The 1,153,433-nt window shown below is 46.6% G+C and overlaps 1 protein-coding gene across 1 annotated transcript; it reads left to right on the top strand.

The window, feature by feature from the left end:
• Positions 1-255,606: 255,606 nt before the first annotated feature.
• LOC146862603 (kynurenine/alpha-aminoadipate aminotransferase, mitochondrial-like) lies at positions 255,607-1,085,098 on the top strand. The gene is made up of 15 exons (XM_085641832.1): positions 255,607-255,696; positions 262,296-262,391; positions 313,060-313,128; positions 774,007-774,175; positions 777,787-777,919; positions 808,942-809,016; positions 833,790-833,999; positions 917,755-917,820; positions 942,368-942,450; positions 964,504-964,600; positions 976,217-976,278; positions 979,167-979,231; positions 993,025-993,131; positions 994,702-994,803; positions 1,084,619-1,085,098. Exons 2-15 carry the CDS (start codon positions 262,355-262,357, stop codon positions 1,084,709-1,084,711), a joined length of 1,368 nt encoding a protein of 455 aa, XP_085497958.1. The 5' UTR covers positions 255,607-255,696; positions 262,296-262,354; the 3' UTR covers positions 1,084,712-1,085,098.
• The last annotated feature ends 68,335 nt before the right edge of the window (positions 1,085,099-1,153,433 follow it).

Genomic DNA, 1,153,433 nt, shown 5'->3' with positions numbered 1-1,153,433 from the left:
GAATTTCCTATAATGTAAAGACTTCCTTCACATAATAGAGAGGGTGTGAATTAAGTTTGGAAGTGTCTTTGCAGGAGGAGAAATTTGAGGTTAGTTTTGAAGGACTGGGAAGAGGGAGGGGGTGGTCCGGAGCTGAGGCTCAGTTCCAGATTCTCGCCGCGTTGCTTGTAAAGGATTGGGCCATCAATCTTTCCTTTTTGAAAGTGGGAGGGTCAAACAATACATTTTGCGCAGTACGTGATGGTCTAGAGCATTATATGCATATGTTACAATAAAGTTTTTTTTCTTCTTTTTATTCTAGTCTAAAGCTTTTCGACGGTGGCTGTTCTGCAGTTTTGTGTAGTTGCATTGTGTTGGTAAGAAATTTTTTGTTGTTGTATTTACACCAAATGAGTAATAATATAATGTCTGAATGAATTTTTTTGTAAGTGATGTCATAATGGCGGCATATTTAGTTAGTGGTTTGAGCATGAAATTCTTTGCGATGTGTTTTGCATAGTCTTATGTGTAATTGCTTTTCTCTTTCTTTTTTAGTGGGATATTGTTGATCCATACTGTGTCTGTACAGAGTTGGTGGTGGTGAGTAGTTTTGCTGCCTCTGGCAAGTGAGTGGTATTGTTTTGGAGTATATTTGAGTTTTTGATAAAGGTGCTTTTTGCTTATTACTTATTTTACAAAGAGTTTGTTGTTGTTGACAAGTTACATTTATTAGTAAGCAATATGGCTAGCCGTAGAATGACTGCTCAACAGGTGGTCGGTATGCTTCTTGAATCTTCCTCTGATCATGATTATGAGACTGATAGTGCGTCTGAGGGAGAGGAGGGAGGGGAAGATTCTGGCAGTGAGTTTTCACTCAACATGGAATCATCGGATGATGAAGGTACTCTCAGTGCAGATGAAGGTACTCTTGGTGTGGATGAAGCAACTCTCATTGCGGATGAAGTGCCTGTCTTAGAGGAGGAAACTGCTGTGCCGATGGTGCAAGAGGCATCTGGATTGCAGTCTGAGGCTGCTAGGCTTCCTACTGGAAGTGCTGGACTTTGGGTTGATCCAAACATGGTGCAGCCGGTGTTGCCTGCCTTTAGCGGTGTTGCAGGGTGTACAGTGAATTGTGAAAACTTTTTGCCTATACAGTTTTTTCAGTTGTTTATGGATGATGTATTTTTGGGTGAGATTGTTGAGCAGACGAATTTGTATGCTGAACAGTTTTTGAGGAACAACAGCGACAAACTTAGGCCCCAGTCTAGAGCTACCCGGTGGACTCCCACATATCTGGAAGAGATTAAGAAGTTTTTGGGTTTGACTTTATTGATGGGTGTGGTAAGGAAGCCAACCTTGGCTTCATATTGGTCTACTAGCCCCTTGTTGGCAACTGCCATATTTCCTGCAGTTATGACTCGTAATCGGTATTTACTTTTGCTACGTATGCTGCACTTTGTTGATAATTCAATGGCGTTGCCACGAGATCACCCTGACTGTGACCGTCTTTTTAAGATTCGGCCCGTTCTTGATCACTTTGTGGATCGATTTTCTGAGATCTATACTCCAGGGAAAGAAATATCTATTGATGAGTCTTTGGTCTTGTTCAAGGGCCGTTTGGTTTTTAGGCAGTACATCCCTAGCAAGAGGGCACGCTATGGAATTAAGCTGTATATGTTGTCTGAGAGTAGGACAGGATATGTATTTAATTTTCGTGTGTACACTGGTAGAGATTCTGCTATTGACCCCCCAGGATGTCCGTCCACTTTTGGAGTTGCAGAGAAAATTGTGTGGGATCTTGCTAGGAGACTGTTTAACAGAGGCCACCATTTGTACCTTGATAACTTCTATACTGCTGTGCAATTATTGAAGGAATTGTATAAAGTGGACACTTTTGCATGTGGCACAATCCGCTCTAACCGTAAAGCTTATCCGAAAGAGCTTGTTTGCAAAAAACTTCAGAGGGGGCAGTGCAGTTCCTTGCGTAGTGATGAACTACTAGCTGTGAAATTTGTGGACAGGAGGGATGTGTACATGCTGACTACCATCCATGATGAGAGTACTTCACCTGTGGCTGTTTGGGGTCAGGTTGCTGAAGTGCGCAAACCTGTGTGCATTCTAGACTACAATAAGCACATGGGTGGTGTTGACAGAGTAGATCAGAGGTTGGAACCTTACTCTGCTATTCGGAAGGCTTATGTTTGGTATAAGAAGTTGGCCATCCATTTCTTCGAATTAGCAATGTTCAATGCTTTTATTGTGTTCAAGGAGTGTTCTCCTGCGTCAAAGTTGACATTTCTTCAGTTTCAGCACTCTGTGATAGCTAGCCTTGTTGTTGTGGAACAGGCAAGTGTTCCTAGATTTGGAGTGGTGGAGGATGTGGTTCGATTGAAAGATCGCCACTTTCCTGATTTCATCCCTCCCACACCGGCAAAAGATTTTCCCACTAGGAGATGTAGAGTCTGTTGGCGAAGAGATAAGCGGAAGGAGACTCGTATGTACTGCTCCGACTGTCCATCTAAACCTGGGCTGTGTGTCCCTGCTTGTTTTAGAGCGTACCATACCCAAAAGAATTTTTGGGAGCAATCATGAGTGGTAAAGTTAACTGATTGGTTTGTTTTCTTTGAAAAATGTGATTCTGTTTCAAGGTTGGCTTTAGTGCAATGTGTTTAGTTTCTGATTTTGTGTTTGTAGATTTTTATCTATTTGTGATTTGTTTGTGTTTTTATTTTTATCTAAAAAAATCCTAAATGTGTTGGCAGTGTGTGTGGACTGGCACTTCTTTGGCGGTGTACGTGGAATGGTGCTTGGCTGGCGGTGTGCATGGACTGGTGCTTGGCTGTTGACGTGCGTGGCCTGGTGCTTGGCTGGCGGTGTGTGTGGGCTGGTGCTTGGCTGGCGGTGTGCGTGGACTGGTGCTTGGCTGGCGGTGTGCGTGGACTGGTGCTTGGCTGGCGGTGTGCGTGGACTGGTGCTTGGCTGGCGGTGTGTGTGGACTGGTGCTTGGCTGGCGGTGTGCGTGGACTGGTGCTTGGCTAGCGGTGTGCGTGGACTGGTGCTTGGCTGGTGGTGTGCGTGGACTGGTGCTTGGCTAGCGGTGTGCTTGGACTGGTGTTTAGCTAGCGGTGTGCGTGAACTGGTGCTCGGCTAGCGGTGTGCATGGACTGGCGCTCGGCTGGCTGTGTGAGTAGTGACTTGCTGCTGGTCACTACACACACTGCTAGCTGAGTGCCACTCCACGCAATCCATCTGCTTGTGTAGTTGCTGTGTCAGGAATGTGGGCGTGTGAAAGTGATGGGCCCTTGAATGGCGCTGTGTGCTGGTGTGAGTTTTGTTATGTGATGGGCCCGCGGCTGGCGGTATGAATGGTTTTGTATGTCTCACGCGTATGAAAGGTGTATGAATGGCCTGTAAAGAGGTTGGTGCCTTGTCGTGGCTTTACAGCTCACGAGCTGTGAGTCAATGGTTCAGTTTCTCGCCCTTTCAATTATGAACAGTGCATTTCATTTTTGTGAAATCACTTGCTAATACAATTGTATATTCTGAACCATCACTCACTCTCGTGCCAAATCCAACCAGTATGTGTGTGTGCTTGAGGATTAGATGGCTGTGCAGTAATATTTGCCTTTCTGAAGCAGGGTGTACCTTGTCCCTTTTGTAAATTTTGTAATGTGTTGTTTTTGTGCCTGGTGGTGCGAATGGTCTTGTGTGTATCATGTATGAAAGGTGTGTGAATGGCCTGTAAAGCGGTTGGTGCCTTGCCGTGGCTTTACAGCTCACGAGCTGTGAGTCATTGGTTCAGTTTTTTCTCCATTGAATTATTGACAGTGCATTTCATTTTTGTGAAATCTCTTGTTAATAAAATTTAATATACTGAACCATCACTCGCCCTCGTGCCAAATCCAACCAGTATGTGTGTGCGTTTGAGGAATAGGTGGCTGTGCAGGATTCTTTGTCTTTTTAGTTTCTCTGCCAAGGTGTATGTTCCATGTAAAAATAACCCACCGACTGTAGATATTGTCGTAAACCCATGGGAGTTCATGGTGATGTCTCTCTTGTGAATTTCAAAAAGGTTTTTTATCCTCAATGTCCTGCAAACCTCAAAATATCGATCACATTGTCCATGCAATATTGTTCCAAAATTCTCACGTTGTAGAAACAATGTCGAAACGTTGTGGTTTTGCAAGGGGGTCAACTGTCTTTTTGGCCCGTGCTCGGCGGCCATCTAGGGAAACCTACCAAACCCACGCATTTCTGAAAACTAGACACCCAGCGGCTTCTAGGGAGGTATGGCTTGCGTGGAACCCCCAACGTTTCCTTACCCAGAATCCTCTGCAAACCTCAATTTTTGCTGAAACAATCACTTTTTTCACACATTTTGGGGTGGGAAAGTAGTGGCATCACCGGGCTCACACAAATTTACCACCACTCAGGTTTCCCCCAGGTCTCCCGGTAAAAATGGTGCCTCACTTGTGTGGGTGGCCCAAGTACCCGCGACAGGCAAGGGCCCAAAACGCAGTGAGGCGACATCAAAATGGCCTGTCGCAAAACCACCTGGTTTTGCAAGGGGGTCACTTAGGTTTTTGGCCCGGTGCTCGGCGGCCATCTAGGGAAACCTACCAAACCCACATATATCTGAAAACTAGACACCCGGCGGCTTCCAGGGAGGTATGGCTTGCGTGGATCCCCCAACGTTTCCTTACCCAGAATCCCCTGCAAACCTCAATTTTTGCTGAAAAAATCACTTTTTTCACACATTTTGGGGTGGGAAAGTAGTGGCATCACCGGGCTCACACAAATTTACCACCACCCAGCGTTCCCCCAGGTCTCCCGGTAAAAATGGTGCCTCATTTGTGTGGGAGGCCCAAGTACCCGCGGCAGGCAAGGGCCCAAAACGCAGTGAGGCAACATCAAAATGGCCTGTCGCAAAACCACCTGGTTTTGCAAGGGGGGTCACTTAGGTTTTTGGCCCGGTGCTCGGCGGCCATCTAGGGAAACCTACCAAACCCACACATTTCTGAAAACTAGACACCCGGCGGCTTCCAGGGAGGTATGGCTTGCGTGGATCCCCCAACGTTTCCTTACCCAGAATCCCCTGCAAACCTCAATTTTTGCTAAATAAAATCACTTTTTTCACACATTTTGGGGTGGGAAAGTAGTGGCATCACCGGGCTCACACAAATTTACCACCACCCAGCGTTCCCCCGGGTCTCCCGGTAAAAATGGTTCCTCACTTGTGTGGGAGGCCCAAGTACCCACGGCAGGCAAGGGCAAAAAACGCAGTGAGGCGACATCAAAATGGCCTGTCGCAAAACCACCTGGTTTTGCAAGGGGGGTCACTTAGGTTTTTGGCCCGGTGCTCGGCGGCCATCTAGGGAAACCTACCAAACCCATGCATTTCTGAAAACTAGACACCGGGCGGCTTCCAGGGAGGTATGGCGTGCGTGGATCCCGCAACGTTTCCTTACCCAGAATCCCCTGCAAACCTCAATTTTTGCTGAAAAAATCACTTTTTTCACACATTTTGGGGTGGGAAAGTAGTGGCATCACCGGGCTCACACAAATTTACCACCACCCAGCGTTCCCCCAGGTCTCCCGGTAAAAATGGTGCCTCACTTGTGTGGGAGGCCCAAGTACCCGCGGCAGGCAAGGGCCCAAAACGCAGTGAGGCGACATCAAAATGGCCTGTCGCAAAACCACCTGGTTTTGCAAGGGGGGTCACTTAGGTTTTTGGCCCGGTGCTCGGCGGCCATCTAGGGAAACCTACCAAACCCATACATTTCTGAAAACTAGACACCCGGGGGCTTCCAGGGAGGTATGGCTTGCGTGGATCCCCCAACGTTTCCTTACCCAGAATCCCCTGCAAACCTCAATTTTAGCTGAAAAAATCACTTTTTTCACACATTTTGGGGTGGGAAAGTAGTGGCATCATCGGGCTCACACAAATTTACCACCACCCAGCATTCCCCCGGGTCTCCCGGTAAAAATGGTGCCTCACTTGTGTGGGAGGCCCAAGTACCCGCGGCCTGCCGCGGGTACTTGGGCCTCCCACACAAGTGAGGCACCATTTTTACCGGGAGACCCGGGGGAATGCTGGGTGGTGGTACATTTGTGTGAGCCCGGTGATGCCACAACTTTCCCACACAAAAAAGTGTGAAAAAAGTGATTTTTTCAGCTAAAATTGAGGTTTGCAGGGGATTCTGGGTAAGGAAACGTTGGGGGATCCGCGCAAGCCATACCTCCCTGGAAGCCCCCTGGTGTCTAGTTTTCAGAAATGTATGGGTTTGGTAGGTTTCCCTAGATGGCCGCCGTGCCCCGGGCCAAAAAGCCAAGAGACCCCCCTTGCAAAACCAGGTGGTTTTGAGATAGGCAATTTTGATGTCACCTCACTATGTTTTGCGCCGTTTCCTGTCGTGGGCACTAGGCCGACCCACACAAGTGAGGTACCGTTTTTCTCGGAAGACTTTGGGGAACGCGGGGTGGGTGGAAAATTGTGGATCCACGCAGATTCCGGAACTTTCCACGACAGAAATGTGGAGAAAATGTGTTTTTTTTGCGAATTGTTTTGGTTTGCAAGGGATTCTGGGTAACAGACCCTCGTGGTAGGCAGTCAAGTCACCCAATCCTGGATTCCCCTGGGTGTCTACTTTTCAAAAATGTATAGGTTTGCTAGGTTTCCCAAGGTGCCCGCAGAGCTAGGGTTCAAAAACTACAGCTAGTCATTTTTCCAAAAAAGGGTCATTTTTCACTGCGAAATTGAGGTGTGACCAGGTTGCGTTTTGCGCCGTTTCCTGTCGCGGGCACTAGGCCGACCCACACAAGTGAGGTACCGTTTTTCTCGAAATACTTTGGGGGACGCGGGGTGGGTGGAAATTTGTGGATCCACGCAGATTCCGGAACTTTCCACGACAGAAATGTGGGGAAAATGTGGTTTTTTTGCCAATTTTTTAGGTTTGCAAGGGATTCTGGGTAACAGACCCTGGTGGGAGGCAGTCAAGTCACCCCATCCTGGATTCCCCTGGGTGTCTAGTTTTCAAAAATGTTTAGGTTTGCTAGGTTTCCCAAGGTGCCCGCAGAGCTAGGGTTCAAAAACTACAGCTAGTCATTTTTCCAAAAAAGGTTAATTTTTCACTGCGAAATTGAGGTGCGACCAGGTTGTGTTTTGCGCCGTTTCCTGTCGCGGGCACTAGGCCGATCCACACAAGTGAGGTACCGTTTTTCTCGTAAGACTTTGGGGAACGCGGGGTGGGTGGAAATTTGTGGATCCACGCAGATTCCGGAACTTTCCACGACAGAAATGCGGGGAAAATGGGTTTTTTTTGCCAATTTTTTAGGTTTGCAAGTGATTCTGGGTAACAGACCCTGGTGGGAGGCAGTCCAGTCACCTCATCCTGGATTCCCCTGGGTGTCTAGTTTTCAAAAATGTATAGGTTTGCTAGGTTTCCCCAGGTGCCCGCAGAGCTAGGGTTCAAAAACTACAGCTAGTCATTTTTCCAAAAAAGGGTCATTTTTCACTGCGAAATTGAGGTGTGACCAGGTTGCGTTTTGCGTCATTTCCTGTCGCGGGCACTAGGCCGACCCACACAAGTGAGGTACCGTTTTTCTCGTAAGACTTTGGGGAACGCGGTGTGGGTGGAAAATTGTGGATCCACATAGATTCCGGAACTTTCCACGACAGAAATGTGTGGAAAATGTGTTTTTTTTGACAATTTTTTAGGTTTGCAAGGGATTCTGGGTAACAGACCCTGGTGGGAGGCAGTCAAGTCACCCCATCCTGGATTCCCCTGGGTGTCTAGTTTTCAAACATGTATAGGTTTGCTAGGTTTCCCAAGGTGCCCGCAGAGCTAGGGTTCAAAAACTACAGCTAGTCATTTTTCCAAAAAAGGGTCATTTTTCACTGCGAAATTGAGGTGTGACCAGGTTGCGTTTTGCGCCGTTTCCTGTTGCGGGCACTAGGCCGATCCACACAAGTGAGGTACCATTTTTCTCGTAAGACTTTGGGGAACGCGGGGTGGGTGGAAATTTGTGGATCCACGCAGATTCCGGAACTTTCCACGACAGAAATGTGTGGAAAATGTGGTTTTTTTTACAATTATTTAGGTTTGCAAGGGATTCTGGGTAACAGACCCTGGTGGGAGGCAGTCAAGTCACCCCATCCTGGATTCCCCTGGGTGTCTAGTTTTCAAAAATGTATAGGTTTGCTAGGTTTCCCCAGGTGCCCGCAGAGCTAGGGTTCAAAAACTACAGCTAGTCATTTTTCCAAAAAAGGGTCATTTTTCACTGCGAAATTGAGGTGTGACCAGGTTGCGTTTTGCGTCATTTCCTGTCGCGGGCACTAGGCCGACCCACACAAGTGAGGTACCGTTTTTCTCGTAAGACTTTGGGGAACGCGGTGTGGGTGGAAAATTGTGGATCCACATAGATTCCGGAACTTTCCACGACAGAAATGTGTGGAAAATGTGGTTTTTTTGACAATTTTTTAGGTTTGCAAGGGATTCTGGGTAACAGACCCTGGTGGGAGGCAGTCAAGTCACCCCATCCTGGATTCCCCTGGGTGTCTAGTTTTCAAACATGTATAGGTTTGCTAGGTTTCCCAAGGTGCCCGCAGAGCTAGGGTTCAAAAACTACAGCTAGTCATTTTTCCAAAAAAGGGTCATTTTTCACTGCGAAATTGAGGTGTGACCAGGTTGCGTTTTGCGCCGTTTCCTGTTGCGGGCACTAGGCCGATCCACACAAGTGAGGTACTGTTTTTCTCGTAAGACTTTGGGGAACGCGGGGTGGGTGGAAATTTGTGGATCCACGCAGATTCCGGAACTTTCCACGACAGAAATGTGTGGAAAATGTGTTTTTTTTGACAATTATTTAGGTTTGCAAGGGATTCTGGGTAACAGACCCTGGTGGGAGGCAGTCAAGTCACCCCATCCTGGATTCCCCTGGGTGTCTAGTTTTCAAAAATGTATAGGTTTGCTAGGTTTCCCAAGGTGCCCGCAGAGCTAGGGTTCAAAAACTACAGCTAGTCATTTTTCCAAAAAAGGGTCATTTTTCACTGCGAAATTGAGGTGTGACCAGGTTGCGTTTTGCACCGTTTCCTGTTGCGTGCACTAGGCCGACCCACACAAGTGAGGTACCATTTTTCTCGAAAGACTTTGGGGGACGCGGGGTGGGTGGAAATTTGTGGATCCACGCAGAGTCCGGAACTTTCCACAACAGAAATGTGGGGAAAATGTGGTTTTTTTTGCCAATTTTTTTGGTTTGCAAGGGATTCTGGGTAACAGACCCTGGTGGGAGGCAGTCAAGTCACCCCATCCTGGATTCCCCTGGGTGTCTAGTTTTCAAAAATGTATAGGTTTGCTAGGTTTCCCAATGTTCCCGCAGAGCTAGGGTTCAAAAACTACAGCTAGTCATTTTTCCAAAAAAGGGTCATTTTTCACTGCGAAATTGAGGTGTGACCAGGTTGCGTTTTGCGCCGTTTCCTGTTCCGGGCACTAGGCCGACCCACACAAGTGAGGTACCGTTTTTCTCGTAAGACTTTGGGGAACGCGGGGTGTGTGGAAATTTGTGGATCCACGCAGATTCCGGAACTTTCCACGACAGAAATGTGGGGAAAATGTGTTTTTTTTGCCAATTTTTTAGGTTTGCAAGGGATTCTGGGTAACAGACCCTGGTGGGAGGCAGTCAAGTCACCCCATCCTGGATTCCCCTGGGTGTCTAGTTTTCAAAAATGTATAGGTTTGCTAGGTTTCCCAAGGTGCCCGCAGAGCTAGGGTTCAAAAACTACAGCTAGTCATTTTTCCAAAAAAGGGTCATTTTTCACTGCGAAATTGAGGTGTGACCAGGTTGCGTTTTGCGCCGTTTCCTGTCGCGGGCACTAGGCCAACCCACACAAGTGAGGTACCGTTTTTCTCGTAAGACTTTGGGGAACACGGGGTGGGTGGAAATTTGAGGATCCACGCAGATTCCGGAACTTTCCACGACAGAAATGTGTGGAAAATGTGTTTTTTTTGACAATTTTTTAGGTTTGCAAGGGATTCTGGGTAACAGACCCTGGTGGGAGGCAGTCAAGTCACCCCATCCTGGATTCCCCTGGGTGTCTAGTTTTCAAAAATGTATAGGTTTGCTAGGTTTCCCAAGGTGCCCGCAGAGCTAGGGTTCAAAACCTACAGCTAGTCATTTTTCCAAAAAAGGGTCTTTTTTCACTGCGAAATTGAGGTGTGACCAGGTTGCGTTTTGCGCCGTTTCCTGTCGCGGGCAGTAGGCCGACCCACACAAGTGAGGTACCGTTTTTCTCATAAGACTTTGGGGAACGCGGGGTGGGTGGAAATTTGTGGATCCACGCAGATTCCGGAACTTTCCACGACAGAAATGTGTGGAAAATGTGTTTTTTTTGCCAATTTTTTAGGTTTGCAAGGGATTCTGGGTAACAGACCCTGGTGGGAGGCAGTCAAGTCACCCCATCCTGGATTCCCCTGGGTGTCTAGTTTTCAAAAATGTATAGGTTTGCTAGGTTTCTCAAGGTGCCCACCGAGCTAGGGTTCAAAAACTACAGCTAGTCATTTTTCCAAAAAAGGGTCATTTTTCACTGCGAAATTGAGGTGTGACCAGGTTGCGTTTTGCGCCGTTTCCTGTCGCGGGCACTAGGCCGATCCACACAAGTGAGGTACTGTTTTTCTAGTAAGACTTTGGGCAACGCGGGGTGGGTGGAAATTTGTGGATCCACGCAGATTCCGGAACTTTCCACGACAGAAATGTGTGGAAAATGTGGTTTTTTTGCCAATTTTTTAGGTTTGCAAGGGATTCTGGGTAACAGACCCTGGTGGGAGGCAGTCAAGTCACCCCATCCTGGATTTCCCTGGGTGTCTAGTTTTCAAAAATGTATAGGTTTGCTAGGTTTCCCAAGGTGCCCGCAGAGCTAGGGTTCAAAAACTACAGCTAGTCATTTTTCCAAAAAAGGGTCATTTTTCACTGCGAAATTGAGGTGTGACCAGGTTGCGTTTTGCGCCGTTTCCTGTCGCGGGCACTAGGCCGATCCACACAAGTGAGGTACCGTTTTTCTCGTAAGACTTTGGGGAACGCGGGGTGGGTGGAAATTTGTGGTTCCACGCAGATTCCGGAACTTTCCACGACAGAAATGTGTGGAAAATGTGGTTTTTTTGACACTTTTTTAGGTTTGCAAGGGATTCTGGGTAACAGACCCTGGTGGGAGGCAGTCAAGTCACCCCATCCTAGATTCCCCTGGTTGTCTAGTTTTCAAAAATGTATAGGTTTGCTAGGTTTCCCAAGGTGCCCGCAGAGCTAGGGTTAAAAAACTAGAGCTAGGCACTTTGCAAAAAAAGGGTAATTTTGCATTGTGAAAATGTGGTGTGACCACGTTGCGTTTTGCGCCGTTTCCTGTCGTGGGCACTATGCCTACCCACACAAGTGAGGTACCATTTTTATCGGGAGACTTAGGGTAATTCAGATTTGTAAAGGAACTGTTATTATCTATTGACTTTCCATGCATTTCTGCTTTCCAAATGAAAGATATTGTGTAAAAAAGAAGTCATTCTAAAAAATGACTGATTATTCTCATGCTAGTATGAGTATTCCCAATTTCAGAAATGTGCAAAAATCTACTGTTTCTAAACTCTATATTTTGTTCCCATTTCAGAAATACATAGGTGTCTTTCATACCAATTTTTCCATGTACACTTTTTTACAGAATAATTACTATATACCCGGTACATAATAAAAAACCATTGCAAGTTACTACTCAGTTTTTGGCTCTGGGTTCGTCGGGTTCTTGGTGAACCTACAAGTCCTATATATCCCCACAACCAGTAATGTCCAGCGGATGCAACGGTATATTGCTTTCAAAGAGCTGTCATAATTAGAAGAAGTTACAGGTGAAAACGTTGACACAAAAGGCTGTTTTTTTCAACTAAATTTCAATTTATCCTACATTTAACTGTTTGTTTCTATAAAAAAACCTTGATGGATCTACACAAATGACCCCTTGCTGAATTCAGAATGTTGTCTTCTTTTCGAAAATGTATAGCTTTCCAGGATCCACTATTGCTTTTGTGCCCATTTCAGCCACTAACTGGAAGGAGGTCAAAAGCACAAAAAATTGCAAAAATAAGCTATGTCCAAGAAAAATGCCAAAACTGTGTAAAAAATGTTGGGTTTCTGTCAAAAGTCAAGTATCCCCGAAAAGCTGGGAAAATGGTGATTTCAACCCCACAAACCCTTTTTTGATAACATTTGCAGGGAAAAACCCAGATGCTTTCATTTGCAGCCCGTTTTTTCCAATTTTTCCAAAAAAAACCAAAATTTTGCTGTATTTTGGCTCTTTTCTGTGACCCCTCCAGGGGAATCCACAAACCCTGAGTACCTTTAGAATCCCCATGATGTTGGAAGAAAAGGACGCAAATTTGGCGTGGCTACCTAATGCGGTCAAAAAGTTACAGGGGCCTAAGCGCGCACTACCCCAAATAGCCAAAAAAAGGCCTGGCACAGGAGGGGGAAAAGGCCTGGCAGCGAAGGGGTTAACTCTTCTGCACTTTTACCGACCATTTCCTCCTTTGGAAGAGGAACACCATCCTGAACTTTGTAGCAACGACCTCCAGTATCAACTGCAAATGATAAACTATTTTCCTGGAAGTAACTTTCCTCATTAAAAAAAGGCTCAGTACTAGAAGTATGTCTCCAATGTCCACTAAAGGTTTTACAAAAGTTGGTTCTGTTCACAAGTCTTTTTTTTCTACTTTTGTCTTTCAATACTTTCACTATTTTCTCCAGTACTTTCAATCTCTTTAAAATCAAAATGAACAACTTCTGTTTCAAATTGAAAGCAGGATCCACTATACTTTCAATACGCTGCTTTTCTTTGAATTGGAACATTCTTCTTTTATATTTGCAGCATGTTTTCAATAAATTCTAAATCACTCTAGATCGAAAAAGTCTCTGACGAATTTCTTGAAATTGTTTTTGTCTCCGAGTACCAGATACTATTTCTTTATCATCTTTCCTTTTTCTCGTATTTGAAATTGACCTCTGCTTCACCTTACTTGAAAATTCTTCTTTTTGCTTTGTGTGATGTTTTTCTCATTAATTGTTCGTAATATTTTTTTCAAAAATTGTCTTTTGCTTTTACTCGAACAAACAGTTTCTCCACTACTCGCATTTTTTTCTACTTCAAGATCTTTCCTTTTCGTCAAATATATATTTTTCTTCTCTTTTCTTTTTTTCACTTCTTCTAGGCATTTCCAAGTTTCAATCCACACAAAATAATTTTCTGAAAAACAAAAAATAGATTCAATTATTTTTCACATTTCTTCACTATGTTAAAATAATACCATACAATTGCAAAACTTTCACTAACAACTTCCAGACCCAGTGCTGCAACGTGATGGAGCACGACAGATGAGCACTAGGATGACAAGTAGTGCCATAGTATTTAAGTATTTATTGAATTATTTACATACTCCTTTATAATTTATATATAACTACACTACTTCATACTTTTCACCTCTCCGCCACACCCCACCACCCTACACCACTTTCTCTGCAACCCACCGCACACAACTTTATAAATAGTATTTTTAAACATTTTAATCTATATACTTAGAATGATATTATCAACCAAACAGCACACATAAAAATTTCCATTATTACCTAACAATTTTATCAACAACTTCGCAAACATAACACTGCACCCAGGGCTTTAACTGGAGGGGGTGTCTGTGGGGATGTAACCACCAGCACTTTATTTTTGGGAGCCTCGAAACGGGTCTTAATAGGGCTCTATTTTCCGACCTCACAAACGTAATCCGTTTTTTTTCTTTATTGCACTGCAGTGACACTGTGAGAGCATGCACATTGCTCACTACTTAGAAGTGCAGACATCATGCCAAGTGACTAGCATTGTAGGAGAAGGGAAATGCTTTAAAAAGAGCCATTTTCTGCACCAGCAACATCATCGTGGGGTGATTAGCAGACAGACCACCATGCGCGCAACGCCCATTGCCCCGGACTCTCTGACACAGCTTCCCGGGTGTCCACACAGAGCCGCATCCGAGTACTTCACCGGTCTTCAAAACATCATTTTTTTGTAAAGGAGACTCTTTTATTTTTCACCCCTTTTTACAAACCCTACATGCCCACTCTGCCTATTGCTGAAAGAATAAGGCTCCCCAAAATTTCCCTCTGGTTGCGCCTCTGCAAACGACCACAACAAGGCAACTCCAGCACGAACCTGCTCTCACCATACACACGGTCTTGTTTTAGTGCTACGAAAACACACACTTTGCCTGCCTCACTAAGTTCTCACATCCTCTCTTTAATATGAACATAAAAGCTTTCCAATTACTTTTATATTCCTATACTGTACTTCACATGGAAATATAGAACTCAAGGTTCTCACCACCCCAAATTAACTCTCTGGTATACTTTCTCAAATATAAGAAGTACAGGTATTCAGTATTTGTCAGTCACGGCCACTTTAAAACATTGTACCTATAAACAACTCCACCAAACGTTATGTATCTAAATTAACGTATTACACTTAAAAGCTCCTTTACATTTCTTTTGCTAGATGTACCTTTGTTTAAAACACCACCAGAGAAGGGTGTTGAAGTATGCTCCACAAAGAGTAACTCAAACCTTTGTTATTCTTTATTAAAAAATCTGCCTGTCAATGCTTTTTGCAAGCCTTTTCAACGTCTTAAGAGGGTAGCTGGATGAGTATAATACGTCGTATTTAAGATCGGGGCGGACGATGCATGGAAATAAGAACGTATAGTTGAATAAAGGGCGAGTGGATGCATGGCAGATGCATCAACGGAGAGATACATAGATCAATGTATCAATGTATGGATGGATGGAAGGATGAATGAATGAAAAGACCAGTACTTACGATAGACGGGTGGGCTGATAAATGCTTAGGATTGATTCTGGGACAGATATATCTATGCAGATATAGGCGTATCGCTGCATGAATGGCACAGTGCTTACTTTAGGCGAGTGCGCTCATAGATGCTTAAGATAAGCGATTGAACAGATTCATGTATATATATATGTAGGAATATATCCATCAATCAAAAGATGGTTGAATGGTGCAGTGATTAGGATGCATGGACACTGCGCTTTAATTGGGCCGGGTCTGGGGACCGGCACTTATTTTCAGGCAGCCTCCAAATGACTCTCTACCAGGCTCTATTTTCGGCCCTCAAAGATAGTCAATTTTTTTGTTTTTTTATTACACTGCAGTGACAGCATACACATCGATGTACACATGCTTATTTTGCTCACTACTGAGAACTGGAGACATCACGCTAGGTTACCCACGTTGTAGAAGAAAGGGAAATCCTTTAAACAATGTTTTTTTCCGAACCTATGATAATTGGAGAGGATTTTCTAAAGCATACAATGATACTTATCTTGATTTAGACCGCGCCCCAACTTGCACAGCCCACACACCTTTAAGAGCTTTGTCCCCCCTTTAGAGCACCCCCACTTTTTTTCTCCCACTTAGAACCCTAACTACACCATAGTAACAAACAAACAGTGTAACCTTCCATTATCTACAAGGGCACCAAGTTTCATAATTTTCCATCAACGCTATCAGCCTTCTACCACAGTACAAGAGTATCTATCAGCATGAAGATGTCTTATCCACAGAAATGTTGTGTACTTTCTGTACCTATCTGCTGGAACACTCATCACCAAAATGTATTAAAACATGGGAATTTGCCAGAAAAACATATACTGTACCATAAAGCGATTCATAAATGGGCACACTGCCACTGCACCACCCTCTTCCCCATCCTTCCTTAACTTTACAAAAATAAAGAAAGAGCCACACCAAACCTAGTAAACACACTATACCAATAGAAGAACTTAATTTCAACAACTGTCTACCAGAACGCTCATGAGCAAAGCATATTAAAACATACAAATTTGCGGGTAAAACATATATCATGCCATAGGGCACTTTATAAGTGCCCCCATTGGTACTACATCACCTTCAGTAGCTCGACATCTGCAAGTTACTAAATTCTGTGTATTAATCAAAAACATACCCACCTCCCCCACACCCACCCCTGCCCTTCCTTAACTGTACGAAATCAAACAGGTGTGTGCCGGAACACTTATCAACAAAAAGTATTCAAACATGCAAATTTGAGGTAAAAACATAAACAATACCATCGCACGGTTAATAAATAGGCCCACTCAAACTACATTACCTTTACTAACTACACATGCCCACGTTACAAATGTCCGTCTTATAATCAGCAACATACGCACATCCCCCACCCCCACCCATACCCATGCTTAACCTTACAAGCCCCTTGACTCCCGTTACTGCCACTATAGCCATAGATAGCCTTAATGTCAACAGGTGTCTGCCAGAACGCTCATCAGCAAAAGCTATTAAAACTTACAATTTTGCAACTCAAACATACACCATACCATAAAACGGTTTATAAATAGTCATAGTACCACTACACCACCTCAACACCCGCCCTTGCTTAACTTTACGCAAGAAAAGAAAGAGCCCCAGCAAACGTAGAAGCGCCACTATAGCCAAACAGAGGCTTAATTTCAACAGATGTCTCCCGAAACGCTCATCAGCAAAACGTATTAAAACATGCAAATTTGCCACTAAAACATATCCCATGCCATGGGGCGCTTTATAAGTGCTCCCAGTGATACTTGATCACCTTTAGTAGCTCGACATCTGCACGTTACTATATTCTGTGTTTCAATCACCAACATAACCACCTCCCCCACACCCACCCCCGCCCCTTCTTAACCATATGAAATCAAACAGAAACCCCCACCATTCCCAGTAGCGCCACTATACCCATATACGTCGTTAATTTTAACAGGTGTCTGCCGGAACACTTATCAGTAAAAAGTATTCAAACATGCAAATTGGCAGGTAAAACATAAACCATCCCATAGCACGGTTTATATATGGGCCCAGTCGAACTACACCACCGTTACTAGCTAGACATCTATATGTTACGAAAGTAGTTTAAACACTCCGTAGAGTGTATAGCAGGGCATGGGGAGAGTAAACAAAGTTCTAATTCCCAGACTTTTGATATACAGTCCCTTTACTATATCTATATTAAAGATACTAAATGGAATGAATAAATTGACGAGTGTCTCAAAAGGGATAGTGAAGCTCACCATCAGTAAAACACGAACCACCAACACCTACATATATCCACCACAGCGACACAGCCTGACAAATAGTATCACTTATGATCACATGTAGTTCTCTAATGTCAACAAACTCATACAGAAAATATACCGCACATTTACATTTTGTTATCTCTCACACATTTATAAAACATCTCTTCTAAAGAAGCACTCCCCAACTACTTCTATTCCATAAGAACAGACAATAATTAATTTGTTTACTACCATATATTTTAGTATATCAACCTTTTTATTATTCACTAGTCAGAAACTACACAAACTATTCACTATACCCAAATGCAAACCAGAAACCATATTCATATTTATCTCAACATAGGATCACATAATTCAAACTATGCGTACATATAAAAGGAACGTATCACTTTTCCTATCTCCATCTCCTCTCCATGTAATCTCAAAACACTGTACACGGCCCCACTGTACAACAACTTACCCTGGCTTACATTCAAACCTACCTCAGTGTCAAAAATAAGACCACAACCTGCCCACATACCATTTCTGCATTTCGTTTTATCGCTTTTAACTTAATAACACATACGTCTCCTACCACCACCCCTCACCCCACTATTTCCATAAAAAGTAAAAAGTATCAGTTGCAAACGTGCAACATTTTCTTTATCTCCCCAAATACATTACAAACTCAAATTAACGCTGTACCTCATTTTCAAAACAATACAGTCCTATAAAGATGACAAACTACATTTCTTCTCTGAGAAAAATTCCGAAACATATATAAAATACTTACATAACAACAGCTCAAATTTTATGCATATTTCATACCCAATATCAAACACCACACTTTACTAACACTATTTTACTTCGAAATAAAAAATACTTTCAAAATTAAAAACATCACCTCAAATACTTAATCAATACTATAAAACACATAACACACCTTGTTCCTTTCTAACTCACCTTTGTAGTTGTTATCCAGATTTCAAATGACACATGAAAACAATTCTCTCTTTCTCACATAGTACATGTAAAGCTCCGACTTAATCAAGAATGAAACCAGGAATGGCTCAATTTCTCTGTCGCTCCACACATAAATACATGTAAAGAACAAATCAGAATACTTCATTCCTTCAACGACATTCCAAAACTTACCTCCATTGGTTAATTTTGAATTTTCCTTCCGAAAAGCTACTTATTATTCCGCGCCACATACAGGTCAAAAGTTCAACCTATTTTATCACCACACTTTCTGGAACCTTCTACGACACCTACAGGTTAAAAGTTCATCATATTTTTTTAACCTAACGATATACTTTTGCAACATTTTATCGAACATTCAACGGCACATGCACGATAACAGTTCACAATAGGGGTCAGTAGTTCATCAGCTTTATTCCCAACTCCAGCAGCACCTCACCTTACGCCCCCAGCGCCATCAAACCCGTAGGAGTCAGTGCTTTCCACTTTCCAAATCCCAAATTCATTTCATACACACAAATGTACCTTTGTACTCCCTATATAACACCCCCTAAGCACCATAAACAAGTTACAATGTTCGAAACAAAAGTTCCTCCAAGTAGCTATAACTAAATGCTGACACTACTTGCACAGATGTGGAACAGCGGCCAGAGCACATGACTTCACAACATATGACACACAGTTTGGGCACACGCTTTCATCCCCGAGTCTGGCAGCAGCTCAGCTTAGCAGCATGAGACTCTACACACTACCTCACATATTTTCCGTACCCCAGAACTTTCAGACCAGTACGGGTCAGTAGTTCGTCCTAGTAGTAATAAACACATGCTGACACTACTTCCACAATTGTACTGCAGCGGCCATGACACATGACTTCACAGCATAAGACACACTTTTTAGACTCACGCTGTAATCCCCGAGTCTCGCACCACCTCACCTGAGCAGCATCACACACTACCCAATACCTCACTTAATTTTCATAGCCTAGCACTTTCATGCCGGTAGGTATGATTAGTTCACTTCACACCCCCTTTATAGCACACCCTAAACACCCCACAGAGGTTACAGTGTTCCTACCCTCCTATTTCCCACTTTTTTCCCCTTTTTTCCCCTTACTCTCTTCAACGGAATCACAAAATGGCGGGCAACACTTCCTTCTTCCATGAGACTCTAGACAATACCTCACATATTTTATGTACCCAGGACTTTCACACCACTACGGGTCAGTAGTTCGTCCTAGTAGGTATAAACACATGCTGACACTCCTTCCACAATTGTACTGCAGCAGCCAGGGCACATGACTTCACAGCATAGGACACACAGTGTGGGTTCCCGCATTAATACTCGAGTCACGCACAAGCTCACCTTAGAAGGATCACACACTAGCCAATACCTCACTTAATTTTCATAGCCTAGAACTTTCACACCAGTAGGTATGATTAGTTCACTTCACACCCCTCTATAGCACACCCTAAACACCCCACAAAGGTTACAGTGCTCCTACCCTCCTCTTTCCCACATTTTTCACCCTTTTTCCCCCTTACTCGCTTCAACGGAATTACAAAATGTCGGCCAATACTTTCTAGTTGCTAACGCTCGCGGCGCTCGCAGCCAATCAGCAGCAAGCTCGTGCTCGTAACGCCTCAGCCAATCAGATGGCAGAATTCCCAAATATCGATATCTGTAAATTTCGATAATTCTAAAAAACTACTAAACGGATTTACACCAAATAAACAAAAGCGTGCTTTCTAGACCAAGACCCTTCTCCCTGCCAAATTTGGGGTAATTCCGTTCAGCCTTTCGACCTGTAGCCTTGTCTAAAGTTTCCTATGGAAATTAACATTGAAAAAACATATTTTGGGACCCCCTTTTTTCTCGCCCCCCACTTGACAAATCACCCCCAAACATTAAACATAGGAGCTGATCTCAACAAAGAATTTGTTTTGAAAATTTCACGAAGATTCATCAATCTGCGCCAAAGTTATTGCGAATAGAATGTTGCCATTTTCCTAGAGTAACTAGGTCCTAACTATAACTACCTACTGGAGACGCCAGTAGGTAATATATATATATATATCTCTATCTATATATCTCTATATATATATATATATATATATATATATATATATATATATATATATATATATATATATAGATATAGATATAGATATATATATATATGTGTATACAAATATATATTCACTGAAAAAACCATAGGTTTCAGGCACGTTATAGTTAGGAATTAACATTTAAAAAACCTTAGAAATTCACTGAAAAAACTATAGGTTTCAGGGGCGTAATTGTTAGCTGGACTTTTCACTCGTACAAAACCATTGAAATTCCCCCGTTATAGTTAGTTCAGCTAACTATAACTCGCGCGCCCGCAAGGCACTGCTGATGACGTCACATATTACATCACTCATGACATGGTCAGTGACATCACTCATGAAATCACTGATGACATCTAAAATGACATCACTGATGAAATCACTGCTTACATCATCCAGTGAATGTGTGTTTTTCTGAAAATTACATATGTTTTATATATGTATATCTCAAGGTCGATGGAAGAATAAATGGGTATATAAGTGTCTAAATGGATGATTTGTTTTTGAAAAATTGATTGTATAACTGACTGATTAAGTGTATCTTAGAAATACATGGCTTAGTGAGTAATGTTTAAATATGAAAATATCTGTATCAGTCTCTCACTTTGTGTATAAGTGGCTGCATGGGTTGGTGAGTAGCTACATGAGTGTCTATATAGGTTATTAGTTGGTTTTTTGAGTATCAGTATGAGTGTCTGTATGGTTCGGTGGGGGGATTTACGTAGTGCATAGGTGCATGAATGAGTGACTCACTGTTTGTATGTGTTGAAGAGGTGGATGAGTGTGTGCATGGGTGTGTTAGTGAGTGAATGACTGTCTCAATAGTGTCTTTATGAGTAACTAAATATGTTTTAAACTAGTATATGTGGCTATTGGTGTATATAAGTGAGTATATGTGAGAGTGAGAGATTGAAAGAGTTCCTGTATGAATAAGTATGTGTTTTGTATAAGTGATTGTTTGAAAGACTAAGTATGTGTAAGTTTCTGAAGAAGTAAGTGTGGTGGAGTGTGTATAACTGTATATGCAAGTAAATGGATGTTTGATTCTTTATTAGCATGAGTGACTATGTGTGTGAATAACTCTATGGATGAGTGGCGTTGTGTAACAGGATGTATAGGTGTATGAGTACATATGATGAGTGAGTACATGTATGAGTGACTGTATAGGACTGTTGGTGAATGAGTGGATGTGTATGTGGATCTTAGAATCACTGAATAGGTTGTTGTAATTGATATTGGTATGCACATTGTTTTGAAAATTTTAGTTTCTATTTTTGATCGCCCATACTAACTTAAAACTCGCCTTACAAAAAACGCCCAGGGATAGGGCAGAAATATCTACATTAAGGAGAGCATATAACATTGCCATTAAGGAACGGAAATCGGAACTAAGACGACAACTCTGGGACCAATTACACGAGAGCTGTCTTAGTAATAATAATATCACTTTCTGGAAGATAGTAAAAACACCCTTCCTAACTGATAAGGGCAGTCTCCCTAACATAGAGGTTGCTATAGACGAAGGACAATGGGTAGAGCACTTTTCTCAAATCTTTAAGTCTAATCCAACAACAAATGACCTTGGAGGAAATGATTCTCTCGAGCACCAGTTCCCGACTTTTCCCATTGACATGACCATCACTTGTGACCAAGTAGAAAGGGCACTAAACGCAAGCAAAAAAGGCAAGGCCCCTGGCCCTGACGGTGTCCCCATAGACTTCTATAAAATGTACCCCGAGTTATGGATCCCTTTTCTGACCAGGGTCTTCAACGCACTGACCTCTACCGGCATCCCTGAGTCTTGGAAGAGTTCCATATTAGTCCCTATCTTTAAGAAGGGAGATCGGAACCTACCCTCCTGTTATCGTCCCATCTCCCTTCTGGACTCCACAGGAAAAATGATGGGCCGAATACTACTCGATCGTTTGCAGGAATGGGTCGCGAAAAACAACATTCTATCCGATCTACAATACGGGTTCCGAGAAGGATTGGGGACCGTAGACCAAGCTCTAAATTTATCATTACTAATTGATAAATACGTTAACATCAAAGCTGGAGCTCTATATATGGTCTACGTAGACTTATCAGCTGCATTTGACTGCGTTAGCCATTCCAAACTCTGGCCCATCCTATTAGACATAGGGTTGGAACAAACCGCAGTAACTTATATTAGGGAACTCTATGCCGACGTGTCAGCTAGAGTAAGGTTTGGCACAGGGGGAGAGCTCACAGCGCCGTTCGGGGTGGAGAAGGGCGTGAGGCAGGGATGTGTCCTGGCCCCATTCCTATTTACCCTTTACACAAACGGCTTAGAAAGAGAGATGCTGAAAGGGACCCAAGATCTCCCAATGGTAGCAAACCGCCCTGTCCCAGCCCTCCTGTATGCTGACGACGCTGTGATATTAGCTCGTACTCCCAATGAGCTACAGAAGGCCCTAAATAGTTATGCCTCATTCATGGCCAGCCTTGATCTTAAAATTAACGTTGGGAAAACTTTCGTCATGAAGGCTGGAGTTAAAAGGAAGAACAAAACTAAGCCCATCTACCTGAATGACGAAAGATTATCAACCACGGATAAGTATCCCTATCTCGGCGTCATGATTGACGAAAAACTTAGTTGGAAACCGGCTGTAGAAGTGAGGAAACTGCAATTTGCAAGAACCACTTCTGCACTCACTAACTTTTCAAGGAAAATAGGGAAAAAAGCACCCTCAGAGATGATCAAAATTTATAAAGCCAAATGCCTCTCAGTGGCCCTATACGGAGCAGGTGTATGGGGTCACGTAGTGGCTACTTCTATCCAATTGGTCGAAAATGGCTTCTTGAAATATCTTCTAGCCCTACCTACGGCAGCCCCTAACTATGCTTGTCATCTGGAACTGGGTCTCCCATATGTCACAGACCTGGTGAGAATTCAGCCTTTGTTATTATGGCACAGGATTTGGACATCTGAACACACAGTCCTCACACAACAAATTATTCAAGACTGTATGAGCCTAGACAACGCACATAGATCCAGGTGGTTAGACTACATCAAAAAATTCTTTACTGCTCTTGGCCTAGAAAATTACTACAAAGACCCGACCAAGATGCAGCAACTAGCAAGAAAAGCTTTTTATAAACTTTGTCTAAACCACCTCGAAGAGCTCAGACTTAACTTAGAGGTTATGAAACAAACAACTAGACACTGTTTATTAGTTCAGTCGGCATTTGGTATCCAGCCCTACCTGACATACAACATAGCCCCCTATGAACAGTTCCTCCTAGTCAGGTTTAGATTGAACTTCTTTTACCGCCTGGTCACTTTTCCGTTTAAGAATAACTGGGATAAAATATTGCCACCATGTCCCTGCGATGGGACATCATCCCAGTCTACACTTCATACCATCCTTTTTTGTAAATACTACACGCATCAACGGAGGAAATTATTAATCCCCCTATTAAAGCGTAGGGGCTTTCGAACATGCCACCCAGCTTTATTATTCTTACAGTTACTCGAGGGGGAAGAGGTGGTCTACATTGTTTCGAACCTCTTGCAGTACATTGTGCGACATAGACCCAATCTAGGGTAAAACTGTGAAATGATCATATTATACCTGTTCAAATATGCTACTTTTTGCATAGCCACTCAGGCTAATCATACGGGAAATGCTGCAAACACACATGTCAATGAAGGAGATGATTTTAAATTCTTTGTATTAATGTGATGAACTTATTGTTTTTATGTGATGAATTTTATAATGTCTATACTTTTGTAACAATATCTTTTATGGCTTTTTATGAATTGCCGAATAAAGAAAGATTGAATTGAATGAGTGTATCAAAGCTTATATTAGGGGGAGAGGAGGTCTGCCACTCTATCACAAGGATGATGTCATCAGTAATGTCATTTGAGATGTCATCAGTGATGTCATGAGTGATGTCACTGACCATGTCATGAGTGATGTAATATGTGACGTCATCAGCAGTGCATTGTGGGGGCGCGAGTTATAGTTAGCTGAACTAACTATAATGGGGAAATTTCAATGGTTTTGTACGAGTGAAAAGTCCAGCTAACTATAACGCCCCTGAAACCTATAGTTTTTTCAGTGAATTTCTAATGTTTTTTAAATGCTAATTTCTAACTATGCCTACAGAGATAGGGCATGTGAAGAAAGAAGAAAAAACGCACAGAAAGAAAAAAAAGAAATGCAGAAAGAAGCAACAGAAGTCCTCAAAGACGAAGAAAAGTGCAGGAAGAAGGATAACGTGCAGAAAGAACAAACAGAAGAGCAGAAAGAAGCCTTGTTGCAAAATCATCCTGTACTCTCAACTTTTTCAGACGGATACTGGTGGTAACTGAGTCTGACTAACCAGTCCTAGAGCCAGTGCTATGTTAAAAGACACTCAGAATACAGTGAAAACACCTACATACACTAGGGAACACTATGCGTTGGGGTCACCCTGTGATCAGCATGACCTCCTCTGTAAGCCCCTAGTATATAATAGGGCAGGGGATTAAAACTACCTCTTAAAACGCGCCACAGGGCGTGTTTGCACACGTCACCTCAGACCCCGTCCCCTCACTTCCCCACTGTGTAAACATGCCCTGTGGCCGTTTTAAGTTGGGAGATTAAGTCCCCTTGAATCCTGAGGGTCCCTAGGGTCCAACTAGACCACTAGGTACCTTCAGTAAGCGCCACAGAGCTGCGTTGCAGAGAGATGTAAAAAGGGGCACGGCCTAGACCACCTCTCTGCAACGCAGCGCAGTGGCGCTTACTGGAAGCGCCTGGTGGGCTAGTTGGGCCCCAGGGTCCCTCAGGATTGAAGGGAAATTATTTCCCCAACTTAAAACGCGCCACAGGGCTTGTTTGCACACGTTAACTCAGGCCCCTTCACCACTGTGTAAACACGCCCTGTGGCCGTTTTTAGTTGGGAGATTAAGTTCATTTGAATCCTGAGGGTCCCTAGGGTCCAACTAGCCCACTAGGTACCTCCAGTAAGCGCCACAGAGCTGCGTTGCAGAGAGGTGTAAAAAGTGGCACGGCCTGGACCACCTCTCTGCAACGCAGCTCAGTGGGGCTTACTGGAAGCACCTGGAGAGCTAGTTAGCCCCCAGGGGCCCTCAGGATTGAAGGGGAATTATTTCCCCAACTTAAAACGCGCCATAGGGCGTGTTTGCACACGTCACCTCAGGCCCCGTCCCCTCCCCTCCCCACTGTGTAAACACGCCCTGTGGCCATTTTTTAAGTTGGGAGATTAAGTCCCCTTGAATCCTGAGGATCCCTATGGGCAAAATAGCCCACTAGGTACGTCCAGTAAGCGCCATTGCAGAGAGGTGTAAAAAGGGGCACGGCCTGCACCACCTCTCTGCAACGCAGAGCAGTGGCGCTTACTGGAAGCACCTGGTGGGCTATTTGGCCCCCAGGGTCCCTCAGGATTGAAAGGGAATTATTTCCCCAACTTAAAACGTGCCACAGGGCATGTTTGCACACGTCACCTCAGGCCCCGTCCCCTCCCTTCACCACTGTGTAAACGCGCCCTGTGGCCGTTCTAAGTTGAGAGATTAAGTCCCCTTGAATCCTAAGGGTCCCTAGGGTCAAACTAGCCCACCAGGTACCTCCAGTAAGCGCCACAGAGCTGCGTTGCATAGAGGTGTAAAAAGGGGCGTGGCCTCAGAACACCTGTCTGCAACGCAGTTCCCTGGCGCATACTGGAGATACCTGTTGGGCTAGTTGGCCCTCAGGGACCCTCCGTATTGAAGGGGAAATAATTCCCCAACTTACAACTGGCCAGGGGGTGCGTTTGCAGAGTGCTGCAAGGAGGGGGCGTGGCCTCCGGCACGATGCCGATCTTTTATTTATTTATTTTTTTTAAGAAGGAGGGCTGTGTGGCCCCCATTCTTTTTCTAATTTATTGGCCCAGGGGACCCCATCCCCCAGGGCCTGCACCCTAATTGTTTTTGTTGAAAAAAATAAATTTGGCCCTCCCAAGGCCTTAATCAGCCCCGGGGACCCCAACCCCCGGGTCATGGCATTTTTTTTTTTAATTCTTTAGGAGGGGGGCTGCGTTGCCCCCCTCCTCAGACCACTTATGGCCCCGGGGACCCCATCCCCCGGGGCCGGCCTTTGTTTTTTATTATTTAAAAAATATATATTTATAGAAACACCTAGGACATGCTGGACAAACCGTACGTACCTATCACCGTGACGATTTGCGTGATATTCATTAGAAGGCGACTATGCATAGAATGAATCCACATGGAATGTATTTACACCGCTAGTGAAGCTCTGACGTGTCTGACGCCCTACCGTACCTAATCCCGGCGCCCCCGCCGGTGGGTACTCTCCAAGTAGACACCCTTGTCGTTTATTTATACAAACATGGGCACATTACCAAGCCATTCAAAGGGGATTCGACAAAAATTCGACCAAACTATGCAAGAAACCCCCCTCTCGGTTACTAAAATACACATCCACCGCCGGATGTGTAATACTTTTTATTTTACTATCTGGAAAGGAGACGAACCTCACTTGAGAGTCACAGCGTGCTCCTGGCTGAGCCCAATGCTGTGTTACATCCACCAGTGCCCGCCGAGTGCCTCACACCTCTGTGTTGTATTCCACCAGCTAGTGCGTATGCTATGACACTCTCTAGCCCATGTGCACTGTAACACCACCCCGTGAATATATCATGCCACACTTGCCTTCACACAGGTTATATTGCCCCATCTAACGTGCCTTCCTCAATGCCTATGTTATAACGCACAGCACTATGCCATACATATTACAATCTGGGATCCATATCTTTGTCACAGTGCATATGCAACATTACACTCCCCAGGTACATATTTTATATTATAACTTTAGAGACTGGTTAGGTTACACAACACTGCCCTGTGCATATTACACTCCAAGGTGCATATCGCATAGCACGCGCTAGTGCCTGTGCTATCTCGCGCTCTCCAATGAATCTGTCATTGCGCACAATGTATTGCATATTATATTTCACGCCCCAGTTGATCTTATATCACACTTTTTGGTGCATAGTTTATACCATATACTATATCTAGTTTTCATTTTCAATCGTGCTCTCAGGACTATGTTCTATATAACACTGCGTCCACCTACCCTTTTCACGGGCATTACATTTTGCGATGGGGGTGGAGGGTCAGGGGGTGTTTCTGCCAAGTGAGCCCGGAGTCACAGTCACAAACGTCCTCTTCTTCCTGAATAAAAGTGAGATTATGCTGCATACTTGTTCATATTTTAAGTAGTTTGCACAGACACACATTTTAAAAACAATAAAGTTCCTAATACCCACCTTCTCTGAACAGTTAGCTTGCTGCCCCATCCACCTCCTCCCTATCCTCTGTTGTCTGCATCCATGGACTAGCCTCCTCCCTCCTGCCATGCATGGTCTGATGTGCTGCCACTGCCTTCCATTTAGCATGATGTACCAGTCGACTCCTCCTGCCCTCCATTGCCCAATTCTATGGCCCATCATTGACCTCCTGCTTAGCCTCTGTGCTTAGCTTGCTGCCCCTATTCTCCTTCCCCCTGCCCTCCGATGTCTTTGTGCATGCCCCTGCTCCATCCTTTTTGCCCACCATGTTCCATGGACCTGCCACTCCTATCTACTCTGAGTGTTCTGTTGAGCTGCCACTCCCCTCCCAACTGCCTAGCATTGTCAGATGACTGTAACCTGTCCCTGCCACCTCCACCCTTCCTGTCCACATGCCATGCCTCTATCCTCCATGGTCTGTGTGTATGCCATCATAGTCTCATTGTTGCTCTCCATGGTGTGTCTTGTTTCTAGTGCCCATCCTGTCTGACCTCCATGGTCATCTTGCTGCTCCTGCCCTGCCCTGCCCCCTTGCCCCCAGCCCTCTGTTTCCATGTGCAGACCCCTATTCCCTCCCTCCTAGCTTGTCTGTTCCATTGTAATGCCCCTGATCCATCCCTCCTGCCCTTTATGGTCTGTTATGCTGCAGCTTTCTCTCCTGTCTGTCCATTATGGTCAGCTAGCTACCATTGCCTCTTTCCCCTCTGTTCTCTGTTGTCCATGTGCATGGTCCTGTCCCCTCCCTATTGCTTTCTATGGATTGTTGTGCTGCACTCCCGTCCCTCATGCGCTGTGTGGTGTATTGTGCTGCTGCAAACCCTGATGCCTGCCCTGTAGGGTCAGTTTGGTGCACCTCTCCATGTCCCTCCTGTCCTCTGTTATCCGAGTCCATGTCCCTACCCCAATTCCTCCTGCCTACCATGATCCAATGTACCATACTTGCGAACATTTTGAACTTGGTAAGAGGGAGATTTTGAAGAAAACTGGGGTATTGATTTTCCCCTTTGAGTTACATTGAAAAAGAAGAGATTGTAGACAGGGGACAGATCAAATAAAGCCCATTTGAGCTTAAAAACATTGGACGTTTCCTGGCTGAAACAGGTTTGTTGGCATGTATGGTTGTACTACCACTGCCTCTTCCTTCTGCCGAAAATGGTCTATTATATTGCCACAGCCTCTCTTGCCAGTCCGGTATTGTTGGTTTGTTGCCCCTGCCCCCCTTTCCACTGCCCTCCATAGTCTGTTGTGCTGCCACTGCCCTTCCTGCCTGCCCAGTGTTGTCAAATTGTTGCCTCTGCACTCTCCTACCTGCCTTCAATTTTCAGAGTCCGTGCCCCTGGCCTCTGCCTCTCAACAGTATCCCAATGAACAACTAGATTGCTAACATTCTATATTTATTACAAAAGTGTGGAACGCCTGACGTCATCTTGATGTAATCAAAACTGTAATACCTAGAGTATTTCCTTTAGAAATTACATATATGAGAGGGTCTTATTTGCATCAAAATTATGGTTAGTGCTCTAAAAAACTAAAATGAGGACATATTTTCTGAGTTTTAAAATAGCGACAAAGAGCTTTTAAATTATTTGTAATCTTTATGTTTTTTTATCCAGTTGACCACTTGATTAAATGTTGCACCTAGGGTAGAGGATGTGGTGTTACTTCCAGAGCTGCAGACTTTGCAACTGGGGAACCAGGTTGGAGTTTCTGCTTCAGCTCAACATTCTGTGATTCTGGTCAAATCACTTAATCTCCCCATGTCTACAACCAAAATGAATTTGATCTTGTGTGATGTAACCAATGCTCATGTAAAGCACTCCAATACCTGACAAGTCTGCACTATATAACACTGAAAATACACAAAATATAAGTGTTTTGCACATTTCTGTCATTGGGATACATGTGGGCTACATCTGGGTGATATTTGTGCTGCATTTGGGCTCTTTTGTCTCTGGTGGCCATCTTGGGAGATTTATTTGTTATGAAGATTCCTAATTTCCTCATTTACTGCAGTCTCCTCAGTAGGAAATGCTTTCAGTTTTTTACTTTGATTCCCTCAAGAAGGTATTCAGATATGTCACACATTTGCCATAAATTCTGAATGAAAGCACTCTAGTTTCTCATTAGATCACTGTAGTAAAGCTACTGCTCACCACAGAAGCCTGCTGCTGGTAGTAAAAGTGCATGTTTCAGTCTGCATATCAGATTTTTTTAATGAAATAGAAGAGGATTTGAGAAGTCACTCAAAATGTGCCCTATTTTTTCTTTCTTCAGCACTAATCATAATTTCTATGGCAAAATGAACCCCCTCATTGTGTTCCTTTTTAAATTAAATGTTTTACGTGTTAGCAGTTTATTCCAATCAAGATGGCTTCAGGTGTGCCATACTTTTGTCATATGTAAGACAGTGAGCGCTCTAGTTGTTCTTAAGAACACTCTGGGACATTCTGTCATTGGGCTATACTTGGGCTACATCTGGGTGATATTTGGGCTACATTTGGGCTCTTTTGTCTCTGGTGGCCATCTTGGGAGATTTATTTGTTATGAAGTTTCCTAATTTCCTCATTTACTGCAGTCTCCTCAGTGGGAATACTTTCAGTTTTTTATTTTGGTTCCATCAAGAAGGCATTCAGATGTGTCACAAATTTGCCATAAATTCTGCATGTTAGCACTCTAGTTGCTCATTAGATCACTGTAGTAAAACTACTGCTCACCAGGGAAATCTGCTGCTGGTATTCAAAGTGCATGTTTCAGTCTGCATGTCAGAATTTGTTTATGAAATAGAAGAGGATTTGAGAAGTCAAAATGTGCCCTAATTTTTCTTTCTGCAGAACTAATCATAATTTCTATGGCAAAATGAACCCCCTCATTTTGTTCCTTTGTAAATTAAATGTTTTAAGTGTTACCACTTTATTCCAATCAAGATGGCTTCAGGTGTGCCATACTTTTGTCATAAGTAAGACTGTTAGCGCTCTAGTTGTTCGTTGGAACACTCTGGGACATTCTGTCTTTGGGCTATACTTGGGCTACATCTGGGTGATATTTGGGCTACTTCTGGGCTTTTTTGTCTCTGGTTGCCATATTAGGAGATTTATTTGTTATGAAGTTTCCTAATTTCCTCATTTACTGCAGTCTCCTCAGTAGGAAATACTTTCAGTTTTTTACTTTGGTTCCATCAAGAAGGCATTCAGATGTATCACACATTTGCCATAAATTCTGAATGTTAGCACTCTAGTTGCTCATTAGATCACTGTAGTAAAGCTACTGCTCTCCAGGGAAGTTTGCTGCTGGTATTCAAAGTGCATGTATCAGTCTGCATGTCAGAATTTTTTTATGAAATAGAAGAGGATTTGAGAAGTCAAAATGTGCCCTAATTTTTCTTTCTGCAGCACTAATCATAATTTCTATGGCAAAATAAACCCCCTCATTTTGTTCCTTTGTAAAATAAATGTTTTAAGTGTTACCACTTTATTCCACTCAAGATGGCTTCAGGTGTGCCATACTTTTTTCATAAGTAAGACTGTTAGCGCTCTAGTAGTTCGTTAGAACACTCTGGGACATTCTGTCATTGGGCTATACTTGGGCTACATCTGGGTGATAGTTGGGCTACATTTGGGCTCTTTTGTCTCTGGTGGCCATTTTGGGAGACTTATTTGTTATGATGTTTCCTAATTTCCTCATTTACTACAGTCTCCTCAGTAGGAAATACTTTCAGTTTTTTACTTTGATTCCATCAAGAAGGCATTCAGATGTGTCACACATTTGCCATAAATTGAGAATGTTAGCATTCTAGTTGCTTATTAAATCACTGTAGTAAAGCTACTGCTCACCAGGGAAGTGTGCTGCTGGTATTGAAAGTGCATGTTTCAGTCTGCATGTCAGAATTTTTTTATGAAATAGAAGAGGATTTGAGAAGTCACTCAAAATGTGCCCTAATTGTTCTTTCTGCAGCACTAATCATACTTTCTATGGCAAAATGAACCCCCTCATTTTGTTCCTTTTTAAATTAAATGTTTTAAGAGTTACCACTTTATTCCAACTAAGATGGCTTCAGGTGTGCCATACGTTTGTCATAAGTAGGACTGTTAGCACTCTAGTTGTTCTTTAGAACACTCTGGGAAGCTGCAGTAGAACACAAAGGAATCAACTGACAGTCTCTGCCCTTGTTGGATGTACATGTTTTACTGAGAATGTCAGACTTCATTCTCATATGACTGAGAAAGATAATGTGAATAATCTCAGTTTAGCTTATAGATCACCTTCCAAACCTCTGTGGGAAAAGCATGAGAAAATAGTTTTCTCTCAAACATGATTCATGATATCACAGCAGAAGGCTTTTTCACATGGTAAAATCACCTTAGAACACACCACAATCCCTAAAATGAGTATGGTACCATCAACAAATGATTTATAATGTAACTAAAGTCTTAAAACCTTCTATTAACTGCAATGCTTTTTAATGAGGTGCTATCATGTATATTGGTCCCAAGGTGGCTGCCAACACTTCTTGGATGAAGTGCTGACAGCCAATCAGATCTCACAATGAGATGTGTGGTTAGGCTCTGCCCAGATATATATGTGATTTTACTTTTGATTTTCTCAGGAACTACTGAACGGATTTACACCATTTAAGCAAAAGGCACGAGTCTGAACTGAGGACTACCTCTTTGCCAAATTTGGTGTAATTCCGTTCAGCACTTCAGGCTGTAGCTGCGTCAACAGGTCCTATGGGAAAATGCATGGGGAAAACGTGTTTTGGGACCCCTCTTTTTTCTCGGCCCCCGCTTGACAAATCACCGTGAAATTTTCAGGATAGGAGCGGACCGGAGCTGGACAAAAGTTTGGAAACTTTCGCGAAGATTCATCAATCGACGCCAACGTTATTCCAAATAGAATGTTGCGGCAATTAGTAGGGTGCGCCCAAATGTCCTTTTTTATAGATCTACAATTGTCAGCCTGGACGAAAGCTTGATTGCTGGTGGTGGGTGACTCTTACCAGCTGGCCAGACTGATTTTGTTGGGACAACTTGGTGACCAAGTATGACTCACCTTCAGGTCAATTTTAACATACAAAGCGATGGCGCGAAATTCAGAGACTTATGGTCGGGCAGCTGAGACGAACCAGAAACCCATGCAGTACCACAACTGCTGGTGTCTATGGCCACCATAGAAGTGGTCCTTCTTAGAAGCCATAGAATAGTTATCTCTTTTTCTCCTTTTCTTAAATAGCATCTAGTTAATGCTGATGCACGGCAGAATTACATATGAAATCCAAGGGTCTGTCAGCAATCGGTAACAACGATTGCCATTGCAGATACACGGCAAGATTGTCATTTTATCACGTTCGCAATGCGTCACCCAACAGAACTTTGGTGTCATGATTAATTCATATATTTTGACTTGTGGTGCATTGTTATTGTGTGTTTATTTGTAATAACTAAGAGATTTACTCTTCCAATATGGCACCCATAATAGAGCACCTTGTTCCAAGCCCTTGTTTATTTCTATGACAAAGTCGACGATGCTTTAAATGTTGCCGCCCAATGCGTCATGTAAACAACACTGACGAAGGAACTTTTCTGAAACGCGTTTGTTGTCCGAAGATTAAAATTGCTACAATGAAGCCCCGAGAGTGCAGTTTTTCCTTCTATGAACATTAAAGGAGGGTTGGAGCATGGATATTTTTGCGGAGCACTACCGCAATACCGGCACCCGTCCCTCGAGTGCCTCGCATACTTTTGTGCATCAGAGCGGGGTATATATATATATATATATATATATATATATATATATATATATATATATATATAAGATAGATAGATATATAGATATATAGATATATATATATATATATATATAAAACCAAAGTCCTGAACTCCCCAGTAAGACAAAGGGAGCTGCAAACAGGTAAGGACCTCTTCACCACGCACAATGCTGACGTCCAACAGTAAAAACAGCAAACGATTCCAAATTTTTCAATTCTGACTTTTTATTTCATTGTCAGACAAGTGTCCGCCTCAGACGCGTTTCGATCGCCTCCGCGATCTTGATCACCTGACGCGCTGGTACCGGACCATACAATTTAAAATAGGGTTCACCCAATCACAATGCTCAGTGTTAATGAACATAATAGAAATACTGCAACTTAGAGTGTGTTTACTTAAAAAGGTGCCGACAATCAATCGGAAACAAAAGTAGCCGGGTTGATGGAAAAAAATTTGATACATAAAATGCAACAAACCAGCAAAACAATTCATAACAAATGAAATACATGGCTAGTGCCCCTGAATGCTAGAATGTTAATTGTCAAATCCTAACCACGGCTCGCATGTTTGGAAAGAAACGACAGCATAATTTCCTTTTTTATCCATGATTAACACACTCTCAATGACTAAAGTTAAAGGGGAAGAAAGATAAATAAATAAAAATTACGAAGCATGAATAGGGATGAAGAAAATTAATAAATACTAGAAAGAAGAAAAATAAATAAAGATAAAGAAACTAGAGCAAGAAGCATTGGAATGAATATTCATACTGTAGAAGACTGCCAGTTACAGAAAAACCGCTCAATTGAAATTGTTACTGTTGTTGGAATAACCACATACAAAGTAAAGATAAACAACCACAAAGGAAACACATTTACAGAAAGTTATGCAAATCCTCACTCGTATTCATCCCGTTTGGCATCTTGGTATCTAATAAAAGGATGAAGGAGGATTCTAACTGGCGTAATTGTTTCTCTCTGTTGCCCCCCCGAATTGAAGGTGGTACCGCCCCAATCACAAAGTAAGACAAGTCACTGACCTTATTGGCATGAATGGCCTTAAAATGTCGTGCAACAGGATATGTGGGGTCCGAGTTTACAATCGCACGAAGATGTTGTAAGATGCGGTTGAAAACCGGTAGTTTGGTACTCCCCACATATCTTAAGTGACAGGTACATTCTAACACGTAAACCGCAAAATCAGTGCGGCACGTGAAATGTTGTTTTATTTGTACCGGAACATTGCTAAATGCAGTGCAATATTCAGAAACATTAATTCCGAATTTGCACGCACGGCATATATATATACATAAACACTGTACCAACTGGCCCTAGACAATATTCACAGGGGATTATATACATGACAGGGCCAATCGGGCCTCTCTCAGAACCATCACAAGCACAAGTAGTAAAAATAAAACACAACCAGTAACTCCTGGTACAATAATGACCTCAGCATTATATCTAGCAACATAAACACATTATGTCTGCATCACAGTAGGCATAAACACATTATGCGCAAATCATTGTAGGCATAAACACATTATGCAACCTCTGTAGGTATCACATTAGGCATAAAACACATTTACGCATAACTCACAATTAGGAGGCACCTAAGTGACACTCCCCAGGTGCATACATCACCTTTACTTAGGGCCTTGTGCCCTCCTGGCACACACAGGTACCAAACCTGACCCCAGGCCCACTGGCCTTTCACTGGGGCTCAAATGCCCTTTGTCAAAAAATGTCATGGCGTAACTGGGGCCTTCCACTGGCCCCTTGGCTGCCAATGCAGCACAAGACATTGTGTGCACTGTGCTGGGGGCGTGGGGTGCATCTCACCCCTTCCTCATCAAGAAAGGGATAGGACTTGCAGTTGCGCAGTACCACAGTGACAACTGGTTACACTACAAACTCTGCATTCAGATAATCACAGGTTTGGGGATTATTTTTCCTGAGTTTTTATTTCTCCTAAAAGTGTCTTTTTTTAATTGTGTTCTCCTGTTGCACTGTGGGTTGTGTATCTTGCCAAGATGGGGTGAATCTATGATGAGGATGACCTAATGGAGTATACTAGGGAGGAGCTAGAGGATTTTTGCAGTGAAAGGGGGATACCCATAGTAGGTAAAAACTGTTCTTCTATGAAGCCCTCCACAAGGGAGAACCCTTAGAGCCCTGGGGGGACCTTTCGGATTACCCATCCTCATACCTAAGTGTTGGTTTTGAGGGAGGTCCTGAAGAGTCTGCACAGGGGATAGAAAATGACAAGGCAGGGACGACAGTAGGTAGTGAGGACCCCATAGTTAGGGAGTCCCTTGCTGGGTCCAGTGCCGGGGGCGGTGCCCCATCCCTTCCCCTGTCCCCAGAGGAGTTGGTGGATAGGAGGGACGAAAGGGAGCATCAGCTGGCTTTGGAGAAGCTGAAGTTAGAGCATGCCAAGGAGATAGCGCAGTTGATTGTGGAGGAGAAAAAGGCCTTGTTGGCCCAGGAGTTGAGTCTCAAGGTGTTGGGCAATGAAGGGAAAAAGCTAGAGATTGGGAGGGTTTTAGCGCAGGAGAGGATGGTGGAGGCAGAGAAGGCCTTCGGCAAAAAAAGCTAACTTGTGAGGATATGTCCCCTGAGTCTAGTTTTAGTGGTCTGGTTTCACCAGTGAGGGTGGGGTCCAGTGGTGGCAGCAAAAGTGAGTTCAGTGTAGGAAGTTCCACTCCCGGATCCCAGAGCGTGGTACTTAGTTCGGAGGAAGAGAGTGTCACACCTGAAGGGTATAGGTTGAGGTTCAGGGGCAGTAGAAAACTGTCGCACCAGTCTTGGGGGGAGTTTATGGATGAATGTTGTGATGCACTGAAAGGTTGGGTGATGGGTAGCACGGCAAATGATTTTGAAGGGCTGTTCAATCTGTTTCTCAGAAAGCACATGTTCAGTAATTGTTTTCCGGAGTTACGCCAACACCTGTTGGAGTGTGGGTTCTCTGATCCCAGGGAGCTTGCACGGGAGGCAGACCTCTGGGTGAGTGCCAGAGGGTCTGAAGAGACATTGGGGAGTGATCCTAAAAGGAGTGGCTCAGGTATCTTCCAGCCCAGAGTGGTGGGAGAGGTTCAGAGAAGCCCAGCTAGGTCCCGGTGTATTGGAAGGGGTGTAGGGGCTCACATCCTGTCTCAGCGGAGAAGGAGTGAGTGTGGGCGTGCTCCAAGGTGCCCGAAACCCAGTCTCAGGGCCTGGACAGTTCCCTAAGGGAACACCAGATGGGGAGCCTAGGCTGTACTAGTTGACCATTTGAGGGGGATCTCCTAGTGTCAGGAGAACCTGGAGCATCTGTAAATGGAGTTCCAGCAGTTCTGGTGTCTGGCAGTGCCACTCCTAAGTGGATGGTGCAGAAGTCCAGATGAAGGGGTGAGAGGGGGAGTGAGTCCCTAGTGGAAGAACCAGTGGGTCAGGGGCCAGCAAGAAAGGGCTGAGATTCCTAGGAGTGACCATGGTGATTCCACTTCTGTCATGGGGGGTCTTCATGCACTGTCAGATGGACAAGGGTCGGGAGATCACGCAACACATGAGGTACGTGTGTGCCCCTGGAAGTCCTGGTGTGCCAGGCAAGTGTTCAACCGCAGGGTTTAGTCCCTGGGTTGGGAGGCCAGGTTCAGGTTCTGCCTGACCTGGAGGGAAGGACATCTGTAATCAGTGTCCCTACCATTTTGTCTTGTCTGATTACCACTCCAGGTGGGAGGGTGCAGAACTCTGGAAGGGGGTGCAAAGGGAGGGATTCCTCACCTCAGAACCCGGTGCAACCTGAGGGTTTAGACCCTAGGTTGGGAGACCAGTTGCTCGAGAGAGGTCCTGAACTGGTTGGGAGAGTTGTGTTCTGAGGGTGCCTCTCCAAGGAGGAGAGTGCGGGACCCCAGAAGGAGAGGTAAGGGGAGGAGAGCCTCGCCCGAGACCTCTGGTCAGCCTGAGGGTGCGGACCCTAGGTTGGAGGATCAGTGGCAGTTTAGAACTGCACTGATGAGAGGAACAGTGGAGAATGGTTTATATGTGCCAGGGATTACTGCCCCCCACTCTGTAAGATGGCAAGGACCAGAGACATCTGGATGGCCTAGGGCCTGGTCCTGGCTGAGGTCAACTAGGGAGTGCCAGTGGAGTAGATTAGTTCATACTGGGAGCTTTGACAGAGGGAACCACATGGGTTTTAGAATGGTGTAGAACTGGAGTGTGCCCCTGCAGTTGTGGGCCCGCATCCATGTTCTATCGCCCAATGCAGGGAAGCCCATCAAGGTAGTGATTGGTCTGGAAGGGGGTTAGGTTGGACTTGGCCCTTTTTGCAGGGCCATCTCTGAACATTTATACTTCCTCCTAGCCTTTTTTCTGACATGTTGGTGGTTATAGGACTCTGGGCACTTTAGCACTGCTGTCCAGTGTAAAGTGTGTGTGCTCTCTGTGGCAAACATGGAAAGATTGGTCCACACCTGTTTGGCATATTTAATTTACCTGTCAGTCCCTTGTAAAGTTGTATTTCAGATACCCAGGGCCAGTAAATTAAATGCTACTGGTGTGCTTGCATGTGCTGATTGTGCAACCCACCAAAGTAGCCTTTCAAACCTGTCTCAGGCCTCTGCCATTGCAGGGACTGTGCGCTCGGTGCTACTGCCGCTGTGACGTGACATCTAAAGTATGTGCCACGTCTGTGACCCCCATTTTACTGCATGTCAGTCACCCCTAAGGTAGGCCCTAGCTTGCCCTATGGGTAGGGTGCATTGTATGTAAAAGGTAGGACATGTACCTTAAGTGCGTGACATATCCTGGTAGTGACAAACAGCCATTTTGGTTTCTCACTGCTGTGAGACTGCCCTCTCAAAGGTATGCATTGGGGATTCCCTGATAAGTGTTTCAGTGGTTATTCCTGATATGAGAGGGGCAGTGTCGTCAAGTTTGGTATGTTTGGAATAGTAATAATAAATGCTGCGCAATGGTGTGCGCAGGTTTATTATCACTATTTTAGAAATGCCACATTTAGAAGTTGGCATTTCTGTGTGCTATGTGTCTGCCTGCCTGATGTGCATTGCATGTCTGGCTCTGGAGTGACAGGGGCTTGGGAGGTGTGTGTGGCTCCAGGGAGGGCAGGGTGAGTCAGCGCTAGGCTGAATAGATCATCATTTGGAGTAGTGGGAGGAGTAGTCCCCTGGCCCTGAAGTCTGTGCCTGCCTAGGTGAATGCAGGCTCCGCCCCCCTGTGTAGTGTCTGATGACCAAGCCCCCACCTGACAAAGGGGAAGAGGAGCCCAGTAAACAGAGTGCTCCAATACCCCCCAGAACCAGTTGAAACTGGTCCCCCCCCCAAGCCCTGTGCCAGGGCAGAACAAAGAAGAAATGCGGTATAAGTACAGGGGCTGTGATCCCATGTTAGTGTGCTGCTTTTAGTGCTTATACCGTTTCTGCGGCGAAGGACTGCTGGGCAAGAGGAGGAACCGCCGTGGGACCCAGCTGTTGCTTCCTGGGGGTCCCTACGTGCTGGCCTGCCTGTGTCCAGCTCTACCCCTGATGATGTTGGACTTAGCGACTCGTGAGAGCTACACTTCTTATTCCCAGGACAGGGAGAGTGCTGGGGCTTTGTAGCGCTGAGTAGGCCTGGGCCAAAATTCCGTTCCGCTCACGGAAATTGCGATAATTTGGCATTTTCGCGTTCCGCGGAAAGCGCGAAAAATGTCAAAATTTCCGCAATCCGCATCTTACCGGTAATTTTTTTCTTGCTCGCGCTGTAAAAAAATACATTCTCGCGTGCGCGCGATCGCCTTACCTGAATCCCCGGGTTCGCCGACAAGTTTTCCCGACCCGGTCGCGTTCTCCACGAGATGTTGAATTGTTGGTAGCCATTTTGCGCTGTTTCGCGACAGTTCGCGCCCGCTTTAACGTCATTTGTCGCGCGATCACGTCTTTCTTCTCGCAATCATGCACCGCGAGAGTATGAGAAGATTGAGATCTCGAACACGTCATTCTCCAGCGCGAGCGAGAGCGTGAGGACGCGGGCACGTCTAATCGAACGCGAAAAGGGGAAAGAGACCCCGAACACGTCATATCCAACGCAATAGGGAGCGAGAGAACGCGATAAAGTCATTTTCAAGCATCATTTAGGGCCTGGATGGCATTGGAATTAGTTGGGAAATGTGTTTTTTTGGGGTGGGCTTTCTGATGTTGTTGGGCCTGGCCATGTGGCTGGTGGCCATTTTGAAGCCTAGGCCTGCAAGCTTGCCTGGCCTTGTCTGCCAACAGGCCTGCTTTCATCCAGTAGGATCAGAGCAGGTAGCCACAGCTTTATTAATCAAGTGTTTTCTGTGTGGTCTGTTGAATGTAGACATCATTTAGGGCATGGATGGCAGTGGATTGAGTTGGGGATGTGTGTTTTTTTGGGGTGGGCTTTCTGATGTTGTTGGACCTGGCCATGTGGCTGGTGGCCATTTTGAAGCCTAGGCCTGCAAGCTTGCCTGGCCTTGTCTGCCAACAGGCCTGCTTTCATCCAGTAGGATCAGAGCAGGTAGCCACAGCTTTATTAATCAAGTGTTTTCTGTGTGGTCTGTTGAATTTAGACATCATTTAGGGCATGGATGGCATTGGATTGAGTTGGGGAAGTGTGTTTTCTTGGGGTGGGCTTTCTGATGTTGTTGCGCCTGGCCATGTGGCTGGTGGCCATTTTGAAGCCTAGGCCTGCACGCTTGCTTGGCCTTGTCTGCCAACAGGCCTGCTTTCATCCAGTAGGATCAGAGCAGGTAGCCACAGCTTTATTAATCAAGTGTTTTCTGTGTGGTCTGTTGAATTTAGACATCATTTAGGGCATGGATGGCATTGGATTGAGTTGGGGAAGTGTGTTTTTTTGGGGTGGGCTTTCTGATGTTGTTGGGCCTGGCCATGTGGCTGGTGGCCATTTTGAAGCCTAGGCCTGCAAGCTTGCCTGGCCTTGTCTGCCAACAGGCCTGCTTTCATCCAGTAGGATCAGAGCAGGTAGCCACAGCTTTATTAATCAAGTGTTTTCTGTGTGGTCTGTTGAATTTAGACATCATTTAGGGCATGGATGGCATTTGATTGAGTTGAGGAAGTGTGTTTTTTTGGGGTGGGCTTTCTGATGTTGTTGGGCCTGGCCATGTGGCTGGTGGCCATTTGGAAGCCTAGGCCTGCAAGCTTGCCTGGCCTTGTATGCCAATAGGCCTGCTTTCATCCAGTAGGATCAGAGCAGGTAGCCACAGCTTTATTAATCAAGTGTTTTCTGTGTGGTCTGTTGAATGTAGACATCATTTAGGGCATGGATGGCAGTTGATTGAGTTGGGGATGTGTGTTTTTTTGGGGTGGGCTTTCTGATGTTGTTGGACCTGGCCATGTGGCTGGTGGCCATTTTGAAGCCTAGGCCTGCAAGCTTGCCTGGCCTTGTCTGCCAACAGGCCTGTTTCATCCAGTAGGATCAGAGCAGGTAGCCACAGCTTTATTAATCAAGTGTTTTCTGTGTGGTCTGTTGAATTTAGACATCATTTAGGGCATGGATGGCATTGGATTGAGTTGGGGAAGTGTGTTTTCTTGGGGTGGGCTTTCTGATGTTGTTGCGCCTGGCCATGTGGCTGGTGGCTATTTTGAAGCCTAGGCCTGCACGCTTGCTTGGCCTTTTCTGCCAACAGGCCTGCTTTCATCCAGTAGGATCAGAGCAGGTAGCCACAGCTTTATTAATCAAGTGTTTTCTGTGTGGTCTGTATAATTTAGACATCATTTAGGGCATGGATGGCATTGGATTGAGTTGGGGAAGTGTGTTTTTTTGGGGTGGGCTTTCTGATGTTGTTGGGCCTGGCCATGTGGCTGGTGGCCATTTTGAAGCCTAGGGCTGCAAGCTTGCCTGGCCTTGTCTGCCAACAGGCCTGCTTTCATCCAGTAGGATCAGAGCAGGTAGCCACAGCTTTATTAATCAAGTGTTTTCTGTGTGGTCTGTTGAATTTAGACATCATTTAGGGCATGGATGGCATTGGATTGAGTTGAGGAAGTGTGTTTTTTTGGGGTGGGCTTTCTGATATTGTTGGGCCTGGCCATGTGGCTGGTGGCCATTTTGAAGCCTAGGCCTGCAAGCTTGCCTGGCCTTGTATGCCAATAGGCCTGCTTTCATCCAGTAGGATCAGAGCAGGTAGCCACAGCTTTATTAATCAAGTGTTTTGTTTTGTGTGGTCTGTTGAATTTAGAAATCATTTAGGGCATGGATGGCATTGAGTTTGGGAAGTGTGTTTTTTTGTGGTGGGCTTTCTGATGTTGTTGGGCCTGGCCATGTGGCTGGTGGTCATTTTGAAGCCTAAGCCTGCAAGCTTGCCTGGCCTTGTCTGCCAACAGGCCTGCTTTCATCCAGTAGGATCAGAGCAGGTAGCCACAGCTTTATCAATCAAGTGTTTTCTGTGTGGTCGGTTGAATTTAGACATCATTTAGGGCATGGATGGCACTGGATTGAGTTGGGGAAGTGTGTTGTTTTGGGGTGGGCTTTCTGATGTTGGTTGTCTTAAAGACATGCTTTTGTTGTGTGTGTCTGGTGTGTGTTGGTGTGCAATGCATGCACCCTGCAGAAGGCCTTTTTGGGGCCTGTGAATGTTCGTATTTGCATTTTCTTGCATTCAAAAGGCAGAGCAGTGTGCTTTAGCATGCATCCTTTACCTGGCTTTTATAGGCCTTTTGTCAGCTCCTGGTGTTTCCCAGGCCCCCTGCTTTTTTGTGATTAGTGAGTGTCCATGTGACTGGTGGCCTTTTCTGTGTTGGGAGTTATTACTGTCCTGCTTTTGCCATATAGGCCTGCATGGTTTTCCTATTGGCTTACTGCTTCCATCCATCCACCCCCTTTGCCAGCAGCAGCTCCATGGATGCTGAGATGCTCAAATAATTTAATGGCAAATAGGCTCCACCCCACTTCCATTACATTTTTATTTTGGTGGTTCTTATTAACTTTCCTATCCTTCCTGAGAGTGTAGTGTGTGACTGTACACAGTAGTATAACATAGCCCTTGTTGAAAAAAAGTCCTAAATGGCTAGACTATCTTTTGTTTGCACTAGTACAGTACTAAGTAACTGAACCACAACAACAAATGCAACATTTCACTGATGTTCTTCTCCTGGCTTATTTGCTTTTAGGTGCACAAAAAGCCAGAGGAGGAGGTGTCATCAGCATCACCCGGCTACCCGTTGTACTGCCAGCCAGACAGAAGTCCTGCTGTGCATCACATCCATGTGTGACCAGAACTTGTTGTGCATCTGTATCCTGCCTGACATCTGAAGAAGATGGCCCCAAAGAAAGGTACCAGGTCCAGTACCAATAAAGTTGCCGGTGAGAAGAAGGAACAGAAAAGGGAAGTGCCATTAACCAAGACTGGTGGTGTGCCGGCCAATGTGTTTTTTGGCACCAAAAACTTACGCCTGCAGCAGCGTTGTCCGGGAACCAAGCTGGGAGCAGCACCTCAGCACCAGCGGTCCAACCCCACCAACCTAGGCCCAAGGGCTTTAGTGTCGCAGAGGTAGCCAGTCTACTAACGAGCAGCGATGCTGAAATGTCATTATCACAAAGTAGTACACTATCAACGCAGGCGCAATCTCAGCAGATAAGTGTGCAGCCGCTTTTCGCCCTAAGTGGGATGGGTATTCCCAGACGTGGGACCCGTGCTCACTACGCCACTGGAGTCAAGCTATCCTGGCTGATGACGGCTGATAGCCAGAAACCGGTCCGAGGATGTTTGATTCCGGTCCAGAGAAGACATGGCTTGGCAGTTTGGGCTGGACTGTTCCCATGAGGCACAGGGTCAAGACTGATTTGCATATGGCCATGTCTGAACTGGGGTGGTGTAGTGGGCAAAAGAACGATGGATTTAACCCAGATCTCTTGACTGGGGGAGAATGTCTGCATTGTCAGCATTCCGTCCATCATTTGTTTGTTGTAACGCTTTTCGCCCTAAGTGGGATGGGTATTCCCAGACGTGGGACCCGTGCTCACTACGCCACTGGAGTCAAGCTATCCTGGCTGATGACGGCTGATAGCCAGAAACCGGTCCTAGGATGTTTGATTCCGGTCCAGAGAAGACATGGCTTGGCAGTTTGGGCTGGACTGTTCCCATGAGGCACAGGGTCAAGACTGATTTGCATATGGCCATGTCTGAACTGGGGTGGTGTAGTGGGCAAAAGAACGATGGATTTAACCCAGATCTCTTGACTGGGGGAGAATGTCTGCATTGTCAGCATTCCGTCCATCATTTGTTTGTTGTAACGCTTTTCGCCCTAAGTGGGATGGGTATTCCCAGACGTGGGACCCGTGCTCACTACGCCACTGGAGTCAAGCTATCCTGGCTGATGACGGCTGATAGCCAGAAACCGGTCCTAGGATGTTTGATTCCGGTCCAGAGAAGACATGGCTTGGCAGTTTGGGCTGGACTGTTCCCATGAGGCACAGGGTCAAGACTGATTTGCATATGGCCATGTCTGAACTGGGGTGGTGTAGTGGGCAAACGAACGATGGATTTAACCCAGATCTCTTGACTGGGGGAGAATGTCTGCATTGTCAGCATTCCGTCCATCATTTGTTTGTTGTAACGCAACAAGAACAGCAGCAGCCGCAACAAGAACAGCAGCAGCCGCAACAAGAACAGCAGCGGCCGCAACAAGAACAGCAGCAGCCGCAACAAGAACAGCAGCAGCCGCAACAGCGCACCATAGTAGTTGTTGCTCCTGACGTAGGGGCATTTCAGGAAATCGAGCTTCCTGCAGACAAAGTGGAGCAAAGTCGAACCACTGTTTCAGAAGATCTATTGTCTTCCAGACCACCAGCAAGGAAAAGGAGGCTTAGTCCATCATCTTCTTCTTCAAGCCCCGCTTCTGATGATCGTGATGCCACTTGGCACCCACCAGCTCAGTCTGAGAGTGATATACGCCCCAAGACAATGCTTCTGAAAAGGAAGGTCCCAGAAAAACTTAGAGTTATGGAGGTAGATGTAGAAGAGGGGGGTGATGTTGATGAAGACGACCCAGTCATCACGCACATTACTCCCGCCCCAAAGGGATTGGAGACCAACATTCTCACCCTATCCAGAAAGGCTGCTACTGAGCGGGATGTAGCACGGATATCACCAACACAGGTTACACCACCACTAATTCCAGCTGCCATATTTTCCAAGGCCCGGCAGGGGCCTACATCCAGCTCAACCATCTCAGTAGGTAGTGGTAGTAAAAGTCACAGTCTAGGTGCACAGGGTCACATTCCAAGCACACCCTCCAGTTCATCTGGTATTGAAAGTGGCACATCCAGCAGTGCCAGAAAGTTCTCCTCCCCAGTTTGGGACTTATTTTCTGTTAGCACCCAGAAGGAGAACGTTGCTATATGCTCAATTTGTCGACAAGGTGTTCGGCGGGGTAAGCTTGGTACAAACTATGGTACCGGAGGCCAAGCAAGTCATCTCAGATTACACCACACTATCGTGTAAGAGAATCACCTACTTCAGTTAAAAGAAAGTAGAAAAACTCAACCCATTGAAGTTGGTCAGGAAGAATCAGGGAGCGATATTATTGCGGTGGAAGGTGAAGAAGAGGGAGGCATTTCTAGCCCTGTCCCCAGTAGTGCAGTGGCACCGCCCACATCCTCCTCAGTAACATCTGAGTGGCACCGCAGTAGGAGCCATACTCAGAGTCAGGCTGAGACACCAAGGCGACCGAGTACCGCAATGAGACAAACTGTGTCGTTGAGCCTAAGTGGGTTAATGAAAACAGCACCACAAAGGAAAGTAATCCAGCCTACCATTGAGAGCATGCTTAGGTTGGAGGGGCAGTTCCAACGCAACCACCCAACGGCACGGTTGTACAATGCGAAGCTGGCTAAAATGTTAGCGCTGGACCTTCTTCCTTTTTCATTTGTGGAAGGGGTGGGTTTCCTTTAATTTGTGTCAGCCATCTGCCCTAAATGGAAGGTTCCCAGCCGGTCCTATTTCGCAAGAATTGCTGTTCCGGCACTACATCATGATGTGATGGAATTGGTTAGACAAGCTTTGCAGCAGAGTGCTGTTCACAATATCCACATGACAACAGACATGCGGACCAGTTGCCAAGCCACAGATTACATGTGCATCACTGCACACTGGGTCTCTTTTGTGGGGGTTAGAGATAAGCTATCTGCATGAGGTGCTGTTGACACAGCTGCGATTTTTAAAGGTACTCGGAAACATGCAACTGTAGCCATGTTCGCCATGGAGAAATCTCTTACGGCTGTAAACATTTTGCAAGAGTTTCGCAGCAAGGTTTTTGAATGTCTGCACCCAAGAGGGCTTAGTATTGGTTTTGTTGCCACAGACAATGGCAGTAATGTACTTAAGGCCATGGATCTTGGTTCCTATTTCAGGGTGCCGTGTTTGGCGCACTGCATAAACATTATAGTTCAAGACTTTCTGAAAAAAGAACCCATAGTCAGGAACTTACTGGCCATCTGCCAAAGAATATGCACTCGTTTCAGCCATTCTTTTAAAGCTCGGAAGCAGCTGAGGATCATCCAACGTGAAAATAGGATGCCAGTCAAGGCACTCATCCAGGCGGTGGCAACACATTGGAACTCAACGTATTACATGCTTGATCGTCTGTATGAGCAGTACAGTTCACTCCATGAATATGTCTGGAAAAGAGGGGATGCTACTGTTAAAGGCATGAACCTTGAGATGGAGCAATGGAGCCTAATTAAATGCCTGACTGAGATGCTTCGTCCTTTTGAGGTCTTCACACTTGAAGTCAGCAAGGAGGACTGTACAATGGGCCAAGCTATCCCATTATTGCAAATGCTAGATCATCAGCTGAAGAAGGTTTCTGAATCATACAAAGGTGTAGAGGACAAAAGGGAAGCCTATGACTTGGTGGAGAGCTTAGCCGGTCGCTTAGCTGAAAATACAAGGATAGAAAATAAAATGTTGTCACAAGAACATTACATTCGTGCCACAATTCTGGATCCACGTGCAAAATTTGGACTGAAGACATTCTTCGCTTTTTCAGAGATTGATGTTGCCCGCTACAAAACTTGTATAGCTGAGGCAGCCAGTAAGTTGGAAAATGAACGGCTAATAATTAAAAGCCCGCAAGATCAACCCACAAGAAGTACTGCAGCAGGGCATGCAGGATTAAGTGCAACTTCGTCGGCTGAGGGCAGTGCATTTGGATCACAACACTCACTATCGACAACAACTGGATCATTAGGCCCCGTAGAATCGTTAGACGATTGGTATGTACAGTTAGGCATTAATAAGCACAGTGCTGATGCACAGAGAAAAGAGCCCGAAAGCTCACTAGCAGCACCCCTGAAAATTGAGCGGATGGTCCAGGCCTATCTGGACGACCCAACAGAGGTGTACATTGATCAAAACCCATTGCAGTATTGGTATAGGAAAAGGTCTGAATGGCCACTGCTCAGCAGGCTGGCTATAAGCTATCTGGCTTGCCCTGTCGCAAGTGTCTCTTCCGAACGTGTTTTCAGTGCTGCTGGTTTCATTGTAACATTAAGAAGGACCAGTCTCTTGCCCAAAAACGTGGCGAGGTTAACAATGATCAAAATGAATCAGCACTTCATACCACCGATACATGAATCAATGGAGGAAGATGAGGACAGCGGCTCAGGTGACGGAAGTAGTGTGTCACATCATGATTACCTACTACTGGCTGACCCCCCCAGAGTTTGAGGACGAGCTATACTTCCCTGACAATTAGGCTTGCACTTACTGTCTTCCTCCCTTTTTTCCCCCTTTATTTGTGAGTCTGTTGTTCCGGTTACAAACTTGTGAATCACAACAAATCCATTACCACCGTCTTCTACTCTTCTTATTTAATATACAAGTTTCAGGTGTCTGCAATTTGACAGTACAGTCCTCCGAATCCAGCTCCTCCGCTCCATCATACTGAATCTCCCGCCCAAATCCATTGCCCTCATGAATGATGATTGGATGATGGTAAATAGAAGAAAAAATTAAAACTTTCCTAGTCCCGCCAAAAGAAGTGGAGCATGAATCAGATGACTACTATAGCTATCCTCCTTTCAGAGCCGAGAGAGACTGCCCATTAACTGAAAATAAGATGGAACAGGTAATGATTGATGCCATGCATTGGACGCAGAGTCGCAGACTGAGTGATTTTGTTGTGTTTGTTGTGCATGAAGTTATGTAATTCATTGTGCACTAATCATCTTTCTACAGTACACACTAAACTTAACTCAAGGTGAATTTTCTCCTTCTTGCAAATAAGACATTTGTACTTCTCCTGCAGCTTGGTAATACATTGCTTTTAATTCAATACAGGAAGGGGACTCACTCAAACTGCGCAATGAGTTTGATTGACACAACAGCACCGCCCATGATGATGTTGGTGAAATAGACGGCCCGTTAACTTAAGATGAGAAGGAACAGGTAATGACAATTAATGGCATGCATTGGACACCTGACTCTGAGCGATTGGTGTTTGTGTTTTCGTTGTTTTTTTGTTGTGCACAAAGTGAAGTCAAAGTGTACTAGTAATCTATCTTTCTGTACACACTAAAGACTGACTCAAGTCAATAATATTACTACTCTTGTTGAGTAATAACAATTTTACTTCTACGGCAGGCCGATCTTCACAGTCAGTCAGTAGAGTATCGGAGATGATGATTGATGGAATAATAACAAGTCAGGAGGACATTTCATGAGTGGCATAAAACTTAAAAGCCTAAAGGTAAACTCGTCAACAACAACCACAGCAGACCCAAATGTCTGTGTAGAAGTGGAGTCGAGTGTAGTGGTGGGATGACTGCGGTGCATTGATTTACTAACTTAAACTGTAAAATGCTAAGTTTGGAATGGATAATGTGCTTTGCCTCTGTCCAACTCTTTAAAATAAAAAAAAAAGTACTCTAAAGTCTAAATGTAGGATGTGCTACTGCTAAGCAACGTGCCGTCAGGCCTGTCACTGAGGGCCTGCTCTCTCCTGTTATTGTTGAAGGTCAATGCTGGAAACAGACTAGAGTAGAGATGATGCATAAATGCCACCTCGGAAAGTGTTCTTGTTGCACTACACCATAACTTGTGCATTTGTTTAAACTTTGTTTCTCAATATCCCCTTTGTTTTTCCATCTACAATTACAGGCTGGGCCTTCCCCTATACTTGGGAAAACATTACAATGCACACTTACCTTACCAATAAATCAACCTTTTTTTTCCAGCCGGGCAGTGGCGAGTGGCGACACCCAAGATTGATGGACGAGAGGACCAAGAGGAATGCCGAGATGCAAATCCAGTCCACATTTTTTACCAGGATAACACAGTAACAGTATCAACTTTTATCTTCTTTTAAATAATTTGAATCATTTTTTTGTCTACAATCTTTACAACAGTGTGTTCTTGTTGTTGTTATTATCATCATTAGGTTTGCTCTCTGTTTACGATTCTTCCCTACCAATATTTAAAATTTCTATTTGCTATCTGTAAAAGTATTAAGGCCAGAACAACAGAACAAGAAGTGTATGTAATCCGGGTCTCTCATCATCATGCATGCATTTCCTTTTTCTCCCTTGTCAAACCTTCCCCAAAACACCCTTCCCATCCATTCAACAAACCCTAACCCCCTTCCCCCGGGCTGTGTGACTTATTGTCGAGGTGTGACTAAATTAAATGTACACCAATACTTAATCACACGCTTGCTGGGGCGGAAGTGGCGAAAGCAACAGTACTTCAATTTCAAGGCAGAGCGATGATCTTCTTCTACTTGCCCACCCATGAGTAGGATATTTTAGAGGTTATTTTATTTAACAAAGGATCATATTCCTCAGCATTAAATGCCGGCATTGATTGGATTTGTTTGTTGTCATTCCTTATACACAGCACTAACTGTTAGGCTGTAGGCCTAGATAAGTGACTCGACACAACTATAGTTTGTAACTCTGTCTAGTAGGCTATCCCAACCACCATTATGTTTTGTTGTACAATATTTTAGCATATTATTGTTGCACGGTAAGTTCTGTACTGTACTTCATTCTACTACTCCTCTACAGTCTCTCAAAGGCGATTGACTGTCTCCTTTTCTTTTTTTGCAAATGCTGCTGCCCTGCCAGTGTCTACTACTACTACTATACTACCACCACCACCCCAATCATGGCATGTTAGAAAAAGGAAACCATCTTCACCATGCAGCCATTGCTGTGCCTAAGTTAAACATCAAGCACAGGTAAGAGAGAAGTTTGGGGGAGGCAGAATTAATAATGGACATGTTTTCAATGAATTCAATTTCACACACCCCTTTGAGTCCAGATAAAGAATGCATAGACTAGAGGAGAGTCTGAAAGTACTAGTAGGACAAGTCAATCAGTGAGGGGTGTCGCATCTATCTGTTTGTGTATTACACAGTCCGCCAATTATTTAAATCAAACACTGGCTATGGGCGGCCCTGCACCAGCAAGGAAACAGTGTGATCTAAAACAGTAACCCCACCTACAAAACATTAACAACATTGCATGTAACGTAGAAAAATATATTTAATTTACCCTAACAAAAATAAACTAAAAACTAGGGGTGGGCGGAATTTGCGTAATCGCGTTACGCAAATCTCCGCGAAACGGTAAAAAATCTCCGCGAACATGCAGAAATTCCGCGAACACGCGGAATTGCATGTTCGCGATGCTTTTTTCCTGTTCACAGTTGCTGTTTGCGTGCTCAGGGAGAAATATCTCGCGAACACGCATTTTGAGAACGTGAACAAGAAAAAATTTCGCAAAGTCGCAGAAAGCAGAATTTTGGGCAATTTCGCATTCTCCGCGGAACGCGAAATTACCGAAATTCCGCAAATTACGCGAGCGGAACGGAATTTACCGCCCAGGCCTACTAAAAACCCACAAAAGCTGACCCACCCCCTCCCTAACCCCAACCAATGTCCGTAGGAAAGTCCAGGAGAAAATAGTAGTCCGAAAAGCAAAAACCCAACGCCGAAACCAGTTCCCACCCACCCAAACAAGAATTAAAAAAAGGGGCAGAAGACAGGGACTAAGGTGTGGGGTGGGATTGAAGGAGGACACAAATCTGCTCCTCTAAACGGGCGACGCGGCGTCTGAGGACGCGGCAGTTGCAGCCACAGTGGTTGGGGCACCAGAGATGGCATTGCGGTGGCGGCAGGCAGCTGCCAGACGGTGGCGCCGTACCGCTGGAGGGCGGTGTCTGGGGCCCAGGGCACTGGAGGAGGCTTCAAGTGCTGCTGCAGTCTCCTCCTCCTCCTCCTCTGCCAAGACCACCAGCCGCCGGTATTCATGCTGGATTGCCTCCAGCTTCCGGCGCCGTGTCTTGGCGGCCAACTCCTTACGATTGACTTTAGGAGTAGCTGTGTATCAAAAAGAAAAAAACAAGACAATTGTAAAATATACTCTTAGAAAAACAGTAAGACAAGTTAATTATTTATACACATAGTGGCATGGTAGAGTAGCACTATAAAGCACAGTAGTACATAACATTTTAAATCTCGCCCGTCCTTCTTCCTTCCACCCGAATTTCACTTTTTAGTTGAACAGTGCACCAGGTGCTCTTCTCCATAAAACTTTCAAAGAGGAGTTGAAATCAGATAGATGAGGCCATTGGTTACTCAATACTCCCGCTCCTATGCCAATTAAAGAGATTCTAGTCCTCTAGTTCACTCTTCAAACGTTCACAACAACTCATACTTACTTAGGACATCGGATGGCGGGCGGATTCTCACGCTAAAAAGGGTGGGGGTCCCGTGGGGACAATTAGGAGAATGCGCCCGGCACAGTGGCGGGCGCATCCTGTTTTTTTACATTCTGGTTGGCGGTGCCGAAAGCAATGCTAAAAATACATGTTGTGCTGCTTTTCCAAACACAACATGACAGGCCCCGCGCGGAGCCTGTCAAGTTTTGCTTTGAAAGGCAGGGGGGGTACCATAGCATAGGTACCCTCCATGGGGGCCCCCAAGCATACTCTGCAATGTCTGCATTCCAAAATGCAAATGATATGGCTGGCGGTGTGTTCAGAGAGACACCACCACCATATTGAACCCTTTTCCGCCTGGTTGACATGTGGGGGGTCTGACTCTTTTCTACAGGGATGGCGGGAGGTTTGCCCCTGCGGTGTCGGTGATGAATACCGCCGGCCCGGCGGGGGCAATATGCCCGCCATCCTAATGGGGCCCTAAGTCTCAACCGTACAGTATACATACAGAACACCCTTGCAGTGAGTGTACTGTCAACAATAGTTAAGGATTATGAATCTAACTTACCACCGCCCGCCACTGGTGCTGGCACTCCCCCTACCGCTCCATCGTCGGTATCGGCAGCAACTGCTGCATCCTCTCCCTCCGCATCGCCTTCGCTGGCCCCGGCAATGGTGGTCAGTAGTGCGCCTAGAAAACATTACACATTTATTAGGCGTCATATACACCTCCCCCTATTGGTCAGTAGCAAGATTGAAAAATGAGTTAATAGTATATAACATACATCACTAGTACAAATCAGGTAGTAGTAGAGTAGACACTAATAGTTATATATGGTCCCCCCTAGGGTCATTCTAGCCTTTGCTTAGTTAGCCCGAGCCATGCAACCATTTTACCTTTGTGTCTTTTATTTTTGCACATGTGACGTTACCTTGCAGCTTTTTGTATAAGACTCCTTTTGAGCCCACAGGACCTGCCACACACTGCTACTGTATACGCGCTGCGTACAAGCGGTCAACAAAAACATTAACAAGCCACTTTTTTATGAAGTACTGGTGTACTGTTAGTCCATATTGCTTATCCATAAATGCTACACTTTTTGGCATGGCCGAGAAATGCTTGCAAGTTGCAATATACTAACATGCACCATTTCATTTTTTGCATTACAGACGGGAGATTCCCTTCTACGAACCAGAGCTTTGCAGAGCTTATGAATGATGCAACAACTACCAGTACTAGGATCTTTTAAGGTGAGGGGTCCCTTCAGAGATCCTTATTTATAAATTTATATAAACTAAATTCCTAGGGGATGGTGGTGCTGCCTGTTCAGTTATCATAATTTAATTCCCAACTGTAAGTAAGTGTAACAATGTTTATTGTTTTAATGTTATTGATTTTCCGGTTGGTGCTGCATTATATAATAGAACAATGTACAGAGCTTCTCAATTCAAAATAAACATTTTGAACTTACATAGACTTGGTGGTATGTGGTGTGGACTAACTTACACGAGTGAGCAAATTAAAGGAAGGGTGTGCATGTGCATTGCTTCCACGACTGAGAGGTTGGGTGTGTTATGTTATGTTCTGGGTTGTCTACTTGTTGGGTATCTTGGGGGGAGGGTTCGGAGACCTAATAGTTATGAAAAGACAGTACTATAGTCGAGCAGGGGATTGTGGTGGGTTCTGAATTTCTGATTGAGGTGTGTGAGGGAGGTCCAACCTACCATCACCAACATCCTATTTTCTTGTGCAAAGGTCTGTATGTGCAAGATCCCTACAACAGTAGTAGTATGTCCTATAGGCTATCATATAATCTGGTTGGGAATTTGTTGCTGTGAATTGTCAAAGCCTCAAGATTAACAAAGACTCAAGATCAATAAGACTAGAAGTAGTACAAGATGACGACCCAAAGGACTGGACTCAATGGCTAGAGCTATTGTTGAATCTGAGTTTTATTACAACCTTTCAAATAAAGAGTGGCACTGGCCAACTGGGCAAGCTTAGCTACTACAGTACAGACAGACTGATAGTAGTAGTAGTACAGAGAGGAATCATAGCAGAGGCAGGGATAACAAGATTTTTGAAACCGTACAGATCGAAGGATAATTGTTGGTAAAAAATAGCATTGGGACACTGAAACAATAGTTCGTTAAAAATATGGTGCAATAAAAGTTATGGAATAAGAAATATTATTAAAAACAAGAAGACTTACTGGGGCCAGCAGAGGTGCCCTCGTTGGTGTCCTCCTGGTGGTGGTGTTCTGACTGTTGTCCCGCCGACTGCCCACTCCCTGTCTGTCTGCCCCTGGGTGCTGATGAACAGGAAAGATATAAGAAAGAGACAAACATTGATGGATGGTGTCAAACAAATACAATATTTTTAAAGAACGGTCAAAAAACACTTATGTAAACAACAGTTGCAATAACTAAATTGACCGATCTCATCTGGTCAACAAGTAGTATCAGGGGATTCGCGGATCGACTACTTAAGTTACTATTTATCAACAGTAATCCAGTCTTCCATTCTGATTCCAGAATACTAAGTTACAACTAAGCCTAAGTAAGACGTACCACCCCACCTAGACCACCTATTCCAGGCATGCCAATCGTACATTAAGTATGCATTTCCACTTCTTTTATTCCTCAACAATGCATATGGTCAAATGGAGGACACATGACTAAATTTTTTGTATACACCAAATTTTGGGTTGATTGATTGATGCTGATGTTCTGCTAGTGCTAAGCCAATTACCACCACTCATTGAACAAACTGGAAAAGGTTCTAATAAAGACTGGTGTACTAGCAGCACGTCACGTAACTGAGGGGGCATCACGCATACCACTAACAAATTAGAAACTCATACAAAGTACCTAAACCAAAGTATCAATCCGCCCCTATCTCTTAGTGACAGGACAAAGTAAGGAGTGGACTAGAGTCACTGTAGCATTAAGTAACTTAATTTCTCTAAAAAAAACTCTTACAGAATCACGCTAAACGAGCGCAAACGCAAAGTTGCAAACAAGTAAGATTAGTAGTAGCGCAGAGGAGCACCTGTGTCATAATCACAGAAGACTGTTAAACGTAATTAACCTGGAATGTAAGCAGCAACATTCTAGCTGGTTGGAAGAAAAAAAGGATATTCGCAATATATAACACAGAGCAGAAGAACAGACACAAAGTAGTAATAATTAAATAGTTACTCACCAAGACCCGGGACCTCCACTCCTAGCAGGTCCAGCAGGTCCTGCTCACGGTCCAGGATGTCGGACCACCGGTGCGTCAACTGCGTCTGGGTGCGCCGGACTCCAGAGCAGCGCAACACTGCCCGGCGCACCTTCCCCCACCGCTGCAACGCTCCCGGAGGCCGTACCCGGACCCAGGCCTGCCACCTGCTGCCAGGGTTGAGGGGAGGTGGCGCTGCACAAAGAAAATGGGTGCAGCCAACTCCACCTCCCCAAATAAGGCCCATGCCTGCACCCCTTGTGGGCGCCGCCTTCCACAAGGAAGGCGGTCGCGGCTCTGGCTGCGACGACGAGCCCTACCCTTTGACATGGTTCTGGGACGGGGCAGGAAAGAAAAGGTAATAAAATTAAAGAAGTAAAGGAAATAAATAGCAGGCAATAGAAAGAGTGAAAAAGTAGCTAAAAAACAAAAAAAAAGTAGACAAAAACTAAAAATATAGAAGCAGGAAAATAGTTAGAGAAATAATAAATAAGAAAGATTAAAAAAAAGTGTCTTCAAACAAAGGATTGAAAAGATGCAGGACCATGCAATAGAGTGAAAAACAAGATGGCCGCGCCCATTGCAACCACGTGCGCAAGTTCGCGCGATATTTTCTCCCCGAGCAAGCAAAAAGCAACGCGATCAAGTAAAAGCGTTCGCGAACAGGAAATATCTACCACGAACGGGCGCGAACATGCGTTGCGCGACCCGAAACAGGAAGTAAGCATCGCGAGAGGGCGGGACAAGTGAAAACAAGATGGCCGCACCCGTGAGCAACCGCATGGGTAAGTTGGCGAGCCACGATCACGCAAAAAATACCGCAAACAGGCGGGAAAAAAACGTCTGCGTCTTCGCGATATTTCCGGCATTTTTGCGGAGATTTTCAACATTTTCACGATAGTTTGCGAAAGCGAATTTCGCAAATTCCACCCACCCCTAGCGCTGAGCTGCGCATTGTTCAGAGTGAATCCCTGGTGTAGGGATTCCCACGCACTGCTGGTGATGGAACAAGAGCCCACCCCACATTGCTACTGTCCTCTCGCATTGCCGACTCAAAGCGGGAGCCTACACCACATTGCCAAGGTCCCGAAGTGCGGCGGGAGTCTGCCCCGCCTTGTGGGTATTTTTGCGACAAAGCAGGAGCCAACCCCACACTGCCGATGCGTGGTGGGGCACGACAGTAGCAAAGAGCAGCAGCCGGGTGCAGGAGGTAGAAAACACCGGTGCAGGAGCGAGAAGCCACCCACCAGCTCTCTGGGCATACCGAGGCACACTGTCAGTGCCTGGAATCAGTGCGGAGCAGCCCCGGTGAGTGGGGGCGGAACAGGAGCATTGTCGATGCTCATGAGGCCCCGTGCTGACAGTACCTGTTTCACTCAATGGCCCTGCAGGAAAGCGGGTTGCTTCAACGTGGGGGCAATTTCATTTCAGAGTCCCGAAGGGGGACTCAAGAGGCACAGTTGTGCCAGGCCTAATTTCCCCAGCTGCACCGCAGGAGCACGGGCAGCTGTTACATGGAGGCAATTTGGTTATCAGAAGTCCCGGAGTGGGGCTTCCATGGCACAGTTGGTGCCAGGGCTAATTTCGTATGGCCTAATTGTGGTGCTGTGAGTGGCACCGGAAGGGTCCCTGTGAAGGGGCCTCACCAGGCACAGTTGTTGCCAGTGCTTGTTGTCTCAGCTGCACAGCAGAAGAGCGGGCAGCTGCAACACGGGCCATTTTGTTTTCTTAATTAGGAAGGGATGAGACGCACCATATGCCCCCAGCGCATTGCGAACTGTGTCTTGCTGCATTGGCAGCCAAGGGTCCAGTGGAAGGCCCCAGTTACGCCCTGACATTTTTGGACAAAGGGCATTTGAGCCCCAGTGAAAGGTCAGTGGGCCTGGGGTCAGGTTAGGTACCTGTGTGTGCCAGAAGGGCGCAAGGCCCTAGGGAAAGGTGATGTATGCACCTGGGGAGTGTCACTAAGGTGCCTCCTAATTGTGAGTCATGTGTAAATATGTTTTATGTCTAATGTGATGCCTACAGAGGTTGCATAATGTGTTTATGCCTATAATGATTTGTGCATAATGTGTTTATGCCTACTGTGATCTAGACATAATGCGTTTATGTTGCTAGATATAATGCTGAGATCATTATTGTACCAGTAGTTAATGGTTGTGTTTTATTTTTACTACTTGTGCTTGTGATGGCTCTGACAGTGGCCCGATTGGCTCTGTCATGTATATAATCCCCTGTGAATATTGCCTAGTGCCAGTTGGCACAGTGTATATGTGTGATTATGATTCTGTGTTTTGGATAATACAAAGGCTATTTTTATATAACCTAGTCTGGAGTTTCTTTTGTAGTGTGTTACTGCTGTGTGTGTGTGTTGCGCAAACGCTTTACACATTGCCTCTGGGATAAGCCTGACTGCTCATGCCAAGCTACCAAGGGGTGAGCAGTGGTTATCTTCAGCATGTAACTCCCTTGCCCTGACTGGAGTTGTGGTTTCTGCCTGGCTTAGGTACAAGCCCAAGCCAACCAGAATATCCATTTCTAACAAGACCATAAATCATACAGAATAAAATATTGTGAATTAGTTGTAGTTGGGCCCAAACCCCATAGGTGATCCAAGGTACAGGCTGGTAAAGTAACCCAGTCTGGATATGAACAAGCCTAGAATTTTTCTTATGACAGTGTAAGGGTAATGCAGGACAGATCGTAAGCATGTTTAGAAAAATAAAATAGGCGGAGGAGTCTTTGTTCACATGAGTATTAAAAGTGAGAGCATTATAGATCTAGTACATCAGATGATAACCTACACAGACTTAAGCAAGTGAAACTCCATCATGTCCAGGTCAGACAGAACATAACTCATGAGATATGGATAGCTGCACAAAGCAGACAGTACTACCAAGGGGACTAAACACATACCAAATTAGTGACAATACAGGGACTCTTCAGACCAACCGAGAGGCACTGGCTAACTTTTTCACACATCATTAGAAAGCAGTATACCAATAGACAAATTACAACTATTTCAACCTTCTGTCAGAGTACCTTCTGTTGGCGCCAATGCCCAGGTTATCTAAAGCTGGGATTACATGGTTTTGATAAATCCATTAGTGCAGATAAAGTCCAGCAGGTCTTTGGCCAGCTACCATCTGGCAAATCTCCACCACCCAATAAGTTCCCAGGAGACTTCTTCAGGTAGATGGTATTGCCTCGGAATATTTATGTGAGTAGTGGGCGATGCCTACAAATGTTCGCAACTCATTTAGAAAGAACAAGGGTTGATGTAAAACCAATTTTATAGATACTTACAAATTAGACGTGTACTAACACTACATAAACACCCTCAAAGCGCTACCGGAGTGCAGTCCGCATGAGGTTAAGCTGGTACTTAGCATAGTGGAAGATGAGTGTTTCACTAGATATGCAAAGCTATTCTTGAAACTCTGCCTAACGTTAGGGAAAAGAGACATTGCCCAGAACTGGAGAAATCAGTCCCTCTCAGCCTTAACATGTGGAAACGCAGAATTTATACAAGGCAAGGAACTGCCCTCAAAAAACAAAAAGATATGGAGCAGATGGGAGGAGTACTATACCGATGACATAACTACTTGATCCTTACATCCTAGTCTTGAGTGATATCAGGACAAACTGCCAACTCATATGTGTGGTCAAAATTAACACATTTATCTTTCCGCTCTCAAGTACACCTTTGTATACCCAATTACTACCAGGGACTGGGGAAGTAAGTGAAATAGTGCAAATGTCAAACGCAGTCTCTTATGTATCCAAGACCTTTCTATTTAACCTGTTTGTTTTTATCTGCACAATCAAATAAAGACATTTGCATATCAAAAAGAATGAGAGCCTTGTCCAAATGAACGGCAAGACCAGTGGTACAAGGAACAGGCGGGGTCCTTGGTCAGGCGACTTCCAGCCATCAAACCAGACCTTGAGTTGAGTTGAATTTGCATGTGTGTGTTCCAATGGACCATCAAATGGAGTAATCAGTTGTGTATCATCACCATAATACATGAAGTTGAGATCAAATTACCTTATCAGGTGAGTAAGGGGGTGAGATAGATGTTAAACGCAATTGGGCTCAGAGAAGAAGCATGCAGAACACGTGCTTCACCGGTTTAGTGTCTGAAAAACAGGAAGCATATTTTTTCTGCTTGCATCCTATCATTGAAAATGGACGCCAACCAATCTAGAACCAAGCATCTGACCCCATTGTTGTTAAATTCTTAAAATGTCATGTGATATGGTATCAAAGGCGGCATATAGGTCAAATAAAATCAATGCTATTCTGTCTTCATGTTCTTGCACTGACCTGAGTGCATCAAACACTACAAACTTTGCTGATTCTGTGGTGTGTACTGGTCTAAATCCAGAATCAATGGGACCAAGCACCGAATGATTCTCTGAAAATGACGTAATAAACAAGTTGACATGTTTTTCAAGTATCTTAAAAGGGACAGGGAGACTGGCAGACTGGCAGTAACTACTAGAGATACCAGAATCAGCTGTACATTTTTTAAGTTGGGAGAAACTGCTATGTGTTTCCAGCTGGGAAGAACTACAGCCACACTGAGGGAAGCATTTAAAAATGTGTCAAAGGCGTATTTCTCAGTTCCCAAACGAATAATCCAGCTGGACAAACATCAACGTGAGCCCAATGTAATAGTTGGGAAAAAGCTCTTTCACCTCAGCAGGAGTAAACATATCAAATTCTGTCTGAAAGTTGAAATTATGTTTAGGAAAACCATAGAGACAGTGTACCTATTGTATCCAATAAGAAATTTGTCATAGCATTACATATTTATTATGCTCCAGCAATAATTCTACTCAATAAGAAAATAAATTAAATAATGATACATTAAAGTCTAAAGAGTAATATTTGTAAAGATATTTGTTCAGCCTATGCTTTTACATGGGACCATGCACGAGTCAAGTTTACACTCTACAATACACCTCAGGATTCTAGTGCTTCAGGTAACTGGCCATCCATTGCAGGTCAGCCTCTATCTCTGGTCGCACAGGACACTTCCAGAGCTACAGCACTCATGGGCCAAAAGTCCTCCAGCACTCTAACTAAAAAGGGAATGTAAAGATGATGTGCATGGACTGTAGATCAGGATATTGGACGGAAAAGAGAGGTCCCAGGATATGATTCTGTAAAAAGATCCAAGTGAGGTATGAGAAAACCTCAGGTATTTACACCCCACAAGAAAATATAGTGTGTCCCCTGTGTCAAAATGTGAACAGCAAGCAAGAAGTGTGCAAGGGGGTTTAAGTAACAATCTTCCTTGGCAATTGGATCAAGTAAACTATTTAATGTAAAATGAATTCCCTCACAAAACAGCTACTTTACTATTCAATATTATTCTGTTGAATTTGACAATAACTCATTAGTAATGTGTCCTGCACTATAAACCTATTATATATATATTTTTTTATATTACAACTTTCCAACTAAGGGATCCTTAAAGTGTTCAGCAACTCAGCAGGCCAGCTCTCACATGTGTGTTTTTTTAAACAAACATTTCTCGCAGGTAAGTCATTCGTGCCCTACGAATCAGTCCCAAGGGTCCCCCCCTACACATGCATGCATGGTGCGGGGGGCATCGAGGTGTCCCCGCGACAGGGGGTACCCTTTTCTGCGAACTACCTTTTTTTCTCTATGGGAGCCTATGTTACGCGATGTATAACAGGCTCCCATAGACTTCAATAGGACTCCCAACAACCTGAGACCGTCCGCGCCTAATTGGATCGTACTCGGTCGCTCAGAGACCCGGAGACGGTTTTTATGGTTTATACTGTATGGATATTTAGTCAGCAGAGTTTCTTTTATACAGCTGAATTTTTCCATTTAGTTTTTGGTGTTTTAACAAAGTTTTGGAATATCAAGAGTTTGAGATTTATTTGGTCTCCCTGGGTGATTTTCTTCAGCTACACAAACGTAAGCTATTTTAAATTATTTACAGTGGGAGGGAAATGTTATTTATATAATTGTTATTTATATTTTTCAAGATATAAAAGATATTGATTATGTCAAAAAGTTTTATTAAAAGGTTAAAATTAATTGACATTATATTTTTATTTTATATGTTAGAAAAAAAAAATGTTTAGTGACCAGCTTAGTTTTACGATTCAAAATTTTCAATGTTTATGTGTTAATGTTTTACAGTAGGGATTTTGCTATTGTTTTTAAATATTCTAGTCCTCTAGTGTTTGGGTAGAGTCTTACTTTATATTGTAAATTTTCGTACATTGTTTTAGTTTGTGTAGTTAGTTTTGGACATGGTTGTGTTACAGATTATTCCAGTCTTTTTTTTGGGTAGCTTTGTTCTTTTTGTATTGATGCTAGTACATTATGTAGTGTTGGCTGGGTTCAGCTTTTTGAGGCTTGGAAAGCATTACGCCATCCTTCAACAGCATTATTAGTTTTCGCCTCTTTATTTAGGGTACTGTTGTATACATTCCACCATGGAATGTTGAATTTTGTGTCCAGATCTGTGTAGCCTTCCCACCCAGGTATCCTCGAAATAGTCTAGTAGGGGACTTAGTTTATGTTCATTTGTTTTGTTATAGGGGCTTTCTATTAATAAATTGTAGTGTTCAGCTACTTCAGTTATTGGGATGTAGGCTGGTGCAATTAACTTTTTAATTTCATATGCAAAATTATTGTTGGTTGCATATTCTACACTAAAGGTACATTTTTGAAGGTGTCTCCATATGCATTCATTAAAGTGGTAATAGCAACTTTTTCAGGATGGCCTGTATCATTCACTGTTCAAAGGCTCTGATAATTTTTTGCGGGTAGTAGTTATTAGTTTCTTGTTTCACTTTTGTTTGGAGTTCTATATAGGTAATTGTTTGTTTGTTTGATAACAGGTCATATATAAAGTGTATATTGCAATTGTGATACTGGCCATGCATTGTGTATAATTAGTCAAATGCTTTGGGACACATTTTAAATGTCCCAGTTATCATCCATATTTCACAACTTTGCAGTTAAGGTAGGTTTGTGGGAGTTGCAAATATTATCATTCTTTTTTCATTAGATTTATTATCAGAAGAAAGGAATTGCTCTTCATTATGAGTTATAGTGGGTTCAGGTGGTTTTTGAACTTCACTGAAAGTTTTGGGGGCAGGTGAGCTGTTACTAGTTGATTTTCATGTTCTAGCTATTAATCATTTTAAAAATTAGAGGTAGGGTAATTGGCCAGTTATGTGTACTGGAACACAGGGTAGGATGTCCTTAAGTGTTTGAGTAGTAGGTATTTGAGAGCTAGTGCTAGCTTCCGTAAGAGTTTCTAAAACATCTCTTCTATTTCTGCAATGTTAGGGGGGTGGTTATGTTCTTTAACATTTAATACAGTAGTTTATTTTGTTATTTGTTGTTGTTGCCCTCCCATAACATGCATTTGCATAATATTTGCTGCATTTCCAACTAACTTTGTCTCCTGTTTGTTTTTCTTGGGGGTAGACATATCCCATATAGCATAATAACAGTTTTCCTTTTTGTTATAAGAAATATATATAAAAAATGTTACATAGATTATAAAAACCTGTATTGTATTGCAGATTTCCAAAAACAAATTTACACCTACATGTTTTAATATGTTGAACTTTTTCGATGTTCTGATGTTTTCTTTTGATTTTTGGATTTAGTATTTTGTTTTATTTTCTGTAGGAAAAAATATATACCTTTAATTAATTTGTTTAACAGCATTTTCTGTATTTTGGAGTATGGATGGTTAGTGGGGCGTTTGCATTGGGATGATTAGTTTTTGGGTACATTTATACTTACTTTTTTGTAGGAAGTTATTTGATGTTGTCTGTAGTTAGTTTACTCTTATTTGGATTTTCTGTAGAGGAGATATAATTTATTAAAATATTCTATTACTTATTTAATTATTTTAAAAGTACTTTGCTTTTGTTTTATAAGTTATAACATTAGTTTTATATTTTACTTACTTTGTAAAGTTGAAATCCAAGTTTTCAATGTGGTAGTTTGATGTTGTAGAAGCAATCTGGCAGAGATTTTCCTTATTCTTGTATTAGCTGTTGTAGCATAAAATAATGTTCATTTTTCTTTAGTTTATCTAGTGTTTGTCTAATTGTTCTTTAAATAATATTGGTTTGTTTAAGCAGTAAGTGGTTTTCATTGGATGTTACTAATGTTTTAAAATTATTTTGGCAGTTGTTTCTTCATTTGGGAGGCACTAATTAAAGTTCAATTAACTATGTTTTAATTATTTGTTTATTAAATCAAATGCTAGTATCTAATGTGTAATTTATATTGTATTTAAGACATGAATCAATTTAATTATTTTATATAATATGTTTGTAAAGAGCAAAAAAGTTGGTGTTGTTATTTTGTGTAAATGTTATATTTTTTATTCATAGTTTTTTTATTTGTAATTGTATATATTTATTATATTGTGTGTGTTAGTGATGTATTTGTATTTTATTTTTATGTATTGTATTATTTGGATAATTTTCAAGGTGTCAATATTGTGGTATTGATGATAATTGTGTAGTCTACATTTTTGGTTTCGATATTTGTGTTATGTTGGATGTTTATTTAAAGTTGTCGATATCAAAGTCAAAGTCAAAATGTACTTTATTCGGTTAAAAAGCAGTAACCATAAAAGCAGCAGAAATACAAATACAATTAACAAATGGCTCAATACATAGATGCTATTACAGGGGAGATGTGCAAGAAATTTTCTATATAGATGGTTGAGGATTATCCATCCATCGATTTACGCAATTTAAAAACATATTTAAAAACTTCTACCAAAGAAGCAACAATAAATACAGTGTCCATTCTTTGCAGTTCTAAAAACGCTGGGCGACATCTATTTACCTTCATCTCCTTGAGAATTGGGACAATAAATTTCCTACGGGGCAAAGTGTAAAATCTACAGAAAAACAGCACATGAATATCAGATTGCAAAGACAATTCATCACATGGGCATAAACACAATTCATTGGACCAAGAGTTCATTTCTGGGAAAGTTAATAATCTAAAAGCAATATTAAATCTGAAACGTGTAAGCCAAAATCTATCATAGTTTGACATAGAGAGGCATAAGTATGGTTGTAATTTAGCACCGCTCAGTATAAGCTGATGGGAACACACTGTCTTTTTCTTTATTTCCTCAAACAATCTTTTTTCCCTGAGGTGTTCCAAACACATTTTTTTCAATAATTTTCTAGAGATGTGTGCCATTAAAAGTGGATCCTCAAAATAATGTTGACAGTGAATTTCTGTCAAAAAGGTCTTCACATAATTTAACCATTTGAAAACATTTACATTTTCAAGTTGTAGCACATCCTGAAGTATGGCACGGTTTACAACACACTCATTGACAGTCCAGACCCTGTGCAATAATAAAATGGGCTGGATTCTTATTATATCTGAGATATACGGCTGCCCCAACTCCACGTGACAATTAAGGGTTGCAATACTATCGGGTACAGACAGCGTGTACCGCATAAACTTATTTTCAATTAATTGGATAGCGTTTATGTTTGCATACCCCCAGAGTCCTGCTCCATACACAGCCACCAATATACACGTTGCATTATAAACAATTAAAATTTCCCTAAAAGGCTTCTTTCCCAGTTTCTGTATAAAACTCTTTAAAGCCATTATTGTCTTTGAGAACAAAAGAGTTCTTGCCCTTATCGCACTTGTCCATGAGCCAGTCTCATGAAACAAGATGCCTAAGTAAGAGAAGGTGGGCGTGTTTTCTAAGCAAGTTGTCGATATCATTTTTAACAATATTAATGAATTCGATATTGTTTAAATTGATGTTTGTTGTTGACAATATTTATGTTTGGATATTTGTGTATTTTTTTTAAATAAGTATAGTATGTCGATATTTATGTTATTAATATTTGTGTCTAGATAATTGTGTATGCCGATATTATCAGTGTAGACATTATATCAGTGATTCGAGTATTTAATTATTTCTCTGTTCACTTTTCTATGTTTGTCACATTTTTAAGTTTCACAACAATTCCACATGCTTTTATGATGCAGTTAAGGATCTCATGTTTTTCGTCATCATTCTATTTTGCACATTTTGTCAAAGTTAGTACCGTAAATCGCATTTAATAGTGAGAATTGATAGAGGCAAACATCTTTACCCTTTTTGTCTCCATCAATTTCCCCATTGGTGGTGAATCAAGCCATCACACAATTTGATTTCATCTTTAATCTTAATCTGATGTTCCACATAGAATGCAGTTGTCTTCGCTTGTATCAATCTCATTTGTTCCAAAAATTTTATTTCATCATAAAAATCACTCCTTTTGTCTTCTAATTCAATTTCATTTCTAATTCTTTTTTGCCCTCCAATTTCCTTTGAACTTTTTACAATAATAATATATTAGTACTATTATTAGTAAGCCTATAGCAATAGCTATTAATGGAGTTAATAATTTCCCCACTGAACTTTTTCCCAGTGCTGCAAACCAATGTCCCACAGAAGAAAATCCTTTCCCAATTTTCTTCCATGCACCGTCTGAGTTTAATTCAGTTAGATCTTTCCCCAAATTAGTAATATTGCTTATATATCCCTTCAAATCTTTACTTTTGTCCGTAAGATAAGTGCAACATTGTTGAACTTTCAACATGCAACTGACTCCACCTTCTTTTGTTAGCAGTATGTCTAAAGCAAGTCAATTTTGCAAAACCATAGACCTAATAGCAACCATTTCAGTGTCAATTAATAAAAATACTCCAGCAATATCTGTTGATAACCGATCTACCACTGTGGATAGTTTTCGGATTTTATTAGTATTTAGTATTACCCCAACTGAGGGTATTATAGCTCCAAATATATCCCCAATAATTTTCAGCAGCACTTAACGCTCTTCTAAACTGTGCAGGTTTTCTTTCACTGATTCCATTGTCTTTGCACAAAATACTTGCTCATGTTGTGACTTTAAGTCCCAATTGTACAAAATGAAATGATGCAAAAAATCACCAAGAAGAAAGTGTCAGTAACATTGGTAACAAATCACTTCATAAATGTTATCACTGCATTGAGAGTGAATGTACCTTGCTGAATCATGATAGTTAGACACAATCAGGTTATCACACAAGCCGTAGGAGTTAGTGCAGACTCAATGGAAGTCTATTGACTAAAAATCTTGCACCATTTGCAAGCACAATCAACAATCATTGTCAGCAAAACAGATCATCATGGAACATTTTTAGCTTTGTAACTAATATTTGGATGTGTGAAAACAGACAACGCACACCTCAATGTGAACCACAAGTTTATTCTCCAGATACAACGTGGTGGCTTTACACAAAATAAGATCACATCACACTGTGTCAAAAAGCAGAAAAGAACAAAAGATGACCATCAGGTCTGAAGTAAGTGCATACCAGGGAACTCAAATAACGTCAATGTTGAAATATGCCCCTGCATCATGGGTCTGGGGTGTCACAAGTCTGCAGAAGACAAGGCAAATTACCCTGGTGAGGAGAACCTGGCCCCGTTGGACACCCTCCTGCCACTGTACAGCTAGCTATATGGCAAACCAGAGGAGCAGGTGTGTGATGATTACACCGCATTTTCACTGGACATGTGCAATCACCATGCAATACTACCATTAAGAATTTCTTTGGCAATCCTGTAAAATGTTTTATGTAAGTTTAAAACTGAGTATATAACTGTTCTGGGCAGGTACACTGCAGTAGAAGTGTGTGGGGTAAACATCTTATCACTCTTCTCATGGGGCAGAGTCAACATTGAATCCCAGAAGACTGTACAGGATGCCGGATGCCTAGCCCTTAGACATTGTTGCCAATCTGACCATGACCATTGTGTACAGGTGTCTTATTCAGAAACTTGTTGCATGTGAACTAATGTTCTGTCAACATGTCATCCTAACAGGTCAACCCCAATGAAAAAGCCAAAATGTGGAGGATCATCACCTAGAATGTGTGCTCCATGGGGTTGAAGCTTCGGCACGTCTGTCATTTCCGCAAGAGGTGGCAGGACCTTTGTGGTTGGACCAAGAAGATTGCAGAAGTCCAGCTGGGCCTGTTACATCCAGGCAAGAGGGGCGGGCGCCGAACACTGAACCCCCACATTCCCCGTATCCTAGCGGTGGTCTTCCCTAACCTGGATGGGCAGTTGAAAGACAGACAGCAGCAAGGAGGGGGTGAGTATGTGCCTTGTCGCACACCTTTGTTTAAAACAGGGCCCGTTTATCCATTAGGGCAGTGGGGCTGCTCCCCTCTGAAAATTCTACACATTTACATAAGCAAAATATTAAATATATTGATTTATTTAGAGATACTATTGTATCTCTGAATAAATGTATGTATTTAAGTCTGTGTTGTCTGTTTCAGGCTGCCTGCCACACCTCACTCTGAAGCAGGTGACGGAAGATAGGCAGTAAATCAACTTTCTTAACATGATGCACGACACAGGACTTTCTGTTTTAAAGCCCTTCATTGTCATTGTGGTCTAGGCTTGCATGCACACTGTAAGCCAGTGACACAATAAGCGTCACCATTTCGGGCATTGGAGACTTCATCCCTTCGTGATTTCAGACGTCCGTCATTCAAAGGCGTAGATTTCACCCTTTCGTCATACGTGAGTGTGGATGCAAGCACGTGTGATCCGGTGCCTTGTTCTCGGTTATTGTAAGTGTTTGCTAGCTAATGCTGTGTTCTGTATATTGTGCCGAGACCTCTCATCACGCTAATCTTCCCCATTGTGACACCCCAGGCCCTCGCTGCACATTGCTCGCTCCTTTAGAAGTGGAGCTGTGGCATTTTCTCCCTTGTGAAACTGATTCAAATAAAGAGCAGGGTTTGCTTTTGTTCCCTTGCGAAAGGGATCCAAATATCTGAGTCTATCCGAAAGCGAGAGATATGGGCTTACTGTGGATCATGTGCTTACAGTGGCCAGGTCTCTGATATATGCCATTAAAATTGGTGCTGTGTACATTCCCTTAAGTTAACACTGATGCCAAAAACATGGATTGACTTGCAAACAATGAATGGTAAAAACATCAAGGGAATGCATCTCAACTATTTAGTTCCTCTTATTTTACATGCTTTACTTAATCTTGCATGTTGTTGTTTATCTGTATTTCTTTCTGTGCATACTTTGAAGCTTGAGCCATGCCAGGAGTTTATGTGGGGCTTTGATTAAGCGCTCTGGAGCTAAGGCTAAAGCCAAACATAGTGCCTGTCATGGGGTTGGCCTCTCTGCGGAACACACAGAACAATGTTTGTGTGTTCCATGTGCAACTGAAATTCTGTGGATATGTGTGTGAAGGGGGTACACAGATGTTAAAATATTTGCAAGGCAAAAGTGAAAGAAATTAAAGTGCTTAAATTTGAGGGCATGCAGTGCATGTTGAGATGCGGTGAAGTGGCAGAGAAGCGAGGAAGTGCATTTGGGGAAGAGTGAAAAGGGGATGCTTAAGAGGAAAGAGAGGGGGTTGAAGATGTACAGATGGACAAGATATGCAGTGGAAAATAAGATACATATCTAACATAAAAAAAGATGGGACTAGAGTCCCATGGCGGCAGCAACATCCCTAGAGATAGGGAAAGGTCTCATGACCATAAAACCTGAATACGATTTTCCCTCCCAACCAGAGTGGGGATGATATCCACAAATGGATAACTGCACTGCATCTAGTCTTCGGAGCTCGGTTAGACCGTACCTTTCCACTTCCGGAGAGTAGAGGAACGACCGGCGAGGAGGAGGGGCAAGGAGGAGCGAGCAGCGAGTGAGCCGGAGCCTGAGCCTGAGCGGGACCGAGGAGATGGGAGCAGGGGCGGGAGAGTGAGCACGTGGGAGCCCACACTCGCATGGGAAAGCCCTCTAAAGCCCTCCAATCGCACTGCAATTGCTCCCGCATGCCCCCCGAGTTTCCTACGGCTCATCTGACCACCTTGCACCCGGCGATCAAAAACCTTGCGGCAAGCGCGGCCGCCCTCTAGACGGCAGCTGCAGCGAGAGCAGCCCTTGGTGGACTCGCGGAGGCGGCCTAATAAGATCAGGTGCGGCTTGCGATACCACCTTGAGTGCCCCACTTGCCCCACGCCCGCATTCTTCAGTATTGGCCCATTAAAGGAACATAGAAGGACCGGTCCCAGCAGGAGGGGCTTTCCAGCTTCCTAGCGAGTTGGAGGTGGCATCGCCACAAAGGGGCGCTTGGGTTCTCTGCTAGACGGCCCGGTTTATCGGGATAATTGGGTGCAGTTGCTTACGTGCGTCAGGAGGCGCTTAATGGGCTGAGTGGTGCCGAGGCCTCTGTGATCCTCCTTTTTTCTGGAATCTACTGTCCCTGGTCGGGCTGTTCCCCGTGGTTCTCACCCCAGCCGGGCTTGGCTCCGCTGTGTGTTGGGAACCGGACTTCATTACCCAGCAGCCCCGCTTCTCAGGAGGTCGACGCTGATGACGCTGACGCTGCTTACGTGCGCCAGGAGGCGCTTAAAGGGCTGAGTGGAACCTCGTCCCGCGGGACGCGCCGGGAGAAGCCCGGGACAAGGGCGGGACCGTCTTAGGCCATCATAGGCCGAGGGAGGCCGGGCTGGGCCACCTATTTGATATTTTGTCTCCCTGGGTATAAAATTGTAAGTACTGTTTTTGAGAACTATACATTAACATTACCATGACCCTGAGGGAGAGCAGAAGCAAAACGGGTAATGTAAACCTAACCGGGACCCTGGATAATTTTATCATCAGGTCTAACTCGGTAATAGACCAGGGGATTACGTTGATGGAGCAGCGGGTCTCTCAAGACTTAGCCATTGCTAGAAGATCTTCTATGGGACACATTGCTAATGTTCGGACACCTGAATCCCATGGTCAAATCAGTGGTAATGATTTTCGAAACTACGTATGTACCATCGACTGCCCGAGATTTGGATCATACTAGCCCGGGGGAGCACTCCATTATTTCGGATTCATTAGCGCCATTACCCCATTTGCCACTTACAGTGGTTAGTCCTGTTAAGCCCTCTAATACCAGGCTCTTACAGGAGAGACGCCAAGGGGCGATCACAAAGCGTAAACAAGGGCAGGTTTATGCCAATAACGATAAGAAAGGGAAAGGGAAGCTGACTAAAAAATCGTATAATACCGGAACTGTAGTTAATGATAGGGAGCAGGCTGTTATTAATCACCCGGATATCTTAGCCGCACCAGCAGAATATTTAACAAGTCCGGGAGCGGTACTCCAGTGTAAGGATAATTGTGAGGGTGTTAGGGCGTTGATGAAGGATCCCATTTTGACTAAAATGAGTGATCTGCTTAATCTCCTCCTCCGCCCAGTTGAAGATAGATTAACTAAGATTGAACAGCAGCTTAATAAGATTGGGCTTGTTTAATTGGAAATTCTTGATTTCTTAAATAAAGAAACTATGCCTAGGGATGTTGTATCTTTAAATGGCCATAAGGGGGGAAACTGTGTTACTGAACCTATACCCTCTTCAATTCCCATTTCAATTCCTACTATAGTTTTACCAGCTTTAGTTGCCCCATCACCCTAGATACCAGTGGTAGCGGCGACTATGAATCCAGGGGAGTACAAACCGGTACAGCCTAAAGCGGGATCTGGGGCTCCAATAGTTCAGGCCCCTTTGGACAGAATCACCATTGATCTGCCCCCGGAAACGAGTCCTTATTTGGTTGTTTTGTCAGGGGTTCCTGAACTGTGTAAGCCTGGTCAAAAATCATTTATGAGTTTAAAGAATAAAGTTGTTGACTGGTTAAATAAATTTAGACCACTTTCCCCGCACTTTTCTAGTAAAATACTCATGGTACGGAGGGTGTCCTGGGTGGGACATTTGCCCAAGGATATTAGGGGTGATTGTGTTCTTGTTAATTTTAGGGACCCAAGGACCGTGGAATATATCTGTAACTGGAAACACCATTGTCCAGGAGCTTCTATTCAATCTCTCCCATTGTCTTATTTCTATCCCCCCAACCATTTCTCAACCCTAGCAAATGAATGGACCTCAGTACAACGGAAAGGGAAGGGAACGACCAATAGGAGTTGGCATGTGCACTCACCTGTTCTGAGCCAGATTTCTACTCAAAACAGGTTTAGCGGACTGGAGGCTGTTGATTGACAACAGGCCTATGGGGGAAGACTCTTGGGTACTTTTCCCCCCTTGAGCAGTAGCTGCACAAGTCTGGATGGAGTAGCCCAGTGTGTATGTTTTGATCCGTCAATTGTAGTTTCTGCGATTCAGGGGGGAAATATTGCGAAAGGACAGGTCCCGCCGTGGTAATCACCGAGAGGGATGGGGGTACCATTAGTATTGTGGGGGAGGAAGCGGGGAGGGCGGAGCTGGGTTCCATGAATTTTAGGTCTTATAGAGGTCAGGAGTACCCGCCATGTTCTATCGTCAGCTGGAACATCGCCGGTCTAGCCGCTAAAGGTGATTATCCGGGTTGGGCTGAGTTTATTAGCTCTCATGATATTATTTGTTTTCAAGAAACCTGGTGTAGGGAAAGTGTTAGCTATCCCGTCCATGCCTCATTCAATCTGCCAGCTCTGGCATCGCTATCTGGTAGACCGAAGGGAGGGCTCCTGGTTTTGGTTTCCGTTAATATCCCAATGGACGTCAAAAGATACCTGATCGCCGGCGTCCATTCCCAGATTCTATGGTTATCAGACAATCAGGGCTCTAATATTATTTTAATTAACTTTTACAATAACATCTTCGATAGCACGAGGCATAATGCCGTGAATGAGTTAGGGGTTGCCCTAGATAATCTAACTACTGGGGTCAATATTGATTTTAAATATATTTGGGTAGGGGATTTTAATATACCCACTTGTATTTTTTCGAATTTGCAGGTTTGTGGGGTCAAGAACTATTTCGAGGAAGATGAATTGCACTTCCCGCATAATCTTTACGGGGAGTCCCTGAACAAATTAATGGCATCCCTGGATATGGTAATTTTAGAAAATGCCAAGAGTGAACAGGGTGATATAATACCCACAATTACGGGTAGGAATGCAAACACTGTGATCGATTACATTTGTGTATCATCTTATATTACCTCACTGTGCAAGTCGCCTAAGGTCACCGATTATTTGATAAGTGACCATAATTGCATTATTACCGTTATTGCTTTGTGGAAGGATAGTTTTCCCCTCTGATCGTTCTGTGGTGAACATCGAAGCCCATAAACCCAATGGTGTAAGAATTAGATGGAAAGGAGAAAAGGCTGAGGGAGCTATTAATTCCATAGTTAAGGACTGTCGAGGAATTTTTTTTGCCATCCTTGAGTGCGACCGTGAGGCCGCCGACACTGTGAAGGATTTTATATCTATTAATAAAGTTATTGAAAATAAATTTACTAAAATTGTCTCTGGGAAATCAGCTCCCAAGAAAGGTTGGTTTGACCATGTCTGCACCGCTAAGCTATCAGATCTTAAGCAGGGCTTGGCCGTTAGGCCTAGAGATACGATTGTGGTTAACCAACTAAGGCAGAATTACAAGTCCGAGCTCAAGCAGCGTAAGAAGGAGTTACAGCAAGAGGCCTGGGACAAATTGACCAAGGCAACTGAGACACATAACTGTGCTCTATTTTGGGCTACAGTTAACTGCCCTTTTCTTAAAGATGATATGGTCCCAGAACTTACCTCCAATGTTAACAAGGCTACATGGGTAACTCACTTTTCAACCATTTTTAATACCAACATTTTGCCTGAGGACAGTAATGGCCCTTGGCCCTGTATCCCGTTGGATGTTACCATCGCGGAGGTTATTTTGAGTATTCATGCTAGCAAAGGGGGCAAAGCACAGGGACCCGATGGGGTCCCTATTGACGTGTATAAAGCTGTGCCTGAGATGTGGGGACCCCTGCTAGCGAATGTATTTAATGCTGCTGTATGCAATGGGGTGCCACCTACCTGGGAGGAATCAATTATAATTCCAATCTACAAAAAAGGTGATAGAGGGGATGTTAAGAACTACCGCCCAATCTCCCTATTAGATTCCTCGGTTAAAATCTTGAGTAGGGTCTTATTGGTAAGGTTGGAAAAATGGGCTGAAGATAACGGGAACTTGGCTAGTACCCAGTATGGTTTTAGGAAGGGGCGTGGAACCGTGGACCAGTGTTTAAACTTAAATCTCCTCATAGGGAAGTATACGCAGGCAAAGACGGGTTCCCTTTATCTCTGCCTTGCTGATTTAAGCAGTGCCTTTGATATGGTTGACCACTCGGTTCTCTGGGCCAAATTGTTAGAAATGGGCGCGCCAGAAGGAATTGTCTTGTTTCTTGCCCAATTATATTCCAATCATCGAACTAGTATTCGATATGGTATTAACGGGGAGTGCACGACAAAGTTTAGGATTCGTCGGGGAATTAGACAAGGATGTGTTCTTGCCCCACTTCTTTTTACACTTTTTATAAATGAGGTAGATGCTGTTTTAAAGGGGGTGAGTGCTGATGTTCCCAAGATCAATGGCCTTGACGTACCGGTACTGTTATATGCAGATGATGCCGTGTTACTGGCAAGGACCCCATCAGGGCTCCAACGTTTGATGGATAGTTTTTCTATTTTTATTGAGAATAGGAAACTACTCATCAACAAAACTAAAACTTTTATTATGACTTGCGGGGCAGGGTCTAGGAGATCTCAAACCAATTTTTTAGATGGGCACAAGGTCCAACAAGTAGATAAATTCTGCTATTTGGGAATTACATTTGCAAAGGATAGCAGATGGACCCATGAAACCATTAATGTGCGTACAAAAATGTAAAAAGTGCCCATGGTGTTTTAAATTTTTTTGCTAAATTAGGGGAAAGACGTATTTGGGATATGTCACAAATTTATAAAGCTCGTAGTGTGTCCACTGCCCTTTATGGTGCAGGGGTTTGGGGATATACATCGAACAGTATCTTGCAATTGGGGGAAAATCTTTTCCTCAAAAGGTTACTGTGCTTGCCTAAATCAGCCCCAAATGAATGAATCCATAGAGAGTTAGGGATTTATCATTTATCTGATTTGATTTCCTTAAAGCCACTTATGTTGTGTTGTTCTGTTTGGCTGAAGGAAGAGACCTCCTTGAACAGAGCAGTTGTAACTGATTGTCTCTCCCTTGACAATTATCTCAATATTCCATGGCTAAAATATATAGTCTCCAGTTTTAGAGATATCTATGGAATAGATATTACTGAGGATTGTTATGCTGCCTCAGTTTTGTCTAAAGTGGAGATGAAGAATATTTTTATGACTTATTGGGGGGAGAGATGGAAGGTGAGCGCCGGTCAATTAGTCACCAGTATATTTTATAACAAACATGTGGATGGAGATGGCTATCAAATCTATCTCAGTAATGTTACCAGAGCTTCCCACCGGTTTGTATTGACCAGATTAAGACTGGGTATTGTACATAATCTGGTAGCCTTCCCCTCCCCTAAATCACACCCTGTGTGCCCCTGTCCCTGTGATAGCACCTCTGCACAAAGCACTTTGCATCTACTTTTAATATGTAAACTGTATTATCATCTACGAATACACTTTTTGAAACCAATTTTTGTTGAATATGGTGTACGCACCGTGCACGATTCAATGAAATTGCTTTTTAATATGTATGAAGTAGATATTTGCTTTTTTACTGCTACCTACCTTCTTAAAAGTATCCAATTGAGGAAAAGTATGATGTTTTAAATTATTCTGAAGGTTTAATTGTAATATTGTGCCTAGTAATTATGCTATCTTGACGTTATGTTTATATGTGCTTTTATGGTCATTATTTTAATGTATCGAATAAATGAATTGAATTGGATAACTGCACTGGAAAGGGCCTGTAAAGTACAAAGGGTCCCCCAGGAGCAGTGGGCAGCAATCTTATGGCTCTCCTTTGCAGACAAAGGTAGAGATAAACTCCTCACTGTTAGAGAGGAGGAGTCAGATGATTACAAAAGTCTGAAGAGTGCCTTAATTGATGGGTTTGGCCTAACCACTGAGCAATACAGGTTAAAGTTCAGGGATACCCAAAAGGCACAGACTCAGGACTGGGTAGACTTTGTAGATTGTACTACTAAGGCTCTGGAAGGTTGGTTACTTGGCAGTAAAGTGCATGACTATCAAGGATTGTACAATTTAATTATGAGGGAGCAGAACCTTAATAATTGTCAAAATTAGCTGTTGCACCAGTACCTGGTGGACTCAGATCTGACCTCCCCCCCCAAGAATTGGGAAAGAAGGCAGACAAGTGGGTCAGAACCAGGGTGAGGCAGAAGGTACAGAACCAAGGTGGTGAACTCAAGAAACAAGATCCTAAAAACTCTGATAAGGGTGGGGAGAAGGGTAAAGAAGTCTTCACAAGGCCCCCAAAAATCTTCTTCAGGTGGGGATTCACAGTCTAACAAGGGATAAGGCCAAAAGAAACCATGGTGCAAGATTTGTAAACAGAAAACTCACCGAACCAGTGATTGCACCAAGTCCAAAGAATCTACTCCAGCCACCATTGCCCCTAAGGCAACTGTTCCCCCTTGTACAGCTACAATTGGTGGTGGTAATGTCCAGAATAAGGGCGTAGTAGGGTTGACCCTGGGTTCTGAGATGGACTCTGGCCTAGTCAGAGTGCCAACTCAGGCTGTTCTTGTCTGTGATGGGGGCATGGATATGTCCCCCTTTGTGAGTCCCAATATTCTGGGCAATTACAGACAACAGCCTTTAATAAATGAAATAGAGGCTTGGGCATTCAGGGACACAGGAGCAAGTGTCACAATGGTGACGAAAGATCTTGTGGATCCTGGGCAGATTATACTTGGTGAAATGTACCAGGTGACCAATGCTAGCAATGTCAGAACAGACCATTCTCTGGCAGTTGTTAACTTCTCCTGGGGAGGGGTAACTGGCCTTAAGAAGGTTGTGGTAAGTGCAAACCTACCAGTACAGAGCTTGCTTGGCAATGATCTAGAAACTTCAACATGGGCTGAAGTGGAACTCAGGACACATGCAGAAATGTTAGGGATCCCTGCTCATGTCTTTCCTGTGAGTAGGTCACAGGCCAAAATGTCTAAAATTGGACAGGCCCTGGATTCATGTGCCTGCCAAGAGGAGGAGCAGTAGGGTTAAGGCAGTGCCTTCCCACCTGACTCAGAATGCAGATCAGTCTCCTCAGGGAGATAATCTTGAGCATGAAGAAGGAACTGTCCTAGAGGAGCTTGAACCTGACCAGGTTGAGTTCTTGGGGAGAGGGGGCCCTTCCAGGCCTGATCTGAGCCAGGAGCAGAAAACCTGCCTCTCTCTTGAACCCCTCAGAAAGCAAGCTGCTGATGAGGCTGCTGGGAATGTTAGTGGCGCCCATAAAGTTTATTGGGATGATGAACACCTTTATTCAGAGAGTAGAGACCCCAAGCCTGGTGCATCCAGGAGGTTGGTTATACCTCTGAAGTTTAGGGGCTTCCTATTGACACTAACCCATGATATTCCCCTAGCAGGACACCTGGGCCAGAACAAGACTTGGGACAGAACTGTCCCTCACTTTCACTGGCCCCACATGTCTGAAGACACTAAGGAGTTTTGTCGCTCCTGTGTGACCTGCCAGGCCAGTGGCAAGGCAGGTGGAACCACGAAGGCCCTCCTGATACCACTACCTGTGGTGGGGGTTCCCTTTGTGAGGGTTGGAATTGACATTGTTGGTCCCATGGATCCTCAGACAGTATCTGGGCACAGGTTTATACTGGTGGTGGTGGATCATGTCACCAGGTACCCAGAAGCCATTCCCCTAAGGACCACTACAGTACCTGTGGTAGCAAGAGCTCTCTTGAGTGTATTCTCAAGAGTAGACTTTCCTAAGGAGGTAGTATCTGACAGGGAAGCAAATTTCATGTCTAGTTACTTGACTGCTATGTGGAAGGAGTTTGGAGTGAACTACAAGTTCACCAAACCCTATCACCCACAATGCAATGGTATAGTTGAAAGGTTCAACAAAACCTTAAACGGCATAATTAAAGGTCTCCCAGAAAAGCGTAGGCGAAGATGGGACATACTCTTGCCCTGCCTTTTATTTGCATACAGGGAGGTGCCTCAAAAGGAGGTTGGTTACAGCCCTTTTGAACTTTTGTTTGGTCACCATGTCAGGGGTCCATTGTGTCTGGTTAAGGAAGGATGGGAGTTACCTCTCAAGCCCCCCAAACAGGACATAGTGGACTATGTACTTGGTCTCCGCTCCAGGATGGCTGAGTATATGAAAAAGGCAACCAAAAACCTTGAGGCTAGCCAAGAATTACAAAAAGCCTGGCATGACCAAAAGGCTGTACTGACTGTCTACCAGCCAGGACAGAAAGTGTGGGTGTTGGAGCCTGTGGCCCCAGCAGCCCTCCAAGACAAATGGAGTGGCCCCCATACAATTGTTGAGCAGAAAGGGTAAGTCACCTACTTGGTAGACCTTGGAACCCCTAGGAGTCCCCACAGGGTACTTCATGTCAACAGACTAAAACCATATGTTGACAGGGCAGACATGGGCTTGCTCATGGCTACTGATGAAGGACAGGAGGAAGAGAGTGAGCCACTCCCTGACCTGCTTTCTCAGAACCCTGATGAAGGGTCAGTTGATGGTGTAGCCTTGGCAGGCAGACTCACTGCCCAGCAACAAACTGACTGCAGAAAACTTCTCAGCCAGTTCAGACATATGTTTTCTCTGACTCCAAGTCAGACCACCTGGTGCACTCATGAAGTGGACACTGGGGACAGTCTGCCTGTGAAGAATAAGATCTACAGGCAACCTGACCATGTCAGGGACTGTATAAGGACAGAAGTCCAAAAGATGTTGGATTTGGGAGTTATTGAACCCTCAGTTAGCCCTTGGGCTAGTTCAGTACTTCTGGTACCTAAACCTCACGCCACATATGGCAAGAGAGAGACGAGGTTTTGTGTAGACTACAGGTGTCTCAATGCAGTCACTAGGACTGATGCCCATCCCATCCCCAGGGCAGATGAGCTAATAGATACTTTGGCCTCAGCCAAGTTTCTAAGCACATTTGACCTGACAGCTGGCTACTGGCAGATCAGACTAGCTGATAATGCAAAGCCAAAGACAGCATGTTCTACCCCTAGTGGGCACTATCAATTTGTGGTAATGCCCTTTGGTTTGAAGAATGCACCTGCCACTTTCCAAAGGTTGGTGAATCAAGTCCTTACAGGCCTGGAAGACTAGAGTGCAGTATATCTAGATGATATTGCTGTCTTTAGCTCCACCTGGGAGGATCACCTGGTCCACCTGAGGAATGTTTTGGAGGCCCTGCAAAAAGCAGGCCTAAATATCAAGGCTACTAAGTGCCAGATAGGGCAGAGTCAGGTTGTGTACCTGGACCACCTTCTAGGTGGAGGCCAGGTTCAACCATTGCAGAGCAAAATCCAGACCATAATGGACTGGGTTGCTCCCACTACCCAGACTCAGGTGAGAGCCTTCTTAGGCCTGACTGGGTACCATAGAAGATTTGTCAAGGGGTATGGCTCAATAGTGACACCCCTAAATGACTTAACCTCTAAGAAAATGCCCAAAAAGGTTCAGTGGACAGCTAGCTGTCAAAAGGCATTTAATGACCTGAAGCAGGCGATGTGCACTGCTCCGATTCTGCAAAGTCCATTGTCCAAACAGATGCATCTGAGTTGGGGGTAGGGGCTGTACTGTCACAGTTGAATGATGAAGGTCAGTATCAACCAGTAGCTTTCAAAAGCAGAAGGTTGACCCCCAGAGAGAAACGTTGGTCAGCCATTGAAAGGGAGGCCTTTGCTGTGGTTTGGGCTCCGAAGAAGTTGAGGCCATACTTATTTGGTACTCACTTCATTGTTCACACAGACCATACGCCCCTCTTATGGCTAAAACAGATGAAGGGTGAAAATCCCAAATTGCTCAGGTGGTCCATTTCCCTACAGGCGATGGACTTTACAGTGGAACATAGACCTGGGAGTAACCATGCCAATGCAGATGGACTCTCCAGATATTTCTACTTAGAACAGGAAGACTGAACTGGTCAAGGTTAGTTTAATGTCCCTGCGTTTTGGGGGGGTTATGTAGGAGAGTAGAATCTGCTTCACATTTTTACCCCCACTTTTTGCTGGTCTTTCACTGTTTTTCGACTTTAGTCTGGCTGGGACCCTGCTATTCAGGGCCCCAGCCTAGCTTCTTCCTCTCTAAAATGATTCCATGTACTTTAGGTACAGTTCAGATTGGATCTGAGGTACCCGTATAAGTACCTAGTATATGGTATACTATGTACCCAGGGCATAGATACCCCAGAGGCCTACCAGGGGCTGAAGCATGTATTATGCCACCCCTGGAAAGCCACTCAAAATGACACCACAGGTCTGCTACTGCAGCCTGGGTAAGGTGGTGCGTGCACCCCTTACTGTGATATAGGTTACCTATATCACTATATATATACACACATATAAACCTATAAGTCACTCCTATGGCAGGCCTTATCAATCCTGAAGGCAGAGTGCTTGGTTCTTATGTGAGAGGGTGCCCCTGCATGAGAAGAGCCCCTCTGCAGCGTTCGGAGACCCTTCTCTGATGCTGTTTGTAGTGCAGCTTGACCATATACTCTTAAGTGCATAATAACCCAACGGTAAGTGCTAACTTTGGACTGGCTACACGAAAACATGTCGTGTTTGGTGTCAAACACCTTCAAATCATACCTCCCTGCCAGTTCTGGGTGTGGGAGTATAATCCCACCCTTCTAGAGGGAGAGACATGACAGCACTGGCAAACCCGGTAGAAACTTAATAGAGCCCTGGCATCACAAAATGGATGCTGCAGCCACAGACACATGTCTGGCCTCCTGCTGCTGACCAAACCTCCAGCAGGGGAGGCCTGGATAATAGGTTTCCTGTCACAGGGAGGTGTAACCACCTCCTAGACAGGCTTATGTGTATTGGGGCTGGGTGGGAGCATGCTCTGAGTGATTTGAAGACCTGCACTGGGGGCACATTTGGTGTCCCTGTGCATAGTCCAGCTCAAACCGGTTCAGGGGCTTCCAGCCCCTGCTCTGGCATGAAACTGGACAAAGGAAATGGATGTAGCCACCCCTCTTTCCAAACCCTCCCACCCTTAGGACTTTAGATCACCGTGGACGAGACTCTGAAGCTGAATCCTGGACCTTTGACGCTCTGTTCAAGACCAGAGGACTGAAGAAATCTCCCTTGGGGTCAAAGATTGACTCCCCTGCTTGGCAGGCACTAACGAAGCAATGTGCCGGTCTGCATTTCTGAAGCTCCCGCCGGACTCCGAAGTATATGCAGCCCAGGAAGAGGATTTCCAGACATCTCAGAGGCCGACCCGAGTCCCCAGCAAAGCTGAGACCCGCAGCCCCGTGAGTAGCGTGGAACCGGAACTCCTGGTCACCGTGCATTTCTGAAAGTACATTGACTTCTCGACGTCTCTTGAAGCTGTGCTTGGGATGCCTTGTAGTCGTACCTCGAGCGCTGAATCCGTTGAAGATTGTCAGTCTGGTAATTCTGAGTGATCCGTAGGCCGCCATTTAGTGTTTCATCTCGAGGTCCCTTTGCGATCCTTGGTCTATTGACTGGTGGGTCACTGAGGGGGTAACTTTGTATTTCCTTGGGCTTTCCTGGTTGTTCCAGACGTGCCCTGACTCCCTACCAAGTGGTGAGTCCCACAGACCTTGCTGTTCTGCACCAAAGCATCTTTCTTATTTCTGCGTGGTTGCTGTTGCCAAGGATTGCTGTGTCTAATCCGGGCACCGATGCTGCAGCACTCGACATCCTTCGTGGGACAGCTCGAATCCAGCTCCTGTTCATCCTTGACGCCTCCTGGTCTTCGTCGCTGAAGAGTCAAGCTTCACCCTTTTCACCTGAAATCACCCGACATCGGTGGGCATCTCCACATCAACTTCCTGGTCACTGGCTAGTGACCCAGACTCTGTCCCCTCTGCTTTCAGGTTCTTCTCATCTTTGATACAGGCTTGGATCTCTTCGGGCACTTCGCATCTTCACGGCAGCAGCACTTCTTCACCAGCTCCCATTGAAATGGACGACGCGACCCGACATCAAAAGACACCTATGCACCGGGCTTCCCTGGGTGAGGTAACACGAGTACTCCGGTGCTCCCGTGGGTGCTAGCCCTAGAACTTCCTAAGTCCAAAAGGGTTTGGTCCTGACTCATTTCTAAGTGTCCCTAATATTTAAAAATCTAACCACAACTTGCCCCATAGAAGCTAACAGGAGCTCGCGGCTGTGTTTACACACTGCACACGGCCCCCGTGGGTCCCCTGTGTCACTACCTTGGGTGGTTCCTTGGGGTCCCTGCGATTCTACAGGCTCTAGACCTTGTGTCTAGTTAAGTCGTGGTTCTTATACCACTATTTTAGTATGTGGTTTGGCTCGCCCCTAAGGCCTGACCTGTATTTGTGCTATTTTACTGTGATTATTGAAGTGTAACTTATGTGTTTTGACCTCTAGTCTCATAAAGAGACTAAGAGGGTGTGTTTAGTAATAAATACATATATGTTATATATATACCTGGTGTGGATATCTTTCATTTAGTGACTCAAGAGATTATAGACTGGTAAAACAAGCTGCTTAACATTACTTCAAGACTTAGCCTGAATGCTGCTCTCCATAGCTACCACTAGGTTAGCTTTCAATAAAGGCTGGCTTTAACCTATAACCAATAAGGGGTTGTTTGGACTGATACAAGGTGCCCACTATAACTAGGGGACAGCATATATCAGTCCAACTTCTCACAGCCCAGAGTGTGCTTATGACATGCTTGTGTGTGTATGATAGTTATGAGAGATGAGCATAAAGTTTGAGGTGGATGTGAGAGGGGTCTTAGCCACACAAGTGGAGATCATGCAGGACATGAGATAATGTAGAAATAGACATATGTGTATATTAATTCTATGTACATAGCCAAAATCATTAGCCAGAGTAAAGATGAAGCTGTGGAATGTGTTTGCTGCAGCTTGCTTTCTGCCACTAGATGTTTATGACTGATTGTTGTAAAGGCCACTCTGAGTACACTGGCATATGCAAAACATATTGTCCTCAGAGTACAATTTGCCTCCTCCTCGCCTCACCTTGTGTGAGTTGTGTATGAGCAGCTGTGTGGAGTTACCCTTTGTAGGTAGTTATAGTCAATGATTGTTCATGCTTGCCCTTTGCTTACTGCCTTCTGCTGGAGGTGGTGATTGGTTATGTTGAAATGTCATGATGCTTGAACATTGGATACAGTGCATTGCTTAGAGGGCTAGCTAACCTCAAGTGAGAAGTCAATGATGTGTGTTCTTGTGCCACCTGTTATCAGACTGCTCCAGAAAAGCATCCCCACACTTCACAGTAGACTACATGCACATGTTAATTGTTGGCATTCTGACTTTGAATTTTCAAGGTATGGGGACACCGAGGGAGATGTAATTATTGTGATAATATATCTGGTTGTGCTGAGTAAAACACATTGACTGTCTGCAAAGACTGGAACATTACACCCAGTTCCAATGGTACTTTGCATTCTCAATATTTGTCAACCTCTATTCTTCTTTGTCAAGTGTAGCCCCTCTGTGTTTCCATGGGTACTCCCATTTTGCATATTAGACACTACATTAGAGCGTGATTGCAATATTTCTTTGTGGAATGTCTCCTTAACATTTTCTTAGATTTGGAGACAGTTTTTAAGTGCCAAATGTGGACATAGCAGACTTAATTCTCCACATATACCTCATTCTCACAAGATGTACACATAACCCCTGGCTTGATGAATGCTATGCCAATTGTGTATGGGATCCACAGATTGAGCCACCCCCCCCCCCCGGCATCCTCACCAGTACTGGCAGTTTATCTTACACAATGGTCTGTGCACTCGACCCGCCAACACTGTTGGTGGATTATCCGTCCTGAGACTCATGAGTACTCCTACTACTCTGCAGGACACAATTTTCCTATTCAACAGGGGCCTTTTTTTGGGGCACATACTACAGCCTAAGAAGCTCGATGCAGAAATGCTGCGAGTGACATTCTCCGAAGATGACCATGTACACATAGAGATTGGGAGTTATGCGCAGCAGCCATAGTCCACAGCTGGTGACTGCATCCCACCTTCAAAGACAAATGTGACAAAACCCCTTCTAGGTTGTTGTATTGAGAGGCACTGACATCAGCACAGAGTTGCTTGGCCTGTGGAGTATTGTGTTGGTTGTGCCAATATCCTTTGGTTTTGAATGTACACAGAGGCATCTCAATGTCATACTATTGTGAGTACATTGGAGTTATGTTGCCATGCAATGTTTCAGTGTGTGTTGTGTTGGACACATGTATTCACTTTGTGATACATACATATTTGCGTGTATGGTAATTCCAGTTCCACTGTGTTTATGATAGTATTAGGTGGCCTAGGGGTACCTACCTGATGCCGACATTCCCTCATTGGACATGCACCATATGCTTGTGAGCCATGGTTGGATTGAGATCAGAATGATGCTTAGGCACTCTGAAAGTAATTGCCACACATTCTGTGATCATCTCTTTCATTGTAGCCTCTTTGCTTTTACCTGTCAAGGGATGTTTCACAAAGGCACACTGCTGCTGCTCAAGAGGGTGGTGTGTAGGTTAGACTGTCCAAATGAGGCTTGCCTTACTGCAAGGCCCCTCCATACAACACAACCTACAAGCACCGGCCATGACATGAAAGTGATGGTCAGGTGGGGAAGTTAACACTGCTTCTGTCAAGGCACGCAAGGCGTTGTGCCAAGTTGAGTATGCGCCAAAGGCTGTCACCCATCCTCAATTTACAGCACAGCTGTTGAGCGAATAACATACTTGCACCACATTGCAGTGGCCTGGTGGGGACTGGTGACGTAAGTCAGTCTCTTGGTGTGTTTTCCAGAGGTCAAACAACCAAGGCACACAGTGGTCCATGGTGCACCAGCCCTTTGACCAATGGGCAATTTCATGCATAGCCAATCCATGCCTATGCAAGACACTTTCTGTTCAAAGTCAACACCCTGTTGTCTGTGTGGTCCCATGCTGAGACAGCTTCCAAACACACATACAGTCCTTGAACTGCTGTGTGTAGCTGGTTGTTATGTTTGTGCATCAGCACCTGAAGATTTCACATGTTTTCTATGGATCATTTACTAGTTGATGAGGCTTATTTTATTTTTCTTAACAGACCATTGAGCACCAGCATCTCCACTCCGTCCATTCTTCAAGGTTGACAGTTACTTATCCAGAAACAGTATGGGAATGCATTTCAAGTAAACGTTACCCCCAACCCCATGTTTGCCACTACATAGCTGTGGGTATTTACACCCCAATACCAGGATAGCACATACATTACTGTGGATTTTTAGCCCCAACCCCAGGTTTGCCCCTACATTGTTGTGGCTATTGATACCCCAAACCCCAGGATGGCACATACATTGCTGTGGGTATTTACCCCCAAACCCAGGATAGAACATACATTTCTATGGATATTCACCCCCAGCCCCAGAATGGCACATGCATTTCTTTGGGTATTTACACCCCAGCCCCAGGATAGCACATACATTGCTGTGGGTATTTACCTCCAACCACAGGTTTGCCCCTACATTGATGTGGGGATTTAATGCCAAAGACCCTAGAATAGCACATACATTGCTGTGGGTATTTACTCCAAATCCCAGGATAGCACATACATTATTGTGGGTATTTACTCCAAACCCCAGGTTTGTCTCTACATTGCTGTGGCTATTTATACCCCAATCCCAGGATAGCATATACATTGCTGTGGGTATTTACCCCCAACCCCAGGTTTACCTCTGCATTGCTGTGGGTATTTACACCCCAACCCCAGGATAGCACATACATTGCTGTGGATTTTTAGCCCTAACCCCAGGTTTGCCCCTACATTGTTGTGGCTATTGATACCCCAAACCCCAGGATGGCACATACATTGCTGTGGGTATTTACCCCCAAACCCAGGATAGAACATACATTTCTATGGGTATTCACCCCCAGCCCCAAAATGGCACATGCATTTCTTTAGGTATTTACACCCCAGCCCCAGGATAGCTCATACATTGCTGTGGGTATTTACCTCAAACCACAGATTTGCCCCTACATTGCTGTGGGGATTTAATGCCAAAGACCCCAGAATAGCATATACATTGCTGTGGGTATTTACCCAAAATCCCAGGATAGCACATACATTATTGTGGGTATTTACCCCCAACCCCAGGTTTGCCCCTACATTGCTGTGGCTATTTACACCCCAATCCCAGGATAACACATACATTGCTGTGAAATTTTAGCCCTAACCCCAGGTTTGCCCCTACATTGTTGTGGCTATTGATACCCCAAACCCCAGGATGGCACATACATTGCTGTGGGTATTTACCCCCAAACCCAGGATAGAACATACATTTCTATGGGTATTCACCCCCAGCCCCAGGATGGCACATGTATTGTTGTGGATTTTTAGCCCCAACCCCAGGTTTGCCCCTACATTGTTGTGGCTATTGATACCCCAAACCCCAGGATGGCACATACATTGCTGTGGGTATTTACCCCCAAACCCAGGATAGAACATACATTTCTTTGGGTATTTACACCCCAGCCCCAGGATAGCAAGTACATTGCTGTGGGTATTTACCCCCAAGCCCAGGTTTGCCCCTACATTGTTGTGGCTATTTACACCCCAACCACAGGATAGCACATACATTGCTGTGGGTATATACCCCCAACCGCAGGTTTGCCCCTACATTGCTGTGGGTATTTAGCCCCAAACCCCAGATAGCACATACATTGCTGTGGGTATTTATCTCCCAAACGCAGGATAGCACATACATTGCTGTAGGTATTCACCCCCAACCCCAGGATAGCACATACATTGCTGTGGGTATTTACCCCCAACTCCAGGTTTGCCCCTACATTTCTGTGGGTATTTACCCCCAAACATCAGGATAGCACATACATAGCTGTGGGTATTTAACCACAACCCCAGGTTTGCCCCTACATTGCTGTAGATTTTTACCCCCAAGCCAGATTTACCCCTACATTGCTGTGGGTATTTTTCCCCAAACCATAGGATAGCACATACATTGCTATGGGTAGTTACCCTCCAACCCCAGTTTTGCCCCTACATTGCTGTGGGTATTTACCACCAAACCCAGATTTGCACCTACATTGCTGTGGGTATTTACCCCCAAGGATAGCACCTACATTGCTGGTGGTATTTGCACCCCAGCCCCCCCCCCTATTGGGTCAGAATGGCTGGAAGTATTGGCTCCCTCCCAAAAAATGCCTCTGCTTTGCTGGTAGTATTCCACCCCTCTCAAATGTCCCTGTAGAAGCCCCCTGCTTTGCTTGTATTGTATTTAGCAGTGTAGTTGTGTTCTTGTGTATAGGTAGGTGTCTGAATTAACGTCTGTGACGATCTCATTGGTTGGGGTGGTAGTATTCTTCGTATGAATAGAGTAAGGGGATGAGTGATTGGATACATGGCTGCACTGTCTCGTTCACAGGAATCATGTTATGGCATTAATCAGAGCTGAAATACTCCCCTTCCGGATGCTCTGACGTATTTGTTGAAATGACTGATTGGGTGCATGGGAAGTATGCATGTAGTAGATTGCGGGTTGATGCCATGGTGGTGAGCAGACACATGGAGAGGCTCCCGTACACCCACACGATGCAAAGCGGAAGCACCGAGATAAGCAGGGACAGCTGGATACATATATATTCTCACCTGAAAGATATAGCTAAAACTTACGGAAGTTGATGAGATAATTTGAAGACTGTAGGCAAAAGCGAATGCAGGCAGCAGCGGCGGTTGGTGTCGGGTGTGTGCTGTATGCGTCCTAGGTCGCACGCTGATTAATTGGACGCTGCTCGGAGGTCTACTGGTCGAGACTGCCCTCAGCCTTAGACTTCATTTCAAGTGGGGACATGGCTCCACCAAAAACAGCACCCAGAAGCACACGGGCAGTTCGAGTACCGGCAGGAACCTAGGGGGCTGAATCAGCTGAAGAGTTACCTTCAGCGCACAGAATGAACACCACCAATGGCCTCTCAAAAGTAGGTGTACCGCTACTGCGACTTCTGCAGTCAGGGAAAGCGGTGGAGTTTTTCACGGCAGGTGCACTTACTGAACAAACGGCTGGCAACAAAACAGCAGATGCTATATTTGAGGCAATTCCAGTGCGACATAAGGAAGATTATAATGCGGCCTGCACTTCAGATGCCCCCGGGCTAGAGAAAAATAATTCTTTTGACCAGTCTGAGAAGACTTTGAGTTTTGACAATGCTACAATGTATCCAATAGATCCTTCTGAAGTGTTCTCATTGCCATTAGAGCCATCTTAGCCTTTAGAGATAGGAGCTAATATTATAGGAGATAGGGAAGTCTGCAGCGAGTAAGCGGGGACTTCTATAGAATCTGAGTGAGAATGCTCAGTACCTAAGGGCCCGCCTGGTTTTGTGCAGAGCCATGTGGATATTGATATTGCTGCTGCCATAACCCCTTCCAGAGTGAGCCTTGATACGGATACAAACACACAACCAACAGTTCAGGCATTGGTTGGAGGTGGGGATAGTGGGTCAGGAGATGGGGGAATTATGGCAGAGGCACAAGGAGCTCAACACAAATCTGGTAACCCCAAACATCTGGAAAAAGGAGAGACTTGCCAGCCGCTCTCAAGAACACAGTGTTGAGTGCAGCTGAGAGTGCGTGGGCTGAGAGTAAGTCACCTAACGCATCTTTTGGCAAAAAGAAAAACATCAAGGCTAAAATAAAAAGAGGTGGAAAGAAAACTCTCAGTGGATACGATAACCAGCAACATTGAATCGCACCCCCACATGCCAAAGACAACTCAGGCAGCAGCCCTCTCCATAGGTGGGTCCAGTGGAAGGGAGGGGTCAAGACAATAGTATCATGGCTATCAGGTACTAGCCCAACAGACAGCGGCGGCAGCATGGAAGGTGGAGAAACAGCGGGTGTCAATTCAGAGCCAGAACTAGTGACTTCTATTGGCCAGTCACCTACTTTGGGCTCTAATGGCTTGCAGTCAACATCTAGCCCTCCTAGTGAGGGGGGCAGACCGTGGGGAAACATCAATCTGAGAAGGCTCAGGATTATGATGAGCCATCACTTTCTTTGATTCTTCGCGCCCTAAACGACAAAAGACTTGAAGCGCGGGAACACTATGCTCAGGCTAGAGCAGACAATTACAGTATTCAGCAGTCACTAAAGGAGGTGACACTTAAGGTCGGGACACTCACGAAAGATATTTTGGAACTGCAGCAGAGGGTTGCGCATACCGAGGAGACTACCACTCAAACAGCTAACTCAATGCAGATGCATGACGCTCAGATTCTAGCTATGCAGGTGAAGATAGAGGATTTAGAGAACTGGCAGCGATGACATAATCTAAGGCTGTTTGGGGTCCTGGAGGGGTCAGACCCTAGAGCATATGTGGTCCAGCTTTTTCCGAAGGCGTTTCCCAACTTGGTGGATTGGGACTGGAACTGTCAGCTACAAAGAGTCCATAGACCCCCATTTGTACAACATAAACAGGGGTCTCAATATCCACAGCCATTCCTGATCTTTTTTCAGTGGACAGGTACAGACTTATTTGCATGTAGCCAGGTTCTGAGCTGGGATGGTGCAGTGAGCTAAAAAACGGTGATGGATTAAAACCATGATCTCTTGACTTGGTAAGAGTATTCTGCATCATTCAGAAACTCTGTCCATCTCCACCCCCTTTTTCCCAAATCGATTTTATCCACACTCAGTGTGGGAGGGTATGCTCAGACGTGAGTCCCTTGCTCATTGCACCATCAGGATTCAGGCAAGCCGGGCCGACGAAGGCTGTGATGCCAGAAACCGGTCCCCGGAAGCTTGTTTCCTTCCCAGTATAAGAATTGGCTTGGTAGTTTGGTTTGCCCTGTTCCCATCATGCACTGGGACAGGTACAGACTAATTTGCATCTAGCCAGGTTCTGAGCTGGGATGGTGCAGTGAGCTAAAAAACGGTGATGGATTAAAACCATGATCTCTTGACTTGGTAAGAGTATTCTGCATCATTCAGAAACTCTGTCCATCTCCACCCCCTTTTTCCCTAATCGATTTTATCCACACTCAGTGTGGGAGGGTATGCTCAGACGTGAGTCCCTTGCTCATTGCACCATCAGGATTCAGGCAAGCCGGGCCGACGAAGGCTGTGATGCCAGAAACCGGCCCCCGGAAGCTTGTTTCCTTCCCAGTATAAGAATTGGCTTGGTAGTTTGGTTTGCCCTGTTCCCATCATGCACTGGGACAGGTACAGACTAATTTGCATGTAGCCAGGTTCTGAGCTGGGATGGTGCAGTGAGCTAAAAAACGGTGATGGATTAAAACCATGATCTCTTGACTTGGTAAGAGTATTCTGCATCATTCAGAAACTCTGTCCATCTCCACCCCCTTTTTCCCAAATCGATTTTATCCACACTCAGTGTGGGAGGGTATGCTCAGACGTGAGTCCCTTGCTCATTGCACCATCAGGATTCAGGCAAGCCGGGCCGACGAAGGCTGTGATGCCAGAAACCGGTCCCCGGAAGCTTGTTTCCTTCCCAGTATAAGAATTGGCTTGGTAGTTTGGTTTGCCCTGTTCCCATCATGCACTGAGACAGGTACAGACTAATTTGCATGTAGCCAGGTTCTGAGCTGGGATGGTGCAGTGAGCTAAAAAACGGTGATGGATTAAAACCATGATCTCTTGACTTGGTAAGAGTATTCTGCATCATTCAGAAACTCTGTCCATCTCCACCCCCTTTTTCCCAAATCGATTTTATCCACACTCAGTGTGGGAGGGTATGCTCAGACGTGAGTCCCTTGCTCATTGCACCATCAGGATTCAGGCAAGCCGGGCCGACGAAGGCTGTGATGCCAGAAACCGGTCCCCGGAAGCTTGTTTCCTTCCCAGTATAAGAATTGGCTTGGTAGTTTGGTTTGCCCTGTTCCCATCATGCACTGGGACAGGTACAGACTAATTTGCATGTAGCCAGGTTCTGAGCTGGGATGGTGCAGTGAGCTAAAAAACGGTGATGGATTAAAACCATGATCTCTTGACTTGGTAAGAGTATTCTGCATCATTCAGAAACTCTGTCCATCTCCACCCCCTTTTTCCCAAATCGATTTTATCCACACTCAGTGTGGGAGGGTATGCTCAGACGTGAGTCCCTTGCTCATTGCACCATCAGGATTCAGGCAAGCCGGGCCGACGAAGGCTGTGATGCCAGAAACCGGTCCCCGGAAGCTTGTTTCCTTCCCAGTATAAGAATTGGCTTGGTAGTTTGGTTTGCCCTGTTCCCATCATGCACTGGGACAGGTACAGACTAATTTGCATGTAGCCAGGTTCTGAGCTGGGATGGTGCAGTGAGCTAAAAAACGGTGATGGATTAAAACCATGATCTCTTGACTTGGTAAGAGTATTCTGCATCATTCAGAAACTCTGTCCATCTCCACCCCCTTTTTCCCAAATCGATTTTATCCACACTCAGTGTGGGAGGGTATGCTCAGACGTGAGTCCCTTGCTCATTGCACCATCAGGATTCAGGCAAGCCGGGCCGACGAAGGCTGTGATGCCAGAAACCGGTCCCCGGAAGCTTGTTTCCTTCCCAGTATAAGAATTGGCTTGGTAGTTTGGTTTGCCCTGTTCCCATCATGCACTGGGACAGGTACAGACTAATTTGCATGTAGCCAGGTTCTGAGCTGGGATGGTGCAGTGAGCTAAAAAACGGTGATGGATTAAAACCATGATCTCTTGACTTGGTAAGAGTATTCTGCATCATTCAGAAACTCTGTCCATCTCCACCCCCTTTTTCCCAAATCGATTTTATCCACACTCAGTGTGGGAGGGTATGCTCAGACGTGAGTCCCTTGCTCATTGCACCATCAGGATTCAGGCAAGCCGGGCCGACGAAGGCTGTGATGCCAGAAACCGGTCCCCGGAAGCTTGTTTCCTTCCCAGTATAAGAATTGGCTTGGTAGTTTGGTTTGCCCTGTTCCCATCATGCACTGGGACAGGTACAGACTAATTTGCATGTAGCCAGGTTCTGAGCTGGGATGGTGCAGTGAGCTAAAAAACGGTGATGGATTAAAACCATGATCTCTTGACTTGGTAAGAGTATTCTGCATCATTCAGAAACTCTGTCCATCTCCACCCCCTTTTTCCCAAATCGATTTTATCCACACTCAGTGTGGGAGGGTATGCTCAGACGTGAGTCCCTTGCTCATTGCACCATCAGGATTCAGGCAAGCCGGGCCGACGAAGGCTGTGATGCCAGAAACCGGTCCCCGGAAGCTTGTTTCCTTCCCAGTATAAGAATTGGCTTGGTAGTTTGGTTTGCCCTGTTCCCATCATGCACTGGGACAGGTACAGACTAATTTGCATGTAGCCAGGTTCTGAGCTGGGATGGTGCAGTGAGCTAAAAAACGGTGATGGATTAAAACCATGATCTCTTGACTTGGTAAGAGTATTCTGCATCATTCAGAAACTCTGTCCATCTCCACCCCCTTTTTCCCAAATCTTTTTTCAGAAATGTCCTACTTAGACAAGCTGTATCTTTGAAGGCCCGTCCTAGTTCCCCTGTTACAGTCTACTCTTTCACTATTTTTGTGTGTTCTGACCTCTGTCAGATTACAATGTATAGAAATTAATAGACCAGTTAAAAGCCGCAGGTGCACAAGTATTCTTACAGGAGGCTGCACAGCTAAAGGTTTTGAAGGGAGGGCACTCAAATATTTTTTCAACCGAGCAGGAGACTAAATAAGCTATTCACAAGTGGCAAACAGAGGTGGCGAACAAGACTTAAGACAGCTATGCCTCGGACTCTTTAGGAGTACAAAGCAAAAAGGAGAGGGAAGTCAGTCTCTTTATTCTATGATATTTGAATTTCATTGTCTTCTCTCTCTTCTTCTCCTCCTTATATTTTCTTCTCGGTCTCTCTTGAATGACAAATTGACAAACGGATAATGTGTGTGGGGTTGGTGCGGGGGCTACCATGGTGGTAGCTGCCCAGCCAGTGGCAGTTCTTAAAATGGGAGGATTCTTCCTTTACCATACAGGGAGGGGGTGTACATAAGGGCAAAGGGGGAGTGGGGTGGATTACTAGTGGAAAGATGGAGGGGCAGGAAAATGTCAACAAGGGGAGACATAGGAATTTAGGAAGCAACATTGTAACTAGAATGCATAAATACGGAATATGTATAAGAATAAAGAAGGGCACTAGGAGGGGTAGCAATATGAATGAAGGGAACAATCTTTTTTATGGATTAGGTTAAGTGTGTGGCTTGGAACATTGCAGGTCTTAACAGCAGAAATAAGTGGCAACTTGTCTGCGAGGAGTTAAACATGTACATTCCCCAGATAGTCCTATTAACAGAGACGCATCTTTCATATAAAGATCGTAGCCTCCTTAAGCACTTAGGGTATGAAACAATAGTGTACAACACAAAGTACTCCGATAAGGGGCACTGCTATATTAAAGGAAAAAAGTCTTGCATGCATGATATATAAGATATTGGCATATCAGAGGGGTAGACGGACACTTGCACAGGTAGAAATTAGAGGTAAGACATATGTTTTTTGCTCAGTAAATGGCCCTAATATAGACGATACTACTGTCTTCAACGTATTGAACATAGAAATATTAAATTGGGAGGGGGAGCGAGTGATTATGGGTGATTTTAATTGTGTAGTGGACTATAGTATAGCTTCAACAAGGCAGGGAGCTACTCTTAGAATGTGGAGGACGCATGAAGCAATTTTAGAAATGGGGCAGCTGCAGGCCGCAAGAGATGCATGGAGAATATTATATCCAACTGTCCCAGGCTATATGTACTATTCTGCCCCACACAGGCTCTATTCCAGAATAGATATGACATGGGTGTCGGATAACATAGGGGCTGATTCACAAGGATAATCTGAAATAAAATCCTAAACTTACTACTTTTGGTATTCACAGAAGGCATTTAGTAGTAGTAAAGTTAGGATTTTATCTCAGATTAGTTCTGTGAATTGGCACCATAATGTTGTCATCAGATATGGAAGTATGCCCACTGGTTACTTCCGACCATAAGCCTATCCTATTATCTTTCAGGGCCACAGCCGAATGCAAGACACTTAGATCTTTTTCTTTTCCTAGATATCTATTTACAGATAGTGTGTACCTGGCTAATATTAGTAAACAGCTTGAGTTATTTTTTAAAGAGAATATGGGTTCAGCCTCTCCACTCACAGTTTGGGATACAATGAAGGCATTTGTAAGAGGGTTAACCCAACAATATATATGGCAGCAGAATAAAGAGCGGAAAACTGTAAGCAAGGCTGTCATTCAAGCATTACGTAATATTGAAGAACTACACGCTGAGGCAGTTTTGCAATTTACAACTGACCCAGTTAGGGCGATAAATTTAATTGAGGACAAAGCAACTAAGTTTGGCTCTTTCTCAGGATATAAATTAAATGTGAAAAAAACACAAGTGCTTCTCAACTTTAAGACCGAAAGACCAGTTGTGGGTGTTTGTCCCGTAGCTACTTCTTTAGGGGTCAGGGTGTGGGTGAAGAATGATTGAATATTCGCTTTAAATTATGAATCATTACTGAAAGACACAGTTAAGCAGCTAAAGAACTGGCATAAACTTCCAATAGGATTTTATATTTATTTCGATCCATTCCTCTGCGGGTTACCAATTTGTTTTTAAAGAAACTTGAGGGTGTGCTAAGTAGCTTTATCTGGGGGTACAGAAAAGCCAGACGAGCGATAGATCTGCTAAAACTTCCATATAATCAAGGAGGACATGATTTTCCTGACTTTAAAATGTATTTTTGGGCCGCTTTTGGTGGGTGCTTCTGCATGCTTTTATATAGAATCAACGACCACAATTATTTTAAAAGTGTCAGTTTTAGGACTATCCGAGAAAGCACATATATATATATATCGTGCAATGACTTCTAGATGTACTCTATTGTTTTACTATAATAAGCTTCCCCTGTTGGGTAATCCGATGTTCCTGGAGGTGTTTCAAGATGCTGTCCGTAAGCGCTGGGCTTGATATGGGATTTAATGTCTTGGGAATTTGTATGATAATAATGGCTTTGTTTCTTTTGAGAGTTTGCAGCTCCATTATAAACTGCCTGATCACATGTTTGTTAAGTATCTCCAGTTAAGGGATTATTTTGTGAGACATCTAGGCTTGACAACAATATCTAGATCTGATATCTGGGATTGCTTACAAGGGGAGAAGACAAAATCTCTGATTAGTGGAATGTATAAATGCCTTAACAACTATATGCAGAGTGATTGCAAAAGGCATGCTGTGCACTGGAGTAATGCCCTGGGAACGTGGATTACGCCTACCGCTATTAAACAAACACTTCTAATTATATAAGATTCAGTTTACTCTGTTAGTCTGAAAGTCTGTTAGTAGCTCCGTCTGTGAACTCGGTTGGTGCTGCTGCCCATCGGAGGGACTTCTTGGACTTTCATCCCAGCTCTCTTGAAAACACATCTCAGCTCAAGTGGCCCACTGAAGAAAGACACACCTTCAAATGTAATTAGTTTATTTATGGGCTGAGCGCCGGAGGATGAGTTAGCTTGCTTTAGGGGTTTCGTCGTGGCTTTTCTGGCTATACTAGCAGTATTATTGCCTCGAGGAGGGATATGTTTGAAATTCTTAGTTTTAACTCCTCTTATGCTTTGTGCCCCTTTTTTTGTCTTAGGGATTGCCCCTTCCCTCTCGTAAGCGGTAGTTAATATGTGCTGGTCTGTGGAGATTGGAGTTGGTGCTCTGTCAGAAAGACTAGGTTCAATAATGGTAGGAATTATGGACGAACTAGGTAGTGGGAGGGATAGTAGACTGGGATCAGAATGGATGGAAAAATCATGAGTTGTTAAAGTGTCATTTAGGGTAACAAGTAACGAATCTTCAGCTGTATTAGTCGCAATTTCTGCTGCCCCCCCCCCATCCAATGTTGTGGCCCTGGCAAGAGGGGCCGGAGATGTTACATGTTGAAGAGGGCCCAAAGAGGATCTTCTAACCCACTCTAACTCTTGGGAAATTCGCCTTTCTAATATTGAGATTTCATCTATGAGAAGGGATCCCGCTTTCACAAAATATGTGTCCAGAGTACCTGAGGGGGCCTCCTTGGCCGCCGAGGATTTGCTCCTAGTTGTCCTTGGTGACATCCTCAGTCTCTCAGGTGTAGGGGACGTATCAATAGGGGTCAGCGATTGATCGTGGTCCCTCGCCTTCCTCGTCCGTCCTCGAACGGCCTCAAACGGCCCGCTCTTTGCCCGGTCTTAGCCCCGTGCTGAGACCCGCACGCGTCCCGCTAGCGCGTGTAGGCAGGGAGACGTACATATAATGGAGGGCAACGGTGTTGGGGGAGGAGTCAGGAAGAGGACCAGGTGCGGCTGATCTGCTTCGTGCACAGCACCCTGGTCCTCGCAGTCCTGAATACGCCGGTTCTAGCAGGGTCAGCACACCAGCAACAATGCCCCAAGTGACAGCAGCAGAGTCCCGGTCCCTCGAGCGGCCCCCGCGAAGCGGGGGCCGCGAGGCGCGGTGTTGTTTTCAAGAGAGCTGGGATGAAAGTCCAAGAAGTCCCTCCGATGGGCAGCAGCACCAGCCGAGTTCACAGACGGAGCCCACAATGCGGGGGCTACACCGGCTGTTTAAGGTGTTGGGGAAGGAGTCAGGAAGAGGACCAGGTGCGGCTGATCTGCTTCGTGCACAGCACCCTGGTCCTCGCAGTCCTGAATACGCCGGTTCTAGCAGGGTCAGCACACCAGCAACAATGCCCCAAGTGACAGCAGCAGAGTCCCGGTCCCTCGAGCGGCACCAGCTCGAGGGACCGGGACACACCTTCTATGGGCACTAATGGCATTGATCATAATTATAGAACTATCGATCTACCACCAGAAGCAATGCCTTATACCGTAATTTTAGCTGGCATCCCCAAATTAAATTCCTCTACTAGAGAGCCGGCGGAGGCACTGAAGAATAAGGTAATCCACTGGCTCTCTAGGAACAGGCCGTTGCCAGAAGGAATATTTAGCGAGATTTTGATGGTAAGATGAATCCCCTGGATAGGACATACCAGGAAGTCAATCCAGGGAGATTGTGCATTGATTAATTTTAGAGATCCTCTTACTGTCTCGCACATTTGCAGTTGGCCCTACCAGCCCCAAGGATCACAGATTCATTCCCTCCCTCTATCCTTTTTTAATCCAACCGTTGATCCTGAACGGGGAGAAGATTGTTGGGAACTTGTGACCAGAAGGTCTAGAAATCAGGCCCCCTCAGTTTTTAGAGCAATTCCACACCCCAAGCCTCCACGCTTTGACTGCTCATTAACTCATAATAGATTTAGCAGTCTTGATATGGTCGATTGACCAATAAAGTCGAAAGGGGCGGTAACAACAGGGCCCAATGACGTTATTAACAAACCGTTTAGGCCAACTACTCCTTCTGAAAATATAAAAATACCTGGAGTACAGCAAGTTAGGGATAAAAACATGGGTTCTTTTCTCCCAATCTGTTGCCCACATGAGGTATCTGCACCCCAACCGGCGAAATCACGGGCTTTGGAATTTCCAGGCCAGGATAGGGGGGAGAACGATGTCTCTGCAATTATTGCTCCGGAAATATCTAACCGTCCCTCCCTCAAGATCCTGTCCTGGAATGTGGCAGGTTTGGTAAATAAAGCCAACTGTCCAGAATGGAGAGAATTTATCCCGGCCCAAGACATTTGCCTCTTTCAGGAAACCTGGGCGAGAGAACATCTCACCCAAACAGGCTTCGCTGCATTTTCTGTGCAGGCAACATGGGCCGGCATTGGACGCCCCTCAGGTGGTCTGGCTACCTGGGTAGCCACCGATCTGGGCTGTAAGGCTATTGTATATCCACAAAATTCGCCGAACATTCTTATGGTTCAGCTTGACTGGCCGAACGCAAACAGCCTTCTCCTAAGTAATGTATACTCCAGGCCAACCAAGATTTCCCAGACTTCAAGTACGATAGAGGAGCTCTCAGGAGTTTTAGATGACATTCCACAGGGCACTCACCTCTTGATAGGAGGAGATCTTAACTCCCACTATGAGCCCCTTCCGGGACTACTGTTGGATTTAGCAATGGAGGAGGACATGGAGTGGTCCATACCCCCCCTGCGAGCAACAGCCCCTAGAGCTTGGACCCCCCTAGCTACACAAGTTACCGCCTTAACCTTAAAATTTGGTCTGAGGGCATGTAACGGCAGGTCTACCTCAGATAACCCAGCTAGCTTCACTTTTAACAGCAAGGGTAGGGAGTCAAGACTGGACTATATACTGGTCCCACTACCAATGTGGTCAAGTATCATCGACTTCTGGGTATTGCCTAGAGATGACAGTGACCATAATGCACTGAAACTAGAATTTGCTCATCCTGGTATAGATTCTAGACTGGAATTGAGGGATTCCCGGAATACCGGTCTTGGCCTGACTCAAAATAAACGAAGAGTAAAGTGGGAGATATTCATCTCTAATCCAGAGAGGATACCCATACTCTATCAAAGGGTTGTCCCTATACTCGAAAAAGTTCAGGAAACCATGGTTAATGATATAAACCAGAGTAACCATGAACAAGTAGGGCAGTGTCATAGAACCCTCTCTGAGACAGTATCTGCAACACTTACTCGTACCCTAAGGAGGCCAACTGCCTGTGCAGCTGGCCCAACTTGGTATAATAGGACCTGTCGCACTGCAAAATCAAGCCTCTTGACCTCTATCAAAGCAGGTTTGGGAAGCGAGATAATTAGAGCCAAGAGATCCGCTTACAAAACGTTAATCTATAATGCGAAAAGAGAATGGGAACACCAGAAATGGGAATCCCTTTCTGTATCATTAGCCAGGGGGGACTCACGAACTTTTTGGCGAACAGTGAACACTGGCTCACTGGAATTGGCCCCTGCATTGGAGCCGAACATTTCACCTAGTGCCTGGTCGGATCATTTTAGATCGCTATACCAACTACCAAATGGGGAGCAGGCTGCTTTCTACCCTTTATGCACTGAGGATCCTAAAGAAATCTCCCTGTTTACACTTAAGGAGGTTAGAGCGGCTATAGCTGGATTAGCTTCAGGCAAGGCCCCAGGGTTGGATGGTATCCCAGGTGACCTTTTTAAACAGGAGGTGGATGTTTGGACTCCATATTTAGTTTCATTATTTAACCACATTCTGCGGGGCATGGAGATTCCTGTTACTTGGCTGGGCGCAGAGATTGTTCCCATTTTTAAGAAGGGCTCTCCTATGCTCCCAGCCAATTACAGACCCATAAGCCTCATAGATGTCTCACAAAAGATCTTTGGTAGAGTGATTCTGAACCGGCTTCAGGACTGGATCGATGACAATAACATCTTGAGTCCCTTTCAGGCAGGTTTCAGAAGGGGGGTTTCGACGGTGGACCAGATCTTCCGATTGAATCTTCTCTACTGGAAAACAGTAACAATCGAGGGGGGCAGTCTATACACAATATTCGTCGACCTGCGGGCGGCGTTTGATTTAGTCCCTAGGGACAAACTCTGGGCAGTTTTGGCAGCTACAGGGGTTCCTGCTGATCTACTCTTTATTCTGGAAAAACTACATCAGGGCAACTACGCAAGGGTAAGATGTGGCAGAGGAGGTACCCTTTCAGATCCTTTTCCCGTTGACAGGGGGGTCAGACAGGGTTGTGTGCTTGCACCCACCCTTTTTTGCCTCTTTGTCAACGGGATCTTTAACCATCTTGACGGGATTAGTAACATCGACGCCCCAAGGTTGGCGGGCAGCAGGGTACCGGCAATTATGTTTGCTGATGATACCCTGTTGCTCTCCAAATCACCTATGGGTATACAAAGGGTCCTTGACGGCTTTGTCGACTTCTGCAAGTCGCATGGTTTGGAGATCAACACTACAAAAACAAAATATATGATCTTCAACCCACCGGCCTCTACCCGATCTAGCCCGCGGATAGGGACTTCCAGTCTTGAGAGGGTGTACACCTTTGAATACTTGGGGGTCATTTTTAATCCCCTAATGAGGTGGGATTCACATCAGACAAAAGTGAATCTGAAGCTAACCCAGATGACGGGCGCCATTTCCAGGATGTTGAGTGGGCTGAGCTACAAACCATTAGGCCCACGCCTTCACATTTACAAAACCCAGGCTAGGGCGGCTGGGCTATATGGGGGCGAAATCTGGGGACATGTACCTATCCAGAAAATACAGGTTGTAGAGAACAACTTTTTGAGGCAGCTGACAGCCCTACCATCAAGTACCCCGCTATTACCCTTAAGATTGGACTTGGGCTTAAAACCCATTGCGGTGGAACTAGGCCTCAAACCTCTAATTTTCTGGCATAAATTATGGCGTACCCCAGAGCTTGAGAATTACAGAAAAGAGCTACAAGATATTCTGCGCCTTATAAGAATTGATCAAGTACCATGGCTTGCTTATATTAAACATTCCTGTGAATTAATAGGAAGATCTGATCTGTGGACTGACCCAGTTAATACATGCCCAATGTCTTCTCGCAAAACTATCTCCTCAGCTTACTATGAGCACAACTTACGTGCCCTAGTTATGAAGGCTAGGGCTGGGTCTCTTACTGAACAGTTCCTGGCATTTAAAGATACATATACCCGGGAACCAGTCCTAGATGATATTGAACCAACATTAACCAGGAAGCTTTACCTACAATGGCGCTACCGTCGGCACTTTGCCACTTGGAGCCCATACTGTCAGCTGGCTACCTAACTCAACAACTCTATGCCCAGCGTGTGGCCACCCATCAGAGTCTGACTTGCATATAATTTTTTTCTGCCAAGCCTACCACAGATCACGGAGATACTGGCTTCTTCCACTTTTAAAAAACCTGGGTTTTAAGCATTACATTTCAGCTTAAAGGATTTTAAAAACTGACTTATCACCACCAACAGTATTTGCGGTAGCGAAATTTTTAACAGCTATGTGGATCAGCCGCAATCGTTATGTAAAGCCCAAAAATTGAGGACGGACTGAACCGAATGTTGCTATGCTGCCAATTTTAAATGAGTATTTTAATGTGGTGCATAACATGTTATTTATTGTATGTTTATTTCTTTTATTCTTTTATGGCCCAAGTGGCTGAAATAAAGTTGAAATGAAATGAAATGAAATGAAATGATATCTGGGATTGCTTACAAGGGGAGAAGACAAAATCTCTGATTAGTGGAATGTATAAATGCCTTAACAACTATATGCAGAGTGATTGCAAAAGGCATGCTGTGCACTGGAGTAATGCCCTGGGAACGGGGATTACGCCTACCGCTATTAAACAAACACTTCTAATTATATAAGATTCAGTTTACTCTGTTAGTCTGAGACTACAGCAATTTCGTACTATATGTATGCAGTACTATATGCCAGAAAAAATGCAATATGGGCTCTGGGGGGCCCGGTTGGGGATCGGACGAAATGTCCTAGATGTGGTATGTATGCGGCTAGAATACTGCATATGTTTGCAACTTTTTTGGAACTGGGGACTTTTTTGCAAAAGATAGGCCAAGTTTTTTGTCAGAAATTGGGGATAGATTCACCTCTTACAGCTATGGAAATTATGATGGGTTATAAGATGGTGAATCATGGACTCAAGCGACTATCTTCAATTTTATTAGTTGATGCTCGGCTTGTAATTGCTCGGGTATGGATTTCCCCGAAACCTCCCTCTATAAGTGATTGGTTGATTTTGGTCAGGGAAACGAATGAAATGGAAAAAGCTCTGGCTAAGGCAAGGGGAATTTGCTCCTTGCTGAAACTAAAGGCAATATGGGGGCATCTTGCATTAGATACGTTAGGTTGAATATTAGTATTTGAGATATCAATAGTAGGTATGTTTTGGCGATCCCTTCTGTCAACAGTGTACTCTTGTTAGCTTTAAGTTTATAAGTAATACTTTTTCTTTCTTCTTCGTTAAATGGAATACTGTTTCAAATATGTTGCCCTCTTGTTGACAATAAAAAAAAGTTAGAATTTTATTTTTTTTAAAAGAAATATGCATTGTACTTGTCAGGTCGGAGTCAGCCTGGGAAATTGCTCTGAATGACTGATTCTGCATTTTCAAAGAGTTTTCCTTGGGTAAATAATGACGGATTCAGAGTGTCTAAATTTCGGATAACCAGGTGGCAAAGTACAGGATGAGTCTGTTCGGAAGTTCAGTTCAAAATTAGGATAGGCATCAGGGAGACCAAAGTTCAGTCCGGCAGCATGCTAGGCAGGGAAATTGAAAATGATAGCCAGCCCCCACTCTTCCTCCATAGGGAAATTATACTTCCAATAGTTCTCAGTTTACAGCCACAAAGTATCAGCTGTGTCATCTGTTATCTTTTCAATTGGTTGTCCACAGTGGGCAGCTCATGGTGTGATCAATACCTCACTTAGAAATCAGGAAGCATTAAGTAATCCTTTTGTCGAATCATCAATATCCACTACATTATAATTTGCATCCTTTCCTCAGGAATTAGGTAATTCATTTTATTCACTGTCCGTTCCCAGATTCTCTCTCTGGGTTTGCAATTGTATTGATACAGTTTCTGTCAAAAGTGTTGCTAAGTCAGAAAAGGCCCATTGTTCATAAGCATGAAAAGAAACACACAGAAAAGTTCTCATAGCGTCTGAAATGACAACTTCAGCTAGTTTCTGATTCTCGAAACGAAGTAAAGAAAGCATTTTAAAGCCTACACAAAAACTTGTTATAACCATTACCTCGTTAAGAATTAATATAAACCCAAATTCACATAAAATGTGCAGTTTTCTCAGTATATTCACTCATTATTCTCAATTTCAAAGGTTACATGTCAATATTAATCACTACTAAACAAATCACTTCACACATTTTTATTTCCCTACAGATTAATGTGCATATCACCTTTACGTTGACAGTTTATGTACTTTTACGTAATTGCAACAAAACTTTACTATTAATCATCTTTAAGCTAAATATTTAAATCACATTTATTTTGATTCACTATTACAAGCATTCTTTTCCCTGTGTCACGTTAGGTAATCAGCAGCACATTTCTAAGTTAACCACATTTTACTTTCTTAAACACATGTATACATTTCATGAGCATTTAATTATTTCTCTGCTCTCTTTTCTATGTTTGTCACATTTTTACATTTCAAAACAATTCTGCATGTGTTTGCGATGCAGGTAAGGATCTCATGTTTTTCGTCATCAGTCTATTTTGCACATTTTCTCAAAGTTAGTACAGTAAATGTCATTTAATAGTGAGAATTGAAAGAGGCAAACGCTTTTAAACTTTTTCGCTCCATCATCGGAATGCTTGGTGAGTTTCAAAATATGTATGTTGACTCCGAGTAAATAAAATACAAGCAGCTCAAAATCCTATTTCACAAAAATAATTGAAAAAGTGAAATCATACTCAGCTCAACAGTGGAGTCTGAAGGTCGACTGTTGATAGGCAGCTAACTGATAACAAAGTAAGTTTGTTTTGCAAAACTATCTGTGGCCAGAACGATCATGAGCAATTAATTTAGAAATCTGTCCCTGACCTTACCTGTTATGAAGAGCATTATCACACAACAACTATCTAACAGGATAAGTTACATACCATAAAGTGATATCAAATGATGACGCTGATGTGACCCTGAACTGGAGCGACACTAAAACCTGGCCAAACAATTTTGGAAGGTGTGGCGCTTCTCGTTGGAATGCCGCTGTCGCTTGTTTCTTTTTTCAAGTTTTCATGTAAGCTTTCCGTCAAGGATGATTCTGTTATGTTCAAAGAAAAGGGATAGATTTTGGTGTGAAGCAGAGAAGTTCTCAGTCATGTGAAGTGCAAAAAATAATATCTGCAAACTTTCCCAGTTTCGTGTGCCAAGAATTTGAATGAGGAAAGTGCAGTTGGGTTTTGGAAGCCTCCAACACACGCACAGCAATTACTATGCAGAATGTATTCTGCATTAGGGACCTTCAAAATGCAAATTATATTTCACAGCAACACCATGCAAGATGAGAAACAATTGGGACGCCTCCCTGGTGTGTTCAAACATGGGATGCAAAGGACCATCCTTCAAAATGAATAGTGATGGATAAGAAGTTCAAATCAGACCATAGGCTTCGTGTTAGTCCTGCTTAAATGTTGTTGTTAGTCGATCAACTGAGCTATTTCTAAAAGTCACATACCTATTCCTTGCAAATTTCCATCTTTTGTGCGATTCTGAAAAAGTTCCAGGAGTAAGCAGAGAAATCTACTCATTTCTATTGGTGCCAGCCTCCTCTATACTTAGTCCTTTCAATTGCCGAAGGAAATAGCAAGCACTGGCAAAAACAAATATTAGGGGGGCAAGAATCTACATTACCAGGTGTGGCAATATTAGGGGGCAAGAATCTACGTTACCAGGTGTGGCAATATTAGGGGGCAAGAATCTACGTTACCAGCTGATATCTCTGCACCAAATTCCGACCATCAATAGAGGAGTTTTCTACCCGGATTGGGAAAACTACTGGTACCTGGAGTTTCCATGTCCTTTACTGTGCAACTTTTTTCCTATTTCTACAAATAAAGTGCTGTCATGTTCTGCCTGCTCTAAAAAGGCCTAAAGTAACATCAGGAGTCCAGTAGGGCCCGGACGTGCCCTCGGGGGAGTAGGGGTGAAGGTCACTCTTGTGCCTCTGTGGGTGTGGGCGAGGCATTGTCTGCCCCTAACAGACAAGTGAAGGGGTTGGGCAGGGACCAGGCTCTGCTGCTGCCCACAGGCCCTGCAGCAATTGAAACCGTCCCTGGACCTGGAATCAGGTCCGGAGTTTTCAGATCCATTCATTCTGGCCCTTGGCACACTTAGAATTGCAATTTACAATGTTTCGTATGGAATTAAACTTTAGTGAGTGAAACACTCCAACTCGTAAGAAGGTACTCTGTGGAGATGCACAAAGTTGATAAGTATGCTAGATACTTACCATCCCAAAGGGTAACCCCTCCCTTGGAGTCAATAAAATGCATGGCAGATACATCTAAAACAGCAGCCTCCTGCTCCTTAACACACATGGGTGCAGAGAGCGCAGACAGAGATTGGATACGTTCTGTCTGTTGGTGGCACGTTAATGAAGCAAGTAGGTAGCAAATTAAAGAAGTCAAGCAGCAAACGCAAGTCTATGGCATCGATGAGTCTCGAAGGGTCGTCATCCACTTGACCATGTCCTTCAACATAGGAACTGTGTACCAAGTTGCACTTTCTAAAGGTTTTCAAAGAAAAGTGCAGTTTGCAAAACAAAGAGGTTAATCACTTGCTATAGTCAAACATCATCAAATTAAACTACGGTACCAGCTAGCATTCAAGTACAGCAGCAAGAGAATCGATTCAACACCTTTTGTGGCCAATGTGAATTTTCATGCCATAATCAGATGCAGTGATATTTTCGTCAGAAGCTAGGAAAGGGAATTGCTTCAGCGCACAAGATACTTGCAACAGAAAAATACCGTGATCTTCACAAAGCTGATGTGCTATAGAAACAAGCAATTAAATCACATATCACGACTTGAGATTAAAACTTAAACTCCCTAATATTGTATTATTCAGAAAAACTCTCTACTTTTCCCTTTAAAAGCAAGACTTTCTTTACATTATTTGTGCAGTAGAACCTTATATAAGTTTGTTAGCTACCTGGGAGAATATGTTGACTCGACTGCAAAGAGTAAATGTCCAAAGAGAGCATCAATATGTACAAGTGTCCTGTCAGAGTAACAGCCACTGCAAATGTCATTTTTAATTGTCAGGAGTAGGGGTGGGCATAACGCACGTTGGGCATATTATTAGCAAGGACATGCGGTATTTTCCGCAAATCGCGTTTAGCGTGATGTTCATTATCGCCACCTATCGCTGGAGTACATCGCCGTTTTAGCGGCATATTATAAAAGCTTTACATAATGGCGACGTACACTCCAGCCATAGACGGCGATAATCGACATTGCGCGAGAAAAGCAGCGATAATGGCAGTGCGCTGATGAAAACATTGCTGATAGGGGAGTGTGGACTTAGCATGTCAATCCACCTCCCATTGTGAACATAGCTAAGTCAGGTTTGAAACAGGTGTTATTTTCTGGTGATAACCGTGCTCAGCGCAGCTTTTTTTATCGCTTGACCCGCATTGTTAATAGGGCAATATTGTGTTGGCGACGGATTCCATTGAGGATTAGGTGAGGAACGGCCACTTTGCATGTCATTAGCGATGATTATCGCTGACATGCAAAGCGGTAAGGAAACGGGCGCTATTCCCAGTAAGCTGTTGCTAACAGCTGTTAGCAACAGCTTGTTGATTGGGCGATAAAAATATCGCCGCTTTAGCGGCAGAAAGTGCCGCTAAAGCGGCGTAAATGCCTTTGCTAATATGCCCCGTAATTCTGTGTAGTGTAATCATGTGGAACTACTTAAGAATTTTGTGAAATTACACGGAATTACGCAAGAAGAGTAATTCTGCATTTAGCACTATTTCATAGGGAAAAAATGCATTTAGTGCCAAGAGGAAGCGGAATAAAATAAATAGCGCAATAACAGAACATGAATAGGGAGCGAGAGCAGCCACTCAAACTAACAAAATATTCTCTTGCGGTAGGATTTTCCCCCAACTTATCACCGGCATTTAGTGCCATTTTATAATGCCAAAATGTACCCTTGGGTCCAAAATGGACGTGAGGAGGAATTTTGAGCTAAAAAACGGTGCAAAATGCAGAAGAACATGAATAGCTAGCAGTGGCTCACGTTCAATAAATGTGCTCTCGCTGTAGGAGTTTTTCCCCAAAATTACTCTTAATTACATGAGCAGGCGTAATCGTGTCATTACTGCCAATTCTGCAACAATGAGCAATGCAGAAGTATCGAAATGACTCCATCATGATCAAAATTTTTCCCAGGCCTTGTCAGGATATTTTTTACATCAATGGAATCTAATGTCTTAAAGGGGTGAGACTGCTTGGTAATCATGTTTCGAGGAAGATCTCAAGGAGGAATTATCATTGTAATTGTGAAGAAATTCTCCCATATATTTGAGTAAGGCACATTAATAGTTGTCAATTCAAGCACGTGTGTTTGATCTCTGGTCTCCCCAATGCAAACTCAGTCTGTCAGAATAGCCATTTCCAATTCCTGATACATGACAACGAAAGTTCTCATTGGCAGACCACCTTTTCTGGAAAACTACTCAGTATTTATAATGGGACTTAAGATTGTAAACACTGCCAGAGTGATGAGTAGCCATAACTTGCTCCATGAATAGTGATATTCACTGCAGCCTTGCATTCTCTTCATCCAGGCTTCCAACATGAGTGACATTGGAGGTCTTGAATGAGGAGCTACATCTAATTTATCTGGCGAAGCAGAAGGGGACGCCTACCCTAATTTGGGTGGGAGATTTTAATACTCACCTGTGTAAGTATGATAATGACATTGTGTGTGGAATAAACGATCCGGAGGGTAATCCCCTTCCACACTTTGTACATAATACTTACGGAGATATGCTCAACAGGCTGCTTTTTACAAGGGACCTGTCTGTAATTAATAGTGTGAAAACAAGCCAGATAGAGCCAACTTTTAGGAGGAATAATTCTGAGTCAATAACTGATTTTATCTTAGTTTCAACTATAATACAGAATAGAGTGGATCAAGCTAGTAATACATTCACTCCCTATAGCGACCATGCCCTCCTACTCATTCATGTAAGTGCCCCTCAAAAAATTAAGAGACCCCATTTGAAAGTCAATAATATCGCTCTTGTAAGGAAAAATGAGGTGGGCTCAGGTCATGAAAAAGAACTTAGTCGTGGATATAATATCCCAAGTGAATGGAGATATCCTATACAGTTTGACAGAAGGTGGCCCCCACTCTTCTTCGACTTCTCTATTTCACAACCCTTATAGCAAATTTAAAAATTGCACTTACCCGTCAGAACCCAGCAACTAATGTACCATCTGGCCGCTGGTTCAACTCAGTTTGCTCAGTAGCAAAGCGAGCACATGCAGCTAGCTCTAAGAGCAGTAAGGAGTTTTGGAAGGTCATAAATGCGCCGTATTTAAAAAATGCGACTGACCTCTCCCTAGATACTCATGTAGAGGAAGAACTATGGGTAGGACACTTTGAAAGTATTTTTTCACATCAACCTAATGAGCCGCCTTTCACAGATTTTTCGCTGTCTCCCCAAGGTACCCTGACTTTCACCATTGGAGAAGTGAGGGAATCATTGGAAATGTGTGCCCTAGGAAAGGCCCCGGGGTCCCAATAGATCTTTTCCAGGACAACTATGACCTGTGGGTGCCCCTTTAAACAAATGTTTTTAATAGTATAGTGGTAGAGGCCCCCCCGCCATCATGGAACCATAGTGTAATAGTTCCTATTTTTAAAAAGGGAGATAGGGGTAGTCCTAAAAACTACAGACCAATTTCCCTTTTGGATTCAACTGCCAAACTTATGGGGCGGTTGTTGCTAGCTAGATTGGAGGAGTGGGCCGAGGAACGCAATATTTTACTGTTGGCGCAATATGGTTTTCAAAAGGTCAAGGGGACAGTGGACCAAGGCTTGAATCTTTCTCTTTGTATAGATAAATATACAAAGGTGAAAAACTGAAAAATCTATATGGCATTCATGGACCTTTTAGCCGCATTTGATTGTGTGTCCCAATCAAAACTGTGGTCCATGGTGGAAGGAATGGGAATTGATCCTCTGATCATCTGCTTTATTCACCAGCTGTATTCCAATGCCTCTGCTTCGGTGAGATATGGCAAAAATGCATTTAGTGCCAAGAGGAAGCGGAATAAAATAAATAGCGCAATAACAGAACATGAATAGGGAGCGAGAGCAGCCACTCAAACTAACAAAATGTTCTCTTGCGGTAGGATTTTCCCCCAACTTATCACCGGCATTTAGTGCCATTTTATAATGCCAAAATGTACCCTTGGGTCCAAAATGGACGTGAGGAGGAATTTTGAGCTAAGAAACGGCACAGAATGCAGAAGAACATGAATAGCTAGCAGTGGCTCACATTCAATAAATGTGCTCTCGCTGTAGGAGTTTCCCCCTAAAATTACTCCTAATTACATGAGCAGTCGTAATCGTGTCATTACTGCCAATTCTGCAACAATGAGCAATGCAGAAGTATCGAAATTACTCCATCATGATCAAAATTTTTCCCAGGCCTTGTCAGGAGATTTTTTACATCAATGGAATCTAATGTCTTAAAGGGGTGAGACTGCTTGGTAATCATGTTTCGAGGAAGATCTCAAGGAGGAATTATCATTGTAACTGTGAAGAAATTCTCCCATATATTTGAGTAAGGCACGTTAATAGTTGTCAATTCAAGCACGTTTGTTTGATCTCTGGTCTCCCCAATGCAAACTCAGTCTGTCAGAATAGCCATTTCCAATTCCTGATACATGACAACGAAAGTTTCTCGTTGGCAGACCACCATTTCTGGAATACTACTCAGTATTTATAATGGGACTTCAGATTGTAAACACTGCCAGAGTGATGAGTAGCCATAACTTGCTCCATGAATAGTGATATTCACTGCAGCCTTGCATTCTCTTCATCCAGGCTTCCAACATGAGTGACATTGGAGGTCTTGAATGAGGAGCTACATCTAATTTATCTGGCGAAGCAGAAGGGGACGCCTACCCTAATTTGGGTGGGAGATTTTAATACTCACCTGTGTAAGTATGATAATGACATTGTGTGTGGAATAAACGATCCGGAGGGTAATCCCCTTCCACAATTTGTACATAATACTTACGGAGATATGCTCAACAGGCTGCTTTTTACAAGGGACCTGTCTGTAATTAATAGTGGGAAAACAAGCCAGATAGAGCCAACTTTTAGGAGGAATAATTCTGAGTCTATAACTGATTTTATCTTAGTTTCAACTATAATACAGAATAGAGTGGATCAAGCTAGTAATACATTCACTCCCTATAGCGACCATGCCCTCCTACTCATTCATGTAAGTGCCCCTCAAAAGGTTAAGAGACCCCATTTAAAAATCAATAATATCACTATTGTAAGGAAAAATGAAGTGGGCTCAGGTCATGAAAATTTAACTTAGTCGTGGATATAATATCCCAAGTGAAAGGAGATATCCTACACAGTTTGACAGAATGTGCCCCCCCCTCTTCTTCTACTTCTCTATTTCACAACCCTTATAGCACATTTAAAAATTGCACTTACCCGACAGAACCCAGCAACTGATGTACCATCTGGCCGCTGGTTCAACTCAGTTTGCTCAGTAGCAAAGCGAGCACATGCAGCTAGCTCTAAGAGCAGTAAGGAGTTTTGGAAGGTCATAAATGCGCCGTATTTCAAAAATGCTCCTGACCTCTCCCTAGATACTCATGTAGAGGAAGAACTATGGGTAGGACACTTTGAAAGTATTTTTGCACATCAACCTAATGAGTCCCCTTACACAGATTTTTCGCTGTCTCCCCAAGGTACCCTGACTTTCACCATTGGAGAAGTGAGGGAATCATTGGAAATGTGTGCCCTAGGAAAGACCCCGGGGTCCCAATAGATCTTTTCCAGGACAACTATGACCTGTGGGTGCCCCTTTAAACAAATGTGTTTAATAGCATAGTGGTAGAGGCCCCCCCGTCATCATGGAACCATAGTGTAATAGTTCCTATTTTTAAAAAGGGAGATAGGGGTAGTCCTAAAAACTACAGACCAATTTCCCTTTTGGATTCAACTGCCAAACTTATGGGGCGGTTGTTGCTAGCTAGATTGAAGCAGTGGGCCGAGGAACGCAATATTTTAATGTTGGAGCAATATGGTTTTCAAAAGTTCAAGGGGACAGTGGACCAAGGCTTGAATCTTTCTCTTTGTATAGATAAATATACAAAGGTGAAAAACTGAAAAATCTATATGGCATTCATGGACCTTTCAGCCATATTTGATTGTGTGTCCCAATCAAAACTGTGGTCCATGATGGAAGGAATGGGAATTGATCCCCTGATCATCTGCTTTATTCACCAGCTGTATTCCAATGCCTCTGCTTCGGTGAGATATGGCAGAAATGGGCAATGCACACGTTCATTTAAAATAGAAAAGGGCGTCAGACAGGGTTGCGTCCTCGCTCTGTTTCTTTTTTCCATCTATACTAACGGGGTGGAGGCGGCCCTGTCTAAACTGTCTTTAGATGTCCCCAAATTTGAAAACAACTCACTCCCCATACTGGCATATGCCGATGACGCAATTTTGATCGCGAGGACTCGGGTAGCCATCAAAAATTGCTATCTTCCTACGCCTCATTTATGGCTTCACTGGATCTTAGAGTGAACGAGTCAAAATTGTTCAAAATCGTTCATTATTATAGCAGGAGCTCCGAGAGGCACAAAGGCTCCATATTTCCATCTGGCCTCTAAGAAAATCGAAGTGGTTGACTCTTTTCCTTATTTGGGGATTTTGTTCGATAGTAAACAGTCGTGGAATAACTTTGTTTCAACCAGAGCCCTGGGCATGGAAAGGGGTCTTCCAGCTATAAAAGGCTTTGCTAAAAAATTAGGAGCTAGCCCACTGGAAACAATTAAGACCATATATCAAGCGAAGCCAAAGGCAGCTGTTACCTATGGGGCGGGAGATTGGGGAAAGGCCAAAATAGATAAGCTTCAGAAAGCGGAAGATGCCTTTTTTAAGTCCAGGGCCTCGTTACGCTCACTCTACCTCTAATTATATCCTACATCTTGAACTGGGTCCCCCTTAACTGTGTGATTCTATCAGGTCAGCACCTATCCTTTTGTGGATTTCAATCTGGCGTAGGGATACCGTTGATTTAACGCAACGTATAATCAGGGACTGTCTGAGGCTTGAGGGTCACAGTAGAATTGGTTGGCTTAGTTATGTTCAGGCTGAACTAAAAGCAATTGGGCAGGGACAATTATTTAGGAACCCCTTATTATGTACCAAGGTATCCAAATGGGAAATAATTGATTTATTAATACAAAAGGCCTTTGCTGAACGTAGGGAAAAAACAGGTGTTCACAATCGCTTATAGTTTATAATGGACTTTCACCCAGACCGGGGGAAGACTACTTTTATCTTAACCATGTCACAGTGGCTCAGCATAGGTTTATCCTGTTGCGATTTCGCTTGAACCTAATCCCACTAATGTGGGGGTTTCCAGAAAAAAGGTTCAAGCTTTCAGAACTATGCACGTCCCGTGTGACAATCACTCCCCCCAGTCTGATTAACACTTGTTGTTCTTTTGCCCATTTTATTGTATCGAAAGGGAAAAGTTCCTTCTCCCAATTTTAAGGCGTCAAGTTGCACTGTATTTTCTAAAAGCCTTGCCTAACCCTCACGTTTGTTTTGTGGTAGCATCTTTTTTAGGGGTTATTGGAGAAATAGAAGGGTAAGAAGTTTGCCGTAATGAATCTCTAAGGATGGATCAATAATGGTTTTAATCTGATTTTAATTGCTTTAAAAAAACACTTTAAATGTTCTGGTGTTTATGCAAATGGTTTTATCATAAAATCTGTTATGAGATTGTACTTTTATGATCTGTTTATTAATGGATCGAATAAAGATTCAAATGGAAATGGAGTGACCCACACGCAAAGGGAAGGGATTCTAAGGAATTTTCGAATGAGGGGAATCTTGTAACTGTGGTGACAGGGGAACCAGTTCTGTGTCACCTCGATTTAACCACTTCTCACATCTTCTTCACTGATTCCATTCCAGGGATCAACAGTAATGGGGGGTTTCGAAGTAAATGCTCTCAGGCCACGTTGGGTTGTATGTGTGAAAATCAAGGACAATAATTTTTCTAATTGAGAGTAATGTGATGCTGAAAAACTGACTGAATTAACAAAAATGCAAGCTCATTTGAAACCCTTAAATCCAGGATTTGGTGATATGCTTGATAGTCGACAAATTGAACGTGTATATAATTTTCAGAATATCTTACTCTCAATTCGCAAAAGTTTATATTTTGTGTCCCTCAGGAGCTTGCGACCTAGTTAGGACACATTATAGAATAATGAAACAAAGATGGCTACCTCATTGCTTTTGCTTGACGTTACGTACAGAACTTAAAAGCCATGCTTGACCTAAACGCGACCATAGCAACTGGGGGTCATTAATATTTTTCATTATTTATTTTAAGCTTCCTACATGTTGTCATGAACCATTTGAATTAATTAGAAAAGCATGGGTCCTAAAACCATTCCAATCACTATTGTCATTCCCAACGACTGCATACAAATGATCGACTGATGAATATCATGATGGTGTAAACTTATGAACTCAACAGAGACATTTTCATGCTATCCGTCTCCACCTGATTAAAGTTTTAACAAAGCTTTTAATAATCATTTGATTCGTAACATTCTTTGCACTGGAGCAAATTAGTAGTCAATTCATTCTATTTTTACAAATAGCTCATTAAGTATTTGTAATTAATTAAAAGATATAATTTAAGGAACAATTTTACCAAGGTTTTGTGATTATTTGTGGTCCAGATTACAAAGACTATTATCACACTAACAGGTTTTTTCTCTAACGTGAGGAAACATCGAAGTCAAACAGTACACTGTATTTTTCACCGAACAGGGGCATACTTTCTTCTTCTAATGCGTCAGGCCTAGCCCCACTTGATGTCAACAAGGGTTAAATTCCACTTTTTAATTACCAAGCAATGAACGATACAGCAGTCAACTACGGCCATCATCCAGTGAATTGGCTTCCTCAAGTTATTCAGCACCCCTTCAATCAGCTGACATTGTAGAGGAAGCACTTTGCCCGAAAAACCTTCCCTTCCAGTCTCCAGCCCCAGAGCCATACCGGGGTTCAACCCGCCGCGTGTTCCCTTGTTGGTACCTTCCTCTTACCAGCATTCGGTGGGTGAATTGAGCTGGTAATTGCTTTGATGTATGTATTGTAACGCTTCTGTCTGGAAAGTATGTTATTCTTTCTCTACGTGGTACTGATCCCAAGCCCTTATCAGCAAACAAAGAAAGGCTGTGGGGAAGGAGGGTCTCTAGTCCAGCTTTGTTACTGGGATCAATGACCCAGAAGGAGACCCAGTGCCCCAGCAGAAGGATCCAGGCATCAGTGTTGCCAGCTGCGAACTGTGCTTCGGATGCAGCATCTTTTCAGAGTATGGTGATTTGTCTTGTATTATTGTCAGTGTAATGTGGGGCTCCAGCTCTATGATGATCAGCCCACCAACAGCCAGTTCCTATTCAAGCAGTTTAATTGATCTTCATTAACCTCCCTTGCCCCCCACAGCCAAAGATCTTCTGGTCCACGAGTGAAATAACCATGGTGAGCCTCACTGTCGTGTTTATTGTAAAAAGTACCTTTTACGTGAAGGTGAGTTGGATTTCCCCCAACCTCTTCATCTGTATTCAATAACTGCAAAGCAGGAAACACAGTGGGGTAGTAGAATATATGTCCACTTAATATCAATAGAGCAAGAAGACACCCTAAAGAGTTCTTATAGACCTATATCTGGCTAAGAAGCAAATAGCTGTCAAGTTGGTAAAGTACAGTATGCGCAAAGATTTGGGATCAATTAGAAACCGAGGCACAGTTTGTATCTGCTACCACCTTTGGTGAGACATGAGCTTTGCTGTTTGAATAGGAGCAACTGTGGATGTTGGAAGACATGCTAATTTATTGAAAAGGAAAGCTGATGCTTCCAAGAAAGTATGCTTGCCAAAAATACCATTTCAGGGCCAACAATTATTTGGGTTGGAATTAAGAGCTGCCATGCATTCCTTGCAGGAGTCAAAAACACACCCACGTCTTTAAAAGTAAACATAGAACAACAGTCAGGGAGATCCATTCTCAATAAGAGCCATTTCCAGTCTTCGTCCTCTATGAGAGACATTTATGTACACCCTCAACAGTCCTAACGGTATTTACTTTAGCTCAGTCATTGTTGATTTGGTTCTGGCATTTTATCATGGTATGTAATAGTTTCCAGAGTTCTAACCAGATGTGTCCTTGTACACTTTTAATGGACTCTGGAATTGGATAAGGAGTTGCCTAGGACTCAGGGAATGTGCAAACTGGTTTAACAAGAGCAATGACTCTAAAGAGCATGGCCAGAGAGTATGTTTGAGGGTGTCTCTCATCCAGAATAGCTCAGACAAAATCGGGTTGATCCTGGATTACATGGCATTCACCAACTTTGAAATAATGGTGTTTTGACAAAATATGAAATTTTTAACATTGTGATACCTGAATATCACCGCAAGAGAATTGTGCTGTTGTAAAAAATATCGCTGTTAAAGATATCAATGTAAGAAATATCATTTTTTGGATGTTTTTGTAAAGTTTGCTTTGGAGTAATGTAATTTGTATTGCACCACTGTTAGTTGTTTTAAAAAACTATATAGCTTTTTTTATCGAAATGTTAATTTTTCGTAGTCATTTTTAGTAGTGGGTGTAGGGTCTTCTCTGCCGAGGTACCCGTAGGTGTATTCTGCACATGAAGCTAAGTATCACACGTCTTCATTTGTCTGTATGTAATTGTGAACTCAATATTTTAAAGCAACCTTCACGTAGGGCCCGATTCACAGAACTGACTTAAGACAAAATCCTAAACTTACTACCATTTTGGTATTCACAGAAGGCACTTACTCATTTTGGTATTCACAGAAGGCACTTACTCATTTAGGTATTCACAGAAGTTAGGAGTCCTAACTTTAGGACTCCTAAATGCCTTCTGTGAATACCGAAAGTCTTAAAATTAGGATTTTCTCAGTTTGGTAGTAGTATAGTTATGACTCCTAACTTTATGACTCCTAAATGCCTTCTGTGAATACCGAAAGTCTTAAAATTAGGGTTTTTCTCAATTTAGTAGTAGTAAAGTTAGGACTCCTAACTTTAGGACTCCTAAATGCCTTCAGTGAATACCGAAAGCCTTAAAATAAGGATTTTTCTCAGTTTAGTAGTAGTATAGTTAGGACTCCTAACTTTAGGACTCCTAAATACCTTCTGTAAATACCGAAAGTCTTAAAATAAGGATTTTTCTCAATTTAGTAGTAGTAAAGTTAGGACTCCTAATATTAGGACTCCTAAATGCCTTCTGTGAATACCGAAAGCCTTAAAATTAGGATTTTTCTCAGTTTAGTAGTAGTAAAGTTTAACTTTGGGACACCTAAACTGAGAAAAATCCTAATTTTAAGACTTTCGGTATTCACAGAAGGCATTTAGGAGTCCTAAAGTTAGGACTCCTAACTTCTGTGAATACCGAAGTGAGTAAGTGTCTTCTGTGAATACCAAAATGAGTAAGTGCCTTCTGTGAATACGAAAATGGTAGTAAGTTTAGGATTTTGTCTTAAGTTAGTTCTGTGAATCGGGCCCTCTATACTTACCTCATAGCTCTATGGAGTTCATCAGCAGCCAAAAGGGTACTGTTATTGATAACTTGCAAGACACTACATCTTCCCCTCTGTTAAACAAAAATGTAACAATTTTACAAAATATATACACATATATACTTTTAAATCTCTTCACATAATCTCTTTGGCACAGTAGTTGTGCGACCTGAACATGTCGTGTGAAGTTGAGACCTGCCGCCATCATGATCCAAGATCTGCTGTGATGGTGAAAATGGAGCAGCAGTCACTGGTACTTCAGAATCAGTACCTCCTTCACCATGAGATCTGTCGAACAATGAATTTAAATGCCGAAAGAGAGAAGAGTCTCTGGCAATGGATTATCCAGGGTGCTGGACAGTCACCATGTGTCCTGTGGTCGACATCACTTGAAAAGATTTCACATCAAAGGAAGCATCAGATTTTCATTTCCACATCTGAGGTGCGGGCACTCTTTCTCCTTTCTGGAAGATGACGTTTTTTTCTGCATATCGTCTTCAGTCAGCATATGTCCTCATCTTTTGTTTCTGAACCTAGTCCCTCATACAACTTTCATTCTCATCTCTATCTCTCTGATTAGTCCTCAGAGGTATCTTGGTTGTCATTGCTCCCCTGAACATCATTGTAGCCAGACTTTCGCCAGTGGTTGAGTGAGGTGTTGAACGGTAAGCTCTCAACATAAAGTTTGTAAATTGAGCTTCTCAAGGGTAGCAAACTGCACAGCTTTCTTTCTTTAGCTCACAAATCTTTCAACCAGTCTGTTGACCTGCAGCCAAAGAGGAGTGTGTAAGGATGCTTTCCCCACTCTTCATGTAGGACTAAAAAAGGTATTTATTGAACAGATACCAGGGATATGTATGGTACTTTAAGGGTCACAGAAAGAAGTTGCCAAAAGGAAGCATGGAACACACATACCTCACACATCCCGAGATGTCATCACATTCCATGCCTCACCAATGGCATTACCACACCTCCCCCTTTTTAAAAAAGAATGTCTAAATTATGCATTACATAAAAATTACATACTCTCACGATAAACTTATTCAAACAAATTATATACAAAACATTAATTGTCACACTCATTCACCTTCTGAAAAAAGAAATCATAAAACTACAGAATAAAGAGTATCACTGAAAACATAAGGATCATACAAGGAGACGTAATCTTGTAGATTTTTTTATGCCTGAAATCATGTACCTTTCCAATTTGTCACAATATTGTAGATGTCACACCCAAATTTGTGTCCCCTATGATTCTCTCTAGGTTCAAATCTGGCCATACCTTTGAATTCTGCATTTGGATCACATGGGAAGTGCTCCATCAACACCCATTTGATAATTTTACAGCATTCTTTCGTATTTCACATATTTGTTGAGTTTCATCACATTTTGACAGACATTTTCTTACCAAATTGGGATTCATAATCCGCACTCAATCACCAACTTTTAACCTGGACTTTTCAGTAGTGTTTGTGGTCTTGTTTGTTTTTAAACTCATTCGAATTTCTGTTTGCTGTTTCCCACACATCCTTCACATTGCATCCCCCCCGGAATACCTTTACCATCCAAAATCGACATAAATCCATAGATGCTTCGCCCCCATGGGTTAAAAAGAACTTTTAGAATTAGCTATACCTGGTGTTGTGTGGTAAGACCACACAAGATCCTTCACAGCTTGATCAACACATACATTGTTCCTGTGTGCTGCATGAACGCACTCCACTAAAATTATGTTAAACGCTCCACTTTGCCATTACTTTGTGGGTGATACAATGGAGTTCTGATGTGTTTAATTCCACAGCATTTCTTCTGAAACAAACTGCACACCATTGTCAGTTTTAATTTATCCTGGGGAACCTTTTCTGATAAACATTTTCTTAAGACAATAAATTACACTTTTCATAGTGGGAAAACGAATAGGTTGTACTTAAACCCGTATACACAAATGATCAATTATAATCAGAAAATATTTCATGTCATGAGTTAGGGCCCGATTCACAGAACTAACTTAAGACAAAATCCTAAACTTACTACCATTTTGGTATTCACAGAAGGCACTTACTCATTTTGGTATTCACAGAAGGCAGGAGTCCTAACTTTAGGACTCCTAAATGCCTTCTGTGAATACCGAAAGTCTTAAAATTAGGATTTTTCTCAGTTTAGTAGTAGTATAGTTAGGACTCCTAACTTTAGGACTCCTAAATGCCTTCTGTGAATACCGAAAGTCTTAAAATTAGGATTTTTCTCAATTTAGTAGTCCTAAATTTAGGACTCCTAACTTTAGGACTCCTAAATGCCTTCTGTGAATACCGAAAGCCTTAAAATTAGGATTTTTCTCAGTTTAGTAGTTGTAAAGTTAGGAGTCCTAACCTTAGGACTCCTAAACTGAGAAAAATCCCAATTTTAAGACTTTCGGTATTCACAGAAGGCATTTAGGAGTCCTAAAGTTAGGACTCCTAACTTCTGTGAATACCGAAATGAGTAAGTGCCTTCTGTGAATACCAAAATGAGTAAGTGCCTTCTGTGAATACCGAAATGGTAGTAAGTTTAGGATTTTGTCTTAAGTTAGTTCTGTGAATCGGGCCCTTAGTATATGAAAAGGTACTAGAAAATCAATTTCTAACTTTTGCAGGGTCTACTTGGTGAAGGAACAAAGGATTCAATCACCCACTCTGCAACTAGTGCCTTATCAGTAGTATAGCAGCTTACACACATTTTTACATATTCCTCGATTTTTCCATCCATTCTTGGCCACCAAAGATCATTTCTAATCTTTCTTTTGGTAATGGTTGAACCTAAATGGCCTGTATGAGCTGCAGAGACTATCCTTTGTCTAAAACATTCAGGTGGAACTCATTTGCTCTCCCGTACTACCTTTCCACACACAATGGATAATTCTTCCGGCACCTTCCAGAACATCTGCAGATCTCTTTGGACCATCCTTTCCTAATCAAAGACATTACTTATTTCAAAATATTGTCATTATTTACTCCATCTACCCATTCATTTTCCTTAATACAGATGTTGCTATTAATACAAGCCATAAAGCACTCCTAAATCTCCATTTCCCAATATTGTTATTCATCATCTTCGTAGATAATCTAGTCAGACACTCTGCCCTCCAATTCTTTTCTCCTGGACTATACTTAATTATGAATATAAACTTCAACGTTTTTACAGACAATCTCGATATACGAGCTGATGTGCATTCACTTTCTTTCCTGACAAAATGTCAACTAATGACCAGTGATCCGTTTTCCCCACAGATATTGTTTACATTTTTCCACACTCCACACATACATGAAGCTCTTTCTTAATTACAGAGTATTTACACTCCACTGGACGCAAAGTTCTTGAAGCAACACCTATATTGTACCTTCACTTTGAGATAATATGGCCCCTAAACCATATTCAAAAACATCCACCATCACAACATTTATATTTTTTTCAAATTCCTTCAAAAATTTGGCATAGACTTCACGCATGCCTAAGAAAGACATAAGTTGGAAAACAAACTAGCACTAACATTTTAAGGGTTCTTTGGAGCTGTAGCTTCTACAACAGTCCTAACTGGACCAAACTTGGGTTTCACACTCTGCTGTGAAACAATGTTTCCTAAATACTCTGTTTCTCTACTCTTGAAAATACATTTGTCCTTCCTTAATGTTGCACACCTCTTTTCTGGGATTCGAAAAACCTCATCCAGAACCTCATCAAGTTCTATTTCCTTTTTGGAAAAGCTCAAGATGTTATCCTGAAAAGCTACTACATAGGGATTGTCCTAGAACGTTTCTGACATTCATGTTTGAAAACAGTTCCTGCAGATGCTAGGCCAAAAGATAATCTACAAAATTGAGAGGCTCCATCAGTGATAAAGAATGCCATCAGAAGACAGAACTGAACATCCAATTCTACCCAATGAGAAGCACCTGTAAGGTCTATTTTAGTAAACCAACTGGAACAGCCAATTTTAGTTATCAAATCCTCAATTCTTAGTAATGGAAAATTATCAACCCAGATTGTTTTATTCACACTACTTAAATCAACGCACATTCTTAAGTCACCAACGTTTTTCTTTGCTAGAACTATAGGGGAAATCACTGTGTTGCTTCCATCTTCTCAATGATGCCTTGCACACATAAATCATTCAACACTCTTGCTAAATATTTCCTAGCACTAAGCGGTACATTGTGCAATTTGTGTTCAATGGGTACTGCATTTTGCTCTACTCTAATATTGTGGGTAAAATCTGTAATTTTTCCTAAATGGTCTTGAAACACTTTTTCAAATTTCTGTTCTCAATTCTCCTTAACACTGCCAGTGCTCATAAGTGAATTAATGTCTTCTAGTTGATTAAAACAGGTTTGTCCCAACCAGATTTAATGGTTACATTAAATTCTGCTTGGTGTGCCCAACCGAGAATATTGATCCTTTTTTAGCCACATAAACCTTACCCTCAATGACTTCCCTCAATGCTCCAATGGAAGCCCAACAATATCCAAGTAGATCTATTTTACTCCCTTCAAAGGCTACGGTTAGGACATCAGGAGGACGCAACACCGTGTTGTGCCAAAATGTATTACATTTGTCTTGTGAATCAATGGTAATGTGTGCACCTGTATCTACCAGAAGTTTGATATTAACCTCCTCAATCAAAACATCAATATCAGGATCGACAATCAGGTTACCATTCTGAACATCCATGTCTTTAACTACTAACACATACTCCATGTTATTATTCTCTTTATCATACTCATGGTCTTCACTTTTGTTTAAAACACAATAAATGTTGTTTCTTTTTGCTCTCCTACACACTCAAAAAAATGCCCCATCTTTCCATAATGTCTACATTGTTGATTAACAGCAGGACAATTTTTGGAACACGATACATTTGACAGAGAACCACACCTGTAACGGCTATTTTTTTGGTTGGTGGTTGGTTGGCTGGTGGTATTGGCCTGAATGAAGGATTTCCCGCACCTGTGAAACTCTGTTTCTTGCTTTCACTACTTTGATTTGAAGTCAACTTATTAGATATTACACCTGATATAGTAGTGTTAGATAAGGATATCTCCAACTATTTTACGTCTTCCAATGAACATTCAATGCTTTTTGCACAACTTTATCTGATTGGCCTTTACAAGTTAATATTCTTCCTTGAGTTTTTTTAGAAAGACACGTAGCAATCAATTGATCTCTGTTTAACTGCGAGGTGATATTCTCAAACTCAGATTTTGCAGCCAAAACATTTAAAGCTGTAATTGAAGTACTTATTCTTTCATTAGGTTTTTGTTCTCTTGTAAAAAATGTATACCTATGTATTAGAATGAACTTAGCTTTAGTAGAATATGTGTCTAACTGAACTATAGCTATTTCAAACCCATCAGGATCTTCACTTTCTGGAGGTTCGTATGTAGGTAAGTAATCAAAGACATTTTGACCCTCAACTCCCAAATAATAATACATCAGACTTTTTTTCCTTTCAGGCATGAACCTCTGACCATCAATAGCTCCTGTGTATGCTCTAAAAGATCTCAACCATAATTTCCATTCAAGTGGTGGATCACCAGGCTCTTGAAGAAAAGGTGCAGGGAAGAAATAATCGGCATGTTGAAAGATTGTTACTAGAATAAAAACGGTATAAGAACCATAATATTGTGAACTTTTGCACAACACAGATTTATTACAATATAGCTGTTACTAAACATAAAAATAAAAAAGTAAGGTTAATTTAAATGCCCATGTTCAAGAACTTTGCAATTACTTGTTTTTCTATTTTTTAGTGTACAATCACTTTAAAATCGTGTATGTGACACACATGTAAAGCTGGCTGTACCAGACACTGGCACTGACATTGTAAATGTGAAGGTCACTGAAAATGTAAAAACAAACGCCAAACTAATGATCTCAACTGGAGATTTAAAGTGTGCAAATCAATGAAAGGCATCCTTGGTGTGCTTCTTTTATATGTCAATCATAGTAAACACTGCCACAACCATGGCATTTCTAAGTGTGCCTATCGCTGTTGACACTTCTTTTATTTTCAAAAATAGGCCCAGTCTGGCCAGTAGATGGCACTGTCTCATTTAAGAATGAAACAAGATACAGTCCATCTTCATCCAGAAACTATTCTTCAATGTAGAGCCATGTAGAGGAGCAGAGTTAGCAGAAGATGTACAACAGCAGAAGGCAGTGTAGACCACTAAGTCTACAGTTTACTAAGGTAAGAACAGAATATTGCCAAGGTATAAGGCTAAGACTGTCAGCAGGTGAAATGCATGAGAAAACAATGCACAGTTCCTCAGATGCCTCAGCTGTTGTCAGCATGCACAGACCTTCGGTGTGCAGCTTTCCAGTCACTAGCAGGGCTCACACTATTGCTGCCAGTTACCCTTAAAGCTGGAATCTTATATAAAAGGTGGAAAATAGCTTTGAATACACAATGCATGTCATATTTAAGCTACAAATATCCCTTTCCTCTCTTTGAGACACTGATCAAAGATTTCCTAAATGTTCCACTGGAAACAAAGTATGGCAACTCGGCAACCGTCACCTCACAGCCAACATGCCCCACAACTCCCTGCAAAGTTGCCAGAACACGAAAGATGTCTCATTAGTTTTAAACTACCCAGTGCATTCCCAATTAATGCTGTACAACTGACAGCATTTCTGTGCCCCCAACAAACTCCAAAACTTAAGCCAGGTTCACCGATGATTGAAATTGTCACTTGAAATACAGTACTTATGATACGGTTCCCATCAGGCCTTTAGTTTACCTTTGTCGCCAACTTTGTAAGGATGATTTCCACACTCTTCTTGTAGGTGTAGAAGGTATTCATTGAAGAGATAAAAGGGATATGTCTGGTGCATTAAGGGGAACAGAAAGCAACTGCCAAATGTAGGCATGAAAGATGCATATTTCACACATTCTGAGGTGTCATCACATTCCATGCTTCTCCAATGGCTTAGTGACACCACCACAGATTGCTTGTTTGATGCTTTACAGTAAGATACTCTAAGGAGTCTTTCAACTCTCGACTATTAAAGGGTGGGCCATTGTCAGATTTAGTATGACTGGAACACTCCATGTCACAAAGATGCCATACAGTCCCTCGACAAAGTTTTCTTGAGTGGTGGATGAGAGATCCGCAATTAATGGAAATCGTGAATATTTGTCCACAACCACTATCAGGTGATATTTGTTGTCAAGTGGACTCAAAAAGTCAATGGCTATTTTCTCCCAGGCATGCTTTGAGAGTTCTGACATATTTAGGGTGTGTTGAGTAACTCTAGTAGATAGGCAGTTTAATAAATGGCATGTTTTTGATTTCTTCTCAACCCGCTCATCGAGATACGGAAACCAGACTCAGTCTTTGAGAGCTTGTTTTGTGGCAACAATTCCTCTATATCCTTTATGGCCCACTTCAATCATTTTCAGCTGCAGACTCTCCGGAATCAAGATTCTGGACCCTCATAATATAACTCTCTCTTGAGCTGTGGACATTGCGGTATTTTTTATATTCACCCTCACAGGTGAGAGGTCGATGGTGCTGGGCTAACCAAATGCAGCTGGTGGGTTTGATTTTACGACAAAGTTGATATAAACTTCAGCTGACTTGGATGGAGTGCCATGACCTTGAACGGGCAGTCTTGCAAAGTAGTCAGCAGAGTTTGGATGATACAATGTTATATTGCACTCTTGTAGACATAGGCCCCAATGTTTAATGTGAGGAGACATCTTAGCATTTGGATTGCCAAATATTAATAGTAAAGCTTGATAATCAATTACCAGCACAGAAGGCTTTCCATACAGGAATACATGGAAGTGTTTACACATCCATACCACGGCTAAAGTTTCTTTTTCAGGTTGTGAGTAAGCATGTTCTGATTGGGAGAAAGTCGTACTTGCATATGCTACAATATGCATTTAGGCATTCGGGTATCTACTGTGCAAGGATAGCACCTAACCCAACTGAGCTAGCGTCAACAACAACCTCTGTATGAAGTTTCGGATTGAATAAGCCCATTTCAGTAGCATTCTTAATGGCTTGTTTGATTTTCTTGAAACTGTTCTCACATTCATGTGACCACTAAAATTAAACATTCTTTTTTGTCAACTCTCTCAATGGAGCACTTACAGTGGCAAAGTTTTGTATATATCCAGAACAGTAGAGGGCCATGCCAGGAAATAACGCACCATTGAAACATCTTGTGACAGATCAGCATTTGACAGCGCTTGCACTTTAGCAGGATCAGGTGTCATACCCCCATCAGAAAAGATATCCTCAAATAATTTTAAATTTGTCTTATGGAACATTTATCTACATTCAAAGTCAAACCTATATCAGCCAGTAAACAACATACATGTGTGAGAGCCTTATTGTGCTCTTTTTGAGTAGCTCCGAAAGCCAATGTGTCATTACAATAATTGAACACCTTCACAACAGGATGAATGATATGTAAAATAATGTCTAGAAAAAGTTCTGCAACTGATGGGGAACAACCTTTACAACGCAACTTTTACAACGCACTACCTTTACAACGCATTTTTTACAACGCATAATCCATTACAACGCATGACATTACAACGCATGACACTACAATGCATTTTTAAAAACTACCTTTACAACGCATTCCATTACAACGCATACTACCATTACAACGCATACCATTACAACGCATAATATTACACTACACTATCCAACACTTACCCTACTGTTGCACCCCCTGGAGTTAGAATAGTAATTTTTACCCCTATACTATCCAACACTTACCCTACTGTTGCACCCCCTGGAGTTAGAATAGTAATTTTTACCCCTATACTATCCAACACTTACCCTACTGTTGCACCCCCTGGAGTTAGAATAGTAATTTTTACCCCTACACTATCCAACACTTGCCCTACTGTTGCACCCCCTGGAGTTAGAATAGTAATTTTTACCCCTATACTATCCAACACTTACCCTACTGTTGCACCCCCTGGAGTTAGAATAGTAATTTTTACCCCTATACTATCCAACACTTACCCTACTGTTGCACCCCCTGGAGTTAGAATAGTAACTTTTACCCCTATACTATCTAATACTTACCTTAAATGCAATTTAATATTATGCGTTGTAATGGTATGCGTTGTAAAGGTAGTATGCGTTGTAATGGAAATGCGTTTTAAAGGTAGTTTTTAAAAATGCGTTGTAGTGTCATGCGTTGTAATGTCATGCGTTGTAATGGATTATGCGTTGTAAAAAATGCGTTGTAAGTGCATGCGTTGTAAAAGTGTGCGTTGTAACGACATACATCCGCAACTGATGGCACACCAAAGTTTAGCCTTTTGTATCAAAATAGACCAACATGTGTAGAAAATGTTGTACTGTACCTGCAGTTTCTTCAAGTTTCCAGCTGAGAATAAACTTTATTGAAGTCAAGGCGAGAGAAAGCCTTTGCCCCATTTACTTGTGTTATCATATCAGCAATGTGTGGACCCAGATGTTGTTGTTGTTTACTGCCTTGTTTGCCTGATGCATGCCAACGCATATGCATACCGCTCCTTCACTATCCTTTTTAGGGCACTACCACAATTGGAGAAACCCAAGGCATTGGACCAGTAGAACTCTCAATGACATCATGCTTAAGTAACGATTTAAGTTATTTTTCAATGTAATCTTGTAAATGAAAAGCAATTTGCCTATGTCTCTGAGCAACAGGATGTACGTCCTCATTAATATGCAATTTTACTTTCACAGTCATAAACTTTCCCAAACCTTGAAACAATGAAGGGAACTGACCTACTCCTTCATGGTGAGCATTTATGTTGTAGTTCACCGAAATCATTCTGAAGCTGAGTAGACAGGCATTTGACGCTTTCCCTCAAATACATGGATGGGAGCTTGCACCTTCGTTTTCTTGTGTTTCATTGTTGCTACAAACGAACCTTGACTTTTTAAGATTGTTGTTGCAGTTCATGTATACACTTTGGTTTTCAACAGCATACGTTGTGGTAAGGAATGCAGTTTATTATATTTTTCCTCAGTTCTAATGTTTATCAATAACCACTTACTTTCAGTGTAATTTTCAGACATTGTTTGAATGACTTTGGTGCTTGTCGATTTTTCTTTGACTGACATTTTTCTTCACATGCAACCAGTCCAACATGCACATGCTTTTCTGAAGTAAACATCAACGTTGAACAACCATTCTCTCGTGTGGAAATGAAATTCCACATCTAAAACATAACTGCAGAATGCAGCACACATAGAAGTAGCAAATTGCCATTATTGATTGTTTATGTGCAGGAAGGGACACCTTCCTACACCTAAACAACTATGCTTGCAATGCAGACACCCTTGCACTGTGGTGCAAGGGTGTCTTTGTTGGCACTAGGAAGCTATTTTTTAGCACCAGCGCAAGGGAAAACACGGGGTGCACAATATCTTGTTAATGCAGCGCATCCCTGCGTTTTTTAATTGATGCAGCGTGGCACTGCAAAATTGCTTGCTGTGGCATTTCCTAGTAAATATACCCCAGAGTTTATCTTAGCACTATCCATCTGAATTCATCAGACAAGCATCCATTAGTGACCCTGAGATATATGGCTTTGTCATCAATAAATTAATTGGGCTAACAGTGTTTGATGAAAGCGTCAAGTCTTTCTATAAATTCATCAATGGTTTCACCAACTTCTGTCATTCATGACTGAAAATGTATCTTTAGCAGTCAACATTTGGAATGGAATTGTACTTGAGATGCAAGATTTCTTTAATCTGAAGGTATGGGGTTTCTTCGTCCGTTCATGACATTTTCTTTTTGACTTCCTTTACACCATCCACGACCAGAGTTTTGAGGTATTTGATCATCTTTTTATTATCGATCTCTTCAAGTGCATCATTGAAATCTTTAAATGTCTCTATCCACATAGTCAACCAGTCACCAAAATTATGATTTTTGGTGGTATTGAGTGATAAGGGTGGTTTCAAGAAAGCGGCAGTGTTGTAGACCAGTGAGGCAGGACGTGGCGGTCTTTTGGCCACTGTTTCATGTTCATTCTTTTGCGATGTACTGGCCTCTGGATCATGCTTGATGATAATTCAAAACATGATTTTCTTCTTGGTCTCCATCAGAATAACAACCTGCCACTATTCAGAACCCCTCGCTGATTTTCACTCTTCAAAGAACTGTGGAGTTGTTCTGAGCCCCACTCAGCTACTTTGGTGGCTCGCCTCTTTAGGTATGGACGGCTCCCTAAGCACAACCCCAGGCACTTCTGCTTGGGCTGATTTGCCCTGTGCTGTGGTGTGAAGACTCTTCAATTACGTTTGGTAAGCAGACAGCCGTTTCTTGTATCTAGGCCACTTTGCTTCTCGCGTCTCTGAGCACTTCTTTGCTTACACCTGGTTTATCTTTGCCTTACTGCACTTATAATCACTGCACTATCTTGCATTTGGCTGTCACTTTGCACTTTTCTTGCCACCTGGTTGATCTCTACCTAGCAGCACTTGCAGTATTATCACTTTGTACTATGTATGTCTATATGTTACGTAGTGGCATGGTGCCTTTATGTATGGCCTGACCAACAGATTCTCAGCCAACGATGTGCAGATGCTGTGTAAATTCTTTCATTGCTGGAACTGCACTTTAACTCTACATGTAATAAATGTTGATTCTGTACTTTGACGATGGCACACGTGGCACACACTAGCAGTTTGCCTGGACCACAGCAACCTCTCTGAGAGAGGACTGTCAATCTTTGGGTTACTTATCCCCTATTTCATTGCCATTTGTAGCGTCTTTCCAACCGAGGTACCCATAAATGACTATGCCACTCATGGAGTTTGGTATCACACATCTTTATTCGTCTGTGTGTAACTGCCAACTCAATATTCTAAAGCAGCTTTCACTGCAATACACTCTATCCATTAAATATTAGCCCTACCGAGTTCATCAGGAGTCAAAAGGGCTCCGTCATTGTTAACTCGCAATACAATACCACAGGATGTCAGCTTTATAGTGGAAACTGGTAAAATTTTAAATAGATAGATTGTTGATGATAGTTCATGTTTGTTTTTACTACATTAAAGTTTCATTTTACATTTTTTTAATGTTAAAAATTCATAAATCCAGTTCTACTGATTATTTGTTTGTTGTTTTAGTCTTGTTTTATTTTTAAATTCCACTCTATTTTCTAACCTGCTGTGGGACCCTTTTTGTGTCTGGTGTTTTCACTGTTTTACTTTTTGAAGTGTTGCACACATACTTTACATATTGTCACTAAGTTAAGCCTGGCTGTTCTGTGCCAAGTTACCAGAGATTTGAGCACAGGGGTTTGCTTGTGCCTTACCCTGACAAGGACTGTGGTTGCTGCTTGACCAGGGCTGACACGCATGTCAACCAATAACCCTATTTCTCACATTGGTAATCAGCGGCGTGGATCAGGACATGTGTCTGTGCAGTGCCATACAGTGATTTAGCGTACACTACTATCCCATATCTAAGGGCAATTTGAGTTTAAATTCTCCCTGATTGGCTTTTTTATTTTTCAAAATGTTCTTTCTATTGTGCCTGAATCCTCCTGTACAGTATGCCGTTTGAGCTAGTAATATGGAATCCTACAGTGTGGCCCAGCTCAAGTGATTTTGTAAAGGGTGGGGACTTCCAGCAAAGAGGGATACCAAGAAGATAGAACTGCAAAAGGCATTGAGGGCCTGATGGAAGTCCACCAGTCACTGGTTACAGCACCTTAAGGAGATGATTAGATGGTCAGGAAAGGAGAGGCTTTGGAGCTCAGTCCTGAGAGGCAGCAGCCTGCTGAAGGGGACGACTTGACTCCCGATTTGGGGCTCCATGCCAGAGCAGGGAGCAGTGTATCTTCCAGCAATATTTCCCCAGAGAAGCAGGTGGAAAGGAGGTAGGAGAGAGATGGCCAAAGTCAGCATGGAAGAGAAGAAACTGGGCATGGAGAATAAACTAGCTTTGGAGTGTTTAGCTCATGACAGGAGCCATAGGGAGCTGTAACTGAAAGCAAAATAGGCAGATTCCTGCAGCATTGGTGGCACCATATCTGCAGTCTCTGAAGGAGATAAAAAGGTCCACATCGCCAAGGACTTGGTGCCAAATTACGTGGTGGGAGATGACATTGACAAATGGTTTTCTGCCTATGAGATAGCCCTGAGGGTTCACAAGATCCCAGAAGAGCACTGGGTGGGCGAGTAGAAGCACATGCCTGAAGTGGGGTGGTACACACTTCTTACTTTAGAGGATGGGGATCAAACCAGGTACACCCCATGAAAACCATCTTGATCTCTAAGTTTGGGCTGACCCCTCAAAAGTACTACCAGAGGTTCAAGGACAGCCAGTAGCTTACCAATCAGTCCTGGATGGAATTTGGGGACTATTCTAGATAGGCACTGAATGATTAGGTGTAGGCCAGCAAGGTTATTGATTGAAATGGGTTATACAAACTAATTTCAAGAGAGCACATCCTCAGCATTTGTTTTTCAGTGATGCACCAAGCTGACTGACCCCAGAAAGCTTGCTGCGGAGGTGAACCTCTGGGGAAGGCTCCCTCAAGAGCGGTCAGGGGTCTCACCTGAAGAAAGAGGGGGGAGCAATTCTTATAACTAAAGATTTCTCAAAAGGACCCCAAAATATTTCCCAAGGGACAACAATCAACAGTTCCAGTTTGAGCCTAAAAAGAAGGGGTTCTTTGATAAGCGGACTGGGAGATTTTAGCCGATTGCACAGAGTGCTACACATATGATTACTCCAAGGGCAACTCCAAATTTCACAAGAGGGCACAGCCCCCCACTGGTGGGGAGACATATGGTTTGGTGAGTGTTTGGCTCAGGAGGAGGTAGTCCCAGTTTGCTTTGGGGATCAGACAGAGGTGACTGTAGTTTCCCTGGGGGATAAGGAGATAGTGCAAAAGCTCATATGCTTGCCAAACTTCTACGGGATGCAGCTGTGAGAGACACAGTACCCAAGATAATGAATGTAAGGTGTCAGCTGGTGCCCTTAGGGCAGGTCCTCCCTAACACATTCCACCAAGTCATAGTCGCTGACAATCATGAGAGTCATCTACTGGTGGCTCTGGTTCCTTTTTAGTTAGGGTGGTCTCAGGTTCTCTAAAAGTAGTTGTAAGTCCTGCCATGCCTGTAGATTGTCTCTTGGGCAATGACCTAGAGCAAACTATCTGGAGGAAGAGTTCAGGTTACACTTGCATATGTTGGGATTACCTGAATGGGTCTGCAGGATCACAAGGTCCGTTGCTACCTGGGAAGGGAGTCAAGGGCATCTGGAGCCAAGAAAAATGGTCCAAACAGCTGCCAAGAAGCAAGGGAGCAAGGAGTGTGGGAATCCAGCCTCTGAAGTTCCCCCATCCAGGTTGATGGGGCAATTGAGGAGAATGCTCTTGAACCAACTTGGGACGGCATTGCTGCTCTAGGTGACCTGCCTGAGCTTGCTGATTGGCAATTTGAAGGTGGGCCTACTGGGGCAGAATGCTACAAAATACAGAAAAAATGCCACACTCTGTAGGGCTTGAAGCGACAATCTGAGGCCCAGGCAGCAGGTAACATTTCTGGAGATCACCTGATCTATTGGGAGAATGACCGCCTATATTGCAAGTCTAAGGTTCCTAGATCAGGGGTAGCCCATGCGCAGCTGGTGCCTTAGTGTTAAATGACCTTCCTACTGGGTTTGGTGTAAGAAATACCCCTGACAGGACATCTGTAGCAAGACAAGACCTTTGCCCGGCCAATGTCTCTCTACTATTGGCCCCGGATGAAGACAGTCTTAGATGCATTCTGTAGGTCCTGTCCCACCTGCCAGGCCTGCGGGAAGCCAAGGAAAAGGCTGAAGGCCCCCTTACCTTGTTGTAAATTAAAGCAGAATGTGATTAAGCATTTACTGAAAACATTAATGCTTCCCCTATTATCGTGTTTTCTTTGGTTATGTTGACTGAAGTTCGGACTCCATTTTGTATTGACATGCTGCCACGTGTTCGTCACGAGGAGAGTCCGACCTCTGTGTTAGTTGCTCCTGTAATCTGCCTAGTAACAGTTTATAAATAGCTCTCTTGTCCATCTGGCGCATGCCCAGACTTGACCACATCTGTTATAATTAGCTTTGCTTGACCATGTGTTTTCGCGGGCCCAAAGAGTATGTCAGCTCCGCCCATGTATTGATTCAGTATCGAGAATGACCATAAACGGTAATGTTCTTCGACCTCATGTTGTATCCACCCACTATGAGCCCCTCTGTTGTGTATAAAAGGGGACTGTGTACGCAAGTTCTGTGTGCTACTCCATGCAATACTGAAGAGTGTTGTGTGGATTGTAGGACCACCCTTAAGGGTTAATAAACGTTGTTTTTGTACTTTGCAGTTTCCGTGCCAACTTCCTTATAGATTCCGTTACAGGAGAGCGAACCCTTGTGCTTTGCGGGCCTAGCTGGGGCCTGTATTCATCAATTGGCGCCCGTCACGTGGGGCTCATCGGCGACTCGGATGCTCGAAGGACTGGTCGCGACGAAGGTGAGGAGTTTGGCCGGGGACGTGATCACTGCCAGCGGCGTCTTAGCCCTGGCATCCCGAGGTTTTTTCTTCCTTCCCTTCCGAGCTGACCGTCTGGGTTGCGCCGGTCATCGACTGAGACCTCTTCTGTCGGTCCTGCCGTGAGAGCCGTTTGGGCGATTGTGGAGCTTGGCAGTTGGAACCTGGACTCTTGATTGGTAAGAACCGTTGTACGGTACTTGCTCCGAGTTTTGAAGCCTGGTCTGGCTATTTGAGTTTGATTGATGGTGACTAGTCATATTTTGAATTTGTCTTTGTGGAAATATATGCGTTGCAACACATATAGGCAGGTAATGTGGAGAAATTTCTCCAGGAGCTGTGTAAACTTTGAACGGCGCAACGATTAAGTGCCATTTTCTTTATAATATTGCATATTTTGCACTATTCCTAGCATGCCTGCTTTTAGCGCACTCCGTAAGTGGTGCTGCTGTTTTGGAAACCGGTTGAACCTCGAGGAATCTGCTCCAGCTCCCCAAGAGGGGACTCCTAATAGGGATATGTACGTGAAGCATGGTCTTTCTTCCATAATGTACAGCACGTTATGGAGGAAATACACGAAGAAGGATCCTGAGTTGCGATGGCCTTTGTATGGATCGTTTGATATACGTAAGATTGAGTATGTGGAACAGTGTATGTGTAAGCGACGTGCTCGTCAGGATATGTTTGAGTGTGTGCGATTATGGGTGAAGGAAGTGCGTGAGCGAGAGAAACGTGAGAAAGCGCTGTTTGATAAGGAGCAGCGAAAGAATGATCATGTGCGAGCGCAGGAAGCGAAGCGTCGGGAGGACAAAGAGCAAACGGACAGACAAGAGAAAGAGCGTAGGCTACAAGTTTCGGGTCAATATGTTGTTCGTCAGCCGCTTTATCCTGTCCTTAATAATTCTGATGATGATTTTTATTTGCTAGATCGCTCTCCGCCCCCTTATGTTGGCGCATCTGCTCCACGGCCGCAAGATTCTGACCCGGTTTCGGGTAAGGTAGACACACGGTCCATGCTGTCGGCCGAGCAAATGGCTGAGCTTCGGACACTTTCCTTCCGTGCGCTTAAAGGCAAGGTATCCATGGAGGACTTATTTCAGACTTGGGGGCAGTGGCAGGAGAGAGATAAAGTGTATTTTCTGGGTCATTTCGCGGAGGAAGTGATTACTGCTTTCCGAAAATATTCTCATGTTCTTGAGCCTGACGAAGTGTCTTCGGACGCTAGAGCAATACGTAACGGTGCTTTTTCTCCCTCTAAGGCTCCTGAGGCGGCTCGGCGACTGTTCGCCTTGCGGGACGAGGTGCTGGCCCTTCGAGAGAAAGCACGCCAACAAACGGAGGCGGAGAAGCAGTCGGATTCGGTTGCGGCAGGGGGCTACCCATCTACCTCCCAGTCAGATAAGGATGATGTAGTGCATGCTAAACCAATGCGAGAGGCGGCGCCTTTGTATGTTCCTCCTAAAGGAGCGGGGACTAGCCCGGATATTAATTCTGTCGATGCTAGGGGATATTTTGTGTATAATTGGGTTTATACTCCATGGCATAGAGCCGATGTTATGGCATTGAAGAATGCATTGCCTGACCCCCGTAAGAATCCAGCGGCCTTCTATGAAGAAGTCGAGGGGGCCTTGAATTCTTGCGTTATGACTTTAGCAGATATAGACCTGTTCTTTGGTCTTATTCTACCACCGGATATGTGGCGATCTGTACGAAAGGTAGATGATATAGTTGCCTTTAAGGCCCGGTGGTCTGAGCTTGAGGATGAAGACAGGGAGAGGAAGCCCGCGCAGAAACCGCCGCAGAGTATTTTAGATCTCCCCGCTGCAATTGTGACTAAGTTGAAGACGATTATCCCCCCTAAAAAGATTGACTGGAATATGTTAGCAGCATGTAAACAGAAAGTTGACGAGTCAGTTGCAGATTTCTTCACGCGCTTTGAAGAAACATTTCATGACTTTAGTGGCCAGTCGCTTACTGACGACACAGGCCGCCATCTTTTCGCGGACAAATATGTGGCTAATCTGCTACCGGCAGTTGCGGCCCGGTTAAAAGCGAGTGAGAGTTCTTGGTCCTCCGCGACGCCGACGGCCCTTCTGACCATCGCTCAGTATTATGAGCGTCAGGAGCACGAGGCGAAGGGCCAGGAGGAGAAGAAATCGAAAGATCTCAAAACCAAGGTGATGTTAGCACAGGTATATGGCCCGCCCCGACGGGGTAATAATAATAGAGGAAGGGGCGGATCTTATGGTCCCCCTTCGGGCCGATCTGATTTGAATAGGAACCAGTGCGCGTATTGCAAGCAGTTGGGCCATTGGGCCAGGGATTGCCCAGCGTTGCGTGCTTCGCGTCAGGGGCACACTCCGGGTGGCCCGAGAGGTAGAGGGGGCTTCTCGAACTTTAGAGGGAATTCCAACGATAATGTCCGTTTCGATACTGCTGGACAGCACCGAGATAGCTCAAATGTTTTTGATCGCCAGCACCAGTATCATGTATCGGACATCGATCAATCGGGATATCATGATTCTCAGCATGCATAGGAATGCGTAGGATGGGGGTCCGAATCAGTTGAGGTGCCGGTCGATCAGACGGGTCCTTATGTATCGGCTGAGGTTTTAGGTTCTACTGATCAGTTCCTAGTGGATACAGGAGCGGCACGTAGTGCATTGTCTAGGTACTTGGTTCCGGGGGCTCCCCCATCCGGCTCAATAGTTACATCGGTAGGGTTTGACGGTACACTCTCCCGAAGCCCTCTTTCACAGCCCCTTGCATTTAAAGTTGATTGTTTTTCTGCGCCCTGTCCGTTTCTGCTTGCTCCGTATACACCGGATAACATTATGGGCCTTGATATGTTAAAGTACTTTAGGGCTACAATCCGCTGTTCCCCTGAGGGTGTGAGGGTGATCTTAAATGACAACTATCCCAGGTCTGGGCGGATGTGTACGATATCAGAGGATGCATTGTTGGCTACCCTCCCCCGAGCTTTATGGGCGACTTCGGACACAGATGTGGGACAAATGGTGATTCCTCCGGTCCACATTAGCGTCCAGGAGGGGGCGGTGTTACCACGCCTCCCGCAGTATCGTATTTCCCAGGAGGGCGAGGAAGCTCTCATACAGATTGTGCAAGATTTGATCGCCGTAGGAGTAGTGGAAGAAGTTCCCTATAATATCTGTAACAGTCCGATTCTCCCTATTCTGAAAAAGGATACAGATGCAAAGGTCTATCGGTTCATAATTGATTTGAGGGAGGTGAATAAGATCGTGATACCTCAGTACCCGGTGGTTTCTGATATCACGACGTTGCTTACCTTGGTCCCGCCTACGGCGACCATGTTCTCAGTGATTGATTTGAAAAATGCCTTCTTTTCTATTCCCATTCACCCTGATAGCCGATTTCTTTTTGGGTTCACATTAAACAATAGATCTTATCGTTTTTGTAGAATTCCCCAAGGTTATACAGAAAGCCCTAGTATTTACAGTCAGGCTTTGAAGCGACAGTTGGACTCCTTTGCCTTACTCGAGGGGGTCGCCCTCATTCAATATGTCGATGATATCCTGTTGGCGGCTGACACCCTGGAGTTGTGCGAGAAAAGCACGCTAGCCTTACTTTCCTTTTTAGCATCCCACAATCACAAGGTCTCTAGGAAGAAATTGCAATTCTGTAGACCAAAGGTGACTTATTTGGGTCACCTTTTGTCTAAGGAGGGGCGTGCACTTACACCAGATCGTATCCAAGTAATTTTGGACACACCGAGACCATCCACGCAGAAGGATGTGCGTGCATTTTTGGGTCTTGTTTCTTTTTGTAGACAGTGGATATTGGGGTTTTCACACATAGCTAAGCCATTACTAGCTCTCTTGACAAAAGACACGCCCATCCCGATCCCCTGGTCAGATGAGTGTGACGCTGCTTTTCAGCAATTGAGACAGGCCCTTTGTTCAGCACCAGTGTTAGGGACCCCTGATTATGCAAAACCCTTTTCGTTGTATGTGCATGAGAAAGATGGATGTGCATTATCAGTCTTAGTGCAGATGCACGGCGATAAGCAGCGCCCTTGTGCATACTTTTCGGCGGTACTTGATCCTGTCGCCCGAGCATTGCCAGAGTGTTTTCGCTCGGTTGCGGCGACAGCTGTGTCAATACGGCAGAGTGAAGGAATTGTGTTATCCCATAAACTGTTGGTGTTAGTCCCCCACGCTGTTGATGCCCTGCTTAATCAAACAAAGACGCAGCATTTGACCAGTGCCCGTTTAACGGGATATGAGTTGACGCTTTTGGCTCCTCATATTACGTTAAAAAGGTGCGTGACATTAAACCCGGCCACATTATTGCCATACCCCGAGACCCAGCCTGAGGCGCAGAAAGCGCATGATTGTATTCTTGTGACTGAGGAACAAACAAAGGGTCGTATTGATCTCCAGGATACGCCCTTTGCAGAGGTAGATGGAGAGTTGTGGGTAGACGGATCATGCCTGAAGCTACCAGATGGTACGACTTCAGCAGCGTATGCAATTACCACATTGCAAACGATAGTGGAGACAGCACGCATACCACAGAAATCAGCTCAAGCAGCGGAACTGATAGCATTAACACGAGCATGTGAGCTCAGTACAGGATTGTGTGTGAATGTTTACACAGATAGCCGCTATGCTTTCGGAGTAGCGCACGATTTCGGCCTACTCTGGAAGGAGAGAGGGTTCTTAACGTCACATGGGGTACAGATAATGCATGGGGAGTTAGTCCACAATCTCTTAACCGCATTGACATACCCGAAGAAAATTGCCATTGTTAAGTGTAGTGCCCATAGGAAAGTAGTTGATAAAGTTGGGAAAGGGAATGCGTTAGCGGATCGCGTAGCACGGGAGACTGCGATGCAGCCCGGCGCTACTGCCATGTATGTAGTAAAATCACAGGTGGAGAGATGGCATGACGCGAAGGAAGAAGTGCGAGAAATACAAAGGACCGCTTCTGACAAAGAGCGGGAACGATGGGCTAGCGAAGGAGAACTGGATGATGAGGGTTGTTGGAGAAATAAGCAGATGGATAGATGGAAATTACCCACGGCCTTTGTACAACCTATGGTCCAAATGGCACATGGGCTAGCACATGTTGGAGCTTCCGCAATTGTGAAATTGCTTACCCAAGTCTGGGAGCATCCAGAGATTGCTAGCACAGCAAAGAGGGTGGTGCAGACCTGTATGATCTGTCTGAAATATAACCCAGGGAAAGGCACTCGAACCCCAGCAGGAGGGTTTGCGACGCCCACTGCACCCTTTGAGGTTCTGCAGATGGACTATATCCAGCTTGAGCGCTGTAACAATTTGAAGTATGTTCTAGTAGTGGTCTGCGCCTTCAGTAAATGGGTTGAGGCGTACCCTACGAAAGACAATACTGCAATGACTACAGCGAAGCTATTGCTGAAAGAGTTTTTCCCTCGATACGGCGTCTGTAGACTTCTGTGGAGTGATAATGGCCCTCACTTTGTAGCGGATGTTATAAAATATGTCTTGAAGGGCCTAGGCATCACCCAGAAGTTCCACGCCGTATTCCACCCCCAGTCTGCAGGACTAGTCGAGAAGTATAATGGTACACTGAAGCTTAAGATCGCCAAAATCCAAGCTTCAACATCTTTGACTTGGCCAGACGCCCTGCCACTGGCGTTATTGTCAATTAGGTCGGTGCCACACTCTCGAACTGGCCTTACGCCATATGAAGTTGTATTTGGACGCCCAATGAATATTTGGGGTCCACCAAGGCCTAAGGCTGTGTATGATGTACCTTGTGTAATGATGAGCGATTATCTGGCACAGTTAACGGATAATTTGGTTTCTATTCATCAACAGGTCCGAGAGGCGCTCCCTGATCGGTCTACCGGCGAAGGACATGGTCTCCGGCCTGGGGATCATGTCATGGTAAAGGTTTTCGACAGAACGAACAGTTTGGAGCCGAGATGGGTCGGACCTGAGCAAGTCCTCCTTGCAACAAGGACGGCAGTGCGAGTCTCGAACAGGAAGAATTGGATCCATTCCTTACACTGTCGAAAGGTACCGCCCGGATTGGTGGAGTCTGCCGTGCTGACCGATCAACGAGACATCCTAGCAGCAGAGACAGGCCGTGCTGCAGAGCCAAACGACACTGAGGAGCTCTTTCCGGACCACGCGACTTCTGGAGGAAGGCGATATCATCTGCGACCAAGGAAGTGAGGTTTCCAGTACCGGGACATACTGTCAGAACGGCCCTTGGGTTAGTGAAACGGAGAGCCGATGAGGCAAGGGGGGGGGATCAGCCCTGCATTAGTGTAGTGACACCCGTCTTGGCCCGCTGGTGAAGAAATCAACCGCTGCCCAAGGGGAAGAGTTCTGACAGACTTTTTAGTTTCAGGAAGATATCAGGGTATTGTTTCTTTTGACATGGAGAAGAAGAAAATCCTTTGTGCGTTGGGGTTCATGCTAACAGTAGCTATTGTTGGGATAACCACATGGTTTGTGGAGGAGGTGACTCCAGCTCGGAAAACACTTGTGTTGACAACTCCGGTGCCCGAGGAGCACTACTTTTATACATTGCCATATCAAGAGTTGAAGCACCGACAATCCTATTTGAATAACACTTTCATGCAGATGCTGCATCACACCCACGTTGCTACGAACGCTACGAACTGTTGGATATGTGGGATGATGCCAGCCCATCAGAAGAAAGGAGGTACGCCATTCATACCACTTCCTTTCTCTCACAATGGCTCTTGTAGAGCATGGTACACTTTGCTGTTTGCCACTCGGAAACCGACAGTGGGACGATTGCTTTTCAGACTCAATAAAGAATGTCATCAGGACAAAAATGGATATCCACAAGCAAATGGGACAATTTGGGAATGGGAAGAGTACCGACCAGACAATGAATCCATTCCCTATATCTTCACGAACACCAGAGACACTGTGGGGAAGGACAAGTTTGTGATCCAAGTGGCTCAAGCCCAAGCGGACCTGTGTGTCCAGAGTGTGGGTTTCATCCCTGTTGGTGTCAGTGATTGCATAACCGTATTAAACATCGACGGGTTAAATAATAGTACCTTCCTAGCATCCCATAATACCTACTTTGTATGTGGAAATAAAGGCTATTACCGTTTGCCGGCCGGGTGGTCTGGGGTATGCTATGTATCGTTCCTATTACCTCCTGTATTCTTAGCACCCGCGTCATATCATAAGGATTTGAAACTGTTGAATAATGTGACTGTAAATAGATATAAACGTACTTTATCAATTGATGATGTGGATCAAACCGATACCAGCTTGCAACAGTATATTGATTTTAACTTAGGACTGTTTTTCTTTGTTGGAGCTGCTTTGAATAGTAGGAAGATCCGAAGATTGACAAGAGTGGTAGAAGCTGTGACAAATCAGACTGCTGCCGCTCTTGGGAATCTTACGGAAGAATTACAAATAACTAGGATTGTTGCATTACAGAATCGTATGGTATTAGATGTAATGCTAGCTGATCGAGGTGGAGCCTGTAAAATTATTGGAAGTAGCTGCTGTGTGTTCATCCCTGATCATACGCCATCCGTCTATAATGCCATTAACAAGCTGCATAAAATAGCAGCTGAAATCCATACAGAAAACGGCACTTGGTCCTTTTCTGGATGGTTTTGGGCGTTGGTTACTACCTGGGGATGGAAGGTCTTAACTGGTCTCTGCATTATTATAGCAATTCTGTTTTTTCTCTGTATGTGCATTCAATGTGGACCATTGTGCTGTTCCGTATGTATTTCATTCTGCATTCCAGATAAGAAAGCTATTGCCGATGTTGCTCGCCAGAAGGGTCTAGCTAAAGAGGTTAAGGGAATGATGATAATTGATATATATGACGATTATTCTTGGAAGCCGGATGTCTTCAGTAAATGCTGAAAGGGTCGTCTGTTGTAAATTAAAGCAGAATGTGATTAAGCATTTACTGAAAACATTAATGCTTCCCCTATTATCGTGTTTTCTTTGGTTATGTTGACTGAAGTTCGGACTCCATTTTGTATTGACATGCTGCCACGTGTTCGTCACGAGGAGAGTCCGACCTCTGTGTTAGTTGCTCCTGTAATCTGCCTAGTAACAGTTTATAAATAGCTCTCTTGTCCATCTGGCGCATGCCCAGACTTGACCACATCTGTTATAATTAGCTTTGCTTGACCATGTGTTTTCGCGGGCCCAAAGAGTATGTCAGCTCCGCCCATGTATTGATTCAGTATCGAGAATGACCATAAACGGTAATGTTCTTCGACCTCATGTTGTATCCACCCACTATGAGCCCCTCTGTTGTGTATAAAAGGGGACTGTGTACGCAAGTTCTGTGTGCTACTCCATGCAATACTGAAGAGTGTTGTGTGGATTGTAGGACCACCCTTAAGGGTTAATAAACGTTGTTTTTGTACTTTGCAGTTTCCGTGCCAACTTCCTTATAGATTCCGTTACAGGAGAGCGAACCCTTGTGCTTTGCGGGCCTAGCTGGGGCCTGTATTCATCAACCTCATTACCTGTCTTTGGCACTTCCTTTGAGAGGGTAGGCATCAACATTGATGGACCTTTGGACCCCAAGACAGTTTTAGGCAAAGGTTTATCCTGGTCTTTGAGGACTACATCACTCGCTACCCAAAGGCCATCACTCTGAGGTTGGTTGGTGCACCTGCACTGGCCAGGGCCCTGATGGGGATCTTTATCTATGTGGGTTTCCCCAAAGAGGTAGTGTCTGACGGAGGAACTAACTTTATGTCAGTGTGCATGAAGTCCTTGTGGAATGAGTGTGGAATAAGGTATAAGTTCACCATACCCTATCACTGCCAAACAATTGGTCTTGTGGAGAGATTGAATAAGACCTCTAGGGGCATGATAATGGGCGTATCTGAGCCCATGAGGTGTAAGTGGAAAATCTTTTTTTCCATGGCTTCCTTTTGCCTACAGCAAGGTGCCACAGAAGGGAGTGGGGTTTAGCCCTTTTGAACTCCTCGATGGCCACCCTGTTAGGGGACCTCTTAGCCTTGTGAGAATGGAGTGGGAGCGAGCACGCAGGAAATCCCCTCAGGATGTGGTCAGTTGAATGCGAGCCCTCCACAACCATATGCACTGCTTTCGGAAGAAGGCAAAAAGCAATCTTTAGAACAGTCATGAACTTATTAAGTTCTGGAATGGCCAGAAGCCACCTAGCCAAAAGGTGATGGATGTGGAGCATGTGAAGTCTAGAGCTCTCCAGGATCACTGTACAGCCCCATATGGGGGAAAGAGTGGAAGGGGGAGTCCATATACTTGGTGGTTCTCCAGACCCCTTGAAGCCCATTATGGGTGTTCCACGTGAACCACCTAAAATTGCACTTTGAGCGGTCCTAAGTGAGTATTATCCTGGTGACAGATGAAGGAGTGGAAGAGGAGAGCGAACCTCTCACTGAACTCCTGTCTGCCCAAGAGTACAATGGGTCAGTAGAGGGTATCAACCTCTCACCTACACTGACCCCACAACAGCAGTTTGACTGCCACCAGCTGCTGGGGCAGTTCCCGTCACTGTTCTCCCTCACCTCTGGACTTACACACCTTTGAGTCCATGACAATGACACTGGCAATAGTCTGCCTGTTAAAACAAAATTATGGGTTGTCACACAAGTTGAGGGCCAGTATCAAGGAGGAAGTCTCTAAAAAGCTAGTGTTAGGAGTGATTGAGCCCTTCAGTAGTCCCTGGTCCAGCCCTGTAGTAGGGTACCCGAGGCTGCCCCACCGTGCACCACTCCAGAACATAGTTTCTGTGTGGACTACCAAGATCTCAATTCCGTCACGGAGATTAATGCACACCCTATTCCTCTGACAGGCTGGGTGCTGCCAATTTCCTGAGTACCTTTGACCTAACATCAGGGTACTGGCAGATTGCTCTAACTGAGGGGCAAAAGAGAGGTCTGCATTCTCAACCCCAGGTGGCCACTTCCAGTTTAGGATGATTCCCTGTGACTTAAAGAATGCCCCGGCTACCTTTCAGAGGTTAACCAACAGGGTCCTAGCTGGGAAGGAGGCATTCCGTGCCACCTCCCTGGACGACATAGCTGTCTATAGTTCCAGCTGGGAGCAACCCCTGTACCACCTACAGGAGGTGCCTCAGGCCCTGCAGCAGGAGAGCTGACTATCAAGGCCAGTAAGGGCCAGACAGGGCAGGGTTCCATGGTATATCTGGGCAACATTGGGGTGGGGGCAAGGTGTAGCCCCTCCAGGTGAAGATTTAGACTCTCCTGGCCCGGCAACTACCTAAAACATAGACTTAAGTGAGGGCCTTCCTGGCTTTACAGGATAATATAGGAGGTTTGTTAAGGGATGTGGCACCATTGTTGCCCCTTTGACAGAGCTGACTTCAAAGAAGCAGCCCAGAAAGGTGATCTGCCAGAGATATGCCAAAATGCCTTTGATACCCTCAAGGAGGCCAGTGTACAGCACCCATACTCAAGGCTCCTTACTTCTCTAAGAAGTTCATAGTGCAGAGAGACGCTTCAGAGCACATCATAGGGGCGGACTTACCACACTTAAATGAGGAGGGCCTAAACCAACTGGTAGCCTTCATTAGAAGGAGGTCACTTATACGGGAACAGAGGTGGAATGCGATTGAAAGGGAGGCATTTGCTGTGGTCTGGACACTGAGGAAGCTGAGACCATACCTATTTGAGACTCACATTTGGGTTCAGACATACCACAGGGCCCTGGCATGATTCAGGCAGATATTGGGTAAAAATCCCAAGATGTTGAGGTAGTCCATCTCCCTTCAAGCAGTATACTTTAGGGTATAACACCATCCTGAGTCAGACCTCGCCAATGCTGATAGTCTATCCAAGCTCTTCGCCTTAGTAATAAGAACTCCCAAGAGGTTGGGTAGTTCCCCACACTTTCAGTTGGGGGAGACATATCTTAGACCTGCCAGCCTTAGGGCCGTTTTCCCCCAAACCTTTTGCCTTCCTCCTCCATTTTTACTTACTTAATTTTTGCTGACCTTAGGACTCTTTATACTTTGCCACTGCTACTCATTGCTAAAGTGCTTGTGTTCTCTGCTCTAAATATGGCAGAATTGGCTTATACCAAATTTGCATATTTAATTTACTTATACGTCCCTAGTAAAGTGGCTCTACATGTGCCAAGGGCATGTAAATTAAATGCAACTAGTGAATTTGCAGCACTGACCGTGCCACCCACTTAAATAGCCCTTTTAACATGTCTCAGGCCTACCATTGCGGCCTGTGTGTGCAGTTCTGAACTGCCATGTCAACCTGACAAAATAAACCTTTTACCAGGTCCAACTTTCCTTTTTATATACATATAAGTAATCCCGAGGGTAGGCCCTGGACACTCGAGAGGGCATGGTGCAGTGTATTTAAAAGGTATGGTGTGCACTATTAAGTGTTACATGAACCTGATAGTGAAAAACACTTAAGTTCATGTTTCACTACTGCAAGGCCTTTCCCTCCCATAGGATAACATTAGAGTTACCTTATTACATTTTATAAGTGTAATTTGAATTTCCAAATTGGAATAGATGACCAGTTCCTGTTTGGTGTCTCTGGAATCACAATTTGAAATCCTAACTTATGTAATGTTAGATTTGAAATCACAATTCTGAGAATACCTCTTTTAGAAAATTGGCATTTTCTTACCTTAGCTATTTAGTGCCTGTAGCCTGTGTCTTGGTCATATGACTGAGTGTAGTTCACAGTTGATCTTTGTGTATTACTCCTAGATGGCCACACACAAAAGAGAATTTAGGTGTGCCTGGATGAGGACATCACTGGCATGATGGAAGGGAGGAGGTGGCCACAGCCCCACTTACACTTGAATAGGCTGTGTTGTGCCAGGACACGGAACTCAAAGAATTTGCAATACACTGGAAGTCAGGAATAAACTCCCTTAAATAGGTATGACCAGGAATAGGAAACAGAATCACAAGAACCACTCCATAACTGTTTGGGTTGATGTGGGAGTTGGAACAGTGGAGGCCCTTTTGGATTGGGCTAATACAGAGGTTTCCAGAATCTCTAAAGTGGGATTCTGGGAAGCAGACAGGGCAGGGAAATGACCACAAGGGAACTGCCTGGACTGCCTGCTATGAGAGTACTCTGAAGAAAGGGCACTGACGGATCAAGTGTGAGTTAAGTGCAGAATGGAGAAGTGCTGGCGCACTGGCACTGCCAAGTAAGTGCCGCTGCTAATCACACAGCTTGAAGGCAACGCGTCTCACCTGCCTGCTTTGGTCAAACAAGGCACGTGTGGCAGGAAAGGCAAGCCACACAAAGGGCTGCATAACAGTCTGGTGCCAGAAATGGGAAGGCAGGATGCCTAGGGGTTCACAAAAGGACACCACTAAAAGCTTCTCCCCACTTTAAAGGCACAACATGGCATAAATACTCAACTTCAGACTCCAGATCTTCATTACACTTTTGGACCTGTGTATGCTTTGCCAGGAAGAAGGACTGCTGCTGTACTGCTATAAGGACTGTCACTCTGCTGTACTGCTGCTATAAAGGAACTGCATCCATGCTGTGTTGGCCTGCTTCCCTGTTGCCTGTGGATGAAAATCTAGGCCTGTAACTTCATCTTAACCCAGGACCCCAGAATGACTCCAAGGGCTAGTCTGCTGGCCACCTGATCTGAGCCTCAGGAAGAACACAAAAGGCACCTCAAACAGACCCTGGGCCCAGCTGCAGCAAGCTCCTGAAACCCTGCCTGTCAGGTCCTGGACCCTTGGTGTGGCTCACAGGCTCCTAAATCAAGCTTTTGGGCTCTCTGCGACCACAAATAGGCCTGTTCGCACCATGAAAAGGCCACTCACACTGAAAATCAGCACGAGCCACCAACAGTTTGACTCTTCACACTGCAATATCGACCGCTCGCGGGGGACAGCCAATGCGAAGCACCAGCCCGCCCAGCTGCGATGCCCGGCAGGCTCTTCGCTCCATGTCGACTGCCTCCAGGGATGCTCTCTGTGCTCCTCGTGACCCTCTGCAATGTGAAAAGAACTCGTGGTGCAAACCTTGAGAATGTTAAACTGCAGCAGGACTAATCTGGGACTGTCTCTGACCTGTGCTCTATCACAGTCAAAGCAAACACAAGAAGATGATGGACAGAGACACTCACACCCAGTTACAGATCTGGGTTGAATCCATCATCATTCTTTAGCTCACTTCGCCACCCCAGTTCAGACACAGCTATATGCAAATCAGTCTTGACCCTGTGCCTCATGGGAATAGTCCAGCCCGAACTACCAAGCCATGTCTTCCATGGACCGGAAACAAGCACCCTGGGACCAGTATTGGGCTAACTGCCCTCATCAGCCACGCTAGCTTGAATCCAGTGGTGAAGTGAGCATAGCTGTGTGGCCACACCAGCACCCCGCTGCCTCAGTGTCAAACTCGTCCGCACACCACTCACCAGATTACAAGTTTATTCGTGGTCTGGTGGGCAGCGTTTTGGTGGTCCCACGGTGGTGTTTTCCAAAGGCTCATATCAGATCCTTAGAAAGGCACCGCAATGGTCCCAACCGGTGGTTCCATATTTTTATGTGCTTCCAAAAGTACACAAGGGACAATTACCACCTCCAGGGAGACCCATAATATCTGGGATAGGCTCATTGAGGGAGCCTTTATCTACTTTTGTTGACCATTTTCTACAACCTTTGGTGTTGGAAATGCCCACATATCTCCAAGACACTAAGCATTTATTGCGTCTCTTAAATGATATCCTTTTTGACCTAGAACAAAACTACTTGGTCTCTTTAGATGTGGAGGCACTTTATACTTCTATACCACAGGATGAGACACTTGCTACCGTAGAGTCTTTATTGGTATCTAAACCATCAGAAAGTATAACTCCGGTCCATTTCATAATGAAGTGTGCTCGATTGGCCATGAAAGAGAACTTCTTTAAATTTGAAGATGATATTTACCTGCAGACATCCGGTACATCAATGGGCAGTATTTTTGCCCCGAGTCTGGCCAATCTGTATGTACATGCCTTCGAACAGTCTATTGTGCTACATGAGGATAATCCGTATATAGGTCATATACGGGCTTGGAAGAGGTACATCGATGATGTTTTTGTCATCTGGAGGGGCACTCCAGAAACCATCCAATCCTTCCATACTTGGTTGAACTCCAAAAACAACTTTCTGAAATTTACTTTGGAATATTCAAAGACTAGTTTATCCTTTTTGGATATTCACATCTTTCCAGAGAGAGGAGGTCTAGGCACAGAACTCTACAGGAAGCCAACTGCTCGTAACTCATTATCGTCTTTTGGAAGCTTCCATCCGAAGTCCTTACGTGAGAACTTGCCCTTTGGGCAATTCCTCAGGATAAGGAGGAATTGCTCCACTATAGACAAATACAACGAGCATGCCAAAATTTTGAGTGACCAGTTGAAAGAAAAGAACTATCCACGTAATTTGATCCAGCGGTCACGTAAAAGAGCTGCCAACAATAACAAGGAATCCTTGATCGAAGTAGCTGGCCCTAAAGAAGAACTGGATAGGCTGACATGTGTCAACACTTTTTGCAGCTACTCCAACAAAATTAAGAAAAGCATTCTAAAAAATTGGAAAATCCTCAATATTGGTGCAAAGAGTGTGCCTCCACCTTTATTTGCTTTCAAGAGGAGTCCCAATATTAAGGATCAGATTGTGCACACCAGGCCAAGGATTAAGCAAAACAATTCTGGACAAATATCTTTATGGGGCTTATCACCTGTGGTGGGGCACTACCCTTGTGGCTCTTGTGCGGCTTGTCCTCAGACTACTCACATGAAGGAAGTAGATATTGGTACCACAAAACCATGGTTGCTGAGTAAACATACGAACTGCAACAGTGAAAAGGTTATTTACCTGATCACATGCCCATGCGAATTGCGCTATGTGGGTATGACCACACGTAAGGCAAAAATGCGAATTTTGGAACACAAAAGCACCATTCGGTGCAAGAGAAGATCTACAAAGATGACTAATCATTTCCTGGATTCCAACCATCAAGCTGACGAACTCAGATGGACTATACTTGAACAACCTACAATACCCCAACATGTCACGGACATCTCTAAATTTTTTTTTAGAAGAGAACAACGTTGGGTATTTCGCATCAAGAGCGATACCATAGGATTAAATGAAGACATTCCTTGGTTATCATTATGAGTATTGCAGTGAAAGGAATACATCATATTTAATCTTTTGAGGTTCACACAGGACAGAAATAGACTTTTTTAATATTTCTGCCCTACAAATATCCCCCAGTTTCGTTCATCTCTGTTCAACCACTGATCAGGGTCTTTAAATCGGTAAGAACATGAATACCTGATATAACTGGTTATTTCATAGATCTGGGAACAATGGCATTTAGAACTATGCATTGCGTGATCACCTAATAGGCATGTTGCTTTTGTTTTCCCAAAAAGCACTCTGTCAACTTTGCCCTTTTTTATAAGCATTGGTTAGTTCATTAAAGTTTTATGTCGCATCCCTTTTTTTAACAATTAATGAGCATGCGCTGCATTCAAACACTGATCTGCAGCGCATGCGTGTTAACAGAACAGGCATTTTCAATGGACAGCCTTTGGGTCCTCCGCAACTGCCTGAATCAAAGAAATGCGGTTATTTAAGACACGGAGCTGCTCCCGTCGGTACCTCCGGTCGCAAATTCATTCCGCAACGGAGTACCGACGGAAGGGTAAGTGTGCTCCATTACGGGCATTTTGATTACATTTTGGCGGAGAACTACATCTACCAAACTAGATAGGGTTATTCATAATATTCTGTTTGGAGCTCCCTTCTATTTTGTTTATATGGCGCCCGTTTTAGACGAGCACTTTGGGAGTTGAACGAGAGTCCAATCTTTGGGGCACTAGACATTAAACATACTATGGCTTTGTGTCAAGACAAAGCGACACTTATATTGCTATAGATACTATGTTTGTCTTGACACACATATTGCCATAGAAACAATGTTTATCTCAATTTAGCTCTAGTCACATGACTAAGTATACGATAAAACGGTGACATCAACATATGCTACGAAGTTGTAAATACCAGTGCGCTTCATTGGGGAATAATATAAGATAGATGCTAGTTGTGTAGCCTATAGATTTCACGGCATAAAACATACATTGTACTAATGGTTTCGATTAGGAGGGTCATTATTGATTCCTTGCTAAACAAAGACAAGAAGTCACTTATGTATCACGTTATAGTGATTTTCACTCTAGTATTTTGGTTTTAGACGGCCCTACCCATATTTTTGCTTTAAAATTCAGCTTGGCTGATTCACCACAATTTGGTTTTTCTGTTTGAATTTACAGAGCGGGGCTCCCCTTGCTGAGTTTGTGACCAGGTAGAGGTGGGCTCACTTGTCCTACTACACGGGTGAGTGAATATGTTTGCGTACCTGAATGGACTTGCATTTGAGGATTGATTAGTGTTTCATCCTCCTGATGGAAAAGAAAAGTTTCTAAGTTTTGGTTGATTGAAGAGTAATTGTTCTTTTTGTGTCTCTTTTTTGTCTAGACAAGTTTCAGTGATACCGATTCTGGACTTGGATCACTGTTCTGTACTAAGTATACATTTTGTATTGTTTTTCCACTTTTTGCAGCAGCGTTATCATTGGTCCTGAAGAAAGCCAATTCTTACTTGTTAGATGTTTAGTGGCTGAAACATGTCGACCTTCTTTTCCATTCTAGCAGTTTAATTATACACTGCTGAACACTGCGTTTTAGATCTGCCAGCACAGATGAGCCAATAAAGTTTTCTTTTCATCTGCACTAGGCAGTTTTAGATTCACACTCTTTCTATTTCTGATTTATTGCGCTGCACCCACGCATCACCATCTTTCACATTTGGGATTTTAGCATCCATTTTCGAGGCTTAAATATCAAAACATCCCAGAGCTCCCTCCTCTCAGAGAGGAGGTTGTAGCCCTCAGTGGGACTAGGATTTCCCACTGGGAGGAGAAAGCCCAAATGATGAAGCATGTCACCATTGGTGAGTGTGGGCATTCTTCCTAAAAGGGATTTCTTCCCCTGTTAGTTTTCTATTTAAGAGACACTTCTATTGCTCTCCTTTTTTCCTCTTGTATCTTTTCTTTTGCTGCTTTGTTGCATTACTTCAAAGATGTATCAGACCTAAGAAATCTATTGTGTTGACAATATATTGTGTTAGGGGTATTATTTCTTGTAGGTCTCTAAAAATATACATACCCTTGGACCCCCTTCTTTTCAAGGATTTGGTGTGTTCTGACCGCAATGGGAGTGCCAAAGCACGTTCCTGCAAGGCATAGACTGTGCAGTCCACGCCATCCAGGAACAGGGGGTGCATAATGATAGGGGGGCACAACATGTGTCCCCTTGCATGCACCATCATGCCCTGTGACAACATGAAAACTGTGGTGCTGAAGAAACTCTTAATATATTTGCCAGTGCCGCTGTGGCAGCGGCAGCATATTGTGGCCTCAGAACATTGCACAAACTGCTGTGGGATCACAGATCCCCAGCGGTTGCTTCGGTCCTGCGGCGGTCTAACCACCCAATTCATAATAGGGTGGGTGGACCTCCAGTCTGGCAGTCCACAGACCACCACTGTGACTAAAGCGGTCCTATGGACCGCCATAGTGGCAATACGGCCCTCTGTTTTAAATTGTAATAAACTTCCCAATGAGGTTTATTTGAAAGTGGAAGCAGTAGTTTTGAACCCCTTATTGTTCAACACATTCTCCACAGTGGTTTAGTTTGGAGTGGGAATATTAATTCTATTAACTCTGGGTCTAACACCTTCCCCAAAATGTTGTATAGTGGAGTGGGAGTAGTAATTCTGATTCTTTCAGTGTCCAACACATTCCTAAAAGTGTTTTAGATTGGACTGGGAATAGTACATTTAATTTAATTTAATTTAATTTAATATTTGTAGGGCGCAATGAATCATCCCCAAGGGGATCTCTCGGAGCCTGGGAGGCAGATTACCAAAAACGTGAAGATCTAGCTGAACAGCCACGTCTTAAGAAGCTTCTTAAATTGCAACAGGTTAGGACATGCTCGCAGCTCATCTGGTAGGCTGTTCTAGTGGGCGGGGGCTAGATGAGAAAATGCCCTCCCTCCCATCTGATTCTGCAGGTACGTAGCAGCCTTTGACTGCTAGATCTAAGGGGGCGCCCTGGAGAGTACCATTGCAACTTCTCGATTAAATATGTAGGTCCAAGTCAATGTAGGGCTTTGAATGCCAGGCACAGGAGTTTAAAAATTGATCTTTTCATAATCGGAAGCCAATGCAGGTGCCGCAGTAAAGGTAGTGATGGAGTTTGCGGCGGCTTATTTAATGTCAGGCATGCTGCCGTGTTTTGTACAACTTGTAACTTAGATAACACATCTTCTCTGATCCCTACCAGTAGAGAGTTCCCATAGTCTAGTCTACTGACTAGAAGTGCCTGAATGAGAATTTTCCTGGTATGAAGGGGGATCAAGGGAAATACTTTTCTTAGCATGCACATTATGCCAAAGAACTTGCCCGCGGTGGTTTTAACGTGCTCCTCCATTGAGAGTTTGTCATCGATCATCACCCCCAGGTCTTTTGCCCATTTTGTTTGGAGTGGGGGCTTCCCCTAATTCTTCTGGCCACCACTCCTTGGTCCATAGCTCCTCAGCTTTTCCGAATAGCAAGATCTCCATTTTACTGGAGTTCAATTGTAAAAAGTTCTTGCTCATCCAGGTTTTTAGCAAGCAGCTTTTGAATTTTTCTCTGGTCAACACAGGGTCTTTCCCAATGGGTACTACCACCTGTGTGTCATCTGCATAGAAGATCGTATGGAACCCACAAGATCTGATAATTGGGGCCAACGTGGAAACATAAATGTTGGACTGGGTGGGACTTAGGATGGCGCCCTGCGGTACCCCCTTGGTCACAACTGCTGTGTATGATACAAACGTGTCCATTTGTACACAGTGTGTTCTTTCTGACAGGAAGCAATGTATCCACTTTAAGGCTGAGCCTCTGACACCAATCTCTCGCAGTTTATCCACAAGGACACCGGGAGAGATGGTGTCAAAGGCTGCTGACAGATCGAGGAGAACTAGTATGCGGGGGTTCCTTCATCCAATAGCATCCTTATAGAATATGTGACTTCTATGAGAGCCGATTCTGTACTGTGACACGCGCGGAAACCTGACTGTGATGGGTCCAGCAGATGATTTTGTTCCAGATATGAAGAAAGTTGTCTATTGATCAGAGATTCCATGATCTTGGAACAACATGGAAGAAGAGAGATAGGTCTAAAGTTTTGTAGGTCTGTTGGGTCTGCATGTAACTTTTTAAGTAGTGGCTTTATATATGCCTTCTTCCGTTTTACTGGGCATACAGCTGTGTCCAGAGATAGATTACAAATCTCCATAATTGAGGAGGATAAAGCAGGCGCCAAATCTGCCATGATGTGAGGGGGGGCCACGTCTGACGGCGAGCCTGATTTAGTGTGTGACAGTAAGGCACACACTTGTTCACAGGAAATGGCTGCAAACGTCTCAAGGCTAGGGGAAGACGGATCTTTCAAGGGGGGATTGACTGCCGGAGCTGACTCTTCCATGTCAAATGTGTTATAGAGTTTATCAACTTTCTGTTTGAAATAGATGGCTAGATCATCACATAGACCCTGTGTAGGTGCCAGGGTAGAGTTGTTGGCTCTGGGATTGGTGAATTCATTAAGGATTTTAAAGAGTTCTTTGGTGGAATTCCTTGATTCCCCAATTCTTTCCCCTAAGTGGGCTCTCCTAGCTATATTGCAGTTCCCCAGATACGCTCTATGTAGAGATCTATAAGCCAGTTTGTCCTCTTCCCTCTTCGATTTCCTCCATTTACGCTCAGCGCCTCTGCAGTTTGCTTTTTCTATCTTCAGGCTTTCTGAATACCAAGGAGCTGGGGCAGCTCTCTCCCTTACTATAACTGTCTTGACTGGTGCTATAGTATCAAGGGCCGTTGTTATAGCGGTCTCTAGCATTTGAAGTGCTACATTGCTGTCTGTCCCACTGCTAAAGGATGGAGGGGAAAATGCTGCATTAAATGCTGGTAAAGTCACTTTCCTCCATGATCTACGTGAGCTCTTCCTGCCTTGTACCTGACTTGGAGGTGACGGGACAGTCCAGGAGAATCCCAGGGCCATATGGTCCGTCCAACTTAAGGCCAGTGGGGGATCCACTAGGAGATCCTTCATATTTGTGAAGATGTTATCAAGCGTATGACCCGCTAAGTGAGTAGGGCTATGAATTCTGGGATAGAGGCCTAAGGTCTCCATGGCTGCTAATAATCCTAGTGAGTCTATGTTCAAGCTAATATCAAGTTGATGATTGAAATCGCCTATTAATAAGAAATTATCGGCTTGCATGGTGTAAGGAGCCAGACTGTCCAATATTGCTACACAGAAGTTCTTTTTGCTTTCCCCGGGGGGGATGGTATACTACTGCACCAATCAGCTTAGTCTAACACCTTCCCCAAAATGTTGTATAGTGGAGTGGGAGTAGTAATTTTGATTCTTTCAGTGTCCAACACATTCTTAAAAGTGTTTTAGATTGGACTGGGAATAGTACATTTGACCCTTTCATTAGTCAACAGCTTACCCAACATGGTTTAGATTGGTTTTGGAATAGTAATTTAGCCACTTTAGTGCCCAACATTTGCTCAGTTTGATTGAACTGTGAATAGTACATCTGACCCCTTCAGTGTTCAACACTTTCCCCAAAATGGTTTAGATTCAAGTGGAAATAGTAATTTAGACCCATTCAGCATCCAACACATTCACCAAGGGGGTTAAGATTAGAGTGGGAATAGTACATTTGACCACTTCAGTGTTCCACACCTTCCCTAAAAATATTTGGATTGGAGGAGGAATATTAATTTTGAACCCTTTAGTGTCAAACACATTCCCCAATGTACTTTAGTCTAACAGTTTCCACAAAATGATTGTGATTGGAGTGTGAATGCTATTTTTCAAACCTTCAGTCTCAAACATTGTTGACAATATACTGTAGATTGGAGTGGGAATAGTATGTTTTAATGTTAATGTGTTTCCAAGAAGATTTTAGTTAAAATGACTGTGCTGTATTTTAAATATTTACTATGAAATGTAACGGATGGGTTATATTTAGTTATTTTATGTTTTGCAGGGTTGATTGGTTTGTTGTGTTTGTATGTTTTGCTATTTTAATAATACTATTGTATGGTTTAATACACATTTTATTTGTACATTTGTAAATATTTAATACGCATAAATATATTTTATATTTTTTTACTCGTTAGTTTATTTTTAAGCAATAGGAACAATCATTATTTTACATACTGTTTTACAACACATTTACCGCATTTGTTTTGTAATGTCAATAAATGTTGTATTATAATTTGTAACCTTACTTATACATATATTGCTTGCATTGTTAAATACACTTTAATACAACTTACCATTTTTAACACACACATTTGTATTGAGAACATCATAAATGTAAACATTGTTGGTAATAGCATATCTGTTTAATATATATATTATGTAGTCTATTAGATTATTTTAATAATTTTTAGTACTTTAATATAATATATTTGTACAAACTATTTTCATATTTCCATTCATTTTTATTGTTTGCATCTATTTCTATAATATTGTAGACATTTTTATTTCCACTTAGCAGCCATTGTTTTTACCACTATCTACATTTTAAGTCTATTTAAATAAAAAAATATTTTTCTAAAATATTTATGACATTTGTATTCATTTTTACCATATTTTTAAAAACATACATTTTACTTTTCCGTTCATATTTCTCAAGTTTGCATTTATTTCTATTATAATATAGTCATTTTTTTATTTTTACTTAGCAGTCATTGTTTTTACCACTACCGATACCTTTTTGTCTATTAACGTTGTTTGGTGATTTTGCTTTCTGTCAGATGTGGTTCATTGTGACTGGTTTATAGATAAGCTAAGAGTCCTTTTAAGCTATTATTTGGGGTTTTGGGAGGGGAAGATGTGGATAGTTAGTATAGAATGCCATATTGGTTTCCTGTAGTAGTGTACTTTATGTTAGGTTTGTGTTTTGTGGTTTAATAGTTAAGTGAGGTAGGCCTTACTAGAGTATATGTAGTGTAGTTAGTTTACTTATTTTTTTGTAATGTGACTATAGTTGATTAATGTGTTTTGTATTGTATGTTATATTTTGGGGTATAAGTATTTGTAGTAAGTATATTGTATTTGTCATGGATTTTTGGACAGAGTTCCATCTTTTTGGATGTGTGTTTTTAAAGGAAATTATTTGTTCAAATTTTAACTGACGTTACTTTTTAATTTTCATTTATTTTTAAATTTTTTAGGAATGTTTTTTACTTTAAAGAGATTTTGTATGATTTCCTCGATTTTTGAATAATTCTGTTTATTTATTTTTGACTATTTAATTTTTGCATTTTTGTGTTATTCTTCCTAATTTTGCAGATTTGTTTTTGTCAAATTCTAAAAGTGTCATGGCCATCAACTACAGAACCATATTTTGATTTTTTGGGGGATTTTTTTTTAATATAATTATTTCATTTTGTTTAGAATGTTATGTGTTATACATATTTTCAAACTTAAAGTTTTTGCTTTAGATTTTCTTAAATGTGTCACGGTGATGTGTTTTTTGAATAGATTTATTTATTAATTGTGTTCTAAGTTAATTTTATTTTTAAGTGTTATTGGACAACACTGTCTAGTTCCCCTTGAAATATGTATGGTCTCAGACTCCAAACCTATCACTCAGACTCTAGCTTTAGGGGATTTATATTAAACTCGGGTGTAGTGGGCATAGCGGGGCTACGTGGAGGGCCACGGAGTTCAGAGCAAATTCCGTGGAACTACGTGAAGCTCCGCCACGCCACCCGCCTCCCACCCCTCCAATTAACAATTGCTTAAAACTGAAATAAAACTACTTTTAAAGTAAATGAAAATGACTAACCTTGGCTGCAGCTTCCCGGGCTGCTCTCCTCCTCTTCATGACCGTCTCTGGGGTAATTGTGCATGAGCACGTGCCCACGCAAGCAAATTTGTCATGAGAAATGTGCATGCGTGGGTGGGCGCATGCACAGTTTCCTTAGAGAGGACAATGAAGAGGAGGAGAGCAGTCTGGGGACCGCGCAGCCAAGGTAATTGTTTTTTATTTACTTTAAAAGTAGTTTTATTTTAGTTTTAAGCAATTGTTAATAGGATGGTGGGAGTCGGGGGCTGCCAACTCCACTCTGCTGCGGAGTGTATGTAGATTTGCCTACTCCGCGTTTTCCCGGAGGTCCCTGCCCGGGGTTAATTTATATAAAGTTTTAACTGCTCCTATGAATCCGATCCCAAACCCTTTCCGTTTCAGAACTGCCCACAACAACCCCCAGGCAACGAGATCGAATGCCTTCTTGTCATCTAATAAAATAAATCCCAGGGATGCTTTAAGGGCTTCAGCCAAATCAAATAATGTGATCACTCTCCCTATATGACCTTCTGTGACCCTCCCTGGAATAAAACCATGTTGCCTGTTAGAAACTAATGAAGTAATAACTCTACTTAATCTATATTCCAACATCCTAGAATAGATCTTTCCATCTTTCCATAAATCTTGCCCTACCTCCAAATTCATACGTAAGCTGCACTGGCTCCCGGTAGAAAGGAGAAGTCAATTCAAGTCCTTGTGTATCGCTCATAGAATTTTCCATGCCCAGGCCCTCTCATTTTAGCCAATCTTCTCATTCCCTATGCACCAGAAAGTGGTGCCAGGTTGAATCTGATTATTCTTCGCCAGAGAGACTTGAATGATCAGACTGTGAAAAGAATCTGTTGCCAGAATTTCCTTTAGTCAGTTGGATCACTGTGGGGTGTTGCTCTTCCCTCTGTACTTTCTTAGCTGAACCGGCATTTCTATTAATCTGCTGAGTAACCTTAAAGGCACTAGGCACTGCAGATCCCTGTTTTTAGCCAGCTGTGCTCTCTTCATGACCCTCTTTAATCTTGGCAATGTGGGGAGTCTGAATTGTTATACATATATTAGTATACGTGGCTACCAATCTATCAGAAACACCCTCTGCACAACCCGTGGCAGCTCCCTCAGTCATTATCACAGACTTAGTACTCACATTTTGTACGTCATTTGTAGGGAGTTCTTCAGAGGTCCTGGGCAGGGAGTTGACTGCACTATCCATGCTTGGTAATGATTTCTTGAAAAAAATTGCCATTGCTCCCACTGGCTTCGAAATTGCAGCTTTTTTTCCAGCCCCTGGGTTTCCAGGTGACTCTTCCTCATCATCAGCTAATTTTCTCAAAACAATATGGCTCTGTGATCCTGCATCCACACTGAATGCTCGTCTGATACCTTGGCCCCCCAGCGATTTTGCAGAATTTGGCAGCAACTTCAATGTCAGAGGGGCCCGTCCTGCTTTCAGAGAAGCCCAGCGCGCTGCTCCAAGAACAAGCAGCTAGGCAGCATGTTCGAGCTGTGTAGTGCTCCTTGCCACTTGTTGTTTGATGACTTGCGAACTGCTGGCTTTGTATCAGTTCGGGGACAGTCAGCCAAGAGGAACCCAGATCCTTTCTCCCACGTCTTGCAATACATTTATCCCTTCTAGATCGTTTCTAGTTGTAGCCCTCCCATAACAAGCATTAGAATAGTATTTTGTATATTTCCAATGTATATTTTGGTTGCTTGTGCTCTCCTGGCTGTATGTATATCCCATGTATGAGAATAATGTTATGCCTTACTGGGAGGTAATGTACATGGCTATTTCTGACATTGTATCTGCAAATGTTAGAGGTGCATATTTATTACTAAGCACTTAACATGTTTGGAATTTACAGTTAACAGTTTTAACTGCAATAACAATTTACATGTCATACTTACGTCCGCTGTCTGTTTAACTTGCTGATTTTTTTCTATCTGTGTTTCATCAAGAAGTTGATCAATTGGTGCTTTTTTCTGCTGAATAGAGAAGGTATGTTTGATTTAATATTTAAAACAATAGTTATGTTAGTTTTAGAGGTGGTTTGTTCTTAGTTTAGTTTTAACTATGAGGGGTTACGAGTTCTTTAAGTTTTAATTATGTTTACTTACATTTTCAGTCTGTTTGTCAATTTTGTCATTTTGAAGTGGTGTTTTAGGTGTCCAGGACACTGTTGTTACATGTTTTCTTCTAGTGGTACCCAAAGTTTGGTGATATGAAGAAAGATAATTTGTTACTAGGGTATTATAAATTCAGCCTTAGTGAAATAGTTTGGTTGCATTTTTATTTATTGGGTGAATTGTATGCGCTTTCTCATGTAGGTGGTCTGTTTTACGTAGGTTAGCTCCTGCAGCTTCATTGTAGAATTTAGCACAGTGTTGGTGACTTCTAGATGTCGCATTTTTTTGCCCGTTTTTGTAATTTTTCTCGTCCATTTTTATTTTTTATTTATTTAGTTTAAGAGTTCTATTGGATGCTATGCACCACATTCAATTGTATTAGTTAGTTTTAGTGTAGTTTAAATTTTTTGGGCAGTTTGAGCCTTTTTTGGTGGACCCTAATTAAGGATTATGTTTAGCTATAATATATTATTGGATATATTAATGTTATTTATTTTTAATCCATATACATTTATATTATGTTTTAAATAATGTATATTTATATAAGTTGGTTATTTAGTGAATACGGTTTTATATTTCATTTTAGTAACTTATTTTGAATTTATGTAATTATTGGAATATGTAAAAATAAATTTGAGGGGGTATTTCTTTAGCTTAATATTATTAGTTGGAGATAATTTGTTTTTTTAAATATTTTATAAATATATTTTTTTAGTCGATCATGTTGTAATTATTTTTGTTGTTTTGTGTATTGTTAATGTGTTAAAAATATTTGGTATACTTTATGTTTGTGTTCAATATTATGGTAGTTTAAATATTGTACCAAATGTGGTCCTGATTCACAAAGGAAAACTCGCACTTTTGTGTAAGTTTACAAATGGTTGCTACTAGTAATATCTTTAATGTATTTTACTAGTAGTATCTTTATGAATGCAGAGTCTCCGTTTAAGTACGGAGACTCCACTGTCGCAAAGATACTACTAGTAAAATTCCTTTGTGAATAGTAAACAATCATAAACATACACAAAAGTGTAAGTTTACCTTTGTGAATCAAGACCAATGTTTTTGTTATTGATATGTTTTTCTTTGTTGTTCCTGTTTGTGTAGATGTTGACAATATTTTGGTAAACAATATTTGTTTTGCGATATTGTGGGGAATGTAAATTGTGTCTTATAACTGTAATCGTCATCAGGTCCTCCAGCAGATTTGAATAAGGGTCCATTAACTACACAATACCTTCCATTTACTATACCCACACCTACTACTCCCCCAGTGGAAAAGGAGGAATTGAAAGTTCTTTATATTTCATGCATGAGAGCCTCTCTGCCGTTTGGGGTGCTTCTCTTTGGACTCAAGTCCTCTCTTATGCCCTTCACAGAGGTCTTAGCTCCCTCGGATAGAGTTTTATAACAAAGGTTGGTTAGACCCACCTTGTGTTCTAGACTGGCACATCTGATACACATATCCGGGGACTAAGTAATTACCTCTTCAAGACATTTTCAGAGGCTATGGTCTGAACTCAGAGCCTACCGAGCAAGACCAAAGGAATCGAAATTCACCCAGAGGTGCCTGGGGATAGCAAAAGTCTATTTCCAGTGCAGCTGTAATGGGATGCATCATTGCCAAATACCACATCACACATTCGAACCTGTCGGCGTGGCTTAAGGCCAAGGTCAGTATGGACAGTGGGTAGGGTGACAGGTCCAACGCTTGCCAAGTCCCTGCTTTGCACCTGGATTCTGTAAGGCATTTCAGAGGGCTATGTTCTGCAAACTCTGGAGATAGAGAGACTGATGCAAGTAGTGAAAATGTAATTTCTTACTCTCTGAGCCCACTGGTCATAACAAAATAATTAGCTCTGAGGGCAGAGTTATAATGTAGAGATCTTAACCAAAGACCATACCCTGCATCCAGACCCTGCAGAACAAGGTTTTGTCTGGTTTCTGAAAAATACAGGGAATTTGGTCTGTGGGTAGATATTCCCCATACCTAGTGCCTATTAGCAGCAGAAAAATGGGGGTATTGCATGACTGAATGCCAAGTTTCTGCCCAGAGCCTGATGGCCGTGATAAAAGGCAATGGGAGAGGTTGTACCCTGATGGATAGAGGGGTCGGCTTTGAAGCTGAGGGAAATGGGTTCGAGTCTCAGCAAACTCAACATCCTGTGATTCTGGGCAAATTACTGAATCTCCCCTTGCCTAAGAAAATTAATGTAATGCAACTGGTGCTCATGTAAAGTGATCTGATACCTTCGGGTCAAGTTTCCACTATATAAAACTCTGAAAAAAAACAAAAAAATGTGAGGGTAGAAGTGTGTCACATAGAGCCACATATGTGCCCCGACATAACGGTAACTTCCAAATGCCATACACAGGCTCCAAGAAAATGGGACAGGATGCAGCATGTGACAGAAAATTGTATCCTTAAACTAGAATACACTAGCAATAGTTTAAAGCTGTGCCTTTCTTGCTCTTTGAGAATGGACAGGAATTTGCTGAAGGGAACTCACACCCTGGTACTGGAAAGAGGGAAAAAGGAAGAAGTTTCAGGTATTGTAGAGGGAAACTGGTTCATAGGGAAGCAAATGCAGGTTTTTTAGAATCCATTACACAACCGCCCTTTTGGGGCAAAAACCAGGGGGACAAAAGACACACAGGTTGCCATGTCCCTTCAAGAAAAACCTGCACTGAAAGTATCATTTTGTAAAGGGCTATATATATAACAGATTTTAATACTCACCTACATAATAATGGTCAAAAAGAACATCAGTTTCTAGTGGTTACATGATGTTTACATCAGTATAAGTAAAAGAGGTTAGTGCCCCTTCATTTGTAATCATCTGCCCCAACTGCAAGTATGCACCTGGTCTGGAATGGAGATGGCAGTTTTCCCCCTCAACATCATATTTAATACTCTACCATTGTGGCCAAAACTCCATCGTTGAGGGATAAGCAATAATTTTGAGCACCTCCATTGGACTCACACAATTTCGAGCCCAATTGGGGAAATTAATAGGGCAAAGTGGCACAGTTTTTCTGAGCTACATCGTGTATTCCAATGCCACAGGCACATGGAGGGTGACTTTTCAGTCAAGAACGGAACACCCATTTGGTGCACTGATGATGTAATATACAAACTAATTTGGTCTGTTGACACTTTTGAATTGCTCTGATCAACCTAGTTCAGCAACTGCATTGTAAGTGACAAATAGGAGCAGGAACTCTTTGGGGACTACTAGTTGCCACTTCTGCATGTAGAGCTATGTGATACTCTAAGAATGGAATGTTCTTAAAGCACATGGAATGCTGAGGGGAACTGGAGGGAGAAGAAGGGAGGTGAATAGCTAGGAGTTGGTGTGTGAGGTTGTTTTGGGTGTACCTGAATTTTGAAGCACTTGGATTTATTGTGTAGGAAATTGCTGTATTAGTAAAGGGGGTATATACCCACCTCAAGTAATGCCCACAATCCTGGTTAGGGTAAATCACTAAAGTCACTATATTAACCCATGCTCAGCCCCCTGGTAGCTATGGCACACACCAGACAGACCTACCTTAGAAGCAATGTGTAGAATATTTATGCTGTACCAAAACAGTAAAAAAGTCAAAACACAACACAAGTAAAATCCCAAACTAATAAATAAAAAGACACTAAAATTACAAAACATTTAAAAACGGAAACCGGAGTTCATTTAAAAAAAAGTTAAAATGTGAAAATAGGGTTAAGAAGAATTAAGGGGCTAATTAGGATGGCGGGCGGACCTGAGTCTGCCCGCCATCCCCACGGTGTTGGGACCGGCCGCCAGACATGCGGCGATCCCGCACCGTGAATTAGGATGCGACCGCCAATTCTGCAATTTAACACTGCGGCCGGTGCTGCTGACACCAGCAGCAGCCGCGATGTTAAAATTGCATGTCTGGTATTTCACTGCAACACATGGCAGGCACCACATGGTGCCTGCCACTTGGTGCAGCGAAATGTAGGGGGGTACCCCCAAGTGCACCCCACCTACCCCAGACACAAGGGTTCTCTGCCAGCCCCGCCATGGAAAGGCCTTTTAGTCCCCACATCCTAATATGGCGGACGGTGCCTGCTAGGCACCGCCACCATATTAGTGGCCCTGCTCCGCCCGCCAGGCAAATGTTACGATTGCCACCGTCAGTAAAGCGGTGGACGGACTTTGCATCTGCCACGATACCCACTGCCATCCTAATATGGCGGTGGGTAAATCTCCTTATGAAGGCGGAACGATCGTTCCGCCATCGTAATGAGCCCCTAAGCGCCAACCAAGGTCATCTGGTTGCACTTGACCGGTACCTAGGCACAAGTTACGGCTCACCACGATGGAGTGCGGATCAGATACAAAAGCCAGGCTTGACCCATTCAGAAGTTTCACCTTTGAATTTAGTCTTGAGAATTGAAGTAAAAAATCCTCATCAAGGCAAGGCAGCAGGTGGTAGCAGAAGAGGGCTCCATGTTGTCGAATTGTCACCCAACCAGGTCGCAGTGAAGCTGTTGACTTTTGGTGGGAAAGCTCAGAGTGGGAGAAATGTGAATTGCATGCCCAGAGACGGTCCCTAGCTGGTTGCACACTTTTGGCACCTTCATCCAGTGAATAATTATATCTTCAGACTTAGTCACTTTTTTGAAACTCACTTTCTTCCAGCGAGGTAAGGTTGATACCTTCTCTGCGAGGTCTAGGTGAAGCAGTTTGTTGCTATGGAAAAGTTCTGAGCAGGAGGAACCTGACTCTTTGGCCTAGCGACAATGCACCTTTATGGGATCGGCCTGGCAGGTTGGTCCTGTCCACCAGAGGTCTTTGAAGCCCAAAACTTTCTAGGTTCCATAATTCAGAAAAAGTTAGGAGGAGTACACTTTGACACCAATCAAAGGTCCATGACCCTGCGGGCAGCATTTGGGGTGAGGGATCACTCCAGCAGAGGCAACCATCCGGCACCAGGGCAGGTCCGGTTGGAACTGGTCAGCTGGAAAAGGCCTCTTGTAGGTTGTTGTGTCCCTGTAGTTTGAATACGAGGTGAGCCTTATGATCCTTGGAGTCTAGTTCTTTGTGGTTGGTACAAGAGAGAGGGCATGGACAGTCTCCTAGTTTTTTCTCAGGTCACAGACAGCAGGTTTTGTCATCGTCTGTTCTTCCACAGATCCATCAAGTGTCCTGATGAAGGTAATGGGGATGCCACATTGATGCATGGCTCCATGCTGTGGGAGAGGGTAGCTCCCGGGCATGCCCTAACCAATCGCATAAAAGATCACAGGGTGAACCCTACCCACTTTTCCTGTGTGCCATCAAAAGAATCATAAAGCAACATATGTGGCTTTTAGAATTTTCTTTTGCATTCAAAATATTTCACCCAGTTTTCAAATCAGATAACGGAGATCACTACCAAGGAAAATTCTGATATCATGTATTTAAAGTACAGAACTTCTATCCCTGGTCTAAGTCTGTTTTAATTTCAGCAATGTATGTAGCATCACTTCCTCATGTTTATTTGTTGAGTTATTTAATTCACCATGCAAAATGTAAATGCACCAGCATTTTTCTTATCCACTCCTGGGGAGTCCATATTACACGGTAAAAGGTGAAAAACGTTTCTATTACGCAACAGTCTGGGGAACATTTCAAGGTGCTGAATGGAATGCTAATGCATTGCTTAGTGTTGGAAGCCTGAGGAAGTGTTTGAACATCTACCTGATCTTTATAGCAAAGAAGCTTTTGCATTGAACACATTTGACATGTATGTGGAGAAATTGGATTTGCCTTATCTTCCAAAACTGAGCATCATTTTGCAACCTTTTTGGAGCTCACACTACAGAAAGAGAATGCAATGGTCAGGCAAATCTGTTGAAGAAAACATAACATACCTACATAAAATGGCACCCATGTGCATATTTGTAATGTCTTGTGAAGAACTTCTGTGGTATGAATTCATGTAAGGCTGTGTTCTAGAAAAGACAAATAAATATTCATGGCAAAAAGATGATCCCTCATTGAAGGAAAGCTGTAAAACTCCAAAATGACTTGCAATAACCTTATAATGTACAGCTGGGGCAACTTTATTCCTTATGATGTATGATCACACTATAACCCTTCCCACAATAACTAAAATCCCAAATCCCTTTTCATATGAAAGAGATAGGATGTTTGTAAATAAGAAGAATACAATTAGAATCTATAGTGGAAATTTAAACACATCTAAAAACATTTAGATATTTGTTGCAAGAGAATATTAGAATTAGTTGACAAGTCTAATTTAAAAAAGAAATGCTGCAGCTCAGAATGTGTAGAAACAAGCAGAGAGAATCCTTTCCTATATTTGCCTAATGCGTGGAAAAAATAAACATGTTCCCATAAATACCTCTTTTGGTCCAAGTCCTTTATATATCTTCGAAGTGGGCACCTCTAGTATAATTTCAGGAGCCCCAACCATTTTTTTTCTGAAGGAAGAGGTGGGAGATCATTTTGAATTAAGCAATATCTCCTAAGCATGTTTCATACATCCATTTGTGCGTGTAACATAATTTATTTCTTAAGCACAAATGGCAGGATTCAGGAATACTTTAAAGCTAAAAAGCATTCACATAAGATGACACATCAGTTGTAATACATTTTACTCCAGTGAAGTATACTATACTGCAATGTTATACTCATGCTTTCGGTGGGGAGTCAGTGTTTCAAGGCATGCCAGGAATGTTTCTGAATACTGACAACCTTCTCTCCAACTCAAACTTCATTGGGGTTCAAGGGAAGGAGTTTCTCCCAAAAATGGGCACAAAGGCAATAGTATGTAACAGTGGGCAGTCATGGACTGCACCTAGCCCAAAAACAAAACGCACTCAAGTTTCGAAGGATTACACCTGAAAAGTTGGTACTAGCACAGTCTGGCATGGCCTTGGAAAGTTTCTTAGTTGCAAAAAAAGGAAAAATACTTTCATGTAGAATCACAAAGCTCAGCGAGTGAGTTTACGTTGTTTTTTGTTTATTTTCATGGAGATTGGCATCCTTTTGGGAGTAATCACAAACCTCATTTTGTAGAATGTAATGTAGTAGTAGAGTGGCACTACTTGTGTATTACCTAATATACTTGCAGAGACATCATCCTTTATGCCCTCTTCCATCATTTTGGTCCAACAGCACATGTGGGTATACTTTTCCAAGGTAAATGTGGAAAGAAGAAGGGGGATTTGCTGAAAGATGGGGAGAGGATGTAGCCTTACGGCTAGAGCAGCCGACCTTGAAGCCGGGGAACTGGGTTCGAGTCTCGGCAATGATGCTCAACATCCTGTGATTCTGGGCAAATCACTTAATCTCTACGTGCCTAACAAAATGAATGTGTCCTTCTGTAACGAAACTGGTGCTCATGTAAAGCGCTCTGAAAGCCGATTTGGGTCTAGTTCGCGCGATGTAAAACTCTTTAAAACAATGCTTACTCCTAATTGAGAGGGGGGGTTACAGAAATTTAAGAAAGGGTTTAAGGAGGGCCATGCTAATACAAACACACCCCCACATAAGAGTAAGACCATTGCAATTCCCAAACTTTCACTTCTAAGGTTACTACAGTCTTAAATGTGTCGGAATAGGGGTACATGCTCTACAGCCAAGCCTTGGAATAAGTCAAGAACAGCCCACATGACCACTTGCAGGCATTGCAACCTACTCCATAGAGAACAAAGGAGGCAGGGAATTAAAATAACACAATAGGAACTAATGGTAAAATAATTATTGATATGCATATCGAGCAAGACAATACCATTTCATGCTTAGAATGCCACATAAAATATGCAAACAAGGAAGCAATGAACTCTAGGTAGTTCTCAAGTTTAGTTGGAGAACAGCTCCTTTATATGGATCACTCAACAACACCACCAACATTCTAAATCTGCTCACCTCAAATGTTTGCAGCTTTTAAACATAAGATCAGCACAGTGCCATCCACACTGAGCTACAAAATAACTGAAGGGAGGTAGTTTGTGGACAAATTATAACTGGACGGTGCTGTGGAGGTGGTCTCCTTTTTTTAGAGGGAGGGAATTGTGAGGGTGTTTTCATGTAATGTTAATGGGTTAAATAATGCCAGGAAAAAAAACAATGCCAGGAAAAAACAATTGGTCAAAACTTGGATAAAAAGCCATAAACCTACAGTGACTTTTTTTTACAAGATTCTCATATTCCCCTTAACAGGCTGACCAAGTTTGTTATGTTTAAAACGTGGGATGGCTTTAAATATATCCCTTTGGTGGATCAGGCAAACAAAAGAGGGGCTATTTTTTATAAGTAGGAACGCTAAAGTACTGGTTCATAGATGGCTGTTAGATACAGAATGATGGTGGTGTACGGTGGACTGCATGATTAACCTGCTGCCAGTAACATTAGTTCATTTGTGTGCTCTGGTTGAGAATGACCCTACCCCATTAAACAAACTGTTATTATCATTAGCAACAATTGATGGAGGGCTGGTTGTTTGAGGAGATTTTAACTTTCTCCAACAACTAGGCCTTGATGCTTCCTCTTGTAAAAAGGTGCAATAGAACCCTAAAATTTGGAAAATTCTTGAGAGATATTAGAGAAGTTTGGGGTTAACTGATCCCTGGAGTGCAGCCAATCTAGTCAAAAAATGATAGACCTGTTTTTCAGCCAGACATAAAACAGCTGCTCATAGTCATTATTTTCTGATTTCCTTCCACAGTGGGGTTTAAGCAATTAGATATGTTACCTAACAGGTTTTCCGATCATTCCGCTGTGGAGCTCAAAATCTCTTCTAAGGACCAGGGTACTACAACTCGGAGCTGGTTTTTGAATAAGTGTTGTTTAGAAGACGAGAACTGGATTGGGTCATGTAAAGTGGAGATTGGGAGTTTTTTTAACAAAACAAAACAAGAGATCTGAAAGCTTCCTAATGAGCATCTGTGATTTCTAGAGATATAGCCCGGTTTAAAACTTTAAGGGAAGAACAAATCCGATTGGAGAAAAGGGTCACCTGTGACTACAGAAGGCTTTACAAGAACCGCTCAGAAAGGAATAGGAAACCCTTTGGAGAGGATCACCACTACGCAAAGAATTATGTGCAAAATTCAACATTTCTGCAAAAACTTTATGAAGAGAGCAATTTAACAGAAAGTTCATGGCCTAGCAGGCACAGGGACGTGCTATGAACAATTCAAGTAATGCTGTGTAGTGTCCCAGAATAGGGAGGTCTTTACATCAAATGTAGAGATCAATGCTATTTTTTTAGAACATTTTAGCAATATTTATAATCTCTCCCTACGTTAAATTATCTGAATGTAATTGTTTTTTTATTCTCTTCCAATGCTGGTACTTTCAGAGGAAGCAGAAGAAGATCCAAGATTCACAGATAGCCCTTTTTCCTTGGGTGAGTTGGAGGAGGTAATAAGTAGTCTGCTCGGGGTTAATGTGTGTGGCCTCAATGGATTCCCTGGCAAATTTGATAAGATATTTTCAGAAGTTGTAACCCTTTATTTATTGAAGGTTGTTGAATTTTTTTGATGGGGGATTCCCTCTCTGTCCCTTAGTTTAGGGAACATAGTCAGTTTTCTTAAACAAGGCAAAAACCCTGTAGATCCAAGTCCAATCATCTGATTACACTTCTAAAATCAGACTATAAACAAAAACTTCATTTTGTAGTATCTGAAGTAGTACTAGAGTGGTACTACTCACATACTGCAACATAGACTGGCAGAGGCTTCGGCCTCTTTCCCTTCTATTATCTTTTTTGTCCAGCAGCACATGTGGGTACACTTTTTCATTGTAAATGTGGAAAGGACAAGGGGGATTGGCTGAAAGATTTTCAAGTGATGGGGGGATATAAGTTGATCTAATCTAAAACCAACATCTTGAGTAATTGCATTGCCAAGGAGCTCTTTTCGAAGATTAGAGGCAGTGTGCAGGCTTGGCCTAAGTGCTATTTGAGGGTACTTTTTACGGAAGATGTGAGCAAATTATATGATCTGATTTACCAACCTTTGTCAACCAAAGTCAAACATTTATGAACTAGATTTGCACCGCTCCCTCTTACACTTCTAGGGCAGGTTGCTTTAATAAAAATTACAATTCTCACTCCATTTAATTTCTTATTTGTGGTTGTCCCATGTGTAACCAATTCTAGATTTATTGCAATTTAAAATTTGATGATTTCTTCTTTTTGTCAGTCAGCTAAATCTGTATTTGACTCCATGGCCATAAAAGCACATAAAACATGATAGAACATAAATGGGTTAAAAGGTCCACTCGTACAGGAAAAAAAATAGCTCATTGTGTTACAACCTATAAGCATGCTAGTCTATAAATAGCAGTTGTCATTTGGCTCAGGAGAACACAATTGTTGGTGATATTGCAGGGAAAAGGAAGGGTAGGGTGAGGAGGGGCAATCAAGTTTGGACATCCAGGATTTGAGCATAAGTTTACACAACACAACATGTCACTTCATCTGCAGCAGGTTGCTGTTCAGATAAGCACAAATATTTGCCATAACTCTCCGCATAGCCATCAGGTAGCAGGTAAGTGCAAAGACCAGTGGCTTTCTTGAGATTCGTTTTCTAGAATCCTTGGGAAACTTTGTACTCTCTGGTGGCCTAGTTTCGACGCAACTGTAATATCCAGGATCGCCTACTGATCTCATAACCCGGGCAGAAGAACAGTGCATGTTCTAGGGTTTCCTTGGGGGGGCGCTACAGCCTGGGCACTGCCAGTCTTCAGCCCTAGGGATTTTGGCACACCTAGCTGTGAAAGAGTGAAGGGGTAGGGTCCCATAACGTAGTTGGAGGAACAAACGCCTGGCTAGGGGAGGTTAAATCCCATCTTTTTTATGACATAAAGCCAGCCCTAGAATAGTACTGGGCACTTTACGGAGGAAGGTGAGTTAGCCCTTCCTTAATTTAGGACATATTATTTTGCGCATATTGTAGAGTATATGTTTAGGTTTAATAAGAAACACACTTTATATAGCCACCTTCAGAAGGAATTAATGGACAGGATGCTGGAAGAAAACTAAATAGAAAACCTTTCAAGACTAAATTCCCCCAAAAAGTACAATATCAGACACTAGGAGGGCTAATTAAGAAAGGAACACAGTTCTATAATGCTCTTAACATTCCTTACATTATTTCAAAATCTCAAATGTGGATTGCACCACCAATTCCAAAAGTAGTTTTGTCCATCCACTGCTTGTATAACAACATTTTCTTTATTCTTCTTTTCCAACAAAAAAACAGCCAAACAGCCGACACGTTTCATCCAACTTCCGTGGACTTCCTCAGGGCTTAGTAAGTAAATGTAGTCTCCTAAGGTTGTTAATGTACAGAAAAAAGAGTCTCAGGTATGGTATGTGTGCTTCAATGTAACTGTTCCCTCTTGGATCCAGGGTCAGTACCGCAGAGCAGAGGACGTGGAATATGGTGGCCTGAACTGCTTCTCAGCGCGGCACAGGGGCCGAGCAATATCGGACTGACCCTGAATCCAGGAGGGAACAGTTCCATTGAAGGACACATCCCGTCCCCTTGATTAGATCTCCTTCTAAGTGGTGGGTATCTCCACCTACACTGGAGTAACTTTACACTCATAAATCCTGTTGTAGGAGACTCCACCCTTGATTTGAGAGAGGGGGTGGAGATATATGAGTGTACACCTAGGTGCAAATCTTTACTCATAAATAATAAATAGCAAAAATGTGTGACGTTATAACCAGCTGTAGTAGTAAATATGCACATGAGTAAATATGTACTTGTATATTTACCTTTGCATATTAGGTCCTATGCATTTTGAATGCGAACATGTCAGAAACCCTGTATTCAGCTCTATAACTGTGCACCTGTAACATACTGATGAAAGAGAAAATTAATAATCAAATTATTTACATAAAAGATGAAAACACATTTTGTTGTGCAGATAAACACTATCACCGAATCAATGTGGCATTGTGTCAACAAATAGTGTATGTAAGTTGAAGTGATAAATCATAAATAGAAACCAAAAGATGCCTAAAAAATAGTGGCCTTATTTACAAGTCCCTTGCATCACTTTTTCTCATGTTAAAAGTGACGCACCGGAGGTGCAAGGGACTAATAAATATGCCCCTGGGTCCATACACATGCCTTGTTACAGAATTGCTACAGCTCTCCGCAGAACTCAACACAGTGGGACTGTCATTTAACACTACTCAGAAATGTTGGCTTTTTCCATAAATATACAGTAGCTATCCTAGTAGTTTTGTGGTGCTATTTAAAGTGAAGGCTAGGCTGGCTAAACCTAAAATACAGTAGCACGCTTGATTGCTCCTTAGCAGCTCACCGAATAGCTTGCGGATGCGTTTATTTTTAATCTTCTGAATTTAGAGGTTCAGGTGCAGTGACTGCGTTATTTTGGAAGAAAGAACCTGCCCTATGAAAATGTTTTTCAATACAATAATTAAATACGGCAAATGCATGAATATTTTACAGTCTGTGAAGTTTTAATTGGCCTGTTTTCATTACAGATTTGGCACTGCTTTTTATTCATCTGTTTATAAATTTCCTCTGAGCACAATTGACAATGGCATCCTGCCTACTTTTGGATTTATTTCATGCATTTTCTTTATGGACTTTATGTTTAGGCAATTATACATTCGAGTGTGATAATTCTTTTTAATGCTTAAATAGCATGGATATATTCCTTACTTTCATATCAGTATTCAAATGTGTTCCTTTGTTTGCCTTTGAATAGTAAAGTTCTTGCATTGCATATTTATAAGCCATACACATGGGAAGAAAAAAAGAGATGCTGTACTGCTCTCTGAAGCAAATACTTTAAAATATGTATAGTTAAGTAAATGAGAAAATTATCTACAAATCTCCTAAATACATTAAAATAAGACTAGAGATGTGGGCAGGAGAAATCACCCAGAACTGTAGTTTATAGAACTGTAGAGAAGCAGAGCGCAGAATACAAATATAGGTTTAGAAAATGTAAAAAATCCAAATGGGGGTTCCTACTAACCACTGCACTAGGACACAGTGATGTGTCATTTTTCACTTCTTTAATCAATTATACCTGTCATATATCTTAGATCACTTTGTGAAAGATTAATTTTTCTGAGTCTCAATGCCTAAGTCATATCACCTCATGCTTTTACTTTTAAGGCATATCTCTTGCTGTCTCAATATCCCTGAATATCCCTCTCAGGCCTCCCTAAAGATGAACATCCTAGGTTATCAGTGTTTGTGGGTCTCTCCTGAACAATGCTATTATCTTCATGATTACCCTATACATGTCTCTTTTCTCAAAGTTTGGGGTGTCCTGGATCCATAGAATGGGAGATCTGCTGTTTCTTACGAGACCCCCAAGATTGGGATGATCATAAATTTGTAGAGAACATTGCCCTGTCTCCCAAAACCTGAAAGTAGTCCCTGGCTTCAGCCATTTTGAACAGTTCTCACTGGTGGCAGCAAAGTGTTGTTTTTGTAGCCTCACTCAGGAGTGACGCCCACTGATCTCTGCATGTAAATTAATTCCAGTGACCTGGCAAACGAGTCCTCTCCAAGCTTTTTTTTTTTGTATTAATGTTGCTAATCACAAAAATACTGGGGCCCATTCCACAAAGGTATTTAAGTGTGTGTGAAGTATAACACCTTTAGTACTGCTTGACATACTCATACATGTTACTTGAATTGGTCACAAAACATCTAAAATGGGAAAATGCGTGTCCAATTAGTGCAAATAGAAGGAACTGTGCCCTTTTTGCACTTTTATTAAAAGGGAGTTGGATATTTCGGAGCTAATTCACAAAGGCATTTATGAGTACTCAAAGGGGTACTCCTCTATCAGAGCTTCACTCACGCATAAATACCTCTGTGGATTGCCTTTTTAGTGCTTTGGTTTTGAAATAATGATTGCAAACATCAGAATGAGTGCAGATTCGAGATTGCTTTGGGTGATCCTCAGAACACCAATCACCATGGCAGCGGCAGTTAGGATGCTGGGTATAGGGGATCCGCCCTTATGTGGATTTGGATTGCAAAAAGCAGTTGCCATCCGCATTTCTATTAGATCTCTGGGACTTGGCTTCCCTGATGTGACAGTCACTATCATAGATGTCAGGCAGACAGTCCAGCAATTTTCTGTGTCCAGGGATGGCACACGCCACGCATACTTGCATTCACACTCGAGCATAGGTGTATTCGCCGACGCTGACCTTCAGGGACCATTTTCATTGGGGGAACACGACTGGTAGGTGTAGCAGTGTGCGACCAATTGGGTTTAACTTTATATTCAGGCTCCCCTGAGCCGGTGGAGTCGACGGACTCTGGTTACGCACCTGCGCGCTACGAGAGGTACTAGACCTGATAACGATTTTAGCAGCTTACACAGCAACCCCACACTCATTTTCCTACTCCCTGCTGACGAGAGGCAACTACCTCGAAACACGTGTCCAGGGATGGCACACGCCACGCATACTTGCATTCACACTCGAGCATAGGTGTATTCGCCGACGCTGACCTTCAGGGACCATTTTCATTGGGGGAACACGACTGGTAGGTGTAGCAGTGTGCGACCAATTGGGTTTAACTTTATATTCAGGCTCCCTTGAGCCGGTGGAGTCGACGGACTCTGGTTACGCACCTGCACGCTACGAGAGGTACTAGACCTGATAACGATTTTAGCAGCTTACACAGCAACCCCACACTCATTTTCCTACTCCCTGCTGACGAGAGGCAACTACCTCGAAACACGTGTCCAGGGATGGCACACGCCACGCATACTTGCATTCACACTCGAGCATAGGTGTATTCGCCGACGCTGACCTTCAGGGACCATTTTCATTGGGGGAACACGACTGGTAGGTGTAGCAGTGTGCGACCAATTGGGTTTAACTTTATATTCAGGCTCCCTTGAGCCGGTGGAGTCGACGGACTCTGGTTACGCACCTGCGCGCTACGAGAGGTACTAGACCTGATAACGATTTTAGCAGCTTACACAGCAACCCCACACTCATTTTCCTACTCCCTGCTGACGAGAGGCAACTACCTCGAAACACGTGTCCAGGGATGGCACACGCCACGCATACTTGCATTCACACTCGAGCATAGGTGTATTCGCCGACGCTGACCTTCAGGGACCATTTTCATTGGGGGAACACGACTGGTAGGTGTAGCAGTGTGCGACCAATTGGGTTTAACTTTATATTCAGGCTCCCTTGAGCCGGTGGAGTCGACGGACTCTGGTTACGCACCTGCGCGCTACGAGAGGTACTAGACCTGATAACGATTTTAGCAGCTTACACAGCAACCCCACACTCATTTTCCTACTCCCTGCTGACGAGAGGCAACTACCTCGAAACACGTGTCCAGGGATGGCACACGCCACGCATACTTGCATTCACACTCGAGCATAGGTGTATTCGCCGACGCTGACCTTCAGGGACCATTTTCATTGGGGGAACACGACTGGTAGGTGTAGCAGTGTGCGACCAATTGGGTTTAACTTTATATTCAGGCTCCCTTGAGCCGGTGGAGTCGACGGACTCTGGTTACGCACCTGCGCGCTACGAGAGGTACTAGACCTGATAACGATTTTAGCAGCTTACACAGCAACCCCACACTCATTTTCCTACTCCCTGCTGACGAGAGGCAACTACCTCGAAACACGTGTCCAGGGATGGCACACGCCACGCATACTTGCATTCACACTCGAGCATAGGTGTATTCGCCGACGCTGACCTTCAGGGACCATTTTCATTGGGGGAACACGACTGGTAGGTGTAGCAGTGTGCGACCAATTGGGTTTAACTTTATATTCAGGCTCCCTTGAGCCGGTGGAGTCGACGGACTCTGGTTACGCACCTGCGCGCTACGAGAGGTACTAGACCTGATAACGATTTTAGCAGCTTACACAGCAACCCCACACTCATTTTCCTACTCCCTGCTGACGAGAGGCAACTACCTCGAAACACGTGTCCAGGGATGGCACACGCCACGCATACTTGCATTCACACTCGAGCATAGGTGTATTCGCCGACGCTGACCTTCAGGGACCATTTTCATTGGGGGAACACGACTGGTAGGTGTAGCAGTGTGCGACCAATTGGGTTTAACTTTATATTCAGGCTCCCTTGAGCCGGTGGAGTCGACGGACTCTGGTTACGCACCTGCGCGCTACGAGAGGTACTAGACCTGATAACGATTTTAGCAGCTTACACAGCAACCCCACACTCATTTTCCTACTCCCTGCTGACGAGAGGCAACTACCTCGAAACACGTGTCCAGGGATGGCACACGCCACGCATACTTGCATTCACACTCGAGCATAGGTGTATTCGCCGACGCTGACCTTCAGGGACCATTTTCATTGGGGGAACACGACTGGTAGGTGTAGCAGTGTGCGACCAATTGGGTTTAACTTTATATTCAGGCTCCCTTGAGCCGGTGGAGTCGACGGACTCTGGTTACGCACCTGCGCGCTACGAGAGGTACTAGACCTGATAACGATTTTAGCAGCTTACACAGCAACCCCACACTCATTTTCCTACTCCCTGCTGACGAGAGGCAACTACCTCGAAACACGTGTCCAGGGATGGCACACGCCACGCATACTTGCATTCACACTCGAGCATAGGTGTATTCGCCGACGCTGACCTTCAGGGACCATTTTCATTGGGGGAACACGACTGGTAGGTGTAGCAGTGTGCGACCAATTGGGTTTAACTTTATATTCAGGCTCCCTTGAGCCGGTGGAGTCGACGGACTCTGGTTACGCACCTGCGCGCTACGAGAGGTACTAGACCTGATAACGATTTTAGCAGCTTACACAGCAACCCCACACTCATTTTCCTACTCCCTGCTGACGAGAGGCAACTACCTCGAAACACGTGTCCAGGGATGGCACACGCCACGCATACTTGCATTCACACTCGAGCATAGGTGTATTCGCCGACGCTGACCTTCAGGGACCATTTTCATTGGGGGAACACGACTGGTAGGTGTAGCAGTGTGCGACCAATTGGGTTTAACTTTATATTCAGGCTCCCTTGAGCCGGTGGAGTCGACGGACTCTGGTTACGCACCTGCGCGCTACGAGAGGTACTAGACCTGATAACGATTTTAGCAGCTTACACAGCAACCCCACACTCATTTTCCTACTCCCTGCTGACGAGAAGCAACTACCTCGAAACACGTGTCCAGGGATGGCACACGCCACGCATACTTGCATTCACACTCGAGCATAGGTGTATTCGCCGACGCTGACCTTCAGGGACCATTTTCATTGGGGGAACACGACTGGTAGGTGTAGCAGTGTGCGACCAATTGGGTTTTGCTTGACATACTCATACATGTTACTTGAATTGGTCACAAAACATCTAAAATGGGAAAATGCGTGTCCAATTAGTGCAAATAGAAGGAACTGTGCCCTTTTTGCACTTTTATTAAAAGGGAGTTGGATATTTCGGAGCTAATTCACAAAGGCATTTATGAGTACTCAAAGGGGTACTCCTCTATCAGAGCTTCACTCACGCATAAATACCTCTGTGGATTGCCTTTTTAGTGCTTTGGTTTTGAAATAATGATTGCAAACATCAGAATGAGTGCAGATTCGAGATTGCTTTGGGTGATCCTCAGAACACCAATCACCATGGCAGCGGCAGTTAGGATGCTGGGTATAGGGGATCCGCCCTTATGTGGATTTGGATTGCAAAAAGCAGTTGCCATCCGCATTTCTATTAGATCTCTGGGACTTGGCTTCCCTGATGTGACAGTCACTATCATAGATGTCAGGCAGACAGTCCAGCAATTTTCTTGAGGTACATGCACTAGTGCACATGTGCCCCTTAAGATAGTTATGGTTGTGGTAAATTTTAAGCAGCCTGGAGGGAGGGACCCATGGCCTACAATAATTGAGGGTCCTCAGAGTCCATACATTAATGACACGAAGCAGTATTACATTTTGAAGCAGCCCAGGGCATGTACAGCATAAGCCATGTACTTCCTGGAGCTACTTGTCCATTATTTCTAAAGCTGCCTCCCCACCACACCCTTTTCCAAGTCATCAAAGTGTAGGGCGTGGTCAGCAAGTATAACTGACGCCATCCAACTATTTGACAAGTTTTTAAAGGGAGTGGTCACAGCGGCTGCCTTTCCGTACCAAGCGTGACAGACCTCGCCTTACAGATTCATGAGACTCAACTCATGTTTGTGACGTCAGGTCACATACTGCATATTGTGAACAGATACACTGCACATGCTTCTGCTGTGTCTTGTGTATCTGATTATAGGGCATTTCAGCCAGAGAGCTCTCAGCAATAGAATTGAATCGGACTGGTGTGCAGTACCACCACCTGGGAAATCAACTTAAACCAACCACTGATAGACTGTCACTGCCCAGGACTAAGATGAAGGGAAGGACAAGACTTATACGTTTGGTAAGTACAGCGCTGGGTAAGTGAGTCAGTCTTGAACATGGGAGAGGATGTGGCATTACGGACTTTGAAACTGGGGAACCAAGTTTGAGTCTCAACACAGGCTCACCATCCTGTGATTCTGAGCAAATCACTTAGGGCTAGATTTACAGAACTAACTTAAGACAAAATCCTAAACTTACTATCATTTTGGTATTCACAGAAGGCACTTACTCATTTCGGTATTCACAGAAGTTAGGAGTCCTAACTTTAGGACTCCTAAACTGAGAAAAATCCCAATTGTAAGACTTTCGGTATTCACAGAAGGCATTTAGGAGTCCTAAAGTTAGGACTCGTAACTTCTGTGAATACCGAAATGAGTAAGTGTCTTCTGTGAATACCAAAATAAGTAAGTGCCTTCTGTGAATACGAAAATGATAGTAAGTTTAGGATTTTGTCTTAAGTTAGTTCTGTGAATCGGGCCCAATATCTCCCTGTCACAAATATATTAAAGTGGCCTTATGTAACTGGTGCTCATCATGTAACTCGCTCCGATACATTTGGTCGTGTTTGCACAATATAAATCTGGGAATTTCAGCAATTTTAAATCTAACTGTATCCCAAGTCCATTTAACATCAACGTTCTTGCTAGCATTAGGCTTCTCTGCTGGCCCATAATATGTTGTTTTATCTCAGTATTCTGTCTACTCTGTCATTCCTTCTTCACTCGACTAGGCGAGCTATGGAATACGTTTGTCCGATCATTGGCAGACTGCATTCCTTTCAGAAGCATAGAGTTAATATCAAATTCAATTGAACTTTGAACTATGTGCCATGATTCGTGAGAAGCAAAAATAAATTACCGAACCCATTTCCTGCTCTTAGACTATTCCTCCAATAGCTGATGTATTTATTATGCATTCATTGTTTGCAGAAATGCTTTTATCTCTTAGCATAGTTCATAAAACATTTGTTGGGCATTCTCAAATATCTCTCAATGAGTACATAGATATATAGGGCCTGAGTTAGATTTCGGTGGCTGGGTTGCACATCACAACGATGATGGATTTCCAGTCTGCCAAAATGTAAAGCCCATAGAATATTATTGGATTTCTATTTCCGCGGAGGGGATAACAGTCACTGTTGCGACGGAGTAACCCATCCGCCGAAATCTAAATTAGGCACATGGTTGCCAGAGGCCCAACTCCTTTTAACCGTAAATAACATACATCAGTATCTATTTCTGAACCTCCATAATTGTATTTTACACGTAATGAGAACCACTATTTATATTTCTATAAGAATTATATTTGTTCTCCTCCATGGCAACTGCAGTCTTCTAATAAAATATAAGTTGGTGACTTACCAAGAAACCCTGAAAGCGTGCTCTTTATTTGGTGTCTTGGACCACTGCCTACTCTTAAATAATCTTAAATTACACTTTTCATTTTTTTGTTTAAAGGCAGCCCATTTTCCTTTAAAGAAAACGGGTTGCATTTAAACAAAAAAATGCTTTATTTAAAAGCAATCACAGATGTGGTAGTCTGCTGACCTTAGTAGGCCACCAGCCCCGTGATGGCTGTGATGGGGCCGGATTCCATATTCTAAATTTACTTAGGAACACCTGGCTGATGGTCTTTGTTGCCTGCTAAGAAGTGTAGAGGGAAAAAAGCAAGTTACCAATTATAAATTTTTCGCTTCCATCTGACTAAAGGACTACAGACTCTGGATTCAGGTTTCGTTAATTTATTACAAAGCCAAAAACAACAGGATATAGACACACCTCAAAATCAGAGTGTAAAGATACATGAATACTAATTCAGAGCCCAATCTACAAATTTAGTTCATTCGGCACAATAGGCACAGAACGATGAATTCCAAAATCAGAACACAGCTGAGTATAGACACTGCATCCAAATCCCTTTTCATTTGTATTTCCGAAATAAAGGATAATCTGTCCCTACTCTACTTCTAAAATGGAATCCCTTCCTAATTTATGAGGAAGATTTCCCCAAAGGTGTCAGCACGTGTTGACTTCCTAGGAAGTGCACTCACGTTAAATGGGTCGAGTAGCGTAAAGCTACAGAGCTCATTCTAAGATGCTCCCTTGCCTCAATCAAAGCAGAAGTCCTGAAAACCTGTCACTGTGCCTAATACAAAAGATAAAGTTACACCCCTCACTAGTCACATGGTAAGTTATTTCGTGAACAACTCCTTTAAGTAACTTTCCACAAACTCCAATAATTTGCAGTCTTGTTCGACAACCTTTGTTCCCAGGTTTCACCAGGCACGGAAAGTGTCATCCCGTCTCTCTGTTCACTTTCTTCAAATACATTCCTCGCCTACCTATCTTTTTCAATCTAAAATAACGAGCTCAAATTCCTGCACCTGCAGTAGGGGCAAAAGGAAAACTTTCTACACACACACATACATTTTTTATTAACTCCCAACTTGAAAGCAAACGAGGGGAAACGAAAGTTAAGAAAAACGAAAGTTAGGCTTACAATTGGCTAACCTAAGAACGTTCTTTAATGTGCACCGATTATACAAACCTCTAAATGAATCCTTTATAACAATTAATAGATTTGTTTTCCCTAATAACCATAATGCACATGCATGGTTACATGATTTTTCTAAACATGTGATCAGTCCTGTAAATAACGTATTTTAATGCAAAGATATAAACTTCATTATAATAACACGAATTACAGCAACACAATAGAATATATGCAAATGCAGTTCGTACATGAAAATAACGCACCTTTACAAATTTAAGAGCATTGAGCGCTCTATCAGCCCCCCTCTGATGACTAGTGTCATCAAACACAATACTTTTTCCCTTGCTATGTTCTCGCAGAAAAGACCGAACTAAACAGAAGTTGTGGCCTGCCTTCCCTGCCAAAGCTTAACCAGATTATTTAAGGTTCTGATAGTGACTGTCCTGCAGTTGTTCGATTTGCCTTTCCCATCTCCTAAAATAATTCTCAGCCTGTCTTGCCTTATGCCACTTATAAGATCTAAAGGCACCCAACAATACAATGATACAGATCACGACTATTATGATAGGTTTTTGAATGTAGCCAATAATTCCCTGCCCCAAACTTCCAAACCAACTTTTCCAAATCCTTGGCTAATTTTATCCCAAATCCATTCAGTAGCCAAAGCATGTATATCGTGATGAATATCAGTGATGTATATTACTTCGAATCCTTACTATTTTCAGGGATATAAGTGCAGCACTGTTGGACCCTCAGCAATTTGCAGACTCTGCCCTCTTTTGCCAATAATACATCTATCGCAAGATGGTTCTGGAGCACCATGGCTCTTATAGAGACCATCTCCCCATCAACAAGCAGTAAAGCTTAAGCCGTGTTCACTAACAATTTGTCCACCAATGTTGACAACGTTCTAATCTTTACATCATTCAGAACCACTCCCAAACTGGGTATCATTGCACCAAATACATCTCCAACAATTTCTTCTGCACTCGTGCCACGTTTCTATCTACGCAGTTGTTTCCCTTCCAATGGCCACAATTCTTCCACATAGAATATTTTAGGAAATACCACAGCCAAACAGCACCTCCCCGGTCCCCGCACATGTGACCATTTATGTCCACTCGGGAGCTGCGTATTTTCGGCACAGCACTCATTCTCTCTTTGATCTCCTTAAGGCTTCTTGACTTGGTTCTGTGTCACTTTGCTCAGATTCAGAAGTTTCGGAAATTGGAGCCAGATCCTTTTCAAATGTAAGTCTCAAATTCAGTCTTTCTTTTCTCACTGGCCATGTTTCACTTCCAGCCTCTGTTCTCCTAACCACCCTTGCCTGATCCACACCAGTCTGCTCAGCTGGTTCTGACTCTACTTCGATTCCAACAATTCCGCCTGCTTCAGGGTCGGAACCGGAATCTTGTGCAGCGTGATCCCTTTCAGCTCCACCTAGTGAACAGTCTGTTTCAGCAGGAACCCTTTCAGCTTGGCTTATCCCCTCTTCCAGCCTTGCGATTTCAGCTTGATTTCTTTGAGTGAGAGGAGCTGTTTCTTCCAAGCGGTCTGGAACTCTGCTGGTGTGGGAGGCGTGGATCCAGTTCGGTAAGCCTCCGCCCTTGACAGCTGTGCTGGTAACCAGGATCACTTGGTACGGACCTCGCCACTGTGCATCAAGACAATTCTTCCTCACGTGCTTTCTGAACAAAACCCAGTCCCCCGCGCTCAGGTCGTGCAGGAGATATCTCGAGGTGCGTGCAGTCACAGCCTTGACCTGGTGAGACACCGAAATACCACATCAGCCAATCCTTTGCAATAATCATGAACCAAATCATTGGTGATGTTTATGAATGCTGTAGTTGGCACTGCAGGCAAATGCAATACCCTCCCCATCAATATCTTGTGGGGGTAAAGTCTTGTTCTCCTATCTGGAGTACTACACAAACTCATTAGTACCAAGGGAAGCACATCCGGCCATTTCAAAGACATCGACGAGCAAACATTTGCTTCTCTCATTTTGATGGTTCCATTTATCTGCTCCACTAGGCCAGACGCCTCCAGCCAGCAGCTACAATGCAGTCTCTGATCAAATTGTAAGGCGGCACACAACAGTTTCATGATCTGACTATGAAACTGAAGTCCTCTGTCAAATTCCAATGAGGTCGGACATCCGAACCGTGGTGTCACCTCTCTAAGCTACAACTTCTTCACTGTGAGACTGTCACACCGTCTAGTTGGATATGCCTCAACCCATCGTGAAAAGACACACACCACCACCAAAACATACCTCAACCCATTGCATCTGGGCATTTTGATGAAATCCAACTGCATACTATTAAAAGGACCTCCGGACCTCCCAATATGACTCAGCGCAACTACAGTTTTCTTTTCTGTATTCATTTGCTGACACATAACACACCTGTGACACACTGCCTCAATATACACACAGAACCGTGGATTGAACCATGTCTGTAGAAACACCCTAGCCATGGCATCTCTTCCAAGATGTACTGCTCCATGAATATGCCTTGCCATATACTAAACAGTTAAGTAACACTGCCCTTTCATCCGCTGACACCCAAATGCCACCCCTCTTTTCTCACAACCTGCTCTAATCCATGCTGCTTCTTCCTCGACCTCCTCTTGGAGTTTCTTAACCTCATCCCAAGTATCAGCCACCACCAACATCATGCGGAGCTCGGTCTTTTCTGTGCTCTCTCCTACATATTCTCTATTAAAGATACAAGCATGTATGGCACAAAAGCGAGCCACTTCGTCCGCGTAGCAGTTCCCCTTCGTTATAAAGTCCTCCCCTTTTCCATGTGCCACACATATCACCACTGCTATTTCCTTCGGTTTCTGCAACACCTCGAACAGTTGTCGCACATATTCTCAGTTCCTAATAGGAGATCCTGATTATGTTAAGAACCCCCTTTGTGACCATAACTGCCCGAAATCATGAACAACTCCAAACCCATACTGGCCATCAGTGAAGATAGTCACTCGGACTCGATCAGAGGTGAGACATGCGCGTATCAGGGCAATAATTTAAGCCACTTGTGCGGAGTATACTCCTTGTAAACAAGCAGCTTCCACCACTCCAGAAATAGTGCAAACAGCAATGGCTGCCCTCAAGCAACCCCCATTGTCCCTTAAACATGAACCAACAACAAAAAGGACCAGATCAGATTCGGGTAATGGTTCATCAACAATATCGGGTCTGGGTTTGGTAGAAAACTCAGTCACATCCAGGCAGTCATGCTCCTCACAATCTTCTCCTTTAAACGGTGGGAATGGGATCAAAGTAGCAGGGTTCAAAATAGAACATCTTTTCAAGGAAATATTTTCAGAAGCCAATATAACTTGTTCATGCCTAGTGAGCCTATTATTGGTCAAATGCTGTGTTTTGGTTCTCATCATCAGGAGTTCCACAGAGTGCAGAACATAGACAGTAAGTGGGTGACCCATCACAATGCTTTCACATCTTTCAATGCTGACACCTGTTGCAGCAACGGATCTGAGACATCTGGGCAACGCAGAAGCTACCGGGTCTAAGGTAGCTGAAAAATAGGCCACTGGTCTACGGGCACCCCCATGTGTCTGAGTCAGTACCGCTAGTGCACACGCCTCTCTTTCGTGACAGGAGAACAAAAACGCTTTATTATAGTCGGGCATTCCCAGGGCTGGAGCATGACATAGACTCTCTCTCAGCTCCCGAATGGCCACCAAACATTCCACGGTACCCGATCACTTACATCCTTGTGTGTCAACTTGAACAAGGTTTTCCCTTTAAGGGAAAAGTTTGGGATCCACTGTCGACAGAAGCCGACCATTCCCAAAAACATTCGGACTTCCTTTTGCGCCCTGGGAGGACCCATTTGTAAGATCTCCTCTATGCGATGTGGGGACACCTTTCTCTTTCCCTTTTCGATTTGATGACCTAAATACTGAACCTCAGGCAAGCAATACTGAATCTTGCCTGGGGACACTTCTTCATTTTTTGCCAGGAGATTCAACGGAGCCACAGTATCTATCCTGCAAGCATGTTCCATCTCAGAGGCAACCAAAAGTTAATCTATAATCTGAACGAGAACTGAATTCTGTGGCATAGTCAGACTCTTGAGATTCTTCTTCAAGATTTGATTGAAAATAGACAGGCTTTCTGTATACACTTGTGGGATACGACACCATGATAACAGACGGCTCTCCAGCCAGAAAGCAAATACAAATTGGCTCTCCTCATCGAGGGGTATCGAAAAAAATGCTTGGCATAGGTCAATGACCGTAAACTATTCTGCTTCACAAGGCATTTGGAACAGAATTACTGCTGGATTCGGTACCACTGGACACTAGAGAATCATAATCTCATTAACTCTTCTCAGGTCCTGAACTATTCTCTACTTGCCACTCGGCCCCTGCAACCCCATCAAAGATGAATTACCTGGGCCTCCTCGTATCTCCTTCAAAATGCCTTTAGCAATCATAGATTCAATCACGGAGCTATTCCCGCCATTGTCTCTGGTATTAACTTATACTGAGGCGTCCTTGGGAATTCAGCATTTGGCTTAACCTGTATCTTAACTAGTTAAACTCCTCGAATCAGACATATCTCTTCACCAGTAAAATTCCATACCACAGGAGAGACTGAGTCCCTCAAATCAAATGGTAACTCGTCCTTGATCAAGAAAATGAACATCTCTGTATACGCTTTCTGACTTGCGACCTTGCAGGCAGTGTCGTTATCACAAGTCTGTAATTCCACCCCCTTCGGAGTACAATATATGGTACATTTTAGCTTGCATGGAAGGTGAAGTCTTAGTAGGTAAACCGGACTCGAATCACACACCACAAATTAGTGTTGATCCTGAAAAGTTCCTATTCTCACAGGTAACTCATTTGTTAGCGGATTGGTATTTTTCTGATTGGTAACTCCTACCACTTGGATCGATTGTCTAGAAATTGACAAGCTGGGGACCACTGCTGATCTTACAGTAGAATGGGCAGCAGCAGTGTCAATCAAGAATGTATTGGGATGTCCATTAACATCTGCCTCCACAAATGGCCCGCTCTGGTCTAGCCCCAAGGCTCCCCAAGAGTACAGCCTCCCCCCCCAGATACCGTCCTCTCAAAGAGTGCAGGTCAGGGCTGTCTGCCATTGGGATGAAAGGCATGTGCTGATACACATGGTTTCCTGGGGAGATCCTTGGAGGTTGAGGCACCTGTACCTGTGGTTCCGGACCTCCCCCATATATGGACCTAGGTCTAGTCACTGTGTTCAGACCATCAGATACCTGCACAGTTTCCTCATTTGCATTTGATTAGCTGGATTTAGTAGACACTCGCACTTCCAATGCCCGATCTTGTGTCAATAATGACAAGCAGCGTTCCTCCTCGGGTTAACCCACTCCACCCCTGGCCATTCCTCTTCCTCTGCCCTGTCCCGGATAAACTGTCATATTTTTACCTATTCCTCTGCCACTCCCTTGCCTTCGGCCCATTGTACCTCCATTCCCCTGCATTAGATCTGGTCTTTCAGCATTCCTCAGCTGAATCATCATCAGCTTATCCTTTATTTTCCTATGGGTAGACTCTACTTGAACTCTACAATACTTGGCATAACGCTGAATTTAGTCAACTGACTTGTTCTGCTAATATTTCAAATGTTGCTGAATCATCAAAATAATCTCAGCCCTCAATGCCGAGACAAACTGTCCTATGTCTTTCTGTTCAAGGGCATCTAGCCCACTATGCAGTTTACAGGCCAATAGGAGTCTCTCACTATAATCATGTACTAATACCTTAGGTTTTTGGTTAGTACAATCAATCTTGAGCCAATCAGTAGTTTGAGGGGCAACCTTAGACTGGAGCCATGTAATCACCTGCTTGTATTTTCTCATTACCTCCAATGAAGGGCCATGTGTTACAGGATCTCTATCTGGTTCTGCGGTGGGCCACTCAAGTACAATTTTTCATGCTGCCCATAAATCACCTGGGACCACGATGTCAAATAGAGTATTTAAATCTATCCACAATCCCTTTGAAATCTTCACAAAGCTATCAATTTGTTTATATCATTCTGCACGTGTTTCTCTCAGCCACGGGAAATGATTGGTGAAGGATGCCAAATCACTCTGCTCCAAGGCACTTTCTGTACCTCTCGCAATGGGATATTTCTGACTTTCTCCATCCCCCTCTGGGAGTCGGAGTGTTTCCTATACCTTTCTTGTTGTTTTAGAAAACAATGGTTCTTATGTGGCCAAAAAAGGCCAAAGAAAAGGCAGTGTCAGAATTAGGGACAATGCGCTAGAGTCGAGATTGATAATGAATATCTCAGGGAGAGATAAGTAATATGAACAGGGACATGTAAGTAAAAATAACGTTTGTTGTTTATTTTATGAGAATATGCAAGAGAAAATTCAGGTGCTCACATAGGATAGTGACAACAAGCATGAAGTGATAAGTGGGGGTGACTTTAAAATATAAACATTGCATTGACAACACATAGAATAACTCCTCATGAATAAATTATACAAGTGAGTTCTTGTTGTAGGGGGTCGACGGCGTTTCAATCTCAGTTATTCGAGATCATCTTCAGGACATAGCAATTGTGAGCAATCTGAATCTATAAGAGATATTACATATGTTATAGTAGGGTCACTGGATGATCATTTACATTATACTTAAAATAGTGAAATGGTGCTCCCAGTGAACAATTACTCGAGGTGGAGCCTCCTATTATTCAATGCAGGTAAGAATTACTGTCATTCCTATTTTAAATAGTGAGACAAGGGTTTCTTAGAAAAGAAGACTCAATATTTTTTTACATTTAAAAGACCTTAAACCATATTGTACTGCCATACTAGATCAGAGTCATGTGTTTTAGACATAACAGAAAATGTCACAGGTTATAGCCAGTTAAGAAAGAGCTAGGAGTAAGGTGTCATCGACGTGAAACAGTTGAAGCGCAAGTGATTATTGACAGGCAGAAGCGTGACAAACGGTGGAAAGGAAAGGCTTAAAACTTACTCAAAACCGGGCGGAGCCCAGGACTGAGAAATGAAGCAGGGTGCCGCAAGTGGCATGAAACTCTGATACTTGAAGTGGAGATAATTAGTCACACCCTGAGGCTAATTGAACAGCTGAATGCTTTCAACAGTGGCTGTTTATACCTGACTGAACACACTGCCCCAGCCTCTCACATTCAGCACGCCCTGTGGAGAAGCAGGACACACATCTCAGCTCTTTGCTGTCAGGCTTACTAATGCAGTCCTGATTAGACAGGAAAGTGACACCATGACACCTCTGTAATATAGAGCACCCTCCCTTTCCCCAACCCCCAGGGACTTACTGCCTTAACTGTGTTTAATTTATTTAGATAAACGGCAACCGAAGAATCGCACTTCGCATTGTGGCCTTGACCCACTGCATTCCGTTGTGGTTTCCAATCCATTTTGGTTTGGATGACACCAGAATAAGTGGCCTCTCCTTGCGCATCTCCAAGTAATTGTTCCAATTGCGCGCTACATATCTCCGTAAGTGCAAACACTTCTCAGTCTTGTTTTCCCCCCTTCAAGCCTCAACTAGTCCTTAATAAGTTGTTCCTTCTCCCTTAGTCTTTACATACACTGGCAGATGCCAGTCACAGCTGGAATAGTTCCATGCCCTCCGCTTCAAGTATCAGGGTTTCATGCCCTTTGCGGCGCTCTGCTTCATTTCTCACTCCCTGGCACCGCCCGGTTTTGAGTAAGTTTTAAGCCTTTCCTTTCCACCTTTTGTCGTGATTCTGCCTGTGATTATTTACTCACACATCAACTGTTTTACGGGATGACACCTTACCTCTAGCTCTTGCTACACTGGCTATACCCTGTGACATATTCTCTTATGTCTAAAACACTTGACTCTGATCTAGTATGGCAGTACCTTATGGTTTAAGGTCTTTTAAATGTAAAAATATCGAGTCTTCTTTTCTCAGACAACCTTGTACCACTATTCACAGTAATGTTTACCTGCATTGAATAACAAGTGGCTCCACCTCAAATAATTGTTCACTGGGATCACCATTTCACTATTTTAAGTATAATATAAATGATTATTCAGCAACCCTACTATAACATATGTAATATCTCTTATAGATTCAGTTTGCTCACAATTGCTATGTCCTGAAGATGATCTCGAACAGCCGAGATCGAAACGTCGTCGACCCCCTACAACAAGAACTCAGTGCACTTTGTATAATTTATTCATGAGGAGTTCTTCCATGTGTTGCCAATGCGATATTTATGTTTAAAGGTCACCCCCATTTATCACATTATGCTAGTTGTCACTTTCCTATGTGAGCACCTGAATTTTCTCTTGCATATGATCATAAAATAAATATCAAACGTTATTTTGACTTGCATGTCCCTGTTCATATTACTTATCCCTCCCTAAGATATTCATTATCAATCTCAACTCTAGCGCATTGTCCCTAATTCTGACACTCCTTTTTGTTGGACCTTTTTGGCCACATAAGAACCATTGTTTTCTAAAACATTAGTCTACCCCAGGTTCACTTATTGGGGTCCCCTTGTTTTCCTTACTACTCCTATCCCTTTCTTAGCACCTTTCTTCCTGGACCACTTCTCTTCCCACCGGTCCAACTCTTTCAATGCCCTCATTCCTATGACTAGTTCTCAAATATGGGCTTTCAACCCTACTATTCTCTTTTCTTCCAATTCCTGGTCAGTGTAGTTAAGCCTGTGATTTCCCTGCAACATTTTCATTTTCGTCAAATCCACACTGTATTTCGCGCCAACTGAAATAATGCCTCATTAACTTGTTTTGCCTTCCTAGTGACATCCTTAGCCACAAATAACAGCTCATCTTGATCATATAGATCCACTCTTTCCAACTGCAGGTTCCCATTAATCACCTCATCTACTTCTGCCTTCAACTTCAGTACATCCAACAATTTTGCCTTCACTGCAACCTCAAGCCGTCCTCAATTTGTCACATTACACGGTCCCTCCCTGTCACAACTTTGACTTCTCCAGATATCTTCCTTCCACCTCATCCTGGACAGTGGGCGGACCTTCCCTCTCACAACTCTGACTCTTCCATTTACTTTCCGAACCTACATTTGGGATCCCAAGCCGTGCTCTGGACGCCTCTTGTCTCATTCCTATCTCAGCTGTGCTTCTCATAGTCTCTCTTACTGGTGGGATCCACATTCTTATTTCTGGCCTGGAATTTGCCAGTGTACCTGTTCACCTGGTTTCGGATCCTGTGCACACCCTTAAAGGGTCTGCCGTCACTAGCAATGGAGTGCTAGCTTCCACAGGCACCAAAGGTACACCCGTGCCTCCCATTGGAAGTCTTCCTCCAGAGATAGTTTCTTTCCCCATTCCTGTCTGCTGTTGACTACCACTTTTTCGCATACTTGGATTGTATATCGAGACCATAGGTCCAATGGTAACTGGCACCGTGAGGGCTTCTGGTAGTCATATGTTACAGTTGGCTCCTCTCATCTCAATATTCCCAACTTCTGACCTTCCTGCCCCTTACAATCCTGCTGAATTTTATCCCACTACCCTTGCCCTTACCCCTACCAGAGTTGATCCGGCTCCTTTTGGGTTTCCTTCTACCAGTTTTCTCCTCCCCTCCTCGGAGTGAAGGTTTTAAGGTGGAGGATGCTCAGCTAATAGTCTGGCTAACAAGCTATCATCCGTGCCACTGTCATCCTCTGTATTTCTCGTGTGTTCACCAGCTCCTTGTATGGGTACCATCTTTCTCCCTCAATGGTATCAACTCTCCATCTTTTCAAATGAGAATCACACCTAGCATCCTGATATGACTTCATTGCTTTTCTCATTCTTCCCTGGGAGTTTTCTTACTGCCTAGATTGTGCTGCCCACATCCATGCACCTAATGCCTCAAATTGTGTGGGTCTAGGTGGGGGTTTTAATGAAGACATCACCCCCCCTTAATTGAGCCAACACATCCAATTGAAATGACCCATAACGTGGAAAAGCCAATTCTCCTTCCTTTTCTATAATCTCAAGCCAATTTTGGAGCCACAGTATTGTATGCAATCCTACATTTGTTGCAATGTAATGTGCCGGGGTGTCTTTTGGTGGGGCTTCTTCTCCTACCCATGTCACCACATCTGTATCTCCTCTACATAAGTCTCGCAATACCTTAAAACATATAATTTTGGAATACATTATTACAAAACATAATTTTCCTTTTTCACGTTTTTGTTTAGCTGAAAACCCTCCAATCCCAGCGCCTATCCCAGCCTATCTCAGTGCGGTGCACTCTGATGTCACTTTTCCCTCTATGCAGCGGTTCACCCTCCTTCACAATCTCACTTTTCCCTCACCGCAGCGGTTCACCCTCCTTCACAATCTCGCCATGTACATTCGCTCTCTCATTCACACAACCAAGTAAATGTTTATCCAAAAGCTACTAACCCAAGTAACTACCTATCGGGCAGCCACAGTAACTTACAGTTACATAAAACCATGTAATTGTCTGCCGTCTACAAGATCGATAGTACTTTCTCTCAAGAACATTCACACTCCGTGACCCACGACCTGCGTCAGTCACTCAAATTGCTGCAGTCCACCCCTGGCTTGAGGTTTTCCACACGTGACTCTATTAGATCCACTCACACAACATTATCAACCACAAATGAGCCATCGATAGTCCTCCAATGACACCCACGTCAATGACCAGACAATTACAGTACAAAGCTATCCCGCGATCTTGGACTTCTCTTGAGTCTGCTTTCCAAAAACCACCTGATCCGCACGTGTTGGGACAAGTAATCCAATACACGCACATCCACATGACTTCATTCCAGCTCTGTAAGACATATCACAACCAATTCACTGCAATCTAACACACACATCACTGTTCATACTCATGCTACGCTGCCTCCGTCGCACCATCAATTTCCACCGACCTCCGTCAATGCTCGCCCTCCTCTGCTCTCAATCACTGGGCTAATTCTGTTCTAGATTTTCCTGGGTTCCCCCCTCATCTCTAGGGGTAACCATCCTCTGCTACCAATTGATGGGGCTTCATTCCATATTCTAGATTTACTTAGGAGCACCTGGCAGATGGTCTTTATTGCCTGCTAAGAAGTGTAGAGGGAAGAAAGCAAGTTACCAATTATACATTTTCCCCTTCCGTCTGACTAAAGGACTACAGACTCTGGATTCAGGTTTTGTGAATTTATAACACAGCCAAAAACAACAGGATATAGACATACCTCAAAATCAGAGTGTAAAGATACATGAATACTAATACAGAGCCCAATCTATGAATGTAGTTCATTCAGTACAATAGGCACAGAATGATGAATTCCAAAATCAGAACACAGTTGAGTAAAGACACTGCATCCAAATCTCTTTTCATTTGTATTTCCTAAATAAAGGATAATCTGTCCCTACCCTACTTCTAAAGTGGCATCCCTTCCTAATTTCCCAGGAAGATTTCCTCAAAGGTGTCAGCACGTGTTGACCTCCCCAGAAGTGCACTCACGTTTAATGGGTCGAGGAGCGTAAAGCTATAGACCTCATTCTAAGATGCACCCTTTCTTCAATCAAAACAGAAGTTCTGCAAATCTGTCCCTGTACCTAATACAAAAAGACAAAGTTACACACCTAACAGGTCACATGGTAAGTTATTCTGTGAACACCTCCTTTGAATAACTTTCCGCAAACTCAATTAATTTGCAGTCTTGTTCGACGACCTTGGTTCCTAGGTTTCATCAGGCACAGAAGGTGTTCTCCCTTCTCTCTGTTCAAGTTCTTCAAAGACATTCCTCGCCTCCCATGTATCTTCTTAAATCTAAAATAACAAGGTCGAATTCCTGCACCTGCAGTAGGGGCGAAATGAAAACTTTCTACACACACACACATTTTTAATTAACTCCCCACTTGGGAGCAACTGAGGAGAAACGAAACTTAAGAAAAATGAAAGTTAGGCCTACAATTGACTAACCTAAGAACGCTCTTTAAACTGCACCGGTTACACAAACCTCTATATGGATCCTTTATAACAATGCATACATTTGTTTTCCCTAAAAATCATGATGCACATGCATGGTTACATGAGTTCTCTAAACACGTGATCAGTCCTGTTAATAACGTATTTTAACGCGAAGATATAAACTTCATTATAATAACATGAATTACGGCAAAACAATAGAAAATATGTGAGTGCAGTTTGTATATGAATATAATGCACCCTTACAAATTTAAGAGCGTTGAGCGCTCTACCAGCTGTAATTCCTAGTGGGCCACAATTTGCAACCTGCTTTATTAATATTCATTAGATAGGTCAAATTTAGAACCACTATGAATAGGTAATTTGCGAACTGACCTATGATAACATAGGTAGGTTAACAAATTATCCCAGTTGTCACAGAAATACTGGTCACAAATTGCGACCAGTATTTAGAGACGAGTTGTATGAACATCTGCCTCCCGGTTTCCCAGCTGAAAAGTCACTCGACTTTGGAACTAGAGAACAGGGTTGTTTTTGTTGCAGTTTTTATATAGTGTAGGATTTTGAACCAACACCCAGTCTCATGCCGGAAAAAGCAAAAAACATGCCTTCATAACAAGACGACACCAAGTAAAAAGGACGGCATTACCATAGGACCACATGTAATTTGTACACCTCACGTAATTACCTGTTCTAATATCGCAGTGCTCCTTGAGATATGGTGTTTGTCAAAGTAAGTCTTAACTACTCCTTTTGCAGTCATTGAACATATAAAATAAACAAAAGGCACAATCATTGTTGTGCGTGATAAGAAAAGGAAAGCTTTCAGTAAGAAAATTGTAATTGGCTACGTGTGTGAAAGACTGAAATAATATGATGCAGTAAAGGTCCGCAGTACACTTACTGCCTGAAGTTGCTGCCTAAACCTTGTCACAGAATATCCCAACTGCTGCAGATTGTGGAAAAAACTGTAAAATTGCCAATCTACATGTTTTAAAAATGTTCACTGATTGCTTGAATCTGTTAAACTCTGAGATGAGGTCGGAAATGCAGACACAGCCTTCACAGCAGCAGCAATGCATGCAATTCAAGTCTGAAGAAGGTGCTGGTAATGTCAAAAATATCGGCAGTGTATCGTTTTTATGTCTTCTAACATCCATTGTGTGAATAAGCAACAGTTTGGACCAGGCTTACGCTTCACAAATTAGGCAGTTACATTCCACATCTTCTTGTGTGAAATGACCAGGGATCAACGAGATGCTGAAGAGACTGTCCAGTATACCATGGAGAAAGCAGCAGGCACCCTGTGCTCTTCAAGCACTGTACTGGCCCCTACCCCATGTAAAGCTTCCCTTTGCATGCCGCCTTTGAACTTAACACGGTGCTAGGGTAAAACATGCCAAGGGGGAGCCACCATGGCCTCCCCCAGTTCCAGCACCTCATGTCAGGCCCACACAGATGTCACCCTCTGCTGCCTGGAAAGTCACACTGAATTCTCAACCTACTGACATTTATTAAACCCAATGTGCAGGGTTTCAGCGCAGTGTTCCAAAATGTAGATTTTCTTCAGCACATGTGGTCAGAAAATCTGGAATTATTGAAGACATGGGTGCTAACATTATTGCAATCTCCTTTATTGCCACTACTCACAGCAGCCCCAATAAAGTACATAGAACCTTATCAAAAATTACAACACAATAAAAGGCCAGAGTCCCCAGCCACTTTCATTCTTGATAGCGTACTGCAGAACAACAAGAAACATTTACACCTTTCCAACTGAACTCACAGAATTCATAAACAAGTCTAAAGTTCAAATAACATTTCTCCAGAAAGTTCCAATAAGAATCTTCAGCATAATCCAAACTCCTTCCATCTGCTTCTTATTGTTGAACATGAACTACCATAAAATAACTGTAAATACTGGGTTGGGTAAATGGAAGCGATAATATTTGCTTCCATATTTTTAATTAGATCCAGATTTTCTGACCACCTGTGCTGAATACAATCTACATTTTATGGCAAGACTGAAGGCTAACATTTTTGCAAGTTTAAAGCTTCTCTAACAAACATGAAGCCACACTAACATCAGATTTAAAATTAAACCTCCTGACAATTGCATCATTTGACCAATCTACACACCTCAAAATGCTTTGCAATGCACCCCTCAGCATAAAAGCTTTCAAAGTAGAAGTGCCCCCCACAGGACTGTGCACGAAACAAGCTTACATCCACACCAGCATTCTTCATTACTTCCTACACCCAACGAGCAAAGCAAGAGTAGGTGCAGAAACAACGTTGTGTGGATGCCTAAAAGAGTTTATATCAAGTGATGCTTAGATAAGGTTCTAACTGTGACATTCTTCTCTCATACTTCTTGACATAACAGATCACACAAAACTTTTGACGCTCATAAAAATAAGGGTAGAAAATAGATTCTGAATTTGTCTTCGTTCTTTTACTCAAATGGAAACACTCCTTCAGGATGACAATTCATGCTAGGAACCTCCAAAGCCTTTACATATGAAATCCTCCCAAAAGAAAGTAGTCACAATAAAATAATGAACTTCCGAGACAAAACCTTAAATCTCAAACCACCATTACTATTTATTCTCTTCAAATAGGCATGCACTTTGGAAACATCCCAAACAGAATCATACCTTGAAACTGGTGGAAATTCTTATACTCCTCATCAAATGCCTAACCAATGCATCATGTCCAACAGTAGCACCATCAAGTTATATATGTCCTGCAGCAATTCATGTTTTATGCAGATTAATTGGCCTGTATGACAAACCTGACTTAAACAAAACCGACAAATAATTCATCACTTCTACAGCATCCACTGAAATGGGATCAAAATCCCTCTCCACACACCAGCACACCCATTTTTGCCATGCCTATCTATACATCTTCCTGGTAACTAGTGCCCAGGACTCTATAGTAAGATTCAAAGCTTCTTGTGAAAGTCCTAGTATCTTGCAGACATACCTGAAATTTTCCATGCCACAAGCCTCAACTGACCTGACATTACCAACTTGTGCATTTCTCCTCACAGACCCCTTAGATTTCCTGAAACACGGACAAATAAACTGGCAATTCTAGTGACATCTCTGGGAGAATAGGATGCCAAACCTGTGACTTTTAAAGAGGTGTCACTACCACCACCACCATCTCCTTCCACTTGAACATCATCAAAGTTACACAAGTAATCATCGAAAAGGCAAAAACGCACATGGCTTGAGATCTCTCCAGTTCTGCTGAAATGCATCTATTTCAGCTGACTCTGGGTGTGGACGCCAGCTGAAAAATCTCTGTAATTGGGCATTTAACCTGATCACAACCAGATCCAACGTAAAAGGTCCCCAAATAACCATCAACCTAAAAAAAACTGATCTGTTCAGTGTCCAATCGCTGGAGTCCCTGTAGTTCCTTGAACACCAATTGACCTCCATGTTCCTCAAGCCTGCAATGTGTTCTGCTTCCACTAGAACATTTTTGTCTCAAAAAATAATCCAAGAAAACCTTCACCAGATCTGCTAGATCCTTTGCTCTCAGACCCCTCAGCTTGTTCACATACCACACCTCTGACATATTGTTCATTTTCAGAAGAACCAAACACTGTGCGTTGTCCTTAGTGAACCTCCTAATTGCAAAAGACCCTGCCAAAAGGTCTAGACAATTTATTAGAAGCCTGCTTTCCTCCTCTGATCACACACCACAACGTGCTCCCCATCCTGCCAAACTCTCATCTGATTCTGTAATCATCTCAGGCTTTTCTCTAAAGACACCTTTCCTATTCCGAGCTCCATATTCCATAACCACCACATACGTTCTCCTTTTGCTTCCTCAATGAGCAAAATCTGTTCTGAATATTTCAGACCACTTCTCAAATATCTGGCTTTCAACCTCTGAAGCACCTGAGAATTCAAAGGACTGGGAAAAATTACCTGAATCCTAATACTACCGCTAACATTCACAGTGATATCTTTTCCAAAACTTAATACTTTTCAAACTCCTTTCTTATACTTTTAAACTTCTCTTTGGGCAACTTGAATTGACTTAGCACTGTGTCCACCAGAAACACTGGGAACTGTGTTTCCTGACTTGGAATTAGACATGACTTCTGTCTGATGACCACAAAATCTAGATCCTTCAAAAACAACATAGCCATCCTCATGTGATCTTCTGCCTTTAACCTGTCCTGGTCTATTATCAACATTTTGTTGAAGTATAATATTAGGTGCACTCCTCATTTCCATAGGAATGCCACCACTGGATAAAGTACCTATGTAAAACACCAGAGGGCAGAAGAAAGGCTGAATAGTAGACAACCAAATTTACACATCCTTCCACCCCACCTGAACTGAAGAAACATTTGATGTGGTCCCCAAATAGGAATCATCAGATAAGCTTCTTTTAATCCAATAAAGTCAACCAATCCCCTGTCTGTAACACATCTTTCAGCAAATGTGTCCATTCATCTTGAAATGATGGTACTCTACCCAATCATTCAGATACCTCAAGTTTATTACAGGTTTCATACCTTTCTCCTTTTTCTCCACCAGAAAACTACTGCTTATGAACCCCTCTAAATGGTTCCTTACTTCCACAATTGCACTTTTTCTTTCCAACTCTTGAACTTCCTTTCTTGGCAATTCTGAAAGACGTGAACTGACCGTTATTAAGTCTATGTGATTGCCTAACACTGTCTGTAGAACCCAAATATCCCCTGTTATTTGTGTCCACCTGTGAAAAAATTGAGCAAGTTTGCTGCCCAATTTTAAGGTGATAACAGTAGGGTCTAGTCTTACCTCATCCCCTGGTACGACGGTCTCAGTGGCCTCCACTAGACCTTGATCTTTGTCTCTGGTTGATATGAGGTCTGGTACGGAAAGGGTTTAAAACCTCGCTAAAACAAAGCCCTACTGATGCCCTGTGCATGATCGCGGGATTGGCCTCTTGTACACTTAGTCCCACCAAAATCTCGGCAGTAAAGACCTTCTTGATTTGATGCTGTGACTTTTGCAATGACCTAAATGCCCCAATATACTTGGACATTTCCTGAATAAAAGCGTCACCAAAAAGCAATCTATTTGCATCCTGATCTGCCTCATTATTGGCCAATTCCGCCAATTTTGGATCAATCTTTAACAGGAGGCTTTTCCTCCACTCCACAGGTATGGTTGTGTTAGCATTTTCAAGCAGACACACTGCCCTCTGAATCTACTCTCTCAATTCCTCAACATTTAAAGTCTGCTTAGCATTGTATTAATCTTCAACCATATCAAAGATCTTACTGAGTGGACCCGTGAGATCCAATAACCTTTCTTGGCATATTCTTAGACCATTGTCTAGACCCATCCTGGGTCTCATCCTCCTTTACCAATAAATTATAATATCTTACAAAAGGATGATCAGCATCCACCATTCATCATAACGGATCACTGACGAAATATCGAGAAGAAGAATATCGAATTGCCAAAATATCGAAGGAAAAATATAGAATGCCAAAATATCGAAGCCCTATCTCCAAACAGGTAAGTACAAAAATATAGAATCCAAAATATTGTTGTAAAAAATATAGTTAGTCACAATATCGAATTATTTTAAATGTCTTCACATTAATGTAAAATTAATGAAATAAAACATATAATTAACTGAAACATACTTAGAAATACTTAAATAACTTTAAAATTAATGAATAATTAATGTAAGTAAAAAAAAAAAAATACTTATATATTAACGTAATATTAATTAAAAAAATGCAATATTTTTTGCGTAGGATAGCGGGCGGGTAAAATTTACTATTACCACTCCTGTAAGTGCAATAGTAGGGAAAGCGTTGGATAGCGGGAGGGTAAAAATTACTATTCCCACTCCAGACAGTGCAATAATAGGGAAAGCATTGGATAGCATAGGGGTAAAAATTAATATTCACACTCCAGAGAGTGCAACAGTAGGGAAAGCGTTGGATAGCGGGAGGGTAAAATGTACTATTCCCACTCCAGTGAGTTCAACAGCAGGGAAAGCATTGGATAGCGTAGGGGTAAAAATTACTATTCCCACTCCAAAGAGTGCAACAGTAGGGAAAGCGTTGGATAGAGTAGGGCTAAAAATTACTATTCCCACTCCAGAGAGTGCAACAGTAGTGAAAGCGTTGGATAGCGTAGGGGTAAAAATTACTATTCCCACTTCCGAGAGTGCAACAGTAGGGAAAGCGTTGGATAGCGGGAGGGCAACATTTACTATTCCCACTCCAGTGAGTGCAACAGTAGGGAAAACGTCAGATGGCGTAGGGGTACAAATTACTATTCCCACTCCAAAGAGTGCAACAGTAGGGAAAGCGTTGGATAGCGTAGGGGTAAAAACTACTATTCCCACTCCAAACAGTGCAACAGTAGGGAAAGCGTTGGATAGCGTAGGGGTAAAAATTACTATTTCCACTCCAGTGAGTGCAACTGTAGGGTAAGCGTTAGATAGCGTAGGGGTAAAAATTACTATTCCCACTCCAGAGAGTGCAACAGTACGGAAAGCGTTGGATAGCGGGAGGGTACAAATTACTATTCCCACTCCAAAGAGTGCAACAGTAGGGAAAGCGTTGGATAGCGTAGGGGTAAAAACTACTATTCCCACTCCAAACAGTGCAACAGTAGGGAAAGCGTTGGATAGCGTAGGGGTAAAAATTACTATTCCCACTCCAGAGAGTGCAACAGTAGGGAAAGCGTTGGATAGCGGGAGGGTAAAATTTACTATTCCCACTCCAGTGAGTGCAACTCTAGGGTAACCTACTGACGGTCGCCACTAGGTAGTTATAGTTAGGACCTTGTTTCCATAGGAAAAGCGTTTTTTGTTTTCCCAAAAACGTTGGCGCCGTTTGACGAACCTTCGCACAATTTTTTAAACTGGTGGTCCACTCTGGTCAGCTCCTGTCTTGAAAGTTTCAATGTGATTCGTCAAGTGGAGGCCGAGAAAAAAGGGGGGCCCCAAAGTGCGTTTTCCCCATGTAATTTTCCATAGGAAAATTAAGACAAAGATACAGCCCGAACTGCTGAACGGAACAACACCATATTTGGCAAAAAGGTAGAACTGAGTCAAAAGAAAGCAGTAAAATAAATATTAAAAAACAAAAAAGGGGGCAGGGTAGAAACACCCTAACCCCTAGGCCTGTTCAGGGGGTCCCACAAGGTCCCCCAGGGCCCAAAAAAGCATTTTATTTTTAATAATTTGGTGGAAAGCGTGATGGGGTCGCGAATCCCGCCGAAATTATTCAAAAAAATGAAGCGCAGGCTCTCACGCTTCCTTTAAATTAGGCCCCCGGGTGGGCCAGGTCCTGGGGGCATTGCCAAATCAATAAAAGCGAGGGCCCGCAGGGGTCCTCGCAGCCCCGGGACCACTACCTACCCGGGGCAGAAATAAAACGAGTGGGGGGGCCTCGTGGGAACCCCCAAGCCCCGGAAGCAGCCCTTATATTTTGGAAGCCCCATTTTATCGTAAAACATTTTCTGCATTTTGTAGCGGTCTATCTTATACTGCATGTAATCCAAGTATAAAATAAATACTTACATATTCACAGTGCTTTCTATCACAGGCTGTGACCTCATAGCACTGAAAATACACAAGTCTCTATTCTCCACTGCACCAACCACAATTTAATTCTGTGGCTTTCACACAGACTTTTGCAGTGCATTAACTAATAGAGGTTTCATAATTTATTCTAGTGCTTTTCCTACTGAGTAACAACTTTTTAAAATGGATTTATTATTCATTAAAGCTGCCCAATATTTTCTATGTAGCTACCTGATGGCGAAAGACCTAAAAAAGTATGTATGTTTTAATCATAATGAATGATGTTCAACTACCTCCAGTTACATGCAGCTCTAATGCCAAGCTGTCAGGATCCCATGAAATATAGATTGTTTTTCCTCTAATGCCGTGCATTAAAGTTACAGCCTATGCATTAAAGCTGTTATACCAAGGGCCACTGGAATTATGTGATTGTGCGGCCGCAGCGATTTTAGCATAATTATAGATTCGTTGCATTTGCCACACAATCCATCATCTGCCGCATAATCTGCTGATTTTAACAAAAAAAATGTATTTACTCAAAAAGTTTTAAAGTTTTAAAGTTACTAAAAAGCAGCAACAGGTGTAGAAGGCCCTTTGTAAAGTTGTACTGGTCCCCTTTTTGTTGCTTATTGCTAAATGTTGGTGTTAAACTGGTACTAATGAGGTGCAACCACAGATTGACCATTTCTCTGGAGAACATTTATGGTTGCCAATGATAAGGAATACCAGGTTTTAGAAATGTTTGTCAGGAGGGGGTCCTTATGACTAACAAATTTTAACAGGGGGTCTCGGCATCAAATGGTTTGAAGACCACTGATCTAGGGCTTCAATCACTGAGCTTCTGTGTGGACCAACAACGCAACCAAATACCGAGGCAGGTGAGGGGGATTTGACTGTACAACCCACTGGTGAGAATTCTGAAGCTAGGGATTTGGTGGTCACCCCCGAGGATGGGCTGAACACAATAGCTACATCTGAGAAAGACCTATCTCAGCAGCCGATATCAGAATTGGCAGCAATAAAAGTGGACACGGTAGTTGCAGCCAAGAAGGACTTGCAATTAAGTGAGCAACTGTTGGGGGTGAAGGTAAGCCACCTCTCCTCTATAACACCAGCTTTGTGACACAATGAGAAAGTGAAGACCTGGGGGAGCTGAAGGGGAGGTCAGTGGAGTAACCTTGGATGGAGGTGGCAATAATAAAATTCACCCCCCCCCCAACTTCCATAAAGGTGCCAGACCTCAAAGGAGTCTGCAAAATAATGGAAGGGGGTAAAAACTGGCTCAGATCTGGAAGGCAATGAATGCTTTTTCTACCTGTTTATCTGCATGGAATGGTCGATGGGGGACTCTGACCTGACCACTGAGTCCAGTGATAGCGCCTTAAGTGATGAAGGTGAGGCTGGTGCAGCACTAACTGCCCATAAGACTGCCCAAAACAATGTACCAGAGGAAGCATCTGGGAAAGGCTTGAGATGAGATTATTCCTTGACAGATCAGCTAGTAGGTGGTGCATCAAAAGACTATCATGAGCCATCTAACCAGAATCCTCAACCCTAGAATCAATATGTTATTATGGCACACAGAGAGGCGGCGAAGTCTGATGTTGCAGGGGCTCAGGGTCAGGTTATAGCACATGAGGCTCAGCTGATTGTTGTTCAATGGAAATTAGAAGATCATGAATACCATCAGAGATGGAACAACTTGTGAATACTAAGAGTGGCAAAAGGAAAAGAAGGGTCGGATGCAAGGCTATTCATTGTGGAACTATTAAACCTTTCCTTAACTAAAGTACTGGAACTGGTCCCAAGGGATAAAATGTGCTCATAGAGTTCCTCGGTTTCAGAAACAACTGCATAAAAATGCAGAAAGGCCAAGGACAATTGTAGTCTACATTGGAAATTACCTGCTAAGACAGTCCATAAATGAGAAAGAAAGACCAGATGACAAGAGAACAACGGGGGACTGTTCTTTCTTCGTCAAACCTGACTTCTGTCATTTCACTGTGGAACGACAGTTGCGCCTACGTCAGCTAATCAAGCCATTCCAAAGTAAAGGAGCACAATAATATCTACTGACCCCTGCATGGTTTTAAGTGGTCTGGAAAAACACGACCCAGGTGCTTACATCCAAATTTAATGCAAAGTATATATGGGGGGGCTGGCATTAAATAATAGTGCGTGTTCTGCCAGTTGGGTGCGGGGTATTTGCAATTCAGTACTTGGCTGAAGTATAAGGCACTAGTAGTTTGCACTGAAAATACGTATTGGTGGCACGATTCACAATTTAGCATTTAGGGTGAATTGTAGCACTGAGTGATTGTTTTTACAAGGATATGCAATTTGTATCTCTTGATCAAATAGCTATCACTGGAAATGGGTTTCTAAGTATTGGGGTGCTGGTCCAGGAGACTGGGTGAAGAGGCTGCTTACACCTTCATAGACTATGAGAGGACTGTTCACTTTTCATGGGGGGAGGGGTAGTTGGGGAGGTCAGGGGCGAAGGTGCTCTGTGGGAGTGGGGAGAATCGGTGTGGTGTTGGTTCTGGGGAGCCAGGGTGGCACAAAAACTCTAAATTCCAAATCTTGAGCAAGCAAAAGAACAAGAAAGGGGAATATTGAGTCATAAGTTGATTCAGAGGTGTTTGCTAGCAATTGCAGAGAAAATGTGGGAATTAAGCACTCAAAGAATTAGTACTAGGGTACTCCTTTGGTGTTATGCTATGTCAATGTTAGTGGCTTGAATGATAACAGTAAGTGATGAAGGGTGGCAGAAATATGTAGGTCTCTGGGTCTGGATATTATATGTCAGCAAGAAATATGCATTCCTTGGGGTAAGAGTGAGTTGATGAGGATAAGGGGTTATACTCTGCTTGCATGTACAACTCAGAGCTCTACTAATGGGGGGTGGCTATACTGGCTAATAATTGGATTGGTTTGGATAAACGCATGCTAAGGGACAAGTGGGGATGGTGGGTGATTGTAGAGCTCCAGGTGGGGTGTCACTCTTTGTTCAATTTACATTTCTAACCAGGATGATCTTTAGATAATTAAAGAATTAGAAATTGAGTTAGAATCTTGACCTACCCCGCTGATAGTGTGTGGACTGGAGAATTACATTTACATCTCGGTGTAGGTAGAAATCAAATAACCAAATATCATGTGAGAAAACCAAAGGTAAACAGGGCTTTGATGTTCCTAATGGACAGTCATGGGTTAGTTGACATTTGGGTTGATAAGAAGGCACCAGACCTTGGCCTACTCTTGTTCACACAAAAAGTTAGTTCGATTAGATTATTTCTTGGTTTCAGGTGTTCTAGTAGGTAAGGTTGATATCAAGAAACTCTCAATGCTTTTATCTAATCATAATCCGCTAACCTTGGAAGTATATGGCTGGGAGGCACCAGGCCACATGGTATCTGAACATTTGAAATAAAACTGCTTTTAGATACGCAATATGTTGAGCATATGAGGAAATGGGTAGGAGAGTTTTTTTATATGAATAGATATTGTGCCTCACAGTGGATGGTCTGGGATGCTGTTAACGCAGGAGTAAGAACAGAGACCATCAGCTTTGTCACACATAGAAGAAAGCAACTAGAGGAATTGATCAGGAGGTTATATGGATTACTAGCTTCACTGGAAAAGATTCATACCGAGGGGATTATACGGGGGCAAGATTTGACACATACTCACCTAGAAATTTAGGAGGAGGGTGGGCGCACACTGCCTCACACTCCAGCACTCAGTTTGCCCCGATGCATGATAATAAATGCAGCGCATGAAAACACTTTCTTCGGTGTCAGGCTTTAGTTTTTCACCCTTGTTGGTTCAGCCAGTGCTGTGTATCTCTGGACACGTGTTTCAGGATAATTGTCCTTCTTCAGTAGAGAGCAACACTTTTTAGGGGGGTGCTAGATATGCTGTCCAAAGTCTTCTCAGGTCTCAGTACCACTCGCTGGGCCCAGGTGAATCAACCAGAGCTCGCCAGCTCGTTAGCTCAGGGGAGCCTTTTGAAACAGGAGGGGGGTGGGTGCACACTGCCTCACACTACAGCACTCAGTTTTCCCCGATGCATCATAATAAATGCAGTGCATGATAACACTTTCTTCGGTGTCAGGCTTTAGTTTTTCACCCTTGTTGGTGCAGCCAGTGCTGTGTATCAGAATAGTAAGTTCTACCTCTCCGCTATCCAACACTTTCCCTACTGTTGCACTCACTAGAGTGGGAATATTAATTTTTACCCCTCCGCTATCCAACACTTTCCCTACTGTTGCACTTTCTGGAGTGGGAATAGTAATTTTTACCCCTCCGCTGTCCAACATTTTCAGTACTGTTGCACTCACTGGAGTGGAAAATTTAAGTTTATAGATTATTAAATATTTTAATGTTTTAATTTATAATATAATGTACTTTTTATTAGATTTTATGTTATAGGTGTATGTGTGTATGTATATGTATTTGTAAATGTTTATATAATTATAAAATTTAAAAATAAATTTAAGTGAATAGTTTATTATTTGTTTTAAAGTAAATATACACATATATATATATTACATTTTATTACCTACTGGCGGTCGCCAGTAGGTAGTTATAGTTAGGACCCCTTTTCCATAGGAAAACCTCAACATTCTATTTTGAATAACTTTGGCGCCGGTCGACGAATCCTCGCGAATTTCTCAAAATAGGTGGGGCGCTACGCTCCGCTCCTACCCTGAAAGTCTCGGGGGGATTCGTCAAGCGGGGGCTGAGATAAAAGGGGGGTCCCAAAACGCGTTTTTCCCATGCATTTTTCCATAGGACCTTTAGAACGAGCTACAGCCCGAACGGCTGAACAGAATTACTAGAAATTTGGCAGAGAGGTAGTCCCTAGGTCAAGGAAGTGCCTTTTGTAGGTTTGGTGTAAATCTGTTCAGTAGATTCTGAGAAAATAGCCTTTAAATCAATATATATATCTGAGCCCGCTTACGGTACGCTTACCGTACGCTTACGGTAAGCGTACGGTGGCGTGCGCGAGCGCGATTCTGATTGGCTCTTAGATCTTAGTAAACATTCGAATCGGCAGAAACCAGGAAGCGGCGTCCGCCATTTTGTCTCTCGCACTGAGTGTTATGTATCAAACATGATGGCCAAAAACATGTTACGGGGATGTTTTGACAACTCCCTCTCACATAGTCATGTTGAGGGAGTCCCCAAACATCCCCCACGAGCAAAAACGGCATTATTTTTTTTTCGGCAATTTCGCGGGGTACGCTTACCGTACGCTTACCGTAAGCCACCATTTGTGCATGGCTTATCAGAGCACAGAAATTTCCCAAAAAATTTCAACAGATTACCTATCACAAGGAAGCGCATAATATGTCCTCCATGTGCGCACGGTGCGCGAAGCGCATCGTACGTACATGGCCCATCTAGCGTAACGTGGGCACGGCACTAACTGCGTAAAGTGGGTGCGCGGTGCGCGAAGCGCACCGCGTGCTCACTGTGCGCGCACGGTGTGCGAAGCGCACCGTGCGCGCACGGAACGAACTGCGTTAAGTGGGCGCGCACGCCACGAATGGCGTAAAGTCACTTAGCATTTAAAAAACCGTACAAATTCACTGAAAAAACCATAGGTTTCACACACGTTATAGTTAGGAATTAGCATTTAAAAAACCTTGTAAATTCACTGAAAAAACCATAGGTTTCACACATGTTATAGTTAGCGGAAATTTTACTGATAAAAAACCAATGAAATTGCCCCGTTATAGTTAGTGCTGGCAACTATAACTCACGCGACCGCAATCTTCTGCTGATGACATATGTGTCTTTATGAAAAAAAAATATTTGTAATATATGTATAGCTAAAAATGTATGGAAGAAGACATGGGCAAATAAGTGTCTAAATACAGTATTAGCATCGGCAGAGGATTGCGGTCGCGTGAGTTATAGTTGCCAGCACTAACTATAACGGGGCAATTTCATTGGTTTTTTATCAGTAAAATTTCCGCTAACTATAACATGTGTGAAACCTATGGTTTTTTCAGTGAATTTACAAGGTTTTTTAAATGCTAATTCCTAACTATAACGTGTGTGAAACCTATGGTTTTTTCAGTGAATATATTTATGTTTCATTTTTTTTTAAATTAAATGTATTTATTATATTTGTTAAAATGTATATTAAATCCTAATTGTTTTTTTAAGTTAATTTTATTATTTAATATATTTAACATTATTTGTACATGCATAAAAAATTGATATTTTGTACATCGATACTTTTTACATCAATATTTTTTTTCGATATTTCTATACTTACCATTATAAATGTAGGATGTTGATCTTTTTAACATCAATATTTATGACTCGATATTTGTGCATGAGGATATTTTGGGCATCGACATTCTATCAGTGAACCGTGACCAGTAACTATAGGTGTTCTCCAGATGGTGCCATGTTCGGGTCAATTTTCTTGGAATCCATAACTCATATGATATATTGCATTTAACAATGGTCTGATGTGTGGGAGAAAATGTATGATCAGGTGTACCTATAATGGATATCATGGTGGCTCTATGTCTTTCTCTTATTTTCAGATCTCCATGTTTAATATGGGTTTGAGGGGGCATAAAGCCACTACTGGTTGGAATGACCCATAGAAAAGTGGTATGCACTGGTTTACATTCTAAGGAGACTTTTATAGGAATGGGTGGGTCCCTTTATGATTAACGGGGAGTGTAACCATGGGGGTTTGTTGGGGATATGATGATTGGTGTATGCGGTGGAAATGGCAAAAGGGGGAAAGCGGTAGGGGCAACATAGTAATCAACCTCGGTGTTGGATTATATTATTACCTCCTAATGAGTTGGAAATGTACGTCCACCTATTGTGCTTAGCTTACAGATTGATAAGTGTGAATTATTCATGATGTCTCATGACTCGAAAGCAATGATAACTATGTGGTTTTATCTTTTGATATTGTTCTGAAATATACAACGAATGGTGATGTAAGCCCAATGATTACAATGACTTGAACGTATCTGTATGCTCAAGTCATTTGGAAATTAAATAAATACAACAACAAAAATGAGAGCAAACTTTCACTATCAGGAACTTTTAAAAAGAAGTTCTATAGGGAGAAAAACACTTCGGAGACCATCTAGCAATAACTGTGTCTGCCCTGCACCAAAGTTCAACCAGCGAGTGAATGACGGCGGACAATGTCATCACATATTAATTCCAGCTTTTCGTTGGAGAATTGGTGAAGAAATATTTTGCAACTCTTCGAGGGAAACATTGAAAACATTGAAAAAAAAATGTTGCTGACATGGATATGGCTTGCCAAATTCTGATTAAAGTCAAATGAACACAGACTTAATGGTAAAACCTGTAGAAACGACGAAGCAATTAAATGTAAAATATGGAGAACAGTAGGTGAATTCAGAATCATTTCTAGAGATGGAAGACGGCACTGGGAGGCAGATGATGGCAAGTGGGCTGTTTAGGGGGTTCAAAGGTTACAGAAATGAAAGTTCGTAGCAAATACTTTCAATAAGTAAGCGGACAACTGGCCTCGGGTAGGTGATGAGGTGTAGAATTAAGGTAGGAGGTCCAGGTATTGTGTGAGGGAGTCAGATTTACAATACAAGAATGTTTGTGGAATCAATAGAAAAGAGTATACATGTGTGTAATAAAAGTCAGGGACGTGGGTGTAGATCTCATGAGAAAGGAACACAACACGTGTACTTCTTGAGACTTGTGGGTGGTAATATTGTCATGCTCAGCTCGTGCATTTGCACGGTTCATGCACAGCCGCTGGTCTTTGACCCCGACGGATGTGGCAGGAAGGGTAGAGTTTCGATTAGTAGAACATTAACAGGTTTGCACAGATATTAACACCCCTGAACTGCGTTATCACGCGATTGTTTCTGTAGATGTGCTACAGAGCTGTAATGCCATGCTTCTCCATAGACTCACTGCATATGTCTAATGGTGCCTGTAAATTCTGTTTGACCTCTCCCTTTACATTTTGCTGTCAGGTTACTCACCTGTAAGTAAAACAACCTCACAACGGCTATCAGTTGGTGCAACGCCACGCGACACAGAGGACATACACGACAACCGGAAATATCTACGAAGTCAAACAACGTCCAAGAAATGTCAGACCACACAGATGCGCGGCCTGGAATTGCAGGTATGACGTGTTTTTCTTTTGTCTTTAAGCTTTTGCATCGGTTCTACTTAGTTGACAGTTCAGTTTAGAGTTTTAAAAGGGTATCCTTTGAAAGTGTAAAGCATGTTCACAAACTGAAGAAGAATTAGAAAGACTGATCGTTCTATCATAAAACTCTTGTTTACCAGAAACGATCATCACAGGAACTCGGGAAGGAGAAACTAAACTGTACTGCACAAATTAATGTTTTTCTTAAATCTCAACCACTGCAGTTATAGAGCCCAGATGCTAAAGCGGTAAAAAGAAGGTATTGGCACATTGGCCAGGCAGGTATGTGCGTGATGGGGTTTAGTCAAAACATATTGTCGCTCAAATGCCTCCGAATTCGTCAGGAGCGCACGTCCGTAGGTAAAGTGAAACGACATATGCTTTAAATTCAAACAGCAAAGTACACGATTAGTGACATGGTTAGATTGTAATGGGAAACAGCCTTTACCACGAAGGCTTTTCTATGCGTTACGTTTACAACTGTACACTTACCTCGTAAACTTCTTTACAACACGTATTGCTTCCACGACCGTCTTTACCACACAAGCAACGTCTTCACGGAACGTCTTCTTCCTCATCCGATTCAGTCCTTTTCTAGTGGCGGCGAAGACGTGAGAAAAAGGCAAGAAAAAGAAAAAAGGTGGCTTGGGGGGTCTCCCCCGCCCCCAAAAAATGCGTGGGAAAGGAATAATCGAGGTAAAGGATATGCGTAGAAAAATCATTCCGTTGTAACGCATGCGTGGTAAAGGCATGCGTTGCAACGGAATGCGTAGTAACAACATATATTCATTGTAATGAAGAACTGTAGGCTATTCAACTGGAAAGCGAATCTCCAGTCAATCAACTCAAATTACTCTTTACCTCAACAGAAACAAATCGAATGTTCTCATTGCAGTATATTGTGACTTTACCACTCACATCTCCTTCGAAAATGAGACCACTACTCTCCTGTAATCTTTACTTACAGTTGAGTTGCGACTACACTGATAGTATGGAAAACATATGCACCGGAAGCAGGAATTGAGAGGGGACGTTGGCTAGAGCAGCCCCTAAATAACCATGCCAGAGTTCGGAAGATGAATGATTAATATAGATGCCTTTACATTTTGAACTTGTCCCATTTTCTGTAAGCTCAAAGACTGAGGTCAAATATCAGGCCAGTTTGTCTTGTGACAAATGTATTTTTCTTTTAACATGGGGATTGGTGTTTACTATTCTTTTTCTGACTGCAAAGTGAGAGGATTTTGTAAAGTGAACTATATGACAGTCTTGAAAGTATCTAAAATGCAACTGCGAATGCTTGAGGTGGGGGTGGTATTGGTCAGAAAGCAAATCGCATTCCACTGAAAGGAAGTCAAGGCCCCTGCAGTGAAGGCCTGGCAGGTAAACTTGTTGGAATGGCCGCTGGCAGATGAGCAGCACATACAACTCACCCGAAAAGATGACAGGGTAGGGGATGACTTGGAGATCTGGTAGAGGAGGGGATTGCTCAAGAGGGTCCTGGACCTCGTGCCGGTAGGGACACCAGGAGAGGGACTGGAGGTATTAGTAGGGTAATAACTCAGAAAATGTGTGGAGGGCACCCTAGGAGGCTCAGCCAAATGTATTCTGGTTTATGATGTCATGCATGTCAGACCTCTTATTTGAGTTAAAGCCTGCTTAGGCTGTCATAATGTATTTGCCAATGTGTAAAATCTCAATACAAGCAAACATTATGTGACAGTCTTGTACGCTATAGGGAGTGTGAAATGAAAGTCTGTAGCACTCAACTTGTTTTCTTACCCAAAACAACATTTAAGTGACAGGACTAATATTTGAAAATTACCAGCAATTAGGAAAGAACACATGAAGTACATTTCTTTTTAATTCTGAAGTGTGAGGGAACTAAAGAGTTTAATTTGATCAAAAGAAATTAAGATACTTGGAGATGGGCAGATGATAAATTATTTGCTGAAACCCAATTCCGGCACATTATCGTTTGTGGGTAAGTTTGCACCTTTTTTGCTAGCCTCCATCTAAAAACACTGGCCAAGCCGGTAAAAATCGGCAAAGATGGCAACGCTATTTGTAAAATATATATTTTTATCAGTAAACTGCATGTCTCTGTAAATTTAGTGGCCATTTTAATGGAAAATGTGTTGTCTGTAAATGCAGCGCACTACCACACCAAGTATTAGGGATATATTTGTGACACTGTCCTCTAAAATGCACCATTGGCTAAATACTTCACACATACCACTCTCCTCCGAAAAGGACTTGGCTCATTTGGCATTCTTCTTCTTTGAGTGACACAATTAAAATCCCTATCAATTCAGTGATGTATAGTTGAAGGCAGCACCATCAAACTGAAATGGCTCCAGCACTACTGGTGAAAAGCTTATCCTGGGCCAAGCCAAAACATGAAGTGAAGATCAGGGGCCATATAACACAAGTGCCCTAGGGGCGCAACTGGCATGTGCCCACTTTGTGCGTCCCTAGGGCACTTTGGTATTCAGAAGGGGTTGCAGACAATTGTGTGGCCTCTTCTGTCACTTTCCTTTCCCCCCGCTATATTGTGGACATGGGCGAAAGAGCAAAGAAGTCATCAGAGGTACTAACAGAGCGCCACAAAAAGATGGTGCATTGTCAGAGCAACCCCAGAAAGCAGCCCTCTGGAGAGGACAAACAGGGGTCCAGGGACCCCCCCCCCAGACATCACTCACTGCACCCACCTGCAAGGGGATCTCTGTACCCTCTCTAAAGTGCAGGCGAGTGCCGTCTGAACAGTGAAATCTGGAGCAGCTGATTATAGCAGCCACTCTGTTTTTTACTAAATGAGCTGCCCACAGGGAACCGCAAGCTTATGGCTGCTCTGCGGGCAGAGGTTCCTGTGGGGAATAAAGGGGGGGTTCTTACCAGGTAAGCACTAGAGGGGATTGCTCCATATAGGAGCAAGGGCCCTCATGCACCCCTGAGGTTGCCATGCTTTATCATCCGGCTTACTGGTCCTGAAGAAATTCCACGATCAGTCAGATGATCAGAGACATGAAACATGTAAACCACATCCTTACTAAGCAAACACCAGCAAGGACCATTATATTAATTTCTCGCAATATTAAAGGTTTTTAATCATAACATAAGAACCCAGCAACTATATTAGGTTTATTGGGCTCTTATAGTTATTCCATAGAGCACTCTCCCTACACTCTACTCACCACCCACACACGTTACACTCTTCACAATCATCAAGAAAGAAAAGAAATACGGCACAGAGCCCACCTGCGGGGCCTGTTGGGCATTGCAGCACCGGCCCAACGAATATTTACCAGATGATGAAGCATGACACCCTTCAGGGTGTGTGAGGGCCCTTGCTACTATAAGGAGCACTCCCCTCTAGTGCTTACCTGATAAGAACCTCTCCCTTTTCTCCATAGGAACTGCATGTCCCTTGGGGCACATACGCTGGGCCACTTTATCACTCGGTCCCCCCATTGTGTTTAATTGCCCTGAGGGCAGCACATTCATTGTAATTTGCTGCAGTGTTTATGTTTGGGCCTGCGCACCTGTTTAGAGGTGTGCCATGGCGCAAACATGAACAGAACAGTGCCCCCAAGATATAATACAAGGCCAGTTGTCTTTAACATTTCTATACTGATAATCCAAATCTGGGTATTAGCAAATAAGGAGACATGGAAGAATGTTTACCTATCGCACTGCTGGAACGTAGTTCATTAGAGCAGGAATTTATCTGTATGTAACCATACAATACAAACTTTGGTAGTGACTTAAATTACCTGCCTAAAATAATTTTCAAAAGATTTGAAGCTGCATTTAAATATATGCAATCATTGTCACAATACATATTCAACAGTTACTCTGTACTACCTATAGCTAGGACAGTTTTTCATCTGGAGGAAAACAGACCTAAATTAAAAAGGACTGAGGTTTGGTCATGTACCATGTACTATACAGAATATTATGCCTCCTACCATATGTAAAAAGGATATTGCAAGTATCCTCAGTCATCTGAAATCACAGAGGACCTCTTCCTGTTGATACTCAGTCACAAAACTCCTCAATGACTTGCAGTAAAGGACACTTTGCTTTCCTGGGTGGTTCTAAAGTTTCTCCCTTTAATGAATCAGATATTGGGAGAGTTATGAGGAAGGCTAATAGTGTAGGTGTGCTGTGACATATAAAAATGCATTACATAAACTGTATGGAACTGGATAGCTGTATCATGGTTTAATCCCAAAGTTCTACCTTGCTGTGGGTGGCACAGTAGAGTCCTCTGGTCTGCCAGCCCAGCTACACTGCAAGATAGGGAAATATCTAGATCTGATGCCACTACAAGTTAAATATGAAGTGTTCCCATTCTGCACCTGACAATCATCTGCCACACTGAAGAAGAATTAGGGGGAAACACAAAAGACTGGCTTCACCTAAGGGTCCATTTCACCTTGAACAACAGAAACTGTAGTCCCACACATTACAAAAACCAAAGGAAATGATGGACGGAGTGTTGAACATTGCAAGCACTCACCCCCAGTCAACTGATCTGGGTTTAATCCATCACCGTTATTTAGCCCACTCTGCCACCCCAGTTCAGACATGGCCATATGCAAATCAGTCTGACCCTGTGCCTCATGGGAACAGTGCAGCCCGAACTGCCAAGCCATGTCTTCCCTGGACCGGAAACAAGCTTCCTAGGACCAGTTTCTGGCATTTCAGCCGTCTTCAGCCAGGCTTGCTTGAATCCAGTGGCAAAGTGAGCAAGGGACTCACGTCTGAGCATACCCTGCCAACTTATGGCGAACACAGCAAAAACTAAAGGAAATGATGGACGGAGTGTTGAACATTGCAAGCACTCACCCCCAGTCAACTGATCTGGGTTTAATCCATCACCGTTATTTAGCCCACTCTGCCACCCCAGTTCAGACATGGCCATATGCAAATCAGTCTGACCCTGTGCCTCATGGGAACAGTGCAGCCCGAACTGCCAAGCCATGTCTTCCCTGGACCGGAAACAAGCTTCCTAGGACCAGTTTCTGGCATTTCAGCCGTCTTCAGCCAGGCTTGCTTGAATCCAGTGGCAAAGTGAGCAAGGGACTCACGTCTGAGCATACCCTGCCAACTTATGGCGAACACAGCAAAAACCAAAGGAAATGATGGACGGAGTGTTGAACATTGCAAGCACTCACCCCCAGTCAACTGATCTGGGTTTAATCCATCACCGTTATTTAGCCCACTCTGCCACCCCAGTTCAGACATGGCCATATGCAAATCAGTCTGACCCTGTCCCTCATGCCAGAAACTGGTCCTAGGAAGCTTGTTTCCGGTCCAGGGAAGGCATGGCTTGGCAGTTCGGGCTGGACTGTTCCCATGAGGCACAGGGTCAGACTGATTTGCATATGGCCATGTCTGAACTGGGGTGGCAGAGTGGGCTAAAGAGTGGTGATGGATTTAACCCAGATCAGTTGACTGGGGGTGAGTGCTTGCAATGTTCAACACTCTGTCCATCATTTCCTTTGGTTTTTGCTTTGTTCGCCATAAGTTGGCAGGGTATGCTCAGAGGTGAGTCCCTTGCTCACTTTGCCGCTGGATTCAGGCAATCCTGGCTGAAGACGGCTGAAATGCCAGAAACCGGTCCTAGGAAGCTTGTTTCCGGTCCAGGGAAGGCATGGCTTGGCAGTTCGGGCTGGACTGTTCCCATGAGGCACAGGGTCAGACTGATTTGCATATGGCCATGTCTGAACTGGGGTGGCAGAGTGGGCTAAAGAATGGTGATGGATTAAACCCAGATCAGTTGACTGGGGGTGAGTGCTTGCAATGTTCAACACTCCGTCCATCATTTCCTTTGGTTTTTGCTTTGTCCCACACATTACTCCCAACATCTACCAAATGGAAATGCTACAGTAAGACTGATCAGCAGCTCTTCTAAGCAAAAAGACTTAATCACATTTTAAAGGAGTCTTGTCTCCTCTTTCCATGCTTCAATGTCTAGGACCCCCCCCCCCTTCCAGCTTCAGGAATGCAAAAAATATACTTCTACTGGCAGGGAAAGCAATGTCACTTCCATTTCTTGAACAACATCTGGCCAGGGTCATTCTGAATACGTCCCATGAGACTCTATTAGTCTGGTTCACTCATACATACAATACATGCGCCATGCTGGTCGCAAATTCAAACATGCATGGCATACACTTGTAATGTTAGTGCTAGGATCTGGGTAAGTACATAGAAGCAGAACTTTACCAAGTGAGCCATTAGCCTTCAACTCCAGTGACACATAAAAACATTTGGTCACAACTATTTATCCACAAAACACTGTACGCTGCCACTGCCTCTCTACATGTTAAACCCATGACAGAACAATAGTCCACTGTCAAAAGAATGAGGGCATGCTTGGTTAATCCCCAGAGGTCACACAACAGATGCAGCACCTCACTCATTGTTAAGGGGCAGTTGTAGGCCTCTTTCAACACAATGGATTACTGTGAGTCTTGGGTTAAAATAACAAAATAGGGTACCAGACACTCACTGACGAGCACTCAGGCAAAGGGAACATGTCTGTGCATCAGGGAGGGGGCATTCCCATTGCAAAATGCTCAATATGACTTTGCTTTGGGACTTTCGCTTTTATTGATCTATGACTCTGCCTGCAGTGTGTTGTTGTGTAGCCTCAGCGGGGTGCAACTAGTAGTGGACTACACCTGTCCAGGCAATAATTCAGCTTCCCTTCAAACTGCACCACATTTCTTCAGAACAGTCAGTGATCTACATACCTAACTTGTGCCATGTGTTCAGCCAACGTTCCCTGCCCAAGAGTGGAGGCACAGTGAACCTGTGCATCAGACACAACAAAGGCAAGCTTGTCTGTGCCCTTTCACACCTAAATGTGCCCAGTGCTAGATTCCTGCTAACTGCTGGCTTCTCATCTCATAACTTGGACCATCAACGCTACTTCCATAAGAAATAAATTATCCAAGCTTTTCTCCTTCCCTATACACTTAACAAAACACTCTCAACAAGTTGCCTAAAGTAAACCTATATCATCCAACCTCTGCCTCCTTTACAGGTCATTACAAGTTATCTGCACATATAGATATAAAGGGTTTAAAAAAGCTAAAGGCAGGTTTTTACAATGTCAGATCCACAACGAAAATTAGAGGCTCTATATGAGAAATTTGGTGGTTGGTTGACTGGAGTGTGAGCCCTACTCAAGCAGCAACCACATTCCTTGTCAGGGTGGGTCACAAGCTAACCCTAAATTAATCAGTTCTCAATCCTCTAGAAGCTTGGCACAGAGCAGTCAGACTTAATTTAGAGGCAATGTGTGAAGTGTTTGTACAACACTTCAAATAGTAATAAAGATAAAATCCCACACAAAAAAGTCCCATAAATGTTTTTAAAAAATAGAGCTTTCTTTAATAAATAAAACGAGACAAAAACAACCAAAATCCAATTAGTAGAACTCGAGATATTTAAGTTTAAAGGTGTGAGTGGAAATAGTGCTAAAAAGCAGAAAGCGCCAACTATGGAAATCTGATCGTGCCAGACCGGGACAAAGTCACAGATTCAGGCCAGCCACCATAGAGTGTGGGCCAGCTACAGGGACCCAGTGAGGCCAGCTGAACAGTGTACCTTGAATCCTGGTTTGCGGAGCATTGCAAGGGTCCATGTCAAAGATGCGTAGCACAGTCAAAGCGATGTGTCAGTTCTGAGATGCGGTGAGGCTGCAATGTGAGGGTCTGTGTCATCATCCAGGATTCCATCAACGGGCTTGCGATGCAAAGTCTGGTGTCATGAGGCAGCCAGGGCGATGCGTCGGTTCTGAGGTGCTGCGAGGCAGTGATGTGGAGTTTAGCATCATTGCCGAAGCTGCTATCGACAAGGGATGTGAGGGCCTGCACCGAGGATGTGTCACGCAGAGGGGGCCATGCAGCAGTTCCAAATAGCTGTGATGTGATCCCGGTGTTTGCGATGAGTCCAATCCACACAGCAACGGAAATGCATTGGTTCCTATCAATTTTGCACTTTGCAACAGAAGAGATACGTTGGTTCTGCTGGTTTAACAGAGACAGGCAAAGAACCTTAAGACCACTTCCAAGGGTCCAGGACAGGGGTGGTAAGGTAGACTCACAGAGAGCAGAGTCCAGATGCTGTATCGAGGATGCATCGTGCAGTCGGGATGATGCAGCAGTTCCAAAGAGTTGTGATATTATCTAGGAGTTCCGAGGAGCTGCGGGGTTGTGATGCGGAGTCCGGCATTGTCACTGAGGCTGCCATCGACAAGAGATGTGAGGGCATGATTTGAGGATACATAGCACAGTCAGGGCAATGCAGCGGTTCTGGAGAGCTGCAATGTGATCCAGGGGATTCGAGGAGTTGTGAGGCTGCGATGCAGAGTCCAGCACCGTTGCAGAGGCTGCCGTCGATGAGGGAAGCAAGGGTCTGCAGTAAAGATACGTCACACAGTTGGGCCAATGCAACAGTTCCAAAGAACTGCGGTGCGATCTAGGTCATCCACACAGCAGTGCAGATGCATTAGTTCTGATCGGATTTGCGCCATACAGCAGAGGAGATCCGTCAGTTCCACTGGATCCCCAGAGACTGGCAGTGCACCTTAAGCTCCATTCCAAGGGTTCCATAACTGGGATGGCAGAGAAGACTCACAGATGGCAGAGTCCAGATGCAGGTGGAAGGTTGTTGGAAACCTGTTATGTCCCTGAGGCTTCAGATCGGGAGACCAGCCAGCTAGCTTTCGGAGTCACTCTGGGTTCTGTGTTCAAGAGAAGCAGGTCCAGTATTTCTCACCCAAGCAAGAGGGCAGCAGGTGAGCACAGCAGGGCAGCAGTTCCTTTATAGCAGCATTCCAGCACAGTGGCAGTCCTTGTAGAAGCACAGCAGTCCTTCTTCGTGGCAGAGTATCCACACTTCCAGAAGTGTACTGAAGAGTTGGTGTTTGGGGTCCTCTTTTCATACTCTGGTGCACTGTTTTGGAAGGTTGGCAAAACGTCCAGGCAGTGGCTCTGAAGTGCATGTAATCTCCTGCCCCCTCTGCCCTGGCTCAAAGCTGGCTGCAGTAACAATGCAGGGTTCATTAGGCCCTTTGTGTAAAGGTAGAGCACAGGCTATTTAGTTTTACATAGGGCTATGCTCAGCTCTGCTCCCCCATCCTGTCAGCAGATGGCCCATCTAGGCACACCTAATCCCTTTATTGTGTGACTTTCTGGGAGGAATGCATAAAGTCTAGCTGTACGTTACACCCAGCCATGTGACCCAAGACAGGCTACAGGCACATAAGGGCTAAGGACAGAAAAATGCCAACTCTCAAAAAGTAACATTTTCAAAACTGTAATTTAAAATCTGACTCCACCATAAGTTAAGATTTAAAATTTCACTTCCGGAGACACCAAACTTGAAATGGTTACCCGATACAATTTGGAAATTACACATATATAATGTAATAAGGTAACTTCAATGTTATTTAATGGGAGTGGTAGGCCTCAGTGTAGTGAAAAGCCAATGTGGGAATTTTTCACTGCAACGACATACAAACGATTTTTAAAAAATAATTTGTATTTCGTAGTAAAAACACAACCAAAACCATGTCAGTAAAATGTATTTCCGAGGATACTACAACAATATAGCAGTTAAAATCTCCAGTATTGCCCCAGCAACTCAGAAGCCCCCTTCACAGACAAAGGGTACATGTCATCCATGATCTTCAACCCAGTAGGCATATTTACGCTAGTCCCAATGGGCCATCAGTGAGACCCCGCTTGCTACCTCACATTCTCCATAACTTCTGGCATTTACCGGGGAATCCTCTGCCTTCAGAAACCTGCCGCTCCATGGCCCTGAAAAAATCCATGTCAATTTGCCACTGCTATGCACTTGAGTGATCTGACGTTCCCCACATGTTAACAATATTGTGCTTAACCACTGCAAACCCCAGGGTGGTGTCAGGATCACCAGCAAAATGCCTAAGACAAGATTTGCCGTGAGCATTCTAGCTCTAAAGCGCAAGTCGAGACAAGGAATCAAGAAAAGAGCCATTGGGAGTTTCCAAGATGGCGGTTCAATCGACCGCAGAAGGAAACTAAGTGGCGCGTTCTAGTTCTTCGGAGCAATCATTAACGTCCAGGTGTCGAGGGCGTTCTGTGGCGCACTTCACCTGAACCGTGAGGAGGATAGTACGCGTTAGAACTTTCCTCAGCAATTTCGTGTCAGAGTAAAACCAACGCATTTCAAGAGTCGCTTATCGCAGAGAAGCACCAGACTACAGTAAGACTGTTCCGTTTTATGAAGCACATTCCTGAGACGAGTGCATTGTCGAGCAAGCGCCCTGAATTTACTTAAAACGATTCCAGAGCAATAAGAGGTTACTTATCCTTGGCGTACAGAAGTACCAGTTTTCTCAGAATAAAAGATAGTGTGACAATTAAGAATTGGGCAATAGTGTTATACAATTATTAAGCCAGCAGTAAAGTGTACATTTGAAGTAAAACCCCTCACTAGAGGAAGGTCAAATAGGTTAAGACTCAAGCAGGTAGCTTACCTAAATAAACTGAGTCAGGACAAAAGATGAAAAGGAAAAATCACTACAAGATAAAGAAGTAAACATCTAGATACTAAGTCAACTTGGCCTGAGGAGGTGAGGAAATAGAACCCGGTAGACATACTATAAATAGGCACAAGGGTGTAGGTCTAGATTTTAGTAATAATAAAATTAATATCGTTACAGAGAAAAAACAAGGTCAAGGTTCGCCTCAAAAACAACAAGAAGAGGAGCTAAGTTCACACCACTTCAGGGTAGGTAGAGTCATAGAGGGCAAGTTGGGAGGGGGTACAGGAGTGTCAAGAAGTATAGTAAATAAAATCATTTCTTGCAGCATCACCAATTATCAGAAGAAAGAAACAACAGCAGACGCCTGACGCTGAAGCAAGATGCAGACGGTGTGAGCAGTCTCTTCTCTGTCCCATCCCCTTTCCCCCCCTGGGGGTTCCTGGCATCGCGTGTATACAGAAAATTGCACCTTGCGGGAACACCTTGGGAGGGGCGTTGGGAACTGGCAACATTCTGCTCCCGTGCAAGTGGAACACAGCCTCTGACAGAGTGAAGTGCCCACGTTGTTAATTAGCACCTGAGCAGAATGGCTGAGGGACTAGACCTCAAAAAGTTAGGGGAAGTTTTAGAAGGAATTCAGAGGGAATTAATATCAGTGAGAGAGGAGAACAGAGAGCTTAGAAAGGAAACCGCTGATTTGACGTTTAAATGAGTAATTTTCTGTCAGCACCTAGTGTAAAATTTCCGGCCTCTCAGGAAGGAAATTTAAGTGATGCTTCAATCTCTCAGCCTAAAATTACAACCCAAGTAATACATTCTTTATCACCTGTAATTCCCTTAGCTCCTCCAGAACGCTTTAATGGGGATCCCCAAAAGGCTCAAGTTTTCTTGACTCAGTGTACCCTTCACTTTATGTGTCGCCCAGCACTTTTCCCTGATGCGCAGTCTCAAGTGGCATTTATTCTTTCATACCTAAGTGGAGACGCAGCTTCCTGGTCAATGCCAATGGTGTCCAGAAATGACCCTATTTTGTATGATCTTGATGAATTCAAGAAAGAGTTCCTGAGAATTTTTGACAGACGAAAAGCTACACAGGCAACAGACAACGAGCTGTTGGAAATGAAGCAGGGGAGTCGCGATCTAATTTCCTATTTGGCTCAGTTCAATAAACTGGTGGTGGAGACTGAGTGGCAAGAAAACAAGAGGGCAGCAGTGTTCTACCGAGGGTTAAAGGATGAGTTAAAAGACGCATTGGCTCAAGTGCCAAATAGACCATCGGAAATATCTGCATTAATAGATTTAGTACTGGAAATAGACTTTTGTCAAAATGAGAGAAAAGGTGAGAAAAGGAAGGAATTTCGCTCCAGTGTTCCAAGATTCGACCGAGTCAAAATGGAAGGTGGGAAGGAAGCAGATACGGTTCGGGGTGGAGAACCAATGCAAATTGGAACCATTCGAGGTCCCCTCACTAAGGAGGAAAAGGAACGAAGAAGAATAAATAAACAGTGTCTATATTGTGGTGGCAGCGGACATTTTGTTCGAAATTGTCCAAAGAAACCAAGGCAATCACCGGCGGAAAACGCCTTGCACCACCAGTAAATGGAGTTGGACTGGTGGCTGCAAAGGTGGAAACTACTCCAGGGTCGCATACCTTGGCTAACACCTTACAGTCTGCATCCCCACATTTAGTTATAATGATGACCTTGCGATTCCAAGAGAAACTTTTAACTCAAGTAGCCGTGATGGTCGACTCGGGAGCCACAGGCAACTTTTGCGATTTGAAGTTCGCAGAGAAGATCGGGTTGAGAGCCATCAAGAAAGAGCGCAGTGAAGCAGTTCGTGCGGTTGACCACACCAACCTTTCGTCCGGCCCCATTGTGAGTCATACCGAACCAGTTGAGTTAGAGACAGACGAAGGACACATGGAAACCTTGCAGTTCAATTTAATTGATGCTCCACAGTTTCAGTTAATCTTGGGCTTGCCCTGGCTCACTGAGCATAATCCGGCAATAGGCTGGGAAGCCCGAACAATAGCACTAAGGTCAAAATATTGTGAGGAGAATTGTTATAAGAAATGTTCGGGAGATTCCATGAAATCACCTGCATCTTTTTTAAGCGAGAGAGAGACAACGATCTCTGTTATAACAACCACCAAATTGCCTGAGGAATATTCAGACTTCCAAGATGTCTTCAGCGAGGTAGAGGCCGACAGACTCCCTCCACATAGGGACTTCGATTGCAAAATAGAATTGGAGCCAGGCGCTAATCTTCCGTGCAGCAGAATTTATGCTCTAACTGAGCGAGAAGACGCTCACTTGAAGGATTACTTGCAGAGATATCTCGGGTTTCATTCGACCGTCTCAATCCCCAGTTTCTTCGCCACTTTTTTTCATTCCCAAAAAGAATAGGGAGTTGAGAACTTGTATAGACTATCGAGCTATCAATCAGATCACAGTCAAGAACAGGTACCCCTTGCCTTTAATTTCAGTCCTGTTGGATCAGGTGAAAGGGGCACAAGTATATACCAAACTGGATTTAAGGGGGGCTTATCACCTAGTGCGAATACGAAAAGATGACGAATGGAAGACTGCCTTCCGAACTAAACATGGGCTCTATGAATACCAAGTGATGCCTTATGGACTGTGTAATGCTCCTGCAGCATTTCAACACTTCATCAATGATGTGTTAAAAGAGTTCATAGATCAAACAGTCATAGTGTACATAGACGATATACTGGTTTACTCAAACACGGTGGAGGAGCATGAAGAACATGTGAAGAAGGTACTACAAAAGTTACGAGAGAACAAGCTATATATAAAACTGGAAAATGTGCCTTTAAGGTTTCCTCTGTGGAATTCTTAGGGTTTGTGCTCTCCCCAGAAGGAATCACCATGGATGAAGACAAAATAAGAGCAGTAATGGATTGGGAATCTCCGAAATCGGTGAAGGAGATTCAAAGTTTCATTGGTTTTGCCAACTTCTACCGAAGATTCATTCAAGGCTTCTCCAAGAAACTGATTCCAATAACCAAGATGTTAAAGAAAGGTGTGAGCTACGAAGGGTCAAGGGAGGCAGAGGAGGCTTTCACACCATTAAAAAAGGACTTCACATCGGCGCCAATTTTGCTTCATCCAGATCCCTCTGAACCCTTTTATGTGGAAACAGACGCCTCTAACTTTGCCTTAGGAGGAGTATTATCACAAAGACACAAAACAACTGGACAACTGCATCCAGTGGCCTTTCGATCTCGAAAGTTGACTTCGGCTGAGGTCAATTATACCATAACAGAAAAAGAATTATTGGCAATTAAAGACGCCTTTAAGGATTGGAGGCACTACTTGATGGGCGCCAGACATGTAGTCACTGTCTATACAGACCATCGAAATTTGAAGTTTTTGAAATCGGCTAGAACCTTAACACCCAGGCAACTGCGATGGTCTTTATATTTCGCAGACTATGATTTCATCATCACTTATCGGCCTGGATCACAAAATAGAAAGACAGATGCCTTATCAAGATTGGGTTCAGAAGAAAATCCAGAGGAAGTCAAGAGTCAAGAAATTATACCTGCAGAACGAGTGATTGGTGCAGTTTTAAAGGAATCATCTGAAGAAGAAGATCAGAATGTAATGACCCCAGAAGAAGTTGCAAATTGGTTGAAGGAAGATCCCAACCGAGAAGTAAAACAGGGGTTACTGTATCACGGAGGAGTCCTTTAGCTGCCCACCTTGGAGATGCAACAAAAAGCCTTAAGGGAGTGTCACAATAACGTTTTAGCAGGTCATAAAGGAATATTGAAAACAGAAGATCTGATTCGAAGACGATTCTGGTGGCCAAAAATGATCAAAGATATACATCAATATGTAGCCACATGTGAGACTTGCGCAAGGGGAAAATCTGAGAGACGAGCTCCACAGGGGTTATTGCAGCCTTTGCCCACGCCACCTTACCCGTGGCACACAGTCACATTAGACCTAATTGTAGAATTACCATCTAGTTAAGGTTTTGATACAATACTAGTCTGCGTAGACTCATTTTCTAAAATGGCACATTTTATACCTTTGAAAGGAATACCCTCCGCCAGGACATTAGCTCAAGTATTCAGTCAAAATATAGTTCGAGCCCATGGGGTACCCAAGGTATTAATCTCTGACAGGGGCTCCCAATTTCTTTCCCATTTTTGGAGATCTTTTACTGAGAGGTTGAACATTGAATCTAGGTACACAACTAGTTATCACCCAGAAACAGATGGCCAAACTGAGAGAGCAAATCAAGAATTGGAACAGTACCTTAGATTATGTTTGTTAGATCAGGAGGGGGAATGGCCAGAATATTTGTGGGCGGCAGAGTTTGCACATAATAATGAAAAAAAGGTGTCCACAGGCTATTCTCCTTTTTATTTGAACACAGGTAGACATCCCAACCAATCCTTAAATTTTCAGGAAGCAGATGTCCCAGCAGTCACAGATTTAGTGGAACACATTACTAGGGTACATAGTTCGGCCATTAAAAACCTAACCACAGCTAAGGAAAATTACAAGCATTATGCTGACAAGAAGAGAAGAAAGGAACCAGAGTTAAGAGTGGGAGATAAGGTTTGGTTGAACACAAAGAATTTGCGCCTTAAAGGAAATAGGAAATTTCAACCTAGGTTTATTGGCCCGTATTCCATTGAGAAAAAGCTGAGTGCCTTGACTTATCGATTGAAACTACCAATTGGGCTATCAGTTCATCCTGTGTTTCATATTTCCTTATTAAAGAAGGCATCAAATGAGGTGTGCATGAATCAACCACCTCGGCCAATTCAAACCGAACAAGGAGAGGAGTTGGAAGTGAAGCAAGTGTTAGACGCCAAGATTCGCAAGGGACACTTGTATTATCTTCTGGATTGGAAGGGTTTTGGACCCGAGGAGAGATCGTGGGAGTTGTCAACGGATGTTCACGCTCCAAAGTTGATAAACGAGTTCCATAAGAAATTTCCAGACAAACCCAAGCCGAGAGGAACTACTTTGAGGGAGGGTACTGTCAGGATCACCAGCAAAATGCCTAAGACAAGATTCGCCGTGAGCATTCTAGCTCTAAAGCGCAAGTCGAGACAAGGAATCAAGAAAAGAGCCATTGGGAGTTTCCAAAATGGCGGTTCAATCGACCGCAGAAGGAAACTAAGTGGCGCGTTCTAGTTCTTCGGAGCAATCATTAACGTCCAGGTGTCGAGCGCGTTCTGTGGCGCACTTCACCTGAACCGTGAGGAGGATAGTACGCGTTAGAACTTTCCTCAGCAATTTCGTGTCAGAGTAAAACCAACGCATTTCAAGAGTCGCTTATCGCAGAGAAGCACCAGACTACAGTAAGACTGTTCCGTTTTCTGAAGCACATTCCTGAGACGAGTGCATTGTCGAGCAAGCGCCCTGAATTTACTTAAAACGATTCCAGAGCAATAAGAGGTTACTTATCCTTGGCGTACAGAAGTACCAGTTTTCTCAGAATAAAAGATAGTGTGACAATTAAGAATTGGGCAATAGTGTTATACAATTATTAAGCCAGCAGTAAAGTGTACATTCGAAGTAAAACCCCTCACTAGAGGAAGGTCAAATAGGTTAAGACTCAAGCAGGTAGCTTACCTAAATAAACTGAGTCAGGACAAAAGATGAAAAGGAAAAATCACTACAAGATAAAGAAGTAAACATCTAGATACTAAGTCAACTTGGCCTGAGGAGGTGAGGAAATAGAACCCGGTAGACATACTATAAATAGGCACAAGGGTGTAGGTCTAGATTTTAGTAATAATAAAATTAATATCGTTACAGAGAAAAAACAAGGTCAAGGTTCGCCTCAAAAACAACAAGAAGAGGAGCTAAGTTCACACCACTTCAGGGTAGGTAGAGTCATAGAGGGCAAGTTGGGAGGGGGTACAGGAGTGTCAAGAAGTATAGTAAATAAAAGCATTTCTTGCAGCATCACCAATTATCAGAAGAAAGAAACAACAGCAGACGCCTGACGCTGAAGCAAGAAGCAGACGGTGTGAGCAGTCTCTTCTCTGTCCCATCCCCTTTCCCCCCCTGGGGGTTCCTGGCATCGCGTGTATACAGAAAATTGCACCTTGCGGGAACACCTTGGGAGGGGCGTTGGGAACTGGCAACATTCTGCTCCCGTGCAAGTGGAACACAGCCTCTGACAGGTGGCCAGCAGTCTAGGGTATTTGCCAGAATTCTCTTCCCACCAAATGTTCACCAGGAACTAAATGTCTATGCATAGGCCGGCCCCTACCAGAGGCCCTCCCTAAACCACTCCCAGAAACCCTCCTGCCATGGACAGTCGCAGAGAGTATGCAGAAAACCCCCCTTGTAAACCACATCCCCTATTACACATATTGGAGATATCCTGTCCCATTTTATGCATAAGCCCCCTCGTATAGTAGGACCAGTGCAACAGACACAGTTGAACCAGCTGAAAATGCACTCTGATAGCCTCTGGGTGATCGGATTGGATCCTGCCATTCTTCCTCCCCTAGTTCCCATATGTACACCTCCCAGGCCTCTTTCAACTTCAATAGGGGGTTTAGGGCATTGTTCATCAGCTGTATGTGAGGGAAATTGCTTTTTTGTACAGCAGTTCTGCCAACAGTCTTTTTTCTAGTGGTGAGGCATCCTGTAGCTGCATGCCCCAATCCACATGCACGAACAGTGCATGATGCAGCTGGTGATATCAAAAGATGTCCTTGGCTTCCAAATTAGAATCCTCCCGCAAATTCCAGGAAGCCAGAACCTCCCCCTCAAGACATCTCCCAATGCTGAAATGATGATCAAGTCCCAACTAGATAAGTCTCTGAGTGTTCCCACCTCAGCAAGCATATCGCTGTCCTATAGTTATCTTTGTGGGCCTTCCCTGCCAACCTAGAAACCTTCCAAGCCACCGACCATATGGAGGCTGTAACACTTGTCAAAGACGGAAGAGACCTGTGCCACCTTTCGGAGTAAAATGCACTTGGGTAGCCCAGAGGGTCCAGCACTCTACAACCCACCCTGATTGAGGGCTCCACCTGGTGGGCAAAGCCCCACTTATTAATAAGTAAGAATTGGGAAGCCCAATAGTACTTCTCCACATCAGGAAGGGCACTGTCCCATTCCATAAAAGCTGGCAAACTGTTTGGTTGACCCTCCCAAAAAAGCAAGGCAGAACTTGATTTTGTAGCGCATAGAGGAGTTTTGGTAGGATAATCATTTTATACTTTGCCCTTCTCCCAAGAGGCAATAAGGAGCAATCGCCAATATTGCGCAACCGCTTTAACCCATTCAAGCAGAGTAGAGGTTGACTGAGATGAAGAAAACAGTCCACATGGTAACGTAGAGGCCAAGATATTTGAAGCCCACTCCATAGACCACCAGCCCCTCTGGGAGGTTCTGTCTCGAGGTCCATGCACACAGGGGGTAGAGAAGGTATTTTCCCAAATGTATCTTGTATCCTGAATATGTCCCATAAGGATGAAAAATACAGAGTAGCCTGGAGATGGACAACTCAGGTAGAGACACATACAGCAGGATGTCATCGACATATACGGAGATTCGATACTCCCATTCTGCTCCCCAGTCCAGACCTCTCACCAACAGATCATCATGCACCCAGCACGCCAAGGGTTCCAGTGCCAGGGTGAATAGCATTGGTGATAACAGGCACCTTTGCCTGGTGCCCCGTATCAGAGAGAATGGACTGGACAGTACCCCAGAAACTCTTGTCAGTGCCAGTGGCTTGCTATACAGTAGTTTGACCCATCCAATATAGTTAGGAACAAAGCCCATCCTTTCAAGTACTCCCCACAGATACTCAAAATGCAAAGTGTCACCAGTCTTGTCTGCGTTGAGCAACAGGAACACTGCTGGTTCAGTCCCTGTCCTGGTACTCTCTGTACAGGTGTACTACTGCCTGAGATTCAACCGCGTCTATCTATTTGGCATAAAGCCCGACTGATCAGGGTGTGTTAACGTCTGTATAACTCTTCTCAACTGGGCGGCCAGGAGTTTGGCGAGGATTTTACACTTCATGTTGAGGAGTGATATTGGTCTGTAGGTTATGTAGTTCATATGGGGTTTTCCCTCCTTATGGATTACTACATGGTGCCTAACCTTTGGTTGCTCAGGAGGATACACTGAATAGCGTCTCTAAACATTATACACAGATGTGGGGCAAATTCAGTTGCCAATTGTCTATAGAGTCCTGCCTGTAGGCTGTTCGGCCCTTGGCCTTCCCCATCTGATCATCAATATAATGTCCTCTTCACTAATATCCTGCTTCAGGCCCTGTCTCACCTCAGCTGCAAGCTCCTGTACATTGATATCCCTTAAGAACTCTATAATATCCATTTAGAATCCTGTGGTGGACTTACCATATAGGGAATGATAGTATTTTGCAAATTCTTGTGCAATTTCCTCATTGCCCTTGATCACCCCATCTCTGTCCACAGTTCATGGACCTCGCTTCTCTCATACCCAGTCAGGCCAGTAGTTGCCCCACCTTATCGCCCACCTCATACACCCTCCTTTGAGTGGCAAGAGCAACACTGCGGTCCTTATTCTTTGCCAGCTCTCTGTACTCCTTTTGCTTGAGTCAAAGCTTACTATATTGCTTTGGCGTAAGGGGGTCCCCCCAGTGGCCTCCAGTGCCAATATTTCTTACTCTAGCCTATCTGCCTACTCCTGTTTCCTCCTTTTTTCTACCTCTATAAGCAACACGGCCAGACCCTGCAAGACCGCCTTATAGGCCTCCCACAACGTGACTACTGACTTCACCATACCCACATTTTCTTGCAAGTACAGTTTGGTGCCCTCCATTATGCTATCCATTGTTTCTTAGGAACCAGGGGTCTAGCTTCTAACCACCCTTAGTCCCAGAAATAGGACCCTGGAGGTCCACCCAAAGAGGGGCGTGGTTTGTTGTTCCTCATGCCATTCCTGGCATCTTGAAAGCCTGCAGAGGGCGCATATGTAGTGAGGAAGTAGTCTATTCTTCTGAAAGTACGGTGGGATTCCCGAATAGTAGGTGAATTGTTTTTTTCCAGGGTTAAGAGTCCACCAGATGTCTCCCAATCCCATAGCCTCCAGAAAGGCCAATAAAACCCACTTTGGGGGCCCCCTCCCACTCAGACGATCCTGATCTACCTCTGCCTCAAGGATATAATTGGGGTTGCCCCCTAGTATAAGAATCCCTTCCAGGAACTGGAGCAACACATCTCCCGATTCTCTTGGTGTTTGCACTTTCAACGTAGGCAGGACATACACTGCGCACACATTTAAGGTCATCCCATTCCAGGTGCCCGATTGGGCAACGTATCTCCCATAACCACTGTTAGACGGCGACCTCAGAGGAGCCCGGAAAGGGGGTCCTGACTACCCTGAGACCCACCCTCAAAGTATCGTAGCCGGGCACTGGCGGGAGACTCCTCAGGAGGAGAAATCTCGTATCGAGGATCGTACTTCTGGCACCACACGACACAGAAACACCACACCGTGCGTTCTTAGGAACCAATCTTTATCAAACAGGTTAGCACTGCAAATATGTACAAGGAGAGCACGGGCTCAATGAGTCTCGGAAGGGATAGGGGGTAGCGGGACAGTCTCTGGTAAAAGGTTCAAGGCAAGGGCGTACCCGGCGCACAGCTCACAATCCTCGAGCTGGGGGGTAGGCTGGTTGTCGTGGGGTCCGGCAGGACCGGTGGAGTCTGTGGAAGCCGCGAGTCACTCAGCGGGCTCAGGTACAAGTTCGGAGGTCTTACGATCTTCAGGGAGCCGCGAGTCACTCAGCAGGCTCGAGTACAAGTTCGGAGGTCTTACGATCTTCAGGGAGCCGCGAGTCACTCAGCAGGGCTCAGATACAGTTCGGAGGTCTTACGATCTTCGTGGAGCCGCGAGTCACTCAGCAGGGCTCAGGTACAAGTTCGGAGGTCTTACGATCTTCAGGGAGCCGCGAGTCACTCAGCAGGGCTCAGGTACAGTTCGGAGGTGTTACGATCTTCAGGGAGCCGCGAGTCACTCAGCAGGGCTCAGATACAGTTCGGAGGTCTTACGATCTTCGTGGAGCCGCGAGTCACTCAGCAGGGCTCAGGTACAAGTTCGGAGGTCTTACGATCTTCAGGGAGCCGCGAGTCACTCAGCAGGGCTCAGGTACAGTTCGGAGGTGTTACGATCTTCAGGGAGCCGCGAGTCACTCAGCAGGGCTCAGGTGGTTCTAAGTTCCAGGAGCCGCGTCCGCGTCAGCAGGCTCTCGTTGTTCCAGCGTCGAATCTGCCGACAGTCCCAGATCACCCCTTGTTATAGGTCGACCCCTCTTTGATGTCCGGAGTCTGTGCAGGCAGGGGTCTTGTCACCTGGGGGTTGCTTGTCGGGGTTTCCTGCCATTGTCTTGTGATCTTTTCAGGACCGGGTCGGGAGGAGTCCCAGACACCCAGCAGGCATGGAGCCAGCCCTCGGGGAGGCCGGAGGGCCGATCGAAACCCATCGCCCCAGGGGGGTTCAGAGGTGCGATAGAAACTGCTCCTCCCTCTCTCATCCCCTGGAAGCGTGATGTCCTCCAGCCGGAGTGGCGCCTCTAGGCCAGGGTCGCGCTGGGGCCGGGCGGCCATCTTGGTGCATGAAGTGGGCACGCGGGCCTGGGGTGGCCGAAGGGAGAGAGGCCATGGACGAGGAGGTCCGGGTCGGGTGCGTGTGTTCTGGTGGAAAGGATCGGTTAGGCCGGGGGATTGGGGCTGCCGGTACCAGGTTAGGTGGTGTGGGGACCAGTAGAGCCATGTTACGAGGCCGGGTCCAACACGCGTCCCCCCCAGCTGAAAGCCGGAGAGAACTGCCCATCATCTTGGGAGGTTCTCTTCGCTGAGGCGGAAGAACCGGGAGAGGCCGTCAGCGTAGGCGTGGTCCGTACCAGGGCGATGTTCTACGGTGAAATCCATCCCCTGGAGGGAGATTGACCACCGCAGTAGCTTGGGGTTTTCTCCTCGCATCTGCATAAGCCATCGCAAGGGCCGATGGTCGGTTTGGACTTTGAAATGGGTGCCGAACAGGTAAGGGCGTAGTTTCTTGAGCGCCCAGACCACGGCAAAGGCTTCGCGCTCAATGGTGCTCCATCTCTGTTCTCTGGGCAACAGCCGCCGGCTGAGGAAGGCGATGGGCTGGTCTAGGCCTTGGTCATTCACCTGGGACAGGACGGCCCCAATGCCATGCTCGGAGGCATCGGTTTGGACTACAAACTCCTTGGAGTAGTCGGGAGCCTGGAGGACGGGGGCAGTACACATGGCCTTCTTTAGAGCCTCGAACGCCTCCTGGCAGGCAGTCGTCCAGTGCACCTTCTTTGGCTGTTTTTTGGAGGTGAGTTCTGTGAGGGGGCCGACAAGGCTGCCATACCCCTTGATGAATCTTCGGTAGTAGCCAGTGAGGCCCAGAAAGGCTCGGACCTCCGTTTGGGTGGTGGGGGGTTCCCAGGCCACGATGGCGTCGATCTTTGGCTGTAGAGGGGCGACCTGGCCACTCCCGACCTGGTGCCCCAGGTAGACTACTGATCCTTGCCCAATTTGGCACTTGCTGGCTTTTACTGTGAGGCCTGCCTGGCGCAGGGCGGTTAGCACCCTCCGGAGGTGCTGGAGGTGCTCACTCCATTCGGAACTGAACACGGCGATGTCGTCTAGATAGGCCGCGCTGAACTGTTCCAGCCCGGCCAGGACTCTATTCACCAGTCGCTGGAAGGTGGCCGGGGCATTTTTCATTCCGAAGGGCATTACGCGGAAGCGGTAATGCCCATCTGGGGTGGAGAAGGCGGACCGCTCCTTGGCCCCCTCGGTGAGCGCAATCTGCCAGTATCCGCAGGTGAGGTCGAAGGTGCTGAGGAACCGGGCTGCCCCGAGTCGGTCAATGAGTTCGTCGGCTCGTGGAATGGGGTGGGCATCGGCTCGGGTGACGTCATTGAGCCCCCGGTAGTCCACACAGAACCGGAGCTCGGGGGCGACACCGGGGGCCGCTGCCTTCGGGACCAGGACCACTGGGCTGGCCCAGGGGCTGTCAGATGGCTCGATCACCCCCATGGTCAACATCTTTGAGACTTCAGCTTGAATGCAGGACCGGACCCGGTCTGGGACCCGGTATGCTCGGTGTCTCACCGGCGGGCTGTCCCCGGTGTCCACGTCATGGACACACCAGTCGGTGACTCGGGGGATCAGGGAGAAGAGGTCGGCAAATTGTCCTAGTAGCTGGCGGCAGTCCTCTTGTTGCTGGGCAGTGAGAGCTGGGGAGAGGTTTACTCCCTCCACGGAGCCATCCTGCTCCTTGACACACAGGAGGGCCGGGAGGGGATCGGACTCATCTTCGGCCCCGTCATCGGTGGCCAGCAGGAGGCTCAGTTCTGTCCACACGAAGTGAGGCTTGAGGCGGTTCACGTGAAGGACCCGGAGGGGATCCCGAGGCGACTGGACGTCCACCAAGTATGTGACTTGACTCTTCCGCTCAATCACTTTGTAGGGCCCGGTCCACCTGTCCTGGAGGGCGCCTGGCTTTACAGGGGCCATGACCCATACTTGTATGCCCGGCTGGAACTCGACCAGAGTGGCATTCTGGTCGTACCAGCGCTTCATCTCTTCTTGGCTTGTCTCTAGGTTGGCCTCGGCCAGTGCTCGGAACTTCCTGGTCTGGTTCCGGAGGGTCAGAACATAGTGGAACACATCTCGTGGGGTGGTCTGGGGTGCCGCCTCCCACCCTTCCTTAACCAAGCTGAGGGGGCCTCGGACGGGGTGTCCATAGAGCAACTCAAATGGGCTGAACCCTAGGGACTTCTGGGGGACCTCTCGGTAAGCGAATAAGAGGCAGGGGAGCAGGACGTCCCACTTACGCCGGAGGGGCTCTTCTAGGCCGGTGATCATCCCTTTCAGAGTCCTGTTAAACCTCTCTACTAGGCCGTTCCCTTGGGGATGGTACGGGGTGGTGAATTTGTAGGACACTCCACATTGTTGCCACAGGGACGTCATGTACTTCGAGATAAAATTAGTGCCGCGATCGCTCACGACCTCGCGGGGGAAACCTACCCGGGAAAAGATCCCCATCAGGGCCCGGACCACTACGGGGGCCGTGACGGTGCGTAGGGGGATCGCCTCAGGGTATCGGGTGGCGTGATCCACCAGGACCAGGATGAAACGGTGACCTTGGGAGGTGGGGGGGTCCAGGGGCCCCACGATGTCGATACCGACTCGTTCAAAGGGGGTACTGACGACCGGGAAGGGTTGGAGGGGAGCCTTGCGCTTCCCCCCACTCTTCCCACTAGCTTGGCACGTGGGACAGGACTTGCAGTGGGCTTCTACAGCTGCTCTCATTCTAGGCCAGTAAAAATGGGTCACAATACGGCTGTAGGTCTAGTCTTGACCCAGGTGGCCGGCGAGGGGGACGTCGTGGGCTAAGCCCAGGAGGAAGTCTCGGAAGCGGAGGGGTACCACCAGCACCCGTCCGGATCCCAGCTCCACCGACTTCTGCTCACTGTACAAAATGCTATTCTCCCAATAAATTCGGTGCGTTCCAGTTTGGTCGCCTGCGGCTTGGCCCTCGGCCTGGCGCCGTAGTCCGACCAGGGAAGGACAAGTGGCTTGCTCCCAGCAAAACTCCTCCCGGGTGGGCCCGCCCCCGCCCTCGTGGCGCCATTGGGCCAACTCGGGTAGATCGCCTAACTCGGGGACCGGGACGGTGTCGGACAGGGAGGGCTCGTCGCTGGCGACGGGCCCTTCCGGTGGGGGGACGGGAGGACCCTCGGGGGTTACTGCTCTGACTTCTTCGGTCGGGGCGTCTTCGACTTCTCCCAGGGGGGGAAGTCGAGCTGACATGGATCGGGTGGTGGCGCACACCCACTCGGGGAGCCCCATCATCTCTAGGTGGGCCTTGCGCTCGACGTGCTTCCAGGGAGAGCTCTCCAGGTCGTTCCCTAAGAGGCAGTCGACCGGCTGGGAGGTTCTTACGGCAACCCTCAGCTTACCTATCACCCCACCCCACTCAAACGGCACCAGAGCTACCTGACACATGCTCTCTCTATTATCGGCGGAAATTACTGGGCAAAAGACGTTGGGGAGGATCTGCTCCTCGGGGACTAAGTGCCTGAGGACACCGGTGATGCTGGCCCCGGTGTCCCGCAGGGCCTCTATTTGGTGGCCATTGATCTTGACGAGCTGCCCGTATTTCTTCGTGTTGGAGGGCAGGAGGCTACCAGGGACCATCTCCCTATCTCCCAAGGATACTAGGGCCATGGCTGCGGGTTCCCACTCCCCGGTTTCCTCAACCTCCTCCCCCAGAGCTATGTTGGCTATCTGTCTTGCAGGGGTGTTTTGGGTGGCCATGGGGCATTCTGGGTCATTGGCGTAGTGGCCGGGCTTCTGGCAACGGAAACAAGTGACGGTTACCCTGTGTCCCCGTCTCCCGGGGGGTCCGGTTACTGGTGGGGGGGGCGCTGGGAAAGGTGGAGGTTGGGTTTTTGGGGGACTCGGCTGGGACTCTCTCTGGCCTCCCTGGTTCCCCCCTCCTCTCTGGCGGGGTGGTCCCTGACTGGCTCGGGGGTATTCTCCTACCATGCCCCGGGTGACCCGGGTGTTGGTCCAGCGGTCTGCTTCCACCGCCAGCTTCCTGGGATCGGTGAGTTTGCTGTCAAGCAGATGCTGGCGTAGTTCCACAAAGCAGTTCGCAGCCAGGTGTTCCCACAACAGGAGGTCGGTGAGTTCCTCAAGGGTGGAGACTTTGCTGCCCTTGACCCACCCATCGAAGGCCCGACTAAAAAAGTTTACATATTCCACCCAGGTGGTGCCCGGGATTTTCCTGCAGTCCCGGAATCGCTGACGGTACATCTCGGGGGTGAGACCGTACCTTGTGAGTAGAGCCTCTTTCATGTGGCTGTAGGAGGTCTGCAGAGAGAGGGGTAGGTCGAGCAGGGTGTCTCTTCCTTCGCTCAGAAACCGTCCCCACAACCCTGCCCCCCCAGTCCTTCTGCGGGACCCGATGGGAGGTCATGGCGACCTCGTAGGCCCTGAACCATTGTTGAATGTCATCGTTTTTATAATATTCCTTGACCACGTCCTTGGGGATGTGGACCTTCTGCTCCGCTGGGGAGGTCGCCTCTCGGTTTCCCGGGGGCCTCCCTTCCTCACTTCTGGCCTTGAGCTCGATTTCTTTCAAGCTGCGTTCGTGCTCTAGTTGGAGCTTTCTTCCTTCGTGTTCCCGTTGGAGCTTCTTCTCTTCTAGCTCGCCTTGCACGCGCATTTGCTCTACTGCTAGCTTTTTCTCCGCTAACTTTAATTCGCCTTCAATTTTGAGTTTAGCTAACTCGAGTTCGTGATTGCGGCTTCTCTCTCTGTCCGCGAGTTCTTCCGGGGATAGACCCCCGTCTGGTACGATGCCTCGCACCTGATTGCTGCTGCTTTCGCCTTGGGGGGGTTCGACCTCGTCGGGGCGCTCCCCCGTGTCTTCCGGGCGGGAGGCCCCGGCATCCACCCAGGCTTTCAGTGCTTTCTGCAAATCTTCCTTGGTGTTGAGACCGGTGGTAGCGATTCTAAGTTCTTTGCAGAATTGCTTTAGTTCTTTTTGTGTGTATTCTTCTAGTTGTTCCACCTGGAACACCATGTTGGCGTTGATTTCTGCGGGGATCATGGCGTTTCCTTCTGCAATCTTTGTCGGTAGTGCGTCCGTTGTTCACGGTACGATCTCTTGGTGATGGGCCCGAATCCCGTCGCTTGCCACCAATGTTAGACGGCGACCTCAGAGGAGCCCGGAAAGGGGGTCCTGACTACCCTGAGACCCACCCTCAAAGTATCGTAGCCGGGCACTGGCGGGAGACTCCTCAGGAGGAGAAATCTCGTATCGAGGATCGTACTTCTGGCACCACACGACACAGAAACACCACACCGTGCGTTCTTAGGAACCAATCTTTATCAAACAGGTTAGCACTGCAAATATGTACAAGGAGAGCACGGGCTCAATGAGTCTCGGAAGGGATAGGGGGTAGCGGGACAGTCTCTGGTAAAAGGTTCAAGGCAAGGGCGTACCCGGCGCACAGCTCACAATCCTCGAGCTGGGGGGTAGGCTGGTTGTCGTGGGGTCCGGCGGGACCGGTGGAGTCTGTGGAAGCCGCGAGTCACTCAGCGGGCTCAGGTACAAGTTCGGAGGTCTTACGATCTTCAGGGAGCCGCGAGTCACTCAGCAGGCTCGAGTACAAGTTCGGAGGTCTTACGATCTTCAGGGAGCCGCGAGTCACTCAGCAGGGCTCAGATACAGTTCGGAGGTCTTACGATCTTCGTGGAGCCGCGAGTCACTCAGCAGGGCTCAGGTACAAGTTCGGAGGTCTTACGATCTTCAGGGAGCCGCGAGTCACTCAGCAGGGCTCAGGTACAGTTCGGAGGTGTTACGATCTTCAGGGAGCCGCGAGTCACTCAGCAGGGCTCAGGTGGTTCTAAGTTCCAGGAGCCGCGTCCGCGTCAGCAGGCTCTCGTTGTTCCAGCGTCGAATCTGCCGACAGTCCCAGATCACCCCTTGTTATAGGTCGACCCCTCTTTGATGTCTGGAGTCTGTGCAGGCAGGGGTCTTGTCACCTGGGGGTCGCTTGTCGGGGTTTCCTGCCATTGTCTTGTGATCTTTTCAGGACCGGGTCGGGAGGAGTCCCAGACACCCAGCAGGCATGGAACCAGCCCTCGGGGAGGCCGGAGGGCCGATCGAAACCCATCGCCCCAGGGGGGTTCAGAGGTGCGATAGAAACTGCTCCTCCCTCTCTCATCCCCTGGAAGCGTGATGTCCTCCAGCCGGAGTGGCGCCTCTAGGCCAGGGTCGCGCTGGGGCCGGGCAGCCATCTTGGTGCATGAAGTGGGCACGCGGGCCCGGGGTGGCCGAAGGGAGAGAGGCCATGGACGAGGAGGTCCGGGTCGGGTGCGTGTGTTCTGGTGGAAAGGATCGGTTAGGCCGGGGGATTGGGGCTGCCGGTACCAGGTTAGGTGGTGTGGGGACCAGTAGAGCCATGTTACGAGGCCGGGTCCAACAACCACCAACCCAGGTATGCTGCGGAGTGAAAAGTGAAGACTTTTTCAGCAGGATCCCCACCTCCTTCGACTCCAAGGTGAAGCCTGCATGAGCAAACATTCTATACCCTTGTCTGTCAAGTATATTAATCTCAGTCCCCTTCAAGTGAGTTTTTTGCATCAGCACAATGTTCAGACAATGGTGACCCAATTACTGCAGAAAAATTATTCTCTTAATTTTACTTCTTAGGCCGTTCACATTCCAAGACATAAAAGTTAACTTACCCCGGTGTTCCTATAGGGGCCCTGCTCTGTGAGGCACTAAAGGGAAAGTTTGTCCAATCCTGGGGCAACCAGCCCCACCATATCTCTTTAACGAACCCAAGGTTGTGAGATATAAATGTGCCATGGACATGGCAACTATAAGCCACCAAAAATATGTCCCTCCTGCCCCCCGCAATACAGCCTCCAGATTACCTGTCAATCCTTATTCGCGGGGTGTCTGTTTCCCTAATTACAGCATACCCCAAATGCTAACAAGAGCTCTTTCTTATGGTCAGCTGGAACTTCACAACCATCCCCCTTGGTGCTGTCATGCGACACCCCTTGCCATGCGAAACATCAATCCTGAAGTGTACTTACAGTGGTCAGCCGGGAGGGGGGGTCCAAACTGCGGCCATACCAAGCACCAGGCAAATTATCAATGCACACGACCAAGTATGCCCAGAGGTATAATAAACTCACATCCGAGAAGAGGGGGAGACCCCACCCAACTCTGGTCCCCTCTGCAATCTTGTTACCTTCCTCTTTCTGGACCTCCATAGCCTCCCCATTTTTGTTAGAGACACTTAGTGATGCATATCTGCCGTCCTTTGGATGTGCTCCCATCTCATGAACTCTCCCCTCCAGGGTGTTTTCGGGGCCCTGATCCCCAAAGCAGTTGGACGTCACTCCCTTCCGCTAGTCCCAGTTAACCACCTCTCCACAGACTGCCAACCCTCAAGCCAGTCCCAGTCCTCCTCCGGCATGGTGATGGTCCAGGATTTGACCTCATGAAGTACCTTAAGGCACGCAGGGAACATCATCATGTACTTCACATTATGCTCACCAGTTGACGCTTCAGCTCCCAAAAACTCTGTGTCTGTTACTGGACTTTTAGGGTGAAATCGGGGTAGATCTATATCAATGGGTTTTCAAACTGAAGGTTCATCCTGGTGTGTGCAGCCTGTTGAATCACATCTCTATCCCAGTTCTTAACCCCTTCGGTGCCCGCCCCTTTCCCCGCCCAGTGCCGCGCCTTGCATTAGCGGGCGGAGTTCATGACGAGCTGGACTCGTCATGGGCACAGCGCCACCGCAGCCCATGACGAGTCCAGCTCGTCATGGGCACTGAAGGGGTTAAAGATGCTCACAATGATTGTTCTTGGCTGGACCCCAGGCCATGGCAGTGAGATAGGTGCTTTGTTAGCCAGCTCTACCGGTCAGAATTTCAACAGTCTCTTGAGCTTCAACATTTGGAATATGAACTCCTGCAGAGACAACTCAAAATTGGGCCCCACCGCCTGCTTTGGGACTCCCACCATGCAAATGTTGCATCTAGAGCAGCCTTCGCTATCCTCCAGTCTCATCTGCACCACCACACTCTCCTTCTGTAGTTGGTCAACCTTTGGCTTTAAGAGATTTCGACTCCTCCTTGAGCTGGGCCAGAGGTTTTTCTGTTTGCGTGGTCCTTTCTCAAATCATCTGGCAATAGAGTGACCTTCATAGCAACAGTGTCTAATTTTGACTCTAGAAGCTCCACAATCGCCTGGTTGCTATGAATAGCAGTCATAATGTCTCTAAGAAAGGGCTCTGCTTCACCACCCTCTCTCAGGACCTTGTCGCCACCCGGGTCTCCACTTAAAGAGCCTCTCTCCTGGTGGACGCCACGAGGGGTTGCATACTTGTCCATCTCGGCTTGCTACTGCTGTTAGCTGCTGGATCTCCCCCTACTCATGGTCTTGCTGCAAACGGGGGAGCGTCACTGGATGATGTCTTCATGCAGGGCCTTCAGCGCTTCTCTTTAAGGATCCTCGGAGTGAGGGGTTACTACTGCCTACCAGGTGAGAGGGAGCCCCTCTCAGGAGGCCCCTAGAACATCCCCCAGTCTCAGTTGCCGGCTCCTTCTCAGCCACATCTCCTTACTGCCAAGATCCATGGGCAGGAACAGCAAAGAGGTTCCATGTCTCCACGAGCATTCCTTAGCACACTCTAATCTGTCTCCCCTCTGGCCTCTGCCTTCCTCAATGTCCTCCACTACCCCTTTCACCCACGGGGCAGGGGGGACCGCCAACACCTTGAGTTCAGGAGCTATGTTGAAGCCTGTCACAATAGGCTAACCGGACTTGTCCCAGAACGTGCCTGCTGTGTAATTCGTCAGGACAGAGGCGACAACTTTCATTTCCCAATACAGTGGCCAAAACAAGGCTGGGCTGCACGTAGGGGAATGCAGTTTATCCAAAACCAAAGGCTGCCTGATAGGGGGAGGGGAACTGCATCTCCTGGGCCCCCATCCACATCAACTGCTGCTGACCATAGAGAAATGGGCTGTGTTGCTATTGCACGTTACTTCTCCTGCTGTGGCCAGGACCGCAACGCAGCAACCACTGGTGTTTTGGGGGGGCTCCCCTGCGTATGGCGTCCCTGCTGTCCAGGCTGACTCAGCTCATCAGGGAGTTGCTCCGGCATATCACCCCTACACCGGGCTGTCAAATCGCCGCCACACTGTCCCCACAAGGGCGCACCCGACATGCAGACGTGAGCCAATTCACCTGTTGTAGCAAGGGGAGGCTGCGGCTCCCTCAAAGACGAAAGGCTGCGACCACATCTCCTTCTCATCTGGGCCCCACAGTAAAAGTGCCACTTCATCCCCTGTCATTCAGAAGAAGAGGCATCAGGTGTCAGTAGAATTCTGTGCAGATTGTGGGGGATTTAGTGAGGGGTAACACACGGAGCTTTAAAGAGCAGCCCAAATCTTGCCCGCAAGTCATGCCACGCACCCAGGACTTGCCAAACTTAAAAGTACATTTCTAACCTTTTAGTTACACAGCACCCTGCACTATGGGCTACCTGGGCCTATCTTAGGGTGAGTTATATACAATAATTGGGGAATTTAAGGCTTTTCAAGGGTGTTTAAATGCCAAGTCGGCATGGAAGTTTAAAACTGCATTCAGGCGCAATGCCAGGCCTGGGACATGTTTTGAAGTGCTCCTTAAGTGGGTGGCACAATGGGTGCTGCTGGCCCACTGGTAGCATTTAATATACAGGCCCCGTGTATATGGTATACCCCTCTACAGGGAACTTATAAGTAAATTAAATATGCCAACAAGGTATACACCGATTTCACCATGTTTTAGTGGAGTGAGCACAAGTACTTTAGCATTGCTTAGCATTGGGACAGTGCACAGAGTCATAAGGTCCACCAGTATAAGTTCAGCAAAAAATGGAGGAGGTGAGTCAATAGGTTTGAGGGAAGTCCATTCTAAGCCTGACAGGTCTAGCACTCTATAAATGTGTTAATTAGCAATAGGGATTTTCAGATACCTGTTTTGATGGAAACTTGGCCCACAGAGAACTGCAGTCCTATTTTGGATGATCTGGTTCCACCAAGTTATAATATCCTCAGAGAGACCCTCAAAGGCAAACACAATGGACATATTTCCTTAGTAGTAAAAGCCTGTTTCTTTATCCCCCCATCCTTAAACACATCTTTCCGTTCCTTACTTTTCCCAAGAGAATCGTATCTACTGACACCTTTTCTCATTCTCGAATCGATTTTTGCTATTCAAATTACCTTGGTCTCCACATCAAAGTATCCTGAAGCTCCAAACTATCTAAAATGTCACTATAAGGTTTATTTATAACCAGTCCATAAACGATCCTGTGTAAGGCATCCTGCGCTGCTTACAGGATCAACTACAACAATAGCCTTTCTTAACTAAGAAACAAATGTATAAAATATGTCTCCAACCACCCCCCTCAGATCAAATATTGACGCCATATTTTTCATCCCGAAAACTACATCTAAAGGCTCGGAGGAAGATCTTTCAGAGCATGCGCGGTAGAGCTATGGAACATAATATCACTTAACACCCATCAGGAGTCTTCCCTTTTAAGTTTGAGAGATAGTTGAAAGCATTGATATTTTCTAGAGATTCAGAACGTATATCTGTGCACCGCCGAGGTTTACTTAATTGATGTCCTTTATGTTAGCTGCTAGATACTCCTTGCAGGTACACCAAAAAGAAATAATGTAACATAAGACTACCTCAACCATTCATGTTCATTTCTTCGTATATACTTTCAATCACGTTAAACCTTTCCCCCAGTCTATCCTAACAAATCTCAGAGCAGTCTCGTCCAAAGTCTGGAGCACACAAATTGACAAACATTTGTCAACACTTACATTGAAAGACAGTTTTAAGGCATAACTGACCAAGCGTTGGCAATGCAAAAACGGGCAGCACTTTCATAACATTCGATCTTGAAGATGCATATGGTGTGAGTGAGGAAGACAGCAGTTGGACAAGAGTGCATGGCCCATCAACCTTTGCGCACACAAGTAGATCTTGCAATCAAGTGAGAATCTGCAAGAAAATGCAGCGAAATGGTCAGTCGAATCAGAAACTGTGATACCAATGCTTAAATAATGCTACTTAAAGTAGACATGGCATATTTCTAATATCTAGTAATATTCACATGATTTCTTTATTCAATGGAGAATTTCTGATTTAGAAAATTAGAATTATTCTGAATATGGACATGTGGTTAGAGAAGAGTAAAACAGTATTCCTAGGGTCATTGAGCATAAAAATCTCTTACGATTAAGTTTCTAAGTTCAGCAGTGAAGAGAGAACATTATAGATGTATGTTAGAAGTGGGGGGTCTCTAGTTGGCAGTGGTATAGACCCTGTCCTTTTAGTCAGGATGAGTAAAGTACACACCCAGCGCCTCAAAACCCTTCTGGTTGAGTAGCCGCACTATATAAACCCCTGATTGATTGATTGAAGTTTGCCTGTTTCACCATCTGGCAGCTTCGCAAGGAGCAGCCAGACTAAACTACAGAGGCAATGTGTAAATCTTTTGTATATAACCCACAGTAACAGAGAAAACACCACAAATGGACACCACACCAGTTTAGAAAACTAAAGTTCCATACTAATATAAAAAAGTAAATTTCTCTTTAAAATAGCGAGCTCCAAATGAGCTGGCTGTCTCAAAACATGTGTCGACGCGGCGTTTTGGTGAAACTGACAGTAATCATCACCTTCTTCAGGACAGGTGTATGTTAAGAAACTTTTCTAAAGAGCTAGAGGCTCACGATCTTCCCAACGGTCTAAGATAGACACTTCGAAAGATCAACCTTGGATGGATAAAGTTCTTAAGGGTGCCTTCCTATTGTATGAACACAACCCTCAAGCAATAATGATTATTTTCCAGTGTCTTAAGTAAGGTCACTAGTTGGGGCGTATATTTTTTATATTATATGTTTATATGCTGTTATCTTTGGAGGAATGATAAATATTTCATTGTGTAATATTTTATTGCAAAGCATTGAATTGTGACTTTCGTGATCAGACTTGTCTCATGTTTTAGGTATTTAAAGAATAAAATATATAAAAGACACAGTCTTTTTTAACAAATAATAATGGCTTTTTATGAAATTGATTACTATGCATTTCTTTGATATTTGATACATACCGTTGTTAACCCGTTGCTTTGTGTGCACCGGTTAATGCCTGTTTTGGTTTAGGCTTGAGGGAACGTAGCGGTACTACGCATTAAGCCCCATCCAATCGGGTGCGACGAGGGATAAAATGTATTATATTCCATGCTTGTCATAATGGACATGTGCATATTGATGCAACCCTGACGAAATTCTCTTGAAAAGGGAGCTCCTTTTTGTTTTTGATTTCCATACCCTGTCTGTTTTCTTTACATAGGGTAACTCTCCCAAGATTGTTGGTTAAAATACCTTTAAGGCAACATAGACCTACGAGGATGCACAGCAGTTTTTAAAAAGGCACCAGCATACAGGATCATTTCAGCATTGGTACGGTCTTTAAAAGTTTGAGAGTGGGCCTGCATTGACAAGTACGTCTAAAATACCTTTTTTAAACCGGTATTAAAAACAGCCTTGTGTACTTAACATAAAACTTGCAACAAAAAAACAGTAAAATGAAGCATGGATTGACCTGATACATTATCACATGGACATAATACAATCTCTAAGTTATGGGCAAAGCCCTGGGGAAAGCACAACAGATATTTCATGGTGTCTGACCAGAAACAGAATAACAAAGATCGTTCCCATCTACTCCATGCATGCAAGATGTAATTGGTTGAACGGTCAAGTTTGCATAGACCTATATATACAGACACGTTAGGCTTCGCCAACATATCCTGCAAACGCTGAGATTGGTCATGGTCATAAAGTGCATGTGCTACTATCTTTTTGTCTATGTCAATACAAGATGATGGTTCTGTAAAAGCAGTTTCCATTCCAATTTTACAGTTTTCCCCTTGCACATAGGCCAACCATGGTATAAGTAAACCTGTTCCAGCTAAAGGCAATCCATTATATTATCCCGTGTAAGCCCTGCCTCAGCATTCTTCCAATTTGCAAGCCGCAACAGAGAAGGATGGGCCTTAATGCGATCAGCTAGATAAGGAAGACTAAGCTCTCTATGACAAATATAGTGAGAGGCAGACATGGGAACAGACACGATTTTTCTGCAGAATCTATTTTCCTCACGCTGTAAAGCCTTACAATTCAAAAAACCCTAAACCTCTGCACCATACATAGCAATCGGTATGCATTGCGCTTGATAAATTTGCAGAAGTGACTAAAGAGAGCCACCCCCCCCCCCCCCACAGTTTTGGGGAGGCTACACAAAGAACCATTGGCCAATGCAAATTTCATGGTGCTGTGCATGGTATTAGCTGACCAAGAAACTCTAGCCGAAAAAATCAAATCAAGATAAGGAAAAGTACATCTGCCGGCCCTTACCGATGAGGACTGGGCCGAGGCTCTGGCTAGTCCTCGGTATGCAGCTGTGTCTACCAGATACAGACTAATTCAGTTCAAATACCTTCATAGGGTGTATTACAATCGTTATAGGCTTTAGAAAATGGGAGCAATCCAATCTCTGATCTGTCTCCACTGCCATACGGACGACGGTTCGTTCTTACACACGGTGTGGGGCTGCGTGGCGATCCACCCGTTTTGGTCCAGCGTGCTGTCTTGCCTGGGCCGTGTCCTGGCGTGGGATATCCCATCAGACCCCAGACTGGCGCTCTTATACAGCACAGAGGACAGTGGGTGAAATCGTTATAAGAGACATCTTTTATTCTTGGGCATCACCTTAGCTAAGTGCGACATTACACAGCATAGGAAGGACCCCTCTCCACCCAGCATCACCAACTGGAAAATGGCACTGGACAGATGCATGTCTGCAGAGGTTGTAGTGTTTCAAGCGAGGGGGTGCCCACAGAAGCACCGAAGGATCTATTCTTGGTGGGCCAACTACAGAGGTATAGATTTGCCCCCATAGTCGCAGTCTGCCCCTTGTGATCCCATTGAACAATTTGGGGTGAACAACTTACCTTTTTAGTTTATTGATGCTAATGAAATGTGGCTGGAAATTTCCTTGGCATTTACATGTAATGATTTTTAAGTATGTATGGTGCGCTTTGGAGGCCGGGCGGTTCATGGTTCCTTGGTCTGATGTTTTGCAGGCTATGAGGGGTTTGTATAGTGTACCCAGAGATATCATGTTATGCCTTTCCTTTGTATCTTTCTTTGTTCGGCTTCGTCCATCTGGTACGCTGAACAATTTAATAAAATCTGTTGTTAAAAAAAAAAAGATAAGAAAAAGTGCTAGTGTGGCTCAAATGCTGAGAGCCAATCATCATGTTTATCATAGGAATAGTCTTTGGTCAGCAAGGCATAATGTGCGATTTGGCAAAGTTTTTGTGCAGGTCAAGTGAGGCCATGGAATCCACAAAAGCAGACACTAAGTTTCGCAGTTCCCTTGGCATCATCAACATATAGTAATGTCGGTAGTGGCTTCCCCTTTATTGTCTTTATTTTTGGTACATCTATGGTTGACTGCGTTAAAAATGGATGGAGCTCATTAATATAACAAACAAATAAAAAAGGAGCCAGTGCGCACCCTTGTCTTACCCCTCGATGTGAACTTATGTCTCTAGATACCTCCCCTTGTGTACCAATGCGGACACTTGCCTCCATGTCACTATGTAAATATGCCAAAAACTGGACTTAAACAGTATCCATGCCACGATCTTGAAGAAGAGACCACAGTTTTTCCCTATTTACACAGTCGAAGGCTGATGAGAGGTCCATAAAAGCTAAATAGAGAGGTGATTGTTCAGCACCGTGTATTTACCAAGAACCAAGCTCAAATTGAAACACTGCTCAATAGTACCCACTCTAATGCCTGAACCCATACTGGCAAGGGTATAACACATACTCCTCATCAGCCCATTCTCTAATTATATTATAGACTGCCTTCCCCAAGATTTTAACGATGGTGTCAATTAAGGAAATGGGGCGATAACAGTTTGGGGCTGATATATCACATTTCTTAAAAATGGGTACAATAATTGATGTGCCCCATGATGCAGGAAGTGGAGAGTGTGCAAGGTTATTAAAAATATTTGGGAGCGGTGGTGCCCAAAAAAAGATATTACTTTTAATCAGATCAATTGGGACACCATCAGGTCCTGGCGCCTTGCCTTCCACTTCCGTCAAGCTTACCTGATACTATTTGACAAGGCGAGGGTCTATGTCAAACATTTGAGACATTCGGGGTGGAGCATATATTTTGCTAAAGTGCTCCTACCATAATTCAGAAGGGATATGGCATGCAATGGTACTTAGTGGCATATTATTTTTCAGCTCAGACATAGTAAGCCAAAAAGATCTGCTATTATTCGCACTAGCATTTCTCATTGGCTCATAATTAGCACATTGTGATTTCTTTACATTGCTTCCACATTTGCAATACTAAGGCTTGATCCCTAGGTTTGGAGGCTAAAGCTGCTCTTAATGCCCTATCCACCACTGAACACTCAGGGGCATATTCACAAGGACTATCGCCGCGTGAGCGGCACTTTTCTGCCGCTAATGCTGCGATCATTTCATCACCCTATTACCAAGCTGTTGCTAACAGCCGTTAGCAACAGTGTTTAGGCAAAAACGTCTGTTATAAAGATCGCTACTTCTGTTAGTGATAATTATATTTAGGAGAGGCGTACCAGTGTAAAAACGCCTGCAAACAACACTACTCCATATTCACAAGGGGATCCTTGAACTTCTGAAGACCAAAAAACCTGCCTCTAAATGCAGTTAGAGCCAGTTACTTAAGACCAGAAAATAGCTGGTCTTAAAAATGGGCATAACGCTTGCGGTCCACATCTCTGCATGTTTTGATGCTGGACAGCGCTGCACGCAACATAACTACAGTGCAGGAATGCGCACCATCAATAAGATAGTGCGCATTCCTGGGCCCCAGTCATGAAAACTGTGCTGCAACCGGACAGCGTTGTAACACTTCTCACTACACCCTTAATGCAACAGCATGGATGCGCTGTATTCACTGGACAGCGCTCCATGACGCAAGTAAGGATAGATATGTCGGGAATCCTGACCTATCTGTCTGCGCTAAAGTCACACATTGCAGTCGTGTCACAACCATGACACAACTCCAGCAATGCATGGGCCCAGCCTATCCCTGTGGCACTGTGTCACCATCATGCCTGTCATCTGGCAGGCGAAAGTTACTGACGCAGTGCCGTTCATCAGGGGTGCCCAAATGTCGGCGCAGTTGGAGATCCATCGGTGGTGGTTGTGTGCTGCGGTGTCATCGTTTGGAAGCATTGGTGGAGTGTTGTTGCAGAGGGAGTGGACGAGACATTCTTCAGTGGCCTTGATCCAGCTGCGAGGGGGTGCGATGGTGGCGGTGGCGTCCGGTGGGCAAGCTGAAGACGTGATGTTACCAATGATGGTCCGACCAGAAGAGTCCGGTGTTGTGGCTGTAGTTGAATTTCCCGCTGGCAGAGGTGATGTGCTCATCCGTGTGTCCTGCTATGTTGCTTGTGGAGGTGGCTTGCTGCTTGCGTCTGATTTAGGGAACCTTCCCCACGAGGGGGTGCTGTCCTGGTCACTGGGGATATCCAGGTGGAACTTGAGTTCACCAAGTAGGATGTCATCGGTAGATAGGAGACCCTGGGGAGCAATAAGGTCTACACATGAGGGGGGCTTGCACATGAGGTTGCCACAGAGGATGTGCTTGGGCTTGGTCCAGATCTGGGAGTTGAGGTGGTCCATGGTCACTCTTGGGTCATTAGAGTGCATGGTCAGTCGGAGTGTGCTTCTGTAGGTGATGGCAATGCCTCCTCCTTGCGGGCGATACTGCAGCCGTTAGTGATGGCGATGGTGATGTCTGGTCCTGAGCAGAGGTTGGTACTGGCCGGCGAGGTGGTGTCCAGGGTTGATGAATAGGAGGGTGCTGGCATCGTAGCGGTGGAGTGTCCAAGAGGCAGAGCGCGGTCCAGGGGCAGACGGACGCAAACGGCGTAGCCTATGGGTTGCCTTTGGCACGGGAGATGACCATTACAATGCAGGCAGTACATCATCAACAATGCAACTCCGACAACACAGGTGCCTTTACATCGCATTTGATTACAACGCATTGTGAGGTCAGTAATGGGGTACTTTGAAGTTTTTGGGTGGGTATGGGTTTTGGATGTAAAATATGAAAGTTGGGGTAAAATTTGGAATTTGGGGTGTGTTCTGGGGTAAAATATGGAATTTGAGGCGTGTTTTGGGGTAAAATATGGAAATTGGGGTGTGCATTTGGGTCAAATTTGATTTTTGGGTGTGTTATGGCGGCTCAAAAAGGAATTCCAGGGTTCACAGTTGGGTTTGGGGTGCAAAGGTTAGTTTTGGGTTGCACTCACTGATGTGGGAATAGTGATATCGATGTCTCCGCTATGCAACACCTACTCTACTGTTGTAATGTGCCTTGTATTAGTATGCATGGGAATGGAACGCAATGTTATGGCATGCGTCGCAACCACATATGTGCCTTTGGCACACGGGTGGTATGCCCACTGTGCATGGGTGCCACCATTGAGAAGTGCTGGAGGGGCTGGACAGCTGTGAGGTGGTGAACGCTGGAAAGAACACTGGATGGGGCGTGGACGTGGGGATGTGTGTGTGAGTGGGTGTTGTTAAAAATTTAATAAGGGAAGTCTTACCTCACAGCTGGGTCCTGTGTCTTCATTGCTCCTGCGTCTGCTTCCAGGAACAGGAAGTAGGCAGCCAGGCTCCCTCCCCTGAGCCAATAACAATGTTGCAATGTGGCGGTGGGATTGGTAATTGGCAACAGGACGAGGCATGCAGCTAGGGGCTGGAGGGGTGAGCATGTTCTCCATGCAGGCTGTAATGCAGCCTGCATTATGAACAGGGAAGTGCGCATGACTGCTTTGAGCAGCCTGTGTTGGCCGACTAAACAGTAGGGGTGGGCGGAATTTGCGAAAGCGACTTTCGCAAATTATCGCGAAAATGTTAAAAATCTCTGCAAAAAAGCGGAAATATCGCGAAGATGCGGAAGTTTTTTTCCGGCATGTTCGCAAGATTTTCTGCATGGTTGCGGGTCGCCAACTTACCCATGTGGTTGCTTGCGGGCGCGGCCATCTTGTTTTCAGTTGTCTCGCGGTGCATGATCGCGAGAAAAAAGACGTGATCGCGCAACGCATGACGTCACTGCGGACGCGAACTGTCGCAAGACAGCGCAAATGGCTAAAACAATACAACATCTCATGGAGAACACGACCGGATCGGGAAAACTTGTCGGCGAACGCGGGGATTCAGGTAAGGCGATCGCGCGCGCGCGAGAATGTATTATTTTACAGCGCGAGCAAGAACCAAATTATCGCAAAGCTGCGGAATGCGGAAATTTTGACATTTCCGCGCTCTCCGCGGAACGCGGAAATGCCAAATTATCGCAAATTCCGCGAACGGAACGGAAATTTTGCCCAGGCCTACTAAACAGTCATTGCTCACTTGAGTGGGCATGCCAATCTGCCTATGCCTTGCCCCGTGCTTGGAGCAGTCGTAGCAAGGAAACATAGCACGGTTACATCAGTAAGTTATCATCATGTGATGAATGTTCCTCCTCTGCACCACTTGAAAGCAGTGGCGCGACGCTCTTCCACCATAGCGAATGAGCTGACACTGGGGGTGCGTCATCTACGTGTGCTAAGCCTGGGGGACTCGACCCCCAGGCATTCTGCGCGACGCGTCCCACCTTTCCTTACCTGAACAGTGACACCTTGGCGCAATCCGCTGCACTCTCTCCAAATCTGTGACAACCATCAGGAGACTCAGCCAGGAGGGATTTTAGAAGCCTGGGTACAGCAGTCGCCGCCAAGTCCGCTGGTGTACTTCCCTAAGCAATTGATGCAGCAGGGCCCCCTTAGGCGTGAAGTTGCAGTGCTCAGGCCACACAAGTTCGGCGCAGCTCAGGGGCCTCACCCTCCCTTCTCCACAGCGTCTGGACAGTGATGCAGAGAGGCGGCACCCACCGTTGGTAATCCCCTCCTTGCACTCCGGTGTAGTGGTGGATCGTAGTATGTGATGCAGACCTCCCTATGTGGGTCGTATGAGCGCCCCTACTATTGACAGCTCCAAGGTGGGCAAGGCGGTCTTCTCACACAGGTCAGCAACGTGTCTCCATGCGACCTGCAGACTACACCACCAGGTACGGGCGATTGTCGTGCCTCAATGTCTACCGCCACGACTCATCGACTCCACAGCTTCTCCGCATCCCACTTCAGGCTCCAGATGCAGGTCCAGCGAGGCATCCAGGCTCCAGACCAGGTCCAGCGACGCATCCAGGCTCTAGATGCAGGTCCAGCGGGGCATCCAGGCTCCAGGCGCAGGTCCAGCGAAGCATCAAGGCTCTCATCCTGGACATCCTGGATGTTGGCTGGCTTGCAGTTGTTGTTGATGTGTGCTGCACCTGGCCCTGGCTGCTCCATTATGCAGTTTATTGGTTTTTATCCTTATTTTATAATGGAGGTTGACTGATAGGCTATTTTTTGCATTAGAGACAAAAAACTTTGCCTCTAATGGGCCTATCGGTAGTTTTCGCCCTCTAACACAGGATTTCCTATCGCCATCGCGCTGATCCCTGATACTATCGCCATGTAGCTACGGCTTGGTAATACATCGCTAACATGGCGATAGTTTTCAGGGTTAGGCAGTGATAAAAAACTGCAGCTAACTGGCGTTTGCGGTAGGTATTGCCGGTCCTTGAGAATATCCCCCTCAGTGTTAAACCATCTACGGTAGTTCTGCAATGGCTGTACAGGTTTTAGTAGAGCCATCATGACTCTATCACATAATGTGATATATGCATCCACCACTGAGCCATCATTGGCTTCTGTACTTAAACAGTGCTCCACACCCCCTGATTTGCTCCAATTATAGTATTAAAATATTAGACAGGGTCCCCTAGTCTCCAAAACAGCCACAAATTATCAGTTGGAGGTTCTAAATTAAGAGCTCCAACACCCACCGTAAGCCTTTTCTTCGCACAAATAAATAGCGATAGTGCAATAGGATTATGATCACTAAGGGTGGAAGGAACCACTGAGCCAAAAAGTACAATAGGGTTATGATCACTAAGGGTGGAAGGAACCACTGAGCCATAAGCTAGTAGATGCTCCAGACTGCTAGTAGCAAAAATATAATCAATTATAGATCAGCTACCTCTACCATGAAAGGTAGGGATTGTACACTCATTCTACCCAACAACTTCTAGAGCATTAACCAAGTCGACTGAAGTAAGAAATGAGGCTATCTCCACAGCTCGTTGATTACTATTAACAGCCAGGTCAATGGAAGTCAACAGACCACATGTTGCATTCAGCCGAGGAAGATGAACATTAAAAAGATATGCAATATGCCCTGATTGTACCAGCTCATCCAATATTTTAGACATAAAATCATTATTATAAATGTTCACAATAAGCAGGCTCACACCAATCATTAACAGTACTACTTGGAAAATACTATCCACTGCCTCCAATACTCTAACATCTCCTCCTAGGGCTACCCTTATCCATATTGCCAGGCCCCCTGAAGTGCGCCCACATCGTGATGGGATAGCTATGACACTGAAGCATTTAAAGCCATCTACTAAATAGCGGGATACCTCACAAGTTTCCTGAAACAAGATGATATCATAGCTCCTAATAAAATGTAGCCAGTCCGATATATTAAGCTTTCCCTGTAGACCTGCCACATTCCAACTTAATAATTTTAGGAGAGGCCTAGATCTATCCATGGCAGGGGTCCCTGGGTCAATTGCAGAGATGTTTGCTACAGAATCAACATTAAGAGTGACACCAGGAGGAGCAGCTATTGTGCCAAACTGTTGACCTACCTGCAGTACCCCTGCTATAGGGGTAGCTAACACACCAGGCTGTTATCCTTCCACCAAATTCCATGGCATGCAAATAGCTGGATGTATCAATTCAACAACATTGAAAGGAAATTGTGTCTCTAATAGGTCACTAAAGCGTCAATCTATATTATCAATACCGCTAAGAGTTAAAAACATATTAGTGCATGGTATATCAAATGCTGATTTTTGTAATCCCTGTTTCCGTGGGGGTATTGTGGGGGGGCTTGGAAAGTACCCTTAAGACAGGGCAACAATCTGAGTTTCAGTAAGGCTACGGTATTCTTGTGCACTTAAAATTATTCTAACGCAGACAAGATACCTTAAATTTACGACATCATATTTTTTATTTATTTATTAAGTTTTGTATAGCACGAACATGACCCAGGCAGGTATCAAAGTGCTTCACCATTAGGATAGGTGGGGTATAAAAGTGGTAAAGAAAGCATTACTTGAATATGCATAAAACAAACAAGATAAGAGTGTATCACAATTGTGGTAGGACGGATACAGTACACGTAGAAGTACATGCAATACATCTATGATCATAGCAGACGAACGCTAGAATACACAGGTGCACACCAGTCTAGGTGTCAAACAGGGGTAGTAAATTATCAGTTGGTCCAGGGCCGTTAAAGGCAAAAACTTAGACATCACAATACAGTCCCCTGATATGTTATTTTTTGTTTTACCAAGTCATATCACTCTTCTCAACATTATAATCTTATTCTTAAAATCCCATGCATTAAAATGCTTATGTTTATGAATCCAGTGAGCAACTTTATTTCGAAGCTGTGCCCAAGACTCTTGCTGACCAGCCAACGGCAGTGGCAACCCAGCCAAGATTGGGACATAAGGGCAGGCCACAGACGGAATATTCAATATGTCATAACACTGTGGGGAAACTGTATTCCCAGTGACCAAATGGATTGAGCGGGGAGATACCAGGTCAGGCTGGGCTGCAGTTAATTGAGTGCTGATACCTTGAGTTCCAATCTTCTTGGAATTAATGTGAGCAATTCCTGTTACTAAATTAGGCCTCCTGGTGTTTATGTCAGGGCTCTCACCTATATTTGATGTAGGAATGTGTCTTAAATGATCAGGACCATTATTCAAGAGCCCCTCAATTCGGTCCAGCCATTATGTCAGTGGTCACATTTTCTCCTCAATGACAGCACTCAGTTTGTCACATACAGCTTCCAATATGGGAAAATAATTTAGTAAGATATCACATTTCTGTCTGGCAGAAGACTGGGTTGTCAGCTGCAATGAGGACCGAGCCCATGTAAGCAGTTTGCCTTTAATTATTTTGAGTAAGAGAAGATATTTTCAGTGCGCAGTCACTGTCTTCCCAGGTAGTCTCTTGTGCTTCATGGCTAAACTTAGAGTGGGCTGTGTACTAGAGTTGTCAGGCGTCTGCGTCCATACATTGTCGGAATTCACATGTGTTACTGCACTGGCACCAATACCAACGTCCTCAGTCGACATGCCTACCCTTACATCCAAGAGCTGTAAAACACTCATCTCACTAGGGATTTTGTTCATTCCCCTATAATCCCAACCACCTTCTCCAGCATACTTCCTTTAGTAACAGAGGGACGTGTAAGAGTTGCCCCTATTTGCTTTTTTTCACCATGGTCGCAGATACAAGAAAGAAAAAGGTCTCACCTAAGGTGTAATCAGAAACAGCACTGGCTCTCAACTAATTCATATGCAAAACCCAAGAGGGATGGCCCAGCTCAGCCTCTTTTAGCCGCGGATGGGTGCAGACGGCTTGCCTTGGCCTGGGCACATACCAGGGTGCGTCCCAAGCAGCGGGAAGCCCAAACCAAATTAATAGCATCTCTGGGCGCAAGACAGCGTTGGCGGCGGCTCCTGCCACAATGGTTAGAGGGTCTTGTGGTCTACCCCCTGGCTCTCCCATTCGATGCGCTTCACAATTCAAAATATGATGTTTAAAAGGTAAGAACAGTTCTGCCCATAGAAAACGATTCAAAATTTTACACAAAGTAACTCAAATGCGTAAAAAACGTAGGATGAAAACAGGTGCAGGGAAGGTGATGCGTGGGTTCCTTACTGCCACGCAGGGGAGGTGATGCTTCAGTTCCTTACTGAAGAGGAGGTGATGCATCAGGTTCTTACTAAAAGCCCAGCGTCATTGTGGATTTGACGCACAGGTGCATTGCGTGAGAAAATGTGGGCGTTACAGAGATCCAGGCAGTGCAATTGTTTCTTTAGCCGCTGAAAGGCGATGCAGCGTTTCTTTTAGCAGCACAGCGGGGTCTGCGGCAGAGTCACTGCAGTGATCTCGTATGTCAGACATCGGTGCACGGGACTCGGCACGCGGCCATTTTTTTCGGCCGCGGGCAGGCAATGTGTTTATATCTTCGACCTCACATGGCTGTGCAACAGGATTTTCTCCCACACTGTGGTGGAGCATTGAATAAAACAGCCACAAGAATAGCAAAGCATCAATTTTGTAGTTTCTTTAGTTCATCACAGGTTTCTGTAGCAGAAACAACCTCCAGGGGCCCAGAATTAGAATAGGCACCACCGGGCAGGTCAGAACTCCCCACAGTGGAGTTTAAGAAGACTGTAGGGAAGTCTTTATGTCCCTGAGATTTAAGAGCAGGAGGCAAGCACACACAAGCCCTTGGAGATTCTTCTCAAGCAGATTTCACAGCAAAGTAATCTTGAGTTCTGGGGTTTTAGATCTAATACATATATTCCTGTTTCCCTTTGAAGTCTTTGTTCAGAGCAGCCACAGCCTATTCAAGGGTCAGTGACAACTTCTCCCACCATTCTAGCTCAAGGTAGCCCATCGGCATATGCAGGGCACACCTCAGCTCCCTTTGTGTGAGTGTTTGGACTGAATGCACAAACAGCTCCTGTCAGTCTAAAACCAGACGGTGAATCCACAAGCAGGCAGAGGCACACAGTATGGTTAAACAGGAAAATGCCCACATTCTAGAAGTAAGAAAAATAGAGTTCTCCTGTGTGGTAAACATTCCTTATGGGAACTTCTAGGGTTCATAGTGGAGGTAGTTCCCATGAACCGATCAGTAAATATTTGGACCGCCATCTTCAACCACTTGGACAGAAGTTGACCACTTACATAAGTGGCACACTGATTTTATATGTAAAATCCAATATTTGGAAATTGATCCTGATCAGAAGGTATTTTTGTGTACTATTGATGTCAAATCATTATATACATCGATTTCCCATTACCTGGGTATGGAAGCTGTTGAATATTTTTTGATTCTTTCCAACCCTGATGATGATTTGAAGGTGTTCTTATTGGAACTATTGCATTCCACTCTATCATAGCTATTTTTCCTGGGACAACACATTTTTCTTATTCAATGGGCAATTGTGCTGCTTCCAGCTATGCTAATTTAGAGTCTGATCATATCCTTTCCAATGCCCTTTGGAAGAACAGCCTTAATACTATGTTACGATATATTGATGACATTTTTGTCTAATGGAAGGAAACCAGTGATGATCTAAGCTTGGCTATTGAAGCACTCAATTTAATCAATGATCGGATGATATCAGCGATAACTGCATCTACTTTTTGGATGTCTCGCTATCTATTGTCAACAACAAATTTGAAACCAACATATTTAGAAAAAAGACTGATCTAAACAACCTTCTAAACTGTAATAGCTTTCATCAACATTCGCTCAAAACTCATTTACCCTATTCACAGTTTTTAAGGAATCAAAAGAATTGTGTCTAATCCTGAGACATTGGAAGAAACTATGTTTGAGATGACTGAGCGATTTAAAACCAGAGGCTATCCTACTGAAGTACTTGACAATGCTTTAGTCAGATCGGCAATCAAAACTCGGAAACAACTTTTAACTCCCACCAAGAAACCTGACAAATCCAACAGAGTGGTACTCGTATCTAAGTTTTCCCCAAATAGTCCTGGATTCAAGAAATCAGCCATAAATATTGGCCAACGACACGAACAAAACCTGATTTCAAAGGTATCTTTGCCGATCAGCCATTGTTTGCTTATGAGCGCAGCAAAAACTTAAAAGAACTTTTGAGAAAGAATAGATATGTCAGAGATGGGGTTGAACCTATAAGGCACTGTTCCTTGTTTGAACTTCAGTAGTTGTAACAACATCATAAAAGGCAACCACATCAACCACCGATTAAAAGGTACCAAATCAATATAAACATCACTGCCATTTGTGACACCAAAAACGTAGTCTACTTGTTGAAATGGCCATGTGGCTTGGCTTACGTGGGCAAGACTGAGCGCAATATGAAAATTAAACTCAATGAATACAAGAGCAACATCCGCACACTGGATCCCAAATCTGTCATAGCCACAAACTTTTCGGCACCTTCCAACTGCGCTACATGAGACTAGAAATTGTTGATCCCATTGAAGGCAGAGGCCATCGAAAGCACTTCTTACAACATGAAATGGTTTGTATCAAACAACTTGATTCCTTGATACCCCATGGACTCAATGACCGCAAGCAATACAGTTGCTTCTTATAATCAATGGACAGTTTGCACATTGTACTTCGTGATCCTCCATTTATCTGTTCTCCTTGTTTACAATGTCATTTCTTATTTTATCTTTCACTGAATTTTTTACGTTTCTTATATACGGTAGACTTAAACCTTGGCCAGTTGACTGACATTATGCTTACCTGGAACTCTTGTTGTCTATCCTGTTGTTATGTTGTGGTGGGTACTATTCATGTGTGGTTTTACTTTTTCTATACACATTTTTTCTTTGACAGCACCAGAGTCTTTTTGTCCATTGACTGTTCACCTCTCACATTATCTGTTAGAATATTTTGTAATTCCTCACTTCATCTTTCACTGATCCTTTACAGTTTCTAAATTTAGCAAACCAAAACTTCTCCCAGTTGACTGTCATTATACCTTTCATACCGCTTACTATCTATTCTGTCGTTATGTAGTGGGCATAACTGAATGTGATCTTCGCCTCATGTTTTTATACTTTGTAAACACTCTTTTTCTTTGACTGTTTACTATCAGTTGCTTCCTATATGCTGCGAACATCTTGTTCATTGACTTTTCACCCCTTACATAACCTGTCAGATTGTGTTAACCTGTTTGTCTTGTTTAGAAATGTATGTTATCCCTCACATTACTCGCCTTTATAAACTATACAACTCTTTCTCTTGATTGCCATTATACCCCTTTATATATCTTATCTTTTCTTAATCAATTTTGTAATTTATCTCTATGTTTTACCTCATTTTGCTACTTTCTATTTTATTTATTTCTAGTGTGTACCCTTTGTTAACTAAGGGTCTCACTGCCTTATAATATGGCTGCCTCAAGGCAATAATATTGTCTTTTGCGCTTCGCAGCCAACCCTCTTGCATGCATGCCGTGCACCTGTTGTTGATTTCCACTGCTCTTTAACTTCTGGTCGATAGTATTCACAAACATGGCTGTTTTTTTTCACTCAGCATTTGGTATTTTAATGATAGACATGTTTTTGGCATGTGCACTAACCTTTTAGTTATGTCATTTAAATCGATATTTCAGCTATTTTAGATATATGACTGCACATGTTTTATTGAGGGAACAGCATGATAACAACTGCAAGTAAATCATGCGTTTATATGAGGGTACACGTTGCACATAGGGTTTACTCTAAATGGCAGCTGCATGGTAGCCTGTGTATGTCGATTTCACAATGTTGGTTCACGTCCTTATCACCTCCCTAATCTTTACGAAGCCCGGTGTGGGTATTGCATTACCAGGGGCTGTTTCTTACTTTACCCTATAGTTTCATTGTTCCTTCTAGTCTCTACATCCCCTGATGAAGGACTGTCTTAGCCCGAAATGTATTGGGATGATTTGAAAGTATTCATGGCGCATGTGTTCTTTGAAGAATTAATACTTAGTCAAACCTAATATTACTCATTCTGCGTACTTTTGTCAGTTTTGAATGATCAAATCCATGATGAATTCAAATAAGTAAATAAAAAAAAACGTACTTGACTCTGCTTATGAACATTGACTCCTTCCCTCCACCGGGAACCCCAGCAGTGCACATAAGAGACGTTCACCATACAGGAGAATGCTATATTTTTTGCTTTTTACACTTTTGATCGGAAAGCGATACCTTTGAGCATGCTTGCAACAGTCTAAAGGAAATACCATATATCCCAATTCCTTTGAACTATACGGAGTGCGTGAGCCAACGCATCCACATTCTAGAAGTGGCATTTTCAAACACAGAATTTAAAAAACCACTGTTACTAAAAGGTGTGTCATTAAATTCTGAGTACAGTGAGCCCAAACTCCAAATCTCTTGCTGTTTCCAATTGAATGTTACACTTGTAAAATGTTGCAAGGCAGCTCCAATGATAGCCTATCGGAGAGCTAGCCCTTGCAATAGTGAAAAATTAAATACACAGTATTTCACTATCAGGACATCTAAAACACTCCAGTACATGTCCTACCTTTAACATAGATTGCACACTGCCCATCGGGGTACCTTGGGCCTACCTTAGGGGTGACTTACATGTAAGGAAAGGGAAGGTCAGGGCCTGTCAAGTGGGTGCGCTTGCGACCTTGCAGTTAAAAACTGCATGTGCAGACACTGCAGTTGCAGGTCTGAGATATATTTGAAAGGCTACTTGTGTAGTTGGCACAATCAGTGCTGCAGTCCCAATAGTTTTAGAAAAAGGGGTGTTGGGCCCATAGAGAGCACCCGGACTAGGCCTCCTATAAAGTAGAATCAACAGTACAGTGTATGGGTGCTTTAATTGGATTTAACAATAAAGCCAAATTTTTTAATATAGTGGTCTTAGTGATTTATTTCACACTCATATTTTTCTTTTTTAGAAGCAATCATGAACATTTATAGCATGTCTTTCATTAGAAGGACAACCTTTTTTGATTATTTACATATATACATTTCACAATACTGGTAAGACGAACAAAAATTCTAACATTCACATACAAAAACACAACAATTGTGAAATCGACCAGTCCTTCACTCTCTAATTAGAACACATGGCACAATTGTCTTTTGTGCATCAGTCAAAATATACATCCTACCAGTGGACGCTGTTTGGGATTATGTGGTAGAACAACAGGACAGTTGCCGTGTTTGCCAACTACTAATAGTCTGTTCACAATAAACTCTTTTCCAACCAGCTTGGTCAACGTGTTTCGAACCCTTCGTGACCTTTGCGGTTCTCCTCAGGACCGGGACTTGGTCAAACACAAAATATATGTGACATAAAACAATGTTTTAGATTCATGATCTCGTGCCCCACAAGTGTCCCTACTAGGCAAAGTTAATAAAGTAATCTACCTTTATCTGTGTGATTCACTACTGGAGCGCACAACGGGTTCCAATCATGTTGCTTATTTCTGAAGTGCAACCCTTCTATATATGCAGGGATAGTTTCTGAAGAAAAAATCAAATTATGGGTTTTAGATCGATACCTTTGGGCAAATAAGCTCCTTTTGGCATGTTATTATTTTGATAGCAGCGGGATGTCAATGGTTATTTACCTAGTAAATTACAGAAACCGTAATAAGAGGCACACTTTCAAATTCTATGGCTTAATGAACAACAAGTTCACAGAAGAAATTTAACCTTTAGACTCCAAGCGCAGTACGCATAATTACAGCCTTGACTGATTGTTAACTTGTCTTGTGTGGTGGAGACTTCTCTTTCTTCCCGTAATGTGTATTCTTTGTTCTAACTGTATAGCGGGTCTTAGACAAATGCGAAACTTTGTATAATTTCAATCTGTTTGGAATAAACCCTCAAACTTTGCTGCACGCGTGTGAAATCACATTAGTTTTAACTTGCCTTGGGCAGGGAAGAACCATGATTTCTTTGTGTTCCTTGGTTAGCCGCGGCATTCAAACAATGCGGAAGTCAGTCTAGGCAGAGGCAGTCGTGCAGGCATTACTTGTAGACTGGCTGCACCCGATCAATCGCAGCACTGAAATGCATGCTGGGATCAGTGGTCCAATTGTTGCCCAGAATTAAAACTATTTGATAAGATGAAAATTTATCTCGCATCTGCAATTATTGGAATCCATCCCCTGGCAAAGGAAGAAACTGCGTGAGATTTAAAGTGGGTTGACTTCCGTCATTTCATTGAGTCATCGGACGGCTGTGTTAAACTTCATTAATAAGTATGCTTCTCTCCTTGTTAGTGCTATTTCCGGATCTCCACCTCTTGGTTTGGGCTTGATTACGCTTAGTACTGTCCAACTGAATTATTTTTCATTATGTTGGAGTTCTGGAAAATGTTGGACTAAAGGTGCACTCTGCACTTTATTCTTCAATTTGGAGCGATGTTGAATTCTTTGTCGGACCTCCTGAGTGGTTTTCCCAATATACATTTGCGAACAAGGGCAGATAATTGCATAAACAACATTTTTGGTTTTTCAATTTGAGATCTCCTTGTGTATCCATTGTTCATGGTTATTTGTGAATACTGTCCCTTCAATAAAAAAACTTCAGAACTGACAACTTCCACATTTATGATGGCCTTGGATAGGTTGGAGGTTCAAAAAGGGACGCAAAGTATCTGGTTTTATTTCTTTGTTGTCCGAGGCCCTGATTATACGCTGCCCAATGCTGATGTTTTTCTTTAAAGCAAAGAGTGGTTTCTCCAAATCCTCATCCATTCCTTTGATGAGGTGCCAATTTTGGCGAATGATCTTTTTGAATGCATTTGTGTGTGGGCCAAACACTGACCCACATATCAGGGAGTGTGGTCATTGCAGTTTTGGGCTTTTTTTGCAACAGTTCCTCCCTGGGTGTGGACCAAGCCCTCTTCCTCGAGTGTTTGAGTAATTTCTTTGGGTATCCTTTTTCCCTCAATTTCTCAATCAGCGTTGATCAATGGAGTTCATAGTCTTCCCTTCTTGTGCAATTACGTCTCACTCGCAAAAACTGGCCATATGGTAAATTGTCTCTCAAACTTTTAGGGTGGAAGCTCTTGCAATGTAAAGCGCTGTTTTTGTCTGTAGGTTAGGTGTACAGAGTGGTTATTACTCCAGTTTCTGAAGGTGCTGCGATCGATTGGGTGCAGCAAGTCTACAAGTAATACCTGCACGACTGCTTCTGCCTAGACTGACTTTCGCGTTGTTTGAATGTCGCGGCTAACCAAGCAACACAAAGAAATGATTGTTCTTCGCTGCCCAAAGCAAGTTAAAACTAATGCGATCTCACACGCATGCAGCAACATTCTGAGGGTGTATTCCGAACAGATTGAAATGATACAACGTTTCACATTTGTGTCAGACCCGCTACACAGTTAGAATAAAGAATCCACATTACGGGAAAAAAGAAAAGTCTCCACCACACGAGGCAAGTTAACAATCAGTCAAGGCTGTAATTATGCTTACTCCGCTTGGAGTCTAAAGGTTACAATTCTTCCATGAACTTGTTGTTCATTAAGCCATAAAATTTGAAACTGTGTGTTCTAATATGGTTTCTGTAATTTACTTGGTAAATAACCGTTAACATCACACTGCTATCAAAATAATAACATGTCAAAAGGAGATTTTTTGCCTAAAGTTATTGAGCTAAAACCCATAATTTGATTTTTTCTTCAGATACTACCCCTACATATACAGAAGGGTTGCACTTCAGAAATAAGAAACACGATTGGAACCTGTTGTGTGCTCCAGTAGCGAATCACACAGATAAAGGTAGATTCCTTTATTAACTTTGTCTAGTAGGGACACTTGTGGGGCACGAGATCATGAATCTAAAACATTGTTTTATGTCACATTTTTAGTGTTTGGCCAAGTCCCGATCTGAGGAGAAACCCAAAGGTCAAGAAGGGTTTGAAACCTGTTGACCAAGCTGGTTGGAAAAGATTTTATTGTGAACAGACTATTAGTAGTTAGCAAACACGGCAACTGGCCTGTTGTTCTACCACGTAATCCCAACCAGCGTCCACTGGCAGGATGTATATTTTGACTGATGCACAAAAAGACAATTCTGCCATGTGTTCTAATTAGGGAGTGAAGGACTGGTCCATTTCACAATTGTTGTGTTTTTGTATTTGAATCTTAACATTTTTGTTTGTCTTACCAGTATTGTGAAATGAATATATGTAAATAATCAAAAAGGTTTTCCTTCTAATGAAAGACATGCTATAAATGTTCATAATTGCTTCTAAAAAAGAAAAATAAATGAGTTTGAAATAAATCACTAAGACCACTATATTAAAAAATGTGGCTTTATTGTTAAATGGGATAATCCAAGTAAAGCACCCATACACTGTACTGTTTAGTTATTTATTTTATTTATTTATTTATTTTGAAGGTTTTGTATAGCGCGAACAAGACCCTTGCGGGTATCAGAGCACTTTACAAAGCAATGTTAGGTGATGGACATAAACAAAGAAATAATATAAGATGTACTAATACAGAAGTGGAAACTATTTAGAGGCTATTACAGAATTGCAGATATATATGTGACTGTTTAAAAAATTCGAGTGAGGGTTAGGTGATAAATATATACATCAGAATACTTTAATTTATGTTCATACAGAAGTGGTAACTATTACAGACTATTTACAGACTAGCAAATATAAACGTGTCTCTGTGAAGAGTTCAAGTGAATTTGGCCATGAGAATCACCTTCACTTCTTTTTTGAAAAATGCAGCGGATGGGTTCTGTCTCGTTTCTACAGGCAAGGCATTCCAAATCCTGGGAGCCATTCCTGAGAAGGTACGGTTGTATGTATTCTTCTTAGTAAATTATTGAGGTTTCAGTAGAAGATTGGAGGAGCTCCTAGTAAGCCTTTTTCGTGGGTAGGGCTGTTACAGAATTGGGTCAAGTTAAGTTCGGATAGGAAAGCTTTAAGGCTATTGACCTCAGGGTCGTTCGGGTCATTCCAGTGGAGGTTAAAGTCTCCCAGGAATATCTGAATGTTCTGCTGTCCGACATTTGTGGCTAGGGTATCCATTACGTGTTCAACAAAGGTAAGGTTGGTTCCTGGTGGATGGTAGAATTAATGTAGTGAGCAAATTGGCTTATTATTGTTAGTGACGTCTAAACATAGGTATTTACAGGAAGAGAGAGCCGGGGAGTTGGAGCGGTTTACTGCGAGGTTGTTCAGATGTATGCATGCAATATCACCGCCTGCCCTGTCAGTTCTATCTAGTCTAGTGATGTGATAGTTTGAGGGAACTAGTATATCTAGGATGGGCGTGGATGCTTCATTTAACCATATTTCTGTTAGTATTAAAAGGTCAGGTTCATTAGTTAGTATGAGGTCAGCTATATCGACAGCATGTTGTGCGGCCGATCTGCAATTTAGTAGGAAACATTTTAGCCATCCTCGTCGCCATTGTTGTAATGATGATATTCAAATCCAATAAATTGTATATAAGTTTAATTTAAGCAACACAGCAACCCAAGGTGACTGATCAGCACAAGCCAGACAAGAATAACTGCCTAGAGCCTCACAGTCCCTTAAGGTTCCGTATGGAACAAGAACTGTTACTCATAAGATGCTACAGTGCCATAGCATAACAATATTGAATAACAACATTGAAAATGTAAATGTAACACCTTGGTAGACGTCGTGTTGGGGTCGTCAAGGAGGGGTACTCTCTTGAGGTTGTTTTCAACAATACCTCAGCAAATGTGTCTTGCAGCTCTAGAGGCTTTGGAAGGGATGGGTTGGATTAAGGACAATTTCTGAGTGTTATCTATGTGCGCAGTATTAGGGGTGGAGTCGGGGGCTGGTAAGAATGGAGTAGGGAAGTTACATCTAACAATGATAGAGTGTTTTTCCTTCTGATCAGATGGGATGATGCATTGGGGTAGGGTATTGTTCTCCATCTAGGGGCTTCTGATTCGGGGAGCTAGATTGTGACTTATGAGTGGATTTCACGTGTGGCTTGGGTTGTTGCAGGATCAGGTTGTGAAGAGTTTGGATGTCATCTTTGACTTATTGTAGAGAAAGTAGTATCTCATCGACTCTCAGGTCATGTGCCTGAGGTATCATGTTCATGGAGTAGACTGGAATTGAGAGAGGAGGGGTTATTACTTGTATGGGGTCCTGGGGTGAAACGTGAGCTGGTTCATTGTAGAGCAGTTTTCCAGGGTGGTAGTCAATTGAAAGGGGGAGAGTAGAAGAGGTACGTGAGGAGGTATTGATGTTAGGTATAGGAGGGATGGTGAGATTTGTGGTGAGGGGGTGGGGGACGGAGGGGGCATGGACTTACCAGGTGTCCGGGTATAGGGGGAGATTGGAGCAGAATTTGTATTGCAATAGCTGGGGGTGGAGTGGGGGTGGGAAGGAGTGTGTTATATAGAGGGTTAAAGATGGTATGGTTGTGGAGACGGGAGTGGTGGTGGTGGATGAAGGGGCATGTGGAAGGGCTTGGAGGCAAAGAGATACGAGTGTGGGGTATGATAGGAATAGTAGATATTATGGTGAAGCTAGGGGAGGAGTAGGGCTTGGGAAGAAGTATGTCATTCATTGGGGTGTTGATTAAGTCTGGTGTGGGTGTACATGCACGATGGGATACTGCAGGTAAATGCCTTGATGGGGGGTCAGGTAGTGTTGATTCTACTTTATAGGAGGCCTAGTCTGGGTGCTATCTATGCGCCCAAACCCCCCTTTTTCTACAACTTTGAGAGCCAGCAACTGCTCGTGTGGGTCCCAGGTATACCACATCAACTAAAGGGGTTCAGACCAATCCGTTTAGGGTTTGCCATCCCAGTCATGTCAGAGAAGGACACATTATCATTTACTGAAGACCACATTCAAAAATTTATCTCCACACCGTCTCTTTTCCCTATGATAACATCGAGCACTACAGCCAAACAAAAGAATGAGTCTGATAAACTGCTGAGATTACAAAAAAGCAGATTAGGACCGAACTACATGGCTGTTTTCTACTGGAACACCTGAAGGCCGGCACAATTCCATAGGGCCTCCAAGTGAAGAATGTTCCTGTAATCTTCACTTAGGATCCTGAATACAAGAAAGCCTTTAGTTTTATTAGCACAAAATGCAGCCGAGATCTCATGGTACGTTTGATAGAAACGGCACAAAGAATCTGCAGAACACAGGCAGATGAAATAGAACAATATATGCAATCAATTAAAGACAGTCATACAGTATCTGAGGCCAAAACACTGTTGGAGAAGATTGAGAAGGAAATTGCAACATTTAAAAACAACACTATCAACTTCAAAAATACGAAGTTCGAAAGAGACAAGAAAGCCTTCAACATTGAAACGGTTTATCCGTATTTAAGAGAAGATTTCTATTCCCGGGGAGACTTCCGGAGGTTCCTACTGGATTACCAAGGACGCTCAAGAAGGAAGTTTTTTGACATTCTCTGAAACATCATCCTCAGAGTCAACAGGAGAATCTGATGCAGGAGAAAGCCCCTCTAACTGTAACCAACAAAGAAAGAACAACAATATTTTTTTAGGAGTCGGCCAACAGAAAAACAGAGAATGATACAAACCCCAACCCTGGGAGATGCGCACCAGGTGCCATTATTAGAAGTCATAAAGAAATTGACTATTATCAATCTATCAGACAAAATTCTTACTAAAGATCAACAATCTGTTTTGGAAGTAGGACTGAAATTTATACCCAGCCAAAAACAAGGTCTGGTACAATTGAAGATGGAAGCTATAAAATTGTTCCATAAGATACGACTGAATACATTCTATAAGAATAAAGAATATACCAGCAAGGCTGAAGTATCGGGGCTACGGAACAAGTCTACATTTTGCCCTCCAAGTTACAGCCTTCCCAAAGAAATTGCACTATTTGAACAAGTCGTGCTATCATCCCTTAACCAATTGAACACACTGAAGATGTACACCAAGAACAACTTGCCCCGAGAACAAAGACTGGCTATTACAGCATTGAAAGAAAATAAAGATATTATTATCAAGCCGGCCAACAGAGGCGGAGCCACGGTCATCTGGTCCAATAATGCTTATCTGACGGAAGGAAGAAAACATGTTCTCAACCAAACCTGGTATCGACGTGTTGCCACTGATCCGGTAAAGGAAATCCAGAATGAAATTCAGAAGATTGCAGACAAAGGACTACAAGTTGGCAGCCTGGGGCCCAAAGAACACGAATATCTCACTAAGAAGTACCCACCACCACCTGCGATTTGCTTTTTACCTAAAGTACATAAGGATGCAAAAAATACCCCCGGCCGCCCAATCGTTTTGGGGGGGTGACTCGGTGGGGGAACCTGTGTCCCAATATGTTTATATTTTCTTGAAGCAACTTTTGAAAGACGTCACTTCCTACCTAAGAGACACTATGGACTTCATCAACAAAGTGGAAGGGTTTGATTTTAACCCTGCTGACCAAAGATTGGTGACACTAGATGTTGTTTCTTTGTGCACTCAAATTCCACAGGAAGACTCATTAGAAGCCCTTGAATCCTATCTGGGTAGTAGAGAGCGTCCTCATCGAGTGCCGACATATTTCATCATAAGTCTAGCGTCTTCAAACTACTTCAAGTTTGTGAATGATTTCTTCATACAAATAAAGGGGACTGCAATGGGATGTCCCTCGCCCCAGAAATGGCGGTCCTGTATATGTCTAGATATGAGTAAAAGTATGTGTACAACAACAATCCATGTGTCAACCATATATTACAATGGTATCGATACATCGATGACATCTAGTGCATCTGGGCAGGCAGTGAATTAGACATCTTGAATTTCCACAACTGGCTTAAAGACAGAAACCCCGCTATAAAATTTAGCCTAGCCCACAGTCAAACAAGTCTCACATTTCTTGATGTTGAGGTAAGACTCTCAGCAACTGGATTAATAACCACTCTGTACACCAAACCTATGGAAAAAAACACTGCTTTACATTTCAAGAGCTTCCAAAACGTTTGAGAGACAACTTACCATATGGCCAGTTTTTGTGAGTGCGACTTAATTGCACAAGAAGGGAAGACTATGACCTCCATTCATCAATGCTGCTGGAGAAATTGAGGGAAAAAGGGTACCCGAATAAATTACTCAAACACTCGAGGAAGAGGGCCTGGTTCACACCCAGGGAGGAACTGTTGCAAAAAAAGCTCAAAACTGCAATGGCCTGATTGGTATGTGTGTCAACATTTGTCACACACACAAATACATTCAAAAAGATCATTCGCCAAAATTGGCACCTTATCAAAAGAATGGATGAGAATTTGGAGGTACCACTCTTTGCTTTAAAGAAAAACACCAGTATTGGCCAGCGTATAATCAGGGCCTCGGTCGACAAACAAAGAAAACCAGACACTTTGCGTCCCTTTTTGAACCTCCAACCCATCCAAGGCCATCATAAATGTGGAAGTTGTCAGTCCTGCAGTTCTACTATTGAAGGAACGGTGTACACAAATGGCCATGAACAATGGATACACAAGGAGTTCTCAAATTGCAAAACAAAAAATGTTGTTTATGCAATTATCTGCCCTTATTCACAAATGTATATTGGCAAAACCACTAAGTAGGTCCGACAAAGAATTGCGCAACATCTCTCCAGATTGAAGAATAAAGAGCAGAGTGCACCTTTAGTCCAACATTTTCAAGAACTCCAACATAATGAAAAAGAAATCAACCAGCTTTAAATCTCACGCCGTTTCCTCCTTTGCCAGGGGATGGATTGCATTAATTGCAGATGCGAGAGAAATTTTTATCTTATCAAATAGTTTTAATTCCGTGCAACAATTGGACCACCGATCCCAGCATGCATTTCAGTGCTGCGATCGATCGGGTGCAGTCAGTCTACAAGTAATGCCTGCATGACTGTTTCTGCCTAGACAGACTTCCGCATTGTTTGAATGCCCCGGCTAACCAAGGAACACAAAAAAATCATCCTTCTTTGCTGCCCAAGGCAAGTTACAACTAATGCGATTTCACACGCGTGCAGCAAAGTTTGAGGGTTTATTCCAAACAGAATGAAATGATACAAAGTTTCGCATTTGTTTCAGACCCACTACACAGTTAGAACAAAGAGTCCACATTACGGGAAGAAAGAGAAGTCTCCACCACACGAGGTAAGTTAACAATCAGTCAAGGCTGTAATTATGCTTACTCCGCTTGGAGTCTAAAGGTTACAATTCTTCTGTGAACTTGTTGTTCATTAAGCCATAGATTTTGAAAGTGTGAGCTCTAATACGTTTTCTGCAATTTACTAGGTAAATAACCGTTAACATCATGCTGCTATCAAAATAATAACATGCCAAAAGGGGTTTATTTCCCAAAATGTATCGAGCTAAAACCCATAATTTGATTTTTTCTGCAGAAACTACCCCTACATATACAGAAGGGTTGCACTTCAGAAATAATCAACACGATTGGAACATGTTTAGTGCTCCAGTAGCGAATCACACAGATAAAGGTAGATTCCTTTATTAACTTTGTCAAGTAAGGACACCTGTGGGGCACGAGATCATGAATCTAAAACATTGTTTTATGTCACATTTTTTTTGTGTTTGACCAAGTCCCGGTCCTGAGGTCACAAAGGGTTCAAAACACGTTGACCAAGCTGGTTGGAAAAGATTTTATTGTGAACAGACTATAAGTAGTTAGCAAACACAGCAATTGGCCTGTTGTTCAACCACGTAATCCCAACCAGCGTCCACTGGCAGGATGTATATTTTGACTGATGCACAAAAGACAATTCCGCCATGTGTTCTAATTAGAGAGTGAAGGACTGGTCCATTTCACAATTGTTGTGTTTTTGTATTTGAATGTTAACATTTTTGTTTGTCTTACCAGTATTGTGAAATGTAGATATGTAAATAATCAAAAAAGGTTGTCCTTCTAATGAAAGACATGCTATAAATGTTCATAATTGCTTCTAAAAAAGAAAAAAATGAGTGTAAATAAATCACTAAGACCACTATATTAAAAAATGTGGCTTTATTGTTAAATGGGATAATCCAATTTAAGCACCCAAACACTGTACTGTTGATTCTGCAGTCCCAATAGTAGCATTTGATTGATTGACATCAGGCAACAAGGCAGATTTCATAAGGACACATGCGCTATATCGCATGTGCCAGTTACGTCATGGTTTTGGTGAAAATTAAGCTATCTTTAAGCAGCCTAGTACGGGCTGATATGTTGCTAGCCCAGGTCGGCAACCCTTTAGGGTCTCAGGGACCGCCCAGTAATGACAAGTTTAAGCATCACATTTTTGAAGAAGTCCCCGGTGTGTACAGTGTCAGCCCTGTACTCCTACGGCTGCTCGGCAGTCATTTAGAGCTGCCTCGTACAACCCCTCCTTTTCCTAAGTGTCACACAGTGACGACTTGGGAAAGGGAGGTGTTACAGCCTTTGCAAGAGGCCTTGCATGCTGTGAGAGACCCGTGATGCCAAGGCAGGTCAGAAGCGGCTTGCTTGTGGAAAGAAAATAAATTAGAACTCTGTCAACAACAACAAACGCAGCTGATAGCATTTCAGAACAAGACTGTTGGGAAAGTTAGTAGCCTGCCTGTCTCCTAGCTTCCTCTCCCTTTTTTTTTCTCCCTTTCTCTGCTCGTTTTAAATTTTCTATCCTGCGGTTCACCCCTCCCTTACTACCTCGTTCCCTCCCTTCCGCTCTTCATTCTCCTTCATTTTCTATTTCCCTCTTTCTGTTTCAGCAGCAGGTAATACATCAGGCACTTGGCAGCCTTGTCAACTCTTCCTGGCTAAGAAAAAACAAAGATGATTTATTCAGCCTGTTCTGTATCTAGAAAGCAATTTACCTAATTAAATTTGGGCAACTTTATTTCTAGACAAAGAATGTAAGTCTGTAATCGATGTTTCTAAAATGTAATCACTTATTCCAGACACATGTTTTACAAGTTGCCTAAATACAACTAGCATGCTGGATAAATTACTACTTCAGATTTGTTTCTTCTCAGTCTGGCAGAATTTAGAATGCTGCCTGCTAGCACGACCATTGCTCTGTGCACTGTGATGCGAGGTCAAAGACTGGATGTCAACATAGTCTACACTCTTAACATCTATTTGACCCTTGACAGGCACCGTGAGAAACGTGCACTGCCTGCAGCCTCAACTTCAGGGCTCTCTATCTTAGCCCATTAAAAAAACCTAGCGGTGACTCAGTTCAAAGTATGCACTATACACTAGTAAAGTAATGTCACTGTGTTACAAGCACAAAAACCCAGCACCTTGGAAATAGCTATCAAAAGTTAGGGAGTTTAGATTAAGTAAAACGTGAATTGGAAACATAAACTAAGACACTGACATGGATTTCCTTAACTTTTTTCATTCATTGTTCAGAAATCAATTAGTGTTATTTGCCATTAAAGTTAAGCACATGAATTTAAGGTCCAACAGGGACCCATAACACTGTCCGTTTTAATTATTCTTGAGCCTGAGACCAGAGGGACTTGGCCCTCTTAAATCCCTGCAGAAATACAGCCACCAAATAAAAAGTTTAAAAAGCTGGATATTTTAATATAAAAATAGAAAACAAGTTTTATGATGCAGCAATCTACACATTTACCATTCTACACATTTAAAATATTATCAGGAAATAATTTAGTGTTCCTAACTAGTAGGATGAGGTCGAAAAAACAGACACACACAGCCTTGTGAACAACTCCTTTATAAATGCCCATTAAAACTGTAGTTTTGGTCCTTCATCACAGAAATAGTGCTGAAACTGACACCAAAGTACACGAATTTTAAAAACCATTCTGAGCAGAACACCCGACCCCCTCTCAAAACAAATGTGGACTTACTCGTTCGCTGGCTCGCACGCAAACTCATTCATTGCTCTTACGCCACACCACTTTCTAATTCTGACTTGGAGTTCTTTAGGACTGCCCGTCTTTAGTCTGAGTTAGCGCCTAGTCATTCCAAAACACTCGAGTTGTCTGTCCTTTGTCTTGTGCCTTATCTGCTGGATTGTTCACCACTATCACCAATAGATGGCGAACTTTCCTCATAATTCTTTTTAACGGCCTGGGTGTGTGAAGGCTAACAACTTTCAGTGTTTTTTTAGAAGCCTCTCCAAGAATGTCGATAGTTGACTTGTGCGAAACATTATATGACTATATTAACCATTAGAGGATATCATAATTTCCAAACAATGTTCACATAGGAAGAGATATACCTGTATTCGAAAATGATAAATGTCGCATACAAATGTGCTTTTTGTCGGAGGAGGATGGATCGCGGAAAGAGGAGCTGAAGGTCTAATATGAGGTTCGACTAGTGGCTGTCGGAAGCGGTGACGTGGCCAGGCGTCACGTGTAGAATTCGCTCTCATTGACCTGGGTGCAGACAGAAATCAAGCATAAATGTTTTGGAGCCGGAGCACATGGAGCCTAGAGTGATTGGGGCCTTCTGAAGACAAGTTCGATGTTCTCGCCGCCCTGGAGACATATGATAAACGTGCGCGCCCGTGCAGGGCACAGATGAAGACCGCTATTAATAGGCTTGCCTTGCACATACAGTTAGAGTTCACGCGTGCTCTAGAGAGGAGCAAGGGCTGCTCACCGTTTCAACCGTTGCTGTCTTCAGCTTATGGACTAACTGGGAAAAATTGGGAATTAAATCTATGTACTTTAGCCACCTTATTATTATTTATTTCGTTTTGTGATTTTATATTATATAGCATTGACCTGGCCCCTGAGCATCAGAGCGCTTTACAGTAGGTCAGGAATAAAATAACCATAAGGTAAATACCAATTACAATAGGACCAGAAACAAGAAGCAACAACATCGTGAGTAATAAATCCAGTAGGCCCAAAGCAAAAAGATAACATTATGAGTCACATAAAGAACCTCAAACAAATTAGAGCGTAAATAGAGCTGCGTGTGAGAACTGGTGGAATTTGCCCAAGTGTTTATTAAAAGGAAGAGTTTTAATATCTTTTTTGAAGGTTGCATGGCATGTGCTCGGGAAGGGGCCGGAGGTTGAGAGTTTCAATTTCTTCTGCTCCTTCTGGAACATGATTGGCTCATGAATCGCTCCTGATTAAAGGTGGCCCCTGGAAGCGGCGGGACTCAAATTGAATAGCCTAGACACACACAGAAGAGGCCAGGGCCTGACCTCCCCAAGCCGGTAAGTGCAGGTAAAAAACAGCCGCGCTGCACCGCCGCCTCCCGCCGCAGCGCCTCAATGGGCATGCGGGCGGCACGTATCAGTGAGAATAAGCCGATGCGGTGAGCGCGGAAGCGCCAGGCACAGTCAAGTTGATCAGGAAAGCATGTACGCGGCCCAAACCAAAACAGCGGGGCCCCTGAGCGGGTACCAAGTAGGAAACCACCGCCAGCAAAACAAGTGTGGGAGCGGCAAAGACACATAGAACGCCGGCCCCCACCCTAAAGCCAGGCACCACTGCCGCCGGGACGATCCCCCCAGAGGAAAGAGACACGGGGGAAGCCGACCCCGACATAGGGCGGTGCCCAGCTGACACGGCCGGTGAACCAAGGAGGCCCAAACCGAGTCCCGGGCCACCCCTGCCTCCCCCCGTTAACCCTTGGCTCGCTGAAGCAGAGCCTAACCGGCCCAAACACACCGGGGGAAGGAAGGGACGAAGAGGTCCAAGATCCTAGGGTCAGCTAGAGCCGGACCTCCAAACATAGACCCATGCACCTGCTACAGCAGGAACCACTTACCTGACGGCGCATCTGGAAAGTAATCGTGCACAGAACCAAAAAACAGGCTGAAGGGTTGGGCCGGCCCGACTCTTATAGTGGTCATGGGATATATGGGTCGGCCATATTGGGAAGGGATGGGAGGCTAACTTTTGCTTTGCAGGGTTCTGGTGTGGAGCTGAAGCTCACTTCGTTAGTCATGTGGCGAGGAAGACTTACGAGGAGGTAATGAATCGCCCCTGATTAAAGGTGGCCACTGAAGTGTTCAGTTTTTTGGCAGGTAAGTGGAAGAAGATGATTGCAGCTCGTAATGAGTGATGCATGCAGTTTTTAATTGTGCTCTCGCCTCTACAGGAAGCCACTGGGGGGTTAGCCGGATAGGAGTTATGTGGTTGCATTCCCAGTGACTGGCCACAAAGTGTGCTGCCGCATGTTGGACTGCTCTGAGCGGGCCTAGAAGAGCTTTGGGGTGCCTAATAAGAGTCTTGAGAGAACCAGGGCCTGAACACCTAATTTCAGATTCTGCTCTGGAATCATTTGCCTCATTCCCCACAGCAACCATGTAATCACCGTTGTAATGGCCTCACAGTGTAATCACCGCGATGTAATGGTCGTTTCCCCTGAACAGGGTAGCCCATAATGAGAGTAGCTGTTTAGCGAGGTGGTTACTAATGGAGTGCCTTGCATGTGAGAAAGGGAGATCTTTGATCAGAGCCCCAAGGGCGTGGTCACTGCCCCTCAAGAATGCAAAATACCTCCCGTGGGTGATCACAGGCACCAGCTCGACAGTTACTGAAATGAGGAACAAAGAAGTGAGATGACGCAGTGGCATTTATTTTGGAGTGGCACATTTTATTTAATTAACTCAAGCATGCTAAATATGTGAAAGAGGATTCACGTTACACAGGCTAAAAACTTCAGCAAAAAGCCTGGCTTCACTCTGCCAGGGAAAGCATTTAAATATCATAAGCACATACTCTTAAGCAATATACTGACTAAAGATAGATGATAAGATGGATCGGTTGGAGATCCCTTAATGATATGGCGTATTTAAACCCTCAGCAAGTTTAGATGCTCCTGAAATGCATTCTTTTTGCAGATAATCATTTGAAATAAAGCTATGTCTGTGAATAAAGATTTAGGTAGCTAAAACATTTCAAAGTGACTACATTTGCTACGGCTAAGACCTTGAAAATATGTTCAAGACAACTTAAATGGAAGCAGAAGCTATCCTAGGGAAGCATAGTGCCCAGAGGCAACCTTAATTTAAGACAAATAATCTTCTTAAACTTAATTACTAAAAGCTGAAATGCAAGGGAATGGGTGTGGATCAAAAATGCAGAGCTAAGAAGGATATCTTTAAGAGATAAAGAAAAATCCCCAAAGAGGGGGATGTTCTACCTGAAATAGGCTGTAAGGTCCCAAATCAGATAGGCAGCCGGCTGGAGAACAGGCCTGTGGACAGCACAGAAAAGTTCTACCTTCCAACTGTCGTGTTGGATCTTAAATATCTTGATATGGGGAACTAGGGGTGGACCTGACGTATTTTCTGACGCCTTTGCCAACAGGTGGCTTGACCACATGTGTTCCAGGATACAGGAAAGGGTCAACCGCATGTGTTCTAAGACCGTGGGTGGGGTAAGGTGGCCAGGTGGCACAACGGTTGGTAGGTCATGCCTGACCGCAACGTATAAACAAAGGAAATGTTGTGATCACGTACATTTCTTACAGTATGCATGTGACCAACACCCACAAGGCAGGTGCAGTTTTCATCAGACATTGCGGTTTATCTTGAGCAAGCTAACTTCCAAAAATAGGGCTTCAGCGATGATAAACAATGTGCCAACTTGTACCAGCTGGTTTTCTGTCCACGTGTGGGTGTGCAATGGCCTTGTAACTGTGGAAAATTACTGTGTTTTTCTGATGGCTTGGGCTGCCTCGTGTTTTCTGGTGCAACTGAAATGCAGGCTCTGAAAACCCCGGGCCTAGTAACTTCTGAGTTACATACTGATGTCATGGGGCGGCGGGCTTTGGGCCTTGGGCCTCCTATTTGGGCTTATGTCTGCTGGGTTTACAGGTTCTATGGGCTTCTATGTGTATGCACTATGCTCAGTGGACATATGGTAATTCTAGCATGTTTTCAGGTTTTGTGTCAGGGAGCAGGGGCCTGACATCAACACTTCATCTTGTCAGGGTAGGTTAGGGAATGGTATTTAAGTTATTAAATGGTGGCTCGAGACCCTCCATCATCTCCCTCCTCTTGTTCATTCACCATGAACACATTCCTAACTGAATATCTGCTGGCTAGCAGAGGTCTCTCGGCTACCGGCGAAGTCCATGGGGTGTCGTTGACATAGCATTCAATGTTACCGGGCAGTTGCCCTTGCTGCCTGGCCGCTCCCTCATCAGTCTCGGTACTCCACTGCGTATAGCCTGGGGCTGGCTCATTGATCAGACACTCATACCGAACAGCAGCAGATGTATTGTTATATGTATTTCTGGCTGGTGGGAGCGGAGGTGCCGTAGGCACACCATGGCGTGAGGCGATGGGGGGTAACTCGATCATTGGTACCTGTACTCCAGACCCATCCCCAGGAAGCCTATCCATATCTTCATATTTTGGTGCCTGGTAAATCCCTGTTCTAGCATAATTTATCCCTACAGTTTTTGTGCTCAATTTCCTAATACAATGACTCCCTATCTGAAAGGCGCAACACAGAACCAACATAATTCCAACTATAGGTATCACTAGTTTCAGTATTGCTGTTAGCCAGGATGGCATCCAGTCAAAGTCAAACCAGTTCACTGGGATAATGTCCGCAGGGGCACCTCCTTCGTCGAGCATCTTCTTTCCCAAATTCGTCAACTCCTCAGTGGCCCTTGCAATTGATCCGTTGTCCTCGTCGTTTCCTGGTATGAACGTGCAGCATGACTTCCCTATTTTGTGGCACAGACCACCCTCTTTGGCGGTCAGCATGTCCAGGTAGTAGCGGTGCTCCAAGACCATCTGTCTGAGGGGACGTAGCTCTTCCCTAATTGCATTGAGCCCATCCCTAGTACTGTTGATGGCCTTCATGACCTCATACCGGGTGACTTCCAGCCAGCGGGCATTCGCCTTTGTTTGAAATAAGGGAAATGTTCCTCCAAAGAATAGTTGGGCTTCGTTGAAGAGGCGGAATTCTTGGGGAATGTTACGATGTGTCTCTGTTGCGAAATATTCAGCTGATCTCCTGTGGCGGTGCAGGAATGTAACATCACCTGTCATTGGATGTGACAGTATGTGGGAGACGTTCGATGCTGGTACCACCAGATGTATCTCATGCAGAGTCACCAATGAACACAGTCCGAGCCACTGAGGAGGAAGTTGAAGGTACAGGTGTTCACCGCAGGCCCAATAGTAGTCCATCAGGGTGGAGGTGCCGTACTGCATATCGAAATTGAATATTGTAGAGTTACAGTCTGTGTTACGCCCAACAGAGACGGAGCCATTGCCTATGAAGCAAAGAGAAGGATTTTTAAGTTTAAATGCTTTTTTATGTTTGTACAGTCTGTCCCCACCCCAGGAGTATCTGTTCCCTGCCTCATTCCAAATTTGTGCACAATCATCTTCTACATCCCAATCAATATTTTCCTCCCACTCTGTTTCGCCAGACCATGGGGGGCCCAGGGATGCTGCTTTACAGTATATGTGGTCGGGATCGCTCCACTCATTGTTGTAATATACTCGGGCTTGTACTTCTAGGATCGTTCTGTTCTGGCATGGACAGTCTGGGCCCGGGACCCCCCCCGGGTGGGTGTGGCGATGGAGGCGTAGTTGTGTGTCACAGTCCGCATAGGGTGTTGATATTGAAATGTAACGTGCTTGCCTATACCACTTTGCTTGCTGATCCATATTTGGTCTATTTCTCTTGTACTTTGCTTGTATCATCCGCTCTATGTCCCCTTTGTCAGAAGTGACCTTGAATATCACTTTGTTGTTGTCCCATTCCGATGTGTTTACAATTCCAAGCACTATTCTAGCCCCTCCTAGTATCTGTACTAACCCATCGATGCGGCAAAGGTACAGATGTAGCAAGCACATCACTGTTTGTGGTGGGACTTCTTTAGGGAAAACTAGTCTGTCTGCACCAACTGCATGGGGGACATATGAACACACATAGCAGGACTCGTTTGAGATCCTTTTTCCTACGGCTGTCATGTCCCTGTACCATGAATTTTCTTCCAGGGAGAAGTGTACTGAATGTTCTCTTATGGATTGGGGTAGGCTGAGCATAGGCCCTAGGCCTTCCTGTATTGTCACGAGGTGTTGGAACGTTTTAAATGGCATTCCCTTAGGCTTGTGTCTTTGGTCGATAGGGAGACCATGGATGACCCGGTGTTTTGTAGCTTTCCCTATATATGGGGAGATGGGGGCGAATCTGCGGGCTCTGTGACGGCGTGACGGGTGTCCATGGGCTACTCGTTTTTCCGTCAGATTGGCAGTCTTATCCCAAGTGTTCCCTTTGTCGTCTGGTACTACCATTGGGGGCTCGGGAGGTGAAGTGGTGTGTACGTTACTGTCTCTAGAGGCTGGGAGTTCAGGGCCTGTCGTGTGGTGTGGGGCTGTGTCCTTGTTTCCGGAGAATCCTATGCTATGTGTCGTGATATCTGTGTTCCGTGTGACCGCTGGTGCAGTTGCTGGGGTGGTAGGTAACATGGCATCAGTGGATGCTCCTGTACCACTATTGCTTACAGCCTGATAGCTCCTTACAGCAAGGAAAAAGATATACCAGTTAAATGTAGCCAGTGCCACTCCAATGATAATACAAAACAGTACTATAGACAGTATACATATCTTTGCTTCACGGCCACTGTACTCGTGGATCAGTACGTGAGTGTCCTCATCGTCTTCCTCCACAGTGGAGGGACAGCCGCTGTCTTCATTCAGGGGGACGCTGGCCCTTTCTATTTCCTCAGTTAGTCCATTGTTTATTGTGGCGGCGGGGCAGGGTCGAGCAGGACGTCTTTCCTTGCGCTCAGCTATCCGGACAGCCGTTGGGGAGGAATCGATCACTTGGAAAGGTCCTTCAAATTTGGGGTCTCTCCAGCGTCGGACGTGCTTTCGGATAAAGATCAATGTTCCAGGACGTATTGGTGGGAGCTCCGGATCGGTGGGGCCCTTCTCCTTCCTCTTTGATACCTGTACAGAAAGGAACTGCGCAGCGCTGGTTAGTGTGCACAAAAATTCGTAAAGCTCAGCTTTAACAATCTCAGAAGATGACTCATTATCCGTTTTGGGCCTTGTGGGAGGGACAGCTACATTTATGGATCGTCCGGTGACAAGTTGGTGGGGTGTGAGGTGGTGATCCGAACTAGGTGAGTTTCTTAGTGAGAAGAGGGCAAGTGGGAGGCAGTAGAGCCACTTTTTACCGATGGTGGCGCTGATTTTGCTTATTTTGTTCTTGAGTAGGCCGTTAAGGCGCTCACAAATGCCGTTACTTTGGGGGTGGTAAGCAGACGTCAGTTTGTGTCTGATGCCTAGCATCGTAGTTAGGGAGGAGAAGATGGCATTTGAAAAGTGACTTCCGTTATCTGTCCGGATGGCCTCAGGGATCCCGAAGCGGGAGATGACATCACGGAGTAGGAATGTGGCTGCTGCTTTGGCATCGCAGTGGACGCATGGTCCAGCTTCGATCCAGCGTGAGAATGGGCAAACTACAACAATGAGGTATCGGTAGTTTTGACATCGATCAATCATATCGACATAGTCGATATGGAGCTCTTTGAAGGGGCCAGAGGGTTTGGGGATGGTGGAAGTCACTGTTTTGAGAGTCGGATTTGGTGAGTATTGTTGGCAAATGAGACATTTATTAACGAAGAGTTGTATTAATTCGTAGGTGTTGGGAATGAACCAGTCTGCCTGTAATGTAGTGGACATGTTATCTCGGGAGACGTGAGCAGGAAGGTGGAGTTGGTCTAGTGCCACCTGCAGTAAAGCTAGCGGCATAACGGGCTTTCCTGACAGGGTCTGTCTGTAAATGAAATCTGCAGGGTCCTGCTGTACTCCCCTCTTTTTCCATAACTGTTTCTCTTGATGTGGTGCACTTGTATTTCTCTGAGATGCCGTTGGGCAATGTGATCATATTGTTGTGTGTTGTCAATGGGGTAGGGAGTATTTGTGTCAAGAGTTTCATTATTTACGTCTGTGTGCCGCGCTGGAGCTACACTACCTTCATGCGTGTTTGTCTGCTCTGCTGGAGCTACTCTTTCTTCTGTCTGCTCTGCTGGAGCTACTGCTTGGGCAAGTAGGATAGGGATGTTTTGAGGATCCGGCGCAATCGCGGGTGGGGAGCCTCTGGCTGCAGCTTTGGCTGCCCAATCTGCCAGCGCGTTACCTCTGGAGACAAAATCTCGTCCATTAGTGTGCGCTGCACATTTGACAACTGCTACCTTAGTTGGAAGTGTGAGGGCCTCAATTAATGGGCCAAAAATCCGTGTTTCATTATTGCTTTGTCGAAGCTCAGTACTGATCGGGCCCTTCTTTCCTCCACCTGGAAACCTGAGTTTGAAAGGAACCCTGCAGTGCGTGATACTCATACAATTTCTTATATTTTTCATATTTATATACAATATAATATGAAGCACAGCTATTCAATGCACACTGTCCTCTGTATTTACATATACTCATGTTTTCATTACTAACCTTAATACATAAATATGATATTACAATATATTATTTATCTTTTGTAGTCCCTGGCGAATGCACTGTATTAAAATGCATTCTAGCAAATTCCCCCTTACAGTCTAATTTGTTACAACACTATTTTCTTCAGCTCTGAAGAACCTAGCAATGCTGCTTTAATATCTGATGGACGTGCGTACACTTAGCTTACTTTATCTTAAACAGTACAGTTGTCAAAAGGGATCGAAGCATGCATGTATATATATAAATACACGCATAGCCAGTCACTAAACTGCATAACGTGAAACCTAAAACACTGTATTTTATCACGGCTGCCCCCTTTTACCAAATCGTGTGATCCTAGGCAATTTATTTCTCTTTACACAGCTCTCTGTGTTCTAACTGTATACATACATATCTTTACATGAAGGTGGCCTCAATCTCCCGATCGTTACAAACCACAGGAAGCCTGTTTCCTGCCTGGCTCAACGCCCAGAATCCGTGGTCGGCCAAGAGTGCTACTATCAACGGCAGCCCAAGAGAAAGCTTATTAACTCTTTTGTTACCTCGTAACATCTAAAAACATGTTTTGTGTTTAATTGTACGCTATGCTGAATAAAATATTTAATATCACGTCTTTTTTGTAAAGCACACTTTCACTCAGAATGGTATTTTGGTGCTAGATACCAGATCTTTATTGTTCCTTCAACTCAATGATACTCCTTTCATCCGTTTCAGAATGATGAAGGGCTGATCAGACCCCGCATCTATCCACTTTTAGAAGGATGAAATGCTCAATAGAGCTAGTAGCATATGAACCTGTGACCATCAAGTCAAACACAGGCTCACGTTCTCTGTATGTCATGCACCTTGTGTAAACGTCGTATATTCTAGTCTTTTGCTTCTAAGGGCCTACAATAATGTATTGGACCTATATTTTGACCCAAAATGAAAATGGGGCATAGCTAGTGTGCATTTCATTCCTTTGTTTAATGTTCAACATCCGCTCCGACATCTACGTTTCTCTAAGGCCAGTGGCACCAACCAACTTGAACATGAGCCACAATTTCAAAACCTCATTTTGTAATAGCAAACATCAACTGTGTGTGCTCTGTTGCGACACCCTTCCAGATCGGCTTCTGCATCTGAGCCATTGCCTGTGCCTGCCTTGGCTGCTGCTGAATTTGGATGCAGGTAGGAGCAAATCACTCTGTACTTAGTATATCGGGGCTACAGTATTTTGTGTAATCTTACTATGTTAATCTAGCATCTAGCTGACCAGGTGGGCTGCTGCATTGTGTACATTGAAGTATTGATGCCTAAAGATATTCGTCAGGTCTATAATGAAAAATTATTTTATGACTTATAATTGGTCATCTAAATAGAGATATTCATAAGCATTTGAAACTGAAAGTATTTCCCTTTCTGCCAGGAAACTATATTACTTATATCGATGGCATTTTTAGTCTTCTAACATTGTGGGCCATAGAACATTATTGTGTAAGGATCTATTTCCAACAATGAAGGAGATTTTTTGATTGTTACCAGCAAGGCACTTTACTCATTTTTACAATCTTTGTTCTATTGTTGTCCATACTCTAGATGTTGAGGGGCATGTTGAATAGAATGAGGATCCAAAGATATGAAATGGAATAGCTCCATTTTACCTGGTATTACATCTTCTATAATTGGGCTCTGGGCGGTAAGGGATGGCAGTCCTTGAGCTCAACCTATTATGTAATCTACCTTTGCTTGGCTGGCCTATCTTTTCCTGCTGGGCCAAGTCTAGGGCGTAATAGCAACCAGAAAACGTAAAAATGTTGCTGTGTGACGTGGTCAATTAATGCCTGTGAAAACCCTCATCCCCCTCTTACTACCACTTGACTCAATATTCAAGTGGGAGGATCCGTTATTAAGTGTCCAAGCACGCCAGAAAGGTGAGATGAGAAGCGTGTGGTGTGATGGTCAAGGAACTGAATGTACTCCATTTAACAGTCTTGAAGGCAGCTACTTGATAGTTAGACACAGTATACACTGGATGCACCGCGAACCAGTTGCGTGGTCTCAAATTGAACCTGCCTCAGTCAAAGTGGGTGTGCTGGGCACGTACCCAGATGAGGGGAAGGAGTGGTGCGGTGTACTACAGACCACAGCATCAAAAAACTAGTGGCGATCTGTAAGGCTAATGACTGGTGTGATACAGATGACAGCAACATTAACTAGCGGGCTTTTTCCCTTAAATGACGGAATTGGTATAAGGCCAGTCAACTTTAAATTGACAACATTTGCTCATACAGTCAATATTTGCATATATTAAAAAAAGAATCAACATGACAATCAAGATCATGACAATCAAGATGCACCTAGATATTATAGTCTCGCTAATAAATCAATAGATCAGCATCTGCCAGACAGGCTTCAAATACAGGAATATATAAAAAACAATTCACAAATCTAAGTTCTTCTAATAACTGTTTGTGAATCACAGGCGTCTCATCTTATTCAAGAAATCCATGCCTTTTCCAGCGCAAGATGCTGTAGTGTGTTGCTGTTGTGATATATGCAGAGTCTGAATAACCAGTGATGCAGTTGTCAGCCCCATTGTTTAAAGCGGCAAAAAGTGCCACTAACTCAGCTGCTTGGCCTGAATAATGTGGAGGTAATGCAATCTGCTGTACAATGTCTAGGGAATCAGAGGACTCATGCTGTTGGGCCCTACCCACTGCGGCTCCTTTGTACCTGACCCCTTTTTCTTGATCAATGGTGGAGGACCCATCAACAAAATATATAGTGCTACCTGGCAGTGGGTCCTCTTTGCTGCTCCTGACTCATCTGGAGAGAATGTGGCACAATCATGGGTGTCATCATCTGAGGCTGCAATGGGATGTGCAAAGAATGTGGCAGCGTTAACTGTGTGAAATTTGACAACTTTCAAGGAAGGCAAATGACAGTATCACTTCAGAACCTGACACTCTTTGTGTTGTTAATGTGGTCTTAACTTTCTGAATTATGGCAAAGATGGTGTGCTCAGTGTACAGTGTTAACGGGGATCCCATGACAATGGGGGTACTGTTCTCAACAGCGAATGCTGGTGCGGCAAGAGCTTGCTCGCATTTGTAAGCACCTTTCATGACAAAGTCTAACATGCCGCTGAAGTAGGCAATGGGCTTATGGCCCATGGGATATTCCTGTGTGTCCGCTATCTGATCTGAAATGGGCAGAGGTCCACCTGTAATACTGGTATGCAGGTGGCTGCTGCTGCTGTTGCATGGGAATCTGTATTTGCAGGAGCGGTGGCTGGGTAGGTTGGGCGTGAGAGTACAGTATTTGGGGCTGGAGGCGCTGTGGGTGAATTTGCTGTCGTTGGAATCGGTGTGGTGATTGTTGGGCGGGACCCATGGATTGTTTGTTCTGATATTGAAGTCTAGTACGGCACTCTCTTTGCATATGGCCTACCTTGTGGCAATAGAAACAGGTGTACTGCCCTGACTGCAGTTGGAATCCCTGTTGTCCCATTCCATTCCCTCTTTCCTGCCTACCTGTGTTCCCATTGGCATTCTTTCTGTTGTTGTAAGTATGTTGTTGGTCATTGCTGTAAGCAGGCTGTGCTGACATGTATTGCACGGGGGTGTGGTTGCATCCGTTGTGGGGCAGGCTGTGTGTTGCGAGTTCGTTCATGGCAGCCTGGGGAAATGTGGTGACTGCCGTCATCTAACTGACAGGTGCAGCTACCATCACTGTGTCTGATATATCCTTTGTAAGCTTTTTAGTGGAGGGAGTCACTGTGAAACAACTCTGCCTATGCTTTTCTCTCTCTTAGTGGCTGCAATTGAGATCCAGTATCAGTTCTTCTCCTACACCCTCAAGGACACGGAGGTATATACCATCCTGTAATTCGTGGTCCTGGGCAGGAGTGCAACCAGGGAAGTGGAGCTGGCCACCAAAAGCAGGAGTCGGCAATCTTAGACAGAAGTGGGTGTCTTGGCCAATAACTTGTTACTTTGGTCGTGCCTTCCCAATTTTCGAGTCGTAAGATAAAATATATGTGAAAGCCAGTCGTTGTTTTATTATACAAAAGAGTTCACTATCCTATTCATAGGGTCACTAGTGTGGGAATCACACGATGTAAGCCTGAGAGGAACAATGTGGTGGGGTGTCGTCGTGGGAATTGTCGGTCATTCCCTTTTAGATTGAGCTGGAGCAAGGGGGTGGGCTTGCAAGGGCAGGCAGGGACGCAGAGTCTTGTGAAAACTCGTGCAGGAGTGCCCTTAAAAGAGGGGATGGGCGATCCAGAGAATGTGCGTGGTCAAATGAGGGGTAAGAGGCGGAGGCAGAGAGTGTGGGAGAAGCAGGGGCGCTTAAATGTGGGAGAGTGGCTGATTCGGATGAAGCCACAGACTTTATGGAGTCTAGTGAAGACTCCCCGTCAGCGATAATCACAATGGGGGAGGTAGTGGAACATTCTGAAGGACCGGAATACTCAGAAGAAGCAGAGTGGGGGTGGATAGGGTGGAAGAGTTAGATAAGTGGCCAGGCCAAACCAAGTTAGGGCGAGTGGTATCTGGAGATGGCGGGGCGAGAAATGTACGTATGTGGGCGGCAAATAGGTCGGGCAAGGATAGCGTAGAGAAGCGGACCTGAATATGGGGGGTGAAGGTGACCCTGAGAATTTCCCACGTGGCAGAGAGGATGTCGCGTTGATAGTCTGTAAGTTCAGTTAGTTCATTAAAGGCAGTGTTATGGACGGCTAGAGCAGTGCCGTGCACTAGATGGATATTGAAATTGATGATAAGTGGGGGGGGTATTGGATATAGCGGTGAGAGAGGGCACGATGAGGGTTGCAAGGTGAGAGGGAGGAATACTTCTCCCCCTGTTTGGCTATCAGTTGCCAAGGCAAATGATAGACAAATATGTAATCAATTAATGAATGTGTGGATATGAACGGAAGACAAGATGAAGAGACTCACGGGGCGGAGGGGGGGGGGGAGAGTGACCTAGTGAGCGGAAAGCCAAAGGGAAGATGCGATGCGGAGTGTGAGGGCAACCCAGACTACTGCTAACTGGCACTCAGTGGGAGTTAAGACACTCGGCTAGGGGGGGATGAAAGTGGCAGGGCAGCAACAGGAAGACTTAGTACCTGGCGGTCTGACACCTAGGGGGCATGGGAAGATGTCAGGACAGCAACAAGGAGAGGCGGGAGTGGGACGTGACTAGGCGCTATGTTACGGGGGACATGCACAATAAACATAATACAAGACTAAAGACGGTACAATCATGGCCAAAGTGACGACAAAAAACATGAAACATAAAAAACAAACATTAAACATGACATATTATTCGAAAGTAAATTACGTAATAATATAGAAGATGCATCGTAAAAAATAGAAGTAAGTACAGTAAACAGACCTAGATATTAAATCTCGCTAGAGGCCTAGAAATGGGAGCGCAGTGCGAGAGAACACGAGTTAAAAAAACAAAAAAAAAACAAAAAAAGGGAGAGATAGAGAGAGGTGTGCACAGTTCCGAGCAGAGAGAGAGAGGGCACAGAAGGTGCATGGAGAGCAGAGATCTGAAGCCGAGGAGAAGACAGTGAGCACAAAAAAAGGGAGAGGGGAAGATGATAGCAGCGTATATTGTTGCGTGTACAGAAAGAGGGCGAGGGAGGGGGGAAGAGGAGAAGAAGACGATAAGTGGTGAGAGGAGTTTAGAAATAAAAGAGAAAAGTAGAAGAGAAAAGGAGAAAGTTATAATCGAATGACAGCGCAGATGAGCCAGCCGTGCTGAAAACCCACGAAGGGGGAAGAAGGAGGGTGAAGTCTGCAGTGACCACAAGTGACTTCCCCTTTTCCGCAACAGTGAGCTGCGCAGCAAAAATGGACCGTCGGGGAAAGACACGATATTTACAAAGAAGAAACCGTGTAATAAAAGAGAAGAATGTCACACCCAATTCATGCAGAATGAGGTCGTCAAGGGAAGAGATGAAGACAGGAGAGAGAGACCTGTGAAATAAAGTGAACCGAAAGTATAAAACGGGCAAAGAAGAGATGCACGCATAGAAAAAGGGATCCTATGGAAGAGAAAAACACACTGTAGATAAAATGCAAAAGGCAGCGGCGAAATGCAAAGTCAATACAAATAAAACACAATGAGGAGTGAAAAAAAACCTCGAATCAACACAGAGGACGTTCAACCTCGGAAGGAGAGGCGCAAGGGATCAAGAGAAAGAGTGAGACCTTTGTGTCCTCAAAAAGCACAGTCTCACAGTCACCTAGGCGTGAGACACACACTATGGCTACACACAACAGGGCTAATCCTGTGTGTCCTCAAAAAGCACTGTCTCACAGTCACCGAGGCGTGAGACACACACTATGGCTACACACAACAGGGCGAATCCTGTGTGTCCTCAAAAAGCACTGTCTCACAGTCACCGAGGCGTGAGACACACACACTATGGCTACACACAACAGGGCGAATCCTGTGTGTCCTCAAAAAGCACTGTCTCACAGTCACCGAGGCGTGAGACACACACTATGGCTACACACAACAGGGCTAATCCTGTGTGTCCTCAAAAAGCACTGTCTCACAGTCACCGAGGCGTGAGACACACACACTATGGCTACACACAACAGGGCTAATCCTGTGTGTCCTCAAAAAGCACTGTCTCACAGTCACCTAGGCGTGAGACACACACATCATGGCTACACACGTCAGGGCTAATCCTGTCTCATGTCCCATTAAAGCAGTAGAAAAATGTTACAATGATAGAGAAATATAATTTTACCCGCAAGCCTGCAGGCGAGAAAAAAACGGAAAAGGAAGTTATTAATAGAAGAGAACGAAGCAGGGCAGGACCACACCGGAAGGAAAGAGAGTTCGAAAATCGTGACCAGAGAGATAGTGCCGTAGGGTGCGAGGTGTGCATCAGTCAGTGCCAACCGACAGCGGTACTCGCAGGTAACCAGGCGTGACCAAGGAAATGCAAGGGAAAAAAAAACCTTGGCTTACCCGAGGTCTGCACTGGTGCTGCCGAACCCCCGACGGTGGCCCCTGGAGGAGCACTCCCTCCACCGTAGGCTGTGGTACGATGAGACGTTGGGCGCCAGATGAGAAAGGGAGATCTTTGATCAGAGCCCCAAGGGCGTGGTCACTGCCCCTCAAGAATGCAAAATACCTCCCGTGGGTGATCACAGGCACCAGCTCGACAGTTACTGAAATGAGGAACAAAGAAGTGAGATGACGCAGTGGCATTTATTTTGGAGTGGCACATTTTATTTAATTAACTCAAGCATGCTAAATATGTGAAAGAGGATTCACGTTACACAGGCTAAAAACTTCAGCAAAAAGCCTGGCTTCACTCTGCCAGGGAAAGCATTTAAATATCATAAGCACATACTCTTAAGCAATATACTGACTAAAGATAGATGATAAGATGGATCGGTTGGAGATCCCTTAATGATATGGCGTATTTAAACCCTCAGCAAGTTTAGATGCTCCTGAAATGCATTCTTTTTGCAGATAATCATTTGAAATAAAGCTATGTCTGTGAATAAAGATCTAGGTAGCTAAAACATTTCAAAGTGACTACATTTGCTACGGCTAAGACCTTGAAAATATGTTCAAGACAACTTAAATGGAAGCAGAAGCTATCCTAGGGAAGCATAGTGCCCAGAGGCAACCTTAATTTAAGACAAATAATCTTCTTAAACTTAATTACTAAAAGCTGAAATGCAAGGGAATGGGTGTGGATCAAAAATGCAGAGCTAAGAAGGATATCTTTAAGAGATAAAGAAAAATCCCCAAAGAGGGGGATGTTCTACCTTAAATAGGCTGTAAGGTCCCAAATCAGATAGGCAGCCGGCTGGAGAACAGGCCTGTGGACAGCACAGAAAAGTTCTACCTTCCAACTGTCGTGTTGGATCTTAAATATCTTGATATGGGGAACTAGGGGTGGACCTGACGTATTTTCTGACGCCTTTGCCAACAGGTGGCTTGACCACATGTGTTCCAGGATACAGGAAAGGGTCAACCGCATGTGTTCTAAGACCATGGGTGGGGTAAGGTGGCCAGGTGGCACAACGGTTGGTAGGTCATGCCTGACCGCAACGTATAAACAAAGGAAATGTTGTGATCACGTACATTTCTTACAGTATGCATGTGACCAACACCCACAAGGCAGGTGCAGTTTTCATCAGACATTGCGGTTTATCTTGAGCAAGCTAACTTCCAAAAATAGGGCTTCAGCGATGATAAACAATGTGCCAACTTGTACCAGCTGGTTTTCTGTCCACGTGTGGGTGTGCAATGGCCTTGTAACTGTGGAAAATTACTGTGTTTTTCTGATGGCTTGGGCTGCCTCGTGTTTTCTGGTGCAACTGAAATGCAGGCTCTGAAAACCCCGGGCCTAGTAACTTCTGAGTTACATACTGATGTCATGGGGCGGCGGGCTTTGGGCCTTGGGCCTCCTATTTGGGCTTATGTCTGCTGGGTTTACAGGTTCTATGGGCTTCTATGTGTATGCACTATGCTCAGTGGACATATGGTAATTCTAGCATGTTTTCAGGTTTTGTGTCAGGGAGCAGGGGCCTGACATCAACACTTCATCTTGTCAGGGTAGGTTAGGGAATGGTATTTAAGTTATTAAATGGTGGCTCGAGACCCTCCATCACATGGTAAATATTCTTTGACTTAAATAACACATGAAGCAGCAGGGAGATGTTCATATACCTGACTTTCTTGTCAAAGAACTCCACAAACTTGTTGCATAGGGCCACAGAGGTGTTGGGTGAGGAGGTGGGAGAAGGGTTATGTGAGAAATTCACCGTTAGTGTCCTGATCACAACTATTTGTGTTGACTGATACGGTTACTACCTCTGATTGTGCCCGAGGTCTCTGCTAACCAGACCCATGGCCTGTGCTCTGTTTAAAAGGTTTTGGTAATTAGGTGGAAATACAATTGATATGACAATCTACCAGTAAACCCCTAGTATATGGTAGGGCATGGAGGTTTAGAGGCCTAGCAGATTTAATGCACTTAACTGTGCACTGTTGTGTTGCCTACTGGACCTGTGCATCTCTCATTTGGTACATCATTTCTGTGGGCAACTCAGCCAACTTGCAGGTGGTGTTTACCTCGCAAACTGACTCCATGGAATGCTGTCGTTCAGGCCCTCTACATGTGTTTTGAGTTTACAAACCCATTGTTGTTCTTTTCTGAACAATCTCGATTTGAAATTGCCCGTCCCATCTACGTTTTCCAGAATGACCAAGTGGAAGTCATGCACCATATGTTTCTTCTCTATGTAGTGTGCTGACATTTTTGTTGTTACAAGTGCTCATCTTAGATTACTGCTGTGCTCGCAGATCCTAGCTTTTATCTTCCTAGTTGTCATTTCTATGTAGCGGAGATTGCAGGGCCAAGTGATCATATACACTACCTTTGTGTGTTGCAGTTCGTAAACTTTCTTAGTTGCCATGACATATGGTTGTTGAAGACCAATGTTTTCATTTGTTTTGTCAAATGACAAATTATACAGTTACCACATGAATAGTGGCCCATGATTGGTGCCAAAGTGCCTTGGGTATTCATTTGAATGTCCACATTGGTGTGAGGGCGTGTATGGACTAGCATATATTTGAGGCTCTTGCCCCTCTTATGTGAAAACATGAGGCGCTATACTGATAGGGATCCACTGTTCAGAATGCGCCAGTGTTTGTTGATTATTTTAGTGGGGTTTTTTCCCGGAGTTTTATATAGTGCAAACTTGACCCGAAGGTATTGGGTATCAGAGCGCTTTACATGAGCACCAGTTGTGTTACATGAGGACACATTCATTTTTGTTACGCAGGGGGATATTAAGGGATTTTCCCAGAATCACAGGATGTTGCGCGTTCTTGCCGGGACTCAAACCCGGTTGCCTATATTTGAGATCGACTGCCCTAGCCGTTAGGTCAGCTCCTCTCCCCAGTTACTGCATGTGCTGCTATGCTGTAAGTGGTAATGCAGATATGTCTGTCTTCTTTTTCTTTCAGTTGGGGTGGTTCCAGGAGGGTTTCCCTGCTGTTATTTTGGGCCGTTTTCTTTGCTTGTGACACCATTTTCTTTGGGTACTTCTATAGTGTAGTTCCTATTTCCCTAATAGGCTCTGCGCATTGGAATAATATACACTATAGTTTTGGCGTAGGACTGAGGTCAGTGTGCCCCTATCGAGTATATTAAACTTAATTACTTGGTGTGCCAGCTAACTCAGAGGTCACTAGAAATTCCTTGTGAAACAAGAAGGGAGTAGTTTCTGGCAACCGCATAAACATGACAACTTTGTTTCCCTGTAGAATAGGAACAATCTCAGAATCGTGGAAACAATAGATAACAGTTTCACTCAGCTAATCGTGCATGCTTAGTTTCTTCAGAATTTACACAGAAAGCATAGACGGGCGTTTCAATAAAAGGATTTATTGAACAGTCTTGTTTCTCGTGTAAGAGATATGTGCTGTTATAATCATAAGACAGTATGCAAGATATATTATGTACAGCGTAAACAGTAGAAAGAAATAATACTGTGCTAGCATTATATTTTAGCTATGACACATATATTCATATACACAAATAACATAGGCTAAAACGCGAGTACTACTACTCATTCGATGCATTCTCTAACAAATTCTACCCCAGTGTACCTAAGTGTAGGACAAGGTAAGAAGTAGATGCTGTATGCTATAGTCTGGTATACCATAGTATGGTATGCTATGTCTGATATGCCAAGAGTCCCTCTAGGTTCTAGTTGGCTTCATATCTTAAGAATGAGAGAGGTTGGAATCTCTATCCGGTTCTCCAACTCTAACACCCCGCGAAGGGAGTCAGAACACAGGAAGCCGGATACTCTGCGAGCAGGGATGACGACGTCTTGTCAGTGCGTCAGGCCGTGACATGGGCTCCTCTAAGTTGAGGTCTCCTCCTTGCTTGCCGCCGTGGCGAGCAGTATCAAGTCTTGCCGCTGAGACGGGGCTTGCCATGGTAAGGGAAGGTATATTTATACCTGGAAGGTGCTTAGGAATGTTTGCATTGACGTAAAGTCGGGCAGAGGAAGACGTCATGAATGAACCCGTAGGGTATAGCAGTTCATGCATAATAAATTAGTTCTTGGAGAAATCAATAATCCTGGGCTAGGGAAACACCCAACAGCTTAAGGGTCTGTTTTCTAAGAACTCGTTGTGACATTGGGGTGGACGGATGTAGATGACCTGATTGTATTTGGATAGCATGGCTTATGCCTAAATAAGGACTGGGATCCTATGCCTATATAAGGGCAATGCGAATTGTGCTTATATAAAAACATGTATCAGGAAAACCTATATACGGAAACCTAAAGCGGAACACAACACCCACTCCATTTTCGAATGAACGAATGTACTAAATGCTAAACAATAAAATGCTAAATATTAAAGTTGAGTACCACATGTTGCTAAAAACATTTGTAAAAGCATACTAAAATAAGTCTTTATTATATAAAAAAAACTTTAGCTAGACATGAAATGCAAAGGTGCTGTACATAACAAAGCAGTTGTTCATTTTAAGCATATGTTTACAAAAGATGCTAGATGAACAAACATGAATATATATATATGATGAAATGGTTCACATTATATAAGAAAATTTAAAACTCCATTTCATGTCAAGGTACATAAATGAAATTGTGGTGAATAATGGTGACAATGTGTCCCTAGAAGTGTTCAAAGAAGTCTGTTTTCTATGAACAGGTCTACTGTAAGCAGACTGAATCGAATTGCCATGTATTTTCAAATTTAGAAAAAAGTAAATTCTAGGAAGCGTTCCAAGTTTTTTGTTCTGTTTTGAAAATATGGAGGTCAAATTCATAGCATCCCTGGTACACTGTGAGCTGAATCAAAGTCAGTGCAAGGGTCTGGTGAAAACATGAAATCCTCTACTCCTGTAGACAAGAGATCGTCTACCGATGTCGGTGACAGTTGGAATACCTCGTTTAGAAGATTAATTGCACATAGATGTGAAGCATCGCCAGTAGCAATGTTTGTTTCCGATGTTACCTGTGTGCCTGTTGATCCATCTCGTACCTCAGCAGTAGCATGTTGCGTCTGTGAGATCTCAACGAATGCTGTCATCAGGATTGGTAGCCTCTGTGGACAACACAGAGCATGGGCCGTTATCGGGTCCAGCAGAGTATCGATATCCGTTGGCATGACTGATGGGAGTGTTAGACAGATGTCTAGCACGCATTCTTCACCGTAGAACAGGTAAGATACAATCTTGCCAGATTGGTCTGAATGACAGAAACCATGTTGTATTTAATTCTCGTAGACGAGGTAAGTCCAAAGGTTGTACTATGCGCTCACGACACTTCCGTTCTAGGAGCGCTTTCTCCAAGCTGCTGGGAGTGACGCTGGTTGATTGACTTGCCATAGCATAGTAGTAGGAATAAAAATAGGATTCCTGCAAAGAGTGCTAGAATTAGTGGCAGACCACCAAACACCGAGTGCACGAAGTTTGGAATGATTCCGAGGACTGCCTGAAAAGGTGTTAACAGTCCGGAACTGTTAGACTTGGCACCTTGGCGTGGGTCTCCCTTCCATTTTTGCTGTTGCCTCATGTGTTTTTGCTGGTGTTAGATACTTTGGGCACTGTGCCACTGCTGACCAGTGCCACAGTGCAAGTGCTCCCTATTGTAAATTGATGTATGAATTAGCGATTCCATGATTGGTTGGTTTGGTTTACCTGTCAGACCCTAGTCACTGCACCAGGAGTGTCCAGGGCTGATATTCCAAATACTGATGGTGGGCTTGCAGCACTGGTTGTGCCACCCACAGAAGCAGCCTGTAAAACTGTGTCTAATGCCTGCCATTGCAGAGCCTGCGTGCAGTCTGTTACTGTCATGCTGACTGGGCAAGTGCACCCACTTGCCAATCCCTAAACCTTCCCTTTTCTTCATATCAGACACCCCTATGGTAGGCCTAAGGACAGGGTTCATTGTACGTATAAGGTAGGACATGTCCTGGTGTGTGTGGCAAGTTCTAATAGGGAATTACAGCCATTTTCATTTTTCACTATTGCAAGGCTACCTGTTCTCCATTGGCCAGAATGGGCAATTTGATTATTACATCTTATAATCCTAACTGACTCAGGGAACATGGTAGAAATACAAATGTAGAAAGCCTGAACTCAGAATGATAAAATACACCTATTAGTGAAGTTGGTTTTAATATTCTGTGTTTAAAAATACCACTTTTAGAAAGTAGGTATTTTCTTGTCTAACCAGCCAAACCTGCCTCTGCTAGGCTGTGTATTCCTTGTCTGGAGTTTGAGAGACAGGGACTGGGGGATTCCAGGAGACAGGGTGAGTCAGCACAGGGCTGAATAGAGAGATCTGCATCTAGATGGGTGGGAGGAGTTGCACCTGGGACCTGAATAGGGCTGTGCCTTTCCTCCACAATGCTGGCTCCTCCTCCTGTGGTGCGTCTGATGTCTCTACCCTGCACATTGAAAGGAAAGAAGGAGTCATGTAAACAAAGTGCTCCAGGACTGACCAGAACTGGTTTGGACAAGGCAAAGGCCTCTCTGCCTTCAGAAAACAAGGAGAAACTTGGTATAACTATTGGGACCCAAACTCAAGAACTTTAGATCACTTTGGGAAACAAGAAGAAACCTTTGCTGAGGAGTGGAACCAGAAGAAACTGAGGAGAGACTATCCCTAAACTGAAGTGCTGCTTGGGGGATTGGCATGCAGTGGTTGCATGACTGCCAAAGAAAGGAGAAAGGACTTTCTGTGCATTTTCATTCAACTTCTGAAGGATCTCCAAGGGTTTGGAAAAGACCCTTGCCTCCTGATGAAGTCTCAGGGACAACAGACTTCACCCACATCTCCCCAAAAGCTCTCTTGAAGTTCCTGCAGTTGTGCTGGACATTTTGAGGACTTGCGTGTTGCAAGGGGCTGGAAGCATGACTCAAGACCAAGAAGCGTGTTGCCGAACTGCCACTGCCGCTTCACAACATGAAGCGCCTCGCATCGCCGGAGAAGAGGATCGACGGCACCGCAGACGCCGTCGCATCTCCGGGAAGCGGGTTGCAGAAGAATCGTTGAGTCAACGCAGGTCCACCAAAGCGCCTCGCATTGCCAGGAGAAGAGGATCGACGTCGTAGCAAATGCCTCCGCATTACTGGGTAGCGTGTCGCAGGGCCTGTCGTGGCTCATTGCAGGAGCTGACGATCGACGTCGCATCAGACGCCGCCGCATCTCCGAGAAGCATGTCGCAGGGCCTGTCGCAGCTCATCGCCGGAGAAGAGGATCGACGTCTCCGCAGATGCGCCGCATCACCGGGAAGAGTGTTGCAGGGCCTGTCGCGGCTCGCATCGTTGTGGAAGCAACTCGCATCGCCAGGGGAAAGGATCAATGTCACCGCAGACGCCGCCGCATCATTGGGAATCATGTTGCAGGGCCTGTCGCGGCTCGCATCGTGAGGAAACATCTCGCATCACTGGAGAAGAGGTTCAACGTCGCATCAGGCACCGCCGCATCACCGGGAAGCGTGTTGCATCAAGAAGAAAGTGCCATCTTTCTTTATTTGCACCGGATCTCCAACTCATCACTGCCTTTGCAACACTTTCGTTGCCCTGCGTGTCGCATCTAAGGTACATTGAACTCAGAGCGTCGCATTTACCCTCTTAAGAAAACTAAGCTAAATTCTACCATTTTAAAGTAACAGTATTGTGGATTTTTGTCATTTATGGTCTTGTGATAAATCTATATAAGAATACTTATTTTTGATATAAAAAATGCTTTACACACTGCCTCTGAGATAAGCCTGTCTGCTCGTGCCAAGCTACCAAGGGGGTGAGAAGGGGTTATTTTAGGAGTGTACCCCTTTACCCTGACTAGATGCAAGGGTCCCTATTTGTCACAGGTACCTATCTATGCTAACTAGAGACCCCCAAATCTAACAGGAACATATGCTCTTTTTCAATGCCGCTCGTATCAGACATGTTGAAGATACGTCCCATCATTTCTACGAAATGTATAGGGCAGTTTGTACTTATTAAAGCCTGTATCTCAGCCGAAGTCCTTGCAATTTGTAGATCACAGGTTTCCTTTGCCGAGGTCAAAGGCACGGTTTGTTGTAAAAGCATGGCTTTCATTCTGCTTAAAGTATCAAATCATATAGAAGAAACATTCAATGAAGGCCATAAAGGCGACTCCCTGACTGTGTCTATAAGGGGGAACAATACATGCATACAGCAAGTGACCCTGGCACTAACCGTTACCGGATATGGGATTCCTGGCAGCATGCCACAGCAACTCTGATCATTCAACATGGGGTAACTCCCATTTGAAAGTTGGCTAAAAGTTGGATTAATCACAGCAGCTGGTGTACCCTGCAGGTGGCAGGACAGGTTTGCCACAGAACCATTACAAGCCCCGTGTAAACTCATATCCCGACAAATGAGTGACCCGCTCAGTGCATTTTCACAGTGTGTACCGCTAATAAACACTTTGCGACCCCCACTCCAACATCTGTGTGTGTCAGGTAAATCCCAGGATGTCTTAATGTATTCTTTACCCAACCTTTCATATTTGCCTGCTTGTATTTGTTTGAGGCAATACTGAAAATGGAAAGTTGTAACAGGCAGAGTTATTTTGCCATGAATGATCCATTCTGTAGCTGGTTTTTCTGCTACCGTAAATGGCAATTTTTCCAGTTTTTCAATGCTCAGCACTGTATACTTCGCTCCACTTTGGGCCAGTTTGAGCTGTTTATCAGTGAGATTGTATTCTGTAAACAGAGACTCTGTGTTGATGAAACACCAAGGCACATAGCCTGCATGCAAGTTTTGTAGCGTCCAGCCTAATAACATAATACAACGTAATTGAGATTGGCCTTGTTGCAGCATGGCTAAATCTTGTTCCAGTATGTCCATAGCAGAGGATACAATGTTGCCTAGTGAATATATCTTGGATGACAGAGTCGTTAACCCATTGTCGACCACAGCGAGAGATTTCTCTAAATTAATAAGATCAATTTCTCATATTCTTTCTGCGGCTTCTACTTGTGTAACCTTCCATATTTCATGATAAGCACCATAGATGCTGGCATATATGAAACGTTTTTGATGCGGTCTTCTTGGTCCTAGCAAGAAATCCCTACGGTCTGCGCCTTCTTTAAGTAAAGATAAGTGTTGTTTCAGATCCTCGAGTGTAGATTTCTGTAACCAGTCGAGGCACATATTTCCTACACTGTATGTTATTACTACCCCTGGATGCAGTCTTTGAACATAACGTGAATCTGGCCTATTGATAGTAAACCCCTGTATTCTATTCAGGAATCTTTCTTGACAGATGTTTGTGTCTGTGGGCCAGAGCAACCATTTTTCCGATTCAGGATCTGAACTGTGACCGCTTCCTGTAAGTGCTATTACTTGCAGGTGTTCGCACAGAAGGTGTGTTCATGTCCGTTATCTTGGCTAATCCAAGGCAAGATGTTTGTTGCACAGTGTCATTCAAAAACATTATTTGTTCTGGGACGATACAGGCTCTAAACAAAGCTTCCATCCCCTGCACTTGCCAATCTTTAGAACCCCAGACAGATTTTGTGTCAATTGTGTCTTTCAAAAATTCAAACCCTTTTCTAGACAGTTGGGCAATAAAGGCTGCAGAATAAATCTGTTTAGTATTTGCTAACATACTTTTCTGTCCTGTTTTGTTTACATTACTATAGAAAAACATTTCTGGATCAGATGTATTGTATCCTGAAAAATATGGAAACTTATTTGCAAATGTTTTCAAACTATCCTTTGGTGGTGTAGGACAATGTTCCCATTGGTTAAACATAAACACATTTCTAGGTGTTGCAGATTAATGCACGAAATGATGACCATAGTGGTTATAACAATAAAGCTGTTCGTAGTCTGATGAACCCTCTAAATTTTCATTGTTAGAAAATGCTGCAGACCTTTCTAGATCAGACATCATGTTATCAACAGTCTCAATGTCCCAATCATCAGAATAGGTACTAGAGGTAATAAAGTCGCTTAATGAAATTTTAAATAAGTATGGAATCTTCAAAAGTTCCGATGGGCCGAATATATCATAATCGGTTCTGTCCCAAACTATACCATCTTCTATAGGAACGTCTGTGATGTTTACTGCTGACAAGTCTCTTGCTTCACAATGGGATGATTTGTGTGGCTTTAAAAGTGAGTTCACAGGTTTACTTTCAGTGTCCAAATGAATATATCTGCCATTACCAAGCACGCTAATAGTCATTACTAAAGCTAGCCAGGGCAGAAAGAAAAATATTTCAGAAATAATCCAAAGTTCAAGCCATAGTGAAACCAGATATGTCTCTTTCAGAAAATGAAAAAAGTCTTGTACTTGTTCTTTGAAAGTTTTTTCGGCTGGCGTTGTTTCGGGCTCACTTGGGTCCTCAGAAAAGGTATCAAAGTTAATTAAGTAGCCAGAAGCAGTTCGATCAATTGTTGGAATTGCATCAGGATTCATTGAAATCCCTGGAACCAGTTGATCATGTGTTACATTTGTGTAGACAGGTGTGTCTGGATGAACTGTTATTTGAGTTTCAAGAGGTACAAGTTTCATAGCATGGTTGCATAGTCCTTCATCTGTTACTGCTGAATTCTCGATGGTGATGAGCCTTTCAGTCTGAACCTCTTGCAGAGGAGTGCGTTTGATACTAGGTCAGAGGCCACGAGGCCTACTGTTTAGTATTGGACACATAATGTGGTTTGATGAGGTCGATTGACACAAATCTTTTCTCCTTTCTTCCAGCAAGGGGCGGCAGAAGTACTGTTCTTGTTCTGTGGATAGCTAGGACAGGTACTGGCTGTCTGTAAGAAGGCCCAAATCACTTCTTGTCCGCAATCTTCTCTTTGACTAGATCCCCAAGCTTTGGGATCCAGACAGGCCTTGCTGGGATGGCTGGTTTTTCCCCAGTGGTGGTTGGCTTCAGGAACACTTTGCTCTGTTTCGTTCTTAGTTAGTTTAGATCCTGTAAAACAGCCAAACGATCTTTGATATCAAAGGGCTTATTTTCCACCACTGTGCCTTTACAATCGAGATCAGGAACCCACATTCTTGTCCCAAATAGGACCTCATATGGAGTGACCCCCCTAGAGAACATCTTGGCAAATTATTTAATAAGCGTTGGAGCCCATAAAGATGTTTGACCCACCCATCACCGGAACCTAATACTCTAGCGGTTATAGACTGCTTTGTGTCCCGGTTTTTCCTTTCCACAACAGAATTTCCCTCAGGATGAAATGGAGAGGAGTACCGCAATGCTACACCCAAACTGACCATGGCTTCCTTGTAAGCCCGAGAGCTAAACGCAGGTCCTTGGTCAGAATGTAGTGTGCCAATTGCGTAAGACTCGCAAATCTTTTATAACAGTTTGAGCGTCAGCCGAGCGTTGAGGCCACATCCATAGGAACCTTGACTTAGTGTATATGGGATTGCATTAGTCCAAATGGACGCCGGCACGTAGATAGCCTAATGCTGTCTAACAATGGTGTCTGTATTGGGCAGGCTACTTCGTAGTCTTGTGTCGGGTGGCATTCTGCACTACGCTGTCTATTGCATTCTATGCAGTAATTGATGTGAATAAGTGTATTCATTCCAGGCCACCAGTACATCTCTTTTAATGTTAATATTGTTTTAGAGATCCCCTGATGTGACAGACCCTCCCCAAGATGTGCTTCATAAATCAAAACTGCTCTACGTTCCTTGTTTTGAATTACCCTATTCCCCACTCCAGGGATTCGAGCAAAGGGAACGTTGTTGGCATCAATTACATATGAGTACTTGAGTCGACATTTTTTCGGTAACGCTGCACCACTGCCTTTGCTTGAAGCATTGACAGCCAACAATATCTCAGTGTCTATTTTAGTTTTTGAACGAGTGATTGTAGCTGGGGAAGCCATTTGCACAGCCCTCTTCACGGCTTCATAAGCCAATGAATTCCCTGCAACGTGAACGCCATCACGTTGATGACTCAGTTTGTGTATCACGTGAGTATTTTGTAGTCCGTTTCGCAACTGAACTACTTGTTCCCAAAGTGTTTTATGCTTTATTGTGCCACCTTTTGCATCTTTGAATCCATTTTGAAGCCAATTCTGTAAATATTCATTATATGACTTAACACAGTAAAAGGAATCACACACTAAAAGTGTGGGGAATTCGCGATCTGTATTTTCGAGTGCCAGTTTGAATGCTTGTAGTTCAGCTCGCTGAGCTGTACAATCTCCTAGAGATTGAGTTTTAGTGACCATAGGTCTGAATATGACATCTCGCATGTGACCTTTAAAGATTGTGCATGCTGCACTGTAAGCTTGCTTACTATCTGTAGCGGGTTGTGCTGATCCGCCAGTATAAAATATAAATTTGTACTGATCAAGAGGAATAATCTCAGTGAGCAGTGGACATTCAAGTTCAATTTGTAGGAATGCTTGTGTTTTTAAATCAGGATCAAAAACATATTCAACATCTGTTGCAGCAAGAGAATTAACCCATTGTATCCATCTTGGATGTAAAGCTTTTGCATTTGGAATGCTCACTTTTGTAACCGCCTCTAAGGCTTGTACTGGAGTCACGACAATAATGCGTTTCTCCTGAGCTAGAACTCTTTCTTTTGCTACTGCGGTTTGAACTGCTGTCAAAATTTTTTCTGTTGAAGTGAAGTGCATTTCTGCTTGTGTATACAAATGTGATTTGTATGCAATTGGTGCTTTTTCACCCTCATTAAATGTCAAATAGGTGAATCCGCATTGACCCGAAATTATTCGGATCACTAAATTACGTGTATTTATGCGTGTTTGTAAGTGATTTGTTGCTAACATGTTGCTTGGAGTGAACACAATATTTCTGTGTGTTCTTGTGTCCTATCTTTGATTGAAAAATCAGGTTTGATTAATTTGTAAAGAGGTTTAATCCTTTCTGTGTAATTTAGAATGTATGTTCTTCCAAGATTTGGGAAACCTAGAATCTACTATAAATGTTTCAGTGTTTTTGGAGGTTGGTGCAGCGCTCATTTTTCTAAAAAGTTAGCTGCCAGGCTTTTGCCTTCACTTGTAAGCTCATATCCTAGTAAATTGACATTGAGATGGGAAATTCTAGATTTTTTAAAGTTGAATTTATAGCCCTCAGAGGCGAAGCCCAGTATAATGGTACTCTCTGTTCAAGCGCCTATCAAGGTCATCGTCTGTCAGATAGATGTCATCAACATATGACAATTCCTCATCATCATAAATTTGTAGTAACTCTGTTACTCTTGCTGAGAATAACCCTGGGCTGTTCTTTAACCCTTGTGGGAGTTGACAAAAGTGACGCTGGGTTCCCATTGTTGAGAAAGCTGTTAAGTGTCTGCTTTCAGGTGCTATGTTTTGACAAAGGAAACCATTTGAAATGTCTAATGTGGTTTTATATTTTTACGCACAATGTTATTCCGGTGCCGGTCGTAGTCAGAGGAGCGTGGTGTATTGTCCGGACCTTGCTGTCTCCATTGTGCTACACACGCTGCCCTGAGGAAAGTGGAACATTGGCCCCTGAAACCTCATTGCGGATAACTCCTTCAGACGGGACTGCGAGGACCAGCAGCCCCGTGATCTTGCTCAGCTGTGTCCTCTTCCCGCCCCTGCTGCCTGAACGCTCTTAAACGACTCCCGGCCCCCGCTTCGCGGGCGCCGGTCGTAGTCAGAGGAGCGTGGTGTATTGTCCGGACCTTGCTGTCTCCATTGTGCTACACACGCTGCCCTGAGGAAAGTGGAACATTGGCCCTGAAACCTCATTGCGGATAACTCCTTCAGACGGGACTGCGAGGACCAGCAGCCCCGTGATCTTGCTCAGCTGTGTCCTCTTCCCGCCCCTGCTGCCTGAACGCTCTTAAACGACTCCCGGCCCCCGCTTCGCGGGAGCCGGTCGTAGTCAGAGGAGCGTGGTGTATTGTCCGGACCTTGCTGTCTCCATTGTGCTACACACGCTGCCCTGAGGAAAGTGGAACATTGGCCCTGAAACCTCATTGCGGATAACTCCTTCAGACGGGACTGCGAGGACCAGCAGCCCCGTGATCTTGCTCAGCTGTGTCCTCTTCCCGCCCCTGCTGCCTGAACGCTCTTAAACGACTCCCGGCCCCCGCTTCGCGGGAGCCGGTCGTAGTCAGAGGAGCGTGGTGTATTGTCCGGACCTTGCTGTCTCCATTGTGCTACACACGCTGCCCTGAGGAAAGTGGAACATTGGCCCCTGAAACCTCATTGCGGATAACTCCTTCAGACGGGACTGCGAGGACCAGCAGCCCCGTGATCTTGCTCAGCTGTGTCCTCTTCCCGTCCCCTCCCTCCCTGTTTATTGGTTTATAACGTGGCCTATACCTGAACGCGCTAGCGGGACGCGCGCGGAGCTCAACCCGGAGCGAAGACCGGGCAAAGAGCGGGCCCTCTAAGGCCCTCCGAGGCCGATAGAGGCTGGGCTGGGCCTGGTCTCTGAGACTTCGGGTTGCGGGGGTTTACTTGTATTATTATCGTAATGGCCATGAGTGGGAACGATTTGCCTGGGGACATGTTGAGGGGCGTGGTAAATGGCCCTCTAGATAGTTATTTTAAGAAGAAGATCTTATTGGTTGACGATCTTAGTGATACCCTGGCTGAGCGCAGATCTGAGCGTCGACGCTCAATTGAGATTATTAAACGCAGGGCCCCAGGAGATTCTATTCTACAGGTACCCGAAGACACATGTGATAGTTGTGGTTCTAGTGATGCTCTTCCTTCCCAAGTGGATGTCCCGCTATTATTACGTGAGTGTTCTCCTACAAACAATGCTCCTAGTGTCCTTGTTATCAGTGATTCCCTCCCTTCAAATGTTATAAGAAACCCCAAGGTCCCTAACACACGTCCCCTGGGCCGGGGATTACAAAATGGGAAAAAGGCTAAAATTCAAGCCAAGGGGAAAATCTATGGCCCTCCTCCTAGGAAAATAAGACGTAGGGCGGGGGTGGTCTCAACTAACCCTAGGATTCACCATTCGGAGTTTGGCCATTACACAAGGCCTCGAACTGAAACTGCAACCGGGCCATCTATAGGGCCAGATTGTAGGCCAAACCCGGCCACTTGTATTTTTTCTGGGGGCCCGGATTTGGCCGCAATTATTTCGGAGCCTACTCAGCCTGCTGATAACCCGCCGCAGGCGCCGGCTAATGCCACTGATCTTTTAACTAAACTGGGGGATTTGTTTAGTACTCTCATTCTGCCCATCACTGACAATCTAAGGAGATTGGAGCTCAGGCTTGAGAATATTGAATCTACACTGAGAAATGTGTCTAAAGTAGAAAAGATGCAAAGGAATGGTACTAGTATCCAGGACCCAGTACCTAATACTAATAACACTCTTCAAGAAACTCCGGTTGTCAGTAGTAATGTACCCCAGGCCGGGGATCACACAGCTCCTGACCGTGCTAGGAAGGGCCCTTGGACGTCCCTGGAACATCCATCCAGCAAGTTTGCTACAGCCCATGGGGAGGAGATTAGCACAGCTCCCGTAGGGATTATGTGTCAGGAGCAGGAAAGCTCAAGAAGGGTTGGGGGTACCAGGATTAACGGCCCAAAGGTCGATTTACCCCCAGAATCTGTACCCCTGGTGGTGGTCCTGACAGGGGTCCCGGTATTGGCAGATAATAAGAAAGAAGACTTTTACCAGTTGAAAAACAAAATTATACACTGGTTAAGAATACATAGACCTATAAACAGGAATATCAATGGAGAAATATTATACGCTAGACGTCTTACTTGGCTTGGTGGTACAAGTAAGGACGTCGAAGGGGACATAGTTTTGATTAACTTCAGAGATCCAGAAGCGGTTGATTTTATATTGAATTGGCCCTTAGGTAATGGCAACAGCCAAATTAGGCCCCGAGCCCTGACCTATTTTTATCCTAGGTCCCTAGTGTTCCCTACAAACCATGCCGGGAAAATTTTTAGAAATTACACAGTTACCTCCCCAGCACTACATGCTGCGAATCTGCAATCCGACCAACAAGGTTGGAATATGATACCTTTTAGAGGCCCCAGGTATAACAATCAGAGAGTGGATCATATGAGGCCGTTCACGCCCCTAGTGCTGGGGAACAGGTTTGATGCTTTCTCCGGCCTAGATGACTGCGATTGAAGATCACAGCATGGGAAGGGTAATAGGGACAGCCCAAGTGTAGACAGATTAGAGGGTAATGTAATTGAGATATCTAACGAAGCTGATGAACCTCAAACTAGTGATGGGGCATCTTTGCTCCCGGGAATTGGAGCTGCTGTTGGATTTTCTGTTACCACCCTCCACTTATCTGTAGGAGGTAGTACTAATGATAATGATAAACAGCTCCCAAACCAGGTAGAGCATTGTGAAACAACTAATTTAGGGGTAGCAGTTGGTGAAAGCAGAGTTATCACAGCTCTGCCCATTAGCGGTAAAGACGTAATTCATCTGTTGTCTTGGAATATAGCTAGGCTGGAAAAAAAATTGGTTCTTCCGGATTGGAACAGCTTTATTGAAAAATTCGATATATGCATGTTCCAAGAAACTTGGAGCTTATCACCAGTTTACAAAACTGGATACGCTACCTTCTGTGTACCCGCTTACAGCTGTGGAAAGGGTAGACCCTCAGGGGGCTTGCACATTTGGATAAAAATAGATCTAAACTGGAATATCTCTGCTCACGACTCGGAGTGTAGGGATTTTCAACACCTTTCATTTTCAGGCCAGGCGAAAGGAAGTAAGGTGGAGCTATTTAATATTTATGCTAGAGGGTCCCAGGGAGTTAAAATGCCTTGTACCTTCACGATTTTAGACCAGGCTTTAGCTAATTGTACCCCAAATTCTAAAAAAAATGTGGGAGGTGATTTTAATTGTACATTCGAACCCTTAAGTGAGGATGACCCTCTGGGCATAGAGGAGGATGACGCAAGATGGTCTGTCCCCGCACTGGCATTACCCCCGATTAAGAAGTGGTCAGCTAGAGCACTACAGATTAACGCTCTTACCGTGGATTATAACTTAAGAGCAGTGAACGGCAGATCTCCTTCTGATCGGAACGGGGCAATGACGTTCAACAGACTTAATAGTCCATCCAGAATTGATTATATTTTATTGGACGTCACCATGTGGCGTGATCTAGTAGATATGGAGGTGGTTCCCTCGCAGGATAGTGACCGCAACCCTCTATGTCTGTCGTTAGGGTGGAGAAATTTAATAGGTGGCCCTAACACAGCCCCACTGAAGTCAACTAAGGAGGTAACCCCCTATGACGGTAACCGAAGATTGAAATGGGACAAGGTTGCCTCTCACCCAGACAAACTGGTTAAGATTAAGACTCACATTGATGTGTTGATTAGTGAGTTGGAGGCCCTAGATAAGGGGAAAGGGGTTGGTCAGGATTTATCCCTCCCTCGGGTATATAATAACACCATTGATGAAGATGGTAAACTATTTTTAATTAAGAGCAATAAAACTAAAGCTCCCAAACCCAGCAATCCCTGGTACAATACTAAGTGTCGGGTCAAAAGACATGAGTTAGCTGTCGCCCTTCGTAAAAAGAACCAACTGCTAGTTAAAATAGCCAGGAGGGATTATGCTCATGAATTAGCACGGGCTAAAAAAGAGTGGGAGGAACAGCATTGGCAGGAACTGAAAAATGCATCTAAAATGAAAAATGGTTCACTGTTTTGGGACCTGATCAATAAGGTTAGAAATTAGAATAGGCCCCTGATGGCTAATCATATTACTAGCCAACAATGGTATTCCCATTTTTCAACAATATATGGAGGTCAAGATGCACCTGAAATCCCTTTTCGGGATCCAGCCATTCGGGCCCCCCCTGTAGCCGCGCTTGAGAATCCTTTTGAGCCCTCTGAGATAGTAGTAGCCATAGGTCACTTAACCCCGAAAAAGGCAGCGGGCCAAGATGGTATTCCGGGGGATCTTCTTAGGATCGAACCCATGGCTTGGGCTACTCTCATTGCATTATTAATGAACCTAATAGCCAAGGGACATCCTGTCCCAGATTCATGGAAGGGGGCTGAAGTGATCACAGTCTTTAAAAAGGGTGACAGGGATGACCCTGCCAACTACAGACCAATTAGCCTGATAGACGTAATTCAGAAAGTGGTTGGCAGGGTCATCATTTTGCGAGTAGGTGTATGGATGGAGGAGGAGCAGGTCCTCTCTCACTTCCAGGCCGGGTTCCGGAAAAAAGTGGGTACAATGGACCAGGTCTTCCGTTTTTTTGCGATCTACTGGAAAACTGTGCTATTTAACCAGGGTAGTCTCTACCTGGCGTTTATAGATCTCAGGATGGCGTTCGACCTGGTCCCTCGAGCTAGGCTATGGGAAGTTTTGGAGGAGATGGGCTTGCCGGGATACCTTTTGGATCTTATAGTTAAGCTCCATGAAGGGAATTATGCAAGAATCAGATGGGGTACCCAAGGCCAATTGACCGAGAGGGTTCCCGTGAGGAGGGGAGTCCGCCAGGGATGCGTCATGGCGCCGACCCTATTCTCCCTATTTGTGAATGGTGTGGTGGACCACCTGAGGAATGAGGCGGCGGATGCGCCATCCCTGGCTGGGGAAAAAATACCAACTCTCCTCTTCGCGGACGATACCATCTTGATTTCAAAAACCCCGGCAGGCCTTCAAAAGCTATTACATCGCTTTAGTGACTTCTGTAATGACAGGGGCCTTACAATCAATACTACGAAAACGAAATTGATGGCCCTCTCCCCGTCCAGAAGATTTCGGAATAATTTTTCGCTCAATGGGGAGTCTCTGGACATGGTGGAGTCCTTTGACTACCTGGGCGTCAGGGTGAATAGTCGGATGCGCTGGAATGACCATCTGGCTAAAATGTCACTAAATTTCAAAAGAGTTGCTGGGGTGGTAATACGCGAGCATAGGGAGTCAGTGAGTAAACCTGTGGCCCCGGCTCTAGCCATTTATGAAGGTCAAATTTTGCCAAGTGCTCTGTATGGCTCTGAACTATGGGGGTTTGAGAATCTTCAGGATTTAATCATTTTAGAAAACAAGTTCTTGAGAGACCTGGTTACCTTACCAACCTCTACCCCAGTGTTACCATTACGTCTAGATATGGGCAGGCGCCCCCTTAAGGAAATAGTGCGCCTTCGCCCCCTACTTTTCTGGGTACGGCTGAGAAGGACAGAGGAGCTCAAGAACTATGCCGCGGCATTGGATGAACTTATCTTGTTGGATAAAGGTAATAGGATCAAGTGGCTGAGTAACTTACGTCAGCTGGTGGGACTTATAGGCCTAAGTGATCTATGGAAGAGCCAATCCCCGCCACCTAAATTGGTCATCAAGAAGCTTTATTGGGAGTGGGTTAAGATGGAGAGCTTGTCCAGAGGTGGTGTGGGTTCCCTCACCGAGCGGTTTCTAGAAATAAAGGGGTTATGCCAATTTGAACTACTCCTTGATTACATCGAGAAACCATTGGACAGATCACTATACTTAAAACTTAGGTATGGAACCCTCCCTGTAAATGCCTTTACCTTCGGGTGGAATGCACAAGGTAGTTCATCAAAGGGGTGCCCGTGCTGTGCAGCCCCTATTGAGTCTGTGGCGCATTTTATGTTTGCTTGCCCGGCTTACAGAGTATCCAGAAGGATATGGCTAAAACCGCTATGCAGGGGCCTGGGCCTGCGATGCCACGTAATGGCCCTGCGAGTGCTCTGTACTGACACATCTTCCTCTTCCTTGGTATGTGGTGTTGCCAAATTCATCGGAAGTGCTTGGGTGATCCGTTTGAGGAGGCTAAAGCTCCTACCTACCTTGCAGGCCGGGACGTCATATTGAAGGAATGGTTCATGGGCTGGGTTAGAAGCCCCTGTTACTTATTTAGTCGGGGAAATGAGTATTTATGTTGTTAATTGTAGAGTAATTGATGAATTTTTTAACTATATCTTCTGTATTGAGATTTTTATGTGATTTTTGTTGTAAAATTTTAATGATGATTCATAATAGGTCTGAATACTGTATATTACTTTTATGATGAAATTTTTTATCGAATAAAGTATTACTGACTGACTGACATTAATGCTATACTATGTGTATTTTGCACTGCAAATATTTTAGAACAATTGTTCAAATGTCTGTAATCCAAAACTAGACGATATGTATTGTCTGGTTTGGATACAGGAAACAAAGGATTGTTCATTGAGGAGGTGCATGTTTTAATCACCCCTTGGTATTCAAGTTGATCTAAGATCTCCCTGACCTGTTTTTTAGCTTCTTGCTTTATTGGGTACTGCCTTTTTGCAGTAAGTTGATTTTTTAACTTTTATTTGGGGTGAGGTGAGTTCTCATCCCATCCTACATGATTTTTGTATAATGCTGGGGCCTGAGCACCTGTCCATTTCCTGGCATTAGTGTATTTTAAGTGAATTGGAATATGAATGGAGAAGGCTGGCATAATGATGTCCTCACCATGTGGGCACTCCCTGACAAATTCTGGTGGCCAGTCCTGTTCTCCTAGAAGTATATCATAACCACTTGAAAGTTTCTCCCAAAAGAGTGCTTTCACTTTTCTTTGGTATGTCTCCCTCCATTCGGAGTGTTATTTCATATAACCTTTCTGGAGTACTAACCCTGGTGTCTACAGTCTCTACTGTTATGTACTCATTCAAATCCACTATCTCCAGAATTTCCTTCAGGTTCTGGCGAGCTATTGTTACTTCTGCTGCACTGTGCAGCATTGTCTGAGCCCATTCTCCATTCTTGAGCTGTGTTCTCAGTATTCTCGGCATGTCTGATCTTCAGACCTGCTACCTTTTTCTTGGTGAATTGAGGTTTTGATTTATTTTCCTGAACGTGTTGATCGTCTTTGGACTTCACGCGTTCTTCTTTGTATTCTGACCGTCCTCTTCTTTCGGATGTCTGTGACGATATCTGAAAGGTACGAGTCTCAGTATCCTGATACCTGTCACGTTTTCTCAAATTATACCTATTCATGAGGTAATACCTCGTTTCAGAGTGCTCCTTTTGAGGAGACCTACCTCGGGATTGAGAACGTTTCTCTTTTGAATTTTGTTTATTAGTTTCCCACTTCTTTTTAGAAGATGTAGGATTTTGTTTAATAGAATCCTTTTCAGGACCTTCAGACAGTTGTGGCTTCAAAGGTTTTCCACCCAAACTGTCTCTGCCTAATTCTGCATAAGATTTTTCTATTATTCTGGGTGGTTCAAGTTGATGTTTTGTTACATCAAATTCACTTAAGCATTGGCGGATCGCCACTGATGCTGCCTCCCCTTTAATATTAGATACTATTATTGTTGAGACCTGGTCGAAAATTTTCAGTAATTTCATACCTAAATTCGGAGCAGGCTCTGCCCCGTATTAATTTTGAATCTGTTTCAGGACATCTGATATTACCGCAATGCACGGAACACCATGTGTTTTAGTATAAATGGAAGCAAAGACTGTGCCCCATGTGGTGCAGTCTTCCAGTTGTGGTGCGATTCCCATTGGTAAACAGATTGTTAGAATTCTGTGTTTCTCATAAGGGCTAGTATTAGGAAATACTGCTTCGATTTGAGTAATTTTTTGAGCTAACCAGAATGGAATTTGTTCACGTTTTGTGGGCATTTTACCCCGTGTAAAGTCTGTGGAGTAATTTTCAGTGTGTTACCCTATTGAGGGGTTTGATCTGCAATGGTCAATGGTGGTTGGACTGTGAAAGTCCACATTACATATTGGACTAACTGTCTGTACATTTTTATTAACTCTTTTAGTTGAGTGAGTAATTCCTCGTCTGACATCTCTTCGATGTCAGGATGAGGTGTGTAGCCGGCTAAAATCGGCCATGTTGCTCCTGGTCTACCTAGTGGTCCGAGCCTGGTAATGTTTTTGTGATGTTATAGGGCGCCTTTAAACCAGAGATCATGCTCTTGGTATGTGAGTGGAATTTCAATATCCTCAATGGGAATATATTCCTCAGGTGGATCATCTTCTTTAAAGAAGTGAAACACTTGTGTTATTGGATTTGATTCTGGGAATACTATCCATGAATAGAATACCTCTGTCTGAAAAGATTTGTGTGCCTCTATCACGAAAACTGCTCTACTACCTCTTGGTGTTAGGCCATGTTGTATAAGTGTTAGAGTGATGGCTCTTCTTATATTCGGATGGATAGGAATCGCATCCCCATCAGTTTCATTAAAACCGGTAGAAGTTACAACTATGTGTAATGCTTCGTCGGCTGGAACAGCCTCAGCATTGTCCCCGAAATTGGACATTGTTTTTTGAAAAATGTAGAACAAGTTTCAAGGAAGCAAAGACAAGATGCGCAAAATTTTGGAACACTGTATCCTTCAACGTTGAACAAAACCAAACAGCTAATATAGGATTTTTGTCCTATTCAGTTTTTGGTGGATACTTAACCTTACCCACTCCAAACGTCTTTGGAGTACGTGAGTAGGGGTCTCTGAGAAAAGCACGACTGAGTTACTTCAGTTTCTAGCGTTAAATGACTGCCTTACCAAACGTTGGGCGCCATGTATTGTAGTTCCTATTTCCCTAATTGGCTCTGTGCATTGGAATAATATACACTATAGTTTTGGCATAGGACTGAGGTCACTATGCCCCTATCGAGTATATTAAACTTAATTACTTTGTGTGCCAGCTAACTAAGAGGCCACTAGAAACTCCTTGTGAAATAAGAAGGGAGTAGTTTCTGGCAACCGCATAAACATGACAACTTTGTTTGCCTGTAGAATCGGAACAATCTCAGAATCGTGGAAACAATAGATAACACTTCCTCTTCATCAGTTTACAGCCAAGGTGATCTGTTTGGGTTTTGTAATCCTTTAATTCAGAACATTTCCTCCTGAGCCGTAAGAACTGTCCGAAAGGCAGATTCTCTCTCAGGTGTCTGGGTTTGAAGCTGTCATATAGTAAAAGGCAATTATTTGCTGGGGGTGTCTCGTGTGGTTGTTCTAAGACCCACAAGCTGTTCCACTATTATGTTGAGATCTAGAAACACCAGTTCTTTTTTGCTCATGGTACTTGTAAATTTTAGAAATTCATTCTGTGTATTGAGCCAGTTTAAGAAGGTTATTGCTGTCTCTTCGTTTCCCTCCCAAATGACCAATACATCCTCAATATATTGTTTACAAAGCTTGATATGTTTCAGGAAAGGATTGACAGTTCCAAGAATTCTATGGGTTTACACGTGGTGCACATAGAGACCATTCAGTCATGTGCCAAGGCCTCTTCAGTCGTGCTGGCAATCCGGATCTTGAGAAACTCCATAGGGACCATAGTGAGGGGAGTGTAGCTCCTCCTATATCCTAACAGTCATCCGTAATAATATGGCATAGGGTATGCTGGTGGCCATTATATGGTGTGCAAACCCTCCCTTGTCCATAGCCATGCACTTGGTTCCACCTCCTGCCTCTACAATACTAGGTTGTGCCTGAACCTGAGCCCGAGCTGTTAGAGCCTGTATCTGAGCCCTCAGTGTCAGTGTTATATCCTGGGGTCCTACCTGATGTGACATAATCGTCCCTATTGTAGTGGTATACCCGCTCATATGTGAAATTGCTAGCATCTTTTTAGAATTTCTGAAATTTGGTTTGCTTCAGTGTTGCCTCAAAATCATTCATTGTCTCGTTGAGTTTATCAAGCCGTTTCTTAAGACTCGATACAGATTGGTATGTCTTTAAACGGACCTCTATTATGTGGATTTTTCTGTTTTGAGTTCATGCGACAGGCGAGCAGCTGCTTTAATAATCAAGACTAGCCAGTCCCTTGTGCAGTGACACAAAATCTTTCTTGAAAGCTTTGTCATTTTAGAATATAAAGGGTTTATTGTGGACTATGAGCCCTCGGGGGCCTAGTTCACCCTCAGGTATTCATTCATCATCAAACCATCTGGGTTCTCTTTAACTCAGTCAGTTCATTCCAGTTAGTGTTGTCTTTACCTGCTTGTGAGACATTTGTCCCTTCAAAAGGTGACGTAGTGGCTTAAATACTAGCAACTTCCTCGTCCGAGAAAGTCAGGCCTGTGATCTCTGCCATGTTCGTCTAGAGAAAACCAATTCTAGGGAAACGAGAGATGGTGTGGGGGGGTTGGTGTGGTATGTACGGTGCTTAAATACATCTGCACGTGTGTAAGTATTCATTTTTGTATAATTTATTTTGATTAAACTGTAACAGCTGTGCGCTGCTTGAATATATAACAAAAAATAAAGAGGGAGTGAGAGGAATGGGCTGGGACTGTCGCCTAAAACACAAAACAAGCGCCCAGCAATTCTGAAGAGTCTAACCCTTTCCTAGGAAAAAACAAAGTTTTTTATAAAATCCTCACCCACCAGGGTTACAACTTGGATGGTGCAGTGTTTTTAAAATTACCTGGCTAGTAGGTTTGGTTCTTTATTCTGACCCCTAGTTGGTATGGTTAAAAGCAGGGGGGAATTTTTAGAAAAGAAGGTTAATGTTCCTAATTCCTAACAGGTTGACATGTTTCTAGCCATACCCCTATTGGCTATTCTTCAAGATCTAGAGAAATCACTATTATTGTAATTCCATGGTTCCACTCCTGTCATATACTAGACAAATACTTTAATACATTCTAATAAAAGGTGTATATACTTATACCACCTGCCTCGTGATCATTTATTGAGTTCTGTGGAAATAAATATAGAAGAGTTAAACATTTCTGCATCTATGATATTTTGGAGCTTTCAATGTATATTTTCACCCAGTTTCAGTAGTGATCACCTTCAGAGTGAAAAAGACGTGACTTATTTTTAAAACCGTGTGGTTACCAGTGACACATCAAGTGTAATCCCATTGGTGTAGGTGGTAACTGATTATATGTATTGAGTGGGGTAATTTCATAATTAATACCCATACTCACAGTTAGTATATGTGTATATGTGTAGTCATGTGTAGATACCATTATGCTTTTAGTTCTTTTGCGTTTACCATTATGGGGATACAAAATATTCCCTCATGTAGTCCTCTGTAAATATCACTATACTACAGGTTATTCTGTGTCTGCCATAATGGGGTTGTGGTATATTTCATATTTAGTCTACATTCTGTACATGTGTTTTCTACACTAATGTTTTATACTGTAGGTGATAACCCACATAAAGGAAAACAAAGAGGGGAGTAGAGAGGTACCACTCAGCGAGTGGTGGAGGTGGATACTTCCTCCCGGTCAATAGTACATAAACAAAGGGATCCACCCACGAGTACAAGAGATCACTCGATTACTCAATGTGTATCCCACGGTCGTGGAGAATACACATTATTTGTTTAAATACCCCTCACACACCAAAAGGGCCCTTGGTGTCATGCTTCATCATAGGGGTCTTCCTGCCCCTCTACGGGACAGGGCGTGCTACGACCTACGAATACGCGGGAGCACTGTTGTTAATGAGACAGCTATGTGTGATGCGGGGGTGTGAGAGGAAGGGTCAGGAGTGAATAAAGAGTGAGTTAAAAAATACCTGGCTCTCAGGTCTAGGAAAATTTATTCTGCCGGTCGAGCTGGTATTATTAAAAGGTGGGGTGAGGAGGGTATAAGCCTCAATGAGCTATAACTCCCAGTGGTGTCGACATGTTTCGAAGCTTCCCCAAGCTTCTTCGTCAGGACCTTAAGGATCCCTTCCTGTCACTAACTGTGTTGTGTTCATAAAAAAGATGAAAAAATTAAATGATATGTAAAAGGAAGTAAATAACCTCCACGGAATAAATGCCTTAATAGGTCTTACATAGTCCTATTAACTTGTTAGCAGAAGATAAGTAACCTCATGAGCTCGTAAACCGAGTGGTGGGCGTGCCAAATAGGCCACGACTCCAGGGATCAGTGTCCCGCCAGATCAACCACCCCGGTCGGCTCCGTCGTGATAACCCACACCTACTGGGTCCCACTTATGGCTACTGGACCTGTGCCTCTCTCAATTGGTACATCATTTCTGTGTGTACGGAACTGTGATCACATGCCCAGGTGCGTCCCACACAGTGGGACGCCCAAACCAAATTGCAGGTGATGTTTACCTCACAAACTGACTCCATGGAATGCTGTCATTCAGGCCCACTACATGTGTTCTAAGTTTAAAAACCCATCATTGTTCTTTTTCTAACAATCTCGATTCGAAATGTCCCATCCCATCTATGGATTCCAGAATGATCAAGTGGAAGTCATGCACCGTATGTTTCTTCTCTATGTAGTGTGCTGACATTTTTGTTGGTACACATGCACATCATAGATTACTGTGGTGCTCACAGATCCTAGCTCCTCAAACTGTGTGAAACTAAGACAAATGTGCTGGGAAGACTACTTAAGTTCCCTAGTTTTCCGGTTTGTGCACTGACCGCTTACACTCATGCTTGATTGTTTGGCAGGACTTTATGTACTTATCATTGAGCTTCCATGTGATTTTTCACATAATAAGACCATAGTTGATGCATTCATGTTGCCTATCATAAACTATTAGTTTGAGTTAGCATACTTGCATTAGTTTGTGTCATCGCCAAACTCCATTAATATCTGTGGTCCTGATGATGGCCTCACCCACTCAATATTTAGGAGACCGAAACGTTGACACTGTTCCACCTCTCATTTGTTACTGACTAGTACCTTGAACTGACGGAAATGAATTAAGGACTGCTCTTAGTTATCAAGAGAGTGGACATTACATGCATTGATCTTTGAACTTTGGATAGGAGTTTTGATTTGTGCTACAAGATTAATTTATTCTGTGTTTTACTTATATTATTGTACCCTACAACCTTATTTCTTTGAATATAAACTAAATAAATGGTTTGATCATATTTTCTTGCATACACCTGTTTCTCTCTTTCTTTCTCTGTTTTTTCCTTTATTTATTGAATAATAAGTGCCATATTTTAGAATAATGCCTTTTGTCAATTAGTGATTTCGGGTCAAACTATCCTCATATGTAATCCCCTTGCTAGCACTTTACCTTCTATAGGTTCACTAAAGAGCACTTAAAAAACTACCAAAGACTTTAGGTTTTGCCACACAAGGTACCCTGTGACAATGTGGTAATGTTCTGTTCACATTGCAATGACTGTAATGAACTTATCATATGGCAAGCAAAACATCGAACTTGTTCTAACAGCAGATAAAGGTGCCAAGCAACCCATAAGCAAGTCAAAGATTTTCTCAACTAGAGGAAAGAATTTGAAAGGCTGGTTTTCTACTGAAGTGGTGGCCCATGGAAGGTACAGCTATTGAAAGGCATATACTATGACAGCTCATTCAATTTCCCAGTATTTCACTTTTGTATGGTGAAATGTAAATCAAGTTGGAAAACATAGGTCTGCTGAGATGGGCATATAATGGGGTTGCCCTCTGATCCCCTGGAACTTGGGTATACAATGTTATAGACTACAATGAGCTGTGTTGTGGATTGCAATTGCTTTGCATGGGAAATGGTGTTTGAATACCACACCTACATATGTATGATCCGTGAATGGTTTGCAAAAATCTATAGGAATGCGGGCCTGAGTTGCCCTTTTTTAGCACCCGCAAAGCACATTGATAAAACAAACAATACACAACAACAATCTTAGTCACTTAGGGGGTCATTACGATGGCGGGTGGACTTGAGTCCGCCCATCATCGTTGTGGTGCTTGGGACCGCCTGCCTGTATGGCGCAGTCCCGCATGAAGAATCACGATGCGACTGCCACCGTGGCAGTCGCATCTTGCATCTTTACCATTGCGGCGGGTGCTGCTGGCTGCTGCACCCGCCGCAATGTTAAAAATGTATGTAGTGCAATTCCCTGCACTAAGTGGCAGGCACCACGTGGTGTCTGCCACTAAGTGCAGGGAAATGTAGGGGGTACCATGAGACCCCCAGTGCACCACCACCTCGTCCCAACACAAGGGGGGCCTGCAACGGGCCCCCAAATACATTCGCCGCCAGCCTTTCAATGGCGATTTACCCGCCACAGAAAGGCTGGCTACAGCCAGCATCGTAATCTGGCAGATGGTGCCTGCTAGGCACTGATACCATTTTCAAGATGCTGACTGCTCTGCCAGGCAATCTGTACAATAGCGTAGTCCAAGTTATATATCTAAATGAATCACAAAAATTTTATTTTGTTTTAAATGCGGCTGTCATACAAAAAGCAGCAGATGAAATGGAGGCTCCTGGATCCTCAGCAGTGAAACTTTTAATGATGGACAGCTGAAAGTCAAGGAAAGACATTGGTCTTCCTGTGGTAGTCTGATGGTGAACCATATTATCATTGTATTTTCCCAACTGGATCAGGTGGGTAAACAGCTTCTTATACCATGTGTGGGTTTTATGACTCACGTTGTATGCCTGAGGAAGCTGTTCATTCCTATCCACTGTGCCCATATACTTGTTGATCAAGTATACAGCTGGGCTTGTGCACGTTGGCCAACTAATGCCACACCATGACTGAGAAAGTCCTCTCATAATGGAGTGTGGTGAGCATGACCATATCCCACCTATTGGAGAGTTTGACTGCGAGCAGTTCACTGGAACATAACACAGTACTCTGGAATTTTTGGAGCTTCTTACAAACAAACTTCTGGGGGAATTGTTTGTGGCTACATTCAACTGTACCACATGGTACAGTGCCAGCTTTGTTCAGCTCTACTCTTGTACAGAAGTTGTCCACATAAAGGTTATAACCTTATTGAAGGAGTGGTTGGACAAGCTCCCATACAATCTTTTCTGTAACTCCTTGTGTGGAAGGGCAATCTATAAGATTTAGGGTGGAGTTCTTCCCTGTATACACTCTCAGGCTATATACGTACCCAGTAGAGCTTTCACACAGCATGTGAATTTTGATTCCATAACAAGATCTTTTGCTTGGTACGTACTGTTTGAACAGCAGCCACCCTTCGTGAAGGATCGAAAAGTTTAAAAATGGCTTTATTCGTTTCAGGAGTATAAATCTCTGGAAACCTAGTAGACAAATGTTCCACAACAAGCTAAATTTTAACCAACCTATCATGGTCTGGTTGGTCGCGGGGCAATACAGTAGAATTATCAGAGAAATTCAGCATATGCTGCTATAGCAGAAAACAATATCTGCTTATGACTGGTGCATAACTTGGTGTTACTCAAACCGTGCAAGTAGACAAATAACACTGTATGCTTGGTTTGTGCACTACTCTAATTTTAAGCGCTAGGCCCAGAAGGTTCTTTAACTCACCAAGTGAGTGGGAGTCTACTGGTATGTCCTAGAATGAGGCCTAAGAGTGCCTCCATGCTCCCTCAGAAACTGTTCAGCATAAAAATGTGTTAGGTGCACAATATTCTCAAGGAAGTCAAAATCCAAAAAGAGATGGACATAGTCAATAGGGACGTGCCTGCTCTCTACCCTGCAACTGCCTCCCGCTCACAGATTGCGTTTGCGATAGGACATTATGGCTTCCATGACCATGTTCCTCAGCATCACTGGAAGATGAGTCATCAGATGGAACTCTGCCCACTGAAAAATCCCTTTGAAATTCTGCATAATTTTCCCCTCCCTCAGCTGCTGTCTCAGTATCTGATCTTGCCTCAGAACTGTCCTCCCTAACTTGAGTTACGGCCTGGGCAGCAGTAATCCACCAAAAGGCAATCTCTGCTGACTGTCTAAATGCGTCTTTCTAAAACAATGTCCTATGTAGAAGTCAGAAGTAAGGTTCGAAATTAGTCTGTGGGTGTGTGCAGCTGTGAGATGTCTGTGTCAAAGGCTAAAAGCACTTATCGATGGGTGGGCTTGTATGTGTGTGTATGTGAGACGTGTGCAACAGTAAAGAAGAAAGCAAAAAAGCATTTATCTTATTGATGCAGCTGTAGCTTCTCCAAAGACACTAAAAAAGATGAAAAAAAGCCAAAGTAATTCTTCACCTTGTCACATACCCAATACCACAGCGTACCTCAGAGTACAAGAAGGGAGCTCACTACTGGCACTGTTTATTTATTATGGCGCTGACATGCAGCAGAGGCTATTTTATGTAGGAGACAACTAAAAACCCATATCTATTTCATATAGAGCCAAAATCTAGGCTTGGGGCAACAAAAATTATCCCCCAGTAGCAAATCAGAAAAGTAAACAACCATTTGCCAAGAAAAAAGGCAAGCCGCGATCTCCAGACCTGTTTGTCAATGCTTGTTTTGTCATGGCTTATGCAAATATTTATTGTTGGAGGAGCTGCTGAGCCATTGCCAATATAAGAATATTTTCCTGAAGGCAAATGTCAACAGCACACATTCACATATTAGCCCCTTCAACTTTGTGCACAGGTGTGATCATTTTGAAAATCCACAGTGCTATCACTCACACTACAGGTAGCCAAAGGTAGAGATAGCTAGACCCATTGTCCTATGCTGCACTGGGTGGAAAAATAATGAGAATGACAAAACAGACCAACGGATGAAGGGGGCGCTCTCTAAACCCCCACTAAATTTTTTTTTTTTTAAATGTGTGTTTTCCAACTGGGGTGGAGGGGAATTTGGCCCCCCAGGAGAAATATACGTGGTCTCAAAGTTGGTCGACCAGTATGTTTGAAGGACTGACTCCCTGACAGCATTTTTTTCAATGGGTGGTTTCCCCTGGAGGGTGACATGATCGCTCCACCAGTGTAAGCATATATGAAAAAAAGAAATGTGTTGGTGCCAAAGGGTCTTGGCCCTTATTCCAGGAGGACCGACTTCATTACAATTTTATTACCTTTACATTTTATTTCCCAGGTAGGCTGGGCCATTCACCACAAGAGCTGACCCCTCCCAAACACAATATTTTTGATTCAATATTTGTGTCAGTCACCCATTTAAACATTGTAAAGCTGCCGGTCCTAAGGGTATGGTTCAACAGCAGGTTATTTTCCATGACAGAGCAAGCTGAGGCTCCCCACCTCCAAATAAGATGAAGAAATAGTGAGGTTAGCAGACGGGGCATCTGCCACTTTTGGAGTCTGCGCTGCATCCATCAATCTATAAATGATCCAGTATATTAAATGAAGGATAGATTTAGTTTCCACAATAAGGGTATTCTATGAATACTTTCAGTAGCATAGCTTGATAGAAGAAAGAAGAGGTTTACATATAGCAGTGATTATATTCATAATGTTTTTTGGACCAGAGAGACCGGGACCCTCACAGACATACCAGGTGCTGAATTCATTTAAACAACAATATATTGGATCTGTGAGAGGAAATGTCCTAGCTTTAAGTCTCTCTGGCTCAGCACATAAGATGTTCAGAGGAACTAATATGTATTAATTACAATATTGTTATATGTGCCGATAATACCACATCAAACTCCTTTGTATATGATAAAATAGCTCAACAGAATTCACTGCACCTGTGAGTCAGGAAGGGCTGGCTTCAGGGCAGTGCGACCAGTGAGGCCGCACTGGGTGATGACCTCTGGAGGTGGCGCACACCTTGGGGGGGCGCTGTGTTTAGCAACAACTTATGAGAGGAGAGATGAGGGGATCTTTGCCAGCTGGTTGTAAGAGAATCCGAAGACAGGTGGTCATGTGGTGTGGGGGCACCAAAAATGATTGTCGCACAGGGTGCCACCAGCACTAAAACCAGCCCTGCGGTCAGGGAGATAGTTTTGGCGCCCTCTAGGATTTTTTGTACCCTGAGATGTCTAACGATAATCCCTGCTGCTGAAATAGCACTGTTTGGCCACAAACGAGGACCTCCTCACCAATAGATAATAGCTGATGACCACAGGACATTGTGGCGTCAATATCTTACAAAACTGGGGCAACATAGAAAGCATATTACTTTTGCAATGGTCTTATAACCGAGGGGAAATCGGGCCTTGCAGGGGATCAAATAGAGAAATACCATCTGGGCTAAACACGAATGGAAATTGAGGTAATAAAAAAGGAAATTCCCAGTAGTACCTTGAAATTCTTGTGCATTTCTGTTAAAGTAACAAACAGGATCTCGAGATTAATCACTCCAATACTAAACAGCAGCATAATCTCATAGGGCCTCATTTATGAAAAGTGACGCATCGCTGCTTGAAAACAGCGATGCCTCACTCTTCATTGCTCCCTCCTTGTGACATGCTGCATGCGTCATATTTACAGTATGATGCATCATGTCGCAAGGAGTTACAGATACATCAGTTTTTCGGCTGAATCTGAAGACGCAAAAATGACGCATTGCTGGAGTGTGCCACAAAAGTGACGCAACTTCAGCAATGGGTCATTTCACATGGGCAAGTCCCATTTCAAATGTGCCTGCATCAGTCTTACTCCTGCTGTGAGGCAGGCGGAAAATATTGACGCATTTACATCTTAGAAGTGGTGCAGTGAAATCTCATAGATTTCACTGAGTCACTTCTACAAGACTTACTTACGTCGCAAACGCCCAACTCTGCATACATTAAACCTGGCACAGGTATAGTGTGGCACAGGTGTTTACAAAGTGACGCATCTACCTAGATGCGTCACTTTGTAAATATGACACAACATGGTGCATTTTTTACGCCGCTGTTGTGTCACAAAAAGTGACGCACGGGCGAGGCAAAAGTGACACAAGAGCTCATAAATAAGCCCCACAGTGATTAAATTCCCAGGAGAAAAGCACACCGGACCTTTCTTTTGTCCTATGGTGTGACCCACCTCTTCTAGGAATTGTGGACCTTTCCAATGCTCATTCTCACAGCATCTTATGCAAAATAAAGTTTATTTCAAGTGGTCATTTATTTTAATGTAAGTATCCTTTCTTTTTGTCTTGCAGACATAAACTATTCTCGATTTCTTAATTCAGTAAGTGCAGTAAGACAGCCATCTACAATGAAACGTCTCGGTAAGTACAGTCTTTTCCCACTCACTTTTCACCCTCGGGCTGTCATTTACTAACGTTTTGCGCAGACGCTTGTGTAGCAACATGATGCAAAATTTAGCGTCACAATGTTGCTTATATGATGCAACAGGACTATTAAGAACTGAAATTCGTATCTTTTGCGCAGTCATGCTAAATATTCTCAATAATAATTCACCATGTGGAATGTTGTAACTGCGAAACCAACCCAAGTAAAAGACATTGCCATTGACTGTAGATGTTACAAATCGTGCTATCCACTTTGCCAAAATTGTGTCTCTGGCAAACTGTCTTCGGGTATGAATTTAGCCCATAGCTGCCTGGTGGGTGGGTCGCTGGTCCCATCGATATGAAATGGGGTTCACTTCCTCCCAGTTAGAGCCTGACTCCACCCACATTTTCACTCCACGTCCCCTTAACACTCATGTTGCTTTAAGAAACTATGGAACTCTTTGTTGAGTGGGAAGGAAAGGTTTGAAACGGTGAAAGATTCATTTTCATCATAGGGTCAACTTTTAACCGTTTATAAAATGGCGTGGATAGAAGCGTCATAAGTTAGCTTGTGCTACTTCACGTTATCGCATTCGCTCCGTTTTCAGGTTTTAAGGTCACTGTCATATACCGTATTTTTATGAATGCAATCTGTTCCTGTTTATATGATACCGTCCAGATAAGATATTTTGGGTTGTGTACGGGTATCTGTATAGCAGCAGTCTATTTAGAGACTGGAATAGCAGGTGTTATTATACAGATCAGTAAAGATGCTAATGCATCGGAGGGTAGAGCACGGGAAATTCTAAAAACCGAAATGGCGGATGTATACGTTAGCATCTATATTATGTGTGCCATTGATAAAAAATGCACTCTTTCAAGTTGAAACATGAAAACATGCAAAAAAGTAGAACCTCGAACTTCACCCTATGCAGTAAGGAACATCTGTCTAACCTTGTATGTTTGCACAGTTTCTCAGGCAACTTGAGCAACTGCCTCATCTGACCCCATAGTTAATAGCTGCTAAGTTTGGTGCGATCCAGGAATTTTTTTGTGACTTCTATGCGATTTTTTGTGAACCTTGGGTTAGTTTGTCCACTGTTTGAAATTAAAGGAGGATGCTGAATGGGAAATAAAAAGGAAGACTTTTCTGTTTGGATTGCTTTACAGAGTAAATGCAATACTGATAAATTATGTGCCGACTTGTATGTACGTTCCTAATTAAACTACCGACTGTCAAAGCTCTGCAGTTACTTTTTAAACAAAAATTAAAGAAACCCTTTTTGTTGATAAAGTAACTGCAAGCTTCCAAGTGGATGATTCTATTTTAAATATAATCAAGTGTTTTGTTGACTATTTTTGTGTGGTTCAAATATGAAAATATGGATACGGAAGTTGAAATTGTGAGTGTGTTTACTTGCGCCTGGGCAGGGTTTCCAAGAGCTACACACACTAAAAAGAGCTACGCACCCTGAAGAAATGGCGAGAGCTCATAATTCAAACAGTACCCTCATAATCACATGTTATGCAGTGTGTGCGTCACTCTTAGGAACTTTCTTTATATATTTAAATGCTGTCCAGGGTATAAGCTATTTTTGAAGAGTACTTAATGTAATTATTATGGCTTTATGACAAAAAGTAGAAATGTTTATTAGAAACTAGTCTATATGTTCATGTTTTTTGCCATGTAAATAAGGCTGTTACCCTCCGGAAGAGTAGTGTACATATAAAAGGATAGGTTGGGACATGTTGAGAAATGCATGACATTATCTTGTCTTTGAAAGATAGTTTAGGTGCTAAACATAAAAACAAAAAATGCATGACATCATTTTGCGTTTGAAGGGCAGTTTACTTGCTAAACATCAAAACAAAAATTAGCAAGGCAAACAAGCTTGTTTTGATGTTTAGTGCGCAAGACAAAAACGTTTGACATGGATTAGAGTACAGGAATTTCTCAGTAAGGTATCTCATGCCACAGAGTCTTTGGTCTTTATCTTCTACACACCGTTGTGCCATAGTGGAACTTAGAGTGTATTTCAAATTGTGTATAGATTGATTCAAGAGTAATTTACAATGCCGCTGTGGAAGATACCTAAGATAGAGCTGATGGCTAGCTCAGTGACCTTGGAACCTGTGTTATTCAGTGCAGTGCCCTTGTCTGGAGTGGCCCAATCTGCAAAAACAAAGGACTGAAATGAGGCAAAACATAGCTACAGTAGCTGAGGGTAATTCATGCATTCCATTCATTACCTTTTTATGTTCATCAGTGGCCCTGGATAGCATTGAGGTTCAACCTCAGCACGAGGTATCAAAGAAACCTGGCCATGCCAATAGATTCAAAGAGTGTGGAGAATTTTTTTTAAGGAGTAATTTGAGTGACAAATTACTTCGCAAATTAGTGATTTTAATGATGCATGTTGTCATAACCAATGAACTAAAGACGTTGCACTTAAAATGATTTGATTGTTTTGTTTAGAAGTGTAATAATGTAATATAGTTATGCACATTTTCATGCAAGACACCGTTTATTTAAAATGGATGTAGTTTCTGGTAATCCACTCATTTCGCTCCAGTGTTCAGAAAAAATATCGAAAGATATATAGTCGGACAGAAATATCAAGTCTGAAATATTGTCACACAAATCTATTGTGTGCAAGAATATCATTCTCAAGAATCGCTTTTAAGGTAAGTAATTGAGGGCCAGATGTACGATGGAAATTTGCATGCGCAAACAGGTCTTAGACCCTTTTGTGCATGCAAAAATCCTTTTGGCCATGTACAAACCCTATTTTGCGACTCGCAAAATTGTGTTTTGCTACTCGCTATTAGATAGGGGCATTCCCTTCCAGTCAGTGTAACAGTAGGTAAATTGTTGGATTGGGGAGGGAAGTAATTGTACTATTCCCACTTCAGTCAGTGCAACAGTAGGAAAAGTATTGGATAGCGGAGGGGTACCATTTACTATTCACACTCCAGTCAGTGCAACAGTAGGGAATGTTGGACAGTGGATGGGTAAAATGTACTATTCTCACTTCAGTCAGTGCAACACTTTCCCTACTGATGCACTGACTGGAGTGGGGAGAGTAAATCTTACCCCTCCGCAATCCAACACTTTCTCTTCTGTTGCGCTGACTAGAGTGGGGATAGTACATTTTACCCTCCGCTATCCAACACATTCCCTACTGTTGCACTACCTGGAGTGGGAATAGTAAAATTTACCACTCCGCAATTCAACACTTTACATACTTTTAGACTGACTGAAATAGGAACAGTAAATGTTAACCCCTCCGCAATCCAGCACTTTACCTACTGTTGCGCTGACTAGACTCAGAAATAGTACATTTTACCCCTCTGCAATCCAACACTTTCCCTACTGTTTCACTGACTGGAGTGGAAATAGTACATTTGACCATCTCTGCTATCCAACACTTTCCCTACTGTTGCACTACCTGGAATGGGAATAGTACATTTAACCCCTCAACAATCCAAAAGTGTTGGATTGCAGATGGGTTAAAATTTACTATTTTCACTCCAGTCAACCACTTTCTCCACTGTTACACTGACTGGAGTGGGAGTAGTAAATTAAAACCCCTCTGCTATCCAACACTTTCCATACTGTTCCACTTACTGAAGTGTGACTAGTAAATGTTACCCCTCTGCTATCCAACACAATAGTTGCACTTATTGAAGTGGTAATAGTACATTTTACCCCTCAGCAATCCATCACTTTCCCTACTGTTACACTGACTCGAGAAAGAATAGCAAATTTGACCCCTTTGCAATCCAACACGTTCCCTACTGTTGCACTGACTGGAGTGGGAATAGTACATTTGAACCCTTCCTCAATGCAATACTTTCCCTACTGTTGTGCTGACTGGAGTGGGAATAATACATTTTAACCCCTCCGCAATGCAACACTTTCCCTACTGTTGTGCTGACTGGAGTGGGAATAATACATTTTACAGCTCTGCAATCCAACACTTTCCCTACTGTTGCACTGAATGAGTGGGAATATTACATGTTCACCCCTCCACAATCCAATACTTTCCCTACTGATAAACTGACTGGAGTGGGAATAGTAAATTGTACCCCTTTGCAATCCAACACTTTCCCTACTGTTGCACCAACTGGAGTGGGAATAGAATGTTTTTTACCTCCGCTATCCAACACTTTCCTTACTGTTGTACTGACTGGACTGAGAATAGCACATTTTACCCCTCTCAAATCAACACTTTCTCTAATCTTGCACTGGCTGGGGTGGGAATAGTGATTTTAACACCTCCACAGTTCAACACTTTCCCTACTTTTGCTCTTACTAGAGTTGGAATAGTACATTTTACCCCTCAGCTATCCAACACTTCCCATACTGTTGCTCTGACTGGAATAGGAATAGTAAATTTTACACCACAAAATTCAACACATTCTCTAATTTTGCACTGGCTGGGGTGGGCATAGTAAAAAGTAACCCCTCCACAACCCAACACTTCCCCTACTGTTGCACTGACTCAAGTAGGAATAGTACATTTTACACCTCAGCTATCTTACACTTTCCCTACTGTTGATGTGAGTGGAGTGGAAATAGTACATTTTATCTTCCGCTATCGCACACTTTCCCTACTGTTGCACTGCCTGGAGTGGGAATAGTAAATTTTACTCCTCTGCAATCCTACACTTTTCCTACTTTTACACAGACTTGAGTGGGAACAGTACATTTTACCCCTCCGCGATCCAAAACTTTCTCTACTGTTGTGCTGACTGGAGTAGGAATAGTACATTTTACCTCTCTTCAATTGAGCACTTACTCAACGTGCGTCCGACTGGAGTGGGAATAGTAATTTTGTACCCCTCTGCAATGCAACATCTTTCCCTACTGTTGCACTGACTGGAGTGGGAATAATACATTTTACCACTCCTCTTTCCAACACTTTCCCTGCTATTGCGCTGCCTGGAATGGGAATAGTAAGTCTTACCCCTCTGCAATCCAACACTTTCCCTAATGCTGCACTGACTTAGTAGAAATAGTGCATTTGATAGTGTTCTATTAATTAGTGACTGCATGTATAAATGATTCTGTTGTTGAATGGGTAGTTGTGTGTGTAGACTTAGGAATCAGTGAGTGGGTATGTAGTAACTGATACTGGTGTGGCAATGGTTTCAAATATGGTACTCTATATTTTACAGTGAGTGATGAAAGGTTATACTAGTGTATGATGAGGTGTATCAGATTGTCACTTGAATGACGTCATCAGTGATGTCATCAGTGATGTCATTTGAGATGTCATCAGTGATGTTATCAGTGATGTCACTGACCATGTCACGAATGATGCAATATGTGACATCATCAACAGTGCATTGCGGGCGCATGAGTTATAGTTAGCAGAACTAACTATAACGGAGGAATTTCTATGGTTTTGTACGAGTGAAATGGCCAGCTAACTATAACACCCCTGAAACCTATTGTTTTTTTCTGTGAATTTCTAAGGTTTTTTAAATGCTCATTTCTAACTATAACGTCTCTGAAACCTATGGTTTTTTCAGTGAATTTCAAAGCTTTTTTAAATGCTAATTTCTATCTATAACGTCTCTGAAGCCTATGGTTTTTTTCAGTGAATTTCAAAGGTTTTTTAAATGCTAATTTTGAAGTGTGATAGTAGTTATACCTATTTTTTTGTACTGATTTTCTACAGTTTTTTTACCTGTTCATTTATAAATATTTTATTTATTAAATAACATTATATATTTTTCTCAAAATTGCAAAAGAAAACATTAAAAAAATCAAACGGAAATATTGATAAATTTTTTTGGTTTAATTTTTAATTTTAATGTATTTATATTATTTTCTTTAAGAAAAATGTTTTCTCCAATTTTTTTTCGGAGTTGCGCACTCAAAGCGTACACATCACGGTGGGTGCGCAGATTCTAGCCGCTATTTTAGAAAAGTCGTGAAGTATCCACGTACGGTGTGCGACGGCTGCCTATTTTTCAGTTACATCATATACATTTAATATTATGTGATGTGTGCGATTGGTATGCGACCACTCCGCGACTCCTGCTCCCGCGCATTCGCGACACATGCGCATTACGGTACGAGATGCTTGCGCGGTGGTAGGTCCCGCGTGATGTCATATACGTGCTGGGGCACGCTGGGTGCGCAACTCCCGCAAAAAAAAATTATGTTCCAAAATGATATGTATGTGTCTTTAATATACATATTAGGGCAAGAGACTAATATATTTTCGTGAAGTAGGGTGCGTGCATCGTGAGTGCAGAGAACCAGGTCAGCAGAGGTGCTGTAGAGCCAGAGAAACCAGGTCAGCAGAGCCGTTGTAGAGCCAGAGAACCAGGTCCGCAGAGCTGCTCTAGAGCCTAAGAAGCAGGTCAGCAGAGCTGCTCTAGAACGAGAGACCCAGGTCAGCAAAGCTGCTCTAGAGCCAGAGACCCAGGTCAGCAGAGCTGCTCTAGAGGCAGAAAACCAGGTCAGCAGAGATGCTGTAGAGCCAGAGAAACCAGGACAGCAGAGCAGCTTTAGAGGGAGAGAATCAGGCCAGCAGAACGGCTTTAGAGCCAGAGAACGAGGTCAGCACAGCTGCTCTAGAGCCAGAGAACTAGGTCAGCAGAGCTGCTTTAGAGCCATAGAACCAGGTCAGCAGAGCTGCTTTAGAGCCATAGAACCAGGTCAGCAGAGCTGCTCTAGGGGCAGAGAACCAGGGGGCATATTTACAAGCAGGCGATAAAAAATTATCGCCGCTTTTGCGGCCGTTTTCGTCCGAACAGCGGCGATAATTTTATCGCCTGATTAGCAAGGCCACGCTAACGCGTGAAACCTTTGTTTAGCGTGGAGATTCCTAACGCCCAGCTTTGCATCTCTAATGAGAAGCAAAGTGGGTGTTCCTGACCTAACATGACAGGAGAAATGTCGCTAAGCGACATTTCTCCTATCATCCAGCCCCACGCTATGAAGCATGGCGTCAGGAAAAGTAGAGATAACCCCTGTTATGGCTCCTTTCCTTACGCCTGCTTCAGGACTGACTTAGCCATGATATCCTAAGGAGGGTGGATATCATGGCTAAGTTTGTGAGTCCCTATCAGCAAGCTAACGCCACATTGCGTGAGATTATCGCTGGGTTTCCAGCGATAATCTGACGTTAGACAGTTAGCGTGAGGATTTATATCCCTGAGGGGATAAGCGTTGCTAATAGCACGCTATCTCAGCGATAAAAATCCACGTTACCTGGCGATAATTATCCTCACGCTAAGAGCACTGAGAGATAATTATCGCCCCCAGGTCAGCAGAACTGCTTTAGAGCCAGAGAACCAGGTCAGCAGAGCTGCTCAGAGCCAGAGAACCAGGAAGCAGAGCTGCTTTAGAGCCAGAGAACTAGGCCAGCAGAGCTGCTCTAGAGCCAGAGAACCAGGAAGCAGAGCTGCTTTAGAGCCATAGAACCAGGTCAGCAGAGCTGCTTTAGAGCCAGAGAACCAGGTCAGCAGAGCTGCTCTAGAGCCAGAGAACCGGGCAGCAGAGCTGCTCTAGAGGCATAGAACCAGGTCAGCAGAGCTGCTCTAGAGCCAGAGAACCAGGTCAGCAGAGCTGATTTAGAGCGAGAGAACCAGGTCAGCAGAGCTGCTTTAGAGCCAGAGAACCAGATCAGCAGAGCTGCTCTAGAGGCAGAGAACCAGGTCAGCAGAGCTGCTCTAGAGCCAGAGAACCAGGTCAGTAGAGATGCTTTAGAGCCAGAGAACCAGGTCAGCAGAGCTGCTTTAGAGCCAGAGACCCAGCTCAGCAGAGCTGCTCTAGAGGCCGAGAACCAGGTCAGCAGAGCTGCTGTAGAGCCAGAGAAAACAGGTTAGCAGAGCTGCTCTAGAGCCAGAGAACCAGGTCAGCAGAGCTGCTGTAGAGCCAGAGAAACCAGGCTAGTAGAGCTGCTTTAGAGCGAGAGTACCGGGTCAGCAGAGCTGCTTTAGAGGGAGAGAACCAGGTCAGCAGGTCTGCTTCAGAGCCAAGGGACCAGGTCAGCAGAGCTGCTCTAGAGACCAGAGAACCAGGTCAGCAGAACTGCTTTAGAGCCATAGAACCGGGTCAGCAGAGCTGCTTTAGAGCCAGGGAAACAGGTCAGCAGGGCTGTTGTAGAGCCAGAGATCCAGTTCAGCAGAGCTGCTCTAGAGCCAGAGAACCAGGTCAGCAGAGCTGCTGTAGAGCCAGAGAAACCAGGTCAGCAGAGCTGCTTTAGAGGGAGAGAAGCAGGTCAGCAGAGCTGCTTTAGAGCCAGAGAACTAGGCCAGCAGAGCTGCTTTAGAGCCAGAGAACCAGGTCAGCAGAGCTGCTTTAGAGCCAGAGAACTAGGTCAGCAGAGCTGCTCTAGAGCCAGAGAACCAAGTCAGCAGAGCAGCTTTCGAGCCATAGAACCAGGTCAGCAGAGCTCCTTTAGAGCCAGAGAACCAGATCAGCAGAGCTGCTCTAGAGCCCAAGAACCAGGTCAGCAGAGCTGCTCTAGAGCCAGAGAACCAGGTCAGCAGAGCCACTGTAGCGCCAGAGAAAACAGGTCAGTAGAGCTGCTTTAGAGGGAGAGAACCAGGTCAGCAGAGCTGCTTTAGAGCCAGAGAACCAGGTCAGCAGAGCTACTCTAGAGGCATAGAACCAGGTCAACAGAGCTGCTCTAGAGCCAGAGAACCAGGTCAGCAGAGATGCTTTAGAGCCAGAGAACTAGGTCAGCAGAGCTGCTTTAGAGCCAGAGACCCAGGTCAGCAGAGCTGCTCTAGAGGCCGAGAACAAGGTCAGCAGAGCTGCTGTAGAGCCAGAGAAACCAGGTTAGCAGAGCTGCTCTAGAGCCAGAGAACCAGGTCAGCTGAGCTGCTGTAGAGTCAGAGAAACCAGGTCAGTAGAGCTGCTTTAGAGCGAGAGAACCAGGTCAGCAGAGCTGCTTTAGAGCAAGAGAACCGGGTCAGCAGAGCTACTTTAGAGGGAGAGAACCAGGTCAGCAGGTCTGCTTCAGAGCCAAGGGACCAGGTCAGCAGAGCTGCTCTAGAGACCAGAGAACCAGGTCAGCAGAACTGCTTTAGAGCCATAGAACCGGGTCAGCAGAGCTGCTTTAGAGCCAGGGAAACAGGTCAGCAGAGCTGTTGTAGAGCCAGAGATCCAGTTCAGCAGAGCTGCTCTAGAGCCAGAGAACCAGGTCAGCAGAGCTGCTGTAGAGCCAGAGAAACCAGGTCAGCAGAGCTGCTTTAGATGGAGAGAAGCAGGTCAGCAGAGCTGCTTTAGAGCCAGAGAACTAGGCCAGCAGAGCTGCTTTAGAGCCAGAGAACTAGGTAAGCAGAGCTGCTCTAGAGCCAGAGAACCAAGTCAGCAGAGCAGCTTTCGAGCCATAGAACCAGGTCAGCAGAGCTCCTTTAGAGCCAGAGAACCAGATCAGCAGAGCTGCTCTAGAGCCCAAGAACCAGGTCAGTAGAGCTGCTCTAGAGCCAGAGAACCAGGTCAGCAGAGCCGCTGTAGCGCCAGAGAAACCAGGTCAGTAGAGCTGCTTTAGAGGGAGAGAACCAGGTCAGCAGAGCTGCTTTAGAGCCAGAGAACCAGGTCAGCAGAGCTACTCTAGAGATATAGAACCAGGTCAACAGAGCTGCTCTAGAGCCAGAGAACCAGGTCAGCAGAGATGCTTTAGAGCCAGAGAACCAGGTCAGCAGAGCTGCTTTAGAGCCAGAGACCCAGGTCAGCAGAGCTGCTCTAGAGGCCGAGAACAAGGTCAGCAGAGCTGCTGTAGAGCCAGAGAAACCAGGTTAGCAGAGCTGCTCTAGAGCCAGAGAACCAGGTCAGCTGAGCTGCTGTAGAGCCAGAGAAACCAGGTCAGTAGAGCTGCTTTAGAGCGAGAGAACCAGGTTAGCAGAGCTGCTTTAGAGGGAGAGAACCAGGTTAGCAGGTCTGCTTTAGAGCCAAGGGAACAGGTCAGCAGAGCTGCTCTATAGACCAGAGAACCAGGTCAGCAGAACTGCTTTAGAGCCAAAGAACTGGGTCAGCAGAGCTGCTTTAGAGCCAGAGAACCAGGTCAGCAGAGCTGTTGTAGAGCCAGAGAACCAGGTCAGCAGAGCTGCTTTAGAGGTAGAGAAGCAAGTCAGCAGATCTGCTTTAGAGCCAGAGAACTAGGCCAGCAGAGCTGCTCTAGAGCCAGAGAACCAGGAAACAGAGCTGCTTTAGAGCCATAGAACCAGGTTAGCAGAGCTGCTTTAGAGCCAGAGAACCAGGTCAGCAGAGCTTCTCTAGAGCCAGAGAACCAGGTCAGCAGAGCTGCTCTAGAGGCAGGGGACCAGGTCAGCAGAGCTGCTCTAGAGCCAGAGAACCAGGTCAGCAGAGCTGCTCTAGAAGCTGAGAACCAGGTCAGCAGAGCTGCTGTAGAGCCAGAGAACCAGGTCAGCAGAGCTGCTGTAGAGCCAGAGAAACCAGGTCAGTAGAGCTGCTTTAGAGCGAGAGAACCAGGTCAGCAGAGCTGCTTTGGAGGGAGAGAACCAGGTCAGCAGGTCTGCTTTAGAGCCAATGGACCAGGTCAGCAGAGCTGCTCTAGAGACCAGAGAACCAGGTCAGCGAAGCTGATTTGGAGGGAGAGAACTAGGTCAGCAGAGCTGCTTTAGAGCCAGAGAACTAGGTCAGCAGAGCTGCTCTAGAGGGAGAGAACCAGGTCGGCAGAGCTGCTCTAGAGCCAGAGAACCAGGTCAGCAGAGATGCTTTAGAGCCAGAGAACCAGGTCAGCAGAGCTGCTTTAGAGCCAGAGAACCAGGTCAGCAGAGCTGCTCTAGAAGCTGAGAACCAGGTCAGCAGAGCTGCTGTAGAGCCAGAGAACCAGGTCAGCAGAGCTGCTGTAGAGCCAGAGAAACCAGGTCAGTAGAGCTGCTTTAGAGCGAGAGAACCAGGTCAGCAGAGCTGCTTTGGAGGGAGAGAACCAGGTCAGCAGGTCTGCTTTAGAGCCAATGGACCAGGTCAGCAGAGCTGCTCTAGAGACCAGAGAACCAGGTCAGCAGAACTGCTTTAGAGCCATAGAACCGGGTCAGCAGAGCTGCTTTAGAGCCAATGGACCAGGTCAGCAGAGCTGCTTTAGAGCCAGAGAACCAGATCAGCAGAGCTGCTCTAGAGCCCAAGAACCAGATCAGCAGAGCTGCTCTATAGCCAGAGAACCAGGTCAGCAGAGCCGCTGTAGAGCCAGAGAACCAGGTCAGCAGAGCTTCTCTAGAGCCAGAGAACCAGGTCAGCAGAGCTGCTCTAGAGGCAGAGGACCAGGTCAGCAGAGCTGCTCTAGAGCCAGAGAACCAGGTCAGCGAAGCTGATTTGGAGGGAGAGAACTAGGTCAGCAGAGCAGCTTTAGAGCCAGAGAACCAGGTCAGCAGAGCTGCTCTAGAGGCAGAGAACCAGGTCAGCAGAGCTGCTCTAGAGCCAGAGAACCAGGTCAGCAGAGATGCTTTAGAGCCAGAGAACCAGGTCAGCAGAGCTGCTTTAGAGCCAGAGACCCAGGTCAGCAGAGCTGCTCTAGAAGCTGAGAACCAGGTCAGCAGAGCTGCTGTAGAGCCAGAGAACCAGGTCAGCAGAGCTGCTGTAGAGCCAGAGAAACCAGGTCAGTAGAGCTGCTTTAGAGCGAGAGAACCAGGTCAGCAGAGCTGCTTTGGAGGGAGAGAACCAGGTCAGCAGGTCTGCTTTAGAGCCAATGGACCAGGTCAGCGGAGCTGCTCTAGAGACCAGAGAACCAGGTCAGCAGAACTGCTTTAGAGCCATAGAACCGGGTCAGCAGAGCTGCTTTAGAGCCAAAGAACCAGGTCAGCAGAGCTGTTGTAGAGCCAGAGAACCAGGTCAGCAGAGCTGCTCTAGAGCCAGAGAACCAGGTCAGCAGAGCTGCTGTAGAGCCAGAGAAACCAGGTCAGCAGAGCTGCTTTAGAGGGAGAGAAGCAGGTCAGCAGCGCTGCTTTAGAGCCAGAGAGCTAGGCTAGCAGAGCTGCTTTAGAGCAATAGAACCAGGTCAGCAGAGCTGCTTTAAAGCCAGAGAACCAGGTCAGCAGAGCTGCTCTAGAGGCCAGAGAACCAAGTCAGCAGAGCTGCTTTAGAGCCATAGAACCAGGTCAGCAGAGCTGCTTTAGAGCCAGAGAACTAGATCAGCAGAGCTGCTCTAGAGCCCAAGAACCAGGTCAGCAGAGCTGCTCTAGAGCCAGAGAACCAGGTCAGCAGAGCCGCTGTAGAGCCAGAGAAACCAGGTCAGTAGAGCTGCTTTAGAGGGAGAGAACCAGGTCAGCAGAGCTGCTCCAGAAGGAGAGAACCAGGTCAGCAGAGCTGCCCTAGAGCCAGAGAATCATGTCAGCAGAACTGCTTTAGAGCCATAGAACCGAGTCAGCAGAGCTGCTTTAGAGCCAGAGAACCAGGTCAGCAGAGCTGTTGTAGAGCCAGAGAACCAGATCAGCCGAGCTGCTCTGTGGCCTGAGAACTAGGTCAGCAGAGCTGTTCTAGAGCCAGAGAACCAGGTCAGCAGACCTGCTGTAGAGCCAGAGAAACCAGGTCAGCAGAGCTGCTCTAGAGGCAGAGAACCAGGTCAGCAGAGCTGCTCTAAAGCCAGAGAACCAGGTCAGCAGAGATGCTTTAGAGCCAGAGAACCAGGTCAGCAGAGCTGCTTTAGAGCCAGAGACCCAGGTCAGCAGAGCTGCTCTAGAAGACGAGAACCAGGTCAGCAGAGCTGCTGTAGAGCCAAAGAAACCAGGTTAGCAGTGCTGCTCTACAGCCAGAGAAACCAGGTCAGTAGAGTTGCTTTAGAGCGAGAGAACCAGGTCAGCAGAGCTGCTTTAGAGGGAGAGAACCAGGTCAGCAGGTCTGCTTTAGAGCCAATGGACCAGGTCAGCAAAGCTGCTCTAGAGACCAGAGAACCAGGTCAGCAGAACTGCTTTAGAGCCATAGAACCGGGTCAGCAGAGCTGCTTTAGAGCCAGAGAGCCAGGTCAGGAGAGCTGCTGTAGAGCCAGAGAAACCAGGTCAGCAGAGCTGCTTTAGAGGGAGAGAAGCAGGTCAGCAGAGCAGCTGTAGAGCCAGAGAAACCAGGTCAGCAGAGCTGCTTTAGAGGGAGAGAAGCAGGTCAGCAGAGCTGCTTTAGAGCCAGAGAACTAGGCTAGCAGAGCTGCTTTAGAGCCATAGAACCAGGTCAGCAGAGCTGCTTTAGAGCCAGAGAACCAGGTCAGCAGAGCTGCTCTAGAGGCCAGAGAACCAAGTCAGCAGAGCTGGTTTAGAGCCAGAGAACCAGGTCAGCAGAGCTGTTGTAGAGCCAGAGAACCAGGTCAGCAGAGCTGCTTTAGAGGGAGAGAAGCAAGTCAGCAGATCTGCTTTAGAGCCAGAGAACTAGGCCAGCAGAGCTGCTCTAGAGCCAGAGAACCAGGAAACAGAGCTGCTTTAGAGCCATAGAACCAGGTTAGCAGAGCTGCTTTAGAGCCAGAGAACCAGGTCAGCAGAGCTTCTCTAGAGCCAGAGAACCAGGTCAGCAGAGCTGCTCTAGAGGCAGGGGACCAGGTCAGCAGAGCTGCTCTAGAGCCAGAGAACCAGGTCAGCGAAGCTGATTTGGAGGGAGAGAACTAGGTCAGCAGAGCTGCTTTAGAGCCAGAGAACCAGGTCAGCAGAGCTGCTCTAGAGGGAGAGAACCAGGTCAGCAGAGCTGCTCTAGAGCCAGAGAACCAGGTCAGCAGAGATGCTTTAGAGCCAGAGAACCAGGTCAGCAGAGCTGCTTTAGAGCCAGAGAACCAGGTCAGCAGAGCTGCTCTAGAAGCTGAGAACCAGGTCAGCAGAGCTGCTGTTGAGCCAGAGAACCAGGTCAGCAGAGCTGCTGTAGAGCCAGAGAAACCAGGTCAGTAGAGCTGCTTTAGAGCGAGAGAACCAGGTCAGCAGAGCTGCTTTGGAGGGAGAGAACCAGGTCAGCAGGTCTGCTTTAGAGCCAATGGACCAGGTCAGCAGAGCTGCTCTAGAGACCAGAGAACCAGGTCAGCAGAACTGCTTTAGAGCCATAGAACCGGGTCAGCAGAGCTGCTTTAGAGCCAATGGACCAGGTCAGCAGAGCTGCTTTAGAGCCAGAGAACCAGATCAGCAGAGCTGCTCTAGAGCCCAAGAACCAGGTCAGCAGAGCTGCTCTATAGCCAGAGAACCAGGTCAGCAGAGCCGCTGTAGAGCCAGAGAACCAGGTCAGCAGAGCTTCTCTAGAGCCAGAGAACCAGGTCAGCAGAGCTGCTCTAGAGGCAGAGGACCAGGTCAGCAGAGCTGCTCTAGAGCCAGAGAACCAGGTCAGCGAAGCTGATTTGGAGGGAGAGAACTAGGTCAGCAGAGCAGCTTTAGAGCCAGAGAACCAGGTCAGCAGAGCTGCTCTAGAGGCAGAGAACCAGGTCAGCAGAGCTGCTCTAGAGCCAGAGAACCAGGTCAGCAGAGATGCTTTAGAGCCAGAGAACCAGGTCAGCAGAGCTGCTTTAGAGCCAGAGACCCAGGTCAGCAGAGCTGCTCTAGAAGCTGAGAACCAGGTCAGCAGAGCTGCTGTAGAGCCAGAGAACCAGGTCAGCAGAGCTGCTGTAGAGCCAGAGAAACCAGGTCAGTAGAGCTGCTTTAGAGCGAGAGAACCAGGTCAGCAGAGCTGCTTTGGAGGGAGAGAACCAGGTCAGCAGGTCTGCTTTAGAGCCAATGGACCAGGTCAGCAGAGCTGCTCTAGAGACCAGAGAACCAGGTCAGCAGAACTGCTTTAGAGCCATAGAACCGGGTCAGCAGAGCTGCTTTAGAGCCAAAGAACCAGGTCAGCAGAGCTGTTGTAGAGCCAGAGAACCAGGTCAGCAGAGCTGCTCTAGAGCCAGAGAACCAGGTCAGCAGAGCTGCTGTAGAGCCAGAGAAACCAGGTCAGCAGAGCTGCTTTAGAGGGAGAGAAGCAGGTCAGCAGCGCTGCTTTAGAGCCAGAGAGCTAGGCTAGCAGAGCTGCTTTAGAGCAATAGAACCAGGTCAGCAGAGCTGCTTTAGAGCCAGAGAACCAGGTCAGCAGAGCTGCTCTAGAGGCCAGAGAACCAAGTCAGCAGAGCTGGTTTAGAGCCATAGAACCAGGTCAGCAGAGCTGCTTTAGAGCCAGAGAACCAGATCAGCAGAGCTGCTCTAGAGCACAAGAACCAGGTCAGCAGAGCTGCTCTAGAGCCAGAGAACCAGGTCAGCAGAGCCGCTGTAGAGCCAGAGAAACCAGGTGAGTAGAGCTGCTTTAGAGGGAGAGAACCAGGTCAGCAGATCTGCTCCAGAGGGAGAGAACCAGGTCAGCAGAGCTGCCCTAGAGCCAGAGAACCATGTCAGCAGAACTGCTTTAGAGCCATAGAACCGGGACAGCAGAGCTGCTTTAGAGCCAGAGAACCAGGTCAGCAGAGCTGTTGTAGAGCCAGAGAACCAGATCAGCCGAGCTGCTCTGTAGCCTGAGAACTAGGTCAGCAGAGCTGTTCTAGAGCCAGAGAACTAGGTCAGCAGACCTGCTGTAGAGCCAGAGAAACCAGGTCAGCACAGCTGCTCTAGAGGCAGAGAACCAGGTCAGCAGAGCTGCTCGAAAGCCAGAGAACCAAGTCAGCAGAGCTGCTTTAGAGCCAGAGACCCAGGTCAGCAGAGCTGCTCTAGAAGACGAGAACCAGGTCAGCAGAGCTGCTGTAGAGCCAAAGAAACCAGGTTAGCAGTGCTGCTCTAGAGCCAGAGAAACCAGGTCAGTAAAGCTGCTTTAGAGCGAGAGAACCAGGTCAGCAGAGCTGCTTTAGAGGGAGAGAACCAGGTCAGCAGGTCTGCTTTAGAGCCAATGGACCAGGTAAGCAGAGCTGCTCTAGAGACCAGAGAACCAGGTCAGCAGAACTGCTTTAGAGCCATAGAACCGGGTCAGCATAGCTGCTTTAGAGCCAGAGAACCAGGTCAGCAGAGCTGCTGTAGAGCCAGAGAAACCAGGTCAGCAGAGCTGCTTTAGAGGGAGAGACGCAGGTCAACAGAGCTGCTGTAGAGCCAGAGAAACCAGGTCAGCAGAGCTGCTTTAGAGGGAGAGAAGCAGGTCAGCAGAGCTGCTTTAGAGCCAGAGAACCAGATCAGCAGAGCTGCTCTAGAGCCCAAGAACCAGGTCAGCAGAGCTGCTCTAGAGCCAGAGAACCAGGTCAGCAGAACTGCTTTAGAGCCATAGAACCGGGTCAGCAGAGCTGCTGTAGAGCCAGAGAAACCAGGTCAGCAGAGCTGCTTTAGAGCCAGAGAACCAGATCAGCAGAGCTGCTCTAGAGCCCAAGAACCAGGTCAGCAGAGCTGCTCTAGAGCCAGAGAACCAGGTCAGCAGAGCCGCTGTAGAGCCAGAGAAACCAGGTCAGTAGAGCTGCTTTAGAGGGAGAGAACCAGGTCAGCAGAGCTGCTCCAGAGGGAGAGAAACAGGTCAGCAGAGCTGCCCTATTGCCAGAGAACCATGTCAGCAGAACTGCTTTAGAGCCATAGAACCGAGTCTGCAGAGCTGCTTTAGAGCCAGAGAACCAGGTCAGCAGAGCTGTTGTAGAGCCAGAGAACCAGATCAGCCGAGCTGCTCTGTAGCCTGAGAACTAGGTCAGCAGAGCTGTTCTAGAGCCAGAGAACCAGGTCAGCAGACCTGCTGTAGAGCCAGAGACACCAGGTCAGCAGAGCTGCTCTAGAGGCCGAGAACCAGGTCAGCAGAGCTGCTCTAAAGCCAGAGAACTAGGTCAGCAGAGATGCTTTAGAGCCAGAGAACCAGGTCAGCAGAGCTGCTTTAGAGCCAGAGACCCAGGTCAGCAGAGCTGCTCTAGAAGACGAGAACCAGGTCAGCAGAGCTGCTGTAGAGCCAAAGAAACCAGGTTAGCAGTGCTGCTCTACAGCCAGAGAAACCAGGTCAGTATAGTTGCTTTAGAGCGGGAGAACCAGGTCAGCAGAGCTGCTTTAGAGGGAGAGAACCAGGTCAGCAGGTCTGCTTTAGAGCCAATGGACCAGGTCAGCAGAGCTGCTCTAGAGACCAGAGAACCAGGTCAGCAGAACTGCTTTAGAGCCATAGAACTGGGTCAGCAGTGCTGCTTTAGAGCCAGAGAACCAGGTCAGCAGAGCTGCTGTAGAGCCAGAGAAACCAGGTCAGCAGAGCTGCTTTAGAGGGAGAGAAGCAGGTCAGCAGAGCAGCTGTAGAGCCAGAGAAACCAGGTCAGCAGAGCTGCTTTAGAGGGAGAGAAGCAGGTCAGCAGAGCTGCTTTAGAGCCAGAGAACTAGGCTAGCAGAGCTGCTTTAGAGCCATAGAGCCAGGTCAGCAGAGCTGCTTCAGAGCCAGAGAACCAGGTCAGCAGAGCTGCTCTAGAGGCCAGAGAACCAAGTCAGCAGAGCTGCTTTAGAGCCATAGAACCAGGTCAGCAGAGCTGCTTTAGAGCCAGAGATCCAGATCAGCAGAGCTGCTCTAGAGCCCAAGAACCAGGTCAGCAGAGCTGCTCTAGAGCCAGAGAACCAGGTCAGCAGAGCCGCTGTAGAGCCAGAGAAACCAGGTGAGTAGAGCTGCTTTAGAGGGAGAGAACCAGGTCAGCAGAGCTGCTCCAGAGGGAGAGAACCAGGTCAGCAGAGCTGCCCTAGATCCAGAGAACCATGTCAGCAGAACTGCTTTAGAGCCATAGAACCGAGTCAGCAGAGCTGCTTTAGAGCCAGAGAACCAGGTCAGCAGAGCTGTTGTAGAGCCAGAGAACCAGATCAGCCGAGCTGCTCTGTAGCCTGAGAACTAGGTCAGCAGAGATGTTCTAGAGCCAGAGAACCAGGTCAGCAGACCTGCTGTAGAGCCAGAGAAACCAGGTCAGCAGAGCTGCTCTAGAGGCAGAGAACCAGGTCAGCAGAGCTGCTCTATAGCCAGAGAACCAGGTCAGCAGAGATGCTTTAGAGCCAGAGAACCAGGTCAGCAGAGCTGCTTTAGAGCCAGAGACCTAGGTCAGCAGAGCTGCTCTAGAAGACGTGAACCAGGTCAGCAGAGCTGCTGTAGAGCCAAAGAAACCAGGTTAGCAGTGCTGCTCTACAGCCAGAGAAACCAGGTCAGTAGAGTTGTTTTAGAGCGAGAGAACCAGGTCAGCAGAGCTGCTCTAGAGGCAGAGGACCAGGTCAGCAGAGCTGCTCTAGAGCCAGAGAACCAGGTAAGCGAAGCTGATTTGGAGGGAGAGAACTAGGTCAGCAGAGCTGCTTTAGAGCTAGAGAACCAGGTCAGCAGAGCTGCTCAGAGCCAGAGAACCAGGAAGCAGAGCTGCTTTAGAGCCAGAGAACCAGGTCAGCAGAGCTGCTCAGAGCCAGAGAACCAGGAAGCAGAGCTGCTTTAGAGCCAGAGAACTAGGCCAGCAGAGCTGCTCTAGAGCCAGAGAACCAGGAAGCAGAGCTGCTTTAGAGCCATAGAACCAGGTCAGCAGAGCTGCTTTAGAGCCAGAGAACCAGGTCAGCAGAGCTGCTCTAGAGCCAGAGAACCGGGTCAGCAGAGCTGCTCTAGAGGCAGAGAACCAGGTCAGCAGAGCTGCTCTAGAGCCAGAGAACCAGGTCAGCAGAGCTGATTTAGAGCGAGAGAACCAGGTCAGCAGAGCTGCTTTAGAGCCAGAGAACCAGATCAGCAGAGCTGCTCTAGAGGCAGAGAACCAGGTCAGCAGAGCTGCTCTAGAGCCAGAGAACCAGGTCAGTAGAGATGCTTTAGAGCCAGAGACCCAGCTCAGCAGAGCTGCTCTAGAGGCCGAGAACCAGGTCAGCAGAGCTGCTGTAGAGCCAGAGAAAACAGGTTAGCAGAGCTGCTCTAGAGCCAGAGAACCAGGTCAGCAGAGCTGCTGTAGAGCCAGAGAAACCAGGCTAGTAGAGCTGCTTTAGAGCGAGAGTACCGGGTCAGCAGAGCTGCTTTAGAGGGAGAGAACCAGGTCAGCAGGTCTGCTTCAGAGCCAAGGGACCAGGTCAGCAGAGCTGCTCTAGAGACCAGAGAACCAGGTCAGCAGAACTGCTTTAGAGCCATAGAACCGGGTCAGCAGAGCTGCTTTAGAGCCAGGGAAACAGGTCAGCAGGGCTGTTGTAGAGCCAGAGATCCAGTTCAGCAGAGCTGCTCTAGAGCCAGAGAACCAGGTCAGCAGAGCTGCTGTAGAGCCAGAGAAACCAGGTCAGCAGAGCTGCTTTAGAGGGAGAGAAGCAGGTCAGCAGAGCTGCTTTAGAGCCAGAGAACTAGGCCAGCAGAGCTGCTTTAGAGCCAGAGAACCAGGTCAGCAGAGCTGCTTTAGAGCCAGAGAACTAGGTCAGCAGAGCTGCTCTAGAGCCAGAGAACCAAGTCAGCAGAGCAGCTTTCGAGCCATAGAACCAGGTCAGCAGAGCTCCTTTAGAGCCAGAGAACCAGATCAGCAGAGCTGCTCTAGAGCCCAAGAACCAGGTCAGCAGAGCTGCTCTAGAGCCAGAGAACCAGGTCAGCAGAGCCACTGTAGCGCCAGAGAAAACAGGTCAGTAGAGCTGCTTTAGAGGGAGAGAACCAGGTCAGCAGAGCTGCTTTAGAGCCAGAGAACCAGGTCAGCAGAGCTACTCTAGAGGCATAGAACCAGGTCAACAGAGCTGCTCTAGAGCCAGAGAACCAGGTCAGCAGAGATGCTTTAGAGCCAGAGAACTAGGTCAGCAGAGCTGCTTTAGAGCCAGAGACCCAGGTCAGCAGAGCTGCTCTAGAGGCCGAGAACAAGGTCAGCAGAGCTGCTGTAGAGCCAGAGAAACCAGGTTAGCAGTGCTGCTCTAGAGCCAGAGAACCAGGTCAGCTGAGCTGCTGTAGAGCCAGAGAAACCAGGTCAGTAGAGCTGCTTTAGAGCGAGAGAACCAGGTCAGCAGAGCTGCTTTAGAGCAAGAGAACCGGGTCAGCAGAGCTACTTTAGAGGGAGAGAACCAGGTCAGCAGGTCTGCTTCAGAGCCAAGGGACCAGGTCAGCAGAGCTGCTCTAGAGACCAGAGAACCAGGTCAGCAGAACTGCTTTAGAGCCATAGAACCGGGTCAGCAGAGCTGCTTTAGAGCCAGGGAAACAGGTCAGCAGAGCTGTTGTAGAGCCAGAGATCCAGTTCAGCAGAGCTGCTCTAGAGCCAGAGAACCAGGTCAGCAGAGCTGCTGTAGAGCCAGAGAAACCAGGTCAGCAGAGCTGCTTTAGAGGGAGAGAAGCAGGTCAGCAGGGCTGCTTTAGAGCCAGAGAACTAGGCCAGCAGAGCTGCTTTAGAGCCAGAGAACCAGGTCAGCAGAGCTGCTTTAGAGCCAGAGAACTAGGTCAGCAGAGCTGCTCTAGAGCCAGAGAACCAAGTCAGCAGAGCAGCTTTCGAGCCATAGAACCAGGTCAGCAGAGCTCCTTTAGAGCCAGAGAACCAGATCAGCAGAGCTGCTCTAGAGCCCAAGAACCAGGTCAGTAGAGCTGCTCTAGAGCCAGAGAACCAGGTCAGCAGAGCCGCTGTAGCGCCAGAGAAACCAGGTCAGTAGAGCTGCTTTAGAGGGAGAGAACCAGGTCAGCAGAGCTGCTTTAGAGCCAGAGAACCAGGTCAGCAGAGCTACTCTAGAGGCATAGAACCAGGTCAACAGAGCTGCTCTAGAGCCAGAGAACCAGGTCAGCAGAGATGCTTTAGAGCCAGAGAACCAGGTCAGCAGAGCTGCTTTAGAGCCAGAGACCCAGGTCAGCAGAGCTGCTCTAGAGGCCGAGAACAAGGTCAGCAGAGCTGCTGTAGAGCCAGAGAAACCAGGTTAGCAGAGCTGCTCTAGAGCCAGAGAACCAGGTCAGCTGAGCTGCTGTAGAGCCAGAGAAACCAGGTCAGTAGAGCTGCTTTAGAGCGAGAGAACCAGGTTAGCAGAGCTGCTTTAGAGGGAGAGAACCAGGTTAGCAGGTCTGCTTTAGAGCCAAGGGAACAGGTCAGCAGAGCTGCTCTATAGACCAGAGAACCAGGTCAGCAGAACTGCTTTAGAGCCAAAGAACTGGGTCAGCAGAGCTGCTTTAGAGGCAGAGAACCAGGTCAGCAGAGCTGTTGTAGAGCCAGAGAACCAGGTCAGCAGAGCTGCTTTAGAGGGAGAGAAGCAAGTCAGCAGATCTGCTTTAGAGCCAGAGAACTAGGCCAGCAGAGCTGCTCTAGAGCCAGAGAACCAGGAAACAGAGCTGCTTTAGAGCCATAGAACCAGGTTAGCAGAGCTGCTTTAGAGCCAGAGAACCAGGTCAGCAGAGCTTCTCTAGAGCCAGAGAACCAGGTCAGCAGAGCTGCTCTAGAGGCAGGGGACCAGGTCAGCAGAGCTGCTCTAGAGCCAGAGAACCAGGTCAGCGAAGCTGATTTGGAGGGAGAGAACTAGGTCAGCAGAGCTGCTTTAGAGCCAGAGAACCAGGTCAGCAGAGCTGCTCTAGAGGGAGAGAACCAGGTCAGCAGAGCTGCTCTAGAGCCAGAGAACCAGGTCAGCAGAGATGCTTTAGAGCCAGAGAACCAGGTCAGCAGAGCTGCTTTAGAGCCAGAGAACCAGGTCAGCAGAGCTGCTCTAGAAGCTGAGAACCAGGTCAGCAGAGCTGCTGTAGAGCCAGAGAACCAGGTCAGCAGAGCTGCTGTAGAGCCAGAGAAACCAGGTCAGTAGAGCTGCTTTAGAGTGAGAGAACCAGGTCAGCAGAGCTGCTTTGGAGGGAGAGAACCAGGTCAGCAGGTCTGCTTTAGAGCCAATGGACCAGGTCAGCAGAGCTGCTCTAGAGACCAGAGAACCAGGTCAGCAGAACTGCTTTAGAGCCATAGAACCGGGTCAGCAGAGCTGCTTTAGAGCCAATGGACCAGGTCAGCAGATCTGCTTTAGAGCCAGAGAACCAGATCAGCAGAGCTGCTCTAGAGCCCAAGAACCAGGTCAGCAGAGCTGCTCTATAGCCAGAGAACCAGGTCAGCAGAGCCGCTGTAGAGCCAGAGAACCAGGTCGGCAGAGCTTCTCTAGAGCCAGAGAACCAGGTCAGCAGAGCTGCTCTAGAGGCAGAGGACCAGGTCAGCAGAGCTGCTCTAGAGCCAGAGAACCAGGTCAGCGAAGCTGATTTGGAGGGAGAGAACTAGGTCAGCAGAGCAGCTTTAGAGCCAGAGAACCAGGTCAGCAGAGCTGCTCTAGAGGCAGAGAACCAGGTCAGCAGAGCTGCTCTAGAGCCAGAGAACCAGGTCAGCAGAGATGCTTTAGAGCCAGAGAACCAGGTCAGCAGAGCTGCTTTAGAGCCAGAGACCCAGGTCAGCAGAGCTGCTCTAGAAGCTGAGAACCAGGTCAGCAGAGCTGCTGTAGAGCCAGAGAACCAGGTCAGCAGAGCTGCTGTAGAGCCAGAGAAACCAGGTCAGTAGAGCTGCTTTAGAGCGAGAGAACCAGGTCAGCAGAGCTGCTTTGGAGGGAGAGAACCAGGTCAGCAGGTCTGCTTTAGAGCCAATGGACCAGGTCAGCAGAGCTGCTCTAGAGACCAGAGAACCAGGTCAGCAGAACTGCTTTAGAGCCATAGAACCGGGTCAGCAGAGCTGCTTTAGAGCCAAAGAACCAGGTCAGCAGAGCTGTTGTAGAGCCAGAGAACCAGGTCAGCAGAGCTGCTCTAGAGCCAGAGAACCAGGTCAGCAGAGCTGCTGTAGAGCCAGAGAAACCAGGTCAGCAGAGCTGCTTTAGAGGGAGAGAAGCAGGTCAGCAGCGCTGCTTTAGAGCCAGAGAGCTAGGCTAGCAGAGCTGCTTTAGAGCAATAGAACCAGGTCAGCAGAGCTGCTTTAAAGCCAGAGAACCAGGTCAGCAGAGCTGCTCTAGAGGCCAGAGAACCAAGTCAGCAGAGCTGCTTTAGAGCCATAGAACCAGGTCAGCAGAGCTGCTTTAGAGCCAGAGAACTAGATCAGCAGAGCTGCTCTAGAGCCCAAGAACCAGGTCAGCAGAGCTGCTCTAGAGCCAGAGAACCAGGTCAGCAGAGCCGCTGTAGAGCCAGAGAAACCAGGTCAGTAGAGCTGCTTTAGAGGGAGAGAACCAGGTCAGCAGAGCTGCTCCAGAAGGAGAGAACCAGGTCAGCAGAGCTGCCCTAGAGCCAGAGAATCATGTCAGCAGAACTGCTTTAGAGCCATAGAACCGAGTCAGCAGAGCTGCTTTAGAGCCAGAGAACCAGGTCAGCAGAGCTGTTGTAGAGCCAGAGAACCAGATCAGCCGAGCTGCTCTGTGGCCTGAGAACTAGGTCAGCAGAGCTGTTCTAGAGCCAGAGAACCAGGTCAGCAGAGCTGCTGTAGAGCCAAAGAAACCAGGTTAGCAGTGCTGCTCTACAGCCAGAGAAACCAGGTCAGTAGAGTTGCTTTAGAGCGAGAGAACCAGGTCAGCAGAGCTGCTTTAGAGGGAGAGAACCAGGTCAGCAGGTCTGCTTTAGAGCCAATGGACCAGGTCAGCAGAGCTGCTCTAGAGACCAGAGAACCAGGTCAGCAGAACTGCTTTAGAGCCATAGAACCGGGTCAGCAGAGCTGCTTTAGAGCCAGCGAACCAGGTCAGGAGAGCTGCTGTAGAGCCAGAGAAACCAGGTCAGCAGAGCTGCTTTAGAGGGAGAGAAGCAGGTCAGCAGAGCAGCTGTAGAGCCAGAGAAACCAGGTCAGCAGAGCTGCTTTAGAGGGAGAGAAGCAGGTCAGCAGAGCTGCTTTAGAGCCAGAGAACTAGGCTAGCAGAGCTGCTTTAGAGCCATAGAACCAGGTCAGCAGAGCTGCTTTAGAGCCAGAGAACCAGGTCAGCAGAGCTGCTCTAGAGGCCAGAGAACCAAGTCAGCAGAGCTGGTTTAGAGCCAGAGAACCAGGTCAGCAGAGCTGTTGTAGAGCCAGAGAACCAGGTCAGCAGAGCTGCTTTAGAGGGAGAGAAGCAAGTCAGCAGATCTGCTTTAGAGCCAGAGAACTAGGCCAGCAGAGCTGCTCTAGAGCCAGAGAACCAGGAAACAGAGCTGCTTTAGAGCCATAGAACCAGGTTAGCGGAGCTGCTTTAGAGCCAGAGAACCAGGTCAGCAGAGCTTCTCTAGAGCCAGAGAACCAGGTCAGCAGAGCTGCTCTAGAGGCAGGGGACCAGGTCAGCAGAGCTGCTCTAGAGCCAGAGAACCAGGTCAGCGAAGCTGATTTGGAGGGAGAGAACTAGGTCAGCAGAGCTGCTTTAGAGCCAGAGAACCAGGTCAGCAGAGCTGCTCTAGAGGGAGAGAACCAGGTCAGCAGAGCTGCTCTAGAGCCAGAGAACTAGGTCAGCAGAGATGCTTTAGAGCCAGAGAACCAGGTCAGCAGAGCTGCTTTAGAGCCAGAGAACCAGGTCAGCAGAGCTGCTCTAGAAGCTGAGAACCAGGTCAGCAGAGCTGCTGTAGAGCCAGAGAACCAGGTCAGCAGAGCTGCTGTAGAGCCAGAGAAACCAGGTCAGTAGAGCTGCTTTAGAGCGAGAGAACCAGGTCAGCAGAGCTGCTTTGGAGGGAGAGAACCAGGTCTGCAGGTCTGCTTTAGAGCCAATGGACCAGGTCAGCAGAGCTGCTCTAGAGACCAGAGAACCAGGTCAGCAGAACTGCTTTAGAGCCATAGAACCGGGTCAGCAGAGCTGCTTTAGAGCCAATGGACCAGGTCAGCAGAGCTGCTTTAGAGCCAGAGAACCAGATCAGCAGAGCTGCTCTAGAGCCCAAGAACCAGGTCAGCAGAGCTGCTCTATAGCCAGAGAACCAGGTCAGCAGAGCCGCTGTAGAGCCAGAGAACCAGGTCAGCAGAGCTTCTCTAGAGCCAGAGAACCAGGTCAGCAGAGCTGCTCTAGAGGCAGAGGACCAGGTCAGCAGAGCTGCTCTAGAGCCAGAGAACCAGGTCAGCGAAGCTGATTTGGAGGGAGAGAACTAGGTCAGCAGAGCAGCTTTAGAGCCAGAGAACCAGGTCAGCAGAGCTGCTCTAGAGGCAGAGAACCAGGTCAGCAGAGCTGCTCTAGAGCCAGAGAACCAGGTCAGCAGAGATGCTTTAGAGCCAGAGAACCAGGTCAGCAGAGCTGCTTTAGAGCCAGAGACCCAGGTCAGCAGAGCTGCTCTAGAAGCTGAGAACCAGGTCAGCAGAGCTGCTGTAGAGCCAGAGAACCAGGTCAGCAGAGCTGCTGTAGAGCCAGAGAAACCAGGTCAGTAGAGCTGCTTTAGAGCGAGAGAACCAGGTCAGCAGAGCTGCTTTGGAGGGAGAGAACCAGGTCAGCAGGTCTGCTTTAGAGCCAATGGACCAGGTCAGCAGAGCTGCTCTAGAGACCAGAGAACCAGGTCAGCAGAACTGCTTTAGAGCCATAGAACCGGGTCAGCAGAGCTGCTTTAGAGCCAAAGAACCAGGTCAGCAGAGCTGTTGTAGAGCCAGAGAACCAGGTCAGCAGAGCTGCTCTAGAGCCAGAGAACCAGGTCAGCAGAGCTGCTGTAGAGCCAGAGAAACCAGGTCAGCAGAGCTGCTTTAGAGGGAGAGAAGCAGGTCAGCAGCGCTGCTTTAGAGCCAGAGAGCTAGGCTAGCAGAGCTGCTTTAGAGCAATAGAACCAGGTCAGCAGAGCTGCTTTAAAGCCAGAGAACCAGGTCAGCAGAGCTGCTCTAGAGGCCAGAGAACCAAGTCAGCAGAGCTGCTTTAGAGCCATAGAACCAGGTCAGCAGAGCTGCTTTAGAGCCAGAGAACTAGATCAGCAGAGCTGCTCTAGAGCCCAAGAACCAGGTCAGCAGAGCTGCTCTAGAGCCAGAGAACCAGGTCAGCAGAGCCGCTGTAGAGCCAGAGAAACCAGGTCAGTAGAGCTGCTTTAGAGGGAGAGAACCAGGTCAGCAGAGCTGCTCCTGAAGGAGAGAACCAGGTCAGCAGAGCTGCCCTAGAGCCAGAGAATCATGTCAGCAGAACGGCTTTAGAGCCATAGAACCGAGTCAGCAGAGCTGCTTTAGAGCCAGAGAACCAGGTCAGCAGAGCTGTTGTAGAGCCAGAGAACCAGATCAGCCGAGCTGCTCTGTGGCCTGAGAACTAGGTCAGCAGAGCTGTTCTAGAGCCAGAGAACCAGGTCAGCAGACCTGCTGTAGAGCCAGAGAAACCAGGTCAGCAGAGCTGCTCTAGAGGCAGAGAACCAGGTCAGCAGAGCTGCTCTAAAGCCAGAGAACCAGGTCAGCAGAGATGCTTTAGAGCCAGAGAACCAGGTCAGCAGAGCTGCTTTAGAGCCAGAGACCCAGGTCAGCAGAGCTGCTCTAGAAGACGAGAACCAGGTCAGCAGAGCTGCTGTAGAGCCAAAGAAACCAGGTTAGCAGTGCTGCTCTACAGCCAGAGAAACCAGGTCAGTAGAGTTGCTTTAGAGCGAGAGAACCAGGTCAGCAGAGCTGCTTTAGAGGGAGAGAACCAGGTCAGCAGAACTGCTTTAGAGCCATAGAACCGGGTCAGCAGAGCTGCTTTAGAGCCAGAGAACCAGGTCAGGAGAGCTGCTGTAGAGCCAGAGAAACCAGGTCAGCAGAGCTGCTTTAGAGGGAGAGAAGCAGGTCAGCAGAGCAGCTGTAGAGCCAGAGAAACCAGGTCAGCAGAGCTGCTTTAGAGGGAGAGAAGCAGGTCAGCAGAGCTGCTTTAGAGCCAGAGAACTAGGCTAGCAGAGCTGGTTTAGAGCCAGAGAACCAGGTCAGCAGAGCTGTTGTAGAGCCAGAGAACCAGGTCAGCAGAGCTGCTTTAGAGGGAGAGAAGCAAGTCAGCAGATCTGCTTTAGAGCCAGAGAACTAGGCCAGCAGAGCTGCTCTAGAGCCAGAGAACCAGGAAACAGAGCTGCTTTAGAGCCATAGAACCAGGTTAGCAGAGCTGCTTTAGAGCCAGAGAACCAGGTCAGCAGAGCTTCTCTAGAGCCAGAGAACCAGGTCAGCAGAGCTGCTCTAGAGGCAGGGGACCAGGTCAGCAGAGCTGCTCTAGAGCCAGAGAACCAGGTCAGCGAAGCTGATTTGGAGGGAGAGAACTAGGGCAGCAGAGCTGCTTTAGAGCCAGAGAACCAGGTCAGCAGAGCTGCTCTAGAGGGAGAGAACCAGGTCAGCAGAGCTGCTCTAGAGCCAGAGAACCAGGTCAGCAGAGCTGCTTTAGAGCCAGAGAACCAGGTCAGCAGAGCTGCTCTAGAGGCCAGAGAACCAAGTCAGCAGAGCTGGTTTAGAGCCAGAGAACCAGGTCAGCAGAGCTGTTGTAGAGCCAGAGAACCAGGTCAGCAGAGCTGCTTTAGAGGGAGAGAAGCAAGTCAGCAGATCTGCTTTAGAGCCAGAGAACTAGGCCAGCAGAGCTGCTCTAGAGCCAGAGAACCAGGAAACAGAGCTGCTTTAGAGCCATAGAACCAGGTTAGCAGAGCTGCTTTAGAGCCAGAGAACCAGGTCAGCAGAGCTTCTCTAGAGCCAGAGAACCAGGTCAGCAGAGCTGCTCTAGAGGCAGGGGACCAGGTCAGCAGAGCTGCTCTAGAGCCAGAGAACCAGGTCAGCGAAGCTGATTTGGAGGGAGAGAACTAGGTCAGCAGAGCTGCTTTAGAGCCAGAGAACCAGGTCAGCAGAGCTGCTCTAGAGGGATAGAACCAGGTCAGCAGAGCTGCTCTAGAGCCAGAGAACCAGGTCAGCAGAGATGCTTTAGAGCCAGAGAACCAGGTCAGCAGAGCTGCTTTAGAGCCAGAGAACCAGGTCAGCAGAGCTGCTCTAGAAGCTGAGAACCAGGTCAGCAGAGCTGCTGTAGAGCCAGAGAACCAGGTCAGCAGAGCTGCTGTAGAGCCAGAGAAACCAGGTCAGTAGAGCTGCTTTAGAGCGAGAGAACCAGGTCAGCAGAGCTGCTTTGGAGGGAGAGAACCAGGTCAGCAGGTCTGCTTTAGAGCCAATGGACCAGGTCAGCAGAGCTGCTCTAGAGACCAGAGAACCAGGTCAGCAGAACTGCTTTAGAGCCATAGAACCGGGTCAGCAGAGCTGCTTTAGAGCCAATGGACCAGGTCAGCAGAGCTGCTTTAGAGCCAGAGAACCAGATCAGCAGAGCTGCTCTAGAGCCCAAGAACCAGGTCAGCAGAGCTGCTCTATAGCCAGAGAACCAGGTCAGCAGAGCCGCTGTAGAGCCAGAGAACCAGGTCAGCAGAGCTTCTCTAGAGCCAGAGAACCAGGTCAGCAGAGCTGCTCTAGAGGCAGAGGACCAGGTCAGCAGAGCTGCTCTAGAGCCAGAGAACCAGGTCAGCGAAGCTGATTTGGAGGGAGAGAACTAGGTCAGCAGAGCAGCTTTAGAGCCAGAGAACCAGGTCAGCAGAGCTGCTCTAGAGGCAGAGAACCAGGTCAGCAGAGCTGCTCTAGAGCCAGAGAACCAGGTCAGCAGAGATGCTTTAGAGCCAGAGAACCAGGTCAGCAGAGCTGCTTTAGAGCCAGAGACCCAGGTCAACAGAGCTGCTCTAGAAGCTGAGAACCAGGTCAGCAGAGCTGCTGTAGAGCCAGAGAACCAGGTCAGCAGAGCTGCTGTAGAGCCAGAGAAACCAGGTCAGTAGAGCTGCTTTAGAGCGAGAGAACCAGGTCAGCAGAGCTGCTTTGGAGGGAGAGAACCAGGTCAGCAGGTCTGCTTTAGAGCCAATGGACCAGGTCAGCAGAGCTGCTCTAGAGACCAGAGAACCAGGTCAGCAGAACTGCTTTAGAGCCATAGAACCGGGTCAGCAGAGCTGCTTTAGAGCCAAAGAACCAGGTCAGCAGAGCTGTTGTAGAGCCAGAGAACCAGGTCAGCAGAGCTGCTCTAGAGCCAGAGAACCAGGTCAGCAGAGCTGCTGTAGAGCCAGAGAAACCAGGTCAGCAGAGCTGCTTTAGAGGGAGAGAAGCAGGTCAGCAGCGCTGCTTTAGAGCCAGAGAGCTAGGCTAGCAGAGCTGCTTTAGAGCAATAGAACCAGGTCAGCAGGGCTGCTTTAAAGCCAGAGAACCAGGTCAGCAGAGCTGCTCTAGAGGCCAGAGAACCAAGTCAGCAGAGCTGCTTTAGAGCCATAGAACCAGGTCAGCAGAGCTGCTTTAGAGCCAGAGAACTAGATCAGCAGAGCTGCTCTAGAGCCCAAGAACCAGGTCAGCAGAGCTGCTCTAGAGCCAGAGAACCAGGTCAGCAGAGCAGCTGTAGAGCCAGAGAAACCAGGTCAGTTAGCTGCTTTAGAGGGAGAGAACCAGGTCAGCAGAGCTGCTCCAGAAGGAGAGAACCAGGTCAGCAGGGCTGCGCTAGAGCCAGAGAATCATGTCAGCAGAACTGCTTTAGAGCCATAGAACCGAGTCAGCAGAGCTGCTTTAGAGCCAGAGAACCAGGTCAGCAGAGCTGTTGTAGAGCCAGAGAACCAGATCAGCCGAGCTGCTCTGTGGCCTGAGAACTAGGTCAGCAGAGCTGTTCTAGAGCCAGAGAACCAGGTCGGCAGACCTGCTGTAGAGCCAGAGAAACCAGGTCAGCAGAGCTGCTCTAGAGGCAGAGAACCAGGTCAGCAGAGCTGCTCTAAAGCCAGAGAACCAGGTCAGCAGAGATGCTTTAGAGCCAGAGAACCAGGTCAGCAGAGCTGCTTTAGAGCCAGAGACCCAGGTCAGCAGAGCTGCTCTAGAAGACGAGAACCAGGTCAGCAGAGCTGCTGTAGAGCCAAAGAAACCAGGTTAGCAGTGCTGCTCTACAGCCAGAGAAACCAGGTCAGTAGAGTTGCTTTAGAGCGAGAGAACCAGGTCAGCAGAGCTGCTTTAGAGGGAGAGAACCAGGTCAGCAGGTCTGCTTTAGAGCCAATGGACCAGGTCAGCAGAGCTGCTCTAGAGACCAGAGAACCAGGTCAGCAGAACTGCTTTAGAGCCATAGAACCGGGTCAGCAGAGCTGCTTTAGAGCCAGAGAACCAGGTCAGGAGAGCTGCTGTAGAGCCAGAGAAACCAGGTCAGCAGAGCTGCTTTAGAGGGAGAGAAGCAGGTCAGCAGAGCAGCTGTAGAGCCAGAGAAACCAGGTCAGCAGAGCTGCTTTAGAGGGAGAGAAGCAGGTCAGCAGAGCTGCTTTAGAGCCAGAGAACTAGGCTAGCAGAGCTGCTTTAGAGCCATAGAACCAGGTCAGCAGAGCTGCTTTAGAGCCAGAGAACCAGGTCAGCAGAGCTGCTCTAGAGGCCAGAGAACCAAGTCAGCAGAGCTGGTTTAGAGCCAGAGAACCAGGTCAGCAGAGCTGTTGTAGAGCCAGAGAACCAGGTCAGCAGAGCTGCTTTAGAGGGAGAGAAGCAAGTCAGCAGATCTGCTTTAGAGCCAGAGAACTAGGCCAGCAGAGCTGCTCTAGAGCCAGAGAACCAGGAAACAGAGCTGCTTTAGAGCCATAGAACCAGGTTAGCAGAGCTGCTTTAGAGCCAGAGAACCAGGTCAGCAGAGCTTCTCTAGAGCCAGAGAACCAGGTCAGCAGAGCTGCTCTAGAGGCAGGGGACCAGGTCAGCAGAGCTGCTCTAGAGCCAGAGAACCAGGTCAGCGAAGCTGATTTGGAGGGAGAGAACTAGGTCAGCAGAGCTGCTTTAGAGCCAGAGAACCAGGTCAGCAGAGCTGCTCTAGAGGGAGAGAACCAGGTCAGCAGAGCTGCTCTAGAGCCAGAGAACCAGGTCAGCAGAGATGCTTTAGAGCCAGAGAACCAGGTCAGCAGAGCTGCTTTAGAGCCAGAGAACCAGGTCAGCAGAGCTGCTCTAGAAGCTGAGAACCAGGTCAGCAGAGCTGCTGTAGAGCCAGAGAACCAGGTCAGCAGAGCTGCTGTAGAGCCAGAGAAACCAGGTCAGTAGAGCTGCTTTAGAGCGAGAGAACCAGGTCAGCAGAGCTGCTTTGGAGGGAGAGAACCAGGTCAGCAGGTCTGCTTTAGAGCCAATGGACCAGGTCAGCAGAGCTGCTCTAGAGACCAGAGAACCAGGTCAGCAGAACTGCTTTAGAGCCATAGAACCGGGTCAGCAGAGCTGCTTTAGAGCCAATGGACCAGGTCAGCAGAGCTGCTTTAGAGCCAGAGAACCAGATCAGCAGAGCTGCTCTAGAGCCCAAGAACCAGGTCAGCAGAGCTGCTCTATAGCCAGAGAACCAGGTCAGCAGAGCCGCTGTAGAGCCAGAGAACCAGGTCAGCAGAGCTTCTCTAGAGCCAGAGAACCAGGTCAGCAGAGCTGCTGTAGAGCCAGAGAAACCAGGTCAGCAGAGCTGCTTTAGAGGGAGAGAAGCAGGTCAGCAGCGCTGCTTTAGAGCCAGAGAGCTAGGCTAGCAGAGTTGCTTTAGAGCAATAGAACCAGGTCAGCAGGGCTGCTTTAAAGCCAGAGAACCAGGTCAGCAGAGCTGCTCTAGAGGCCAGAGAACCAAGTCAGCAGAGCTGCTTTAGAGCCATAGAACCAGGTCAGCAGAGCTGCTTTAGAGCCAGAGAACTAGATCAGCAGAGCTGCTCTAGAGCCCAAGAACCAGGTCAGCAGAGCTGCTCTAGAGCCAGAGAACCAGGTCAGCAGAGCAGCTGTAGAGCCAGAGAAACCAGGTCAGTAGAGCTGCTTTAGAGGGAGAGAACCAGGTCAGCAGAGCTGCTCCAGAAGGAGAGAACCAGGTCAGCAGAGCTGCGCTAGAGCCAGAGAATCATGTCAGCAGAACTGCTTTAGAGCCATAGAACCGAGTCAGCAGAGCTGCTTTAGAGCCAGAGAACCAGGTCAGCAGAGCTGTTGTAGAGCCAGAGAACCAGATCAGCCGAGCTGCTCTGTGGCCTGAGAACTAGGTCAGCAGAGCTGTTCTAGAGCCAGAGAACCAGGTCAGCAGACCTGCTGTAGAGCCAGAGAAACCAGGTCAGCAGAGCTGCTCTAGAGGCAGAGAACCAGGTCAGCAGAGCTGCTCTAAAGCCAGAGAACCAGGTCAGCAGAGATGCTTTAGAGCCAGAGAACCAGGTCAGCAGAGCTGCTTTAGAACCAGAGACCCAGGTCAGCAGAGCTGCTCTAGAAGACGAGAACCAGGTCAGCAGAGCTGCTGTAGAGCCAAAGAAACCAGGTTAGCAGTGCTGCTCTACAGCCAGAGAAACCAGGTCAGTAGAGTTGCTTTAGAGCGAGAGAACCAGGTCAGCAGAGCTGCTTTAGAGGGAGAGAACCAGGTCAGCAGGTCTGCTTTAGAGCCAATGGACCAGGTCAGCAGAGCTGCTCTAGAGACCAGAGAACCAGGTCAGCAGAACTGCTTTAGAGCCATAGAACCGGGTCAGCAGAGCTGCTTTAGAGCCAGAGAACCAGGTCAGGAGAGCTGCTGTAGAGCCAGAGAAACCAGGTCAGCAGAGCTGCTTTAGAGGGAGAGAAGCAGGTCAGCAGAGCAGCTGTAGAGCCAGAGAAACCAGGTCAGCAGAGCTGCTTTAGAGGGAGAGAAGCAGGTCAGCAGAGCTGCTTTAGAGCCAGAGAACTAGGCTAGCAGAGCTGCTTTAGAGCCATAGAACCAGGTCAGCAGAGCTGCTTTAGAGCCAGAGAACCAGGTCAGCAGAGCTGCTCTAGAGGCCAGAGAACCAAGTCAGCAGAGCTGGTTTAGAGCCAGAGAACCAGGTCAGCAGAGCTGTTATAGAGCCAGAGAACCAGGTCAGCAGAGCTGCTTTAGAGGGAGAGAAGCAAGTCAGCAGATCTGCTTTAGAGCCAGAGAACTAGGCCAGCAGAGCTGCTCTAGAGCCAGAGAACCAGGAAACAGAGCTGCTTTAGAGCCATAGAACCAGGTTAGCAGAGCTGCTTTAGAGCCAGAGAACCAGGTCAGCAGAGCTTCTCTAGAGCCAGAGAACCAGGTCAGCAGAGCTGCTCTAGAGGCAGGGGACCAGGTCAGCAGAGCTGCTCTAGAGCCAGAGAACCAGGTCAGCGAAGCTGATTTGGAGGGAGAGAACTAGGTCAGCAGAGCTGCTTTAGAGCCAGAGAACCAGGTCAGCAGAGCTGCTCTAGAGGGAGAGAACCAGGTCAGCAGAGCTGCTCTAGAGCCAGAGAACCAGGTCAGCAGAGATGCTTTAGAGCCAGAGAACCAGGTCAGCAGAGCTGCTTTAGAGCCAGAGAACCAGGTCAGCAGAGCTGCTCTAGAAGCTGAGAACCAGGTCAGCAGAGCTGCTGTAGAGCCAGAGAACCAGGTCAGCAGAGCTGCTGTAGAGCCAGAGAAACCAGGTCAGTAGAGCTGCTTTAGAGCGAGAGAACCAGGTCAGCAGAGCTGCTTTGGAGGGAGAGAACCAGGTCAGCAGGTCTGCTTTAGAGCCAATGGACCAGGTCAGCAGAGCTGCTCTAGAGACCAGAGAACCAGGTCAGCAGAACTGCTTTAGAGCCATAGAACCGGGTCAGCAGAGCTGCTTTAGAGCCAATGGACCAGGTCAGCAGAGCTGCTTTAGAGCCAGAGAACCAGATCAGCAGAGCTGCTCTAGAGCCCAAGAACCAGGTCAGCAGAGCTGCTCTATAGCCAGAGAACCAGGTCAGCAGAGCCGCTGTAGAGCCAGAGAACCAGGTCAGCAGAGCTTCTCTAGAGCCAGAGAACCAGGTCAGCAGAGCTGCTCTAGAGGCAGAGGACCAGGTCAGCAGAGCTGCTCTAGAGCCAGAGAACCAGGTCAGCGAAGCTGATTTGGAGGGAGAGAACTAGGTCAGCAGAGCAGCTTTAGAGCCAGAGAACCAGGTCAGCAGAGCTGCTCTAGAGGCAGAGAACCAGGTCAGCAGAGCTGCTCTAGAGCCAGAGAACCAGGTCAGCAGAGATGCTTTAGAGCCAGAGAACCAGGTCAGCAGAGCTGCTTTAGAGCCAGAGACCCAGGTCAGCAGAGCTGCTCTAGAAGCTGAGAACCAGGTCAGCAGAGCTGCTGTAGAGCCAGAGAACCAGGTCAGCAGAGCTGCTGTAGAGCCAGAGAAACCAGGTCAGTAGAGCTGCTTTAGAGCGAGAGAACCAGGTCAGCAGAGCTGCTTTGGAGGGAGAGAACCAGGTCAGCAGGTCTGCTTTAGAGCCAATGGACCAGGTCAGCAGAGCTGCTCTAGAGACCAGAGAACCAGGTCAGCAGAACTGCTTTAGAGCCATAGAACCGGGTCAGCAGAGCTGCTTTAGAGCCAAAGAACCAGGTCAGCAGAGCTGTTGTAGAGCCAGAGAACCAGGTCAGCAGAGCTGCTCTAGAGCCAGAGAACCAGGTCAGCAGAGCTGCTGTAGAGCCAGAGAAACCAGGTCAGCAGAGCTGCTTTAGAGGGAGAGAAGCAGGTCAGCAGCGCTGCTTTAGAGCCAGAGAGCTAGGCTAGCAGAGCTGCTTTAGAGCAATAGAACCAGGTCAGCAGAGCTGCTTTAGAGCCAGAGAACCAGGTCAGCAGAGCTGCTCTAGAGGCCAGAGAACCAAGTCAGCAGAGCTGGTTTAGAGCCATAGAACCAGGTCAGCAGAGCTGCTTTAGAGCCAGAGAACCAGATCAGCAGAGCTGCTCTAGAGCACAAGAACCAGGTCAGCAGAGCTGCTCTAGAGCCAGAGAACCAGGTCAGCAGAGCCGCTGTAGAGCCAGAGAAACCAGGTGAGTAGAGCTGCTTTAGAGGGAGAGAACCAGGTCAGCAGAGCTGCTCCAGAGGGAGAGAACCAGGTCAGCAGAGCTGCCCTAGAGCCAGAGAACCATGTCAGCAGAACTGCTTTAGAGCCATAGAACCGGGACAGCAGAGCTGCTTTAGAGCCAGAGAACCAGGTCAGCAGAGCTGTTGTAGAGCCAGAGAACCAGATCAGCCGAGCTGCTCTGTAGCCTGAGAACTAGGTCAGCAGAGCTGTTCTAGAGCCAGAGAACTAGGTCAGCAGACCTGCTGTAGAGCCAGAGAAACCAGGTCAGCACAGCTGCTCTAGAGGCAGAGAACCAGGTCAGCAGAGCTGCTCTAAAGCCAGAGAACCAAGTCAGCAGAGCTGCTTTAGAGCCAGAGACCCAGGTCAGCAGAGCTGCTCTAGAAGACGAGAACCAGGTCAGCAGAGCTGCTGTAGAGCCAAAGAAACCAGGTTAGCAGTGCTGCTCTAGAGCCAGAGAAACCAGGTCAGTAAAGCTGCTTTAGAGCGAGAGAACCAGGTCAGCAGAGCTGCTTTAGAGGGAGAGAACCAGGTCAGCAGGTCTGCTTTAGAGCCAATGGACCAGGTAAGCAGAGCTGCTCTAGAGACCAGAGAACCAGGTCAGCAGAACTGCTTTAGAGCCATAGAACCGGGTCAGCATAGCTGCTTTAGAGCCAGAGAACCAGGTCAGCAGAGCTGCTGTAGAGCCAGAGAAACCAGGTCAGCAGAGCTGCTTTAGAGGGAGAGACGCAGGTCAACAGAGCTGCTGTAGAGCCAGAGAAACCAGGTCAGCAGAGCTGCTTTAGAGGGAGAGAAGCAGGTCAGCAGAGCTGCTTTAGAGCCAGAGAACCAGATCAGCAGAGCTGCTCTAGAGCCCAAGAACCAGGTCAGCAGAGCTGCTCTAGAGCCAGAGAACCAGGTCAGCAGAACTGCTTTAGAGCCATAGAACCGGGTCAGCAGAGCTGCTGTAGAGCCAGAGAAACCAGGTCAGCAGAGCTGCTTTAGAGCCAGAGAACCAGATCAGCAGAGCTGCTCTAGAGCCCAAGAACCAGGTCAGCAGAGCTGCTCTAGAGCCAGAGAACCAGGTCAGCAGAGCCGCTGTAGAGCCAGAGAAACCAGGTCAGTAGAGCTGCTTTAGAGGGAGAGAACCAGGTCAGCAGAGCTGCTCCAGAGGGAGAGAAACAGGTCAGCAGAGCTGCCCTATTGCCAGAGAACCATGTCAGCAGAACTGCTTTAGAGCCATAGAACCGAGTCTGCAGAGCTGCTTTAGAGCCAGAGAACCAGGTCAGCAGAGCTGTTGTAGAGCCAGAGAACCAGATCAGCCGAGCTGCTCTGTAGCCTGAGAACTAGGTCAGCAGAGCTGTTCTAGAGCCAGAGAACCAGGTCAGCAGACCTGCTGTAGAGCCAGAGACACCAGGTCAGCAGAGCTGCTCTAGAGGCAGAGAACCAGGTCAGCAGAGCTGCTCTAAAGCCAGAGAACTAGGTCAGCAGAGATGCTTTAGAGCCAGAGAACCAGGTCAGCAGAGCTGCTTTAGAGCCAGAGACCCAGGTCAGCAGAGCTGCTCTAGAAGACGAGAACCAGGTCAGCAGAGCTGCTGTAGAGCCAAAGAAACCAGGTTAGCAGTGCTGCTCTACAGCCAGAGAAACCAGGTCAGTATAGTTGCTTTAGAGCGGGAGAACCAGGTCAGCAGAGCTGCTTTAGAGGGAGAGAACCAGGTCAGCAGGTCTGCTTTAGAGCCAATGGACCACGTCAGCAGAGCTGCTCTAGAGACCAGAGAACCAGGTCAGCAGAACTGCTTTAGAGCCATAGAACTGGGTCAGCAGTGCTGCTTTAGAGCCAGAGAACCAGGTCAGCAGAGCTGCTGTAGAGCCAGAGAAACCAGGTCAGCAGAGCTGCTTTAGAGGGAGAGAAGCAGGTCAGCAGAGCAGCTGTAGAGCCAGAGAAACCAGGTCAGCAGAGCTGCTTTAGAGGGAGAGAAGCAGGTCAGCAGAGCTGCTTTAGAGCCAGAGAACTAGGCTAGCAGAGCTGCTTTAGAGCCATAGAGCCAGGTCAGCAGAGCTGCTTCAGAGCCAGAGAACCAGGTCAGCAGAGCTGCTCTAGAGGCCAGAGAACCAAGTCAGCAGAGCTGCTTTAGAGCCATAGAACCAGGTCAGCAGAGCTGCTTTAGAGCCAGAGATCCAGATCAGCAGAGCTGCTCTAGAGCCCAAGAACCAGGTCAGCAGAGCTGCTCTAGAGCCAGAGAACCAGGTCAGCAGAGCCGCTGTAGAGCCAGAGAAACCAGGTGAGTAGAGCTGCTTTAGAGGGAGAGAACCAGGTCAGCAGAGCTGCTCCAGAGGGAGAGAACCAGGTCAGCAGAGCTGCCCTAGATCCAGAGAACCATGTCAGCAGAACTGCTTTAGAGCCATAGAACCGAGTCAGCAGAGCTGCTTTAGAGCCAGAGAACCAGGTCAGCAAAGCTGTTGTAGAGCCAGAGAACCAGATCAGCCGAGCTGCTCTGTAGCCTGAGAACTAGGTCAGCAGAGCTGTTCTAGAGCCAGAGAACCAGGTCAGCAGACCTGCTGTAGAGCCAGAGAAACCAGGTCAGCAGAGCTGCTCTAGAGGCAGAGAACCAGGTCAGCAGAGCTGCTCTATAGCCAGAGAACCAGGTCAGCAGAGATGCTTTAGAGCCAGAGAACCAGGTCAGCAGAGCTGCTTTAGAGCCAGAGACCTAGGTCAGCAGAGCTGCTCTAGAAGACGTGAACCAGGTCAGCAGAGCTGCTGTAGAGCCAAAGAAACCAGGTTAGCAGTGCTGCTCTACAGCCAGAGAAACCAGGTCAGTAGAGTTGTTTTAGAGCGAGAGAACCAGGTCAGCAGAGCTGCTCTAGAGGCAGAGGACCAGGTCAGCAGAGCTGCTCTAGAGCCAGCGAACCAGGTAAGCGAAGCTGATTTGGAGGGAGAGAACTAGGTCAGCAGAGCTGCTTTAGAGCTAGAGAACCAGGTCAGCAGAGCTGCTCAGAGCCAGAGAACCAGGAAGCAGAGCTGCTTTAGAGCCAGAGAACCAGGTCAGCAGAGCTGCTCAGAGCCAGAGAACCAGGAAGCAGAGCTGCTTTAGAGCCAGAGAACTAGGCCAGCAGAGCTGCTCTAGAGCCAGAGAACCAGGAAGCAGAGCTGCTTTAGAGCCATAGAACCAGGTCAGCAGAGCTGCTTTAGAGCCAGAGAACCAGGTCAGCAGAGCTGCTCTAGAGCCAGAGAACCGGGTCAGCAGAGCTGCTCTAGAGGCAGAGAACCAGGTCAGCAGAGCTGCTCTAGAGCCAGAGAACCAGGTCAGCAGAGCTGATTTAGAGCGAGAGAACCAGGTCAGCAGAGCTGCTTTAGAGCCAGAGAACCAGATCAGCAGAGCTGCTCTAGAGGCAGAGAACCAGGTCAGCAGAGCTGCTCTAGAGCCAGAGAACCAGGTCAGTAGAGATGCTTTAGAGCCAGAGACCCAGCTCAGCAGAGCTGCTCTAGAGGCCGAGAACCAGGTCAGCAGAGCTGCTGTAGAGCCAGAGAAAACAGGTTAGCAGAGCTGCTCTAGAGCCAGAGAACCAGGTCAGCAGAGCTGCTGTAGAGCCAGAGAAACCAGGCTAGTAGAGCTGCTTTAGAGCGAGAGTACCGGGTCAGCAGAGCTGCTTTAGAGGGAGAGAACCAGGTCAGCAGGTCTGCTTCAGAGCCAAGGGACCAGGTCAGCAGAGCTGCTCTAGAGACCAGAGAACCAGGTCAGCAGAACTGCTTTAGAGCCATAGAACCGGGTCAGCAGAGCTGCTTTAGAGCCAGGGAAACAGGTCAGCAGGGCTGTTGTAGAGCCAGAGATCCAGTTCAGCAGAGCTGCTCTAGAGCCAGAGAACCAGGTCAGCAGAGCTGCTGTGGAGCCAGAGAAACCAGGTCAGCAGAGCTGCTTTAGAGGGAGAGAAGCAGGTCAGCAGAGCTGCTTTAGAGCCAGAGAACTAGGCCAGCAGAGCTGCTTTAGAGCCAGAGAACCAGGTCAGCAGAGCTGCTTTAGAGCCAGAGAACTAGGTCAGCAGAGCTGCTCTAGAGCCAGAGAACCAAGTCAGCAGAGCAGCTTTCGAGCCATAGAACCAGGTCAGCAGAGCTCCTTTAGAGCCAGAGAACCAGATCAGCAGAGCTGCTCTAGAGCCCAAGAACCAGGTCAGCAGAGCTGCTCTAGAGCCAGAGAACCAGGTCAGCAGAGCCACTGTAGCGCCAGAGAAAACAGGTCAGTAGAGCTGCTTTAGAGGGAGAGAACCAGGTCAGCAGAGCTGCTTTAGAGCCAGAGAACCAGGTCAGCAGAGCTACTCTAGAGGCATAGAACCAGGTCAACAGAGCTGCTCTAGAGCCAGAGAACCAGGTCAGCAGAGATGCTTTAGAGCCAGAGAACTAGGTCAGCAGAGCTGCTTTAGAGCCAGAGACCCAGGTCAGCAGAGCTGCTCTAGAGGCCGAGAACAAGGTCAGCAGAGCTGCTGTAGAGCCAGAGAAACCAGGTTAGCAGAGCTGCTCTAGAGCCAGAGAACCAGGTCAGCTGAGCTGCTGTAGAGCCAGAGAAACCAGGTCAGTAGAGCTGCTTTAGAGCGAGAGAACCAGGTCAGCAGAGCTGCTTTAGAGCAAGAGAACCGGGTCAGCAGAGCTACTTTAGAGGGAGAGAACCAGGTCAGCAGGTCTGCTTCAGAGCCAAGGGACCAGGTCAGCAGAGCTGCTCTAGAGCCCAGAGAACCAGGTCAGCAGAACTGCTTTAGAGCCATAGAACCGGGTCAGCAGAGCTGCTTTAGAGCCAGGGAAACAGGTCAGCAGAGCTGTTGTAGAGCCAGAGATCCAGTTCAGCAGAGCTGCTCTAGAGCCAGAGAACCAGGTCAGCAGAGCTGCTGTAGAGCCAGAGAAACCAGGTCAGCAGAGCTGCTTTAGAGGGAGAGAAGCAGGTCAGCAGGGCTGCTTTAGAGCCAGAGAACTAGGCCAGCAGAGCTGCTTTAGAGCCAGAGAACCAGGTCAGCAGAGCTGCTTTAGAGCCAGAGAACTAGGTCAGCAGAGCTGCTCTAGAGCCAGAGAACCAAGTCAGCAGAGCAGCTTTGGAGCCATAGAACCAGGTCAGCAGAGCTCCTTTAGAGCCAGAGAACCAGATCAGCAGAGCTGCTCTAGAGCCCAAGAACCAGGTCAGTAGAGCTGCTCTAGAGCCAGAGAACCAGGTCAGCAGAGCCGCTGTAGCGCCAGAGAAACCAGGTCAGTAGAGCTGCTTTAGAGGGAGAGAACCAGGTCAGCAGAGCTGCTTTAGAGCCAGAGAACCAGGTCAGCAGAGCTACTCTAGAGGCATAGAACCAGGTCAACAGAGCTGCTCTAGAGCCAGAGAACCAGGTCAGCAGAGATGCTTTAGAGCCAGAGAACCAGGTCAGCAGAGCTGCTTTAGAGCCAGAGACCCAGGTCAGCAGAGCTGCTCTAGAGGCCGAGAACAAGGTCAGCAGAGCTGCTGTAGAGCCAGAGAAACCAGGTTAGCAGAGCTGCTCTAGAGCCAGAGAACCAGGTCAGCTGAGCTGCTGTAGAGCCAGAGAAACCAGGTCAGTAGAGCTGCTTTAGAGCGAGAGAACCAGGTTAGCAGAGCTGCTTTAGAGGGAGAGAACCAGGTTAGCAGGTCTGCTTTAGAGCCAAGGGAACAGGTCAGCAGAGCTGCTCTATAGACCAGAGAACCAGGTCAGCAGAACTGCTTTAGAGCCAAAGAACTGGGTCAGCAGAGCTGCTTTAGAGGCAGAGAACCAGGTCAGCAGAGCTGTTGTAGAGCCAGAGAACCAGGTCAGCAGAGCTGCTTTAGAGGGAGAGAAGCAAGTCAGCAGATCTGCTTTAGAGCCAGAGAACTAGGCCAGCAGAGCTGCTCTAGAGCCAGAGAACCAGGAAACAGAGCTGCTTTAGAGCCATAGAACCAGGTTAGCAGAGCTGCTTTAGAGCCAGAGAACCAGGTCAGCAGAGCTTCTCTAGAGCCAGAGAACCAGGTCAGCAGAGCTGCTCTAGAGGCAGGGGACCAGGTCAGCAGAGCTGCTCTAGAGCCAGAGAACCAGGTCAGCGAAGCTGATTTGGAGGGAGAGAACTAGGTCAGCAGAGCTGCTTTAGAGCCAGAGAACCAGGTCAGCAGAGCTGCTCTAGAGGGAGAGAACCAGGTCAGCAGAGCTGCTCTAGAGCCAGAGAACCAGGTCAGCAGAGATGCTTTAGAGCCAGAGAACCAGGTCAGCAGAGCTGCTTTAGAGCCAGAGAACCAGGTCAGCAGAGCTGCTCTAGAAGCTGAGAACCAGGTCAGCAGAGCTGCTGTAGAGCCAGAGAACCAGGTCAGCAGAGCTGCTGTAGAGCCAGAGAAACCAGGTCAGTAGAGCTGCTTTAGAGTGAGAGAACCAGGTCAGCAGAGCTGCTTTGGAGGGAGAGAACCAGGTCAGCAGGTCTGCTTTAGAGCCAATGGACCAGGTCAGCAGAGCTGCTCTAGAGACCAGAGAACCAGGTCAGCAGAACTGCTTTAGAGCCATAGAACCGGGTCAGCAGAGCTGCTTTAGAGCCAATGGACCAGGTCAGCAGATCTGCTTTAGAGCCAGAGAACCAGATCAGCAGAGCTGCTCTAGAGCCCAAGAACCAGGTCAGCAGAGCTGCTCTATAGCCAGAGAACCAGGTCAGCAGAGCCGCTGTAGAGCCAGAGAACCAGGTCGGCAGAGCTTCTCTAGAGCCAGAGAACCAGGTCAGCAGAGCTGCTCTAGAGGCAGAGGACCAGGTCAGCAGAGCTGCTCTAGAGCCAGAGAACCAGGTCAGCGAAGCTGATTTGGAGGGAGAGAACTAGGTCAGCAGAGCAGCTTTAGAGCCAGAGAACCAGGTCAGCAGAGCTGCTCTAGAGGCAGAGAACCAGGTCAGCAGAGCTGCTCTAGAGCCAGAGAACCAGGTCAGCAGAGATGCTTTAGAGCCAGAGAACCAGGTCAGCAGAGCTGCTTTAGAGCCAGAGACCCAGGTCAGCAGAGCTGCTCTAGAAGCTGAGAACCAGGTCAGCAGAGCTGCTGTAGAGCCAGAGAACCAGGTCAGCAGAGCTGCTGTAGAGCCAGAGAAACCAGGTCAGTAGAGCTGCTTTAGAGCGAGAGAACCAGGTCAGCAGAGCTGCTTTGGAGGGAGAGAACCAGGTCAGCAGGTCTGCTTTAGAGCCAATGGACCAGGTCAGCAGAGCTGCTCTAGAGACCAGAGAACCAGGTCAGCAGAACTGCTTTAGAGCCATAGAACCGGGTCAGCAGAGCTGCTTTAGAGCCAAAGAACCAGGTCAGCAGAGCTGTTGTAGAGCCAGAGAACCAGGTCAGCAGAGCTGCTCTAGAGCCAGAGAACCAGGTCAGCAGAGCTGCTGTAGAGCCAGAGAAACCAGGTCAGCAGAGCTGCTTTAGAGGGAGAGAAGCAGGTCAGCAGCGCTGCTTTAGAGCCAGAGAGCTAGGCTAGCAGAGCTGCTTTAGAGCAATAGAACCAGGTCAGCAGAGCTGCTTTAAAGCCAGAGAACCAGGTCAGCAGAGCTGCTCTAGAGGCCAGAGAACCAAGTCAGCAGAGCTGCTTTAGAGCCATAGAACCAGGTCAGCAGAGCTGCTTTAGAGCCAGAGAACTAGATCAGCAGAGCTGCTCTAGAGCCCAAGAACCAGGTCAGCAGAGCTGCTCTAGAGCCAGAGAACCAGGTCAGCAGAGCCGCTGTAGAGCCAGAGAAACCAGGTCAGTAGAGCTGCTTTAGAGGGAGAGAACCAGGTCAGCAGAGCTGCTCCAGAAGGAGAGAACCAGGTCAGCAGAGCTGCCCTAGAGCCAGAGAATCATGTCAGCAGAACTGCTTTAGAGCCATAGAACCGAGTCAGCAGAGCTGCTTTAGAGCCAGAGAACCAGGTCAGCAGAGCTGTTGTAGAGCCAGAGAACCAGATCAGCCGAGCTGCTCTGTGGCCTGAGAACTACGTCAGCAGAGCTGTTCTAGAGCCAGAGAACCAGGTCAGCAGACCTGCTGTAGAGCCAGAGAAACCAGGTCAGCAGAGCTGCTCTAGAGGCAGAGAACCAGGTCAGCAGAGCTGCTCTAAAGCCAGAGAACCAGGTCAGCAGAGATGCTTTAGAGCCAGAGAACCAGGTCAGCAGAGCTGCTTTAGAGCCAGAGACCCAGGTCAGCAGAGCTGCTCTAGAAGACGAGAACCAGGTCAGCAGAGCTGCTGTAGAGCCAAAGAAACCAGGTTAGCAGTGCTGCTCTACAGCCAGAGAAACCAGGTCAGTAGAGTTGCTTTAGAGCGAGAGAACCAGGTCAGCAGAGCTGCTTTAGAGGGAGAGAACCAGGTCAGCAGGTCTGCTTTAGAGCCAATGGACCAGGTCAGCAGAGCTGCTCTAGAGACCAGAGAACCAGGTCAGCAGAACTGCTTTAGAGCCATAGAACCGGGTCAGCAGAGCTGCTTTAGAGCCAGAGAACCAGGTCAGGAGAGCTGCTGTAGAGCCAGAGAAACCAGGTCAGCAGAGCTGCTTTAGAGGGAGAGAAGCAGGTCAGCAGAGCAGCTGTAGAGCCAGAGAAACCAGGTCAGCAGAGCTGCTTTAGAGGGAGAGAAGCAGGTCAGCAGAGCTGCTTTAGAGCCAGAGAACTAGGCTAGCAGAGCTGCTTTAGAGCCATAGAACCAGGTCAGCAGAGCTGCTTTAGAGCCAGAGAACCAGGTCAGCAGAGCTGCTCTAGAGGCCAGAGAACCAAGTCAGCAGAGCTGGTTTAGAGCCAGAGAACCAGGTCAGCAGAGCTGTTGTAGAGCCAGAGAACCAGGTCAGCAGAGCTGCTTTAGAGGGAGAGAAGCAAGTCAGCAGATCTGCTTTAGAGCCAGAGAACTAGGCCAGCAGAGCTGCTCTAGAGCCAGAGAACCAGGAAACAGAGCTGCTTTAGAGCCATAGAACCAGGTTAGCGGAGCTGCTTTAGAGCCAGAGAACCAGGTCAGCAGAGCTTCTCTAGAGCCAGAGAACCAGGTCAGCAGAGCTGCTCTAGAGGCAGGGGACCAGGTCAGCAGAGCTGCTCTAGAGCCAGAGAACCAGGTCAGCGAAGCTGATTTGGAGGGAGAGAACTAGGTCAGCAGAGCTGCTTTAGAGCCAGAGAACCAGGTCAGCAGAGCTGCTCTAGAGGGAGAGAACCAGGTCAGCAGAGCTGCTCTAGAGCCAGAGAACTAGGTCAGCAGAGATGCTTTAGAGCCAGAGAACCAGGTCAGCAGAGCTGCTTTAGAGCCAGAGAACCAGGTCAGCAGAGCTGCTCTAGAAGCTGAGAACCAGGTCAGCAGAGCTGCTGTAGAGCCAGAGAACCAGGTCAGCAGAGCTGCTGTAGAGCCAGAGAAACCAGGTCAGTAGAGCTGCTTTAGAGCGAGAGAACCAGGTCAGCAGAGCTGCTTTGGAGGGAGAGAACCAGGTCAGCAGGTCTGCTTTAGAGCCAATGGACCAGGTCAGCAGAGCTGCTCTAGAGACCAGAGAACCAGGTCAGCAGAACTGCTTTAGAGCCATAGAACCGGGTCAGCAGAGCTGCTTTAGAGCCAATGGACCAGGTCAGCAGAGCTGCTTTAGAGCCAGAGAACCAGATCAGCAGAGCTGCTCTAGAGCCCAAGAACCAGGTCAGCAGAGCTGCTCTATAGCCAGAGAACCAGGTCAGCAGAGCCGCTGTAGAGCCAGAGAACCAGGTCAGCAGAGCTTCTCTAGAGCCAGAGAACCAGGTCAGCAGAGCTGCTCTAGAGGCAGAGGACCAGGTCAGCAGAGCTGCTCTAGAGCCAGAGAACCAGGTCAGCGAAGCTGATTTGGAGGGAGAGAACTAGGTCAGCAGAGCAGCTTTAGAGCCAGAGAACCAGGTCAGCAAAGCTGCTCTAGAGGCAGAGAACCAGGTCAGCAGAGCTGCTCTAGAGCCAGAGAACCAGGTCAGCAGAGATGCTTTAGAGCCAGAGAACCAGGTCAGCAGAGCTGCTTTAGAGCCAGAGACCCAGGTCAGCAGAGCTGCTCTAGAAGCTGAGAACCAGGTCAGCAGAGCTGCTGTAGAGCCAGAGAACCAGGTCAGCAGAGCTGCTGTAGAGCCAGAGAAACCAGGTCAGTAGAGCTGCTTTAGAGCGAGAGAACCAGGTCAGCAGAGCTGCTTTGGAGGGAGAGAACCAGGTCAGCAGGTCTGCTTTAGAGCCAATGGACCAGGTCAGCAGAGCTGCTCTAGAGACCAGAGAACCAGGTCAGCAGAACTGCTTTAGAGCCATAGAACCGGGTCAGCAGAGCTGCTTTAGAGCCAAAGAACCAGGTCAGCAGAGCTGTTGTAGAGCCAGAGAACCAGGTCAGCAGAGCTGCTCTAGAGCCAGAGAACCAGGTCAGCAGAGCTGCTGTAGAGCCAGAGAAACCAGGTCAGCAGAGCTGCTTTAGAGGGAGAGAAGCAGGTCAGCAGCGCTGCTTTAGAGCCAGAGAGCTAGGCTAGCAGAGCTGCTTTAGAGCAATAGAACCAGGTCAGCAGAGCTGCTTTAAAGCCAGAGAACCAGGTCAGCAGAGCTGCTCTAGAGGCCAGAGAACCAAGTCAGCAGAGCTGCTTTAGAGCCATAGAACCAGGTCAGCAGAGCTGCTTTAGAGCCAGAGAACTAGATCAGCAGAGCTGCTCTAGAGCCCAAGAACCAGGTCAGCAGAGCTGCTCTAGAGCCAGAGAACCAGGTCAGCAGAGCCGCTGTAGAGCCAGAGAAACCAGGTCAGTAGAGCTGCTTTAGAGGGAGAGAACCAGGTCAGCAGAGCTGCTCCAGAAGGAGAGAACCAGGTCAGCAGAGCTGCCCTAGAGCCAGAGAATCATGTCAGCAGAACGGCTTTAGAGCCATAGAACCGAGTCAGCAGAGCTGCTTTAGAGCCAGAGAACCAGGTCAGCAGAGCTGTTGTAGAGCCAGAGAACCAGATCAGCCGAGCTGCTCTGTGGCCTGAGAACTAGGTCAGCAGAGCTGTTCTAGAGCCAGAGAACCAGGTCAGCAGACCTGCTGTAGAGCCAGAGAAACCAGGTCAGCAGAGCTGCTCTAGAGGCAGAGAACCAGGTCAGCAGAGCTGCTCTAAAGCCAGAGAACCAGGTCAGCAGAGATGCTTTAGAGCCAGAGAACCAGGTCAGCAGAGCTGCTTTAGAGCCAGAGACCCAGGTCAGCAGAGCTGCTCTAGAAGACGAGAACCAGGTCAGCAGAGCTGCTGTAGAGCCAAAGAAACCAGGTTAGCAGTGCTGCTCTACAGCCAGAGAAACCAGGTCAGTAGAGTTGCTTTAGAGCGAGAGAACCAGGTCAGCAGAGCTGCTTTAGAGGGAGAGAACCAGGTCAGCAGGTCTGCTTTAGAGCCAATGGACCAGGTCAGCAGAGCTGCTCTAGAGACCAGAGAACCAGGTCAGCAGAACTGCTTTAGAGCCATAGAACCGGGTCAGCAGAGCTGCTTTAGAGCCAGAGAACCAGGTCAGGAGAGCTGCTGTAGAGCCAGAGAAACCAGGTCAGCAGAGCTGCTTTAGAGGGAGAGAAGCAGGTCAGCAGAGCAGCTGTAGAGCCAGAGAAACCAGGTCAGCAGAGCTGCTTTAGAGGGAGAGAAGCAGGTCAGCAGAGCTGCTTTAGAGCCAGAGAACTAGGCTAGCAGAGCTGGTTTAGAGCCAGAGAACCAGGTCAGCAGAGCTGTTGTAGAGCCAGAGAACCAGGTCAGCAGAGCTGCTTTAGAGGGAGAGAAGCAAGTCAGCAGATCTGCTTTAGAGCCAGAGAACTAGGCCAGCAGAGCTGCTCTAGAGCCAGAGAACCAGGAAACAGAGCTGCTTTAGAGCCATAGAACCAGGTTAGCAGAGCTGCTTTAGAGCCAGAGAACCAGGTCAGCAGAGCTTCTCTAGAGCCAGAGAACCAGGTCAGCAGAGCTGCTCTAGAGGCAGGGGACCAGGTCAGCAGAGCTGCTCTAGAGCCAGAGAACCAGGTCAGCGAAGCTGATTTGGAGGGAGAGAACTAGGTCAGCAAAGCTGCTTTAGAGCCAGAGAACCAGGTCAGCAGAGCTGCTCTAGAGGGAGAGAACCAGGTCAGCAGAGCTGCTCTAGAGCCAGAGAACCAGGTCAGCAGAGCTGCTTTAGAGCCAGAGAACCAGGTCAGCAGAGCTGCTCTAGAGGCCAGAGAACCAAGTCAGCAGAGCTGGTTTAGAGCCAGAGAACCAGGTCAGCAGAGCTGTTGTAGAGCCAGAGAACCAGGTCAGCAGAGCTGCTTTAGAGGGAGTGAAGCAAGTCAGCAGATCTGCTTTAGAGCCAGAGAACTAGGCCAGCAGAGCTGCTCTAGAGCCAGAGAACCAGGAAACAGAGCTGCTTTAGAGCCATAGAACCAGGTTAGCAGAGCTGCTTTAGAGCCAGAGAACCAGGTCAGCAGAGCTTCTCTAGAGCCAGAGAACCAGGTCAGCAGAGCTGCTCTAGAGGCAGGGGACCAGGTCAGCAGAGCTGCTCTAGAGCCAGAGAACCAGGTCAGCGAAGCTGATTTGGAGGGAGAGAACTAGGTCAGCAGAGCTGCTTTAGAGCCAGAGAACCAGGTCAGCAGAGCTGCTCTAGAGGGATAGAACCAGGTCAGCAGAGCTGCTCTAGAGCCAGAGAACCAGGTCAGCAGAGATGCTTTAGAGCCAGAGAACCAGGTCAGCAGAGCTGCTTTACAGCCAGAGAACCAGGTCAGCAGAGCTGCTCTAGAAGCTGAGAACCAGGTCAGCAGAGCTGCTGTAGAGCCAGAGAACCAGGTCAGCAGAGCTGCTGTAGAGCAAGAGAAACCAGGTCAGTAGAGCTGCTTTAGAGCGAGAGAACCAGGTCAGCAGAGCTGCTTTGGAGGGAGAGAACCAGGTCAGCAGGTCTGCTTTAGAGCCAATGGACCAGGTCAGCAGAGCTGCTCTAGAGACCAGAGAACCAGGTCAGCAGAACTGCTTTAGAGCCATAGAACCGGGTCAGCAGAGCTGCTTTAGAGCCAATGGACCAGGTCAGCAGAGCTGCTTTAGAGCCAGAGAACCAGATCAGCAGAGCTGCTCTAGAGCCCAAGAACCAGGTCAGCAGAGCTGCTCTATAGCCAGAGAACCAGGTCAGCAGAGCCGCTGTAGAGCCAGAGAACCAGGTCAGCAGAGCTTCTCTAGAGCCAGAGAACCAGGTCAGCAGAGCTGCTCTAGAGGCAGAGGACCAGGTCAGCAGAGCTGCTCTAGAGCCAGAGAACCAGGTCAGCGAAGCTGATTTGGAGGGAGAGAACTAGGTCAGCAGAGCAGCTTTAGAGCCAGAGAACCAGGTCAGCAGAGCTGCTCTAGAGGCAGAGAACCAGGTCAGCAGAGCTGCTCTAGAGCCAGAGAACCAGGTCAGCAGAGCCGCTGTAGAGCCAGAGAACCAGGTCAGCAGAGCTTCTCTAGAGCCAGAGAACCAGGTCAGCAGAGCTGCTCTAGAGGCAGAGGACCAGGTCAGCAGAGCTGCTCTAGAGCCAGAGAACCAGGTCAGCGAAGCTGATTTGGAGGGAGAGAACTAGGTCAGCAGAGCAGCTTTAGAGCCAGAGAACCAGGTCAGCAAAGCTGCTCTAGAGGCAGAGAACCAGGTCAGCAGAGCTGCTCTAGAGCCAGAGAACCAGGTCAGCAGAGATGCTTTAGAGCCAGAGAACCAGGTCAGCAGAGCTGCTTTAGAGCCAGAGACCCAGGTCAGCAGAGCTGCTCTAGAAGCTGAGAACCAGGTCAGCAGAGCTGCTGTAGAGCCAGAGAACCAGGTCAGCAGAGCTGCTGTAGAGCCAGAGAAACCAGGTCAGTAGAGCTGCTTTAGAGCGAGAGAACCAGGTCAGCAGAGCTGCTTTGGAGGGAGAGAACCAGGTCAGCAGGTCTGCTTTAGAGCCAATGGACCAGGTCAGCAGAGCTGCTCTAGAGACCAGAGAACCAGGTCAGCAGAACTGCTTTAGAGCCATAGAACCGGGTCAGCAGAGCTGCTTTAGAGCCAAAGAACCAGGTCAGCAGAGCTGTTGTAGAGCCAGAGAACCAGGTCAGCAGAGCTGCTCTAGAGCCAGAGAACCAGGTCAGCAGAGCTGCTGTAGAGCCAGAGAAACCAGGTCAGCAGAGCTGCTTTAGAGGGAGAGAAGCAGGTCAGCAGCGCTGCTTTAGAGCCAGAGAGCTAGGCTAGCAGAGCTGCTTTAGAGCAATAGAACCAGGTCAGCAGAGCTGCTTTAAAGCCAGAGAACCAGGTCAGCAGAGCTGCTCTAGAGGCCAGAGAACCAAGTCAGCAGAGCTGCTTTAGAGCCATAGAACCAGGTCAGCAGAGCTGCTTTAGAGCCAGAGAACTAGATCAGCAGAGCTGCTCTAGAGCCCAAGAACCAGGTCAGCAGAGCTGCTCTAGAGCCAGAGAACCAGGTCAGCAGAGCCGCTGTAGAGCCAGAGAAACCAGGTCAGTAGAGCTGCTTTAGAGGGAGAGAACCAGGTCAGCAGAGCTGCTCCAGAAGGAGAGAACCAGGTCAGCAGAGCTGCCCTAGAGCCAGAGAATCATGTCAGCAGAACGGCTTTAGAGCCATAGAACCGAGTCAGCAGAGCTGCTTTAGAGCCAGAGAACCAGGTCAGCAGAGCTGTTGTAGAGCCAGAGAACCAGATCAGCCGAGCTGCTCTGTGGCCTGAGAACTAGGTCAGCAGAGCTGTTCTAGAGCCAGAGAACCAGGTCAGCAGACCTGCTGTAGAGCCAGAGAAACCAGGTCAGCAGAGCTGCTCTAGAGGCAGAGAACCAGGTCAGCAGAGCTGCTCTAAAGCCAGAGAACCAGGTCAGCAGAGATGCTTTAGAGCCAGAGAACCAGGTCAGCAGAGCTGCTTTAGAGCCAGAGACCCAGGTCAGCAGAGCTGCTCTAGAAGACGAGAACCAGGTCAGCAGAGCTGCTGTAGAGCCAAAGAAACCAGGTTAGCAGTGCTGCTCTACAGCCAGAGAAACCAGGTCAGTAGAGTTGCTTTAGAGCGAGAGAACCAGGTCAGCAGAGCTGCTTTAGAGGGAGAGAACCAGGTCAGCAGGTCTGCTTTAGAGCCAATGGACCAGGTCAGCAGAGCTGCTCTAGAGACCAGAGAACCAGGTCAGCAGAACTGCTTTAGAGCCATAGAACCGGGTCAGCAGAGCTGCTTTAGAGCCAGAGAACCAGGTCAGGAGAGCTGCTGTAGAGCCAGAGAAACCAGGTCAGCAGAGCTGCTTTAGAGGGAGAGAAGCAGGTCAGCAGAGCAGCTGTAGAGCCAGAGAAACCAGGTCAGCAGAGCTGCTTTAGAGGGAGAGAAGCAGGTCAGCAGAGCTGCTTTAGAGCCAGAGAACTAGGCTAGCAGAGCTGGTTTAGAGCCAGAGAACCAGGTCAGCAGAGCTGTTGTAGAGCCAGAGAACCAGGTCAGCAGAGCTGCTTTAGAGGGAGAGAAGCAAGTCAGCAGATCTGCTTTAGAGCCAGAGAACTAGGCCAGCAGAGCTGCTCTAGAGCCAGAGAACCAGGAAACAGAGCTGCTTTAGAGCCATAGAACCAGGTTAGCAGAGCTGCTTTAGAGCCAGAGAACCAGGTCAGCAGAGCTTCTCTAGAGCCAGAGAACCAGGTCAGCAGAGCTGCTCTAGAGGCAGGGGACCAGGTCAGCAGAGCTGCTCTAGAGCCAGAGAACCAGGTCAGCGAAGCTGATTTGGAGGGAGAGAACTAGGTCAGCAGAGCTGCTTTAGAGCCAGAGAACCAGGTCAGCAGAGCTGCTCTAGAGGGAGAGAACCAGGTCAGCAGAGCTGCTCTAGAGCCAGAGAACCAGGTCAGCAGAGCTGCTTTAGAGCCAGAGAACCAGGTCAGCAGAGCTGCTCTAGAGGCCAGAGAACCAAGTCAGCAGAGCTGGTTTAGAGCCAGAGAACCAGGTCAGCAGAGCTGTTGTAGAGCCAGAGAACCAGGTCAGCAGAGCTGCTTTAGAGGGAGAGAAGCAAGTCAGCAGATCTGCTTTAGAGCCAGAGAACTAGGCCAGCAGAGCTGCTCTAGAGCCAGAGAACCAGGAAACAGAGCTGCTTTAGAGCCATAGAACCAGGTTAGCAGAGCTGCTTTAGAGCCAGAGAACCAGGTCAGCAGAGCTTCTCTAGAGCCAGAGAACCAGGTCAGCAGAGCTGCTCTAGAGGCAGGGGACCAGGTCAGCAGAGCTGCTCTAGAGCCAGAGAACCAGGTCAGCGAAGCTGATTTGGAGGGAGAGAACTAGGTCAGCAGAGCTGCTTTAGAGCCAGAGAACCAGGTCAGCAGAGCTGCTCTAGAGGGATAGAACCAGGTCAGCAGAGCTGCTCTAGAGCCAGAGAACCAGGTCAGCAGAGATGCTTTAGAGCCAGAGAACCAGGTCAGCAGAGCTGCTTTAGAGCCAGAGAACCAGGTCAGCAGAGCTGCTCTAGAAGCTGAGAACCAGGTCAGCAGAGCTGCTGTAGAGCCAGAGAACCAGGTCAGCAGAGCTGCTGTAGAGCCAGAGAAACCAGGTCAGTAGAGCTGCTTTAGAGCGAGAGAACCAGGTCAGCAGAGCTGCTTTGGAGGGAGAGAACCAGGTCAGCAGGTCTGCTTTAGAGCCAATGGACCAGGTCAGCAGAGCTGCTCTAGAGACCAGAGAACCAGGTCAGCAGAACTGCTTTAGAGCCATAGAACCGGGTCAGCAGAGCTGCTTTAGAGCCAATGGACCAGGTCAGCAGAGCTGCTTTAGAGCCAGAGAACCAGATCAGCAGAGCTGCTCTAGAGCCCAAGAACCAGGTCAGCAGAGCTGCTCTATAGCCAGAGAACCAGGTCAGCAGAGCCGCTGTAGAGCCAGAGAACCAGGTCAGCAGAGCTTCTCTAGAGCCAGAGAACCAGGTCAGCAGAGCTGCTCTAGAGGCAGAGGACCAGGTCAGCAGAGCTGCTCTAGAGCCAGAGAACCAGGTCAGCGAAGCTGATTTGGAGGGAGAGAACTAGGTCAGCAGAGCAGCTTTAGAGCCAGAGAACCAGGTCAGCAGAGCTGCTCTAGAGGCAGAGAACCAGGTCAGCAGAGCTGCTCTAGAGCCAGAGAACCAGGTCAGCAGAGATGCTTTAGAGCCAGAGAACCAGGTCAGCAGAGCTGCTTTAGAGCCAGAGACCCAGGTCAGCAGAGCTGCTCTAGAAGCTGAGAACCAGGTCAGCAGAGCTGCTGTAGAGCCAGAGAACCAGGTCAGCAGAGCTGCTGTAGAGCCAGAGAAACCAGGTCAGTAGAGCTGCTTTAGAGCGAGAGAACCAGGTCAACAGAGCTGCTTTGGAGGGAGAGAACCAGGTCAGCAGGTCTGCTTTAGAGCCAATGGACCAGGTCAGCAGAGCTGCTCTAGAGACCAGAGAACCAGGTCAGCAGAACTGCTTTAGAGCCATAGAACCGGGTCAGCAGAGCTGCTTTAGAGCCAAAGAACCAGGTCAGCAGAGCTGTTGTAGAGCCAGAGAACCAGGTCAGCAGAGCTGCTCTAGAGCCAGAGAACCAGGTCAGCAGAGCTGCTGTAGAGCCAGAGAAACCAGGTCAGCAGAGCTGCTTTAGAGGGAGAGAAGCAGGTCAGCAGCGCTGCTTTAGAGCCAGAGAGCTAGGCTAGCAGAGCTGCTTTAGAGCAATAGAACCAGGTCAGCAGGGCTGCTTTAAAGCCAGAGAACCAGGTCAGCAGAGCCGCTCTAGAGGCCAGAGAACCAAGTCAGCAGAGCTGCTTTAGAGCCATAGAACCAGGTCAGCAGAGCTGCTTTAGAGCCAGAGAACTAGATCAGCAGAGCTGCTCTAGAGCCCAAGAACCAGGTCAGCAGAGCTGCTCTAGAGCCAGAGAACCAGGTCAGCAGAGCAGCTGTAGAGCCAGAGAAACCAGGTCAGTAGAGCTGCTTTAGAGGGAGAGAACCAGGTCAGCAGAGCTGCTCCAGAAGGAGAGAACCAGGTCAGCAGAGCTGCGCTAGAGCCAGAGAATCATGTCAGCAGAACTGCTTTAGAGCCATAGAACCGAGTCAGCAGAGCTGCTTTAGAGCCAGAGAACCAGGTCAGCAGAGCTGTTGTAGAGCCAGAGAACCAGATCAGCCGAGCTGCTCTGTGGCCTGAGAACTAGGTCAGCAGAGCTGTTCTAGAGCCAGAGAACCAGGTCAGCAGACCTGCTGTAGAGCCAGAGAAACCAGGTCAGCAGAGCTGCTCTAGAGGCAGAGAACCAGGTCAGCAGAGCTGCTCTAAAGCCAGAGAACCAGGTCAGCAGAGATGCTTTAGAGCCAGAGAACCAGGTCAGCAGAGCTGCTTTAGAGCCAGAGACCCAGGTCAGCAGAGCTGCTCTAGAAGACGAGAACCAGGTCAGCAGAGCTGCTGTAGAGCCAAAGAAACCAGGTTAGCAGTGCTGCTCTACAGCCAGAGAAACCAGGTCAGTAGAGTTGCTTTAGAGCGAGAGAACCAGGTCAGCAGAGCTGCTTTAGAGGGAGAGAACCAGGTCAGCAGGTCTGCTTTAGAGCCAATGGACCAGGTCAGCAGAGCTGCTCTAGAGACCAGAGAACCAGGTCAGCAGAACTGCTTTAGAGCCATAGAACCGGGTCAGCAGAGCTGCTTTAGAGCCAGAGAACCAGGTCAGGAGAGCTGCTGTAGAGCCAGAGAAACCAGGTCAGCAGAGCTGCTTTAGAGGGAGAGAAGCAGGTCAGCAGAGCTGCTTTAGAGCCAGAGAACTAGGCTAGCAGAGCTGCTTTAGAGCCATAGAACCAGGTCAGCAGAGCTGCTTTAGAGCCAGAGAACCAGGTCAGCAGAGCTGCTCTAGAGGCCAGAGAACCAAGTCAGCAGAGCTGGTTTAGAGCCATAGAACCAGGTCAGCAGAGCTGCTTTAGAGCCAGAGAACCAGATCAGCAGAGCTGCTCTAGAGCACAAGAACCAGGTCAGCAGAGCTGCTCTAGAGCCAGAGAACCAGGTCAGCAGAGCCGCTGTAGAGCCAGAGAAACCAGGTGAGTAGAGCTGCTTTAGAGGGAGAGAACCAGGTCAGCAGAGCTGCTCCAGAGGGAGAGAACCAGGTCAGCAGAGCTGCCCTAGAGCCAGAGAACCATGTCAGCAGAACTGCTTTAGAGCCATAGAACCGGGACAGCAGAGCTGCTTTAGAGCCAGAGAACCAGGTCAGCAGAGCTGTTGTAGAGCCAGAGAACCAGATCAGCCGAGCTGCTCTGTAGCCTGAGAACTAGGTCAGCAGAGCTGTTCTAGAGCCAGAGAACTAGGCCAGCAGACCTGCTGTAGAGCCAGAGAAACCAGGTCAGCACAGCTGCTCTAGAGCCAGAGAACCAGGTCAGCAGAGCTGCTCTAAAGCCAGAGAACCAAGTCAGCAGAGCTGCTTTAGAGCCAGAGACCCAGGTCAGCAGAGCTGCTCTAGAAGACGAGAACCAGGTCAGCAGAGCTGCTGTAGAGCCAAAGAAACCAGGTTAGCAGTGCTGCTCTAGAGCCAGAGAAACCAGGTCAGTAAAGCTGCTTTAGAGCGAGAGAACCAGGTCAGCAGAGCTGCTTTAGAGGGAGAGAACCAGGTCAGCAGGTCTGCTTTAGAGCCAATGGACCAGGTAAGCAGAGCTGCTCTAGAGACCAGAGAACCAGGTCAGCAGAACTGCTTTAGAGCCATAGAACCGGGTCAGCAGAGCTGCTTTAGAGTCAGAGAACCAGGTCAGCAGAGCTGCTGTAGAGCCAGAGAAACCAGGTCAGCAGAGCTGCTTTAGAGGGAGAGACGCAGGTCAACAGAGCTGCTGTAGAGCCAGAGAAACCAGGTCAGCAGAGCTGCTTTAGAGGGAGAGAAGCAGGTCAGCAGAGCTGCTTTAGAGCCAGAGAACCAGATCAGCAGAGCTGCTCTAGAGCCCAAGAACCAGGTCAGCAGAGCTGCTCTAGAGCCAGAGAACCAGGTCAGCAGAACTGCTTTAGAGCCATAGAACCGGGTCAGCAGAGCTGCTGTAGAGCCAGAGAAACCAGGTCAGCAGAGCTGCTTTAGAGCCAGAGAACCAGATCAGCAGAGCTGCTCTAGAGCCCAAGAACCAGGTCAGCAGAGCTGCTCTAGAGCCAGAGAACCAGGTCAGCAGAGCCGCTGTAGAGCCAGAGAAACCAGGTCAGTAGAGCTGCTTTAGAGGGAGAGAACCAGGTCAGCAGAGCTGCTCCAGAGGGAGAGAAACAGGTCAGCAGAGCTGCCCTAGAGCCAGAGAACCATGTCAGCAGAACTGCTTTAGAGCCATAGAACCGAGTCTGCAGAGCTGCTTTAGAGCCAGAGAACCAGGTCAGCAGAGCTGTTGTAGAGCCAGAGAACCAGATCAGCCGAGCTGCTCTGTAGCCTGAGAACTAGGTCAGCAGAGCTGTTCTAGAGCCAGAGAACCAGGTCAGCAGACCTGCTGTAGAGCCAGAGACACCAGGTCAGCAGAGCTGCTCTAGAGGCAGAGAACCAGGTCAGCAGAGCTGCTCTAAAGCCAGAGAAGTAGGTCAGCAGAGATGCTTTAGAGCCAGAGAACCAGGTCAGCAGAGCTGCTTTAGAGCCAGAGACCCAGGTCAGCAGAGCTGCTCTAGAAGACGAGAACCAGGTCAGCAGAGCTGCTGTAGAGCCAAAGAAACCAGGTTAGCAGTGCTGCTCTACAGCCAGAGAAACCAGGTCAGTATAGTTGCTTTAGAGCGGGAGAACCAGGTCAGCAGAGCTGCTTTAGAGGGAGAGAACCAGGTCAGCAGGTCTGCTTTAGAGCCAATGGACCAGGTCAGCAGAGCTGCTCTAGAGACCAGAGAACCAGGTCAGCATAACTGCTTTAGAGCCATAGAACTGGGTCAGCAGTGCTGCTTTAGAGCCAGAGAACCAGGTCAGCAGAGCTGCTGTAGAGCCAGAGAAACCAGGTCAGCAGAGCTGCTTTAGAGGGAGAGAAGCAGGTCAGCAGAGCAGCTGTAGAGCCAGAGAAACCAGGTCAGCAGAGCTGCTTTAGAGGGAGAGAAGCAGGTCAGCAGAGCTGCTTTAGAGCCAGAAAACTGGGCTAGCAGAGCTGCTTTAGAGCCATAGAGCCAGGTCAGCAGAGCTGCTTCAGAGCCAGAGAACCAGGTCAGCAGAGCTGCTCTAGAGGCCAGAGAACCAAGTCAGCAGAGCTGCTTTAGAGCCATAGAACCAGGTCAGCAGAGCTGCTTTAGAGCCAGAGATCCAGATCAGCAGAGCTGCTCTAGAGCCCAAGAACCAGGTCAGCAGAGCTGCTCTAGAGCCAGAGAACCAGGTCAGCAGAGCCGCTGTAGAGCCAGAGAAACCAGGTGAGTAGAGCTGCTTTAGAGCCATAGAACCAGGTTAGCAGAGCTGCTTTAGAGCCAGAGAACCAGGTCAGCAGAGCTTCTCTAGAGCCAGAGAACCAGGTCAGCAGAGCTTCTCTAGAGCCAGAGAACCAGGTCAGCAGAGCTGCTGTAGAGCCAGAGAAACCAGGTCAGTAGAGCTGCTTTAGAGTGAGAGAACCAGGTCAGCAGAGCTGCTTTGGAGGGAGAGAACCAGGTCAGCAGGTCTGCTTTAGAGCCAATGGACCAGGTCAGCAGAGCTGCTCTAGAGACCAGAGAACCAGGTCAGCAGAACTGCTTTAGAGCCATAGAACCGGGTCAGCAGAGCTGCTTTAGAGCCAATGGACCAGGTCAGCAGATCTGCTTTAGAGCCAGAGAACCAGATCAGCAGAGCTGCTCTAGAGCCCAAGAACCAGGTCAGCAGAGCTGCTCTATAGCCAGAGAACCAGGTCAGCAGAGCCGCTGTAGAGCCAGAGAACCAGGTCAGCAGAGCTTCTCTAGAGCCAGAGAACCAGGTCAGCAGAGCTGCTCTAGAGGCAGAGGACCAGGTCAGCAGAGCTGCTCTAGAGCCAGAGAACCAGGTCAGCGAAGCTGATTTGGAGGGAGAGAACTAGGTCAGCAGAGCAGCTTTAGAGCCAGAGAACCAGGTCAGCAGAGCTGCTCTAGAGGCAGAGAACCAGGTCAGCAGAGCTGCTCTAGAGCCAGAGAACCAGGTCAGCAGAGATGCTTTAGAGCCAGAGAACCAGGTCAGCAGAGCTGCTTTAGAGCCAGAGACCCAGGTCAGCAGAGCTGCTCTAGAAGCTGAGAACCAGGTCAGCAGAGCTGCTGTAGAGCCAGAGAACCAGGTCAGCAGAGCTGCTGTAGAGCCAGAGAAACCAGGTCAGTAGAGCTGCTTTAGAGCGAGAGAACCAGGTCAGCAGAGCTGCTTTGGAGGGAGAGAACCAGGTCAGCAGGTCTGCTTTAGAGCCAATGGACCAGGTCAGCAGAGCTGCTCTAGAGACCAGAGAACCAGGTCAGCAGAACTGCTTTAGAGCCATAGAACCGGGTCAGCAGAGCTGCTTTAGAGCCAAAGAACCAGGTCAGCAGAGCTGTTGTAGAGCCAGAGAACCAGGTCAGCAGAGCTGCTCTAGAGCCAGAGAACCAGGTCAGCAGAGCTGCTGTAGAGCCAGAGAAACCAGGTCAGCAGAGCTGCTTTAGAGGGAGAGAAGCAGGTCAGCAGCGCTGCTTTAGAGCCAGAGAGCTAGGCTAGCAGAGCTGCTTTAGAGCAATAGAACCAGGTCAGCAGAGCTGCTTTAAAGCCAGAGAACCAGGTCAGCAGAGCTGCTCTAGAGGCCAGAGAACCAAGTCAGCAGAGCTGCTTTAGAGCCATAGAACCAGGTCAGCAGAGCTGCTTTAGAGCCAGAGAACTAGATCAGCAGAGCTGCTCTAGAGCCCAAGAACCAGGTCAGCAGAGCTGCTCTAGAGCCAGAGAACCAGGTCAGCAGAGCCGCTGTAGAGCCAGAGAAACCAGGTCAGTAGAGCTGCTTTAGAGGGAGAGAACCAGGTCAGCAGAGCTGCTCCAGAAGGAGAGAACCAGGTCAGCAGAGCTGCCCTAGAGCCAGAGAATCATGTCAGCAGAACTGCTTTAGAGCCATAGAACCGAGTCAGCAGAGCTGCTTTAGAGCCAGAGAACCAGGTCAGCAGAGCTGTTGTAGAGCCAGAGAACCAGATCAGCCGAGCTGCTCTGTGGCCTGAGAACTAGGTCAGCAGAGCTGTTCTAGAGCCAGAGAACCAGGTCAGCAGACCTGCTGTAGAGCCAGAGAAACCAGGCCAGCAGAGCTGCTCTAGAGGCAGAGAACCAGGTCAGCAGAGCTGCTCTAAAGCCAGAGAACCAGGTCAGCAGAGATGCTTTAGAGCCAGAGAACCAGGTCAGCAGAGCTGCTTTAGAGCCAGAGACCCAGGTCAGCAGAGCTGCTCTAGAAGACGAGAACCAGGTCAGCAGAGCTGCTGTAGAGCCAAAGAAACCAGGTTAGCAGTGCTGCTCTACAGCCAGAGAAACCAGGTCAGTAGAGTTGCTTTAGAGCGAGAGAACCAGGTCAGCAGAGCTGCTTTAGAGGGAGAGAACCAGGTCAGCAGGTCTGCTTTAGAGCCAATGGACCAGGTCAGCAGAGCTGCTCTAGAGACCAGAGAACCAGGTCAGCAGAACTGCTTTAGAGCCATAGAACCGGGTCAGCAGAGCTGCTTTAGAGCCAGAGAACCAGGTCAGGAGAGCTGCTGTAGAGCCAGAGAAACCAGGTCAGCAGAGCTGCTTTAGAGGGAGAGAAGCAGGTCAGCAGAGCAGCTGTAGAGCCAGAGAAACCAGGTCAGCAGAGCTGCTTTAGAGGGAGAGAAGCAGGTCAGCAGAGCTGCTTTAGAGCCAGAGAACTAGGCTAGCAGAGCTGCTTTAGAGCCATAGAACCAGGTCAGCAGAGCTGCTTTAGAGCCAGAGAACCAGGTCAGCAGAGCTGCTCTAGAGGCCAGAGAACCAAGTCAGCAGAGCTGGTTTAGAGCCAGAGAACCAGGTCAGCAGAGCTGTTGTAGAGCCAGAGAACCAGGTCAGCAGAGCTGCTTTAGAGGGAGAGAAGCAAGTCAGCAGATCTGCTTTAGAGCCAGAGAACTAGGCCAGCAGAGCTGCTCTAGAGCCAGAGAACCAGGAAACAGAGCTGCTTTAGAGCCATAGAACCAGGTTAGCAGAGCTGCTTTAGAGCCAGAGAACCAGGTCAGCAGAGCTTCTCTAGAGCCAGAGAACCAGGTCAGCAGAGCTGCTCTAGAGGCAGGGGACCAGGTCAGCAGAGCTGCTCTAGAGCCAGAGAACCAGGTCAGCGAAGCTGATTTGGAGGGAGAGAACTAGGTCAGCAGAGCTGCTTTAGAGCCAGAGAACCAGGTCAGCAGAGCTGCTCTAGAGGGAGAGAACCAGGTCAGCAGAGCTGCTCTAGAGCCAGAGAACCAGGTCAGCAGAGATGCTTTAGAGCCAGAGAACCAGGTCAGCAGAGCTGCTTTAGAGCCAGAGAACCAGGTCAGCAGAGCTGCTCTAGAAGCTGAGAACCAGGTCAGCAGAGCTGCTGTAGAGCCAGAGAACCAGGTCAGCAGAGCTGCTGTAGAGCCAGAGAAACCAGGTCAGTAGAGCTGCTTTAGAGCGAGAGAACCAGGTCAGCAGAGCTGCTTTGGAGGGAGAGAACCAGGTCAGCAGGTCTGCTTTAGAGCCAATGGACCAGGTCAGCAGAGCTGCTCTAGAGACCAGAGAACCAGGTCAGCAGAACTGCTTTAGAGCCATAGAACCGGGTCAGCAGAGCTGCTTTAGAGCCAATGGACCAGGTCAGCAGAGCTGCTTTAGAGCCAGAGAACCAGATCAGCAGAGCTGCTCTAGAGCCCAAGAACCAGGTCAGCAGAGCTGCTCTATAGCCAGAGAACCAGGTCAGCAGAGCCGCTGTAGAGCCAGAGAACCAGGTCAGCAGAGCTTCTCTAGAGCCAGAGAACCAGGTCAGCAGAGCTGCTCTAGAGGCAGAGGACCAGGTCAGCAGAGCTGCTCTAGAGCCAGAGAACCAGGTCAGCGAAGCTGATTTGGAGGGAGAGAACTAGGTCAGCAGAGCAGCTTTAGAGCCAGAGAACCAGGTCAGCAGAGCTGCTCTAGAGGCAGAGAACCAGGTCAGCAGAGCTGCTCTAGAGCCAGAGAACCAGGTCAGCAGAGATGCTTTAGAGCCAGAGAACCAGGTCAGCAGAGCTGCTTTAGAGCCAGAGACCCAGGTCAGCAGAGCTGCTCTAGAAGCTGAGAACCAGGTCAGCAGAGCTGCTGTAGAGCCAGAGAACCAGGTCAGCAGAGCTGCTGTAGAGCCAGAGAAACCAGGTCAGTAGAGCTGCTTTAGAGCGAGAGAACCAGGTCAGCAGAGCTGCTTTGGAGGGAGAGAACCAGGTCAGCAGGTCTGCTTTAGAGCCAATGGACCAGGTCAGCAGAGCTGCTCTAGAGACCAGAGAACCAGGTCAGCAGAACTGCTTTAGAGCCATAGAACCGGGTCAGCAGAGCTGCTTTAGAGCCAAAGAACCAGGTCAGCAGAGCTGTTGTAGAGCCAGAGAACCAGGTCAGCAGAGCTGCTCTAGAGCCAGAGAACCAGGTCAGCAGAGCTGCTGTAGAGCCAGAGAAACCAGGTCAGCAGAGCTGCTTTAGAGGGAGAGAAGCAGGTCAGCAGCGCTGCTTTAGAGCCAGAGAGCTAGGCTAGCAGAGCTGCTTTAGAGCAATAGAACCAGGTCAGCAGAGCTGCTTTAAAGCCAGAGAACCAGGTCAGCAGAGCTGCTCTAGAGGCCAGAGAACCAAGTCAGCAGAGCTGCTTTAGAGCCATAGAACCAGGTCAGCAGAGCTGCTTTAGAGCCAGAGAACTAGATCAGCAGAGCTGCTCTAGAGCCCAAGAACCAGGTCAGCAGAGCTGCTCTAGAGCCAGAGAACCAGGTCAGCAGAGCCGCTGTAGAGCCAGAGAAACCAGGTCAGTAGAGCTGCTTTAGAGGGAGAGAACCAGGTCAGCAGAGCTGCTCCAGAAGGAGAGAACCAGGTCAGCAGAGCTGCCCTAGAGCCAGAGAATCATGTCAGCAGAACGGCTTTAGAGCCATAGAACCGAGTCAGCAGAGCTGCTTTAGAGCCAGAGAACCAGGTCAGCAGAGCTGTTGTAGAGCCAGAGAACCAGATCAGCCGAGCTGCTCTGTGGCCTGAGAACTAGGTCAGCAGAGCTGTTCTAGAGCCAGAGAACCAGGTCAGCAGACCTGCTGTAGAGCCAGAGAAACCAGGTCAGCAGAGCTGCTCTAGAGGCAGAGAACCAGGTCAGCAGAGCTGCTCTAAAGCCAGAGAACCAGGTCAGCAGAGATGCTTTAGAGCCAGAGAACCAGGTCAGCAGAGCTGCTTTAGAGCCAGAGACCCAGGTCAGCAGAGCTGCTCTAGAAGACGAGAACCAGGTCAGCAGAGCTGCTGTAGAGCCAAAGAAACCAGGTTAGCAGTGCTGCTCTACAGCCAGAGAAACCAGGTCAGTAGAGTTGCTTTAGAGCGAGAGAACCAGGTCAGCAGAGCTGCTTTAGAGGGAGAGAACCAGGTCAGCAGGTCTGCTTTAGAGCCAATGGACCAGGTCAGCAGAGCTGCTTTAGAGGGAGAGAAGCAGGTCAGCAGAGCTGCTTTAGAGCCAGAGAACTAGGCTAGCAGAGCTGGTTTAGAGCCAGAGAACCAGGTCAGCAGAGCTGTTGTAGAGCCAGAGAACCAGGTCAGCAGAGCTGCTTTAGAGGGAGAGAAGCAAGTCAGCAGATCTGCTTTAGAGCCAGAGAACTAGGCCAGCAGAGCTGCTCTAGAGCCAGAGAACCAGGAAACAGAGCTGCTTTAGAGCCATAGAACCAGGTTAGCAGAGCTGCTTTAGAGCCAGAGAACCAGGTCAGCAGAGCTTCTCTAGAGCCAGAGAACCAGGTCAGCAGAGCTGCTCTAGAGGCAGGGGACCAGGTCAGCAGAGCTGCTCTAGAGCCAGAGAACCAGGTCAGCGAAGCTGATTTGGAGGGAGAGAACTAGGTCAGCAGAGCTGCTTTAGAGCCAGAGAACCAGGTCAGCAGAGCTGCTCTAGAGGGAGAGAACCAGGTCAGCAGAGCTGCTCTAGAGCCAGAGAACCAGGTCAGCAGAGCTGCTTTAGAGCCAGAGAACCAGGTCAGCAGAGCTGCTCTAGAGGCCAGAGAACCAAGTCAGCAGAGCTGGTTTAGAGCCAGAGAACCAGGTCAGCAGAGCTGTTGTAGAGCCAGAGAACCAGGTCAGCAGAGCTGCTTTAGAGGGAGAGAAGCAAGTCAGCAGATCTGCTTTAGAGCCAGAGAACTAGGCCAGCAGAGCTGCTCTAGAGCCAGAGAACCAGGAAACAGAGCTGCTTTAGAGCCATAGAACCAGGTTAGCAGAGCTGCTTTAGAGCCAGAGAACCAGGTCAGCAGAGCTTCTCTAGAGCCAGAGAACCAGGTCAGCAGAGCTGCTCTAGAGGCAGGGGACCAGGTCAGCAGAGCTGCTCTAGAGCCAGAGAACCAGGTCAGCGAAGCTGATTTGGAGGGAGAGAACTAGGTCAGCAGAGCTGCTTTAGAGCCAGAGAACCAGGTCAGCAGAGCTGCTCTAGAGGGATAGAACCAGGTCAGCAGAGCTGCTCTAGAGCCAGAGAACCAGGTCAGCAGAGATGCTTTAGAGCCAGAGAACCAGGTCAGCAGAGCTGCTTTAGAGCCAGAGAACCAGGTCAGCAGAGCTGCTCTAGAAGCTGAGAACCAGGTCAGCAGAGCTGCTGTAGAGCCAGAGAACCAGGTCAGCAGAGCTGCTGTAGAGCCAGAGAAACCAGGTCAGTAGAGCTGCTTTAGAGCGAGAGAACCAGGTCAGCAGAGCTGCTTTGGAGGGAGAGAACCAGGTCAGCAGGTCTGCTTTAGAGCCAATGGACCAGGTCAGCAGAGCTGCTCTAGAGACCAGAGAACCAGGTCAGCAGAACTGCTTTAGAGCCATAGAACCGGGTCAGCAGAGCTGCTTTAGAGCCAATGGACCAGGTCAGCAGAGCTGCTTTAGAGCCAGAGAACCAGATCAGCAGAGCTGCTCTAGAGCCCAAGAACCAGGTCAGCAGAGCTGCTCTATAGCCAGAGAACCAGGTCAGCAGAGCCGCTGTAGAGCCAGAGAACCAGGTCAGCAGAGCTTCTCTAGAGCCAGAGAACCAGGTCAGCAGAGCTGCTCTAGAGGCAGAGGACCAGGTCAGCAGAGCTGCTCTAGAGCCAGAGAACCAGGTCAGCGAAGCTGATTTGGAGGGAGAGAACTAGGTCAGCAGAGCAGCTTTAGAGCCAGAGAACCAGGTCAGCAGAGCTGCTCTAGAGGCAGAGAACCAGGTCAGCAGAGCTGCTCTAGAGCCAGAGAACCAGGTCAGCAGAGATGCTTTAGAGCCAGAGAACCAGGTCAGCAGAGCTGCTTTAGAGCCAGAGACCCAGGTCAGCAGAGCTGCTCTAGAAGCTGAGAACCAGGTCAGCAGAGCTGCTGTAGAGCCAGAGAACCAGGTCAGCAGAGCTGCTGTAGAGCCAGAGAAACCAGGTCAGTAGAGCTGCTTTAGAGCGAGAGAACCAGGTCAGCAGAGCTGCTTTGGAGGGAGAGAACCAGGTCAGCAGGTCTGCTTTAGAGCCAATGGACCAGGTCAGCAGAGCTGCTCTAGAGACCAGAGAACCAGGTCAGCAGAACTGCTTTAGAGCCATAGAACCGGGTCAGCAGAGCTGCTTTAGAGCCAAAGAACCAGGTCAGCAGAGCTGTTGTAGAGCCAGAGAACCAGGTCAGCAGAGCTGCTCTAGAGCCAGAGAACCAGGTCAGCAGAGCTGCTGTAGAGCCAGAGAAACCAGGTCAGCAGAGCTGCTTTAGAGGGAGAGAAGCAGGTCAGCAGCGCTGCTTTAGAGCCAGAGAGCTAGGCTAGCAGAGCTGCTTTAGAGCAATAGAACCAGGTCAGCAGGGCTGCTTTAAAGCCAGAGAACCAGGTCAGCAGAGCTGCTCTAGAGGCCAGAGAACCAAGTCAGCAGAGCTGCTTTAGAGCCATAGAACCAGGTCAGCAGAGCTGCTTTAGAGCCAGAGAACTATATCAGCAGAGCTGCTCTAGAGCCCAAGAACCAGGTCAGCAGAGCTGCTCTAGAGCCAGAGAACCAGGTCAGCAGAGCAGCTGTAGAGCCAGAGAAACCAGGTCAGTAGAGCTGCTTTAGAGGGAGAGAACCAGGTCAGCAGAGCTGCTCCAGAAGGAGAGAACCAGGTCAGCAGAGCTGCGCTAGATCCAGAGAATCATGTCAGCAGAACTGCTTTAGAGCCATAGAACCGAGTCAGCAGAGCTGCTTTAGAGCCAGAGAACCAGGTCAGCAGAGCTGTTGTAGAGCCAGAGAACCAGATCAGCCGAGCTGCTCTGTGGCCTGAGAACTAGGTCAGCAGAGCTGTTCTAGAGCCAGAGAACCAGGTCAGCAGACCTGCTGTAGAGCCAGAGAAACCAGGTCAGCAGAGCTGCTCTAGAGGCAGAGAACCAGGTCAGCAGAGCTGCTCTAAAGCCAGAGAACCAGGTCAGCAGAGATGCTTTAGAGCCAGAGAACCAGGTCAGCAGAGCTGCTTTAGAGCCAGAGACCCAGGTCAGCAGAGCTGCTCTAGAAGACGAGAACCAGGTCAGCAGAGCTGCTGTAGAGCCAAAGAAACCAGGTTAGCAGTGCTGCTCTACAGCCAGAGAAACCAGGTCAGTAGAGTTGCTTTAGAGCGAGAGAACCAGGTCAGCAGAGCTGCTTTAGAGGGAGAGAACCAGGTCAGCAGGTCTGCTTTAGAGCCAATGGACCAGGTCAGCAGAGCTGCTCTAGAGACCAGAGAACCAGGTCAGCAGAACTGCTTTAGAGCCATAGAACCGGGTCAGCAGAGCTGCTTTAGAGCCAGAGAACCAGGTCAGGAGAGCTGCTGTAGAGCCAGAGAAACCAGGTCAGCAGAGCTGCTTTAGAGGGAGAGAAGCAGGTCAGCAGAGCAGCTGTAGAGCCAGAGAAACCAGGTCAGCAGAGCTGCTTTAGAGGGAGAGAAGCAGGTCAGCAGAGCTGCTTTAGAGCCAGAGAACTAGGCTAGCAGAGCTGCTTTAGAGCCATAGAACCAGGTCAGCAGAGCTGCTTTAGAGCCAGAGAACCAGGTCAGCAGAGCTGCTCTAGAGGCCAGAGAACCAAGTCAGCAGAGCTGGTTTAGAGCCATAGAACCAGGTCAGCAGAGCTGCTTTAGAGCCAGAGAACCAGATCAGCAGAGCTGCTCTAGAGCACAAGAACCAGGTCAGCAGAGCTGCTCTAGAGCCAGAGAACCAGGTCAGCAGAGCCGCTGTAGAGCCAGAGAAACCAGGTGAGTAGAGCTGCTTTAGAGGGAGAGAACCAGGTCAGCAGAGCTGCTCCAGAGGGAGAGAACCAGGTCAGCAGAGCTGCCCTAGAGCCAGAGAACCATGTCAGCAGAACTGCTTTAGAGCCATAGAACCGGGACCGCAGAGCTGCTTTAGAGCCAGAGAACCAGGTCAGCAGAGCTGTTGTAGAGCCAGAGAACCAGATCAGCCGAGCTGCTCTGTAGCCTGAGAACTAGGTCAGCAGAGCTGTTCTAGAGCCAGAGAACTAGGTCAGCAGACCTGCTGTAGAGCCAGAGAAACCAGGTCAGCACAGCTGCTCTAGAGCCAGAGAACCAGGTCAGCAGAGCTGCTCTAAAGCCAGAGAACCAAGTCAGCAGAGCTGCTTTAGAGCCAGAGACCCAGGTCAGCAGAGCTGCTCTAGAAGACGAGAACCAGGTCAGCAGAGCTGCTGTAGAGCCAAAGAAACCAGGTTAGCAGTGCTGCTCTAGAGCCAGAGAAACCAGGTCAGTAAAGCTGCTTTAGAGCGAGAGAACCAGGTCAGCAGAGCTGCTTTAGAGGGAGAGAACCAGGTCAGCAGGTCTGCTTTAGAGCCAATGGACCAGGTAAGCAGAGCTGCTCTAGAGACCAGAGAACCAGGTCAGCAGAACTGCTTTAGAGCCATAGAACCGGGTCAGCAGAGCTGCTTTAGAGTCAGAGAACCAGGTCAGCAGAGCTGCTGTAGAGCCAGAGAAACCAGGTCAGCAGAGCTGCTTTAGAGGGAGAGACGCAGGTCAACAGAGCTGCTGTAGAGCCAGAGAAACCAGGTCAGCAGAGCTGCTTTAGAGGGAGAGAAGCAGGTCAGCAGAGCTGCTTTAGAGCCAGAGAACCAGATCAGCAGAGCTGCTCTAGAGCCCAAGAACCAGGTCAGCAGAGCTGCTCTAGAGCCAGAGAACCAGGTCAGCAGAACTGCTTTAGAGCCATAGAACCGGGTCAGCAGAGCTGCTGTAGAGCCAGAGAAACCAGGTCAGCAGAGCTGCTTTAGAGCCAGAGAACCAGATCAGCAGAGCTGCTCTAGAGCCCAAGAACCAGGTCAGCAGAGCTGCTCTAGAGCCAGAGAACCAGGTCAGCAGAGCCGCTGTAGAGCCAGAGAAACCAGGTCAGTAGAGCTGCTTTAGAGGGAGAGAACCAGGTCAGCAGAGCTGCTCCAGAGGGAGAGAAACAGGTCAGCAGAGCTGCCCTAGAGCCAGAGAACCATGTCAGCAGAACTGCTTTAGAGCCATAGAACCGAGTCTGCAGAGCTGCTTTAGAGCCAGAGAACCAGGTCAGCAGAGCTGTTGTAGAGCCAGAGAACCAGATCAGCCGAGCTGCTCTGTAGCCTGAGAACTAGGTCAGCAGAGCTGTTCTAGAGCCAGAGAACCAGGTCAGCAGACCTGCTGTAGAGCCAGAGACACCAGGTCAGCAGAGCTGCTCTAGAGGCAGAGAACCAGGTCAGCAGAGCTGCTCTAAAGCCAGAGAAGTAGGTCAGCAGAGATGCTTTAGAGCCAGAGAACCAGGTCAGCAGAGCTGCTTTAGAGCCAGAGACCCAGGTCAGCAGAGCTGCTCTAGAAGACGAGAACCAGGTCAGCAGAGCTGCTGTAGAGCCAAAGAAACCAGGTTAGCAGTGCTGCTCTACAGCCAGAGAAACCAGGTCAGTATAGTTGCTTTAGAGCGGGAGAACCAGGTCAGCAGAGCTGCTTTAGAGGGAGAGAACCAGGTCAGCAGGTCTGCTTTAGAGCCAATGGACCAGGTCAGCAGAGCTGCTCTAGAGACCAGAGAACCAGGTCAGCATAACTGCTTTAGAGCCATAGAACTGGGTCAGCAGTGCTGCTTTAGAGCCAGAGAACCAGGTCAGCAGAGCTGCTGTAGAGCCAGAGAAACCAGGTCAGCAGAGCTGCTTTAGAGGGAGAGAAGCAGGTCAGCAGAGCAGCTGTAGAGCCAGAGAAACCAGGTCAGCAGAGCTGCTTTAGAGGGAGAGAAGCAGGTCAGCAGAGCTGCTTTAGAGCCAGAGAACTGGGCTAGCAGAGCTGCTTTAGAGCCATAGAGCCAGGTCAGCAGAGCTGCTTCAGAGCCAGAGAACCAGGTCAGCAGAGCTGCTCTAGAGGCCAGAGAACCAAGTCAGCAGAGCTGCTTTAGAGCCATAGAACCAGGTCAGCAGAGCTGCTTTAGAGCCAGAGATCCAGATCAGCAGAGCTGCTCTAGAGCCCAAGAACCAGGTCAGCAGAGCTGCTCTAGAGCCAGAGAACCAGGTCAGCAGAGCCGCTGTAGAGCCAGAGAAACCAGGTGAGTAGAGCTGCTTTAGAGGGAGAGAACCAGGTCAGCAGAGCTGCTCCAGAGGGAGAGAACCAGGTCAGCAGAGCTGCCCTAGAGCCAGAGAACCATGTCAGCAGAACTGCTTTAGAGCCATAGAACCGAGTCAGCAGAGCTGCTTTAGAGCCAGAGAACCAGGTCAGCAGAGCTGTTGTAGAGCCAGAGAACCAGATCAGCCGAGCTGCTCTGTAGCCTGAGAACTAGGTCAGCAGAGCTGTTCTAGAGCCAGAGAACCAGGTCAGCAGAGCTGCTCTAGAGGCCAGAGAACCAAGTCAGCAGAGCTGCTTTAGAGCCATAGAACCAGGTCAGCAGAGCTGCTTTAGAGCCAGAGATCCAGATCAGCAGAGCTGCTCTAGAGCCCAAGAACCAGGTCAGCAGAGCTGCTCTAGAGCCAGGGAACCAGGTCAGCAGAGCCGCTGTAGAGCCAGAGAAACCAGGTGAGTAGAGCTGCTTTAGAGGGAGAGAACCAGGTCAGCAGAGCTGCTCCAGAGGGAGAAAACCAGGTCAGCAGAGCTGCCCTAGAGCCAGAGAACCATGTCAGCAGAACTGCTTTAGAGCCATAGAACCGAGTCAGCAGAGCTGCTTTAGAGCCAGAGAACCAGGTCAGCAGAGCTGTTGTAGAGCCAGAGAACCAGATCAGCCGAGCTGCTCTGTAGCCTGAGAACCAGGTCAGCAGAGCTGCTCTATAGCCAGAGAACCAGGTCAGCAGAGATGCTTTAGAGCCAGAGAACCAGGTCAGCAGAGCTGCTTTAGAGCCAGAGACCTAGGTCAGCAGAGCTGCTCTAGAAGACGTGAACCAGGTCAGCAGAGCTGCTGTAGAGCCAAAGAAACCAGGTTAGCAGTGCTGCTCTACAGCCAGAGAAACCAGGTCAGTAGAGTTGTTTTAGAGCGAGAGAACCAGGTCAGCAGAGCTGCTCTAGAGGCAGAGGACCAGGTCAGCAGAGCTGCTCTAGAGCCAGAGAACCAGGTAAGCGAAGCTGATTTGGAGGGAGAGAACTAGGTCAGCAGAGCTGCTTTAGAGCCAGAGAACCAGGTCAGCAGAGCTGCTCAGAGCCAGAGAACCAGGAAGCAGAGCTGCTTTAGAGCCAGAGAACCAGGTCAGCAGAGCTGCTCAGAGCCAGAGAACCAGGAAGCAGAGCTGCTTTAGAGCCAGAGAACTAGGCCAGCAGAGCTGCTCTAGAGCCAGAGAACCAGGAAGCAGAGCTGCTTTAGAGCCATAGAACCAGGTCAGCAGAGCTGCTTTAGAGCCAGAGAACCAGGTCAGCAGAGCTGCTCTAGAGCCAGAGAACCGGGTCAGCAGAGCTGCTCTAGAGGCAGAGAACCAGGTCAGCAGAGCTGCTCTAGAGCCAGAGAACCAGGTCAGTAGAGCTGATTTAGAGCGAGAGAACCAGGTCAGCAGAGCTGCTTTAGAGCCAGAGAACCAGATCAGCAGAGCTGCTCTAGAGGCAGAGAACCAGGTCAGCAGAGCTGCTCTAGAGCCAGAGAACCAGGTCAGCAGAGATGCTTTAGAGCCAGAGAACCAGGTCAGCAGAGCTGCTTTAGAGCCAGAGACCCAGCTCAGCAGAGCTGCTCTAGAGGCCGAGAACCAGGTCAGCAGAGCTGCTGTAGAACCAGAGAAACCAGGTTAGCAGAGCTGCTCTAGAGCCAGAGAACCAGGTCAGCAGAGCTGCTGTAGAGCCAGAGAAACCAGGCTAGTAGAGCTGCTTTAGAGCGAGAGTACCGGGTCAGCAGAGCTGCTTTAGAGGGAGAGAACCAGGTCAGCAGGTCTGCTTTAGAGCCAATGGACCAGGTCAGCAGAGCTGCTCTAGAGACCAGAGAACCAGGTCAGCAGAACTGCTTTAGAGCCATAGAACCGGGTCAGCAGAGCTGCTTTAGAGCCAGAGAACCAGGTCAGCAGAGCTGCTGTAGAGCCAAAGAAACCAGGTTAGCAGTGCTGCTCTACAGCCAGAGAAACCAGGTCAGTAGAGTTGCTTTAGAGCGAGAGAACCAGGTCAGCAGAGCTGCTTTAGAGGGAGAGAACCAGGTCAGCAGGTCTGCTTTAGAGCCAATGGACCAGGTCAGCAGAGCTGCTCTAGAGACCAGAGAACCAGGTCAGCAGAACTGCTTTAGAGCCATAGAACCGGGTCAGCAGAGCTGCTTTAGAGCCAGAGAACCAGGTCAGGAGAGCTGCTGTAGAGCCAGAGAAACCAGGTCAGCAGAGCTGCTTTAGAGGGAGAGAAGCAGGTCAGCAGAGCAGCTGTAGAGCCAGAGAAACCAGGTCAGCAGAGCTGCTTTAGAGGGAGAGAAGCAGGTCAGCAGAGCTGCTTTAGAGCCAGAGAACTAGGCTAGCAGAGCTGCTTTAGAGCCATAGAACCAGGTCAGCAGAGCTGCTTTAGAGCCAGAGAACCAGGTCAGCAGAGCTGCTCTAGAGGCCAGAGAACCAAGTCAGCAGAGCTGGTTTAGAGCCATAGAACCAGGTCAGCAGAGCTGCTTTAGAGCCAGAGAACCAGATCAGCAGAGCTGCTCTAGAGCACAAGAACCAGGTCAGCAGAGCTGCTCTAGAGCCAGAGAACCAGGTCAGCAGAGCCGCTGTAGAGCCAGAGAAACCAGGTGAGTAGAGCTGCATTAGAGGGAGAGAACCAGGTCAGCAGAGCTGCTCCAGAGGGAGAGAACCAGGTCAGCAGAGCTGCCCTAGAGCCAGAGAACCATGTCAGCAGAACTGCTTTAGAGCCATAGAACCGGGACAGCAGAGCTGCTTTAGAGCCAGAGAACCAGGTCAGCAGAGCTGTTGTAGAGCCAGAGAAACAGATCAGCCGAGCTGCTCTGTAGCCTGAGAACTAGGTCAGCAGAGCTGTTCTAGAGCCAGAGAACTAGGTCAGCAGACCTGCTGTAGAGCCAGAGAAACCAGGTCAGCACAGCTGCTCTAGAGGCAGAGAACCAGGTCAGCAGAGCTGCTCTAAAGCCAGAGAACCAAGTCAGCAGAGCTGCTTTAGAGCCAGAGACCCAGGTCAGCAGAGCTGCTCTAGAAGACGAGAACCAGGTCAGCAGAGCTGCTGTAGAGCCAAAGAAACCAGGTTAGCAGTGCTGCTCTAGAGCCAGAGAAACCAGGTCAGTAAAGCTGCTTTAGAGCGAGAGAACCAGGTCAGCAGAGCTGCTTTAGAGGGAGAGAACCAGGTCAGCAGGTCTGCTTTAGAGCCAATGGACCAGGTAAGCAGAGCTGCTCTAGAGACCAGAGAACCAGGTCAGCAGAACTGCTTTAGAGCCATAGAACCGGGTCAGCAGAGCTGCTTTAGAGCCAGAGAACCAGGTCAGCAGAGCTGCTGTAGAGCCAGAGAAACCAGGTCAGCAGAGCTGCTTTAGAGGGAGAGACGCAGGTCAACAGAGCTGCTGTAGAGCCAGAGAAACCAGGTCAGCAGAGCTGCTTTAGAGGGAGAGAAGCAGGTCAGCAGAGCTGCTTTAGAGCCAGAGAACCAGATCAGCAGAGCTGCTCTAGAGCCCAAGAACGAGGTCAGCAGAGCTGCTCTAGAGCCAGAGAACCAGGTCAGCAGAACTGCTTTAGAGCCATAGAACCGGGTCAGCAGAGCTGCTGTAGAGCCAGAGAAACCAGGTCAGCAGAGCTGCTTTAGAGCCAGAGAACCAGATCAGCAGAGCTGCTCTAGAGCCCAAGAACCAGGTCAGCAGAGCTGCTCTAGAGCCAGAGAACCAGGTCAGCAGAGCCGCTGTAGAGCCAGAGAAACCAGGTCAGTAGAGCTGCTTTAGAGGGAGAGAACCAGGTCAGCAGAGCTGCTCCAGAGGGAGAGAAACAGGTCAGCAGAGCTGCCCTAGAGCCAGAGAACCATGTCAGCAGAACTGCTTTAGAGCCATAGAACCGAGTCTGCAGAGCTGCTTTAGAGCCAGAGAACCAGGTCAGCAGAGCTGTTGTAGAGCCAGAGAACCAGATCAGCCGAGCTGCTCTGTAGCCTGAGAACAAGGTCAGCAGAGCTGTTCTAGAGACAGAGAACCAGGTCAGCAGACCTGCTGTAGAGCCAGAGACACCAGGTCAGCAGAGCTGCTCTAGAGGCAGAGAACCAGGTCAGCAGAGCTGCTCTAAAGCCAGAGAACTAGGTCAGCAGAGATGCTTTAGAGCCAGAGAACCAGGTCAGCAGAGCTGCTTTAGAGCCAGAGACCCAGGTCAGCAGAGCTGCTCTAGAAGACGAGAACCAGGTCAGCAGAGCTGCTGTAGAGCCAAAGAAACCAGGTTAGCAGTGCTGCTCTACAGCCAGAGAAACCAGGTCAGTATAGTTGCTTTAGAGCGGGAGAACCAGGTCAGCAGAGCTGCTTTAGAGGGAGAGAACCAGGTCAGCAGGTCTGCTTTAGAGCCAATGGACCAGGTCAGCAGAGCTGCTCTAGAGACCAGAGAACCAGGTCAGCATAACTGCTTTAGAGCCATAGAACTGGGTCAGCAGTGCTGCTTTAGAGCCAGAGAACCAGGTCAGCAGAGCTGCTGTAGAGCCAGAGAAACCAGGTCAGCAGAGCTGCTTTAGAGGGAGAGAAGCAGGTCAGCAGAGCAGCTGTAGAGCCAGAGAAACCAGGTCAGCAGAGCTGCTTTAGAGGGAGAGAAGCAGGTCAGCAGAGCTGCTTTAGAGCCAGAGAACTAGGCTAGCAGAGCTGCTTTAGAGCCATAGAGCCAGGTCAGCAGAGCTGCTTCAGAGCCAGAGAACCAGGTCAGCAGAGCTGCTCTAGAGGCCAGAGAACCAAGTCAGCAGAGCTGCTTTAGAGCCATAGAACCAGGTCAGCAGAGCTGCTTTAGAGCCAGAGATCCAGATCAGCAGAGCTGCTCTAGAGCCCAAGAACCAGGTCAGCAGAGCTGCTCTAGAGCCAGAGAACCAGGTCAGCAGAGCCGCTGTAGAGCCAGAGAAACCAGGTGAGTAGAGCTGCTTTAGAGGGAGAGAACCAGGTCAGCAGAGCTGCTCCAGAGGGAGAGAACCAGGTCAGCAGAGCTGCCCTAGAGCCAGAGAACCATGTCAGCAGAACTGCTTTAGAGCCATAGAACCGAGTCAGCAGAGCTGCTTTAGAGCCAGAGAACCAGGTCAGCAGAGCTGTTGTAGAGCCAGAGAACCAGATCAGCCGAGCTGCTCTGTAGCCTGAGAACTAGGTCAGCAGAGCTGTTCTAGAGCCAGAGAACCAGGTCAGCAGACCTGCTGTAGAGCCAGAGAAACCAGGTCAGCAGAGCTGCTCTAGAGGCAGAGAACCAGGTCAGCAGAGCTGCTCTATAGCCAGAGAACCAGGTCAGCAGAGATGCTTTAGAACCAGAGATCCAGGTCAGCAGAGCTGCTTTAGAGCCAGAGACCTAGGTCAGCAGAGCTGCTCTAGAAGACGTGAACCAGGTCAGCAGAGCTGCTGTAGAGCCAAAGAAACCAGGTTAGCAGTGCTGCTCTACAGCCAGAGAAACCAGGTCAGTAGAGTTGTTTTAGAGCGAGAGAACCGGGTCAGCAGAGCTGCTCTAGAGGCAGAGGACCAGGTCAGCAGAGCTGCTCTAGAGCCAGAGAACCAGGTAAGCGAAGCTGATTTGGAGGGAGAGAACTAGGTCAGCAGAGCTGCTTTAGAGCCAGAGAACCAGGTCAGCAGAGCTGCTCAGAGCCAGAGAACCAGGAAGCAGAGCTGCTTTAGAGCCAGAGAACCAGGTCAGCAGAGCTGCTCAGAGCCAGAGAACCAGGAAGCAGAGCTGCTTTAGAGCCAGAGAACTAGGCCAGCAGAGCTGCTCTAGAGCCAGAGAACCAGGAAGCAGAGCTGCTTTAGAGCCATAGAACCAGGTCAGCAGAGCTGCTTTAGAGCCAGAGAACCAGGTCAGCAGAGCTGCTCTAGAGCCAGAGAACCGGGTCAGCAGAGCTGCTCTAGAGGCAGAGAACCAGGTCAGCAGAGCTGCTCTAGAGCCAGAGAACCAGGTCAGTAGAGCTGATTTAGAGCGAGAGAACCAGGTCAGCAGAGCTGCTTTAGAGCCAGAGAACCAGATCAGCAGAGCTGCTCTAGAGGCAGAGAACCAGGTCAGCAGAGCTGCTTTAGAGCCAGAGAACCAGGTCAGCAGAGCTGCTTTAGAGCCAGAGACCCAGCTCAGCAGAGCTGCTCTAGAGGCCGAGAACCAGGTCAGCAGAGCTGCTGTAGAGCCAGAGAAACCAGGTTAGCAGAGCTGCTCTAGAGCCAGAGAACCAGGTCAGCAGAGCTGCTGTAGAGCCAGAGAAACCAGGCTAGTAGAGCTGCTTTAGTGTGAGAGTACCGGGTCAGCAGAGCTGCTTTAGAGGGAGAGAACCAGGTCAGCAGGTCTGCTTCAGAGCCAAGTGACCAGGTCAGCAGAGCTGCTCTAGAGACCAGAGAACCAGGTCAGCAGAACTGCTTTAGAGCCATAGAACCGGGTCAGCAGAGCTGCTTTAGAGCCAGGGAAACAGGTCAGCAGAGCTGTTGTAGAGCCAGAGATCCAGTTCAGCAGAGCTGCTCTAAAGCCAGAGAGCCAGGTCAGCAGAGCTGCTGTAGAGCCAGAGAAACCAGGTCAGCAGAGCTGCTTTAGAGGGAGAGAAGCAGGTCAGCAGAGCTGCTTTAGAGCCAGAGAACTAGGCCAGCAGAGCTGCTTTAGAGCCAGAGAACCAGGTCAGCAGAGCTGCTTTAGAGCCAGAGAACTAGGTCAGCAGAGCTGCTCTAGAGCCAGAGAACCAAGTCAGCAGAGCAGCTTTCGAGCCATAGAACCAGGTCAGCAGAGCTCCTTTAGAGCCAGAGAACCAGATCAGCAGAGCTGCTCTAGAGCCCAAGAACCAGGTCAGCAGAGCTGCTCTAGAGCCAGAGAACCAGGTCAGCAGAGACACTGTAGTGCCAGATAAAACAGGTCAGTAGAGCTGCTTTAGAGGGAGAGAACCAGGTCAGCAGAGCTGCTTTAGAGCCAGAGAACCAGGTCAGCAGAGCTACTCTAGAGGCATAGAACCAGGTCAACAGAGCTGCTCTAGAGCCAGAGAACCAGGTCAGCAGAGATGCTTTAGAGCCAGAGAACTAGGTCAGCAGAGCTGCTTTAGAGCCAGAGACCCAGGTCAGCAGAGCTGCTCTAGAGGCCGAGAACAAGGTCAGCAGAGCTGCTGTAGAGCCAGAGAAACCAGGTTAGCAGAGCTGCTCTAGAGCCAGAGAACCAGGTCAGCTGAGCTGCTGTAGAGCCAGAGAAACCAGGTCAGTAGAGCTGCTTTAGAGCGAGAGAACCAGGTTAGCAGAGCTGCTTTAGAGGGAGAGAACCAGGTTAGCAGGTCTGCTTTAGAGCCAAGGGAACAGGTCAGCAGAGCTGCTCTATAGACCAGAGAACCAGGTCAGCAGAACTGCTTTAGAGCCAAAGAACTGGGTCAGCAGAGCTGCTTTAGAGCCAGAGAACCAGGTCAGCAGAGCTGTTGTAGAGCCAGAGAACCAGGTCAGCAGAGCTGCTTTAGAGGGAGAGAAGCAAGTCAGCAGATCTGCTTTAGAGCCAGAGAACTAGGCCAGCAGAGCTGCTCTAGAGCCAGAGAACCAGGAAACAGAGCTGCTTTAGAGCCATAGAACCAGGTTAGCAGAGCTGCTTTAGAGCCAGAGAACCAGGTCAGCAGAGCTTCTCTAGAGCCAGAGAACCAGGTCAGCAGAGCTGCTCTAGAGGCAGGGGACCAGGTCAGCAGAGCTGCTCTAGAGCCAGAGAACCAGGTCAGCGAAGCTGATTTGGAGGGAGAGAACTAGGTCAGCAGAGCTGCTTTAGAGCCAGAGAACCAGGTCAGCAGAGCTGCTCTAGAGGCAGAGAACCAGGTCAGCAGAGCTGCTCTAGAGCCAGAGAACCAGGTCAGCAGAGATGCTTTAGAGCCAGAGAACCAGGTCAGCAGAGCTGCTTTAGAGCCAGAGAACCAGGTCAGCAGAGCTGCTCTAGAAGCTGAGAACCAGGTCAGCAGAGCTGCTGTAGAGCCAGAGAACCAGGTCAGCAGAGCTGCTGTAGAGCCAGAGAAACCAGGTCAGTAGAGCTGCTTTAGAGCGAGAGAACCAGGTCAGCAGAGCTGCTTTGGAGGGAGAGAACCAGGTCAGCAGGTCTGCTTTAGAGCCAATGGACCAGGTCAGCAGAGCTGCTCTAGAGACCAGAGAACCAGGTCAGCAGAACTGCTTTAGAGCCATAGAACCGGGTCAGCAGAGCTGCTTTAGAGCCAATGGACCAGGTCAGCAGAGCTGCTTTAGAGCCAGAGAACCAGATCAGCAGAGCTGCTCTAGAGCCCAAGAACCAGGTCAGCAGAGCTGCTCTATAGCCAGAGAACCAGGTCAGCAGAGCCGCTGTAGAGCCAGAGAACCAGGTCAGCAGAGCTTCTCTAGAGCCAGAGAACCAGGTCAGCAGAGCTGCTCTAGAGGCAGAGGACCAGGTCAGCAGAGCTGCTCTAGAGCCAGAGAACCAGGTCAGCGAAGCTGATTTGGAGGGAGAGAACTAGGTCAGCAGAGCTGCTTTAGAGCCAGAGAACCAGGTCAGCAGAGCTGCTCTAGAGGCAGAGAACCAGGTCAGCAGAGCTGCTCTAGAGCCAGAGAACCAGGTCAGCAGAGATGCTTTAGAGCCAGAGAACCAGGTCAGCAGAGCTGCTTTAGAGCCAGAGACCCGGGTCAGCAGAGCTGCTCTAGAAGCTGAGAACCAGGTCAGCAGAGCTGCTGTAGAGCCAGAGAACCAGGTCAGCAGAGCTGCTTTAGAGCCAGAGACCCAGGTCAGCAGAGCTGCTCTAGAAGCTGAGAACCAGGTCAGCAGAGCTGCTTTAGAGCGAGAGAACCAGGTCAGCAGAGCTGCTTTGGAGGGAGAGAACCAGGTCAGCAGGTCTGCTTTAGAGCCAATGGACCAGGTCAGCAGAGCTGCTCTAGAGACCAGAGAACCAGGTCAGCAGAACTGCTTTAGAGCCATAGAACCGGGTCAGCAGAGCTGCTTTAGAGCCAAAGAACCAGGTCAGCAGAGCTGTTGTAGAGCCAGAGAACCAGGTCAGCAGAGCTGCTCTAGAGCCAGAGAACCAGGTCAGCAGAGCTGCTGTAGAGCCAGAGAAACCAGGTCAGCAGAGCTGCTTTAGAGGGAGAGAAGCAGGTCAGCAGCGCTGCTTTAGAGCCAGAGAGCTAGGCTAGCAGAGCTGCTTTAGAGCAATAGAACCAGGTCAGCAGAGCTGCTTTAGAGCCAGAGAACCAGGTCAGCAGAGCTGCTCTAGAGGCCAGAGAACCAAGTCAGCAGAGCTGCTTTAGAGCCATAGAACCAGGTCAGCAGAGCTGCTTTAGAGCCAGAGAACTAGATCAGCAGAGCTGCTCTAGAGCCCAAGAACCAGGTCAGCAGAGCTGCTCTAGAGCCAGAGAACCAGGTCAGCAGAGCCGCTGTAGAGCCAGAGAAACCAGGTCAGTAGAGCTGCATTAGAGGGAGAGAACCAGGTCAGCAGAGCTGCTCCAGAAGGAGAGAACCAGGTCAGCAGAGCTGCCCTAGAGCCAGAGAACCATGTCAGCAGAACTGCTTTAGAGCCATAGAACCGAGTCAGCAGAGCTGCTTTAGAGCCAGAGAACCAGGTCAGCAGAGCTGTTGTAGAGCCAGAGAACCAGATCAGCCGAGCTGCTCTGTGGCCTGAGAACTAGGTCAGCAGAGCTGTTCTAGAGCCAGAGAACCAGGTCAGCAGACCTGCTGTAGAGCCAGAGAAACCAGGTCAGCAGAGCTGCTCTAGAGGCAGAGAACCAGGTCAGCAGATCTGCTCTAAAGCCAGAGAACCAGGTCAGCAGAGATGCTTTAGAGCCAGAGAACCAGGTCAGCAGAGCTGCTTTAGAGCCAGAGACCCAGGTCAGCAGAGCTGCTCTAGAAGACGAGAACCAGGTCAGCAGAGCTGCTGTAGAGCCAAAGAAACCAGGTTAGCAGTGCTGCTCTACAGCCAGAGAAACCAGGTCAGTAGAGTTGCTTTAGAGCGAGAGAACCAGGTCAGCAGAGCTGCTTTAGAGGGAGAGAACCAGGTCAGCAGGTCTGCTTTAGAGCCAATGGACCAGGTCAGCAGAGCTGCTCTAGAGACCAGAGAACCAGGTCAGCAGAACTGCTTTAGAGCCATAGAACCGGGTCAGCAGAGCTGCTTTAGAGCCAGAGAACCAGGTCAGGAGAGCTGCTGTAGAGCCAGAGAAACCAGGTCAGCAGAGCTGCTTTAGAGGGAGAGAAGCAGAGCGGCTTTAGAGCCAGAGAAACCAGGTCAGCAGAGCTGCTTTAGAGGGAGAGAAGCAGGTCAGCAGAGCTGCTTTAGAGCCAGAGAACTAGGCTAGCAGAGCTGCTTTAGAGCCAGAGAACCAGGTCAGCAGAGCTGCTTTAGAGCCAGAGACCCAGCTCAGCAGAGCTGCTCTAGAGGCCGAGAACCAGGTCAGCAGAGCTGCTGTAGAGCCAGAGAAACCAGGTTAGCAGAGCTGCTCTAGAGCCAGAGAACCAGGTCAGCAGAGCTGCTGTAGAGCCAGAGAAACCAGGCTAGTAGAGCTGCTTTAGAGCGAGAGTACCGGGTCAGCAGAGCTGCTTTAGAGGGAGAGAACCAGGTCAGCAGGTCTGCTTCAGAGCCAAGGGACCAGGTCAGCAGAGCTGCTCTAGAGACCAGAGAACCAGGTCAGCAGAACTGCTTTAGAGCCATAGAACCGGGTCAGCAGAGCTGCTTTAGAGCCAGGGAAACAGGTCAGCAGAGCTGTTGTAGAGCCAGAGATCCAGTTCAGCAGAGCTGCTCTAAAGCCAGAGAGCCAGGTCAGCAGAGCTGCTGTAGAGCCAGAGAAACCAGGTCAGCAGAGCTGCTTTAGAGGGAGAGAAGCAGGTCAGCAGAGCTGCTTTAGAGCCAGAGAACTAGGCCAGCAGAGCTGCTTTAGAGCCAGAGAACCAGGTCAGCAGAGCTGCTTTAGAGCCAGAGAACTAGGTCAGCAGAGCTGCTCTAGAGCCAGAGAACCAAGTCAGCAGAGCAGCTTTCGAGCCATAGAACCAGGTCAGCAGATCTCCTTTAGAGCCAGAGAACCAGATCAGCAGAGCTGCTCTAGAGCCCAAGAACCTGGTCAGCAGAGCTGCTCTAGAGCCAGAGAACCAGGTCAGCAGAGACACTGTAGTGCCAGAGAAAACAGGTCAGTAGAGCTGCTTTAGAGGGAGAGAACCAGGTCAGCAGAGCTGCTTTAGAGCCAGAGAACCAGGTCAGCAGAGCTACTCTAGAGGCATAGAACCAGGTCAACAGAGCTGCTCTAGAGCCAGAGAACCAGGTCAGCAGAGATGCTTTAGAGCCAGAGAACTAGGTCAGCAGAGCTGCTTTAGAGCCAGAGACCCAGGTCAGCAGAGCTGCTCTAGAGGCCGAGAACAAGGTCAGCAGAGCTGCTGTAGAGCCAGAGAAACCATGTTAGCAGAGCTGCTCTAGAGCCAGAGAACGAGGTCAGCTGAGCTGCTGTAGAGCCAGAGAAACCAGGTCAGTAGAGCTGCTTTAGAGCGAGAGAACCAGGTCAGCAGAGCTGCTTTAGAGCGAGAGAACCGGGTCAGCAGAGCTACTTTAGAGGGAGAGAACCAGGTCAGCAGGTCTGCTTCAGAGCCAAGGGACCAGGTCAGCAGAGCTGCTCTAGAGACCAGAGAACCAGGTCAGCAGAACTGCTTTAGAGCCATAGAACCGGGTCAGCAGAGCTGCTTTAGAGCCAGGGAAACAGGTCAGCAGAGCTGTTGTAGAGCCAGAGATCCAGTTCAGCAGAGCTGCTCTAGAGCCAGAGAACCAGGTCAGCAGAGCTGCTGTAGAGCCAGAGAAACCAGGTCAGCAGAGCTGCTTTAGAGGGAGAGAAGCAGGTCAGCAGAGCTGCTTTAGAGCCAGAGAACTAGGCTAGCAGAGCTGCTTTAGAGCCAGAGAACCAGGTCAGCAGAGCTGCTTTAGAGCCAGAGACCCAGCTCAGCAGAGCTGCTCTAGAGGCCGAGAACCAGGTCAGCAGAGCTGCTGTAGAGCCAGAGAAACCAGGTTAGCAGAGCTGCTCTAGAGCCAGAGAACCAGGTCAGCAGAGCTGCTGTAGAGCCAGAGAAACCAGGCTAGTAGAGCTGCTTTAGAGCGAGAGTACCGGGTCAGCAGAGCTGCTTTAGAGGGAGAGAACCAGGTCAGCAGGTCTGCTTCAGAGCCAAGGGACCAGGTCAGCAGAGCTGCTCTAGAGACCAGAGAACCAGGTCAGCAGAACTGCTTTAGAGCCATAGAACCGGGTCAGCAGAGCTGCTTTAGAGCCAGGGAAACAGGTCAGCAGAGCTGTTGTAGAGCCAGAGATCCAGTTCAGCAGAGCTGCTCTAAAGCCAGAGAGCCAGGTCAGCAGAGCTGCTGTAGAGCCAGAGAAACCAGGTCAGCAGAGCTGCTTTAGAGGGGGAGAAGCAGGTCAGCAGAGCTGCTTTAGAGCCAGAGAACTAGGCCAGCAGAGCTGCTTTAGAGCCAGAGAACCAGGTCAGCAGAGCTGCTTTAGAGCCAGAGAACTAGGTCAGCAGAGCTGCTCTAGAGCCAGAGAACCAAGTCAGCAGAGCAGCTTTCGAGCCATAGAACCAGGTCAGCAGAGCTCCTTTAGAGCCAGAGAACCAGATCAGCAGAGCTGCTCTAGAGCCCAAGAACCAGGTCAGCAGAGCTGCTCTAGAGCCAGAGAACCAGGTCAGCAGAGACACTGTAGTGCCAGAGAAAACAGGTCAGTAGAGCTGCTTTAGAGGGAGAGAACCAGGTCAGCAGAGCTGCTTTAGAGCCAGAGAACCAGGTCAGCAGAGCTACTCTAGAGGCATAGAACCAGGTCAACAGAGCTGCTCTAGAGCCAGAGAACCAGGTCAGCAGAGATGCTTTAGAGCCAGAGAACTAGGTCAGCAGAGCTGCTTTAGAGCCAGAGACCCAGGTCAGCAGAGCTGCTCTAGAGGCCGAGAACAAGGTCAGCAGAGCTGCTGTAGAGCCAGAGAAACCAGGTTAGCAGAGCTGCTCTAGAGCCAGAGAACCAGGTCAGCTGAGCTGCTGTAGAGCCAGAGAAACCAGGTCAGTAGAGCTGCTTTAGAGCAAGAGAACCAGGTTAGCAGAGCTGCTTTAGAGGGAGAGAACCAGGTTAGCAGGTCTGCTTTAGAGCCAAGGGAACAGGTCAGCAGAGCTGCTCTATAGACCAGAGAACCAGGTCAGCAGAACTGCTTTAGAGCCAAAGAACTGGGTCAGCAGAGCTGCTTTAGAGCCAGAGAACCAGGTCAGCAGAGCTGTTGTAGAGCCAGAGAACCAGGTCAGCAGAGCTGCTTTAGAGGGAGAGAAGCAAGTCAGCAGATCTGCTTTAGAGCCAGAGAACTAGGCCAGCAGAGCTGCTCTAGAGCCAGAGAACCAGGAAACAGAGCTGCTTTAGAGCCATAGAACCAGGTTAGCAGAGCTGCTTTAGAGCCAGAGAACCAGGTCAGCAGAGCTTCTCTAGAGCCAGAGAACCAGGTCAGCAGAGCTGCTCTAGAGGCAGGGGACCAGGTCAGCAGAGCTGCTCTAGAGCCAGAGAACCAGGTCAGCGAAGCTGATTTGGAGGGAGAGAACTAGGTCAGCAGAGCTGCTTTAGAGCCAGAGAACCAGGTCAGCAGAGCTGCTCTAGAGGCAGAGAACCAGGTCAGCAGAGCTGCTCTAGAGCCAGAGAACCAGGTCAGCAGAGATGCTTTAGAGCCAGAGAACCAGGTCAGCAGAGCTGCTTTAGAGCCAGAGAACCAGGTCAGCAGAGCTGCTCTAGAAGCTGAGAACCAGGTCAGCAGAGCTGCTGTAGAGCCAGAGAACCAGGTCAGCAGAGCTGCTGTAGAGCCAGAGAAACCAGGTCAGTAGAGCTGCTTTAGAGCGAGAGAACCAGGTCAGCAGAGCTGCTTTGGAGGGAGAGAACCAGGTCAGCAGGTCTGCTTTAGAGCCAATGGACCAGGTCAGCAGAGCTGCTCTAGAGACCAGAGAACCAGGTCAGCAGAACTGCTTTAGAGCCATAGAACCGGGTCAGCAGAGCTGCTTTAGAGCCAATGGACCAGGTCAGCAGAGCTGCTTTAGAGCCAGAGAACCAGATCAGCAGAGCTGCTCTAGAGCCCAAGAACCAGGTCAGCAGAACTGCTCTATAGCCAGAGAACCAGGTCAGCAGAGCCGCTGTAGAGCCAGAGAACCAGGTCAGCAGAGCTTCTCTAGAGCCAGAGAACCAGGTCAGCAGAGCTGCTCTAGAGGCAGAGGACCAGGTCAGCAGAGCTGCTCTAGAGCCAGAGAACCAGGTCAGCGAAGCTGATTTGGAGGGAGAGAACTAGGTCAGCAGAGCTGCTTTAGAGCCAGAGAACCAGGTCAGCAGAGCTGCTCTAGAGGCAGAGAACCAGGTCAGCAGAGCTGCTCTAGAGCCAGAGAACCAGGTCAGCAGAGATGCTTTAGAGCCAGAGAACCAGGTCAGCAGAGCTGCTTTAGAGCCAGAGACCCAGGTCAGCAGAGCTGCTCTAGAAGCTGAGAACCAGGTCAGCAGAGCTGCTGTAGAGCCAGAGAACCAGGTCAGCAGAGCTGCTTTAGAGCCAGAGACCCAGGTCAGCAGAGCTGCTCTAGAAGCTGAGAACCAGGTCAGCAGAGCTGCTTTAGAGCGAGAGAACCAGGTCAGCAGAGCTGCTTTGGAGGGAGAGAACCAGGTCAGCAGGTCTGCTTTAGAGCCAATGGACCAGGTCAGCAGAGCTGCTCTAGAGACCAGAGAACCAGGTCAGCAGAACTGCTTTAGAGCCATAGAACCGGGTCAGCAGAGCTGCTTTAGAGCCAAAGAACCAGGTCAGCAGAGCTGTTGTAGAGCCAGAGAACCAGGTCAGCAGAGCTGCTCTAGAGCCAGAGAACCAGGTCAGCAGAGCTGCTGTAGAGCCAGAGAAACCAGGTCAGCAGAGCTGCTTTAGAGGGAGAGAAGCAGGTCAGCAGCGCTGCTTTAGAGCCAGAGAGCTAGGCTAGCAGAGCTGCTTTAGAGCAATAGAACCAGGTCAGCAGAGCTGCTTTAGAGCCAGAGAACCAGGTCAGCAGAGCTGCTCTAGAGGCCAGAGAACCAAGTCAGCAGAGCTGCTTTAGAGCCATAGAACCAGGTCAGCAGAGCTGCTTTAGAGCCAGAGAACTAGATCAGCAGAGCTGCTCTAGAGCCCAAGAACCAGGTCAGCAGAGCTGCTCTAGAGCCAGAGAACCAGGTCAGCAGAGCCGCTGTAGAGCCAGAGAAACCAGGTCAGTAGAGCTGCATTAGAGGGAGAGAACCAGGTCAGCAGAGCTGCTCCAGAAGGAGAGAACCAGGTCAGCAGAGCTGCCCTAGAGCCAGAGAACCATGTCAGCAGAACTGCTTTAGAGCCATAGAACCGAGTCAGCAGAGCTGCTTTAGAGCCAGAGAACCAGGTCAGCAGAGCTGTTGTAGAGCCAGAGAACCAGATCAGCCGAGCTGCTCTGTGGCCTGAGAACTAGGTCAGCAGAGCTGTTCTAGAGCCAGAGAACCAGGTCAGCAGACCTGCTGTAGAGCCAGAGAAACCAGGTCAGCAGAGCTGCTCTAGAGGCAGAGAACCAGGTCAGCAGATCTGCTCTAAAGCCAGAGAACCAGGTCAGCAGAGATGCTTTAGAGCCAGAGAACCAGGTCAGCAGAGCTGCTTTAGAGCCAGAGACCCAGGTCAGCAGAGCTGCTCTAGAAGACGAGAACCAGGTCAGCAGAGCTGCTGTAGAGCCAAAGAAACCAGGTTAGCAGTGCTGCTCTACAGCCAGAGAAACCAGGTCAGTAGAGTTGCTTTAGAGCGAGAGAACCAGGTCAGCAGAGCTGCTTTAGAGGGAGAGAACCAGGTCAGCAGGTCTGCTTTAGAGCCAATGGACCAGGTCAGCAGAGCTGCTCTAGAGACCAGAGAACCAGGTCAGCAGAACTGCTTTAGAGCCATAGAACCGGGTCAGCAGAGCTGCTTTAGAGCCAGAGAACCAGGTCAGGAGAGCTGCTGTAGAGCCAGAGAAACCAGGTCAGCAGAGCTGCTTTAGAGGGAGAGAAGCAGGTCAGCAGAGCGGCTTTAGAGCCAGAGAAACCAGGTCAGCAGAGCTGCTTTAGAGGGAGAGAAGCAGGTCAGAAGAGCTGCTTTAGAGCCAGTGAACTAGGCTAGCAGAGCTGCTTTAGAGCCCGAGAACCAGGTCAGCAGAGCTGCTTTAGAGCCAGAGACCCAGCTCAGCAGAGCTGCTCTAGAGGCCGAGAACCAGGTCAGCAGAGCTGCTGTAGAGCCAGAGAAACCAGGTTAGCAGAGCTGCTCTAGAGCCAGAGAACCAGGTCAGCAGAGCTGCTGTAGAGCCAGAGAAACCAGGCTAGTAGAGCTGCTTTAGAGCGAGAGTACCGGGTCAGCAGAGCTGCTTTAGAGGGAGAGAACCAGGTCAGCAGGTCTGCTTCAGAGCCAAGGGACCAGGTCAGCAGAGCTGCTCTAGAGACCAGAGAACCAGGTCAGCAGAACTGCTTTAGAGCCATCGAACCGGGTCAGCAGAGCTGCTTTAGAGCCAGGGAAACAGGTCAGCAGAGCTGTTGTAGAGCCAGAGATCCAGTTCAGCAGAGCTGCTCTAAAGCCAGAGAGCCAGGTCAGCAGAGCTGCTGTAGAGCCAGAGAAACCAGGTCAGCAGAGCTGCTTTAGAGGGAGAGAAGCAGGTCAGCAGAGCTGCTTTAGAGCCAGAGAACTAGGCCAGCAGAGCTGCTTTAGAGCCAGAGAACCAGGTCAGCAGAGCTGCTTTAGAGCCAGAGAACTAGGTCAGCAGAGCTGCTCTAGAGCCAGAGAACCAAGTCAGCAGAGCAGCTTTCGAGCCATAGAACCAGGTCAGCAGAGCTCCTTTAGAGCCAGAGAACCAGATCAGCAGAGCTGCTCTAGAGCCCAAGAACCAGGTCAGCAGAGCTGCTCTAGAGCCAGAGAACCAGGTCAGCAGAGACACTGTAGTGCCAGAGAAAACAGGTCAGTAGAGCTGCTTTAGAGGGAGAGAACCAGGTCAGCAGAGCTGCTTTAGAGCCAGAGAACCAGGTCAGCAGAGCTACTCTAGAGGCATAGAACCAGGTCAACAGAGCTGCTCTAGAGCCAGAGAACCAGGTCAGCAGAGATGCTTTAGAGCCAGAGAACTAGGTCAGCAGAGCTGCTTTAGAGCCAGAGACCCAGGTCAGCAGAGCTGCTCTAGAGGCCGAGAACAAGGTCAGCAGAGCTGCTGTAGAGCCAGAGAAACCATGTTAGCAGAGCTGCTCTAGAGCCAGAGAACGAGGTCAGCTGAGCTGCTGTAGAGCCAGAGAAACCAGGTCAGTAGAGCTGCTTTAGAGCGAGAGAACCAGGTCAGCAGAGCTGCTTTAGAGCGAAAGAACCGGGTCAGCAGAGCTACTTTAGAGGGAGAGAACCAGGTCAGCAGGTCTGCTTCAGAGCCAAGGGACCAGGTCAGCAGAGCTGCTCTAGAGACCAGAGAACCAGGTCAGCAGAACTGCTTTAGAGCCATAGAACCGGGTCAGCAGAGCTGCTTTAGAGCCAGGGAAACAGGTCAGCAGAGCTGTTGTAGAGCCAGAGATCCAGTTCAGCAGAGCTGCTCTAGAGCCAGAGAACCAGGTCAGCAGAGCTGCTGTAGAGCCAGAGAAACCAGGTCAGCAGAGCTGCTTTAGAGGGAGAGAAGCAGGTCAGCAGAGCTGCTTTAGAGCCAGAGAACTAGGCCAGCAGAGCTGCTTTAGAGCCAGAGAACCAGGTCAGCAGAGCAGCTTTAGAGCCAGAGAACTAGGTCAGCAGAGCTGCTCTAGAGCCAGAGAACCAAGTCAGCAGAGCAGCTTTCGAGCCATAGAACCAGGTCAGCAGAGCTCCTTTAGAGCCAGAGAACCAGATCAGCAGAGCTGCTCTAGAGCCCAAGAACCAGGTCAGCAGAGCTGTTCTAGAGCCAGAGAACCAGGTCAGCAGAGCCGCTGTAGCGCCAGAGAAACCAGGTCAGTAGAGCTGCTTTAGAGGGAGAGAACCAGGTCAGCAGAGCTGCTTTAGAGCCAGAGAACCAGGTCAGCAGAGCTACTCTAGAGGCATAGAACCAGGTCAACAGAGCTGCTCTAGAGCCAGAGAACCAGGTCAGCAGAGATGCTTTAGAGCCAGAGAACCAGGTCAGCAGAGCTGCTTTAGAGCCAGAGACCCAGGTCAGCAGAGCTGCTCTAGAGGCCGAGAACAAGGTCAGCAGAGCTGCTGTAGAGCCAGAGAAACCAGGTTAGCAGAGCTGCTCTAGAGCCAGAGAACCAGGTCAGCTGAGCTGCTGTAGAGCCAGAGAAACCAGGTCAGTAGAGCTGCTTTAGAGCGAGAGAACCAGGTTAGCAGAGCTGCTTTAGAGGGAGAGAACCAGGTTAGCAGGTCTGCTTTAGAGCCAAGGGAACAGGTCAGCAGAGCTGCTCTATAGACCAGAGAACCAGGTCAGCAGAACTGCTTTAGAGCCAAAGAACTGGGTCAGCAGAGCTGCTTTAGAGCCAGAGAACCAGGTCAGCAGAGCTGTTGTAGAGCCAGAGAACCAGGTCAGCAGAGCTGCTTTAGAGGGAGAGAAGCAAGTCAGCAGATCTGCTTTAGAGCCAGAGAACTAGGCCAGCAGAGCTGCTCTAGAGCCAGAGAACCAGGAAACAGAGCTGCTTTAGAGCCATGGAACCAGGTTAGCAGAGCTGCTTTAGAGCCAGAGAACCAGGTCAGCAGAGCTTCTCTAGAGCCAGAGAACCAGGTCAGCAGAGCTGCTCTAGAGGCAGGGGACCAGGTCAGCAGAGCTGCTCTAGAGCCAGAGAACCAGGTCAGCGAAGCTGATTTGGAGGGAGAGAACTAGGTCAGCAGAGCTGCTTTAGAGCCAGAGAACCAGGTCAGCAGAGCTGCTCTAGAGGCAGAGAACCAGGTCAGCAGAGCTGCTCTAGAGCCAGAGAACCAGGTCAGCAGAGATGCTTTAGAGCCAGAGAACCAGGTCAGCAGAGCTGCTTTAGAGCCAGAGAACCAGGTCAGCAGAGCTGCTCTAGAAGCTGAGAACCAGGTCAGCAGAGCTGCTGTAGAGCCAGAGAACCAGGTCAGCAGAGCTGCTGTAGAGCCAGAGAAACCAGGTCAGTAGAGCTGCTTTAGAGCGAGAGAACCAGGTCAGCAGAGCTGCTTTGGAGGGAGAGAACCAGGTCAGCAGGTCTGCTTTAGAGCCAATGGACCAGGTCAGCAGAGCTGCTCTAGAGACCAGAGAACCAGGTCAGCAGAACTGCTTTAGAGCCATAGAACCGGGTCAGCAGAGCTGCTTTAGAGCCAATGGACCAGGTCAGCAGAGCTGCTTTAGAGCCAGAGAACCAGATCAGCAGAGCTGCTCTAGAGCCCAAGAACCAGGTCAGCAGAGCTGCTCTATAGCCAGAGAACCAGGTCAGCAGAGCCGCTGTAGAGCCAGAGAACCAGGTCAGCAGAGCTTCTCTAGAGCCAGAGAACCAGGTCAGCAGAGCTGCTCTAGAGGCAGAGGACCAGGTCAGCAGAGCTGCTCTAGAGCCAGAGAACCAGGTCAGCGAAGCTGATTTGGAGGGAGAGAACTAGGTCAGCAGAGCTGCTTTAGAGCCAGAGAACCAGGTCAGCAGAGCTGCTCTAGAGGCAGAGAACCAGGTCAGCAGAGCTGCTCTAGAGCCAGAGAACCAGGTCAGCAGAGATGCTTTAGAGCCAGAGAACCAGGTCAGCAGAGCTGCTTTAGAGCCAGAGACCCAGGTCAGCAGAGCTGCTCTAGAAGCTGAGAACCAGGTCAGCAGAGCTGCTGGAGAGCCAGAGAACCAGGTCAGCAGAGCTGCTGTAGAGCCAGAGAAACCAGGTCAGTAGAGCTGCTTTAGAGCGAGAGAACCAGGTCAGCAGAGCTGCTTTGGAGGGAGAGAACCAGGTCAGCAGGTCTGCTTTAGAGCCAATGGACCAGGTCAGCAGAGCTGCTCTAGAGACCAGAGAACCAGGTCAGCAGAACTGCTTTAGAGCCATAGAACCGGGTCAGCAGAGCTGCTTTAGAGCCAAAGAACCAGGTCAGCAGAGCTGTTGTAGAGCCAGAGAACCAGGTCAGCAGAGCTGCTCTAGAGCCAGAGAACCAGGTCAGCAGAGCTGCTGTAGAGCCAGAGAAACCAGGTCAGCAGAGCTGCTTTAGAGGGAGAGAAGCAGGTCAGCAGCGCTGCTTTAGAGCCAGAGAGCTAGGCTAGCAGAGCTGCTTTAGAGCAATAGAACCAGGTCAGCAGAGCTGCTTTAGAGCCAGAGAACCAGGTCAGCAGAGCTGCTCTAGAGGCCAGAGAACCAAGTCAGCAGAGCTGCTTTAGAGCCATAGAACCAGGTCAGCAGAGCTGCTTTAGAGCCAGAGAACTAGATCAGCAGAGCTGCTCTAGAGCCCAAGAACCAGGTCAGCAGAGCTGCTCTAGAGCCAGAGAACCAGGTCAGCAGAGCCGCTGTAGAGCCAGAGAAACCAGGTCAGTAGAGCTGCATTAGAGGGAGAGAACCAGGTCAGCAGAGCTGCTCCAGAAGGAGAGAACCAGGTCAGCAGAGCTGCCCTAGAGCCAGAGAACCATGTCAGCAGAACTGCTTTAGAGCCATAGAACCGAGTCAGCAGAGCTGCTTTAGAGCCAGAGAACCAGGTCAGCAGAGCTGTTGTAGAGCCAGAGAACCAGATCAGCCGAGCTGCTCTGTGGCCTGAGAACTAGGTCAGCAGAGCTGTTCTAGAGCCAGAGAACCAGGTCAGCAGACCTGCTGTAGAGCCAGAGAAACCAGGTCAGCAGAGCTGCTCTAGAGGCAGAGAACCAGGTCAGCAGATCTGCTCTAAAGCCAGAGAACCAGGTCAGCAGAGATGCTTTAGAGCCAGAGAACCAGGTCAGCAGAGCTGCTTTAGAGCCAGAGACCCAGGTCAGCAGAGCTGCTCTAGAAGACGAGAACCAGGTCAGCAGAGCTGCTGTAGAGCCAAAGAAACCAGGTTAGCAGTGCTGCTCTACAGCCAGAGAAACCAGGTCAGTAGAGTTGCTTTAGAGCGAGAGAACCAGGTCAGCAGAGCTGCTTTAGAGGGAGAGAACCAGGTCAGCAGGTCTGCTTTAGAGCCAATGGACCAGGTCAGCAGAGCTGCTCTAGAGACCAGAGAACCAGGTCAGCAGAACTGCTTTAGAGCCATAGAACCGGGTCAGCAGAGCTGCTTTAGAGCCAGAGAACCAGGTCAGGAGAGCTGCTGTAGAGCCAGAGAAACCAGGTCAGCAGAGCTGCTTTAGAGGGAGAGAAGCAGGTCAGCAGAGCGGCTTTAGAGCCAGAGAAACCAGGTCAGCAGAGCTGCTTTAGAGGGAGAGAAGCAGGTCAGCAGAGCTGCTTTAGAGCCAGAGAACTAGGCTAGCAGAGCTGCTTTAGAGCCATAGAACCAGGTCAGCAGAGCTGCTTTAGAGCCAGAGAACCAGGTCAGCAGAGCTGCTCTAGAGGCCAGAGAACCAAGTCAGCAGAGCTGGTTTAGAGCCATAGAACCAGGTCAGCAGAGCTGCTTTAGAGCCAGAGAACCAGATCAGCAGAGCTGCTCTAGAGCACAAGAACCAGGTCAGTAGAGCTGCTCTAGAGCCAGAGAACCAGGTCAGCAGAGCCGCTGTAGAGCCAGAGAAACCAGGTGAGTAGAGCTGCTTTAGAGGGAGAGAACCAGGTCAGCAGAGCTGCTCCAGAGGGAGAGAACCAGGTCAGCAGAGCTGCCCTAGAGCCAGAGAACCAGGTCAGCAGAACTGCTTTAGAGCCATAGAACCGGGACAGCAGAGCTGCTTTAGAGCCAGAGAACCAGGTCAGCAGAGCTGTTGTAGAGCCAGAGAACCAGATCAGCCGAGCTGCTCTGTAGCCTGAGAACTAGGTCAGCAGAGCTGTTCTAGAGCCAGAGAACTAGGTCAGCAGACCTGCTGTAGAGCCAGAGAAACCAGGTCAGCACAGCTTCTCTAGAGCCAGAGAACCAGGTCAGCAGAGCTGCTCTAGAGCCAGAGAACCAAGTCAGCAGAGCAGCTTTCGAGCCATAGAACCAGGTCAGCAGAGCTCCTTTAGAGCCAGAGAACCAGATCAGCAGAGCTGCTCTAGAGCCCAAGAACCAGGTCAGCAGAGCTGCTCTAGAGCCAGAGAACCAGGTCAGCAGAGATGCTTTAGAGCCAGAGAACCAGGTCAGCAGAGCTGCTTTAGAGCCAGAGACCCAGGTCAGCAGAGCTGCTCTAGAGGCCGAGAACAAGGTCAGCAGAGCTGCTGTAGAGCCAGAGAAACCAGGTTAGCAGAGCTGCTCTAGAGCCAGAGAACCAGGTCAGCTGAGCTGCTGTAGAGCCAGAGAAACCAGGTCAGTAGAGCTGCTTTAGAGCGAGAGAACCAGGTTAGCAGAGCTGCTTTAGAGGGAGAGAACCAGGTTAGCAGGTCTGCTTTAGAGCCAAGGGAACAGGTCAGCAGAGCTGCTCTATAGACCAGAGAACCAGGTCAGCAGAACTGCTTTAGAGCCAAAGAACTGGGTCAGCAGAGCTGCTTTAGAGCCAGAGAACCAGGTCAGCAGAGCTGTTGTAGAGCCAGAGAACCATGTCAGCAGAGCTGCTTTAGAGGGAGAGAAGCAAGTCAGCAGATCTGCTTTAGAGCCAGAGAACTAGGCCAGCAGAGCTGCTCTAGAGCCAGAGAACCAGGAAACAGAGCTGCTTTAGAGCCATAGAACCAGGTTAGCAGAGCTGCTTTAGAGCCAGAGAACCAGGTCAGCAGAGCTTCTCTAGAGCCAGAGAACCAGGTCAGCAGAGCTGCTCTAGAGGCAGGGGACCAGATCAGCAGAGCTGCTCTAGAGCCAGAGAACCAGGTCAGCGAAGCTGATTTGGAGGGAGAGAACTAGGTCAGCAGAGCTGCTTTAGAGCCAGAGAACCAGGTCAGCAGAGCTGCTCTAGAGGCAGAGAACCAGGTCAGCAGAGCTGCTCTAGAGCCAGAGAACCAGGTCAGCAGAGATGCTTTAGAGCCAGAGAACCAGGTCAGCAGAGCTGCTTTAGAGCCAGAGAACCAGGTCAGCAGAGCTGCTCTAGAAGCTGAGAACCAGGTCAGCAGAGCTGCTGTAGAGCCAGAGAACCAGGTCAGCAGAGCTGCTGTAGAGCCAGAGAAACCAGGTCAGTAGAGCTGCTTTAGAGCGAGAGAACCAGGTCAGCAGAGCTGCTTTGGAGGGAGAGAACCAGGTCAGCAGGTCTGCTTTAGAGCCAATGGACCAGGTCAGCAGAGCTGCTCTAGAGACCAGAGAACCAGGTCAGCAGAACTGCTTTAGAGCCATAGAACCGGGTCAGCAGAGCTGCTTTAGAGCCAATGGACCAGGTCAGCAGAGCTGCTTTAGAGCCAGAGAACCAGATCAGCAGAGCTGCTCTAGAGCCCAAGAACCAGGTCAGCAGAGCTGCTCTATAGCCAGAGAACCAGGTCAGCAGAGCCGCTGTAGAGCCAGAGAACCAGGTCAGCAGAGCTTCTCTAGAGCCAGAGAACCAGGTCAGCAGAGCTGCTCTAGAGGCAGAGGACCAGGTCAGCAGAGCTGCTCTAGAGCCAGAGAACCAGGTCAGCGAAGCTGATTTGGAGGGAGAGAACTAGGTCAGCAGAGCTGCTTTAGAGCCAGAGAACCAGGTCAGCAGAGCTGCTCTAGAGCCAGAGAACCAGGTCAGCAGAGCTGCTCTAGAGGCAGAGGACCAGGTCAGCAGAGCTGCTCTAGAGCCAGAGAACCAGGTCAGCAGAGCTGCTTTGGAGGGAGAGAACCAGGTCAGCAGGTCTGCTTTAGAGCCAATGGACCAGGTCAGCAGAGCTGCTCTAGAGACCAGAGAACCAGGTCAGCAGAACTGCTTTAGAGCCATAGAACCGGGTCAGCAGAGCTGCTTTAGAGCCAAAGAACCAGGTCAGCAGAGCTGTTGTAGAGCCAGAGAACCAGGTCAGCAGAGATGCTCTAGAGCCAGAGAACCAGGTCAGCAGAGCTGCTGTAGAGCCAGAGAAACCAGGTCAGCAGAGCTGCTTTAGAGGGAGAGAAGCAGGTCAGCAGCGCTGCTTTAGAGCCAGAGAGCTAGGCTAGCAGAGCTGCTTTAGAGCAATAGAACCAGGTCAGCAGAGCTGCTTTAGAGCCAGAGAACCAGGTCAGCAGAGCTGCTCTAGAGGCCAGAGAACCAAGTCAGCAGAGCTGCTTTAGAGCCATAGAACCAGGTCAGCAGAGCTGCTTTAGAGCCAGAGAACTAGATCAGCAGAGCTGCTCTAGAGCCCAAGAACCAGGTCAGCAGAGCTGCTCTAGAGCCAGAGAACCAGGTCAGCAGAGCCGCTGTAGAGCCAGAGAAACCAGGTCAGTAGAGCTGCTTTAGAGGGAGAGAACCAGGTCAGCAGAGCTGCTCCAGAAGGAGAGAACCAGGTCAGCAGAGCTGCCCTAGAGCCAGAGAACCATGTCAGCAGAACTGCTTTAGAGCCATAGAACCGAGTCAGCAGAGCTGCTTTAGAGCCAGAGAACCAGGTCAGCAGAGCTGTTGTAGAGCCAGAGAACCAGATCAGCCGAGCTGCTCTGTGGCCTGAGAACTAGGTCAGCAGAGCTGTTCTAGAGCCAGAGAACCAGGTCAGCAGACCTGCTGTAGAGCCAGAGAAACCAGGTCAGCAGAGCTGCTCTAGAGGCAGAGAACCAGGTCAGCAGATCTGCTCTAAAGCCAGAGAACCAGGTCAGCAGAGATGCTTTAGAGCCAGAGAACCAGGTCAGCAGAGCTGCTTTAGAGCCAGAGACCCAGGTCAGCAGAGCTGCTCTAGAAGACGAGAACCAGGTCAGCAGAGCTGCTGTAGAGCCAAAGAAACCAGGTTAGCAGTGCTGCTCTACAGCCAGAGAAACCAGGTCAGTAGAGTTGCTTTAGAGCGAGAGAATCAGGTCAGCAGAGCTGCTTTAGAGGGAGAGAACCAGGTCAGCAGGTCTGCTTTAGAGCCAATGGACCAGGTCAGCAGAGCTGCTCTAGAGACCAGAGAACCAGGTCAGCAGAACTGCTTTAGAGCCATAGAACCGGGTCAGCAGAGCTGCTTTAGAGCCAGAGAAGCAGGTCAGGAGAGCTGCTGTAGAGCCAGAGAAACCAGGTCAGCAGAGCTGCTTTAGAGGGAGAGAAGCAGGTCAGCAGAGCGGCTTTAGAGCCAGAGAAACCAGGTCACCAGAGCTGCTTTAGAGGGAGAGAAGCAGGTCAGCAGAGCTGCTTTAGAGCCAGAGAACTAGGCTAGCAGAGCTGCTTTAGAGCCATAGAACCAGGTCAGCAGAGCTGCTTTAGAGCCAGAGAACCAGGTCAGCAGAGCTGCTGTAGAGGCCAGAGAACCAAGTCAGCAGAGCTGGTTTAGAGCCATAGAACCAGGTCAGGAGAGCTGCTTTAGAGCCAGAGAACCAGATCAGCAGAGCTGCTCTAGAGCACAAGAACCAGGTCAGCAGAGCTGCTCTAGAGCCAGAGAACCAGGTCAGCAGAGCCGCTGTAGAGCCAGAGAAACCAGGTGAGTAGAGCTGCTTTAGAGGGAGAGAACCAGGTCAGCAGAGCTGCTCCAGAGGGAGAGAACCAGGTCAGCAGAGCTGCCCTAGAGCCAGAGAACCATGTCAGCAGAACTGCTTTAGAGCCATAGAACCGGGACAGCAGAGCTGCTTTAGAGCCAGAGAACCAGGTCAGCAGAGCTGTTGTAGAGCCAGAGAACCAGATCAGCCGAGCTGCTCTGTAGCCTGAGAACTAGGTCAGCAGAGCTGTTCTAGAGCCAGAGAACTAGGTCAGCAGACCTGCTGTAGAGCCAGAGAAACCAGGTCAGCACAGCTGCTCTAGAGGCAGAGAACCAGGTCAGCAGAGCTGCTCTAAAGCCAGAGAACCAGGTTAGCAGAGCTGCTTTAGAGCCAGAGACCCAGGTCAGCAGAGCTGCTCTAGAAGACGAGAACCAGGTCAGCAGAGCTGCTGTAGAGCCAAAGAAACCAGGTTAGCAGTGCTGCTCTAGAGCCAGAGAAACCAGGTCAGTAAAGCTGCTTTAGAGCGAGAGAACCAGGTCAGCAGAGCTGCTTTAGAGGGAGAGAACCAGGTCAGCAGGTCTGCTTTAGAGCCAATGGACCAGGTAAGCAGAGCTGCTCTAGAGACCAGAGAACCAGGTCAGCAGAACTGCTTTAGAGACATAGAACCGGGTCAGCAGAGCTGCTTTAGAGCCAGAGAACCAGGTCAGCAGAGCTGCTGTAGAGCCAGAGGAACCAGGTCAGCAGAGCTGCTTTAGAGGGAGAGAAGCAGGTCAGCAGAGCTGCTGTAGAGCCAGAGAAACCAGGTCAGCAGAGCTGCTTTAGAGGGAGAGAAGCAGGTCAGCAGAGCTGCTTTAGAGCCAGAGAACCAGATCAGCAGAGCTGCTCTAGAGCCCAAGAACCAGGTCAGCAGAGCTGCTCTAGAGCCAGAGAACCAGGTCAGCAGAACTGCTTTAGAGCCATAGAACCGGGTCAGCAGAGCTGCTGTAGAGCCAGAGAAACCAGGTCAGCAGAGCTGCTTTAGAGCCAGAGAACCAGATCAGCAGAGCTGCTCTATAGCCCAAGAACCAGGTCAGCAGAGCTGCTCTAGAGCCAGAGAACCAGGTCAGCAGAGCCGCTGTAGAGCCAGAGAAACCAGGTCAGTAGAGCTGCTTTAGAGGGAGAGAACCAGGTCAGCAGAGCTGCTCCAGAGGGAGAGAAACAGGTCAGCAGAGCTGCCCTAGAGCCAGAGAACCATGTCAGCAGAACTGCTTTAGAGCCATAGAACCGAGTCTGCAGAGCTGCTTTAGAGCCAGAGAACCAGGTCAGCAGAGCTGTTGTAGAGCCAGAGAACCAGATCAGCCGAGCTGCTCTGTAGCCTGAGAACTAGGTCAGCAGAGCTGTTCTAGAGCCAGAGAACCAGGTCAGCAGACCTGCTGTAGAGCCAGAGACACCAGGTCAGCAGAGCTGCTCTAGAGGCAGAGAACCAGGTCAGCAGAGCTGCTCTAAAGCCAGAGAACTAGGTCAGCAGAGATGCTTTAGAGCCAGAGAACCAGGTCAGCAGAGCTGCTTTAGAGCCAGAGACCCAGGTCAGCAGAGCTGCTCTAGAAGACGAGAACCAGGTCAGCAGAGCTGCTGTAGAGCCAAAGAAACCAGGTTAGCAGTGCTGCTCTACAGCCAGAGAAACCAGGTCAGTATAGTTGCTTTAGAGCGGGAGAACCAGGTCAGCAGAGCTGCTTTAGAGGGAGAGAACCAGGTCAGCAGGTCTGCTTTAGAGCCAATGGACCAGGTCAGCAGAGCTGCTCTAGAGACCAGAGAACCAGGTCAGCAGAACTGCTTTAGAGCCATAGAACTGTGTCAGCAGTGCTGCTTTAGAGCCAGAGAACCAGGTCAGCAGAGCTGCTGTAGAGCCAGAGAAACCAGGTCAGCAGAGCTGCTTTAGAGGGAGAGAAGCAGGTCAGCAGAGCAGCTGTAGAGCCAGAGAAACCAGGTCAGCAGAGCTGCTTTAGAGGGAGAGAAGCAGGTCAGCAGAGCTGCTTTAGAGCCAGAGAACTAGGCTAGCAGAGCTGCTTTAGAGCCATAGAACCAGGTCAGCAGAGCTGCTTCAGAGCCAGAGAGCCAGGTCAGCAGAGCTGCTCTAGAGGCCAGAGAACCAAGTCAGCAGAGCTGCTTTAGAGCCATAGAACCAGGTCAGCAGAGCTGCTTTAGAGCCAGAGATCCAGACCAGCAGAGCTGCTCTAGAGCCCAAGAACCAGGTCAGCAGAGCTGCTCTAGAGCCAGAGAACCAGGTCAGCAGAGCCGCTGTAGAGCCAGAGAAACCAGGTGAGTAGAGCTGCTTTAGAGGGAGAGAACCAGGTCAGCAGAGCTGCTCCAGAGGGAGAGAACCAGGTCAGCAGAGCTGCCCTAGAGCCAGAGAACCATGTCAGCAGAACTGCTTTAGAGCCATAGAACCGAGTCAGCAGAGCTGCTTTAGAGCCAGAGAACCAGGTCAGCAGAGCTGTTGTAGAGCCAGAGAACCAGATCAGCCGAGCTGCTCTGTAGCCTGAGAACTAGGTCAGCAGAGCTGTTCTAGAGCCAGAGAACCAGGTCAGCAGACCTGCTGTAGAGCCAGAGAAACCAGGTCAGCAGAGCTGCTCTAGAGGCAGAGAACCAGGTCAGCAGAGCTGCTCTATAGCCAGAGAACCAGGTCAGCAGAGATGCTTTAGAGCCAGAGAACCAGGTCAGCAGAGCTGCTTTAGAGCCAGAGACCTAGGTCAGCAGAGCTGCTCTAGAAGACGTGAACCAGGTCAGCAGAGCTGCTGTAGAGCCAAAGAAACCAGGTTAGCAGTGCTGCTCTACAGCCAGAGAAACCAGGTCAGTAGAGTTGTTTTAGAGCGAGAGAACCAGGTCAGCAGAGCTGCTCTAGAGGCAGAGGACCAGGTCAGCAGAGCTGCTCTAGAGCCAGAGAACCAGGTAAGCGAAGCTGATTTGGAGGGAGAGAACTAGGTCAGCAGAGCTGCTTTAGAGCCAGAGAACCAGGTCAGCAGAGCTGCTCAGAGCCAGAGAACCAGGAAGCAGAGCTGCTTTAGAGCCAGAGAACCAGGTCAGCAGAGCTGCTCAGAGCCAGAGAACCAGGAAGCAGAGCTGCTTTAGAGCCAGAGAACTAGGCCAGCAGAGCTGCTCTAGAGCCAGAGAACCAGGAAGCAGAGCTGCTTTAGAGCCATAGAACCAGGTCAGCAGAGCTGCTTTAGAGCCAGAGAACCGGGTCAGCAGAGCTGCTCTAGAGGCAGAGAACCAGGTCAGCAGAGCTGCTCTAGAGCCAGAGAACCAGGTCAGCAGAGCTGATTTAGAGCGAGAGAACCAGGTCAGCAGAGCTGCTTTAGAGCCAGAGAACCAGATCAGCAGAGCTGCTCTAGAGGCAGAGAACCAGGTCAGCAGAGCTGCTTTAGAGCCAGAGACCCAGCTCAGCAGAGCTGCTCTAGAGGCCGAGAACCAGGTCAGCAGAGCTGCTGTAGAGCCAGAGAAACCAGGTTGGCAGAGCTGCTCTAGAGCCAGAGAACCAGGTCAGCAGAGCTGCAGTAGAGCCAGAGAAACCAGGCTAGTAGAGCTGCTTTAGAGCGAGAGTACCGGGTCAGCAGAGCTGCTTTAGAGGGAGAGAACCAGGTCAGCAGGTCTGCTTCAGAGCCAAGGGACCAGGTCAGCAGAGCTGCTCTAGAGACCAGAGAACCAGGTCAGCAGAACTGCGTTAGAGCCATAGAACCGGGTCAGCAGAGCTGCTTTAGAGCCAGGGAAACAGGTCAGCAGAGCTGTTGTAGAGCCAGAGATCCAGTTCAGCAGAGCTGCTCTAGAGCCAGAGAACCAGGTCAGCAGAGCTGCTGTAGAGCCAGAGAAACCAGGTCAGCAGAGCTGCTTTAGAGGGAGAGAAGCAGGTCAGCAGAGCTGCTTTAGAGCCAGAGAACTAGGCCAGCAGAGCTGCTTTAGAGCCAGAGAACCAGGTCAGCAGGGCTGCTTTAGAGCCAGAGAACTAGGTCAGCAGAGCTGCTCTAGAGTCAGAGAACCAAGTCAGCAGAGCAGCTTTCGAGCCATAGAACCAGGTCAGCAGAGCTCCTTTAGAGCCAGAGAACCAGATCAGCAGAGCTGCTCTAGAGCCCAAGAACCAGGTCAGCAGAGCTGCTCTAGAGCCAGAGAACCAGGTCAGCAGAGCCACTGTAGCGCCAGAGAAAACAGGTCAGTAGAGCTGCTTTAGAGGGAGAGAACCAGGTCAGCAGAGCTGCTTTAGAGCCAGAGAACCAGGTCAGCAGAGCTACTCTAGAGGCATAGAACCAGGTCAACAGAGCTGCTCTAGAGCTAGAGAACCAGGTCAGCAGAGATGCTTTAGAGCCAGAGAACTAGGTCAGCAGAGCTGCTTTAGAGCCAGAGACCCAGGTCAGCAGAGCTGCTCTAGAGGCCGAGAACAAGGTCAGCAGAGCTGCTGTAGAGCCAGAGAAACCAGGTTAGCAGAGCTGCTCTAGAGCCAGAGAACCAGGTCAGCTGAGCTGCTGTAGAGCCAGAGAAACCAGGTCAGTAGAGCTGCTTTAGAGCGAGAGAACCAGGTCAGCAGAGCTGCTTTAGAGCGAGAGAACCGGGTCAGCAGAGCTACTTTAGAGGGAGAGAACCAGGTCAGCAGGTCTGCTTCAGAGCCAAGGGACCAGGTCAGCAGAGCTGCTCTAGAGACCAGAGAACCAGGTCAGCAGAACTGCTTTAGAGCCATAGAACCGGGTCAGCAGAGCTGCTTTAGAGCCAGGGAAACAGGTCAGCAGAGCTGTTGTAGAGCCAGAGATCCAGTTCAGCAGAGCTGCTCTAGAGCCAGAGAACCAGGTCAGCAGAGCTGCTGTAGAGCCAGAGAAACCAGGTCAGCAGAGCTGCTTTAGAGGGAGAGAAGCAGGTCAGCAGAGCTGCTTTAGAGCCAGAGAACTAGGCCAGCAGAGCTGCTTTAGAGCCAGAGAACCAGGTCAGCAGAGCTGCTTTAGAGCCAGAGACCCAGGTCAGCAGAGCTGCTCTAGAGGCCGAGAACAAGCTCAGCAGAGCTGCTGTAGAGCCAGAGAAACCAGGTTAGCAGAGCTGCTCTAGAGCCAGAGAACCAGGTCAGCTGAGCTGCTGTAGAGCCAGAGAAACCAGGTCAGCAGAGTTACTCTAGAGGCATAGAACCAGGTCAACAGAGCTGCTCTAGAGCCAGAGAACCAGGTCAGCAGAGATGCTTTAGAGCCAGAGAACTAGGTCAGCAGAGCTGCTTTAGAGCCAGAGACCCAGGTCAGCAGAGCTGCTCTAGAGGCCGAGAACAAGGTCAGCAGAGCTGCTGTAGAGCCAGAGAAACCAGGTTAGCAGAGCTGCTCTAGAGCCAGAGAACCAGGTCAGCTGAGCTGCTGTAGAGCCAGAGAAACCAGGTCAGTAGAGCTGCTTTAGAGCGAGAGAACCAGGTCAGCAGAGCTGCTTTAGAGCGAGAGAACCGGGTCAGCAGAGCTACTTTAGAGGGAGAGAACCAGGTCAGCAGGTCTGCTTCAGAGCCAAGGGACCAGGTCAGCAGAGCTGCTCTAGAGACCAGAGAACCAGGTCAGCAGAACTGCTTTAGAGCCATAGAACCGGGTCAGCAGAGCTGCTTTAGAGCCAGGGAAACAGGTCAGCAGAGCTGTTGTAGAGCCAGAGATCCAGTTCAGCAGAGCTGCTCTAGAGCCAGAGAACCAGGTCAGCAGAGCTGCTGTAGAGCCAGAGAAACCAGGTCAGCAGAGCTGCTTTAGAGGGAGAAAAGCAGGTCAGCAGAGCTGCTTTAGAGCCAGAGAACTAGGCCAGCAGAGCTGCTTTAGAGCCAGAGAACCAGGTCAGCAGAGCTGCTTTAGAGCCAGAGAACCAGGTCAGCAGAGCTGCTTTAGAGCCAGAGACCCAGGTCAGCAGAGCTGCTCTAGAGGCCGAGAACAAGGTTAGCAGAGCTGCTCTAGAGCCAGAGAACCAGGTCAGCTGAGCTGCTGTAGAGCCAGAGAAACCAGGTCAGTAGAGCTGCTTTAGAGCAAGAGAACCAGGTTAGCAGAGCTGCTTTAGAGGGAGAGAACCAGGTTAGCAGGTCTGCTTTAGAGCCAAGGGAACAGGTCAGCAGAGCTGCTCTATAGACCAGAGAACCAGGTCAGCAGAACTGCTTTAGAGCCAAAGAACTGGGTCAGCAGAGCTGCTTTAGAGCCAGAGAACCAGGTCAGCAGAGCTGTTGTAGAGCCAGAGAACCAGGTCAGCAGAGCTGCTTTAGAGGGAGAGAAGCAAGTCAGCAGATCTGCTTTAGAGCCAGAGAACTAGGCCAGCAGAGCTACTCTAGAGCCAGAGAACCAGGAAACAGAGCTGCTTTAGAGCCATAGAACCAGGTTAGCAGAGCTGCTTTAGAGCCAGAGAACCAACAAGGTCAGCAGAGCTTCTCTAGAGCCAGAGAACCAGGTCAGCAGAGCTGCTCTAGAGGCAGGGGACCAGGTCAGCAGAGCTGCTCTAGAGCCAGAGAACCAGGTCAGCGAAGCTGATTTGGAGGGAGAGAACTAGGTCAGCAGAGCTGCTTTAGAGCCAGAGAACCAGGTCAGCAGAGCTGCTCTAGAGGCAGAGAACCAGGTCAGCAGAGCTGCTCTAGAGCCAGAGAACCAGGTCAGCAGAGATGCTTTAGAGCGAGAGAACCAGGTCAGCAGAGCTGCTTTAGAGCCAGAGAACCAGGTCAGCAGAGCTGCTCTAGAAGCTGAGAACCAGGTCAGCAGAGCTGCTGTAGAGCCAGAGAACCAGGTCAGCAGAGCTGCTGTAGAGCCAGAGAAACCAGGTCAGTAGAGCTGCTTTAGAGTGAGAGAACCAGGTCAGCAGAGCTGCTTTGGAGGGAGAGAACCAGGTCAGCAGGTCTGCTTTAGAGCCAATGGACCAGGTCAGCAGAGCTGCTCTAGAGACCAGAGAACCAGGTCAGCAGAACTGCTTTAGAGCCATAGAACCGGGTCAGCAGAGCTGCTTTAGAGCCAATGGACCAGGTCAGCAGAGCTGCTTTAGAGCCAGAGAACCAGATCAGCAGAGCTGCTCTAGAGCCCAAGAACCAGGTCAGCAGAGCTGCTCTAGAGCCAGAGAACCAGGTCAGCAGAGCCGCTGTAGAGCCAGAGAACCAGGTCAGCAGAGCTTCTCTAGAGCCAGAGAACCAGGTCAGCAGAGCTGCTCTAGAGGCAGAGGACCAGGTCAGCAGAGCTGCTCTAGAGCCAGAGAACCAGGTCAACGAAGCTGATTTGGAGGGAGAGAACTAGGTCAGCAGAGCTGCTTTAGAGCCAGAGAACCAGGTCAGCAGAGCTGCTCTAGAGGCAGAGAACCAGGTCAGCAGAGCTGCTCTAGAGCCAGAGAACCAGGTCAGCAGAGATGCTTTAGAGCCAGAGAACCAGGTCAGCAGAGCTGCTTTAGAGCCAGAGACCCAGGTCAGCAGAGCTGCTCTAGAAGCTGAGAACCAGGTCAGCAGAGCTGCTGTAGAGCCAGAGAACCAGGTCAGCAGAGCTGCTGTAGAGCCAGAGAAACCAGGTCAGTAGAGCTGCTTTAGAGCGAGAGAACCAGGTCAGCAGAGCTGCTTTGGAGGGAGAGAACCAGGTCAGCAGGTCTGCTTTAGAGCCAATGGACCAGGTCAGCAGAGCTGCTCTAGAGACCAGAGAACCAGGTCAGCAGAACTGCTTTAGAGCCATAGAACCGGGTCAGCAGAGCTGCTTTAGAGCCAAAGAACCAGGTCAGCAGAGCTGTTGTAGAGCCAGAGAACCAGGTCAGCAGAGCTGCTGTAGAGCCAGAGAACCAGGTCAGCAGAGCTGCTGTAGAGCCAGAGAAACCAGGTCAGCAGAGCTGCTTTAGAGGGAGAGAAGCAGGTCAGCAGCGCTGCTTTAGAGCCAGAGAGCTAGGCTAGCAGAGCTGCTTTAGAGCAATAGAACCAGGTCAGCAGAGCTGCTTTAGAGCCAGAGAACCACGTCAGCAGAGCTGCTCTAGAGGCCAGAGAACCAAGTCAGCAGAGCTGCTTTAGAGCCATAGAACCAGGTCAGCAGAGCTGCTTTAGAGCCAGAGAACCAGATCAGCAGAGCTGCTCTAGAGCCGAAGAACCAGGTCAGCAGAGCTGCTCTAGAGCCAGAGAACCAGGTCAGCAGAGCCGCTGTAGAGCCAGAGAAACCAGGTCAGTAGAGCTGCTTTAGAGGGAGAGAACCAGGTCAGCAGAGCTGCTCCAGAAGGAGAGAACCAGGTCAGCAGAGCTGCCCTAGAGCCAGAGAACCATGTCAGCAGAACTGCTTTAGAGCCATAGAACCGAGTCAGCAGAGCTGCTTTAGAGCCAGAGAACCAGGTCAGCAGAGCTGTTGTAGAGCCAGAGAACCATATCAGCCGAGCTGCTCTGTGGCCTGAGAACTAGGTCAGCAGAGCTGTTCTAGAGCCAGAGAACCAGGTCAGCAGACCTGCTGTAGAGCCAGAGAAACCAGGTCAGCAGAGCTGCTCTAGAGGCAGAGAACCAGGTCAGCAGAGCTGCTCTAAAGCCAGAGAACCAGGTCAGCAGAGATGCTTTAGAGCCAGAGAACCAGGTCAGCAGAGCTGCTTTAGAGCCAGAGACCCAGGTCAGCAGAGCTGCTCTAGAAGACGAGAACCAGGTCAGCAGAGCTGCTGTAGAGCCAAAGAAACCAGGCTAGCAGTGCTGCTCTACAGCCAGAGAAACCAGGTCAGTAGAGTTGCTTTAGAGCGAGAGAACCAGGTCAGCAGAGCTGCTTTAGCGGGAGAGAACCAGGTCAGCAGGTCTGCTTTAGAGCCAATGGACCAGGTCAGCAGAGCTGCTCTAGAGACCAGAGAACCAGGTCAGCAGAACTGCTTTAGAGCCATAGAACCGGGTCAGCAGAGCTGCTTTAGAGCCAGAGAACCAGGTCAGGAGAGCTGCTGTAGAGCCAGAGAAACCAGGTCAGCAGAGCTGCTTTAGAGGGAGAGAAGCAGGTCAGCAGAGCAGCTGTAGAGCCAGAGAAACCAGGTCAGCAGAGCTGCTTTAGAGGGAGAGAAGCAGGTCAGCAGAGCTGCTTTAGAGCCAGAGAACTAGGCTAGCAGAGCTGCTTTAGAGCCATAGAACCAGGTCAGCAGAGCTGCTTTAGAGCCAGAGAACCAGGTCAGCAGAGCTGCTCTAGAGGCCAGAGAACCAAGTCAGCAGAGCTGGTTTAGAGCCATAGAACCAGGTCAGCAGAGCTGCTTTAGAGCCAGAGAACCAGATCAGCAGAGCTGCTCTAGAGCACAAGAACCAGGTCAGCAGAGCTGCTCTAGAGCCAGAGAACCAGGTCAGCAGAGCCGCTGTAGAGCCAGAGAAACCAGGTGAGTAGAGCTGCTTTAGAGGGAGAGAACCAGGTCAGCAGAGCTTCTCCAGAGGGAGAGAACCAGGTCAGCAGAGCTGCCCTAGAGCCAGAGAACCATGTCAGCAGAACTGCTTTAGAGCCATAGAACCGGGACAGCAGAGCTGCTTTAGAGCCAGAGAACCAGGTCAGCAGAGCTGTTGTAGAGCCAGAGAACCAGATCAGCCGAGCTGCTCTGTAGCCTGAGAACTAGGTCAGCAGAGCTGTTCTAGAGCCAGAGAACTAGGTCAGCAGACCTGCTGTAGAGCCAGAGAAACCAGGTCAGCACAGCTGCTCTAGAGGCAGAGAACCAGGTCAGCAGAGCTGCTCTAAAGCCAGAGAACCAGGTCAGCAGAGCTGCTTTAGAGCCAGAGACCCAGGTCAGCAGAGCTGCTCTAGAAGACGAGAACCAGGTCAGCAGAGCTGCTGTAGAGCCAAAGAAACCAGGTTAGCAGTGCTGCTCTAGAGCCAGAGAAACCAGGTCAGTAAAGCTGCTTTAGAGCGAGAGAACCAGGTCAGCAGAGCTGCTTTAGAGGGAGAGAACCAGGTCAGCAGGTCTGCTTTAGAGCCAATGGACCAGGTAAGCAGAGCTGCTCTAGAGACCAGAGAACCAGGTCAGCAGAACTGCTTTAGAGCCATAGAACCGGGTCAGCAGAGCTGCTTTAGAGCCAGAGAACCAGGTCAGCAGAGCTGCTGTAGAGCCAGAGAAACCAGGTCAGCAGAGCTGCTTTAGAGGGAGAGAAGCAGGTCAGCAGAGCTGCTGTAGAGCCAGAGAAACCAGGTCAGCAGAGCTGCTTTAGAGGGAGAGAAGCAGGTCGGCAGAGCTGCTTTAGAGCCAGAGAACCAGATCAGCAGAGCTGCTCTAGAGCCCAAGAACCAGGTCAGCAGAGCTGCTCTAGAGCCAGAGAACCAGGTCAGCAGAACTGCTTTAGAGCCATAGAACCGGGTCAGCAGAGCTGCTGTAGAGCCAGAGAAACCAGGTCAGCAGAGCTGCTTTAGAGCCAGAGAACCAGATCAGCAGAGCTGCTCTAGAGCCCAAGAACCAGGTCAGCAGAGCTGCTCTAGAGCCAGAGAACCAGGTCAGCAGAGCCGCTGTAGAGCCAGAGAAACCAGGTCAGTAGAGCTGCTTTAGAGGGAGAGAACCATGTCAGCAGAGCTGCTCCAGAGGGAGAGAAACAGGTCAGCAGAGCTGCCCTAGAGCCAGAGAACCATGTCAGCAGAACTGCTTTAGAGCCATAGAACCGAGTCTGCAGAGCTGCTTTAGAGCCAGAGAACCAGGTCAGCAGAGCTGTTGTAGAGCCAGAGAACCAGATCAGCCGAGCTGCTCTGTAGCCTGAGAACTAGGTCAGCAGAGCTGTTCTAGAGCCAGAGAACCAGGTCAGCAGACCTGCTGTAGAGCCAGAGGCACCAGGTCAGCAGAGCTGCTCTAGAGGCAGAGAACTAGGTCAGCAGAGCTGCTCTAAAGCCAGAGAACTAGGTCAGCAGAGATGCTTTAGAGCCAGAGAACCAGGTCAGCAGAGCTGCTTTAGAGCCAGAGACCCAGGTCAGCAGAGCTGCTCTAGAAGACGAGAACCAGGTCAGCAGAGCTGCTGTAGAGCCTAAGAAACCAGGTTAGCAGTGCTGCTCTACAGCCAGAGAAACCAGGTCAGTATAGTTGCTTTAGAGCGCGAGAACCAGGTCAGCAGAACTGCTTTAGAGGGAGAGAACCAGGTCAGCAGGTCTGCTTTAGAGCCAATGGACCAGGTCAGCAGAGCTGCTCTAGAGACCAGAGAACCAGGTCAGCAGAACTGCTTTAGAGCCATAGAACTGGGTCAGCAGTGCTGCTTTAGAGCCAGAGAACCAGGTCAGCAGAGCTGCTGTAGAGCCAGAGAAACCAGGTCAGCAGAGCTGCTTTAGAGGGAGAGAAGCGGGTCAGCAGAGCAGCTGTAGAGCCAGAGAACCGGGTCAGCAGAGCTGCTGTAGAGCCAGAGAAACCAGGTCAGCAGAGCTGCTTTAGAGCCAGAGAACCAGATCAGCAGAGCTGCTCTAGAGCCCAAGAACCAGGTCAGCAGAGCTGCTCTAGAGCCAGAGAACCAGGTCAGCAGAGCCGCTGTAGAGCCAGAGAAACCAGGTCAGTAGAGCTGCTTTAGAGGGAGAGAACCAGGTCAGCAGAGCTGCTCCAGAGGGAGAGAAACAGGTCAGCAGAGCTGCCCTAGAGCCAGAGAACCATGTCAGCAGAACTGCTTTAGAGCCATAGAACCGAGTCTGCAGAGCTGCTTTAGAGCCAGAGAACCAGGTCAGCAGAGCTGTTGTAGAGCCAGAGAGCCAGATCAGCCGAGCTGCTCTGTAGCCTGAGAACTAGGTCAGCAGAGCTGTTCTAGAGCCAGAGAACCAGGTCAGCAGACCTGCTGTAGAGCCAGAGACACCAGGTCAGCAGAGCTGCTCTAGAGGCAGAGAACCAGGTCAGCAGAGCTGCTCTAAAGCCAGAGAACTAGGTCAGCAGAGATGCTTTAGAGCCAGAGAACCAGGTCAGCAGAGCTGCTTTAGAGCCAGAGACCCAGGTCAGCAGAGCTGCTCTAGAAGACGAGAACCAGGTCAGCAGAGCTGCTGTAGAGCCAAAGAAACCAGGTTAGCAGTGCTGCTCTACAGCCAGAGAAACCAGGTCAGTATAGTTGCTTTAGAGCGGGAGAACCAGGTCAGCAGAGCTGCTTTAGAGGGAGAGAACCAGGTCAGCAGGTCTGCTTTAGAGCCAATGGACCAGGTCAGCAGAGCTGCTCTAGAGACCAGAGAACCAGGTCAGCAGAACTGCTTTAGAGCCATAGAACTGGGTCAGCAGTGCTGCTTTAGAGCCAGAGAACCAGGTCAGCAGAGCTGCTGTAGAGCCAGAGAAACCAGGTCAGCAGAGCTGCTTTAGAGGGAGAGAAGCAGGTCAGCAGAGCAGCTGTAGAGCCAGAGAAACCAGGTCAGCAGAGCTGCTTTAGAGGGAGAGAAGCAGGTCAGCAGAGCTGCCCTAGAGCCAGAGAACCATGTCAGCAGAACTGCTTTAGAGCCATAGAACCGAGTCAGCAGAGCTGCTTTAGAGCCAGAGAACCAGGTCAGCAGAGCTGCTTCAGAGCCATAGAACCAGGCCAGCAGAGCTGCTTCAGAGCCAGAGAACCAGGTCAGCAGAGCTGCTCTAGAGGCCAGAGAACCAAGTCAGCAGAGCTGCTTTAGAGCCATAGAACCAGGTCAGCAGAGCTGCTTTAGAGCCGGAGATCCAGATCAGCAGAGCTGCTCTAGAGCCCAAGAACCAGGTCAGCAGAGCTGCTCTAGAGCCAGAGAACCAGGTCAGCAGAGCTGCTTTAGAGCCAGAGATCCAGATCAGCAGAGCTGCTCTAGAGCCAGAAAACCAGGTCAGCAGAGCTGCTCTAGAGGCCAGAGAACCAAGTCAGCAGAGCTGCTTTAGAGCCATAGAACCAGGTCAGCAGAGCTGCTTTAGAGCCAGAGATCCAGATCAGCAGAGCTGCTCTAGAGCCCAAGAACCAGGTCAGCAGAGCTGCTTTAGAGCCAGAGAACTAGGCTAGCAGAGCTGCTTTAGAGCCATAGAACCAGGTCAGCAGAGCTGCTTCAGAGCCAGAGAACCAGGTCAGCAGAGCTGCTCTAGAGGCCAGAGAACCAAGTCAGCAGAGCTGCTTTAGAGCCATAGAACCAGGTCAGCAGAGCTGCTTTAGAGCCAGAGATCCAGATCAGCAGAGCTGCTCTAGAGCCCAAGAACCAGGTCAGCAGAGCTGCTCTAGAGCCAGAGAACCAGGTCAGCAGAGCCACTGTAGAGCCAGAGAAACCAGGTGAGTATAGCTGATTTAGAGGGAGAGAACCAGGTCAGCAGAGCTGCTCCAGAGGGAGAGAACCAGGTCAGCAGAGCTGCCCTAGAGCCAGAGAACCATGTCAGCAGAACTGCTTTAGAGCCATAGAACCGAGTCAGCAGAGCTGCTTTAGAGCCAGAGAACCAGGTCAGCAGAGCTGTTGTAGAGCCAGAGAACCAGATCAGCCGAGCTGCTCTGTAGCCTGAGAACTAGGTCAGCAGAGCTGTTCTAGAGCCAGAGAACCAGGTCAGCAGACCTGCTGTAGAGCCAGAGAAACCAGGTCAGCAGAGCTGCTCTAGAGGCAGAGAACCAGGTCAGCAGAGCTGCTCTATAGCCAGAGAACCAGGTTAGCAGAGATGCTTTAGAGCCAGAGAACCAGGTCAGCAGAGCTGCTTTAGAGCCAGAGACCTAGGTCAGCAGAGCTGCTCTAGAAGACGTGAACCAGGTCAGCAGAGCTGCTGTAGAGCCAAAGAAACCAGGTTAGCAGTGCTGCTCTACAGCCAGAGAAACCAGGTCAGTAGAGTTGCTTTAGAGCGAGAGAACCAGGTCAGCAGAGCTGCTCTAGAGGCAGAGGACCAGGTCAGCAGAGCTGCTCTAGAGCCAGAGAACCAGGTAAGCGAAGCTGATTTGGAGGGAGAGAACTAGGTCAGCAGAGCTGCTTTAGAGCCAGAGAACCAGGTCAGCAGAGCTGCTCTAGAGGCAGAGACCCAGGTCAGCAGAGCTGCTCTAGAAGCTGAGAACCAGGTCAGCAGAGCTGCTGTAGAGCCAGAGAACCAGGTCAGCAGAGCTGCTGTAGAGCCAGAGAAACCAGGTCAGTAGAGCTGCTTTAGAGCGAGAGAACCAGGTCAGCAGAGCTGCTTTGGAGGGAGAGAACCAGGTCAGCAGGTCTGCTTTAGAGCCAATGGACCAGGTCAGCAGAGCTGCTCTAGAGACCAGAGAACCAGGTCAGCAGAACTGCTTTAGAGCCATAGAACCGGGTCAGCAGAGCTGCTTTAGAGCCAAAGAACCAGGTCAGCAGAGCTGTTGTAGAGCCAGTGAACCAGGTCAGCAGAGCTGCTCTAGAGCCAGAGAACCAGGTCAGCAGAGCTGCTGTAGAGCCAGAGAAACCAGGTCAGCAGAGCTGCTTTAGAGGGAGAGAAGCAGGTCAGCAGAGCTGCTTTAGAGCCAGAGAGCTAGGCTAGCAGAGCTGCTTTAGAGCAATAGAACCAGGTCAGCAGAGCTGCTTTAGAGCCAGAGAACCAGGTCAGCAGAGCTGCTCTAGAGGCCAGAGAACCAAGTCATCAGAGCTGCTTTAGAGCCATAGAACCAGGTCAGCAGAGCTGCTTTAGAGCCAGAGAACCAGATCAGCAGAGCTGCTCTAGAGCCCAAGAACCAGGTCAGCAGAGCTGCTCTAGAGCCAGAGAACCAGGTCAGCAGAGCTGCTGTAGAGCCAGAGAAACCAGGTCAGTAGAGCTGCTTTAGAGGGAGAGAACCAGGTCAGCAGAGCTGCTCCAGAAGGAGAGAACCAGGTCAGCAGAGCTGCCCTAGAGCCAGAGAACCATGTCAGCAGAACTGCTTTAGAGCCATAGAACCGAGTCAGCAGAGCTGCTTTAGAGCCAGAGAACCAGGTCAGCAGAGCTGTTGTAGAGCCAGAGAACCAGATCAGCCGAGCTGCTCTGTGGCCTGAGAACTAGGTCAGCAGAGCTGTTCTAGAGCCAGAGAACCAGGTCAGCAGACCTGCTGTAGAGCCAGAGAAACCAGGTCAGCAGAGCTGCTCTAGAGGCAGAGAACCAGGTCAGCAGAGCTGCTCTAAAGCCAGAGAACCAGGTCAGCAGAGATGCTTTAGAGCCAGAGAACCAGGTCAGCAGAGCTGCTTTAGAGACAGAGACCCAGGTCAGCAGAGCTGCTCTAGAAGACGAGAACCAGGTCAGCAGAGCTGCTGTAGAGCCAAAGAAACCAGGTTAGCAGTGCTGCTCTACAGCCAGAGAAACCAGGTCAGTAGAGTTGCTTTAGAGCGAGAGAACCAGGTCAGCAGAGCTGCTTTAGCCGGAGAGAACCAGGTCAGCAGGTCTGCTTTAGAGCCAATGCACCAGGTCAGCAGAGCTGCTCTAGAGACCAGAGAACCAGGTCAGCAGAACTGCTTTAGAGCCATAGAACCGGGTCAGCAGAGCTGCTTTAGAGCCAGAGAACCAGGTCAGGAGAGCTGCTGTAGAGCCAGAGAAACCAGGTCAGCAGAGCTGCTTTAGAGGGAGAGAAGCAGGTCAGCAGAGCAGCTGTAGAGCCAGAGAAACCAGGTCAGCAGAACTGCTTTAGAGGGAGAGAAGCAGGTCAGCAGAGCTGCTTTAGAGCCAGAGAACTAGGCTAGCAGAGCTGCTTTAGAGCCATAGAACCAGGTCAGCAGAGCTGCTTTAGAGCCAGAGAACCAGGTCAGCAGAGCTGCTCTAGAGGCCAGAGAACCAAGTCAGCAGAGCTGGTTTAGAGCCATAGAACCAGGTCAGCAGAGCTGCATTAGAGCCAGAGAACCGGATCAGCAGAGCTGCTCTAGAGCACAAGAACCAGGTCAGCAGAGCTGCTCTAGAGCCAGAGAACCAGGTCAGCAGAGCCGCTGTAGAGCCAGAGAAACCAGGTGAGTAGAGCTGCTTTAGAGGGAGAGAACCAGGTCAGCAGAGCTGCTCCAGAGGGAGAGAACCAGGTCAGCAGAGCTGCCCTAGAGCCAGAGAACCATGTCAGCAGAACTGCTTTAGAGCCATAGAACCGGGTCAGCAGAGCTGCTTTAGAGCCAGAGAACCAGGTCAGCAGAGCTGTTGTAGGGCCAGAGAACCAGATCAGCCGAGCTGCTCTGTAGCCTGAGAACTAGGTCAGCAGAGCTGTTCTAGAGCCAGAGAACTAGGTCAGCAGACCTGCTGTAGAGCCAGAGAAACCAGGTCAGCACAGCTGCTCTAGAGGCAGAGAACCAGGTCAGCAGAGCTGCTCTAAAGCCAGAGAAGCAGGTCAGCAGAGCTGCTTTAGAGCCAGAGACCCAGGTCAGCAGAGCTGCACTAGAAGACGAGAACCAGGTCAGCAGAGCTGCTGTAGAGCCAAAGAAACCAGGTTAGCAGTGCTGCTCTAGAGCCAGAGAAACCAGGTCAGTAAAGCTGCTTTAGAGCGAGAGAACCAGGTCAGCAGAGCTGCTTTAGAGGGAGAGAACCAGGTCAGCAGGTCTGCTTTAGAGCCAATGGACCAGGTAAGCAGAGCTGCTCTCGAGACCAGAGAACCAGGTCAGCAGAACTGCTTTAGAGCCATAGAACCGGGTCAGCAGAGCTGCTTTAGAGCCAGAGAACCAGGTCAGCAGAGCTGCTGTAGAGCCAGAGAAACCAGGTCAGCAGAGCTGCTTTAGAGGGAGAGAAGCAGGTCAGCAGAGCTGCTGTAGAGCCAGAGAAACCAGGTCAGCAGAGCTGCTTTAGAGGGAGAGAAGCAGGTCAGCAGAGCTGCTTTAGAGCCAGAGAACCAGATCAGCAGAGCTGCTCTAGAGCCCAAGAACCAGGTCAGCAGAGCTGCTCTAGAGCCAGAGAACCAGGTCAGCAGAACTGCTTTAGAGCCATAGAACCGGGTCAGCAGAGCTGCTGTAGAGCCAGAGAAACCAGGTCAGCAGAGCTGCTTTAGAGCCAGAGAACCAGATCAGCAGAGCTGCTCTAGAGCCCAAGAACCAGGTCAGCAGAGCTGCTCTAGAGCCAGAGAACCAGGTCAGCAGAGCCGCTGTAGAGCCAGAGAAACCAGGTCAGTAGAGCTGCTTTAGAGGGAGAGAACCAGGTCAGCAGAGCTGCTCCAGAGGGAGAGAAACAGGTCAGCAGAGCTGCCCTAGATCCAGAGAACCATGTCAGCAGAACTGCTTTAGAGCCATAGAACCGAGTCAGCAGAGCTGCTTTAGAGCCAGAGAACCAGGTCAGCAGAGCTGTTGTAGAGCCAGAGAATCAGATCAGCCGAGCTGCTCTGTAGCCTGAGAACTAGGTCAGCAGAGCTGTTCTAGAGCCAGAGAACCAGGTCAGCAGACCTGCTGTAGAGCCAGAGACACCAGGTCAGCAGAGCTGCTCTAGAGGCAGAGAACCAGGTCAGCAGAGCTGCTCTAAAGCCAGAGAACCAGGTCAGCAGAGATGCTTTAGAGCCAGAGAACCAGGTCAGCAGAGCTGCTTTAGAGCCACAGACCCAGGTCAGCAGAGCTGCTCTAGAAGACGAGAACCAGGTCAGCAGAGCTGCTGTAGAGCCAAAGAAACCAGGTTAGCAGTGCTGCTCTACAGCCAGAGAAACCAGGTCAGTAGAGTTGCTTTAGAGCGAGAGAACCAGGTCAGCAGAGCTGCTTTAGAGGGAGAGAACCGGGTCAGCAGGTCTGCTTTAGAGCCAATGGACCAGGTAAGCAGAGCTGCTCTAGAGACCAGAGCACCAGGTCAGCAGAACTGCTTTAGAGCCATAGAACTGGGTCAGCAGTGCTGCTTTAGAGCCAGAGAACCAGGTCAGCAGAGCTGCTGTAGAGCCAGAGAAACCAGGTCAGCAGAGCTGCTTTAGAGGGAGAGAAGGAGGTCAGCAGAGCAGCTGTAGAGCCAGAGAAACCAGGTCAGCAGAGCTGCTTTAGAGGGAGAGAACCAGGTCAGCAGAGCTGCTCCAGAGGGAGAGAACCAGGTCAGCAGAGCTGCCCTAGAGCCAGAGAACCATGTCAGCAGAACTGCTTTAGAGCCATAGAACCGAGTCAGCAGAGCTGCTTTAGAGCCAGAGATCCAGATCAGCAGAGCTGCTCTAGAGCCCAAGAACCAGGTCAGCAGAGCTGCTCTAGAGCCAGAGAACCAGGTCAGCAGAGCCGCTGTAGAGCCAGAGAAACCAGGTGAGTAGAGCTGCTTTAGAGGGAGAGAACCAGGTCAGCAGAGCTGCTCCAGAGGGAGAGAACCAGGTCAGCAGAGCTGCCCTAGAGCCAGAGAACCATGTCAGCAGAACTGCTTTAGAGCCATAGAACCGAGTCAGCAGAGCTGCTTTAGAGCCGGAGAACCAGGTCAGCAGAGCTGTTGTAGAGCCAGAGAACCAGATCAGCCGAGCTGCTCTGTAGCCTGAGAACTAGGTCAGCAGAGCTGTTCTAGAGCCAGAGAACCGGGTCAGCAGAGCTGCTGTAGAGCCAGAGAAACCAGGTCAGCAGAGCTGCTTTAGAGCCAGAGAACCAGATCAGCAGAGCTGCTCTAGAGCCCAAGAACCAGGTCAGCAGAGCTGCTCTAGAGCCAGAGAACCAGGTCAGCAGAGCCGCTGTAGAGCCAGAGAAACCAGGTCAGTAGAGCTGCTTTAGAGGGAGAGAACCAGGTCAGCAGAGCTGCTCCAGAGGGAGAGAAACAGGTCAGCAGAGCTGCCCTAGATCCAGAGAACCATGTCAGCAGAACTGCTTTAGAGCCATAGAACCGAGTCAGCAGAGCTGCTTTAGAGCCAGAGAACCAGGTCAGCAGAGCTGTTGTAGAGCCAGAGAATCAGATCAGCCGAGCTGCTCTGTAGCCTGAGAACTAGGTCAGCAGAGCTGTTCTAGAGCCAGAGAACCAGGTCAGCAGACCTGCTGTAGAGCCAGAGACACCAGGTCAGCAGAGCTGCTCTAGAGGCAGAGAACCAGGTCAGCAGAGCTGCTCTAAAGCCAGAGAACCAGGTCAGCAGAGATGCTTTAGAGCCAGAGAACCAGGTCAGCAGAGCTGCTTTAGAGCCACAGACCCAGGTCAGCAGAGCTGCTCTAGAAGACGAGAACCAGGTCAGCAGAGCTGCTGTAGAGCCAAAGAAACCAGGTTAGCAGTGCTGCTCTACAGCCAGAGAAACCAGGTCAGTAGAGTTGCTTTAGAGCGAGAGAACCAGGTCAGCAGAGCTGCTTTAGAGGGAGAGAACCGGGTCAGCAGGTCTGCTTTAGAGCCAATGGACCAGGTAAGCAGAGCTGCTCTAGAGACCAGAGCACCAGGTCAGCAGAACTGCTTTAGAGCCATAGAACTGGGTCAGCAGTGCTGCTTTAGAGCCAGAGAACCAGGTCAGCAGAGCTGCTGTAGAGCCAGAGAAACCAGGTCAGCAGAGCTGCTTTAGAGGGAGAGAAGGAGGTCAGCAGAGCAGCTGTAGAGCCAGAGAAACCAGGTCAGCAGAGCTGCTTTAGAGGGAGAGAACCAGGTCAGCAGAGCTGCTCCAGAGGGAGAGAACCAGGTCAGCAGAGCTGCCCTAGAGCCAGAGAACCATGTCAGCAGAACTGCTTTAGAGCCATAGAACCGAGTCAGCAGAGCTGCTTTAGAGCCAGAGATCCAGATCAGCAGAGCTGCTCTAGAGCCCAAGAACCAGGTCAGCAGAGCTGCTCTAGAGCCAGAGAACCAGGTCAGCAGAGCCGCTGTAGAGCCAGAGAAACCAGGTGAGTAGAGCTGCTTTAGAGGGAGAGAACCAGGTCAGCAGAGCTGCTCCAGAGGGAGAGAACCAGGTCAGCAGAGCTGCCCTAGAGCCAGAGAACCATGTCAGCAGAACTGCTTTAGAGCCATAGAACCGAGTCAGCAGAGCTGCTTTAGAGCCGGAGAACCAGGTCAGCAGAGCTGTTGTAGAGCCAGAGAACCAGATCAGCCGAGCTGCTCTGTAGCCTGAGAACTAGGTCAGCAGAGCTGTTCTAGAGCCAGAGAACCAGGTCAGCAGACCTGCTGTAGAGCCAGAGAAACCAGGTCAGCAGAGCTGCTCTAGAGGCAGAGAACCAGGTCAGCAGAGCTGCTCTATAGCCAGAGAACCAGGTCAGCAGAGATGCTTTAGAGCCAGAGAACCAGGTCAGCAGAGCTGCTTTAGAGCCAGAGACCCAGGTCAGCAGAGCTGCTCTAGAAGACGTGAACCAGGTCAGCAGAGCTGCTGTAGAGCCAATGAAACCAGGTTAGCAGTGCTGCTCTACAGCCAGAGAAACCAGGTCAGTAGAGTTGCTTTAGAGCGAGAGAACCAGGTCAGCAGAGCTGCTCTAGAGGCAGAGGACCAGGTCAGCAGAGCTGCTCTAGAGCCAGAGAACCAGGTAAGCGAAGCTGATTTGGAGGGAGAGAACTAGGTCAGCAGAGCTGCTTTAGAGCCAGAGAACCAGGTCAGCAGAGCTGCTCTAGAGGCAGAGACCCAGGTCAGCAGAGCTGCTCTAGAAGACGAGAACCAGGTCAGCAGAGCTGCTGTAGAGCCAAAGAAACCAGGTTAGCAGTGCTGCTCTACAGCCAGAGAAACCAGGTCAGTAGAGTTGCTTTAGAGCGAGAGAACCAGGTCAGCAGAGCTGCTTTAGAGGAAGAGAACTAGGTCAGCAGGTCTGCTTTAGAGCCAATGGACCAGGTCAGCGGAGCTGCTCTAGAGACCAGAGCACCAGGTCAGCAGAACTGCTTTAGAGCCATAGAACTGGGTCAGCAGTGCTGCTTTAGAGCCAGAGAACCAGGTCAGCAGAGCTGCTGTAGAGCCAGAGAAACCAGGTCAGCAGAGCTGCTTTAGAGGGAGAGAAGGAGGTCAGCAGAGCAGCTGTAGAGCCAGAGAAACCAGGTCAGCAGAGCTGCTTTAGAGGGAGAGAAGCAGGTCAGCAGAGCTGCTTTAGAGCCAGAGAACTAGGCTAGCAGAGCTGCTTTAGAGCCATAGAACCAGGTCAGCAGAGCTGCTTCAGAGCCAGAGAACCAGGTCAGCAGAGCTGCTCTAGAGGCCTGAGAACCAAGTCAGCAGAGCTGCTTTAGAGCCATAGAACCAGGTCAGCTGAGCTGCTTTAGAGCCAGAGATCCAGATCAGCAGAGCTGCTCTAGAGCCCAAGAACCAGGTCAGCAGAGCTGCTCTAGAGCCAGAGAACCAGGTCAGCAGAGCCGCTGTAGAGCCAGAGAAACCAGGTGAGTAGAGCTGCTTTAGAGGGAGAGAACCAGGTCAGCAGAGCTGCTCCAGAGGGAGAGAACCAGGTCAGCAGAGCTGCCCCAGAGCCAGAGAACCATGTCAGCAGAACTGCTTTAGAGCCATAGAACCGAGTCAGCAGAGCTGCTTTAGAGCCAGAGAACCAGGTCAGCAGAGCTGTTGTAGAGCCAGAGAACCAGATCAGCCGAGCTGCTCTGTAGCCTGAGAACTAGGTCAGCAGAGCTGTTCTAGAGCCAGAGAACCAGGTCAGCAGACCTGCTGTAGAGCCAGAGAAACCAGGTCAGCAGAGCTGCTCTAGAGGCAGAGAACCAGGTCAGCAGAGCTGCTCTATAGCCAGAGAACCAGGTCAGCAGAGATGCTTTAGAGCCAGAGAACCAGGTCAGCAGAGCTGCTTTAGAGCCAGAGACCCAGGTCAGCAGAGCTGCTCTAGAAGACGTGAACCAGGTCAGCAGAGCTGCTGTAGAGCCAAAGAAACCAGGTTAGCAGTGCTGCTCTACAGCCAGAGAAACCAGGTCAGTAGAGTTGCTTTAGAGCGAGAGAACCAGGTCAGCAGAGCTGCTCTAGAGGCAGAGGACCAGGTCAGCAGAGCTGCTCTAGAGCCAGAGAACCAGGTAAGCGAAGCTGATTTGGAGGGAGAGAACTAGGTCAGCAGAGCTGCTTTAGAGCCAGAGAACCAGGTCAGCAGAGCTGCTCTAGAGGCAGAGACCCAGGTCAGCAGAGCTGCTCTAGAAGCTGAGAACCAGGTCAGCAGAGCTGCTGTAGAGCCAGAGAACCAGGTCAGCAGAGCTGCTGTAGAGCCAGAGAAACCAGGTCAGTAGAGCTGCTTTAGAGCGAGAGAACCAGGTCAGCAGAGCTGCTTTGGAGGGAGAGAACCAGGTCAGCAGGTCTGCTTTAGAGCCAATGGACCAGGTCAGCAGAGCTGCTCTAGAGACCAGAGAACCAGGTCAGCAGAACTGCTTTAGAGCCATAGAACCGGGTCAGCAGAGCTGCTTTAGAGCCAAAGAACCAGGTCAGCAGAGCTGTTGTAGAGCCAGAGAACCAGGTCAGCAGAGCTGCTCTAGAGCCAGAGAACCAGGTCAGCAGAGCTGCTGTAGAGCCAGAGAAACCAGGTCAGCAGAGCTGCTTTAGAGGGAGAGAAGCAGGTCAGCAGAGCTGCTTTAGAGCCAGAGAGCTAGGCTAGCAGAGCTGCTTTAGAGCAATAGAACCAGGTCAGCAGAGCTGCTTTAGAGCCAGAGAACCAGGTCAGCAGAGCTGCTCTAGAGGCCAGAGAACCAAGTCAGCAGAGCTGCTTTAGAGCCATAGAACCAGGTCAGCAGAGCTGCTTTAGAGCCAGAGAACCAGATCAGCAGAGCTGCTCTAGAGCCCAAGAACCAGGTCAGCAGAGCTGCTCTAGAGCCAGAGAACCAGGTCAGCAGAGCCGCGGTAGAGCCAGAGAAACCAGGTCAGTAGAGCTGCGTTAGAGGGAGAGAACCAGGTCAGCAGAGCTGCTCCAGAGGGAAAGAACCAGGTCAGCAGAGCTGCCCTAGAGTCAGAGAACCATGTCAGCAGAACTGCTTTAGAGCCATAGAACCGAGTCAGCAGAGCTGCTTTAGAGCCAGAGAACCAGGTCAGCAGAGCTGTTGTAGAGCCAAAGAACCAGATCAGCCGAGCTGCTCTGTGGCCTGAGAACTAGGTCAGCAGAGCTGTTCTAGAGCCGGAGAACCAGGTCAGCAGACCTTCTGTAGAGCCAGAGAAACCAGGTCAGCAGAGCTGCTCTAGAGGCAGAGAACCAGGTCAGCAGAGCTGCTCTAAAGCCAGAGAACCAGGTCAGCAGAGATGCTTTAGAGCCAGAGAACCAGGTCAGCAGAGCTGCTTTAGAGCCAGAGACCCAGGTCAGCAGAGCTGCTCTAGAAGACGAGAACCAGGTCAGCAGAGCTGCTGTAGAGCCAAAGAAACCAGGTTAGCAGTGCTGCTCTACAGCCAGAGAAACCAGGTCAGTAGAGTTGCTTTAGAGCGAGAGAACCAGGTCAGCAGAGCTGCTTTAGAGGGAGAGAACCAGGTCAGCAGGTCTGCTTTAGAGCCAATGGACCAGGTCAGCAGAGCTGCTCTAGAGACCAGAGAACCAGGTCAGCAGAACTGCTTTAGAGCCATAGAACCGGGTCAGCAGAGCTGCTTTAGAGCCAGAGAACCAGGTCAGCAGAGCTGCTGTAGAGCCAGAGAAACCAGGTCAGCAGAGCTGCTTTAGAGGGAGAGAAGCAGGTCAGCAGAGCAGCTGTAGAGCCAGAGAAACCAGGTCAGCAGAGCTGCTTTAGAGGGAGAGAAGCAGGTCAGCAGAGCTGCTTTAGAGCCAGAGAACTAGGCTAGCAGAGCTGCTTTAGAGCCATAGAACCAGGTCAGCAGAGCTGCTTTAGAGCCAGAGAACCAGGTCAGCAGAGCTGCTCTAGAGGCCAGAGAACCAAGTCAGCAGAGCTGCTTTAGAGCCATAGAACCAGGTCAGCAGAGCTGCTTTAGAGCCAGAGAACCAGATCAGCAGAGCTGCTCTAGAGCCCAAGAACCAGGTCAGCAGAGCTGCTCTAGAGCCAGAGAACCAGGTCAGCAGAGCCGCTGTAGAGCCAGAGAAACCAGGTGAGTAGAGCTGCTTTAGAGGGAGAGAACCAGGTCAGCAGAGCTGCTCCAGAGGGAGAGAACCAGGTCAGCAGAGCTGCCCTAGAGCCAGAGAACCATGTCAGCAGAACTGCTTTAGAGCCATAGAACCGGGTCAGCAGAGCTGCTTTAGAGCCAGAGAACCAGGTCAGCAGAGCTGTTGTAGAGCCAGAGAACCAGATCAGCCGAGCTGCTCTGTAGCCTGAGAACTAGGTCAGCAGAGCTGTTCTAGAGCCAGAGAACCAGGTCAGCAGACCTGCTGTAGAGCCAGAGAAACCAGGTCAGCAGAGCTGCTCTAGAGGCAGAGAACCAGGTCAGCAGAGCTGCTCTAAAGCCAGAGAACCAGGTCAGCAGAGCTGCTGTAGAGCCAGAGAAACCAGGTCAGCAGAGCTGCTTTAGAGGGAGAGAAGCAGGTCAGCAGAGCAGCTGTAGAGCCAGAGAACCGGGTCAGCAGAGCTGCTGTAGAGCCAGAGAAACCAGGTCAGCAGAGCTGCTTTAGAGCCAGAGAACCAGATCAGCAGAGCTGCTCTAGAGCCCAAGAACCAGGTCAGCAGAGCTGCTCTAGAGCCAGAGAACCAGGTCAGCAGAGCCGCTGTAGAGCCAGAGAAACCAGGTCAGTAGAGCTGCTTTAGAGGGAGAGAACCAGGTCAGCAGAGCTGCTCCAGAGGGAGAGAAACAGGTCAGCAGAGCTGCCCTAGAGCCAGAGAACCATGTCAGCAGAACTGCTTTAGAGCCATAGAACCGAGTCTGCAGAGCTGCTTTAGAGCCAGAGAACCAGGTCAGCAGAGCTGTTGTAGAGCCAGAGAACCAGATCAGCCGAGCTGCTCTGTAGCCTGAGAACTAGGTCAGCAGAGCTGTTCTAGAGCCAGAGAACCAGGTCAGCAGACCTGCTGTAGAGCCAGAGACACCAGGTCAGCAGAGCTGCTCTAGAGGCAGAGAACCAGGTCAGCAGAGCTGCTCTAAAGCCAGAGAACTAGGTCAGCAGAGATGCTTTAGAGCCAGAGAACCAGGTCAGCAGAGCTGCTTTAGAGCCAGAGACCCAGGTCAGCAGAGCTGCTCTAGAAGACGAGAACCAGGTCAGCAGAGCTGCTGTAGAGCCAAAGAAACCAGGTTAGCAGTGCTGCTCTACAGCCAGAGAAACCAGGTCAGTATCGTTGCTTTAGAGCGGGAGAACCAGGTCAGCAGAGCTGCTTTAGAGGGAGAGAACCAGGTCAGCAGGTCTGCTTTAGAGCCAATGGACCAGGTCAGCAGAGCTGCTCTAGAGACCAGAGAACCAGGTCAGCAGAACTGCTTTAGAGCCATAGAACTGGGTCAGCAGTGCTGCTTTAGAGCCAGAGAACCAGGTCAGCAGAGCTGCTGTAGAGCCAGAGAAACCAGGTCAGCAGAGCTGCTTTAGAGGGAGAGAAGCAGGTCAGCAGAGCAGCTGTAGAGCCAGAGAAACCAGGTCAGCAGAGCTGCTTTAGAGGGAGAGAAGCAGGTCAGCAGAGCTGCTTTAGAGCCAGAGAACTAGGCTAGCAGAGCTGCTTTAGAGCCATAGAACCAGGTCAGCAGAGCTGCTTCAGAGCCAGAGAACCAGGTCAGCAGAGCTGCTCTAGAGGCCAGAGAACCAAGTCAGCAGAGCTGCTTTAGAGCCATAGAACCAGGTCAGCAGAGCTGCTTTAGAGCCAGAGATCCAGATCAGCAGAGCTGCTCTAGAGCCCAAGAACCAGGTCAGCAGAGCTGCTCTAGAGCCAGAGAACCAGGTCAGCAGAGCCACTGTAGAGCCAGAGAAACCAGGTGAGTAGAGCTGATTTAGAGGGAGAGAACCAGGTCAGCAGAGCTGCTCCAGAGGGAGAGAACCAGGTCAGCAGAGCTGCCCTAGAGCCAGAGAACCATGTCAGCAGAACTGCTTTAGAGCCATAGAACCGAGTCAGCAGAGCTGCTTTAGAGCCAGAGAACCAGGTCAGCAGAGCTGTTGTAGAGCCAGAGAACCAGATCAGCCGAGCTGCTCTGTAGCCTGAGAACTAGGTCAGCAGAGCTGTTCTAGTGCCAGAGAACCAGGTCAGCAGACCTGCTATAGAGCCAGAGAAACCAGGTCAGCAGAGCTGCTCTAGAGGCAGAGAACCAGGTCAGCAGAGCTGCTCTATAGCCAGAGAACCAGGTCAGCAGAGATGCTTTAGAGCCAGAGAACCAGGTCAGCAGAGCTGCTTTAGAGCCAGAGACCTAGGTCAGCAGAGCTGCTCTAGAAGACGTGAACCAGGTCAGCAGAGCTGCTGTAGAGCCAAAGAAGCCAGGTTAGCAGTGCTGCTCTACAGCCAGAGAAACCAGGTCAGTAGAGTTGCTTTAGAGCGAGAGAACCAGGTCAGCAGAGCTGCTCTAGAGGCAGAGGACCAGGTCAGCAGAGCTGCTCTAGAGCCAGAGAACCAGGTAAGCGAAGCTGATTTGGAGGGAGAGAACTAGGTCAGCAGAGCTGCTTTAGAGCCAGAGAACCAGGGCAGCAGAGCTGCTCTAGAGGCAGAGACCCAGGTCAGCAGAGCTGCTCTAGAAGCTGAGAACCAGGTCAGCAGAGCTGCTGTAGAGCCAGAGAACCAGGTCAGCAGAGCTGCTGTAGAGCCAGAGAAACCAGGTCAGTAGAGCTGCTTTAGAGCGAGAGAACCAGGTCAGCAGAGCTGCTTTGGAGGGAGAGAACCAGGTCAGCAGGTCTGCTTTAGAGCCAATGGACCAGGTCAGCAGAGCTGCTCTAGAGACCAGAGAACCAGGTCAGCAGAACTGCTTTAGAGCCATAGAACCGGGTCAGCAGAGCTGCTTTAGAGCCAAAGAACCAGGTCAGCAGAGCTGTTGTAGAGCCAGTGAACCAGGTCAGCAGAGCTGCTCTAGAGCCAGAGAACCAGGTCAGCAGAGCTGCTGTAGAGCCAGAGAAACCAGGTCAGCAGAGCTGCTTTAGAGGGAGAGAAGCAGGTCAGCAGAGCTGCTTTAGAGCCAGAGAGCTAGGCTAGCAGAGCTGCTTTAGAGCAATAGAACCAGGTCAGCAGAGCTGCTTTAGAGCCATAGAACCAGGTCAGCAGAGCTGCTTTAGAGCCAGAGAACCAGATCAGCAGAGCTGCTCTAGAGCCCAAGAACCAGGTCAGCAGAGCTGCTCTAGAGCCAGAGAACCAGGTCAGCAGAGCTGCTGTAGAGCCAGAGAAACCAGGTCAGTAGAGCTGCTTTAGAGGGAGAGAACCAGGTCAGCAGAGCTGCTCCAGAAGGAGAGAACCAGGTCAGCAGAGCTGCCCTAGAGCCAGAGAACCATGTCAGCAGAACTGCTTTAGAGCCATAGAACCGAGTCAGCAGAGCTGCTTTAGAGCCAGAGAACCAGGTCAGCAGAGCTGTTGTAGAGCCAGAGAACCAGATCAGCCGAGCTGCTCTGTGGCCTGAGAACTAGGTCAGCAGAGCTGTTCTAGAGCCAGAGAACCAGGTCAGCAGACCTGCTGTAGAGCCAGAGAAACCAGGTCAGCAGAGCTGCTCTAGAGGCAGAGAACCAGGTCAGCAGAGCTGCTCTAAAGCCAGAGAACCAGGTCAGCAGAGATGCTTTAGAGCCAGAGAACCAGGTCAGCAGAGCTGCTTTAGAGACAGAGACCCAGGTCAGCAGAGCTGCTCTAGAAGACGAGAACCAGGTCAGCAGAGCTGCTGTAGAGCCAAAGAAACCAGGTTAGCAGTGCTGCTCTACAGCCAGAGAAACCAGGTCAGTAGAGTTGCTTTAGAGCGAGAGAACCAGGTCAGCAGAGCTGCTTTAGCGGGAGAGAACCAGGTCAGCAGGTCTGCTTTAGAGCCAATGGACCAGGTCAGCAGAGCTGCTCTAGAGACCAGAGAACCAGGTCAGCAGAACTGCTTTAGAGCCATAGAACCGGGTCAGCAGAGCTGCTTTAGAGCCAGAGAACCAGGTCAGGAGAGCTGCTGTAGAGCCAGAGAAACCAGGTCAGCAGAGCTGCTTTAGAGGGAGAGAAGCAGGTCAGCAGAGCAGCTGTAGAGCCAGAGAAACCAGGTCAGCAGAACTGCTTTAGAGGGAGAGAAGCAGGTCAGCAGAGCTGCTTTAGAGCCAGAGAACTAGGCTAGCAGAGCTGCTTTAGAGCCATAGAACCAGGTCAGCAGAGCTGCTTTAGAGCCAGAGAACCAGGTCAGCAGAGCTGCTCTAGAGGCCAGAGAACCAAGTCAGCAGAGCTGGTTTAGAGCCATAGAACCAGGTCAGCAGAGCTGCTTTAGAGCCAGAGAACCGGAACAGCAGAGCTGCTCTAGAGCACAAGAACCAGGTCAGCAGAGCTGCTCTAGAGCCAGAGAACCAGGTCAGCAGAGCCGCTGTAGAGCCAGAGAAACCAGGTGAGTAGAGCTGCTTTAGAGGGAGAGAACCAGGTCAGCAGAGCTGCTCCAGAGGGAGAGAACCAGGTCAGCAGAGCTGCCCTAGAGCCAGAGAACCATGTCAGCAGAACTGCTTTAGAGCCATAGAACCGGGTCAGCAGAGCTGCTTTAGAGCCAGAGAACCAGGTCAGCAGAGCTGTTGTAGAGCCAGAGAACCAGATCAGCCGAGCTGCTCTATAGCCTGAGAACTAGGTCAGCAGAGCTGTTCTAGAGCCAGAGAACTAGGTCAGCAGACCTGCTGTAGAGCCAGAGAAACCAGGTCAGCACAGCTGCTCTAGAGGCAGAGAACCAGGTCAGCAGAGCTGCTCTAAAGCCAGAGAACCAGGTCAGCAGAGCTGCTTTAGAGCCAGAGACCCAGGTCAGCAGAGCTGCACTAGAAGACGAGAACCAGGTCAGCAGAGCTGCTGTAAAGCCAAAGAAACCAGGTTAGCAGTGCTGCTCTAGAGCCAGAGAAACCAGGTCAGTAAAGCTGCTTTAGAGCGAGAGAACCAGGTCAGCAGAGCTGCTTTAGAGGGAGAGAACCAGGTCAGCAGAACTGCTTTAGAGCCATAGAACCGGGTCAGCAGAGCTGCTTTAGAGCCAGAGAACCAGGTCAGCAGAGCTGCTGTAGAGCCAGAGAAACCAGGTCAGCAGAGCTGCTTTAGAGGGAGAGAAGCAGGTCAGCAGAGCTGCTGTAGAGCCAGGGAAACCAGGTCAGCAGAGCTGCTTTAGAGGGAGAGAAGCAGGTCAGCAGAGCTGCTTTAGAGCCAGAGAACCAGATCAGCAGAGCTGCTCTAGAGCCCAAGAACCAGGTCAGCAGAGCTGCTCTAGAGCCAGAGAACCAGGTCAGCAGAACTGCTTTAGAGCCATAGAACCGGGTCAGCAGAGCTGCTGTAGAGCCAGAGAAACCAGGTCAGCAGAGCTGCTTTAGAGCCAGAGAACCAGATCAGCAGAGCTGCTCTAGAGCCCAAGAACCAGGTCAGCAGAGCTGCTCTAGAGCCAGAGAACCAGGTCAGCAGAGCCGCTGTAGAGCCAGAGAAACCAGGTCAGTAGAGCTGCTTTAGAGGGAGAGAACCAGGTCAGCAGAGCTGCTCCAGAGGGAGAGAAACAGGTCAGCAGAGCTGCCCTAGAGCCAGAGAACCATGTCAGCAGAACTGCTTTAGAGCCATAGAACTGAGTCAGCAGAGCTGCTTTAGAGCCAGAGAACCAGGTCAGCAGAGCTGCTCTAGAGGCAGAGAACCAGGTCAGCAGAGCTGCTCTATAGCCAGAGAACCAGGTCAGCAGAGATGCTTTAGAGCCAGAGAACCAGGTCAGCAGAGCTGCTTTAGAGCCAGAGACCCAGGTCAGCAGAGCTGCTCTAGAAGACGTGAACCAGGTCAGCAGAGCTGCTGTAGAGCCAATGAAACCAGGTTAGCAGTGCTGCTCTACAGCCAGAGAAACCAGGTCAGTAGAGTTGCTTTAGAGCGAGAGAACCAGGTCAGCAGAGCTGCTCTAGAGGCAGAGGACCAGGTCAGCAGAGCTGCTCTAGAGCCAGAGAACCAGGTAAGCGAAGCTGATTTGGAGGGAGAGAACTAGGTCAGCAGAGCTGCTTTAGAGCCAGAGAACCAGGTCAGCAGAGCTGCTCTAGAGGCAGAGACCCAGGTCAGCAGAGCTGCTCTAGAAGACGAGAACCAGGTCAGCAGGTCTGCTTTAGAGCCAATGGACCAGGTCAGCAGAGCTGCTCTAGAGACCAGAGCACCAGGTCAGCAGAACTGCTTTAGAGCCATAGAACTGGGTCAGCAGTGCTGCTTTAGAGCCAGAGAACCAGGTCAGCAGAGCTGCTGTAGAGCCAGAGAAACCAGGTCAGCAGAGCTGCTTTAGAGGGAGAGAAGGAGGTCAGCAGAGCAGCTGTAGAGCCAGAGAAACCAGGTCAGCAGAGCTGCTTTAGAGGGAGAGAAGCAGGTCAGCAGAGCTGCTTTAGAGCCAGAGAACTAGGCTAGCAGAGCTGCTTTAGAGCCATAGAACCAGGTCAGCAGAGCTGCTTCAGAGCCAGAGAACCAGGTCAGCAGAGCTGCTCTAGAGGCCTGAGAACCAAGTCAGCAGAGCTGCTTTAGAGCCATAGAACCAGGTCAGCAGAGCTGCTTTAGAGCCAGAGATCCAGATCAGCAGAGCTGCTCTAGAGCCCAAGAACCAGGTCAGCAGAGCTGCTCTAGAGCCAGAGAACCAGGTCAGCAGAGCCGCTGTAGAGCCAGAGAAACCAGGTGAGTAGAGCTGCTTTAGAGGGAGAGAACCAGGTCAGCAGAGCTGCTCCAGAGGGAGAGAACCAGGTCAGCAGAGCTGCCCCAGAGCCAGAGAACCATGTCAGCAGAACTGCTTTAGAGCCATAGAACCGAGTCAGCAGAGCTGCTTTAGAGCCAGAGAACCAGGTCAGCAGAGCTGTTGTAGAGCCAGAGAACCAGATCAGCCGAGCTGCTCTGTAGCCTGAGAACTAGGTCAGCAGAGCTGTTCTAGAGCCAGAGAACCAGGTCAGCAGACCTGCTGTAGAGCCAGAGTAACCAGGTCAGCAGAGCTGCTCTAGAGGCAGAGAACCAGGTCAGCAGAGCTGCTCTATAGCCAGAGAACCAGGTCAGCAGAGATGCTTTAGAGCCAGAGAACCAGGTCAGCAGAGCTGCTTTAGAGCCAGAGACCCAGGTCAGCAGAGCTGCTCTAGAAGACGTGAACCAGGTCAGCAGAGCTGCTGTAGAGCCAAAGAAACCAGGTTAGCAGTGCTGCTCTACAGCCAGAGAAACCAGGTCAGTAGAGTTGCTTTAGAGCGAGAGAACCAGGTCAGCAGAGCTGCTCTAGAGGCAGAGGACCAGGTCAGCAGAGCTGCTCTAGAGCCAGAGAACCAGGTAAGCGAAGCTGATTTGGAGGGAGAGAACTAGGTCAGCAGAGCTGCTTTAGAGCCAGAGAACCAGGTCAGCAGAGCTGCTCTAGAGGCAGAGACCCAGGTCAGCAGAGCTGCTCTAGAAGCTGAGAACCAGGTCAGCAGAGCTGCTGTAGAGCCAGAGAACCAGGTCAGCAGAGCTGCTGTAGAGCCAGAGAAACCAGGTCAGTAGAGCTGCTTTAGAGCGAGAGAACCAGGTCAGCAGAGCTGCTTTGGAGGGAGAGAACCAGGTCAGCAGGTCTGCTTTAGAGCCAATGGACCAGGTCAGCAGAGCTGCTCTAGAGACCAGAGAACCAGGTCAGCAGAACTGCTTTAGAGCCATAGAACCGGGTCAGCAGAGCTGCTTTAGAGCCAAAGAACCAGGTCAGCAGAGCTGTTGTAGAGCCAGAGAACCAGGTCAGCAGAGCTGCTCTAGAGCCAGAGAACCAGGTCAGCAGAGCTGCTGTAGAGCCAGAGAAACCAGGTCAGCAGAGCTGCTTTAGAGGGAGAGAAGCAGGTCAGCAGAGCTGCTTTAGAGCCAGAGAGCTAGGCTAGCAGAGCTGCTTTAGAGCAATAGAACCAGGTCAGCAGAGCTGCTTTAGAGCCAGAGAACCAGGTCAGCAGAGCTGCTCTAGAGGCCAGAGAACCAAGTCAGCAGAGCTGCTTTAGAGCCATAGAACCAGGTCAGCAGAGCTGCTTTAGAGCCAGAGAACCAGATCAGCAGAGCTGCTCTAGAGCCCAAGAACCAGGTCAGCAGAGCTGCTCTAGAGCCAGAGAACCAGGTCAGCAGAGCCGCGGTAGAGCCAGAGAAACCAGGTCAGTAGAGCTGCGTTAGAGGGAGAGAACCAGGTCAGCAGAGCTGCTCCAGAGGGAAAGAACCAGGTCAGCAGAGCTGCCCTAGAGTCAGAGAACCATGTCAGCAGAACTGCTTTAGAGCCATAGAACCGAGTCAGCAGAGCTGCTTTAGAGCCAGAGAACCAGGTCAGCAGAGCTGTTGTAGAGCCAAAGAACCAGATCAGCCGAGCTGCTCTGTGGCCTGAGAACTAGGTCAGCAGAGCTGTTCTAGAGCCGGAGAACCAGGTCAGCAGACCTTCTGTAGAGCCAGAGAAACCAGGTCAGCAGAGCTGCTCTAGAGGCAGAGAACCAGGTCAGCAGAGCTGCTCTAAAGCCAGAGAACCAGGTCAGCAGAGATGCTTTAGAGCCAGAGAACCAGGTCAGCAGAGCTGCTTTAGAGCCAGAGACCCAGGTCAGCAGAGCTGCTCTAGAAGACGAGAACCAGGTCAGCAGAGCTGCTGTAGAGCCAAAGAAACCAGGTTAGCAGTGCTGCTCTACAGCCAGAGAAACCAGGTCAGTAGAGTTGCTTTAGAGCGAGAGAACCAGGTCAGCAGAGCTGCTTTAGAGGGAGAGAACCAGGTCAGCAGGTCTGCTTTAGAGCCAATGGACCAGGTCAGCAGAGCTGCTCTAGAGACCAGAGAACCAGGTCAGCAGAACTGCTTCAGAGCCATAGAACCGGGTCAGCAGAGCTGCTTTAGAGCCAGAGAACCAGGTCAGCAGAGCTGCTGTAGAGCCAGAGAAACCAGGTCAGCAGAGCTGCTTTAGAGGGAGAGAAGCAGGTCAGCAGAGCAGCTGTAGAGCCAGAGAAACCAGGTCAGCAGAGCTGCTTTAGAGGGAGAGAAGCAGGTCAGCAGAGCTGCTTTAGAGCCAGAGAACTAGGCTAGCAGAGCTGCTTTAGAGCCATAGAACCAGGTCAGCAGAGCTGCTTTAGAGCCAGAGAACCAGGTCAGCAGAGCTGTTGTAGAGCCAAAGAACCAGATCAGCCGAGCTGCTCTGTGGCCTGAGAACTAGGTCAGCAGAGCTGTTCTAGAGCCATAGAACCAGGTCAGCAGAGCTGCTTTAGAGCCAGAGAACCAGATCAGCAGAGCTGCTCTAGAGCCCAAGAACCAGGTCAGCAGAGCTGCTCTAGAGCCAGAGAACCAGGTCAGCAGAGCCGCGGTAGAGCCAGAGAAACCAGGTCAGTAGAGCTGCGTTAGAGGGAGAGAACCAGGTCAGCAGAGCTGCTCCAGAGGGAAAGAACCAGGTCAGCAGAGCTGCCCTAGAGTCAGAGAACCATGTCAGCAGAACTGCTTTAGAGCCATAGAACCGAGTCAGCAGAGCTGCTTTAGAGCCAGAGAACCAGGTCAGCAGAGCTGTTGTAGAGCCAAAGAACCAGATCAGCCGAGCTGCTCTGTGGCCTGAGAACTAGGTCAGCAGAGCTGTTCTAGAGCCGGAGAACCAGGTCAGCAGACCTTCTGTAGAGCCAGAGAAACCAGGTCAGCAGAGCTGCTCTAGAAGACGAGAACCAGGTCAGCAGAGCTGCTGTAGAGCCAAAGAAACCAGGTTAGCAGTGCTGCTCTACAGCCAGAGAAACCAGGTCAGTAGAGTTGCTTTAGAGCGAGAGAACCAGGTCAGCAGAGCTGCTTTAGAGGGAGAGAACCAGGTCAGCAGGTCTGCTTTAGAGCCAATGGACCAGGTCAGCAGAGCTGCTCTAGAGACCAGAGAACCAGGTCAGCAGAACTGCTTCAGAGCCATAGAACCGGGTCAGCAGAGCTGCTTTAGAGCCAGAGAACCAGGTCAGCAGAGCTGCTGTAGAGCCAGAGAAACCAGGTCAGCAGAGCTGCTTTAGAGGGAGAGAAGCAGGTCAGCAGAGCAGCTGTAGAGCCAGAGAAACCAGGTCAGCAGAGCTGCTTTAGAGGGAGAGAAGCAGGTCAGCAGAGCTGCTTTAGAGCCAGAGAACTAGGCTAGCAGAGCTGCTTTAGAGCCATAGAACCAGGTCAGCAGAGCTGCTTTAGAGCCAGAGAACCAGGTCAGCAGAGCTGCTCTAGAGGCCAGAGAACCAAGTCAGCAGAGCTGCTTTAGAGCCAATGGACCAGGTCAACAGAGCTGCTTTAGAGCCAGAGAACCAGATCAGCAGAGCTGCTCTAGAGCCCAAGAACCAGGTCAGCAGAGCTGCTCTAGAGCCAGAGAACCAGGTCAGCAGAGCCGCTGTAGAGCCAGAGAAACCAGGTGAGTAGAGCTGCTTTAGAGGGAGAGAACCAGGTCAGCAGAGCTGCTCCAGAGGGAGAGAACCAGGTCAGCAGAGCTGCCCTAGAGCCAGAGAACCATGTCAGCAGAACTGCTTTAGAGCCATAGAACCGGGTCAGCAGAGCTGCTTTAGAGCCAGAGAACCAGGTCAGCAGAGCTGTTGTAGAGCCAGAGAACCAGATCAGCCGAGCTGCTCTGTAGCCTGAGAACTAGGTCAGCAGAGCTGTTCTAGAGCCAGAGAACCAGGTCAGCAGACCTGCTGTAGAGCCAGAGAAACCAGGTCAGCAGAGCTGCTCTAGAGGCAGAGAACCAGGTCAGCAGAGCTGCTCTAAAGCCAGAGAACCAGGTCAGCAGAGCTGCTGTAGAGCCAGAGAAACCAGGTCAGCAGAGCTGCTTTAGAGGGAGAGAAGCAGGTCAGCAGAGCAGCTGTAGAGCCAGAGAACCGGGTCAGCAGAGCTGCTGTAGAGCCAGAGAAACCAGGTCAGCAGAGCTGCTTTAGAGCCAGAGAACCAGATCAGCAGAGCTGCTCTAGAGCCCAAGAACCAGGTCAGCAGAGCTGCTCTAGAGCCAGAGAACCAGGTCAGCAGAGCCGCTGTAGAGCCAGAGAAACCAGGTCAGTAGAGCTGCTTTAGAGGGAGAGAACCAGGTCAGCAGAGCTGCTCCAGAGGGAGAGAAACAGGTCAGCAGAGCTGCCCTAGAGCCAGAGAACCATGTCAGCAGAACTGCTTTAGAGCCATAGAACCGAGTCTGCAGAGCTGCTTTAGAGCCAGAGAACCAGGTCAGCAGAGCTGTTGTAGAGCCAGAGAACCAAATCAGCCGAGCTGCTCTGTAGCCTGAGAACTAGGTCAGCAGAGCTGTTCTAGAGCCAGAGAACCAGGTCAGCAGACCTGCTGTAGAGCCAGAGACACCAGGTCAGCAGAGCTGCTCTAGAGGCAGAGAACCAGGTCAGCAGAGCTGCTCTAAAGCCAGAGAACTAGGTCAGCAGAGATGCTTTAGAGCCAGAGACCCAGGTCAGCAGAGCTGCTCTAGAAGACGAGAACCAGGTCAGCAGAGCTGCTGTAGAGCCAAAGAAACCAGGTTAGCAGTGCTGCTCTACAGCCAGAGAAACCAGGTCAGTATCGTTGCTTTAGAGCGGGAGAACCAGGTCAGCAGAGCTGCTTTAGAGGGAGAGAACCAGGTCAGCAGGTCTGCTTTAGAGCCAATGGACCAGGTCAGCAGAGCTGCTCTAGAGACCAGAGAACCAGGTCAGCAGAACTGCTTTAGAGCCATAGAACTGGGTCAGCAGTGCTGCTTTAGAGCCAGAGAACCAGGTCAGCAGAGCTGCTGTAGAGCAAGAGAAACCAGGTCAGCAGAGCTGCTTTAGAGGGAGAGAAGCAGGTCAGCAGAGCAGCTGTAGAGCCAGAGAAACCAGGTCAGCAGAGCTGCTTTAGAGGGAGAGAAGCAGGTCAGCAGAGCTGCTTTAGAGCCAGAGAACTAGGCTAGCAGAGCTGCTTTAGAGCCATAGAACCAGGTCAGCAGAGCTGCTTCAGAGCCAGAGAACCAGGTCAGCAGAGCTGCTCTAGAGGCCAGAGAACCAAGTCAGCAGAGCTGCTTTAGAGCCATAGAACCAGGTCAGCAGAGCTGCTTTAGAGCCAGAGATCCAGATCAGCAGAGCTGCTCTAGAGCCCAAGAACCAGGTCAGCAGAGCTGCTCTAGAGCCAGAGAACCAGGTCAGCAGAGCCACTGTAGAGCCAGAGAAACCAGGTGAGTAGAGCTGATTTAGAGGGAGAGAACCAGGTCAGCAGAGCTGCTCCAGAGGGAGAGAACCAGGTCAGCAGAGCTGCCCTAGAGCCAGAGAACCATGTCAGCAGAACTGCTTTAGAGCCATAGAACCGAGTCAGCAGAGCTGCTTTAGAGCCAGAGAACCAGGTCAGCAGAGCTGTTGTAGAGCCAGAGAACCAGATCAGCCGAGCTGCTCTGTAGCCTGAGAACTAGGTCAGCAGAGCTGTTCTAGAGCCAGAGAACCAGGTCAGCAGACCTGCTATAGAGCCAGAGAAACCAGGTCAGCAGAGCTGCTCTAGAGGCAGAGAACCAGGTCAGCAGAGCTGCTCTATAGCCAGAGAACCAGGTCAGCAGAGATGCTTTAGAGCCAGAGAACCAGGTCAGCAGAGCTGCTTTAGAGCCAGAGACCTAGGTCAGCAGAGCTGCTCTAGAAGACGTGAACCAGGTCAGCAGAGCTGCTGTAGAGCCAAAGAAACCAGGTTAGCAGTGCTGCTCTACAGCCAGAGAAACCAGGTCAGTAGAGTTGCTTTAGAGCGAGAGAACCAGGTCAGCAGAGCTGCTCTAGAGGCAGAGGACCAGGTCAGCAGAGCTGCTCTAGAGCCAGAGAACCAGGTAAGCGAAGCTGATTTGGAGGGAGAGAACTAGGTCAGCAGAGCTGCTTTAGAGCCAGAGAACCAGGGCAGCAGAGCTGCTCTAGAGGCAGAGACCCAGGTCAGCAGAGCTGCTCTAGAAGCTGAGAACCAGGTCAGCAGAGCTGCTGTAGAGCCAGAGAACCAGGTCAGCAGAGCTGCTGTAGAGCCAGAGAAACCAGGTCAGTAGAGCTGCTTTAGAGCGAGAGAACCAGGTCAGCAGAGCTGCTTTGGAGGGAGAGAACCAGGTCAGCAGGTCTGCTTTAGAGCCAATGGACCAGGTCAGCAGAGCTGCTCTAGAGACCAGAGAACCAGGTCAGCAGAACTGCTTTAGAGCCATAGAACCGGGTCAGCAGAGCTGCTTTAGAGCCAAAGAACCAGGTCAGCAGAGCTGTTGTAGAGCCAGTGAACCAGGTCAGCAGAGCTGCTCTAGAGCCAGAGAACCAGGTCAGCAGAGCTGCTGTAGAGCCAGAGAAACCAGGTCAGGAGAGCTGCTTTAGAGGGAGAGAAGCAGGTCAGCAGAGCTGCTTTAGAGCCAGAGAGCTAGGCTAGCAGAGCTGCTTTAGAGCAATAGAACCAGGTCAGCAGAGCTGCTTTAGAGCCAGAGAACCAGGTCAGCAGAGCTGCTCTAGAGGCCAGAGAACCAAGTCAGCAGAGCTGCTTTAGAGCCATAGAACCAGGTCAGCAGAGCTGCTTTAGAGCCAGAGAACCAGATCAGCAGAGCTGCTCTAGAGCCCAAGAACCAGGTCAGCAGAGCTGCTCTAGAGCCAGAGAACCAGGTCAGCAGAGCTGCTGTAGAGCCAGAGAACCAGGTCAGCAGAGCTGTTGTAGAGCCAAAGAACCAGATCAGCCGAGCTGCTCTGTGGCCTGAGAACTAGGTCAGCAGAGCTGTTCTAGAGCCGGAGAACCAGGTCAGCAGACCTTCTGTAGAGCCAGAGAAACCAGGTCAGCAGAGCTGCTCTAGAGGCAGAGAACCAGGTCAGCAGAGCTGCTCTAAAGCCAGAGAACCAGGTCAGCAGAGATTCTTTAGAGCCAGAGAACCAGGTCAGCAGAGCTGCTTTAGAGCCAGAGACCCAGGTCAGCAGAGCTGCTCTAGAAGACGAGAACCAGGTCAGCAGAGCTGCTGTAGAGCCAAAGAAACCAGGTTAGCAGTGCTGCTCTACAGCCAGAGAAACCAGGTCAGTAGAGTTGCTTTAGAGCGAGAGAACCAGGTCAGCAGAGCTGCTTTAGAGGGAGAGAACCAGGTCAGCAGGTCTGCTTTAGAGCCAATGGACCAGGTCAGCAGAGCTGCTCTAGAGACCAGAGAACCAGGTCAGCAGAACTGCTTCAGAGCCATAGAACCGGGTCAGCAGAGCTGCTTTAGAGCCAGAGAACCAGGTCAGCAGAGCTGCTGTAGAGCCAGAGAAACCAGGTCAGCAGAGCTGCTTTAGAGGGAGAGAAGCAGGTCAGCAGAGCAGCTGTAAAGCCAGAGAAACCAGGTCAGCAGAGCTGCTTTAGAGGGAGAGAAGCAGGTCAGCAGAGCTGCTTTAGAGCCAGAGAACTAGGCTAGCAGAGCTGCTTTAGAGCCATAGAACCAGGTCAGCAGAGCTGCTTTAGAGCCAGAGAACCAGGTCAGCAGAGCTGTTGTAGAGCCAAAGAACCAGATCAGCCGAGCTGCTCTGTCGCCTGAGAACTAGGTCAGCAGAGCTGTTCTAGAGCCATAGAACCAGGTCAGCAGAGCTGCTTTAGAGCCAGAGAACCAGATCAGCAGAGCTGCTCTAGAGCCCAAGAACCAGGTCAGCAGAGCTGCTCTAGAGCCAGAGAACCAGGTCAGCAGAGCCGCGGTAGAGCCAGAGAAACCAGGTCAGTAGAGCTGCGTTAGAGGGAGAGAACCAGGTCAGCAGAGCTGCTCCAGAGGGAAAGAACCAGGTCAGCAGAGCTGCCCTAGAGTCAGAGAACCATGTCAGCAGAACTGCTTTAGAGCCATAGAACCGAGTCAGCAGAGCTGCTTTAGAGCCAGAGAACCAGGTCAGCAGAGCTGTTGTAGAGTCAAAGAACCAGATCAGCCGAGCTGCTCTGTGGCCTGAGAACTAGGTCAGCAGAGCTGTTCTAGAGCCGGAGAACCAGGTCAGCAGACCTTCTGTAGAGCCAGAGAAACCAGGTCAGCAGAGCTGCTCTAGAGGCAGAGAACCAGGTCAGCAGAGCTGCTCTAAAGCCAGAGAACCAGGTCAGCAGAGATGCTTTAGAGCCAGAGAACCAGGTCAGCAGAGCTGCTTTAGAGCCAGAGACCCAGGTCAGCAGAGCTGCTCTAGAAGACGAGAACCAGGTCAGCAGAGCTGCTGTAGAGCCAAAGAAACCAGGTTAGCAGTGCTGCTCTACAGCCAGAGAAACCAGGTCAGTAGAGTTGCTTTAGAGCGAGAGAACCAGGTCAGCAGAGCTGCTTTAGAGGGAGAGAACCAGGTCAGCAGGTCTGCTTTAGAGCCAATGGACCAGGTCAGCAGAGCTGCTCTAGAGACCAGAGAACCAGGTCAGCAGAACTGCTTCAGAGCCATAGAACCGGGTCAGCAGAGCTGCTTTAGAGCCAGAGAACCAGGTCAGCAGAGCTGCTGTAGAGCCAGAGAAACCAGGTCAGCAGAGCTGCTTTAGAGGGAGAGAAGCAGGTCAGCAGAGCAGCTGTAGAGCCAGAGAAACCAGGTCAGCAGAGCTGCTTTAGAGGGAGAGAAGCAGGTCAGCAGAGCTGCTTTAGAGCCAGACAACTAGGCTAGCAGAGCTGCTTTAGAGCCATAGAACCAGGTCAGCAGAGCTGCTTTAGAGCCAGAGAACCAGGTCAGCAGAGCTGCTCTAGAGGCCAGAGAACCAAGTCAGCAGAGCTGCTTTAGAGCCATAGAACCAGGTCAGCAGAGCTGCTTTAGAGCCAGAGAACCAGATCAGCAGAGCTGCTCTAGAGCCCAAGAACCAGGTCAGCAGAGCTGCTCTAGAGCCAGAGAACCAGGTCAGCAGAGCCGCTGTAGAGCCAGAGAAACCAGGTGAGTAGAGCTGCTTTAGAGGGAGAGAACCAGGTCAGCAGAGCTGCTCCAGAGGGAGAGAACCAGGTCAGCAGAGCTGCCCTAGAGCCAGAGAACCATGTCAGCAGAACTGCTTTAGAGCCATAGAACCGGGTCAGCAGAGCTGCTTTAGAGCCAGAGAACCAGGTCAGCAGAGCTGTTGTAGAGCCAGAGAACCAGATCAGCCGAGCTGCTCTGTAGCCTGAGAACTAGGTCAGCAGAGCTGTTCTAGAGCCAGAGAACCAGGTCAGCAGACCTGCTGTAGAGCCAGAGAAACCAGGTCAGCAGAGCTGCTCTAGAGGCAGAGAACCAGGTCAGCAGAGCTGCTCTAAAGCCAGAGAACCAGGTCAGCAGAGCTGCTGTAGAGCCAGAGAAACCAGGTCAGCAGAGCTGCTTTAGAGGGAGAGAAGCAGGTCAGCAGAGCAGCTGTAGAGCCAGAGAACCGGGTCAGCAGAGCTGCTGTAGAGCCAGAGAAACCAGGTCAGCAGAGCTGCTTTAGAGCCAGAGAACCAGATCAGCAGAGCTGCTCTAGAGCCCAAGAACCAGGTCAGCAGAGCTGCTCTAGAGCCAGAGAACCAATCAGCAGAGCCGCTGTAGAGCCAGAGAAACCAGGTCAGTAGAGCTGCTTTAGAGGGAGAGAACCAGGTCAGCAGAGCTGCTCCAGAGGGAGAGAAACAGGTCAGCAGAGCTGCCCTAGAGCCAGAGAACCATGTCAGCAGAACTGCTTTAGAGCCATAGAACCGAGTCTGCAGAGCTGCTTTAGAGCCAGAGAACCAGGTCAGCAGAGCTGTTGTAGAGCCAGAGAACCAGATCAGCCGAGCTGCTCTGTAGCCTGAGAACTAGGTCAGCAGAGCTGTTCTAGAGCCAGAGAACCAGGTCAGCAGACCTGCTGTAGAGCCAGAGACACCAGGTCAGCAGAGCTGCTCTAGAGGCAGAGAACCAGGTCAGCAGAGCTGCTCTAAAGCCAGAGAACTAGGTCAGCAGAGATGCTTTAGAGCCAGAGAACCAGGTCAGCAGAGCTGCTTTAGAGCCAGAGACCCAGGTCAGCAGAGCTGCTCTAGAAGACGAGAACCAGGTCAGCAGAGCTGCTGTAGAGCCAAAGAAACCAGGTTAGCAGTGCTGCTCTACAGCCAGAGAAACCAGGTCAGTATCGTTGCTTTAGAGCGGGAGAACCAGGTCAGCAGAGCTGCTTTAGAGGGAGAGAACCAGGTCAGCAGGTCTGCTTTAGAGCCAATGGACCAGGTCAGCAGAGCTGCTCTAGAGACCAGAGAACCAGGTCAGCAGAACTGCTTTAGAGCCATAGAACTGGGTCAGCAGTGCTGCTTTAGAGCCAGAGAACCAGGTCAGCAGAGCTGCTGTAGAGCCAGAGAAACCAGGTCAGCAGAGCTGCTTTAGAGGGAGAGAAGCAGGTCAGCAGAGCAGCTGTAGAGCCAGAGAAACCAGGTCAGCAGAGCTGCTTTAGAGGGAGAGAAGCAGGTCAGCAGAGCTGCTTTAGAGCCAGAGAACTAGGCTAGCAGAGCTGCTTTAGAGCCATAGAACCAGGTCAGCAGAGCTGCTTCAGAGCCAGAGAACCAGGTCAGCAGAGCTGCTCTAGAGGCCAGAGAACCAAGTCAGCAGAGCTGCTTTAGAGCCATAGAACCAGGTCAGCAGAGCTGCTTTAGAGCCAGAGATCCAGATCAGCAGAGCTGCTCTAGAGCCCAAGAACCAGGTCAGCAGAGCTGCTCTAGAGCCAGAGAACCAGGTCAGCAGAGCCACTGTAGAGCCAGAGAAACCAGGTGAGTAGAGCTGATTTAGAGGGAGAGAACCAGGTCAGCAGAGCTGCTCCAGAGGGAGAGAACCAGGTCAGCAGAGCTGCCCTAGAGCCAGAGAACCATGTCAGCAGAACTGCTTTAGAGCCATAGAACCGAGTCAGCAGAGCTGCTTTAGAGCCAGAGAACCAGGTCAGCAGAGCTGTTGTAGAGCCAGAGAACCAGATCAGCCGAGCTGCTCTGTAGCCTGAGAACTAGGTCAGCAGAGCTGTTCTAGAGCCAGAGAACCAGGTCAGCAGACCTGCTATAGAGCCAGAGAAACCAGGTCAGCAGAGCTGCTCTAGAGGCAGAGAACCAGGTCAGCAGAGCTGCTCTATAGCCAGAGAACCAGGTCAGCAGAGATGCTTTAGAGCCAGAGAACCAGGTCAGCAGAGCTGCTTTAGAGCCATAGACCTAGGTCAGCAGAGCTGCTCTAGAAGACGTGAACCAGGTCAGCAGAGCTGCTGTAGAGCCAAAGAAACCAGGTTAGCAGTGCTGCTCTACAGCCAGAGAAACCAGGTCAGTAGAGTTGCTTTAGAGCGAGAGAACCAGGTCAGCAGAGCTGCTCTAGAGGCAGAGGACCAGGTCAGCAGAGCTGCTCTAGAGCCAGAGAACCAGGTAAGCGAAGCTGATTTGGAGGGAGAGAACTAGGTCAGCAGAGCTGCTTTAGAGCCAGAGAACCAGGGCAGCAGAGCTGCTCTAGAGGCAGAGACCCAGGTCAGCAGAGCTGCTCTAGAAGCTGAGAACCAGGTCAGCAGAGCTGCTGTAGAGCCAGAGAACCAGGTCAGCAGAGCTGCTGTAGAGCCAGAGAAACCAGGTCAGTAGAGCTGCTTTAGAGCGAGAGAACCAGGTCAGCAGAGCTGCTTTGGAGGGAGAGAACCAGGTCAGCAGGTCTGCTTTAGAGCCAATGGACCAGGTCAGCAGAGCTGCTCTAGAGACCAGAGAACCAGGTCAGCAGAACTGCTTTAGAGCCATAGAACCGGGTCAGCAGAGCTGCTTTAGAGCCAAAGAACCAGGTCAGCAGAGCTGTTGTAGAGCCAGTGAACCAGGTCAGCAGAGCTGCTCTAGAGCCAGAGAACCAGGTCAGCAGAGCTGCTGTAGAGCCAGAGAAACCAGGTCAGCAGAGCTGCTTTAGAGGGAGAGAAGCAGGTCAGCAGAGCTGCTTTAGAGCCAGAGAGCTAGGCTAGCAGAGCTGCTTTAGAGCAATAGAACCAGGTCAGCAGAGCTGCTTTAGAGCCAGAGAACCAGGTCAGCAGAGCTGCTCTAGAGGCCAGAGAACCAAGTCAGCAGAGCTGCTTTAGAGCCATAGAACCAGGTCAGCAGAGCTGCTTTAGAGCCAGAGAACCAGATCAGCAGAGCTGCTCTAGAGCCCAAGAACCAGGTCAGCAGAGCTGCTCTAGAGCCAGAGAACCAGGTCAGCAGAGCTGCTGTAGAGCCAGAGAAACCAGGTCAGTAGAGCTGCTTTAGAGGGAGAGAACCAGGTCAGCAGAGCTGCTCCAGAAGGAGAGAACCAGGTCAGCAGAGCTGCCCTAGAGCCAGAGAACCATGTCAGCAGAACTGCTTTAGAGCCATAGAACCGAGTCAGCAGAGCTGCTTTAGAGCCAGAGAACCAGGTCAGCAGAGCTGTTGTAGAGCCAGAGAACCAGATCAGCCGAGCTGCTCTGTGGCCTGAGAACTAGGTCAGCAGAGCTGTTCTAGAGCCAGAGAACCAGGTCAGCAGACCTGCTGTAGAGCCAGAGAAACCAGGTCAGCAGAGCTGCTCTAGAGGCAGAGAACCAGGTCAGCAGAGCTGCTCTAAAGCCAGAGAACCAGGTCAGCAGAGATGCTTTAGAGCCAGAGAACCAGGTCAGCAGAGCTGCTTTAGAGACAGAGACCCAGGTCAGCAGAGCTGCTCTAGAAGACGAGAACCAGGTCAGCAGAGCTGCTGTTGAGCCAAAGAAACCAGGTTAGCAGTGCTGCTCTACAGCCAGAGAAACCAGGTCAGTAGAGTTGCTTTAGAGCGAGAGAACCAGGTCAGCAGAGCTGCTTTAGCGGGAGAGAACCAGGTCAGCAGGTCTGCTTTAGAGCCAATGGACCAGGTCAGCAGAGCTGCTCTAGAGACCAGAGAACCAGGTCAGCAGAACTGCTTTAGAGCCATAGAACCGGGTCAGCAGAGCTGCTTTAGAGCCAGAGAACCAGGTCAGGAGAGCTGCTGTAGAGCCAGAGAAACCAGGTCAGCAGAGCTGCTTTAGAGGGAGAGAAGCAGGTCAGCAGAGCAGCTGTAGAGCCAGAGAAACCAGGTCAGCAGAACTGCTTTAAAGGGAGAGAAGCAGGTCAGCAGAGCTGCTTTAGAGCCAGAGAACTAGGCTAGCAGAGCTGCTTTAGAGCCATAGAACCAGGTCAGCAGAGCTGCTTCAGAGCCAGAGAACCAGGTCAGCAGAGCTGCTCTAGAGGCCAGAGAACCAAGTCAGCAGAGCTGGTTTAGAGCCATAGAACCAGGTCAGCAGAGCTGCTTTAGAGCCAGAGAACCGGATCAGCAGAGCTGCTCTAGAGCACAAGAACCAGGTCAGCAGAGCTGCTCTAGAGCCAGAGAACCAGGTCAGCAGAGCCGCTGTAGAGCCAGAGAAACCAGGTGAGTAGAGCTGCTTTAGAGGGAGAGAACCAGGTCAGCAGAGCTGCTCCAGAGGGAGAGAACCAGGTCAGCAGAGCTGCCCTAGAGCCAGAGAACCATGTCAGCAGAACTGCTTTAGAGCCATAGAACCGGGTCAGCAGAGCTGCTTTAGAGCCAGAGAACCAGGTCAGCAGAGCTGTTGTAGAGCCAGAGAACCAGATCAGCCGAGCTGCTCTATAGCCTGAGAACTAGGTCAGCAGAGCTGTTCTAGAGCCAGAGAACTATGTCAGCAGACCTGCTGTAGAGCCAGAGAAACCAGGTCAGCACAGCTGCTCTAGAGGCAGAGAACCAGGTCAGCAGAGCTGCTCTAAAGCCAGAGAACCAGGTCAGCAGAGCTGCTTTAGAGCCAGAGACCCAGGTCAGCAGAGCTGCACTAGAAGACGAGAACCAGGTCAGCAGAGCTGCTGTAAAGCCAAAGAAACCAGGTTAGCAGTGCTGCTCTAGAGCCAGAGAAACCAGGTCAGTAAAGCTGCTTTAGAGCGAGAGAACCAGGTCAGCAGAGCTGCTTTAGAGGGAGAGAACCAGGTCAGCAGGTCTGCTTTAGAGCCAATGGACCAGGTAAGCAGAGCTGCTCTAGAGACCAGAGAACCAGGTCAGCAGAACTGCTTTAGAGCCATAGAACCGGGTCAGCAGAGCTGCTTTAGAGCCAGAGAACCAGGTCAGCAGAGCTGCTGTAGAGCCAGAGAAACCAGGTCAGCAGAGCTGCTTTAGAGGGAGAGAAGCAGGTCAGCAGAGCTGCTGTAGAGCCAGAGAAACCAGGTCAGCAGAGCTGCTTTAGAGGGAGAGAAGCAGGTCAGCAGAGCTGCTTTAGAGCCAGAGAACCAGATCAGCAGAGCTGCTCTAGAGCCCAAGAACCAGGTCAGCAGAGCTGCTCTAGAGCCAGAGAACCAGGTCAGCAGAACTGCTTTAGAGCCATAGAACCGGGTCAGCAGAGCTGCTGTAGAGCCAGAGAAACCAGGTCAGCAGAGCTGCTTTAGAGCCAGAGAACCAGATCAGCAGAGCTGCTCTAGAGCCCAAGAACCAGGTCAGCAGAGCTGCTCTAGAGCCAGAGAACCAGGTCAGCAGAGCCGCTGTAGAGCCAGAGAAACCAGGTCAGTAGAGCTGCTTTAGAGGGAGAGAACCAGGTCAGCAGAGCTGCTCCAGAGGGAGAGAAACAGGTCAGCAGAGCTGCCCTAGAGCCAGAGAACCATGTCAGCAGAACTGCTTTAGAGCCATAGAACTGAGTCAGCAGAGCTGCTTTAGAGCCAGAGAACCAGGTCAGCAGAGCTGTTGTAGAGCCAGAGAACCAAATCAGCCGAACTGCTCTGTAGCCTGAGAACTAGGTCAGCAGAGCTGTTCTAGAGCCAGAGAACCAGGTCAGCAGACCTGCTGTAGAGCCAGAGACACCAGGTCAGCAGAGCTGCTCTAGAGGCAGAGAACCAGGTCAGCAGAGCTGCTCTAAAGCCAGAGAACCAGGTCAGCAGAGATGCTTTAGAGCCAGAGAACCAGGTCAGCAGAGCTGCTTTAGAGCCACAGACCCAGGTCAGCAGAGCTGCTCTAGAAGACGAGAACCAGGTCAGCAGAGCTGCTGTAGAGCCAAAGAAACCAGGTTAGCAGTGCTGCTCTACAGCCAGAGAAACCAGGTCAGTAGAGTTGCTTTAGAGCGAGAGAACCAGGTCAGCAGAGCTGCTTTAGAGGGAGAGAACCAGGTCAGCAGGTCTGCTTTAGAGCCAATGGACCAGGTCAGCAGAGCTGCTCTAGAGACCAGAGCACCAGGTCAGCAGAACTGCTTTAGAGCCATAGAACTGGGTCAGCAGTGCTGCTTTAGAGCCAGAGAACCAGGTCAGCAGAGCTGCTGTAGAGCCAGAGAAACCAGGTCAGCAGAGCTGCTTTAGAGGGAGAGAAGGAGGTCAGCAGAGCAGCTGTAGAGCCAGAGAAACCAGGTCAGCAGAGCTGCTTTAGAGGGAGAGAAGCAGGTCAGCAGAGCTGCTTTAGAGCCAGAGAACTAGGCTAGCAGAGCTGCTTTAGAGCCATAGAACCAGGTCAGCAGAGCTGCTTCAGAGCCAGAGAACCAGGTCAGCAGAGCTGCTCTAGAGGCCTGAGAACCAAGTCAGCAGAGCTGCTTTAGAGCCATAGAACCAGGTCAGCAGAGCTGCTTTAGAGCCAGAGATCCAGATCAGCAGAGCTGCTCTAGAGCCCAAGAACCAGGTCAGCAGAGCTGCTCTAGAGCCAGAGAACCAGGTCAGCAGAGCCGCTGTAGAGCCAGAGAAACCAGGTGAGTAGAGCTGCTTTAGAGGGAGAGAACCAGGTCAGCAGAGCTGCTCCAGAGGGAGAGAACCAGGTCAGCAGAGCTGCCCTAGAGCCAGAGAACCATGTCAGCAGAACTGCTTTAGAGCCATAGAACCGAGTCAGCAGAGCTGCTTTAGAGCCAGAGAACCAGGTCAGCAGAGCTGTTGTAGAGCCAGAGAACCAGATCAGCCGAGCTGCTCTGTAGCCTGAGAACTAGGTCAGCAGAGCTGTTCTAGAGCCAGAGAACCAGGTCAGCAGACCTGCTGTAGAGCCAGAGAAACCAGGTCAGCAGAGCTGCTCTAGAGGCAGAGAACCAGGTCAGCAGAGCTGCTCTATAGCCAGAGAACCAGGTCAGCAGAGATGCTTTAGAGCCAGAGAACCAGGTCAGCAGAGCTGCTTTAGAGCCAGAGACCCAGGTCAGCAGAGCTGCTCTAGAAGACGTGAACCAGGTCAGCAGAGCTGCTGTAGAGCCAAAGAAACCAGGTTAGCAGTGCTGCTCTACAGCCAGAGAAACCAGGTCAGTAGAGTTGCTTTAGAGCGAGAGAACCAGGTCAGCAGAGCTGCTCTAGAGGCAGAGGACCAGGTCAGCAGAGCTGCTCTAGAGCCAGAGAACCAGGTAAGCGAAGCTGATTTGGAGGGAGAGAACTAGGTCAGCAGAGCTGCTTTAGAGCCAGAGAACCAGGTCAGCAGAGCTGCTCTAGAGGCAGAGACCCAGGTCAGCAGAGCTGCTCTAGAAGCTGAGAACCAGGTCAGCAGACCTGCTATAGAGCCAGAGAAACCAGGTCAGCAGAGCTGCTCTAGAGGCAGAGAACCAGGTCAGCAGAGCTGCTATAGAGCCAGAGAAACCAGGTCAGCAGAGCTGCTCTAGAGGCAGAGAACCAGGTCAGCAGAGCTGCTCTATAGCCAGAGAACCAGGTCAGCAGAGATGCTTTAGAGCCAGAGAACCAGGTCAGCAGAGCTGCTTTAGAGCCAGAGACCTAGGTCAGCAGAGCTGCTCTAGAAGACGTGAACCAGGTCAGCAGAGCTGCTGTAGAGCCAAAGAAACCAGGTTAGCAGTGCTGCTCTACAGCCAGAGAAACCAGGTCAGTAGAGTTGCTTTAGAGCGAGAGAACCAGGTCAGCAGAGCTGCTCTAGAGGCAGAGGACCAGGTCAGCAGAGCTGCTCTAGAGCCAGAGAACCAGGTAAGCGAAGCTGATTTGGAGGGAGAGAACTAGGTCAGCAGAGCTGCTTTAGAGCCAGAGAACCAGGGCAGCAGAGCTGCTCTAGAGGCAGAGACCCAGGTCAGCAGAGCTGCTCTAGAAGCTGAGAACCAGGTCAGCAGAGCTGCTGTAGAGCCAGAGAACCAGGTCAGCAGAGCTGCTGTAGAGCCAGAGAAACCAGGTCAGTAGAGCTGCTTTAGAGCGAGAGAACCAGGTCAGCAGAGCTGCTTTGGAGGGAGAGAACCAGGTCAGCAGGTCTGCTTTAGAGCCAATGGACCAGGTCAGCAGAGCTGCTCTAGAGACCAGAGAACCAGGTCAGCAGAACTGCTTTAGAGCCATAGAACCGGGTCAGCAGAGCTGCTTTAGAGCCAAAGAACCAGGTCAGCAGAGCTGTTGTAGAGCCAGTGAACCAGGTCAGCAGAGCTGCTCTAGAGCCAGAGAACCAGGTCAGCAGAGCTGCTGTAGAGCCAGAGAAACCAGGTCAGCAGAGCTGCTTTAGAGGGAGAGAAGCAGGTCAGCAGAGCTGCTTTAGAGCCAGAGAGCTAGGCTAGCAGAGCTGCTTTAGAGCAATAGAACCAGGTCAGCAGAGCTGCTTTAGAGCCAGAGAACCAGGTCAGCAGAGCTGCTCTAGAGGCCAGAGAACCAAGTCAGCAGAGCTGCTTTAGAGCCATAGAACCAGGTCAGCAGAGCTGCTTTAGAGCCAGAGAACCAGATCAGCAGAGCTGCTCTAGAGCCCAAGAACCAGGTCAGCAGAGCTGCTCTAGAGCCAGAGAACCAGGTCAGCAGAGCTGCTGTAGAGCCAGAGAAACCAGGTCAGTAGAGCTGCTTTAGAGGGAGAGAACCAGGTCAGCAGAGCTGCTCCAGAAGGAGAGAACCAGGTCAGCAGAGCTGCCCTAGAGCCAGAGAACCATGTCAGCAGAACTGCTTTAGAGCCATAGAACCGAGTCAGCAGAGCTGCTTTAGAGCCAGAGAACCAGGTCAGCAGAGCTGTTGTAGAGCCAGAGAACCAGATCAGCCGAGCTGCTCTGTGGCCTGAGAACTAGGTCAGCAGAGCTGTTCTAGAGCCAGAGAACCAGGTCAGCAGACCTGCTGTAGAGCCAGAGAAACCAGGTCAGCAGAGCTGCTCTAGAGGCAGAGAACCAGGTCAGCAGAGCTGCTCTAAAGCCAGAGAACCAGGTCAGCAGAGATGCTTTAGAGCCAGAGAACCAGGTCAGCAGAGCTGCTTTAGAGACAGAGACCCAGGTCAGCAGAGCTGCTCTAGAAGACGAGAACCAGGTCAGCAGAGCTGCTGTAGAGCCAAAGAAACCAGGTTAGCAGTGCTGCTCTACAGCCAGAGAAACCAGGTCAGTAGAGTTGCTTTAGAGCGAGAGAACCAGGTCAGCAGAGCTGCTTTAGCGGGAGAGAACCAGGTCAGCAGGTCTGCTTTAGAGCCAATGGACCAGGTCAGCAGGCTGCTCTAGAGATCAGAGAACCAGGTCAGCAGAACTGCTTTAGAGCCATAGAAACGGGTCAGCAGAGCTGCTTTAGAGCCAGAGAACCAGGTCAGGAGAGCTGCTGTAGAGCCAGAGAAACCAGGTCAGCAGAGCTGCTTTAGAGGGAGAGAAGCAGGTCAGCAGAGCAGCTGTAGAGCCAGAGAAACCAGGTCAGCAGAACTGCTTTAGAGGGAGAGAAGCAGGTCAGCAGAGCTGCTTTAGAGCCAGAGAACTAGGCTAGCAGAGCTGCTTTAGAGCCATAGAACCAGGTCAGCAGAGCTGCTTTAGAGCCAGAGAACCAGGTCAGCAGAGCTGCTCTAGAGGCCAGAGAACCAAGTCAGCAGAGCTGGTTTAGAGCCATAGAACCAGGTCAGCAGAGCTGCTTTAGAGCCAGAGAACCGGATCAGCAGAGCTGCTCTAGAGCACAAGAACCAGGTCAGCAGAGCTGCTCTAGAGCCAGAGAACCAGGTCAGCAGAGCCGCTGTAGAGCCAGAGAAACCAGGTGAGTAGAGCTGCTTTAGAGGGAGAGAACCAGGTCAGCAGAGCTGCTCCAGAGGGAGAGAACCAGGTCAGCAGAGCTGCCCTAGAGCCAGAGAACCATGTCAGCAGAACTGCTTTAGAGCCATAGAACCGGGTCAGCAGAGCTGCTTTAGAGCCAGAGAACCAGGTCAGCAGAGCTGTTGTAGAGCCAGAGAACCAGATCAGCCGAGCTGCTCTATAGCCTGAGAACTAGGTCAGCAGAGCTGTTCTAGAGCCAGAGAACTAGGTCAGCAGACCTGCTGTAGAGCCAGAGAAACCAGGTCAGCACAGCTGCTCTAGAGGCAGAGAACCAGGTCAGCAGAGCTGCTCTAAAGCCAGAGAACCAGGTCAGCAGAGCTGCTTTAGAGCCAGAGACCCAGGTCAGCAGAGCTGCACTAGAAGACGAGAACCAGGTCAGCAGAGCTGCTGTAAAGCCAAAGAAACCAGGTTAGCAGTGCTGCTCTAGAGCCAGAGAAACCAGGTCAGTAAAGCTGCTTTAGAGCGAGAGAACCAGGTCAGCAGAGCTGCTTTAGAGGGAGAGAACCAGGTCAGCAGGTCTGCTTTAGAGCCAATGGACCAGGTAAGCAGAGCTGCTCTAGAGACCAGAGAACCAGGTCAGCAGAACTGCTTTAGAGCCATAGAACCGGGTCAGCAGAGCTGCTTTAGAGCCAGAGAACCAGGTCAGCAGAGCTGCTGTAGAGCCAGAGAAACCAGGTCAGCAGAGCTGCTTTAGAGGGAGAGAAGCAGGTCAGCAGAGCTGCTGTAGAGCCAGAGAAACCAGGTCAGCAGAGCTGCTTTAGAGGGAGAGAAGCAGGTCAGCAGAGCTGCTTTAGAGCCAGAGAACCAGATCAGCAGAGCTGCTCTAGAGCCCAAGAACCAGGTCAGCAGAGCTGCTCTAGAGCCAGAGAACCAGGTCAGCAGAACTGCTTTAGAGCCATAGAACCGGGTCAGCAGAGCTGCTGTAGAGCCAGAGAAACCAGGTCAGCAGAGCTGCTTTAGAGCCAGAGAACCAGATCAGCAGAGCTGCTCTAGAGCCCAAGAACCAGGTCAGCAGAGCTGCTCTAGAGCCAGAGAACCAGGTCAGCAGAGCCGCTGTAGAGCCAGAGAAACCAGGTCAGTAGAGCTGCTTTAGAGGGAGAGAACCAGGTCAGCAGAGCTGCTCCAGAGGGAGAGAAACAGGTCAGCAGAGCTGCCCTAGAGCCAGAGAACCATGTCAGCAGAACTGCTTTAGAGCCATAGAACTGAGTCAGCAGAGCTGCTTTAGAGCCAGAGAACCAGGTCAGCAGAGCTGTTGTAGAGCCAGAGAACCAAATCAGCCGAGCTGCTCTGTAGCCTGAGAACTAGGTCAGCAGAGCTGTTCTAGAGCCAGAGAACCAGGTCAGCAGACCTGCTGTAGAGCCAGAGACACCAGGTCAGCAGAGCTGCTCTAGAGGCAGAGAACCAGGTCAGCAGAGCTGCTCTAAAGCCAGAGAACCAGGTCAGCAGAGATGCTTTAGAGCCAGAGAACCAGGTCAGCAGAGCTGCTTTAGAGCCACAGACCCAGGTCAGCAGAGCTGCTCTAGAAGACGAGAACCAGGTCAGCAGAGCTGCTGTAGAGCCAAAGAAACCAGGTTAGCAGTGCTGCTCTACAGCCAGAGAAACCAGGTCAGTAGAGTTGCTTTAGAGCGAGAGAACCAGGTCAGCAGAGCTGCTTTAGAGGGAGAGAACCAGGTCAGCAGGTCTGCTTTAGAGCCAATGGACCAGGTCAGCAGAGCTGCTCTAGAGACCAGAGCACCAGGTCAGCAGAACTGCTTTAGAGCCATAGAACTGGGTCAGCAGTGCTGCTTTAGAGCCAGAGAACCAGGTCAGCAGAGCTGCTGTAGAGCTGAGAAACCAGGTCAGCAGAGCTGCTTTAGAGGGAGAGAAGGAGGTCAGCAGAGCAGCTGTAGAGCCAGAGAAACCAGGTCAGCAGAGCTGCTTTAGAGGGAGAGAAGCAGGTCAGCAGAGCTGCTTTAGAGCCAGAGAACTAGGCTAGCAGAGCTGCTTTAGAGCCATAGAACCAGGTCAGCAGAGCTGCTTCAGAGCCAGAGAACCAGGTCAGCAGAGCTGCTCTAGAGGCCTGAGAACCAAGTCAGCAGAGCTGCTTTAGAGCCATAGAACCAGGTCAGCAGAGCTGCTTTAGAGCCAGAGATCCAGATCAGCAGAGCTGCTCTAGAGCCCAAGAACCAGGTCAGCAGAGCTGCTCTAGAGCCAGAGAACCAGGTCAGCAGAGCCGCTGTAGAGCCAGAGAAACCAGGTGAGTAGAGCTGCTTTAGAGGGAGAGAACCAGGTCAGCAGAGCTGCTCCAGAGGGAGAGAACCAGGTCAGCAGAGCTGCCCTAGAGCCAGAGAACCATGTCAGCAGAACTGCTTTAGAGCCATAGAACCGAGTCAGCAGAGCTGCTTTAGAGCCAGAGAACCAGGTCAGCAGAGCTGTTGTAGAGCCAGAGAACCAGATCAGCCGAGCTGCTCTGTAGCCTGAGAACTAGGTCAGCAGAGCTGTTCTAGAGCCAGAGAACCAGGTCAGCAGACCTGCTGTAGAGCCAGAGAAACCAGGTCAGCAGAGCTGCTCTAGAGGCAGAGAACCAGGTCAGCAGAGCTGCTCTATAGCCAGAGAACCAGGTCAGCAGAGATGCTTTAGAGCCAGAGAACCAGGTCAGCAGAGCTGCTTTAGAGCCAGAGACCCAGGTCAGCAGAGCTGCTCTAGAAGACGTGAACCAGGTCAGCAGAGCTGCTGTAGAGCCAAAGAAACCAGGTTAGCAGTGCTGCTCTACAGCCAGAGAAACCAGGTCAGTAGAGTTGCTTTAGAGCGAGAGAACCAGGTCAGCAGAGCTGCTCTAGAGGCAGAGGACCAGGTCAGCAGAGCTGCTCTAGAGCCAGAGAACCAGGTAAGCGAAGCTGATTTGGAGGGAGAGAACTAGGTCAGCAGAGCTGCTTTAGAGCCAGAGAACCAGGTCAGCAGAGCTGCTCTAGAGGCAGAGACCCAGGTCAGCAGAGCTGCTCTAGAAGCTGAGAACCAGGTCAGCAGAGCTGCTGTAGAGCCAGAGAACCAGGTCAGCAGAGCTGCTGTAGAGCCAGAGAAACCAGGCCAGTAGAGCTGCTTTAGAGCGAGAGAACCAGGTCAGCAGAGCTGCTTCGGAGGGAGAGAACCAGGTCAGCAGGTCTGCTTTAGAGCCAATGGACCAGGTCAGCAGAGCTGCTCTAGAGACCAGAGAACCAGGTCAGCAGAACTGCTTTAGAGCCATAGAACCGGGTCAGCAGAGCTGCTTTAGAGCCAAAGAACCAGGTCAGCAGAGCTGTTGTAGAGCCAGAGAACCAGGTCAGCAGAGCTGCTCTAGAGCCAGAGAACCAGGTCAGCAGAGCTGCTGTAGAGCCAGAGAAACCAGGTCAGCAGAGCTGCTTTAGAGGGAGAGAAGCAGGTCAGCAGAGCTGCTTTAGAGCCAGAGAGCTAGGCTAGCAGAGCTGCTTTAGAGCAATAGAACCAGGTCAGCAGAGCTGCTTTAGAGCCAGAGAACCAGGTCAGCAGAGCTGCTCTAGAGGCCAGAGAACCAAGTCAGCAGAGCTGCTTTAGAGCCATAGAACCAGGTCAGCAGAGCTGCTTTAGAGCCAGAGAACCATATCAGCAGAGCTGCTCTAGAGCCCAAGAACCAGGTCAGCAGAGCTGCTCTAGAGCCAGAGAACCAGGTCAGCAGAGCCGCGGTAGAGCCAGAGAAACCAGGTCAGTAGAGCTGCGTTAGAGGGAGAGAACCAGGTCAGCAGAGCTGCTCCAGAGGGAAAGAACCAGGTCAGCAGAGCTGCCCTAGAGTCAGAGAACCATGTCAGCAGAACTGCTTTAGAGCCATAGAACCGAGTCAGCAGAGCTGCTTTAGAGCCAGAGAACCAGGTCAGCAGAGCTGTTGTAGAGCCAAAGAACCAGATCAGCCGAGCTGCTCTGTGGCCTGAGAACTAGGTCAGCAGAGCTGTTCTAGAGCCGGAGAACCAGGTCAGCAGACCTGCTGTAGAGCCAGAGAAACCAGGTCAGCAGAGCTGCTCTAGAGGCAGAGAACCAGGTCAGCAGAGCTGCTCTAAAGCCAGAGAACCAGGTCAGCAGAGATGCTTTAGAGCCAGAGAACCAGGTCAGCAGAGCTGCTTTAGAGCCAGAGACCCAGGTCAGCAGAGCTGCTCTAGAAGACGAGAACCAGGTCAGCAGAGCTGCTGTAGAGCCAAAGAAACCAGGTTAGCAGTGCTGCTCTACAGCCAGAGAAACCAGGTCAGTAGAGTTGCTTTAGAGCGAGAGAACCAGGTCAGCAGAGCTGCTTTAGAGGGAGAGAACCAGGTCAGCAGGTCTGCTTTAGAGCCAATGGACCAGGTCAGCAGAGCTGCTCTAGAGACCAGAGAACCAGGTCAGCAGAACATCTTTAGAGCCATAGAACCGGGTCAGCAGAGCTGCTTTAGAGCCAGAGAACCAGGTCAGCAGAGCTGCTGTAGAGCCAGAGAAACCAGGTCAGCAGAGCTGCTTTAGAGGGAGAGAAGCAGGTCAGCAGAGCAGCTGTAGAGCCAGAGAAACCAGGTCAGCAGAGCTGCTTTAGAGGGAGAGAAGCAGGTCAGCAGAGCTGCTTTAGAGCCAGAGAACTAGGCTAGCAGAGCTGCTTTAGAGCCATAGAACCAGGTCAGCAGAGCTGCTTTAGAGCCAGAGAACCAGGTCAGCAGAGCTGCTCTAGAGGCCAGAGAACCAAGTCAGCAGAGCTGCTTTAGAGCCATAGAACCAGGTCAGCAGAGCTGCTTTAGAGCCAGAGAACCAGATCAGCAGAGCTGCTCTAGAGCCCAAGAACCAGGTCAGCAGAGCTGCTCTAGAGCCAGAGAACCAGGTCAGCAGAGCCGCTGTAGAGCCAGAGAAACCAGGTGAGTAGAGCTGCTTTAGAGGGAGAGAACCAGGTCAGCAGAGCTGCTCCAGAGGGAGAGAACTAGGTCAGCAGAGCTGCCCTAGAGCCAGAGAACCATGTCAGCAGAACTGCTTTAGAGCCATAGAACCGGGTCAGCAGAGCTGCTTTAGAGCCAGAGAACCAGGTCAGCAGAGCTGTTGTAGAGCCAGAGAACCAGATCAGCCGAGCTGCTCTGTAGCCTGAGAACTAGGTCAGCAGAGCTGTTCTAGAGCCAGAGAACCAGGTCAGCAGACCTGCTGTAGAGCCAGAGAAACCAGGTCAGCAGAGCTGCTCTAGAGGCAGAGAACCAGGTCAGCAGAGCTGCTCTAAAGCCAGAGAACCAGGTCAGCAGAGCTGCTGTAGAGCCAGAGACCCAGGTCAGCAGAGCTGCTCTAGAAGACGAGAACCAGGTCAGCAGAGCTTCTGTAGAGCCAAAGAAACCAGGTTAGCAGTGCTGCTCTAGAGCCAGAGAAACCAGGTCAGTAAAGCTGCTTTAGAGCGAGAGAACCAGGTCAGCAGAGCTGCTTTAGAGGGAGAGAACCAGGTCAGCAGGTCTGCTTTAGAGCCAATGGACCAGGTAAGCAGAGCTGCTCTAGAGACCAGAGAACCAGGTCAGCAGAACTGCTTTAGAGCCATAGAACCGGGTCAGCAGAGCTGCTTTAGAGCCAGAGAACCAGGTCAGCAGAGCTGCTGTAGAGCCAGAGAAACCAGGTCAGCAGAGCTGCTTTAGAGGGAGAGAAGCAGGTCAGCAGAGCTGCTGTAGAGCCAGAGAAACCAGGTCAGCAGAGCTGCTTTAGAGGGAGAGAAGCAGGTCAGCAGAGCTGCTTTAGAGCCAGAGAACCAGATCAGCAGAGCTGCTCTAGAGCCCAAGAACCAGGTCAGCAGAGTTGCTCTAGAGCCAGAGAACCAGGTCAGCAGAACTGCTTTAGAGCCATAGAACCGGGTCAGCAGAGCTGCTGTAGAGCCAGAGAAACCAGGTCAGCAGAGCTGCTTTAGAGCCAGAGAACCAGATCAGCAGAGCTGCTCTAGAGCCAGAGAACCAGGTCAGCAGAGCCGCTGTAGAGCCAGAGAAACCAGGTCAGTAGAGCTGCTTTAGAGGGAGAGAACCAGGTCAGCAGAGCTGCTCCAGAGGGAGAGAAACAGGTCAGCAGAGCTGCCCTAGAGCCAGAGAACCATGTCAGCAGAACTGCTTTAGAGCCATAGAACCGAGTCAGCAGAGCTGCTTTAGAGCCAGAGAACCAGGTCAGCAGAGCTGTTGTAGAGCCAGAGAACCAGATCAGCCGAGCTGCTCTGTAGCCTGAGAACTAGGTCAGCAGAGCTATTCTAGAGCCAGAGAACCAGGTCAGCAGACCTGCTGTAGAGCCAGAGAAACCAGGTCAGCAGAGCTGCTCTAGAGGCAGAGAACCAGGTCAGCAGAGCTGCTTTAGAGCCAGAGACCCAGGTCAGCAGAGCTGCTCTAGAAGACGAGAACCAGGTCAGCAGAGCTGCTGTAGAGCCAAAGAAACCAGGTTAGCAGTGCTGCTCTACAGCCAGAGAAACCAGGTCAGTAGAGTTGCTTTAGAGCGAGAGAACCAGGTCAGCAGAGCTGCCCTAGAGCCAGAGAACCATGTCAGCAGAACTGCTTTAGAGCCATAGAACCGAGTCAGCAGAGCTGCTTTAGAGCCAGAGAACCAGATCAGCCGAGCTGCTCTGTAGCCTGAGAACTAGGTCAGCAGAGCTGTTCTAGAGCCAGAGAACCAGGTCAGCAGACCTGCTGTAGAGCCAGAGAAACCAGGTCAGCAGAGCTGCTCTAGAGGCAGAGAACCAGGTCAGCAGAGCTGCTCTAAAGCCAGAGAACCAGGTCAGCAGAGATGCTTTAGAGCCAGAGAACCAGGTCAGCAGAGCTGCTTTAGAGCCAGAGACCCAGGTCAGCAGAGCTGCTCTAGAAGACGAGAACCAGGTCAACAGAGCTGCTGTACAGCCAAAGAAACCAGGTTAGCAGTGCTGCTCTACAGCCACAGAAACCAGGTCAGTAGAGTTGCTTTAGAGCGAGAGAACCAGGTCAGCAGAGCTGCTTTAGAGGGAGAGAACCAGGTCAGCAGGTCTGCTTTAGAGCCAATGGACCAGGTCAGCAGAGCTACTCTAGAGACCAGAGAACCAGGTCAGCAGAACTGCTTTAGAGCCATAGAACCGGGTCAGCAGAGCTGCTTTAGAGCCAGAGAACCAGGTCAGCCGAGCTGCTCGGTAGCCTGAGAACTAGGTCAGCAGAGCTGTTCTAGAGCCAGAGAACCAGGTCAGCAGACCTGCTGTAGAGCCAGAGAAACCAGGTCAGCAGAGCTGCTCTAGAGGCAGAGAACCAGGTCAGCAGAGCTGCTCTAAAGCCAGAGAACCAGGTCAGCAGAGATGCTTTAGAGCCAGAGAACCAGGTCAGCAGAGCTGCTCTAGAAGACGAGAACCAGGTCAGCAGAGCTGCTGTAGAGCCAAAGAAACCAGATTAGCAGTGCTGCTCTACAGCCAGAGAAACCAGGTCAGTAGAGTTGCTTTAGAGCGAGAGAACCAGGTCATCAGAGCTGCTTTAGAGGGAGAGAACCAGGTCAGCAGGTCTGCTTTAGAGCCAATGGACCAGGTCAGCAGAGCTGCTCTAGAGACCAGAGAACCAGGTCAGCAGAACTGCTTTAGAGCCATAGAACTGGGTCAGCAGAGCTGCTTTAGAGCCAGAGAACCAGGTCAGCAGAGCTGCTGTAGAGCCAGAGAAACCAGGTCAGCAGAGCTGCTTTAGAGGGAGAGAGGCAGGTCAGCAGAGCAGCTGTAGAGCCAGAGAAACCAGGTCAGCAGAGCTGCTTTAGAGGGAGAGAAGCAGGTCAGCAGAGCTGCTTTAGAGCCAGAGAACTAGGCTAGCAGAGCTGCTTTAGAGCCATAGAACCAGGTCAGCAGAGCTGCTTCAGAGCCAGAGAACCAGGTCAGCAGAGCTGCTCTAGAGGCCAGAGAACAAAGTCAGCAGAGCTGCTTTAGAGCCATAGAACCAGGTCAGCAGAGCTGCTTTAGAGCCAGAGAACCAGATCAGCAGAGCTGCTCTAGAGCCCAAGAACCAGGTCAGCAGAGCTGCTCTAGAGCCAGAGAACCAGGTCAGCAGAGCCGCTGTAGAGCCAGAGAAACCAGGTGAGTAGAGCTGCTCCAGAGGGAGAGAACCAGGTCAGCAGAGCTGCCCTAGAGCCAGAGAACCATGTCAGCAGAACTGCTTTAGAGCCATAGAACCGGGTCAGCAGAGCTGCTTTAGAGCCAGAGAACCAGGTCAGCAGAGCTGCTTTAGAGGGAGAGAACCAGGTCAGCAGAGCTGCTTTAGAGGGAGAGAACCAGGTCAGCAGGTCTGCTTTAGAGCCAATGGACCAGGTCAGCAGAGCTGCTCTAGAGACCAGAGAACCAGGTCAGCAGAACTGCTTTAGAGCCATAGAACCGGGTCAGCAGAGCTGCTTTAGAGCCAGAGAACCAGGTCAGCAGAGCTGCTGTAGAGCTAGAGAAACCAGGTCAGTAGAGCTGCTTTAGAGGGAGAGAAGCAGGTCAGCAGAGCAGCTGTAGAGCCAGAGAAACCAGGTCAGCAGAGCTGCTTTAGAGGGAGAGAAGCAGGTCAGCAGAGCTGCTTTAGAGCCAGAGAACTAGGCTAGCAGAGCTGCCTTAGAGCCATAGAACCAGGTCAGCAGAGCTGCTTTAGAGCCAGAGAACCAGGTCAGCAGAGCTGCTCTAGAGGCCAGAGAACCAAGTCAGCAGAGTTGCTTTTGAGCCATAGAACCAGGTCAGCAGAGCTGCTTTAGAGCCAGAGAACCAGATCAGCAGAGCTGCTCTAGAGCCCAAGAACCAGGTCAGCAGAACTGCTCTAGAGCCAGAGAACCAGGTCAGCAGAGCCGCTGTAGAGCCAGAGAAACCAGGTGAGTAGAGCTGCTTTAGAGGGAGAGAACCAGGTCAGCAGAGCTGCTCCAGAGGAGAGAACCAGGTCAGCAGAGCTGCCCTAGAGCCAGAGAAACCAGGTCAGCAGAGCTGCTTTAGAGGGAGAGAAGCAGATCAGCAGAGCTGCTTTAGAGCCAGAGAACCAGATCAGCAGAGCTGCTCTAGAGCCCAAGAACCAGGTCAGCAGAGCTGCTCTAGAGCCATAGAACCAGGTCAGCAGAACTGCTTTAGAGCCATAGAACCGGGTCAGCAGAGCTGCTCTAGAGCCCAAGAACCAGGTCAGCAGAGCTGCTCTAGAGCCAGAGAACCAGGTCAGCAGAGCCGCTGTAGAGCCAGAGAAACCAGGTCAGTAGAGCTGCTTTAGAGGGAGAGAACCAGGTCAGCAGAGCTGCTCCAGAGGGAGAGAAACAGGTCAGCAGAGCTGCCCTAGAGCCAGAGAACCATGTCAGCAGAACTGCTTTAGAGCCATAGAACCGAGTCAGCAGAGCTGCTTTAGAGCCAGAGAACCAGGTCAGCAGAGCTGTTGTAGAGCCAGAGAACCAGATCAGCCGAGCTGCTCTGTAGCCTGAGAACTAGGTCAGCAGAGCTGTTCTAGAGCCAGAGAACCAGGTCAGCAGACCTGCTGTAGAGCCAGAGACACCAGGTCAGCAGAGCTGCTCTAGAGGCAGAGAACCAGGTCAGCAGAGCTGCTCTAAAGCCAGAGAACCAGGTCAGCAGAGATGCTTTAGAGCCAGAGAACCAGGTCAGCAGAGCTGCTTTAGAGCCAGAGACCCAGGTCAGCAGAGCTGCTCTAGAAGACGAGAACCAGGTCAGCAGAGCTGCTGTAGAGCCAAAGAAACCAGGTTAGCAGTGCTGCTCTACAGCCAGAGAAACCAGGTCAGTAGAGTTGCTTTAGAGCGAGAGAATCAGGTCAGCAGAGCTGCTTTAGAGGGAGAGAACCAGGTCAGCAGGTCTGCTTTAGAGCCAATGGACCAGGTCAGCAGAGCTGCTCTAGAGACCAGAGCACCAGGTCAGCAGAACTGCTTTAGAGCCATAGAACTGGGTCAGCAGTGCTGCTTTAGAGCCAGAGAACCAGGTCAGCAGAGCTGCTGTAGAGCCAGAGAAACCAGGTCAGCAGAGCTGCTTTAGAGGGAGAGAAGCAGGTCAGCAGAGCAGCTGTAGAGCCAGAGAAACCAGGTCAGCAGAGCTGCTTTAGAGGGAGAGAAGCAGGTCAGCAGAGCTGCTTTAGAGCCAGAGAACTAGGCTAGCAGAGCTGCTTTAGAGCCATAGAACCAGGTCAGCAGAGCTGCTTCAGAGCCAGAGAACCAGGTCAGCAGAGCTGCTCTGTAGCTTGAGAACTAGGTCAGCAGAGCTGTTCTAGAGCCAGAGAACTAGGTCAGCAGACCTGCTGTAGAGCCAGAGAAACCAGGTCAGCACAGCTGCTCTAGAGGCAGAGAACCAGGTCAGCAGAGCTGCTCTAAAGCCAGAGAACCAGGTCAGCAGAGCTGCTTTAGAGCCAGAGACCCAGGTCAGCAGAGCTGCACTAGAAGACGAGAACCAGGTCAGCAGAGCTGCTGTAGAGCCAAAGAAACCAGGTTAGCAGTGCTGCTCTAGAGCCAGAGAAACCAGGTCAGTAAAGCTGCTTTAGAGCGAGAGAACCAGGTCAGCAGAGCTGCTTTAGAGGGAGAGAACCAGGTCAGCAGGTCTGCTTTAGAGCCAATGGACCAGGTAAGCAGAGCTGCTCCAGAGACCAGAGAACCAGGTCAGCAGAACTGCTTTAGAGCCATAGAACCGGGTCAGCAGAGCTGCTTTAGAGCCAGAGAACCAGGTCAGCAGAGCTGCTGTAGAGCCAGAGAAACCAGGTCAGCAGAGCTGCTTTAGAGGGAGAGAAGCAGGTCAGCAGAGCTGCTGTAGAGCCAGAGAAACCAGGTCAGCAGAGCTGCTTTAGAGGGAGAGAAGCAGGTCAGCAGAGCTGCTTTAGAGCCAGAGAACCAGATCAGCAGAGCTGCTCTAGAGCCCAAGAACCAGGTCAGCAGAGCTGCTCTAGAGCCAGAGAACCAGGTCAGCAGAACTGCTTTAGAGCCATAGAACCGGGTCAGCAGAGCTGCTGTAGAGCCAGAGAAACCAGGTCAGCAGAGCTGCTTTAGAGCCAGAGAACCAGATCAGCAGAGCTGCTCTAGAGCCCAAGAACCAGGTCAGCAGAGCTGCTCTAGAGCCAGAGAACCAGGTCAGCAGAGCCGCTGTAGAGCCAGAGGAACCAGGTCAGTAGAGCTGCTTTAGAGGGAGAGAACCAGGTCAGCAGAGCTGCTCCAGAGGGAGAGAAACAGGTCAGCAGAGCTGCCCTAGAGCCAGAGAACCATGTCAGCAGAACTGCTTTAGAGCCATAGAACCGAGTCAGCAGAGCTGCTTTAGAGCCAGAGAACCAGGTCAGCAGAGCTGTTGTAGAGCCAGAGAACCAGATCAGCCGAGCTGCTCTGTAGCCTGAGAACTAGGTCAGCAGAGCTGTTCTAGAGCCAGAGAACCAGGTCAGAAGACCTGCTGTAGAGCCAGAGACACCAGGTCAGCAGAGCTGCTCTAGAGACCAGAGCACCAGGTCAGCAGAACTGCTTTAGAGCCATAGAACTGGGTCAGCAGTGCTGCTTTAGAGCCAGAGAACCAGGTCAGCAGAGCTGCTGTAGAGCCAGAGAAACCAGGTCAGCAGAGCTGCTTTAGAGGGAGAGAAGGAGGTCAGCAGAGCAGCTGTAGAGCCAGAGAAACCAGGTCAGCAGAGCTGCTTTAGAGGGAGAGAAGCAGGTCAGCAGAGCTGCTTTAGAGCCAGAGAACTAGGCTAGCAGAGCTGCTTTAGAGCCATAGAACCAGGTCAGCAGAGCTGCTTCAGAGCCAGAGAACCAGGTCAGCAGAGCTGCTCTAGAGGCCAGAGAACCAAGTCAGCAGAGCTGCTTTAGAGCCATAGAACCAGGTCAGCAGAGCTGCTTTAGAGCCAGAGATCCAGATCAGCAGAGCTGCTCTAGAGCCCAAGAACCAGGTCAGCAGAGCTGCTCTAGAGCCAGAGAACCAGGTCAGCAGAGCCGCTGTAGAGCCAGAGAAACCAGGTGAGTAGAGCTGCTTTAGAGGGAGAGAACCAGGTCAGCAGAGCTGCTCCAGAGGGAGAGAACCAGGTCAGCAGAGCTGCCCTAGAGCCAGAGAACCATGTCAGCAGAACTGCTTTAGAGCCATAGAACCGAGTCAGCAGAGCTGCTTTAGAGCCAGAGAACCAGGTCAGCAGAGCTGTTGTAGAGCCAGAGAACCAGATCAGCCGAGCTGCTCTGTAGCCTGAGAACTAGGTCAGCAGAGCTGTTCTAGATCCAGAGAACCAGGTCAGCAGACCTGCTGTAGAGCCAGAGAAACCAGGTCAGCAGAGCTGCTCTAGAGGCAGAGAACCAGGTCAGCAGAGCTGCTCTATAGCCAGAGAATCAGGTCAGCAGAGATGCTTTAGAGCCAGAGAACCAGGTCAGCAGACCTGCTTTAGAGCCAGAGACCCAGGTCAGCAGAGCTGCTCTAGAAGACGTGAACCAGGTCAGCAGAGCTGCTGTAGAGCCAAAGAAACCAGGTTAGCAGTGCTGCTCTACAGCCAGAGAAACCAGGTCAGTAGAGTTGCTTTAGAGCGAGAGAACCAGGTCAGCAGAGCTGCTCTAGAGGCAGAGGACCAGGTCAGCAGAGCTGCTCTAGAGCCAGAGAACCAGGTATGCGAAGCTGATTTGGAGGGAGAGAACTAGGTCAGCAGAGCTGCTTTAGAGCCAGAGAACCAGGTCAGCAGAGCTGCTCTAGAGGCAGAGACCCAGGTCAGCAGAGCTGCTCTAGAAGCTGAGAACCAGGTCAGCAGAGCTGCTGTAGAGCCAGAGAACCAGGTCAGCAGAGCTGCTGTAGAGCCAGAGAAACCAGGTCAGTAGAGCTGCTTTAGAGCGAGAGAACCAGGTCAGCAGAGCTGCTTTGGAGGGAGAGAACCAGGTCAGCAGGTCTGCTTTAGAGCCAATGGACCAGGTCAGCAGAGCTGCTCTAGAGACCAGAGAACCAGGTCAGCAGAACTGCTTTAGAGCCATAGAACCGGGTCAGCAGAGCTGCTTTAGAGCCAAAGAACCAGGTCAGCAGAGCTGTTGTAGAGCCAGAGAACCAGGTCAGCAGAGCTGCTCTAGAGCCAGAGAACCAGGTCAGCAGAGCTGCTGTAGAGCCAGAGAAACCAGGTCAGCAGAGCTGTTTTAGAGGGAGAGAAGCAGGTCAGCAGAGCTGCTTTAGAGCCAGAGAGCTAGGCTAGCAGAGCTGCTTTAGAGCAATAGAACCAGGTCAGCAGAGCTGCTTTAGAGCCAGAGAACCAGGTCAGCAGAGCTGCTCTAGAGGCCAGAGAACCAAGTCAGCAGAGCTGCTTTAGAGCCATAGAACCAGGTCAGCAGAGCTGCTTCAGAGCCAGAGAACCAGATCAGCAGAGCTGCTCTAGAGCCCAAGAACCAGGTCAGCAGAGCTGCTCTAGAGCCAGAGAACCAGGTCAGCAGAGCCGCGGTAGAGCCAGAGAAACCAGGTCAGTAGAGCTGCGTTAGAGGGAGAGAACCAGGTCAGCAGAGCTGCTCCAGAGGGAAAGAACCAGGTCAGCAGAGCTGCCCTAGACTCAGAGAACCATGTCAGCAGAAATGCTTTAGAGCCATAGAACCGAGTCAGCAGAGCTGCTTTAGAGCCAGAGAACCAGATCAGCAGAGCTGTTGTAGAGCCAAAGAACCAGATCAGCCGAGCTGCTCTGTGGCCTGAGAACTAGGTCAGCAGAGCTGTTCTAGAGCCGGAGAACCAGGTCAGCAGACCTGCTGTAGAGCCAGAGAAACCAGGTCAGCAGAGCTGCTCTAGAGGCAGAGAACCAGGTCAGCAGAGCTGCTCTAAAGCCAGAGAACCAGGTCAGCAGAGATGCTTTAGAGCCAGAGAACCAGGTCAGCAGAGCTGCTTTAGAGCCAGAGACCCAGATCAGCAGAGCTGCTCTAGAAGACGAGAACCAGGTCAGCAGAGCTGCTGTAGAGCCAAAGAAACCAGGTTAGCAGTGCTGCTCTACAGCCAGAGAAACCAGGTCAGTAGAGTTGCTTTAGAGCGAGAGAACCAGGTCAGCAGAGCTGCTTTAGAGGGAGAGAACCAGGTCAGCAGGTCTGCTTTAGAGCCAATGGACCAGGTCAGCAGAGCTGCTCTAGAGACCAGAGAACCAGGTCAGCAGAACTGCTTTAGAGCCATAGAACCGGGTCAGCAGACCTGCTTTAGAGCCAGAGAACCAGGTCAGCAGAGCTGCTGTAGAGGGAGAGAAGCAGGTCAGCAGAGCAGCTGTAGAGCCAGAGAAACCAGGTCAGCAGAGCTGCTTTAGAGGGAGAGAAGCAGGTCAGCAGAGCTGCTTTAGAGCCAGAGAACTAGGCTAGCAGAGCTGCTTTAGAGCCATAGAACCAGATCAGCAGAGCTGCTTTAGAGCCAGAGAACCAGGTCAGCAGAGCTGCTCTAGAGGCCAGAGAACCAAGTCAGCAGAGCTGCTTTAGAGCCATAGAACCAGGTCAGCAGAGCTGCTTTAAAGCCAGAGAACCAGATCAGCAGAGCTGAGCTAGAGCCCAAGAACCAGGTCAGCAGAGCTGCTCTAGAGCCAGAGAACCAGGTCAGCAGAGCCGCTGTAGAGCCAGAGAAACCAGGTGAGTAGAGCTGCTTTAGAGGGAGAGAACCAGGTCAGCAGAGCTGCTCCAGAGGGAGAGAACCAGGTCAGCAGAGCTGCCCTAGAGCCAGAGAACCATGTCAGCAGAACTGCTTTAGAGCCATAGAACCGGGTCAGCAGAGCTGCTTTAGAGCCAGAGAACCAGGTCAGCAGAGCTGTTGTAGAGCCAGAGAACCAGATCAGCCGAGCTGCTCTGTAGCCTGAGAACTAGGTCAGCAGAGCTGTTCTAGAGCCAGAGAACCAGGTCAGCAGACCTGCTGTAGAGCCAGAGAAACCAGGTCAGCAGAGCTGCTCTAGAGGCAGAGAACCAGGTCAGCAGAGCTGCTCTAAAGCCAGAGAACCAGGTCAGCAGAGCTGCTGTAGAGCCAGAGACCCAGGTCAGCAGAGCTGCTCTAGAAGACGAGAACCAGGTCAGCAGAGCTGCTGTAGAGCCAAAGAAACCAGGTTAGCAGTGCTGCTCTAGAGCCAGAGAAACCAGGTCAGTAAAGCTGCTTTAGAGCGAGAGAACCAGGTCAGCAGAGCTGCTTTAGAGGGAGAGAACCAGGTCAGCAGGTCTGCTTTAGAGCCAATGGACCAGGTAAGCAGAGCTGCTCTAGAGACCAGAGAACCAGGTCAGCAGAACTGCTTTAGAGCCATAGAACCGGGTCAGCAGAGCTGCTTTAGAGCCAGAGAACCAGGTCAGCAGAGCTGCTGTAGAGCCAGAGAAACCAGGTCAGCAGAGCTGCTTTAGAGGGAGAGAAGCAGGTCAGCAGAGCTGCTGTAGAGCCAGAGAAACCAGGTCAGCAGAGCTGCTTTAGAGGGAGAGAAGCAGGTCAGCAGAGCTGCTTTAGAGCCAGAGAACCAGATCAGCAGAGCTGCTCTAGAGCCCAAGAACCAGGTCAGCAGAGCTGCTCTAGAGCCAGAGAACCAGGTCAGCAGAACTGCTTTAGAGCCATAGAACCGGGTCAGCAGAGCTGCTGTAGAGCCAGAGAAACCAGGTCAGCAGAGCTGCTTTAGAGCCAGAGAACCATATCAGCAGAGCTGCTGTAGAGCCCAAGAACCAGGTCAGCAGAGCTGCTCTAGAGCCAGAGAACCAGGTCAGCAGAGCCGCTGTAGAGCCAGAGAAACCAGGTCAGTAGAGCTGCTTTAGAGGGAGAGAACCAGGTCAGCAGAGCTGCTCCAGAGGGAGAGAAACAGGTCAGCAGAGCTGCCCTAGAGCCAGAGAACCATGTCAGCAGAACTGCTTTAGAGCCATAGAACCGAGTCAGCAGAGCTGCTTTAGAGCCAGAGAACCAGGTCAGCAGAGCTGTTGTAGAGCCAGAGAACCAGATCAGCCGAGCTGCTCTGTAGCCTGAGAACTAGGTCAGCAGAGCTGTTCTAGAGCCAGAGAACCAGGTCAGCAGACCTGCTGTAGAGCCAGAGAAACCAGGTCAGCAGAGCTGCTCTAGAGGCAGAGAACCAGGTCAGCAGAGCTGCTCTAAAGCCAGAGAACCAGGTCAGCAGAGATGCTTTAGAGCCAGAGAACCAGGTCAGCAGAGCTGCTTTAGAGCCAGAGACCCAGGTCAGCAGAGCTGCTCTAGAAGACGAGAACCAGGTCAGCAGAGCTGCTGTAGAGCCAAAGAAACCAGGTTAGCAGTGCTGCTCTACAGCCAGAGAAACCAGGTCAGTAGAGTTGCTTTAGAGCGAGAGAACCAGGTCAGCAGAGCTGCTTTAGAGGGAGAGAACCAGGTCAGCAGAGCTGCCCTAGAGCCAGAGAACCATTTCAGCAGAACTGCTTTAGAGCCATAGAACCGAGTCAGCAGAGCTGCTTTAGAGCCAGAGAACCAGGTCAGCAGAGCTGTTGTAGAGCCAGAGAACCAGATCAGCCGAGCTGCTCTGTAGCCTGAGAACTAGGTCAGCAGAGCTGTTCTAGAGCCAGAGAACCAGGTCAGCAGACCTGCTGTAGAGCCAGAGAAACCAGGTCAGCAGAGCTGCTCTAGAGGCAGAGAACCAGGTCAGCAGAGCTGCTCTAAAGCCAGAGAACCAGGTGAGCAGAGATGCTTTAGAGCCAGAGAACCAGGTCAGCAGAGCTGCTTTAGAGCCAGAGACCCAGGTCAGCAGAGCTGCTCTAGAAGACGAGAACCAGGTCAGCAGAGCTGCTGTACAGCCAAAGAAACCAGGTTAGCAGTGCTGCTCTACAGCCACAGAAACCAGGTCAGTAGAGTTGCTTTAGAGCGAGAGAACCAGGTCAGCAGAGCTGCTTTAGAGCAATAGAACCAGGTCAGCAGAGCTGCTTTAGAGCCAGAGAACCAGGTCAGCAGAGCTGCTCTAGAGGCCAGAGAACCAAGTCAGCAGAGCTGCTTTAGAGCCATAGAACCAGGTCAGCAGAGCTGCTTTAGAGCCAGAGAACCAGATCAGCAGAGCTGCTCTAGAGCCCAAGAACCAGGTCAGCAGAGCTGCTCTAGAGCCAGAGAACCAGGTCAGCAGAGCCGCGGTAGAGCCAGAGAAACCAGGTCAGTAGAGCTGCGTTAGAGGGAGAGAACCAGGTCAGCAGAGCTGCTCCAGAGGGAAAGAACCAGGTCAGCAGAGCTGCCCTAGAGTCAGAGAACCATGTCAGCAGAACTGCTTTAGAGCCATAGAACCGAGTCAGCAGAGCTGCTTTAGAGCCAGAGAACCAGATCAGCAGAGCTGTTGTAGAGCCAAAGAACCAGATCAGCCGAGCTGCTCTGTGGCCTGAGAACTAGGTCAGCAGAGCTGTTCTAGAGCCGGAGAACCAGGTCAGCAGACCTGCTGTAGAGCCAGAGAAACCAGGTCAGCAGAGCTGCTCTAGAGGCAGAGAACCAGGTCAGCAGAGCTGCTCTAAAGCCAGAGAACCAGGTCAGCAGAGATGCTTTAGAGCCAGAGAACCAGGTCAGCAGAGCTGCTTTAGAGCCAGAGACCCAGATCAGCAGAGCTGCTCTAGAAGACGAGAACCAGGTCAGCAGAGCTGCTGTAGAGCCAAAGAAACCAGGTTAGCAGTGCTGCTCTACAGCCAGAGAAACCAGGTCAGTAGAGTTGCTTTAGAGCGAGAGAACCAGGTCAGCAGAGCTGCTTTAGAGGGAGAGAACCAGGTCAGCAGGTCTGCTTTAGAGCCAATGGACCAGGTCAGCAGAGCTGCTCTAGAGACCAGAGAACCAGGTCAGCAGAACTGCTTTAGGGCCATAGAACCGGGTCAGCAGAGCTGCTTTAGAGCCAGAGAACCAGGTCAGCAGAGCTGCTGTAGAGCCAGAGAAACCAGGTCAGCAGAGCTGCTTTAGAGGGAGAGAAGCAGGTCAGCAGAGCAGCTGTAGAGCCAGAGAAACCAGGTCAGCAGAGCTGCTTTAGAGGGAGAGAAGCAGGTCAGCAGAGCTGCTTTAGAGCCAGAGAACTAGGCTAGCAGAGCTGCTTTAGAGCCATAGAACCAGATCAGCAGAGCTGCTTTAGAGCCAGAGAACCAGGTCAGCAGAGCTGCTCTAGAGGCCAGAGAACCAAGTCAGCAGAGCTGCTTTAGAGCCATAGAACCAGGTCAGCAGAGCTGCTTTAGAGCCAGAGAACCAGATCAGCAGAGCTGAGCTAGAGCCCAAGAACCAGGTCAGCAGAGCTGCTCTAGAGCCAGAGAACCAGGTCAGCAGAGCCGCTGTAGAGCCAGAGAAACCAGGTGAGTAGAGCTGCTTTAGAGGGAGAGAACCAGGTCAGCAGAGCTGCTCCAGAGGGAGAGAACCAGGTCAGCAGAGCTGCCCTAGAGCCAGAGAACCATGTCAGCAGAACTGCTTTAGAGCCATAGAACCGGGTCAGCAGAGCTGCTTTAGAGCCAGAGAACCAGGTCAGCAGAGCTGTTGTAGAGCCAGAGAACCAGATCAGCCGAGCTGCTCTGTAGCCTGAGAACTAGGTCAGCAGAGCTGTTCTAGAGCCAGAGAACCAGGTCAGCAGACCTGCTGTAGAGCCAGAGAAACCAGGTCAGCAGAGCTGCTCTAGAGGCAGAGAACCAGGTCAGCAGAGCTGCTCTAAAGCCAGAGAACCAGGTCAGCAGAGCTGCTGTAGAGCCAGAGACCCAGGTCAGCAGAGCTGCTCTAGAAGACGAGAACCAGGTCAGCAGAGCTGCTGTTGAGCCAAAGAAACCAGGTTAGCAGTGCTGCTCTAGAGCCAGAGAAACCAGGTCAGTAAAGCTGCTTTAGAGTGAGAGAACCAGGTCAGCAGAGCTGCTTTAGAGGGAGAGAACCAGGTCAGCAGGTCTGCTTTAGAGCCAATGGACCAGGTAAACAGAGCTGCTCTAGAGACCAGAGAACCAGGTCAGCAGAACTGCTTTAGAGCCATAGAACCGGGTCAGCAGAGCTGCTTTAGAGCCAGAGAACCAGGTCAGCAGAGCTGCTGTAGAGCCAGAGAAACCAGGTCAGCAGAGCTGCTTTAGAGGGAGAGAAGCAGGTCAGCAGAGCTGCTGTAGAGCCAGAGAAACCAGGTCAGCAGAGCTGCTTTAGAGGGAGAGAAGCAGGTCAGCAGAGCTGCTTTAGAGCCAGAGAACCAGATCAGCAGAGCTGCTCTAGAGCCCAAGAACCAGGTCAGCAGAGCTGCTCTAGAGCCAGAGAACCAGGTCAGCAGAACTGCTTTAGAGCCATAGAACCGGGTCAGCAGAGCTGCTGTAGAGCCAGAGCAACCAGGTCAGCAGAGCTGCTTTAGAGCCAGAGAACCATATCAGCAGAGCTGCTGTAGAGCCCAAGAACCAGGTCAGCAGAGCTGCTCTAGAGCCAGAGAACCAGGTCAGCAGAGCCGCTGTAGAGCCAGAGAAACCAGGTCAGTAGAGCTGCTTTAGAGGGAGAAAACCAGGTCAGCAGAGCTGCTCCAGAGGGAGAGAAACAGGTCAGCAGAGCTGCCCTAGAGCCAGAGAACCATGTCAGCAGAACTGCTTTAGAGCCATAGAACCGAGTCAGCAGAGCTGCTTTAGAGCCAGAGAACCAGGTCAGCAGAGCTGTTGTAGAGCCAGAGAACCAGATCAGCCGAGCTGCTCTGTAGCCTGAGAACTAGGTCAGCAGAGCTGTTCTAGAGCCAGAGAACCAGGTCAGCAGACCTGCTGTAGAGCCAGAGAAACCAGGTCAGCAGAGCTGCTCTAGAGGCAGAGAACCAGGTCAGCAGAGCTGCTCTAAAGCCAGAGAACCAGGTCAGCAGAGATGCTTTAGAGCCAGAGTCCCAGGTCAGCAGAGCTGCTTTAGAGCCAGAGACCCAGGTCAGCAGAGCTGCTCTAGAAGACGAGAACCAGGTCAGCAGAGCTGCTGTAGAGCCAAAGAAACCAGGTTAGCAGTGCTGCTCTACAGCCAGAGAAACCAGGTCAGTAGAGTTGCTTTAGAGCGAGAGAACCAGGTCAGCAGAGCTGCTTTAGAGGGAGAGAACCAGGTCAGCAGAGCTGCCCTAGAGCCAGAGAACCATGTCAGCAGAACTGCTTTAGAGCCATAGAACCGAGTCAGCAGAGCTGCTTTAGAGCCAGAGAACCAGGTCAGCAGAGCTGTTGTAGAGCCAGAGAACCAGATCAGCCGAGCTGCTCTGTAGCCTGAGAACTAGGTCAGCAGAGCTGTTCTAGAGCCAGAGAACCAGGTCAGCAGACCTGCTGTAGAGCCAGAGAAACCAGGTCAGCAGAGCTGCTCTAGAGGCAGAGAACCAGGTCAGCAGAGCTGCTCTAAAGCCAGAGAACCAGGTGAGCAGAGATGCTTTAGAGCCAGAGAACCAGGTCAGCAGAGCTGCTTTAGAGCCAGAGACCCAGGTCAGCAGAGCTGCTCTAGAAGATGAGAACCAGGTCAGCAGAGCTGCTGTACAGCCAAAGAAACCAGGTTAGCAGTGCTGCTCTACAGCCACAGAAACCAGGTCAGTAGAGTTGCTTTAGAGCGAGAGAACCAGGTCAGCAGAGCTGCTTTAGAGGGAGAGAACCAGGTCAGCAGGTCTGCTTTAGAGCCAATGGACCAGGTCAGCAGAGCTACTCTAGAGACCAGAGAACCAGGTCAGCAGAACTGCTTTAGAGCCATAGAACCGGGTCAGCAGAGCTGCTTTAGAGCCAGAGAACCAGGTCAGCAGAGCTGCTGTAGAGCCAGAGAAACCAGGTCAGCAGAGCTGCTTTAGAGGGAGAGAAGCAGGTCAGCAGAGCAGCTGTAGAGCCAGAGAAACCAGGTCAGCAGAGCTGCTTTAGAGGGAGAGAAGCAGGTCAGCAGAGCTGCTTTAGAGCCAGAGAACTAGGCTAGCAGAGCTGCTTTAGAGCCATAGAACCAGGTCAGCAGAGCTGCTTTAGAGCCAGAGAACCAGGTCAGCAGAGCTGCTCTAGAGGCCAGAGAACCAAGTCAGCAGAGCTGCTTTAGAGCCATAGAACCAGGTCAGCAGAGCTGCTTTAGAGCCAGAGAACCAGATCAGTAGAGCTGCTCTAGGGCCCAAGAACCAGGTCAGCAGAGCTGCTCTGGAGCCAGAGAACCAGGTCAGCAGAGCCGCTGTAGAGCCAGAGAAACCAGGTGAGTAGAGCTGCTTTAGAGGGAGAGAACCAGGTCAGCAGAGCTGCTCCAGAGGGAGAGAACCAGGTCAGCAGAGCTGCCCTAGAGCCAGAGAACCATGTCAGCAGAACTGCTTTAGCGCCTTAGAACCGGGTCAGCAGAGCTGCTTTAGAGCCAGAGAACCAGGTCAGCAGAGCTGTTGTAGAGCCAAAGAACCAGATCAGCCGAGCTGCTCTGTAGCCTGAGAACTAGGTCAGCAGAGCTGTTCTAGAGCCAGAGAACCAGGTCAGCAGACCTGCTGTAGAGCCAGAGAAACCAGGTCAACAGAGCTGCTCTAGAGGCAGAGAACCAGGTCAGCAGAGCTGCTCTAAAGCCAGAGAACCAGGTCAGCAGAGATGCTTTAGAGCCAGAGAACCAGGTCAGCAGAGCTGCTCTAGAAGACGAGAACCAGGTCAGCAGAGCTGCTGTAGAGCCAAAGAAACCAGATTAGCAGTGCTGCTCTACAGCCAGAGAAACCAGGTCAGTAGAGTTGCTTTAGAGCGAGAGAACCAGGTCAGCAGAGCTGCTTTAGAGGGAGAGAACCAGGTCAGCAGGTCTGCTTTAGAGCCAATGGACCAGGTCAGCAGAGCTGCTCTAGAGACCAGAGAACCAGGTCAGCAGAACTGCTTTAGAGCCATAGAACTGGGTCAGCAGAGCTGCTTTAGAGCCAGAGAACCAGGTCAGCAGAGCTGCTGTAGAGCCAGAGAAACCAGGTCAGCAGAGCTGCTTTAGAGGGAGAGAGGCAGGTCAGCAGAGCAGCTGTAGAGCCAGAGAAACCAGGTCAGCAGAGCTGCTTTAGAGGGAGAGAAGCAGGTCAGCAGAGCTGCTTTAGAGCCAGAGAACTAGGCTAGCAGAGCTGCTTTAGAGCCATAGAACCAGGTCAGCAGATCTGCTTTAGAGCCAGAGAACCAGATCAGCAGAGCTGCTCTAGAGCCCAAGAACCAGGTCAGCAGAGCTGCTCTAGAGCCAGAGAACCAGGTCAGCAGAGCCGCTGTAGAGCCAGAGAAACCAGGTGAGTAGAGCTGCTCCAGAGGGAGAGAACCAGGTCAGCAGAGCTGCCCTAGAGCCAGAGAACCATGTCAGCAGAACTGCTTTAGAGCCATAGAACCGGGTCAGCAGAGCTGCTTTAGAGCCAGAGAACCAGGTCAGCAGAGCTGCTTTAGAGGGAGAGAACCAGGTCAGCAGAGCTGCTTTAGAGGGAGAGAACCAGGTCAGCAGGTCTGCTTTAGAGCCAATGGACCAGGTCAGCAGAGCTGCTCTAGAGACCAGAGAACCAGGTCAGCAGAACTGCTTTAGAGCCAGAGAACCAGGTCAGCAGAGCTGCTGTAGAGCCAGAGAAACCAGGTCAGTAGAGCTGCTTTAGAGGGAGAGAAGCAGGTCAGCAGAGCAGCTGTAGAGCCAGAGAAACCAGGTCAGCAGAGCTGCTTTAGAGGGAGAGAAGCAGGTCAGCAGAGCTGCTTTAGAGCCAGAGAACTAGGCTAGCAGAGCTGCCTTAGAGCCAGAGAACCAGGTCAGCAGAGCTGTTGTAGAGCCAAAGAACCAGATCAGCCGAGCTGCTCTGTAGCCTGAGAACTAGGTCAGCAGAGCTGTTCTAGAGCCAGAGAACCAGGTCAGCAGACCTGCTGTAGAGCCAGAGAAACCAGGTCAGCAGAGCTGCTCTAGAGGCAGAGAACCAGGTCAGCAGAGCTGCTCTAAAGCCAGAGAACCAGGTCAGCAGAGATGCTTTAGAGCCAGAGAACCAGGTCAGCAGAGCTGCTCTAGAAGACGAGAACCAGGTCAGCAGAGCTGCTGTAGAGCCAAAGAAACCAGATTAGCAGTGCTGCTCTACAGCCAGAGAAACCAGGTCAGTAGAGTTGCTTTAGAGCGAGAGAACCAGGTCAGCAGAGCTGCTTTAGAGGGAGAGAACCAGGTCAGCAGGTCTGCTTTAGAGCCAATGGACCAGGTCAGCAGAGCTGCTCTAGAGACCAGAGAACCAGGTCAGCAGAACTGCTTTAGAGCCATAGAACTGGGTCAGCAGAGCTGCTTTAGAGCCAGAGAACCAGGTCAGCAGAGCTGCTGTAGAGCCAGAGAAACCAGGTCAGCAGAGCTGCTTTAGAGGGAGAGAGGCAGGTCAGCAGAGCAGCTGTAGAGCCAGAGAAACCAGGTCAGCAGAGCTGCTTTAGAGGGAGAGAAGCAGGTCAGCAGAGCTGCTTTAGAGCCAGAGAACTAGGCTAGCAGAGCTGCTTTAGAGCCATAGAACCAGGTCAGCAGATCTGCTTTAGAGCCAGAGAACCAGATCAGCAGAGCTGCTCTAGAGCCCAAGAACCAGGTCAGCAGAGCTGCTCTAGAGCCAGAGAACCAGGTCAGCAGAGCCGCTGTAGAGCCAGAGAAACCAGGTGAGTAGAGCTGCTCCAGAGGGAGAGAACCAGGTCAGCAGAGCTGCCCTAGAGCCAGAGAACCATGTCAGCAGAACTGCTTTAGAGCCATAGAACCGGGTCAGCAGAGCTGCTTTAGAGCCAGAGAACCAGGTCAGCAGAGCTGCTTTAGAGGGAGAGAACCAGGTCAGCAGAGCTGCTTTAGAGGGAGAGAACCAGGTCAGCAGGTCTGCTTTAGAGCCAATGGACCAGGTCAGCAGAGCTGCTCTAGAGACCAGAGAACCAGGTCAGCAGAACTGCTTTAGAGCCAGAGAACCAGGTCAGCAGAGCTGCTGTAGAGCCAGAGAAACCAGGTCAGTAGAGCTGCTTTAGAGGGAGAGAAGCAGGTCAGCAGAGCAGCTGTAGAGCCAGAGAAACCAGGTCAGCAGAGCTGCTTTAGAGGGAGAGAAGCAGGTCAGCAGAGCTGCTTTAGAGCCAGAGAACTAGGCTAGCAGAGCTGCCTTAGAGCCATAGAACCAGGTCAGCAGAGCTGCTTTAGAGCCAGAGAACCAGGTCAGCAGAGCTGCTCTAGAGGCCAGAGAACCAAGTCAGCAGAGTTGCTTTTGAGCCATAGAACCAGGTCAGCAGAGCTGCTTTAGAGCCAGAGAACCAGATCAGCAGAGCTGCTCTAGAGCCCAAGAACCAGGTCAGCAGAACTGCTCTAGAGCCAGAGAACCAGGTCAGCTGAGCCGCTGTAGAGCCAGAGAAACCAGGTGAGTAGAGCTGCTTTAGAGGGAGAGAACCAGGTCAGCAGAGCTGCTCCAGAGGAGAGAACCAGGTCAGCAGAGCTGCCCTAGAGCCAGAGAAACCAGGTCAGCAGAGCTGCTTTAGAGGGAGAGAAGCAGGTCAGCAGAGCTGCTTTAGAGCCAGAGAACCAGATCAGCAGAGCTGCTCTAGAGCCCAAGAACCAGGTCAGCAGAGCTGCTCTAGAGCCAGAGAACCAGGTCAGCAGAACTGCTTTAGAGCCATAGAACCGGGTCAGCAGAGCTGCTGTAGAGCCAGAGAAACCAGGTCAGCAGAGCTGCTTTAGAGCCAGAGAACCAGATCAGCAGAGCTGCTCTAGAGCCCAAGAACCAGGTCAGCAGAGCTGCTCTAGAGCCAGAGAACCAGGTCAGCAGAGCCGCTGTAGAGCCAGAGAAACCAGGTCAGTAGAGCTGCTTTAGAGGGAGAGAACCAGGTCAGCAGAGCTGCTCCAGAGGGAGAGAAACAGGTCAGCAGAGCTGCCCTAGAGGCAGAGAACCATGTCAGCAGAACTGCTTTAGAGCCATAGAACCGAGTCAGCAGAGCTGCTTTAGAGCCAGAGAACCAGGTCAGCAGAGCTGCTGTAGAGCCAAAGAAACCAGATTAGCAGTGCTGCTCTACAGCCAGAGAAACCAGGTCAGTAGAGTTGCTTTAGAGCGAGAGAACCAGGTCAGCAGAGCTGCTTTAGAGGGAGAGAACCAGGTCAGCAGGTCTGCTTTAGAGCCAATGGACCAGGTCAGCAGAGCTGCTCTAGAGACCAGAGAACCAGGTCAGCAGAACTGCTTTAGAGCCATAGAACTGGGTCAGCAGAGCTGCTTTAGAGCCAGAGAACCAGGTCAGCAGAGCTGCTGTAGAGCCAGAGAAACCAGGTCAGCAGAGCTGCTTTAGAGGGAGAGAGGCAGGTCAGCAGAGCAGCTGTAGAGCCAGAGAAACCAGGTCAGCAGAGCTGCTTTAGAGGGAGAGAAGCAGGTCAGCAGAGCTGCTTTAGAGCCAGAGAACTAGGCTAGCAGAGCTGCTTTAGAGCCATAGAACCAGGTCAGCAGATCTGCTTTAGAGCCAGAGAACCAGATCAGCAGAGCTGCTCTAGAGCCCAAGAACCAGGTCAGCAGAGCTGCTCTAGAGCCAGAGAACCAGGTCAGCAGAGCCGCTGTAGAGCCAGAGAAACCAGGTGAGTAGAGCTGCTCCAGAGGGAGAGAACCAGGTCAGCAGAGCTGCCCTAGAGCCAGAGAACCATGTCAGCAGAACTGCTTTAGAGCCATAGAACCGGGTCAGCAGAGCTGCTTTAGAGCCAGAGAACCAGGTCAGCAGAGCTGCTTTAGAGGGAGAGAACCAGGTCAGCAGAGCTGCTTTAGAGGGAGAGAACCAGGTCAGCAGGTCTGCTTTAGAGCCAATGGACCAGGTCAGCAGAGCTGCTCTAGAGACCAGAGAACCAGGTCAGCAGAACTGCTTTAGAGCCAGAGAACCAGGTCAGCAGAGCTGCTGTAGAGCCAGAGAAACCAGGTCAGTAGAGCTGCTTTAGAGGGAGAGAAGCAGGTCAGCAGAGCAGCTGTAGAGCCAGAGAAACCAGGTCAGCAGAGCTGCTTTAGAGGGAGAGAAGCAGGTCAGCAGAGCTGCTTTAGAGCCAGAGAACTAGGCTAGCAGAGCTGCCTTAGAGCCATAGAACCAGGTCAGCAGAGCTGCTTTAGAGCCAGAGAACCAGGTCAGCAGAGCTGCTCTAGAGGCCAGAGAACCAAGTCAGCAGAGTTGCTTTTGAGCCATAGAACCAGGTCAGCAGAGCTGCTTTAGAGCCAGAGAACCAGATCAGCAGAGCTGCTCTAGAGCCCAAGAACCAGGTCAGCAGAACTGCTCTAGAGCCAGAGAACCAGGTCAGCTGAGCCGCTGTAGAGCCAGAGAAACCAGGTGAGTAGAGCTGCTTTAGAGGGAGAGAACCAGGTCAGCAGAGCTGCTCCAGAGGAGAGAACCAGGTCAGCAGAGCTGCCCTAGAGCCAGAGAAACCAGGTCAGCAGAGCTGCTTTAGAGGGAGAGAAGCAGGTCAGCAGAGCTGCTTTAGAGCCAGAGAACCAGATCAGCAGAGCTGCTCTAGAGCCCAAGAACCAGGTCAGCAGAGCTGCTCTAGAGCCAGAGAACCAGGTCAGCAGAACTGCTTTAGAGCCATAGAACCGGGTCAGCAGAGCTGCTGTAGAGCCAGAGAAACCAGGTCAGCAGAGCTGCTTTAGAGCCAGAGAACCAGATCAGCAGAGCTGCTCTAGAGCCCAAGAACCAGGTCAGCAGAGCTGCTCTAGAGCCAGAGAACCAGGTCAGCAGAGCCGCTGTAGAGCCAGAGAAACCAGGTCAGTAGAGCTGCTTTAGAGGGAGAGAACCAGGTCAGCAGAGCTGCTCCAGAGGGAGAGAAACAGGTCAGCAGAGCTGCCCTAGAGGCAGAGAACCATGTCAGCAGAACTGCTTTAGAGCCATAGAACCGAGTCAGCAGAGCTGCTTTAGAGCCAGAGAACCAGGTCAGCAGAGCTGTTGTAGAGCCAGAGAACCAGATCAGCCGAGCTGCTCTGTAGCCTGAGAACTAGGTCAGCAGAGCTGTTCTAGAGCCAGAGAACCAGGTCAGCAGACCTGCTGTAGAGCCAGAGACACCAGGTCAGCAGAGCTGCTCTAGAGGCAGAGAACCAGGTCAGCAGAGCTGCTCTAAAGCCAGAGAACCAGGTCAGCAGAGATGCTTTAGAGCCAGAGAACCAGGTCAGCAGAGCTGCTTTAGAGCCAGAGACCCAGGTCAGCAGAGCTGCTCTAGAAGACGAGAACCAGGTCAGCAGAGCTGCTGTAGAGCCAAAGAAACCAGGTTAGCAGTGCTGCTCTACAGCCAGAGAAACCAGGTCAGTAGAGTTGCTTTAGAGCGAGAGAACCAGGTCAGCAGAGCTGCTTTAGAGGGAGAGAACCAGGTCAGCAGAGCTGCCCTAGAGCCAGAGAACCATGTCAGCAGAACTGCTTTAGAGCCATAGAACCGAGTCAGCAGAGCTGCTTTAGAGCCAGAGAACCAGGTCAGCAGAGCTGTTGTAGAGCCAGAGAACCAGATCAGCCGAGCTGCTCTGTAGCCTGAGAACTAGGTCAGCAGAGCTGTTCTAGAGCCAGAGAACCAGGTCAGCAGACCTGCTGTAGAGCCAGAGAAACCAGGTCAGCAGAGCTGGTCTAGAGGCAGAGAACCAGGTCAGCAGAGCTGCTCTAAAGCCAGAGAACCAGGTCAGCAGAGATGCTTTAGAGCCAGAGAACCTGGTCAGCAGAGCTGCTTTAGAGCCAGAGACCCAGGTCAGCAGAGCTGCTCTAGAAGACGAGAACCAGGTCAGCAGAGCTGCTGTACAGCCAAAGAAACCAGGTTAGCAGTGCTGCTCTACAGCCACAGAAACCAGGTCAGTAGAGTTGCTTTAGAGCGAGAGAACCAGGTCAGCAGAGCTGCTTTAGAGGGAGAGAACCAGGTCAGCAGGTCTGCTTTAGAGCCAATGGACCAGGTCAGCAGAGCTACTCTAGAGACCAGAGAACCAGGTCAGCAGAACTGCTTTAGAGCCATAGAACCGGGTCAGCAGAGCTGCTTTAGAGCCAGAGAACCAGGTCAGCAGATCTGCTGTAGAGCCAGAGAAACCAGGTCAGCAGAGCTGCTTTAGAGGGAGAGAAGCAGGTCAGCAGAGCAGCTGTAGAGCCAGAGAAACCAGGTCAGCAGAGCTGCTTTAGAGGGAGAGAAGCAGGTCAGCAGAGCTGCTTTAGAGCCAGAGAACTAGGCTCGCAGAGCTGCTTTAGATCCATAGAACCAGGTCAGCAGAGCTGCTTTAGAGCCAGAGAACCAGGTCAGCAGAGCTGCTCTAGAGGCCAGAGAACCAAGTCAGCAGAGCTGCTTTAGAGCCATAGAACCAGGTCAGCAGAGCTGCTTTAGAGCCAGAGAACCAGATCAGTAGAGCTGCTCTAGGGCCCAAGAACCAGGTCAGCAGAGCTGCTCTGGAGCCAGAGAACCAGGTCAGCAGAGCCGCTGTAGAGCCAGAGAAACCAGGTGAGTAGAGCTGCTTTAGAGGGAGAGAACCAGGTCAGCAGAGCTGCTCCAGAGGGAGAGAACCAGGTCAGCAGAGCTGCCCTAGAGCCAGAGAACCATGTCAGCAGAACTGCTTTAGCGCCTTAGAACCGGGTCAGCAGAGCTGCTTTAGAGCCAGAGAACCAGGTCAGCAGAGCTGTTGTAGAGCCAAAGAACCAGATCAGCCGAGCTGCTCTGTAGCCTGAGAACTAGGTCAGCAGAGCTGTTCTAGAGCCAGAGAACCAGGTCAGCAGACCTGCTGTAGAGCCAGAGAAACCAGGTCAGCAGAGCTGCTCTAGAGGCAGAGAACCAGGTCAGCAGAGCTGCTCTAAAGCCAGAGAACCACGTCAGCAGAGATGCTTTAGAACCAGAGAACCAGGTCAGCAGAGCTGCTCTAGAAGACGAGAACCAGGTCAGCAGAGCTGCTGTAGAGCCAAAGAAACCAGGTTAGCAGTGCTGCTCTAGAGCCAGAGAAACCAGGTCAGTAAAGCTGCTTTAGAGTGAGAGAACCAGGTCAGCAGAGCTGCTTTAGAGGGAGAGAACCAGGTCAGCAGGTCTGCTTTAGAGCCAATGGACCAGGTAAGCAGAGCTGCTCTAGAGACCAGAGAACCAGGTCAGCAGAACTGCTTTAGAGCCATAGAACCGGGTCAGCAGAGCTGCTTTAGAGCCAGAGAACCAGGTCAGCAGAGCTGCTGTAGAGCCAGAGAAACCAGGTCAGCAGAGCTGCTTTAGAGGGAGAGAAGCAGGTCAGCAGAGCTGCTGTAGAGCCAGAGAAACCAGGTCAGCAGAGCTGCTTTAGAGGGAGAGAAGCAGGTCAGCAGAGCTGCTTTAGAGCCAGAGAACCAGATCAGCAGAGCTGCTCTAGAGCCCAAGAACCAGGTCAGCAGAGCTGCTCTAGAGCCAGAGAACCAGGTCAGCAGAACTGCTTTAGAGCCATAGAACCGGGTCAGCAGAGCTGCTGTAGAGCCAGAGCAACCAGGTCAGCAGAGCTGCTTTAGAGCCAGAGAACCATATCAGCAGAGCTGCTGTAGAGCCCAAGAACCAGGTCAGCAGAGCTGCTCTAGAGCCAGAGAACCAGGTCAGCAGAGCCGCTGTAGAGCCAGAGAAACCAGGTCAGTAGAGCTGCTTTAGAGGGAGAAAACCAGGTCAGCAGAGCTGCTCCAGAGGGAGAGAAACAGGTCAGCAGAGCTGCCCTAGAGCCAGAGAACCATGTCAGCAGAACTGCTTTAGAGCCATAGAACCGAGTCAGCAGAGCTGCTTTAGAGCCAGAGAACCAGGTCAGCAGAGCTGTTGTAGAGCCAGAGAACCAGATCAGCCGAGCTGCTCTGTAGCCTGAGAACTAGGTCAGCAGAGCTGTTCTAGAGCCAGAGAACCAGGTCAGCAGACCTGCTGTAGAGCCAGAGAAACCAGGTCAGCAGAGCTGCTCTAGAGGCAGAGAACCAGGTCAGCAGAGCTGCTCTAAAGCCAGAGAACCAGGTCAGCAGAGATGCTTTAGAGCCAGAGTCCCAGGTCAGCAGAGCTGCTTTAGAGCCAGAGACCCAGGTCAGCAGAGCTGCTCTAGAAGACGAGAACCAGGTCAGCAGAGCTGCTGTAGAGCCAAAGAAACCAGGTTAGCAGTGCTGCTCTACAGCCAGAGAAACCAGGTCAGTAGAGTTGCTTTAGAGCGAGAGAACCAGGTCAGCAGAGCTGCTTTAGAGGGAGAGAACCAGGTCAGCAGAGCTGCCCTAGAGCCAGAGAACCATGTCAGCAGAACTGCTTTAGAGCCATAGAACCGAGTCAGCAGAGCTGCTTTAGAGCCAGAGAACCAGGTCAGCAGAGCTGTTGTAGAGCCAGAGAACCAGATCAGCCGAGCTGCTCTGTAGCCTGAGAACTAGGTCAGCAGAGCTGTTCTAGAGCCAGAGAACCAGGTCAGCAGACCTGCTGTAGAGCCAGAGAAACCAGGTCAGCAGAGCTGCTCTAGAGGCAGAGAACCAGGTCAGCAGAGCTGCTCTAAAGCCAGAGAACCAGGTGAGCAGAGATGCTTTAGAGCCAGAGAACCAGGTCAGCAGAGCTGCTTTAGAGCCAGAGACCCAGGTCAGCAGAGCTGCTCTAGAAGATGAGAACCAGGTCAGCAGAGCTGCTGTACAGCCAAAGAAACCAGGTTAGCAGTGCTGCTCTACAGCCACAGAAACCAGGTCAGTAGAGTTGCTTTAGAGCGAGAGAACCAGGTCAGCAGAGCTGCTTTAGAGGGAGAGAACCAGGTCAGCAGGTCTGCTTTAGAGCCAATGGACCAGGTCAGCAGAGCTACTCTAGAGACCAGAGAACCAGGTCAGCAGAACTGCTTTAGAGCCATAGAACCGGGTCAGCAGAGCTGCTTTAGAGCCAGAGAACCAGGTCAGCAGAGCTGCTGTAGAGCCAGAGAAACCAGGTCAGCAGAGCTGCTTTAGAGGGAGAGAAGCAGGTCAGCAGAGCAGCTGTAGAGCCAGAGAAACCAGGTCAGCAGAGCTGCTTTAGAGGGAGAGAAGCAGGTCAGCAGAGCTGCTTTAGAGCCAGAGAACTAGGCTAGCAGAGCTGCTTTAGAGCCATAGAACCAGGTCAGCAGAGCTGCTTTAGAGCCAGAGAACCAGGTCAGCAGAGCTGCTCTAGAGGCCAGAGAACCAAGTCAGCAGAGCTGCTTTAGAGCCATAGAACCAGGTCAGCAGAGCTGCTTTAGAGCCAGAGAACCAGATCAGTAGAGCTGCTCTAGGGCCCAAGAACCAGGTCAGCAGAGCTGCTCTGGAGCCAGAGAACCAGGTCAGCAGAGCCGCTGTAGAGCCAGAGAAACCAGGTGAGTAGAGCTGCTTTAGAGGGAGAGAACCAGGTCAGCAGAGCTGCTCCAGAGGGAGAGAACCAGGTCAGCAGAGCTGCCCTAGAGCCAGAGAACCATGTCAGCAGAACTGCTTTAGCGCCTTAGAACCGGGTCAGCAGAGCTGCTTTAGAGCCAGAGAACCAGGTCAGCAGAGCTGTTGTAGAGCCAAAGAACCAGATCAGCCGAGCTGCTCTGTAGCCTGAGAACTAGGTCAGCAGAGCTGTTCTAGAGCCAGAGAACCAGGTCAGCAGACCTGCTGTAGAGCCAGAGAAACCAGGTCAACAGAGCTGCTCTAGAGGCAGAGAACCAGGTCAGCAGAGCTGCTCTAAAGCCAGAGAACCAGGTCAGCAGAGATGCTTTAGAGCCAGAGAACCAGGTCAGCAGAGCTGCTCTAGAAGACGAGAACCAGGTCAGCAGAGCTGCTGTAGAGCCAAAGAAACCAGATTAGCAGTGCTGCTCTACAGCCAGAGAAACCAGGTCAGTAGAGTTGCTTTAGAGCGAGAGAACCAGGTCAGCAGAGCTGCTTTAGAGGGAGAGAACCAGGTCAGCAGGTCTGCTTTAGAGCCAATGGACCAGGTCAGCAGAGCTGCTCTAGAGACCAGAGAACCAGGTCAGCAGAACTGCTTTAGAGCCATAGAACTGGGTCAGCAGAGCTGCTTTAGAGCCAGAGAACCAGGTCAGCAGAGCTGCTGTAGAGCCAGAGAAACCAGGTCAGCAGAGCTGCTTTAGAGGGAGAGAGGCAGGTCAGCAGAGCAGCTGTAGAGCCAGAGAAACCAGGTCAGCAGAGCTGCTTTAGAGGGAGAGAAGCAGGTCAGCAGAGCTGCTTTAGAGCCAGAGAACTAGGCTAGCAGAGCTGCTTTAGAGCCATAGAACCAGGTCAGCAGATCTGCTTTAGAGCCAGAGAACCAGATCAGCAGAGCTGCTCTAGAGCCCAAGAACCAGGTCAGCAGAGCTGCTCTAGAGCCAGAGAACCAGGTCAGCAGAGCCGCTGTAGAGCCAGAGAAACCAGGTGAGTAGAGCTGCTCCAGAGGGAGAGAACCAGGTCAGCAGAGCTGCCCTAGAGCCAGAGAACCATGTCAGCAGAACTGCTTTAGAGCCATAGAACCGGGTCAGCAGAGCTGCTTTAGAGCCAGAGAACCAGGTCAGCAGAGCTGCTTTAGAGGGAGAGAACCAGGTCAGCAGAGCTGCTTTAGAGGGAGAGAACCAGGTCAGCAGGTCTGCTTTAGAGCCAATGGACCAGGTCAGCAGAGCTGCTCTAGAGACCAGAGAACCAGGTCAGCAGAACTGCTTTAGAGCCAGAGAACCAGGTCAGCAGAGCTGCTGTAGAGCCAGAGAAACCAGGTCAGTAGAGCTGCTTTAGAGGGAGAGAAGCAGGTCAGCAGAGCAGCTGTAGAGCCAGAGAAACCAGGTCAGCAGAGCTGCTTTAGAGGGAGAGAAGCAGGTCAGCAGAGCTGCTTTAGAGCCAGAGAACTAGGCTAGCAGAGCTGCCTTAGAGCCAGAGAACCAGGTCAGCAGAGCTGTTGTAGAGCCAAAGAACCAGATCAGCCGAGCTGCTCTGTAGCCTGAGAACTAGGTCAGCAGAGCTGTTCTAGAGCCAGAGAACCAGGTCAGCAGACCTGCTGTAGAGCCAGAGAAACCAGGTCAGCAGAGCTGCTCTAGAGGCAGAGAACCAGGTCAGCAGAGCTGCTCTAAAGCCAGAGAACCAGGTCAGCAGAGATGCTTTAGAGCCAGAGAACCAGGTCAGCAGAGCTGCTCTAGAAGACGAGAACCAGGTCAGCAGAGCTGCTGTAGAGCCAAAGAAACCAGATTAGCAGTGCTGCTCTACAGCCAGAGAAACCAGGTCAGTAGAGTTGCTTTAGAGCGAGAGAACCAGGTCAGCAGAGCTGCTTTAGAGGGAGAGAACCAGGTCAGCAGGTCTGCTTTAGAGCCAATGGACCAGGTCAGCAGAGCTGCTCTAGAGACCAGAGAACCAGGTCAGCAGAACTGCTTTAGAGCCATAGAACTGGGTCAGCAGAGCTGCTTTAGAGCCAGAGAACCAGGTCAGCAGAGCTGCTGTAGAGCCAGAGAAACCAGGTCAGCAGAGCTGCTTTAGAGGGAGAGAGGCAGGTCAGCAGAGCAGCTGTAGAGCCAGAGAAACCAGGTCAGCAGAGCTGCTTTAGAGGGAGAGAAGCAGGTCAGCAGAGCTGCTTTAGAGCCAGAGAACTAGGCTAGCAGAGCTGCTTTAGAGCCATAGAACCAGGTCAGCAGATCTGCTTTAGAGCCAGAGAACCAGATCAGCAGAGCTGCTCTAGAGCCCAAGAACCAGGTCAGCAGAGCTGCTCTAGAGCCAGAGAACCAGGTCAGCAGAGCCGCTGTAGAGCCAGAGAAACCAGGTGAGTAGAGCTGCTCCAGAGGGAGAGAACCAGGTCAGCAGAGCTGCCCTAGAGCCAGAGAACCATGTCAGCAGAACTGCTTTAGAGCCATAGAACCGGGTCAGCAGAGCTGCTTTAGAGCCAGAGAACCAGGTCAGCAGAGCTGCTTTAGAGGGAGAGAACCAGGTCAGCAGAGCTGCTTTAGAGGGAGAGAACCAGGTCAGCAGGTCTGCTTTAGAGCCAATGGACCAGGTCAGCAGAGCTGCTCTAGAGACCAGAGAACCAGGTCAGCAGAACTGCTTTAGAGCCAGAGAACCAGGTCAGCAGAGCTGCTGTAGAGCCAGAGAAACCAGGTCAGTAGAGCTGCTTTAGAGGGAGAGAAGCAGGTCAGCAGAGCAGCTGTAGAGCCAGAGAAACCAGGTCAGCAGAGCTGCTTTAGAGGGAGAGAAGCAGGTCAGCAGAGCTGCTTTAGAGCCAGAGAACTAGGCTAGCAGAGCTGCCTTAGAGCCATAGAACCAGGTCAGCAGAGCTGCTTTAGAGCCAGAGAACCAGGTCAGCAGAGCTGCTCTAGAGGCCAGAGAACCAAGTCAGCAGAGTTGCTTTTGAGCCATAGAACCAGGTCAGCAGAGCTGCTTTAGAGCCAGAGAACCAGATCAGCAGAGCTGCTCTAGAGCCCAAGAACCAGGTCAGCAGAACTGCTCTAGAGCCAGAGAACCAGGTCAGCTGAGCCGCTGTAGAGCCAGAGAAACCAGGTGAGTAGAGCTGCTTTAGAGGGAGAGAACCAGGTCAGCAGAGCTGCTCCAGAGGAGAGAACCAGGTCAGCAGAGCTGCCCTAGAGCCAGAGAAACCAGGTCAGCAGAGCTGCTTTAGAGGGAGAGAAGCAGGTCAGCAGAGCTGCTTTAGAGCCAGAGAACCAGATCAGCAGAGCTGCTCTAGAGCCCAAGAACCAGGTCAGCAGAGCTGCTCTAGAGCCAGAGAACCAGGTCAGCAGAACTGCTTTAGAGCCATAGAACCGGGTCAGCAGAGCTGCTGTAGAGCCAGAGAAACCAGGTCAGCAGAGCTGCTTTAGAGCCAGAGAACCAGATCAGCAGAGCTGCTCTAGAGCCCAAGAACCAGGTCAGCAGAGCTGCTCTAGAGCCAGAGAACCAGGTCAGCAGAGCCGCTGTAGAGCCAGAGAAACCAGGTCAGTAGAGCTGCTTTAGAGGGAGAGAACCAGGTCAGCAGAGCTGCTCCAGAGGGAGAGAAACAGGTCAGCAGAGCTGCCCTAGAGGCAGAGAACCATGTCAGCAGAACTGCTTTAGAGCCATAGAACCGAGTCAGCAGAGCTGCTTTAGAGCCAGAGAACCAGGTCAGCAGAGCTGCTGTAGAGCCAAAGAAACCAGATTAGCAGTGCTGCTCTACAGCCAGAGAAACCAGGTCAGTAGAGTTGCTTTAGAGCGAGAGAACCAGGTCAGCAGAGCTGCTTTAGAGGGAGAGAACCAGGTCAGCAGGTCTGCTTTAGAGCCAATGGACCAGGTCAGCAGAGCTGCTCTAGAGACCAGAGAACCAGGTCAGCAGAACTGCTTTAGAGCCATAGAACTGGGTCAGCAGAGCTGCTTTAGAGCCAGAGAACCAGGTCAGCAGAGCTGCTGTAGAGCCAGAGAAACCAGGTCAGCAGAGCTGCTTTAGAGGGAGAGAGGCAGGTCAGCAGAGCAGCTGTAGAGCCAGAGAAACCAGGTCAGCAGAGCTGCTTTAGAGGGAGAGAAGCAGGTCAGCAGAGCTGCTTTAGAGCCAGAGAACTAGGCTAGCAGAGCTGCTTTAGAGCCATAGAACCAGGTCAGCAGATCTGCTTTAGAGCCAGAGAACCAGATCAGCAGAGCTGCTCTAGAGCCCAAGAACCAGGTCAGCAGAGCTGCTCTAGAGCCAGAGAACCAGGTCAGCAGAGCCGCTGTAGAGCCAGAGAAACCAGGTGAGTAGAGCTGCTCCAGAGGGAGAGAACCAGGTCAGCAGAGCTGCCCTAGAGCCAGAGAACCATGTCAGCAGAACTGCTTTAGAGCCATAGAACCGGGTCAGCAGAGCTGCTTTAGAGCCAGAGAACCAGGTCAGCAGAGCTGCTTTAGAGGGAGAGAACCAGGTCAGCAGAGCTGCTTTAGAGGGAGAGAACCAGGTCAGCAGGTCTGCTTTAGAGCCAATGGACCAGGTCAGCAGAGCTGCTCTAGAGACCAGAGAACCAGGTCAGCAGAACTGCTTTAGAGCCAGAGAACCAGGTCAGCAGAGCTGCTGTAGAGCCAGAGAAACCAGGTCAGTAGAGCTGCTTTAGAGGGAGAGAAGCAGGTCAGCAGAGCAGCTGTAGAGCCAGAGAAACCAGGTCAGCAGAGCTGCTTTAGAGGGAGAGAAGCAGGTCAGCAGAGCTGCTTTAGAGCCAGAGAACTAGGCTAGCAGAGCTGCCTTAGAGCCATAGAACCAGGTCAGCAGAGCTGCTTTAGAGCCAGAGAACCAGGTCAGCAGAGCTGCTCTAGAGGCCAGAGAACCAAGTCAGCAGAGTTGCTTTTGAGCCATAGAACCAGGTCAGCAGAGCTGCTTTAGAGCCAGAGAACCAGATCAGCAGAGCTGCTCTAGAGCCCAAGAACCAGGTCAGCAGAACTGCTCTAGAGCCAGAGAACCAGGTCAGCTGAGCCGCTGTAGAGCCAGAGAAACCAGGTGAGTAGAGCTGCTTTAGAGGGAGAGAACCAGGTCAGCAGAGCTGCTCCAGAGGAGAGAACCAGGTCAGCAGAGCTGCCCTAGAGCCAGAGAAACCAGGTCAGCAGAGCTGCTTTAGAGGGAGAGAAGCAGGTCAGCAGAGCTGCTTTAGAGCCAGAGAACCAGATCAGCAGAGCTGCTCTAGAGCCCAAGAACCAGGTCAGCAGAGCTGCTCTAGAGCCAGAGAACCAGGTCAGCAGAACTGCTTTAGAGCCATAGAACCGGGTCAGCAGAGCTGCTGTAGAGCCAGAGAAACCAGGTCAGCAGAGCTGCTTTAGAGCCAGAGAACCAGATCAGCAGAGCTGCTCTAGAGCCCAAGAACCAGGTCAGCAGAGCTGCTCTAGAGCCAGAGAACCAGGTCAGCAGAGCCGCTGTAGAGCCAGAGAAACCAGGTCAGTAGAGCTGCTTTAGAGGGAGAGAACCAGGTCAGCAGAGCTGCTCCAGAGGGAGAGAAACAGGTCAGCAGAGCTGCCCTAGAGGCAGAGAACCATGTCAGCAGAACTGCTTTAGAGCCATAGAACCGAGTCAGCAGAGCTGCTTTAGAGCCAGAGAACCAGGTCAGCAGAGCTGTTGTAGAGCCAGAGAACCAGATCAGCCGAGCTGCTCTGTAGCCTGAGAACTAGGTCAGCAGAGCTGTTCTAGAGCCAGAGAACCAGGTCAGCAGACCTGCTGTAGAGCCAGAGACACCAGGTCAGCAGAGCTGCTCTAGAGGCAGAGAACCAGGTCAGCAGAGCTGCTCTAAAGCCAGAGAACCAGGTCAGCAGAGATGCTTTAGAGCCAGAGAACCAGGTCAGCAGAGCTGCTTTAGAGCCAGAGACCCAGGTCAGCAGAGCTGCTCTAGAAGACGAGAACCAGGTCAGCAGAGCTGCTGTAGAGCCAAAGAAACCAGGTTAGCAGTGCTGCTCTACAGCCAGAGAAACCAGGTCAGTAGAGTTGCTTTAGAGCGAGAGAACCAGGTCAGCAGAGCTGCTTTAGAGGGAGAGAACCAGGTCAGCAGAGCTGCCCTAGAGCCAGAGAACCATGTCAGCAGAACTGCTTTAGAGCCATAGAACCGAGTCAGCAGAGCTGCTTTAGAGCCAGAGAACCAGGTCAGCAGAGCTGTTGTAGAGCCAGAGAACCAGATCAGCCGAGCTGCTCTGTAGCCTGAGAACTAGGTCAGCAGAGCTGTTCTAGAGCCAGAGAACCAGGTCAGCAGACCTGCTGTAGAGCCAGAGAAACCAGGTCAGCAGAGCTGCTCTAGAGGCAGAGAACCAGGTCAGCAGAGCTGCTCTAAAGCCAGAGAACCAGGTCAGCAGAGATGCTTTAGAGCCAGAGAACCTGGTCAGCAGAGCTGCTTTAGAGCCAGAGACCCAGGTCAGCAGAGCTGCTCTAGAAGACGAGAACCAGGTCAGCAGAGCTGCTGTACAGCCAAAGAAACCAGGTTAGCAGTGCTGCTCTACAGCCACAGAAACCAGGTCAGTAGAGTTGCTTTAGAGCGAGAGAACCAGGTCAGCAGAGCTGCTTTAGAGGGAGAGAACCAGGTCAGCAGGTCTGCTTTAGAGCCAATGGACCAGGTCAGCAGAGCTACTCTAGAGACCAGAGAACCAGGTCAGCAGAACTGCTTTAGAGCCATAGAACCGGGTCAGCAGAGCTGCTTTAGAGCCAGAGAACCAGGTCAGCAGATCTGCTGTAGAGCCAGAGAAACCAGGTCAGCAGAGCTGCTTTAGAGGGAGAGAAGCAGGTCAGCAGAGCAGCTGTAGAGCCAGAGAAACCAGGTCAGCAGAGCTGCTTTAGAGGGAGAGAAGCAGGTCAGCAGAGCTGCTTTAGAGCCAGAGAACTAGGCTCGCAGAGCTGCTTTAGATCCATAGAACCAGGTCAGCAGAGCTGCTTTAGAGCCAGAGAACCAGGTCAGCAGAGCTGCTCTAGAGGCCAGAGAACCAAGTCAGCAGAGCTGCTTTAGAGCCATAGAACCAGGTCAGCAGAGCTGCTTTAGAGCCAGAGAACCAGATCAGTAGAGCTGCTCTAGGGCCCAAGAACCAGGTCAGCAGAGCTGCTCTGGAGCCAGAGAACCAGGTCAGCAGAGCCGCTGTAGAGCCAGAGAAACCAGGTGAGTAGAGCTGCTTTAGAGGGAGAGAACCAGGTCAGCAGAGCTGCTCCAGAGGGAGAGAACCAGGTCAGCAGAGCTGCCCTAGAGCCAGAGAACCATGTCAGCAGAACTGCTTTAGCGCCTTAGAACCGGGTCAGCAGAGCTGCTTTAGAGCCAGAGAACCAGGTCAGCAGAGCTGTTGTAGAGCCAAAGAACCAGATCAGCCGAGCTGCTCTGTAGCCTGAGAACTAGGTCAGCAGAGCTGTTCTAGAGCCAGAGAACCAGGTCAGCAGACCTGCTGTAGAGCCAGAGAAACCAGGTCAGCAGAGCTGCTCTAGAGGCAGAGAACCAGGTCAGCAGAGCTGCTCTAAAGCCAGAGAACCACGTCAGCAGAGATGCTTTAGAACCAGAGAACCAGGTCAGCAGAGCTGCTCTAGAAGACGAGAACCAGGTCAGCAGAGCTGCTGTAGAGCCAAAGAAACCAGATTAGCAGTGCTACTCTACAGCCAGAGAAACCAGGTCAGTAGAGTTGCTTTAGAGCGAGAGAACCAGGTCAGCAGAGCTGCTTTAGAGGGAGAGAACCAGGTCAGCAGGTCTGCTTTAGAGCCAATGGACCAGGTCAGCAGAGCTGCTCTAGAGACCAGAGAACCAGGTCAGCAGAACTGCTTTAGAGCCATAGAACTGGGTCAGCAGAGCTGCTTTAGAGCCAGAGAACCAGGTCAGCAGAGCTGCTGTAGAGCCAGAGAAACCAGGTCAGCAGAGCTGCTTTAGAGGGAGAGAGGCAGGTCAGCAGAGCAGCTGTAGAGCCAGAGAAACCAGGTCAGCAGAGCTGCTTTAGAGGGAGAGAAGCAGGTCAGCAGAGCTGCTTTAGAGCCAGAGAACTAGGCTAGCAGAGCTGCTTTAGAGCCATAGAACCAGGTCAGCAGAGCTGCTTCAGAGCCAGAGAACCAGGTCAGCAGAGCTGCTCTAGAGGCCAGAGAACAAAGTCAGCAGAGCTGCTTTAGAGCCATAGAACCAGGTCAGCAGATCTGCTTTAGAGCCAGAGAACCAGATCAGCAGAGCTGCTCTAGAGCCCAAGAACCAGGTCAGCAGAGCTGCTCTAGAGCCAGAGAACCAGGTTAGCAGAGCCGCTGTAGAGCCAGAGAAACCAGGTGAGTAGAGCTGCTCCAGAGGGAGAGAACCAGGTCAGCAGAGCTGCCCTAGAGCCAGAGAACCATGTCAGCAGAACTGCTTTAGAGCCATAGAACCGGGTCAGCAGAGCTGCTTTAGAGCCAGAGAACCAGGTCAGCAGAGCTGCTTTAGAGGGAGAGAACCAGGTCAGCAGAGCTGCTTTAGAAGGAGAGAACCAGGTCAGCAGGTCTGCTTTAGAGCCAATGGACCAGGTCAGCAGAGCCGCTGTAGAGCCAGAGAAACCAGGTCAGCAGAGCTGCTTTAGAGGGAGAGAAGCAGGTCAGCAGAGCTGCTTTAGAGCCAGAGAACTAGGCTAGCAGAGCTGCCTTAGAGCCATAGAACCAGGTCAGCAGAGCTGCTTTAGAGCCAGAGAACCAGGTCAGCAGAGCTGCTCTAGAGGCCAGAGAACCAAGTCAGCAGAGTTGCTTTTGAGCCATAGAACCAGGTCAGCAGAGCTGCTTTAGAGCCAGAGAACCAGATCAGCAGAGCTGCTCTAGAGCCCAAGAACCAGGTCAGCAGAGCTGCTCTAGAAGACGAGAACCAGGTCAGCAGAGCTGCTGTACAGCCAAAGAAACCAGGTTAGCAGTGCTGCTCTACAGCCACAGAAACCAGGTCAGTAGAGTTGCTTTAGAGCGAGAGAACCAGGTCAGCAGAGCTGCTTTAGAGGGAGAGAACCAGGTCAGCAGGTCTGCTTTAGAGCCAATGGACCAGGTCAGCAGAGCTACTCTAGAGACCAGAGAACCAGGTCAGCAGAACTGCTTTAGAGCCATAGAACCGGGTCAGCAGAGCTGCTTTAGAGCCAGAGAACCAGGTCAGCAGAGCTGCTGTAGAGCCAGAGAAACCAGGTCAGCAGAGCTGCTTTAGAGGGAGAGAAGCAGTTCAGCAGAGCAGCTGTAGAGCCAGAGAAACCAGGTCAGCAGAGCTGCTTTAGAGGGAGAGAAGCAGGTCAGCAGAGCTGCTTTAGAGCCAGAGAACTAGGCTAGCAGAGCTGCTTTAGAGCCATAGAACCAGGTCAGCAGGGCTGCTTTAGAGCCAGAGAACCAGGTCAGCAGAGCTGCTCTAGAGGCCAGAGAACCAAGTCAGCAGAGCTGCTTTAGAGCCATAGAACCAGGTCAGCAGAGCTGCTTTAGAGCCAGAGAACCAGATCAGTAGAGCTGCTCTAGGGCCCAAGAACCAGGTCAGCAGAGCTGCTCTGGAGCCAGAGAACCAGGTCAGCAGAGCCGCTGTAGAGCCAGAGAAACCAGGTGAGTAGAGCTGCTTTAGAGGGAGAGAACCAGGTCAGCAGAGCTGCTCCAGAGGGAGAGAACCAGGTCAGCAGAGCTGCCCTAGAGCCAGAGAACCATGTCAGCAGAACTGCTTTAGCGCCTTAGAACCGGGTCAGCAGAGCTGCTTTAGAGCCAGAGAACCAGGTCCGCAGAGCTGTTGTAGAGCCAAAGAACCAGATCAGCCGAGCTGCTCTGTAGCCTGAGAACTAGGTCAGCAGAGCTGTTCTAGAGCCAGAGAACCAGGTCAGCAGACCTGCTGTAGAGCCAGAGAAACCAGGTCAGCAGAGCTGCTCTAGAGGCAGAGAACCAGGTCAGCAGAGCTGCTCTAAAGCCAGAGAACCAGGTCAGCAGAGATGCTTTAGAGCCAGAGAACCAGGTCAGCAGAGCTGCTCTAGAAGACGAGAACCAGGTCAGCAGAGCTGCTGTAGAGCCAAAGAAACCAGATTAGCAGTGCTGCTCTACAGCCAGAGAAACCAGGTCAGTAGAGTTGCTTTAGAGCGAGAGAACCAGGTCAGCAGAGCTGCTTTAGAGGGAGAGAACCAGGTCAGCAGGTCTGCTTTAGAGCCAATGGACCAGGTCAGCAGAGCTGCTCTAGAGACCAGAGAACCAGGTCAGCAGAACTGCTTTAGAGCCATAGAACTGGGTCAGCAGAGCTGCTTTAGAGCCAGAGAACCAGGTCAGCAGAGCTGCTGTAGAGCCAGAGAAACCAGGTCAGCAGAGCTGCTTTAGAGGGAGAGAGGCAGGTCAGCAGAGCAGCTGTAGAGCCAGAGAAACCAGGTCAGCAGAGCTGCTTTAGAGGGAGAGAAGCAGGTCAGCAGAGCTGCTTTAGAGCCAGAGAACTAGGCTAGCAGAGCTGCTTTAGAGCCATAGAACCAGGTCAGCAGAGCTGCTTCAGAGCCAGAGAACCAGGTCAGCAGAGCTGCTCTAGAGGCCAGAGAACAAAGTCAGCAGAGCTGCTTTAGAGCCATAGAACCAGGTCAGCAGATCTGCTTTAGAGCCAGAGAACCAGATCAGCAGAGCTGCTCTAGAGCCCAAGAACCAGGTCAGCAGAGCTGCTCTAGAGCCAGAGAACCAGGTCAGCAGAGCCGCTGTAGAGCCAGAGAAACCAGGTGAGTAGAGCTGCTCCAGAGGGAGAGAACCAGGTCAGCAGAGCTGCCCTAGAGCCAGAGAACCATGTCAGCATAACTGCTTTAGAGCCATAGAACCGGGTCAGCAGAGCTGCTTTAGAGCCAGAGAACCAGGTCAGCAGAGCTGCTTTAGAGGGAGAGAACCAGGTCAGCAGAGCTGCTTTAGAGGGAGAGAACCAGGTCAGCAGGTCTGCTTTAGAGCCAATGGACCAGGTCAGCAGAGCCGCTGTAGAGCCAGAGAAACCAGGTCAGCAGAGCTGCTTTAGAGGGAGAGAAGCAGGTCAGCAGAGCTGCTTTAGAGCCAGAGAACTAGGCTAGCAGAGCTGCCTTAGAGCCATAGAACCAGGTCAGCAGAGCTGCTTTAGAGCCAGAGAACCAGGTCAGCAGAGCTGCTCTAGAGGCCAGAGAACCAAGTCAGCAGAGTTGCTTTTGAGCCATAGAACCAGGTCAGCAGAGCTGCTTTAGAGCCAGAGAACCAGATCAGCAGAGCTGCTCTAGAGCCCAAGAACCAGGTCAGCAGAACTGCTCTAGAGCCAGAGAACCAGGTCAGCAGAGCCGCTGTAGAGCCAGAGAAACCAGGTGAGTAGAGCTGCTTTAGAGGGAGAGAACCAGGTCAGCAGAGCTGCTCCAGAGGAGAGAACCAGGTCAGCAGAGCTGCCCTAGAGCCAGAGAAACCAGGTCAGCAGAGCTGCTTTAGAGGGAGAGAAGCAGGTCAGCAGAGCTGCTTTAGAGCCAGAGAACCAGATCAGCAGAGCTGCTCTAGAGCCCAAGAACCAGGTCAGCAGAGCTGCTCTAGAGCCAGAGAACCAGGTCAGCAGAACTGCTTTAGAGCCATAGAACCGGGTCAGCAGAGCTGCTGTAGAGCCAGAGAAACCAGGTCAGCAGAGCTGCTTTAGAGCCAGAGAACCAGATCAGCAGAGCTGCTCTAGAGCCCAAGAACCAGGTCAGCAGAGCTGCTCTAGAGCCAGAGAACCAGGTCAGCAGAGCCGCTGTAGAGCCAGAGAAACCAGGTCAGTAGAGCTGCTTTAGAGGGAGAGAACCAGGTCAGCAGAGCTGCTCCAGAGGGAGAGAAACAGGTCAGCAGAGCTGCCCTAGAGCCAGAGAACCATGTCAGCAGAACTGCTTTAGAGCCATAGAACCGAGTCAGCAGAGCTGCTTTAGAGCCAGAGAACCAGGTCAGCAGAGCTGTTGTAGAGCCAGAGAACCAGATCAGCCGAGCTGCTCTGTAGCCTGAGAACTAGGTCAGCAGAGCTGTTCTAGAGCCAGAGAACCAGGTCAGCAGACCTGCTGTAGAGCCAGAGACACCAGGTCAGCAGAGCTGCTCTAGAGGCAGAGAACCAGGTCAGCAGAGCTGCTCTAAAGCCAGAGAACCAGGTCAGCAGAGATGCTTTAGAGCCAGAGAACCAGGTCAGCAGAGCTGCTTTAGAGCCAGAGACCCAGGTCAGCAGAGCTGCTCTAGAAGACGAGAACCAGGTCAGCAGAGCTGCTGTAGAGCCAAAGAAACCAGGTTAGCAGTGCTGCTCTACAGCCAGAGAAACCAGGTCAGTAGAGTTGCTTTAGAGCGAGAGAACCAGGTCAGCAGAGCTGCTTTAGAGGGAGAGAACCAGGTCAGCAGGTCTGCTTTAGAGCCAATGGACCAGGTCAGCAGAGCTGCTCTAGAGACCAGAGCACCAGGTCAGCAGAACTGCTTTAGAGCCATAGAACTGGGTCAGCAGTGCTGCTTTAGAGCCAGAGAACCAGGTCAGCAGAGCTGCTGTAGAGCCAGAGAAACCAGGTCAGCAGAGCTGCTTTAGAGGGAGAGAAGCAGGTTAGCAGAGCAGCTGTAGAGCCAGAGAAACCAGGTCAGCAGAGCTGCTTTAGAGGGAGAGAAGCAGGTCAGCAGAGCTGCTTTAGAGCCAGAGAACTAGGCTAGCAGAGCTGCTTTAGAGCCATAGAACCAGGTCAGCAGAGCTGCTTTAGAGCCAGAGAACCAGGTCAGCAGAGCTGCTCTAGAGGCCAGAGAACCAAGTCAGCAGAGCTGCTTTAGAGCCATAGAACCAGGTCAGCAGAGCTGCTTTAGAGCCAGAGATCCAGATCAGCAGGGCTGCTCTAGAGCCCAAGAACCAGGTCAGCAGAGCTGCTCTAGAGCCAGAGAACCAGGTCAGCAGAGCCGCTGTAGAGCCAGAGAAACCAGGTGAGTAGAGCTGCTTTAGAGGGAGAGAACCAGGTCAGCAGAGCTGCTCCAGAGGGAGAGAACCAGGTCAGCAGAGCTGCCCTAGAGCCAGAGAACCATGTCAGCAGAACTGCTTTAGAGCCATAGAACCGAGTCAGCAGAGCTGCTTTAGAGCCAGAGAACCAGGTCAGCAGAGCTGTTGTAGAGCCAGAGAACCAGATCAGCCGAGCTGCTCTGTAGCCTGAGAACTAGGTCAGCAGAGCTGTTCTAGAGCCAGAGAACCAGGTCAGCAGACCTGCTGTAGAGCCAGAGAAACCAGGTCAGCAGAGCTGCTCTAGAGGCAGAGAACCAGGTCAGCAGAGCTGCTCTATAGCCAGAGAACCAGGTCAGCAGAGATGCTTTAGAGCCAGAGAACCAGGTCAGCAGAGCTGCTTTAGAGCCAGAGACCCAGGTCAGCAGAGCTGCTCTAGAAGACGTGAACCAGGTCAGCAGAGCTGCTGTAGAGCCAAAGAAACAAGGTTAGCAGTGCTGCTCTACAGCCAGAGAAACCAGGTCAGTAGAGTTGCTTTAGAGCGAGAGAACCAGGTCAGCAGAGCTGCTCTAGAGGCAGAGGACCAGGTCAGCAGAGCTGCTCTAGAGCCAGAGAACCAGGTAAGCGAAGCTGATTTGGAGGGAGAGAACTAGGTCAGCAGAGCTGCTTTAGAGCCAGAGAACCAGGTCAGCAGAGCTGCTCTAGAGGCAGAGACCCAGGTCAGCAGAGCTTCTCTAGAAGCTGAGAACCAGGTCAGCAGAGCTGCTGTAGAGCCAGAGAACCAGGTCAGCAGAGCTGCTGTAGAGCCAGAGAAACCAGGTCAGTAGAGCTGCTTTAGAGCGAGAGAACCAGGTCAGCAGAGCTGCTTTGGAGGGAGAGAACCAGGTCAGCAGGTCTGCTTTAGAGCCAATGGACCAGGTCAGCAGAGCTGCTCTAGAGACCAGAGAACCAGGTCAGCAGAACTGCTTTAGAGCCATAGAACCGGGTCAGCAGAGCTGCTTTAGAGCCAAAGAACCAGGTCAGCAGAGCTGTTGTAGAGCCAGAGAACCAGGTCAGCAGAGCTGCTGTAGAGCCAGAGAACCAGGTCAGCAGAGCTGCTGTAGAGCCAGAGAAACCAGGTCAGCAGAGCTGCTTTAGAGGGAGAGAAGCAGGTCAGCAGAGCTGCTTTAGAGCCAGAGAGCTAGGCTAGCAGAGCTGCTTTAGAGCAATAGAACCAGGTCAGCAGAGCTGCTTTAGAGCCAGAGAACCAGGTCAGCAGAGCTGCTCTAGAGGCCAGAGAACCAAGTCAGCAGAGCTGCTTTAGAGCCATAGAACCAGGTCAGCAGAGCTACTTTAGAGCCAGAGAACCAGATCAGCAGAGCTGCTCTAGAGCCCAAGAACCAGGTCAGCAGAGCTGCTCTAGAGCCAGAGAACCAGGTCAGCAGAGCCGCGGTAGAGCCAGAGAAACCAGGTCAGTAGAGCTGCGTTAGAGGGAGAGAACCAGGTCAGCAGAGCTGCTCCAGAGGGAAAGAACCAGGTCAGCAGAGCTGCCCTAGAGTCAGAGAACCATGTCAGCAGAACTGCTTTAGAGCCATAGAACCGAGTCAGCAGAGCTGCTTTAGAGCCAGAGAACCAGGTCAGCAGAGCTGTTGTAGAGCCAAAGAACCAGATCAGCCGAGCTGCTCTGTGGCCTGAGAACTAGGTCAGCAGAGCTGTTCTAGAGCCGGAGAACCAGGTCAGCAGACCTGCTGTAGAGCCAGAGAAACCAGGTCAGCAGAGCTGCTCTAGAGGCAGAGAACCAGGTCAGCAGAGCTGCTCTAAAGCCAGAGAACCAGGTCAGCAGAGATGCTTTAGAGCCAGAGAACCAGGTCAGCAGAGCTGCTTTAGAGCCAGAGACCCAGGTCAGCAGAGCTGCTCTAGAAGACGAGAGCCAGGTCAGCAGAGCTGCTGTAGAGCCAAAGAAACCAGGTTAGCAGTGCTGCTCTACAGCCAGAGAAACCAGGTCAGTAGAGTTGCTTTAGAGCGAGAGAACCAGGTCAGCAGAGCTGCTTTAGAGGGAGAGAACCAGGTCAGCAGGTCTGCTTTAGAGCCAATGGACCAGGTCAGCAGAGCTGCTCTAGAGACCAGAGAACCAGGTCAGCAGAACTGCTTTAGAGCCATAGAACCGGGTCAGCAGAGCTGCTTTAGAGCCAGAGAACCAGGTCAGCAGAGCTGCTGTAGAGCCAGAGAAACCAGGTCAGCAGAGCTGCTTTAGAGGGAGAGAAGCAGGTCAGCAGAGCAGCTGTAGAGCCAGAGAAACCAGGTCAGCAGAGCTGCTTTAGAGGGAGAGAAGCAGGTCAGCAGAGCTGCTTTAGAGCCAGAGAACTAGGCTAGCAGAGCTGCTTTAGAGCCATAGAACCAGGTCAGCAGAGCTGCTTTAGAGCCAGAGAACCAGGTCAGCAGAGCTGCTCTAGAGGCCAGAGAACCAAGTCAGCAGAGCTGGTTTAGAGCCATAGAACCAGGTCAGCAGAGCTGCTTTAGAGCCAGAGAACCAGATCAGCAGAGCTGCTCTAGAGCCCAAGAACCAGGTCAGCAGAGCTGCTCTAGAGCCAGAGATCCAGGTCAGCAGAGCCGCTGTAGAGCCAGAGAAACCAGGTGAGTAGAGCTGCTTTAGAGGGAGAGAACCAGGTCAGCAGAGCTGCTCCAGAGGGAGAGAACCAGGTCAGCAGAGCTGCCCTAGAGCCAGAGAACCATGTCAGCAGAACTGCTTTAGAGCCATAGAACCGGGTCAGCAGAGCTGCTTTAGAGCCAGAGAACCAGGTCAGCAGAGCTGTTGTAGAGCCAGAGAACCAGATCAGCCGAGCTGCTCTGTAGCCTGAGAACTAGGTCAGCAGAGCTGTTCTAGAGCCAGAGAACCAGGTCAGCAGACCTGCTGTAGAGCCAGATAAACCAGGTCAGCAGAGCTGCTCCAGAGGCAGAGAACCAGGTCAGCAGACCTGCTCTAAAGCCAGAGAACCAGGTCAGCAGAGCTGCTGTAGAGCCAGAGACCCAGGTCAGCAGAGCTGCTCTAGAAGACGAGAACCAGGTCAGCAGAGCTGCTGTAGAGCCAAAGAAACCAGGTTAGCAGTGCTGCTCTAGAGCCAGAGAAACCAGGTCAGTAAAGCTGCTTTAGAGCGAGAGAACCAGGTCAGCAGAGCTGCTTTAGAGGGAGAGAACCAGGTCAGCAGGTCTGCTTTAGAGCCAATGGACCAGGTAAGCAGAGCTGCTCTAGAGACCAGAGAACCAGGTCAGCAGAACTGCTTTAGAGCCATAGAACCGGGTCAGCAGAGCTGCTTTAGAGCCAGAGAACCAGGTCAGCAGAGCTGCTGTAGAGCCAGAGAAACCAGGTCAGCAGAGCTGCTTTAGAGGGAGAGAAGCAGGTCAGCAGAGCTGCTGTAGAGCCAGAGAAACCAGGTCAGCAGAGCTGCTTTAGAGGGAGAGAAGCAGGTCAGCAGAGCTGCTTTAGAGCCAGAGAATCAGATCAGCAGAGCTGCTCTAGAGCCCAAGAACCAGGTCAGCAGAGCTGCTCTAGAGCCAGAGAACCAGGTCAGCAGAACTGCTTTAGAGCCATAGAACCGGGTCAGCAGAGCTGCTGTAGAGCCAGAGAAACCAGGTCAGCAGAGCTGCTTTAGAGCCAGAGAACCAGATCAGCAGAGCTGCTGTAGAGCCCAAGAACCAGGTCAGCAGAGCTGCTCTAGAGCCAGAGAACCAGGTCAGCAGAGCCGCTGTAGAGCCAGAGAAACCAGGTCAGTAGAGCTGCTTTAGAGGGAGAGAACCAGGTCAGCAGAGCTGCTCCAGAGGGAGAGAAACAGGTCAGCAGAGCTGCCCTAGAGCCAGAGAACCATGTCAGCAGAACTGCTTTAGAGCCATAGAACCGAGTCAGCAGAGCTGCTTTAGAGCCAGAGAACCAGGTCAGCAGAGCTGTTGTAGAGCCAGAGAACCAGATCAGCCGAGCTGCTCTGTAGCCTGAGAACTAGGTCAGCAGAGCTGTTCTAGAGCCAGAGAACCAGGTCAGCAGACCTGCTGTAGAGCCAGAGAAACCAGGTCAGCAGAGCTGCTCTAGAGGCAGAGAACCAGGTCAGCAGAGCTGCTCTAAAGCCAGAGAACCAGGTCAGCAGAGATGCTTTAGAGCCAGAGAACCAGGTCAGCAGAGCTGCTTTAGAGCCAGAGACCCAGGTCAGCAGAGCTGCTCTAGAAGACGAGAACCAGGTCAGCAGAGCTGCTGTAGAGCCAAAGAAACCAGGTTAGCAGTGCTGCTCTACAGCCAGAGAAACCAGGTCAGTAGAGTTGCTTTAGAGCGAGAGAACCAGGTCAGCAGAGCTGCTTTAGAGGGAGAGAACCAGGTCAGCAGAGCTGCCCTAGAGCCAGAGAACCATGCCAGCAGAACTGCTTTAGAGCCATAGAACCGAGTCAGCAGCGCTGCTTTAGAGCCAGAGAACCAGGTCAGCAGAGCTGTTGTAGAGCCAGAGAACCAGATCAGCCGAGCTGCTCTGTAGCCTGAGAACTAGGTCAGCAGAGCTGTTCTAGAGCCAGAGAACCAGGTCAGCAGACCTGCTGTAGAGCCAGAGAAACCAGGTCAGCAGAGCTGCTCTAGAGGCAGAGAACCAGGTCAGCAGAGCTGCTCTAAAGCCAGAGAACCAGGTCAGCAGAGATGCTTTAGAGCCAGAGAACCAGGTCAGCAGAGCTGCTTTAGAGCCAGAGACCCAGGTCAGCAGAGCTGCTCTAGAAGACGAGAACTAGGTCAGCAGAGCTGCTGTACAGCCAAAGAAACCAGGTTAGCAGTGCTGCTCTACAGCCACAGAAACCAGGTCAGTAGAGTTGCTTTAGAGCGAGAGAACCAGGTCAGCAGAGCTGCTTTAGAGGGAGAGAACCAGGTCAGCAGGTCTGCTTTAGAGCCGATGGACCAGGTCAGCAGAGCTACTCTAGAGACCAGAGAACCAGGTCAGCAGAACTGCTTTAGAGCCATAGAACCGGGTCAGCAGAGCTGCTTTAGAGCCAGAGAACCAGGTCAGCAGAGCTGCTGTAGAGCCAGAGAAACCAGGTCAGCAGAGCTGCTTTAGAGGGAGAGAAGCAGGTCAGCAGAGCAGCTGTAGAGCCAGAGAAACCAGGTCAGCAGAGCTGCTTTAGAGGGAGAGAAGCAGGTCAGCAGAGCTGCTTTAGAGCCAGAGAACTAGGCTAGCAGAGCTGCTTTAGAGCCATAGAACCAGGTCAGCAGAGCTGCTTTAGAGCCAGAGAACCAGGTCAGCAGAGCTGCTCTAGAGGCCAGAGAACCAAGTCAGCAGAGCTGCTTTAGAGCCATAGAACCAGGTCAGCAGAGCTGCTTTAGAGCCAGAGAACCAGATCAGTAGAGCTGCTCTAGGGCCCAAGAACCAGGTCAGCAGAGCTGCTCTGGAGCCAGAGAACCAGGTCAGCAGAGCCGCTGTAGAGCCAGAGAAACCAGGTGAGTAGAGCTGCTTTAGAGGGAGAGAACCAGGTCAGCAGAGCTGCTCCAGAGGGAGAGAACCAGGTCAGCAGAGCTGCCCTAGAGCCAGAGAACCATGTCAGCAGAACTGCTTTAGAGCCTTAGAACCGGGTCAGCAGAGCTGCTTTAGAGCCAGAGAACCAGGTCAGCAGAGCTGTTGTAGAGCCAAAGAACCAGATCAGCCGAGCTGCTCTGTAGCCTGAGAACTAGGTCAGCAGAGCTGTTCTAGAGCCAGAGAACCAGGTCAGCAGACCTGCTGTAGAGCCAGAGAAACCAGGTCAGCAGAGCTGCTCTAGAGGCAGAGAACCAGGTCAGCAGAGCTGCTCTAAAGCCAGAGAACCAGGTCAGCAGAGATGCTTTAGAGCCAGAGAACCAGGTCAGCAGAGCTGCTCTAGAAGACGAGAACCAGGTCAGCAGAGCTGCTGTAGAGCCAAAGAAACCAGATTAGCAGTGCTGCTCTACAGCCAGAGAAACCAGGTCAGTAGAGTTGCTTTAGAGCGAGAGAACCAGGTCAGCAGAGCTGCTTTAGAGGGAGAGAACCAGGTCAGCAGGTCTGCTTTAGAGCCAATGGACCAGGTCAGCAGAGCTGCTCTAGAGACCAGAGAACCAGGTCAGCAGAACTGCTTTAGAGCCATAGAACTGGGTCAGCAGAGCTGCTTTAGAGCCAGAGAACCAGGTCAGCAGAGCTGCTGTAGAGCCAGAGAAACCAGGTCAGCAGAGCTGCTTTAGAGGGAGAGAGGCAGGTCAGCAGAGCAGCTGTAGAGCCAGAGAACTAGGCTAGCAGAGCTGCTTTAGAGCCATAGAACCAGGTCAGCAGAGCTGCTTCAGAGCCAGAGAACCAGGTCAGCAGAGCTGCTCTTGAGGCCAGAGAACAAAGTCAGCAGAGCTGCTTTAGAGCCATAGAACCAGGTCAGCAGAGCTGCTTTAGAGCCAGAGAACCAGATCAGCAGAGCTGCTCTAGAGCCTAAGAACCAGGTCAGCAGAGCTGCTCTAGAGCCAGAGAACCAGGTCAGCAGAGCCGCTGTAGAGCCAGAGAAACCAGGTGAGTAGAGCTGCTTTAGAGGGAGAGAACCAGGTCAGCAGAGCTGCTCCAGAGGGAGAGAACCAGGTCAGCAGAGCTGCCCTAGAGCCAGAGAACCATGTCAGCAGAACTGCTTTAGAGCCATAGAACCGGGTCAGCAGAGCTGCTTTAGAGCCAGAGAACCAGGTCAGCAGAGCTGCTTTAGAGGGAGAGAACCAGGTCAGCAGAGCTGCTTTAGAGGGAGAGAACCAGGTCAGCAGGTCTGCTTTAGAGCCAATGGACCAGGTCAGCAGAGCTGCTCTAGAGACCAGAGAACCAGGTCAGCAGAACTGCTTTAGAGCCATAGAACCGGGTCAGCAGAGCTGCTTTAGAGCCAGAGAACCAGGTCAGCAGAGCTGCTGTAGAGCCAGAGAAACCAGGTCAGTAGAGCTGCTTTATTGGGAGAGAAGCAGGTCAGCAGAGCAGCTGTAGAGACAGAGAAACCAGGTCAGCAGAGCTGCTTTAGAGGGAGAGAAGCAGGTCAGCAGAGCTGCTTTAGAGCCAGAGAACTAGGCTAGCAGAGCTGCCTTAGAGCCATAGAACCAGGTCAGCAGAGCTGCTTTAGAGCCAGAGAACCAGGTCAGCAGAGCTGCTCTAGAGGCCAGAGAACCAAGTCAGCAGAGTTGCTTTTGAGCCATAAAACCAGGTCAGCAGAGCTGCTTTAGAGCCAGAGAACCAGATCAGCAGAGCTGCTCTAGAGCCCAAGAACCAGGTCAGCAGAACTGCTCTAGAGCCAGAGAACCAGGTCAGCAGAGCCGCTGTAGAGCCAGAGAAACCAGGTGAGTAGAGCTGCTTTAGAGGGAGAGAACCAGGTCAGCAGAGCTGCTCCAGAGGAGAGAACCAGGTCAGCAGAGCTGCCCTAGAGCCAGAGAACCATGTCAGCAGAACTGCTTTAGAGCCATAGAACCGGGTCAGCAGAGCTGCTTGAGAGCCAGAGAACCAGGTCAGCAGAGCTGTTGTAGAGCCAGAGAACCAGATCAGCCGAGCTGCTCTGTAGCCTGAGAACTAGGTCAGCAGAGCTGTTCTAGAGCCAGAGAACCAGGTCAGCAGACCTGCTGTAGAGCCAGAGAAACCAGGTCAGCAGAGCTGCTCTAGAGGCAGAGAACCAGGTCAGCAGAGCTGCTCTAAAGCCAGAGAACCAGGTCAGCAGAGCTGCTGTAGAGCCAGAGACCCCGGTCAGCAGAGCTGCTCTAGAAGACGAGAACCAGGTCAGCAGAGCTGCTGTAGAGCCAAAGAAACCAGGTTAGCAGTGCTGCTCTAGAGCCAGAGAAACCAGGTCAGTAGAGCTGCTTTAGAGCGAGAGAACTAGGTCAGCAGAGCTGCTTTAGAGGGAGAGAACCAGGTCAGCAGGTCTGCTTTAGAGCCAATGGACCAGGTCAGCAGAGCTGCTCTAGAGACCAGAGAACCAGGTCAGCAGAACTGCTTTAGAGCCATAGAACCGGGTCAGCAGAGCTGCTTTAGAGCCAGAGAACCAGGTCAGCAGAGCTGCTGTAGAGCCAGAGAAACCAGGTCAGCAGAGCTGCTTTAGAGGGAGAGAAGCAGGTCAGCAGAGCTGCTGTAGAGCCAGAGAAACCAGGTCAGAAGAGCTGCTTTAGAGGGAGAGAAGCAGGTCAGCAGAGCTGCTTTAGAGCCAGAGAACTAGGCTAGCAGAGATGCTTTAGAGCCATAGAACCAGGTCAGCAGAGCTGCTTTAGAGCCAGAGAACCAGGTCAGCAGAGCTGCTTTAGAGCCAGAGACCCAGGTCAGCAGAGCTGCTCTAGAAGACGAGAACCAGGTCAGCAGAGCTGCTGTAGAGCCAAAGAAACCAGGTTAGCAGTGCTGCTCTACAGCCAGAGAAACCAGGTCAGTAGAGTTGCTTTAGAGCGAGAGAACCAGGTCAGCAGAGCTGCTTTAGAGGGAGAGAACCAGGTCAGCAGGTCTGCTTTAGAGCCAATGGACCAGGTCAGCAGAGCTGCTCTAGAGACCAGAGCACCAGGTCAGCAGAACTGCTTTAGAGCCATAGAACTGGGTCAGCAGTGCTGCTTTAGAGCCAGAGAACCAGGTCAGCAGAGCTGCTGTAGAGCCAGAGAAACCAGGTCAGCAGAGCTGCTTTAGAGGGAGAGAAGCAGGTTAGCAGAGCAGCTGTAGAGCCAGAGAAACCAGGTCAGCAGAGCTGCTTTAGAGGGAGAGAAGCAGGTCAGCAGAGCTGCTTTAGAGCCAGAGAACTAGGCTAGCAGAGCTGCTTTAGAGCCATAGAACCAGGTCAGCAGAGCTGCTTTAGAGCCAGAGAACCAGGTCAGCAGAGCTGCTCTAGAGGCCAGAGAACCAAGTCAGCAGAGCTGCTTTAGAGCCATAGAACCAGGTCAGCAGAGCTGCTTTAGAGCCAGAGATCCAGATCAGCAGAGCTGCTCTAGAGCCCAAGAACCAGGTCAGCAGAGCTGCTCTAGAGCCAGAGAACCAGGTCAGCAGAGCCGCTGTAGAGCCAGAGAAACCAGGTGAGTAGAGCTGCTTTAGAGGGAGAGAACCAGGTCAGCAGAGCTGCTCCAGAGGGAGAGAACCAGGTCAGCAGAGCTGCCCTAGAGCCAGAGAACCATGTCAGCAGAACTGCTTTAGAGCCATAGAACCGAGTCAGCAGAGCTGCTTTAGAGCCAGAGAACCAGGTCAGCAGAGCTGTTGTAGAGCCAGAGAACCAGATCAGCCGAGCTGCTCTGTAGCCTGAGAACTAGGTCAGCAGAGCTGTTCTAGAGCCAGAGAACCAGGTCAGCAGACCTGCTGTAGAGCCAGAGAAACCAGGTCAGCAGAGCTGCTCTAGAGGCAGAGAACCAGGTCAGCAGAGCTGCTCTATAGCCAGAGAACCAGGTCAGCAGAGATGCTTTAGAGCCAGAGAACCAGGTCAGCAGAGCTGCTTTAGAGCCAGAGACCCAGGTCAGCAGAGCTGCTCTAGAAGACGTGAACCAGGTCAGCAGAGCTGCTGTAGAGCCAAAGAAACCAGGTTAGCAGTGCTGCTCTACAGCCAGAGAAACCAGGTCAGTAGAGTTGCTTTAGAGCGAGAGAACCAGGTCAGCAGAGCTGCTCTAGAGGCAGAGGACCAGGTCAGCAGAGCTGCTCTAGAGCCAGAGAACCAGGTAAGCGAAGCTGATTTGGAGGGAGAGAACTAGGTCAGCAGAGCTGCTTTAGAGCCAGAGAACCAGGTCAGCAGAGCTGCTCTAGAGGCAGAGACCCAGGTCAGCAGAGCTTCTCTAGAAGCTGAGAACCAGGTCAGCAGAGCTGCTGTAGAGCCAGAGAACCAGGTCAGCAGAGCTGCTGTAGAGCCAGAGAAACCAGGTCAGTAGAGCTGCTTTAGAGCGAGAGAACCAGGTCAGCAGAGCTGCTTTGGAGGGAGAGAACCAGGTCAGCAGGTCTGCTTTAGAGCCAATGGACCAGGTCAGCAGAGCTGCTCTAGAGACCAGAGAACCAGGTCAGCAGAACTGCTTTAGAGCCATAGAACCGGGTCAGCAGAGCTGCTTTAGAGCCAAAGAACCAGGTCAGCAGAGCTGTTGTAGAGCCAGAGAACCAGGTCAGCAGAGCTGCTGTAGAGCCAGAGAACCAGGTCAGCAGAGCTGCTGTAGAGCCAGAGAAACCAGGTCAGCAGAGCTGCTTTAGAGGGAGAGAAGCAGGTCAGCAGAGCTGCTTTAGAGCCAGAGAGCTAGGCTAGCAGAGCTGCTTTAGAGCAATAGAACCAGGTCAGCAGAGCTGCTTTAGAGCCAGAGAACCAGGTCAGCAGAGCTGCTCTAGAGGCCAGAGAACCAAGTCAGCAGAGCTGCTTTAGAGCCATAGAACCAGGTCAGCAGAGCTACTTTAGAGCCAGAGAACCAGATCAGCAGAGCTGCTCTAGAGCCCAAGAACCAGGTCAGCAGAGCTGCTCTAGAGCCAGAGAACCAGGTCAGCAGAGCCGCGGTAGAGCCAGAGAAACCAGGTCAGTAGAGCTGCGTTAGAGGGAGAGAACCAGGTCAGCAGAGCTGCTCCAGAGGGAAAGAACCAGGTCAGCAGAGCTGCCCTAGAGTCAGAGAACCATGTCAGCAGAACTGCTTTAGAGCCATAGAACCGAGTCAGCAGAGCTGCTTTAGAGCCAGAGAACCAGGTCAGCAGAGCTGTTGTAGAGCCAAAGAACCAGATCAGCCGAGCTGCTCTGTGGCCTGAGAACTAGGTCAGCAGAGCTGTTCTAGAGCCGGAGAACCAGGTCAGCAGACCTGCTGTAGAGCCAGAGAAACCAGGTCAGCAGAGCTGCTCTAGAGGCAGAGAACCAGGTCAGCAGAGCTGCTCTAAAGCCAGAGAACCAGGTCAGCAGAGATGCTTTAGAGCCAGAGAACCAGGTCAGCAGAGCTGCTTTAGAGCCAGAGACCCAGGTCAGCAGAGCTGCTCTAGAAGACGAGAGCCAGGTCAGCAGAGCTGCTGTAGAGCCAAAGAAACCAGGTTAGCAGTGCTGCTCTACAGCCAGAGAAACCAGGTCAGTAGAGTTGCTTTAGAGCGAGAGAACCAGGTCAGCAGAGCTGCTTTAGAGGGAGAGAACCAGGTCAGCAGGTCTGCTTTAGAGCCAATGGACCAGGTCAGCAGAGCTGCTCTAGAGACCAGAGAACCAGGTCAGCAGAACTGCTTTAGAGCCATAGAACCGGGTCAGCAGAGCTGCTTTAGAGCCAGAGAACCAGGTCAGCAGAGCTGCTGTAGAGCCAGAGAAACCAGGTCAGCAGAGCTGCTTTAGAGGGAGAGAAGCAGGTCAGCAGAGCAGCTGTAGAGCCAGAGAAACCAGGTCAGCAGAGCTGCTTTAGAGGGAGAGAAGCAGGTCAGCAGAGCTGCTTTAGAGCCAGAGAACTAGGCTAGCAGAGCTGCTTTAGAGCCATAGAACCAGGTCAGCAGAGCTGCTTTAGAGCCAGAGAACCAGGTCAGCAGAGCTGCTCTAGAGGCCAGAGAACCAAGTCAGCAGAGCTGGTTTAGAGCCATAGAACCAGGTCAGCAGAGCTGCTTTAGAGCCAGAGAATCAGATCAGCAGAGCTGCTCTAGAGCCCAAGAACCAGGTCAGCAGAGCTGCTCTAGAGCCAGAGATCCAGGTCAGCAGAGCCGCTGTAGAGCCAGAGAAACCAGGTGAGTAGAGCTGCTTTAGAGGGAGAGAACCAGGTCAGCAGAGCTTCTCCAGAGGGAGAGAACCAGGTCAGCAGAGCTGCCCTAGAGCCAGAGAACCATGTCAGCAGAACTGCTTTAGAGCCATAGAACCGGGTCAGCAGAGCTGCTTTAGAGCCAGAGAACCAGGTCAGCAGAGCTGTTGTAGAGCCAGAGAACCAGATCAGCCGAGCTGCTCTGTAGCCTGAGAACTAGGTCAGCAGAGCTGTTCTAGAGCCAGAAAACCAGGTCAGCAGACCTGCTGTAGAGCCAGATAAACCAGGTCAGCAGAGCTGCTCCAGAGGCAGAGAACCAGGTCAGCAGACCTGCTCTAAAGCCAGAGAACCAGGTCAGCAGAGCTGCTGTAGAGCCAGAGACCCAGGTCAGCAGAGCTGCTCTAGAAGACGAGAACCAGGTCAGCAGAGCTGCTGTAGAGCCAAAGAAACCAGGTTAGCAGTGCTGCTCTAGAGCCAGAGAAACCAGGTCAGTAAAGCTGCTTTAGAGCGAGAGAACCAGGTCAGCAGAGCTGCTTTAGAGGGAGAGAACCAGGTCAGCAGGTCTGCTTTAGAGCCAATGGACCAGGTAAGCAGAGCTGCTCTAGAGACCAGAGAACCAGGTCAGCAGAACTGCTTTAGAGCCATAGAACCGGGTCAGCAGAGCTGCTTTAGAGCCAGAGAACCAGGTCAGCAGAGCTGCTGTAGAGCCAGAGAAACCAGGTCAGCAGAGCTGCTTTAGAGGGAGAGAAGCAGGTCAGCAGAGCTGCTGTAGAGCCAGAGAAACCAGGTCAGCAGAGCTGCTTTAGAGGGAGAGAAGCAGGTCAGCAGAGCTGCTTTAGAGCCAGAGAATCAGATCAGCAGAGCTGCTCTAGAGCCCAAGAACCAGGTCAGCAGAGCTGCTCTAGAGCCAGAGAACCAGGTCAGCAGAACTGCTTTAGAGCCATAGAACCGGGTCAGCAGAGCTGCTGTAGAGCCAGAGAAACCAGGTCAGCAGAGCTGCTTTAGAGCCAGAGAACCAGATCAGCAGAGCTGCTGTAGAGCCCAAGAACCAGGTCAGCAGAGCTGCTCTAGAGCCAGAGAACCAGGTCAGCAGAGCCGCTGTAGAGCCAGAGAAACCAGGTCAGTAGAGCTGCTTTAGAGGGAGAGAACCAGGTCAGCAGAGCTGCTCCAGAGGGAGAGAAACAGGTCAGCAGAGCTGCCCTAGAGCCAGAGAACCATGTCAGCAGAACTGCTTTAGAGCCATAGAACCGAGTCAGCAGAGCTGCTTTAGAGCCAGAGAACCAGGTCAGCAGAGCTGTTGTAGAGCCAGAGAACCAGATCAGCCGAGCTGCTCTGTAGCCTGAGAACTAGGTCAGCAGAGCTGTTCTAGAGCCAGAGAACCAGGTCAGCAGACCTGCTGTAGAGCCAGAGAAACCAGGTCAGCAGAGCTGCTCTAGAGGCAGAGAACCAGGTCAGCAGAGCTGCTCTAAAGCCAGAGAACCAGGTCAGCAGAGATGCTTTAGAGCCAGAGAACCAGGTCAGCAGAGCTGCTTTAGAGCCAGAGACCCAGGTCAGCAGAGCTGCTCTAGAAGACGAGAACCAGGTCAGCAGAGCTGCTGTAGAGCCAAAGAAACCAGGTTAGCAGTGCTGCTCTACAGCCAGAGAAACCAGGTCAGTAGAGTTGCTTTAGAGCGAGAGAACCAGGTCAGCAGAGCTGCTTTAGAGGGAGAGAACCAGGTCAGCAGAGCTGCCCTAGAGCCAGAGAACCATGCCTGCAGAACTGCTTTAGAGCCATAGAACCGAGTCAGCAGAGCTGCTTTAGAGCCAGAGAACCAGGTCAGCAGAGCTGTTGTAGAGCCAGAGAACCAGATCAGCCGAGCTGCTCTGTAGCCTGAGAACTAGGTCAGCAGAGCTGTTCTAGAGCCAGAGAACCAGGTCAGCAGACCTGCTGTAGAGCCAGAGAAACCAGGTCAGCAGAGCTGCTCTAGAGGCAGAGAACCAGGTCAGCAGAGCTGCTCTAAAGCCAGAGAACCAGGTCAGCAGAGATGCTTTAGAGCCAGAGAACCAGGTCAGCAGAGCTGCTTTAGAGCCAGAGACCCAGGTCAGCAGAGCTGCTCTAGAAGACGAGAACTAGGTCAGCAGAGCTGCTGTACAGCCAAAGAAACCAGGTTAGCAGTGCTGCTCTACAGCCACAGAAACCAGGTCAGTAGAGTTGCTTTAGAGCGAGAGAACCAGGTCAGCAGAGCTGCTTTAGAGGGAGAGAACCAGGTCAGCAGGTCTGCTTTAGAGCCGATGGACCAGGTCAGCAGAGCTACTCTAGAGACCAGAGAACCAGGTCAGCAGAACTGCTTTAGAGCCATAGAACCGGGTCAGCAGAGCTGCTTTAGAGCCAGAGAACCAGGTCAGCAGAGCTGCTGTAGAGCCAGAGAAACCAGGTCAGCAGAGCTGCTTTAGAGGGAGAGAAGCAGGTCAGCAGAGCAGCTGTAGAGCCAGAGAAACCAGGTCAGCAGAGCTGCTTTAGAGGGAGAGAAGCAGGTCAGCAGAGCTGCTTTAGAGCCAGAGAACTAGGCTAGCAGAGCTGCTTTAGAGCCATAGAACCAGGTCAGCAGAGCTGCTTCAGAGCCAGAGAACCAGGTCAGCAGAGCTGCTCTAGAGGCCAGAGAACCAAGTCAGCAGAGCTGCTTTAGAGCCATAGAACCAGGTCAGCAGAGCTGCTTTAGAGCCAGAGAACCAGATCAGTAGAGCTGCTCTAGGGCCCAAGAACCAGGTCAGCAGAGCTGCTCTGGAGCCAGAGAACCAGGTCAGCAGAGCCGCTGTAGAGCCAGAGAAACCAGGTGAGTAGAGCTGCTTTAGAGGGAGAGAACCAGGTCAGCAGAGCTGCTCCAGAGGGAGAGAACCAGGTCAGCAGAGCTGCCCTAGAGCCAGAGAACCATGTCAGCAGAACTGCTTTAGAGCCTTAGAACCGGGTCAGCAGAGCTGCTTTAGAGCCAGAGAACCAGGTCAGCAGAGCTGTTGTAGAGCCAAAGAACCAGATCAGCCGAGCTGCTCTGTAGCCTGAGAACTAGGTCAGCAGAGCTGTTCTAGAGCCAGAGAACCAGGTCAGCAGACCTGCTGTAGAGCCAGAGAAACCAGGTCAGCAGAGCTGCTCTAGAGGCAGAGAACCAGGTCAGCAGAGCTGCTCTAAAGCCAGAGAACCAGGTCAGCAGAGATGCTTTAGAGCCAGAGAACCAGGTCAGCAGAGCTGCTCTAGAAGACGAGAACCAGGTCAGCAGAGCTGCTGTAGAGCCAAAGAAACCAGATTAGCAGTGCTGCTCTACAGCCAGAGAAACCAGGTCAGTAGAGTTGCTTTAGAGCGAGAGAACCAGGTCAGCAGAGCTGCTTTAGAGGGAGAGAACCAGGTCAGCAGGTCTGCTTTAGAGCCAATGGACCAGGTCAGCAGAGCTGCTCTAGAGACCAGAGAACCAGGTCAGCAGAACTGCTTTAGAGCCATAGAACTGGGTCAGCAGAGCTGCTTTAGAGCCAGAGAACCAGGTCAGCAGAGCTGCTGTAGAGCCAGAGAAACCAGGTCAGCAGAGCTGCTTTAGAGGGAGAGAGGCAGGTCAGCAGAGCAGCTGTAGAGCCAGAGAACTAGGCTAGCAGAGCTGCTTTAGAGCCATAGAACCAGGTCAGCAGAGCTGCTTCAGAGCCAGAGAACCAGGTCAGCAGAGCTGCTCTTGAGGCCAGAGAACAAAGTCAGCAGAGCTGCTTTAGAGCCATAGAACCAGGTCAGCAGAGCTGCTTTAGAGCCAGAGAACCAGATCAGCAGAGCTGCTCTAGAGCCTAAGAACCAGGTCAGCAGAGCTGCTCTAGAGCCAGAGAACCAGGTCAGCAGAGCCGCTGTAGAGCCAGAGAAACCAGGTGAGTAGAGCTGCTTTAGAGGGAGAGAACCAGGTCAGCAGAGCTGCTCCAGAGGGAGAGAACCAGGTCAGCAGAGCTGCCCTAGAGCCAGAGAACCATGTCAGCAGAACTGCTTTAGAGCCATAGAACCGGGTCAGCAGAGCTGCTTTAGAGCCAGAGAACCAGGTCAGCAGAGCTGCTTTAGAGGGAGAGAACCAGGTCAGCAGAGCTGCTTTAGAGGGAGAGAACCAGGTCAACAGGTCTGCTTTAGAGCCAATGGACCAGGTCAGCAGAGCTGCTCTAGAGACCAGAGAACCAGGTCAGCAGAACTGCTTTAGAGCCATAGAACCGGGTCAGCAGAGCTGCTTTAGAGCCAGAGAACCAGGTCAGCAGAGCTGCTGTAGAGCCAGAGAAACCAGGTCAGTAGAGCTGCTTTATTGGGAGAGAAGCAGGTCAGCAGAGCAGCTGTAGAGCCAGAGAAACCAGGTCAGCAGAGCTGCTTTAGAGGGAGAGAAGCAGGTCAGCAGAGCTGCTTTAGAGCCAGAGAACTAGGCTAGCAGAGCTGCCTTAGAGCCATAGAACCAGGTCAGCAGAGCTGCTTTAGAGCCAGAGAACCAGGTCAGCAGAGCTGCTCTAGAGGCCAGAGAACCAAGTCAGCAGAGTTGCTTTTGAGCCATAAAACCAGGTCAGCAGAGCTGCTTTAGAGCCAGAGAACCAGATCAGCAGAGCTGCTCTAGAGCCCAAGAACCAGGTCAGCAGAACTGCTCTAGAGCCAGAGAACCAGGTCAGCAGAGCCGCTGTAGAGCCAGAGAAACCAGGTGAGTAGAGCTGCTTTAGAGGGAGAGAACCAGGTCAGCAGAGCTGCTCCAGAGGAGAGAACCAGGTCAGCAGAGCTGCCCTAGAGCCAGAGAACCATGTCAGCAGAACTGCTTTAGAGCCATAGAACCGGGTCAGCAGAGCTGCTTGAGAGCCAGAGAACCAGGTCAGCAGAGCTGTTGTAGAGCCAGAGAACCAGATCAGCCGAGCTGCTCTGTAGCCTGAGAACTAGGTCAGCAGAGCTGTTCTAGAGCCAGAGAACCAGGTCAGCAGACCTGCTGTAGAGCCAGAGAAACCAGGTCAGCAGAGCTGCTCTAGAGGCAGAGAACCAGGTCAGCAGAGCTGCTCTAAAGCCAGAGAACCAGGTCAGCAGAGCTGCTGTAGAGCCAGAGACCCCGGTCAGCAGAGCTGCTCTAGAAGACGAGAACCAGGTCAGCAGATCTGCTGTAGAGCCAAAGAAACCAGGTTAGCAGTGCTGCTCTAGAGCCAGAGAAACCAGGTCAGTAGAGCTGCTTTAGAGCGAGAGAACTAGGTCAGCAGAGCTGCTTTAGAGGGAGAGAACCAGGTCAGCAGGTCTGCTTTAGAGCCAATGGACCAGGTCAGCAGAGCTGCTCTAGAGACCAGAGAACCAGGTCAGCAGAACTGCTTTAGAGCCATAGAACCGGGTCAGCAGAGCTGCTTTAGAGCCAGAGAACCAGGTCAGCAGAGCTGCTGTAGAGCCAGAGAAACCAGGTCAGCAGAGCTGCTTTAGAGGGAGAGAAGCAGGTCAGCAGAGCTGCTGTAGAGCCAGAGAAACCAGGTCAGAAGAGCTGCTTTAGAGGGAGAGAAGCAGGTCAGCAGAGCTGCTTTAGAGCCGGAGAACTAGGCTAGCAGAGATGCTTTAGAGCCATAGAACCAGGTCAGCAGAGCTGCTTTAGAGCCAGAGAACCAGGTCAGCAGAGCTGCTCTAGAGGTCAGAGAACCAAGTCAGCAGAGCTGCTTTAGAGCCATAGAACCAGGTCAGCAGAGCTGGTTTAGAGCCAGAGAACCAGATCAGCAGAGCTGCTCTAGAGCCCAAGAACCAGGTCAGCAGAGCTGCTCTAGAGCCAGAGAACCAGGTCAGCAGAGCTGCTTTAGAGCCAGAGACCCAGGTCAGCAGAGCTGCTCTAGAAGACGAGAACCAGGTCAGCAGAGCTGCTGTAGAGCCAAAGAAACCAGGTTAGCAGTGCTGCTCTAGTGCCAGAGAAACCAGGTCAGTAGAGCTGCTTTAGAGCGAGAAAACCAGGTCAGCAGAGCTGCTGTAGAGCCAGAGAAACCAGGTCAGCAGAGCTGCTTTAGAGCAAGAGAACCAGATCAGCAGAGCTGCTCTAGAGCCCAAGAACCAGGTCAGCAGAGCTGCTCTAGAGCCAGAGAACCAGGTCAGCAGAGCCGCTGTAGAGCCAGAGAAACTAGGTCAGTAGAGCTGCTTTAGAGGGAGAGAACCAGGTCAGCAGAGCTGCTCCAGAGGGAGAGAACCAGGTCAGCAGAGCTGCCCTAGAGCCAGAGAACCATGTCAGCAGAACTGCTTTAGAGCCATAGAACCGAGTCAACAGAGCTGCTTTAGAGCCAGAGAACCAGGTCAGCAGAGCTGTTGTAGAGCCAGAGAACCAGATCAGCCGAGCTGCTCTGTAGCCTGAGAACTAGGTCAGCAGAGCTGTTCTAGAGCCAGAAAACCAGGTCAGCAGACCTGCTGTAGAGCCAGAGAAACCAGGTCAGCAGAGCTGCTGTAGAGCCAAAGAAACCAGGTTAGGAGTGCTGCTCTAGAGCCAGAGAAACCAGGTCAGTAGAGCTGCTCTAGAGGCAAGAGAACCAAGTCAGCAGAGCTGCTTTAGAGCCATAGAACCAGGTCAGCAGAGCTGCTTTAGAGCCAGAGAACAAGATCAGCAGAGCTGCTCTAGAGCCCAAGAACCAGGTCAGCAGAGCTGCTCTAGAGCCAGAGAACCAGGTCAGCAGAGCCGCTGTAGAGCCAGAGAAACCAGGTGAGTAGAGCTGCTTTAGAGGGAGAGAACCAGGTCAGCAGAGCTGCTCCAGAGGGAGAGAACCAGGTCAGCAGAGCTGCACTAGAGCCAGAGAACCATGTCAGCAGAACTGCTTTAGAGCCATAGAACTAGGTCAGCAGAGCTGTTCTAGAGGCAGAGAACCAGGTCAGCAGACCTGCTGTAGAGCCAGAGAAACCAGGTCAGCAGAGCTGCTCTAGAGGCAGAGAACCAGGTCAGCAGAGCTGCTCTAAAGCCAGAGAACCAGGTCAGCAGAGATGCTTTAGAGCCAGAGAACCAGGTCAGCAGAGCTGCTTTAGAGCCAGAGACCCAGGTCAGCAGAGCTGCTCTAGAAGACGAGAACCAGGTCAGCAGAGCTGCTGTAGAGCCAAAGAAACCAGGTTAACAGTGCTGCTCTACAGCCAGAGAAACCAGGTCTGTAGAGTTGCTTTAGAGCGAGAGAACCAGGTCAGCAGAGCTGCTTTAGAGGGAGAGAAACAGGTCAGTAGGTTTGCTTTAGAGCCAATGGACCAGGTCAGCAGAGCTGCCCTAGAGACCAGAGAACCAGGTCAGCAGAACTGCTTTAGAGCCATAGAACCGGGTCAGCAGAGCTGCTTTAGAGCCAGAGAACCAGGTCAGCAGAGCTGCTGTAGAGCCAGAGAAACCAGGTCAGCAGAGCTGCTTTAGAGGGAGAGAAGCAGGTCAGCAGAGCAGCTGTAGAGCCAGAGAAACCAGGTCAGCAGAGCTGCTTTAGAGGGAGAGAAGCAGGTCAGCAGAGCTGCTTTAGAGCCAGAGAACTAGGCTAGCAGAGCTGCTTTAGAGCCATAGATCCAGGTCAGCAGAGCTGCTTTAGAGCCAGAGAACCAGGTCAGCAGAGCTGCTCTAGAGGCCAGAGAACCAAGTCAGCAGAGCTGCTTTAGAGCCATAGAACCAGGTCAGCAGAGCTGCTTTAGATCCAGAGAACCAGATCAGCAGAGCTGCTCTAGAGCCCAAGAAACAGGTCAGCAGAGCTGCTCTAGAGCCAGAGAACCAGGTCAGCAGAGCCGCTGTAGAGCCAGAGAAACCAGGTGAGTAGAGCTGCTTTAGAGGGAGAGAACCAGGTCAGCAGAGCTGCTCCAGAGGAGAAAACCAGGTCAGCAGAGCTGCCCTAGAGCCAGAGAACCATGTCAGCAGAACTGCTTTAGAGCCATAGAACCGGGTCAGCAGAGCTGCTTTAGAGCCAGAGAACCAGGTCAGCAGAGCTGTTGTAGAGCCAGAGAACCAGATCAGCCGAGCTGCTCTGGAGCCTGAGAACTAGGTCAGCAGAGCTGTTCTAGAGCCAGAGGACCAGGTCAGCAGACCTGCTGTAGAGCCAGAGAAACCAGGTCAGCAGAGCTGCTCTAGAGGCAGAGAACCAGGTCAGCAGAGCTGCTCTAAAGCCAGAGAACTAGGTCAGCAGAGCTGCTGTAGAGCCAAAGAAACCAGGTTAGCAGTGCTGCTCTAGAGCCAGAGAAACAAGGTCAGTAGAGCTGCTTTAGAGCGAGAGAACCAGGTCAGCAGAGCTGCTTTAGAGGGAGAGAACCAGGTCAGCAGGTCTGCTTTAGAGCCAATGGACCAGGTCAGAATAGCTGCTATAGAGACCAGAGAACCAGGTCAGCAGAACTGCTTTAGAGCCATAGAACCGGGTCAGCAGAGCTGCTTTAGAGCCAGAGAACCAGGCCAGCAGAGCTGCTGTAGAGCCAGAGAAACCAGGTCAGCAGTGCTGCTTTAGAGGGAGAGAAGCAGGTCAGCAGAGCTGCTGTAGAGCCAGAGAAACCAGGTCAGCAGAGCTGCTTTAGAGGGAGAGAAGCAGGTCAGCAGAGCTGCTTTAGAGCCAGAGAACTAGGCTAGCAGAGCTGCTTTAGAGCCATAGAACCAGGTCAGCAGAGCTGCTTTAGAGCCAGAGAACCAGGTCAGCAGAGCTGCTATAGAGGCCAGAGAACCAAGTCAGCAGAGCTGCTTTAGAGCCATAGAACCAGGTCAGCAGAGCTGCTTTAGAGCCAGAGAACCAGATCAGCAGAGCTGCTCTAGAGCCCAAGAACCAGGTCAGCAGAGCTGCTCTAGAGCCAGAGAACCAGGTCAGCAGAGCTGCTTTAGAGCCAGAGACCCAGGTCAGCAGAGCTGCTCTAGAAGACGAGAACCAGGTCAGCAGAGCTGCTGGAGAGCCAAAGAAACCAGGTTAGCAGTGCTGCTCTAGGGCCAGAGAAACCAGGTCAGCAGAGCTGCTGTAGAGCCACAGAAACCAGGTCAGCAGAGTTGCTTTAGAGCAAGAGAACCAGATCAGCAGAGCTGCTCTAGAGCCCAAGAACCAGGTCAGCAGAGCTGCTCTAGAGCCAGAGAATCAGGTCAGCAGAGCCGCTGTAGAGCCAGAGAAACCAGGTCAGTAGAGCTGCTTTAGAGAGAGAGAACCAGGTCAGCAGAGCTGCTCCAGAGGGAGAGAACCAGGTCAGCAGAGCTGCCCTAGAGCCAGAGAACCATGTCAGCAGAACTGCTTTAGAGCCATAGAACCGAGTCAGCAGAGCTGCTTTAGAGCCAGAGAACCAGGTCAGCAGAGCTGTTGTAGAGCCAGAGAACCAGATCCGCCGAGCTGCTCTGTAGCCTGAGAACTAGGTCAGCAGAGCTGTTCTAGAGCCAGAGAACCAGGTCAGCAGACCTGCTGTAGAGCCAGAGAAACCAGGTCAGGAGAGCTGCTGTAGAGCCAAAGAAACCAGGTTAGCAGTGCTGCTCTAGAGCCAGAGAAACCAGGTCAGTAGAGCTGCTTTAGAGCGAGAGAACCATGTCAGCAGAGCTGCTGTAAAGCCAGAGAAACCAGGTCAGCAGAGCTGCTTTAGAGCCAGAGAACCAGATCAGTAGAGCTGCTCTAGAGCCCAAGAACCAGGTCAGCAGAGCTGCTGTAGAGCCAGAGAACCAGGTCAGCAGAGCCGCTGTATAGCCAGAGAAACCAGGTCAGTAGAGCTGCTTTAGAGGGAGAGAACCAGGTCAGCAGAGCTGCTCCAGAGGGAGAGAACCAGGTCAGCAGAGCTGCCCTAGAGCCAGAGAACCATGTCGAGCAGAACTGCTTTAGAGCCATAGAACCGAGTCAGCAGAGCTGCTTTAGAGCCAGAGAACCAGGTCATCAGAGCTGTTATAGAGCCAGAGAACCAGATCAGCCGAGCTGCTCTGTAGCCTGAGAACTAGGTTAGCAGATCTGTTCTAGAGCCAGAGAACCAGGTCAGCAGACCTGCTGTAGAGCCAGAGAAACCAGGTCAGCAGAGCTGCTCTAGAGGCAGAGAACCAGGTCAGCAGAGCTGCTCTAAAGCCAGAGAACCAGGTCAGCAGAGATGCTTCAGAGCCAGAGAACCAGGTCAGCAGAGCTGCTTTAGAGCCAGAGACCCAGGTCAGCAGAGCTGCTCTATAAGACGAGAACCAGGTCAGCAGAGCTGCTGTAGAGCCAAAGAAACCAGGTTAGCAGTGCTGCTCTACAGCCAGAGAAACCAGGTCAGTAGAGTTGCTTTAGAGCGAGAGAACCAGGTCAGCAGAGCTGCTTTAGAGGGAGAGAACCAGGTCAGCAGGTCTGCTTTAGAGCCAATGGACCAGGTCAGCAGAGCTGCTCTAGAGACCAGAGAACCAGGTCAGCAGAACTGCTTTAGAGCCATAGAACCGGGTCAGCAGAGCTGCTTTAGAGCCAGAGAACCAGGTCAGCAGAGCTGCTGTAGAGCCAGAGAAACCAGGTCAGCAGAGCTGCTTTAGAGGGAGAGAAGCAGGTCAGCAGAGCAGCTGTAGAGCCAGAGAAACCAGGTCAGCAGAGCTGCTTTAGAGGGAGAGAAGCAGGTCAGCAGAGCTGCTTTAGAGCCAGAGAACTAGGCTAGCAGAGCTGCTTTAGAGCCATAGAACCAGTTCAGCAGAGCTGCTTTAGAGCCAGAGAACCAGGTCAGCAGAGCTGCTCTAGAGGCCAGAGAACCAAGTCAGCAGAGCTGCTTTAGAGCCATAGAACCAGGTCAGCAGAGCTGCTTTAGAGCCAGAGAACCAGATCAGCAGAGCTGCTCTAGAGCCCAACAACCAGGTCAGCAGAGCTGCTCTAGAGCCAGAGAACCAGGTCAGCAGAGCCGCTGTAGAGCCAGAGAAACCAGGTGAGTAGAGCTGCTTTAGAGGGAGAGAACCAGGTCAGCAGAGCTGCTCCAGAGGGAGAGAACCAGGTCAGCAGAGCTGCCCTAGAGCCAGACAACCATGTCAGCAGAACTGCTTTAGAGCCATAGAACCGGGTCAGCAGAGCTGCTTTAGAGCCAGAGAACCAGGTCAGCAGAGCTGTTGTAGAGCCAGAGAACCAGATCAGCCGAGCTGCTCTGTAGCCTGAGAACTAGGTCAGCAGAGCTGTTCTAGAGCCAGAGAACCAGGTCAGCAGACCTGCTGTAGACCCAGAGAAACCAGGTCAGCAGAGCTGCTCTAGAGACAGAGAACCAGGTCAGCAGAGCTGCTCTAAAGCCAGAGAACCAGGTCAGCAGAGCTGCTTTAGAGCCAGAGACCCAGGTCAGCAGAGCTGCTCTAGAAGACGAGAACCAGGTCAGCAGAGCTGCTGTAGAGCCAAAGAAACCAGGTTAGCAGTGCTGCTCTAGAGCCAGAGAAACCAGGTCAGTAGAGCTGCTTTAGAGCGAGAGAAACCAGGTCAGCAGAGCTGCTTTAGAGGGAGAGAAGCAGGTCAGCAGAGCTGCTGTAGAGCCAGAGAAACCAGGTCAGCAGAGCTGCTTTAGAGGGAGAGAACCAGGTCAGCAGGTCTGCTTTAGAGCCAATGGACCAGGTCAGCAGAGCTGCTCTAGAGACCAGAGAACCAGGTCAGCAGAACTGCTTTAGAGCCATAGAACCAGGTCAGCAGAGCTGCTTTAGAGCCAGAGAACCAGGTCAGCAGAGCTGCTGTAGAGCCAGAGAAACCAGGTCAGCAGAGCTGCTTTAGAGGGAGAGAAGCAGGTCAGCAGAGCTGCTGTAGAGCCAGAGAAATCAGGTCAGCAGAGCTGCTTTAGAGGGAGAGAAGCAGGTCAGCAGAGATGCTTTAGAGCCAGAGAACTAGGCTAGCAGAGCTGCTTTAGAGCCAGAGAACCAGGTCAGCAGAGCTGCTCTAGAGGCCAGAGAACCAAGTCAGCAGAGCTGCTTTAGAGCCATAGAACCAGGTCAGCAGAGCTGCTTTAGAGCCAGAGAACCAGATCAGCAGAGCTGCTCTAGAGGCCAGAGAACCAAGTCAGCAGAGCTGCTTTAGAGCCATAGAACCAGGTCAGCAGAGCTGCTTTAGAGCCAGAGAACCAGATCAGCAGAGCTGCTCTAGAGCCCAAGAACCAGGTCAGTAGAGCTGCTCTAGAGCCAGAGAACCAGGTCAGCAGAGCTGCTTTAGAGCCAGAGACCCAGGTCAGCAGAGCTGTTGTAGAGCCAGAGAACCAGATCAGCCGAGCTGCTCTGTAGCCTGAGAACTAGGTCAGCAGAGCTGTTCTAGAGCCAGAGAACCAGGTCAGCAGACCTGCTGTAGAGCCAGAGAAACCAGGTCAGCAGAGCTGCTCTAGAGGCAGAGAACCAGGTCAGCAGAGCTGCTCTAAAGCCAGAGAACCAGGTCAGCAGAGATGCTTTAGAGCCAGAGAACCAGGTCAGCAGAGCTGCTTTAGAGCCAGAGACCCAGGTCAGCAGCGCTGCTCTAGAAGACGAGAACCAGGTCAGCAGAGCTGCTGTAGAGACAAAGAAACCAGGTTAGCAGTGCTGCTCTACAGCCAGAGAAACCAGGTCAGTAGAGTTGCTTTAGAGTGAGAGAACCAGGTCAGCAGAGCTGCTTTAGAGGGAGAGAACCAGGTCAGCAGGTCTGCTTTAGAGCCAATGGACCAGGTCAGCAGAGCTGCTTTAGAGCCATAGAACCGGGTCAGCAGAGCTGCTTTAGAGCCAGAGAACCAGGTCAGCAGAGCTGCTGTAGAGCCAGAGAAACCAGGTCAGCAGAGCTGCTTTAGAGGGAGAGAAGCAGGTCAGCAGAGCTGCTGTAGAGCCAGAGAAACCAGGTCAACAGAGCTGCTCTAGAGGCAGAGAACCAGGTCAGCAGAGCTGCTCTAGAGCCCAAGAAACAGGTCAGCAGAGCTGCTCTAGAGCCAGAGAACCAGGTCAGCAGAGCCGCTGTAGAGCCAGAGAAACCAGGTGAGTAGAGCTGCTTTAGAGGGAGAGAACCAGGTCAGCAGAGCTGCTCCAGAGGAGAAAACCAGGTCAGCAGAGCTGCCCTAGAGCCAGAGAACCATGTCAGCAGAACTGCTTTAGAGCCATAGAACCGGCTCAGCAGAGCTGCTTTAGAGCCAGAGAACCAGGTCAGCAGAGCTGTTGTAGAGCCAGAGAACCAGATCAGCCGAGCTGCTCTGGAGCCTGAGAACTAGGTCAGCAGAGCTGTTCTAGAGCCAGAGGACCAGGTCAGCAGACCTGCTGTAGAGCCAGAGAAACCAGGTCAGCAGAGCTGCTCTAGAGGCAGAGAACCAGGTCAGCAGAGCTGCTCTAAAGCCAGAGAACTAGGTCAGCAGAGCTGCTGTAGAGCCAAAGAAACCAGGTTAGCAGTGCTGCTCTAGAGCCAGAGAAACAAGGTCAGTAGAGCTGCTTTAGAGCGAGAGAACCAGGTCAGCAGAGCTGCTTTAGAGGGAGAGAACCAGGTCAGCAGGTCTGCTTTAGAGCCAATGGACCAGGTCAGAATAGCTGCTCTAGAGACCAGAGAACCAGATCAGCAGAACTGCTTTAGAGCCATAGAACCGGGTCAGCAGAGCTGCTTTAGAGCCAGAGAACCAGGCCAGCAGAGCTGCTGTAGAGCCAGAGAAACCAGGTCAGCAGTGCTGCTTTAGAGGGAGAGAAGCAGGTCAGCAGAGCTGCTGTAGAGCCAGAGAAACCAGGTCAGCAGAGCTGCTTTAGAGGGAGAGAAGCAGGTCAGCAGAGCTGCTTTAGAGCCAGAGAACTAGGCTAGCAGAGCTGCTTTAGAGCCATAGAACCAGGTCAGCAGAGCTGCTTTAGAGCCAGAGAACCAGGTCAGCAGAGCTTCTATAGAGGCCAGAGAACCAAGTCAGCAGAGCTGCTTTAGAGCCATAGAACCAGGTCAGCAGAGCTGCTTTAGAGCCAGAGAACCAGATCAGCAGAGCTGCTCTAGAGCCCAAGAACCAGGTCAGCAGAGCTGCTCTAGAGCCAGAGAACCAGGTCAGCAGAGCTGCTTTAGAGCCAGAGACCCAGGTCAGCAGAGCTGCTCTAGAAGACGAGAACCAGGTCAGCAGAGCTGCTGTAGAGCCAAAGAAACCAGGTTAGCAGTGCTGCTCTAGGGCCAGAGAAACCAGGTCAGTAGAGCTGCTTTAGAGCGAGAGAACCAGGTCAGCAGAGCTGCTGTAGAGCCACAGAAACCAGGTCAGCAGAGCTGCTTTAGAGCAAGAGAACCAGATCAGCAGAGCTGCTCTAGAGCCCAAGAACCAGGTCAGCAGAGCTGCTCTAGAGCCAGAGAATCAGGTCAGCAGAGCCGCTGTAGAGCCAGAGAAACCAGGTCAGTAGAGCTGCTTTAGAGAGAGAGAACCAGGTCAGCAGAGCTGCTCCAGAGGGAGAGAACCAGGTCAGCAGAGCTGCCCTAGAGCCAGAGAACCATGTCAGCAGAACTGCTTTAGAGCCATAGAACCGAGTCAGCAGAGCTGCTTTAGAGCCAGAGAACCAGGTCAGCAGAGCTGTTGTAGAGCCAGAGAACCAGATCCGCCGAGCTGCTCTGTAGCCTGAGAACTAGGTCAGCAGAGCTGTTCTAGAGCCAGAGAACCAGGTCAGCAGACCTGCTGTAGAGCCAGAGAAACCAGGTCAGGAGAGCTGCTGTAGAGCCAAAGAAACCAGGTTAGCAGTGCTGCTCTAGAGCCAGAGAAACCAGGTCAGTAGAGCTGCTTTAGAGCGAGAGAACCATGTCAGCAGAGCTGCTGTAAAGCCAGAGAAACCAGGTCAGCAGAGCTGCTTTAGAGCCTGAAAACCAGATCAGTAGAGCTGCTCTAGAGCCCAAGAACCAGGTCAGCAGAGCTGCTGTAGAGCCAGAGAACCAGGTCAGCAGAGCCGCTGTAGAGCCAGAGAAACCAGGTCAGTAGAGCTGCTTTAGAGGGAGAGAACCAGGTCAGCAGAGCTGCTCCAGAGGGAGAGAACCAGGTCAGCAGAGCTGCCCTAGAGCCAGAGAACCATGTCAGCAGAACTGCTTTAGAGCCATAGAACCGAGTCAGCAGAGCTGCTTTAGAGCCAGAGAACCAGGTCATCAGAGCTGTTGTAGAGCCAGAGAACCAGATCAGCCGAGCTGCTCTGTAGCCTGAGAACTAGGTAAGCAGATCTGTTCTAGAGCCAGAGAACCAGGTCAGCAGACCTGCTGTAGAGCCAGAGAAACCAGGTCAGCAGAGCTGCTCTAGAGGCAGAGAACCAGGTGAGTAGAGCTGCTTTAGAGGGAGAGAACCAGGTCAGCAGTGCTGCTTTAGAGGGAGAGAAGCAGGTCAGCAGAGCTGCTGTAGAGCCAGAGAAACCAGGTCAGCAGAGCTGCTTTAGAGGGAGAGAAGCAGGTCAGCAGAGCTGCTTTAGAGCCAATGGACCAGGTCAGAATAGCTGCTATAGAGACCAGAGAACCAGGTCAGCAGAACTGCTTTAGAGCCATAGAACCGGGTCAGCAGAGCTGCTTTAGAGCCAGAGAACCAGGCCAGCAGAGCTGCTGTAGAGCCAGAGAAACCAGGTCAGCAGTGCTGCTTTAGAGGGAGAGAAGCAGGTCAGCAGAGCTGCTGTAGAGCCAGAGAAACCAGGTCAGCAGAGCTGCTTTAGAGGGAGAGAAGCAGGTCAGCAGAGCTGCTTTAGAGCCAGAGAACTAGGCTAGCAGAGCTGCTTTAGAGCCATAGAACCAGGTCAGCAGAGCTGCTTTAGAGCCAGAGAACCAGGTCAGCAGAGCTGCTATAGAGGCCAGAGAACCAAGTCAGCAGAGCTGCTTTAGAGCCATAGAACCAGGTCAGCAGAGCTGCTTTAGAGCCAGAGAACCAGATCAGCAGAGCTGCTCTAGAGCCCAAGAACCAGGTCAGCAGAGCTGCTCTAGAGCCAGAGAACCAGGTCAGCAGAGCTGCTTTAGACCCAGAGACCCAGGTCAGCAGAGCTGCTCTAGAAGACGAGAACCAGGTCAGCAGAGCTGCTGTAGAGCCAAAGAAACCAGGTTAGCAGTGCTGCTCTAGGGCCAGAGAAACCAGGTCAGTAGAGCTGCTTTAGAGCGAGGGAACCAGGTCAGCAGAGCTGCTGTAGAGCCACAGAAACCAGGTCAGCAGAGCTGCTTTAGAGCAAGAGAACCAGATCAGCAGAGCTGCTCTAGAGCCCAAGAACCAGGTCAGCAGAGCTGCTCTAGAGCCAGAGAATCAGGTCAGCAGAGCCGCTGTAGAGCCAGAGAAACCAGGTCAGTAGAGCTGCTTTAGAGAGAGAGAACCAGGTCAGCAGAGCTGCTCCAGAGGGAGAGAACCAGGTCAGCAGAGCTGCCCTAGAGCCAGAGAACCATGTCAGCAGAACTGCTTTAGAGCCATAGAACCGAGTCAGCAGAGCTGCTTTAGAGCCAGAGAACCAGGTCAGCAGAGCTGTTGTAGAGCCAGAGAACCAGATCCGCCGAGCTGCTCTGTAGCCTGAGAACTAGGTCAGCAGAGCTGTTCTAGAGCCAGAGAACCAGGTCAGCAGACCTGCTGTAGAGCCAGAGAAACCAGGTCAGGAGAGCTGCTGTAGAGCCAAAGAAACCAGGTTAGCAGTGCTGCTCTAGAGCCAGAGAAACCAGGTCAGTAGAGCTGCTTTAGAGCGAGAGAACCATGTCAGCAGAGCTGCTGTAAAGCCAGAGAAACCAGGTCAGCAGAGCTGCTTTAGAGCCAGAGAACCAGATCAGTAGAGCTGCTCTAGAGCCCAAGAACCAGGTCAGCAGAGCTGCTGTAGAGCCAGAGAACCAGGTCAGCAGAGCCGCTGTAGAGCCAGAGAAACCAGGTCAGTAGAGCTGCTTTAGAGGGAGAGAACCAGGTCAGCAGAGCTGCTCCAGAGGGAGAGAACCAGGTCAGCAGAGCTGCCCTAGAGCCAGAGAACCATGTCAGCAGAACTGCTTTAGAGCCATAGAACCGAGTCAGCAGAGCTGCTTTAGAGCCAGAGAACCAGGTCATCAGAGCTGTTGTAGAGCCAGAGAACCAGATCAGCCGAGCTGCTCTGTAGCCTGAGAACTAGGTAAGCAGATCTGTTCTAGAGCCAGAGAACCAGGTCAGCAGACCTGCTGTAGAGCCAGAGAAACCAGGTCAGCAGAGCTGCTCTAGAGGCAGAGAACCAGGTCAGCAGAGCTGCTCTAAAGCCAGAGAACCAGGTCAGCAGAGATGCTTCAGAGCCAGAGAACCAGGTCAGCAGAGCTGCTTTAGAGCCAGAGACCCAGGTCAGCAGAGCTGCTCTATAAGACGAGAACCAGGTCAGCAGAGCTGCTGTAGAGCCAAAGAAACCAGGTTAGCAGTGCTGCTCTACAGCCAGAGAAACCAGGTCAGTAGAGTTGCTTTAGAGCGAGAGAACCAGGTCAGCAGAGCTGCTTTAGAGGGAGAGAACCAGGTCAGCAGGTCTGCTTTAGAGCCAATGGACCAGGTCAGCAGAGCTGCTCTAGAGACCAGAGAACCACGTCAGCAGAACTGCTTTAGAGCCATAGAACCGGGTCAGCAGAGCTGCTTTAGAGCCAGAGAACCAGGTCAGCAGAGCTGCTGTAGAGCCAGAGAAACCAGGTCAGCAGAGCTGCTTTAGAGGGAGAGAAGCAGGTCAGCAGAGCAGCTGTAGAGCCAGAGAAACCAGGTCAGCAGAGCTGCTTTAGAGGGAGAGAAGCAGGTCAGCAGAGCTGCTTTAGAGCCAGAGAACTAGGCTAGCAGAGCTGCTTTAGAGCCATAGAACCAGTTCAGCAGAGCTGCTTTAGAGCCAGAGAACCAGGTCAGCAGAGCTGCTCTAGAGGCCAGAGAACCAAGTCAGCAGAGCTGCTTTAGAGCCATAGAACCAGGTCAGCAGAGCTGCTTTAGAGCCAGAGAACCAGATCAGCAGAGCTGCTCTAGAGCCCAACAACCAGGTCAGCAGAGCTGCTCTAGAGCCAGAGAACCAGGTCAGCAGAGCCGCTGTAGAGCCAGAGAAACCAGGTGAGTAGAGCTGCTTTAGAGGGAGAGAACCAGGTCAGCAGAGCTGCTCCAGAGGGAGAGAACCAGGTCAGCAGAGCTGCCCTAGAGCCAGACAACCATGTCAGCAGAACTGCTTTAGAGCCATAGAACCGGGTCAGCAGAGCTGCTTTAGAGCCAGAGAACCAGGTCAGCAGAGCTGTTGTAGAGCCAGAGAACCAGATCAGCCGAGCTGCTCTGTAGCCTGAGAACTAGGTCAGCAGAGCTGTTCTAGAGCCAGAGAACCAGGTCAGCAGACCTGCTGTAGACCCAGAGAAACCAGGTCAGCAGAGCTGCTCTAGAGACAGAGAACCAGGTCAGCAGAGCTGCTCTAAAGCCAGAGAACCAGGTCAGCAGAGCTGCTTTAGAGCCAGAGACCCAGGTCAGCAGAGCTGCTCTAGAAGACGAGAACCAGGTCAGCAGAGCTGCTGTAGAGCCAAAGAAACCAGGTTAGCAGTGCTGCTCTAGAGCCAGAGAAACCAGGTCAGTAGAGCTGCTTTAGAGCGAGAGAAACCAGGTCAGCAGAGCTGCTTTAGAGGGAGAGAAGCAGGTCAGCAGAGCTGCTGTAGAGCCAGAGAAACCAGGTCAGCAGAGCTGCTTTAGAGGGAGAGAACCAGGTCAGCAGGTCTGCTTTAGAGCCAATGGACCAGGTCAGCAGAGCTGCTCTAGAGACCAGAGAACCAGGTCAGCAGAACTGCTTTAGAGCCATAGAACCAGGTCAGCAGAGCTGCTTTAGAGCCAGAGAACCAGGTCAGCAGAGCTGCTGTAGAGCCAGAGAAACCAGGTCAGCAGAGCTGCTTTAGAGGGAGAGAAGCAGGTCAGCAGAGCTGCTGTAGAGTCAGAGAAATCAGGTCAGCAGAGCTGCTTTAGAGGGAGAGAAGCAGGTCAGCAGAGCTGCTTTAGAGCCAGAGAACTAGGCTAGCAGAGCTGCTTTAGAGCCAGAGAACCAGGTCAGCAGAGCTGCTCTAGAGGCCAGAGAACCAAGTCAGCAGAGCTGCTTTAGAGCCATAGAACCAGGTCAGCAGAGCTGCTTTAGAGCCAGAGAACCAGGTCAGCAGAGCTGCTCTAGAGGCCAGAGAACCAAGTCAGCAGAGCTGCTTTAGAGCCATAGAACCAGGTCAGCAGAGCTGCTTTAGAGCCAGAGAACCAGATCAGCAGAGCTGCTCTAGAGCCCAAGAACCAGGTCAGTAGAGCTGCTCTAGAGCCAGAGAACCAGGTCAGCAGAGCTGCTTTAGAGCCAGAGACCCAGGTCAGCAGAGCTGTTGTAGAGCCAGAGAACCAGATCAGCCGAGCTGCTCTGTAGCCTGAGAACTAGGTCAGCAGAGCTGTTCTAGAGCCAGAGAACCAGGTCAGCAGACCTGCTGTAGAGCCAGAGAAACCAGGTCAGCAGAGCTGCTCTAGAGGCAGAGAACCAGGTCAGCAGAGCTGCTCTAAAGCCAGAGAACCAGGTCAGCAGAGATGCTTTAGAGCCAGAGAACCAGGTCAGCAGAGCTGCTTTAGAGCCAGAGACCCAGGTCAGCAGCGCTGCTCTAGAAGACGAGAACCAGGTCAGCAGAGCTGCTGTAGAGCCAAAGAAACCAGGTTAGCAGTGCTGCTCTACAGCCAGAGAAACCAGGTCAGTAGAGTTGCTTTAGAGTGAGATAACCAGGTCAGCAGAGCTGCTTTAGAGGGAGAGAACCAGGTCAGCAGGTCTGCTTTAGAGCCAATGGACCAGGTCAGCAGAGCTGCTTTAGAGCCATAGAACCGGGTCAGCAGAGCTGCTTTAGAGCCAGAGAACCAGGTCAGCAGAGCTGCTGTAGAGCCAGAGAAACCAGGTCAGCAGAGCTGCTTTAGAGGGAGAGAAGCAGGTCAGCAGAGCTGCTGTAGAGCCAGAGAAACCAGGTCAGCAGAGCTGCTCTAGAGGCAGAGAACCAGGTCAGCAGAGCTGCTCTAAAGCCAGAGAACCAGGTCAGCAGAGATGCTTCAGAGCCAGAGAACCAGGTCAGCAGAGCTGCTTTAGAGCCAGAGACCAAGGTCAGCAGAGCTGCTCTAAAAGACGAGAACCAGGTCAGCAGAGCTGCTCTAGAGGCCAGAGAACCAAGTCAGCAGAGCTGCTTTAGAGCCATAGAACCAGGTCAGCAGAGCTGCTTTAGATCCAGAGAACCAGATCAGCAGAGCTGCTCTAGAGCCCAAGAAACAGGTCAGCAGAGCTGCTCTAGAGCCAGAGAACCAGGTCAGCAGAGCCGCTGTAGAGCCAGAGAAACCAGGTGAGTAGAGCTGCTTTAGAGGGAGAGAACCAGGTCAGCAGAGCTGCTCCAGAGGAGAAAACCAGGTCAGCAGAGCTGCCCTAGAGCCAGAGAACCATGTCAGCAGAACTGCTTTAGAGCCATAGAACCGGCTCAGCAGAGCTGCTTTAGAGCCAGAGAACCAGGTCAGCAGAGCTGTTGTAGAGCCAGAGAACCAGATCAGCCGAGCTGCTCTGGAGCCTGAGAACTAGGTCAGCAGAGCTGTTCTAGAGCCAGAGGACCAGGTCAGCAGACCTGCTGTAGAGCCAGAGAAACCAGGTCAGCAGAGCTGCTCTAGAGGCAGAGAACCAGGTCAGCAGAGCTGCTCTAAAGCCAGAGAACTAGGTCAGCAGAGCTGCTGTAGAGCCAGAGAAACCAGGTCAGCAGAGCTGCTGTAGAGCCAAAGAAACCAGGTTAGCAGTGCTGCTCTAGAGCCAGAGAAACCAGGTCAGTAGAGCTGCTTTAGAGCGAGAGAACCATGTCAGCAGAGCTGCTGTAAAGCCAGAGAAACCAGGTCAGCAGAGCTGCTTTAGAGCCTGAAAACCAGATCAGTAGAGCTGCTCTAGAGCCCAAGAACCAGGTCAGCAGAGCTGCTGTAGAGCCAGAGAACCAGGTCAGCAGAGCCGCTGTAGAGCCAGAGAAACCAGGTCAGTAGAGCTGCTTTAGAGGGAGAGAACCAGGTCAGCAGAGCTGCTCCAGAGGGAGAGAACCAGGTCAGCAGAGCTGCCCTAGAGCCAGAGAACCATGTCAGCAGAACTGCTTTAGAGCCATAGAACCGAGTCAGCAGAGCTGCTTTAGAGCCAGAGAACCAGGTCATCAGAGCTGTTGTAGAGCCAGAGAACCAGATCAGCCGAGCTGCTCTGTAGCCTGAGAACTAGGTAAGCAGATCTGTTCTAGAGCCAGAGAACCAGGTCAGCAGACCTGCTGTAGAGCCAGAGACCCAGGTCAGCAGCGCTGCTCTAGAAGACGAGAACCAGGTCAGCAGAGCTGCTGTAGAGCCAAAGAAACCAGGTTAGCAGTGCTGCTCTACAGCCAGAGAAACCAGGTCAGTAGAGTTGCTTTAGAGTGAGATAACCAGGTCAGCAGAGCTGCTTTAGAGGGAGAGAACCAGGTCAGCAGGTCTGCTTTAGAGCCAATGGACCAGGTCAGCAGAGCTGCTTTAGAGCCATAGAACCGGGTCAGCAGAGCTGCTTTAGAGCCAGAGAACCAGGTCAGCAGAGCTGCTGTAGAGCCAGAGAAACCAGGTCAGCAGAGCTGCTTTAGAGGGAGAGAAGCAGGTCAGCAGAGCTGCTGTAGAGCCAGAGAAACCAGGTCAGCAGAGCTGCTCTAGAGGCAGAGAACCAGGTCAGCAGAGCTGCTCTAAAGCCAGAGAACCAGGTCAGCAGAGATGCTTCAGAGCCAGAGAACCAGGTCAGCAGAGCTGCTTTAGAGCCAGAGACCAAGGTCAGCAGAGCTGCTCTAAAAGACGAGAACCAGGTCAGCAGAGCTGCTCTAGAGGCCAGAGAACCAAGTCAGCAGAGCTGCTTTAGAGCCATAGAACCAGGTCAGCAGAGCTGCTTTAGATCCAGAGAACCAGATCAGCAGAGCTGCTCTAGAGCCCAAGAAACAGGTCAGCAGAGCTGCTCTAGAGCCAGAGAACCAGGTCAGCAGAGCCGCTGTAGAGCCAGAGAAACCAGGTGAGTAGAGCTGCTTTAGAGGGAGAGAACCAGGTCAGCAGAGCTGCTCCAGAGGAGAAAACCAGGTCAGCAGAGCTGCCCTAGAGCCAGAGAACCATGTCAGCAGAACTGCTTTAGAGCCATAGAACCGGCTCAGCAGAGCTGCTTTAGAGCCAGAGAACCAGGTCAGCAGAGCTGTTGTAGAGCCAGAGAACCAGATCAGCCGAGCTGCTCTGGAGCCTGAGAACTAGGTCAGCAGAGCTGTTCTAGAGCCAGAGGACCAGGTCAGCAGACCTGCTGTAGAGCCAGAGAAACCAGGTCAGCAGAGCTGCTCTAGAGGCAGAGAACCAGGTCAGCAGAGCTGCTCTAAAGCCAGAGAACTAGGTCAGCAGAGCTGCTGTAGAGCCAAAGAAACCAGGTTAGCAGTGCTGCTCTAGAGCCAGAGAAACAAGGTCAGTAGAGCTGCTTTAGAGCGAGAGAACCAGGTCAGCAGAGCTGCTTTAGAGGGAGAGAACCAGGTCAGCAGGTCTGCTTTAGAGCCAATGGACCAGGTCAGAATAGCTGCTCTAGAGACCAGAGAACCAGATCAGCAGAACTGCTTTAGAGCCATAGAACCGGGTCAGCAGAGCTGCTTTAGAGCCAGAGAACCAGGCCAGCAGAGCTGCTGTAGAGCCAGAGAAACCAGGTCAGCAGTGCTGCTTTAGAGGGAGAGAAGCAGGTCAGCAGAGCTGCTGTAGAGCCAGAGAAACCAGGTCAGCAGAGCTGCTTTAGAGGGAGAGAAGCAGGTCAGCAGAGCTGCTTTAGAGCCAGAGAACTAGGCTAGCAGAGCTGCTTTAGAGCCATAGAACCAGGTCAGCAGAGCTGCTTTAGAGCCAGAGAACCAGGTCAGCAGAGCTGCTATAGAGGCCAGAGAACCAAGTCAGCAGAGCTGCTTTAGAGCCATAGAACCAGGTCAGCAGAGCTGCTTTAGAGCCAGAGAACCAGATCAGCAGAGCTGCTCTAGAGCCCAAGAACCAGGTCAGCAGAGCTGCTCTAGAGCCAGAGAACCAGGTCAGCAGAGCTGCTTTAGAGCCAGAGACCCAGGTCAGCAGAGCTGCTCTAGAAGACGAGAACCAGGTCAGCAGAGCTGCTGTAGAGCCAAAGAAACCAGGTTAGCAGTGCTGCTCTAGGGCCAGAGAAACCAGGTCAGTAGAGCTGCTTTAGAGCGAGAGAACCAGGTCAGCAGAGCTGCTGTAGAGCCACAGAAACCAGGTCAGCAGAGCTGCTTTAGAGCAAGAGAACCAGATCAGCAGAGCTGCTCTAGAGCCCAAGAACCAGGTCAGCAGAGCTGCTCTAGAGCCAGAGAATCAGGTCAGCAAAGCCGCTGTAGAGCCAGAGAAACCAGGTCAGTAGAGCTGCTTTAGAGAGAGAGAACCAGGTCAGCAGAGCTGCTCCAGAGGGAGAGAACCAGGTCAGCAGAGCTGCCCTAGAGCCAGAGAACCATGTCAGCAGAACTGCTTTAGAGCCATAGAACCGAGTCAGCAGAGCTGCTTTAGAGCCAGAGAACCAGGTCAGCAGAGCTGTTGTAGAGCCAGAGAACCAGATCCGCCGAGCTGCTCTGTAGCCTGAGAACTTGGTCAGCAGAGCTGTTCTAGAGCCAGAGAACCAGGTCAGCAGACCTGCTGTAGAGCCAGAGAAACCAGGTCAGCAGAGCTGCTGTAGAGCCAAAGAAACCAGGTTAGCAGTGCTGCTCTAGAGCCAGAGAAACCAGGTCAGTAGAGCTGCTTTAGAGCGAGAGAACCATGTCAGCAGAGCTGCTGTAAAGCCAGAGAAACCAGGTCAGCAGAGCTGCTTTAGAGCCTGAAAACCAGATCAGTAGAGCTGCTCTAGAGCCCAAGAACCAGGTCAGCAGAGCTGCTGTAGAGCCAGAGAACCAGGTCAGCAGAGCCGCTGTAGAGCCAGAGAAACCAGGTCAGTAGAGCTGCTTTAGAGGGAGAGAACCAGGTCAGCAGAGCTGCTCCAGAGGGAGAGAACCAGGTCAGCAGAGCTGCCCTAGAGCCAGAGAACCATGTCAGCAGAACTGCTTTAGAGCCATAGAACCGAGTCAGCAGAGCTGCTTTAGAGCCAGAGAACCAGGTCATCAGAGCTGTTGTAGAGCCAGAGAACCAGATCAGCCGAGCTGCTCTGTAGCCTGAGAACTAGGTAAGCAGATCTGTTCTAGAGCCAGAGAACCAGGTCAGCAGACCTGCTGTAGAGCCAGAGAAACCAGGTCAGCAGAGCTGCTCTAGAGGCAGAGAACCAGGTCAGCAGAGCTGCTCTAAAGCCAGAGAACCAGGTCAGCAGAGATGCTTCAGAGCCAGAGAACCAGGTCAGCAGAGCTGCTTTAGAGCCAGAGACCCAGGTCAGCAGAGCTGCTCTATAAGACGAGAACCAGGTCAGCAGAGCTGCTGTAGAGCCAAAGAAACCAGGTTAGCAGTGCTGCTCTACAGCCAGAGAAACCAGGTCAGTAGAGTTGCTTTAGAGCGAGAGAACCAGGTCAGCAGAGCTGCTTTAGAGGGAGAGAACCAGGTCAGCAGGTCTGCTTTAGAGCCAATGGACCAGGTCAGCAGAGCTGCTCTAGAGACCAGAGAACCAGGTCAGCAGAACTGCTTTAGAGCCATAGAACCGGGTCAGCAGAGCTGCTTTAGAGCCAGAGAACCAGGTCAGCAGAGCTGCTGTAGAGCCAGAGAAACCAGGTCAGCAGAGCTGCTTTAGAGGGAGAGAAGCAGGTCAGCAGAGCAGCTGTAGAGCCAGAGAAACCAGGTCAGCAGAGCTGCTTTAGAGGGAGAGAAGCAGGTCAGCAGAGCTGCTTTAGAGCCAGAGAACTAGGCTAGCAGAGCTGCTTTAGAGCCATAGAACCAGTTCAGCAGAGCTGCTTTAGAGCCAGAGAACCAGGTCAGCAGAGCTGCTCTAGAGGCCAGAGAACCAAGTCAGCAGAGCTGCTTTAGAGCCATAGAACCAGGTCAGCAGAGCTGCTTTAGAGCCAGAGAACCAGATCAGCAGAGCTGCTCTAGAGCCCAACAACCAGGTCAGCAGAGCTGCTCTAGAGCCAGAGAACCAGGTCAGCAGAGCCGCTGTAGAGCCAGAGAAACCAGGTGAGTAGAGCTGCTTTAGAGGGAGAGAACCAGGTCAGCAGAGCTGCTCCAGAGGGAGAGAACCAGGTCAGCAGAGCTGCCCTAGAGCCAGACAACCATGTCAGCAGAACTGCTTTAGAGCCATAGAACCGGGTCAGCAGAGCTGCTTTAGAGCCAGAGAACCAGGTCAGCAGAGCTGTTGTAGAGCCAGAGAACCAGATCAGCCGAGCTGCTCTGTAGCCTGAGAACTAGGTCAGCAGAGCTGTTCTAGAGCCAGAGAACCAGGTCAGCAGACCTGCTGTAGACCCAGAGAAACCAGGTCAGCAGAGCTGCTCTAGAGGCAGAGAACCAGGTCAGCAGAGCTGCTCTAAAGCCAGAGAACCAGGTCAGCAGAGCTGTTTTAGAGCCAGAGACCCAGGTCAGCAGAGCTGCTCTAGAAGACGAGAACCAGGTCAGCAGAGCTGCTGTAGAGCCAAAGAAACCAGGTTAGCAGTGCTGCTCTAGAGCCAGAGAAACCAGGTCAGTAGAGCTGCTTTAGAGCGAGAGAAACCAGGTCAGCAGAGCTGCTTTAGAGGGAGAGAAGCAGGTCAGCAGAGCTGCTGTAGAGCCAGAGAAACCAGGTCAGCAGAGCTGCTTTAGAGGGAGAGAACCAGGTCAGCAGGTCTGCTTTAGAGCCAATGGACCAGGTCAGCAGAGCTGCTCTAGAGACCAGAGAACCAGGTCAGCAGAACTGCTTTAGAGCCATAGAACCAGGTCAGCAGAGCTGCTTTAGAGCCAGAGAACCAGGTCAGCAGAGCTGCTGTAGAGCCAGAGAAACCAGGTCAGCAGAGCTGCTTTAGAGGGAGAGAAGCAGGTCAGCAGAGCTGCTGTAGAGCCAGAGAAATCAGGTCAGCAGAGCTGCTTTAGAGGGAGAGAAGCAGGTCAGCAGAGCTGCTTTAGAGCCAGAGAACTAGGCTAGCAGAGCTGCTTTAGAGCCAGAGAACCAGGTCAGCAGAGCTGCTCTAGAGGCCAGAGAACCAAGTCAGCAGAGCTGCTTTAGAGCCATAGAACCAGGTCAGCAGAGCTGCTTTAGAGCCAGAGAACCAGGTCAGCAGAGCTGCTCTAGAGGCCAGAGAACCAAGTCAGCAGAGCTGCTTTAGAGCCATAGAACCAGGTCAGCAGAGCTGCTTTAGAGCCAGAGAACCAGATCAGCAGAGCTGCTCTAGAGCCCAAGAACCAGGTCAGTAGAGCTGCTCTAGAGCCAGAGAACCAGGTCAGCAGAGCTGCTTTAGAGCCAGAGACCCAGGTCAGCAGAGCTGTTGTAGAGCCAGAGAACCAGATCAGCCGAGCTGCTCTGTAGCCTGAGAACTAGGTCAGCAGAGCTGTTCTAGAGCCAGAGAACCAGGTCAGCAGACCTGCTGTAGAGCCAGAGAAACCAGGTCAGCAGAGCTGCTCTAGAGGCAGAGAACCAGGTCAGCAGAGCTGCTCTAAAGCCAGAGAACCAGGTCAGCAGAGATGCTTTAGAGCCAGAGAACCAGGTCAGCAGAGCTGCTTTAGAGCCAGAGACCCAGGTCAGCAGCGCTGCTCTAGAAGACGAGAACCAGGTCAGCAGAGCTGCTGTAGAGCCAAAGAAACCAGGTTAGCAGTGCTGCTCTACAGCCAGAGAAACCAGGTCAGTAGAGTTGCTTTAGAGCGAGAGAACCAGGTCAGCAGAGCTGCTTTAGAGGGAGAGAACCAGGTCAGCAGGTCTGCTTTAGAGCCAATGGACCAGGTCAGCAGAGCTGCTTTAGAGCCATAGAACCGGGTCAGCAGAGCTGCTTTAGAGCCAGAGAACCAGGTCAGCAGAGCTGCTGTAGAGCCAGAGAAACCAGGTCAGCAGAGCTGCTTTAGAGGGAGAGAAGCAGGTCAGCAGAGCTGCTGTAGAGCCAGAGAAACCAGGTCAGCAGAGCTGCTCTAGAGGCAGAGAACCAGGTCAGCAGAGCTGCTCTAAAGCCAGAGAACCAGGTCAGCAGAGATGCTTCAGAGCCAGAGAACCAGGTCAGCAGAGCTGCTTTAGATGCAGAGACCCAGGTCAGCAGAGCTGCTCTAAAAGACGAGAACCAGGTCAGCAGAGCTGCTGTAGAGCCAAAGAAACCAGGTTAGCAGTGCTGCTCTACAGCCAGAGAAACCAGGTCAGTAGAGTTGCTTTAGAGCGAGAGAACCAGGTCAGCAGAGCTGCTTTAGAGGGAGAGAACCAGGTCAGCAGGTCTGCTTTAGAGCCAATGGACCAGGTCAGCAGAGCTGCTCTAGAGACCAGAGAACTAGGTCAGCAGAACTGCTTTAGAGCCATAGAACCGGGTCAGCAGAGCTGCTTTAGAGCCAGAGAACCAGGTCAGCAGAGCTGCTGTAGAGCCAGAGAAACCAGGTCAGCAGAGCTGCTTTAGAGGGAGAGAAGCAGGTCAGCAGAGCTGCTTTAGAGCCAGAGAACCAGGTCAGCAGAGCTGCTCTAGAGGCCAGAGAACCAAGTCAACAGAGCTGCTTTAGAGCCATAGAACCACGTCAGCAGAGCTGCTTTAGAGCCAGAGAACCAGATCAGCAGGGCTGCTCTAGAGCCCAAGAACCAGGTCAGCAGAGCTGCTCTAGAGGCAGAGAACCAGGTCAGCAGAGCTGGTCTAAAGCCAGAGGACCAGGTCAGCAGAGCTGCTTTAGAGCCAGAGACCCAGGTCAGCAGAGCTGCTCTAGAAGACGAGAACCAGGTCAGCAGAGCTGCTGTAGAGCCAAAGAAACCAGGTTAGCAGTGCTGCTCTAGAGCCAGAGAAACCAGGTCAGTAGAGCTGCTTTAGAGCGAGAGAAACCAGGTCAGCAGAGCTGCTTTAGAGGGAGAGAAGCAGGTCAGCAGAGCTGCTGTAGAGCCAGAGAAACCAGGTCAGCAGAGCTGCTTTAGAGGGAGAGAACCAGGTCAGCAGGTCTGCTTTAGAGCCAATGGACCAGGTCAGCAGAGCTGCTCTAGAGACCAGAGAACCAGGTCAGCAGAACTGCTTTAGAGCCATAGGATCAGGTCAGCAGAGCTGCTTTAGAGCCAGAGAACCAGGTCAGCAGAGCTGCTGTAGAGCCAGAGAAACCAGGTCAGCAGAGCTGCTTTAGAGGGAGAGAAGCAGGTCAGCAGAGCTGCTGTAGAGCCAGAGAAACCAGGTCAGCAGAGCTGCTTTAGAGGGAGAGAAGCAGGTCAGCAGAGCTGGTATAGAGCCAGAGAACTAGGCTAGCAGAGCTGCTTTAGAGCCATAGAACCAGGTCAGCAGAGCTGCTTCAGAGCCAGAGAACCAGGTCAGCAGAGCTGCTCTTGAGGCCAGAGAACCAGGTCAGCAGAGCTGCTTTAGAGCCAGAGACCCAGGTCAGCAGAGCTGTTGTAGAGCCAGAGAACCAGATCAGCCGAGCTGCTCTGTAGCCTGAGAACTAGGTCAGCAGAGCTGTTCTAGAGCCAGATAACCAGGTCAGCAGACCTGCTGTAGAGCCAGAGAAACCAGGTCAGCAGAGCTGCTCTAGAGGCAGAGAACCATGTCAGCAGAGCTGCTCTAAAGCCAGAGAACCAGGTCAGCAGAGATGCTTTAGAGCCAGAGAACCAGGTCAGCAGAGCTGCTTTAGAGCCAGAGACCCAGGTCAGCAGAGCTGCTCTAGAAGACGAGAACCAGGTCAGCAGAGCTGCTGTAGAGCCAAAGAAACCAGGTTAGCAGTGCTGCTCTACAGCCAGAGAAACCAGGTCAGTAGAGTTGCTTTAGAGCGAGAGAACCAGGTCAGCAGAGCTGTTTTAGAGGGAGAGAACCAGGTCAGCAGGTCAGCTTTAGAGCCAATGGACCAGGTCAGCAGAGCTGCTTTAGAGCCATAGAACCGGGTCAGCAGAGCTGCTTTAGAGCCAGAGAACCAGGTCAGCAGAGCTGCTGTAGAGCCAGAGAAACCAGGTCAGCAGAGCTGCTTTAGAGGGAGAGAAGCAGGTCAGCAGAGCTGCTGTAGAGCCAGAGAAACCAGGTCAGCAGAGCTGCTCTATAGGCAGAGAACCAGGTCAGCAGAGCTGCTCTAAAGCCAGAGAACCAGGTCAGCAGAGATGCTTCAGAGCCAGAGACCCAGGTCAGCAGAGCTGCTCTAGAAGACGAGAACCAGGTCAGTAGAGCTGCTGTAGAGCCAAAGAAACCAGGTTAGCAGTGCTGCTCTACAGCCAGAGAAACCAGGTCAGTAGAGTTGCTTTAGAGCGAGAGAACCAGGTCAGCAGAGCTGCTTTAGAGGGAGAGAACCAGATCAGCAGGTCTGCTTTAGAGCCAATGGACCAGGTCAGCAGAGCTGCTCTAGAGACCAGAGAACCAGGTCAGCAGAACTGCTTTAGAGCCATAGGACCAGGTCAGCAGAGCTGCTTTAGAGCCAGAGAACCAGGTCAGCAGAGCTGCTGTAGAGCCAGAGAAACCAGGTCAGCAGAGCTGCTTTAGAGGGAGAGAAGCAGGTCAGCAGACATGCTGTAGAGCCAGAGAAACCAGGTCAGCAGAGCTGCTTTAGAGGGAGAGAAGCAGGTCAGCAGAGCTGCTTTAGAGCCAGAGAACTAGGCTAGCAGAGCTGCTTTAGAGCCATAGAACCAGGTCAGCAGAGCTGCTTCAGAGCCAGAGAACCAGGTCAGCAGAGCTGCTCTTGAGGCCAGAGAACCAGGTCAGCAGAGCTGCTTTAGAGCCAGAGACCCAGGTCAGCAGAGCTGTTGTAGAGCCAGAGAACCAGATCAGCCGAGCTGCTCTGTAGCCTGAGAACTAGGTCAGCAGAGCTGTTCTAGAGCCAGATAACCAGGTCAGCAGACCTGCTGTAGAGCCAGAGAAACCAGGTCAGCAGAGCTGCTCTAGAGGCAGAGAACCATGTCAGCAGAGCTGCTCTAAAGCCAGAGAACCAGGTCAGCAGAGATGCTTTTGAGCCAGAGAACCAGGTCAGCAGAGCTGCTTTAGAGCCAGAGACCCAGGTCAGCAGAGCTGCTCTAGAAGACGAGAACCAGGTCAGCAGAGCTGCTGTAGAGCCAAAGAAACCAGGTTAGCAGTGCTGCTCTACAGCCAGAGAAACCAGGTCAGTAGAGTTGCTTTAGAGCGAGAGAACCAGGTCAGCAGAGCTGCTTTAGAGGGAGAGAACCAGGTCAGCAGGTCAGCTTTAGAGCCAATGGACCAGGTCAGCAGAGCTGCTTTAGAGCCATAGAACCGGGTCAGCAGAGCTGCTTTAGAGCCAGAGAACCAGGTCAGCAGAGCTGCTGTAGAGCCAGAGAAACCAGGTCAGCAGAGCTGCTTTAGAGGGAGAGAAGCAGGTCAGCAGAGCTGCTGTAGAGCCAGAGAAACCAGGTCAGCAGAGCTGCTCTATAGGCAGAGAACCAGGTCAGCAGAGCTGCGCTAAAGCCAGAGAACCAGGTCAGCAGAGATGCTTCAGAGCCAGAGACCCAGGTCAGCAGAGCTGCTCTAGAAGACGAGAACCAGGTCAGTAGAGCTGCTGTAGAGCCAAAGAAACCAGGTTAGCAGTGCTGCTCTACAGCCAGAGAAACCAGGTCAGTAGAGTTGCTTTAGAGCGAGAGAACCAGGTCAGCAGAGCTGCTTTAGAGGGAGAGAACCAGGTCAGCAGGTCTGCTTTAGAGCCAATGGACCAGGTCAGCAGAGCTGCTCTAGAGACCAGAGAACCAGGTCAGCAGAACTGCTTTAGAGCCATAGAACCGGGTCAGCAGAGCTGCTTTAGAGCCAGAGAACCAGGTCAGCAGAGCTGCTGTAGAGCCAGAGAAACCAGGTCAGCAGAGCTGCTTTAGAGGGAGAGAAGCAGGTCAGCAGAGCAGCTGTAGAGCCAGAGAAACCAGGTCAGCAGAGCTGCTTTAGAGGGAGAGAAGCAGGTCAGCAGAGCTGCTTTAGAGCCAGAGAACTAGGCTAGCAGAGCTGCTTTAGAGCCATAGAACCAGGTCAGCAGAGCTGCTTTAGAGCCAGAGAACCAGGTCAGCAGAGCTGCTCTAGAGGCCAGAGAACCAAGTGAGCAGAGCTGCTTTAGAGCCATAGAACCAGGTCAGCAGAGCTGCTTTAGAGCCAGAGAACCAGATCAGCAGAGCTGCTCTAGAGCCCAAGAACCAGGTCAGCAGAGCTGCTCTAGAGCCAGAGAACCAGGTCAGCAGAACCGCTGTAGAGCCAGAGAAACCAGGTGAGTAGAGCTGCTTTAGAGGGAGAGAACCAGGTCAGCAGAGCTGCTCCAGAGGGAGAGAACCAGGTCAGCAGAGCTGCTCTAGAGCCAGACAACCATGTCAGCAGAACTGCTTTAGAGCCATAGAACCGGGTCAGCAGAGCTGCTTTAGAGCCAGAGAACCAGGTCAGCAGAGCTGTTGTAGAGCCAGAGAACCAGATCAGCCGAGCTGCTCTGTAGCCTGAGAACTAGGTCAGCAGAGCTGTTCTAGAGCCAGAGAACCAGGTCAGCAGACCTGCTGTAGAGCCAGAGAAACCAGGTCAGCAGAGCTGCTCTAGAGGCAGAGAACCAGGTCAGCAGAGCTGCTCTAAAGCCAGAGAACCAGGTCAGCAGAGCTGCTTTAGAGCCAGAGACCCAGGTCAGCAGAGCTGCTCTAGAAGACGAGAACCAGGTCAGCAGAGCTGCTGTAGAGCCAAAGAAACCAGGTTAGCAGTGCTGCTCTAGAGCCAGAGAAACCAGGTCAGTAGAGCTGCTTTAGAGCGAGAGAAACCAGGTCAGCAGAGCTGCTTTAGAGGGAGAGAAGCAGGTCAGCATAGCTGCTGTAGAGCCAGAGAAACCAGGTCAGCAGAGCTGCTTTAGAGGGAGAGAACCAGGTCAGCAGGTCTGCTTTAGAGCCAATGGACCAGGTCAGCAGAGCTGCTCTAGAGACCAGAGAACCAGGTCAGCAGAACTGCTTTAGAGCCATAGAACCAGTTCAGCAGAGCTGCTTTAGAGCCATAGAACCAGGTCAGCAGAGCTGCTTCAGAGCCAGAGAACCAGGTCAGCAGAGCTGCTCTTGAGGCCAGAGAACAAAGTCAGCAGAGCTGCTTTAGAGCCATAGAACCAGGTCAGCAGAGCTGCTTTAGAGCCAGAGAACCAGATCAGCAGAGCTGCTCTAGAGCCTAAGAACCAGGTCAGCAGAGCTGCTCTAGAGCCAGAGAACCAGGTCAGCAGAGCCGCTGTAGAGCCAGAGAAACCAGGTGAGTAGAGCTGCTTTAGAGCGAGAGAACCAGGTCAGCAGAGCTGCTTTAGAGGGAGAGAACCAGGTCAGCAGGTCTGCTTTAGAGCCAATGGACCAGGTCAGAATAGCTGCTATAGAGACCAGAGAACCAGGTCAGCAGAACTGCTTTAGAGCCATAGAACCGGGTCAGCAGAGCTGCTTTAGAGCCAGAGAACCAGGCCAGCAGAGCTGCTGTAGAGCCAGAGAAACCAGGTCAGCAGTGCTGCTTTAGAGGGAGAGAAGCAGGTCAGTAGAGCTGCTGTAGAGCCAGAGAAACCAGGTCAGCAGAGCTGCTTTAGAGGGAGAGAAGCAGGTCAGCAGAGCTGCTTTAGAGCCAGAGAACTAGGCTAGCAGAGCTGCTTTAGAGCCATAGAACCAGGTCAGCAGAGCTGCTTTAGAGCCAGAGAACCAGGTCAGCAGAGCTGCTATAGAGGCCAGAGAACCAAGTCAGCAGAGCTGCTTTAGAGCCATAGAACCAGGTCAGCAGAGCTGCTTTAGAGCCAGAGAACCAGATCAGCAGAGCTGCTCTAGAGCCCAAGAACCAGGTCAGCAGAGCTGCTCTAGAGCCAGAGAACCAGGTCAGCAGAGCTGCTTTAGAGCCAGAGACCCAGGTCAGCAGAGCTGCTCTAGAAGACGAGAACCAGGTCAGCAGAGCTGCTGGAGAGCCAAAGAAACCAGGTTAGCAGTGCTGCTCTAGGGCCAGAGAAACCAGGTCAGTAGAGCTGCTTTAGAGCGAGAGAACCAGGTCAGCAGAGCTGCTGTAGAGCCACAGAAACCAGGTCAGCAGAGTTGCTTTAGAGCAAGAGAACCAGATCAGCAGAGCTGCTCTAGAGCCCAAGAACCAGGTCAGCAGAGCTGCTCTAGAGCCAGAGAATCAGGTCAGCAGAGCCGCTGTAGAGCCAGAGAAACCAGGTCAGTAGAGCTGCTTTAGAGAGAGAGAACCAGGTCAGCAGAGCTGCTCCAGAGGGAGAGAACCAGGTCAGCAGAGCTGCCCTAGAGCCAGAGAACCATGTCAGCAGAACTGCTTTAGAGCCATAGAACCGAGTCAGCAGAGCTGCTTTAGAGCCAGAGAACCAGGTCAGCAGAGCTGTTGTAGAGCCAGAGAACCAGATCCGCCGAGCTGCTCTGTAGCCTGAGAACTAGGTCAGCAGAGCTGTTCTAGAGCCAGAGAACCAGGTCAGCAGACCTGCTGTAGAGCCAGAGAAACCAGGTCAGGAGAGCTGCTGTAGAGCCAAAGAAACCAGGTTAGCAGTGCTGCTCTAGAGCCAGAGAAACCAGGTCAGTAGAGCTGCTTTAGAGCGAGAGAACCATGTCAGCAGAGCTGCTGTAAAGCCAGAGAAACCAGGTCAGCAGAGCTGCTTTAGAGCCAGAGAACCAGATCAGTAGAGCTGCTCTAGAGCCCAAGAACCAGGTCAGCAGAGCTGCTGTAGAGCCAGAGAACCAGGTCAGCAGAGCCGCTGTAGAGCCAGAGAAACCAGGTCAGTAGAGCTGCTTTAGAGGGAGAGAACCAGGTCAGCAGAGCTGCTCCAGAGGGAGAGAACCAGGTCAGCAGAGCTGCCCTAGAGCCAGAGAACCATGTCAGCAGAACTGCTTTAGAGCCATAGAACCGAGTCAGCAGAGCTGCTTTAGAGCCAGAGAACCAGGTCATCAGAGCTGTTATAGAGCCAGAGAACCAGATCAGCCGAGCTGCTCTGTAGCCTGAGAACTAGGTTAGCAGATCTGTTCTAGAGCCAGAGAACCAGGTCAGCAGACCTGCTGTAGAGCCAGAGAAACCAGGTCAGCAGAGCTGCTCTAGAGGCAGAGAACCAGGTCAGCAGAGCTGCTCTAAAGCCAGAGAACCAGGTCAGCAGAGATGCTTCAGAGCCAGAGAACCAGGTCAGCAGAGCTGCTTTAGAGCCAGAGACCCAGGTCAGCAGAGCTGCTCTATAAGACGAGAACCAGGTCAGCAGAGCTGCTGTAGAGCCAAAGAAACCAGGTTAGCAGTGCTGCTCTACAGCCAGAGAAACCAGGTCAGTAGAGTTGCTTTAGAGCGAGAGAACCAGGTCAGCAGAGCTGCTTTAGAGGGAGAGAACCAGGTCAGCAGGTCTGCTTTAGAGCCAATGGACCAGGTCAGCAGAGCTGCTCTAGAGACCAGAGAACCAGGTCAGCAGAACTGCTTTAGAGCCATAGAACCGGGTCAGCAGAGCTGCTTTAGAGCCAGAGAACCAGGTCAGCAGAGCTGCTGTAGAGCCAGAGAAACCAGGTCAGCAGAGCTGCTTTAGAGGGAGAGAAGCAGGTCAGCAGAGCAGCTGTAGAGCCAGAGAAACCAGGTCAGCAGAGCTGCTTTAGAGGGAGAGAAGCAGGTCAGCAGAGCTGCTTTAGAGCCAGAGAACTAGGCTAGCAGAGCTGCTTTAGAGCCATAGAACCAGTTCAGCAGAGCTGCTTTAGAGCCAGAGAACCAGGTCAGCAGAGCTGCTCTAGAGGCCAGAGAACCAAGTCAGCAGAGCTGCTTTAGAGCCATAGAACCAGGTCAGCAGAGCTGCTTTAGAGCCAGAGAACCAGATCAGCAGAGCTGCTCTAGAGCCCAACAACCAGGTCAGCAGAGCTGCTCTAGAGCCAGAGAACCAGGTCAGCAGAGCCGCTGTAGAGCCAGAGAAACCAGGTGAGTAGAGCTGCTTTAGAGGGAGAGAACCAGGTCAGCAGAGCTGCTCCAGAGGGAGAGAACCAGGTCAGCAGAGCTGCCCTAGAGCCAGACAACCATGTCAGCAGAACTGCTTTAGAGCCATAGAACCGGGTCAGCAGAGCTGCTTTAGAGCCAGAGAACCAGGTCAGCAGAGCTGTTGTAGAGCCAGAGAACCAGATCAGCCGAGCTGCTCTGTAGCCTGAGAACTAGGTCAGCAGAGCTGTTCTAGAGCCAGAGAACCAGGTCAGCAGACCTGCTGTAGACCCAGAGAAACCAGGTCAGCAGAGCTGCTCTAGAGACAGAGAACCAGGTCAGCAGAGCTGCTCTAAAGCCAGAGAACCAGGTCAGCAGAGCTGCTTTAGAGCCAGAGACCCAGGTCAGCAGAGCTGCTCTAGAAGACGAGAACCAGGTCAGCAGAGCTGCTGTAGAGCCAAAGAAACCAGGTTAGCAGTGCTGCTCTAGAGCCAGAGAAACCAGGTCAGTAGAGCTGCTTTAGAGCGAGAGAAACCAGGTCAGCAGAGCTGCTTTAGAGGGAGAGAAGCAGGTCAGCAGAGCTGCTGTAGAGCCAGAGAAACCAGGTCAGCAGAGCTGCTTTAGAGGGAGAGAACCAGGTCAGCAGGTCTGCTTTAGAGCCAATGGACCAGGTCAGCAGAGCTGCTCTAGAGACCAGAGAACCAGGTCAGCAGAACTGCTTTAGAGCCATAGAACCAGGTCAGCAGAGCTGCTTTAGAGCCAGAGAACCAGGTCAGCAGAGCTGCTGTAGAGCCAGAGAAACCAGGTCAGCAGAGCTGCTTTAGAGGGAGAGAAGCAGGTCAGCAGAGCTGCTGTAGAGCCAGAGAAATCAGGTCAGCAGAGCTGCTTTAGAGGGAGAGAAGCAGGTCAGCAGAGATGCTTTAGAGCCAGAGAACTAGGCTAGCAGAGCTGCTTTAGAGCCAGAGAACCAGGTCAGCAGAGCTGCTCTAGAGGCCAGAGAACCAAGTCAGCAGAGCTGCTTTAGAGCCATAGAACCAGGTCAGCAGAGCTGCTTTAGAGCCAGAGAACCAGGTCAGCAGAGCTGCTCTAGAGGCCAGAGAACCAAGTCAGCAGAGCTGCTTTAGAGCCATAGAACCAGGTCAGCAGAGCTGCTTTAGAGCCAGAGAACCAGATCAGCAGAGCTGCTCTAGAGCCCAAGAACCAGGTCAGTAGAGCTGCTCTAGAGCCAGAGAACCAGGTCAGCAGAGCTGCTTTAGAGCCAGAGACCCAGGTCAGCAGAGCTGTTGTAGAGCCAGAGAACCAGATCAGCCGAGCTGCTCTGTAGCCTGAGAACTAGGTCAGCAGAGCTGTTCTAGAGCCAGAGAACCAGGTCAGCAGACCTGCTGTAGAGCCAGAGAAACCAGGTCAGCAGAGCTGCTCTAGAGGCAGAGAACCAGGTCAGCAGAGCTGCTCTAAAGCCAGAGAACCAGGTCAGCAGAGATGCTTTAGAGCCAGAGAACCAGGTCAGCAGAGCTGCTTTAGAGCCAGAGACCCAGGTCAGCAGCGCTGCTCTAGAAGACGAGAACCAGGTCAGCAGAGCTGCTGTAGAGACAAAGAAACCAGGTTAGCAGTGCTGCTCTACAGCCAGAGAAACCAGGTCAGTAGAGTTGCTTTAGAGTGAGAGAACCAGGTCAGCAGAGCTGCTTTAGAGGGAGAGAACCAGGTCAGCAGGTCTGCTTTAGAGCCAATGGACCAGGTCAGCAGAGCTGCTTTAGAGCCATAGAACCGGGTCAGCAGAGCTGCTTTAGAGCCAGAGAACCAGGTCAGCAGAGCTGCTGTAGAGCCAGAGAAACCAGGTCAGCAGAGCTGCTTTAGAGGGAGAGAAGCAGGTCAGCAGAGCTGCTGTAGAGCCAGAGAAACCAGGTCAACAGAGCTGCTCTAGAGGCAGAGAACCAGGTCAGCAGAGCTGCTCTAGAGCCCAAGAAACAGGTCAGCAGAGCTGCTCTAGAGCCAGAGAACCAGGTCAGCAGAGCCGCTGTAGAGCCAGAGAAACCAGGTGAGTAGAGCTGCTTTAGAGGGAGAGAACCAGGTCAGCAGAGCTGCTCCAGAGGAGAAAACCAGGTCAGCAGAGCTGCCCTAGAGCCAGAGAACCATGTCAGCAGAACTGCTTTAGAGCCATAGAACCGGCTCAGCAGAGCTGCTTTAGAGCCAGAGAACCAGGTCAGCAGAGCTGTTGTAGAGCCAGAGAACCAGATCAGCCGAGCTGCTCTGGAGCCTGAGAACTAGGTCAGCAGAGCTGTTCTAGAGCCAGAGGACCAGGTCAGCAGACCTGCTGTAGAGCCAGAGAAACCAGGTCAGCAGAGCTGCTCTAGAGGCAGAGAACCAGGTCAGCAGAGCTGCTCTAAAGCCAGAGAACTAGGTCAGCAGAGCTGCTGTAGAGCCAAAGAAACCAGGTTAGCAGTGCTGCTCTAGAGCCAGAGAAACAAGGTCAGTAGAGCTGCTTTAGAGCGAGAGAACCAGGTCAGCAGAGCTGCTTTAGAGGGAGAGAACCAGGTCAGCAGGTCTGCTTTAGAGCCAATGGACCAGGTCAGAATAGCTGCTCTAGAGACCAGAGAACCAGATCAGCAGAACTGCTTTAGAGCCATAGAACCGGGTCAGCAGAGCTGCTTTAGAGCCAGAGAACCAGGCCAGCAGAGCTGCTGTAGAGCCAGAGAAACCAGGTCAGCAGTGCTGCTTTAGAGGGAGAGAAGCAGGTCAGCAGAGCTGCTGTAGAGCCAGAGAAACCAGGTCAGCAGAGCTGCTTTAGAGGGAGAGAAGCAGGTCAGCAGAGCTGCTTTAGAGCCAGAGAACTAGGCTAGCAGAGCTGCTTTAGAGCCATAGAACCAGGTCAGCAGAGCTGCTTTAGAGCCAGAGAACCAGGTCAGCAGAGCTTCTATAGAGGCCAGAGAACCAAGTCAGCAGAGCTGCTTTAGAGCCATAGAACCAGGTCAGCAGAGCTGCTTTAGAGCCAGAGAACCAGATCAGCAGAGCTGCTCTAGAGCCCAAGAACCAGGTCAGCAGAGCTGCTCTAGAGCCAGAGAACCAGGTCAGCAGAGCTGCTTTAGAGCCAGAGACCCAGGTCAGCAGAGCTGCTCTAGAAGACGAGAACCAGGTCAGCAGAGCTGCTGTAGAGCCAAAGAAACCAGGTTAGCAGTGCTGCTCTAGGGCCAGAGAAACCAGGTCAGTAGAGCTGCTTTAGAGCGAGAGAACCAGGTCAGCAGAGCTGCTGTAGAGCCACAGAAACCAGGTCAGCAGAGCTGCTTTAGAGCAAGAGAACCAGATCAGCAGAGCTGCTCTAGAGCCCAAGAACCAGGTCAGCAGAGCTGCTCTAGAGCCAGAGAATCAGGTCAGCAGAGCCGCTGTAGAGCCAGAGAAACCAGGTCAGTAGAGCTGCTTTAGAGAGAGAGAACCAGGTCAGCAGAGCTGCTCCAGAGGGAGAGAACCAGGTCAGCAGAGCTGCCCTAGAGCCAGAGAACCATGTCAGCAGAACTGCTTTAGAGCCATAGAACCGAGTCAGCAGAGCTGCTTTAGAGCCAGAGAACCAGGTCAGCAGAGCTGTTGTAGAGCCAGAGAACCAGATCCGCCGAGCTGCTCTGTAGCCTGAGAACTAGGTCAGCAGAGCTGTTCTAGAGCCAGAGAACCAGGTCAGCAGACCTGCTGTAGAGCCAGAGAAACCAGGTCAGGAGAGCTGCTGTAGAGCCAAAGAAACCAGGTTAGCAGTGCTGCTCTAGAGCCAGAGAAACCAGGTCAGTAGAGCTGCTTTAGAGCGAGAGAACCATGTCAGCAGAGCTGCTGTAAAGCCAGAGAAACCAGGTCAGCAGAGCTGCTTTAGAGCCTGAAAACCAGATCAGTAGAGCTGCTCTAGAGCCCAAGAACCAGGTCAGCAGAGCTGCTGTAGAGCCAGAGAACCAGGTCAGCAGAGCCGCTGTAGAGCCAGAGAAACCAGGTCAGTAGAGCTGCTTTAGAGGGAGAGAACCAGGTCAGCAGAGCTGCTCCAGAGGGAGAGAACCAGGTCAGCAGAGCTGCCCTAGAGCCAGAGAACCATGTCAGCAGAACTGCTTTAGAGCCATAGAACCGAGTCAGCAGAGCTGCTTTAGAGCCAGAGAACCAGGTCATCAGAGCTGTTGTAGAGCCAGAGAACCAGATCAGCCGAGCTGCTCTGTAGCCTGAGAACTAGGTAAGCAGATCTGTTCTAGAGCCAGAGAACCAGGTCAGCAGACCTGCTGTAGAGCCAGAGAAACCAGGTCAGCAGAGCTGCTCTAGAGGCAGAGAACCAGGTGAGTAGAGCTGCTTTAGAGGGAGAGAACCAGGTCAGCAGTGCTGCTTTAGAGGGAGAGAAGCAGGTCAGCAGAGCTGCTGTAGAGCCAGAGAAACCAGGTCAGCAGAGCTGCTTTAGAGGGAGAGAAGCAGGTCAGCAGAGCTGCTTTAGAGCCAATGGACCAGGTCAGAATAGCTGCTATAGAGACCAGAGAACCAGGTCAGCAGAACTGCTTTAGAGCCATAGAACCGGGTCAGCAGAGCTGCTTTAGAGCCAGAGAACCAGGCCAGCAGAGCTGCTGTAGAGCCAGAGAAACCAGGTCAGCAGTGCTGCTTTAGAGGGAGAGAAGCAGGTCAGCAGAGCTGCTGTAGAGCCAGAGAAACCAGGTCAGCAGAGCTGCTTTAGAGGGAGAGAAGCAGGTCAGCAGAGCTGCTTTAGAGCCAGAGAACTAGGCTAGCAGAGCTGCTTTAGAGCCATAGAACCAGGTCAGCAGAGCTGCTTTAGAGCCAGAGAACCAGGTCAGCAGAGCTGCTATAGAGGCCAGAGAACCAAGTCAGCAGAGCTGCTTTAGAGCCATAGAACCAGGTCAGCAGAGCTGCTTTAGAGCCAGAGAACCAGATCAGCAGAGCTGCTCTAGAGCCCAAGAACCAGGTCATCAGAGCTGCTCTAGAGCCAGAGAACCAGGTCAGCAGAGCTGCTTTAGACCCAGAGACCCAGGTCAGCAGAGCTGCTCTAGAAGACGAGAACCAGGTCAGCAGAGCTGCTGTAGAGCCAAAGAAACCAGGTTAGCAGTGCTGCTCTAGGGCCAGAGAAACCAGGTCAGTAGAGCTGCTTTAGAGCGAGAGAACCAGGTCAGCAGAGCTGCTGTAGAGCCACAGAAACCAGGTCAGCAGAGCTGCTTTAGAGCAAGAGAACCAGATCAGCAGAGCTGCTCTAGAGCCCAAGAACCAGGTCAGCAGAGCTGCTCTAGAGCCAGAGAATCAGGTCAGCAGAGCCGCTGTAGAGCCAGAGAAACCAGGTCAGTAGAGCTGCTTTAGAGAGAGAGAACCAGGTCAGCAGAGCTGCTCCAGAGGGAGAGAACCAGGTCAGCAGAGCTGCCCTATAGCCAGAGAACCATGTCAGCAGAACTGCTTTAGAGCCATAGAACCGAGTCAGCAGAGCTGCTTTAGAGCCAGAGAACCAGGTCAGCAGAGCTGTTGTAGAGCCAGAGAACCAGATCCGCCGAGCTGCTCTGTAGCCTGAGAACTAGGTCAGCAGAGCTGTTCTAGAGCCAGAGAACCAGGTCAGCAGACCTGCTGTAGAGCCAGAGAAACCAGGTCAGGAGAGCTGCTGTAGAGCCAAAGAAACCAGGTTAGCAGTGCTGCTCTAGAGCCAGAGAAACCAGGTCAGTAGAGCTGCTTTAGAGCGAGAGAACCATGTCAGCAGAGCTGCTGTAAAGCCAGAGAAACCAGGTCAGCAGAGCTGCTTTAGAGCCAGAGAACCAGATCAGTAGAGCTGCTCTAGAGCCCAAGAACCAGGTCAGCAGAGCTGCTGTAGAGCCAGAGAACCAGGTCAGCAGAGCCGCTGTAGAGCCAGAGAAACCAGGTCAGTAGAGCTGCTTTAGAGGGAGAGAACCAGGTCAGCAGAGCTGCTCCAGAGGGAGAGAACCAGGTCAGCAGATGTTAGAATCCGGGGTCTCTGGTTGGCGCAGGTATGCACTTGCGACAAGCAGGGACCCTTTTCATCTAAGTCAGGGCAAAGGATCACCTCTTTAAAAATAACCCCTGCTCACCCTCTAGGTAACGTGGCGCGAGCAGTCAGGCTAAATTTCCAGAGGGCATATAGGTTAAGCGTTCAAGTTGTCCCACACAATAATCACCACCCCACCACACAAAGACACAAGGCTGTATTTATGTCCAAAATATAATTCTTTATATAAAAGGTTTTCTTTCAGGCAGGTTGCATAAATACAGTTCTCTTGGTAAAATAATCCAGTTACTCTCAAAATGCTTTACGGGCAGTCCACAGTTGTAAAAATGGCACAGTTCTCTTTAAAATAGGTTTCTTAGGTCTTCTGGGCACTTCGTAGCGCCTTTGGGGTGCCTTTGGCAAGGTTTTTACAGTGCCTTGCCGTTTCCCACGCTTCTCGCGTGAGCCGGAGTACGCTTGCCGAGTCTCACTCTTCTCGAGTGAGCACCGGTAATGCTTTTCAATGCAGTACGGTTAAAACGTAGGTACGGTTCGAACCTTGCTGTTCCCAGGGTAAGTACGGGTCGAACCAAGGCTGTTACGGCTCGAACTCAGCCAAAAGGAGCACTTTTCAAAGCGCCATTATTTCAGCTGGCAGTACGGTGCGAACCAGGCACAAGTATTTACAAGGCGGGTACGAACCAAGGCACTTCACAGGCAGTACGGTGCGAACCAGGCACAAGTATTTACAAGGCGGGTACGAACCAAGGCACTTCACAGGCAGTACGGTGCGAACCAGGCACCCGTAGTTACAGGGCAGGTACGGTTCGTACAAAGGCAAGTACGGGCCGTACTTTTCACGCGCTGGCACAATACCTTGCAGATTTCACGGGGAAGGTTCGTGGCGGCCTCGCGGTCCAGTCCAGGGGTGTCCCACGTCGCGCTGGTGTCCCCAGTGTCCAGGGGACGGCGGAGCTTCGTGGGGCGCTCGGGCAGGATGCAGGTTGCCACGAAGGGGGTCAGAAGCAGGAGGGCAGCCTCGGGGTGAGATCACAGCGCCGCGCGCTGTTAGCTTCGGCCGGAGACGCGAACCAGGGCACTTTAGTCCTTTGCAGAAGCCTCTACAACCCGGCAGGGGTCACAGGGACTCGGCGCTCAGGCGCGGAGATCTCCACCTTACTTTGCGAGCTACGGCTCGAGGGGGCAACTGTTCACGGTGCTCGGGCTGTCAGGCCTTTACGTTGTTTGCAGCCACGCCAGCAGCAGAAGTCGCGTTGCTCAGCGAGATCAGGGGATGCACAGGTTCTCCGGGGTCAGCTTGCTGAATCACTTCAAGGCACTTCTCCTCTTCTTTCAGGATGGTAGCGCCCACTGTTCCTGGGGCGCAGGTCAGGGGGCAAGTTCACACGCAAGCCCTTGGAGATTGTTTTAAAGGCACAAGTTGAATCAAAGTCCTTTTCTTCAGGCTTTCCCTCTCCTTCCAGCAGACAGGCACCCACTGCAGGCCAGTCTCTCAGGCAGAGAGACAGTATTCCTCCTTCAGCTTCTCCAGGTCCTTCTCCTTCAGGCAGAGTTTCTTCTTGGCGCAAACAGGATCTGATTTCTTAGGAGCCAGGCTCCTACTTTTATACACCAATTCTTTTGTTCTTTAGCGCCAGGGGGCCTGGGCCTGGCTCAGTCCAGTTCTGGAGCACTTTGTTATGGTGACTCTGCTCTTTCCTTTCAGCAGCAGGGCAGAGACATCAGCCGCTCCACAGGGGGCGGCGCCGGCTTTGTGCTGTCAGAGCACAGGTCTATTCAGAGTCAAGGGTGGACTCCTCCCACCCATCCTGGTGTAATCTCTCTACCCACCACCTGGCAGCCAGCCTGTCTCTGGGGATTCCCCAACCCTGCTCCTTACTGTTGCTAGGCAGAACACACACACACAGCAGAGGCGGACTGAAATGGCCAGGTCAGTAAATACTAACTTTCTAAAAGTAGTATTTACAAACGCAGGATATTAAAATAAACTTTACTAAAAGAAGTATTTTATTATTCTGAGTCCAGGCATACTAAACATAATTGTCTACCATGCTCTATGAGTCCACTGGGATTACAGGGTGTAGTAATTCCAGCAGCCCATTCTGGCCTATGGAGAGCAGGTAGCCTTCAATAGTGAAAAACGAAAATGGCTGTAATTCACTATTAAGACATGCCACACACATCAGGGCATGTCCTACCTTATGCCTACAATGCACCCTGCCCTTGGGCCTACCAGAGGGGTGACTAATATGTAGTTAAGGGAAGGTTTAGGGACTGGCAAGTGGGGGCACTTGCGCAGTCAGCGCGACAGTACCAGACGGCGCGCAGGTTCTGCAGTGGCAGATCCTAGACACATTTTACTAGGCCGCTTCTGTGGGTGGCACAACCAGTGCTGCAAGCCCACTAGCGGCATTTGTATTTACAAGCCCTGGCACTCCTGGTGCACTCTACTAGGGGCTGACAGTAAACCAAATGAACCAATCATGGACACCAATCAATGTATACATTTTACCATAGGGAGAGCATATGCACCTTAGCACTGGTCAGCAGTGGTAAGGTGCCCAGAGTCATAAATCAGCCAACACCAGGTCAGAAAAAATACAGGAGGAAGGCAAAAAGTTTAGGGATGACCCTTCAAAAAGGGCCAGGTCCAACACAACCCCCTTCCAGCCAAAACGCAGGGTAGACCAATCACCACCGTGATGGTCTTCCCTGCTTGGGGCGATAGAACAAGGACCTGGCCCGCAACTGCAGGGGCAGACTCCATTTCTACGCCAATCTGAACCTATCGGACTCCCTCTGTCCATACTCTCAGGGCCCACCAAGCCAATCCATGGGGAACCCTTCTCCTTGCCTGTGGACACCACCTGTGCAGCACCTAACCTTAACTGGCCCACAGGTGTGTCCCACCAGAGAGACAGCAAAATGCTACAGTGGCCACTGACAGTAGTCAGGGATGAGACCCAGGCCGTATGCCTCTCAGGGCTCTCAATCCTCTGTGGTGCCAGGGAGCAGGGGCCAGTAGCCCCAGGTGCTTGGCACCCTTTGTCCATTCTCCCCCTTGTCAGGTCAGGTATGACATCCTGGCACTGACCCACCAGCCCCGGGACTGTACCCAGCGGCTGGACCAAAGACTGGGGTGGCCTCTCCCACACCCGGTCCTCCTCCTTGGGGCTCTGTACCCTCCCACCTGGAGTGGCACCCCCTTCCAGAATTGCCACGGCACCTGTGGCAGGTGTCCTGCGCAATTCGCCCACCAGTTCAGGGGTTCTATCCTGCAACTGGGTGCCCAGGTCAGGGGGGACACCCTGAACCTGGCCCTTCAACCTAGGGTCTAAACCCTTCAGTTGAGCCGGGGTCAGAGGCGAGGACTCCCTCCCTCTGCACCCCCTTCCAGAGTACTGCCCACTCCCAACTGGCGTGGTACCCCTAGAAGCAACATGGGTCAGGACACTGATTACAGTGGTCCCACCCTCCAGGTCAGACAACACCTGAACCTGGCTTCCCAACCCTGGGTCCAACCCATGCGGTTGAACGCTCGCCTGGCGCACCAGGACTTCCCGGGGAGCACGCATGCCCCCCCTGAGGGTGACACCTAACTCATGTGTCGTGTGACAGTCTGCCTGGCGCTGATCTCCAGACCCCTGTCCATCTGACAGTGCCTGAAGATCCCCCAGGACAGAAGTGGTGTCACCATGGTCACTCACGGGGGACGCAGCCCTTCTGGCTGGCCCCTGACCCACTGGTTCTTCCACTGGGGACTCTTTCCCCCTCTCACCCCTCAATCTGGACCTCTGCACCCTCCCAACTGGAGCGGTACTGCCAGACACCAGAACTGATGGAGGCCTGCTTACAGACACTCCCAGCTCACCAGACACTAGGGGATCCCCCTCAACGGGTGGCCCATCAGGACAGCCTAGGCTCCCCGCCTGGTGTTCCCTTAAAGAACCATCCAGGCTCTGAGACTGGGTTTCGGGCACCTGGGGGCACGCAGCCCCACACTCACTCCTTCTCCACTGAGACAGGACGTGAGCCCCTACACCCCTCCCACTACCATGGGACCTAGCTGGGCTACTCTGCACCACTTCCACCACTCTGGGTTGGAAGATACCTGAGCCACTCCCCACAGGGTCATTCCCCAATGCCTCTCCAGACCCTCTGGAATCCACCAAAAGGTCTACCTCCAATGTGAGCTCTCTGCGGTCAGAGAACTCGGTCTCCAACAGGTGTTGACATAGCTCTGGAAAACAGGGACTTAAAATATGCTCTCCCACAATTGGATCACACAGCCCCCTAGCAGGGTTAACCAAACTAGCCTTCACCTTACCATCCAGTGCCTCACACACGTACTCCACACCACTCTCCTGAGACTGGCAAGACAGTATCTGACTGTCTCTGTCACACAACCCACACTCTTCTGGGCGGTCTTCACACTCACCTACCAGGACTTCAATGTTGGGGGAACCCCTCTCCCTGCGCCTCTCATCTAGAGCCAGTAGAGTGTCCCTCCCGCCACTAGGACTATGAACCCCTGCGCCAGTTACCCTATTCCCTTCAGGGATACTGCGCACTACTGGAGCTACCTCATGCCCTTGAACCTCCTGGTGTGTGTTAACCCCCTCCTTCAAGCCAGGCGCCACATCTCTGGGTGTGTGTACTACTCTTTCAGCACTAGAGAATTCAATATTGCTGCCACCATCTGAGCTGGATTCCTCCTCCCACTCAGAAAAGCTCAATCTCTGAGCTACGCACCTTTCTTGCTGCTGGGATGAGACACTCATGGCCTCAAGCCTCTCGAGCTCCATATCATATTTCTTCATTAAAAAGTCATGCTCCATTTGCATTTTCTTTTCTTCAAGAGCCAGCTTCTTCTCTTCCAGAGCCAGCTTTTTGCTTTCCAGCTCCAATTGACCATCTATTTTCAGTTTTGCCAAAGTGACTTGTTGCTCTCTTGCGGCCTGTCTGTCTGCCAGCTCCTCTGGTGACAGACACCTGCCCGCACTGTGGATGCTCTCCGCTGGTTCCACTAGGTCAATCTCCTCAGGTACAACATCCTCAGCTGCACCCCTTGATTCCATCCAGGCTTTCAGCGCCTTGTAGATCTGTGGTTTGAGCTTGCACCCCACATGTGGAACCTTGAACTTCTTGCAGAAGTACTTGAGTTGCCTTCTTGTGTAGTCGTCCAGTTTTGACGCATCCCATTCCCATTCCATCTCAGAGGCTTCAGATGCTGTGCTGGTTGAGCCCGGCATGGCTTCAAACGCAAGGGATCTTCTTTTTCCTTGGCAAGCGAAAATTAAAACTTGAAAAAGTTCTGTGGTTTAAGCTACTGGACTGTCCACTGTGCAATGGTTAGTAATCACTGCGCAGACACCAAGAACGCAAATCCGTAAATCCTCACCGCTGCCACCAATGTTAGAATCCGGGGTCTCTGGTTGGCGCAGGTATGCACTTGCGACAAGCAGGGACCCTTTTCATCTAAGTCAGGGCAAAGGATCACCTCTTTAAAAATAACCCCTGCTCACCCTCTAGGTAACGTGGCGCGAGCAGTCAGGCTAAATTTCCAGAGGGCATATAGGTTAAGCGTTCAAGTTGTCCCACACAATAATCACCACCCCACCACACAAAGACACAAGGCTGTATTTATGTCCAAAATATAATTCTTTATATAAAAGGTTTTCTTTCAGGCAGGTTGCATAAATACAGTTCTCTTGGTAAAATAATCCAGTTACTCTCAAAATGCTTTACGGGCAGTCCACAGTTGTAAAAATGGCACAGTTCTCTTTAAAATAGGTTTCTTAGGTCTTCTGGGCACTTCGTAGCGCCTTTGGGGTGCCTTTGGCAAGGTTTTTACAGTGCCTTGCCGTTTCCCACGCTTCTCGCGTGAGCCGGAGTACGCTTGCCGAGTCTCACTCTTCTCGAGTGAGCACCGGTAATGCTTTTCAATGCAGTACGGTTAAAACGTAGGTACGGTTCGAACCTTGCTGTTCCCAGGGTAAGTACGGGTCGAACCAAGGCTGTTACGGCTCGAACTCAGCCAAAAGGAGCACTTTTCAAAGCGCCATTATTTCAGCTGGCAGTACGGTGCGAACCAGGCACAAGTATTTACAAGGCGGGTACGAACCAAGGCACTTCACAGGCAGTACGGTGCGAACCAGGCACAAGTATTTACAAGGCGGGTACGAACCAAGGCACTTCACAGGCAGTACGGTGCGAACCAGGCACCCGTAGTTACAGGGCAGGTACGGTTCGTACAAAGGCAAGTACGGGCCGTACTTTTCACGCGCTGGCACAATACCTTGCAGATTTCACGGGGAAGGTTCGTGGCGGCCTCGCGGTCCAGTCCAGGGGTGTCCCACGTCGCGCTGGTGTCCCCAGTGTCCAGGGGACGGCGGAGCTTCGTGGGGCGCTCGGGCAGGATGCAGGTTGCCACGAAGGGGGTCAGAAGCAGGAGGGCAGCCTCGGGGTGAGATCACAGCGCCGCGCGCTGTTAGCTTCGGCCGGAGACGCGAACCAGGGCACTTTAGTCCTTTGCAGAAGCCTCTACAACCCGGCAGGGGTCACAGGGACTCGGCGCTCAGGCGCGGAGATCTCCACCTTACTTTGCGAGCTACGGCTCGAGGGGGCAACTGTTCACGGTGCTCGGGCTGTCAGGCCTTTACGTTGTTTGCAGCCACGCCAGCAGCAGAAGTCGCGTTGCTCAGCGAGATCAGGGGATGCACAGGTTCTCCGGGGTCAGCTTGCTGAATCACTTCAAGGCACTTCTCCTCTTCTTTCAGGATGGTAGCGCCCACTGTTCCTGGGGCGCAGGTCAGGGGGCAAGTTCACACGCAAGCCCTTGGAGATTGTTTTAAAGGCACAAGTTGAATCAAAGTCCTTTTCTTCAGGCTTTCCCTCTCCTTCCAGCAGACAGGCACCCACTGCAGGCCAGTCTCTCAGGCAGAGAGACAGTATTCCTCCTTCAGCTTCTCCAGGTCCTTCTCCTTCAGGCAGAGTTTCTTCTTGGCGCAAACAGGATCTGATTTCTTAGGAGCCAGGCTCCTACTTTTATACACCAATTCTTTTGTTCTTTAGCGCCAGGGGGCCTGGGCCTGGCTCAGTCCAGTTCTGGAGCACTTTGTTATGGTGACTCTGCTCTTTCCTTTCAGCAGCAGGGCAGAGACATCAGCCGCTCCACAGGGGGCGGCGCCGGCTTTGTGCTGTCAGAGCACAGGTCTATTCAGAGTCAAGGGTGGACTCCTCCCACCCATCCTGGTGTAATCTCTCTACCCACCACCTGGCAGCCAGCCTGTCTCTGGGGATTCCCCAACCCTGCTCCTTACTGTTGCTAGGCAGAACACACACACACAGCAGAGGCGGACTGAAATGGCCAGGTCAGTAAATACTAACTTTCTAAAAGTAGTATTTACAAACGCAGGATATTAAAATAAACTTTACTAAAAGAAGTATTTTATTATTCTGAGTCCAGGCATACTAAACATAATTGTCTACCATGCTCTATGAGTCCACTGGGATTACAGGGTGTAGTAATTCCAGCAGCCCATTCTGGCCTATGGAGAGCAGGTAGCCTTCAATAGTGAAAAACGAAAATGGCTGTAATTCACTATTAAGACATGCCACACACATCAGGGCATGTCCTACCTTATGCCTACAATGCACCCTGCCCTTGGGCCTACCAGAGGGGTGACTAATATGTAGTTAAGGGAAGGTTTAGGGACTGGCAAGTGGGGGCACTTGCGCAGTCAGCGCGACAGTACCAGACGGCGCGCAGGTTCTGCAGTGGCAGATCCTAGACACATTTTACTAGGCCGCTTCTGTGGGTGGCACAACCAGTGCTGCAAGCCCACTAGCGGCATTTGTATTTACAAGCCCTGGCACTCCTGGTGCACTCTACTAGGGGCTGACAGTAAACCAAATGAACCAATCATGGACACCAATCAATGTATACATTTTACCATAGGGAGAGCATATGCACCTTAGCACTGGTCAGCAGTGGTAAGGTGCCCAGAGTCATAAATCAGCCAACACCAGGTCAGAAAAAATACAGGAGGAAGGCAAAAAGTTTAGGGATGACCCTTCAAAAAGGGCCAGGTCCAACAGCAGAGCTGCCCTAGAGCCAGAGAACCATGTCAGCAGAACTGCTTTAGAGCCATAGAACCGAGTCAGCAGAGCTGCTTTAGAGCCAGAGAACCAGGTCATCAGAGCTGTTGTAGAGCCAGAGAACCAGATCAGCCGAGCTGCTCTGTAGCCTGAGAACTAGGTAAGCAGATCTGTTCTAGAGCCAGAGAACCAGGTCAGCAGACCTGCTGTAGAGCCAGAGAAACCAGGTCAGCAGAGCTGCTCTAGAGGGAGAGAACCAGGTCAGCAGAGCTGCTCTAAAGCCAGAGAACCAGGTCAGCAGAGATGCTTCAGAGCCAGAGAACCAGGTCAGCAGAGCTGCTTTAGAGCCAGAGACCCAGGTCAGCAGAGCTGCTCTATAAGACGAGAACCAGGTCAGCAGAGCTGCTGTAGAGCCAAAGAAACCAGGTTAGCAGTGCTGCTCTACAGCCAGAGAAACCAGGTCAGTAGAGTTGCTTTAGAGCGAGAGAACCAGGTCAGCAGAGCTGCTTTAGAGGGAGAGAACCAGGTCAGCAGGTCTGCTTTAGAGCCAATGGACCAGGTCAGCAGAGCTGCTCTAGAGACCAGAGAACCAGGTCAGCAGAACTGCTTTAGAGCCATAGAACCGGGTCAGCAGAGCTGCTTTAGAGCCAGAGAACCAGGTCAGCAGAGCTGCTGTAGAGCCAGAGAAACCAGGTCAGCAGAGCTGCTTTAGAGGGAGAGAAGCAGGTCAGCAGAGCAGCTGTAGAGCCAGAGAAACCAGGTCAGCAGAGCTGCTTTAGAGGGAGAGAAGCAGGTCAGCAGAGCTGCTTTAGAGCCAGAGAACTAGGCTAGCAGAGCTGCTTTAGAGCCATAGAACCAGTTCAGCAGAGCTGCTTTAGAGCCAGAGAACCAGGTCAGCAGAGCTGCTCTAGAGGCCAGAGAACCAAGTCAGCAGAGCTGCTTTAGAGCCATAGAACCAGGTCAGCAGAGCTGCTTTAGAGCCAGAGAACCAGATCAGCAGAGCTGCTCTAGAGCCCAACAACCAGGTCAGCAGAGCTGCTCTAGAGCCAGAGAACCAGGTCAGCAGAGCCGCTGTAGAGCCAGAGAAACCAGGTGAGTAGAGCTGCTTTAGAGGGAGAGAACCAGGTCAGCAGAGCTGCTCCAGAGGGAGAGAACCAGGTCAGCAGAGCTGCCCTAGAGCCAGACAACCATGTCAGCAGAACTGCTTTAGAGCCATAGAACCGGGTCAGCAGAGCTGCTTTAGAGCCAGAGAACCAGGTCAGCAGAGCTGTTGTAGAGCCAGAGAACCAGATCAGCCGAGCTGCTCTGTAGCCTGAGAACTAGGTCAGCAGAGCTGTTCTAGAGCCAGAGAACCAGGTCAGCAGACCTGCTGTAGACCCAGAGAAACCAGGTCAGCAGAGCTGCTCTAGAGACAGAGAACCAGGTCAGCAGAGCTGCTCTAAAGCCAGAGAACCAGGTCAGCAGAGCTGCTTTAGAGCCAGAGACCCAGGTCAGCAGAGCTGCTCTAGAAGACGAGAACCAGGTCAGCAGAGCTGCTGTAGAGCCAAAGAAACCAGGTTAGCAGTGCTGCTCTAGAGCCAGAGAAACCAGGTCAGTAGAGCTGCTTTAGAGCGAGAGAAACCAGGTCAGCAGAGCTGCTTTAGAGGGAGAGAAGCAGGTCAGCAGAGCTGCTGTAGAGCCAGAGAAACCAGGTCAGCAGAGCTGCTTTAGAGGGAGAGAACCAGGTCAGCAGGTCTGCTTTAGAGCCAATGGACCAGGTCAGCAGAGCTGCTCTAGAGACCAGAGAACCAGGTCAGCAGAACTGCTTTAGAGCCATAGAACCAGGTCAGCAGAGCTGCTTTAGAGCCAGAGAACCAGGTCAGCAGAGCTGCTGTAGAGCCAGAGAAACCAGGTCAGCAGAGCTGCTTTAGAGGGAGAGAAGCAGGTCAGCAGAGCTGCTGTAGAGTCAGAGAAATCAGGTCAGCAGAGCTGCTTTAGAGGGAGAGAAGCAGGTCAGCAGAGCTGCTTTAGAGCCAGAGAACTAGGCTAGCAGAGCTGCTTTAGAGCCAGAGAACCAGGTCAGCAGAGCTGCTCTAGAGGCCAGAGAACCAAGTCAGCAGAGCTGCTTTAGAGCCATAGAACCAGGTCAGCAGAGCTGCTTTAGAGCCAGAGAACCAGGTCAGCAGAGCTGCTCTAGAGGCCAGAGAACCAAGTCAGCAGAGCTGCTTTAGAGCCATAGAACCAGGTCAGCAGAGCTGCTTTAGAGCCAGAGAACCAGATCAGCAGAGCTGCTCTAGAGCCCAAGAACCAGGTCAGTAGAGCTGCTCTAGAGCCAGAGAACCAGGTCAGCAGAGCTGCTTTAGAGCCAGAGACCCAGGTCAGCAGAGCTGTTGTAGAGCCAGAGAACCAGATCAGCCGAGCTGCTCTGTAGCCTGAGAACTAGGTCAGCAGAGCTGTTCTAGAGCCAGAGAACCAGGTCAGCAGACCTGCTGTAGAGCCAGAGAAACCAGGTCAGCAGAGCTGCTCTAGAGGCAGAGAACCAGGTCAGCAGAGCTGCTCTAAAGCCAGAGAACCAGGTCAGCAGAGATGCTTTAGAGCCAGAGAACCAGGTCAGCAGAGCTGCTTTAGAGCCAGAGACCCAGGTCAGCAGCGCTGCTCTAGAAGACGAGAACCAGGTCAGCAGAGCTGCTGTAGAGCCAAAGAAACCAGGTTAGCAGTGCTGCTCTACAGCCAGAGAAACCAGGTCAGTAGAGTTGCTTTAGAGTGAGATAACCAGGTCAGCAGAGCTGCTTTAGAGGGAGAGAACCAGGTCAGCAGGTCTGCTTTAGAGCCAATGGACCAGGTCAGCAGAGCTGCTTTAGAGCCATAGAACCGGGTCAGCAGAGCTGCTTTAGAGCCAGAGAACCAGGTCAGCAGAGCTGCTGTAGAGCCAGAGAAACCAGGTCAGCAGAGCTGCTTTAGAGGGAGAGAAGCAGGTCAGCAGAGCTGCTGTAGAGCCAGAGAAACCAGGTCAGCAGAGCTGCTCTAGAGGCAGAGAACCAGGTCAGCAGAGCTGCTCTAAAGCCAGAGAACCAGGTCAGCAGAGATGCTTCAGAGCCAGAGAACCAGGTCAGCAGAGCTGCTTTAGAGCCAGAGACCAAGGTCAGCAGAGCTGCTCTAAAAGACGAGAACCAGGTCAGCAGAGCTGCTCTAGAGGCCAGAGAACCAAGTCAGCAGAGCTGCTTTAGAGCCATAGAACCAGGTCAGCAGAGCTGCTTTAGATCCAGAGAACCAGATCAGCAGAGCTGCTCTAGAGCCCAAGAAACAGGTCAGCAGAGCTGCTCTAGAGCCAGAGAACCAGGTCAGCAGAGCCGCTGTAGAGCCAGAGAAACCAGGTGAGTAGAGCTGCTTTAGAGGGAGAGAACCAGGTCAGCAGAGCTGCTCCAGAGGAGAAAACCAGGTCAGCAGAGCTGCCCTAGAGCCAGAGAACCATGTCAGCAGAACTGCTTTAGAGCCATAGAACCGGCTCAGCAGAGCTGCTTTAGAGCCAGAGAACCAGGTCAGCAGAGCTGTTGTAGAGCCAGAGAACCAGATCAGCCGAGCTGCTCTGGAGCCTGAGAACTAGGTCAGCAGAGCTGTTCTAGAGCCAGAGGACCAGGTCAGCAGACCTGCTGTAGAGCCAGAGAAACCAGGTCAGCAGAGCTGCTCTAGAGGCAGAGAACCAGGTCAGCAGAGCTGCTCTAAAGCCAGAGAACTAGGTCAGCAGAGCTGCTGTAGAGCCAAAGAAACCAGGTTAGCAGTGCTGCTCTAGAGCCAGAGAAACAAGGTCAGTAGAGCTGCTTTAGAGCGAGAGAACCAGGTCAGCAGAGCTGCTTTAGAGGGAGAGAACCAGGTCAGCAGGTCTGCTTTAGAGCCAATGGACCAGGTCAGAATAGCTGCTCTAGAGACCAGAGAACCAGATCAGCAGAACTGCTTTAGAGCCATAGAACCGGGTCAGCAGAGCTGCTTTAGAGCCAGAGAACCAGGCCAGCAGAGCTGCTGTAGAGCCAGAGAAACCAGGTCAGCAGTGCTGCTTTAGAGGGAGAGAAGCAGGTCAGCAGAGCTGCTGTAGAGCCAGAGAAACCAGGTCAGCAGAGCTGCTTTAGAGGGAGAGAAGCAGGTCAGCAGAGCTGCTTTAGAGCCAGAGAACTAGGCTAGCAGAGCTGCTTTAGAGCCATAGAACCAGGTCAGCAGAGCTGCTTTAGAGCCAGAGAACCAGGTCAGCAGAGCTGCTATAGAGGCCAGAGAACCAAGTCAGCAGAGCTGCTTTAGAGCCATAGAACCAGGTCAGCAGAGCTGCTTTAGAGCCAGAGAACCAGATCAGCAGAGCTGCTCTAGAGCCCAAGAACCAGGTCAGCAGAGCTGCTCTAGAGCCAGAGAACCAGGTCAGCAGAGCTGCTTTAGAGCCAGAGACCCAGGTCAGCAGAGCTGCTCTAGAAGACGAGAACCAGGTCAGCAGAGCTGCTGTAGAGCCAAAGAAACCAGGTTAGCAGTGCTGCTCTAGGGCCAGAGAAACCAGGTCAGTAGAGCTGCTTTAGAGCGAGAGAACCAGGTCAGCAGAGCTGCTGTAGAGCCACAGAAACCAGGTCAGCAGAGCTGCTTTAGAGCAAGAGAACCAGATCAACAGAGCTGCTCTAGAGCCCAAGAACCAGGTCAGCAGAGCTGCTCTAGAGCCAGAGAATCAGGTCAGCAAAGCCGCTGTAGAGCCAGAGAAACCAGGTCAGTAGAGCTGCTTTAGAGAGAGAGAACCAGGTCAGCAGAGCTGCTCCAGAGGGAGAGAACCAGGTCAGCAGAGCTGCCCTAGAGCCAGAGAACCATGTCAGCAGAACTGCTTTAGAGCCATAGAACCGAGTCAGCAGAGCTGCTTTAGAGCCAGAGAACCAGGTCAGCAGAGCTGTTGTAGAGCCAGAGAACCAGATCCGCCGAGCTGCTCTGTAGCCTGAGAACTTGGTCAGCAGAGCTGTTCTAGAGCCAGAGAACCAGGTCAGCAGACCTGCTGTAGAGCCAGAGAAACCAGGTCAGCAGAGCTGCTGTAGAGCCAAAGAAACCAGGTTAGCAGTGCTGCTCTAGAGCCAGAGAAACCAGGTCAGTAGAGCTGCTTTAGAGCGAGAGAACCATGTCAGCAGAGCTGCTGTAAAGCCAGAGAAACCAGGTCAGCAGAGCTGCTTTAGAGCCTGAAAACCAGATCAGTAGAGCTGCTCTAGAGCCCAAGAACCAGGTCAGCAGAGCTGCTGTAGAGCCAGAGAACCAGGTCAGCAGAGCCGCTGTAGAGCCAGAGAAACCAGGTCAGTAGAGCTGCTTTAGAGGGAGAGAACCAGGTCAGCAGAGCTGCTCCAGAGGGAGAGAACCAGGTCAGCAGAGCTGCCCTAGAGCCAGAGAACCATGTCAGCAGAACTGCTTTAGAGCCATAGAACCGAGTCAGCAGAGCTGCTTTAGAGCCAGAGAACCAGGTCATCAGAGCTGTTGTAGAGCCAGAGAACCAGATCAGCCGAGCTGCTCTGTAGCCTGAGAACTAGGTAAGCAGATCTGTTCTAGAGCCAGAGAACCAGGTCAGCAGACCTGCTGTAGAGCCAGAGAAACCAGGTCAGCAGAGCTGCTCTAGAGGCAGAGAACCAGGTCAGCAGAGCTGCTCTAAAGCCAGAGAACCAGGTCAGCAGAGATGCTTCAGAGCCAGAGAACCAGGTCAGCAGAGCTGCTTTAGAGCCAGAGACCCAGGTCAGCAGAGCTGCTCTATAAGACGAGAACCAGGTCAGCAGAGCTGCTGTAGAGCCAAAGAAACCAGGTTAGCAGTGCTGCTCTACAGCCAGAGAAACCAGGTCAGTAGAGTTGCTTTAGAGCGAGAGAACCAGGTCAGCAGAGCTGCTTTAGAGGGAGAGAACCAGGTCAGCAGGTCTGCTTTAGAGCCAATGGACCAGGTCAGCAGAGCTGCTCTAGAGACCAGAGAACCAGGTCAGCAGAACTGCTTTAGAGCCATAGAACCGGGTCAGCAGAGCTGCTTTAGAGCCAGAGAACCAGGTCAGCAGAGCTGCTGTAGAGCCAGAGAAACCAGGTCAGCAGAGCTGCTTTAGAGGGAGAGAAGCAGGTCAGCAGAGCAGCTGTAGAGCCAGAGAAACCAGGTCAGCAGAGCTGCTTTAGAGGGAGAGAAGCAGGTCAGCAGAGCTGCTTTAGAGCCAGAGAACTAGGCTAGCAGAGCTGCTTTAGAGCCATAGAACCAGTTCAGCAGAGCTGCTTTAGAGCCAGAGAACCAGGTCAGCAGAGCTGCTCTAGAGGCCAGAGAACCAAGTCAGCAGAGCTGCTTTAGAGCCATAGAACCAGGTCAGCAGAGCTGCTTTAGAGCCAGAGAACCAGATCAGCAGAGCTGCTCTAGAGCCCAACAACCAGGTCAGCAGAGCTGCTCTAGAGCCAGAGAACCAGGTCAGCAGAGCCGCTGTAGAGCCAGAGAAACCAGGTGAGTAGAGCTGCTTTAGAGGGAGAGAACCAGGTCAGCAGAGCTGCTCCAGAGGGAGAGAACCAGGTCAGCAGAGCTGCCCTAGAGCCAGACAACCATGTCAGCAGAACTGCTTTAGAGCCATAGAACCGGGTCAGCAGAGCTGCTTTAGAGCCAGAGAACCAGGTCAGCAGAGCTGTTGTAGAGCCAGAGAACCAGATCAGCCGAGCTGCTCTGTAGCCTGAGAACTAGGTCAGCAGAGCTGTTCTAGAGCCAGAGAACCAGGTCAGCAGACCTGCTGTAGACCCAGAGAAACCAGGTCAGCAGAGCTGCTCTAGAGGCAGAGAACCAGGTCAGCAGAGCTGCTCTAAAGCCAGAGAACCAGGTCAGCAGAGCTGCTTTAGAGCCAGAGACCCAGGTCAGCAGAGCTGCTCTAGAAGACGAGAACCAGGTCAGCAGAGCTGCTGTAGAGCCAAAGAAACCAGGTTAGCAGTGCTGCTCTAGAGCCAGAGAAACCAGGTCAGTAGAGCTGCTTTAGAGCGAGAGAAACCAGGTCAGCAGAGCTGCTTTAGAGGGAGAGAAGCAGGTCAGCAGAGCTGCTGTAGAGCCAGAGAAACCAGGTCAGCAGAGCTGCTTTAGAGGGAGAGAACCAGGTCAGCAGGTCTGCTTTAGAGCCAATGGACCAGGTCAGCAGAGCTGCTCTAGAGACCAGAGAACCAGGTCAGCAGAACTGCTTTAGAGCCATAGAACCAGGTCAGCAGAGCTGCTTTAGAGCCAGAGAACCAGGTCAGCAGAGCTGCTGTAGAGCCAGAGAAACCAGGTCAGCAGAGCTGCTTTAGAGGGAGAGAAGCAGGTCAGCAGAGCTGCTGTAGAGCCAGAGAAATCAGGTCAGCAGAGCTGCTTTAGAGGGAGAGAAGCAGGTCAGCAGAGCTGCTTTAGAGCCAGAGAACTAGGCTAGCAGAGCTGCTTTAGAGCCAGAGAACCAGGTCAGCAGAGCTGCTCTAGAGGCCAGAGAACCAAGTCAGCAGAGCTGCTTTAGAGCCATAGAACCAGGTCAGCAGAGCTGCTTTAGAGCCAGAGAACCAGGTCAGCAGAGCTGCTCTAGAGGCCAGAGAACCAAGTCAGCAGAGCTGCTTTAGAGCCATAGAACCAGGTCAGCAGAGCTGCTTTAGAGCCAGAGAACCAGATCAGCAGAGCTGCTCTAGAGCCCAAGAACCAGGTCAGTAGAGCTGCTCTAGAGCCAGAGAACCAGGTCAGCAGAGCTGCTTTAGAGCCAGAGACCCAGGTCAGCAGAGCTGTTGTAGAGCCAGAGAACCAGATCAGCCGAGCTGCTCTGTAGCCTGAGAACTAGGTCAGCAGAGCTGTTCTAGAGCCAGAGAACCAGGTCAGCAGACCTGCTGTAGAGCCAGAGAAACCAGGTCAGCAGAGCTGCTCTAGAGGCAGAGAACCAGGTCAGCAGAGCTGCTCTAAAGCCAGAGAACCAGGTCAGCAGAGATGCTTTAGAGCCAGAGAACCAGGTCAGCAGAGCTGCTTTAGAGCCAGAGACCCAGGTCAGCAGCGCTGCTCTAGAAGACGAGAACCAGGTCAGCAGAGCTGCTGTAGAGCCAAAGAAACCAGGTTAGCAGTGCTGCTCTACAGCCAGAGAAACCAGGTCAGTAGAGTTGCTTTAGAGCGAGAGAACCAGGTCAGCAGAGCTGCTTTAGAGGGAGAGAACCAGGTCAGCAGGTCTGCTTTAGAGCCAATGGACCAGGTCAGCAGAGCTGCTTTAGAGCCATAGAACCGGGTCAGCAGAGCTGCTTTAGAGCCAGAGAACCAGGTCAGCAGAGCTGCTGTAGAGCCAGAGAAACCAGGTCAGCAGAGCTGCTTTAGAGGGAGAGAAGCAGGTCAGCAGAGCTGCTGTAGAGCCAGAGAAACCAGGTCAGCAGAGCTGCTCTAGAGGCAGAGAACCAGGTCAGCAGAGCTGCTCTAAAGCCAGAGAACCAGGTCAGCAGAGATGCTTCAGAGCCAGAGAACCAGGTCAGCAGAGCTGCTTTAGATGCAGAGACCCAGGTCAGCAGAGCTGCTCTAAAAGACGAGAACCAGGTCAGCAGAGCTGCTGTAGAGCCAAAGAAACCAGGTTAGCAGTGCTGCTCTACAGCCAGAGAAACCAGGTCAGTAGAGTTGCTTTAGAGCGAGAGAACCAGGTCAGCAGAGCTGCTTTAGAGGGAGAGAACCAGGTCAGCAGGTCTGCTTTAGAGCCAATGGACCAGGTCAGCAGAGCTGCTCTAGAGACCAGAGAACTAGGTCAGCAGAACTGCTTTAGAGCCATAGAACCGGGTCAGCAGAGCTGCTTTAGAGCCAGAGAACCAGGTCAGCAGAGCTGCTGTAGAGCCAGAGAAACCAGGTCAGCAGAGCTGCTTTAGAGGGAGAGAAGCAGGTCAGCAGAGCTGCTTTAGAGCCAGAGAACCAGGTCAGCAGAGCTGCTCTAGAGGCCAGAGAACCAAGTCAACAGAGCTGCTTTAGAGCCATAGAACCACGTCAGCAGAGCTGCTTTAGAGCCAGAGAACCAGATCAGCAGGGCTGCTCTAGAGCCCAAGAACCAGGTCAGCAGAGCTGCTCTAGAGGCAGAGAACCAGGTCAGCAGAGCTGGTCTAAAGCCAGAGGACCAGGTCAGCAGAGCTGCTTTAGAGCCAGAGACCCAGGTCAGCAGAGCTGCTCTAGAAGACGAGAACCAGGTCAGCAGAGCTGCTGTAGAGCCAAAGAAACCAGGTTAGCAGTGCTGCTCTAGAGCCAGAGAAACCAGGTCAGTAGAGCTGCTTTAGAGCGAGAGAAACCAGGTCAGCAGAGCTGCTTTAGAGGGAGAGAAGCAGGTCAGCAGAGCTGCTGTAGAGCCAGAGAAACCAGGTCAGCAGAGCTGCTTTAGAGGGAGAGAACCAGGTCAGCAGGTCTGCTTTAGAGCCAATGGACCAGGTCAGCAGAGCTGCTCTAGAGACCAGAGAACCAGGTCAGCAGAACTGCTTTAGAGCCATAGGACCAGGTCAGCAGAGCTGCTTTAGAGCCAGAGAACCAGGTCAGCAGAGCTGCTGTAGAGCCAGAGAAACCAGGTCAGCAGAGCTGCTTTAGAGGGAGAGAAGCAGGTCAGCAGAGCTTCTGTAGAGCCAGAGAAACCAGGTCAGCAGAGCTGCTTTAGAGGGAGAGAAGCAGGTCAGCAGAGCTGCTATAGAGCCAGAGAACTAGGCTAGCAGAGCTGCTTTAGAGCCATAGAACCAGGTCAGCAGAGCTGCTTCAGAGCCAGAGAACCAGGTCAGCAGAGCTGCTCTTGAGGCCAGAGAACCAGGTCAGCAGAGCTGCTTTAGAGCCAGAGACCCAGGTCAGCAGAGCTGTTGTAGAGCCAGAGAACCAGATCAGCCGAGCTGCTCTGTAGCCTGAGAACTAGGTCAGCAGAGCTGTTCTAGAGCCAGATAACCAGGTCAGCAGACCTGCTGTAGAGCCAGAGAAACCAGGTCAGCAGAGCTGCTCTAGAGGCAGAGAACCATGTCAGCAGAGCTGCTCTAAAGCCAGAGAACCAGGTCAGCAGAGATGCTTTAGAGCCAGAGAACCAGGTCAGCAGAGCTGCTTTAGAGCCAGAGACCCAGGTCAGCAGAGCTGCTCTAGAAGACGAGAACCAGGTCAGCAGAGCTGCTGTAGAGCCAAAGAAACCAGGTTAGCAGTGCTGCTCTACAGCCAGAGAAACCAGGTCAGTAGAGTTGCTTTAGAGCGAGAGAACCAGGTCAGCAGAGCTGTTTTAGAGGGAGAGAACCAGGTCAGCAGGTCAGCTTTAGAGCCAATGGACCAGGTCAGCAGAGCTGCTTTAGAGCCATAGAACCGGGTCAGCAGAGCTGCTTTAGAGCCAGAGAACCAGGTCAGCAGAGCTGCTGTAGAGCCAGAGAAACCAGGTCAGCAGAGCTGCTTTAGAGGGAGAGAAGCAGGTCAGCAGAGCTGCTGTAGAGCCAGAGAAACCAGGTCAGCAGAGCTGCTCTATAGGCAGAGAACCAGGTCAGCAGAGCTGCTCTAAAGCCAGAGAACCAGGTCAGCAGAGATGCTTCAGAGCCAGAGACCCAGGTCAGCAGAGCTGCTCTAGAAGACGAGAACCAGGTCAGTAGAGCTGCTGTAGAGCCAAAGAAACCAGGTTAGCAGTGCTGCTCTACAGCCAGAGAAACCAGGTCAGTAGAGTTGCTTTAGAGCGAGAGAACCAGGTCAGCAGAGCTGCTTTAGAGGGAGAGAACCAGATCAGCAGGTCTGCTTTAGAGCCAATGGACCAGGTCAGCAGAGCTGCTCTAGAGACCAGAGAACCAGGTCAGCAGAACTGCTTTAGAGCCATAGGACCAGGTCAGCAGAGCTGCTTTAGAGCCAGAGAACCAGGTCAGCAGAGCTGCTGTAGAGCCAGAGAAACCAGGTCAGCAGAGCTGCTTTAGAGGGAGAGAAGCAGGTCAGCAGAGCTGCTGTAGAGCCAGAGAAACCAGGTCAGCAGAGCTGCTTTAGAGGGAGAGAAGCAGGTCAGCAGAGCTGCTTTAGAGCCAGAGAACTAGGCTAGCAGAGCTGCTTTAGAGCCATAGAACCAGGTCAGCAGAGCTGCTTCAGAGCCAGAGAACCAGGTCAGCAGAGCTGCTCTTGAGGCCAGAGAACCAGGTCAGCAGAGCTGCTTTAGAGCCAGAGACCCAGGTCAGCAGAGCTGTTGTAGAGCCAGAGAACCAGATCAGCCGAGCTGCTCTGTAGCCTGAGAACTAGGTCAGCAGAGCTGTTCTAGAGCCAGATAACCAGGTCAGCAGACCTGCTGTAGAGCCAGAGAAACCAGGTCAGCAGAGCTGCTCTAGAGGCAGAGAACCATGTCAGCAGAGCTGCTCTAAAGCCAGAGAACCAGGTCAGCAGAGATGCTTTTGAGCCAGAGAACCAGGTCAGCAGAGCTGCTTTAGAGCCAGAGACCCAGGTCAGCAGAGCTGCTCTAGAAGACGAGAACCAGGTCAGCAGAGCTGCTGTAGAGCCAAAGAAACCAGGTTAGCAGTGCTGCTCTACAGCCAGAGAAACCAGGTCAGTAGAGTTGCTTTAGAGCGAGAGAACCAGGTCAGCAGAGCTGCTTTAGAGGGAGAGAACCAGGTCAGCAGGTCAGCTTTAGAGCCAATGGACCAGGTCAGCAGAGCTGCTTTAGAGCCATAGAACCGGGTCAGCAGAGCTGCTTTAGAGCCAGAGAACCAGGTCAGCAGAGCTGCTGTAGAGCCAGAGAAACCAGGTCAGCAGAGCTGCTTTAGAGGGAGAGAAGCAGGTCAGCAGAGCTGCTGTAGAGCCAGAGAAACCAGGTCAGCAGAGCTGCTCTATAGGCAGAGAACCAGGTCAGCAGAGCTGCGCTAAAGCCAGAGAACCAGGTCAGCAGAGATGCTTCAGAGCCAGAGACCCAGGTCAGCAGAGCTGCTCTAGAAGACGAGAACCAGGTCAGTAGAGCTGCTGTAGAGCCAAAGAAACCAGGTTAGCAGTGCTGCTCTACAGCCAGAGAAACCAGGTCAGTAGAGTTGCTTTAGAGCGAGAGAACCAGGTCAGCAGAGCTGCTTTAGAGGGAGAGAACCAGGTCAGCAGGTCTGCTTTAGAGCCAATGGACCAGGTCAGCAGAGCTGCTCTAGAGACCAGAGAACTAGGCTAGCAGAGCTGCTTTAGAGCCATAGAACCAGGTCAGCAGAGCTGCTTTAGAGCCAGAGAACCAGGTCAGCAGAGCTGCTCTAGAGGCCAGAGAACCAAGTGAGCAGAGCTGCTTTAGAGCCATAGAACCAGGTCAGCAGAGCTGCTTTAGAGCCAGAGAACCAGATCAGCAGAGCTGCTCTAGAGCCCAAGAACCAGGTCAGCAGAGCTGCTCTAGAGCCAGAGAACCAGGTCAGCAGAACCGCTGTAGAGCCAGAGAAACCAGGTGAGTAGAGCTGCTTTAGAGGGAGAGAACCAGGTCAGCAGAGCTGCTCCAGAGGGAGAGAACCAGGTCAGCAGAGCTGCTCTAGAGCCAGACAACCATGTCAGCAGAACTGCTTTAGAGCCATAGAACCGGGTCAGCAGAGCTGCTTTAGAGCCAGAGAACCAGGTCAGCAGAGCTGTTGTAGAGCCAGAGAACCAGATCAGCCGAGCTGCTCTGTAGCCTGAGAACTAGGTCAGCAGAGCTGTTCTAGAGCCAGAGAACCAGGTCAGCAGACCTGCTGTAGAGCCAGAGAAACCAGGTCAGCAGAGCTGCTCTAGAGGCAGAGAACCAGGTCAGCAGAGCTGCTCTAAAGCCAGAGAACCAGGTCAGCAGAGCTGCTTTAGAGCCAGAGACCCAGGTCAGCAGAGCTGCTCTAGAAGACGAGAACCAGGTCAGCAGAGCTGCTGTAGAGCCAAAGAAACCAGGTTAGCAGTGCTGCTCTAGAGCCAGAGAAACCAGGTCAGTAGAGCTGCTTTAGAGCGAGAGAAACCAGGTCAGCAGAGCTGCTTTAGAGGGAGAGAAGCAGGTCAGCATAGCTGCTGTAGAGCCAGAGAAACCAGGTCAGCAGAGCTGCTTTAGAGGGAGAGAACCAGGTCAGCAGGTCTGCTTTAGAGCCAATGGACCAGGTCAGCAGAGCTGCTCTAGAGACCAGAGAACCAGGTCAGCAGAACTGCTTTAGAGCCATAGAACCAGTTCAGCAGAGCTGCTTTAGAGCCATAGAACCAGGTCAGCAGAGCTGCTTCAGAGCCAGAGAACCAGGTCAGCAGAGCTGCTCTTGAGGCCAGAGAACAAAGTCAGCAGAGCTGCTTTAGAGCCATAGAACCAGGTCAGCAGAGCTGCTTTAGAGCCAGAGAACCAGATCAGCAGAGCTGCTCTAGAGCCTAAGAACCAGGTCAGCAGAGCTGCTCTAGAGCCAGAGAACCAGGTCAGCAGAGCCGCTGTAGAGCCAGAGAAACCAGGTGAGTAGAGCTGCTTTAGAGGGAGAGAACCAGGTCAGCAGAGCTGCTCCAGAGGGAGAGAACCAGGTCAGCAGAGCTGCCCTAGAGCCAGAGAACCATGTCAGCAGAACTGCTTTAGAGCCATAGAACCGGGTCAGCAGAGCTGCTTTAGAGCCAGAGAACCAGGTCAGCAGAGCTGCTTTAGAGGGAGAGAACCAGGTCAGCAGGTCTGCTTTAGAGCCAATGGACCAGGTCAGCAGAGCTGCTCTAGAGACCAGAGAACCAGGTCAGCAGAACTGCTTTAGAGCCATAGAACCGGGTCAGCAGAGCTGCTTTAGAGCCAGAGAAACAGGTCAGCAGAGCTGCTGTAGAGCCAGAGAAACCAGGTCAGTAGAGCTGCTTTATTGGGAGAGAAGCAGGTCAGCAGAGCAGCTGTAGAGCCAGAGAAACCAGGTCAGCAGAGCTGCTTTAGAGGGAGAGAAGCAGGTCAGCAGAGCTGCTTTAGAGCCAGAGAACTAGGCTAGCAGAGCTGCCTTAGAGCCATAGAACCAGGTCAGCAGTGCTGCTTTAGAGCCAGAGAACCAGGTCAGCAGAGCTGCTCTAGAGGCCAGAGAACCAAGTCAGCAGAGTTGCTTTTGAGCCATAGAACCAGGTCAGCAGAGCTGCTTTAGAGCCAGAGAACCAGATCAGCAGAGCTGCTCTAGAGCCCAAGAACCAGGTCAGCAGAACTGCTCTAGAGCCAGAGAACCAGGTCAGCAGAGCCGCTGTAGAGCCAGAGAAACCAGGTGAGTAGAGCTGCTTTAGAGGGAGAGAACCAGGTCAGCAGAGCTGCTCCAGAGGAGAGAACCAGGTCAGCAGAGCTGCCCTAGAGCCAGAGAACCATGTCAGCAGAACTGCTTTAGAGCCATAGAACCGGGTCAGCAGAGCTGCTTGAGTGCCAGAGAACCAGGTCAGCAGAGCTGTTGTAGAGCCAGAGAACCAGATCAGCCGAGCTGCTCTGTAGCCTGAGAACTAGGTCAGCAGAGCTGTTCTAGAGCCAGAGAACCAGGTCAGCAGACCTGCTGTAGAGCCAGAGAAACCAGGTCAGCAGAGCTGCTCTAGAGGCAGAGAACCAGGTCAGCAGAGCTGCTCTAAAGCCAGAGAACCAGGTCAGCAGAGCTGCTGTAGAGCCAGAGACCCAGGTCAGCAGAGCTGCTCTAGAAGACGAGAACCAGGTCAGCAGAGCTGCTGTAGAGCCAAAGAAACCAGGTTAGCAGTGCTGCTCTAGAGCCAGAGAAACCAGGTCAGTAGAGCTGCTTTAGAGCGAGAGAACTAGGTCAGCAGAGCTGCTTTAGAGGGAGAGAACCAGGTCAGCAGGTCTGCTTTAGAGCCAATGGACCAGGTCAGCAGAGCTGCTCTAGAGACCAGAGAACCAGGTCAGCAGAACTGCTTTAGAGCCATAGAACCGGGTCAGCAGAGCTGCTTTAGAGCCAGAGAACCAGGTCAGCAGACCTGCTGTAGAGCCAGAGAAACCAGGTCAGCAGAGCTGCTCTAGAGGCAGAGAACCAGGTCAGCAGAGCTGCTCTAAAGCCAGAGAACCAGGTCAGCAGAGCTGCTTTAGAGCCAGAGACCCAGGTCAGCAGAGCTGCTCTAGAAGACGAGAACCAGGTCAGCAGAGCTGCTGTAGAGCCAAAGAAACCAGGTTAGCAGTGCTGCTCTAGAGCCAGAGAAACCAGGTCAGTAGAGCTGCTTTAGAGCGAGAGAAACCAGGTCAGCAGAGCTGCTTTAGAGGGAGAGAAGCAGGTCAGCATAGCTGCTGTAGAGCCAGAGAAACCAGGTCAGCTGAGCTGCTTTAGAGGGAGAGAACCAGGTCAGCAGGTCTGCTTTAGAGCCAATGGACCAGGTCAGCAGAGCTGCTCTAGAGACCAGAGAACCAGGTCAGCAGAACTGCTTTAGAGCCATAGAACCAGTTCAGCAGAGCTGCTTTAGAGCCATAGAACCAGGTCAGCAGAGCTGCTTCAGAGCCAGAGAACCAGGTCAGCAGAGCTGCTCTTGAGGCCAGAGAACAAAGTCAGCAGAGCTGCTTTAGAGCCATAGAACCAGGTCAGCAGAGCTGCTTTAGAGCCAGAGAACCAGATCAGCAGAGCTGCTCTAGAGCCTAAGAACCAGGTCAGCAGAGCTGCTCTAGAGCCAGAGAACCAGGTCAGCAGAGCCGCTGTAGAGCCAGAGAAACCAGGTGAGTAGAGCTGCTTTAGAGGGAGAGAACCAGGTCAGCAGAGCTGCTCCAGAGGGAGAGAACCAGGTCAGCAGAGCTGCCCTAGAGCCAGAGAACCATGTCAGCAGAACTGCTTTAGAGCCATAGAACCGGGTCAGCAGAGCTGCTTTAGAGCCAGAGAACCAGGTCAGCAGAGCTGCTTTAGAGGGAGAGAACCAGGTCAGCAGGTCTGCTTTAGAGCCAATGGACCAGGTCAGCAGAGCTGCTCTAGAGACCAGAGAACCAGGTCAGCAGAACTGCTTTAGAGCCATAGAACCGGGTCAGCAGAGCTGCTTTAGAGCCAGAGAAACAGGTCAGCAGAGCTGCTGTAGAGCCAGAGAAACCAGGTCAGTAGAGCTGCTTTATTGGGAGAGAAGCAGGTCAGCAGAGCAGCTGTAGAGCCAGAGAAACCAGGTCAGCAGAGCTGCTTTAGAGGGAGAGAAGCAGGTCAGCAGAGCTGCTTTAGAGCCAGAGAACTAGGCTAGCAGAGCTGCCTTAGAGCCATAGAACCAGGTCAGCAGTGCTGCTTTAGAGCCAGAGAACCAGGTCAGCAGAGCTGCTCTAGAGGCCAGAGAACCAAGTCAGCAGAGTTGCTTTTGAGCCATAGAACCAGGTCAGCAGAGCTGCTTTAGAGCCAGAGAACCAGATCAGCAGAGCTGCTCTAGAGCCCAAGAACCAGGTCAGCAGAACTGCTCTAGAGCCAGAGAACCAGGTCAGCAGAACCGCTGTAGAGCCAGAGAAACCAGGTGAGTAGAGCTGCTTTAGAGGGAGAGAACCAGGTCAGCAGAGCTGCTCCAGAGGGAGAGAACCAGGTCAGCAGAGCTGCTCTAGAGCCAGACAACCATGTCAGCAGAACTGCTTTAGAGCCATAGAACCGGGTCAGCAGAGCTGCTTTAGAGCCAGAGAACCAGGTCAGCAGAGCTGTTGTAGAGCCAGAGAACCAGATCAGCCGAGCTGCTCTGTAGCCTGAGAACTAGGTCAGCAGAGCTGTTCTAGAGCCAGAGAACCAGGTCAGCAGACCTGCTGTAGAGCCAGAGAAACCAGGTCAGCAGAGCTGCTCTAGAGGCAGAGAACCAGGTCAGCAGAGCTGCTCTAAAGCCAGAGAACCAGGTCAGCAGAGCTGCTTTAGAGCCAGAGACCCAGGTCAGCAGAGCTGCTCTAGAAGACGAGAACCAGGTCAGCAGAGCTGCTGTAGAGCCAAAGAAACCAGGTTAGCAGTGCTGCTCTAGAGCCAGAGAAACCAGGTCAGTAGAGCTGCTTTAGAGCGAGAGAAACCAGGTCAGCAGAGCTGCTTTAGAGGGAGAGAAGCAGGTCAGCATAGCTGCTGTAGAGCCAGAGAAACCAGGTCAGCAGAGCTGCTTTAGAGGGAGAGAACCAGGTCAGCAGGTCTGCTTTAGAGCCAATGGACCAGGTCAGCAGAGCTGCTCTAGAGACCAGAGAACCAGGTCAGCAGAACTGCTTTAGAGCCATAGAACCAGTTCAGCAGAGCTGCTTTAGAGCCATAGAACCAGGTCAGCAGAGCTGCTTCAGAGCCAGAGAACCAGGTCAGCAGAGCTGCTCTTGAGGCCAGAGAACAAAGTCAGCAGAGCTGCTTTAGAGCCATAGAACCAGGTCAGCAGAGCTGCTTTAGAGCCAGAGAACCAGATCAGCAGAGCTGCTCTAGAGCCTAAGAACCAGGTCAGCAGAGCTGCTCTAGAGCCAGAGAACCAGGTCAGCAGAGCCGCTGTAGAGCCAGAGAAACCAGGTGAGTAGAGCTGCTTTAGAGGGAGAGAACCAGGTCAGCAGAGCTGCTCCAGAGGGAGAGAACCAGGTCAGCAGAGCTGCCCTAGAGCCAGAGAACCATGTCAGCAGAACTGCTTTAGAGCCATAGAACCGGGTCAGCAGAGCTGCTTTAGAGCCAGAGAACCAGGTCAGCAGAGCTGCTTTAGAGGGAGAGAACCAGGTCAGCAGGTCTGCTTTAGAGCCAATGGACCAGGTCAGCAGAGCTGCTCTAGAGACCAGAGAACCAGGTCAGCAGAACTGCTTTAGAGCCATAGAACCGGGTCAGCAGAGCTGCTTTAGAGCCAGAGAAACAGGTCAGCAGAGCTGCTGTAGAGCCAGAGAAACCAGGTCAGTAGAGCTGCTTTATTGGGAGAGAAGCAGGTCAGCAGAGCAGCTGTAGAGCCAGAGAAACCAGGTCAGCAGAGCTGCTTTAGAGGGAGAGAAGCAGGTCAGCAGAGCTGCTTTAGAGCCAGAGAACTAGGCTAGCAGAGCTGCCTTAGAGCCATAGAACCAGGTCAGCAGTGCTGCTTTAGAGCCAGAGAACCAGGTCAGCAGAGCTGCTCTAGAGGCCAGAGAACCAAGTCAGCAGAGTTGCTTTTGAGCCATAGAACCAGGTCAGCAGAGCTGCTTTAGAGCCAGAGAACCAGATCAGCAGAGCTGCTCTAGAGCCCAAGAACCAGGTCAGCAGAACTGCTCTAGAGCCAGAGAACCAGGTCAGCAGAGCCGCTGTAGAGCCAGAGAAACCAGGTGAGTAGAGCTGCTTTAGAGGGAGAGAACCAGGTCAGCAGAGCTGCTCCAGAGGAGAGAACCAGGTCAGCAGAGCTGCCCTAGAGCCAGAGAACCATGTCAGCAGAACTGCTTTAGAGCCATAGAACCGGGTCAGCAGAGCTGCTTGAGTGCCAGAGAACCAGGTCAGCAGAGCTGTTGTAGAGCCAGAGAACCAGATCAGCCGAGCTGCTCTGTAGCCTGAGAACTAGGTCAGCAGAGCTGTTCTAGAGCCAGAGAACCAGGTCAGCAGACCTGCTGTAGAGCCAGAGAAACCAGGTCAGCAGAGCTGCTCTAGAGGCAGAGAACCAGGTCAGCAGAGCTGCTCTAAAGCCAGAGAACCAGGTCAGCAGAGCTGCTGTAGAGCCAGAGACCCAGGTCAGCAGAGCTGCTCTAGAAGACGAGAACCAGGTCAGCAGAGCTGCTGTAGAGCCAAAGAAACCAGGTTAGCAGTGCTGCTCTAGAGCCAGAGAAACCAGGTCAGTAGAGCTGCTTTAGAGCGAGAGAACTAGGTCAGCAGAGCTGCTTTAGAGGGAGAGAACCAGGTCAGCAGGTCTGCTTTAGAGCCAATGGACCAGGTCAGCAGAGCTGCTCTAGAGACCAGAGAACCAGGTCAGCAGAACTGCTTTAGAGCCATAGAACCGGGTCAGCAGAGCTGCTTTAGAGCCAGAGAACCAGGTCAGCAGAGCTGCTGTAGAGCCAGAGAAACCAGGTCAGCAGAGCTGCTTTAGAGGGAGAGAAGCAGGTCAGCAGAGCTGCTGTAGAGCCAGAGAAACCAGGTCAGAAGAGCTGCTTTAGAGGGAGAGAAGCAGGTCAGCAGAGCTGCTTTAGAGCCAGAGAACTAGGCTAGCAGAGATGCTTTAGAGCCATAGAACCAGGTCAGCAGAGCTGCTTTAGAGCCAGAGAACCAGGTCAGCAGAGCTGCTCTAGAGGTCAGAGAACCAAGTCAGCAGAGCTGCTTTAGAGCCATAGAACCAGGTCAGCAGAGCTGGTTTAGAGCCAGAGAACCAGATCAGCAGAGCTGCTCTAGAGCCCAAGAACCAGGTCAGCAGAGCTGCTCTAGAGCCAGAGAACCAGGTCAGCAGAGCTGCTTTAGAGCCAGAGACCCAGGTCAGCAGAGCTGCTCTAGAAGACGAGAACCAGGTCAGCAGAGTTGCTGTAGAGCCAAAGAAACCAGGTTAGCAGTGCTGCTCTAGTGCCAGAGAAACCAGGTCAGTAGAGCTGCTTTAGAGCGAGAAAACCAGGTCAGCAGAGCTGCTGTAGAGCCAGAGAAACCAGGTCAGCAGAGCTGCTTTAGAGCAAGAGAACCAGATCAGCAGAGCTGCTCTAGAGCCCAAGAACCAGGTCAGCAGAGCTGCTCTAGAGCCAGAGAACCAGGTCAGCAGAGCCGCTGTAGAGCCAGAGAAACTAGGTCAGTAGAGCTGCTTTAGAGGGAGAGAACCAGGTCAGCAGAGCTGCTCCAGAGGGAGAGAACCAGGTCAGCAGAGCTGCCCTAGAGCCAGAGAACCATGTCAGCAGAACTGCTTTAGAGCCATAGAACCGAGTCAACAGAGCTGCTTTAGAGCCAGAGAACCAGGTCAGCAGAGCTGTTGTAGAGCCAGAGAACCAGATCAGCCGAGCTGCTCTGTAGCCTGAGAACTAGGTCAGCAGAGCTGTTCTAGAGCCAGAGAACCAGGTCAGCAGACCTGCTGTAGAGCCAGAGAAACCAGGTCAGCAGAGCTGCTGTAGAGCCAAAGAAACCAGGTTAGGAGTGCTGCTCTAGAGCCAGAGAAACCAGGTCAGTAGAGCTGCTCTAGAGGCAAGATAACCAAGTCAGCAGAGCTGCTTTAGAGCCATAGAACCAGGTCAGCAGAGCTGCTTTAGAGCCAGAGAACAAGATCAGCAGAGCTGCTCTAGAGCCCAAGAACCAGGTCAGCAGAGCTGCTCTAGAGCCAGAGAACCAGGTCAGCAGAGCCGCTGTAGAGCCAGAGAAACCAGGTGAGTAGAGCTGCTTTAGAGGGAGAGAACCAGGTCAGCAGAGCTGCTCCAGAGGGAGAGAACCAGGTCAGCAGAGCTGCACTAGAGCCAGAGAACCATGTCAGCAGAACTGCTTTAGAGCCATAGAACTAGGTCAGCAGAGCTGTTCTAGAGGCAGAGAACCAGGTCAGCAGACCTGCTGTAGAGCCAGAGAAACCAGGTCAGCAGAGCTGCTCTAGAGGCAGAGAACCAGGTCAGCAGAGCTGCTCTAAAGCCAGAGAACCAGGTCAGCAGAGATGCTTTAGAGCCAGAGAACCAGGTCAGCAGAGCTGCTTTAGAGCCAGAGACCCAGGTCAGCAGAGCTGCTCTAGAAGACGAGAACCAGGTCAGCAGAGCTGCTGTAGAGCCAAAGAAACCAGGTTAACAGTGCTGCTCTACAGCCAGAGAAACCAGGTCTGTAGAGTTGCTTTAGAGCGAGAGAACCAGGTCAGCAGAGCTGCTTTAGAGGGAGAGAAACAGGTCAGTAGGTTTGCTTTAGAGCCAATGGACCAGGTCAGCAGAGCTGCCCTAGAGACCAGAGAACCAGGTCAGCAGAACTGCTTTAGAGCCATAGAACCGGGTCAGCAGAGCTGCTTTAGAGCCAGAGAACCAGGTCAGCAGAGCTGCTGTAGAGCCAGAGAAACCAGGTCAGCAGAGCTGCTTTAGAGGGAGAGAAGCAGGTCAGCAGAGCAGCTGTAGAGCCAGAGAAACCAGGTCAGCAGAGCTGCTTTAGAGGGAGAGAAGCAGGTCAGCAGAGCTGCTTTAGAGCCAGAGAACTAGGCTAGCAGAGCTGCTTTAGAGCCATAGAACCAGGTCAGCAGAGCTGCTTTAGAGCCAGAGAACCAGGTCAGCAGAGCTGCTCTAGAGGCCAGAGAACCAAGTCAGCAGAGCTGCTTTAGAGCCATAGAACCAGGTCAGCAGAGCTGCTTTAGATCCAGAGAACCAGATCAGCAGAGCTGCTCTAGAGCCCAAGAAACAGGTCAGCAGAGCTGCTCTAGAGCCAGAGAACCAGGTCAGCAGAGCTGCTGTAGAGCCAGAGAAACCAGGTGAGTAGAGCTGCTTTAGAGGGAGAGAACCAGGTCAGCAGAGCTGCTCCAGAGGAGAAAACCAGGTCAGCAGAGCTGCCCTAGAGCCAGAGAACCATGTCAGCAGAACTGCTTTAGAGCCATAGAACCGGGTCAGCAGAGCTGCTTTAGAGCCAGAGAACCAGGTCAGCAGAGCTGTTGTAGAGCCAGAGAACCAGATCAGCCGAGCTGCTCTGTAGCCTGAGAACTAGGTCAGCAGAGCTGTTCTAGAGCCAGAGGACCAGGTCAGCAGACCTGCTGTAGAGCCAAGGAAACCAGGTCAGCAGAGCTGCTCTAGAGGCAGAGAACCAGGTCAGCAGAGCTGCTCTAAAGCCAGAGAACCAGGTCAGCAGAGCTGCTGTAGAGCCAAAGAAACCAGGTTAGCAGTGCTGCTCTAGAGCCAGAGAAACAAGGTCAGTAGAGCTGCTTTAGAGCGAGAGAACCAGGTCAGCAGAGCTGCTTTAGAGGGAGAGAACCAGGTCAGCAGGTCTGCTTTAGAGCCAATGGACCAGGTCAGAATAGCTGCTCTAGAGACCAGAGAACCAGGTCAGCAGAACTGCTTTAGAGCCATAGAACCGGGTCAGCAGAGCTGCTTTAGAGCCAGAGAACCAGGCCAGCAGAGCTGCTGTAGAGCCAGAGAAACCAGGTCAGCAGAGCTGCTTTAGAGGGAGAGAAGCAGGTCAGCAGAGCTGCTGTAGAGCCAGAGAAACCAGGTCAGCAGAGCTGCTTTAGAGGGAGAGAAGCAGGTCAGCAGAGCTGCTTTAGAGCCAGAGAACTAGGCTAGCAGAGCTGCTTTAGAGCCATAGAACCAGGTCAGCAGAGCTGCTTTAGAGCCAGAGAACCAGGTCAGCAGAGCTGCTATAGAGGCCAGAGAACCAAGTCAGCAGAGCTGCTTTAGAGCCATAGAACCAGGTCAGCAGAGCTGCTTTAGAGCCAGAGAACCAGATCAGCAGAGCTGCTCTAGAGCCCAAGAACCAGGTCAGCAGAGCTGCTCTAGAGCCAGAGAACCAGGTCAGCAGAGCTGCTTTAGAGCCAGAGACCCAGGTCAGCAGAGCTGCTCTAGAAGACGAGAACCAGGTCAGCAGAGCTGCTGTAGAGCCAAAGAAACCAGGTTAGCAGTGCTGCTCTAGGGCCAGAGAAACCAGGTCAGTAGAGCTGCTTTAGAGCGAGAGAACCAGGTCAGCAGAGCTGCTGTAGAGCCACAGAAACCAGGTCAGCAGAGCTGCTTTAGAGCAAGAGAACCAGATAAGCAGAGCTGCTCTAGAGCCCAAGAACCAGGTCAGCAGAGCTGCTCTAGAGCCAGAGAATCAGGTCAGCAGAGCCGCTGTAGAGCCAGAGAAACCAGGTCAGTAGAGCTGCTTTAGAGAGAGAGAACCAGGTCAGCAGAGCTGCTCCAGAGGGAGAGAACCAGGTCAGCAGAGCTGCCCTAGAGCCAGAGAACCATGTCAGCAGAACTGCTTTAGAGCCATAGAACCGAGTCAGCAGAGCTGCTTTAGAGCCAGAGAACCAGGTCAGCAGAGCTGTTGTAGAGCCAGAGAACCAGATCAGTAGAGCTGCTCTAGAGCCCAAGAACCAGGTCAGCAGAGCTGCTGTAGAGCCAGAGAACCAGGTCAGCAGAGCCGCTGTAGAGCTAGAGAAACCAGGTCAGTAGAGCTGCTTTAGAGGGAGAGAACCAGGTCAGCAGAGCTGCTTCAGAGGGAGAGAACCAGGTCAGCAGAGCTGCCCTAGAGCCAGAGAACCATGTCAGCAGAACTGCTTTAGAGCCATAGAACCGAGTCAGCAGAGCTGCTTTGGAGCCAGAGAACCAGGTCATCAGAGCTGTTGTAGAGCCAGAGAACCAGATCAGCCGAGCTGCTCTGTAGCCTGAGAACTAGGTAAGCAGATCTGTTCTAGAGCCAGAGAACCAGGTCAGCAGACCTGCTGTAGAGCCAGAGAAACCAGGTCAGCAGAGCTGCTCTAGAGGCAGAGAACCAGGTCAGCAGAGCTGCTCTAAAGCCAGAGAACCAGGTCAGCAGAGATGCTTCAGAGCCAGAGAACCAGGTCAGCAGAGCTGCTTTAGAGCCAGAGACCCAGGTCAGCAGAGCTGCTCTATAAGACGAGAACCAGGTCAGCAGAGCTGCTGTAGAGCCAAAGAAACCAGGTTAGCAGTGCTGCTCTACAGCCAGAGAAACCAGGTCAGTAGAGTTGCTTTAGAGCGAGAGAACCAGGTCAGCAGAGCTGCTTTAGAGGGAGAGAACCAGGTCAGCAGGTCTGCTTTAGAGCCAATGGACCAGGTCAGCAGAGCTGCTCTAGAGACCAGAGAACCAGGTCAGCAGAACTGCTTTAGAGCCATAGAACCGGGTCAGCAGAGCTGCTTTAGAGCCAGAGAACCAGGTCAGCAGAGCTGCTGTAGAGCCAGAGAAACCAGGTCAGCAGAGCTGCTTTAGAGGGAGAGAAGCAGGTCAGCAGAGCAGATGTAGAGCCAGAGAAACCAGGTCAGCAGAGCTGCTTTAGAGGGAGAGAAGCAGGTCAGCAGAGCTGCTTTAGAGCCAGAGAACTAGGCTAGCAGAGGTGCTTTAGAGCCATAGAACCAGGTCAGCAGAGCTGCTTTAGAGCCAGAGAACCAGGTCAGCAGAGCTGCTCTAGAGGCCAGAGAACCAAGTCAGCAGAGCTGCTTTAGAGCCATAGAACCAGGTCAGCAGAGCTGCTTTAGAGCCAGAGAACCAGATCAGCAGAGCTGCTCTAGAGCCCAACAACCAGGTCAGCAGAGCTGCTCTAGAGCCAGAGAACCAGGTCAGCAGAGCCGCTGTAGAGCCAGAGAAACCAGGTGAGTAGAGCTGCTTTAGAGGGAGAGAACCAGGTCAGCAGAGCTGCTCCAGAGGGAGACAACCAGGTCAGCAGAGCTGCCCTAGAGCCAGACAACCATGTCAGCAGAACTGCTTTAGAGCCATAGAACCGGGTCAGCAGAGCTGCTTTAGAGCCAGAGAACCAGGTCAGCAGAGCTGTTGTAGAGCCAGAGAACCAGATCAGCCGAGCTGCTCTGTAGCCTGAGAACTAGGTCAGCAGAGCTGTTCTAGAGCCAGAGAACCAGGTCAGCAGACCTGCTGTAGACCCAGAGAAACCAGGTCAGCAGAGCTGCTCTAGAGGCAGAGAACCAGGTCAGCAGAGCTGCTCTAAAGCCAGAGAACCAGGTCAGCAGAGCTGCTTTAGAGCCAGAGACCCAGGTCAGCAGAGCTGCTCTAGAAGACGAGAACCAGGTCAGCAGAGCTGCTGTAGAGCCAAAGAAACCAGGTTAGCAGTGCTGCTCTAGAGCCAGAGAAACCAGGTCAGTAGAGCTGCTTTAGAGCGAGAGAAACCAGGTCAGCAGAGCTGCTTTAGAGGGAGAGAAGCAGGTCAGCAGAGCTGCTGTAGAGCCAGAGAAACCAGGTCAGCAGAGCTGCTTTAGAGGGAGAGAACCAGGTCAGCAGGTCTGCTTTAGAGCCAATGGACCAGGTCAGCAGAGCTGCTCTAGAGACCAGAGAACCAGGTCAGCAGAACTGCTTTAGAGCCATAGAACCAGGTCAGCAGAGCTGCTTTAGAGCCAGAGAACCAGGTCAGCAGAGCTGCTGTAGAGCCAGAGAAACCAGGTCAGCAGAGCTGCTTTAGAGGGAGAGAAGCAGGTCAGCAGAGCTGCTGTAGAGCCAGAGAAATCAGGTCAGCAGAGCTGCTTTAGAGGGAGAGAAGCAGGTCAGCAGAGCTGCTTTAGAGCCAGAGAACTAGGCTAGCAGAGCTGCTTTAGAGCCAGAGAACCAGGTCAGCAGAGCTGCTCTAGAGGCCAGAGAACCAAGTCAGCAGAGCTGCTTTAGAGCCATAGAACCAGGTCAGCAGAGCTGCTTTAGAGCCAGAGAACCAGGTCAGCAGAGCTGCTCTAGAGGCCAGAGAACCAGGTCAGCAGAGCTGCTTTAGAGCCATAGAACCAGGTCAGCAGAGCTGCTTTAGAGCCAGAGAACCAGATCAGCAGAGCTGCTCTAGAGCCCAAGAACCAGGTCAGTAGAGCTGCTCTAGAGCCAGAGAACCAGGTCAGCAGAGCTGTTCTAGAGCCAGAGAACCAGGTCAGCAGACCTGCTGTAGAGCCAGAGAAACCAGGTCAGCAGAGCTGCTCTAGAGACAGAGAACCAGGTCAGCAGAGCTGCTCCAGAGGGAGAGAACCAGGTCAGCAGAGCTGCACTAGAGCCAGAGAACCATGTCAGCAGAACTGCTTTAGAGCCATAGAACTAGGTCAGCAGAGCTGTTCTAGAGGCAGAGAACCAGGTCAGCAGACCTGCTGTAGAGCCAGAGAAACCAGGTCAGCAGAGCTGCTCTAGAGGCAGAGAACCAGGTCAGCAGAGCTGCTCTAAAGCCAGAGAACCAGGTCAGCAGAGATGCTTTAGAGCCAGAGAACCAGGTCAGCAGAGCTGCTTTAGAGCCAGAGACCCAGGTCAGCAGAGCTGCTCTAGAAGACGAGAACCAGGTCAGCAGAGCTGCTGTAGAGCCAAAGAAACCAGGTTAACAGTGCTGCTCTACAGCCAGAGAAACCAGGTCTGTAGAGTTGCTTTAGAGCGAGAGAACCAGGTCAGCAGAGCTGCTTTAGAGGGAGAGAAACAGGTCAGTAGGTTTGCTTTAGAGCCAATGGACCAGGTCAGCAGAGCTGCCCTAGAGACCAGAGAACCAGGTCAGCAGAACTGCTTTAGAGCCATAGAACCGGGTCAGCAGAGCTGCTTTAGAGCCAGAGAACCAGGTCAGCAGAGCTGCTGTAGAGCCAGAGAAACCAGGTCAGCAGAGCTGCTTTAGAGGGAGAGAAGCAGGTCAGCAGAGCAGCTGTAGAGCCAGAGAAACCAGGTCAGCAGAGCTGCTTTAGAGGGAGAGAAGCAGGTCAGCAGAGCTGCTTTAGAGCCAGAGAACTAGGCTAGCAGAGCTGCTTTAGAGCCATAGAACCAGGTCAGCAGAGCTGCTTTAGAGCCAGAGAACCAGGTCAGCAGAGCTGCTCTAGAGCCCAGAGAACCAAGTCAGCAGAGCTGCTTTAGAGCCATAGAACCAGGTCAGCAGAGCTGCTTTAGATCCAGAGAACCAGATCAGCAGAGCTGCTCTAGAGCCCAAGAAACAGGTCAGCAGAGCTGCTCTAGAGCCAGAGAACCAGGTCAGCAGAGCCGCTGTAGAGCCAGAGAAACCAGGTGAGTAGAGCTGCTTTAGAGGGAGAGAACCAGGTCAGCAGAGCTGCTCCAGAGGAGAAAACCAGGTCAGCAGAGCTGCCCTAGAGCCAGAGAACCATGTCAGCAGAACTGCTTTAGAGCCATAGAACCGGGTCAGCAGAGCTGCTTTAGAGCCAGAGAACCAGGTCAGCAGAGCTGTTGTAGAGCCAGAGAACCAGATCAGCCGAGCTGCTCTGTAGCCTGAGAACTAGGTCAGCAGAGCTGTTCTAGAGCCAGAGGACCAGGTCAGCAGACCTGCTGTAGAGCCAGAGAAACCAGGTCAGCAGAGCTGCTCTAGAGGCAGAGAACCAGGTCAGCAGAGCTGCTCTAAAGCCAGAGAACCAGGTCAGCAGAGCTGCTGTAGAGCCAAAGAAACCAGGTTAGCAGTGCTGCTCTAGAGCCAGAGAAACAAGGTCAGTAGAGCTGCTTTAGAGCGAGAGAACCAGGTCAGCAGAGCTGCTTTAGAGGGAGAGAACCAGGTCAGCAGGTCTGCTTTAGAGCCAATGGACCAGGTCAGAATAGCTGCTCTAGAGACCAGAGAACCAGGTCAGCAGAACTGCTTTAGAGCCATAGAACCGGGTCAGCAGAGCTGCTTTAGAGCCAGAGAACCAGGCCAGCAGAGCTGCTGTAGAGCCAGAGAAACCAGGTCAGCAGAGCTGCTTTAGAGGGAGAGAAGCAGGTCAGCAGAGCTGCTGTAGAGCCAGAGAAACCAGGTCAGCAGAGCTGCTTTAGAGGGAGAGAAGCAGGTCAGCAGAGCTGCTTTAGAGCCAGAGAACTAGGCTAGCAGAGCTGCTTTAGAGCCATAGAACCAGGTCAGCAGAGCTGCTTTAGAGCCAGAGAACCAGGTCAGCAGAGCTGCTATAGAGGCCAGAGAACCAAGTCAGCAGAGCTGCTTTAGAGCCTTAGAACCAGGTCAGCAGAGCTGCTTTAGAGCCAGAGAACCAGATCAGCAGAGCTGCTCTAGAGCCCAAGAACCAGGTCAGCAGAGCTGCTCTAGAGCCAGAGAACCAGGTCAGCAGAGCTGCTTTAGAGCCAGAGACCCAGGTCAGCAGAGCTGCTCTAGAAGACGAGAACCAGGTCAGCAGAGCTGCTGTAGAGCCAAAGAAACCAGGTTAGCAGTGCTGCTCTAGGGCCAGAGAAACCAGGTCAGTAGAGCTGCTTTAGAGCGAGAGAACCAGGTCAGCAGAGCTGCTGTAGAGCCACAGAAACCAGGTCAGCAGAGCTGCTTTAGAGCAAGAGAACCAGATCAGCAGAGCTGCTCTAGAGCCCAAGAACCAGGTCAGCAGAGCTGCTCTAGAGCCAGAGAATCAGGTCAGCAGAGCCGCGTTAGAGCCAGAGAAACCAGGTCAGTAGAGCTGCTTTAGAGAGAGAGAACCAGGTCAGCAGAGCTGCTCCAGAGGGAGAGAACCAGGTCAGCAGAGCTGCCCTAGAGCCAGAGAACCATGTCAGCAGAACTGCTTTAGAGCCATAGAACCGAGTCAGCAGAGCTGCTTTAGAGCCAGAGAACCAGGTCAGCAGAGCTGTTGTAGAGCCAGAGAACCAGATCCGCCGAGCTGCTCTGTAGCCTGAGAACTAGGTCAGCAGAGCTGTTCTAGAGCCAGAGAACCAGGTCAGCAGACCTGCTGTAGAGCCAGAGAAACCAGGTCAGGAGAGCTGCTGTAGAGCCAAAGAAACCAGGTTAGCAGTGCTGCTCTAGAGCCAGAGAAACCAGGTCAGTAGAGCTGCTTTAGAGCGAGAGAACCATGTCAGCAGAGCTGCTGTAAAGCCAGAGAAACCAGGTCAGCAGAGCTGCTTTAGAGCCAGAGAACCAGATCAGTAGAGCTGCTCTAGAGCCCAAGAACCAGGTCAGCAGAGCTGCTGTAGAGCCAGAGAACCAGGTCAGCAGAGCCGCTGTAGAGCCAGAGAAACCAGGTCAGTAGAGCTGCTTTAGTGGGAGAGAACCAGGTCAGCAGAGCTGCTCCAGAGGGAGAGAACCAGGTCAGCAGAGCTGCCCTAGAGCCAGAGAACCATGTCAGCAGAACTGCTTTAGAGCCATAGAACCGAGTCAGCAGAGCTGCTTTAGAGCCAGAGAACCAGGTCATCAGAGCTGTTGTAGAGCCAGAGAACCAGATCAGCCGAGCTGCTCTGTAGCCTGAGAACTGGGTAAGCAGATCTGTTCTAGAGCCAGAGAACCAGGTCAGCAGACCTGCTGTAGAGCCAGAGAAACCAGGTCAGCAGAGCTGCTCTAGAGGCAGAGAACCAGGTCAGCAGAGCTGCTCTAAAGCCAGAGAACCAGGTCAGCAGAGATGCTTCAGAGCCAGAGAACCAGGTCAGCAGAGCTGCTTTAGAGCCAGAGACCCAGGTCAGCAGAGCTGCTCTATAAGACGAGAACCAGGTCAGCAGAGCTGCTGTAGAGCCAAAGAAACCAGGTTAGCAGTGCTGCTCTACAGCCAGAGAAACCAGGTCAGTAGAGTTGCTTTAGAGCGAGAGAACCAGGTCAGCAGAGCTGCTTTAGAGGGAGAGAACCAGGTCAGCAGGTCTGCTTTAGAGCCAATGGACCAGGTCAGCAGAGCTGCTCTAGAGACCAGAGAACCAGGTCAGCAGAACTGCTTTAGAGCCATAGAACCGGGTCAGCAGAGCTGCTTTAGAGCCAGAGAACCAGGTCAGCAGAGCTGCTGTAGAGCCAGAGAAACCAGGTCAGCAGAGCTGCTTTAGAGGGAGAGAAGCAGGTCAGCAGAGCAGCTGTAGAGCCAGAGAAACCAGGTCAGCAGAGCTGCTTTAGAGGGAGAGAAGCAGGTCAGCAGAGCTGCTTTAGAGCCAGAGAACTAGGCTAGCAGAGGTGCTTTAGAGCCATAGAACCAGGTCAGCAGAGCTGCTTTAGAGCCAGAGAACCAGGTCAGCAGAGCTGCTCTAGAGGCCAGAGAACCAAGTCAGCAGAGCTGCTTTAGAGCCATAGAACCAGGTCAGCAGAGCTGCTTTAGAGCCAGAGAACCAGATCAGCAGAGCTGCTCTAGAGCCCAACAACCAGGTCAGCAGAGCTGCTCTAGAGCCAGAGAACCAGGTCAGCAGAGCCGCTGTAGAGCCAGAGAAACCAGGTGAGTAGAGCTGCTTTAGAGGGAGAGAACCAGGTCAGCAGAGCTGCTCCAGAGGGAGAGAACCAGGTCAGCAGAGCTGCCCTAAAGCCAGACAACCATGTCAGCAGAACTGCTTTAGAGCCATAGAACCGGGTCAGCAGAGCTGCTTTAGAGCCAGAGAACCAGGTCAGCAGAGCTGTTGTAGAGCCAGAGAACCAGATCAGCCGAGCTGCTCTGTAGCCTGAGAACTAGGTCAGCAGAGCTGTTCTAGAGCCAGAGAACCAGGTCAGCAGACCTGCTGTAGACCCAGAGAAACCAGGTCAGCAGAGCTGCTCTAGAGGCAGAGAACCAGGTCAGCAGAGCTGCTCTAAAGCCAGAGAACCAGGTCAGCAGAGCTGCTTTAGAGCCAGAGACCCAGGTCAGCGGAGCTGCTCTAGAAGACGAGAACCAGGTCAGCAGAGCTGCTGTAGAGCCAAAGAAACCAGGTTAGCAGTGCTGCTCTAGAGCCAGAGAAACCAGGTCAGTAGAGCTGCTTTAGAGCGAGAGAAACCAGGTCAGCAGAGCTGCTTTAGAGGGAGAGAAGCAGGTCAGCAGAGCTGCTGTAGAGCCAGAGAAACCAGGTCAGCAGAGCTGCTTTAGAGGGAGAGAACCAGGTCAGCAGGTCTGCTTTAGAGCCAATGGACCAGGTCAGCAGAGCTGCTCTAGAGACCAGAGAACCAGGTCAGCAGAACTGCTTTAGAGCCATAGAACCAGGTCAGCAGAGCTTCTTTAGAGCCAGAGAACCAGGTCAGCAGAGCTGCTGTAGAGCCAGAGAAACCAGGTCAGCAGAGCTGCTTTAGAGGGAGAGAAGCAGGTCAGCAGAGCTGCTGTAGAGCCAGAGAAATCAGGTCAGCAGAGCTGCTTTAGAGGGAGAGAAGCAGGTCAGCAGAGCTGCTTTAGAGCCAGAGAACTAGGCTAGCAGAGCTGCTTTAGAGCCAGAGAACCAGGTCAGCAGAGCTGCTCTAGAGGCCAGAGAACCAAGTCAGCAGAGCTGCTTTAGAGCCATAGAACCAGGTCAGCAGAGCTGCTTTAGAGCCAGAGAACCAGGTCAGCAGAGCTGCTCTAGAGGCCAGAGAACCAAGTCAGCAGAGCTGCTTTAGAGCCATAGAACCAGGTCAGCAGAGCTGCTTTAGAGCCAGAGAACCAGATCAGCAGAGCTGCTCTAGAGCCCAAGAACCAGGTCAGTAGAGCTGCTCTAGAGCCAGAGAACCAGGTCAGCAGAGCTGCTTTAGAGCCAGAGACCCAGGTCAGCAGAGCTGTTGTAGAGCCAGAGAACCAGATCAGCCGAGCTGCTCTGTAGCCTGAGAACTAGGTCAGCAGAGCTGTTCTAGAGCCAGAGAACCAGGTCAGCAGACCTGCTGTAGAGCCAGAGAAACCAGGTCAGCAGAGCTGCTCTAGAGGCAGAGAACCAGGTCAGCAGAGCTGCTCTAAAGCCAGAGAACCAGGTCAGCAGAGATGCTTTAGAGCCAGAGAACCAGGTCAGCAGAGCTGCTTTAGAGCCAGAGACCCAGGTCAGCAGCGCTGCTCTAGAAGACGAGAACCAGGTCAGCAGAGCTGCTGTAGAGCCAAAGAAACCAGGTTAGCAGTGCTGCTCTACAGCCAGAGAAACCAGGTCACTAGAGTTGCTTTAGAGCGAGAGAACCAGGTCAGCAGAGCTGCTTTAGAGGGAGAGAACCAGGTCAGCAGGTCTGCTTTAGAGCCAATGGACCAGGTCAGCAGAGCTGCTTTAGAGCCATAGAACCGGGTCAGCAGAGCTGCTTTAGAGCCAGAGAACCAGGTCAGCAGAGCTGCTGTAGAGCCAGAGAAACCAGGTCAGCAGAGCTGCTTTAGAGGGAGAGAAGCAGGTCAGCAGAGCTGCTGTAGAGCCAGAGAAACCAGGTCAGCAGAGCTGCTCTAGAGGCAGAGAACCAGGTCAGCAGAGCTGCTCTAAAGTCAGAGAACCAGGTCAGCAGAGATGCTTCAGAGCCAGAGAACCAGGTCAGCAGAGCTGCTTTAGAGCCAGAGACCCAGGTCAGCAGAGCTGCTCTAAAAGACGAGAACCAGGTCAGCAGAGCTGCTGTAGAGCCAAAGAAACCAGGTTAGCAGTGCTGCTCTACAGCCAGAGAAACCAGGTCAGTAGAGTTGCTTTAGAGCGAGAGAACCAGGTCAGCAGAGCTGCTTTAGAGGGAGAGAACCAGGTCAGCAGGTCTGCTTTAGAGCCAATGGACCAGGTCAGCAGAGCTGCTCTAGAGACCAGAGAACTAGGTCAGCAGAACTGCTTTAGAGCCATAGAACCGGGTCAGCAGAGCTGCTTTAGAGCCAGAGAACCAGGTCAGCAGAGCTGCTGTAGAGCCAGAGAAACCAGGTCAGCAGAGCTGCTTTAGAGGGAGAGAAGCTGGTCAGCAGAGCAGCTGTAGAGCCAGAGAAACCAGGTCAGCAGAGCTGCTTTAGAGGGAGAGAAGCAGGTCAGCAGAGCTGCTTTAGAGCCAGAGAACCAGGTCAGCAGAGCTGCTCTAGAGGCCAGAGAACCAAGTCAACAGAGCTGCTTTAGAGCCATAGAACCAGGTCAGCAGAGCTGCTTTAGAGCCAGAGAACCAGATCAGCAGGGCTGCTCTAGAGCCCAAGAACCAGGTCAGCAGAGCTGCTCTAGAGGCAGAGAACCAGGTCAGCAGAGCTGGTCTAAAGCCAGAGGACCAGGTCAGCAGAGCTGCTTTAGAGCCAGAGACCCAGGTCAGCAGAGCTGCTCTAGAAGACGAGATCCAGGTCAGCAGAGCTGCTGTAGAGCCAAAGAAACCAGGTTAGCAGTGCTGCTCTAGAGCCAGAGAAACCAGGTCAGTAGAGCTGCTTTAGAGCGAGAGAAACCAGGTCAGCAGAGCTGCTTTAGAGGGAGAGAAGCAGGTCAGCAGAGCTGCTGTAGAGCCAGAGAAACCAGGTCAGCAGAGCTGCTTTAGAGGGAGAGAACCAGGTCAGCAGGTCTGCTTTAGAGCCAATGGACCAGGTCAGCAGAGCTGCTCTAGAGACCAGAGAACCAGGTCAGCAGAACTGCTTTAGAGCCATAGGACCAGGTCAGCAGAGCTGCTTTAGAGCCAGAGAACCAGGTCAGCAGAGCTGCTGTAGAGCCAGAGAAACCAGGTCAGCAGAGCTGCTTTAGAGGGAGAGAAGCAGGTCAGCAGAGCTGCTGTAGAGCCAGAGAAACCAGGTCAGCAGAGCTGCTTTAGAGGGAGAGAAGCAGGTCAGCAGAGCTGCTTTAGAGCCAGAGAACTAGGCTAGCAGAGCTGCTTTAGAGCCATAGAACCAGGTCAGCAGAGCTGCTTCAGAGCCAGAGAACCAGGTCAGCAGAGCTGCTCTTGAGGCCAGAGAACCAGGTCAGCAGAGCTGCTTTAGAGCCAGAGACCCAGGTCAGCAGAGCTGTTGTAGAGCCAGAGAACCAGATCAGCCGAGCTGCTCTGTAGCCTGAGAACTAGGTCAGCAGAGCTGTTCTAGAGCCAGATAACCAGGTCAGCAGACCTGCTGTAGAGCCAGAGAAACCAGGTCAGCAGAGCTGCTCTAGAGGCAGAGAACCATGTCAGCAGAGCTGCTCTAAAGCCAGAGAACCAGGTCAGCAGAGATGCTTTAGAGCCAGAGAACCAGGTCAGCAGAGCTGCTTTAGAGCCAGAGACCCAGGTCAGCAGAGCTGCTCTAGAAGACGAGAACCAGGTCAGCAGAGCTGCTGTAGAGCCAAAGAAACCAGGTTAGCAGTGCTGCTCTACAGCCAGAGAAACCAGGTCAGTAGAGTTGCTTTAGAGCGAGAGAACCAGGTCAGCAGAGCTGTTTTAGAGGGAGAGAACCAGGTCAGCAGGTCAGCTTTAGAGCCAATGGACCAGGTCAGCAGAGCTGCTTTAGAGCCATAGAACCGGGTCAGCAGAGCTGCTTTAGAGCCAGAGAACCAGGTCAGCAGAGCTGCTGTAGAGCCAGAGAAACCAGGTCAGCAGAGCTGCTTTAGAGGGAGAGAAGCAGGTCAGCAGAGCTGCTGTAGAGCCAGAGAAACCAGGTCAGCAGAGCTGCTCTATAGGCAGAGAACCAGGTCAGCAGAGCTGCTCTAAAGCCAGAGAACCAGGTCAGCAGAGATGCTTCAGAGCCAGAGACCCAGGTCAGCAGAGCTGCTCTAGAAGACGAGAACCAGGTCAGTAGAGCTGCTGTAGAGCCAAAGAAACCAGGTTAGCAGTGCTGCTCTACAGCCAGAGAAACCAGGTCAGTAGAGTTGCTTTAGAGCGAGAGAACCAGGTCAGCAGAGCTGCTTTAGAGGGAGAGAACCAGATCAGCAGGTCTGCTTTAGAGCCAATGGACCAGGTCAGCAGAGCTGCTCTAGAGACCAGAGAACCAGGTCAGCAGAACTGCTTTAAAGCCATAGGACCAGGTCAGCAGAGCTGCTTTAGAGCCAGAGAACCAGGTCAGCAGAGCTGCTGTAGAGCCAGAGAAACCAGGTCAGCAGAGCTGCTTTAGAGGGAGAGAAGCAGGTCAGCAGAGCTGCTGTAGAGCCAGAGAAACCAGGTCAGCAGAGCTGCTTTAGAGGGAGAGAAGCAGGTCAGCAGAGCTGCTTTAGAGCCAGAGAACTAGGCTAGCAGAGCTGCTTTAGAGCCATAGAACCAGGTCAGCAGAGCTGCTTCAGAGCCAGAGAACCAGGTCAGCAGAGCTGCTCTTGAGGCCAGAGAACCAGGTCAGCAGAGCTGCTTTAGAGCCAGAGACCCAGGTCAGCAGAGCTGTTGTAGAGCCAGAGAACCAGATCAGCCGAGCTGCTCTGTAGCCTGAGAACTAGGTCAGCAGAGCTGTTCTAGAGCCAGATAACCAGGTCAGCAGACCTGCTGTAGAGCCAGAGAAACCAGGTCAGCAGAGCTGCTCTAGAGGCAGAGAACCATGTCAGCAGAGCTGCTCTAAAGCCAGAGAACCAGGTCAGCAGAGATGCTTTTGAGCCAGAGAACCAGGTCAGCAGAGCTGCTTTAGAGCCAGAGACCCAGGTCAGCAGAGCTGCTCTAGAAGACGAGAACCAGGTCAGCAGAGCTGCTGTAGAGCCAAAGAAACCAGGTTAGCAGTGCTGCTCTACAGCCAGAGAAACCAGGTCAGTAGAGTTGCTTTAGAGCGAGAGAACCAGGTCAGCAGAGCTGCTTTAGAGGGAGAGAACCAGGTCAGCAGGTCAGCTTTAGAGCCAATGGACCAGGTCAGCAGAGCTGCTTTAGAGCCATAGAACCGGGTCAGCAGAGCTGCTTTAGAGCCAGAGAACCAGGTCAGCAGAGCTGCTGTAGAGCCAGAGAAACCAGGTCAGCAGAGCTGCTTTAGAGGGAGAGAAGCAGGTCAGCAGAGCTGCTATAGAGCCAGAGAAACCAGGTCAGCAGAGCTGCTCTATAGGCAGAGAACCAGGTCAGCAGAGCTGCTCTAAAGCCAGAGAACCAGGTCAGCAGAGATGCTTCAGAGCCAGAGACCCAGGTCAGCAGAGCTGCTCTAGAAGACGAGAACCAGGTCAGTAGAGCTGCTGTAGAGCCAAAGAAACCAGGTTAGCAGTGCTGCTCTACAGCCAGAGAAACCAGGTCAGTAGAGTTGCTTTAGAGCGAGAGAACCAGGTCAGCAGAGCTGCTTTAGAGGGAGAGAACCAGGTCAGCAGGTCTGCTTTAGAGCCAATGGACCAGGTCAGCAGAGCTGCTTTAGAGCCATAGAACCGGGTCAGCAGAGCTGCTTTAGAGCCAGAGAACCAGGTCAGCAGAGCTGCTGTAGAGCCAGAGAAACCAGGTCAGCAGAGCTGCTTTAGAGGGAGAGAAGCAGGTCAGCAGAGCTGCTGTAGAGCCAGAGAAACCAGGTCAGCAGAGCTGCTCTAGAGGCAGAGAACCAGGTCAGCAGAGCTGCTCTAAAGCCAGAGAACCAGGTCAGCAGAGATGCTTCAGAGCCAGAGAACCAGGTCAGCAGAGCTGCTTTAGAGCCAGAGACCCAGGTCAGCAGAGCTGCTCTAAAAGACGAGAACCAGGTCAGCAGAGCTGCTGTAGAGCCAAAGAAACCAGGTTAGCAGTGCTTCTCTACAGCCAGAGAAACCAGGTCAGTAGAGTTGCTTTAGAGCGAGAGAACCAGGTCAGCAGAGCTGCTTTAGAGGGAGAGAACCAGGTCAGCAGGTCTGCTTTAGAGCCAATGGACCAGGTCAGCAGAGCTGCTCTAGAGACCAGAGAACTAGGTCAGCAGAACTGCTTTAGAGCCATAGAACCGGGTCAGCAGAGCTGCTTTAGAGCCAGAGAACCAGGTCAGCAGAGCTGCTGTAGAGCCAGAGAAACCAGGTCAGCAGAGCTGCTTTAGAGGGAGAGAAGCTGGTCAGCAGAGCAGCTGTAGAGCCAGAGAAACCAGGTCAGCAGAGCTGCTTTAGAGGGAGAGAAGCAGGTCAGCAGAGCTGCTTTAGAGCCAGAGAACCAGGTCAGCAGAGCTGCTCTAGAGGCCAGAGAACCAAGTCAACAGAGCTGCTTTAGAGCCATAGAACCAGGTCAGCAGAGCTGCTTTAGAGCCAGAGAACCAGATCAGCAGGGCTGCTCTAGAGCCCAAGAACCAGGTCAGCAGAGCTGCTCTAGAGGCAGAGAACCAGGTCAGCAGAGCTGGTCTAAAGCCAGAGGACCAGGTCAGCAGAGCTGCTTTAGAGCCAGAGACCCAGGTCAGCAGAGCTGCTCTAGAAGACGAGATCCAGGTCAGCAGAGCTGCTGTAGAGCCAAAGAAACCAGGTTAGCAGTGCTGCTCTAGAGCCAGAGAAACCAGGTCAGTAGAGCTGCTTTAGAGCGAGAGAAACCAGGTCAGCAGAGCTGCTTTAGAGGGAGAGAAGCAGGTCAGCAGAGCTGCTGTAGAGCCAGAGAAACCAGGTCAGCAGAGCTGCTTTAGAGGGAGAGAACCAGGTCAGCAGGTCTGCTTTAGAGCCAATGGACCAGGTCAGCAGAGCTGCTCTAGAGACCAGAGAACCAGGTCAGCAGAACTGCTTTAGAGCCATAGGACCAGGTCAGCAGAGCTGCTTTAGAGCCGGAGAACCAGGTCAGCAGAGCTGCTGTAGAGCCAGAGAAACCAGGTCAGCAGAGCTGCTTTAGAGGGAGAGAAGCAGGTGGCTTTGGAAGCAGTCCATTTTAGAGGCAAGATGGCGGCCGTGTAGTTGTGGCCGTAAGCAGTAGGTCACAGGGAGGATGAAGATTGTTACCTGAGATCACCCAAGACAAACGGGACAGCGTCTATCTGATCCGGAGGTGGGCTGAGCGTGGGATGATCGTTCTGCTTTGCTGTGTCTGTGGTGGCGGTGGTCCGGGCCGCGGCATACTCTCCGCATTTGCAGCGTCGGCTCTGCGCTCCTTCTGCCGGTGCAGACCTGCGGTCAGCTGTGGGCGGAGACAGTGGTGGTTGCGAAGGCAGCGGAGAGCGCGAAAACCGGCCGGCGGAGACGGAGACGAAGACGAAGACGGTGAAGGGGACGACCGGCTGTTGGAGGGGTCGAGTGATAACCGAGGTTCGGACTCTGAGGCCAATCCAGCCAGCTTGTGCCCCCCATCATTCAGACCAGATATTCAACGATCAATCACTGTTTCTGACATCATGCCCCCCAAAGGCAGCAACGCTAGAGCGGCCGGGGCTAAAAGGAAAGGTGGAACAGCACCGCAGGAGCAGGAGCAGGCTAATAACCCGGCTGAGATCCCCGCCAGGAAGCAACAACTAGCCGGTAAGATCTGCCAGGGCACTGTTGCCCCGGCCACCACAGCGGCTTCAGCGCTCCCTATTGCCAGTTTGTTTCTTAAATCCAGTAAGGACAAGGGCGCTAAAAGTACTTTGCAATTCGATCCTACGTCGATAGTACAAGGGGAACAAGGGGAACTGCATGCTGTTGCTTTATTGACCCCCCCTGGGAAGATGGATGTCATAATCGGTACAGGTGGGAGTCCTGAGGTTTCAGTTACATCCATTGACGATGGTGGGACTTCGTTAGTTGCTAGTAACGACTGCTCTATCAATGTCCAGGAGGGAGCTCCAGTTATCTCGCCATCCGATGGAGGGAATATGCAGGCAGCTGTCCTAACGACTATTGCCATCCCCGTTGGGAAGCCTCCGGATGATTTAGGGGAGATTTCTTTAACTGCAGGGAGCTCTAAGATGGGCCAGCAGTGTGACGGAGGAGCACAGTTTGAGAAAGAGCTCCCGCTTGGGGCAGGCACTCTTGGGGCTATCCCTGCCCTTGCCCTTCCCCCTGTCCCGGCGGACGCGGAGTCGTGTACATTGGAAAAAGTCTCTAGCGAGTGTTTTTTCTCAGTGTCTGAGTGGTCAGAGGATGATGAAAATCGCTCTTCCTTGGATGGCAGCACACATGATACAGATAGTGATATTGAGCAGGAGCCCCCTATTACTGTGGTCCGGCAAGGTGCAATCTTAAAAGAGCAAACCATTCAAGACAACAGCCGGGCTCACCCATCGGCCGTGTCATCTTTGTCATCTCAAGTAAGTCCCTCCGGGGCCACCTCTCAGGTGGCCCTCTTGGAATCAATTCACCAGGAGATCATTTCTCATCGTGAGGATACGCGTCAAGACAGCAAAAAGACACAAGCCGCTATAAGGAAATTGCAAGGGGCAGTGAGGAGGCTGTCAAAAGTTAGCGCCACATTGGGGGATAGAGTATCAAATCTGGAGGAGAGGATTGTGTCCTCAGAAGCCCAGGCTGCGGATGCTGTAAGCAAGGTCGATGCCCAGTGCTCTCAGGTGTTGGATATTCAATGGAAATTGGAGGACTTGGAGAACAGGCAAAGACGGAATAATCTTAGGGTCCTGGGGGTCCCAGAGGGGGCTGAAGGGGCGGATATTAGAGCTTTTATCCTTAAATTGTTTGCTCTAGCATTCCCGGAGCTGGCCTCTTGGAATTGGCAGTCTGAGATTCAGAGGGCTCACCGTACCCCCTTTAAGGCCCGCACAAACTCCAGAGTTGGGGATAAGCCAAGGGCAATCCTGATTTTTTTTGGTAATTTTGCTTTAAGGCAACTAGTTGCGGAGAAAGCTAGACCTGACGCAAAGAGGACTGCCGAAGGAGTGTCGTTTTTTGTTCGCCCCGATTTTTCCCATGCTACGGTCGAAAGGAGGTGGATGTTAAGGCAGCTTATAAAGCCTTTCCAGGACAAGAAGCTACAAGCTTATTTGATAAACCCGGCCCAGCTAAAAATTATTAAGGAAGGGAAATCGTTCTATTTTTCCTCCGAGATCAAGGCGAAGGAATTTCTTGACTCTCTGGACAATTAGGTACTATGGTATATGTATGTGGGGGCACTCCGCTCGGCGGTTCCTCTTTGTCTTTCTTCAGGTTTAATTGAGTTGGTTTTTTTGTGTGATCTATTGGATTTATATGTGGGAATGTTTTTTTTTCTTTATTCCTCGTCTGTGACCTATGCACACATCATATGTTCAGACTAGGTCTGAGCGCCTCATCTAAGGGGTTCGGGGTGTGGGAGGGGCGAGGGGGAGGGTTGGGGTGGGGGGGTGGACATGGGGACTGGGTTAGATTAGGGGGTTTAAAAGTAAAAAAAAATCAGTTGATTAGGTGTTGTAGTATGATTTATAGCTTTGAAATTTGTCTTGTTGTAGACGTTCGAAATGCCTGTTTAGGTGCAGAAAACTCCCATCAATATGAGCATGAGTATTAAAATTGGTACTATTAATGTTTGTGGTTTGAATGATTGGAAGAAGCGTCAAGGGCTTGAGTTCTTAGTTAAACAAAATAGGCTAGATATAATTTGTTTACAGGAGACCCATCTCCCCTGGGCCAAACGCAATCTGATGAATATGAGAGGGTATGAGCTGATTGCCTGTTCGTCACAGACCTCTACGATTAGGGGTGTGGCAGTGCTGGCTAGAACTGCACTAGGGGGTGTGAAAAGGGCGAAAAGTGACAAGGTAGGCCGCTGGGTCATCGCAGAGCTTGCTATAGGAGTTACAGTCTGTTCTATTTATGGTTCAAACTGCGATGACCCGGAGATTTTTGATTATTTGGAGGAAGAGCTGGCAGTTTGGCCAACTCCTCTTATATTCTGCGGGGACCTAAACATCTCTGCAGCTTGGCATAATTCGGCCGATTATCGAGGAAGGAAACCAAGGGTCTATCGAGCACTTTCCTCCCTTATCTCTACACATGGGCTTAAAGATGTCTGGGGCGAAAAGGAACCTCAGGACCCAGGGTTCACATATTTTTCAAATCCGTTCCAAAAATTTTCTAAATTAGACTATTTTTTTATTTCTCAATTGGAAGTAAATAAGGTTACAATTGTGAAACTCCCCAGATTAATCTCCGATCATAATCCTCTTGTTTTGTCATATAGGGTTGATGGTTTGGGTAAAAAGTACTCGAATTGGTCTTTTGAAAGAAAATTATTAGCAGATCAGAGGTATATCGAACATATTAAAAAGTGGTCTGGGGAGTTTTTTGATGCGAATAGATATAGTGCCTCTAGGAATGGGGTTTGGGAAGCTTATAAGGCTGCATTTAGGGGGGAAACTATTAGTTGCGCGGCTAGGTTAAGAAAGGAGGATAAGGCATTGGTTGACGAACTTTTGGTTGATCTGGCAAAAGCGGAGTTTCAACATGGTCTGCAAATAGGTAGGGGATCTGATGGGCTGGAGTGTTTTAGGAAAATGGCGGTCATAAAAGCGGATTTGCAGAAATTAGTTACTCAGAAGGCGGTCGGGGAGTATCAGGCTTCTAAGACGAAGCGGTATGAGACTGGGGAACAGGCAGGTAGGATTCTGGCATTACGCATTAGACAGGATAGATCAAAGAGTGCTATACTTAGTATACAGGATGAGGGAAAAACTTATTCGGAGACCAAGGACATTTTAAATGTCTTTAAAAAGTTCTATCAAAGATTATATGATGAGGAGAGTCTTCAAAATGATCAGTCTGACTGTCTAAGTTTAGAGAACGGGAATACAGGCCCATCACTTGATACAGCCCTAAGAGAGGAGCTGGATAGGGATCTAACGACATCTGAGATCAAAGATGCCCTCCGAGAATTAGCTGTTGGGAAAGCGGTAGGTCCTGATGGAATCCCTATGGAGGTGTATAAAACCTTGGAAAATGAGCTACTTCCCATTTTTCTGGATCTTTTCAATGGGATCTTGTGTTCAGGATTGATTCCGGAATCCTGGAAGGAGACCAATATCATTATTTTTCATAAAAAGGGTAAGCCCAAAGAGAAACCGGGGTCTTATCGGCCTATCTCACTTATTAATGCTGACACTAAATTATATTCAAAAATCTGGGCTAAAAGGCTGGGGAGGGTCATTGGGGGTCTTGTTTCCCCATGGCAGCACGGGTTTGTGCCCGGGCGGGGCACCACGGACCACACTCGTCGGGCTATAACTCTCTTTGATGCCCATGCTGCCGCGGGGAGGGAGATGTCCATGATCCTCCTCGACGCAGAGAAAGCCTTTGATCGCGTTGCGTGGAACTTTTTATGGCATGTTCTCGCTCTTAGGGGCTTTGGTCCCAAGATCATCAAAGCTTTGCGAGCCATGTACTTAGATCCGGTGGCCAGGGTGTCGGTGATGGGTGAGAAGTCCGAGAAGATCTTAATTAAAAGAGGCACGCGGCAGGGGTGTCCCTGCTCCCCGATCTTATTTGCACTTTATATTGACCCGTTGATCTTAAAGATATTGGGTTGCGATCGGATCTGCCCAGTTATTTTGAATGGTTATACAACTAAGGTGTTGGCGTACGCGGATGACCTGGCGATTTTTACTAGTGACCCACATCAGGCAATGCTCGCCTTAGTGGAGCTGGCCAATGATTTTGGGAGTAGCTCTGGCTACTTGTTGAATGAAGAGAAGACCCAGATCATCTGTACTAAGAACATTAAGAGATTAGATAATAGATATTTAGACTCAGCAGTCTATCTTGGGGTTAGAATTAATATGGATGTCAATAAAATTATTTTGGAAAATTATATCCCTCTAATGGCTGTAATGGAAGCAGAATTGAAAAGGCTCGATGTTCTACACCTTTCCCTGGTGGGAAGGGTAAATGTATTAAAAATGTCTTTCTTTCCTAAGATCTTGTATCTTTTTCGAGCTATTCCGCTATTATTAGAGGAAAAAATTCTAAAAAATCTCGAAGGCCTCTTTAATAGGTTCATCTGGCAATACGGGAAAACCAGACGCTCGATGAATCTTATGTCACTGCCGCCTGATAGAGGAGGTCTGGCTCTCCCAAACCTTCGGTTATATCATTTATCCTGTCTACTTGCTCATATGTCAATACTCTTTTATCGGGACTCCAGCTCATCGGTGGCCCAGGGAAATCATCACCCCCCGCCCTCTATTTTTGAGCTCCTTTTTGGGAAAAATGCTACAGGGCTACTCCTTAGGGAGGTTGATAGGAGATTTTATAAAAAGCCCAGACTGAAGGTAGTGGATGGGATTTGGGGGACTTGGCAAGCTGCCCAAAAGTTGTTGCGAATCCCGAAGTACAACCCCTATCTCCTTCTCTGGAATTCTAATCTATTTCCGTTTTTGGGTATGAATCTGAGTAATCCCCTGTGGAGTGAAAACGGTATTAGGTGTATAGGGGATCTGCTGCTGGGGGAGGTATTCTTGAGCTTTGAAGCACTCCAGCTAAAATTTGGGATCTCACCTAGTCATTGGTTCTTGTATGGTCAGATAGTAAAAACAGCGACAGCTTTTAGACCCAGAATTTCATCGTCTACCAGTATTCCTCTGGTAGACTATTTTGGGAATGGGGGTAGTAAAATTAAAATCATATATAGCCATCTGTTGGAGGGAATACAGGACGATCTAGAGAAAGTCGAGGCCTCATTTGCAGTCAAAATAGGCGATCCTGATGTAGACCTAGATCTTGCCTTAATGTTAAATAGGAAATTATTTCGCTCATCTAATCTGAGGGCACAGCACTTTAAAACAATTTTCAATCTGTATTTTACGCCGGCAAAACTTGCGGCGTGGGGCTTGGTGACAAAGGATAGCTGCCCTAGATGTGATAAAAGCCCTGCAGATTTAATACATATGTTTTTTCGGTGTGAAAAACTGGCTATCATTTTGAAAGAAATTTCAATTTTTTTGGAGGGGCTTGTAAAATGTAAAATTATAATTTCTCCCACATTGATGGTAATGGGAGTAGATAGAAGTATGAATCTATGTAATAACGTGGAAGCTTTGGTTTTTATCTCTGTAGCTGTTCTCCGCATTATCATTTCTGCAGGCTGGAAGGATTCTTCTCCCCCCACCTTTCAAATGTGGTTGGCGAGGCTCCTCGGGATACATAATATAGAATCTTGCTTATTTGATCTAAAAAGTCCCGCAGTAAGGGTTAAGGGGCGGGCCATTTGGGCTCCATTAACCAGCTGGAGAAATTGCTAGCAGCTGTTTATCTAATTTTTCTCCCTCTTTTGTACCTTCATGTTCTTTTTCCATGCAGTTTCACTTTATGTACTTTTATGTTTTCAGGCATTTGATGTATAACTAAGTTCACTGTATTGCTGATTTTCTGTGTTTAACATCTGTCAACTCAAAAAAAAAAAAATAAAAAAAAAAAAAAAAAAAAGAGGGAGAGAAGCAGGTCAGCAGAGCTGCTGTAGAGCCAGAGAAACCAGGTCAGCAGAGCTGCTTTAGAGGGAGAGAAGCAGGTCAGCAGAGCTGCTTTAGAGCCAGAGAACTAGGCTAGCAGAGCTGCTTTAGAGCCATAGAACCAGGTCAGCAGAGCTGCTTCAGAGCCAGAGAACCAGGTCAGCAGAGCTGCTCTTGAGGCCAGAGAACCAGGTCAGCAGAGCTGCTTTAGAGCCAGAGACCCAGGTCAGCAGAGCTGTTGTAGAGCCAGAGAACCAGATCAGCCGAGCTGCTCTGTAGCCTGAGAACTAGGTCAGCAGAGCTGTTCTAGAGCCAGATAACCAGGTCAGCAGACCTGCTGTAGAGCCAGAGAAACCAGGTCAGCAGAGCTGCTCTAGAGGCAGAGAACCATGTCAGCAGAGCTGCTCTAAAGCCAGAGAACCAGGTCAGCAGAGATGCTTTAGAGCCAGAGAACCAGGTCAGCAGAGCTGCTTTAGAGCCAGAGACCCAGGTCAGCAGAGCTGCTCTAGAAGACGAGAACCAGGTCAGCAGAGCTGCTGTAGAGCCAAAGAAACCAGGTTAGCAGTGCTGCTCTACAGCCAGAGAAACCAGGTCAGTAGAGTTGCTTTAGAGCGAGAGAACCAGGTCAGCAGAGCTGTTTTAGAGGGAGAGAACCAGGTCAGCAGGTCAGCTTTAGAGCCAATGGACCAGGTCAGCAGAGCTGCTTTAGAGCCATAGAACCGGGTCAGCAGAGCTGCTTTAGAGCCAGAGAACCAGGTCAGCAGAGCTGCTGTAGAGCCAGAGAAACCAGGTCAGCAGAGCTGCTTTAGAGGGAGAGAAGCAGGTCAGCAGAGCTGCTGTAGAGCCAGAGAAACCAGGTCAGCAGAGCTGCTCTATAGGCAGAGAACCAGGTCAGCAGAGCTGCTCTAAAGCCAGAGAACCAGGTCAGCAGAGATGCTTCAGAGCCAGAGACCCAGGTCAGCAGAGCTGCTCTAGAAGACGAGAACCAGGTCAGTAGAGCTGCTGTAGAGCCAAAGAAACCAGGTTAGCAGTGCTGCTCTACAGCCAGAGAAACCAGGTCAGTAGAGTTGCTTTAGAGCGAGAGAACCAGGTCAGCAGAGCTGCTTTAGAGGGAGAGAACCAGATCAGCAGGTCTGCTTTAGAGCCAATGGACCAGGTAAGCAGAGCTGCTCTAGAGACCAGAGAACCAGGTCAGCAGAACTGCTTTAGAGCCATAGGACCAGGTCAGCAGAGCTGCTTTAGAGCCAGAGAACCAGGTCAGCAGAGCTGCTGTAGAGCCAGAGAAACCAGGTCAGCAGAGCTGCTTTAGAGGGAGAGAAGCAGGTCAGCAGAGCTGCTGTAGAGCCAGAGAAACCAGGTCAGCAGAGCTGCTTTAGAGGGAGAGAAGCAGGTCAGCAGAGCTGCTTTAGAGCCAGAGAACTAGGCTAGCAGAGCTGCTTTAGAGCCATAGAACCAGGTCAGCAGAGCTGCTTCAGAGCCAGAGAACCAGGTCAGCAGAGCTGCTCTTGAGGCCAGAGAACCAGGTCAGCAGAGCTGCTTTAGAGCCAGAGACCCAGGTCAGCAGAGCTGTTGTAGAGCCAGAGAACCAGATCAGCCGAGCTGCTCTGTAGCCTGAGAACTAGGTCAGCAGAGCTGTTCTAGAGCCAGATAACCAGGTCAGCAGACCTGCTGTAGAGCCAGAGAAACCAGGTCAGCAGAGCTGCTCTAGAGGCAGAGAACCATGTCAGCAGAGCTGCTCTAAAGCCAGAGAACCAGGTCAGCAGAGATGCTTTTGAGCCAGAGAACCAGGTCAGCAGAGCTGCTTTAGAGCCAGAGACCCAGGTCAGCAGAGCTGCTCTAGAAGACGAGAACCAGGTCAGCAGAGCTGCTGTAGAGCCAAAGAAACCAGGTTAGCAGTGCTGCTCTACAGCCAGAGAAACCAGGTCAGTAGAGTTGCTTTAGAGCGAGAGAACCAGGTCAGCAGAGCTGCTTTAGAGGGAGAGAACCAGGTCAGCAGGTCAGCTTTAGAGCCAATGGACCAGGTCAGCAGAGCTGCTTTAGAGCCATCGAACCGGGTCAGCAGAGCTGCTTTAGAGCCAGAGAACCAGGTCAGCAGAGCTGCTGTAGAGCCAGAGAAACCAGGTCAGCAGAGCTGCTTTAGAGGGAGAGAAGCAGGTCAGCAGAGCTGCTGTAGAGCCAGAGAAACCAGGTCAGCAGAGCTGCTCTATAGGCAGAGAACCAGGTCAGCAGAGCTGCTCTAAAGCCAGAGAACCAGGTCAGCAGAGATGCTTCAGAGCCAGAGACCCAGGTCAGCAGAGCTGCTCTAGAAGACGAGAACCAGGTCAGTAGAGCTGCTGTAGAGCCAAAGAAACCAGGTTAGCAGTGCTGCTCTACAGCCAGAGAAACCAGGTCAGTAGAGTTGCTTTAGAGCGAGAGAACCAGGTCAGCAGAGCTGCTTTAGAGGGAGAGAACCAGGTCAGCAGGTCTGCTTTAGAGCCAATGGACCAGGTCAGCAGAGCTGCTCTAGAGACCAGAGAACCAGGTCAGCAGAACTGCTTTAGAGCCATAGAACCGGGTCAGCAGAGCTGCTTTAGAGCCAGAGAACCAGGTCAGCAGAGCTGCTGTAGAGCCAGAGAAACCAGGTCAGCAGAGCTGCTTTAGAGGGAGAGAAGCAGGTCAGCAGAGCAGCTGTAGAGCCAGAGAAACTAGGTCAGCAGAGCTGCTTTAGAGGGAGAGAAGCAGGTCAGCAGAGCTGCTTTAGAGCCAGAGAACTAGGCTAGCAGAGCTGCTTTAGAGCCATAGAACCAGGTCAGCAGAGCTGCTTCAGAGCCAGAGAACCAGGTCAGCAGAGCTGCTCTTGAGGCCAGAGAACCAGGTCAGCAGGTCTGCTTTAGAGCCAATGGACCAGGTCAGCAGAGCTGCTCTAGAGACCAGAGAACCAGGTCAGCAGAACTGCTTTAGAGCCATAGAACCAGTTCAGCAGAGCTGCTTTAGAGCCAGAGAACCAGGTCGGCAGAGCTGCTGTAGAGCCAGAGAAACCAGGTCAGCAGAGCTGCTTTAGAGGGAGAGAAGCAGGTCAGCAGAGCTGCTGTAGAGCCAGAGAAACCAGGTCAGCAGAGCTGCTTTAGAGGGAGAGAAGCAGGTCAGCAGAGCTGCTTTAGAGACAGAGAACTAGGGTAGCAGAGCTGCTTTAGAGCCATAGAACCAGGTCAGCAGAGCTGCTTTAGAGCCAGAGAACCAGGTCAGCAGAGCTGCTCTAGAGGCCAGAGAACCAAGTCAGCAGAGCTGCTTTAGAGCCATAGAACCAGGTCAGCAGAGCTGCTTTAGAGCCAGAGAACCAGATCAGCAGAGCTGCTCTAGAGCCCAAGAACCAGGTCAGCAGAGCTGCTCTAGAGCCAGAGAACCAGGTCAGCAGAGCTGCTTTAGAGCCAGAGACCCAGGTCAGCAGAGCTGTTGTAGAGCCAGAGAACCAGATCAGCCGAGCTGCTCTGTAGCCTGAGAACTAGGTCAGCAGAGCTGTTCTAGAGCCAGAGAACCAGGTCAGCAGACCTGCTGTAGAGCCAGAGAAACCAGGTCAGCAGAGCTGCTCTAGAGGCAGAGGACCAGGTCAGCAGAGCTGCTCTAAAGCCAGAGAACCAGGTCAGCAGAGATGCTTTAGAGCCAGAGAACCAGGTCAGCAGAGCTGCTTTAGAGCCAGAGACCCAGGTCAGCAGAGCTGCTCTTGAAGACGAGAGCCAGGTCAGCAGAGCTGCTGTAGAGCCAAAGAAACCAGGTTAGCAGTGCTGCTCTACAGCCAGAGAAACCAGGTCAGTAGAGTTGCTTTAGAGCGAGAGAACCAGGTCAGCAGAGCTGCTTTAGAGGGAGAGAACCAGGTCAGCAGGTCTGCTTTAGAGCCAATGGACCAGGTCAGCAGAGCTGCTTTAGAGCCATAGAACCAGGTCAGCAGAGCTGCTTTAGAGCCAGAGAACCAGGTCAGCAGAGCTGCTGTAGAGCCAGAGAAACCAGGTCAGCAGAGCTGCTTTAGAGGGAGAGAAGCAGGTCAGCAGAGCTGCTTTAGAGCCAGAGAACTAGGCTAGCAGAGCTGCTTTAGAGCCATAGAACCAGGTCAGCAGAGCTGCTTTAGAGCCAGAGAACCAGGTCAGCAGAGCTGCTCTAGAGACCGGAGTACCAGGTCAGCAGAACTGCTTTAGAGCTAAAGAACCGGGTCAGCAGAGCTGCTTTAGAGCCAGAGAACCAGGCCAGCAGAGCTGCTGTAGAGCCAGAGAAACCAGGTCAGCAGAGCTGCTTTAGAGGGAGAGAAGCAGGTCAGCAGAGCTGCTTTAGAGCCAGAGAACTAGGCTAGCAGAGCTGCTTTAGAGCCATAGAACCAGGTCAGCAGAGCTGCTTTAGAGCCAGAGAACCTGGTCAGCAGAGCTGCTATAGAGGCCAGAGAACCAAGTCAGCAGAGCTGCTTTAGAGCCATAGAACCAGGTCAGCAGAGCTGCTTTAGAGCCAGAGAACCAGATCAGCAGAGCTGCTCTAGAGCCCAAGAACCAGGTCACCAGAGCTGCTCTAGAGCCAGAGCACCAGGTCAGCAGAGCTGCTTTAGAGCCAGAGACCCAGGTCAGCAGAGCTGCTCTAGTAGACGAGAACCAGGTCAGCAGAGCTGCTGTAGAGCCAAAGAAACCAGGTTAGCAGTGCTGCTCTAGTGCGAGAGAAACCAGGTCAGTAGAGCTGCTTTAGAGCGAGAGAACAAGGTCAGCAGAGCTGCTGTAGAGCCAGAGAAACCAGGTCAGCAGAGCTGCTTTAGAGCAAGAGAACCAGATCAGCAGAGCTGCTCTAGAGCCCAAGAACCAAGTCAGCAGAGCTGCTCTAGAGCCAGAGAACCAGGTCAGCAGAGCCGCTGTAGAGCCAGAGAAACCAGGTCAGTAGAGCTGCTTTAGAGGGAGAGAACCAGGTCAGCAGAGCTGCTCCAGAGGGAGAGAACCAGGTCAGCAGAGCTGCCCTAGAGCCAGAGAACCATGTCAGCAGAACTGCTTTAGAGCCATAGAACCGAGTCAGCAGAGCTGCTTTAGAGCCAGAGAACCAGGTCAGCAGAGCTGTTGTAGAGCCAGAGAACCAGATCAGCCGAGCTGCTCTGTAGCCTGAGAACTAGGTCAGCAGAGCTGTTCTAGAGCCAGAGAACCAGGTCAGCAGACCTGCTTTAGAGCCATAGAACCAAGTCAGCAGAGCTGCTTTAGAGCCAGAGAACCAGGTCAGCAGAGCTGTTGTAGAGCCAGAGAACCAGATCAGCCGAGCTGCTCTGTAGCCTGAGAACTAGGTCAGCAGAGCTGTTCTAGAGCCAGAGAACCAGGTCAGCAGACCTGCTGTAGAGCCAGAGAAACCAGGTCAGCAGAGCTGCTCTAGAGGCAGAGAACCAGGTCAGCAGAGCTGCTCTAAAGCTAGAGAACCAGGCCAGCAGAGATGCTTTAGAGCCAGAGAACCAGGTCAGCAGAGCTGCTTTAGAGCCAGAGACCCAGGTCAGCAGAGCTGCTCTAGAAGACGAGAACCAGGTCAGCAGAGCTGCTGTAGAGCCAAAGAAACCAGGTTAACAGTGCTGCTCTACAGCCAGAGAAACCAGGTCAGTAGAGTTGCTTTAGAGCGAGAGAACCAGGTCAGCAGAGCTGCTTTAGAGGGAGAGAACCAGGTCAGTAGGTCTGCTTTAGAGCCAATGGACCAGGTCAGCAGAGCTGCCCTAGAGACCAGAGAACCAGGTCAGCAGAACTTCTTTAGAGCCATAGAACCGGGTCAGCAGAGCTGCTTTAGTGCCAGAGAACCAGGTCAGCAGAGCTGCTGTAGAGCCAGAGAAACCAGGTCAGCAGAGCTGCTTTAGAGGGAGAGAAGCAGGTCAGCAGAGCAGATGTAGAGCCAGAGAAACCAGGTCAGCAGAGCTGCTTTAGAGGGAGAGAAGCAGGTCAGCAGAGCTGCTTTAGAGCCAGAGAACTAGGCTAGCAGAGCTGCTTTAGAGCCATAGAACCAGGTCAGCAGAGCTGCTTTAGAGCCAGAGAACCAGGTCAGCAGAGCTGCTCTAGAGGCCAGAGAACCAAGTCAGCAGAGCTGCTTTAGAGCCATAGAACCAGGTCAGCAGAGCTGCTTTAGAGCCAGAGAACCAGATCAGCAGAGCTGCTCTAGAGCCCAAGAGCCAGGTCAGCAGAGCTGCTCTAGAGCCAGAGAACCAGGTCAGCAGAGCCGCTGTAGAGCCAGAGAAACCAGGTGAGTAGAGCTGCTTTAGAGGGAGAGAACCAGGTCAGCAGAGCTGCTCCAGAGGAGAAAACCAGGTCAGCAGAGCTGCCCTAGAGCCAGAGAACCATGTCAGCAGAACTGCTTTAGAGCCATAGAACCGGGTCAGCAGAGCTGCTTTAGAGCCAGAGAACCAGGTCAGCAGAGCTGTTGTAGAGCCAGAGAACCAGATCAGCCGAGCTGCTCTGTAGCCTGAGAACTAGGTCAGCAGAGCTGTTCTAGAGCCAGAGGACCAGGTCAGCAGACCTGCTGTAGAGCCAGAGAAACCAGGTCAGCAGAGCTGCTCTAGAGGCAGAGAACCAGGTCAGCAGAGCTGCTCTAAAGCCAGAGAACCAGGTCAGCAGAGCTGCTGTAGAGCCAAAGAAACCAGGTTAGCACTGCTGCTCTAGAGCCAGAGAAACAAGGTCAGTAGAGCTGCTTTAGAGCGAGAGAACCAGGTCAGCAGAGCTGCTTTAGAGGGAGAGAACCAGGTCAGCAGGTCTGCTTTAGAGCCAATGGACCAGGTCAGCAGAGCTGCTCTAGAGACCAGAGAACCAGGTCAGCAGAACTGCTTTAGAGCCATAGAACCGGGTCAGCAGAGCTGCTTTAGAGCCAGAGAACCAGGCCAGCAGAGCTGCTGTAGAGCCAGAGAAACCAGGTCAGCAGAGCTGCTTTAGAGGGAGAGAAGCAGGTCAGCAGAGCTGCTGTAGAGCCAGAGAAACCAGGTCAGCAGAGCTGCTTTAGAGGGAGAGAAGCAGGTCAGCAGAGCTGCTTTAGAGCCAGAGAACTAGGCTAGCAGAGCTGCTTTAGAGCCATAAAACCAGGTCAGCAGAGCTGCTTTAGAGCCAGAGAACCAGGTCAGCAGAGCTGCTATAGAGGCCAGAGAACCAAGTCAGCAGAGCTGCTTTAGAGCCATAGAACCAGGTCAGCAGAGCTGCTTTAGAGCCAGAGAACCAGATCAGCAGAGCTGCTCTAGAGCCCAAGAACCAGGTCAGCAGAGCTGCTCTAGAGCCAGAGTACCAGGTCAGCAGAGCTGCTTTAGAGCCAGAGACCCAGGTCAGCAGAGCTGCTCTAGAAGACGAGAACCAGGTCAGCAGAGCTGCTGTAGAGCCAAAGAAACCAGGTTAGCAGTGCTGCTCTAGTGCCAGAGAAACCAGGTCAGTAGAGCTGCTTTAGAGCGAGAGAACCAGGTCAGCAGAGCTGCTGTAGAGCCAGAGAAACCAGGTCAGCAGAGCTGCTTTAGAGCAAGAGAACCAGATCAGCAGAGCTGCTCTAGAGCCCAAGAACCAGGTCAGCAGAGCTGCTCTAGAGCCAGAGAACCAGGTCAGCAGAGCCGCTGTAGAGCCAGAGAAACCAGGTCAGTAGAGCTGCTTTAGAGGGAGAGAACCAGGTCAGCAGAGCTGCTCCAGAGGGAGAGAACCAGGTCAGCAGAGCTGCCCTAGAGCCAGAGAACAATGTCAGCAGAACTGCTTTAGAGCCATAGAACCGAGTCAGCAGAGCTGCTTTAGAGCCAGAGAACCAGGTCAGCAGAGCTGTTGTAGAGCCAGAGAACCAGATCCGCTGAGCTGCTCTGTAGCCTGAGAACTAGGTCAGCAGAGCTGTTCTAGAGCCAGAGAACCAGGTCAGCAGACCTGCTGTAGAGCCAGAGAAACCAGGTGAGCAGAGCTGCTGTAGAGCCAAAGAAACCAGGTTAGCAGTGCTGCTCTAGAGCCAGAGGAACCAGGTCAGTAGAGCTGCTTTAGAGCGAGAGAACCAGGTCAGCAGAGCAGCTGTGAAGCCAGAGAAACCAGGTCAGCAGAGCTGCTTTAGAGCCAGAGAACCAGATCAGTAGAGCTGCTCTAGAGCCCAAGAACCAGGTCAGCAGAGCTGCTGTAGAGCCAGAGAACCAGGTCAGCAGAGCCGCTGTAGAGCCAGAGAAACCAGGTCAGTAGAGCTGCTTTAGAAGGAGAGAACCACGTCAGCAGAGCTGCTCCAGAGGGAGAGAACCTGGTCAGCAGAGCTGCCCTAGAGCCAGAGAACCATGTCAGCAGAACTGCTTTAGAGCCATAGAACCGAGTCAGCAGAGCTGCTTTAGAGCCAGAGAACCAGGTCATCAGAGCTGTTGTAGAGCCAGAGAACCAGATCAGCCGAGCTGCTCTGTAGCCTGAGAACTTGGTAAGCAGAGCTGTTCTAGAGCCAGAGAACCAGGTCAGCAGACCTGCTGTAGAGCCAGAGAAACCAGGTCAGCAGAGCTGCTCTAGAGGCAGAGAACCAGGTCAGCAGAGCTGCTCTAAAGCCAGAGAACCAGGTCAGCAGAGATGCTTTAGAGCCAGAGGACCAGGTCAGCAGAGCTGCTTTAGAGCCAGAGACCCAGGTCAGCAGAGCTGCTCTAGAAGACGAGAACCAGGTCAGCAGAGCTGCTGTAGAGCCAAAGAAACCAGGTTAGCAGTGCTGCTCTACAGCCAGAGAAACCAGGTCAGTAGAGTTGCTTTAGAGCGAGAGAACCAGGTCAGCAGAGCTGCTTTAGAGGGAGAGAACCAGGTCAGCAGGTCTGCTTTAGAGCCAAAGGACTAGGTCAGCAGAGCTGCTCTAGAGACCAGAGAACCAGGTCAGCAGAACTGCTTTAGAGCCATAGAACCGGGTCAGCAGAGCTGCTTTAGAGCCTGAGAACCATGTCAGCAGAGCTGCTGTAGAGCCAGAGAAACCAGGTCAGCAGAGCTGCTTTAGAGGGAGAGAAGCAGGTCAGCAGAGCAGCTGGAGAGCCAGAGAAACCAGGTCAGCAGAGCTGCTTTAGAGGGAGAGAAGCAGGTCAGCAGAGCTGCTTTAGAGCCAGAGAACTAGGCTAGCAGAGCTGCTTTAGAGCCATAGAACCAGGTCAGCAGAGCTGCTTTAGAGCCAGAGAACCAGGTCAGCAGAGCTGCTCTAGAGGCCAGAGAACCAAGTCAGCAGAGCTGCTTTAGAGCCATAGAACCAGGTCAGCAGAGCTGCTTTAGAGCCAGAGAACCAGATCAGCAGAGCTGCTCTAGAGCCCAACAACCAGGTCAGCAGAGCTGCTCTAGAGCCAGAGAACCAGGTCAGCAGAGCCGCTGTAGAGCCAGAGAAACCAGGTGAGTAGAGCTGCTTTAGAGGGAGAGAACCAGGTCAGCAGAGCTGCTCCAGAGGGAGAGAACCAGGTCAGCAGAGCTGCCCTAGAGCCAGACAAGCATGTCAGCAGAACTGCTTTAGAGCCATAGAACCGGGTCAGCAGAGCTGCTTTAGAGCCAGAGAACCAGGTCAGCAGAGCTGTTGTAGAGCCAGAGAACCAGATCAGCCGAGCTGCTCTGTAGCCTGAGAACTAGGTCAGCAGAGCTGTTCTAGAGCCAGAGAACCAGGTCAGCAGACCTGCTGTAGAGCCAGAGAAACCAGGTCAGCAGAGCTGCTCTAGAGGCAGAGAACCAGGTCAGCAGAGCTGCTCTAAAGCCAGAGAACCAGGTCAGCAGAGCTGCTTTAGAGCCAGAGACCCAGGTCAGCAGAGCTGCTCTAGAAGACGAGAACCAGGTCAGCAGAGCTGCTGTAGAGCCAAAGAAACCAGGTTAGCAGTGCTGCTCTAGAGCCAGAGAAACCAGGTCAGTAGAGCTGCTTTAGAGCGAGAGAACCAGGTCAGCAGAGCTGCTTTAGAGGGAGAGAACTAGGTCAGCAGGTCTGCTTTAGAGCCAATGGACCAGGTCAGCAGAGCTGCTCTAGAGACCAGAGAACCAGGTCAGCAGAACTGCTTTAGAGCCATAGAACCAGGTCAGCAGAGCTGCTTAAGAGCCAGAGAACCAGGTCGGCAGAGCTGCTGTAGAGCCAGAGAAACCAGGTCAGCAGAGCTGCTTTAGAGGGAGAGAAGCAGGTCAGCAGAGCTGCTGTAGAGCCAGAGAAACCAGGTCAGCAGAGCTGCTTTAGAGGGAGAGAAGCAGGTCAGCAGAGCTGCTTTAGAGACAGAGAACTAGGCTAGCAGAGCTGCTTTAGAGCCATAGAACCAGGTCAGCAGAGCTGCTTTAGAGCCAGAGAACCAGGTCAGCAGAGCTGCTCTAGAGGCCAGAGAACCAAGTCAGCAGAGCTGCTTTAGAGCCATAGAACCAGGTCAGCAGAGCTGCTTTAGAGCCAGAGAACTAGATCAGCAGAGCTGCTCTAGAGCCCAAGAACCAGGTCAGCAGAGCTGCTCTAGAGCCAGAGAACCAGGTCAGCAGAGCTGCTTTAGAGCCAGAGACCCAGGTCAGCAGAGCTGTTCTAGAGCCAGAGAACCAGATCAGCAGACCTGCTGTAGAGCCAGAGAAACCAGGTCAGCAGAGCTGCTCTAGAGGCAGAGAACCAGGTCAGCAGAGCTGCTCTAAAGCCAGAGAACCAGGTCAGCAGAGATGCTTTAGAGCCAGAGAACCAGGTCAGCAGAGCTGCTTTAGAGCCAGAGACCCAGGTCAGCAGAGCTGCTCTAGAAGACGAGAACCAGGTCAGCAGAGCTGCTGTAGAGCCAAAGAAACCAGGTTAGCAGTGCTGCTCTACAGCCAGAGAATCCAGGTCAGTAGAGTTGCTTTAGAGCGAGAGAACCAGGTCAGCAGAGCTGCTTTAGAGGGAGAGAACCAGGTCAGCAGGTCTGCTTTAGAGCCAATGGACCAGGTCAGCAGAGCTGCTTTAGAGACATAGAACCGGGTCAGCAGAGCTGCTTTAGAGGCAGAGAACCAGGTCAGCAGAGCTGCTGTAGAGCCAGAGAAACCAGGTCAGCAGAGCTGCTTTAGAGGGAGAGAAGCAGGTCAGCAGAGCTGCTGTAGAGCCAGAGAAACCAGGTCAGCAGAGCTGCTTTAGAGGGAGAGAAGCAGGTCAGCAGAGCTGCTTTAGAGCCAGAGAACTAGGCTAGCAGAGCTGCTTTAGAGCCATAGAACCAGGTCAGCAGAGCTGCTTTAGAGCCAGAGAACCAGGTCAGCAGAGCTGCTCTAGAGACCAGAGTACCAGGTCAGCAGAACTGCTTTAGAGCTAAAGAACCGGGTCAGCAGAGCTGCTTTAGAGCCAGAGAACCAGGCCAGCAGAGCTGCTGTAGAGCCAGAGAAACCAGGTCAGCAGAGCTGCTTTAGAGGGAGAGAAGCAGGTCAGCAGAGCTGCTGTAGAGCCAGAGAAACCAGGTCAGCAGAGCTGCTCTAGAGGCAGAGAACCAGGTCAGCAGAGCTGCTCTAAAGCCAGAGAACCAGGCCAGCAGAGATGCTTTAGAGCCAGAGAACCAGGTCAGCAGAGCTGCTTTAGAGCCAGAGACCCAGGTCAGCAGAGCTGCTCTAGAAGACGAGAACCAGGTCAGCAGAGCTGCTGTAGAGCCAAAGAAACCAGGTTAGCAGTGCTGCTCTACAGCCAGAGAAACCAGGTCAGTAGAGTTGCTTTAGAGCGAGAGAACCAGGTCAGCAGAGCTGCTTTAGAGGGAGAGAACCAGGTCAGCAGGTCTGCTTTAGAGCCAATGGACCAGGTCAGCAGAGCTGCTCTAGAGACCAGAGAACCAGGTCAGCAGAACTGCTTTAGAGCCATAGAACCGGGTCAGCAGAGCTGCTTTAGAGCCAGAGAACCAGGTCAGCAGAGCTGCTGTAGATCCAGAGAAAGCAGGTCAGCAGAGCTGCTTCAGAGGGAGAGAAGCAGGTCAGCAGAGCAGCTGTAGAGCCAGAGAAACCAGGTCAGCAGAGTTGCTTTAGAGGGAGAGAAGCAGGTCAGCAGAGCTGCTTTAGAGCCAGAGAACTAGGCTAGCAGAGCAGCTTTAGAGCCATAGAACCAGGTCAGCAGAGCTGCTTTAGAGCCAGAGAACCAGGTCAGCAGAGCTGCTCTAGAGGCCAGAGAACCAAGTCAGCAGAGCTGCTTTAGAGCCATAGAACCAGGTCAGCAGAGCTGCTTTAGAGCCAGAGAACCAGATCAGCAGAGCTGCTCTAGAGCCCAAGAACCAGGTCAGCAGAGCTGCTCTAGAGCCAGAGAACCAGGTCAGCAGAGCCGCTGTAGAGCCAGAGAAACCAGGTGAGTGGAGCTGCTTTAGAGGGAGAGAACCAGGTCAGCAGAGCTGCTTTAGAGCCAGAGAACCAGATCAGCAGAGCTGCTCTAGAGCCCAAGAACCAGGTCAGCAGAGCTGCTCTAGAGCCAGAGAACCAGGTCAGCAGAGCCGCTGTAGAGCCAGAGAAACCAGGTGAGTAGAGCTGCTTTAGAGGGAGAGAACCAGGTCAGCAGAGCTGCTCCAGAGGGAGAGAACCAGGTCAGCAGAGCTGCCCTAGAGCCAGACAACCATGTCAGCAGAACTGCTTTAGAGCCATAGAACCGGGTCAGCAGAGCTGCTTTAGAGCCAGAGTACCAGGTCAGCAGAGCTGTTGTAGAGCCAGAGAACCAGATCAGCCGAGCTGCTCTGTAGCCTGAGAACTAGGTCAGCAGAGCTGTTCTAGAGCCAGAGAACCAGGTCAGCAGACCTGCTGTAGAGCCAGAGAAACCAGGTCAGCAGAGCTGCTCTAGAGGCAGAGAACCAGGTCAGCAGAGCTGCTCTAAAGCCAGAGAACCAGGTCAGCAGAGCTGCTTTAGAGCCAGAGACCCAGGTCAGCAGAGCTGCTCTAGAAGGCGAGAACCAGGTCAGCAGAGCTGCTGTAGAGCCAAAGAAACCAGGTTAGCAGTGCTGCTCTAGAGCCAGAGAAACCAGGTCAGTAGAGCTGCTTTAGAGCGAGAGAACCAGGTCAGCAGAGCTGCTTTAGAGGGAGAGAACCAGGTCAGCAGGTCTGCTTTAGAGCCAATGGACCAGGTCAGCAGAGCTGCTCTAGAGACCAGAGAACCAGGTCAGCAGAACTGCTTTAGAGCCATAGAACCAGGTAAGCAGAGCTGCTTTAGAGCCAGAGAACCAGGTCAGCAGAGCTTCTGTAGAGCCAGAGAAACCAGGTCAGCAGAGCTGCTTTAGAGGGAGAGAAGCAGGTCAGCAGAGCTGCGGTAGAGCCAGAGAAACCAGGTCAGCAGAGCTGCTTTAGAGGGAGAGAAGCAGGTCAGCAGACCTGCTTTAGAGCCAGAGAACTAGGCTAGCAGAGCTGCTTTAGAGCCATAGAACCAGGTCAGCAGAGCTGCTTTAGAGCAAGAGAACCAGGTCAGCAGAGCTGCTCTAGAAGCCGGAGAACCAAGTCAGCAGAGCTGCTTTAGAGCCATAGAACCAGGTCAGCAGAGCTGCTTTAGAGCCAGAGAACCAGATCAGCAGAGCTGCTCTAGAGCCCAAGAACCAGGTCGGCAGAGCTGCTCTAGAGCCAGAGAACCAGGTCAGCAGAGCTGCTTTAGAGCCAGAGACCCAGGTCAGCAGAGCTGTTGTAGAGCCAGAGAACCAGATCAGCCGAGCTGCTCTGTAGCCTGAGAACTAGGTCAGCAGAGCTGTTCTAGAGCCAGAGAACCAGGTCAGCAGACCTGCTGTAGAGCCAGAGAAACCAGGTCAGCAGAGCTGCTCTAGAGGCAGAGAACCAGGTCAGCAGAGCTGCTCTAAAGCCAGAGAACCAGGTCAGCAGAGATGCGTTAGAGCCAGAGAACCAGGTCAGCAGAGCTGCTTTAGAGCCAGAGACCCAGGTCAGCAGAGCTGCTCTAGAAGACGAGAACCAGGTCAGCAGAGCTGCTGTAGAGCCAAAGAAACCAGGTTAGCAGTGCTGCTCTACATCCAGAGAAACCAGGTCAGTAGAGTTGCTTTAGAGCGAGAGAACCAGGTCAGCAGAGCTGCTTTAGAGGGAGAGAACCAGGTCAGCAGATCTGCTTTAGAGCCAATGGACCAGGTCAGCAGAGCTGCTTTAGAGCCATAGAACCGGGTCAGCAGAGCTGCTTTAGAGCCAGAGAACCAGGTCAGCAGAGCTGCTCTAGAGGCCAGAGAACCAAGTCAGCAGAGCTGCTTTAGAGCCATAGAACCAGGTCAGCAGAGCTGCTTTAGAGCCAGAGAACCAGATCAGCAGAGCTGCTCTAGAGCCCAACAACCAGGTCAGCAGAGCTGCTCTAGAGCCAGAGAACCAGGTCAGCAGAGCCGCTGTAGAGCCAGAGAAACCAGGTGAGTAGAGCTGCTTTAGAGGGAGAGAACCAGGTCAGCAGAGCTGCTCCAGAGGGAGAGAACCAGGTCAGCAGAGCTGCCCTAGAGCCAGACAAGCATGTCAGCAGAACTGCTTTAGAGCCATAGAACCGGGTCAGCAGAGCTGCTTTAGAGCCAGAGAACCAGGTCAGCAGAGCTGTTGTAGAGCCAGAGAACCAGATCAGCCGAGCTGCTCTGTAGCCTGAGAACTAGGTCAGCAGAGCTGTTCTAGAGCCAGAGAACCAGGTCAGCAGACCTGCTGTAGAGCCAGAGAAACCAGGTCAGCAGAGCTGCTCTAGAGGCAGAGAACCAGGTCAGCAGAGCTGCTCTAAAGCCAGAGAACCAGGTCAGCAGAGCTGCTTTAGAGCCAGAGACCCAGGTCAGCAGAGCTGCTCTAGAAGACGAGAACCAGGTCAGCAGAGCTGCTGTAGAGCCAAAGAAACCAGGTTAGCAGTGCTGCTCTAGAGCCAGAGAAACCAGGTCAGTAGAGCTGCTTTAGAGCGAGAGAACCAGGTCAGCAGAGCTGCTTTAGAGGGAGAGAACTAGGTCAGCAGGTCTGCTTTAGAGCCAATGGACCAGGTCAGCAGAGCTGCTCTAGAGACCAGAGAACCAGGTCAGCAGAACTGCTTTAGAGCCATAGAACCAGGTCAGCAGAGCTGCTTAAGAGCCAGAGAACCAGGTCGGCAGAGCTGCTGTAGAGCCAGAGAAACCAGGTCAGCAGAGCTGCTTTAGAGGGAGAGAAGCAGGTCAGCAGAGCTGCTGTAGAGCCAGAGAAACCAGGTCAGCAGAGCTGCTTTAGAGGGAGAGAAGCAGGTCAGCAGAGCTGCTTTAGAGACAGAGAACTAGGCTAGCAGAGCTGCTTTAGAGCCATAGAACCAGGTCAGCAGAGCTGCTTTAGAGCCAGAGAACCAGGTCAGCAGAGCTGCTCTAGAGGCCAGAGAACCAAGTCAGCAGAGCTGCTTTAGAGCCATAGAACCAGGTCAGCAGAGCTGCTTTAGAGCCAGAGAACTAGATCAGCAGAGCTGCTCTAGAGCCCAAGAACCAGGTCAGCAGAGCTGCTCTAGAGCCAGAGAACCAGGTCAGCAGAGCTGCTTTAGAGCCAGAGACCCAGGTCAGCAGAGCTGTTCTAGAGCCAGAGAACCAGATCAGCAGACCTGCTGTAGAGCCAGAGAAACCAGGTCAGCAGAGCTGCTCTAGAGGCAGAGAACCAGGTCAGCAGAGCTGCTCTAAAGCCAGAGAACCAGGTCAGCAGAGATGCTTTAGAGCCAGAGAACCAGGTCAGCAGAGCTGCTTTAGAGCCAGAGACCCAGGTCAGCAGAGCTGCTCTAGAAGACGAGAACCAGGTCAGCAGAGCTGCTGTAGAGCCAAAGAAACCAGGTTAGCAGTGCTGCTCTACAGCCAGAGAATCCAGGTCAGTAGAGTTGCTTTAGAGCGAGAGAACCAGGTCAGCAGAGCTGCTTTAGAGGGAGAGAACCAGGTCAGCAGGTCTGCTTTAGAGCCAATGGACCAGGTCAGCAGAGCTGCTTTAGAGACATAGAACCGGGTCAGCAGAGCTGCTTTAGAGGCAGAGAACCAGGTCAGCAGAGCTGCTGTAGAGCCAGAGAAACCAGGTCAGCAGAGCTGCTTTAGAGGGAGAGAAGCAGGTCAGCAGAGCTGCTGTAGAGCCAGAGAAACCAGGTCAGCAGAGCTGCTTTAGAGGGAGAGAAGCAGGTCAGCAGAGCTGCTTTAGAGCCAGAGAACTAGGCTAGCAGAGCTGCTTTAGAGCCATAGAACCAGGTCAGCAGAGCTGCTTTAGAGCCAGAGAACCAGGTCAGCAGAGCTGCTCTAGAGACCAGAGTACCAGGTCAGCAGAACTGCTTTAGAGCTAAAGAACCGGGTCAGCAGAGCTGCTTTAGAGCCAGAGAACCAGGCCAGCAGAGCTGCTGTAGAGCCAGAGAAACCAGGTCAGCAGAGCTGCTTTAGAGGGAGAGAAGCAGGTCAGCAGAGCTGCTGTAGAGCCAGAGAAACCAGGTCAGCAGAGCTGCTCTAGAGGCAGAGAACCAGGTCAGCAGAGCTGCTCTAAAGCCAGAGAACCAGGCCAGCAGAGATGCTTTAGAGCCAGAGAACCAGGTCAGCAGAGCTGCTTTAGAGCCAGAGACCCAGGTCAGCAGAGCTGCTCTAGAAGACGAGAACCAGGTCAGCAGAGCTGCTGTAGAGCCAAAGAAACCAGGTTAGCAGTGCTGCTCTACAGCCAGAGAAACCAGGTCAGTAGAGTTGCTTTAGAGCGAGAGAACCAGGTCAGCAGAGCTGCTTTAGAGGGAGAGAACCAGGTCAGCAGGTCTGCTTTAGAGCCAATGGACCAGGTCAGCAGAGCTGCTCTAGAGACCAGAGAACCAGGTCAGCAGAACTGCTTTAGAGCCATAGAACCGGGTCAGCAGAGCTGCTTTAGAGCCAGAGAACCAGGTCAGCAGAGCTGCTGTAGATCCAGAGAAAGCAGGTCAGCAGAGCTGCTTCAGAGGGAGAGAAGCAGGTCAGCAGAGCAGCTGTAGAGCCAGAGAAACCAGGTCAGCAGAGTTGCTTTAGAGGGAGAGAAGCAGGTCAGCAGAGCTGCTTTAGAGCCAGAGAACTAGGCTAGCAGAGCAGCTTTAGAGCCATAGAACCAGGTCAGCAGAGCTGCTTTAGAGCCAGAGAACCAGGTCAGCAGAGCTGCTCTAGAGGCCAGAGAACCAAGTCAGCAGAGCTGCTTTAGAGCCATAGAACCAGGTCAGCAGAGCTGCTTTAGAGCCAGAGAACCAGATCAGCAGAGCTGCTCTAGAGCCCAAGAACCAGGTCAGCAGAGCTGCTCTAGAGCCAGAGAACCAGGTCAGCAGAGCCGCTGTAGAGCCAGAGAAACCAGGTGAGTGGAGCTGCTTTAGAGGGAGAGAACCAGGTCAGCAGAGCTGCTTTAGAGCCAGAGAACCAGATCAGCAGAGCTGCTCTAGAGCCCAAGAACCAGGTCAGCAGAGCTGCTCTAGAGCCAGAGAACCAGGTCAGCAGAGCCGCTGTAGAGCCAGAGAAACCAGGTGAGTAGAGCTGCTTTAGAGGGAGAGAACCAGGTCAGCAGAGCTGCTCCAGAGGGAGAGAACCAGGTCAGCAGAGCTGCCCTAGAGCCAGACAACCATGTCAGCAGAACTGCTTTAGAGCCATAGAACCGGGTCAGCAGAGCTGCTTTAGAGCCAGAGTACCAGGTCAGCAGAGCTGTTGTAGAGCCAGAGAACAAGATCAGCCGAGCTGCTCTGTAGCCTGAGAACTAGGTCAGCAGAGCTGTTCTAGAGCCAGAGAACCAGGTCAGCAGACCTGCTGTAGAGCCAGAGAAACCAGGTCAGCAGAGCTGCTCTAGAGGCAGAGAACCAGGTCAGCAGAGCTGCTCTAAAGCCAGAGAACCAGGTCAGCAGAGCTGCTTTAGAGCCAGAGACCCAGGTCAGCAGAGCTGCTCTAGAAGGCGAGAACCAGGTCAGCAGAGCTGCTGTAGAGCCAAAGAAACCAGGTTAGCAGTGCTGCTCTAGAGCCAGAGAAACCAGGTCAGTAGAGCTGCTTTAGAGCGAGAGAACCAGGTCAGCAGAGCTGCTTTAGAGGGAGAGAACCAGGTCAGCAGGTCTGCTTTAGAGCCAATGGACCAGGTCAGCAGAGCTGCTCTAGAGACCAGAGAACCAGGTCAGCAGAACTGCTTTAGAGCCATAGAACCAGGTAAGCAGAGCTGCTTTAGAGCCAGAGAACCAGGTCAGCAGAGCTGCTGTAGAGCCAGAGAAACCAGGTCAGCAGAGCTGCTTTAGAGGGAGAGAAGCAGGTCAGCAGAGCTGCTGTAGAGCCAGAGAAACCAGGTCAGCAGAGCTGCTTTAGAGGGAGAGAAGCAGGTCAGCAGACCTGCTTTAGAGCCAGAGAACTAGGCTAGCAGAGCTGCTTTAGAGCCAAAGAACCAGGTCAGCAGAGCTGCTTTAGAGCAAGAGAACCAGGTCAGCAGAGCTGCTCTAGAAGCCGGAGAACCAAGTCAGCAGAGCTGCTTTAGAGCCATAGAACCAGGTCAGCAGAGCTGCTTTAGAGCCAGAGAACCAGATCAGCAGAGCTGCTCTAGAGCCCAAGAACCAGGTCGGCAGAGCTGCTCTAGAGCCAGAGAACCAGGTCAGCAGAGCTGCTTTAGAGCCAGAGACCCAGGTCAGCAGAGCTGTTGTAGAGCCAGAGAACCAGATCAGCCGAGCTGCTCTGTAGCCTGAGAACTAGGTCAGCAGAGCTGTTCTAGAGCCAGAGAACCAGGTCAGCAGACCTGCTGTAGAGCCAGAGAAACCAGGTCAGCAGAGCTGCTCTAGAGGCAGAGAACCAGGTCAGCAGAGCTGCTCTAAAGCCAGAGAACCAGGTCAGCAGAGATGCGTTAGAGCCAGAGAACCAGGTCAGCAGAGCTGCTTTAGAGCCAGAGACCCAGGTCAGCAGAGCTGCTCTAGAAGACGAGAACCAGGTCAGCAGAGCTGCTGTAGAGCCAAAGAAACCAGGTTAGCAGTGCTGCTCTACATCCAGAGAAACCAGGTCAGTAGAGTTGCTTTAGAGCGAGAGAACCAGGTCAGCAGAGCTGCTTTAGAGGGAGAGAACCAGGTCAGCAGATCTGCTTTAGAGCCAATGGACCAGGTCAGCAGAGCTGCTTTAGAGCCATAGAACCGGGTCAGCAGAGCTGCTTTAGAGCCAGAGAACCAGGTCAGCAGAGCTGCTGTAGAGCCAGAGAAACCAGGTCAGCAGAGCTGCTTTAGAGGGAGAGAAGCAGGTCAGCAGAGCTGCTGTAGAGCCAGAGAAACCAGGTCAGCAGAGCTGCTTTAGAGGGAGAGAAGCAGGTCAGCAGAGCTGCTTTAGAGCCAGAGAACTAGGCTAGCAGAGCTGCTTTAGAGCCATAGAACCAGGTCAGCAGAGCTGCTTTAGAGCCAGAGAACCAGGTCAGCAGACCTGCTCTAGAGACCAGAGTACCAGGTCAGCAGAACTGCTTTAGAGCTATAGAACCGGGTCAGCAGAGCTGCTTTAGAGCCAGAGAACCAGGCCAGCTGAGCTGCTGTAGAGCCAGAGAAACCAGGTCAGCAGAGCTGCTTTAGAGGGAGAGAAGCAGGTCAGCAGAGCTGTTGTAGAGCCAGAGAAACCAGGTCAGCAGAGCTGCTTTAGAGGGAGAGAAGCAGGTCAGCAGAGCTGCTTTAGAGCCAGAGAACTAGGCTAGCAGAGCTGCTTTAGAGCTATAGAACCAGGTCAGCAGAGCTGCTTTAGAGCCAGAGAACCAGGTCAGCAGAGCTGCTATAGAGGCCAGAGAACCAAGTCAGCAGAGCTGCTTTAGAGCCATAGAACCAGGTCACCAGAGCTGCTTTAGAGCCAGAGAACCAGATCAGCAGAGCTGCTCTAGAGCCCAAGAACCAGGTCAGCAGAGCTGCTCTAGAGCCAGAGCACCAGGTCAGCAGAGCTGCTTTAGAGCCAGAGACCCAGGTCAGCAGAGCTGCTCTAGAAGACGAGAACCAAGTCAGCAGAGCTGCTGTAGAGCCAAAGAAACCAGGTTAGCAGTGCTGCTCTAGTGCGAGAGAAACCAGGTCAGTAGAGCTGCTTTAGAGCGAGAGAACCAGGTCAGCAGAGCTGCTGTAGAGCCAGAGAAACCAGGTCAGCAGAGCTGCTTTAGAGCAAGAGAACCAGATCAGCAGAGCTGCTCTAGAGCCCAAGAACCAAGTCAGCAGAGCTGCTCTAGAGCCAGAGAACCAGGTCAGCAGAGCCGCTGTAGAGCCAGAGAAACCAGGTCAGTAGAGCTGCTTTAGAGGGAGAGAACCAGGTCAGCAGAGCTGCCCTACAGCCAGAGAACCATGTCAGCAGAACTGCTTTAGAGCCATAGAACCGAGTCAGCAGAGCTGCTTTAGAGCCAGAGAACCAGGTCAGCAGAGCTGTTGTAGAGCCAGAGAACCAGATCAGCCGAGCTGCTCTGTAGCCTGAGAACTAGGTCAGCAGAGCTGTTCTAGAGCCAGAGAACCAGGTCAGCAGACCTGCTGTAGAGCCAGAGAAACCAGGTCAGCAGAGCTGCTGTAGAGCCAAAGAAACCAGGTTAGCAGTGCTGCTCTAGAGCCAGAGAAACCAGGTCAGTAGAGCTGCTTTAGAGCGAGAGAACCAGGTCAGCAGAGCTGCTGTAGAGCCAGAGATACCAGGTCAGCAGAGCTGCTTTAGAGCCAGAGAACCAGATCAGTAGAGCTGCTCTAGAGCCCAAGAACCAGGTCAGCAGATCTGCTGTAGAGCCAGAGAACCAGGTCAGCAGAGCCGCTGTAGAGCCAGAGAAACCAGGTCAGTAGAGCTGCTTTAGAGGGAGAGAACCAGGTCAGCAGAGCTGCTCCAGAGGGAGAGAACCAGGTCAGCAGAGCTGCCCTAGAGCCAGAGAACCATGTCAGCAGAACTGCTTTAGAGCCATAGAACCGAGTCAGCAGAGCTGCTTTAGAGCCAGAGAACCAGGTCAGCAGAGCTGTTGTAGAGCCAGAGAACCAGATCAGCCGAGCTGCTCTGTAGCCTGAGAACTAGGTCAGCAGAGCTGTTCTAGAGCCAGAGGACCAGGTCAGCAGAGATGCTTTAGAGCCAGAGAACCAGGTCAGCAGAGCTGCTTTAGAGCCAGAGACCCAGGTCAGCAGAGCTGCTCTAGAAGACGAGAACCAGGTCAGCAGAGCTGCTGTAGAGCCAAAGAAAGCAGGTTTGCAGTGCTGCTCTACAGCCAGAGAAACCAGGTCAGTAGAGTTGCTTTAGAGCGAGAGAACCAGGTCAGCAGAGCTGCTTTAGAAGGAGAGAACCGGGTCAGCAGAGCTGTTGTAGAGCCAGAGAACCAGGTCAGCAGACCTGCTGTAGAGCCAAGGAAACCAGGTCAGCAGAGCTGCTCTAGAGGCAGAGAACCAGGTCAGCAGAGCTGCTCTAAAGCCAGAGAACCAGGTCATCAGAGCTGCTTTAGAGCCAGAGACCCAGGTCAGCAGAGCTGCTCTAGAAGACGAGAACCATGTCAGCAGAGCTGCTGTAGAGCCAAAGAAACCAGGTTAGCAGTGCTGCTCTAGAGCCAGAGAAACCAGGTCAGTAGATCTGCTTTAGAGCGAGAGAACCAGGTCAGCAGAGCTGCTTTAGAGGGAGAGAACCAGGTCAGCAGGTCTGCTTTAGAGCCAATGGACCAGGTCAGCAGAGCTGCTCTAGAGACCAGAGAACCAGGTCAGCAGAACTGCTTTAGATCCATAGAACCAGGTCAGCAGAGCTGCTTTAGAGCCAGAAAAACAGGTCAGCAGAGCTGCTGTAGAGCCAGAGAAACCAGGTCAGCAGAGCTGCTTTAGAGGGAGAGAAGCAGGTCAGCAGAGCTGCTGTAGAGCCAGAGAAACCAGGTCAGCAGAGCTGCTTTAGAGGGAGAGAAGCAGGTCAGCAGAGCTGCTTTAGAGCCAGAGAACTAGGCTAGCAGAGCTGCTTTAGAGCCATAGAACCAGGTCAGCAGAGCTGCTTTAGAGCCAGAGAACCAGGTCAGCAGAGCTGCTCTAGAGGCCAGAGAACCAAGTCAGCAGAGCTGCTTTAGAGCCATAGAACCAGGTCAGCAGAGCTGCTTTAGAGCCAGAGAACCAGATCAGCAGAGCTGCTCTAGAGCCCAAGAACCAGGTCAGCAGAGCTGCTCTAGAGCCAGAGAACCAGGTCAGCAGAGCTGCTTTAGAGCCAGAGACCCAGGTCAGCAGAGCTGTTGTAGAGCCAGAGAACCAGATCAGCCGAGCTGCTCTGTAGCCTGAGAACTAGGTCAGCAGAGCTGTTCTAGAGCCAGAGAACCAGGTCAGCAGACCTGCTGTAGAGCCAGAGAAACCAGGTCAACAGAGCTGCTCTAGAGGCAGAGAACCAGGTCAGCAGAGCTGCTCTAAAGCCAGAGAACCAGGTCAGCAGAGATGCTTTAGAGCCAGAGAACCAGGTCAGCAGAGCTGCTTTAGAGCCAGAGACCCAGGTCAGCAGAGCTGCTCTAGAAGACGAGAACCAGGTCAGCAGAGCTGCTGTAGAGCCAAAGAAACCAGGTTAGCAGTGCTGCTCTACAGCCAGAGAAACCAGGTCAGTAGAGTTGCTTTAGAGCGAGAGAACCAGGACAGCAGAGCTGCTTTAGAGGGAGAGAACCAGGTCAGCAGGTCTGCTTTAGAGCCAATGGACCAGGTCAGCAGAGCTGCTTTAGAGCCATAGAACCGGGTCAGCAGAGCTGCTTTAGAGCCAGAGAACCAGGTCAGCAGAGCTGCTGTAGAGCCAGAGAAACCAGGTCAGCAGAGCTGCTTTAGAGGGAGAGAAGCAGGTCAGCAGAGCTGCTGTAGAGCCAGAGAAACCAGGTCAGCAGAGCTGCTTTAGAGGGAGAGAAGCAGGTCAGCAGAGCTGCTTTAGAGCCAGAGAACTAGGCTAGCAGAGCTGCTTTAGAGCCATAGAATCAGGTCAGCAGAGCTGCTTTAGAGCCAGAGAACCAGGTCAGCAGACCTGCTCTAGAGACCAGAGTACCAGGTCAGCAGAACTGCTTTAGAGCTATAGAACCGGGTCAGCAGAGCTGCTTTAGAGCCAGAGAACCGGGCCAGCAGAGCTGCTGTAGAGCCAGAGAAACCAGGTCAGCAGAGCTGCTTTAGAGGGAGAGAAGCAGGTCAGCAGAGCTGCTGTAGAGCCAGAGAAACCAGGTCAGCAGAGCTGCTTTAGAGGGAGAGAAGCAGGTCAGCAGAGCTGCTTTAGAGCCAGAGAACTAGGCTAGCAGAGCTGCTTTAGAGCTATAGAACCAGGCCAGCAGAGCTGCTTTAGAGCCAGAGAACCAGGTCAGCAGAGCTGCTATAGAGGCCAGAGAACCAAGTCAGCAGAGCTGCTTTAGAGCCATAGAACCAGGTCACCAGAGCTGCTTTAGAGCCAGAGAACCAGATCAGCAGAGCTGCACTAGAGCCCAAGAACCAGGTCAGCAGAGCTGCTCTAGAGCCAGAGCACCAGGTCAGCAGAGCTGCTTTAGAGCCAGAGACCCAGGTCAGCAGAGCTGCTCTAGAAGACGAGAACCAGGTCAGCAGAGCTGCTGTAGAGCCAAAGAAACCAGGTTAGCAGTGCTGCTCCAGTGCGAGAGAAACCAGGTCAGTAGAGCTGCTTTAGAGCGAGAGAACCAGGTCAGCAGAGCTGCTGTAGAGCCAGAGAAACCAGGTCAGCAGAGCTGCTTTAGAGCAAGAGAACCAGATCAGCAGAGCTGCTCTAGAGCCCAAGAACCAAGTCAGCAGAGCTGCTCTAGAGCCAGAGAACCAGGTCAGCAGAGCCGCTGTAGAGCCAGAGAAACCAGGTCAGTAGAGCTGCTTTAGAGGGAGAGAACCAGGTCAGCAGAGCTGCCCTAGAGCCAGAGAACCATGTCAGCAGAACTGCTTTAGAGCCATAGAACCGAGTCAGCAGAGCTGCTTTAGAGCCAGAGAACCAGGTCAGCAGAGCTGTTGTAGAGCCAGAGAACCAGATCAGCCGAGCTGCTCTGTAGCCTGAGAACTAGGTCAGCAGAGCTGTTCTAGAGCCAGAGAACCAGGTCAGCAGACCTGCTGTAGAGCCAGAGAAACCAGGGCAGCAGAGCTGCTGTAGAGCCAAAGAAACCAGGTTAGCAGTGCTGCTCTAGAGCCAGAGAAACCAGGTCAGTAGAGCTGCTTTAGAGCGAGAGAACCAGGTCAGCAGAGCTGCTGTAGAGCCAGAGAAACCAGGTCAGCAGAGCTGCTTTAGAGCCAGAGAACCAGATCAGTAGAGCTGCTCTTGAGCCCAAGAACCAGGTCAGCAGATCTGCTGTAGAGCCAGAGAACCAGGTCAGCAGAGCCGCTGTAGAGCCAGAGAAACCAGGTCAGTAGAGCTGCTTTAGAGGGAGAGAACCAGGTCAGCAGAGCTGCTCCAGAGGGAGAGAACCAGGTCAGCAGAGCTGCCCTAGAGCCAGAGAACCATGTCAGCAGAACTGCTTTAGAGCCATAGAACCGAGTCAGCAGAGCTGCTTTAGAGCCAGAGAACCAGGTCAGCAGAGCTGTTGTAGAGCCAGAGAACCAGATCAGCCGAGCTGCTCTGTAGCCTGAGAACTAGGTCAGCAGAGCTGTTCTAGAGCCAGAGAACCAGGTCAGCAGACCTGCTGTAGAGCCAGAGAAACCAGGTCAGCAGAGCTGCTCTAGAGGCAGAGAACCAGGTCAGCAGACCTGCTCTAAAGCCAGAGAACCAGGTCAGCAGAGATGCTTTAGAGCCAGAGAACCAGGTCAGCAGAGCTGCTTTAGAGCCAGAGACCCAGGTCAGCAGAGCTGCTCTAGAAGACGAGAACCAGGTCAGCAGAGCTGCTGTAGAGCCAAAGAAACCAGGTTAGCAGTGCTGCTCTACAGCCAGAGAAACCAGGTCAGTAGAGTTGCTTTAGAGCGAGAGAACCAGGTCAGCAGAGCTGCTTTAGAAGGAGAGAACCAGGTCAGCAGAGCTGTTGTAGAGCCAGAGAACCAGGTCAGCAGACCTGCTGTAGAGCCAAGGAAACCAGGTCAGCAGAGCTGCTCTAGAGGCAGGGAACCAGGTCAGCAGAGCTGCTCTAAAGCCAGAGAACCAGGTCATCAGAGCTGCTTTAGAGCCAGAGACGCAGGTCAGCAGAGCTGCTCTAGAAGACGAGAACCAGGTCAGCAGAGCTGCTGTAGAGCCAAAGAAACCAGGTTAGCAGTGCTGCTCTAGAGCCAGAGAAACCAGGTCAGTAGATCTGCTTTAGAGCGAGAGAACCAGGTCAGCAGAGCTGCTTTAGAGGGAGAGAACCAGGTCAGCAGGTCTGCTTTAGAGCCAATGGACCAGGTCAGCAGAGCTGCTCTAGAGACCAGAGAACCAGGTCAGCAGAACTGCTTTAGAGCCATAGAACCAGGTCAGCAGAGCTGCTTTAGAGCCAGAAAACCAGGTCAGCAGAGCTGCTGTAGAGCCAGAGAAACCAGGTCAGCAGAGCTGCTTTAGAGGGAGAGAAGCAGGTCAGCAGAGCTGCTGTAGAGCCAGAGAAACCAGGTCAGCAGAGCTGCTTTAGAGGGAGAAAAGCAGGTCAGCAGAGCTGCTTTAGAGCCAGAGAACTAGGCTAGCAGAGCTGCTTTAGAGCCATAGAACCAGGTCAGCAGAGCTGCTTTAGAGCCATAGAACCAGGTCAGCAGAGCTGCTCTAGAGGCCAGAGAACCAAGTCAGCAGAGCTGCTTTAGAGCCATAGAACCAGGTCAGCAGAGCTGCTTTAGAGCCAGAGAACCAGATCAGCAGAGCTGCTCTAGAGCCCAAGAACCAGGTCAGCAGAGCTGCTCTAGAGCCAGAGAACCAGGTCAGCAGAGCTGCTTTAGAGCCAGAGACCCAGGTCAGCAGAGCTGTTGTAGAGCCAGAGAACCAGATCAGCCGAGCTGCTCTGTAGCCTGAGAACTAGGTCAGCAGAGCTGTTCTAGAGCCAGAGAACCAGGTCAGCAGACCTGCTGTAGAGCCAGAGAAACCAGGTCAGCAGAGCTGCTCTAGAGGCAGAGAACCAGGTCAGCAGAGCTGCTCTAAAGCCAGAGAACCAGGTCAGCAGAGATGCTTTAGAGCCAGAGAACCAGGTCAGCAGAGCTGCTTTAGAGCCAGAGACCCAGGTCAGCAGAGCTGCTCTAGAAGACGAGAACCAGGTCAGCAGAGCTGCTGTAGAGCCAAAGAAACCAGGTTAGCAGTGCTGCTCTACAGCCAGAGAAATCAGGTCAGTAGAGTTGCTTTAGAGCGAGAGAACCAGGTCAGCAGAGCTGCTTTAGAGGGAGAGAACCAGATCAGCAGGTCTGCTTTAGAGCCAATGGACCAGGTCAGCAGAGCTGCTTTAGAGCCATAGAACCGGGTCAGCAGAGCTGCTTTAGAGCCAGAGAACCAGGTCAGCAGAGCTGCTGTAGAGCCAGAGAAACCAGGTCAGCAGAGCTGCTGTAGAGCCAGAGAAACCAGGTCAGCAGAGCTGCTTTAGAGGGAGAGAAGCAGGTCAGCAGAGCAGCTGTAGAGCCAGAGAAACCAGGTCAGCAGAGCTGCTTTAGAGCCATAGAACCAGGTTAGCAGAGCTGCTTTAGAGCCAGAGAACCAGGTCAGCAGAGCTGCTATAGAGGCCAGAGAACCAAGTCAGCAGAGCTGCTTTAGAGCCATAGAACCAGGTCAGCAGAGCTGCTTTAGAGCCAGAGAACCAGATCAGCAGAGCTGCTCTAGAGCCCAAGAACCAGGTCACCAGAGCTGCTCTAGAGCCAGAGAACCAGGTCAGCAGAGCTGCTGTAGAGCCAGAGAAACCAGGTCAGCAGAGCTGCTTTAGAGGGAGAGAAGCAGGTCAGCAGAGCAGCTGTAGAGCCAGAGAAACCAGGTCAGCAGAGCTGCTTTAGAGGGAGAGAAGCAGGTCAGCAGAGCTGCTTTAGAGCCAGAGAACTAGGCTAGCAGAGCTGCTCTAGAGCCAGAAAAACCAGGTCAGTAGAGCTGCTTTAGAGCGAGAGAACCAGGTCAGCAGAGCTGCTTTAGAGGGAGAGAACCAGGTCAGCAGGTCTGCTTTAGAGCCAATGGACCAGGTCAGCAGAGCTGCTCTAGAGACCAGAGAACCAGGTCAGCAGAACTGCTTTAGAGCCATAGAACCGGGTCAGCAGAGCTGCTTTAGAGCCAGAGAACCAGGTCAGCAGAGCTGCTGTAGAGCCAGAGAAATCAGGTCAGCAGAGCTGCTTTAGAGGGAGAGAAGCAGGTCAGCAGAGCTGCTGTAGAGCCAGAGAAACCAGGTCAGCAGAGCTGCTTTAGAGGGAGAGAAGCAGGTCAGCAGAGCTGCTTTAGAGCCAGAGAACTAGGCTAGCAGAGCTGCTTTAGAGCCATAGAACCAGGTCAGCAGAGCTGCTTTAGAGCCAGAGAACCAGGTCAGCGGAGCTGCTCTAGAGGCCAAAGAACCAAGTTAGCAGAGCTGCTTTAGAGCCATAGAACCAGGTCAGCAGAGCTGCTTTAGAGCCAGAGAACCAGATCAGCAGAGCTGCTCTAGAGTCCAAGAACCAGGTCAGCAGAGCTGCTCTAGAGCCAGAGAACCAGGTCAGCAGAGCTGCTTTAGAGCCAGAGACCCAGGTCAGCAGAGCTGCTCTAGAAGATGAGAACCAGGTCAGCAGAGCTGCTGTAGAGCCAAAGAAACCAGGTTAGCAGTACTGCTCTAGAGCCAGAGAAACCAGGTCAGTAGAGCTGCTTTAGAGCGAGAGAACCAGGTCAGCAGAGCTGCTGTAGAGCCAAAGAAACCAGGTTAGCAGTGCTGCTCTAGAGCCAGAGAAACCAGGTCAGTAGAGCTGCTTTAGAGCGAGAGAACCAGGTCAGCAGAGCTGCTTTAGAGGGAGAGAACAAGGTCAGCAGGTCTGCTTTAGAGCCAATGGACCAGGTCAGAAGAGCTGCTCTAGAGACCAGAGAACCAGGTCAGCAGAACTGCTTTAGAGCCATAGAACCGGGTCAGCAGAGCTGCTTTAGAGCCAGAGAACCAGGTCAGCAGAGCTGTTGTAGAGCCAGAGAACCAGGTCAGCAGAGGTTCTCTAGAGCCAGAGAACCAGGTCAGCAGAGCTGCTGTAGAGCCAGAGAAACCAGGTCAGCAGAGCTGCTTTAGAGGGAGAGAAGCAGGTCAGCAGAGCTGCTTTAGAGCCAGAGAGCTAGGCTAGCAGAGCTGCTTTAGAGCCATAGAACCAGGTCAGCAGAGCTGCTTTAGAGCCAGAGAACCAGGTCAGCAGAGCTGCTCTAGAGGCCAGAGAACCAAGTCAGCAGAGCTGCTTTAGAGCCATAGAACCAGGTCAGCAGAGCTGCTTTAGAGCCAGAGACCCATATCAGCAGAGCTACTCTAGAGCCCAAGAACCAGGTCAGCAGAGCTGCTCTAGAGCCAGAGAACCAGGTCAGCAGAGCCGCTGTAGAGCCAGAGAAACCAGGTCAGTAGAGCTGCTTTAGAGGGAGAGAACCAGGTCAGCAGAGCTGCTCCAGAGGGGGAGAACCAGGTCAGCAGAGCTGCCCTAGAGCCAGAGAACCATGTCAGCAGAACTGCTTTAGAGCCATAGAACCGAGTCAGCAGAGATGCTTTAGAGCCAGAGAACCAGGTCAGCAGAGCTGTTGTAGAGCCAGAGAACCAGATCAGCCGAGCTGCTTTGTGGCCTGAGAACTAGGTCAGCAGAGCTGTTCTAGAGCCAGAGAACCAGGTCAGCAGACCTGCTGTAGAGCCAGAGAGACCAGGTCAGCAGAGCTGCTCTAGAGGCAAAGATCCAGGTCAGCAGAGCTGCTCTAAAGCCAGAGAACCAGGTCAGCAGAGATGCTTTAGAGCCAGAGAACCAGGTCAGCAGAGCTGCTTTAGAGCCAGAGACCCAGGTCAGCAGAGCTGCTGTAGAAGACGAGAACCAGGTCAGCAGAGCTGCTGTAGAGCCAAAGAAACCAGGTTAGCAGTGCTGCTCTACAGCCAGAGAAACCAGGTCAGTAGAGTTGCTTTAGAGCGAGAGAACCAGGTCAGCAGAGCTGCTTTAGAGGGAGAGAACCAGGTCAGCAGGTCTGCTTTAGAGCCAATGGACCAGGTCAGCAGAGCTGCTCTAGAGACCAGAGAACCAGGTCAGCAGAACTGCTTTAGAGCCATAGAACCAGGTCAGCAGAGCTGCTTTAGAGCCAGAGAACCAGGTCAGCAGAGCTGCTGTAGAGCCAGAGAAACCAGGTCAGCAGAGCTGCTTTAGAGGGAGAGAAGCAGGTCAGCAGAGCAGCTGTAGAGCCAGAGAAACCAGGTCAGCAGAGCTGCTTTAGAGGGACAGAAGCAGGTCAGCAGAGCTGCTTTAGAGCCAGAGAACTAGGCTAGCAGAGCTGCTTTAGAGCCATAGAACCAGGTCAGCAGAGCTGCTTTAGAGCCAGAGAACCAGGTCAGCAGAGCTGTTGTAGAGCCAGAGAACCAGATCAGCCGAGCTGCTCTGTAGCCTGAGAACTAGGTCAGCAGAGCTGTTCTAGAGCCAGAGAACCAGGTCAGCAGACCTGCTGTAGAGCCAGAGACACCAGGTCAGCAGAGCTGCTCTAGAGGCAGAGAACCAGGTCAGCAGAGCTGCTCTAAAGCCAGAGAACCAGGTCAGCAGAGATGCTTTAGAGCCAGAGAACCAGGTCAGCAGAGCTGCTTTAGAGCCAGAGACCCAGGTCAGCAGAGCTGCTCTAGAAGACGAGAACCAGGTCAGCAGAGCTGCTGTAGAGCCAAAGAAACCAGGTTAGCAGTGCTGCTCTACAGCCAGAGAAACCAGGTCAGTAGAGTTGCTTTAGAGCGAGAGAACCAGGTCAGCAGAGCTGCTTTAGAGGGAGAGAACCAGGTCAGCAGGTCTGCTTTAGAGCCAATGGACCAGGTCAGCAGAGCTGCTCTAGAGACCAGAGAACCAGGTCAGCAGAACTGCTTTAGAGCCATAGAACCAGGTCAGCAGAGCTGCTTTAGAGCCAGAGAACCAGGTCAGCAGAGCTGCTGTAGAGCCAGAGAAACCAGGTCAGCAGAGCTGCTTTAGAGGGAGAGAAGCAGGTCAGCAGAGCAGCTGTAGAGCCAGAGAAACCAGGTCAGCAGAGCTGCTTTAGAGGGACAGAAGCAGGTCAGCAGAGCTGCTTTAGAGCCAGAGAACTAGGCTAGCAGAGCTGCTTTAGAGCCATAGAACCAGGTCAGCAGAGCTGCTTTAGAGCCAGAGAACCAGGTCAGCAGAGCTGCTCTAGAGGCCAGAGAACCAAGTCAGCAGAGCTGCTTTAGAGCCATTGAACCAGGTCAGCAGAGCTGCTTTAGAGCCAGAGAACCAGATCAGCAGAGCTGCTCTAGAACCCAAAAACCAGGTCAGCAGAGCTGCTCTAGAGCCAGAGAACCAGGTCAGAAGAGCCGCTGTAGAGCCAGAGAAACCAGGTGAGTAGAGCTGCTTTAGAGGGAGAGAACCAGGTCAGCAGAGCTGCTCCAGAGGGAGAGAACCAGGTCAGCAGAGCTGCCCTGGAGCCAGAGAACCATGTCAGCAGAACTGCTTTAGAACCATAGAACCGGGTCAGCAGAGCTGCTTTAGAGCCAGAGAACCAGGTCAGCAGAGCTGTTGTAGAGCTAGAGAACCAGATCAGCCGAGCTGCTCTGTAGCCTGAGAACTAGGTCAGCAGAGCTGTTCTAGAGCCAGAGAACCAGGTCAGCAGACCTGCTGTAGAGCCAGAGAAACCAGGTCAGCAGAGCTGCTTTAAGAGGCAGAGAACCAGGTCAGCAGAGCTGCTCTAAAGCCAGAGAACCAGGTCAGCAGAGCTGCTTTAGAGCCAGAGACCCAGGTCAGCAGAGCTGCTCTAGAAGACGAGAACCAGGTCAGCAGAGCTGTTGTAGAGCCAGAGAACCAGGTCAGCAGACCTGCTGTAGAGCCAAGGAAACCAGGTCAGCAGAGCTGCTCTAGAGGCAGGGAACCAGGTCAGCAGAGCTGCTCTAAAGCCAGAGAACCAGGTCATCAGAGCTGCTTTAGAGCCAGAGACCCAGGTCAGCAGAGCTGCTCTAGAAGACGAGAACCAGGTCAGCAGAGCTGCTGTAGAGCCAAAGAAACCAGGTTAGCAGTGCTGCTCTAGAGCCAGAGAAACCAGGTCAGTAGATCTGCTTTAGAGCGAGAGAACCAGGTCAGCAGAGCTGCTTTAGAGGGAGAGAACCAGGTCAGCAGGTCTGCTTTAGAGCCAATGGACCAGGTCAGCAGAGCTGCTCTAGAGACCAGAGAACCAGGTCAGCAGAACTGCTTTAGAGCCATAGAACCAGGTCAGCAGAGCTGCTTTAGAGCCAGAAAACCAGGTCAGCAGAGCTGCTGTAGAGCCAGAGAAACCAGGTCAGCAGAGCTGCTTTAGAGGGAGAGAAGCAGGTCAGCAGAGCTGCTGTAGAGCCAGAGAAACCAGGTCAGCAGAGCTGCTTTAGAGGGAGAGAAGCAGGTCAGCAGAGCTGCTTTAGAGCCAGAGAACTAGGCTAGCAGAGCTGCTTTAGAGCCATAGAACCAGGTCAGCAGAGCTGCTTTAGAGCCAGAGAACCAGGTCAGCAGAGCTGCTCTAGAGGCCAGAGAACCAAGTCAGCAGAGCTGCTTTAGAGCCATAGAACCAGGTCAGCAGAGCTGCTTTAGAGCCAGAGAACCAGATCAGCAGAGCTGCTCTAGAGCCCAAGAACCAGGTCAGCAGAGCTGCTCTAGAGCCAGAGAACCAGGTCAGCAGAGCTGCTTTAGAGCCAGAGACCCAGGTCAGCAGAGCAGTTGTAGAGCCAGAGAACCAGATCAGCCGAGCTGCTCTGTAGCCTGAGAACTAGGTCAGCAGAGCTGTTCTAGAGCCAGAGAACCAGGTCAGCAGACCTGCTGTAGAGCCAGAGAAACCAGGTCAGCAGAGCTGCTCTAGAGGCAGAGAACCAGGTCAGCAGAGCTGCTCTAAAGCCAGAGAACCAGGTCAGCAGAAATGCTTTAGAGCCAGAGAACCAGGTCAGCAGAGCTGCTTTAGAGCCAGAGACCCAGGTCAGCAGAGCTGCTCTAGAAGATGAGAACCAGGTCAGCAGAGCTGCTGTAGAGCCAAAGAAACCAGGTTAGCAGTGCTGCTCTACAGCCAGAGAAATCAGGTCAGTAGAGTTGCTTTAGAGCGAGAGAACCAGGTCAGCAGAGCTGCTTTAAAGGGAGAGAACCAGATCAGCAGGTCTGCTTTAGAGCCAATGGACCAGGTCAGCAGAGCTGCTTTAGAGCCATAGAACCGGGTCAGCAGAGCTGCTTTAGAGCCAGAGAACCAGGTCAGCAGAGCTGCTGTAGAGCCAGAGAAACCAGGTCAGCAGAGCTGCTGTAGAGCCAGAGAAACCAGGTCAGCAGAGCTGCTTTAGAGGGAGAGAAGCAGGTCAGCAGAGCAGCTGTAGAGCCAGAGAAACCAGGTCAGCAGAGCTGCTTTAGAGCCATAGAACCAGGTTAGCAGAGCTGCTTTAGAGCCATAGAACCAGGTTAGCAGAGCTGCTTTAGAGCCAGAGAACCAGGTCAGCAGAGCTGCTATAGAGGCCAGAGAACCAAGTCAGCAGAGCTGCTTTAGAGCCATAGAACCAGGTCAGCAGAGCTGCTTTAGAGCCAGAGAACCAGATCAGCAGAGCTGCTCTAGAGCCCAAGAACCAGGTCACCAGAGCTGCTCTAGAGCCAGAGAACCAGGTCAGCAGAGCTGCTGTAGAGCCAGAGAAACCAGGTCAGCAGAGCTGCTTTAGAGGGAGAGAAGCAGGTCAGCAGAGCAGCTGTAGAGCCAGAGAAACCAGGTCAGCAGAGCTGCTTTAGAGGGAGAGAAGCAGGTCAGCAGAGCTGCTTTAGAGCCAGAGAACTAGGCTAGCAGAGCTGCTTTAGAGCCATAGAACCAGGTCAGCAGAGCTGCTTTAGACCCAGAGAACCAGGTCAGCGGAGCTGCTCTAGAGGCCAAAGAACCAAGTTAGCAGAGCTGCTTTAGAGCCATAGAACCAGGTCAGCAGAGCTGCTTTAGAGCCAGAGAACCAGATCAGCAGAGCTGCTCTAGAGTCCAAGAACCAGGTCAGCAGAGCTGCTCTAGAGCCAGAGAACCAGGTCAGCAGAGCTGCTTTAGAGCCAGAGACCCAGGTCAGCAGAGCTGCTCTAGAAGATGAGAACCAGGTCAGCAGAGCTGCTGTAGAGCCAAAGAAACCAGGTTAGCAGTACTGCTCTAGAGCCAGAGAAACCAGGTCAGTAGAGCTGCTTTAGAGCGAGAGAACCAGGTCAGCAGAGCTGCTGTAGAGCCAAAGAAACCAGGTTAGCAGTGCTGCTCTAGAGCCAGAGAAACCAGGTCAGTAGAGCTGCTTTAGAGCGAGAGAACCAGGTCAGCAGAGCTGCTTTAGAGGGAGAGAACAAGGTCAGCAGGTCTGCTTTAGAGCCAATGGACCAGGTCAGAAGAGCTGCTCTAGAGACCAGAGAACCAGGTCAGCAGAACTGCTTTAGAGCCATAGAACCGGGTCAGCAGAGCTGCTTTAGAGCCAGAGAACCAGGTCAGCAGAGCTGTTGTAGAGCCAGAGAACCAGGTCAGCAGAGGTTCTCTAGAGCCAGAGAACCAGGTCAGCAGAGCTGCTGTAGAGCCAGAGAAACCAGGTCAGCAGAGCTGCTTTAGAGGGAGAGAAGCAGGTCAGCAGAGCTGCTTTAGAGCCAGAGAGCTAGGCTAGCAGAGCTGCTTTAGAGCCATAGAACCAGGTCAGCAGAGCTGCTTTAGAGCCAGAGAACCAGGTCAGCAGAGCTGCTCTAGAGGCCAGAGAACCAAGTCAGCAGAGCTGCTTTAGAGCCATAGAACCAGGTCAGCAGAGCTGCTTTAGAGCCAGAGACCCATATCAGCAGAGCTACTCTAGAGCCCAAGAACCAGGTCAGCAGAGCTGCTCTAGAGCCAGAGAACCAGGTCAGCAGAGCCGCTGTAGAGCCAGAGAAACCAGGTCAGTAGAGCTGCTTTAGAGGGAGAGAACCAGGTCAGCAGAGCTGCTCCAGAGGGGGAGAACCAGGTCAGCAGAGCTGCCCTAGAGCCAGAGAACCATGTCAGCAGAACTGCTTTAGAGCCATAGAACCGAGTCAGCAGAGATGCTTTAGAGCCAGAGAACCAGGTCAGCAGAGCTGTTGTAGAGCCAGAGAACCAGATCAGCCGAGCTGCTTTGTGGCCTGAGAACTAGGTCAGCAGAGCTGTTCTAGAGCCAGAGAACCAGGTCAGCAGACCTGCTGTAGAGCCAGAGAGACCAGGTCAGCAGAGCTGCTCTAGAGGCAAAGAACCAGGTCAGCAGAGCTGCTCTAAAGCCAGAGAACCAGGTCAGCAGAGATGCTTTAGAGCCAGAGAACCAGGTCAGCAGAGCTTCTTTAGAGCCAGAGACCCAGGTCAGCAGAGCTGCTGTAGAAGACGAGAACCAGGTCAGCAGAGCTGCTGTAGAGCCAAAGAAACCAGGTTAGCAGTGCTGCTCTACAGCCAGAGAAACCAGGTCAGTAGAGTTGCTTTAGAGCGAGAGAACCAGGTCAGCAGAGCTGCTTTAGAGGGAGAGAACCAGGTCAGCAGGTCTGCTTTAGAGCCAATGGACCAGGTCAGCAGAGCTGCTCTAGAGACCAGAGAACCAGGTCAGCAGAACTGCTTTAGAGCCATAGAACCAGGTCAGCAGAGCTGCTTTAGAGCCAGAGAACCAGGTCAGCAGAGCTGCTGTGGAGCCAGAGAAACCAGGTCAGCAGAGCTGCTTTAGAGGGAGAGAAGCAGGTCAGCAGAGCAGCTGTAGAGCCAGAGAAACCAGGTCAGCAGAGCTGCTTTAGAGGGACAGAAGCAGGTCAGCAGAGCTGCTTTAGAGCCAGAGAACTAGGCTAGCAGAGCTGCTTTAGAGCCATAGAACCAGGTCAGCAGAGCTGCTTTAGAGCCAGAGAACCAGGTCAGCAGAGCTGCTCTAGAGGCCAGAGAACCAAGTCAGCAGAGCTGCTTTAGAGCCATTGAACCAGGTCAGCAGAGCTGCTTTAGAGCCAGAGAACCAGATCAGCAGAGCTGCTCTAGAACCCAAAAACCAGATCAGCAGAGCTGCTCTAGAGCCAGAGAACCAGGTCAGAAGAGCCGCTGTAGAGCCAGAGAAACCAGGTGAGTAGAGCTGCTTTAGAGGGAGAGAACCAGGTCAGCAGAGCTGCTCCAGAGGGAGAGAACCAGGTCAGCAGAGCTGCCCTGGAGCCAGAGAACCATGTCAGCAGAACTGCTTTAGAACCATAGAACCGGGTCAGCAGAGCTGCTTTAGAGCCAGAGAACCAGGTCAGCAGAGCTGTTGTAGAGCTAGAGAACCAGATCAGCCGAGCTGCTCTGTAGCCTGAGAACTAGGTCAGCAGAGCTGTTCTAGAGCCAGAGAACCAGGTCAGCAGACCTGCTGTAGAGCCAGAGAAACCAGGTCAGCAGAGCTGCTTTAAGAGGCAGAGAACCAGGTCAGCAGAGCTGCTCTAAAGCCAGAGAACCAGGTCAGCAGAGCTGCTTTAGAGCCAGAGACCCAGGTCAGCAGAGCTGCTCTAGAAGACGAGAACCAGGTCAGCAGAGCTGCTGTAGAGCCAAAGAAACCAGGTTAGCAGTGCTGCTCTAGAGCCAGAGAAACCAGGTCAGTAGAGCTGCTTTAGAGCGAGAGAACCAGGTCAGCAGAGCTGCTTCAGAGGGAGAGAACCAGGTCAGCAGGTCTGCTTTAGAGCCAATGGACCAGGTCAGCAGAGCTGCTCTAGAGACCAGAGAACCAGGTCAGCAGAACTGCTTTAGAGCCATAGAACCGGGTCAGCAGAGCTGCTTTAGAGCCAGAGAACCAGGTCAGCAGAGCTGCTGTAGAGCCAGAGAAACCAGGTCAGCAGAGCTGCTTTAGAGGAAGAGAAGCAGGTCAGCAGAGCTGCTGTAGAGCCAGAGAAACCAGGTCAGCAGAGCTGCTTTAGAGGGAGAGAAGCAGGTCAGCAGAGCTGCTTTAGAGCCAGAGAACCAGATCAGCAGAGCTGCTCTAGAGCCCAAGAACCAGGTCAGCAGAGCTGCTCTAGAGCCAGAGAACCAGGTCAGCAGAACTGCTTTAGAGCCATAGAACCGGGTCAGCAGAGCTGCTGTAGAGCCAGAGAAACCAGGTCAGCAGAGCAGCTTTAGAGCCAGAGAACCAGATCAGCAGAGCTGCTCTAGAGCCCAAGAACCAGGTCAGCAGAGCTGCTCTAGAGCCAGAGAACCAGGTCAGCAGTGCCGCTGTAGAGCCAGAGAAACCAGGTCAGTAGAGCTGCTTTTGAGGGAGAGAACCAGGTCAGCAGAGCTGCTCCAGAGGGAGAGAACCAGGTCAGCAGAGCTGCCCTAGAGCCAGAGAACCATGTCAGCAGAACTGCTTTAGAGCCATAGAACCGAGTCAGCAGAGCTGCTTTAGAGCCAGAGAACCAGGTCAGCAGAGCTGTTGTAGAGCCAGAGAACCAGGTCAGCAGACCTGCTGTAGAGCCAAGGAAACCAGGTCAGCAGAGCTGCTCTAGAGGCAGAGAACCAGGTCAGCAGAGCTGCTCTAAAGCCAGAGAACCAGGTCAGCAGAGCTGCTTTAGAGCCAGAGACCCAGGTCAGCAGAGCTGCTCTAGAAGAGGAGAACCAGGTCAGCAGAGCTGCTGTAGAGCCAAAGAAACCAGGTTAGCAGTGCTGCTCTAGAGCCAGAGAAACCAGGTCAGTAGAGCTGCTTTAGAGCGAGAGAACCAGGTCAGCAGAGCTGCTTTTGAGGGAGAGAACCAGGTCAGCAGGTCTGCTTTAGAGCCAATGGACCAGGTCAGCAGAGCTGCTCTAGAGACCAGAGAACCAGGTCAGCAGAACTGCTTTAGAGCCATAGAACCGGGTCAGCAGAGCTGCTTTAGAGCCAGAGAACCAGGTCAGCAGAGCTGCTGTAGAGCCAGAGAAACCAGGTCAGCAGAGCTGCTTTAGAGGGAGAGAAGCAGGTCAGCAGAGCTGCTGTAGAGCCAGAGAAACCAGGTCAGCAGAGCTGCTTTAGAGGGAGAGAAGCAGGTCAGCAGAGCTGCTTAGCGATTGCAGCTGATGCCGCACATATGTTTTTTTTATGTCCGTCTTTAGCCCCTTTCCTGCGTGATCTACAAAATTTTTTGAATTTTTCCTTGGCAATTCCGGTGGTCCTTAATGCGGGATTGGTATTGTTTGGCATCGAATTTGACACAATACCTAACAAACGGCTAGCACCACAAAAGGGCTTTTTATTTTCATGTATGGCTGTGATGCGTCTTTGTATAACTTCGCAGCGATTGAGCCAGGACCCACCCCAATTTTTTGAATGGAGGGCTAGGATTCTTGCTTTGTATAATATGGAAATGGCTCTTTATAAACTGAAAGGTTATAGAAGAAAGACATTTGGTGAGCAACTATGGGCACCAATTACAGGTTGGCTATGATTGAAGGCTATATTTAAAAATTGTAATGAATTTGTCTCAGTTTTGTATTTGTTTTGTAAAAGGATTTGTTTTCATGTAATAATAATGGAATCTGCTTTTGCTGAATAAAAATAAAAAATAAAAAATTAAAAAAATATATTTTTCTCTCAAACATGATTCATGATACCCCTGCAGAAGGCTTTTCACATGGTAAAATCACCTTAGAACACACCAGAATTCCTAAAATGAGTATGATACCATAAACAAATGATTTATAATGTAACTAAAGTCTTAAAATCTTCTATTAACTGCAATGCTTTTTAATGAGGTACTATCATGTATATTGGTCCCAAGATGGCTGCCAACACTTCTTGGATGAAGTTCTGAAAGCCAATCAGATCTCAGTAAGAGATGTGTGGTTAGGCTCCGCCCAGATATATATGTGATTTTGATTTTGATTTTCTCAGGAACTACTACACAGATTGACACCATTTAGGCAAAAGGCACGATTCTGAACTGAGGACTACCTCTTTGCCAAATTTGGTGTAATTCCGTTCAGCAGTTCGGGCTGTATCTGCGGCTAAAGGTCCTATGGGAAATTGCATGGGGAAAACACATTTTGGGACACCCCTTTGTCTCGGCCCCTTGCTACACGAATCATACCGAGACTTTCAGGATAGGAGCGGACCGGAGCTGGCCAAAAGTTTTGAAAATTTCGCGAAGATTCGTCAATCTGCGCCAAAGTTATTGGGAATAGAATGTTGCAGATTTCCTATAGAAAATAGGTCCTAACTATAACTACCTACTGGCGACTGCCAGTAGGTAATATAGGTATGTATATATCAGATACAGTTTGCTCAGCAAAACGAGGGCGCACTCTGACACAAGAATAATCCATCAAGCACTGCAGACGCTTTATTTGTTTCTGCTGCCTGACGCGTTTCGGGAGAACATTCCCTTAATCATAGGCATAGTCCCAAAGTCTCGCAATGCTGCAGAAATTAATTTAAATACCCGCCCTCCAATGGGCTACTCGAATGAGAACCCCAGTGTTAGCTGGGATATGTAGTGCTGCAGCCTACCTTCAACCCAAATGGGATGGAAAAAATGTTGCAAACGGCCCTTCAATGAGCCGCAAAAGTGTCCATCAGTGCTTGTAATCCAAAGGCTTGTTTGTCCCCACATGTGGAGCGGCAGAAAATTCAGCGCCCCGTGGCCCCATGAAATCCGCTGGGTGGTGCGCCCTCCACGCCCTGGAGCCGGCGCGAAAACATCAGATACAGTTTGCTCAGCAAAACGAGGGCGCACTCTGACACAAGAATAATCCATCAAGCACTGCAGACGCTTTATTTGTTTCTGCTGCCTGACGCGTTTCGGGAGAACATTCCCTTAATCATAGGCATAGTCCCAAAGTCTCTCAATGCTGCAGCAATTAATTTAAATACCCGCCCTCCAATGGGCTACTCGAATGAGAACCCCAGTGTTAGCTGGGATATGTAGTGCTGCAGCCTACCTTCAACCCAAATGGGATGGACAAAATGTTGCAAACGGCCCTTCAATGAGCCGCAAAAGTGTCCATCAGTGCTTGTAATCCAAAGGCTTGTTTGTCCCCACATGTGGAGCGGCAGAAAATTCAGCGCCCCGTGGCCCCATGAAATCCGCTGGGTGGTGCGCCCTCCACGCCCTGGAGCCGGCGCGAAAACATCAGATACAGTTTGCTCAGCAAAACGAGGGCGCACTCTGACACAAGAATAATCCATCAAGCACTGCAGACGCTTTATTTGTTTCTGCTGCCTGACGCGTTTCGGGAGAACATTCCCTTAATCATAGGCATAGTCCCAAAGTCTCGCAATGCTGCAGCAATTAATTTAAATACCCGCCCTCCAATGGGCTACTCGAATGAGAACCCCAGTGTTAGCTGGGATATGTAGTGCTGCAGCCTACCTTCAACCCAAATGGGATGGAAAAAATGTTGCAAACGGCCCTTCAATGAGCCGCAAAAGTGTCCATCAGTGCTTGTAATCCAAAGGCTTGTTTGTCCCCACATGTGGAGCGGCAGAAAATTCAGCGCCCCGTGGCCCCATGAAATCCGCTGGGTGGTGCGCCCTCCACGCCCTGGAGCCGGCGCGAAAACATCAGATACAGTTTGCTCAGCAAAACGAGGGCGCACTCTGACACAAGAATAATCCATCAAGCACTGCAGACGCTTTATTTGTTTCTGCTGCCTGACGCGTTTCGGGAGAACATTCCCTTAATCATAGGCATAGTCCCAAAGTCTCGCAATGCTGCAGCAATTAATTTAAATACCCGCCCTCCAATGGGCTACTCGAATGAGAACCCCAGTGTTAGCTGGGATATGTAGTGCCGCAGCCTACCTTCAACCCAAATGGGATGGAAAAAATGTTGCAAACGGCCCTTCAATGAGCCGCAAAAGTGTCCATCAGTGCTTGTAATCCAAAGGCTTGTTTGTCCCCACATGTGGAGCGGCAGAAAATTCAGCGCCCCGTGGCCCCATGAAATCCGCTGGGTGGTGCGCCCTCCACGCCCTGGAGCCGGCGCGAAAACATCAGATACAGTTTGCTCAGCAAAACGAGGGCGCACTCTGACACAAGAATAATCCATCAAGCACTGCAGACGCTTTATTTGTTTCTGCTGCCTGACGCGTTTCGGGAGAACATTCCCTTAATCATAGGCATAGTCCCAAAGTCTCGCAATGCTGCAGTAATTAATTTAAATACCCGCCCTCCAATGGGCTACTCGAATGAGAACCCCAGTGTTAGCTGGGATATGTAGAGCCGCAGCCTACCTTCAACCCAAATGGGATGGAAAAAATGTTGCAAACGGCCCTTCAATGAGCCGCAAAAGTGTCCATCAGTGCTTGTAATCCAAAGGCTTGTTTGTCCCCACATGTGGAGCGGCAGAAAATTCAGCGCCCCGTGGCCCCATGAAATCCGCTGGGTGGTGCGCCCTCCACGCCCTGGAGCCGGCGCGAAAACATCAGATACAGTTTGCTCAGCAAAACGAGGGCGCACTCTGACACAAGAATAATCCATCAAGCACTGCAGACGCTTTATTTGTTTCTGCTGCCTGACGCGTTTCGGGAGAACATTCCCTTAATCATAGGCATAGTCCCAAAGTCTCGCAATGCTGCAGCAATTAATTTAAATACCCGCCCTCCAATGGGCTACTCGAATGAGAACCCCAGTGTTAGCTGGGATATGTAGTGCTGCAGCCTACCTTCAACCCAAATGGGATGGAAAAAATGTTGCAAACGGCCCTTCAATGAGCCGCAAAAGTGTCCATCAGTGCTTGTAATCCAAAGGCTTGTTTGTCCCCACATGTGGAGCGGCAGAAAATTCAGCGCCCCGTGGCCCCATGAAATCCGCTGGGTGGTGCGCCCTCCACGCCCTGGAGCCGGCACGAAAACATCAGATACAGTTTGCTCAGCAAAACGAGGGCGCACTCTGACACAAGAATAATCCATCAAGCACTGCAGACGCTTTATTTGTTTCTGCTGCCTGACGCGTTTCGGGAGAACATTCCCTTAATCATAGGCATAGTCCCAAAGTCTCGCAATGCTGCGGCAATTAATTTAAATACCCGCCCTCCAATGGGCTACTCGAATGAGAACCCCAGTGTTAGCTGGGATATGTAGTGCTGCAGCCTACCTTCAACCCAAATGGGATGGAAAAAATGTTGCAAACGGCCCTTCAATGAGCCGCAAAAGTGTCCATCAGTGCTTGTAATCCAAAGGCTTGTTTGTCCCCACATGTGGAGCGGCAGAAAATTCAGCGCCCCGTGGCCCCATGAAATCCGCTGGGTGGTGCGCCCTCCACGCCCTGGAGCCGGCGCGAAAACATCAGATACAGTTTGCTCAGCAAAACGAGGGCGCACTCTGACACAAGAATAATCCATCAAGCACTGCAGACGCTTTATTTGTTTCTGCTGCCTGACGCGTTTCGGGAGAACATTCCCTTAATCATAGGCATAGTCCCAAAGTCTCGCAATGCTGCAGCAATTAATTTAAATACCCGCCCTCCAATGGGCTACTCGAATGAGAACCCCAGTGTTAGCTGGGATATGTAGTGCTGCAGCCTACCTTCAACCCAAATGGGATGGAAAAAATGTTGCAAACGGCCCTTCAATGAGCCGCAAAAGTGTCCATCAGTGCTTGTAATCCAAAGGCTTGTTTGTCCCCACATGTGGAGCGGCAGAAAATTCAGCGCCCCGTGGCCCCATGAAATCCGCTGGGTGGTGCGCCCTCCACGCCCTGGAGCCGGCGCGAAAACATCAGATACAGTTTGCTCAGCAAAACGAGGGCGCACTCTGACACAAGAATAATCCATCAAGCACTGCAGACGCTTTATTTGTTTCTGCTGCCTGACGCGTTTCGGGAGAACATTCCCTTAATCATAGGCATAGTCCCAAAGTCTCGCAATGCTGCGGCAATTAATTTAAATACCCGCCCTCCAATGGGCTATTTGAATGAGAACCCCAGTGTTAGCTGGGATATGTAGTGCTGCAGCCTACCTTCAACCCAAATGGGATGGAAAAAATGTTGCAAACGGCCCTTCAATGAGCCGCAAAAGTGTCCATCAGTGCTTGTAATCCAAAGGCTTGTTTGTCCCCACATGTGGAGCGGCAGAAAATTCAGCGCCCCGTGGCCCCATGAAATCCGCTGGGTGGTGCTCCCTCCACGCCCTGGAGCCGGCGCGAAAACATCAGATACAGTTTGCTCAGCAAAACGAGGGCGCACTCTGACACAAGAATAATCCATCAAGCACTGCAGACGCTTTATTTGTTTCTGCTGCCTGACGCGTTTCGGGAGAACATTCCCTTAATCATAGGCATAGTCCCAAAGTCTCGCAATGCTGCAGCAATTAATTTAAATACCCGCCCTCCAATGGGCTACTCGAATGAGAACCCCAGTGTTAGCTGGGATATGTAGTGCTGCAGCCTACCTTCAACCCAAATGGGATGGAAAAAATGTTGCAAACGGCCCTTCAATGAGCCGCAAAAGTGTCCATCAGTGCTTGTGATCCAAAGGCTTGTTTGTCCCCACATGTGGAGCGGCAGAAAATTCAGCGCCCTGTGGCAGCAGAAACAAATAAAGCGTCTGCAGTGCTTGATGGATTATTCTTGTGTCAGAGTGCGCCCTCGTTTTGCTGAGCAAACTGTATCTGATGTATGTATATATATATATATATATTCACTGAAAAAACCATAGGTTTCACACATGTTATAGTTAGCTGTACATTTCACTCGTAAAAAACCAATGAAATTCCACGTTATAGTTAGATCAGGTAACTATAACTTGCGCACCCGCAATCCACTGCTGATGACGTCACATATTACATCACTCATGACATAGTCAGTGACATCACTCATCACATCAATGATGACATCTCAAATGACACATTGTGGATTGCGGTCGCGCAAGTTATAGTTACCTGATCTAACTATAACGTGGAATTTCATTGGTTTTTTACGAGTGAAATGTACAGCTAACTATAACATGTGTGAAAGCTATGGTTTTTTCAGTGAATTTGCAAGGTTTTTTAAATGCTAATTCCTAACTATAACGTGTGTGAAACCTATGGTTTTTTCAGTGAATTTGTACGGTTTTTTAATTGCTAAGTTATGTATTTATTTTTAATTTTTGCGCGCACGGTGCCCAAGTTGCGCATTTCGTACCGTGCACGTCTCGCCATTTTTTACAAAATATCAATTGTTTTTTTCTCTCTTGGGGGTCCTTAGATTTATATATTAAATGTGATTGTTAATTTTTTTTTTTTTTTTTTTTTTTTTTTTACCGTACGCGTATGGTAAGCTTACGGTACGCGCACCCCGCGATTTTTTTATAAAATTATTAAATTTATTTTTCATACTTTTTGGTCCTTCGTGAACCCCCTGACGAATGCTAGGGGGTCTGCAACTCTCTTCGTTGCCCCCTTTTCATGTTATCAACCTTTTTTTTTCAGTGCGAGAGACAGAAAATGGCGGCCGATACTTCCTGGTTTCGACCGATTCGAATGTTTACTTTGATCTAACAACCAATCAGAATCGCGCTCGCGCACGCCACCGTACGCGTACGGTAAGCTTACCGTAAGCGCACAGAGCGCGCTTACAGATATATATATTGATTTAAATGCTATTTTCTCAGGAACTACTGAACAGATTTACACCAGACCTGCAAAAGGCACTTCCTTGACCTTAGGGCTACCTCTCTGCCAAATTACAAGTAATTCTGTTCAGCCGTTCGGGCTGTAGCTGTGTCTAAAGGTCCTATGGAAAAATGCATGGGGAAAACGCGTTTTGGGACCCCCCTTTTTTCTCAGCCCCCGCTTGACAAATCACCCCAAGACTTTCAGGGTAGGAGCGGAGCGTAGCGCCCCATTAGTTTTGAAAATTTCGCGAGGATTCGTCAACCGGTGCCAAAGTTATTCAAAATAGAATTTTCAGATTTCCTATGGAAACACGGTCCTAACTATAACTATCTACTGGCGACCGCCAGTAGATAATATATGTATATATATATATATATATATATATATATATATATATATATATATATATATATATATATCAATCCAACGCCGAATACTTCATCAAAAACAGCATACTGTGGACTCACAACTCTTTGTAGAAAGTGTTTATTCACCTAGGTGGCTCTAACAAACTCTTTCAAAGGTTTCAGGCCCGTTATAGTTAGAAATTAGCATTTAAAAAACCTTAGAAATTCACTGAAAAAAACATATGTTTCAGGGACATTATAGTTAGTTGGACATTTCAGTCGTACAAAACCATAGAAATTCCCTGGTTATAGTTAGTTCAACTAACTCTAACTTACGCCCTCACCATGCACTGCTGATGACATCACATATTACATAATTCATGACATTGTCAGTGCCAAGGTGTATTGAAGAATGAGTGGGTGTATAAGTGTTTGGATGGAGGATTTAGTAGGTATGTGACTGACTGTTTAAGTAAGTGATTACATGTGTCTTACTGAATGCACAGGTTAGTGACTGATACAGACTGATAGGGAGACGCAGCGGCAGCAGTGGGGCCCGGAGAATTACAGCGCAGAGAAACTACCGGACCCAGGAGACAGCGAGTCTTCCAGGCAGCAGAGGCCCCGCCCCCTGACACCGGGGCTTACATTTAAACTTACCGCGCCTCCCGCAACGCGGGACGCGAGCGGGCGGGCGCCGGGCTAAGCCCGGGCAAAGGGCGGGCCGTCTGTGGCCGTCAGGGGCCAAAGGAGGCCAGGCCGGGCCAGCCCTCTTTCCCGTACAGATCAAGATCCAGGAATGGGTAAGCGGAAATTACTTAATACTCAGGACCAGGGGGGAGCCAAAGCTAAGGTACCCAGAAAGTCGGGTACAATTATCTCATATTTAACCTCAGCTGTGGGGGTACTAACTTCAGAAATTGCGCAAGCTGAGAGGGAACTTGGTCTTGACCTTACTGAAGACCATCAAACTGGCCCCCCGCACCTTGAAGGGAGAATCCCCGTCCCACTGAAGTTCCGGCCACTACCCTACCTTTGATTACCCGCCAACCTACGCTCCAGCAGGCCGCTGTAAAAAAAAGGTTATCAAAACTTCATCCAAAGGGCGCAAAGAGAGTGAGCAAAAAGCAAAATAAGCGGGACCCCACATCTATCTGCACCTTATCAGAGGGTAGCCCTGTGACTATGGATTCTCTTTACTCATCTATTCGGGACATGGTGGAGAACATTTTTTCTAGTCGGCTTGAGGAGACTCTTACCAGTATGGCAAAAGACATTGTTGACACTTTGAATTTGTGTGTTGCCAACCTACTAGAGAAATGTGCCAAGATTGATTCCGCCCTCTCATCTATAAATAAGGTCCGCATCCCCCCGCATAACAGTACCTTACCTAGTTTGGCTCACGCCCCAATAGAAGGCCCAAACAGTAGTTTAGTGGGGGGTCCCCCTAGGATCCGGACTACGGCTGTGCCCCCTAATTTGAGTAATAAACCGACAATTGTAGAAGCAAGAGATCCGGAGGAGCAGTTGAATGGGCAGATTAGGCCTGTAAACCAACTTAGGTCCCAGGATAAGCCCGTTAGTGGCCATATCCCATGTAATTCATCTACTCAACCCTGCATCAATCTTCCTCCTGAGGCTGACCCGTTGGTGGTTATTTTGGTCAAAGTTCCACCATTAGCACCTGCTAAGGTTGAATCAACCAAAGAATTATTGTCACTCACCAGGAAATGGTGTGATCAGAATTGTTCAGGTTATGACAATATCTCTCATCATATCTTAACAGCCAGGCGGGTTGGTTGGATCGGAGGTGCCCAGAAAAAACTTAAAGGGGACTGTGTAGTGGTTAATTTTAATAGCCCCTACGTTGTACCATGCATGTTATGGGATGCCTCAGATATGGATGGGGAGGTTGGTAATATTAGGGTTGCCCCTTTAAGCTTTTTTTACCCACCGCCCCCTAGATTTTTTAGACCTCGTGGGAGTTATCGCCACGCACCCCGATCAGAGTCCATTTTGGCTCCTATGCCTTGCGCCGTATCTAGCGAAGAGGCTGCGCCCTGGTGTTTCCCTAAAGTATCAGCTCAGGTTAATCCCAGAAACAACTGGAGAGACAGGTCTACAGATGTTATCGCCACATCCAACAGGTTTTTACCCCTGTCCCAGCTAGATTTAAATGACTGACTAGATCTTCCAGCCCCAAAAAACAGTAGTACTGTAAAGGAAAGTGCTAACATAGTGGATTCTGGAGTTCTTATCAGGCTTATGAGCTGGAACATAGCTGGGCTACGATCTAAACAAGAAGATGTAAACTGGCTAACTTTTGTGGCAGGTTTTGATATTATTGCTCTACAGGAGACCTGGGCTAGGGACAACAACCTGTGGATTGATGGACTTAAATCTTATTGCCTGCCTGCCCTACCATCAGTAGCAGGCAGAGCAAAGGGAGGGCTGTTGTTCCTTTTTTCCATAAAACTTAAGGCCAAGATATCTCAGATAGACACTGCCTCACAAAACTGCCAAATTATGGAATTCATTACTGAGTCCCAATCCAAAATACTGTTTATCAATTTTTATAACGCAGGGGATTGTGTACCTGAGAATGAGCACCTTAGCTTTTTAGCAAAATTTTTAGATGTGTATAATGCTCGTCAAACCACTTTTGTACAAATCATTTTTATGGGTGATTTTAATATTCATCTCTGTGATTTTAACTGTAAGATTGTTGATCCTTTTGGTCCCCGCCCACTCGGTCCCCCCACATTTTGAACATTCAATTAAGGGTGAGGCACTTGAAGAGCTCCTTCTATCGGCGGATCTCTTTGATCCATGTTTTTTATCTAAGGATGAACGGGTAGCGACGTTTGAGGCAAGGGATAGTGAATCAATTATTGATTATATCTTCCTATCCCCTGCACTTTTAAGGTGGATTTACAGGTATAATGTTTTTCGCTCTCCTTTTAGTGATCACAATCCTGTGATCCTAGAACTTGATAAGGCTTTTTGCTTTAAGGAGGCCTCACTGGTGACAGTTCCCTCTGCTACCCTGGTTTCTAGTGAACAAGGTAGGAAAGTAAAGTGGGCCAAAGTAGTACCGGAGGATTTTATGGAGAGCTTAATTGCGAAAAGAAATGATGAGTTCAGGAAGTGTATGGACCCCTCTAAATCGGGTGGTGAGAAAATAGTTGCTTTTGATTTAATCTGTAAGCAGGTCTCCTCAGACTTAACCATACCTAGCAAACCGTGTTGTCAACAGGGAAACAAGTGGTTTGATGCTAGTTGTTCCAGGGCTCATCAAAGTTTATTAACTGCCTTAAAAAAACTACCCCGTGATAAGGCTCTAATAGCTACCCTTAGGAAAGACTACAAATCCATAATTCAGCGCCGGAAAAACGATCTGAAGAAGGAGGCCTGGGACGCCTTGTCCTCGGTTGAGGTCCTTAAGGATAGCGCAAAATTCTGAAGTATAGTGAACAGCCCACTTCTAACAGGGAACGATAATGCCCCTCTCGACATTAACATCTCAGAGGGGGAGTGGCTGACTCACTTTGAAGGAATTTATGCGAGTAACTTGATCCCTGAGTCTTTTAAGGTCCCTGAAATCTCTTTTCCCCTCAACCAGCTGATATTTAATAAGAATGACGTGGGGAAGGCCATAAAAGACTCTGCTTCCAATAAGGCCCCGGGACCAGACGGTGTCCCATTGGATTTTTATAAAGGGGACATTGAGCTTTGGAGTACTATTTTAACTAATGTTTTTGTCGAGAACGGGTTCCCGGTGTCTTGGTCCAAATCAATTATTATACCGGTTTTTAAAAAGGGGGATAGGGGTGACCCTAGATGTTATCGGCCCATCTCATTAATTGATTCAGCGGTCAAAATTTTGGGTAAAGTGATTTTAAATAAAATCTCTGATTGGGTGACGGAGAAGGGGATTCTATCAGAGATTCAATATGGTTTAAGATCAGGCAGAGGTACCATGGACCAGTGCCTCAATCTGTACCTGCAAATTAATAAATATACTAAAGCCACTAAAGGATCCCTATATCTGGCATTTATGGATTTATCCACAGCCTTTGATCTGGTGAACAGAGCGAGGCTGTGGATGATCCTGCTGGACCTAGGGATAGACCCTTGTCTGGTGCACTTCTTAGCGGAACTGCATCAAGACTTATACGCTGCAGTGAGGGTCTCCCATGAAGGCAAATGCACACGTCACTTTAAATCGGGCAGATGGGTACGCCAAAGATGCATCCTGGCCCCCTTGCTCTTTACCCTATATATCAATAGACTAGATGTAATCTTAGGTAAGGCCAGCTTGGACACTCCGCGTATAGGGAACAGTACACTACCTGCTCTTCTATACGCGGATGATGCTGTCCTTCTGGCCCCCATTGGGTTTACAGAGACTATTGAACTCCTTCGGGGATTTTATGAGCGCATTGGACCTTGTGGTGAATAGTTCCAAATCGCATGTGATGTCCTTGGGTATCCAGAAAAATAAAGTCAAAAAATGTTACTGTAAAGGAGTGGAGGTCACTAGAGTCAAGGTATTTACCTACTTGGGGGTCATATTTGACGATAGATTTTCGTGGGCCCCCCAGCTTATAGCTAAAAAGAATAGTGTGGGTAGATCATCTTCCGCTATATTAAGTTTTGCCCGACGTTTGGGTGGTAAACCATGTGACGCAGTCCTTGCCATCTACAGGGCGAAATGTCTAGCTATAGCTGTCTATGGTGCTGCCATCTGGGGGTATAAAAAAGCGGAGGGAATCCAGATGGCAGAAAACAATTTTTTTTCGTTCACTTCTCTCCATACCCCAATCATCTCCAACCTTTTCAATACATCAAGAATTGGGGATGGGTTTTGTCTCTGATCATTTAACTTTGGCCCCCCTAACTTTTTGGTTGAAAACATGGTTGAATCCTGAACTTTCCCTTAATAGACTGATTTTAAAAGATTGTATCGGTCTAGATAGAATGGCTGATATCCCTTGGCTCTTGTATATCAAGAAAATGTTTTATAAGCTAGGGCGGCCAGAGATTTTCGAGAACCCGGAAACTATTACTAAGGGGGATATTGGCTGGGTTAAAGTTCAGTTTTTAAACTTAAGATCTCAAGAGTGGGAGGAAGAGGAGCTTACAAAAACATCGGTAAGGGCTCATTTTTTATTAATATCCTCTCCCCAGATTGAGCCCTACCTTAATCTGGTCAGGAATCACTATCACCGTTGGTTGTTGACCAGATTTCGTTTTAACCTGATTCACCTTGTTTTAGGGAGATTTCAGGGATGGAGTAAACCCGTAGATGCTGCTTTTTGTAATTGAGATGGTCGCTCATTTCAAGACACTGTGCACTTTATTTTTTTCTGTAAATACTATGTTGAAAGTAGAAAGAAGTACATCATACCATTGTTGCGAGGGAGTGGTTTTTATCAAGTAAAACCTGCTTTGATGTATTTGCAATTATTAAATTCCCCTTGGATCATTTTTAACATTGCTAACTTCCTGGTTGCTGCGGCTCGGGCAAGGAAAAAACTTGATGTACAGTTTACCTTATGATTTCAGTGATATATGTATTTGTTGGGATTAATTTTTATAATGTTGCTATCATATTGTATTTGTGTCTATTTAATAATATGTAGTATTGTGATGTACTTTTGTGATTTTAATGAATCGATTAAAGTGGTTTTGACTTGACTTGACTTGACTGATACAGACATTCACACAGTTTAGTTTGATAGTTGGTGTGTAAATGGTTGCATGGGTTGGTAAGTAGCTAAATGATGATATATATGGGTTATTGATTGGTTGTCTGAGTATCTGTATGGGTGCCTGGGTGTGTGTGTGTGAGTGTGTGTGAGTGTGTGGGAGGTGTGTGCATAGATGTTTGAGTGGTTGATTCACTGTGTGTACGGATTCAAGAGTGCATGTGGAAACAGCTGTATGAGTATGAGTGTGTGTATGGTGTGTTGGTGAGAGAATGGATGTCTCAATGTTACCTGTCCAAGTAACTACATATTTAAAAGGCTGTGTATGTGAAAGTTGAAGTATATAAATTACTATACATGAGAGTGAGTGATTGTGAAACTGACTCCATGGATGAGTGTGTACTTGTATCAGTGATTGTAGAAAAGAGTGAGTATGGACTTCTTTCTGTTTGAATAACTGATGTGGTGTATGTATAACTGTATAGGTAAGCAAATGGAAGTGTGATTGATTCTTTGCATGACTGACTAGGTGTGTGAGTAAGTCTGGCGGAGTGGTGGTGTGTGAGTGTCTGTATAGGTTTATGAGTGCGTATGATAGTGTTGTGTTAATGACTGACTACATCTATGAGGGATTCTATGGGTGAATGAGTGGATGTGTATGTCGACTTAGGAATCAGTGAGTGTGTATGTAGTAACTGATACAGTGGGTGTATCAAAGGTTATATTACAGTGTGAGAAGGTGGATCAGATTTTCTCGTGGATGATGTCATCAGTGATGTCATTTGAGATGTCATCAGTGATGTCACTGACCATGTCATGAATGATGTAATATGTGACGTCATCAGCAGTGCATGGTGGGGGTGTGAGTTATATTTAGTTCAACTAACTATAACAGGGGAATTTCTATGGTTTTGTACGAATGAAATGTCCAACTAACTATAACGTCCCTGAAACCTATGGTTTTTTCAGTGAATTTCTAAGGTTTTTTAAATGCTAATTTCTAACTATAACGGGCCTGAAACCTATGGTTTTTTCCGTGAATTTATATATAGATATATATTACCTACTGGCGGTCGCCAGTAGGTAGTTATAGTTAGGACCTCGTTTCTATCAAAAAGGCGTTTTTTGTTTTGTCAATAACTTTAGCACCGTTTGACAAACCTTTGCGAAACTCTCCAAAAAAAAGGTCTATCCAGGTCAGCTCCTATCCTGAAATTTTGGGGGTGATTTGTCAACTGGGGGCTGAGAAAAAAGGAGGGTCCCAAAAAGTGTTTTTTCCATGGTAATTTCCGTAGGAATCTTCAGCCAAGGCTACAGCCCAAACTGCTGAACGGAATTACACCAAATTTGACAATAAGGTACTGCTCGGCTCAGAAAGCAATCTTCTTAAAAATGGTGTAAATCTGTTCAGTAGTTGCTGAGAAATTGTAAAAAAACAAACATCGATATCTAGGGGCGCGGTGGATCTTCGAACCCTCCCGACCACAAGCTTCATTTTAATTGGCTGCCAACACTCCAAACCAGGAAGTGTTGGCAGCCATCTTGTGACTCGGTAGAACCGAGTCACAGAAAAACAAAGGTGAAAAAAAAGAAAAGGGGGCAGGGTAGAAACACCCTGAACCCCTAGGCCTGCTCACGAGGTCTCACAAGGACCCCCAGGGACAAAAATAGCATTTAAAAAAAAAATTGCCCGAAGTCGTGCTGGGGTCGCGAATCTGGCCATGAAAATAATTTAAAAAACGAAGCACGGACTCCGGCGCTTCGTTGTATTGAAGCCCCCGGGTGGACCAGGACCAGGGTGGACCAGGGCACTGAAAAAAATGTATGGGGGGCGACAATCCTCCCCACACTGCCCCAGGGACCGCCACCCCCGGAGCTTCTTTTTTAATGTGTGGGAGGCCTCCAAAGCTCCCCCAAGCCTGGTGGACCCCCCACCCCTGGGGCTTTTATTAATTATTTGCGGGGGCACACGGATCCCCGCTGCCCCGGGGACTGACAGCATCAGGGCATTTAAATGAAAATAAATAAACCTGTGCATGGAGGCTCAAGCCCCCTCACACGCCCAGGGGACCGCCACCTCCCTGGGGCACACAAATGCGGGGGTCCGTTACGGACCCCCGGGCCACGGGGACCACCACCTCCCCCGGGCTTCAATTACATTGAGATATCATCAGTGATGTCACCAGTGATGTCACTGACCATGTCATGAGTGATGTAATATGTAACGTCATCAGCAGTGCATTGCGGCGGGCGCAATTTATAGTTAGCTGAACTAACTCAATATAACGTGGGAATTTCACTGGTTTTGTACAAGTGAAATGTCCAACTAACTATAGCTTTCCCTAAAACCTATGGTTTTTTCAGTGAATTTCCAAGGTTTTTTAAATGCTAATTTCTAACCATAACGTGCCTGAAACCTATGTTTTTTTCAGTGAATTTCAAAGGTTTTTTAAATGATAAATCCTAACTATAACATATCTGAAACCTATGGTTTTTTCAGTTAATTTCAAAGGTTTTTTAAATGATAATTTTTAAATATATTAATTGTTATATTTCGTTTTTTGATACTGTTTTTCTACATTTTTAAAACTATTTATTTTGATATATTTTATTTTTTAAATTACATTACATATTTTTAATATAAATTGAAAAAAAAGTTTTTAAAAATATTGAAACTCTAATATTGTTTTTTTTTATTTTATATTTTTTATTTAAATTTAGGAGTCGCGCACCCAACGCTAGAGGAGTCGTGCACCCAACACGTTAGAAGTCATGCACCCAAAACGTAGGAGTCGCGCACCCAGCGTGTGCACACAAGGGGGCCGCGCTGAGTGCCGCGCGACTCCTAATTTGCCCGTAAAAATCTTTTAGCACCTATCACTAATTTCTCCCGGGGACCCCATCCCCCGGAGCCTATATACAATGTTGGGGACCGTGGGGGGAGCCCCAATGCCCCCGTGGTCCCAGCCGGCTCCCCGCATCCTTCGGGAGCCAGCATTGCTTTTCCACACGGAGAGCTGCTAACATGCAGCTCCCCGTGTGGAAAAGCAATATGGTTTGCATTTTGATAGAGAGAGCAGATTTCCCTGCTCTCTCTTTCAAAATCCAAACCAAGTTTACTATGACAGGGCGGGTGCCTCGGCTCCCACACTGCCATAGCAAACAGCAGTGTCCCGGGGGTAGGCACCCCGTGGCACTGCAGGAGCTGGCCCTGGGGGGTGGCGGTCCCCAGGGCCATCGACGGCTCCAGGAGGGGGGCCAAGCGGCCCCCCACCCACAATATAAAAAGCCCCGGGGGTGGTGGTCCCTGGTGCCCTGTTCTGCTTGGGTTTTCGGATCAGATAGAACCCGCTCAACAGAGCCTCTCTAACCCAAACCAGAACGTTACCCCCTCCCTAGGGCCTATTCACACCTAAGAAACCACATATATATGTACCACCTAAGGACAGGGAATTCCTATTACATACATATATATATATATATGAAGACCTCTTATAATACAAGTGGCGGCCTCGCGGTCCCAAACGGACCCAGGACTTCCTGCCCAGACGGCAGCCTCAGACAAGTGGCGGCCTCGCGGTCCCAAACGGACCCAGGACTTCCTGCCCAGACGGCAGCCTCAGACAAGTGGCGGCCTCGCGGTCCCAAACGGACCCAGGACTTCCTGCCCAGACGGCAGCCTCAGACAAGTGGCGGCCTCGCGGTCCCAAACGGACCCAGAACTTCCTGCCCAGACGGCAGCCTCAGACAAGTGGCGGCCTCGCGGTCCCAAACGGACCCAGGACTCCCTGCCCAGACGGCAGCCTCAGACAAGTGGCGGCCTCGCGGTCCCAAACGGACCCAGGACTTCCTGCCCAGACGGCAGCCTCAGACAAGTGGCGGCCTCGCGGTCCCAAACGGACCCAGGACTTCCTGCCCAGACGGCAGCCTCAGACAAGTGGCGGCCTCGCGGTCCCAAACGGACCCAGGACTTCCTGCCCAGACGGCAGCCTCAGACAAGTGGCGGCCTCGCGGTCCCAAACGGACCCAGGACTTCCTGCCCAGACGGCAGCCTCAGACAAGTGGCGGCCTCGCGGTCCCAAACGGACCCAGGACTTCCTGCCCAGACGGCAGCCTCAGACAAGTGGCGGCCTCGCAGTCCCAAACGGACCCAGGACTTCCTGCCCAGACGGCAGCCTCAGACAAGTGGCGGCCTCGCGGTCCCAAACGGACCCAGGACTTCCTGCCCAGATGGCAGCCTCAGACAAGTGGCGGCCTCGCGGTCCCAAACGGACCCAGGACTTCCTGCCCAGATGGCAGCCTCAGACAAGTGGCGGCCTCGCGGTCCCAAACGGACCCAGGACTTTCTGCCCAGACGGCAGCCTCAGACAAGTGGCGGCCTCGCGGTCCCAAACGGACCCAGGACTCCCTGCCCAGACGGCAGCCTCAGACAAGTGGCGGCCTCGCGGTCCCAAACGGACCCAGGACTTCCTGCCCAGACGGCAGCCTCAGACAAGTGGCGGCCTCGCGGTCCCAAACGGACCCAGGACTTCCTGCCCAGACGGCAGACTCAGCACGAGTTCATCCTATGATTACCACAACATACAACAGGGGAATCAGTGTTACTATTTATCAGATCACACAAGGACTGCCAGTTGAGCACAACCTGTTCTCCAGTTCGAGGGGCTCCTTTCTCCCTTATTCAGTTACCACCTACCTGATCAGGATTAACATCTGTTCATGTCAAGTCACAGCTGACTAGAAGAATAGGCTACCCTCTCATGCAAGAGCACATGTTGGTTCACTACAAACTGGATACTTTATTTAGTCATTACGTCACAAGTTCATCCTATAATTACCACGACATACAACAAGGGAATCAGTATTACTATGCATCAGATCACACAAAGACTGCTAGTTGAGCACAACCTGTTCTCCAGTTCGAGGGGCTCCTTTCTCCCTTATTCAGTTACCACTTACCTGATCAGGGTTAACATCTGTTCATATCAAGTCACAGCTGACTAGAAGAATAGGCTACCCTCTTATACAAGAACACGCAGCTCATGTTGATTTACTACAAACTGGATACTTTATTTAGTTACTACATACACACTCACAGAACATAATACATATCATAACCTGCAAAGAAAAGTGAAAAGATTAAGTTGTACACTCTAATAAAAAGGGGTTGACATCACCTTGGTCGTATGTAGCCTGCACTCAATGGTCATCTAGGTTCCCTTCTCGTCTGTGCCTCGACTTCGCCTGGAAGTCACACCTCCGCAGTCACGGATCTACTCCCGTCTCCCTCTCCGAGTCACTGGGACCTCTTCCTCATCGGCTACTCTCTTCTCTTTGGAATATCTATTTCTCAGTTTTTCTCCACCTTCAAGTTTGTCATCTGTCTTCCCTGGAATAAGTAGTAGCTTTACTGCTAACGGCCAGGTGCCGCCTATGGACTAAAAACAAGTGCCAGTATCTGCCTCAGACTTTCACTAATATAGATGTGCATTTTCTCATGGAAAATTCCCGCCCGTAACCTGCCGCCCACCAAATTCTTGTACCTCCCCGTGCCAAGGACACGTTCCCAGCCGGCCGGCCTGATGTAGTGTCTTCGGCATGAAGAAAAATACAATCCTTCGATAAGGGCCGGCCTGAACCGGTTCTCTCCAAGCGAATAATACCTCCTAACTAAAACACTGCCTTTGACCTAGAAGCATCCCAAGCTGCCAGAGCAGGAGGAAAGATGGAGTCTCTCCCGTTTAAGGCCTACCAGGCCTGAATTCAGCACGGCTCCATGAAATACCCTCACTACAGAACAGATTACCCCTAATGCTAACAAATCTATCCCCTAGGATATGTATGCAAACCCTGATCTATGGGGAAGAACACAGGATCATGTCGAAGTGCCTAATAAATAGGCTCTATACACTACTCTAACCCTTAGACTTGAATGGAAAGAGACTGAAGTCACATTAATAGCAGTACATTTCACCCTTGACTTCAGTCTATTATACATAACACAGGATCATGTCGAAGTGCCTAATAAATAGGCTCTATACACTACTCTAACCCTTAGACTTGAATGGAAAGAGACTGAAGTCACATTAATCACCCTTCAACACAATAAGGCCGGAAAAATCGAGCAGTACATGCCCCCACCTATTTTTTTGAAAGCCCTGGGGGGGTAGTGGTCCCTGGGGCTGGGGGGGCCTTTGAGCCCCCCACCCATTTATTTTGTAGCCCCGGGGGTGGCAGTCCCTGGGGCTGGGGGGCCTCTCTGGGCCCCCCATCAAATTTAATATTTTTGCCCCTGGGATTTGGCCCAAGGGGGCTAATTATTAAAGAAGTGTGGGAGCCCGTGCTTCATTGTAATTATTTTTTACAGCAGGATCCGCGCACACTGCGTGCATTTTGCCGTGTTTTCTCCAATTTTTGGGGGGGGACCCCCTAAGCAGGTCTAGAGTGTCAGGGTATTTCTACCCTGCCTCCTTTATACGTTTTGCACACTTGATCCACTGATTTCTTGAGCCTCGCTGCTACCGAGGCACAAAATGGCTGCCAACACTTCCTGGTTTGGAGTGTTGACAGCCAGTTGACAGCCAATTAGCATGCAGCTCGTGATCGGGAGGGTGCGCGCTAGCTGCGCATAGGGTGCGCGGATCCTCCGAGGCCATAGATATATATGTGATTTTACTATTGATTTTCTCAGCAACTACTGAATGGATTTACACCATTTAACCAAAAGGCATGAGTGTGACCCAAGGGCTACCTCTTTGCCAAATTTGGTGTAATTCCATTAAGCAGTTCGGGCTGTAGCTGCGATTAAAGGTTCCTATGGAAAATTGCATGGGGAAAACACGTTTTGGGACCCCCCTTTTTTCTCTGCCCCCGCTTGATGAATCACCCCGAGACTTTCAGGACAGGAGCAGACCGGAGCGCCCCACCAATTTTGAAAATTTCGCGAAGGTTCATCAACCGGCGCCAAAGTTATTCCAAATGAAATGTTGCAGATTTCCTATGGATAATAGGTCCTAACTATAACTACCTACTGTCGACCGCCAGTAGGTATAATGTTATATATTGCAGCGGCACACGGCTCTCATCATAGGACACAGCTTTGATGAGTCCAAGTTCTTACTTTATTTCAAAGCATACGGTCTCAAAGTTTCACAGTCCTCATTATCCTCTGACATAAGGACCTACGCGTTTCGGCGAGTTGCTTTCCACTGGGTCACTTTGGGCTCAGCATTGTGTTCTTAGTCCTTCTTCATTATCATTAACTCTTGGCCCAACCCTCGAGTTAATAAAACAGTTCATCATATTTACATCAAATCTGCACATGATACATTATATCTCAAGAAGTGAAATCAACAGGTTCAATTTCATCAAAGCACACATTTTTCAAAATGTTAATGATGTCTTGCCTGTTTGTATTCTTGATTTTTTTTATATCACTATTTTGTTGTTTCACACCACTTTATTTTTGTTGATTTATATAATATATATTTTTTTCCCTTCTATATTTTTCTTACTTTTTTCCTTTTCTCTTCTTTTTCTTACCCATGTGATGTCTAATTGTTTTCAGTCAGTTAAAAAAAAAAATATATATATTCCCTTAGAAACCTTTACATATATATGTTTTATTACATTAGTGTTATTATTCAATATAATTAAAGTTTCCTATTATATATATATATATATATATACATATATATATATATATACACACATATATATATATATATATATATATATATATATATATATATATATATATATATATATATATATATATATATATATATATATATATATATATATATATATATATATATATATATATATATATATATATATATGAAGGCTCCCAAAGTTGCACCGGCAGCCGGGTCACTCGCAGGCGGGTGCTATGATGTGGCGGTGCCCCACAAGAAATTGCAGCTCGCAAAACTCTCGTTAATCACACAGAGTTAAGCACTCACAGGAGGGGTTCTGTATCGATTATTTCTTTATTTCGGCAGAAATCAAAATAGCAAGACAGACGCGTTTCGAATCAATCTTCATCAGTGTCTCGATGGCAAGACCGCGCGCTAACATTTAAATACAAATTACGTCATGTATTGCGCGACAGCGTGAAACAGATTCAACTGACAGCCACTGAAACAGAAGATGGCTCAAATCCCACTATTTACAATATTCTTGGGGCGGCCATCTTAGAATGATATATTCACTCATCATGTCCATACACTTTAAGTCTCTTAGTCAAAGAAGCCATGATGAAATTAGCAGTCATGTAAAACATAATTCATCAGATAATACTGCATATTTAAATAAATCAGCAAAACGTCATGAGAAAGGTATATACCATTATCATGCGAGAAACCGTATAACGCCATGTATTGGCCATAGCTCCCTATACATTCAAGGAGACAGGTAATGGACAGAAACAGGAAAAGAAAAGAAAAAGGAGAGAAGGGATGGGAAACATGGGAAACAAAGTGCGGGAAAGACAACGAAATAGAGAGATGAAAACAGTATAACAATGGTAAGCATCACATGTTGGAATTTCAAACTCATTTCCATAATTCATACATATGTGAGATCCATATATCTCCAGTGTTAAAACTGATCAAAGAAAAACTTGACATACACTCATGATTGTGCGTTCTGTTTTACAGCTTAATTCATAGTCCCTCAAGATATATAGTTCCATCTATCTCTAGGGCCAGAAAGTGTACTCATCTGCCCAGGTGTACACTCAATTCTTCCCCACTGTTAAGACCATGTGGGGCCTTTGTGTATAGATCTATAATGTAGCGGGATTCCAATCTACGTAGTCTTTGGACTCGGTCACCCCCCCTGATGTTTGCGGGTACATGATCGAGACCAAAGTACTGTAGGAGATCCCTGTTGCTATGGTGCATGATGGCGAAATGCCTGGCTACAGGGTAGTTGACATCATTTTTATTGATTGCGCGCTGGTGTTCCAAGATGCGCATTTTGACACTGTTGATAGTGCTACCGATGTATTTGAGCCCGCACGGGCAAGTGAGACAATACACTACATGAGTGGTAGAACAAGTAATAAATTTGTCTATGCGCCTTGGTTGCCTGACCCCTGGGATATTATATGTGAGAACTCTCTTGCAGTTTTTGCAGGCTCTACACTTCCCGCATGGGAAGAATCCGTGCAGGGCCATGAGAGTACCCGTAGGTTGTGGCAGGGGTGATAAGTGGCTCTGCACCAATTTATCACGGAGTGATCTCGATTTCCGAAAAGTGATCATTGGTTCTTTCGGAATATCCTTACCGATAACTGTGTCGGTTTTAAGGATGTGCCAGCTTTTTCTGACTATTCTCCTCAGTAGATTTGCGTCATCCAAGAAGGTGGTTATAAGGCGAAATTTGCCCTCATGTTCAGCTGTATTCCTGTTGGCTGTATTTTTATATGTCAGAAGTTGTTGTCTGGGTATTTTTCTCACTTTATTAAGTGTAGAGATCAGATCTGTATAATTGTAACCCCTAACTTGGAATCTTTTTATGCTTTGAATTGCTGCTTGTTCAAAGTCAACTTCTCTTGAGCAGTTCCGTTTCAGGCGAAGCAGCTCGCCATACGGGATACTGCGAATCAGTGTGGATGGATGATTGCTGTGGGCGTGCAAAATGGAGTTGCCCGCAGTGGGCTTCCTATATAACTCGGTCTCGAGGACACCCTCTCTAGCAAACACCTTCAGATCAAGATAATTCACCGTTAGGGAACTAATCTCAGATGTGAACCTGAGATTGAGTTGATTGTTATTGAGCTCAGATATAAAGGTCCGAGCCTCATCTGGTGACCCCCCCATACCAAGAAGAGGTCGTCTATGTACCTGTGCCATGCTATCACATAGTTGGTCCATTTGCTCATGTGGTTGCTGAGGGCGACCTGCTGCTCCCACCAGCCTACGAAAAGATTCGCATAGCTGGGGGCGAAGCAGGTCCCCATGGCAGTCCCAGACAGCTGTCTATAAAGTTGTTCTTGAAATAAAAAAATATTATTAGACAGACAAAATTGGATAAATTCCAAGAGCATGGTATTATGCTCAGAAAATTTCAAAGGTCTTTTCGCTAGGAAGTGTGCTACTGCCTCTAGCCCTTGGCTATGTTCAATGCATGTGTACAGGCTAGTAATGTCCAAAGCAATTAGTTGGTATGTAGGTTCCCAATTGATCTTCTTGATCTGCATGATGAAATCAGTAGTGTCCTTGATATACGATTTCAACTTCAAAACCAGTGGAAAAAGGAAGGAGTCAATATATACAGACATGTTCTCGGTGAGGCTTCCTATAGAGGAAACAATAGGTCTCCCAGGTGGGTCGTTGGTGTTTTTATGGATTTTTGGCAACTGGTAAAAAGTTGGTGTGATGGGGTCCAGATTGCGTAGAAAAAGAAATTCGTTAGTTCCCAACATGCCTCTATTGCGCCATTTCTCTAATAAATTGTGATATTGTAGGATGCTTGCATTATACTGTTCAATATTGGTTGCTTCATAAACCTTCACATCGTTCAGTTGGCGGTAAGCCTCGCGACAATACTGTTCTCTTGTCAGTAGTACGATGTTTCCTCCTTTATCGGAGGGTTTGCACACTATTTGTGCATCCTTTGATAAATCTTTCAATATGGACCTTTGTTCTTCAGTGAGGTTGTTACCTCGGTCTATTCCACTGGAGGCTTTCGTTCTAAACTTTAGGAGGTCCTGCATTACCGCATCGGAAAATGCGTCGATCGCATCATATGGCATTTGCGGGATGAAGACTGACGGGGGCTTGAAGCTCGTAGCCGGTGTTATTTGTTGTATACCCACTCGTATGGCTCTGGTTGCCACATCATCTGTCAGGGTACCAGCAGTTTCTTCCTCATTCCGTAGGGCCTCCAACATTTCCAGCATGTCAAGATCACCAGTGGTCAATAGATCGGTTCCTTGAAGTTGTCCTTGTTGTTGTAATTGTCTGGCTTCCTTCATGGTGGGTTTTAATTTGAAGAATTTGTGAAGCTTCATTTTCCGTGTGAATTTGAATAAATCAATACGTGTTTGCGTATATTCCATATGGTTATTAGGGCAAAAGGAAAGTCCCAGTTTGAGGGCGGACTCTTCGGCATTCGTGAGTACTCTCGGTGTCAGGTTCACGATGGTTAGGTCATCAACGTCATTTACCATCTCCTGCCTCTGTTGTTCCGTGACCCACGTGTCGTTGTTTTGCCCCTTCCTCTTCCTCTTGCCCTTCCAGCCGCTCCTTCTGGTCGGTCTTCGTTTTCGAGTGGTTTGCTCTTGCCCCCTCTTAGCCAAGATTGGCGTATAAGATTGAACTCCTGGTGAAAAGGAGTCTTCACAGGAACGCTAGAAGGGGCTGGTACTTCATCTCCGGAGAGTTCGCTCTCCGTGACTTCAGATTCCGATGTTTCAATTCTATTTGTCGGTTCAGATGGTTGCTTCTTACTCAATGCTCTCCGGGGTTCGTCGAATTTCTTCGCGAAAGTTAGAATCCTCCCCTGTAAATAGTCGCGTTCATCACGGGCAAACTTCTCTTGTTTACGTTGTCTAATTGTTAGTTCGTATTTTTTGAGTCGTTTTTTCATTTCTTCCCTTAGGGTTTCTTGGGTGCTAACATCTGCGTTGTTGGTGAGATCCTTTTCGAGGATAGCTATCTCCGCTAGAGCTTTATTCCTATCGCTCCAAGCAAATTTAACCAAGATTGCCAACATTCCTTTGCATGATGTTGCCGTATATTCAGCCCATTCCTCCAGGAGTTGTGGATCCGGATTTTCGTAGGCGGGCACTGTGTATATTCGTAGTCCTCTTGGCACCCTGTCTACATCCATATAGTTCTGGAGTGAAGTCGCCTCCCACCATTTCCTGATCTCTCTCTCACAGAGTCTTTCAAGTTGATTATACTGCATGCGCAAGGTGCTTCGAGTGTTGGACCCGCTTGGTGTATCATCGGGTCCAGTGGCACCTCTGTCAGTGGTTGTCTTGAAGATGTCACGCGCTGCTTCATGTCGGTCTGCTTCGTCGAACATGTTCGCTGCATCTGCCAAGGGCAAAGCGTGCGCTTGCCCTGTCGATACTGCCCCTCCAAGCGCCTTATCCCGTATCAATGCTAAGCCAAGCACTCAACAATAATTCACAATGACGGCGTCACGGCTTACCGGGTTTCGTTGTTGTTCGAACGATCCACGGACGCTGCTTGTGACGCAATCCCAGTTGAGTCTCTTAATCCAATGTGCTCGCGTTGTAGGGATGGTGCCCCGGAAAATGTTTTTACCAATAAATACCTACTTTGGATTCCTGGCTACAGAGTGCTTCTTCACCCTTTGGGCACCTTGGAGCAGAATATGTTGGCGGCTGCCCCGTCGCCGAAGGAGCACCACCTCGCAGATAAGAAGGGGGCCGCAGTGTTTGAGGATACCCTGCAAGCACACATCGCGGAATAGCTGGGCTGGATTTAGAGCAGCGACGGCACGTTGAGGCCCATCAGAGGGCTTGCATTGTTTTAACAGTAACATTTGCATCCGACCACAAGTCCCAGAATGCTCAGTGCCAATAGGACAGCCCATTCAGAGGCGATCCATTATATAAACTGTGGGTGTGGTCAGGACACATCGATTTCACCGTTGAATGCCTCAGATGAAGGAGATTCCGAAACGCGCCAGGTACAGCGACGTGTGAGCTGTCATGACTATCGATGTGCCCAAGCTGTTTTTACCAATAAATATCTACTTTGGATTCCTGGCTACAGAGTGCTTCTTCACCCTTTGGGCACCTTGGAGCAGAATATGTTGGCGGCTGCCCCGCCGCCGAAGGAGCACCACCTCGCAGATAAGAAGGGGGCCGCAGTGTTTGAGGATTCCCTGCAAGCACACATCGCGGAGTAGCTGGGCTGGATTTAGAGCAGCGACGGCACGTTGAGGCCCATCAGAGGGCTTGCATTGTTTTAACAGTAACATTTGCATCCGACCACAAGTCCCAGAATGCTCAGTGCCAATAGGACAGCCCATTCAGAGGCGATCCATTATATAAACTGTGGGTGTGGTCAGGACACATCGATTTCACCGTCGAATGCCTCAGATGAAGGAGATTCCGAAACGCGTCAGGTACAGCGACGTGTGAGCTGTCATGACTATCGATGTGCCCAAGCTGTTTTACCAATAAATACCTACTTTGGATTCCTGGCTACAGAGTGCTTCTTCACCCTTTGGGCACCTTGGAGCAGAATATGTTGGCGGCTGCCCCGTCGCCGAAGGAGCACCACCTCGCAGATAAGAAGGGGGCCGCAGTGTTTGAGGATACCCTGCAAGCACACATCGCGGAGTAGCTGGGCTGGATTTAGAGCAGCGACGGCACGTTGAGGCCCATCAGAGGGCTTGCATTGTTTTAACAGTAACATTTGCATCCGACCACAAGTCCCAGAATGCTCAGTGCCAATAGGACAGCCCATTCAGAGGCGATCCATTATATAAACTGTGGGTGTGGTCAGGACACATCGATTTCACTGTCGAATGCCTCAGATGAAGGAGATTCCGAAACGCGTCAGGTACAGCGACGTGTGAGCTGTCATGACTATCGATGTGCCCAAGCTGTTTTTACCAATAAATACCTACTTTGGATTCCTGGCTACAGAGTGCTTCTTCACCCTTTGGGCACCTTGGAGCAGAATATGTTGGCGGCTGCCCCGCCGCCGAAGGAGCACCACCTCGCAGATAAGAAGGGGGCCGCAGTGTTTGAGGATTCCCTGCAAGCACACATCGCGGAGTAGCTGGGCTGGATTTAGAGCAGCGACGGCACGTTGAGGCCCATCAGAGGGCTTGCATTGTTTTAACAGTAACATTTGCATCCGACCACAAGTCCCAGAATGCTCAGTGCCAATAGGACAGCCCATTCAGAGGCGATCCATTATATAAACTGTGGGTGTGGTCAGGACACATCGATTTCACCGTCGAATGCCTCAGATGAAGGAGATTCCGAAACGCGTCAGGTACAGCGACGTGTGAGCTGTCATGACTATCGATGTGCCCAAGCTGTTTTTACCAATAAATACCTACTTTGGATTCCTGGCTACAGAGTGCTTCTTCACCCTTTGGGCATCTTGGAGCAGAATATGTTGGCGGCTGCCCCGTCGCCGAAGGAGCACCACCTCGCAGATAAGAAGGGGGCCGCAGTGTTTGAGGATACCCTGCAAGCACACATCGCGGAGTAGCTGGGCTGGATTTAGAGCAGCGACGGCACGTTGAGGCCCATCAGAGGGCTTGCATTGTTTTAACAGTAACATTTGCATCCGACCACAAGTCCCAGAATGCTCAGTGCCAATAGGACAGCCCATTCAGAGGCGATCCATTATATAAACTGTGGGTGTGGTCAGGACACATCGATTTCACCGTCGAATGCCTCAGATGAAGGAGATTCCGAAACGCGTCAGGTACAGCGACGTGTGAGCTGTCATGACTATCGATGTGCCCAAGCTGTTTTTACCAATAAATACCTACTTTGGATTCCTGGCTACAGATTTGGGCACCTTGGAGCAGAATATGTTGGCGGCTGCGCCGCCGCCGAAGGAGCACCACCTTGCAGATAAGAAGGGGGCCGCAGTGTTTGAGGATTCCCTGCAAGCACACATCGCGGAGTAGCTGGGCTGGATTTAGAGCAGCGACGGCACGTTGAGGCCCATCAGAGGGCTTGCATTGTTTTAACAGTAACATTTGCATCCGACCACAAGTCCCAGAATGCTCAGTGCCAATAGGACAGCCCATTCAGAGGCGATCCATTATATAAACAGTGGGTGTGGTCAGGACACATCGATTTCACCGTCGAATGCCTCAGATGAAGGAGATTCCGAAACGCGTCAGGTACAGCGACGTGTGAGCTGTCATGACTATCGATGTGCCCAAGCTGTTTTTACCAATAAATACCTACTTTGGATTCCTGGCTACAGAGTGCTTCTTCACCCTTTGGGCACCTTGGAGCAGAATATGTTGGCGGCTGCCCCGCCGCCGAAGGGCCGCAGTGTTTGAGGATTCCCTGCAAGCACACATCGCGGAGTAGCTGGGCTGGATTTAGAGCAGAGACGGCACGTTGAGGCCCATCAGAGGGCTTGCATTGTTTTAACAGTAACATTTGCATCCGACCACAAGTCTCAGAATGCTCAGTGCCAATAGGACAGCCCATTCAGAGGCGATCCATTATATAAACTGTGGGTGTGGTCAGGACACATCGATTTCACCGTCGAATGCCTCAGATGAAGGAGATTCCGAAACGTGTCAGGTACAGCGACGTGTGAGCTGTCATGACTATCGATGTGCCCAAGCTGTTTTTACCAATAAATACCTACTTTGGATTCCTGGCTACAGAGTGCTTCTTCACCCTTTGGGCACCTTGGAGCAGAATATATATATATATATATATATATATGTATTACCTACTGGCGGTCGGCAGAAGGTAGTTATAGTTAGGACCAAGTTTCCATAGGAAGAGCATTTTTTGTTTTGCTTATAACTTTGGCGTTGTTTGATGAATCTTCATGAAATTTTCCAAACTAATTCTTTGTTCATATCAGCTCTTATGATGAATGTTTGGGGGTGATTCATCTAGGGGGGCCAAGAAAAAAGGGGGGTCCCAAAACGTGTTTTCTCTATGTAATTTCCATAGGAAACTTTAGACAAGGCTACAGGTCGAACGGGTGAACGGAATTACCCCAAATTTGGAAGGGAGAAGGGTCTTGGTCTGGAAAGCACACTTTTGTTTATTTGGTGTAAATCCGTTCAGTAATTTAGGAGAAATATCTAAATTTCTAAATTTACTGATATCGATATGTGGAAATTCTGCCATCTGATTTGCTGAGGCGTTACGAGCACGAGCTTGCTGCTATTGGCTGCAAGTGGTACGAGCGGTTGCAACTAGGAAGTGTTGGCAGCCATTTTGTGATTCTGTTGAAGCGAGTAAGGGGAAAAAGGGCGAAAAAAGTAGGAAAGAGGAGGGTAGGAGCACAGTAACCTCTGTGGGGTGTTTAGGGTGTTCTTTACAGGGGTGCGAAGCGAACTACTCATCTCTACTGGTCTGAAGGTGCTGGGCTATGGAAATTAAGTGAGGTATTGCCTAGAGTATGATGCTGCTAAGGTGAGCTGCTGCGGGACTCGGAGATTAAAGCGTAAGCCCAAACTGTGTGTCTTATGCTGTGAAGTCATGTGCCCTCTTCGTTGCACCGCACCTGTGGAAGTAGTGTCAGCATGTGTTTATACCTACTAGGATGAATTACTGACCCCCTACTGGTCTGAAAGTGCTGGGGTGCGTAAAATATGTGAGGTATTGTCTAGAGTCTCATGCTGCTAAGCTGAGCTGCTGTCGGACTCGGGGATGAAAACGTGAGTCCAAACTGTGTGTCATATGCTGTGAAGTCATGTGCTCTGGCCGCTGTGCCACATCTGTGCAAGTAGTGTCAGCATGTAGTTATACCTACTCGGAGGAACTTTTGTTTCGAACATTGTAAGTTGTGTATGGTGTTTAGGGGTGTTATGCAGTGAGTGCGAAGGTAAATTCACGCGTATCAAATCAATTCGGGATTTGTAAAGTGCAGACTCGTACGGGTCTGATGGCGCTGTGGGGTGTAAGCTGAGCTGCTGCCGGACTCGGGGATAAAGGCACTGAACTACTGACTTCTACCGGTCTGAAAGTGCGGGGTACGGAAATTAAGTGAGGTATTGCCTAGAGTGTCATCTTGCTTAATTGAGCTGCTGCTGGACTCGGGAATGAAACCGTGAGCCCAAACTGTGTGTCCTATGCTGTGAAGTCATGTGCACTGGGCGCTGTGCCACACCTGTCCAAGTAGTGTCAGCAATATTTTATATGTAGTGGGAGGAAGTTTTGTTTGGAACACGGTAACTTGTATATGGTGCTGGTAAGTGATCCGCAGCACTGCCAAAGGCAGTGCACCCAGGACATGCAGCAGACGTGCAAGGTATAGGTGGACGTGAATGCAGTCGACCATGTGTTCGGGATGCCCTGCTATGCGTCAGTGGCTCTGCTTGTAGCTGCACTGGCTTGCCATGTGCCAGTCTTGTGGATGAAATGGCTAGCTTGGTGCAATGAGTCGGGTCTGTGTGCAATGGGTGCAGGGCAGGGTTGTGGTGGGAGTGTGTGTGAAGGCCATTTCACGCACGCTACGACAAAGGACTTTTGAGTGTGGGATGTCCACTTTTTGTTCTCAAATTGGGCAGTGGGCAGTGTGGGAGACGGATACAAATATTATCGTATCTGTCAGGGGGGACTGGCCATTTGCAATTTCCTTCTCGGAGCAGCAGATGTGTTAGCACAAGATAGCTCAGACACAGAACCTTTCATCCTTATAGTAACTTCTCCAGGTGCATTCATACAGGATGTGTACAAAGGCCGGTCATGGGTGTTGTGGGATGTCAGCAACCCTGGTCGTCATGGATGAGATGCCCAGCATGTGGCACATGGGCAGGTTCACTGTGTGTTATGTTGCCAAACAGCTGCTCCTCCCTCCCACGAGCCCCCACACATTTGTGCGCTGTTGTATCCTATGCACTCCTATGGCACACCTTTGTAATGCCTATTCGCGCATGTCCTGCGGCATTCCAATCACACCGTGACACTGCCGTTTGGAGGTGGTGCATGCCACTTTACAACATCGACTCCTGCGGCCTTTGTTGCAGAAACAGCAGAACACAGAGACACACTTACCGCACTCCTTGCACACGGACATGTGTGAGACACCCCGTTCCCTTTGCCGCTTGTGCATGCAGGAGGATGCGTGCGTAGCTACATCTCCAGGCTCACTGCCAACACTGAGGTGACTTGGTAACGTCCGCTGAAGACAGCACACTGTGATGTTGCAGGACCCGTGCCTATCATGCTAACACAATGACCACACGAACATACTTGCTCAGATGCGGGTTCGGGGGGCGTTGGCGGTCTTGGGGTTGTTGCGATGAGTGTTATGGCCCACATGGGTATCCATGTATCATGCTCAGTGACTCTATGGTACCTGTGGGTTTTCAGGTGTGGCTCTTGGCTGTGTTCCTTTTCATGCTGCAGGTAGTCGTCCTGCTTAACAGCAGCAGAAAGCAGGTGTAAAATCTCTGGTGCTAAAGCGGCTTATCGCCGGAATTTGTTTCGCATCGCAGATTTAGCCTTTCGTTGTGAAAGTTGTGATGTGATTTTTTCGTGTACAGAAAACTAAATGAACTGGGCAGTGTATCCCGTCAAGATCCAGCACCTGACCCACTATTCCCAATCAATATAAATACAATGAGATTTCTTCATTGATTTTGTGTGTACACTGTAAATGCACCCACTACCACAGTGCAATTCAATAGAGGATTTTAGTATTTAGAATAAATCACAAAGGTGCAACTCGTGTGTTTTTCCCTGGGAACGCCTACTCTGCATCTCATTATCAGCACTTTATTGCAACTACAGTTGAGATAAATCTAACACACTATTCAGAAGCTGGTGCAAACTACAGACATCAGCAGTATTCACGCGATAACTGCCCCAAAATTTAACACCATTGTGGACACCACCAAATAACAGTAATTAGAACGAGAAAGAGTCACACAGCACTTAAGTAACAACCAAAAACTTTATTGATTTTTTTCTTCAAACTTTATTTTTTCGTAAACGTATATATAAAGGATAAAGTAAATTTAACAAAATGAACACAAAACAACAAGGCGGAAGACTCCTGTCGGGACCATGAATGTCGACGACACAGCCTGGAAAATAAAGCACAAAATAAGGACGTGTGTAATTCGCATATCAAAGGAGCGAGATACAGAGAAGGAAAAAAAGCCAGAGAGAAAAAGAGAGGGAAGGAAAGAAAGGGAGGGACACGGGAGATAGAGAAAGAGAAGGAAAGGAAGGAAGACAGTGAGAGAGCGAGTGAAGAGAGGGAAGTGAGAGAGAGATACTGCCGCCCCTGGGCATCCATGACCAAATAATTACCTGCTGCCACAGGAGTGTCTACTAGTAGCCACTCCACGTGCCCGTCAAAGCTACGCGGCCTGGCAGATCTCACAGATGTCGCTGAGTCCTGAGTCATGAATGGTGGAGACCACATCAGCTTCTCCGCGCCCCCCGGCAGATTTCACACATGTTGCTGAGTCCTGAGTCATCAATGGCGGAAACCACATCAGCTTTTGGTGCCGCTAACCCTGTGCAATGCAAGTCAGCACCACGTGGTGGTAGGCCGCTGACAGCCATACAACTTAGGGTGCACCTAACCCTGTGTAACTCAAGTCGGCGCCACGTGGTGGTAGGTCCCTAATGGCCATATGGCTCAGGGTGCGACTAACCCTCTGCGCAACTCTTCCTGGACTCTTTATGATTCAGACCCATGGAGTGTCTGCCATCCAGTCACCACCTGCAATAAAGGATGTGACGTTGTCGATGCATTATATTTGCGTTATCACATGGCCTGTGACGCATGTGCCGGATGGGTGTGGTGTGTGTGCACACCTGCCCTCAGGGCATGGCTGTGACATGTTGACAACTAGAGCACTGACCTGCACACCAACAGCGAGTACGCCTGCGTCAGGTAGCTATGTGGGGGTGTTTAAACGTGTTTTCTCAATGGATTTCCATAGAAAACTTTAGACAAGGCTACAGGTCAAACTGCAGAACGGAATTATGCCAAATATGGTACGGAGAATGGTCATGGTCCAGAAAGTGTGCTTTCTTGCATCGAGTGAAAATATATAAGAAAGGTCCCGGGGGCAATTTAATATACCGGAGCTTTGTCTGCGCAAAATAACCCTTTCACGCTCCCTCCTCCCAACATCACCACTTCGCAGCTATAGCGTTAGAAGCCAGTCCGTCGACTCGCAGCTCTCTACCTTTGCTAGCTAGTACGCTGCTGTGCCTGTACCTCTGCGAGCTACTACGCTGCAGTTCCTTTGGGAGCGGACGGCTCATAGTACTGCGTCTGTGAGTCAACCGGACGGGCCGCAGTTGCCCCTCTGTGAGCCTGGGTGCAAACTGTTCATAAGTCACACTACATAAGGATTGAAAAGCCATTTTGTGATTCAGTCCGTCAGCTGGCATCTGTCCGAGGCATTTCTGAAAACATATCGGAGTTCTTTCTGTGAGAGATACCCCTTTCACGCTGCCTATCCCCACATCAGCAGGTAACGCACCCTCTTCCCACATTACCAACATACCCCCAAAAACCTTCTTGGGCCCAGAATTGTCCCTGTGTGGTTAGACAAACAAGAATCTAAGTCATGTATAGATTTACATATAAAACATTTTATTTAAACAAAACAACAACAAATAAAACTGAAGGGAGTCTGGTGCTGTGGTCGCTGCCACGAAGTTGGGGTTACTGTCATTCAGGACTCAGGACACAGTTCCACATGTGGGATCGGCTTGTATTGAACAGGGTTAGTGGCACCATGTGTCGCGCCTTGTGTTGAACAGGGTTAGTGGCACTCCGTGTTGCTGGCCTTGCATATGGAAATATGCCTGACTGATCAAAGGGAGTCTGGTGCTATGGTCGCTGCTGCGAAGTTGGGGTCACTGCCATTCAGGACTCAGGACACAGTTCCACATGTGGGATCGGCTTGTGTTGAACAGGGTTAGTGGCACCACATGTCGCAGCTTGTGTTGAACAGGGTTAGTGGCACCACGTGTCAAAAATTCAAATTGCGAGCTCTGTTGCCCACAGTGTAGACTGTTATTGAGTGTTTGTTTGCTCATGAAGATGAATTTGGTGATTGTACTAAAGCTATAACTGATATAAAAAAAAGTTCTTGAAGCAAGGATACTAAAAGGATATTATGTAGGTTTTAGGCCTGTGATAGTTACTTGCCTAGTGGACTCTGTAATTAATGAATCAAGATTTAATTTTAATTGTGAGCCCTACTGACCGCAGTGTAGGTGTATCATGAAAAGATGAAATATGTATTGAATACACTGTCGAAGTGTATGAGCCTGTGATGCTGCTTGGTGCGGTTGGGCCGCAGTGGGAGCTATGTCTCTTGCCTACTGCGTCATCTGCAATCGTGACTGTATCTGAATTGTGAGCCCTGCTGACCGCAGTGTAGACCAGAGGTAGGGGTGAGCAAGGGCCCACAGCCACATGCATGGGTTGGTGGCCCCACCGGCCTGTGTAGTTTAGGTTCAGTGGCACCATGTGTCGCCATCCTTCCATATGCAAATACACGTCACTAATAAGGGAGTCTGCTGCTGTGGTCGCTGTCACGGACTTGGGTTCACTGCAATTCAGGACTCAGGACACAGTTTCACATGTGGGATCGGCTTGGGTTGAACAGGGTTAGTGGCACCACGTGTCGCCGGCCTTGCATATGGAAATATGCCTAACTGATCAAAGGGAGTATGCTACTGTGGTCGCTGCCACAGACTTGGGGTCACTGCCATTCAGGACTCAGGACACAGTTCCACATGTGGGATCGGGCTGTGTTGAACAGGGTTAGTGGCACCACGTGTCGCCCTCGTTGCATATGGAAATATGCCTAATTGATCAAAGGGAGTATGCTGCTGTGGTCACTGCCACGGACTTGGGGTCACTGCCATTCAGGACTCAGGACACAGTTCCACATGTGGGATCGGCTTGTATTGAACAGGGTTAGTGGCACCATGTGTCACCGGCCTTGCATATGGAAATATGCCTAACTGATCAAAGGGAGTATGCTGCTGTGGTCACTGCCACGGACTTGGGGTCACTGCCATTCAGGACTCAGGACACAGTTCCACATGTGGGATCGGCTTGTGTTGAACAGGGTTAGTGGCACCACGTGTCGCCAGCTTGTGTTGAACTGAGTTAGTGGCACCATGTGTTGCGGCTTGTGTTGAATTCTGCCTGAATAAGTCCACGTGGCGATGACTTGTGGTGCAGTGAGTTAGTGGCACCTGAAGCACTCAGTGTGTGCGCACCCTGCGATGATGCATAGTCCGGACGGGCTTTACTGGTAGTAATGTCTTTACATGCTTTGAAAGAATCTTCATATCAGTCAAAATCTCCAAGTAATTCCATTTCAGTCCTCCAAGGTTTGAAAAGTTACAGAAGAGCTAAATAGAACCCAACTTAATTTCCTGTGATTAATCAAATTTCCTTTGACATTCTTTGAGAAACATCCATCAGATCCAATTACAGCATATTTCCCTTCATTTATTTTTTCTGTAACATTTTTTCTAAAACTACAATGTTGCAGTATCTCATATAGACATATGTTTTCCAGGTATGGACTTCTATTTGGATAGTATGCGAGGAACAGAAGTTGAGTTATCTTCAACATATTGTATGTCCATATTTGCATTCCACATCTTCAAAATTACTGGATTGTAATCATTAATGTACTTCAATTCTTCTGTTCTATTTATATTATAAGTATTTTTGGGTGATTTTCGAGTGAATGTATGCCTCACTACTGACATAAAACTGTTCACTCTTCCTTGCGATGACTTATGGTGCACTGAGTTAGTAGTACCTTTGGCACTCAGCATGCACATACCCTGCGATGATGCGTTGTCCGGGAGGGCCGAACTCGGACCAATGTCTTTTGTCTATTGAATTCTGCCTCAGTTAGGCGATGTGTCGATGTCTTGTGGTGCACTGAGTTAGTAGTACCTGTGGCGCTCAGCGTGTACGTACCCTGCGATGATGCGTTGTCTGGGAGGGCTGCACTCGGACCAATGTCTTTTGTCTATTGAATTCTGCCTCAGTAAGGCCACGTGGCGATGACTTGTGGTGCACTGAGTTAGTAGTACCTTTGGCGCTCAGCGTGTATGTACCCTGTGATGATGCGTTTTCCGGCAGGGCCGCACTCGGACCAATGTCTTTTGAATTCTGCTTCAGTAAGGCCACGTGGTGATGGCTTGTGGTGCACTGAGTTTGTGGTACCTTTGGTGCTCAGCATGCGTGCACCCTGCGATGATGCGTTGTCCGGGAGGGCCGCACTGGGAGTAATGTATCTTGCATCCTGCACTGCCTCTTCTGCAATTGCTACTCCATCTGAATTATGAGGCCTGCTGTCCGCAGTGTAGATCGAAGGCAGAAGTCTGTACAGACATAAGTCTGCGGTGCTGTGCCGCTGGGTTTGCAGGGGGCCTGTGTCAAGGAGACCCGCGGTCATGGCGGCAGCCTCGTGGCAGGGTGAGGCCCACCGCTCTGGCACAGTTGTTGGTATTCACAGTTCACAAGTGAACCACGCCCAGAGCCCCAGCTTATTTATTCACACTCCTACGCTGAAGTGGCGTACCTCGGACCAACCCACTCCGGTTACGCTTATGCTTACACGGGGGGGACGATACAGATACATGACTGAGATCATCCCTAGTGTTTGACATAACATTGTTGGGTCCACTGTCCACAACACTACAAGCACCAGTAGTATTTGTGCACATGGAGAGGTGTGTGTTCTGCATACTGAGATGTGTCCAGCACATCACCGCTACACTTTGCATTGTGTGCATTGTTATTCATGGGTGAATTGCTTCCTTCACACATAGTTTGTTCACACCTGTCCCAATAGTCAGCTATTGTGTGGCTGAGGGGTCTTGCCATTTTTGGAACGTTCGCTGTCTTGTTCTGCGCTGCCTCGGTGGTAGAGGGGGGTCCTGGGGGTGGTGGTGGGTGTTGTGGTGTTCTTGGGTGTTGGAGCTGCTTGATCAGTAGGTCTATGACATGTGTTAGTCTTCAAATGTGACTCTGGGCTGGGCTCCCTTTCATACTGTATGTAGTTGTTTAATATTTAAAAAACAAGAAGACATTGAATAATAAATACAAAAAATACAAAAACAATTTCTAGGATATTAATGTTACAAAATATCAAGTTTTTTTTCAAAATTACTGAGAAAAACATTATGAACATTATAATTAGAAATTAGTATTTAAGTAACCTTTGAAATTCACAAAAAAACATAGGTCTCAGGAAGATTAAAGTTAGAAATTAGTATTTAAAACAAAATTCAAATTTACTGAAAAAACGATTGGCACATTTCCCAACATTGTGCTATTATATGGCTAAGGGACCATGCAGTTTTTGGAGGGTTCGCTGTCCTGTTCTGCACTGCTTGGTGGTAGTAGGGAGAGGGGTTGTATGGGGGAGGTCCTAAGGGTTGTGGCAGTGGGTATTGTGTCTTTCTTGGGTGTTGGAAAAAACTATATGTTAAATGAACATTATAATTAGAAGTTAGCATTAAAAAAACATTGCAATTCACTGAAAAAAACATAGGTTTCAGGCATGTTACACACACACTCACCCATCCATACAGCTCTTCACAGATGCACTCTTGAACCTATACACCCAGTGAATCATCCACTCACACATTTATGGACAGTAACACCCAACCCCACCTACCCAAACAGACACTCAGGCACCCATAGAGATACTCAATCAACTAATCAATAACCCATATAGATCCTCATTTAGGTACTCACCAACCCATGGAACTGCTTACACACCAACTGACAAACTAAACTGTGTGAATGTCTGTATTAGTCATTAACACATGCATTCAGTAAGACACAATTAATCACTCGCTTATACAGTCAGTCACACATCTACTAAATCATCCATCCTGACTCTTATACACCCATTCATTCTTCAATACCCCTTGGCATATATATAAAACATATTTACATATTATAGAAACACTTAGTCACTGGATGATGTCATCTGTGATGTCATCAGTGATGTCATTTGAGATGTAATCAGTGATGTCACTGAGCATGTCATGAATGATGTAATATATGATGTCATCAGCAGTGCATTGCGGGGGCGCGTGTTATAGTTAGCTCAACTAACTATAATGGGGGAATTTCTATGGTTTTGTATGAGTGAAATATCTAACTAACTATAACGTCCCTGAAATATATATATATATATATATATATAGATATATATATATATATATATATATATATTGACATTGAGAAAGGCAGTCGCCGAAACGCGTCTTTTTGTGTGTTACATACCCAAATAAAATCAGGGTAAAAGTTTCCCGAGAGTGCTGTACCTTTGTACCTGGCAGCAGTGATATGTATATATATATATATTCACTGAAAAAACCATAGGTTTCAGGCACGTTATAGTTAGAAATTAGCATTTTAAAAACCATAGAAATTGACTGAAAAAACCATAGGTTTCAGGGACGTTATAGATACTTGGGCATTTGACTCATATAAAACCAGAGAAATTCACCTGTTATAGTTAGTTCAGCTAACTATAACTCGCGCGCCCGCAATGCACTGGTGATGATGTCACATATTACATCACTCATGACATGGTCAGTGACATCACTCATGACATCTCAAATGACATCACTAATGACATCACTGATGATATCATCCAGTGAATGTGTGTTTCTGTAAAGTTTAAATATTTTTCATATATATCTATGCCAAGGTTTATTGAAGAATGAGTGGATGTAGAAGTGCCTGAATGGATTATTTAGTAGATGCATGACTGACTGTATAAGTCACTGATTGAACATATGTTACTGACTGCATGGGTTAGTGACTAAACTGTGTGAATGTCTATATTAGTTTCTCAGTTGGTGTGTAAGCAGGTGCATGGGTTGGTGAGTAGCTACATCAGTGTCTATATGGGTTATTGATTAATTGTATGAGTATCTGTATGGGTGTTTGAGTGTCTATGTGGGTGGGTGGGGGGTGTCTGACTCTGTGCATACATGTCTGAATGGCTGATTCAAAAGTACATCTCGGAAGGGCTGTATGGGTAGCTGACTGTGTGTACAGGTGTGTTGATTAGTGAATTGATGTCTCAGTTGTATACATGTGAGTAACTATAGATGTTTTTAGACAGTATATAAGTGTTGGGGTGTATAATTGACTATACGTGAGAGAGAGTGATTGCAAGAGTGTCTACATACATGAATGTGTACTTGCATTAGTGATTGTGTAAGACAGTAAGTATGTTTTAGTATCTATATAAATAAGGGAGGTGGTGTGTGTATAAATAAGTCAGGTGGTGTGTATATATCTGCATAGGTGAGTACATGGGTGTGTGATTGATTTTTGGCATGACTGAGTAGATGTGTGAGTAACTCTATGGATCAGTAGCACAGTGTGAATATATGTATAGGTGTATGAGTGGTTATTATACTGATGTAATGATGAGTGACAGCATGTATGAGTGTATGTCTAGCTCACAATATATAGATAGGAATCAGTGGATGGGTATCTAGTATCTGCTATTCGTGTGTCTGTGGTTTCGAAAATGGTAGTCTGTATTTTAGAGTACGTGTATCAAAGGTTATATTAGAGTGTGAGGAGGTGTGTCAGACTACCAGTGATGTCATGAGTAATGTCACTGACCATGTCATGAGTGATGTAATATGTGACGTCATCACCAGTGCATTGCGGGCGCCCGAGGTATAGTTAGCTCAACTAACTATAACAGGAGAATTTCTCTAGTTTTATGAGTCAAATGTCCAATTAACTATAACGTCCCTGAAACCTATGGTTTTTTCAGTGAATTTCTAAGGTTTTTTAAATGCTAATTTCTAACTATAATGTACCTGAAACCTATAGTTTTTTCAGTGAATTTCTCAGGTTTTTGAAATGCTAATTTCTAAGTATAATGTGCCTGAAACCTATGTTTTTTTCAGTGCATTTCTAAGGTTTTTTAAATGCTAATTTCTAACTTTAACGTGCCTGAAACCTATGTTTTTTTCAGTGAATTCCAATGTTTTTTTTAAATGGTAATTTCTAAGTATAATGTGCCTGAAACCTATGGTTTTTTCAGTGAATTTCAAAGGTTTTTAAATGCTAATTTCTAATTATAATGTTCATTAAACCTATCTTTTTTTTCTGTATTTTTTAAATTATCATCCCATTCTCCACCTGCTCAAAACTGCAAATCTCACCACTTTTCCATCGATACCTTCCGCCCAAAAAATCGCCACAAATGAGAGCCACATCTAACGCTAATGATATGCAAAGTAGGCAATCCCGTGGAAAAAAAACCTAAAGACCACTTCCCCATATTTTCAACGACCAGACAAATCTGCAATGCGATCCAAAACGCAGGCAGTAAGCCGAGTTAGCGATAAGAAATTAACATCAGCCTTTAACTGGTGTAAGGAGGTTGACTATCTACAGCGTGAATTGGACCCAACTCACAGCCACATCTAAAGACCAACACGTGATACAGCTACTGATCATGCAGCTCCGACACCCAACAAGGCCACAACACCCACCACCACCACCACCAGAACCTCCCCCCGGACCACCCCACCTACTACCACCGAGGCAGCATAAAACAGGACAACGGACCTTCCCAAAATGCCATGGCCCCTCAGCCGCACAATAGCTGAATGTTGGGAGATGTGGGAACCAAGTATGTGTGAAGGAGGCAAGTCACCCATCAATAATAATGCACATAATACCAAGTGTAGCGGTGATGTGCTGGACAGACCTCACTATGCAAAGCACAAACCTCTCCATGTGAACATAACCTACTGATACTTGTAATGTTGTGCACAGTGGATGCAACCATGTTACCTCAGGCAACTGGGAAGATCTCGGTCATGTAGCTGTGTTGTCCCCCCCTGGAAGCGTAAGCGGAGTGGGCTGATCTAACGTACGGCACTCCAGTGTAGGAGTATGAATAAATAGGCTGGGGCTCTGGGTGTGGTTCACTTGTGGGAAGGCCAAAGCGTCTGCCAGAGCAGCACCCCTCACCCTGCAAAATGCCTGAAGAACTTCAGACCAATTTCCCAGTTACCATTCCTGGCGAAGGTCCTGGAACAGCATGTCCTTATCACCCTTTCAGAACATCTGGAAAGCAACATGCTGCTAGAGCCGAATCAAGCAGGCTTCCGTGCGAATCACAGCACGGAGCTGGTTATGTTGTCAATCGTAGACGAACTTAGGAACAGAGCGGACAAGAAAATCCCGGGGGCCCTGGTGCTGTTGGACCTCTCCGCGGCATTTGATACTGTGTGTCATGAACAACTACTGTCGCGGATGAGGGACTTCGGCATTCAGGGCATAGCACTGGCATGGTTCACATCCTTCCTTCAAGGGAGGGTGCAGAAAGTGCAATTAGGTGACATGCTCTCCACCGCAACCTCGATCACCTGCGGAGTCCCACAAGGGTCCGCTCTGCCCTGGTGCTGTTGGACCTCTCCGCGGCATTTGATACTGTGTGTCATGAACAACTACTGTCGCGGATGAGGGACTTCGGCATTCAGGGCATAGCACTGGCATGGTTCACATCCTTCCTTCAAGGGAGGGTGCAGAAAGTGCAATTAGGTGACATGCTCTCCACCGCAACCTCGATCACCTGCGGAGTCCCACAAGGGTCCGCTCTGTCACCCCTATTGTTCAACATATACCTACAGCCTTTGATTCGAATGCTTAATCAAATGGACTGTCAGGTATATAACTACGCAGACGACACCCAGATTATCATCCAGCTGGAGGATAGCCAGAATGCTTTTACCAGATTGCAAAATATCCTGAGAAGTACAGCTAACTGGATGTCCGGTAACTCCCTAAAAATTAATCCGGACAAAACCGAGGTGCTGCCGATTACCATCGCTGGCAACCCTTGGTGTGACCGTTTCTGGCCTGGGGAGTTGGGCACGCCTCCAGAACCGGCTGAGGTGGTTAAGAGCCTGGGCATCCAGGTGGACAGCAAGCTGTCCATGAAAAAGCAAGTCACAGCTGTGGTGGGCTGTTGCGTCGGCCTCCTTCGCCAACTCAGGAAAGTTTCCCCGCTGCTCTCTTTTTCCACCCTCAGGAGCGCGGTCTCTGCAATGATTTTGGCTAGGTTGGACTATGGCAATTCATTGTATATAGGCCTCCCACAGGGCCTTTTAAACAGAATGCAGACGGTCATGAACGATGCTGCCAGGCTCATTTTTAAGAAGTCGAGGAGTACCCAGGCATCCCCCCTCCTGCGGGAACTCCACTGGTTGCCAGTCAGGCAGAGGCTAATGTTCAAGGGGCTCTGCATTGGACACAAAGCGCTTCATGGCAGAGCACCCACCTATCTGAAATCTCGCCTGTCCCTTTACAAACCAGGGAGGGTGCTTAGATCTGCCGATTCCATATATCTGGTTCAGCCACGCTGTAGACTGACCACTGTGGGTGGGCGCGCTTTTTCACATACTTTGCCAGCTATGTGGAATAAACTACCGCTGAAACTCCGCAATGAAAAGAAACTAATGCCCTTCCGCAAGCAACTAAAAACGGTGCTTTTCCAGCAAGCGTGGGGTGGCCGCTAAATTTTTAACTTGATGCATCTCTTTATTGTGTAGCTGATCCTAACAAAGCGCTTAGAGACCCCTGGGTTATAGTGCGCTATACAAATCTCATGAAATAAAATAAATAAATGTGGCTGCCGCCATGACCGTGGGCCTCCTTGACACAGGCCCCCTGCAAACCCAGCAGCACAGCACCGCAGACTTATGTCTGTACAGACTACTGCCTTCGATCTACACTGCGGACAGCAGGGCTCACAATTCAGATGGAGTGGCGATTGCAGATGACGCAGTCCAGTAGGCAAGAAACATTGCTCCCAGTGCGGCCAGCCCGGACCACGCATCATCGCAGGCTGCGCACATGATGAGTGCCAAACTCAGTGCACCATAAGTCATCGCAAGGAAGAGTGAACAGTTTTATGTCAGCAGTGAGGCATACTATCACTCGAAAATCAAATTGAGGCAGAATTCAATAGACAAAAGACATTGGTCCGAGTGCGGCGCCCCCGGACCACGCATCATCGCAGGGTATGTACACCCTCAGCACCAAAGGTACTTCTAACGCACTGCACCACAAGTCATCGCCACGTGGCCTTTTTGAGGCAGAATTCAATGCAAGCCACAACATATGGTGCCACTAACCCTGTTCAACACAAGCTAGCGACACGTGGTGCCACTAACCCTGTTCAACACAAGCTGCGACACGTGGTGCCACTAACCCTGTTCAACACAAGCCGCGATACGTGGTGCCACTAACCCTGTTCACAACAAGCTGGCGACTCGCGGTGCCACTAATCCTGTTCAACACAAGCCGCTCCCACATGTGGAACTGTGTCCTGAGTCCTGAATGGCAGTGACCCCAACTCCATGGCAGCGACCACAACACCAGACTCCCTTCAGTTTTATTTGCTTTTGTTTTCTTTGAATAAAATGTTTTATATGTAAACCTATACATGACTAAGATTCGTGTTTGTCCAACCGCACAGGGACACTTCCAGGCCCAAGAAGGTTGTTGGGGATATGTTGGTAATGTTGAAAGAGGGTGCGTTACCTGCTGATGTGGGGAGAGGCAGTGTGAAAGGGGTATCTCTCATAGAGAGAACTCCGATATGTTTTCAGAAATGCCTCGGACAGATGCCAGCTGACGGACTGAATCACAGCATGTTTTATCAATGCTTATGTAGTGTGAGTTATGAACAGTTCGCACCCAGGCTCGCAGAGGGACAACTGCGGCCTGTCCGCCTAACTCACAGATGCAGTACTATGAGCCGTCCACTCCCAAAGGAACAGCAGCGTACTAGCTCGCAGAGGTACAGGCACAGTAGCGTACTAGCTCGCAAAGGTAGAGAGCTGTGAGCCGACGGACTGGCTTCTAACGGCATAGCTGCGAAGGGGTAATGTTGGGCAGAGGGAGCGTGAAAGTGTTATCTCGCAGAAACAGAGCTCCGGTATATTAAATTGCCCCCGAGACCTGTCTTTTATATTTTCACTCGATGCGAGAAAGCGCACTTTCTGGACCATGACCTTTTTCCCTGCCAAATTTGGCGTAATTCCATTCAGCAGTTTGACATGTAGCTTTGTCTAAAGTTTCCTATGGAAAATCCATTGAGAAAACACGTTTTCACACTCCCCACATAGCTACTTGTTGCAGGCATACTCGCTGTTGGTGTGCAGGTCAGTGGTCTAGTTGTCAACATGTCACGGCCGCTCCCTGAGGGCAGGTTTGCATACACACCACACCCATCCAGCACATGCATTACAGGCCATGTGGCCAGGCAAATATAATGGATCGACAACGTCACAACCTTTTTTTGCCGGTGGTGACTGCATGGCAGATGCTCCACGGGTCTCAATCATAAAGAGTCCATGAAAAGTTGCGCAGAGGGTTAGTCGCACCCTGAGCTGTATGGCCTTCAGGGGCCTACTAACACGTGGCGCGGACTTGAGTTCCACAGGGTTAGTGCCACCTGACGTGGCTGTCAGGGGCCTACCACCACGTGGCACGGACTTGAGTTCCACAGGGTTAGTGCCACCTGAAGCTAATGTGGCCATCAGGGACCTACAATGTGGCGTGGACTTGAGTTGCACATGGTAAGTGCCTCCCGAAACTGATGTGGGCGTCAGGGGCCTACCACCACATGGCGTGGACTTGAGTTGCACAGGGTTAGTCGCACCCTAAGTTGTATGGCTGTCAGCGGCCTACCACCACGTGGCACTGACTTGCGTTGCACAGGGTTAGCGGCACCAAAAGCTGATGTGGTCTCCGCCATTTATGACTCAGGACTCAGCGACATGTGTGAGATCTGCCGGGCCACGGAGAAGCTGATGTGGTCTCCGCCATTCAGGACTCAGGACTCAGCGACATCTGTGAGATCTGCCGGGCCGCAGAGCTTTGACGGGTAGACACTCCAGTGGCAGTGGGTAATTATTTGGTCATGGATGCACAGGGGCAGCAGTATCTCTCTCTCTATCTCACTCTCTTCCTTCCTTTCCTTCTCTTTCTCTATCTCCCTTCTCCCTTTCTCACTCTCTTTCTTTCCTTCCCTCTCTTTTTCTCTCAGGCTTTTTTTTCCTTCTCTGTGTCTCACTGTGACTTTCATGGTCCCGACAGGAGTCTTCTGCCTTGTTGTTTTGTGTTCAGTTTGTTACATTTAGTTTATCCTTTATATATACGTTTCTGAAAAAAAAAGCTTGAAAAAAAAAAAAATCAATAAAGTTTTTAGTTGTTACTTAAGTGCTGTGTGACTCTTTCTCATTCTTATTACTGTTATTTGATGGTGTCCACTATGGTGTTACATTTTGGGGCAGTTGTCACGGGAATACTGGTGATATCTGCAGTTTGCACCAGCTTCTGAATAGTGTGTTAGATTTATCTCAACTTTAGTTGCATTAAAGTGTTGATAATGAAATGCAGAGTAGTCATTCCCATGCAAAAAGACACAAGGTGCACCTTTGCGATTTTTTCTAAATACCAAAATCCTGTACTGAATTGCAATGTGGTAATGGGTGCACTTACAGTGTACACACAAAATCAATGAAGAAATCTCATTGTATTTATATTGATTGGGAATAGTGGGTCAGGTGCTGGATCTTGATGGGATACACTGCCCAGTTTGTTTATTTTTCTGTACACGAAAAAAACCACATCACAACTGTGATGCGAAACAAATTCCGGCGATAAGCCGCGTTAGCACCAAAGATTTTACACCTGCTTTCTGCTGTTAACCAGGACAACTACATGCAGCATGAAAGGGAACACAGCCAAGAGCCACAACGAAACACCCACAGGTGCCATAGAGTCAATGAGCATGATACAAGGATACCCATGAGGTCCACAAGACTCATCGCAATAACCCCAGGACCGCCAACGCCTCGAACCCGCATCTGAGCAAGTGTGTCCGTGTGGTCATTGTTTTAGCATGCTAGGCACAGGCCCTGCAACATCACAGTGTCAGCGGACGTTACCATGTCACCTCAGCGTTGGCAGTGAGCCTGGACATGTAGCTATGCACGCATCCTCCTGCATGCACAAGTGGCATGTGCTGGTCCATCGTACACAGGTCAGCGCAGGGGTCTGCCTATCCGGCAAAGGGAACGGGGTGTCTCGGACATGTCCGTGTTCAGGAAGTGTGGTAAGTGTGTCTCTGTGTTCTGGTGTGGCCGCAGCAGTCGATGTTGTAAAGTGGCATGCACAACCTCCAAACTGAAGTTCCACGGTGTGGTTGGAATGCCGTAGGACATGTGTGAATAGTCATTACAATGGTGTGCCATAGGAGTGCACGGGATACAACATTGCACCGTACAAAAGTGTGGGGGCTCGTGGGAGGGAGGAGCAGCTGTTTGGCAATGTAACACACAGTGAACCCACCCATGTGCCACGTGCTGGGCATCTCATCCATGATGACCAGGGTCGCAGACATCCCACAACACCCACGACCGGCCCTTGTACACATCCTGTATGAATGCAGCTGATGAAGTTACTGTTGGGATGAAAGGTTCTTTGTCTGAGCTATCATCCGCTAGCACATCTCCTGCTCCGAGAAGGAACTTGCAAGTGGCCAGCCCCCCTGACAGATACGATAATATTTGCATCTGTCACCCACACAACGCACTGCCCGATTTGAAAACAACGAGTACACATCCCACACTGAAAAGTCCTTTGTCATAATTAGCGTGCGTGAAATTCCTTCACACGTACTCCCACCACACCCCAGCCCTGCACCCATTGCACACAGACTCGGCTCATTGCACCAAGCTGTGCCATTTCATCCATAAGACTGGTACACGGCAAGCCAGAGCAGCTACAAGCAGAGCCACTGACGTAATGGCAGAGCATCCCAAACACATGGTCGACTCCATTCATGTCTACCTATACCTTGCACGTCTGCTGCATGTCCTGGGTGCACTGCCTTTGGCAGTACTGCAGATCACTTACCGGCTGAGCTTCCGCATTGCGGACGTCACCTGAGTTCAACATGTATTGCAATGTCAAACGTGTCTATGCGAGTGGTGCATGGACGTGTGCCTCTCCAACGAGTGGGTAGCTGGCATGGATTACGACGGGTGTGTGTGCCCCCTGTTGGCCCACGACCAGGAGTGTCATGGTGATGTCCGTTTATGGTATGCATGGATGTTTGGCATGCATGTTGGGAACTGGACCTGGGAGATCGCATGTGTTGTTGTATGCAGTGAGCAAATTGACCCACTTACCGATTCTGCTTTGGTGCACATTGGGTACAGTGGTTGGAGTCAGCACACCTGTCCTGGTCAGCTGATGGATTACGTTGACGACATGTCAAATATTGTGGCCAATCATCACTCATTAGAGATAGTGGCTTATGCAGCTGCACTTGCGTTCATGGACGAGTGACAAGGTACCTGCAACCACGACTCAATGTGCCACATTGCACGTGTGCCCCTGCATCATTGCACGTTGTACATCTGGTCACATGTCTCAAAACAACAGTGGACAAGGCTGCATTGGTGTCGAATCATGTCTGAGGCGCGGACAACCAACACTGCTTGACACTGACGTGTGTTGGTGATGGACTACCCCGAGGTGAACATGGACGTTTTCCTATTTACCTTATTCAGGCATGCTGCTGCATTTCTCTGCATACCGGGGCACTACTCTTGGCTGTACTGACACACACATTTTTTGATAAAGTTTCCACTTTTTCACTTGTCTCCAAAAGTGTTGTGTCTTCATTTGTATGCCAATGTGTGTGTCACGGACTCTCTGGCTGCCTGCCATACATGATTTTCTACCCCGTCCGGACTGTGGGTTTGTATCTATGCGTTCTCATGTGCCTGTTTCGTACTGACGCTTTTGGACGCTTGTCCGCCACAGGTGAGTGCATTTGTGTCCTGTATTCGATTGTGCGAATATTTGTGATTGGACAACATTGTGATGGATGTTGGTGTACTCTGCTTCTTATGTGTGTGTGCTGCATTGTGTGTGAGAGATGTCCCTTCATGTGAGCTTTTGTTCACCCCTCTCACTTTCAGGGAGTGTGGTTTTCACCTCTATGCTTGTTCAGTGGTGTGATGTTGGCGGGTTGTGTGACTTGTGCTCCTTGTTGGTGTGTTTCATTTTGGCCACGGTTTGTCTATAGTTGTGCTGTACTTAATTGTGCATGTGTGCCATTGTGCCCATCTCCCCTCATCCCCACACTCCCTGCTTCTCCCTCTTCCTGGTGCTGTTGTGTCTGTAATTTTGTTGCTCAACACATAAATACATGTAATGAACAAATTAGAATAGTTCCTTGATTCTTTTAGGTTTCAAAACTTCGCTCTATTGTTTTTTTTAATTTTCCATATAAACAGTTTTTTTTAATATTCAAGGACGCAAGTCAGAAGTGCAACGTATTCTATCAACACACTTTCTAGAAAATTCTACAACACGTGCAGGTTAAAAGTTTATCAATTTTTGTAAACCTAATGACATTTTTTTGCAACATTTTCTCGCACATTTAACGGAACGTGCAGGTTAAAAGTTCACGATTGTTTTAAGTTCAAACAGTGCCTTCCAAATGCAAGTAGCAGGTGTGGTTGAGTTGAGCAAATTTTATCCTATGATATGTACTCCGCGTTTAAACTGCTTTTTCTTAACCAATCACAAAGATGCTTTTCCACAAAACGAATGTGCACCCTACTTTTAAAAAACAATGATTTTCATCTCCCAATCAAGTATCGTTTTGTATGGCAAAAAAAAGTAGTTCCCCAGCTTTAAACATATCTCTTATTCTACAAATGGACTGCATGAGCTACAGACATCTATCCATTCCTCCCAGCCATAACTTCAAAATGATAGTGTGGATCGTAGAACATAGCTATGTTTTCTGGTGCAAGAGGTATGCAGAACAGAGAGGTATTGACTTAGACCTAGGTTTACAAAATGTGGACATTAAGTGGTTTGGACAGAGAGAATTGAAGTGGCACCAATTGTTGCCTTTGGTTAAAACCTGTTTGCATCTCCAACACCCTGACCTCATGATTGTGCACTGTGGTGGAAACGACCTAGGCACATTGACTGGGGTAGGTTTGCAAATGCAATGAAGGACACCTTTCGACAATTGATGTTGCTTTTGCCTCAAACTGTCTTTGTATATTCCAATATATGCCAAAGACAGAAGTGGAAATGGTCAAACCAATTTTGTCCTCAGATTGAAGAATCTAGGAAGAATGTCAACAAAGCTGTGTCTGCATACCTCAGAGACCATAGAATGGGGTCGATCTACAACAACAACATACGTTTTCATATGGCTGATATCTACAGAAGTTATGGAGTACACTTCACAGATCAGGGAAATCGAGTTTTTCTGAATAACCTGAAGCTGTGCATCTGCACTTATATGTAGCTCCAACTAGTAAACACAAGGGCTCTTTTTAGAGCCGCCTTATATTCCCAATATCGGTTTGCAGAAGGACACCTGCGGCCCGTGGGCTCAGCTCGCACAGGGAGAGCTATGGGCCGTCAGCTCGGCTCGCACAGTGTGAGCTATGGGCCGTCGGCTCACAAACGCACACCAGCGTGCTGGCTCGCAGAGGGAGACCTCCGATCTAACTCGCAAAGGGACACCAATGGGCCAACGGCCCTGCGAGCAGAGACACACCTATCACCTAACAGACTGACTCGCACATGTACAGCTAGGGACACAACAGCTCGCAGACGCACAGCTGCAAGCCGACTGACTTCTACTGTTTTATGCTTTAGGGTAGTACAGTGGTGTTGGGGTAGTGTAGGGGGTTGTGCTGGGGGTATTATTTTAGGATTTAAGGTAGTGCAGTGGTGTTTGTGTAGGGGTCGTGCTGGGGATAGATTTAGGGTTTAAGGTAGTGCACTGGTGTTTGGATAGTGTAGGGGATCATGCTGGGGTAGTGTTTTAGAGTTTACGACAGTGCAGTGGTGCTTGGGTAGTCTTTGGGTAGTGAAGAGGGTCGCGCCGACAGACGGACTCACAGACCTCCGAGCCAACGGATGGGCTTCTAAAGGCATACCCGCGACCTGGTGATATGAGGAGAGGCAGCGTGAAAGGCATATCTCACACAGACACAGATGCCAGTGTTGCCTCGCACAGGTAAAACTGCAGACCCGATGGCTTCTACACGGAGAGATGCGAACTGACGGAGTAAATCACAAAATGGCTGCCAACACTTCCTGGTTTCAACCATTCATAGCCAATAAGCCGCAAGCTGGTGCTTGTAATCCCTCAGCCAATCACATGTCAGAATTCTCAAATTTCGATATCTGTAAAATTTGATATTTCTCAAAAACTACTTAACGGATTTACACCATTTAAACAAAAGCGTGCTTTCTGGACCATCACCTTTCTCCCTGGCAAATTTGGCGTAATTCTGTTCAGCCGTTTCACTTGTAGTCTTCTGTAAAGTTTCGTACGGATATTCCATGGAGAAAACATGTTTAGGGCTCTCTTTTTTCTCAGCCCCTCCTACACCATTCACCCCCAAACTTTCAATATAGGAGCTAATCAAAAAAAGAGAAACTTTTTGGATAATTTTATAAAGATTCATCAAACGACGCTAAAGTTACAAGCACATAGAAGACTCCAGGAGGGGGGCCACGCAATCCCCCTCCCAACATGAGTTGGGCTGCGCGGACCCCCGCAACCCCTGTGAGCCCCTGCTATTATTTTTTAAGAAGTACCCCCGCAACCTGGCCCACCCAAGGACCTCATTAAAATAAAACGCGAGAACCCACGACACCAGCGCAAATTATTTCCAAATTTTTTCTTTTTGTTTAAAATGATTTTTTGGGCCCTGGTTGTCCTCCTGGGACCCTCTGAGCAGACCTAGTGGGTCAGGGTTTTTCTACCCTGCCCCTTTCTCTTGTTTAATACCTTTGTTTCTCCGTTTTCGGGTGACTCGCTTCTACCGAGCCACAAGATGGCTGCCAACACTTCCTGGTTTGGAGTGCTAGCAACCAATCACAGTGAACCTTGCGCACGCGACTTAGGCACCGCCCAGATATCGAAACATTTATTTTTCTAATTTCTCAGCAACTACTGAATGGATTTACACCATTTTTAAAAAGGTCGCTTTCTTACCCAAGCACTACCTTTCTGCCACAATTGGATTAATTCCGTTCAGTAGTTTCAGCTGTAGCCCTGCACAAAGTTTCCTATGGGAAATTGATTTTTTGACTCTTATTTTTTGAATTTCTCAAAAACTACTGACTGGATTTACATCATTTAAAAAAATGCTCTACCTTTCTGCCAAAGTTGGGGTAATTCCGTTCAGCAGTTAAAGTTGTAGCTCATCGCAAAATTTCCTATGGAAATTAACCCCTTCCCCGCTCATGGCGGAACCACTCCGTCATGAGCCACGGTTGCGCTGTGCTCATGACGGAGTGGTTCCGTCATGCTGTGGCCGTTGGCGGCCGCTCCGCCCACGCGGCACTAATTCCCCGCCTGTGCGGGCGATAGCGCAGTGGGCGGAGACGTGACGGAACCACTCCGTCATGAGCACAGCTCAACCGTGGCTCGTGACGGAGTGGTTCCGTCATGAGCACAGCGCCACCGCACCTGCCCCCAAACCCCCCCAGCGCCGCGGCGGAATTCCTGCCGTGGCGAAGGGGTTAACATGGAGAAAACAAGTTTTGGGATCCCCTTTTTCTCAGCCCTTGCTTAACGAATCACCCCCAAACCTTCAGGATAGGAGCTGACCTGGACTTTTTTGAGGAGAATTTTAGGAAGATTCGTCAAATGACGCCAAAGTTATTAGCAAATCAAAAAATGCTTTTTCTATGGAAACTAGGTTCTAACTATAACTACCTACTGGTGACCGTCAGTAGGTAATTATTTTTAAAAAATGCAAACTGAATTGACATTCTGAGCCCCACTGGAGGGCAGGAAAATATTTTAAATAAAATTGCAACAAGAACACAGATCCCAGTAGAGGAAAAGAATGGTGCACGACACATGCCACAACACCCAGCATGCACAAACACTGAAACTCAATTGGGAGGCCCATCTGAGGGCAATTACTTACTAGAATGCAGAGGGGAGAAGAGGGTGTGTTATTGCTTCTGTGGACTGTTAGCAAGCCTCTGTTGAAAGAGAAGGAGGTCTGAAACGCTTCAGGCTATGAAAATATTTGGAATGAAATGCCCGTTTGGCAGTAAAGTTTCTGATGAAATATCCTTAGCAGAGTGCATCTTCAATTTTTGGACAACAGTTTGGAAACAAATATCTATATATTTAAAAAGTGAGATTTTATACAATTATACTTGTGGCAACAATATTTGTATCAATATTTTTTTAATTTACATGATAAGTATAGTATGACGATATTTTTGACATCAATATTTGTCATGATATTTTTGTATGTGGATATTTTTGCCGTCGATATTTTGCCAGTGAACCTTTTGCTCCTGCTCATCCCCGCTCTCTGTCTGTGACCCTCTGCGAGTCTTCCACATTTTGTTGTATATCTTTGGAGTGCAGTTGCTGAGGGAGCAAGTGGAGGATTTCTCTTACCATAAAAAAATTGGTTAGTGCCAAGTAATTCTAACTGATATGAAGTTCTTTTTTATGCGATCTAACCATGATCATACCATAATGAAACTGTAGGTATGCTTATTGTTATGCATATATTTTGTATAAAAATCCCTGGTTTTAAAGATTCCGCAGCGACTTTTTCCTCACAAGGTTCCGTTCGATTATTTTGAGACTTTCTTTTCCTCACTTAAGGTCTATTTTTTTTACTTTGCCTGTCTTGGGCCCAGAGTCTGCCAAAGCCATTAAAGACTTATTTTTACTCTGCCTGGGAGTTCTCTGGTAGTCCCACTGTGGTGCCTTTGAAAAAAGGCACAGCAATGGGAGCTTCAAAAGCAGTTCTTGCAGGGCATGGACTGTCAAGTCAATGCCATGCTGGAACTGGGGGTGCATGCACACAGGGTGGCATAACATTAGCACCCTGCATGCAACCCACGGTACAACGGCAACTGGGGCCCCTTTGTTTCCTCACCACCACACTTTTCATCTCAGTCACACCGCCATGAAAAGTGTGGAGGTGAGGAAACTCCTAATAGGCTTGGTGGTGCTGCAGTGGCACTGCCAGCATATTAGGGGCCTCAGACCACTGCAACACTGCCTGGGATTATGGGTCCCTGGCGGCAGCAGCAGTCCTGTGGTGGTCCAACTACTACAGTCATAATGTTCCAGGCAGACAATCAGTCTGGAGTTCTGCGGACCACTGCCGCAGATTCGGCAGTCCATTGGACTGCGGAACTTGTAATACGTTTTCAGGTTTTAAACTTTTAGAGTTTGCCTAATAAGAACTTTACTTTACAGGGTATTGTGGTCATTACTGGCATTCATTCCTGTCTCTAATTTTTTTTTTCCTTTTCTTTCTTTGAGTTTCTATGGTTTGTAATTGAGTTGTCTTAATATACTGACTTCTATACCTTCCTAGGATAAACAGACAAAGGGTTTATTTTATTATTATTATTAGCATTAATGATATTATTAGAAAAATGAATATACTAATAATTATTATCATATTTAGATATTTTTATGAGGTTCCATAATTGTTTCCGCGTTCTCAAAGACATTGCTCTGTGATTGGTTGCTCAGCCAGGAAGCCACGCTTGGATTGGTGAGACGTCACCACAAAGCTAAGGATGATATACCTACAAAGGGTCAGAAATTGCCAAGCAAAGGAACAGCAGCACATTAAACGACGAAAGAGGTCAGGTATTATACTTACACCTGGATCTCTGATCGGCAATACATTCACAGCACATGATGACGCTTTACAATTTCTAATGGACTGCACTTTTAATTTTAAAAAGTTGGATTTTCTAAGACAGCCTATGTGTGATATGAAGCCCTAGAAATACACAGTCTGAGGAGCTTAATAAATGATATTGCATGGCAACAGAAAAAGAGAGGGACAAGAACGATAGGAGTATAAAGAAGAAATGTAGGAGTTGTTTAGAAAGTAAATTAGATCACTAAGAGAAGGGTTGGAGAGAAAATGTGATTGAATATGTGAAGACCTTTCCTCTATAGTTATTGGGAATGAGCAGGGCAATGAGAAAACTATAATGAAGCATGAGGAGTAAGGTGATGATGAGAAACAAATTAGTAGTGAGCAGTTAAATACTAGACATCCTCTGAACACTGATAAATCAATGGGAGGGACCCAGACTGTTGTAGGGGTTGATAATGATGCTGGAAGAGATACAGAAATACTTCAAGCTCCTACTGGAGTTGTGCCATGGGCTACTATATAAGTTACAGCAGCAAAGGCAATGCCTAGCGCAAGTGAAAGCTGGGTACTAAAGGATCAGACACAGGTTACTCCTGTGAGAACATTGGTAGTAGAGCCACTTTCTAATGAAATTTGCATTGGAATTTTAAGTATTGCACTTGGTGCACTGCTACAAAGGAATGTGAAGCCTATTACATTGCAATGCATCTGATTAAAGAAGCATCTAGATGTGTTAACACAGTGCATGACAAATTAGAAGAATTAGTTGATGAATTACAATTTGATATTAGCAAAATGAAACATGTAAAACTAAAGAAGATATAAAAACAAATTTATAAAATGGATTTCACACATGAGTGGGCCTGATTACTTTAAGAGCTCATATTAAAGTTTTAAATGAGAAAACACAAGATGGTTTGAAGGAATGTCGTGAGAAATGGAAAAAAGGGACAGAGAATAAAACGAAAATGAAAAGGATTGGAGGCTGGAAATATTACAAACAATTCAAAAGTAGGGACAAATTCGGTGACAGAGTTCCCTGTAAGTGAGTACATGAAGTGAATTTGGTGAATGTCTATGAACAAGGGATGATTTGTATGGTGTTCCAAATAATAAGAGGGTTACGTTTATTAGCCCGGTTTCAATAAGAAATGGGATTGCAACATTGTAGGTTTGAATATTCACTGCAATCTCTGTGCAGTGTTTAACTCTTAGAACAGCAATTATGGTTGGTCTGTAGCGACTCAGTGGTTGTGGGGGAGTTAATAGGACTGTAGAACCAGGGGACTGGAGATTAATACACAGAAGACCAAATGTATGGTCTTTAATCCTGCTAACAAGTCTTGCTCTAACCCCTGTTTGAATGGCACCATGCTTGAAAGAATGTCGGTTTTTGACTACTTAGGTGTCACCTTGACAGAAAACCTGGAGTGGGGGCCGCAAATGGCTAAAGCAAGCCTTAAGCTTGCTCAGATCGTAGGAGGAATCGCAAAAATGTATAGAACTTCCATCCACAAACCAGCCGGGCCAATAGCTGAGATTTATAAATTACAAGCGAGGAGTGCTACATTATGTGGGGCAGAATTATGGGGGCATTGCACCACTAACAACCTGAATAAGGTAGAGAACACCTTTATGAGGCAGTTGTTAGACCTTTCCCCTAGCACTCCTCTCACTCTTCTACGCCTGGACCTGGGCATTGGGCCCATAGGGGAAGATATCAGCCTTAGACCCATAATTCTTTGGTGTAGATTGTGGGTGACCCAAGAACTGGCCATTTATTGGTCTGAGCTCCGAGAGCTATTGAGTTCTCCGGCTATCAGTAAAATACCTTGATTTGTATACATAAAGGATGTCTGTCATAGGTGGGGCAAAGCAGGCTTATGGAGTAATCCTAAAGAACCGTGCCCTTTAATTTTGGGGCCAGAATTGGTAAAATCCTATAGGAGGAACAAATTTCCCGACATCCAGGAAAGCTTGTCTTCAGGTCATTTGACAGACGATATTTTTAAAATCAAGGATGAGTACATTATAGAATGCTTACTGGATGACATTCAACCTACTCTGGCAAGGAAATATATGGGCAGTTTGGATTTGGGACTCTACTGCACCGTGCCGTTTCGGACAAATGGTCCAAAACTTTACCTGGAGGGTGCCCTGCCTGTAACTACAAGGAAGAGACAGAGCTACATGTATTTTTTTTTCTGTCCCGGCTATAAACTACCTAGACAGTGCTGGCTCATTCAACACTGTTGGAATTTAGGTTTCGTACATTGTGCAAAGGCATTTAGAGTCCTAAAGTACGACACTCATACCCCAATTGTCTTTGCTATATCTCGTTTTTTAACCTCAATGTGGCGTGTACGTTGGACTTTTTTAAACCAGCCTTTATGGCCTTGGAAACTTGTATATTCTGTATTCTTTTATCACTTTTGTACATATTCCTTCCTTTTTAAAGTTTTAATGATAATATCTGTTGATGAAATACGTTTTTAACCCTTAATTGTACTGTCCTACACAAGCTTCTGTTTTAAGTGGCTCCCAGGCAGTTTGATTTGGAAGGGTTGAAATATGACTTGCCTAGGATTATCCCCTGCAAAATTCTAAAATGCGCTTTATTATCGCCAAATTTGCCAAGCTGCACAGTTATTTATTGGGACACTTTCTAGGCTACTCCGTTCATACAAACTGATTTTACGGTTATGTATTATCTATGGTTCACTTGTGTATACTCCTTCAGGAGGAATAGTTTGACTATGTACTTTTATGTCCTTGGGACCGAATTAAAGTTATGGAATGGAATGGAACTTAAAATAGATTGATGTGATGGGATCATCTTACTAATTGGGAGGGATGTCCTCTGTTTTGTGCCTTTTATTGTATAGATATTTTGAGGCTACAGGCAAGGACAGATTGAATTGGCTGAATTTTAAGATTCTTATTTTGCATCCAAGTCATTTATCGATAGACAATTATGGGCTCTCTTTGGGAGAAGTTTTTTATTGCTAGTGAGCACAAAAAGAATGAGATGCGAGGAGCTTTTTGATCTTTAAAGCAGAGGCTCTTGTAGATGTCTTAGGTACTGATAGCAAGTCAATGACTATGAATTTTCTTTTTGTTCAGATGTTATTGATGGATAACTGAAGGTGGGACTGATGAAGAGGCGAGGTGCTAGGACCGCTCAGCCATAATGGTGGGCTATGAATTGGGAAGGGTTATTTACCTATCTTTAGAAAGTGTTACCATATCAATGGTTATTTTATTTATTGATATGATTGTTCCACTTGAGGAGAATGTTCATTATCATGTTTACAGTTCTTGTAATGAGAAGCATGCTTGGTCAGCATGATGATGCTGTTCTGCATGATGGGGAGAGATTGGTGCCCTAGAGGTGGTATCTTTCAGGGAGTACACCCAATTTCATACATGCTGCCTTGTGATATATATGAGGCAGTAGTTTTCAATGGATTTGACACATGATCAAAGAAATGGGTCTCATTACTTTAAGAGCTCATATTAAAATTTTAAATGAAAAAACACAAGATTGGAATGACTTGAAGGGATACAAGACAAATGGAAAAAAGGGACAGATAATAAAAAGAAAATGAAAAGGATGGGACAAGGCAATAAATATTACAAGTGATGCAGAAGGAGGGACAATTTCGGTGACAGAGTTCTCTTTAAGAGAAGTACATGGAGTGAATTTGGTGCATGTGCATGGAGAAGGGATTGTTTGTATGCAGCTCCAAATAATAGGAAGGATGTGTTTTGTAGGCCAGATTTCAGTAACAAATAGGATCGCAACATTGTAGCTTTGGATATTCTTTGCAATCTCTGTGCAGTGTTTAGCTCTTAGATCCGCAATTATGGTTAGTCTGTGGCAACTCAGTGGTAATGAGGGAGTTAACAGAACTTAAAGTAGATTGATGGGATGAGATCATCTTATTAACTAGGGAGGGATGTTCACTTTCTTTTGCCTTTTATTATAAGTATGTTTTAGGGCTTCAGGCAAGGACGGACTGAATTGGCTAAACTTTAAGATTCTAATATTGCATACAAGTCCTATATAGATAGACAATTATGTGCAATTTGGGAGGAGATCCTTATTGCAAATGGGCACAAAAAGCCAAATGAGGCTGTGTACATAGTTTTATGTTCCCATGATAGGGAGATGTGAGGAGCTTTTCGATCTTGAGAGCACAGGCTCTTGTAGGTATACATCAGGTATTGATAGCAATTCAATGACTATTATTCAGTTTTTGTCCAGCTGTTATTGATGAATAACTGAAGGTGAGACTGATGAGGTGAGGTGCTAGGCCTTCTAAGGGATAATGCGGAGTTATAACTAGGGAAGGGTTATTTACCTATCTTTAAAAAGAAGTGCCATATCTATGTTTATTTCAATTTATTGATATGATTTTTCTGCTTGAGGATAATGTTTCTTTACCATTCCTACTGTTCTTGTAATGAGAAGCATGCTTGGTTGACATGCTGATGCTGTTCTGCATAATGGGGGAGAGATTAGCACCCTAGAAGTGGTATCTTTCAGAGAGTGGTCCCAATTTCATGAGTGATGCCTTGTGTTATATGTAAGGCAGTAGTTTTAAATAGCTATGGGGGGATGGGGAGAGTAATATGACTATGGGTGGATTGTTAAAGGGGCAAGGTAATCAACCTGTTAGAGGGGTTATTCATGATACCATAGGAGGGGCCAGTATGAGAGACTGGGAAGGGACAGGAGTGCCAGTTACAGGACTCTGGGTTTGTCTTGAGTTCTTGATGTTAAGAAGATAACCAAATTAGAGATTGTTTTATGAGGCTTGGATCATATTACCATTGCTATAGATGGAAATCAACACTTCCGCCTTGAGGCCAGTGGGCAGTGCTAGAGAAAGTTTGAGTTCATAGCAAATTTTAATGGTCTGTTTCACATGTAGATGGTTGACGAAGAGGCCTTTCCAACATAAGATGTAGTAGGAGAAGAAAATCAGATCAGTCTTTAAGCATCCTTTCCTAGTAGAAATGTATTGATGAGTAATAGGAATCTCTAGGAATTTTATGTGTAGTCTGTGTTTTTTACAAGAAGTATTTTTGAATGATACCACTGTGCAGCGGTAGTCCCCCTGAACCCAGAATTGCCATGGGTGCAGTAATTATTATTATCAGACCCATCAAATTAATGGTCCACTAATATTGAGGGCCTAGTGCTCTCTGTGATACTTGGCAGATGTATTGCTGACATGTTGCAAAATGAACTGCCACTGGTTTTCAATACCTAACTTGTTGGTGTGGGTGCTATAACATTGTATGGTCACCATACAATCTGTGTTGAAATGCAAGTGCATATTTAATTTTTTATCCAAGCAAGAACTTTTAGGCTCATTGTAGCTGAGTGAGACTTCCCCTGCCTGATTATAACATTATTCACATATGTGTAATATTTGGTCAAAATATTCCCTTTCGCTGACTAATGGAAAGCATAGATATCCCCAGTAACAGTTGGCTTGCTAGAGTATTGCATTGATGCTTGGATGGTCAAATTTAAGGATTAAAATATAAATATGCACTGTGAGACACCGAATTAGTAACCTCCTATCCCATTAACCGGATAATTACACAATTACAAAAACTCAAGAATATGATACATATCCAGTCTGTTATTATCACAGTCATCATTTTTTCAGATGTCTGAAGGAAACTAGAGCTTCTATGGGTAAACAATGGAATTATATTTTGTGCTCAAAATGTCATGAGTGGAAAAATATTGAAAGACAATGTCAAGGATAAGTATTTCTTTTAATAATATTCTTGTTTAAAATATAGTTATTAGTATATTTAAAATTAAATAATTGTTTTATATGCTTTTTATGTCTTGTTATACTTCATGGCTCTTATCTTTTATTTGGCGGGTATTGTAGGCTATTATGCAGGATAGGGTGACTAGTGTTTCAATTTTAAAAAGTTAACAAATTAATTTTAGAGGAATTTTTAAAATTAGTTTTTGGGTAAATAATTGGGTTCATTTACATTGTCCATCATAATTTATGTTATGGGTTGTGTGATACAATTGGTATATGGTGAGCAGTTCTTTGTGGTGGTTCAAATGTAATAATGATCTTTGTTGCTTTTTAAGTTTAAAAAGTATGAACTTTATGGGATTTTAAATGTCGGTGGGTAGTATTTTGTTCATGTATAATAAAATATTTCCAATGTTTCTTTTTCATTTGCATATTTTTGTAATGTTGAGGTTGATGTATTTTGGACTTTGTCATGTTATTTTTATGTTTAAATTACAGAATAAGTGGTTTAATGGGGATGTGGGGGGGTAGTATTTCAATGTTATTTTAATTTGAATAATTTTAAAGATTTTAGGACTTTTAATTTGAGTTTTACATTACTTGATGTGTTGCATTACTTTAATTATTTATACTTTGATTTTCGGTCTATCACTAAGCAATTTTTGTAGGGTGTTTACTAATTTAATTTTGTGTGAATTATAAATTGCACAAATGTTTTTTTAATAAATAGTTTTATCTCCACCTTCCACCCTTTTCTAAAATGTTAATAATTTATCTTATATTAGAGTAAGATGAATGCATTTTATCCCTCACCAAATACACTTTCCACAAAATGTGTTGAACTGGAGGTAGAATGCTAAATAAATTTCACCTTCCATTTATGCATTTTACCCAATGTTTGTGAAATTAAATAGGAAATCTCGCCCTCTTTAATTCATGTATTTTCTCCATTTATGGTTAGACTGGAAATAGAATAGTAAAATCAGCCACTTTTATGTATGCACATTCTCAAATTCTAGTTTAATTGGAGTTAGAATAGTGAACTTCATTCCCATGATTTATGCACATTCACCAATGTTTGTGAGACTGAAGTTATACTAGTGAATCTCAACTCCTTTACTTCAAGCCTTTTCTCCAGTTATTGTTACAGTGGAATTACAATAGTCAATTGCACCACTTTTATTTATCTATTTTCCAGTTTTAGTTAGTTAAAGTTAGAATAGTAAATCTCAGCTATTTTATTTCTATATTTCTCCAGATTTTCGTCTGTAGTTAGAATAGTAAATCTTTCCCAAGATGTATGCACTTTTCTCCAGTATTTGAAGTACTAAAGTTTGACTAGTAAATCTATCCTCTCTCATTTATGCACTTCCCCAGTTTTAGTTTGATTGCACTTATAACAGTAAACGTAACCCTCTTCAATTTATGCAAGTTCCCTAATATTTCTTAGATAGGAGTTACAATAGTAAATTACACTCTCTTTAATTTATGTACCTGCTCCAACTATTGTTAGTTGGCAGTTAGAATATTAAATCTCACCTCTTTCATTTATGTACTTTCCCTAATTATAAGCTGATTCAAGCTAAAATAGTAAATATCACCCCTTCTATTTCTGCAGGTGCCCCAAAGTTGTAAGATTGAAGCGATACTAGTGAAGCTCACCTCTTTAGTTTAAGCATGCTATCCAATTATCATTATATTGGAGGGTGGAATAGTAAATCTCACCACTTTCATTTATGAACTTACTCAAAGTTTTGTTACATTGAAGTGAAAGTAGTAAAACTCACACTCCAAATGTTACACAATGATTGTTTGACTGAAGTTAAAACAGTTAATTGTGACCCCCCCCCCCCACAAATTGATTGATGCATTTTCCACAATGTATTTGGGACTAGAGTTAAATTACAAACTTTGACAAATTTAATTTTAAATCACTTTCCCCTAATGTTTGTTGGCCAGGAGTTGAAATAGTGACCTCTCTATCCCCATCAAATTATGTATTGTTATAATGTTTTGGGAATGTAGAAATATAATTCTATTTTACCCTGCATATTTAATATGTTTTGATGTACTTTCTTTTTTTAACATTTGGATATTTGAAGATATAGGGCCTTATTATGACTTTGGCGGTTCTACAGCGGACAGTGGAAGTCAACATCCACTGTAGGACTGCCAAAGCCATGGTGCTGCCGCCCGCCAGATTAGGACTTCAATCCTAGTCTGGCCGACAGTCCTGTGGCAGTCTGACAGCAGCAGTCTGTTAGGCGCATAGAGGAGCCTAACATGCAGACCGCCTTTGCCAGAGTGCCCACTGCACCTTCCTGCATGGTGTGGCATGCATGCCACACCATGCAGGAACTGGGGGTGCAAATCCAGTGAGGCACTACATGTGCCCCCCCGCCACGTGCACCCATAGGCCAGGATGTGGAGGGCCCTCTTAGTTGCCTCACTGCCACCCTTTTCATGGCAGACTTACCGCAATGGAAAGGGTGATGATTTGGCAACTCAGAATATGCTCAGCTCTGCTGCTGCAGCACCGCTAGTATATTCCTTTCTCAGATCTCCATCACCATCCTGGATCCCGACAGTAGCAGTCTAACTGCCACACTCCAAACGCGGCGCACAGTGCCGCAATGTGGCAGTGGTCGGACCGCCACCTCGAAGACCACTGTACTCGTAATAAGGCCCTTAGTATTTGAATGACCCACAATGGTTGAATTAATACTGAAAGTGTGTTTTGATATCTATTGTTAGATTTATTACCAATTAAATACACTAATAGGTTTAAATGTAAGTATTATTTTAAGACTTGTATAATTATATATTACAAATACTAACAGTGGAACATATAGTATATTTCTTTGTTATATAACAAATGTAATTAAATAGTCATGCTTGTATGGATTATTTTACATTTTTAAAATATATTTAATTTACAGTTTTATTTTAAGTTCAATTAGTATTATTTAGAAATCAGTTCATTTGTTATGTTTTTTGATATTTTAGCACATTATATTGTTTATATAGACACTTTAGTAAAATCTATTATCATTTTTAAATAAAAGATTTTGAAGTAGCTATTTTGTAATAGATAATGGTTATACTTTTTCAATAGCAAAAACATGTTATGTTATGTTATTGTAAGTTCTAAAGCGAATGTATACCAACTGGTGTAAATGATATAACCCTATTTACAGAACAGCCAAGTTTTGAGTGTCTTTCGAAAGGTCATCTGAGATGCGAGATTTCTAATACAGCTTGGGAGGCTGTTCCAGAGTTTCGTGTCCCCCACTGTGAATCTTCTACCACCCCAGTTGGCTTTCCAAGACCTGGGGAGAAGCATCAATTTTGCACCTTCCGATCAGAGGCATCTATTGGGGGAATACCATTTCAGTGACCGCCTCAGAAACTGAGGGCCGGTGCCATGGAGCACTTTATATTTAATACATAAAACTTTGAATTTGATACTGCTTCTGACTGGAAGCCAATGAAGATATTTAATATGCTTTCCTACTGAATGAAACTACCTAAGAGCAACCTTGCAGCAGAATGCTGTATCATTTACAGCTTTTGTAGCTGCTTCTCAGGCATTTTGAGATAGAGACCATGAATAAGTGCAGAGTTGGTCGCACTCCAATGTTTAATAATAATTGTTCAAATTCAATCTGTGGGTAATACTTTGTGGGTGCTATGGAGTATCACCCCCTGATCTTGGAGTGTATCTCTTGATGTAGGATAAAGTCCTTACTATCTTGAAGGACGCACTCATGCAAGCACTCTTTTGCGATTAGATTCACCTTTTCAATTCAAAATTCCAATTTTCATGTATCACTTTGGTTTGTTTCATTTCATAATCCAATAGCATATTTTTTATTCATTTGTAAAAGTTCTTAGTTCATAAAGAAACGCCTAATTTTCAGATTCAAAGGGTTAACAAATAATCATCCCCGATGCATTTCGGGTCCAGCCCTTCTTCAGGGGGTTCTCCCTGTAAAAATTAAAGGAATTTCAAATTTCTAAGGCAAATCTAATCGCAAAGGAGGACTTGCATGAGTGCGTCCTTCAAGATAGTAAGGACTTTATCCTACAAGATAGAGACAATTACACTAATCCAGCTTGGAAAGAACTAAGGAGGTAACAATGATCTTTCTGTTATTTTAAGGGAAAAGGGCAACATTTTTTTTATCACTTCAAGTAAAAAGAAACTAGATGAAGTGACAGCATTGACTTGAGCCTTGAAGTTAAGTTTCTCATCGATAATTACTCGGTCTTACCTGAGTTCAATTTAAGGCAGCGTGAACTCATCTGGGGGCTGACTGCTATCATACAGTCCCGAAATCGACTAACTACATACTATTTTTGGAAACCGACAGGATGATTTGGGCGTTGTCCGCATAAGATGTCAGTGTCAATCTGAAGGATCTGAACAGAGCTGCCAGTTCTGACACGTAGATATTAAAAAGAGTAGGACTTATTGATGAGCCCTGCAGAACCCCGCAGGAAGGAGAACAGAAAGGGGACTCATAAATGCCTAAAGCTACAGATTGCGATCTTCCTGATAGAAGAGAGGAGACCAGTGGTTTATCCTTGATACCCAGGATTGAGGAGCAGCTTGTGGTCGACTGTGTCGAACGCAGCCGACAGATCGAGCAAGATAAGAGACGAAGCGCCCCCTTCATCTAATACAGTCCTGATTTCGTCCATGGCTTTGATTAAGGCCATTACAGTGCTGTGCCCTGACCTGAAGCCGAACTGGGTTTCATCCAAAAAATAGTTTTCATGCATATAGTTAACTAACTGAGCATTCATTACTTTTCCCACCAACTTAGCTAGAAGTAGAAGACGCAAATGGGTCTAAAGTTGATCGATTTGACTGGGTCAAGACTGGGTTTCTTTAGACGAGGTAAGATTGAAGCCCTTTTCCAAATGGAAGGAAAGACCTTTTCCTTGAACATAAAATTAAAGATGGTGACCAAGCTGGTTCAGAGGATTTCAGGGACCTGTTTAAATATAGTGGGGAAAGGGTCATAAGGGGAGAGCCGTATTTGGCCTGATTGATCAAAGCTGTTATTTGATCGCTAGTAACTGGAGCAAATTCACTAAATGCTGGGGAGCTAGAAGTTAGCTGGTCATTGGTTCTCATGCCATAGACCTAGGCATAATTTCAAAAGTGGAGTACATCTGCTCCACTTTATTTGGGAAATTCAGGGATAAGGTATTGCAGAAAACTTGGGAATGGTCCTTTACAGCTTTGTCAGAAAGTGTGGTCAGTTTAGTTACCACCTTAAACAGTTCCTTGGTGGAATTTTTAGCCTCCTCAATTAATTTAAAATAATAAGTGTGCTTTTTCTATAAAATGAGGTCTTTGTATTTAGATAAGAGTCTTTTACAGAGAAAGCTCTTTCTTGTTGTAAGGTGCTCTCCAGCATCTTTCCTGCCTTCTAAGTAAAAACAATAAACAGTGAGAAAGTAAAATATAAAATAATTAAAAAGTCTGGAGGATTACTCCCTCTGTAGATGACGCCCGCTATCAGGGATCTAGGCACATCCCAAAAAAGGCAACTCTGCCTACAAGGAAAAGAAAGGGCCAGTGTTTGCTCAGGAGGAGCTGCGCAGACACGCTCCCTGCTGTATTAATTAGCCGTCTCTTACAGGAGGCGTGGTCGAAGGAAAACAGATGCCCAAAACAAACGTGTCTTAAAACCTGGGTCCAGCAACCCCGCAGCTGTTACATGCTCCCCGGTAAAAGCTGTGTACTGGTAAAACAAAGTAAATAAAATAAACAGTGAGAAAGTAAAATATAAAACAATTAAAAAGTCTGGAGGATTACTCCCTCTAGAGATGGTGCCCGCTATCAGGGATCCAGGCACATCCCAAAAAAGGCAAGACTGCATACAAGGAAAAGAAAGGGCAAGTGTCTTGCTTTAGAAAAATTACCTCTAAACCATTGCTGTGCATTAAAATAACTTTATATGGAGGTGACGCTCAGCTAAATGGAGAGCAGCAGTACCCACCAACTGAGTGATTACAATGGGACTCTCAAACCCAGGTTAGAATTTAATACATGAACCAGATTTGTTCAAATATAAGAATCAGAACGAGATATGTTCATTTAACAGAATTAATCATATGCACTTTTATCTGCATTTGCCTATTATTTTATCAATCACATTAGCTGTAATAATATGATCTTTGACCCACCTACAAATAGTCCGGAATAACTTAATACTAAATCCACTAACACTACAGGAGCATCCATCATTTCTTTCAGCTTCATCTCAGTAGATAAAAACCTTTCAAATACTACCTCTAAAAAAAGGTTTCCGACTCGACCCTTGCTGCCTTCTATTTTGTCTAATAACTTTGCCACCTTAGCACCAGTCCTTATGTCCTTATTTTAATAAATCCCTGTTAATGTGTTCAATACACTCATGCTGGAAAAAAGCACATGTACTCCATCTCCTTAAAAAAGCTTCTGCCGATGCACAGGATAAACCACGAGTTAATTCCTCCCACTGCTAGCTAAATCAGTAGGAAAGGTCATAAACAAACAGTTAATAAGTCTTACTAAAGTAAATCAGCTACACAATATTTCTCCTTTAAGCTTCAGTGCCTCTTGTAGCACATAATCTTCTCTAGTAGCAGCAACTGACTACTTACACTGCATATTTGATTAGGGCGGCTCTGCTGCCCTCATCCGCCTGAATCTCTGCAACAGTTAACGCAGTTTCCTGTGCCATTTTTCTCAAGCCTCTATTTGACTTATATATCAGGCAATATTCCCTTAAATGGATTGCACTCATCTCTTTAAGACAGAACTCAGAAAGTCTCCCTTCCTTCTTAAAGTCCTTACTATCTTGAAGGACGCACTCATGCAAGAACTCTTTTGCGATTAGATTCACCTTTGAAATTCAAAATTCCAATTTTCATGTATCACTTTGGTTTGTTTCATTTCATAATCCAATAGTATATTTTTTATTCATTTGTAAAAGTTCTTAGTTCATAAAGAAACGCCTAATTTTCAGATTCAAAGGGTTAACAAATAATCATCCCCGATGCATTTCGGGTCCAGCCCTTCTTCAGGGGGTTCTCCCTGTAAAAATTAAAGGAATTTCAAATTTCTAAGGCAAATCTAATCGCAAAGGAGGACTTGCATGAGTGCGTCCTTCAAGATAGTAAGGACTTTATCCTACAAGATAGAGACAATTACACTAATCCAGCTTGGAAAGAACTAAGGAGGTAACAATGATCTTTCTGTTATTTTAAGGGAAAATGGCAACATTTTTTTTATCACTTCAAGTAAAAAGAAACTAGATGAAGTGACAGCATTGACTTGAGCCTTGAAGTTAAGTTTCTCATCGATAATTACTCGGTCTTACCTGAGTTCAATTTAAGGCAGCGTGAACTCATCTGGGGGCTGACTGCCATCATACAGTCCCGAAATCGACTAACTACATACTATTTTTGGAAACCGACAGGATGATTTGGGCGTTGTCCGCATAAGATGTCAGTGTCAATCTGAAGGATCTGAACAGAGCTGCCAGTTCTGACACGTAGATATTAAAAAGAGTAGGACTTATTGATGAGCCCTGCAGAACCCCGCAGGAAGGAGAACAGAAAGGGGACTCATAAATGCCTAAAGCTACAGATTGCGATCTTCCTGATAGAAGAGAGGAGACCAGTGGTTTATCCTTGATACCCAGGATTGAGGAGCAGCTTGTGGTCGACTGTGTCGAACGCTGCCGACAGATCGAGCAAGATAAGAGCCGAAGCGCCCCCTTCATCTAATACAGTCCTGATTTCGTCCATGGCTTTGATTAAGGCCATTACAGTGCTGTGCCCTGACCTGAAGCCGAACTGGGTTTCATCCAAAAAATTGTTTTCATGCATATAGTTAACTAACTGAGCATTCATTACTTTTCCCACCAACTTAGCTAGAAATAGAAGACGCAAATGGGTCTAAAGTTGATCGATTTGACTGGGTCAAGACTGGGTTTCTTTAGACGAGGTAGGATTGAAGCCCTTTTCCAAATGGAAGGAAAGACCTTTTCCTTGAACATAAAATTAAAGATGGTGACCAAGCTGGTTCAGAGGATTTCAGGGACCTGTTTAAATATAGTGGGGAAAGGGTCATAAGGGGAGAGCCGTATTTGGCCTGATTGATCAAAGCTGTTATTTGATCGCTAGTAACTGGAGCAAATTCACTAAATGCTGGGGAGCTAGAAGTTAGCTGGTCATTGGTTCTCATGCCATAGACCTAGGCATAATTTCAAAAGTGGAGTACATCTGCTCCACTTTATTTGGGAAATTCAGGGATAAGGTATTGCAGAAAACTTGGGAATGGTCCTTTACAGCTTTGTCAGAAAGTGTGGTCAGTTTAGTTACCACCTTAAACAGTTCCTTGGTGGAATTTTTAGCCTCCTCAATTAATTTAAAATAATAAGTGTGCTTTTTCTATAAAATGAGGTCTTTGTATTTAGATAAGAGTCTTTTACAGAGAAAGCTCTTTCTTGTTGTAAGGTGCTCTCCAGCATCTTTCCTGCCTTCTAAGTAAAAACAATAAACAGTGAGAAAGTAAAATATAAAATAATTAAAAAGTCTGGAGGATTACTCCCTCTGTAGATGACGCCCGCTATCAGGGATCTAGGCACATCCCAAAAAAGGCAACTCTGCCTACAAGGAAAAGAAAGGGCCAGTGTTTGCTCAGGAGGAGCTGCGCAGACACGCTCCCTGCTGTATTAATTAGCCGTCTCTTACAGGAGGCGTGGTCGAAGGAAAACAGATGCCCAAAACAAACGTGTCTTAAAACCTGGGTCCAGCAACCCCGCAGCTGTTACATGCTCCCCGGTAAAAGCTGTGTACTGGTAAAACAAAGTAAATAAAATAAACAGTGAGAAAGTAAAATATAAAACAATTAAAAAGTTTGGAGGATTACTCCCTCTAGAGATGGTGCCCGCTATCAGGGATCCAGGCACATCCCAAAAAAGGCAAGACTGCATACAAGGAAAAGAAAGGGCAAGTGTCTTGCTTTAGAAAAATTACCTCTAAACCATTGCTGTGCATTAAAATAACTTTATATGGAGGTGACGCTCAGCTAAATGGAGAGCAGCAGTACCCACCAACTGAGTGATTACAATGGGACTCTCAAACCCAGGTTAGAATTTAATACATGAACCAGATTTGTTCAAATATAAGAATCAGAACGAGATATGTTCATTTAACAGAATTAATCATATGCACTTTTATCTGCATTTGCCTATTATTTTATCAATCACATTAGCTGTAATAATATGATCTTTGACCCACCTAGAAATAGTCCGGAATAACTTAATACTAAATCCACTAACACTACAGGAGCATCCATCATTTCTTTCAGCTTCATCTCAGTAGATAAAAACCTTTCAAATACTACCTCTAAAAAAAGGTTTCCGACTCGACCCTTGCTGCCTTCTATTTTGTCTAATAACTTTGCCACCTTAGCACCAGTCCTTATGTCCTTATTTTAATAAATCCCTGTTAATGTGTTCAATACACTCATGCTGGAAAAAAGCACATGTACTCCATCTCCTTAAAAAAGCTTCTGCCGATGCACAGGATAAACCACGAGTTAATTCCTCCCACTGCTAGCTAAATCAGTAGGAAAGGTCATAAACAAACAGTTAATAAGTCTTACTAAAGGAAATCAGCTACACAATATTTCTCCTTTAAGCTTCAGTGCCTCTTGTAGCACATAATCTTCTCTAGTAGCAGCAACTGACTACTTACACTGCATATTTGATTAGGGCGGCTCTGCTGCCCTCATCCGCCTGAATCTCTGCAACAGTTAACGCAGTTTCCTGTGCCATTTTTCTCAAGCCTCTATTTGACTTATATATCAGGCAATATTCCCTTAAATGGATTGCACTCATCTCTTTAAGACAGAACTCAGAAAGTCTCCCTTCCTTCTTAAAGTCCTTACTATCTTGAAGGACGCACTCATGCAAGCACTCTTTTGCGATTAGATTCACCTTTGAAATTCAAAATTCCAATTTTCATGTATCACTTTGGTTTGTTTCATTTCATAATCCAATAGTATATTTTTTATTCATTTGTAAAAGTTCTTAGTTCATAAAGAAACGCCTAATTTTCAGATTCAAAGGGTTAACAAATAATCATCCCCGATGCATTTCGGGTCCAGCCCTTCTTCAGGGGGTTCTCCCTGTAAAAATTAAAGGAATTTCAAATTTCTAAGGCAAATCTAATCGCAAAGGAGGACTTGCATGAGTGCGTCCTTCAAGATAGTAAGGACTTTATCCTACAAGATAGAGACAATTACACTAATCCAGCTTGGAAAGAACTAAGGAGGTAACAATGATCTTTCTGTTATTTTAAGGGAAAAGGGCAACATTTTTTTTATCACTTCAAGTAAAAAGAAACTAGATGAAGTGACAGCATTGACTTGAGCCTTGAAGTTAAGTTTCTCATCGATAATTACTCGGTCTTACCTGAGTTCAATTTAAGGCAGCGTGAACTCATCTGGGGGCTGACTGCCATCATACAGTCCCGAAATCGACTAACTACATACTATTTTTGGAAACCGACAGGATGATTTGGGCGTTGTCCGCATAAGATGTCAGTGTCAATCTGAAGGATCTGAACAGAGCTGCCAGTTCTGACACGTAGATATTAAAAAGAGTAGGACTTATTGATGAGCCCTGCAGAACCCCGCAGGAAGGAGAACAGAAAGGGGACTCATGAATGCCTAAAGCTACAGATTGCGATCTTCCTGATAGAAGAGAGGAGACCAGTGGTTTATCCTTGATACCCAGGATTGAGGAGCAGCTTGTGGTCGACTGTGTCGAACGCTGCCGACAGATCGAGCAAGATAAGAGCCGAAGCGCCCCCTTCATCTAATACAGTCCTGATTTCGTCCATGGCTTTGATTAAGGCCATTACAGTGCTGTGCCCTGACCTGAAGCCGAACTGGGTTTCATCCAAAAAATTGTTTTCATGCATATAGTTAACTAACTGAGCATTCATTACTTTTCCCACCAACTTAGCTAGAAGTAGAAGATGCAAATGGGTCTAAAGTTGATCGATTTGACTGGGTCAAGACTGGGTTTCTTTAGACGAGGTAGGATTGAAGCCCTTTTCCAAATGGAAGGAAAGACCTTTTCCTTGAACATAAAATTAAAGATGGTGACCAAGCTGGTTCAGAGGATTTCAGGGACCTGTTTAAATATAGTGGGGAAAGGGTCATAAGGGGAGAGCCGTATTTGGCCTGATTGATCAAAGCTGTTATTTGATCGCTAGTAACTGGAGCAAATTCACTAAATGCTGGGGAGCTAGAAGTTAGCTGGTCATTGGTTCTCATGCCATAGACCTAGGCATAATTTCAAAAGTGGAGTACATCTGCTCCACTTTATTTGGGAAATTCAGGGATAAGGTATTGCAGAAAACTTGGGAATGGTCCTTTACAGCTTTGTCAGAAAGTGTGGTCAGTTTAGTTACCACCTTAAACAGTTCCTTGGTGGAAATTTTAGCCTCCTCAATTAATTTAAAATAATAAGTGTGCTTTTTCTATAAAATGAGGTCTTTGTATTTAGATAAGAGTCTTTTACAGAGAAAGCTCTTTCTTGTTGTAAGGTGCTCTCCAGCATCTTTCCTGCCTTCTAAGTAAAAACAATAAACAGTGAGAAAGTAAAATATAAAATAATTAAAAAGTCTGGAGGATTACTCCCTCTGTAGATGACGCCCGCTATCAGGGATCTAGGCACATCCCAAAAAAGGCAACTCTGCCTACAAGGAAAAGAAAGGGCCAGTGTTTGCTCAGGAGGAGCTGCGCAGACACGCTCCCTGCTGTATTAATTAGCCGTCTCTTACAGGAGGCGTGGTCGAAGGAAAACAGATGCCCAAAACAAACGTGTCTTAAAACCTGGGTCCAGCAACCCCGCAGCTGTTACATGCTCCCCGGTAAAAGCTGTGTACTGGTAAAACAAAGTAAATAAAATAAACAGTGAGAAAGTAAAATATAAAACAATTAAAAAGTCTGGAGGATTACTCCCTCTAGAGATGGTGCCCGCTATCAGGGATCCAGGCACATCCCAAAAAAGGCAAGACTGCATACAAGGAAAAGAAAGGGCAAGTGTCTTGCTTTAGAAAAATTACCTCTAAACCATTGCTGTGCATTAAAATAACTTTATATGGAGGTGACGCTCAGCTAAATGGAGAGCAGCAGTACCCACCAACTGAGTGATTACAATGGGACTCTCAAACCCAGGTTAGAATTTAATACATGAACCAGATTTGTTCAAATATAAGAATCAGAACGAGATATGTTCATTTAACAGAATTAATCATATGCACTTTTATCTGCATTTGCCTATTATTTTATCAATCACATTAGCTGTAATAATATGATCTTTGACCCACCTACAAATAGTCCGGAATAACTTAATACTAAATCCACTAACACTACAGGAGCATCCATCATTTCTTTCAGCTTCATCTCAGTAGATAAAAACCTTTCAAATACTACCTCTAAAAAAAGGTTTCCGACTCGACCCTTGCTGCCTTCTATTTTGTCTAATAACTTTGCCACCTTAGCACCAGTCCTTATGTCCTTATTTTAATAAATCCCTGTTAATGTGTTCAATACACTCATGCTGGAAAAAAGCACATGTACTCCATCTCCTTAAAAAAGCTTCTGCCGATGCACAGGATAAACCACGAGTTAATTCCTCCCACTGCTAGCTAAATCAGTAGGAAAGGTCATAAACAAACAGTTAATAAGTCTTACTAAAGGAAATCAGCTACACAATATTTCTCCTTTAAGCTTCAGTGCCTCTTGTAGCACATAATCTTCTCTAGTAGCAGCAAATGACTACTTACACTGCATATTTGATTAGGGCGGCTCTGCTGCCCTCATCCGCCTGAATCTCTGCAACAGTTAACGCAGTTTCCTGTGCCATTTTTCTCAAGCCTCTATTTGACTTATATATCAGGCAATATTCCCTTAAATGGATTGCACTCATCTCTTTAAGACAGAACTCAGAAACTCTCCCTTCCTTCTTAAAGTCCTTACTATCTTGAAGGACGCACTCATGCAAGCACTCTTTTGCGCTTAGATTCACCTTTGAAATTCAAAATTCCAATTTTCATGTATCACTTTGGTTTGTTTCATTTCATAATCCAATAGTATATTTTTTATTCATTTGTAAAAGTTCTTAGTTCATAAAGAAACGCCTAATTTTCAGATTCAAAGGGTTAACAAATAATCATCCCCGATGCATTTCGGGTCCAGCCCTTCTTCAGGGGGTTCTCCCTGTAAAAATTAAAGGAATTTCAAATTTCTAAGGCAAATCTAATCGCAAAGGAGGACTTGCATGAGTGCGTCCTTCAAGATAGTAAGGACTTTATCCTACAAGATAGAGACAATTACACTAATCCAGCTTGGAAAGAACTAAGGAGGTAACAATGATCTTTCTGTTATTTTAAGGGAAAAGGGCAACATTTTTTTTATCACTTCAAGTAAAAAGAAACTAGATGAAGTGACAGCATTGACTTGAGCCTTGAAGTTAAGTTTCTCATCGATAATTACTCGGTCTTACCTGAGTTCAATTTAAGGCAGCGTGAACTCATCTGGGGGCTGACTGCCATCATACAGTCCCGAAATCGACTAACTACATACTATTTTTGGAAACCGACAGGATGATTTGGGCGTTGTCCGCATAAGATGTCAGTGTCAATCTGAAGGATCTGAACAGAGCTGCCAGTTCTGACACGTAGATATTAAAAAGAGTAGGACTTATTGATGAGCCCTGCAGAACCCCGCAGGAAGGAGAACAGAAAGGGGACTCATAAATGCCTAAAGCTACAGATTGCGATCTTCCTGATAGAAGAGAGGAGACCAGTGGTTTATCCTTGATACCCAGGATTGAGGAGCAGCTTGTGGTCGACTGTGTCGAACGCTGCCGACAGATCGAGCAAGATAAGAGCCGAAGCGCCCCCTTCATCTAATACAGTCCTGATTTCGTCCATGGCTTTGATTAAGGCCATTACAGTGCTGTGCCCTGACCTGAAGCCGAACTGGGTTTCATCCAAAAAATTGTTTTCATGCATATAGTTAACTAACTGAGCATTCATTACTTTTCCCACCAACTTAGCTAGAAGTAGAAGACGCAAATGGGTCTAAAGTTGATCGATTTGACTGGGTCAAGACTGGGTTTCTTTAGACGAGGTAGGATTGAAGCCCTTTTCCAAATGGAAGGAAAGACCTTTTCCTTGAACATAAAATTAAAGATGGTGACCAAGCTGGTTCAGAGGATTTCAGGGACCTGTTTAAATATAGTGGGGAAAGGGTCATAAGGGGAGAGCCGTATTTGGCCTGATTGATCAAAGCTGTTATTTGATCGCTAGTAACTGGAGCAAATTCACTAAATGCTGGGGAGCTAGAAGTTAGCTGGTCATTGGTTCTCATGCCATAGACCTAGGCATAATTTCAAAAGTGGAGTACATCTGCTCCACTTTATTTGGGAAATTCAGGGATAAGGTATTGCAGAAAACTTGGGAATGGTCCTTTACAGCTTTGTCAGAAAGTGTGGTCAGTTTAGTTACCACCTTAAACAGTTCCTTGGTGGAATTTTTAGCCTCCTCAATTAATTTAAAATAATAAGTGTGCTTTTTCTATAAAATGAGGTCTTTGTATTTAGATAAGAGTCTTTTACAGAGAAAGCTCTTTCTTGTTGTAAGGTGCTCTCCAGCATCTTTCCTGCCTTCTAAGTAAAAACAATAAACAGTGAGAAAGTAAAATATAAAATAATTAAAAAGTCTGGAGGATTACTCCCTCTGTAGATGACGCCCGCTATCAGGGATCTAGGCACATCCCAAAAAAGGCAACTCTGCCTACAAGGAAAAGAAAGGGCCAGTGTTTGCTCAGGAGGAGCTGCGCAGACACGCTCCCTGCTGTATTAATTAGCCGTCTCTTACAGGAGGCGTGGTCGAAGGAAAACAGATGCCCAAAACAAACGTGTCTTAAAACCTGGGTCCAGCAACCCCGCAGCTGTTACATGCTCCCCGGTAAAAGCTGTGTACTGGTAAAACAAAGTAAATAAAATAAACAGTGAGAAAGTAAAATATAAAACAATTAAAAAGTCTGGAGGATTACTCCCTCTAGAGATGGTGCCCGCTATCAGGGATCCAGGCACATCCCAAAAAAGGCAAGACTGCATACAAGGAAAAGAAAGGGCAAGTGTCTTGCTTTAGAAAAATTACCTCTAAACCATTGCTGTGCATTAAAATAACTTTATATGGAGGTGACGCTCAGCTAAATGGAGAGCAGCAGTACCCACCAACTGAGTGATTACAATGGGACTCTCAAACCCAGGTTAGAATTTAATACATGAACCAGATTTGTTCAAATATAAGAATCAGAACGAGATATGTTCATTTAACAGAATTAATCATATGCACTTTTATCTGCATTTGCCTATTATTTTATCAATCACATTAGCTGTAATAATATGATCTTTGACCCACCTACAAATAGTCCGGAATAACTTAATACTAAATCCACTAACACTACAGGAGCATCCATCATTTCTTTCAGCTTCATCTCAGTAGATAAAAACCTTTCAAATACTACCTCTAAAAAAAGGTTTCCGACTCGACCCTTGCTGCCTTCTATTTTGTCTAATAACTTTGCCACCTTAGCACCAGTCCTTATGTCCTTATTTTAATAAATCCCTGTTAATGTGTTCAATACACTCATGCTGGAAAAAAGCACATGTACTCCATCTCCTTAAAAAAGCTTCTGCCGATGCACAGGATAAACCACGAGTTAATTCCTCCCACTGCTAGCTAAATCAGTAGGAACGGTCATAAACAAACAGTTAATAAGTCTTACTAAAGGAAATCAGCTACACAATATTTCTCCTTTAAGCTTCAGTGCCTCTTGTAGCACATAATCTTCTCTAGTAGCAGCAACTGACTACTTACACTGCATATTTGATTAGGGCGGCTCTGCTGCCCTCATCCGCCTGAATCTCTGCAACAGTTAACGCAGTTTCCTGTGCCATTTTTCTCAAGCCTCTATTTGACTTATATATAAGGCAATATTCCCTTAAATGGATTGCACTCATCTCTTTAAGACAGAACTCAGAAAGTCTCCCTTCCTTCTTAAAGTCCTTACTATCTTGAAGGACGCACTCATGCAAGCACTCTTTTGCGATTAGATTCACCTTTGAAATTCAAAATTCCAATTTTCATGTATCACTTTGGTTTGTTTCATTTCATAATCCAATAGTATATTTTTTATTCATTTGTAAAAGTTCTTAGTTCATAAAGAAACGCCTAATTTTCAGATTCAAAGGGTTAACAAATAATCATCCCCGATGCATTTCGGGTCCAGCCCTTCTTCTGGGGGTTCTCCCTGTAAAAATTAAAGGAATTTCACATTTCTAAGGCAAATCTAATCGCAAAGGAGGACTTGCATGAGTGCGTCCTTCAAGATAGTAAGGACTTTATCCTACAAGATAGAGACAATTACACTAATCCAGCTTGGAAAGAACTAAGGAGGTAACAATGATCTTTCTGTTATTTTAAGGGAAAAGGGCAACATTTTTTTTATCACTTCAAGTAAAAAGAAACTAGATGAAGTGACAGCATTGACTTGAGCCTTGAAGTTAAGTTTCTCATCGATAATTACTCGGTCTTACCTGAGTTCAATTTAAGGCAGCGTGAACTCATCTGGGGGCTGACTGCCATCATACAGTCCCGAAATCGACTAACTACATACTATTTTTGGAAACCGACAGGATGATTTGGGCGTTGTCCGCATAAGATGTCAGTGTCAATCTGAAGGATCTGAACAGAGCTGCCAGTTCTGACACGTAGATATTAAAAAGAGTAGGACTTATTGATGAGCCCTGCAGAACCCCGCAGGAAGGAGAACAGAAAGGGGACTCATAAATGCCTAAAGCTACAGATTGCGATCTTCCTGATAGAAGAGAGGAGACCAGTGGTTTATCCTTGATACCCAGGATTGAGGAGCAGCTTGTGGTCGACTGTGTCGAACGCTGCCGACAGATCGAGCAAGATAAGAGCCGAAGCGCCCCCTTCATCTAATACAGTCCTGATTTCGTCCATGGCTTTGATTAAGGCCATTACAGTGCTGTGCCCTGACCTGAAGCCGAACTGGGTTTCATCCAAAAAATTGTTTTCATGCATATAGTTAACTAACTGAGCATTCATTACTTTTCCCACCAACTTAGCTAGAAGTAGAAGACGCAAATGGGTCTAAAGTTGATCGATTTGACTGGGTCAAGACTGGGTTTCTTTAGACGAGGTAGGATTGAAGCCCTTTTCCAAATGGAAGGAAAGACCTTTTCCTTGAACATAAAATTAAAGATGGTGACCAAGCTGGTTCAGAGGATTTCAGGGACCTGTTTAAATATAGTGGGGAAAGGGTCATAAGGGGAGAGCCGTATTTGGCCTGATTGATCAAAGCTGTTATTTGATCGCTAGTAACTGGAGCAAATTCACTAAATGCTGGGGAGCTAGAAGTTAGCTGGTCATTGGTTCTCATGCCATAGACCTAGGCATAATTTCAAAAGTGGAGTACATCTGCTCCACTTTATTTGGGAAATTCAGGGATAAGGTATTGCAGAAAACTTGGGAATGGTCCTTTACAGCTTTGTCAGAAAGTGTGGTCAGTTTAGTTACCACCTTAAACAGTTCCTTGGTGGAATTTTTAGCCTCCTCAATTAATTTAAAATAATAAGTGTGCTTTTTCTATAAAATGAGGTCTTTGTATTTAGATAAGAGTCTTTTACAGAGAAAGCTCTTTCTTGTTGTAAGGTGCTCTCCAGCATCTTTCCTGCCTTCTAAGTAAAAACAATAAACAGTGAGAAAGTAAAATATAAAATAATTAAAAAGTCTGGAGGATTACTCCCTCTGTAGATGACGCCCGCTATCAGGGATCTAGGCACATCCCAAAAAAGGCAACTCTGCCTACAAGGAAAAGAAAGGGCCAGTGTTTGCTCAGGAGGAGCTGCGCAGACACGCTCCCTGCTGTATTAATTAGCCGTCTCTTACAGGAGGCGTGGTCGAAGGAAAACAGATGCCCAAAACAAACGTGTCTTAAAACCTGGGTCCAGCAACCCCGCAGCTGTTACATGCTCCCCGGTAAAAGCTGTGTACTGGTAAAACAAAGTAAATAAAATAAACAGTGAGAAAGTAAAATATAAAACAATTAAAAAGTCTGGAGGATTACTCCCTCTAGAGATGGTGCCCGCTATCAGGGATCCAGGCACATCCCAAAAAAGGCAAGACTGCATACAAGGAAAAGAAAGGGCAAGTGTCTTGCTTTAGAAAAATTACCTCTAAACCATTGCTGTGCATTAAAATAACTTTATATGGAGGTGACGCTCAGCTAAATGGAGAGCAGCAGTACCCACCAACTGAGTGATTACAATGGGACTCTCAAACCCAGGTTAGAATTTAATACATTATCCAGATTTGTTCAAATATAAGAATCAGAACGAGATATGTTCATTTAACAGAATTAATCATATGCACTTTTATCTGCATTTGCCTATTATTTTATCAATCACATTAGCTGTAATAATATGATCTTTGACCCACCTACAAATAGTCCGGAATAACTTAATACTAAATCCACTAACACTACAGGAGCATCCATCATTTCTTTCAGCTTCATCTCAGTAGATAAAAACCTTTCAGTTACTACCTCTAAAAAAAGGTTTCCGACTCGACCCTTGCTGCCTTCTATTTTGTCTAATAACTTTGCCACCTTAGCACCAGTCCTTATGTCCTTATTTTAATAAATCCCTGTTAATGTGTTCAATACACTCATGCTGGAAAAAAGCACATGTACTCCATCTCCTTAAAAAAGCTTCTGCCGGTGCACAGGATAAACCACGAGTTAATTCCTCCCACTGCTAGCTAAATCAGTAGGAAAGGTCATAAACAAACAGTTAATAAGTCTTACTAAAGGAAATCAGCTACACAATATTTCTCCTTTAAGCTTCAGTGCCTCTTGTAGCACATAATCTTCTCTAGTAGCAGCAACTGACTACTTACACTGCATATTTGATTAGGTTGGCTCTGCTGCCCTCATCCGCCTGAATCTCTGCAACAGTTAACGCAGTTTCCTGTGCCATTTTTCTCAAGCCTCTATTTGACTTATATATCAGGCAATATTCCCTTAAATGGATTGCACTCATCTCTTTAAGACAGAACTCAGAAAGTCTCCCTTCCTTCTTAAAGTCCTTACTATCTTGAAGGACGCACTCATGCAAGCACTCTTTTGCGATTAGATTCACCTTTGAAATTCAAAATTCCAATTTTCATGTATCACTTTGGTTTGTTTCATTTCATAATCCAATAGTATATTTTTTATTCATTTGTAAAAGTTCTTAGTTCATAAAGAAACGCCTAATTTTCAGATTCAAAGGGTTAACAAATAATCATCCCCGATGCATTTCGGGTCCAGCCCTTCTTCAGGGGGTTCTCCCTGTAAAAATTAAAGGAATTTCAAATTTCTAAGGCAAATCTAATCGCAAAGGAGGACTTGCATGAGTGCGTCCTTCAAGATAGTAAGGACTTTATCCTACAAGATAGAGACAATTACACTAATCCAGCTTGGAAAGAACTAAGGAGGTAACAATGATCTTTCTGTTATTTTAAGGGAAAAGGGCAACATTTTTTTTATCACTTCAAGTAAAAAGAAACTAGATGAAGTGACAGCATTGACTTGAGCCTTGAAGTTAAGTTTCTCATCGATAATTACTCGGTCTTACCTGAGTTCAATTTAAGGCAGCGTGAACTCATCTGGGGGCTGACTGCCATCATACAGTCCCGAAATCGACTAACTACATACTATTTTTGGAAACCGACAGGATGATTTGGGCGTTGTCCGCATAAGATGTCAGTGTCAATCTGAAGGATCTGAACAGAGCTGCCAGTTCTGACACGTAGATATTAAAAAGAGTAGGACTTATTGATGAGCCCTGCAGAACCCCGCAGGAAGGAGAACAGAAAGGGGACTCATAAATGCCTAAAGCTACAGATTGCGATCTTCCTGATAGAAGAGAGGAGACCAGTGGTTTATCCTTGATACCCAGGATTGAGGAGCAGCTTGTGGTCGACTGTGTCGAACGCTGCCGACAGATCGAGCAAGATAAGAGCCGAAGCGCCCCCTTCATCTAATACAGTCCTGATTTCGTCCATGGCTTTGATTAAGGCCATTACAGTGCTGTGCCCTGACCTGAAGCCGAACTGGGTTTCATCCAAAAAATTGTTTTCATGCATATAGTTAACTAACTGAGCATTCATTACTTTTCCCACCAACTTAGCTAGAAGTAGAAGATGCAAATGGGTCTAAAGTTGATCAATTTGACTGGGTCAAGACTTGGTTTCTTTAGACGAGGTAGGATTAAAGCCCTTTTCCAAATGGAAGGAAAGACCTTTTCCTTGAACATAAAATTAAAGATGGTGACCAAGCTGGTTCAGAGGATTTCAGGGACCTGTTTAAATATAGTGGGGAAAGGGTCATAAGGGGAGAGCCGTATTTGGCCTGATTGATCAAAGCTGTTATTTGATCGCTAGTAACTGGAGCAAATTCACTAAATGCTGGGGAGCTAGAAGTTAGCTGGTCATTGGTTCTCATGCCATAGACCTAGGCATAATTTCAAAAGTGGAGTACATCTGCTCCACTTTATTTGGGAAATTCAGGGATAAGGTATTGCAGAAAACTTGGGAATGGTCCTTTACAGCTTTGTCAGAAAGTGTGGTCAGTTTAGTTACCACCTTAAACAGTTCCTTGGTGGAATTTTTAGCCTCCTCAATTAATTTAAAATAATAAGTGTGCTTTTTCTATAAAATGAGGTCTTTGTATTTAGATAAGAGTCTTTTACAGAGAAAGCTCTTTCTTGTTGTAAGGTGCTCTCCAGCATCTTTCCTGCCTTCTAAGTAAAAACAATAAACAGTGAGAAAGTAAAATATAAAATAATTAAAAAGTCTGGAGGATTACTCCCTCTGTAGATGACGCCCGCTATCAGGGATCTAGGCACATCCCAAAAAAGGCAACTCTGCCTACAAGGAAAAGAAAGGGCCAGTGTTTGCTCAGGAGGAGCTGCGCAGACACGCTCCCTGCTGTATTAATTAGCCGTCTCTTACAGGAGGCGTGGTCGAAGGAAAACAGATGCCCAAAACAAACGTGTCTTAAAACCTGGGTCCAGCAACCCCGCAGCTGTTACATGCTCCCCGGTAAAAGCTGTGTACTGGTAAAACAAAGTAAATAAAATAAACAGTGAGAAAGTAAAATATAAAACAATTAAAAAGTCTGGAGGATTACTCCCTCTAGAGATGGTGCCCGCTATCAGGGATCCAGGCACATCCCAAAAAAGGCAAGACTGCATACAAGGAAAAGAAAGGGCAAGTGTCTTGCTTTAGAAAAATTACCTCTAAACCATTGCTGTGCATTAAAATAACTTTATATGGAGGTGACGCTCAGCTAAATGGAGAGCAGCAGTACCCACCAACTGAGTGATTACAATGGGACTCTCAAACCCAGGTTAGAATTTAATACATGAACCAGATTTGTTCAAATATAAGAATCAGAACGAGATATGTTCATTTAACAGAATTAATCATATGCACTTTTATATGCATTTGCCTATTATTTTATCAATCACATTAGCTGTAATAATATGATCTTTGACCCACCTACAAATAGTCCGGAATAACTTAATACTAAATCCACTAACACTACAGGAGCATCCATCATTTCTTTCAGCTTCATCTCAGTAGATAAAAACCTTTCAAATACTACCTCTAAAAAAAGGTTTCCGACTCGACCCTTGCTGCCTTCTATTTTGTCTAATAACTTTGCCACCTTAGCACCAGTCCTTATGTCCTTATTTTAATAAATCCCTGTTAATGTGTTCAATACACTCATGCTGGAAAAAAGCACATGTACTCCATCTCCTTAAAAAAGCTTCTGCCGATGCACAGGATAAACCACGAGTTAATTCCTCCCACTGCTAGCTAAATCAGTAGGAAAGGTCATAAACAAACAGTTAATAAGTCTTACTAAAGGAAATCAGCTACACAATATTTCTCCTTTAAGCTTCAGTGCCTCTTGTAGCACATAATCTTCTCTAGTAGCAGCAAATGACTACTTACACTGCATATTTGATTAGGGCGGCTCTGCTGCCCTCATCCGCCTGAATCTCTGCAACAGTTAACGCAGTTTCCTGTGCCATTTTTCTCAAGCCTCTATTTGACTTATATATCAGGCAATATTCCCTTAAATGGATTGCACTCATCTCTTTAAGACAGAACTCAGAAAGTCTCCCTTCCTTCTTAAAGTCCTTACTATCTTGAAGGACGCACTCATGCAAGCACTCTTTTGCGCTTAGATTCACCTTTGAAATTCAAAATTCCAATTTTCATGTATCACTTTGGTTTGTTTCATTTCATAATCCAATAGTATATTTTTTATTCATTTGTAAAAGTTCTTAGTTCATAAAGAAACGCCTAATTTTCAGATTCAAAGGGTTAACAAATAATCATCCCCGATGCATTTCGGGTCCAGCCCTTCTTCAGGGGGTTCTCCCTGTAAAAATTAAAGGAATTTCAAATTTCTAAGGCAAATCTAATCGCAAAGGAGGACTTGCATGAGTGCGTCCTTCAAGATAGTAAGGACTTTATCCTACAAGATAGAGACAATTACACTAATCCAGCTTGGAAAGAACTAAGGAGGTAACAATGATCTTTCTGTTATTTTAAGGGAAAAGGGCAACATTTTTTTTATCACTTCAAGTAAAAAGAAACTAGATGAAGTGACAGCATTGACTTGAGCCTTGAAGTTAAGTTTCTCATCGATAATTACTCGGTCTTACCTGAGTTCAATTTAAGGCAGCGTGAACTCATCTGGGGGCTGACTGCCATCATACAGTCCCGAAATCGACTAACTACATACTATTTTTGGAAACCGACAGGATGATTTGGGCGTTGTCCGCATAAGATGTCAGTGTCAATCTGAAGGATCTGAACAGAGCTGCCAGTTCTGACACGTAGATATTAAAAAGAGTAGGACTTATTGATGAGCCCTGCAGAACCCCGCAGGAAGGAGAACAGAAAGGGGACTCATAAATGCCTAAAGCTACAGATTGCGATCTTCCTGATAGAAGAGAGGAGACCAGTGGTTTATCCTTGATACCCAGGATTGAGGAGCAGCTTGTGGTCGACTGTGTCGAACGCTGCCGACAGATCGAGCAAGATAAGAGCCGAAGCGCCCCCTTCATCTAATACAGTCCTGATTTCGTCCATGGCTTTGATTAAGGCCATTACAGTGCTGTGCCCTGACCTGAAGCCGAACTGGGTTTCATCCAAAAAATTGTTTTCATGCATATAGTTAACTAACTGAGCATTCATTACTTTTCCCACCAACTTAGCTAGAAGTAGAAGACGCAAATGGGTCTAAAGTTGATCGATTTGACTGGGTCAAGACTGGGTTTCTTTAGACGAGGTAGGATTAAAGCCCTTTTCCAAATGGAAGGAAAGACCTTTTCCTTGAACATAAAATTAAAGATGGTGACCAAGCTGGTTCAGAGGATTTCAGGGACCTGTTTAAATATAGTGGGGAAAGGGTCATAAGGGGAGAGCCGTATTTGGCCTGATTGATCAAAGCTGTTATTTGATCGCTAGTAACTGGAGCAAATTCACTAAATGCTGGGGAAATAGAAGTTAGCTGGTCATTGGTTCTCATGCCATAGACCTAGGCATAATTTCAAAAGTGGAGTACATCTGCTCCACTTTATTTGGGAAATTCAGGGATAAGGTATTGCAGAAAACTTGGGAATGGTCCTTTACAGCTTTGTCAGAAAGTGTGGTCAGTTTAGTTACCACCTTAAACAGTTCCTTGGTGGAATTTTTAGCCTCCTCAATTAATTTAAAATAATAAGTGTGCTTTTTCTATAAAATGAGGTCTTTGTATTTAGATAAGAGTCTTTTACAGAGAAAGCTCTTTCTTGTTGTAAGGTGCTCTCCAGCATCTTTCCTGCCTTCTAAGTAAAAACAATAAACAGTGAGAAAGTAAAATATAAAATAATTAAAAAGTCTGGAGGATTACTCCCTCTGTAGATGACGCCCGCTATCAGGGATCTAGGCACATCCCAAAAAAGGCAACTCTGCCTACAAGGAAAAGAAAGGGCCAGTGTTTGCTCAGGAGGAGCTGCGCAGACACGCTCCCTGCTGTATTAATTAGCCGTCTCTTACAGGAGGCGTGGTCGAAGGAAAACAGATGCCCAAAACAAACGTGTCTTAAAACCTGGGTCCAGCAACCCCGCAGCTGTTACATGCTCCCCGGTAAAAGCTGTGTACTGGTAAAACAAAGTAAATAAAATAAACAGTGAGAAAGTAAAATATAAAACAATTAAAAAGTCTGGAGGATTACTCCCTCTAGAGATGGTGCCCGCTATCAGGGATCCAGGCACATCCCAAAAAAGGCAAGACTGCATACAAGGAAAAGAAAGGGCAAGTGTCTTGCTTTAGAAAAATTACCTCTAAACCATTGCTGTGCATTAAAATAACTTTATATGGAGTGACGCTCAGCTAAATGGAGAGCAGCAGTACCCACCAACTGAGTGATTACAATGGGACTCTCAAACCCAGGTTAGAATTTAATACATGAACCAGATTTGTTCAAATATAAGAATCAGAACGAGATATGTTCATTTAACAGAATTAATCATATGCACTTTTATCTGCATTTGCCTATTATTTTATCAATCACATTAGCTGTAATAATATGATCTTTGACCCACCTACAAATAGTCCGGAATAACTTAATACTAAATCCACTAACATTACAGGAGCATCCATCATTTCTTTCAGCTTCATCTCAGTAGATAAAAACCTTTCAAATACTACCTCTAAAAAAAGGTTTCCGACTCGACCCTTGCTGCCTTCTATTTTGTCTAATAACTTTGCCACCTTAGCACCAGTCCTTATGTCCTTATTTTAATAAATCCCTGTTAATGTGTTCAATACACTCATGCTGGAAAAAAGCACATGTACTCCATCTCCTTAAAAAAGCTTCTGCCGATGCACAGGATAAACCACGAGTTAATTCCTCCCACTGCTAGCTAAATCAGTAGGAAAGGTCATAAACAAACAGTTAATAAGTCTTACTAAAGGAAATCAGCTACACAATATTTCTCCTTTAAGCTTCAGTGCCTCTTGTAGCACATAATCTTCTCTAGTAGCAGCAACTGACTACTTACACTGCATATTTGATTAGGGCGGCTCTGCTGCCCTCATCCGCCTGAATCTCTGCAACAGTTAACGCAGTTTCCTGTGCCATTTTTCTCAAGCCTCTATTTGACTTATATATCAGGCAATATTCCCTTAAATGGATTGCACTCATCTCTTTAAGACAGAACTCAGAAAGTCTCCCTTCCTTCTTAAAGTCCTTACTATCTTGAAGGACGCACTCATGCAAGCACTCTTTTGCGATTAGATTCACCTTTGAAATTCAAAATTCCAATTTTCATGTATCACTTTGGTTTGTTTCATTTCATAATCCAATAGTATATTTTTTATTCATTTGTAAAAGTTCTTAGTTCATAAAGAAACGCCTAATTTTCAGATTCAAAGGGTTAACAAATAATCATCCCCGATGCATTTCGGGTCCAGCCCTTCTTCTGGGGGTTCTCCCTGTAAAAATTAAAGGAATTTCAAATTTCTAAGGCAAATCTAATCGCAAAGGAGGACTTGCATGAGTGCGTCCTTCAAGATAGTAAGGACTTTATCCTACAAGATAGAGACAATTACACTAATCCAGCTTGGAAAGAACTAAGGAGGTAACAATGATCTTTCTGTTATTTTAAGGGAAAAGGGCAACATTTTTTTTATCACTTCAAGTAAAAAGAAACTAGATGAAGTGACAGCATTGACTTGAGCCTTGAAGTTAAGTTTCTCATCGATAATTACTCGGTCTTACCTGAGTTCAATTTAAGGCAGCGTGAACTCATCTGGGGGCTGACTGCCATCATACAGTCCCGAAATCGACTAACTACATACTATTTTTGGAAACCGACAGGATGATTTGGGCGTTGTCCGCATAAGATGTCAGTGTCAATCTGAAGGATCTGAACAGAGCTGCCAGTTCTGACACGTAGATATTAAAAAGAGTAGGACTTATTGATGAGCCCTGCAGAACCCCGCAGGAAGGAGAACAGAAAGGGGACTCATAAATGCCTAAAGCTACAGATTGCGATCTTCCTGATAGAAGAGAGGAGACCAGTGGTTTATCCTTGATACCCAGGATTGAGGAGCAGCTTGTGGTCGACTGTGTCGAACGCTGCCGACAGATCGAGCAAGATAAGAGCCGAAGCGCCCCCTTCATCTAATACAGTCCTGATTTCGTCCATGGCTTTGATTAAGGCCATTACAGTGCTGTGCCCTGACCTGAAGCCGAACTGGGTTTCATCCAAAAAATTGTTTTCATGCATATAGTTAACTAACTGAGCATTCATTACTTTTCCCACCAACTTAGCTAGAAGTAGAAGACGCAAATGGGTCTAAAGTTGATCGATTTGACTGGGTCAAGACTGGGTTTCTTTAGACGAGGTAGGATTGAAGCCCTTTTCCAAATGGAAGGAAAGACCTTTTCCTTGAACATAAAATTAAAGATGGTGACCAAGCTGGTTCAGAGGATTTCAGGGACCTGTTTAAATATAGTGGGGAAAGGGTCATAAGGGGAGAGCCGTATTTGGCCTGATTGATCAAAGCTGTTATTTGATCGCTAGTAACTGGAGCAAATTCACTAAATGCTGGGGAAATAGAAGTTAGCTGGTCATTGGTTCTCATGCCATAGACCTAGGCATAATTTCAAAAGTGGAGTACATCTGCTCCACTTTATTTGGGAAATTCAGGGATAAGGTATTGCAGAAAACTTGGGAATGGTCCTTTACAGCTTTGTCAGAAAGTGTGGTCAGTTTAGTTACCACCTTAAACAGTTCCTTGGTGGAATTTTTAGCCTCCTCAATTAATTTAAAATAATAAGTGTGCTTTTTCTATAAAATGAGGTCTTTGTATTTAGATAAGAGTCTTTTACAGAGAAAGCTCTTTCTTGTTGTAAGGTGCTCTCCAGCATCTTTCCTGCCTTCTAAGTAAAAACAATAAACAGTGAGAAAGTAAAATATAAAATAATTAAAAAGTCTGGAGGATTACTCCCTCTGTAGATGACGCCCGCTATCAGGGATCTAGGCACATCCCAAAAAAGGCAACTCTGCCTACAAGGAAAAGAAAGGGCCAGTGTTTGCTCAGGAGGAGCTGCGCAGACACGCTCCCTGCTGTATTAATTAGCCGTCTCTTACAGGAGGCGTGGTCGAAGGAAAACAGATGCCCAAAACAAACGTGTCTTAAAACCTGGGTCCAGCAACCCCGCAGCTGTTACATGCTCCCCGGTAAAAGCTGTGTACTGGTAAAACAAAGTAAATAAAATAAACAGTGAGAAAGTAAAATATAAAACAATTAAAAAGTCTGGAGGATTACTCCCTCTAGAGATGGTGCCCGCTATCAGGGATCCAGGCACATCCCAAAAAAGGCAAGACTGCATACAAGGAAAAGAAAGGGCAAGTGTCTTGCTTTAGAAAAATTACCTCTAAACCATTGCTGTGCATTAAAATAACTTTATATGGAGTGACGCTCAGCTAAATGGAGAGCAGCAGTACCCACCAACTGAGTGATTACAATGGGACTCTCAAACCCAGGTTAGAATTTAATACATGAACCAGATTTGTTCAAATATAAGAATCAGAACGAGATATGTTCATTTAACAGAATTAATCATATGCACTTTTATCTGCATTTGCCTATTATTTTATCAGTCACATTAGCTGTAATAATATGATCTTTGACCCACCTACAAATAGTCCGGAATAACTTAATACTAAATCCACTAACACTACAGGAGCATCCATCATTTCTTTCAGCTTCATCTCAGTAGATAAAAACCTTTCAAATACTACCTCTAAAAAAAGGTTTCCGACTCGACCCTTGCTGCCTTCTATTTTGTCTAATAACTTTGCCACCTTAGCACCAGTCCTTATGTCCTTATTTTAATAAATCCCTGTTAATGTGTTCAATACACTCATGCTGGAAAAAAGCACATGTACTCCATCTCCTTAAAAAAGCTTCTGCAGATGCACAGGATAAACCACGAGTTAATTCCTCCCACTGCTAGCTAAATCAGTAGGAAAGGTCATAAACAAACAGTTAATAAGTCTTACTAAAGGAAATCAGCTACACAATATTTCTCCTTTAAGCTTCAGTGCCTCTTGTAGCACATAATCTTCTCTAGTAGCAGCAACTGACTACTTACACTGCATATTTGATTAGGGCGGCTCTGCTGCCCTCATCCGCCTGAATCTCTGCAACAGTTAACGCAGTTTCCTGTGCCATTTTTCTCAAGCCTCTATTTGACTTATATATCAGGCAATATTCCCTTAAGTGGATTGCACTCATCTCTTTAAGACAGAACTCAGAAAGTCTCCCTTCCTTCTTATTGCTGCTCAGGAAAAAAATCTTTGTGTGGGGTACCTCAGTGCTCTTCGCTCAGCCCCACTCTATTCAGCTTGCATGTACAACCCCTCGCAGACCTTGTCAAACCTATTGATTTTCAATCCTTTCATACAAAGATGGCACTTAAATTATTTACTCCATTTCCAAAGAAATGTCTGCTACAAAGTCTGATTTCAGAGCCTATTTTCTAGCTATGGCAGCATGAAAGAAGGCTAATTGCCTTAAACTGAATAGCTCATAAACAGACATTATGTTTGAAAAGAATGCAGGGTGCTGCCCGCCAGATTGGTGGCCTTCCATTGCTGGGCCCCATTCCTACTACAGCTACTGCAGCTAAAATCTAGGAGTTACACCCAACAACAATCTGACCATGCCCAAACATATCACTAATTTTGCCACAAGTTGATTTCTCACACTACGAATGTTGAGCAAAGTGTTTGCCTGATTACCATTAGCAACTTATCAGGAAGGGTTTTTTGTTTAAGAATCTGTTTCTGTCTCCTAAAGCCTTTTACCAGGAAGGACCGACCTACCTGAGCAAATGTAGTGCACTCAATCCTCCTACAAGGTCATGCCATTCTGCCAATGTGCACTTCACCGTAACCCCACACCTCAAAACAGTACAATCTGGTGTAGCGATCCTTTTCCTAATGAGCGGCAAAAAAACTGGAAGAGCCTTCTCCTTGTTCAATGCCCCCTCTCTAACTTTAGATAATCTAAAAAGCAACTAACACATGAATTTGTTGTTCAACCATAAGTTAATTACTTTCCCCTCTAAACTGTGCTCCTAAATCAGCCCCAGGACACTGTTTCTGGGTCACCGATAAAGCAATTAAAAAAATAAAATTAAATACATAAGGAATAAATGGCGAGCAGACAAACCCTATCTCTTTAAATATAGTTAAGAGTGGATCGTCTATGCTTGTCATGGAACTTCTTATAACTAGACTTGAAATTCATCAAATGTGAAACTTCAGATTTTTAGATGACCTGTAAGGGGTGTAACAACTTGGTAAAAAAGAGATAGTGTAAATATTCACCAAAGATATAGTAAATGAATATCCAAGTTTATTCTGTCCATTAGGTTACCTCCAATTTACAGCTTTCCAATCCGCTCCTGCTTCAATACACCAGGGAATCCATTTCCCCCACTTTCTAAATTCTATATTATATATGCAAAGTTCCATCAATTCTACACATCTCCCTCCTTATAAGTACAAATGACAATTGTCAACAGGAAGGAGAAAGAGAGCGTATGCTCTTACAACTGAAATACATTACTAAATAAATATCTCTAAGATCATATGTACAAAAGGAATATACGAATAGGACATCATGATGACATGCAAGTAGTCAAGTGATGCATGCACTCAGTAAATCGCCAATAGCACGCAAATGCAAATGCACAAGAATTTATAAAATGACATTTAGTACTATTATTCTTCTTCATCATCCATATCTCTTTTTAGACTCTTGCACACACTCTCCAAACTCCACACAGATCCATCTTTCAGAATCACTACACTGTTTTTGATCTCTTTCACCTTGAGTGGTTGGAAAAACGTCCTTTCCCCTTTCCTGGCAATTGCGCCTTTTCCCACTGCCACCCAATCATCCATCTTTATATCCACTCTCTTGACACCTTTCTTAGTGTCATAATATTTCTTTGATTTTTGTTGTTTCTCTGTCACACTCTCTTTTACAGCATTGCAGTCAATCCACACAAACTCTTTACTTTTTTTAAGTTTAGAAAGCTTTATTAAATATGATAATCCAAGCAAAACATCAATACAAAAAGAGAATCATCAGGCAGTGAGACAAAGCAAGAAAAATTGAATTCTTACAAAATATAAAGAATGTCATAAAGGAAGTAGGAAATATACTTAGGAAAAAAGCTTTTAAAGGTATTTGTTTAGTGGGAAGGGAGGAGCAAGAAGAGGAAAAGGAAAGAGGGGAAGGGAAGGAGGGGAGAAAGGCAATCAATATACAGAGTAAATATCATATAATTAACATAAACTAATAAATGTATAAACAACTAAGTAATTCAAGGAACATTTCTAGAGAGAAAATTAGTTAAAGGCAACCATAACAAATCTTTTTTGATCAAAAGAGGTACGTTGGTAGCAAAAGCACGATCAAGCCTATGATGGTGGCACAATAAGTTCCACCAGACATTGTATGAAATCTTTGAAGTGTCTTTCCAATTGGTTGCGATTATCTGTAAGGAAATGGCTATATACAAATCTATAAATTTGCGTACATTACATTGAACATTCCATATAGGTGAAGCACCACCCAGAAAGATATGGACAATCTCAAAGGAGTGGTCAGTAGCTAATATTTCGTTTAATTTTGACCAAATACGAGACCACAGGGATTTACCAGCGGGCAGTGAAAGAATATATGAAAAAAATCACTTTCAGCATAAGAGCAAGACCAGCACTTTTTGGAGTCAATTAATTTAAAATTATGAAAATCATAAGGAGTAAAAAAAAGTCTATTGTAAAAAAAGTATAAAGTCTGCGTGGTACTGGCAGAATGGGAAACAGTGTGCAACTTAGACCATAAGGAATTCCAAACCTGAAGGGAAAATTCTTGAGCTAAATTCTTTTCCCATAAGAGTTCGAGTTTAGATTTGAGTCTATCAGCAAAGGGACGGGAAAGTAATTTGTAGATGGCAGCAGCTTTGAGAGGAATAGAAAAGTCTGGTAGAGGGGTAAGGGCTGCGTCAGTGGTGGGCAGGGAAGCATTTGGAGAGATAATGAAGGCTAAGGAATTTTTAAGCAAGGGATACTGGGAGGAATATGTGTTGGAGAGGTGAAAAGAGGCACGAATTTCGGAGAAGTCTCTCAAGGAATTATTGCTAAGTAAATGATCGTAAGTAATGATACCTTTGTCAATCCATTCTTTCCAAAAAGCGCTCTGTGATTTATCTTTAAAGATTTATTATACCAAATTGGAGTTAAGGAGTGAAACTCTGACTGTGAGAGGGAGGAGCGAAACACTGAGAGAGCAAGTGCTTTGGAGGGTTTAAAGATGGGAGTGAGAAAACGCTGCAGAGGTTGAGATAAGTGAGTAGCCGTAAGAAATGAGAAAGGCGAAAGTTGCGCAAGTTCTTTTGAGCTCCAGGCTGTTAGGGGAGGATCAGACAAATCAGATAGAAAAGGCCAAATTTGTTTTAAAGTAAAAGCAGAATGGAATCGAGTGAGGTTGTGGAAGTTGACTCCACCTAAATCTTTGGGTTGTTGAAGACGAGAGAGAGAGATCCTAGCTTTGAGTTTATTCCACAGGAATGTTGTGAAGATGCAATTTATTGATTTAAAAAAGCAGAGTGGAAGGGAAATTGGAAGCATTGAAAGATAAAAATTAACAATGGGAAGAAGCATCATTTTAATAGTTGTTAGCCTCCCCCACCAGGATAGGAAAAGGGGAGACCAACTATCTATAAGTGAAGAGAGCTATTTAAGTATATATTTCTGTTTAAGTTTAATGGTTTCTCTAATAGTGTTAGCATAAAGAATGCCTAAGCATTTAATATTGCCAGAATTCCATTCGAAGCCAGAGCCATGAAACATGTGAGGAAGGCAAAATTTGTTAAGGGTAAAACCTCAGATTTGTCTATATTAAGTTTGTAACCAGAAACCAGGGAATATTCTTGTAACAAGGAGAAGAGTGAAGGTAAAGAAGTGGTCGGATTAGAGATTTAAAGTAAAATATCATCTGCATAAGCAGTAAACTTAATACAAATGTTCTGAAATGTGAAGCCAGTATATGATGGTTGACGTCGAATTATTTCTAAGAAGGGTTCTAACGCAAGAATAAAAAGAAGAGGGGAGAGAGGACAACCTTGTCTGGTGCCTCTATGCAAAGAGAAATAGTGAGATTGAGAGTCATTAACCCAGATAGAGGTAGAGGGAGCAGAGTATAACAATTGAATATATTGAATAAAGGAAGGGCTAAAGCCATGCCACCTCAACGCACCAAACATGAAATCCCAGCTAACTCTGTTGAATGCATTCTCAGCATCCAATGTAATAGCGGCGACTGGGGAGTCCATCTTTAAAGCAAGGTGAATGATGTTGAGGAGGGTTCTCGAATTATCAGTAATGGACCTGCCTTTAACAAACCCAGATTGATAAATATTAGTAAGGTTAGGAATGACTTTATTAATGCGAGAACCCAAAATTTTAGCATAAATTTTACAGTCAGTGTTAATTAAGGAAATAGGACGATAATTTTACAAAGGGAGGGATCCTTATCTTCTTTAGGGATTAAACATAACATTGCCTGTGTAAAGGAACCTTTAGATTCTCCCTGGGAGAGAAAATGATTAATCAATGAAAATAAATGTGGTAATAGAATATCCTTAAAGTGGAGATAGAAATGAACCATAAAGCCATCCGGGCCTGATGTTTTGTCTTTAGGTAAAAGAGTGATAGCATTAAGTATTTCCTTTTATGAGATAGGAACATCTAGGGAAGAAAGATCAGTAAAGCTATCAGAGGATCTAGGAATAGACTGAAAGAAAGAGTCAATTTGTGCAGGAGAGGGAACGGATTCCGGAGAATAAAGGGAAGAATAATATTGAACAAAACAGTCAAGGATTTTGTCATCAGTATACTGATGATTTCCTTGTGAATCAATAATGGTTATTTTTTTGGATTTTTGTTTTTTAAGTTTGAGATCATGAGCAAGAGATTTGCCCGCCTTAATGCGTCCCCCGTACATTTTGGCATGAATTACATGCAGAGTCCCAAGAGTGTTTGTTACATTGCATTTTCGCCCTAATGAGAGAGGAGAGTGTGTCTGAGGAGTTCTTGGTGAAGTAAAGATGTTCTAGGTCTTTAATTTGTTTAAGAATTTGAGAGGACTGGGATAGGGCTTTTTTCCTCTTGCGGGATACAAAGTCAATAATAAATCCTCTGGCAGCAGCCTTGAAAGCATCCCAAATAAAATGAAATTGGGAAGTAGAATGAAGGTTGTTTTTAAAGAATTCCTATATAAAAAGCGTAAATTGTTTAGTAAATTGTGAGTCTAGGAAGAGAGAGTTATTAAAACGCCAGCGCCGAGAGGTGGGAGTAGGAGAGGGATAATCTATGTCTATTATAACAGGGGCGTGGTCGGATATAAGAATAGAGCCTATTTCTGAGTTAGTCATAAATTGGAGGGTATGTTGGGTAAGAAAAATATAGTCAATACGGGAGTGTGATGCGTGCACTGGAGAAAAAAAGGAAAATTCTAAAGTGTCAGGGTGAGAAAGTCTCCATGAATCTATGAGACCTCTAGAAGAGATGTCTTTAAAAAAGGACTTTTGCATCTTATTAGGAACATATCTGGTGAGTGATTTACGATCTAGAAAGGGATCCATAAGTTGGTTACAATCACCACCCACAATTAAATCATCAGTCGCATGAGAAGAAAGAAGCATGGAGAAGTTATTCCAAAAGGTTAAATCTACTCCATTAGGGCCATAAACATTGCAGTAGGAACATTTTGTATTATTAACAGTAACATCTAAAAACAACCATCTACCACAATTAACATGAAGCTCATTATTTAACTGAACAGTCAACGATTTATGAAACAGAATGATAACAGCATTGTTGTTGTTCACTGCCGGAGAGCAAAAGGCCTCCCCAACCCATTGTTTACGTAGTGAAGACAAATCTTGTGAATTAAGGTGAGTTTCTTGTAGCAATGCAACATGACATTTCAGTCTCGCTAAGTAAGATAAAACACATTGCTTTTTAACAGGATTTCGAATACCTTTAATATTCCAAGAAATGACATGAAGACCGTTCATCTCTGGAAATAAAGTAGGAGTAAGCAAAAGGAAGTAGAGAATTCAAAGCAGAATAGGAAAAGAGAGAAAAAAAGAAAAGAGAGGTTGGATAAATGTAGATGACAAGGGAGAGCCTGAAGCGAAGAGGCTAAAGCGTGTGACCACCACAGAAGTGGAGACGGAAATAGATTAGGAAAACAGTGGAGTATCATAAGCTGAAATAAGAAAGAGGAAAATGTAGAGTGGAATAGATAGTGTAAATGTTGCCAAAAAAGTAGAGATGAGAGGGATAAAAAGGAAGGGAGCAAGGAACGGAAGGGAAGTAAAGAGGAAAAAAGGGAGAGGAAAGAGAAAAGAGTGAAGAAGAGGGTAAGGGGGAACAGATTCCCCCAGAAGAAAACATCAAAAGGAGAATGGTAAAAAGCCAAGGGGCTTTAGCCACGAAGGACAATTGAACAAAAAACAGTAATGTGGGAGGGGGCAACGAAGAGCAAGACAACCGCACTAAGAGACACCGAAGAGAACAGGTCACCATATAACACGAAAGAAAACTATGGAAATGAAAATCCAAGACTAAAGGCAACCAAATAGAACAAGTGAAGGGAACTTACCAGAAGTCTAGAGAAAAGAAAACAGCAGCGGAATGGAATGCACAATATAAACACCAAGACGATACGAAAGGTGACCTTTGACAACAACACCGCATGGGGGAGACCTGCAAAACATAAGAGGGGATGAACAAAGGAAACATAAGAGCAATACTCTACATACTAAAGTAAAATTAAAACAGCACTCAATAATAAGACATTAATATAACAGTTAGGGTTTGCTCAGTTCCATGAGTTCTCCTTTGTGAGTATGAATGAACTTCCGTAGGTCTGCAGGATCTTCAAAACTAAAAGTTCTGTCTTTATAGGTCACTTTGAAAAAACAAGGATGGATTAAACCATAGCGTGCATTCATGGCTTGCAATGCAGGTCTAAGGTCCAAAAATTATTTTCGACGAGAAGCAGTAGGTTTAGAAACATCTTGAGGGAAAAATACTTTATGCCCAGACCAAATCATCTGCTTATGTTGCTTAGCAGCTTGGAGAATTGTCATAAGGTCTGAGTATAGGAGGAAATGAGCAATGATACCTCTAGGTTTAGATGTAGGAGATGTAGTCTTTGGCCCCAAGCAATGAGCACGTTGTATGTTGAAGTCCAAAGATTTTGGGAGGCCAACAATTTGGAGAACTTGAGTTTTCAAGAATTGAATCATATCAGACCCTTCAGAACCTTCTGGAATACCATATATGCGAAGGTTGTTGCGCCTGTTACAATTTTCCAAATCCTCCGTAACCCTTTTAAGCTGGCTGACTTCCTTGGTGAGTGTGATCTTTTGCTCTACATCAGAAAGTCTCGTATCCAGGCTAGACCATTTGTCATCAAGCCTCTGAAGTGTGACAACAGTGTCTGTCATGAAGGGACGGATAAGACGTAGCTCCTCCATGATCTCCTCGAACGTAAGAAGCAGCGGTGATTTAGATGGGGAAGGTGGATCTTTTTTGGTACGTTTGACAGAAGAGGCATTAGTTTCCTTTCGACCTCCTCAATAGCTTCCATGAGGTTTATTTGAATGTGTGGAGTCCATGTTGAAAATAGCACAGCAGATGAATTGCAAATGAAAGCAATTGTAGACAGCAGGAGGAAAAGTAGTAATGTTAATGAAGCAGAGTTGAGAAGAAGTGTAGCGCAAAACCGGCACTCCGTGAGATAAAGAAGTGACAATTCCTCAGCACAGCGATGGCAAGCGTTGAAATATGAGGTGCTGGAAGCGCGCGTCAGGGAAACAGCGAGCTATCAGTGAGAGCAGAGAAAAATAAAAAATAAAAAAAACAGCAACACCAGTAGCACTAGAGTGACCAAATGATAGGAAATTAGATCATACCATCAGAGCAAACTGGGGACATCAAGTGAGGAGTGCACTCAAAACTCTCCTTTCCATATTTATTTGAGTACTTGATGCCAGAAAATACAGTAGAGGCACTGAGGGGAACCAAAGAGCAGAGAAAAAAAACCAACAAAAAAAAGGCAGGAGAATGAGGCAAAAACCATTAATGGAAATTAGCTTGAATTGAAGAAGAAAGCCTCCTCTTTAGTAGCAGTAAATTGAGGCTAGGAGTGAGCAGAACATTTTGTTGCAGCATAAGGAAAAAAGAAACGCTGCATAGGAATAAAGTCAAAATGGCGGCCGCTATCTGAGGAAAACAGAATTCAGCTTATAAAATGACGAAAAGACCACATTTCGGTCTGAAAACTTTCCATGGTGACCCCTGCCACTTCCGACAATGAAATCCGCCGGTTCTGCGGAGTAGCGCTGCCAGAACAGGATCCCTTTGTCTTCGAGCCGGCTCGACCGAGCGGAGCTCTTCATGTAGTGGCCATCTTGCCTCGTCGCGCGCTCAACTCTTTACTTTTTAATCATGCTGGAATTTTCAGCAGAAGAGCTCTAACATTGAAATACCAGCAGAATGTGATTGTGTAAACAATGGCAGGCTCCAATGATTGTCTCTACGCTCAAAAATGCCTTTCACTTGACGAGACCCTGATTCCAGAGCATATCCACACAGAAATGTCATACAGTGCATTTGAGTAACTCCTGACATAATGCTGCTCTGCAGGCGATGCAGCCTTTCAATTAATGCATTACTGAGCACTCGAGACAGCTCATGAAATGATACGGAATTTACTGAAGCGTTGGCAACAATACACGTTGGGCCATATTCTCAAGGAGCGATCGCTGAGTTAACAGCACTTTAACGCAGCGAAAGTCGCGATAAATTTACCGGCCCATTGACAAGCTGGTGCTAACAGCCCATATCACCAGTTTTCTGGCAATAGCAGCAGCAAAAAACATCACCACAGATGACCTTGGCAACTATAAGTAATGAGATGCAGAGCAGGCGTTTCCGTGCAAAAAGCCGCGACAACACCACTCCACAACATTCTCAATGACCAGCCTGATCTGCGATAAGATCACAAAACAGGCGATAAGGCGCGTTAGCACCGGGAAACTAATACCTGCTCCGACCTGGTGCAAAGTCGGACTACCACCTGCACCAGAAAAGAGAGCCCAGCCCAGAACCAAACCTGAAGAACAACAGATGACATGGAGCCACTGAACATGTGTGCCGGACACCCAAGAGGGCCACAACACCCAATGCCACCACCCCCAGGTCCTCCCCACCCCGGCACCCTCCCTCCCCGGCCAAAGACACGCCACATCAACTACACTCAATCATGTACCAAATAACCAGTATGATGTCGCATAATCACATCTGGTGACATGCATGTGTCGTCAGGAAAATGAGCATCACACATTCACCTTCGAAGCAACAAATGATAATTTGTTAAAATAAACATAGAACAGAAATGAAGACACATGGCGGCTCCTCTCGGGACAATCCGTAGGTCACAGCCTGCAAGACAAAAATCATGATGAGAAGGTGTGTCCTGCGCACATCAAGGGACAGAGAGAGAGTGAAGGAGAGAGTGAGAAAGAGGGAAAGAGAGAGACAGACGGAAAGAGAAGGGGAGAGAGAGATAGACGGACGGAGAGGGGGAGAGAGAGACAGACAGACAGAGAGGGGGAGAGAGAGACAGACAGACAGAGAGGGGGAGAGAGAGATAGATGGACAGAGAGGGGTGAGAGAGATAGATGGACAGAGAGGAGGAGAGAGAGACAGACCGACAGAGAGGGGGAGAGAGAGACACACAGACAGAGGAGGAGAGAGAGATAGACAGACAGAGAAGGGGAGAGACAGGCAGACAGACAGAGAGGGGGAGAGAGAGATAAAGAAAAGAAGAGAGGGACAGGGAGAGATGGGTGCCGACACTGCACACCCAGGCCACATTGCTCACCTGCTGCCACCGGCGTGTTTCCAACCACGTACAGGTATGTAGTGCAGTTCACCAGGTCCCACATCTGAGACAGACCCGTCATCTGAAACGAAGTCCAGATATCTGAATGGCAAAGTACAAACAATTGCACGCAACATCATCGCCGGTCCGCCCCTGCGCACCCAGGCAGCTGCACCTAAGCCCCTCCCGTCGCCCAGCAGTGCATACCCGCTCCTGCGCACGCATGCCTCACTGCTCACCTTCTGCCACCGGGGTGTAGAAAAGAGGGCCCACCACGAACCGCTGCAAGCCACAAGCCCGGGCCCCGCAGGCATGGCACCCTCCACATCATGCAGCTCCGCTCTGCAGGCCACCAGGACTCACATTTGGTGCTGGGTCTTGATTACTCCATGACAGAGGACATACCAGTGCACCCGGCATCATCGCAGGCTGAACACCCGCTCAGCCTCATAGGTGCCACTAACTCTGTGATCCAGGAGGTCGACGCCACATTGCGGTAGGCCCGTGTTGCCCACTGGCTCAGGCCTATACTGCGGTCCAGCAGGGCACACAAAGCCTGAGCCGTCCGGACCGCTGGGACAGGGCATTATCGCAGGCTGCACACCCCCTCAGCCCCTACCTCAGTGCACTGAAAGTCACCGTCCTGTGGTGGTGTGCCTGTGCTGGCCGCAGTGTATCCGGTGGCACCAAATCTGTGCCCCGCTAGGCATGGACCCTCAATGATTGGGTATCGTGGGGCGGAGGCCATCATGTCACCTCCGGGCCTGCGGAATGTGATGTTGCAGGCCCCTGGGCCCCCATGCCTACATGCACACCACACGGACACACCCCGAGAGAGGTTGGAAATGGTGTAGTGCACCTGCGCCCGGCCCTATTTATTGTCCTGTGACGCGTGTGCTGGATGGGTGTGGTGTGTATGTAAACCAGCCATGAGGGAGTGACCGTGACATGCTGACAACTAGATCTGTGAGCAGCAGATCACTAGAGGGGAGTCCTGGCACATGTGGCGTTGTGGTCCCCCCTGGAGCGTAAGCGTAGTAGGCTGGCCTGGCGTATGTAAGGGTTTGAATAATGACCCCGGGGTCCTGGGCGTGGTTCTGTACGGGGCTGGACAAGGAAGTAACAAATGCGTGTGTGGCTGATGTTGCGTCGGCGCCACCCGGACGACAATCGGCTGTGTGTCACCCTGCGACCCAAGTCCAATGACATCAGCCACATGGACGTAAGAGGAATTCGCTGACCCTACATTCATCCATACTACCACACTTGAAAGACCATAGAGACGACACATCTGTGTGATTCAGAATGTTTAATGCACATTCAGTGGAGTGTTGCATCTGGAGCAGTACAGGGCCATGCAAACCCCACTTTCAAATGTAGGCCTGTGGAGGGCCAGCCAGAGTCATTCAGGGAATGACAAGTCCAAAGGAAGTGGAAGAGTTCAGTCTGCAGTCTGTTAGCTGTATCATTGGTGATCAAACAGAATATGGCAGTCCGAGCTCGCTGGAGCCACCCTGACTAGACAGTGTTTCTTGTTGCACAGTCAGGACTCTGGCGATGTCAGCCATGGTTGGTTGAAGGGCATGGAGTGGACTGTCGGTGTCTGTTAGGGACTATGAGTGGTCCCTGATGGGACTTAGACACCCACATATGGCATCTAGTTTGTCTGCCATGCGGTCGAAGCCCACCCGCATCTGTTCAGCCAGCTGATCCTGGCATCCCAACACACGGCGTTGGAAGGCCATGTGTTCTTCGTGAGGGTCCTGGGAGGCAGCCGTGGTGGCGGGTGCTGCCTGCTGTGTGGTCTGTACAGGGGGTGGGGAGTCCCCGTTGCAGCTGGGCTGCCCTGCTCCTGGAGGTGGGATGCGGAGGCAGTTAATGAACTCTTGGAGGGCGTCGGAGTCGAAGCTGTGGTGGTCCTCTTCGTCATCAGAGAAGAGAGGTTCGGGCTGCTCTGCAGGAGGTGTTGATTGTCGCTCTGCAATGTAAAGGGGAGATGCAGTTTAACAATGTGTTCACATGTGTGTTGTCATATTGTACATGTTTACATACAGACTGCATGACTGTGTACATCGTGGCTGTTTCGGAGGGAAAGCCCATTTGCTGCAGAACAGTAGACATTGCGACAACATCACGGATGTGTGTTTGTACTTGTACAATATCAACTCAGATTTCCCTGCAATGCCACTTGTGATTGGCCAGTGTCTACACCCAGTCGGCACCAGTTGTGTCCTGTGTTCTAGTGTGGACGTGTTGAGGTTTGTGCCACTTTGTTGTCAGTGTTGATGTGCTCTGCATGTTATGTGTGTGTGCTGCATTGGGGGGTGGGCCCTGCTGCTCTGTTATGCTGCCCCTTATCCCCTTTCATGCGGTGTGCCTTTGACTTCTTTGCTTTTACAGTGCTGACATGTAGCATACTTGGGTACATTGTTCTCTTGGTGGGAGTTGGGTATGGGGCATGGTTTGTCCGCAGATGTGCTGTGCTTACTTGTGCATGTGTGCCATTGTGCCCATCTCCCCCGTCCCCCAGTCCCTGGGCGTCACTCACCCTGATGCTGTTGTGTCCGGTCCTGTTGAGCAGTGTTAGGTTCCCCGACTCCAGCCACCGTCTCCCCAATGATGACTGTGGACACCATTTCCTCCATGTCGTCCAGCTCCTCCTGTGGCACAGGACTCCCACCTCCAGTCTGCATTGCTGCCTTCCAGTTTTTGGCGAGTTTCAGCTTGGTTTTGCGCTTGACGTCATTCCAGCGCCTCTTGACCTCTTCCATTGTCCTCTTCAGCAATCCGACTGCATTCACCTTGTCCACGATGGACTGCCATTGTCCTTTTTTTGTTGCCAATGACACAGTGGAGATGACGAACAGTAGTTGATGGTGTCCGACCACCTCCGTTATCAGGATCCTGTTTTCCTACGGACTGAAGCGCTTCTTCCTACTCTTTCTTCTCCTTGCCCTTTCCTGACCCAGAGTTCCCAGGCAGGTCCTCCAGGGGGGCTTCTGGGGGTCTGGTTCTCCTCCATACTTGCTCCCGCAACATCAAATTGTACTTGGCTATTGTTTGCCATTTGTTTGTCATTTTTTTTTCTACTTTTTTGTTGATTGTTCCCACCTGACGTGTATGAATTGCAGGTCTGTAGCTGGTTTTCGCTGATTTTTGTATTGCGATTGGCCTCATTGCAGCTTTTTTAGCATTCGCGTTTCGCATTTTTGCGGCGTGGCGTTGATTTCATCACGGTCAGTTGACACGTTATCTGGGTAATATCTCATGGTACCGCTGTGTTGTGAATACCTGGTTAACACGGCATAAATTTCCCGCAATGGACTGCGATGTTGAGGGTTGCGTTAAGTAACTTTTGCGATGGTTATCACACGTTCTTGAGAATATGTCCCATTGAGTGCAAAGCCCAATTCAAATGATGCGCTTGGCATTCATGTTAAATGTACTAAATAATTCAAATTTCAGAAGCACATCGGCAATATGAAAGTACATTCATTCACAAGTGCATCGATGACCATAACTAAGCTTGTACTACCCTCTGCTGGCCAACTATAAAATGGGTTTTGCCAATAAATCCATCTACTCGCAAATTAGCAAATTCTGAATATGGATTAATTTCACTGCATTCTGAGCATTCAGTTAAATCCCAATCTTCTACACAGATCGGCTGAAGAGCACATAGTGAGACACAATTCCTATACCTGTCATCTTGATTTGATAACTGTCATCCATGAACAGAATTCTTGACCAAAGTACTTTAATTTAATTTCAGTGAAACAAGGCTGATAACATGGTTGTTAGCAAAGCTGTCTCCTTTTAGCAGGGCTAGTCTTTCTTTACATTTGCATCCATCTTAAGCACTTAGACAAAACATTGGTTACTCATGTGAATGTGGAGTAGTCACTTTCAACTCATTGCCAGTTATGTAAAGATTCACCAAAAATACAGTAGATACATTTCCAAGTTTATTCTGTCTATTAGGTTACCTCCAGTTTACAGCTTTCCAATCCACTCCTGCTTCACCAGAGGATCCCTTTCCCCCGCATTCTAAATTCTATATTACATATGCAACGTTCTACCAGCTCTACAGATAAATAGATGTGGACAATGAGGAATATTAGCTTGCAGAATGAGATTGAATGGCCAGCCCTACACTCAAAAAGAAGAAACTATTTTTATCCCTGTGTTTCAGTAGACACCACAAGCCTCATGTTGTAATTGCAGAAACGTTAGAGAGTATACTTGGGAAATGGCAAATAGAGGAAAGCGCTTTGGAACAAAAATCAATTAAGAAAAAAAGTGATTTGTTGACCCGAATCAGAGACAGAATTCTGTGTCTGGTGCCATGAAGTGGCCATTAGCAGTGGAACATAGGATGTATCAGTGAGCTCAAAGATAATTGCACCTATGTGTCTAAAAGATATGGCCATTAGTGCAAGCCAAGCCTATTAAAAGATATTGGCAGGAATTTAAGGAGTTTCTTTTCTTGAGTTGGAATTTTAAAAGTTTTTGGAAAAGAGTAATCCATTATTTATTCAGATGTTCTGCAGTCAATCAACACTAGGAGCATACAAGGACCCTCTAATGTGGTAATTTCTCAGGGCAAATAGTAAAAGGTTTTTATGTGTGCACATACTTGAGAGGTATTCATACTTATCCAGGATTTCTTGGACAAGGACAAGCATCCTACTTTTCTTCTCAAAACAGGATATTTTTGTACAACATGCCCTGGTTTCCCACAATACAGGCTGAAAGCTGATTTTCTACATCATTTTTTCTCTCCTCTTAATAGAAGGTAGCGTACATTGCAAATGTTAATTGTCTCTTTGAGACAGGCCTTGCCCTCTGTGTTTCTTCACTTAGTTAAATCAATCCAGGCCTCCATGGTAACAGGTATGTTCACGACAAGAGAAAGAGAGTTCATTAACTCATCCTTTAAACTGTGGTAAAAGGCTGTAGCGCCAACTTTATCAGTCCTCTGAGTTTCTGCTCTTAATTAATAAAAATGGCTTACATAGTGGATCATGTCTTTGGAACCTCAGTGTAAAAGTAGTAAGTCAATGTGAGCCAGCTGAGTGATCTCTTTTTTATCAACAATTAGTGTGAACTATATTATGAACTCTTCAAATTGTTCGGGTAAGATAAGATGCATGTCATCTTAGCTTAATCACTGGGAATCATAGGAGGGATACAGAAAATGCAATTTACATTGTGACAAAATAGATGAGAAGATACAAGGACCACAGGCAATTATTTCTGGGGATGGCAAGTGAGAAGTCATAATACCTACACATCCTACACCACGAGGATTCCCCAGAGACCCACTCAAATTGAAGGTTGACTGTGTGTCAGTATTACCATCAATAATCCTAGTGAGAAAAAAGGGTCTAAGGGAATATAATTTATAGACCTGCCCAAGTACCACTCCCCTACTACTAAATTATACACAAAAACAACAGGAACTGGGGGTCTTATAACAGACAGCACAAAGGTGATGAGTGAAAGTGGACTGAAGTGCAACAGACCAAATCAAACCTGGCCACGAGCAGAGCATGGATTACCATCAATCTTATTCGAAGTACAGAGCAAATGGTGAGAGAAAGGTAGCTCTCATGATCATTAATATCATTTGGTGATCCAACTATTTGGCAGAGGTATGTCCCATGATCGTGGGGACTAACTCGCTAGTTTGAAGCTCTGTTGTTATCTCAGGCTGGTAAGTATTAGCCAGCAACACATGAAGTGTAAAGGGTTGTGAAGAACAAGGATCGTGATCCTATAGTGTGCAGTGCAAGAGAAAGAAACAGTGAGAACTAAAAAAGGTTGTGTAGAGAGGAAAAATCTTGATTTACCGAGTACTCCACACACCTTGATTAAAAGGGTGTAACAAGGTTATAGCAGTACTAGCAAGTGACTGCTATGTGAAGGTCAACATGTTTCAGCCATCCGGGTTTGACTCCCCACGGCTTTCGTCAGGACCTATGTTGCACTAAAACAAGCTACTGCAAAAAGTACATTACTAGGCGTGAAAGAGATCACACTTAACTACATATAAGAGGTTGAATAGGATTGGAAAAATACAACCTTCAACGCTCAAAATCCTCAGGAGCGTAGAGTGTAATCATCACCTAGAAAATAAAACACTTGTTGCACAAAGTCCAAAACACACACAACAAAACAAAAGTGCTATCATTTTAAGCAAGAATCTATCTTTGCATTATCAATAAGCATATCAAAATTGCTTACCCCACGTACTCTAGGATTGTACCTCACCTACCCTGGAACCATGCTCGGGTGTAGGAGGCCCCGCTCTGTAACGTGGGTAACAAAAAAGCAAAACACAAGCAAATAATTTTTCTTAAATTTTTCATTGTTTTGTAATTGTTTATCATTTTTTTATGTTTATAATTTTTCTAGAACTAAAGAATATGTTAATCAACTATGATTATTGGTTTATCTCAGAAGCAGTCCCCTAGTGTACCCCTGTGTAGTTCTGGCTTAACATCCAGAATAGAAAACACTACACTCTCATTAAAATCGGATCACCCTGAAAAAAATTCAAAACGCCAGATTCTCATAAAGCAGATGTCTATGTCAAGGCTGCAATCTCAGCCAAGCGCTATTAACAGTAAGCTGACTTTAACTATGAAACTGAAGATGGGACACAAAGCCCAATGAGTGCTCTGCCAAAAAACACACACACACCTTGTGAAGGAAATCTAATCCATTCTAAAAAGATAGAAACGCTTACCTATCCGTCGTTGCCCCAGACCTGATCGAGCTGGGTGGGAGGCAGCGAGAGGACTGAGGAGTGCGCTTAAATAATGTTATCTGTCTCACCTGGTAACGATCAGCGGTAGCTGCCACTCCCACTGAGGTCACCCATCGCTGTCTGTGAGTGGCGTATGCAAAGAACTACAAAATGACGTCATACTACTTGGGAAATGTAGTTTATAACTTAAACGCAAAAAGAGGCGAATCATTCGTCCATACTATGCCGATCAAATTACACATAATATGTTATGAGCGATGCTCAATGTCATAGGGCAAAATAAAAAATAAAAATAAAATGAAATAAAATAAAATAAAAGTCGCCCACTACTCAGTTCCTGCAGCGTCTGCTCGAAGCTGCGATCTGCGGAAAATGTAACATCTACAATTCTAAAGTGTAAAGCCCTGAATCAATAGCAGCTCGATCAGGTCTGGGGCAACGACGGATAGGTAAGCGCTTCTATCTTTTTAGAATGGATTCGATTTCCTTCACAAGGTGTGTGTGTTTTTTGGCAGAGCACTTATTGGGCTTTGTGTCCTATCTTCAGTTTCATAGTTAAAGTCAGCTTACTGTTAATAGCGCTTGGCTGAGATTGCAGCCTTGACATAGACATCTGCTTTATGAGAATCTGGCGTTTTGAATTTTTTTCAGGGTGATTCGATTTTAATGAGAGTGTAGTGTTTTCTATTCTGGATGTTAAGCCAGAACTACACAGGGGTACACTAGGGGACTGCTTCTGAGATAAACCAATAATCATAGTCGATTAAAATATTCTTTAGTTCTAGAAAAATTATAAACATAAAAAAATGATAAACAATTACAAAACAATGGAAAATTTAAGAAAAATTCTTTGCTTGTGTTTTGCTTTTTTGTTACCCACGTTACAGAGCGGGGCCTCCTACACCCGAGCATGGTTCCAGGGTAGGTGAGGTACAATCCTAGAGTACGTGGGGTAAGCAATTTTGATATGCTTATTGATAATGCAAAGATAGATTCTTGCTTAAAATGATAGCACTTTTGTTTTGTTGTGTGTGTTTTGGACTTTGTGCAACAAGTGTTTTATTTGCTAGGTGATGATTACACTCTACGCTCCTGAGGATTTTGAGCGTTGAAGGTTGTATTTTTCCAATCCTATTCAACCTCTTATATGTAGTTAAGTGTGATCTCTTTCACGCCTAGTAATGTACAGTAGCTTATTTTAGTGCAACATAGGTCCTGACGAAAGCCGTGGGGAGTCAAACCCGGATGGCTGAAACATGTTGACCTTCACATAGCAGTCACTTGCTAGTACTGCTATAACCTTGTTACACCCTTTTAATCAAGGTGTGTGGAGTACTCGGTACATCAAGATTTGTCCTCTCTACACAACCTTTTTTAGTTCTCACTGTTTCTTTCTCTTGCACTGCACACTATAGGATCACGATCCTTGTTCTTCACAACCCTTTACACTTCATGTGTTGCTGGCTAATACTTACCAGCCTGAGATAACAGAGCTTCAAACTAGTGAGGTAGTCCCCACGATCAAGGGACATACCTCTGCCAAATAGTTGGATCACCAAATGATATTACTGATCATGAGAGCTACCTTTCTCTCACCATTTGCTCTGTACTTCGAGTAAGATTGATGGTAATCCATGCTCTGCTCGTGGCCAGGTTTGATTTGGTCTGTTGCACTTCAGTCCACTTTCACTCATCACCTTTGTGCTGTCTGTTATAAGACCCCCAGTTCCTGTTGTTTTTATGTCAGTATTACCAACCATGGAGGTGAAAATACTAGGAGGTAGGAGTTCATTATGGTGTTCAATAGGAAAACACATTTTTCCTACTGTATTGACAGTGCTTCCTGTGAATGCATTGAAAGTGTGCTTTGCGATTTGTCAATATGACAGTGCTGTACAGCACACTTTCAATAATTTTTTTATTTTCAAAAACAATCCCAAAGCTGAATTTTCTTTTTGAATTTTTTTTTTAATGATCCCCTTGCCATGGGAGTTTTCTCCCATAGCATTGGGGTTATTAAAATGATTATAGTGTCTCTTACTGCCACGTTTTAGATGGTTGTGTGTAAAAACATATACTGACTATTTTTCTGCCCACTCTAAATAGGGTGAGCAGACAAATGGCCAAACCTCTGATGGCCCCTACTCCATCAGGCCGCCTTAGGAGCATGTCAGCGGTGGAGATGGATTAATCTCTGTTACTGACATACTCTAAATGAGGCAGGAGGAACTTCAGTTTGGCAGAGAGGGTGCTCTGTCACAGTTACAAAGGAGTATCCTCTTCACCAAACTCCAAATCAGGTCCTAAAATTTTCAATAGACACCAACAAATTGAAAATTGTTCAGTGTTACTCAATTGGCCCTTAATGACTCTTTGTTAGTATACTTTAATCCTTTCTTCTTTATGATGCCAAAGGACATAGGGCCATGTGGTTGGCATTACTTTCCGATATGTTGTTGACACATTTTGACTTCTGTACAAAGCTGGCTGAATTAGATGTGGTCTTCATCAGAACAGGATGTGATGCCCAAAACAACTGTTTTCTCTCTGCAGAAAAGAGGCTTGTGCTTACATCAATTATACTATAAATTCAAACAGTTTTTAGTGTTAGATTTAATAACATGATTGAAGCATACTGGTTTTGGGATCAGGATCTTGAGAAGGGCTTTAGATTCCTGTGAGAAAGGTGAGAAATCTCATTAGCTATTAGGGTGGCAAAAATGTTGAGTTGTGGACAAATAAGTGCATGTAATTAGCACCTACCCCACAGGCTTGCATTTATTAATTTTTCTGAGCCTAGAAAGAGCAGGGAGCATCCTGCTAGCCTTGCAGATCTTTCATAAATAGTAATGTGTACTGTTAGTTAAATCAGCACCACCTCAGATTGGAAAAAGCAGGTGATCCAGCGCGAACCCAATAAATTAATCAGGGATAAATATTCAAGAATCACGTACTTTGTCCCTTACTCATTCACCCAAATCCCTGATGCTCTGGGGTCAAGTTTGTTAACCTTTACCTCAATTTTACTCTCGCTATTCAGGTTGAAACTTGAAACATTCTGTATATTTGGGTTATCTGAACAAATAATAATCGACTTTTCATCTACTTGGTCGATGGACTGACTAAAATAATCACAGACTCTCCGTGGGGTTTAATAATTTTATCTAGTAATAATAAATGCTCATATTGGTTATTTCATATATTCAAATACTGGAAACCTTGTGAGAGAGAGCAAAAATCTAATTATAACAATAACGGGTATATCATTTCAAATATACGTTGCAAAGAGTGGACAGATGAAGAGACATCAGATGCAAGTAAAATATATCGATTAAAGGGTCAATTTGGAGGGGTAGATGAAGAGACAGAAGGTACAGAGACAAGAAATATGACTGAAAAAATAATTTCTGCAATGCTAAATTAGATTAAATACAAACCCAAAGGATCTGTAAGGGGAAAACTACCACCCAGGCCTAAGTAGCAGTGGGGGACCCCTGGACCAAGAGTCTGGGATCAAAGACTCAGGAATCAGGACAGGGACAGTACAGGAACAGCTAGGCCTCTCTGCAACCCGACGATCAGCGGCGCATCCCTCACTCAGACACCTTCAGCCTATGCAACCTGCAGCAGCTAAACCGCACCCCTAAAGCACCTATTCTTATACTCTAAAATTACATGTCCATCCAACAATGGTTACAAAGTTCAAATTTTTAAGGTAAGGGATTGGTTGAGTCCTAGGGGTGGGATGTCATCCCAACGTAAGGTCATTTACTTTTGACTACCCCTTTGTTCTAAATATTTTTTATACAGTCATCAATACAGCTTCTCTCTCATGGGTAGCTATGTTAAAATTTATTGTACATTTAATAAATTCAACAACTTTGGCTTCCATTCCCATGAAGACACTGGCGTTGGCCGCTTGTCAAATGTTCTGTCCTTCACCAGGTCATGCTTTCTCAGCCTTACACATTATTTCAGTTCAAGTGATCACATGGTTCCCTTGCGCTCCCAGATTCACCCGCCCATAAAGAGGCCAACTTTAACAATATGGAGGATTCATCCGTTACTAAAAGAACGGAAAACAAACATTTACTAATTATGTGATAATGTATTTTCACTATTTACGACCCACCTCAACTTTACTTCATGTTATCAGTTATCCTAGCATAGCATTGGCAGGAAAGCAGCATTATTTATTAGGATAAAGCAATACAAAACATGCTTTCTTACTACATACACTTGCGGGCTTGCCATGCAAACCTTCTAAATTCTTTCTATACACAAGATTATTACATTTCCGGTTATTTACGCCTCAATTTTTGGTTAGTTCATGCAAGCTTCCCCTGTGTTATGTATTTGTGCGCATTAATCATTCTATCGCTACTGACTGTTAGTACGTGTTATAGGGGTGTTCAATTGAGCAGGTTTCCTTCTTTCAATCCTTCCTCTGATGGCTTTTAGGAGGCATCCTAAATACTCACCATACCAAGTGCCACCTTTTAATTTATCTAGATCTTACTTTCTTTCTCTTCATTTATGGCACTCTCATCTAGATTTTTCATTCTTTCATAATATTCTTCATTTATCTCCTCTAGTTCTATTTCTTCTCTCTTTCTTTTTATTCCCTTTCTTTTATTCTTTGTGTCTGTTACATCTTTCCTTTCTCTTATGCATTTACAACACTTATATGCTGTTAAGATCACTAGAGCTACTATTGCTACTGAAAGTATTGGGATTCATGTTTTTCCTAATAGACTACTTCCAAGAGTTGAAAACCATTTACTTACTTACCACAGAAAAACTCTTACCAAGTCTTTCCCAAACACCATCAACGTCTAGTTGGGTTAAATCTTTATGTAATTGTGTAATATTTCTAATATATCCTTCTATCCCTTTACTTATATCCGGGCTATAAGTACAGCAGTGTTGAATTTTCAACATGCCACAAACTTCACCCTCGTTTGCCAAAATAATATCAAGGGCAAGTCGACTTTGCAAAACCATTGATCTGATTGCCACCATTTCGGTACTAATCATCAAGAAACCACAATAAGTATCTGTTGATAAACGATCAACCACTGTGGACAATTTTTGAATTTTGTGTGAATCAAACACTCCAACTGAGGGTATCAGTGCACTGAAAATATCACCTACTATTTCTGAAAAACTGTCTCTCTTACTACGTATTAGTCCTTGTTTTATTTAATTGACACTATTGTCCTTATGGTCTACATGATAGATTTTTGGAAAAACAATCCCAAAATAACAGCTCCCGTACCAATGTGCAGGTAACCTATAATAGGCCTTCTTGCCATACACATGATATATCCCAGGGAAAACAGGGTCCGTTCCACTCTTTAATCCACACCCTCCAGTAATTTGGAAAGTATGCTCACATTCACTGGTGCTAATGAAATATTTGTTATAATTAGTGTTTGATCTAAATAAACATAGTTTTCCTTTCTGTGACCAGGTTAGGGACATTGCAGAGCATGTCTCACCCTTCTCATAATTTCCCTCCCTAAATGCCCAAGGTGGGGCCTGTGATTTTTGTTCATCAGCTTTCTTCTGGACACTATGTTCTATGTTCTACCATGTTCAAGAATAACCTTTATTCAATATGTAAGCCACAAGTTAGGTTGTTTTTGTAGGCTTGTTCTACATCTAATGGTTTAGTGATATGGAAAAATTCTCCGATATGGCGTGCATTCTTACCAGGAGACATACATTACAATGCGGTCTTTACACCATGATACATTTACAACGGGGCCATTACAACGCAAGTCGTCACTACGACTTGCGCTGGATAGCGCTATACACTAAGGAATAGTATGATTTCCTATTCCAACACCTTCCCTACTGTTGCGTAGGCTAGAGTTGGAATTGTAAATCATACTATTCATACTATTCCTAAGTCCAGCACCTCTAGCACAAGTCGTTGTAACAACTTGCATTTTAATGACTGCTTTGTAAACGTATCATGGTGTAAAGACCACATTGTAACGTCATACATTCATTCTTACCACTTACTACCTTGTTTAGTTCCCTTACAATTGGTACTTCTGAAAATACTAAATCTCAGTATATTGATACTCCAGCTTACCTGTCATGTAAAATAGGCTGCTAAGAACACTACATGACACGCCATATGTTAGTGAAAGGTGATGGTATGTTATACCTTCAGAAACAGACGAAGGTAGTTTCATGCAGACATAACAATCGCTCACATTCATGGTATTAGTATACTCAGTATACTAGTATACAACGATTTAGTAAAAACATTTAATGAAAAATCACTAATTGATTTTTCATGATGGAGGATGCTTCCATCCTTTTGTTCCATATTAGTATTCACAGGTTGTTTAGAAACATCTTTCATTCCCTCAATTGGCACATCATTAGTATTATTTCCAATGTTATTCACATTAAAGGTGGGTATGACAACGATTAATAAGACCCATATAATTGTTAATAGGAAAATACTAAATAAGCAGGTTTTAGGTTATCTACGTTTTAGACTAGATTTTGGTTGTTCAGTCACTTCTGTTTCTGCCATTTTGACATTTTGCAGTGTTGGGAAGTCTATAGTGGCTACAGACCTCAACACTGTCACAAGTGAAACGACACTTGTTCATTCTCTCAGATGATACAGTTCCAAGGGATTTGTAGTTAGGTCCCCAGAAGCCATGTCAAAAGCGCTTCTTGTACGCTATTTCCAATGAGGTATGGAAAATCTTCCAACAGGAGGCTGCTGAGAGATTGCCTTGAGATTGATATGGTTAACCTAGGAAAGGCTTTGGATGTGATTAACAATGGTATGACCACATTATCATCCAGAATTTATTTACTGCACAACAATGTGTCTTCTGCAATAGATATAATGGAACAGAATTTGTCTATTCTATAACACAGACAATCACAATTGCGATCCTTTCTATTATCAAGCTGGGCTCTGCAATCATTGCGTTTAGGTCACATGCCCTGGCACTACATAAACCGTACGACTCTGTTTTCTGCATACAATCAAATGGAAAAACAGATGTTAATGGCATGAAGAAATGCAAAATATACTGTGTTACACATTGAAAAATTGGACCAATTACCTTTCACCGTGGCTGAGTCACCTTCCACAGAATGGCTAATCCATGGCCATATTTCACTGCCAGTAATGACATTCCAATTGTAATACTGTCTACATATTACCAGGTAGGCAGATATGAAGCGCTGGGAGACGTATACTAACATGAGTACTGGAAATTACCGTACAGATGTAGATGCATGAATGGGGACACTGAAGTTTTTCAAAGCGGTTCAAAATATGAAACTGCTTTAAGTGGGTCTCTAGTCTGTAAGGATATTTTGCTTCACAGAGCCGGTAATGATTCAGTTGCTAACTTATCCTGTCACTTGAAGGGTTCCTCAGCTAGAGTGATTCATTCAGTGTTCGAGTTCCTTTCGAATGCAAGCTATTTGATGCTGAATGATCAAGGCTGTTTTGGGATGGTACAAAGCATTCCATAACTAGTCAAGTAAGTTCCAGGGTTACTTGTTGTATGCAAGTATTGTTTCCACCGACCCACAAAGTTAGGGAGGCAGCGCTTTATACAGTTTGATTCTCTGAGCATACTGAAAGCCACGCTTTTGCAGAAAGATGCGGCCTTAAACTCAGTCCGAGAGACTTTTAATCTCCAGGTTGCAAGGTCTTCATCTGAGATACAGTCACTAGTCCATACGAACTTCTCGCTCCATTTCAGGGAAACGGTTCATCATATCTTTAACATGTCTGCTACGAGGGGGATCGTGTACCTATTCAAAAGCATCGGTTCTGGCCTTTTGAGCACCTTTCTGAAAATCTTCAGAGTTATTCCAGCATTTATACACTCCGCATTGGGAAGCGTTTTTGTAGGATTTCCACTAGTCCCACTACTTGTAGTAGGTATCCTGGTTTTAATTTTCCTGCTATGCAATAGACAGCCCAGTTCCTCAAGAGAAGAAAAAGGCACTCCTGGTGTGACATTGCCGTGAACGCATGGTACTCCATCTGGGCACACCTCTGCTTCTGGAGCTAAGCGAGCATTGGTTCCTATCATTCAGACCAGTCTGGGTTGACCGTGTCTTGCCTGTGCTTCGCTGCCTATTCTGCGGATACAAATGCGTGTTGGACATATGTCTAACTCTTCCATCGGTTGCGCCACTGGGCATAGGCGTACTACTGGACCACTTAAAGGCCCACATGTTAGTGTCCACAGCGTATTCCCATGTTGATGATGGCATTCTTAGAGCCTTCCTGGGATGCCTCAGCTCCTGTAGGAACAGACACTGGCTCTACAACAAGCACACAGGTATTGAGTGTTTCCTCAGTGGCTGCTGTGGGAACTGAAGATGATCACCTTTGCTCCACTGACCTGATACAGGAGGTGTTACAGGGACTGCCATCTGCGAATGCAATCAACAGTGATGACCTCAAGAACTTCCGACCCATCTCCCTGCTCCCGTTCCCGGCAAAGGTCATCGAGAAAATCGTCAACATTCAACTGACCCGCCACCTCGAAGACAACAACATCCTGGACCCGTCCCAATCCGGATTCAGATGTAACCACAGCACCGAGACAGCCCTCATCGCCGCCACAGATGACATCAGACGCCAACTGGACAACGGTGAAAATCAGACCTCCTCCTCCTGGACCTGTCAGCCGTATTCGACACGGTCTGCCACCGCACCCTACAGACACGCCTCCAAGAAGCCGGAATCCAAGAGAAGGCCCTTGACTGGACCACGTCCTTCCTCTCCGGCAGAACACAGAGCGTCCGCCTCCCACCTTTCCGGTCAGAAGCCACCGACATCATCTGCGGGGTCCCCCAGGGCTCATCCCTCAGCCCGACGCTGTTCAACATCTACATGGCCCCCCTCGCACAAGTGGCCCGCCACCACAACCTCAACATCATCTCCTACGCCGACGACACCCAGCTCATCCTCTCCCTCACCAAGGACCCTCACACCGCCAAAACCAACATTCACGAGGGCATGAAGGCCATCGCCGACTGGATGAGGAGCAGCCGTCTGAAACTGAACTCGGACAAGACGGAGGTCCTCATCCTCGGACCCACCCCCTCAGCCTGGGACGACTCCTGGTGGCCGACTGCCCTGGGGACAGCACCGATACCAACCGACCATGCACGCAACCTAGGATTCCTCCTCGACTCCTCCCTCTCCATGTCCAAGCAAGTCAACGCCGTCTCCTCCTCCTGCTACAACACTCTACGCATGCTCTGCCGGATCTACAAATGGATCCCGACCGAAACAAGAAGAAAAGTGACACAGGCCCTCGTCAGCAGCAGACTGGAGTACGGCAACGCACTCTATGCAGGAATCCCAGCCAAACACCAACGGCGGCTACAACGCATCCAAAACGCCTCCGCCCGACTGATCGTCAACACCCCCCGCCGTAGCCACATCACCCCCGTCCTGAGAGACCTGCACTGGCTCCCCATCGACAAGAGGATCACCTTCAAGCTCCTCACCCACGCACACAAAGCACTCCACAACGCCGGACTCAGCTTCTACACCCCCACCCGTCAGCTCCGCTCCGCCAACCTCGCCCTCGCAGATGTCCCCCGCATCCAACGTACGACCGCCGGCGGCAGATCCTTCTCTTACCTCACTGCCAAAACCTGGAACACCCTCCCAACCCACCTACGACAGACCCAAGACCTACTCACCTTCAGAAGACTCCTCAAGACCTGGCTCTTCGAGCAGTAGCGGCACCCCCACCCCACCCCTCAGCGCCTTGGGACCCTCACGGGTAAGTAGCGCGCTTTACAAGTACCCTGATTGATTGATTGATTGATTGATGTTACCTCTCCCACACGGGACATATAAACATTTGGCTCTCCGTGTGACAGGAACAATTCAGCCCCTTTTCTAAAACAAGCCAAATTGGTATGCGAAAACATCGTTTTGTTTCATTTTACCTGCTCTCACAGAGCACCATGGCTTTCGGCGTGGTCAGGCAGTCTGACATATAGAGCTTTTTTGAATTTTAACAGCATCATTTTTACATATGCCAAGTTTTTACTCTAGTTTTATGAAAATGTGTTTATGCTTTTTATCAGGCGTATTTTAGCATTAGTTGCACTTATCGACCTTCAGATGAGTAGTGGGTGTTATGTACCCCAATATATGCCTAAATAGCTATATGACCTTTCACCTACATTTGTCCTACCTTGCTCTGCATAACGTTTCTAGTACTGACTAAAAGGTAGGACTGGGTAAAAACCCAGTTATGTCCTGAATAAATGTTGATCAGTTTTCATGAAACTAGCATAATTTATTATGCCTGAGGATTCCTAGAAAAGTCCCCTGCACATGACGTACATAATAGGATTAACATACTCTGTATAAAAGTCATGGTCATCTTCATCCTAGGGCTCATTTACATAATCATACTCACAAAATATCGATTGTGTTAGGAACCTATTTTTATGGTCTAAAAGAGCCATACCAACACTAGATAAACAGAGGAGAAGCTTCCACGCTGACACAATGCACTGAGGTCCCTACATGCAGAAGCTCTAGCACGCAGTGGTACGACATCCCTCTGGAGTTATCAAAGGAATATGTAGTCCTTCTGTTATGTATCCCAATATAGGCCTAAATAGCTAAATGACCTTTCACCTACATTTGTCCTATCTTGCTCTGCATACCAGTTCTAGCACTGAGCTTTTACGCAGTTATTTGCTGAATAAATATTGTTCAGTTTCCTTGAAACTAGCCTCATTTATTATGCATGAGGATTCCTAGAAAAGTACCCTGCATGTGATGTACATAACAGGATTAACATACTCTGTATAAAACTCTTGGTCATCTTCATCCCAGGGCGAAAGAGCTAATTTGCATACCTGCAGGTACTGATTTAGGCGCATTTTACATAATCGTACTCACAACATATCGATTGTGTTAGGAACCTATTTTTATGGTATAAAAGAACCATACCAACACTAGATAGACAGAGGAGAAGCTTCCACGCTGACACAATACGCTGAGGTCCCTAGCATGCAGTGGTCTGACATCCCCAGCAAGGTGTCCAACTCAAGACCAATATGGGGTCCTTCATTCTCTCTCATCAGGAAATGGGGTTCGCTTTTTCCTAGGGAATTCTTGGTTTTACACCCACATACATGCTAGGTACACTTAGGTACACATAGATGGGGTTTGCATCGCAGGAGTATGCTTGAATACTGTAATGTCTATATGCCTGCATATATTTACTGTTTTAGAACGATGGTAAATTTGAAATTTTATTTACTCCGTTGGTGCTTGTAATCTTATACATCTGTTTGTGTCTAATGGTTCTCACAGCCAACATGTTTTATTCTAGAATGACGCTGGTTCAATAAACGCTTATTGAAAAGGTCCCTATTGTTTATTCTGTGCATCTCTCTGAGATTAAATGAGCACGGTTGACTGAGCGAAAAGTAGTGTACTGTTTCCATGATCCCTGAAGGTTCAAGGGTTGTCATGTTCAATAGTTGCCAGACACTATTCGCTCCTTGGTATGGTTAAGAAGCTTATGGTAGCACTGTGAGCTAGCTGGTCTAAAGGCTAAGATATCCTTTGGGGGTGTCCGGAATCAGTCTGGACACCAATCCCTTAGTTTATGTTGTCTATGCGTGCAGATCCTCTGTATTTTTAGGAACTACATGACAGTTCTAACCATTTTCTGCCATATGCTATATGGATCTGAAAAGTGTTCTGAATAATGATTTAAAAAACATCTGCTACCTCTTGTGAGTAAAATAGGAGTTTAGCAGAAACAGTGTCATATATTTACTTAATACAGTTAACGTTAGATATACACTTGACTGACCAGGCTAGAAATTGACCTATATGTTCATTATCTTCATATCTTTTCTATGTTATGACTTAGTATGTCTCTAGAGGTAAATGTTCATGGAGATTATCTTTGGCTTGTGCCAACTCTGACTTAGATTCTCTTGCAGGGGAGGCTTAATATACTGCTGTTGCCTGATTAAGAGCTGATTGCAAATGCTGACTTTCAATCTTCTCAATCTGTCTCAAATTTAACTAAACACTATCACCTTGCCCCTAAAGACTTCCTTTAGGGCTCCCTAAAAATAAAACTCGGAGGCCGTGCCTATATTGCACTCTAAAATATCCTGTAAGGTCTACCGCATTTGGATGAGCCATTGCTTGCTAACTTGAGCAACAAATTTAAGACTAACAGTAATCACAGCACAATCTGAAAAAGGGTTTGTTATTATTTTTCTGACTGGGCTCTTAGAAGAGAGTATGAAATTTTAAAAAACGTACATTTATTTTTCACTGCTGCACGCCTATTTCTTCCATAGGATAACATTGGAGTTGCCCTATTACATTTTATAAGTGTAATTTCCAAATGGGGAGCGAGATAACCAGTTCATGTTTGGTTTCTCTGGAATCCTAATTTAAAATCCTAACTTATGGTGAACTCAGATTTTAAATTACAATTCTGAAAATACCACTTTTAGAAAGTTGCCATTTTCTTGCCTTAGACTTTTGGTGCCTGCAGCCTGTCTCTGTTGACATGACTGGGTGTAGTTAGGCTTTGCGCATTCTTCCTGGACAAACGCTCACAATGGGAGCTTAAATGGGAGAGAAAGAAGCTGAGCACAGCGTCACTTACACCTGAATTGGCTCTATCCTGTCTCCACACAATGGACTTCATACCCCCTGTAGTTAGTCTGGAGCTAATGTCAAGAAGGCAGTGTACCCATGCACTTCAAAGGCAGACACATAGAAGCTTCTCCCCACATCAAAGGCACAACAGACCTCAGACAGTTCACTAATGGAACTGTGAATACCATGCAGGGAAGAAGGACTGTTGTGCTGCTGAAAGGACTGCCACTACAATGGACTGCTGATCTGAAGGACTGCTGCCCTGCTGTGTTGATCTGCTGCCGTCTTGCCTAGGTGAAAAGGACTGGACCTGCACTTCTTGAACTCAGAATCCAGAGTGGCTCCAAGGGCGAGTTAGCTGGCCTCCTGATCTAAAGGCTCAGGGACACAATAGGCTTCCAACAGCCTTGCACTTTCACCTGGACTCTGCCATGTGTGATTCTACCCTGCCAAATAGTGCCAGCCCAGTCCTGGAAGTGGGCTTAGGGCGCTTTGTCAGCCTCTGTGGAATCAGCGGAACTGGCATTATGCAGCATAAACCCGAGCTGCAGCATGGATTGGACTCATTGCAAGGATCTTCATCACCTCCTCAGCCTCATGAGAATTGCCACTGCGCCACGCATCCGTGGTGCAGATCCTTGCATCCCTCACTGACGGCAATATCGCTGATGACACAGGACTCCGCATCGCATCCTTGTGGCTCCTCAGACCTGAAGCATCACCCTGACAGTGCGCCGCATCCTTGACGCTGGACTTTGCATCGCAAGCCCCATCAACAGGATCCTTGACGACAATGCAGCACCTCCCATCACAGCCTCACTGCACCTCGGAATGGACTCAGTGCTTCAGCTGCGCAACGCATCATTGATGCGGATACTCTCAACACTCAACAAACCTGGATTTAAGGTACTCTGTTGAGCTGGCCTAAGTGGGTCCTTGTAACCAGCCCACGCTCCATCGCAGTCAGCCTTAACTTGAGACTTTGTCCCAGTCATGCACTGCCAGATTTCCACAGTTGGCGCTTTGTGCTTTTTGTTTTGCTATTTTCACCAAAATCTTTAAAACTGCATATCTCCAGTTCTACTGATTGGGTTTTTGTTGTTTTGGTCTTGCTCAAGTTAATGAGGAGAGTTTTATTTTTCAAAGGTGTGAGTTCCTTTTTGTGTGCTGTTTTTCACTTTATTACTGTTTAAAGTTTTGCCCAAATACACATTGCTTGACTGCCCTGTGTGTGCCATACTACCCGAGAGTTGATCACAGGTCAGTTCAGAGTTTTGGCTTGTGCTGTGTCCATTCCCCCTGCTCTTGCGCACAATGGGCTGCCATGCACCAATGCAGGCACCCTTTCACCAAGGTGCAAGGGTGTCTGCATTGTAAGGGTGATTGTTTTGTGAAGAAAGGGACATCTTCCTGCACAAAAACAAACATAAGAGGTGTTTTCCTCGTTCTATGTGTGCTGAATGCAGCAAACATAGAAAGATGAAAAACGAGGGGAAATAAAGTTATTTCTCCTGATTGCGCCTCTCATGGAATGCGCCTTTCACACAGAGTAATGCATGAAAGGTGGCCATATTTACAAGCCCATGAAAAGCCACGCAGGATGACTTTATATGGCCTTGTAAATATGGGCAGGTACACTGCGCCACTGGTGCATCCAAAAAAGAGATGCACCAGCGGCGCTATGGGATTATAAATAAGCCCCTGTATTTCTCCTGCCTTTCTCATCAAAGTTGGTCCCCCTGAGGGAGGAGCCAATGACCAGGTGCCTCTAGAATCCCCATATTCGGACATAGTCCAACTTTAAGGAACCAACACAACTTAGCCATGACCTGAGGATTCCCTTCCTGGACACTTCAACCCATTTTCCTGACCTCCCACTCTGTTATTATTTGGCAATTACATTTATTTATTCAAAACAATAATGTAACAATAGTGTAAGGAATTGGGTTATTACTCAATTCCAAGGTCCTTGTCAGGATGAGCAGTGAAAGTCATCAAATAAACCTGTGCTTGATCCTCTTGTAGCTTGGCACTAAATCAGTGAGGCTTAACTTAGGGGCAATGTGTAAAGTGTTTCTGCACACTCAGACCATAATAAAGTGAAAACACCACATAAGAAAAATCCCAAACCAATTTAGAAAAATTAAGTATGTTTTAATAAATAATTAAATTAATGAAATGGCACAAAAAGCTAAAATCCAATAGGCAGAATGGGAGTTATGAATTTTGAAAGCTTTAAGTAAGATAGCGGCAAGAAGCACAAAGTGCTAATCGCAGTCAAGTCATGTCAAGTCAAGAATACCTTTATTTGGTTTAGATAAACCATAAAAGTATAACATACATACAAAATTTGTAAAATTTACATTGTCTAATTAATACAATAAGATGTCACTTAACTCAAATACTCCACAGTTTATAAAAGAAATTTAAAAATTCAAATTTTTGTAAAAGGGAGAAGCAAATTTCATTTACGTTTCGTACTGTTTCCTTATTAAAAGTGTGATCCTAGTAAAATGTAGTACTGCAGTGCAAATAGCTTCAGTAGACAAGGAACATAGGAGATTAAAACCTTCCTGGTGATTGCGTGGGCGAGTTTCTCTTAAGAGTGGAATAAGGAACCAGGCCCTTGGTTCCTTATAAAGTGTACAGAACAGGGTAAAGTGCAAAGTGCTTTGTTGTGTTCCAAGGGCAAGGAGCAAGGTTATTGCACGATCCAGCCTATTTGGGAAAGGCCACTAAAAAGTGCAATGTGCAAAGCCTAAGTCTAGTTAAAAGAAATCTAAACTGCGCATTTGTGGTAAAAGACAAGTAAAATTGTTGATGTAAAAGGGGCTGGTCAATATGAGGTTGCAGCCCTGCTAGCCGCCAGCGATTGTCGAGCTCACCAGGACATGCATTTTTTTATGATCGATTTCATATTTGTATCTATGCTGTCAGGATTATCGTCATAGTGCCATAGGCCTATCTCATAAAATGTTCCTTTCACATAGCGAAGCCATGGGATAGCCTTGGCATTATTCAGCATCATGCAATCCTTAATAATTTCCCTTGTAAGCTTTAGGTCTTCCGACAGCCAGACTTTGGCCCAGAGGATCAGTGGGGCAATATTAATTCGGTCAGCAATAAAATCCACCCCTACCTCAGAGTGCCAGAATGCTGTGGGGGCGCATTTTGGGATCATCAACAATCTTTTTAAAAACTTGTTTTCAAGCGTTTGTAGTTGTGTGCTTTTACAGTGTCCCCATACTCCCGCCCCATATGTAGCAGTAGACAAACATTTTGATTTATATAGGATCAATTCCGCTACTGGCTTGTGGCCCAACTTACATGCAAAGCACAAAAGACCTTGCACAACACAGCTAGTGTTCAGCACCCTAGACATAATAAGATGTTCCCAATTCAATTTATCAGTAAAAATCTTCCCCAGGTAGTTAAAATTTGAGACCTTGTCAATTGTCTTATCCTTTACCATAAATTTTCCAGATTTAGTGTGACTAGGACCGCAGACCATGATGTAAGATTTGGTAAAATTGACCTTTATGTCCAGGGCTAGCATAAAATCAGTAAAAGCATTCAGGGACTTCTGGAAACTATTAGCAGTTAAAGCCGTTAAAACCGTGTCGTCCGCATATGACAACAGCGGAATCGGCTTGCCCCCAATTCTGGGGAAGTCTAACTCCTGATCTATTAGGGCTGTTTCTAGTCCGTTTGTGTACAAGAGGAAGAGAAAGGGGGCCAATATGCACCCCTGACGGACTCCCTCCGTAGAAACAATGGGCCCCGTCCTCTCGCCCCAGGGCCGAATCGTACGGCTACCATGGTGGATGCGTGCAGCCTACGCAAAAGGGTAATGAAAGGCTCCTCAAAACCCATTTCCCCTGTTGACCGTATCAAAAGCACTGGACAAGTCTATGAAGGCAAGGTGTATTGACCCTTTCCTTGCATTCATTAACTTGCCCATGATCAGAGCCAAGTTGAGGTACTGTTCATTTGTCCCCATACCTCTTCTAAAACCATATTGGGTTTGGGACATTAGCCCTTTGGAGTCTGCCCAGGTCTCAAGACAAGCTAAAATCACCCTCCCAGCACCTTGACGGTAGTGTCAATTAAGGAAATAGGCCTCTAACAGGCTGGGTCTTCTTTTTTTCCCTTTTTGTAAACAGGGACCACTATATCCTCTTTCCATGATGCTGGGATAGGGCCAATTATTACTGCTCTGAAGACGTTCGTCAGGAGGGGTGCCCAAAGTTAGAGATTGCTTTTAAACAAATCAAGGGGTACCCCATCCGGCCCTGGGGCTTTTAGGTGTATCCCTTTCATGAGGGCATCCTCGACCTCACTCGCTGAAAGGGAGGCTCTCAAATGGTGTGCAGTCATTAGATTTAGTGAGACCTTCTGACTTATTTCCTGGCCAGTAAAACCATTCGGGTTGAATGTCTTAGTATAGTGCGATTCCCACACATTCCCAAGTATTAATAAGTCCATTCCCCTTGAGTCCTTTGAGAATAATGGGCGGTTTATTACTTCCCAAAAGCTCCTAAAATCTCTGAGTGCACTTGCTCTCTCTAGATCCTCCCAGGCCAACTTTCTCAGGTCTTGCTTCCTCTGTGCAACTCTAGTCCTGTAGGACTGTCTTGCGCTCCTGATTAGGGCTTGATCTCGAGGGCTTGTGTGTAATGCCTTCTTTAGGTCCTTTTGGGCCCATGTACACACAGCGTTGAACCATTTAGTCCCCTTAGATTCCCTTAATACTAATGGGTTTGTCAGGTTTCTCGATACGTCCCTGCAGATTCCCTGAAATCCCTGTAAAACCATTTCAGGGCGGAATCATAATCAAGGCATTTCAGGATGGCGCTTAAGTTTGCTTTAACAGTGCTCTCCTCAAATTGCGGGGGATTTATCTTGTTCAATTTCATTCTCACCCCTTGGTTTGAATTATACTGGAGGTCGCGCCCATCACCTTCCTTCTCCTGGGCAGTTACATGTAGGGCGTCAGTAAGGGGTTTGTGATCGCTAACATTGTTTGGCTCCACCTCAAAACTGTCCACCAAGAAGGCAGATTTTCTGGATATTAGCATAAAGTCAATAACACTTTCCCTACCTCTGCCCAAATAGGTGGGATATTGGGTTTCTGTGTTACTGACCAGAGTGTCAACGAAAAGCAAATCATTTACAATAATAATGTCATTTAGGGTGTCTCCCTGTGGAGTGTGTATAAGGTGCGTCAGTGGTTGACCCTCATACCTTGTCTGAGCTATGTCGACATAAATTGCAATTGAAATCTCCGACCCAATAGATACACAGGGGCTGCGACTTCCCCGCAATCTTGTCAATTTCCTCCTTAAGGTTTACAATAATATCACATCGATTTGGATCAAAACGTTATACCAGTTAATTAAAAGAGTCCTGACCTGAAACAAGTTAAAAATCAAAATCAATTGATACCATGGTGAGTTAGTAACAGACTTAACTTTAATGGACCCATATTTAAGAGAGATCAAGGTCGCCAGTCCTCCTTTCGCTCTCCCTGCAGGTGAAGCGATTGCACAAACGTTGAGGGAACAGTAACCATCTAATTCAATATTCTTCCTAGACCATGATTCCTGGGTACAAATAATGTCAAAGGCATTTACATACTTTAACCACATTTCATCCTCAAGTTTCGAGCGGATGCCTGCGATGTTACAGGAGACTATTCTAAAAGGTCGGGTTTTGTACGGCTTTATAACTGGGTCCTCCCTGTCACTAACAATATTTACTAGAGGCTCTGACAGCTTTTGTGGTGACCTGGTTGAGGGCGTGGAACCCCTGTAAGGATCAAGGTATGGGGTGTAGACTCTGGCGGGAGGTTTAGGATGATATTATCACCCCGTCGAGTTTGCTCAATGCCCATATCGGGCCCTCTCTTGTTCCCTTGGCTCCTGCTATGATCCCTTCCAGTACTCCGGGAGTTGGATTCCCTTTGTTCGCTGTTGACCCTCCTAACTTGACCACTTGCCTGTGTTTGCGGCACTATTTAATAATCTGTACAGTTAACTCTATCCCAATGTGGAACTGATGTATTAGCCTCTACACTTGTAGGTATTAGTCTGTCTATTGCTGACCTCTCACTCTCGGGAACTTTAAGGGTAGCATTTTCTCCCCTCTCTACCGGGCCTTTACCCAGAGAACACCTTGCTTCACCAAGCACCCTGGTAGTGACAGTAATTGGCCAAGCTGCTCCTCTATGCGGGCCAGTCACGATAAAATAGGCTCCAGTGTATCTGTCACTATTTTCCCAAATCGAGCTGACACCATGTCCACATCGGTCAAAGTTTTTGTCTTTGCAGGCCCGCCTCCCCCTCGGGATTTTCCCACAGAGACAGGGGGGTTTTGCTTTGTCCTCTTAACCCTGGGCAGTTGACCCAAAGTCGGCTGTTCAGTCCCAGTTGGCTCAATCGCTTCCTTTTTCCCCCGGCTGCATTTTGGTCCCCCATTTTTGTTGATGTTACAGTGTCCATGCCTTTTGGCTCTCCACCCGGGGGACCCTGGCTCAGGATAATGATGGTGGGTGAAAGTGCAATTGGGGGTTTCTCTTGCCGATTGGGGGGAGGTTACAGATGTTATTTGCTTAGGGTCCTCAACGGTTATTAGGGGGACAGGCTGGGCAGAGTATGTATTCATGTCCACAGCTAGCTGTGATGGGGCCAACAATAACCGGAGTTCCGCCAATTCGATTTCTTTGTTAAGAGCCCCCACTGCCTTTTGTAGAAAGCCGTCTAATGTGGTGTCTGTGCATTTTGGTGTAGGCGTAGGTTTCTTTCTCCCCATCTCAGTGAGGAATGTGGCTTCTCAATATGCAAACATACAAAGTTCAACATTGAGGATAAGGGTTATTTCCCTGACCTTCCAACCCAAACCTGTTGCTTTTGTAACTTTATTGGTGGATCCAAGAGATGTGGCCCAGCCCGGCCTCTTCCGGCCGGGGACGGGCGCAGACGGGCCCGCCCTTGGCCTGGGCTTTGCCCGGGCATGGCCCGGGCACATCCATGTGCTGCGGGAGCCTGCACGTCAATTTAAAGCACCTTTAGGTGCTCCAAACCGCCGGCGGTGATGGCGGTGAGCGGCTCCTGCCGCAAAGGAACTCGGGCCTTGTAGTACCCCATCTGATCCCTCTCGCCGGGAACACGATTTGGTGGGAGCTGCTGCTTGCGGGACCCGTGCTGAGGGAGCCCGCGCCTCAATTTAAACCACCTCCAGGCGCTCCAAACAGCCGGCGGTGATGGCGGTAGGCAGCTCCTGCCGCAAAGGAACTCGGGCCTTGTAGTGCCCCAACTGATCCCTATCGCCGGGAAAACGATCTGGTGGGAGCTGCTGCTTGCGGGACCATAATCGCAGTCATCCGGTCACAGTGCACCGGGTCAAAGTCAAACGTGCAGGCCAATGTAGTGCAAGTTGAATAAAGAGCCTAGGTTCATCCCTGTGGAAGGTTTAACTACTACTTAGTCCAGTTCTATGCATGGTGTCTCAGTCAAAGCTTTGCATTTGCCGGCAAATGGAGCAGTTATTGGAGACTCGAAGAGCACGCTGCAGGTGAAGTCCAGAGTCTGTAGCTATGGAGATCATGTCAGAAGTGTTGGGGAGGATCATTACATTTAAACTTTACTGTCATTTGAAACCTTGACACTTTCTGAGAGAAAACTAATAAAAGTGCACCAACTACACGTTCAAGAACATGGCAAAGCAAGAGAATGTTAGTTACTGCATCGTTAAAGCATGCAGAAGAAGGATTAGATTAGATGTTGTCAATTGTATAAATAACATAGCCTGTGAGTTATTAACCAAAAGCACTATTTCTCATTTGCATGTGCTAGAGATGTGTAAATGGTGAACTCTCACATTATTTAGTTTCATCTTTATTCATACTTCATTAACATTTGTATGTGTATATAACAAGAGCTAGTCATCAAGATGTAACCTTAATATGATGACAAATTCAATTTAAATGTATCTTTTATGTATAAAGGTGTACATCGAAATAACAAAAGAAAGTAGGTGCTACTCATTGCTAATTATTGACGTCTTCATAACACTTTCATACATGTACTACTGTCCTGCACCTACAACAAATTTAATATATTAGGATTTTAAATGTATTTACACATTAGTATTTTTTAAAGCAGAAATCTATCATAATGACACATATTATTTGTAACCTTACTAAATGATTTTAAGTGCATCAGAATTGCATTAGGATCATTATGTCTTTATATTTCCTTTGAACGTATGCTTAATAATTCTTTATATTTCATGCTAAATTAGCTTGATTCAATTGATTTAATGTGGGCTTGACTGAAAATGAGAAGTCCCTAGACTTCCAGAGTCTACTGCTCATGAGTGAATTCCTCAGTACAATCAATATTGTGAAACAGTGTTTTTCTTTCCTGAGTTCTCATGTATTGTTCAAGATACTGTGCTACATTTTCTGATACAATCCTGAACAGCTGCCTGGAAAACTGGCTTCTTGAACTTGCTTATGTGCTCTTTCTGAAGGAGCATTGTTCTAACATTTCACATATTGGATTGCTTAAGAACTACAGGCCAGATGCATCAAGCATCTTTCTCCTCGCAAACGGGCGAATCACAGATTCGGCCAATTTGCGATCACAAAAAATGCTTTTCGGATGCAGCAAACACAATTTTGCAATTGGAAACTTGTTACCAAATCGCAAAATGGGTTTGCGATTGACTATTTGGAAGGGGCGTGTTTAGGGCGTCCCTTCCAAATAGCGAATCACAATGGTATGCATGAATGTTTTGCGACCGTGAATGAGGTTGCAAAAACATTTGCATTTTACCACCTACCTCAAGTAGGTGGTTACCCCTTCCCCTTTGTGAATGTTTGTAAAATCATTAGGTCGAGCCTAGCATTGCAGTGCATGCGCTTCTCGCTTTGCGAGGCATACAGTATTCAGTATAGCATGGAAGCTTCGTGGAAGCTCCGCCCACTCTCCGCCAATCTTTTTTATTGGGTTGTGTCTTAAATGCTGCCTTCCGATTGGTTATAGGCTTGTTAGTCCCTCCTTATGGCAGCCATGTCATGATTTGTGTCCTTCCATGGCTACTGGCCCCTTTACTGCACAGACAATTTTCTTCCTGTGCCCCCTTCCCGGAGTCCGATGCCTTTTTGCTCACCCCCCTCGTGCCTTGTCGTCCCCCCGCTCCCGTTTGCAATGCAATAAGTCTCGCGTAAATGCGATTCCTAGTGCATTGCAAATGCTTGTTGGGTCAAGCCAGCGCTGCTCTGGTGTTAGTTTGCTGTTTTGTTTTCCCTGATCCCTTTGTTTCCGCCCCCTCCCATTGTCCGTGTTTTCCATCCTCCCCCTCCTGTTGTCAGTGCCTTCTTTTTTCTAGCCCATTTTCTATAGTAGCCATGTATATAAATCATAAGCAGTCTGCAGACATGTCTGAACATGCCACTTGTACAATAATTACATTTTAGCATGTTGCTGATCTCGAGAAAAACACCAGTAAGTCCGGCGGAACAGTGCTACTTGACGAAAGAGGAAAGTGATTGAGGCGGGCGCATGCAGCCCTGGAAGATTTAAGCAGGGTCTGCTGTAGGGTCGGTGAAAAACATTCACAGAGGGGTTTGCGAAGAGATACAGCACCCCAGAAGCTGCTTGCAAACAGCAAGGGCAGATCGGAGATGTCGAGAGGAAGAGCAGCAGTACGGAAAAAGAGACGATTCTGGCTGGCGCTCTGGAGGTGCCCCCCTAATGTCATGGCAGGGCAGCTGTGGGTACCAGCTGCGGGGGCTGTCTACTGTGGCCGGATCGAGGAGGGCTTTTGTGAGGAGTGATGTGACCTGTCTACAGGAAGAGTTGCGAGACGCAGACCATATTGCATTTGCGGGGGGCACTCTGAGGAGCCCCATGTATGAGTTGCAGGAGGTCTCGTGGGGATCCCTGGGAGCAGTGTGCAGGCGGCCTTATACTTACAGCTTCAACAAGCTGGAGGAGGCACTGAGGTGTGTGCCCTGCTTCGAACCCGACTCCCTATGCCTTGGCATGTAGCCGATCGGTACTGTACAGGTAGGCTGTCGAGCGCCCCTACCGTATGTTATAGTACTGGGCGAAAAAAAGGCTGGTGTGGGTCTTATTGTTTGTTTTTCTCCTTTTTTTTAGCACATCTTGGGTTCGATTTGAAAAGAAAGGGTGGGAGCAGCAAGGGTGTGACCATTAAACTGAAAAAGTATTTTGTCGTAAGACAAAGCGCAGTCGACATACCCGTCAAGAAGCAGGTTGTCTGCAAGGGGATTTCCAGTTATAGTCCAGTCCTCTTTTATAAGAGCCACCCTGAGTGCAAATCAAAACACTCTAGTTTGAGATGAAAACCGCTGGACTCGAAGCGCCCAACTCGAGTTTTATCACAATATATTATCACTTTGTGCGATGCAATTGGTTTTTCATTCATTTTGTTCAGCACACCACATTTAATTCATATAAACTCGTGTTTCACTGATACGCACGTTTGTGTCCATTTCCCTTTTTAGGTCTCGCCTGAGCCAGCGCTTTAGCGCTGCTCTTGCGAGAGCTTTTGTAAAAGGGGGATCTGGAAGTGCAAACTAGTGCTTTTCAGGCCTCCAAATACAGTGCATGTGCGCCGGGCGTGCGCACCATTTGGCAGCCTGAAAAGCACTGCCTGATCAGTTTCGCGGCTGCTTTGATGTCCTCAGCGGCCACTGAGGACATCAAAGCGGCCGCGACACCATTTGCCACCCACTTCCTGCTTGTATAGCGCGGACTTTACCCGAAGGTGTCAGAGCGCTTCACAATAGGACATGATCAGCTGTGGGCTGTAACGTATGTTTTCATCCGCCGGGCTTGTTCTACTTTGGCTATGCAAATATCTGCTACCACCCGCACGCACTAAGGGAGCACCGCTTTCTTTTTCGGGACCGCGAGCACTATATTTTTTTGTTTTAATCCCCTCCTGCCACAGACTAGCTACTCTCTTCCTGTTGAGATCAGTTCACGTTCTGTCCTGGTGGGTGATGAGTGGACAAAAGACGAAAAACAAACCAATCAGGTTTAAAACTGTTGCCTGGCTCAGAGTGGCTCCCCTAACTTATAAACCAGGTGCAAATGCAATGCAAAGTGTGAGCTAAACGTAAATGCCTATTTGTGTATAGCCCCCAGGTTAGGCCGATCTGTGCCACAGGTAGATGTTATCTGTCCTGGATCACACAATGTCGTCACAGGGAAGTTGGGATTACAAGGGAGGGTTCCGTTGTTCCACGCTCTGTTGCGCGAAGCTGGCTTTCTCGGTATATTGTGACATATATTGTTTCGCAACGCAACGTTCGCTCAATGGCTGTGTTTTTACTCTTGCACGTACGCATTAAACAGCGCGGCTTGAAACGGAGGGGAGTGAGAGGCAGGCCCTTGAATGAATGAAGCTGCTTGCCTCTGTGCAGGTGGGTGTGCGCGCCCGCTGCAGAGTGGGCACAGAAATTTGAGTCCATGCGTGCGCTGCGTGAACGTGTTGGTGGCTTTAAGTCGTGGTGAATGCGTCTGACAGTGTGTGTGTCCCTTGTAAATATGTTGCAGAGTATGCATTCTGGCGAGTGTGTTGGCTAATGTGTTATTGCAGCGCTAAAACAGCATCCCGCTCTGAGGTGCTCAAACCGGATGAGCACGGCTTGAAGTGCAGGGCTGCGCCGGGATCCCAATCTGCAGTGCACAAACCTGTGAGCAAGGCTTGAAGTGCAGAGCGGCACAGTGAACACTCTCTGTGGTGCACAAGCCTGCTGAGCATGGCCTGAAGTGCAGGGCTGCGCCGGTATCCCAATCTGGGGTGCACAACCCTGGTGAGCAAGGCTGAAGTGCAGCGCTGCACACAGTGAATACGCTCTCTGGTGCACAACTCTCGTGAGCACGGCTTGAAGTGCAGTGCTGCGCAGGGATCCCGCTCTGTAGTATAGCAGGGAGTAAAGTGCAGCGCAGCCACATACACTCTCCACAAGATGATAAGGAGCCCGAATACATTAAAGATGATGCTCATATCAATTTCTCCTCTTACTAACTACAGGATGAAGGAAGCTAAAGTAAAAAATAAAAAAAAAATGCTTGCTGAATTATTAAAACTCGGCTTAGTACTTCGCTTTGAATTGTTGAACACGCTACTTATTTACAGTCGTTATAAACAGTTTCTCTTTTGGACACGTGTATCTAAAAGTTCACGCATGATGTGCTCAAAATCGATGTCATGTTTTTCATTCTTTTTTATTTTTTGTGAATCCGCTGCAACTTGCTGAATATGGCTCAAAGAAGAGAAATGACCCAAGAATGTGCGCAGAGATGTTTTGGCCATAAAAAGAGCTGATAGCCTCTTCAGAGCCAGTGTCTGCAAGGAACAATCAAGTGCCTAGGGACCCACGTGGATCAAACGTGCTTTTTTTCATTCCTACCTCTTTTATCATTATACGTTTTAGGTGATAGATCCTGTGAAATGTTCTTCAGGGAGTGTAGCACATATTGCTTCGATGTGAAAATGTTTACATCCCTCTTATCCACTAAGAATCTCCCCCAACCCCTCCAAACAACACAACAAACAAACTCAACAGCATATATTCGTCGCAGGATCGGCTCTTCGTTCCTTTTTCCTTCTTACGGTGCACACATGAAGAGTTATTGCATCACAACAAATAATACGGCCGAAGTGGGCAGTAAAGGCAAAGAATCCCAGTCGTTTTCTTTTGGTTTTATTGAAGAGTACAAACTATGCAGTTTTGGGCTTCCAGAGAAAAAAATCAAACAAAGAAAGCATGGCAAAAGAGTGGCTTTACTCAGGGCCTTAAGTGGGGGGGAAAGGGGCGGGGCAACCCCTTAAAGGGGCGTGGCCTATCCAAGTAGGGGCGTGGTCTAAACCAACTCGATTCTGCCTATTGCTGGAAGAATTGGCACCCCCCCCCGAAATATTTATTAGCATCCCCTCTCCCACCCTCCGAAATTTGCCTCTAGCTCTGTAAACTGATTATTTATACAATCAAAACACTTGTTATTTGTTGCACTTAAAAGCGCCATAAATGAAGTATGCACTGCCACTCTAAAAACAAGCTATTAATATGCATCTCTTTCAACCTGTTCATGACGTTGACTAAGTCATTGTCTTTTTCATATTAATGCCAGTCACATTTATACATAAGACGCCAGGCACGCATCGCCCATTGGGCTCACCGGGCTTCAGCCCCCCTCCCCCGTCGTGTGTGTCAGCCCGGCTGAGACAGCTTCCCGGGCTGGCGGCCGTCTTCTTGCAGCCACACCCGAGTACTTCACAGGTCTTTAAAAGACCCTTCACTTGTTAATGAGGCTTTGTTGTGTTTTCACTCCTTCTTAAAGCCCCTGCATCTTCACTCTGCATATTGCTGGATGAATTAGCCCACCCCCCCAGACATTTTTATCAGCCCCCCCGCACCCCCCCCCCCGAAATTTGGCTCTAGTTGCGCCTCTGTAAGACGCTGTCATGCCAGTGAAGATACAATTGTTCGCAGAAAATGCTGTGCCAGAGCCGTGAAATGAGAAATAAAAGGGTTCAGACATGTGCAAAAAAGTCCTGGGGTACCACATGTTTAGCCTGACCTCTTACAGTAAACTGCACTCAGTCAGCCCAGCTGAAAGTCCATTAAGACTCCACTCTGAAAGGACCATCATGAGCTGGAGGTTCAGGTTACATTATGCTCTGCCTTGAAGGGTCGCTCCTGCAGCCTGCAACCCCCATGCTCCCTCTGACTGGATCGAGAGCCATGTGGTGGGGCGGGTTTCATGATCCACATAATAATGACCAGTGGTATGAAAACTGTGATGTAGAACAGAGTGGGCATCCTACCTTGAACGTGGGTGCATTCCTCATCTGTGTAGTCCTTCATTATCAGTCCCTCTACCAGCACTTTTGTCTGATTTTGTTTAACAATCTAGGCATTGCTAAACACACTATTCACTCATAAATAAACGCAGACTCCATTCACAGCATGTCAAAGACCTTTGCGAGGCCTGAAAATAGAGCCCGATAGATACCCGTTTCGATGCCCCCTGAAAGTAACTGCCGGTGGACAGACCCGGCCCACTTAAAGCCCTGGCTTTACTGCTCTAGCGCTTGGGACTGAACACCTCTCCTCTATGCGCTATGAGCAGACATACTCGGGTTGGTCCTTGTGTTTCTAGGGCTTGGTGTGGACAGTGATCCCTCCCGTCTTCAAGTGCGGCGACAACAGACTGTGCACATACAATGCGCTCACTTCTCATCTGGGCATACTGTAGAAACCTCCCCATGAGTTCAAACTATAAACCGTGCAGGGGACCTCAGTAGCTCATGTGAACACCCCTTTGCTGTGCCCCCCCCCCCTTCCTCACCCCTTATCTCTGCTTGTGACAACCTCCCGTGTAGTTGCAATAAACTCTCGCAGCACTATGGGCTCCATGCGGCGAGAAGCCGCCAGCGCATTTGTCCCATTTGGTAGATTTACCGCGCTTTGAAAACAAGCATTTGCAATGCAATAGGTCTCGCATTTACGCAAGTTTAAGCAATTGGCATTGTAAATGACAATCCCTTTCATTTATGTTTTAAAAACCAAAACATAAATAAAAGGAATTGTCATTTACAATGCCAATAGCTCAAACTCGCGAAATGCGAGACCTATTGCATTGCAAATGCTTGTTAATCAGCTGCAGTGCAGACTTCTCGACTTGCTAAAACAGCCTTGACTTCGGATTCCTTGCAGGGGCCCTTGTGCAAGGAAAGGAATTGCCCCCCTCTCCCGGCTGCTGTTTGAACTATAAAATACAGTTATTCTCAGGGTTGATAGGCCCCTCTGAACTCTCTGGGCCCTGGTGCCAATGCAGCTGCTGCACCAGTGGAAGCCACCACGTCCCTGAGCCTGACACGGTCTGACATTTCCTGCTGTGGAGGGAGGAGGCTGGACAGCCAGTCCCATTGCAACACCCTGACTCTATCCTGGCCTGACTGAGAGCCATGGTGGCGCAGCTCCCTCGTAGATCCTCTCTCTCAGCGTTGCTACAATCCAGCACTACGGGTTAAAACTTCATCAATCCTAGCTCTGCAAGAGAAAAATATTTTCATCCAGTGCAAATGAACAGCCCTTCAGAAAAGGTATGTGGTTGCTCGGGGTCCGAATTGTAATCTCTTGACTCTGACGCATGGAAAATAGTGGCCGGGGTGAGGGTGGTTGAAGGAGCGTTCCTACCAAATATGCTGTCTATTCTGTGTATGGCTTATACTTTTGCAAAGTCATCAGGTCACTTATTTAAGAAAAAAACATTATTCTCAATTTGTATTTTACTAACCTACCTCTATAGTTATAAATGGTATCTCGTTTCTGCAGGCACTTGTTTTAGATGAGAGTAGTTTAAAGCTATGTGCAGTGCAGTTGAAACTCCCTATCTGCGCTGTTTATGTAAATCATTTTGTGTTTTTTGCTTTGTTTCTCGCTAATAACTTTCATAAAATCTGACAACAAACGTAAAAAGAGCCAACTCCGCATATTGTCAACAAATTGTCTGAATGTGACACATTCTTTGCACAACTTACAAGGGGACTCGTGTCATAAATGATGCAATCAGCCAGTTGGGACTTTAACCTGTAGCTGTGGGAGCAACTTCACCCTGACAATGCTTTTTACAAGTGTCTCCTGCCGCCAGCATGTAACTACCTTACTCTAACTCTTTCAATCTCTATTGCATACACTCTCTGTTTACTCTACCCTTAAATTATATATGCAAATAACTCAAACTACCTCTATATACCATCTCTCTCTCCCTTTCCATCACTTTCACACTCGCACTCTCTCACATATGTAAAACACATTTCCATTACAACGTTAATAGCTCTAACTCAAAAAAAAAAAAAGTGAGACGTATTGCATTGCAAATGCTTGTCTTTTAAGCATGGACCACTGCCTGCTCTTAAAAACTGAAAAGAAAACTTTTCATTTTTGTTTTTTAAACACATTGCATTTTCCTTTATGGAAAACGGGCTGCATTACCCCTAAAATTAGCTTTATTTAAAAGCAGTCACAGACATGGTGGTGTGCTTAGCCCAGCAGGCCACCATCCCTGTGATTCCTAGGGGGTCGTAAATTATGGCCTACCTCATTAATATTCATGAGGTAGGTCATTTGCGATCCCCTAGGAATCACTAAAAGTGTTCCACACACTTTCATGCATTCCGTTTTGGATTTCCTAATTGCGAATCGCAAAGATTCGCAGTTAGGAAATTGCAAAACGGTTTCTTTATGCATCTGGCCCTACGTAACTGTCCCACCTATTTTTCTACAATTTGTGTCTTCTTTATGTCGCCTGGCACACTTCCTATGTAAACTGACTAATGGACTGAGTGGTCTGACCAGATGAGGTGATTCCAGGGGGTGTTACCCCAGGAACTTCAAGAATATAATATTGTCCAATTTAGCCGACATGGGACTGCTTCTTCTTGTTGCCTGGCTGGAGTTAGCACTCTTGCTGGTGACGGATTCTTTGAAGAACTTTTCTTGGCAATCTTGAATAGCGTGTATGCGGACTCACCTGACTTCTTTTATGAACTGACGCATACACTGTGTGTACTGAGTTGTCTCTTCCTTCTTGGGAAACTATTTGATCTTGCATGTTTCATGTCCCTTTCTGAACTCTTGCACTTTGGTATCTTATTTCAGTTTACCTATTACAATTTTACTAAATTGTCTATAAACTGATTTACTGATGCACTTGTTTACCTTAAAATGTGATAAATTAAACTAAGCCATATGAACTCAGCTATCATGGTTTGCTTCTCTCCAAATGAATGTGCATTCCTAATTTGGGGTTACTAATGACTAGCAGAGATCACATTAGAGAGATCACGGAGCATCAAATACTAATGTTAGTATAGCTTTGACTGAACTCTTAGTGTGTATGATTTTAGCTCGCCTAGGTTTCTTCAGGAGATTTGGGCTTGCCGTGGTAATTTTTTATCTTTATAGTTTTGTTTTGAGAGTAATCTACATGAGTCTGATTTCTAGTTTGTAGTGCATTTATCCAAATCCTGGTCCTCATTGGTTGACTGATGGAACCCTTCATATCCAACCCCTCTCGGCACTATAAAAGATCCTTCGGAGTGCCAAGAGAATGGTATGAATCATTGGCAAAAACTAAAATGCTGGGCCTAGTATGCTACAGTAGGAGTCTGATGCAGGTCCCACGTTGGTCTTGCTAAAGTCCTCTCACATTTGTGGAGAGACTGAAGATGGTCTTTTTCCAATGCAAAAAGGTAAAAACATCTGGATTTTCACCTAAAGTCCAGTTCTTGCAGTTTGTACATTGGAGGAGCACATTTTGACATCAGCCAATGTTGCAGAACCTCATGGAGCACTTCTTGGGGTGTCACAATTCATTCCAGCTGAGATCAGTCGCTTGATACAGGCAGCTCCAATTGCTGTTGGTCAGCTGGGTAGTTACAGACAAGCCTCTAGAAGCTTGTTGTGTCATTGTAGCTCAAAGAGGAAATAGCCAACTGACAATTGGAGTTACTTCTGTGATCCTGGGTTGAAGGCAAGCAGGTCCAGTCTTCCTTCTTCAGATAGCAGGGCAGTCCATTTTCTGAATGTTCACAGGTCCAAGAGTGTTCTGATGAGAGGTTCTGAGGGAGCTACTTTTATACCCAGTGCAATCTGGATGCGGGGGTCACCATCTTTGTTTAACCCTAACTGGTACTGGTCAGTTCTTCCCTCTGCCCTGGGTTTGGATTCAATCTGCCCAGGGAGACAAAGGGTAGGCAGGCCAAAGTGTGAGTCGCATTTGCCAGTGACAGGGCAGGCAGCTTCAAGGGTAGCCTTTAGGCTACCCTTGAAGATCAGGAAGGGCTGAGTACAACCCATACTGCTAAGGATAGGAACACCCTTACCCACACCCAAGGCCCTTTTTTCCCACATCAAACCAAATGAGAGACATTAACAGTCACTGGACCCCGGACACCATAAGAAAGACAGAATTGGTTTAGGCAGGTAAATGCCAACTTTCTAAAAGTCCCATTTTCAGAACAGTAAATGAATATGCAACTTTATCATTTAAGAAGATTTAAAGATTTTACTCAAATGAGTGGAAGAAGTATTTCTCGATCTGCTCCCAACTGAAGTTATCACTAGCCTTGCTACAGTGAATAGCAAAAACGACTTTGGGGGATTTTCACTGCTAGAACATGTAAAACTTCATACACATATTCCAATATTTATATAGCATGCACACTGCCCTATGACCCTTTAGGGCCCACGTTAGTGATGACTTATTAATATTAAAAAGTAAGATTTAAGCCTAGCAAAAGGTTTATTTTGCCAGGTTGAAACAGCAGTTTAAAACATCACACACAGGCTTCAGAGGCAAGCCTGAGATATATTTCATAGGGTTATTTTAGTGGGTGGCCCAAGGATTGTTGCAGCCCACTAGTAGCATTTAATTTCCAGGCCCTGGGTACATGTAGTAGCAAGGATTTATAAGTAAATTAAATGTGTCAGTTGGGTGTATACCAATTTTATCCTGTTTGGAAGGAAGAACACAATCACTTTGACAGTGGTTAGCTGGAGTAAAGTGTGCAGAGTCCTAAAAGCCTACAAATACGGGTTCAGCAAGGGAAGGCAAAAATCATGTTCAACAAATAGTATTTAATAACCTATTTTGAAATAAATAGTAATGCAATAATAGTTATATTATTTTTTATTCAAAATTGGTTATTCATTATATAAAAATATGAACTACTCATATTTTTTCAACGTTAATTTATATTTATCTATATTTGTAACTATTTGAAATAATTTAAATGATTTTAACATTATTTCATATGGGGTTTTTATTTTAAGACCCTATCTCTATTATGTTCTATGGGACTGTGTGCAGTGCAAGTGGTTAGCAATGTGTAGTGCTGTAATCACTACAAAATTATACATTACTACTAAAGTGTACATTACTACAAAGGTCCAGTTTGCTATTTTCGAAAAAGAGTAAACGTGATCAAAAGTGTAATCTTATGCAAAAGTGCAATTTGTGAATCAGGGCCGAAGTGTACAATAATGTAAATCTGTTTTTTTTCTTCTATTTTTATTAGGTTTGCTTCACTCAAAATCACCACCATCGTTAATTAGTTTATGTGTGGGTGTACCAAACAGCAGCACGTTTCCATTCAAGAAAGCCAGTATCACCATGCATGATGGAAACGTTATCGAAATCGGAGAGGATTTGATGAAGATAGCACTCAATTATTCATTGGGTCAAGGGTACAGTACAGACAACCTTCATTATCTGGGAAAATAAGTTAATGTTGAAGACCACTGTTCTGAGGGAAAGGTATACTTCCAGAAAAGTCTCAAACTGGTTCTTTGGCCCAGGCATGGCCAACCATGAGTAGCCAATTGCTAATTTACCATCTTACTTAAGGCCTGATTTAGAGTTCGGAGGATGAGTAACTCTGTCACAAACGTAACAAATATCTCCCCGCCATTTTGCCAGTTCATTATATCTGATGGCATTTTTAATAAGGCAGACAGGATATCCATCATGTTTATGATGGAGTTAACCACTTGCCGAATTCTAAAACAAGCCCTTGGTCTCTTGGCAGGTGATTTCCACAGCTGTGGCTACCGTTGGCTGGGTTCCCAAGTGAAGAGGCTACACTTAAGCATAATCATTCCAAGTAAAACTACACCTCTATGGTACCAATTCAATGCAATGATGTAATATTGTGTTGAATCCTCATGGTGGCATCTTCTTTAGAGAGTTTGAACATGCTACCAATGATAAACAACAAACAAGGTTTCAGCCAAAGTATTTGAAATTGTAATATTTTTCAGCTATGCTGAATGGGTGCAAATTAGTCATCTGGTCTGCCAGAGGTTCTCAAATTTTAGCTTAGATTTTTTTTCCCAGCAGTAGTATTTCCATAATAACTTTGTGATCTAGCTATTGAAGACTCCGTTCATTTGTAAACACTGGCAAAACCTCAAGGGTTTCAAAGAAAGACTTGGGGAAAAAAATATTGTATTACAGCCTCCATTACGAGTGACCTGGTGTGGTATGCCTGGGGTGGGATACCTCTTCAGAAAAACTATGAATGTTCTGGTATTTCCAGACCCAAAAATTGCAGGGACCAGAAACACTGGGCCATTTTAATGGGTGTGGATTTGCGCCAACAAAAATCATGGATGGAAGAGGGGCAGGATCTGTGACCTGATGCACAGCTTAGCCTCCGCTCATCTCCTACAGCACCACAAAAGGAGCAGCCAGTGCTCCCCCAGAAAAACGACAACTTCAATACCCACAAAACGCCTGACCCCAAACCTCACCCAACACTCCCAAGCAACACAGGGCCCCAACAAATATTCACAAGCTGCTTAGAGAAAAGGGTAAATATCTGATTTAACCTCCATGTAGATGTGGACAACATGCATAAAAATACCTGATAATTCTGTGTCCAGCAAGTTAATACTCATTGTGGGGAGTTTAATTTGTGATCAGGGGTGCAGCTCCGGGGGGGGGGGGGGGTGTTTGGGGTGTTACAACTCCTAATCAATGTGTTTTGTGATAAGTAGTTGGGTACAAGTGCTTGCAGTCGGGTATGGTGAGGTGTCTGTCAGATTTCACCTGGAATATTTACACATACAAACAAAAATAGAGGGGAGAGGAGTTGGCCGCTCGACCTTGGACCTGGGGAACTGGGTTTGAGTCTTGGTAATGACGCTAAAACATCCTGTGATTCTGGGCAAATCACTTAATCTCCCCGTGCCTAACAAAAAAAATAAAAATGAATGTGTGTCCTCATGTAATGTAACTGGTGCTATGTAAAGCGCTCCGATACCCGATTCGGGTCAAGTTCGCGCTATATAAAACTCTACAAAAAAAAAAATGTACACACACACTCACTCAATCAATCAGGGAATTGTACACGTGCTGCACAACCGTGAGGGTCTCAAGGCGCTGAGGGGGGTTGGTCCGTAGATCTGTTAAGCCCAAGAGCCAGGTCTTGAGGGTCTTCCTGAAGGTGTTCAGGGAGGTGGCGCGTCTGATGTCTACTGGTAGCTCATCCAGGTCTTGGCTGCAATGTGAGAGAAGGACCTTCCGCCTGCTTTGGGTCTGTGGATGCGCACGGATCGGCAAGTGCGAGGTTGGAATATCGGAGGTTTCTTTTGAGTACGTGGAAGTTGATTCTATCATTGAGGTATTTGGGTCCGTTGTTGTGTAGGCATTTGTAGGCGTTAGCGAGGATTTTGAAAGTGACTCTTTCCTCCACGGGGAGCCAGTGGAGACTTCGTAGGTGTTTGCTGATGTGTTCGTGTCCGGGAGGCCGAGGAAAAGTCTTGCGGCGGTGTTCTGTATTGTCTGGAGTTTGCGGAGTAGTTACTTGTTGATACCGGCGTAGAGTGCATTTCCATAGTCCATTCTGCTGGTGATGAGTGCGTGGGCGACTGTCTTCCTTGACTCAGGGGGGATCCACTTGAAGGTCTTGCGGAGGATGCAGAGGGTGTTGAAGCAGCTGGAGATGACGGCGTTGACCTGTCGGTTCATGGTGAGTGATGAGTCGAGTATGATGTTGAGGTTCTTGGCATGGTCTGAGGGGGTAGATGGGCTTCCGAGGGCAGTCGGCCACCAGGTGCTGTCCCATGCAGAAGGGGTGGTACCAAGGAAGAGGACTTCTGTCTTCTCGGCGTTGAGCTTCAGGCAGCTGTTGGTCATCCAGACTGCGACGTCTTGCATTCCTTTCTGGAAGTTGAGTTTGGCAGTGGTGGGGTCTTTGGTGAGGGAGAGGATCAGCTGGGTGTCGTTGTCGTAGGATACGATGTTGAGGCCGTGTTGTCAGACGATGGCTACGAGGGGGGCCATGTAGATGTTGAAGAGGGTGGGGCTCAGTGATGAACCCTGTGGGACTCTGCAGGTGATTTTTGTGGGGTCGGAGAGGAAGGGTGCGAGTCTGATCCTTTGGCTTCTCTGAGTGAGGAATGATCTGATCCAGTCCAGGGCTATTCCTTGTATGCCTGCGTCATGTAGTCTGGCGACTAGTGTGCGGTGGGAGATGGTGTTGAAGGCCTCTGATAGGTCGAGTAGGATGAGGGCTGCGGAGAAGCCTTGGACCAGGAGGGTGCGGATGTCGTCTGTGGCGGCGAGTAGGGCGGTCTCTAGGTGGTAGTGTATCACATTAAGAACTTTTAGCACGTAACAAGTTACTCCCTCTGCACTTCCTGTCTGCACCAATGCACACTCTCATTGGGTGTGCCCAGCAAACATTGGGTAGACAGTTTGAGCTACAGGAGTTCTGAATCTCAATGGGGCAATTCATGGGAAGAAGCATTATAGGAGTTCAGTTTTACATATTCTTACATACCTTTTGGACTAAGCCCCACAACAACCAACTCCATCTTGGAAGAAGTGCAAAGAGGGGCATTTGTACCATTTATGAATATTGCCTGGGTATTCCCATTTTATTCCCCTTTTAGTTATTTTGAGGCAAATATACTAAAGCATGTAAGAGTATGAAAAGAGTACTACAGAAGAATTACTTTACGTACTCCAAAATGCCTTTGTGAATAGGCCATACAGACTACAAAATAATGCAATCTGACACCACTTGATTTTATGTGATAGTCTAAACAAAATTTGGATCTTTAGATGTTAGCTAGCCATTGTCACAGGTTAGCATTTTGTCTCTCCATACCCATAAACATCCATAACAAGGGTGCATCATCACCCTATAATTCTATGTACTTGAAAGCACATTCCTAAAATATGTTTTCAATATCCCACTACCCACTCTCATTCTAAGTTGAAACAAGCATTTAAATGTTCTTACTTGGGAGAATATAGTGGGATTATTCATATATGTGTATTTTTGTTCCAGAATTCCAGATCTTGTATCCTGGTTAAAAGACCTACAAATAAGGGTCCATAATCCTCCAACTGTCAATTATAGTCCAGAAAAGGGTCAGATGGAGCTGTGCATCACAAATGGATGTCTTGAAGGACTGAGCAAGGTAACGGATAAGGTGTTGCTGACTAAGTAATGTGTGCGTAAGAAAAAACAAGGACTAGCAAATCCAATAGGTATCAGCCTTAAAAGGCCATCTTTGGAGCCAGGGGATCACCCACAGCCCACTCCAAGAACCTGATATGTATTTGAAATCATAGGTCTGCCAACAGACAGTTAAAGCTGTGGCCAAGACCTCATGAATATTTGTTTCCATTCAAAGTTCATGGTTTACCCACATCTATAAGACTTACACACAGTAGACATTCACATGAGGATACCTAGCAGGTGTAAATTCATTGATTCCTGCATAATTGTGTGTGATAACAGAATGGGTTTGAAATAGGCATGGTTAACCTTATGAGTTTCTTTATGCCTCACAGAAGTGAGTGTATGTGTGCATTCACAAACACATCACTGACCGATTCCTATACTGGAGGTGGTCAGAGATCTACTTCTGCAAGGAGGTTGCGGAAATCCTCTAAGGTTGGAAGGGCACCAGAACACCCCAAACATGTTCTCCAGCGGACAAATAAAAATTACATATGGTGTCTGTCTTCCCCAAAGCAGACGTGTACAGTGTGTACAGCTTATTACTTAACAGTGCCACTTAATTTCCAGTAATGGTAGTACCTGATGATCTAATTCCATCCACTCCTTTACTGGCATCTTGTCTCTCAATCATTTAACTTGCCTAAAAAATAACTAAGATCTCCACACCTACACTATATCTTATGCCATGGGCATTGATTAACAATACTTTTTCTGTGAATAGCTAAGTCTTATTCCTATTTTATATGTTAATTATATAACAACCAGGCCTGATTCACACAATATTTTTGGAGAATACATGTGACTTCTACTTCAATGGTTAAGACGTGGCTACTGGAGAAAAGTTTGGGAATTAATAAATAATTTTTTCATGAGTAAACATGTCTGACTCCTGGAAATTCTTCAGCAAGTAATACCGTAACACCTAAGTGGATTGCTATTCGGGGTGAATGGTAGTTCACCATGATTAATAATGTCACTATTCTTGCTAAATCCAGGGAGGATTTCAGTAATTGAAACCTGAGCCCAACTTTTGGTAGCTGTGGCACAGAGCAGATAGGCTATACTTGAGAAAATGTATAAAGCATTTAGAAGTACTAAAACATTTAAAAGTCAAGAACGCAACACAATAAAAGTCCTACTCCAATTTAAGCAAATAGAGAAAATGTAATGAGCAGAATCATCTAAAAAGACAAAAATCCAATGAGAGGAACCAGAGAGATGGATTTTTAAAGTTTGAATTAAATATTAGCAACATAAAGAACAAAGCACCAAGACAAAGGTAAGATTTAAAGCCAACCGCCATGGAGCGCAGGTCGGATATGTGACCCACGTAGACCCCAGTCAAAAAGTTACCTTCTTATTAAGAAATTTTTCAGGAGAAAAGGTGGTCTGAAGTTTAGCATTAAAGGTGTGTTGTAATGTAAATAAGTTGGATCCAATGATGATCAGAGGTAGCCAGTAAGTATAACAGAAGTAGAAGATTTATTGGTTGATTTAGAAGAAGTATGTTACAGGACCCACCAGGAGCAGCATCTCTGCCGCTCAGCCCACTCTCTCCAACTGCCAGTCTCACCACACAAGCAGGCACACCAACATTCCAGTATCTCTGTCATCAAGCATTCCAACATTCCACGCAGACATCACATTAACTTGGCTGAGCAGCTAAGGAGAAGATACACCTGAGGAATTGAGATACAACACATCCCCTTTCTTTGGACAAGAATAAACAACAATAATTTGCAACCTTGCAGCATGAAAGTATGAATAATGGTACTTGCATCGTTGCGCACAATAAACATTAGAGGAGGAATGAAAGTCTAGTGACAGGTTAGAAAAATGAGAATAAGTAGTAGAAAGTGACTAGAATGAAAGGAGGGTGAAACAGTGTGAAAAACTTCAAGAAATAGCACATGAAAAACTTCAAGATATAGCACATCCCCTTCCCTTGGGAAAACAAATAATAGAAATAACTCAACCATTGCATGTAAAACGTTGCATGTAAAACCTGCGTGTTAAACACTCGATTATAGCATCATAAAAGTAAAGTAAAGGAAGAAAAGAAATAGACAATAAAGGAATTAAAAGTGTGATATAGAAGTAAGAGTAAGCAAAAAAATTGATGTAAGAAAAACAATGCAAGGCGATAGAAAAAGCGTCACAAAATATTGAACATATAGGTTTCACTGCGTATGGTGCAGTGCCCTTGTGCGTAAAAACTAAAGATGGGTACACTGCCCCTTATGGATCTCAAAATAAAGTATGGATACACTGTCCATTGCGCATTGTAACTAAAGATTGGAACACTGCCCATTGCGCATTAAAACTCAAGATGGATACACTGCCCATTACACATTTTAAATCAAGTATGGGTACACTGCCCATAGCACATTAAAACAAAAGATGGGTACACTGCCCATTTCGCCTTAAACTTAAGATGGGTACACTGCCCATTGCGGATTAAAACAAAAGATGGGTACACTGCCCATTACACATTTTAAATCAAGTATGGGTACACTGCCCATAGCACATTAAAACAAAAGATGGGTACACTGCCCATTTCGCCTTAAACTTAAGATGGGTACACTGCCCATTGCGGATTAAAACAAAAAATGGGTACACTGCCCATTGCGCCTTAAACTTAAGATGAGTACACTGCCCATTGCGCATTAAAATAAAAGATGGGTACACAGCCCATCGCACATTAAAACTAAAGGTGGGTACACTGCCCGTTACTAGTTTCTAAAGAAAAATGTGGGTACACTGCCCACTGCGCCTTTTAACAAAAGATGGGTACACAGCCCACTGCGCAAGTAATCACTGAAAGATAACAATGTAGAGAGTAATGCAAGCGTGACTATGTAGGGTGAAATCAGTGTGAAGGGTGTGCGCACTACCCCCACTGAAGAATGTAACTAGAGTAAGGAGACCAGCTCCCAACATCAAATACCCTGAAGATAATGCCTAATACCCTGAAAGTATCTAAGTCAGTAAAAACAAATAAGGAAAGTCATAAATATCAACAGTAATAATCATGTAAAAATTATGAAGGTTGAGCAACACACAACTGTAAGATGTCACTAACATTGTAATATAGCATACGATGACCATTATAACACAATAAACTAAAATAAATAACGTTGTCACCGTAGATCCCTTTTTAAAGTATTCTTCTCTTCATTCGTTGCAAGATAGTTTTTTTTTAAATGCGTCAGTTCATCAAGCTACACTACTCGATTATCACCGAGCATCTGAACAGGCAGGTATTTGAAGAAACAGCAGAATCCGATGTCCTGGTGTATTCCGGAAACAAAACTTTACTGGCAGAAACAAACAACGCTGAATGAACACCGGGAAACAGCATGGCTTAGGTGGCTCTTGTGGAAACTCAATATGGCGGCACGCTTGATGACGCCAAGCCGGATGGCTCACAGTACGTCTGTGCACACAGGCGTCAAGGAACAGCTCTGACAGGCATGGAATCAGACTCGCCTCCCAGAGAACACAGGTGAGTTCGAGCACGCCGAGGAAACCACGCGCCACATTTTCAAATCATGACATCAACGCGCACTGCTAAACAGTCCACCCTTGACCAGGCTTAAAGTTTGAAAGTCAACACGGACAAAAACTCACCCAAGACATAGGTAGAGCACCATACTTGGTCACGTAACATTTGTCCAGTAGCCCATCGCCTCAGTCAGTTAAAGAGCGCCTGTCTCCAACACCGTAAAATAATTATCTAATGCCACACTAATGTCCATGGTGATATCCGCAGCCTTGCTAGAGCAAAAATAAACGGTGTCTTCTGACATCAGATAAATAACATCAAGTTTCTCAAAATGTTTGACACGTAGCTAGGCACTGCTGAAGCCAGTAATTTAAAAATCGTGGAACATTTTCTTTATTTTTTTTAAAGTTCACGGTTCGGAAAGCAGGATTCTGAAAGTAAGCCAGTCTTTATCATATATTAATTAACGCTGTATCAAATTTCTTTTGAAGTAAAAATCATAAGCATGAGGAATGTGAAGCGCCCTGGGTAGGCTGTCCAGATGGTGAAGGACACTGGTGGGACCTTGGGGGCGTTCTTTTCCTTTCTTTTTCAAGTTGCTTAGCTTTGAGTAGTTTCTTGTAAAATAAAGTTCTGTAAATATGTAAGTTTCCTCACTTGCTGTAGTCTTGCTGTAGTCTTGTGGCCAAAGCACGCAGGATTTCTTCCAGATCGTCGCCATTGTTGTAATGTAAATAAGTTGGATCCAATGATGATCAGAGGTAGCCAGTAAGTATAACAGAAGTAGAAGATTTATTGGTTGATTTAGAAGAAGTATGTTACAGGACCCACCAGGAGCAGCATCTCTGCCGCTCAGCCCACTCTCTCCAACTGCCAGTCTCACCACACAAGCAGGCACACCAACATTCCAGTATCTCTGTCATCAAGCATTCCAACATTCCACGCAGACATCACATTAACTTGGCTGAGCAGCTAAGGAGAAGATACACCTGAGGAATTGAGATACAACAAGGTGTTATAATGTAAACCAGTTATTTCCTATGGGAGCGCCAGCGTAAACACAGTAAAAAAACATTTGGGAGGTGTTTCACTTCTAAAACATATAAAACTTGAAATACACATATCCTACTTTTTAAATACCATGCACCCTGCCTTATGGGCTTTTATGACCTTTCTGAGGGGTGGCTTATAAGTATTAAGAAGGAATGTTTAAGTCTGGCTAAAGCTTTTTTTTGCCAGTTTATACTGGCAGTTTTAAAACAGCACACCCAGTCTGCAGGGGCAAACCTAGAGACATGAGTTGGATTGTCACTCTAGTGGTGGCAAAATATGTGCTGAAGTCCACTAGTCAGTACAAAAGGGGGTGGCATTTAACTTGCAGGCCCCAGTACTAGAAACTAGGGACTTATATGCAAGTGAAATATGCCAATCAGGAGTGTAGTCAATTTGTACGTGTTGGAGGGGATAGAACATATGCACTGGTGACTGGCTAGTGGTGCCCCAGTGAGCAGTCAAAAAATCATCAGCATCAGTGCAAAAAGAGTGGAATTGACCATACAAAAGAGGCATTTTCTTACAACATCTAAATCCAGAGGAGAACACATACCTGCTCACAGAAAATGACTGCAGCTTAGGCTCAGGTATTCAGGCATGGTTTATTTCTAATACATGAATAACACAACTACACAGCATTCAGATTCGAGCCAAATGTTTGTACCTATACAGCGATAGAAGTCCCTAGTGAGATTGGGGTACATCTATTTTATTTAGCTGTTTTACATAATGTCCCAAACACCATTACCAGTTACAAGGTTAAAGAAACTATTCTGATCTTTCAAATAAATGTATCTACATAAAATACACAGCAATATTACTTTATGTTACCATAGCACTGGATCCTACATGAATGCTTCTATTAAACAGTATTAGAACATTGGACTGTTGGAAGCTCTATTGAAAACAATGGAGTGCTCCGGGCTTATAATGGCTGGTATAAACCCGGAGCTCCAACATTCCAATGCTTCTTTGTTCACAGCTTTGGCTGTGAACAAAGGTTTCAGGGAGCCTGAGGGGATTTCAATCCCCTCGCGCTCCCTGAAGCTTTTCTTTTATTTGTTAGAATATATTGCCCTGTAGTGGCAGAATGTTCTAATAGCCTTATAGCCCTTCGTAGCTGGGAAATACCGGCTAATAAAGTCCCGCTGCCTTGTTGAAGTCCCTCGCCTTCGGCTTTGGCCTTTATCGATGCAGCGGGCCTTTAATAGCCGGTATAGCATGCTACAGCGGGCTATAAGGCTATAGTATGGTATAACAGATCAATACCTGTGCCAAGGATTCCAATTACAATTAGCCATTGTAACCATGTTTTAAGACTAAAAGCACATGCACTCCTCAGTGCATGATCCTTTCCTCTTAAAACTCGCTTATCAGCCTCCTAGTGCTCTGAGTAAAATATGCCAGTACATCCAGTAAGTAAAAATGCGATGACCATGCAAAAAGATGCACTTTCTTACACACAGTTGTTTTGATTGTGGCAGAGTTAGAACAATTCAGAAGTGCTTCACATTTCTGCTTCCACAAAGAGTATGTCCATTTGATTGCAAGTATGGCACACTGATGTTGTTTATGCAAATAGAGGTTTCCCAAGAAGCATGCTGACCATGTTAGAACAGGAACCTTGTATTTAGTGCAGAAGGAGTTGAAGCAATGGTTAGCTTTTAGTCATTTTGTTATGTCTATTGATGCAACTTTTGCATGCTCTCAGTTGTCCATGGAACCTTCCTTTGCTTTGTGTTACAGCATTGCTGCAAGTCACAGGAACATACCTCACTACTGCATCCTACTAGGTAGACCGAGTCCTTTCAGATGCACTCAGAAATAGAAAGGGCCATTTACTATGTGGTTGCATGAGGAGTGAATACGCATGTCATTACAATGTTTCTGAGCAATCATGGACAATAGCAGTAGCGGTCCGTGGAAGAAGTTCGGTGGGGCAGTGAGGCGGGGCGGGGGAGGGGCAGAGTGGGGAAATGTAAACACCGGAATATGGATGAACGGAGGTAAGTACACATTTAAATAAATAAAACGAATTTCGTTGCGCGTGCTGCATACATATGCAAACATATTCCGGTGTTTACATTTCCCCACCCTGCCCCTACCCCACCCCGCCCCGCCTCACTGCCCCACCGAACTCCCTCCACGGACTGCTACTGGACAATAGGAAAACCTAATAATAGTGGCTTTTAACATACTCAATATGCCAAAGAGAACACAACTAACGTCTACAAATTGAGCTACGTTTCCCACAGTCTGCATGCATATCACAAGCCTCTCACAGCCATATTGACAAAAAGTTACAGAAATTAGTATGCCAGAAGTCTTATTGATGGAACTCTTGTTAGAGGCATACAGAAATACATTTTGCTGTGGTTCTGGAATAATGCCAAAGTGCAGGGTGATTGGCAGACATGAACGCAAACCATTTGTCACCATATGAGATTTGAAGTGACTAACAGAACAAAACAATACAACAAACAAGTTGAAGACTTTTGCATGAGTTCTTCTTTAGTTTGTCAACAAAGGAGTGTGAAAGAGTCTACTGGCTTTGTACACAAAATCCTCTGCTCGGTCCCTGTCTCTTTTCCCTGCCTAGTCCTTTCTGTAACAGTTCACTGTATGTTACTAAATCTTAAAACTAACCTTTTCTTGAAGTTATTTTTGTTGAAATCTCTGTGTATAATAAAATAAACAAAACGAAACAGGCACCAACATAGTAGTAGCCCATCCCTCCCAATCCATCCCACCCCAGCCCAAAAATATTATGTCAATGCTGTCGAGTGTACGAGGGTAAATAACAGAAGGACAAGCCCTCAAAACATCCCTTTCAGAGTTTTCCTCTAGCATTCTGCTTAGACGATTCACCCCTCATACCAAATAAATATTTGAAATGTCCTTAGCCAGACTGGTGAATAGTTTAGATTTTCAATCTGCTTAAAGTACTCTTATTTCTGAAGCCATGAGATATTTTATTGAAAGCTAAAAAGTGTCAAGGCTTATGGAATGACAGAGATATACTTGGGGGTTCCCTTTTTTCCCAATGGAGAGCACGGTCAAACTAGCTAAACAAGGCTTTATAGGGTATGTTGAGCTGTTCGAATCTGGGTTTCATTAAACCTACCAACATTGGTAGGTTGTATATTTTGGACTGTAATGAAGTTGAGATGCTTTAGGGGTCTTTCTTTTTTTTTTTTTTTTTTTCTCTGAGATTTGAAGCCCATGTGGTGGTTATTTCTTGCCCCGATAGATCTGTAGTAATATTCTGTATATATATGAAATATCCCCTAATCTCTGTAAAGGAAGCCAGGCTATACTCTGTATTTTGTATGGATGGAAGTACAAAATGTATTGATTATTGATTGTACCAGGTATTTTTTCAATAAAAAAAAAAAGAAAAAAAAAAAACTACCAACATTGGACCAAGTTTCTCTGAACCAGAACAACCAATACAACTTTGGTGTGACTAAGGATCTGTTTGCAAATCATTTTTGTTTCCGAGCAGTCCTATCATATGTAAATCACCCAGCCTACTTGTCCCTTGGAGCACCAGCATACATGTCCGAAATATCAGACAATATATGATGCACTTTTTCTGGGGTTAGATACCATTGATACACTATCTTGTAAGCTGCCTCTCTAAGTGACATGGCATTGAAATACTTGCGGATTTCCTGCCAGAGCCTAATCTACACCTCTTTAGAAATTTCTCTCTGGAATATAGTTTTCCATTTTGTCTTGTAGCTCCATCCTGTACAACAAGCCCTATCAAATATATATTTTTTAATTCTTCATGCCAATCCTCTTTATCCCAGGTGGGTTCTTACAATGTTTTCCTGAGCTGGTAATTCCTCTCTGGCAGTTTCTTTGCTTAGCGGAATAGCCCTAGTGCCTCACCTGTAGATACCGTAGACTAGCAGCTTCTCTCCCGTTGAATTCAGTTTTTTAAAACTCAAGAGCTTATTTACAAGCCCCTTGCGCTGCCGATACGTCACCTTCAATCAATCAATCATAGGCATTTGTATAGCGCACTGCTCACCCAGAGGGTCTCAAGGCGCTGGGGGGGGGGGGGGGGGGAACGCTACTGCTCGAACAGCCAGGTCTTGAGTTGCTTCTTGAAGGCGAGATGGTCTTGCGTTGTCCGGAGGTGGATGGGGAGGGAGTTCCATGTCTTGGCTGCCAGGTAGGAGAAGGATCTTCCTCCGGCGGTGGCTCTGCGGATGCGGGGGACGGTGGCGAGAGCGAGGCTGGCGGAGCGGAGCTGGCGGGTGGGCTTGTGGAAGGTCAGGCGGCTGTTGAGGAACTTGGGGCCCAGGTCGTGGAGGGCCTTGTGTGCGTGGGTGAGGAGTCGGAACGTGATTCTTTTGTTGACAGGGAGCCAGTGCAGGTCTCTCAGGTGTCCGGAGATGTGGCTGTGTCGGGGGATGTCCAGGATAAGTCGTGCTGAGGCGTTCTGGATCCGTTGGAGTTTCTTCTGGAGTTTGGCGGCGGTGCCGGCGTAGAGGGCGTTCCCGTAGTCCAGCCGACTGGTGACGAGGGCCTGGGTGACCGTCTTCCTGGTCTCGGTGGGGATCCACCGGAAGATCTTTCGAAGCATGCGCAGGGTGTTGAAGCATGAAGACGAGACGGCGTTGACTTGTCTGGTCATCGAGAGGGAGGAGTCCAGGATGAAGCCTAGGTTGCGTGCGTGGCCCGTTGGCTTAGGGGTGGCTCCCAGGGCGGGGGGCCACCAGGAGTCGTCCCAGGCGGAGGGTGATGATCCCAGGATGAGGACCTCCGTCTTGTCTGAGTTCAGTTTCAGGCGGCTGTTCTTCATCCATTCGGCGACGTCTTTCATCCCTTCGTGTAGGCTGGCTCTGGCGGCGTCCGGGTCGCTGGTGAGGGAGAGGATCAGCTGGGTGTCGTCGGCGTAGGTGATGATCTTGAGGTTGTGTTGACGTGCGATGGTTGCGAGGGGGCTCATGTAGACGTTGAAGAGGGTGGGGCTGAGCGATGACCCTTGTGGAACGCCGCAGATGACTTCGGTGGCCGTTGACCGGAACGGGGGGAGGCGGACTCTCTGGGTTCTTCCGGCGAGGAATGAGGTGATCCACTCCAGGGCCTTCTCCTGGATGCCGGTGTTGTTCAGGCGCTGTACCAGAGTGCGGTGGCAGACAGTGTCGAACGCTGCGGAGAGGTCCAGGAGGATGAGGGCCACAGTTTCCCCGTTGTCCAATAGGGATCTGATGTCGTCTGTGGCTGCGATGAGGGCGGTCTCCGTGCTGTGGTTCACCTTTGGTGACTCACGGGCGGCGTAGCCTGCAGCCCCATATTTACAAGGACACGTAAAGCCACCCTGCATGGATTTTCATGTCCTTGTAAATATAGCCCCTTTACACACAACACTGTGCATGAAAGGGGCATGCCATGGGTGTTGCTGTGGATGTTCCCATGCAACACCCATGGCTTCTGCCGCATTACCAGATTTACGAGAAATCATAAACCTGAAAATGCTTCAGAATGCTATGCCTCCCAGGGGAGGCGTAGAGAAGCGCAATGAGGAGCAATGTTTTAATTTCTCCTGTTTTTTTCCTCTTCCTATGTGTGCTGTATTCTGCAGCACACAGATTGCGATTGTATCTGTGCACATACCCCTTCCTGCACAAAAACAATCATTTGTGCAGGAACTGCAGATCTTTGTGCAACTGCAGATCTGCAATAAAACACAAACTTGAAATCTCCGATACCATCATCCTGCACAATATTGACATGCTCTTCCTCACAGAGACCTGGTTCAACGATACCTCTCACTCTGTGTTTGATCTCCTAGTACCCACAGGCTATTCTATATTTAGAAATGACAAAGTTGGGGGAGATGTTGCAGTCATCTTTAGAAACTCCCTTCAACTTAAGGCTTTTCCTAACAGCTCCTTCCGCACTTTTGAATGCCTATCTCTTGAGCTTCAATTGCACCACCGCTCACCTCTCAGATTCCATGCTATTTACCACCCACCTGGTAGCAGCCCTTAGTTTATGGAGGAACTCACGGACTGCATCAGCGCCCAATACTCGCAAAGTGACAATCAGATCTTCGTGGAGGACTTCAATGTCCACTGGGGCTCGCCTCAAGCCACCTCTGCGAATTTGCTGGCCACCTTCCTCTCTGCAAACGATCTTATACAACACTGCACAGAAACAACACACTCTAAGGGCTCAATCCTGGACCTTGTTATTTGTAAAGCAGGCCTGCTGACTATCACTACCCCTATTCATGTAGACTGGTCAGACCACCTCCTCATCCCATTCTCTCTTCACCTATCACACACTATAACTCTCGGCCAACCTAAGAGGGCTACTTCCTGGTTGCGTGACACTAAAAATATTGACCTCGGCACCCTCTGTGATTCTGCTTTGCTATCACTCCCAAGGCTAGACCCGGACCTAGATGTTAACGAACTCACCTCCCAATGCCTCACAGTCCTTGCAGTTGAAATCAATAATGTCGATCCTCTCCAAAGCAAAAAGAAAAGGCCCACTCCCTCAGCACCTTGGTTCAACAAATCCCTCTATGAAGAAAGGAAGTACCTAAGAGTCCTTGAGAAACAATGGAGACAAGTGCCCTCCAACGATAATTTGGCCACGCTTCGTTCAGCAAGATCCAAGTACCACAAGCACATCTTCCTTGGAAAACCGTCGCACTTCAAATCCCTCCTCGACTCAGCCAAAAATAGACCCAAAAAACTATTCGACCTCATCAAGAACCCAAACTGCTCTCCCCCAACCTCCAAGTTGGAGGATTCTACTAAGAAAGCAGCGGAATTCGCTATATTCTTTGACGAAAAAGTGAAATCACTTGTAGATCAGGTCATTCATCCTACCCCTACAGAGAAGCGGAAATCCTTAACCATTTGGCAGAACTTTGACCCCATCTCTGAAGATGCCCTCCTTAAATGCATCCTCGATACAAAGCCCTCTAACCATTCTCTTGACCCCATCCCTAGTGCCATTGCCATTGACTTCTATACCCATTCTCTTTCCTATTGGACTACTCTGGTCAACCTCTCCCTCTGTCAAGGCTCCCTTCCTGTTTCCTTCAAAACTGGGCAGGTCACCCCTCTGCTTAAAAAACCCACCGCTGATGCGAATTACCTCAACAACTACCGCCCCATTACTAACCTACCTTTTCTTGTGAAAATCACAGAAAAATGTGTAGCGAAACAACTCTCTCGTCATATCAAGGACAATGATCTTCTTGACAATTTCCAGTCCGGCTTCATTCAAAACTGCAGCACTGAAACAGCCCTGCTGCAAGTGATTGATGACGCGCTACGGATACTCGATTTGGGAGAGTCTTGTCTTATAATCCTCCTTGACCTTTCTTCAGCCTTTGACACTGTCAATCACAACACTCTCCTTAACATTCTTCAACAGAGAATGGGCATGGTTGGCACTGTGCTTAAATGGTTTGCCTCCATCCTCTCGGATAGATCCCAAATGATCAAAATAGCGAACAGTCTTTCTTCTCCTTTGGCGGTCGGTCAAGGTGTTCCTCAAGGCCCTATACTTGCACCCACATTGTTCAATCTCTATTTAGAACCTTTGGGAAATCTCCTTAGTAAATCCGGGATCCACTATAATCTCTATGCGGACGACACTCAAATCTACCTTAAGGTGGCCTCCACTCACGATCTCTCCTTCCTAAGCTCTACTCTCGATTCCATTTAAAACTGAATGTTAACTCATCAACTGATTCTGAATCCCTCCAAAACTGAATTTCTCCTCCTCTCCTCCTCACTTTCTCCTCCCCCAGTTCAATCATGGATGGATCAGATTAATCTACTTAACAATAAAACCATCATTGTCGACAGCGCAAAATCCCTTGGTGTCATACTCGACAAAAAACTCAATCTACTCTCCCACATCAATTCCATTGCAAAGTCTGCTCGATACCAACTGCGCCTTCTGTGGGGGATTCGTCGCTTCTTCCTGGAGCACGACCTTAAAACCCTGGTCCAATCGCTGGTTCGCTCCAGATTGGACTATTGCAATTCTCTTCTTACTGACCTCCCCAAATCCCACCTGTCCCCCCTGAAGTCTGTTCTCCATTCAGCAGCTTGTTTCTTATATGGGGCCAAAAGAAGCGACAACATCACACCCATGTTATCCACCCTCCGTTGGCTTCCCATCGAGGCAAGATCTATCTACAAGACTGCCGGTATCACCCACAAAGCCTTGCACTCCTCCTCCCCTCGCTACCTGGTGAATAAACTGAAACTCTCTGGAGGCTCCAGACCATCACGTAATGCATAAAATGTATTGCTTGAACCTCCCACTTTCAAGAAGGAAAGATCGATGGCCCAATCCTTTTCAGGCAACGCAGTGAGAATCTGGAACTCACTTCCGCCTCAGCTCCGGACCACCACCTCTTCCCAGGCCTTCAAAACTGACCTCAAAGCTCTCCTCCTTCAAAGACACTTCCAAATTTAATTCACGCCCTCTATTTTCTGAAGGAAGTCCTTCCATTATAGTAAATTCTTTTCTCCATGCCTATAGAAGTGCCTTCCCAGTGTGTTCTTATGTTTCGAGTGTCTGCCATTTAGTGCAGTATTATACCTCCTACTTGTATGTTGTACTCTTTTGTAACATGCACACGTCACCTTTCCTTTTGTAACGTATCATTTGCTACCTCTTGTATTTTGTTTGCTTTTGATACATGCACAATTGCCACCATTGCCTCATGTAACGTATCATTTGTTTTAATGTTTTGAGTGTCTGCCATTTATTGCAGTTTTTTACCTCTACGTGTACTTTGTATGCTTTTGTAACCTGCACACATGTCACTTTTTCCTTTTGTAACGTATCGTCAGCTACCTCTTGTATTCTGTTTGCTCTTGATACTTGCACAATTGTCACTATTGCCTCATGTAACGTAACGTTTGCTTTTGTAACATGCTCACTTGTAATTTTTCTCCTCATGTATCATCACTGTTCCTATTGTGAAGCGCTCTGACACCTTCGGGTAAAGTCCGCGCTATATAAAAACGCATTAAATAAATAAATAAATAAAATCCCCTTGATGCAGGCACCCTTGCACTAAGGACCACTCTCCCAGATCTCATCTCCACTCCACCCACTGCATCTCTAGGTCTGAGCCTATCCGGACTGCTGTTGTTGGAAGAGGGGGAGGAGCTACGAGCTACGAGGAAAATCTTGCTGAGCTGGCCACTGCTGGAATGCTGTGAAGATCCCAGACGCCAGGCGCCAGAAAGGGAAAAAAATAAAAGCGAGCCAATTCGATCCGAGCCCAGCACAGCCGACCCGAGCCAGAGTTCAACTGGGTACAGGTCTCGCTCAGGGCCTCAACTGGGTTCTTTTGGCACCGGCACATCTCACTTGCGGTATCAGCGTGTTATCCCTCCCACCGACTTCCGCCGACTTTCGCAGCGGCAGCTTGCCCTGCAGTTCACTTCGGCTCCATTACAAGTTCAAGGATTTTGGCTTCTCGGCTTTTCACTGGGCTTTCCTCTTGGCCTGACCACTTATCTCATCTGCCATTCGTCTGCTGGCCGCCCGCTGCCCATTGCCCGTTGCCCACTGCCTCCACCATCTTTCTGCTCGCTGACGTGGGCGGGCGATCATTGGCATCAGCAGGCATCCCCTCTTGCGGAGCTGAGTTGTGGAGTTGAGCTGCTGAGCCGAGCTGATGGCCCAGAGGCTGGGTAGCGTTGTGAGGAAACAGGCGGAATAGGCGAAAGGGCAGTGGAGGCGGAGGTAAGAAGAAAGAGGGAGCTTGTCCTCTGCCTTTCGCCTTTTTGCCTTTTGTTTATTTATTATTATTTTTTTTTCTTTGCACGTTTGACTGAAAGCTACTGAAAGGAGCTTGAGAAATCAGGCTCCTGAAAGGAGATCTTGTGGTTAACAGGAAGCACAGAGCCATCAGGCTCTTGGGCCATTGCGGTACTGACAATGGGCTCAATCTTTAGTTCTTGATCTTGATCTTGTAACTAAATCGCAGGTAAAACCACCAAGGCGAAACCATCAAGGCAAGTTGCGTGCAGCAAAGGAGATAAGCTAGAGCACAATCCAGTGGAGGGTACCATGAGGTCAGGTCGTGTTCGGGATAGCGCAATACTCAAACAAGAGTCAAAAAAACGGAGGCGGAAAATCATGATGTTGGAAGAAGAAAGAACTGTACCACCATCAGAAACAGAGCTAGCAATCATGAATAATTGCTCTCTAATAGAGGCATCAGTAGCTGGAAACGCCTCTGGACAACTGCAAAATTTGGAAACAAGCAAAAAAAAGAAAAGAAAAAGCAGTCTTCTTATCAACCTAAAATCTTTACAAAATTTTCCTTCCTAAAAAACGCAGGGGACACCCTATTTTCAAACATAACAAACGTTACAGGCCTTCAATCACCTCTTCAACCCTTACAATTAAGTCAATCAACACTAGCTATTGAAGACCTGAAATCAATTCAGGAAAGGAAAAGTCCTGACACAAAAAGAAGTGTAAACATAACAACCACCAGCCCCTTACAAACATCAACACCTCAAAATGGTAAATCACGGATAAGCTGCGTAACAACAGGAAGAAATCTAATTAGAAATACCGAGCAAGCTCAAGTATATAGACAAGAGGAGATAATTGAGATAATTAAGATGACCAATGATGATCAAGATAATAATTACGACATATCAGCAACTGGCCTCAATCTAAATGGTGATAGGAGATCCACAAACAGCGAAAATAAACTTGATGACTATGACACAATTAACAATCTTACAATTAACAATCAATCAAACCAACTAAGTGAACTAAGTCAAACAAGTCCTGGGGAAAAATCATTGCTCAAGGGAACTGACTGCAGTCAAACAAGGAAGGACGAGGCACAGGATGTCATGGGTCTAAAAGTGCTACGGCCTATCTTTCCCACAAATAAAGTCCTATCAAATTATCAAACGGAGTCAAGCAGGGGGAGGGGGGTACCTAAGAAGCCAACCACAACAGAAAACGCCGCTAATGACACTGATATCATAGAGATCTCCTCATATCTGGGAACAGAAGACTGGAATGACCTAATGGCAGCTTACAGCAAAGATACAAACAGGAATGGGCCGAACACGGTAACCACAGGCAATATAATTGATTTACCACACGACCTATCGGACGGAGATGAAAAGAAAAAGGAAGACCAAAAGGATATGGTAGTTTCAGCTTGCGCAGATGACTCATCAAAAAACTCCAGTCAGGGAACGGCGTGGGCCAGCTTGCTAAATACAATACAACTTCTTGTAGAAGCACTCCACTACCAGTCAGATAAGATGGATGCCCAGCTGACTCTTTTAGACACTTTGGCTGTTTTTGTCGTTGCTATCGACGGGAAACTGGGAGCACTAACTACACTGCTACAAAATAAACAGGACCAAACCCACAACAGGGACGTGGGATGTGGATGCGGCCCTGTTATTGACAAACTGGCTACACTACCATCATTGCTGTCTGACTTATGCATACAATTAAAAAAAACCTTGCTAAGAAAGGACAGCTATTCGTGCATCAGACAAATGGACGTAGAAGCAGACAAGCACTCCCTTGAAACCTGTATTTCAATCCCGATTGACAAAACAAAATGTACAGGATCAACAACGACCGGGACAAATGGTCATCGGGGGGAGATGGACAATTTGATTTATAAAAAAACAAATAAAGAAGTAAAAGACACGGTAGCAACAGCAGATCAAATGGAAGACAAGGTCGAGAAGCAATCCAACGCAAAACAAAGGAGGGCAAAGAAACGTAAAGGTAGAAATCAAAAACCAAACGTGGCTCAAGAAGGTTTCAGGCGTCTCTTTGGGTCAACATCTCAATTTGACGAACACGAACCCAATCCTCAGGATAAGATCAGTAAAAAGGAAGAAGCGAAGACCAACAAAGAAACCAATAAAACCGTAATATTAAATGCCTCACAATCTAGAGAATCTAGCAGATCGCCAGTGATATCGGCGAACGGCAGCAAAACTAAGGAGCAAGCGCAGAACCAGATAGTAAAGCAGAACATCACGGATCCATCGACCATGGTTACTGAAACGTCCTCCACCAAAACATATGGAACAAGGCATACGATAAAAAACGTACAGATAATACAGCAGGCGATACAAAACGGGGAACTTAAAGAAATACACGAAAATGGATCGGTCCCCATCAGACAAATACCACAATCCACTGACACAAGATTAATTAATAGAAATGATATTAAAGAATATACAAGAGAAGAAGGAATTGGAAATGGGAACCCAAAATCAACCACTGGAGAGGAAATTCTCCGCCATACTTCACCCCTACCAGATCAAGCACTAGTGAGAATACTGCAAGAACATGAACTTGCACAAGGACACAATAACGAGTGCATTAACAAAACAAGGTGTATGGATACAATAAAAGATGCATCAAATATTGTTTGGTTTATTCCGGACTACATCTCAAAAGGCAAGCACGATATACTGAATAGAGGAAACATCTTACGGCTGCAAGCTCATATTCCATGTTTAGCAGGTGTCACAACTCAGGATCTGGATTCTATTCAATATCAGAAGCTGGAACGAAGGCCGAAAAAACAAAAGCAACATGGACAACATCTTTAGTTGCACAAAAATTTTTGGCAGAAATTATGATCTTTAAAGATTGGGGAATAACAATTGCCCCATACATAAAGCCAAAATATCCTGACTTATTAATTCCTGTGGCAAGAGATGGAGAACAGCACTCCTCTAACAGGAAGGGACTAACAGTACTTAGAGGCTCCAAAGGGATGGAAGGAGCAATAAGCGCGGAAGATCTTAGGGCCAGGGGTTGTACCTCTGCCGGTACATCACAAAGCTATTCCGATTTAAGATGGATCTCAAGAACAATAAATAATCAGTCAAACTGACAAATGGAAAACCAAATGGAAATAAAAAGGCAAAACCAACTGAATATATGCTCATGGAACATTAATGGTCTTACCTCTAAAATGACCGACCTGGAATTTGTTAGTTACTTACGATCCTTTGATATTATAACCTTGCAAGAAACATGGCAACTAGAACCTCCACATTTGCATGGATTTCTTCGCTTTTTCACCAGTGCGGTGAAAACAGCAAAATGTGGTCACCTACAAGGGGGTCTAGTAACTTACGTCTCGGCTGTAAGTGGCTATGATATCAAGGACTTAGGTTTTTCCACTTCAGATCTAAAAATAATAAATTTGTCTTCCTCCACCCAAAGTAAGAAAGGCCTTGATCTTACACTGATCAACTCTTATATTCATCCAAAAAGGAAAGGAAAGGTCGCAAAAGATCTATATAAATGCCTAGACGAAATCATAACTGATACTTCAATAACAGATGTTATGATCACCGGGGATTTTAACCTCAATTTGATGGGAATCTCAACTAGCGACGAGAATCGCAATCAAAACATAGCCTGGAATATTCCACATCAAGAGGCTATACTAACATCCATACAATCAAAGCTTGGAGAGGAGGTCTTAGAGAATCTCGAGCGCTATAACCTCAGAGCACTGAACAGGAGATTTAGCGGAGACACTCCACCAGCGTGCACATTTTACACCACAAGAGTAAGCAAAATACTGGACTATACTTTTATGCCACTATCCCTATTCCGCCACATTGTCTCATTTAAAATAGGGGAGAAGGCTGATAGCGATCACTGTCCTCAGGAAATTATATTTAATATCATGAAACCAAAACTTGAACAATCGCGGGTACCGAATGAGCTAATTTACACCATCAATTATAAAAGTATTAAGTACTCGGCAGTCACGGACGGAGACATAGAAGTAACGGCAAAACAACACTTCGAGGGAGAACTGGAGGAAGTGAAGTTGAGAAATGGGAGAGCTTCACAACCACTATGGCAGGTTACACTACAACCCTGAAAATTCAACATACAAAGAAGGTTAGCAATATGCTCCCACTTACAAAAGACCATAGAATAAAAATAAAAGGTATAAAAAAAGACATCGCACGAACAATGCGTCAACTTAGACACCTCCCAAGCGACATGGTAATACATAACCATTTGCAAGATTTAAAAAAAATCACTAAAAAAAACTAAAAGGGAAGCAAATAGAGCAATTGAGGATAACCTGTGGGCAAAACTTCATTCTGATATTAAGCTGAATGACAGGGCAAAATTTTGGAGAACAATTAACTCCTTTATGAATCCTAGGCATGAAGGAATCTCTTCAAACATCAGCGAACAAACATGGGTAAACTATCTTAAAGGTCACTTTACACAACACAAAATCAACAATTTGACGACAGCTGTTGATGACAACGAACCAATTCCTTTGTGCGATATTTGGTATAATCAGCCAGCGCGAACTATGAGTACAGGTGTGACAAAATTCCAAAAATTAATTGAGCGCCAATTCAAAAAAGGGAAGCGGGATGGGGCACCAGGTCCGAATGGTATCCCTCCTATCCTTTACAAACTGAACGGAAAGAGATGGGCTGAAGCCCTTGAGCCACTGTTTCTGGAAATCAAACATTTCAATGTCTTGCCTGTCTCTTGGAAGGGCTCCATCATCTCCCCAATATTTAAGGCAGGGGACAAAACTTTACCAAGCAATTACAGACTGGTTGCCCTTATGGACAACGAAGCAAAATATTTCGCTGGAATCCTCTTGGAGGAATTGCAGGCTTGGGCCATAGAACACTCTCTAATTCCTGCTAACCAGACAGGTTTTGCTAAATCTGTTGGGACATCAACAAACATCTTGGCTATGGGTCTGCTAATTGACAAGGCAAAAACAAAAGAAATGCCAATCCATTTGTGCTTCATAGACTATAAGGCAGCTTTCGATAATATTAATCGGAACCTTTTATGGGCAAAACTAAAGAGATGGGGGATATCAAAGCCTCTATTAGACTTGTTAATTAACTTACACAGCGACACATGGGGACAGGTGAAGCTGGGTGATGGCTCCCATCTGTCAAGACGCATCCCAACAAACAATGGTCTAAAACAAGGATGTGTCTTGGCCCCAACACTCTTCAAGGTGTTCTTAGGAGATCTCACCCCGGTGCTCAACAATTGTAATTCTCATGCACCAAAACTAGGAGGCCAAATATTGTCCTCGTTACTTTATGCAGACGATTTGGTCTTAATCAGCCACATGAAAATAGGGATGCAAAATCTTATCGATGCAACAAAAAGATACTCTGATGAGAATCATTTGACAATAAATTTGGAAAAGTCAAAAACAATGTCAATCAATAAAAAAAGAAAGACATCAAACAGTTGGTTCTGGAATGACAACCGTCTAGAGGACACAAAAATGTATAAGTATCTAGGGGTCAAAATTGATAGTAGTGGCCAGTGTATTTTACAAAAAGAAAGCATCAGAGGAAAAGGTATTGCTATTGCAGTGTCGTTAAAAAAACTAAATGGAAAACTTACCAGCCCATCTCTTCTCCCCTTGGTACAAGTTATACGTTCCAATCTCTTGCCTACCATTACTTATGGCAGCGAAGTTCAAAGAGGAAGAGATGCAGGAATTCTAGACAAAACTGTGACATCAGTATATAGGATTATCTTCGGCCTACCCAAATATACCTCCCCGGCTCAATTGAGGCTAGAGTTTGGTGGCCAGAAACAGGCACTTGCGAGACAGGGGGCATACATAACTACGTGGGACAAAATCAGGAAGGCAAAACAAGGGACCCTTAATAGCCTACTATGGTCAGAACTACAGCGGAACCCAGCATCGCAACCTGCCATCTACTTGGCCAAAAGCCTGATGAATCTAGGCCTAAAGGAGCTGTGGAACACTCCCACCAACCATACTGTAGTCAAAAGACTGGTAAAGAAAACAACAAAATACCTTTCATGGTTAGAAGATAAGGAGTCAGTTGCCAGGAGGTCACATGGGTGGTTTGTCTTAAACTCTTACTCAAATCAAGGCCAACAGAGTTACCTCAATCTGGGTTACTCAAGATTTATAAAACTGAAGTTTTTAAGACTCAGAATGGGCTTGATATCTTGCAGATCCCATTTTTCACACTGGCAGAGGGACAAAGGGGGCTCCCTATGTCGTTTATGTGGCAAGGCAACTGAGGACATGCCACACCTTTTGTGCTCCTGTGACAAATTGTTAGAAGAAAGAAAACGTTTGTTGAAATTTCTGTTTAATCAACGAGGAGTACGCACGCGAAGGAATGCCGTGCTTGCCTGCTTCTCCCCGACGACCTGCAGCTAAACTACAACTTGGTGAAGTTTATGAAGGTGGTGGAGAAAAGGATGCAGGAATTTGACTTTTAACTTAGCCTGTAGCTACTTGTTTAGTATGAACTATATCCAACACACTGCTTATTATTATCATAATTATCACAGTGATGGAAATGGGTTATTGAAATATTTAACTTGGAAGTTTTTTCTTTTTAAAAAAGAAAAAAAAAAAAGAAAGGGAGAATTTTATCATTTTAGATTGATAATCAAGTCTATGTTGGAAATTGTACAGTATGCACATGCTCTTTTTTTTCCTTTTTAAATGTGGAAATTGCAATGGGTTTTATTAACTTTGCAAATAACATTTAAAAAAATCTATTAGGATGGACACTTGTAGGGAATGGAACAAATATATAACGCTTGGAAGCATGTGCATTTTAAGCACATGAATTCTTCCCAAACACAAATGGTACAGAAAACGCCATCTTATAAGAATACCAACAATCCTTGCCTTTAATGTCTGCTCATTTGCCTGTGCCCTTCAATGGAACAAGCAACTTCAGTAATTGTGGCGCCAATGAGCTCAGACTTTTGTTTCTGATTTTAAAACCTAAAACAGCCTCCAATTTTTCTTTTTCCATCAACTCCTCCAGAGCGGAGTTCTAGATGGCCGGTCAATTTATGCAAGGTGTTATCCACAAAGTGGCATATTTTATACTCCTCATCCTTACAGCCAATAGCTCCATTACAAAGGACAGACTGCCTTTTAACTATACAAACACCTTGTGGATGATCTAAAAATACTTTTATACAGTCATTTTGCTAGAAAACCTGGAAAAAGAGTAATAACTTAATTTTTGTCCTAGATTTCCTGCTTGATTTGTTCTCTTATTCATCTCATTACATTAAATTTCATCATACTTTTTCAACTAACAAAATGTGCTGTATGAGTAATAGAAATATGTAAATGTATTTTCTTTTAAGTATATAACAATACTGCAAACATGTTTCAAAATAAAAATGTTTATAGGTAAGTAATTTGTCATTATCTTGTGACCTTTCAAATTAACAAGTACTCTCTTGCGAAATACTATGACATCATGCTCCTTCTAGAGATTCAAATAGTCATGTGTAATAATAAACTATATAATGACTTATGTTGGAGGGCATTTCACCTTTGCATATGCCCTAACTTTGTAATTAGTCTCATTTACACTGAACTCAATTCTTAACTCACAAATTGTATTTTGTTTACATTTTGTTTGAATCTTTCCCAGCCACCCAAAGATCTCTGTCATCAAATCCATAGGACTCCCAATGTGTTTGCATCCTGTAATGTGTTACGTACTATCTAAGGGGCATATCATCAATGGCCAGCGATAATTATCGCTGGCCGCTCTTAGCGTTAAAATGTTTAACGCCGGCTATCGCAGATAATTATCGCCATGCTAGCACTGTATTAACAACGCTCAGCGCAATGGCGATAATTATCCTAGCAATAGCGATGTTTTCCATGGAACAACGCTGGTTTTCCAGCGATGTTCCATGGAAAACGGCGATTCCCTTGATAATAGGGGCCTGTGGTCTTAGCCACACAATACACCCCCCATGTTAAGTATGCCTTAGTCAGGAATTTAACAGACGTTAAATTCCTGCGTTAAGGCATACTTAGCGCAATTTAAATAATCGCTTCCCCGCATTGTAAATATCACGAAGCTGCCTTCGTGATATTTACCCATGTTGTTTCCACAGACACGCCGACTTTGAATCTAATTAGCGATGCAAAGTTAGGCATGCTGGAAACGGGAGCAAAATCAGCAAAACACGCGATAAGGCGATGAAATTATCGCCGCTTTTCGGCTGAAAACGGCCGCAAAAGCGGCGATATCGCCGCATTGTTAATATGCCCCCAAGTTTGGAAGAGTAGATCATGGATATTTAGTGAAATAAAAAGTATAATGTTGTTAATGATTATATTACTACTTTAGGGAGGATCGTTGCATCCCTACAGTATATCTTTAATTCAATTATCCACTTGTGGGACACCCCCGCACCACACGGCCAACAGCTGCTGCGTGTGCCCCTTGCCTGCCCTCTGCCTCGCTGCTGCCTCGTTTGCCGGTTGCCGGCTGCCTCCGCTGTGGTTGTTTTTGCTCTTGTTTTGTCGATAATTTGTGCCTGTTTTGTTTTATTTCTTTTTCCCCGTGTTTTGGTTTTCCTTCCTTGTTGTCCGCCTACCTCGCCGCCTTCCGCCCTCCCTTCCCGCCACCGCCGCTTTTCCCCGCCCCTTTTTCGATTCTGTACCCTCCCCGCTCCCGCCTCCCAGCTGCTCCGCCCACCCGCGCACTTGGCCTTAAATGGCGACCGTGCGAACGCGCAGCGGTCACGCGCCGATTGTGCGCCGAAGGCGCGCCAAAGGCAAGCTCGTCTGCGCCCGTCCGCGCCTGGACCGCGCCCAGTGCCAGGACCCCTGGCCCACGAGGACCCCGACCGACCCGCCTGACGTACCCCGCCGCCACCCTCACCGCTCTCAACACCGGCCGACTCCCAGAATGCCATCAAGCCACTCCACGACGTACCCACGGACCTTTCAGCTGCCACGCCTGCAAGTTCACCTGCATCCGGACCAGCCTCGCACCAGCACCCGCCAAGTCGAACACCAGCAGCACCCACCTCAAGTGCATCCTGCTCAACACCCGCTCCGTCCACAGACACGCCATCGAACTCTGGAACCTCCTAGACGCCACAGCCCCTGACGTTGCCTTCCTCACAGAGACCTGGATGAACGCCTCTTCAGCTCCCGACATCGCCATCGCCATCCCAGAGGGCTACAAGATCGTCCGGAGGGACCGAAACGCCAACCAGATGGGAGGAGGCATCGCCATCATCCACAGGAGCACCATCCGTCTCACGACCAGCACCGACAACACCATGACCAGCGCCGAACACCTGCATTTCCAGATCCACACCAACCCGAACACCACCCTCAGAGGCACCCTGATCTACCGACCCCCTGGACCACGCACGCAATTCAGCAAGGACATCGCCGACTTCGTCAGCCCGCATGCCCTCCCCTCCGCTGACTACATCCTCCTGGGAGACCTCAACTTCCATCTGGAGAACAACAACGACCGCAACACCAGCACCCTGCTCGACAACCTCGCCAACCTGGGACTCAAGCAACTGGTGTCCACCCCCACCCACCTCGCCGGACACACACTCGACGCAGTCTTCTCTTCCAGCACAGACATCGACTTCAGCCACGCCACAGAGCTTCAATGGACGGACCACAGCTGCGTCCACTTCACCTTCAAGAGAACGACGACCCACCAACACCAGCAACAGGCCGCCCGCAGAAGCTGGAACAAGATCACAGCAGACCAGCTCACCACCTCCCTGAGCCAGCACCCTCCTGCCAGCTCAGCGAACCCCAGCCAGGCCGCCGACAACCTCACGAAGTGGATCAGCAACTGCGCTGACGAACTCGCCCCACTGAGGACCCCGCCAAGCAGACCCAGCAGCAAGAAGTCCCCATGGTTCACCGACGAACTCAAGAGCTCCAAGAAGAACTGCCGAGCCCTCGAGAAAGTCTGGAGAAGGGAACCGACACCGGACAACAGGACCTCCTTCAAACTTGCCACCCGGAAACACCACCAGCTGATCCGCGCCGCCAAGAAAACAGCATTCAAGGACCGGTTGGACAACAACGCACACAACTGCAAGGAACTCTTCAACATCGTGAAAGAGCTTTCCAACCCCAGCGCAGGAAACAACGACATCACCCCATCGCAAGACCTCTGCAACTCCCTCGCTTCATACTTCCACAACAAGATCGCGGACATACACAACAGCTTCAACAACCAACCAACGCACACCATGACCGAGCCACCACCCCCCACCACCACCCTCCACGCCTGGACCCCGATCAGCACCGAAGACACCATCCGCACGATGAACTCCATCCACTCCGGATCACCGACCGACCCCTGCCCTCACCACGTCTTCAACAAGGCCGACGCTGTCATCGCACCCCACCTGTGAGACATCATCAACACATCCTTCGACACCACCATCTTCCCTGAGAGCTGGAAACACGCCGAACTCAGCGCTCTACTCAAGAAACCAACAGCGGACCCCACCGACCTCAAGAATTACCGCCCCATCTCACTCCTCCCGTTTCCAGCCAAAGTCATCGAGAAGACCGTCAACAAGCAGATGGCCGCCTTCCTCGAGACGAACGGATCCCTCGACCCCTCACAGTCCGGCTTCCGAGCCAACCACAGCACCGAGACCGCCCTCATCGCCGCCACCGATGACATCCGAGCCCTGATGGACAATGGAGAAACAGCGGCCCTCATCCTCCTAGACCTCTCCGCGGCATTCGACACGGTCTGCCACCGCACCCTAGTACGGCGCCTCAGCAACATCGGAATCCAGGACAAGGCGCTGGAATGGATCATCTCCTTCCTCGACGGAAGAACACAGAGAGTCCGCCTACCACCGTACAAGTCGTAGGCCTCCGAAGTCATCTGCGGCGTCCCCCAAGGATCATCTCTGAGCCCCACCCTCTTCAACGTCTACATGAGCCCCCTCGCGGCCATCGTACGCAAACACAACCTCAGCATAATCTCCTACGCCGACGACACCCAGCTGATCCTCTCCCTGACCAACGACCCCGCCGCCGCCAGAGCCAACCTGCACGAAGGGATGAAAGAGGTAGCCGAGTGGATGACGACCAGCCGCCTGAAACTGAACTCGGACAAGACGGAGGTCCTCATCCTGGGCTCCTCACCCTCCGCCTGGGACGACTCCTGGTGGCCTCCCGCCCTGGGCACCGCACCCAAACCGACAGACCATGCACGCAACCTGGGCTTCATCCTGGACCCCTCCCTCTCCATGACCAGGCAAGTCAACAACGTCTCCTCGGCGTGCTTCAACATCCTACGCATGCTACGGAAGATCTTCTGGTGGATCCCCACCGAGACCAGGAAGACCGTCACCCAGGCCCTCGTCACCAGCCGACTGGACTACGGCAACGCCCTCTACGCCGGTACCACCGCCAAGCTCCAGAAGAGACTCCAGCGGATCCAGAACACCTCAGCCAGGCTCATCCTCGACATCCCACGAACCAGCCACATCTCCGGACATCTGAGAGACCTTCACTGGCTCCCCGTCAACAAAAGAATCACCTTCCGCCTCCTCACCCACGCACACAAAGCCCTACACGACCAAGGCCCGAGCTACCTCAACAGCCGAGTCAACTTCTACGCTCCCAAACGCCACCTCCGATCAGCCAACCACGCCCTCGCCGCCGTCCCCCGCATCCGAAGAGCGACTTCAGGAGGAAGGTCCTTCTCCTACCTGGCCGCCAAGACCTGGAACTCCCTCCCTCCCGACCTGCGCCTGACCCAAGACCACCTCTCCTTCAGGAAGAAGCTGAAGACCTGGCTGTTCGAGCAGTAGCGGCACTCCCCCCCCCCCCCCCCCCAGCGCCTTGAGACCCTACGGGTATGTAGCGCGCTTTATAAGTGTCACTGATTGATTGATTTAAGGGCCATAATTCCCTTTTCTATTATTCCGCTCTGTGAAAGCAACCACATGCCCCAGAGGCTGCTTATAGAGAATTCCATTAGAGCACACCCCCAGAGTCCATTGGACCAAATGAAGCCCAAACAGCTGGAAACAGGTTAAATGCACTATGGAAGTAGCCACGAAATATGCCCTCTGGAGAGCAGTGTTATCCACTCAGTGCAGCACTCAGTTGTATATGATCTTTGTTCACAAAAGAATTGTGGCTCTGAAAAGATTACTTAAGAAGAAAGCAAGATTTCTCAAATCCTCGGCTGCAAATTTCTCTTTGATGGCGGAAATAAATACCCTACGTAATTAATGCAAAACACAGATCTGGCAAGCAAAACCAAAGCAAGAGGAAATGTTGCAAATACAACTCTTTTCTGCTTGTCGAAATAGAAACCGTCAGGAGTTCAGGATCATCATCAATCACCTGCAGAGGGGCTCCAACATTGTAAATGTAAACAGGAATAACATTGCCCCTGAAGACTGGATCACCCACATTAGCTCTGTCTAAGGTGATGTGATAAAACATTCAAAATTACCACTCAGCAACAGCAGGAAAAACAACCAGGATACAAGCTTTGAGGTCGGCCTTGATTAAAATTATCTTTTTGCATTAACCTTCATAGCTAAAAGGATCAGCAAAACAGATTCAGAAAAATAGAGCAGATGCGGCTCCCGGGCCCCAATGGCATCCCAACCTCAATCTACAAAAAGGAAGTCGATTTTTAGTCTAAATAATGGGAAGCGCTTTTCAAAACGTGTGATTAATAATTCTATTCATTCATCTTGGCAAGGTTCTGTTCTAAGCTCAATTTACAAAGAAGGCCCACTGGCGGCCCCTGACAGCTACAGCCTCACTGCTCTTTTGGATGTTGAAGCCAAATACTTTGCCTCTGTCCTTCTGGAAGATCTCAACACCTGGGCTAACTCCAGGAATCTTACACCCTTCAATCAAACCAGCTTTAAAACTTTCTCCAGCACCACGACAACCCGATGGAAATTATGATGCTTGAAGCAAAACAAATAAGTAAGAGCGAGCAACTGTATTGCTGTTTAATAGATTACAGCAAAGCCTTTTACCACCGAAAATAAGGGCTGCTTTGGACCAAAGTCTCTGCCTGGCAAATTCCAACACCCCTATTGCACGGTATTTAAATGCTCTATTCCAACTCCTGGGCCAGAGTAGAATTAGGAATAATAATACCATTCCCAGCAAAATCAAGACCACCATGGTGTTCAACAAGGGAGCATACTGACCCTTGCCCGTTTTAATCTGTATATTTGTGATCTACTGCCCAAATTAAATTCCGTTGTCAGCCACAATACAAAACTTGCGAGCCAACCCATAGCTGCTCTGCTCTACATGAACGATCTAGTACTTCTCAGTCAAATGACGATGGGGCTACAAAGGTTGATTAGTGCATTGTACAAACACAGCAATTCAAACACAATGACAATACATTTAAATTGTAGTGTTTGACAGAAAAAGAAAGACTACAGGCACCTGTTCATGGATAATCATTGTTTGACTAAATCCAACAAATACCTTGGATGCTGGCTGAATGACAAAGGAGTTGGCTTAACACATCTCTTCTTTTCACTGAAAACAAAACCACATCTCTTCAACTTGCCTTTCAAACCATGCTGAAAACAACAACATGGCCCTCTTTGGAAACCATCTTGAAGATGACCAGTGCAAAATTAATTCCCATGCTAGCATATGGCACAGAGATATTTCCATGGAGATTTGGCAGCTTTTCTAGCAAAGCACATAGCACCATTTTGAGGTCTTTGTTTCAGCTGCCAGACAATACATCACCGGCCCAGATCAGTATAGAATTCAAACTAAGTGACCAACAAGTTGTTCAGAAAGCTAGTTTTCCAAAATATATGCACTCAGCACATGATGCCAACACAGGATCCTTAAAGAACCTTATCTGGACTGAAATAATGACCTGCAACCTACAGGACCATAATCGCTGGTCAAACGCCATCACAGAGGGTCTCAAATGTGTGCTGTCCTCTGGAACCAACATCTACCTCACTACCAGTTCAAAACAGCTTTAAGCAAAGTGGTACCCTCAGCTTCCTTCATGATGGCAGCCATAGAAAAAGAAAGCATGCCCACATTGTCATTGACAGCTATGAGCAAAGAGGGATTCAAAAGTTCCTTATTGAACCATTTACTGAGGTTCTGCGAGATACGGATGACATGTTTTTCTTCATTAGATCTTTTTGCCACCTTGGGTGACCCAATTAGCCTACGAAAAGTGTAATCTATGCCGCTTGTACCAGGAGACGTTGCCACACCTTCTTTGCATCTGTCCATATTTAATAAACAAACGCAGAAGATTTCTTCACAATCAGGGATTACGGTCAGTTCAGGAGGCTGTTGACTTGCTTTTGAAAGAAGCACACCCGCAAGTGACAGTATGGGCCCCATGCATCAACCTAAAAAACGGTCGCAAACGGTGCGAATCTGCCCCTTTGCAACCGGTATTTTTGCATTTGAGATGTATCATCCCAAATGCAAAAATCTCTATTTAAGGAATCGCTAAATTTGCGATTACTTAAATTGCGATTGCATTTAAGGAATTGCAAATTGCGATTCCTTAAATGCAAGGCATTAAACAAACATTTTCAGAGATTTCGCTAATATGAATCACAAATTACCATCAATCTAAAGTTGATGATAATTTTCGATTTCTTTGCAAAATGCACTAAAGTGTATTTTTCAAAGTCACATGTTACACACACACACACATGCCCTTGGGGCATGTGTGTGCGCAACATGTGGTTAAATTGTAATTTCAGGGGTGCAATAGGGTATCCTTTTGGAACCCTAGCACCCTTGAAATTGCATGCGCAATTTGCGAGTACCTATTGAGTACTCGCAAATTGCGCATGCAATTCCCATTCATTCCTATGGGCCTTTGGGCCCATTCGAATGAATGGGAATCAATTCCTTAATTGTGACTCGCAATTTGCGAGTCGCAATTAAGGAATTTGTAGGAATCTCAAAATTTTATGCGATTCCTACATGCATAGCCAATAGCGATTCTTTAATTGCGATTCCTTAATATTAGCAATTAAAGAATCGCTATTGTCTATGTTGATGCATGTGCCCCTAAGTTTTATAAGATTTCTGAATACAGCAGGAAAAATCATTAAGTAATGCAGTTTTGCCAACTTCATCTGCAGGATCTTAGTCCATCCCGGCTCAGATGGCCCACTGAACAAAGGAGTATGTGGGGTCAGGCTACAAGCAGAGGGTTGTCATCCTACTCCGACTTTACTCATAAACAAGTTCTCTGATGACGGTTTTAAGTTGACAACCCTAGCTATCATGCCATCATAAGCAACACAATGCACAGCCAGTTATTTATTCCATTATGAATGATCACTGCCCTCTGAGTCTGCAGGATTTTAGTGCAACAAGGCTTTAAAATCTTTGGTGTTTGTTTGCACAGATCTTTTTAAGATCAATTGTCTTCATAGCTGCTCTGAGCAAAGGCAGTTTAAAGCACACAGCACTTTGTATTTGTATACATGCTCACACGATATCGTCAGTGGTGGACAAGGCATAGATACATACCTTGATGAGGGGCCATTTTAAATGTAATTTTACATGTTTTAGCCACAATTCACTTAAAGTAGTCAACAGACTTGTGAAATGTTAGTCCGCATCATCTGATTTGCACTAGACAGCACTTTACTGTCTACAAGAACAGCACTTTACAAATTACTGCAGTACTGTAAATAACAGCATCACCTTATGCTGCTTTGAAGGCGTCAATAGATTTAATTAATTGTATCAACCAACCTTGGAAACTCTTGGCCAAATTGTGGACTTGTTGAGCTTTCTTTGATAAATAATTCTGTGTCTTATGTTATAGCAATTACGCATCAGCACTTTATACTTGTAATCACACTTCATTTTTATGTTTTTAGCACATGGTAAATAAGAAACGTTTTTGACTTGTATATTTCTTCAACATACCTGTTCACACTTTAACAGACTGGACTGTCTAAATAAAGAAAAATAAACTTGAACAATAGGGGTGACCCTATCTTTCTACCACTATTCAGACCACTACCCTCTGGTTAACACTAATGATGGTGTCCAGGTGTGTGGGTAACTCCAGTGGGTGGGGAATACTGTGGATGATAACTGAAAGCAGGAATTACAGGGGTAATCTGTAATTCAACACCGGATTTCCCTAATAATTCCTCATTTACCCTTAGAGTTTTGCCTGGAGATGCTCCCTACGTGGTGCAGGTGAAGTTCCCAGGGAAAATACTCTGGATATGTGGTAGATCCACAGATTTAGTAATTTTGAAGAGGTTGGCAGCTACTGGTAAGGGGTCTGTCGCAATTACGTCCGCACTTGTAATGAGCCGGATAGTGGGCACCCTTATTTATCGTCTAGGCATGAGTTAAGTCATATGCTTTACAGAAATTTCACGCCCTGACTGCCTTGGGTTCTCATTATGATAACCTTTGACTGTAAATCGGAGTGCATACTTCTAGAAAGAACACAATCAATAGTTCAGTTTTTGCATTCAACAGACCCAGAATGCAGGCCATACGTTAACTATTCGACAATGCTTTTTTCTCCTTTGTGCAGGTGTTTGAGATGCTGGTTAGCACTGGAGACAACATTCTTGTAGGCGACCCTATCTTTGAAGGAGCCCTCACAATGGTGAGTTCTGCGTGAGAGTGAAGGTGAACAAAAGAGTGGATGTTCACAGGGGAGTTCCAGTATTTCGCTAAATGTGAGGAAAAATATTTATATCAAGAATAAAATTTATATTGGATTTACCTCCAGATTTAATAATTAATAAAAGAAAAAATAGGGGTAACAAGAAAAAGCACGTCGGTTTTATGTTTTGCACATTTGTATCCACTGATGTCCCAACAACCTTGTGCTGGCGATAATTAAGGGCATGACAACAGGCATGGAGATTTCTGTGCCACGAGCCAGGATTAACACATCCCAGATGTGATAATACAACTTTAAGTAAATTGATTTACCACTTTTCTCTAAATGAGTCCATCCATGGTAAAGTGTAAATTAGTCTACTTCCCAAATTCCAAGCCTATTCCAAGCATGTATTTGCAGCGCAATGGGATTTAGACATGTTCCAAGAATGGGCAATTATAATCTTTCTTTCTAAACTCTGTTTCAATCTTCTTTATCCCGATATGCATCAAGAGAATGTTTTCTATGAAGGCTCAAAAGCGAGATTGATCTAATCTACTGTTACGTTCTGGTTTATAGATGAGATATGGAGTTAAGAATAATAAACCTATACTTTATTTATATATGTGTAGGTAGTTATAGTTAGGATCCAGTTTCCATAGGAAAAGCATTTTCTGATTTGCCAATATATTTGTTGTTGTTTGACGACTCATTGCAACATTTTCAAAACTAATGTGGTGGTCAGGTCAGCCACTGTATTTAAAGTTTTGGGGTGATTCGTCAAGCGGGGGCCAAGAAAAAAGGGGGTCCCAAAATGCGTTTTCTCCATGATAATTTCTATAGGGAAATTTAGACACTGCTACAACTGCTAGAACTGCTGAACTGAATTACACCAAATTTGGCAAAAAGGTAGCCCTTGGTTCAGAAAGCACTCTTTTTGTTAAATGGTCGGTTCAGTACTTCCTGAGAAATTTTAATATTTCTCAGATATACAACTGGGGACGTGCCTGAGATGTGATTGGCTGCTAACACTTCAAACCAGGAAGTGTTGGCAGCCATCTTGTGACTCAGTTGAAACGAGTCATAAGGAAAAAGGTAAAAAAACATTAGAAATTAATATAATGGGGCAGAGTAGAAACAACCTGGCTCCCTTGGCCTGCTCTGGGGGCCCCACAGGGACTCCCAGAGGCCAAAACATTTTTTTTTTAATTTGGAGGGATTTTTGTTGGATCTGCAAATCCGGGCCAAATTTATTTTTTAAACAAAGCGTGGACTCCTGCGCTTTGTTTAATTAGGTCACCGGGTGAGCTAGTTCCCGGGGGCAATGAAAAAATGTGATGCAGGGGCTGTGCATCCCCAGGGACAACCACCTCCCCGGGGCTCATTCATTCAATGTGGGGAGGCTACGACACCCCCCGCAGCCCTGGGGATTGCCACCTCCCCGGGGCTAGAATTATGAAATTTAAAGCATGGGGGATTCTGTTCCCCCACGCAGGCCCGGGGAGTGCCACCTCCCTGGGGCCAAGTATATATTTGGGTGTGGAGGTGCTCTTGACCCCCACGCAGCCTCGGGGACTACCACCGACCGGGGGCTATGTTAAAAATAATGTGTTGCAGGAGGCTCAAGCCCCTACACACAGCCCGGGGGCCTCCACCTCCCCAGGGCTACAAATGGTAGGGGGTGCACGGCCCCCTCTTGAAGCCGTAAATTGCCCTGGGGACCTCCACCCCCCCAGGTCTGGCTCCAGGGTCGAAAATGGCCCAGGAGGGGTGTCACTCAGCCCACCTCCCTTTTTTTTTTTTTCTAAATGGGCGGACCCCAGGGGATGGAGTCACCGGGGCCAAAATCAGACTAGGGGGGTGGACCGCTCGCCCCCCTCCCCCCCCTTAAAAAAATTATTATTATTTTTTTTAATGAAATGGCCTGGCCCCTAGGGATGAGGTCTTCGGGACAAAATCAGCCTGGGAGGGGGCCGCTTGCCCCCCCTTTCAAATGAAACAAAATGGCCATGCCCCAGGGGATGGTGTCCCCAAGGCCAAAATCGGCCTTAGGAGAGGGGTCACATGCCCCACTCCTTTTTTAATTAAAATTAAAAAAGAATGGGCCAGTCCCTGGGGTTGGGGTCCCCAGGGCTCTAAAGCATCAAGGGAAGGGGGGCCACACAGCCTCCCTTCCTAAAATAAATTAAAAAATCAAAAGCCGGAAACTCACTGGAGGCCCGTCCCCTTTTTCCACTACTCTGCAAACGCGCCTCCTGGCATGATCTTGGTTGGGGGATGAATACAAATTGGTTTTACAGTTAGGGCTTGGAAATTGCCAAAAAACTTAATTCACAGTTCATTTTTTACTTCTTATGAAAAGCAATGTAATTTGTGAAAATAGATTTTAGCTAAGTTTTGTGCAAAAGCAACTTTTAAAAAGTATAATTTCCAACATCTCAGTAAAGGTATTATTGGCCTGTCTTGTGCTGGACATTTGAACTGTCTATGGGAGCATGGAGGGTTAACAGTGACCACACGGCAGGCTTGAGTCATATGGGAGGGTGAAACAATGGCCACCAGAAAACAAACCTTGTTTGAAGTGGAGATCCCAAATGGGTCTCTGGAACTAAAGACTTGAATTCCCAGAAAAAAACTAGGTGATATTTCATCTCCAGAGAAACTTAGGCAGGAATGGTATATAACGTTCTTGCAGAGGGAGAAAGCTATGGCTATTTTGAATGAGGCACTCTGGGAAGGATTATAATATGTTGAAAAGTGCCAAAAAAGAGGCGATTTGGGCTTGGGAAATTTGGAAGGGTCGGGTACATGGAATCCCCCAATCACTGGCAAATACGCAGGCAGGGCCGGCTTTTGGGCGGTGCGAGCGGTGCGACCGCACCGGGTGCCAGGGTCAGGGGGGCGCCGGCCGCCACCTGCGTCTCTTACTCTTAAATCTGCAGTCACTGAGCCTGCCTGCACTGTTAAACGGTTGTCCCCTCTTTCTTTTCTACGATGTATCTTTGTAGAAATGGAAAGAGAGGAAAACCGTGTTACCAAATCCGGAGGCACGCTTTTGTTTTGCCCGCCCATGCGTTGCTCTGCCTGACTGCCTCTAAGTGTTGAACGTTTGATAGGATTTGGATTGGCCTGTAACTGAAACCGTTACCTACATTGCGGGATGCGGGCGGGGGCGGGCCTTGGAAAACTCGCAGATACTCTTCCGGCGGCTAATGTTACTGGTGGTTGCGCGCGCTCTCCGACAGTCCACGGGATTTTTGGCAGTGGCACAGAGACTGAGCCTCCTCTCTGCAGCAACAAAAAAAAAGTTAGGTGATGGTCAACTTTTTTAAAATCAATCAATAATTTAAATGTGCACTGTGCACAAAAAAACAATATAGGGTGGTGACCTCCCCTCCTTCTCAGGCCCGGTTTTAGCAACCCAAACATGAGCCTTGGCCCTCGCAGTGAGGGCTTGAAGGCAGGCGCGCAAAGCACACGTCGTGTGTGTCAGCCCGGGCAGAGACAGCTTCCCGGGCGTGCACACACACAACGTTTTAGAGATTATCGCAGCCGCACCCGAACCTTCACAGGTCTTTAAAAGACCATTTTCATGTTAACGAGGCTTTGTTTATTTTTTCACCCCTTCATCTCCACATGCCAGGCAATGGCCACAATGTTCTGCTGCGTGGATATTTCTTTTTCTATGCAGCGCAGGAGAAAATAAGTTTGTTTATTCATATTCACCTTTCCTGACCCCTGCAGCTGCTTATCACAGCAGGCTGTGACACAAAGTTTGACTAACGGAGTAGGTAAGAGAATGTGTTTCTAATATGTTTTTCTTTTTAAAATATGCGCAGGCCCAGCAGGGCACATTCTTCGGGTGTGATGCAGGACAACAATAAGACAATAAAAGATGCCCAGATAACGCTGGTGATTAATGATCCTGCTGGAGAGCAATCATTTGTCTGTTAGTAGTTTTTAAATGCAGATGAACTGTATTTTATGTGGAAGCTCAGTGGGTTACTGCCTTTGTCACAGAGAACCTTTTGTTACTTGCAGTTCAGAAGTTACAATCCAAACATAGGACAGTGACCAATGAACTGTCATCAAAGAGCTGCATACAAACATGAATGGTATAGTTAGAACTTCGCTTTCTTTTTTTGTGATATAGTTAGAACTTCCCCAGCCTTTCATTATTCTAATTTTGCTAAAATGAGTATGTTTGGGCAGATATAAATTTTTATCAGTAAAGCTGAACCAACCCCGTGGAATACTCTTTAAATCCTAAGGTTGTGTTTCCCCATACCAAACCCTCTTAAAATATCCGGCCCACCAGCATGGATGACATGTGATTCATACACCTTGTAATCCTCATTTGCTTATGTGGCATTCCCTGTATACTGATTTATATACTTGTATGATTCATTGTCTCTGTATAATGTGTGCGTGGTGTAAAGTACTGACACACACTACACTGATATGAGTAGCGCTGTACAACAAATGAAATGCATATGAGAGAGGGGCTACTTAAAGATGAGGGGCTCTGTTGGAGGGTGGCAGTGAGGGAATCCGAGGTAGTAGCTAGTGGAGAGAGAAGTTTTTCTAAGTTAAAGTTAATTAAAACATATTTAAGATCCACAATGAAAGATGAAAGGCTATCATCTTTGGCAATCCTATCCATTGAAAATGATATTGCACAACAACTGGACTTATCCACATCAATATTGGCATTTGCAAAAATGAAAGCCCGTAAAGGGAAATTTTCTTGAAATTTGCAAATTGTTTTTACAAAATTAACAGTTAGAAAATTTTAATAATTACATCAACAAGATATGTATATTGTTTTGGGCTATAAAATAAGCTATAATTGACTGATGGTGTCGTAATATCTGTTCCCCATCTAATCCCTATTTAATTTATATGACATTTGAGCATACATTTTATATATTATAAAATGTATCCTGTATATATCTAATATGCGGTTGAGAAACCATACAACTCAACACAAAAAATGTTTGCTGGGGGGGGGGCGCCAACAAAGATTGTCGCACAGGGCGCCACAATCTCTAAAGCCGGCCCTGTACGCAGGATATGATTGGCACCTCACCACTTTCAACACTTAACATTCCTGAGTATCTGGAAGAAGAAAGACAATTCTGGCTGACTGCTAGGGTAAATGATTATAAGACCAATGACTCCTGCAGGTACCAAGTAACTGGAATTGCTCTCCAAGTATCAAGTTGTTGGCCTCCTATTGGCCCTGCTGGGACACAAAAGACAGAAGAGCTTCCTACTTTGCGATTAGTCAAGCTGACCATTTGGAACTGGACTCTGAAAGATTTATGCTACTTTGTGTTACTTGCATCAAATGGATTTTCTATAGGTGGTACACAGACGTTTCCATGCTGCTACCTATGTTTTTTTAATGAAGAACCCTGTCTACTCATATTTGTAGACAAGGCTTTGTGCCAAAAAACCTCTCGTTTGCACTGCACTGTACTGTACACATACAAAGTAGGACAAGTTTTAGAGTATGCCTGAATATAGTATTTTGTACAGGAAGGGTACCCTTCTAGTGCAAAGCCTATGCTAGACCTCACACACACACAGACCTTTGGAGCATGGTGCTGTCCTGCTATCTCTCTCTCATTCAACATGGCACAGCAGCTTTGGTTACTGCATTGTATTGCTCAAATGATTTATAAATCTGCCCCTTGGTGCCTGAGAACCTGTGAACTGAAAAAGAGACCAGGAGTGAGTTTCCCAGCATCAAGAAAAGAATGTCACTTAGCCATTTGTTTTTACTTCTGGAAGACCTGGGCTACCCCAGGAAAGGTGGATCCTTGGTAAATATGATTTCCAAGTTCATTCCACTGGGAGCTGTTTGCCGTGCCTCCTTGTAATTAAATGCCACCTTTAGCATGATCAGCCCAACTATTTTGACTGATGGTGCTGGTATTTTGGGTGTCAGTCAAACAGACCTCAGTACCAGTGCACTAACTCTAAAAAAGTTTTATATGTCTAATTGGCGCACCTACTCTTGGCATATGTTAGCTTACTTATAAGCCCACTGTATATAGCACATGTGGTACCTAGGTTCTGTATGTTAATGTGTCCCTCATGGACTGCAGCACTTATTGTGCCACCACAAGTGTGACAAAGAAAATCATGACTCCCAGGCTGCCATTGCCCGCTGGTAGAGTAGTTTAAACTGTTAGCTCATTCAAAGGTATGGCAAAGCCCAAATCCTCCTTTTTAGTATCCAAGTCACCCTTAAGGCAGATCTACTGAGCCCAAAAGGCAGAGTGCATTATATTAAAAATATGGGCATGTCTTTTAGTAACTTTGCATGTCCAAACGGTAAAAAACCCACATTTGTTTTTTTACTGTGGGAAGGCTAGTAGTCCAATGGGTGAGCAGAGAGTTACATGCTGACAACTCAGCAGTGCTAAATTCTGAATGGGCCTAGAAAATCTGATACTTCAAGGTATGAAAATAATTGTTACATTAAAGCTGCCTTGGCATTCAATTTAATGGAGCTTTTGTACAAATGGCAACTTTAAAAAGTTGACACCTTGTTGCCCAAAGTCTCCAGTGAACATTTATAGTTACACACACGCTGCTGTTCTTAAGACAGCTTTTTGCCCTCTTTGGGAGAGGTATGAATGACCCCTCAGGACGGAACACAAAGGATTTGCTGAGAGGTGTAAGCACAAAAGGCGAGCTTACAAGGGGAAATCACCTTTGAAGGGCGAATCGTAGTCACACGCAAGGGGCTGCTGTTTTGTTTTAGCAGACAAGCTGGCAACTCAAACAGAGAGGGAGAAGCCATTGCCAAACGGTTTTTCCATGGGGGTGTGCCCCAGCTAGCCACACCTCTGGGAATAGCTAGGGAGCTCCACACACTAAGAGAAGGGTTCTGCAATGTTGGGAATGGGCAGAATTATGCATTCTTCGCTAGCTATAAGCCACAGTTTGCTTGACATTGTCACTTGCCATAAAGGGACCTGGTAGCCTACTAGCTAGTAGTTGCATCCACGATGGTATGAAACTTGCATAAAAGACCTCAGATCACATCTGTACTGAAGAGAGGATCAAATGAAGACTGTCCTGCAGTTCCCTGGACCCAGCAAACAGGCTGCACCAAAGGCTGGACTGCAAGTGGAGGCCCTTGGGCTAGCAAAGAAAAGACTGTGTTCCCAGCAACATCCATGGCATTTTGACAATGCCAAGATTTACAAGAAATCGTAATTCTGATGCAGAAAAAAATGGATGCCTCAGGAGGCACAACGAGGAGAAATATCTTTATTTCTCCTCATTTTTCCTTTTTTTAATGTGTGCTGCACAAGTCTCTAATGATTGTTTTTGTGCAGGAAGGTTTCCCTTCCTGCACAAAAACAATCATATCCTCAACGCAAGCACTCTTGCACCGTGGTGCAAAGGTGCCTCTGTTGGCACACGACAGCCTATTGTGCACCAGCGCAGTGGGAAAGGACCGGAATGATCTGTATTACATTGCTACAGTGCATTCCTGCCCTTTTCTTTTACCGTAGGGCTGCGCAGCAGGAAGGCCTGATGCGCTGTCCTACAGCAAAAACACATAAATGATGCCCTGTGTCTGTCATGTCCAGCTTGAGGAAGTCATCCTGAGTCCCAGACAAAGAAAGTAACTCCAAGAATCAGTTGGGTGACTCCTTGTCACAGCCACAGCACCATAAAAGCTGAGAAGCCTACTTCTCTGAGAACCCAGCACCAAGAAGCCTAATCATCATTGGATGCCAAGTTGCAGCTTACGAGACCGAGTCCCAACCCTCAAAAGTTGCACCGAAGTCTGCTGGATTTGGGATAGTCATCGGAGTGAAGTTTGGTCACCCAGCACGAAAGTTAGTGCAATTTAAATGGAACCACTGGTTTTGCTGTAACCGGAGACCAGTAGACCAGTGGCAAGTGGTTTTGTGCTGCACTTCACCTGGACTTTGTGTGACCTCTATGGTCAAAGTCACCCCTCTTTATTCATTGACCACAGGAAGACCCCTGACATCAGTTCAGCATTCTAGATTACCTTCAGCATCCTGTATCGCTTGCATCAGGAATGCTCCATTGGTTACTGTGGCGATTCGTCCATAGAGATGGATACTGTTTTCCTTGTGAGGTAACTGTTCTGTTGGACTTTATTGGTCTCTGTGACTGGGTCCCTGCTGGAATTGGCCGCCACAAGAGGGCCTTAATAGCCGTTTTCAAGTTACATGTTGTGCCTAACCTTAAACCAAAAGTCGCAGAGGATTAGATTGATTTATTGCACTAGGTGAAAAGCTGTGATTTATTTTTGCTTTTTAAATTCAAAGCTCTAAAACCCTCAGTTTGATTACTGTTGTTGAGATGTCCATTTAACGATAAGATGCTATCTATTTAAAAAAATTGGTGTCAGACTTTTATTGGGTTGTGTTTTCTGATTCAACTGTTTTAGTACTTCCTAATGCTTTACATTTGTTGCCACTTGTTCCTTTGATAATGCTCGACTGCTCTGAGCCACAGCTACCCAGGACTAGGCTAAGGTTTTACAAATGAACCTCACTGGACCTGATACGGAATTGTACCTTTATTACACTGTGAGGACTCACAACCACACCATATAATAAACCACTTTCCTCACACCACTTAACTTTAATGTCGTGGAGATTACTTGAATTTAGCACATATTTCTCTGGAAATTATAAACTGTTTGTGCTGTTGCTACCAGGGGTTCGGAGGAGTTTAACTCCCTTGTGACCTGACCAGAATATGTTTATTAGGTTTTCAAGGACACCCACAATCCGAAAAGAATATACCACTTTCCTGCAATAGCTATGTCATGAAAATGAAGAAACTAAGATGCCACTCAGTTCTGGCCACTTCACAGCACCGAATCTGCTTTGATTTCATTCTTTGACAGCTTATGGTTTACTTGCAGACTAGGACAGATCTTCGGCCTTGGTACTGTTATATTTATCAGCTGCTTTTGATACTGTCTGCCATGATTGATTACTTCCTTTCAAGTAATCTAGGGCCCAGAGCACAGTTTTGGCCTGTATTCAGTCATGTTTGTCAGACAGAGCAGTTGGATTTCAAAGCCCGTACTCATGGAATCTTCACTGAGTCCCCACTCTTTTCAACATTTAAATGCGCACATTGGCCCAGATCATTGATTCTTTTGGTTTCAGATTCATCAGTTAAGCTGACAATACAGAATTAATGAATTCTCTCAATGACAATACTCAGGACCCTACTCACAGTTTTCATAATTGTATGATAGCCATTGCCGAAGCAAGATTAATTTTGATATGATGGAGTGTCTTACTGCAAATCCCCCAGGGCATTACCAAATACACCGCGCGAACATCTATTGATTAAAAAAATCAAAAATACCACTGGACAAGCTAGTATGTGTATCCACGTTTGGCCCACACACTCACAAATTTCGCAAAGCCATTTTGAATGACTAGCATTTGCTCGTCGGCCTTGAATGCCCTATGGAAAGACCACTCTTCGCAATGAAAAAAACCAAAAGCATAGGCCAACAAATTATACGTGCCGATTTACGAATCTCCAAGGCAAACACAGACTTAAGAGCATTATGGAATTTGAAACCAGTGGAAGGCCACCCTAAATGTGGTACTTGCTCCGCATGCACCAACACCGTGGAAGGCAGTGAATTCACCTACAATTCCATCAAATGGGTACACAAAGAATTCACAAATTGCAAAACTAAAAATATTGTTTATGCCATCACGTGCCCCTGTCCAAAGTTGTACATTGGCAAAACAATGCAGCAGATTACCCAGAGAATTGTCCAACACCATTCTAGAATACAGCAAAAAGTCTTAACAGCACCAATGGTACCGCATTTTGTCGAAAAGGAACATTCTGAAAAAAAATTTGTCTGGACAGTGTTGTCAGGAATCAAATCATCACCAAGAGGCGGTAATGTTGAAACATTACTCCAAAGGAGAGAAGCTTATCTAATCCTAAAATACAATTGTGTGGCGGATGGCCTGAGTGAACTGTCAGAATTGCATCAAATCTTGCTCTGAGTCCTCTGTAAATAATCCAACTGGCTGTTAAAGGAACACTCACCAAATATCTTGATGTAAATGTGTCCTTCAGCTTGAATACGTTTTCTTGTTTTTTCATGTTTTTTTATTTATATATAAAACTTTTAGATCCTTTCGCAAAGAACACAAGTACTTACTAATTAAGATACACATTAAGGATCCTTATGTGATTGTTCCCCACAGCTTCAACATGTTTTTTGAAAAACTTTATAGATTCCATATTTCCAAATAAAACGCTTAAATACTATCCAGGTAGGAGACTGAGGTGCAGACGATGAGCATTTAAGAAGTAACTGGTAATCCAATCACAGGCAGCACCGATGATATAATACATCATGAACCTTTTTTAATAATAGCCGTCTAAAATACACCCTTATTCCGCAGTTCCACTTTTCTGTTTGGCATTCAGCTGCCATTTCCGTGACGGATGCAAATGTCTTGCTATGCTGAATAGCAAAAGATAAGTGGTTACAGGAACTACAAATCCCATAATCCATTTAAAAAAAACCTTGCTTGCACTTCCTGTCGAACAGGATATAGACATACGCGGTGTCTCGAGCCATTTACTCATTGACTCGAACGGCTGGAGGATTGCATTTATAATCGGCCAGCAGAAGCACTTAAAGTGAGCAGCTCATTTTGTAACATGAAACTTTCTGCTATAAAAACAATAGACAAGGGTCGTCATTTTAATTTCAATTACAGTTACAGAGAAATTATTCCAAAAAAACCTGATAGCTGATCACCGGTTGCTGCGAGTGCCCGAGGGCGCGTGCCTTTACCTAAGTGCACTAATTTTGTTTTTGCCAATAGTATAAGATATTTAAACAACTTGACCCCAAAATAAAACGTGCTTATCATTATTCCCTCATTGTAGTCAGCGTGTTAACCGCGCCGCAATAATGAAAATTTCACCGAATAACTCACGATGTAAATAGAGTTGAAGGCCCACTCTTCCAGTCTCCTACCGTGGATACATTGTAAGTTACATTTCAACTTATTTTAACCCATGTTGGATACAATGTCTAACACGACCACACTAGCAATGAATGCCCTGGATTTATTAGGTCCGGAAACACGACTTTTGAGAAGCACAACGAGTGCACCAAAAAAGTTTCAGGTACCACAAAAATCAATGTAAATATGGTTAGAAAACACTACACAAAGGAAAGGGGCAACCAGTTTTAGGTAATTAGTTTTTATTTTTATTTTGTCATTTGCAGGTTACACCGTGCCTTAGCCCTGACAAAAATCCTGTGAATTGCATTCGGGACTGGAAACGCGTCGGCATTTCCACCTGTCAATGCCACAAAGGGCATCTTTGATCTCTGAAGAGGGTTTTCAAATTCAAATATACCCCACAGAGTAGTATTTATGCCTTGTGGTAGCAGTCCCATTACAGTTCTCCAAACTGTAGGGCCCTATGGGACTGCTCCGTATGATTTGTATTAACAATTTGCTGGTGTAATTGTATATATTGTTTAAAGATGTGTATATTCTTTATGGTTACACAGTTTTTCGACACATATTGGTTTCAATTACATATGCACTTTATATGTATCACAGCTCTTGTGTAATAGATGTGTACTTGACCCAGACTTGAGCAAAATGTTTCCTAAAAAGTGTCTAGTATGATAAATAATTGTGATTGAGACCCTGCAAGCGTAAGAACCTAAGGCCTTATGCCTTTGTCCACTAACATAAAGAGCGGCTTGAAAAATTGACAGCCAGGTTTCCCCCTTTTTCTCCATTGCAGTTCACTGTACTAGCATACTCCATTCCACGAAACAACTGTTCATAGAAGTTCTACAATCCTACCATAAGTCCAGACAAGTGCTGACCGAATATCTACAAAATATATCTTCAGCATTGGATAAAGACCTTTGAATATGAATTGCTTCAGGATCCACTACTTCTCTGGCACTCTGAGTGAAGGACTAGAACCTTGGAAGCCTAGACCATGCCACCCTGGAAATGACGGGGGGGGCTCTTCTCTCAAATCTTGATGTTCCTGCGCTGATAGAGGTTTGAGCTCTCAGGGAAATGACAGGTTTGAGACTGATAGCCCTCTACCGCTGGCTTCCTCCAGCTGGATCTCTAACTCTGGACTATGCAAGTAAATGTGTCAACTAGGGAGAAGTAGCAACAAGGGCATATTTGTCCCTTCAGCCTTCCTGGACAGACTAATGGCAACATACCAAGGCCCAGATTAACAACCATTCACATATCTCTGAATTGTTCTACAATGCGCAAATAGGAAAACATTGCATAGCACTACATTTACCAAGCACTGCCCCAAAATATGTGCTCATCTGTGGTCATGCTAATCTGTAATTTGACTATAATTACACATCTGATGCATAGGAATATCATTTGGGTGAAGTAATACCAGGGCATATTGTTTCTTTTTGCAAGCTTAGGTTGATCAGCAATGCTAGTTTGTGTAATGAAATTACGCTATTTGAGAGCGTTTGCAAACATAGAGTAAATCTGTATTCAACACTGGAACACGGAATAGAAGGACACCGAGCCACAGTGAGGTGTTATATGTCAAACATTCAATATGGAACAGCATTACATCAGTGCCAGTGAAAACGCAAGTGTGCCAGATGTCCATGGCATGCAGCATGGAGATACTGGAAATGCATTCAGTTATGCAGCGTCTTGGATGTAGCCATGGCGGCTCCTTGACTGGAGCTTCACAACTCAATATTTAACTTATCAGTGTTCATGAAAACATGAATTTCGTTTGATGGATATTTCCTTTCTTTAGCTTGCCTTTATTTTTCGATTAGAGGACAAACGGCAATGGCTTGTTAAAAAACTATTTTAAACCTTGTTCTTAATGGCAAGCTAAATATTAATTCAATTAACAACACTAAGGCACCTTGTTTAGAGCATTGCAGTGGTTAAAGATGTTTAGAAGTAAAGTCCATGTTTTAAACAAAGTTTTGATAATAAGAAAATATTTCGATCTGAATGGTTATGGAGAGACATTGTTGAAAGTTCTAGGACTCAACTCTCCAATGAACCACATTGTCCTACTTGAAGGGCCTTGTTATAAAGAATTAGATGTGGGCCTATTCCATGAACTCACCAACCCCACGCCATAAGGCAGTGCATGATGCTATCTAAATTCCACCAAGAGTTCCAGTCTAATGTCTCCACAAAAAAGGGGGGCCCTCATTTTGTGTAGGCAAGGCTTACACTTCGAGCTAGGGATGAGACATTCAGACATAGAGGGAAGAATGCTTAAGGTACTCTGCAAGTTGGGGGACCAATTATTTACTATAGTCTCTGATTATGGGCCCAGTGATGGCAGGGAAACATTTTATGTTGACTATTCCTGTCCATTGCCTTTTTAATGAGCGGGGACCTTAATATGGATTTGACTATAATATGACACAACGCATCTTGCTATTGTTCCTTTACCCAATGATAAAGGATAGACCTCCCCCTCTCCTCTCCCAGCGTGGATGCACAATTTCAAGTTGACTGAGAAATGGCGGATTAAACATTAAAATGAACATGGTTATATATTCTTTTCAAATGTGCACAGATCCCGCTTTAGAATTGACTTCTTTGATGCTGTAGTGATGCTGGACTTGACTGCTCACAGATGATTCAGCCCTTAACCTGAGGATGGAAGTTAAAGGAAGTAATGTTTAGAAATATAGCTTTCAGAGAGACTATCATAGAAAACGCTGATGGAGGGATGGCATGATGCCTTGGTATGGGAAGCTGCAAAAGCTTTCCTCAGGGTTTGAATAAATTCCTCATGCAACTTGCTTTATTAGGGTATTTCAGGAAAATAAACACAAATGATGACAGCTGATATATAGAGGGAGGTTGCTGGATGGACTCGCTGACTGGTTCAGACTCGTGCTCTGTAATGGTGCTGGAGCGCTGGGTGTGGTGCAGCAGTTTCTGCAGTAATGTATGCTAGTACCGACTATCTATGCTGGATACAGAAGAGTCTCTCTTACCTCACACAATATTAAATAGACATGGCTTTCTAACCACATAGGAGTTTCGTGTCTATAGAAGATTTTATTAAAGCCCAACCTCCCTTATTATGGTTAGCAGTGTGGAAAAATAAGTAGGTGAGCCTTACGAGGGATATTCCTGTCTCCGTAGCAATAAAGGTCTCCCGAATCCTTGGTCAGCAGGTGTGGAATATAGTTTTCGTAAGATTGGTTATCAGCATGTGTTTATGGACCCTGAGCGCTCCATTGGCATTAGTAAAAAACATTTTAAGCCAGTTATATACAATCTTGCCCACAGGGAAAGAATCATTCTGGAGAGGAGGAAGTTGACTGTGGTAGATAATAACAGATAGTCCACCCACAGGGTATGTTTTTTGAACCAGTGGGTCGCTGGGAGTAATTGTAATTACCCCTGAAGATACATCAAAGAGCTTTTTCGGCGAGTGGCACGGTATTCTGGAACCCATAAAGGGCTAGTGTGGAATTAGTATAATGAAATATGAAAGTAATTTGAGTGGTGGATTGGTTAGTCAGTTATTTAGATTCAGAAGGATTGCGGAAGGATAGAAGAGAGAAAAAAGGTTTATATTTATATAGCACTTGTTACCCCTGATGGATGTTAAAGCACTTTTTTAGCGAGTAGCACGCTACTCCGGAAACCCATGAAGGATTTGTGGTGAATTAATATAGTGAAATATGAAAGTAATTTGAGTGGTGGATAGGTTGCTCATGTATTTCAATTGAGGAAGATAGGGGAAGGATAGAAGAGGGGAAAAAAGGTTTGTATTTATATAGCGCTTGTTACCCCTGACAGGGTTTTGAAGCACTTTTTTTGGCGAGTAGCACGATACTCCGGAACCCATAAAGAACAAGTGGTGAATTAGTATAGTGAAATATGAAAGTAATTTGAGTAGTGGACATTAGTCAGTTATTTGGAGTGAGAAGGATAGTGGAGGGATAGGAGAGGGAAAAAGGTTTGCATTTATATAGCGCTTGTTAACCCTGATGGGGTGTTGAAGCACCTTTTTGACGAGTAGCATGCTACTGCTAAACCCATAAAGGATTAGTGTTGAATTAGTTTAGTGAAATATGAAAGTAATTTGAGTGGTGGATATGTTAGTCAGTTATTTTGATTGAGAAGTGTAGGGGAGGGATAGAAGAGGGAAAGAGGTTTGCTATATAGCGCTTGCTACCCCTGATGGGGTGTTGAAGCACTTTTTTGGTGAGTAGCACGCTACTGTGGAACCTTTAAAGGACTAGTGTTGAATTAGTATAGTACAATATGAAAGTCATTTAAGTGGTGGATATGTTAGTCAGTTATTTGGATTGAGAAGGGTAGGTGAGAGATAGAAAAGGGAAAAAGGTTTGCATTTATATAGCGCTTGTTACACCTGATGGGATGTTGAAGCGCTTTTTTGTTGAGTAGCACAGTACTCCGGAACCCATAAAGGATTAGTGGTTAAAATTAGTATAATGAAATATGAAAGTAATTTAAGTGGTGGATATGTTATTCAGTTATTTGGATAGAGAAGGGTAGAGGAGGGATAGAAGAGGGATAAAGATTTGCATTTATATAGTCCTTGCTACCCCTGAAGAGGTGTTGAAGTGCTTTTTCGGCAAGTAGCACGCTACTCTGGAACCCATAAAGGATTAGTGGTGACTTAGTATAGTTAAATATGAAATTTGAGAAGTGGACATGTTAGTCTGTTATTTTGTTTGAAAAGTATAGTAGAGGGATAGAAGAGTGAACGATTTAGACTTTTTTTTATTTTGGAGGTCATAACAGTAGGAGGGGGCTTGGAATGAGTATAAAGGGATGTGGAGGGGAAGAGTCTGATGGAAGACTTTAGAAAGGATTGTTTGGGGGGGTTCGGTATAGTAAATGAGGTGTCAGATGATGCAAGAAGGGCTAGAGTAGGGGAGAGTCTAGAAAGGTTTATTTTGGGGATCACAGTAGTGATATGGGGTTCGGGATAAATGAGAGAGTGGATGTAGAGGATATATTGATAGAGGTATAGGATGAGAAATAGGGTAGTGCAGTGGAAAGAGTAGTAGAAAGAAGTTTGAGATGAGTCAGAAAGTTGGGGTAGAAGATATATTGAGAGAGGTATAGGGTGAGAAATAGGGTAGTGCATTGGATATGCTGAATTATAAGAAAGTAATTAATATATAGATCCATAAGTACATGGAAAGTATATAGATGTATAAAGGAGGTAAGTATATGTAGATTGAAGATATTGATAGAGGTATAGGATGAGAAATAGGGTAGTGCATTGAATATGCTTTTTTAGGAGAAAAGTAATAAATATATAGATCCAAGTACATGAAAGGTATATAGATGCATAAAGAAAGTAAGTATATGTAGATTAAAGATGCATTAGATAAACTCTGGTTTTCAGGTGTTGTACTTAAAAAGTATTTTTTTATTTTTTAACAACATAATTATTCTACCGGTTTATACAAAGAAATACACAAAGATAGGTACATATCTATAGTACAAATAAATGCTTATATACAGAGCAATATGCTGTATTTTTCTGTTTGCGTTTGGTGCTTATGTGAGGAAGAGCCAATTCTTGAGTAGTTTTCTGAAGATAAGGTGGTTGTCCGTGGATCTTATGTTTGGGGGTAAAGATTTCCATAATTTGGCTGCTTGAACAGAGAAGGATGTGTCACTCATGGTTTTTTTCTTGTATCTTGTGATTTTGAGACGAGGTGCCACTCTGGAGCGGAGGTTCCTTTCTTCAATGTGTTTGGTGATTTTATTCCCGATGAAAGGCGGTCCCATTCCATGTATCGATTTGTGGGTGATACAAAGCAGCTTGAACATGAATCATCTGGCAACCGGTAAACAATGCAGGGCTTTCATGGCAGGTGAGATGTGGTCTCGCGGTTTGATATGCAAGAGTAGTCTGGCAGCCAAGTTCTGGATCCACTGTAGTCTTTTCATGATCATTCAAGGTGATCCATGGTAGATGTTATTGGTGTAATCAAGTTTGGACAAAACAAGGGAGATGGAAGCTTGGACCTTGTGTGGAAATCCCAAATGGGGGAAGAAAATTGTCGCAGAGTTTTTATAGTGACAAAGCTTGATCTTGCTAGTTTGTCCCCTTGGGCATTCATCGATAGCTTGGAGTCCATGGTCATTCCGAGGTTTCTTACTTCCTTCGATACTTTAGGTGGGGATCCCAGTTCATCAGGCACGAGGCAAGTGGGTCATAATGTTTCCAATTGCCACACATTAGTATTTCCATTTTGGAAGCATTCAATTTGAGATGGCTCCAATTCATCCACTGATCCATGGCTCTGAGACAACTGACAATTTGAGAGTTTCCAATGTCTTTGGGGCATTCCAGTTGAAGGAGTATTTGTGTGTCATCTGCATAGGTATAGCATATGAGGTGAAATTGATTGATCAGTACCGATAATGACTTCATGTAGATGTTGAAAAGCATAGGCGAGATGATAGAGCCTTGAGGGACCACTGCTTTTTTGGAGTATGACATCAGTTCTGTTTCGAAGGTAAGGTGCGATCCAGTCTAAAGCAGTCCCATCTATGCTGGCTTCGTAGAGTCTATGTTTCAGAGTGTCATGGTCAACTGTGTCAAAGGCAGCCGAGAGGACCAAGAGGAGTAGCACAGCAACCCGTTGCGGTCAAATGTGTTCTTCAGGTGACAAGGAGGGCAGATTCTGTGCCTCTTCCCGGAAGGAACCAGTTGTCAGGGTTCAGCGGGTCCACGTTTTTTTTTCAGTAAAAGGCGTATGTATGACTTTTGAGTTCTTCTAAGGAATCATTGATGATTCTTCTTACTAGGGTGGCAGCAGAGGTTGTTAAAATAATTGTCTAAAAAGTTTGCAGTGGACACAGGTCAGGAGGGCTGCCGGCAGGCCTGCTTCTTTTGACCAGGTCCATAAATTCATTGTGTGAGATGTTTTGGAAGGAAGGGAGAGGCTGGGTTAGAGAATCCTTGGATTGTTGTTTTGCAAAAGGGTTAGTACTGGTGCTTTGTCTCTGTTTTATTTATGAGTCCAACATGTCTGCTTTGTCCATGTAATCAATCAATAAATCAATCAGGGAATTGTAAGCGTGCTACTCACCCATGAGGGTCTCAAGGCGCAGCGGGGTCTGCAGGTTTGTTAGCCGAAGAGCCAGGTCTTGAGGGTCTTCCTGAAGATGATGTTCAGAGAAGGGGCGCGTCTGATGTCTGCTGGTAGCTCGTTCCAGGTCTTAGCTGCAATGTGCGAGAAGGATCTTCCGCCTGCTCTTGCTCTGTGGATGCGTGGGGTTTTGGCCAGTGTGAGGCTGGAGGATTAGAGGTTTCTTTTGGGTATGGGGAAGTTGATTCTGTTGTGCAGGTATTTTGGTCTGTTGTGTAGGCATTTGTAGGCGTGTGTGAGGATTTTGAAGGTGACTCTTTTCTCCACGGGGAGCCAGTGGAGTCTTCGTAGGTGTTGGCTGATGTGTCTGTGTAATGATTTGCTGGTTTGTCTGTGACATCTTGAGTAACGGGATGAGTTCATCCTAGGCAATTTGGTTTATGAAATTAATTGATTATTTTATAGAATTCTTTATTTGCACATTTAGCATTTTGAATTCTGTCTGAATAGTACCTTTTCTTAGCTTTTTTGATAGCTGACTTGTATAATCTGTTAATTTTCTGTAGGTGAAGTTTGTCTTGTTTGGCGTTTGTTTTGAGCCAGGCACTTTGCAGCTTTCTAATTTGTTGTTTTACGTCTTTTATCTCTATATTGCTCCAAGGGGCTTTTTTTCTTTTGTTCTGTTGTAGTTTTTGAGTGGTATCAGGATGTCAAAAGCTGTAGTCACTCATATAGTTTTTGAACAGAATTTATTGTTTCCAGATCTGTACTGGATGTCAGTTGTGTTTCTAAGTGTTCCAAATTGAGTTTGTTCCACTGTCGATAGGTGGATGCATGTAAGGTAGTTTTAGGTGAGTCACTTTATTGTACAAACGTGGAGCGGTGCACTCCCAGAAAGTCTTTTCCAATAAAAAAGACTGAACAATTCCTTTACGTAAGGCGATCCTTTATTTCAAACCTCATAAGACAACATGAGCTCCAGCCAATGCGTTTCGTTCAATAAAGATTGAACTTCATCAGGGCGCAAAGTGGTTGAAATCTAATGGAGATCCAAAATACATCAAAGAGCTTTTTCGGCGAGTGGCACGGTATTCTGGAACCCATAAAGGGCTAGTGTGGAATTAGTATAATGAAATATGAAAGTAATTTGAGTGGTGGATTGGTTAGTCAGTTATTTAGATTCAGAAGGATTGCGGAAGGATAGAAGAGAGAAAAAAGGTTTATATTTATATAGCACTTGTTACCCCTGATGGATGTTAAAGCACTTTTTTAGCGAGTAGCACGCTACTCCGGAAACCCATGAAGGATTGGTGGTGAATTAATATAGTGAAATATGAAAGTAATTTGAGTGGTGGATAGGTTGCTCATGTATTTCAATTGAGGAAGATAGGGGAAGAATAGAAGAGGGGAAAAAAGGTTTGTATTTATATAGCGCTTGTTACCCCTGACAGGGTTTTGAAGCACTTTTTTTGGCGAGTAGCACGATACTCCGGAACCCATAAAGAACAAGTGGTGAATTAGTATAGTGAAATATGAAAGTAATTTGAGTAGTGGACATTAGTCAGTTATTTGGAGTGAGAAGGATAGTGGAGGGATAGGAGAGGGAAAAAGGTTTGCATTTATATAGCGCTTGTTAACCCTGATGGGGTGTTGAAGCACCTTTTTGACGAGTAGCATGCTACTGCTAAACCCATAAAGGATTAGTGTTGAATTAGTTTAGTGAAATATGAAAGTAATTTGAGTGGTGGATATGTTAGTCAGTTATTTTGATTGAGAAGTGTAGGGGAGGGATAGAAGAGGGAAAGAGGTTTGCTATATAGCGCTTGCTACCCCTGATGGGGTGTTGAAGCACTTTTTTGGTGAGTAGCACGCTACTGTGGAACCTTTAAAGGACTAGTGTTGAATTAGTATAGTACAATATGAAAGTCATTTAAGTGGTGGATATGTTAGTCAGTTATTTGGATTGAGAAGGGTAGGTGAGAGATAGAAAAGGGAAAAAGGTTTGCATTTATATAGCGCTTGTTACACCTGATGGGATGTTGAAGCACTTTTTTGTTGAGTAGCACAGTACTCCGGAACCCATAAAGGATTAGTGGTTAAAATTAGTATAATGAAATATGAAAGTAATTTAAGTGGTGGATATGTTATTCAGTTATTTGGATAGAGAAGGGTAGAGGAGGGATAGAAGAGGGATAAAGATTTGCATTTATATAGTCCTTCCTACCCCTGAAGAGGTGTTGAAGTGCTTTTTCGGCAAGTAGCACGCTACTCTGGAACCCATAAAGGATTAGTGGTGACTTAGTATAGTTAAATATGAAATTTGAGAAGTGGACATGTTAGTCTGTTATTTTGTTTGAAAAGTATAGTAGAGGGATAGAAGAGTGAACGATTTAGACTTTTTTTTCTTTTGGAGGTCATAACAGTAGGAGGGGGCTTGGAATGAGTATAAAGGGATGTGGAGGGGAAGAGTCTGATGGAAGACTTTAGAAAGGATTGTTTGGGGGGGTTCGGTATAGTAAATGAGGTGTCAGATGATGCAAGAAGGGCTAGAGTAGGGGAGAGTCTAGAAAGGTTTATTTTGGGGATCACAGTAGTGATATGGGGTTCGGGATAAATGAGAGAGTGGATGTAGAGGATATATTGATAGAGGTATAGGATGAGAAATAGGGTAGTGCAGTGGAAAGAGTAGTAGAAAGAAGTTTGAGATGAGTCAGAAAGTTGGGGTAGAAGATATATTGAGAGAGGTATAGGGTGAGAAATAGGGTAGTGCATTGGATATGCTGAATTATAAGAAAGTAATTAATATATAGATCCATAAGTACATGGAAAGTATATAGATGCATAAAGGAGGTAAGTATATGTAGATTGAAGATATTGATAGAGGTATAGGATGAGAAATAGGGTAGTGCATTGAATATGCTTTTTTATGAGAAAAGTAATAAATATATAGATCCAAGTACATGAAAGGTATATAGATGCATAAAGAAAGTAAGTATATGTAGATTAAAGATGCATTAGATAAACTCTGGTTTTCAGGTGTTGTACTTAAAAAGTATTTTTTTATTTTTTAACAACATAATTATTCTACCGGTTTATACAAAGAAATACACAAAGATAGGTACATATCTATAGTACAAATAAATGCTTATATACAGAGCAATATGCTGTATTTTTTTGTTTGCGTTTGGTGCTTATGTGAGGAAGAGCCAATTCTTGAGTAGTTTTCTGAAGATAAGGTGGTTGTCCGTGGATCTTATGTTTGGGGGTAAAGATTTCCATAATTTGGCTGCTTGAACAGAGAAGGATGTGTCACTCATGGTTTTTTTCTTGTATCTTGTGATTTTGAGACGAGGTGCCACTCTGGAGCGGAGGTTCCTTTCTTCAATGTGTTTGGTGATTTTATTCCCGATGAAAGGCGGTCCCATTCCATGTATCGCTTTGTGGGTGATACAAAGCAGCTTGAACATGAATCATCTGGCAACCGGTAAACAATGCAGGGCTTTCATGGCAGGTGAGATGTGGTCTCGCGGTTTGATATGCAAGAGTAGTCTGGCAGCCAAGTTCTGGATCCACTGTAGTCTTTTCATGATCATTCAAGGTGATCCATGGTAGATGTTATTGGTGTAATCAAGTTTGGACAAAACAAGGGAGATGGAAGCTTGGACCTTGTGTCGAAATCCCAAATGGGGGAAGAAAATTGTCGCAGAGTTTTTATAGTGACAAAGCTTGATCTTGCTAGTTTGTCCCCTTGGGCATTCATCGATAGCTTGGAGTCCATGGTCATTCCGAGGTTTCTTACTTCCTTCGATACTTTAGGTGGGGATCCCAGTTCATCAGGCACGAGGCAAGTGGGTCATAATGTTTCCAATTGCCACACATTAGTATTTCCATTTTGGAAGCATTCAATTTGAGATGGCTCCAATTCATCCACTGATCCATGGCTCTGAGACAACTGACAATTTGAGAGTTTCCAATGTCTTTGGGGCATTCCAGTTGAAGGAGTATTTGTGTGTCATCTGCATAGGTATAGCATATGAGGTGAAATTGATTGATCAGTACCGATAATGACTTCATGTAGATGTTGAAAAGCATAGGCGAGATGATAGAGCCTTGAGGGACCACTGCTTTTTTGGAGTATGACATCAGTTCTGTTTCGAAGGTAAGGTGCGATCCAGTCTAAAGCAGTCCCATCTATGCTGGCTTCGTAGAGTCTTTGTTTCAGAGTGTCATGGTCAACTGTGTCAAAGGCAGCCGAGAGGACCAAGAGGAGTAGCACAGCAACCCGTTGCGGTCAAATGTGTTCTTCAGGTGACAAGGAGGGCAGATTCTGTGCCTCTTCCCGGAAGGAACCAGTTGTCAGGGTTCAGCGGGTCCACGTTTTTTTTTCAGTAAAAGGCGTATGTATGACTTTTGAGTTCTTCTAAGGAATCATTGATGATTCTTCTTACTAGGGTGGCAGCAGAGGTTGTTAAAATAATTGTCTAAAAAGTTTGCAGTGGACACAGGTCAGGAGGGCTGCCGGCAGGCCTGCTTCTTTTGACCAGGTCCATAAATTCATTGTGTGAGATGTTTTGGAAGGAAGGGAGAGGCTGGGTTAGAGAATCCTTGGATTGGTGTTTTGCAAAAGGGTTAGTACTGGTGCTTTGTCTCTGTTTTATTTATGAGTCCAACATGTCTGCTTTGTCCATGTAATCAATCAATAAATCAATCAGGGAATTGTAAGCGTGCTACTCACCCATGAGGGTCTCAAGGCGCAGCGGGGTCTGCAGGTCTGTTAGCCGAAGAGCCAGGTCTTGAGGGTCTTCCTGAAGATGATGTTCAGAGAAGGGGCGCGTCTGATGTCTGCTGGTAGCTCGTTCCAGGTCTTAGCTGCAATGTGCGAGAAGGATCTTCCGCCTGCTCTTGCTCTGTGGATGCGTGGGGTTTTGGCCAGTGTGAGGCTGGAGGATTAGAGGTTTCTTTTGGGTATGGGGAAGTTGATTCTGTTGTGCAGGTATTTTGGTCTGTTGTGTAGGCATTTGTAGGCGTGTGTGAGGATTTTGAAGGTGACTCTTTTCTCCACGGGGAGCCAGTGGAGTCTTCGTAGGTGTTGGCTGATGTGTCTGTGTAATGATTTGCTGGTTTGTCTGTGACATCTTGAGTAACGGGATGAGTTCATCCTAGGCAATTTGGTTTATGAAATTAATTGATTATTTTATAGAATTCTTTATTTGCACATATAGCATTTTGAATTCTGTCTGAATAGTACCTTTTCTTAGCTTTTTTGATAGCTGACTTGTATAATCTGTTAATTTTCTGTAGGTGAAGTTTGTCTTGTTTGGCGTTTGTTTTGAGCCAGGCACTTTGCAGCTTTCTAATTTGTTGTTTTACGTCTTTTATCTCTATATTGCTCCAAGGTGCTTTTTTTCTTTTGTTCTGTTGTAGTTTTTGAGTGGTATCAGGATGTCAAAAGCTGTAGTCACTCATATAGTTTTTGAACAGAATTTATTGTTTCCAGATCTGTACTGGATGTCAGTTGTGTTTCTAAGTGTTCCAAATTGAGTTTGTTCCACTGTCGATAGGTGGATGCATGTAAGGTAGTTTTAGGTGAGTCACTTTATTGTACAAACGTGGAGCGGTGCACTCCCAGAAAGTCTTTTCCAATAAAAAAGACTGAACAATTCCTTTACGTAAGGCGATCCTTTATTTCAAACCTCATAAGACAACATGAGCTCCAGCCAATGCGTTTCGTTCAATAAAGATTGAACTTCATCAGGGCGCAAAGTGGTTGAAATCTAATGGAGATCCAAAATCGTTGATATCCCAAAGTATAAGTTCAAAGGTAAGGTGCGCGATGCGTCAGTGTAAATTATGTCATCAGCGGAAAAACGTAACTGCGAAACTAATAGCACTGCGTCCTTTCTGGGCCTCCTTGATAAGAGCCCGGTATTTAAGCCTGTAGCACAGTCCGCCAGGAATGCTCCTTTCCAGATCCAAGGTCAGATGACCTTTACACTAAGCACTTTTTACCTCCCTTATGAAAAGAGTAATATTAATGATCATAAGGTAGTTTTTAATATAATATACCACGTAGGCGCGTTTTTGAGAACGGCAGTGCGCCCCCCCCCCCCAATAGTTCTATGAATACTGAATAAGTTGGACTAAATGACTATCTTGCTAAGTGTTGTGACTGCACACAAGGTAGTGACTTCCTTTTAAATTATTGTTTTTATGTTTTGCATTTTACTATGTATTTATTTTTCTGTATATGTTGTGCTTTTTTGGATACTTTGTGTATCCCAATGAAGATTCTGAACTGAACTGAGTCTTGTGTCTTTGACCTGAATGTAAGTTTTAAGAAATATGTCACGAAACATGTTTATCATGTTTCTGTGTTGTTAGGCAGCAGACCAGACCACTACTGTGGCTGTCAGGTTTGTGGAAAAAACGTATGATTAAAGAACAAGGGCTAACTTATAAAGTGCTTCTGTTTTAAAGGAAGCAGAAAATTAATACAACTGGGGGCCTGGGGGGGCTACAACAGAAGTTGCAATTGTTAGTTCAGCTGAAAAGGTTGTATACGGACCTGTAGTCATTATATAATGTGCCCTCATCCTCCACCTCTTTTTCCTATTAGCTAAAGCCACTGGGCTGCAACATTATCGGTGTCCCTAGTGACAATCAAGGCATTATTCCTCGGGCCCTGAAAGACGTGCTTTCTAAGTGGAAACCAGAGGATGTAAGGAAGCCTGAAAGCAGGAGTCCCAAATTCCTCTACACTGTTCCAACTGGGGGAAATCCGATCGGAATGACATTAAGCACAAAACGCAAGAAAGCAATCTACCAGGTAAGAAGATTGAAAAGGATAACACAGTCTATAAAAGTTTAATACAAAATTACTGCCCAGTGACGTTCTTCGTTGTACTGCATTCTCTTAGTAAAGTATCAGAGGTATATTCACAAAAACGTGCGATAACTATCGCCAACATCAGTCATCGCCAGAAAAGTTAACGCCGCCTAACCCTGTATTTCATAGCCATGTTAGCGTGGTATTATCAAGCCCACGCTACATGGCGATAAAAACAAGGAACGTTGGAGAAAACAGCCGATAATATTATCACAATGGCGATAGTAATTCCGCCGTTAGCCGGCGATACCTGGAGATCGGCACAGCAGTGCCAGAAAAGTGATGTTGCCATGAGAACATGCCCCACACTATTTTCAATAACATTCTAGGCTTACGACCTTTCAACGTACCGTCATCTGACTTCATATTCAGTTCGCATCAAGTGTTGGCATCAGAGTGGATCTTCGCAGTCAGGCGGCAGGGAAAGGGGAGGAGGGCAGGATCGCTGCTCTGGGTCCGGTGGGAATGGACTTACCCTGACAGCAGCATAGAGGTCCTTTGAGGAAATGGGTAGGAATGTCGGTCACTAAAAACAAGCCCGGTTCTGGCTCAGGGATGCCTGCTTGCTCTTTAATGGTAGGCGCGTTATTATTCCCACATTTCCAGTCTGGTCAAGTTTCACCTGAAATGCATTACACGGGGATATTCTCTGTTTCCATGTTATTCAGTGGAGGTCTGTGTTCTAGCTTCGGCGTCAACCAGTGCCGGTATGTGTATGTCGAGGGTGGAGGCTGGGGGTGGTGGCAGTGGGTGTTGTGGCTCTCATGTGGCCCTCATGGCGCTGCTTGATTATTGTCTCCATGGCATCCGTGGGTCCTCAGATGTGGCTCTTGGCTGGGCTCCCTTTCATGCTGTGGGTAGTCGTCCTGCTTAGCACCAGCAAAAGGCAGGTGCAAATTCCTTGGTGCTACTGCGGCTTATCACCTGTTTTTGGTTCGCTTCGCAGATCTGGCAGCTCGTAGTGAATGTGGTGTTGTGGTTTTTTTCATGTATTTTTCACTGAAACGACCTCTGCATCTCATTCGTGTTAGTTGGTGGTGTCCACCGTGGAGATAAATTTTGGGGCAGTTATGGTGGGAATACTGGCAATGTCTGCAGTTTGCACCAGCTTGTGAATGATGTGTTAAATATATCTCCACTTTTGATGCTTTAATGTGCAGATAAATCGGAGATAAGTCCTTGTGAATATGGCCCTCAGTGTTTTGTGTGTTGGTATTTGTAGGGCACTTCCCTCCTCCCTTGTGAGGCCTTCGGCATTTCCAAGAATGGGCGAGTAAGTAGCAACTCCATGGTGTTTAAAGTGGTCTCTATGAGCAGAATTTTAGTGTGTTCACTCCGAGATCTGTGCTCTATATTTGTTGCTGCAAACTTGTAACAGCGCTAAAGCATGGTATGTAGCAAAGTCACGTGTGTGTGTGTTGAATATGACATTGCCCTTGAATACGCACCATAATTACTTTATCAAGCGTACAAGTCCTGGTGAATAGATGTAATGAGACCAGGAACAGGATAGTGTCCATCCAGGAACACTAGTAGCATACCTCAACGATGAACATGGACACCACAGTGGTGGGTTTATTGGATCAAACCAGAAGTGGAATGTAGTTCACTCTGTAGTGTCCTTCATTTATTCTGCTGAAGGGGGTCATGCTCGAAATATGGAACACAGATGAATTAAGTAGAAACCTTTTAGTCGGGTAGTCTTCAACTATCATTGACTATGGTTCTGAAATAACACACTGGAAGTGTTTCACTGTACAGAGATGGTGAGGCAATCTCTGGCTACACCCTAAAAAGAGTATCCTGGAACCTTGGCCGGGATCCTTAGGCCCAGGTCAAAGCTCTGTGAGCTCTTTACAAAATATGGGTCTGCTGGTTGTGAGCTTGCTGTCTTTCAACCTCCCGTCGAAAGTGGTGGAGAAGGTTGCTCACTGTCATTGGAACAAACACTCACCTACTGTGCTTTCCTGAGATACAAATGTGTGAATGGTGAACTAGATCGAACCCTTAATTCATTCTGGTACATGATATTGCCTTTTCAATCGTTGATGAATCTATTATCCCTCTCACACACTAAGTTGTCATTTTAATGATATTACATTCACAAGATAAACATCATTACAGGGCACTGCCCTAGATATTCCTCTGCTGAGACAGCAGCCACTGAGAGATTTTACTGGAGCAGCTGTATAATCGCGAACAGAGAAGGTAGAATATTTTCCTTCTGCTTTGACGTGTGGATTGATTGATAGTCCATGTTCTAAGGCCACCGTACTTCATTCTTTGTCAACAGCATCAGTGGCCAGGAACGATGACTGAGTCAAGGCCAATTGTGTCACACTTACAAGTAACATGCTACTGTGGAGAAAGATTGCACCAAGTACTGCCTGCACCTTAGCAACCAATAATTCTTGTCCTTGTCATCTCAATCCAATTAGCATTGATTCATAGGGATGTGGGCAATATCAGCATAAGTGTATGAAATGAAGATTATGCATCTCCAACAGCTCTGCGAAGCTCGATATCAGAAATTACAAAGTGAGAAACATATCTGCTCTTTTCAAATTAAACCTCCCCATGTTTCTCTGCTTCCACCTTTCAAACAGAATGATCTGTCCCAGGGCAGTGCTGTCCAATCTGTTGCTGCAAGTGACCGAGAAAGTGATGATGCCTATGACATTTGTAAGTGAAAGATCTTTTCAGCAGACTCCCAGCGTGCAGCAGAAATACCGGCTCCAGTAGGAGGCAGGGTGCTGGCGAGGACTGCGGGTGCTTTGAGGCTACCCCCGCTGCCCCGGGGGAAGATCAGCAACAAGCAGAAAGAGGCAAGATAAAGGTGAGAAACGAGCAGAAAGAGGCTAAATAAAAGTCAGAAACAAGCAGAAAGTGGCAGAATATAGTTCAGCAACAAGCAGCAAGAGGCAGGATAAAAGTGGGAAACAAGCAAAAAGACAGAATAAAGGCCAGCAAAGAGCAGCAAAAGGCAAGATAAAGGTGAGAAACGAGCAAAAAGAGGCAGAATAAAGGTCAGCAATTAGCAGAAAATGCTAGATTAAGGTCAGAAACGAGCCGAAATAGGCAGAATAAAGGTGAAAAATGAGCAGAAGGAGGCAGAATAAAGGCCAGCAATGTGCAGAAAGAGGCAAGATAAAGGTGAGAAACAAGCAGAAAGAGGCAAAATAATGGTCAGCAGCGGGCTTAAAGAGGTAAGATAGGGGTGAGAACCGAGCTGAAAGCTGCAGAATTATGGTCAGAAAGGAGCACAAAGGCAAAATAAAGGTCAGAAAGAGGCAGAAAGAGGCAAAATAAAGGTCTGAAATGGGCAAAAAGTGGCAGAAAAAGGTTTGAAACAAGCAGAAAATGCAGAAAGAGGCAAAATAGAGGTCAGAAACCAGCAGGACAAGGCAAAATAAAGGTGAGAAACAAGCAGAAAGAGGCAAAATAAAAATCAGCCTTGAACAGAAAAAGGTAAAATAAAGGTGAGAAACGAGCAGAAAGAGGCAAAATAAAGGTTAGTAACAAGCAGAAAGAGGCAAAATAAAGGTCAGAAACAAGCAGAAAGAGGCACAGTAAAGGCGAGAAATAACAGAAACAGGCAAAATGGAGGTGAGAAACAAGCAAAAAGAGACAGAATAAAGGCCAGCGGAGCGCAGCAAAAGGCAAGATAAAGGTGAGGAAACGAGCAAAAAGGGGCAGAATAATGGTCAGCAATTAGCAGAAAGAGGCAAGATTAAGGTCAGAAACGAGCCGAAAGAGGCAGAATAAAGGTGAGAAATGAGTAGAAGGAGGCAAAATAAAGGCCAGCAATGAGCAGAAAGAGGCAAGATAAAGGTGAGAAACGAGCAGAAAGAGGCAAAATAATGGTCAGCAACGGACTTAAAGAGGTAAGATAGGGGTCAGAACCGAGCTGAAAGCTGCAAAATAAAGGTCAGAAACTAACACAAAGAGGCAAAAAAGGGATCAGAAAGTACCATAAAGAGGCAGAATAAAGGTCAGAAACAAGCAGGAAATGGCGGTAAAAAGGTCAGAAGGGAGCAGAAAGAGGCCACATAAAGGTTGAACTAGCAGAAATAAGCAAAATAGAGGTCAGAAACCAGCAGGACGAGGCAAAATAAAGGTAAAAAATAAACAGAAATGGACAAAATAAAGGTCAGAAGTGAGCAGAAAGAGGCACAATAAAGGGCAGAATTAATAGAAACAGGCAAAATGGAGGTGAGAAACACGCAGAAAGAGAAAATATAGAGGTCAGAAATGAGCAACAAGAGGCAGAATACAGGTCAGGAGAGAGCAGAAAGGGGCAAAATAACGTGCAACATGAGCAGATAGAAGCAAACATATAGGTCTGGAGCGAGCAGAGAAGAGGCAGAAAAATTAGCAGAGGAGACACAAAACCAAAGGCAGCAGAAAGTAGTAGATTGCAGGTAAAGGGGCTGGGTTCCATGTTCTAGACTTGCTCTGGAACCCCTGGCCAGTGCTTCTTTTTGTCTGCTTGGAAGTGTGGAGTGGAGAATGTTCTCATTAGCCAATCACAACATTACAGTTCCAACAACCCATGATTCTGAAGAATCACAGGCTCCCAAATCAGTTTAGTTAGTTTATTACAAAGCCAAGAACAGCTGGACATACAAACACCTCAAGACCAGGGTGTAGAAATACATTGGAACTAATACAAAGCCAAACCTACATGTAAAGTTAAGACGATGCAACATACACAGAATGACACATTTGAGAATCATGACACGAAAGATAATTGCCTCTACATCCAGAGTCCCCCTCATTGGAGGTTCGTAGGTAAGAGCATTAGTCTATCCCTACACTATCGCTAATGTGACATCCCTTCTTAGCATTTGCGTGCAAGGTCAGAAAAGTTGTCAGCATATGGAGGCTTCCTAAGAAGACCATTCCCTTGAATGGGTCAGGTAGCATGAAGCTACAGAGCTCGTTCTAAGATGCTCTCTCTCGCTCAAGGCAAGGCAGAAGTCACTGGGCTCTGTCCCTAACTTCAATACAAGAATTGAATGCAACTCCAACAAGGCTGCACAGTATCACCCCATCCACGCAAGACACCACCTCGTAGGTAACTTTCCATGCCGCAGCGATGATCCCAGGCCTTGGCTCGATGACCTTGATTCACAGGCTCTCTTTGGTGAGAAAGAACACCATCCTACATAATCAGCATCGCTGGTCAATGTATCTTCTCCTCCCCAAGCCTAACTCCTAAAACAAAGACATTATTCTTACTAACAAAGATGCATTTCTCCACCTGCAACAGGAAACGTGAGAAAGAACAAATTCTGCATATACAGGAATTCTAATAGCAAACCCAACGGGGAGCAATACATGTTAGGCCTACAGATTTCGGCCAACATAAGAAACATCACGTAAATTCATAAAACACACGTATACATAATAGTTACGGAGCAGATTTAAATCAATGCATTACATAAGTATACAAATTATAATGTTCATTAGTCGCATGTAGAATTCTTCGCATCGAGATTTAAGTCTGAATTATACGTAATTGAAATGCAGATTTCTCCACGTTATATGAGTATGTCTATCATTTTGCTTTATACCTTATTACAGTTCACATCCTAATAACACAAATGTTAACATGATAAAAGATTAGATGTGGGTGGGGACTATCCATGATTATGATGCACCTCTACAATCTGAACAACGAAGGGACCTGACTTAGGAACCAAACTGCACAGCCACGACCATTGTAAAATGAATCCAATCAATCAAAGTTGCATACTTCTTCATTATATTCTTCTTCTTTTCCTCAAAAACTTTTACTTGTCTTGCTCAACAATTTTTCAATTCATTTTATTCATCCAAATGCCATAAACAGATGTAATCAAACGCAGGAGACGTAAAATCAATCCAAATGTCACGATTTTATTAAAATGTCCCAATGCATTTCGGGAAACCTCCCGTCGTCAGGGGACTCTAAGAAAACAAAAAAATAAATAAAATAATGAACACCACCATCAACAAAACTGACATGTATATCACTATTTTATACAAAAAATGTTTAAACAGTGAGTATATTACTTGTTTAAAACTGTAAACGATACCCGCCAACTCATATTAGGTAATATCCCACTGTGCTTTTCTCAATTTAACCATGAAAAACTTGCACTGTTGAAACTCACCCACATCATGCCGAACCAACACTGGTCGATGGAGAAAACTACCTGTACCGCAATGGCACCCACCTCCCGTAAACTCAAAATGCTACCAATAGAGCCCTGTCAGCATATGAATCAACCTTGAGCTTACCGTGACGTATGCTGAAATATTTCAATTATAGAAAACTCATCCTCTCATGGTAACCCACATCTGAGCAAGGACCAGGGTGTATTCCTCGCAATGAAATCCTAAAGAGCGCCTCGGCACGACCTTTATACTTATTGCAGACTCGCTTAATTGCAGATAATTCAATCCCCTCCCCCTCAGGCTTTAAACAAAAACGTGTCCTCCTGAGAAACTACATTAAACGACGGACTCTATTTTGAAGAGTAGCGCTAGTCCCCATGTGCACATTCATTACTAACAACTGCATTTCCCATAATGCCTCTGTCGGTCATATTAATCATGGATTAACTTACAGAGAGAAGGAAAGACAGTTCAAAGTTGGAACTGCCCGCAATCACTCATGCGTATAATTTCAAAACAATACGTGCTGATGCATCATTTATCACGTGTAATACAAATGATTCTTATTCATGGAAATCTCATGTGAGATGTTAAACGTAACTGCCAGCTTTTATGATATCAATATTACAATCAACATGCAAACATTAAAATTCTAGTTCATTTGAAATGGATATATGTATACAAAATCGAATCCTGTGATAATCATGGCAATCTTCATGATCAATATATAGCAAATGTTTATAACAAGTTCATCAATGCTGTATCATTGGGTGCATCTCATCTTTCGGCAGACATCTTTAGATGTAGAAAAACAAGGGGTGAGAGATGCACTCCGGTGTACTCGATGTTTATTCCATTTCAAATTCATTAACATGCTGAATGCGTGCAAGCTTGCTTCGCGCTCCGCCGAGATGCGCTGCAATCAAACTGAACAACGAAGGGACCTGACTTGGGTACCAAACTGCAGAGCCACGACCATTGTAGAATGAATCCAATCAATCAAAGTTGCATACTTCTTCATTATATTCTTCTTCTTTTCCTCAAAAACATTTACTTGTCTTGCTCAACAAAATTTTTCAATTCATTTTATTCGTCCAAATGCCATAAACAGATGTAATCAAAAACGCAGGAGACGTAAAATCAATCCAAATGTCACGATTTTATTAAAATGTCCCAATGCATTTCGGGAAACCTCCCTTCGTCAGGAAACTCTAAGAAAACAAAAAAATGAATAAAATAATGAACACCATCATGAACAAAACTGACATGTATATCACTATTTTATACATAAAATGTTTAAACATTGAGTATATTACTTCTTTAAAACTGTAAACGATACCCGCCAACTCACATTAGGTAATATCCCACTGTGCTTTTCTCAATTTAACCATGAAAAACGTGCACTGTTAGAACTCACCCACACCATGCCGAACCAACTGAGGTTCTGGACTTTTAAGAGTCCAGAGGTGTCAGGGAAACAACACCCAAAGACCCCTGAGTTCCTCCTGTCTCGGTGCACAAATAAACAGAGACACGGGCTTCTCGATGGTGGCGTCAAAGACCAAGGTTTATTTACTGCAGGGACACAGAAGTCATAGGAACCACACAGAGGCAGAATCTACGAGACTGTTCGAATTGCATTAAGTGGGTTACTCTTTAAATACACGCAAAATGTCTTTAGGCAACATTACACGAATATTTCTCATGCCCAACCCGGTATCCCAAACAAACAGTAAATTTGACATCAAACAATAATTAGTCGTAGGTTTTCGGTATTCGATCAGGTCCTCTCGACAGTTTTCCATTCTTCGCCCGATCCTCCCCATCATAAAAAATCGTAACCTCCCCATTGTAAAAGCCCAGAAGGAAAGGAGCAGAGCCAGGTGCAAAGGATTGAAATGTAGGATAAGAGGTGTTTATGGATCATAAACGGGCATGGCTACCGTCTTCGGCCTTTCAGTCAGGACAACGGACACGAGAACCAGTATAGCAGGACTGGCCTCAGGCAAGGGAGGCAGCTTGATTCTGCCTAGTCATGCAGCGTCAGCCTTTCTCGGGCTCGAGCTTACGTGTCCTTAACAAGGTGACTCTGCCGGGGTCATCGTCCGTTCATTGACTATGTGAGGGCAAGAAACAAGATGGATGCCGTAACTAAAATGGATGCCATGACTTTTACAACAGAATGCCCTATTTTCCAGTGAATTCATGCCAGTTGCGCAGCGAAAACACTGTCATGCATATAATAGATCATTTGCGGTTCATTGGTACCGAAATCGTGTCAGTACTACGATACCGAATTCACGGGTTCGGATCGCTACAGAACCTCAGACCGTCCTTTTGCCCTTACATAGGCAATAACTCACTCTATGTCAGAGTCCATTTCTATGTTCATCAGGTCACTGATGTGTTGTTGCAGCATTACTCTATCTCGTGGCGTATCTCTAAAAACAGGTGGTCTTCTTACGCATGTAGAAATGCAGAAATTACATAAGGCAGGACCACACTGAACAATGAGACAGCACGAAAATAAAAATACTAATGCAACACCAGTGACTATCAGAACCTTCCATCCCCACGCAGACAACAGGCTCCAGAACCATCCCATTAATGACCAGTCACCTTCCTCTACATGAATAGAGTCAGAAATCTTATGTAACTTAGAGATGGCCTTGTATACTGTTGGCGCATTATCTGGAATAAAAACGCAGCAACTTGATTGGATCATCTTACATACTCCACCTCGATCTGCAAGTAACACATCAAGAACCATACGGTTCTGTAACGTCATGAGGCGATCCGCTTGAAGCTCAGCTGTCAGGTTACTAAGGGCACCCGCAGTTTCAGTGATAGTGGATTCAACTACCCGTGTTAGTTGACGTAAGTTTCTACTGTTGGCCATAGGCCCCCAGAATGGGAGGAAACCCTTGAAAAAGTCTCCTGCCTCTTGGCCAGCAGTATCTTCTTTACTGAAAACACCTCTCACAACTCTAGTTTTGTGATAGTCCGGTGCAGCAGTATATGTCGGAGGTAACAGTTGAGCGATGTAACATGAGCCTGAGAAGTCAGCAGGCAGCCATGTGTATGCTCTGTCTTGGCAAACAAAATAGGTACCCTTAGCAGCTAAGAATGCAGGAGAAGACTGTGACGGGAAAACGTATGTTTCGGTACAGTCACTCTTCTCTAGTCGAGCTTTCGGATTCCTCCCATTTCCTTGCAAACAGACTTGACCTTGGTGGGGTACGACCCAGATCGGAGTTGAGCTCTTACGTTTGTTCTCACCCAGAGTAATGCCATATTCCGTAACATTCCAACCCATGTAAACTCGCAATTCATCCTTGGGAATGAACGGAGTATTATTGACATCTCTCATCATGTCAGTGATTCCTTTTACCAAGGCTCTATTAGCAGAGTTATACCGGGTGGAACGCGGAGGTCGTGGAGGATAGGTCTCTAGGGCATAAGCGAACATGGTCTGAAATGCCCAGAATGATCCATTATAACTAAAAGGCAGAACCAGATAAGGGATGCCCTTGTCCATGGTATGTGGTATCAAACCACACACCCAGCAGTTTGTTGTGTTAACCACTAGTTGATGTTGGTGCAAGAGCTGAATGAAAGTGTTATTTATAAACTCAGAGCGTCGAGCTTGCTCGTGGGCAGGAAAAGGATGGAAAGAATGAAGAGAAACAACAGTCGGAGAAACAGGAGCATGGGGAGATACTGTAGATGCAACAGGTGTAAAGATCAACTGAATACCAAAAATAATTCCGCCTACTAAGGTTATTAAGACAATCAGAAGTGTCAGAGTACATTGCATTAGGAAACATTTACTGTACAATATGTCATATAATTTTGTCTTGTGCACATTTATGACATTAACCCATCGTAATTCAGGAAGCTCCATCTTCTACAACCGTTCGCAACGGATGGTTTGTACCTGTTAAAAACTTGCCTCTGTTTATCCTGGGAGTTCCCAAGACAAACAGAAGAAACCGACCTAGTGTCTGATTCCTTGCAAATTAAAACAAGGCACACGTTACGACCCTACGGTAACCCAGATGGTAAGGCGAGAGAAACCAAAAAATAAAAATTTGAGCAAACTTCCCGACTGAATGGAATGCAATACAATCAAAACAGTTTTCAAACAGAAAGGTAATTATGCAATGTCATTAGTTCATAACATGAGAACGTAGATTATATCTGTACTTTCCGGGTCTTGTCTGGTCTTGAAATAGCTGGTCTACAGGTGCGGAAATGTTCGACTCCACAGGTGACAAATGTTCACTTTGTACAATACTCGGTTCAGGATTCAAAGGAGCGGTTCCTGCTGAGGTGTCAAAGTTCTGTGTTTCAGTTCGTGGGTGGTCCGTTAGGTACTCTGCATCACTGAAAGGGATGTGCCTAGGAACAGGTTCTGTCTCGGATACACCAATTCCCTGTCTAACCCAGTTGTCATTGGGGAGTGGAAGAGGGACACGCTTCGTATGGCTGGCGTGCACCCAATTTTTCCTTCCAGCTAGGCGTACTGCAGTTCTTGTTGTGAGGAGTACCTGAAACGGACCCACGAATCTTGGCTGGAGGTTCCGAGTACGTTCAAAGTTTCGAACTACCACTTGGTCGCCTGGTTTCAACGTGTGGCCTGGACTCTCCGGCAGTTTAGGCAAGGATTGGAATACCTGTTGATGAATAAGGCTCAATTTAGCAGTCAGATCATGAAGGTAATCAATCAACATTGGGTATTCAATCTGTTTGAATTCCTTTGGCCTAGGGACTCCCAAAACATTAGCAGGGCGGCCGAACACAATCTCATATGGGCTAAGCCCTACTCGAGAGTGTACAGTCGCTCTGGTGGACAGTAAAGCTAAGGGCAGTGCGTCTGGCCAAGAGAGACCAGTGGAAGCTTGAATTTTCGCAAGTTTTAGCTTCAGGGTGCCATTGTACCCTTCAACCAAACCCGCTGATTGTGGGTGATTCGCACTGTGAAATTTTTGGGAAATACCCAAACCCGTACACACACTCTTCATAACTTTCCCTACAAACTCACTTCCATTATCCGACCAAACAATCCGTGGCATACCGTACCTGGGGAAGTCTTCTTTGAGGAGGATTTTGGCAGTGGACATAGCAGTGTTATCCTTTAACGGATATGCCTCAATCCATCTTGAGAAGGCACAGACTACCACTAGGACGTATTTGAGATTGTTACACCTGTCCATGTGGATAAAATCCAACTGAATCACTTCAAAGGGACAAGAAGGGGGAGCAAAATGGCCAGTTGGGGTTGGGGTTCCCTTGCCAGGATTATGCATCAGGCATATCATGCAATTTTTCACCACTCTTTCTGCACACTTAGTAATTCCATCGTTTTTCCATACTGGAGCTAACATTTTACAGATCCCTTTCGAACTTATGTGTGCCGCTCCATGCGCCATCGTGACTACTGCAAGTACATACGCATCAGGTAACATCCAGCGCTGCTGCTCAGACAAATCGACCCAACATCCACTTGAATCCATTTTACCCGTTTTCTCCTTCCATTCATTCTTCTCATTTTCAGTTGCTTCATTCTGGATTGCTTTCACACTTTCAATCGTATTCTCACACATTCCTGATTCCGCAATCCATCTTGCAGACGTTGCAACGTACATTCGGCTCGTCATGTTCTTGGCCGTTTCTTTAGCGACCTCATCAGCAAACGCATTCCCACGGCCAACATCATCCGTAATCTTCCGATGTGCACTGCACTTCACAATTGCAACTTCATTCGGTAGAGTCAGGGATTCCAATAGATCGCTGACTAACTGTCCATGTTGGATCTTAGTCCCATGGGACGTGAGAAAACCTCTTTCTTTCCAGAGACGTCCAAAGCTATGTGCTACGCCGAAGGCGTATTGGCTATCAGTAAACACATTCACTCTCTTTCCCTCAGCTAAAACACATGCTCTTGTTAATGCAATTAATTCTGCAGCTTGGGCGGAATTCTGACTCACTCTTGCAGTCTCAACAATCGTACTCAAAGTCGTAACTGCATACGCGGCCGTCACATCACCATTCTGTAGTTTAAAACAAGACCCATCGACATATAAAGTGCCGTCTGGGTCTAGTAACGGAGTGTCTTTTAAATCAATCCTACCTTTTGTCTCTTCCTCAGTTCTGAAACAACAATCATGGGGCTCTGGATCACTCGACTCCTGAGTAGTCGGCAACAGCGTTGCTGGATTCAATATGTTGCATCGTTTGATCTGAATGTGACTTGCCAAAAGCGTCAGCTTATAGCCTGATAGTCTAGCACTGGTGAGGTGCTGAGTTTTCGTTCGATTCATGAGTGTATCCACAGCATGTGGAACCATGACTACTAACATGTTGTTCATGACTAGTCCAGCAGACTGTCGAATAGACACTGCAGCTGCCGCTGTAGCTCTCAAACAACTTGGCAACGCTCTGGCTACCGGATCTAATGTGGATGAGAAATATGCACAAGGCCGCTGTTTATCACCAAATTGTTGCGTTAAAACACTCAATGCACAACCTTCTCTTTCATGGACATATAAAGTAAACGGCTTACTGTAGTCAGGAGTACCCAACACAGGAGCTGAACACAGCGCATCACGTAAGTCGGAGAAGCTCTGTTGACATTCATCAGACCATGGCAAAGGGCTTGGAACACCTTTTCCAGTCAGGGCTACCAATGGTTTCGCCATGAGAGAAAAATTTGGGATCCATTGCCTGCAGTATGACGTAATACCCAAAAACGCACGTACATCTCTCTGTGTGCTTGGTACAGTCATCTGTGAAATTGCTTTGATTCTCTCTGGAGTCAACCTTCTTCCCTCCTTTGACAAAAGATGACCTAAGTAGGTCACTTCTTGGCAACAATATTGCAGTTTAGAAGGTGACACCTTGTGATGTAAGTCTGACAAATGACGCAATAAAGAAATTGTAGCTGCTTTGCAAGTTTCCTTGTCATCAGCGGCTAGTAAAAGATCGTCTACGTATTGGATCAGAGCAACACCATGAGGAAGTACAAGGGCATCTAATTGACTCTTCAATGCTTGGCTGTAAATTGAAGGGCTTTCACAATAACCTTGTGGAGCGCGTTTGAATCTGAAACTGCGACCTCCTAAGGAGAAACCGAAAATGTCTCTACTTTCCTCGGCTATGGGAATGCTGAAAAAGGCATTTTTCAAGTCGATCACTGTAAACCATGAAGCTGAGGCAGGAATCACCGTCAGTAATGCAGTGATATCTGGGACTACAGGAAACTGTGGAATCACTATTTTGTTAACCTCTCTGAGGTCAATCACAAATCTGTAAATTGGAGGTTTGGAAGGGTCAGTACGTTTCAAAATCGGCAGAACTGGACTATTGCAGACATTTCCTCTAGTTTCCTCAATCACATCTTTCTGTATTAAGTCTTTCACAATCAGCAAGAGTGCTCGTTCACCTTCATTCGAAATCTGATACTGTGGGATTCGTGGGAATTTAACATTAGCTTTCAGACTTACCACATAGGGGGGAATTTCCAAGAGGCCTACATCATTAGGACCAGTCGCCCAAAGAGTATCAGGGAGAGAACGCAGCTCCGGTGGGAGCTAGTCCATCGACATATACATTGGAGAGATGACTCGTTTGCCTAATGTGAGCTGTACTCCCGAAGGAGAACAGTACAGTGTCGCGTGCAGGCGTTTCAACAGATCTAAACCAAGCAGATTCTCATTACAACCGGTTGTTAGGATAAGGGGTGCTTCTAGTTCGCATGGTCCAACAGATATTGACAAAGGACTAGAAACAGGATTGTGAACAGGGGCGCCTGAGAATCCTACCGAAGTGTTCGTTAAGCCAGACAAAGGTGCGCCAGGGAGTTTCGCATGCATAATTGAACTTTTTGCCGCACCAGTATCCAACAGAAACGGTTCGACCACGCCTGAGGTAACTACTGCGACATAAGGTCCATTCTGATCAACTGGAACTGATACTACTCCCTCTCTTTGCCTGCGGCTGTCCTAGTGCTCGCTTCTTTGAATGTCTTCATTATGATCATAGTAATCTTCAACATGATACTGTGGAGATCTACCTGGTTGCGTAGGTTGTATATTTCGCTGATCGAAATAATTCGATTGGCGATCAGTCTGTGGTGTCATCGTACCACGCCCTCTACCTCTAGGAGCTTGCATAAACCCAACATTACCTCTCTGAGCTGGGACACCACTAGTTTGTGGGTGCAGTACTGGACACTCATTCTTATAATGACCCTCCTTTTTACAATAAGCACACTGATTCCATGCTAACTGTTGTCGGGGAAAACCATAATTAAATCTTTGGGCCGTCCCTTGCTGGAATTGTGGCTGTGGCTGAAACTGGGGTCGCTGCTGTGAATCTGACTGATTCGAACGAGGCGGGTACGCCTGTTGCAGAAGAACTTTGGTCTTTAAATCTTTCGTTTTCTTTTCTGATTTTTCCTTCTCTTCTTTCTCTCTATTCTCGTAATACTGAGCAGTTGCAAGTATCTGTGCTGTCGTCGACACTGCCCATGCACTTTCAGAATCCTTTAACTTGTTACTAAGCTCAGGTAGTAAATTAAACACGAACTTGTCGACAAACAATCTCTGGCCTCCCTCAGTACTCATATCTTGCCCACTGTGGTCTACGAAGGTCTCTTCAAATCTAGTGAAGAAGTCAGAGACGCTTTCGTCCTTCTTTTGCTTGCATGCCGATAATTTATCCCAATTGACTCGTAACGCTGGCATCAGCGTTTTCATCAGAGTAATTATTCTGCCAGGTAAGGCAGCAATCAGAGGTTCAGGTTTAGCACCGCCAACTTGTTGCACATCTGCCGTTATAATAGCTGCCCAATCACCTCCTAAGGCGACTGGGTGGTTTTCTTGCCGAATTTTGGCCCATATAGGCTGTGGCACCACATTACCGAACAACATTTCAATGTCTGCCAAATTCATGATACACGCTTGAACTGTCTGCGTTAACTCTTTGTAATAACCAGCAGGATTTTTACCTGGGTCTGGTAACGCTTGTTTTACTGCTAATACTTCAGCCCGTTTCCAAGGGATGTGTATCCACACTCTCTGGAAATGTGCCGGGGCAGCTACAATATTATTAGCCCCATCAGCTTGAACTGCATCACGCCATATCGGTGGAACTTCCCTCATTGGATATTGTCCTCGTCGTTTCCTAGTAGTAATCGGTGAACCATCAGGGTCTCTTGTCGCTCGAAGAGGGGACTCATCCCTATAAGCTAAAATCAGTTCGATCGCTCCCCTTACTTCTGGACCTATCACCATTCCTGCGGCAAATTTCTGTTGAATATTTATCAGGTCAGAGGGGACGGAGTCTAAATCATCATCTTCCCATTCTTCACGCACAAGAGAACACATCATATCAAAAACGTAACGTTGAGTGGGTTCATTCCATTGCATAAAGGTATCTAACACTCTTCGTGCATCATACTTCACAGCTTTCGACATCCACCTAAGAGCTGTTGAATCTAACATTTCTCGTTCCTGAGGACCAGGAAGCTGGCTACGTCTCTGTATAGAGTCAGAAACGGGGGTCCCAATTAAAGACCTGTAGAGAGGAGTTAAGATATGAGTTACAGAGTCGGTTATTTTCCGACGAACGGAAAGCGGAGTCAGAATGTTCACAGGGTTCGGGGACAGGACAGCTGAAGCAGATGAAATAGTAGCAGGTAATGCAGTTTGTGAAACGACAGGCAAAGGCTGAACAGGCGACCCAGGAAGAGGGGGTGCCGAAGGAACATTAACCACGGGAAGGATAGGAGCTGTAATCAAAGGAAGTGGAGCAACTATTCCAGGCTGACCAGCAGCTGGCTGTACAACAGGTAGCAACTGTGGTACTGTAATACCCTGTGCATACGGTGGAGGTGAATTCAACAGGTAAGACAACAGAGGATCCTTTTCATGATCCTCCATCGGCTTAGCAGGACATGATGGCAATACAGGGTAACATTTATCAATTGCCAAATTATATTTTCTATTCGCCATCTCTATTGCTTTCTCAGTCTCGTTGACATGCAGCTGCCTAGCAGACTCCATTAAAGTCAACCCTTTCTCTTTCTGTTCTTTTTTCGTTTTCCTAATTTCTCTCTGTTTGGCTTCTTTGCGCCATACGCGAAAAGAATCAAACATAGCCGGCCGGGCTTTTCTCTTAAACAACTTCATCTCTAGATTGTCTAGTATTTCCGTTTCAAAACTACCATGCGGTGGCCAACTAAGGACACCATCTTTTTTGGTATAACGGACCCATACTTCATTATACGTAATAGGACCCACACCATGTTTACAATAGAGCTCATATGTAGGAGTTCCAATCGGAGGAACCGAACACGAATCCTCCAACCGGGAATCCCCGTTGCAACGTAACCAGGACAAGAAACAATTACTACTGGTAGTCATGACAATAAAAACAAATTCCAACAAAAATGCGCAGAGAACTTAGGCCTACCAAAATGAACTAATACCGAAACAGAGATTATCTAAACAAGAGCAACCAATGATAATCTACGAATTAAACCAGAGTAACAAGGAACAACCAAATCGAGCGTAACCCACTAAATACTTAACTGAAATGTGGAAGACGTCACCAAGGAGAACCCGTCTACGTCTCGCCGTACTAAGGTCTGCACCTCGGGTCCAAGACAGGGCGACAGTCAGGGCAGCGGTCCTCTGTAGCCGTCTGGGAACGGGAACCCTCGTGGAAGAGATCGTCGGGCCACTTTTACGACATGCAGGGATCGATGAAGCGGGGTACCTCCCTCCGGAATCTTCACACAAAACTTCTCGAACTTTTCAGGCTTTGGACCGGTACCGGATGACGTCGCCCCACGTTGGGCGCCAATTTGAGGTTCTGGACTTTTAAGAGTCCAGAGGTGTCAGGGAAACAACACCCAAAGACCCCTGAGTTCCTCCTGTCTCGGTGCACAAATAAACAGAGACACGGGCTTCTCGATGGTGGCGTCAAAGACCAAGGTTTATTTACTGCAGGGACACAGAAGTCATAGGAACCACACAGAGGCAGAATCTACGAGACTGTTCGAATTGCATTAAGTGGGTTACTCTTTAAATACACGCAAAATGTCTTTAGGCAACATTACACGAATATTTCTCATGCCCAACCCGGTATCCCAAACAAACAGTAAATTTGACATCAAACAATAATTAGTCGTAGGTTTTCGGTATTCGATCAGGTCCTCTCGACAGTTTTCCATTCTTCGCCCGATCCTCCCCATCATAAAAAATCGTAACCTCCCCATTGTAAAAGCCCAGAAGGAAAGGAGCAGAGCCAGGTGCAAAGGATTGAAATGTAGGATAAGAGGTGTTTATGGATCATAAACGGGCATGGCTACCGTCTTCGGCCTTTCAGTCAGGACAACGGACACGAGAACCAGTATAGCAGGACTGGCCTCAGGCAAGGGAGGCAGCTTGATTCTGCCTAGTCATGCAGCGTCAGCCTTTCTCGGGCTCGAGCTTACGTGTCCTTAACAAGGTGACTCTGCCGGGGTCATCGTCCGTTCATTGACTATGTGAGGGCAAGAAACAAGATGGATGCCGTAACTAAAATGGATGCCATGACTTTTACAACAGAATGCCCTATTTTCCAGTGAATTCATGCTAGTTGCGCAGCGAAAACACTGTCATGCATATAATAGATCATTTGCGGTTCATTGGTACCGAAATCGTGTCAGTACTACGATACCGAATTCACGGGTTCGGATCGCTACAGAACCTCACAACTCGATGGAGAAAACTACCTGTACCGCAATGGCACCCACCTCCCGTAAACTCAAAATGCTACTAATAGAACCCTGTCAACATATGAATCAACCTTGAGCTTACCGGTGAAATATTTCAATTATAGAAAACTCATCCTCTCATGTTAACCCACATCTGAGCAAGGACCAGGGTGTATTCCTCGCAATCGCCAGAGTGATTTACACTCTATCACAGGCAAGCTGGATAAGAGGACTGTCACAGCGGGAGCTGGCATGAAGACCTGCTCCCATGTGCCCCCTACTTTTTTTTTTACTGCAAACCCACTGCGGGGCCCACTCATATACTCACATACCACTCATAAACCCTCTCACACACTCCTACACCCACTTACAGACCCACTCAGAGACTCACACACCCACACTGACAGACCCACTCAGACACTCACACACCCACTCTTTTTATTTTTAAAAAGAAAAATTATTTTATGCTTTACCAACAAGTTACAAAGTCAATTATTTCATCATCAAACATCGTCCCCCCCCCCACCACCGCACCCCAGGTCCCAGAGAAGAGATCCTTACAATACATACTATATTTACAAGCAGTGAGGCACAGTCTCCAAATATTAGTAGAGGTTATTATATTATTATTATATTATTATTATTTAAACAACCGCAAAAAAGATAAATGAAAAGATATCTTGATTTAAAAAGGAGAGCGGAAGTGTAGAAAATAGAAACAAAGGGAGGCAGGAGTGGGCGAGAGGGAGCCGAAGGCAGGGGGGAGGAGAGCGGGAGGCGGGGGAGAGGGGGCCGAGGGAGAAAGACATACATACATACATCAGAGAACAGCTCATTATGCTTCTTGAGCATTCAGATTATCAAGCCATTTAGTCAGAGGGTCCCAGACCACCAGGCCCTTTTATTTTGCCCATCTGCCCTATTTAGCGTAGATTGCCCTCTCTAATCTGTAGGTGGGGAGCAACCTAGCCTGCCATTGACCAAATGAGGGGGATTCAAATCTTTCCAATACGTAGCGATACATATCTGAAAAATGGTCATTGCAACAAACAGTAGTGCTTCCCCTTCCTTAGGATCAATCTGATCATATAGCCCTAGCATGATAGAGGTTGGCGTAAGTTGAATATCAAAAGAAAGAACTCTGCTTAAAAATTGTGTTGTTTCTTTTAATATTGGCTACAGCTTTGGACATGTAGTAAACATATGCACGGAGTCCGCACTATATTCCATGCAGCGCGGGCAAGTAGTTCCAAGACCAGTTGCCCATTTAGCAATCCTGTTAGGGGTTATACACATAAAATACCCCTTTTGTAAAATTGCGCTTGCAATTTAGGTGATAACAGATATGCTTGCGCAAGGCCCAAAGCTGAGCAGAAGGCATTAAGCGGAGTATTTAATTTCAGCTGTCATTTCGCATCTATTTTACTTAGATCGTCAGGTCGTTGTTAATTCAATATGTGATAAATATTTCCTATTCTTGGTAAGTTAGACCGTAGCAATTTATCTATAAGCTCAACTGCTGCAAACCCAGCAGAACCGCCAGTTTTATTTGCTAAATATCTCATAATGGCATGATACTGAAAAATCTGATTATTATTCAGCTTGAAACAAGTTTTCAAATCTTCGAATGGCCGAACACGGCCAGAGCTAATCAAATCTCCTAATCTATGAACACCTGCTAAGTGCCATTGTTGAAGATATGCATTCTTAAATATTAATGGCAGATTGTCGTTGTTGCTGATGGGGGTATAATGATTCAATTTGGTTATTCCAAATACTTTACGAATATTACAAAAGACCCGATAAGCACAAATCATTGTTTTAAATCTAACCTGCTTGTAATAGCTAAATTCCCAATGTCGCCAAAGGCACCCCCTTATGTTTTCCCCTAGAAGTAAACAATAAGGAGAAGGCAATCCTGAGGAGTTTATAATTCGATCCTCATGCAATAGTTCACTGCTATATTGCAGGACAGCAGCCCAATAATATAGTTTTAGATCGGGGAGTGCCCAACCTCCCCTGTCCCTAGGTAAAGTAAGAAAATTAAAAGCCTTTCTTGGCTGTGTATAGGCCCAAATGAACTGAGAAATTGAATACTCGAAGGATGTGATTATTAAAAACAAGAGGGATAGTCCGAAAAAAATAAAGTAACTTAGGAAAATAAGTCATTTTTAAAACGTTACATCTCCCTATGATAGTGAGATGTAAGTTATCAATTTTCCGGAGTGATTTCCTCATATCAACTGCCAGCGGAGTCAAATTCTCTGCCACCAGCGTGTCCAGGTCTGACACTATATTAATTCCTAAATATTTAGCTTTCTTGGTAATTCTGTTATCCGCCCAGGTTATTTTCTCGCTAATAACAATCTGTTTTTGTTCTATTCAGGGCATATCCAGAGATTGCTCCGAATTCTTGGGCTTCTAGCTCCATGGCCCTGACAGCTGACTCGGGTTCCGGAGTTATTATAGCTACGTCATCGGCATAAGCCATGATCTTTGTCTCTATGCCGAACCTACTCACTGGTAAAATTGCGGGATTTAATTCAATTCTTTTAATCAGAGGGTCGATATAAAGGGCAAAAAATAGAGGCGAGCAGGGACACCCCGCCCTCGTTCCTCTTGATATCTTAATTTGTTCTGATAAGTGCCCATTGATTAGTATTCTGGCCATAGGATTTTGATATAGTGCCTGTAACGCTTGAACCATCCTTGGGCCAAAGCCAGTCTGCCGCATGATAACCCAAAGGAATTGCCAGGTGACCCGATCAAACGCTTTTTCAGCCTCCAAGAGGATTAACGAAATCGGGTCTCCTGTCACTTCTGCGGCATCGAATAAAGTGATGGTCCGGTGGACATGCTCCATAGTACTTTTTTTCTGGATGAACCCGTGTTGCCAGCTAAATACTAATGGCTCAATGTTTGAAGCAATAACTTTAGAGAACATTTTTGAGTCGGTATTAATTAACGTTATGGATCTATAAGATGACATCTCCAAAGGTGATTTATCCTTTTTGGGAAATATCACAATTTTCGCAGATGACCAGGAATTTGGCGGCGGAGACCCTTCAAAGATATATCTTAATACATCAGTAAAAAGGTCCCTTATTTGATGCAAGAAGACTTTATAGAATTCGACTGGCATACTATCCATACCAGAAGCTTTACCTTCTGGGAGGCCAACTACTGCATCTGCAATCTCCTCCCAAACTGGAGGGATTTCCATTATATCCTGTGTATCACTGTTGAGTTTAACTATCTGTATTGTCTCTAAATATGCCCTGATCTTAATTTCTCTATCTTCAATTGATCCTACCGTCTGTTCTAAATACAGCTTCTCATAAAACTTCCTAAAAGCTTCCTCTATTTTCTTAGGATTAGTAGTTAACCCCTCGGCGTCCGTATTAATTGAAGTAATAGTGTTTGCAGTTACATGTTGTCTAATTGAAAAGGCAAGCTGGTGACCAATGAGTTCGCTGCACTCATAACATTTTTCTCTCGATGCTGCCAATTTAATAGCGATATTTTTTTAAATTTATTTATTTATTTATTTCCCAGCTAAAACAGTCTCAGTCTCTGATTTGGCGACAGAGACCATTGTCTGTGCCTCCGCTATTTCTATACCAACTTGAACTGCCTGTATTAATTTTTTTCCACCTCTATCTTTGTAGTAGGTTAGTTTGTGTCGTCTCCCTTTTGTTCCTCCTAATTGAAAAATGTAGCGTCTCCCCCCTAATGCCTGCCTTAAGGGTGTCCCCCACCACCATTGTAGATGCAGTCCCTATATTTATACTCAAACTCCCGTATCCAGCAGGCCATATATTCCCGATAGTCATTATCATATAGCAGTGCCTTTTCGAATGTCCAGTTCGAGCTTGGCCCTCGATTGGCCCAACCTTCCATATTTCAAATGAGGGGGCTATGATCCGAGACTAATCAGGGGGATACTTCAATGGAACAATCATGAATCAATACAGATGAAACAAAAAAATAATCCAGTCTTGCTAACGACAGGTGAGGGGCTGAGAAAAAAGTGAAACCGTTTTAATCAGGTTTCGAGTGAGCCCATACGTCTTTTAGACCATGAGTGTTTATTAGATGAAGCAGGGCCCGATACACTTTAGGCTTCCTACCTCCATAACTCCAAGATTCATCCTAGTCCCAGGAGCTAGGCAGATTTAAATTTAGGTCGCCACATAAAATTACCGGGAGCGGCCAATGTACAAGTTCTTCATTTACATAGTTTATTACCCCTGGATCATCTAGATTGCTTGCATAAACAGAACAGATCGTAAATACAAGGTTAGAAGATAAGAGTACACCTACCAATAACCCATCTGCCTAATGCGTCACATTTTACATGATTCACCACTAAAGGTAATGTTTTCCGGATCAGAATCCCAACCCCCTTTACCCGAGCGCCCTGCAAAGTTGTGCCAACGACCTTAAATCCTAAAGAGTTCAACAAGGATTTCTGACCCCCCTCAATGTGAGTCTCTTGGAGACATGCTATGTCCGTCCTCATCAGTCGTAGTGCCTGAGCGGTTCTCTGCCTCCTCAGAGGATCGTTCAGGCCACCGATATTTAACGAAACCATTCTAAGTTTATTTATTGGGTTCATTGAAAATTTTAAACATAGTCCGAATGTGATTCCCAAGAACCAGGTCCCTCCCCTGCCCCCCCACCCCCAGCCCGCCCACTACCCCAGCCCGCCCACTCCCCCCACCCGGTCCCCACCCCTCACACAACCCACCCTCCTGAACATCCTTGCAAGTGCAGTTTTTCCACTAAGATATCCAGTCGAAATTTTTTAGAAAAAACAAGACCAGCTTTTAAGCCTTTATCCCCACTGCATTAATTATGGACCCCACCTCCCTCCCCCCACCCCCCCTTAAAAAAAAAAGTCAGGGAAACCCTGAATGATGGTGAGCGAGTGTGAGGCCCTAGCCGCCGCCCCACTCAGAATTGTATCCATTATTCGCCGAGATTGGGCTAGCCTGACCTTCAGAGAGTGAGAAAAAGGAAAAAAGAATACAAATAATCCTATATAGAGAAGAAAAAAACATGCAACAAATAGCTGCTTCTTTTTGATTAAAAGGAAAAAACAACTTTCAGGACTCCCCGTCACTTTAAGTTTAAATTTAGAAAGTCCATCTCAGAGTCATAGGCTTCATGCCTCATTTTTTCTTTCTCCCCTCAATTTCTTTTAGGTACTCTCCAGCTTTAATCCCAGATAAAAAAAACCCGGGTGGACCCTTCATGTATTACTTTCAGTCTTGCTGGGTTCATCAACAAAACTTGTGCCCCTTGTTGCTGTAGGGGAGTTATCAATTGGCGCAGTCGCCATCTTCGTTCGACGGTTGTATGGCAGAAGTCTGGTTTAGAGAGAAACTTTATTCCATCTACTTCTTTCTGGGAATTAGGCCTGGCCTGATCATACACTAGTTGCCTCAAAAGAAAATTCCCCCCAAAAAACAAAAATACTCTGTTTCTCACTTCCAGAGTTACTACCATCTCGTCTTTTCTTCAGGTTAAAAGGGAAATGGTGTGCACTTTGGATCTCCTGATCCCAGTTCCAGCTAGACTGTGAGGGGAAAGCGGCCCGAAGTATTTTAACAATATATATCCTCTGGGGTCCTCACCCTCCACGCCTTTCGGAATCCCTAATAGCCTCAGGTTATTCCTTCGTAGCCTATTTTTCCTGCTCCTCTAATTTAGTCGTCAGGTCAGTAAGGCAAGCCCCGTGGGAAGCTCCTTGTTCTTTTACTTGGGACACTTCGGTTTCAAGGGTCTCTGTTCGTCCTTAGACCATTGAGACTTGATCACCAATATCAGTACAGATTTTATTTAATTTCCTGATACCGCCATGGAGTTTCTTTGGCTGCTCCCACTCACAAATCCATTCAAGCACTCATTTACTCACTCACAGACCCACTAAGAGTTTCACACAAACACACTCACAAACCCATTCGAAGACTCACACACCCCCTCACATACTCATGCACCCACTCACAGACCTACTCAGAGACCTACACACACTCACAGATCTACTCAGACAGTCACGCACCCACCCACAGACTCTTGCACTCTCTCACTGGCCCACTCAGACAATCCTATTACCATTTAGAGTCACTCAGATACTTATGTTCCCATTCACACACACAATCCCAAGCCCACTCAGACACTTAGACCCACTCACAGACCCACTCTGATACTCACACAACCACTCACTCACCCACTCAGAGAATAACAGACACACACTCATCAACCCATTACAGCCACTCACACACCCACACTCAAAGGCTACAGGTTGCAGTTAGGAAATAACAACATTTAAAAAAAAATTCAAATTCACAGAAAAAAACAAAGGTTACAGGGACGGTATAGTAAGGAAAAAGAATTTGAAAAACCTTAGAAATTCACTGAAAAAAACTAAGGTTACAGCGGCATTACAGTTAGGCTCAGATTTCACTCATACGAAACCTTTGACATTTAGCAGTTATAATTACCTGAGCTAACTAACTTATGTCACCATAATGCACTGCTTATGACTTAACATATTACATCACTCATGACAAGGTCAGTGAAATCACTCATCACATCGTTGATCAGTGAGTTTTCAAGCACACACTGGTTTTCCAATGTGATTGAAGATTAAATATGTCACGAAAGTATGGCAATGATGTCAGTTCTCCCATATTGGTCATACCACCATTAACCAAATGGGAACATCCCATGAGACACCCGATGAGACTTTTTAAAAGAGACCATGTGATTAAATTCATGTTTGGTGCATTGGGAAAGGCATTTTTGTGCTGAAACGCGTCTGTTGATTAAAGGAAGGATATATGACCCTGCGAGTGCTCAGTGCTGTTTTGGGATCCTGGATATATATATGTGTATGTATATATGTATATGTGTGTGTGTTTGTGTGTGTGTGTGTGTGTATATATATATATATTTTTGCACTTATTCTTTGTAGCGATATTTTTAGGGTACAATTCCAGGACACTATATGACGGGCATTGATTATATAAGCCCACTTGGGCACAAGTTGGTATACTTATGAGCTGAATTGTGAATACCAATGAATGTACTGTATTGAGGAAATCCCAGAGGCGCATAATTAAGTATGGTATTGTCTTCAAACTATATTAGCATTTGGCTACGTATTTTGACAGTGTCGTTTTTTAATTTGCATAGATATATATATTTATTGATATTTATATTCATATTAATATTTACACACGTATTTATTTATATATTTATGTATATCGATTGAATGATACTTTCAATATGTGCACAGTACTTCTTTTTCAGGCTGTAGAGAGTAACTCATTGCTTTCTATGCCCAAATTGTTATTGCGATGATGTCATTTCCTGATGTGATACCTTATTCCCATGGCAACGCGTCATGTGATCAAGACCCGAGTGGGGGTCGAAATGCGTTATAGCGGTTAGGCTGGGCAAGTAATCAAATAAAAATATTCTGATTGGCACCATCTTATGGGTCCGCTCTTCATCATTTTCTGCCCGAAAAATACGGCACTCACAGGAATTCTTCTTTGATGTTATTTATTTAGGTGCAGAAACCCTCTCCCCTGCCAACAGACATGTTTCGGCGTTACCGCCGTCCTCGGTGTCAGCTACTCAAGCAATACACCGTTTTTAAAGTGCTCGTTAAAAGGTTCATGAACAGCGAAGATAGCCTTATTTAATCTTAAATTCATACTTTTGTAGTGGCCATCTTTGAACATTCTTTTTGTGCAATATAGTCAGTATTTTATACCTATATAAATGTAAATAAATAAATAGACAGACAGTTCTTGGCATTACAGACAATATACGACTATTATGTATTATTGAGTCGTGAGTCTTGTAAGAAAGGTTTGACACCACAATTGAGCCCTGGGCAATCACAGACAAATACTAGAAAGAATCATGGGATCACCTTTAGGATACTATGTCCATGATCTGTTGAATGTTATTCGCTACATAGATGATATGTATACACAGACGTATAGAAGTATGGAAACAGTATCCCTCTTGTAAAAAGTGTTATCCCGATCTATTTTCCCCCCCATATATTTACTTGTTATAATCTCATAAAATGGGAGGGGGTTTCAGCGTGAGATGTTATTCTGGATGTTATTATTCATTCTAAGTGTGACCTAAGTTCTTCCGTTGTGTTAAGACCTATGGGTGTCATGGTATTTGGTTCTATAATATACCTTGATTCCATTCTGCATACGATTCTTACTCTATTCCCTCCCCTCTCATGTTTCGGGGGCCTGGTCAATACAGAAGAATTTAATGAGGTAGCGGTTACTGTTATGGAAGCTTTCAAAGTGGCGCGCTACCATGTAGTAAGTGTCATGATTGTGCCAGGCTACCATTCCCAACACTGACAGAGATTTAATGATTAGGAAATCTCTTACATGTAACTATGTGTACTGTGTATATGTCTTGATATGTCCCTGCAACAAATGGTATGTAGGAAGCACCAAACACCGTGCCAAAAAGAGGGTACTAGAACACGTTCGTGCTATCAGACACAACAACAGACAGTACCCAGTAGCACGTCATTTCCAGGAGTTCCATTTTCAAAATAAAAAATTATTGGAAATGGTGATGATTGATTCTGTTGCGATGGGAGTCAGGGGAGCCAATCTTCAATTGTCCCTCCGGAAATTAGAATCCAAGTACATTGACTTTGAGAGTTTGGCACCTAATGGGTGAAATTCAAGTAAGGAGCTGGCTGTCCACTTGATTGATTGAATGAAATTATATTGTATCAGTAATTTCATGCGGTTCTCTGTACTTAATGTGATTTTAATTATTTTTAATGTTTTAGGTATGAGCACTACATCTTTCAACTTTGGCACAAACAGAATTAAATATTGGACAGTTTAAACTTGGGGTTCCAGTGGTTGAGGTTACCGTGATTGAGGCAAAACCAATGTGACTAATCATGATTATAGGTTACTTAGATGGTATTGTGTTCGCACACTGGGGCAGGACTTTTTCAGGCAGACACGTAAGATATAGAAATTTGAACCGTTTGTGCTCATAACATAAACAGCTATGGTACTAAAGAACCTGCCCACTAGGGCGGTATTGGGCGCGAACGGTAATCCGGTCTGTCATGACCATGCCCACTAGGGAAATCTTGTGCGAACTGGAACCCATATGAATTGATTGGAATGTAGTGCTGAGATCGTGATGAAGATTACGATATTTTTTGCCGTATGATTATGAAATCTAAATCATGAATGTGGATCATTAAAACTGTTGGAACCAGTGTATAAATTTTCGTTACCATTGATATAATATGAAATAATATTTAAATTTCAGTATCAATGTAATATTTTGTGGCAATACGAATGATGGAATCGTTATTTGCATCAGTAGTTATATAACTGGAAGATCATTCTAAAATGGCTGCCAAATGTTGATAAGAATGTTGTATACACTATGAGTGTTTAGTCCTTTGTCGATGTCTGATTTTGGATAAATTCAGGTCGTAATTCAAATGTGCATAGAAACGTGAGCAAGGCGGAAGCCGAAATGCTTCATTTTGTCTGCGATTAAACATTTCACAGCATACCTGGGTGTCCGAGTATTTTTCTGTGGAGGAGCAGAGAAGTTTGGAAAAGATATATATATATATAACAGCTCCAGCATACGCAACTCTAGCACATGCGAGGCACTCACGGGATGCATTAATTCAGCTTTTATTAAGTGCAGACGCGTTTCAGCCTATAGCTTTCTTCAGTGCATAAAAAGTCAAATTTCTTCTGCGCACAGCATTCGGTTTAAATACACAATGTTACTTCCTCATTGGTGAATTTAGTGATGATGGAAAACAAGGAAGGACTAAAATTGTTCTCTATCTTCTGGCTGCCAAACAGGTAAGATTAATGTATTTCCATATCGTATTTCCTTTCACATTCGTGTATTTCAGAAAATAAAAAGGCAAAATTCCTTTTCCTTACTTTCAGGCATGCCGCATATTGTGTTCCATTGCGCATTGCATATGCATCGTCAAGCCTCTGGATTTCATTCCAAGATTAATCCGCAGGTAGCAGTACCATTTACTGCTTAACTTAAATTTGAATAATTCACGATCCATGATCGACAGAAGTATCTTTCATAATGACTGCGTTGTAACCACACTTACCATTACCCCCAAGTCGTAACAACGACTTGCGGAGGGGGGCGCTGGATGTTGGAATTGTAAAATGTACTATTCCAACTCCAGTCTGTGCGGACTGTAGGGAAGGTGTTGGATTTTAAATCCTACACCTTCTCCCCCCTCTGCAAGTCGTTGTAAAGACATGTGGGGTAATGGTATGCGTTGTCACAACGCGGTCGTTGTTACGACCGCGTTGCAATGACCGCGTTGTAACAACATCCAGGGTTAAGGATGCAGGGTGACGGTTGTTTACCGTGTGTCTGATATTGAACTAGACAGGCTGACCCCCATATTGAATGGTACGCTGGATGGAACGGTGGGATCTGATAGATATCTGGACAGTGCAGCATGGGAGCCCATTAGATTATTCCTATTACTCACATCTTTATAACCTACACACAAGATCAGATATGTTTGTCTGTTCTGCCTGCCTGGGATCCACTATAACACACACTGAATATTTGGGGCGCAACTTATCCGATCAATAATCCATTATTAATTCACGTACGCCTTTTGGCAGAGCCTCCCGGGATCCCCACTTTGAGTCTTTACCCTGCCTTCCTGGAAGATGTATGACTCCGGGATTCTTTGCAGACAGCAATCTCTGAGTACTTCCAGTTTAACCATGGTATGGTGGCTCTAGGACCACTGAGTGGGAGGCCTTTAAGGTGGTGGTGAGGGGGAACTGCTTGGGCCAAAGAGTGGGGATGAGGAAGGAAATATTAGAGGAGGTCACCAGACTACAGGCCAAACTCCATGAATGGGGGGCACGACTGGCGGCCAATACAGATACGCATAAAAGACCAGAGGACACAAGGGGGAACACAATAAGGTTTTGGAACGGCTGAGATGCCTGGACATATGTGAGTATCAGACACGAGTACATGCTGTGAGGGGCAGAGCGGGTAGTCCCCTCGCATGGCTGGTGCACCCTGAATCGAGGTTTCCCCCATTACCCAGATTATGGCCACGGAAGGGATGGTGCTGTACTGTACTCCCCTAAGGCAGTAAACAGGACATTTAGTGACTACTATTAATATTTATTAACTGTTCAATTAATTAAAATCTTTACAGTAAAAAAAGCGTAAAACTAGTATATGAAAGATTGATCACGTTAAAACTATTAAGGCTACTGGTTAGAAAGTTTTTTTGTTCAAATAATTTATATCCCCTCTCCGCTGCACCCACTCGGGCTGCCAGCACCAGGTCTTTATCACGAGTCCTTGCACAGAGTTTCTCAAACTGCTGCGTAGGCCTTATCGGTTTTCTGCTACAGCAGTCTGTAGATCGTTGTCCTTGGCCCTCCCATTTAGAGCTGTTGATGTGGTGCGGTCTCTGTAGGACGGTGAGTAGGATCAGGGCTCTTCCCTCATTTGAGGTGAGGCTGCATTATCCCCCTTGTTATACCTCGCTGATGGCCCTGGTTTGTTTCTGTTCGTTTGCTGTCTTTAACCCCTTCGATGCGAGTGACGGAGCGGTTCCATCATGCGCGTCGGTTGCGCTATGCACATGACGGAACCGCTCCGTCATGGACGCGCCCGCGCACGGAACCTTCAGCACGGCGCGGTAAATTCGGTGATTCCTAGAGTGCATAGTCTCATGGAGAGGATATTGGTTCAGGCTTGTGGTGTCAGGGCCTCATTTAGGTAAGGTTGTTCCTTGCCTACCATGTAGAAGCCATTCAGCGGGTCTAGATGGGGGCTATAGCGAAGGGATTTAAGATCCAGGTCAAATGAGGTTTTGCAAACTTGTCTGTTTATGGCTTTTTTTCCATGCATTTAGTGAGATTTCTGGCAGTATTATGCTCTTTTCCTCGATCTTTAAAGTCTTGAGTGCTTTACCGAGGCTGGTGTGCCATGCTGATCTTGGCCCCTCAAAGATGACTCTCAATTGGTGACTTGAGGAATTTGTTTGGGCCCTTCTAATCCTTAAGTATAGTAGTCTTATGATCTCCCCTTGGCACATCAAGTCTGGCCTTACCAGGCCTAGCTCCAATCTTAGTCTTGACTTCCTTGCCGACCTTGGGATAGAAAAGACTGATTTATATGCTTTGGCTTGGATTGCGATGAGAAGGGCGTCCTGCGACCCCGGAGAAGCCTGGTGGTCATAACTGATGGCTGGCAGCAATTTTGCTTTTAAAGCAGTGAATATTGGTCCGGCAGTGGGGCTCATCAGGTGTAAGCTCAGTTGCTTTAACAGGAATATCACCTTATTGGCCTTGTACAACTGCTGTTTCAGGTGGACATTTGCCTTGGCCCGTTCCGTAAGCCAAACCCCTAGATAGTTATACTCTGCCACTGTAATGATTTGCAGGTCTCCCATTAGCCACGGCGCTTTTATTTCCAGGCGGTAGCTCCCAAAGATGACGACCTTAGTTTTTCCTTGGTTGACTATAAGGTTATCTTTGTTGAACTGATTCAACGCCTTAAGGGCTCTCTGTAGGCCCACCCTTGTGTGGTCCATTATGGCTGTGTCATCGGCATATTGTAGCACCGGCAGCCTTATGCTGCCTAATCTTGGTGCTACTAGGCTGGCACCTTTCAGGGCATCCCCCAAATCCGCCGTATACAGGTTACAGAGGATGGGTGCCAACACGCATCCTTGTTTCAGCCCGTTGTTCGTTGTTATTTTGGGGGACACTGTGCCGGCGCTGGTTTTGACCCGCACCCAGGTGCCTTCGTAAAGTGATGTAATTGCCTTCAGTAGGTTTGGCGGAACAATCCAGTTTTCTAATTTCCGCCATAGCCTATTTCGTACCACTTTATTGAAGGCTGTGCTGTAGTCAATAAAGCAGCAAAAGAGTGCAGGGTTTTTCTTTTTTATTGCTTCAGTTGCTAGGTGTGCTAACGCCAGAATATTGTCCATTGTCGATGATTGTGGTCTGAAGCCAGTCTGGTGGCAGGGGATGATGCTTTTTCCTTCGGCCTATGTCTCCAGGTCCTTCAGTATGAGGCGGGCGTAGGCCTTGTCTTCTATGTCGAGCAGAGCAATGAGCCTATAATTTGATGGCTTTAAACGATCCCTTTTTTAAAAATTGGGACTAGTATGGAGCCCCTCCATGAATCGGGGGTTATTACTGTCATTAAGGAGTGGTTGTAAAGAGGAGTGAGGACGGATGCCCAAAAACCAGGTGCCTTTTTACAAACCAGGGCAGGTATCCCGTATGGCCCAGGGGCCCTATCATTCTTCATATTGTTATTTTATGTTATGTTAATTCAATTTATAACCCGCACAGATACTCAACAGAGTGTCCCGGCGCAAACTAAGAAAAGGGGCCATAGTTTAAGACATTATCCAAAAAGATGAGTTTTTAGCTTTTAAAAAAAAATCGCAGTATCATGAGTGCAACTAAGCGCCAAAGGAAGAGCATTCCAGGCCAAAGCGGCCTTGCGCACAAAAGAGCTCCTACCCAGCCTCTGACGTGTAAATCTAGGTGTCAACATCAGAAATTGGGAGGAGGACCGCAGCTGTCTCAAGGGGACATGAAAGGCAAGCCTCTCGTGAAGATATGAAGGGCCTAGGCCATGCAGGGCCCTATGGGCAATGGCCAGAGTTTTAAATCTAATACGCGCCTCCACCGGGAGCCAGTGTAAAGAGCGCAAATGAGCCCGCACACTACATCTGCGAGATATACCCAACAAGAGTCTGACGGCCGAATTTTGGATGACCTGTAATTTATTCAGGAGAAAGCCCGGAATGCCCACATACAGAGCATTGGCATAATCTAGGCGAGACAGAATCGGGGCCCGCACAACCGTTTCTTTGGACGAACTTGGAAGGAAAGGTAAACATTTCCTCAAAGCTTTCAAAATGCCAAAACAATGCCCAACCAGCTTTTTAACCTGGGTAGAGAAAGACAGGTTCTCATTAAACCAAACCCCTAGATTTTTTACAGCCGAGTCTTTTGTTCTAGGCAAGGGAAAACCAGGGGGCCAGAGTCTCTCGAAAGTTGTCAGGAAAGACGCCATACAAGTGAACCTCCGATTTCTCTTCATTACATTTGAGCTGTGCCCGGGCCAGCCAGCTGAAAACTGAAGAGAGACAGTATTGAGCCATCGAGACGGAGTCATTATCCTTACCCCAAGAAAACAGGAGCTGGGTGTCGTCCGTGTAGGCCATCACCTTAGCCCCAAGTGACTCCGCTAAATAAATCAACAGAGTGATATAGATGTTAAAAAGAAGGGGACTAAGGGATGACCCCTGCGGGATGCCTGTGGCTACACGCTGCGATGCCGAGACGCACGTGGGAGCCAGATCTGCTGAGAGCGTTCCTCCAAGAAAGATTTAATCCATCGCCAAACTCATATTCTTGAGTATCTTAATGACCATTTGAGGGTTTATCTGGGCTGACCGTGTGCAACGCATCTCTGCCTGGTATCGCTGGCCCTCAGGTGGATTTTGGGGGCTAGAGGCTTTTTCTCCGATCTTTGCCCTGGTAGGTGGAGACATTCCACCCCACGGTTAGGATCTTCTGTCTTGCACATGTTTACGTGGGCGATTGAATATACCTGCTTTACGTGGACCAGCCGTCTTGCTCTGCCACACCGTTTTCTCTTTGAGCTCCTCTGCTACTTTGCCGGTTTACGTGTCTCCATAATACTGCTGAATTCTTCTGTTTAAGCAGGGAGAAAACTTTGATCCATTCCCTCTTTATGTGAGCTTATTTCTTTCTTGGGGCTGCCCTCAATGATGCAATCGGCGTCCCATATGTTTGTCTGACCCCTCTTTTCTTTATTACAAGTGCCTTACGCAAGAGGCGTTTGGTATCGCGTATGTACCTGGTTGGGCGGATACTTCCAGCTGTTGATTTCTTTTTGGACCTTGAGCATTGTGACTGGGGATGGCCCAAACTCGTTTGTATCTCCTCAACTATGGTCTCCCAGATTTTTATCGGTGAAGACAACATTGCTGGGGTCTCATCCTGTTTTAGGTCCAGCCAGTTTTGAAGCTTCGCGCCTGTCTCGTCTGTCCATCTAATTCTCCTTAGGAGGCTGTAATTTTCATCCCCTCTGGACTCTCCGATGGCTTGGAACTTAAAGGCTGCTATTAGTGGTCTGTGATCGCTTTCCGACCTAGTCTCGACTGTAAAATCTTCCAGACTGGCCGCCATTGCTTCACTGACCATAATATAGTTGATTCTCGAGATGTCCCAGAAGGTCAGCTGTAGTTGCCCACTATTCAAGTGTATTGCTTTCACAGCATAAGTTGAAGATAGCTTATGATTGTCCAGTAAGTCGTGAAAGGGGGCGGCCCTTCCCGACCTTCAATTTTAGGGTACTGCATTGTCTAAGTCCTTCAGGTTAAAGTCCCCAGCTAGGATTACCTGATGAGTTTTATATTTATTGAGGTTGTCCATTTCCCATGTCAATGCCTCCAACTGATCTTTCATGATGGTTTGTCCTGGATTGACGTAGCAGTTTATTATTAGGAGGCACATTGGCTGTAGTGTGTGTTTCAGGCCTTCGATTTGTAGGGCTTGCAGCCCAGGTAAATTTAGATTTATTCCTGTCACTACAGGGGGCTTGCGTGTTTTATGTAAACTAATAGACCGCCAGACGGGCGAACAAAAAGGTTCTTTTTTATTGCTGGAACATGATGTTTGTAGAACCCTGCCAATGGTGTGCTAGATAATGCCCAGGTCTCTTGAAGGCAGAGTATGTCTCCTGTTTTCAGGAATCACCTCAGGTTATTGTTCTCGCCGATCTTGCTGCTCCCGGTGATGTTCCATAAAATTAATGTTGGGTTCTTCTTCGGAAAAGGTCCTCCCTTGGCCTTGCACCTGCCGGGCCTGGTCTTGCTGCTGTTAGGAATGCTTCTGTGTACTTACCAGGTTCCGGATTTATCCGAGAGGGAGGGGATGGCACTAATAACCCTTTGATTGTTTTGGCATGCAATCTTGATTCCTGTGTAGTTCTTATGTCTCTTCCTTCTATTCTCAGGGAGTCCTGATCTATTTGTCCCCTGCAGGACTGACCAGGGGCCCATGTCCCCCTTGTCTGGTGCTAGGATGTATGGGTATTTTGGGTTGGGTAGATTCTGAGCATCGAGGCCCCACTCAGCGAGTTGTGTGGAATTGTTCAAAATGGCTTGTACGGTTTCTTTTTTCTTCAAGCCCAGTACTGTTAAATTGACGTGTGTGTCACCCTTCATACTCAAGAATCTCACCCATTCTATGTCCCCAGTTTGTAGCTGGTCTAGCACGGCAAGGTTCTTGAAAAGGCGGAGAATGTTGCACCTGTTCAAGATGTCATGCTGGCCCGTGCTATAGAATCTCGGGGTGAGGACTACCTCATGGATGGTGGTTACTGTTCATGACGAATGGCTCGTTTTGTTCCTTCCTGGATCTTGTGCCGCCTGGGTTGGTCCGATGGTTGGGCTTCCTTGTTTGCTTGTGGCTGATCCTGCTTTGGATTTCAAGCTCTGGCCAAAAGTGTACCTGATGCTGGGCTGGTGCCCGGGGCTTTGCTGTAGTGGTTTTATATCGTCCGGCAGTGGCGGTGATATTGACCACAATTGCGGTGTGATTTTTTTCAGCTGGTGCGTGACTTGTGTCCTCTGTCAGTTGGCTCCCTGGGGAGTGTCCTGTTCTTGTTTGCGGCTTTTGACCTGTCGCAGGTGGGTTACTTATTGCGATTGGCTGTTTTTGCTGTTCTACTGGGGGCGGGACCGTGTCAAAAGCCTTTATGACCCAGTTCTTATTTATAAAAATTGGATAAAGCTGGCCAGCTTTGGGGTCCCCTTGTGACGGTCTGCCGTCAGTCTTCTTTAACTGCAGTTGCCTTCCTCTTAGCTTGGTTTTTTTCTGTTGTTTCTTAATCTTCTTCTTTATTTCTCTTCTTGACAACGGGCGTTCAGGCACACCAATTTTGCAGGGTGTGGGTTCTTTTAAGTCAATTTCCATGACATCAGGGAATTCATTGCACTCTGTTGCCCTGCTTTTTGGGCTTTGTGTTCCTTGTGCCATTTTGGCATTGTGGGCAGAGGCCTCGCTCCTTTATGCTCCATTTTGCTCCAGTCCTGCTGGTACCATTAAGCAGAGATCGATTAGCTTCCATTTGTCTCAATGCAAAAGGTGGCTGCTTCTTGTGGTCCTGCCATCTGTGTTGCTCGGGAGCCGTGTTTCCCTGCTTCCTTGGACTGTCTTTACTATATCGGCTAGGATCTCGGGAAGTAGCACCCATTTGTCCATGAGAATTGAGCAGGAGCATTCACCTTGGTTAGATAGCAAGTGGTGGTCGATCCTATTTTCCAGCTCTTCCACTCTAGAGCTCATGTTGACTAGGCGGCTAGCAATCGATTGCAGAAGATCAATTTGGACTTCCGTTTTGGTTGACTGCCACAGTAGAGCTTTGTTGGTATCAATGTTTGATTCCGGCATCGGTGTTCTCCGGAAGTCTGCTTCTGGGCTGTCATAAAAGGTGCAATGATCTACTTTTGCATTGGTAGCCCGTGGAGATCCTGTTTGTCCAGTTTGCCACCACCCCAGCAGGTTTGGGGTCAGTTCTAGTGTTCTCTCAATTTTATCGCCTACATTTTGAAGAAACTAAGATGTAAGCTCCCCTACCGCTGGGGAATCTAAGTGTTGAACAATTGGTTGCTGTTGGCTGCTTGTCGGGGGATGGAGTTGGTACTATGATCTCCATGTTCTTACTGTGGTCGTGATCTTTTGACCAGTGGATTTGCACCCTTGTCACTGCAACATCAGCCGCTCCTCTTGGAGCAGTTGCGTGGTCCAAGTCATTGGTGGCATTGTTGGCTTTGTCTGAGTGTGAGAGAATTTTGTATGCTGGGTAGTCTATTCAATTGGGTGCCTTTGAGTTGTTTGCAAACTGGGTTGGCCAGTCCCTGTTTATTTGTAACGCCCTGAACGTCTCAGGATCGTTTTAACAGACACGACAATGAGGACGCAACCACTTGTGAAGGGTTAGTTCTTTTAATGAAGGCAAATAAAATACAAAGAACAAACAAAAGTTATAGTCACTGGAATCCTCCAGGCTAAGTACGTTACCAGCCCACAGCACGGATGGTCCTAACCGTCCTCTGCATATACGCCGATCCCGGCGTATGCCAACAGAGGGCAGAAATGAAATGGCCGACAATGCCAATCGGTAGGCTGTGAGGGGCACGAAGAGTGTTGGGGAGAATCGAGGAGTCAGGGAAACACCCAGCCGGGGTCTCTACCTGAAGGGAGCAGCCGCTCAACCTCTTCCTCAGACTGCACCGGGACGCGGAGTCACCTCCTGGTGATGCGTCACCGATACCCCAATCACAAGCAAGAAGACTGAACCGAGAGCAGCCGCTCGATCGATCCTGTGGACTTCCGAGTCTGTAACGCGGCAAACACCTCCTGGTGTGCGTTACAGCTGGCAGTCCCTGTGTCTCTGGTCGGGCTGGGAGTTACGACTCCAACCAGCAAAAGCGCCACTGCGCTTGGACTCAGCCGAGTCAAAAAGCGAAGCTCAATGGTTGACCGGTAGAGCTTCCGGGTCCTTCACAGGTGACGATGGGGCAAGACACGGCCCAGGGAGTAACGACTCGACCTACCTCCGTTCTTGCCTTACTGGAGCACCACTCCGGAACACTGCTCTTCACGAAGCAGGTACGTCGGTGTAAACACAATATCCGACAGCCTTGTACCTCCCGGTTCCTCCCTTTATAGGGCGTGTTTTCCTTGAGTTATGTAACAGCTCTCCTGTTTACATAAGGGCGTGTTTCCCTTGAGTTATGTAACAGCTCTCCTGTTTACATAAGGGCGTGTTTCCCTTGAGTTATGTAACAGCTCTCCTGTTTACATAAGGGCGTGTTTCCCTTGAGTTATGTAACAGCTCTCCTGTTTACATAAGGGCGTGTTTCCCTTGTATGACAGGAATTCTTGACAGTACATCCTCCCTCTCAGCGGCTCCCCACGGGTCCAGCGCTGGCAGGAAAACGCCGATGGAACAAGGAGACCAAGCGCGGAGCATGAACCCCTTCAGCCGGTTCCCATGAATGCTCCTCCGGGCCATAGCCTTTCCACGCAACCAGGTACCACAGCTTCCCCCTGCGCCATTTGGACGCCCGTATGCCCGACACTTCATACTCCACCTCCGACTCCACGCATACCGGCCTAGGTGTCCCAGACGGCTTGGAGGGTGCTGGTTTGAGCAATGATACATGAAAGACAGGGTGTATCCGCAATGACTGGGGCAAGCACACCTTCACGTTCACGGGACCCATACACTTGGTAATTCGATAGGGGCCCATGTACTTGGGATGGAACACACTGTTCTTTCGAAACCTCATGTTTCTTGTGGATATCCAGACGTAGTCTCCAGTGCGGTACAGTGGCCCGGGCCTTCTCTTCCTATCTGCCGCAGCCTTGTATCTTCTCTTGGCCTCTATTAGGACAGCCCTTGAGCGCATCAACGTGTCTTTTATGTGTGCCACCCTGTCAGCTGTGGCGGGAATCCTGTCCTCTCTGAACGGATGTAGAAATGGCAAGAACCTGGGATGTTGGCCATAGTTGCTATAGAACGGAGATGACTGTGTGGAGCTGTGAGTGGCGTTGTTATAGGCTATCTCTGCAACCCATAGCAAGTCGACCCATTCTTCCCTGCCCTGGTCCACAAAACATCGCAGATACTGTTTGAGCGTTTGGTTCAGGCGCTCGGTTTGGCCGTCCGTTTGAGGGTGGTAGCTGGTGGACAGGGCGGTCTTAACATGCAGCGCAGTGCACCAAGTCTTCCAGAATTGCGCAGTAAACTGCGACCCCCGGTCCGACACGATCACCCCAGGTAATCCATGCAGTCGTACCACATTCTTTAGGAGTAGTGACGCCAATTCCCCGGCCGTAGGGACTCTCTTGCAGGGGATGAAGTGCCCCATTTTCGTCAAGTAATCCACCACCACCAGTATTGCCGTCATCCCCTGGTCTACCGGTAGGCCCACCACGAAGTCCAGTGATATGCTATCCCATGGTCTATCCGGGGTCGGAAGTGGATGTAAGAGCCCTTGGGTTCGGCCATGGTCGGCCTTCATGGTAGCACACGTAGGACACTCCTGTCCCCACCTCCTGACATCCACTCTCATGGTTGGCCACCAGAAATGCCGTCCCATGCTAGCCACCGTTTTTTCAAAGCCCAAATGACCTGCGCATGGAGAGTCATGGCACCAGATGAATGCTTGTTTCCTTAGCCTAGGCGTGGGTATCAATAGGCACCTGCCCTTCAGGGGTATCCCGTCCTTCAGCTGCCATTCTCTGTGACTGAGGAGCCACCTCCGCCATGCGAATGACCTGATCCCTCTCTTTATTCCCCTCAGGAAAGTATCCGGTTGGATAACCCCCAATACCATCCTCGGGGAAATGATGGAACGCTCGGTTGCAGGCAATGGTTCCTTAACTGCAGATTGACGGGACAGGGCGTCCGCCTTCCGGTTTTCCGTCCCCGGCCGATATGTGATGCGGAAGTTGAACCCCGCAAAGAAGATCATCCACCGCAGCTGCCTGGGAGAAAGGTGTCTAGTGGCCGTCATGAACTGTAGGTTCCGATGGTCCGTGTACACCGATACCACATGTCTTGCCCCCATCAACCAATGCCTCCATTCGGTGAAGGCGTCCTTGATTGCGAGAAGCTCCTTCTCCGCAATATGGTAGTTGCGTTCGGCGTCGTTGAGTTTGCGGGACATGTACGCAACGGGATGAAGCACCCCTGTGTCGTGGTTGCGTTGGGACAAGATAGCCCCCAGCGCCACATCCGACGCGTCCGCTTCCACCACGTAGGGGAGATCCGGATCGGGGTGAGCCAACACCGGCGCCTTACCAAAGGCGCTTTTCAGGGCCTCAAAGGCTTTGTTCGCTTCAGGGGACCAGACAAACTCCTTGGACTTCCTCAGTAGCTGTGTGATTGGGGCCACCACTCCTGAAAATCCATCTATAAACCGCCTGTAAAAGTTGGCGAAGCCAATGAAACTTTGGACGTCCTTCACGCTTTGGGGCACCGGCCATTCTTTCACCGCCTTGATCTTTCGTTCTGCCATCTCCTGTCCCTCTGGACTCAGCATCACTCCGAGGAATTCCACGGATGTGACGTGGAAGTCACACTTGCTGAGTTTACAAAACAGCATGTTTTCCCTCAGCTTTTGGAGCACAGCTTTGACGTGGTGTACGTGCTCCTCCACACTGGACGAATAGATGAGGATGTCGTCGATATATACGACCACGTAGATATCCAACTCCTCTCTGAATACCTCATTCAAAAAGTACTGAAAGGCTGCCGGGGCGTTGCACAGACCGAACGGCATGACGAGGTACTCAAAAAGGCCGAACCTGGTCTTAAAGGCGGTCTTCCACTCGTCTCCGTCCCTCATGCGCACCAGATGGTATGCCCCTTTCAAATCCAACTTGGTGTAGATACGAGCTTTCTTGACCTGTTCCAGAAGTACACTGATGAGAGGCAAGGGGTACCGATTTTTTATGGTTATCGCATTCAATGCCCTAAAGTCCACACAGGCTCTCAGCTCCCCATTAGCCTTCGGGATGAAGAAGAGTGGCGAGGCGGCCGGAGACTTGGACGGGCGGATGAATCCTAGCTTGAGGAGTTTATCCAGGTACCCCCGGAGATGCACGTTTTCAGGCTCCGTCAGGGCATACAGCCTGCCGCTGGGAACGCTGGCCCCTGGCACCAGGTCGATCTGGCAGTCAAACTGTCTATGTGGTGGTAGCACTTCCGCCTTCACCTCATCAAATACATCCTCAAAACTGTGATAAGCCTGGGGGAGAGCCACATCTTTTTCTGCCGCTGTAGCCACCGTCTGACTCCCGCTCTCATCTGCGTCAAGGGATTCCGTTCTTATTCCACAATGCAGGATGCAATACGGTGACGTCATTTCGATGCGATGTGTTGGCCAATCCACAAAGGGGTTGTGTTTCTGTAGCCACGGCAATCCCAATATGACGCCATATTGGGGCGCTCGGATGATGTTAAAATCGATTTGTTCCAAATGGTTCCTCCCATATCTCATCGGAAGGACCCCCGTGTGCTGTCCGATGGGCCCCGTCACCAATCGCCTTCCGTCTACCGCATAGACGTCTTCGGGTACTGCTTTGGGAAGAAGCACTAGCCCTAGCCTGCATGCCTCGTTGTGGTCCATAAACATGCCAGTGGCCCCTGAATCCACCATGGCCACAACGGGTATCCACTGGTCATGCACTCCCACGTGCACCGTGATAAACAGGTGTCGTTGTCCCTTAGTGACCGAGTTGGAAAGTGAAGGGATGGATGAGTGACTCCGAGATGCCCCTTCTCTGGTCTTGGAGTCCTCTAGTTTTCCGCCGGTATGTCCACCACGGCTGTTACCGACCGGTTGGCCCGATAACGTGACGTCTTCGGTTTGGCAGGGCATTCACGTACGTAGTGGCCTTTTTTGCCACAATATAGGCACAATCCTTGTTTACGGCGTGACTCTTTCTCCGTGGCTGTGAGGCTCGCTCGTATTGCGCTGATGTCCATGGGTTCTCCCTTGGATGCGGTGGAAGTTTCAGGACTTCCCACCGTCACATAGGATGGAAGGGATTTTCCTTTTCTCCCATGATCCCCCTTTCTTTCACTTAGCCTATGTTCCAGCCGTAATACCAGGTTGATAAGGCCCTCACATGTCTTGGGTTGAGGGTCAATATGAGCCACGGCGTCCTTGAGCTCATCGCACAGCCCTTGATGGAAGAGCGCCGTCTGTTTAGCAACAGGCCACTTGGTTTCCGCAACCAGCCTTCGGAACGCGTTGAGATACTGCACCAGGTCGTTGGATCCCTGTCTCAACTCAAGCATTTCACGGTCCGCCGTGTACGAGTCAGCCCTTCTGTCGAATACCTTCAGGAATTCCTCGCGAAAAGCACCCCAATCACATAAGAGGGGGTCGTCCCTGCTCACCAGAGGTACGGCCCATTGTGCCGCGTTTCCAGCCAAATAGGATATAAGGAAAGCCACACGAGCCTGACTCGTGGGGAACGCCTTTGGTTTGCACGATAAATGTAGCGCCACTTGTGTGAGGAATACCTGCACTGTGTTAGGATCCCCACTGTACCTCTCTGGTGTTGCCAAGGGGATGGCTACCGGCATTTCCACTACTACCGCAGGGGTCTGGTTCGTGAGGGAGGTGCTGGGCGTGAGCGGGTCCAATTGGATAGCATCCAGTCTGGCTTTTACATCGGCTGTTTCTTGCCTAGAGGCAGCCACTTCAACTTGCATGGCCGCTAAAGCAGCCAGCACATCATCAAGTGTTGCCATGTCTGTTATCGACCGGGAGACAGTTAGTGTTATTAAGGTCGGATATTTTGTAACGCCCTGAACGTCTCAGGATTGTTTTAACAGACACGACAATGAGGACGCAACCACTTGTGAAGGGTTAGTTCTTTTAATGAAGGCAAATAAAATACAAAGAACAAACAAAAGTTATAGTCACTGGAATCCTCCAGGCTAAGTACGTTACCAGCCCACAGCACGGATGGTCCTAACCGTCCTCTGCATATACGCCGATCCCGGCGTATGCCAACAGAGGGCAGAAATGAAATGGCCGACAATGCCAATCGGTAGGCTGTGAGGGGCACGAAGAGTGTTGGGGAGAATCGAGGAGTCAGGGAAACACCCAGCCGGGGTCTCTACCTGAAGGGAGCAGCCGCTCAACCTCTTCCTCAGACTGCACCGGGACGCGGAGTCACCTCCTGGTGATGCGTCACCGATACCCCAATCACAAGCAAGAAGACTGAACCGAGAGCAGCCGCTCGATCGATCCTGTGGACTTCCGAGTCTGTAACGCGGCAAACACCTCCTGGTGTGCGTTACAGCTGGCAGTCCCTGTGTCTCTGGTCGGGCTGGGAGTTACGACTCCAACCAGCAAAAGCGCCACTGCGCTTGGACTCAGCCGAGTCAAAAAGCGAAGCTCAATGGTTGACCGGTAGAGCTTCCGGGTCCTTCACAGGTGACGATGGGGCAAGACACGGCCCAGGGAGTAACGACTCGACCTACCTCCGTTCTTGCCTTACTGGAGCACCACTCCGGAACACTGCTCTTCACGAAGCAGGTACGTCGGTGTAAACACAATATCCGACAGCCTTGTACCTCCCGGTTCCTCCCTTTATAGGGCGTGTTTTCCTTGAGTTATGTAACAGCTCTCCTGTTTACATAAGGGCGTGTTTCCCTTGAGTTATGTAACAGCTCTCCTGTTTACATAAGGGCGTGTTTCCCTTGAGTTATGTAACAGCTCTCCTGTTTACATAAGGGCGTGTTTCCCTTGAGTTATGTAACAGCTCTCCTGTTTACATAAGGGCGTGTTTCCCTTGTATGACAGGAATTCTTGACATTATTGCTGGATTCCAGGTAAGGAGGTGAGCCTCCGCTGGGTACGTCTGACCTTTTTTTTGGGTCCCATTTTGCTAAATTGTACTTGAAGAGGACGCTGATAAAGCTTGGCTAACTTGCCTGTTGGGCGCCGTACATGGATATTTGGCGTGGGATTACCGGAAATTAGGGATATTTGAGGCCACAAATGATTTGGTTGTTGCCTATTGACCATACAGGAGGTTAACATTGGAGGATATTATTAGCAACTATACGAGTTTTTGAAGGTCCTCTACAACACAGATATTGAGATCGTACTTATTTTGGATACGACTGGATGACATTATACTTGAAGATTAGTACATGGATATTTGGCGTGGGATTACCGGAAATTAGGGATGCTTGGGGCCACAAATGATTTGGTTGTTGCCTATTGACCATACAGGAGGTTAACATTGGAGGATATTATTAGCAACTACACGAGTTTTTGAAGGTCCTCTACAACACAGATATTGAGCCCTGAAGAAGTCGTATGGGATACACCCCTTAACGACGAAACGCGTTGGGATTGGAAGAATTTCTTATGAATAAAAAAGAACAGAAGTTTATATTTTGAAAACTGTTTCTATCTTGTATACTTATTTTCGAGCGTGTGCATCAATAACATTGAATGTTTTATCAATCTTTTATTGAGCCTTTAGGGAATCTGGGTGGTATTCCCTTTATTGATAGCACCGCTGTTGAATTTTCATTTCCATATTAGATTCTATAATCAAATTTGTGCAATTTTGTTTGTTGCGCCATATAGCCTTTTCACACCCATTAACCATTATAACTTGCCTGTTGTGTTTGTTATCTTTGTTCAGATTTGGAGCTGAAGGCCTAGTGTAATGAAAAACTGGTGATTAGGGGGCGATATGTTTGTTGGTTTCTTTTGCAGGATTTACCCGTTTTAGTTGTCGTGATCATGCAAAGTTTTTAACAGTCCCCTCAACTTATATCGGCTGTGGTTGACGACCTGTTGTTCTGGGTGCTGAAAATGCCTAGTGATTGTGCTTATGGTTAAACTTATCAGTGCTGCTGGGTCGGGCTGGGTCAGCTGGGGCGGAACCCATGTTGGCTTTTTTTGGCTCTGCAGCAGGGGGCCATGAATAAAACTGTACCCCACTATTTTGTTGCTGCTGGTTATTAGACGAAATGTCTATGCACTGTTCCCTACGTATATGAAAAGTTGCCCCTTGCCGGCTAGCAGATGATTGAGGTGCCAGGAGGCGGAATGCGAGGAGCCAGGATCTTGTGGGAGCTAGTGGGGTGAGCAGGGACACGTGAGGCACGCAAGGTAGTCATGGGCATGCCTCCATTATCCCAATGAGGGCGCTTGCTGGAGCTCTAGAAGAGGCTCACCTGTGCTCCGTTTTGTGGTCCGCGTTTGTTCCTCGATGCTCCTTGGAGATGGAGGCGAGGCGAGTTATTGGGTTGTGGGTTGTGGCACCTTCCACCATGCACAGTGCGCCCTGCTATGTGCTGTCGTCCGTGTGGAGGGGCAGCTGCCATCAGAGTCCAGTTGGATGGTTCCTTAGTAGCTCTGGGGCCACACTGCGCTGCCGCTAACCACCTCCCGTTGCTGCAGTTCGCACGAGAAGAGGCGGGCGGGCTCCAACGAGGTAGGGCAAATGGATGGTTTGGCTGGTCTGGCCGGCTGGGCAGGCTAGTCTGATTAGTGTAATTGGGGAGAGGCTGCACTCGACAGCGGTCCCTCGGCTGACTCATTCAGCTTGTGGTCGGCAGTCTGCACTCTGTGCTCCGGCAAGTCCGTTTAACCAGCCGTTTGACCAGCTGCTCCGCCATGGGCCCCCGGTTCGCTGGCACCGGCGGGAGAGTCAGCGGGAGAATCAGCGGGGGAGAGAGGCGAGGGGAGCTGGGATCAGAGCCGATCGGAGCCGTGGCAGTTTCGGCATCCTCCTGCTCGCACCCTCCCACTCTGCGCCGCGTCCGGTGCAAAGACGTGGCTTCTGGATTCTTTGCAAAGACGTGAATTCTGGATTCTCAGACTACTACAAGTTGTTATATGGTGCGCCCAGTCCCCACCTAGTTGACTTTTTGTCGCCCCCTACCACTAAAGACATTGGGACCTACTCGGATGCAGGGCCTGGCAGGTGAGGTGACCGTACAGGTGATTTGTGAGACACTCAAAGAGGTGGCCAGAGGGAAGACTCCGGGACCAGATTCTGCTGGTGGAGTTCTAATCCATGAATGCACAGACATTGGCTCTAAAACAGAAGGCACTATATGCAGAGGCATGGGACAAGGATGAGGTGCTGCCCTCTACCAGGGATGCCCCGGTCGTGCCCCTCCCAAAGACAGTCATTGGAGGTACGCGCGTTGGGCTTCCGCCCCTCTCTATGCTTAATGTCGACTTCAAAGTTCTAAGCAAAATTCGGGCCTTGCGACTTCTAACTCATATGACACAGCTTATACATGAGGACCAGAAATGATACATAGTGACTAGGTCCACTTCTGGGAATATTCGACATCTCTTTCATGTCATGCTGCACCCCAATCGGAGCATCTATACGGAGGCTCTTATGTCAATTGACCTAGAAAAGGCATTTAACTCGGTGAGATGGGATTTCTTATATGCCATCATGGAACCTATGGACCTAAATGGAGGTTGGATCAGGTGGGTGAAGCTATTATACACTCACCCAATGGCACTAGTTAGGACAAATGGGGTGCTATCACACTTGTAGAATACATATAGAGGTGCCAGACAAGGTGGTCCGCTGTCCCGCTGTTTGCTTTGGCCATTGAGCCACTATTGGCAATCTTTAGACAACAAGGGTACTGCCACGGCATGTGTCTGGGAGGGAGGACACATGTAATCTCCCTCTACGCTGATGATCTACGGCTGTATCTGGGAGACACTTTATAGGTAAAAATGCCTACAAGGGAATGAATTTTACAAATCTAAAAAAGCACAAATCACCTAAATAAATCTGGTGTCAAGTCCCTAGAGGTGACTGACTGATGAAAAATCATTACTTAAATTAGCACATTTAAATCTTGATGAGTCTCCAATGATAAATCTGAACATGGGTGTGCATTTTTCAGCAAATTCAACTAAACTATTTAATATAAAACAAATAAAAGGGTGCAAAGCACTATAACACACAATGACCGAGGTAGATCAATATTGTACACATTTGACCTCAGGGTCAAATGTGTGAGCATCTATTCCAAAATGAAGTGGGAAAAGAATCTGAAACAGAAAAAACAATTCCAAAGAAGCTGAATGGCTATGGAAATGGATGAACTAGTCGACGTTTCGGTCTCTGTGGCATGAAAGTCCATTGGACCATCTTCAGGACATTGAATAACACATTTTAGTTGACCATTATATCTGGTCAAGCAAAAGATTTGTTGAACCAGGCAAATATCAAATAATTTAAAACTTCCCGGTCACCATCGCAGGAATGGAGAATGAAGCTCCAGGCTAGATGAAGTAAATTAGTCAAAGCTATCCAAAGGATTTGCTAGAAGTATTGCTCGCTGTCATCGAACTATATTCAACTGGCGTTGCTCCGTTTACTAACCGCTTTCACTGCAGTGACCCAAGAATCCAAGTCCCAAGCCTCCAAGGGTATATTGGGTTTCCCACTAACTTTTCACTGTATCTGGGAGACGGCGGTCAGGGGGTGGAGCAGGCGGTAACTCTGTTGAACAAGTATTCTGAAATAGCATGGATTAGACTCGATAAGGCCAAAACCCATGTCTTCCCATTGGCGAAGATCTTCCAGAGGGACTGTCATGGTCACCCCACTTTCTTAAATTCTTAGGATTACAGATATTCCACAGATTAGAGGGCCTGAGAGACGGCAATCTGAACCCGGTATTGAGATCATTATAAACTGGAGTCCAGTTTTAGCCCTCACTGTGACTACAATTGATGGCCCATATTGTGCTGTCAAAAATGATTATGCTTCCTAGACTTCTATATTACATTGTAAACCTAACAGTGGCTGTCACGCCATCATGGTTTGCTGACTTAAACCAATTACGTTGGGAGCTGATATGGGATGGTGGGCAGAACAGTCTTTCTTGTTGTGTTTCAAAGAGCACCAAAGGATGGGGTATTGGGGGCCCCAAGTTTAGCTGTAATACCTGGCCACTCAGCTTCAGTGGTTAGTCCAATGGTTAGACAGAAGGAATCTCGAGCTGGTGGGAAAAGAGGGTTGGGTTAATAACCAGGGATGGTTGTTGGCCAGGCTTCTGCACCTGGCGGTAATTATCCCAAAACTCTGCATGCTGTTGTAGACTGCACTGTACTGCTGGAGGAGGTGCTCCAACGTACAAACAGAGTCCATCCCTATGCACCAGACCCTTGATCTGGGTCCCGCAAGGTGCCCAGCTGGCTGTATTCTCGAGGGCTCAGTTGTCGGAATGGACTATGGCTGGAATAACCACAGTGAGACACTGCTTTCACCTGGGGACATAAATTCCCTTGGTATATTGTTTTATCCCAATACGATCTACCTCACAGACACTTTGGGGCAGATTTACAAGCCACTTGCACTGCCAGTAAGTCACTTTTTGTGCGCACTGGCAGGGCATTTTTTTTGCCCCGTACTTAAAAAGGACAGGAAAAGCCACCCTGCGTGGATTTTCCTGTCCTTGTAAATATGGCCCCTTTACACACAGCACTTTGCATGAAAGGGAACTTCCATGGGTGTTGCTGTGGGTGTTCCCACGCAACACCCATGGAACCAGACACATTTCTAAATTTACGAGAAATCATAAATCTGGAAATGCGTCAGTTTGCTGCGCCACTCTAGGGGTGATGTAGCAAGGCGCAACAAGGAGAAATGTTTTCCCTTCCTGCACAAAAACAATCTCCCCATGGCGTAGGCATCCTTGCACCATGGTGCAAGGGTGCCTGCGCCTGCACATGGCAGCTGTTTGCACGTCAGCGCAGGGGAGAGCACAGGAATGTGACATATCATTGTAGATATGTCGTATTCCTGTGCACTGAAAGTGCCGCCACATGGCGCACCCAGAGGGTTTGCGGTGCCGCACCACAAACACAAGGGGTCCTCCAGGCGCTGGTAAAATTAGGGGCAGCCAGACATTTAGTAAAGTGGCTGTATAGAGCATTGTTGGAAATGGTGAAAAGGCCTCTATTTCAGAAGCGCGAGAAGAGGGGGTAGATAATAGGAAGAGATCTGCTGGTCAAAGAATGGACCCGGGTTTTGGGGAGCCCAAAACGGGTGTCCAGAGACTCCAACTTCAACGCCATTCAATTTGATGATATACATATGGTATGCTTGACACCGGAATGTTATGCATGGAGGAGAGGCCTGTGGTTGCCCTAGATGTGGACTGGGGATGTGGTATTAGCCCACATGACCTGGGAGTGTGCGCCTTCGGGAGTTCTGGAAGACAGTGTTGACCATGGTGAAGAGGACCCTGGACCGCACTCTTCCCAATACAGCAGAGGGTTGGCTGTTGGGTCGTCTTCCCAGACCAAAAGTTAGGAAAGTGGGTAACAGGTTTGCGGATTTAGCACAGGGCTTGGCGAGGAGACAGATAGCACTAAATTGGAAAGCAGTGACAGGTCCCATGATAACAGCTTGGGAAAGTAATGTAGACATGTGGGCCAGGGCAGAGAAGAGGGTGCTACAGAGGGAAGGTGCACGGGGGATCCACCACCGTCTTCTGGCAGATCTCTGGACAGAAGTGTTGATAGCCTGGGAGGGCGGGCATGAAGCATGCTCAGGATGTGATGCCGGGACTGCAGAGTGCGTGGACAACACTAGCTCTGGATCAGGGGGGCCATGATAGAGGTGTCTAGATGAGTACTATTTAGGAGGAACTCCTTGCCTACTATTCTTCCCCCCCCACATGTTGCCCCACATGGATCCAGTACTCTGAACTGAACGGATTTCCCCCATGAAGGCAGCTATAGGCCATGATGTGGGCGGGGCAGCTAGGCGACACACCATTATAGAGTTTCTCAGCGTTTGAGATGCATTATTCTATCATTGTTTGATTGATATATCTCTGAGTATATATAGATAAAAAGTACAGAGAATATTTACAAGGCATTTCACGTTTGTTGTTTGTATGGCCACCCACACGGCTGGATTGAGACAAAAGTATAGAGTATTCTTGCTGAGATTTATAAGGCCACTTGATGGTAGATATTGCATATAGGTCTACATTTAAAATGTGTTTATACTAAAAATGCCAATAAAGATATATCTTAAAAAAATAGAAGATGCCAGGCTGATATAATATGTGGGGTACTTAGCAGTGCAGTGCAAGGGAGCGAGTTATAGTTAGCTTAGGACACAAGTTATAGTTTCTTAAGACAATCTGAACTATAACTCCTGAATTTCTATGGTTTTATATGTGTAAAATCTGAACATATCTGTAATGTCCCTGTAACCTTTGGGTTTTTAGAACATTTCCAAGGTTTTTCTAACTCTATTTCCTAACTATAATGTCCCTGCAGCCTTTGTTTTTTTTAGTGAATATATATATATATATATATATATATATCTATATACCTCTTTTGACTTGGTTAGCCCCCACTTTTTGTTTGATGCATGATGTGATTTTGAACAGTCAGTGCAATGGGTCCCTGCTTACCAGGTTTCCAGTGCCAGTATACTTTCCCAATATTGTATCACAATTGGCACAATTCAGCCACCCCTGTAAGTCCCTAGTAAATGGTACCCTTGGTACCTAGGGCATGGGTACTGAAGAGGGTCCACTGGGGCTGCAGCATAAATTGTGCCACCCCAGGGACCTCTCACCAAGGCCATGCAAACTGCAATCGCAGGATACGTGTCTTGGTGCAGAGAAAACTGAGGAGTCGACATGGCAACACAGCCCTTTGTGCCATGCCCCCATACCCTGCATGAGGTATAGGTAAGTCACCCCTGCTGCAGGCTTAACTGCCCTAGGGCAAGGTGCACTATATTCCATGTGTGGACATATCTGCATGAGCAGATATGACCCTGAAATATCTGAGCCATGCTTGGATATTGTAAGTGCTTTGGGAAGCCATAGAGAGTGCATTGGCAGAATACTTGTCATTATGAGTTTTGTAGCTCTACGATAGCTTCACTGTACCCTAAGATGTTTGGTACCAAACCAAACATCTCGTCTAAATAAATCCTCACTGATGCCAATGTTGGGTTTATTAATACATTTAGAGGGTCCCCTGAGAACCTACCAAGCACTGGTGTGGTATCTGACTAGTCATAGCCAGCCTGCCACCGCCAGACATGTTTCTGACCTCATGTTGGAGGTAACTTCCCGTCTTTGGCTCCATATGAACTATAGCTTGGAATGGATGTATACATTGTATTAGAATTGATTCAAAACATTTAAATGTTGAAGTTCTTGTGAGATTGGAACAAATTCTAACTTGCTGTGGACTGTTCTAGCTGGCATTTTATTATCCTCCAACTTATCATAACAGTACTTGCATATAATTTGTCATGTGGAACAATCAAAGAGTTCCTCTCAAATAAATAAACTGTAAATGTAGGCTACGTATCTCTGTTCTCTTCTTCAGTTTTTGCAGACAGTAAAATATAACAAATCGGACTTTTTTAGTGAGTGAGTTGACTGCATATACAAACACAGTCAGGTTTCTCTGAACAAACTGTGTTAAACTTTGTAATCTATTTTCAAACATTATGAACAGTATTAGTTGTCTCCTGTTCCACAACATTTGCCGATAACAAGTCCCCATTTTCCCTACACTCCTGTTCAGGACCAAAGACACAAAACTGAACAATTTTTTTTTTTTTTTAATTTGTTATTTTGGAATTTTGAACAGTACAGTACAGCCCATATGCATATTTATACATTGCCAGTTATGGATGATTATTTTACATGGCTATGCAGTCATGGTATTTTGACATATTAATCAAAAGCACAACACTTCAAGTTCATTATGCGATAAATTGACATTGTCCAAATAATAAAAAAAACAAATAGAATAAGTAAATAAAGGGAGAAGAAAAAAAAAGAATGAAATGAAGGGGGAATAAAAAAGGCTTAAAACAGAAAGAAATTGTAACTAAAACTGACCTATACATTCCTATTGAATAACAGGTTCATCTGTTATCATGACCACACATTTTGAATATACAGTTCCTAGCTAAATATATTATTAGTTTAATTACATGCCATTCATTTATTCCTTTCGCTCATGGCCGCAAAATCCGATATGTACAAAACTGAACATCTTCACAATTGTTTTCTACCTGTGCTACTGTACCTTGGAAAAGAGCTCTATCCATTTCTCCTAAACATAAAGCAGGTGTTTTGACATTGTAACGTCTCCTAACAAAAGTTCACATTTTTGTGTGGTGAACAGCTAACATTCTTAAATGATGAAAGCTGCTTTGGGACACTCTTTGATAGTCATGCTAGTGAGTGTCCCTGTAAATTAGTATACTTCCTTCCTTTGCATGGATCTAATCCTTGCAAAATCCCTATTTTCTGTTCCAGACTTTTGCATGGAATGTTACATAGGAAACTTCTCAACATAATAATAGATTCCTGCTGAACACTGCAAACACTGCTGCAGTTCCATTTATATACACCTTCCCTGTACCTCTTCAGCGATCGCTTCTTCAACATTCCTAGCTACCATCACCTCTTTTGGAACAGAACTAAAATCCTTCATCTCAAAACATCGTCCGGATTCTTAAAATGCATGCACAAATGTGTATTATTGGAAGTAGCTTTCTTCATTAAAGAAAGGCTTAGTACTTGAAGTAGATTTCCATTCACCACTGAAAACTTTACAAAAGTGACTTTTATTGGCAAGTCTTTTATTTTGGCTTCTTTTCCTCATAAACAACACTATTTTATTCAGTGTCCTCATTCTGTTTGGAATCAAAATAAATAGCTTCCTCGTGAAAGCTAAGGCCTTATCAACTACAGTTTCAACACATTTCTTTTGTCTGACTGCTTCTCTTTTTCTTTTATACTTCTAATAGTTCTCATTAGATTCTGAATAACTCTACAACAGAACATTCTAACTCTGATTTCCTTAAACTGCCTCTGTCTTCTGGTTAAACATTCTGCTTTTTGGGACCATTATTTACTCTTCACATGTACTTTTTCTCCTTTCTTGGTTTATCTCATTCATTAACTTGATTTCGCCGAATTTCAAGTTGTCCACATACTATTTTAAGGAATGACTTGCTTCTCTTACCAGTAGCTCTTTTCTCTTTCACTACTTTCTCCACAGTTTACCCTTTTTGTTTGTCAGTTGTGAGAAGATAGTATCCTTCCCTCTGTTTCTTTCTTTTCTCAATTTTTGTTGGCATTTTGCTGTCTGTCCTCAACTTGAAATTGATCCCTGAAAAGAAAAAGAAATACTCACATGTTCTTTTTCATTGCGTACTTTCAGATTACATATTTTAAGTATTTAACTACCAACACAAATAGTTGTCTTGTTAAAATATAGCTACCATTACTCTATCAATTTTCATGTTTACGTCTCTGTATTTCTGTCTGTGTCAGAGTATGCATTACACTCTCACTGGGTATACTACCAAATCCACTACTGTGTTTCTTTTTATCTATCCATGTTTAAACGACTACTTGTCTGGATGGGTGACTAGGAGTGTCCCTACTTGAGTTTGTGTATGAGTGATTGTATTAGATCCTCTGTGGGTGTGTTACTGGATGAGTAAGTAACTAAGTCACAATATAACTGGCTGTTTTAGTAAGTCTATGGGTTTGCAAATGTGTATGTAGGTGGCTGTATAGATTGCTGACTGACTGTCTTAGTTTGTGTTGGGGTATGTAACTGTCCACAACTGCCTTTCTTACTGCTGGTTACATAAGTGCTATGTAGGTGTGTGAGTGAGTGTGCAAGTGCCTCTGTTGCTGTCTTATTGAGTGTGTGAGTACCTGTGTGTATTTGTCAATAGGTATATAAGGCACACGATGAATGGGAGACTGGATGTATAATTGGGCATATGGGTGTGCAAGTGCACATGTAACTCAGTGAAACAGACAAGCCCACCTCTTAGCTTTTAAGCACAAAGTACAGTGGTTTATGGCATACCTGCAGCCTATCTCAGAGGTGAATTATGTGTACTAAAGGTGGGTTTATGAGTTGGTGAGTGACTGTTTTAATGCAACTCAAGCAGCCACTACAGGTGCATAGATGTAATATGTAGTAGTAGGCCTCAAGTAAAAATGCAGAGATATACTATGCAGAACTAGGCCTGACCCAACTACTTGACTGGATGGGTGACTAGTTGTGTCGGTACTTGGCCGAGTATGTCTAAGTGTAGGAGTACACCTGTACGAGTGCCATCAGTTGTGTATGTAAGTATACTAGTATATGACTGTTTAAGTATCTCTATGGCTCACTAAATGTGTATGTAAGTCGCTGAACAAACAGCTCAGTGCCTCTGTTGGTGAATACAGAGGTATGTAAGTGTGATTGCATCTGCCTTTGATAGTGCTGGAAACAGAACTAGTATTGTAGCATGTGAGGGAATGTAGAACTGCCTTTCTACTGTCTGACTGGGTGAGAGAGAGTCTATACTTTTGAGAACATGTATGTCAGTTGCATTATGGGTGATATACTCTATGTAGTACTTGGCATGGGGGTCTCCAAGTGCATGAATAACTTAGTGAAACTGAAAAGGACATCTCTTGCCTTTTTAAGAACAAAGCTTTAAGCATACCAACAGCCTATCTCAGAGGTGGGTTATGTGTACTAAAAGGTGTGTTTAAGAGTTGGGGAAGGGTTTTTTCATGCCAAGTCAAGCTGGCAGTGAAAGTGCACTGACAGGCTCTACACTAGATGGCCTGAGCCATGTTTAAAGAACTATTTGTCTAGATGGCTGACTGGTTTCAGTCAGTACTTGCCTACATATCTGAGTTAATGTAGGAGTACACCTGTAGCAATTGCATCAGATGTTTAAGTGAGTATGCTAGTCTATGACTGTTTAAGTAACTCAATGGGACACTAGATCTGTATATAAGGGGCTGCATAAATAGGTCAATGCCTGTATTGGTGAATACAGGGGTTTGTAAGTGTCTCTCTAACTGCCTTTGATACTGCACGATACATAACTAGTTTCTGAGCATGTGAGTGAATGCATAAGTGTCTTTGTGATGCCTTACTGGGTGAGAGGAAGACTGTATGGTTTTGAACATGTATGTCACTAGCATTATAGTTGGTATACTGTATGTAGTACTTGGCATAGGATTCTCCAAGTGCACAAATAACTTTGTGAAACTGAAAAGCACACCTCTTCTCGTTTAAACGCAAACAAACATGTATTATGGCATACCTACAGCCTACCTCTGATGTCACGTATGTGTACTAAAAGATAGGTTTAGGACTTGGTGAATGGCCTTTTCATAGGAATTCGAGCTGACACTTAAAGTACGCAGATACCCTCAACAATAGTAGGAGTCACGTAAAAATACAGAGATACCCTATGCAGTACTAGGCCTCACTCATGCTGGACTACCTGAGTGGAAGAGTGACTAGGTTGTGTCACTTCTTGGTTGCATATCTGAGTAAATGTAGAAGTACACCTGTAGGAGTGTCAACAGATGCTTAGGTAACTGTGCCAAAATATGATTGACTGTTTATCTAACTCTCTGGCTCACTAGATCTGTGTAAGTGGATGAACAAATAGTGCCTGTGTTAGTAAACACAGAGGAATGTAAGTTTGTCTGCAACTGCCTGATAACTAGTTTCTGACCATGTGAGTGGATGTATAAGTGCCTCTGCAATGTCTCAGTGGATGGGAGAGACTGTATGGTTTTGAGCATATGTATGTCACTTGCAGTTTGGGTGGTAAACTCTATTTGGTACTTGCCATAGGAGTCTGCAGGTTCAGGAATAACTTTGTGAAATTCAAAGGGACATCTCTTACTATTTAAACACAAACCAGCATGCATTATAGCATACCCACAGCCTATCTCAGAGGCAACTTGTGTGTAGTAAAAGATGGTTTTAACTATGCCTAGCACTCTCATACTGCATATGCGACTCAGTATTACTTGAAAGGGCATGTCTTACCATCTAAGCACATACAAACCTGCCCTATAACTAACCAACACTCACCCTAAACAGTCTCTAATATGTAGCTGCCAGAATTCAGTTTTGTGCACTATATGCTGCTACAGAGCATGTTTTTTCCTTAAATTCTGTCACTTGTAGAGTCCTCTTCTTAAATTGAATAAATAAGACTACAAGTCCCAGAGTTCAAAGAAAACATTCTTTGTGAGCAGTACATAATATGTAGACCTGTAAAACCTTGCAGGCCTTCTAGTACATTGTTAAGTATAGGTTTAGCAAGCAGTTTTTTCCATCAACTGGAGCATGCAGTAAAACAGCACATGTACAATATACAGTTCCAGATCAACACATTGTGAACCATAAATCATCTCAGAGTTACAATACTATTCTATATATCATACTCACTTTTATAAACCACACATACACATATACCTTATAAATCAAATGTTTTTCACACGCCTGAAATTTGAGTTTGTTGGACAAATCGTTTTTTTGCTCTTATTAGATAGATTCAATGCTCTCAGAAAATGTGAAAACTAACCATAATAATGGCACTGCACTCTCATACAAAGGAACAATTAATGGCTATCTTTTCAAATTTGCACTCTCTGCAGAAGGCAGCAAATAAAAACATGCCTTTCATAATTAACTTTTGTAACTCCACTTCTGAATGATTAGTATGTGTTAACCCTTTCAAGCACTTTAATAATGAAGCCCAATATGAAAGGGTATTTGTGTATATTCATGAATTATTCGTGATTGTCACAATAAATTCATGAAAAATTATGGGAGTCCAAAAGGATATTTAGCTTAGTAGTTGTATGACTTTAAAACTACACTACACCTTAGAAGAAAGCCTTCAGTCAGAAACAACCCTTTATTCTTCAAAAATGAATCTACACTCTTCTAATTTCCAAAAATCCTGCAATCTATCCCTGCCCTTAGCTGTAGTTCCTCCCGAATGGAAAGCTGCCCATGTTATACCTATCCTAAAACAACTCATGTGGATCCTGGGATCTGGTGAATTATTGTCCAATCCCTCTCCTTCCTTCCCTAGGCAAGGTGTTTGAGTCTTATGTTAACAAACAGCTTTCCTCCTATTTGGAGAGTCATCATCTGCTGGATGCTTCCCAATTGGGTTTTTGACCCTTCCACAGCACTGAAACCACCCTTCTAGCAGTGGATTCCGGCACAACAGCTATGCTGGTTCTTCTTGACCTGTCAGCGACATTTGATACCGTGTCACCTTCCATCTTGATTCAACGCCTCTTTGAGACATGGATCCAGGGACCGCTCTAAACTTGCTCATAGACTTTCTTAAGGACAGGACTCAAAGGCTCACTCTTTGCTCTTTTAAATCTAAAGACTTTGTTCCTGGACATGGGAATTCCTCAGGGCTATGCTTTGAGCCCAACGCTTTTTAAGAACAAGCATTTGCAATGCAATCGGTCTCGCCTTTTGGACCTTATAAGCAGTGCTTAGTTTGAGCCGGTGGTTTCCGATTCTGAGCACCGGCACTTAATCATTAACACAGGCGGTTGAGCATCAGTTAAGGAGACATTCATTTCTGGTAGGCAGAGGTTGATTAAGTGATTCACCCAGAATCACAGGATGTTGAGCCAAAGCAGAGATTCAAACCTGGTTCGCCAGCTCTGAGGTCGGCAGCTCTGGCCATTATGCACCGTCCTCTCCCCACTTGTATGGTTTGTTGTTTCTGTGGAGAAAAGGGATGGTGAAAGCGCTCTCCTGACGAGAGCCCCGGCACTTATTTTTACAAATTAACCACTGCTTATAAGTGTTTAGCCATTTAACAAATATAACATTTTACGAAAAACTTACTTATTTTAAAAATACGCATTGAATTGCTGCTGCATTCAGCTACTGAAATACAATATTTTAATACTTTTAGCCAAGCAGTATCATAGCACCTGGAATGGATAGCTGGGAGTCTGCAACTTGTATGTTACAAGCTGTAGTATCCGGCTGGATACAGTCTAGTGTTCCATTGTGCCTGTAACCCACACTGAACACCCACCCACCACAGGCGTCACCAGTCAGGTGACCCTGACAATAAAAGGGGCCGAGCGCACATGCTCGTGGCCAGTTTTACCGTACCAGTAATCCTGTGTCTGCGTCTGTATTATCCACATGCGGGCCTGAGGGCCCAATCACCACAATGGCGACGAGGGGGCTGTGCCCGTGCATGCAGCAGCCCAGCAGTGGAGGAAAAGGGGAGAGAGCTGCCGCGTGAGAAAGGCACCCCACCCCCCCCCAGCGAGCAAGACGCCAGCCGCCGGAAGGCCTGCGGGGAAGGTGAAGATCCCCGGGCCTGCATGAAGAAGACGAGGTGACCGGGAGCCCACCCCGCACCTCATGAGCCTGCTGTGAGCCGCCCTCCTGCGTGGGAAGAGCCCCTACACAAGCAGAACCCACCCCTGACCAAGAGCCGACAACCCTGAAAGTCAAGCGCGGGGCCGAACTGCCAAGACGTCTGCCGCCGCTACAAACTACCCCAAGGTGAGGGACGCCGGAGCAGATAGTGGGCGTGAGGTGAGCCCGGAATGTGGATGGCGGGGGGGGCTGCAATGAGAGCCTAGCGTGGAAGGACAAAGCGTGGCAGCCGCCCACGTCCCCACAAGGAAGAACAAGAGACGGTGCCCAATGCCCCAGTGGAGCGGACAGCCTTCCCCCAGTGTAGCGAAAACATCCCCACTCCGCGCGGCGTGTGAGCAGCGAGCCGGCGGCCATGGGGTGGAGAAAAGAAGGGGCCCAGTAACTGTCCCGTGCAAATGGGAATGAAGGCCGCCGCCTCCGGCAGCAGTCCCCCGCTCTACCCCAGCTGTTGTGTCCTACTTTGATGTTGATGTGTTGGTCTGTGTGGATGTGTCTTTAAGGTGAGAGTGTGCGTGCATGGAATGTCACTAAGTAAGTGACATTCGGATTCGAGGTAGTAGCGGTTAGCCATCGGTGGATGTGGAGGTGTATCCTGGCGCTCACCTGTTTTGTGTATCTTGTTTCAATAAAGTATTGAACCACTACAAGGAGTTGTGCCATCACTACAATTGGCGACGATCGGATGGGATAAAGAGAAGAGAAGCAGCGCGCAAAGGACTTTAAAAAAAAAAAAAAACAACGGAAATTGATCTGAACTAGGTGGATTGTTTCGTGAATCATCGTAACCCCACCTGGATCGGATTATTGACATCAACGTAAGACGAGGTTAAAACAGCGAAAGGAAGTTTGGCGGTACATACGTGCTGTAATGGAAAGGATTTCGGACAGTTGAGAGGCCCGCGCTGGGAGCGTGATACGATTCGTGGTGGAGATTCCAGAATTCTGAGCGGGTGAGCTTCTGACGTAGGAGGTGCGTCCGGACACGTCAGGAGCATGCGCAATTGTATCTGGAACGTAATCACGCAAGGTCACGCTGCGTGACCCTACGTGGTGGCCATCTTGGATGAATTGTTTTGGTGTCAATTGCTTAGCAACACAAAGATACGGGCGCTGAGGAGAAGTGCCGTAGAAAGCGAGGCGCAGGGGATTTTGAGCAGCGGAAAGCAGCGAAAACAGGTGAGACTGCCGGGGGAACACCACAAACAAAGAAGTTGAGCAAAAGAAGATAAAAAAAAAAAAAAAAAAGTTTGCTTCATATTTAAGTTGAAACATGGGTGATGGGGATAATGAAGGAGACCCCACAAGTGTGGAGATAGCTCATCAAAATTACTCTATCAGTAATCCACACACCTTTTGGGCGACAGGAGCGGAACCAGGTATTAAATGGTTAGAATGGAAGGAGTACTTTATAAATTACATTTCAGCGGTGGACGAAGCTGGAAAGATGAAACCTGAACAGAAAAAGAGAATACTTTTACATTCATTAGGGCCTATGGGGTTGAAAACTTATTCGAGAATGTCCAAAGTGTTAGACACAAATTTAAATACCTTTGAGAATGCGATAAAGGATATCGACAAATATTTTGCCCCACAGGTTTGTATAGGAGTAATTAGGCATAGATTCTTTCAAAGGAAGCAAGCTAAAAGCGAAACTGTGGATGACTGGTTGGATGATTTGAAGAAATTGGCGATAGATTGCAAATTTGGTGACTTACATGATGATTTAATTAGAGATCATTTAGTCATGCACAGCAACAATTCACCTCTACAGGACCGCTTATGGGTTAATGGTGATGCACCACTGGAGGACGTATTGGCCATAATGAGAAAATCGGAAATGTCAGGGAGGTGTGCAACTGTGGTCAAGGCAGCAGAGAAAGATCCGGAAAAGATGACAGAAGGAGTATTCAAAATACAGAGTAAAGCTAAACCTAACGTTCAATGTCCACAAGGGAGATGGACAAATCAACCAATGAGGAACCAGGGGAGAGACTTCAGGACTGAGGAAAGAAGATGCTATCGTTGCGATAGCAAAGAGCATTTAGCCTTTAGCAAAATGTGCCCTGCTTTAAAAAAAAATGTGGTATTTGTGGGTTGTTGGGGCATTTTAGCAAAATGTGTCGTAGGCGCAGTAATGTAAAGTACATTTGGGACGGTGATGAGGAGGATGATAATTGTGAGGACGAATGTGTAAAGAGTGTAAGAGGAAATTTCATGTTGAACATAGAGGATAACTCTATGGATGGAAAACCTATTTGTGAGTTATCTCTAGGTGGTGTTAAGGTGATGGTGTATGCGGATTCGGGTTCACCGTACACAATCATTAACGAAGAAATATGGAAAGAAAAATTTGTAGGGAAGATCGGAAACCAATTAAACAAATCAGATGTAAATCCCATTAGCTATACAGGAGAAAAGATTGACATGTTAGGTTTCAGATGGTTAACATTCCTTTTTAAAGGAAGATCCACAAGAGGGAAGTTGTACATAGCTAAGAGGGGACCGTCAGTTTTGGGGTGGTTCGATCAGAAGGATTTGCATATAATCTTAGACCCTAATAGTGTGGAGAAAGTGCTGATAATGGATGAGTGCAGTAGAATGAGTGAAGTTTTGAGCAAAAGATTCCCTAAGGTGTTTGGGAAAGATTTAGGGGAACTCAAAGGGTTTGAACACAAGATTGTGTTGAAAAAGGATGCAATACCAAAAGTACACAAAGTAAGGCCCATTCCGATTTTAATTAGGGATGAGGTGAAAAAGGAAATACAGAATTTGCTAAGCAAGGGGGTGATTGAAGAAGTGGAGACATCGGAGTGGATTTCTCCGGTCGTAGTTGCCCGCAAGTCCAACGGAAAAATCCGTTTGTGCATAGACTTGCGCCATTTAAACAATAATATTGTGATAGAAAAGTTTCCTTTGCCTAAAATCAATGAGATGGTAGCGTCATTGAGAGGGGCTACGTGGTTCTCTACCATCGATCTATCCGCGGCCTATCATCAGGTCGTACTGGAACCACATTCAAGAGGTTTAACAGCATTTATTACCCCATTTGGGTGTTTCCAATTTACACGAATGCCTTTTGGGCTTGCATCCGCTGCAGCGGTTTTTCAGAAACTAATGCACAGGTTGTTTGGTGATGTGGATGGTGTGCGTTTTTTTCAGGATGACATTTTGGTTGCGGAAAAAGGTAAAGCGGAACATGATAACAAGCTGTTTCAGGTTTTGGAAACTTTGCAGCCTGTGGGGTTGACAGTTGAGTTGACTAAATGTAAATTTGCGCAAAGGAGTGTCTCATATTTGGGACACATTGTAAGTGAGGAAGGGGTGAGACCTAAACCTACTTTGGTTGAGAACATTATTAAGTCACCAGCTCCTGTGTCTAAGGAAGAGATAAGGTCGTTTCTGGGAATGGCGGAGTATTGCGCAAAGTTCATAAAGAATTTTGCGTCAAAGGTTTACAATATTCGTTCTCTTTTAAAGAAGAACGTCAAATTTGATTGGAGCAAGGAGTGTGAAAGAGAGTTTATGGAAGTCAAAGTGGATCTTCAAGCGGTGAATGCCCTTGCCAGTTTTGATCCGAATTTGGAGAGTTTGTTGACCACGGATGCTAGTGACAAGGGGCTTGGTGCTGTGTTGTCACAGAGAGGTAAAGATGGAAAAGAGGAAATTATCCTATTTGCATCTAGGGCATTGTCACCAGCGGAAAGTAAGTACCCGATCATAGAGAGAGAGGCATTGGCGTGTGCATGGGCACTTGAACATTTTCGTGCTTTTGTGTGGGGAAAGCCTGTGCTGATTCGCACGGATCATAGACCATTGGTTCGCATTTTATCTAGTGAAGGTACAGCAGTTGCTTCGGCTAGATTAGCCAGAATTTCGATGAGGATGAAAGAGTTCATTTATAAGATGGTTCATGTTCCGTGAAAGGAAAACGTGGTGGCGGATTGTCTGTCAAGATTGCCCACTCCGTTGGAGGAATGTGTGGATGATCCGTGGGGTAATTGTAGTGTGGCTTTCGTACACGATTCTGGTGCATCTGCTATTTGTAAAGGTGAATGGTTGGAGGAGCAGTTAAAGGATGAGGGGCCTCATGTAGGTAAATAAATTTTACCGGTTCTTAAATACCGAGCCGTACCGAATCGGTAAATTAGAATCGGTAAGTTATATGTAGGTAAAAATTCGGTAACAGTTACCGATTCGGTAACATTCGGTAAATACGAATCGGAATTCACCGATTCGGTAAATACCGAGGTGATAATTACCGAATCGGAAAATACCGAGGTGGTATCTACCGAATCGGAAAATACCGAGGTGGTATCTACCGAATCGGAAAATACCGAATCGGTATGTACGGATTCGGTAAATAACATCACATGACTTGACGAAACAGCTAATCCTGTGCAACGACAGCCCACCCAACCAGGAACTGCCCACACCCAGGCAGGTGTACACAATTAGCCGAAGTGGCCACACCCAGGCAGGTGTACATAATTAGCCGACCCTGGAGAGGCTTGGAGTGCAGAGGAGAGGCAGGGAGCAGTTGCATGTGCGAGCGGGAAACGAACAGCATGTCCAGCCAGAGAACACAGAAAGACGGAGGGGAAAGGAGGAGGAAGCTGAAATTCAGCCCCAAGGAACTCCAGGTGCTGGTGGAGGAGGTGGTGAAGCAGCACCAGAAGCTGTTTGGGAGGCAATCCCTGCAAGTGCCTGAGGCCGAAAAGCGCAACATATGGCTGGCCATCCAGGCGCAGGTCAATGCTGTGGGAGTGACCCACAGGGACATTGAGGTCCTCAAAAAGCGCTGGTATGACCTGAGGATTGTGACCAAGAGGAAGATGGGCGACATCCAGAAGGAGGCCAGCCAGACCGGAGGTGGAACCAACAGGGCACCTGCCCTCACCGAACTGGAGGAGCTGGTGGCGTCCACAATCGAGCAAGAGAGCGTCGTGGGTCTTGGGGACGCCGACAGCTCTGCCAGAGCCGCTACACACCAAGGTAAGACGTAAGCACAGCAATGTAGCCCCCCCTACCCCTATCCCACATCCCCCATTGTGAAACGAGAATCACACTGCAGTCCACACGTGTCAGTGCAGACAGGCAATGCATTCCGGGAGATGTAGTCAGGGCAACACTAACCATGACGTAAATGTTACAGGGCAACAAGGCATGTCACGCACTCGAGGCACAAGGAGACAGGGGACAGATTGGAATGTGAAATGATTTATTGTGACGCTTGCAATGCAGCCCTTCGGGGACACTGAGCCAATGTTGTTTTTCTGTCCACAGATGTGACATCATGCAGGACAGGGCATGCTGCAGGGGAGACGGCACACCGGCCACAAAAATCACCTCTAGCCAGCACGAGTTCAGACCAGGGAGCGGGCCCACTTGCAGCCGCACCACCAACACAGCCAGCCTCGCCGCACACAGAGCCAGCATCACCTCACCGAGAGCCAGCATCACCTCACCGAGAGCCAGCATCACCACAACCACAGCCAGCATCGCCACTCATGTTCGAATCACCGGCCACATCTCCGCTTGCAGGTGTGAGAATGAGGAGGCGTCCAGCAGCCAGGCTACGAGCCTTCGACACCTCGTCAGACGACAGCATGGGCCCAGAAGACCGCACCGGGCCCCAGGAAGGGAGCCATCCCACTGTGCCCCACACCTCACAGGCAGCACAGACGGGAGCAAGAGGGCGCCGCAGGTCGCGTGTCCAGAGTCCACCAGCACCCACTGACGGCCATGGTGTCTTCTTGGGGCTCGAGGGCCAAATGTTGAAGCAACAGCGCCTGCAATCAAAGGCAGTTATGTCAGTCCAGAGGCACATGCGGGTGATGAAGACAAGCTTAGTCAACATGGACACAAACATTGGCGGCATGGCTGCGGGCATTCGGGACATGTCCCAGTCAATCCAGCAGTTGTGCAGCAAATTAGATGCTGACATCGAAGCACGGCGCCGGGAACGCCAGAGAAGGGACACTACCAGCAGGGCACTCAACCGTCTGGCAACTGCGACTTCCCTACTTTGCCGGCGCTCTGTGACGATGCAGGAGGGCCTAACACAGTGCTGCAGCGACCTGTCTCGGGGGATGGTGCAGGTGACAAGTGCACTAGGGGTGCTATTGACTAGTCAGGCGCCGACAACTGCTGCAGGGGATGCTGCGGGGAGCATCGAGACCAGCAGCAGCATCACACCCCCCGTCCCAGAAGCACGCAGGAGGCTTGGGGTTGGCACTAGTGAGGATGCACAGGCCGTGCAATCCACCACTGCAGCGCGTATGCGCAAACATTGATGTGGCCCTGCTTAGCCACTTCCCATTGGGTGACGTAACCCTGGACATACTCCTTGTATAGATGGTATATTGCCAGATTGGCCTGTTCATGTGTTCATGGCGTGGTGCCACATTAAACTACGTCATGACTTCTCACAACTCGCTGTGTCCCCTCACTTACTCAGAAATAGTTGCATGTGATCTCTGCCCGTCTCTCTCTCCCATCGATTGCAGTTGGCACTCTAGCTGCGCTGCCCTCTGGCTGCCCTGACTCATCCTCGTTGTCCTCCAAATATGTTAGTTCCACATCTGTACCTTTTTTCGTGGCAAGGTTGTGCAGCATTGCACAAGTGGCAATAATCTTGCAGCAGGTGATGGGTTTGTACTGGCGTGCGCCTCCGCTCTTGTGGAGGCAGCGGAACCTGCTCTTCAGTAGTCCAAACGTGCGCTCCACCACATTGCGTGTTGTTTTGTGGGCCACGTTGTATCGTCTCTCACTCTGGGTTGCTGGGTGTAGGTAGGGAGTGAGGATGAATGAACGGCATGCATATGCACTGTCGCCTGGATGAGTAAAAGGGAACCATCAGTTACATGCCTCTATACACTCTGATTTGCAGGTTTCAAGGGGCGTCACTGTTACTTACCCAGCAGGTATCCCTCTCCGAATTCTCCGGCACTCAGTCGTGTGTAGATCCCACTATTCTGGAAGATGTAAGAGTCGTGGGTGCTCCCAGGAAACTTTGCAACAATATCTGTGATGATGTTCCCTGCATCACAGATCACCTGCACATTGATGGAGTGGGTGGACTTCCTGTTCCTGTAGATGTGCTCTGTGTCAGCTGGTGGGCAGATTGGGATGTGTGTACCATCAATACAGCCGATGACATGGGGGAACTGTGCCATGTGATAAAAGTCTGTTTTAGTTTTCTGCAGTGCAGCCTGTGTGTTTGGGAAGCTTATGTAGTGGTGCATTCTCTGCATCATGGCATCCAGGAACTTCCTGAAGAAACGGGACAGGCAACTCTGGGATACGCCACCCACCGCAGCTATCACCACCTGATAACTGCCGGATGCCAGTAGATGTAGGCTGCAGAGCACCTGCACATGTGGTGGTATGGCGTGCGCCCTTCTTGTTGGCTGGTCCAGGAGTGGGTGCAGGTCCCTTATCAGGTCCATGATGGTTTCGAGGTGTAGCCTGTACCTCTCATGTATCTCTGCATCAGTCAGCTGGAATAGTGTGATGCGCTGTCTGTAGATTTGTTCCTCCCGTCGCCACACCCTCAGTCCTGCTGCCTGTAGACGTAGGCGCCTTGCAATGACGTACATGGCGGCCATGTTGTCCACGCTGTTGCATTTTGGGATTGCTTATGTGCATTGTTGATGGTTACCACCTGCTTTCAATCCGTGTTAATTACCGACTCTTATTTACCGATTTTCCTGGATTTCTTAATTACCGACTGCTCCTACATGTCATTTTAAATTTTTACCACTTCATATTTACCACTTCATATTTACCGATTCGTTAATTATGTATTCGGTAAATATGAATCGGTATTTTAGAATTCGGTAACTATGAATCGGTATTTACCGCTTCATATTTACCGAAAAGTGGTTTTTGGACTCCTACATCTCACTTGTCTGAATACCGGTCGGTAACGGCATATTTACCGAAAATCGTCCGTTACCGACCGGTATTTCGCTACCTACATGAGGCCCGAGGTGTTGGGGAAAGTGTTGGAATATATTTCAAATGGGTGGCCGAGGAAGGCAGGTGTCACCGGGAGTATGCAATCTTATTGGGAGGTACGGATGGAATTGGTTCTAGACAGGGATGTGTTGTTGAGAGGAGATAGAATAATTCCCCCAACAACGTTGCGTGGAAGGATTTTACAATTATGCCATGAAGGGCATTTTGGGATTGTCAGGACAAAGTTGATTGTGAAGGGCATGTTCTGGTGGCCTGGAATTGACAAGGAGATTGAAAATTTTGTGAAGAGTTGTTCAGTTTGCTGCTCGGCAGACAAGTCTCTTAAAATACTAAGACCCACTATGAGTGAAGGATTGATCCCTGAGTTGCCGTGGGATACCATTGCGGTAGACATTTTTGGACCGGTGGGTGAATTGAAAGAGTATGGGTTGGTAGCTATTGATTTGTTTACCAAGTGGCCGGTGGTGGAAATTGTGGAAAGGGCGGACACCCAGTCTGTTTTGAGATTTTTAGATAACATTTTTGTGATGGAAGGGTTGCCAGGTTGCATTCTTACAGACAATGGGGTGCAGTTTCTTTCAATTATGGCAAAGGAGTATTTTAAAAGTTGTGGGATTAAACACAAAACTACTGCGTTGTACAACCCAAGTGGGAATGGTACGGTAGAACGTTTTAATAGGGTAATTAAAGGAGTCATACAGGCTTCAATGAACAAAAATCTGGATTGGAGGATACAAGTACAGAAAGCTGTGTGGTCATACAGAATTACTTCTCAAATTCAAGCTGGTTTATCTCCTTTTGTTATGATGAGGGGTAGAACACCAAGGAGTAAGTACAATCCAAATTGGTTAGTACAAAGTGAGATACAACAGTGGTCTCCTAGTGATGTATGGGGAAAGTTGGAAGAAGTGCATTCAAAGGCAAAGGTTTATTATGACAGAGTGCATGGTGCTAAGGAGGTGAATGTTGAGGTTGGTGATTGGGTACGGGTCAGGAAACCGTTCAGAGTTGTTAAAGGAGAGAGTAAATTTGAGGCACCCAAGCAAGTAATGGAGGTTTTGAGGAATTCTGTGAGATTAAATGATGGAAGAGTGTGGAATTTGAAAGACATAGCTGTGGTTAGCAGCTGGGATGGAGATGATCTTGTGAGAGATCAAGGGGGAGATTTTGACTGGGTGGAGGATTATTTTGAGAATAGTAATCTACAATTGCAGTTAGCTGCTGAGGAAGCGAGGGACTGTGAAGTGGCTCAGGAGGATGAATTACTTCATGGGGGTGAAAGGGTTTCTTCTGCTGTTACGGAGGGGGAAGGGTCTGTGATGCGTCCGCCAGTCATGGTAGCTCCAACACAGAGAAGCGTCACGGTACCTACACATGGAAGTGTTGTTTCAGGTGAAGGTGGTATTGGGAAAAGGAAAAGGATTTTGCCTAGTTAGCTCAAGGAGTATATTGTGTAGTTGTGTTGTTTTTTTTTGTGTGTTTCTGGATGGAAGCTGTTATTTTGTTTTTGTTTTTTTTTGTTTTTTTGTATTTTGGTGGTTGGTCGTGTTTGTTATTTAGGGGGGGAGATGTGTTGTGTCCTACTTTGATGTTGATGTGTTAGTCTGTGTGGATGTGTCTTTAAGGTGAGAGTGTGCGTGCATGGAATGTCACTAAGTAAGTGACATTCGGATTCGAGGTAGTAGCGGTTAGCCAGCGGTGGATGTGGAGGTGTATCCTGGCGCTCACCTGTTTTGTGTATCTTGTTTCAATAAAGTATTGAACCACTACAAGGAGTTGTGCCATCACTACACCAGCCCGCGTAGAGTGAAGCGGCCCCGTAAGGGAAGTACGGAGGATCCATCAGCGACCCCTGTGTCCTCCGCCGGTGACCGGAGCGGCGCCAGCACCCCCTGCGCAGCATCAAGGTCCCGCCTGCAGCTGAGCGAAGCGGCCGGCGCACAAGACCAGCGGTGCCCATGATCCCATCCCCCAACCCGCGGGAAGAGAGCGCGCGGCCGATCGGAGCGGCCGGCGCGCAGAGTGGACAGCAGGCGTAAAGAGACATTCAGAGCGCAGCGGTGTGAAGCTGCTGTGGCTAACTGTAATACTGCTGGCGGTATCGGTTAAGCCACGTTGAACTGAGTGGAAACTCAAGAAAGCACCTACCCGGACTGCATATATGACGGGACGAGGGAAATCCAGGGGAACAGCTGAAGGTACGTGGGGATCCTGGTACCGGAGTCCCTGTAGAGCAAGCAAGGCAGCGCCATCTCCATGCACCAGGCCACGCAGCAATACAGATCGGCAGAGACGGGGAATCGTAAATGGAGTAGCACTGCCATCTGGTGGCCGGTTGCGGGATCGCGCACAAAATGCAGCCCACGAGGAACAAGAACACTGTCAGCAGCAATGAAGGAGAGTGGCTGTAACCCCCATTAAGGGATGACTGCAGGAAAACTGCCCTGATGGCAAAGAGGTGCATTACGTAAATAAATAAGGAGTGCAAGGAAAAGAGCAACCCGAGGTGGCAGCACGGAATGCACCTAAGACACTATGTTAAGAGTGCGCAGGAGAGTATCAGGAAGACGTGAATGCACAACAGAGGCAGCTATTTGCAACTCACAACCAATGGTAAGGCAGTGCACACGCTCTGAATACTGGCACAAGCAAATCCAGAAGGAGAGCAAGAAGAAGATGCGCAGAAGGTAGAGCACGAGGAGCAAGCCCGGCGGTGAAAGACAGCGCAGGAACAGGAGCTGCAGAACCCACTGACAGCGAGAAGGGAGCCCTGAACACAGAAAGAACGAAGCGCAGCGGCACCTGGTGGCCACAGGTTGTCGCAGAAGCAGGAAAAGACAGTAGCACCACCAGAAAGACAAAGGGCGGTTCAGGGACCCAGCGCCAAGCAAGCGAGTAACAGCACAGAGACAGCGGCTACAGCTCCAGGAATGCAAGCACTGAAGGGAGTTCGCAGTAAGGGAGTCCGATGAAGCATACCAAAGGGCGCAGTCAGAAGCGCGTTGAAGCCGACTACTCAGATGGTCGCAAGGAGGAAGAAGCCGACCCGCAAGATGGTCGCACGGAAGAAGCCGACTACCCAGATGGTCGCAAGGAGGAAGAAGCCGACCCGCAAGATGGTCGCAAGGAGGAAGAAGCCGACCACCCAGATGGTCGCACAGAAGAAGCAGACCACCCAGATGGTCGCACGGAAGAAGCCGACTACCCAGAGGGTCGCAAGGAGGAAGAAGCCGACCCGCAAGATGGTCGCAAGGAGGACGACGCCGACCACCAGATGGTCGCAAGGAGGATGCAGACCTACAAGAGGTCGGAGGGCACACTGACCTGTCAAGGGTCAGAGCCGGAGAGAAGAGGAAGTCCGAGGGGACGTCAATGAAGAGGACCCCAGGAGAGGTCCGTAAAGAGGACCAGGAGGAAAAGGACAAGAGGTCCAGCAACATCACTTGAAATCAGAAGCAAATACGAGACAGAAGGTCGCGACGACCGGTCCAGTCACAGAGTGAAAGGAAGACAGTGTCCTAGTGGCGGGACAAGACCAGAGGGAAACGCGTAGAGTGCACGCTACACGAAGAAGCCTGGTAAGGACGTGCAAGGAGGCAGGAAGACTGGATCACGTCGCAAAGAAAGGAAAAGGAAGACAGATCCTGAGTGGCACGACGCCACGACGAAGGAGGAAGAGAAGAGGAAAGGAGAAGAGCACAGAGGTGTGCGTGACCGATCAACACACACACCAGAAGGGGAACACCCGAAGAGGAAAGGAGAAGAGCACAGATGTGTGCGTGATAGATCAACACAACACACACCGGAAGGGGAATACCCGAAGAGGGAAGTGAGAAGGTGCAAGGACACCCAGACCCAGTACCTGGAAAACAACATCAGCCCCACTGGGAGTATACGTCGATGCGTAAACCCGAAGGTCACCCGGGGACGACAGACACGAGCAGGCCGGTCCGTTGGTAACAACCACCTCTGGGACGTCACGGAAACAAGACCGTGAACATCCAAGGGGCAGAGGCCTCAGGGACACCGGTGGCAGCGGATCCCCAAGACGAGAGATGGACTGTTGAAGCTGGCTCTGGAGCTCCTGGGAGAACAAAGGCAGAGCGCGAAGGACCAAGTGCCAACAGCACCCTTTCAGGCGGAACTTCGGACACGGAAAGAGGACCCGTAGTGACTCCCCCAACGCGAGGGGAGCGACAAGGCGGCGGTCCACCGGTCCAGTGGAAACCTGGCAACAAAGGGCCTCCGGGTCGTCCAGTGAGAGGGGACACCCACGAGAGAGGGGTATCCGTGAGAGGGGTATCCTGCAACGGTGAGTCCGGGAAGAAGACAACTACTCAACTACTAGTCGGAGGAAACACCTCTACCAGGGCGCACAGCGGAAGATAGAACAAACAGTGGTCCACCACCATTCCACCCCCACTTCCACCGACGGCGGTACAAGAAAGAGACTGTGAGGCGCACTTCCACGATGTAAGTCCAAAAGAACACATCCGTAGAGCACTCAGACATCGTGCCAAGGAGACAGAGTGGTCCCGGCTGTCAGAACACCCTCGCCGGCAGGTGACCATCAGCAAAAAGACTACGTGGAAGTCCTGATCACCAATTTATGTTTTATTTGTAACTTGTGTTTACTCCCATAGGTTCGGACTTCATTTTGGTTGAACTTTCATTAAAGTTTGGGAGGGATGTAGTATCCGGCTGGATACAGTCTAGTGTTCCATTGTGCCTGTAACCCACACTGAACACCCACCCACCACAGGCGTCACCAGTCAGGTGACCCTGACAATAAAAGGGGCCGAGCGCACGTGCTCGTGGCCAGTTTTACCGTACCAGTAATCCTGTGTCTGCGTCTGTATTATCCACATGCGGGCCTGAGGGCCCAATCACCACACAAGCTACAAATTGTAAGTGTCCGAGATGCGGCCATCTACAACAAAGTGCTGTAGCTTTAATAACAAGTTTGTTTAAGGGTCATTTTCAACATCCATTCTTTTCACGAGGCATGCTTTCATTCATTCATACACACACACAAGTACCGCCAGTGACACGTGAAACCCCTGCTTCAGGACCTAATGCGTTTAGCCTGATCGTGTTATTAAACACAGGGCCAATGAAAGTCGAGAAGTTGCACACAAAAAATAGAAAAAAAGCTGTGACTCAAATCAGTCTACTGAAACTTTAAAAATGAGTTTCATTTTGCCAACAATACACTTTTGGAAATACTAATATAATGAAATGTTCACAACTCGCAGGGTGTATATTTGTCTTTTTCCAGGACTGAAACTTTGTGAGAAGACAAAAAGTTGGAGCGAATGGGGTGGGTGGCGGGAGCCCTTCGTTTGCCGCTTCCTGTTCTCACCCCAGCACAAGGGAATGTCAGGAATTTATGGCTAATTGCCAGACTTCTCCCTTCACGTCACCAGCACACAGCAAGGCTCATTCAGGTGAAGCAAGACGGAGAGCCTGGACATTCAAAGGTTCTTCAGTGGGATTTTCACCAAGGCGCGGACAGCTGAGCTCTGTTGTGCTATGGACGCCCGACCTTTCAGGAAAAAATGATCGCGAGAATAGTGACACCTGCGTTACCCCGTTGCGTCGAATCAATCAGCACTATATTTAGACGGGTTAACGCAAAGTGCCCTAACCTTTCAGTTGAGGTCATTAAAATAAAAGAACAATAAGAGGTTCAAGCTACATGTAAGTAGGTCCCCGTGTCTAGGTGAAAGCTGAGCGAGGGAAATTAATGTAAAATTGACGAACATGAAAGAGAACGGTATTTACTAAATTAATTATGCATCTAACACAAAACGCACTTCATACTGAACAGGCGCACCCATTCATTGTTGCTAGTCACTGGTGATTATCTCAGAATCACAGGGTGTTAAGCGTCCTTGCCGAGACTCGAATCGGTTCCCCAGATTGGAGGTGGGCCGTCCTAGCCGTAAGGCTACATCCTCTAAGAACGATAACGATGTCAGTATACATACAAAAACTCAACACCACCCGAATTCCGCTTTCGGCGCAGTGTAAATAAAATCAAAAGCACAATATATGCGATTTGAAGGAAAAGTGGGGAAGGTTTAAAACATTCTTTGAAAGTCCGACCGCCAAGTCTGAGAGTCACTGCAGAGGATGGTACTGGTACCACAAGAGGGCAGACAGACACTGCACGCATTTGCACCAATGGTGTGAGTACCCAGTTACTTCCAATGGTAACAATGGTCATTCGTGTGAATTTAACAGCTCTGGATGAATGACCAAACATCTCAAAGTGAGCACCCTATGAACAAGGGAAAATAGTCATGATTACAGCATATTTATGCAAAGAGAAGCACTTCACGATCACACCATGTGCGTCTCCTTGTGCCCGCTTCACAGGAAGAACAAATTCAGCACCTTTACATGCTATATAAAAACAAAACCCCTCACTTTAAAATAATACTATAATGACGAGAGGTACATTAAGTATGAAAACTAAGGTACAGTCTGGGTGGCTGAAGTCAGTTTGATGCACCAAACACTGCTTGCTAGAGCCACCTCGAACATACCCGGCGCCGTTGAACATTGAATAAATCCGGTTACATTACCCATAAGCGTGCACATTTTAGGGAGGGAGATGAGTTATTTTCAGAGTTATAGAGCTGAAGCCTCCGGCATGCTGACCCCTCATTAAGAACAACAAGAGTCCTGCGCTGTAAACAGACACCTTCAAAGCCCCCAGCCCTCGCCTCCTGATCTGTCCCAAGAGAGTATGTAATTGTCCCGCTGCCTTGAAAGTGGGCGTGGCCGCTGAATGAAGCATGTCCTCGTGCTTGAGTTCGGAGAAACTCAATAAAGAAAATAGAACAGGTCCGGTGCAACAACCTAGTAAAGGGGCCAATAGCCATGGGAGGAATGAAATGTCGACATGGACGTACTATGGAGGGGCTAACAAGCCTCATAATGAATCAACAGCAAGCATTTACACACAAACCAATGAAAACGATGGGCAGGGTTGTGGGCGGAGCTTCCCCCACAATACTGTATACAGTATCTCTCGACGAGACAGCGCATGCGCTGCCTATCCGAGACCTAAATATGTTGCTCTCCTCGCTCAGCTAGTCAAGTCCTGAGGTTTTGAAATACTCTCTTATGCAGATAACATCCAATTAGTTATATCCTTTGGGCATGACACTGAGAATGTTAAACATCGTTTTATTGCTTGCATGAGGAAAATTCCCCCGTGGATGTCCCTGAACTGTCTTCAGCTAAACGGGGACAAAACAGAGGTTCTACTGTTTGGCAAGGCAGAGCTCCATTGGTCAGATAAATGGCTGCCTGCCAAACTTAGTCCTGCTCCTTCTCCCAAAAGCACAGCAACAAACTTGGGCATTCTGTTAGATAATAAGTTATCTATGATGGACCAGGTGATATCCACCTGTGGTATGTGCTTTGGGACAATGTGCCTTCTCAGGAGGATTTTTCAGTGGCTTCTGCTGACTCTCAGAAAACCCTTATCCAAGCTCTGATAATCAGTCGCCTTGACAATGGAAATGAACTTGTTGTAGCATCTAATGAAGCTCTTCTATATAAAATGCAGGTGGTACAAAATACTGCAGCCTATTTGGCTAACAAACAGCCACCTGGCACATCTACAGTCCCTCTACTCAAAGTCCTTCATTGGCTTCCCATAAAGAAAAGAGCAATATTCAAACTCCTCTCCAAGACGCATAAAGCTTTGTCAGGCAATAGATCCAAATTCCTAAAGGACAAATTGGTTACCTATCTTCCTAGAGGAAATCAAAAGTTTAAATATGGGAGACAAGCTTTTTCTTATCTTGCTCCGTACCACTGGAACAAGCTTCCCTTGTTCATTAGGGCGTGCACTGAGTTCTAAGTCTTTAAAAAATATCTTAAGACATGGCTATTCTAATGGCCACTTCTTTACTTGTCTGTTGCTAGAGTGCCGAGAGGTCCCTTGGGGGTGAATTGTTGCGCTATACCAAGTATTCATTAACATACCACACAACACTCTCTTAGCATATTCTCCGTAGCAACCCACTAGAACCAGTAGGTCACAAGTTAACCGCACATTCTAGAAGAAGCATGCAAGTTACAAAAAGAGCTGCAGCAGACATGGTTTACAGTACAGAATTAGAAGCATATCTAAGTCTGCATTACAATGTTTTATTTTTACCAGAGCTAATCCCAAATCTAGTTACTTATCCTTTCAAAATTTGATCCACCTGCATCTTCGCAGCATCCAATCAAGTAGTTTTTTTAAACCCAGAGCACACCTCCATTTTTAACTGCCTTTCATTTTAAAATCTGTCTCATTTAACTCCAGCCTTCTCCTGTCTGCTACTGCTGCTTCTCTTCGAAATGGCTAGTGTGTGGTTTTTGGGCCACAGCTTTGTATTTTGGGGTACAGAGTCTGTTAGAAAGAGTGGCATTGATAGGGACTTGGGTTTGTCTAATGTGGACATTACTTGGGTTGGCCAGAGAGGATTAAAGTGTCATCACTTGCTACCTTTGTTTGAAACATTATGGATTGCCAGCCCCCTGACCTCATGATAGTGCACTGTGGTGGTAATAACCTAGGCACACTGACTGGGGTAGGACTGGATATCCTGATGAAGGACACCTTTGTACAAATAATGACACTTTTCCCTCACACTGCCTTTGTATTCTCCAACGTATGCCAAGGCAGGAATGGAAGTTGTCAAATCAATTTTGTTCGCAGATTGACAAAGCCAGGACATATGTTAATAAAACTGTTTCTTCATTTCTCAGAGACCATAACATGGGCTCTATCTACAACAAGAACTTGTGCTTTGACATGCATGAAATCTATAGAAGTGATGGAGTTCCCTTCCCAGGCGAAAACAGGGTGTTTCCCAATAGACGCTTTACAACAGATACTGAGGGTCTGACGTTCCGTATATACACAACTCTAACACCTCGCCTGGCATCTGCTCAGGATATTGAGGCACCGCTCTGTCCGTCGGTTTTACCTGAGCAGATGCCAGGCGAGGTGAGGTGCATGCCCATAACTATCCGGGTTTCTTACCTGTAACAGTTCCATTGGGACATACAGAGCAGACCAGGTTGTATGGTATACTTTACTGGTGGAAATCTTAAACTCTTTTGTTTGTATTGTTTATCACATTTTGCAGTAGCGTATTTGGGTCCTGATGAGAGCTTGGACTCACAGTCCAGATAGCCGAAACATGTAGACCATCGATCTAACAGTTATTTGTTAAACTGTTTACGCACAGGTTTTATCAATGGCATCACGATAGCGCCAGAATAAAATTTATAGCATCTGGATAGCCATTTTTAATAGCACTTTTTTGTTTAATTTTTGCACTGCAACCATCACCCTACCATTTGTTTCACTACTGGGACAACTGAGTGACCACCATTACCATCAGAGTGGTTGGTCCTCTCAGCTCAGTCCTGAATTCCCAGATGATGATAAGCCACCTTAGGTGGGTGATGGGAATTATACCTTTCTTTTGTCACTCACTGTAGTCAATTTGGAGGTTTCATTTGTCTAGGGTGTTAGAGTTGTGTATATACGGAACGTCAGACCCTCAGTATCTGTTGTAAAGCGTATATGGATAAGGGGATTTATGCTGTAGTAGGTCTTTAAATTGTCCCTTGGACCCTCCTCCACTTTCACATTTTGTGAGAATTCTTTGTATTCTGTTTCCCAATAGAGCCACTATATTTCCCAAAATGTTGACAATATTTTAAAAAATATAAAAAATGTGTGAATACGCAAAACTAAAGCAGACATTCATTAGACATATTAACATTCAAAATGAATAAATATATAAGGGATTCTGTGCATCACACTGGGTACATCAGTATCTAAATTACTCTATGTGCATGTATGAGTGTCTGTGAGTGTGTCTATGAGTGTTTGAGTGGGGCTGTAAGTGGGTGCATAACTGTCTCAGTAGGTCTGTCAGAGATTCTGTAAGTATATGAGTGTTTAAGTAAGTCTGTGTGGGTTCATGAGTGTCTGAGTGGGTCTGTTGATGGGTGCATGAGTCTCTGAGTAAATCTGTGAGTGACATGAGTTTCTGAGAGTGTCTGTAAGTGGGTACACAACTTTATGAGAAGGTCTGTCAGAGGGTGTATGGGTGTCTGAGTGGGTCTATAAGTGTATGTGAGTGTCTGAGTGAGTCTGTGAGTGGGTGCATCAGTCTGTGAGTGGGTGCATGCATCTCTAAGTGGGTGTGTGAGTGGATGCATAAGTCTCTGAGTGGGTCTGTGAGTGGGTGTGACACTGTCTGAGTGGGTACTTGAGTCTCTGAGTGTGTCTGAGTGTGTGCATGAGTGTCTCAGCAGATGTGTGAGTGGGTGCATGAGTCTCTAAGTGAGTCTGTGACCGGGTGCATGACTGTGTCAGGTTATTACTCCTCAGAGTCTGGATGATGCACTAAGGGGTCCACCTTTCGACATCCCCAACTCCTAATAATATTACTGAGTATTAGGGCCATCAAATGAGGGAAGGGTAGGATGGGAACGGCGGGGAGAAGAACCTAAAATACAAGGAACACTGAGGTAAATACAAATGCATGCAACACTACTCTAAATTGGTCTCACTAGGACATGAACTACCTTATCCACGTTGACGTCTACCACAACAGTCCCTTGCTTCAGGAACCAACCAATGATCAGTCAAACATGGAACTATTTCCAAAAACACAAAAAGAAACAACAGGTTACCATCCTACACTGCCTGGAACCAAAACATTCACCTCTTCATTTAGCCCACCATACATACCGGTTCAGCTATATGGGATTGGGTAATGAAAATCAGAAAAAACAAAAGAGGCTTCAGTTCAGCGCTTTAAGGTAAATCCAGTAATATGAAGGACAAGTCTTGTTCCCAAAGTTAGTATATCAAGCAATCCGAAAGTGTTATTTCAGTAGAAGAATTATTCCTACTGAAGTGTTGTTCCTTTCAAAGCATCTCTTTGCAGCAAACAAACCACAAAAAAAAGGACGCTGTACTCCAGCTTTAGAGTAGTAGCACCCGTTTAGCAGTGTAGTGGTTTCCTCACCGCTCCAAGCAAAATGATTCTTCCGGGATAGAAACGCCTGTAAGAGTGTCTCCGGAAAATACCTGAAATCCTTTTCCACAATTGAATCCTCCAAAACGGAATGCGCTCCACGGATCTTCAGGCTCTAAGTGCTCGGCCGAGCACTAGCAACGCGGTGACTTCTGAGGCAAGAACTCAACAACACGGACCAAATCCCCTCTCCGCCGAGAGCTCAACAAACAATTCAGAATTACGCACGTACTCCTACGAGCGGCGCGTCGTGACATAGACACATGCTCCACCTCCATCTAAGCAGGCCTTCTGGGAATTGTAGTTCCATATATCAGGTAGGTAGGCGCTAACAACGGCGATTCCTGACAGAGGGTCTGTGAGTGGGTGTGTGAGATTTTGATCAGGTCTGTGAGTGGGTGCATACAACTCTGAGTGGGTCTGTAAGTGAGTGCATGAGTGTCTGAGTCTGTGACTAGGTGCATGAGGCTCTGACTGGCTCTGTGTAGGAAGCTGGCACTCTATATAGTGTACTAAAATGAAGTGCACTGTGCAAAGTGTCCATTGAGACCCAGATTAGTATACAGAGGCAAAAATAGATAATATGAACGCTCTATTAATGGTAGTGTGGGTGAGCACTTAGACTTATCAGAGGGTAGTGTTAAGCAGGTGTTGTACTACAGAGGCAATAAATATGACACATACTCAAGAATAAATCTGAGACCAATTTACAAAAATAATACTTATTTTTATTTATTATTTCAGACTAAGAACTTTGCTCACAGGTAAGTATTTAATTTCTTATGATTTATCAAAGTTCAGAAAATATTGTTCGTTTAGGCACAATGATTTCCTATGGGAGAAAATCCATAAATGAATACAAACAGTTGGTTCTAGGGCTTGACCTTCAAGGTTTTTGGTAGCAGCAGGCCAAGGTCCAATGTTCCACCTGCGATCGCAGCATTGTGATTGGCTTAGGGTAGCCTGTGTGCCTATAGACATGAAGAAGGAAGAGGACAAGGACGGGAATGGAGGAGAGGCGGCACCTGGCCATTCCAGGTAAGTCCTATTTTTTTCATTCCCTTCATCTCCTCCGCCGCCCCAATACCCCTGCACGGTAGCAGCTGCTACTGCACCACAGGTGTTGGAATTTATGGGTGCAATAAGTAGCATCTATTATAAATCCAAGGATATTGGGAAAGAACATGCAGATTTTGCTGCTATTGTAAAAATCTGCATGTCTCAGTAATTACCGGCCATTTCTCCTGGTGATTTTTGGGAGGTTTTCTTGCGGACATTGCCCAGGGGGAAATTACAAAGGTGATTGCCCAATGAGTTTTTCTCTGCTTTACTTTACAGAGGTGACCAGTTGCAATGAAGGCTATTGAAGGGATTGCCTAACCAACCTCCAAAAATTGATAGGAGGAAAAAATGCTTTCGAGTACTTTATGGTAGTAGAAGCTATGTTTAAAGCTACTCAGAAAATTAACGATGCTCATAGAAGTTTTAGACTTCCCGGCATTATCTATTTAAAAAAGTTAGGATTCTTCTTAAGCTGCTAGATATTGTTTTTATGTGTTCTTCTCATATCTTATAAACATCCTTGACCACAGCAATTATATAACCAATCCAAAAACAGGTAAAGGCTAAAAGGTCCTGCCTCCTATAAGTCAAAAGTGCTTGTAAGTACAGTGTAAAATATGAACCAATAGTTTGATCAGGAGGCTAAATTCTGAGAGGCCATATCTGAACCGCTTTATTATTAGAAAGACTAGCCGCAGAAACCTCATGCTTATAATATACCTTATCAACTCTACTCAGAGAAAGTAAAATTAATATCAAATTGTATCACTCCATGTCAAATGAGCCTCTGACTAGGCTAACTTTGGGCCTGATTAAGATAGTGGCCTGTCGGATCGCCAAGAGCTATCGCGGCGGTCAGGAGACCGCCCGACAAGCAGTTGGAGGTCCGACCGCTGCATTTTGATGTGACCACCAGGCTAGCGGTGGAAAAGAGATCATTTACACCTTGTAGGCACTGTTACCTGTTTTTAGTTTTCTTGCTCAAGCCTCCAAGGTTATATAGGGTTTCCTACCTAATTCATTTTATTTCATTTACACAGCAGCTTGTGCTGTGGCCCAGGAAAAGGAACACCGCACAAGCCACAGTGTAAATGAGCACTTTGTGCACATCCATGCAATGTGTGCGTGACACCCGGTGCATGATGGTGTGCGGGGGAACTACATGTGCTCCACGATGGAGGGGGCACATGTGGCCCACGATGGATGGGGGCCCTGTTTGGGGTCACAAGTCCCTTTCTTTCAGCCTTTTCTTGGCAGTCTATCCGACATGAAAGAGCTGTCAGAAAGAGGTATATTAACCCCGCCCGTGGTGCCTGCCTCTGCACTGCCAACATTCAAGGGATACAATTCTGACCACCGCCCCAACGGGATCTGAGATCCTGTCCGAGATGAGTCTTTGCCCGACCTCTCAGGGTCTGACCACCTTCATCATAATGCAGCAGTCGGACAGAAGGGCTGTCAGTCAGTTGCACCGCCACTGATGGCCAATCGGTGGTGGTCCGACCAACATCATAATGAGGTCCTAAGTCCCAACTGTGAGAGGGCTGACTGAATTCAGAAGGCTTTCAACCAAGGAACTGAACAGGGATGCCATCTCTCTGTCTTATAAATTGATCCTTACAAATTCATTTGTGCACATAATGTAAATTGACATGATAAAGGCAGCATAAATATACTGGGGTATTGCATACAATCTTTCTACATTTTTCAATGGTACCGAGCCTAAATTTACTCCTCACTTTTCTAGAAATTAAAGAGAAAATTGAAATAGTATGTTAAGTGTAAACCATTCTGCAATTATCTGAGGTGAGCTGTAATGTGCTCCTTAAAACGGAATCCCGTTTATTAAACTAAAATAACTGAATTAAATAAATATTCACCCATAAATATCATAAATATTAACATATTTCAGAGCCTATATGAAACGATCAGTCCTTTATACATCCCTGTGCACTGTGAAAGCTTAAGGGCAAATCTGCTCTTGATTGTGAAAGTAAATGGCAAACCTTTGCTTTCCTTTGACCAAACCCAGAAGATCGGCTCCTCCATAATCTTACTGAGTTAGGCCAGGATCAAAAAGTGTAATTTATGCATGAATTAACTGCGTAATATATGACTGGGTATCTCTTCATTTTTTTAGGAAGCTTCCCCTCTTATTTCAACAAACTCTTGTTTACCTATTTTTGTTAACTTTAGCATTTATAAATTGTTCCTCATTTCAGACCCAATTTTCTTTCTCATCATTGAATATCTCTTTCATTGTCACTCTCAAGGCATAGCCAATCCCTGAGATCCCATTGGGGCGGCGGTCAGAAATGTATCCCTTCAATGTGCCAACTCGAATAATTCAAATTTATTATTATGTTTTGGCTCTCAAGAGGGCCACATAAACATATGCAATACACAACAACAAATACACAGAAAATACAAAAATTTAAAAACAAAATTCAACCCGTCATAGCTATACATCAGAAAATCAATCTAACAAAGCCGGACAGACAAAATATCACCAGGGATATTAATAAATAGCTAAAAATCCTTTAAAAAAGTTAAAAATATAAGAACAGAACATTTCGTTCGGAGGACAATAAAGTGCATGAAGGAAATCCTTTAAAGTGACAATGCTAAGGCGGATACAAATTACTTTTAGCCATCGATTGCGCAAATTACGTAACATAGGACAAATCAATAATACATGCATACAGTCCTGGGTGTTCAGTTTACATAAATTGCACAAAGCAGAAGTGCCATGCCATTTGGATAACAGTAGATTAAGTGGAATTAAATCATAGCGTAACAAAAACCAAAACCTACGTATCCCATGCGGTAGATTCCATAGGGCATAGGGTTGTGGCTGTTTCAACCTATAGGAGGAGATGAGAGGTTCCACATTCCTTTTATCACCAACTGATTTTTTATCGGAGAGGAAACAAAACTCCCACGAAGCCTCCTTGAGGACATGTTTTAACTGCGTGGAGGAGTAGGAAAATAGAACACTTTCATCAAGTTTCAGTATCTTTACAGCCCTTCTAAAGTTGCTTACGAGTTTAGAGAACTCTTTAAAATTGCCCAAAAGTTCATTTTTGAGGAGAACTCGCAGGGTGCCATCTCGCGCTCTAGCCAAACTGGCCACCCATCTTATTAGGGCGCATAGACCCTGAACCCAGGAACTCCTGAGTCCAAAGTCAAGCCTACAGGCGGCTAGTGGGCAAGCATTGTTTAGAATCGAGAGGGATCTTAAGAGTTTCCCCTCAATCTTATGGCAGAAGTCCCAGTTTTTCACCTCTATTAATTCAATACCATACAAGATAGTTGCGGGGATTTTTACTCTAAAAACTTCTAGAAGACTGGAAAAGTGTCTTTTCCCCGTTGCCTGGTATAAGGACTTTAACCCATTGCCATGGGCAAGAGCTTTGCGGGAGCAGTGCTCTATATGGAGTTTCTCACTCATATTGGCCGAAAATATTTTTCCCAAAAAAGTATAGGAAGTTACGACCTCCAATCTATGCCCTCCAATAGCCCAACCGTAATTTGTCGAGCGGCACTTCTTCTTACCAGCTATACACATCACTTTACTTTTGGTAATATTAATCTTCATGTAATGCTCACCAGCGAAGGCCTGTAGAGCCTGTAGCCGATTTGCAAGACCAATTGGAGTCAAGTCAAGAATCAGAACATCATCGGCATACATCAGGCAGGATATTGGAGTCCCTCCTATCATCGGGGCAATCCCCTCACTGGCAGACACGGCAGCAGGGAGGTCAGCCGTATATAAGGAGAACAAAAGGGGTGCCAATAAGCAGCCTTGTTTAAGGCCATTCCGAGATGGTATTTTGGCCGAAAGCCCCCTTTCGCCCCCCGTTAAGACCCTGCACCAGGTCTCAGTGTGCAGAGCCCGCACCAGTTCCAACAGGGGGGTAGGGACACCAAGCGTCGCCAGTTTTCTCCACAGCGTTCCACGATCTACTTTATCGAACGCTGTGGAGAAATCAATGAAGGCGGCATATACCACTCCTCCTCTCACCTGGACATATTTATCTGTGATCACCTGAAGGGCGGTCAGGTTATCTAGCGTACCATGCTCCCTTCGGAAACCAGTCTGTTCAAACGGCAAAATATTGCCGTCCTCGACCCAATCAGAAAGAGATCTAAGGAGACATTTCGCAAAGACCTTTCCGATGGAGTCGAGGAGTGCAATCAGGCGGTAATTACTAGGGCTATCCCTTATACCCTTTTTAAAGATAGGGACCAAAATACTTCCTCTCCAGGACGCAGGAACAAATTTGGAGAGATGGCACGCCTTAAACAAGGGGTACAAAATTTTGCTCCAACTTAAGGGATCTTGTTTGAGGACCGTCATAGGAAGCTCATCCGGTCCCATGGCCCCAGAGGGCCGCATATTTTTTATAGCCGTCTCGATTTCCTTCTCTGAGGGAAGGAAAACCAGGTCTTCAGGGGCAGCATATATGGAATTATCAATACCTGTGGTCCCGTTCCCTGCATAGAGCTCTCGGATATGAGAGGACCATACCTCTTCTGGTATAGGAATGGGGGTGGGGGTATGGCGCGTACCGCATCCCTTCCCAATTATTGCCCAAAAGTCTTTAATATTACCATGTACAGCAGATTCCCTTAGTTTAATCCAAACTTCATCCTCCCTTTCCTTTTTAATTTTTTGCTTGAGTCTGCTTCTCTTTCTTTTTAACCTGGCAATTTCTTTCCCACGTTCCAGAACCCTTTCTAAATACTGTTCGCGAACTAGTTTATTTATTTCCCTATTCAGGGTACGCAATGTATTGGGGACTACCTCTCCTTTCCTAGGGGGAACAGTTTTTTTTGCGTACAATAAAATCTTTCGCATAAATTCTTCAAAATAAACAAATTCGCTACCATTCCACTCGTTTATTACCATTAGGGTATCGGCCAATAGGTCCTGCACCCCATTAATGGCGGCAACGTTCCAGAAGCACCTTCCAGAAGAGGCATGGAAGGTAGCCTCGTTGCCATTAAGCGACCAAGACGCCGTATTCAAAGAATTTAAAGACATTGTTAAAAACAATATACTATGATCGCTGAGTGACGTAGGTATAATCTTTAGGTCCAGAATATGGGGAAACAGGCCATAGTCTGCTATAGCATAGTCCAAAATTGACGACCCAAAGGGGGATTTATGAGTATAATTAGCGGGGACGTCAGATGGAAATCTTCCATTTAAAATAATACCATCCCCAATCGCTAATTCTTTTAACAAAATCTTCCCTCTTTTATTTGTCACCAAGTTCTCAGGGAAAAGCGTCTGGGGAATAAAATGAACCTCTATCTTAACTTTATTCCTGAAGAGTTTCAGACTAGCATTTGAAATTTTGCAATTTAAATCACCTACAAGCAAAATTACAGGGGAAGATGGGGAATTTTTTATCTGTTCAATATATCGGAGAACCTGCTGCAAACTATCATTAAAACGCTCCTCAGGGGGTATATACACATTAAAAATTACCATAGGATATTTTTCACCATTATGGAACAGATTTTCTAGAGTTATTGTGTGGAAAAGTCTACTAGGATCAATATAATGGGAGAATCTCCATTGCACTTTATTTGACAATAAGCAGGCAATCCCCCCCCTGGCATGCCCTTTCTTAGAGGGCGCAGCTGGTACTTCCAGGACATAAAAATCTTTTGATGGAGTTAGCATATCAATGCACCATGTTTCCTGAATGCACAACTCGAATAAGAAACCAGTTGGACTGCAAACAGTACACAACCCACTGGGCAATGTTTGTGTAAACTGTATTTCTGGTATCGATTAACCCCATGATACAATACAGGGACAATTAGTAGAAACCCTAATCCTCTTGCCTCGATGAATAACACAGTAGGAAACAGAATATCCATTATAAAATGTTTATGTTAAAATCCTAGTATTACTAACACAATATGAACTGTAACTACATAAAAATATAAAGAATAAGGCATTCCAAAGTGAGTGAGTAATGTGAGCAGCGGAAAATATTCTAGCATGGTTAATATATTTTTATCATTAACACCCTCATGTGCTCTTTCTAGGCACGAAGTCTGGCAGATTAGCAAGTAAACCACCTAGTCTGAGGTTAAAGGTTGGGCGACTCTATTCCTGATTCAGAACAATTGGCCTATTGTTTCGTCTGAATAGCAAGACTGCTGTTTCTGTCACCAAGACCACTGTAAATATAGAAGAATAAGCACAAGTAATGCAGCAGCAAGTGAAGGCCACTCACCTCACAGCAACATTTGCTAGAGTGCGTGCTGACGTCATGGGCATTCTGTCTTGGCATCACTGGCATGAAGGTCCTCTTTAACCCATGACTTACTGCGTACAATTGTATAAGACGTTATCAGAAGCCTGTTGAATATGTGCATAATAAACATTATGAAATGGAGAGAGAAGGGGTTGAAACATGCAATCATTAACTTTCCGGAAATTGTATTTGTTAATAGCGGGTAGCAATGATGTGGTCAGCAGAAATGAATAAACATCATGAATATATTTGCGTAAGTTTGATTATATGTGTGTGACTTATTTGCAGAAACAAACAGCACGCTAAGAAGGTGCATTCAATCTAATCAAAGTCATTCACTTATGCATTATTTTACCAAAACTTTCATACAAAAGTTCACATTAGTTTTGCCCTTTTTTAGATTGCAAGAGAATATGACTTCCTTATTATAGAAGACGATCCATATTTTTACCTTCAGTTTACCAAGGTAAGACTCTGCTTATGCGGTATTATTTATCCTTTATGTATTTATGTATTCATTTAACAATTTTATAAAGCATAGTTGCCTTTCAGGTACTTGAGATCAGCATTTGTGAGACCCAAGCCAAGACATATTTGTGGGCCCCCCATTTGGGGCTTGACTTCTATACACTGGGAACATTGAAATAACACATTGAAGTAGCAAAAGAAGGCAGCTGATGATGGCCTAGGCTGTAACATAGAGTGGATGGGTGTTCGGGTAAGGGCTGCAACATATGGAAGTTGAGTTATCGAAACGAGCTGCAGGCAGTCGTTAATGGGTTATCGGATCAGGTCAGGTCTGCAAGATCAGTACCAAGGTAATGAGCAGGCAGACACAGAGATGGAAGTGTGTGCTCTTATGCCAAGACCCATCCCAGCAAGAAAATATTTACTAATGGGAGACACTGTAGGCATTCTCTGTGCCACAGGTTGGGCAGACTATCTCAGACAGTGTGTAACTGAGAGGCATCAGCGCAATGATGGCTTCTGCCTGTCCTCATATCCCCAAACACACCACAGAAAAGTATGCACAAGTTAACTGCTGCATGGGCACGGTCTCCCACCTACCAACTGCGGAAGCGACCAAAGGAGCCTCAGTCCCATCTGACCCCAGGAGCAAGATAGGAAAATAAAGGTTAGTATGCCTGAACTCAGAATGTTAAGATGCAGTGAGGGCGATTTTTACATTCTGTGTTTGAAAATTCCACTTTTAGAAAGTAGGTATGTTCTTGCTAACCATCCAGTGTGCCTCTGCCAGGTTTGTGTATTGCATGTCTGGCTTTTGGATGACAGGGGGCTAGAGAGGGCTGTGGCCTTAGAAGTCTGATAAGTCAGGGCTTGGCTGAATAGACTTGGTCTGCATTTGGAGTGGTGAGAGGAGTAGAATCTTCACCTGAATAGGGCTGTGCCTGCCTTCCACAATGACAGCTTTGCCCCCCGGTGGTGTGTCTGACGCCAGGGCTCACCCTGACAAAGGAGGTTGTTGTGCACTTTCAAAGTGCCCCACAGAACTGGTTTTGGCTGGGTACAGACACTCTCTGCCTTCAGAGAACAAAGGATGTTGGTGTATAAAAAGAGGGGCCCAGGTCCCAGACTTTTAGATCACTTCTGGGAATCGAGACTACCCGTTACCAAGGAGAAGAGCCGGATAAGCTGAGGATGAATACTATTCCTGTGCTGGTTACTGTCTGGGGTTGGCCTGCAGTGGCTACTTGCTGCCAAGTAGAGGAGAAAATGACTTTTCTGTTGCTTTGTCATCTTGAGGAAGATCTCCAAGGGCTTCAAACTGAGCTTGCCTCCTGTTCTGAAGTCTCAGGGGCACAAAGACTTCACCACCAGCTCCCCTGAATGTCCTTGCTGGTAATTTCAACCTGAAAAGAAGTGCCTGCTGCTGTTTAGGACCTCTGTAGACTGTTTGTCACTGGGAGCTGGTAAATTAATGCAACACCAAAGAAACGTGTTGCATCTGCACTGGTTTCCCGATGCATCGCCGAATTAAGCGGCGCAGCGCCTGCTGCGTCTCGAGAAACGTCGCCACCGCACCGATCCCGACGCAAGCCTGCTGTGCGGCTGCACGAGTACATGCATCATACCGGATCAATGCATTGCATCAAGGCGCCAAATACTGTCGCATCGCTTGGCATCCGCAGTAAGAAACAGACGCATCAACTCCCCACACAGTAAGGAACTGACGTATAACCTCCCCTGTGCCGCAGTAAGGAACAGATGCATACCCTCCCCTGAGTGTAAGGAACAGATGCATCACCTTCCCTGCAGCTATTTTGCTTGCTTTGCGTGTCGCCTCTAAGGTACTTTTGAGAAAAGTGTCACATTTACAACTTGCGTTGAACTGAACTATTACTACCATTGGAAAGTCTTATTTTTAATACTGTATTGTGGATTTTTGTTTTGTCTTGTTTTGGTTTAGGTAAAGACTACTTATTTTTCTGAACTAGTGTGGTGTCCATTTGTAATGTTTTCACTGTATTACTGTATGTGTTCACAAATGCTTTACACACTGCCTCTGAGATTAGCTTGTCTGCTCCTGTCAGACTGCCAAGGGGGTGAGCCGGGGTTATTTTAGAAGTGTATCCCCCTTACCCTGACTAGAAGCAAGGGCCCCTATTCAGACAAAGGTACCTACCTCTGCCAACTAGAGACCCCCATTTCTAACACTCGTCATCTATTTTAGGACAGTGGGCCTGATTTACGTCTTGGCGGATGGGTTACCTCATCACCATGGTGACGGATATCCCAGCCACCGAAATTTAAATCCCATTTTTTTCCTATGGAATATGTCTTTCGGCAAACAGGAGTTCTGTCACCATTGTGACGGAGTAACACGCCTAGCATGATCTATATCAGGCGCATAGACTCTATATTGCTCCAATAAATCTCATTTTAAAGGGAATATTGGGTGCAATATATTGTAGGAAAGCTTTCAAGTAGTGTTTAGGTTAAATGTAGGTATGGTGTTTTATGCAAAAAAGCTCACAATTTGATGGAAACATTTGTATTTCATTTGTATTCCTTATAATCCCATGTCACAGTCTGGGTTCAAAGCTTTCTGTACCAGGCTGAAATAGACAAATTAAAACGGAATTTGCCAATTAACGTGCCAATCAATGTTTCAAATTCTAAAACATGTATTGTGCTCTTTTTGTTTCCAAGGCATACCATGTTATACATTGTCCCACTGTCCTGGTTCTTTGCTGAGATGTGCAAATGCACTGACCCCCATCTTTGCTTTTATAAATTGGCTCTCTGTTCTTCAGATACATCTGCCTCACATATTAAGAACCACAGAGCGTTAGTGCTAATTCTGTGGACTAACATGTACAACATTTATTTAAAGCTCACATCAGGAACTGCTGCCTGGTATATCTCAGATATACACATGAGTAAAAAATGGTTCTCCGGTAAGCACCGCACCTGTGTTTAAAGTGCAACTTATTGTACATATCTGTCCACAGGTAAAACTTTTAAAAATACACACGAGCAATGCCTTGTTCAAGATACTGTTGGTGAATCAGCAACTATAGCAATCAATTTGACTCTAGGATTCCAGAAATGAGAGCGTGAATTCAGGCATTATGTCTAATATAGTTACCATTGTTTTATGTATGTATGTTATGTTATGTTGGGGACATTTCTAAAGCGCACGACTCACCCTGGGGCATCTCGGTGCTGTACCTAGTTGAAAGCTAAGGAGGATAAGAAAACACGTAACAGAAGAGTGAATTTACAGTGATCTGAACAAATAGGTTTTCAGTTGTTTCCTGAAAATACTGAGGGAAGTAAATCCACGAAGGGAAATAGGCAGCATATTCCAATAGCGAGGGGCAAGATATGAAAAAGCCTTTCCCCCGGAGAGGGAGAGATGAATTCGGGGGATCTTCAGGAACCCAAGAGAGTTTGTTCTAAGGTTGCAGGTCGAGCCTTCTTAACAGGTATTTGGGGCCTTTGCCGTTTAGGGCGTTGTATGTAAGACAGCAGGTCTTAAAGTATGATCGTTTCCCGACCGGAAGCCAATGGAGGTCTCGCAGCAGAGGGGCTGAAGGTGAACCCGCAGGACGGTTTAGAATCATTCGTGCGGTGGTGTTTTGGATGACCTGCAGTTTTTTTAGCAGCGTCGGGCCTAATTCAGCCAGCAATGCATTTCCGTAGTCGAGGCGGCTAATCACCATGGCCTGGACTAGGGTTCTGCGATGCTTGGTGGGAAGGTAGGGCAGGATCCTCCGTAAGAGCCGAAGGCTGAAATAGCAGGAACTGGAGATTGCTGTTATATGTTCTTTCATGGATAAAACCCGGTCAAGTTCAAACCCCAAATTTTTCACTACTTGTTTAGGGGGAGGGGCGACACCCAGCTCTTGAGGCTACCAGTCATGGGCCCAGAAAAGAGGGGCTTTCCCAATTAGCATGATTTCGGTCTTGCTTGGATTCAATTGGAGATAGTTTCCAGTCATCCAATTAGAAATGGCAAGCATACCAGCCGTGAAGCGTAGTCGTTCTGATTCTGCTTCAGGTTCATTTTGAAGATAAGCTGGCTGTCGTGCGCATATGAGACTATCTCAAATCCACATGACTCTGCTATTTTAGCCAATGGGGACATGTACACATTAAACAGTGTGCGACTGAGGCAGGAACCCTGAGGTACACCTTTATCCAGACAGAACTTATCTGACCGGTAAGGCCCTAGCATGATTGTTTGATTTCTGTCAGAAAGAAAATTCTGCAGCCATTGTAGGGCTTGATCTCAGATGCCGCAGGAAAGCAGTCTCTCCGTCAGCTTGGAGTGTGCGATGGTGTCAAAAGCTGCGGAGAGATCCAGGAGGACCAGAATAGCTGATCCTCCGGCATCCGTTTCTTGCCTCAGTGAGTCGGTCACCACTAGGATTGCGGTTTCGGTGCTGAATCCCGCACGGAAACCTGATTGTGAAGGATCCAAAAGATTGTTGGATTCCAGATAGAGACTCAGCTGTCTATTTATGGCCGATTCAAGTAGTTTGCCCAACAAGGGTAGCAGAGATATGGGGCGGTAGTTAGTATGTACCTGGGGGTCCGCAGACGGTTTTTTCAGGATAGGTCGAACGTAAGCTTCCTTCCAAATGGAGGGAGTTTTGCCTGAAATGATGGAACAATTGAAAATTCCTTGCATTTCCGTGGCGCAACATGAATTTAAGAGGGCCATAATTCTGGGGGAGCAAAGGTCACTAGGTGAACCAGATTTAGCCGAGGATAACAGCTTTGTGACTTCAATTATAGAAATAGGTTCAAATTGTTTAAGAGTGCAGACCGTCGGGTGGTTGGTTTCTAAGGAACTTATGCGAGAGGCTGAGATCTGGGCTAAGGAGGAGGGGAAGTTGGCATAAATCAGAGTGATTTTTTCATAAAAGTGAGTAGCAAGAGAGTTACAAAGTTCCTGTGACTCCATTTGAGGCAGTCTGCAGGCTTGGGGTGAGACAAAGTCTTTGACTATGTTAAATAATGTTTTCGATGAATTGGTGGCCTGGTCAATTTGTTTTAGGATAAAAGTTTTTCTTGCTGTTTTTATATTTTGTTGATATTTTGATAGGCATAGTTTATAGGTCTGTCTGTCCAACAGGGTTTTACTGGTTCTCCGTCTCTCCCGGGCTTTACACCTTGATTTCTCAGCGCGAAGTTCCGCAGTGAACCAGGGAGCAGATAATTGCTGTTTGGAGGGACAGAATTTTTTCTCGGGGATTAAGGAGTCAAAAGCTGCCATTAATCTGGTGTTAAAGTTCTTCAGCAGCCCCGAGACATTAAGGTCGACTGATATATCTGCCGGAGGATGTGCGTGATAATCTGCCTCAAATACCTCCAGAGATAGGTTATTCCAAGGTCTGCGAAGTTGTTTCGTACGTGCTACGGGTCCAGGTTGCACATTAATATACTGCCGTCGAGTGGAGAATGGGACCATAAAGTGGTCAGACCATGTTAAGGGAAGGGGAGGAAGACAGAATAAATGATCGATGTTGGCAAAAATTAAGTCTAGGGCGTGGCCTGCCCAATGCGTGGGAGCAGTTACAAGTTGGGAAAGCCCGATTTGGTTTAAACTATTTAAGAGATTGTTCACATCGGGGTTCAATAGATCTTCGCCGTGAAAATTAAAATCTCCAAGCAAAATAAAATTGCTGGATGCTAAGACTTGCATAGCGATCAGCTCAACTAATTCATGATAGAAGTGGGTCCTAGGTCACAGGTTGTTCTACCAGCCACTTGCTTCAAGTGATCGCTGCAAAAGTTTTGCCCTCCATCTCGTACGGTTCAGAAATCCTGAATACCAAAGATGCAACCACCCTAAATACAATACAATCTGTATTCTTCAAAAGATTGTTTACAATTCCGCTACACATCTCACAAGACCAAATCCGTCTAGAATTTGCCTTAAAAAACCTGATCATGGCCAGACAAGGTGCTTTAGTGAAGTACTATTGGAGGATGAGGGAGGCAGACGATAACACCCTAGCCCATCGTTGTTGGGTTGAGATCGAAAGTCAAGCTAGACAAGCCAACTTGACGACGAGAATACTGCAGGAATTCTTGTCGGCGTTACAGCTAGAAGGGGTCTGGTCAACACCAGTAACGTATTCTGGATTTAAAAACGCGGCAAATTCCGCAATCAAGAGGAACTCCCTATCAACTGACAAAAAGTCTTTTTCTAAAAAATATCACGCCTGGGTCGTGATTCAGACATACCAGAGGCTAAAACCGCAAAGGTATCTGACTGAACATATTTCTTACTATAAAAAGCACTACTTGATGTTACAACGACTGGTTTCATTCCCCTCAAAAGATTTAACCCCGCAATGGAAATACGTATGGCCATCGAAGGAATGTCGCCTTTGCTGTCAAGGGGAGGAGTCACTATTACACTTATTATGCATATGCCCTATTTTATTGAAAACACGTAAATCCATTCTTCGGGAGATTTTAAAGAAAGAACAGATCAGAACATGCAGAGCTGCATTCATCAGGTGTCTTGGATGGTTCTCAATTCCACTCTCCTGCAGCGTTATAACATTTTGGAAAGTAGCAGCAAAAGAACTAGACAAATCTTCTTCATGATTAGCAAACATATAACTTTTTGTTGGACTCTTCACTATGATCATGGCTTCCCTTTCCAATGATTTCTTCCAGATCAATGTTTTAAAACGATATAAAAAAATAATAAGAATAACTTTTTTTAAAACATTTTTTTAATAATTAAATATTTTATATACACATGTTCATATAATGTTTAGAATTGGAATTTTATGATGGTTTGCCATCCTTTTATGATTTTTAAAGAATTAATAAAAAGTATTTTTGACTTGACTTGACTTGACTTGGGTCCTAGGTCCAGGGGGCCAGTAAATCAGGGCACCATTCCAGCTGTCAGACGGCAATCTAGTTAGTTTGAAAAAGCCCAGTTCCAAACTGTCAGTACTATGAGTGGCAGTCCATTGGACGTTTAGACAGTTTTTAAAAACAATTGCAATCCCACCCCCCTGTTTTCCCTGTCAATCAAGATGAATGAATTTGTAGCCGTCGGGGATTGCTAGATTGATCTGAGGATGGTTTGTGGGATTTAACCAGGTTTCTGTAAAAAAGCATAGTTCCCGGGAGTGGGTACTGATCATGTCCCAGATTTCAATGGGATGTTTGGCTAGGGATCTAACGTTACGAAGGATGAATTTAGGGCTAAGATAGCCTAGGTCAGACGGGTCTGCCCAGGAAGGCGGGTCGAGGTGTTTAGCTTGCTGTGAAAGAGACAGGTCTTGCATGCTACTGGTCCTTCAAGATTTAGAGGAAAAACGTTGTGGCAGCAAATCGTAGGGGCGAGATGGGCAACTTCCCTAGTTCTGATATCCAACAGGGCTTTAGTTGAGTAAGTTACCCGGGTCAGGTGGGGGGCGATAGCCCTAATTTGGGCAGCGGTTCCTGGCTCTGGGCTTGTAAGGGCGCGGACGGGCGCAGACGGGCTTGCCTTAGGCGCGCCTAAGGCGTGTGCGCTTAAGATCTGCCATTTATAGTAGTAGGAGCTTAATCACTAGCCCGCTACCTTTTTGTAGCCTCCAAGATGGCAGCCGTCCCAAGCAGGAAGTTGGGTTGCTGCCCCCGATCCCAGGAGCGTGGGTCCCCGGGATAGCGAACCAGCAGCGTAATGTCAAAAAGTAAGTGCAAAAATGACAATTTGACAATTAGCAGCGATAAAAAACAATTAGCAGCAAATACGAACTGTGGAGCACGTTTTCCCGGCTTCCGCCTCAGGAAACAACTAGGTGCTGCACGTGCGCTTAAGATCTGGCATTTATAGTAGTAGGAGCTTAACCACTAGCCCGCTACCTGCTTGTAGCCTCCATGATGGCGGCCATCCCAAGCAGGAAGTCGGGTTGCTGCCCCCGATCCCCAAGAGCGTGGGTCCCCGGGATAGCGAACCAGCAGCGTAATGTTAAAAAGTAAGTGCAAAAATGGCAGTTTGACAATTAGCAGCGATAAAAAAACAATTAGCAGCAAATACGAACTGTGGAGCGAGTTTTCCCGTCTTCCGCCTCAGAAAACAACTATTGGTATTTATATAGCAAAAACCTAGCTGCGACGCAAATTGTAAATTTCTTGAGGGATGGAATACAAGGGGTTATTACAGATATCTGTTTTACACAGATTTCGGCACAGGGAGGTAAGTGAGTTGCCAGAATGACAAGTTGCTGAGTCTTATGCCGAGGTCGGGGTTCAAACCTTGATCTCCAGATTCTAAAGGGGCAGCTTAATGCACTCGACTACATCTCCTCGATATATTGAGTCAAACAATACGTCTGTTGAAGTAATAATCCCAGTTAAAAATTATGGAAGCGAGCTCACCAATTCAAAGAAAGTGATAGTAACTCACAAGTAGTCGAGGAGGATCCTATATTATTAGAAAAAACAGGAAGCCAGTAGGAACATGCAAGAGTAATACATGGTCAGGGGCAAGATGGTACCAGCAGAGGATAGGAGCATGGGTGAATGAAATGAATGGCAATAGGCATGTCCATCAAAAGTCCATTCGCTATTGCATATCCATGTATAGATAATTAAACAACCGCAAGACAGTGTAAAGCCCCAGCACCTTTGTTATGAAGAAATACCAATCATCTCTATTCAACACAAAGAGAAAGGGTTTTATTACAAAGGGAATACTCCTAGTCCCCATATATATATATACAAGTCATAAACAAATAAAGGAGTATACCTTGTGGATAAAAAAACTATCAACGAGATACGATGAGGATACCAAAGGAAATATTTTTTCCTTTGTAGAAAGACCCCTCACTCACCAACCTAGTTGGTGACATGCTTCATCATTGGGGTCCCAGCCGAATGCTACCCGGGTGTGCTTCAACACCTGCTTACAGTGGAGCAGGTTAGTCGCAACGTAGGTGCAGGTGAGTGAAATAGTGTGTTTAAATATGTCTTTATTTAACTCCCTAAGACTTTAATATGGAGCAATAATACAAGGTTAAAAACAAAGTGAGATACCTGGATAGGCTAAATTGACCTGTGGTATCTATATAAAGGAAAAAAGGGATCGTGGTCTACATGTTTCAACATATTGGTGATATTACCAGGTTTTCATCAGTGACCCGAGCGGTATCCACACACTAAGGTGCACCCTACTCTGGGTCAGTCGTCAGCCACACCAAATACTCACAGTGTGACAAACTCTCAGCCTTCTGTGAAAGGGAAAATAACCTGAAAGAAAGAATGAAAAATCATGTGTAGTTAAAATTATTAACGTGTGCTTTGACCATAAGTTGGTCATTGTTATCCGCTCGTACGTGGCTCCAATATGAGCTTTTTGGCGTGGTACACACCGTGTTGCACACATTCCATGCACGGCGTACAGTGCATTCGTGAATTCACGCAATGATGGTGTAATTAAACCATTCTTATACAGGGGTGAAACACCACCCCTGTTTCTGATTTCAGACCCACATTCAACATTTATACTTTTGGGTGTCTCACTGCCTATTAAAAAGTGAGCATTGCAGTAGGAGCCTTTTTAATATATGCATGCATAATTGCTGCTAGTAGGCTGTGAGACATGTGGTGGAGAGATCAAGCTTACTAGAGACTTGTTTCAGTCATGCCTCATGGAAACCGTGGGGAGAGGCGCTGGCTCTAGTCCCACTCTGAGGAAAAAAAACAGGGCAACATTGTGGTTTTTATAGACACGTACCTTATGCAAATGCGGTCGTGGCAAAGCGAAGCCCACCCACACTTGACAAATACTCACTTCGTCAAACCATGCCACCCACTTTTCAGCCTAAGTGCAACGCCCTTCACGGAGACCCGAGGATCTCTGTGTAAGTTTCACTGTGGAATTTAACCCGGAATAGCTAAGTTGTGTTTCTGGGTACTTCACACGTGACGTGTAACGCGGTCACTTCATCGCGTGCTGACGTAAAACAAGGGGCGTGACTAGGGGCAAAAAATTGAGTGATCATTGTCAATAGCAAACGAACGAAAAACAGAAAAATAACATTGATTTCTATGCAGACAACTACAAAAAAAAGGAGGAAGGAAGGTTTATGTGTCACAATATTTGCACATAGCAATGTATTAGTGTGAGGGATACGGGCAAACACCTTGTTGTTTATGGTGTATATAGCTGTAAAGAAGGCTTTCTGTCACAAATACAGCTCATAGTCATGTATTCAATTTTCACTGGGTTAACATTTCATTACATAAGTTTTGATCTTATGTATGGTTAATTAAGTCCAAACTATGACGATTATTTATAAGTGTTCTTTCAGAAAGGATAGTCTAAGGCACATATAGATGTAATGGATAAGTACTCGATAAAATTAACCCTCTATATCTCATCCAACTTATATAAATGAACTGTCAGAGGGAAAATCCATGAAGGCATAGATGGTTAGTGTTAGGGTAAAACTATCTACTGTCTCATCTAGTTTATCAAGAGCCATTGGAAACTACCTTTGTTGCACTGAATTCCACGGGATGTTATCGTTTAACCCATTTTTATGTGTGGACAATCTATATATCCAACGTTGTTCCTTCTCGAATAAACTATCTGAGACCATGTTGATAGAAATACAACTCACAGAAAGCCATATCAAGACCACCATCACCGGTTACAAAAAGAAACTAGATGAGTTAAATATCGAAATTATTGAATATAATGACAATTTAACCCAACAGAAGGTCCCAAAATTTCAGATAGACCTTAAACGTTTTTCATACGTGAAAACCTATCCTGACTCAGATCCTGGCAATGTCCCTCCTGTGAGAACAGATAGGAATTCATATCTCTGTAGTGAGGATTCCTCGGTCAGCAGTAGTTCGAGCACAGGTAGTGGAAGGTTCAGACAAAGAGGGAAAAATAGACCCCAAAATATGTGTCCCGCATACAACGCTCAAATGATGGGGGGTTTCAAGGTCCTTTTAATCCACACCAACATTACCTAATGTATGGATGACAACCACCATTCCCACAACCCCTATTCCCACAAAATACATTCAGGCTGCTTTTTTTAGGCAGGGGAAGGGGCAGAAGAAAGGGACTGAACCAGGTGCTCTGGGAGGAGGAGAACCCAGTGGGGAACAACACAAGGAGCAAAACACAGGAGCCACAGCGGGGACAAGCAACAGCAGGGTTAAGTTACCAAACTAGCCCCTAGACCACTCTCTATGATGGAAGAGAAGGTTCTGAATAAGGGACTGGGCTTTGTCCCCACAACAAAACGGGACAAATTCAGCCTCCATTGTGAGTTGTCTGGTTTCTTTCGTATGCTGAAGCTAAAAGTTTTCTTCAAAAAACAAGGCGACAGAAACCAACAAAACCAAGACCAAAGTGAGACAGGTTTACGTTTAAAATCCACATTTACACCTCCACCCCACACCATCCCTTTGGAGGTATTAACATTCAAACAAGACGTCTTTAAAGACATTGAAAATTTGGAAGTAAAACAACCCTTCTTCAACATGATTAAAGACGAGAATCTGGCCCTGGAAAGTCTGAAGAATTGTGACGATCTCATCATAAAACAGGCAGACAAAGGTGGAGGAGTAGTAGTGCAGAACAAGACATCCTATCAAACAGAGTGCCGTCGTTTACTAGCCGACGAGAAAAACTATGGGGCATATTAGCTAGACCGGCGATAAAATTATTGTTTTAGCGGCAGGAAACTGCCGCTAAAACGGCGATAATGGGCTTGCTAATATGCGTTATAGAATTCCAATATAAGCCCAGGTTAGATGTTCTGCACATCTAACCTGGTCTTCTATTCGAATTCTATAACGCATATTAGCAAGCCCATTATCGCCATTTTAGCGGCAGTTTCCTGCCGCTAAAACGGCGATAATTTTATCGTCGGTCTTGCTAATATGCCCCTATGTTCCTTTACCATCAAATCCAACTCTTGAGCTGAAACAAGAAATTAAATCCCTGGTGGACCTTGCTGAGTCCAGGGGGTATATATCAAAACAGGAGGCTGACTTTCTAACAAATAGCGAAGGGAAAGTCCCTTATTTTTGCACGCTGCACAAAAAGAAAAACCCTCCACCTGGCAGACCCATCGTCTCTGGAATAGGGTCTCTCCTGGAACCCCTATCACAGTTTTGTGATTTTTTTTCTGAAGACCTTGGTACAGAACACAGAAACCTACTTACAAGACACCAAGAGTTTATTGAACCTCCTAAAGGATATCACGGTGGATGAGACGACGATCCTGGTGAGCTTCGATATAGAAAGCCTCTACACCAGTATTCCTTAAGATGACACCCTGGAGATGCCTAAGAAAGCACTTGATGAGACAGGTTGGACGTATAGAACACCCAAACACTTCATCCTTGAATGTTCTACACTAGCCCTGAAAAGAAATTATTTTGAATTTGAGAGGGACCTGTACCTCCAAATTGGCAGGACTTCAATGGGCAGCACCTACGCCCCGAGTATGGCCGGGCTCTAAGTCTTCGATTTTGAAAAGAAATTTATACTGAGTGACATCAACCCTTTCTCTTCATACATTATGTTTTGGAAGAGATACATTGACGGTGTCCTTGTCATTTCGCGAGGACCTAACAATATGTTAATGGACTTCATCTGATGGATAAATATCTGCGACAGGAACTTGAGGTTCACCCACGCGATTGAAACTAATAGCATGGTGTTCCTTGACGTCGTAATCACTAAAGAAAATGGGAGCCTTGAGACAAGGACACACCACAAACCAAACCAACTGCTAAGAACAATTTGCTCAGGTTCGAGAGTTTTCACCCTAGGGTATTGAGGGAAAATCTGCCCTATGGCCAATACCTCAGACTGCGTCGCAATTTCAGCAAAATCACTGATTACCGCACCCAAGCATCAGACCTCACCAAGAAACTATTGGAAAGAGGCTACTCAGAAAAAATACTGAACACATATCAAAAACGTGCCCACAGTCAACCTAGCGATCTCCTCCTAGAGGATAAATGAAATACAGTGGAAGAAACACCACTGACATGTGTCACCACTTATAGCACTGCCTCAAACCAGGTGACATGCTCTATTAATACCAATGGGGTATTCTCCAGACTGGCAACCAGCACTGGGAGAAACCTGTATGCTCCTTCAGAAAAACAAGGAGTTTGAAAGACACACTGGTGAACATACGTGAAAGAAAAAAAGAACAAGGCAATCCACCCACTGTACTTAACGCATGGGGCCTACCCAACATCAAAGGCCACTTTCCCTTTGGTGATTGCAGTGTGTGCAACCTTACAACAGCAACTAAAACCCTTACCTAATAACATGCCCATGCGGCCTACAATACGTAGGTATGACTGGTAGAAAAATCAAACAAAGGATATGTGAACATCGCAGCACCACCAAGTGCAAAAAAGTGACAACAAAACTCACAGAACATTTCCTCCAGGTCAACCACACTACTAATGATATGAAATAGAACAGATAAAAATCGGAAAACTGATCCAACAACGCTTATTCGAGAAGGAACAATGTTGGATATATAGATTGTCCACACATAAAAATGGGTTAAACGATAACATCCCGTGGAATTCTGTGAAACAAAGATAGTTTCCAATGGCTCTTGATAAACTAGATGAGACAGTAGATTGTTTTACCCTGACACTAACCATCTATGTCTTCATGGATTTTCCCTCTGACAGTTCATTTATATAATTTGGATGAGATATAGAGGGTTAATTTTATCAAGTACTTATGCATTACATCTATATGTACCTTAGACTATCCTTTCTGAAACAACACTGATAAATAATCGTCATAGTTTGGCCTTAATTAACCATACATAAGATCAGAACTTATGTAATTAAGTGTTAACCCAGTGAAAATTGAATACATGACTCTGGGCTATATTTGTGACAGAAAGCCTTCTTTACATCTATATACACCGTAAACAACTAGGTGTTTGCCCGTGTCCCTTACACTAATACATTACTATGTGCAAATATTGTGACGCAAAAACCTTCCTTCCTCCATTTTTTTGTAGATGTCTGCATAGCAATCAGTGTTATTGTTCTGTTTTTTGTTTGTTTGCTATTGACAATGATCACTCAATTATTTGCCCTTAGTCACGCCCCTTGTTTTACGTCAGCACGCGATCAAGTGACCGTGATACGCGTCACGCGTGATGTACCCAGAAACACAACGTTGCTATTCCGGGTTAAATACCGCAGTGAAACTTACACAGAGATCCTCGGGTCTCCGTGAAGGGCGTTGCACTTAGGCTGAAAAGCGGGTGGCATGGTTTGACGAAGTGAGTATTTGTCGAGTACGGATGGGCTCCGCTTTGCCTCAACCGCATTTACGTAAGGTACTTGTCTATAAAAACCACAATGTTGCCTTATGTTTATTTTCCTCAGAGTGTGACTAGAGCCAACGCCTCTCCTCACGGTTTCCATGAGGCATGACTGAAACAAGTCTCTAGTAAGCTTGATCTACCCACCACATGTCTGACAGCCTACTAGCGCCAATTATGCATGCATATATTAAAACAGCTCCTACTGCAATGCTCACTTTTTAATGAGCAGTGAGACACCCACAAGTATAAATGTTGAATGTGGGTCTGAAATCAGACACAGGGGTGGTGTTTCACCCCTGTTTAAGAATGGTTTATTACACCATCATTGCGTGAATTCACGAATGCACTGTACGCCGTGCATGGAATGTGTGCAACACGGTGTGTACCACGCCAAAAAGCTCATATTGGAGCCACGTACGAGCGGATAACAATGACCAAATTATGGTCAAAGCACACGTTAATAATTTTAACTAAGCATGATGTTTCATTCTTTCTTTCAGATTATTTTCCCTTTCACAAAAGGCTGAGAGGTTGTCATACTGTAAGTATACGTGTGGCTGACGACTGAACCAGAGTAGGGTGCACCTTAGCGTGTACATACCGCTTGGGTCACTGAGATAGGTCCTGATGAAAACCTGGTAATATCACCAGTAGGTTGAAGCATGTAGACCATGATCACTTTTGTCCTTTATATAGATACCACAAATCAATTTTGCCTATCCCGGTATCTCACTTTGTTTTTAACCTTGTCTTAGTTCTTCATATTAAAGTCTTGTCTTAGTATAAAGACATTGTTAAACACACTATTTCACTCACCTGCACCTTTGTTGCGACTAACCTGCTCCACTGTAATCAGGTGTTGTAACACACCCGGGTAGCATTTGGCTGCTCGGGTGGGACCCCAATGAGGAAGCATGCCACCAACTAGGTTGGTGAGTGAGGGGTCTTCCTAAAAAGGAAAACTATTTCCTTTGGTATCCTCATCGTATCTCGTTGATGTTTTTTTATCCACGGGGTATACTCCTTTTTTGTTAATGAAATACCAATCATCCCCATGTACACCTGACCATGACCGAACACTTCGGGGAACATTGATAAATTATCATTCAACATTATTACCAGTTGCTAAATCGATCTTAAAACAATTGAATTCAAGTTTCTGGTCAGAGTGTGAAAAGAGAAGAGGTTCTCAAGGCTTCTTTACTCTAGTGTTAAAAACCAACAAAATCAGTTTAAGTTTTAAAAGAGAAATACATTTGATACTATGTTCTAATACCCTACGTGACTCTGTGTCACATAAAGCACCCCTTTTCCTGTACCCCAAAAATGAAGCCATTTTACTAGCTATTCCTAAACTGAATTTGCACTTGTTAAATATAATAATGTAATCTAGTGTTAGCCTATGGGAGAGCCAGCATTGCCACAGTGAAAACTGACTTTGTATGTTTTCACTGCCAGGGCATGTAAAACATTATCAATCAAAAAATGGGGTTACTGTTCCTGATAAAACACAGTTGGTGTCTGTCACGGTGATCTGCAACATTATGGGGGATTTGCCGGGTGCGCGACTCGCTGCACCTACCCTTGACCATGCGTGTCTGAATGGTCATTAAACATACATCTCCCACTTTTAAATACAATGCACCCTTCCCAAAGGGCATTTAAGGTCTACATTAGGGATCACTTATAAGTAATAAAAAGGAATTTCCCTCTCCCGGTCCCCCCTTTTTGAGTACTCCCTCTCCACAGCGTAAAGATTGACTCTCCATCCTACATTCCTTTCAGGCAGTATGGCCCTGGCGACCTCGCCCAGTTGTAATTGAGGAAATAGTTGGATTTATTGGGTGCTCTTTTGTTAATGTTTCTTCACCTGTTGTAAACTATATGGCATGCATGGAATACACTGTATTTTTCATTGACACATCCATCGCTTTGCGCAACTGGTCTTCGTTCTCTTGCTGAATGTGTTTTTTATACAATGATGAACCATGGTGCTGCTATGAAGACCCTTTCTGCATTATCTGTATGTGCTGAAGAATGCCACTTCACCATCAATGGGTATTGCTATGTCTGGATGCCTCTGTACTGTTGCTCTCTTTACATTGCATAAAAACTGTTAAAATAAGTAATAGAAAGGGAGGTTTATGTCTGTAAAAGATTTATTTTGACAGTCTAAAACTGCAGACAGGCTACAGTAGTAGTAGTAGTTGTAGTAGTGGTAGGCCTGCAGTCATGTTTTGCACTGTCACTGTAGTGGTGGCACAATTTGTGCTGCATGCCACTAGTGACATTTGGACATGACCTGGATACACTTTGTATCATATACTAGAGTCTTAAAGGTAAGTTAAATATGCCAATTTGGAGTATTGCCAATTTCAACATGTTTTAGGACTCCATGCACATGGACTGGACACTGGGCAGTAGTGTTGCAGTGTGTAGAACCCACAAACCAGCAATTTAATCTAGCACAAAATGGGGGTGACCATGCATCAAAGGACATTTACAGTCACCGAGCTGCCCATATGAAGCAATGAGATAGGGCGTTTACCCCCACGCAGTGGCAAAGTCTGAACACCCATAACTGTTGTCCTGCATCCAGTTTACAATATATTACTGCTTGTGATAACTCAAATTCTTTAAAGTACCAATCACTCTCGCATATTGACCAGCCTTTTTATGCTAGTTTTCAGGTCCCACCAATGTGCCTAATAATAACTAGTGGGTCATACATTTGTTAGAAATCTCTAAACTTATTCGGTCTATGATCAAATCACGTTCCCCACAATACACAGATGAGAACCTATACCCACATGTTATGCATGATCACCTAACCTTTGTGAGTCAAAGTAACAAACTACTGGCTATAATACTGGATGCCAGATATAGTTACTATTTTCTTTTAAATCGTTAATTCCACCATTTCCATTTGGACACCATGACTCCAGCTATTCAAGTAGTCGCCTCTTTTTCAATCGGGTTACAGTACTTCTTGCCACATATATCCCAATCACAACATTCTCGTACTACCATTACAACCTCCACCACCAGTGCTTTACGAGAATGAACTTTATTGATAGTTTTTCTACCTTGAGAATTCTTCTTTTCATTTTAATACATCAGACCAATGCAAACTGACTGCAATACCATTTGCCCAATGTAATTCACGCCCATACTTCCACTCTAGAATATGGCGCTAATGCACTGGTTTAATAATGACCCAGGACACTGTTCAAACACAGATTGCAAAATATTACTGTTATTGGGACCATCCAGATACACTGACCTCAGAAGGACACTCAATCCAACTTATTTTGCAAGTAATTACGGTATGCCTTACTCCATGCCAAGCTGACTTGCTTCCCTCTGCTCATTCTCCCCCAACTCCTGAGATTCAGATATCTTTTGACTCTATGGGGCATATGCATCAAGCTAGGCTATTGTGATTCCTTAATATCGATTATTAAGGAATCGCTCTTAAGGAATCGCAATAGCCTATGCATGTAGGATTCGCAAACAAAAATTGTGAGTCCTACACATTTTCTAATAGCGACTCGCAAATTGTGATTCGCTGTTTGGAAATGCATTCCCATTCATTCCTATGGGCCTAGAGACACATAGGAATGAGTGGGAAACCATTCTCAATTTGCGATTTCCAAATAGATAATCGCAAAATGCAAATGCAACTTCAAGGGTGATAGGAGGCCAAATGGCCACCCTGATTCACCCCCAAAACTGGCATTAAAAAATGCAATTTCTAGCATTTTTCTAAGGAATTGCAGCTTACCACCAACTTCAAATTGGTGGTAATTTGCGATTCAGATTGCTTCTTGCATTGCATTTAAGGAATCGCAAATTGCAAATCCCTAAATGCATTTGCAAAATAGTTAATCGCAAACTTTGCAATTACCTAGTTTGCGATTGGGTTTAGGCTTGATGCATCCCAAATGACTAATTACCGATCGTTTGTGACCGGTAATTAGCTTGATGCATGTGACCCTATACTTCTTAGCGAAGCTGCCCGTAATGCTCACTATTAGTACCTGCTGCTAGTGGCATCTTAAGGATTTGGGGGCTCTGGGCAAGATATACATTGGGGGGTTCCTGTAAGGAACATATTTAAAATGTTATTACCCATTTCCTGTTAACCTTCAACAGGGTCACACAAAAACAGTAGAATTATGTGTTACCTGGGACCCACAAACGTTCTGGGGGTAGAGAGAGACAGAGCCAGAGATAGAGAGGTTCATATAAAGAACTAGAATAGACTGAGGTCAAAAAGTGAAAGTTAACTCTGCCAAAGGAGCCCTTGGAAGTTGGGGGCCCTGGGCATTTGGTCTTATTTCCCATGCCTTAAAACGTCTCTACCTGGTGCTCCTTTCTATGTGATGTGACCTTCCTTCCTTTGCTCTGTATGGGTTACACATTAAAAAAAACTGTCACTGAAACTGTTTTGCGAAGAAATGTGCCCGGAGACTCCAACTGTGCACTTTAGTGTTTTTGTTTCATACCCTTTTTACCTCTCAAGACATGCTACACTGGCACCGTTTGAGGCCCGTGGTTCCCAGCTTTTCCTATTTCTCTGCACTTCATCAGAGACTCTGGCCAGGCGCTTGGATTTCTCACATGTTCTCTTTCACAAACTTGACAGAAGAACCTACTCAACCTAAGGTATACCCATGTATAGTTTCCTGACCTATGCTCCCTATTATTTTAATCTCCGATAATCTCACTACTTTCCAAAATACATAAAAACCTTTGGCAAAGACCTATCTTTTCCAACAATAACCATATGTTTCCACATGAGAAATTACATTTATCAAGAAGCAAGATAAGTGTACCATACATGATTTATCTTCCTCTTATACAAAGTAATGCTCAAAGTCCACCTGCTATCTAATGCAACAATCTCATCCTAGAAGAACATCCATTATTAATGCACAGTAAAACCAATGAGCTGCTTCAGATATATAGGAGTGCCCGACTACCTGCCAATCACTAAACCCTGCCAATTAGGGTCTCATGCAGCTCAACCATTTTTCACAACTGTTACCCCCACCCCTCTCAGACAACAACCATACTATTGTAAACGTGTCATCCAATACTATTGCACATTCTACCCTCAATTAAGATCAGAAATGTTATTCCACCATCAAGATGTGCATACTATCTCTCTCACAGGATGACCACTTAAGAAATTTTATGGATAATTACACACCCTAAACACTCAGGGGCATATTTACAAGCCACTTGCTCCGCTGATGCATCACTTTTTGTGATGCATCGATGGCGCAATGTGATGCTCCATATTTACAAGGACACGTAAACTCACCCTGCGTGGCTTTTCGTGTCCTTGTAAATACGGGCCCTTTTCACAGAGAAATTAGCGTGAAAGGGGCATTCCATGGGTGTTGCTGTGGGTGTGCCCATGCAACACCCATGGATTCTGCCGCATTCTTAGATTTACAATGTTTCGCAAACCTGGGAATGTGTCAGAATCCTACACCTCCCCAGGGGAGGCGTAAGGATGCGCAACAAAAAAATACTTTTATTTCTCCTTGTTTTTTCCTCTTGTTATGAGAAAAATGCCTTTAATGATTGCTTTTGTGCAGGAAGGTGTCCCTTCCTGCACAAAAGCAATCATCCCTGCAATGCAGGCACCATGGTGCAAGGGTGCCTGCGTTAGCACATGGCAGACAATTGTGCTCCAGCGCAGGGGAGAGCTCAAGGATACGTCATATTGTTGTAAATATGACTAATCCCTTTGCTTCTGAAGTAATGCAGCACCGCGCAGCCAAATGGCTTGCGGCAATGAGTTGCGTTACTTCCTCTTAAATATAGCCCATAATTTACATTTTCCTCCCAGGCAAATATTCCATTATGCAAGAGTACCTATGCCAAGATCACTACATGTGCACAAAAGATTATTTGCCTGAGTCTCCTTTAAAAAACAAAATTCCGTTTTCTCACAGCATAAATATGTGAAAATATGTAAATCAATGAATACGTCATATGGCATAGTTTTGCATCTGTGTGATATCACGTGCTGTGTGCTGTCACCCTTCTGACAATAGTGTTACAAAATGTACTATTATACATTCCTGACACGTGTGCAGTGAAACACTAGGGTGCCTTCACCATTTTACCTCACATTTTCTTTGCTATTTATGTTACTATTTTTTGTTTTTGTTGGTAAATGAATCCCTTACAATTGTGAGAAATTCCCAGACCTGCCGAGCAGTAGGGACTGAAGTGTGTTGGCTGTACAACCATTCATCAGTTAACTGATGCCATCATGAAAAAAGATGATATTCACAAAAATGTACACTAAAATATTTTCTAAAATTACATTATATGGAATTTATACTTAACAATGTATTAACAATGTATATCTCTTTTGTACAACTGTATAACATTGTGTGACTTTATCTCGGGTGACAGCATCCTCACTAGAAATACTCCCCTCACTGTGGCCTAATAGGGCTCACGCACCATTGTGAATGCGCCATTTAATCATCATATTGTTGAAGTTCAGGAAAAGGGGTGTTTTATGTGACGCAGAGTCAGGCAGGATGTTAGAACATTGGGCCTGATTATGATGGCGGTGGGACCGCCACCGTCAGGCCGTCCATGGTGGTCCTACCACCATCGGACCCTGCAGGACCGCCCGCCGCATTATGATGGCAGGCAGATGGAGAGATGGGGGAAAGACCGACTGCCACGCATCCAACGGGCTCAAGGAGCCCTTCGGATAGACTGCAATCCCTACAACAGTGGCGGTGCCTGCTCAGGCACCGCCATAGGGACTACAATGTCTCTTTCCACAGGTCGTTCATGGCAGTTAATGCACCATGAAAAGGCAGACGGAAAGGGACTTTGGGGGCCACTAGCGGGCCTCCCTTTCACCTGCACCCTGTGGTAGGCACCACATGGTGCCTGTCACAAGGTGCAGGGATGTTCACAGACATGCCTTTTCGGGCTGCAGCACAAGCCTCAATGCTAAGAGGCATGTTTCCAACCGCCTCCATTGTGGTCGGATCGTAATTCCCCTGGCGGGACCGCCGACTCCCTGTCGGCAGTTCCCGTTCCTGACAGGATGGCAGTCAGACGCTCGTCCGACTGACATCACGATCACCCAAGAGTATCAAATTTCTCTTTAAAACTAAACTGATTTGGTTTGTATTTAATATTCTTTTCATGAAACACGAGAGTAAAGAACGCCTAAGAGCCTCTTCTCTTTTCACACTCAGACCAGAAACTTGAATTAAATCATTTTAAGAGTGATTTAACAAGCAGTATTAATGCAGGATGATAATTTATAAATGTTCCCTGAACTGTTTGGTCATGGTCAGGTGTACATGGAGATGATTGGCATTTCTTCATGACAAAGGTGCTGGGGGCTTTATACCCGTCTTGTGGTTGCTTAGTCATCTATTTACAGATATGCAATTAGAAATGGGCTGGTGATGAATTGGACATTCATATTGGTATTCATTTTATTTACCCAAACCCCTATCCTCTGCTGGGACATTCTTGGATCTGCCAATTTCGAGTTGTCATCTGACCACTCATGCCTTCCCTTGAGTGAGATGTGGTTTGCTCACATGCTATACATGAACGGCTTTGGGTATGGGAGATGTCTGTCTTCCTTCAGCAGGATGTCTCGGTAGCTGTGCACAGGTACCTTCATGAACCTCAAGGGATGCCTGCCCTGACACTGGCAGATGTAGCTCCCACCTGGTCCTGCCTACCTTTTGTCTTCCTGGTAAGAATTGCCCCAAGCCCATGGGATGGGAGGGGAGCTGTCCTATAACTGGTTTAGAGTGACCTGTGAGGAGAACCCTAAGGGTTAGCCCTTCTACCACATGTACCCAGGACTAAAAAGTGGGCTTCAAGGGTAAGTTGATTGACATCCTGTTAAGCTTCAGTGACACAAAAGCTGCAAGAAGTCCACCTTCCTGGAAGAGACTATCTGGCCAGTTCCAACTGGACCTGCTCTAGACCCTGCTAAAAGCTTGCCCTGGAGTGAGCCCTGACCCACAATTCCTGTTTCTGAGGTCCTGGAACCCTTTCTGGTGTCAGAGTGTACTCTCCCTGCCTAACCCTAAAAGTGAGGACATGGAAACTTTTGGCAACGTTTCTTCAAGAGAAATGTTGGAATAGGGCCTACTGACCAGCAGATCCACAGAAGGATCATCACTGGCGGGGATTGACTTCTCACAGCTCCAACTAGGTTCTCCTCTGGGACCGAAGTAGAAGCCAAATCCAAAGATATCAAAACCATTGCTAGCTCTACCCTGCAGCCTTGCTCAGCTGAAGGAATCTGGAGCTCCAGAGAAGCATCAAAGACTGTCTGCTGATGACTTCATTGGAACTGACACCAACTGGAGTCTGATCGATGTTGAGGTCATGTTTTACACAAATCAAGAATTTCTGCTCTGAGCCTTCCAATCTTCGTCAATACCTGCATCAGAACCCCATCCTCCTACAACCCGTCACCATAGAGCCCCGTTTTAGCTTCAGCCTGCTGCTATTGAGGTCAACAGATCCATTTACAAACCGCCTATGTCTAGAGCTATTTTGAAGAAAAGAAGGTAAGTTCCTGTATCGATGTGTTAATTGATCATGATCAGCCTTAACCCCTGAATTTGCCCCAGATTAGCACACCGAGTGGCCCACAGTTCGCTCTTTGCGCTTTTTGGTGCTATTTTCATTTAAAACTTAAAACATTCATATCTCCAGTTCCCCTGATATAACTTCTGTTGTTTTTATGTCATTTTGGCAATTAACGTATTCTCTATTTTTATAAATTGAGTAGGGATATTTGTTGTATTATGCTTTTGACTTTTTAGATGGTTTGGTACTTCTAAATGCTTTGCACGTTTTCTTACGTTAAACCTGTCTGCTGTGTGCCATAGCTACCAGAGCAGAGGTTGAGTTAATTACTGAAATCTTTACTGAACATAACAGAAATACTTCCATTAATACTTGTGGGGGACTATAATGTACTCAAATTAATAACCCGCTTTCTCAAAGAAACCAGTGGCAGTCATGGGTTAGAACAGATGGAAAGAGAACTTTGTATATGTTGGTCAGCTTAGAAAATGCACAGACTGCAAATTAAATTTGTCAAAAGCCATAATGTGGATGTATCTGATGACAGAGTAATAAAAGTTCAACTTGTTATGGTTCTGGTTCATATAAGAAATTACGTTTCTAATCACCCAGAGGGAGGACAACAAACCAATCCTGGCAGATCCAGAATCTGCGGGGATCCACAGAATACCTACCACCCAGTGTCCCTGCCTTTCTTCTGATTAAAATGGTACCCCATTTGTGTGGCTACGCCTATCACTCGCAATACAATAGAACTCACAATGCAACATGGAGAATTCAGATGTTCACCTTGAAAATTCACTCATTTTCATCACATTTCTGGGAAAGAAAGTTCCAGAATCTGTGAGGATCTACAAAACTCCTATCACACAACATTCTTACACTTACCTTGATAAAAAACAATACCCCAGTTATATGGCTAGGATGATAACCTCTGGCAATAATTACATGTGAGGGATTCTTTCAGTTTTGGGGTAAAGAAGATAAGTAAGTCTTTGCTCAATGTTTGCGATGAGATGGGGGTTTATTTAGCTCATTATTTATTTATTTTGAAGCTTTATTTGAAACCTGTCTTGGACTGGTTGTTAGTTTCTTTTTTTGGAGTAAAACAGTGGTGTAGATTTTTAACGGTATTTTTTCTTCTAGTGTTTTTGAACAATATGTTTCTATCATGATTTCGATTCATTTTCAGTGTGCTTTCTAGCAAATTTTGAACCTCAAACTCACACATCATTTCACTAAAGCTGTGTATATAAACTTGCAGCCAAATAAGTAAAGATTTGACCCTCTTTTGGTTATTGGCTAGCTTTACAAACATCTTTTCAGGAGAAGACACATTTGTACAAACAGCGAACTCCAAGCAATGCTGATTGGTACAAAGATTGTGTTGCAAGCAAAGAATAACAACATATGCATTGTTATCTGCTAAATATTCAACAGCATCTGGGTGGGTATATATTTTGATTATTAGTGCGTACAAAAGCATACTGTATTATGAATGACAATGACATTATACCTAATTATAAGGCATACCATTTATTAATCAAAAATTCTCCTCTTCTTCTTTAGCCTTTGAAGCCCTCGTTTCTTTCCATGGATGTTGACGGTCGAGTTCTCAGAGCAGACTCAATGTCTAAAGTTATATCTCCAGGGTACGTTAAATTTTTCAGGATTTCATGGCATTATGTGTGTTGAGAATGGACGCCAATAGAAATCGTTTCAGTTGAATGTTTTTTATGTGAAATAAAAATCATATCAGTTTTTAGATTTCAGATTTTAGGGTCACTCAATGAATGCACACTACTACTTTAACCCATGCACCCGGTGCTTTTAATTGTGGTGTTTACGATTAATAGTTTCACAAAATTCGAGTATATCGAAAGAAAAACTCACCTATCAGGTAATTAGGATTCAAAGAAAGTTCACTGTAATCATGTTACTAGAAAAAAGACTCTTTTTCTAGAAACCCCTCACACATCAGGGTTACCCCTGGGTGGCATGCTTAATCACAGGGGTTCCTCTCAAGTCAAGTCAAGTCAAGTTATTCTTTATTCGGTTATTAATACACAATAACCATAAAAGTACAAAGACAAAATTACATTTATATAAAATTACAATTATAGGGCCACATATAATAAAAACCGAGTAAGTTCAGATCTCAATTGTTTTCCGTAATTTAAAAACATTTTTAAGGAATGAGGAAATAAATACGACAGTTAAAATATTGTCCAGTTTCTGTACAGCTAAAAAAGCAGGGCGACAGCGATTAAGTTCCAGCATTTTTAGCAAAGGTACAACAAACATTTGTCTTGGTCTAGTATATAATTTACAAAAGAAAAGTATATGCATATCTGATTGCACTGATAAATCATCGCAGGGACATTTACTCATGATTTTTGACCAATTATTCATAGTTGGAAAGCTGAGTGATCTAAATAGTAGATTAAATCTAAAACGTGTCAATAAAAACCTTTCATAATCACTCATTTGTAGCTTTAGATATGGCTGTAAACTATAGCAGATTACAATTTGCTAAAGAGCTACTACCGTAGATTTCTTAAATTCTGTTTTCGCTCTGGTCTCTTGCAAATAGGTCATACATCTATATTTTAAACATTTCCTCGAAATATTGCAGAGAGAAAGCGGATCAGTATAATAATCCCCTAGTCCCAATAGCGTGAGAAAATTATTGATATAATGCAGCCATCTAATTTTCCCACACTTCTCTAGACCCATTGCATTTCCCATAATCATTCGGTTTAAACCAGATTCATCTGCGGTCCATATTCTATGCCATAAAAGAACTGGTGCAGTTTTTATTATGTCTTCTAAGTATGGTTCCCCTAGTTCGGTATGGCAAGAATATGTTGAAACACTCTGTGGGACGGCCAGGAGATATTTCATAAAATTGTTTTCCACAACTTGTAATATGCTGACGTTTGCATATCCCCATAGGCCTGCTCCATAAGTGGCAATCGCTACGCAAGTTGCTTTGTAAACAGTCAATATTTCCTTAATTGGTTTCCTCCCTATTTTCCGACTAAAATTTTTTAAAGCCATGATAGATTTACAGTACAACAATTTCCTTGTCTTAATAGTGTTGTTCCATAGCCCAGAGCTATCAATTAAGACCCCTAAATAGGGGAATGTTAAGGTGTCCTCTACTGGGGTAGTTCCAATATAGATTACTTTTTTCTTCCTCTGCGCACCCGTCCCACAGTGCATGGTGAATGTCTTAGAACAATTTATGCTTAAATCTAGCTGGTTCATAAAATCCAAAAAGGAAGTGACTACTCTTTGCATGGCCTGCGGTGTTCTAGCCATTAGTACCGCGTCATCTGCATATAACAGAATTGGGATTGATCTATTTCCTACCATTGGTACATCCCTACACTCTGTTATCAGAGTCTTTTCCACGTTATTGATATAAAGTGTAAAAAGAAACGGCGCAAGGACACAGCCCTGTCTTACACCCCTTCTGATTGCAAATGATCCAGTGCATTCACCATTTTTCCCATATCTTACTCGGGCCGATGCTCCTGCAAAAAGGTCTCTCAGGAAGTCAATAATCTGCTTATCCACACCCAGTTTGTCCATTACTAACCAAAGTTTACAATGTGTTACTGAGTCGAATGCTGAGGTAAGATCCACAAAAGTTAAAAACATTCGTCCCTCTTTCACTTTGGTATATTTTTCAATTAAAATATGCAAATTCAAACACTGTTCAATAGTACCAAGACCTTTCCTAAAGCCATACTGCAGGTCACTTAAAATATTTGCTTCATTAGCCCATATATGTAATCTGTCTAAGATTACCCTTCCTAGAATTTTAATAGTAGAATCCAGGAGTGATATTAGGCGGTAACACTTGCAGTTTTCACGGTCGCCCTTTTTAAAAATTGGGACTATCAGGGATTCACACCACGATGGGAGGAGGCCTTTTTTCAGAGTGGCATTAAACATACGTGTAAGGATTGGTGCCCAGAGTTCCTTGTTATTTTTAAATAAGTCAACAGGGACTCCATCAGGGCCTGGTGCTTTTCCCGCCAAACTTGCATCAATACATTTCTGCACCTCTGTTATTGTTATTTCAGGTTCAAGTTGGATACTCCTCTGTACATGGTCTCTCAGTTGATTATCATCATGGGTACTAACCATATGATCCTGTACAATGGAATACAACTTGGTAAAATGTTCGGCCCACTCACTCTCAGTGATTGCTACATCTAGTGGGTCCGTATCACTAAAATTTAAAAAGGGGGCATTGACAACTCTCCAGAATGAGGCGGAATCTTTACTTAGCGAGGCGTCACATAAAGCATCCCATGCCTCTAGTTTTAGTGCATTTTTCCTATTTTTAAGGGTCTGCTTATAGACACTCCTACACTTCCTGATTAGGTCAGCATCCTTCTCAGTAGCATGTATAGCATGCTTTAAACTTCTATACGCCTTCGTACATTCAGTATCAAACCACCTCTTCTTCCTTGTGTTCCCTCCTTTTGTATCAACCCACAATAACTTTCTTGTTTGAGCAATGATTGATGTAAAATTACTGATAAAATCTGTATCTTTGGCATTTACATCTGTACATACGTAAAATTCTGGCAACATGCTTTTAATTAATTTCTCCTGAAATTCTATGGGGCAAATTTTTGTCCACTTCAGAGCATAGCCATTTTTACGGACCATAATGATGTCATCTATTATCACTTTAGATTTGGTCCTACCACGGTATTTCTTACATCCCATGGTTATTTTAAAGCTTAATGGAAAATGATCACTAAGTGGGCAATCCAAAATTCCATTTTTCCGGATCATGTCCCTATGTCTAGAGGTCATTAGGGCATAATCAATAGTTGTATTTGCCCCTCTGCCGTTGAACGTTGGTAAAAAGGGGATTTCCGGACTAATCAGCTTATTTACAAAGTCCAAATCATTTTCAAATATTAATTCATTTAAACAATCCCCTCGTACAGAATGCTCAAAATGACTAGAGCCAGTGTCTCTATCCAGTTTTATCCCACACAGCCCATTCTCGCCACTCCTGCATATTTGGCAATTAAAGTCTCCTGCCCAAATAATACAGGTATCCTCTGTCCTCCGCCCAGTTGCCGAGGTGATGTTACTACCTAATAGTCTAAAAACATCCCTTGGGTCTTCTCCTTGGATGTTGTCATAAAAATTAATCAAAATTATGGAAAACCCCTTGTTAACTCTGATCCTTATAATATGATAATATACATTATTAAAAACTAACTCAGTTTTAACTCCTACTAGGAGGTTCGAAACATACGTACACAAACCTCCCTTAGCCCTACCATAAGCTGAGCTAACCGCTGGGGAAAAGAATGTTTTAAATCCATTAATGTGTATAGGTTCAGTTGTCCAAGTTTCCTGGAGGCTAATTACATCAAAATCGCATATCAGTTTTTCCCAATTTTCATTACCCACTTTAGACCTCAGTCCTGCAATGTTCCAACTCATAAGGGACCAAACTTCCCCGCTAGATTGATCACCATCTAAATCGTTACTATTATCAAGAGGTATTTCCTCACCACAAAATGCCTCAATTTGTGGACTATCACTAATAGGGACCGCCTTGGCTATCTCTGTTTCGGTGGAGGTATTCCGAAGCCCTTGGTCCCTTGTCTTATAACTTTTGGGAATATTCAAATCAGTGGGTATGTTGTCTCCCTTGAGTCAGTCAATATCTTCTAACCCCTGCAGGATCTGAAATCTATTTGCTAAAGGGATTTTAAAATTTGGGCTAACATTGCCTCTATGTCTGAACCTATAATTCCCAGAATACCAGGTATCATCTCTCCTTAAATCCAATAACGGGTAGAAATAGGTTAAATCTAGAGTGTGAATTCTGCCAGTATTATAGTTTGGTTCCCATTGACAAATGTAACTCACAGCTCTTCTGTCCCTCAAGTTTATGATAATACAATCTCCTTGAATATCTTTATGCCTCTGTCCAATCCAGTGTACCCTCCTAACATTTAGAATTTCTACACGAGTTTGTCCAGGCAATGGCCTATTGTGATTCAGCCAGTAAATTACCTTATTCTTGAGTTCCTGATAGTTTTCTATCTTTCCGTCACTCAACTCCGGTACCCCGGTCAACACTACTGTATAGGGTAATGACTGTGGAGGGAGGTCAATATGTATTTTCTTGTCCTTGTCATTCTGTTTATAAATGTTTTGGTCTGCCATTCCCTCCTTCTCACCATATCCCTTGCCTTTCTCTTTTTCAATTCTTTTTTCACCAGTATCTATTTTATTCAACATGTTTTTCCCCATAGATATAATAAGGGGTGCATCATCCTTCTTGCTCCTTTCAGATAGAGTCGCTGCTGTTGATGTGTGCGGTACATTAATAGCAACATCATCTGCACTGGTAGTGCTTACTGCAGCTTGAGATTTAATCAATGCGCCAAGATTTCCCAAAGTTTCTACAGTACCTACCCCTTGCTTTTCTAAGCACACAATTTTATCAAAAAGGGTCTTTAATCTTCCTACCACTGGCAATATCAGGGACTTCATTACCTGCTCTATTTTCATCATAAAATCTACCAAATCACTCAGTGTAATGGCTTCTTGTAAGGTGGAGTTTTCTTCAATACTATTTAGTGGCTTTCTTTTAACTCCATTCTCTTTGCGAGGGGGTAAAACAGATTTCCTATTTTTCCCTTTTGATTTCCCTTTCTTGCGCACAATCTGCGCCACTTTTGTTTTTGGTCTACTGTCCTGTACCTCCTGCAGGGAGGTTACACCAATTGTCGAACCCATAGTGTTTATATCTTCATTCTCACAAATAATTATCTCCTCCCTATGATCAGAGACATTATTTGTATTAGATTGTCCCTCACTTGGTCCTAATCTAGGAGTTAGAGACAACCTATTATCTCGATTCATAAACTCATCAGGAGGTGTACTTTGTGAAATTACAACACAATTCGGGTCCTTGACCGGGAAGTCCGCATAAGAGGCCATTAATATAGATTCTTGCGACAATTGCATACTCAGCATAGCATTGGAGCGATCCTCTGTGTCCTGTTGCTGTTGCGCTAACAAACATAGACTAGGAGGTAGTGATAGCCGCCTCTCAGTGCTCTCAATAGCATTGGCAACTACTCCAATTGTTTTTTGCAACATCCTGTCTATTGCTGTTAGACTTGGAAGAGGAGTCTTGGCAGGGACTTTAGTTTTAACAGATGAGCGAGTGGCCATCCGTGTAGTTTTCCCCATTATTCTCAATCAACGTACGCTCAGTATATACACTTCACCACTTAGATTATGCAAGCAGCTAAATACCTGTAATACAGGTCAAGGGGGGTGGCCCGGCCCGGCCTCCTTTGGCCCCGGACGGCCAGAGACGGCCCGCCCTCTGCCCGGGCTCAGCCCGGCGCCGCCCGCGCGCGTCCCGCGACGCGGAGGGAGCCGCGGCTTTTGAAGCGCCTCCGGGCGCGCTAACACCAGGAAGTGGGCGGGGCAGCGGTGATTCACGGGAGCTGTAGTCTCCCCCAACGGCGGCCTACGATGTCGTGGAGGCGGCGGGGGAGACACACAGCGTGGGCACCCCGTCCAGGCAGCAGCAGTTCGGCGTTTCCCAGGCGCAGGTAAGGCACAGCGCGATGTGGCAGTGAAAAGCGGCACCCCCCGCTCCACCGAGGGAGCCGCGGCTTTTGAAGCGCCTCCGGGCGCGCTAACACCAGGAAGTGGGCGGGGCAGCGGTGATTCACGGGAGCTGTAGTCTCCCCCAACGGCGGCCTACGATGTCGTGGAGGCGGCGGGGGAGACACACAGCGTGGGCACCCCGTCCAGGCAGCAGCAGTTCGGCGTTTCCCAGGCGCAGGTAAGGCACAGCGCGATGTGGCAGTGAAAAGCGGCACCCCCCGCTCCACCGAGGGAGCCGCGGCTTTTGAAGCGCCTCCGGGCGCGCTAACACCAGGAAGTGGGCGGGGCAGCGGTGATTCACGGGAGCTGTAGTCTCCCCCAACGGCGGCCTACGATGTCGTGGAGGCGGCGGGGGAGACACACAGCGTGGGCACCCCGTCCAGGCAGCAGCAGTTCGGCGTTTCCCAGGCGCAGGTAAGGCACAGCGCGATGTGGCAGTGAAAAGCGGCACCCCCCGCTCCACCGAGGGAGCCGCGGCTTTTGAAGCGCCTCCGGGCGCGCTAACACCAGGAAGTGGGCGGGGCAGCGGTGATTCACGGGAGCTGTAGTCTCCCCCAATGGCGGCCTACGATGTCGTGGAGGCGGCGGGGGAGACACACAGCGTGGGCACCCCGTCCAGGCAGCAGCAGTTCGGCGTTTCCCAGGCGCAGGTAAGGCACAGCGCGATGTGGCAGTGAAAAGCGGCACCCCCCGCTCCACCGAGGGAGCCGCGGCTTTTGAAGCGCCTCCGGGCGCGCTAACACCAGGAAGTGGGCGGGGCAGCGGTTATTCACGGGAGCTGTAGTCTCCCCCAACGGCGGCCTACGATGTCGTGGAGGCGGCGGGGGAGACACACAGCGTGGGCACCCCGTCCAGGCAGCAGCAGTTCGGCGTTTCCCAGGCGCAGGTAAGGCACAGCGCGATGTGGCAGTGAAAAGCGGCACCCCCCGCTCCACCGAGGGAGCCGCGGCTTCTGAAGCGCCTCCGGGCGCGCTAACACCAGGAAGTGGGCGGGGCAGCGGTGATTCACGGGAGCTGTAGTCTCCCCCAACGGCGGCCTACGATGTCGTGGAGGCGGCGGGGGAGACACACAGCGTGGGCACCCCGTCCAGGCAGCAGCAGTTCGGCGTTTCCCAGGCGCAGGTAAGGCACAGCGCGATGTGGCAGTGAAAAGCGGCACCCCCTGGATTGAGGCGTCCTGCAACTTGCAAACTACGTAGGAGCACTTAGCTGTGGACTATGTGAGGTGCAGTGATGTGGAGAAGAAGTAAGAGAAGTCTGAAAAATACCTAACTAGTCAGCTACTATTTCATTCCCACCCCTAGCTGGTATGGTTAAAATCAGAGGTTAATACCAAGGAGAAACCTGACCTTAATGAGTTTGGTTCCCCTAGTATTGCATCCGTATCAACATGTTTCGAGCTGTCCCATACAAGCTCTTCATCAGGACTACACGGGGTCCAGCCCTGTGCGTGCCACCCCTAATAAATCCTATAATGAGGATACAGTGAAGTGCACACCTAATGTGCATACACAAAATACATATGGTTACTTAATGATACTCCGTATCTGTAAAAGAAGATGCAAAGAGATAAATTAAAAACAACTGCTTCCCACCAGACAAGCCAGCAGGCCATATAGGCGTGTAAATACATGCAGCTCCTTACCTAGATCAATGTGCCCGTATATAGTGGGTGCACTTGGTGTCTATGTTATGTGCTCATCTAGTGTGAAGTGAATGTGTCACACTCGATGCCAGTGAAAACACACTTAATGAAAACTAGTGAGAAAGGGCACCCCTGGCCCGATTCACAGAATGATCTTAAGACAAAATCCTAAACTTACTACTTTTGGTATTCACAGAATGCACTTACTACTTTTGGTATTCACAGAATGGATTTACGACTACTAACCCTACATCCACACTTGGGCTGGAGATTCTGGCCCGGAGGCGGAGATTCTGGCCCGGAGGCGGAGATTCTGGCCCGGAAGCGGAGATTCTGGCCCGGAGGCGGGACTTCTGGCCCGGAGGCGAAGATTCTGGCCCGGAGGCGGAGATTCTGGCCCGGAGGCGGAGATTCTGGCCCGGAGGCGGAGATTCTGGCCCGGAGGTGGGACTTCTGGCCCGGAGGTGGGACTTCCGGCCCGGAGGTGGGGATTCCAGACCGGAGGTGGAGATTTTGGCCATGGATAAATCTCCGCCACCAGCCGGAATCCCCACCTCCGGCCCGGAAGTCCCACCTCCGGGCCGGAATCTCCGCCTCCGGGCCGGAATCTCCGGCCCAAGTGCGGACGTAAAGTTGGTAGTCGTAAATCCATTCTGTGAATACCAAAAGTAGTAAGTGCATTCTGTGAATACCAAAAGTAATACGTTTAGGATTTTGTCTTAAGTTAGTTCTGTGAATCGGGCCCCATGTGATCAACAACACGTAAAATACATGTAGCATAGGATGACACGTACTTACTGATGGTCAACAACAGAGGTAGAGGGGCTTGTAGTCACACCCTAGAAATGGAGATAAGACACTTATTTAGCTGTTTTGTTCTAAAGATAAAAAGAAAAAAAACGGTGGATGGCAATTCCTCACCGGAGTACAGCAAGGCCCCCTTCTCTTTGTACTTAAAAAAACATAAAAGAATACAAAAATATATATATTACCAACAAAGAAGGTCAGTACCTTTCCCCTCCCAGTGTTCCTCTTCTGAACATCATACTGAGGTTTGCTCTCTGCCATCTCCAATGAGTATTTGGTGGTGGTGTTTGGTTTTTCAGATGTTCCATGTCAACTTCTATTGCGGGGTTTCAAGACGTTTACCACATTACTATGGTGGGTATTGGCACAGAACACCACACGCTCCCTAGCTCTGTCCTTCCATCTAGGAGCATTATTATGGAGCATATCTACTTCCCCACTTCACGTCACAAATGTGTATGCCTACAAGCAATCCAGTACCTCTAAGTTCTCATTCAGATGTGGTTTCCGGTTTTGGCAGTCAATTAGCCTTGCCATTGTTCTTTCCTCATGTAACTGTTCCGAGAAAAATATTTTCACAAAAGTCTAAATTGATGTCACTGACTGATAATTCCTATGGACTGCCTTCTGGAACATTGTGTATGTTTTTTCACTGAGTCACTAACTATAGGTAACGCCCACAGCCTTGGCCCTGTTCTATTGGTAATAATCCGATCTGAGCTACTTGACCATGTCCCCTCTAAAAATTTAAAAAAGCAACCACCTCAGACCAGTTTCTGCCTTGTTGAGGAAAAGAGCTACTTCAGTCCTAGGCAGAGTGAGATACAGGACCCAAATCTGGGCACAACCTTTGTACTTAGGGTAGCTCACTGAGACATACAAAGAAGTGATGGGTGAAATGATTGAAATTATTTCAGACGCTGTAATTGTTTGTGGTGCCTTACCCAGAAAGCAAACAAATGAAAACCTATGGAATTGGATGCAGAGATGGTAAATATACTCTTGCTGTACACTACAATTCAGTACATGCCAATTATGGTGACATTGGAATTATATGCCACGCTCTAGAAATTGTCAATATTCCACAACGTGGGGGCAATAGAGTGGCCTTATTACGCTAACAAGAGGCAACATGGCTCAACAAACGTAGGGCTCTGATTGTGGCTTTAATGTTGACAGAGAATCATATATTTTTTTGGCCATGTAATAACAATTCTTGGCATCAGCTCGAAATGCTTAAGGTTCAGATGGGGACACTTTGCACTGTACAAGTAGATGTTTGTGATGGATATCTTCTTTATTATTCTCATTATAACTCAATCTCCGTATGACTGATCATGTTAAACTTGTGTACAGTTGTGGTGTTATATTTTTAATAATGAGGCGTATTTTTACAATCTTTCCACATATACGTATTAGAGCTTATATGTAGCACTTTATGTATCACTTATGTTTGCTTACTAACATTTCTTTAAGATAAAAATAATACCAGTTTGTCCTTGGGTGTCTTTTTAACCAAGACTACTGAGGGTCACTCACGTAGACATGATCTTTGGGTATCTTGGAGTTATATTGGTTGTGTGTTTGTTTGTCTTAGTTATTCTAAAGAATTCATTTTTTTAGCGGTGATTGGGTACTGTCATCACTGGTTATGACCATGGGGACTTGATTTGTTTCCCCATTAATAATCGCAGTGTGATTCTTTAGAGGTATCTGACTTGCAACATGCCTTCAGATGGCGGTGTTATATTTCTTCGTGTTTGACTGATTTTAGCCTATTTTCTGGTTTTGTTTGTCCTTTTTTTATTTTTTATTATTTGGTATTGTATTAATGAAATGTTTGTCCTTGAAGGCAGCCACCCAATCATTTTGGATTTGGCTCGTACTATTCCCGGATGCGAATTTTGACATTGGGGTGAGTATATATTTTTGATAACATCTGGGGCCCTATTATGTATAGGGCGCACTTTCCCTGGTTGCGCCAGGCGCACAATAAAATGGGTGCACCGGGTGCAGACAGGGAAAGTGTGCCCTATTACATAGAATGTGCTGCCCCAGGGTAGCTGCGAACTTACGCTGCCCTAGGGGCAGCACATTCAGGTGAAAAATGGATGAGCTTTGAAGCAGCTATTCCATGTTTCTCTGTACAGGGGGCAACTTGTCTGCACTTTTAAAGGGAATTAGAGAACCTCTTGCAGGCGGGTGCAGTGAGTGACTTCACGCACCTGCAAGGGGATTTCTGGGGAGGTCCATAGGACCCCTTTACCCCCCTCCAGCGGGCTGCTATCAGGGGACGCACCTTTTAGGTGTCCCCTGATAGCTTCTTTGCCTCTGCGCCAGAGTCTATACTATGGCACAGGCGCAGAAGCAAAGGGATTCCCTCATTTGCATGGGGCAATGAGAAAGTGCTTGCACTGTAGGTGTGCCAGCACTTTCAATATTACAGAAGGGGCCCCTTCCGTAATACCAAAGTACACTGGGGGTGCCCAAAGAGGGTGCAAACACCTGTTGCGCCCCGGGGCACTTTGTGTAATACGGCCCCTGGTGTGGATGAATTGTCTTTGGCTTCATGATAATTGATCTCAACTTAGTATCTTGAAGGTGTATGGCAAAAAGGTAGCTGCATATATAGCAGTAGCACTGATTCTCAATATGTGCTAATATGGCAGCGATGTGGTCTCTATGTTCATGTGACCTTAGCGTATATTCTTGTTTGGTTTCTTCTTTTCTGTTGTGAGGCACTGCATCATTTAAAGCGTGTCTCAGATAATAGCAGCTCAACTATTTTTTTTATTTCGGCTCGAATGTTTCCCGGGTGTGGATTGTGACATCAGGGGTGAGTATTTACTGATAATAGTCTGTGGTGTATATATTTCTTTACTTTGTTACAACTATTTTGTTTCTATATCCTTCCTGAGGTGTGTGCTGCTTCAATGTTGTCCCCTTATAATTGATTAGGTGTGAGTTAGAGTGTTTTTAGACTTCGATGGATATTCGTAAATATCACACCAAGCACTGTACGTACTGTGCTGCTGGGGTGATAAGACTTAGGCAACATAGCAAAAACTGCTATTCCAACACCGGTTGCTGTTATATGGATGAGCAGTAATTAGCATGATGTTTGGATTTAAATCATATCCTTAAATGGTCAGATTAAGTCTGAGTCTCACTGCACTTTATTGGGTAATACGATATGATCGTATGTTCTTTCTTTTTGTTTTGGGTATTGAGTTCTATGAGGGACGAACCCTGACTTTAACTGAGTGCTGATTTCATGGGGTATAGCTCTATTTCATGTTTTAATTGTTATGGTTTTTTTTTACATATCTAGTGTTTAATATTTTGTTTCTTATCAGGGGTCTCTTGACAGCACTGCACTTAACAGCGTGACTTTTCCTGTTGTTGCAGGCATTCTACTCTGGTACAGAACTATGGGGCATATGTATCAAACGTTTTTTTAATCGCAAACGCTGCGATTCGCAAAAAACCAGCGTTTGCGATTAAAAAATCGGTAATCGGGATGTATGAGCCAAATCCCATCGCAAAATTAAGGAATTGCTAATTTAGCGATTTCTTAATTTTGCGTAAGCATTTAAGAAATCGCAGATTGCGATTTCTTAAATGATATGTAAAAAGCACCCAAGTTGCGCGAATTATCCTTAAGAAATCGCAAATTACCACCAACTTCCAGTTGGTGGTAATTTGCGATTTCCTTTCAAAATGCACTTTTTTGAATTTTACAAAGTGCCACGTGGCGCTCATACATGCCCTTAGGGCATGTATGTGCGCCATATGCACACACATGCTCATTTCAGGGGTGCATCAGGGTGTCATCATGACACCCTTGCACCCTTGAAATTATTCTCAAATTGCGATTAGCAAATTGCGATTCGCTATTTGAGAATTACTTCCCATTCATTCCTATGGGTCTCCTGGCCCATAGAAATGAATGGGCAGGTATTCCTTAATTGCGATTTCGCAATTTGCTAATCGCAATTAAGGAATTTTAAGAAAAAGCAAAAAGTTTGCAATTTTTTTAATACATCCCGTTTTGCAATTCTCAAATAGCGATTCTTTAAAAATCGCTATTTGAGAATCGCAAATGGTGATGTTGATACATATGCCCCTATGCTTGGAAACATAGAACATCAGTAATGTACCGTACCACCTCAGTGTCTATGATTCAGAGTCCGACTAGCTATAGCGAATCACTTGCCCTCCTAACCTGAACAGAGAAACAAGTGAACTGGCACCCCAGAACACAACACTCTCGACTCTCTCAGGGATCACAGTAACAGGACACACTCTTTTGCTCTTTCACTCGTACTCATCCACAAAAGATACCAGGAGATGCAAAGGAAGTTTAGAATATTTATTCAAACTATTGTGTTTGAAATACAGTATACGTGCCACTATTAGAAAACAAATGCATAATAAAAATGCTGTTAGCATGGTTAACAATCCGTATACCATGAAAAGCCATGTCATTGTATAGGACAGAGTGACCTAAACACCCTCCCCTGCTACTCAAGCTAGATGATTATATATGAAAGATCCCTGGGATTACTGGCAAACCCCGTACCTTAACATACAAAGATGCACGCTCTACATCTCAGCAGATGCAGTGCTCTTGTCCAGAGCTCTTGTTCCATGTGTCTGTTTTTGGCACATTTACTCATCTATATGATAGAACATATGTGCACATAAACAACAGCTGCATTCTTGTGTTATGTCTTGGTGCTAGTGCCTGGCCAGAAAGAATGACAAGGGACACTGTTGTTTAACCTTGTCTATTGTGTTCAAAATCCTAGGAAAAGAACAGACTGCAAAATCATATGCAGTTTCCGTGTGAAAGTACAATGTGGCTCAAAAGCAAATGTGTTTATATAATATTGTGTACAATGGAAAATAAGTCCTACAGCGTGCACAGTTAGGCTAACATTGGGAAAACTACAATGGGCCATGCAGAAAACACACAGCACTGTGCGTATCAGAACATTGTCACTATGCATCTCATTGATGTGGCTAATTTTATGCCTTTATTTTTCATTCATTGTAAGTTGCTCTTTACATCTGGTGGGCTATAATGTTGTATTTTTAAGAGTAATTGCTAGCATTGCTTCGGTTTAATGATATGAACTTCAAAGTGGATTTTTATGAACATTTGAATTCCTACTTTGCTGTGTGATCATTTCATTTGGGGTATACCTAATAACATAGATTTTCGGTATCCTAGAAGATAATGACTTATTTTTGTCTGGTCGCATTTCTATTAGGTGATGGTGACTTACTTTTCACTGATGGCTTGCAACTTTCTTGTTTACACTTCACACGTTGGTGGTCTTGTGTTTTTTGGTTATGGTTAAAAATCACTTTTTCATTTTTATATTTCATTCATTGTTTTTTTTTCCTGAAGGTCAGGTTTGTCTGAGTGTCAGGCTTGTCTGCGCAACTTGTTTTTTAGGTGTTTTTATTTTTGACTTTTGTTATTGCTATCAGGGGCACCAACTGAGTTCAGTGTAGTAGACTGCCACTTAGAAAGGTGCTGCTTGATGATTTTTGAAAAAGCAGGAAGCATGGTAATTGGCCTGTAATTTCAGGTCATCTGGATCAAGATCAGTCTATTTCAGTAGCAGTACAAGTACTGGAGTACCATTCCTTCAGCAAGAAAGCTGTTGGCAAAATGAAAGGTGTTAAAGTGTGTAGCATAGCAATCAAGTAGAGATCTTTTGGAGAGTCAGATTGTAGCCTCACGAGAGCAGACCCCTCTTCTGCCTATTTATAGATACAGGGGGGCTTGCTCTTGGGAGCATCTATTACCTGGGGAGGATTATGGTATGTCCATCAGGGTGGAGGAAGAAATACCTTGATAGATAGCGGTCTTTATTGGTAAAAGATGTGAACATGTTGTCACACAGAGTTATGGAAGATGGAATCTCAAATGAACAATGGCACAGGAGAGCAAAAGTAGTTTAATTTTGCACTCACCATCATCAGCATCTTATATCTATGCCTGGACAACGCATACAGTTCACCTCTGCCACACTTGCCAGATAATATTCTCTTTGTAGTCATTTGTGTCCGGTTCTGCTGGCTGCAGCATTTGCATGATCATCAGTACCTCTAGGCACAGTTACCACTGTAGTGGTGACTTGGGAATGTCTTCCATTCCCACCTCCCTCACTGTAAGTGCACACCCACTTCATCGATAAAAATCTTGCTGTCCTGCACAAATAACCAATACACTCCCTACACTGTAATTCCCTTGTCCAATTTTGCTGTGCCCTGTGTCCTCCCATCCCCAAGTATGTGCAGACCATACACTGGGAGATAGAAGAGCATACGAAAGATACAATGGTGTAATGTCCAAGAAAAAGGCATCATGTGCCCAATGGTGTTTGTGGAATATGGTAAGGGCAAAGGAAATCCCTCCTCTCTGCTAGGAATCAGGTCCAAGTTACAAGCTGTAAATTGAGACTGGGTCTAGGAAGTGATTGTAAGGTCCAGCACCCATGGTCCTTAAATATCACAGTTAAGCAGAAAAAAGATGCTGTTCATCCAGAAGAGGCAAGAAAACGAGGGAGCGATGAGAAGCTGTGGGTCGAGAACAGGAAGGAGCTGATCGACTGGATCTGAGTGAACAGAAGAGATTACCTTTACACACCCAGATGGGAGCCATGCTTCATCATTGTGCTGCTCCTCGCTGGGCCGGCGTTGCAATACCCAAAGCGCCCCTCGAAAGGGCTCTTTATCGCAGAGCTTCTGATTTGTAAGCCATACTGATGAGTGACAGGGAGGATGTAGTGATTGCAGGGTTGTGTGCTAGGTGATTTAAAATAGTCTAAGTGGTACCAAGAACAGTTTTTAAAAGGTGGTCTCCTTGACAGGACTAAATACAAGGGCACTGTAACAGGAGTGACCTAGGGTCAACATGTTTCATGCCTTATGACCCAACTGGATCTTAGGCATTTCTTGTGGACTAAATAGTTGATGCCCACCCTACACCTGATTGGGAGTGGAGGTGTGTAAAGTGAATGTGCCCAATGAAAATGCGTCAATTGTACTTGCTGCGGTAAGAGAGAAGAAAGGTCGCAATTCAGGGGTGTCACCACTGGCTCAATGGGTTGACACTCCCTTGGTAAATGTAGTATGTGGTCATAGTAAGTAAAAACATGACGAGGGTGCATTGTCACCCTGCAGTAAAATCGGCAGAGTAAAGCAAACACAACAGGCAGGTGAGCACACGTGGAGAACACAGCATAACATAAAACATACCACCAAACACATAAATAGGGCATGGTATAATGTAGGGTAGAGTATCCCAAGAGTATGTAATAAGGATCTTACCCTATTAGAGTAGTAACTGTGACCCTTAAGGTACAGGCAGAGGGCCACGCTTAGCTGTGGAGATAAACTGGTAAGAAATTGGTGCACCAATTAGGAGTTGGCTAAAGGAAAATAGATAAAAGATGCATATGTACTACAGGTTTGCTAGTACTCACGTGGTCCCATGCGGTAATTTACCCGTAACCTACCCTCCTGCCATCCTGAAGGTAGTGGATGAGGCCCGGGAGTGGGTTTTAAAAGATATCGGGATTGGCCCCAGGTGTGTGAATGAGAGTGATCACACATGTGCTGGTTATTCCAGTCAGGTTGGCGATGGCTAGACCGCCCCTCGGAAGACACCAATAGATGTGAATGCCATGTCAGGTGGGAAGCGTGTCTCATTGTCATGGTGATGGATAGCATGTACCCATATGTCGAGACTGCTAGAAGTCTCAGCTAAGCCTGCGATAGGTACCGGCATCGGCTGGAGTGTACAGGGTGTGGTTCCCAATGCAGCGCATAGGTGCTCATTCGGAAACACAGCTGAGTCCCCATTTGATGTTGGCGCTGGCTGGTGCATGCGTGAGCTGTCTTCCTTTCTCTTCAAAACACCTGAGGAAGACTTCAAAATACCAGGACACATCATGAACACTCTTCAAAGTAGGACTCTACACACTTTAGAAAACCAAAATACAACATAAAGAAAGCTGAACACTCATTTGCCAAGAAAAAGGGAATATTTACTGCAGCAAGTTCCCATATATCAAATGGCAATAATGCACAGGTAAAATAAATGCATACAGTGAATGTATATACACAAGAATAGATGAATAGAAAGATGACTGCATGTACACAAGAATGAGTAATTAGAACTTGGAATACTTCACGGGCTGTCTATTTAGCATCATCTTTTACCAGCATGACTGGGCAACCCATTGGCAGTAGCAGCAGGTAGGTCTCAAATGGGCACAATAAGCCCTAGGCAGCACGTCTGCTCCCAGGAGAGTTCCCGTCAAAGTGCCAAGAGATCTCCGTCTTTAGACTTTTTACTAACATGGAGAGAGACTTCTAGAAGCTCCCCCTCCCTTCATCTGCACTGTAGGTGCTGGGTACACTCTCTGCGTCAAGGTCACTCACCGGAGCTGGCCAGGCTCTAATGAGAGCTGAGGCAGAATTCTTCACATTCTCATCCTTAGACACTGTATGCATCCCACATCATCTGTTCTAACAGCTTATCTTTTTCGGTCAGTGAAGTGAGAAACAAAAACAATCTGCATATGTGCAAGTAACTTGGGCCTGCCTGCATTCGCAGCTGAATGGCAGGGTCAGCCAAACACAAGATGAAACTGTGCTCACAAAATGTAATTAGAATGAAATGGAGTCAATGTTGATGCATGATCTCAAAATGTATAACTGCCTGAAGCATTACACTCCACCCCTTGACCATTGACTCATAATTAGCATAACTTATAGGTGTAAAAGTCATAGCTCTAGGATGAAAAAATTTACTGGTGGTAACTGACTCTGACTGTCCCTGGGCTCTGCCTAACCAGACCCAGTGCCAGTGCTATGCTGAAAAGTCACTTAGAATACAGTGTAAAGACCTACATACACTGGGATACACTATGGGTTATGGAACCCCTATAAGGCCCTAGTACATAATAGGACAGAGGATCCAAACTACCTTTAAGTCCCTAGTATATAATAGGGCATGGCAGTTTACAGGCCAGCAGACCTTTTTGCACTTGCATATGTGCACTGCTGAGGCCTGAGGTAAGTTTAAAAGCCGCCCTATTTTTCAGGACTGCTTTTAAAATGCAAATTGTACCAAAACTCAACTTTTGCGTTTGAGGCACTTAAAAATTAATCAACGACAATGTGTTGCGCCTTATTAGATACACCCAGGGCCTCCCCTAGGTGTTCCAGTGGTGGTGGCGGGGGGTGGGGATGTTCAGATATTTATAAGGAAGACCCTTATAAAATACTTTTTATATGTCTTGGAATGAGTGAAATTGCACATTTCACTCCCCACATTGTAGTAAAGTGGTTCCCAAAATCGACTTTTGTGCTAGGAGCACTGTGGAGTGAGGATCTCGAATATCTTTGCATATTCAGAACGCCTAAGGTCTCCTCTACGTGTTCCAGGGGTGTGGGGTCCTGTAGATATAGGCAGAGTCCTTATAAGCCCTGATGTAGGAAAAAGTGCCTAAGGAATTTCCCCCATTGCAAATCTGCAGCCACATAGGTTAACATGGAAAGAATTTATTCTTTATTACTTCCTGCCAAGAAAATCTGAAAAATATCATTCAAGCACTCACTATAACGGTATTGATGAATCCAACAATATGCCATTGTTGAACTTATCCTAAAATGTACAGACACGAAGTAATAGGACTTTCTTTCCTTAAGGCAAATGTAATCCTTCCAGTGATCTTTCCCGATTGGTCAGAGTTGAGTGGATTTGCCAGGCTGCTTCGACGAGGTGATAAGTAGTCCCTGGGGTTAAATAGACATTCTGGGAGGAGAGGTTTATGCTCCATAGGAATCCCAGAGCCAGGGGGAGGTGTTGTAAACAATATTCTTCAATAGAAGGAGGAGACAGGCAGGAGAAACCAGTTTCATTTACACCACTACTCTTTGAACACAGGCAGATGGCAGGTTTAAGGAAGGAATGTGCCGAGGCAAGGGGGAGAAGGAGAATATGGAGATTAGCCATACTGGAGGTTGAATTAGACAGCTCTTGTCTCTCTGCTGAGACTTCAGACATGTTGAATTTTGGAGGAATAGTGCTTTCTAGGAGACCATTGTGTCACACTTTAGAGGAAACGGTCATGCTCTGGGGTGTCGTCCTGCACCTCATTGGACAGGCCTGCCCTCCTGAGTGACCCCAGAGAACACTGAAAAGGTATTTGAGAGGGGCAGTGCCTCTCAGCTCTGCTGCTTGAAGAAGAAGAAGTATTGCCTAGCTGGAAACTTGATTTACACCATCAGGACCTGCATTCTGACTGACTGCGCCTACTGCATTATCTGGAACTACAGCCCTTTGGACGTACCTTGTTTCAAGATAAATAAAGAGTGGGCTCCCTGCAAGCTACAGGTTAACAGAGCTCACCTGCATCAACTCCACGAAGAGTACCCTGCCTGGACTGTATCCAGTGGACTTTTTTTGGCCAGGTGCATTATGGGAATTGTGGTTCCAAACTTTCAAGGGCCATCTTGGAGATTACAGACCCTTGGATTGTGTTTTGGACATTTTGGACCCCCAAGAGGAACTTCAGAAAGAAGTTGCAGACACTTGAGAAAGTTTGGTGAATGTTTGTGAATAAGCTCCAGAGGGAGACCGTACTCCCACAGAAAGGCAATTCGGTGAACCCTCACTGAATCCGGCCTTTGGAGGAGGCTGCACGACGACTGGTGAGAAATCCTCCAGAAAAGTTTCTAAGTGTGAAGGTAAAATCTTGACCGGGACCTCCCGCTTAGTGTATTTCACCAGGCTAGTTAAAGTTGCTAACATTGAGCGATGTAACAGAAATGGGCCCTGGTGCAACCCTTCTTCAGCCATCAGCGTGTCTTACGGCACTGGGGTCCCCCTCCCTGTATAAGTCCCCCACATCATGGATCCCCACCATTCCCCATTGAGATAGTTCTGTCACTGTTGTAACTGTGTCTGGGTGTACCCAGTAATAGCAGAGCAGGCGAGTATGACTTTGCGCTTCTGATGATAATTAGGGACCTGCGGTAGCAGCGATACACCATGTCAAGCAGTAGGGGAGCCGGAGGTTTGCCCTTCGCACAAGGATGAAATGACTTTGTGAGGGCATTAAGGGACCAAGGAGAAGTGGAGGGGGCTGTGTCTGACAAGTTGGGGCTGGACAACCAAGCAGGCAAGGTAGTATTGTTCCATGTTGGGTAACGCCATGCCACCCCAATCAGTAGGTAAGTATAACTTTTTGATGGCTGCTCGACAACGGGAATTGCCAAATAGGAAGTACCTGATGGATGCGCTCCAGGGCAAGAATGAAGGGTGGGGGGATGTGTAAGGGGAAATTAGTGAAGTAATACTGAAGTCTTGGCAGTACCACTATTTTAATGAGCACCACCCGGCCCATGACCGTTAGCAGGAGCATGCTCCAAATAGACATCCCGGACCTGAGAGATGTTACCGTCATGTCTAGGTTGCCCTCCGCGATCCAAAGTTAACTCATTAAATGTAATGAGGTAACCCAGTGTTAGACAATGGGAGAGAAAGGCCTTGCAGCAGGGAAAAACGACTTTGGGAGTTTTTCACTACCAGGTCCTGTAAAACGTAAATACACATGTCCTACATTTCACATACTTAGGGCCTACCTTAGGGGCGACCTACAGGTATTAAAAGGGAAGGTTCAGACTGAGCAAAAAGTTGATTTTGCTGATAGCTGGTCACCATTGGTTAACCAGAGGAGCTGGCCTAACGGCTAGGGCGGTCGACCTTAAATCTGGGGAACTCGGTTTGAGTCTCAGCAATGACGCTGAACATCCTGTGATTCTGGGCAAATCACTTAATCTCCCCGTGCCTAACAAAAATGAATGTGTCCTCATGTAACGCAACTGGTGCTATGTAAAGCGCTCTGATACCCGATTCGGGCTATATAAAACTCAGTAAAAAAAAAAAGTGCCCAACCTTAAGGCCCATATGCTTCCGATTTGAACCAAATCAACAATAGTAAGATGATTAATATAAACAAGATTAATGCTCTTCAGTGCTTCAATTAGCTTTATTGAAGATGTTGACATCAGTGTTCAAACTTCAAACAAAATGTTGCTTCACATTTGCAAAAACAGAGGGGGATATGTACAAGGAAGTGGCGTAGAGAGGCGTTAGCCTTCCTGGCTTAACGCCTCTCTCTGCCACTTCTGAAACGCAAGGCTGCACCATATTTACAAGAATTCCCCCTGCAATGGCACTAAATTTGGCAACTTAGTGCCAACATCAGGCACCCTTGCACCATAGTGCAACGGAGTCTGCGTGCTGTGGAGGATTGTTTATGTGTGGGAAGGTGTCCCTTCCTGCACATAAACAATCCTAAAATGCCATTCTGACACTGTCATGTGTGCTGATTCGTGCAGCACAAATGAAAGTCCCAAAACGGCATTTTTTTAAAAAAGGATGGATAAAGCAAAAACTCGGAGAAATAATGCATTCCTCCTTGTTTCGCCAACTTAAGACCAGGTTTTACCTGGTTGTAATTTTAACGTTTCCTCCTATGTACGCCACCCTTGTACATAGGGGGCAGCGTCAAAATGAATGGGTGTTGCGGCGGAACGCCCACCGCAACACCCAGTGCCCACCCCTTTAACCATAGCGTGAAAGGGGGCCTTATTTACAAGGCAGCTTTACACTGCCTTGTAAATAAGACGCAGCCCCGATCACCACCACGTCAGAGAAAGTGACGTGGGGTGGCGATAGGGGCTTGTCCATATGCCCCAGAGTCTGCCAATTCATGATTCTTTGCTTTTAAGCAGTCATGTCTAAAATCCAATGCATTTTGGGCAAACCCTTCATCAGGCCTAACTGAGAAGTTGAAATGAGAAAGAAAAGGTTTATTCTGGACAGTTTGTAGGGAGCTGGGGGAAATGCTACAGAAACGAAACCGTATTACATGCAACACATGAGTCCAAATGCTGGTTCTCCATGCTAAAATAACACCTCAACAAAAAACCTCCATACGTGGTGTGTTAGTGATGGTATGACATGCAACATGTGCAACCAGAAAGTGTTTAATCTCCATGCAATATTAAACCATGCAAACGCAACATGTTATCGTGATGTTCCATGAATGAAATGTTAGAAAGGATACACAGCGAGAGATCAGGTGCAACACCAGTGCTGTTAAACAGCTGGAATCTAAAAGGTGCCGCCCACGCACCCTATATGTATATATTAAAACAAGTTCTGGATTAACAAGTATTTCAGCATTGCACACATGTGTCTAATAGGTCATGTGGACCTAAAAATATGATATAAATATACTTAATGAATGCATCTGATCGATTTCAGCTAATCTTCCGGAACCTGCCATATAATATATAGGATTATTTGCAGAGCCACTCCCTAATGAGATCTAGTTTATCTACTAACGTGAATGTAATCAAATAAAGAAAAGTACTGAAATGTATTATTAACCAGACACATATTAACAAAAAAAGCTAAAACCAAAATGTAGAATTAATTTGTTTATAATACTGCAAATAATAATTCCTTCTTCAGTTTAAGGATAGGCTTTCTAACTGGCCCGAAACCTCTGATTCAAAAAGTAATTCTGCACGTGCAGAGTTCGACGATGCACGTCAGCACATTCACACAGGTAAGTGTTATTTTATTATTTACATCAGAAATGTAATGGTTTAAGTAATTTGGAAGTGTTTTATTAACATTTTATAACGTGAATTAATGTGTTTCATCATTGTAACATTTGGTCATATATAAACATCTCCATAAACTGTGAAATGTGTTAAAAATCTATTTACTGTGGACAGGGTGTGGCTTGGAGCCCTAGTAATATGGCGGCTCCCCTCTGAGCTCGTAGTTCTCTCAATGTAAGTTATTTTCAACTTTATTTCTGTCTGGATTGGCTGGGAGAGAACCTTAGCGGTGTGCTGAACTTCGATTCCTGTTTAGGCAGGCTAATGTGATGGGATTTCGCCCTATTTTAGAGCAGAGATGATATTTGCGTCTCGAAGATAGCGGCGCGGACATGGTGGCCCGTAGGTAAAGGTTTAAGAAGTAGCGCTCTCACCATCCTATACAGACCTCTACCATGCATACCTGAGCAGCGCCACAGAACCAGAAACCTCTGCCGGAGCTCCGTCAGAAGATGCTCCAGTGGACACTGGGTGAAGCTCGAATAACTACCCACCTTCAAGTGAATGCCTCTGCAAGCATAAGTATAAATAGTCATGGCTGACCTTCAAGTACTTAAGTCTGGGCAGCACTCCTGGATCTGAGGGTCTATCGATCCTGAGTGGTTGGATATGACTACTCCAACATCCTTTACAAATCCACGAAGGAACCATTCCACCAGGCTGCACAGCCATGAATTGGTTTGAATCCAATGAATCAATTTCATGCTTTACTCTTATTTTTTCTTCATTATTTGACCATTTAATTTTATCCACTCTTGACTTATTCTCAATTCATTGTATTCAATCTGTATCTTGACTTTGATTTTTCACAAAAGCGCAGGAGTGCAAAATGGGTTTCACATACCACATGGGTTTATTGTAACAACCCAATGCATTTCGGGAAATTAATTCCCTTCTTCAGGGGCATCTATAAATACAAATGCAGGTTTTAGCCATATTCATTAACTCTATGCAACACTTCTCTACATTAAAAACAAAACTTCATCAGTTAAAAGCTTCAATCATATTTTCATGTTTTCTAAACCATGTGCGCAATAAATCAACCCGAACACAAAAGCCACCAACATAGTGCATCCCATTCATTTACATGCTCTCCTTAGTCTCGTAAGTTAAGTCCAGCGTTTCATTCACTAATCAGTCCTCTCTTTCTGTCTCCAACATCATGCCACTGATGGCATCTCTGAGGCTTGTGGACCTCCTTGGTCCCCAACATCTGTGCTGCCACGCTGCACAATGATGGCTTAAAGATACGGGGCCATATGTAGGAAGCCAAATACCGGTCGGTAACGGCCGATTTTCTGTAAATATCCCGTTACCGACCGGTATTTAGGCTTTTGGTATGTAGGGGGCATATTTCAGGATTCGGTAATTTACCAAATCGGTAACATTACCGAATCGGTAATTTTACCAATTCGGTAAATACCGAATCCTGAAATGATATGTAGGGGGAGTGTGTCGTTGGTGTGGGGATTCGTTATTTACGACCAACTAAAAGTTGATGGTAAATGACGAATACCTGTAAAAAAGCATTTTTTTTCCATTTGAAGTGTGCAATGTGGCAGACATACATGCCCTTAGGGCATGTGTGTGCGCCACATGTGTACACATGGACGAATCAGGGGTGCAACAGGGTGTCAATGTGACACCCTGCCACCCATGATGATGCCTCCCCCATTACCGATTCAGTATTTACCGAATCAGTAATGGCAACTGGCTTCCCATTCATTCCTATGGGCCTCCAGGCCCATAGGAATGAATGGGAAGCCAGTTGCCATTACCGAATCGTTAAATACCGATTCTAAAATACCGACATATACCGAATCGGTAATTATTTACCTACATTACATTTACCGATTCATAAATACCGAATCGGTAAAATTCGGTATTTAAGAATCGGTAAATGTAATTTACCTACATATGGCCCACGGTGTGGGTTTGAACAACTGTCGCTTGTGGGATGATGGTAATCCTGCTTTTCATTGCCCACCACATTTAATGAGTTGAACTCTGATTAATATTGTTGTTGTGTACATCTTGCTATATCCTATAATTACCTATCCCACTTCAAAGCATATCAACATCACCTAGTATCACCTTAATAAAGTTCTTGCTCTACATTGGTACTCTGCTGCTCTTTATTATGGCAATCCATAAAGATCACGGAGATCACAAAGAACGCAAATAAAAATATATGAAAGGCGACCTGAAAAGAACAAAACAAGAATCACAAATACTGGACTCACCTGTTTAACAAAAGGCAGATCATTCTTCCACATTGGAGGCTATATTAAATAAACTGAAAAAAGTGCATGTCAGTGCCCAAAGCTCCAGAACTAACCTGGTATTACTGTAGGTGAACATTGCGGAAATCTGATTTTGTTGCAAAGATTCTGCTCTGGAACAGAACTATGCTTGGAACCATAGAACATTAGTCTGCAGGGACTGAGTCCCCATACCACCTCAGTATCTATGAGTGCAAGTCAAAATAGCTATAGTGCCTCACTTGCCCTCCAAACCTTACCAGATAACAGGGACGGCTCCTCCGCTAAGGCGGAGGAGTGTCAAGCCACTTAAGACAAACTTAAGACAAATTTAAGACAGACTTAAGCCAGACTTAAGACTGACTTAAGACTGACTTAAGACTGACTTAAGACTGACTTAAGACTGACTTAAGACTGACTTAAGACAGACTTAAGACAGACTTAAGACAAACTTAAGACAGACTTAAGACAGACTTAAGACAGACTTAAGACAGACTTAAGACAAACTTAAGACAAAATCCTAACTTCTGTGAATACCAAAAGTAGTAAGTTTAGGATTTTGTCTTAAGTTAGTTCTGTGAATCGGGCCCTAGGTGTTATTCTTGCACTTCAGTTGTACCGGTCACTCCTACCTCGTACATCAACAGAACACTTTATAGACTACTGCGATTGCCATTTTAAAGCATGGTCGGCAGTCTGTGCTTCAGGACCCCGTGAGCTTCATAAGGTGTTTGCTGGTGTGGACACACAGCCCAAAACAGGCTGGGCCCGATTCACAGAACTAACTTAAGACAAAATCCTAAACTTACTACCATTTTGGTATTCACAGAAGGCACTTACTCATTTTGGTATTCACAGAAGGCACTTACTCATTTCGGTATTCACAGAAGTTAGGAGTCCTAACTTTAGGACTCCTAAATACCTTCTGTGAATACCGAAAGTCTTAAAATTAGGATTTTTCTCAGTTTAGTAGTAGTATAGTTAGGACTCCTAACTTTAGGACTCCTAAATGCCATCTGTGAATACCGAAAGTCTTAAAATTAGGATTTTTCTCAATTTAATAGTAGTAAAGTTAGGACTCCTAACTTTAGGACTCCTAAATAGCTTCTGTGAATACCGAAAGCCTTAAAATTGGGATTTTCTCAGTTTAGTAGTAGTAAAGTTAGGAGTCCTAACTTTAGGACTCCTAAACTGAGAAAAATCCTAATTTTAAGACTTCTGTGAATACCGAAGTGAGTAAGTATCTTCTGTGAATACCAAAATGAGTAAGTGCCTTTTGTGAATACGAAAATGGTAGTAAGTTTAGGATCGGTGAATCGGGCCCCCAGCTTCTTGTCTTAATGTGGAATACTTTGATTTTTGCTTTTAAAAACTGAATTGCTTACTTGCACATTATTCTCACATAGCCACTTTACCCGGTATTACCACACCCACTCTGCCACAGTTACACTGCCTGCATTGATTCATGCACATATCTCACTTTAGCCTTAGGGATCTCCTGTTGCAGGGATTCTGCACCTACACAGAACTATGCACAGGAAAACAGGTTCTCGGTGTATAGGGGTGTACCAACCTACCACCTTAGTACCCCAAATCCCCAAACTGACTAGCTATAATGTCTCATTTGTTCTCCTCCAAAATCACAAAGGAATTGTGGTAGCAAGACATACCCTTTCCCTTGCTCACTCGTACTTGTCCACAATAAGAATGGTCAGTCACTGTTATAGTTTAAAATGTTTATTTTAACAATTGTGCTCTATAATGGGGTATACGAGCCACTACCTGCAGTGAAATGCATAAACTTAGAACAGTTAGCATTGTTACAATTCCATAGAATATAAAGGGGGATGTCATTATGTATAGACAGTAGAAAAAGCACTATAAGGCCTAACCCCCCTCCCCTTGGTAAGGTGTCTATTATATAAAAGAAGATCTCTGGGCTTTGTCAGCAGACCCTCTACCTTAGTGCTTAGATGGAAGCTTTACATCATAGGAACCACATAGCTCTTCTCCCTGTAAAGGACCCTCTCTAAGTGTCTGTCAGAAGAACATGCATCCCTGCAATATCAAAGCATGAGTCTCCAGCAGTGCAGCTGTGTTAGCATGTTTTGTCTAAATGCTAGGAACTGACCCGAACAGAAAAACAAGGGGCATTGTTTATCAACCTTGCACATCGTTTTCAGACTAAACTCCAAGAGCAGGCAGAGAGCTCAAAGTAGACAGTTCTCATGTGAAAGGCACAAACAGAGTCTTGCACAACAAAGTCATGTACTAACATGCGCAAAAGCAGTATCATGGCAGCCGTGCTCATGTCAACTTAGCAATGTCAACAATGACCCTAACGGCCCTATAACAACCCAGTCCGCATCGGCTTACGCTATTTGCGCAGAGGGAGCAAACAGAACACTTTACAGATTACTGTGACTGCCATTTAAAGCACGGTGGGCAGTCTACTCTTCCTGACACTGAGGGCTACATGAGATGCATCCCGGCATGGATCCACAGCCCGAAACAGATTGCTGCTCTTCTTAATGTAGAATTATTTGATCGCATTTAACATTTTTATTTGTATTTTAAACTGCTTGCTATGAACATTACTCTAACGTAGCCACTTTACCCAGTACTACCGCACCTGCTCTGCCTCAATTTTCCTGCCCACAATGATTTATGCACAATTTGCATGTTAGCCTTAGGGATCCCTGGTCCACCCTGGCGTTTGAGTGGAGGAAACCAACAGAAAACTTTACAGACTACTGCAACTGCCATTTTAAAGTGCGGTCTGCAGTCTAGTCTACGTGACACTGAGGGCTACATGGAATGCTTCCAGGCACGGATGTGCATTCAACTCGCAGTGCTGCTGCACCAAAGGGGCAATAAAGGCAAGCCACATGAACCCGTCCACGCCAGAATGAAACCAGCCACCGGGAACCCTGCTTCTTTTTAACAAGGTTGAACTATGGGATCTTCTTGCCACTAATCAACCGGACATCTATTTTATCTCTGAAACATGGCTAAATCCGTCAGCACCTCACTGTATCTCTATAGCATTTCCCCCTGAGTACAGGTGTGATTAGATTAGATAGAGAGTCTAAAGTTGGAGGTGGAGTTGCTATCACCTTCCGCAATCCAATAATAATCATTTTATTGGATTCTCTTCTCACTGACTGTGTTGAGATACTTCCGGGTTCTGTCTGGAAGGTTACCTTAGTTTACAGCCCCGTGATCAAAAAAGATTCTAGCTTCTGAGAACTTTACGCTGATGGGTGACTTTAACTCTCATGAAGAGCCAGACTCCAATCCAGAAACCTTACTTCTGCTTTCAGATTTTGTGTCGCTAGGACTGTATCAAAATGTATCTGGCCCCACTCACATAGCGGTTCATACTTTGGACCTTATTTTTCCCAAGTCGACAAATCTACAGGTAAATTCTCAATCCCACTGAACTGGACAGATCATTTTTTCATTAATGACCAGCTCCACATAGGGAAACCGACTGGCCACAAGGTGGAGGGCCCCAGAATGATTAGGCTTAGGAGGGGGTTTTGCTTACTTCTTTTATGCCTTTCTTTCCCACCCAACCCTCCATAATGCACTCAGACGTTAAAATCACCCTGAAAGACTTCCTGGTCTCCTTTTCACAGGCTTTAGATGATCCTACTCCAGCCATACTAAGCTGCCCAAAGTCGAATAAGGCCCTTTACCCCTGGTATTCAGAAGATCTTAAAGAGGAAAAATCAGCATGTAGAAAATGTGAAAGGAGATGGCACACTACAAAATCCCCCTCTGATAAAGTTGCCTATAAATCGCCATTAGGAACCTACCAGAAAAACATTAGGGGAGCTTGCAGGTCCAATATAGTGAATAGGATTAAAAATGCTGGATATTTGACCAAGGAATATGAGGTGTTAAAAGAGTTTACCAAGCCTACTGGTTGCACCTCTTCCTTCCCAGCATCCCAATCTCTGTGCGATGCCCTCACAGATCACTTGGCATAACAATTTCTAACATTTGTCTTAACATTACACAGGCAAATTCCCTCTCTCAATACCCACTTGGCTCTTTTACATGAAGTTTAACCCATCACTTTAGAGCAAGTCCTAGTCCAGATGAACAAAGTCAAATCCCTCTCCCTACACATCACGGTGACCGTGGCTCTTGCACTTCTGACTATTACTTAACTGTTTAACCACTCTATTAGTACTGAAACCCTTCCTTCGAGCTGGAAAGCAGTTTAGGTCATGCTAATCCTAAAGAAACTTAATGTGGACCCCCTTGAGCTCCAACTACAGGGAGATATCGCTGCTTCTATATCTCAGTGAAATATTAGAGACTTTGATAAACAAGTAATTTATGTCTCTATCAGAAAACCAATCCCTTTTAGATTCTTCTCAGCCAGGTTTTCGTGCCTCCTACAGTACAGAAACTGTGCTAGTGCCAGTGTTAGATACCGTCAGACTCTCTTGACGAAGATCTCCCAGCACATGCTCAGGAAGGCATTCCATTGGTTGCCCCTCCAAACCAGGAAAACCATTACTCAGCCACTGATATAAGCTGCCTAGACTATTGCCACACCCCTATGGTTGCGGCAAAGTAGGCTCTTTTGTATAAACTTCAAGTGTTTCAGGAAACAGCTGCCCACTTGGTCTGTACACTCCCTCCCCTTACCCATTCCGAACCCACTCTAAACTCCCTGCACATGCTGCCAGTGACAAAAACCTTCCTTGCTCAAGCTCCATTGCCTAGTCTCTGTCTGGCAACGGCCCCCTCTATTTACGAAAGAAACTGCAGCCCTACCTGCCCACTCATAATCTCAGGTCCAGAGGACAATGGTTGTTACACTGTAGTGCATACGTACGGTCAGAAGTGGTGGGAGATCTTTCTTCTACCTCGCTTCCCACCACTGGAACAGATTGCTGTTACACATTCAGTCCGGCCCTGATTTGGACAGATTTAAAAACCTGCTCTAAACTTGGCTCTTCTCTAACTCTATCTTCCTGTTTATGTGCCACAGCTTCAAGAGACCCCTTTGGGGATGATTCGTTCTACGCTTTACAATCCTTTAACATAACATAACATCAATATGATACTTCATTGTCAACTACTCTATGATTATTTTTGAGTGTTTACCTTACCCCATCACTATGACACACATCGCCTATATATACTTGTGAAAATCTTATTATGTTGAGCTATACAAACAATCCAATAATGCTACAAAAGAAGACCTCTGGAGAGGAAGGAGATCCTTGAGGCTGTCAAACACATACAGAAGGTAAGGCCCCTGGCCCTGGCAGCCTTTCCGTCAGTTTCTACAAAGCCTTCTCATACTTGCTTATTTTTGCTTATTTTTCCACTGGAGGCTGCGCTAAATCACTTTGCAATGTTAGGGAGATTGTTGCGTACTGCTACTGTTGCAAATATTGCAGTGATTCTAAAATTCTGAAAAGTGTTAAAGATCATATAGAAACAAAAAACCTTATATTTATTTCAGTACTCAATATGGAAGAAAAATATATGCGAACATTTATGATTCACCTATGACTAAGATGATACTTAATTCATAGTAAGGTTTCTTGAAGGACAGACTGACCAGGGACAATATTTACATCTTCCGTCATGTCACTGAAAGAGCCCCCATATACAACTCACCTGCAGCTGCTATAGCCCTTAACGCTGGAAAAGCTTTTGATAAGGTCACTTGGACTTCCCTAGTAGCAGTTCTTACTTGGTGTGGTATTGGTGGAGCTTTCATAAAGATGACTATGTACTTGAAGGCAAACCCCTCTGCAAGAAATAAAATAACAGTTACAAATCAAAATAATTTTCATTCCATAAGGTATACAGAAGGATTACTCTCTATCCACCCCTGTTCCTTATCACTATAGACCTACTCCTACAACTACTAAACAACTCACCCAATGTTAAGGGTTTCTCTTTTCAGAATATTCAAAACACAACAGCTGCTTGTGCTCACAATATATAATTTTTTACAGAAGATGCTGATTCTGCTATCCCAATACCAAAACTGGGTTTGGGCTCAAATCAGTAAGGCCAAGCCTCCATCAAACCAAATAACAACAATAATGCCAATACTGATACCTATTTTACTCGCGTTTAATTACAAGGGAACACATTGAACAAAACAACATGAACCATAGACCTCTGTTTCCGTCTGATTAATCAATGAATTTCTTTTATTTATTTTACACAATCCATAACCAATCGTTTTTTGTTATTCAAAAACCTGTACACAACACTACTAATACCTTCTACTTCAATAGAATAATCAAACACTCTTTTCACACCCAAATCACTCATCATACATATCCAAACATACCCATTCACTAACACCATCATCCATAAGCTCAATCATGCATCCTTTCCCATCTAAAGTACATTGTTTGCAATCGCTAAAGATTTAATCTATACAAACCATAGAAGTATGCTAGACAAAGTATCCACTGAATCTAACAATGCCATTAGTTTACAATTCTTATGGCCCAAGCAGAATAGGTCTACACGTTTCAAACCCCCTCCAATCCTGGGGTTCTCATCAGGACCTGTAAGCTAAAAACATAACTTTTTTAATGAAGAATAGATGCCCAACGACCTCTTTATGCATGCTAAGCCTCTATTCACGATTTGGCTTACCTCTGTCCAAAGCTAGATCAGCCGATCTAGAACAAGGAACAAATCTATATAGGGAGACAACAATCAAACAAAGGAGGGGGGGAACCGAAATCAGTACCAGTTCATAGTCAGATCATCAAACGACATTGAATCAACACATTCACATCTCGCTTACTTTGTGAGTTACCTGGCTTTTTCTTTCTGATTTAATGATGTATCCAGTACTCCAATTCCTAAAGAAACCGGAATCACACTTGGTATTATTGCCCCAATTCAAAACCTAGTTTGCAGCGTTTTTGAAATAATACATGAAAGTAACAACTGACTCACTTGAACACATCATGGGTGTGATCTCCGTTCATGTCTCGTAGTTTGTTTGAGTGACCGTTATTTTTGTCGGAGGACGTTACTTTTTTAGCTGTAACAATGAAATAAAATTTGACTTAAACTAATTCCTGTACAAAGAAAGTTAGCGCTTTATTTCTTCTCATTGCGCTTATGTATAATCATACCTTGTATCGATGTCTGACGGATTTTGAATTCCGCTCAGTCTCATTTGGCGGTCTCGTGCTATGATTACCTCAGGCTGTAATTATGCTGGCCAGCGTGTATGCTTAACGCCAAAATGCGGTGCACCACGCGCTACGAAACTCATTTTATTTATTTAATTGTTTACTTACCTCCAATTATCCATATTCCGGTTTTTAGTACCGCCCACCCTGCCCCTCCCCCGCCCCGCCTTTCCGCCCCACGGAACTCCCTCCACGGACCGCTGCTGACTTAGGAGCACATGTACGACCGCCAGAAATTGCAATTTCTAGCAATTAGAGAGTCACAAAATCTGATGTACAGTCAAATGCTGCCCGAAATAGCAACTGGCTAACAAACAAGTCGCATCACAAATACCAAAATCACTAATAGAGAGTTGGTATCCACTAGCAAATATCGAAAGCAGTTGCAATTTGACAATGCGGTCGCAATTAGCGGCTGCAAGTTCTGAAAAATGTCTTCCTGCTTCCTGTTGCAGGTGAAGGACCCCAACACAAGAAGTGCTGGTACAGGATAAGCCTGGAGAGAAGCCAGAGCGCAGTGGGTAGTCCTGCAGCACAGGCAAACAGAGCAGAGGAGCCCAAAGAACATCCAAACCATCCTTATAAATGACTGAGAAATGTCAGAAGTCCCCTACATCCAGTAACTGGTGTCAGTCATAAATGCTCCATCCACTGGAATCCTCCTCATTACACTTTCTGGGCCTGCCGAAGATCACAAGAGGACTGACTTGCTGTCTGTGATCTGAGAGGAGCACTGAAAAGCTGGACCCAGTCCCCCTTGGGCCCAGGAAAAAAGAAATGGACTCCAGGAGTCAGTTTGATTTGAAAGCCACATACTGTAAACTCAGCCACGGCTCGTGTCGGTAAGAGCGGTGGGGCTGGGTGTGGCTGGATTTGGATAGTCGAAGACCCAGCCCCACCACGCCACTGCTCTTACCTGCATTGTTCAATTAGCATCTATAAAATTGCACATCTATGGCATGTCTTTGAAAATGTTCTCCTGATGAGTTGGTGATCAGCCACATAAGGCCACCTTGTGTGGCCCTGAGTTGCTTCTTAAATCTGGAGTAATGCAATGCAGCGCAAATCGATGCATTGTGTCACTCTGCCCTAGGGAGGTATTCCATGCATGGTTTTGGATTTTGACGCATTCCAAGATTTATCATTACTGGTAGACCTGGGAATGAGCTAAAATGCTGTGCCTTCCAAGGGCAGGTGTAACGAGAAGAGCTGTGTTTATTTCTCCTCGTTATTTCCTCTTTCTATGTACGCTGCACTCTAAAGAGGAAAATGCCTCCGAAGATTGGTTTTGTGCATGAAGTCTCTTCCTGCACAAAAAAAATCTTTCTTACATGGTGCAAGAGTGCCTGTGTTGGTGATGGGTAACACATTGTTTTCCAGAGCAGGGAAAAGGCAGGAATGCACTGTATAATGTTAAATACAGCACATTCCTGCACTTTCCCTGTCACTGAGCTCAGCAAGGTGCCTTACTGCGCTGCGTGACTTCTGAATAAATATACCCCTGAGTGAGTACACCTGCTCACACACTTTGCACCCTTTCATTCTATGGCTTATTATACAAACTGCTGTGACTAACCACATAGCCCCTTTTTAAGTGTATTGCCCAGAGGTATTGTAATTGCTAGACATGTATTTAAAAAAAAAGGTTTAAAAAATAATGTCTTTACTAGATTAAGGGGTGTAGCTTGGTCAGTGGGGGGTGTGCTTCAGATTTTTTTCTATGGTAAAATCCTTTATATAACAAGGAGGGCGCATGAGAGAGGCTTAAGAGGCAGTGGAAAGTATGGAGAAATGCAGATTGGAAGGGTTGCTAAATTAGAGAAAACACAAGATTTTTTAAAAATAACCAACATTTCTGAAGGCTTTCAAAACTGAGAGAGGGGGAGTGTGTGTTTGTCTATGTATATGGAAATATCTCTAGTGCTATCCATCAGACAGCTATATACCAGAAAACACATTCATTAGGGGGCTGTAACACCCCAAACACCCCCTAAAGCACCCCCCGGCCTAGAATAAAATATGTTAGTATAAGAAAATATTTAAAAATAAATCCTTTATGTCGAAAGTGAAAAGTATAATTTTTTTGTTTTCCCAGGTCATGACATCACAGCTCCTTTATCAGTGGGGACATGAAGGTTTTCTGGAACATACAGATCGGTAACGTGTTCATATTTACAAAAACACCTTGGGTTTGTGCCATCCATGAATTCAAGTACAATGCATATTTTGACTTAAAGACATATTGCAAAATGTCAGTTAACACATACCACAAGATTCTTTAAACTATTTTTTTTACAGTATTAACAATTCACTTAAAAATGTTTTAGGTAGATTACAATGTTGATAACAGACGCTCAAACCTCTTTATGTTTAGCGGGCTTTATCTGAAAAGCGTTTTTTTCTGATATACCCTGGATAACCTGCATTTCAGCCGTGACTGAAATGATAGTACTTTTCATTGAATGAGTCTGGCTCATGTGTTGCGACCAAGTAAGAATGGTAAGACAAGGTGGATTTAGGGAGCGAATCTTTCAAATGTGTCAAATACAGGTACTGTACCAGGACTGCAGAGAAATGAACATTTGTAGGCAAGATTAAAAGAGCAATACTGTGTTTTGGCTAGTTCCCCCTGTTTTCCTTAGACATTTGCTATTTTGGCCTTTTCTGTTGTCTGTGCAGAAGTTGCCATTGCAGTTTGACAGGAGTACAGGTAACAAAAGCAGCAACTAGTTCAAGAATTGTCTTAAAGTTCGAAATTGAAGATTTGTTTTTCGGCCAGTCACTGCTGCTGGAACATATCCACTACAATATGAAATGTAATCTGACATTTATTTTTTAACTTTTGCTTGGAAAATTAGATCAGAACCAAATTTTCCACTTAGTCCTTCACTACAAGTGGCCCGGGAAATGGACGGAGTTTTGCACCATGATACCACGGTGCCGGTAATTCCAGAGGTGGGAAACATCAATCAATCAATCAATCAAGGGTTTATAAAGCGCTCTACTCACACGTGAGGGTCTGAAGGCGCCATTATGAGTTGGACCGTGAGGGTCCACAATTAGGAATTAGTGAAGGGGCTCAGTAATTCCTGGTCCGATTCTCCCAGTAATTCTTATTTCCCCACTGACTTTAACGTGAAGATTTCGTCTGTATTCAGAAGCCGAAATCTGTGTGAAACTATAAAATGTTTGATTCCGTAGGAGTCATTAAGGGCTGTTATCGGCCCCATCGGAAATCTAGAGGTCAATCGTAATGAGAGGCCTAAAGGTAATCTGGGATCAAAAGACTGCGGTGAAGTTAAAGTCCAATTATTCTGTACACTTACAACAGTTATGGGATATTTAATATATAATGCCTGTACTTCGCTCCAGAGCCTTTCAGTGACAGACATTTGTGTCTAGAAGCACTTGCACTTGACACTTCTCTCCATCCACCTCTTTGAAGGGCTACAAGCATTTACCATCTTGGTTTATAAGTACACAGAATGCTGAAAAATTATGTTTTTGTGTGCCACAATGCACTTTCCAACAAGTGTATCACACAGCTAAAAGTGAATGAGAGGGAACCAAAGATGTTTCATGAGGTTTAGATTAGACATTGCTGCCAATTATAAACAACTTTATTGTTTAAAAATATGTTTGAGCCACTCCATGAGAGAAATTTCTTTGGTGCTAAAGAAGAAAAGATTTATCTGATCGTTGCTTTGATTAATTCCTGAATACCTCTCAAAAACATTTGGGGATATTGTCTATTAATGTGCCTTTAAAGTTTGCATTCAACACGTCTACACCTGAGAGAGCCAGTTTACTGCTGGTGTTATCCATAGGAGCAATAGAACCCCTCCCCTGATGGCTGATGGCAAGCTGCTTGCTGGAGGAACATTCCCCAAGAAGCCCAGATTCTGTGGAGCTCAAAAGCGCCTGCGTGCTGAAAGTTTACTGCCCTGCTTGAGGGTACTTCCCCTGAAGATAAGCAAAGCCCACTTAAATAGATGAGTGCCCAGCTACAAGAGTAACATGCATCAAAAATTGTCTGGAGACCAGGACTTTCAGCCGACTACATCTGGATTTGACACTGTCTCAATAGTCGTCCTTCCATGGTTTGAAAAAAATTCAACATCACCTTGCCAGGGTTTCACATGGTTTTAACACATTATGAATATTGAAAAAGACACACTGGGCCCAATCACGACTTTTACTGGTGTGGGATTGGGCGGCCAAGAGTTGCTGTTGTCCACCAGATTACAAGTTTTTTATAGTCTGGCAGGCGGGTAGCGGTGTGTTTCCTGTTGCGGTGCCTCTAAAAAAGGTGCCACAATAGGAAAGTCTCACAAGGTAACGTCCATGGCATGCAGGAACTGGTGTGCATGCACACAAGGAGGCACATGTTGTGCCGCCCTGTGTGCAGACACAGGGCACAAAGGTAAGTGGGTAGGGCCCCCTTTGTTTCGTCTCCGCCAGGGTTTTCATGGCAGTGGAAACTCATAATATGCCTGGCGGGAACCCGGTGGTCCTGCCTAGCATGTTGTGGCCTCTGGCCTTCGACCACCTCGCTACCGCCATGGGAATGGTGGTTCCCTTGCAACAGCAGTAATCCCAGGGCCGTGTGATTGCCCAAGTTGTAATGGGGCGGTCGGACCACCAGTGTGGCGGAGGCTGGACTACCAATGCCCCACCGCCATGAGTCTGTCAGTCCACAGAACACCAGTCTCATAATTAGGTCCATAGTTTGTAAATTTACTGTGATGTGAACTTTGTCCTGTACGTATGGATAAATGTCTGATTGTAAATTGTATACACAATATGGAAATTGGATTCAGAAATCCCAAAGTGTTAATGGGGCCCCTTTTTGAATTGTAAAATCATGATATTATTACTTCTTAACATTGTCATTGTGTTTTTGCATATCTGACCATTTTACAGCAAATACTGTTTCAATTGAGATATACATTCATAGAAATGTATATAAATGAATATAATCATTTGTTTTTCACATTTATTTCCTACATAGTTTTTTTACAGAATATTTACCTTATTGTTTACAGTGTTACAGAATTCTACAGGTTGCAGCGGGATGCCATACTTTTGTCAGCAGACAGATGGTTAACTGGTGAGTGATTCATACAAATACAACATATTTGTGGGCATGGGTTGATGTACAATACATAATGACATCTATTTTGGCTCTCTATATCGATATATGGCTTTGTGAATCTTTTTAATCCATTAAAATTAATTTCAATACTTTCTAACCCATTTTTAGGTCTCGCTGGCTATCACGTAAGCGATCGCTCAGCGAGACTTTAGTAAGGGGCTCCCAAAAGTGCTCCCAAAAGCGGATTGCATGGGAGCACGTGCACAATCACATGCATCGTGCCGCCATGCAATCCGTTTGCCTATCTAACTTCATAGGGTGCGCTCCCCCGCCTGGAATGCGCTCCCCCGCCCCCGCCAAGCGCGCGCGCCACGCACCGCCGGGCTTGTCTTGTTTTTTTTGTTGCATATTTATATAGCGCCAACTCGACCCGAATGTATTGGAGCGCTTTACATAGCACCGTATTTACATTACATATTCAGGAGGCGGCAGCGCAGCCGACGGACCACATCCTCTCCCATTCTCCCATTCTCTCCCTCCTGCCACGTATTCCATTACATGCATCTTCTTCCTCTCGTTCCACTTTCTGTTTGTTTGTACCATTCGCTCTCCCCTGCCTCGTTCTCTGGCCTCTCTATATCTCGCAGCTATTTTTTCATATTTCTCTCCATTTTCCTCTCTCAATCTTTTTGTCTCCATCTCTCTGTTTCTCCCAACCACTGTATATTAATTCTACTTCTTTTTTTCTTTTACTCATTCTTTCCATTTCCTCCCCAGCTGTCTGTCTGCACATATTTCTTCTTCTGTGTATATTGTTCTTTCTTCTATGTGCTGTCTGTCTCGCTGTCCACCTCTCTCTCTCCATCTTATTTAGCCCCCTCTTCTCCATTGTGTGTTTCCGCTTTCCCCGCACCCCCTGCTCTACCGGCCCCCCTCCCTCCATCTGTACAAGGGGGTAGGGGATCAGATAAGCCCCTACAGACACTAAGAACGCGATAGGTCACCAGGGTCAAAGGGGAGCCAGCCTTTCCAGGGAAGAGAACAAGCGACTAAAATACAGATTCCAGGTTGCCTGCGAGATAGATAGCGCCTTGTTGCACATTGCATCCTCACCAGGATATTTTCGATATCAGAAAGTATCGGAGCATCAGCAAGGCCCTGCAAGCCTCTTCGCCACTCAATATCACTTTCATATTTAGCCCCAAAGACAACATATAACTTAGTAACAAACAATGTTTAACTCTGCAAAACAACGTTGGCATAGATGTAAACACAACAGCACAACATCTTGCAAACTCTTGAAAAGATAACTTTTTAGTACTTTTATATAGCGCGAACTTGACCCGGTATCTGGTATCAGAGCGCTTTACATAGCACCAGTTGCGTTACATGAGGACACATTCATTTTTGTTTGGCACAGAGAGATTAAGTGATTTGCCCAAAATCACAGGATGTTCAGCGTCATTGCCGAGACTCGAACTCGGTTCCCCGATTCGAGGTCGACTACCCTAGCCGTTAGGCCAACTGCTTTCCCGTTTTAGAAAGATAAAGCAGGAGTGATACGCTACAATAAAAAACTACTTTGGAAAATGAGGACATATGGTTGGACTATTTCACCTAGAAGCAATATCTGCTTACAGACAAGCTGGTCCGGGTTTTAGACTCACCTCCTAGATGTGGCTTGAGTTAGTTGTGAAATACGAAATCTACTTAAAACTCAGAGAAAGCTTAAAGAGTTTGCCTTCATCTTACCAAACCTGTCACCCTGGGACCAAATTGTTGCTCTTTTAAAAATACAGAATATTTCTTATTTGATGGCTGTCTGACAAAAAAGCAAAAACTGTATTTTGTTTCTCATAGAATGGCCAAACACACTGTGCAATGAAGTGAGTGTTTTTTTTCTAGAAATGTCATCAACGAAAGTACAATTGCAGGCTAAAAGAGAAAATAACTGTTCACTCTTATGATTGCTTTTTTATATCTGGCCTAAAGATAGCTTTGGCTGGTCTTTGCTTTTCCCAAAAAATAATGATGCTCCCTCCACACAGTACAAGATATTGGGTCGTCCAGCTCCAGACATTGGATACCTTCAATTTGAGAGACTGCATTTAGCTTTTCACAACACAGCCGCTGAAAAAGAAATCCCCCTTTGTTAAACAACTGCAGGGACTTGTATTCCCCCAGTGGCTACTAGTATCTATGTATAGTAGGGTCTCATCACTTTAATAGAATATTTGTTTCTTAAATTGAAGCCTATGATATCGACTCACTATCTTAAACCAGCTTTGGCATATTTATATTGGATGGAAAACAAGTATAAATTAAGATTTAAAAAAACAAAAACACGTATTGAGCCATGACATGCAGTCTTTTAATTTTGAGACATCATCAAACTTATCGCCGATCCTTTCTGCCGAACTTGAGTAAGTCTCTTCGCGCCCAACTTGCTCTTCTTTCTGTGGTTTTTATTTACTATTTATTTTTTTGCATAGGCGAGGAGATGTGAGCCGCTTGTCGAGCTTGGGGTTCTGCATCCTTTGTAGTTTTGCCGTGAATGGCATATGGACATTCTCTTTGTGGCGAGGCGCATGCCTTTGGTTTCAGCTTTACATAGTACCAGAGTGTTTGCGATTTTGTCTGTGTCGCTCTTCGGCAGTGTATACGTTTGTTTCCATCTGCGTTCATTTTTGAGTGGCACATCCCTCCGCTTCAAATTACGGACTGCAGCAGAACCGCGCACGCTAAAATATATGGCTCTGATAAACCACACTGTATTCAGCTAGGCTTGGGTTGGGTTGCATATCACACAAACCACATGTCTTTGTCTCTGCAGACAGCATACGTTATATCCCGGGCGTCCTGCAGCGTCATTTGGTGGAGGCAGAATGTTTAAAATGTGTGCAGTAAACGTCACATTTTGTAACACGCATTTGCAATGCAATAGGTCTCGCAATTGCGAGATTTAGAGCTATTGGCATTGTAAATGACAAGGCCTTTTATTTATGTTTTAAAAACTAAAACATAAATAAAAGTAATTGTCAATTACAATGCCAATAGCTCAAACTCGCGTGAATGCGAGACCTATTGCATTGCAAATGCTTGTATTCTTTAAGCATTCAATTTAGGCATAACTGACACTACATTTCAGGATATTTGATAGTCCCTTCATCATAGAATGCCTTGAAAGTATTTAATATAAACCTACATTGTAAATAAAAAATGGGTAACAACTTAAATGCATTGTCATCAAAAGTGAAATTGCAAAAATGGAAAATTACAACGCTTAGGGCTGATTACCAGTACGGCTGTCCTGGGACCACCGTACTCGCAGTGGTGGGCCAACCACAACCACCTGTCTGCAGTATTAAGAGCATGGTGGTGGAGCCACCAAAAGACTGCCATCAGGTGGGATCAAGGATCCTGCTGCGGCAGCGGTCTGCAAAGGCCCTGAATATGCTGGCAGTGCTGAAGCTGGCACCACCGATCATATTACGACCTACATATCCACCAGGGCCGGCTTTTGGGCGGTGCGAGCGGTGCGAAGGTCAGGGGGGCGCCGGCCACCACCTAAGTCTCTTACTCTTAAAACAGCACTCACTGAGCCTCTTCGTAGAAATGGAAAGAGAGGAAAACCGTGTTACCAAATCAGGAGGCACGCTTTTGTTTTGCCCGCCCATGCGTTGCTCTGCCTGACTGCCTCTAACTAAGTGTTGAACGTTTGATTGGCCTGTAACTGAAACCGTTACCTACATCGCGGGATGCGAGCGGGGGCGGGCCTTGGAAAACTCGCAGATACTCTTCCGGCGGCTAATGTTGCTGGTGGTTGCGCGCGCTCTCCGACAGTCCACGGGATTTTTGGCTGTGGCACAGAGACCGAGCCTCCTCTCTGCAGCAACATAAAGTGAGTTAGGTGACGGTCTACTTTTTAAAAATCAATCAATAATTTAAATGTGCACTGTGCACAAACAATATAGGGTGGTGACCTCCCCTCCTTCTCAGGCCCGGTTTTAGCGACCCAAACATGAGCCTTGGCCCTCGCAGTGAGGGCTTGAAGGCAGGCGCGCAAAGAACACGTCGTGTGTGTCAGCCCGGGCAGAGACAGCTTCCCGGGCGTGCACACACACAACGTTTTAGAGATTATCGCAGCCGCACCCGAGTACTTCACAGGTCTTTAAAAGACCATTTTCATGTTAACGAGGCTTTGTTTATTTTTTCACCCCTTCATCTCCACATTCCCGGCAATGGCCACAATGTTCTGCTGCGTGGATATTTCTTTTTCTATGCAGCGCAGGAGAAAATAAGTTTGTTTATTCATATTCACCTTTCCTGACTCCTGCAGCTGCTTATCACAGCAGGCTGTGACACAAAGTTTGACTAACGGAGTAGGTAAGAGAATGTGTTACTAATATGTTTTTCTTTTTAAAATATGCGCAGGCCCAGCATGGCACATACTTCGTGTGTGATGCAGGACAACAATAAGACAATAAAAGATGCCCAGATAACGCTGGTGATTAATGATCCTGCTGGAGAGCAATCATTTGTCTGTTAGTAGTTTTTAAATGCAGATGAACTGTATTTTATGTGGAAGCTCAGTGGGTTACTGCCTTTGTCACAGAGATCCTTTTGTTACTTGCAGTTCAGAAGTTACAATCCAAACATAGGACAGTGACCAATGAACTGTCATCAAAGAGCTGCATACAAACATGAATGGTATAGTTAGAACTTCGCTTTCTTTTTTTGTGACATAGTTAGAACTTCCCCAGTCTTTCATTATTCTAATTTTGCTAAAATGAGTATGTTTGGGCAGATATACATTTTTATCAGTAAAGCTGAACCGACCCCATGGAATACTCTTTAAATCCTAAGGTTGTGTTTCCCCAGACCAAACACTCTTAAAATATCCAGCCCACCAGCATGGATGAAATGTGATTCATACACCTTGTAATCCTCATTTGCTTACGTGGCATTCACTGTATACTGATTTATATACTTGTATGATTCATTGTCTCTGTATAATGTGTGCGTGGTGTAAAGTACTGACACACACTACACTGATATGAGTAGCGCTATACAACAAATGAAATGCATATGAGAGAGGGGCTACTTAAAGATGAGGGGCTCTGTTGGAGGGTGGCAGTGAGGGAATCCGAGGTAGTAGCTAGCGGAGAGAGATGTTTTTCTAAGTTAAAGTTAATTGAAACATATTTAAGATCCACAATGAAAGATGAAAGGCTATCATCTTTGGCAATCCTATCCATTGAAAATGATATTGCACAACAACTGGACTTATCCACATCAACATTGGCATTTGCAAAAATGAAAGCCCGTAAAGTTCAATTTTCTTGAAATTTGCAAATTGTTTTTACAAAATTAACAGTTAGAAAATGTTAATAATTACATCAACAAGATGTATATTGTTTTGGGCTATAAAATAAGCTATAATTGACTGATGGTGTCGTAATATCTGTTCCCCATCTAATCCCTATTTAATTTACATGACATTTGAGCATACATTTTATATATTCTAAAATGTATCCTGTATATATTTAATATGCGGTTGAGAAACCATACAACTCAACACAAAAAATGTTTGCTGGGGGATGCGGGGGGGGGGCGCCAACAAAGATTGTCGCACAGGGCGCCACAATCTCTAAAGCCGGCCCTGATATCCACCATCCTTTTCATGGCAGAGACCCCGCCATGAAAAGGGTGGAGGACAGGCAGTTAAGGGGGTCCTAACAGGACATCAGGCCGAATCTGGGCCTGGGGGTGCGTCTTGTGCCCCCCTCGAATTGTACCCTTGTTCCACCATGGTGTGGCATGCACGCCATGATGCATGCCCCTATGTACAGGAACCTGCTGCAGGCACTCTCACAGTGGTATGCTGTTGAAGCTCTCCTATGAGCCTAACACACCCTCCTCCGCACCGCCTGCCCGCTCTGGTTTAAAGTCATCACTGGCTCGGCGTTCATCCTGGGACCGCTGTGGTCTGGTTGGAGGACCGCTATACTCATAAAAAGGCCCTTAATGTAATCACAATTATGAAGTATGTCAAGAGGGAAAATCATATAATGATGCAATTAATTTATCCGTTTGGATGTAAAATACAATTAACTATAAAGGGACACTGTCTTACTGGATGTAATGTCTGTCTTCTTAGATCTTGGATTGCCTCACTGCTTCAATAATATGTCCTGCTATAAATTGTTCTACCTGTTCATAAGTATCTGGTCCAGTTTGTTTTCTGTATGCTTTAGTACTCCACTGTTTGCACGCTGTCTACGTTCATATTAGCCTGCTACTCAATTAAATACTGTCATAGAATTATTCGTATAAAGTTCTGATATATTTTCTAAGTAAAATAAGATTAAAGATTCTGTTGATATAAATAAATGTATTCAATGCGGCCAAAGGTTTAATAATTTCAATGTCCAGTACATTTATCCACCGTGCTTGTTTACTCTTTGTTTGACTTGCATATTACATGAAAGTGGTGTATTAGTTGAGGTGAACTGGTGACCACTACAAGTTATAAAGTTACTAGCCTATTAGGTTTGGTCAAAGGTTTCAGTAATTTAAACCTGAGCTCAACCTCTAGTAGCTATGGCACACAGCAGACAGACTTAACGTAACAAAACGAAGTAAAGCATTTTCGAGTACCAAAATAATTAGGCTTTCCTGTTTTCAGTTTCTATTTCTGGTAAATTCTGGTGGGGTTTTTTCAGTGTTTTCAATACCTTAAAAAACAGTTGTTATCAGTGGTTACACATTTTCGCGCCACTAAAAACAACAGGTGTTTATGGAACATTTTGCTTTTATTATTGGTTGCTTTCTGCACTGATAGAACATGGTATATAGACAGTGTACATATAGTGTATATGAGGTCCAAATAGATTTTTGCAAATTAGACTTATTGTAGTACACCATACAATACTTCTTCAGTGAGTCTTTGGTCATGTGTGCTCGCTCTTTCCTTCCCATGTAAACTTCTGTGAAGAGGCCCTCTCAACATTGGCACTTGAGACGGGCAACGCCAAAATGCCAGTACACAATTTCTTAACTCTGGCCGCTGACATAGCGTTCCATGCCAATACTGGTGCACTTGAAGATTGTGATTCTTAGGGCAGGATCGGCAACATTTGCATTGAGCTAAGTGCTTATGCCCTCAGAGCAATTGAAGCGGTCAAAAATGAAGCAGCACTTTAGAAACTATGGAGGAAATTCCCCTTTACTGAAGTGATCTAGAACTTACAGAGTACCACAGTGAGGTTTCATTGACTTCAAATGCCATTGGTGGTGAAGGGACATTTCTATGCACCATAGCAAGCCATTTCTCATACATTGTAAAATAAATCTTCAACATTGCTTATCTTACCAAGTGGCAAGCACTCTAACATGAAACGTTGTAGTGCCAAAGTCACTAAATGTGTCACCCTGCCTACTCTCAAGGAGATGTTTCACATCTATCCTATTATGCCGAACAGTTGGCAGACAAGGATTTTTTCAGACTCTAGTTTTTTTATTATGTTCGCTACAGCAGTTATGTTTTCCTGTAAAACTCTAATAATGCAGTAGAGTGTACTTTTTCACATCACTATCAATATGCGACCAAAGATCCTCACATTTCTTGCCTTTGGCATCATCACTCAGCACAAATTCTGTAAACGGTTGCCACATGGATAATATAGCATTCATAGACCCTTGGACTGAGAACCATCAGCTAAGGGACACGGTTGGGATGACTCTTTCTTTGATTTCACACAAAGCACAAAATGATAAATATTTGTGTTTTAGTTCCTGTGCATAAGAAAACAGTGCACCAGAATGGACTAAAAAGTCAATAGCATCCCTCATTAACTCTGAAGATTGTAAAGATGCCTTCAGCATACCATCTAACAAGTGGCAAGAATATCCTACAGGGAATCACTTCAGCTCGGGTATCAATTTTGACAGGTCATCACACAACTTTTTCATATACATAGCTAAATCACGGCAAATCCAAAAAATATCACTCTAATCTTTGTTGAGCTTGGAAAGAACCTTTTTTCGGCAGAGCATTCCAAGTGACACTGTGTTCCATGTGTTCACGACTATCCCAGATGTTTGGCGATAGCGCTCTTTATACATATACTTGTCACTATACCTTGCATTGAATGTTTAAAGCCTGAGATGTTGGCAATTCACCCACTATCAATACTGACCCACTAGAAACTAACTGTGGGCTGATGTAGCAAGGGTTTTTACCCATTCTCTATGGGTAAATATGATGACACATATTAGGAAAGATTCTTATGAAACCAGACATTTTACCTATCAGTGAAAGAATCAAACACAGCCAAAATATCAAATATGATTTTGATATTTCCTTATTCTCTACAGTTTATAAAATAATTAAACAAGACCTAAAACATGCTTCAAAACCCTTTAGAACAAAGACCACAAAACTGAAAAAAGCAAAAGAAAGAAGAAACAATATTTTAGTGGCATTCCTAAACAACAAAACTTAAGCAGAATAATGTTACCCCAGTCTTTCTTACTGCTAGCTTGTATAACAAAGTTACATTGTATTGAACCCTTCAGGAAGTAAAACAAAATGACTCTTTCACTCTCTTTTTCCTTTCATTGAATGGCATTTAGTTTGTGTTTGTGCAGGTGTTTATTCAGTGTTTATATGTTTTCACTGGTGAGGGCTATTGCTCTTTCAGTGGGGTTTTATCAGTTAATATAGGTTTAAACCTAAAACCCCACAGCCTAAAAATAATTAAGAAACCAAAAACACAACAAAATAAAAAGTACACTCCAATCTAAAAACAGAGTAAAATTAAATGACACCAAATTGCCAAAAATACAATAAGGGGAACATGGGATATGACTTTTTAAATATTTAATGGAAAATAGCACCTAAAAGTGTAACGCGCTAATAGTAGTCAATGGTCCCAAAAGACCAGGACTTCGCCTCGATTTAGGTGACCATTGTGTAGCATGGGTAAGAAACACCAAATAGATTGGTCCCTCTGGAGCTTGGAAGTAGAAATATTCAAAACAATTATTAAGAGCCTGATTACAAGTTCAGTGGTCTTACTGCTTTACCCCGGCAGTCCCAAGAAGACTTAGGTGGCAGCAGTCTTCCGTCTGCCATAATAGGATATTTCCAATGGGGCAGCGGCAGTGTTTCTGTATATTTGTTTGTGTCAATGCTGGTGTGTATATTTGACTGCACAAATGTGAAATGTACACATACACATGACGTGAAAAAAGACCTACTGCCAGTACTTACCCATTGCTGGAGTCTGACCCATATTTGCCCAGTCCAGTCAATGGGTATATAGTACAAAACAAACTTACCTGGATTTCTACGCCAATAGAGTAATTTTCTTCAGCTTAAAAATGCTGCTGTAAAGGGGGGCCCTGTCGGAAGAAATCTACCACGGAGACTGAAGGGAAGTAAAGGTAATGGGTGAGTTTTCATAACAGCTGCTTTCCCCCAACCACCGTCAAGGCAGTCAGGAATTGTCTGGCTTTGTCAGCGGAGCACAGGTGGTCTTTCGTTCTGCAAACTGTCAACATTGTAATATTGCGGGTGGTGAAGACGACATGACAGCAGTCCAAAGACAACCAAAGTCATAATCAGTCCCTAAGTACTAATCCAAAAAGAGACTTTTTATAACCAAACGTCTTCTCCATATGAGACAAAGCTGAAATTGTAGCCACCACCATGTCGGATATATCAAGATAGTTTGTCCCTCTGGAGCTTTTACGGTTTGCAGTTGAAAAAGCTTGTTATTCACAACATAGAAAGGGACTATGTCATTTATTTCAGAGTTGCAGAGATCTCCACATAGAACAAACCTGACATTTAATCCAACCAGAGGTCACTAGCAAAATCCAGTCCCAGTTCAAGTTGCCACTGCTCTGCTCCAAACATCCATGAAAAAGGACTCTTGAAGCTTGTTGTGTCATGCAGTTGCACAGGAGGTCAGCCAACTTAACCTTGAAGTCTATTTTCAGCTCTCGCATAGGCAGCGCATGTGCTGCCTCTCCGAGGCATCAAATAATCAGTGTTAGTGGTGAAACTCCACCCATTGCATTTCTATTTGTTTTGCTGCTTGCCATTGGTTAAATCTGGCATTGCTCTTATCTCGCTCATTGATTGGCTGGTGGTTTGATACGTCATTTCCGTTTTGCTTCTATTTTGGAGGAAGTAGCACCGACCAACTACAGTTTGGTTCGCTGCTGGGCTGTTATCTTTTTATTTAGGGACTACTTCCTTGTTTTGTACTGCTCTGTGGTCACACAGCTGCTATCCCTGGCTTTTGATTTCAAGCGCATTTGATTTCAAGTGCATTGCGGGTGGCGTATCTCATCTGTATTTGGATGAGTGCCTGTACGAGTTACCGGATTGCATGTGTTCCTTTGTGTGGGTTATCTTGTTTCTATATGTGCCTCTAGTTATTTCGTCTGTATTATTCGTATGTGTATCCACACATATCGTGCAGCATATACATTTTGGCTTTGCCAATGTCCTTGTTAGTATGAGGTCTTGAAAGGCACAGAGTAATAGCACATTTTGCTGGCTTTGAATGTATTTACTAAATCTGAATAAATATGTTTGCATGTTGTAAATGTCTCCCGTTAGGAATGTTTTCGGCGCATGCGCATCTGAAGCTCGTCCCACTCACCCCGCCTGCTCCTGGTGGACAGTTATACTATTGTAAGATTTATCTGATGGCCAGAAAGGCAAACCGCGTTCCACATTGAGAAGCACGCGCTAAGGGGCACGCGCTAAGGTCATATTTGATACAACGGTGCAGTGAGCTGTAGATGAGTAATGGCAGCAGAGGAAGACTGGGTCATTGGTTGGACTAGGAAATGTAATTACGCATAGTATTGGATAATTAAGGATAATTAACTTTTTGAGGAGTGGCAGAAAATACACAGCCCCTTTGGCCCTATGTGCTTGTTTTCACTTTCGCTGTATGAAGATTTTATACATTGTCACTTAAAAAAACACATGCCCAGTGTAATAAGCCGGAATCTAAACTGTAATTATTAATAATAAGGATCAACTCATAGGATGCACGTCCTGTAAGATTTATGTTCCCCTTTAAACAATAGTGATGTGTCGGCTTAAGATAGACACCGGTGCCAACTATTTTATGGACATTTCAAATCGCTCTGTCATGATTGCCTCCTGAGGGAAACGCGCTGTTCTGTTCCTGCATTGCAGATTACGAGCGTATGGAATGATATTACAGGAGCAGCACCAAGGTTGTTGGGTGACCTTAGAGCCCTATTTGAGCTACACCTAAACCAATGGCAAGCAGTATTAGCAGAGCAATGCCGGTGAACCAGGGAAGGAATGCATTCAGCAGTTTATCCCCGAAGTACGGGGGCTCCTTTGATGTTAGAAGCTGGACAATTGTTTATTGTTGGCGTCCAAAACACATGCTTTCTTCCCGTTCCTTGGCCTCCCTTTTTATTTAGAGATTATTTTTATGTGCTGTTGATGTATCACTGTTTTCTCAGTGATGAGGGTGTGCACATTATGTCAAATGTACAACGGTTCTTGTACTGCCAACACACACAGGACTTTAAGTGGGCCTGGTCCAGCACTGACAGTAATTAAAGTCAAGCATTTGAAATTCAGTAGGTCTCGCATTTGCGAGAGTTTAAGCTATTGGCATTGTAAATGACAATGCCTTTTATATGTTTTAAAAATCAAGACATAATTAAAATACATTGTGATTTACAAGCCAATAGCTCAAACTCTCGCAGATGCAAGACCTATTGCATTGCAAATGCTTGTTTTTGTAGTGGGCACAACGGGGAGCAGGTTTGTCAATCAGGGCTCCTCTCAGGTGACAGATACAGGTTCAGTCTTCTCTTCTCCCACATGTTCAGAAGCATTTTAAGGAGGTGCCTTGGGGTGCCACATTTATGCCTTGCACCAGCTAGTGGGTAATGTGAGTCCTTGGCACTCCATAACCAATGGGCTAAAAGTTCCAAGGGACAATCCTATCTATCAACTTTTTCAGTAGTACCTGTTTACTTTACCAGAAGACAGTCCCATAATGTCATGTGCCAGAGCAATGCCAAGACAGACAGAATCTTCAGCTACAATAAAACTTGGGCTCTGAAGGCTTGGGGTATGTAGGGTAGTGGACTATGGAAATCAGCACTGTCCATTCACAACTAACACTAACATCTAGTATGAATAAGGCCCAGTACTCACACAAAATAAAAGACAAAGGTCTGGTAGGGCAAAAGCAGGGTTATTCAGCACTATTCAGAAGCTACACAAGAATTGCCCTAGAATTCTGTTTGCTTTCTCTCAAGTGTTCCAAGATGCCTCATGTGGTTCTAACATACATGACAAACAGGGCTTGACATTGTGGTGCCCTACCCTTATGCTGAGCTCCAAGGAGACAACACTGCCCATTCGGGTCTACTTGTCAATCACAGTGACCTATTGTGTAGGTCCTGGGAGGAATGTTACACCTCAATCAGGTAAAGTACAGGTTGGGAGTTGCAGGAGAGTCAATGCTAATTAGCCCCAAGGAGCCTCAGACTGGGAAGGATAACCCTTTAAAAGTAACTTTTCCTTATTATTTATTAGAAAGAAACCCTGCCTTACCTTTACATTGGATTTTTAATAACTACTAAACGTAGTCATTTTATTAGTTTCTAGCTGGTCATATTCCCATGATACAGTATCAGACTTTTAATCTGTACACTGATTTCAACATAGGATTAGGCCTGCCATAGGGAAAATATATGTTAGGGCCTTTTCAGTGTAGGGACGTCGTACAATATATTTTCACAATATCAAATTTTTAAATACAATGCACCATACCTGTGGGCAACAAGTGAGGTTTTTATCTGACAAAAAGAATTATTTAACAGGTGCAATTGCATGTTTTACACTACAGTACTCAGGCTGCAATGGCAGACCGGAAACCATGTTTTCCTTGTCACACTAGGTGTTGGCATAATACGTGCTGCAGTCCACTAGTGACATTATAACTTTCAATGCTATCGATGTATTTTCTACACCATAAACTACGACATTAAAAGAAAGTTAAATTGGACAGTCGAGTATTAGCCAATTTCTACATATTTAATGGATCAGGGCATATACACTGGGCAGCAGCGCCTCCATGTGCAGAGTCTAAATACCAACAATAAAATGTAGCACAAAGAATAGGGGTGACCACGCAAAAGGAAGCATCTTCTCATACATATTGTATGGTTATTTGGTAAAACCAGAAAACATATACCATCTACAAACAGAAGACCAATTTCAAACTCAACATTTACTCATTTGTGTGCCTAAGGCAAATGTGTATAGAAAAAGATGCCCATGTTGTATCAACTATGTTAGACAAACATCATACTAGTTAAACTAAGATTCCATTAACACAGCCCGTGTTAGAACAAAACAAAAACATTACAAATCACTAGAAATATTGTTCAGTTGTGTTTCTAATAATTGATCATGCATCCATACCACCCATAAGAGAAGATGGAAAAAACTGTTATTGAGAAAATGAACACTGTGGATAAATGCACTGGCTAAGGAAATACCAAATGGAATAAATTACTAACTATGACAAAGAGTGAAGAATTCAATACTGACAAAAATTATACATTTCCACAAATGCTAGATTTTCGATGAGATAATTTAATATCATGCATAGCTGCACTTGTTTGGCTAGTCTTAACTCCAACAATTGTAGCTTAAAATTGAGGTTAGCGAATGCTGATTTACCTGTAATGTTTTTGTTTTAAATGTCTTTTTTTCGTGCTAGGTTTAGCGGAGTGGCAGTGCCCTCATGCAGGCATGTTTTTATGGATAAAGATAAAGAACATAAAAGATACAGAAAATCTGATCTTGGAAAAGGCCTTAAAGAAAGAGGTAACATACATCTTCAGTGAAAAATAATGTTAAAGGTTAGAAGGTGTAAAGTGCGCAGAGTTCTGTACTTAGCAAAAACAGTCATGGCAACATCTGGAGCAGTACCCATGCAAACATTGTCATTTCCAACAAAAAGGGTAAAGGTCCAGGACAATGATCAACCCCTTCTATGGGGTCACTCAAAACCAATTATATGGCAGTTTTTCCCCATTGGGTGTGCTGCCTGCCTGAATGTGAGGACAAAAGAAAGAGCCCCTTTGAAGTAAATTAAGTTCCTGGGCACAGCCCAACTGCTCTTCCAGGCGGAGGAATAAAAGCACCTCCCCACATCCAGACCTTTTCTCTACTTTGGGAGCAGACTTTCATACCTCATCAGGGCTATTATCCATCTCTGTGACAATTGGAGGCTAATGCAAATTAGTCTCCAGGAACTTTAGGCAGGGAAAATGTAAATCTCTACAAGACCCTTTTCCTTAATATTTATTAACAATCCAGCTTCACCATTAAGTTGGGCTTTTAATAAATATTGAAAATAGTTGTTGAATAATTTATCTAGCTGGTCCATAGCCTGAAAACAGTAGCTTTTGGGTGCTAGTCACTGTAAGAACATGTTTAACTTTAAATTTCTAGATGTTCTCCATTTACATACCAGGCACCCTTACCTTGTGGCAAGGCTTATATAATGGTGCCTTATTAATTTTTAAAAGAGAGGTTTTCTCCTGTTCAAAGGGCTTATTTTTGCAGGTCAGGCTGCAGGTTTAAACTGCAGCTGCCAGCCTGCAGTGGCATTCCCTGAGTCATGTTTCCCTGGTCACACTAGTGGGTGGCACAGTATGGCTGTGATCCACAGGTGAAATCTAAATTTCCATGCCATAGGTGTGTTTTGGGACCCATATACTTTGGCCTTATTGGACAGTTAAATAGGCCAATCGGGGTTATGCCACGTTTTACCTGTTTTAGGACGAATGGCACACACAATGGGCACTGTTAAGAAGTGTCCCAGTGTTTAATGGCTGCAACCCGCAATAAAATTCAGCAAAAGAATTGGGGTGATCACAAAAAAGGGGCATTTGCACACAGAGAGAGAGATTCTGTGTTCATGGCTACCTGGACCTGATTGATTAGGCATGTCATTGTGTGCTTAGATGTCTGTGCAGGTGACTGCATGTATATAAATATGTGGGCTCTTTTCAATTTGTACATAAATAGTGTGCTTCTTAGTTTGTCTTCATGTGTGAGGCTCTGTATACCCGGGTACTTGTCTGTCCATTTGCCTGAGTGTGTCAAAGTCTGTATGGTGCTCTGGGTGTTCCTGCATATTTTTCATGAAGGTGGGATCTTGGCATATAGATATTTTGTGTCTTTTTGTCCATGCACTATGCATAAAACCAACCTACTGCCTTTAAAATACTTGTTTCTTGCAGGGGTCAGTTTACATTGTGTTTTCTTTGGTTGTGCCAATAGGTGTCGGGACCCACGTTTGCACTAAATCCAGGGGTACGGAACTGCTGCCCCAAAGACAGCATCTGATGATATTCTAATGAGGTTATATTTTGCTGTTATTTCTTAGGTGCTCTTCGCTCCTGGCAACTGCTATACAGTTGACAAGTCAAAACCTTGCCCTTATGTCAGAGCGTCTTTCTCCTCTTCTTCTCCAGAACAGATAGATCAGGTAAATCATAAATTTATAGTTGTAAAATGTGAACAATTTATTTTTTATTCCCGCTTTCCTATTTTATTTAATTAAAACATTAAGCACATGCTTAAACAACCATCTGTACAAACACAAACCATAAAATCGTTAACATTTTTTTATTTGAAATTTAAAAAAATTGCATAATATAAATCACGCAGAAAGTTCCTACAAGGAAAAACAACATTGCATTGTCATCAGACTAATAGAATATGTCTAAAGAGGAACGTTTCTGCCCAACAGTAATAACCAATTGATAAATTGCATGACCTAAATCGCATGAAAAAAAGCAATGGCTAGAAAGATGTGGCCTATTTTGAACACCATCGTCCAATTGTATGGGCAGTGGTGTCCTGTGAAATCTAAAAGTGATGGGACAGAAATATGACAGCTGACAGGAACATGCAAGCAAGCCTGGGCTGGAAGAGGAAAATCCAGCGAGCCAGGATGTTTCTCCCCCACAAGGTTCAATTTTTGCCAATCCGCAGGGCCCAAGACCTCCCATCTCACAGGTTTTCAGTCTCAAATTGCACTCACATATACACATGCTCACACATACAGCACTAAAACACATATAAGATGATCAAGACACACATGTCTAGAAATTAATACAGCTACACAGATAAATTCAGTACCAGGCAAGCAGGCAAATACACATACACACACTCATACAAACAGGTGCGGCTCCTTCCGCAAAGCAGTAGTGGGGTGGAAAGGAGAGGAAGTGGGGCAGGAAAAAAAGATCACTTACCTGCCAGCCGGCTGGTCGGCTGCCGCCTCTCTTCCAACCTCTCTATCCTCTTCCTGGCTTCTGTTCAAACAGAAAGCAGGATAGGCTCCCCTAAGCCACTCACAACGCTGCAAAGCAGCGCTGTGATTGGTCTGAGCACTATGGTTTGGCGCTCAGATGGGGAATGTGAGCCCAGACATGTTCTCCACCCAGGCTGTCATGCAGCCTGGGTGGAGAACATGCAAAGTGCGCATGAATGTTTGGCCGGACCCAGTGGGGCGGCCAAACAGTCATGCGCACTTAGGAGGGTGCAACTACTCCTCTCCCCTGCGCAGCCTAGACCGGCCCCACAAAACTGCCCCAGCACAGAAAAAAATAAAATGATAATAACGTTGTGTAATTTTCATTTTATTTTCCCTTTTTTGCTGTACTGAAAGGCAGTGGGGCGATACTCCTGCACCTTAGCGAAGAAGCCGCTCTGCATACAAAGTTATACAGCTGAAAACAAAACTTACTTGTGTCAATCCTCTTAGACATGAGCTGATATGCTCTGCTGGGACCGCAATTCCTGACTCCCTTCGCTCTAGCAATTCAAGCAGCGCAGCTCCACGAGCTTCTACCCAATCAGAAGGGAGAAAAGCATTATATAGAGGTGACTCCTTTGGTAATGAGTTGAGAGTAGGCAGAAGTAGATGTGGAAGTAGGTTTATTCAAGAGACATCTTAGATGAGACCCCATCCAGTTCAACACCCAGCTCAACTGCCACACCAGTAGTTCAATCAAGTGCCTGGCAACAGACACTACATTCCAGAACATGAGGAATGCAGGTCTGAGGGACATTCAGGACACCACACTTCCTCCCCCATTTACCATCCAGAACAAACTTGATAACGTCATACACAACAGAGCAAATGAAACAAAATATCAAGAAATAAGTGAAACACAACATCAGTAATACCACAATAATGGTCCCCACAACAATAGTCTTAAGAAACAAAATCTTGCAGATAGCAAAGAATACATTTTAACCGACAAGGCCTGCCACCCCTTTCATTTACAATCGGACCTTCTTGAATGGGACCTTCATTCCCAATGCGAGCATCAGAAGCAGTGACGGTGGTGAACTTAATGGGACTTTTGGCCACTCTTCTCAAATTCCATATTTTATGGTCACTAGTCTTTATCGCTTTTTTAAACACTTTAATTACCTTAAAAGGTTTACTGAACTTGGAAGTACCATCACCTTTACTGGGAGACATGATTTTTACCCAGTCACCCACCTTGACAACCGTACTCTTCACACCCTTTCTCTCATCAAACCAAACGTTCCTTTTTACCATCACTTCTTTCTTTTTCTTTCAAACCTTCATTCCATCCCACATCACTGTCCACTAGCAACATTTTAGTGGTAACCCACGACGGGACAACTTCAATGTTGGGAACCCTTCCCTTAAGCAGGCGGAAAGGAGCCACACCAGTGGAAGAATGGGAGCTGAACCTTTACTCACGCACATTCTCTTTGATTGCTAATTCCCAGTTTTCACCACAGGCAACAGCTTGTTGCATAGCGCCTTTGAGAACCTTGATAAACCTCTCTACAACCCCATCGCACTCTGGGTGGTAAAGAGGAGCTTTCTTGTGCTTAATCCCTTTAGAACTTAAGAATTCTTCCATGAGCCTTGAGGTGAATTGAACACTGTTGTTTGACAACAAAGTTAATGGGAATCCTTCACGTTCAAAAAGTTCTTCTAAGAGCTCAACAACCACAGAGGACTCAACCGAATTTACAAGTTTAATGTCAGGCCATCGAGAAAACATGTCAATGTATGCAATCACATAGCGATCCCGAGTCTTAAGTCGCACAGGACCTAAAATGTCTATGGAGATATCTGTCCACGGACCAGAGGCTTGTTCCCTAATGATCATGGGCTGTGTCCTACATTTCAGAACCCTGTCAGAACATGAACACACAGCACATTCTCGTAACAACCTCTCTACATGCACAGCCACAACCGGCCACCAATATGCCTCTCTAATCCTTTCTTTCGTTTTCGCAATACCCATGTGAGACACATGAGCGCTTCCAACCAACTTATCTCTTAAGACATGTGGTGGCACAAGTTTGCTGCCACACATGAGAAGACCATCTACAACCGAAAGATCCTCTCTAACATTCCAAAAACCCTTCAGAACTTCCTCACAGTCTTTCTTCTCACACCAACCAGTCCTAACATAGGAAATGACTTTCTGCAAAAGATTATCTCCTGCCAAACGTTCTCTCCAAAGGCTCTCAAAAATAAGTCCCTCAGTGATTACACACACATTGACTTCCTCTTCAAACTCCTCACCACCAAAACGCTCAACTTCATCCGTCAAATCATCATCTTCACCACCCAGCCTAGAAAGATATCTGTCCACGGACCACAGGACACCACACGTTAGAAGTCAAAAACTTTTACTCCATTCCGTCTTCTGACTGGGTAAGAGGGCTTATGGTTGACAAGCCGTGAAGCTTCTTCATCTGACACGCTGCACCGTCTGATGGTCGTGCTGCATATCAGAAATTCATTGTGTCTGTATGAGGCTGGGCAGTAATAGCCACAACCTGACAGTGGTGACAGCATTAGCCTTGTCCAGACTGGACTACGGAAACGGCTTATACGCCGGAGCCAGGAAGAAAATCCTGCTCAAACTCCAACGTCTGCAGAATGCAGCGGCCAGGCTGATTTTAGGGATACCAAAATTTGAAACAATCAGCCACAAACTAAAAAATCTGCACTGGCTGCCAATTGTAAAAAGAATACAATTTAAATCACTATGCTTAGCATATAAAGCAGTCACTGGCACCGGATCACAATTTTTAAAATCCCATTGAAAACTGTATGAGCCAAATAGACTTCTAAGATCCAGCCAAATGAAAATAATCAGGATCCCAAGATTTAAGAGAGCTAACTGGGGCGGAAGAAGTTTCCTGCTACATACGGCAAGAAGCTGGAACCAACTACCGCTAGACATAAAAAACAGCCCATCTCTGAAAATCTTCAGAAAGAAAGTTAAAACGTGGCTTTTCTCCACATAGCCCTAATCAACATCTTCAAGAGCCAGCGGTATCTCACAGCGCCAAGACGCCCTCGGGCATTTGCGCGCTCTACAAATGGATAAATCAAATCAAATCAAATCCAACCTGGTGCATGCGCAATACAGCCAGTGGAGCATTCTTCTGCTGCAAATATGAAACTACAGCTTTTACATGAAAACAAACGATATGTGAGTTTGTTAGTTTTCAGCTAAAAACTGTGACATTTAATGCAATTAGTTGATGAGCAAGTCGGTGGGTCAGGCGCCCCCCCCCCCCCCCGGGTGCCCTCTATGTATGAGCTGTGACTGTAAGAGGGATTGCAAAATCAGATCAAACTTGCAATATTGAATTTATATTTTGCTATATAGACGCATCCCCTAAGTCTACTTTGATTTTAGCCATTCTAACAAAGCAGGTTGAGAGTCGGGTAGAGTGGAAATTGAAATCCTGAGATGTACAAACCTATTTGAATCCTTAAATACATAAATGTGATGTGCATTTTATCAAATAATTTTACTCTTGTAGTGCCCTCAACTGCTATAATGTATCCCTTTGTATTTCTTTAGTTTTTTAAAAACCCTTTAATTAAGATAGTTACCGTTTCATGTGCTTTCCAAACACTGGTGTATTTACTTCCATTGCATCTCCTTGGCGAAGACTTACCCAGATAGGGGCGGTTGATTTATGCAGTGATGAGATGAGCTTATTTGTACTTATCCCAGAGGAGGTTGAAGTCGCTCAGGAAACTCATCACATACGGAGACATGTTGGACTGTGCTACAATGAAGAAAGTCCACCACAGCACTCTTTCTGCTGTCTGAATAATAAAAGAAACCTTGCATCAATCAGAGCTGTAGGTGTTGTGCTTGTGAGCCCCAATGTGGGTATCTTAAGTAGGAAGAGTTTAATGAGTTGATCACTTTGGTTCTTAATGAATTTCATGATTATGAGGGCATTCCACTCCACTTAAAAATTCATATCTTTATGGAGGTGGAGATTGTTTGTGAGGAATCTTGGTCAGATAGTCACATAGCCCCAGGGCAGTTAGAGCTACTGTTCCCTAATCATGTAAACTGAAGTATCTTGCTTTTAATGTTCTGGGGCTTCAGCACACAGACAATAAAACTGGGGCACAAGAGCTCCTTTTAGCACTTGTCTATCAAACTAGACAGTCCAAGAATAATTTAGTGAGGTTAGGTGGGGTAGAAATTAATAACTAAGCAACACAATAAAACACTCAATGAAAAGGAAAAGCACATTAATAGATACAAAACAAAAAGCTATACACATTATTAAATGGCAGGTGGGCAACTGAAGGGAGCACCCTCTGAAGGACCTCACATACAACAGAGGGTGCACTCTCATGAAGAGTTGCAGTGTTCAAAAGGTTTTGCATCTCCCTAGTTGATCCCTCCTTGAGGATCAACTCCAAGACCGCAATCCCAAATCAACGATCCACCATTTAAACACCAGTAATGGTTTTTGAGTGGATGCGCGGGCCTGGGTTGTTTTTGTAGGAAAGCTCCTCTGGGCCCGGGTCCTACACAAGTCCTGGGAGAAGTATGGGCACATTGGGTGGTAGGAATTTTGTGAGTCACAGCAAGATTTCAGAACTTTCTCACAGAAATGGGAGGAAAATGCATGCTTTAATTTGCCGCTTACAAGTCATTCTAGGTAACCGAAGGTAGTAGGTTCCATGCAAGTGGAGTGCCGTTTTTGTTGAGACATATGGCACTGCTGTGTGGTAGGAATTTTGTGGATCCCTGCAGATTCCCAGAATTTTTCCTCCTAGCAATTTGAGGAAAATATGTGTTTTAGCCACCGTTTGAGGTTTGCAGGCATTCTGGGTAATAGAATATAGTGGGGTTCCGCAGAAGCCACACCACAATGGATTTCCATAGCTGTCTAATTTTCAGAAATGTCTGCAGTTAGTAGATTTCTGTGGGTAATACATGACGCCCAGGCCCAAAAACATTGTTATCAACAAAATGGCTCGATTTGAAGGCGAAAATTTGAGGCCTCCATTTTACATTGTGAGACCTTTCCTGTTGCAGGCGATAGGCCCACCCCCACAAACAAGATACCATTTTTATTGAGAGAAGTGTGATAACACAGAATAGTAGAACATTTGTTATTATCAATTTAATTTCTCTCAATTTTTGGATTCCAAGCGTAAGCCTGTGTACAGAAAGGAACACCGTTGGCAAACTCAATATCTTGGGCATAGTTAAAAAAAGCAGAGGTTTCTTTTGTACACATTTTTTATTCATTAGATTTTACAATATGAACTGAACAATAGTTGGTACACAATAAAAACTCATTATATGCTACAGCCAAGGGACTAACAGTTTGTGTACCACAAGGACCTCAACTCAAAATCATAACAGAGAAATTTATTTCCATAACAAATCGTGAGCCATTGAATCATAAAAATGTCAGACCTACTGGCTTTGAGACAGGGTTTTCATAATGCATTTATTGTCAAGAATCAGAAATTAGTGGGTTCCAGATATTATCAGACCATACAACTAGGTCTGCTCTAAGAGTGCCTGGATAAGGCACACTGATCTACTGGGGTCACTGATTCAATACCTTGGGAGATTTAGAATGCCACCTAATCCCCCTGTGCTGATTCTGGCAGTCCTCTTCCAGAATTATTCTAAACACTTTTGGTGTGCTTCTTCCCTCTTGGGCACCACATTTCTTGCTACTTCCAGGTGTCAGTAAAATTATAGAGACGGCGATAAATAGCCATCTCCCCGAGTTCTTGGAATCCAACAACATACTACACCCCACTCAAACAGGTTTTCGGCCAGGCTTTAGTACAGAATTAGTACTCCTGATGGCTATGGAGGATCTTTAAAAAGTTCTTGACCATTATTTGTTCTTTAGGCTTCACCATGGTATCGTATGTGGACGATACAGATATTATAGTCTCTCTCTCACCCAATTCAAGCTTTATTTCTCAAACAAACATATGTTTAGAGCAGGTCACTAGCTGGATGGCAGCCAGCTGCTTAAAGGAAATTGGGGACAAAACACAGGTCCTGGTAGTTGGCAACAATCCATTTCCATGAAATCAACTTATTTGGCCCCCGTCCCTAGGCCACTGCCCACCCCCAAAACAGAAGATAACGTCTGGGTGTCACACTGGATAGACATCTTACCATGCCTCTCAAGCCAAGAAGGTTACTGCCAGTTGCTTTGGCCTCCTTAGAGCCCTGAGAAAGACTCCTAAATGTCTTCTCATGGATGTTCACAGGATAGTGGCCCAAGGACTAATACTAGAACGCCTTCACTACAGCAACTCCCTTTATTTAAGCAGCCATCTCTGTTTCTAAAAAACTGCCTATCATCCTGAAATGCTACTGCTTTAATACTACTAGGCATTCTGAAAAAACAATCAGCTCGCCCAGCTCTCACCACATTTCATTGGCAGACAATAAGCAGCCGGTTCAACTTCAAATCACTGTGCATTGCACATCATGCATGATTCAATTAGGCCTGTGCATCCTCCATCATTTCATCAACCCCTACCTAGCCAACAGAGAACTCAGCTCATACTATCTAGGTTTTTCGCTGTTCCTAGAATCAACAGAGCCAGGGGCGGAGGCTGCTCATTTGTCTATCTTGCCCCTGAAACTCTGGAACTGTCTACCTACATGTCTCAGACTAAATTACAATCTGGTAAGTTTCAGAAAGCATCTTAAAACTGTTCACCTGAACGCTCACTACTCAAGCAAGGGCTTTTAGTGCTAGGATGCCCGTTTTGTTTAGCCATGTGCCCAAACCAAACTTGTGAATAGAATATTACATGAAGAAATATGTTTTTCTTAAATAGCCCAGAGGCATAATAAGCCTCTCTTTCAGGTTGATGCCATGCTCTGAGTACCTCTGGTCTGGCAACACTGCAACAGTAAGTCTTTATATGAGTTTCCTTTCTTCTTTTTGATTAGGAAGATGATTGAATATAGAACAGTGCAAAACAATCCAGAGTCCATGAGATACACAATCATTACCAGTTCATTACACTCAAATGTAGACTACATAGAAAATGTCACAGTATAAATGAGACATCAGGTATAAGTTAGGCATTTAGCATGTATAAAGATAAGAGTCTCATAAGAAAAGGATTTCTTAATATAGTGCCTGCATAAAGGAAATCGTGAGCTGCCAGATACTAGATGAGCACATCCATGAATATTTGATTTGATATGACAGCCATTTCCAGACCACATATATGTAAATAAATTCATTCCACCACTCTCCTTTAGTTGGGGGGGGTCCTGATCTAGTTAATGTTTACAGGTCTATTATTGTGCTAGGATACTTGCATACAATATAATACTTGAGAATTTCAAGGGGATGCCTCTAGTTAAGAAAAGAAGTAACATCTTCAGTGTGGGATAGACATGTATACCTCATCTATATATCTTTAAGTACCTTATGCCAATATGTCTGTATTTTATCGCAGTTGAAATAAGATGTGTCTTTGTGGCTCCTCATTATGCATTGTTCTATTTCATGGTAGTAATTGATTCTGCAAGCTGTAAGGCCTATCAACCCTCAAAGGTTAGTAAACTATCTGGCTGTTTCTCCAATAATAATTGATAGAACTTACCTATTTTCAATACCATTTCCAGGACAGCAGAGACCACGTCGCTACACTCTTTCTTCTTCGTCTTTTTCGCCTTGAGAAAGCCCATGGCTAATGGACATTGGGTGAAACATGTGTTGGCTGTTCTTTCGTTTGATTTCACAATTTGACCTTAAAAGCGATATACTTGGCCAAACCCAGGCATATGAGAATTGGAAATTATTATTCCATGCACACCATTTAATTAACAGGCACAGAGCTCCACCTACAACTTCACTTACCTATTATCACTTTGTGCTAAACAGATGACATAAATTCAATGTATTTATTAGGATTTATACCTTATTCAGAGGCTGACATTCTTTTTACAAATTCCCTGAGCTGTAGATACTTAGAAAAGCATTTACATAATACACCGAAAGTGTAATGAAAAAAATAAAAACAGAGTTTTCAAACAACTGTCCTAAATTCTGTGAGTATGTGACATGTTCACGGCCATTAAATCCCTGAACTGGCCATTTGTGTCCACAGACAAGCCCCCCAGTCCTCCTCAGGGCCACCTCATAGGCCCTAAACATTTAATAATATCATCCCCCAACACAAAGTTAGGCACCAGGGATTTGTGTATGTTGACCGGTTTACCTTCCTTAGTTACTCCATTGTCGCTGCCATCATCATCAACATCACTGAAATGTGTGTTGTCCAGCTTTTAGGACCAGTTCTTTCTGACTCAAATCATGAGCCAACATTTCATTTTTCTCCACTGACGCGAACCTTCTCTCCTCCTAGGCCATTTCTGCTGCTGCCGTCTTTTCCTCTGCAGCCAGCCTCTTCTCCTCCAAGGCCCTCTCAGCATCAGACATTTTCTATGCCAAAGTTTTTTCTACCTCAGCCTTTTCTCTTCTGTAGCTAATTTCAGCTTGGCCATCTGCCTTTTCATCTATCTCCTAGGTCTCCTGTCCTCCAAATCTTCAGGGATCAGGTGTGGGAGGACACACTGCTGACTGCTCCAAACCGGACAGGGGACTTACTACTGTGGGTCCTCCTCCCTCCTCTGACTCTATGGCCATTGCCAGGATATTCTCTTCCTCCTCCTCAATCTCATCCTCCCCTTATGCATCATAATCATCCTTTTGCTCCAGTGATTTAACGTGCAACATGTGGACCTCTTCCCAGGCTCCTAGGGCTATCTGGTAATCTTTTTTGGAACCTTTTTGTAGCCTCAGCACCTCCTTTCTTTGCACAACTTTTTCAGCTCAGCCACAGTAACGTCTTCATTGTTGCTGAGTTCTCCTTCCTTGTACAAAATCACAGGTGCACAGTATGAGGCACTGTCGAACCCACTTCAAGAAATGAACATGTTGAACCACAAAAGTCACTAAATAAATCTATGCTCAACTCTCTGGTAGCTTGGCACAAAGCAATCAGGCTTAACTTGGAGGCTATTTGTAAATGTATTTATGCAAAACACAAATGGTAATAAAGTGAAAACACAAGAAAAGAAAAATCCTAAACCAATTTAAAAAAATAGACTATTTTAATAAATAAATGGACACCAACATGACAGAAATGAAAGCAGTAGAACCAGAGTTATGAATTTTAAAAGTTTACGGTTGAACCAAGCTCCAAAAGGCGTGAAGCACCAACTGTAGCTTCTGGCTGTGCCGGACTGCGACAAAGTCACAAGTTCAGACCAACTGTGATGGAGTGTAGGCAGGGCAGTCCAGCACTATCCTACATTGGGTCACTTAATGCTGGTAATTAGGAACTGTGCAGTGCTGTGATGCCAGACTCTGTTTCGGATCCAGTGAAGACACCGATCAGGCGCTGGGTGGTGCTGCAATGCGAGGGTTTGCATTGCTCTTTAGCAGATTCAGTGACGCAACTGTTCAGGAGCTGCGTGGTGCTGTGATGTGAGGCCCTAAATGCCCCTGCGCCACTGTGTGTCAGATCCAGTGAAACCATCAGTTTAGAAAAAGGTCCAGGATTTTGAGTAGCACACTTGGGGTTCAGGACTCACTTCCACTGAGACCATTAGTAGAAACTTGGTCGGGTCCAGTGGAGTGTGGTCTGCTGTATCGCAGGAAACACTTCTAGAAGCTTGTCGTGTCCCTGGAGCACAAACAGAAGGTCAGCCAGATGACCCCTGGAGTTAGTTCTGGGGTCCTGGGCTCAAGGCAAGCAGTTCCCATCTTCCATCTTTAGACAGCAGGGCTGTCTTTCTTCTGGATCTTCTCAGGACAGGAGTGTTTTGATTTCAGGTTCTGGGGATGCCACTTTCATCTCCAGTATTAGCCTGTGGTTTGAGGACACCTCTTTTTCTAACCCTAAAACTGGTCCCAGTCAGTTCTTCCCTTCTCCCAGGCTTGGCTGCTGCCTGGCTAGTAAAAAAAAAGAGCAGGAAGACCCAGGTGTGAGATGCATCTGCCAGTCACAGGGTAGGTTTCTTCTGAAACCAGAAAGGCTGGGTACAGCCTCCAGGCTACCCATTTCAATGTAATCAGAGAAGAGGCTCAGCCCCTCCCAACCCATCCCGTCAGGAATACGTTCTGTTTTTGTCACCTAGACCCTTTCTCCACTGTCTGAATTGAATATCCATCACACCGTAGGAGAGCCATTAACTGTCAAGTGGCCCTGGACACAGGCAAAAAGGCTTCGTTGACATAGGTAGGAAAATGCCAACATTCTAAAAAGTGAAGAGAAAAAAGAAATTACCTGAACCTTTACATTACTTTCAGCGTAGAGTGCGTTCACTCTAAATGGCAGGCAGTTCAGAGTGAACGCACCAACGGAATACGTACCAACAATGATAGTTGAGAACTTTAGCAAGATGATATACGGCGTGAGGGATCAGGTTCAGTAAGCCAGTGAGCTACTTCTGTGGGAGGCTTCTCCACTCCAGAGCAACGTGCGATAGGAACAAACCGGGGGTAAGCACAGAACGGTTTAAGAGCAGCTCCTATGCCTTCAGAAATCCATTAGTGTACTGACTAATAGCTGTGCTGCATACAAGCAAGGGACTCACTGTATTTTTGCAGGTCTCGAATAAATGATTCACAATTTGGAGTTGCGAAGAGATTTCTACGCCAGATAAATCATCATTGCACATAGGAATGAAGCATAGTGCAAATATAGAAACTCAGAAGCCCTGATGAGAGTCCTTTTACTCTGAGGATCAGGACTCGAAACACGTTGGCAATTCTTTGACAGAGGAACTTTAATCAAGTAGTCGCAGATAAGGAGGGACTTGAACCGGTTCCCTCCATCTGCAAAATATTGTTCCCTTTGATTACAAAAGATGACTCTCATATTTTGATGAGTTATACTCTGTAAAGATTAACTGTGAAATCTCGTATAAGAAAAATCGCTTAATGTGATTAGTGTTGTGATTATTTGTTGGTTGTTCATTTCGTGTAATGTTGAATGTGTATTGTTTATCACATGAATTAATTTGTTGACTGTTTTTCAAATATTGTATGTAATTTTCTAGGACATGACATGTTCTTCTCTAAAAAGAATTCCAGAAAACAAATACATTTTTCAAAAAATAATACGGGTTAATAAAAACCCGATTAAACAAAAGTTTAGATTGTTTATCATTTCAGCCAAAAAACATACGCTGAAAGTAATTTGAAAGTTCAGGTAATTTCTTTTTTCTCTTCAAATTTACGGCCCTACCTGACCCTTGTCCCATCGGGCCTAACTCCCTTGTTTTTTCATAACGTTCTCAAAAGTGGCATTTTCAAAATAGCAATTTAAAATTTGATTAAACCATCAGGCGGGATTCTATTGAACAAGTCTTTGAATCATATTTCTAGCTAGTCCCAAACTGAAGTTATATGTCATAAGATGTACCCCAGTGCTTTTCCATGGGAGAGTCCGCCTTGCTGCAGTGGAAAATGACTTTAGAGACTTTTCACTGCTAGGACATGTAAAACATGAGTACACATGTCTTACTTTTCAGATACCATGTCATTGCCCTAAGGGCATATAATGTCTACCTTAGGGTTGACTTATAATTATTAAAAAGGAAGATTAAGGTTTAGAAAAAGGTTGAGTTTTCCTGGCCGAAATGACAGTTTAAGACTGCACTACAGGCTGCAATGGAAGGCCTGGAGACCTGTCTTAAAGGGCTACTTTAGTGGTTAGTGCAATGAGTGTTGCAGCCACTAGTATAATTGAATTTACATGCCCTGGGTAGAGGTACTACCATATACGAGAGAATTATAAATAAGAGAAATAATCCAATCAGGTTTTTACCAATTTTATCATGTTTGGAAGGGAGAACACAAACACTTTACCACTGGTTAGCAGCGGTAAGGTGCACAGAGCCCTAATGCCAAAAAATGTGTTTGCCTAATGAAGGCACAAATCTGGGGAATAAGACAAAAAAATGGCCATTTCCAACAATGGACTTCAACTGGTCATAGATGTTATCAGAAATAGAGAACTCTATTAGTACCCATGAATGCCCACAACTTATGCTGCGTATAATTCTGGACATTTATATGGGCAATGATATACCATTAGATTTAATCTATATCTCTAATTCTTTTATGGAGTGGAATGTCTGATATTGTTGAAAACTAGAAACAGCAGATCTGAGTTTAAAGTCCTAGGTATATTGCAGTATGTCATTGCATCACTTCTAATATAATAAACTTTAAGTACACGTTCAAGTCTTGATGTCTGTGATAATATTTCTTGCTAGGACTACTGTGGATTAAAATGTAGTTTGATGATACCTTGTGGATTACAGTAACTATCCTTTTTACATTACCCATATACCATAATGTATACTTTGTAAACATTATAAAAGTTTTGAGCTTTAAGGAGAAAATCCATAAACTTTATGCAATACAGAAATTCACTTAAAAACAGTAGTTCAGAAATCTCTTTAAATTGAAGTCAGTGTTTTGTTTCTAGATCACCACTTATCAAATGGAATAGTCCCCTATCTAAATGTTTGAAATCACTTCCCTAATACAATTCCACCCATAGAATAGTTATCTGATCATAGTGAGTTGTTCCAGAATGGGAGATGTCCATAGAAGCTGTCCTCAAGTTGTTGTGGATTTCAGATAGAAAGATCTCAGTTACAACTAAACAGCAAATAAACATCTTGATTGTCTAGCAAGGGTATTGCAGACCATGTGGAATGTTGCACTCAACATCAAGAAAAGGCATGGCTATTCCCAAACAGCATGATAGTTTGAGAATCACATGGCAATGTAGTTCGTTCTTAGTGCCATTACATAGTTTGCCCTCCAGAGATGCAAATCCTTTTGTCAAATAGCAGCAATATTGATTGTCTTGCTTCAGCCGTCCTTTCCTATGACTAGAGGTAACACAAGTGCAATCAAAGTATGGGTTTTAAGTGCCTGCAGAGCAAGGACAGATAAGCTACAATTCATGAGAAACTGAAATACTATACACAAGTAAGTAAGAAAGACTGATCTGGCAGGCAACTAAGACATTTGAGTTAACTAGAGGAAGGACTGTTAAACCTGGCATCCTTAGAGTGGTCTTTCCCCCAATGTTTTGCTTACCTACTACACTTTTCTGACCTTTTTTTTTTCTGGCTTCAGGACTCTGTGCACTTTACCACTGATAAAGTGCTTGTGCTCTCTGCACATTTTTTTTTATATTGGCTCATCCCCCATTAGGACATTTGATTTAGTTATAAGCCCCTAGTAAAGTACACAAATGTACCACAAAAATAGAATTTAACAAAACCGGAGGGATGAATGCAAAAGGTTTGTGGGAATACCACACCAAGGATGTGAGGTCGAATAACTCTGCATACTGGGACACTGCTGTCCAGACACTGGTGTATGTGATGTGACTCCTAAAACAAGGTAAAATCAGGTAATTCCCAACAGATATATTTAATTTTACATTAAGGCCACAGCATATGGCGCAGAAAAGTACACCAATGGCACGAAAAAAAGTTAAATGTCTCCTATGGACTGCAGCACATGTTGTGCCATCCAGTAGGCTGACTAAGAAAACATGATTTCCAATCCAATTCAGTGGTGAAGTTGTACGTATAATAAATATTTAGGGATAGTAACTTTTGAACAGTTAAAATGTATCTGTCTGAACCTATAGTATGCTAATTACCATTAGCCCACCAACAGTGTTATTGAAAGATAGAGACTCAGGAAAGTGAGTAAACATCTTTGTCTGATCCTCCAGCACCAACTCCCAGGCACTGAACATTCTAAAGCGAGCTTCAATACCAGGGTTCTAAGGGTGGAAGATTCCAAATAGGTGGAAAGCGGAGGGGAGGAAGGAAGAGGGAGAGGAGGGTAAGAGAAGGGGGGCTAACAGATGGTAAATACAACACAACTATTATAAAGGTGAATTACAACAAGTTTTCCTGTCCATGCTTCCCTTTAACAAGGTACAAACAGAAATATTGGCTTAGACCTTTTCACAGGAAGGGCAGGTTGTGAGGTGTGTGAAAGGAGGAAAAGCTGGTGAGAGTCTGGGAACAACATCAAATTTATTGAATTGGACCAGATTATGGCCTTACCATTCATAGTTAAGTGTAAAGGAAGACCTGGGATAGACGCCTTTTGTTCCCCAGGCTCTCTGTAGCCACTTTGGAACCAGCCACGTGAAAGTGGTACCTGGTCCCAGAATCACTTTTGTATAGCTAAAGAAGAGAGGACTGATCATCCCCTTAAACACTGCCCTGGCTGGGACACAAACTCCCTTCAGGGGCAGAAAGATTCTGCCAAGTTGTATTTGTCTCAAAATAGTGCACTGTGGTTTAGTTTGCCACAAGGCAAACATGGTGTGCTGCAAAGGTGTGAAGAGTTGCCCTAGGGTACTTTTTTCACATTGGTTAGAGTATATATGGGAGCCATTCCCACCTTCTGGCTCCCACTTATAGTCCGGACTAAGACGTGGACTCCACAGATCAGTTGATTGACCTCCTGTGCGGCTATAGAAACATAACAAGCTGCAAGAAGCCTTTTTCCCGAACTGCCCAGCTAACCAGTAGCAACTGGACTTGAACTGGACCCTGCTGTGGCATCTGCTGTAGTGGGAGATGGCACCTAATTGCTTTCTGTTAGGTCCTGACCCATCAAAGGCACAAAAACTATCTACATGACACAAGGACGTCAGTGGCTGCGAAATTTTAATTCTTCCCACTATGACTTTTCCCGTCAAAACTGATGGCTTCAACAGGACCTCAACCATGGGCAATCCAGCTTCGAGAAGATTTAGTGAACTACAGCCTACAGGATTGCCACCTGGAGGATGTCAACTTTGGTTTCATGGACTTTATCAGAAGGTAAAAGAACCGACCAGGATGACCCGCTTGGTGATCCATTTCATGCTCCATCGCGGTCAGCCTGAAATCATGCCTATGTTCCATACAACATCAAACAGTGGCTACTGATGCTTTACAACAAGCAGAGTGGCAGTCTGCCCTACAGCATCCAGCTCTTCTTCCTGGCAGAATGTCCTCAGTCCAGAAGTGTTCTGATTTTTGGGTGGCAGAGGTCCAATACTTATACCCCTTTTTGCCTTTAAAGTATGCAAACTTTAAAGGAAAATTTCTGTAGTGCCAAAGACCCTGGCTTTCCCTAGCCTGGCTCCAGACACACTAAAGAGCATGGAGACAGCTTTGTGTGAGGACAGGCACAGACCTATTTAGGTGTCAGTGAACACTCCTTACACCCCTTACACCCACTAGCTCAGGAATGCCCACCAAGAAATGCAAGGCACACCTCAGCTCAGAGGCACTAAATGGTTAAGCAAGAAAATTACCACTTTCTAAAAGGGGCATTTTCAAACATACAATTTAAAATCCAAGTTCACAAAAAGATGTATGTTCGGAGACCCCCAACTCGAAATCTCCTTCTGCTCCCAATGGGAAATGACACTTAAAACATATTCAAGGCAATCCCCATTTTACCCTAGGAGAGAGAGAGAGAGTCCTTGCAATAGTGAAAAATGTAATTAGCAGTATTTCACTATTAGGACCCGATTCACAGAACTAACTTAAGACAAAATCCTAAACTTACTACTTTTGGTATTCCCAGAAGTTAGGATTTTGTGTTAAGTCAAACTTAAGACAGACTTAAGACAGACTTAACTCTGTCTTAACTCTGTCTTAAGTTTGTCTTAAGTTTGTCTTAAGTTTGTCTTAAGTTTGTCTTAAGTCTGTCTTAAGTTTGTCTTAAGACAAACTTAAGACAAAATCCTAACTTCTGTGAATACCAAAAGTTGTAAGTTTAGGATTTTGTTTTAAGTTAGTTCTGTGAATCGGCCCCTACATGTTTAAAGTACATGTGGGCCTATCTTAGGGGAGCATTACATGTATTAAAAGGGAAGGCTTGGGCCTGGCAAGTAGGTGCATTTGCCATGTCGTCATGGCAGTTTAAAACCGCACACACAGACAATGCAGTCGCATGTCTTAGACATGTTTCCAGGGCTACTCATGAGGGTGGCACAATCAGTGCTACAGGCCAAATAATAGCATTTGATTTCCAGGCCTTCTGCACACACAGTGCACTTTACTAGGGACGTATTAGTAAATCAAATATGCCAATCACTGGTTAGGAGTGGTAAGGTGTCCAAAGTCCTGAAATCAACAAAAACAGGTCAGAGAAAACTGGAGGAAGAAGGCAAAACGTTTCGGGATAACCCTGCAAAAAGGGCTATGTCCAATACAGTGTTATTACATTTAATGCGTAGCTTTTTCAAGCATCAAATTCAAAGACTTGTGCTATTAAAGAACTTTTCCAGAGCAGGAAACATTTATTTTCATTTGACAAACAAGTGATTTAGGAATCTGAATATGGCAAGCAATAGAAACAAAGTGTAATGTATGCATTTACTGTAAGTAAATGATTTGCCAGCTGTTCCTTTTTACCTGTTGTCTAGTGAAGTCAGCTCTTCTCTAAACAAAATAGCTACTTCAAGGTCTTTCAATATATTTATATTCACCAATTGCTGTTTGAAGTAGCTTTAGGTTGTTAAAGTGCTATAAAAAGCTAAATTATCACACTGAACTTCTTACTCATTTTGAGAATACGGAGATGGTTTGTGTTAACAGCGGGACACTGAAACATAGGAACCAACAATTACACAGTGAAACTTATATGGGCATACTGAAGCAATGTTACTGTTACAGCGACACTAGGACGTTGAGCTAAAGTAACTGACATGGAGGCCCTAAATGAGGATATTACCACATGGACATTGACATAGTGACTCTTGGAGACTATCACAGTAATCCAAGGACACTGATATCAGAAGAACTACAGAGGAATAATGACACAGGGGCACTGACTTCACAAAATGACATTGACACGGAGACACTTGGAAGACATAGCACAAAGGAACAAGGGAACAGTAACACTGGGGCATTGGCAATGAGATTGGGTTACTGACTCGTGAGGAAGGATATATAGTTTCTGACATTGTGATGCAGTCACTGATACATTGGCCTGATGTGGACTGAAATGGGGGGACTCAGAATGGGAACCTGCTTGGAAAGGTGACACAGGGCACCGAGATTGACTTTTGAAAAGTGACACTGATACACCACATAGGTAATATGGGCACAAATACATTAGCAACAAAGTACTGAGAGAATGAGGGGGCACGGACACTGTGATACTGACCCTAGCAATGAGAAACTGACATGGATACACCAACTAGGTCACAGAACAGCAGCACACTGATATTGGGAATTTGACACTGTGACTCTGGCATTAGAACATTCACAAAGTAGTACACACATTTTAACAGAGGGACATTGACCTAGGTAACAGCACTTAGCATTTTGCACTGGCACTGGGATACTGCTTTTATGACTTTGATACTGGGGCATGGGGGCAGAGGGGCTAGGGGACAAACACAAAAGTAATCCAAAGCTGGCACACAATGAAAATGATTTACTCCCAAAGCATCTTTAAAAGAAGTAAAAATCATCCATCTGTACAGGAAGTGACTCATGCATTTCCCAACATCCATCTCTCAAGGAATGGACAGCACTGGTTTCTCATTGTATCCATCTTTAAAAGAAGAAGCCACACAAGTAGACCTCATTTTGTCTCATTGCAGAACATACATTTCTACAAGAAGGGACATAACTGTAGATTCCAGCATACATCTCTACAGGGAGAGACACCTCAAGGCCCCAGATTAACAGGCCGCCATGTTCCCAATTTATCCCCATCATTGTCAACTCTACCTGGGGCCCCTCCAAAAAACAACTTTTGCCCAATGACAAATAACATTGATTCATCCTATATACCAGCGTTAACTTCAGGGAACACATCACCAAGAAAACCAACACTACGTAGTACCCATCTTTACTGAAGAAAGGGAAACCAACCGTCCAAGAAAGCGAAATCAGAAGTGCTGTCAAGTACTTGGATTTTTGCATCAGAATGGTGGCAACATCTGGCTCCTTGGCTTCCCAGTCTCCATGTTTACCCCCTCAAGGCTCATAAAGTGTCAGAAGAAATATGGCCACATCATGCCTACACTGATAAAACTCCAAAGGCTGCCCTTGCCAGCCTGCACAATCTTCAAGCCCAGCTGCAAGATCTATAAGGCCTTAATGACAAGCACCCCAACCTACCTGTCTGACAAGCTCACAGACTCTGTTGGCTCTCGTCATAAAAAAAGCCTAGGCAATAGAGATGAAGTGCAAGACGAAAATACAAGGCAACTTGCTTTCTTCATTTTGGCACCCCACATTGGAGAAACAGTCCTGTATCCATTAGGACTGTCACACACCTGCTACAAGTTAGCAAAAGTACACTGCCTTAAAACAAAGTACACTGCCTTACAACAACAGATTAAAAGTCAACCTTCACTATCAGAACCCTGATTTCCCTTCAATCACTTATTAACGGAATCCTTGGCATTAATCTAGTACAATGTGCTGCTGCCTTTTGGCTACGTTTAGGCTCTACAAATTATTTGTTCCTCTTCTACTTGATTCAACTACACTGTAATATATATATATTTTTTGTTTAAATCTTTTTTATTGACATTTTCTCATTTTAATCATACAGCATGAACAAAGCATAAGTACCATGTATCGTTGCTTGCAAGAGCTGCGATATCTTGTACAGGACTGTATAAACAAGTGAGTTGTTCACCAGGATATTGCGAGAAGACTCGTGACAGTGTCTCTATGGAGGGTGTATCAATGCCCAAGAGTCTTACCACTGAACAGTCTTTAGGCATTTCAGACATGGCTTATCTTAGGCCAAACTGTGGACTTAGGGTACAACTAAATGAGGACAACTTAATGAAAGGAGGGGTAAGTAAGTCGCATGAGACCTACTGCCGTGTGTGGTATAACAGAGTGGACCAGCCCTAACAGGGCTCAATGACAACGGCATTAAACTGTAATACATTTTGTTGCTGGCTGAGAGGGGTAAAACCCTACTCATGCAGAAACCATAATCCTTGTCAGGGTGAACTCCTAAGCAAACTCTAAATTAACCTGTGCTCAGCGCCCTGGTAGCTTAGCACTTGTGCAACACTTCAAACAGTAACACAGTAAAAACACACCACAAAGGAAACTCACACCAGATTTAAAAAGTAGATCATTCTTTAATAAAAACAACAAGACCAATATGATAAAAATCAAATCAGTAGAACTGGAGATAGGCAATTTTAAAGGTTATAGTGATAATAGTGGCAAAAAGCACAAATCGTGAAGCGCCAACCGGAAACATCTGGTCGCCCAGGACACAGCCAAAGTCACAAGTTTAAGCCGACCATTATGGAGCTCAGGCCAGTTGCAGGGACCCAGTTAGGCCTGCTAATCAAGAGTACCTAATTCCTAGTTGAGGAGAGTTGTAAGTGACCACGCTGAAGTTATGTCACACAGCCGATGCAATGCTTCAGTTCTAAGGTGCTGCTGAGCTGTGATGGGAGGTCCTGCGCCAATGTTGAAGATACCATTAATGAAGACTTGTGATGTGAATTACGTAATCAAGGCTGCATACCATTGTCGAGGCGATGCATCAGATCCAAGGAGCTGTGAGGCTGCGATGCGAGAACCTGCATCGTCGTCGAGGCTGCCGTCAATGAGGGATTTGCAATGAGAGGGCCCGCGTCATAAATGACTTGATTCTGATGCGGTCTGTTGGTCGATGTAGTGTCTTTGCATCAGGAGAACCCTCACATCAGAGGTGATGCGTCAGTTCTGCTGGATCCAGAGATGGGCAGGCAGAAAACCTTTCATGCCCACTTCTAATGGTCCTGGACTGGGGTGGCATCACTTGGGGGAGTAGGACTCACAGATGGCAGACTCCAGGTGCAAGGTTCCATCCCAGAGGCCCTAGTCAGGAGGCCTGCCAACTAGCCTTTGAGTCAGTTTGGGGTCCTGGGTTCAACAAATGCAAGTCATGTCCTTCTCAAGTGGCAGCAGGTCAGCACAGTAGGGCAGCAATTCCTTCTCCTTCAGAGCTGCAGTCCAGCAGTGCTTTCAACAGCACAGCCGTCCTTCGTCCTGGCAGAATAACCACAGGTCTAGAGATGTACTGAAGAGTTGGTAGCTGAGGTCCAATATTTATATCCATTTGTGCCTTTGAAGTGGGGAAGCTTGTTGAGGTTTCACTTTGTGAGCCACGTGCATCCTGCCTTCCACGCCTGTTCCAGACTAACTACAGGGGGTATGCAGCCCTTTGTGAGGAGGCAGGACTATTCAAGTGGAAGTAGGGCTGCGCCTAGCCCGCCCTGCCATCCTGCCAGTGATGGCCTATTCAGGCACACCTAAGCTCTGTATTGAATGTGACTGTCTATGAGGGATACACAAAGCTCAACTGTCAGCAACACCCAGTCATGTGACCGAGGGAGAGGCTACAGGCACAAAATGGCTTACGCAGGAAAATACCATCTTTCTAAAAGTGCTGTAGCAACAATAGATGGACGGAATGCTGAATGAATCAAGCACTCACCTACAGTCAAGAGATTTGGGTTAAATCCATCATTCTTTTGCTCACTACGCGACCCGAGTTTTGACCCAGACATATGCAAATCAGTATTGGTCCTGTTCCTCATGGGAACAGTCCAGCCCAGACTGCCAAGCCGGGTCCTCCCTGTACCAGAAACAAGCATCCTGGGACCGGTTTCCAGGTAACACCTCCCATCAGCCAGGCTAGTTTGAATCCAGTGGCTGGGGTTGAATGTTTGATTCATTCAGCATTCCATCCATCATTTGTTGCAGCAGCACAACTTTCTAAAAGTGGCATTTTCGAAACTGTCATTTAAAATCCGACTTTACTGTGAGAGGATTTTTCAGTACAGTTCCAAAACACCAAACATGAACTGATTAGCAGTTCGATTTTTGGAAGCTACAGCTTATTAAATAGAATAATGTAACTCTAAATGTTATTCTATGAGAGGGCTAGGCCTTGCAGTAATGAAAAACCAGTTTAAGAGTTTTTCACTTCCAGGACATTTAAAGCTAAAATGTACATGTCCAGTGTTTTAAATGCACTGCACCTTGCCCTCTAGGCTGTCCAGGGCCTACCCTAAGGTTGACATATATGTATTAAAAGGGAAGGATGGGGCCTGTCAAAAGGTTTATTTTGCCAGGTTGACATTGCAGTTTAAAAACTGCACACATAGGCTGCAATGGGGACTTGAGAAATGCTTAAAGTGCTACTTAAGTGGGTGTCACAATCAGTGCTGCAGGCCCACTTGTAACATTTAATGTACAGGCCCTGGCTACAAGTAGTGTTGCTTTACTAGAAACTCACAAGTAAATTAGATGTAAGCCAATTCTACAATGTTGTAAGGAGAGAGCACAAGTACGTTAGCACTGGATAGCAGTGGTAAAGTGCACAGAGTACTAAGGCCACCAAAAAAAAATTCAGAAAAAATACGAGGGGTAAAGGCAAAAAGTTTGGAGATAACCCTGTAAAGTTCAATATGACCCCTCCCCAGCTAAAAGCCAGTGTGGACTTATCAATACTTTGATGGACGTCCTTACTTGGATGCCAGAACATGGACAAAGGCCCTGTTATATATGACCACTTGTCGCATCTATGCCTCTCTGAACTCGGTTGAATCCCTCTGTCTACGCTCTCTTGAGCCTCAGGACTGACCAATGGGGAACCCTTCTACTCATTTGTGTACCCCATCTGTGAAGAATCCAACGTTAACTTGCTCAAAGATGCATCCGGTAGAGAGACAGTACCACCATAGCCAATGTAATGTAATGTAATGTAAAATAGCATTTGTACCGCGCTGCAGTCACTCCAGGGAGCATCAAGGCGCCAGATACTGATTTAGTGATGAAGGAAACAGGTAGGGAGTAGATGGAACTCACCCAACTGTTACACTAGTGCTCTAACGCGGGAGTCCTGTAGCTTGAAAACCCAGGTTTTCAGTCCCTTTCTGAAATCTTTTTCCTTGTCTAGGGCACGAAGGTCGGGGGGAAGAGTGTTCCATGCTTTTGCCCCAAGTACTGGGAGGGATTTGCCACCTCTTGTGCTGAGCTTGAACCTAGATACTGACAGGAGATTAGAGCTAGATGAACGGAGATTGCGAGAGGGATGGTATCTGGCGAATCTCTGCTGTAGGTATTTTGGTCCCAGAGCATGGGTGGCTCTAAAGGTGATAATCAGTATTTTGAAGAGGACTCTCTTGTTAATCGGGAGCCAATGTAGAGTATTTAGTGCAGATGATGCAGAAGATTTCTTCGGCCATTTAAGGACTAACCTAGCTGCGGCATTCTGCACCATTTGAAGTTTATGTGTGGTGGTTTTTGTAGTACCTGCATATAGACTATTACAATAGTCTATCCGCGACGTCACCAAAGCAACTGTTACCGTCTTCCTAGCCTCAAGAGGAAGGAGGTCGAAAAACTTCCTAAGTCCTTTAATAATGGCAAAGCAGTTACCTGCCACTTTCAAGGCTTGCTGCTTGAACGAGAGATTGCTGTCAAATGTAATCCCTAGGTTTCGTGCCGATTGGGTTGTGTTCGGTGGGATTTCTGCCTTTTCTGGCCACCAGGTTTTGGGCGTGAAGTTGTTATTTGGGCCCATTGGCACGATTTCTGTCTTGCCTGTGTTGCATTTTAGATGATTGACTTTCATCCAATCAAAGGTTGCCGTGAGGCAGTTTTTAAGTTTTTCTTCCCATTCCTGTGTGTCTTTGTCCAAAACCAATATCAATTGAGTATCGTCAGCATAGGCGACTACATCAATTCCAAATGACGATATTAGTTTAATTAAAGGGGCGGTGTAGACATTAAACAGCGTTGGGCTGAGGCTTGAGCCCTGTGGAACGCCCATCTTTATCAATTTTTCCTTGGAGCGAAATTCTCCGAGAGTAACTACTTGTCTCCTGTCACTCAGGAAGTTTTTGATCCATTCCAACACTGTGCCGGAAATGCCAGAGGTTTCAAGTCTGTTAATCAGGATGGCGTGTGACACAGTGTCGAAGGCTGCCGACAGGTCCAATAAAATCAGGACAGCCTTCTTACCCTGGTCCAGGGCCATGCGGATAGTATCTGAGGTGAGCAGGAGGGCAGTTTCCGTGGAGTGTTGAGCCCTGAAACCCGATTGATTGGGATGCCAGGCTTCATTTCCTTCCAGGAATTTGGTGATCTGTTTATTTACACAGGCTTCAGTGATTTTACACAGCATAGGGAGAAGGGAAATTGGTCTTAAATTGGATAAGGTGGTAGGATCAGGGAGTGGCTTTTTTTGCAATGGTTTGACTGCCGCTAGCTTCCATTCAGCTGGGACTGTTGCTGTGGTCAAAGAGGAGTTCACAATGCTGTTAATCACAGGGTTAGCTACCTCCACCATCATATGTAGCAGTGTGGGAGGACATGGGTCAAACGGGGAACCTGACTTGGCCGCTAAGATAGCCTTATGGGTCTCGTCCAGGCTAATGGGCAGAAAAGTTTCCAGTCTGTCCCTTTCCACGTTTTCCTCATTAACCCTAACTTCAGCGGTGATGAAATCCTTGGTGAGTGCTAATACCTTGTTTTCAAAGTAGTCTGCGATGGTATTGCATAATTGTTCTGAAGGCGGTATTTCTTGTTCTAATATTTTAGGTTTATTAAAACTATTGACAATTTTAAAAATAGTTTTTTGTTTGTTTCTGGCATTTTCTACTTCCGAGGTGTAAAAGTTGGTTTTGGCTTGTTTAATCAGAGCATGATATGCGCTTCTGGTGGATTTGTAGTTATTCCTGTCTTCAATGCAGTAGTTAGTTATCCATCTGCGTTCGGCTCTACGAACCTCTCCTTGTTTTATTTTTAACATGGAGTTAAACCATGGTGCTGATTGTTTTTTAGCCGTAGGTCTAGGTTTACGGCTGGTCGGGGCTGCTGTTGCTTTCAGGACCGACATCCATCTCCTGGAGTTGTTATTATCATTTTCAGGCTGTCCTGACCATGAAGGTTCGTGTTCTTTTGCTATGTTAAGCAGTTTTGGATGTTTCATGGCGTCTTTCCATTCTAATTGACTGCTGTGTACAGTTTTCCCTGCGAGTTTATTATTTCTAAGTATTTTAAATGGTAGTACAAATGGTATTAATGTATGATCTGTCCAGGTTAGGATTTTATGGAATTTGATTTGAATGTCTTGCAGGTTAGTTGATATGCAGTCAATCGTGTGCCCCGCCTCATGAGTGGGCTGTGTGACGCATGTAGTCAGGCCCAATACGTCCATGGTATCCCTAAAGGTGATTGCTGAGGAATCCATAGGTGAATCAAGATGGATATTGATATCTCCTAGTACAGTGAAATTAGAGAAGCGCGTAGCCAGGGGGCTCAGTGCTTCTCCTATGCTTTCTAGAAAGCTTTTACAGGGACCTGGGGGGCGATAGATTAGAGCACCAGCAAAGGTAAAAGAGTCTGTGAGTTTAAGTAAAAAGCACATCCCTTCCGCGTCCTTAAGCTCTTGAAGTTTCGTTGTGGTGCAGTTGTAGGAATCTCTATATATTATTGCTATTCCACCCCCCCGAGTCTCCTCCCTGTCCATTCTCTGGATCTGATATCCCAGGGGGAGTGCTTGCACTATGTCTGGCGTAGACCATGATTTTAGCCACGTCTCTGTGACAAACAGGCAGTCAAGATTTTCTTCTACAATGGTATCATATATGTCGAGTGCGTGTTTAGATAGAGATCTAGCATTGATCAGTGCCCCTTTTAGAACAGCATTATTTGCATAAGCAGCAATCTGCTTCGGGTCGAACACTATATGGCATTGACCACACTTTATTGTGCCTTTTAGTGTCGCCATGTCAAGTTTACAGCAGCAGGTCGTGGCAGATCTACCGATAGCCAATAGCTCCTGACTGCTGTAGGTAATGTAAGGTTTAGTGCTGACAGCGTTTCCAGCCCTATGCCCGGTCTGTGCACGGACGGGCACAGACGGGCCTACCTTTGGCTTACCTTCGGCGCGCCTTAGGCGCGCCCGCTGCGCCCATCCGCTGCGCTCCTTGGAGGGTGGTCCCATTTTGTAGCTGCGAGTGCGGGATGTTCCGAGCACTAGTCTGCTCGTTTGCTGTTTCCCTCACCCAAGATGGCGGATCCTAAAACGTGGTCCCCAGGTAGTGAATGCCTCTGCTACTGGGTCGGCGTTTGCAGCGGGAGGGTAACGGGGATCCCTTACTAGTTGGGAATCAAATGTGAGTTACACCACAAGTGAAAACTAATTAAAAATCGGCGCAATTACAATTTTTTAAAAACGATGTAGTGTGGGTGAATGATCAGGCAAACAGTTCCACAAATACATGCAATTCAAACAGTCCCGGCTTTCCGCCTCAGGACACCACAAAGCACTCAATCAGTCTGTGCTTGTGAATTCCTACTTCCTTTTGTAGCTGCGAGTGCGGGATGTTCCGAGCACTAGTCTGCTCGTTTGCTGTTTCCCTCACCCAAGATGGCGGATCCTAAAACGCGGTCCCCAGGTAGTGAATGACTCTGCTACTGGGTCGGCGTTTGCAGCGGGAGGGTAACGGGGATCCCTTACTAGTTGGGAATCAAATGTGAGTTACACCACAAGTGAAAACTAATTAAAAATCGGCGCAATTACAATTTTTTAAAAACGATGTAGTGTGGGTGAATGATCAGGCAAACAGTTCCACAAATACATGCAATTCAAACAGTCCCGGCTTTCCGCCTCAGGACACCACAAAGCACTCAATCAGTCTGTGCTTGTGAATTCCTACTTCCTTTTGTAGCTGCGAGTGCGGGATGTTCCGAGCACTAGTCTGCTCGTTTGCTGTTTCCCTCACCCAAGATGGCGGATCCTAAAACGCGGTCCCCAGGTAGTGAATGCCTCTGCTACTGGGTCGGCGTTTGCAGCGGGAGGGTAACGGGGATCCCTTACTAGTTGGGAATCAAATGTGAGTTACACCACAAGTGAAAACTAATTAAAAATCGGCGCAATTACAATTTTTTAAAAACGATGTAGTGTGGGTGAATGATCAGGCAAACAGTTCCACAAATACATGCAATTCAAACAGTCCCGGCTTTCCGCCTCAGGACACCACAAAGCACTCAATCAGCCAACAGAGTGATGTGGATCATTCTGCCCCTTGGATCAGACTTCTGTCCTTAACCCAAGGAAAATTCTGCCTATAAGGACAAGTACCAATAGAGGCCACTAACAGCGGTCAGTGTCAAGAGCCAAGCCCCAAGCCATCCAGGGTTTATTGACTTATGTAGCTTCTCAAAGAGGGGGTAACAGCCCCAGATATCAGGCACCCTACTTCCACTCTACCTCACACCAGTTATGGGGTGGTATCCTGAAGAGTCAGGATACCACCCCTGAACGGGTTGCAGATAGTCTGGAGGTCTTCAGCCGAGCCTCAACAGGGGGCAGGGGTGAGTCCTCCCTCCACCTCGGCTCCCGTAACCTCCGCTTGGGAGGGGTACCCTCAGAAAGCTAAACTGTCAGGGCACCCTAGTTGGCAGACCCTCTGCAATTTATGGGCATCAGGGAACTAATATGACACTCCTCTGGGTCACCTCCCCACCCCAATTCTGGGATACTTGCGCCATAGGGCAGAAAGAGTCCTGCTCATGGGCCCGAGTTACCATACACATCTGGCCAGTGTACTGCTCAGGAGAAATTAGCCTTTCTAGTATCTGGCTAGCCCAAGTGTCCCCAGAGCAGTGAAAGTGATCCTATTCACTTTCACTTGGTAGAAGTGATGACTCCCATCATCAGGTATCACCAGCTCATCCTCTGTGTCTCTCTCTCAGCTAAAGGAGATCATGGCATAGTCTGTGATTTTCACCTGGGGACTACTTACCCGAAGGCCACATCAGCCTCTCCAGCTTGTGTAAAACATGGAAGCACTAAAAGAAGTGGGTTGGAATCTCCTCCTAGTTTCTTTGAAGAGTCATGGAACCTTTCCCCCACCTAATTCTGGGACCTGTCTGTGTCATCTTTATGTCCACACATACACTGCTTGAGGGAGCCTCAGACACCCTTCTTGGGGTCACCCCGAGGTACTTTCTCAGACACACTGATACTGATTTAGAAGTCTGCCTCCTCAGTAAACTTCCTGGGATCAGTCAGCTTGCTGTCAATTAGGTGTTGGTGCAGCTCTGTAAAATATGTCCTGAAAATGTGATCTCTTAGTATCAGATTAAACAACTCAGTAAAATTATGAACTTTGCTGCCCCTCACCCAATCATTCAGTGTCTTGCTGGACTACGTCTAGACTGGTTTGGAAGCTTGTGGCTATACTTGAACCTCTGGCGGTACTTCTCAGGGGTCAGCCATAACTTGACGAAAAGAATGACCTTCATGGGGCATACTTGGTCTGGTCATCTACCGCTAGTAATGCATTCCTCCACATTGGATGCATATGCTGCCACAAGTTAGGCCCCGTGCCCCTCGGGGTCTTGTGTACCCTCAGGGCTACCTCTAATGCTGTAAGCCCCTTGTCAACATCATCCCCACCACATAGTTTGCCAGCAGGTCTTTGTCTAGCTTTAAAAAACAGTTATTTCAGGGTCCTCCCATGCTCCAGCTTCATTTTCTTCTCTACTAAGCCACTCTCAGCCTTCTTTTCCTGTGTTTAAGCTTAGCCATTTGAAGCTTGAATTCCATTTTTGCTTACCTGTCTTGCCGCTCCTCTGGGGATAAATTCATGGAAAATACACTGCTGCCTGCCCTCACACTAGGCTCTCTCTCATGGGATAGAGGGACTCCCGCTGCTCAGGGCACACAGGCAGGTCATTCTCCATTCAAAAATCAAATTCTCCTTCATCAAGATCCTCCACATTAGAATCCTCGGAGTCCTTAGGCTAGAACAGCATCCTAGTGACTTTCTCATAGGCATGGAGGGCTATCTCAAGGTCTAGCTTTGTGGCCATCTTTCCTGCATGTATCCTCCTCTCCTCGAACTAGGGAGAGTTTAAAAAGGCATATAATGCTCTTGAAATATTTATATGGGCTGGTGGTGTAACATGAAATTCCTCTATGGCACTGCACAAACATATGTCGAAATCTTCACCACTGAACCCCAGTGTAACTGACATTTGGTTGCCGGTTAAGTGGGGTAAAACCCTATTCATACAGGAACCACAATCCTTGTCAGGGTGAAGTCACAAGCGAACCCTTAATTAACCAGTGCTCAACCCCCTAGTAGCTTGCCACGCCGGTTTGGCTTTATATACAGGGGCTCGTGTTTGTGGATACTCTTAAAAGTTATTGATGTATCAATGTCTGATGAGATAGGGATATTATTTGAAACACGCAAAAAGTGATGGGAGGCTGCTTACAATTAGTGTAACCACTGGCAAACACTTAGAGTTCCTCTACAACCCTCCATTCTTTTGCTCACCATGCCACCTCCGTTTGGACCCAGCCATATACAAATCAGTCTTGACCCTGTTCATCATGGGAACAGTCTAGCCTGAACTGCCAAGCCAGGTCCCACCTCAACCAGAACACAAGCAACCCAGGATCGGTTTTGCTCTAGTTAGGACCCTGGAGAAAGGGCAAGTCCAGCATTCACAGTATGTCCCACAACCAAGGTGTTTTCCATTAAAGGGCAATCACAAACATGGTTGTTATCTGTTTGGGCATTTTGTAGCTTTAGATCAGATCCTCTGCACCACTCCAATCTCAGCAACCACCTACAAGGTGAAATCTCATCAAGTGCCTAGCCCAACATGCTCCACTACCCATTACCACAGTCACGCAACCACTCATATTTCATCCCTTCCTTACCAACCCACAGACCCCCCTCATACATATCCCACTAAACACTGCACACCCACAAACTAACAAACATACACTCTAAGTTCTGGTCATTAATTGAATGCATGCTCTGCAGTGCTTCATGCTTCGGCCATCGCATACTTCATCACCATCTTGCTGTTCTCTTCTTCATAGAAACATGGCTCACTTAAATTCTTGTGCATCGTAGATGTCTTTGTTCTGACCGTCCACAGAATCCAGCATGTGGACTGCACAAATAAGAAAGGAAGATGCCTCTTCCATAAGTCCTACTGGGTTTGCACCATCGGCAAGCAAGCAATACTCAACTCTATGTAGTTTCCGCCATTCTACTTCGTACTCCAGTTCAGTCGGCCAATTTCCAGCACATCTACAGGCCTCCCAGACAGAACAAGGGCATCATAGGGCAATTTGAAGACCTCCTCATCACCTCTTCCATCCAACACATCCACATCACCTTCTGTGGTAACTTCAACTTCCAACACAATACAAACATGAAAAAAGAGACCTCAACCTCATAGACTCATTCAATGTGGTACAGCATGTCAACTAATCAACCCACTTCAAAGGCCATTTTCTCAATTTTGTTTTCTCAATATTTCCAACATCTAATGCAAACGTTCCATGCCTCTCGACTGGAGCAACTGCCTTGTGATTAGCATTATCTTGTTGAGTGTTCAAATAAACAAACAAAAGACAACCTAACAGAGAAAAACCGACATACTCAACTCTGCTTAAGTTTAGGGAAGCGCTGAAGACACACATTTTAAATAACACTATACAACAATGAAATAAATGTCTGCTGCCACTCCCACATTGTAGTTCACTGGCTATTTGAAAAACTACACAGTTGGTATTTTGTTGTCCAGATTGTATTTCTCATGACTCATTCATCCTGTTGCCTCCTCTATTCCTGGTGAGAACCCACTATCAGTTGTCTAATACAAAATGAGTGCCTATTTACTAGCTGACAGTAGGCTTCTCGAAAAATACAACATCTGGAACAGAAGAAAAACATTGTGCGCAAACAACTATTCAGTGTGAAAAACAGGCATTCAGGGTTAGTGCATTATTTTTCAGTTAACATGGCATCGACAGGCGAACTTAATCAGCACTTTTATTCATTTGCAGGGCTATAACATTTAAGTATGATTACTTGGTACAAATTTTGCATTTAGCATATGCTTTTATTTATCGCAAATGTTGCACATTGTTATTAAAAGCGTTTCCACACTCTGATGGCTGAAAAACCATCATAATTTCGACTTCACAAATGAATCTTTAGAGGCCACTCATTTTCTGTGGATTCATCACTTTTTTTCAGGGTTTCAATGTCCTTCAACTTTTTATATTATGTATTCTTTTTCTCTGATTTGCCTTTTTCCTTCTTTCTGCTACTCCTTTGTTAAATAGCATCTAGATCCTTTATATAAAGCATATATCAAGCAAATGTCAATGATTAGGTAGGTCTCAACCGGACCCTAAAGTCCCCCACCCACTGTTGCAAACTAGTTACTAATGACAAAAGCTCCATTACCTAAGCTCCTTAATACACTAGTGGTTTATAAAAGTTTTAATTTATGTTTTTGGTCAGGTTTTTGCAAATTCTTTTGTCTTTCTATTCTCATCAGGAATGTATGAGCAGCAATGTTGAGCTTTCAGCATCTTGCCGACACAGCCTTTCTCAGCTAATAATATATCTAAAGCTAATCGATCTTGCAAAATCATTAATTTAATAGCCACTAATTCAGCGTTAACAGCCAGCGAGGCAACAGATGTACTAGTAGCCAGTTTATCTACTACTGTTAATAGTGGAACGTTTCTTTATTAACCGTACGATTACTTAAAATCTTTACAGTATAAAACACATAAGCAACGCCCCCCCCCCCCCTACCGTCCGGCCTCCCCGAAGGAGTTTCCCGGCATTCAAAGTAAAAAATGCACCATGCCTGCATGGGCTCTGTTTGCTGCTTTGTGTCCCTATAAAACTCCAAAATAAAAATGAGTTAAAATATAGGATCAATTCCTTTTCACACCAGTTTTTACTTACTCCTAAAAGGATCAATGGTTGTATGAAATCCAACAGGGTCATTCCCTTTGTGATATCGGTTGCCATTAATAATGGGTTCGTAATGTGCCCCCTGCTGGGTCCCACACACTCTTTATAATCCACTTGACCGTACTGAGGGCCCCTAGGTTGAGTGAAGTCTGTCGGGGTTTTGCCGCCAGCTTGGTTAATTACTGAATGATTTCGACCCTGGAATCTGCAGCCTGTTGGTGAGTCAAGTGCAATTCTAATTTGGTGAGTAAGTATGTTGTGGTTTCTGTGAAGCACCATTCCGAGGCCTACCTGCAGGTTCTGAGGCCTTTATCCATTAGAGTTAGGCATAACAAATGTTGATGATCGCTGAACAGTTTGAGACAACAGCATAAAAGATGTAACCAAGATTCCCTATGGTAAGTGCATAGCCGGCAGGAGACGATGTTATCTTTTCGCCCCCATTTTGGGTTGAAATCCAGGCTCTTGAGGGCTCTGAGGTGGAAAAACTGAATTGTCTTTTTTACTTGAGCTGAAAGTGGATCTTGCAAGTATGGTTGAGCTTTCCCAGGAGTGTATGAATTATAAAGAGCCAATGTGAGAGAGTGATCCCGGTTTGAGGATCGGTTCAGTTCAAATGAGATGGTCTGCACTTGGCGCTTCACAGCATTAGCCCAGGTGGAGTAAGAGATTTCATGAAGTGACATGCTCTCTGCCTCTATTTTTAGACAATCCATAGCTTGATCCAGCTTGAAGTGCCATGGGGAACCCGCTGCCGTAAAAATCATTAAAAAAAATTTGAGAGTAGTTACGGGTGCTTGAAGTACTCTGATATAATATTTTATCGGGTCCCCCTGCAATGCCAAGTTTGGTCTGTTCAGCCCTATTTGCAGCCTAAGCAGGTTGTTCCTGGCCAGCCTGGCCGCTTGTAGCATGCTCTTGTAAGCTTTTATCTGAGCTGTGTTGATGACTTTCTCTAATGCACCTGGGAAGGCTAGGTTACTGTAAGAAATTGCTGGAATTAGTTTCGCCGAAGTACTGTCAGCATGGGCTCTATAGATGGACTTGCTAGACAGTAGCTTAGACGTCTCAGTGACAGAATTATTCTGTTAATTCTCGGCATTAGCTCCTTTGTATGTTTGGTTGCTGTAGCCCTCTCTGTTACCCATACCCCCAGGTAATTGTAAGATGTAGCTGAAGATTATTATCTTTGGTCTCATTAATTTGCAGGCTGTTTTCCTCATTGTACAGGGTAAGACTTTTTAATGCTCTTTGGAGTCCCACCCTGGTGGGGTCCAAGATCTCTGTGTCATCCGCATACTGAAGGATTCTCAGGGTCATTTTACCCAATCTCCGGGGTACTAGGCCGGAGTCTTTCAAGGCAGGATTCGAGTGGTCTCCCTTCTTGTGGATTGTGAAAACGATAGAGCCTTTCCAGGATTGTGGTAATATTGCTGTAAAGTGTGAGTAATTATATAACGGAGTAAGGATGGATCAATCAATCAATCAGAACATTTGTAAAGCGCACTACTCACCCGTGAGGGTCTCAAGGCGCTGTGGGTGGGGGTTGCTCCTACTGCTCGAATAGCCAGGTCTTGAGTAGCCTCCTGAAGGTTAGTAGGTCCTGGGTCTGCCATAGAAGGATGGGGAGGGTGTTCTAGGTCTTGGCGGCGAGGTGGGAGAACAATCTGCCGCCGGTGGTCGCTCTTCGGATGCGGGGGATGATGGTGAGGGCGAGGTCGGCGGAGCGGAGATGGCGGTTCAGGGTGTAGAAGGTGAGTCGTCTGTTGAGGTATGCCGGTACGGTGTTGTGGAGTGCCTTGTGAGGAGCTTGAAGGTGATCCTCTTGTTGACGGGAAGCCAGTGCAGGCCTCTCAGGTGGGGTGTGATGTGGCTGTGGCGAGGGATGTCGAGGATCAGGCGTGCAGAGGCGTTCTGTATGCGTTGAAGTCGTTTCGAAGTCTGGCCAAGGCTCCTACGTAGAGGGTGTTTCTGTAGTCCAGCCTGCTGCTGACAAGGGCCTGGGGGACCGTTCTTGATCCGGTGGGAATCCACCTGTAGGTCTTGCGGAGCATGCGGAGGGTGTTGAAGCAGGAGGATGAGACGGCGTTGACTTGCTTGGTCATGGAGAGTGGTGAGTCGAGGATGAATCCCAGGTTTCCTGCGTGGTCGTTGGGTGTCGGTGCTGCTCCCAGTGCGGTCAGCCACCAGGAGTCGTCTCAGGCTGAGGGGGTGGAGCCGAGGATGAGGACCTCCGTCTTGTCCGAGTTCAGCTTCAGACGGCTGTTCTTCATCCACTCAGCGACGGCATTCATTCCTTCATGGAGGTTGGTTATGGCGGTTAGGGGGTCCTTGGTGAGGGAGAGGATCAGCTGGGTGTTGTCGGCGTAAGAGATGATGTTGAGATCGTGCAGTCGGGCGACGTGGGCGAGCGGTGCCATGTAGATGTTGAACAATGTCAGATGCGAAGAAAGCTAGAGCAGACTTGAAGACTTGAGCGGGGATGCAGTTTGGTCCTAGGGCCCTGTTGGTTCTTATGGCCCTAAAGTACCTGGCGGTCTCCTCCACTGTATAAGCATCAAACTGACAGGGTGGGCGCTGTTGATTCTTTCTGCATGCTTTGTGGTTTGTTGACTTCAGCTGTGGCCTGTGTCCACTCTGAGATTGAAGGACCCACCCTATATGGTTCGCTCGTGTACAGACATACTGTTCCCACACATTGCCAGCAACGCTATTTTCTTTGGGTGGGCTTTGAGAGCTCAGGCTTTTGCTGTGTCTCCATAGCTTGCGGTTATCATTTTCTTTAATGAGTGAGAACACTGTGAGCCAGTTCTTTTCAGTCTGCTGTCTTTTCAGCTCCCACACTTTCTTCTTATATGTGGATCACAGGGCAGAAATGGAGATTGTCAATAACGAATGGTCTCCTTTCATTTTTGCCTTAGTTGCTCTTTTGAGAGCTAGTTTATGTTGTATCAGGCACTTCGGTGCTCTTTGTTCTGGCAAAGGTTGTTCTAGGTTGGGGGTTCTTCTTACTTGCTTGACAATTCCCAGGGTCTTCTGTACATCCGTAATGATCGTTTCCCAAAGACTTAGGATGTTCTTTATATGCCATGTCTGAAATACCTCCTCCCTTGCGGCTACATACTCCAACAGGTTATTACTAAGGTTGGCGGTCCAATTTAATCTTTTCAGGACTAAATCTCATTTTTCTCCAGGGTTGCAACGATTGTTTCCTGGACTTCTGCTGGTTCCAGTGCCAGATTAGAAATTACACAAAGTAGCCTATGGTCGCTTTAATCTCTGTCATCCACTACAAAGTCACATTGTTTATGTGCCAGCCCTTCATTGATTAAAATGTAATCTAAAGTGGATATGTTCCTAAAGGTCGACTTGGGGATCCACGAGGGGCGGCTGATTTTATTTATTCCATGGGTGGATTTTAACTTAAAGTTTTTAACAAGGAAGATCATCGGGCCCGACTTCTTCCCACTGCTGGGTACGACTGTCCAGACCACTTGTGTTAAAATCTCCCACAATTATCACATTGCGGTGCTCAAATTTAATAAGTATGTCTTTCAAGATGCTAATAAAGGATTCCATAGCCTGTTGTGTTTGAAATTATGTTGGATTGATGTAGCAACTGAATAATAGCAAGGAATGGGGCTGATGTCCCTTTCTCAGCCCCTAAATTGTAATATTTTGATGGTCGGGTGTTTCCACGTTTATGGCTGTGGTTTTAAATTTGCAAGCATGACTTAAAAAATGGAAAGACCTCCTGACGGGCGTCCAAAGATGGTCTTTTTAGTCACTAGTATATGATGAGGGCCTCTGAAAATTCTGATTTAGTGAGTTATTGTGGGCGTTTCTTTCCTGGTGTCTACCTGTTGCCCCATTTGGCAAACCCGTCCAAGTTTGTTCTTCAAGCCAGTCAGCCTGGTTACTGTTGAGATGTTTCGGCGCACTGTCTAGAATCTCTGGTCCCGGGGAGGTAGTGGCCCTGACTTGTATACTGGCTGCCTCATGTGATTTGGGCTGCCAAACTGCCTCCTCTGATATGGGCTGCCAAACTGCGTCTTCTTGAATCTGCTCTATTGTTTGCCCTACTATTTGTGGGCCCTCCCAGTGAGTGTTGCGTTGAACTCGGGCCTCGCCTGTCTGTGTGTTCTTCCCTCGTAGTCTCGGCCTTGCTTTGCTGTTTGAAGTTAAAAATGGGGAAAAGTGGTTTTGAGTTGTTTGTTTTCTCCATGCGGCCAGAGTTCATTATTGCTGGTAATATTGATCTTCTTTTAATTTTGGATTTCTCCAGTTATTTCTATAGTTTCTATTTGGCCCTCCTTGACAGTGAGACTTCCGCCCCTGCCACTACGCCTTCCACCTTTTCCACGGGGTTACTTCTTCCTGTGGGACATCGAGTATTGTGTTGCTTGATCGGTCCTTAGGGTCCCCATTCCCTTGGGCTTCGATGTTGTTCTTATTGCACTTATTGATTAGCCCTGCCTGATGCTCCTTGAGTACTCTGCTATCTTCCGGGAGGTTGTTTATAGTGTTGTCTGGTTTCATGATCTTCTCAACTACTGTTGATAGCTTTCTCATTTTCTCATCATTTAATACTACTCCTACAGATGATATGATTACTCCCAAAATTTCTTCCACTAATTGTATCCCATCATTAGTACTGCGTGGCAGCCGCAGTCCGTGCAGGTAACAGTGGTGGGGCTGCGTTGGGGGGGATTTTCAGGGATGAGGCAGAGGGAAAATTAAATAAATAATTAATTTTCCCTCGCATCGTCCCACAAAATTCCTCCCCCAAGCGCCCCCACCGCCCTACCGCTGTTACCTGCATGGGCCGCGGCTGCTACGTGGCTGTTTATGGGGTGGTGTTATTGTTGAAGGGTCTATGCTATTAACATGATACATTTTAGGAAACAACTATCCTAAATAGCAAACACCTTCCCAATGAGCAGGCAACTTAAAATAGGCATCCTGTCCAAACGAAAAACTCCAGGGATAACTGCCTCTTCCCCTGTTAAAAGGTGTCTCCTTTTGTACACACATAATTTGCTTTTTTGTCGTCTATTTAATTTTCATTTAGGATAGCCCATTTTCTTTTTGTATTCATCTTCTTTCATCTTCCAAACATTCGTAAAACCTCTTCCTCTTTATTAGCACTATGGGAAATTTGAGCTCTTCGCTTCTCTAATGTTAAAATTAACTTATTTTCCAACGGCCTCATTAAACAGGTTTAATCCTTTTTATATGCCTTAACAGTGTCTATAACTCTGGGAGATCTGAAGAGATACCATGCAATTCCATGTCTTTTGCTTGTGGATAAGGATTCATTTTTTTCTGAAGCGGGACTTAGGAAAGGTTCATGTCATAATTAGAAAAATAATATTCAAAACATTGCTGTCTATAGAATAAACTTAATAAAATACTACATTTAATTGCATATGACAGGGGGATGTGATGATGTGTCACTTCTTCTGCAGCTGAAGAAGGTAAGTGTGCACACACATAATAGGCTTTAGTGTGTAAAGCTTAAGTGTATACTTGAACTAAGCTAGACCAAACATTTGTAGAGAAATCTTCTTTTGAATAATCTACAAATGAAGTCTTTAATTGTGTCTCATCTATTATGTGTGCAGGCACTGTTGATGCAGGTGTAGATAGACCTACGTGTGTATCTCTGGTGTAAAACTCATTCCAACTAAAAGAACTATAATTGCTAATATAACAACTATTAGTGTGACAATAATCACTACTCCACACTTAACTTTGGTACGGATATACATGTTTGTCTACAGTCAGACCTCGAGTAGGATATAGCAGCAGGCAGCGTCAATATTCTACATTGGCTTCTACTGGTGCAAATGTGCAAAACCTTTGATGATAAACTTGTAGTTATTTCATTCAGCTTTAAATACACAATCTTCGTGAGACATCCCTAGCCCTACTTAATTTTCTTCTAAATGTGTTATCCCTACACTTCTACTGCAGCCTTGACCATTGGGAATTCTTCTTAATTCTTTTTATTCACTTTCGTGAATAATTTATTGTCAGTTTCATTTATTTCAGTCTTTTATTTTTCACATTTAAACACACTTCATCATTTATCGTCTCAGTTCCTTCAATTTTGAATTCACTAAATAGTACTTGTCAAGTTCCTGATTTTAATATTTGTTTCAGAAATCAATGCTCATTTTAGTGTTGCAGATCATGGAGGTTAAATGTCTCAGATCTCAGTACATTGGGATTTTCCACATTCTCTGAGTAATAAATCAGTTTAGGTACAGAATACCTGTGACAAAGTACACTCAATCTCCTGGATCTCCTTTGTGTTTGTTTATCTTCTTCTGTTTCGCATATACCACTATATTATTTTTTCGATGATGGTTTGTGGTATATGTTCGACTGACACACTTCATCTCAATTGCCTCATTTGTCCATTATGATCTCCGAAAGGTCTTTATCTTGTGACATTTGTTCCTTCATTATTTGATTGTTCTTGTCATGCTTTAGCTGTTACTTTATTTTCAGCTCTCAATTCTTCCTCTTCAGTGTGTGTTTCAACACCGCTTTGCGAGAATTCTGGAAATTGCACTGATGAGAGATTTTGCATTAATTCACCCTCCTCTGGTCCTTCTAGATATATGGGTACAGGAGATCTTGGTTTTGGCTCATAGAACACTACTTTATATCGGCACCATACTCTTTGAGTGTGTGACGTAAGCATCCAATTAGGTATCCCAGCACATTTGAGAGCAGTATTGGTAATCAAGATGACTTGATAGGGTCCTTAGCACCTCAGCTCCAGGCAAGACTTTCGCACATATTTCTTCACCAAAAACCCACTCTCCTAGGTTAAGGTCAAGGCACTGTTCCTGATGTGGACTGGCAGTGACTCTGTGTGAGCTACTCTTACGACTTGCTTGGCCCGGACGCCGGCCTCATATCTGCTAGGAGGTCCTCACACTTTCTTACGAACAGGGAGGCTTTGGTGTCCCTGATTTCCAGCTCTATTAGTATGTAGCCCAGGCTCATTATGCTAATCATTGGTACCACCCAGATGCTCGCTTGCTATTTTTTAAACCTGAAGGAGAGCAAATACCACATCTCTCATTGTACAGTATCCTGCCGTGGGGCCTCCCGTGAACCCCCAATATCATAGAGACCCTTGCTATCACTAGTTGGGCATGGTTCAAACTTCTGCACTAACTGGGTGGGGCTGCTCTTTATTCCCCTCATATTCTACTTATAAATAATCTATGGCTCACACTCACTCAAAAACACTTGGTGCAGTGCTCCCTTTGCACAAAATACTTGCAGGTCACAGTTGTTCTGTTTACAAACAGTGTGATTAAACCCAGGTCCGCTATGGTTGAGGGAGGTCACTCAACACTCATGGAGGGATTCATATTCCATCATTTACATAGCACACTGTATGATGTATTAGCCGCTTATTCAACTGAACCCAAAGATGTCCCTCCTTTTACATTGATGATCGTTTCCCCAGACAGCTGCAACAGCATCTCTAATTGTGTTACAATTCCTTACAAATGAAGCCCGTGAGTGTGGAAAAAGCCAAGGCTGCCTGGGAATGCGATCTGGGTATCTCTGTCCCAGATAAAACATGGTATTATTTCTGAGCGCAGACAAACCTCATTTCTGGTAACCACAGTCCTAAATTGCTACATCACAAGTATCTCCATACGGCCTACACTACCACTCAGGCTCTGGCAAAAACTCAATCACACTGTTGCCCTAAATGCCAGGTGGAACAGACAGACTTCCTCCATTTATCATGGATTTGTGGGGTGATTGCTTCCTACTGGGAGGACATCTATTCTACTACATCTCTCATGCTCGGACAACCTCTTGCTCCACATCCCCTGATGGCTTTGCTATGATACGCTAGGCTGCTGCTATTAGGATTACGTTGTTTTACCGCCATTGCGCTACTCCTAGTCAGATGCAGGTCTTGCTTCACTGGGGTGCAGGCACTCCCTCTATGGTGTCTGCCTGGCTGAAAGATATGTCCTACTGTGATACTATCTCATCTGTATGCTTCCCTGCAGTCCGTCACTTCCGGATCCAAAGATGTTTAGCAGCCACTACGGGACTACTTATTTTCTTTGGAGTGCCCGACTGACAATGAAACTGCAAGTTGAACACTTGTTAACTACTGGATGCCATGGAGGGCACACTCCTGATTTGACTTGTGATGCTCTGGTGTGCTGTGACTAGCTTCGAAAGCAACTTGTCACCACTGTTTCTCTGGCCCTCTACATTGCTTTTATCTCCTCTCTCCCAGCCATTTGCATGTAACAAGTGCACAATACCATGCAACTTCATCAGCATATCACGGTCTGGCCCAGCAAGTACCAGTAAGGGGAGTCAGGGCAGACCTGGAGCAACCAGAGGAGCCCAAGAAAAGCAGTGTTGTCCTTCAAATGGACCCACAGGCTGAAGGCTCCACGAGTCGTGAGGGGACCTCTACCAGTTTTACAAAACAGCTTGCAGGGCACAGAGTGCAAGGAGGTCAAAGTCCTTTGTACGAAAGGTGTGCAGAGGTTAAGGCTATCGATAGCCGAATGCACTTGGTTGGGGAATGCCAACAAGCATATGCATTTGCAAAAGTACGCGGTGCACAGGGGTTCAGGTTATGTCCCCATGAGGGATACTGGTCTCAAACTCGGTGAGAGGGCAGCTCAACCTCAAGGAACGTAGTAACCTACCTCCTGTGTTGATGGAGCCTTTGAAGTCCTCAGGAGCTCAGTATCAGTAGACCGATCATTTACGTTACGGTGCCTGCGAATGCAGGGGAGTGACTCCTTCACCCCAAGGGAAATACTTCAGTTGTCTTTGATGCTCCACAGGTGCATGGTACCTGTATGATGCCTGGGCACAGACAATGTTTTGGATGGAGAGAGAGACCAAGTCGGGCCCAATCGAAGTCCAGCGAAGTCCAGAGTTTACCGACGGTCGGAGGTCAGTGGCTTCTTGATCAGAATCTTGTCCACTTCGAATCTAGGGTCCTACAGCCAGTTAAGCCCTTAAGTGCCCACAGGAGAGGGCTGGACAGATTCAGGGGACCCTTCCAGGGGAGGGTCAGGACAGTGGGGAGTTTACTCCCATGGCCTTTGTCCAGTTTCGTGCCAGGGCAGGAGCCAGCGGCTCCCAGGACGGACACCAAATGTTCCCCTCGTGCAGACTTTCAGACACTATGGAAGTGCCCCCACCCAGCCCCAATACATTAAACCCTGTCTGGGAGGTGTGACAGGATGCCTATTGTGCTGCCTTCCTCTGCTCGACCTTTGCTCAGCAGCAGGAGGGCAGAAATGTGCCTCTGGTCCACAGCAACCATTTTCAGCTGTCTGGGGCAAGAAGGCTGGTAGCGGGAAGACTAGGGACCCCACGAAGCTCGCTTCTGAAGGGTGGAATCATACCTCCCACACCGGTTACCAGTGTGGAGGTATGATTCCAAGGTGTTTGATACCAACAACATGGTTTGTTGCAGCCGTTATCGAGATAGCATTTTATGCGAGCATATAATGCACCTCTACCTATATGTCTGGCTGTGTCACCGACCACCCGGGGGAATGGTCTCTGAAGGATGCAGAGGTGTTCTGCTCATGCAGGGGCACCCTCTCACGTAAAACCCAGCACCCTGTCTTCAGGATTGTCAAGGCCTGCTAGAGGGGTGACTGGTTTTCAGTATAGTGACCTATAGATATAGTAAACCTATATCTAAAGTAAGTGGTGCATGCACCATCTTACACAGGCTGCATTGGCAGGCCTGTAGTTCTATTTTTCTTGGCCTCTCATGGGTGGCATGATACATGCTTCAGCCCATGGGAGGCCTCTGAGGTACCTATGCCCTGGGTACATGTGTATTATATACTAGGGACTGACAAGGGTATCCCAGTATCCAATCTGGAGTGTACCTAGGTAAATGGCATAATATTTTAGTGAGAACGCAACTAGACTGGGGTCCTGATTAGCAGGATCCCAGTCAGACTAGTCAAAAAAACAGCAAAACACCAGGCAAAATGTCGGAGTAACCATGCAGTCAGATCCTACCTTCCTGCATAAGTGGACACCTTGCACTGATTCAGACAACCCTTATGTTGATTTTAGTGGTCTTAGACAACCTTAGAAAGCTCTCAAAGAGGTAGCTCTGGATAGCAGCCGTCAGGCTTAGTCCAGAATGAGTGTAAAGCAGCTTGTTTTACCAGAATACAATCAAATAGGTATAGATTAAGTGAAAAAAGGACCACACAGTGTATTTAGAAAAATATGTATTTTTTACAAGATACTCACTAACACATGCATATATCTCCTAACCGGAGATATACACAATGCTTTGCAATAGTAACAGGTAAATAGCACAGAATAAACAGTGGTTCCAGGGGCAGACCAAACCATATACTAAAATAGTGGTATTCGAACCAAGACTGGGGTCAAGGATGTACCCAGAGGTTGTAGAAGTGTCGGGACACAAGAAACCACCCCAGGTGAGTATCTAGAAGCCCCACAGAGGTCGTGTACAGTATGGGAACACGACGGTGTTCTCCGTACAAATCAACGTGTGAGTCGCTATTGCAATTTTAAAGAAAGAGGACCCTTCCCAGTGTACTCTGAAGAAACTCAGTTGAAGACAGAAAGTTGGGGAGCCAACCCACCCGTGAATACCCTTGGTACCAGGCTACCTGCACCAGGGAAACCGGGTGCATAGATGTGAAGTGGTGTCAGAAACCGTTGTCGAACTCAATGGGAGTCTTCAGAAAGATGCTGCTGCTGGAGAAGGCGAAAGTGTCCAGTGGAATCCAAAGGTGGATTCGAGGTGAAGAGTACCTGCAAGCACAGGGAACAGAGTCTATGCCACTCAGGAGGCATGGAAGACGAATGCCCACCGATGTCGGATGTTGCAGGAGAGCTGACAGTGACCTTGAAACTGCAGCTGTGTGGACCAGGTGAAACTGTGGAAGAGCAGAAGCCATACACGAGCTTCCCCACATCGGATGCTGAGAGTCGAGGGGTCAGTGTCCGGCAGGAGCACCAACAAGCCTTGCAACTGTAACCAATGTGGAAGTTAAAGAAGGTGCAATGTCAGGACCAGAAGGTCCAGGAGACGGACCACAAGCAGGGGAGACAGGGCAGGTCCCAAGCAGTCAGGGGAGCCCAAAGAATTTGAATATGACCTTAAAGAGGACCCACAGGCCGGGGGCACTGGAGTCACGAGAGGGCCTCGAGCAGCTCACCAAAGAAGCAGGCTCACGGTGCAAGAGATGCAGTGGGGACAAAGATCTTGGTCACTGAAGATGTTTGAGGTGGGGGCTACTTGGAGCCTGAAGATTTTGGTGGAAGGAAGCCAACAAGCCTTTGCAATGGCAAGTCGACGCAGTGCACCACCTGTGTTGCTGAGCCTTTCAGACTCTGTGGGAGCCCAGAAACAGCATACCAGTCAGCTTAGTTGCGGTGTCTGCAGGGAAGTGACTCCTTCAATTCAATGGAGATTCCTTCGGGTGTCTTGGATGCCCACAGGCCCTGGAAGTTTTCCTGTATGGAGCACATGCACAGACGTTGCAGCAGACGACGAAGGGCACAGAGATCAGAAGTAGCAGGAGTCTTCCCGGTTCCAGCCTTGATGCACAGAGCGATGTCCAGCGAAGTGCCCAGGTGGTCGAAGTTGAAGTGGTGTCTGAAATAAATTATGTCCCACAACGGATCTAGGGACCCACCCACAGGTAAACCCTTAAGTACCCTGAGGAAAGGGTTGGGACGATTCAGGGTTTCCTCCCAGGGGAGGGGTTAGACAGTGGGGAGGATACTCGCATGCCCTTTGTCCAGTTTCGCACCAAAGCAGGAGCCGACAGCTCCCTGAGCTGGTTTGAACTGAACTATGCAAGGAGGGCACCAAGTATGCCCTTCAAGCAGACTGAGTGGCACTGGCAAGCGCTCCCACCCTGCCCCAGTACACTAAACCCTGTCTGGGAGATGGTTACACCTCCCTGTGACAGGATACCTATTGTTCTGCCTTCTCCTGCTTGCGCTAGGCTCAGCAGCAGGAGGGCAGAATCGTGTCTCTGGTCAGCAGCAGCCATCTTGTGCTGTCCGGGTCTAAAAGACTGGTACCGAGAGCACTGAGGACCTAACGGAGGGTCTTTACAGTGTTTGGAATCATACCTCCCACATTGTTGATGGTGTGGGGGTATGATTCCAACATGTTTGATACCAAACGCAATAGGATTTGTTACAGCCATTTCAAGATGGTCATCACGTAATGATGCGGTGCCCCGTTAAATGGCTGTCTCACTTACAACCTGGGAGAATGGACTCCGTAGGCTGTAGGGGTGTCCTGCTCATACAGGGGCACCCTCACACTTAGAACCGAGTTGCCTGCCTTCAGGATTGTAAAGGCCTGCTTTAGGGGTGACTTATAGTTTTTAAGTGTAGTGACCTTAGATATAGGGAAACCTATATCTTTTGTAAGTGGTGCTAACACCAGCTTACACAGGCTGCCATGGCAGACCTGTAGTTACAGTTTGAGTGGTCCCTCATGGGTGGCATAATGCATGCTTCAGCCCATGGGGGACCACTGGGGTACCTATGCCCTGGGTACCATAGCATCATACACTAGGGACTTATAAGGGTACCCCAGTATCCAATCTGGGATGTACTTAAGTACTTATCATACCATCGTCCAGGGCACAGGGAGCAGCGTATTTAAAAAGCTGGACACGTATGTTTAGGTTTTACATGTGCTGGTAGTGTAAAACTTTTTTAATTGTTTTTAACTACTGCACGGCTTGTCTCTCCCATAGGATAACATTGGGTTACCTTATTACAATTAATAAGTGAAAAATTTTAATTGAGAGCAAGTAGGAATGTCAATTATGGTGACTAGAGAAATGTAATTCAAAACCCTTTTGTGGTAAAGTTGAACTTTGTCACAATTCTGAAAATGCCACTTTTTGAAAGTTGGCATTTTCTTGTCCTACCCCTTTGGTGCCTGTATCCTGGGTCACATGATTACTTGTAGCAGGCAGCTGGTCTTTGTGTATTGCTCCCCATGAGACAAAGGAGGAATAGGTGTTGGCACGATGGGCCATCTCTGATTTGATGAGGGGGATGAGCTGTCACTTAAAACACTTGCACATCACAAAGCACAAAGTTCATGCCTGAGCACAGTCACAAAGGGTTTGACACTGGTATTGTGTGATTCAAACAAGCTGGGGCCAGGGCATGGAGGCAGAAATTCCAGACACCTTTGTGAGTGGAAACCAAGTCTTCTCCTACTTTAAAGAGAGGCACAAAGTATAAATATTTGACCCTCTGACCTAACTCTTCAGTATACCTCTGAACCTGTGGAAGACTTAGAAGGACTGCTGTGCTGCTCTGCAAGAAGGACTGCTACTCTGCTGCCCTGCTACCCTAGTAAAAAGGACTGGACTTACATCTTGAATCCAGCACCGCCAGAGTGACTCCAAAGGGTAGTTGGCATTCCGCAGGACTTCGCATCGCAATCCCCACAGCTTCCTAGGAACCGCTGATGCGCAGCACATCCTCAATACGGGGCGTGCATCACAAGCCCATCGTTTAGAGCATCGTCAACAGCAACCCAAGTCTCCACATTGCAGCAGCTGTGTCAGAACCACTGCTGTATGACACATCCTCCACTTTGAGCTTGCTATGCTCTGCAAACCAGGATTTAAGGTACTTGGTTCAGCAGGCTAAACTGTGTCCCTGTATCCGGCCCACGCTCTATCGTATTCGGCCTAACCAGATAACCAAAATTGGCGCTTGGTGCTTCTAGGCAATATTTTTATTTGAATCTGTATAATTGCATATCTCTGGTTCTACTGGTTTGATTTCTGTTGTTTTGGTCTCAAATAAATATATTTTTTTTAATTTACATGTGTTGTGTTTTCACGTTATTACTGTTTGAGGTGCTGCATAATAGCTTACGCTTGCCTCTAAGTTAATCTGGACTGCTTTTTTGCCATGCTTACAAAGGGCAAAGCACAGGTTAATTTGGGGTTTGCTGTTGTTTCACACAAACAGAAAATGTGGATGTTGCTTGATTAGGGTTTCACCCCATCAGCCTGTAGCCCAACTTCCTACATCTGTAATACATAATAGAGTTCTCACTGGGAAGCTTCAGACTTTAACTATATTAATATTACAAACTACGTGAGTCTCCATTAGAAAACACATGGTGGGGTAGTAGAGGACCTCTCATGTTTGATTTACAAATGTAAAGGGTATCAGAATGATTCCATACTATTTTCTACATGCCGCAACAATCTAATTCATTCTATAAACAGAATAAGAAAAACCTGAACTGCTAGTTCTTCAAGTCCAGCACGGTAACAACAACAACATTATGACATAAATGTTGCCTTAGGCCATGTCAGAACCCTGTCAGAGGACAGCAGTACAAGCAGGGGCTACAGGGCTCAACCATGGTAGTTGGGGCCTTTTACCCCTGATGTCCAAGGTCTAACCATGGGTCCCAAACAGCTGGGCCAAGTACCACTTCTGCATTTGACTCTCAGTAGCAATGTCATCGAGCAGTCCAAGGTTCCTAGGGTAGTAAACACAGGCTCACAACTCAAAATGCATGTGAAAAAAAGAGATTTTATTTATACTGCCACCCACAAAAACAAAAATGTGATGCTAACAAACACACAGTCTCCATGACGTTAGGGCTCTAGTGTTTTGTTAGGCAGTTCCCCGGGTCCTACTCCCTCTTCACTTCTAGCAGTAGTGGTTATTTGCCATTGATTATAGGCAACATCCAGGTTAAGCCCCACTAGTAGTCCAAGACTCAGGAATCCACTATGACTATTTTACAGTCAACAGTGTTCCAGCGCTGCAGTGCTAATTAGCAGCAAGTTCTCCAAGGGCGCACTGACCCAAAACCAGTCTTACCCACAGCTCCCAAGATCAGAATGACTAGAGTTACTGAGCTTGCCCCTTCCGCAGGCTCTGGGATGGCAGCAGCTGATTCAAGTGGGTTCGCTGCACATGGCCCAAGAGGGTTACACTCATCACCTCTGCAGTGACCAGATATTTTGGGTGACTCCTCTTTGAATATAAAGCCCTGGATCCTCACTTGAAGGGGGGGGGGGGGGTCTGAATATCCTGGTGTGAATCCTTTGGCGTGGCCAGGTGTGAAGGATCCCAAAGCTGCCCCACTCCTCTTGATGACAACTCCGACCAGGTCACACAAATTGTGTGTCCCGGTGAACCCCTCTAGCATACAGGGGCACTGTATCCTCTCGGTACACGGGCTTTGACCCAGTCAGCAGAGTGAAGTCCCTGGCAGAGCCCCTCCTGGCATACAGGGTTGTGGCCCACCATTGAACATGGGCTACGCTCCTTACCACACGGCAATCTTCTCACGACAGCCCCTCCTGTCATGGGGAGTTACTGCTCCCCACCACGCTCAAGCTCTTGCCTGATTGGCACAGCAGTGCACAAGGCTTAATTCAAGGCACCCTCCTCTAGCACACAAAGGTTTCCAACTCCATTCTGCACACAAGCAATTACAAGATTGGTGCTCATACCTTGCATAGGGAGTCCTACTCAACAGGGCTCTCCACTGGACCTCGCTCCCTCCAAAACTTTACCCCACCTCACAGGGCACACTGACCTTGGAAGCAGGCAGGCGCTGGTGCTCCAGGCTCCAGGGCAGGTGGTCTTGGATTCCGTGGGTGTTGTCCCCCCACCAAGAAAGACTAGCAGGCCTTGGCCCCCAGTCTTGTCCATAAACAAGATTCTTCAAGAGCTTCCCCTCCTCAGGCAACCGGTCTGGCTGTTTGGCAGATGAACATTTTTGGGGTCCCAATGTCCTCTTCTTATACTACTAGATACTAGATACTAGATACTCTCCCCTGAGGCGGAAGCCGGGGGCTCTACTCTATCCCTGTGGTATTTCTGGCGAGTCTTTTTTAATAATTGTAAATATCTTAACCTGTTGGATTTTATTTGTACATTCAACGCGCTCAGTGAGAACAAGCTTTGTTTAGCACTGAGGCGCGCTCCACTCACCTTTTCCTCTCGCTGTGGCCGATCAGGGGCTGACGACGCGGGGCAAAGGCGCCATCTTGGAGGGAGAAAGGGTTGGCGGTCCAGTGGCAGGACGCCTCCCACCCTCCTCAACACAGTATAAAAATATGGGGTCTTTCCGTCCGCGCAGCGGGCGGGCGCAGCGGGCGCGCCGGCGGCGCGCCGAAGGCGCGCCAAAGGCAAGCCCGTCTGCGCCCGTCCGCGCCGGACTCGGGCCTAGGGCCACCCCCCCTGGCCGGACTGCCCCCGCATGCATCACATCATACCCGCGCTCCGCGCTGATAGACCTCTGCCCACAAACAACGGAAAAATGTACAAGGTATAGTCTTGACTCTATACCTTCTAAAATAGTACTGAATTGTACACATTGTCAAACGTCCATCCCTCTATCAGATAAAAGGGTAGGTAGTGATAATCTTAATCAGATAAAACAAATGTCTACCATTGCCCTTATCAATGTGCGCTCTCTAGCCAAGCATAGGCAAGAAATAGCAGATGTTCTTACTGACAGGAACATAGATATAATGTTCCTGACGGAGACTTGGCTGGATAAAGCTTCCGATCCAGACCTCGAGATAGCCGTTCCTCAAGGATTCAAATGTCACAGACTAGACAGAATTGGTAAAAGAGGCGGTGGGATTGCTATAATTGCCCGTGACTCCTTTAAAATCCGTATTACTACAATTCCTTCTGTGACATGCGAGGCACTTCAGTTTGACATCCATTTATCTCCCTCGTATAACTTCAAAGGTGTATTGTTATATAGAAGACCAGAAGCCCGGTCGGATTTCCTTACAGAAATCCTCACCATTTTAGAAACCTCAGTCACGGATAAATCTATAACACTGCTAGGTGATTTTAATTTCCATTTGGATTGTAGTGAAGACAAGGATACCATATCGCTGCAATCAGAAATGGAGGTCTTTGGTCTATCGCAGTTGGTAAAAGGACCTACTCACATTGCAGGCCATACCTTAGATGGTATTTTCTCCAATCTAGAAAATATCTTAGTGACCGACGTCTTGCCAATGACCTGGTCCGACCATCATCTGGTATTGGCTACAATACAAATTAATAAAACACCTACCGCTATAACAACCCCCCCCCCAAGCGAGAATTGTTCAAGGTCTGGAAAGACATTAACATTCCCTGTTTTAAGGAGGCGTTGCACAATTCAATACCCATATGGGCCACCGACCCGGAAACTGCTATTGAGCAATACTACACATGGGTGGGCCAGGCTGCTAATAAACTGGTACCAGTTAAAACAATGTCCAGAAACAGAAGCTCCCCCTCAGCACCATGGTACACTGAGGAGCTGAAGAAACTGAAGCAGCAGTGCAGAAATAAAGAGAGAAACTGGAGGAAAAAGTATGATAATGAAAGTAGGGAAGTGTATAAGGAATTGCTAACTCAATATAAACTTTTAATTATAGAGACAAAAAAGAAGTATTACACCGAACAAATCGAAAGCGCAAAAAACTCAAATAAAAAGCTTTTTGAAATAACCAAACATCTAGTGGGATGCGCTCCAGACCTTAATCCCCCTTGCTCACAAGATGTCTGTGATTCACTGGCATCATTCTTTTTCACCAAGGTGAACGACATATTTTCTGCGTTCAACCTAGGTGATAAACAGGACATAGATAAAACAAATAGATCATCTTCAAGCAACAATTTTTCCCGCTTCGCAGAGGTCACTGAGGATCAAATCCAACACATCATTAACACTATTAAATCTGGATCAGCTCTAGATCCCTGTCCTCTGAATACCCTTCATTCACTAATGGACACTGTTATTCCAGTTATCACACGAATAAGTAACGTCATGTTTCGCACAGGCATCTTTCCTAACCAATTAAAAAAGACCTTACTCAAACCCCTCCTGAAAAAACCTGGCTTAGATAAAGCAGAACTAAAAAATTATAGGCCTATTGCGAATTTACCCTTTCTGGCTAAGATAGTCGAAAAAGCCATGAACATCCAACTTGCGGAATTCATCGAGCAATATCATTTGCTCGACGAATCACAATTCGGATTCCGCAAGTTTCATGGAACGGAAACAGCGCTCATTAAAGCAGCGGACGACATCCGATTAATCAGAGACCAAGGCGGTACAGCACTCTTGGTGCTTCTAGATTTATCGGCTGCTTTCGACACGGTTGACCATAAGATCCTAGTCAACCGTGTCGAAAAAATGGGCGTGCAAGGCCTAGCAAAAAATCTACTGGCATCTTTTCTGGCAGAGAGATCCCAGGCTGTCATACTGGGCCAGTTTGAATCCGCTGAGTTATCGCTGCCATGTGGGGTACCTCAAGGTTCATCCCTCAGTCCGACACTATTTAATATATATGTGTCGGACCTCGCAAAAACCATCAAAGCGCATGGGATGAACCTTACCTCATATGCAGATGATACACAGCTGATACTGGCTGTCAGAAATGATGGGGAAGCAGTGGCGGAGAGTTTCAGAACAGGTATGCTGGCTATAGGTAACTGGATGTCAGCAAACTGTTTGAAACTTAATTCTGATAAAACCGAGGTGGTCACTTTTGGCCATCTCAATCCTAGCTGGTCCCCAACCTGGTGGCCTTCTTCCTTTGGAGCGGTACCCAAACCGGTCACGAAGGTGAGAAATTTAGGAGTCATCTTTGATGACAATCTAAATTTCATGGCCCATGCCAATCAAACGGCCTCCACGGCATTCCATAAATTACGGCTGGTTAGGAAGATTCTCCCTTTTCTTCCAAAAAATGTGGGAAAGACATTGGTCAGCGCTTTGGTCTTCTCAGCGTTGGATTACTGCAATGGCTTGTTTGGCAATGCGCAAGTCAGGATTATCAAGAAAATGCAGACAATCCAAAATGCAGCAGCCAGACTTCTTCTTGATATTCCTAAATTTAAGCCAGTGGCTGAGAGTTTGAAGACTCTCCACTGGCTTCCTGTTAGGAACAGAATTAAATTCAAAACTTTATGCATTGTCTACAAGGCACTGCACCATCAAGCGCCTCAATTCTTGTGCGACCATTTGGTTCCATATGTCCCCACTCGAACGCTACGATCAGCAAAACTACATGACCTGGTAGTGCCACGGACTAGGCTGGTCAACTGGGGAGACAGGCGCTTCCTAGTAGTCGCCCCAAGACTATGGAATACACTCCCGCAAACCATAAGATCTTGCTCAAACTTAATGTCCTTCAGGAAGAAATTGAAGACCTGGTTATTTAACCTCTAAAAAACTTATAAGATCACTGGGAGAGTAATAACAGTACAGCGCCGAGACGCCTGCGGGCATTTGTTCGCGCTTAATAAATGATAAAAATAAATAAATAAATAAATAAATAAATATAGTTCTTTTCCAGATGTAAAATGTGATTTAGAGCCTTTGAAGTTTACGTTGGGGTCTGCCTCTTTTGAAGTGCCCACTCCTCTATTCTCTTCCTCCTCTTTAAAGCAGTCTGTCACCACAAGAGCGACTTCAAAGTTGATAGCCCTTCAACACAGGTCATGGAAGTGACTAGAGTTCACACCTGGACGTCAGTCACAGTGATTTGCGCATCACACGGTTATCCCAGGGCCCCAGCCATGCTATTTACGATTCTCTTATTGGCCTCAACTCCTTCCTAGGGACATATACATTCAGCACATACATCAGATATTCATGCACTGCACAGCACTGTATCCTTAATGTACTGTACATATAATTTGCACAATTAAAGGCACCACATGCATTCACCATGCCTCCACTATTCAGTACTGCATTATACCTGTATTGTACCCTTTCCAAGTACACATACATCCAGCGCAGATACACCACTCATGTGCTGTGCAGCACTATACACCAAACTGATGTAGGCTCAGGGTGAGTTAAGCACACAACTGCAGAACTTTAAAATGAGTGACCCTGTAGGCCTCACTGCAGAGACACTGGCTAACTAGGACCTGGTCATCTCTACTTGATCACTACACAGTATGCTGCTACCACAGTGCTTGCGTTGCTTAACTCCTGGTGAAGAAAGTAGTCTCTCACCACTGTGAGGGTAAAGCATTGGGTGCTCCTCCCAGTCCAACAAGACTGCAATCCATGAGACAAGCCTATGTTATGGCACAGATGCATGATCTATGCTTGCCTATGACAACATATATTAGCATTAGATTATCCAGACATCAGTGCTGATGGGGTATGTCCATTACCATGCAAAGGACTTTTCCGTCCCAATAGATGCCCTTCCTAGATCAGCCCCGAACCACCTCCTATCCTGGAGTTATTGGGTAAACAGATTGATAAAACTAGAGGGAATTCCTGTTGCTCAATCCAGCTCTGTGTTTCACTACAAAGTCTAACCCTTGGAAATAAATAAATCCTCTCAAGAAAGTGAGATTCTGTCCCTTCCTAGTCATCAACCATTTTAGTGTCTTATGATCTGTATGCACCACAAACTTACTGTCTAACAAAGAGGGCTGGAACTATAGCAAAGCACTCTTTCATTATAGCCACCCAGTTCTGCTCTCTGGGTAGTAATCTCCTACTTATAAAGGCTACCAGATGCTCTCTATGTTTGTTATGCAGTTGAGCTAACACTACTCCAACTCCTTTGTCTAAGGCACCCATCTGTACAATCAAAGGCTGATTGTAGTCCAGTGCTTTCTGTACAGGTGCAGTGCATAGCACCCTGTTCAGTTCCTCAAATGCTTTCTGACAACTCCCAATCCATATCACTTTCCTGGACTGCTTCTTGCAGCTCAAAGCAGTCAATGGAGCAATTACGCTTCCATAGTTCACTACAAAGTTTCTCTAATACCCGGTGAGTCCTAAAAGGGTTACTCTTCAGTCCGTGCAGTAGGCACTTCCCACTCCATAACAGACTGAATCTTGACATGCCAAGGGTGAATCTTCCCATTCCCCACCTCATCCCCAAGGTGGACTACAGAGGACTGTCCCACCTGACACTTGGTTGCCTTGATGGTCAGTTTTGACCCCTGTATCCAAGTCATTACCTGTCTTAAGTGTCTCAGGTGGTCCTGACATGAATGGATGAATACCAAATTGCATGCAGGTAAGCCACACAGAGCACTTCCAGCCAAGTTGAGCAGAGCACAGGCTAATGACAAAGACTACCCAATGCTTAGACCCCTGCACCTGGTTACTAGAACGCAAGAATTCCATGAAGAATGGTTATTTTCATCATGATGAATTTATGTGCCCACTTCTGAGCTTGAGGCTGTGGTTCTCTATTGGTGTCACTCTAGGCCGTTGGCAGGCCACCCAGGGGAAGCAAAAACCAAAGATCTCTGGAAAAAGTTGTTTTGGTGGGAAACATTGTCAAACGATGTGTAAACCTTCGTGCAAACATGCCCACCTGTGCCAGAAATAAAACCTCCCACTCTGCTCCCACTGGACTGTTACTACCCACAGGAATGTCCCCAAAACACTGGCACTCCATTAGCATGGATTTTGGAATAGATGTACTTCAAACTAAAGGATTCACGACAATCTTAGGAGTGGTAGAACTAAACACAATGGTCCATTTGATTCCATTGAAAAAGTTACCATCATCTAAGGAACTGGTTGAAATTTTTATCCTGAACATTATTGTTAGACCTGTAATCCTTAGGTTGGTCTTCCCCCAAAGCTTTTGCATCCTTTTCTCCTCTTTTTGCTGTATCTTTTTGTTGGCTTTAGGACTCGTAGCAATGCTGACCAGTGCTAAAGTGCATGTGCATCTCTCATAAACAAGGCAACATTGGTGTATACAGAATTGGCATATTTGGCTTACTTATAAGACCCTTTTCAAGTGGTATACCATATACCTAGGGCCTGTAATCTAAATGCTACTAGTGGGCTTGTAGCACTGGTTGTGCCACTCACACAAGTAGCCATTCAAACCTGTCTCAGGCCTGCTATTGCAAGGCCTGTGTGTGCAATTTACTGCCACGTCAACTTGTCATTTAAAACCACTTCCCAAGCCTTAAACTCCTCTTCTGTTACACATAAGTCACTCTTTAAGGTAGACCCTTGGTAGCTCTAAGGGCGGGGTGCTGTGTAAGTATCAATTCAATAACTTTATTTCGGTTTAAGGAACCATAAAAGGGCACACAATCTGTCACTAATGATTAAAATACATAGTAAAGAATAAATACACAATGCATTGCAATGCTATAGTATGGTAAAACACACCACTTATAAAACACCATTATTCAATGAAGCAAGAGTGCCTCACCACTAGGGGTGGGCGGAATTTGCGTAGTCGCGCTACGCAAGGCACCGAGAAATGGTAAAAAATCTCCACGAGCACGCAGAAATTCCGCGAACACGCGGAATTGCTTGTTCGCGATGCTTTTTTCCTGTTCGTGAACGCTGTTCATGTGCTTGGCGGAAAATATCTTGCAAACACGCATTTTGAGAACGATACAAGCCAAAAATTCCGCAAAGCCGCAGAACGCAGAATTTTTGGCAATTCCGCGTTCTCCACGGAACGCAAAATTACCCAAATTCCGTGAGCGGAACGGAATTTACCGCCCAGGCCTACTCACCACCATAGAACAATTCAAATGAGTGTGTAAGTTGAATAACAATAATTACTTCATACCAATTTAAAACTATTATGCCTATTAAAATTAAAATCCCTAATAGAACCCCCCCTAAGACAAATTCCTATGAGGTAAAAACCTCCAAGAGAACCTATAACTGGGTCTAAAAGGGTCCACTATGACAGCCATATTGTCTAGGAATGAGCACTAATTCATGGAACATTCAAGAGTTAGCTAGTATAACTTAGTCTAAAGTGCACAGTGTTTTGGACATAAAAGGTATAAAATCACTAAAACCTTAAAACATCCTTATAGCTACATAACGATTGGTAGGAAAAAAAGTTGGACATAGAAAAAGGGGAATGAGAATTATACAAATAACATATATAAACCATACTACCCTCCAGCAATTCACAGGACTGACTATCAGACGCCATCCCCACCAAAATAGACAAACATCACAAAAACCTTTTTTGCACATACCAGAGTGAAAAGTGATATCTAGAAACTGCGAAGACAATAGGTTGATGAGTATCAGTTTTCAGAATTCTAAGGGCCTCATGACAGGGCGTTGTCCATAGATTTCTACAGAGTTGTATTAGGCACACAAGGAGATGACAGATGGCGCGCTGATACATTTCAAACACTCACCCCAAGTCACAGATCTGGGTTGAATCCATCATCGTTCTTTAGCTGACTTCACCACCCCAATTCAGACCCAGCTATATGCAAATCAGTCATGACCCTGTGCCTCATGGGAACTGTTCAGCCCGAACTTCCAAACCAAACACCCCTCATCAGCCAGGCTAGCTTGAATCCAGTGGCAAAGGGCAATATGTAGGTAAATTATATTTACCGATTCTTAAATACCGAATTTTACCGATTCGGTATTTATGAATCGGTAAATATAATGTAGGTAAACATTCGGTAATTATTACCGAATCGGTAATATTCTGTATTTATGAATCGGTATTTACCGATTCGGTAATAATGCATCCCTTCCAATTCATTTCTATGGGCCTGAAGGCCCATAGGAATGAATGGGAAGCCATTCACTATTACCGATTCGGTAAATACCGAATCGATAATAGGGGGAGCATATTCATGGGTGGCAGGGTGTCACATTGACACCCTGTTGCACCCCTGAATCGTGCATGTGTGCACATGTGGTGCACGTACATGCCCTAAGGGCATGTATGTCTGCCACATGGCACTTTTCAAAAAGCACAAAATTGCTTTTTAAAAGGTATTCGTTATTTACCATCAACTTAGTGGTAAATAACGAATCCAGAAACCACAAATGCACTCACTTGAGTGCCCCCTACATAGGATTTCAGGATTCGGTAATTTACCGAATCGGTATTTTACTGATTTCTGAAAATTCCGATTCGGTAAATTTCCGAATCCTGAAATCCAGCCACCTACATCTCAATTGCCTAAATACCGGTCGGTAACTGGATATTTACCGATTTTCGTCCGTTACCGACCGGTATTTAGGTACCTACATATGGCCCAAAGTGAGCAAGGGACCTACATCGGGGCATAGCTTGCCAACTAAGGGCGAACAAAGCAAACACAAGGAGATGATGGATGGAACTCTCAAACTTTTCAGACACTCATCAACAGTCACAGATCTGGGTTGAATCCTTCATCGTTTTTTAGTTGACTTCGCCACCCCAGTTCAGACCCAGGTATATGCAAATCAGTCTTGACCTTGTGCCTCATGGGAACAGTCCAGGCCGAACTGCCAAGCCAGGTCTTTCCTGGACCAGCAATAAGTATCCTGGGAACCGTTTAGGGGTAACACCCCTCATCAGCCAGGCTAGCTTGAATCCAGTGGCAAAGTGTGCAAGGGGTCCATGTCTGGGAATACCCTGCCAACTAAGGGCGAACAAAGCAAACACAAGGAGATGATGGACGGAGCACTAAAACATTTCAGACACTCACGCCCAGTCACAGATCTGGGTTGAATCCATCATCGTACTTTAGCTCACTTTGCCACCCCAGTTCAGACCCAGCTTTATGCAAATCAGTCTTGACCCTGTGCCTCATGGAAACAGTCCAGCCCAAACTGCCAAGCTAGGTCTTCCTGGACCGGAAACAAGCATCCTGGGACCGGTTTCGTAGTTGTATTAGTCATTTGGACCTAAATTTCTTATAGGCCAAGTAACAAAATGTTAATCTGTTTCCTAAGTTGTGCCACAAGAAAGGCATTTTAGCAATGAATCATAGCCCTCACCCCTCCAATGATTAGTAAATGTGCGCAAGGGAAGTGATCCATGCCTGAACTGGATGTAAAGCTTCCCTGTGAATCTTGATGTCAAAGTTCCCAAGCAAGAACTCATCAGAAAGGAAGATAATTCAAACCCCTTGTAACATTTTACAAATTCCCCCTTGGACATCGCTGGGCAACCCTCAGCAGGATTATCACATAGGCTTGCATTGCCAATGCTTCGTAGAGTTTATCTAATACAATGAAGCCATGCAACTCCTCAAAACACCTTTAAGCTGTAATTCCTGGTCAGAAAGGAGTAGCTGCATCATGTTTCATATCTTTGGAATGGCATTTATAAATCCTCTTTGCTAGTGAGGTTGGATTTGGCATTACTAGAAATGCTACTTTTAGAAAGTGTACATTTGTCTACTCATACTGCTCTGTGTGCCTTGCAGCCTGTCTCCAATACACGTCTGGGGTAGGTGACAGGTACACTTTGTGCAGTCCCTCTAGACAGCCACACACACAGGAAGGGTGGGTTGTGACGGAGAACGTTTCTGCATTCTGATAGCTCTTCCTGGGCAGGAAGAGAGAGGAGAAGCTGACACTTACACCTGAATAAGCAGTGTCTGGTTTCCCACACAAAGGGCTGATTACCGTCTACTAAAGGGGGACCTCTGGACTTCAAGAGTCTGCTTTGAAGTCACCCCCACTTCAAAAGCACAACTGGGTGTAAGTACTGGGCCCCTGACCTTACCAAGACAGTACACTACTGGGCTTGTAAAGGAATCTGCCAGGAGTAAAGACTACTGTGCTGCAAGGATTGCCACTCTGCTTGACTGCTGCTCTGGAAGAACTGTTTTTCTGATATGCTGTGCTGCCCTGCTGCCTGTTAATCTCTGCCCTGCTGAGGACAAGGACTGGACCCATCTCACTTGAACTCAGAGTGACTCCAAGGGCTTGCTGACTTGCCCTCTGCTTGTAAGTGTCATGGCCATCAAAGGCTTCCTAGAACTCTGCAACAGCACCTGGACTCTGCCATATGTGAGTCCTTCCCTTCCAAGCAGTGCCAACCTAGTCCTGGGCCCTTGACAGTGAGCTTCTACTGTACAGAACCATCAAAATTGGCACAGTGATGATTCACTGCCTTTGGACACTGGCACAGGAGCATATCAACAACATTGCTCCAACGGTCTATGCAGCTCGATGACGACACATCGCCTGCATTGTAAAGAGGTTTGTCGGCAAAGCCTTCATCACCTGCGCACATAGAAATCAACGCATCAAGTCTGCCACCTCGATGCTTGCTCCATCCAAGGTACTTTTTCAGCAAGACCTGTGTGAGTCCTGTAGCAGGTCTGCCCGCCATCACTGTCTGCCTGAACTTTGGATTTACCCTGGTCCCTCGTGACCTCAAGTAACTATTTGCTTTTAAGCATTACTTTTTGATTTATTCTTTAAAAATTCATAACTCCAGTTCTACTCATTGAATTTTTGTCGTTTTTGTCTTGTTTTACTCATAAGCATATAATGTATTGTTCTAAACCTCTGTGGAATATTTTTGTGGTGTCTTCATAGTGTTACTGTGTGTGTGGATGTGCTGCACAAATACTTTACACAGTGCCTCTTTAGATAAGTCTGAATGCTCTGTGAACAAACTACCAGTGGGTGAGCACAGGTTATCTTTTAGTGTGTATCTAGTTTACCCTGACATGAGTGGTGGTTCCTGCTTGGACAGGATGCATACCTCTGCCAACGAGAAACCCCAGTTCTAACAATTATCCATTCACATGGGTTACCCTCTGTAATCATTTTCAACCATGGAGCCCAATTCACCTCCAAATTTTGGCAGGAGGTTTGCACATCTCTACTGAATGACAACCACATGTCAACAGCTTGTCATCCACAAACCGATCGACAGACAGAGAGAAGGAATCAGTCTATAGAACAGTATTTGGGTTGACTGCTAGCAACCTGCACCGGTGATTGGTTACAAGCCCTACCAGTTGCCGAATTTTCTTACAATACCAGTGTTCACACAGCCATAGAAATGACCCCATTTGAACTTAACTTTGGATATCTTCCAAAAGCACTTCCTTTAACTTGCCCTACAGATCAGGGCCGCGGTCCGGTTACACATCTATTTCATGAACAACTTACTAACATCCAATCAACGGCTCAAAAACTCTACAACAATATAAACAAGACATGATAAAAAAGCAGACCGCAGCCAATGTCCCCAGCCCCAATATTCAGTGGGAACCACAGTTTGGTTGGCAACTAATAACCTATGTTTGAAGGTCCCCACAAACTAAAACCTCGATACAGTGGCCCATATCAGATAACATAGATCATTAATCCAGTAACAATTAAATTGGAATTACCAAAAGACTATCAAATACAATCCGTGTTTCATGTATCCCTAGTGAAACCCCATCTACATGCACAGAAACCCACCTCTCCTCCACTAATAATACAAAGTCAACTTGAGTTTGAAGTACACGAGGGGAGGCTATGGCAGTGGAGATCCCCGCCTCCACCTAGCCTCAGGTGACTGTTGCTCCTCCCCTCAGTAATGGAGCACGCCGGACATGATGGCCACTAACGCCGCAATTTTGTATGCCGAGAATTTCACTCGTGTGAAAGTGAGCGAAATCTAAGGGGTGGTGTATGGCGTAATGCACTTGGAGAGTTATTGAGAAAATTCAGCGAGTTTCGGAGGCGCGGTGTAGCTGGGCTTATCCCGCCCGGTATAAAGTAGAGCAGAGAAGCGAGAGGCGAGATCCCGGATGCTGGACGCTAACCTCCAGGTTTTGCACGGAGCAATCCAAAGGAAGCTGTCGCTACCATGAAAAGGAGAGGAGGTGAGGAGGCGGCGCGGCAGAAGCTGACTGGGAGAATTAGATGAGCGGTGACTGGTGGAGTGGAAACGGAGCAATCGTGTAGCAGTGCAACATTGTTACTGGGAAATCAGGAGAGAAGTCGCAAAGGGGCTGTTGGCTGCTGATTGTATAAAATGAATTTTTAACCGCAGAACGGAGAACGGAACGGAGATGGGGAAGCATTTAAAACTCGCGTCATCTGCCACCAAAATGGACTCCGCCATTGTGGCGAAGGCGAAAAAATGCCTAGTTCAAGTCAGACTTAATCGGGCATCAACAAAAGCAGGAATAAAACTCTCCAGGTGGAGATGAGCTCTAGTCCCGAGAGCTCGGAGGTAGATGTCTCTGAATTACAGCAAGGGGTGGAAGACCCTAATCAGTCAATTTCAATTGAGGGCTCAGAAATGGAGGAGAAGGACAAGGAGCAGGAAATACCGCCCGGCAGGGGTTCTCCCGGGGTGGAAAAAACAAGAGTTAAAAAACCCCAGAGACTTTCCACTCTGCATAAAAAAGAATCTACTACCTATCACCGCCCAAGTCCTTGCGAAGCCAAGTCAAGGTTCAGCAGGGGAGGCTATACTTGAGCCATCAGTAGGTTCAACGCTGTTCTCCAATACACTATCATCAACACTAATGTCTCCATCACCGCCACCGCCACCCTCAGGAGTCTTAGCTCAGGCTTTGGGAGCAGGAGAGATATTCACAGAAGAAGTTTGTCCTGTACGCACTAAAATAAGTCCATTGATCTTAGCAGCCCGGCTCCCGCACTCGTCCACCAGTGAAACTATATTGCAACATCAGATTGAGGGCTGTTCGCAGGCTCAGAAAACTTCACTGGTTTCAATCAAAGACAAGGGCCGCCTAGAGCTACCTGCGCAAAAGGATAAACTTGTGAGTCAATCAAGACTTGAAGAATCTGAGTCTGAAGCTCAAATTGGTGCAGCTAATACGCACCAGATAGATATCAAGACCATGCTGAACTTAATCCTAGAGCGGATTTGTGATATGAAGAAATCTCAAGAGATCGAGATAGCGGCATTACACCTCCAATTGGGGAAAATTGAAGAGGCAGTCGCTAGCTTTCCTATCAGAATCCAAGAAGCCGAATCGAGGATATCCCAATTAGAGGACCAAATTAATGCTATGCTCCAGCAAGTAAATTTAGCGGCACAAGGCAAAATAACCCTGGAGAACAAAATTGAAGAACTAGAAAATCACTCACGTCGCTCAAATCTGCGGATTTTGGGGGTCCCGGAGGGGAGTGAGGGGGCCAACATGTTGCAATGGGTAGAGTCATTCATTAAGCAAAAGGTGTTCCCAGAATTCTCCGGAGATTTAACATTGACCAGGGCACATCGTCTTCCAGCTCATCTTCCACCCAATTTTAAGTTCCCCCGCACAATTTTAATCAACTTAGCGGACTACCGTGTGAAGGAGAAAATTTTGACTAAGGCAATTCAGCTGAGACAATTCGATATTAAGGAGGGGACTAAATGCCGAATCTTTGCAGATATGTCTCTCGCGGTTGCGTGAAAACGTAAGGAGTTCGTATAACTTCTGTATCTTTTTAAAGCTCAAGGAGCGCAAGCCTCTATCGCACAGCAATCTAAACTTAAAGTCCCAGTGCAGGGGAAATTTCATATGTTTTCACGAATTGAGGAGGCGCAGGAACTACTGAAAGTGATTTCTATTGTGAAGTGAAACAGTAGTCGTTTTCTTTTCTTCCTTTTATTGTTTTGCTTATGTTCTGGGTTCAGCATTATCTGAGGGGGGGGGGGGGGACAGGTCATCCATGGTGCAGCACCAGGGAACCACATAGTGAAGTAGAGGAGTGAAATGCAGATAACAGGGAAGAATACATTTCTAGGGGGGTGGGTGTCACAGGTTTGGGATAAGGGGATGGGTGAATTAGTCAGAAAAAAGAGCAGTAGCAAACATGGGAGAAAAGTACAGAATAGAAAATGGTATGTTAAAAATTTCTTTCAATACCAGACATATGAATACAACTAGCGGATGTCGTATCATATCGTTGAATGTCAATGGCATACTGAATAGACAAAAATATGGGGGGTTAATAAGATGGCATGCTACACTGAAACCTCAAATTCTGTTTATCCAAGAAACCCATTTGAAAACTAACTTACCAAAACTTTTTATCCCAGGAATGTTTTCTAGAGCCTTTTTTGCTTCGGCTGGGGCAGCGATGAGAGGGTTGGCAATTTATTTTTCTAGAGACATGGATTGGGCATTTGTACAAGAAAAGCGAGATCCCCAGGATAGGTGGATTTGGTTTATGGTGAAAATTAATGGGAATACTCTGAATTCTATTAATTATTATGGGCCTATTATGTATTATACATCCACATTATCAACAATACATAGGCTTCTTATTGGGATTTCCGGTCAAATTATTTTACGTGGTGACTTTAATTTTATACAAGATTTGAGAACAGATACCTTAAACAAGAATAAGAAACAGTTGAAGCCCAAGACAAAAAAAGTTTTGCTGCTTTGACCCAGGATCTGCAATTAATTGATGCCTGGTGAAGGGTTAATCGGGCTGCTCGGGAATATACTTGCTATTCTCGCCAATTTCACACCGCCTCACGCATTGATTTCTTATTTTGAGTTCAAAATATTTTATTGAATTTTTGTTCAAATACAACTAAAAGATAGACAGCACCTAAAGTATTATGATTAAGCAATAATACCTAAATAACATTGTATATCATAAGCAAAATCACAGAAAAAATTATCTTGGGTAATGAGAAAATACATAATCAAAAAATACCAAAAGGGAGGATAGAAGGAGGCGGAGGGAAGGAACAAATATACCAAATGACGTAGAAAATGCAAACAGAGCTACTATATACCATTATAAAACTAATCATGTTAAGTACAAATCTGAATTAAAATTATTCATACAGCATTAAATGGATAAATATGCATCAACAGGTAACCAAAAAGATTGATAAGAGAAATTATGAGTGATCCCCTTCATAGATAAATGAGCACCTCTTCTGGAAAGAATAACCCATGACCACCAAGCATTAACAGATAATACAGAGACATCTTTCCAACAAAAAGTAATGGATTTTAAAGCAGCCGAAATAAGAAAATTAAAAAGTTTACTCTCTAAATCATGTATATTTTGTGGAAGAATAGCAGATTTACAGATTATTAACTGATAGGAGAGATCAACTTGAAATTTAAAAATCTTCTTAATGATATCCCAAACTTCAGACCAAAATTTAAAAACCAAAGGACAATCAAAAAGCATGTGTTGTAATGAGCCAGGGTGTGATTTACAATGCCAACAGTCAGGAGAGGGGAGAAGTTTAGCTTGGAACAAATGTGATGGAGTCCATAAACGATTATAAAGGATATAAGAATTAGTTTGGTAGATTGAAACAGGCAACCACCCAGATATACTATTAAGCCAAATATCTTTCCATGTGTCAGTGGACAAGGAAAGTGAAAGTTCATTACTCCAAAAAGTGGAAATCATCTCTATATTGCTACCTAGAGTATCAGATAATTTGTTTATATAAAATAGAAACCCCATGAGATGAGGTTGAAACTGTTTGAATATAAATTGCTAAGTCAACTGTAACATTAGAGGGGATGGCATTAGGAAAGGAGCCTAAAATTGAATTGCACAAATATTGATACTTAATAAGATCAGATTTAAATAAACCAAAACTTGTTTGCAATGTTTCAAAAGAAATAAACGTAATATTAGAATAGACATCTTTAAGATAAAAAATGCCAGCCTTAATCCATGAAAACCAGAAATTAACATTCCTGTTCAATTTAATAACATTACTATACCATAATTCAACAGTGTTATTCATGGGAAAAAGAAAAATTAAGTCAAGATCATTAAATAACATTTTAGTGGATTTAATAATAACTGACTTTTGAATAAATGGAGCATTATTTTGCATGGACACCAAAGTTGGTAAAGGAAATGGATTCGTAATTGATTTCTCAATACGGAGCCACTTAGGAGAATTATTTAAAAAGGAGCAATTAAACCATAATGAACTTTGTTTTAAAATAAAAGCTTTATGATAAAGAAAAAAGTCCGGGATACCAAATCCAGCATTACGTTTAGGAACTTTTAATTTTTTATACGCAATACGAGGAGGTTTGTTGTTCCATAAAAACTTTGACCAAAGTTTATCAACATCTTTATAAAACTTTAATGGAAATTGAGTAGGAACCATGGCAAGGGTATAGAATATTTTAGGAGCTATAGTCATTTTAAGAGAATCCATCCTACCCCACCATGAAAGATGTAGTGCTGACCATTTAGACGTTTTGTGATTTAATATAGTTTAGGATGAAATCACAATTTAGATTGATTGTCGATTTTATGGAAGAGGAAAATAAAATTCCAAGATATTTTATCTTATTCTTTTGTCAAATAATTTCCTGCATGGGGAGCATATCAGCAGTGCAATAAACATTTAAGGGAAAAAATTCAGTTTTATTAGTATTTAAAGTGTATCCAGAAACTGCAGAATACCTTGTAATAATATCCATTAATGAGGGAAAAGAGATATAGGGTCACTAACAAATAAAAGCACATGATCCACATAGGCAAGGGTTTTAACAGTAACATCTTTAATAGTGATTCCTTTAATATGGTCACAATTTCTGATTAGGTTAAGAAAAGGTTCAATGCCAATTAAAAATAAGAGAGGAGAAAGAGGACAACCTTGTCTTGTACCTCTAAAAAGCGAAAATTGAGTTGAAATTTGGCCATTAATAAATAGACAAGCAGCAGGGGCAAAATATAAAGCTGAAATCATACGAATAAAGGTATCTCCAAAATTAAATGAGGACAACGTATGAAATAAAAATTGCCAATGAAGTTTATCAAATGCTTTTTCAGCATTTAAGGCTAAAATTCCAGATGGCATCGATAACGTGGGACTTTGTTCAATAATATGTAGCAAAGTTCTCGTATTATTAGCAGAGTATCTATTCTTCATAAAACCAGATTGGTCAGGGTGTATAATAGAATCTAATATGGGGCCCAATCTAGTAGCAAGTATTTTAGCATATAATTTACAGTCTTGGTTAATTAAAGATATGGGACGATAATTAGACACTCTGGTGGGATCTTGATCTGGTTTTGGAAGTACTATAATTAAAGCTTCTGTAAAAGAACCAGAAGTAGTTCCAGTGGATCCAAAAAACGTAAAACGTTGATGCAAAAATGGTAAAAGGTGTGACTGAAATTCTTTGTAGAATTCCGCAGGGATCCCATCGGGACCCGGAGATTTGTTCTTTTTAAGAGATTTTATAGCTGATAGGATTTCATCTTTGGTAATAGGTGCATCAAGTCTAATTTGATTAGATTGTGAAATCTTGGGTAATTTACATGATTTTAAAAAAAAGTCCATTAAGGAAACCTCCAGAAAATCTGGTTTATTATATAATGCCTGAGTAGAAATTCATAAATTCATTAACAATTTCATTGTGAGAGAGAGCAATATTACCATGAGGACCAAGAATTGAGTTGATTTGAGTTTTATCTTTTTTTATGCGCAAATAATTAGCTAATAGTTTACCGGATCTATTGGCATTAAATCTAGCTTTAGCATTAGAAATTTGAATACCTGCCCTTTTACTAAGGATTGAATTAAATTCATAGCGCAATTTTTGTAGTTTAAATTTATATTGAGTATTGTTGGATGTAATAAAAAGTCGTTCAAATTTCGTTTTGTTTTTGTAAGTTTTTCACAGTAGCATGAAAGGTTTTATTTTCATGGGCCATAATAGATATTGTTACGCCCCTAATATAAGCTTTGAAAGCATCCCATCTATTTATCATAGAAGTAGACACTTCAGGATTAAGTATAAAATATTCTTGAATAGCAGCTATAAGTGTGGGCTTGTTATACTCATTCAGAATTACACCAGTGTTCATTCACCATCAAGATTGTTTAGTAAAAGTTGACTCCAAGTTCAAAACCAAAGAAATCATCGCATGGTCTGAAATATCAATGTTACCAATATGAGGAGCAGTTATTGAACCAATTAGGTGCCTGGAAACCAATAAACAATCAATTCTAGAATGGGAATTATGAGGGTTTGAAGAGAATGTATAACATTTTTCTGTAGGAAAATGTAACCTCCAAATGTCAACTAATTTAGTGGTTTGAATAAATGATTTGAAAGCAAAATATACCTTAGAAGGGCGAAACTTGGTAAGAGATGATCGATCTAACAAGGGGTCAAAGATGACATTAAAATCACCTCCGACAATTAAAGGAACATTACCAATCTTTAGAACCTCTGTTGTAAGATTAGACCCAAAAAAATGATCATCTGCGGTAGGACCATAAACATTTAATAAATATAGAACTGAGTCATGAACTTTAATTTTAACGAGTATATATCTACCATCCTTATCAGATTTACTCAAAATTTGACAGTGTAATTTTTTTGCAAAGAGAATAGCTACACCATTTTTTTTACCATTGGCAGGAGAAGAGACAATAGCATCTACCCATTTCTTCTGCATATAATCTAAAATTTTATCATCTATATGAGTCTCTTGTATAAAACAATCATCAGCTTTGGAACTACCAAGGTAATCTAAAATTTTTGTACGTTTAACTGGATGGCACAATCCTTTAACATTTACTGAAATTACTTTAATATCATGGATATTAGCCATAACAGAAGAAAGGAGAAAAGAATGCAAGAAGTGAAGGATAAAAGAGGATCAAGAAAATGAGAAACAGGTAGCTCCATAGACAGAAGAAGGAAAGGAAAAAATGAAAAAACATAGAAAAAATGACAAACAAAAGACATAAATGTGAAATGTGAAACGCACACACGCTGTACAAGCATGACCGAAACCGCTGGAGCCCAATAAAGAGAAACTTCATAACTGTGTCAGAAGAAAAACATAACTGGCAAAAATCAAGTAGCAGAGTCATTGGTATCCATAGAGTGCAGAGACTGCTGATCCAAAAAATGCTTCAAATCTTCTGGACGTTGAAAAGATTTCGAAAAATTATCTTTCCAAATGCGCATCGTCGATGGATCAAAAAGACCATATTTATAGCCTAAACTGCGAAGTTGCGGGCGAAGAGCCGTGAATTCTTTGCGAATTGAAACAGTTTCTTTGGCATAGTCTTGATGAATACATATTTTATTCCCATTAACCATTTCTCTAGCTGCTTTTCTGATTAAAACCAAATGGTGGTGTCGAAGAACTTTAAAAATCATTTGTCGCGGTTTTGTGTGTTGAGGGTTCCTGTGTGAGGGAGTCCTGTGGGCTTTATCAATTTCAAACTTTTCTGAGAATTTAATTTGTAGAAGACCAGGTAATAAATTCTCCAAATATAATCTACAGTTATCCCCCTCAACATTTTCAGGAAGATTAAATATGCGTAAATTATATTGTCTGTTACGATTCTCCAAATCCAATAATGTTGAGCACATAGGAGAAATTTTTGCCACCAGTGGAGTAAATGAGACAAGTTTGACCTTATTATCGTTTATTTTGATGGAATTATCTGATATTTTCATTGAAAGGCTGGCCATATCTTTACGCACATTTTTTACTTCAGAGGCGATGGTATCTGTATTGACTCGAAGTGCCTGCATTTCCTCCAATACTAAAGACAGTGAAGGTTCAGAAGACTCCACTACTTTTGATTTAGCAGGAGGAGGACAAACTTGCTGCCTCCTTTTATTAACAGAACTCTTATTTTCCATTTTAAAGTAAAAAGAGTCAAAAATATAATTGCAGACACAAAATAACGAAGGAGGAAATGAGAGCTGTGGAAAACACCAAGGAATGACTGGTGCAGCAGCTAAAATGGGCTGGGGGAGTGGTTAGACCCAAGCCAGGCCCTTTCATAGAAGCTTGCTCCGCCCCCTTGACTGAAAGCCTGGCTGTACCTGAAAGCTGTGCAGGGAGCAGGAACCAGGCAGCGAAAAAACCCACTTCCGCCATGCAGAAATGCTTGAAATTGCTCCACAGTGCAGGTGAGAGCTTTATAACCACAGCGACCTCCTCCAGGGCATTTTTCTGACAGGAATCGGCGTTAAAATTGGCAAAAACGGGCCGAAAACGCGGGTAGACTTTCACGCGGCGGCCATCTTGGATCGCGCGCTCGCGCGTCACCCATTGATTTCTTATTAACATCACGATCTCTGGTGCTTACTGCGACAGAAATTGGGGCGAATGCTTTTTCGGATCATTCTTATGTTCAAGTGGAATTTGAAATTGGGGGTGTGAGGAGGAGGAGGAGGTCCAGGTGGCAGATGGATCGCCTCCTTCTCCAAGATCTTTTGTGGGTTGAGAAATTTAAGGAATGGATACTAGATCTTTTCAAATATTATTGGAGGAACAGCTGCAATGTTCTCTGTTTGGGGTGGATTTAAAGCGGCGACCCTTGGTCAAATGATTACAGCAACTGCAGGAAAGGTGAGAAATCGACGAGAAACAATTGCAAAACTCCAGTTATCTCTGGAAAGTGCCTCTAGATTACGCAATTCCCCATCACGGGGACAGTGGGAAGAAGCAAAGAAGACACTGAGATTATTTAATTCTTGAGGAAATTAATAGCTCTCAGACCAAGTCAAATGGTGGGGAAAATGTTAGCTTGGTCTACTAAAACACGACAGGAATCAGCCTGTATCTTGGAGGTAATAGACCCTATGATAAATATAGCAGTAACTGATAGAGCAGATATTGCTCAGGTCTTTGTCGATCAGTATCAACAACTATACACCACTAAATATATGGTCAGCCAGGAAGCGATTCATGAATATTTTGCAGAAGTAGAACTTCCTAGGGTATCCATGAATTCAGTTGTTCAGCTACAAAACGAAATAGTATCATCAGAGATTTTGGTAGTCATAAAGTCCATGACTGGGGCAAAAGCCTGTGGGGAAGATGGATAACCTATCGAAATTTTATAAAATCTTTTCTAAAGAGCTGACACTTTTTCTTAAGAAATGATTTAACCATATAAAAACTGCAGGTGTTGTTCCTTCAGAGTTTAAGGTCAGTTTTCCAAAAAAGGGTAAGGAACCTAATAATGTGAACTCATACAGACCGATTAGTCTCTTAAACGCCGACTATAAGATCTTGATGAAGATATGGGCACAGCATTTTACCCCTTTGGCTCAGGAAGTAATTCATGTCGACCAGACGGGTTTTGTCACGGGACAGACTGTCATCTAATACTGGGTATCTGATTCAAGCACCAGATTATCTTAATGTTAATAAGACACCAGCCTGCATCATGATGGTTGATGTGGAAAAAGCTTTCGATCTAGTCAACTGGGACGCTTTATTTTTGGGGCTCAAAAGGTATGGTGTTCCGGTTCAAGTTATCTCAATGCTACAAAATATCTGTCGGGGGGCTCAGGCTCAGCTAGTGATTAATGGTAATCAAATAGGGTCAGTGGATATTATTAGGGGGACCAGGTAAGGCTGTCCCTTATCACCCTTATTATTTACCTTTTTTATAGAACCCCTAGCGATTAAAATACAAGCTAATATAAATATTCAAGCCCCGACTCTAGGCATGGCAAAACTAAAGCTTTTTTGCCAATGATGCCATTTTCTATCTGAGTCCCGAAAAGCCGAACATAGACCGGACTTTGGCTGAATTTAGACAATTTGAGCTAATTGGGGGATACAGAATCAATACAAACAAAACGGAGATTATAATATTGAATACTGGCGCTGAGTTTTTGCCAGATAATTTGAAACAATAGGCTCTTAACACTGATCCTATACGTTATCTTGGGATTTTTTGTCAAAGATCAATATGGCCAGCTAGCCAAGTTGAATTACGAGGCAAAATTCAGAAATTACTGGAAAAATGGGCAAGCCTTCTGTTAACCCTGATAGGTCAAGTTGCGCTTATTAAGATGCCCATACTACCCCTTTTAATTTTTCTTTTTCCTAATATCACTATTAAAATCAATGCTAGTTAATTTAAAGTGCTCGATTCTATGATAAGATCATTCATTTGGAATAAGAAGGTTTCTAGAGTTAAACTCTCGGTATTACAATTGGATACAAACTCAGGTGGTTTAGCATTACCTCATATGCGAACATATTATGAGTCAGCATTTTGGATTTGGCAGTTTGTTTATTGTCTAATACAGGACGATTAGATGATTTTTTTTATTAATAAGATGATCCAAGCAGCGGGAAACCAAATCCCTACATTTCTTAAAAGTTCTAAACTTCCCAAAAAATACAGGTACAAAACGCTTCTGGATCTGCAAAGTAGACCAGTTTTAAAAACAAAGCGGGTTTTCTGGGCTTTACACTCTAAAAATAAGTGAGTGTAAAGACCTGGGCCTCCATATCGATTCCACTCATTTTAGAATTTGGTAGGATTGTGGTTTGGGGGTATTGAGTCAGTTTTTTATTCTCGGAAAGGGTGTTCACCTGGGAAGAAGTTCAGACCAGGTGTTACGATCGGAATAAACCACTTGTTTTTGAATACTTACAAATTGTCAATTTTTTAAACAAATATAATTTACATCTAAGTCGTGCCCCTTCCAAGGCAGCTTCCACCTTATTCTGCGCAAATGTTAAAGGGGTGGAAAATTGGTACCGCCTGCTGCGATCCCAAAAGGAATCTCCATTGGTGGAAAAGGTTCTGGAGAAAGTTGCTTTAGAATCCCAAAGTTCTCTTTCCAGTCAAGAATGGCACACTATATCTATTACAGAAAATAGGGCCCTAAGAGCTGCCAACTTTAAAAGAATGGCATTTCTATCTTATTACACTCTGAAGGCCTTAAACAGAATTGATCCTGAGGTGGAAAATAGGTGTTTCCGTTGTCTCACCCCAACTGAAGGGGGATGGAGGCATATATGTTTTACCTGTCTAAAATTGGGATTATTCTGGGAAAAATTTTCGGGGGATTTTAGTCTGGCAGTCCAGAAACCGTACGCTCCAATAGCGGAGGCCGCCCTTTTTGGTATAAGGAGTTGGGGGGGTTACGTAGTCTAAATGAGATGGGTATTTTTTTTTAGCTATTTCAATGTTGGTGGCCCGGTCTTTAATTTTACAAAATTGGGGGTTGTTGGAAGCACCTTTGAATGAGGAATGGTTTAATAAGATGAGGCGTACTAAAAAGTTTGAAGAAGCTTATGCTAAGCATGTGGGCGCAATTAAAAAAAGTTCCGCAACTTGGAAATATTTTGCTGACTGCGAAACTTACGTTTATTCTTAATCGATGACATAAGAAATATCGATTTGTTAAAGATTAGAACTCTGGCTCAGAAACTGTTGGTATTATGTTAAGCTAAACAATGAGATGTATCAAAGGATGATTTGTTTTAAACCGCATTTAAAGAGTTTAATTATCTAATTCTATTTGTAATATGTAACTATGAATTGTCTTCCCTGCAAGCTCTCCTCAATATAATATATAAAAATTTAAAAAAAGTTTGAATTACACGAAATTTTGGACTCAAAAAGAGTCAATGGAAGGGCTGCACATGGAGGACAGGTCCTGGGAACCCACTAGCCATGACCACGCTCCTTAGTTGGTTTGTCAATTCCATGCTAGTAATCCTGATATTAAAGAAATATCAAATTAATAAAGAAGGAGCAAGATGAACACATAATAGTACAAGCTAAATTAAACAAAGAATTATCAGGGAGTATACATTTTTTATCTCGATAATTACATATATTGCACATTTGGCTCACTTCTTTATTTATTCAAACAAAACAAAATAATTTATACAGGTCACTGACCAAAAACACCATGAACATTTAAAACATCATTTGCATATTGAATGTTTGAACTCCTGCCATTTGACTGCAGACTATTATGAGATCAATCTGTTTCACATATTAGGCACATGTACTCCAGATACAGAAACTTGTGCATTCAGTCCTTTCTTTGTTGCATCCTCATACTTTTATGAAGACTCAGGTGGTTGTCCTAGCTCATCTGGCATATAATCCACTTGAAGGTAGACCTGTACACAAAGAAGTAGTAGACCCATGCCCTTTAGTTGCTCCTACTGTTATTTTAATCTAAAGATGTTTTTCCCATTGTACTCCTTCCAACAAAAAGTTGATGCTTTTTGGCCAAAGTAATTAAAAGGCCTCCTCAGGACTGAGGCAGTCATGAGAGCTGGTATCACATAGCCCAGCCCATGTTCTTAATAACAAGACATTTACTCGAGCAGGCTGGAGTTGAGAATAGTAAATCTGCCCCCTTTTCAGTGACCAACACCATCCCAAGGTTCACCCTGACTGGAGTTTAGAATAGTAAATTTGGTCCCCTTCAGTGACCAGCACCTTAAATGAGTTTGAGTGGCTGGAGATTAAAATGGCAAATCTGCCCCCCATTCAGACACCTACATTTGCTCTAATTGTAGCCTGACTGGTGTTTAAAAAAGTAAATTTGCCCCTTTAACTCTGTTCCTAAACAAAAGTATTTCTTTTTAAAGTTACTTACTTCAACGATGATATAATTATTTATTCATTTGCATGGGAAATGTGGGTGCCTTGGTGCAAAGCAAAAGTTCTGAAACGTATTTGAATGAAGCATTGAAAAAGAATGCAAACTATACACTACAATCAACTGCTAGGGATTACTGCAAAATTACTATCATTTTTACATTATTTATACTTACGGATAGCGATAGGGGAAAGTGCAAGAATAAGTTCTTTCAAGTATTGTTTGATCCTCACTCGTGTGTGTGATCATCTCACAGCTCAGGTTCCCACTGATCACAAAATGGTGGATGCCCAATTTTATAGTAATTTTGAGGTAAAGCCTTTATTTATTACAAAAAATGCGTATGATTCCTTTTAAAATAAAAACACGACTAAACCTGCAATTTAAGTGCTCAATTAATTACAATTTTTTTAACATGACCTTCTTGTTTACAGTGGTCTGCCATCTTGATAAAGGCAAAATTCGATAATGTTAAAAAAATAAATATTTGCTTATTCTATTAAATTGTTATTTATGCAACCTATTCATTTTATTAGTTTTTTAGAAACAGTAATTAAGAATGTACTTTTTATAGGGAAAAAATGTGTTGTGAAGACATCCGTGGTAACAGTATGCCTGGTAAAGACATGTGGTAAAGGCATGCATGGCAATGTCATGCATTGGCCAATCAGGAAGAAGCTAATATAACTATATTTAAAGGGGAGCACAGGCACTTCAGTCATGGTTAGTAGGGCTAAAGTGCACAGAGATCTAAAACCAGCAAAAAGAGGGTCCAACAAAAGCTGAGATAGTATGGTGAGGCTGAGTGTTTCCAAGACTTGGAGGGTGCACTATTCATGCTTTTAACCTAGAAACGGTTCTTTGGAGCACATCTCATAAAGGCCCTATAAAAAGCAACATACATACATTGCTGCGTGGGCGGGAGTACCTATTGCGTGCCACTACATTCTAACAGGGGCTAAACACAGGCCCCCGCAGCCCCCGTGTAGCGGGGGGCCCGTGCTCCAGGGGCCCCCTCACTCAGCAAGCCTCTTCATCATGAATTAAAAGGTCTGCACGCCCGGCCTCTTAATAAATTAAATGGTGCGCAGGCTTGCCTGGGCCCCGGCCAGGCCTCAGAGGCTCTTCATTAATTAAATGGTGTGCAACTCCCATGCACGGACCCCGGCTGGGCCTCTGCACCTTTTCATTAATTAAAAGGTGTGCGGACCCCGGCCAGGCCTCTGAGGCTCTTTATTAATTAAATGGTGGGTGGGTGCACGCGGCGCTGAGTTGTCTGCACGGTCTTCGGGGTGAGGCTGGTGACCAATGCCATTAAATTTGTCATGCGCATTGCGGAGCCCGCGCAATTAAAAGTGCGCATGAGACTTGTGAGATGGGGCATCGCAGGACCCAGCCATGCCACGCCAGCCCAGAGACTGAGAACATTTGCAGCGAAGTGCGGCCCGTACAATTGCCGTTCCTGGAGTCGGCTCACAAAGTAAGCTGTGCCTCAGCGAGGTATTTCACTTTTCTTCAAAGTGTAGTTTAAATTCTATTAATAGCGCTTGCGCGTCACCAGTGCTACCAGTCCTACAATACTTTCAGCAACCTTAATTCAGAGCACAGCGCACATAGTCAGCGCCTGCTAGTGAGTGTCATTGTAGTTGCTCTGTGACAGCCCATAACTGAAAACACATGTGTGTAGGAGCCCCTCTGTTCATCTGGGCAGTGTGCGGGCTCTGCATTCACATTACATTAGGTTATACAAGTTAGACGTGTTGCAGAGGCCTGCTTTGGTATCGTTTAGCACAGTGACACAAGTATATTTAAATCCGAGCCCCTCTCATTATGTTCATGCTCTTACTGCTTCTGATCTCCATTGTTAGAAATGGGATTTCTGGTTGGCTAGGGCTTGCGCCAAAGCCAGGCAGAAACCACCACTCTAGTCAGGGCAAGGAAGTTACACGCCAAAGATAACCCCTGCTCACCCCCTTGGTAGCTTGGCTCGAGCAGTCAGGCTTATCCCGGAGGCAATGTGTAATGTGTACACCCAAGGCCCACCACAAATGAAACTCCACACAAGGTTATATCTAAAAATAGCCTTTGTATTATACCAAAACACATTAGATATTATTCACACAATTTACACTGTGCCAACAGGCACTGGGCGGAATTTACAGGGGACTATTTACACAAGACAGGGCCACATGGACCACAGTCAGAATCATCACAAATCACCAAATTGTAAATGTAGAAATGTAGAACAAATAATAAATGTAGCGCACAACCAGTAACCACTGGTAAAAGGTAAGTACACCCTACGCAATCCTAAACACCTTAGGCATATATCACGCAGGGCACCATGAACTCACTAGCACAACCTATACTAGGAAAAACCCTCTCCTATGCATAGGCACAGTTAGAAATAAAAATAGCATCAATGCAATGCACATAAAAGGTAGAACAAATCAGAAATGTAGCGCACAACCAGTAACGACTGGTCAAAGTTAGGAATAGAACATAAGCATACAGGCAATAACCATGGCGCAAAAGTACACATGTAAAAATAATTATGTACCCTAGGAGAGGGCACAACACAGGAAAACTGTCCCCAGGCCAACTTGGCCTCTCAGGGGCTCAAAACGCCCTTTGTCCACAATGTCAGGGCTGGGCTGCGCACGCAGCAGAACCAGCAGCACACAGGGGCACAACCTAAACGTTGCAGCTGCCCAATAATTGCTGGGCAGCTGTGAAGAATGAATCTGGGCACCAGCGTACCCTCTGAGCCCCTCTCTGGGACTCTAATAAATTATGTCACCACGTAGCAGCTGCCTGCGCTCTCGCAGGGCAGCTGGGAAGGGTAATGGCACCTGTGCCCTGGGGAGCTCCCTCGGGGACTCTAAAAAATAAACGGTGGCCCACAACGTTGGAGTCCTGCTCTGGGAATCGAAAGAATACTGCCCCCAAAATACACAAGTACTGGCCCCACGGGCCTCAGGTAGCACACCCCCGGTCCAGGAATCAGCCCCACTCACCGGGCTGTTGCGGGGACTCCTCCGGTTTCCTCTCGCGCTGCCCCTTTCACATGCAGCCTTTCGCTGGATTCTCTGGCGGCATGTCCGGTCTCCGGGCACCGGGTGGGACACCAGCTCGGAGCCCTCGAGGCTCCGGTCCTCTTCAGGCCCGGTGTTACTCTTCTCTCGTCAGCGCGGGGCTCTCCTTCATGCAGGGGAGCTCCGCTGTACTGTGATCGCTTCTCTTGGGACGATGCGGGGTTTCCCTTCCTCACGGGAGCCCCGCTGGTCAATTTCCGGCTGCACTTCCTGGCACTGACCTTGACTTCCGTCTCGAGGCCCTGCCCACAGTCAGGCGGCGCGGGCCAGACTTCCCGTTTTACCCGGCCGTGGCAGTGATCTCAATACAGCGGAAATGAGGGGTAGGCTCCCTCTTCTTTAATCATACGGAGCGGGGTGGGCACCCGCTCTGAGGCAGAAACGCGGGGTGGGCACCCGCGAAGAATGGCAATACAGGGTGGGCTCCCGTTACGTGAGGCATAAAGCGGGGTGGGCACCCGCGAGAGGAGGCAGATGGTTGCGGGGTGGGCACCCGCCGAAATTATAATAAGCCAACAGGCGGCGGGGTGGGCCCCCGCTCGGTTATTAGCAATGGCGGGAGGAATCCCACACGGTGCAGCTTCGGGTTGCAGGCAGATCCGGTGCACTTCTCCTCTTGGCACAGGAATAAAGCGTTCTCCAGTAAATAAAGATATAGCGCTCCCCAGGCGCTGCAGTACACAGTTCCAGGGGAAAAAGTGGAAAGCTCTCCTCAGCAAGGCAAAGTCCAGGGAAAGTCTTTAGGAAGGCAGGGGGCAAGGGCTGGGCCCATGGGCCAGCTCACAGGGCCCTCCAGGCAGGGAGGCAGTCCCCTGTGGTGGTCTCTCCTGGCGCCCAGCAGCAGCAGCAGGCCCCCCCCCCCAGTTAGGATCAGCAGAGAACATTTTACATGGGGTCACAGCCCCTTTTTATACACAGGTTTCCTTTGTCTCAAGGTGCAGAGAAGGGGCGAACCAGATGCAACTGGTTCCTGAGCACTTTGTTTTGCTCAGCCCCTCTCCCTATTCACAGAACCGGCCAGGGTCATCAGTCGCACCACAGGGGGCGGAGCCAGCATTGTGTGGGGAAAGCCCAGCCCTATTCCGGTCCCAGATGTACTCCCCCCACTCATCAACATGCAGATCTCTCCACTGGGGCAGACCCATCCTGACTCCTGGAGCCAGGCACACCAGCCAATCACACCCCAGACAGTCACTTCACATTTATGCCAGCGTCTAGAAGTGGCTCTTCTATACTAGACACAGTAACGCCGCACAAATCATCGCGCAGCATTCACTCTCACGAGTTGGCACATACCAAACTCGACCCTGCACTCCCCACGCATCAGGAACTACCATGGACACATACATTCCCCATGCATTCCTATGGGAGGGCAGGTCAGTCTCACTAAATGTAACAGAGCGCACGCACTTTCCACTGGGACACAGTGTAAAAGCGCCTAGAGGCCTAAAACCACTTACACAACATAGGGAAAAAGCTAAGATAATCGCAAAAAGTTTAGGGGTGAACCTGCCAGAAGGGCCAAGTCCAACATCCATGAACACGTTTTTGTCTAAACTTTTACATTTTATTTTCAACGGGCTGTTTCTTTAGTGCATTATGGCATCTTGAGGTCATCTAAAAGCGCTGGGAGTTCTGGAGTCAGGTTTCATATTAGAGTGCTGCCATCCGCACGTGGTGTCCTGCTCTTCACATTCGGCCTAAACAGCATATTGCTTGAAAGACATGAACGCTTCTTGAAAAGCAGTATGGAAACGGAAAAGGGAGAAATGGTCCCTTACAAAAAAAAAATCACATTTGGACTAAGTTACAGTTCACAATTATTGGTTCTAAAATGTATTTTTCAATTACCAGGATTGGTTATCTTTGTGCAATTTCTACCTCAATGGAGTTTTAAAAGCCAAGCCTGTGGCTAGCCTGAAATATAAAATGGCTCCTCTCAGATCCCCTTCCTGTAAAAATCACCTTAAAAAGGGCAAGTAGGTTAGTAACTTTGCAATTCAGGGGTTTTGCAGCAGCTTGAAAGTCTTTCCTAAGATTATTATTGTTTTAAAGGGCATAATTTCGGAAATTTTTCCATGAACTTAAGTCCTTGGTTTTATTTCAAGGGAAAAAATGTCTCTGTCACTGAGAACTGCAGTCACGCAGTCTGTCCCTGGTTAGTGGCCTTCCTTCCAGTGATTTGTTGAAGTTTTAAGATCTTCTTAGAGTTTCTTAATGCTCCAATGGGTGTAATTTCTCATATTTATCTGTTTCCCTCATCTTCATTGCTTGACTTTGCTCACTCGAAAGTGTCACTCATAGTCATTGAAATGTCACTCATAATTACGCTGACAAAATTAAAATGTCACACATAGCAATCTGAAACCTTGGCAGCTATGAATCCCTTACACACAGGGTAGGAGTTCAGCTTCTTAACCCTGAGTCACGAGTCACTAAAATTGGTTTTAGAGGACAGTGATGGGCTAGACTTATTTGTACTGTTTTCTGAAATGAGCCGTAAGTGGAAAAGCATTCGGACCAGGGGCGATTGGATTACATTTGGCAATGTATGTACCTCCTTCTAGTGACTCTGGGGCAGTCACTCCTGCCTAGTTTCCCAGGTCCATGTATGATGAGCCGCTCCGGTCCAAGTTTCTTCCTTTAGTGTCTATTCCACTTTAAAGCTTGGGCTACAAGTTCCAAAATTCAGAGAAAAAACCAGGACTGGAGCAGGTCATCACCCATGGATCTGGAAAACTTGGCAGCTGAGCATACTGACCCATGTGTGCAACATGGGCACGTTCTGCCCCTCAGATGCCGCCCACTTCTACCACCGGGCTTAACACCCAAATACAGCTACAGAAAAAAGAAAGTTGACCACTCAACCATTATGAAGGGCCTGCTCCTGGGCGGCAACACTTGTGGCCTCATTTTAATACGTGTGAGCCATTTGAGCTAAAAACTATTTTTTTCATTACAATCTGTAAATCATGCAGGTGATGGATTATGTGGCAAAAGCGGCAAATCCATAATTATGCAAAATATGCGGCAGGAACAGAATTGCATAATGATAGTGGACATGGTTACAGCAGACCTCTCAAGTTACTCCGGCCGGGCCGTGATTAGGTTGTCCATGCCAAGATTATTTCAATGCATACTGGGATTTGCTGTCCTTTTCAAACCATTAAACAACCTGGACTACAAGTCCCACAATTCAATTGAAAGTCCTGGACTTGATGAGCTGCTCACTCATGGAAGCTGAAGACTTGAGGCCTCTGCTTACAAGCACATGTTGGTGACAAAGAGAGTTTCAAGATTTCATTCAAAAGCAACCACAGGTTCTTTGTTGTGGTCTGCTACTTGTAGTGCTGATTTTACGCTAGGTACACACACCAGCAAGCTCTAGGAGATAAAGAAACAAAACCTGAATTGGATAAATACCTTGTCAATGAACTTGTGAAGCGCCGGTGCTCTGGGCGAGCGCGTGTTTTGATTGTGTTGGTTTGCTCCCACTGTGCGAATTTGCCCAACAATGATAGTTATATGTAGGTTAAAAGGTCAGGACTGAAAAAGGTTCGGTCACCCTACTCCAATGCCCAAAGTGTTAAAAACATACAGAGGGAACCCTTAAAGAGAAGGTTAGTTGGTGGCAGGGCAGCGAAAGGGGGAGGACAAATTGTATTGTATTTATATAGCGCTTACTACCCCTGACGAGGCGTAGAAGCGCTTTTCGGCAAGTAGCAGAGGATTAGTGGTGAATTAGTATACAGACATATGAAAGTAGTTTGAGCGGTGTACATGTGAGTTTGGTATTTGGATTAAAAAGGGATAGTGGAGGGATAGAAGAGGGAAGGGTTTGTATTACTATAACATGGAGAGGAAGCGTTAAAGGCACAGGCTAGAGAGGAACGTGAAGCCAGTGGCATAACACAGGCCCCCGCCGTGCGGGCGACACCCAAACTCCAGTGGACCCCCTCAGCACAGTACTCTGTCCGGAGAGCTCATGATTGAGTCTGGAGGGGCCCCCTCCACGTGCATCGCAGGGGGCCTCCTCAAGGCTTGTTACGCCACTGCATTCTAAAGATAGGCTACTACTTTCCCGAGGAAGATGCAAAGTTACACATTGAGCTGGCAACGTAATTGCATAGAGGCACATTAGGTTCATGGTCAGATGTACTATTTTGGTGGCTTTGTGCATGCAACTCAACTGAAAGAAGCACAATGGGTGCTATGCTTTAAGTCCCCACATGTCTGGAAAATGGCAGCAAGAAAAAATGCCAGATCTTTAAAATCGCTATAAAAATAAAAATCTGCCTTCCACCACAAAAGCTTCTGCCGAAACAGAATGATTGCTCCTTTAATACAGAATAAAGCTGGCAGGTCTAGAGCTTTATCAAAATCCGTTCTCTTACCAAAGCTATTTTCTCCCGCCTGTTTTATTATTAACGTTCACCTTCAGTCCTTCTAAATAAGATGAGTGCTTTGCCGCTCGCAGGCTTGTTTTTATTCATTCATCGCTGGACACTCTGTGATTCTCCCGGCGGAGCTGACAGCATAGAGCAGAGGTCTTCAAACTTTTGGATGCCGAGACCCCCCTGTCAACATTTTGAGGCGTAAGGACCCCCTCTTGACAAAAATGTCTAAACCTGTTGACTAAATTGCGTGGGATGAAAATGTAAATAAGGTTATGTGATGCCGCGTATTTTGGGATAGCATTGCTTCATTATTTTGATATTTGTTACACACAGTAACGCTGAGGAAAGATTTCACCCAATCAGTACCCATTTATAACCAAAATACAGCAATTATCATCAGAAAGATTTCAAGTCAACCTTTGTGAAGGGCCTTCCACTCTGCAGCAATACGTGCTGCCACATTCGAAGCTCACCTGGCCCTGACCGGAAGAAGCAGGGGTCCCTTACAACCCTGGCGGTTTTGTGTAGAGTTAAGCCTTTTACCCATGCAGCTTTCCTCTCACCCCCTCCCTTCCATCCCTCTCTCCTCTCCTAACCCCGGATCCCTCTCTCACTTTGCAGGTCATTTTCTTTCACCCCTTTTTACAACTTCTGAACTCTCCCCATTCAACCTCTCACTTCACCTTTAATCACCTCTTGCCATTCTGTCCTTTCACTGCCCTCATCTCTAACAGTCTCTCACATTTATCTCATGGCCTCTCTGGCCCTGTCACCTCCCGTGCCCCTCAGCACTTCTCATTCACCTCGTCTCTTCATTCAAATTTTTGTCTATTTGTATCTTACACCTCTCCAGTCCCCCCATTCCTCTTTCACATCTCCCCTTTGTTCTAACAGAAGCCCTCACCTTTGGATCACACTCACTTCTTGCGTGTCCACACTTCTCTTCGGCAATTCACATTTCTCCTCATCCCTGACCTCTTCAATCAAATTCTCTCACTCCCTTGCTGTCCTCTCTCATTTTGGGTGCGGATGCAAGTTCAGAATGGGATGAATGAATGTATGATTACTGATGGGCTTGTTTGAGTGAGTTGCATATTGAGTAGTGAGGGGGACAGGTGAGTGAAGTGTCACATGAGTGCAGGATGAGTAGTGTACTCGTGTGACTGCAGGTTGAAGTATAGTGTGAGCAGGACAAGTGCATTTTGAGAGCAGAGTGATCACTGTGAGTGCAAGGTGAGCGGGTGAATGGTGCAAGTGCATGGTGATCAGTGTGAGTGCAAGGTGAGCGTGACAATAAAGGGCGAGAATGAGGAATGAGTTGTCTGAATGCAGGGTGCATTCCCAGACCCATGAAGTAACTCAGCATGTTATTGACGGGGGCGTAGACTTTAATATCTAAGTTAAACTATTGCGGCATTAATCGGGGATCGAGGGTGAAGGGAATAAATAATGTGCTGATCCTGCAACAAACTTCCAGTCCTATGGTTAGGGTTGCCAGCAGATTATTTTGGTGGCCCAGTCGGTACAAAAAAAAGCAGTCACCTAAAGCGGTATTTTCAGCGCTTATCTGTGCATACTTCCCAGGGCCGGCTTTAGTGCTGGTGGTGCCCTGTGCGACAATGTTTGTTGGTGCCCCCCACAATGACCACCCCCACCACGGATTCTCTCACTAGCACCCTTTAACAGTGACCAAGTCTCCATAACCCCACACTCTCAGATGCATTGAATTAGTTATATAGTGCCACTCATACCAGTGTAGGGTGTCCGAGCACTTTGCATCACACACACATTACACAGAGACAATCAATCATAAGTGTGTAAATCAGTGTATAGGAAATGTTACATAAGCCAAAGGACTAAAAGTATAGGAGTCACATGTCATCCATACTGGTAGGCAGTATAGTTCAAGAGTGCTTGGTGTGGAGAAGCACAAACTCAGATTCGAAAAAGAAACAGCATAGTTGGGAGTTTCCTTTAATAATAAGAATTGATTTCTAGCCAAATTAACCCTTTTTGCAACATTAATCAATGGTCTAATAATGTATTCTTTGTAGTGTGCATGCTGTTCTAGGATGAAAGTTAATAGCTCACTATTCTCTATTAGGACTTTAAGTTATAAATTGCAAGTAACAAAAGGATGTCTCTTTTGAAAGCAGTAACCTGCTGATCTCTTCACATCATACGCACTCTGTAATCTACTTGGTACACTTTCTTTGCAGCAGGCATATTAACCCTCTGCACTAACATCACCTAAGTCAAAACCTCAACTATACAACATTCTGATCTCTCTCCAGGAAGATAATTAATCACACAAGTTATCTTGACATTTATGTAAGGCCTGGTAATTGCCGGGGAAAGAAACGCTGCAGCAGGTGCTTCAAAAGCACAATAAACTTTCACTCACGGCGCCCCCAGGAAGCCAACTTTGTATTCCTTTCCATGAAATGCATTCTCACACTACGCAGTGAATGTAAAATCCAAATGTAAGGAATAGGCACAGTGGGGACCCAGGGGGGTACTGGAACCAGCAAAAAAACCTAAGCCTCTGTAAGCAGTTTACAAAGGCATGTTAAAATGCAAATGGTCTTTAAAGACCTGTGAAAAAACATGGGGTGCCGGAGATAGGAATCCAGACACTGCCCAGCTGAGCCCCCAGCAGCTCAAGTTTCACTGCAGCAGCCCGGGCTGAGACACAGTACGGGGGAAGTGTGGGGGGGGGGCTGAAGCCCTTGGGCCTGGGCAGAAGTGTGACTGGGAAGGCGCGACCCCCTTTGCATCACTCCACGGCCCCCCTGGGGGTCGCGCCCCACAGTTTGAAGACCCCTGGCATAGAGAAAGGAGTGTTTAATTTTTAATCTGGAAAATCCTTCTCGGGACTGCGAGGACCAGAGCGCTGTGTGCTACCATCATTGCCAGCACCTGGGACACTCTTCCCGACCCCTCCCACGAAAGCACATAACGCCTCGCAGCCCCCGCTTCGCGGGAGCCGCTCGCAGGCTTGTTTTTATTCTTTCATCCCTGGACACTCTGTGATTCTCCCGGCGGAGCTGACAGCATAGAGAAAGGAGTGTTTAATTTTTAATCTGGAAAATCCTTCTCGGGACTGCGAGGACCAGAGCGCTGTGCGCTACCATCTTTGCCAGCACCTGGGACACTCTTCCCGACCCCTCCCACGAAAGCACAAAACGCCTCGCGGCCCCCGCTTCGCGGGAGCCGCTCGCAGGCTTGTTTTTATTCATTCATCCCTGGACACTCTGTGATTCTCTCGGCGGAGCTGACAGTATAGAGAAAGGAGTGTTTAATTTTTAATCTGGAAAATCCTTCTCGGGACTGCGAGGACCAGAGCGCTGTGTGCTACCATCATTGCCAGCACCTGGGACACTCTTCCCGACCCCTCCCACGAAAGCACATAACGCCTCGCGGCCCCCGCTTCGCGGGAGCCGCTCGCAGGCTTGTTTTTATTCTTTCATCCCTGGACACTCTGTGATTCTCCCGGCGGAGCTGACAGCATAGAGAAAGGAGTGTTTAATTTTTAATCTGGAAAATCCTTCTCGGGACTGCGAGGACCAGAGCGCTGTGTGCTACCATCATTGCCAGCACCTGGGACACTCTTCCCGACCCGTCCCACGAAAGCACATAACGCCTCGCAGCCCCCGCTTCGCGGGAGCCGCTCGCAGGCTTGTTTTTATTCTTTCATCCCTGGACACTCTGTGATTCTCCCGGCGGAGCTGACAGCATAGAGAAAGGAGTGTTTAATTTTTAATCTGGAAAATCCTTCTCGGGACTGCGAGGACCAGAGCGCTGTGCGCTACCATCATTGCCAGCACCTGGGACACTCTTCCTGACCCCTCCTCTTTCCTATTTTAGTTACGCCCACTCTCGCGCGAGCGGGGCGCAGACCGGGGCGAAGCCCGGGCAAAGGGCGGGCCCTCTGCGGCCCTCAGAGGCACGAGGAGACCGGACCGGGCCCATACACTAATATATTGTTGAGGACTACCTGGGTATTTATCCTGCTTGTTCATTGTTATGGCTATAATTGTGGATAAACATTTACTTTTAAATGCAGGGGGTAGTAATAAGGGAACATTAGATGATTATTTCACTAGGGTTACTTCAGATAATGAAAGGGAGAGCGTACTCGCTGAGCGTAGGGCGGAACGGCGTCGCTCTATTGAATGCATGAAAAATAGACCGTCTTTGGAATTCTTGCACCAAACTACTCCTTCTGATGTAAGCTCCCTTATTGGAACCCAGGATTCATTATTTACAGATAATGTTCCCCTTTTTTTTTATGAGATTCCCCCCCTCAACCTGACATTCTTAGCAGTTCGTATATAAATAATAATACACCCCCTTCTAGCAATCCTATTATAGGAATTGATATGATCACACAACCCCTTTTATCGGTGGTTAAGGTTGTTAAAAAGAAGGTTGGGAAAGCAGCTATGTCTAAAGCCCTAGGGCCACCGCCTACTAAAAGAAGAAAGAGGGTAGGTGTCCCACAAAGAAGTAAGATTAACCATTCTGAGTTTGGCAAAACGTCAAGGGCCACTGTAACTATTGTACCTACGTCAAAGTCCAGTGTACCAATTACTCCAACTTTATTGGTTCCCATGGAAATAGCTTCAGCCCCAAAAGTTCCAGTATTAGCCGCATCTCTTTTATCTGACCCAGTTACTCCTTTATACTGTCCGCCTAAGGAAGCACTACGTGCTGCCCCTCTCGAGAGTATCGAACGACTAATAAGGTCATTCGTACTACCTATAATAGAGAGGTTAAAAAAGATGGAGCAACGGTTGGGGGATTTAGAACTGGCCATTAGCAATAACGCGGGGGTACTTAAGGACCTTGTAAATCCAGTGCCCCCCTTTGTAGCACCAGCGATACCTCCTATGCCAGTTACTCATAATGGTATAAGTAAAATTAGTAAGTCTATTACTAGTAGTCAATTTAGGGTTATATCCCCCAAATTAGTTCAACAATCAGTACAGCATGATCCTGGTGAAGTTCCAAAGGGAGGGAATCGATCTCTTATAGGAATTATGCAAGATGAGAGGGGAAGCACTAGCCCTGTTAGGACAGTGGACTATAAGAGGCGTCAAGTTCAATTACCCCCGGAAGCGGTTCCTTATGTGGTAGTGCTTACGGGAGTTCCGACATTGGAGAAGGGTAGGAGGGAAGGGTTCTTTCAGCTAAAAAACTAAACTATGCACTGGCTTAGCCAAAATAGACCCCTTCCTTTCAATGTTAATGGTGAGATCTTGCATGTTCGACGACTCCCTTGGCTGGGATGCAGAGCTAAAGATATTGAGGGGGATTTAATTGTTATTAACTTTAGAGATCCTAGAGCTGTTAATTATATTTTAAATTATATTCCAGGGAAAACTAGTGCTTCAATTGTGCCTTGTGAATCGACATATTTTTATCCGAGACCTTTAGTGACCCCTATGACGTACCCCGGGGTTATAGCTCGACCGCAGATAATACTGCCTGCTCCACCCATATCTTTAAACAACTGGCATACAATTCATGCACCCAATTCCATGGCTACTGATAATGCATCTGGATGGGATACTGTACCTTTCAGGAGCCATAGACACGGAATTAGGAGGACAGATTATCGGTTACCATTTACCCCGTTGGAAGTTACAAATAGATTTGATGCCTTTTCAGGCTTCGATGATTGCGATTGACAGGGGGGATCTCCTAACGACAAGCCGCCCACCATCGAGTACCAGGCTCTGAATTCCAAGCCAATCCCTCCAGTGCAAACTCTGTTATTAGAACAATTTATCTACCCTGTATTTGCCCCCTCCCCTACTGACCGACTCTTATTGAATTGTAAGAATGAGTCGGCAACAGAAACTAGTCCTGATGTGACTAATGACTTCTCTGGTTCCCTGGACTATGATTCAACTAGTCGAGATTTGCCGACTGCCCATGTTAAAATCCTCTCCTGGAATGTGGCGGGACTTATGAGCAAGCTGCCCATTCCTGAGTGGGGCTCTTTTATGGCCCTACACGACATCTGTATGTTGCAGGAAACTTGGGCATTAAAAAGAAGTATAGCCCAGGGATTTGCTACGTATGATATTTTGGCAAGTATGGGTGAGAAGGGCAGACCTCTGGGGGGATTGACTATATGGGTTGGCACGCACTTGGGAGTTAAGGCATCGCAAATTCCAACTAATTCGCTGGATGTCCAGTGCGTACTGCTGACTACATTAAGAGGGCCGAACATTGCACTGATTAATGTATACTCAAGGCCAGTTAGGCGGGGCCTCGAGTCAGAGGCTATTGAAATCTTGTTGACCCTCATCCAGTCAATGGACTCTTCCACTGTGTTAATAGTGGGAGGCGATTTCAATTGTCATTTCGAGCCACTCATGGATACGAATTTGGGTGGCTTGGATGATGTTGATTCATTGTGGGCCATTCCCGAGCCATTGACTACTCGGGTCAAGGCTTGGACCCCCTTAGTTTTACAACTACAGTCTTTTGCGCTCATAACTTCATTACGAGCATGTAACGGGAGGGTGGAGCCTGATAGACCAGGGAAAGTTACATTTAACCGATTAAATCAGTCCTCAATCATCGATTATATTTTTATAGAGTCTAGGCATTGGGATAGGGTCTATGAGTTTAGGGTCATTGAAAGATCTGACAGTGACCATAAAGCCCTGGTACTTTCACTTAAGATGGGGAGCTTTGGGTTGAAATGCCAAATCTCGGATGATCACTGTGTCACTGTGCCTTTAATTATCACAAACTGTAGGCGTAGGGTTAAATGGCCAGAATTCCAGATGTCCGACAGCAAACCTGCCGCACTATATGAGATTATCAACCCATATATTGAAGAGATGGGGAATTTTGGCCATTTAGGCAGGGCATCTGAAATACACAATAAATTGGTCACAGCAATTAAAGACATTCTTTGCCCTGAGAGAAGGGCAAATCGGCCACGGACCACGTCCTTCCTGTGGTACAATGCCTCCTGTCGGAATGCCAGAAGGGCTCTTTTTAGAGTTTTAAAAATTAATAACAGGGAGGCCATTAAGGCGCACCGTTCTGTGTATAAAAAGGCACTCCTTGACGCAAAGAAGGAATGGGAGGCTACTAAGTGGGAGAATTTGGGATCCGCACTTACTAACAAAAATTCCAAATTATTCTGGTCTATAGTTGCAACTGGACTTAGTGGGCATATCCCTGCACCCGCCCCCAACATTGCCCCTTCTATCTGGCAAAGTCACTTTTGTGCTCTCTATGGCATTTCTGAGCCTGGTGGTATGTCTGTTAACACTATTGAACCCCAGTGACCCCAAAGTGCTAGTGGGGCTGAAGACCATGGACGGTCAATTGTTGCCCGTCCATGCCTTCTTGCAGATGAACTAATCACCTTGTCCGAGGTAGAGGCAGCACTAGGAAATCTGCTCCCAAATAAGGCTCCAGGTTTGGACAAACTGCCAGGGGACCTGTTTGGGACGCAACCAAAAATTTGGGCCCCTTATTTGGTTGCTTTATTTAATGGCATTTTGCAGGGTGACGATCTGCCTCCTACTTGGTTAGGAGCAGAAATCGTGCCTATCTTAAAAAACGGATGCCCATTAACTCCCTCTAACTACAGACCCATCAGCTTTATTGACACATCGCAAAAGCTGATGGGGAGGGTTATCCTCGATAGGATCCTTGGGTGGATTGAGGAAAAGGGGATATTATTTACACTCCAGGCAGGATTTAGGTCTGGCACCTCCACTTTAGACCAGATATTTCGCCTGCAGGTCCTGTATTGGAAAACAGCAAAAGTGGAGGGTGGCAGCCTCTACCTTGTGTTTGTGGACCTGCGGGCTGCATTTTATTTGGTCCCGCGTGCAAAACTCTGGAAAGTGCTAGCAGACTTAGGCCTCCCGCCCTACTTGTTAGCTATCCTTTCGAGGCTCCATTTAAATAACTTTGCGCAGGTTAGGTGTGGGAGGTATGGTGAACTTACAGATCAATTTCCTGTCCTAAAAGGAGTTCGTCAAGGGTGTGTGCTGGCACCAACTTTGTTTAGCCTTTACATAAATGGCCTCATAGATCATTTGAATGGTGTGGCAAACAACAACGCCCCTAGATTGGCCACAGGTGGAGTGCCCGCTCTGATGTTCGCAGACAACACATTGTTGCTGTCTAGAACATCATCGGGCATTCAAAAAATTCTCGATGGTTTTGTGGAGTTTTGTGACCTTCGGGGGTTGGAAATCAACATAGGAAAAACAAAGTTCATGATCTTCAACCCCCCTAAGCGTGTACGTCCAAACCCAGTACTTTATGATACCCCCCTGGAAAGGGTTAAAACATTTATTTATTTGGGTGTTACCCTTACTGAGAATTTTGACTGGCATAAGCAGATTGCTAAATCTACGCTTAGGCTATCTCAGCTTGCGGGGGGATTAAGCAAAGTTTTTAAGGAATCTACTTATAGGCCGGTTTCCCCAGCACTTAAAATATATAGCCTTCAAGCAAGAATGGCAGCAATTTATGGGGCTGAACTGTGGGGGCATAAGCAGACGACGGATCTTAAAAAGGTGGAGCAATCCTTTGCTAGAAACTTAGTTGGGCTACCGCCTAGTACCGATAGTAGTTGATTCACCAGGCATTCGTCAGGACCTTACTGCCCCGGTGGTATGCACACGCTAAGGTGCACCCAACCGTCGGCAGTGATGTTAGTAAAAAACTCACGGTTCTTGTTACCGGAGAGTCTTCAGGTGGGTGCGGCGCTTTGACGAATGTGTGACTACAAGTGCGCATCCCCCTCCCTGGGTCCATGGTGTGAGGCTAATCTTAGCCATTAACACCTTTCTTTCTTCAGAAATCCTGAAGACTCTCCGGTAACAAGAACCGTGAGTTTTTTACTAACATCACTGCCGACGGTTGGGTGCACCTTAGCGTGTGCATACCACCGGGGCAGTAAGGTCCTGACGAATGCCTGGTGAATCAACTACTAATGGCAGAAACATGTTGACCAAATTTTATCCTTCTCACTAATAGGGTTAACTAACCAAAATTTGGTACTTAGTTATCATACCCCTTTTTAATTAATGCCAGGTTTGCCATAATAAAGGTTTTTGGTTGAAACCTGACATTTTTTATATCCACTCTGCACATCACCTTGCACTATCACACGTGACACATCAATCACCCGCTCCGCTGTAATCAGGCGTTGTAGCACACCGGGGAGGTGCTAGACCTCCCTGGTGGGAGTCCAATGATGAAGCATGTCACCAACCAGGTTGGTGAGTGAGGACTCTTTTAACAAATTTTAATTGTTTTGTGGCAACATAGGTTCTTTCCCCTTTCTTTCTGTAATATTTGTCCCATACTCTTTTGTTGTTTATTATTAGTACGCCAGGGGGACGAAGAGTGTGTTTTTTGACCCTCTCTCTCTTGTTGTTTGATTCTACCGCCTAGTACGCCATTGATCTTGGCTTGTCCCCAATAGAAGAGATCATAAGTGCTAGACCAATTATGTACTGGAAGAGGTTGTGGTCCGTTCCTGAATTAGCTGATTACAGAGCAGAATTTTCTGAGATTTGGCCTACTCTTAAACATAAAACGATTCCATGGCTTCAGTACATTAGTACAGTTAGTACCCGGCTCGGTTTTTCCGGATTATGGGATACCCCCGAGACCTGTTGCACTGGGATATCTAAGAATATACTCCTCTCTCAGATACGTATGTTAAACCATCAAACATTAATGAGCTCTACATCACTGGGTAGGTTGACATCTGAGTTCCTCTCAGTAAAACCAGAACCTAAGGCCGATGAATTCATGGACCTAATTGAACCCCCAGCAGCTCGAAAGCTGTATATTCAGCTAAGGCACGGTACTCTTCCTATAAGGTCCCTTACCTCCAAATGGTCTAAATCCAATATTAAAACTTGCCCCGCATGCACCCATATAACTGAGAATATTTCCCATGTACTGTTCTTTTGCCCTGCCTATTCTGCAATTAGGAAATGTTGGCTGATCCCTATCTGTAAGAACTTGGGACTTTTGCATTTTACACAGGCTTGTAGGATATTGATTTATGATACTTATCCTCCTATTGTGTTTGCGGTTTCTCGTTATTTGTTTTACATGTGGCGCAGGAGGCGGAATTTCTTAATCTAATTTTTGTGCTTAACGTTTTTTCAATGTTATGTGTTGTGATAACTTACAGCTGAATCTCTTTCTAAACATTTATGATTATTTAGTGTCCTAATTTTTGTGTTGATACAGTTTATATGTACTTTTTATGGTCTGTTGACCAAAATAAAGTTATTACAACAACAACAGCTTTGCTTAACTTGAGCAGTAGCTTCAGTCGTTTAAAAGCACGTCTCTTGTATTCTTAATTCACACACGCTGCGGTTTATCTTAGTAGAACATGCATTTCATTATTTTGGATACATGACTCTTCTTTTTGTTTCCAAATTGCAGGGAATTCAGAGGTTAGCTATGACTATTAAAGAAGAAATTACCGCAGGAGAGGAAATTAATGGATTCTCTGAGGAAAATGACTATTCCCAGTAAGAGATGTGTTTATGAACGGATCTTGGAAATGAGTGCATCCTCAACTCGCAGTAAAAAATATGAGAGCGAAACATTTGCAAAGCCTTCAGTAAATCAGCCTTCGCAATGGCTTACTGGAATTAAAGTCATCACCCCATGCTCCTCGTCAAGTATCATTTTGGAATGAAAACGGTGCTCTGCTTCATGGAAAATTACGATGATGTTTTGGGATGCTCTATGTGCTGATGTATGATTTTTTTCTTTAATAAATGAACATCTGATCAATGTTTGCCATGGAGAAGTATTGAACCAGAAATCATTCACATCCCATCACTTGTGTCGTTAGACATTTCACTCCATCCCTCTGAACGTTGGGGCATTTTTAAGAAATAAAATATCAATAATTTATAACAGTGTCAAGAAGTAAATGATATGCAATGCAATCCGATTGATAGATTGATAGATTTTGACTCAGTAACTACAGAGTGACGCATCATATAACAGAACACAGACTCCAGTAAACAATGGATACTCTAGTTTTTTGTTTTTTACATGCGGTAAAACCACATTTGATAAAATCACACTCTTTTATATGGATCATGCAGTGCAAGTATACCCAAGTAAAACTGCCTAAACGTGCAGTAATAAGACACACACAAAACTGGTAATAAGAGCCGATGCACATAACCATAACCATCGATTCACCAACATGCCAGGCGTTGCGCGAGTGACATCATCACCTTTGAACCTTAACGACGTCATAGTAAGTGACATCATATGACCTTTGACCCTGAATATTCCCAGGAGGTGAGGTCACAAGACCTTAATCCTAATGGCATGACAATAATCGACTTAGCTGAAAAGTCATAATAACTGTATGACTACTATAACACAACACATACAAGTTTTTATTTTCAACATCACCAATATTAGCGTACTGACATGATTTTTTAAAGTGATGGGGCAAAATCCTTGCTCTGCCCTCTAGCGAGCAAGTGAAGCGAGTGAGCCTGACATTTTCTATGGGGCTTCAGGAGGGAGGTTCTGCCTCTAAGAAAACTGAGAAAAAAAATTGTGTCAAAATGCATTTTAAAGCTCAGTTTTCACATACATGTGCTAAAATTCTTAGGTTCTGAAGGTCCCTCATTAAATATTCAAATCCTGTATGCCAAACCAATAAAACACGATGCTCCCCATTAGTTGACCCTTGTTTTTCAAAATGTGCTCTGGGTACCCCCATATGTCAAAAATTTACCTTCATTGTGCCAGGCCCAGCATTTTCTATTGGGTGCCCGATGCTAAATATTACGTACATTATGCCAGTGCTAGAATTCTGCCATTTGGCCACCCATATATCACAGGCGACACATTTATCTAAATAATTATCTTTACTATGTTAGAACCAGCATTTTGTCATTGCTGTCCCAGACATATGCCATGTTTGTCCTCCCTTAAGCCAAGAATTACCTCCAATTTGATAGCACTATTTTTTTCCAATGGTGTCCTATATGCCAAAAAATACATCTGGTATGTCTGTGCCAGTATTCTCTCAGAGGTGCCAGTCATGATAAGCATTACCTCTAAAATGCCAGTGCCAGTATTTTACCATGGATGCCTCAATAGGCCAAGAATTACCTTACATATGACAGGGCCAATGGCAGACTGGACAGAATAAAACCACATCCTCCCTCACAATCACTTACATTTGCTTGCTTATACTCATTCTCACTCACAGCCTCACTAATTTATTTTCACTCACATGCACTCACTCGTTTATTCTCAATCTCGCACTCACTTTTACTTTCACTACTTCTCACTCATATGCACTCACTTCTACTCATTCCCATTCTGTTTTACTCATACTTTATCACTTACACTTACTTACACTCAACCATTCTCAATCCTTTATTTTAGCTCACTCTGACTCACTCATTCACACTCCTTCATTTACACGCACTCGATTTCAATCACATTCACTCTTCTTACTCATTCATACTTTCTCACTCACAATCACTCTTACTCATTCACACTTATAGTAACTCATTCTCATTCACAGTTACACTTACTGGCATGCATGCTCATTCTCACTCACACTCCCTAAACCTCCTCACACTCATCCTTAATCATTCTCTCTCATGTTGAGCAATTCTGACTCTCACTCTCTTTCTTATTCGCTCATATGCACTGACATTCAATCTTACTCTTTCTCGCTCACTGACTGACCCTCTGTCACTTTCACTCAAACATACAAATGTTCACATATACACATTGTCTCACATAGACACATAGACATTGTCAAGTATGCACACAACATATATTTAAAAACATTTACTGACCTCAGCTGCCAGCGAATATCTCGTTCCATCTCCTGGTGCTTCATTTTTATTACAATAATAGTGACCAATACAATATTATTCCCTATTAGTGAAATACAAAAAAATACAGACCTTAATTTGTGAAAAATTTAGTTCAGTTGCTCAATATTGTTCATAGGATGCCAGCACCTAGTTGTCACAAAGCTGCCATTCACGCCTTTCATTAGTGCACCCACTCACTGGCTGATTGGAAAATGCCCAAAACTAAATTCAAATTTAGCGAGTGAAATTAGAAAGCTCAGGTTCTTCAAGGGGGGGGGAGGGGCTTGGCAGATAAAAGGGTCTTGACTGAAAACTTTGAAAAATGTTGCCAAATGGAGCATTTTCCAGCCCACATTTCATTTAAATTTGTTAAAGGCTTAGAGTTTTAAAGAGCACTCTTGTCTTGAACTATTCTAGTACTTTGCTGGTGTAGTTTAGGCAAGGGCTGGGGAGTGCCAAGAGCTGGTCCATGGTTTATTTTATACTTAAGAATGTTGGCCCTGCCACTCTAGTTCACTTCATTGATCTTACCTATTTTACATATTTTATGTGATTTACATTTTCCAAAATGCTGTAAAAACGCAATGACTGAAAGACCAGTATGTAGGGAGAGCGCCCGGGTGTAGGAAAATGATACCCATCAAGACTAGCAGTATTTGTCAGTAATGAGGCCGAACAGTTTTGCTGACAAACCAGTAAATACGCTTTCATCAGTACTAATTCAGGAAACAAGCATTTGCAATGCATCGGTCTCACCTTTGGGGCCTTATATGTATTTAGCTATGTAGCACATTAGCCTGGGTGCTGAAACATCTACTATTGTTTGATATGGAAGAAAAGTAAGCACCAAACTGCATGACACGCTAAGTATACGAAAACATGTAGAGAAATATTGCCTTTCAGCGGGAAATGGTATAGTCCAAAGCTTTGTTTTTAATATAACAGCAGGGTCTTTGGTGGTCATATCACTGAAAATACAAGATTTGAAAAAACGATTATTGTCTATTTGTGCTTTGGGGATAAGCCTGTCTGCTCGTGCCAAGCTACCAAGGGGGTGAGCAGAGGTTATCTAAAGTGTGTACCCCCCCCCCCCTTACCCTAAGTAGAAGCAAGGTCAATACTTGGACAAATGTACCAGACTGGAAAACGAACTGGAAATATTCTCTCCTGCAAATTCATGAACCCTTCAACAGTATTACGTTAACTGTGTTAGTAGATATAGTTCCCATAAGCCCAGTGGTTGTGAAGGTAACTTTAGAATGCACTGTTAGAAGTTGCAGAAAGGAAGCACACGCACAAACACCAGACCGCATGATGCTCACCTGATAAAGAAGGAACCCTACAACCACGAGCACCCATCCAGTGTACACCATGTTGGGCCAAATCCTCGCTAGACCACACTTGAAGAGATGCCAAACCTGTTTCTCTAACAACATAGATCATTTATTGTTTATTTTTGAAAAGCGTAATGTGTGGGTGGCGTTCGAGAGTTTTTTTTTTTAAATTATCGATGTACCTAACCCCTCTACATTCGTCCTGCCCAATGCATGTTTGAAGTTGTCTGCAATATTGTGGGTTCTGTAAGAGCCGTGTCCGGATCCCACCGATGTTCTAAGACTACACAAGGGAGACAGAGACAGACAGGCAGCAACAAGTAAACACAGCCATGGAAGAACAACAAAACAAGTCCCACCGGACCCACCATGTGATACAGAAAGCGTTAAAGAAAAAACAAGTATAAAATGGTTAAATCAAGATAAAGCATTCTCGCATATGGGTATGTCTTGTTTGTTTCCCATCTGTGGCCCCTTGTATGCCCTCCCTACAAATAAGTCCCAGAGACACCACTGGTTCAGTAACCTAGAAGTAAGTTAATATGATACTTGCAATGCTTTTCCTAAAAGTATGTTATTAAGCCGAGGTGCCGAATATGCAAGTGTTAGGCTACGGGTCACCATTATCGAGTTTTACATCTCCTTCTTGCTTCCACTTGGGCTGGTGTTTTAAAACGATGAATGATTTATCCTAGCAGCTTCCTATAACTGGAAAATAAAATGTAAGTGGAAAGCTAGCTGCTAAAAAGTGTGCTGGGGAAATGAGGATCAGCTGTCTTGATAAGTATTGTATTGTAATTGCATTTGTAGAGCTTACTACCCCTGACGAAGCGTCAAAGCGCTTTTTTGGCGAGTAGCACGCTACTCCAGGACCCATAGAGGATTAGTGTTGAATTAGTATAGTGAAACATGCAAGTACATTTTAAGTGGTGGCTATGTTAGTCAGTTATTTTGATTCGGAAGGATAAAAGAGGAAAAAAGGTTTGTATTTATATAGCGCTTGTTACCCCTGATGGGGTGTTGAAGCAGGCTACTCCGGAAACCCATAAAGAATTAGTGGTGAATTAGTATGGTGAAATATGAAAGTAATTTGAGTGGTGGATATTAGTCTGTTACTTGGAGTGAGAATGATAGTGGAGGAATAGAGGGGGAAGAAATGTTTGCATTCATATAGCACCTGTTACCCCTGATGGGCGTTGAAGCACTTTTCTGGCGAGATGCACGCTACTCTGGAACCCATAAAGGATTAGTGTTGAAGAACAAGTTACTTACCTTCGGTAACGATGTATCTGTAAGAAACATTAGTTAGTTAGATTCCTCACCTTAGAATATCCCCAGGCGTCAGACTGGATCCGGAAGATTTTTCGTCAGCAATACCCCTTGCGCGTCGCTAGGCGTCGTCTGCGGCTCCGCGTCGGTCGTCGGCGTCGTGCGCCGGGATGACGTCGTCGGAGAACTTAGACGCCGCCCTCGCGCGCTGACGTCAGTTCTTGTACATAGCCTTCCGCAGAGCCATGCAAAGACCGACACTGGTGCCAAAAATAAAATCTAGGGGCCTGAAAAGGATAACCTTAACCCTAGATGTCAGTTCGCAGAACGGGGAGGATGGGTGGGTCGGTGAGGAATCTAACTAACTAATGTTTCTTACAGATACATCGTTACCGAAGGTAAGTAACTTGTTCATCTGAAAGAAACACGTTAGTTAGATTCCTCACCTTAGAATAGATACCCAAGCAATACCATCCCCGGTGGTGGGTCTGCGAACCAAGATCACACCAGAAAGTCCTGGAGGACAGAACGGCCAAAGAAGCCATCCCTCCGGACTTGGCTGTCAAGGCAATAATGCCTGGCAAACGTGTGTAGCGAAGCCCATGTCGCCGCCTGACAGATGTCCTGCAAAGGGACTCCCCGTCCCAAGGCAGTAGTAGCCGCCGTGGCCCGAGTAGAATGGGCGCACAGCCCAACAGGAGGGTCCTTTTTCGCCAAAGAGTAACAAATTTTGATGCACAAAACGACCCACCGAGAGATGGTCCGTTTGTGCACAGCTTTCCCCTTCTTAGCACCCACGTATCCAACGAAAAGTTGGTCGTCCACCCGGAACTGCTTCGTGCGGTCCAAATAAAAGGAGAGCGCACGTTTTGGGTCCAGACGGTGGAGCCTCTCTTCCTCTTTGGAAGGATGCGGAGGCGGAAAGAAGGTGGGCAAGGTGACAGACTGCCCAAGATGAAATGGAGTCACCACTTTCGGAAGAAAGGAGGGACGAGGCCGAAGGACAACCTTGTCCGGATGAACAGACAGAAAAGGAGGCTTTGAAGATAAAGCCTGGAGCTCACTCACTCGTCTAGCCGAGGTGATGGCTACCAGAAAAGCAGTCTTAAGAGTCAGAAGACGAAGAGGACAATTGTGAAGAGGCTCGAAGGGAGCGCACATCAGGAATGTCAAGACCAGATTCAAGTCCCACTGAGGCATTACAAAAGGGACAGGAGGGAACGTGTGAGTAATGCCTTTTAGAAAGCGTGTAACCACAGGGGACTTGAAAAGAGAAGGCTGATCAGGAAGCCGCAAGAAGGCAGAGATGGCAGCAAGATAACCTTTCAGGGTGCCCAGGGCAGAGCCCTGCCGGGCCAGAGAAAGAAGAAAGAGGAGAACCTCAGAAAGAGGGGCGGAAAGGGGATCCACAGCCTTTGCTGTGCACCATGCCACAAATTTGTTCCACCGGCAGGCGTATACCGTCTTTGTGGAGGGACGCCTGGCTGCCAGAATGATATCACAGACTTCAGGAGGCAAGTCAAATGGCATCAACTGCCGCCGCTCAATCTCCACGCATGGAGGTGGAGGCTGGACAGGTTCGGGTGGAGGACCGTCCCCTGCTGCTGCGACAGAAGATCCTCCCAAAGGGGCAGACGTATCGGGGGATCGGTCAACATACTGAGTAGCTCGGGATACCAGTATCGTCGTGCCCAATCCGGAGCCACCAAGATGACTTGGGCCCAGTCGTGCCTGATCTTCTTCAGCACGCTGGGCAGAAGTGGTATAGGCGGAAAGGCGTACAACAGACCGCAACTCCACTCGTAACGAAAAGCGTCGCCGAGCGAGTGCCGCCTTGGAAATTCCAACGCGCAGAACTGCTGACATTGCGCGTTCTCTTCGGTGGCGAATAGATCTAACCAAGGCTCTCCCCACTGCTGAAAGAGACCTTGCGCCACTTCGGAGTTCAGACGCCATTCGTGATCCATCATGCACCGGCGGCTGAGTTCGTCCGCTCTGGCGTTCAGAGAGCCCGCCAGATGTTGAACCACTAGGGTGACGCCCTGGTGTTCCAGCCACGTCCAGAGGCGCAGAGCCTCCTGACAAAGGGTCCACGACCCCACCCCGCCCTGTTTGTTGCAATACCACATGGCGGTGGTGTTGTCCGTGAACACCTGCATGACACTGCCCCTGACAGAGGGAAGGAAGGCTTTCAGTGCAAGTCGGATCGCTCTCAACTCCAACAGGTTGATGTGGAGACGAGACTCCGCCGGAGACCAGAGGCCTCTGATCTCCGCATCTCCCATATGGCCACCCCATCCCAGGAGGGACGCATCCGTCACTACGACATGCTCCGGTTGGGGAAGGGAGAGGCTCCTGCCCATGACTTAATCGCGGTCCGTGAGCCACCACTGCAACTGCTGTGCAGTGCCCTCCGAGATCAAGACATGGTCGGACAGGTTGCCGTGATGCTGGGCCCACTGAAACTTCAGGTCCCACTGCAGAGCCCGCATGCGCCGCCTGGCGCGATGCACTAGTAGGATGCAGGAGGCCATCAGCCCCAGAAGCCGCAACACTAGCCTGACCGAAACCCAGGATAGAGGCCGAAAGATGGGAATCAGGGCCTGGATATCCCGGACCCGCTGTTCCGGTGGATAGACCCGGAACTGCGCCGAATCGAGAACCGCTCCGATGAAAAGGAGCTTCTGAGAGGGACTCAGGTGTGACTTCGGCACGTTGATGGAAAACCCCAGCAAATGCAGGAGATCCGCCGTAGTCTGGAGGTGGGAGACGACTGCCTGGGGCGAGCCCGCCTTCAACAACCAGTCGTCGAGATAGGGGAAGACTGGAACCCCTGATCTGCGCAGATGAGCTGCGACCACCGCCATCACTTTCGTGAACACCCGAGGGGCATTGGTGAGGCCGAAGGGGAGTACGGTAAACTGAAAGTGCTCTTGGCCCACCGTGAACCGCAGGTAACGCCGGTGGGCCGGCAGGACGGGGATGTGGAAATAAGCGTCCTGCAAGTCCAACGCTACCATCCAGTCTCCGGGGTCTAGGGCAGCTAGAACCTGAGCCAAAGTCAACATTTTGAACCGTTCCTTCCGGAGGAAGGCATTGGCGTTCCGAAGGTCCAAGATAGGGCGTAGGCCCCCCTTGCCCTTCTTGGGAACCAGAAAGTAGTGGGAATAACAACCACGACCTACTTCTGGGCTCGGAACGCGCTCGACGGCCCCCTTGGCCAAGAGGGCGGAAACCTCCTCGTGGAGAAGATGCAAATGATCCCCCGAGATACGGTGGTGCTGCGGTGGCATGGCTGGAGGGGTCGTCTTGAAGGGGAGGGAGTAGCCCCTTCGGACGATTTGCAGCACCCACCTGTCCGATGTGATGGACCGCCAGTGGAGCAGGTGATGGCGAACTCTGCCGCCCACTGGTGTGGAATGGGCCTGAAAGCTCGGACTACGAAGGCTTTGAGGCGGATGCTGCCGGGGTGGATGTGGGCTGACCTCGTCGTCCTCCAGATCCGCCTCGGCGGAAACCACGTCCGCGCGCAGGTTGGTTCTGCGGCTGGTGGCTAGGCCCACGTGAGGAGGCACCCCTTCCTTGGCCACGAAAGGGGCGAAAAGCGGAAGATTGCGACCGCGGGGCCGAGAGGCCCAAGGACTTGGCCGTAGCCCGGGAGTCCTTAAAGCGGTTCAGCGCACTGTCCGCCTTCTCGCCAAACAGGCGAGTGCCATCAAACGGCATGTCCATGAGAGTGCTCTGGACATCGCCGGAAAACGACGTGGACCGCAGCCAGGCGTGACGTCGAAGCGCCACAGTGGTGGAAATGGCGCTACCCAGCGAGTCCGTGGTGTCAAGCCCACAACGTATAGCATGTCGCGCTGCATCCCTCCCATCGGCCAGAGCCTGGGTAAGTCGTGTCTGGGCCTCCTCCAGACACAGGGGCAGCGCGTCCTCCACCGCATCCCACAGAGAGTGGGAATAACGGTCCAAGAGACAAGCGGTGTTCAAAGACCGCAGGCCCAAACTAAGGGAAGAGAACAGTTTCTTGCCAAACTGCTCCAGTCTCTTGGAATCCCGGTCCGGCGGGGCGGTCGGGAAAGAGGATTGGGAGGTGGAGGCCTGGATAACCAGGCTCTCAGGGGTAGGGTGTTGGGACAGAAAACTGGGGTCGCCCGGAGCAGGGCGGTGGCGCCTGGCAACGTTCCTGTCCACAGGAGGAACTGTGGAGGGCTTGGACCAGGTGCCCTGTAGAACGTCAGTGAGGGCCTCATTGAATGGCAGCAGAGGCTCAGTGGAGCTTGCTGCAGACTGAAGCACCTCAGTGAGGACGTTCGTCCTCACAGCCACGGCAGGTAGCTCGAGCCCAAGGGCTGCGGCCGCCTTGCGCAGCACCACGGAGAAAGCAGCACCCTCCTCCGAAGCCACAGTCGGAGGAGAGATGAATCCAGTGTCTGGCGAGGTATCCAGACCACTGGCCTCCCCCAGTTCATCTGCCCAGTCCTGGGACAGTTGGGCCTGATGGGCCATAGGATCCTCGGATCCCTCCCAGTAGTCCCCATCATCCGACTCCTGGTGTAGAGGAGAAGTTAACGGAGCCGGGCGGTAGACAAAATGTGTCTCTAGCGGCGCCGATCTCGGCGTCCATCGACGCCGGACCGGCGCCGGGCCCGGAGCGGGACTGAACTGGGGCACGACGTCGAGCGGGGTCGACGTCGGCGTCGGGGGTGGAACCGGAGTCGACGCCGGTGGAGGAGGCGTGACGAGGTCGACCGGCGTCGACGGGGACTCGAGAACGGGTCCCTCGGGCGCTTGCGGCGTCGAGGCCGGAGCCGTCAACGGCGCCGGGGCCGGAGCCGCCGGCTGCCAAGGCAGCCCAGTCGGGTCCGCGGGGCCCGAAGGCGCACCAGCGGGCGCCGACGGCGGAGCCAGGTTCCTCATTGCCGAGAGGAAGGCACTGACTTCCGCCGGCGTCGCAGGGACCGGAGGGTATGGGGACGGACGCGGCACCTGCGGCTCCGACGGAGCCGCGGGGGTGGAACCACCCTGACCCTCGACCGAGTCGCGCGACCGGCGAGGGGAGTCCGAAGAGCGATGTCGCCTCTTGGACTTCTTGGAATGCTTCGACTTACCCGAAGACTTTGATCCCGACGACCGATGGTGACGTCGGCTGCGGCTCCGCGACCAATCCTTGGACCTCCTCCTGGACCGGGATCGAGAGGCGCGCGGAGCCGAGTGGCGAATCTCGAGGAGCTTACGGGACCGCTCCCGTCTAGCCTTCGAGGTCAGGGCCTTACAGTCCGAGCACGACTCCGCGTCGTGGTCGAGGCCCAAACAGTACAGGCACCGGCGGTGATGGTCCGTAACCGACATCAATCGGCTACAGTCCGTACAGGCTTTAAACCCAGGCATCCTACCGGCACCGGTGTCGATAGACAGGATCAAAAAGGATCAAAAAGTTAGTCAAAAATTGACTAAAGGGGTAGCTCTCCCGGATCTGCGCTTACTGGCGCGGAAAAAAGAAGAACTGACGTCAGCGCGCGAGGGCGGCGTCTAAGTACTCCGACGACGTCATCCCGGCGCACGACGCCGACGACGGACGCGGAGCCGCAGACGACGACTAGCGACGCGCAAGGGGTATTGCTGATGAAAAATCTTCCGGATCCAGTCTGATGCCTGGGGATATTCTAAGGTGAGGAATCTAACTAACGTGTTTCTTTCAGATAATTAGTATAGTGAAATATGAAGTCATTTGAGTGGTGGTAATGTTAGTCAGTTATTTGGATTGAGAAGGGTTAGAAAAGGGAAAAAGGTTTGCATTTATATAGCGCTTGTAATCCTGATGGGGTGCTGAAGCGCTTTATTGGGGAGTAGCATGCTACTCTGGAACCCATAAAGGATTAATGGTGAATTAGTATAGTGGAATATGGAATTTGAAAAGTGACACTCACGGTCAGCAAACATTTTCTAGGGATGAAGATCATCTCTCAACTCCTGAGGGCTATTGAAACACGTTGCCCCTTAACTCTTGAACGAGCACTAGCAAAGCCAATAAGCCTATCTTATAAATAAAATTGCCTCTTTGATCACTGATGGTTTAGGCTCCCAAAGTCATCCTTGCACACATTCATTTATTCATCCGCTAGGCTCATTGTTGCATTTACCCAAATAAAATAAAACATATGCAAGCTAAATTAAAAGAAGAAATAATATCGGTCAAAATATGGCAAGCATATAAAAGTCAAATCAGCCGTTGCCCATCTTAGAACAGTATGGCAAATAGTGTATCACTGTTGTAAAGTTCTGGCATTGCATGGCCAATACTATTCCATGATGGTTGTAAGATTTTTAGAGGCAGTGGCTGCGAGCGACAGCAGATGAAATGAGCAGCCATCAAATGTCTCATTACCACTGGCAGGGGACATGTAGTACGCACCCAATTCTTAAAATTAAATTAAAACTAGTCAAAGGGGACTTTTTGTTTTTTTTTAAAGGGGGAAAAGGAAAATTCATTTACTGGCACACCAATCATAGTACGAAAGTGCATTGATTTCCACACAGATGCACACACAATCAAACACATTTACCCAAATGGAAAGTCAACGTTGTATGGTTTCATAGATAAAGTGTAAATGGCATCCATATGGGGGACGATTAGGAGAAATGAAGTGCGTGTCTGTCCTTGTGGACAACTTAGCCAGTCAGGTTTTCCTAAGAGTGCAACAATAATTATTACAGTGCAAATCTTGTAACCCTAATCTGCTACAGTATTCTGACCTTTAGTAGTAATCTATCAATCCATCCCATAAAGCCACTGTCTAACGCATGCTCTTCACAATAAGTCAGGCCTACTGTCTTGTCACAACTATTCATAATAAACAAATTTAACCTATGAATGGACATGGCTTTACCCAGTGAGCCAATAAGGCCTATAGCCTTTACGCTGATGTAATGTCATAACAGGCCTACTGATGTGCGGGTTAAGTAGCAACTTCCATGCATATAGCTATAAGACTAAAAATATATACAAAAACAGTTGATATTTGTATATTTTCTCTCAAAATGGTGTAGCAAGGATCACAATGAAAATCTTCTACCCTCCCCGCCCACGGTTTGTCAGAGGGCAGCCAACACCAAATCGCCTGCCCGTATTAGCCCATGCGAGTTCAAGCAACAACAAAAAAATGCATGTCTACAACTTGTAACGGTACGATAATCTGTGGTGGAAGGCCTATTGGCCTAAACAAGTGTTTCACAATAAAAATGCTAGAGCCACTTCCTCTGTCACACCTTTCTATAATAAACCATGCCTACGACAGATATAGCTTTCCAAACCGGTCCATAGTCTTTACCATTGGTTTGTGAACGTAACCAAAGCAAGCTTACTGTATTCTGCACCAGCTCACACAAGACAAGGCACCTACCAGGAATATTAATAAAAAATTCTATCTCTCCTCAGAGGGCCCAACAAAGATTAGCACATATTTATTGCCACGGTTTGTCACAGGGAGCAAGTAACACCAAAAAGCCCTTACCTACCACATCAGTGACCGGAGTAACAAAATAAAAGCTTCCAGCATTTAAAACCGAATAATAACATTGCCTTAAATTTTCACTGACTTCAATGCTTTTATTAATAAATGTAAAGCCTACAGCTGTCATCACTATATAATAAACAGACCAGACCCATTGCCTTTATAATTGACCATAACCAAGTTCTGCTGTATTGGGTACCGAATTTTTCCACAAACCAAAAAGTAACTTCTGCATAATTAAATGCTGTACTTCAGACAAGACGTGGGAGGAGCCAAAACTCCTTTTAGTAGTACTTTTGAAAACTGATTATCACAATGTATGACAGATGCACAGCTAAAACAGACCTACAAAAGGAGCAGTCACCTTGTACGTTTACAGTTACCAATAGTTGGACCACCTATGGGCAACGATTCCCGGGCAAGTCTCCAAACAACCACATTACAACAGGTTTACGTGGGACCACAAGCCCTTCCACATCTATCATCCTATACGCAAATAGAAGCGAAACAAAAGGAGCACATCTTCCTTTGGTCTTCAAGCGCAGCATCTAACTATTACAACTAATACCAGCTGCAACCTTTTATTTCTATCCTTTCAGAAGCGTAGAACTTGGGACTCCATCTCACCTCTTCCGGCCACATCAAGCTTAACCATAAGACGAAACCCATCACAACACAATCAGAACACATCTGTATCTCGCATAACCTACGCTTAGCAGACTTCAGACAAGGCAACGGTTATAAATGAATTTGCTATACACTGCATATTACTACTGCTTGGCGAATGGTCATATTAGTTAAAAGAGGTCTTCAGGATATTGGCCCAAAAATGTGACGTGTCAACGAACAAGGTAGCCACAGATATCTAATGAGCTAAATATGCAAAGAAATCTAAACGTCAGCAACTGCCAAGCACAACCATACCATTAGTAAACAAGGCAGACATTTTACATAGTGTGTAACTATCGATTTATACAATTATCGCTCTCTCCAAATTGTTTTCCCTACTGGCGAGTGCCTGAGTGTTTAAGTAAAGAGGTGTCGGCAGCTATTGTACGTGAACGTGGTTATCCAGTTAAACAACGTTAATAGTTTAAAAGAAAACCGGCCCATTTGTAGAAATTATACATTACGTGAGTAACTAGTACAGCGTTGAGTTCGGAGACATTGCCAGTGGCCCAGAGATCAAACGGCAGAGAAATGACTGCACAGTAAGAGCGCGGGTATTCTAATTAGGTAACAAGTAGTGACTTTCTTTTGATTCATCGCATGGCTTGGTAATCAATCTGTTTTGCTTTGAACCGAAAGGAAAAGGCTCTGAAGAAATGTGAAGGAGATTTACAATTAGCTTCTTCCATCCTCGCCCTTGCTTCTGTGGTGCAGTTCATGTGCAATGAAAGCTTACCTTAGTGATGGGCGTCCACAGGAGAGTCCATGCGCTTGTCCTCCCCAGCACCTCTAATAGTAGGCTGCATGGCATGGGCGCCGCCATTCTGTTGTTCTCTGAGCCGATGTCAAAGCGACGTGCACTGCAGCCAACCTGCCTTCCATGAACCTGTCCTACCCGGAAGTAAGTGTGAAGCGCATGAGCTTCACCTTCGGAAGCGTGACAGTATTCAGTTCATGATGCTAGTGCACTACGAGTGCGTGACACTTAATGCTCTAGGGCAGCAGAGGCCAAACAGGCGCAATAGGGACAGGAGAACAGGGCCAATGTGCGAGGCTCTCCTTGGTCCACAGGAGCCCTGCCCACACTGAGGCGGGAGACACCTGACTTCCGGTCTTCGTGCACAATGCGCACTACTTTAAAACAAGCATTTGCAATGCAATACAACTCGCATTTATGTGAGACGTATTGCATTACAAATGTGTGTGCGGCTTTTAAGAAGTCACAAACAGGAGTGGGAGGGGGTGAGGGGGGGTGCAAAAAGTCAGAACTGCGGGAGGGGGCTGGGGGGAACACAGGGCAGAAAATAGTGTTGGAGTAAAGGGGCCAATAGCCGGGGAAGGATACAAATGACAAGATGGCCATCAGGAGGAGGGACTATCAAGCTGAAAACCAATCAGAATGCAGCATTTAGGATGTAAGCCAATCCAAAAGATGGGCGGAGAGTGGGCTGAGCTTAAACAAAGCTTCCCTGCTATAGTATATACTGCATATCTCAACGAGACAGCGCAAGCGCTGCCTAGGCGAGTCCTAAAAAGGAATATCACAAGTTCGTACCCACAAGGAAGGGCCGTTTTCTTTACTACATCTCACTGCTCACTATTAGTTGGTGGGTGCCGTCCACCTGTTCGCCCATCGTGCAAACCTCACCTACACCGGATTTGTTTATTTCTGATCACGCACCTCAAACAACTGGTGTCACACTCATTGGAGAATTGGTAGGTTGAGAGGTGTACGACTAACGTAAGCAGACTCAAAAATTTTTGTTTATTTTTCTGTTTGTGCAATGATTGACGCATCCAAGTAACTAGTCAACTTTCATTGTGGCTTTTATCCATAGCATAGTAATCACAAAATGAAAGGGTATAGCTTAACTGCATCGAAGAAATATGCTTGATGTGTGTAATTATAAATGTTTTCAGGAGGTGCATAATTATGTTGGTGCAGACTAAAAGTGACTTAAAATGCCACTTCAGGACGAAATTCTAACATTAATACTACCCAAAATATTTTCTAAAGCGCTTTCTCCCCGACAGCTTCTAGCACATTGAGCAACTAATAAACTGTAGTGAAGTTAGGATGATTTGCACTGTAGGAAACATCTGCCGGTTTCGAAAGTACACATAATCAAAATCATGCTACAGCCTGCATTGGTTATGAATGGGCATTCAAGTTGAAAGCAGCAACCAGCCCAATCACACTAAAGCCAAAAGCATCATATGTAAAAATCAAATGACAACACTTGGACAGAAGCAGTAACCCTGGACTCTTGAGTCACACAAACGTTTGGTAATTTCACTTAATAGATTCCCAATGAGAACTATGATGAGAACTATGCCTGTCATATGGTTGGAATCTACACGTTCAGCAGATTTTATTAAAAATAAATCAGACGTTTAATACTAATGGAGACAAAACAGGAAAGCCGTTAACTGATCTGAAACTGTACATGGGCAGAGCACGTCAAATTAAATACAGATTTAAACACTGTGCACAGGCGCTTTTAAACCTGCACCTCCACATTGCAGAGGCAAAACTTTATAAGGAGTCCAACAATAAACGACACAGAGTAGTGAAAGTGTGCTGTAGTCTGTAATGTTACTGCTCACTCACTCGTCTGTTTGGTAGTGAATCTATGGGGCTTTTGTTCGTGACTGCACACCATGCAAGGACAAACATGCAGCATCACAAAGTCTGCAGCAAGTGAAGCACCGGCATGATTAAAATATCAAATTTAAACAACTTGCATGCAATTGTCAGCGCAGAACACACTGCCTCACAATCCAACTCATGGGGCGCACCAACGACTAGGACCAGGAGCAGTGTAGTCCCAATACGGACTTTGGTGCTTCCCAACTGAAGCCATCACTTCTATTAAGTCAAAATAATACAGTAGTGGGTGGTTAATATTCTCGTAAGAATGGCAGACAAGGGTTGTTGTTTCAATGCTTTATATAAAAATGAGCAGGCAGATTGCATAGAGTATGCATATCAAACCTTTAGTAGCAAAACATACAGATCAGAAGCACAAAGAACTTATTACAGTTCTAAGTGAAATCCTGCATAGATTCCCCTCTAATAGGACTCTAGACAAAGACATCCATATATTCTACATGGGTACATAATTCTCAGAATATAAATCAATAGGGAACAAGCAATAAGAAACATTTTACTACAGAATACATTCAAATATTCTCTCCTGGTAGTAATACATTGAGTTTGCAGGCATTCTCACAGTTAGTTCGGCAATTCAAGTGATACATTGTATGACAATAGTCTGAGACAGTTGAAATGTCCTTGGCCAGGTACAAGTGAAGCAAATGTCTCTTGGAACATTTCTCAGTTCACTTGGGTGAGTCTGGCAGTTCTTATTTGGAACGAGAGGAAGAACAGTTAGCATGTGATCTTGGTATCCTTAGCACAAGATGGAGGACATTGTAAACACGACGTAAGTTAGCATTAGCCCCAATTTGTGATGCATTTAACATGTATGGAAATCTGCTCTCACAACACCCCCCCCCCCCCCCCCACACTGATTTCAAATCACCAATCCAACTCTTTATTACAAAACATCATTCATTAATTTTGGGTTCTCCCTGTTGGATTGGCCCAGATCCTTGAATGTGTCATAAAGGTCACATTGCATTTCTTGATCCTTTACATCACATATCTTCCTTTTTAGGCTGAGCCTAGGCAGCGCGCATGCGCTGTCTGGAAGACCTGGTGTAATCACTGTACAGAGTGTAATAGCACCTGCTGCTTGGGATTGGTTCACTCCTGTATAGCTCTTCTGTCCTGGCTCCTTATTGGTTGGTGGTCCCATACTCGTGGCTCTCTCTGCACCCTGGCTTTTTGCTCCTCTGAGGCTCGGCATTTCTCATCTCGGTTTCACACACTAAACTTGTGAAACAAAGACCTGCCTGCATACACTGATAGCCACCAGCTGCACAACACCCACGCTGATTGGCTACATCGGCCAGGAGGTGGGTGGAGGTCAACAAGGTTGGTTGTAGGGCCACTCTTGTTCTTGTTTACAACAATCTTTATTGAAAACTCACCATTAACATGAAGACAGGCATACAGCAGCTCAAAATAAGCAAGAATGTACCTATTATTCGCAAGAATAACTGTAAAATGTGAAGCCTGCAGGCTGGTAAAGGAATATTACCTACTTTAGAGTGCAAGAGTATTTCTATAATAGTTAGTTAATGTGAGAGGGAATGTGGTCTAAAGTATGCAGTCTAAAGCTTCACGTCTTGGCATCAGCTCAACATCCTGTGATTCTGGGCAAGTCGCTTCATCTCCCTGTGCATTGAAAAATAACAATTTATGTGACTTTGTGTGATATAATCTGGTTCTCTCCAATGCCCTCAGGATAGTTTGCACTATACAAACTCGTAAAAAGGTGTCTGTTAATTAAAGCATGATACTGATTTCACACACTCTCTAGTGGGTCTCCTGTATTTTCTAGAAAGTTTGAGTCTAAAGGGTTAAATACACTGTGGCGCTGCGTGCGGATCTCTAGTCCGAACTGACTTTTTCCTTAATTAATGGCTGTTGAGAAATCTTTCGATTATAAAGGCCCTTTTGAATTAAGGAAATAAAACTCAATTTCTTGCAGTATGCCAACCTGTTAGGGGTTCGAAGTACCTGCAAAAATAATGCATGATGGCGATTTGCATACAACTGGTCTGAAAGATTGCTCATGTGCATACACAAAGCTTGGGCGATAAAGCCTTGTGGATTTGCAATCCGTCTAGACTGGAACTATGCAGAGAATGTTATTTCAAGGTTCCTTTTAGGCTACCTCTTATAACGGTAGCAATTCTTTTTATTTATGGAAGAATAATCCTGTGTTAATATAATTTACGATGCAGACCTATGTCTACACTGAGGCTGTGCACAAATGAACAAGGCAGGCAAAAATATTACAGTAATGTGTTCCCATGTAAAGAGTTTAAAAAATATTTTATTTACTTTTAAATTAGAAATATGAACGCAGCAGTATGCACTGTCGAGATGCAGAATTATGTAAAATCATACTAATGATGATAATTAGCATAATATTATACACAATAATAAAGGGAAAGAACCAAGGCAGCAACAACTATATATCAAAAATACAAAAATTCGCTTATTTAAATAATTTTTAAACAATAAAGCAGTATATAATCTGCATACATTCACTTTCATGTCCATCAGTCGTGCACTCTCAAAACAGTTTAAAAACATTATTGAAAATAGAAACATATTCCCCAAATTGGTAGATAAACACAATCTATTAGGTAGAGATTCAATAGAACACAGTGGCACAGAGTCAAAAGATTGGTGGTGTTCTATGCGTATTTGCCCTATCTTAGCAAATCCCTTGTCAATGGATCCACATATAGATCCTAATCTTTCCCTGGCACCTGATTCTTCCAGCTCAGTTAGCTCATGCGTTATGTTTGTAATGTTAGGAAGTAAGCTGTCAAGCTGCTTATCTACACACAGAATATATGCACAGCGTGAATTACTTTGCAAACTGTGTCCTCCTTTGTGAGGAGCAAATACAGCGCAAGGCGATTTTGCATAATCTTAGCTCTTATTGCAAGCATGTCTTTATCTATTACTGCCAAGGAGCCTGCTAAGTTAGTGGCAAGCCACTCAACTATTGGGGATAATTTTCTAATCTTTACACTATTTAATTCCACTCCTATAGATGGAATGGGAGCTCCAAAGATGTCGCTAAAGATCTGTTTGAAGCTACGTTTACCTCCCCTTATATATCGTTCAAGAGGAAAGTCTAACTCATTAGTGTGATGTATTCTGGTGAATACAAAGGCTGCATAACAACTACCTGTCCAGGTATGTGTAGCTGGAAATAAGCTGACATACCATACACATAATAGATCCCTTTTATACTTGTAGCTAAATTTGAAGTCTTTCACTAGGTATGTTCACATTCGCTCCATCCTAGATTCTCAACAGTTTCATTTCCCTCTGACTGCCGTATGATACATAAAGATCCCTTCTTGGTAATCCCAACATATATTCTAAGAGGTGGTTCCATTAGTGTCTCATTGACTTTCCCAATAACGTATCAGCACTAGTCTTCCCTTCTCCTCTTTTTTCATCTATTCTTATCCTCATATTCAATTCATCTCTGAATACCCTCTCATCTTGGTTAATCTTGCAGGTTACATCATGCACGCTCAGGTTAATAATGCTCACATGAATCACTGGGGGGGGGGGAGAATTTCATTGCATACTCATGCTGATCCCTTGACTTAAACCTTTGTTAAGAGTAAGAAATATGTTTAGTTGCCCACAAATACACATTTTCACAATTGATAAGTGGTACATTCTCTAATGGATCCTCAAAATTGAAATAAAACAGTTTGACAGAATCCTGACAATAGAAAAGATTTATGGAGACTGAACAGAAAAAGGAATAGAACAGAGGTAAGTGGAAGTATGCTGCTCCCTCGGCTGCAGAAGTTGGAAGATAAGAATAGAAAAAACGTTTCTCCACCTCCATGGCTTTTCACATATTCCACTAAATTTGATAATATACATTTTAACTATACACACCCAGCATGCTGGGTAAGGTAAGACACTTTTCTTGGTGGAAAAGGTCTGTAGGTTCAAAGGTAGAGTTGATTGACATGTAAGGAATATCTCCTCCCAACAAATAGACATCCAACAGTCATCCAAACATGGAAACAAAGTGGTACCTGCCAAACTTGGAAGCAACATTTTACAGCATTGCTGTGCACTATTAAATCAGATCAAGTAAGTATTAAGTGGAGCTGTTAGTTCTCTAGGTATTAGCCTAACATCTCTATCCTATCTCAAAAGCTACTGGGATTTTTATACTGAGTCAACCATAGGTCTAAAGAAGCTATCATCCTTTGCCCATTACACTAACTCTCTATCCTTCCTTTAAACTGTTGTCAATAGTAAACGTGAATAGGCTCCTGTTTTGGTAACTTTTTGCCTCAGGAAGGTTCGTCAACATCAGTCAGGCAGTCGTCAGAGTCAAATTTGATTTTGGCAAGGTACGTCGGGTCCTGACCTCAATACTTTGCGGCAGATTAGTGAATGAATGAATTAATTAAGCGGATTTGATATAGTGCACAGCTACTCATGCTAGAGTGTCCTTGTGCTGAGGGTGGACAAAATGGCAGATCACTGAAGGGTAACTAATTCTTGCTGAGCCATGGTTTGAAATGTTTCCTGAATGTTGGCAGGTCGGCAGAAGCTCTCAATGTAGCAGGTTGGCTGTTCCATGCCTGTGCACCCAAAAACCCAAAGGATCTGCCGCCCATGCGTGCTAAGCGTACTTTGGGGATGCATGCAAGATCGGCAGTAGAGGATCTTAAGGTCCTAGTCGGAATGTAGTGGTTAACACACTTCTTAAGGTACTTGGCACCTATACCGTGGAGTGCTTTAAAAAATATTATCATGGCTTTGAACATGATTCTTTCTTTCATTCGTAGCCAGTGCAGAAGTTGGATGGGAGTCATGTGAGATCTGAGCTTCGGTCAAAGGATCGCTCTAGCTGCTGCATTCTGCACCACTTGTAGGCGCTGGATAAGGTAGTCAGGCAGGCCCAGGTAAGGCTATTAGCGTAGTACAATTTATTTTTTCAAAACACATTTTTATTGAGTCAGCAGATAAAGTAGCCAGGGCCAGGCCTTCCAGATGTTCAATCGCTGCCACTGCATTGTGAGCACGCCGGATGTTATGCCGAGTGGCACGATGAGGCATAAATCCTGCCTGGTCAGCATGGACCAGATCTGCCATGTAGGGAAGGATACGGTTAGCTCGTGCTTCTGCCAAGATTTTGGCCTCTACATACAGCAGCGATATAGGATGATACGATGAATGTTGCTCCAGAGGTCGGCCGGGCTTAAGGAATATCGCAATTTCACCATGCCACAGTCTGGCTGGAATCTTCCCTCCTTGAGGGCCGCACTCACTGCCGCAAGATAGTGGGTAACGAACTGAGACTGAAAAAGCTTGTAAAAGCGTAGTCCAATTTTGACGCCACCAAGGCTTGAACCACAATCTTCCTACTGCCCAATGACTGTAAAGGGATGAATTTATTTAGCATACGAAGTATACCAAAACAGGGGCCAATCAGTGTTTGAACCTGAGGGCCCATGGAAAGGGCGTTGTCGATGACAATGCCAAGGTTTTTAACCCTCTCTTGGGCTAACTGAGAGGGAGACAACTCCACTGGCCACCATGTACTCCAGTTACTCAGTGCCGGCTGACCGAAGAAGACAATCTGATTTGTCCGGGTTGCATTTTAACTGATTATTAGTCACAGCTTTCCATGAGTTTCTGCTATTCCAGTGAATGCATATTCTCATTCCATTAGTGGGTATCACAGTGGCCGCTGGCACAACAGCAATCTCAATGACCCCTGGCTCTGGATGATGCTCATCTGATGAGACCAGTGGACCCTTGATCTGGTCTTCCTCTTCTTCAGAAGCCTCAGACACCTCAAACCTGGGGGAGGTCGAGGAATTAGTGGGCGTTGGCTCTGATTCTTCCTCTTCATGCCTTATCCTCTTGGTCTGGGGGTGTGTGTTTCCAGTTCGGTAGACTAACAGGTCTGTAACAGGATCACCTGGTCGGTTACTCTCTAGCACTGCTCCAAACAGGACTTCCGGACATGCTTCTTGACTTGGATCCACTCACAAGGTCATACCCTGGGGACCCTCGAACAGCTGACGTAGTGGTGTCAGCCTGGTGAGAGATAGAATGCACCACACCAGGCAATGTCTTGCAGTACTCAAGGTCCCAGTCATCTGTGATATTCACAAGGCCAGCTAGCCAGGAAAGAGGGTATTTGTATTGCTCTCCCCATCAACACCTCATGCGGTGACAATGCAGTTCTTTTACAGGGGGTGCTCATGAGCACCAAAGGAAGAGCGTCAGGCCATTTCAGTGATGTGGAGGCAGAAGGTAGAGCCAGTTTAGCTTTGATCATCCAGCTCAATCTTTCGACAATGCCTGATGTCTTGGGTCTGTAACTAGAGTGGAATCGCTTGTCAGTCCCTAAAGCTGTGTACAATAACTGCATTATCTTGCTCCTAAAGTGTGTTCCTTGATCCGATACAAGATGAACTAGCATCCCAAATCTCAGTAGCAATTCCAGCAACAATAGCCTGGTGACTGTTAGGCTGCCACATCTCCTGGTGGGATATGCTTCAACTCATCATGAGAACAGACACACAATGACAAGGATATACCTCAATTGGTTACATTGAGGCATCTCCTGAAAGTCAATTTGGAGATGGTTGAAGGAACTATTAAACTTTCCACTTTGACTCATGGCCACTGCAACCCTCTTGCCCACATTCTGATTCTGGCATATGACACAATTCTAGGAAAAACTCTTTTCCGTTGATCTGAAATGGGGATTGTACCAGTAGGATAGGAAGGTGGACACCATCCTATCTCTGCCAACATGATCCCAACCATGTGTGGGTCGCACCATTGTGGACAGGAGGGAAACAGGGAGAACTGATTTTCCCTCTCTGGATACCCAAATGTCACTGGCACCCCTCACTCATCCCATCCATTCCTATTTGTCTTTTCTAACTCTGGGGCAGTATGTTGTAGCTCCTGCAGCTCAGTAAAGGAATGCACAGAATTCAGTAACATGTTGGATACAGTCTCTCTTTCTGCATTACGTGGTTTGCCTAAATTGAACGTCTTGGACGCAAGAGCACAGTATTGGGCAATCTCATCTGCATAACAGTTGCTTCTGGTGACAAAATCGATACCACTCTTGTGTGCAGCACAATTCACCACAGCAATGTTTGTTGGCATTTGCAGAGCATTTAACAAATTTGAAACATACAGTCAGCTCCTTATGGGGTTACCAGCTGACATCGAAAAGTCTCACTGTGACCAAAACTGACCGAAATCATGCACAATGCCAAACCCATACTGGCTGTGTAAATTGTGACTCGCAAGCTTTCTCAGGTACAGCATGCTCTGGAAAGGGCATTAGTTCAGACCCTTGTGCGGACATTATATTGCACAAGTAGGATGCTTCAACAACTTCTCTCAGAGCACACACAGCATAAGCGGGTCTTTGACATCAGTGTGAGTGAGCCTTATCAAAAGCTTCGCCACAAAGGAAAAGTTCGGGATCCATTGTTGGCAGTAGCCAACCATGATATTTCACACAAAAAAGAAGAGACAAGGGAATAAGCCTTCTCTGACTCCCCAACCGAACCTGATAACTCACTAAACAGAGAAGTGCTACAATCAACTAGCTACCGCACCCCTAGGAAGGAAGAGGAAGTTTATGTCCTTCGTTAAACCTCCAATGGGTGGACTATGAAGTAAAACATACGGGGCAACAGGGGAACGGGAAAGACATTACTTGTCTTAATACTGCCCTCACACACTTTGCAGTGTCATGCTTCATCATAGGGCCGCATCAGACGTCCAGGCGCAGGCCAACGCTCTGGATGGACCGCGTTTTTTTTGTATGTATGAAGAATAGTGGTGAGGGTAGAAAACGTGAAGGAACAATAACACAAAAGAAAACACAAAATACAGAGGAAAGAATATTCCCTGAAGAAGGGACGAAACAGTGCAGATACATAAAGTTAAAACTACCTAAGGGGAAACAACAGTCTACCTTTATTCATGTAACCCCTTGGTAGGATTAAAACCTGAAAGGTGGGACATTCAGGGGAGGTAAAGACCCCTATATCCCTACTGCAGATACCAACATGTTTCTGCCACTGCTGCATGCCCAACCGGGTCACTCTGGCATTCGTCAGGGTATGGATCCCTTGTTTTTCATGGTCTTCACCCCTACTCATGAGTTTACCTCAATTAAAGAAGACGGAAATCTCCAATTTACTCACTCTCCAGTAGTTGCAGAGAGGAATCCTTTTTCTGTAAGAGAAGTCAAAGAACGTGATTCTAATACTACCAAGAGCACATTTGTTCCTCTCATTTTACCTTATTCTTTAGCCCTCAATATCACTGCAACAAAATCACATGCAGTATCTCAATAGCTCTTTGCCCGTATATCGTGAAAGTGACAACAAAGTGCACACCAGGTGATATCACCTCGCACACAGTCACAAAACGGTGGGGGTGTGAGTGGGACCCTATAGTGCTACTGTTGTGATCAACATGATCTAATCAAATTTACAATTAAAAATATGACTCCAAAAACATCAGTCTTATAGTGTCTCAGGTATCTACATTCAGTTTCATAGTGCATAAGAATATCTACATCCAACTTACACGAGTTCACAAGTATTTCTCTGAGCCCGGGACCTTTTTGGGAACGTGGTCTTGTAGTCACACTCTGTTTAAAAAAAGACAGGGGAAGAGTCTATATTGTATTTCACTTTTCCATTGTTCCAACAATGTGAATTCCCTCCTCAGTTAAATCCATGTTTCTTACACAAATGTACTCAATTGCGAGCTGTTCATACCGCATGTACATCGCCAGCATACCCTCAGTCATCAGACATAATCTGTGCAAAGGGGTTCGCAGGTATAACTACTAAAGGACCAATACAAGTGGATACAACGGGAAAGTACTCTTGGTTTGCTTTATGTGTTTGCTGTGTGTGTAAATTATACTCGCAACGCCATCGAAAGCCCCCTATGTAGTGTAAAATACCAGTATACCTATATATACAGACAAGCATAAAAGATTTAAACAGAAAGGGAGTTACTCTCCAATGTTATCATATGGGCTCGAGTCACATGTAAACAATGAGCTACCCGCAATGTCTTAGCGTGAAAGTAGCCCCCACTGCACCCCACTTACTACTCCAGAGAACCACCAATGGCGTTTCCACATGCAGGTCCACCGCCGATACCGGTAGACCACCATGTCCGTCTTTAAATGCTCATCTCGATGAATGCCGGGTCAGACACGCCCCGCATTTGTCACGTATGCGTGGTCAGGTCATGGGCCAGAGATCTCGAATTGTGAATCTGGAGAGATGACTTAATTCACTGCTCAGGTATTTCATGGCGCCCATATTGGAATATCGGCCATCTGTCATTACCTCTCGTGGAGTAATGTATCTGATATGGACCCAGGGAGGGATAGAGACGGCAGTGGCAGTACCTTATCTAAAAAGAGCATGTGGACACCTCTACGTGACTGTAATAGGTAAATTGTTTATAAAACAATGTAGAAAACTGTTTTAAACTAGAATTAAGGATAAAGCATTATCGGGTATCTCATTGTTTACGACACTAGCACAAAAGGGTCCACTCACACCCTCATGATATAGGGGCAAAGAGCTATTGAGATACTGCATGTGATTCTGTTGCAGTGATATAGAGGGCTAAGGAATAAGGTAAAATAAGAGGAACAAATGTGCTACTGGTAGTGTTAGAATCACATTTGTTGACTTCTCTTACAGAAAAAGGATTCCTCTCTGCAACTACTGGAGAGTAAGTAAATTGGAGATTTCCGTCTTTTTTAAGTGAGGTAAACTCCAGAGTAGGGGTGAAGACCATAAAAAACAAGGGATCCATACCCTGACGAATGCCAGAGTGACCCGGTTGGGCACGCAGCAATGGCAGAAACATGTTGGTATCTGCAGTAGGGATATATGGGCCCTTACCTTCCCTGAATATCCTACCTTTCAGCTTTTAATCCTACCAAGGGGTTACATGAATAAAGGTAGACTGTTGTTTCCCCTTAGGGAGTTTTAACTTTATGTATCTGCACTGTTTGGTCCCTTCTTGAGGGAATATTCTTTCCTCTGTATTTTGCGTTTTCTTATGTGTTTTGGTTCCTTCCCATTTTCTACCCTCACCACTATTCTTCATACATACAAAAAAGCACGCGGTCCGTCCAGAGCGTTGGTCTGTGCCTGTAGGTCTGATTCAGCCCCATGATGAAGCATGACACTGCAAAGTGTGCGTGGGCAGTATTAAGACAAGTAATGTCTTTCCCGTCCCCCTGTTGCCCAGTATGTTTTACTTCATAGTCCACCCATTGGAGGGTTAACGAGGGACATAAACTTCCTCTTCCTTCCTAGGGGTGCGGTAGCTTGTTGATTGTAGCACTTCTCTGTTTAGTGACTCATCAGTAGCCAACCATGCCCAAAACATCCTCACCTCTCTCTGGCTGCTTGGGAACATCATCTTAAGGACTGTCTCTATGCACTAACTAACACTACCCTCTCTATCTGATGTCCCTAGTACATGATTTCTCTGTGAACGTATTGTAATTTCTCAGGTGAGACCTTATGCCCATTTTCAGTCAAATGATTGAGCAGAGCAATTATGTCTTGTTTGCAAACATCCTTAGTCATTGAGATGATCAGGAGATGTTATTGAATTAATGTTGAACTACATAGTAACCCAAAAGACTCTTAGTTCTTTTTACGTGTCTGATTAAAATAGAATGGACTTTAAATATACCCTTGAGGGACATAACACCACACAAGGGTCTGCTCTTGGAACTGAAACTCAAAAAGAAACTGGCCCCCTTTGTGTAACAGGACGAAGAAGAAGGCTTGACAAAAGTCAATGACAATGAACCACTTGGCTTGTGGGGGAATTTGGAATAGGATCACAACAGGGTTCGGTACCACAAAATAGCATGGAATGACAATTTGGTTAATCTTCTGAAGGTCTTGTGTGATCTTTCACTTTTTGTTTGCTTTCTGTAAGGCCATGATCGGGGAGTTACATGGATTCTTGATAACTTCCTTCAAAATGCCTTGTTCTATCATACTCTCGATGACAAGGGAGATCTCTAGAATGGCCTCTGGTGTCATTCTGTAAGGGCAAGACTATGCGAAAACAGCATTAGGTCGGAGGGTGATCTTAAGGTGCTTGGCACCTTTAATCAGCCCAATCTCTCTTCCTGTAAAGTCTCAGACTTTTTCCCTAACTGTCTCTCTCAGATCCACTGGTGAATCCTCTGTTGTAATGACCAGTTATAACCTGACAACAGGTTCTGGAGACTGCAACTTAAACTCAGCGTGAGCTGACTGTGTTTTAATTCTGACCCATTCCTGCATGCAATAGATCACACAGTTGAGTTTGCAGAGATCTCATCCTAGCAGGTTTACAGAACTGGAGTCACAAATCACAATCTGATGCTGTTCTCTGAGGTCCCTTATTTTTACTGGTACTGGGGCAGTAATTTTATTGGTGCACTGTTGGTTTGTAATGCCTATAACTTGGACTTCTTTTCCCAAGAGGAGTAGGTTAATGACCTTAATCTTTCTAACTGTTGAACGAGTGCCCTTTACCCTCTCCATCCACATATGGTTCATTCTGGCCCACTTCCAGGACTGCACCAAGATATGCACTCTACCTCCCCCTTTAGGCACTTTCATTGGCCCTGACTGAGATCTATGGAGGTCTTGAACATCATGGGAACTGGAATTCCTTGTGACGTCATCAGATTTAGTGGTACCCTCTGGTTTGGTTTAGGATGGTAAATACCTCCTTGCATCTGCATCAGGTTGAAGAAATTTGGCAGAACCCCAGATTTTTTTACTTTCAGGACCCCATAGGGGGTCTAGATATTGGGGGACGCTCTCCCCGACCTGCTGAACTCATCCCCTGTGAATCCATCACAATTCGATCTAGATTGTAACAGCACTCCCACTTCAAATGCCCTACCCTGTTGCAATGTAACCTTCTTTAGGGATCCCTATAGTTGTCCCTGTTGTATTCCCCAGACCTCTCCTAATTCCTGGGCCATTGCCACTTTAGGTCAAGGAAAGTCACTGCCTTGCTGCTCCAAAACTGGGGTCTAGCTCGGGTCCTTGGAACATAACTTTAGTTCCCTTAACAGCTGCATTCTGAGCAAACTGTGTTTGGTCTATCATAAACTGCTCTTTAAGCCATTTTTGTTTCACTTCCAATGTGTCACTGCAATATTTTGTGTACTGTAAGATCTTATCAACCAGCTTGCTCTTTCAACAAAGTATACCCTGGGTGATTTGGTTGCTAATTTCAGACCTTAGAACACATACAAAGGATGCTTGAAACCCTTCATGTTGTATCCCACCAGGTCATTCATCATTGAATCAGCACTGATTGTTTTGGCTCCTGAAAGGTTTGGACAATCTTAGGCCAATTAATTTCCTTTTGGGGAACCTTTGTCTTGAGGTGCTTTATAACCTCATCATATTTTGTTTTAACAATGGCCAAGGGGATATTCTTGTGTAACCAAATTGACTGCCCTTTTACACTCTGCCACAGACCTTTTGGCACTGCTACCTCAAATAACACTTCTAAGTCTTCCCACAGAACCTTGAAAGTAGTCGCAATCTGTTCCACCTGATTATACCATTTATTGGGATTCTCTGTAAGCTTTGGAAGAGTGTTTGTAAAATGGAAAAGGTCTGACCGTAACCCTGCACTTCGCACATGTAAGCTCTTTTGCTACTTCACCCGCATTCCTTTGTTCTTCCTCCCTTGACCCTTCTTCCTTTTGCTTTACCTTGACCTTCTCTTTCTTCGACCACAACTCTCTAAATTTCTCGGTATCGCTCCATGTTTGGATGTTTGCCATCAGTTCAATCAATCAGAGTTTTGTATGGGGCACTAATCTCACCAACTGGTATCCAGGCACTAGCGTGATGTGAGTCTATTTTAATAGTCAGGTCCACTCCTGAACTTGGCGAGGGATGTTGATGTTCGAGGTGGATGGGGAGGTCGTGCCATGATTTGGCTGTGTAGTGGAAGAAGGAGCAACCTCTGGTTTGGGTGTAATGGATGTGAGAGGCAGTGGCCAGGGCCAGGGCGGCAGACCACAGGAGTCTGGTGGGTCAGTGGAAGGTCACGCAGTTCTTTAGATATTCTGGTCCAGTGTTGGGGAGAGCTCTGTAGGGGTGCATGAGCAGCTTCAAGTGGCATCTCTTCTTAACAGGGAGCCAGTGCAGGCTACAGATTAGGAGGTTGATGTGAGTCCATTTGGGCAGGTCCAGTATGATTCTCACAGCTGTGTTCTGGATGGTTTGGAGGTGATTGAGGAGGTGGGTGGTAGTTCCGGCATAGAGGACGTTCCCGTAGTCAAGTCAACTGGTGATGAGGACGGGGGTGACGGTTCTCCTGGTGTCGGTAGGGATCCATCTGAAGACTTTCTGGAGCATTCTGATGGTGTTGAAACTGGTGGAGGCAGTTGAGTTGACCTGGCATCTCATGGAGAGTTTGCGGTCGATGATGATTCCGAGATTGCCTGTGTGGGGGGTGGTTGAGGGTCTGAAGCCAAAGATCCACCAGGAGTCATCCTGCTGTGAGGGGGGTCTTCTGAAGAGGAGAAATTTGATTTTGTCAGTCTTAAGTTGGAGGCAGATGGCTTTCATCCAGTCGGTGACATCAGTCATGGTGCTATGGAATCTCGATTTGGTGTAGTCAGTGTAGGAGAGTAGGATCTGCTTCTTATACTTAGCCCCACTTTTTGCTGATGTTTCACTGTTTGTCGACTTAGTCTGACTGGGATCCTGCTAATCAGGACCCCAGTCTATCTGCTTTCTCTCAAAATTGATTACCAGTACCTTAGGTACACTCCAGATTCGATTATGGGGTGCCCTCATAAGTCCCTAGTGCATGGTATACTGTATACCCAGGGCATAGGTACCTTAGAGGCCTCTCAGGGGCTGCAGCATGTATTGTTGGAGGGTCACGTTTTACTATCTAAATTCCCAAGCTAGGATTTTTGCTCAACCCATGTAGAATGAAGGTCCTTGCATACCCCTGCAAGCTAAAATCTGGAAATGTGCTATTTTGACCATTTTCACCATACACAGTCAGTAAGTGATAGCCCACACATCCCTTGAACCCCCGGCATATAGGCCTAAGCCAAAGCCCACTGCCTCAGGTTACCATCTTTGATAATGAAATCTACTAGGCCCCAATGTTCTTGAACATGCATTTATTTTGTGCTGAACACGGCAAGGCAGCTTGGCCAACCACGAAAACTTTCCACAGCAAGAATAGCCTATGTCACACCTAGACGAGGCCGGCTGGTACATCTTCGGTTTCACAAGTATTGTATTGCTTCCTTTTTATAATGAAAGTTTCCAAGCTTGCTCAAGAGGTAAGCAAAGACAGCACCTTGCCCCAACAGCACCTGTTTCAAGTTCCGCTTTCATGTACTCGTTCCGAGAAATGTATGATAAAAATATGATTTGTTTATAAATTGCAGTCAAGCATGGCTGACCATCCGATCAAACACCTGTCCACTGTGAAACCACTTCTGTGTTCTCTGAGTTTTAGCAACACAACTGTAGGCGTGCGGTCATGAACCTACGTTAATTGTGGCCTTATAATTCTCAAGCAGGTATAAAAAAAACAACACCCGAGTGGGTGCCCAGAACTCTCCTGCAAGTGCCTAGCACAAGCGTGGGTTCTCCGGCCGGTCGTTTATCTAATTTGGGACGTCTATGCCTTCTCTCAGGTGGTACATCCCAATTTAGATAACCCTTATTACCTTTTGATCTCTTCATTTATTCTCAGTTCTCACCCAATTCATTGCATTTAATGAGCCTTTAAATTGTAATTCTTTACATTCTTTAAATTGGATGGTCAGTTTTCTCATTTCAGGATTGCCTTCCAGGCACCTACACATTTATTCATAAGTATTTTGTGATTGATATTTCTGACTTATTGAACTATGATCATATTATTCTCTCTAAGCTAATGAATAGAAGAATATATTTCTTTTGCTGTGTAATGACTTGTTGAATATAAGTGTCACTTCAACTTTGTTTCTTCATTTCACATATGTGTTCATTATTCTCAGATAAGCAGTGTTTCGGTGCCTTGTGACCATACCAGAAGGGTAACTTATTACCCTTTAACAGTATTATGCCACACCTGGGAGACCATTCAAAATGACACAACAGGTCTGCTACAGCAGCCTGTGTAAGGTGGTGCATGCAGATATAGGTTCACTATATCTATCCATATCACTGCACATATAAACCTATCAGTCACCCCTATGGCAGGCCTTATCAATCCTGAAGGCAGGGTGCTGGGTTTTATGTGAGAGGGTGCCCCTGCATGACCAGAGCCCCTCTGCAGCCTTCAGAACCTCCATTCCGGGGTTGTTTGTGATGCAGCCATACCATATATACTTAAGTGCATGATAACCTCGCGGTAAATGCTGACTTTAAAACGGCTGCATGGAAACATGTTGTGTTTGTTGTCAAACATCTTGGAATCATACCTCCACACCAGTAACTGATATGGGAGGTATGATTCCACCCTACTAGAGGGAGAAATATGACAGCACCGGTACACCTGGTACCAGCTCTGCAAGCCCTGGCATCACAAAATGGATGCTGCCAGCCACAGACACGAGTTTGCCCTCCTGCTGCTGGCCGAAACTCTGGCAGGGGATGGCTGGACAATAGGTTTCCTGTCACAGGGAAGTGTGACCACCTCCCACACAGGCTTTCATGTATTGGGGCTGTGTGGGTGCACTCTGAGAGTGCTTTGATGTCTGCACTGGGGACGCATTTGGTGTCCCTGTTCAAAGTCCAGCTCAACCGGTTGCAGGGGCTACCAGCCCCTGCTCTGGCACGAAACTTGACAAAGGACATGGGTGTAGCCAACCGCCTGTCCTGACCTTCCCATAGATGGGTCCCCAGAGTTTGTCCCACCCCTTCCTTGGGTATAAAGTAGGAACCCCTGGCTACAAGACTTTAGATTTTACCTGGACGAAACTCTGCTACAGAAACCAAGTACTTCAACTATCTACACTACGCTGGATAACCGAAGAATCTCCCTTGGAGTAAAGGAGTTACTCCCCTGCAAGGCAGGCACCTAAAACGCATCTGACCGGTTTGCATCTACGCAGCTCCTGACGGGCTCTGAAGATTTTGCAACACAGGAGGTGGGTTCCTAAGCTTCCCCAAGGCCAACCAGTGCTCTCAGCAAACCTGAGATCCAAAGCCCTCGTGGGGACCGTGCAACCTGAACCCATGGACACCGTGCACATTTGCAGCAGCATATGCTTTTTGGCAATCCCTGAAGCTGTGCTTTGGGCTACTTATAATTCAGACCCCGAGCACTGATTCCAGTGAAGATTACTGGCCTACACTCGACGAGTGTTCCGTGGGCTGGTATTTAGTGATTCCTCTCGAGGTCCCTTCGCGATCCCTGGTCCGTCGACCTGTGGGTCCCTGAGGAGGGAACTGTAACTTTAAGTGGGCTTACCTAGTTGCCCCAGACGTGCCCTGACTCTCCATCACTTGGGCAGTCCCCAGGACCATGCTGGTCTACACCGAAGCATCTTTACTCTAGCCATGTGGGTTGCAGTTGCCAAGGCTTGTTGGTGTCCAACCTGGACACTGACCCCCCAGCACTTGACATCCTTCGTGGGAAAGCTCGCCTGCAGACTCTGGTTGTCGTCAACATCTCCTGGTCCCCGTGGCTGAAGAGTCAAGCTTCACCTCATCGCACATTAAACACCCGTCATCGGTGGGCATTCGTCTATTGTGCCCCTGGTCACTGGCAAGTGACCTACACTCTGTCCCCTCTGCTTTCAGGTTCTTCTCATCTTCGATCCAGGCTTGGATCACCCCGGACACTTCTCATCTTCCCGGCAGCAGCACTTTGCAGCATCATGCCATAGAACACAACGAAGATTCCCGACACCAATTGACACCTATGAACCCGGCTTCCCTGGGTTAGGTAACACGAGCACTCCAGTGCTCACCTGGGTGCTGGCCTTAGAACCTTCTAAGTTTGAAAGGGTTTGCTCACAGTCCTCTCCTAAGTGTCCTTATTCTTTCAAATTCCAACCACGACTTTCCCATAGGATTGTACGGAGCTCGCGGCTGTGTTCTCACACTGAACACATCCCCCGTGGGTCCCCTGTGTCACTAACTTGGTTGGTTCCTTGGGGTCCCAGCGATTCTACGTGCTCTAGGCACTGTCTAGTCAAGTCGTGGTTCTTATATCACTTTCTTAATATATGGTTTGGTCTCCCCCTGGGGCCCACTGTGTATTGTGCTATTAACTGTCGTTTTAGAACTGTAATATTGTGTGCCTTGCTCTCTAATCTCATAAAGAGGTTAGTAGAAAATGTTTAAAAATAAATACATATATTTTATATATATACCTTGTGTGGTTCTCCTTTCATTTGGTCATTCAGGAGGTTATAATGTGGTAAACCAAGCTGCTTTACATTCCTTCGAGACTTAGCCTGAAGGCTGCTCTCCATAGCTACCACTAGGATAGCTTTCAATAAAGGTTGTCTTTAACCTAATCATCAATAAGGGTTGTTTGGACAGGTACAAGGTGCTCACTTTAACTAGTGGACAGCATATACCAGGCCTCCTTCTCACATTGGTGTGCAGCGGTTGGGATTCAAGCTTGCTATTGCTTTATGTTATGTTATGCTATAGGGGTATTTGTTAAGCACACGGCTACTCCTTGGAGTGTACCAGCGCTAGCCTGACCCCAGGACAGAAAAGCTAACAGCTAAACAAGACCGTACTATTGCTGGAAAAGCCAGGTCTTTAAGCCTCGCCTGAAGCTGAGGAGATCACATTCTTGTCGGAGGAAGAAAGGAAGACTGTTCCATAATTTTGCAGCTACCACTTGAAAAGAGCGGCCACCTTTATAAGAGCGGCAACATTTAGGCACAATTGTCAGTTGTTGAGATGATGAACGCAGAGTTCTAGAGGGTTTGTAAGGCTGGATTTTATTTCTAATATACGGGGCTCCAATATTGTTCAGGGCCTTAAAAGTTAAAACCAGGGATTTAAAACAAATCCTTTGTCTTACTGGTAACCAATGCAGGGTGTTCAGATGGAAAGACATGTGAGCTCTGGGTCCAACAAAAAGTACGGGCCTTGCTGCCGCGTTTTGTACTACCTGCAAACGGTTTAGTAAGTAGTTTGGAAGGCCCAGATACAACACATTTACGTAGTCCAGCCTAGATATAATCAAGGCCTGGACCACGGTTTTCCTATGCGAAATAGGAAGAAGAGGAAGGGAATTCCTCATCATCTTTAATAGTCCAAAACAGGTACCTGCAGTTGATTGTACCTGGGACTTCATGGTCATGTCAGAGTCAATCTTTACTCCTAAATATTTTACGGTGGAGAAAGATTTTTAGGCCACCATTGGTGCCACTCGTCATCCGGAGTATGCCCAAAAAAACACCATTAAACACCTCATCCTTCTCACAGGTGAATAGCAATTGTGTATCGTCTGCGTATGATGTAATTTTTGCCCCAGATTGTTCGGCTAAAAGAGCAAGAGGGGCAATATATATATTGAACAGGGTCGGACTTAAAACAGAACCGTTTACCAGATAATTTCATTGAGTGACTAACTGAAAACCACTATAGGTACATAGGTGCATATAAATCAAGTCTAGAATACAGTAAGTTCTACTAAACTTAGAGTTGTGTGTCATGGGCTTAGCACACCCTTTCTCCAACTCAAGAGAGTTTAGTAGTTCCCACTAGCTTAGGTAGGTGCAACACCTCACGACACTAGTATGTCTTCAAGAGCAGAAGCCAGTGGCTCCTTGCTAACTAAGTATGACCATCTCTCATTTCAGGAATTGAGAAATATGTGTGCATCTAGAAAATTGAAGACCGGGAAAACCCTGGGACTCAACGCCTCATAGAGGCCTTGCTTATAGATGACCTCAGAAAGACCCCAGGGTCTGATGAGGTAGGCAAGTTGGGTGGGGCAGCAGAAGATGACAGGCCTGGAAGTGAAAACATCCAGGACCTGGAGTCTGAAGCTGTCTCGGAGGATCAAGATGATTCTAACCTGGACAATCTAATCTTTCCTGAAGGTGAAGGTGAGGGAGAAGGCATTAGTGGCCCTCTCTTTACTCCACCTGGAAAGGTTAATAGTGTACCAAGAAGATCAAGATCTCCTTCTCAGAAGTCTAATCATTTTGGTACATCTGTAGGTATCTCTTTTTCTCAAAGGACTTCTCATAAAAGGGAGTCCTCTTATGAAAAGAAGTGCCAACTGCTTGAGTTTGAGAGAGCTAAGCTCAGAATCAAGAGAGAGCAATTGGCCTTAGACAGGGAATCCCTGGAGCTCCAGAGAGCTTCTAAAAGGTTGGGGCTAGAGCCCCATGGTGGCAGCAACAGTGTCCCTAGAGGTAGAAAACACACTCATAACCATAGGAACCTGAACAATATTGTCCCTCCCTACCAGAGTGGGGATGACATCCACAAATGGATAACTGCACTTGAGAGGGCCTGTAAAGTACAGAGGGTCCCTCAGGAGCAATGGGCAGCAATCTTATGGCTCTCCTTTGCAGACAAAGGTAGAGACAAGCTCCTCACTGTTGGAGAAGAGGATGCTGATCACTATAGTCTTGAAGAGTGCTCTGTTTGATGGGTTTGGCTTAACCACTGAACAATACAGGTTAAAGTTCAGAGATACCCAAAAGGCTCAGACTCAAGACTGGGTTGACTTTGTAGATTGTGTTACTAAGGCTCTGGAGGGCTGGTTACTTGGGAGTATGGTGTGTGCCTTTAAAGGATTGTACAACTTAATTATGAGGGGGCAGATCCTTAATAATTGTCAACATCAGCTGTTGCATCAGTACCTGGTGGACTCTGATCTCACCTCTCCCAAAGAATTGGGCCAGAAGGCAGACACATGGGTCAGAACCTGGGTGAGGCAGAAGGTTCAGATCCAAGGTGGTGACTCCAAGAAGCAAGATTCTAAAAACTCTGATGGGGAGAAGGGTAAAGATCAGAAGTCTTCTCAAAGGCCCCAAAAATCTGCATCTGGTGGGGAGTCACAATACAACAAGAAACCATGGTGTCAAATCTGTAAACAGGAGACCCATTGGACAAGTGATTGTACCAAGTCCAAGGACTCCACTCCAGCCACCATTGCCCCTAAGGCAACTGTTCCCCCTAGTTCAGCTCCAATGGGTGGTACTCAGAATGAGGGTGTAGTAGGGTTAACCCTGGGATCTGAGGTGGACTCTGGCCTAGTCAGAGTTCCTACTCAGGCTGTACTGATCTGTGATGGAGGCATGGATATGGCCTCCTTATTTGTCAGTCCCAGTAATCTGGACAAATAAAGACAGCAGCCTTTGATAAATGGAAAAGAGGCCTTGGCATTCAGGGACACAGGAACAAGTGTCACAATGCTGACAAAAGATCTTGTGGCTTCTGAGCAAATCATGCTTGGTGAGATGTACCAAGTGACCAATGCTAGCAACGTCAGGACAGACCATTTTTGGCAGTGGTTAATTTCACATGGGGAGGGGTAACTGGCCCTAAGATGGTTATGGTAAGTGCAGACCTCCCTGTTGAATGCTTGTTGGGCAATGATTTAGAAACTTCATCTTGGGCTGAAGTGGAGCTCAGGACTCATGTAGAAATGTTCGTAATCCCTGCAGACGTGTTTGCTATGACCAGGTCACAGGCAAAAATGTCTAACACTGAACAGGTATTTAACAATTCAATGAGGGGAGGGACTAGGAGCTATTAGAAAGAGGTCCTGAACCAATGCTCCTAAAAGTCATACATAATTCCAACGGATGGTTACAGTTCCTACAGAGTGGAGGGGGAGGTTACAGCCAACAGATAAGCTGTAAATAGTGGGGAGTGTCTCCAGGGGTCAAGTGAGTGTGCAGAGTAAGGAAAGAGTACTCCTTAATGTGGTATCTAGTGCCCTCACACACCCTTGCGGATGTATAGCATCATCATTGGGCAAGGTTGCTCCTCGTGGGGGTGGCGCTGCAGTCCCTCACGGGCCCTTGGTTAGGGGCTCTCTGGCGGAGTTCTTTTAAGGAGTTGCCACATTTGTGAGTGAGGGTGTGTGGGTAGAGAAGTGCTAGTGAGTGCTGGTTAAAATGAGACAGGGACCTAAAAATATTTAATCAAAAAGGTCCCTGGTTCAAGCTAAAAGGTTCACGGGGATGGAGATGCACAGTAGTGCTGCTATGAGAGGGGAAACAGAACCAAATAGAGTCCCACTACTCTCAACCCGTGTTGTGTATTAACAAAAGTGAATGTGAAGAAGGTCTACATGTTTCGCGCTGTTAGATGGTCCCTATTGGATCCAGGAGCGCTTCGTCAGGACCAATGATTGGATGAAAAATAGGGTTCGGGAAAAGACAGCCCGTAATCCTATATGTTACCTGGGTCAGGTTTGCTTGACAATAAATCTCCAGAATCCGTTTTTATAAGTAAATCCTGTTCACAGCCTGGAGGGAGACAAAAAAGCAAGGGAGGGGAGGGGGGGGGGGGGAGAAAGGGAAAAAAACCAAGTATCATATCAAGGTTTTTTATAATATCTCAAACGGTGGCACCGGTGCACGGGGTGTGCTTGGGTGCCTAGTGCATGAAACGAACAACAACCGAGGTAATATCATTGTGATCATGCAGAAATGTGATGCTAGAGGGGTATCCAGCATCCAGGTGAAACCCACGGTGGTGGTGGTGGGTTCCATCTCTAATCATCATCAGACATACGCATTAGTGGTCATGCCATGTTGGAGACCGGTAGTTCGTAGATGCAGGCAAGGGTGTAGTGGTGGACATAAGGTTCAAAAGTGCCCACCATAACGGGTGCCCTGGTTCTGATTCACCTGGGCGTGCCTGACGGTGGTAATACGGTGATCCATAGTAATTATCACGCTGTGACTGGGAATGGAAGCTGGCCGTGGATGGATAGATGGCCTCGTAGTTACTGTGGTGGAGAGGACATATCGGTGATATGCAGCCTGGCACACAGTGAGGACTGCGGCGCAACCGCGAGGGTTAGGGCGGCCAACGTGACAATATAGTGCTCTTATCAGGTGGTAGGTAAATACAATGGCCTCGAAAATCTCACAAAAATAATATAAAAAAAATGTAAACCGTCACCGGATGCCTACCCTCTCCTTGTCGAAGATGAGCTCCGTCAGCGTATGCCGCGGAGTAAGGCTGTGGGAGAATAAGTCAACACAAGGCATCGGTAAAGCAGGGAAACGATAAAAAATATAAAAAAATACCTGTTCAAGGAAGCTCGAACGGTCCGAGTTGGTGATGGCAATACTCACTGCAGAAGTCGCCTTACGTTGCGGGGAGACCTACCCGTTCCGCTGCACAGCCGGTAACATTAGTCGAAGGGCTCCGGTCTAGTTAAATAGTGTTGCCGGGATGTGTCCGGGCCCCGGGCGATGACGTGGTCTCATCGCGCCCGAGGGCCGGATCGTAAGAGAAAGGACTATGAAACACCCTACTACCGCAGCCATGATGGAATGGTGTGCGGATCCATTAACGAAGTGGGGAGTTAATTTAAATAAGGTAACTGACTTGACAAGAGAATGCTAAGAGGGTCGGTGTTATATCCCTCAGGGGTCTAATATAGAGATGGGGTGTCTAAAGGGTAAAAGTAATGGTGGTACTTAAAAAAGTGTGTGGTCTACATCAAGGAGCTGTGTATAACTCAGAAAAGTCGGTGAAAGTGCCACATGCACGTCAATGTCCAGTATGGGCATAGAGACGTGTGAGTGTAGAGATGGTCATGTTTTGACATGTGCTCGAGTACTAATACGGGAGATCTGTGGGGGTACGGGGAAATAAAGGAAGAAAGGATACACAAGTCCCACGGCCTGTGGCCGTACTAAGTATTCAACAATTCAATGAGGGGAGGGACTAGGAGCTATTAGAAAGAGGTCCTGAACCAATGCTCCTAAAAGTCATACATAATTCCAACGGATGGTTACAGTTCCTACAGAGTGGAGGGGGAGGTTACAGCCAACAGATAAGCTCACCGAAGGGAGATGACTTTCTCCTGCATCAAGAACTCCATCAGTTCTTTCGGAAAATACGCTTAAAAGCATTCTTTCAAGATAAACCGCAGGCCCCCCCTAGCGGCTCAGGCCTCAAGAACAAATCAAAATTTACCCCCACCTCAGCTATGACCTTGAATGAGGTAGTAGCTTTTGAACAAGCCGTCTTGAAGGACGTCAACACCATCACCACGAGCCGTTCATTTGATAATCTTTCCAGAGAAGAAAGGTCACTCCTCAGACACCTAACAGAGGATGGAACGATTATATTAAAACCCGCGGACAAAGGAGGGGCAATTGTCATTCAAGACAAGAATGTCTATGATGAGGAATGTACGCGACAATTATCTAACACCAGGTATTACGAACCCATCAATGAAGATCCCACCACACGCCTCTCGACCACGATACAACACCTGACATCGGAGGCAGAGGCAGAGGGATGGATTACCAAGGAAGAGGCCCTTTTTCTTCTGAACAAGAAACCATGGATACCGTATTTCTACTGCCTCCCCAAAATTCATAAGGGGATCACCCCTCCACCAGGCAGACCCATAGTGTCTGGGATAGATTCTCTTCTGGAACCCTTGAGCAAGTTCTGTGATGTGTTCCTACGCCCCCTGGTAACGCAGACTCCAACGTACCTAAGAGATACTACAGAGGTGCTCAACCTCATAGAACGTTTTGATGCACCAGAATCCATCACCTTGTTGGTCACCCTAGATGTGGAATCACTTTATACGAATATTCCCCAAGATGCCACACTGATGGTCCTTGCCAAACTCTCCGGAACATCGATCCTTGGCCGTCAACTACACCAATCACCTTCATCTGTGAGTGTGCCACCATAGCACTAAAAGAAAATTATTTTGCCTTTGAGAACAACCTTTACCATCAAATACAGGGCACCAGTATGGGTAGTACCTTTGCGCAGAGCCTGGCCTGACTATACATGGCAAACTTTGAAGAAGAGCACATCCTGACCGAGACCAACCCATATACCAACAACATCTTATTATGGCGTAGATATATCGACGACATAATCATCTTTTGGAAAGGGGAGGAAGAGACATGCAGAACATTCTTCACATGGATTAATACCTTACATCCATATCTACAATTCGTGGGCACATTGTCACACGAATCCATACCATTTCTTGACCTCCTGATATCTATCAAAGAAGGTCGCTTGCTGACTACCAACTACACAAAACCCACAGACAGGAATAGTCTTCTTCTATTCCCGAGTAACCATCCAAAGTCCTTAAGAAACAATTTACCAGTAGGACAATTTCTCCGCCTACGCCGGAACTGCAACTCTGTCACGGAATTCGAAAAAGAGGCAGACATACTAACGGAAAATTTGGAAATAAGAGAGTATCCTAAAAGAATTGTGAAACAGGCACGCAAAAGAGCCAGAAACACTCCCAGAGAAGCTCTATTAGAAATCAGAGAGAAAACCACCTCAGAAATACTAACATGTGTGACCTCCTTCACACCGAACTCCAACAGAATCCAAAGAATAATCAAAAAACATTGGAAGATACTTGAAACAGGGGAGTTCCTACCAGGACCTAAACCTCTCTTTTCCTTCAAGAGAACACAAAATCTGAGGGACATCTTAGTCTATACTCGCCCTAAGAACATGATCAAAACGCAACCAACCCTATGGAATCTACCTCCGGTGGTAGGTCATTACCCATGCGGCTCATGTATAGCATGCCCACAGACAAGTATCACGAAAGAAATTGATCTAGGACTCTCAAGACCCTGGAAGCAGCTTCATCACACTAACTGCAACACTAAAAATTGCATGTACATGATTACTTGTCCCTGTGGGTCACGATACATCGGCATGACAATGAGACCAGTCAAAACTCGAATTGGGGAACATAAGAGCACAATTTGGTGTAAGCGCACAGCTACAAGACTACAAAGCCATTTCCTGGAAATGAACCATTCCCCCGAAGACCTACGATGGACCATCATCGAATCAAATCCCCACTGGTCAGCATCAACACTGTTCAGGCAGGAACAACGATGGGTGTTCAGATTGCGAAGTAACAAACGGGGATTAAATGAAGACATCCCCTGGGTTGAACTATCCCGTTAATCGCATAACACTAGGTCACCCTACAACAGCACGTAACACCAAGGGCTACTAGTTTTTTGCACGTATCACCACCTCTGAAACTGACATACGAGTTCTATTGAACAGTAAGCGCTTGCCAACTAACTGCACCCTTCACCACCATGCTCGAATCGCATTCAGCAAGCAACGACTCTATAAATCTGTTACAGAGTACAGATCTCCCGTATTAGTACTCGAGCACATGTCAAAACATGACCATCTCTACACTCACACGTCTCTATGCCCATACTGGACATTGACGTGCATGTGGCACTTTCGCCGACTTTTCTGAGTTATACACAGCTCATTGATGTAGACCACACACTTTTTTAAGTACCACCATTACTTTTACCCTTTAGACACCCCATCTCTATATTAGAACCCTGAGGGATATAACACCGACCCTCTTAGCATTCTCTTGTCAAGTCAGTTACCTTATTTAAATTAACTCCCCACTTCGTTAATGGATCCGCACACCATTCCATCATGGCTGCGGTAGTAGGGTGTTTCATAGTCCTTTCTCTTACGATCCGGCCCTCGGGCGCGATGAGACCACGTCATCGCCCGGGGCCCGGACACATCCCGGCAACACTATTTAACTAGACCGGAGCCCTTCGACTAATGTTACCGGCTGTGCAGCGGCACGGGTAGGTCTCCCCGCAACGTAAGGCGACTTCTGCAGTGAGTATTGCCATCACCAACTCGGACCGTTCGAGCTTCCTTGAACAGGTATTTTTTTATATTTTTTATCGTTTCCCTGCTTTACCGATGCCTTGTGTTGACTTATTCTCCCAAAGCCTTACTCCGCGGCATACGCTGACGGAGCTCATCTTCGACAAGGAGAGGGTAGGCATCCGGTGACGGTTTACATTCTTTTTATATTATTTTTGTGAGATTTTCGAGGCCATTGTATTTACCTACCACCTGATAAGAGCACTAGATTGTCATGTTGGCCGCCCTAACCCTCGCGGTTGCGCCGCAGTCCTCACTGTGTGCCAGGCTGCATATCACCGATATGTCCTCTCCACCACAGTAACTACGAGGCCATCTATCCATCCACGGCCAGCTTCCATTCCCAGTCACAGCGTGATAATTACTATGGATCACCGTATTACCACCGTCAGGCACGCCTAGGTGAATCAGAACCAGGGCACCCGTTATGGTGGGCACTTTTGAACCTTATGTCCACCACTACACCCTTGCCTGCATCTATGACCTACCGGTCTCCAACATGGCATAACCACTAATGCGTATGTCTGATGATGATTAGAGATGGAACCCACCACCACCACCACCGTGGGTTTCACCTGGATGCTGGATACCCCTCTAGCATCACATTTCTGCATGATCACAATGATATTACCTCTGTAGTTGTTCGTTTCATGCACTAGGCACCCAAGCACACCCCGTGCACCAGTGCCACCATTTGAGATATTATAAAAACCTTGCTTTGATACTTGTTTTTTTTCCCTTCCCCCTCCCCCCCCCCTCCCCTCCCTTGCTTTTTTGTCTCCCTCCAGGCTGTGAACAGGATTTACGTATAAAAACGGATTCTGGACATTTATTGTCAAGCAAACCTGACCCAGGTAACATATAGGATTACGGGCTGTCTTTTCCCGAACCCTATTTTTCATCCAATCATTGGTCCTGACGAAGCGCTCCTGGATCCAATAGGGACCATCTAACAGCGCGAAACATGTAGACCTTCTTCACATTCACTTTTGTTAATACACAACACGGGTTGAGAGTAGTGGGACTCTATTTGGTTCTGTTTCCCCTCTCATAGCAGCACTACTGTGCATCTCCATCCCCGTGAACTTTTTAGCTTGAACCAGGGACCTTTTTGATTAAATATTTTTAGGTCCCTGTCTCATTTTAACCAGCACTCACTAGCACTTCTCTACCCACACACCCTCACTCACAAATGTGGCAACTCCTTAAAAGAACTCCGCCAGAGAGCCCCTAACCAAGGGCCCGTGAGGGACTGCAGCGCCACCCCCACGAGGAGCAACCTTGCCCAATGATGATGCTATACATCCGCAAGGGTGTGTGAGGGCACTAGATACCACATTAAGGAGTACTCTTTCCTTACTCTGCACACTCACTTGACCCCTGGAGACACTCCCCACTATTTACAGCTTATCTGTTGGCTGTAACCTCCCCCTCCACTCTGTAGGAACTGTAACCATCCGTTGGAATTATGTATGACTTTTAGGAGCATTGGTTCAGGACCTCTTTCTAATAGCTCCTAGTCCCTCCCCTCATTGAATTGTTGAATACTTAGTACGGCCACAGGCCGTGGGACTTGTGTATCCTTACTTCCTTTATTTCCCCGTACCCCCATCAGACACACATGACCGGGTACCTTTGGTAGTTCCCGATTGTTACTAAGCATTATCTACATCTAACTGACACAATGGATAACCCGGGTCTCGACACAATGGATAACCCGGGTCTCAGTTTTGATGATGATATGGTAGCAGAGATCCTAAGAGCCCCATCATTACTATCGAAAGATGGCAGTGCACCATCAGGAAGCGGCAATGAAGATTGGAGGTCGCTCCAAACTCTACGAAAACTACAGATTAAAACAGCCCTACACGGAACCATTATGACGGAATATCTGAGAGCAAACATCGCTCCCAATGGCCTGCTGATAACTCTGGCACCAAGGATATTCTTGGAAGATCTGACGTTCCGCCGTGAATGGTCAAGAATATCCTGGAAATGTACACGTGATTGGCTGATACTTATCATAAATACAGCAAAACGTTTATCTGATGACTTACTAATTCAAATCAATTTGTCTGAGAATCGACTGAAGACAGGGATCTCCATCACAGCGTTTAAATCTAAACTTTCAGAGATTAATTTAGAGATGAATGAACATAAAGAATATCTAACTAAACAAAAGATCAGTCAACTGCAAAAAGACGTGAAGCGGTTCGACACAGAAAAAATGTACCCCTATACCAAAGAAGATTATGTGTTTTCCAACATAGACACTTCCTCTGATGACGTAAGTAGCCGCAGCTCCGGAAGATCAGACTCCACTGGGAGTGAATCCAACTACGACACTAGATAACCTAGAACAAGAGGTGGATATAGGCATCAACCACCTCCACCACCTTTGTTCCATGGGTTCCCTTCCCACCCCTTCTCTACACCTATGTATCAGGGACCATGGATGGGCCCCCAACCCATGTGGAATGGCCCTATGGGACCAAATCCGATACCGAACTACCATCAGTATCAGACCCCACCTTTTCTCAACAGAGGGAGGGGCAGAGGAAGAGGCAAAAGAAGAGGAACAACCAAGACAGTCCATTGGCAGGACCCGGAACCAATGGTCCTACGCAGCAAGACAAAAAGACCTTAGTGGTCAACTTGTCCTCTAGGCCTTTCACAGAAGGTGAGAACAGACTGTTGGAAAAAGGCCTAGGATTTGTCCCTACACCGAAGGGAGATGACTTTCTCCTGCATCAAGAACTCCATCAGTTCTTTCGGAAAATACGCTTAAAAGCATTCTTTCAAGATAAACCGCAGGCCCCCCCCCTAGCGGCTCAGGCCTCAAGAACAAATCAAAATTTACCCCCACCTCAGCTATGACCTTGAATGAGGTATTAACTTTTGAACAAGCCGTCTTGAAGGAGGTCAACACCATCACCACGAGCTGTTCATTTGATAATCTTTCCAGAGAAGAAAGGTCACTCCTCAGACACCTAACAGAGGATGGAACGATTATATTAAAACCCGCGGACAAAGGAGGGGCAATTGTCATTCAAGACAAGAATGTCTATGATGAGGAATGAACGCGACAATTATCTAACACCAGGTATTACGAACCCATCAATGAAGATCCCACCACACGCCTCTCGACCACGGTACAACACCTGACATCGGAGGCAGAGGCAGAGGGATGGATTACAAAGGAAGAGCCCCTTTTTCTTCTGAACAAGAAACCATGGACACCGTATTTCTACTGCCTCCCCAAAATTCATAAGGGGATCACCCCTCCACCAGGCAGACCCATAGTGTCTGGGATAGATTCTCTTCTGGAACCCTTGAGCAAGTTCTGTGATGTGTTCCTACGCCCCCTTGTAACGCAGACTCCAACGTACCTAAGAGATACTACAGAGGTGCTCAACCTCATAGAACGTTTTGATGCACCAGAATCCATCACCTTGTTGGTCACTCTAGATGTGGAATCACTTTATACGAATATTCCCCAAGATGCCACACTGATGGTCCTTGACAAAGCTCTCCGGAACATCGATCCTTGGCCGTCAACTACACCAATCACCTTCATCTGTGAGTGTGCCACCATAGCACTAAAAGAAAATTATTTTGCATTTGAGAACAACCTTTACCATCAAATACAGGGCACCAGTATGGGTAGTACCTTTGCGCCGAGCCTGGCCTGACTATACATGGCAAACTTTGAAGAAGAGCACATCCTGACCGAGACCAACCCATATACCAACAACATCTTATTATGGCGTAGATATATCGACGACATAATCATCTTTTGGAAAGGGGAGGAAGAGACATGCAGAACATTCTTCACATGGATTAATACCTTAAATCCATATCTACAATTCGTGGGCACATTGTCACACGAATCCATACCATTTCTTGACCTCCTGATATCTATCAAAGAAGGTCGCTTGCTGACTACCAACTACAAAAAACCCACAGACAGGAATAGTCTTCTTCTATTCCCGAGTCACCATCCAAAGTCCTTAAGAAACAATTTACCAGTAGGACAATTTCTCCGCCTACGCCGGAACTGCAACTCTGTCACGGAATTCGAAAAAGAGGCAGACATACTAACGGAAAATTTGGGAATAAGAGAGTATCCTAAAAGAATTGTGAAACAGGCACGCAAAAGAGCCAGAAACACTCCCAGAGAAGCTCTATTAGAAATCAGAGAGAAAACCACCTCAGAAATACTAACATGTGTGACCTCTTTCACACCGAACTCCAACAGAATCCAAAGAATAATCAAAAAACATTGGAAGATACTTGAAACAGGGGAGTTCCTACCAGGACCTAAACCTCTCTTTTCCTTCAAGAGAACACAAAATCTGAGGGACATCTTAGTCCATACTCGCCCTAAGAACATGATCAAAACGCAACCAACCCTATGGAATCTACCTCCGGTGGTAGGTCATTACCCATACGGCTCATGTATAGCATGCCCACAGACAAGTATCACGAAAGAAATTGATCTAGGACTCTCAAGACCCTGGAAGCAGCTACATCACACTAACTGCAACACTAAAAATTGAGTGTACATGATTACTTGTCCCTGTGGGTCACGATACATCGGCATGACAATGAGACCAGTCAAAACTCGAATTGGGGAACATAAGAGCACAATTCGGTGTAAGCGCTCAGCTACAAGACTACAAAGCCATTTCCTGGAAATGAACCATTCCCCCGAAGACCTACGATGGACCATCATCGAATCAAATCCCCACTGGTCAGCATCAACACTGTTCAGGCAGGAACAACGATGGGTGTTCAGATTGCGAAGAAACAAACGGGGATTAATTGAAGACATCCCCTGGGTTGAACTATCCCGTTAATCGCATAACACTAGGTCACCCTACAACAGCACGTAACACCAAGGGCTACTAGTTTTTTGCACATATCACCACTTCTGAAACTGACATACGAGTTCTATTGAACAGTAAGCGCTTGCCAACTAACTGCACCCTTCCCCACCACGCTCGAATCGCATTCAGCAAGCAATGACTCTATAAATCTGTTACAGAGTACAGATCTCCCGTATTAGTACTCGAGCACATGTCAAAACATGACCATCTCTACACTCACACGTCTCTGTGCCCATACTGGACATTGACGTGCATGTGGCACTTTCGCCGACTTTTCTGAGTTATACACAGCTCATTGATGTAGACCACACACTTTTTTAAGTACCACCATTAGTTTTACCCTTTAGACACCCCATCTCTATATTAGAACCCTGAGGGATATAACACCAACCATCTTAGCATTCTCTTGTCAAGTCAGTTACCTTATTTAAATTAACTCCCCACTTCGTTAATGGATCCGCACACCATTCCATCATGGCTGCGGTAGTAGGGTGTTTCATAGTCCTTTCTCTTACGATCCGGCCCTCGGGCGCGATGAGACCACGTCATCGCCCGGGGCCTGGACACATCCCGGCAACACTATTTAACTAGACCGGAGCCCTTCGACTAATGTTACCGGCTGTGCAGCGGCACGGGTCTGCAGTGAGTATTGCCATCACCAACTCGGACCGTTCGAGCTTCCTTGAACAGGTATTTTTTTATATTTTTTATCGTTTCCCTGCTTTACCGATGCCTTGTGTTGACTTATTCTCCCACAGCCTTACTCCGCGGCATACGCTGACGGAGCTCATCTTCGACAAGGAGAGGGTAGGCATCCGGTGATGGTTTACCTTGTTTTTATATTATTTTTGTGAGATTTTCGAGGCCATTGTATTTACCTACCACCTGATAAGAGCACTAGATTGTCACGTTGGTCGCCCTAACCCTCGCGGTTGCGCGGCAGTCCTCACTGTGTGCCAGGCTGCATATCACCGATATGTCCTCTCCACCACAGTAACTACGAGGCCATCTATCCATCCACGGCCAGCTTCCATTCCCAGTCACAGCGTGATCATTACTATGGATCCCCGTATTACCACCGTCAGGCACGCCCAGGTGAATCAGAACCAGGGCACCTGTTATGGTGGGCACTTTTGAACCTTATGTCCACCACTACACCCTTGCCTGCATCTATGAACTACCGGTCTCCAACATGGCATGACCACTAATGCGTATGTCTGATGATGATTAGAGATGGAACCCACCACCACCACCGTGGGTTTCACCTGGATGCTGGATACCCCTCTAGCATCACATTTCTGCATGATCACAATGATATTACCTCTGTAGTTGTTCGTTTCATGCACTAGGCACCCAAGCACACCCCGTGCACCAGTGTCACCATTTGAGATATTATAAAAAACCTTGATTTGATACTTGGTTTTTTTCCCTTTCTCCCCCCCCCCCCCCTCCCCTCCCTTGCTTTTTTGTCTCCCTCCGGGCTGTGAACAGGATTTACGTATAAAAACGGATTCTGGACATTTATTGTCAAGCAAACCTGACCCAGGTAACATATAGGATTACGGGCTGTCTTTTCCCGAACCCTATTTTTCATCCAATCATTGGTCCTGACGAAGCGCTCCTGGATCCAATAGGGACCATCTAACAGCGCGAAACATGTAGACCTTCTTCACATTCACTTTTGTTAATACACAACACGGGTTGAGAGTAGTGGGACTCTATTTGGTTCTGTTTCCCCTCTCATAGCAGCACTACTGTGCATCTCCATCCCCGTGAACTTTTTAGCTTGAACCAGGGACCTTTTTGATTAAATATTTTTAGGTCCCTGTCTCATTTTAACCAGCACTCACTAGCACTTCTCTACCCACACACCCTCACTCACAAATGTGGCAACTCCTTAAAAGAACTCCGCCAGAGAGCCCCTAACCAAGGGCCCGTGAGGGACTGCAGCGCCACCCCCACGAGGAGCAACCTTGCCCAATGATGATGCTATACATCCGCAAGGGTGTGTGAGGGCACTAGATACCACATTAAGGAGTACTCTTTCCTTACTCTGCACACTCACTTGACCCCTGGAGACACTCCCCACTATTTACAGCTGATCTGTTGGCTGTAACCTCCCCCTCCACTCTGTAGGAACTGTAACCATCCGTTGGAATTATGTAACACTGAACAGGCCCTGGATTCTGGAAGAATGGACCAGGAGTCTTCCAAGAAAAGGAGCAGTAGGGGTAAGGCAGTGTCTTCCCACCTGACTCAGAATGCAGATCAGTCTCTTGAGGGAGCCGATCTTAGTCCCTTAGTCCTGAAGAAGGAACTGTCCCAGATGAGCTTGAACCTGATCAGGTTGAGTTCTTGGGGACAGGGGGCCCTTCCAGGGCAGATCTGAGCCAGGAGCAGCTGAGCTGCCCTTCTCTTGAACCCCTCAGACAGCAGGCTGCTGCTGAGGCTGCTGGGAGTGCTAGTGGGTCCCATAGGATCTATTAGGATGATGGACTCCTTTACTCAGAGTGTAGAAACTCCAAGCCTGGTGCCACCAGGAGGTTGGTTATACCTCTGAAGTTTAGGGGCTTCCTATTATCCCTAGCACACGACATCCCTTTAGCAGGCCACCTAGACCAAAACAAGACTTGGGACAGAATTGTCCCTCACTTTCATTGGCCTCACATGTCTGAAGATACCAAGGAGTTTTGTCGTTCCTGTGTCACCTGTATAGCCAGTGGTAAGGCAGATGGTACAACAAAGGCCCCCCTGATACTACTACCTGTGGTGGGGTTCCCTTTGAGAGGGTTGGGATTTATATAGTTGGTCCCATGGATCCTCAAACAGCATCTGGGCACATATTTATACTGGTGATGGTGGACCATGCCACTAGGTCTCCAGAGGCAATTCCCCTTAGGACCACCACAGCACCTGTGGTGGCAAGGGCCCTCCTGGGAATATATTCCAGAGTGGGTTTCCCAAAGGAGGTGGTATCAGACAGAGATGCAAACTTCATGTCTAGTTACTTGACTGCTATGTGGAAGCAGTGTGGAGTAAATTACAAATTTACCACCCCCTATCACCCACAATGCAATGGGTTAGTTGAAAGGTTCAACAATACCCTCAAGGGCATGATTAAAGGTCTCCCAGAAAAGCTTAGGTGCAGATGGCACATACTTTTGCCCTGCCTTCTCTTTGCCTACAGAGAGGTTCCTCAGAAGGGGGTTGGTTACAGCCCATTTGAACTTCTGTTTGGACATCCCGTTAGGGGCCCATTGTGTCTAGTGAAGGAGGGATGGGAGTTACCTCTCAAACCCCCTAAACAGGATTTTGTGGACTATGTACTTGGTCTCCGCTCCAGGATGGCTGAGTACATGAAGAAGGCCAATAAAAACCTTGAGGCTACTGATGAGGGACAGGAGGAAGAGAGTGATCCACTCCCTGACCTGCTCTCACATAACCCTGATGATGGTTCAGTGGATGGTGTAGCCTTGGCAGACAGCCTCGCTGTCAAGCAGCAAACTGATTGCAGACACCTTCTCAATCAGTTTAGACACATGCTTTCACTGACTCCAAGTCAGACTACCTGGTGCACTCATGAAGTAGACACTGGGGACAGTCTGCCTGTTAAAAATAAGATTTACAGGCAACCTGACCATGTCAGGTACTGTATCAGGACTGAACTCCAGAAGATGTTGGATTTGGGTGTGATTGAACCCTCAGATAGCCCTTGGGCTAGTCCAGTAGTCTTAGTACCTAAACCACACACCAAAGATGGTAAGAGAGGGATGAGGTTTTGTGTTGACAACAGAGGTGTCAATGCAATCACTAGGACTGATGCCCATCCAATCCCTAGGGCAGATGAGCTTATAGATACTTTGGCTTCAGCCAAGTTTGTGAGCACATTTGACCTGACAGCTGGCTACTGGCAGATCAGACTAGTTGATGATGCAAAGCCAAAAACAGCATTTTCTGCCCCTAGTGGGCACTACCAATTTGTTGTGATGCCCTTTGGTTTGAAGAATGCACCTGCCACTTTTCAAAGGTTGGTGAACAAAGTCCTTACAGGCCTGGAAGCCTATAGTGCAGCATATCTAGATGATATTGCTGCCTTTAGCTCCACCTGGGAGGATCACCTGGTCCACCTGAGAAATGTTTTGGAGGCTCTGCAGAAAGCAGGCCTAACTATCAAGGCCACCAAGTGCCAGATAGGGCAGAGTCAGGTTGTGTACCTAGGCCACCTTGTGGGTGGAGGCCAGGTTCAACCATTGCAGAACAAAATCCAGACCATCATGGACTGGGTTGCTCCAACCACCCAGACTCAGGTCAGAGCTTTCTTGGGCCTGACTGGGTACCATAGGAGATTTGTCAAAGGTTATGGATCCAAAGTGACCCCTTTGAATGACTTAACTACTAAGAAAATGCCAAAGAAAGTTCAGTGGACAGTCAGCTTTCAAAAGGCATTTCATGACCTGAAGCAGGCCATGTGCACTGCTCCCATTCTGCAAAGTCCTGACTACTCCAAACAATTCATTGTCCAAACAGATGCATCTGAGTTGGGGTTAGGGGCTGTGTTATCACACTTGAATGATGAGGGTCAGGATCAGCCAGTAGCTTTTATTAGCAGAAGGTTGACCCCCAGAGAGAAACGTCAGTCAGCTATTAGGAGGGAGGCCTTTGCTGTGGTTTGGGCTTTGAAGAAGCTTGGCACTCACTTAATTGTTCAGACAGACCATAAGTCCCTCTTATGGCTAAACATTTGGTGTCCCTGTGCATAGTCCAGCTCAAACCGGTTGCAGGGGTTACCAGCCTCTGCTCTGGCGTGAAACTGGACAAAGGACATGGGTGCAGCCACCCCTCTGTCCTGACCCTCCCATAGGTGGGTCCCCAGAGTTTGTCCCACCCCTTCCTTGGGTATAAAGTGGGAACCCCTGGCTACAGGACTTTAGATTTTACCTGGACGAAAATCTGCTACAGAAACCAAGTACTTCAACTATCTACACTATGCTGGATGACCGAAGAATCTCCCTTGGAGTAAAGGAGTTACTCCCCTGCAAGGCAGTCACCTAAAACGCATCTGACCAGTTTGCATCTACGCAGCTCCTGATGGACTCCGAAGATTTTGCAACACAGGAGGTGGGTTCCTAAGCTTCCAAGAGGCCAACCAGTGCTCGCAGCAAACCTGAGATCCGCAGCCCTTGTGGGAACCGTGCAACCCGAACCCCTGGACACCGTGCACATTTGCAGTACCATATGCTTTTTGGTGATCCCTGAGGCTGTGCTTTGGGCTACTTGTAGTCCAGACCCTGAGCAGTGATTCCACCAAAGATTACTGGCCTACACTCCACGAGTGTTCCGTGGGCTGGTATTTAGTGATTCCTCTCGAGGTCCCTTCGCAATCCCTGGTCCGTCGACCTGTGGGTCCCTGAGGAGGTAACTGTAACTTTAAGTGGGCTTACCTGGTTGCTCCAGACGTGCCCTGACTCTCCATTGCTTGGGGATTACCAGGATCTTGTTGGTCCACACCGAAGCATCTTTACTCTGACCACGTGGGTTGCAGTTGCCAAGGCTTGTTGGTCTCCAATCCGGACACTGACCCCCCAGCACTCGACATCCTTCGTGGGACAGCTCGTCTGCAGACTCTGGTCATCGTTGACATCTCCTGGCCCCCGTGGCTGAAGAGTCAAACTTCACCTCGTCGCAACTGTAACACCCGACATCGGTGGGCATTCATCTATCGTGCCCCTGGTCACTGGCAAGTGGCCCAGAATCTGTTCCCTCTGCTTTCAGGTTCTTCTCATCTTTGATCTAGGCTTGGATCACCCCGGACACTTCTCATCTTCCAAGAAGCAGCACTTTGCAGCATGATGCCATTAATAACAACGAAGATTCCCGACACCATTTGGCACCTATGAACCCGGCTTTCCTGGGTTAGGTAACATGAGTACTCCGGTGCTCACATGGGTGCTGGCCTTAGAACCTTCTAAGTTAGAAATCGTTTGTTCAAAGTCCTCTCCTAAGTGTCCTTATTCTTTAACATTCCAACCGCGACTTTCCCATAGGATTGTACGGAGCTCACGGCTGTGTTCTCACACAGTACGTGTCCCCCATGGGTACCCTGTGTCACTACCTTGGGTGGTTCCTTGGGGTCCCAGCAATTCTACGTGCTCTAGGCACTGTGTCTAGTAAAGTCGTGGTTCTTTTACCACTTTCTTAATATATGGTTTGGTCTCCCGCTGGGGCCCACTGTGTATTGTGCTATTTACTGTCGTTTTAGAACGACAGTAAATAGCACAATACTATGTGCCTTGCTCTCTAATCTCATAAAGAGTTTAGTAGAGAGCGTTTAGAAATAAATACATATATTTTATATATATATATACCTTGTGTGGATCTCCTTTCATTTGGTCATTCAGGAGGTTATAATCTGGTAAACCAAGCTGCTTTACATTCCTTCGAGACTTAGCCTGAAGGCTGCTCTCCATAGCTACCACTAGGATAGCTTTCAATAAAGGTTGTCTTTAACCTAATCATCAATAAGGGTTGTTTGGACTGGTACAAGGTGCCCACTATAACTAGTGGACAGCATATACCAGGCCAACTTCTCACAGTCAGTGTCTTCGGTGAGGGAGAGTATGAGCTTGGTTTCATTGTTTTGGAGACTATGCTGAGACTGTGACTATGGGTGACGGGGTCTGTGGGCTCATGTAGACATTAAACAGTGTTGCGCTGAGTGAGGAGGAGTTCCCTCACATATGTCTGCAACCCTCTCAACCTCAACAGCCATAGAACCTTCTCAGTTGTTACCATCCTAGCATTCGTCCATAGCTTCTTTCGATAAGTTATAGCAATTTCACATTCATTTGCCACCTTCTCCATCCTTGCATGCATCTCTCTTGCAGCTTCCTTGCTCAGGTAAAGCAGCTCATTCTCCTCATAATATCCAAGAAAATCCAGTCTCACATTTCCCTTTACCATCGCTTCAAATTCCGTTTTCAGCTGCACAAGATTTATTTGCTGTGGGATCTGCCTTGCGCCTGGCGAATTACCTAATAGGTCCGTGCAAGTAGTTTGGCTCCTATCCCTCCACTGACTAAGTTCTCTCCTTGTAGAGGAACTAATGCCACCCCTCCAGGCCTCAGTGCTGAGACCTGTGGTATGCTTGGAATGGTACTGGAGTAGCATATAATTTTGGCTTCATCCTTTTACGTTTATATATATATATATATATATATTCACTGAAAAAACCATAGGTTTCAGGGGTGTTATAGTTAGCTGGACATATCCCTCGTACAAAACCCTAGAAATTCCCCCGTTATAGTTAGTTCAGCTAACTATAACTCGCGCCCCCGCAATGCACTGCTGATAACGTCACATATTACATCACTCATGACATGGTCAGTGACATCACTGATGCCATCTCAAATGACATCACTGATGACATCACTGATGATGCCATTCATGTGATCATTTGATGCTTCTTGTCACACCCTAATATAACCTTTCATACACCCACTCTAAATTACATACTGTCATACAGCATCACACAGTAACCTTTTTAACTGCAGTGTGATGTAGTACTTCCAAAGCACAGGGATGCAACATATGTACATAAATATGTTGCAAATCTATGCTTCTCTCTGCACGGCTGCTTAAACTGCAGCCATGTGGTGACACATGCACCCTTGCACCATGGTGCAAGGATATCTGTGTCATGTGGTGTTTGTTTTTGTGCAGTAAGACACACCTTCCTGCACAAAAACAATCAGAAAACGCATTTTTCTCCTTCAATGTATGCTGAACATTTTAGCATGCATTGAAGATTAAAAAATGAGGAGAAATGAAAACAATTCCTATTGTTGTGCTTTCCTACACCAATTGGAGAATGGTGCAGCATTCACACACATATCGAGATTTATGATTTCTGATAAATCTGGAGATATGTCTTGTTCTATGAGTATGCAGTGCAATCACGCACTACAACACTTATCGAACACCCTTTCAACGCAAAGTAGTGTGTATGAAGAGGTTGTATTTACATGGAGTAGAAAAAGTACACAGAATGCCTTTTCCTCTCTTTGTAAATATGAAAGAGTGTCATGCGCAATAACTATGTTACAAAAAGTGAAATATTTCAGTTTTTAAAATTGCTTGCGAATGATAGAAGGTAAGAACAGAGTTTTGTCTGCAAAGATGCTCAAAGAAGAATGATTGAAATGATTGTGGTCCTTCAATAGGTACAATGTGAAATATTATGAACCACTCAAATCTGTTTTTTTGGAGGTCACATGACATCCGATAACAGAGAGATTTCAAAACTACATAGGTATAAACAGAGTGTTTTTAAAAATGTGTTCAAACTTTGTAGCTTCTTGCAGATCTGTTCATTCTACATATTAATATTTAGTTAAACTTACCTTCAAAGTAATCGAAATTAAAAATGCTACACATTTTTTTTCAGATTTTTTTTGTAATGTAAATTGGGTTAAATTGCTTACCTTAGAATTAGGATCTGTGAAAGAAAAGAAAAAATAGTTATAACATGTAATAATACATTTTTTACAGCACAGCATAATTTAAACAAAGTAATTTGTTTGCCTTTTTTGCTGTTCACAGAATATATTGAATTTCACTAACAATAGTGATTTCAATTGTACTCATCACTTAACAGCGGGCAAAAAAAAAAACAATCAAAAAGATTGTTTAAAAAACACCCAACATGCTATTCTCAGTAAAATACCAGAAAATACAAATCACACATATATGAAATGCTTATGGCTAAAAAAATGTTATAACTTTAACTTATAAAACCTGTAAATGTTGTCGCTTTAAAATATTCACCGAGTCAATGAGCACGAAAATGTCCATAATTCAAACACATACGTTTCCTTGAAGCCAAATGGTATTTTTGCACTCCTTTTTATGTAAATTGTCCAATGATAATCCTATTAAATTATAATAATAAATTCCTCAGAGAGTGAATTATCTTCCTAAAACTTTGACTTTAAAAATATTAGGTAGGAATTTGGTAATTCCCTAGGCAAACTTTGTTTGAAAACCAACTGGGAATCATTACAAAGTGTCCAGCCTTAGTCACATTTTAGATAGGCAGTGTAATGTCCAGATGTTGTGGAGGGACCATCATGGAAAATTACTGCAATTGCTACAAAAGTCCTTCCTGATATTGATAGTTGTGTTGCTACAAATTGCTTTATTAAAGTATCCAATTTTCTTCCATCAGCTGTACAACGTTGCATAATTAAAATTATGTATTGTCCATATTTTGTTAAAAATAATGTGGATAACATTTCTGATTTACATTGGCTACACTCCATGTTTTGATTTGCACCTTTAACTAATTTATTGAAAGACACTGATTTACAGTCTGGTAATGTTAAATACAGAAATCTTTCAGTGTCTACATTAGTGGTACATATATACAGGCAATTTTCACAATGATGTTCCCATTTGTAAGAAAGGCCAAAAATATTTTCTATTTCTACACCTTCATTTTCAAAAATGGTAAGCATATACATTTAATTCCTGAGCATCTTGTTGGATATTTTGTGTAAATTGTGTAGAACCAGAACACACATGCAAAAGATTACGAACATCTGAAACAGATTGTATTTTACTTGTATCCGTTGTCAATTTTTCGTAAACAGAATGCAACAGAGAACAAAATCTTTTTTGCCGATTCTGCATAATTTGTTCTTGCAAACCTTCAAGATAAAAACATTGACCACTACATTAGCATAGCAGTTGACACCTGAACTATTTTCAAACTGATAACCAACAATCTCATCAATAGTGTCCTTTTTCTTTTTACTTGCAATCACAACATTATCTTGTTCTTTTCCCTTCTCTACACCTTCAGTACAGATATTCTCAAACCTTTTTCGACCAACCACACGCTTTTCAAATACAGGATATTGACCTAAATTGGGAGCATACACCCTTCTTAACCCATTATACTCTTTTACACAGTTTGCATCTGCAGTAACCTTTGTCTCCTCAAAATCAATTTAAAAAAAACAGATAATGTTCTGACTCGCGACAAAGCAACATATGCCATACCCTCTTTAAATACGGTAGATCCAATGTTCACCAATGCACTGTCTACACTTAATCCTTGAGATTTATGAATAGTCACTGCATATGCCAGAGAAAATGGAAATTGTTTCCTACGGACATATAAATCTTTAACAAGCAAAAAACGAACTGAACAACGACCAATTTCTTTAACTTCTTCAATCTGATCAAACTTCTTTTTTCTGATAATTAAAAAATCCACCACTTTACCCACTGCTCCATTAACTAAACCTTTTTCTAAATCCAAATTATGCCTTAAAATTACCCGACAGTTTTCCAATGCATATAGTGTCTTTTCTAAACCAGCTGTTTTAGATATTTTTTTTTCTAAAGAATCCAGTTTTGTTTTCAACTTTCCCATCAAAATAATAGTGATTTCTTCATGCTCTATTTTATCGATGGCTTCCATTTTTATAATTTCTTCATTTTCCAGTTTCAATAGTTCTTCGTTGAATATAGAACACTCGCGCAGTGTTGGCATTAGGCAGATCACTGATTTATTTTCTGCAATTTTCATGTACACTTTCTCAGGAACTACATTTTCATTTGGAAACAAATTGCAAAGTAATCGACTCTCCAAAGCTTGTTTGCCATGTTCTGTCAGAATTCCAAATCTTATATCTTGATACTTCCATATTCAGCATCATTTGCCTGTCGCATATTTGTTGTCAGTTCTTTGTATTCAAAATAAGTCCAAATGTTCACATTACCAACACTACCAAGAGACTTTCTGGTATCTTCATGTGCAAGTGTTTTAAATACCGGTTGTCCTTTTACCAGAGTCAGTTGCAGTAGACCTCCAAAATCTATGACGTGTTTTCCTCCAAATAACACGTCATACTCTGTTTTAAGAATTTGCTGCATTCTTAAATGCACAAAGGCAAGCATCACGTTTGAGACCATGCTTACCTCATCAATAATGAGAAGTTTCATTTTCTTCAAGACTCTTGAAACTTCACAACAAGCTTCTCCAGATAGCTTGTGGTATTCCAATTTGTTCTCATGCTCTACTGGTAGCATTATTAAACGATGTAAAGTAATTCCTTTAATGTTATGTGCTGCCAACCCAGTTGGAACAGTGACAACACAAGACAAATGCAACTCAGTTGTTGTATGCAGATAACTTGTAATTACTTTAATTAAGAAACGTTTTCATGTTCCAGCTTGACCACTCACATACATTCGGATAGGTTGAAATGATGTACATGAGCACCCTTTCTTTTCATGAAGTAATCCATGGTCAATCTGCTCTTTCACTTGTTGATATATTTGTTTCTGTTCAACATTTAGTTGTTCTTCCAAGTTTCCTAACTGTATTACATCTTCTTGAGCTTGATACATTGCTGTTTCCACATCATTCATGGCAATCGCTGCTTCATTTCAACAATTGGTTCTCCTAGTGGATCTTGACTCAGTGCAGCAGAACTTTGACTCTCTTGAGAATTGTCTCTAGCAATCTCAGCTGCAATTGTAGCTTCTTGATCAATTTCATCATTCAACATTTTCACATAATTTGCAAAAGCACTGCATTGTATGCTATCTTTACAAGCATTAAATGAATCTTCATAGCTCTGGAAATCTTCAAGTAATTCCAGTTCTGAATGCCACGGTTTGAACATTTGCAAAAGGGCTAAATAGTAAAATTCCCTTTTGTCAGCAGTGTCGCAACTCAGTTTCCTGTGACTAATTAAATTTCCTTTCCTTCGTTTCACCAGACATCCTTCGGAACCAATCACTGCATATTTTCCATCATTGATGTTCTCTGTAGTATTCCGTTTAAAAGTGTAGTTTTGCACCATTTCATAGAGACACATGTTCTCAAGATGATGACTTTTGTTTGGGTAATATGTTTCCAACATATTCGTTTTCAAAATATCTGTACTTTCTGATTCTTTTTCTGCTAAATATTCAATTTCTTCAACAGATTTCAGTACCCGATTTCGCATTGCTGCAAGACCTAGACTCACCCAAATGATTCTTCTACTTTTGGAATATAGACTTGCAGATGATAACCGATCTGAGCATTCATATACTCCAATTTCAAGATGCGATAAAATCTTCAAACTGAAACTGTATAATTTCTTACTTAGAGTCTTCTCGTGAGAAATCTCTTCCCACATTTCTTTCAATTCCGTCTTTTCTGATTTAGTAATGGAGGACGTTAAATATCGAGCAACACCAATGGAATTGTCCACAACATACTGAATATCCATGTTAGCGTTCCACATGGATAAAATAACTGGATTGTAGTCATTTATGTATTTTTATTCTTCGCTTCTTCTTAAGTTGTAGGTATTTTTTGGAGACTTTCTTGTGATGGTATGTCGCATAGCTGACATAAAACTTTTCACTCTTCCTTTGGATAATACAGGACGTGGAAATCCAAAACGACATTTGGTACAGAACTTATCCTTTGACTTGTACTTTCGTCGATAGTATTTTCAACACCTATGGCTTTGGAATCGTAAGACTTGTTGTTTTAAGTTTTTATCTTCTCTGCTATTTGGTACAGCACATGTGGCATAATCTTCAATGAAAGACAAAACAGTTTCATGTGAATCTGTTCCAAATTTGGGGGCGTCCTTGATCCATAACAACATATGTATATGAGGAGCACCTCTTGCTTGATACTCCTTTCTCCAAAAGAAATCCACAACTTCTCCAAGAGGAGGATTCTTTTTATTGCAGATGAAAGACATCATAGCTTCAAATCTATGATTGAAATATCCGCAGACATTAACAGGATCCAAAGAGCACAATTCTCCAGGTGTCTTGTATTCAATATTTTTTATATTGGAATTTGCCTCTCGAATAAATTCAAGTAAATCATCCCAAGCATACTCAGCACAGCTTAGTGTAACAAACCATGTAGGAGTTCTCAAGTTCCGTAGCATACATTTCAGTTCTCCATGACAATGGTACCAATATTCATTAGTCCCACGCTGACATGCCATCAGATTAATCAACTGAGATTCTAAATGATCATCTCTCTGATGCACTTTATCCATAAAATCCTTTGCAGTTACATTTTGCAGATGCATTCCAGTTTTTAAAATGTGATTTACTGCATATGAAAGTCCAGACAAGTCACTTTCAAACAAAAGATGAAACATATAAGGAATACATTGTCGAAATCTTGGATCTTCTGCATATAATCTTGTTGTCCGATATTCAGATGCAGGAATCTGCACAGGACGATCATCATATCGTCCACCTTTTCCTGTTGGAAACAACTGCGGGAAACAATGAGCTTCCAAACTCTCTTTCCATACACTCATGGGACTTCCTCTTGCTTTTTTCATTTGGAACAACTCAATCGTATTCCCCATCACCTTTTTGGAATGAAGTGGATGTACACTGTAATGTTCATAGATTTCTTCACATCTGGACATGTCCACTTTTTCAATTTGTCCACTTAATGTTTCAGTATCTTCTGCAAAATCTATTTCTTCTTCTCCTACAAACACATTTCTATAGTACTCATTATTTTTTATCAGATACAATGATGCCTTTTGCACTTTTCTAACATCCACTAACTCTTGCCAGATTTTCTTATTCTTAGTAGGAACACCATTAACTAGAATGACTAGTGGTTCACTTTCTGCATGGTCTACACCAATAGTTTCAATATTTTTCCTTAAATCTAACGGTAAATACACAACTCTTCCTTTCAATTCTCTTTGTAACTCTGATGGAGGTAATTTACCTGTTTTAGGCTCCATACGAACAATAGCCTGAAACGGGTGCACACATTGAATGAGAATAGACTCATATGTATTTAAATCTATCAGCTCTGGAGGAATAGCAACCAACTCTACATTATTATGAACAGCTCTAGCAGGCATTTTATTCTCATCTAATTTGTTATAACAATATTTGCAAATACGCTGCTCGGATCCCAAATCAAAACAATCCTCTACCAACAAATAAGTTGCAAATTCCTTCCACTTATCATTATCTTCTATTTCACTTTTTAAATACAGATTGACACCCCTAGTCTGATTTTTATAGTGACTTCGCCGACAACAAATACAAGAAATATTTGGTCTTTTTCCTGAAATTACCTTAAACTTTGTGATTTCATCCTCAAAATTTTTTGTAATCACGGGTTCTACATCGTCTTCAACATTTTGTTCTACTAATGTGTCAGTTTCTGCACTCTCTTGCTGAGGATCAAAGTAACGAAACTCAATATCATCACAAACCTTCTTCACATCTGATACTGACCCACGCAAAAGAGCACTGTTCAACTCATTTAACTTTAGTGCTGGAGTTTTTGAATAATACAATCTTCTCACTAACTTCCGCATTTGAGTATGATGTACTGCCAACATCCTGAAATGGTGAAAAAACTTTGACAAACTTTCCTAGAAAGACAAGCCAGAGAATGACCTTGCAAACCAGTATTTTTTCTCACTCTGCAAGGGTCAAGTCCTTGCAACACCTTAATCTTTTGTTTAACACTTTTTTTACTGTATGCTTGTAAAAAACTACATAATTTATCAATAGATTCTTGTCGTACACTACAAATACTACTGCAATCCCAAGTGTACACAGGGTGTTTAGGACGTCTCCCTAGAACTTCATCAGCTATCACTTCTTCTGCATTTCTTTCAACCATTTTCTCTTTGTCAATTGGACAACCATCTCTAACCTCATAACCTCGACCACTGGTGTCAACTGCATACAATAATTTATTGCTCTGTAAATAACTCTCTTCATTAAAGAAAGGCTCTGAACTGGAACTGTGTTTCCATTCTCCCCAAAAAAATTACAATTTTTTTTTCTATTAATTACTTTTTTCCTCCTACTTTTGGCCTTCATTAAATGGATTGGTTTATCTAGTGATCGAAATCTGTTTAATACTAAAATGAATAGTTTCCTTTTTACTTCAAAAGCCTTTTCAACAATGGTTTCAATATGCTTCTTCTTTTTATAAAATAGAGCTCTCTTTTTATATTTCTTCACATCTTTCAGCAAATTATGTACTACTCTCTTGTAAAATATTTTTTTGCGTATTTCCGTATACTGATTTTGCCTTCTTTTACCATACTTTGTCTCCTTTGACTGTCCATTTGCTTTTTTGCTTTTCCTCTTATTTTGAATTTTTTTCTAGTTGAAGCATTCTCAGAGGTTTCAGCATTCTGTACATTCTGTTTGGTCCTACAAACATTTTTTAAAAATTGCTTTGTGATCTTACCAGAAGATTTTTTCTTTTTAGCCACATTATGTTGTTCATTTAATACTTGTGGTTGATGTTTCTTCAAGTAATTCTCCTGTCTCTGTTCTTTTCTTTTTCTTTTTTTTTCTGGCATGATTTCTCTATTTTAACGGTGAAAAACAGTATCTGTAAAAAATAATCACAAATGAATGTATATTAATAACTTTCAAATTTTTACTATTCTATTACTGTACAAACACATTTTATATAAATACTGACTAAGAAACTATAGCCCTGAACCACAAGTGTGACCATGGTTAAAACACTACATGCATAGTGCATACTACTTTGAAGAAGTTCATGCCCTAAAGCCTGCCTCACTAAAAGACTACAAGCAAACTGACGAATGATTACAGTACTATAAGGAGAGACACTGGGTGAGTGACAGGGTGTTTGCTAGAAGTGTATGGATACTGGCTTGGATATTGATGGTGTGAAAGACAAGTGTGTAGGTGATTAGAGACCTACATGCATAGTGGATACGTGTTTGAATCCATCCATATGTTAAGGCCTGTCTCAGTTCAATAGTACTTGGATACTGACTGAATGTTTTGAGTATTGCAAGGAGAGTGCCTGGGTGAATTTATAAGTATTTGTATTTTGGTGCAGTAAATACATTAGTACATGGTGCTGAATAAGTCACTGGAGAAGTATAAAGGGAGTGACGATGTTTGCGGGAACTGTATGAATACTGTCTGGGATATTGAAGGTGTGAAAGACAAGTGTGTAGGTAGCTACAGACCTACATGCATAGTGGATAGACGTTTGAAACAGTCCATAGAGTAACACTTGGATCACTGCAAAACTACCTAAGTTCTGACTGAATCATTAGAGTACTACAAACAGAGTGACTGGGTGAATCTTTTTAAGTTTTTGGGTTCTGGTGCAGTGAATAGATTAGTACTTAGTGCCAAATGAGTCAGTGGAGGTGTGCAATTGAAGTGGCAGAGTGTTTATTGGAGTTTATAGATACTGACTGGGAACTTGAAGGTCTGAAAGACAATTGTGTTGGTACTTAGAGACCTCCATGCATAGTGGAAACACGTTTGAATCAATCCATGTGCTAAGGCCTGCCTCACTCCATTAGTACTTAGGTACTGACTGAATGATTAGACTATTGCAAGAAGCGTGCCTGGGTGAATTTATAAGTGTTTCAGTTTTGGCGCAGTGAATGCATTACTACATGGTGCTGAATAAGTCACTGGAAGAGTGCAAGGGAAGTGACAGGGTGTTTGCTGGAAGTACATGGATACTGACTGGGGAATTCAAGCTGTTAAAGACAAGTGTATAGTATGTTGGAAGACTGCATGCATACTGCATAGACATTTGAAGTAGTCCATGTGGAAATGCATGTTTCACTACATGTGTACCTGGGAACTGACTGAATCATTAGACTACTGCTAGGAGAGTGCCTGGTAAAACTTTTAAGTTTTTCAGGTTTGGCTCAGTGAATAGATTAGTACATGGTACTGGATCAGTCACTGGAGGAGTGCAAGATGAGTGACAGGGTGTTTAATGAAGTATATAGATACTGACTAGTTAATTAAAGAAGTGAAAGACAAGTGTGTAGGTGACTAAAGGCCTGCATGCATACTGGATAGACGTTTAAACAGTCCATGAGCTAAGACCTCAGACACTGCATGATTACCTGGGTACTGACTGAATCATTACACTACTGCAAGGAGAGTGCCTGGGTTAATCTTTTTAAGTTTTTGTGTTTTGGTGCAGTAAATAGATTACTATATAGTGCCAGATGAGTCAGTAGAGGTGTGGAAGTGGACTGAAAGAGTGTTTACTGGAGTTTATAGATACTGACTAGTTAATTGAAAAAGTGAAAGACAAATGTGTAGGTGACTAGAAGCCTGCATGCATACTGGACAGACGTTTGAAGCACTCCATGGGCTAAGGCGTGGGTTACTGCATGAGTACCTGGGTACTGACTGAATCATTAGAGTACTGCAAGGAGAGTGCCTGGATAAATCTTTTAAGTGTTTGGGTTTTGGCGCAGTGAATAGATTAGTACATGCTTCTGAATGAGTCACTGGAGGTGTGCAAGGGGAGTGACAGGGTGCTTATTGGAGTATATATAGATACTGACTGGGCAAATGAAGGTGTGAAAGACAATTTTGAAGGTGGTTAGAGGCCTGCATGCATAGTGGATAGTCATTTGAAGTAGTCCATGTATTAAAACCGGGTTCACTACATAAGTACCTGGGTACTGGCTGAATCATTAGAGAAGTACAAGGAGAGTGCCTCAGTGAATTTATAAGTGTTTGGCTTTTGGCGCAGTAAATGGATTAGTACATGGTGCTGAATGGATCACTGGAGAAGTGTAAGGGGAGTGACAGGGTGTTTGCGGAAACTGTATAAATACTGACTGGGATATTGAAGGTGTGAAAGACAAGTGTGTAGGTGGTTAGAGGCCTGCATGCATACTAGACAGACATTTGAAGCAGTCCATTATCTAAGGCCTGGGTCACTGCATGAGTACCTGAGTACTGACTGAATCATTAGAGTACTGCAAGGAGAGTGCCTGCATGAATCTTTTAAGTTTTTGGGTTTTGGCGCAGTGATTAGATTAGTACATTGTGCTGGATGAATCACTGGAGGTGTGCAAGGGGAGTGACAGGATGTTTATTAGAGTATATAGATACTGACTGGGCAATTGAAGGTGTGAAAGACAATTGTATAGGTGATTTGAGGCAAGCATGCATAGTGGATAGACATTTGAAGTAGTCCATGTGCTAAGTCCAGGTTCACTACATAAGTACCTGGGTACTAACTGAATCATTAGAGTATTACAAGGAGAGTGCCTCATGAATTTATAAATGGTTGGGTTTTGGTGCAGTCAATGGATTAGTACATGGTGCTGAATGAGTCACTAGAGGAGTGCAAGGGGAGTGACAGGATGTTTGCTGGAAGCGTATGGATAATGACTGGTGAATCGCAGGTATGAAAGACAAGTGTGTAGATGGTTAGAAGACTGCATGAATACTGGACAGACGTTTGAAGCAGTCCATGTGCTAAGGCCTGGTCACTGAATGAGCACTTGGGTACTGATTGAATGATTAGAGTACTGCAAGGACACTGCCTGGGTGAATTTATAAGTGTCTGGGTTTTGACGCAGTGAAAGGATTAGTACATGGTGCTGAATCGATCAGTAGAGTAGTACAAAGGCAGTGACAGGGTGTATGGATATTGACTGGGGGATTGAAGGTGTGAAAGACAAGTGTGTAGGTGGTTAGAGGACTACATGCATAGTGAATATGTGTTTGAAGCAGTCCATGTGCTAAGGCCTGGCTCACTGTATGAGTACTTGGGTACTGACTAAATGATTAGAGTACTGCAAGGAGAGTGCCTGGGTGAATTTATAAGTGGTTGGGTTTTGGAGCATTGAATGGTGCTGAATGGGTCACTAGAGGAGTGCAAGGGGAGTGACAGGGTGTTTGCTGGAAGTATATGGAAACTGACTGGGAAATTGAAGGTGTGAAAGAGAACTGTGTAGATGGTTAGAGGACTGCATGCATAGTTGATAAGCGTTTGAATCAATGCATGTGCTAAGGCCTGCCTCACTCCGTTACTACTTGGATATTAACTGAATGTTTACAGTATTGCAAGAACAGTTCCTGGGTCAATACATAAGCAATGACTACCTTTTAATTCTACCAAAACTTGAGAACGGGAAAGGTTTTTAAGCAGTTATGTGTATGCAAAGATATGAAGTACCCAAATGCTTCTCTCACCATGGTTACCCAAATACACACAGACTCACAGTGTGATTCTAGACAAGCAACATTATCCCTAGGAGTTTACCAAAACTCATTCACTAATGTGGAAGGGGTAAGGGGACTGCACACAATCAATATATTTCAGTACTGCACTTTAGTGTCAAAGCCTGACTCATTGTATCAATGCATAAGCAAAGACTGGCTTCTAATGCTACTAAAACATGACAACATGACAGGTTTTAAAACAGTTATCTGTCAGCAAATATATGATGTTACCAAATGCTTCTCTCACAATGGTTACCCTAATGCACACAGACTCACAGTGTGATTCTAGACAAGCAACACTAACCCTAGGAGTTTACCAAAACACATTTCTTAATCTACGAGTACTACATTTTTTGCAGAAACATGAATCATTTTGCAAATTCATAAACAATGACTGGTTTCTAATTCTACCAAAATATAAAAACAGTACAGTTATCTGTCTGCAAACACATGAAAAACACAAATGCTTATCACAGAATGGTTTCTACGTGCACACACACTGTCAATAAGATTGTAGACAAAAAGAAGTACTCCCTGCACTTTAGCAGGAGAAATACATTTGTCTGATTAAAATCAAAATAGACCACATACATCCCCTCACAATTAAATAACTCACCTTTCAAGTTGTTTTGTAGATTTAGAAGTATATCAGTCACACACCAGATTTTCTTATACAGAATCTCTGCACTGTGCACCTGTCAGCAAAACCAAAGAATGGCAAAGTTTCCCTCTCATTTTCCACACATATACATGTAAACATCAAATCACAATCTGCCTTCTGCCTGTTACCATAGAAACAGGTCATGGAACACTGAACTGAGCACACAGGTCACAAGTTCAGCACACAATGTTGCTAATCAAAACAGCAAGTGTGCTTGACTTTTCAACATATCAGCTTATCATATATAATGTTCCTTTCAATCAGTTTTTGTTAACCAATAAGAATCATGCGTTTAAAAAACAGAAACATACACCCTACCTATCAGTGTAGAAGGTTGTCAAACAACCAATGATTTCTTGTCTTTTTTCAAAACTGCATCTTAGCCACCATTTTAGAAAAATCTTACTTTTCAAACTGCCATTTCATTTACAGAGACCATCTGAGTGCATCCAGACCTCCCTTCAAGATGCTTAGAGTGTGGATTGTGGGACACAGCTCTATTTTCTGGAGCCAAAGGTATGCAGAAAACAAAGGCATTCACAAAGTCCTAGGTTTGCCAAATGTAGACATTAAATGGATTGGACAGAGAGGGTTAAAGTGGCTCCAATTGATGCCATTGGTAAAATCCTTTATGCATATCCAACACCCTGACTTCATAATAGTGCACTGTGGTGGCAATGACCTAGGCACTTTGACTGGGGTAGGTCTGGAAATGCTTATGAAGGACACCTTTGCAGAATTGATTTCACTTTTTCCCAAAACTGCCTTTGTGTATTCTAACATATGCCAAAGACAGAAATGGAACTGGTCCAATCATTTTTGTCCACAGATTGAGAAAGCTAGGAAACATGTGAATACATCTGTTTCTGCTTTTCTCCGAGACTACAGAATGGGGTCCATTTACAATAACAATCTGCGCTTTCATATGCAAGAGATGTATAGGAGAGATGGAGTACACTTTACTGATGAAGGAAACAGAGTCTTCCTCAACAACTTTAGACTCTGTATAGGTACTTACTTCTCAGTACCAAAAACTCTCAATGAACACAACAGCTCTTTTTAGAGCCACTCAAGAACGAAACACTTAAGATTGATGTTTAGCTCCCAAAAATTTCAGTTTTTTTCCTTGGACCCGCGCACCCAAAGCGCTAGGAACCGCGCACCCAACACGAGAGAAATCGTGCACCCAACGCGTTAGGATGCGCGACTCCTAATTTTACTGTAAAAAAAAAATAGCCCCTATCACTAATTTTTATTATCCCCGGGGACCCCATCCCCCGGGGTTTATTAAAAAACATTAAGGATCGTGGGGGAAGCCCCAACGCCCCCACGGTCCCAGCCGGCATGAGTCTGAACTGAGGACTACCTCTTCCGTTCAGCAGTTCGGGCTGTAGCTGCGTCAACAGGTCCTATGGGAAATTGCATGGGTAAAACGTATATTGGGACACCCCTTTATTCTCGGCCCCTGATTGACGAATCACCAAGAAAATTTCAGGATAGGAGCAGACCGGAGCTGGCCAAATGTTTGGAAAAGTTCGCGAAGATTCGTCAACCGGCGCCAGACTTATTGGGAATAGAATGTTGCGGATTTCCTATGGAAAATAGGTCCTAACTATAACTACCTACTGGCGAATATATATATATACACTGAAAAAACCATAGTTTTCACACATGTTATAGTTAGCGGAAATTTTACTGATAAAAAACCAATGAAATTCCCCCATTATAGTTAGTGCAGGCAACTATAACTCACGCGACCGCAATCCTCTGCTGATGCTAATACTGTATTTAGACACTTATTTGCCCATGTCTTCTTCCATACATTTTTAGCTATACATATATTACAAATATTTTTTTTTCATAAAGACACATATGTCATCAGCAGAAGATTGCGGTCGCGTGAGTTATAGTTGCCTGCACTAACTATAACGGGGTAATTTCATTGGTTTTTTATCAGTAAAATTTCCGCTAACTATAACATGTGTGAAACCTATGGTTTTTTCAGTGAATTTGCAAGGTTTTTTAAATGCTAATTCCTAACTATAACGTGTGTGAAACCTATGGTTTTTTCAGTGAATTTGTACGGTTTTTTAAATGCTAAGTTACTTTACGCCATTCGTGGCGTGCGCGCCCACTTAACGCAGTTCGTTCCGTGCGCGCACGGTGCGCTTCGCGCACTGTGCGCACACAGTGAGCACGCGGTGCGCTTCGCGCACCGCGCGCCCACTTTACGCAGTTAGTGCCGTGCACGCACGATGGGCACGCGGTGCGCTACGCGCACCGCGTGCCCACGTTACGCTAGATGGGCCATGTACGCACGATGCGCTTCGCGCACCGTGCGCACATGGAGGACATATGATGCACTTCGTTT

This window comes from Triturus cristatus, chromosome 2_2 (assembly GCF_964204655.1).
Source record: "Triturus cristatus chromosome 2_2, aTriCri1.1, whole genome shotgun sequence".
NCBI lineage: Eukaryota > Metazoa > Chordata > Amphibia > Caudata > Salamandridae > Triturus > Triturus cristatus.
This window is presented reverse-complemented; position numbering and strand designations above follow the sequence as displayed.

Excerpts from the sequence above, each read along its gene's own strand:
- LOC146862603 (XM_085641832.1), top strand. The coding sequence starts at position 262,355 with ATGTTTAGTGCTCCAGTAGCGAATCACACAGATAAAG. Across the intron at positions 917,821-942,367 it reads TTTACCTTCAGTTTACCAAG|CCTTTGAAGCCCTCGTTTCT; the intron begins GTAAGACTCTGC and ends CTTCTTCTTTAG. Across the intron at positions 994,804-1,084,618 it reads CTCCAGAACAGATAGATCAG|GGAATTCAGAGGTTAGCTAT; the intron begins GTAAATCATAAA and ends TCCAAATTGCAG.